We start from the raw sequence: 1,153,433 nt of genomic DNA on the forward strand, positions 1-1,153,433 counted from the left end.
CACCCTCCAGAGGCAAATATGAAAAACTTCAGACGCTTCCTCCAGTTCTTTTAGTTTGGGGAAACAAACTGGCATCTCTGACCCACACCTGACTAGAGAAGGTGGGATGGGTCAGTGGCGAGTGGGCACGGCTCTCGGGAGAGGGAAGGCAGCGATTCCAGGAGTCGGGGTCGCCTCGCTGCGATGGCAGGTTCAGCTTCGGTTCACTAATCGCAACCAGCCCCACCGCGGGAGACGGGGAGAGCCCTGGCTGCTGCAGGCCGGCACCTGGGTAGATGTTACCTTTTCCCGCACAGGGTCAGTCCACAGACGTGCACCAGCACCCCGGCGACCGGTCACAGCCTTCCCCTCGCCCCGGGCGGGCGCGGCCTCAGGGAGCCCTCAGGGCTTGGGGCCAGGACCATGGCCATCCACGCGCTTCGGCCTCGCACTCCCCGGGTATGCTGCGGGCCCTCTCCATCCGGGGAGGCGGGGTCCGGGGAGGACACATCCCCGGCCCGGCCTCTCCGAGAGACCCTTTGGATTTTTCTCTTCCACACCGCCTCATCCGAGGGGAGCCCCCCACCCCACACCCCGCAGTGATCTGGGGATGGGGAAGAGGGACGGGCGCTAGCGGTGGCGCTCCAGCTGGAACCGATCATGCCTATGTGGAGGTGGGGGATTTGAACTTTTATTTTATATGAAATTAATAAGGATAAACTGAGGAGGTAGAATATAACATCTTCTTTCATTCTTAAAAGAATGCATGGCTTTTAAATAAACGTAGCGGGACAAGAGAGACCCTAGGGGTAGCGTTGCCTTGGGTGCAAGTTTGAGAAGCGGCTATTAGGTACACAGGTGCTTCTTTCTAAATTCAAGTTACTGAAGCTAGACCCCGCGGCGCGCTCTGCGTCTGGGTCTAGGACACGCCTTCTAGCTGCGATCCACGTTGACCCCGCACAAGCCGAGGTGCGAAGGAGGATCGCAGACCTTCGCCCGGGTTAAACTCCTTTACCGAGAGACCGTGTAACCTGCATCTGGGCCCTCCTGGAGAAAACGGAGAGGCCTGGTGCATAAAAAGCCATTTGCAGAACGTTAGACAACTGGGCGGTAAAAGCAGAGGTCTCTCCTTGGGCTGTAGAATAAACCGCACTGATGGCTCAAGAGGCCCTAGAACAGTTCCTTCTGTTAGGTTGATTCATAAGTCATTGCTGTGTTGGTGGATCAACAGAATAGGCCCGGTTGCTTTAAATTTCCTGGGAAGTGAAGCTAAATATGCTTTAGTCATCTATAAGTAGTTACAATGCCATGAGCAACAGCCATGTAATGAACTGGTCATTAAGAAATGTAATGTTTTCTATAATTTTCACGTTTTTGTTCCATTAGAAAGGCCTCAGAATGGAATTATGCCAGAAATACATGAAAATATACATGATTTTATTAGACTTACCTAAAATATGTGGTTTATAAGGAAACTAATCTAAAACAGTAAATCTGTGAAAGCCACTGTTGCCTTTATAATTCAGCTTAATTTTTTTTAAAAAAGTTATGAATACAATCAAGATTTTTTTTCTAACTGGGGAAGGATAGAAGGATGGGTATAAGGATGCCCAAATCTCAAGATTTAAGCTGATTCTGAGTCTGATATAAATAATGATCATGAATTTAAGAACTATCTAGTCTTAAACATACACTGATTTAAGAACTATCTAGTCTTAAACATACATTGATTTTTGTTTTGTTTTGTTTTGTTTTGTTTTGTTTTGGAGATGGAGTCTTGCTCTGTCATCCAGGATGGAGTGCAGTGGCACGATCTCGGCTCACTGCAACCTCCACCTCCCGGGTTCAAGCGATTCTCCTGCCTCAGCCTCCTGAGTAGCTGGGATTACAGGTGTGTGCCACCACGCCCAGCTAATTTTTGTATTTTTAGTAGAGACGGGGTTTCACCATGTTGGTTAGGCTGGTCTTGAATTCCTGACCTGGTGTTCCGCCCGCCTTGGCCTCCCAAAGTGCTGGGATTACAGGCGTGAGCCACCATGCCTGGCCAAACTTACACTGATTTTTCTTATGCAAAATCAGCTCAGTAAAAATAAATAAAATTTTAAAACTGTTGGAACCCCCAAAAACACTTTAAGCCTTGACAAAGATATGGCTGATCTGAGTCACATATGGTTACAACTTCTGTTCTCAGATTATAGATTAACTCATTTTCTTGTTCTCTACAATGACTAGTGAGAATTAAACAGCATCAGGGACAAAAATCTCCTGCCTTCTTAATTCATGACCCTTGTTATAGATTAACTTCTCTCTTGTTGTCCTGCTTTGCTTAGACCAGATGAGAGAAAACTCAGGACTGTTAGACCCTCTGTTGTAAAAAAGTGTTATATGTACCTTTCCCAAAAAAGAACATTCCCATAACTAATCATATTGCTGTAACTATTTGCCAACGTTGTATGAATAATGTTGCAATCCTGCTAAAAACACCTCTGTCTCTGCCAATAGAAATGAAACCTTAACTTCCCTACTTGTGAATGCTTACTCCATTCCTTTGGAGTTGGTGTTTCCAGGTGGTCCATTCTCACACTTTGCACTTGAAAAAACTCTCTTTAAATTCGATTCTGATCTTTTTTATTATTTTAGATTGACAGCTCTGATCAATTAGATCACTCCCCTAGATACTATAATAGACTTCCCGCCCCCAACCAGAGGCTGTTCCCTGTCTCAGTGAATGGCACCAACTTGTCCACTTGTCCAAGACAGAGACCTAGGAATCATTTTTTATTCCTCCCCCATTCTAGTGGCTCTCAAATTCATTCTCTCTGTGGCTACCACAATGATCTTTATAAAATACAAATTTGTACACGTCACTCCTTTGCTAAAACCCCTTAAATGATTCCCCATTGACCAGAGGATAGTCCTAACCCCCTCATTAGGTTTTAAGGCTCCTTCTAGTTCACTTCATCACCTCCACCCCTTCCACCTGCTTCTTGCCTCTTTTTACTCTCTCCACCTCCTGCCATCCCTCCTTCCCAATGGCACTTGTGGTTAAATTGCTCCAATTTCTGCAAGGTACAGGAATGTCCCTTTGATCACTGAGCCTGAAACACCCTTCAGTCCTTTCTTCCCTGACAAGCTCCTTCTGCTCCATCAGATCTCTGATTAGATTATTTCCTGTAGGTAGCTTCTCAGATTCCCCACCTGCAAGTTCTTATAACCCCACCAGCCCTTATCACACAGTATTGTAATTACTTTTTCCTCCATTTCACCACTAAACTAAGCTACTGACCTGTGCCCAAAAGGAAGCTGCATTTGGAAAGAGCCTGAGCTTTCAACTCAGAGAGACCTGGGATCTAAATCCAGGTCTTGCATTTACAAGTTATGTGCACTTCAACAAATTTCTTAACCTGGCTGGCTGCATCTCAGTTTCCTATCTGTAAAGAAAGAGGATCATAATGAAAATTAATGAGACAATGTGTGTAAAGCATTTTGCAGGTAGCCAGGCACTTAGTAAATGCTCAGTAAATAGTAGTTACCAGTGGTAACCCTTCTGCCCTAAAGCTTCTCCCAGACTGGGCTCCTCCCAAGGGAGTGGACAGCTCTTGTCACACCAACTAGAGACAGATGAAGAAGAAGACTATAATTTTTCCTAACCCCAAAAAGATTCATATTAGCTGTATATATTCACAGAGGTTATTTGACTGGTCTGCTTCGTGCCTATTTATCTATCTGAACATGCTTCATGCCACCAGTATAATCAAAGAATAGCATGAAAGTATTTTGAACAAAATACAGCATTTTGAAGTGATATGTTCCTTTCTTATTATTTGTTGAAAAAAATGTGATTTTAAAACATTAAAATATTTGAAACTATCTTAGGGTTAAGGGACCATAAATAACTTAAAACAGCAAACCCTCACTTGTAGCCAAGATCATTGACATTTTCCTTTAGCATCCTTTTTACCAGAAAGGATAAGTTGTAAAACAAATTGTTAGGAATGTTACCACACTTTCTGCCACCATCTACTATGATAGTGATATAACTAAGCAAGTGAACAGCTAGTATGATAAGACAGGTCCCAGGAATCAGGAAAATCTGTATCTTGTATAACATAGCCTTAGATAATTAAGATTAGGGTTTTGTTTGTTTGGTCGGTTGTTTTTTGTTTGTTTGTTTGTTTACAATTTATCATATACATCTTAGACTAACAGATTATTAGAACTAGAAAATATATAGCATTCTGGAGAAAAGGAGAAAATTGAACACATACATACGTACTTTCACTACCTCCAAATTCCACAAAAATGATAGTAAAAAAAGGTGGTTGTAAAACACATAAGATAAGTATGGGAGAGGAAACATCGCAACAAAACTGTAAGCTGGAAAACAGTGGATGAGAGGAAACTTACTCAGACAGCTGATTTAGACCTCAATGCTAAACCTGCAGGAGAAAGCTAAAAAGCAACCCAGTTTCACTACAGAATCCAGGATGTCTCCGGAATAGGCAGCGCCAGATACCTCTGAAAGTAGGGACAAAACTAGGGCCATTGAAGGATTGGATTGGTTAGCTTAAGAAGCGATTAGAACTTCTGATCACTCATTGTCACTCAGTGTAGCAAATCAAATGCCTCTCTAACACCCCATCCAAACACTGGAGGTTTACTCACTTTAGATAGAAAAAAGAGTTTCTGGAGTAGGAGTTATTAGGCACAGTTGAGGGAGTATTATGCTGAACCCAGTCATATTAACAGAACATTGACATGCCGAATGTTGAGAAGACACCCCTTCCCTTCCAGTCTCTCTTCTTCAGCTCCAGAATGAAGAGAGCCAGCGCTGTGCATTTTAAGTAGGAAATGTAAAAATACTTCTCTAGGAAACATGAGTACTCCTAATTAATATATATTAAGGATACCCACAAAATGGCCCTGGCAAATCACCCTCCAGGAATCCCACAGTCAACAAGCTTAGAGCTCTTAAATATGAGCAAGTGGCCAAAGATCAGATATCTGAGGGAAAGCTATGGCATGAAAGAAACTAAAACAAAGGAATAAAGGGGAAAAGCAAATTAAAGAAATAGAGACCTCTGTAGGAAGAATAAGTCCTTAAATGACTATAATTAATGTATTCAGACAAGTAGGAAAAGTTATTTTATTCACAAGACAATAATAAGATGTTCTCTTTAAAAAAGAAATATTCTGGAAATCAAAAGTTCTTGGAAATCACATGTATAATAGTATAAATAAAAACTCAATAGAAGAGTTGGAAGATAAAGTTAAGAAAGTCTTCCAAAAGTAGAAACCAAAAATACATAGAGTTCTGCTTTGGCAGCATATATATTAAATTTGAATGATACAGAGAAGATTAGCATAGCCTGTTCCAAGGATGACACACAAATTCATAAAGCACTCCTTTAAAAAAAAAAAAACAGAAAGTAACAAGTGTTGGAAAGATTGTGGGGAAGCTGGAACCCTTGTGCACTGTGGGTAGGAATGTAAAACGGTGCAACCACTGTGGAAAATAGTATGGCAGTTCCTCAATAAATTAAACATAATTACTATATGATCTGGCAATTCCACTTTTGGGTATATTCTCCAAAGAATTGAAAGCAGAGACTCAAATAGATATTTGTACACTCGTGTTCATAGTAGCTTTATTCACAATAGTCAAAATGTAGAAGTAACCCAAATTTCCACTCACAGATGGATAAACAAAATGTGACATATACATATAATGGAATTTATTCAGCCTTAAAAAGGAAATCCTCACACAGGCTACCACATGGATAAACTTCGAAGACATTACACCAAGTGAAATAAGCCAGTCACAAAGAGACTAATGTATGATTCCACTTATATGAGGTACCTGGAGTAGTTAAATACATAGAGACAGAAAGTATAACAGTGGCTGCTAGGGGCTGGGAGCAGGGGTTAGTGAGGAGATATTGTTTTGTGGGTACAGGGTTTCAGTTTGGGATGATGAAAACATTGAGATGGATAGTGGTGATGGTTGCATGAAAATGTGAATGTGCTTAATTCCATCGAGTTATATACTTAAAATGGTAAATCTTATGTATATTTTACCACAGTAAAAAAACTGACACTTTAAGCATTAACTTAAGTGATATAGAGGCAAATATTAAAAGAAATAACTCAGAGTTGGAAGTGGTTTCTTCCAAGGATGGGAAACTGTCAGAGGAAGGGCTAATGTTTTTCAAAGAAGCTTTGTAAAACTATTTATCTCTTTAAATTATGTGCATGTAAAACCGTGGTAACAATTTTACAAATAACACTAATAATGAACTTGAAGACTGAGCATGATGAACAAGTAACACTAATAATGAACTTGAAGGCTGAGCGCGATGGCTCATGCCTGTAATCCCAGCGCTTTGGGAGGCCGAGGTGGGTGGATTGCTTGAGCCCAGGAGTTTGAGACCAGCCTGGGCAACATAGCAAAACTCTGTCTCTACAAAAGATATAAAATCAGCCAGGTGTGGTGGCATGCACCTGTACTCCCAACTAATAGGGAGGCTGAAGTGAGAGGATCACCTGAGCCTGAAGAGGTTGAGGCTGCAGTGAGCAGTGATGGTGCCACTGCACTCCAGTCTGAGCAACACAGAGAGACCCTGTCTCAAAAATAAATAAATAAAATAAACGAGATATTTTTAATTCCCTCAATTTCATGGGGAGAGTAGGACCTTTGGCCAAAGTAATCTAAAACAGCAAGTGGCAGAATAAAGACTTGAACCAATATGTTCTAAATCAAAGTTCAGCATCTTACCACCACAACGCATTGTAGTCTATGATAGCATCTTCCTTAGTACCCTAAAATAAACTTTTCTGGGTGTCCTGGCTTAAACCTTCTTAAATTACATTTCTTAATGTTTTATTAAATGCCTAATAATACTGCAGATTTTTCCATTTTTACCTAGCATTATTCATTAATACCTAATGACATTTTTTCTAATCCAAATATGCTTTTGAAATAATATACTTTTCCTGACTTTTTTCTCTATCTTCATACTTAAAATTGAATAGGTTTTGGGGTCCTATATTTAGAGTTGCTCCTTAAATAGTTGGAGAGACTTTGCTATTGCTGAATAAGATACTGTTCTTTATTTCTTTTCTTTCTTTCTTTTTTTTTTTTTTTTGAGACAGATTCTTGCTCTGTTGCCCAGGCTGGAGTGCAATGGCGTGGTCTTGGCTCACTGCAACCTCTGCCTCCCGGGTTCGAGCGATTCTCCTGCCTCAGCCTCCCGAGTAGCTGGGATTACAGGCATGCACCACCACGCCTGGCTAATTTTTGTATTTTTAGCAGAGATGGGGTTTCACCAGGTTGGTCAGGCTGGTCTCAAACTCCTGACCTAAAATGATCTGCCTACCTTGGCCTCCCAAAGTGCTGGGATTGCAGGCATGAGCCACCACATCTGGCCAGTCGTTTATTTCTTGGGTGGGATATTTTTGTACTGAGTCCAAAGAGCTACGTATGGTCACCTTTATGACAACAAAAGGCATTGCCAGTTCAATTCAACTCAAGTCACTAGTCTAATATTAATTTTAATGTTAATTTTTTCCATTAGAAATATGATATCATTATAAACAGCATTTAGACTAAGGAATGATATATAACTTACCATGCTTCAGACTTTACAATAAAGCCCTTATTTGCACAGCGCTTCCAACAATACTCCATTAGTTATCAGTTGAACATATACTAATGCACATCTATGAAATATTTTTTAAGGAACTGTGAGGACCTGTCATAAGCATATCCTCCAACACTGACAAAGTGCCTTTTCCCAGAATACTGTGCTTGATAAGTTATCCGTGTGAAAACTCTAAATAAGATCTATTATGCTTTTAAGATATCATCCCTTATCAAAATAGTGTAGATTACTCCGTATGGTTTCTCATCACATGTGACTGTTTCAACCAGGTTGTGTGCTTCTTGAGGGCAAGGTAGTACAGCACTACACACATAATAAGTGATCTTTAAGCATCTGTAATAAGTAATGAATCAGAGTATGGAATCATGGAAAGTTACAGCTGAAATGGGGCTTAGGGATCCATGGGCCTACCTACCTCTTTTCACAGTAAAGGAAATGCTAATGGATATTTGAATGTATATTTATGTGGGATATTTCATACGCATTTACTCACAACAGCCCCTCTAAATAGGTACTGTTATTACCCCATATTAAGATATTAAAAAGAAGATCAGACAGGTCAAGTAACGTACTCAAGGTCACATAGCTGGTCAGTGCTTACACTTGGACTGTAGCCAAGGTGATTGGAGTCCAGAGCCTGTGCTTTGCTAAAGTCTAGAGATAGATGTTAGCTCATTTACATGTGATCATATGGCTGGCTGCTAACAGAGGCAGGCCTAGAATTCAGATTGGTTGGCTGCCCAGAGCAAAAGCTTATCTTGGGACCCACTGATGCATATTTTAAGTTAAAAATAAGTTTCTGTGTAGGGATGCTCTTGGCTATAATTTCTCATTTTTATATAGCAAAGTTTGAAAAGACTACATGTAAATTACTCCTGCAAAATTGTCTCTCTGAAACATGTATCTCAGAGCTGAAAAAAGTTAGCATTGATTCGCTTCCATTTCTTAAATAAGGAAACCAGCTCAGAGAGATGAAGAGACAAATCCAAGACATCCCACAGCTAAGGGAAGGTGGGCAACTGGGACCAAGTCCCCTGCTTACTGGGGCAGAGCTGCCTCCGCCACATTCTGGTTCCATGTGTCAACAGAGTCTTCTATTGCCCATGCTCTATAAATCCATATTCCAGATATATCCTTCTGGAACTTTCCATTTCCCTAATTACTTTCATCACACTTCCAATCTCTGATTTACTCCTTATCTATTACTGTCTATAATATCAGACTCAATTTATGCACATCCTCAGATTAGCTCTTGCCATCTGCCCCCTGCCACTTGCTCAGTAGAAAGCTCTGGCCACTGCCACCATTGCCTCTCTGCCCAACACTGCAGGATATCTGTTCATTCTATGGGGGGCGGCCAGAGGCTGCATGGCCTCCCTTGGGCCCCACACGGGAGCAGCCATAACTGCTCCCACATCAAATCCAGCTTACAGACTCTCTGAGGCCCTGTGCTGTGCAGCACGGGATGTGGATTTCCCATCAGCTGTCCCAAGCAGTCAAATAACACGACAAAAATTGGGCAAACTTTGACCACTGAGAGACATAAGACAGGAAGGAACCAACATATAAGTTTCTTTCATTTCATTTCTTTCCCATGACTTTTCCATGGACAGCTTCAAGGCATAATGGTTTCATATAGCCTATCGGGAGACATCCTTGTAACCAAAATATCAGCTGCATTTTCTTTTGAAGCTTTTTCCAGTACAGTAACGTTCTACAACTCTCTCTGTATGGCCCCTCACTCTTGCTACCCTGGGGTTGCACTCCCCAATAAAACAATGGCAAGAACCCTTTACCCTACTCCTATCACAAAAGCTTCATAGCAATGAGTGAGTTTTGGAGGAATAAAACTCAAATTTAAAATATCTCTGGCTGGCCACAGTGGCTCATGACTATAATCCCAGCACTTTGGGAGGCCAAGGCAGGTGGATCACTTGAGGTCAGGAGTTCAAGACCAGCCTGGCCAACATGGTGAAACCCCGTCTCAACTAAAAATACAAAAATTAGCTGGGTGTGGTGGTGGGCACCTGTAATCCAAGCTACTTGGGTGGCTTAGGCAAGAGAATCACTTGAATCCAGGAGGCGGAGGTTACAGTGAGCCAAGATCACACCACTGCACTCCAGCCTGGGTGACAGAGTGAGACTCTCTCTCAAAAAAAAAATCCTTTCACAAACTCAATTGGCAATTGTGGTGGGTGAGCATTCTTTTCTGAGATCTCCTGAGTCCTGGCAAGGAGGAGAAGGGACACACAGAGGTTGGCAAGGAAGAGGTCAAGGGAACTGTAATACTCATCATTGATCTTCATTTCTTTCCTCCACTTTCAAACACTTCAGCTCTCAGCAGATATTTTTGGACCTAGGAGAGGAGGTCCTCAAGTGAGGAGAGGTCACGGATGTGTATATTCTTCTAGGATATCTAGAATATCTAGGCAATTAACTTAGAGTGTGGAATCTTTGGGTTGCTCTTAAATTCAATGCTGAGGGCCAGGTGCTCCCTCCCCTTTGAAAGCGAAGCTTTGCTACCCACTCTGATTCTGGAGGAGGGAAGAGATTTCACAGATGGGAAGGAAGAAAGACTTTGGAAAGGAGCTGGCAGCCCTGGAAGTTGAGCTAGTAGCACATGGCTCTGGGTGTCCAGCTATGAAGGGGACCTGGGCAGGACTCAGGCAATCAGGCATCTTGTATGGGCACCTCTGGTCAGGTTATAACTGCTACTATCTACTGAGCATTTTCTACAGTAAGCACTACTTTAAATGCTTTACAAGAGTTAACTTATGTAGTCCTTGCCACAAACTGTAAGATACGTAACATTATTATCTACATTTTATAACTAAGGAAGCTAAGACAAGGTAGCACAGGAAAGTTCAGTGACTTGCCCAAGCTCACTCAACTTGAAAGGGGCAAAGCCAGGATTCAAATCCAGTCAAACTGACTCCAGAATCTACTCTCTTAGCTATTGTAACACTGTAATACTGTCAGGGAAGCTGCGGAAACCCCAACCCATGGAGAGGACAGAGCAAAACCTTCTTCTGTGGTCATTGCTAAGCTATTGTCTCTCGGCTTCAAACATATCCTATACCTGGCTTGATGATGCTGTTGCTAGGGCTCTGCCAACCACATTTCAGCTTTGTCAACTGGCTTGTCTTTAGCCTTGCCAATGCGGGCTCCATGGAAGACTTGCAAGGCTGGAAGAGGAAGAAGGGGCTGTCTGCTTCCTATGGGCTTCTTGTTCCTCTCTATCTTCCTGCTTCCAGTAAGCAATATCCCAGCAATTCTTCTCCACCCTGCAGGGGCTGTGCCTTTCTGTAGCAGCAGCTAAATTCAGTTTACAGTTTTTCAGCATTTATAGAACCCACCTTCATAACATTCTCATCAGAAACGTCCAGCACTAACTGGCTGAAGGTCCCTCCTTAGAGATTAGGGTCCCAGTCCCCAGGCCCCCTCCTCTGAACTCAGAAACGCCAGTTCAGCTGAACAGACCTCCTCCTCAGAGACCTGAGTTTCAACTCCATGGGTCCCTATTCTAAATTTGTAAGTTTTCATCATTTCAACCTCTTTTCTTTGTTTCCTCAGTCCTAGGGGTGGTAGAGTCACTTCCTGCTGTTGCCACTTCCATGATACAGAGTTCTTCTTTTGTCTTTTACCTAGTCAACAATTATTCATATGAAATTTTCTAAGTCAAAATAACTGTTGTGTTTTCTCCTTCTTGACTAGACCCTAACAAAACAAATATACCATCTTATGGTTAATCCTGGCACTTGAATTTGCATCAGAGTTTAATAATTTATCAATAGCTCGTGAGATATTGCCAAAGTTGGGGGAAGGTATGTGTGGAATAAACCCAGCCAGTAAAAATTCTGGGAAAACAAACAGATTCAGATCAATTTACAATGTGACATCCTCAAGAAAATAATGCTAAATTCCTCACACCTGCCAATGTTTCATCTTACACAACAATGATATTCTGTCTTCACCTTTTATTAAATCAATACTGGAGACAGATTCAAGTATCTGTTGTCAATAAAGGTCATGATAGTCTTATGGAAATTGAGAGGATTTCAAAAATGTATATATAATGGAGAGCAAGATCTTGCCCTGTGACAGACTTCTCAATGACATCTTTATCTTCCTACCACATAGGAATCACTCAGCTAGGCTAGCTATTTTTGTAATGATGGGGAGTGGGAAATACTCTGGAGTAGGTAGCAAAGTACTTGGGTTCTAATCCCATCTATGCCATTTCATATTAACTTGGTGCCCTTGGGAAAAGCACTAACTTCTCTGAACCTCAGTTTCTTTATTTCAAATGAAGTTATTAATACTACTTACTCTGCCTCCTTTATAGGCTTATTCAATTCACTATTTATTCATCATCCATAGGCAAGATGTGTGGTAGGTATCCGAGGATTTAGATAGAAAAGTAAACTACAGGTCGGGCATGGTGGTTCATGCCTGTAATAAGCCCAGCACTTTGGGAGGCTGAGGCGGGCAGATCACTTGAGGCCAGGAGTTCGAGACTAGCCTAGACAACATGGCAAAACCCCATCTCTACTAAAAATACAAAAAATTAACTGAGCATGGTGGCACGTGCCTGTAATCCCAGCAACTCAGGAGGCTGAGGCACAAGAATCGCTTGAACCCCAGAGGCGGAGGTTTCAGTGAGCCAAGATGATGCCACTGCACTCCAGCCTGGGCAACAGAGCAAGACTCTGCAAAAAAAAAAAAAGAAAAAAAAAAGAAAGAAAAGTAAAATACAGTCCCTGCCCTAAAGAAGTTTACAATTCATTATTTCTTTATGCGTTCAACAGTTATGAAACACTATCTGTCAGGCACTGTGCTAGGAGCTAAGAATACAGTGATGTCTAAAGTATGATTCCTTTATTCAAAGAGATTACAGTCTGTACAGCAATAAGACAAGGGTGCAGATAACTAGAACAGGAGGCAGAGTGTACAAGAAGGAGATGAAACTAATCAGTTAAAGAAACAGAGGACGTACACTGAGTTGAGAGGGTCAGGAGAGGCTTTGTAGATCTGGTGTCATTTGAACAGACTATGGACACAAACTTAATGAAGGAAAGGCAAAGGGAGTAACTAAAAAAACAAGCTTCATGAAAGCCTAGAGGCCAGGCATGGTGGCTCATATGTGTAATCCCAGTGCTTTGGGAGGCTGAGGTGGGAGGATCACTTGAGGCCAGCAGTTCAAGATGAGCCTGGGCAATATAGCGAGACCCTTTCTCTATAATTTTTTTTTTTTTAATTAGCCGGGCATGGTGGCATGCACCTCTATAGTCCTAGCTATTCAGAAGGCTGAGGCAGGAGGATCACTTGAGCCCACGAGTTTGAGGTCATGGTGAGCCAAGATTGTACCACTGTATTCCAGCTTGGGCAACAGAGCAAGACTTCATCTTAGGAAAAAAAAAAATCCTGAAGTGGAGTGGAGTTAGTGGAAATTAGAAAGAAAAAATGAATATAAGTGATACTAGATGAACAGTGCTCAAAAATCCATATAGGGCAATTATAATAACAAATGAGTTACTGTTGAGGATATAGTAATGGATAAAGCAGATGTGTGGTCTGTTTTCAAGAAGCTTTTGATTAGTTGAGATATGAAAAAGTTTTGAAGTTTCCTTAGTATGGTCTGTCTTAAAATATAGTGTATTGATAGAAAATTTGAGGTTCCATAAGGCCAACAGATTGGGAGACTATTGCCAGTGAAAAGATGGCTTCGTTTTACTCACAGATCCCAGGAAGAAGGGAGGAAGGGGCATACCATGTCTCACAATGGAGTCGGGGGAGACACAGGGAAGCACCAGGGTTGGTCAGGAGGCAGAGATAGGGGGAAATTGTGGGCAAGAGCTTTTATTACGATTTCCACAGGCAGGAAGAGATGACACAGGGTAACCAGGTTTAGGATTGGCTAGTTTGAATAATTTCAGCAGGCTCTGGAGCATAGAGACTGGCCTAATTGTCTAGCACTTGGCTCTGGAGTGATTGGGGCAGATGGCCAGGAATATGAGATAAAGAAGGTAGAGGGGGTATGGGATCTGGATTGGTTGGTTTGCAGCTGAAAGTTATACTTTCAGGTGAGGTATTTACTAGCTCTAGAAATTAACAAACTCTGGGAGGGGACATCGCTTCAGGGTCAGCAAGGCCCCAGATGTCCAAGCATCAGATTACAGAAAATACAAGACATAGTTAATACAGCCTCCTTAAAATAGGGGAGCGTATTCAGCTTTGTATCCCTAGCATCCACCATAATACTTTGCACATGAGTGTTGGTTGGATGATCAGATTAATAAATCCCCTCTTTGACTCTTTAACTCTGTTAGAGTTTGACAACTCATCCTTCAGTTCTCAGCTGGGTGGTCACTTTCTTAGGGAGGCCCTCTCTGATTCCTTAGACAAAGCAAGTTACCACTGTCATGGACACATCGATGCACCGCCCCAACACCCCTTCAGTGAAGGAGGGCTGACAGACAGCCTTCAGTAGGTTATGCATAAAGCTAAAAAGGCAATCCTTTTAAAAATTAAAGGTACTTTTAAAACAGAAAATGAAAGGTGAATGAGTGGTTATTTTCTTTGTGGCAAGGCTACTTTATATCATAATTAGTATTGTTTCAACTTTGAGAGGCAGAAATCCAACCCAAACTTACTTAAGAAAAAGAATTTATTGGTTTATATGACTGGAGAGCTATCTTCAGGCATGGCTGGATCCAAGGGGTCAAATGATGACATCAGAATTCTCTCCATCCTCATTTACCTCACATCTATTTCTCTCTCTGTGCATGACCTCATCTTTTTCTTTTTTTTAACTGAAAATAGCCTCCCTCTCTGTCACTGGGGACAATGGCATCAAGCAGCTTCTGTTTACCTTATACTTACAGCTCTCAATCCAGTAAGAAGATAAAGATCATCATTGTTTTCACAGAACCTGTATAAAATTTCAGAGGACATTTATATCAGTCAGGATCCATTCTAGACACAGAAACCACATTGGTTATCTGAACAGGAAAAATTTAACAAAACAATTTTTAACCAGAGCAGTAGAAGATGGTTCAGTAAAAGTTAACATCCCCTGCAACTTTTTTAAATAAGTGACCAAAACACCACACACACACAAGGACGCTATTGAATCCAGAAACAGCAGGTACGAAAGAGCAGCTACTAATTGTAGGCTCAGGATGAATTAACAATAAAGGAACCAAGGACTAAAGGAGCCCTCTCCTTTGAAGGATGAGGCTGAGACCCCTTTGAAAATGATGTGGCTAATGCAGGAGCCAGAAGCCTGCTGGTGGTAAGTCAATTTGCCATAGGTCACAGACCACAGCCAGTCTATAGAAGCAGCTTGCAATTGAAGGAGGGTGTGGACAGACTGCAACTTGTCTGTTGAAGCAGCCCACTGCTGCCTAAGGGTGTGGCTGAGCACGGCTGCTGAAAAGTGGTTGCAGATGGGGAGCACATGGCCTGAGGATACAACTAGAGCTCACTGGTGCAGCCCCTGGGCTCCCACCCGAATTAATAAGAACAATAATGTTATACATTTAATATGCAACATTTTATATATATATATATATATATATATATATATTATAATAATAATAATGTAGGACCAGGACCTGGAAAGGAAGATTCTTCTGCTGCTATTGCCTTGCAGGGACACCCCATTGTTCTCGATTGGTGCAGTTTAACATTCCACTAGCAAGCACGGGAGAAATGTTTACAGGGCTCAGTTCCAAGATCCCAAAGCAAGGAAAAGAAGGATGGGTTTGAAGCTGGGAGACGGTAAGTTAGGCACAGTCCTGCTTGGGTCATATACACAGCCCTGAACCAATCACCGTGACTAGGGGAAGGAGGACTCTGATTAGCTAAGTCCAGGCCAGATTCATGCATAAGCAAGGGGCAGGAGGAACAGCTCCACCTCTACACGTGGAATGGCTTCTTCATAGAAAAGATGGATTCTTCTACCAGAAAAAAGGAAGAGTGCTAGGCAGAGGAAAACAATAGATATCCTTTGTATATTATATGTTGACCTTAAAATGTCTGGTTCTATTTGAGGTTGTTAGTATAAGAAAGGGAAAATTAAAGCTTTCCTTTAAGACCAATGAAACTGTGTTCATTCTTTCATTTAAAAGATGGTTATTATGAGAAGAGTGCATCCTTATCAGTTCTGAACTCCTGGCATCTTTGTGCATGTAGGCAAAATTGAAAGGTCTGGCTGGGCATTCAATGCCTATAATCCCAGCACTTTGGGAGGCCGAGGCAGGAGGATCACTTGAGCCTAAGAGTTCAAGACCAGCCTGGGCAACATGGCAAAACCCCATCTCTACACAAAAACACAAAAATTAGCCAGGTGTGGTAGCATGTGTCTATATTCCCAGCTACTCTGGAGGCTGAGGTGGGAGGATCACCTGATTCCAGGAAGGTCAAGGCTGCAGTGAGCCACAATCAGGCAACAGAGTGAAACCCTGTGAAAGAAAGAAAGAGAGAAAGAGAGAGAGAGAGAGAGAGAGAGAGGGAGGGAGGGAGGGAGGGAGGGAGGGAGAGAGGAAGGAAGGGAGAAAGAAAGAGAGAAGGAACGATCTAAAAATGAAAGAAAAGACAGTCAAATAAAAGGTTAAGATAAGAAAATGGTAACTTGGCCAGGCATGGTGGCTCATGCCTGTAATCCCAGCATTTTGGGAGGCGGAGGAGGGCAGATCATGAGGTCAGGAGTTCGAGACCAGCCTGGCCAATATGGTGAAACTCTGTCTCTACTAAAAATACAAAAATTAGCTGGGCGTGGTGGCACGCGCCTGTAGTCCCAATTACTCGGGAGGCTGAGGCAGAAGAATCGCTTGAACTCAGGAGGCAGAGGTTGCAGTGAGACAAAATCACGCCATTGCACTCCAGCCTGGGTGACAAAGCGAGACTCCATCTCAAAAAGAAAAAAAGGAAAAGAAAATCATACCTTTATTTAATGATTAAGATGTCCAGAGAAAATATGTGTACAATTTTTTTGACAACTTTTTTTCTTTTCTTCAATGTTTAAGTTCAGGGGTACATATGCAGGTTGTGCACGTTTGTTACATAGGTAAACATGTGTCATGATGGTTTGCTGCACAGATCATCCCATCACCTAGGTAAAAAGCCAAGCACCCATTAGCTATTCTTCCTGATGTTCCGCCCAACCCCCCACCTCTGAAAGGCCCCAGTGTGTGTTGTTTCCCTGCATGTGTCCATGTGTTCTCATCATTCAGCTCCCACTTATAAGTGAGAACATGCGGTGTTTGGTTTACTGTTCCTGTGTTAGTTTGCTGAAGATAATGGCTTCCAGCTCCATCCATGTCCCTGCAAAGAACATGATCTCATTCCTTTTTATGGATGCATAGTATTCCACAGTGTATATGTACCATATTTTCTTTATCCAGTCTATCATTAATGGGCATTTATGTTGATTCCATGTCTTTACTATTGTGAATAGTGCTGCAGTGAACATACACATGCATGTATCTTTATAATAGAATGATTTATATCTCTCTGGATATATACCCAGTAATGGAATTGCTGGGTCAAATGGCATTTCTCCCTCTAGGTCTTTGAGGAATCACTACACTGTCTTCCACAATGGTTGAACTAATTTACACTTCAACCAACAGTGTAAAAGCATTCCTTTTTCCCCACAACCTTGCCAGCATCTGTTGTTTTTTGACTTTTTACTAATAGCCATTCTGACTGGTGTGAGGTGGTATCTCATTGTGGTTTTGATTTGTATTTCTCTAATCATCAGTGATATTGAGCTTTTTTTCATATGTCTGTTGGTAGCATGTATGTCTTCTTTTGAGAAGTGTCTGTTCATGTCCTTTGCCCACTTTTTAATGGGGTTGTTTGTTTTTTTCTTGTAAATTTGTTTAAATTCCTTGTAGATTCTGGATATTTGACCTTTGTCAGATGAATAGATTACAAAAATTTTCTCCCATTCTGTAGGTTGTCTCTGATGATAGCTTCTTTTCCTTGCAGGAGCTCTTTAGTTTAATTAGATCCAGTTTGTCAGTTTTTGCTTTTGTTGCAACTGCTTTTGATGTTTTCATCATGAAATCTTTGCCCAATGTGTACAGTTTTTTTGAGATGGAGTCTTGCTCTGTTGCCCAGGCTGGAGTGCAGTGGTGCAATCTTGGCTCACTGCCAGCTCCACCTCCCGGGTTCATGCCATTCTCCTGCCTCAGCCTCTCGAGTAGCTGGGACTGCAGGTGCCCACCACCACGCCCGGCTAATTTTTTTTTTTTTTGTATTTTTAGTAGAGATAGGGTTTCACTGTGTTAGCCCAGATGGTCTTGATCTCCTGACCTCGTGATCCACCCACCTCAGCCTCTCAAAGTGCTGGGATTACAGGCGTGAGCCACCGCACCCCACCAATGTGTACAAATTTTTTTAGCAAATTTTTAACGACTACTTATGGTCAAATTGGAACAAACCAGTAGATATAGTAGTTAAGAGCACAAACTGTAGCATAACACTGCCTGCATTCAAATCAGCTCTACTAAAATGTGACATTGGACAAGATATAACTGGTAACTTGTGTCTAAGTTTCCTCATATGCAAAATTTGAACAATAATACCTATTTCATGGGACTGTTTAAAAGATTAAATAAAATAACATCAGTAAAGCTCTTAGAACAGTATCTGGCAAGTAGTTAGCACTATATGACTGTAAGGATCATTATGAATTGGTTGTTATAGCTATTATGATGATGAATTGGTTATTATTAGTTGGATATCAAGTAATATAATTTTCACTCCATTTGCTAATTTGAAATCCCCTTATCTCCAAAATTAGGAAAAAGCTTATTTTAAAAGCATCTAACTGGTATATATATGTTGGCACCCACAAAACAGGACATCCTATAGGAATAGTTTTATTCTTTTTTCATTACCTTATGATATTGAAGTAGCCTCTTCATAAACATAAATCATATTTCATAGAACCAAAAAACAAAAAACTTGTTATTGGTATTATCCTATAGAATATGGAGGAAAATACAAATCTTTTCTTTATAAGCTTTATTTAAATATTCACAGACTTGCATGAAAACACAATCTTCCTGAAAATCTATTTGTGTATATATTTTTTCAGAAGAATGTGGTTTTTTTTCTCATGAAGTACTTTTAGGATTTCTTTTATTTTTTCCATTTAAAAGGAAACTGCCTCTGTAAAACCAATGTTTTAAAATCACACCAGAACATTCTGAGCAAGAGATGTACTCCAGCTCTGGCTGAGTCAGAGAAACCCATAATGAGGACTCTGGCACTGACTATGAGCCTCTGAGGCCTTACTACTGTGACACATTCTGCAATATTAGTGATAAACTGATGTCTGAGGTATCAGGCATCTCAAATCCTCATCAGCGAATACTACAATGTCAGGCAAGAGTGGTCACAAAAAGAAGCAACTATATTTCTTTTCCTTTCACAGATAGGGCTGGTTCTTTATTAACTCTTACAATCGAGTTGTGGGATTACAAATATCCATAACCAAATGGAAACAAGAGAAAACACCTCACAAAGTATACCCACTTGAAACCCACCCTAAATCATCATAGTGTGCACAGACAGGCACTCACATGCATATACACACACTCACAAAACGTTCCTAAACTATAGTCACCAAAGAAGTATGAGATTAAGTAAAACTCATATGATACAATAATAGAGTGTTTGTATGTAATAGAAGATTAAATATTTGGATAACAATACTGTCTTGATTCCTACAAATAAATTTAAGCAATACAATACAGAACTGGCATTTTCCAATCTCATATGTAATCACACATAAAAAGATATCAAGTTCAGGACTCTATTAATAAAGAAGTTTTAGTTACAGCAATGTTTTATTACTAAACATTGATTTAATAATAGTTAGCTTTAATTCCTGAGCTTGTGATTTCAATGTTACTTAAGACATTATTACCAAGGGTGGAAGCAACCAATGTGGATCAGAGATGTATTATTTTCCTTGTTGGGCTTTAAGGAGGGCTACCATGTTGCCATAGAAAGCTCTGTTTCCTCAAGACAACCCACAGAGCAGGAGAAAATCTTCACAATCTATACATCCGTCAAAGGACTAATATCCAGAATCTACAAGAAACTCAAACAAATCAGCAAGAAAAAAGCAAACAATCCCATTAAAAAGTGGGCTAAGGACATGAATAGACAATTCTGAAAAGAAGATATACAAATGACCAACAAACATATGAAAAAATGCTCAACATCACTAGTGACCAGAGAAATGCAAATCAAAACCACAGTGCAATACCACCTTACTCCTGCAAGAATGACCATAATCAAAAAATCAAAAAATAATAGATGTTGGTGTGGATGTGGTGAAAGGGGAACACTTTTACACTGCTGGTGTGAATGTAAACTAGTACAACCACTATGGAAAACAGCGTGGAAAGTCCTTAAACAATTAAAAGTAGAACCACCATTTCATCCAGCAATCCCACTCCTGGGTTTCTACCCAGAGTGAAAGAAGTCATTATACGAAAAAGACTCTTGGGCATGCATGTTTATAGCAGCACAATTGGCAATTGCAAAAATATGGAACCAGCCTAAATGTTCATCAATGAATGATTGGATAAAGAAATAATGGTATATATATACCATGGAATACTACTCAGCCATATAAAGGAATGAAATAATGTCATTCGCGGCAACCTGGATGGAATTGGAGACCATTATTCTAAGTGAAGTAACGAAGGCATGGAAAACCAAACATCGTATGTTCTCCCTCATAAGTGGGAGCTAAGCTATGATGATGCAAAGGCATAAAAATGAGACAATGGACTTCAGGGACTCAGGGAAATGGTGGGAGGGGAGTGAGGGATAAAAGACTACACATTGGGTACAGTACCGCGTACACTGCTCAGGTGATGGGTGCATCAAAATCTCAAACATCATCACCAAAGAACTTATTCATGTAACCAAACACCACCTGTTCCTCAAAAACCTACTGAAATAAAATAATAGTAATAATAATTTTAAAAAGAAAACTCTGTTTCCTCATAGATAAAATGAGGACAATGATATCTACGTCTTAGCTTTGTTGGAAGATTAAATGGAACAATGTATATTTTAGAGGCCAACACACAGAGCCTGTCATTGATAGTGCTGGTAAATAGTATTTCTCCTCCTGTCCTAGAGGTCACTCAAGGACTTAGTGATGTGAGGCCATACATAACCGCCTAAGCCAAAAAGGCTTTGGAATGTGGGCCTAAAAGAAGACACGGAAGTTGGGGCCCAGCCCTTATTTGCATAGTGTTTTCTACTACGTCCTTATGCACCTGAAGAGCAGCCCTGAGAAGAACTTTGGTTTAGCAAACTCCCAACAAGGCCAACTCTGTAATTCCAGAAGAGCAATTAACTACCTTAGCTATGAACTCTGTACAGACCTATTATTCGAGTAATTTGTGAATGTGCAAAGGGGATTCCTATTATCATTTGCTCATATGATGATCCTATTACTTATGTACAGATAGCGGACTTCCAGATTTCTTAAGCAAATAAATAATTCTATGGTTGCAAAAAATGTGAAAATTTTGAAGACCAGGTTGGGAAGTGATTAATGCAAGATTCCAAAACTGAAAATTAAAAGAAAAAGTATTCTTTCTCTCTGAAAACAAAATTAATAAGGATAAAATAGGTCTGGACTATTTTTAGACTTAGAAATGATAGTTGACCCCTTTAATTGTGGATATTTTAGAACCTAGGCTTCAGTTTCTCAATTAACTCAAAGTTTAATCTATAGATCTTATATGCAAGAAGGTCTTTTCTTCTAAGTATCTAGTCTTCCTCTATACCATCAGGGCTACATCCATATAAACTGAGGCCTCCCCAGCCATGCTTCATCACTTAATCAGATGGTGAACTAGCTGAGCCTCACTAGTGCAACAATAGGTATTAAAAAGTCCTTTCTTTTAGGAAACACACTTGGGGGACATTGGGGTTCTTAAAATGAGTCTTTCCAGAAACATACCATTTTGCCACAGTTTCCTCTTTATCCCCACTGATAATTCTATTGCATTTCAGAAAATAAATTTACAGACTAGAATAATCTTTAGCTGTGAGGAAAAAATATTTTAATAGCTCTATTAAACATCTTATGGAACTTTTTTGGATATATTTGTTACTTTTCAATAACCTCTTGTTTTGATGTTAGTTTTCAAAGATCTGATATTTTATTCCTCTTAATTAACAAAGAAATCAAGGTCTCTAAAAATTTTCCTTTTTTCACTTTTAGTGAATTATCTTTTGTACTACTTTTAAAGTTGAATCCTTTGAATTATTTAACTTAGGTAATGTTTTGATAGATTGTAGAATTATTGAGAACCTTAAGAAAAACATTTATTAGCATTTTAACATGACTTTTTTACTTTTCCCTTTGACTCTTATGGTTTGGGTCTGTGCCTCCACCAAATCTCATGTAAAGTTGTAATCCCCATGTGTTGAAGGTGGGGCCTAGTGGGAGGTGATTGGATCATGGGGATAGTTTCTAATGATTTAGCACTATCTCCCTAGTGCTGTATCATGATAGAGTTCTCACAAGACCTGATTGTTTAAAAGTGTGTAGCACCTGCCCCTTGTTGTGCTCTCTCTCTCTCTCAGTCTTTCTCTCACCATGTAAGATGTGCCTTGCTTCCCCTTTGCCTTTCACTGTGATTGTAAGTTTTGTGAGGCCTCCCCAGCCACGCAGAACTGAGTCAATTAAACCTCTTTTCTTTGTAAATTACCCTGTCTCAGATAGTTGTTTATAGCAGTGTGAAAATGGACTAATACAACTGTCAAACAAATCGATATAAGAATATTCAAACCAATGGCATATAGTTTCTGAACATACTTACTTGATGGCACACATTTCATTTTGGAACTACAAAGTCACTAGGTCAGTTCCTGAACTTCTGATTTCAATGTTACTTAAGACAATACTGGAATACATACACATTCTTTTCTTAAGAACCTAAAGAGAAAGTTGCAGTAGTTTCTCCAGAAGTACATCTGAGACTCACAAATTAAGACCAATTCCCCTCTATCTGTAAGGATATAGCACTACCAAATCAGCTATGCAAAGTATTTCCAAAAAGTCATTACAAGACTTTTTGATTTACTTATTTGTTCTTTAGTAAACATTAACAAATAAATGAATAAATGAATGCAAGAATGCCCATTATATGTAAGTCACTACAGCCCACATATCTTGGATATGTAGTAAGAGAAAAAGCATGGTTTCTCACCTCATGAAACTTGTAGTCTAGCAGGTAACAAAACATGATAAAAAGAATCATGAAAATAATTATCTAATTACAATTTCAGTAACAATATTGTTGATGAGTTCCTGAGTCATATGATTTTTTTTTTCTCCATATGAAGATGAAAACACATAGGAAATACTTTTTTTCTTTTGCTCTGTCACCCACACTGGAGTGCAGTGGTGCGATCTCAGCTCACGGCAACCTCCACCTCCCAGGTTCAAACGATTCTCCTGCCTCAGCCTCCCGAGTAGCTAGGACTACAGGCACATGCCACCACGCCCGGCTAATTTTTTGTATTTTTAGTAGAGATGGGGTTTCACCATGTTAGCCAGGATGGCCTCAATCTCCTGACCTCATGATCTACCTGCCTCAGCCTCCCAAAGTGCTGGGATTATAGGCATTAGCCACTGTGCCCGGCTGGAAATACTTTTTTAAGTGTAAAATCTGAAAAATAATTTCTCCTCAAAAACGTATCTCCTATCATGGGAGGCCATTTATTCATTCCCTAGGTGGATGTAGAAAGCCGTTGTGACATATTGACTCCACTTTCCATCTTTCACATTCAATTGTGTGCCACTGCTTACTGATTTTATTATCAGATGTATCTTACATTCATCCTCCTTTCTCCATTTCCATATCCAAACATAGTGCTACTTGATATGGTTTAGATTTGTGTTCTGACCCAAATCTCATGTTGAATTGTAATCCCTAATGAAGGAGGAGGGACCTGGTGGGAAGTGATTGGATCATGGGGGCGGATTTCACCCTTGCTATTCTCACGATAGTGAGTTCTCATGAGATCCGGTTGTTTAAAAGTGTGTTGTACTTCCTCCTTCTCTCTCTTCCTCCTGCTCCAGCCATGTAAGACTGTGGATCCTTCCTCTTCACTTTCTGCTATGATTGTAAGTTTCCTGAGGCCTCCCCAACCATGCTTCCTGTACAGCCTGTGTAACTGTGAGTTGATTAAATCTCTTTTCTTTGTAAATTACCCAGTCTCAGGTATTTCTTTATAGCAAGATGAGAATGGACTAATACACTAGTCCTTTGGTCACCTTGCTCAAATTGTTTTCATAGATTCCCAGAATCACAAACAAAATAGGAGGATATTAAAGGTCGGAAAAGATCCTAGAGAATATTCTTCAGATGAGGAAACTGAGGCTCAGAAAGGCAAATGTCTCACCCAGGACTCCACAATTCAGCCTAGCTACAGGCATGTCAAGTTTTTCTTTAGAGCAGCCATGGTAGACACTGTTGGTTATCTGCTCATAGCTATTCCCATCCCTTTCTTCTTTGTTAGAAAATCCCACCTCCCATGATAGCAGTCAAAAAAGACAAATACCATTATGCATCACTTAATGATGGGGATATCCTCTGAGAAATGCACTATTAGGCAATTTTATCACTGTGCCCACATAATAGAGAGTACTTACACAAACCTAGATGGCATAGTCTACTACATACCTAGGTGGGCTATATGGCACAGCCTATGGCTTCTAGGCTACAAACCTATGCGGCATGTACTGTACTGAATAGTGTGGGCAATTGTAGCACATGGTAAGTATTTGTGTAACTAAACATATCTAAACATAGAAAAGGTATTGGGTTGACATCGTGGGGGCTATGACGTCACTGGGTCATAGGAATTTTTCAGCTTCATTATGAGATGATGGGATCACCATCCTGTATGCAGTCTATTGTTGACTGAAATCTTGTTATGCAGCATATGACTGTACTTGCTTTCCTAGGGATGCCATATGATCCATTTATGGCCACTGAGATGTAAAGGAAAGTCTGCTTGATGGTTTTTGAAAAAGATTTTTCTTCCTCATGAAAAGAAATATAAAAGAGCCACCTCTCCTACTTTCTGTCTTTGGATCTGAACCACACAGCCTCAGGACAAAAAAGCCAACATCTGAGGAAGGTAGATCAGAAGAATGGAAAGCATTTGGGATCTTTATCTATGAGTCCTGAGCTAACTCTTGGGACTGCCTACCTGCAGACCTTCTATTACATGAGATTATTTATATCTTTATGTCATATATTCTGTTACTTGCAGCTGAGTGCACCCTGGATGTATGACTGCTTTATTTCTTCATTTTCTATCTACCCCATTGAGCTCCATAGAGCAAGGAATTGGCCTATTTTTTCATTGCCGTATCACCAGTTCTTAGAAAAGAGCCTGGTACATGGTCAATTCTTAATAAATGTCTGTTGAAGGAATAAATGAATGAAAGAATGAATGTCAATAACCTTAATTGGCCCTCTACTTCTGTAGAATAAAGTCCAAAGGCTTAGCTGGTATTTAAGGCCCTTCATGATCTGGCCCCAATCTATCTTTCCAGGCTAATCTTTTACCTTCACATACCCTACAACTCAGAAAAGCTGGGCTATTTCCTGTCCTTCCAAATATCCGGTCTTAGTCCATCTGTGCCACTATTACAAAATACCACAGACTGGGTCATTTATAAGAAACAGAAATGTATTTCTTACAGTTCTCCAGGCTGGCAAGTTCAAGATCAAGGCACTGGCAGGTTCAGCTATCTGGTGAGGGCTGCCTCCTCCGGATGGGAAGAATGTTGTGTCTTCACATACCAGAAGGCAGAAGCGCAAGTCAGCCAAACCTGCGTGAAGGCTCTTTTATAAGGGCCTTAGTCCTATTCAGGATGGAGTAGCCCTCATGGCCTACTCACTTTTTAAGGGCCCCACCTCTCAATACTATCACATTGACAACACCTGAGTTTTGGAGGGGGCCCATTCATACCATAGCACAGCCCTCATGCTTTTTTGGCTCCCTGGACTGGCATGTGCTTCTCTTCCACCTCTCTACTTTTCTCTCATTCTTCAAGCTCCAGATCTTCTCTCATAGCACGTTCTCCAATACCTTTCAGGTATAAATGCCTTTTCTATTCCGTGTTTCCTTCTCCTTTGTGCCTTTATCACTCTTACACATTTATGATAACTGTTTGGTGTACTAATCTCCATTAGATTAGAAGTTCCTTGAGGCTAAGAAATTCACCCTCCTAATTTCTATGCTTTCCCCTAGTAGGTGGCTAATACATTTTTGTGAGTGGAGGCATAAATACTATTAAATTGAGCCCATTAAAAATTTCCATTTTAAAAATAATTTAGACCCAGGAATTGGTGCAGACTGTCATGGAAGCAAAGATCAGGAGGCGAAGGAAGGGAGGGAAAGAGACTTGTTGGAAGTGTTAGGAGCAAGCACAAATGTCTTTTCTCTTGCCGATGATAGAAAAGTTCTTAATGGAAGATGATCCCAATCAATAGAGCCAGACAGCTGATTTATATAATGGCATCAAGCTGAAATCGTGGTCTTTGCATAGTGTTGTGAAAGGGGAAGAGGCTACCAAGACTGGAATAGCCAGGGGACTCCACAAGTAGATCTATGAGTATCAGTCGGTGGTCGTAAATATGTTTCCCTACCAGCAAGCCACAGAGGAGCTCCAGAGAGCAGCCTGCTTGAGGCTGGTCGCGGAAGACTGACGGTGGGGCTAGTGAGGCTGCTGTATTTTGGCTGCCGCCGCCGCTGCTGCCACTGGGCAGATACCGCAGTGAGGGGTCTGACCGCGCTGAGTGCTCTCGGGAATCTGGGCTCTGGCTAGGAATGAGAAGTTAAGAGAGGGAGGGCTGAGAGGTGGGCAGGACTCACCAAGGAGCTGCAAACCCAAACGAGAAATCTAGGGAGCAAAAGGAGAGGAAAGAGTGAGCTTGAGCCAAGACATCAGGCCAAGTGGAACTGGAGGAAATGTCATCATTGGTAAAGGAGGACTTGGAGAAGAAACTGTTTAAGCCACTCTCGCAGAATCTGTACGAGTTTATTGAAATAGAGTTCTCCGTCCAGGACAGGTATTACCTCTGTGTGTCAGGTAATCTGTTCCTTCTGTTATCATTTCAAAAAGCAAGTCACCCAAAGATGCTTGGATGATAGAGGGAATTTTTTTTTTTTGTATTTATTTTCCTATATAGCACGTGTACCTTCTTCTGATAAGAACTTAACTATGCCAGGTTTAAGAATTTGGGTTCTACAGAATTTTTTAGAGTGTTAAAAATGAAAGAAAAAAACATTGTATTAGAATACTTTGGTTAATTGTGGAGAAATGAAACTGATGTGTCCTTCTCCTGATTTGATTATTTTGTCTCCAATCGTTTGTTTAATTCATTTGCATGGCATGCAATTTTATTGTGCAAGAGCTCATTTTTAAAAATGCAACAGAGAGCTCTCTGTATACTTTTAAATACATTGGAGAATTGAGTTATACAGCACCATTTGCAACTCGTCTGGAACACTGGCATTCTCCCTTTTCATCCTAGGAAAAAAACAAAGCCTTAGATTTTCTTCTGAGGGCTTTAGACTTCTTGTGGTTTATTTGAAGACAGAAATTATATTTTAAAACTTCTTTCTCTTATAGGAAGTGTGCTCACAAAAACAATACCTTAATGGTGAAACTAGTTCATGAAAATGGAACTTTAAGGATAAGAGGATGTCCTCCAAACTGTTTAACTAAAATAAAGATTTTTACCCTCATGTTTCCAAAATTCATAAAAATTGTCCAAAGCTAGGAACAGGCTTTTGCACTTAATTATGATTTGCCTAACCTGTGATTTCTGTGCTGAATTTAGACAGGAGTGCTCATGCCATTATTGAACAGAATATACAGTATTCCCTTTTCTTGGTCCATGCCTTTTAATACTTTTCAGGCGTTTAGGAGAAAAGAGCTTAGAAACTTTGTGTTCATCGTGGACTTGCCTATCTAAGGAACACACCTATTTTCAGAAAACAACTTCTTATAATTCCCTTTCTGGTAATTGACTTAGAAGGCCTTTCAAAGTTGTCAGGAGGGAGTGCTGTAAGGGAAATAGAATGTCTTTAAAGAACATGCCAAGAATTTTTAGAATTCTGTCATTTCTAATAAATATAGTAATATTTACCCAATAATAACATTAGAAATATTTATCTGACACTTTAGCATATTTTGCTATATGACTACAAAGTATAGAGGGTATTCTAGCGACATAAAAAAATTAATTGGCCCAGGAAAAAGAAATTAAGTATTTTAGAAAGTCAATTAAAAACAATATAAGTAAGAAACTATATTGTATCCTAGCCATCAAATCACTGTGTCTTAAAATATTTTTACTGAATATATTAGAGAAGATGCTTATTCCAACATTAAAATGTAATAATTTTGTATTTGTTGTAATTTCCACTTTATAAAGCTGATTTCTCATTGGTAACATTAGTATACACATATTTTTAAAGAAAAACATGAAAAATTAAATAATCACAATAATTTATATATCTAACTTACCAAATATATCTTAGTTTCTCCCTCCAAATTATGTAATTAACTAGACTTGTTCTATCTGACATGAAAAAAAAGTCTCCTAGATTTAAATGTTTGGAAATAATTCAATAATTCTGTCATGTAAGAAACAAGGAAAAAACAAGATCTCAGAGATGAGGAAGAGAAGACAATATTGTGCTATTCTAGATACAAGTTAACTTTATAAGCCATGTCAGTTCACTAACTTTTCACTACTCTCTTCTACATCACATCATCAATTTGAGAGCACTTTCTCCAAATGTAACACCTTTTTATGGCAATTAAAAATACATTTTGCTGGAACAGTAATTTAAAATAAGTCAGCGTGTTGCTTGAATAGTCTTGGCTTTGACCATGCTTGACTCAGACAATTTCCATTGGTAATGAATCAAAGAGATCACATCGTAATTGTTGAGATGTGAAACTCCATACTTTGAACGATGGCCACCTTCAGGGAGTAGAGTCACATTATGATTTCCTCTTTATTCCCTACAATCTAGCGCTTCTAAATTTGTGAGACTTGCGAGTCCAGTGTAGTCAAATTCCATCATGTATTTTTAAAATTAACAAAAATATGTTTAAATATGGTTAAGCTTTCTCTTTATATGACCAGAGTCTCTCTTTTGCAGGGGTCTTGCAGCCAAAGGATTATGACTTACTGTTAAATCTTGATATTTACCTGGTTGATGTCAAAATTAAATGTCAAAAACTCAATTTCCCTTTCTGGTTTGCTAGGATGTACATGGGGGATTTCCTGGGACCGCAGCCCACTCCCACCTTAGGGTTTGCATGGTCATTTCTCCCTGGAACTAGCGTCCCCTACCTAGAACATTATCACTGGAAGTTAAAAGTAGCATCTTCTTATGAAGCAGGGAGGAGCTCTATTATGTGCTGGCACTAGAAAGGAATAAGTCACATGTGCAATTGTGAGAGTGCACATGAATTAAAGAAATGCTGAAGGACTTGACATAGCATATTAAAGCATTAGCCAAAACTGGATGGAAAGTAACAGGGCATAGTGGAACAGACCTTCACACACTTGGAATCAGGCAAACTTGGTGTGAAACCTGGTGCTGCTTTGCCACCCACCAGCTGTGAAATCTGGGGCGAGATAAGTAGGCTCTTTGGCCTCAGTGGTGACATCTCTGAAACAGAAATAAAAACACTTATATCTGCCCACAGTGCTCCCCTGTTAAATTCTTACTAGGATAAAACCAAATGTGATACACTGTATTCTAAATAAATAGAATTAAATTAAGGTTATAATTTTCAGATATACAGAAAAAATAATTTATCATTAAAAATATGCTGAAATATATGTGTATATATGTATATACTATAAATACATATTTATAGTAAAAACAAAATAGTAAACATGTGTGTATATTTAATATAAAATTAAAAATTGATATATTGTATATTATGTTAATTTAAAATTATATGTATATTCAGATGTTGATTATTTTTCAGTATTCTCATATTTCTAGAAAAACATCTTCCATTCATAGCTATTAATCTGAAAATAAATGGCATTTGCTAGAATTATAAAAATAATATGCATAAATTCTCTATACATATTGTTTTTTTAAGCCATACCAGAACTTCTCTGTGAATCAAAGAATCTAATAATCATTTACAATAAGAATGTTAACAATAAGATTGTTAAATAAGAATGAGTTAATGAGAAAAGGAGGTTGCTAAAAACAATTTTAAAGACTTCATTTGGGACCACTGCTGCTACATTTGTGAATTCCCAATATCTTAACAACAGAGAGCACAATCTAAAGAATTTCTTTCTTTAAGTTGTCATTTCAGGAGATGATAGTATTGTCTGGAAGAGGTTAGTTTAATTTTTCAGCTGTGAATTGAGAACAAACTATCCTAATACATAGTGTTTTGAAGAATTAAACATGGACTAATGTTTTAAAAAATTTTCATATAATTAAAGATGTTATTAGCAGCAGTAGAATAACAATTATGCAGGCCAAAATATATCCAAACAGCTATGCATATGTTCTGATTATAGAGCCAAACATAGTTTATGTGTATATTCTTTTTCAAGTTGCAGTTTTACTCAAGGCTGTTTTTTGTTTGTTTGTTTGTTTGTTCGTTTGTTTGTTTGAGACGGAGTCTTGCTCTGTCACCCAGGCTGGAGTGCAGTGTCACGATTTCGGCTCACTGCAATCTCCGCCTCCTGGGCTCAAGGATTCTCCTGTCAAGGTTGTTTTGCTACGTAATAATTTAATATCTTCCCTTTTATGACCTATAATACTTCCTTTAATAAATATGAATAGATTTGGTTCTGCGACAACACAGAAATCTTGTGCTCAAAAAGAGAACACACTTGAAGAAATTCTAATTTGATGGTGTTTATTATTCTCTACGTTAAAAAATAATGAAAAGAAGAAATATAGGATTGATTTCCAAGAGATACATTTTATTAAAAAATAAAATACATATATCATAAAATTCCCAAAACTTACTAATTGTTACTGATTGTAACAATTAATTACAATCACAATTGTCAAATGGGGAACAGACCTTGAATATTAAAGTAGATTTTATACTTTAAAATTCTTGCTCTTTGTCTTCTAAAGGTAGAAAAAAACACTTTATTATTTTTGTTCAAGACTCTATATTTTTTTCAAGTCTCTCTCTCTCTCTCTCTCACACACACACACACACACACACACACAAACACAAAATGCATTTGTGGAATATCACTAAATGTCTCTATGGAGGAATTTATTTAAATTTAATTTAATTTTATTTTTTGAGGCAAGGTCTCACTTTGACACCCAGGCTGGAGTGCAGTGGCCTGATCTTGGCTCACTGCAGCCTCAACCTCTGGGGCTCAGGTGATTCTCCCACCTCAGCCTCCTGAGTAGCTGGGACTACAGTCATGCGCCACTATGCCTGGCTAATTTATTAGTGTTTTTGTAGAGATGGGGTCTCGCTATATTGCCCAGGCTGGTCTCGAACTCCTGGCATCCAGCCATCCTGCCTCAGCCTCCCAAAGTGCTGGGATTACAAGCATGAGCCACCACACCCAGCCCTATGCAGGAATTTAAATAAAATATTCTGACTCTCCAAATCAGGGTAATTGTAGGTGAAGGTTACAATATGGAAATGATGAAGCTCCCATTTGAGTCCTCTTGTTACCTTGCGTTTATTGTGACTTAGCATTTAGTTCTAAAAGGGCCGGTAGCTTGGATTTTAGAGTAGGGATATTATCATTATCTCTAAAATGAACAACCCACATCACCATCATCAGTCAGTAACTTACGAGACAGATTTTCCCAGTGGCTAATCTATTACCTTGGAGATCTAAATGTGGAAATCAAGATGATCTGCCAATTCTAAACTCCAAGCCATTTGCATCATTTGTAGAATGAATAGGAGCTTGATTTCAGAGCTTTGAAGGGGGGAAGTATTTAAAATTTTTCATTATTAGCATGGCATTATTGATGATGCAATAAAAGGGATAGCTGTAAGGCATGCCTGCTGAGTGTCAGGCACAAGTCCATTTAGTACCATTTATATGCTTTATTCCTTTTAATCTTCACAACCAGCTTATGTGATAGATAAAATTCCTGTTTTACAGACGAGGAAACCATAGGTCACAAGAAGTTAAGTACCTAGTCCAAGGCCCACAGGTCATAAATCTGATTCTAAAACCCAGGTTTTTTTCGACTTTACCATATTGCTTCTAACCAGTAAGAGTAGATGCTTTTCTTAACACATTTGCCCGGCACTATGGTAAGTCCTTCACATATTTTATCTTATTTGCCACATCTAGGCATGATAAAATTGAAGCATACAGTAGCTAAATAACTTGCCCAAGATAATCAGCTGATAAGTGACTAATGGAGGCTTTAAATCCAGGTCCACTTGTGCCAAATTACTATGCAATATTACTTTTAGTAGGGGTACTGAGAAATGCTAGATTGGAGCTCATAAAGCCAAACCTTGCATATGCCTCATTGGATGTCCCTTCTCTCTTGGTGCTTCTATTCCCACAAAATCACTTTCCTTCTCTTTCATTCTATCTCCCGTTCTGTAAAAACATCAGCAACTCATGTCCTTACTTGCTTATAACCAATCTTTTTCATTTTAAAGACACTCAGTGTAGCCCAAAATTTGATTTTAAAAAATATTTCTAAAGAAAAATATTATTTGAAAATTACTCTTTTGGCCAGGCATGGTGGCTCACACTTCTAATCCCAGCACTTTGGGAGGTCGAGGTGAGCATCCAGATCACCTGAGGTCAGGAGTTTGAGACGAGCCTGGCCAACATGGTGAAACTCTGTCTCTACTAAAAATACAAAAATTAGCTGGGCATGGTGGTAGGCGCCTGTAATCCCAGCTACTCAGGAGGCTGAGGCAGGAGAATCGCTTGAACCCAGGAGGCGGAGGTTGCAGTGAGTCGAGATTGTGCTGTTGCACTCCAGCCTGGGCGACAAGAGCGAAACTCCATCTCAAAAAAAAAAAAAAAAAGAAAGAAAAGAAAAAAAGAAAATTACTCTTTTGATGAAAGTAATGGTAGTCTTCTCAGTGACCCAAGACAGGACCATATATGTTGTAACATTTCACTGATGCTGCTTTTCTTCAATATCTCATAGTAATTTCTCTCCATTATTTAACTTAAATGATGAAAACAATTGTAAAACAATAGGATGTAAAAGAAGAGTTGTTTCTTTAAAGCATTCTGTGCAACTTACTTGTGAGCTACTGTTTTTTTCTATTCTGCCAAATTATATTGGATCAATCGGGCAATGTTTCTTCCATTTAGCCTCATGAATAATAGTGACTATTTTACCATGGTAATAGAGGCATTTATTAATGACAAAGTTTATTTTAAAATTTAAAGTGAAAATAAATGATTGGCATGAAGTTAAAATTATAATTCTGAAAATGCTGACTAAAATTAAAACTGGAACAGATTAACTCTGAAATTCCCTGAGTCTACAGATATGCTCACTAAATCATAGTTTGATAATGGAAACTCTGATGTTACTGAAAACAACTCTCTAACATTTTGATTATATAAACACATTTCTGTTTTAAGACAATGTGATAGGTTTCCACTTTGCCACTGCATTAATGTGGATACGGCCATTTAATTTTAGCTGGCAGCAAAGCTGAAGTGTGGAAATTAGGGATTGGGTTGACTCCAGGCTAAGTAGACTTCTTTGGCTTGTGGCTAAAGACAATTCTTGGAGACTCCTTAGCTATAAAGGAAGCTGTTTTGTCAAAAGGTTAACTTTTAAAGAATGCTCTTTTACTTTCTTAGTTTGGTGTTAATGGGACAGTGACCATTAATGTAAGAAAATGTGATGACTCGTAGGACTCACCTTCTTCATGTCTCTTCTCTCCATTCCCCACCTCCAACCTATCCTTTATGGAAGATCACAAAATAAGTTTCTGAACCTTAAAAGCTCAGTCTGTCCATTCACTTTAAATCCTTCAGTGACAACTTCTCTCTCTTATACAGAGAAATGCATGGCTTTCAGAATAACCTTTGATCTTCTCAGCCTGGTATTCTAGACCCCTCAGGAACTAGTCTTGCCTAACTTGTTCCCTGCCACCTGTCCACCCTCACACCTCATGCCAGCAATACCAGATGCTTTTAATGACTTAAAAGTGTCAAGTATTTCATGCCTTTGTGTGAATGCTTTTCTAGAACTACCTTTACCCATCTTCATTCTGCTAACTTCTACTGCCATTTACAACTCAGGTTACCTCTCTCAGGAAGCTCTCCCAGACCCCCACTTGGATGAAGACATCCTTCCTCCACGTTCCTCAATTACTTTGTCTATTTCTTATTTGCAGAACTGTAAGCACAGGTTTTCTTTCTGAAGACCCCACTCCCTACAATCTCAGTGACAGCAGGAATGATGCCTTATGAGATTTAATGTTTTCAATTCCTAACACAGTGCTTGGTACAAAAAGGGCACTCGAATATTTATCAATTTAATGAGATGAATGTGTGGCCTACAAATGACCATAACATGCTTTTCATAACATGTAGATGAGGCAGTGGAATTTGCTCCATGAAAATTACATTTTTCATACCTCCCCAACCCCATTCTCTCCCACCCCCTAAGCACCATGTGAGACATCTAGCTGGAGCAAGAACATAGTCCTTTGGTTCTGGGGTACAGCTTCTTTCTGGGCATACAACTGCCTCCTGGTGGAGGAAAATGTCTCCAAGATCTTGTCCTTAGTAAGCATGACAGATTCAAGTGTGCCTCCACTTCACCACCTCTGCCTAACAGCTTCACTTTTAATCCTTTCGTCTTCCCAAGACTAACATCTACACCAGTGGAGACGGAAACTTTTTAGTGCTAGAGAAGGATAGGTGGGCAGAAGCCCACCAACTTTGGTACACTGTCAGAGGGATCACAGACTCTAAACTAGCTCATTGACCCCAAGTTAAGATCTTCTGCTTGAGGTCCTCTCCAGAAGATGTGCCTTAGTCACTCTCTCTGCCTCCAAAACGTATAATCCCTCCTCTTCCAAACTCCTGGAATATGTGATCTCCATCATAGCCTTTAGTCTTCCTTCCTATTACCTTTGTAAATCCTACCTAACCTTGAGGCTGGCACACAATGTGCACTCAAATAGTGTTAGTGCATGAAGGAGTCCTCTGCAAGTTGTCTTCTGCCCTCAGCATTCTAGAGAAACTGCCCTCATGGAGGAAATTCACGATCTTCTTCCAAGTCAGATTCAGTGCTAGGGCTGAACTCTGCCTTACCTAATAAAGGGACTTAACGGGATTGTCTCCAAACCTTTAAACTTCACCATCCTCTTGATTCCCATAGCATTACACAGCTGGGCCTGTCTCTCAGACCCCTTCTCAGACGTCTTTCCTGGCATCTATTTTTCTTCTCACTTTCTCTCACCTCTTTCCTCTGCTCTTTTCTCTACAAATGTGGTTTGGGGGCCAGGCATGGTGACTCTCACCTATAATCCCAACATTTTGAGAGGCCGAGGCAGGAGCATGGCTTGAGGCCAGGAGTTTGAGACCACTATCACTATCACTGGGTAATACAGTGAGACCCGTCTCTACAAAAAAGATAAAAAAAATTAGCCAGGCATAGTGGTGCATTCCTGTAGTCCCAGCTACTCAGGAGGCTGAGGTGGAAGTATGCTTGAGCCCAGGAGGTTGAGGCTGCAGTGAGCCATGATCATGCCACTGTACTCCAGCTTGGGTAACAGAGTGAGACCCTCTTTCAAAATGAAAAACAAACAAACAAACAAACAAACAAATGACGACAACAAAAAACTGGCCTTGGAAACCTTTCCACAGGAAAAAACCCAAGTATCTCCATTCCTAAACTACAAAACTTCCATCTCATTCTCTTTTGAGATAATTTGTGGCTACTTCAACTGTGTGTCAAAAACAAAACTCATTTTTCCACCCAACCAACTCACCCTCTCTACTTTCCTATTTGGGTTTGTATTCAGTGTTTGGTTTTCATCCAGTGTTGTTTCCATCCAGTGCTATTTTAAATCTTACTTGGATTTTCCACGTCTTTATCCATGACCCACATCCCATGCCCAGGTTACTACAACAGCCTCTTAAAACAAACAAAACAAAACAAAACATTTTTAACAGTTACTGTAAACCAGGCACTATCCTAAGTTCTTTATATATTTTGTCTACTTTAGTCTTTACACCCTATGAATTTGGATCATTCTGATGTCTATTTTACAACATAAGAAAAGTGAGGTTTAATCTCTCTAGAGATTAAATCATTTACTTAGACCACACTGTTGAGAGGTGGTGTCATGATTTAACTCCAGAATGTCCAGTGCCAGAACTCATTAAGCTGCATTGCATTTTCCAGGGTCCTCCAGTTCCTCTTTCATTTCTTCTTCCATGTATCCTGTACATAACTGCTGCCAGAAAAATTCTTCTTTAATAGAGTACCATTTTATTAGTCTTTTGCTACCAAAGGAGGGAGACTCAACGAACAGGTGTTGCTATAAGAGCTTTTGCTGAACACCCGACACAGTGCCTTCTTCTGAGATTTGTCAGACTGCTTCCACTCCCTTCTCCCGAGGACTGAGCTCTGTCATCAACTCTCAGCTCAACTGGCTGTCTTGATTTTAGTATCACTGGCACCATCAGGCAATGGATGCTCCCTTTGCTAGACCCAATTCTAGAGCCCTTACTATAGTAGGTCAGCCTCACATCACTCCATCCAGAAAAGAGAATTCAGACACAGGTCCAAAGTGGTTTCTGTTGCATTTCAAATCCAGAGTCTTTCAAAACATTTTCACAACCTTCTGTACCTAGTGAATCCTACTGCCCACATGTCTTAACATCAACCAACCCATGCAGTCCACTTTCTTTGATTCTACCTGGTGACGTTAACTTCTATTGCTGATGCATCTCCACATGCTGCCCTTCACCTAGAAATGTCTGCAGTATGACCCCTGTCTTTTCAAAATTTAAGCCCCATCTCAAATTCTATTTCATTTGTAATTCCTGCCTTAACTACTCCGATCCTTTCCCTTCTCAGAACTCCTATTGAACATGTAGTCTGCTCCACATTACTTATCTTTCACTATGATTATACTGTGATATATTGTTTCATGTCTACAGCGCTAGGAGAGCATGTCAAAGTGATGCTTTCCAGAACCAAGGGAGAGTCACTCTTAGAAGACAGAACCAGCTTGCAACTCTCTAAGTAACATTACTCATCTTGAAGGGAAATCTTAGGCATTCGATCCCCACCTGCCACCTCTTTATAATATGTTATTGTATGTGACATGTGTGTTAGCCTTGTCTCCCCAGTGAAACCATAAATTTTTAGAGGGCAGGGACCATGTCTTTTACTTGTATCCCCTGCGGCATCTATTACAGTTCTATCATGCAAGTAGCAAATACTCAGTAAATACTCCTTTATTATAATAACTCATTGATAATTTTCAACTTAAGAGCTCTATGCTCAAATATTGATTCTTCTGATGTGTGTATATAAGACCAAATGATTTTAAGACAAAAAAAGCATTTCCCTCATTTTGTTCCCACAAAATAAGCAAAAATTTTCCCATATCTTTCAAAGTATAGTACTAAAAGCTTTTGTGCAAATAGCACATTTTGAATACTAGAATTTGAGAGACACACTTGAGAGGATTACAATCTCGAGCAATACCAAGCGGGTTAACAATAGCTGTGATGCAAGCATTTCTACATTGTAAGTCTCAGAGTGAATTTAAAGGCAAGTGTCCACAGTTACTGCGGTATTTGCTTGGTCACTTACTCTTCAACACTGTGTTGCTGTAAAGCAGTACTGTTTACTTCCATGACCTCATTTGCTTATATTGTCATAAATTAAAATTCCAACGTGTTCTGATAAACACTTGGCACTGACTGTATGCTAAGGCTAAGCCTCTTATTTCCTGCCCCAAGATGAACCCTATTCTCTACCACAATGCTCAGAGCTCAAAGCACATAGCTCAATGTTCTATTTAACAGACATTACTGTGGCAGTATGTAAGCACAACTGTAGCAAAAATAAAGTTAATACGTTGAGCAAATTTGGGGGCATACTGTGAAGATTCAGATACATCAGGACTCACAATTGAGGCGCAGCTATAATGTGGGTTCAAGGTCATTTTATTAAAAGGGGATACATAAATACCAAAAAGTATGACTTGAATAATTTATTAGCTTCTAAGAATTTATGTAAACTAAGTATTTTTCTGTCCTACAGTGACCAAAAAGGAAGAAGTAAAAATAGTCATGGTGAAACACTACAGAATAGGTTTAGATGAAAAATATGAAGTAACAAAAAAGTGGTCTTTGAACGATCTGCAGATGATTGATGGAAAAGAAGCAGATACTGTAAGTGTTACATTTTATAAGGAGATGTGGAATCAATATGCTGGAGATCTTTATGTTCAATATCCTGCTTCATATATTCTTGGCATGTACTAAGTGTTAAGATGACATTATATTGTTCGTAAGTGGCATAGTTTAATCTACTGGGATGATGTACTGGTTTTTTTATTCTGTTTTTATGAGTTTCAAGTGAAATTTTGTCTATTAAATTTAAAAGCACCTTTCCCAAGGGCCATTTAACAGGTTAAACACAATCTACCAGTCAATCCTGAAAATTTAAATGCCACTTTTCCAAATATATGATGCTTCTACCATCACTTTCTCCCCACCACAATTTCCTCTATAAATTTAGGGGATTTCTTCCCTCATCTTCAAATTTTACCATCAGCAAGCCCACTTTATCCTCTAGAAGGATGGAAATCCTATAATCTTAGAGTTGAAAGTGGAGAAAGAGTAAATACTACAATCTCACCACTTGACCCCTGACAAGTGATTTTCACAGTCTGTTTTTGAACTCTGCTGTTGATGGAGAACCCTTCCCCCTTGAACTTTCTACCTCCACAATGCTCAAGTACTGGCTCCTGAGGCTTCAAATGCCCAATTACCTTTAACTGTTACCCAGATTTCCCATTGAGTAAAGTCCTATTGACTCTCTGCCCTCATACACTCATTATGGCATGGGTGGAAATGTATTATAACCATAATCCTACAAACTGCAATTGTTGGGTTACTCTGAATTCCCTCTAGACGGAAAGCTCCTTAAAAATTAGGTCCATGGTTTTCATCCTTTATCATAGGCTGATAGATGATAGGCACTCAATAAGTCTTTGTAGTGTTATTGTTGAATGAATTAGAACTTTAAGTTCATTTATTCTTAATCTTAATAAATGCCATAGTCTTCATTTGGCCTATTGTTCCAACCTTTAAAATCTTCTAATATCGTTATTTTTTAATATCACTATAGTATGATTCAGATTTAATGAGCACAACATTGAGGACTTCATCCAAGTCAATAATAAAATTGATGAGGCAGGCAGGGCCAAGTATGTACCTCTAGATCATTGATGGTTACCATTACTACTGCTAGTAGTACTGTTACTTGCTACCAACAATATTCAGTAAACTCTTATGAGGTGCCAGAAACCAAGCTAAGCTCCTTTCATGTATATTTTTACATAATCACCATAAAACCTCTTGAATTAGATTCTATTATTCCATTTTACACATGAAGAAAGTGAGACTTAAAGAGATTGACTTGCCCAAGGTGACATAGCTATTAAGTGGTAGAGCTAGACTTTACCCAGAAATCTATTAATTTGCCTTCTTTGGATTGGTTGTTGAAAGCCTCTACAAATTCATATATTCATTTATTCCTTCATTCATTTATTGAGAATTTATTGTATACCAGGCCCCACTAGGCTCTGAGGATACAGTAGAGAATTAGCCAAAAGCACTTATCTCTGCCTTAATTATTCATCTAATCTGAATATCTAAAATTTGTCATTTACTAAAATCAACATATACTATCTGCTATTACCTGGATTTTTCAACTTAAAAACCTTTTTAAAAAAGTTGGTGTGTTTGACATGACTTCTTGGCAAAAGAATGCTGGATTTCATTGCTGTGTTTCCTAAATATTCATGTAACACCTTTTTGACAATATGTTCTACCTAAATGTTTGATGCTTAGGAAATGGTTAAATATATTATTACATATTTATATGATAGAATATTATACAGCCATTATAAAATATGCTTCCAAAAGAATATCTCAGAACACAATTGTTCAGCCACTTAACAAGTTTTCTAAAAATCAGCTAAATATAAAACTTTTCTAAAATATTACATCAATTTTGCATATTTAGTTTGTCATGTTATTGAAATATGAATCTTAATGTTTTTACAAAAAATATGTCAGTATATGTATATATGTATATACATGTATAAGTAAAACAAACCAGTACTTTAATAAGTTACCTCTGTGATAAGATTACAAATTTTTTAATTATTATTTTCTATTTTATATTTTTCTGTACTTGTCAAATTTCTATAATACTGCATTTAATTTGATCAGAAGTGCAGGTCAAGTTCACTAATCTGTAGTTTCAGGAACTAGCCCCACAAATTAACTATTCCCACCAATCTTTGACCCATTTTTCTTGTCTTTTTTCTCCAGCTCTCAAATATTACCGATGTTATCATTGATTTTTACAAGTTTGCTCAATGCCTAGGATTATATTCACCAGGACTGTCAATTTAGATTCATTTCAAATCAACTAACTGTGCTCTATTTTTTCCTCACTTTTGATGGCCTTTAATTCCATCCCAACATTGTTGATTCTTCCCTTTTCCCTTTCCAATTTGAAGATTATTATCTTTCATAGTGAACAAGATACAAAATATAGGTTGAGTATTTCTGGTTTTCTCATCACTTTAAGACCTAAAATACTCAATTGCCAGAAGAAAAACCATAATATCTAAAGAGTAGTTCTTGCAAGGTTTATTTTCTATAGATGAAGTAAAAATACCCTGACTGTTCTGGGAATTTCTACTTCTCTTTTTTAAAATCAAATCCTTGGGGGTCAGCATTTATTACATTTTTTACATTTACATGATTGCATTTAATTTACATAAATGTAATAATTTACATTATTACATGTTTTACATTTACATATCAATACCAATGATACAGTTTTATAGAGAGCAATTTTGAGCCAAAAAGTTGTCAACTTTAAAATGTAATGGAATTGAAATTGAAGTCAATTTATAAAGCAGAAATCAAAATGACTGGGGATTTGGAGACTGGTGCAACAGGAGACAGGATGATGTAGCAAAAATTGAGCTTGTGCTGATTGAGATCTTGGGTTTTGTCCTGGCTCTGCCAATAACTAAATGTGTGACCTGGACTTCATATCTCTGGAAACTACTGTGTTATCCCAGCTAAAAACATATCAATAAATGATTCCTGAGATCCCTTTTAGTTCTAGCATTCTATCAAAAAAGAGAGAGAAAGAGACAGGCAGATTTGTATCCTATGTGCATGCATACTCAGGCTCCAATTATTACGCTAAAGGAAAATATTGCTCTGTTGCAATTATCTCAAAGGCATGAGGGGTATTTTCTACCTGATGAGGAGCAAATGTTTGCAAGAGAAAACTCCCTAAGGAGCATGATTGGTATCTGGTGATGCAATGGATGTGCTTTCCCTTTATGGAGATTCTTGGCAGAACTGTCTTTCAAGCTGTAGTTATGAGCGCCAGAAAAAAAAAAAATTGTGAATGTGACTATAAAAGTGCTGCGCTTAAAAACCACACCACCTTTATACATTTTTTAAGTATGATTATGGTTTTTTTAATTTTTATTTTATTTATATCTTTTTATTTCAATAGGTTTTTGAGAAGCAGGTGGTGTCTGGTTACATGAGTAAGTTATTTAGTGGTGATTTCTGAGATTTTGATGCACCCATCACCCAAGCAGTGTAACTGTACCCAATGTGTAGTCTTTTATCCCTCACTGCTCATCCTACCCTTTCCTTGAGTCCCCAAAGTCCATTGTGTCATTCTTATGCTTTTGCATACGCATAACTTAACTCCCACTTATGAGTGAGAATATATGATGTTTGGTTTTCCATTCCTGAGTTACTTCTCTTAGAATAATGGTCTCCAATTCCATCCAGGTTGCTGTAAATGACATTATTTCATTCCTTTTTATGGCTGAGTAGTATTCCATGATATATATATTATATAAATCATAATATATGTTATATATATTATTATTTCTTTATCCACTTGTTGGTTGATGGGCATTTGGGCTGGTTCCATATTTTTGCAATTGCAAATTGTGCTACTATAAACATGCATGTGTAAGTATCTTTTTAATATAACGACTTCTTTCCATCTGGGTAGAAACCCAGGAGTTGGATTGCTGGATCAAATGGTAGTTCTACTTTTAGTTCTTTAAGGAATCTCCCCCTTCTTTTCCATAGTGGTTGTGCTAGTTTACATTCCCACCAGCAGTGTAAAAGTGTTCCCTTTTCACCACATCCATGCCAACATCTACTATTTTTTGATTTTTTGATTATGATCATTCTTGCAGGAGTAAGGTGGTATTGCATAGTGGTTTTTATTTGCATTTCTCTGATCATTAGTGATATTGAGCATTTTTTCATGTTTGTTGGCCATTTGTATATCTTCTTTTAAGAATTGCCTATTCATGTCCTTAGCCCACTTCTTGATCAAATTGTTTGTTTTTTTCTTGATGACTTGTTTGAGTTCCTTGTAGATTCTGGATATTAGTCCTTTCTTGGATGTATACATTGCAAAGATTTTCTCCCACTCTGTGGGTTGTCTGTTTACTCTGCTGATTATTTCTTTTGCTGTGCAGAAGTAAAAGCATGATTATGTTTTGTTTTTAACTTTTTAAATGGTAATATCACAATCTTTAGGAACTATCATTTATTAAGCTCCACGCTCGTTTACATGATTATTCGCATGTAAATTTCACAGCAGCACTATCTAAAATAAGGAGAAAAATGAGAGTCAGATCAGATAAGCATTTTGCCCATGGAACAATCAAAATGTTGTCTAACTTTAAAATTCATCCTCTATTTCCTGCCTCCTGCAAGAATTTTCCTATTTAAAAAACAAATTGCAAATATGTAAGTTGCCTGTATGTGATGTTACATACTACATGCTGGTGAATTATTAATACTCCTGTTTGGTTGAGTCCTCTGCCTATTTGTTATTTAGGGCAATGTTTGCCTCCACTTCTCCTTTCTTAGGACTACTTCAGGTCAGTTCAACACACATTTGTTGAGAAATTAGTAGTCATCACGCATAAGTACTAAGAACATGATGATAAATAATGCGAAATATCTGTCTTAAAGAAGAGTTAGGAGTTAGGCAGATAATGAATGTGAAAGCATTTTGTAAACTTTTTAAATGCAAGGCATCATTGTTACTGCTATTAACAGTAACAATTATTATTTTAACATGTAGGACCTAGATCAGGTTTGGTTTCCACTTTTTCTTGAAACATTTCTGCTACAGATATAGTAAGAGCCTAGAGGCAGTCTTTAGTAAATTTGTCAGTTTCAGTCAAATGATTTGATCGTCCTTGCTATTACCTTCAAAAGTAATTCCTTGCTGTAAACTTCAAAGACAGCAAATTGGTGATCTGTAGCATGCCAATGGCTAGCTATCATGTATTTCTTCCTTCTACCTTGAAATAGCACAAGGAACCAACCTCGTACTAAAAAGGGAGAGGAACCTTTTCTGTTTTCCAGAAGTCTGTGAGTTTATTCTCTGCTTTATTTATTTATTCCCTACTCATCCTCTCCAATTCATTACATTGAGAAGACTTAATAACCACACAGTCTGAGGCACATTTTATTTGTCTAATTGAAAAAACATAGATGCTTCAAAAATAACCTTTCTTATTGTTGATTTTTAGAAGCAATTACTTTGAAGTAGGTAGCTTTGGAAAGCCCATTTGTAGATTTTAGAAATATGTTTGATACTGATACTTTACAATCAATAAACATATCCAAGAGAATATGAGAGAATCCAGGAAACCTAACTACTTTCTTGGCTACCAACTAAATCATGTCTCTCATTCTCTTCCAGGACAATCCATTTTTTGATCTGCACTTCAAGAAAGTGTACAGTTTGGAAGCATATAGCTGTGCTTCTAAATATGCCTTTGCTCGAACTGTAAATAAGCTGAATCATGCATATCTTAAAAAGGACTTACAGATCGTGAACTTTGATTCTACATACATTAACGATGATTCCATTTGGTCCTCCAACAATAAGGATTGTTTGGTCCTTATGAGAATATGCTTTTACGCTTTCAATCTTGTGTGCTTGTCCCTATGTCCCTTGCCACTCTGAAGCTGTGTACCACATTCCTTCATCAGTGACCTATGAAAATGGTTTCCCAAGTAAATATTGATTGTCATAATTTTGTTTTTCCTTCATCAGTGATTATTATAATTTAAATAAAAATAAAGTAATGCTTTGTGAATTGCAGTGAAATGCATTTTAATGTAATCATTCAACATTGAAGACTTCTTGCCAATGTGATCCTTGGTAACTTTGGTAGGAACTGGGTGGTTTTGACTAAATTAGTATTCTCCTAAAGAGTGTGAAGAAAAACCATAAAAGATCTAAGTATGTGGAAAAACACCTTGTGTTCATGGATAAGAAGACTTAATATCTTCAAGATGTCAATACTACCAAAAGTGATCAGCAGATTCAATGCAATTACTATGAAATTTCCAACAGCCTTTGTTGCAGAAATGGAAAAGTTGATCCTCAAAATTCATATGGAATTTCAAGGGGTCCCAAGTAGATAAAGAAAAAGAAGTACAAAGTTGGAGAACTCACACTTCTTGATTTCAAAACTTATTATTAAAGCTATAGTAATCAAAACAGTGTGGTACCTATATAAGGAAAAACCTATAAACCAATGGAATAGAATTGAGAGTTCAGAAATAAACTCACACATTTATGGTCAACTGATTTTTGACAAGGGTGCCAAGTCCATTCAAAAAGGAAAGAATAATCTCTTCAACAAATTGTCCTGGGATGACTGTATATCTACATATAAAAGAATTAAGCTGGACCCCTACCTCACACCATATACAAAAATTAACTAAAAACATAAAACAAGAACAAAACATAGAGGTAAATGGGCAATGGGTTTTTGTGACATCAAAAGCACGAGCAAAAAAAAGAGATAAATTGGACTTTATTAAAATTAAAATCTTTTTGCATCAAAGGACATTATCAAAAAGTAAAAAATAAACCTACAAAATGGGAGAGAATATTTACAAATCATATATTTTATAAAGCTTTAATATCCAAACTATATAAATATATTCTACAGCTCAATAACAAAAAGACAATAACAAAAAGACAAGCAAAGCAATTTAAAAATGGGCAAGAGCTTGAATAGACATTTCTGCAAAGAAGATAGACAAATGGCCAATAATCACAGGAAAAGATGTTTAATATCATTAGTCAAGAGAAAAACGCAAATCAAAACCACAAAGAGATACCATAGCACTGACAATACCACTTAGATGCCACTAAGAATGACTATCATTTTAAAAATGGCAGGGGTGGGAGGGAATAAGTATTGGCAAGAGTGTGGAGAATTGGAACCATCATACATTGCTGGTGGGAATGTAAAATGGTGCAGCCACTATGGAAAAGAGTTTGGCAGTGTCTCCAAAAGCTAAATAGAGAATTAACATATGACCCAGCAGTTCTACTCCTAGGTATACATACACACACACACAAAATGGAAACAGGGACTTGAATAGATATCTGTACATCAGTGTACACTGTGGCATTATTTACAACAGCCAAAAGGTGGAAACGACTCAAGTGTCCATCAAAAATGAATGAATAGACAAAAAAAGTGGTACAGCCAAACAATGGAATATTATTCTACCTTAAAAAGAAATGAAGTTCTGATATGTGCTACAGTATGAATGAACCTTGAAAACATTATTCTAGGTAAAATAAGCCAGACACAACAGTATATATATTGTATAACTCTCCTTATATGAAATATCTAGAATAGGCAAATTCAGAGACAGAAGTAGATTAAAGATTTACAGGAACTGGGAGGACAGAAGAATGGAGAGTTATTGCTTATCTGTTACAGAGTTATTCCTTATCAGTTTCTGTTTGGGGTGATGAAACAGTTTTGAAAATGGTGATGGTTATACAATCTTGTGAATGTAATTAATCCCACTCACTGAATTGGACATTTAAAGTGGTAAATTAGCAAATTTAATGTTATATATAACCACAAGTTTAAAAAAAAATAATGTAATAAGCCAAAAACCATTGAACTGTACACCTTACATGGTAAATTTGTATGATATGTGAATTATATCAGTATCTACATAATTATATAACCTAGATCTATAATCTATAATTATATCTAAGGCTATTAAAAGGAGAAAAAGTGGTCTTTAAAAAGAAGAAAATCTTGTCATTTGTGACAACATGAATAACCCTGGAAGACATTATATGAAGTGAAATAAGCCAGGTCCAGAAAGATAAATACAATATGATCTCATTTACATGTGGAATCCAAAAAAGTAGATTTCATAGGTGAGTAGGGTAGTGGTTACCAGCGGCTAGGGGGTTGGGAGGGTTAGAGGGATTATGGAGATACTGTTCAAAGGATATAAAATGTCAGTTAGACAGGTGAAACAAGTTCAAGAGATCTATTGTATTATATATTATGGTAACTACTGTTAATAATTACATATTGTTTACTTGAAAATTGCTTAAGAGAATAGATTTAGCTTGATTTACCCATTGTACAATGTATACATATTTAAAAATATCATGTTGTACCCCATAAATATATACAATTTTGGCCAGTGCTTTGGGAAGCCGTGGTGGGAAGATTGCTTGAGACCCAGGAAATTCAAGACCAGCCCGGGCAATGTGGCAAGACCTTGACTCTAGAAAAAAATTAAAAATTAGCCAGGCACAGTGACATGCTCCTGTAATCCCCATTACTCAGGAGGCTGAGGCAGGAGCCCAGGAAGTGGAGGGTGCAGTGAGCTATGATGGCACCACTGCACTCCAGCCTGGGCAACAGAGTGAGACTCTGTCTCTTAAATAAATAAATAAATAAACATGGGAGTAATTGCTGCAGACGTGACCAACAAATTAATGTTTAAATTAGTGGGTAAAAGTTTAGGTAGAGATGGAAAGTTTTAATAGCCTCAAAGTGTCTCCCCTAACATATTTGTTGACTAAAAATAAAAAAAAATGTAAGTTTGCAATAGTAGACATCTGCTAGACATCATCTTAACCAGGGGTCAAGGATAACATTCCAGTATGGGGACATAACAATATTACATGCCACCAGATATGAGGCACTAAGAAAGGCACATCACCTCTGATATTCCTCCCAAATCCATAACCCTAGTCTAGCCATGAGACAATATCAGGCATACCCAAATTTAGGGACATTCTACAAGCTACCACTCTTCGAAAGTGTCAAGGTCAGGAAAGACAAGGAAGAACTGAGTGTATTTGTTTGCTAGGGCTGCCATAACCAACTATCACAAACCAAGTGACTTAAATGACAGAAATTTCTTGTCTCACAGCTCTGGAGTTCAGAAGCCCAAAATTAAGGGGCTGCAGGGCTTGTTCCTTGTGAGAACTGTGAGGGAAGGATCTGTTCCTGGCCTCTCTCTTGAGCTTGTAGATGGCCATCATCTCTTTCTCTTCACATCATCTTCCTTTATGTTTTTGTACAAATTTCCCTTTTTATGAGGATACCAGTCATATTGGATTAGTATTAGATTACCACTCTATTGACCTCATTTTAACTTGATTACCTGTATAAAGACCCTATCTCCAATTAAGGTCACATTCTGAGGCATTGGAGGGTAAGATTTCAACGTGTGAATTGGAGGTGATGAAACACAATTCAGTCCATAACCCTGATGCACAGATTGGAAGGAAGTTTAAGGAGACATGAAAACGATGTACAATGTAGATTGCTAGATTGGATCCTGAAGCAGAAAAAAAAAATATGGGTGAAGAAGCTGGTGAAATCTGATAAGGTCTATAATTTAGTTAGTGGTATTATACTGAGGTTAATTTCTTAGTTTTGATCATTGTACCATAGTTATGTGAGATGTTAGCTGTGGGGGAAGCTGGGTGACAAGTGTGTGTGTAGGAGTTCTCTGTACTATCTTTGCAGTTGTTCTGTAAGGCCTTTATTTATTTATTTATTTTCAAAATAAAAAAGTAAAGATCTATTCAAGTTTATTTCCTATGAAGGAGCTAAAATATAAAGGCCATCATTTTATAGACAGCATCAAAATGTGGAAAAATGAGTTAGTTTAATCTTATTCCCTGAAAACAAGTCATCTAGTATCTAGTTGTGTTGAGAATTGTCCATATTGTTGAGAATTAACAAAGAGGGCAAGAGGTAAAAACAACTTTTGATCAAAGCAGGGAGTGAAAATGATGATGTGCTAAAAAAAAAAATCTCATATATCCTATGCCAAGTCTTTCACTGCCCTCTCCAGTGAATAAAAACCTATCCATATAGTTCATGTGTTTGCTTCTTAGGGGAAAAGTTCAGACTGTGATTAACAAAAGTGACCACTTCCTATATTAGAGTGATGTCTTTATAAAGAGAATAAAGATAGTATCTCATTCACCTTTGGATTATATACAGGAGGCACTCAAGATATACGTATTTAATTTTTGACATATAATTTTTATAAAGGGGAAGCAGCCAAGATGGCCACATAGGAACAGCTCCGGTCTACAGCTCCCTGCGTGAGCGATGCAGAAGACGGGTGATTTCTGCATTTCCATCTGTGGTACCGGGTTCATCTTACTAGGGAGTGCCAGACAGTGGGCACAGGACAGTGGGTGCAGTGCACCGTGCCTGAGCCAAAGCAGGGCGAGGCATTGCCTCACTCAGGAAGTGCAAGGTGTCAGGGAGTTCCCTTTCCTAGTCAAAGAAAGGGGTGACAGACGGCACCTGGAAAATCGGGTCACTCCCGCCCTAATACTGCGCTTTTCCGACGGGCTAATAAACGGCGAACCAGGAGATTATATCCCACACCTGGCTCGGAGGGTCCTATGCCCACGGAGTCTCACTGATTGCTAGCACAGCAGTCTGAGATCAAATTGCAAGGCGGCAGCGAGGCTGGGGGAGGGGGGCCCGCCATTGCCCAGGCTTGCTTAGGTAAACAAAGCAGCCAGGAAGCTCGAACTGGGTGGAGCCCACCACAGCTCAAGGAGGCCTGCCTGCCTCTGTAGGCTCCACCTCTGGGGGCAGGGCACAGACAAACAAAAAGACAGCAGTAACCTCTGCAGACTTAAATGTCCCTGTCTGACAGCTTGGAAGAGAGCAGTGGTTCTCCCAGCACGCAGCTGGAGATCTGAGAACGGGCAGACTGCCTCCTCAAGTGGGTTCCTGACCCCTGACCCCCGAGCAGCCTAACTGGGAGGCACCCCCGAGTAGGGGCAGACTGACACCTCACACGGCCGGGTACTCCTCTGAGACAAAACTTCCAGAGGAACGATCAGGCAGCAGCATTCGCGGTTCACAAAAATCAGCTGTTCTGCAGCCACCGCTGCTGTTACCCAGGCAAACAGGGTCTGGAGTGGACCTCTAGCAAACTCCAACAGACCTGCAGCTGAGGGTCCTGTCTGTTAGAAGGGAAACTAACAAACAGAAAGGACATCCACACCAAAAACCCATCTGTACGTCACAATCATCAAAGACCAAAAGTAGATAAAACCACAAAGATGGGGAAAAAACAGAGCAGAAAAACTAGAAAGTCTAAAAAGCAGAGTGCCTCTCCTCCTCCAAAGGAACGCAGTTCCTCACCAGCAACGCAACAAAGCTGGATGGAGAATGACTTTGATGAGTTGAGAGAAGAAGGCTTCAGATGATCAAACTACTCCGAGCTACAGGAGGAAATTCAAACTAAAGGCAAAGAAGTTGAAAACTTTGAAAAAAATTTAGACAAATGTATAGCTAGAATAGCCAATACAGAGAAGTGCTTAAAGGAGCTGATGGAGCTGAAAACCAAGGCTCGAGAACTACATGAAGAATGCAGAAGCCTCAGGAGCTGATGCGATCAACTGGAAGAAAGGGTATCAGTGATGGAAGATGAAATGAATGAAATGAAGTGAGAAGGGAAGTTTAGAGAAAAAAGAATAAAAAGAAATGAGCAAAGCCTCCAAGAAATATGGGACTATATGAAAAGACCAAATCTACGTCTGATTGGTGTACCTGAAAGTGACGGGGAGAATGGAACCAAGTTGGAAAACACTCTGCAGGATATTATCCAGGAGAACTTCCCCAATCTAGCAAGGCAGGCCAACATTCAAATTCAGGAAATACAGAGAATGCCACAAAGATAATCCTCGAGAAGAGCAACTCCAAGACACATAATTGTCAGATTCACCAAAGTTGAAATGAAGGAAAAAATGTTAAGGGCAGCCTGAGAGAAAGGTCAGGTTACCTACAAAGGGAAGCCCATCAGACTAACAGCGGATCTCTCAGCAGAAACTCTATAAGCCAGAAGAGAGTGGGGGCCAATATTCAACATTCTTAAAGAAAAGAATTTTCAACCCAGAATTTCATATCCAGCCAAACTAAGCTTCATAAGTGAAAAAGAAATAAAATCCTTTATAGACAAGCAAATGCTGAGAGATTTTGTCACCACCAGGCCTGCCCTACAAGAGCTCCTGAAGGAAGCACTAAACATGGAAAGGAACAACCGGTACCAGCCGCTGCAAAATCATGCCAAATTGTAAAGACCATCGAGGCTAGGAAGAAACTGAATCAACTAATGAGCAAAATAACCAGCTAACATCAAAATGACAGGATCAAATTCACACATAAAAATATTAACTTTAAATGTCAATGGACTAAATGCTCCAATTAAAAGACACAGACTGGCAAACTGGATAAAGAGTCAAGACCCATCAGTGTGCTGTATTCAGGAAACCCATCTCACGTGCAGAGACACACATAGGCTCAAAATAAAACGATGGAGGAAGATCTACCAAGCAAATGGAAAACAAAAAAAGGCAGGGGTTGCAATCCTGGTCTCTGATAAAACAGACTTTAAACCAACAAAGATCAAAAGAGACAAAGAAGGCCATTACATAATGGTAAAGGGATCAATTCAACAAGAAGAGCTAACTATCCTAAATATATATGCACCCAATACAGGAGCACCCTGATTCATAAAGCAAGTCCTGAGTGACCTACAAAGAAACTTAGACTCCCACACAATAATAATGGGAGACTTTAACACCCCACTGCCAACATTAGACAGATCAACGAGACAGAAAGTTAACAAAGATACTCAGGAACTGAACTCAGCTCTGCACCAAGCAAACCTAATAGACATCTACAGAACTCTCCACCCCAAATCAACAGAATATACATTTTTTTCAGCACCACACCACACCTATTCCAAAATTGACCACATAGTTGGAAGTAAAGCTCTCCTCAGCAAATGTAAAAGAACAGAAATTATAACAAACTGTCTCTCAGACCACAGTGCAATCAAACTAGAACTCAGGATTAAGAAACTCACTCAAAACCGCTCAACTATATGGAAACTGAACAACCTGCTCCTGAATGACTACTAGGTACATAACAAAATGAAGGCAGACATCAAGATGTTCTTTGAAACCAATGAGAACAAAGACACAATATACCAGAATCTCTGGAACACATTCAAAGCAGTGTGTAGAGGGAAATTTATAGCACTAAATGCCCACAAGAGAAAGCAGGAAAGATCCAAAATTGACACCCTAACATCACAATTAAAAGAACTAGAAAAGCAAGAGCAAACACATTCAAAAGCTAGCAGAAGGCAAGAAATAACTAAAATCAGAGCAGAACTGAAGGAAATAGAGACAAAAAAACCCTTCAAAAAATCAATGAATCCGGGAGCTGGTTTTTTGAAAGGATCAACAAAATTGATAGACCGCTAGCAAGACTAATAAAGAAGAAAAGAGGGAAGAATCAAATAGACGCAATAAAAAATGATAAAAGGGATATCACCACCGATCCCACAAAAATACAAACTACCATCAGAGAATACTACAAACACCTCTACACAAATAAACTAGAAAATCTAGAAGAAATGGATAAATTCCTCGACACATACACCCTCCCAAGACTAAACCAGGAAAAAGTTGAATCTCTTAATAGACCAATAACAGGCTCTGAAATTGTGGCAATAATCAATAGCTTACCAACCAAAAAGAGTCCAGGACCAGATGGATTCACAGCCGAATTCTACCAGAGGTACAAGGAGGAACTGGTACCATTCCCTCTCAAACTATTCCAATCAATAGAAAAAGAGGGAATCCTCCCTAACTCATTTTATGAGGCCAGCATCATCTTGATACCAAAGCCTGGCAGAGACACAACCAAAAAAGAGAATTTTAGACCAATATCCTTGATGAATATTGATGCAAAAATCCTCAATAAAATTCTGGCAAACCGAATCCAGCAGCACATCAAAAAGCTTATCCACTATGATCAAGTGGGCTTCATCCCTGGGATGCAAGGCTGGTTCAATATACGCAAATCAATAAATGTAATCCAGCGTATAAACAGAACCAACGACAAAAACCACATGATTATCTCAATAGATGCGGAAAAGGCCTTTGACAAAATTCAACAACGCTTCATGCTAAAAACTCTCAATAAATTAGGTATTGATGGGACGTATCTCAAAATAATAAGAGCTATCTATGACAAACCCACAGCCAATATCTACTGAATGGGCAAAAACTGGAAGCATTCCCTTTGAAAACTGGCACAAGACAGGGATGCCCTCTCTCACCACTCCTATTTAACATAGTGTTGGAAATTCTGGCCAGGGCAATTAGGCAGGAGAAGGAAATAAAGGGTATTCAATTAGGAAAAGAGGAAGTCATATTGCCCCTGTTTGCAGATGACATGATTGTATATCTAGAAAACCCCATTGTCTCAGCCCAAAATCTCCTTAAGCTGATAAGCAACTTCAGCAAAGTCTCAGGATACAAAACCAATGTACAAAAATCACAAGCATTCTTATACACCAATAACAGACAAACAGAGAGCCAAATCATGAGTGAACTCCCATTCACAATTGCTTCAAAGAGAATAAAATACCTAGGAATCCAACTTACAAGGGATGTGAAGGACCTCTTCAAGGAGAACTGCAAACCACTGCTCAATGAAATAAAATAGGATACAAACAAATGGAAGAACATTCCATGCTCATGGGTAGGAAGAATCAATATCATGAAAATGGCCATACTGCCCAAGGTAATTTATAGATTCAATGCCATCCCCATCAAGCTACCAATGACTTTCTTCACAGAATTGGAAAAAACTACTTTAAAGTTCATATGGAACCAAAAAAGAGCCTGCATCACCAAGTCAATCCTAAGCCAAAAGAACAAAGCTGGAGGCATCACGCTACCTGACTTCAAACTATACTACAAGACTACAGTAACCAAAACAGCATGGTACTGGTACCAAAACAGAGATATAGATCAGTGGAACAGAACAGAGCCCTCAGAAATAACTCCGCATATCTACAACTATCTGATCTTTGACAAACTGAGAAAAATAAGCAATGGGGAAAGGATTCCCTATTTAATAAATGGTGCTGGGAAGACTGGCTAGCCATATGTAGAAAGCTGAAACTGGATCCCTTCCTTACACCATATAGAAAAATTAATTCAAGATGGATTAAAGACTTAAACGTTAGACCTAAAACCATAAAAACCCTAGAAGAAACCCTAGGCATTACCATTCAGGACATAGGCATGGGCAAGGACTTCATGTCTAAAACACCAAAAGCAATGGCAACAAAAGCCAAAATTGACAAATGGGATCTAATTAAACTAAAGAGCTTCTGCACAGCAAAAGAAACTACCATCAGAGTGAACAGGCAACCTACAAAATGGGAGAAAATTTTCACGACCTACTCATCTGACAAAGGGCTAATATCCAGAATCTACAATGAACTCAAACAAATTTACAAGAAAAAAACAAACAACCCCATCAAAAAGTGGGCGAAGGACATGAACAGACACCTCTCAAAAGAAGACATTTATGCAGCCAAAAAACACATGAAAAAATGCTCACCATCACTGGCCATCAGAGAAATGCAAATCAAAACCACAATGAGATACCATCTCACACCAGTTAGAATGGCAATCATTAAAAAGTCAGGAAACAACAGGTGCTGGAGAGGATGTGGAGAAATAGGAACACTTTTACACTGTTGGTGGGACTGTAAACTAGTTCAACCATTGTGGAAGTCAGTGTGGCGATTCCTCAGGGATCTAGAACTAGAAATACCATTTGACCCAGCCATCCCATTACTGGGTATATACCCAAAGGACTATAAATCATGCTGCTATAAAGACACATGCACACGTATGTTTATTGCGGCACTATTCCCAATAGCAAAGACTTGGAACCAACCCAAATGTCCAACAATGATAGACTGGATTAAGAAAATGTGGCACATATACACCATGGAATACTATGCAGCCATACAAAATGATGAGTTCATGTCCTTTGTAGGGACATGGATGAAATTGGAAATCATCATTCTGAGTAAACTATCTCAAGGACAAAAAACCAAACACCGCATGTTCTCACTCATAGATGGGAATTGAACAATGAGAACACATGGACACAGGAAGGGGAACATCACACTCTGGGGACTGTTGTGGGGTGGGGGGAGGGGGGAGGGAGAGCATTAGGAGATATACCTAAAGTTAAATGACTAGTTAGTGGGTGCAGCACACCAGCATGGCACATGTATACATATGTAACTAACCTGCACAATGTGCACATGTACCCTAAAACTTAAAGTATAATAATAATAAAAAATAAAAAAATTAAAAAAAAAGAGATGATTTCTGCACTTCTGAGAGAATCTCCTAGAATGTGTATACGGAGTTCAGCACTGTGCATTTGTAATGACTGCCCTTTATTGTAATATCACTCTACAATATGTATATTAAATAAGGCAGCTGCATAAGAAAAGCATTGAGACGCAATGTGATTCTGCAAGCCAATCTTTGCCTTCCTTATATTTATTTGTATGTCACATTATATTACTTTCCAATAATGATGTCAAATGTGCATCTACTATCTAACTAATATTTATTTATAATATTTACTTAATTAATATTGATACAGGTAATTACCATCCTTATTTAGTGACTCCCTGACTTCCTCCCATAAAGCTACAAAGAAATGGAAAGTATCACGTGGGGATATTTACATCTATTTCTAACAAAACCTAAAACAAACACCAATTGCTTTATGTATTTAACAGTAGAGACATTTCTTCCTTGCTGCAGTTGTTAAAGATATTTAGAAAATAAAGAATCTGGGCCTAGGTGGGCAGATCACTTGAGCCCAGGAGTTTGAGACCAGCCTGGGCAACATGGCAAAACCCCATCTCTACTAAACCCCATCTCTACTAAAAATACAAAAGATCACCCAGGCATGGTGGCATGTGCTTGTAGTCCCAGCTACTTAGGAGGTTGAGGCAGAAGAATCGCTTGAACCTGGGAGGCAGAGGTTGCAGTGAGCTAACGCCATTGCACTCCAGCCTGGGTGACAGAGCAAGACTGTCTCCAGAAAAAACAGAACGAAAAAGAAAATAAAGAATCTGGGAAGTGCAGCATTGTAACTCTCATTGTCCACCCCCCACCCCCACAAAGAGTTACTTGGTGTTCTTTGTGTTGATACTAATAGTCTTACATCTCTGAAAAAAAGTTCTTCCTTTCTTAGACAGGAACATGCATCATTAAATTATAAGAAAACAATGCTAAGAAATAGGGAAGAGAAAAATCAAAGTAAGTGTCATAATAAATGTCAAATGTTTAAAATGTCACATTTCAAATTGAAATTATATAAATCTACATGATTTTAAACATTTGAACATTTTAAACATTTGAAGATCCCTTAGCTTTATACCCAAATTAAAATTAATCAGACTGATATCAAAAGACAGTTTGGATGCCAGTAAAAGAGGCATCCAAATATGAAATATGAAAGTCCACTTCCATGAAATCTATGAGTTTTCTCACTAAACAATGTCCTCAAAGCCAGTGGAGCTACCACCGATGTCATCAGAGACAGCCCTAGAGGGAGTGGGGCACTTTTGCCCTTCCTCCTTCAGGGGTTCAAGCTGAGGAAAAGGATGGTCTCCCTCCCCCTTCAAAAGGTGCAAAATGGATTCAGGTCTTGAGAAGAACATGAAGTCTTTACAATCTTCAGGCCTCTGCTTTACTGGTGCACAGTAACAAGAGCGATTTCTCTGAGGAAACAATTAACTTCTATAAATCATCAATATTTACTACTCTTCACCATTTAGAAGAGACTTTTCCCTTGGAGCTTACTAACAATGGAAAAGTTATTTCATGCTATGTAAGTATGAGATTCCCTCATATGTGATACATGTTAATATATACAGCCTTCTTTCTATGTAAAGGAAGCGGGACCTCAGAACCTCCTTGGGCAGAACCTCCTTGGGTGACTATTACATGTTTTTCAAGTAGGTAAATCTGCCCAATTTAATCTACTAAACCAATCTGCATGTAATAACAGCTACCATTTATTGAATGCTTATACTGTGTGCCAAGCAATGAGACAAGTGCTTTACAAGAAACATCTTAGCAAATATGCCCAAGATGGGATTACTATTTTTTATATACAGATGAGAAAATTGAGGCTCTGAAGAGTTAAGTAACTTGCCCTGTGGTCACTGACTCAGTAAAGGGTAAAGACCAGATTTGAACCCCTGGTCTGTGTGATTCCGAAACAGGAAAATTCCCTTATCCCCATCGCAGGGCATGCGATGGGGGTGTCACTCACTTCTTCAGTGCCCCACTGCTCAAACCTCTAGGGGGAGCATGCAGAAGGGCAGGTTGTGGGGCTCGGACTCCACGGCAGCGTATAGGGGTGAACGTTTACAGCTCCTGAAGCCCTGCTCAGCGTTTGTTACAGGGTGCTCTTTTAGTTTAGTCATCCGGATGGCTTGTGTTAGCTAGCTCAATTAGACCTCCTGCCTAATTGCAAGGAGAGGGCTTTCTGTGTCCTGAGGTTTCTTGCCTTGGTGTAACCGGAAGAATCGGATCCCACGTGAGGGCTTGGAGAATGAGTGCAAGATTTTATTGAGTGGAAGTAGCTCTCAGCAGATGGAGAAGCCAGAAGGCAGATGGAGTGGGAAGGTGGTTTTTCCCTGGAGTCGGGCTGCTCAGCAGCCCAGATCTCCCCTGACCACCTGGGGCTAAAATCTGCATCATTCTGCCGGTGGATGGCCTGCCTGTTGATGGCCTGCCTGCATCTGTTGTGTGCTCTTCCCCTGGCACGCTTCTATGCACGTCCAGCCGCTTGTGTGTTCTTCCGCCAATATGTTCTTCTCAACATCCAGCTGCTTGTGTCTCTGCCTGCTAGGGTCTCAGGGTTTTTATAGGCACAAGGCAGGGGTGTGGCAGGCCAGGGTGGTCTTGGAAAATGCAACATTTGGGCAGGAAGGCAGGAGTGCCTGTCCTCACCTAGGTCCATGGGCACAGGCCCAGTGGTGGAGCCCTAGCCAGGGCCCACGTCCTTCCCTTCCCAGCACTTCCCTGCCCCACTCCTGTGTCAATTCCAGTAATGATATACTTTTCATTATTTCATGTTGCTTCTTAAGTCTACTTCATGCAGTAGGCTGTGATGACATAAAGATATTCATTGAGAGACTACCATGGTATACCACGTGTCCTAGGACTAGACAATTTGTTCCTCAGTTTTCTGGTTTTAAAATGAGGATAATAAAGATTCCTTCCTCACAGGGTAGTTGTGATGATTAAGTTAATTAATACATGTAAAATGCTTAGAATAGTACATAGCACATAATAAGTGCTATGTAATTGTTAGATATTATTCTGAGTTCCAGGAATCAGAGATACATCACTGAAAAAAACAGATAAAAATCTTTGCTTTCATAAAACTTCATTCTAGAGAAACAGCAAATGAACAAACAACATATACAATATGTCAAAATGTAGCAAGAACCATGAAGAACAAAAGTAAAAAAGGAAGATAAAAAATACTGGGAGGAGGGTGGTTGGGGAACTATTTTACATAGGGTTCTCTTGGAAGGCCTCAGTGAGGTAACATTTGAGCAAAGACTTGGAAGCAACATGGTAGTAAGCCATGCAGACTGAGGCATGAGAATTGCTTGAACCCAGGAGGTAGGAGGTTGCAGTGAGCTGAGATCATGTAAGTGTACTCCAGCCTGGGTGACAGAGCGAGACTCTGTCTCAAAAAAAAAAAAATTAGTATTTGCTAGATTGCAATAATTGGTTCTTCAGGAGTTGAGTGGGGAATGCTGCCACCAGGATAAACACTATGGAATTCATTGCACTTCAAACTTTTACTTAGTTACCTTGTGCTTCTTACGGAAGTGGACAAGCTGGCAAAGAAAGGAGTTACTATGCTCGTGGGAGTAATCAACTGTGATTAGCAAAAGGATCTAGGATTGTTGCTCCACAATAGCACTAGGGAGGAATTTGGAATCCAAATAATTCGCTGGGGCTTACTAGGTGTTTCTGTACCCAGGGATAATTTGAACAGGTAATTACAGCAATCATGGCTTAACCAGAGAAAGGAAAATAAAGGCTGAAGGTGGGGGCTATTTCACCAGAGAAACAACTTAGACCAGCTGATGTGCTGGTCAATGGTGAGGGAAAATTAGAATGGGTAGTGGAAGAGGGAGTTAATACAAGTATGGTCCTGACATTGATGCAGCAGTAAAAACTGAAGCTTATTCTATTAACTCTCTTATATTAAGGCTTTGCTGAGATTGTGGCTGGCCATCACCTTGAAGAGACCTCTGTGAAGGACTGAACATAACAGAGCACACAGGCAGATCAGAGTGCTGCAAGATATGGACACCTTCTATGTCCTTCTGTGCAACTTAGGCCATGACTTCAAATCCCTTCAGCCTATTATTCTAACCACTGCTGCAGCAACCTGCTCGGAGCAGGTTTGATGACCTTTGAACAAGTGCGAAATACCAGCACCTCTCCTCTCACTTCCTGCCCCAGCATGTCTCTGATGTGGGAGTCAGCTTGGCATTCACAACTGTGCGATTTGTAAGTGTGAAGTAGTTAATGCCCAAGGGCATTAACCTTCGATCAAAGAGGACAGGAGCCGACATACAAATGCTTCCTCCGTTCTTTCCTTTAATGGACAGTTCTGAGACTCATTTCATAAAGCTTCTTAGAAGGTCCTAAGGGACTAAGAAAACATTCAAATATGGTGATGACCAACTCAGTAACACATTCTTATACTGCATCTCCCTTTTTGTTTTGTCTTCTTCCTCTTCCCTCATTTTGCTCCCTGGGATCAAATTTCCAAATAAACTATTGCATATAAGTGTCACTTTGCAGGGAATCCAAGAGGAGAGAGGATAATTTAATTTTTGGACACACAAGTTTGAGGTGTCTATAAGACATCCAAGTGGAAATGTCAGGCGATGGGCAGTATATACACAAATCTTGAGGTTCAAGAAAGAGATCTAGGCTTCTGAAATGCAATTCATTTCCCAACTTTGAGGAGGGCTATAAACATACAGGTAAATAAAAGAAAGATAATAGGACCAAAAAACACATGCAATTGTCATAGAGTGTCCACAGTAAGCATTCCGGTGCCAAGCAGGAAAGGGTCTTTGTAAAGATATAACCAGATCCTGCTCTTAAAAGGGAAGTCATTTGATGAAAGTGAAAAGTATTCTAACTACTGTTTGCTCATTTAAATTTCTAGCACATTTATCTGATCTGTACCTCTCTTTGGTCACTTATTTTGTGTCCTATTTTATATATATTTGTACCTACACCTTGTCTAGTCCTACCACACTGTGAACTCCTTTAGGTTAAGATTCATGCCTGAATCACCTCTGTACCTGGAATCAAAGTGCCTAGCATTAAAAAAAAAAGGTGCCAGGAATATTGAATAAATAAAACACCTACCTGCAACCAGCAACATTGGCATCATTTATGCATCCCAAACTTAAATATGCATAAGCATCATCTTGCTAAGATGCAGATTCTGATTCAGTAGATCTGAAGTGAGCCAGAGAGGCTGCATTTCCTAAAAAGCCCCCAGATGATACCCAAGCAGCTGATCCACGGACCACACTTTGAGTATCAAGGTCATGAGGACAATGGTTCTTGACCTTAGCTGCATATGAGAATCATCTGGGAAGATATTAAAAGTACTGATGTCTGGGTCCCACCCGCAGGGATTCTGATTTAACTCATTTAAGCTCTCCAAAGTTTAAGTAGCAAAGATCTAGAGTTAATAGAGCTTTACGTATGAAAAAAGAAAACATTTAATCGAATTTCTTCTTAAATGAATTGCTGCAAATATCTGAATAAATAACTCTTAATCCCCAACTCCCAAGTCAGTTTCTGTGCCACAAAGGCCCCGCCCCTGCCCTTCCCTGACACGCCCCTCCAATGAGGCCTTGTTCCGCCTGGCCACGCCCGTCGGTTGGCGCCCCGCCCCTCCGCGTCTATTGGCCGCTCCCTTTTTCTCCCATCGCTGCTTCTTCCTTCTCTACGCGGTCAACTTCCGGCGCGGAGTTTGTCACGTGCCCGGATATAGGAAGTGTTGGGGGAACGGCCGCTTCCCGTTCAACGCTTTATTGAGGGGCGTATCCTAGTGGCCCCCATCCGGTCTCCGTTTTGGAAGACCCGCCTCGGCACAGCCAGGCTCAGTCCGGCCTTGCGGTAAGCCTTCGGCCGCGGCTGCCCGGTAGTCCCGGCGGCGGCGGACAGACGAGCTGACAGGCACCAGGGTCTAAGGCGGCTCCTCAGTCCGGCTGCTGTCTCCACGCCTGGGGTCGGGCACCGCTCCTTCTGACCTTCCTTTCCCCGTTTGTCCCGGTAAGACGAAGTTTGGTCAGAGCATTCTCCAGTCCCTTGTCCTCGGGTCTAGGAGAATGCGGAGCTGGGAGGGCAGTCCTCACGGGCCCCATTACGGTTCCGCCCATCGGAACCAGATTTTGTTTGTGCAAAATGACCCTGATCGTAAGCTCTTTGGCGTGGTCCAGGAGAGGAGAGCGTGACTGTGCCTTCCTCTTTGTCCAAATTCACATCCCGGCCCCCCAACCCCAACTCCCCCCCACCCCCCGCCAAATCTCTTAAGTGTATTTCTCTATTTCCTTGCACAGTTATATCTTCTAGATGGCAATGCTTCATGCATTAATATATCTCAGCAGCATACAGGGCCCAATGCACACGGGCACTCACACTGACAGGCTATTTGTCACACAGTGTGGTGGTCCAACTGAGCTGAAGGAAACAACCAGTACAGAGTAAGCAGTGGATGGCTGCCTTTGGAACGTGGTCAGATATGGGTTCTCAGACCTGGAGAATAATTTTAGAGGACCTCTAGGGATTTATTTACTGACTTTCAGAAAAGTACCGTAAAGACTGAAGAGTTAATCACTCGACTCTTAGGATGTAAATGCCATAGAAACACCCGGCTTCAGGTCTTCATAAACATATCTGTCATGTTGACTACTGTAACCTAGAATAGTGTCTGCCACCTAATAAGCATGAGTATTTGCTGAATGAATGAAGAGTCACATACTGCTTTTCATTATGGCTAACTCCTTTATGAGGTATGCCCAATCCTGTCTTGTTTTGCCTCTTACTGTACACTCAGTTGCTTTTAGCCAGAGAAGGAGTATGTGGTAAACGTTGGTCCCTATTATTCATTTGACCAGTTTTTACTATTCAGTTCTAATTACCTTAATAGATATTTAAGTATCCACTAAACACAAAACTATGATGAACATCCCTCCCTTCTTTAAGAGAATTCTTGAGATAGAGAAGCTTATGATTTAATGAGCCCATTAGACGGCAAATGCAGTAAGTGCTGTAGAAATTTAGAGGAGAGATCACTTTGGATTAAGATCTTCATTGAATCAACTTCATGTAAACCATGAAGTGTAATTAGGGTTTGGATAGGGCGGAGATGATATTCCTTACATGGAAAGTACCAAAGTGAAGATTTGATGTCCAAAATGAACAGAGTGTTTGGAGTGGAATGTTTTTGAGAACATTAGGAAAACGTTGAGTAAAAGCGTGATGTGATACAAACTGTCTTTTAAAATTATCTTGTTGTTCAGGGTTGTGGGACCTTGCAAAGAGAACCAGATTTTGTAGGGTTAAGTAAAGTTGATATGAACCTGGGTCAGTATATTTGCAGTGCGAAAAGAAAGGAATAAATTACATGTAGATGGGGGGAAATCGCAGAATGTGGTAGCAGATTTCATGTTGATAAGGGAATAGGGAAGCAAATATGGTAGATTTTGAACCTGGACATTTGCTTATAGATGTGAAAGTTAGGAAAGGGGAATCTTGGAGGAGCTATAGCTGTCATGTTAGTGAATTTAAGCATTTGTTAAATGCCTAGTTTGTCAAGTTCTAGGAATACAAAGATGATTAAGACATGGTCCTACTTTTAATAGGGGATAAAATACAGCTAGCTAGAAAATACAATTCATAAATGCCGTATTTATGAAGTAGAGGGGAAGTGTTAGAGAGGTAGAAATTACTCTTTGCGTGGGGCGGCTGCAGGGAGGGGGCTACTTTACAGAAAAGATGACATTTTAGCACAATCTTGAGGGATGAATTGTAATTTCCTAGGGAGAAGAGAATTCTAGGAAAAGAAGGTTGCATGAACAAAAGCCCAGAGATAGAAAAGTAAACTGGCCAGTGCCATTGTGGCTTGGGCTTAGGAAGAAATATAACATAGTGTCTGGGCCCTACAACATATTAAGGGATTAGCAGCATGGACACTCTATAATAAGCCAAAAGGAGGAGAGGTTGGGTGAAGGTGTGGAGAGACGGAGAAGCAAGCAATTGGGGATAATTGTATTTCATGGCTTTTATATCCTCTGCAAGGTAGATTGTTAAGTCATTTGCAGAGCGGGAGGAGGCTAACTGCTAGACCTGGAAACTGAAGGAGAGTAATAAGGATTTACAACAATAGTCATGGGGAACGGAAAAAGGAATCATCAAATGAGGGATTAATTGCCGAGCAGCATTGAAAGTCTAACTTTCACTGGATGTAGATATTTGTAATGCACGCAATGAGCGTGGATATGTGGCTTTTGAAAGTGGCATTTGGTAGTCCAAGAGAAGTGAAGAAAATAATACAGTTTATGGAGATTGATAAAAACAAGATCAGCTGGTCTACAAACAGGGTGAAATAATTGTAGGGGATAGTTTAGGTATAGGGAAATGAGCACTGTCTCCAGGCTAGGTTGGAAAAGAAGTAAACTTGGAGAGGCCAGATTAAGAGAACAGAAAGAAGGGCAATGTCAGAAGACTAGAGGCTGAGATGAAGTGGAAGTGGGAAGATGTGAATTTTATGAGAAAAGCAATTTTTGGAATTGGAGCAGAGATAGAAGTTTTACAGATTGAGTAAAATATTGGAAAGACTTGTTTTACAAAATAGTCATTGTGCTATAAAAATACGTTGTAAATCATTTATTTAAAAATCATGATTTCTTCATTTTCCCATAGAAAGAAATAGTGTTTTAGAAGTTAGTGTCCTAGGCAAGCTCACATGTATGAAATACTACACATTTGCATTGAAAAATTGTAATACATATCCACACAAATATGTATATGAAAAATAAAATAGAGATTTAAAATTATTTTAAGTTGATGTTTGAAAAGATGCTGAGTTAGATAAGAAAAAGGAGATAAGTGGAAACCTATTTTTATAACAGTTTTATTGAGATTATGTATCATAAAATTTACCCTTTTCAATTGTATAATTGAGTGATTTTTGGCATATTCACAAGGTTGTATAACCATCATTACTATCTAGTTGAAAGACATTGTCATCACCCCAAAAAAGAAACTCCATACCCATTAACAGTCAATCCTCGTTTCCACCTTCCCTTCCAGCTCCCGAAAACCACTTATATTTCTGTATCTATGGATTTTCCTACTCTGGATATTTCATATAAATGGAATCATACAATACGTGGTCTTTTGTGGCTGACTCCTTTCACTTAGCATAATCTTTTCAAGATTCATCAATATTTTAGCATGTTTCATTACTTCATTTCCTTTTTTTCTTTTTTTTTTTTTTTTTTTTTTTTTTTGGAGACAGAGTCTGGCTCTGTCTCCCAGGCTGTAGTGCAGTGGCGCAGTCTCGGCTCACTGCAAGCTCCGCCTCCCGAGTTCATGCCATTCTCCTGCCTCAGCCTCTCCCAGTAGCTGGGACTACAGGCACCCACCACCATGCCCGGCTAATTTTTTTGTATTTTTAGTAGAGACGGGGTTTCACCGTGGTCTCGATCTCCTGACCTCTTGATCCGCCCGCCTCGGCCTCCCAAAGAGCTGGGATTACAAGCGTGAGCCACCGCCCGTGCCCGGCCCTTTGTTTTTTTTGCAGCCGAATAATAATCCATTGTATGGATATACCACATTTTGCTTATGTATCATTTGATGGACATTTCTGTTATTTCCATTTTTTGGCTATTGCAAATAGTGCTACCATGAACATTCATGTACAAATTTTTGTGTGGACATATGTTTTCAGTTCTCCTGGAGTGGAATTGTTGGATTATAAGGTAGCCCATGTTTCACTTTATGAGGAGTCACCAAGCTGTTTTCCAAAGTGGCTGCACCATTTTACAATCCCACCAGCAATGTATGAGAGTTCTGTTTCCTCTCATCTTCACCAACACTTGTTACACCAACACTTGTTATTTTCTATCGTTTTTATTTTAACCACCCTCATGGGTGTAAAGTGGTTGATACCTCATTGTGGTTTTGATTTGCATTTCCCTAGTGGCCAGTGATGTTAAGCATGTTTTCATATGCTTATTGGCCATTTGTATATCTTTGGAAAAATGTCTGTTCAGGTCTTTTATTCAGTTTTTAATGGGGTTATTTGTCTTCTTATTGTTGTAAGGGTTCTTTATGTAGAAAACTATATTAAAAGTTTGAGCAGTGGGTTGAAGATTTTTTTCTTAAATCTTGTGTGTGTGTGTATACTTGGTGAGCATTTCCAAACATTTTAGAGTTTGATAACACTGGTTCTCTAATTTTATTTCCAAACTTACAGCTTTGTATTTTTGTGATATAGGTGTATTCATATATTAAATCATTTTTCCTAGGCTTGTTAACCAAAAATTATTTTCAAATCATAAATTCAGAAGTATAAGATGGAATGATGTTGAGGGTGAGCTTAATATCTATACTCCACATTTTTCAGCTGAGAAAAGATGACAGCAATCAAGCATGCATTACAAAGAGACATTTTTACACCAAATGATGAACGCCTGCTGAGCATTGTGAATGTCTGCAAAGCAGGAAAAAAGAAAAAGAACTGTTTTTTATGTGCCACAGGTGGGTATTTAGTAAGAAAGAGTACTTGTTTTGTATCCTTTTATTATTTAGAAGATATTTCCTCTTTGTTTTGAATATCCTCATTGTCTCTGTAATTGGAAAAATTGTTGGGTCAACACATTCCTAGTTAACACTTGGCTTTGACAGGCTGTTAATTGTTGTCAATCTGGTGGCAGTGAAATAGTATCTCATTGTGGTTTTAAATTATATTTCCCTATAATGATGAGATTGAGCATCTTCTCATGAATTTCTTAGTCATTTCATTCTGTTGTGTATGAAATTTACCTGTTTAAGCCTTTTACTCATTTTTCTGTTGTGTTGCTTGTCCTTTTACTGATTTGTACAAGTTCTTTCTATAATCTGGTTATCAACCTTTTGTTGGTTGTATGCATCCCAGTTAGTGGCTTGTCTTTTCACTTTTTATGATGCCTGTTAATGAAATTTATAATTTAAACTAAATGAAATTAATTAATCCTTTATGGCTTTCCCTTTTGGTGTCTTAAAAGATCCTTCCCTGTATCTTTTGTGCAGTCATAAAAATATTTTCCTAAATTCAAAAGTTTTATAATTTTGCCTTTTACAGTTTAGTCTTAGTTCACCTGTGTTGACATCTGTCATGGTGTGTGTGAGCATTTCTGGTTGTCATCTTATATGTTATTTTTATTTTGTTTTTGTTCTTTATTCCACCTAAATTTTAGAAACAACTTGTCGAGTTTCAGACTTTGTTGGGATTTTGATTGGAATTGTTTTGAACCTATAGTTCAATTTGGAGAGAACTTGCATTTTTATTGTATTGAATCTTTGTGTCCATGAACATGGTACAGTTCTCTATTTATCTAGGTGTTTTTTAACTTTATAAGTTTCATCATTTTCTCTAAAGGTTTGTCATGTATATTCTTGGATTTACTCCTGAGTATTGGTTTATTCTTAGATTTTATTTGATAGTCGTGAAAGCGCTTATTAACATTAATACATTTTAAAATCATATATTGTTAGAATTCTACAATGAATTGTTGGTGTTTTATATGGATGTCTATCAATCTTGCCAAACTTTCTTATTAATTCTAATTATATGTAGACTTTTTGAAAGTAGTGATATTTTTCTTCCTTCCTTTATAGTTTTTATATCTTTTATTTTTGTTGGTTTAGTTTCCTAGTTAGGACTATCAATACAGTCTCCATCTCAAGGAGAATGACTTCATTTTCAAGCATGGTATTTGGTATAGGGTTTTTATAGCTATACTTTACAGTGTTAAGTAAGTTCCCTTCTATTCCTGGTTTCTTACACTTTTTTAAAAAATCATGAATGGGAGTTGAATTTTATCAACTGCTTTTTCATATCATTGATATCATAAAATTTTCTTCCTTGTTAGTGTAGTATATAATTGTACTTGGTTTTTGAAATGATAAATTGACTTTTTAGAATGACCTCACTCAATCGTAATGTATTTGTATTAGGCCATTCTTGCATTGCTATAAAGAAATTCTTAGGCCAGGAGCAGTGGCTCATGCCTGTAATTCCAGCACTTAGGGAAGCTGAGGTGGGCAGATCGCTGGAGCCCAGGAGTTTAATTAAGACCAGCCTGGGCAACATAGTAAGAACTTTATATATAAATGTATTGTTGCTCTTTGAAATGGTATTTTGCTCTTTCAAGCCTCACAGACTTTACTTATGTCAATCATTCTTTAGATTTTTACCTCATACTTTTCTTTAAAACTGGTCTGAATTTATTATTAATATATCATTCCTTTATTTTTCAAGGAATCTCCTCTGATCTTCTAGTCTGACTTAGATGCTTCTATTAGGATTCTGTGCTTTCCTCGGTCATAGCACTTGTTGCAAAGTATTACACCTCTTTTAGTATCAGCTACTAGGCACCTGAAAGCTATACTTGCAATGAGTGAATGAAGAATGAGTGAAAGGGGTAATATTTCTAATAAAAGTGTGCGTTTTACTCAACAGTGACAACTGAACGCCCTGTGCAGGTTAAGGTGGTCAAAGTCAAGAAATCCGATAAGGGAGATTTCTACAAAAGGCAGATTGCATGGGCCCTTCGAGATCTTGCTGTGGTAGATGCCAAAGATGCTATCAAAGTAGGTTTTTCTCAGTTCTTTGACCTGTGTTCAGAAAGCATCTTTCATTTTATAACATGGTATTACATATTCTAAAATGATCTAAAAACAAATTAATATATATGTTTGTTTTCTTATTTTTTTGCTTTTTTTAAGCTATAATTATGTTTGTGCACAAGCTACATAAACTAGAGAAAAATTACTTTGACTGTATACATTTCTGTGTTTAGATTAAGTATAATTTGTATAAAATCTATACATAGTATGGATTTTAAAGTGGTGTGTCATGAGTTTTTTTTGCTTGTTTGTTTGTTTGTTTAATCAAAATCATATAACCAAAGTGATCCTTCCTTAGTCTTCATGAGTAAACATAGAATCACCAGCTGGGGCAGCCAGACTGGCCTTTTGAGGCCACCATGGCTTTGATGTTTGTGGATCAAAAAAAAAAAAAAAGAAATGATAGTGGGTTACATACCTTATTTTAAGGAATGTAGATAATAAGATCTATGAAGATATAAACTTACACGTTATAGATAAACCACACTCAAACTCCAAGAAAGGTGATTAATGTGATAATCACATTAAAGGACCACCTATGTTCCTGACAGTTCAAAGCTTTCACAGCAATACCCTTTTTTCAAAGCAATCAAGTTGGCCTCCTTTGATTAAATTAGGTGCTTCCTCCCCCTGGCCCTCTCTCACTCTGCCCTTCATCTTTCTCTGCAGCCCTAACACACCTCCATAGCACAAGAGAATACTTTGTACCACAACTACTTGTATGTCGATGGGATGAACATAATAGCAAGGCTTATACTAGTGAAACTACAGGTGCTCTTTGACTCTACAAATCTCATACATTTACTAAAAAGGCACAAAGTAAAAACAACAAAAAACAAAAAAACTGCCTGTGTAAAGCAATCTGTTAAAATAAAATTCTGATTTTACCCTTACTTTGGTACAAACCTCCAAGGATCAAAAATCTGGACAAAATGACAGGTAGTTGAGTTGGGTGCAAAAAAAATGAAGTAAGAACAATTTGAGGAGAGCCCTCTATATCTGTATAATTCAGATTTCTTCCAAATGTAAATCATGCCTTTTCTTTAAGTATTCTAGGCTTACTGGCCCTTTGTTTTATCCCTAAGGAGCACCCAATGCTTAGAAAAATGTGAAATGTAGAAACAGGATTTGACAGAAATTTAGAAAGCTAGAGATTGGAAAGAAAATTATAATGGGATGTTTAAAAATAATTTAGGCCAGGCGTGGTGGCTCACGCCTGTAATCCTAACACTTTGGGAGGCCGAGGCTGGTGGATTGCCTGAGCTCAGGAGTTCAAGACCAGCCTGGGTAACACAGTGAAACCCTGTCTCTACTAAAATACAAAAAATTAGCTGGGCGTGGCGGCACACGCCTGTAGTCCCAGCTTCTTGGGAGGCTGAGGCAAGAGAATTGCTTGAACCTGAGAGGCAGAGGTTGCAGTGAGCCGAGATTGCGCCACTGCACTCCAGCCTGGGCAACAGAGTGAGACTCTGTCTCCACAAAAAAAAACAAAAAAAAACTTCTGTAAGTAATTTTTATTACCATGGGGAGGGATCAAGAGTGGAAACTTTTCTGGTTGTTTTCTGTTAAGACAAAACACTTTAAGGGTTTTTAAAACTGCACCTTTATTAAAAAACATTTTTCCCTTCAGTAGTTTTGCACTTCGTAACCCTGTTGACTTGCATAATTCAGTAACATTGCTGAATGCTTATTTGAATGCATTCTCACAGCTGATGCCTCTTGCAGACTTGCTTAATGGATTTTTTTTTTTTGCATTTTATGTAGGCACCTTGGTGTGTGTATGCTATATATGGATATAAAACATAAAATTTTTATACATAACTTAACATTAGCCATTTAGTATCACACATTGATTTGTGAGTGTTGCCACTGGAGCACTCAGCTTCTTTTATGGTATTATGGGAAATATTCCCAGGGAAGAGATTATTTCCCATCAAGTTTCATATTGGTTGCCAATACTCTTGTTGTGTTTTTTTGTAAGTAATAATGCAATTACCTTTTCATTGTATATGCAGGTTTTAAATTTTTGACGCTTCAATTCTGTTTATTAAGCTATAAATTGAACTAATTAGTAGTTCCATGCTGCTGTAATATGATTGTTGTACCAAAGGTCAAGTCCTGATTCCTGAGATACTCCAGTTCTTCACAGTGAAAGTCTGATATAACTTCCCTTACTTTAATGTATTTACATTTCCCCCAAATAACACTTTAAATGAATCAAATATATTATTATTCTTTTACCCTGTAGAACATTAAGAATATTTGAGCCTATTTTTTAATTCCTTGGATGTGAAGTATACATCCATAAGTTTGTTTGTTTGTTTGTCTGCTTGTTTGTTTTGAGACAGGGTCTCACTCTGTCACCCAGGCTGGAGTGCGGTGGCACAATCTTGGCTCACTGCAGCCTCCACCTTCCGGGCTCAAGCCATCCTCCCACCTTAGCCTCCCGAGTAGCTGGGACTACACGTACATGCCACTACACCCGGCTAATTTTTGTGTTTTTTGTAGAGAAGTGTTTTGCCATGTTGCCCAGGCCAGTCTCAAATTCCTGGGTTCAAGCAATCTACCCACCTCGGCCTCCCAAAGTGCTAGGATTACAGGCGTGAGCTACCAAGCCCAGCCTGTTTTTTTATATAATAGTCAAGTAGTTCTATTCATTCAAGGGAGAAATATTAGCCTGATGTGGATTATTGCTATAATGTGGCTTAAGAGACTTGAAGAAACTATAGTGTAATTCTCTCAGATTGGTTGAGCTTCTTTATCACATGAAAGAACGTTAGGCCAGGAACAGGGCTCATGCCTGTAATTCCAGCACTTTGGGAGGCCGAAGCAGGAGGATCAACTGGATAACATGGGGAGATCTTGTCTCTACAAGAACATTTTAAAAATTAGGCATGCTGGTATGTGTCCGTGTCCCCAGCTACTCAGGAGGCTGAGGTTGGGAGGATTGCCTGAGCCCAGGAGGTGGAGGCTGCAGTGAACCATGATTGCACCACTGCATTGTAGCCTTGGCAACAAAGTGAGACCCTGTCTCAAAAAAATAAAGAACTTTGAGACCTAGCAGCACTTTTAGCTTTCAAGATATCTTTAATCATTCCTTATTTTCAAAATAGAAAATAATTAGGCGCAATCTCTGCTTTTCACCTCACTTGTTCTTAGAAAGTACACCAGGATATACATTGCATTTTTCTCAAGTTTTATACTTAGAAGATATAGTCCTTATTAGGGAGTTAGTGTCCAATTACAGTTTCAAATAGTAGTACATTATTAAAGAAAATGTATAACTAAAACTCTATAGGCAATTTAAAAAGAAAAATTAGGTCCATGTCAAAGCTAGAGACCATTGTCATCTTACTGATGAGGAAGCTAAGCCACAAAGCCATTAATGCATCCTATACTTCTACTCATAGACCTAAAGGGCATAGGAAGAAAATGACCACAACAGTATGTTGTTTTTTCATCCAGCTCCTTTGGGGTGGTAAACTTTTTGCTATAAATTGAATTCTCCAAACTCTTCCTTTCCAGTTGCTTAGCTGATTTTTAATACTCTTCATTTTCCAAAAACAGCGTAAATGCCTATGCAGATTTTACATTAACAATGTAAAAGGATGTGATCAAAAATAATATCTTTTGTATATTTTTATTTTAGGAAAATCCTGAATTTGATTTACACTTTGAAAAAATATATAAATGGGTTGCCAGCAGCACTGCTGAAAAGAATGCATTTATTTCATGCATTTGGAAATTGAATCAGCGATATCTCCGGAAGAAAATTGATTTTGTCAATGTTAGCTCACAGCTTTTGGAAGGTAAAGTTAAATAAAAATGTATATGTAAAATCAATTATATCTTTAAGTGAATATATAATTTGACATCATTCAAATTAATTAGAATACTGAATTATCTTATCGTAAAAGAACTTTAAAATAATTTTTCTTATTGCAGAAATTATGCTTGTTTATTGTAGAATATTAATACATTATGATAAATAAATAAAAACCACTTATTCTTCAGCAATAACTACTGTTAGCACTTTGTTAGATATTCGTCTAGTCTTTTTCCTATGCATAAACACCTTTTTAAGATAAAGAAATTTACATTATGTTTTCTAACATACTTTTTCATATAATGTATCATGAACATTTTTCATGTTGTTGAATACTTACCCCAACATTATTTTCAGTAGCACCATAGTATTCCATTATATGGATATACCATGTTTATTTAACTAATCATTTATTTTTTAATTTTCCAATCTTTGCTTCTTTTAAACAGCTCTGGGATAAATACCCTTGTAGCAGTATTTTTGTACAGAGGGTAGATGTAGTGGTTAAGAACATAGCTCTGAAGTCAGACTTCTTGGGTTCAAATCCTGGCTTTGCCACTAACTAGCTATATGACTTTGCATTGATACTTACTCTCTATGTTTCAGTTTCCCTTATCTCAGAACTAGAGATAATAATAGTATCTACCTCATAGGGTTGTTATGAGGATTAAATTACTTAATATATGAACATAGTAAGAACAGTGCCAGGTACATAGTAAGTGCTCAGTAAATATTAGCTATTATTATGTTACCAGTATAAAATCCTTAGACATGAAGATTATTAGAATATTTTTGATCAGTATATCTTCAGGAATGTTACTATGCATCATTTTGTGTTACAAGACAAAAACTCTACCATTAATTAGTGAAAATATGAGATTTTCTCTACTTTTAAAATTTCTTTCCTAAAGATACAAACATTGTAAGATAGCACTTAGTAATCAGTGAGCCTGCTGCTGATTTTAGGCTTGATGCTTGGCACTGGCAGAAACAAGTCACATATGTCAGCCACCAGTAGTGCTGGTCTTATGTAGGAATCCCCAGGGTTGCCATCTCACCAACACTAGTCCCCAACATCTTGGTAATTGAGTGTGTAGAGGGAATGACCTTCAAGAAATTTATGGTAACTTTTCATGCCTTGAATCGTGGTTTAATTTGCTTCGAATGGCTTTTATTTTTTTTAACATTTCAGGGTTGAACATTCTGATGAGTCAGTGATTCAGTGATTCACAAGCTTGCTGTTCTGTCTTCAAATATTATGCATTTCCAGATGTTATTTATTGTGTAAGGTGATTTTAAACCAGTATATTTCAGGACAGTCATATAGAAAAATACATACCCTACCTGGATCTGCCTCATTAAGAAATACTACCAAAATCAGTGAGAAGAGTATTACTGTTTTTGAAAATGAAGTGTCTAACTTAAAAAAAAAAAGGCATTCAATTTTTCAGGCCATAAAACAAGAGTATAGACACGTTCATGTGTATAAACATTAACCCTAACTGAGATCGATTTTAAGAATACTGAGAAGATCCTTAAGGATCTCATTTTGAAAATCACTTGCTATATACGTCAGTAACTCTTGCTTTGGTTTAGTGGAGTTCAGGGAATAGCTTCATTAATGTCTACAAACTTGTTTTATGGACCTTGAAATTACAGCCTTTAATTCCCATTAAAAAAAAATGTCTCTAAGTTTTGAGTGATGTTAGAAAACAAATAAAAAATTATTACCACCCCAGTTTAAGAGCTCAATAATTAAGTAAGACTATTTTGATTATAAATGGTAGCAGTGGCAACTTGGTAGTTTTTATTGTTGACAATTGAATACGTAAGTTAAATAATGGGGCTCCTCAGCAGAATAAGGTTTGTAAAAGAGGACTTTTCAGCAGTTGAAGTAGATTGAAGTTTTTATTTGGCCTTTTTTTTCATTCTTTTACTTGCAACCAGCTTTTTAAAAAAGAATCTTTGACTTGAATCCTTAAATGCTGGCTTGAACTGTTATTTTGTGTAATTTTTTACTTGCCTCAATCTTGTCCTTTCTAACCATGTTTTGTGACTAATCCTCTGTGAGGGAGTGTCTGGGTAAAGCTTTTGGGCCTTAAGTAACATAACTAGGCTACATGCATGAGTCACAACTGACCTAAATATAATCCCCAGGAAATGATTAGTTTGCCAGGTTTCTCCTCTAAGGGTTAGTTAGTGCTGTTTCTTAAAAGACTAAGAGAAATTAGAAAGATAAATATATTTGTAGTCACTATCAGAAAGTGAATAAGAAAAATGAACACGGCAAATTTAGCTTCTTATGGATCTTTCCACTTGGTAGTTGATTTGGCTGTCTTTTGAACTTTAACATGAAGTTCAAATGAGATATGGGTAGTATTTTAAAAATTTAAGCCTGTTTACTTTTCTACCCAGCTAATATTCTTTGCTTACTTTCCTCTGCTTTTTTCATACTTTTTACTCTCCAGAACTGCCTAAAGTTACAGAAGGTGCGTAACACCTTTTCTTCTTCTATTCCATATGTTTTTATTAGTTGCCTTTGTTATATACCGTTGGTTGTATGTTTTATGAAATGATGTACTGGGACAAATTTATTTTAAAAATCTACATAGTAATAAAATTAATGATAGTATTTATTATTGGCTTTCAAGGACATATCATTAGAAAATACTTCTGAAGCAGTTAATTATAATCATGTAAAATATTTGTTTAAGTCTACTTGTGTAAGGACCTGTACAGAATGATTTGGGCAGTCCCTGCCCCCTAGTGGCTAATAAGCTGTCACACATGACAGTTGAACTTTTTCGCAGTGAATTAAATGGACTCGTTGAAAGGACAAGGAGATCGGTAATATCTCTCTAAAGAACTTATATACTAAAATCTGTAATTGCCTGTACCAAAAGTTTTAGTCTTCTTTTTGTTCTGGGACAAATGAACGTATTTCAGGTCATGCTGAATGTAAATATTCATTTTCCTATAAAATAATGAATACTAAAAGCATCCAGAGTTTGTGGTTTAAATCATGCCCCATTAAGTCTGTGAAATTGCTAACTTTATTTAGAGTGATAAAACAACATCTTAGGAGTTAAAAATGATTTCTTTCATTTTACCTCCTAACCTCAAGCTTTATATACAGTGCTCACATGCTAGTGTATTTCCTCAAAAAAAAAAAAAAAATGAACTGAAACATCTAGAAAGCATTTCAGGTTTGACCTCTTGGTCTTTTGTTATAAAGCATGAAGCCTGTTTAACTTTTTATAATTTCAAACAGCCATGTTGTTGTTGCTCTTACTTAGAGTTATTGAGAAAGCTGTAACTTATCTTTAGAAATGTTATCAATGCATGTGAAATTTTTTTAAGCAAAGAAATGGATAATTCAGTTAATATTCTAGTGACCAAAATAAATTATGGATTATAGATGCATTTTTCATTTTAATTAAAAAGTATTTGGCAAAAATATACATACTGAAGATGAAAGTAACAAAAGTAACAAAAGAAAAATTTCACCTGGGAAAAAAAGGAAAGCAAATTGTTTTTGTGTGTACTGAATTCATAGTCATTGTTTTGTTAGAGCAACAGCCACATCAGGTACGAAAAAATGTTTAGGTTTGTTCCCACCTGTTTTTGTATTTTGTTTTTACATTTTAGCTTAATTGTATTTTGGGAAACTGTGGTGAAAGCCTGTTTTAACATTTGTAAGTTAGTGCATTAGACTGCATGCTTTTTATTTATTTTTTAGAACTTTATTTCATTAACATATTAAATTATTTATAAAAATAAAGTTTGATTTTTTCATATCATTTGAATCATTCTATCCTCTTTTTCAGCTGCTAAATGTGACCTGTGCTTATAACTATACCTACCTATATGTATTATGTTATAGTCTTTTCTACTTTTTTGACTATTTTACTTTGAATTTTTACCTCTTTAAGAATCTGTTCCAAGTGGAGAAAATCAGAGTGTGACAGGAGGTGATGAAGAAGTAGTAGATGAATACCAAGAGTTAAATGCAAGAGAAGAACAGGATATCGAAATAATGATGGAAGGCTGTGAATATGCAATCTCGAATGCGGAAGCCTTTGCAGAAAAATTGTCCAGAGAGCTGCAGGTGCTAGATGGGGTAAGACTTTCCTGAATTCTATGAATAAGTGATGTATAGTGGATTGAGAAGGCTAATGATGTTCATATTATACTACCTCAGCACTTAAGCCTTTATAGTGTGTTATTGCCATCTTTATCTATAAGCACATTACCAGCTGCCATCAGTCTTTTACTGTTCTTGTTCAAAAGATGAACTATTCCTGTTAAGCCAATGAAGACAGTTGGCTGAGATTCTGGATTTGGGGAGGTTCTTGATATGAAGTGACTGGAGTAAAAACTAGGCCAGAGAACATCTTGGGAGTTGATTCGCTCAGCCTCTGAAACATGTCTGAATAGTTCAGTGCCAAAGAATAGCATTTGTGTGTATGTGTGTGGTTTGAAAAAAATAAAAATAGGGATGAAGTATAAAGAGAGAAATGTGGCTGAAATATGTGAATCATTTACCAAAGAAGAGTGGAGTGAGTGTGGTGAAAACAGGAGAGCCAGAGAAAAAGATCTGTGACTTCTTTGCTAAAATGTTTTAGAATAGACCTTTTTGTTTTGTGTGCAGTTTTTGAGTGTAATTCAAATGCACAGCACCTGCTGGGGCAGTGGCTTACACCTGTAATCTCAACACTTTCGGAGACTGAGGCGAGCAGATCACCTGAGGTCAGGAATTCGAGACGAGCCTGGCCAACATGGCAAAACCACATCTCTACTAAAAAAAAAAAAATTAGCCAGACATGGTGGCATGCTCCTGTGGTCCCAGCTACTTGGGAGGCTGAGGCACAAGAATCGCTTGAACCTGGAAGACAGAGGTTGCCGTGAACTGAGATCGTGCCACTGCACTCCAGCTTGGGTGACAGAGTGACACTCTGTCTCAAAACAAAACAGAACAAAACAAAAAAATCAAACACACCGCATCTCTTATGCTAGAGTAATCTAAAATCATTTGGGTTTGTTCTGGTTTTAAGAAAAGGTAAGCATTTAAGAAATCCCTCAGAGGATAAGGAACATTTTAAAGACTTAAATTTTAGTGTTGTATACATGAAAGGTACAGAAGTTATGGGGTCTGACTCAGGCCCAGAGAGATTATATGAATAGTCCAGGCTTACAAGTTTACAGAGTTCACTGAAAGCAAAGCCTAGAAATGATTTTAAGATGTTAAGGAAGAAATCCTGGGCAGATTCAAACCCCAGCTCTGTTACTTAAGAGATGTCAGTGGCTTCTGAACCCTTCTGACTCTTAAAGTCGTATTGCACTTACATTTTATTTACTGTGGATAGTATGTAAATAACGTGTGAAACCACAGCGTCAGCTGTACAATGATATCCTTTAAATTTCTGGTCCAGGTTTTTCATCGTACCATGTTACTTGCCTTCTTAATATGGCTTAGTGATTTATATTTTTTGTTCTAATTAATATGGTATATATGTTCCAAGTCAGCATATTGCTTTGCAGTTTAATTTTGGATTTGGCAGTTTCCTTATTTCAGGGAATTCAGAATCAATAGTCAGAATCATTTAGAAAATAGTGATAAGGGGATGGTGGTTTGTTACTGCTTTGCCTGGGGAAGAAAAAAAAAACAGTTGAAAGAGAAAAGAAAAAAGATGATAGAAGGAGCTATCGGCCGTATGCTCTTCTACATCCTGTTACTAGTTCCCATCATACTACAGTTATAAATTAGTTTCATATATCCTTCAGAGTCTGGTATACCACTGCTGCTTTCTCAACTAAGATATCACATAGGTGATTATGCTTTTATTTAGGGTTTCACATAGGTGTTAAGAAAATTTCTAGCTGGTAGAATTGGAGGAAATGTTAGAGATAACATGGCCTAATGCCTCCTAAATGTATAGAAATGAGAATGTGCCATTACCAGTGATACTTTCTGGCACCTTACTTGTGCATTCTGGAACCTTACTTGTGCAGTCTGTGGAAATATAAAATCCTAAGGCATGGTCCCTAACATTGATTTAGAGGCAAGTGTACCTGCATGAAATACTGTGTAAAACATGGAAGAACATAAAGTGATAAACTGAAGTAGATGTGTAGGTATATATCAATTTTTGTTATGCTACTTTCAAGGAAATTTAGCAACATTTCACCTTTATTCTTTTACACATCTAAATAACAAGTATGTTTTTTGTTTGTTTGTTTGTTTGTTTGTTTGTTTTGGTCTTTAACTTTGTAGGCTAACATCCAGTCAATCATGGCATCTGAAAAACAAGTCAACATCCTGATGAAATTGCTAGATGAGGCTCTAAAGGAGGTAGATCAGATTGAATTGAAACTGAGCAGTTATGAGGAAATGCTCCAAAGTGTAAAAGAACAAATGGATCAGATCTCTGAAAGCAACCACCTAATTCATCTTAGTAACACTAATAATGTAAAACTCCTATCTGAGATAGAGTTCCTTGTGGTAAGTATGATCATAAATTACCAACAAAAAAAAACTAGTGATGATATATAAAACCCATTTGTAAACATTTTTTAATTTCCTTGTGAGAACAGGATTTAAAATAATTCCAAAGACCTAATGATAGGACTGAATAGCATCTTGCCTGTAAATTTCCCAAAATTACACATGCAAATGGTGTGTTTGCATATATTCTAGAACCACATGGACTTGGCCAAAGGTCATATAAAGGCCCTTCAGGAAGGAGATCTTGCTTCTTCCAGAGGCATTGAGGCCTGCACCAATGCTGCTGATGCCCTTCTGCAGTGCATGAATGTAGCTCTTCGACCAGGTATGTTCATTAGAAATGACAAAAATGTGACCAAGAATGTGAGACTAAGCCTGTAACTTGTTATAAAGGTTTTGACAAGAAATACATGAGACAAGTGGTTTAAGGGTTACATTATTAGCTATTCAAGTTTCACTGATTTCCCAACTTATTTCTATTGATACTAGGAACTTTTTTACTTCAGTTCCTCCTTCTAATTGTCCTCAATGACTATAGTCAACACCATGATCTTTATTTAGTACTATCCACAGAACCCAGCAGAAAGTAGGTGCTTTGGTTAGACGAGAGCAATTATTTCAAAACTTGAGTGTCCGTCAGAATCCCTAGAGGTCTTGTTAAAAACATAGATTGCCTGGCCCCAGTCCCAGATTCAGCAGATCTGGGCTGAGATTTTAGAATCCACATTTCTAACAGTTCCCAGGCGATGGTGAGGCAAGACCACACTTTGAGAACTACTGTGAAATCCCATTTTTCTCCTGCTTAACTTTTATCATGTAAATGAATACACCCATAAAACTTTTGGGTTCTTCAAAACGTTAGATACGTTTAATGTTCCATTAAACATCAAGGAAATCTTTTTACCCATTAAACTGGTCACAAAATGTCGTTCTGTGTCAGGCCATGACTTGCTTCTGGCAGTCAAACAGCAACAGCAGCGATTCAGTGATTTGCGAGAGCTTTTTGCCCGGAGACTGGCCAGTCACCTCAACAATGTTTTTGTTCAACAGGTAATTTTATTTTATTATTAAAACGAGCATGTTCCTATAGCTTATTTATGTATTAACCTTACATTTCCACAAAAATGTTAATATGTTTAATTGGGGTTGCAGTCAATTCCTTCACATATTTGATTTTAAGATTTTGAAATAGGAGCCTCTTTGCTCATAGATGTACTTTGGGCCTCAGCTGCCTCTTTTGGTAGACAGTCTAGTTCCTTTCAGCTGATGCTCTCTGATTCTAGAAATCAAATAACTATGCATATGAATTGCATATACTACTTAGATATTTTTATTTATAAAGTAAGTCCAAACTTGTTAGATATTTACTATTGGACCTGTTTTATTTTTCAGTATTTTGAGGTGAGACTCAGGACTTGATTCAGTGTTTTAAATGTTTTGTAAGTTCTATGTACTTAGTACATAGTATAATTGTTAAGAAAATGACTAGCTCAACTGCAAATTTCAGTTGATCTAATCTTCATATAAATGCTTTACCTATATTTTTATATGGAAAAGGATGTTATAATTAAGAGTGTGGTAATAATATTGTTATTAATAATATTAAGAGTACCTTTGAGGGATTTGAATAAAAGCCATTTTAATATCTAATACAATAAATTAGGTTTCTTATTTTTTCATCTCTTTTAAAAGTCCCTTTTATTTTATTAGAGTTATAGAATGAAAAAAAATTGGGGGAATATCTCGTTCATCAAGAAATACTGCCTGAAAACAATGGATTTTTACTTTATTTTCACTTTGCAATATTCTAAAACAATTGTATTTACTATATTTTATTTCCAATTAGTTTACTCAGGCCCTCCTTCAACTCTATAACAGGTCCTACTTTCTTTCGGTTCCTGTGAGTACATCAAATTTGGCTCAAGCTTCTCTGATTCTGTTTTTTTTTTTCTATAAAGTTTGCTAAACTTAACAGCAGCCGAATCTTTACAGATTATAACTTACTGATTTAAGCTACCTGTTAACCACATTCGTAGCAGTTTTTAAATGTCCCATAGTAGAGACTATTTTGGCCAAAAAAGCATTTAATCTCATTCTGCTTGCTTTTCTTTCTGTCATTTTTTCACTCCATTTAGTAATAAATAGTAATATTACTCCTTCATTTAGTAATAGTAGTAATATTAATCCTTCATTTATTTAGTATTGCCAGGTGATTGAGGTACATACCAGACATTAACTTGGGATAAATGAGAGACCAATCCTGTCCTCTAGTAGTTCACAGTCTAGGGAAGCGAGACAAACAAATAATATACTCAAGAGGGATAAATGTTATGACAGCGAGACTGTGGGAGTGTAAAGGAAGACCACCTAACTAAAAGCACGGTAGGGGGGAATCAGAGAGATTCCCTTAACATTCCACTTGACTGAAAAGTGTCGAGAAAAAAGTAAGCTTAAATGTCACATAGGAAATACTAATTCATGTTTTTGTTAGGTACTTACTTCAATAACATCTATTTCTATACAATTCCTTAGTTTTTAAAAATGACACTGTTGACAATTATGTTATCCACATTTGTTAGATAGTATTGAAAATACCAGCCAGTAAACAATAGTCTTTTCTGTACCCTTAACTGTTTGTTGTAACATGCAGTTATTTATGATTTTGCTTCTTGCCTTGTAAACTAATGGCCTCGTTTAAAATGAATGCTTCCCATTTCTGAAAAGCTGATATGTGTTATTACATGTGAGTGATGCATGTTAAAAATCAGAACGCTGCGACAACCTGGGGTGTGCCAAAAACGGTGGAAGAAGATATCCCACACATAAGAAAGATTTTCTTAGTGTTGCATTCAGTGCATCAGGTCACCTAGCAAAATTGTTGAGAAACATGGGTATTTCTATTCCTGGTAGGGAGACAAGCTGGGAAAATTGATTAAAATAATATGGTACACCTCTTTGGCAATCACAGAATTTTCATTGTATGCTTATTATGTACTCACTGTCTACCATATATAAGAATAAGCAATAGTTCCTACCCTCAAGATGCTTGTAAGAAGGAATTAAAACTAATGTACTTACTCTTTGTAAGGAGTTAAGACTAATGTACATTAGCAATGTATGTAATAAATTGCTAATTGTAGAACTGTGGACTGTAAGTGCTAAAAAGGTTTAATCAAAAGTGAGTTTATTGAGAATTTAAGGAGTGAGATATGGAAGGAATTGCAGATAAGGTAGGACTTGAACGAGTCCATGCAATACAGTTTATAGCAAATGTATAGTTACAACATTTACAAATATTGTACTGAAGAATCCAGTGAAAATAATCTATTCACAATATAACAGTAATTTCAAAGCATTGATTCTCAGTCTTTTTAAAATTCACAAATTAGTAAAATTAAAAGAAATAAAATTCGGAGACTGACCAAATCACCAATTTTTTTATTTTACCAAATAAAGACCTTTAAAAAGAAATACTATTATCCACTTTCATTATCTTTTCATTTTAAAAATGACATTTTGGCACTAAAAGAATAAGAATTTCCTTTCCGATTTTAAAAATTAATACATTTACCCTTATGAAGGACTCACTTCTTTCATTGTACTTTTTCTTATTGCTATAGGCCAGGAAAAACATCTTGCATTTGGGAATGACTGATCCAGAGCATGCTATCTGTAATGCAACTTTCCTATTAATACTTCTGTGTTATCTATACTTAAGTGAAACTTGAAGTGTATTTTAATATAATAATCACTGTAATATAATATGAGAGTAATGTTACATAAAGAGTAGTTAGCTTCTTTTAGATCTTTCAGATCTTACACACTCAACTTCCCCTGAAATTATAGGCTCTTGCCCATAATTTTTACATTTACTAGGGATTTCTGTATCTAGAAAGATCAAGAATGAGAATCTGGTCAGTTTACACTAATTAGGATTATGATATTGAAAACAGTCAAATTAAGGCTAATGAAATTGAGGAAATATTTGCATAAAGAATATGTCCTTTAAAAAATTGTTTTGGTTGTTTTTTGAAAGATTTATTTTGATAACTACTCTCTGCCTTTTGTTTCCCCCTTTGGTTCTACAGAGACCTCATGATTCTATCTACTTTTGCCTTTAGCAACATGATGAGACTGATTATGTACATAACTTAGAGAAAATGAAAATAAACTGAAATGCACTGAACTAAAAGTACAACCAGGAAAAAACTGAAGTTGTGGAACTTTTTACCATATGCTTAAGTTTAGAAATTTTTCTCTCAACATACATATACAGAAACAAGCTATAATAAAATAAAACCTGTATTGCAGACCACCAGCATTCAATTTCTTTTACAAAAATTGTTTCCTTAAGCATATTTGTAAACACGGATTGATGATCTCTGGTTAAAAGCTTAGAAAGACTTGTGATTAAGATCTATTTTTGTGAGGTTTGTTGGAACTTTGCTCAGATTTTTTTTTTAAGAAAAGAATAAGTAAGTATGCCATAACAGAAAGAAGGAGTTCCAAATCTTGAAAATTTATTCAAATTTTGACCCCAATGTATCATTTCTTTAAAAAAGTCACTATAGCAAAGTGCTTAAGAGTGCAGACACTAGAGCCAAACTTCCTGGGTTCAAAATCCTGACTCTCCTACCTCCTAGCTGGGTTACCTTGAACAAGTTAATTGACATTTGTGCCTGAGTAAACAGTAGTAGAAGAACATAGACAATAATTTTGAGTCTTGAATCATTGAGAAAAATTAATGAGGAAGATTGTTTTGGATAACGATACATTGTTACTAATAAAAACTATTTGGTAAACATTTGTATGATATAAGTCTGTCAAATATTCTTCCCCTTTAATCAGCGTGACCAATTAAGGCACATAGTTTAGGCCAGGCGCAGTGGCTCACACCTGTAATTCCAGCACTTTGGGAGGCTGAAGTGGGCCAATAACTTGAGCCCAGGAGTTTGGGGGCAACCTGGGCAGCATAGTAAGACTCCATCTCTATTAATAAAAATAAATTTTTAAAAAATAAAACACAATTTGGAGACATTTATAGACCTAAAACTATAATATCTATATCTGGCTAGTATCTAATACATGTGATGCTGTAGAATCCTGATTATCCTTCTGGCATCTTGGTTAGAAAACATTTCTGTAATAGAATGTTTATATTGACCTTTGGCAACATAGAAATAGATAATAGTCCAATGGTAATGCCTGTGTATTTTACTTAATATTATTGATTTTGTTCATCTTTATTGTTAGCCCTTACAGAAAAGATATGGTAGCCCAGGCATTCTAAAAATACAGAATTGTTCCATTCTTCAACACTTTAGCTCTTAGTCCTCATTGATTCTTTTGGAAGATGTGATTGTTTTATATTCAGGTAGCCACCCAGAAAAGAATATCCACATAGGTCTACGCTCCGTTATCCAGAATTCTGGGGGTCAGGAGTGTTTTTAGAATGTTTCAGATTTTAGAAAAGCAATACAGTATATATACTGTATATTATATAATCACTCCAAGCACATGTTTTTGCAACAAAAAATATGAATAGTCACTCTAAGCACTATAAATAGGCCCATGTCAGTTCAGGTCACATTTTACCATCAAAATTGTTTTGGTGCCAAGCTTAGTCTGAGTTTTCAGAGCTTTTTGGCTGTCAGAATTACAGAAAGGGATTATGGACCTATTAATATACCTTGTGTATAACATCTGTGGTAGCTGTGAACTTCTGTTGCCCCTGTGTTCTAGTTCTTGTTATTTTGAACTGGTCAGTTTCATTTTGTGATATTTTTCTGCCATCTCTAGTTCAGTTTCCCAAGTTAACCTAAGTAGATATCAGTAAGATGAATCTGAGAAGTGTATTGGTTGTTTTCTACCATTTTATATGTAATTTCTGTATAATGGGTCCTTTTTTCTTTTTAATTTCCATTTTAAATTGGGATATATTCTCACATGAAGAAAATTTTCCAACAGACTGATTTGAAAACATTTATGAAGAAGGGACATGGATAATGATGTGGGTTTTTGTACTTGGCATGTCTTATACTCCCATCTTTCTTTCTCAGTTACCAAGGAACTCCTCATTTCCTCTAGGCCAGAAATGTTTCCTTCTGAATAGTCTGTATTTAAAAGAAAATTTTTTAAAATTCATAACCACTAGGTTATTTTGTGTATATAGTACAGTATATAAATTAGGTGAAAGAAATCCCTTTTAACTTAAAAGAATTTAAATTCAGGACGCTTATTTAGCTAATGTGTACCAACTAGTATGATACACATTCATAATTAGCTTTAGGTAACCTTATCAGGAAATGAGTTAACTAGCTCCAAAACTCTAGCAGTCTGTGTAATTTTAATACAGTTTTCACAAAATGCTGACAAATAACTTCTGGCTATCTAGGCAAATTAGATTGAGTGAAAATTACATCAAATAAATCTGTCTTGGTTTGCCTTTTGCTTGTTGTTGGGAAATTGTATTTTCAATTTGAATCTGCTCCAAGACAGAAGTAAGACTCAGATGACCAAGGTTCCAATTCCAAGCTCTAAGACTTTATATTCTACTTTTTTTTATCTGTTGTTTTAAATATTACAAACTCTAATGGGAATACCATAAATGTAGACTGTTTTGAATGATTTCTCTATTTGTGTTTCTTAATTCAAGCTATATCAAGAAGGTCATTTGCTTGGTAAATTGTGAAATATGGTATGAGAGAGACAAGCTTCATTAAAACGTTCCATCTTCATTCCTTTAAAAGACGGAATGGGTAGTTGATTTATCAGAGTGCCATTCTTGCGTATTTATGATTATCTTATGGTGGTAATGTTCATTTGATATACACAGGATATAAAAGTTGTGTAAGTATTTGGTTTTTATTTTTCTGTGTTCTATTCTTAATTATTTTTCTATGTCTTATTGGTTTGGCTTGGCCACATTTTGGTCATTGTTTAGACTTTTTATTGTAACGTTTCTTTGTACTGTTGATTACATTTATTTACTTATTTTACTCACTTTAGGGTCATGATCAGAGTTCGACTCTTGCCCAACACTCTGTTGAACTGACTTTACCCAATCATCATCCATTTCATAGAGATTTGCTCCGATATGCCAAGCTGATGGAGTGGCTAAAGAGTACAGATTATGGAAAATATGAAGGACTAACAAAGGTATGGATTTGACGTCATTTACTCACTGAGAATAGAGCATTATCTTTTAGAATTAAGAGGTCATGTGTTCAGTTCCCCAAGTTTAAAATACTGTAGTACATTCTTAGCAAAGCAGAAAATGAGTCAGTGCTCTTTACCAGTGATAACATTCATTTTATTAACTTGGATAAAGGAGAGCTAAATTTTAAACTTCAGTATGGAAAAATATTAAGCCATACTGTAGCCTAAAGCATCAATTTAGTTAAATGCTATGCTTATTTCCTGAGTTTCTTTATGTACAGTATAGAAACAAGGAAGTATGAGCATTGCAAGTGAGGTATTTGCCCTCTGTGGATTTATAATCTGTTCTGTTAAGGAAATATAAAGTGCCTCTTTATTAAGCAAGCATTCCACTATTCCAGGCACCTGGGGCCTACCTAATAAGCATCTACTCTAATGCGCTTTAGATCTGACTGGGAAGAATCATACATAAAACAATCAGCAAAAAATTAAACACTAAACTGGAAATGAATTTTAAGCATGTGGCAGTATAGACAAGGAAAATCTCTGTCTCGAGACCATGGGGGAAACTTCATGGACAATATCAGACTTCAGTTGATTTTAAATAATGAGTGCAATTAAATAAACCAGAAATAAGAGAAAGGGCATTCCAGGGATGGGGAGAGAGATGTGCAGACAAAGGTGGGAAAAATACACGCTTGTCCTAGAACAATGAGGTTAAGGGTGACCGAAGCAGAAATTTCCTATTCTAGGGCAGTGAGAAATTATGTTGAAAAAGATGAGCTATGGGACCTACCAGCATTCCTCAAGCATGGGAAAAGATTAAATGAGGGAAATTTAATTAAGAACCTAAAGTAATAATTCAGACGAAATGAAGTGTTGAGCCAGGAAGATGGTGTTGGGAATAGATAGAGAATATAAACCAAAAGAGAGACTCCAACAGCAGAAGGAACAGGTTGATGCCAAACTTGCTGGGCTTGGAGTTTAGAACAGTAGTATATACTGCTGACTAAAATTCTGCACTTGGGGAAGAGCAAAGTCATTTATTCATATATTCAATCAGTAAATGAATTGAGCACCTATTACGTGCTAACACTTGTAAGCACTTAGAGATACAGCATTGAAGGAAACAGGCAAATACTTGCCTTCTCAGAGTACGTATTCTAGAGGAGACAGACAGACAAAAAAGTTAATTATATAGTATGTTAAAAGGTGCTGCTGAGTGTTCTAGAGAAAATAAAGCAGGGAATGCCAGGACTGGGAGAAGGGCGTGGGATAAGGATTTCCAGAGGAGAGCTTTCCAGGCACAGTGCAAGTGCCCTAAGGCAGAGCGTTCCTATTGTGCTTGCAGAGCAGGGAGGCCAGTGTGGTAGGAGCACTGTGAGCCAGGGGCAGACCCTGGTGGGGGCAGGGTGGATCTGGAAGGGATTGTGGACCATGCAAAGATTTGTCTTTTACTGTGCATGACATTGCAGGGTAGGGAGGGGAGATGGTAGACTTTGAGCCATGGAATGACATGGCCTGACTTAGATTTAATAGCCATTGTAGCAGGAAGCCATAGGGACAGTCCTTTTCTGGCATTTATGCTGTTGATCTTTAGTTTAGGAATTGGACATCATATCCCTTTTTAAAAAAATAGAGCTAACGAATTCCCACCTATCTAGTCAAATACGTAAATAGCTAATAGTATTCTAGATAGTCCTGGCTGAAGATCCATTTTATTAAAATTCTGAAATACTCTGAGAAACATCTAAAATCTTTTATCTGTAAGTTTTTGTGAATATGAAGTTTAAAAATAAGAAATCTAATGCATAAGCTGTGTTAATAATTAATAATAATTATATGGACAATATGGCCCTAAAAGATGTTCTAGAATTGGAAATAATGATATGTTTTGTCTCTGTGGAATGAGAATATTGGAATTGCTAATATAAAAGCAACTTCTATCTGGTATCTTAGAGTCATGCTTCAGAAGAAAGCAGAAGGGTTAGGTAGAGATTTATGAAAAGTGTGATAGTAAGAAGGAGGCAAATTATGTATTCCTATCCATGCATTTGTGTTTACGTATTTGACAGTAGGACATTTTTATGTATCAGTTTTCATGTATTTTCTCTTTGAAGTGCCTTTGCCCATTTAAAGTAAAATCTGGCTCTTGGACTTCTAAACTGAGATAATAAGAAAAGGGATATAAACCTTAGTAAAATAAATAATATTTTTAAATTATAATTTTAAAAATGCTTTTCAAAAAAAAAAATCTCCTGAGGTGCTTATATACTTCTTGTCTGGCTAGCTATTTTAGGTGAGATTATTTTAGTTCCTCAGAATTAGTATATTAAGCATTATACACCTCCACTGTTGTGTTATATTTTCTTTTGTCTTGTTTTCATTCAACAGAATTCAGATTTGGAGATATCTTAAGGAAAAAATTTACATTACTGGAATTCTTTGCCTTTTGAAGTTTTAGGAGGATTAATATTCTGAATAATTAAACATAAATTATATTTCCTTAAGAGTTTTGTGCCAACAAGTGCTTTGTCCCCTAGTGAATATTCAAATAAGTAATCAATAAGCTTTTTGCCTAATTGTGTTCCCAGTGAGTATTATTGCCCTATCTTTATATATAATGCAGTATTCATGAATGTAATTTAAAGTGAAGAAACAAGATTAGAGCCAACCTAGTAATGATTTATGGAATCATTCTCTGCTCAGAGTATATTTTTGATTGACAATATTAATGAGCTTTTTAAATGAAATTGACTTTTTCCCAGGAATGTTGCGTCATCCTGTGATTTGAGCTTTTCACAGATTATGTATTTTTACCTCATCATCTAATTTGGTTGCTGAAGAGTTGTCAAAAACAGGAATTTTAAGGAAGAAGAAAGGAATGAAGAAAAAAGAAGGAAACAGACCAATCAGTGTTTCTTTAGTAAGAAATCATAATTCAGAAAGCTATTTGCACTTGGTTAGGTTTACACAGCTCACACTTTTTGGCAGGAACAGGAAAAACTTGTTCAAAATTCTTTGGGAATAAGAATCACTAGCCACTGCCTCTAGCTGTACTGAGGCTGAATCTAAGCAAAGCCCCATTTTTTGGTATACAGAAAATAGTTGTAGCTTGGACTGCCCAGATTCCCTCCTCCCGGGACTGCTACCTTCGTCTGCAACTCTGGGTCATACATGTAGGGTAGTTAGTAGAGATGGTCCATCCATGCTTGGGTAGGAAAGGAGTTTTCCTCTCCTAATAGCCTCCTGAGATTGGCAGTCTGACTTGAAGATGACTCACATGTCTTCTCTCCACCTCAGTTTTACATTTGTAGAATTTGTCTTATTGTTGTGAACCCCAAATGTCTGAGACAAGATCTCAGTCAATTTAGGAAGTTTATTTTGCCAAAGTTAAGGATGCGCACCCATGATACAGCCTCAGGAGGTCCTGACGACATGTGCCCAAGGTGGTCCGAGCACACCTTGGTTTTATACATTTTAGGGAGACATGGGACGTCAATCAGTATATGTAAGGTGAACACTGGTTTGGTCTGGAAAGGCCAAACAACTTGAAGCAAAGGTGGGACAACAAAGTGGGGAGGGGGCTTCCAGATCATAGGTAGACAAGCAACAAATGGTTGCATTCCTTTGAGTTTCTGATTAGCCTTTCCAAAGGAGCCAATCAGATACGCATTTATCTCAGTGAGCAGAAGAATGACTTTGAATAGAAAGGGAGGCAGATTTGCCCAAGCAGTTCCCAGCTTGACTTTTCCCTATAACTTAGTGATTTTGGGGCCCCAAGATTTATTTTCCTTTCACATTGTATAAAGAAAAAGTAAACCATGGAGACCCTACAGCGGACCCAGGTTCCACTGCTTGCTACTCGAAAGCCAAACACTAGAGGCAAGGGTTGCTGTGAGGAAAGGCAGATTTAATCAGCCAGAGAAGCTGAGGTGAGTGGAAGGAAAAAAAAATCAGAGAGCCAGTAGAGAAGATGGTGAACTAGCATTCTAAAGTACCATCTTAAAATTTAAAACTTACCATAGGGTTTTTGTTGTTGTTGTTGTTGTATTGTGTTTTGTTTTGTTTTTGTTTTCGTTTTTGTTTTTTTAGGCAGGGTCTCACTCTGACACCCAGGCTGGAATGCAGTGATGTGATCACAGCTCACTGCAGCCTCAACTTCCTGGGCTCAAGCAGTCCTTCTGCCTCAGCCTCCTGAGTAGCTGGGACTACAGGCATGTGCCACCGCTCCCGGCTAATTTTGCATTTTCTGTAGATACAGGGTTTCACCATGTTGCCCAGGCTGGCATCATAGAGTTTTGGAGAGACACTGATACAGTAAAACCTTCCTGTGGTCTTTCCTATCAGTCAGTTCTGTTGAGTGCCAGGAAAAAAGGTATCTAAGTCATTTGAGTCCCACTGAAAAAGTAATACATCCCAATGAAATAGGAATTTTAATTTATATTTGCTTTTAAAGTTATACAAAGATCATGGGAAATAATTGCCCATTTGACTAACTGTTCTTACATTAGATACAGAGATATGTGAAAAATGTATATGGCATACAAATTGAAAAAGGACAGGATCTATATATATTATGTTTGGTCCAAATGCTATTTTATAAGAATACAGCTATAAAATATTTTAAGACAATCAATGGTAAACTGTGAATCAATATACAAATATTTACACAACATGTACCTTTTGGAAGGTATACCTGATCTTTAAAGCAGGTAAACATGTTCTAAAAATTGACACATTAATTTGAAATAATATAGGAAATTGAAGCTTAGATTTTATGATAAACTTAAAAGAATAGGTACAACTTTTCTGCTTTATTTAAATTTTATTTTCTGGTTTATTTAAATTTAGTCAAATTCTGTTTGTGGCATTTAACTTCATACTTGGAAAAATATACAGTCTCCCACTGTTGAGGAACTCTTCTGGAGAGTATATTTTTATGTGATAATAAGTAGAGATGATGAAGAAATGATTTTTGTATGCCAAAGGATACAAAAATGTTTTTATTTAAGCGAGAATTAATCAAATCTGTTTTAAGAAAATTAATTACTTGATTTTGAAAACTGTAAGATATACTAATGAAGTTCTTATGGAAAATAACCTATTTTGGAGTAATATCCCAAGCTGGCAGAGGCTCAGTGAAACTAAATATTCTTAAGTGCCATTGACACTATTTATTATTGGTCTGTTTTTAAAGCAACATGACAATATAGAGGAAGAGCAATTAAGATTCCCATACACTTTGACCCTGTTATTCCATCCTTAAGAAATTATTTCAAAGAAATAGTTCATTAGAGATGAAAAGCTTATTGTAACATTGTCTATCATAGCAAAACATGGAAACCACTTCATTGTCCTGTGTTAGGGGATTGGTTTACTTAATGGTGCTACACCAACAAAACTGAATACTGTGCTGTCATTAAAATGTGAGACTGGAGAAATGTATTTGTTCTGATTTAGATATTCTGTATAGTGTGATTACAGTGATATTTAAAATATGCAAAAGGTAATATAGAAAAATGAAAATATAAATATGGTTATGTTTGACTTCATATTTTTGTAAATTGTTAATGTTATGATGCCTATTCAATTGTTTTTTAAGACAGAAAGTAACCTATTTTTATATCCTGTGAAATACATCAAAGTTTTGGACTATGAAATTTAAAACAAGCATGAAGGACTTGGGGAATTGAAAAATTGAAATTGTTATATGTGTTTTATTAATAAGAAGTACATGTTACTTTTATTTTAAGAATTACATGGATTATTTATCCCGACTATATGAAAGAGAAATCAAAGATTTCTTTGAAGTTGCAAAGATCAAGATGACTGGCACAACTAAAGAAAGCAAGAAGTTTGGTAAGCTTAGGCATGTCAGTTCATTATCTTCCTATTAAAAATGGCTTTATTTATAACAAATAATTCTAAGACTTCTTAAGCAAGGTGGAGGTAGATCCAGCAGAATTTATGAAAAAAGAGGTCTAAAACGTTGGCTTGATTTATAGCCGTTTCATAGAACAAATATGTATATCTGTAAATTTTCTTTAATTAAAATTCTGCAGTATGTGACTGTGACAGCGATTGTGTATTCATGCTGTAATCAAATATATATATTCATAAGAACAGCAGTTGGTGAGAAAATGAAGTGCAGTCAAGTAGAGAAAGTACTAGACTGAGAGACAGATGTTGGGAGTTCAGTTTAACTGATTCCCTAAAAGACTTTTTATAACAGTTGGGGGCAAGTCACTAATCTCTTAAGTCATTGCTCTCCACATAGAAATGAAACTGGTTCCTGGCTTCTTACTTCTCACTGGCTATTTTGAATCAAAAAGAAAGTTTAAATATTTTCTCCCCTGCCAAAGGGCTATAAAACTGTCACCAAACATTCTCATGTTATTTTACCTTATTTTTCTAAAGAGATGCTTTGATGCATGTTAATTTTTGTTGTTTATAAGTATTTTAAATGGACAAAAACATTATTTGAAAGAATAGCCAGTGACAGTATCAAGTTATGAGGAAGGTGATTTGCCGAGGCCACATTCTGCTCTTGCATGTATCCATCTCTGGAGTTCCTTTTGGATGGAGTTTTGTGCCTATTCAAGTCAAAACCTGGCCTTAAATGGCCACATTGTGTACTCCTCAGTGTGTCTGCATAGCTCCCCTTTAGAATAATGAGTTTAGCATTTGCCTGTTGAAAGGAGCCTATGCCCTAAGCAACTTCAGTAATCAAGAAACATGATTCAAAACTGATAGTACATGTTTCCATTCTTTTCTGTAGGACAGAGAAGACTGTCATTAATGGGTAATTATTCTGTAACTCACTGTTTTTAAAAAAATGCAACACTAATATATTGATTATACTAGTCCAGACATTTGAAATGGTTTGAATTTGTCTGTAAATATGCTACACTTTACAGATACTGATAAGAATCTTGGGACAGTAGGCTTTCGGAAACAGAAATGCTAACTCATCCTAAAGGTTAATTGTTCTTAAACAGCAGTGTGTTTATATCCCTGTTAATGTTTCACTGTGGATATGTTATGCTTTTTTTTTTGAGTAAACAGCATATTATTAATGCAGTTACATGTTTAATGTTTTCATTAAGTATATTTGTCACCACTTGTTAGTGAACCATTTTATTTTGAGAGAACTCCTTCAGTATATGAAAACTGGAGGTAAGAGAGAAATATTTCTAAAATTATCTCCTGAGTAGGTCATTAATCCCAGTATCATAATAGTTTATCGAGTCTAAGATTCACATTAAGATAAATGAAATAATAAGAATATAACTGAAGTACAATAGTATCTTAATGTTATCATTGCATTAACCTGAAACCTAAATTTTTTCCTCCTTGAGAAATTCTTAAATTATCTTGTTAAAAACATTTTTAACTAACATAATACAGGTTAAAAGGTAGTTTTGTAGTTTTATAAGTGTTAAGATCACATATCTTCTATTAAATGTGTCTATTAAATAGCAAGGAATAGGAGAGTTATTTGTGACAATTGAGTGCATAGAAAATTGTGCTCACTTTAGCAGCACATATACTAAAATTGGAACAATACAGAGAAGATGAGCATTGTCCCTGTGCAAGGATGACACACTAATTTGTGAAATGTTCTATAAAACAAATGAAAATTACAGTATCAATTATTTTGATATCAGCTACAGGAGAAGAAAAACTAAACAATTTGGAGAATAAAAATTGGTTCATGTTTGAAAATCCAACTTTTAGCTAGTATTTTAAAATTAATTTCAAGTTAAATGCAAATGACTTGAGAAGTTCTAAATAAGATATAGTGTACATTTTTTTCAAAGATATCTTTTCAGTGATTCAAATTGTGTTTGAATGAATTTTTCATACTGTAGACTGTCCTGGCTTATAATTGTTCAACTTAGGATTTTTTTATTTTACAGTAGTTTGAAAGCAGTCTGCAGTCAGTACGAACCATACTTCAAGTACCCATAGCCATTCTGTTTTTTACTTTCAGTATGGTATTCAGTAAATTACATGAAATATTCAATACTTTATTATAAAACAGGCTTTGTGTTAAATGATTTTGCCCAACTCTAGGCTAATGTGTTTTCACCATGTTTAAGGTAGGCTAGGCCTCTGGTGTTCAGTAAGTTGAGTGTGTTCAATGCATTTTCTCTTTATAATATTTTCAACGTGTAATGGGTTTATCAAAATGTAACTCCAGCCTGGCGCAGTGGCTCACACCTATAAACCCAGCACTTTGGGAGGCTGAGCCGGGAGGATGACTTGAGCCCTGGAGGTCGAGACAAGCCTTGGTAACATGGCAAAACCCCATATATACAAAAAAATCAAAAATTAGCCAGGCATGGTGACATGCACCTGTGGTCCCATCTACTCAGGAGGCTGAGGGGCACGGATCACTTGAGCCTGAGAGGTCAAGGCTGCAGTGAGCCATGATTGTGCCACTACACTCCAGCCTGGACAACAGAGCAAGACCCTGTCTCAAAAAACAAAAAAACAAAAAAACAAAAAAAAAAAAAACAAGAAATGTAACCCCATCGTAAGTCAAGGAGCATCTGTAATTATAATTAAAATAGAAATCTCATTTTAGAATGATGACTTTTCAATGAATGAAAATTAAGTAATTATAAATGAAATTTAAATTAATTTTGCTTTTTGCTTGCTTGTTTGCTCTGAAAATTCTGGGTCACAAATGCTAGTAAGAATAAATGCTGGTAAGAATAGTCAGAATGAATGCATCTTACAAAAAGAAACTATATAGTCAATATAGTGATAGAGAATCAGGGGAATAGAGAATCCTTTCTTTTTCAGCCACTCTTGAGTCAAGTCTTTAACATCTACTTAGCTGAAATAATTCAAAATTATGCTAACGTACCAGGGAAGTAGCTTTTCTTTGTGATAAGACCTTTGTGTAGGTTACTGCCTTTTTAAATAGATTTATTTTGATATTTTCAAAGGCATGGAATTTTTTCCCACAGGATTGATGTTTCAGTGTATTTTTTTCCTTTGTATTCTACAAATTTAATGAAATGACAGGGAAAGGAAATTTAGTAATTTTTTTTTAGTCACCATTTTTACTTTCTACTGTTGAGATATATATATCACCTCTCATTAGTCCCTTAATACATACATTTACATAATCATTGCCCTCCTTCCAATTTAATATTCCAAATCTTTAAAATAGCCAAGATTATTCTATTATTGTTTCTCCGCTAAACTAGGAAACCTTGTTGATTCCAAAGAGTCGTGAATACAATGCTGAATTCAGGGATGGCTGGAAGATTAACTCAATAAATATTTATAAATTACCTATTATCTAATAACTCACTGTTATAAGTACTGGGAATGCAGCAGTAAACAAAGACCCTACCTTTATGAAGTTTACATTCTAGTGGGGATTATATAAAGATATTTAACATTTTACCTGAGTGTTATCACTTGCTGATAAGGGATATAGGCTGTTTTATGAACCTCAAATTATAATTAATAGGCACTACTACTAAGTCTGTATTCCTTATTGACTACTAAAGAAAGAAAACTAGTCAGGCATGGTGATCCACATCTATAATCTCAGCTATATGGGAGGCTGAGGTAGGAGGATCACTTGAGCCCAGGAGTTCAGGTCCAGCCTTGTCAACCTAATGAGATCCTGCCTCAAAAAAAAAAAAAAAAGGAAACCATATAAAGAATTAGATTTTGCTCTGGCACTGCTGAACATAGCATAGTGACACCTTAAGGCACCAGAAAGTACTGTTCAGATTGGCTAGCTAGTAGCTCCAGCGTGATCCCTGTTTGCCACTTTAATGTCCAGCCTTGTTTTTTCATATTCCCTTGAGCTTCAGGTAGCCAAGGCTAGAAAGATATACCTGTCACTGATGAAGATATACCAGTCACTGATGTGACAAGATTTTTGCCTTGAAGCTTGGCAGGGATAATGTCAGTTGACACATCTTTTTGCTGTTTTAAAGATATTTTTAGGTTTTAGTTTTATTCTTTAACATTCTGTTTCATCCTATGATCTTTCTTCACCTTTCACATCAACTTCTAATTTGAGTATAGACTGTTTTTGCAAAATTAGCTCTCATATTGATCTAATAAATATTATAGAGAGAGAAGTTTTAGATAAAAGAAATGCCTAATGACCTAAAAAGAGTTCAAATTCTTATATTACATCTGTTCCCTAAACTTTACCCTTTTATTCATACATCTGATTGTTAGTGTTATGATATATATCTTTCATTCTGAGCACTCACAAAGCCAGTGATTAAGTAATTCAGCTTGATAATTAGTTTTAACTTTTCAGTGGTTTTAAAGCCCCACTCATATAATTTTTTGTTGGATATAGTATAAAATTATTTAGTCAGTGGAGAATCCTTTCAGGAGTTTTCAGGGAATACAAGATTGTTGACATCTAAATCTGCAGCTGCATTCTAATAAATTGCCACTTTATTTACTTGAATTATATTTTCTCAGGAAACCCAAACTTGCAAATTTAGTCTTTTAAATTTAAGTGTACCAGCTTAATAAACTTAAAAAAAAAAAACATTTTAAAGTGTAGGGGGGTTACACATAGATATTTCTACCTGAATATTTGAGTAAAAACAATACATTAAAAGTAAAGTTTTTTCTCTCATATAATTTCTCAAACAGTAGGTGACCAACTAAACATGTGTTTGCACTTCTTGTTACTTGATGCTCATGGTTCTTTGCATGTGTCTTTTAAACTAGAGCTTTAACTTCCTCTTGTGCATGGTTTGTGCAAATTGCAGTTTATTAACTTGTCTTTGTCTTTGATGCTTGCAACCTAATCCATCACAGCTACACTGCCTCGAAAAGAAAGTGCTGTCAAACAGGAAACAGAGAGTGAGTATGCTTAGTGTATTAGTAGGTATTCTCAATGCATGTTTGTTTAATGTCTAGAAATTAGTTGTCTTGAAAAAAGGTAACACCAAAAATTTTGATTGCTCTGAATTGCCAGGTATTGGTGAAAGAAAGCCAACATGATGGTAGTGATATGGCTGTATCCAAGAAATATATGATATAGTTAAAATTACTTGACGAGTAGTAGAACATTGTGTCAGAAATTTGTGAAAAGACTTAACCATTATACTTCTATTTTCAGGCTGTTTAGAAACTATAAAAAATCTTATATAGATATGGTCGGATTTTACATAATGAAGCCAAAGTTTATCTTTAATTGTACCTGTTCTGTCTTCATTTGTCTTTTCTGACCATTAGCAAATAGTACAAGTTAACTGAGAGATATTCAGGAAGGATGTTTTTAAAATATATTAGTTATTGTTTATGTTTAATTCTGAATAAAAATATCACATTTTCTTCTAAAAATCAAATCCTTTAATTCCTTGGTGTATGTGAGCTATTGCCAGCTATATGTTCTCATTTTTCCTCATGGCTATGACGGATACCAAAATTTTACCTAAACACAGATGTCCCATATTAATATGATTAGTGATGTATGTATTACATTTCGGCTGTATTTTAAATATAACGAGTTTTCAGGGTGTTTTTTCTGTTCATTTTATTTAGTTTTTAAAGGACTATAATCAGTTCACTTACTGGAAAAGCAGTTTCAGAGTTTGGAACATACTAAGTTGAATCATATGTAATTGACTTTTTTTGGTAGGGCAAAATGATCAAGTATGGGCAGTTTCATGTGGTTCAACCTAATATATTGATTTATTGTGGAGGTAACATTGAGATGCAGCAGTTTTCTTCTGAAGTATAACAAAGTCATGCTGGCTAATATGCTAACGTGGTCCTCATTGACCTTCATCCATATTCCTGTCCTTTTGAATGGAAAAGAAACCCTCATCTACTTTAGTCTAGCGATATCACCAGGCGACTTTATGAAATGGGCAGGTTATAGACAATATGCTCCTTAAGGTCCCTTTCAGTCCCGTTCTATGGATCTGTGTAGTTTCGCTTCTTTTTTCAATATGCTCAGAATTAGGACACCAATGTTAATGGAAGATAAGGAAACTATACCACCTATCCCTTATAGAAGATTTGTGCACTAACTAATATGAGCCCTGGAAGATCAAGCCAGTAGAAGATAGAAGATCTATCCCTGCTTTATACTTTGGATCATTTATTTGTGAAGATCACAACTTTCAAAGTTTTATTATTTCTTAGGTCTTCATGGAAGTTCGGGGAAATTAACTGGATCTACTTCTAGTCTAAATAAGCTCAGTGTTCAGAGTTCAGGGAATCGCAGATCTCAGTCATCTTCCCTGTTGGATATGGGAAACATGTCTGCCTCTGATCTCGATGTTGCTGACAGGACCAAATTTGATAAGGTAAACTAAAATAACAAGTACTTCTTAAACATTAACATTAGTTTTCTAACAGCAGTTTGTGGTTGCTCTAAGTGTGTTCAAAGATTTGGGTTCTTCTGGCTCTCTTAAGCATTAACCATGTCTTTCCAACTGAATCGAATCTGGGAAAAAAAAAAAAAAAAACTAGTCAAAGGACAAGTAAAATGTGAATTATCAATGAAATGGCATAAAAGCTTTATTAAAATTTGTTATAAATCATAAAATGCTTATATCTCAAATCTAAGTTGTTTGGGCACCTAAAAAGTAAGAGGAAATAAAAGCTTTTGTGATGCTGGCCTTTCTCTGTACTAAATTAAATAAGTTTTTTTGTTTGTTTGTTTTTGAAATGGAGTCTTGCTCTGTCACCCAGGCTGGAATGCAGTGGCACAGTCTCAGCTCACTGCAACCTCCACCTTCTGGGTTCAAGCAGTTCTTCTGCCTCCCTCCCAGGTAGCTGGGATTACAGGTGCCTGCCACCACACCCAGCTAATTTTTGTATTTTTAGTGGAGATGGGGTTTCACCATGCTGGCCAGGCTGGTTTCGAACTCCTGAGCTCAAGTGATCTGCCCGCTTTGGCCTCCCAAAGTGCTGGGATTACAGGCATGAGACATCATGCCTGGCCATAAATAAGTTTTAAAAGTTGATCTTTGTGCTCCTCTTTCCAGATGTGAAGTGAATAACTGTGAGTTTTATTTTAGGTTTATTTTGTGGCCTTGTTATACCTTGCTAATACCATTGTCCTGTAGATCTTGGAAGAGTTTGTTTTTGGGATTCCATTGAGATTATAAATTCATAGATTAGTGAGATTATGGATCCATGGTCTGTGCAGAAAAGAAAATTAAATGTGGAGTGTTATTTTAAGCATTTGGTGCAGTTCTTTCGTTATAGGATCACTTTGGTTTTCTTCAGATCTTTGAACAGGTACTAAGTGAACTGGAGCCCCTATGTCTGGCAGAACAGGACTTCATAAGTAAATTTTTCAAACTACAGCAACATCAAAGTATGCCTGGAACTATGGTATGGCTCACAGTGTATTTTGGATAGTATTTATGATCTGTAATATAATTAGCTTAATTAATATGTGGTCACAATTTTATGATCAGAAGAGAAAAGGAAAGAATTTATCATGTAAGGATTTTTTTATGATGTAAGGATTTAGGATGTAAGGAATTTTTGTAATACCACAAGATGATAAAAACAGTGACAGATGAAGTTTGGGCATCTAATTTAATATTTCAGAATATTACAAGCCTAAATATTCTCTAAATTAGTGGGGGGAGGAATGTCTGAGTTTACTTTGCAAAGAACATTATTTAAAAGGCTAGTTTAACATTTTAGTAGTCATCAAGATAAATATAATGTTTTAAAATGATGTTAGAGTGTATACACTTTGGTATACCAAATAACAATAATGATAAATAAAAGAAAATGAGGCCTCAGATTTGCCTTCCTTGTGGCTTTGTTACTAACTAGCCATGAGATCTTAAGCCAGTTATTCGATCCCCAGCTTTCCTCTTCTGTAAAGTAGATATCATAGTGCCTATTCAGCATGCCTTTCTGGTAGCATACATATAAGAGAATAAGATGAGAGAGTTTCTTGAGTATTTTGAAGAACTTAAAAACAGTGCAAATAAAGTGTTTTTTAAATTATCATCTCAAAATTGTATGCCACAGACAACCAACTTATAAAAGCAGTCATAAAATAAATGAGAAATGGATTATGATAAATGGTTTAGAGTGTTCATTGTTATGGTAGTAATGGTGGCAAATTTGTTTATTTGTTGGCCTCTGTAAGAATTTTTTATAGCATTTTTTTAATGCTGAAGTTCTATTAGAATAATTGATGAGATTTCCTTAATTTTTTAAATTCTCTTTTGAAAGTTGTGTTTGGACGTTTTCTATTTTTGTGGTGGTTGTTGTCAAGCTGCCCCCACTCCCACACCTTGCGTTCAGCTTCCTGTACCTCCCTACTTCCCCTCAGGTGCACACACAAATACAACTTCTCACCCCACAAAAGTTCTTGGATAAAACCTAAGAAGAGTATCTCATGAACATTCTTAAATAGCATACTAAATTATATAGCTAGCTTTATCATAATGCTACCTTTAAAAATATTTTTCATAATGTATTCTTTCCTAGGAATTTTAAGACTGAGCAGGCTTTTGCTATATCAATACTAGTCAAATTGTTGGTCTTTTATTATGTAAAGTGCCTGAATAATTTTTGCAGGCTGAAGCAGAGGACCTGGATGGAGGAACATTATCACGGCAACATAATTGTGGCACACCACTGCCTGTTTCATCTGAGTATGTCTTTGTTACTATCATTGTTTATTTTGGAAAAAATAAACTTTAAAATGTGGAGTGCTGCTCATTGAGGGGTCTAGATGTTTCTCAGTAGCCTGACAGCACTCACAGTACCAGCATGTGTGTCCATTGTCTTATCAAACGTTTTACTGATTTAAAATAGGGCCTATTTTATGGCTCTTCAACTCTTCCTTGCTCCAGGACTTACAGAAGATGAAGTCAGTCTGTTGTTTGCTGGTAGGGGGAAGCCTTTGAATTGTAGTGTATTTCTTAGAAATCACAAAGCACATTTCATGACCCAGCTTTACAAATTAAAACTAATTCAAATGATAAAACCCAACATCAGTAAAATATTTTTATATCAAAAACTACTATAATCATATTTAGACATTTTTATTTGTTTTTTGTTGTTGTTGTTTTCTGAGATGGAGTCTCCCTCTGCTGCCCAGGCTGGAATGCAATGGCGCCATCTCAGCTCACTGCAACTGCACTTCACCTCCCGGGTTCAAGCGATTCTCCTGACTCAGCCTCCCAAGTAGCTGGGATTACAGACATGCACCACCACGTCTGGCTAATTTTTGTACTTTTGGTAGAGACAGGGTTTTACCATGTTGGCCAAGCTGGTCTTGAACTCCTGACCTCAGGTGACCTGCACACCTTGGCCTCTCAAAGTGCTGGGATTACAGGCGTGAGCCACCACGCCTGGCTATTTAGACATTTTTAATTGAAATTTAATTATGGTATTTTTGTCCTTTTGTATATACCCAGTGGATTAAAGTTAACGGTGAATTCACCTGAAGCTTGTTATAACTTTATACTTCTTGTCTGTTTTCTGAACAGGAAAGATATGATCCGCCAAATGATGATTAAAATATTTCGCTGCATTGAGCCAGAGCTGAACAACCTAATTGCATTAGGAGACAAAATTGATAGCTTTAACTCTCTTTATATGTTAGTCAAAATGAGTCATCATGTGTGGACTGCACAAAATGTGGACCCTGCTTCTTTCCTAAGTACTACATTGGGAAATGTTTTGGTGACTGTCAAAAGGAACTTTGACAAATGCATTGTAAGTTTTCTTTTTTAAAAAAATACCTTAGCATCCTAGTCATTGCAAAATATAGGTAAATGTATTTAAAATCGAGGGATTTCCAGCTTTCTGTTGGGGAATCTGTTGTTTATGTCCCTCGAAGCAGGGCATGGCAACAATCTACATGAACAGAGTTAGTTGGGTGGCACTATGCCAGCTAGTTTCCATTCCACACTGTGAATCTTGGCAAGTTCTGGAGGAAGTGGCACAGTGGCACCAGTTGCTTAAGAGATCCACTGGAGGCCAGACGCAGTGACTCACACCTGTAATGCCAGCACTTTTTAAGGCCGAGGTGGGCAGATCACCTGAGGTCAGGAGTTCGAGACCAGCCTGGAGAACATGGCGAAACCCCATCTCTACCAAAAATACAAAAATTAGCCGGGCGTGGTAGCACATGCCTATAATTCCAACTACTCGGGAGGCTGAGGCAGGAGAATTGCTTGAACCTGTGAAGTGGAGGTTGCAGTGAGCCAAGATTGCACCAGTGCTCTCCAGCCTGGGTGACAAGAGTGAAGACTGTGTCAAAAAAAAAAAAAAAAAAATCTACCGAATCACTGACATCTCAGTTTATTAGTCAATGACCATTGATTTAATGAAACAATTGAAACAATCATTTGGGTTTATTGTTATTGTTCTTCTTTTAATACATTCTAGTAAGAAAACTAATTTGATTATTTTAATTATTTAATTTATTTTAATAGTTTAGTAGCTTTAATAATTGTATTTTATTTTAGGAATAAATTGTTATAACTGAGCAATTATCATTTTCCTCCTAATAGAAAAAAATTTGACAACTTTCTTACTATCTGTTACTTTTTTTTTTTTTTTTTTTTTTTTTGAGATGGAGTCTCGTTCTTGTTGCCCAGGCTGGAGTGCAACAGTGCAATCTCGGCTCACCGCAACCTCCGCCTCCTGGGTTCAAGTGATTCTCCTGCCTCAGCCTCCCGAGTAGCTGGGATTGCAGGCATGCGCCACCACGCCCTGCTAGTTTTGTATTTTTAGTAGAGATGGGGTTTCTCCATGTTGGTCATGCTGGTCTCAAACTCCCAACCTCAGGTGATCTGCCCACCTCAGCCTCCCAAAGTGCTGAGATTACAAGCAAGAGACACCGGCCATCTATCCATTACATTTTTTATACTTGTATGTATGAATTGGGCTAGGCCAGGTTAAAAAATGCTTCATGAACACTTCTCAAGGCATGGCACTAGAGAAGGTAATCTAGACAAAGATATAAATTCATATTTTCTCATAAGTTGCATATATATATATAAAGGACATAGGTTTGCCACTGAAGAGGAGGGTGGTTTCTTCTGCCTGTCATACTTCTGTATATCTTATTTCAATAATGTCTTATTTTTGATAAGATCTTATCTCTCATTTATGAACACTGGTCAATAAGATCAATAGACAGCATTTATAAATGAGTGCTTACTGTGTACCAGGCACAAGTCTGGGCACTTTGCACACATTATGTCATCTAATCTTAAACCCAGCCCCTCAATAAGGTAGATTGTTTGAGAGGTGAAGTTACTTTCCCCAGGTCCACAGTTAAAAAATATGGATCTTGTATTCAAACCCAGAAAGTCTGGTTCTAGTACCTGCAATCTTACCACTACCTTTTCTACTGCATCTGTTTTTCACCTCACAGTTACCAATACTGATGAAGTAGAACATTAGTACAGATAATATGAAATAACTGACTATACTCTTAGGGTTTTCTTATACTAATGTCAGAAGCCTAGAGATAATTATTTTTCTAATCCATGTGTCATATGGTTTTTGAGTTATACTCCCCAAATCTCAACACAATGAAATGTTAGGTAGAAGCTGAAATAATACAAAAGTATTTGGCAGTGTAATCATTCCTACTGAGTAGATTTAGATCCCTTCAGAATCATAGAACCATAATTGAATCCGTGGATCGTTTTGAACCTAAGATTCTGTCTGCATGAAACATTTCTTTCGCATTTTGTCATATAATGCACAAGCAGTTTGTGGAACTAAGGCTAAGTGACTAATAAATATATGGAAAATTAAATAATGCAAATCCATATGGAAATGCCTATCCTCCCTCTTTGTTTCTGTACTCTGAAAATAGAGAGTTTGTCTATCCAGACAGAAATTTTAGACTGACGAAAATTGGAAATGACTGTGGTTCTCAAACTTGACCACGTGGCCACCAACCAGAAGTTACCCGGAGGGATCCTATAGGTGCTCTGGAATCTTCTCTCCTGTAACCTAAAATCAGTAATTGCCTTGTACTCATCTTTCATAAATGGTAGAAATGTGTGTTGACTGTTTTTACTTTGTACAGAGACTTGAAGTTCACGGCCTTGATTGTATTTTGTTTTGTTTCATTTTATTTTTTGAGACAGTCTTGCTCTGTCACCCAGGCTGGAGTGCAGTGGCGCAATCTTGGCTCACTGCAACCTCTGCCTCCCAGGTTCAAGCAATTCTCATTCCTCAGCCTCCCAAGTAGCTGGGATTACAGGCATGCACGACCCCACCCAGCTAATTTTTTTTTGTATTTTTTGTAGAGACGAAAATGGCCAGGCTGGTCTTGAACTCTTGGCCTCAAGCGATCCACCCACCTTGGCCTCCCAAAGTGCTGGGATTACAGGCATGAGCCACCGTCCCCAGCTTATAGATGGTTTTAAATAATCTGTATTATTTTGATTTTCTTAAACTTACTGTAAAATGGTTTTATTATCTATAGAATTAGTTTTTCTTAGTTATCCTTGTTTTGATTCATCTTCAATTAGTAAGCATCCAAAGTGTTCTAGGTACCACATAATATCCTGCCTCTATGATATCTATGTATATATCTATATCTCCATCTATATATTTTGTTATGATTATATGTAGTTTTAAAGTTGCTTGGTTATTTATCTCCCTTGCTCTCTGCCTAACTTTAGAGTAACCAAATAAGGCAAATGGAAGAAGTAAAGATCTCAAAAAAGAGTAAAGTTGGAATTCTTCCATTTGTTGCTGAATTTGAAGAATTTGCTGGACTTGCAGAATCAATCTTCAAAAATGCTGAGCGTCGTGGAGACCTGGATAAAGCATACACCAAACTTATCAGAGGAGTATTTGTTAATGGTAAGCTTTTGTTATGTTCTAAAGAATTGTTATAGCTATTGTTTTTATTTCTGGTAACTAAGAAATCGGGAGCAGATAGGTTCATTATTTTGTATATCTTATAATCTTTTTTAGGTTTTCTAACATTAAAGATTTCTTGAATTTGGAAAATAAAACCTATTTGTATTCATTATGAACCACTTACATTTTAGGGTTTATGTGGGCTTATGACTATGCAAAATTGAAAATCTTTTTTTTTTTTTTTTAAGATGGGCCTCACTCTGTCGCCCAGGCTGGAGTGCGGTGGCATGATCTTGGCTCACTGCAACCTCCACCTCCCAGGCTCAAAAGATCCTCCTACCTCACCCTCCCAAGTAGCTGGGACTACAGGTGCACCCTACCATGCCCTGCTAATTTTTTGTAGAAAATCATTTTTTAAACACAAAAACATGACCTTCCAGATTACATTTGCATTTTAACAAGTGGTCTTCTAGAGATGATGGGCTGTGATGTGTGTGTAACCTTAAGCAAATCAATTCACTTATTTAGGACTCAGTTTTTCATATCTACTATACAAGGAAATTAGTACTAAAATACAAGAGAAATTAGTGCTGAAATACTGTAATTCGCTTTCTTCCTGTGTCAGATCCCACAATTAAGTTACAGAAAAGTCTGGACATGTCATTTCATCTGAAATAAATGATCTGATTGCATATATTCAGGAATTGTAAAAGCTAAAAAATTGATAGAAAATGGAATCATCTCACCAATTGTTGCCCAGGTTGGAGTGCGGTGGCATAATCTCGGCTCGCTGCAACCTTCACCTCCCGAGTTCAAGCAATTCTGCTGCCTCAGCCTCCTAAGTAGCTGGGATTATAGGCAGGCATCATCACGCCTGGCTAATTTTTGTATTTTTAATAGAGACAGGGTTTCACCATGTTGGCCAGACTTGTCTCAAACTCTTGACCTCAAGTGATCTGCCCGCCTTGGCCTCCCAAAGTGCTGGGATTACAGGCATGAGCCACCGTGTCCAGCCTTGATTTTTTCTTTTAAAATTCAAAGTAGCTTTGCTTTATCTGATTCTAAAGTAATGTGGCTAGGCACAGTGGCCCACACCTGTAATCGCAGCACTTTGGAAGGACCAGTTGGGGGATCGCTTGAGCCCAGGAGTTCAAGACCAGCCTGGGCATCATAGTGAGGCCTTGTCTGTACAAAAAAAATTTAAAAAATTAGCCAGACGTGGTGGTGTGTCCCTGAGTTTCAGCTACACAGGAGGCTGAGGCAGGAGAATCATTTGAGCTCAGGAGGTCAAGGCTGCAGTGAGCCTTGTTCATGCTACTGCACTCTAGCCTGGATGACAAAGCCAGACCCTGTCTTAAAAATAAATAATAAATGAATGAATGAATTCATTATTCGTTCTTTATAAATCTTTATAAACTAAAACTTATAAAACTTAAGAACAGACAGATATTCCTTTAATTGGATAAAAAATCTATCTCAGGCCTAAAGGTTACATGATACTTAACTGCAACAGTAGAGATATTCCCTCTGAAATGAATTTAAAGCAGAAGTATTGTTAGATCCTTTATTATTTAGCATTGTTATTGAAGTGCTAGCCAGTACAAGACCTGAAACATAAATAACTATTTATCCCCAAAAATCAGCGAATAGAATTTTCAAATCAAGAAGAAAGTAAAGATCATTTTTAATCTTGTTGTACAGAGATAATGTTAAATTTTTATTCTTCCAAACTTTTAAATTCCCTGTCCCTCTCTTCTATATATGGGCATATTGTATGTGTGCTTTCTTTAATATAAAAGTGTTGTCATACCTGACACACTATTTTTGAAGCTGCTGGACTCTATATAATCTTAGTATCTTTCTTAGTTAGTTAATATAGATAAACATAATCATTTTTAATGATTGCATAGTCATCCATATGTCATTATCCATTTACCAAATCTTCTATTAATAAACATTTAGGATTTTTTTAGTTTATCTATCTTTGTATACTTGTCAAATAATTTCTTTAGGGTAAATTACTAGAAATGGAATTACTGGGTCAAAGGATTTATGTATCTCAAGTCTTTTCCCAAATTGTGATACAGAAAGCTTATGTCAGTTTAGTGCTATGAGCAGTTGCATTACAGCTGTACCAATGCTGGGTTTTACTAGGTATTACCAATCTTTTTATTCTTTGTCAACCTGATAGGCTATAAATTATCTCACTATTTTATTTTGCATTTCATTGATTTTGTATATGGTGTCTTTACTTTACATGAATTTTCAAATTTTATCTCCAATTTATTTATCTTTCCCCTTAACAGTCTTCTAAATTTTGGGCCATTCTTAGCAAGGTCACACTATTGCAAAATTATTATTTTTCTATTAGTTATATTTTCTTTAGTACTTATGATTGTATTATTTGTTTGCTTTTTACATTTTAAATAATTTAGCAATTTAGAATTTGACTGCAAGATGTAAAGTAGGAACTTAAATTTCATATATTAAAATGGTCCAGCCGGTTGTCCTAACACATTTTGAATAATTCATCATTTCTCCATTGATCTGAAAAGCTACTTTTATTATATACTGAATTTCCATATACACATGGGACTGTTTTAGGATGACTTTTTATTATGATTAGGTAGATCTGAAGACTCCCATTACAATATATTGTATTAAGTCCAGAAATGTGCTTAATTCTTAAACTTACAAATGAAAAAAAATTAATAGTATAAATGTTTATAGCTAAATATGGTCATACTCAGAGATGTTATTTTATTTTTTCTGTTTTGGTTTTAGTGGAGAAAGTAGCAAATGAAAGCCAGAAGACCCCCAGGGATGTGGTTATGATGGAAAACTTTCACCATATTTTTGCAACTCTTTCTCGATTGAAAATCTCATGTCTAGAAGCAGAAAAAAAAGAAGCCAAACAAAAATACACAGATCACCTTCAGTCTTATGTCATTTACTCTTTAGGACAACCTCTTGAAAAACTAAATGTAAATATATTTTCATTCAGTATTTTTCCTACTTTTGAACCTATACACATAAGTTTGCATATGAATAACCTGCAGACATTTATCTTAAATTTTCTCATGTGTTGGTGCACAGGGGACTCAGTTATTGAAGCTGCCAGTGTGCCAGACACTGCTAGATGCTATATATTTTATTTCTTCTTTCTGTACATTATTTTTATACATTATTTATCTACTATATTTTAATGATAATTGTACTAGTATTCTATTATGCATTATTTCTTTTAATTCTTATAAACAATGATGTGTAAGCTAAGATAATATTATCCCCATTTCACAAATGAAGAAACTGAAAGTAAAAAAACTTGCCCGACATCATAATAGCTTATAAATTACAAAGCTGGGGGATGAACCTAGATTAGGCTTTGCCGTTACTCTTTCCCATTTCTTACTTTATAAATGACCAAGTTTACAATGTCTAGGTGGAAATTTCAAAAATATTATTAAGATAAAAGAAAAACCAAAAATTGCTTTCTACATTGCCTTTTACTTTTCTTTCCCTTCTTTTTTTTTCCTTACTTGAGTCATTTCCCAGAGTAAGTCTGTTAATTAAAGTTAAGAAATGATGATTTTAGGGAACTTTACAAGATAGTGAAAGCTTAAATGAACCTTTTAAACTAACTTTGTCTGCAATATAGTTATCTTTTATAAGCTCTTAACTTGAAGTTAGAGTAAAATAGCGCGGTGACTCACACCTGTAATCCCAGCACTTTGGGAGGCCAAGGCAGGCGGATCACGAGGTCAGAAGATCGAGACCATCCTAGCTAACAAGGTGAAACCCCGTCTTTACTAAAAATGTAAAAAAAAATTAACTGGGCGTGGTGGCACGCTCCTGTAGTCCTAGCTACTTGGGAGGCTGAGGCAGGAGAATCACTTGATCCTAGGAGGTGGTGGTTGCAATGAGTGGAGATCACACCACTGCGCTCCAGCCTGGGCGACAGAGCAAGACTCAGTCTCAAAACAAAACAAAAAAAAAGAATATGTATCTGCTGTCAACAATTCAAAGAAATACTTGAAAGACATTTAATCAAATGCAGAACTAATTCCTTATAAAACTTAAGAACAGACAAATATTCCTTTAACTGGATAAAAGATCTATCTCAGGCCTAAAGCTTACATGATACTTAACTGCAACGTTAGAGACATTCCCTCTGAAATCAATTTAAAGCAGAAATATTGTTAGATCCTTTATTATTTAGCATTGTTGTTGAAGCACTAGCCAGTTCAACAAGACCTGAAACATAAATAAGAGATATGGAAAACAGAGACGAGATTATCACCACCTGTATATGATATGTTGAAATTACTGGTGTTGGTCAAGTGACAAAATTTAAAGCAAATATACTGAAAAACAATGTATTTCCTGTCTACCAATTAAGAGCTTATGTAAAAACAAAATTTTTAAAGCACTAAGAATAACTTCTCAAAGAATGATAATTTAATGAATAATCACTAAGAAAATTTTAGAAAAAAGTAATGAGAGGGAATGGGGTTTGTCAGCATTAATTCTTTGTATCGTGCTCAAATACAGTTATGCCAGTCAATAAAAGTATATATATAAAAGAAGACCTGGGAATAATAGTTACAATAATATAACAGAGTCAGTATATTTAATATAAAAAATCTTACTAAAATCAATAAGAAAAGCACTAAGACCCCAATTTATAAATGGGGCAAGGGGCTGAATCACTACTAAACATATAAAAGCAGGTTAACCTTATTTATAGCCAAAGAATTATAAAATAAAATGACAAACTTTTTTTACTCTGGCAACTATTGTTATAAATTGTCATAATGCTTATGATGGTATAGTGAAGTAGCAACCTCATACACTGTTGACAGAAATATAAATTGGTTGAGCTTTCCTAGGAAGCAGTTTGTATATATACTGAAGAATCTTTCAAATACTTAAAGTTATGCTCTTCAACAGAGTAATTATAGTCCTGGAAATTTAATCAGTAAGATGGGTAAATACTTATATACAAAAAAAATTTATGACAAATATATTTATAGTAGATTTTCTAAAGTCTCACTAGATTTGCCAAGTCCAAAAAAAGAAGGGGGAGTGGGATGTTAAATATCTAGTACTAGAGGAATGAATAATAATTGTGGTTCAGTCATTGTGTGAAATATTATGCAGCCATTAAAATTTATATTTAGGAAAAAACAATATTAAATGTAAAGTGGGACATGAAATTTTAATCTCCTGTATGTATTCACACATCAAAAGATTACAAGGAACTCTACAATATTAACAATGTTCATCTCAGAAGTATGTTAATAAGTGATTGTTATTTTATTGTTTATACTTTCACACACTGATTTTTGCATGGTGATTATACACTACTTTGTAATCAGATTTTTTTAATGTAAATAATAATAAATGCAGGTCTTAGCCATTGTTTCTTTTCATTTCCTTGAAGCATTTCTTTGAAGGTGTTGAAGCTCGCGTGGCACAGGGCATAAGGGAGGAGGAAGTAAGTTACCAACTTGCATTTAACAAACAAGAACTTCGTAAAGTCATTAAGGAGTACCCTGGAAAGGAAGTAAAAAAAGGTCTAGATAACCTCTACAAGAAAGTTGATAAACATTTATGTGAAGAAGAGAACTTACTTCAGGTATGCTTACTTCTTTTGACCATCTGACTTAAAGATCCTTACATATATTGCTTTTCTTTAAATAATTTTCTAGAAATGCTACAGATCTAGAGCAGGAGGAGAGTTCCATTAGAGTACAGACCAGATTAATGAATTGTGAGGAAGAAAGGAATACTGTTTATATAAGCATATATGGCTATTTCTGCTTATTTCGTATTTCTGCTATATTATGGTGAGGCATTAAGTTTGTTTTTCTTTGGTTGGTTGGTTGGTTGGTTGGTTGGTTGGTTGAGTGGTTGGAATTAGAGATGGGTTCATAATCTGGCTCCAGATTAAGCTGTGTGACTTTGGGAAGTTACTTAACCTCTCTGAGCCTTAGTTTCCTTATTTGATAAGTGGAAACGATACATCTCTTGTACAGTAGCCACTGTATTGGGCAACATAGCAAGACCTTGTCTCTACTAAAAATTAAAAAAATTAGCTGGGCATGGTGGCACGTGCCTGTAGTCCCAGCTACTCGGGAAGCTGAGGCAGGAGGATCACTTGAGCCCAGGAGATTGAGGCTCCAGTGAACTATGATCCTACCACTGCACTCCAGCCTACGCAACAGAGTGAGGCCGTGTCTCAATTAAAAAAAAAAAAAAAAAGAAAGAAAGAAAGAAAAAGAAAGAAAGAGAAAGAAAGAAAATCAGCTTAGAGAGGTGGAGTAATAGGACCAAGCTCTCTTAACTAATGGGTAGTGGAGCCAGATTTAAAGTCCAAATTAGGCCATTATTCTTTATAAACCATATTGAAAGGCCCAGATATGAGTGAGAGTAATTCTGATTTCAACATCATGGAAGACTTCCTGAGGGATATTGCATTGTTTGTTTTAACCTCTGAAAGTCAGATGTACTTGAACAGGCAAAGTGGGGATGGAGGGAGTAGCATTCTAGAAAGAAATAATATGAGCTAAACGATGAAAAGTAAAAAGCATAACACTGCTTAGGGAATAGCGATTGGTCTTAAGTTGGCAGGAATTTAGGATTTATGAGATTTAGGATTTACAAGAAAAAATCTTGGAAGAATACATTCCCTCAGCTGTCAAATAGGGAAGATGATCATAATACCCACCCTCACCAGGTCATCATGAGACTTAATACTATAATATATTCATAAAGTGCTTTGTACTGTGCTGATAAAGAGTAAGCTTCAATTAATGTAATCTATTTAAGCCATTATGTCAATGTGTGTATCACATTGTGTCTTGGTAATTGTCTACATATTAGCCTCCACTGTTAGATTATAAATCACATGATTGCAGATAATGGGTCTGAGTCATTTTGCTGTCCTCCAAGGCATCAAGCAAGGTTTTGCATCAACAATTTTAGATAAAGAAAACTTTAAATGTTATAGGAAATGAAATTAAAGCATTACATTTTATGTAATCACTAGTCTTAGTTCTATACATAATTGTGCATATCCACATCTGTGTTGCATATTGGAGTATATAAGATAATAGCTAAAATGTCATGAGTGCTTACTTGTGTCAAACGCAGTTTGAAGCACTTTATGTACATTTCTTATTTAATTCTCACAGCATTATGAGGAAGGTCTTATTATTATCTTGGTTTATAGATGAGGAACTTGAGGCATAGAGCAGTGATGTCATGTACTGAAGGTTACAAATCTTGTAGGTAAAAGTGACTGGGATTCTGGTTTCAGAATGCATGTTCCTAGCTACTATACTACCCAAATTCTTAGAATATGCCTTGGCATTATTTCTGCATACTAGATTACATATTATTTCCATTCATAGCCTAATGACTTTTTTTTTTAATAATAGGTGGTGTGGCACTCCATGCAAGATGAATTTATACGCCAGTATAAGCACTTTGAAGGTTTGATAGCTCGCTGTTATCCTGGATCTGGTGTTACAATGGAATTCACTATTCAGGACATTCTGGATTATTGTTCCAGCATTGCACAGTCCCACTAAACCTTGTGAAAGAAGAAAAGATAACTGAATGAAGCATTTGAGTATAACAGACACTATACCAAAATACCAAGCAACTGTTTTGAGAACCCAGACTTAAAATTTTATGTATTATTAAATGTTAGATAAATGGGTAGTACCATACTACAAATATTTAAATGCAAAATTACCAACCTATATAGCAGTTTTATTTGCCCTATAGGTTGCATACTAACTTAAGCATTCATGTCACCATAAAATGCCTTTAGCATTTCTCAATGACTGGATGGGAAATTTTCCTTTATTGCCTAGCTGCTTGTGTTTGAGTGGTTGTCCTATGAGCAATGCATTTGGAGTTCTTCAGCTTTCACTACTTCTCTGTTGCTTGCTAATCATGTAACTACTAAAATACTGTACAAAATTGTTTTTTCACACTAACAAATGTGTATATGGAGAAGAGGGCTCATGTGATGATCATTTGTGAACTTAGATTTTTGAGGATTATGTGACTAGTAATAAATGTGAAATAAATTTTCAAAAAAGTTGACATTTGATAATATTTTTAGGTCTATCATATGCTGTCTTCTGTATTAAAGCAAGTTCTTACAAAATCCATATACAAAAATTAATTGCAAGTTTATATACCACAAAACACTTAAAAGTTTAATAATAAGTAAAGTAAGCCGGGTGCAGTGGTTCATGCCTGTAATTCCAGCACTCTAGGAGGCCAAGGAGGGAGGACTGATTGAGGCCAGGAATTTGAGACTAGTCTGGGCGACACAGTGAGACCCTGTCTCCATAGAAGAACAATTTTTTGTGGTGGCACATGCCTATAATCTAAGCCACTTGAGAAGCTGAGGCAGGAGGATTGCCCCAGCCCAAGAGTTTGAGTGAGTTGTGATTGTGCCACTGTACTCCATCCTGGGCAACATAGCAAGATATTGTCACTTGAAAAAAAAATAAGAAAAATAATAATATTGAAGATGTTTAGTATTTAGGACTAACTCTAACAAAAGATGTGCTATATCCTGAATTGTGGCCCTACTAACATTTTATGTTGATGCCCTAACCCCCCATGTGGCTGTATTGGAGATAGGGTCTTTAAGGAGACGATTAAGTTTAAATGAGGTCAGAAGAGTAGGAACCCTGATCCAATAGACTCAATGCCCTTGTAAGAAGAGGAAGAGACAGCAGAGCTCACTCTCCCTCTGCTGTGGGAGGGCACAATGAGAAGGCAGCTGTCTGCAAACCAGGAAGAGAGCCCTCACCAGAACCTGACCATGCTGGCACCATGATCTCAGACTTCCAGCCTCCAAAACTGAGAAAATAGTTTGGCAGCCCAAGCTAATACAAGATGTATAAGACATTTATGGAGAAATTAGAACTACTGAAAGATATTAAAGAAAACCAAAATAAGTGAAGAAGTATTTAATGTTTCCAGATAAGAACACATATACTAAAGTAGAAATGGCAGTCCTTTTTGTTTTGTTTTGTTTTGTTTGTTTTTTTTTGAGAGAGACAGGATCTCTCAGCTCTGTTACCCAGGCTGGAGTGCAGTGGTGTGATGATAGCTCACGGCAGCCTCTATCTCCTGGGCTCAAGTGATCCTCCCACCTCAGCCTCCCAAGCAGCTGAGACTACAGATGTGCACCACCACATCTGGCTAATTTTATTTTTTGTAGGAATGGGGTCTCACTATGTTTCTCAGGCTGATCTCAAACTCCTGGGTTCAAGTGAGGCTTCTGCCTCAGCCTCCCAAAGCACTAGGATTACAGGTGTGAGGCACTGCACCAGCTGGCAGTTATTTTCAAGTTTAAAGATTCAGCACAGTTCCAGTCAAAATCACAACTGTCTTTGTTTGGTTTTGTTTCTGTAGGACTTGACAAGCTGATTCTAAAATTTATATGAAAGATCAAAAGACTAATAGCCAATACTCCCCTTGGAAGCTGGAAGGAGTTTCCTTATCAAGAATTATAATTAAAGCAGCATTTTATTGGTACGAAGATAAACAAATAGACCAGTGGAATGAAACTGAGAGCCCAGAAACAGAACCATAAAAAATGGACTATTACCCGTGTGGCACGGCAAGTCAGTGGGGAAACGATAGACTTGGAATAAATGGTACTGAGACATTTGGTAGTCCATAAGAGAAAAGGTGAAAATGGAACACGTGTCTCACACCACACACACAAAATGAATTCCACGTGTACTGAATACCTAAATGTGAAAGGCAAAAACTATATAGAACTTTTCAAAGACAGTGTAAGAAAATATCTTTTTTGCCTCAGGACAGAGAAGGATTTTGTTTAAAAAGACACAAAATTGCAAATTGGAAAAAAATAATAGATTTGACTATATTAAAAATAAGAACTTAATGGTCTTTTGATGAAAGTGAAATAACAGTCCACAAATTAAGAGAATATAACTGCAACACGTCACAAAACAATCAGCATCCAAAGCCTATTTTTAAGCTCCCAAAAATCAGTCTAAAAAAAAAAAACCATAGAACAGAAAAACCCAAAAACCTTACAAAGGCATTTCACAGACGAAGGAAACAGAATGGCTAATAAACATACGAAGTATTCACCTTTATTTGTTATCAAGGAAATGTGAATTCAAAAGGATGTGAAGCCATCAAAACACAAATGCTTCTATAATCACTTAAACCATCTGACATTATCTAGTAAAGATGTGTGTCACCTATGACTCAGTAATTCCAGTCTTAGGTGTGTGCCCCAAAGGAATAGATCTTAAAATCCTGTATGTCTCTGCCAGATACCCTCCCCTTCGTTTCCTGCTTTACACATTAGAATAACCTATGTGCTTATAAATACATGTGGCTGGGCCCCAGACATTACATTTCAATTGGTCCAGAGTGGGGCCCAAGCATCTATGGTTTTTAAAAGCTTCCCACTAATTCTGGTACTCTAAGGATTGAGAACCACTGCCACAAAGAAACTCATGTATTATGAATTAATATTAGGTTGGTGCCAAAGTCATTGCCATTAAAAGTAATGGCAAAAACTGCAATTACTTTTGCACCAAACTAATACAAAGTCTAATGAAAGTTCCCATCACTACTTTTGTTTGTAATAACAAAAAACTGCAAATAACTGCAAAAAACTGCAAATAACCCATATGTCCATAATGGTAGAATGGATAGATTGAGGTATATATTCATTCAGTAGAATACCAATACAGTAGTGAAAATGAAAGTAAATTTCTGCTATACAAACAATGTACATTAATGACAAGAAAATAATGTCAGATGAAAGTAAATCACAAAATACATGCAGTATGATCCTATTAATATAAAAATTCAGAAACCTTTAAGATTAAATAATATGTGGTTTGGGATTACAAATGTAAAACTAAAGAAAAGAGAATGATAAAATTCTGGAGTGATTGGAGGAGCAGGAAAGGAAGGGGATGGTGTCTGGCAGGGACATACAGGATTTCAAAGGGATATTAGAATATTCTTAAACTGGACAGTGCATACACAGATTTTTTGTATCCTGATACTTTATATCCTATATATAGTTTATAATTTTTTTTTTGAGACAGGGTCTCGCTCTGTCACCCAAGCTGGAGTACAGTGGCACGATCACAACTTGCTGCAGCCTCAACCTCCTGGGCCCAAGCAATCCTCCCACCTCAGCCTCCCAAGTAGCTGTGACTACAGGTGCATGCCACCATGTCCTGCGAATTTTTTTTTTTTTTTTTAAAGAAGGGGTTTTGCTATGTTGCCCAAGCTGGTCTCAGACTCCTGGCCTCAAGTGATCTGCCCACCTCAGCCTCCCAAAGTGCTGGGGTTACAGGCATGAGCCATCATGCCCAGTCATAAATCTTATTTTATATCAATTCAACACTTGATTTAAATATTTAAAATCAAATTCATATATGTGGATATGCATATATCTTTACTGATAGATAATGAAACCTAGACATTTATAGATAAGATCTAGGACCAAAGGAGATTTTAGTGCCTTGATCAAGGTCCAAGCCAGGTATTAACAGAGCTGATATTCCACACAACACCAAATTCCCTCTCAAAGTGCCAAACACTTCCTTTTCTCTATTGATATCAGGGATGACACAGATATAAACATATACCACCTCCAAGGACAAAACAGTGTCTGGTATCTTCATTAGCAGGCAATGGTTAATTGTAATGAGGTGATATGGCTCTTACTTAAAAGGTGGTGGATAACTCCCATCAGTTATAGTTTTATAAACCTTAAAGATCTATACTATTATTTGCTAGAAGTGATAACAAGAGAGGAACACAGAACTTTTAAACAAACTGTTGAAAATCATAACTTAGAGAATATTTGTAGATGAGAAAGTACTAAGAAAGTAAAAATAGCTTTTCCAGGAAAGTTAAATGTGTAATATCAATGGTGTCAAAGATTATTAGTTCTCATGGCTATATGCTTTGGGATCCTCTACTTCAATGTTTCTCATTGTATTTATTAAACAACTGGGAATCTTGTTGAAATGCATATTCTGATTCAATAGGTTTTGTGTCGCCCAAGATTCTGCATTTCTTACAAGCTCCCAAGTAGCATCAATGCTGCTGTTCCACAGCCCCTGCAGTTCAAGTTGCAAAGCTTTGAAGTGTAAAGTTACATCATTTGTGCCTCTGAATGACACTAGGCACCAAGGATATATATATCCTTCATATATATGGTATATATCCTTCATATATATGGTATATATATATCAATATATATGATATATATATCCTTCATACATTATATATATGAATGTATATGATATATGTCCTTCATATATATGATATATGTATATGAAGGAATACTAGTCAGCCATAAAAAGGAATGAATTAACAGCATTTGCAGTGACCTGGATGAGATTGGAGACTATTATTCAGAGTGAAGTAACTCAGGAATGGAAAACAAAACATTGTATGTTCTCACTGATATGTGGGAGTTAAGCTATGAGGATGCAAAGGCATAAGAATGATACAATGGGCTTTGGGGACTCGGCGGCAAGAGGGGGTTGCAAGGGATAGAAGACTACAAATATGGTGCAGTGTAGACTGCTCGGGTGATGGGTGCACCAAAATCTCACAAATCGCCAGTAAAGAACTTACTCATGTAAGCTGACACCACCTCTACCCCAATAACTTATGGAAAATTTTTTAAAAAGAGAGGATGGGGGAAGAAAGTCAAAAGGCGGTGGGATAGATGAAACAGGGAAGAAGAATATATTAACATAGATGGAGAAAGCGTTATAGGACCAACAGGCTCATGTGCCTGCTGCAGTAACAGACCAATTACACAGAGATAGCGGAGATGCCACACACAGTTTAATGACTGTAGGTGTCTGGGCACGTGGCTCACGCCTGTAATTTCCACATTTTGGGAGGCCGAGGTGGGAGGATCGCTTGAGCCCAGGAGTTTGAGACCAGCTTGGACGACATGGTGAGACTCCGTGTCTACAAAGTTTTCTTTTAAATTAGCTGGGCATGGTGGTAGGCATCTATAGTCCTGGCTACTAGGGAGGCTGAGGCAGGAGGATCACTTGAGCCCAGGAGTTTGAGGCTGCAGTGAACTGTGATTGCACCACTGCATTCCAGCCTGGGTGACAAAGCAAGAAATATCCTGTCTCTATTTTTGTTAATTAATTAATTATTGCAGGTGCTGAGCAAGAAGATGTGAGGAGACCCTCAAATCCATCTCCCAGAGAAGTTCCAGGCTGGAATTTTTAAGGGGATCATGGAGAGTGAGGGGTTGGAAAATTGGGGTCAGACAAGGGGGATGGATCCATCAGGATGTGAAAACTACATTCTTTGGTGAGTCAACTCCTCATGGGGAGCCTTCAGACCAGCTGAGTCAGTAGCATGATCAGTGTGCAGGACCTGAAGGACTATTTCCAAGGGAAGACTAACATTTCACAATGTGAAAGTTGTTATCTATAGAGCGGTTAAGGAAAATGGTAATCCAGGGTCTAGGTGATTCTAGGACACTAGGCACAAAACCATGAAGAAGCAGGCCAGAGAGCAAGCTGACCTCATGGTTAATGTTGAATATGCTGCAAACTTGGTTTATTTTCCTTTCTCCCCTCTCTCCTTCCCTGGTTAATTTTATAAAGTTTACAGGGCAGTTTCAAAAGGGAGTTCTAGGAGGCAATGGAGAATACAATAAGCAAGACAAAGCAGCAGCAGCCTATGAGCATATTGCTTGCCCAGTGGTCTTGCGAGAACGGCTTCTCTGCATTCAGCATCTCAGTCAACTTCACATGCGTATCTGGATCTCATACAAGATGATGGGTCTTTCTAGAAGTTACATATTTTGCCTAATTGACTAGAAGAGAGGATAGTGAAGAAGTTAAATTGAAGGCATATGTTCTGATCTGAATTTTATACTTGTCTCCATTTAATTTTAAACAGCTTTTCCTGTCATCCTTTAATTTAAATTATGTTGCCCCATAATTCCCACCTAAGAGCCTATTCTTTTCCTTCTTGGCATTTACCTGAATTTGAAATATATTTATTTGTCTCTTTATTTCCTCAGTATCTTGCCTCCCACACTTAGATTGCAAGGTTTATAATTTGGATCAAGACTGTTCTGTTTACTAGTATCTATCTAGCACATGTAAGTACTTAATTAATATTACATTTTGGGGGCTTGGGGGATTTTGTTTTGAGGCAAGTTCTCGCTGTGTTTCCCAGGCTGGAGTGCAGTAGCACAATCATGGCTCACTGCAGCCTCAACCTCCTGGTCTCAAGCGATCCTCCCACCTTAGCCTCCTGAGTAGCTGGGACTACAGATGCACCCCCACCACACATGGCAATTTTTAACAATTTTTTGTAGAGATGAGGTCTCACCATGTTGCCCAGGCTAGTCTTGAAATCCTGGCCACAGGAGATCCTCCCACCTCAGCCTCCCAAAGTGCTGGGATGACAGGCGTAAGCCACAGCACCCAGCCTACTGACAGGCATAAGCTATAGCACCTAGCCTAAATATTAAGTTTAAAAAGACAAAAAGTGAGCTGGGTGCCGTGGCTCACACCTGTGAGCCCAGGGCTTTGGGAGGCTGAGGCGGGTGGATCGCTTTGAGCTCAGGAGTTTAAGACCAACTCGGGCAACATGGCAAAACCCCATATCTACAAAAAATACAAAAATTATGGCTCACGCCTGTAGTCACAACTACTCAGGAGGCTAAGGTGAGAGGATCACTTGAGCCCGGGAGGTGGAGGTTGCAGTGAGCCGAAATGGCACCACTGCTCTCCAGCCTGGGTGACAGAGCAGGACCCTGTCTCAGAAAAAAAAAAAAAAAAAAAAAAAAGACAAAAAGTGAACAGGTCATTAATTCATGGAAAGATGAAATGGCAACTCCTATTTCTTTATACTGCCTTCAGTGTCTAAAGCACAGCCATACTGTCCATCGTCAGTTCCAGTTGGGTGGAGGCTCTGCTCACTTTGTTCCCTGCTTGAGCCCAGTGCCTAATATGCTGCCTTGCTTCAAGAGCTCAGTAACTAGATGTTGAAGACATATTCATGCTAGGGTCTGAGTGAAGGAGTTGTTATCTGGAAGTTGGCCCACAAAGTAAAGAAAATTGTGCTCTGCCTCTAATTCTTACTTCACACAGCATTCAATACAGGATCTTGCACACACTGTAGTATCAATTCAACCTATGCCTGTGGATTGAATTAAGTTCATGAAGGGAACTAAGCGAACGTTATTGCCTGTAGAATTTAGACATGCTCTCTTTGGGAAGAGGATTTTCTAGATCTACTTCTATAAGGCCCTCTGCTAGACACTGTGGGCTGTGGGGACTGCCTACTCTGCCTTGCTAATAGAACACTGCTTTTTTTTAAGTCTCGTTCTGTCACCCAGGCTGGAGTGCAGTGGCGCTATCTCGGCTCACTGCAACCTCTGCCTTCTGGAGAACTTTGCTTTTTATAAGGCAGGAACATGCCCAGACTAAGGTAAAGAATCAAAATTGGCACAAAGCCAATTTTGTGCCAATCTGCTGCATATTAAAATCACTGGGGAAATGTTAAAAAATACTGATATCTGCAACCCACTTCAGCCAAATAAGAATCTCTGACCGACAGCAGTGGCTCGCCCTGTAATCCCAACACTTTAGGAAGCTAAGGCGGGAAGATCATTTGAGCCCAAGAGTTCAAGACCAGCCTAGGCAACATACTGGAAACTTGTCTCTACAAAAAATAAAAAAGAATTAGCCAGATGTGGTGGTGCACACCTATAATCCCAGCTACTCAAGAGGCTGAGGTGGAGGATTGCTTGAGCCCAGGACGTGGAGGCCGCAGTGAGCTGTGATCATGCCACTGCATTCCAGCCTGGGTGACAGAGTGAGACCCTGTCTCAATCAATCAATCAATCAATACATACATACATACATGCATACTACCTCAGGATTTTCCTAAACATAGTAATCATACTTTAAAATCTTGTTATTCAAAAATTACACTTTAGAATCTCCACATACAACTCAAAGTACGAGACCTATAACTGCATAGTGATTTGTCTTTTTGGTTTTTTTTCCTAGAAGTATTCTAGGAAAAGCAAAAGAATATTCAACAGTAGCCTGGCTCTAGCCATTTGCAATTAAAATGAGAAGGTGAAATGTGGCATCACACACTATTGTAGATTAGAACAGTACTTTGTTTCATTAATGGTTTTATAAGCCTGATTTTACTACTCAAGAGTAGTAATGAGTTGTTTCTGTGTTGAATGAACCAGCACATTAGTTTTAAAGTGATGTGCCATTCATGCTTTAGGGCTAATAGAGAACAGAAGCTGTGTCCTTGTTTGGGAAGAAAAGATGAACTAAAAACCTTACTGGATGAATGTACAAATGCTCTGGTGAGCATTTTGAAATGAGAGGTATTAGTTTGGTTTCTTGTGTCCAATATGAGGGGAAAGGTAGGAGGTTTTCTACTGAGGGATCAAAGAAAAATGTAGACCACTGAATGATATGTGTGCATTCACAGCAAATATGTAAAAATAACGTGTATATAAATAGTAGAGTGTGGGCACAGTCATTTAAAATTTTAGAACAGTGGGCTAAAATTTCTTTAAAGGTTATCTAGACGTTGCTTTTAAGCATTAGGGGGTCCTATATAAGTTTCATTGAGTAATGGATTATATAGGATAAATAAATTCTTGCCCAAATTTTACACTCATTTACTGGGTAACATTAGGCAAGTTATTTAACATTTTTGGGTCTTGAGAAGCACAATCATGGTACTTTTGTGTCTTGTACATGACACATCATTATTTGTGCAGAAAAATGTGAGGGTTATTTGGGAGAAATTGTATGTTGTTTCATTCCAATTTAACATATCTGGCATTTGCCATATTTTAAGAGAGATATTTAGCCTTTGGATAGTTTGTGTGGGCCAACAGTTCTTTTTAGTTTATCCCCCAGGCTTTGCCAAGTGGCAACCAAACCAATATCTATTGCTCTTCAACAACTTCAAGGTCAGCATTGACCAGTCAATATTATAGCCCTTAGTCCAGGAGAACTTTCTAAAAGGATTTTAAAGTGCTGGAAGAATACATTTAATCCAAAATACCACATGCTTTCCTAAGAAAGCTTGGAAGCCTTAAATTTAATATGAATGAAAATAATCTTAAAGTAGTATTAAAATTTACTTATGATAACTTTCCTTGAAATTTATAAACCAAGTTTTCTTTAAATTAATGATAGCTATAAATGTACTACGTCTACCCTGTGCTCATAAAAATTCATGTCCATATTTATTTATTCAGGAGGAGTAATCTGCTGTAAGATTGATCAAACCATGAAATGTATCACAGTGAATAGGACTCCAAGTAGAAGAGAGGAGGAGGCTCTGACTTTTATCGATGAAGCCTGAATGATGTGCCTCTCCCTAGGGCACTATTCTAAGCATTCTGATTTTTCTGCTGCTTCTCAGAATCCCTTGTCTTTTAAATAATTTCTTGCTGTCTAGTCTTGTCTTTGGACATATACACATAGTTTATTTTTCTGTCTGAAAAATTATATCGCTTTTCAACAGAAAGTACAAAATCTCTCAAATTACTCTGTACATAAATCAAACTGTCTCTCATTCTATATCACAGTAGAATCATGCTGGATCCTGGTGGGAATATCCACCACCGTCCCACTCTCAACAAGGACTGGGCATATGACAAAACTAACTGGACCAGGCGGACACTCTACTTCTCTGCTAGGAATCGGAATCTTGAGCAGAGTGATGCTGGGTGGAATGAAGGTAGTTGGAGTTAAATCCTTCCTGTGGTCATACCAAAAGAGACTGCCCATAAGTTTATTCTATAAAGACCCCCAAGAGTTGTCCTGGTTTCTATCCCACCTCAAGGTCAGGTGGTTCTGTTTTCCTTTATTCTGTGAATTACCCAATGTTCTTCCATGCTAGGGTGCAGGAGTGGTAGAAAGCACTTAAGTTAGCTGAAGCCAATTTCTGTAGCTTGCAATCAAAGATCTCCAATTGATACAAGCATAAAACATGTATATAAACAAAATAAATAAACTATGTAAGACAATACAGTACATCATAGATGCCAAACAAATAACACAGATAGCAGGGGTTGCAATACTCAGAGGAGCTAGATATATCTATGGTCTGATAAAGTCAAGGAAGATTTTATAAAGGAAATGGGTTATGTATCTTTGAGTTACTGTTGCCCATCCATTGGGCAGCATCTATGAAAGATCAATAGCAGTATAGCATCGAGTTAATAGCTCAGGCTCCAAGTCAGAGAGAACTTGGGCTTAAATCCTGGCTCTGTCTGGCTATATAATTTTATTCAGGTAAGTTAACCGTTAATGTCTTTGCTCCTGTTTCTTTATTTGTAAAACGTAAGGATTAATACTCATATGATAGGTTCACTGTAAGCATTAAATCAGATAATGCTTGTAAAATGCTTAGCACAGTACTAATATGTACTCAATTTTAAAAAGAAATGAGCCGGGCACTGTGGCTCATGCCTGTAATTATAGCACTCTGGGAAGCCAAGGCAGGAGGATTACTTGAGCCCAGGAGTTTGGGACCAGCCTAGGCAACGTAGCGAGACCCCTGTCTCTACAAAAAATTTTAAAAATTAGCTGGGCATTGTGGTGCATGCCTGTAGCCCCTGCTACTTGGGAGGCTGAGGTGGGAGGATCACTTGAGTCCAGGAGGTTGAAGCTGCAGTAAGCCATGTCTGTACCACTGCACTCCAGCCTGAGCAACACAACAAGACCCTGTCTCAAAAATAAATAAGTAAATAATTTAAATTTTAAAAATGAAAATAAATGAATCAATGGTGTGTTTCTTGGCAATGATTGGGAACTCAAACTCAAATACCCAGGGTGAATGGATGAAATTGTACAATATCCTTGATCTGAGAAAAGGACGAGAAAGGAATCCATTTCTCTTGCTGCCTCCTATCCAACCCCCACCCCACCCCTACACCGTCACACACACATACATTTTCTGAGGATAGAGGGAATCTCATCAAGGTTTTTGTGAAGCTTTAATTATCCACGAAGCCTTTAATAGTGTGCCAAAGTTATTTCATTTGTCTTGTAATAACCCTGCGAGGTAAGCCTTCTTATCACTGTTACACACAGAGGATACGATGTCTTCACCCAGGCCACAGTATCACCTGAAGATTAAGAAATGGATTTTTATCAGTTTGCTGCCTTTCTTAAATCATAAGGCCTCTGTTCCTTTTATATTTGGCCAAACATGACTAAGAAGGCAACTATTTTAGCAATTTTGTTTTTGTTTTTGTTTTTGTTTTTTTTTTTTGGAGACGGAGTTTTGCTCTTATTGCCCAGGCTGGACTGCAATGGCGTGACCTTGGTTCACTGCAACCACCACCTCCCGGGTTCAAGCAATTCTCCTGTCTCAGCCTCCAGAGTAGCTGGGATTACAGTCGCCCGCCACCAAGCCCGGCTAATTTTTTGTATTTTTAGTAGAGATGGGGTTTCACCATGTTGGTCATCTGGTCTCGAACTTCTGACCTCAAGTGATCCCGCCCCGCCTCAGCCTCCCAAAGTGCTGGGATTACAGGCATGAGCCACTGCGCCCAGCCAATTTCTTTTCATAAGGAAGCCTTTCAGGATTTTTCAAACAAGATCTACTTTAGCTTTCCTAGAGAGAAAAAATTATCCTCTAAAGTTTAAGATTCTTGAGAGAGATGTAGGCCTATAAGTATAATCAATTTAAAGGTGATATTCTAGAAGTATGCATAATAAGTTGGAGGAATGGATTCTAGCTGGGAGAGTTTAGGGAGCCTTGATACTTCTTTTTCTGCTACTCCATATAATCTATTCTTCTCATAGGAGCCAAAATGGCATTTTAAAATATGAACAGATCATACAGATTTCCTTGTTTATATCCTTTTGTTCCAGTTATTATAGCTATGTAACAAATTACCCCAAACTGCAATGGGGGGAAAACAGCCATTTTGTTTTGCTTGTGTATTATGTGGCCTAGGATTCAGGCCCAGCAGAGATGGCTTTGTCTTTGCTCCATGATGTCTGAAAGCTCAGTTGATGCAACTCAGGTTGGGACTGAACTCAGCTGAACACTCCTCTTGCAGGACTGGCTGTTGGCTGGGAGCTTGAGGTCCCTCCAGATGGTTTCTCTATGAAGACTTTGTGCTTTCTTACAGCGTGGTGGCTAGGTTCCAAGGGAAGATGTTAGAGGAGAGAGAAACACACACACACTCATACACACACACACAGAAAGAGATTATGACCTACCTGCAAAAGTTACATCACCTCACTTCTGCCATATTTGATTGGTCAGAGAAGTGATATGCCCCTTGCATACCTCAAATTGAGGGAACATAGACTCTACCTCTCAATGGAGAGTGTCAGTCACTTTGTAAAAAGAGCATGTGGTTGGGATATATACTGCGGCAGCTATCTTTGGAAAATTCCATCTACCACACCTTTCAATAGTTTCCTAGAACAATGACGCCTGGGTCAGAGTAGGTGTGCAGCACATATTTGTTGAGGGATGAACTGAGTGAATAAGAAGGGATGGTGTTTATTCTGAGCCTTAAAAGGCAAGCTACTGAGTTTTTTTTTGTTTTTTTTTTTGTTGTTGTTGTTTGTTTTTATTTTGACAGGGTCTCCCTCTGTTGCCAAAGCTGAGTACAGTGGCACGATCTTGGCTTACTGCAGCTTCAACCTCCTGGGCTTAAGTGATCCTCCTGCCTTAGCCTCCTGGGTAGCTGGGACTACAGATGCACACCACCATGCCTGGCTTTTTTTTTTTTTTCTAGAGATGGGCTGGTCTCAAACTTCTGGGTTCAAGTGATCTTCCCACTTCAGCTTCCCAAAGTATTGGGATTACAGGCATGAGCCACTGTGCCCAGCTGAGATTTTTTAAAAACAACTTTGCTGAGCTATGTAATTCACATATATTACAACTTAAATGCAAAATGTAACCTTTACAATCAATGGCTTTTAGTGTATTTGCAGAGTTGTACAACCATCACCACTAATTCCAGAACATATTTTATTATCCCAGAAAGAAACCCCATACTCACTAGCATTCACCCTCCATTTCCCTCCAACCCCTAGCAACCACAAACCTACTTTCTTTATAGATTCACCTATTTTAGATATTTTGTATGAGCGACTGGACTCATACAATAGGTAGTCTTTTTCTGATTGACTTCTTTCACTTAACATTATATTTTCAAGGTTCATCCATGTTGTGGCATGTATCAAGAGCTTCACTCCCTTTTATTGCCAAATAATATTTCATTTTATGGACATATATTTTATTCATCTATTCATCAGTTGATAGAAATTTGGATTGTTTTTGCCTTTTAGCTACTGTGAATTATGCTGCTCTAAACATTTGAGTACATTTTTGTGTGGAAGCACTCTTTTATTTCTCCTGAGTATATATCTGGGAGAAGAATTGGTGGGTCATATGGTAAGTCTATGTTTAACTTTTTGTGGAACCGCCAAACTGTTTTCCAAAGTGGCTATACTATTTTACATTCCCAGCAGCCATGTGTGAGAGTTTTGATTTCTCCACATCCTTGCCAACACTTGTTATTACCTGTCTTTTGGATTATAGCCATTTTAGTAGGTGTGAAGTCATTTTTCATTATGATTTATCCATATGGATGATTTATCCATTTCTGAAGAATAATGATGATGAGCATCTTTTGATGTGCTTTTTGGCCATTTATATATCTTCTTTAGAGAAACGTGTATTTAAATCGTTTGCCCATTTTAAAATAGGATTATCTCTTTATTATCAAGTTGTCATCATTCTTCAGCATATCCTGAATTTAAGTCCCTCTTCAGATATATAATTTGCAGAAAATTTTTCCTATTCTGCAGAAAAGGTTTTCACTTTTCTTATGTTATTCTTTGTAGCATAAAATATTTTAGTTTTGATGGAGCCCAATTCATCTATTTTTTTCTTTTGTCAGCGTATGCTCTTGGTATTGTATCTAAGAAAACATTGTCTAACAAGCAAGTGTTTTTATAGTTAAGGAAAATTTGGATGTGGGGGAGAAATAACAAGGGGGAAAGAGCCATGTAAGTTAAGGCATGGGAGAATGAAAGCACCTGGCAAGACGTTTTCAGAATTCAACATATTTGGAGGCAGAAGGGTAGAAAGGAGGGAGTCTACAGTGCCCAGAGCATGAAGGATTTGTATACGGCAGAGGGGTAGAGATTTGAGAGTCGTTACCATAGGTACAGTAGCAGAAATCACAGAAGTCTATTCGGTTGCTCAGTGTATTATACTAAGAAGAGAAGAGCTCTGAAGCTGGAACTCTGGGGAGTGCCAAAATTTAGAGAGGATAAGGAGCTCACAATGGAGGTTGGCCAAGAGTGACCAAAGATATAAGAGGTAGTTGGGAGAGATTGTGTTACAGGGACCAAGAGAAGAACACGTTCCAGAAAGAAAAGTGTGATCCACAGTGTCCAATAGTGGTTAAATAAGACAAGGATGGAAAGAGTCCACTAAAATTGGCATTTGGTTGGTCATTGCTGACCTTGGTCAAGGCATATCAGTGCTTCAGTAGCAGAGAGAAAGCCTGATTGTGGTAGAATTAAGTGCAAAGGTGCATAGGAAGCTTTAGGTATTAAGGAACCACTCTTCCCTGAAGCTCGATCATGAAGAAAAGAACAGTATTCACAGCACTTTGGGAGGCCAAGGCGGGCGGCTCATGAGGTCAGGAGACAGAGACCATCCTGGCCAACATGGTGAACCCTGTCGCTACTAAAAATACAAAAATTAGCTGGGCGTAGTGGCATGTGCCTGTAATCCCAGCTACTCAGGAAGCTGAGGCAGGAGAATCGCTTGAACCAGGGAGTCAGAGGTTGCAGTGAGCTGAGATCACATCACTGCTCTCCAGCCTGGTGACATAGTGAGACTCCATCTCAAAAAGAAAAAAAAAACAAAGAAGGAAAAGAACAGTAGTAACCCAGATTGATACCCAGGGTCAAAGCCAGGATTTTATTTAAATGACCTCAAGCACTTGTATCTGTCAGAGTTCAGTGAAGAAAATCAAAAGCATTCTAGGTATTTGAAGAATTTAGGCCAGGCAAGGTGGCTCACACCTGTAATCCCAGCACTTTGGGAGGCCGAGGCAGGCAGATTGCTTAAGCACAGGAGTTTGAGACCAGCCTAGGCAACATGGCAAAACTCCATCTCTAATAAAAATACAAAAAAAAAAAAAAAATTACTGGTGTAGTGGTGCCCGTCTGTAATACCAGCTACTCAGGAGGCTGAAATGGGAGGATTGCTTGAGCCCAGGAGGTCAGGGTTGCAGTGAGCTGTGATCATGCTGCTCCACTCCAACCTGGCTGACAGAGAAAGACCCTGTCTCAATAATAATAATAATAAAAATAAAAATTCATGAAATATCAGTGGAAGTGCTGGAGGGCCAGAAGTCAAAGGGCCATCACTGAACTTTTGGCTTCAAGATGCCATCACTACTGCTACAATCCATGGCTTCCACCACTGCTACCACTGTAGCTGCCACACCATAGTCTCCCTGCTCCACCTCTGAGATAGCAAAGGGGAAAAGGACGACAGCTGGTTTAGATTTTTTGAGCTGGTTTAGATGACCGTGGATGTGGAAGCAGGAAGTGAAGACGTGCTCCTTCCCATATGTAGCAACCCAAACATATACTGGTTAGAAACAGAGCCCTGTTTCCAAATGGATAGTCGTATGTGATTATCCCAGAGCACCGTGTACCAAGCACTGCAGTCAGAATGTACTCTCTGGTTTAATTTTCACAACAAGAGCACTAGGGGAAGTCAGCTGCCCATGTAAGCAGTTTTCCAAGTCACATGGCTAAGAAGTGATGCAGCCACAATTCCAACCCTGGCTTGTCTGACTTCAGCTGTGCTTCCCTGGCACGGTCACCAAGCAAAGACATTTGCTACCTGCCCACTTGGGACAAAGCAGAGAAGAAGGGCTTTTATTTTCAACCGACCTTCCAAGAAATTGGTTTAGAATACTCCAAAATGACCTTGGAAAGAGCCCTGCTCACCAGTCCTGGAAACTAGACATAAACTGGGTCCTGTTTCTTATGTCTATGCCAACAATTGATTCACTGGATTGGCATTTCTCATCCCCAATTTAATCGGCCTGTCAAAGTTATGTCTTCTTTAATTTAAAAAAGAATCATATTACTACTTTTTAAGACATTGACAAATCCAATTGATCAATCACCACTGCATTCCATGTTACTCTATCACATTAGAGAGCAGAGGCTGTATTGGCTATGCTTTATGACACATCAAAAATAAAATAAGACATGAAAGCTTTGAACATTACTGCTATGGTATCAGTCACATGAAAACAGGAAAGCCGTGATAAAATGCCTTGTCATCATCTAATATCTTCACTCTATTACTCAGTGTAAGGTCACTTATATATGAAGCACTTTTATAGGAAGCAATTAAAAGAAACCTGTAAATAAAACCTCATAGGCCGGGCACAGTGGCTCACACCTATAATCCCAGCACTTTAGGAGGCCGAGGTGGGAGGATTGCTTGAGCCCAGTAGTTCAAGACCAGCCTGGGCAGCACAATAAGACCTCATTTCTACCAAAAAAAAAATTGTTTAATTAGCCGGGCTTGGCAGCAGGTGCCTGTGGTCCCAGCTACTCAAGAAGCTGAGGTGGGAGAAACACTTGAGCTGGAGAAGTCAAGGCTGCAGTGAGCTGCGATTGTGCCACTGCACTCCAGCCTGGGTGACAGAGCAAGACCCTATCCCCAAAAATAAATAAATAAAAATAAAAATAAATGCTGACAATTTAATATCTGTTCTATTTAAACTATTATAATCAGATATAATCCTATCAAGAAAGCTAAAAAAAACTAGGCATCCCAGCAAGTTTATATAACAGTATATTTTTTAAAAGATACTTAATTTACTCTGTATTACTTGATAATTGTGTCCATTAACTATTCAACAATTTATTCATTTATCAAACATTTATTGATGGCTTATGGAACTACCTCTGTAGGTTACTTACTTCAAAAACTCATAGTGTAATGGAGGAGACGGATGAGTGAAAAAATTCAACCAAAATATTTAGTCTTCATCTTTAAGGAAAAGAGTAAAATGGGGGCCAGAACAGGGAAAATGTTCAAAGTTAAGTGAGGGGCCGAGCATGGTGGCTCACACCTGTAATCCTAGCACTTTGGGAGGCCGAGGCAGGCTGATCACTTCAGGTCAGGAGTTCAAGACCAGCCTGGTCAACATGGTGAAACCCCATCTCTACTAATAATACAAAAATTAGTGGGGCATGGTGGTGCATGCCTGTAATCCCAGCTACTCGGGAGGCTGAGGCATGAGAATCGCTTGAGCCTAGGAGGCAGAGGTTGCAGTGAGCCGAGATCCCACCACTGCACTTCAGCCTGGGCAACAGAGCGAGACTCTGTCTCAAAAAAAAACAAAAAAACCCCACAAAGTTAAGCAAGGGCTTTTACTTTGTAATCATGACAGTTGTATATTGTTTGAATTTCTCTCCAAGCATATATGAGTTGATAATTTTGAAATATGGTAAAATGTAAATGTTAATGAGGTTTATATCTTAGAAATTATTAATATGATTTTTCTCTTCTGCTTTTGCTGGAACATATTTTTCTTAGTGGGCCCAAAATACTAACCAGCCTCAGAAGGAGATTAAGTAATTTGTTATACAATAGCAACATTTGTCACTTACTGTGTCCCAGTCACTCTTCTAAGTAATTTACATGTAATGCAAAGAGACAGAATTAATACTCAATTTCTGACCTTTAAAATAAAATTGTGCAACCAAACAATAGCCTTAAAAACCAGGCTATTATAATTTTTTTTCTTTTTTCTTTTTTTTAGACAGGGTCTCACTCTGTCACCCAGGCTGGAGTGAAGTGACAGAATAGTGGCTCACTGAAGCCTCAACCTCCTGGGCTCAATGGATCCTCAGTCTCCTGAGTAGTGGGAACTACAGGCATGTGCCACCATGCCCAGCTAATTTTTTTGAGGAGGGGTAGATATGAGGTCTCACTAAGTTGCCCAGGTTTGTCTTGAACTTCTGGGCTCAAGTGATCCCTCCACCTTGACCTCCCAAAGTGCTGGAATTACAGGCGTGAGCCACCGCACCTGGCCTCAAGCTATTGTATTAGAAGAGGACTTTTCAAATTATTTTATTAACCTTCATCCCCTATCTATTAGAAACCAAGTGTATTAATCAAGTTTCTCCAGAGGAATGGAACCAATAGGATACACACACACACACACACACACACACACACACACACACACACACCTCACATATGTATACTTACATTAATATATTTCTCACATATATTCTACATACTATAGATATATATGAGAATTGGCTCATGTAATTATGGAGGCCCAGAAGTCCCACCATCTGCCATATGCAAGCTAGAGAACCAGGAAAGCTGGTGGTGTGATTCAGTCTGAGTCTGAAGGCCCCAGAACTGGGCACTTCAGTGTGAAGGGCAGAAGAAGATGAATGTCCCAGCTCAAGGAGAGAGAGGATTTGCCCTTCCTCCACCTTTTCACTCTATTCAGGCCCTCAACGGATTGGGTGATGCCACCCACATTAGTGAGGGTGGATCTTGTCTACTTATTCAAATGTTACTCTCTTCCAGAAACACCCTCACAGACACACACCCGGAAATAATGTTTCACCAGCTATCCAGGCATCCTCAACCCAGTCAAGTCAACACATAAAATTAACCATCACACTGAGCCTGGAGACTTAACTCAGAGCATTCTCTCATACTGCAGAGAAGACACCCTCCTGTTATAAGGAGAGGAGCAGGGCCATGGGTTTAACTCCTCTAAGTAGAAGGGCGATGGGTTACAGAGGAAGAGGAGGAGGGAAGTCATTCCTCTTCTGTCCCAGAATTGGGGGAAGGAAAAGGAGAGACAGACAGAGCCAGGGACAGAGACGAAGAAGCAACGCAGTCAGATGTGTGTCCTGACTGTGCATGAGGTGACTGGGGGAAACACCAAGGACAAAAGGGCATCGTTCTCCCCAACTCCCCATCTGAGACTCTGAGAAGAGACTTTACCGCAGGCTACCTCATCTCAACCCTAGTGGGGCCAGCATGGCCAGGTAGAGGGAGGTTATGAGGTTTAACTTGAGAGTCTTCTAAAGTTTCCACAGGGGGCCCTATGACCCAGAAGTCTATGAGAATCTGGCGGGGATCCATAGTGCAGGTGAGGCAGGTGAAGGACTACCAGGTAGGCCAGGACTAAACTGGAGTCACAGCCAGAAGTCAGAGGTGTCCTGCAGGGAGGACCCAGGGGAAACCGAGGGAGTCAGAGAGAGCTGATAAGGAATCGCTCCAGCCCCAGACATCAGCTGCATTGCCAGCCATGCTGAGAGCTACCAGGGGCATAAAAGTCAACAAGGTGGAGGACACTGTTCCCAAGACCTCAGGGTCAGGCAACCCCATTCCTCCGCGGATACAAAACACCTAGTCAACATCTTGGGGCTGAAAGGGTGAGAAATCTGACAGCTGAGCTTTTCTTTTCCTACACAGACTAACCTCTCTTAAGGGATTGCTAAGTGAGTAGATCAGATTAAGTTTAAACCAGGAAGGATTTAAAAGTTAATTGTTTTTACTCCTCACCCACAGGTGGGATTCAAGGAAGAAGGCTGGACTCGTTAACAAAGGGACTATATAATGTCTCCATACTTCTGAGATGCGATGTGAGTTAAATTCACAATCCTGCTAAATAAATTTAAAAATCAATGACAATACAGACGACTATTAAATGCTATGAAAAGAAGCATAGGGTACTATGGGACTTCTAGGCAGCAAAAGTAATTGCTGTATGGCATCAGACCCATGGAGCACCCAGCCTGGGATCTGGTCTTCCCAGTGAAACCTCTGCACATTTGCTGAGGATTGGAGCAAGGGAGCATGGTTGATCCCATTTTGTCAAGTGGAAAATTAAAAGCATTCCCATTCTCTCTTTAGCATCCATTGATTTATCCAACTCTTCTTGAATATTTTAATACATCTGTACTAACTCTTGGAGGCTTCAGGTATCTGTAGAGAATATTTCTGAAAGTTCTGTTTGTTAGCATCCAATTTTGGAGTGTTAGAGAGGTGAAACAGGCCCTGTCTGTGTATCAGAATATTCCTCTTCCAATGCATTTTTCCCTTAAGAAGAAAAATAAATATACTCTATTTATGTGCAAGGTTTAGATAGTATGTTACCGGAAAGGGGTCCCAATCCAGACCCAAGAGAGGGTTCTTGGATCTCGTGCAAGAAAGAATTTGAGGCAAATCCATAGAGTAAAGCAAAAGCAAGTTTATTAAGAAAGTAAAGGAATAAAGAATGGCTACTCCATAGCAGAGCAGCGCCATGGGCTGTTCAGCTGCTTGTACTTATTGTTAGTTCCTTCTTGATTATATGGTAAACAAGGGGTGGATTATTCATTAGTTTTCCAGGAAAGGGGTGAGTAATTCCTGGAACCAAGGGTTCCTCCCCTTTTTAGACCATATGGGATGACTTCCTAACATTGCCATGGCATTTGTAAACTGTCATGGTGCTGGTGAGAATGTCTTTTAGCATGCTAATGCATTCTAATTAGCGTATGATGAGCAGTAAAGGTGATCAGAGGTCATTCTCCTTGCGATCTTGGTTTTGGTGGGATTCAGCCGGCTTCTTTACTGCTAACTGCTGTTATCAGCAGGGTCTTTGTGACCTGTATCTTGTGCCAACCTCCAATCTCACCATGTGACTTAGAATACCCAGCCTCCTGTGAAGGCAGCCCAGTAGGTCTCAGCCTTATTTTACTCAATCCCTGTTCAAGATGGGGTTGCTCTGCTTCGAACGCCTCTCACAAGTATTGTTTCACTCAGAATGGCTCAAAACATGAATTTTATATCCTCAGCCGGGCGCGGTGGCTCACGCCTGTAATCCCAGCCCTTTGGGAGGCTGAGGCAGGCGGATCACGAGGTCAGGAGATCAAGACCATCCTGGCTAACAAGGTGAAACCCCATCTCTGCTAAAAATACAAAAATTAGCTGGGCATGGTGGCAGGCACCTGTAGTCCCAGCTACTCGGGAGGCTGAGGCAGGACAATGGCGTGAACCCGGGAGGCAGAGCTTGCAGTGAGCCGAGATTGCGCCACTGCACTACAGCTGGGCAACAGAGCAAGACTCCATCTCAAAAAAAAAAAATTTTATATCCTCACATCCAATTCTTCCCCTTGCTCCTGGATAATAACTCAGGCAAAATCCATGACTTTTCTGGTTTCTCTGTTGTAAAACAAGCCCTTAATCAGAAATTAAAATATCTAGTTCCATTTTATAACCAAATCTTTAAACACAGCTTATGATCAATATTCTCATCCTTCTCCAGCTTGGGCCTGCTGCCAGCAGAGAAGAAAAGGGAGGTGGTCACGGTCACGTTCTTTACTCTAATCATGCCCACTTCCATTCTTCCCCTCCCTGAATTGCTGATGGAGAGCAGGAGAGCTCTCACTTGACCAGTACTGCTATGACCCAGCCTCTGCCCTCTGGCCCTACCAGGTGTTTAAACCTGTCTTTTTTGCTGTGGGTTCTTTGGGGATCCTCCTCCCTTGAGAGAGAGAGAGACAAGAAACAAGTGGGCAAGCCAGCCTGGACCTAGGAAATAGACCTGTATCAAGCCCAAGTCAACAAGTGAGTATTTTCATGTTTCTGCACAGTTAGGACTTTCTGAGCAAGTTTTTCTGGAGTCCAGATTAAAGAACAAGCTTTAGAAGTTAAATTATGACTATGACTGAATAGGTAATGAGACAACTGTAGAGAGATTTGTCTCCCCAGAGGTCTGTGTTTACACTTCAGAGGAGCAGGGTGGGAGGGGGTAAAACCTGCAACCAAGAAAACATCCCAAGAGCTGTAAATGAGGAGAAGCTTCTCTTATCTTCCCCCAGACACTTATTTGCATTCCAAAAGGTAAGAAGCCCAGACCTTTCCCTTTGCTTCCCCAGCAAAATTGGTGTACACTAGAAAGCAGAGGTTTCTCTGCCTTTCTCAGAAGGGGAAAAGAGAAAGCTGACCCTCTCGTATATAAGCTCTCAGATTCATAATTTTGAGGGGGGCTTTCTCTCCTGCAGTACAGAACCTAGTACATATAAGAGGACATCTGGCTTTCATCATATCACTCTAGGGGGTTGGGGCAAGGGAACTGATAGTTATTGACATGAATTATAATAACTTTGTTCTCTGCTCCAGAAACTTTATATTTGCATTCAGAATAACATAAATAAATACAGGTATTAAAAACCTATCAGCCATTGAAAGAAGACTGTGCATGGTTCTGTCAGAGGTGTGTGAACCAGAGCAACTCCATCTTAAATAGGAACTGGGTAAAATGAGGCTGAAACCTACTGGGCTGCATTCCCAGATGGTTAAGGCATCTATGTCACAGGATGAGATAGGAGGTCAGCGAAGATACAGGTCATAAAGACCTTGCTGATAAAACAGGTTGCAGTAAAGAAGCCAGCCAAAACCCACCAAAACCAAGATGACCACGAGAGTGACCTCTGGTCGTCCTCACTGCTGCACTCCCACCAGTGTCATGACAGTTTACAAATGCCACAGCAACATCAAGAAGTTACCCTGTATTATTTAAAAAGGGGAGGCATGAATAATCCACCTTTTGTTTAGCATATAATCAAGAAATAACCAGAAAAATGGGCAACCAGCAGCCCTTGGGCCTGCTCTGCCTATGGAGTAGCCATTCTTTTATTCCTTTACTTTCTTAATAAACTCGGCCTCACTTTAATCTATGGACTCACCCTAAATTCTTTCTTGCATGAGATCCAAGAACCCTTTCTTGGGGTTTGGATCGGGACCCCTTTCCAGTAATAGTTCTTCACTGGAGCATATGTGATTCATATGCTAAAAAGGCTAATGTAATGCTGAAACTGCCCTTACAAAGATTATGACAGCAAGAGAAATTTAGCATGGCTGACTCTATCTTGCTTGTAGACTCATGGGCTGGCTGTACTCACTCACTCCTGGGCATAGGCCAGGCTAACCATGTGATGAATTTAGTTTACAGTTTAACTATGAAGCAAGGATGATAATAGTCCTTCTCTAAAACGGATTCCCTCCTTGTTGGGGGGCTGAAACTGCCTTTATAAGACTAATGAAAGGCCACAAGATTAGGATTTTGGGAAGGGCCTACATTCTCCTAAAATATAGACATAGTTTCTATAATCCCTTACTGTTCAGGAGTCATGTAGCCAGAGGTCAGAAGATTTGTCACTTCCCCATTTGCTCCTGTAGATAACATCACTATTATAGAACCTAAGATTGGTCTTTTGAGATGTTTCTCAGACTTTAGCATTCTGGAAACCAATTGACCCCACCCAGACCCATGAATTATTACTCAGCTGGTCTTGTGGCCCCCACTCAGAGGCAGAATCAGCACATGAGGACTGTTTCCACACCCTTATGACTTTATCCCCAACCCATCAGCAGCACCAATTCCCTAGGCCCCTGCCCCTGAAATTTTCCATAAAAATCCTAGCCTCTGAGTTCTCTGGAAGACTGATTTGAGTGATAACTCTAGTCCTTCACTCAGCTGCCTTGCATTACGTAAACTCTTTCTTTACTGCAATACCCTGGTCTCAGTGAATTGGTTTTGCCTGTGCAGTGGAAGAAGCAAGGATGAACCCATTGGGTGATTACAGTAATAGACTGTTTGATATACATTGAGTGTGCTGTGCAGGTATAGTAAGAGAAATAAGCATATCTCAATACTCAGCCATAATCTAACACAATCATTTCTGGGAATACATTTTAATAAAAAAACCGAGAAACTAGACTGTTTCTACTCCAGAGGGGTTAGCCAGATAAGGGATGGGCTTGGAGACCATGTCAAGTGAGCAAAAATGGAAGGATCTGGGTTATTTGTTCTGAAGAGTTATCACATGCATGAGACAAAAAATTCATTTTCTTTTGATTGCTTGGAACAAATTGCTCATACTTATGGAGAAACAGATTTTAGCTTCATATAAAGAAGACTTTTTCCAGCAAAGACGTTCAGCAATGCAATGAGCTGCTTTAACAAGTAGAGCACTCTCTTTTGTCATTGGACTTGTTTAGGTGGCAGCTGGGATGGCCATCTGTTGGAGAGGTTGCAGAGGAAGTCTGTGTTCTATGTTGGAGGTTGGTCTAATTGAACTTTTAGGACTCTGATAACTCTATGTCTCCACAAAGTTTAATTGATCTTTGTCTGAATATTTCCATATTTGGTCATTGTCCTTCGGAGCTCCCTTTCTTGGCAGCCTGCTATATTCCCAGAATTGTGTTAACTTCCTGAGTTCAAGTCAAGGCTCTATGATTTACTTCGTGATTTCTGGTAAATTACTTAATCCCACCTGTAACATTGTGAAACCAATACTTCCTACTTTTAGGCCTCTTATGGAGATTAAATGAAATGGTACTTGTAAAACATGAATTGTGTAAAGCAGCACTCACTAGAACCCAGTAATACACAATGGCTATGATTAGTTTATTAGTCTCTTAGCTTCTTGTCTGTCTCCATCCTTCTTTCACTTGGCTACCTACTCACCCTTCACATCTCACTTAGTTTTCATTTATATGCCTCTTATTTCCAGTGAGTTTGAGTCTCTTCTTATGGTAAAGAGCCATTTGGCAAATTATATTTTCATACTTGTGCCTACTGTTAAATTATTTTTCTAATTTATTCTACTATTTGTTAGTCATTTTACTGTCAATTTATAGGATCTCTTTCTATATTAGGTTTACGATATTAGTTGCAAATATTTTCCTGGCTTATTCTTTGTCTTTTGATCATAGACCTTTTGACGTGAAGCAGGCTTGTTGTTCTAATATTTTTATTGATTTTATTTTTTTACATAGGGTCGCTCTCTATTGCCCAGGCTGAAGTGCAGTGGCACAATCCTGGCTCACTGTAGCCTCAACCTCCCCAGGCTCAGGTGATCCTCCCACCTCAGCCTCCCAAGCAGCTGCACACAGCTTTTAGGTTGGTGCAAAAGTAACTGCGGTTTTTGCCATTAAAATAGCAAAACCGCAATTACTTTTGCACTAGCCTAATAATTTTTTTATTTTATGTAGGGATGGAATCTCTCTATGTTGCCCAGGCTTGTCTCGATCTCCTGGGCTCAAGCAATCTACCTGTCTTGGCTTCCCAAAATGCCTAAGCCACTGTGCCCAGCCTGTTGTTTTTAATATAGTAGTGTTCATCAAGTCTTTGATTCATACAAAGGTCGTGAACCTCTACCTCTATTTCTTACTGACACCAAAAAGTGATTAAAAGGTATAATTCCTTGCGCTATCATTATGAAATGAAAATGTCTGCTGTTGTTGTAGACACACAAACTGCTACATCATCAAGATGCTTCAGCGCTGTGCTTTTAAAAGGGACCCTTTCTTGATATAATTTTCCAGTGTCTCTGCTACTAAAGAATAGCTTCTCATAACATCTGATCATTTACACAGCTTGAGTGTCTTTTGTAGCCAAGGTACTACAGAGGCTCCACTACAAGGCTCCAGACAGGCTGGAACTATTGTAACCATTTTCTTTACCTGCCAAGTAATCAGGTTGCCAGTCAAACCGTACACCTATGGAATAGGGAAATTGAGTCCCTGCTGCTTAAATAAAAGGCCCTGAATTAGCTGGCAGTAACACTGACATTTTAGATTCATCTCTGGCCTAGTCACTACAGGGAAGCAACTGTGTTATACTGGAGAGAATACTGGACTTTGTGTCAGAAGGCTTGATTCATTTACTTCAGTGCAGTGCGATTCAATTCAATTCACATTTCCTGATCTTCTATTAAGGCCAGATAGTCTGCTTCGGTTATGGGTACAAAGAAGCTGTTTTGTCCCTTAAAGAGCTCACAGTCTAATGGGAGAAACAGGATCATCAGTGACTACAGTAAACAACATCCAAATACACAGACTGTCTTAAAAATACAGAGAAGAAACCTAAGAAAAAGGAACTTGATTTCTCTCTGTTAATTTCTGTTACATATTATGTGCACACACCCAACTATATCCCAGACATTGCTGTTATATCACCTTCAGCACCTTATATCACAAACCAAACTTACTATTGGTCCCCTGTCCCTTTCCAGCCCCTCTGCCACACCAACAAGATAGCTTCCTGATTATGCCATCTCAGGGTCTTCAGTCTCTGAAACTCTAAACCTTGATGTTTATCTGGATTCCTTCCCCTCCACTCACAGAGGCCCTTCCCTCACTAAGCCCTGCCCATTCTTCCTTTGTAATATTTTGCACGTTTCCTTCAGACCTTTATCATGTCATTAAAAAAATCTTCTGACTCTTGTCCTAGATAACATTGTTTTCTGCACCAGTCACTATTCACCATTCCATGCTTCTACTACCCAGATATATTTCCCGCAAACTAATTTCTTCATGTCATTTTCCAGCTTTAAAAGGTCAATAATTCTCCATTACATATTGGATAAAATTCAAGCTCTGAAATCTAATATTTGGTGGGTCCTTTAGTCATCTGACTTCACTTTTTATTTTCAGTCTTGTCATTATCTATGCCATTCTGCTTGTCCCTGGCCCCATCAGATGGCTGTATTTATTATTGAGAAAAACATTCTTCCCTATCATTTTTTCCCATCCTGTTATCTCCTCTCCTCCCTTTCTTCCATCCCCACATCTCTTGCTTCCTCTTCTTTATGCATCCAAGTTCTAGTCATTTCAAGGTCCAACTCCAAGTCTTATCTACTCCATAAAACTGAGAAGTAGCTCAGTTTTATGCTGAGGTCTTCATATCAGACCTTCCTCTGAAGGTCTTCAGAGCGTCTTTTTCTTTTCTGAATTCCTAAAATATTTATTCTGTGGCCTTAACGGGTATTTAAGCATATATGTATCAGATTGCCAGGGCGGCTTAACCAACAGAAATGTATTGTGAAACAATACATTTCTGGAGGCTTGCTTTCTGAGATCAATGTGTTATCAGGGTTGATTCTTTCTGAGGGCTGTGAGGGAGAATCTGTTCCATGCCTTTCTCCTGGCTTCTGGTGGTTTGCTGGCAATTTTGGCATTCCTAGTAGATGACATTCTCCCTGTGTTTGCATGATCTTCCCTCTATCTCTTTACATGGTGGTGTTCTTTTTATAAGGATACCGGTCATATTGGATTAGGGGCCCACTCTACTCCAGTATGACCTCATCTTAACAAATTAAAGCTGCAATGACCTTATTTCCAAATGAGGTGATATTCTGAGGTATTTAGAGATAAACTTTAAAGTCCCAGGGTGGGGTGCAGTGGCTTGATCACAGCTCACTGAAGCCTCAACCTCCTGGGCTCAAGCTCTCCTCCTGCCCAAGCCTCCTGAGTAGCTGGGACTACAGGCATGTGCCACCACACCTGGCTAATTCTTTTTTATTTTGTAGAGATAGGTTCCTATTTTATTGCCCAGGCTGGTCTCGAACTCTTGGGCTTAAGCAGTCCTCCCACCTCAGCCTCCCAAACTGCTGGGATTTCAGGCATGAACCACTGTGCCCAGCCCATTTGTGATCATTGTTAACAGCAGCTTGAGGAAACTAATACAAGGAGGAAAAGTAGGGAAGGGACCAGATACACTGATGGAATCAGCATAAGTCAGGTTGGAATCAGCTGGGCCATGCACTGATGGAATCAGCTCTGGCCCAGGAAATTCCTGCCTTTCACACCCCACACCCTGAGCAAGCAAATGCCAAGGAGCTGCTGGAAGACAGGTTAGTCTGGGGAGACAAGTTAGCCTACGCATTTCTATCACAGTGTCTAGGAGCGTCATCATCTATCTTTCTTATTGTTCCCTAGAGAAGACCACATTGATAGCAGCCAGAAAAGAGCTTGTTGATGTCCGGCATGAATAATGCCTGTCTGTGCCCAGAGAGTTTGCTCAGCCTGCCATGGATCCTTCCTGCTGGGGGCACCTGCAGAAGTCGTGAAGGTGGGGAAGGAAAGCATCCACCCATGCCTAAGGTGAAACTGCATGGAACCAGCTCACGATTCTCTACAGCAGAAGACGGTGGGAAACACTCCACCGGAGACAATCCTGCTGCTTTTAGCCCCACTTCATTTCCACTTCCAGAGCTACCTGGTGCCACCTGTGCCTTTTGAGGTTTCTACAGAGTCGTTAGGTTGCTCCTGAGCTTTTCCCACTGCTGGATGAGATTCAAAATTTTCTGAGCTAAGTCAGTTTCCAGCTGTCCTTCTGCTATGCAGTCCTCAAATTGTATTGATATTGTCTTCTCTACAATCTCTTTGACCTGATGGTTTTTAAAAAGCACCTTAAAAATTCCTTTATTGGCCGGGTGTGGTGTCTCATGCCTGTAATCCCAGCACTTTGGGAGGCTGAGGCAGGTGACTCACTGGAGCCCAGGAGTTGGAGACTAGCTTGGGCAACATGGTGAAACCCCATCTCTACAAAAAATACAAAAATTAGCCAGTCATGGTGGCACACTCCTGTGGTCCCAGCTACTCGGGAGGCTGAGGCAGGAGAATCACTTGAGCCCAGGAGCAGGCAGGTTGCAGAGATTGTGCCACTGCACTGCAGCCTGAGCGACAGAGCAAGACTCTGTCAAATAAATAAATAAGCCCTTTATTGTAGTTTTAGGGGAGTGAAGGAGGGAGAGAGCTGAAATAACTGTGTATGTTTAACCTGCTCTCCTTAGTTAGATGGTGCAAACTTTTATCGGAAGATTTGTGCCTTGATTCACTTCCGGAAAATTCTTAGCTGTTATCTCTTCAAGCCTGACTTCTCAGCTATATTTGTTTTTCTGTTGCTACAAAAACAAATCACCCCAACCTTAGCAGTTTAGAACAACCCACAGGTATTATATCATAGTTCTGCAGGTCAGAACTCTCTAGGTGGGCTCTGCTCCCTAAATCAAAGTGCCTGGGCTCTTATCTAGAGATAAGAGAATCTGGGGTAGGGCCTGCTCATTCAGATTGGTGTAAGGAATTCATTTCCTACAGCTGTAGGGCTAAGGTTCAGTTAACAGTTGCTGGCTGTGAACAGGCTCTCTCTCAGCCCCTCTAGGATGTTTGCATTCCCCTCAGACTGCCCCTTCCATTTTTGAGCCAGTAAGCCAGCTTGTTATGTCCTTTTTTTTCATCAAGTCCTTCTTATACTTCACTGCTTTTGTTTGTTTTGTTTTGTTTTGTTTTGAAGTGAACCATCTTTCTACTCTCTATCTCCACGAGTTCAATGGTTTTAAGTTTTAGCTCCCACAAATAAGTGAGAACATACAAAGTTTGTCTTTCTCTGCCTGGCTTATCTTAACACAGTGGCCTCCAGTTCCATCCATGTTGTTGCAAATGACAGAATCTCATTCTTTTTTATGGCTGAATAGTATTCCATTGTGTATATGTACCACATTTTCTTTATCCATTCATCTGCTGATGAACATTTAGGTTACTTTCAAATCTTGGCTACTATGAATAGTGCTGCAATAAGCATAGGAGTGCAGATATCTCTTTGATATACTGATTTCCTTTCTTTTAGGAATATACCTGGCAGTGGGGTTGCTAGATCATATGGTAGCTCTATTTTTAGTTTTTGGAGGCATCTCCAAACTTCTCCACAGTGGTTGTACTGATTTACATTCCCAAATATAGTGTACGAGGGTCCCTTTTCTCCATATCCTCTCCAGCATTTATTATTGTCTCACTTTTGGATAGAAACCATTTTAACTGGAGTGAGATGATATCTCATTGTAGCTTTGATTTGCATTTCTCTGATGATCAATTTCATATACCTGTCTGCCATTTGTATGTCATCTTTTGAGAAGTGTCTATTCAGATCTTTTGCTCATTTTTTAAATTGGATTATTATATTTTTCCTTTAGAGTTGTTTGAGCTCCTTATAGTTTCTGTTATTAATCCCTTGTCAGATGGTAGTTTGCAAATATTTTCTCCCATTCTGCAGGTTGCCTCTTTGTTGATGGTTTCTTTTGCTGTGCAGAAGCTTTTTAACTTGATGTGAACCTATTTTATATTTTTGCTTTGGTTGCCTGTGTTTTTGGAGTATTACTCAAGAAATCTTTGCCTAGTCCAATGTCCTGGAGAGTTTCCCCAATGTTTTCTTGTAGTAGTTTCATAGTTCTAGGAGTTAGATATGTCTTTAATCCATTTTGATTTGATTTTTGTATATGAGGAGAGATAGTGGTCTAGTTTCATTCTGCATATGGATATCCAGTTTTCCCAGCACCATTTACTGAAGAGACTGTCCTTTCCCCAATGCATGTTATTGGCACCTTTGTCAAAAATGAGTTCACTCTGGATGTATGGATTTGTTTCTGCATTCTCTGTTCTGTTCCATTGGTCTATTTTTATGCCAGTACTATGCCATTTTGGTTACTATACCTCTGTAGTATTATCTGAAATCAAGTAATGTGATTCCTCCAGTTTTGTTCTTTTTGCTCAGGATAGCTTTGGCTACTCTGGGTCTTTTGTGGTTCCATATCAATTTTAGGATTTTTAAAAATTTCTGTGCAGAATGTTATTGATATTTTGACAGAGATTGCATTGAATCTGTGTTGTGGGAATTCAGGGACCCCGAACGGAGGGACTGGCTGAAGCCATGGTAGAAGAACATAAATTGTGAAGATTTCATGGGCATTTATTAGTTCCCCAAATTAATACTTTTACAATTTCTTATGCCTGTCTTTACTGCAATCTCTGAACATAAATTGTGAAGATTTCATGGACATTTATCACTCCCCAATCAATACTCTTGTGATTTCCTATGCCTGTCTTTACTTTAATCTCTTAATCCTGTCATCTTCATAAGCTGAGGATGTATGTTGCCTCAGGACCCTGTGATGATTGGGTTAACTGCACAAATTGTTTAAACAATATGAAATCTGGGCACCTTGAAAAAAGAACAGGATAACAGCAATGTTCAGGGAACAAGGGAGACAACCATTAGGTCTGGCTGCCTGAAAGCTGGGCAGAACAAAGCCATATTTCTCTTTTTTCAAAAGCAAATAGGAGAAATATCACTGAATTCATTTTCTCAGCAAGAAATAGCCCTGAGAAAGAGAATGCATTCCTAGGAGGAGGTCTCTGAAATGGCTGCTCTGGGAATGTCTGTCTTTTACAGTTGTAGATAAGGGAAGAAATAAGCCCCGGTCTCGCGTAGCGCTCCCAGGCTTATTAGGATGAGGAAATTCCCACCTAATAAATTTTGATCAGACCGGTTGTCTGCTCTCAAACCCTGTCTCCTGATAAGATGTTATCAATGACAATGCATGCCCGAAACTTCATTAGCAATTTTAATTTCACCCCAGTCCTGTGATCTCACCCTGCCTCCATTTGCCTTGTAATATTTTATTACCTTGTGAAGCATGAGATCTCTGTGACCCACACCCTATTTGTACACTCCCTCCCCTTTGGAAATCACTAATAAAAACTTGCTGGTTTTGCAGCTTGGGGGGCATCATGGAAACTGCCGACATGTGATGTCTCCCCTGGACACCCAGCTTTAAAATTTCTCTCTTTTGTACTCTTTCCCTTTATTTCTCAGACTGGCCATCACTTAGGGAAAATAGAAAAGGACCCACGTTGAATATCAGGGGCTGAATTTTAGATTACTTTAAGTATTATGGACATTTTAACAATATTTATTCTTCCAATTCATGAACATGGAATATCCTTCCATTTTTGTGTGTCCTCTTCAATTTCTTTCATCACATGTTTTATAGTTTTGAATTGTAGCAATCTTTCACTTCTTTAATTAAGGTAATTCCTAGGTATCTAATTTTATTTGTAGCTATTGTAAGTGGGATAACTTTTAAAATTCTTTTTTAGATTGTTCACTGTTGGCATGTGGAAATGCTACTGATTTTCATAAGTTGATTTTGTATCACACAGCTTTACTGAATTTATCAGTTCTAATACTTTTTTGGTGGAGTCTTTAGGTTTTTCCAAATATAAGATCATATCATCTGCAAACAAGGATAATTTGACCTCTTCATTTCCGATTTGAATGCTCTTTATTTTGTTCTCTTCTCTGAAATTCTCTAGCTAAGACTTCCAGCACTATGTTGAACAACAGTGGTGAAAGAGGGCATCCTTGTCATGTTCTAGATCTTACAGGAAAGGTTTTTTCTCTCTTTTAGTATGATACAAGCTGTGGCTTTTATTATGTAAAGGTAGTTCCTTCTATACCCAGTTTTTTGAGATTCTTTTTTGAGAAAGGGTCTCACTTTGTTGCCCAGGCTGGAATGCAGTGGTGTGATCTCTTCACTGAAGCCTTGACCTCCTGACCTGAAGCAATCCTCTCATCTCGGCTTCCCAAGTAGCTGGGACTACAGGTGTGTACCATCACACCTGGCTAACTTTTGTATTTTTTTGTAGAGATGGGATTTCACCTTGTTGTGCAGGCTGGTCTCCAACTCTTGGGCTCAAGCAATCTGCCCACCTCAGCCTACCAAAGTGCTGGGATTACAGGTGTGAGCCACTGTGCCTGGCCCTTTGAGGGTTTCCATGAAGGGATATTGAATTTTATCAAGTGCTTTTTCAGCATCAACTGAAATAATCATATAGTTTTTGTCCTTCATTCTGTTAATGTGATGTATCACATTGATTTGCATATGTTGAACCATCCTTGCATCCCTGGGGTAAATCCCATTTGGTCGTAATGATCTTTTAAATGTGTTGTTGAATTCAGTTTGCTAGTAAGTCAGTTGAACCTCTTTTCTTTTTAAATTACCCAGTCTCAGGTATTTCTTTATAGCAATGTGAGAACTGCCTAAAACATCCAGGGACCCTGACCTCAGGCCTTGAAGTTCAGCAGTGACCTTGACTCTGGTCTTCCATGTCACTTGGAACAAAGCTCACTAATGGCTTTCATCCTACTCACCTTTTTGCATTTCTTTTTTGGGTTTTATTTTTACATTTTCTAATTGGTATGTGCTTGGGGCAAAGGGAAGCTAAAGAGTAATCTTGACTGGATGGCCGTTGCACAGCCATTTTGCTATGATATTAATCTATGACTACCTCTTTTCAAAAAAGATATCTGTTGTTCACAAAAAAGTGTTAAATTGTACATGTGCAAGATGTACAAAAGTCATCTATAGAACTCAACTCATTGCCTCCTAGAAATTCCATAAAACAGCTCATTAAGGCATGAGAAAAACAGAGGAGGCATAAAAAGTGGAAACATTAATATATGAATGGGTACAACCAATAGAGCAGTTACATGCTATACAAAGAGTAAGCACATTTTTAGAGTAGAAGTGTTACCAGATTGGAAGTTGGATTTCCAGGTTCTTGGTGTTGCAAACAAAGAATTGGAGGAGACACACAAATAATGACCCCACAAGATGTATTAAGCAAAGAATGTTCCAGAGAGAAGAATGGGCTGATCCGCGAGTGGTATCAGCCCTGGGTTAACATAGCCTTTGTTCTTTTATACCACCTTACTACTCTTACTTAACTTTTAGGGAGGAGGTTGCCTATAATTGACATATCAGTTTTCTTGTTGGTTTTCTCTCTCAGTGCGCCTGCATGTGCTTGCCATTCCATAATTTTAAGTGTATGTATGATATGCATTCCATATGTATGGGCTTTAAGTAACTTATTATAATAAAAGGTTATACCAGATTTGTTTACTGCAGAAAGCATTGGTTCATTGCTTCAGCTTCCTTATCAGATGGTGCCTTATGCTTGTTTTGGTGAGAAAAGGCTGCAGGTTGATTTTCTGACTTCCTTCCCTATTCTCCTGCCTCAATTCCCTCTGAGAGATGTGATCCCCATAAATCATAATAGGTTGCTGAGGGTTGAAGTTCTTTCTTCTATACTTGCTTCCAGCTGAGTGGGACTGCTGGCCCCACCTAACAGGGGACCACAGAACTCTTACCCTGCTCTATCCAGGGGGAAATTAAGAAGTCTGGACTTATTTCTTGTAGGATGATGTCTGGGGCTTCAGGCAACATAGCCATTTGTAGCTTGATAGATTCTAAACATGAAGAAATAAATCTGGTTAGCAAATTTACAGTGTAAGGGCCAAAAATGAACAACCGAAGAATTACAGTTAAGGGTCCTGTAAAATGGGCTATCCAACTTTTTGCAGTTGTTTAAACAGAATTTAGGGTGTTTTGTGCAGTTCATAAATTGGTTATATTAGTTGCCTCAGTCAGATGTCCCACTACCTTGCCTGAGGAGTTAATATAGAAACAACATTCTTCTTTTCGAAAAATGCATAATCCCCTCCGATTAGCTTCGAGGAGACCTAGCCCCCTCCTGTTTTGTAAGACAATGCCTGCCTGGGAATCTATATGTCATTGTTCTTGGATAGCTGCTGTAATTTCTGCCAAAGCCTGTGTTTGTTGTGAAGACAAGTGAAGAGAAATGGACCCAAGTGTGGTTCCTAAAAGTCCTGTTATTGCAGTTGCTAAAGGATGTAATACTGCTGGAACTGCCCTTTTTACAAATGCATGGCTGTGTCTTATATGGAATGGGAATTTTGTACTAGCATTTGCATAAGACAGTCTTGGAAGTAAAGCAGTGATGCCGCAAGTCCCTTTCCATTGGCTCAGAAGACTCATGTACCCTGAATTTCCACATATGAAATAAACTCTTGCCCAGGGTCCAAAGATACTTCATATCCCCATGATGCTAGTTCCAAAGGTGTGTCTGAGCCACTAGAGGAAGTTCCAGTGAGTTGTTCCCATAAAAGTGTTCCAGCCACAGCAAGTTATGCATTAAGCCTAGAGTGGAAAGATAAGCCGAGGTGGAATTTTAAGAATGATCTTTGGACCCCCCAAGCCAAAGCTTGAGCTAGAGGCAAAGATGAATTGTTGATTAACACTGTGGTCCAACCAGTGGAAATATTGGAAGAATTGGTATTACTTGTATATTGAGGTCGCCTTGGATCAGGATACTTAAGGAGGAGGAATTGTTTTTATTTTCCTAGTTTGCAATATGAATTGATTTTTGTTTCTGAGGAATTATAATGTTTCTCTTGATTTGTCCAACTGAGGACAACCTCATATAAACAATTGTTTAGGGATCCCAGAAAGGTCCCATTCGTTTGGTGGGAAGTGAAACAAATTGGGAATTGGCTGTCTGAGGTTAGGTTGTGAAAAACCCTTACAGGATTTGGGGCATTTGTAAAATTTAAATTTGGGTTGTTTCTTATGATCTGAGATAAGACTGTTAGGAATAAGCTTTCCACAGCTGGACTGGGATATGTAACTTCTGACTGGGTGGCAACAGTGACTCTGGCATTGACCTTGACTATATCTTCTAATGGTAATGGTAAAACTTCAGCTGATAGTGATCCTGAGGTACAAATGTAACAAGAAGTTAAGTTAGCGTGGCTAACTGTTGAATCTGTTTTAACACTTGGTATTGAAGCTGGACCCCCAATATTGGTGAAAATAGGATTATGGACATAAAAAGTGGTTCCATTGTGGGGGAAGCAAGCAGTTAAATGATAAATATATATAAATAACTAGGATTACTTACTCCACGGTAACTATGCAACAAAGACACCAGCAAAGTCAGTAGGGATTTACCTATCTTTTGGATGCCTTTTAAACAGGTACTTCAGATCCTCCACAGGTTCACAGGGTAGCGACTGATGGGAGCTTTGGGTTCCAGGTCTGGAGCTTTAGGTATTGCAGGCTTGACCCTGGAAAGATGTATCCAACTATTTAATCCTAACACGTTAACTGCAGAGGGTGGTTATTATAACTTAAAAAGGTCCCTTCCATTGGGTTGTAGCTGCTGAGCAGGTGACCCCTCTTTCCATGTTTTAATAAGTACTCTATCTCCTGACCTAATCTTGGGTTGCTGGTTAGTTCCTCGTATGGAAAGCCTTTCATTCCAGAACCTTTGTAATGCTTGTTGAAATTTTCTCAGATTAATTAGGTATTTTATTAGCCCAGATGTTTCTGGATTAGTTATTCGATCATTAGTTAAGAAGGGTCTCCAGCACAGCATTTCCTATGGGCTCATATTTACTTTTGCCCTTGAGGAGTTACAGAATCTCAAAAGGGGTACGGGTAGTAAACTGACCAAAGTTTCTGATGTTTCCTGGCATAGTTTAGCTAGTGCCCATTTTAGAGTTTGATTAGCTCTTTCTACTTTCCTGGAGGATTAAGGTCTCCATGCTGAACGTAAATAGTATTTAATTCTGAGCACCTTAGCCACCCCTTGAGTTATCTGGGAGACAAAGGATGGGCCGTTATCACTCTGGAGGCTTTGGGATAACTCAAACTGTGGAATTATTTATTTTAAGAGGACTTTTACACCTTCGTTAGCCTTTTCTGCTCTAGTAGGGTAAGCTTCAACTTAGCCTGTAAAGGTATCTATCAGTATTAGCAAAAAACTTGTATCATCTGCAAGCTGGCTCATGGGTAAAGTCCAAATGCCAGTCTTCCCCAGGGTAAGTTCCCCTTCTTTGGACTGGTTCCATTAGTGGAGGGATCTTGTTTCCTGGATTGTTAAATGCACACAGCAAGCAGCCTTGACAGACCTGCTTAGCTACTGAGGCTAAGTTAGACCCAATAAAGACCCTGTTTGCTATGGCCAGAGTGGCATCTCTCCCCATCTGGAAACAGTTGTGCAGGGTTTCTAATAACCTTCCATTGGGCTGCTTGAGGGATATATACTTTTGATCCCATATACTACCAAGATCCTTGTTTCTGTCCCCCTTGCTCCCTTATAATCCGTTCCTCCTGTGATGTGTATTCAGGTTCTACTGGGGAATCATAGAAGGGAAGCAGTGCTAAGATTTTTTGAGATTGCGCCTTGAAGTCCACTGCTTTTGCTTACCTGTCCGTCTTTTTGTTCCCTTGTGCTATAGGAGCTAAGGCCTTTGATACCCTCTACAATGGATTATAGCAATGGCTTTTGGCAAATGTATTGCCTCCAACAACTAGAGAATTTCAGGCCCATGCTCTACAGGCGAGTGGTTCCTAGTTAGTAGTCCTCTTTCTTTCCAAATTGCAGCATTAGCCTTAACCACAAGAAATACATATTTGGAGTCTGTACAGATATTAAGCTTTTTTCCTTTCCCCAATATCAGGACTCAGATAAGAGCAATTATTTCAGCTTTTTGTGCTGACATGCCTTGGGGATAGCAGTTGGACTTCAGTGATAGTGTTGTCATTTACTATTGTATATCCAGCCTGGCATTTCCCATTTGACGCAAAGCTGCTGCCATCTGTGAACCAGTCATTCTCTGAGTCTGGGAGTGGCCAATCTTTTAAATCAGGTCAGCTTACATATGTATGTGTGATGACCTGCTCACATGAATGACCAATTATTGGGCCTGTGGGCAGCAATAGAGCTGGATTCAGGGTATTATGCGTTTTAAGAATTACCTCTGGATTGTCTAGAAGTATAACCTGGTACTTGGTTAACCTTTTCCTCATCATCCAAATATACCTTTTTATTTCCAAGACTGATTTCACCTGATGTGGTGTTAAAATTTCCAGTGGTTGACCTAGGGTGATTTTAGTGTCTTATTCCACTAAAATAGCAGTAGCTGTTTTTGCTTACAGGCAGCCTGGCCACCCCAAGTTCACACGTCCAATTTCTTGGAAAAATAAGCAGTTGGTCTGGGTTCTGATCCCAATTTTTGGGTTAGCACCCCCACAGCTGTGCCCTTCTTTTCTGCTACATGCAAGGAAAGGGGCTTAGTGAGGTCTGGGATGCCAAGAATGGGGGCTTGGCCAAATGCCTGTTTTAACTTGACAAAGGCTTTCCTCACTTCTGGAGTCCATTCTACTAACTCATTTTATGGCCCCCTTGTTGCTTCATAAAGGGGCTTTGCTATGAGCCCAAAATTTGGTATCCATATCCTGCAGAACCCCGCCATTCCTGAAAAGGAACAGAGCTGTTGTTTGGTATAAGGGGGTCCAGACTGCATATGACTTATACCTCTTCTGGGGATATCTGCTGGGCCCAAGGGTTTAGAATATAGCCCATATATTGGACTTATTGGAGGGTGATTTGAAATTTTTCTTTGACATTTTATATCCCCTGTCTTCCAGGAAATTCAAAACTTTTACAGTATTTTAGTCAGATGCTTCCTGGGTTGGGCTACACACAAGAAGGTCATCTACATATTGAAGTATGCTTCCATTTTCCAATAATAATGGAAAACCCTATAAAAATCCCTTTATAGGGTTTGAGCAAAGAAATGGGTGCTATCCCAAAAGCCCTGAGGGAGCACTGTCCAAGTGTATTGTTTTTCTTTGGTATCTGGATTTTGCCTTTCAAAGGCAAAAAGGTGTTGAGACTCTGGGGCCAGAGGAATGGAAAAGAAGGCATCTTTCAGTTTTAGGACCAAGAACCATTTTGCATCCTGTGGCACCTGAGCCAAGACAGTGTATGGATCTGCCACCAATGGATGGATGGGGATAACAGCTTCATTGATTATTCTGAGATCCTATACTAGCTGATATCCCCTGAAGTTTTTAAGATGGATAAAATGGGAGTATTGCAAGGTGAATTGCAAGGCTTTAAAAGTTCATGAGTTAGCAATTCCTGAATTATGGGCCTCCAGCTTGATTGGATATGACTTTCAGTTTGGAAAATAGCTGGAGTCTTTTAAAGCTGTATTTTGACTGGCTTTGCCATTTTGGCTTTCCCTGGTTTCCCGGTATACCAAGCTAGTAGGTTAACCTGTTTGTTAATGGGGTCTGGGACACTGTTTATTTCCCCAACTGTCATCAATCCTGCTGGGCAGTGTTTATATTGTAGTAATTCCCCTATTTTAACCATGACATCTGCCCCTAACAAGCGGACTGGGCAGCTTGGTATTACTAGAAACTCCTATTGGAAAATTTGCTTCTCAAATTGACAAGTTAAAGGAGGATCAAAGGATCTCATTTTTGGCTTCCCCTCCATTCCCATAACATTCATGGACTGGGAGGGAAGTTTTCCTGCACAAGCAATAAGGACAGAGTAATTTGCCGCTGTATCAAAAAGAAACTAAATTTGGGTGCCCATGATGTCCAGAGTTACCTGGGGCTCCTCAATAGTAATGATGATTTTCCTGGACAGGGACAGTGAGGAAGACTCCAGGCCACTTCAGTCTTCATCTAACTCCTCCTTTTACACTGCCAGAGTTTTGACTGACCAAGCCCCTCGGTGGGAGCAGGGGCAGTCAACTGGCCAGTGCCAACGGTCATGACTGGTGCCTTCACATTGATGGCAAGGGCCCAGTGCAGGCTTAGTATGGTCCTTTGCCCAATGCCTATCTTTTTTTGCACTTGAAGCAAGAGTCTTTGCTAGCGTTATCTTTGTAGCCCTTTGTGTTTCCCTTGGATGCTCTTTGGGCATTCAAGGCATCACTAATGATGGCTGCCATAATTCTGGCTTGCTGGGTTTTTTTTTACTCTGTTCCCCTTTTCCTTCCTCCAGTTCATGATTGTTGTACACCATAAAGATGGTGTCAAGGAACTGGTTTTGTCTATGGCCCCCTTTGCAGCTTCTGGAGCTTATGTCTAATGTCTGGGGTAGAGTGACTAATGAAATGTTGTGCCATTAATATCTTGCCTTCAGGAGAAGCAGGATCTAAGTTTGTATATATTTTAAAGGCTTCTTCTAGTCTACTGTAAAACATGGTTGGATTCTCTTCTTTCCCCTGAGTAATCTCCTTAAACTTATCATAGTTTACTCCCTTTGTTACACCTTTTTTCATTCCCCTCAGGGGTGCCTCAAGAAATTTAGTTTGATTATTCATTCTCATGGGGGTATTATATTTCCAAATGGGTTCAGTAGTAGGGACTGTATCTGCTCCCGATCTGTTGCCCTGCAGGCTACATGCAAAATGTTCATCAGTGTCCTGGCGAGCAGCCTCAAATATTCATTCCTTTTCCAGAGGTGTGCAACAGGTGGCCAAAATGAATTGCATGTCTCTCCAAGAAAGGTTGAAAGCCAAAGTCAAAGTCTGGAACCCAACAGCAAATTTCTGAGTAACTGCCCAGTTTTTCCTTACATTGTTGGATATCAGTTATTAAGAAGGAGACCTGTACCCTGATGGGACCCTCAGTTCCTGCCACCTCTCTGAGAGGTAGCAGGACAGGTGGTGTCATTGAATATGGTGTTCCTAAGCTAGTATGGGGAGGGATCGCTAGGACCCGTGACTCTTGTCCTTCTTTTGAAGCTTCAAGTGCACTTGGACCTGGATTATAGGAAGGTGGCTATTGTTCACCCTGACACATATGTACCCCTTGCAAGAGGGGGTTATCTACAGTATTCGGCTCAGTTTTAGGAGTTTCTTTCTGTGGAGAAGTGCTGGGAGCTTTGAAAATGGTAGGCTTTTGGTATAGGGCCATGAAGGCTTGCACATATGGTATTTCTGACCATTTGCCTTGTCTCTTACAAAATAGTTCTAATTGGAGGATGGTGTCATAATTGAGACTTCCATTGACTGGCCATTGCTCTTGACTCCCTAGCTGAAATTGAGGCCAAAAGGTGTTACAATAAAATATTAGGCATTTCTTTCACAGGTTTTCAGGGTCAAATTGATTCCAATGATTGAAGATGCAGCCAAGAGGGGAGTCAGATAGGACTGAAGGAATGTTTCCCAACACTAATCTGTGGAAAAGAAGAAGGGAGTTGTCAGGCCTCTGAGCCCAAGCCAAGCCATTGAATCCCCTGTGACTTGCACATATATGCCCAGATGGCCCAAAGTAACTGAAGAATCACAAAAGAAGTGAAAATACCCTGCCCCGCCTTAACTGATGACATTCCACCACAAAAGAAGTGAAAATGGCCAGTCCTTGTCTTAAGTGATGACATTACCTTGTGAAAGTCCTTTTCCTGGCTCATCCTGGCTCAAAAAGCTCCCCCACTGAGCACCTTGCGACCCCCACTCCTGCCCACCACAGAATAACCCCTTTGACTGTAATTTTCCTTTACCTACCCAAATCCTATAAAACTGCCCCACCCCTATCTCCTTTCGCTGACTCTCTTTTCAGACTCAGCCTGCCTGCACCCAGGTGAAATAAACAGCCTTATTGCTCACACAAAACCTGTTTGGTGGTCTCTTCACATGGACGCGCATGAAAGGAGTCTCATAGGTTCATGAGTTTACATCTAGAGTCTCCCTTAAGGGTGTCCCCTATTGAAGGATCTGGACTGTAATTTTGGTCCATTTGGGCATCCCCCAAATGGACCTGTCCTCTGAGTGCCAGACGTCTCTAGCCATAGTGGGCACCAGTGCCATTTGAAGAAGGATCCTGCCATAATTGGTGACCTATGATAAGTTTCCCTTTAGTTCCTGGGTGTAACCTTTGGCTTCTAGTATCCCTGTAGCTGGCCAAAAGAGTTTCTTCCCAAATGGTTTCCTTAATTATTGTAGTAACTCTAGTTTGAAGGGCAAGGAATTGCAGACTGCCTAGTTTAAATTTGTTATTAGAGACTGGCCTCTCAATAAGATAGTAGAGTGCCCTCTGACTATATGAGATAAACCAGGCACAGTAATTTCCCCATGGATCCACTGTGCAATTTATGCAATGATCCGAGAGTCTCCACCAGGAGTTTTCTTTTAGCACCAGATGTACTAAACTAAAACAATCTAGATCTGATCCCTCACAGAAGAAGCAGGGTACTCTCATTATCCAGGTGGTTGGCCCTAATCTTCAGGCTGATGCTAATCCTTGGGCTCCCCACAGTCAGTTACCTGTTGTCCTGGCCCTTTGGGTTGGGGGGAGATCTCTAATTGGTCAAAACATGATATCCCAACACAAATGAAGAAAAGAAAAAAAAAATAAAACAAGCAGCAAGGCTGGGCACGGTGGCTGGCTGGGCATGGTGGCTCATGCCTGTAATACCAGGACTTCGGGAGGCCGAGGTGGGCGGATCACCTGAGGTCAGGAGTTCGAGACCACCCTGGCCAACATGGTGAAACTCTGTCTCTACTAAAAATACAAAAATTAGCCGGGCATGGTGGTGGGTGCCTGTAATCCCAGCTACTCAGGAGGCTGAGGCAGGAGAATTGCTTGATCCCGGGAGGTGAAGGTTGCAGTGAGCCGAGATCATGCCACTGCACTCCAGCCTGGGTGACAGAGCAAGACTCCATCTCAAAACAAAAACAAAAACAAAAACAAAAACAAAAACAAAAAAACAAGCAGCAAATAATGTAATAATTATAGCCACACAAACATGCACCTCACTGTTGCAGGGATTGATCTTGTACCCCGTGGGACCCATCTGTTCCATTCCCCAATCAGGTTATCCTGTCACGTTGAGGCAGGAATTTAAAGAAAGTTTTGTACTGCATTTACTCACTCTAAGGATAGTAACAAGCAAGGCTATAGGAAGGTCATGGTGACCTAGTCTAAGAAGCCAGGAATGAGCTCCAAACACCCCTGAGCAATGGTTAAGAAAAACAAATTCCTTTACTGTTTCTCTTTCCTTAGACCATTAATTATGATTATTTTTGCCTATGTTTAGAAAGATTTGTAGGTTCCTGTTTTTCTTTTGACGCAGCTGCAAGGCCACCAGCTAAGCAAAGCCAAAAGTTATGCAAATTTCAGCAGTTATGCTATAGATTACAAAACCTGTCACTGTGTGATTTACTGCCTTGGTTCTGCTTTTTTAATTTAGCCTATATAAGCCAAGCTCTGTCTTTGTTCAGGGCTCAGCTTTTTGGATGCAAATCCACGGAGCCAGTGCACACCTTAATAAAATCCTCCTGCTCCACCCATTGGTCTTTCTGGTCCTCTGCTTTCCCGCAACAATGGGAGTCTTCAAGCGGCCAGTGCCTTTTTCGTTCTTAACTGCCCAATCCGTGCCAGCAGAAGGCAGCTTTAAACCAAAGTGAAAGAGCTGAAGCAAAAAAGAAAGAAAATAAAAAGTCCCAGTTCTTCTGGGCTTACCTCCTGGCTGGCTCACCAAAATATGTTACCAGATTGGAAGTTGGGAGTTCCAGGTTCTTGGTGTTATGAACAAAGAATTGGATGAGACACACAAATAACCACCCCACAAGATTTATTAAGCAAAGAATATACCAGAGAGAGGAACGGGCTTATCTTCAAGTGGTGTCAGCCCTGGATTAATATAGCCTTTGTTCTTTTATACCCACTTCCTACACTTCTTTAACTCTAGGGAGGGGATTTCCTATAATTGTCATATCTGTTTTCTTGTTTTTTCTCTCTTAGTGCGCCTGCGTGAGCTTGCCATAATTTTAAGTGTATGTATGATAGGCATTCCATAGGTATGAGCTGGTCAGTCTTCTGACTTCCTTCCCTATTCTGCTGCCTCAGAAGGCCTATTTGGGAGAAAAGTAAACAGGAAAGAATGAAACTCCCTCTGACTGTCTGGGAAATTTTCAGGGGAGAAATGGAATTCTAGGATTTTACTATGTGTTTTCCATCTGTGAGTGGACTATAACGGTTTATTTCAATTTAATTCCACTCACAAATGTTTTGCTGAGTAGAATAGTCTCTGACTCAAGGAATTCACATTTGGGGGCGGCAGAGAGAGACGGATCAACAAATGATTGTATTTTGATGGATGAATTCTATGGTTCTACAGAGAGCCTGCGGGAGATACTATTGTGGGATAATTAATTGCATTGGGTGGTTGTCAGGGAAAGTTGCAGAGACAACGTGATATCTGCGTTTGGGGATTACGTGGTGAGCAGGCGTTCACCTTGCAGGTGAAGGCTACTCCGCTGCAGGGACCGGTACTGGGGCGGCGTTTGTTCCCCGCACGCAGTAGGTGATCCACACCTCCCGCCGACAGGAGGAAGAGGATGCCAGCTCAGGCACCAGCTGAGGTTTGGCATTTGCTGGCCGCGGGCGCCGACCTCCAGGGGGCGCCGTGGCCTCGCGCTGTCCGGGCCGTTGCATTTCCGGGCACTGGGGCTCCGCCATCGTCGCCAAGCGCGTCCCCGCCGCGAGCCGCTAATCGTCCGCCGCTCCCGTTACCGGGGCAACCGCGGCGCCTCCTCCGTGTCGGCCCCGATCGTCCCTCCGCGCCATTTTCAAACTGCTCTAGCGCCGGAGCCCGTGCCTGGACGGAAGGAGCTAGTGGGGGACTCGAGGCCTGAGGGCAATGCGGCTGGAGGCGGAGGCAACGGCGGCTGGAGCTGCCGGTGAGTCCGGATGTGGGAGCCAGAGGGCCAGCTGCGGCGGTGGTGGCGCCTTCGCCTTCTGGGCGGTACCCGCGGGCCGGGCTCGGGCACTGCCGGGAGGCCGCGCGGCCGCGGGAGGAAGTGAGGCCAGGCCGGGTCAGACCGGGCGGGGAGGGGCGCGGGGACTCTTCCCACCCACCCCGCTCCCACACCCCCTTCCCGTCAACACCCGACGGTAAAGTTGCAAACCGGAGATTGGGTGGAGGAGAGCTTGGGCCGACTCGTCAAGGAGCGTCTGTGTGGGCCGTGCAGACAGGCTTGCTGTTGACCAATGGATAGATTTAAACATTAAAATGCCTTCTCAGTGTAGCAGTCATCCATGCTCTTTGTAACAAAAATGTCGCAAAGCGTAGGACGACAGCCTTTAATTAACCTTTGCCCAGCTCCTTTGAAGCCTCTCCACTGCTTTCCAGCCTTTACTACTTTGAGTTCAATAAGAAAGGACTCTGAGATAACCACAGCTAACGGGTTTCTTTGTTGTCGTTTGGGGTTTCTTGTTTATCTTCTTAAGCCCTGTGCACACATACATACAGCATTAAATGTACTGGTTTTGAGACGCCAACCCCCAGAGTTAAGTAGATGGATACTTCTACACATATATGTATGGGGGACCCCCAAACCTAACCTTTTATGTTGCTTTGCTAGAAACTTAGAGTATAGCCACCATATTTGGATGGGGGTTATGGGGAAAGACAACAGTTCATGGGTGGGGACGGCCTAACATGTTTCTATCTGGGAGGATTTTAATCCGTCCTGTGTATTGAGGCCCTGGCCATGATTTATTGATTCATATTCATTCTCATTCTCTCCCCTCCAAAGCAGGATGTGAGGAGGTATTATCTCTGGGTAACTGGAGTTGGTAGCAAAGAGGGGAAATGTTTTGAGTGGTGCACCGCCTGTAAGTTTACACCCTGCTAGTAATACACCTGGATTTGTCAGGTGTATTTCTGATGTCTGCAGGAATTTCCCTAAAAACCCTGCATCACTTAGGTGTCTCTTGTGGAAAGAACCTAGGAAATCTATGAGGAAGCCATTCAAAAAAAGTTAACAAGAGCAAAGAGAAAGATATACAGAAAGGAGTGACCAAGGAGAGACTCAGGAGACCTGGTCTCTGATGACTGCCCACCTACTTTGTGGCCCCGTGGTTTTGGAAGAGTTACTTTCTTGAGGCAGCCTTTCCTCATGTTTAAGTAGGGATAATATCATTGGTCTTTCTCCCTCACAGGGTAGCTGTGAGGATCGACTTTTACATGTATGCTCATGCATGTAATGCATTTTTTATATATTGTGAAGAACAACAGATGTAAAACAAAATTTTTATTTGGCTTAGAAATACGAGTACCATGACTACAGTTAGTTAGCAAAGGTTAGAAAAGAGCAGAGTTTCTAAAGAAATGATCTTTGGGCTGAGCATATTGGCTCACACCTGTAAACCTAGCACTTTGGGAGGTAGAGGTGGGAGAATACCTTGAGCTCAGGAGTTGGAGACCAGCCTGGGCCACATAGCAAGACCCTGTCTCTAAAAAAGGTAACAATTAAAATAAAAAAAAAAAAGAAATGCTCTTTGGATAACTCCATTTTAGGGCAGATTGATAGGAATATATTCATAAATATTTAAAAAGACAAAGATAAAAACTTGAACAGAGGTACTTATGTGTGTCTTTTTTTTTAATTGAAGTGAAATTTACATGATGAAATGCATAGAGTTTAAGTGTACTATTTGAAAAGTAAATTCTCTAAATGTATACACTTGTGTAACCACTACCCCAATCAATGTAATATTTTCATTACCCTAAAAAGTTGTGTCTTAACTCTTAACGGGCAATCTGCAGCCCGCCTCACCTCCCCAGACAACTCTTGTTTTAATTTCTGGCCCCATAGTTTTAATTTTACTTGTTCATCAACTTCATGTAAATGGAGTCATACAGTATTTGTCTGGTTTCTTTTGCTCAAATAATGTTTTTGAGATTCATCCATGCTGTTGATGTGTATCAGTAGTTCCTTTTATCCCTTAGTATTGCACTGTATAAATATATCATACTTTACCCCTTCTGCTGTTGATGGGGGTTTAGGTTGTTTCCAGTTTGGGGCTACTATGAGTAAAGCTGTGAACATTCTTGTAGAGTATTTTTGTGAATATTTTTTATTTCTATAAATACCTGGGAATAAAATCACAGGGTTATAGTCCAGAAGTATGTTTAACTTTATAAAAAAACTGCCAGACTTTTTCCAAAGTGATTTTACATTCCTGTCAGCAATGTGTGAAGATTCCAGTTGCTCCAGATCTTTGTCGACATTTGCTATTGTCGGTCCTTGTAATTTTAGTCATTCTAGTTTGGGAGAAAATGTACCTTGTTGTTTTAATTTGTATTTCCATGTTGACTACTGTTGAGCACCATTTCATATCATCATTCCCATTCAGACACCTATGCGAGGTGTCTGTTCGAATCTTTAGCGCAACTAAATTACAGTTTTAGCCCAAATTAATGTTCTTATTGGGATGTTTGTCTTATTATTGAGTTGTAAGAATTCCTTTTATATTCCCTATACAAATCCTTTGTCAGATATTGTGAATATTTTCTCCCACTCTTTGGTTTGCCTTCTCTATTTTAATTGAGTATTTTGATGAGCAGACATTTTAAATTTTGATGAAGTCCAATTTATCAAATTTATCTTTTATGTTTAGTGCTTTTAAAAGAGGCCTCTCTGAGAAGTCTCTGCCTACTTCAGGCTTAGGAAAAATCTTTGTTTTCTCCTAGAAGCTTTAGGATTTTAACTTTTACATTTAGTTGTATGAGGAAGTATTTATTTTAATGCAGTAACAGGAATATCATAAGCATTGGCTTTAAATCTGAATTTTCCAGAAGGCTACCTACCTGAAGAAAAACAAAAAATAATTGCTTCATATTAAAATAATTTTTTCTTCTTATTGTGAAACAACAATCATAGCTATAATAAGATAATGATGTTTCATTCTTTTCTCTCAGGACTTTAATTTTTGGAAGTGAATAAAACTTGTTTTAGAAGACGAGATGACTACAGCTGTAGAGAGAAAGTATATTAATATTAGGAAAAGGCTGGATCAGCTGGGATACCGCCAGACTCTGACAGTGGAGTGTTTACCTTTGGTAGAAAAACTTTTCAGGTAAAGACAAAAATACAGTTTTCAACCTTTATGATCCCTAACCACTTACCTCATTTCTGATTGAACTTCATGCTTTGGTAAAGAAAAGGGTAGCTTTCCGGAAAGGCTTTCAATCATGAAGCTTATCTGTTTTTTCCCTGTCCTCAATCCAGGCCTTCCACACGGCAGAACTCTAAAGGCCACCACTCACGCTGTACTGTTCAAAGTCAACATTTCTGGGGGTTTTCTCTGTGAATGGAATTACAGTTTTTTGGGTTTCTGATATAATTGAGAGACACTTTTCCCTTAAGTTCTTTTTTTTTCCCCCCCTTAAGTTCTATGTCTGCTTCACTGGTCTTCAAATACAGTCATGGATAGTTTCATGACAGGGATACGTTCTGAGAAACATGTCATCATTAGGTGATTTTTTCGTTGTACCAACATCATAGGGTGTGCTTACACAAACCTAGATGGTGTCGCCTACCACAAACCTAGGCTATATGGTCTGTATCCTATGGCTCCTAGGCTACAAACCTGTATAGCATGTTACTATACTGAATACTGTAGGTAATTGTTAACACAGTGGTGCCTATTTGTATATCTGAACATATCTAAACATAGAAAAGGTATTGTGTTGTGCTACAGTGTTACAATGGCCAGATCTCATGAGGCAATAGGAATTTTTCAGCTGCCCCCATTATAAATCTTACAGGACTACTCTCCTTCCTATATGTGGTCTGTCGTTGACCAAAATGTCATCATGTGGTGCATGACTGTATTTTAAGCCTCTTTAGAAATATGTTTTTAGTTATTAGAAAGTTAATGAAATATTTCCTGGTATTTAAATTTTCTGTTCTTTTAGCGACTTAGTTCATACAACTGAGAGCCTTCGGCAATCAAAATTATCTGCTGTGAAAGCTGAAAAAGAAAGTGCCAATTTTGATTTTGTTTTGGAACCCTATAAACTTGAAAATGCAAGATTGAGTAGAGAAAATAATGAATTATACCTAGAGTTAATGAAACTGAGAGAACATTCAGACCAACACGTTAAAGGTAAGTGAAAATTTGATAATTTTTAAAATGCAATGTCTTTGTCCTTTTTATTTTAGAAGGAAAAGCTAACGTCTAATTTTAAAACTATTGATTAGAAAATATAGTAGTCCTACAGCTGGATGGTGTGTGCCTATAGTCCCAGCTACTCGGGAGTTTAAGGTGGGAGGATTGCTTGAGCCCAGGAGTTTGAGACCAGCCTAGGCAACATAGTGAGAACTTGTTTCAAAAAAAAAGAAAAGAAAAGAAAATATGGTACTCCTTCTGCTAATAGCCCCTGAAATACTATAGGGTATGTTGAAGAGTTCCTGAGAAGGAAAATAAATGTGCATTATATAGCTATGATAATCACTATATGTGGATTAAATTTTTAGAATTAAAAATTTAATTAAAATTTTAGAATTAAAATTGCCATAGGGAATATTAAATGCTGGATTTGAAGAAATGTTCTTGAAACAACTTTTGTTTTTCCCTTACTGAAAATAAAAGTAGTAAATAAGGTGAAAACCATGTATCATGCTGACTGTTTTATAGTCAGTCTTTGAGCTGTCAAGTAGAATAGGATGATTTCAAAGGTACTAGGGAAAAGATAATTATATGGTTATCTTTGTATGAATTATTCTTATATTCAGTAGAAAACTTTATCTAATCCATGGTATGAATTCATAATCCTTTAGCTTCAGACCCAATTTACTGGATCAAAAGCTATGATGTACGTTAGGCTAATACAGTAGCTGAAAAATGAAGATTCTCTTTTGTGCTTAGTGAGTTATTTGCAGTTTTGTTAATAATAGTAGAAGAAGGAATAAGTGTCAACTAAAGCATGCATAAGAAGCAGGTGGAGACTTTTAAATTGATATGACTTTTTGTATTTTGTGAAATGGAAAAACTTCATTGGATTTCTTGATCTTTAAAACGGTCTTTGAATCTTTTTCATTTTAAGAGTTGAAAACTTCATTGAAGAAATGTGCACGTGAAACAGCTGATCTGAAATTTCTGAATAACCAATATGCTCATAAACTCAAACTGTTGGAGAAAGAGAGCAAAGCTAAGAATGAAAGAATTCAACAACTTCAAGAAAAGAATTTGCATGCTGTAGTACAAACTCCAGGTAAATCGATTCCTTCTCGAGACAAATTATACACATTTAATCTTTTAACGATATTAACACCATTGACTAAAATAGGACTTTGGATTGGATTTTCATGCTTAGACTTTAGTGTTTGAAAATATATATTGAATAGACCGTAAACTTCTTGATTTATTTCTAATGATCCGGGTAGTAATTTATACGTGTGCTTAGAAATGTATGTAGTATTAGTTACTTAGATACTAGTCTAACTTTAATGCCCAGAGCTTTCTCTAATCAATATTTTAAATTCTTTTTTCTATTATTATTATCATTATTATTTTAGTTGTAAAAGTAATCCATACTCATTAAAGAATTTGGAAATTATGTACTTTCTTAGTTTATTTTACTATTTTTAGCATTATGCTTAGTAGTTATAGAGCAAGAAAAGGAAATGATGGGTCCAGGTGCAGTGGCTCACACCTGTAATCCCACCACTTTGGGAGGCTGAAGTGGGCAGATCATTTGAGGCCGCTTCAAGACCTGTGTGGGAACGTGATGAAACCCCACCTCTACCAAAAATACAAAAATTAGCTGGGCATGGTGGCGCAAGCCTATAGTTCCAGCTACTTGGGAGGCTGAGGTGGGAGGATTGCTTGAGCCTGGGAGGCGGAGGTTGCAGTGAGCTGAGATTGCACCACTGCACTCCAGCTTGGGTGATAGAGTGAGACCCTGTCTCAAAAAAAAAAAAAGAAATGATGGGCCACATCCAGAGTTGGTGATTGTTCAGCAGGTATGGGTTGGTGGTAGAATCTACAATATTAGTGACAAAATCATTAAGATAGCTGAACCATGGGATCAAGATTATGAAATTAAGTGAGTAACAGGGGGCTGCTGGATTATGAGGCTAGGTCAAGACAGATTAAAGAGCATGATGAGTACCAAAAGTAATTTGTTTGCTATGAAGATTGCAGTCAGAGTGGAATTTTGGAGTTGAAGAACTAGAAGCCAGCAGAGTTCTGAGTGATGACAAAGGCCAAAGTGTATCATCTTATTGTGTGCCTGAAGTTGAGGGGAGAGGAGACTCCTGAGAGTGGACAGATTAGAACTGTGAAGCCAGGTGGGGGAAGACTCAGTGGAGCGTGAGATAGTTTAGTAAATGAGATAGATGGACATGGGGACTGTGAGCAAAAGGCAGAAGAGATAGAGAAAAGTGGGAGTCAACCTTGAAAGTAACTAGAAGATTAAGGCAAAAAAGAGGATAATCAGGTTTCCTGAGGAAAGAATGGGATAGACTCCGGAGAGATTCAAGATGTATAATCAAGATAGTGAGTAAATGTAGATTTGGGAAGCAGAGGAATTCTCAGACTTCTCTTTCGAGTGAATGAGTTAGGTGGAGGGTGATACTATTTCTTAAGTTAGAGAATGTGGGAAGCAGAGCAGGAGTCCACTTTTGGATGTGTGGAGTATGCTATACCCACAAGACATTCATGTCTAAATTTTTGGCAAACAGTGGGATATGTAGATCTGTTCTCAAAAGTGTGGGCCCTGGTGGAGATGCAAATTTAAGAGTCATTGGAGTCTCATGGTAATTGAAGCTATGGGTGTAGTAAGAATTATCTAGTGAGATTATGTAGACTGGGAAGAGAGGAGACCCAGAGTCAGATGTGAGGGAAATTGGTATTTAAGGGACAGGTGGAAGAAGACAGTTTCTGAAAGAAACTGAGGAGCCACCAAGGAGGAAAACCAGGAGGTAAAGAAAGAAGGAATGGTTAGCTTTGTTCAGGTGTGTGAACAAACAGGTCATTTAAATACTTTTGGCCCAGTTTTCTTATCCTTAAAACTCCTTTTGTATACTCCTACCTCTGTAGGAGTATACAAAATTTGTTAGAATTCTAATGAGACAAAATTGTGGATTATGTTTGTTCTTCACAAGGATCTGCTGGTTTTTCAAATACACTTCTAATCTTGGCAAAATCCTTAAAGAGATAAATTGTCCATGTATTTTTGACCAAGACAAGATATATCTAGCCATAAGAAAATTTAGTCCTACTACTTGTAGAGGTTAAGAAAACATTCCCTCCTAATTCAGATTATAGCATGACTTTATATTATAGATGACATTCCATTCATTCTAACTTTGCTACTTACAATTTCAGTTATCTTTTATGTTGATATTAGCTAATAACCACGCATATTTTAGTTCTCACTGCCAGTTTTCTGCTAGTGATAATTTCTTGAGCTCATAATAGTGAACACCACAGGCACATTCAGCTTTTTTTTTTTGAGATGGAGTTTCACTCTTGTTGCCCAGGTTAGAGTGCAGTGGCGCAATCTTGGCCCACCACAACCTCGGCCTCCCGGGTTCAAGAGATTCTCCTGCCTCAGCCTCCCAAGTAGCTGGGATTACAGGTGCCCGTTACCACGCCCAGCTAATTTTTTTGTATTTTTAGTAGAGACGGGGTTTCACCATGTTGGCCAGGCTTGGTCTCGAACTCCCAACCTCAGGTGATCCACCCGCCTCGGCCTTCCAAAGTGCTGGGATTATAGGTGTGAGCCGCCATACCTGGCCGCATTCAGCTTTTAAACTTGCCAAAGTCTTATCCCCATCTAGTGGGCAAACATATTAAGCCTGGGCATATATGCCAAGCTTGCAGGCATATAAAACTTGTTTGATAACCATGTCTTGTTGAGGTTTTTAGGAATGCATTGTTTAGTTAAAGATCAGGGTGGATATTTATATATTGATGGAGAAAATATTTTGTCAATATGTATTATGAACTGCAGACACACTTTATAACCGAAAGGCTAACCTGGAATATTTAATTCTAAGACATGGTTTTGTTTCTTCTTAGTTTTTTAAGACACTCATTCTTTTTAGGTGGCAAGAAAAGAAGTATTGCTTTCAGGCGCCAGCGTATGCAAATTGATGAACCGGTTCCTCCCTCTGAAGTCAGTTCATATCCAGTTCCTCAACCAGATGACCCTTACATTGCAGACCTCCTTCAAGTGGCTGATAACAGGTGCATTAAATAATTCTTTCTTGGCTTGAGTTAATTGAGCACTCAATTAGCTGTAAGTTTCTTGATAGGAGGGCTTTTTTTCTTGTTAACTGTTGTGTCTCCAGTGTCTAGCACAGAACTTTGCACCGGCACTCAGTAAATACTTCCAGATTGATATAAAATGTTTTTACTTGTTTTGAAACTTTGATCAAATGGATCATATATCTAAGGTTTCTGTTCATACTGGCTTAAAAATTATTGCCATCAAGAACCTGTTTAAGTAGAGCTGCTTTGACATTTTGTGTTGTCTCCAAATAAGAGGTATCTTTTGCAAGAATCTTTATTGCTTCAGATTTGTGTCAAATGTCAGTTAAATATGAAGAGATGTGTAACTGGATTTGAAATTCCTTTTTTAATGGTTTCTCTAGCTCTGTGTTTATATTTCCTTACATTTGAATCATATATAAATTCCATTTGATTGAAATGTTATTAAACCTCCTGGGCAAGGCACTGTGTAAGTGTTCTGAGGATATAAAGATGAAGAAGATGGTGTTTCTGTTTTTGAGAAGCTTGTAGTCCAGTACTAGAGATGAGATGAGAAATTCACAAAACACCATTAAGAAAATTATAAGAGGCTCAAAGGAATGGATGAGCACTAGTCTCCACGGTGATAGCTGGAGAAGCATTTCAAACTGTAGAATACACTAATGGAAATAGTTCATGCAGGTAGCTTTTTATTTTGTAGATTATACAGAGAATGTGGGGGGTTTTATTAATCTCAATAGATAAAGCTAAAAAAGAGCACTGGGACCAGGTGCAGTGGATCACGCCTGTTAATCCCAGCACTTTGGGAGGCCAAGGCAGGAGGATCGCTTGAACCCATGAATTCAAGACCAGCCTGGTCAATATAGTGAGACCTTTTCTCTACAAAAAATTTAAAAATTAGCCGAGCATGGTGGCATGCACCTGTAGTCCCAGCTACTTAGGAGGCTGAGGTAGGCAGATCGCTTGAACCTGGGAGGCAGAGGTTGCAATGAGCTGAGATTGAACCACTGCACTTCAGCCTGGGACACAGAGCAAGACCCTTTGAGCTACTGATTAGGATCTCTTCACTCAGTTGTCACATAATATTTTTATATAGTTGTTTGACCTTAACTGGGAAGTGTTTTGTTCTTATTATCTAGGGCTTTTCAGATAATGTGTTTGTATTATTTAGGGAATTATTTGGGCTGCATAAGTGACATTAGTCTTTTTTAATTGTCCTGTTTAATTTATATATGCACATTTTGTTTGTATTCAGAGTCATTCATGCATTTATATGAGTGCAGTTGCATACATACTCTTCTCCTAAACCTAGATTAGTAGAAAATGTTGGTTCCAGTTAACATCAGGTACAAGCCGTATCCAGCCTCATTTACTCCACCCCATGGAAAATCTCTTTTAAAAACAAACCTGGGGCTGGAAGCACTGTGGTTCACGCCTGTAATCCCAGCACTTTGGTAGGCCGAGGCAGGAGGATTGCTTAAAGCCCAGGAGTTCAAGACCAGCTTCGACAATGTGGAAAAACTCTCTCTCTACAAAAAATTTAAAAATTACCCAAGTGTGGTGGCATGTGCCTGTGGTCCCAGGTACTTGGGAGGCTGAGGTGAGAGGATTGATGGAGCTGTGGAGGTTGAGGCAGCAGTGAGCTGTGATCGGGCCACAGGATTCTAGCCCGGGTAACATAGGAAGGCCCTGTCTCAAAAAAGAAAAAAAAGCAGACCTGGCTTCAGGCTTTGTCTTTCCAATATGAAAATGGATTAATTATGTCATAATGTACCTGAACAATTCAGGTAATTTGGACAAAATCTTGATTCTGTTGGAATTAACAAGTTCCAGAAGGAATAGGTTTTTTGCTGTAGTTACATATGATCTTTTTTCCAGGGTTTCAAAGTAGTAGTAGACAATACAGGGTTAGGGTCAGAAAACACATTTTAGTTTCTTATTTCACTTACTAAGTCTGTGAATTGTGGAGTAAACCTCAGTTTTCTAAACCTAAGAATTGGCAGCAGTACCTCAAAGAATTTTCCTGGGGATCAAAATGCAATAGTGAGGTGTTTCTTGCACAGTGTATCTGAGTTTCAAATTATTTACTACTCAGTTTTAAATCTTGTTACAAACCAACTCTCCATGATGTTGTACTATATTTTATATTGATTTGGGGACCCTTTGGCACAGTACGTCCTACCTGTTTGAGAAGCTGAAAGTATAGAATTTATGAAATAACACATCTAGCTTCGTTTCTTATTTTGTATTTCTTAACAAAAGTGTATTGGCATTAATTTAAAGTGCTTTTCAGGATTCAAGAACTTCAACAGGAAGTCCACCAGCTACAAGAAAAGTTAGCAATGATGGAAAGTGGGGTGAGAGACTATAGCAAGCAGGTAGGATTTTTATTTACTTGCATAGTAGGGATTGAGATAGGTATGCTGTGATTGTAAATAGAATTGGGTTATATTTGAAATTGCTGATACTGAGTTTTTATACAGCTTTCCTCTTTTTCATCAGGTTTGTTAATAGAGTTAATAGCTGGAATGGCTTAGGTGGCTTTACTTACTTAGCCTGTCTCTTCAAAAAATTTAAAAATTAGCCAAGTGTGGTGGCATGTGCCTATGGTCCCAGGTACTTGGGAGGCTGAGGTGGGAGGATTAATGGATTGAAGAGCACTTATTTACTCGATTCTCTTCACTATTCATTGAGGTGAATAGTAGTTTTTTGTTTGGTTTTTCTTTTAGCTGAATCATCTATCTCCCCAAATATAATTTTATAACCATATTACCGTTTTCATCTCAGGAGACATTTTATTAAGTGTGCTATGTTTTATAATTGTATTTTTGTGATTTTTCTACTCTTATTATATATTTTGTCATATTGAACACCAGTCTCTTAGAAAGTTACTCTTTTGTGTTGCTAATTTTTTTGTTTGTTTTCTCTATAAGCACAAGTCCTCATACAACAGTTTTCTGAAGAATCAGGAGAATTAGTAGATGCAGAGTTATATTATAACCATAGCAAGCTTTGTCTTTTCATAATTTCTATTGATGTCTTGGCTAAATTTTGATTTGGGTAATTATAGGCTTGTTTTCTTAATATGCTTCTTGAAGGTTAAATTGGGTAACATGTTTTTCATTTTCTGCATTGACTGCATTTTTTTTGAGTGATCTGCACACACAAATATAGATGTAACTTAGGTGTTGGTATAACTAAATCTTTAAAGTGTTTTGAAGATTAGTTGGATAAAAATGGAGTTAAAGAAAATTGACCAGGCGTGGTGGCTCATGCCTGTAATCGCAGCACTTTGGGAGGCCGAGGCGGGTGGATCACTTGAGATCAGAAGTTTGAGACCATCCTGGCCAACATGGTGAAACCTCATCTCTACTAAAAATACAAAAAATTAGCCGGGCGTAGTGGCGGGCGCCTGTAGTCCCAGCTACTTGGGAGGCTGAGGCAGGAGAATGGCGTGAACCCGGGAGGCGGAGCTTGCAGTGAGCCGAGATCCCGCCACTGCACTCCAGCCTGGGCGACAGAGCGAGACTCCGTCTCAAAAAAAAAAAAAAAAAAAAAAAATACAAAAATTAGCTGAGGTTGTGGTGTGTGCCTGTAATCCCAGCTACTCAGCAGGCTAAGGCAGGAGAATCTCTTGAACCTGGGAGGCGGAGGTTACAGTGACCCGAGATTGCACCACTGCACTCCAGCCTGGGTGACAGAGACTCTGTCTCAAAAAAAAAAAAAAAAAAAGGAAATCATAATGTCAACCCCAAAAACCTTACTTCATGAAGAGATGTTGAAAATATCCAATATGCACATGAGTTTAATATTACTGGCATTTTTCATTTTATAATTACACTTTCATTTTTTTCAGGTACTTTATGAACATAAACTTCTTACCATCTCTGTGAGGTGGCTGAGGTGTTTGGAGAAAACAGCTTGACTACTCTGATTAAAGCCACCAATTTATTGTGGTTTGCAATCTTAGTTGAGCTTACTCTGCTGCCTATCAGTTATTTGTCTTTTTTTGCTGGAGTTTATTCTTTCTCAGCACATATTCCAGATTTTGCTGTTTTTAAGCTGTTTTCCCAATTTATATAATACCCATCTTTGGCCGGGCACGGTGGCTCACACCTGTAATCCCAGCACTTGGGAAGGCTGAGGCGAGCAGATCACCTGAGGTCTGGAGTTGGCGACCAGCCTGACCAACATGGAGAAACCCTATCTCTACTAAAAATACAAAATTAGCCGGGTGTGGTGGCGCATTCCTGTAATCCCAGCTACTTGGGAGGCTGAGGCAGGAGAATTGCTTGAACCCGGGAGGCAGAGGTTGTGGTGAGCCAAGATCACACCATTGCACTCCAGCCTGGGCAACAAGAGCGAAAACTCTGTCTAAAAAAAAAAAAAAAAAAAAAAAAAAAAAAATCCATCTTCTGAGAATGTCACCTTGTCTCAACTTTCTATCTCTACCTTTAAAATTAGCCATATTTGTACTCAGGCTATCTTAAGACTTGGTGGGCAGGGTATTGTTCTTCCTGTTTAAGGCTGAGTTGCCTGTGCTCTTGACCCCATTTCCTCTTTTTTCCTTAGGACCTTACTTTAATCAATTATTCTTTTTTTCTTTAACAAGTACTTATATAACCACTTTACAATGATTAATTAATTTAATCTTCATAACAATCCTGTGAAGACGTACTTCTATTGTCATAGCTAACATCCTTTTTAAAAAACTCTTATTTTTTTTTTTGAGACGGAGTCTCCCTCTGTCGCCCATGCTGAAGTGCAGTGGCGCGATCTCGGCTCACTGCAAGCTCTTCCTCCTGGATTCATGCCATTCTCCTGCCTTGGCCTCCTGAGTAGCTGGGACTACAGGCACCCACCACCACACCCGGCTAATTGTTTGTATTTTTTAGTAGAGACAGGGTTTAACTGTGTTAGCCAGGATGGTATCGATCTCCTGACCTTGTGATCCTCTCACCTCGGCCTCCCAAAGTGCTGGAATTACAGGCGTGAGCCACTATGCCCGGCCAAAAAACTCTTTTAACTACCTCCCCCTCTTGAGGATTCCTTCTCCCTCTCTATGCAGACTTCTCCAAAGACTGTCTTACTTGATATCTCCATTTCTGTCTCTGCTTCTCCACCTCCTGCTCACTCCTTAACCTATTGTAGTCTGTCTTCTGCACTCACTATGTGAACTGGTCTAGTTAATTACATTAGTAACATTAATTGCTAGATCCAAAAGGATACTTACAGTCTTTGTTTTCTTGACCTACTCTGTGGTATTTGATATTATTGATAATTGCTCTTTGAAACTTCTTCCATGACTTCATTTTTTTCCAGTTTTCTTTTTTTTAAGCCTCTTTTTTTTTTTTTTGCTTTTTTTCAACTGTCCACTCCCTGAAATATTACTGTTTTCTTGGATTCTGTCTTTGACCCCTTCTCGTCTTATGTATCTTTTTCAAGTGTCCTCATCTGCTCTCTTGGTTTAAAATACTGCCTGTATATTGATGACTCCTTCATCTCTCTGTGGCTCAAACTTCTCTGCTGAACTCCAGACCCATATACCCACCTTTACATTGGGCATTTCCACTTGGGTGGAGTCTTTTTGTACTCATATGCCTTGTACTGAACTTTTTCTCTTCTGGTTTCGACTCCTTTATTCTCTACTTTGGTTGGTAGCATCAATGTTTGCCCAAGTGCACATTCTGTATTCTTTCTAGATCTCTTTCTCTTGCCTTCGCATACCACTCACCAAGTTCTGTCATTTCTCCTGGCTAAGTGCTTCTTAAACTTATTTCTTCTGTTCTATCCTCTACCACTGTTTTATTTTAGTTATTAATTGTTTCTTATGCATTTCTGCATTAGGTCTCCCTGCCCCTGCCTCTGTTTTTATTCCTGTCAATTTCATCCTTTAGTCCAGCATAATCGTAATTAGTTTTGTCCTAGTTCTTCAGACATCTCCAACTACTAGATCCCATGCACATTACATCCAGTCATACCAAGCTATTTCTGCTGTCTCAAACATTCCATGTTTTTGTTGCTTTTTGGTATGTTTGGAATGTTTGGTTATTTATTTAAGAAAACCAAAGCTTGGGCCAGGAGTGGTGGCTCACGCCTATAATCCCAGCACTTTGGGAGGCCGAGGCAGGCGGATCACCTGAGGTCAGGAGTTCAAGACCAGCCTGGCCAACATGGTAAAACCCCATCTCTACTAAAAATACAAAAATTAGCCAGGCGTGGTGGCACATACCTGTAGTCCCAGCTACTCAGGAGGCTGAGGCAGGAGAATTGCTCAAACCCGGGAGGCAGAGGTTGCAGTGACCCGAGATCATGCCACTGCACTCCAGACTGGGTGACAGAGTGAAACTCCGTCTCAAAAAGAAAAAGAAAAAGCCAAAGCTTGAAAGTGTGAGCCTTTCCAAATTCTTACATAAATAACAGATAATTAAATTCACCCCAGTTTCCTATTCTTTTTAATATTGAGGTTCAGTAGCAACTTACTTTTCTTAGTGTGTTACACTCATTCATTTATTCTACCAGGAACTGAAGTAGTTGAGATTCAGTTCTAGTACTTGAGCATGTATGTAATCTGCTAGCAAGTTTCTTTTTATATAAACATTGTTAAATCTTAAAGGAGGGAAAAAAATACAAAAATTAAATTAGGAAGAATCTATGTAGTAAAAATACATATGAAAGATATAGTGACAGCATGTCTGTTGACATTTTCTATGTAATTTATTTTTGTTCTGCATTTATGCATATAATATATGGACACAAATATGAATGTTAATCTCTTGCATACATTGGTACATAAGAAAATATATCCAAATAAATGTTTGTACAGTGTTAATCATTTGGTTGAAAACCAGATTTTTTAAAATGACAGCATGACTATATCTTCAGATTGAGCTAAGAGAACGAGAGATAGAACGACTGTCAGTTGCTTTGGATGGTGGTCGGTCCCCTGATGTCCTTTCTCTGGAGTCTAGAAATAAAACCAATGAAAAGCTTATTGCTCATTTAAATATTCAGGTAATGGCTTTTATAATTATTTCACTGAGTGTATATAATGGTGTTTATAATAAACACTATATGTTTATAATGGTCTATGGGTTTGTAAAAGTGGCAGGAGTTGTTCACTGAGGTATTATTTGCAATGGGAAAAATTTGATAGAACCATAGTATCCAGAAATAGGGTGGAGTTATTGAAAAATCATGTTTTCAAAGACTAATGAGGCAGTAATTAACATGCACCATAACATTAACAATTTAAAGGAAGAGAATAAACTCTGGGCACATGATTGCCAATTTGCTTTTAAGAAAATGTATATATGGACTTGGAAAGAGAAAACGAAGAGAATATACCAAAGTATACTAACAAAGCTTATCTTTCTGTGGTGGGATATTCTCCTTTATGGTTTTCTCTTTTTCTTTTTTAAAATTTTTATGAGTATATATTTATTTTATAATGTAAAAATTTAAAAATATATATAAAAATTAAATACCTAGCTTTTATCTACTTACGTAGTGGATTCCTTTGCCATGCATTTGACCTAAGGCTGAAAGAGCAGGAGAGTTCCATGCAGTATGACACAGGAACTTTAGAAATTTTGGTATGACAGAGTTGCCTGGGCTACAAACAGAATATAGTAAGTAAAAAATATCAACAGTAGCTCTAGAGGAGTGCTGTCCCATAGAAATATGATATGAGCCATATATGTAATTTAAATTTTTCTAGTAGCAGCTTGATTTAAAAAAATAAAAAGAGGTGAAATTAATTGTAACAATATATTTACCCCAGTATGTCCAAAATATTATAATTTCAACCAGTAATGTTTTTACATACCTATTTTTTTGTTTGTATTATCTTTGAAATCCTGTGTATATTTTACAGTTATAGCACATCTCAGTTTACACTAGCCACATTTCAGATGCTCAGTAGCCACATGTGGTTGCTAGAGGCTACTATATTGAACAACACAGTCTATTATCATCTTGATATTCTTGTTGTATAGAACTCTGTATTGGGAAAAAGTTCACACAAATTTCTTGTCCTTTCTATGCTTGAAAATCAAAGTCAATGGATATGTACTTTCATTACACTGCACATGGTCAGTTTTGTAAATAACAATATAAATTTGCAAATATAAAATAGCTGTAGTTTTAATCTTCAATAATTTTTAAAATATAGTTTTTTGAAGTATTATTTGGAAAGTCAGTGTTTAGGATAATTTTCCAATTCATATACCTCATAAATTACAACTCCAATTTAGGTTGACTTTCTTCAGCAAGCTAATAAAGACCTGGAGAAGCGTATACGAGAGCTTATGGAAACCAAGGAAACAGTGACATCTGAAGTCGTTAATTTAAGTAACAAAAATGAAAAACTCTGCCAAGAATTAACTGAAATAGATCAGTTAGCACAGCAGTTGGAAAGACATAAAGAAGAAGTGCTTGAGACTGCTGATAAAGAGCTTGGGGAAGCAAAGGTAATGAATGATATGTGTAGATTGTGAGAGTGTTCATTAATTCTCCTAGCACACGGTAAGCTTGATCCCTTTTGATATCTGCATTCAGGTTTTTGGTTTATTTTGTGTGTCTGTTTTTGTTTTTTTGCTTTGGTAATTCAGGGTTTTCTGAAGTGTTGTTTACACCCTGTAAATGATTGTAGTTGTTTTAGTTGTTTGAGTGTCTCTCTGAAGCACACCTATTCTTAGGATGGATCTCCAAACTCTAGTCTGTTTTCCTTCACGATTTTTATCTCTGCCCCTTTATCTATGCATTGTGAGAGAGCTTTTAAAGTTTCCCCTCTATGTCATTTTTGCTCAAGAATCCTTTTTTTTTGAGACAGAATCTCTGTCTCCCAGGCTGGAGTGCAATGGTGTGATCTCGGCTCACTGCAACCCCCGTCTCCCCAGTTCAAGTGATTCTCCTGCCTCAGCCTCCAAGTAGCTGGAATTACAGGTGCCCGCCACCATGCCCAGCTAATTTTTGTACTTTTAGTAGAGATGGGGTCTCACCATGTGGGCCAGCCTGGTCTCGAACTCCTGACCTCAGGTGATCCATCCACCTCAGCCTCCCAAAATGCTGGGATTACAGGCGTGAGCCACCACGCTCGGCTTGTGTTTTTTGAGACATGGTCTTGCTCTGTTGCCCAGGCTGGAGTGTGGTGGGACAATCATAGCTCACTGCAGCCTCAACCTCCTCAGGCTCAAGCAATCCTCCCATCTCAGCCTCCTGAGTAGCTGGGACTACAGGTGCATGCCACAAGGCCCAGCTAATTTTTTGATTTTTTGCAGAGATGGGATCTCACTATGTTGCCCAGGCTGGTCTCAAACTCCTGGGTTAAGCAATCCTCCTGCCTCAGCTTCCCTAAGTGCTCAGATTACAGGCATGAGCAGCCATGCCTGGCCACCAAGAATTCTTTAAAAGTGTTTTTAAAACTGTGTATGTCCTTGCACATTTTTAAGTTGGTAATTATAATAACATTTTTCATCTTTTAAGTTTAAATGGAAAGGGTGATATTTCCAGTCTATTTTAAATATAATATCTTAAAATAAAACTATTTCATTGTTCTTTTAATTATAGCCAGTAAAATCTAAATGATCCTTTCTCCTTGAAATTTCCATAGAATTTTATCTTATTTCAACTAGTTTTATGCTTGAAAATCTTTTCATGATCATACTATCATACATCTGTACAATAAAAAGAATAAATTTAAAAAGAGTGAATTTTTTTTTATTTAAAAAAAATTCTGACAGCCTGATGGGAAAAAAAGAAATTTTTTATTTTTAAAAATTTCCTGTAACTGTAAGGTTCAAGGTGTTAATATTTTTATCTGAATAGTGTCATCATTACAATTATTAATTATCAGTGGGTTAAAGTGACAAATACACCACAAATGTTGATATTTATGAAATAAAAAAGTAAAATTTTATTGGAAATACATCTCTTAATGAATTATAATGGGAGAAAATAGTGTCTTATTTAAAGCCTTTGGCCAGCCCCAACATTTCAGATTATCTTTTGATCTGGTACTCTAAAAGTTTTTTATATCTTGAGACAGTGCACTATTGGGGTATGAATGATATACATGCCCTTCTTTGAACATTGAGAGAAAGGCATTTATAAAAGGGAGGGTAGGAATGCAGAACTCACATGATAGCCAGGCCACAAACAAATTATTAGGTAGATCATTTTTAAGAAGCACTGAATATGCAGATTAAGGATTCAGATGCTGATTCCTTAGAACTATGTGCATACCATAGTTTTATGTAATACTTGGAAAGTGTTCAATTTATCCCAGGAGTAAGTATAATCCAGTTTGAAGACCACTGCTGTATATCACCGAATTGATTTTATATAGTGCCACCTCTACTAATTAGTGGAATAGAAGGAAATTACCTCAATATTTTAAAAACCATGTGTGAAAGGCCCACAACAAACAATCATACTCAGTGGTGAAAAACTGGAAGTTTTTCCTCTAAGATGAAGAACAAGGAAGGATTCCCACTCTTGTCACTGCTGCTCAACATAGTACTGGAAGTCCTAGCCAGAGCAGTTAGGCAAGAAAAGGCATACAAATTGCAAAGAAAGAATAAAATTATCTCTGTTTACAGATGGCATAATTTTATATGTAGAAAGCCTTCAACATTCCGCAGAAACCAGAACTAATAAACTAATTCAGCAAAATTGCAGGATACAAAATCAGCACACAAAAATCAGATGTTTTTCTATACACTAAGAATAAACTATCCAAAAAGGAAATTAAGAAAGTAATCCCATCTGCAATAGCATCAAAAGGAATAAAATACTTAGAAATAAACTTAACCAATGAGATGAAAAACCCTTACACTTGAAAAACTATACAGCATTGCTAAAGAAGTTAAAGAAGACACAAATAAATGGAAAGACATTCCGTGTCCGTGGATTGGAAGACCCAATATTGTTAAAGTGTCCATACAACTCAAATTCAGCGCATTCCCTATCAAAATCCCAGTGGTGTTTTTTTTTTTTTTTTGCAAAAATAGAAGAAACTTCTAAAATGCATATGGAATCTCCAAGGACCCCAGACCACCAACACAATCTTGAAAAAGGATATAATGAGTACAGTTTTAATTCTGTTTTTGTGGTTTTAGTTTCATTACAACACTCCTATATCTCATCCCTCTCTTTTTCCACCACCTTTTGCATCTTCTATCCTTGTGCACACAGCATGCTAAACACAGCTTCCCATGTCCCATTGCAAATGCTCAGAAATGACAAGTTGGCTCAACAAAATGTTCCTATTGGGTCATAATATTTTGATCTTGGCATTCTGTTCTCTCAGTTGCAGTATAGAGAGGATCCAGGTTGGTAAAAGCAGGTATGGAGAAAGCAAATAGGATAGGAAAATCAGGAAATGACAGTGCCATAGAATTACCCCAAAATTTAAGGCCCAAGGAAGATCCTACAAGATGCTCAAGTGGCCTTCTTCAGATGTTACAAGTAGGCTCCTGTAAACATTCGGGATACCAAAAGATTAAAGAGAAGCCTCAATTTTGCCTCTTCGTTGAAATTGATAGGGATAAAGCCTCAGATCTCACTGGTAAGAGGGAACGTGAAGTAATTGCAAAATTACTTGATCTATTTGCATATGACTTAAGTATTCTTAGACTTTTAAGTATATACCTAATAGGCTTTTTATTCCTAGAAAGAGATTAAAAGAAAGCTCTCTGAAATGCAGGATCTTGAAGAAACAATGGCAAAACTTCAGCTGGTAAGTTGATGTCATGTTGAATTGCCAGCATTTTCAGTAAGAAAATTTTTATGGGAGACTGAGGTGGGTTTATCACCTGAGGTCAGGAGTTCGAGACCATCCAGCCACATCAACATGGCGAAACCCCGTCTCTACTAAAAATACAAAAATTAGCTGGGAGTGGTGGCGCATGCCTGTAATCCCTGCTACTTGGGAGGCTGAGGCAGGAGAATTGCTTGAACCTGGGAGGCAGAGGTTGCAGTGAGCCGAGGTCACACCATTGCACTCCAGCCTGGGCAACAAGAGCGAAACTCCATCTTTAAAAAAAAAAAAAAAAAAAAGAAAAGAAAATTTGTATGCTTTGTTTTATTGCTCAGCTCCTGACAACCACTAATCTACTTTCTGTTTCTGTAGATTTATCTATTCTGGCCATTCCATATAAAGGGAATCATATATTTTGTGTCTGGATTCTTTTACTAAGCATAATATTTACAAGGTTCATGCATGTGGTAGCATTTATGAGTACTTCATTCCTTCTTATGGCTGAGTAATATTCCACTGCATGGACATGCAAGTTTATATTTTTATAATTCCTTAATTTTATGTATAGTAGGTAGCTGCTAGAAATTTTACATTCTTTTAACTACTTTATGATTTGTTAGTTGACTAATATTAAAACCAGGAGTTAATTACTTGAAATATTTGTTGATTAACTTGAAATATTTGTTGATTATTACAAAAGGCACTCCATCCTCTTTTATTTATTTATTTATTTATTTTTTGGAGACAGGGGCTTGCCTTGTCACCTAGACTGGAGTGTAATGGCATGATCATAGCTCCCTGCAGCCTTGAACCCCTGGTGCTCAAGTGATCCTCCCACCTCAGCCTTCTGTGTGGTTAAGACTGCAGGCATGTGCCACCGTGCCTAGCTTTTTTTTTTTTTTAGTAGAAATGAGGTCTTACTATGTTACCCAGGATGGTCTCAAACTCCTGGACTCAAGTGATTCTCCCGCCCCGGCCTCCTAAAGTGCTAGGACTACAGGCATGAGCCACTGTGCCCAGCCCAGTCCTCTTTTAATAGCTTTGTTTGGTAATACAAACCATTTTCCTAGTCACATTTCTTGTTCTGGTAGTCTTCAAATAACAAAGGAAGTAATCATCCCAACAGAAGCCTAAATGTAGCATACAGAAAAAGCATATAGTCCTATAGTCTGCAACTAGCAGAAAGAGTGTCTTGCTTATAAGGTAGAAACTGGGTAGTCACCCAAATGATTGAGGATTTTAAAAAAATAACCTGTTGAATTGGAAGAGTTTTCTCTAAGATTGGAAATAAAGGTAAATACTAATTTCCAAGTTCTTTCATTATGTATACTTTTTATACAGTCTAGCTGCAGTGTCCTGGTGGCATAAGTCAATTAAAAAGGAAGCATGAGAGCAAGGGATTTTTGCTGTTTGTTCACTGCTAGTTGTATGTGCACTAAATGTTGGATGTGATTCATAATACTTGTCTCAGAACTGTGACCAAGTTTTAGTAGTGTTGGCTTACAGTAAGATGTTGCCGTAGTTACTTTCTTACCTTTCTTATTTTTTCTAGTAATGCAAAATTCTATGTATTTTTGAGATAAGAATGATAATATTGATAGCTAACATTTTTTAAGTACTTACCGTGGTGGACATGTTGGATACCATGGAAAGTACTTCATAACCATAGATTCATCCTCGCCAGTAAATCCTTAGTGTCCTGGTCTTATTATCCTTGTTGTGCATATGAGGCTGAGAGAATAACCAGTATAGTTATAGATACACTGTGTGTGGTGATCTTAGAAGAATTTATCTTACTACTGCTCTCTTAAACATGAAAAAGCTTTAAATTTTTTAATCATATAAGTATATATTCATTTAGAAAAAAATAAGACAATATGCTAAACTAACTAGAAGAAAATAATTCTCCCACCCTCAAAGAAGCATTGTTGATATTTGTGTTTTCAGCCACAAATGATAATTAAGTTTAATTGAAACCTTATATTTGACTAATTAAGTATATGTACACACACGTATATGTAAATTGCTGTTATATAAATGTGCTTATAAAAATCTATCTTAAGTGCGATAATATTTTATAAAGTTGTTAGAAATCTTAATTATAGTATTAAAATTTGCAGGAATTGAACTTATGCCAGAAAGAAAAGGAGAGACTGAGTGATGAACTCCTTGTAAAATCAGACCTAGAAACTGTTGTTCATCAGCTTGAACAAGAAAAGCAAAGACTTAGCAAAAAAGTTGAAAGTTTTGCAGTTACAGGTAAGATGTCAAATTTTGATAGCTAAAGAATGATTGTGATTTCCTCTTGATGTATTGTTTTTCTTAGTAGATATTCATTCATTCATTCATTCAATAAATATTTGTTGAGTGCTTACCATTAGTCAAAAACCATAGTAGTTACTGTAGATACAGTAGAAATCTCTCCCTCAAGGACCTTAGAATTTTTATGTTTTGGCTAGTTTATACAGGGAGCCCTGCTTGAATATTTTGCAATAGAAATGTGTCCTTCTTTGAGACAGACTAATAATAGAATTAAGTAAGACTAAAGGGAAGGCTATTTTGATAGTGGAAAATTGAAGTACAGAATCTTTTCAAGGAAATGCAGTTATATTATCTTAAAATACACACACATAAACACACACACAAATTGAAATAGGCTAACTTTCTACAGGTACCAGTTCTAAATGACTTGGCATCAGGAACATATAAGAATTCATTCGGCTGGGCGCGGTGGCTCACACCTGTAATCCTAGCACTTTGGGAGGCTGAAACAGGCGGATCATCTGAGGTTGGGAGTTCAAGATCAGCCTGGCTAACATGGTGAAACCCCGTCTCCACTAAAAATACAAAATTAACTGGGCGTGGTGGCATGCGACTGTAATCCCAGCTACTCAGGAGGCTGAGGCAAGAGAATCGTTTTAACTTGGGAGGTGGAGGTTGCAGTGAGCCTGAATCGTGCCACTGCACTCCAGCCTGGGTGACAGAATGAGATTCCATCTCCAAAAAAAAAAAGAATTTATTCATTCATTAATTTGACCGATGTTTATGAATCACCTCCTGTGTGGGTGTGTGCCAGGCCCTGTTTTTGAGTGCTGGGGTGTATAGTGGCAAACAAAATACATAAGGGCCCTGCTCTTGCAGAGCCTTTTTTCTTGCTAGGGAAACAAACTAATGGCACATAAATTAAGAAGTTAATTTTAGTTGATAAGAGGTATTAAATTAGAATGGGAGGATGTGCTAGAGATTGAATGAAGTGCTCAATGACAATACACCAGCAATATGAAAATCTGGGGTCTAGTTTTCTACGCAGAGGAAATGGCACGTGCAGAAACTTGGTACCATCAAACTCTGTGTGTCTTAGGAAGTGAAAGAAAGCCAGTTACTGTATTAAGAAGAGTCTCTTTCCTAGGCCCATGTGGATAATCTGTTTGAACTCCTCTCTACTTATTAGCATGTAACTTGAGCATGTTACTTAAGCTCTCTGTGCCTCAGTTCCCTATCTGTGGGGCTAATGATGACACCTACCCTGAAAAGTTGTTGTGATAATTAAATGAGTTAATATGTTGAAGTGCTTAGAACCATGTATAAAAGTTTAAAACAGGCTGGGTGCGGTGGCTCACGCCTGTAATCCCAGCACTTTGGGAGGCCGAGGCAGGCGGATCACCTGAGGTCGGGAGTTCAAGACCAGCCTGACCCACATGGAGAAACCCCATCTCTACTAAGAAAACAAAAACTAGCTGGGCGTGGTGGTGGGTGCCTGTAATCCCAGCTACTCAGGAGGCTGAGGCAGGAGAATCGCTTGAACCCGGAGGCGGAGGTTGCAGTGAGCCGAGATCGCACCCTTGTACTCCAGCCTGGGCAAAAATAGTGAAACTGTGTGAAAAAAAAAAAGTTTATTTTTCTTTTTGATAGCTATGTGTGGCCTATCATTTCAGTGTAATCTTTCAACTGTCTCAAACTCTCTTGTTTCCCTGTGTTTTGGGTGCATCCCCCTGCCAGATACCCAGCCATGGATGAGCCAAACAGTTTACCTTCTCCACTTTTATACATGGTCAGCTGTTTGAGTGTGCACCAGGCACATTGAGAGCACTGTAAATTAGATGGTCCTGAACCTCAGCAGACTGCTCAGCGCTGTATGGAAATCTTACACTGTTCTCTTAGCGTTTGATCTTCCATTCTCCACGGGGGATATTTAAAATGTTTTGCACTGTCAATAAACCCGTGAGTCCCATTTCCCACCTTCATTCTGAGTGGATGATCCTACCTCCAGTTTTCCTAAAAGAAGGGAAGCTATGGCAGGGATTCACTCAGTCTTCTGGCCTCAGATTAAAAACGTGTGCATCTTGTTCCTTCCTGTTCAATGCAGGAATGCCCCTCTTATAAAGGGCCGGTGGCTCCATGTATTCTCTGGGCCCTAACTTCTCTAATTTTAAAAACCTTACAAATTAATGATCTCCTCTCCATAGTTTTAATCTTTGTACTGTTTTTTCCCGTTGGCATTCACATGCTTACTCTCACCCATTCCAATACAAAAACTTTGACCCATTCCTATGCAGCCACTCGTTTCTTCTCTTCATAGCATCAGCGTCTTGAAAGGTCAGCCATACTTGCTGTTCTGCTTGATCACCCACTACCCCTTAGCTCCTCAGTCCACTCCAGTTGGCTTCTGTTGCCATCTCTTCAACAAAACTGCTCTTGTTAAAGTCATTCACCTCTGTTATGCTGAATGCAGTGGCTGCTTTTCATTCATTTGCTTATTTGACTGCATTTAATCCAGTTGCCCATTCTTTCCCACTCTCCTACTTTGTTCTTACCTCTCTGGTCAATCCTTCTTGGGACAAATTTGCCAGTTCATCCTCTAGTTTGCATTGCACACTGTCCTTTTGTAGCTTTTATCCTACTACAATTAGAATAGTTGTGCAGCCTTGGCTATGCTTTTTATACTGTATCCTTAGCTGGTGCTGGGCATGTAGTAAATGCTTAATACATATCTGTTGAATGAATGAAAGAAGAGATGAGAATAAATCAGAATACATCAGGAAAATCATTCCATGCCTCAGAGTTGTAATGAACATAAATTAAATTAGGTTCAACTATATGAAATTGCCAGTATTTGATTACTTTTGACTCATGAAGAGGCAATTTCTATGGTAAAAGCTAATAATTATGTTTGAGTTATTTTGCTCTCTTTGTATATGTGTATACTGTATTAAATTCAAACTTAATTTTAAGTTTGTGCATGTTATGATTGTTTATAGATACATTTTCTTTTAGTGCATTTTCAGGTCCCGGGAAAGTACTATGTGGTAATTTATTGCTTCATTTTGTAGTACTGCATAGCACCCATCTTACGATAAGACAAAAGCAGGGAGACTTGGACCTATTGGACTTTATTTAAACTTTTAATTTTTGCTTTTTTTTCCCTTCTTTCCTCTCAATATTTACCTCTTCAATAGATTTGGTACCTACAGGTGTTATGTAGAACAGTTCATGATTTCTAGTAGCTTTCATTCTAAAAGTTATTAATATAATTTACTTGACTAATCAACATTATGTATACAACATTATTTTAAGAGTTAACCACTTTAATTTACAGAACGACAACTTACTCTGGAGGTTGAGAGGATGAGACTAGAACATGGAATAAAACGTCGAGACAGGTCACCTTCTCGTTTAGATACATTTCTGAAAGGTATAGAAGAAGAACGAGATTATTATAAGAAAGAGCTAGAGAGACTCCAACATATAATACAGCGAAGATCTTGCTCTACAAGTTATAGCGCACGTGAAAAAAGTTCAATATTTAGAACACCAGAAAAGGTAATGTCCCTTTATAAGAGTAGGCCAGAAAGTATCTTTATGAATAAATTTTTCTGGTTTATTATTATATTAAATGTAACTTTATTCGTACTTGCTTTGAAAAATCCTGATTTTGATTCTTGTTTTCTTTTATGGCCTGCACTATAGGAACACTACATTAATTAGGAAAATTACTTAAGAACAAACTATAACATATAGATGACTGGAAATTAAAGGAAAGGTTGAATAGCTGAGTTGTAGAAGTGCAGTGGCACCTGGCCTTCCAGTACTCATATTGTTGGACATTCCCTCTCTTTTTAGAATTTACTTTCTGTATCAGCTGCATTTTCTCTCTCATAGCAGAGTGGCTTTGTATGCATGGCAGGCAACATGGTTTCATGTCATTTCCAGCCTTGGACCAGTTAGGAAGGTGTGTCACATTCTACTGACCAAGCATCTTCTCTATTAACCGTACTATGGGAGATAGATAGAAATGGCAAGTGAGTGCTGGGGAGATTGTTTTGTTTGTCCACTACAACCATATTTGTAAGTTGATGATCCAAAGATGTTCTCTCTATGTTATTTTCTAATTGCATCTCCCAATGTGTGTATTATTTAAAGTTGACCATGATTCATGAGAGATTAAAATCATGTGTCTCTATTTTAGGTCTTAATTATTTTTAGTGTTTTATGAGTATCATTTGAGTTCTTCAGATTTTTCTTCTTTTAAGCTTTGGAGTTCAGGAGTCTTGAAGGCTTATGTGACATTACTTTATCTACACACTAGGTAAAATTAGGGGAAATCTGGGAGTGTAGAGTACTCATTAAAACTCAAAACATTTGATTTCAGACTTGGCCGAATTTACTAATTTTGTCATGTTTTTCCTGAAGATCTTGTGTCCATTGTCAAACAGTTTTGTCTTCTGATTAGACTTCATTTTTTAACCTCATAGGCTAATGGCTGAATTTTGATTTACTGTTGTCAGTGTAAGCACTATACTATGTTATCTATTATAAGAATAAGGCCAGGTGGTGTGGCTCCTGTAATTCCAGCACTTTGGGAGGCCAAGGCGGGAGGATCACTTGAGGCCAGGAGTTCGAGACCAGTCTGGTCAACACAGTGAGATGCCATCTCTACAAAAGAAAAATTAAAAAATTAGCTGAGCATAGTGGCATGCACCTCTCGTACCACCTACTAGGAAGGCTGAGGCAAGGGGATTGCTTGAGCCCAGGAGTTCGAGGCTGCAGTGAGCCATGATCTCGTCACTGCATTCCAGCCTGGGTGACAAAAAAAAAAAAAAGAAAGAAAGAAAGAAAGAAAAAGAATGAATTGGTGGGAAAATGCAGTACAGGTTATTAATAATTTATGTTGCTGAGTTTTTTTTAAATTCCGTATATACTTAGGACTCAGGAAAAATAAGTGACTGAATTGATCATTTTTATTGTATAGAGGAATCTCCCACAAAATGATTGATCAGTTTAATTAAGTTTCAAATACCAAGGAGATAAATATCTCAGAGCTTTTAACCAAAATATTTGATCCATTTGCTCTGTGCTGGATTCACAATTGAAAGACAAATGTGTGAGACATATTGGTAAGGCACTAGTAAAATTAAGTGAAACTTTTCTCCCCTTCAACTTATTTACATTCTTGAAGTTATAATGGTACCTGGCATAGACAAAGAATTTATTTTCTAGAGTTCAGAAAGCCAGGATGTTCAGAGCATTTTAGAGGCCCAATAATAAAGTGCAGGCATGAAAGAGGATAGTAGGTAAGTACCTGAATGAAATGGGTGGGGTATAAGACAGTTGTGAGTGCTGGGAACTAGGAAGTGCATTCCCCACCTAAAATTAGCTATTTTATTTTACTTTATTTATTGAGACAGGATATGGCTCTGTCACCCAGGCTGGAGTGCAGTGGCATGATCTTGTCTCACAGCAACATCTGCCTACTGGGCTCAAGCCATTTTCACACCTTAGCGTACTGAGTAGCTGGGACTATAGGCATGTGCTACCATGCCTGGCTTTTTTTTTTTTTGTTTTTTGTATTTTTTGTAGAGATAGGGTTTTTCCATGTTGCCCAGGCTGGTTTCAAACACCTGATCTCAAGTGATCTGCCTGCCTTGGCCTCCCAAAGTGCTGGGATTACAGACGTGAGCCATGGTGGCCGCCCTAGAATTAGCTGTTTTAAACATGTTCAGGAGCACTTGTTGGTAAACCACAAAGATCATTCTACAGCTGGATTTGGTACTAGCTGTGTTTTCAACCCCTGCTTTATGGCAGACTGTTAGGCACAGTGTTGGGATTGTAATAACTCAGAAAAAAATTGACATTTTTTAATATCAATTCTCTATTCCCTGTGTAGGGTGGGTACTATCCTCCTCACCTTGTATTCACCCTGGTTCCCACTGTGAGTTTTGAGTATGGTGTAGGCAGAAGTGCTTTGCAATTGGAGCCTAACACAAGTTCCAACTCCACAAACTGGCTTTATGATGTTGGAGAAGTTACCTAACTTCATGGAACCCTGTTTTCCTCATTTGCAGAGTGGGGAAAGTGACTACAACTTCTTGTGAAGATTAAATGAGCTAATTTGTCAGTTTTATTTTTAATTGACAAATAATATGTATATTTATAGAGTATAGTTGGATGTTTTGATCTATGTATACATTATAGAAAGATTCAGTCAAACCAATTAACATGTCTGTTTCCTCACCAACTTATTTTTTTGTGGTGAGAATGTTAAAAATCTATTCTTTTAGCAATTTTGAAGTATACAATAGTTATTATTAACTGGTAACCATGCAACACAATAGCTCATTAAAACATTCCTCCAGACTAACTGAAACTATGCCCTTTGATCATGAAATAATTTGTGTAAGGACCCAGCGTAACATCTAGTTACCGGTGAATGGTTTATTTCCTTATTATTTGCTGGTTCAAAGCACATCAGTTCTGGTAGAAAGCTAGGGTCAGTTCAGAAGATAAATACTGAGTGCCTGCTCTGAATGAGGCATAGAATACAGAGATGAAGACAGTTCCTGCCCTTACAGCCTTCAGCATTGCGCATGTGTGTGCATGTGCATGTGTGTGTTTAGGGGACAGTGGAGTAGTGAAAGGGCGTTATTCACAATTATACATTAACACTAACAAATATGTACAACAGATATATTTAAAGAAGAGTAGAGTTTCTGCTTAGGGAAGTCAGTCAGTAAATGTTCAGGGAACTCATGTTTTACTGGGTAAACTCATGTTTTACTGGGTACCATACTAGACACTGAAGATGTAATGAAAAAGACCAGGTTCCTACTGTGGCCCTCATGGAGCTTAAATTTTAGTAGTACAGATACACATTAAATGCACAATCATGTACATAACCTTATAACCTCATTTATAATGTGTTTATGAAGAAAGTACAGAAAATATTCAAAATACTATAAGAGTATATAGAAGGAGATCTAAATTAGATTGAAAAATCTGAAAGAATTCCTTGGAGAAAGTGACATTTAAGCTGACACCTAAACAGTAATAAAAATAGATTGTCAAATCTTTGTTTATTGAGCCCTCCTTTTCTAGAATCTGTACAGACTGCCTCTTTCTGGAAGATTATTTTGTTTTTCTTTGGGAGAAAGTCTCACTCTGTCCCTCAGGCTGGAGTGCAGTAGTGCGATCATAGCTCACTGTAACCTTGAACTCCTGGGCTGAAGTAATCCTCTTCCCTCAGCCTCCCAAGTAGCTAGGACTACAAGTGTGCACCACTATGCCTGGCTAATTTTTTAATTTTTTGCAGAGGCAGGTCTTGCTCTTTTGCCCGGGCTGGTCATGAATTCCTGGCCTCAAGCAGTCCTCCTGCCTTGGCCTCCCAGAGTGCTAGGATTACAAACATGAACCACCACACCTGGCCCAGACTTTTTAAATTTAGATATGGTTAGATTACATAGCTTCTTTTATAGTTACATTGGTTAAGTCCCAAAACACTAATCTGCTTTTGTACTATAAAATATCTTGTCCTTTAAAGAGTTCGGATAACTAATCCCATCCATCATGCCTCGGTTTTGCTTATTTAACCAAGAGATTAATTATTTCCAAGTGCAGGTGAGAGGTACCTCACAGATATCTATCATTTACCAAATCTACATTGTATGTGGTATTGGCATAACAGATGTTACATAGTATAGGCCAGGTCTCTTTTCAGTGTATCATATTATCAAATTATCCCTTCTTGGCACTTCTGCATTTAGTGCTTGTAACATTAAGATACCATAGATCCCAAGTCTACATTTGTTATTTTTCTTTTTTTTTAATAGGAAAAAGGCATACAAATTTATTTACATGTGCATGGGGAGAATCAGAGTGCTCTCATCTTTATTTTCTACCATAGTGATGAAGACAGTGAATCTTTTGAATTGTACTAAATTGTAGGCATCTTTTAAATTGCACTAAATTGTAGAAATGTTGGAAGTAGTTGCTTATTCAGTGAATATTCTTAATATATACTGCCTGGTAGAAATATTTGCATTTATTTGACTGTATAAAAAGACCTCCTGTAGGTCTGAAGCTGAGACAGTTGGGGGTTGGTATGCCTGGCGTATTGATCTTAGATTCAATCATAGAAAACACTGAGAAATGTGCTAGGCTGTTACAGTTACCTGTACTGGGCGAGCAGGCACACAAGTACCCTGCTGGCCCCTTCTCTGGAGAAGATAAACTAACTAGTGGCTCTAAAAAATTACCAGGCATCAGAATCACTTAGAGGGCTTGATAAAATACAGTTACTTGGCCCTACCCGGAAGTTTCTTGACTGAGTAGGTCTGGGTTGGGCTTCAAACTCCAAAATTTGCATGTCTGACAAGCTTTTAGATACTGCTAATGCTTCTGGTCTGGGGATTATACTTCAAGTACCACGAGTATGAACAACTTTGGGAGAATAAAAGTTGAAACATCTCATGGGATCTGATCAAGTCACATCATTGGCAGCTAAGTCTCTTCTGGGAACTTGAAGGCCAGGAAATTTGCCCTGGTACTGCCAGTGCTCTCATCTGCTCTCATCATAGATTTTTAAAACTGTGTTCCTTAATTACGTTAAAGGCACTTGTGTTCTTTTTGTCTGGTAGCATCTTTCAGTCAATCTCATCATCAGTATCCTTGTGACAACCATGTGGTGATGATTATATTTTGTTTTTTAATTATGTTTCAGGGTGATTACAATTCAGAAATTCATCAGATCACAAGAGAAAGAGATGAACTTCAGCGTATGCTAGAAAGATTTGAAAAATATATGGAAGATATACAGTCCAATGTTAAATTATTGACAGCAGAAAGAGATAAACTAAGTGTCTTATATAATGAAGTAAGAAATGTATTATAATTAAGCCAATAGATTGTATAGAACCAGTTAACTATAATGGAGCCTGTATATATCTTTCACATTACTATAATATATGGACCTGTGATATTTCTTCATAATTAAAATTATCAGTAGTAGTTTCTACTATCATTCTGTTTCTAAAACACAAATTTCTCTTATTTTTTCATATTTATTCTTTCCCTTTTCTAGCCTATCTATGTGTCAGATCAGTTAGAGATAGTCTTCTTTTTCTAAAACTACCTGAAGCAGGTCTCAGCCTGACTCTGAGCCAAATTTATGCTTGGAATTCAGACGTAGGGAAATGTCTATCAAAACAGTGGGTAGCACCCACTATTTGGATATATTGGCTATTTAGGACTTAGTCTCTAAATACTGTACTCTAGGAAGAGGGAATTGGTATTCAGCTTGGCCCCATTAACAAATCCTCAGTTGTTAGAGGGCAAGGTAAGTCTGAGCAAAGCATGGTGTCTGTCACCTAAATTTGTTCACATACCCATCTCCCATGAAATCCTACTGCTATTTTGAGAAGGGGAAGAGGCATGCAAGTTAAAGGTCACGTTGAAAGAGTCACTTAATGAGTTTTTTGGGGGGAATTCTGCAGTGTAAATTGATCCACTTCTGGGCTTTCCCCATTGCTAGCTTAGATTTCAGCTTTCTTGGGTCTGCCTAGTTACTTCCTGCTTGTCTGTCTGCTGTCTAGTTTCCAACATTTTGTGGCTGGTGCCTCCCTCAATCCCCTTGTCTTTTTTGTTTTATTATTCTTACTATTTTAATCTTTTGTTGGGATTTGCGAAGAGAGTGACGGTAGCATGTGTTCAGTATGCCTTTTTTAACTGGAAACATATCCAAAGTATTTTTTATTTATATCTTTTACTAAAGTGCCTTTTTAATTTATATCTTTTCATTCTTTAAGGCTCAGGAAGAATTATCTGCCCTAAGAAAGGAATCCACCCAAACCACAGCACCCCATAATATTGTTAGTCTTATGGAAAAGGAAAAAGAACTTGCGTTATCTGACTTAAGAAGAATTATGGCAGAAAAGGAAGCTTTAAGAGAAAAATTAGAGGTAAGAAGATTGACATGTTTTTGAAAGGTAATTTGTTGAGAAAAAGAGGTCTTTGTATATACATTTTCCTGTGAAGTTACTATTGGCCAAATCCAGACCACTTTGTTTATGTATGGCCTGTGAGCTAAGAATGGATTAAGAAGAATATTTCATTGTTGATAAAATGTTATTGGATTACCTTGCTTATTTGTTTATGTATTATCTTTAGCTTCTTTTGTAGTATGACCTACAAAACCTAAAATATTTACTGTTTTTTTACAGAAAAAGTTTGCCAATCCCTGAACTTAAGCAGAAGTTTCTCATATGGGAAGACAGTATCTTTGTTTGTTTGTTTGTTTTTGTAACAGCTTTACAGAGATATTCACATACCATACAATTCACCCACTTAAAGTATACCATTTCATTGGTTTTAGCATAGATGCTCTTTGACTTACAATGGGATTACATTCCAATAAACCCATCATAAGTAAAAAATGTAAGTCGGAAAAAATGCATTTAATACCCCAGTAAACCCATTGTAAAGTCTTATATTGAAAAATCTTAAGCCATTGTTGAGTCCACAGGCTCCTCAACTTATACTGGGGTTACCTCCTGATAAACCCATAACAAAGTCAAAAATGTAAACCAGGGACTATCTGTATATTCATAGGCTTGTTCAACCATCACACAGTCAATTTTAGAGCATTTTCATCACCACAAAAAGAAACTCTGAAGCACATTAGCGTCACTCCCCATTTCTCCCATCCCCTCTTAGCCACAGGCAGCCACCTGTGTCTCTATAGATCTTCCTGCTCTGGATATTTCATATAAATTGAATCACTCGATATGTGATTTTTAAATGTCTGACTTCTCTCATTAGCATAATGTTTTCGAGATTCATCCATAATGTTGCTAGGAACTTGTATACAACTTTTTGTCTGGATATATATTTTCATTTCTCTTGGGTATATTCCTGGTCATATGGTAAGTCTGTGTTTAACCATTGAAGCCAAGCTGTTTTTATTCCCACCAGTAGTGAATAAAAGTTCTAATTTCTCCACACTCTCACCATTACTTGGTACTATCTGCCTTTTGTATTATAGTCATTCTGGTGGGTGTGAAATGTCTCCATTGTGGCTTTGATTTGCATTGCCTTGAGGCTAATGAGGTTGAGCATCTTTTCATATTCTTATTGGCCATTTTTATATCCTTTTTTAGAGAAACATCTGTTCAGATTCGTTGCCGATTTTTAAATTGGGTTGTCTCATTATTAAGTTGTAAGAGTTCTTTATATATTCTACATACAGCCCCTTATTAGATATGTGATTTGCAAATACTTTCCCCCATTCTGTGGGTCATTTTTTCACTTTCTCAGTGATGTCTTTGAAAAACAAAATTTTTTAATTTGGATAAAGTCCAATTTAGTTATTTTTTTCTTTAGTTGCTTGTACATTTGGTGCCATATCTAGGGTCAGTACTTTATAATTTCTTTTATAATCTCCAAAAATATAAGTATATTAATACATATAAAGCACTTAACAATGATTAGCACATTGTAAGTACTAAATCCTAATATTATGGAGTCCATAGTTTATTTGCAATCAGTATTATTGAATTAATGCTTTGAAAGTAGCAGCTAAAATTAGAAATAAAAACATTTAAACATTATAAGCATAGTCTTTATGTCACAATGTTCAGTTGAAGTTTCACCCTAAATATAACAGTTTAAGAATACTTTTAATTGGAATCTTTTGGAATACTGCTTTCCAGAAAGTGTTTTCTTATAAAAATAAGTGTTAAAATTGCCAAATGGGAAACTTCTGTGCAGTATGGCAGCTTTTAGCACAAGCTACTGACTTATCCTTTTCCATATCTTTTGAAATGACCCAAGAATGTAAAAATAGGATTTTTTAAATGCAGTAGTACTGAAAACTTGGAAAAAGCAACATTTGTATTATCAGAATCCTTCTGGGTTGTAGGAGGCAGGATTTTGTGAGTTTACAACAGATCTTTTACTTAAAAGTGTAACTAATCTCAATCCTTAAACCTTTTCCAGAGTTTCCCATTATTCCACTATCTAACCAGTTGTCAAATCCAAGCATCATCCATCACTAAGATCTCCCTGAAAGCTCATATCTCTCAATCACCAGGTCCTATCAGTGCTATCTCTTGAAAAATATTTAACATGTATTAAGCCCTTCCCATGTGAGAGGCTCTGTTCTATTAAGTGCTTTTTACATGGGTTGTCTCAGTGAATCTTCAAATCTTCACAATAGCCTCTTTTTTTTTTTTTGAGGGGCAGTCCCGCTCACTGCAACCTCCGCCTCTCAAGTTCAAGCGATTTAGTAGAGACAGGGTTTCATCATATTGGCCAGCTGGTCTCAAACCCCTGACCTCAGGTGGGGTCCACCTTGGCCTCCCAAAGTGCTAGAATTATAGGCATGAGCCACCATGCCCGACCTGTAATAGCCTTTTTTAATAGGTACTGCTTACAGATGATGTCTCCGAGTTACAGTGAGTTTAAATAACTTGCCCAAGGTCATCCAGCTATGAGTTACAAGGAATCTGGCTTCTGAGCTCACATTACTTTGTCTTGAATTTGTTTACTTCTTTCTGTTCCCCTGCTACCATCCTGTTCTGGTCATTGTTCTCCCTCACCTGCATTATTGTATTATTGGCCCCTGTACTAGCCTTACCTCTCTTAAATCGATATTTCACACTGAAGTCAGAGTTATCTTTCAGAGATATAAATCTGATCATATCACTTCCTATTTAAAATCCATTAACTGTTTTCGAGGACTTCAGTGATTGGCCTTTGCCTACCTGAAGGTCTAGCCTCTTTCCTCTAAACTCATCTCCCCTGTTCACAAGACTCCAGGCTTAATGGACTTTTTCTTGCCACCAGCCTTCTACATAGACTATTGAAAGATTCCTTCACATCTTCCACTCTTCTTGTCTAGCTGATTCCTATTTATCTTTAAGTCCAGGCCAAACATCATGTCTTTTGATGGGAAATGAACCCTAGAATCTAGATTCCCTTTTGATATTTTGGCATAAAGTTCCTTTTCCTAGCAGAATATTCATGGATTTTATTTTGAGCTCTTATTTAGGTTTTGTCTTTTCTACTAAGCTACAGTAGCTATGCTGTCAGAGACTTCATCCGCTTTACTCACTACTATATTCTTGAGACCTTGCTTGGTGCTTGGTATAGAGTATGTACTCAATACTAGTTGAGCAATTAAATAAATACATACAATACAGTGACCCTTTCAACCAAATGTGTAATCTGAACATCAGATGTGTCTGTTTCTTTTTTAATGAATAACAAGGATGGAAATGAATCCATGCTAGAAAAACTCTCAGTGAACACCAAGTTATATTGCTTATCCTAGACTTAGCAGCAGTAAGTTGGATAAAGTAATGTAACCAGAAAAATAGTCCCTGTGTTTATACTGTTGACCAGCCCCTTATTGAAACTCGCATCTCTTGCATGGCCTTGTAGTATTGTGTTTCCTGTGTCTTTCTGATCTTGTCTTCCTTTGCATTTTGTTTCTCTTACATCTCCTCTTATGAGGGCATACTCCTGAGCTTTTTATTTAACCTGCTGGTTTTGTCCTTTTATAGTTGTGCTATTATGGATTAATCTGTATAAATCTTTATAAATGAATCCTTACTAATCTATGTCTTCTACTACAATCACACATGGAGGTAGAGAGTGTAAAAGATGAGAACGTATTGTGCCTTTTTTAAACCAAAAACATCATTTTTGTAAAATGTCTAATGATTTTCTTTCTAAAACATTTCTGTGTTTTATGAAAGGACAAATACAATATAATAGAACTGTAGACTTACATTGCTTACTGTGGTGATTTTGTTTTGTTATCTGATACAAATGAACATTTTCTTTAACATTCTTTTTCAGCATATTGAAGAAGTGAGTCTTTTTGGAAAATCAGAATTAGAGAAAACTATTGAACATTTGACATGTGTTAATCATCAGGTAATGTATCAAACTGGATTTGGGGTATCTTGTGTTATATGAATAACTATGTCAATTACAGTTTTAATACACTATTTTTTAATTTTAATTTTATTTTTATTTTTATTTATTTTTTGAGATGGAGTCTCGCTCTGTTGCCCCGGTTGGAGTACAGTGGCACAATCTCAGCTCACTGCAACCTCCAACTCCAGCTTCAAGCGATTCTCCTGCCTCAGCCTCCTGAGTAGCTGTAACTACAGTTGCGTGCCACCATGCCCGGCTAATTTTTTTTGTATTTTTAGTAGAGACGGGGTTTCACCATGTTGGCCAGGCTGGTCTCAAACTCCTGACCTGACATCGTGATCTGCCCACCTCGGCCTCCCAAAGTGCTGGGATTACAGCATGAGCCACCACGCCTGGCCTAATACACTGTTTTATACAATTACAATTACAATAGCTGGGCATGGTGGTGCACACCTGTAGTCCCAGCTGCTTGGGAGGCTGAGGTGGGAGGATCACTGGACCCCAAGAATTAGAGGCTGCAGTGAGCCATGATGACACCACTGCACTCCAGCCTGGGCAACAGAGCAAGACTACAACTCCAAAAAAAATCACAAAATAGTATACTAGAAAAGCTGTATAACAGCAGTTAGGAGTGTGTACTCTGAAGGCTGATTACTTGGGTTCAGATCCATCTTTGCCTCCTATTACCTGCAGGCAAGTTGCTTGACCTTTCTGTTCCCTGATTTCTTTATTCGTAAGTAAGAATAGTGCTAGTACTTACTCCTTAGGGTTTTTGTGAAAATTAAATGAGTTAATACATATAAAGAACTTAGAAGCGTGCCTGGCATATTGTAAGCTCTTAGTAGGTATTAGCTATGATTATTGTTGTTTTGCTGTTATAAAAAAATCATATAGGCCAGGCATAGTGGCTCATGCCTATAATCCCAACACTTTGGGAGGCCAAGGTGAGGCAGGTGGATCAGTTGAGCCCAAGATTTTGAGACCAGCCTGGGTAAGATAGTGATACCCCATCTCTACAAAAAATTTACAAATTGGCCAGGCATGGTGGCATGCACCTGTGGTGCCAGCTACTTGGGAGGCTGAAGTAAGAGGATCACTGGAACCTGGGAGTTCAAGGCTGTAGTGAGCTGTGATCACACCACTGCACTCCAGTCTGGGTGACAGAGCAAGACCCTGTCTCCAAAAAAAGAAAAAAAAAATTATACAGAGGTAGAGTAAAAAGAGAAATTCACTTCCATTCTTTATTACTCTCTCTGGAGATAGGATTTTTAACAATTTGGTATGTTTCTGTTTTTATAATTTCAACTTTTATTTTAGATTCAGGGGTACATGTACAGTTTGTTATATGGGTATACTGTGTGATGCTGAGATTTGGGGTACAATTGATCCCATCACCCAGGTAGTGAGCATAGTACCCAATAGTTTGTCAACCTTTGATGTGTTTTGTTTTGGCTGGCTTCTATTACTATGCCTTCACTGTTTTAATATATTTGCCTTCTAATTCTGTCATCTGAGTTGGTTGAAGTGTCACCTCATCATGGATTATATTTTCCTGTATCTTTATGTGCCTGGTAATTTAATTTTAGGTTGGATGCCAGACATTGTGAATCTTACCTTCTTGGTTGCTAGATAGTTTGTATTACTATGAAATACTGTTGAGGTTTGTTCTGGGATGCAGTTAAATTATATGGAAGTAGCCTGATCCTTTTCAGTCTTGCCGTTAAGCTTTGTTAGGTGGGATCAAAGTAGCCTTTAGTCTTGGAGTAATTTTTTTTCACTACTGAGATAAAACCCTTTTGAGTACGCTACCTGTTGTCCTATGAATTATGAGATTTTCAAATGACTGATGGGCACAGGAACTTTTCCTGGCCCTGCATGAGCTCTGAGTATTGTTCCCTCTAATTTGTTCGTGGTTCTTTCCCTGGCCTTGGGTAGTTTACTCTGTGCTGAGCTCTACTCAGCCGAAAACTTAAAGGGTACCCTTTATAGATCTGTGGAGCTCTCACTCTTTGCACCTCTCCTCTAATACCTGTCCTGCAAACTTTAGCTGCCTTGGCCTTCTTTGACTGTCATGCCTGTCTTCTGAACTTGGGGCAGACCACTGGGTTCCATATCGGTTCCTTTCCCTGTGTCACAGTTTGGAAATTCTCCAGGCAATAAGTTGGAGCAAATGTAAAGCTCATCACATTTGTTTCCTGTCTCTCAGGGGTCACCGGTCATCATTGCCTGGTGCCTATTGTCCTGAAAACCATAGTTTCACATATCTAATCCAACTTTTTAGTTATTTCAGGCGGAAGAGTAAATCTGGTCTCTATCACTCCAGCTTGACCAGAAGCTAAAAGCAGTAATATTAATTACTGGAAAATGTATCTGAAGAAAGTACTAGAAGTCATTGGAAAGAAACAAAGAAATAAGAAAATATTTTAAAAGTTAAAATGTTGGAGAATAGCCTGAGAAGATCTAATATTCAGACTAATATTTAGTTAGGACTCAAGGAGGACATAATAGAATGTGGGAGAGAGAGTATTTGAAGAGATAATGATTGATGATTTTCTAGATATGAAAACACAGGAACCCCCTGATTCAAAATGAATTCCAAAAGCATGACAAATCCCAAGCAAGATAAATAAAAAGAAAATGCATACAATTTTAGTAGTCATGAATAATACAATTTACCTATGGATAAATTTACAGAATCTTTATAGGAAACATTATGCAACCATATTGAAAGTCATTAAAGAAAGCCTAAATAAGTGGAGGATTATATCAGGTTTATAAAAAAGGTATAAAAATAACATAAATTTTCCCCAACTTGATCTATAGAGTTGAGGTAGCTGTAGCTGAAATCCCAATAAGAGTGTGGGGGGCGGGGGGTGAGGGGGAAGAATTGACAATAGATCTTAAAATTTACTTGAAAGCAAAAAGCCAAGAATCACATAGAAGTTTTAAAGAAGAACATGGTGCTAGACTTGTCCTCCCAGATGTGAAGCCTTTAGAGTCATAGTAATACATAATAGGCTGGGCATGATGGCTTACGCTTGTAATCCTAGCTCTTTGGGAGTCAGAGGCAGGAGGATCACTTGAGGTTAGCAGTTCAAGACCAGCCTGGCCAACATGGTCAAACTCCATCTCTACTAAAAATACGAAAATTTGCCAGGTGAGGTGGCACGCGCCTGTAGTCCCAGCTACTTGGGAGGCAGAGGCAGGAGAATCACTTGAACCCAGGAGGTAGAGGTTGCAGTGAACTGAGATCATGCCACTGCACTTCAGCCTGGGTGACAGAGCAAGACTCCGTCTCAGAAAAAAAAAAAAATGGCTGGGCGTGGTGGCTCACGCCTGTAATCCCAGCACTTTGGGTGGCTGAGGCAGGCGAATCATGAGGTCAGGAGATCGAGACCATCCTGGCTAACACGGTGAAACCCCGTCTCTACTAAAAAAAAAATACAAAAATTAGCCGGGCGTGGTGGCGGGCGCATGTAGTCCCAGCTACTCGGGAGGCTGAGGCAGGAGAATGGCATGAACCTAGGATGCCGAGCTTGCAGTGAGCCGAGCCGAGATCACGCCACTGCACTCCAGCCTGGGAGACAGAGCAAGACTCCGTCTCGAAAAAAAAAAAAAACATAATAAAACAACAGGGATTGGGAGAGACTGATCAAACCCAGTAGAGAGCAAACCCACAAATGTAAGAATTTGATCTGTGAAGTAACTCAGATCAGTGGGAAAAGGAATGATTATTCACTAATTGTTTCTCAGACTATTGGCTATTCATATTTTAAAAGGAAAAAATTGGATCCTAACTCAAATATGCCACACCCAAAAATCAGTTAAAGGTTACTTACAGCCTTGAATGTTCAAGATATTACTACATTTTTTAAAGAAATGCAGAAGATCTTTTTGACCTTGGAGAAATAATAATATCAGTCATTTATATAGCATTCACTATGTTTCAGATACTTTTCTCAACATTTTATACCCAATTATTTTAATTTTCATAACAGTCATATAAAGTAAATGCTAATATTGTCCTCATTTCACAAATAAGGAAACTGAGGCAGAGGGGAAACTTGCCTAAGATCACACAGCTAGCAGATGTCTGGTGCCAGAATGTGTGCCCCTAAACAAGACACAAACACAAATAAATTTATTCCTTAAAGGAAAACACTGATAAATAGGACCACATTGGCAAAAAAAAATCTTTGTTTATCTACTTAACTATAAATTGAAAAGATAAGCCACTGATAGAACAGTTTGCTACACATTTAATCCCCCTCCCCTGAAAAAGCCTCAACAGAAGATGTGAATAAACTCTTTATGGAGGAAGAAATTACAAATGGCTAATAAACATAAAAGATATTCTACCTCAATAATGGGGGAAATGTAAATTAAAACAGTAAAATCATTTTACATCAAGGCATTAGAAATTATCAAGTTGTAACATATATTAGCAAATATGTGTAGCTCCTAGGAGTGCAAACTTCATATCTGTTCCAAAAAAATTGGTGTTATCTAGCAAAGGCATACCCTATGAGCCAACAATTCCCTTTCTAGATATGTACCAGATATGATGGAGCTCAGCAAAATATGATCCCCAGGGCAAATGCAGCCTCCAGTCTGTTTTTGCAGCATGGTTTTGCTCATTTATTTACATATTGTCTGTGACTGCTTTTGTGCTGTGATGGAGTAGTGGTGACTGATCCATCTTCTTTTTTCTTGTAAATTTTTTTCCTTTTGTTAGTAATTGACTTTGTTTTGGTTTGCTTTGCTTTTTGTTACCTGGTTTTCATTGAACCTATTGCTAATTTTTGTCAAGAGTTCCATTATCTCTGACTTATGCCTTTAAATATGTTTTGAATACACAAACATCAGTTTCAGTTTTTTCTTCTAAAAACCTCGCTTCTAGAGCTGTGTATTCTTATTCCTTTACTGTCATTTTAGCAATGCTTTCAGAGGGAGGGGAGATAAAATATGTGTGGTCAGTCCACAGTTTTAACTGGAAGACTTACATTTATTACTAATATTTATTGGTTTTAAAATTTAAATGTAGGTCATTTTCCCATCTAGAATTTATTTTTGTATGTAAAATAAAGAAGAAATCCAGCTAAGTTGTTTTTCCAGTGACTGTTTGTCCCTACACTTATTTATTTATTTTAAAGAGACAGAGTCTTGCTCTGTTGCCCAGGCCGGAGTGCTGTTGTATGATCATAGCTCACTGCCTCCTCCAACTCCTGGGCTCAAGCAATCCTCCCACCTCTTCAGCCTCCCTAGGAGCTAGGACTACAGGTATACCATCATGCCCGGCTAATTTAAAAAAAAAATTTTATTGTAGAGACAGGGTCTCACTGTGTTTCCCAGGCTGGTCTCGAGCTCCTGGCCTCAAGCAATCCTCTTGGCCTCAAGTGGTCCTCTTGCATTGGCCTTCAAAGTACTAGGCTTAAAGGTGTGAGCCACCATAACGCCCAGCCCCCTACTCTTATTTTTTAAGTTTATGCTTTTCCTACTTCCCAAAAATGCTATCTTTTCTAAATTTACATCTGTGCATGATATTTTTCACTGTTTTCACTTTCATAAATTTGCTTGCGCATTTGTATGTGAAATCTTCACTGTTCTAATTATAATAACTTTTTTTTTTTTTGAGACAGAGTCTCACTCTGTTGCCCAGGCAGGAGTACAGTGGCGTGATCTCGGCTCACTGCAACCTCTGCCACCAGGGTTCAAGCGATTCTCCTGCCTCGGCCTCCCAAGTAGCTAGGACTACAGGCATGTGCCACCACGCCTAGCTAATTTTTTGTATTTTTTCGTAGGGATGGGGTTTCACCGTGCTAGCCAGGATAGTCTCCATCTCTTGACTTCATGATATGCCCACCGTGGCCTCCCATATAATAACTTTATAGTTTGTTTTGATATCTCATAAAGCAAGTATACTTGTATTTTTTCCAAAAATTTTTCCTGTTTTTTTCTTTTTTTTTTTTTTTGTAAATGAATTTAGAATCAAATCTAAGCCATCCCCATTTTTAAAAAGCTTGTGTTAGAATTGTATTGGAATTCCATTGAATTTACTATTATTTGAGGAAATTTTAGTGTATTTACAATATTGTGCTCCCATCAAGAAACATTGTGTTGCCTGTACATTATGTCAGGTTATATTCTGTGCTTTTCAGGAAAATTATACTGTTTCTTCACATAGATCTTGCCCACTTTGTGTTTGGGTTACAGTGTTTTGTGCTGTGTTTTTTTCCCCTCAATTCAGTCCTATTTACTTATTGTGTTTTAGAAATTCCCCAAAATTTTCACTCTGCCAGTGGTTTCCTTCCTGTTTCATTGCTGTTATAGATATATTCTTTTCTCTTCGTGCTTTTTATATTTTGTTTGTATCTTTAATGGTAGTGAGGAGAAAGAAATTTTACACCCATTCTGACTCTTAGAACCTAAACTGTACACATGACTTATAAAGTTTTTTTAAAAATAAATCTATTTTCTTAGTTTTCTTCCGGAAATATTATTAAAGAGTGCCTAAGAAAAATATCATTAACGTATTAAGATATATACCTACTGTTTTTTTATTTAAATTATAGCTTGAAAGCGAAAAATATGAATTAAAGTCTAAAGTGTTAATAATGAAAGAAACAATAGAGTCGTTAGAGAACAAATTAAAAGTCCAAGCTCAAAAATTTAGCCATGTGGCTGGTGACTCATCTCATCAGAAAACAGAGGTGAACTCACTTAGGTAAGTTTATTCAAAATTTTCTAATTTCATTTCTGGGAATGTGTTTGTGGTTATGTAAAGTTTATAATCATGGCATTTTGGACTGGGCCTTTGTGCAGTAGTTTTAGAAGTTGGCTTTGCAGTAGACTCACCTGGGAGCTTTTGAAAAGTATGAATTTAAGGGGCTGATTTTGGGAGGTTCTAATTCACTGAGAATCTACTGGGGTAGGTTTTGGGTATCTGTGTTTTTTAAAAGAAATTTCACAGATTAATATGATTGCAGGCAAAGTTTTTCAACCTTCTTTTGAAATCCTCTTAAATACTTCAGATCATTTGTATTTCATAGTGTAAGATACTGAAAATTACAGAATTGTTTACTACCTATGCCATTTTCTTTCTCTTTCTTGCCTCTTTCAGTGAAACGTAAAGTCAAAGAATTTACCTCCAATTTTTAACCCTTTCTGACTTAGAAACAGAAGTTTTTAAGTAGGGAGGTAAGACATATCAATAGTGTTCCTTTTAGGAAGCTAACTTTGGTGGAAATATGGAACATGGATTTCAAGTCTTAGAGATTGATGGCAAAAAAAGGAGACCGAGGATCTGGACTGAAGCAGTGGTAATGAACTTAGAGAACAGAGACCAAATTTAAGAAACACTTTTTATATAAAATCAAAAGGTTTAGATGACTAATATGGGGCTGAGAAATACGATAAGTAGAACATTTACCTTAGCATATTGGGTTGTTGGTTAGTCATTAATTAATTTAGAATACAGAAGACTCAAGGAAACAAAAGGCAAACAAAGCTTTTTTTCTGATCAGAGTAGCTGCAATAAGTAACAAGATAATGAAGGTCGGAATAAGGGGACCGCTCTGAAGAATCTGAGGAAATACCTCTCTCTAAATTACATTTGCAGTCAGAATCAGGAAAAGATTTTCAAATGTCAGCAAGACATTACATCTGTGAAACATTTAGTCATGAAACAGTGACAACTTGAGATCAGAAAGGATTATAGTAATGACACTTTAAAAAAAAGATTTAACAAATTAAAACTGAAAAGTTAGTGAATGGCATTGGATATTGGCAGAAAACTGAGTTGGTGAAATAGAAAAAACAAACTGATGAAAGTCACCCAGAACTCCAAAGAACAAAAGTAAATGATGAGAAAAAAGACATAGTTCCAATATACAAAAAACTAGGAATCACAAAAGTATATAGTAAACAGAGCAAATACGAGAATCAAAGGAATTAGGAAAAGAAAAGTCTGAGACTGTAGTTCATAAGGGTTCTCTGATTGTCTAATGACTTAATGAAATAAGACCAAGAACTGGGTGTGTCTAGTTAATTAAGGAATACTATATTAGCGACTCATAAAGAGCATCTCCAGTTTTGTTCTTTTGCTTCTCTGACGATAGTTTTGGTAGGTTAGACCTCAGGAAGAACTAAAGTAGATACTGCTTTTTTCTTTGCTTTTTTCTGTGAGAGGAGAGCTGAATGGACTGGTATCTCCTCTGGCTCATGTCTGGATTCAGCTCTAAAGTACAGATAACATGACATATTCTTGTCATCCAGAATTTCACTTGTCACTTTCGTGTCCAGCTGACTGGATCTAGCATGTAATCCATTTTGTTTTTCCTTGAGATTATGGCTGAAACACCTCTTTTCCTCACAGGAGGCTGTTTCCAGTCTTAGAAGGCAGAGCTCTCAGTGCCCTTTCTTGGATAACCTAGCCTATAGCTCCTTTGGAGTTTTATTTCTTGTACTACTACTAATATCCTTTTCTCTTATGAGCTCAATCAGCCTCTTCCCTCACCTAGGAGTAATTCAGTCACTGGGCTATTGTGAGAATTTTTGTCTACCTTTCTACCAGGTTACCTTGTATAACCTGGGGATATGGCATTATTTTATAACTTTATTTTGCTCTAACAGAAAAATATGACTTATCTTGTCTCTTAGGAAAGTGTATCAATCATATTCTCCATATCAGTAAGTATTGGTAGAACCATGAGTTGAAACCATTGAATCCAAGTCTAAAGCGAAACCAAATACAAACCATGATACCCGGCACTCTTGGGAAGTAAAACTACATTATCTAAACCTTTTGCCACTTTCAGTATGATTAATAGAGCTCTTGCTACCCCTTTGATCACATCATGTTCTCTTTTCCTTGACATGAAGACATTTAAGAAGCTGAGAGTCAGGGCCAGGCATGGTGGCTTATGCCTATAATTTCAACACTTTGGGAGGCCAAGGTGAGAGGATTACTTGAGCCCAGGAATTCAAGAGCAGCCTGGGCAATGTGGTGAAACCTTATCTCTGCAAAAAATACAAAAGTCAACCAGGCATGGTAGCATGTGCCTATATCCCTAGCTACCCGAGAGGCTGAGGCAGGAGGATTGCTTGAGCCTAGGAGTTCAAGGCTACAGTGAGCTGTGCTCATGCCACTGTACTCCAGCCTGGGTGACAGAGTGAGACTGTCTCAGATAGATAAGGCATATGTTCCTTTCCATCCCCCTGAGGTACCCATCTTCTTTTTCCCTATCTTCTTTTTCCCTTCCTGCTTCAGGCTTTTTCCACCACATTTTATTACCAACAAACAGGCTTTTCTATATCAAGCATAATCTTTTTTTTTTTTTTTTTGAGACGGAGTCTTGCTCTGTTGGCCCGGCTGGAGCTCAGTGGCATGATCTTGGCTCACTGCAACCTCTACCTCCCAGCTTCAAGCAATTCTCCTGCCTCAGCCTCCCGAGTAGCTGGGATTACAGGCGCCTGCCACCATGCCCGGATAACTTTTGTATTTTTAGTAGAGAAGGGGTTTCACCATGTTGGCCAGGCTGGTCTCAAACACCTGACCTCATGTGATCCATCCGCCTGGGCCTCCCAAAGTGCTGGGATTACAGGTGTGAGCCACACGCCTGACCTAAGCATAGTTTAATTGTCCAAATAGAGAATCTTTTGTCTAGTTTCTTTGTCTGTTGTCAGAGCACATAATATAAAATCTCACTTTTAACCATGTTTTAAAGTTAAATTACTGTCATCTCCCTTTAATTACAGCATTTAATGAGATCTGGCATTTTATACCCCAGATCAAAGCTACAGAATGCTGTAAAGGAACTTTTGTCTACCCGGGAAGGTTATTCCCCTGGAGCATGCTAGCCAGTCTTTAGAGCTGAGGTCAACAGTCTTTTTTTTCCTTGTAAATAGACAAGAGTCAATATTTTAGACTAAGCTTATCCAACCCACCGTATTTTGTTGTTGTCTGTTTTGTTTTGTTTTAGGCTTTCAGCAGCCTGAAGCCATGGTTTTTAGTCTGTCTCTAGTAATAAGCGAAACAGAGGGTTGAGGAAGAGACTTTACTGGCCCAACCAGAAACAGAACCTAAGAACCTGTGACTGTATTATCTCGCTTGGACACCCTGTTAGACTGTGCCGGCTATATAGTTTATGTCACACCTGCTTAACACTGCCCTTGTAGCTTGAAAGTAGCCCTAGGCAATATATAAAATGAAGTAGTGTGGTATGGACACTGAAATTTTGATTTCATATAATTTTCATATGTCACTAAATAATAATTTTCTATTGAAATTTTTTTTAGTCGTTTAAACATATAAAAACCATTTAAACATGTAAAAACCATTTACACCACTCAGGCCTTACGGAAATTGGCATCCAGCTGTAGTTTGTCAACCCCTGCTCAAGGAAAAATTGTTTCCAGCCCAGTTAGACAACTCAGTTTTCTCAGTCAAGCCCCTAGTAAACATCCTTAAGCCTCACAACTGCGAGCTATGAGGCTCTAAACAATGAGAATCCTGCAGCTGAAAATACTGTCAGACTGTCCTCAGTTCACCTTAGTCTTTATCTGTGTATGTTCAAAACCAGAGGGTATACTCTTATCTAGGATCAAATAGATGCTGTAGCAGATTTTCCTGGAAATGACCCATAAAGTCTATCCCATATATATTAGTTGTTTTACTAGGATTTCTTTAGGTGTATTCAGAAAACCAAATGTAACTAGTCTCCCATGAGAAGTATTTATTTTTTAAGGTAATTGATAACCATTTTATTTTATTTTACTTATTTTGAGACAGGGTCTCACTCTGTCAGGCTGGAGTGCAGTGGCACAATCATGGTTCACTGAAACCTTGACCTCCTGGCTCAAGCAGTCTTCCCACCTCAGCCTCCTGAGTAGCTGGGACTATAGGCATGCACCACTACACTCAGCTAATTTTTAAAAATGTTTGTGGAGACAGGGTCTCACAATGTTGCCCAGGCTGTTCTTGAGCTCCTGGGCTCAAGAGAGGACCATTTTAGATAAGCCAAAGAAGACTCATAAGTTATCTGGATGCTTAAGAACTGTCTTCTGGGCATTCCTAACATTTTTTTTTCTACCAGGACAGGAAGAGGAACCAGAGCCCTGAGTGAGGATGGCTGAGTTTGTGGATCTAGAATTGAAAGGGTCAAGGGATCTAGGGCCACTAGTTACAACCATCATCCCCATCCAGAAATCTAAAAGAAAATCCAGTCCTAATTTCTTTTCCCTCTCTGGCTGATCAAGAGATGATACTTATTCATCTTTCTTAGTGGTAGGCTATAACCATAGACTCCTGGGAGAAATCTAAAATAAAAACAGGGATACCACATCAGTCTCCGTCTTTTTTTTTTTTTTCTAATAGGCCATTAAAATTCCAAACCCATCTTTCCTTTCTTAGATGGTGCTTTAGCTCCATTTTAGAACTTGAACACTTCGTATGAACAGAGGATCCTTTAAGATGCTGTCTTTGTTTAAAATTTACTGCATTATGATGGAAATAATTACCTTTGTCCCCTAAATGAGATCATGTGTAGCTCCATGTAATACAATATAACTGAGGAATTTGAATCTCAAAGAGATGGACCTCTACCCAGTCACATCTGCTAAGTGGAGAGCCAGAACTTAAGTTCATTTTTATTGCTTCACTCTCTGGTGAGAAGTTGTTACTTCCCTTTGCTACGTTTATAGCATTTTCGAAGCTAAGAAACTGGTTCATTTTTCCTAACTTGATTCTCAAAATTTCCTTTCCAAACACGATTATGAACAACTAATAATGGCAGTCACTCAACTATTCTTTCCTATGACTTTTACACCTCAACTGTTTCGTTGAGAGGACCTTTATCTTAGCAAAACTTTGGTCGGAAAAGTTACATTGAAGGTCTGGTATCTAGTCTCTGTTTTCTTCTCTTTCTACCCTAGAATATAAAAAGACGAAGCTACTTTTAGGGCCCACCTAAGGGCTTCCTTTATATGTATATATATCAATCAAGATGTGATCCTGCCTTTGTCAACCCCACTTTCATTAGGACGTCACCCTGCTTTATGAAGTTAGATATAAAGCAGTCTTTACATTTCTACCTGGAATTTCAAGCACTGCCAACTGCTCAGTGTCCTTCATTAAGGTTTCTGCGGGTCATTCTGTTTTTGAAAGGACTCCGTATAGCTTCCTGGCAGGCATTTTCTCTTTCACGTAGAGGAGGTTGGCCTTCCTATATTCTGCAAAGAAGGCATTATGATGTAGTAGAAGAACATTGTTATAATGTTAGACTAGCCTTAATTTGCATATTTTCTTTGCCCTTACTTTCTTTGTGACCTTGGACAAGTTTTTTTGTTGTTTGTATTCAGTTGGGATAACAGTTCTAATTATGGAACCGTCCTAATTATGGTACTGTTCTAGGAATAAATGAGCTAATATGTACAAAGTACCACTCTCTGTTGTTATATCCCATGGAACAGCAGTTCTAGCTTTTAGGAATAGTGTGAATACGGTGCAGTCACCTGAACCTGAACCTCACACATAATTTTAGGAAGTAAGATTGCTTGAACCTAATGTCTTTCTAACTTGGTTTTGTTTAGTTTTGCAAGTCTAAATAAATCAGTCCCAACTTGACTCTCCTCCCTACCTCTTGATCATCATTCACTTGCTGTTAGAACAGTCAGGGTCATGTGTTTTGTCTTTCAGAATACCTCAATACTGCCAGTAAAACTTCTTCATTCCTATAAAGATGTCCCTTCTTATTCGTGGTTTTGGAATTCAAACCTCCTTCCCTTTAGGCGATTCTAAGCTAAGCTACCCTCAGTATCTTTTTCCATGTCTTATTCCTCAAAAGGAAGCCTAAAAGGAATCCATGGAAATTCCTAATAAATACTCTGAGGTGAGAGCCATGTCTTTTCAGCAAGGCAGGATTGTGAAGTCTCAGGTCAGGGCTAAAAGTGTTCTGAAGACTCTGCATGACATGAAAGCAAATTTTTACTGTTAAACCTTCCAGGAACGTTACTTCTGACAAATAATCCTACTGATCAGTAACAGATTTCTCTGAAATCATCTTTGTCGTTAACCATGTAGGCCGCTGTACATCCTTTCTTTTGCTCCCTGAACCAAGTCTTCAATCTGCAGGAAATGCCTACTTTCCCTGCTTTCTGTCACTCCATTTGACTACCCGGCCAAAAAGTCAGAATAAGAAGCAATATTAAAAGTTCACAGGTCAGGGCTGGGAATGGTGGCTCACACCTGTAATCCCAGCACTTTGGGAGACCGAGGCAGATGGATTGCTTGAGCTCAGGAGTTTGAGACCAGCCTGGGCAACATGGTAAAACCCCGTCTCTACTAAAAATAGAAAAATTAGACAGGTGTGGTGGTCCATGTCTGTAGTCCCAGCCTCTAGGGATGCTGAGGTGGGAGGATCACCTGAGCCCAGGAGGCGGAGGTTGCAGTGAGCTGAGATCTCACCACTGCACTCCAGCCTGTGTGTCAGAGGGAGACCCTGCCTCAAACAAACAAAAAAAAGAGCTCACTGGTTGAGATGGTTAGGATTTATGGCTAGTGCTTTGAAATGCCAGGTCATACTGTAAGAACAGGATTTTTCCTTTGCCTCCACTATTGGAAAAAGATTTAAAGGAGAGGGGGTTAACATTAGGAAACTAAGAAGAGCTTTAAAACTACCAAGAAGCTACTAGAAAAGAGCACACAATTAATTTGATTTTTATACTATATTATTTTTAGGAAGATGGAACCATTTTGGAGAAGAATAGTGGACAGCAAGAAATAATAATATATAATGCCATAGATTATACTGGAGGAGCTTTAAAATAAAAAATAGCAAACTTTAAAAATAAGACATCAAAATATTTTTAAGAAATCTCATTTTTTAAACGTATTTCTATGAGAGATAAAGAATACCATTTGTTTTTGTCCATTGATTCTTTAGGATAGTGAATGAGCAGCTACAGCGGTCAGTTGATGACTATCAGCACCGACTTTCCATAAAAAGAGGTGAACTTGAATCAGCCCAAGCACAAATTAAAATACTGGAGGAAAAGATAGGTAAATGTTTTAAAATTTTGTTTCTGCTAATCCTAATGTACTTTGTCTAACAAACATTTCTTTTCATTTGTAGATGAACTAAACCTTAAGATGACTTCACAGGATGAGGAGGCTCATGTAATGAAAAAGACCATTGGTGTTATTGATAAAGAAAAAGACTTTCTCCAGGAGACTGTAGATGAGAAGACAGAAAAGATTGCAAATTTGCAAGAAAACCTAGCTAATAAAGTATGTGATCGTTTAATGTAATTTTCCAGCATCCAAACAGAACAGTTTTTTTTGTTTTTGTTTTTGAGATGGGGTCTCACTCTGTCACTCAGGCTGGAGTGCAGTGGCATGATCACAGCTCACTGCAACCCCTATCTCTTGGGCTCAAGGAATCCCCCAACCTCAGCAATTGGAATTACAGGCATGAGCCACTACTCCTAGCCGGAAAAGTTTATTGTATTTTCACTTATTCATTTCTTTTTTAAAAGGTTTATTTACTTTTGGCAGGATGTGGTGGCTCACACCTGCAATCCCAGCACTTTGGGAGGCTGAGGTGGGAGGATTGCTTGAGCTCAGGAGTTCAAGACAAGCCTGGGCCACGTGGTGAGACTCCATCTCTACCAAAAATACAAAAAATTAGCTAGGTGTGGTGGTGTGCACCTGTGGTCCCAGTTGCTCAGGAAGCTGAGGTGGGAGGATCACTTGAGCCCAGGGGCGGAGATTGCACTGAACTGAGATCATGCCACTGCACTCCAGCCTGGGTGACAGAGCAACACCCTGCCTCTAAATAAATAAATAAATAAAAAGTTTATGTACTTTTATTGGTACATATGAGATGTACATATTTTTGGGTTACACATGGTAATTTGAGACATTCATATAATCAAGTCAGGGTAATTGGGATATTTATCACTTTATTTTTTTCTTTATGCTAGGAATGTGTAAATTACTCTCTTTTAGCTGTTTTGAAATGTGCGCTGGATTGGTGTTAACTGGAGTCACCCTATTGATATCTTTCGAACACCAGGTCTTATTTCTTCTAAGTGTATATTTGTGCCCATTAATCAACCTCTCTTCACGCCTCCTCCCTCATCCTTTTACTGGTCTTTGGTAACTACCAGTCTACTCTCTGTCTTCATGAGATCCACTTTTTAGCACCCACGTATGGGTGAGAACAAATGATATTTGTCTGTCTGTGCTTGACATGTTTCACTTAACATCATGACCTCCAGGTCCATCCATGTTGCTGCAAATGACAGCATTTCATTCATTTTCATGGCTGAATAATATTTCCTGTGTATATATACCGGGGGCAGATATTTCTTTGATATATTGATTTCTTCTCTTTCAGATATTTACTCAATAGTGGAATTGCAGGATCATATGGTAGTTATAGTTTTAGTTTTTTGAGGAACCTTCATACACTGTTTTCCATAGTGGCTGTACTAATTTACATTCCCACCAACAGTGTACAAGAGTTCCTGTTTCTCCATATCCTTTCCAGCATCGGTTATTCCCCATCTTTTTGATAAAAAGCATTCTAACTGGGGTGAGACGATATCTCATTGTGGTTTTAATTTGCATTTCTCTGATAATTAGTCATGTTGAGCATTTTTTCACATGCTTTTTGGCCATCTGTATATTTTCTTTTGAGAACTGTCTATGAAAATCTTTGCCCGTTTTAAAATTGGATTATTTGGAGTTTTTTTGCTATTGAGTTGTTTGGGCTCCTTGTATGTTCTGGTTATTAATCCCTTGTCAGATGGATAGTTTGCAGATATTTTCTCCCATTCTGTAGGTTGTCTCTTCACTTTCTTAATAGTTTCCATTGCTGTGCAGAAGCTTTTTGGCTTAATGTAATCCCATTTGTCTCTTTCTACTTTTGTTGCCTGTGCTTTTAAAGTCTTACACAGACAATATTTGTCCACACCAATGTCTTAGAGCATTTCCCCAACATTTTCTTCTAGTAGTTCCATAGTTTCAGGTCATAGATTTGAGTCTTTAATCCACTTTGATTTGAGTTTTGTATATGGTAAGAGATAGTGGGCCAGTTTCATTATTCTGTATATGGTTATCCAGTTTTCCCAGCACCATTTATTGAAAAGACTGCCCTGTCCCCATTGTATGTTCTTGGCATCTTGTTGAAAATGAGTTGGCTTTAAATGTGTGGATTTATATCTGGGTCCCCTATTATGTTCTGTTGGTCTGTGTGTCTTGTTTTTACACCAATACCATGCTGATTGGATAGCTGTATGGTATATTTTGAAGTCAGTTAGTGCGATCTCCAGCTTTGTTTTTTTGCTCAGGATTGCTTTGGCTATTTGGGGTCTTTAGTGGTTCCAATTTATTTGAGGATTTTTTTTTCTATATCTGTGAGAAATGTTGATCGTGTTCTAATAGGGATTACATTGAATCTGTAAATTGCTTTGGGTATTATTATCATTTTAACAACATTAATTCCTTCAATCCATGAGTATGGAATATCCTTCCATTTTTTTATGGCCTCTTCTATTTCTTTCATCAGTGTTTTGTAGTTTTCCTTGTATAGATCTTGCATATATTTGGTTAAATTGATTCCTGGGTGTTTTCTATTCTTTGCAGCTATTGTAAATGGAATTGTTTTGTTGATTTATTTTTCAGATTGCTGGTGGAGTATAAAAATGCTGTTGATTTTTGTAATCTTGATTTTGTATTGTGCAACTTACTGAATTTGCTTATCAGTTCCCACAGTTTTTTAGTGGAGTCTTAAGGTTTTTCTAAATACAAGATCATGTGGTCTGCATATAAGGCTAATTTGACTTCTTCTTTTCAATTTGGATGCCCTTTTTTTCTTTCTCTTGACTAATTGTTCTGGCCAGGACTTCCAGGATTATGTTAAATAAAAGTGTGAAAGTGGGCATCCTTGGCTTGTTCCAGATCTTAGAGGAGAGGCTTTCAAGTTTTCCCCGTTCAATATTATGTTGGCCCTAGGGTTAGGCCTCTGTTATTTTGAGGTATTTTCTTTCTGTACCCTTTGTTGAGGGTTTTTACAAAAACGGGATGTTGCAACTTATTGAATGCTTTTTCAGCATCTATTGAAATGATTTATATGGTTTCTCTTCTTGCTTCTGTTAATGTATCACATTTATTGATTGTGCATGTTGAACCATCCTTGCATCCTTGGGATGAATCCCACTTGATCATGGTGAATGATCTTTGTAATTTATTTAAAAAATATTGTTGAATTTAGTTTGCTAGTATTGTGTTGAGGATTTTTGCATATATTTGCATCAATGATATTGGCCTGTAGTTTTCTTTTTTTGTTGTGTTTTTGGTATCAAGATAATGCAGGCCTTGTAGAATGAATTTGAAAGTATTCCACCCTTTTCAATTTCCTTGAAGAGTTTGAGCAGGAATTGGTATTAGTTCTTTAGATGTTCAGTAGAGTTCAGCAGTGAAGCCATTAGGTCCTGGACTTTTCTTTTGTGGAAGACTTTATTACAGCTTCTATCTTATTACATGCTATTGGTTTGTTGAAGTTTTCTATTTCTTCATGGTTCAAACTTGGTAGCTTGTAAGTGTCCAGGAATTTCTCCATTTCTTCTAGGTTTTCCAATTTGTTGACATGTGATTGTAATTGTCTTTCATGATTCCTTGTATTTTCTGTGGTCACAATTATGTCCCCTTTTTTGTTTCTGATTTTATTTATTGGGTCTTCTCTCTTTTTTTATTAGTCAACCTTAAAGGTTTGTTGATTTTTGTTTATCTTTTTTAAAAACCAACTTTTCATTTCATTGATCTTTTGTATTTTCTTTTTTTTTGAGACGGAGTCTCGCTTTGTCGCTCAGGGTGGAGTGCAGTGGCACGATCTTGGCTCACTGCAAGCTCCGCCTCCCGGGTTCATGCCGCCTCCCGGGTTCACGCCATTCTCCTGCCTCAGCCTCCCGAGTAGCTGGGACTGTAGGTGCCCACCACCACACCTGTCTAATTTCTTTTTGTATTTTTAGTAGAGATGGGGTTTCACCATGTTAGCCAGGATGGTCTCAATCTCCTGACCTACTGATCCGCCCGCCTCGGCCTTCCAAAGTGCTGGGATTAGAGGTGTGAGCCACTGTGCCTGGCTGATCTTTTATATTTTCATCTCAATTCCATTTATTTTTGCTCTGATCTTTATTCTTTCTGGCCTTCTACTAACTTGGAGTTTGGTTTGTTCTTGCTTTTCTAGTTCCTTTCTAGTTTCTGGTTGAGGTACATCATCACTAGTTTGTTTATTCGAAGTCTTTCTAGTTGAGGTACATCATCACTAGGTTGTTTATTTGAAATCTTTTTTTGTTTTGTTTTTTTTTTTGTTTTTGAGACAGAGTCTCACTGTATTGCCCAGGCTGAAGTGCAGTAGCAAGATCATGGCTCATTGCAGCCTTGACCTTTCAGACACAAGCAATCCTCCTACCTCAGCCTCCCAATTAGCTGGTACTACAGACGTGTACTACCATGCCCAGCTAATTTTTAATTTTTTTGTAGAGACGGTGTCTTACCATGTTTCCCAGGCTGGTCTCCAACTCCTAGTCTCAAGCAGTCCTCTGGCTCAGCCTCCCCAAGTGCTGGGATTACAGGCATGAGCCACCATGCTCAGCCTCAACTTTTTTGATACAGACATTTATTGCTATAAACTTCCCTCTTAGCACTGTTTTTGCTGTATTTCACAGATTTTGGTACATTATATTTCCCTTTTCATTTGTTTCAAGAATTTTTTTAATTGCCTTTTTAATTTCTTCATTGACCCATTGGTCATTCGAGAGCAACTGTTGTTTAATTTCCATGTGTTTGTGTAGTTTCCAGCGTTTCTCTTATTGATTTCTAGTTTTATTCTGTTTTATTCAGAAAAGATACTTGATATGCTTTCTACTTTCTTGAATGTGTTGAAACTTGTTTTGTGGCATGAACTATGGTCTATTCTGTAGAACGTTCCATGTGCTGATAAAAGGAATTTATTCTGCAGCAGTTGGGTGAAATGTTCTGTAAATGTCAGTTGGGCATATTTGTCTAGTGTATAGATTAACTCCAATGTTTCTTTGTTGATTTTATGTCAACATGATCTGTCCATTACTGATAGTGGGGTGGTGAAGTCCCCTACCATTATCGTATTGCAGTGTGTCTCTCTTTTTAGATCTATTAATGTTTGCTTTATATACCTGGGAACCTGGTGTTGGGTGCATAAATATGTATAATTATTATACTCTCTTTCTGTATTGACCCCTTTATAATTCTATATAGTGACCTTTGTTGTCTCTTTATAGTCTTTGACTTGTAGGCTACTTTATCTGATATAAGTAAAGCTACTCCTTCTGTTTTTTGCTTGCATGGAATATCTTTTTCCATCCATTCACTTTCAGTCTTATTTGTGTCTTTATAGGTGAAGTGGGTTTCCTGTAGGCAGTATATAGTTGGGTCTTATTTTTAACCATTCAGACACTCAGTCTTTTAATTGGAGAATGGAGTTAGTTCAGTGTTGTAATTGATATGTAAGGACTTAATGCTGCCATTTTTTTTTTTTTTTTTTGCTTCTTTTCTAGTTGTTTTATAACTCTTCTCTTTCTTCCCTTTTTATTGTCATCCTTCGTGGTTAAGTGATTTTCTCTGGTAGTATGTTTTAATTAATTGCTTTTTATAGCTTTTTACACTGTGGTTACCATGAAGCTTACAAAACGTATCTTTCTAAGTTATTTTAAAGAACTGACAACTTACCTTAGGTTACACACACACAATAAAAACAAAGAAGACCAGGCATATTGGCTCACACCTGTAATCCCAACACTTTGGGAGACAAAGATCAGAGGATTGCTTGAGGCCACAAGTTTAACGTAGTGAGACCCCATCTCTACAAAAATAAAAAAATTAGCTCAGCATGGTGGTACCTGTAGTCCCAGATATTCAGGAGCCTGAGGCAGGAGGATCACTTGAGCCCAGGAGTTTAAGGCTGTAATGAGCTATGATCATACCATTACACTTCAAGTCTGGGTGACAGAACAAGACCCAGTCTCTAAAAAACAAACAAACAAAACAAAAAACCCACAAAGACATAACTAAAAAAAAATTCTACTCTTTATCTCCCTCGCATTTTGACTTGTGGTTGTCTTAATTTACAGATTTGTATATTGCCTATCTCTTAACAGGTTGCTGTAGCTATTATTGTTTTTGATAGATTAGATTTTTAGGCTTCATACTAGAATTATAAGTGGATTGTATACCACAACTACAGTATCACAGTATTCTGGGTTTGTCTCTGTATTTAATTTTACCAGTGGGTTTTATACCTTCAAATGTTTTCTTTTTGCACGTTAGTTTTTTTCTTTCAAATTGAAAAACTCCCTTAGCATTTCTTTTAAGATATGCCTGTTCGTGGTGAATTCTCTTAGCTTTTGTTTATCTGGGAAGGACTTTATATCTTCATATTTGAAGGGCACTTTTTTTGGATGACATATTCTTGTATGGCAGTTTTTTTCTTTTAGTACTTTGAAAATGATAGTCTACTTCCTCTTGGCCTGTATGGTTTCTTTTGAGAAGTCTGTTTCTAGATGAATTGGAGTTCCTTTATATGTTATTTGCTTTTCTCTTCTTGCTTTTAGGATCCTATCTTTGTCCTTGACCTTGGAGAGTTTATTATATGCCTTGGGGCAGTCTTTTTGGGGTTGAATCTCTTTGGTGTTCTCTGACCTTCGTACACCAGGAAATTTATCTTTCTCAAGTTTTGGAAAGTGTTCTGTTATTATTTCTTTGAGTAAGCTTTCTACCCCTTCATCTTGCTCAACTCCCTCTTGAACACCAGTAATCCTTAGGTTTTGTATTTTTCTATATCTTGTAGGCAATTTTTGTTCCTTTTTATTCTTTTGTTGTTGTTGTTCTCCTTTGACTGCGTAATTTCAAATAGCTTGTCTTCAAGCTCACTGATTCTTGCCTTTGCTTGATCCATTCTCCTGTTGAGATCCTCCAATGAATTTTTCAGCTCAGGAAATGTATTTCTCAATTCTAAGATTTGTTTGACATTTTTTATTATTTCAACCTCTTTGTTAAATTTCTCTGATATGAGCCAAGTGTGGTGATGTGCACCTGTGGTTCCAACTACATGGGAGGCTGAGGCAGGAGGATCCGTTGAGTCCTAGGTGGTTGAGTCTGCAGTGAGCCATGATTACACCACTGCACTCCAGCCTGGGCGACAGAATGAGACCCTGTCTCAAAAAAATATATTAAAAATTTTTTTCTGATACATTTCTGAATTTTCTGTGTTATCTTGGAGATCACTGAATTTCCTTGATACCTCAATTTTGAATTCTTGGCCAGAGAGCTCAGGTGTCACTGTCTTGTCAGGATCAATCACTGGTTCCTTGCTTTGTCCATTTGGAGAGTTCATGGTCCCCTGTTTGCTGTTGTTTCTTGCAGATGTATGTCTGTGTCTTTGAAGGATTAGTTATTTACTCCAGTCTTCTCTGTCTGGCTTGTTTTTTGTTGTTGTTTTTGTTTTTGTTTTTTGAGACAGAGTCTTGCTCTGTCACCTAGACTGGAGTGCAGTGGCATCATCTCAACTCACTGCAACCTCCGTCTCCTGAGTTCAAGCTATTCTCCTGCCTCAGCCTCCCGAGTAGCTGGAATTACAGGCACGCAACACCACACCTGGCTAATTTTTGTATTTTTAGTAGAGATGGCATTTCACCATGTTGGCCAGGCTGGTCTCGAACTCCTGATCTCAGGTGATCCACCTGCCTCAGCCTCCCAAAGTGCTGGGATTACAGGCCTGAACCACCACACCCAGCCTGGCTTGTTTTGGTTTTCATTGGTTACATTTGCTTAGAGATTCTTCAAACTTTATTGAATTTCATTATACTTTTTTTCCTAGGTCACTGCCTCCTTTTTGTCACTAGATGGTGGCTAAAGCCCAAGTTTGCCTTGGCTTTAGTGAATGCTCAGACCCCTGCCCATCTGGGATGGGGGAGGTCCCAAAGGGGATGTCCCAGCAGTGTGGAAGGGCTAGCTAAGGGTTTGTGCCCAGGGGACCTGTGGAATGTACCTCCTACAGCATGTTGTTACTGAACTACCACTCTGATTGGGTGTCTTTGGCTGAGTAATAGAGAAGAGTTTCCAGGGATGAGGAGGTAGTCCTACATCCCCACTTAGTCTCTGGGTATCCTCAGGGACAGGTCTCCCTTCAGGTATCCATGATGTTTCCTGTGTGTTGAGGCATGGAACAGGTCTCCTGCCAAATTACCCAAGATAGTAGAAAAGCTGATTGTCCACCTCAATCTCACTTTTTCCGGTGTAGAAACCATGAGTTAGGGGAGATTTTCCAGGTACTTGGTGCCAGCCAGATTGAGAGAAGGGGCATCACAGGTGTGAAAATTCGATTCTGTCACTGTCTGCTCAGAGGTTTTTTACGTCTCTGTGGCCCAGGAACTGACTCGTCCTCATATTTGAGTCCTGGGATAGTGCTGATGATAATGTTAGCATTGTATATTTATTTTTGGTTTTCTTTGTCAGGATTGAAGTCAGCTTGTGACTACACCACCATTTTAGACCCAGAAGTTTCCCAAATATGCAGTTATTATTGGCCATGTAGAAGTTTCTAAGACCTAGGGCCATATTTTCTAATGTTTAAATGTCATTTTTTTCAAATAATGTTAATCTTCAAAATGTGATTTTGTCTATTTCTAGAATGTGATTTTATCAGATCTCATTAAAGCAAACTCAAGAAAACTATTCAAGGGTTGGTCAAAACATGCCAGTATGTGAAGTATGATTGGGACATGGAGATATGTTTACTTGGAGCTTTGTTTTAGGCATACTTTATATAATTGAGCTGTGTATTTGAACTATATGAATATGACAAGTTACATAAATTTAGCTAAAGACATTTTGGTTTAAAATCTTACACATTTTTGTAATTTCTATAGGAAAAAGCTGTTGCTCAAATGAAGATAATGATCTCAGAGTGTGAATCATCTGTGAAGTAAGTCATTAATGAAATTACATCCAGCTTTTTAGGAGATTTTCAGTGAATACAGCTTTATCTATTCAGTAGCATTGCAGCAATAGAAGAATTTCCCTTTCAATTTCCCCATTTTTGTCAATGGTAGCATCATTTTCTCAGTCTCCAGCTTGAAAATGTTATCTTCTTTAACCTCTCCTTTTCTGTCATCCACATCTAAACACTTATGTCTTATTAACTATTCTCCTATATACCTATTTGTTCCTTATTTTTACTATAATTATGCCACTTGGAGCCTAATCATTAAAACCTAAAATTACTTTAGTAGCCAATCTCGAATTTATTCTCCATCTAAACCTATCTTGAGCACTGTCACAAAATTTTACATTTTATGTATAGTCTCTCTAGGCAGATTGTAAGCCACTTCAAGAAAAAAGTCACTTATTATATTTATTTTACATACCCTTAACATTTTATATAATAGTGGGGATTATAAACATTTAATAAATATTTGCCAATTGAATCTATGCTTTACTTTTTGTTTGTTTGTTTTTGAGACAAGGTCTCACTCTGTCGCACAGGCTGGAGTGTAGTGGCGAGATCTCTGCTCACGGCAACCTCACCCTCCCCAGGCTCAGGTGATCCTCCCACCTCAGCCTTCTGAGTAGCTGAGACTGCAGGCGTGTGCCACCACGCTCAGCTAATTTAAAAAAAAATTTTTGTAGAAACAACGTCTCCCTATATTGCCCAGGCTGGTCTCGAACTCCTGGGCTCAAGCTATTCAACTGTTTTTGTTGTTGTTGTTGTTTTTTGTTGTTGAGACGGAGTCTCGCTCTGTTGCCCAGGCTGGAGTGCAGTGGGGCGATCTCGGCTCATTGCAAGCTCTGCCTCCCGGGTTCACGCCATTTTCCTGCCTCAGCCTCCCAAGTAGCTGGACTACACGTGCCCGCCACCACACCCGGCTATTTTTTTTTGTATTTTTAGTAGAGACGGGGTTTCACCGTGTTAGCCAGGATGGTCTCTATCTCCTGACCTCATGATCTGCCCGCCTCGGCCTCCCAAAGTTCTGGGATTACAGGCGTGAGCCACCGCGCCCAGCCCCCAAGCTATTCAACTTTTAACACTTGAAAGTTTTCTGTGTTTACTTGACTGTTGGAATAACATTTTTTTTTAACTTCATTTGCATGTAATTATTGGTAGAGCTCTAAAATACCTGTTCTACCTAATTAATAGGTCTCTTAATGCAGCAGTTATAATTTCTTATAATCACAGTATATTTGTATTCTAAGTATACTTAGACTATAAGTTTTCTTTTAAATGAACTACAGTTTTTAAAAGTTTTCTTTATTAGTTTCACATCACTCATTTAACAGCCAGCTGAAAGAAACATTGGTTAATCGAGATCGTGAGATAAACAGCCTCCGGCGCCAGCTTGATGCAGCTCACAAAGAACTCGATGAAGTAGGAAGATCTAGAGAAATCGCTTTTAAGGAAAACAGAAGACTGCAAGATGACCTGGCTACAATGGCAAGAGAAAATCAAGTATGAACACAAGGCATAAATTTTGATAGTTTTATACTTTCCATTGTTTGCTAAATATTAAAGCTCTAAATATTTTTTCTAAAATCTGATGATATAAAAATAAGTGACATAAATAATTCATTAAGGACAATGGTGTTTATCAGGGTATTAAAAAATGGAGCTTAGGCCGGGCGCAGTGGCTCACACCTGTAATCTTAGCACTTTCAGAGGCTGAGGTGGGTGGATCACTTGAGGTCAGGAGTTCGAGACCAGCCTGGCCAACATTGTGAAAACCCCCCCCCCACCCCCATCTCTACTAAAAATACAAAAATTAGCCAGGCCTGGCGGCATGCGCCTGTAATCCCAGCTGCTCGGAAGGCTGAGGCAGGAGAATCACCTGAACCTGGAGGCAGAGGTTGCAGTGAGCCGAGATCGTGCCACTGCACTCCAGCCTGGGCAACAGAGTGAGACTCCATCCAAAAAAAAAAAAAAAAAATGGGCAACAGCGTGAGACTCTGTCAAAAAAAAAACACATAGCTTAGAATGCTGCTATATATCACAGGGTGTCTAATGGGTGCAACTGGTCTTCTCACCATTTTGGTCTTTGTTGCAAGGAAACCTAAAGGTGGGAGCATGAAATTCTGTATGTCAGAAATCATTGTCACCCTACCGGGCGAGGACATCAGCATCCCTCCCAGAGCAAAGTTTCTGTGTTTTAAAGACTCAGGATAGGTTTTAATTATTTGTGCAAGCTTCTGTCGGCTCCAAAATACACCTGTAGATAAATGAATGAGTGTTTTAGAATGGCAAGTACTGAAAGGTGTTAGTTCTGTTCGTGCTGGTTTCTTAAAAGATTGTACTGAGAAAACCAGTGATTTTACTGTTTTAAACATCTTACGTTTTTAAAAAATTATTTTCCGTATTATTCAGCATAAAGCATATTGATGAAATATGAATGTTTTTTAATGTCAACCCCTGACCATAGCTAGCCTTTAGTGTAAATGCCAGATACATGATCAGGACTATTATGGGAAATGTGTGATAAAGTTTGGTTAAAAAGTCAGTATCAGACCAGGCGTGGTAGCTCACGCCTATAATCCCAGCACTTTCGGAGACCAAAGTGGGAGGATTGCTTGAGCCCAGGAGTTTGAGACCAGGCTGGACATCATAGTGAGACCTCATCTCAGAAAATTAAAAAAAAAAATTAGCTGGTATGGTGACATGTGCCTGTGGTCTCAGCTACTCGGAGGGCTGAAGTGGAAGGATTGCTTGAGCCCAGAAGGTCGAGGCTGCAGTGAGCTGTGATCACGCCATTGCACTTCAGTCTGGGCGACAGAATGAGACTCTGTCTGAAATATTTTAAAAGGCAAGATCAGCCAGGAAAAATATGTGAAAATAACACTTAGGAACAGTTTTCCTTTTGCCCTACTCTATCTTATTCTCCAATTCCAAAGGAATTATTTGAATATAAATAAAATTTATTTGGTGTTGTGTTCATTTTAGATTGTCTTTAATTTTCTGATTTGTAGGAAATCTCATTGGAATTGGAAGCAGCAGTGCAAGAAAAAGAAGAAATGAAGAGCAGAGTTCATAAATACATAACAGAGGTGTCACGATGGGAGAGCTTAATGGCTGCCAAGGTGAAAAATATTATTTAGGTTGGATTTAAGACTGAGGTTTTTTTTTTTTTTAACTTTTTCATGTGCCTCTACAATTAGATATTAAACATTTTAAAGTAGAGATCTTGTCTACTGCCTTTTTCTATTTTTCCCATAGATTTTAGTGTGGTACCTGCACAGATATCTAATGCTTCCTAAATTAGAACAGAATGCTGTGTATGTGTATGTGTTTATGACATAGGTGTTCCAGGAAGTGACAATTACTAATTTAGAAACAATTTTATTGTGATTAAACCAGGAAAAAGAAAATCAAGATTTGTTAGATAGATTTCAGATGCTTCATAACCGTGCTGAAGACTGGGAGGTCAAAGCCCATCAAGCTGAGGGAGAAAGCAGCTCAGTTCGACTGGAACTTCTTTCTATTGACACTGAGAGGAGACATCTTCGAGAAAGAGTGGAGCTATTAGAAAAAGAAATTCAAGAGGTAATATATTTATTTGTTTTGTAAAGATGTTATTTAGTGAAACAGAAAACATTCAAAGATACTTTATTTATTTATTTATTTATTTTTTTTGAGATGAAGTCTGACTCTGTTGCCCAGGCTGGAGTGCAATGGCACGATCTTTGCTTACTGCACCCACCTCCTGGGTTCAAGCGATTCTTCTGTCTCAGCCTCCTGAGTAGCTGGGATTATAGGAGTGTGCCACCACACCTGGCCAATTTTTTGTAGTTTTAGTAGAGATGGGGTTTCACCGTGTTGGCCAGGCTGCTCTCGAACTCCTGACCTTGAGTGATCCACCTGCCTCAGCCTCCCAAAGTGCTGGGATTACAGGCATGAGCCACCGCACCCGGCCTCAAAGATACTTTATTGACCTGAGGTCGTAAACATTGATAAAATCAAGTTCAGTGGTAAATTTCTGTCATTCTCATAATTTGCATAGAAGCCCATTACTTTTTTTTGTAGTAAAAGATACATACATCAAATTTCCCATTTTAACTATTTTTAAGTAGACAGTTCTGTGGCATTAGTACATTCACAATGTTGTGTAACTATCACCATTATTTGTCATTCTGCTTTCTGTCACTATGAATTCGATTACTCTAGATACCTCATATAGTGGAATCACACAATGTTTGTCCTTTTGTGACTGATTTCACTTAGCCTTAAGGTTTACTTTACCTCAAGGTTCATCCATATTGTGTAGCATGTGTCAGAATTTCATCCTTTTTTAAGGCTGAATAACATTTCATTGTATGTATGTACCACATTTTTGTTTAGCCATTCCTCTGTCAATGGACATTTGATTTGTTTCTACCTTTTGGCTGTTGTGAATAATGCTGCTATGAACATGAGTATACAAATATATCTGTTCGGGTGCTTGCTTTCAGTTCTTTTGGGTATATACCCAGAAGTGGAATTACTGGATCATATGATAATTCTGTGTTTAATTTTTTGAGGAATAGCCATGTGGTTTTTCCGTAGGTGCTACACCATTTTACATTTCTACCAGCAATGCACGAGGGTTCCAGTTGCTCCATATCCTTGCCAACACTTGTAATTTTTTTATTTTTTATAAGAGCCGTCATAATGGGAATAGAGCGGTATCTCGTGGTTCTGATTTGCATTTCCTTAATGGTTAGTGATGTTGAGCATCTTTTCATTTGTTTATTGACGATTTGTGTATCTTCTTTGGAGACATGCTTATTCAAATCCTTTGTTCATTTTTTAATCAGATTGTTTTAAATTGTTGTTGTAGAAGTTCTTTACATATTCTGGAGATTAATACCTTAGTGTATACGTGATTTGCAAATATTTTCTCCCATTGTGTGGGTTGCCTTTTCAACAGTTTTTGATGTACAGAAGTTTTCAATTTAAATGAAGTCCAATTTTTTTTTTCCTTTGATGCCTATACTTGTGGTGTCATATCCAAGAAATTATTGTTAACTGCAATGTCATAAAGCTTTTCCCCTATGTTTTCTAATAAGAGTTTTATAGTTTTAGCTCATATATTCAGGTCTTTGTTTCATTTTGAGTTAATTTTTACAAATGATATAAGAGCCCAGCATCATTTTTTTGCATGTGGATTTAAATAAGATTTTGTCATAAAGACAGTCTGATAAAAATCTCATAATAAAAAATTTGAGTTCAGTTAAAATATAGGGACCCTGGGTTAGATTGATATACAATAGTTGGCCATTATTGTCATTTTTGTTTTGTTTTGTTTGTATAGTTTTATAATTTTTATCTTTCAGGAGAAAGTATTGACTATCTGTAGCAGATAGAATTATAGCCTCCAGAAAGATATATTGAGCCCCAGTCTCTTATTTGGAAAAAGTGTCTTTGCAGATGGAATCAAGTTAAAATGAGGTCATAGCGGATTAGGGTTAGACCCTAAGACCAATGGACTGATGTCTTTATAGGACAATGGATATTTGGACACAGAAAACACAGGAGAGAACACCACGTAAAGATGGAGGCAAAGATTAGAGTGATATGTGTAGAAGTCAAGGAGTGTCAAGGACTGCCAGTAGCCATCAGAAACTAGGAGAGAGGCAAAGAACAGATTCTGCTTCAGAATCTCCAGAAGGAACCAAACCTGCCAACACCTGAATTTTGGACTTCCAGCTTACCGAATTGTGAGAGAATAATTTCTATTTTTTTAGGCCACACAATTTGTGGCAATTTGTTACAGCTGCCCTAGGAAACTAATACAGATTATAGCACCAGAAAGTGGGTTGCTGCTACAACAAACACCTGAAAATATGAAAGTGGCTTTGGAATTGGGTAATGAGTAGAGACTGAAAGAGTTTTGAAGTGCTTGACAGAAAAAGCCCAGATTGCCTTGAAGAGATCATTGGTAGAAATAGGGACATGAAAGGCAATTGTGATGAAGACTCAGAAGAGATGAGAGCTGTAAAGAAAACTTCTATTATTTACAGAATACATATGTTGTCATGGATGGATTTTGCCAGAAATATGAATGTTTCCTCTGGTGATGTCTCAGACAGAGTTGAGAAAAGATGTTACTTGTTATAAAGTGACAGAGAACTTGGCTAAGTTACGGTCTACTGTTGGGAGAAAAGTAGAATTTGTAAGGGATGAACTCGGATATTTAGCTGAGGAGATTTCCAAGCAAAGTGCGGAAGAGACATCCTGGTTTCTCCTTGTTACTTACAGTAAAATATGAGAGGAAAGAGAGAAATGGAGCAAGGAACTGAAAAGCAAAAAAGAAAGCAAGACATGAAGCCAGGTGTGGTAGCTGACACCTGTAATCCTAGTACTTTGGAAGGTCAGGGCAGGCAGATCGCTCAAGCAATCCACCTGTGTCCACCAAAAAACTACGCTCAGGAGTTCAAGACCAGCCTGGACAACATGGCAAAACCCCATCTCTACAAAAAATACAAATAATTAGCCAAACATGGTGGCACGTGGCTGTAGTCCCAGCTACTTGGGGGGCTGAGCCCAGGAGGTCAAGGCTGCAGTGAGCCGAGATCATGCCACTGCACTCCAGCCTGGGTGACAAAGTAAGACCTTGTCTCAAAAAAAAGGAAAAAAAAATAAACCAGGACTTGATGATTTTGGAAAATTCTTAGCCTATCCAGATAGTGTGCTCCAGAGTATGGCTAGAAAACCTCTTGGTGAAGAGATTAGATATGTGACTCATGAATCCAATCAATCATCTCAGCAGAATCACTTCCAGCTTTGACTGAAAGGAACAGAAATGGGATGAAAAGAAGGAAGGTTGTTGGACTTCTGGGATCCTACTAGCAGAAGACAGACCAACAGAGCTAGTTGGCTGCAAGTTCACCTTCAAGAAAAGGACAGAATGACTCTTAAGGGTAGCTCAGAGACCAGCAAGGCCACCAAGGGCAACTCAGAGGCTGGTGGGGCTGTGGCTACCACCACAAGCCCAGACATCACAGGTCCAGATGATGGAGCTACTGTCTGTCTGCTTGGTTTCAGAGGGCAAGGCCACTGCCCCTGTGGGACACAGGGTGGGGCCCCCCTGGCTGGCTCAGAGAACAGAGCACCAGAGAATGAAGGCACAAATGATTATTTTTGGGTTTTGAAATCTAATGGATTCAGCCTGCTTGGTTGCAGACTTACTTTGGACTAGTAACTCCTTTATTCCTTTTATTTTCTCCCTTTTACAGTGGGACTTCTATGGTATGCCTATCCCACCATTTTATTTTGGAAGCAGTTTACTTGTTTTCCAGTGTCATAGGTCTGTAGATGGAGGAGAATTTTGTCCCAGTGTGGTCCATATTCAGAGTCTCACCCATATGTGATTCAGATGATGCTTAGATGAGATTTTGGGTTTAGAGTTGATGCTAGAATGTTAGGATGGAGTGAATGTGTTTTGTATATGGGAAGGACATGAATTTTGGGGGATCAGAGGGTAGGAGAATTGTGTCCACCAGAAAGATACGTTGAAATCCTAATCCCCAGTATCTGTCAACATGACCTTATTTGGAAACAGGGTTTTTGCAAATGTGAACAAGTTAAGATGAGGTTGTGCTGGATTAAGGCAGGCCCTAACCTAGTGAATGATGGGTGTCCTTCAAAGATGAGGGAAATTTAGATACAGTACGTACAGAGAAGGCTGTGTGAAGATGGAGGCAGAGATTGGAGTGATATGTCTGCAAGTGAGTGAACACCAAGCACTGGCAGCATCCACCAGAAGCTAGGAGAGAGGCATGGGACAGATTCTCCCATAGAAGCTCTGGAAGAACCAGCCCTGCTAACACCCACATTTTGGACTTCCAGCCTCCAGAACTGTGAAAGGATGAATTTTTGTTTTTTTAAAACACCTAATTTGTGGTAGTTGGTTATGGCAGCCCTAGGGAACTAATACACTATCTCTAAAAGTTTTTCTGTTAAGAAGGGTATAATAACTAATTAAAGGAGTGCCTTTCAACCTTCAAAAGAGTTTTTCAGCAACTGTTCTCAACTAATCTTCAATTATTTTGTTCTTTATTATTGTTCATGTTCGTATGTGGTATATGAAATTGGCTGTTACTAAAGTATAAGCCAATTTCACAATACAATACTAAAGTATTATATTTGTTTAGGGGAGCTTTTATTAATGCACTAAAAAATCTAAATACTTTTCTGCAATTTTTGAAATTGATTAAATCTTCACAGCACAATATTAGATTTTCAATGTGGATTTGTGGAGTTTTTTTTTTAAGAGTCAGGGTCTTGCACCATCGGCCAGGCTGGAGTGGAATGGCTTAACCACAGTTCACTGCAGCCTTGAACTCGTGGGCTCAGGTGATCTCCCGCCTCAGCCTCCCAAGTAGCAAGGACTATAGGCATGTGCCACCACACAGCTAATTTTTGTATTTTTTGGTAGAGACAGGTTCTCACTATGTTTCCCGGACTGGTCTCAGACTCCTGGGCTCAAGTGATCCTCCCACCTCAGCCTCCCAGAGTGTTGGGGTTGCAGACGTGAGCCACCCAGCCGTTTTAATAGCCTCTTGCAATAATTTTATTTTTCAATGCAGAATTCTCCCCAAAACCTAGAAGTAGAGTTTATATCAGTTTGTATTTATTACTCATAATTCAAATTGTGAGAAATTTCAACTGTGGATTCTTCTAGAAAAAAAAATTTATCATTATTTGAAATTTTTTTCATTATTTCAGTTATTAAAATATTAAAGTTGTTTACTATTTATTTAAGTTAAATTTAAATTATCCAGGTATATAGTTTTGAAGTAAACCCCATTTTTGGAATTTAGAATTTAACTGAAGACAGTTGAGGAGTGATATGTATATATATTACTTTTTCTTGAAATGACATTATTATAACAAAGATAATTTTTAAAGGAAAAATTTAATGCAACCTCAAAAATCCCTCATATTCACAACACCCTGATACAATAACTTTCTTTTTTACATTTCCAAATATATAAATATATACATGAGATACTCAGTTACCATGATTAATAATTATACACAATTCATTTTGTTAAGCATTAAATAGGTCATCTTTAAATAGTAGGCAGCTTCCTGAGAGTATTTTAAAATAAGCAAAAATTGGCTGTCATATTTTTCTAAAGTGAGATTGTTGGCTGTACAAATTCAAGTTCTTAAAATTATTGGGTTATTTTAACTTTTTACTTGTTTCTTTTTCTTTTTTCAGCACATAAATGCCCATCATGCTTATGAATCTCAGATCTCATCAATGGCAAAAGCCATGTCTCGATTAGAAGAAGAGCTGAGACATCAAGAAGATGAGAAAGCAACAGTATTAAATGACTTGTCATCTCTTAGAGAACTTTGCATTAAACTTGATTCAGGCAAAGATATTATGACCCAGCAATTGAATTCGAAAAACCTTGAGTTTGAGAGGGTAAGAAAGATAAATTGTCTTGGCACATTGTTTTATTGAGCCCTACTCTAATTATTTTACTTTAGTATTCACCACACCATGCATATACTTGTTTCCTTTTAGAGTAGTTACTTTTTTTTTTGTGATGGAGTTTTGCTCTGTCGCTTAGGCTGGTGGAGTTCAGTGGTGCGATCTCAACTCACCACAACTTCCGCCTCCTGGGTTCAACCAATTCTCCCTCAGGCATCTCAGGATGCCTCAGCATCCTGAGTAACTGGGATTGCAGGCATCTGCTAACACACCTGGCTAATTTTTGTATTTTTAGTAGAGATGGGGTTTCACCATGTTGGCCGGGCTGGTCTCAAACTCCCAACCTCACGTGATCTGCCTGCCTTGGCCTCCCAAAGTTCTGGGATACAGGCATGAGCTACTGCACCCAGCCTACAATAGTTACTTTTGACTACAGGATTTTGACAACCAGATTTGACTGCTTGATTCTTTGCAAGATTTCTCAGGCAAACGTAGTGATGAAAGTGGGTAATGTTTTGGAATAGATGGCTATCTAGGAGATTATGAATTTTCTGATTATAAATCAGCATATCCTAATACATTCTTTCTCTGTTTAAAAGTAAGACTTGAGGCCAGGTACGATAGCTTACACCCGTAATCCCAACACTTTGGGAAGTCGAGTCAGGCAGATTGCTTGAGCTCAGGAGTTTGAAACCAGCCTGGATAGCATGGCAAAACCCCGTCTCTACAAAAAATACAAAGAATTAGTCAGGCATGTGGCATGTGCCTATAGTCCCAGCTACTCGGGAGGCTGAGGCAGGGAAGGTTCACTTGAGCCCAGGATGTCGAGGCCGCAGTAAGCAGAGATTGTGCCACTGCACTCCAGCTTGGGCAACAGAGTGAGACCTTGTCTCAAAAAAAAAAAGTAAGACTTGAATGAAGGATTGAACAGTTCAGTGCTTCCGAAGTAGAATATTTTTCCCGATAAAAATCTCAAGGTGTTTAAATCTTAATTAAACAAGTCTATTTAGCTAGAATTTACCTTTCCCAGATGGAGGCATTACTTTAAATAACCTAGTGTTTGTTTTCAAACATGGATGTTTTCAATTTTCACTCATCTAGTAGTATCTTTATTTTCAGGTACTGAGAAACTATAATACTGGCTTGATTATGTAGTCAGAGTAAGCATATTCAACCAGAAGGGTCTCATTGCCCTTGTGGTTTTATCTTAATGACCGTCTCTTGATAAGGTACCATGACTAAAAATTATTTGAGGATTTGAGTAGATCCTATAGCCAAATAAGCCCATAGTAAAAATAGCAAAGATTATTTTGAAAATAAAGTGTCTTTCTTATACTTAAAGAAACAGTTCATAATCTTTAACCCATACCCAAAATGAAACAAGTGATAGGTGAATAGTTCCACAGAGCTATATTGTCAGATAAATAATTTTTTCAGAGTAAGTTTAAAATTGTACTGAAGTAATCTTACTTTGTTTTTCACGTAGGTTGTGGTGGAATTAGAAAATGTAAAGTCAGAGTCAGACCTACTGAAAAAACAACTTTCAAATGAGAGACATACAGTTAAAAACCTCGAATCATTGTTGGCTACAAACAGAGATAAAGAATTTCATTCTCACTTAACCTCCCACGAGAAGGATACAGAAATCCAGCTACTTAAGGAGAAGTTAACCCTTTCTGAAAGCAAATTGTAAGTGTCTTAAGTCAACTTATGCAAAGACAATTGCTTGTGAAGGATAGTTTTTTAATTTTTTTGAAGTGGAGGAAAGGTTAAGAGTATGAAAGATAGGCCAGGTGCAGTGGCTCACACCTGTAATCCCAGCACTTTGGGAGGCCAAGGCGGGTAGATTGCCTGAGCTCAGGAGTTTGAGACTAGCCTGGGCAAGATGGCGAAACCCCGTCTATACTAAAAATACAAAAAAAAAAAGCCAGGCGTGGTGGCACACACCTATAGTCCCAGCTACTCAGGAGGCTGAAGCGTGAGAATCACTTGAACCCAGGAGGTGGAGGTTGCAGTGAGCCGAGATTGCACCACTGCACTCCATCCTGGGCGACAGAGCGAGACGCTGTCCCAAAACCAAAATATTTGGCTTATACATCTGCTGCTTTTGGAAATTTAGGAGACTGACTCGGGAGAAACATCGTGTTGGGAGGTGCAGACCTGTATATCTTCACTACAGAGGTTGTACCGTGGGAGTAATGAGAAGAGAAAACGTTAGGAAAGCGCCTACAGTTGAGGAATGGACAGAGGAGTCAGTGAAGGAGAAAGTGTTCTCGGGAGAAGAAGAGGTGGCTGTGTCTTATGCTGTAGATTAGGAAAAAGGACTCTAAAAAGGCTATGAGATTTGACCCACATACATGTATTGATTACTTTGGGAGAGACTGATTATGTCATATTTTTAGAATAGAAGGATTTAGACATATTTGTAGGAAGAGGGAAAGAAACCCAGAGTAGAGTACACATGGAAGAATGAGCTTTTGAAAGGTATTAAAAATATTAATATTTCTCTTTCCAAGGCAAGAGTCAAGAAAGAGCCAATGAAGACACTTTACATCTTGGTGTTACCATTTATGTCTCGTTCAAATTTGTATCCCTAGCATTGCTTTAGTGCTTAGCACATAATAGATGTTCAGTACATGTTTCATAAATAAACTAAATGAATGAAAAAGAAAATGTGATAAAAGCTCTAGAAGTTTAGAGAATTCTTGTTGAAAGGTCTTGATCTTCTCTTTATTAATTTAAAAAACCCACAGCACCTGACTCTACAAAACGGAACGTTTATTTCTTGATTTTTTAATTTGTTTTTAAGAACTAGTCAAAGCCGGGAAAACACCATGCTTCGAGCTAAAGTGGCACAGTTACAAACAGATTATGATGCTCTGAAAAGGCAGATCTCAACTGAAAGATACGAACGGTAAGACAAATTTTTTTTACATTTGACAATGTTTTTATGTGTTCTCTATTGTACTTCAGAAAGTATTTAATATGGCTTTACAAATAACAAACTTTTTAAAAAGCTAATACATAAAGTACATTTCTTTGGTAATTCTTCCTTTTAAAAAAGGCAACAAGTGTTGGGGAAGATAATAGCTCTACAGTAACTAAAATAGCAAGTATTACATAGCGGATGCTATATAAATATTTATTGAATAAAATTGTTTAATAATCTGAAAAATAAGGTAAAATAGGAAGTATTGGATAAATATTTCCTATAGCATTCCGCAGGACAAAATTAGAATCCAAAAGTATTTCAAAGAGTATAGAGAAGCAACAACAATCCCTATAAGAGCTCCAAAATGTATGGTTCAAGTAGGATGTTCCACATACAAATCATAATAAAGGTAATGATTTGAAGATAGTAACAGCAGTTAACAAATGTGGACCAGACACTATATAAGTGTCTGATGAATCCCACCAACAATCTATTATTATGCCTACCTTATAGGAAACTGAGATCACATAAATAGTAAGTGGTAGGAAACCAAACAGATTTTAATTCTAAAACCTGTACCCTTAACCTCTTCAATGTATTCCCTACAGCTTGGTAATTTTCATATTCACTCATATTTTGGTTCATTTGCTTTACGTTGAAAAATTTAATCCCCAGGTGTTACTAACCCGGATTGAGACCTGCTTTAAATCGAAGTCTAACTTGAAAATCAGTTGCCAAGTTACTTGTCTTCCATTACTCTTTCCTACTATATTAATACCATAGACATCTGCATTCCTGAGATTTCATTCTCAATTAGTGGCCAAATTGCTTGTTAGATCAGTTTTTGAGTTATTCTTACCTATTTACGTCAAAACTTTGTAGTGATGTGCTATTTGAAGTATAGTGACAATTTGCTATGAAATCAATATTTACGATTTCATAAAGGCCTGGCTTGGTGGCTCATGCCTGCAATCCCAGCACTTTGGGAGGCCAAGGCAGGTGGATTTACTTGAGCCCACGAGTTTGAAATCAGCGTGAGCAACATGGCAAAACACCATCTCTACAAAAAAATTTTTGAAAATTAGCTGGGGCATGGTGATGGGTGCCTGTAGTCCCAGCTACTCAGGAAGCCGAAGTGGGAGGATTGATTGAGCTCAGGAGGTTGAGGCTGCAATGAGCTGTGATCGTGCCACTGCCCTCCAGCCTGAGTAACAGTGAAACCCTGTCTCAAAAAACAAACAAACCAACAAAAAAGTAAGCCGTAGGTAGCAGCAGTGACATGAAAGCAGGATTGATAATTTCTTGTAATTTAGAAGATCTAGTTTCTGAATGTACTAAACTGTACATATATAATGATTTCCATTTCTTAAGGATAACTTAAATTCTCTGCAAATCAAAAGTCCTAAATCAAGCTCTCTATTGCCCAGGCTTATAGACTTCCCCACAGTTCCTCCCCTTGTTCCTTGCCTCAACGAAACCTTGAGCCTCATGACCATGTCTTTCTTGCTCTTTACTATCCACCTACATCATACATTCTCATCGGTGCAGTATTACCCACCATCCTCCAAGGGAAAAAATTGTTTCTTGGGGGTAGGGAATAGAGGTAGCAAAAAAATTTTAGGTTGTATAAGTTAGTAGAATGGTTTATGTCCCTCCAAAGGGCCACAGGACATAAGCAGTGTATTAAAATTTCATGGGATGGAGGGATAATCTGGGGAGGAAAAAGTCTAGAAAAGTTCCTTTGGGAGAGTAGTACTGAAGAAATCTTGAGAAGCACTGAACTAATTAGAAATCTCAGGTACTGAAGAACTCAAGTTCTTTAAGAGTCTAGGCCAGAGACTATGAATAGCCCACAAAGGAGATGGCAACATAATCCCCATTCTTGGTGGGGACATACCCAGACACAGGGAAGGAAAGTATGATGGAGAAAATAGGATTCTTTCCAATCTGACTTTTGGGAGTTTTGAGACAGGAAGACGGAAGAGGGCTAGATATATGTGCAAGACGATATGGTAGGCCTGGCATGGTGGTTCGTGCCTGTAATCCCAGCACTTTGGGAGGCTGAGGCAGGAGGATCACTTGAGGCCAGGAATTTAAGACCAGCCTGGGCAATATAGTGTGACCCCTAGCTCTAAAAACATTCTAAAAATTAGCTGGGCATGAAGGTGCACAGCTGTAGTCCCAGCTCCTCAGGAGGCTGAGGCAGGAGGATCGCTTGAGGCCAGGAGTTCAAGACCAGCCTGGGCAACATAGTATGACCCCTATCTCTAAAAACATTTTAAAAATTAGCTGGCCATGAAAGTGTGCACCTGTAGTCCCAGCTCCTCAGGAGGATGAGGCGGGAGGATCGCTTGAGCCCAGGAGTTTGAGATATGATTGTACCACTGCACTTGAGTCTGGGCAATAGAGCAAGTCCCTGTCACAAAAAAAAAAAGAGAGAATTAGTAACCCTAGCTATGGGGAACATCAAAGTATAGGCAGGAGAAAAGGATCCAGTAACAGAGCTAAGGAGAGATCATCTAGGTAGAAAGAGAACCAGAAGATGTAGTGTCATGCAAGCTAAGGGTGGTTAGTAGAACCAAATCCCACAGAAGGGTCTAGCATCTGGGCATTTAATTTTTAAGAACACATTAAACAGGTTTGTTATAATTTTTTTAAGTATAAAGAAGAAAATTAAATTTATCTGTAAGTTCTACCCTCCATAGTCACCATTAGCCTTTTTGAGTTTAACATCTCGTCATCTAGTTTTTGTGTGTGTCTATCTGTGTGTTCAGTTGGTATCCTATTTATTTTCACTATATATAATATGTATTATAATTAATATAACATAGTAATATGTAATATATAATACATATAATATATAATATACTAATATAATATATATCACATAATATATATATAATATACTGTATATTATATGTAATATATATTGTATCATATATAGTATATCATATATAGTATATTATATATAGTATATTGTATTTTATATAGTATATTTATATATTACATAATATATAATGCATTATATAATACATATATAGACATATAATATATAGTACTTATATATTATATAATATATGATATATAATGTAATATATATAATATATATTATAAGTAGTGGATAAAAGATTTTAATTAAAATGTACTATAAGATTGTTCAAAGCAATTATAAATATTATATAATATATTGTATGTTATATATTTATAATATGTATTTTACATATTATATGTTATATATTGTATATTTTATAATATATGTTACATATATTATATATTATATAATTAGTATATTAGTATTAGTTATATGGTATAGTATATAGTATATTAGTATATATATAATTAGTATAATTAGTATATCAGTATTACTATTAAATTTAAATCCTATGTCTTTGTATGATTTTTAAGTAGCGGATAAAAGATTTCCATTAAAAGAATATGCACTATAAGAGATTGTTCAAAGCAATTAGGTCATTAAAATAATACCTTAGAAGCAAGATGCTCCTCACTATATATATATATTTAATTTTTTAATTGAAATATTTTATCCACTACTTAAAAATTGTACAAAGACATAGGATTTAAATTTAATAGTAATACTAAGTAATTTATTACAAATTAGCTAATAACTCTTATATTTGTTTGCCACTTTTTGATTTTCCCTGGTGCTTGAATATATCTCTCTTGTTTGATCTTTACTAACAGAGAACGAGCAATCCAAGAGATGCGTCGACATGGTCTTGCTACACCACCCCTTAGTTCCACTCTGAGGTCTCCTTCACATTCTCCTGAACATAGAAATGTGTAATTATCAGAAAGGTATGTATGTAACACCAAGGACAGGCAAAACTAATCTGTGGTTGTAAAAATTCAGAAAGTAGTTTTCTGCATCAGGAAAGGGGAGATTGCCTGGTAAGGCGTTCAGGAGAACTTCCTGGAGTAATGGAAAAGTTCTATATCTTGGTGATAGTAGTTATGTGGGTATATACAATTGTAAAAATTCATAAAACTGACCATTTACAGTGTATGCTTTTTTTTTTTTTTAAGAGATGGGGTCTCGGCCAGACACAGTGGCCCACACCTGTTATTCCAGCACTTTGGGGAGGCTGAGGCTGGAGGATCACCTAAGGCTAGGAGTTTGAGACAAGCCTGGGCAACACAGTGAGACCTCCACCTCTACAAAAAATACAAAAATTAGCCAGGCATGGTGGCACACACCTGTAGTCCCAGGTACCAGCTGCTGGGGAGGTGGGGGAGGATACTGAGGCAGGGGGATGGCTTGAGCCCGGAAGGTTGAGGCTGCAGTGAACTGTGATTGCACTATTACAGTCCAGTATGCATGACAAAGCAAGCAGCTATCTCCAAAAAAACAAAGAGTTCTCACTATCTTGCCTGGGCTGGCCTCAAACTCCTGGGCTCAAGCAGTCCTCCCACCTCAGCCTCTTGAGTAGCTGGGACTACAGGCTGGTCCATGCATTTTATCGTATATAAATTATACCTGAATTTAAAAAGAGAAGACATCTACAGCATAACGTTAAATGACAATATGAGCTATCACAGGATATTATTTGATGAAGGGCTAAATTCAGGCTACAAATAATAGGTAGTAAAAATGTAGACAAAGCATAGAAACAGTAGTACACATGGTACAGTAGTAACCTGGCAGGAAGGGCAGGCTGTGGGGGAATAATGAGGGAGAGAGGTTTGGAAGGTAGAGTGGGATATATAGAGTATTATATTGAATGTGAAGCTAAATTAGAGATTGTGGACTTTATTCTGTAAGTCAAAAGGAACGTGAACGTCAGTCCTCCTGTGTATAGGATGGGTACAAGGGAAGGGTCAAGATGAAATAACTGTTTCTGGTAGATTAATTTCACAACTGTGTTTGAACCATATTGGAAAGGATAGGAACTAGAGGTAGAGAGACCAGTAAGTGGTATGAAATGAGCAGTATAATAGTTCAGGATTAGTATAATAACATTGAAAGCTAGGACATAATTTTTAAAGTAAACCATGAAATATATACAGAAAGGTACCATATCATAGATACATAGTTCAATGAATTTTTTCAATGAACAAATTGAACACATCCAGGTAACCTGCATGAAAATCAAAAAAAAAAAAAAATAGGCCAGGCACGGTGGCTCACACCTCTGTAATCCCAGCACTTTGGGAGGCCGAGGCGGGTGGATCACTTGAGGTCAGGAGTTCAAGACCAGCCTGGCCAACATGGTGAAACCCCGTCTCTACTAAAAACAGAAAAATTAGCTGGGCATGGTGGCACGCACCTGTAGTCTTAGCTACTTGGGATGCGGAGGCAGGAGAATTGCTTGAACCCAGGAGGCAGAAGTGGCAGTGAGCCCAGATCGCGCCACTGCACTCCAGCTTGGGTGACAGAGTGAGACTCCATCCAAAAAAATAAAATATAAAGCCTGGCACAGGAGACTGAGGTTGCAGGACTACTTGAGCCCAGTTCAAATCCAGTCTGGACAACAAAGCAAAACCCCATCTCAAAAAAACAAAACAAAAACAAAACAAAACTAACTTCTCTTTGGCGTCAGTCATAAGCCCTGGTCTAAAAGTAACTGTCCTGACTGTTAAAAGTGTAGATTTCTTTTTGCTTACTTTTAGACATTTTATAAATGAAATCATGTTCCTGGCTTCTTTTTCTCAACAGTACATTTGTGAGATCCATCCATATTGTTGTGTGTACTTGTAGATTGTTCACTCTTGTTGCTGTGTATGGAATGCCATTATGGAAACTTACTACAATCCAATTACTCCTCCTTCTGTTCATAAGCACTTGGCAGTTTCCAGTTTGGGCTATTACAAATAGTGCTATGGTTATACTTAGAAGTGAAATTGATGGATCACTGGATATGTGTATGTTCAAGCTCTAGGAGATATGGTAAACTGTTTTCCAAAGTAGTTGTAAAGTGCCAGGATGCATTTGACTGAGGAAGGATCAAAGGGATGTGCTGATTCACTGGAGATGGGAATGAGTGGGAAAGAAACATGAGTCAGACCCAGGCTTTGACAGGTAGTGACTGTGGAAAATGCATACTCATTGACAGAAATAGTTATGCCAGTCTTGTTTAAATTGATACATTTCTTTGCCTCTTTTGATAGAAATATATAGAAGATAATTAAACATTTCCTCTGACTCAGAATCCTCATTGTGAACATTAGTTATGTGCTATTCTTTGACGTACTGATGCCCTCAAGTTTGTAGGGCCTTGGTTTAAATGATTCCTGATTGCTCTGCTTCTGCTTTTGTGTTTGATTAGGGCATTTATTTTTCTCTTTCACTTTGAGGACCACTTCTCAGTGTTCACTGTAGTCACTGTGTCCTTCTTGAATTGCTGTGTTATTTTCATGTGATCAGATGGTGGTTCACCTTCTTGTTACAAAGGATTGTAAGAATGTGACACAGACATTTTCTCATGTTTGATTCACAGCTGCAGTTTAGATCAGGGGTTGGTTGGTAAACTAGGATCTGCAAGCCAAATCCATACCACTGCCTATTAGTGTAAATTAAGCTTTATTGGAGCACAGCCACACCCATTTGTTAACAGATTGTCTAAGACTGCTTTACTACAGTGGCAGAGTTGAGTAGTTTTGACAGACCCCATGTCCCACAAATCTAAAATATTTACTGCCTGTCTCTTGACATCATGTAGCTCTGGAAAACTCAACTGTAGACCTGTAAGAAAATAAGAGTGAAAGGCAAATAATTCCTTGGTTTTATGAAAATAGGCTTGACCTTGTAGAGTCTCTGAAAGTATTGGGGATTCTCAGGGATCCCCAGACTGCACTTTAAGAACTACTGATATGGAACATAGATTCCTGCAGTCCCTGAAACTGTGATGAATTAGACACTGCATTTTTGTTTTGTTTTGTTTTGTTTTTAGAGCCAGGGTCTCACTCTGTCACCCAGGCTGGAAGGATGTGGCATGGTCATAGCTCACTGAAACCTCAAACTCTCCTGAGCTCAAGCAATCCTCCCGCCTCAGCCTCCTGAGTAGCTGGGACTACAGGCACGCCACCACACCCATCACCACTATCTAATTCTAAGATTTTTTTATCTCCCCAAACAGAAATTCTGTACCCATTAAACAATCACTCTCCAATCCCCAGACCTTAACCTTCCCAGCTCCTAGTAACTTCAGATCTACTTTTCTGGTCTCTATGAATTTGCCTATTTTACATTTTCATATAAGTGAAATCATACATGTGTTCTTTTGTATCTGGCTTATTTCACTTAGAATAATATTTTCCAGGTTCATCCATATTGTAGGATATACCACATTTAAAAAATCCTTTTGTCAGTTGAAGACACCTGGGTTGTTTCTATCATATGGTTATTGTGAGTAATGCTGCTCTGAGCATTGGTGTACAAGTATCTGTTTTAGTCCTTGTTTTCAAATCTTTTAGTATATACCTGAGACTAGAATTGGTGGGTCATATGGTAATTCTGTTAAACTTTTTGAGGGACTGCCAAACTGTTTTCCACGTGCTGCACCATTTTATATTTCCACCAGCAATGCATGAGGGTTCCTGTTCTCCACATCGTCACCAACACTTGTTATTTTCCACTTTTTAATTACAATAATTCTAGTACATGCAGATTAGAAAGCTTTTATAATCATCAACAAACTCATAATTTATAACTTTGTAATAATTTACAATTAATTTTTGAGGTATATTAATGAGATTGTTATTTACTAATCCATTTCCCCTCGTATTTTCTAAATATTGTCACCAAAACTAATTTTAAGGGATTTCCCCAAGCACTCAGAAATGAATTGCTCAAGGAAAAAAAAAAAAATGAATTGCTCAACTATAAAATGGCATCTCAGATTAGTGTCTCTCTGATAGTTAAATAGACAATCCAACTTTTATTATTTGTTTTTTGACTATCATATCTAATGCATGCTATTTGAGATAGGAAAAGCCTATAAAAGTGTTTTTCCGATTCTCATACACCACTCAGCATACCACTTCAGACACTGTATTCTCCAGCAGACACCAATTGATCTCAATTTTAACATTTAACTCAATTCTGACATTATCTGCCTGGAGATAGTGTCAGATCCCACAGATCAAGAGCCCAATCCCACAAATCCCTTCCCCTCGACTTCAGATGCCAATAGCAAGTCCCAGGTTGTGATCTGTGCTTCTGACTGAAGAGGTTTCCACAGCCCCCTCATCACATTCTATTAATTTGCTAGAGCAGCTCACAGAACTCAGGGAAACATTTTTACATTTACCTGCTTATTGAAAAGGTTATTATAAAGGATACAGATTAACAGGCAAGTGGAAGGGATGCATAGGGCAAATTATCAGGAAAGCAGCTCAAAGCTTCTGTGCCCTCTCAAGGCGCGCCACCCTGTAAGCATCGCCAAGTGTTCAGCTTTCTGAAAGGTTCCTGAACCCAGTTTTTGGAGGTTTTATGCAGGTATCACTAAGTAGATATGATCGATTAAATCATTAGCCATTCATGATCAATTCAACCTTCAGCCCCTCTCCTCTTTTTGGAAGTTGAGGTGTGGAGCCAGTGGCCCAATTCTCTAATCATGCATTGGTCTTTGTGGTGATCAGCTCCCATCCTGAAGCTATTTAGTGGCCTCTAGCCACCAGTCATCTCATTAGCTTGCAAAAGACAAAATTATCACTCTGGAGATTACAAGGAGCTGTGGGCCAAGAACCAGGGGCAGAGACCCAATATATACAGTCATGCATTGCTTAACAACAGGGGATATGTTCTGAGAAATTTGTTTTACATGATATTGTGCAAATGTCATAGAATGTATGTACTTACACAAACCTAGATGGTATATAGCCTACTGCATACCCAGGCTATATGGTATAGCCTCTTGCTCCTAGGCGATAAATCTGTACAGCATGTTACTGTACTGAATACTGTAGGCAGTTGTAACACAATGGTATTTGTGCATCTAAACAGAGAAAACATACAGTAAAAATGTGGTTTAAAAGATAACAAATGGTACACCTATATAGGAGACTTACCACAAAGGGAGCTTGCAGGACTGGAAGTTGCTCTGGGTGAGTCAGTGAGTGAGTGGTGAGTGAACGTGAAGGCCTAGGACATTCCTGTTCACTGCTATAGACTTTATAAACACTGTATACTTAGCTACAATAAATTTATTGTTTTAATTTTCTCCAATAATAAATTAACCTTAGCTTACTGTAACTTTTTTCCTTTATAAACTTTTGTTTTACTTTTTAAAGTGTTTTTCTAAAAGCAATGACACAAACACACACATTATCCTAGGCCCACATAGAGTCAGGATCATCAATATCACTGTCTCCTGCCTCTACATGGTGCCCCACTGAAAGGTATTCAGGGGCAATAACATTTACGGAGCTGCCATCTCCTGTGATAACAGTGCCTTCTTCCGGAATACTTCCTGAAGGACCTGCCTGAGGCTGCTTTATAGTCAACATTTATTTTTTAATGAGTAAGAGTACACTTTAAAATAATGATTAAAAGCATAGCATAGTAAATACTAAGCAATAGGAAGTTTTCAGTTCTGTTATAATCTTATGGGACCACAGTCTTTTATGCAGTCTGTCATTGACCAAAATATCATTATGGAACATATGACCATATTTCTGTGTGTGTGTTTTGTTTTGTTTTGTTTTAGAGACAAGGTCTCGCGGTCTCGCTCTGTTGCCCAGACTGGAGAGGTGCAGTGTGCCATCAGAGTTCACTGTAGCCTTGAACTCCTGGGCTCAAGCAGTCTCCCACCTTGGCCTCCTGAGTAGCTGGGACTACAGGTGTGTGCCACCATACCCAGCTAATTTTTGTATTTTTTTATAGATACTGGGTCTCACTATGTTGTCCAGACTGGTCCTGAACTCCTGGGTTCAAGCGATCCTCCTGCCTCAGCCTCCCAAAGTGCCGGGATTACAGGCATGAGCCACTGCACCCAGCCTGTGTTTCTTGTTATAATGCAGTATCACACAGACTCACTGAGGAAACATAAAATACAGAGATATATAAATAAGGAAACAAAAATCACTTTTTTAAACAAAAGTATAAGCCAGGCAGGGTAGCTCACACCTGTAATCCCAGCATTTTGGGAGGCCAAAGTGAGAGGATCACTTGAGTTCAGGAGTCTGAGACTAGCCTAAACAACATCGTAAGACCTCATCTATACTAAATACCAAAAAAAATGAGCCAGGCATGGTGATGTGCACCTGCCTGGAGGCTGAGGCAGAAGGATCACTTGAGTATGGGAGATCAAGACTGCAGTGAGCTATGATCACGCCACTGCACTCCAGCCTGGGCAACACGGCAAGACCCTATCTCTAAATAAATAAATAAATAAATAAATAAAATAAAGTACAATGAATAAAACAGTACTTGAACTTTCAGAAGTAGAACAGTACTTCTTAAATATAACTGGATGTGGGGCACAGAGTTTTATTAGATTCTATAATTTCATTTATAACATTATTGAATTTCAGTTTTTTATGAATATGTTGAATAACTTTATCATTTTTCTCTTAACCCACCTTTCAATTTCCTCCCTTTCAGAATAATGGCTTTCAATGAGTTCCTATGTGGATTTTTAAAAGAACAGAACAGTAATGAAATATTTGAAGTACTTGTTGCTGAAAATCATGAACATGGACACAAATTCTACCTCTGTCAACTTTTATTTAAATCAGTGAATATGTTAAAAAGTTTGGTTTAAAAGAACTATATCTATATGTATATTTTCATATATATGACAGAACAAGAATATGTATTAATAGTGCCTAATGTATCTATATTTTTATTATTCATGAATTAAATTACTAAAAGTATGTTTATACTGTGAATTAATATAATGTATTCACATTATTCTTTAATAATCTGTTTATTAATAAGCCATGATATGTGTATGTAAATATTCTTACAGTACTTGTTTTTAGTTGTCATGCCTATGTTTAGACCATATCTTAATGTATTCACAAAGAATTATCAACTTTGATGCTATGCTGTCATGCTTAACTTTTTCTTCTTAAAATTATTCATAGATCTACTGTCTGTTGTCAAGGGGAATATATTCAGGTCTAGTCTTCTTATAATAGCAGAGGTCTTGGTAAAATAACTACCATATATAACGTGTTATTGCCATCTAGAAGAACTATGATGAGAAAGATACATTTATATATTATGTAAAATGTTAACTATCATCATATGGACTCTATGTAACACAAATTCAAAAGCAAACTAAAAGCTATATGCAGAGTTTTGTATAAAACAATAGAACAGAAATTTGGGACATTTTTCTAGGAAATAAAATTCCTCGGTGTATTAATCTAAGGTTTCAAAGTATAAAAGTATATGGGGTAGGCCGGGTGCAGTGGCTCACGCCTGTAATCCCAGCACTTTGGGAGGCCGAGGCGAGTGGATTTCCTAAGGTCAGGAGTTTGAGACCAGCCTGAGCAATGTGGTGAAACCCCATCTCTACTAAAAATACAAAAATTATCTGGGCTTGGTGGCGGGCACCTGTAATCCCAGCCACTTGGGAGGCTGAGGCAGGAGAATTGCTTGAACCCGGGAGGTGGAGGCTGCGGTGAGCCAAGATCATGCCATTGCACTCCAGCCTGGGTGACAGAGTAACACTCTGTCTCAGAAAAAAAAAAAAAGAAAAATATATGGGGTAAATACAGTAAAACGTTTTGTTAAATTCCAATATACATTCAGTGATACCACTCTTTTTCTTCTAAGCCTGTGTGTTATAATTTACCAGTTCCCCAAAATGCCATTTTTAACGCCGAACTGTGTAATATACATGGAAAACAGCTTTTTACAATTAATTTTCAAAGTTGTAATTTTAAAGAATTTGGGTGTATACCTATGTTAATGAAACAACAGAAGTACAAAAAAGAATATCAGATACAAAAATCAATCGTGAAGAAAATCTGTTCTTAATATATTTCATTATGATTGAAAAACATAAAAACTAACATAGGAAAGTGAATGATCAGTTACTTATGATATATTTTGTTTCCTCTTGTGGTTTAATAAAGTGAAGTGTGTGTGTGTGTGTGTGTGTGTATACCTGGGGGTGGGCAGTGCTCTTTTTCTAAAACTAATATGGCTTATATATCTGAATTATGCCCTTTTTAGTGTGTATTAGGATGTGGGCTGGTTTGCTTTTCTACCACCTTTGTAATTTTATGTATCCCATCTCCTTTGTGTGAATTCATATATTATAGCAAAATACAAGAGACATGGGACTGTTTGCAATACCATATGGAAATCTTTTAATAAATATATGTAAATAAAATAAAAAATATTTGTCTCCACCTTTTCCCCAAAAGCAACAGCAAGACATATTTTGTTAGATATTTTATTTTTAATGTTTTCTATAATTTAAAAATGTATAGCCTGCCAAATGTTGTTTTCATAACCATGATATTGTTTTGAAAAAATTTTATCTTAAAATACTGAATGTTCTGACCTTTTATAGATGTTTTTGATTTTGTTTTAAATAATTTTAAATTATGGAGCTTGACCTAGATTTGCCAATAAACTTTCTAGCCTATTTATTTTCTCTTTCTTACAAATAAGGTTTTTATAATTTTATATTAGGGATACTCTTAATTCTAAAATTAAGTAAAGTTTATTCAAATCAAACTTTATCATGGTGGGATATGGACAAATCCCTGAACATAGGTGCCAGGCACCTTTCTTAACTGACTTTTATTTCCATTTAGTTCAAAATAATAAGAAATGAAGCCAAAGTTTATTTTTGTTATCTGTCCACAAAATGGTTAAACGTGTGTGCGTATGAATATACGCTCTTCTCACTTGCAAATGCTCTTTGTTGAGCACATTGACTCCCATTAGACTATGACACCTGTTGCCGTACCTTATTGTAATTCATCATACAAGTGATCTCATACTTCTCTCCCTAATTCTTAGAAGACTTTAGCAAGTGGCTTACTATCTTTCTACCATTAGTTCTATTATCAGCCTTTTTATATCAGTATCTTCTTGGGCCAATGGTTATTGACTATACCTGCACATTGTAGTTATCTGGAGAATTTTAATGAATAACTGATGTCTGAACCCCTACACCAGACCAAATATATCAGAAATTCTGCAATTGAAGTATGGTCTTTTAAAAATTTTTAAACTTAAAATTGACATATAATGTACATATTTATGAGGTACGTAGTGATGTTTCAATACATATATTGTGATCTAATCATTGTAATTAGCATATCCATCATCTCATTTATCATTTTGTGTTGAGAACATTCAGTATCCTCTTCCTAGACATTTGAAGCCATATATTAACTATAGTCACCCTGCAGTGGTAGAGAATACTAGGAACTTCTTCTTCCTATCTAGCTATAATTTTGTATCCTTTAGCAAATGTCTCCCTATTGCTCCCTTTCCCCTATCCTTCCCAGCCTCTAGTATCCTCTATTCTACTTTTTACTTCTGTGAGATCTTTTTTTTAGCTTATACATACGAGTGAGAACATGCAGTGTTTAACTTTCTGTTTCTCACTTATTTCACTTAATTAACAATGTCCTCCAGTTCCTTCCATGTGACTGAGAATGACATGATGGTGGTTTTGTTTGTTTGTGTGTTTTTAAGGTCCCCTACAAGACTGTTATGTTCAGCAGGGTTAATAATGTTAATTTAAGAGGCTGATCCATCAAATTGATTTCATGACCCACTAATGGGACTTAACATATAGTTTTGAAGAACACTGCTTTAGATCTTGTCGTCACCTCCACAGTCCCAATTTCTAGCATCCTACTCACCCCTCTTTCTAGGTTACTGTTTTGATTATGAATATACCAACAATTCTTTGACTCCACTAGGTTCTTCAGACAATTGATTCTATCATCTATCACTTATCTATAATTTCATCACCCTCACTTTCTTTTTTTTAATGTTTGTTTATTTATTTAGAGATGGGGTGTCACTCTGTTGCCAGGCTGGAGTGCAGTGGCATGATCTCGGCTCACCGCAGCCTCCATCTCCTGGGTTCAAGCGATTCTTCTGCCCCAGCCTCCCGAGTAGCTGGGACTACAGATGCGCACCACCACACCCAGCTAATTTTTGTATTTTTAGTAGAGATGGGGTTTCACCATGTTGGCCAGGATGGTATCAATCTCTTGACCTCATGATCCACCCGCCTCGGCCTCCCAAAGTGCTGGGATTACAGGTGTGAGCCACCACTCCCAGCCCATCACCCTCACTTTCTTTAGCATAGACATCATTGTCCTTGCACATCCCCTAAATTCTTATCCTTCTGATCTGAAAAACATCCAGCTGCTTGCATCTATACCTACTGACTCTTTTTACTTTAAATTTATGGCCCTGAAAATCAAAGGCCCGCAGCACTGTGTGACAATCCTTATACACTGTTCTGATCAATTCACACTTAACCTCTCCCCAACAAGTATTCTCCTCTTTATTCAGACCTTCTATGCTTCTCTCACTTTGTTTCTTTTTTTTCTATGAGACAAGGGAAACAATAGAAAAGAAATTTCTCACTCTCCAAATCTATCAACGTGTTCTCTATCCAACTAATTTTCTTTCTTCCTATTAGGACATGAACCATCTCTACCCTTTAGCCATTCTGTCTAGTTGTGATCAGTAGCCATCTCTTCTACTGGAAAGACTTCTGTCAGGTATGGTGGCTCAGCCTATAATTCCAGCACTTTGGGAGGCTGAGGCAGGAGGATCACTTGAGCCCAGGAGTTCGAGACCAGCCTCGGCAACATAGGGAGACCTCATCCAGAAAATTTAAAAAAAATTAGCTGGGCATGATGGCGTTCACCTGTAGCCCCAGCTATTTGGGAGGCTGACGTGGGAGCACCACTTGAGCCCAGGAAGTTGAGGCTGCAGTGAGCTGTGATTGTGCTACTGCACTCTAGCCTGAACACAGAGTGAGATACCCTGTCTCAAATTAAAAAAAAAAAAAAAAAAAACCCACATTCCTGAGTCATTTTTGCTCTATTGGCTTGTTCTCACTTGCATATATACCTCCCATTTTTAATCTCCCATTTTAAAACCTTCCCAGGCCCTACCATTCCATTTTTGTACCCTTTATAGCAAAAATTCCCAGAAAAGAGTTATCTAACTCATGTCATCTCCCCCTTAACACCCACCTTTCTTGAACTACTGCAGTCATGCTTAAATTCCCATTACTCCAGTGAAACAGTCCTCATGTTGTCAAATCTGATGGATCACCATCAGTCTTCTGTTTACTCCATTTCTCAGCAGCATTTGACATACTGATTTTTCCATTCTTTAAAAAAGATTCTCTTTAGCCAGGCGTGGTGGCTTACACCTGTAATACCAACACTTTGGGAGGCCAAGGCAGGCGGATCACCTGAGGTCAGGCGTTCTAGACCAGCCTAGCCAACATTGTGAAACCCCGTCTCTACTAAGAACACAAAAAGTAGCCAGGTGTGGTGGCAGGTGTCTGTAATCCCAGCTACTCAGGAGGCTGAGGCAGGAGAATTGCTTGAACCCGGGAGGTGGAGGTTGCAGTGAGCCGAGGTTGCACCATTGCACTCCAGCCTGGGTGCCAAAAGCAAAACCCTGTCTCAAAAAAACAAAAACTAACAAACAAAAAATGGCCAGGTGTGGTGGCTCACACCTGTAATCTCAGCACTTTGGGAGTCCGAGGTAGGTGGATCACCTGAGGTCAGGAGTTCGAGACTAGCCTGGCCAACATGGTAAAACCCCATCTCTACTAAAAATACAAAATTAGCTGGGTGCGGTGGCACACGCTTGCAGTCCCAGCTATTCGGGAGGCTGAGACAGGAGAATTGCTTGAATCCAGGAGACAGAGGCCACAGTGAGCTGAGATGGTGCCACTGCACTCCAGCCTGGGCAAGACAGAGCAAGACTCTGTCTCAAAACAAAAACAAAAACAAAAAAAAACATATTCTTCATTTTGCCTCCCCAGTACCAAACCATCCTGGTTCTTCTTACTGGTTTTTCAGTTTCTTTTATTGTATTTACTAACATTTCCTGACTTTTTTTTTCATTTGATGAGGGTTTTTTTTGTGGTAAACATACCATACAAATTATCGTTTTACCCATTTTTAATTGTACAGTGCAGTAGTGTTAGGTTTATTCACATGATTGTGAAATATCTTCTCAACTTTTAAAGGAGTATCCTAGGGTCTTAGTTCATCTCTACTTACTCTCTTGTTAACTTCAGAATTTATCTCTTCAGTTTCTGCCTTTTTTTTCTGAATTCTAGGCACATATATCTAAGTACCTGCATTAGCTGTTTCTCACATTGCTATAAAGATACTACCTAAGACTGGGTAGTTTATAAAGAAAGGAGGTTTAATTGACTCGCAGTTCCACATGGCTGGGGAGGCCTCAGGAAACTTACAATCATGGCGGAAGGTGAAGGGGAAGCAAGGCACATCTCACATGGTGGCAGCAGAGAGAGAGAGAGAGAGCACAAGCACAAAGAGGGCAGTACCACACACTCAAACCATCAGCTTGTGAGAACTCACCATTATGAGAACAGCAAGGGGGAAATCTGCCCTCATGATCCAATCACCTCCACCAGGTCCCTCCCTCCATACATGGGGATTACAATTCGAAAGAAGATTTGAGTGGGGGACACAGCAAAACCATATCAGCACCTATTCAATATCTCCACTTAACCCAAAGTCACAGTAAACAGCTAAGTAAATCGTACCACCATTGTATTAGTCTGTTCTCACACTGCTATAAAGAAATCCCTGAGGGGGTAATCTGTGAAGAAAAGAGGTTTGATTGGCCACAGTTCTGCTGGCTGTACAGGAAGCATGGCACTGGCATCTGCTTCTGAGGAAGCTTCAGGAAGCTTTTACTCATGGTGGAAGGCAAAGCGGGAACAGGCCCCTTACATGGCAGGAGCAGGACAGAGAGAGCAGAGAGGTGCTACACACTTTTAAACAGCCAGATCTCATGAGAATTCACTCAATATACAGAACCAAAGGGTAAATGGTGCTAAACCATTCATGACAACTTTGCCCCCATGAGCCAATCACCTCCCACCTGGCTACACCTTCAGCATCAAGGATAAGACTTCAACACCTATTTAATCCAAACAACAGGCTAGGACCAAACCTGTTCAATTTGTCTCATATAATATTTAATTAAGGTGAATATCAATAGGAATCCAAGCAGCAGGAAGAGGCCAGCTAGCAGTATTAGCCTCATTCATGCCTCCCAGGAGTCTAGACATAGCCAACTGTGAATACCTACCATGGTGAGAGCAGAGGGTGTTATTTTATTCATCCAGAACGTAGCCTAAAGCCAATCTGTTACCCGTCATGACGCATGCAGTTTAGACTGATCTGAGAATCTTGGATGCCATTGACAAGCAGACAATAGATGAGCCAGAAAGCAGCACTCATCCACAGTGGAGAGAGTCCATGGCTCCGTCTCCCCCATGTACAAACGTATAACCCAAAAGGTCCCCAGTCACTCCAGTTTGGGTTTTGTGGATCATGGGCTGGTTAAGACACATGGACTATCCAGGTGTGGTGGCTCACACCTGTAATCCCAGCACTTTGGGAGGCCAAGGCAGTTGGATCACCTGAGATCAGGGGTTCGAGACCAACCTGACCAATATGGTGAAACCCCATCTCTACTAAAAATACAAAAATTAGCCAGGCATGGTGGTGCACACTTCTCATTCCAGCTACTCAGGAGGCTGAGGCAGGAGAATCGCTTGAACCAGGAGGCAGAGGTTGCAGTGAGCCAAGGTCGCGTCACTGCATTCCAGCCAGGGTGACAAGAGTGAAACTCCATCTCAAAAAAAAAAAAAAAGACAAAGACACATGGACTATGTCACTGAGTAGTTGCAGCCTTGATAGTCACACATGGCACCACCCAAAGCTGCTCAGCAGAGAGGAGGAGATGCATATGAATTTGTATCCACCAGATTGAAAAAACGCTGTGCTAGTCTGTGTGTCTGTGCATGGACAAGGTGGAGTCCATGTTTGGGGGCTGCCATTGACAGCAATAGGTACAGCAAAATGGTTCAAGAGCAGCCACACCCACGAGTTTGTTTTCATAGCACGTGGACAGGGATGACAGATACGGCAGCAGGTCAGATTGCCAGCCACTGCAGTTTCTTGCCTCAGGCAGACCATATGATTTGTCGCCAGACTGCAATGTAGGATCTAGGGGACAAAGAGAGCATTCATTGCTACTGGTTTGGGCCCTGCTCAAAAAATGCTGATTTGTGGGTTAGCTCATATAAAGGACCAAATAGAATGCCCAAGTGAGACACATACTGTCTCCAACAAAGTCCAATAGGGAGCTCAGCCTCCTTTTTGGTGTTGGGGGCCCAGAGATAAAGGTCTCCCCAATACTGTTACCTGGGTGTCAGAGGCATCATGATTCTGCCTACATTATCCCAAGAAACTTAACTAGGCAAGCAACCCTCTGAATATTGTTGGGGTTTACCAGCCACTTCTGCTGGTGTAGGTATGGCAACACCCCAGCCAGGGGCACTGAGACAGGCTTATTTTATTTTATTTTTTTAAGAGACAGGGTCTTAGCTGGGCACAGTGGCTCACTCCTGTAATCCCAGCACTTTGAAAGGCCAGGGAGGGCAGATCACTTGAGATCAAGGGTTCGAGACCAGCCTGACCAAAATGGTAAAACCCTGTCTCTACTAAAAAATACAAAAATTAGCCAGGCATGGTGGTGTGCGCCTGTGGTCCCAGCTGCTCGGGAGACTGAGGCACAAGAATTGCTTGAACCTAGGAGTGGAGGTTGCAGTGAGCCAAGACTCTGTCATTGCACTCCACTGTGTGCAACAAAGCAATACTCTGTCTCAAAAAAAGAGGGTCTCACTCTGTTGCACACGTTGGAGCCCAATCATAGCTCAGTGCAGCCTCGAACTCCTGAGCTTAAGCAATCCTCCCGCTTCAGCCTCCTGAGTAGCTAAGACTACAGGCTCATACCACCATGCCTGGTTAATTTTTTACATATTTTTATTGAGATGAGGTCTCGTTATGTTGCCCAGGCTGGTCTCAAACTCCTGGCCTCAAGTGATTCTCCCACCTCAGGCTCCCAAAGTGCTGGGATTACAGGTGTGAGCTGCACCTGGCCTGAGACTGAGGCTTCTGACTTGCCAACCAACAGGACATCATCTATATGGAAAAAAATTTAAATCAGAGGGTAGAGGCACTCATGATCACATGCTGGCTACAAATGGCAGGGAGTTTGTCTCACTAGCACATCTCTGCTTTATCTCTTCCCTGCTCGGGAAACCCTCTCTGGCACTTACGGGATGTGAAATATAACACATCAATTCCTACTATATGTTCAGATGTACAAGCAACAACAGTACAATGAATTAATCCAAAAGGTCCTCCCCATAAGGTCACATTAGCTCCCTTACCCCACCTCAAACCCTACCCACATCCCATGAGTTAAATCTGAGTACCACTGGACACGGTAGGATGGCAACTTGGTTGCCTGAATCCAAAAGAGCCAGAGAAATGTGAGTCTCTCCCCTCCTTGAAGTACCTCAGTATATTCATACGGTGTGTATGCCCTCCTTGGGTACAGGGAGACATAGACCCAATCATTTGGTTCCTTAAAGTAGCAGGACTTTCCTAAACTCAGGAATGAGAAGGAGGGAGAGATTTTCTGGCGCAGTGGGAGAAGGTAGCTCCTCCCTGGTAAGCAAAGCTTTGTGTTTACTTTTTTTTTGAGACAAGGTCTCACTCTGTCTCCCAGGCTGGAATGCAGTGAGTGGTGTGATCTTGGCTCACTGCAACCCCAACCTCCCAGGCTCAAGCGATCGTCCCATCTCGGGCTCCCAAGTAGTTGGGGCTACAGATGCATGCTACCACACCCAGCTAATTTGTGTATTATTATTATTATTATTATTATTTGAAGAGATGGGGTTTTGCCCTGTTGCCCAGGATGGTCTCGAATTCCAGGGCTCAAGGGATCCACTCACCTCGGCCTCTCAAAGTGTTTGGATTACAGGTGTGAGCCACCATGTCCAGCTTGTGTTTACTTTTAATTTCAAGTGGCTGGCAATGGTTAATGGTCCAGACTCAACCAAACAAACCCCAAATTTCATATCCTTACTGTTGTCACCATTTATTTCCACTTTGGAAACCCCTTGACACAGCCATATTGTCTTTTGACTGGAGCCACAGGGCTTGCCACCCATTGTCATGATAACATCCCCTCCTTACCCTGTCTGAGGAGGACAGCACCATGAGGCAGCTTGTTTCAATCCTTCCTCTCATTGCTCAACCTCTAAATATTCATTAACAGGTAGGACAGTCGGGGATTCCTATTTCTTCCCCCTCACCCAACGCTTGGGCAATAGCACTCACTACCAGATCCTGCACAATCTTCCCACATCCCCTGACCTTATCCTTTCTCTTCTCAGTAGCAAGTGCTCTGTCAGCAGCCTATCCTTGTTGCCCAAATGGTAAAGAACTATCTGAGATTCTACCCTGCTTGCAAACTAGCAAGGTAGTTTCCTGAATGCACAGTTTCCTGAATGCTAGCAGAAGACACAAGATTTCTGCGTCAGAGACAAAGTTCCTTGCTACTGCACAGCAGGTAGCATGAGTTTTGCACCAGTTCCTCATGTCCCCAGATCCCACAGGGACAATACAAGTCAGCCTAGATGAATGCTGCCCATGTAATGAGTTTACATCACAAGCTAAAGAACTGGAACTTAGGAAAACTCAGCCTTCTTTCTACAAGGGGCTGCAGGCAAACCTGCCCCAACTTTACCCTGGGAGGAGACAGCAAACAAACCTTCTCCCTGCTTGGGGATGACATTATCTCTTTTTCCTAAAACTGTTTGCTGTACAAATATCCTGGAAAAGACAGTCTAGGAAAAACTGCCAGAGCCTTTGCTCAAAAGATATGCAGAAACAAGAGGATTAGCAAAGAAATTTTCCACCCAAAATGTTAAATTTTTTATTTTGGTAAAATATACATGAAATTTACCATTTTAACAATTTTTAAGTGACTATTCTGTGGCATTGAGTACATTCACAATATTATACAACTATCACCACTATCCATTGCCTGAACTATAATATTATTTTTAATGCACTACTGGTTTTTATTTTCTAGTACTTTACTGAGATTTTAAAATCTATGCTCAGAAGTGGGACTGACCTACAGTTTCCCGTTGAGTGCAAGCAGCATGGTCTGGCTTTGATGTCATAGTATCCTGGCTTCCAAGAACAAATGGTAAAACCTTCTCTTCCCATATTCTGGAATTCTTTGCATTACATGGAACTGGCTCATAAAATCACCTGGGTAGGTGTCTTTTTTAGAGGAAACTATCTGACTACCTTTTCAATTTCTTCTACAAATTAGATGTTCTCCCCCTCCTTAAGTCAGCCTGGTAATTAATTTTTTTTTGGAAAATCTTCTATCTTATCTACCTTTTTAAAAGGTCATCCATACCTTAGTTGTCTTTTTCTTGTGAGTTATTTCTTGTATCTCTTGACTGATAGATCAGAAATAAGTCACCTTTCTTCCCTTCCTTTCCTTTTCTTTCTTTCCTTTCTTCGTTCCTTTTCTTCCTTTCTTTTTCTTTCTCTCTTTCTTTCCTTCCCTCCCTCCTTTCCCTCCTTCCTTCCTTCCCTCCCTCCCTCCTTCCTTCCTTCCCTCCCTCCCTCCTTCCTTCCTTTCTTCTTCCATCCCTCCCTCCCTTCCTTCCTTCTCTCCTTTCTTCCCTTTCTCTCTCTCTCTCTCTCTCTCTCTTTCTTTCCCCTCCTCCTCCTCCCTCCCTCCCTTCCTCCCCCTTTCCCTCTTTCTTTCTTTTTTGGTCTTGCTATTGCCCAGACTGGAGTGCAGTGGCTTGATTATAGTTCCTGCAGCCTTGAACTTCGGGGCTCAAGTGATCCTCCCACCTCAGCCTCCCCAGTAGCTGGGACTACAGGTGTGTGCCGCCACACTTGGCTATTTTTTTTTTAATTTTTGGTAGAGACAGGGTCTCACTATGTTGCCCAGACTGGCCTCAAACTCCTGGGCTCAAGCAATCCTCCCTCCTCAACCTCCCAAAGTGTTGGGATTACAGGCATGAGCCACTGCACCTGGCCATGTTTTTTGTTTTGTTTTTTCCTAAGAATCAACTTTTAATTTTGTTGGTAAAATCTACTGTTTGATTTGTTTTCTATTTCATTAACTTCTGCTTTCATTCCTTCCTTACTTCTGCTTTCTTTTTCATTTGTTCACATTCTTGAGTTATATGTTCAGTTTATTTTTAATCTTGTTTTCTAATTTATGCATTAAAGGCTACAAAATTTCCTCTGAGAACCTCTTGGACTGTACTCCCACAGGATTTTTTTGGTCATTAGTTTTTGACATTACTTTCTAAGTAGATTCCAACTTCAGTTCTGGATAATTCTTTATTGGGGTCACCGTGTAACTTATCATCCAAATTGGGACACTTTGGAGAGCAAAATACAGTTTTGCATCACTTACCTACAGGAAACGTGTTGTTCTGAGAAATTTGCCATTAGGAGATTTCATCATGTGTGACCATCACAGAGTGTACTTACACAAACCTAGGTGGTGCCTACTACACACCTAGGGTAGGTATATGGTATAGCCTATTGCTCCTAGGTTACAAACCTATACAGCATATTACTGTACAGAATACTGTAGGCAATTATAATATAATGGTATTTGTGTATCTAAACATAGAAAAGACACAGTAAAAATACAGTATTGTAATCTTATGGGACCACTGTTTTATATACAGTTCTTCATTGGCTAAAATGTCATTTTGCAGTGCATGACAGTATATGTGTTATGTCAGGAAAATAAGTGCTAACTCAGGCTCTCCTAGGTGAACTGGAAAGTATATTCACCCTATTTTTAACAAAAAAAGTTATTTATTTAAAAGGAAGTTTTAAAGTTTTTAAGTAGATAGGATTTTGTTACAAATTTCTAATTTATTGAATTTCGATTAAGGAATGTGGCCTGTATGGATTTTGCTTTTTGAAATTTGTTATGTTTTGGCTTAAAACTTGCTTAACTTTTGTGATCATTCCAAAAACTTTTGTGCAAAATGCATATTTTTTGTTTGTTGGGTATGCACTTCTTATCTTTTCGTTTTGTTTTTTGTTTTTTGTTTTTTTTTTTTTTTGGAGACAGGATCCCGCTTGGTTGCCCAGGCTGAAGTGTGATCATAGCTCACTGCAGCCTCAAACTCCTGGGCTCATGGGATCCTCCCCCCTCAGTCTCTGGAGTAGCTGGGACTACAGAGCTAAAAGATATCAAGTTTGTGAATTCTCTGGATAACTATCTTTGTCTACTTGATAAGTTAATTCCAAGAAAAATTAAAATTCCTCTCATGGTGAGGGCAGAGTTGTTTGCTTTTCCTTTTATTTCAGTTTTTGCCTTAAATATAGTATGTTTCTTGACTTATGATGGGATTATGTCCTGGTACACCCATTGTAAGTTGAAAATATCCCTAAGTTGAAAATGCATTTAATACCTTTAGCCTACTAAACAATATAGCTTAGTGTAGCCTACCTTAAACATCCTCAGAACACTCATATGAGTTGGACAAAATCATCTAACACAAACCCATTTTATAATAAAGTGTTGGCTATCTCATGAAGTTTATTGAATACTATACTGAAAGTGAAAAACAGAATGGTTTCATAGCATCATAAAGTTGAAACAACATAAGCCAAATCATCCTAAGTTGGGAACTATCTGTAGTTTATTAAAGCAAGAATTTTATTAACTTTTTTTTACTATTTAAGGAATTTTAATTAAAGCAATAATTTTATTTTACTGTTCACCGTTTAAGGAATTTTAATTAAAGCAAGAATTTTATTTTTATTCATTTATTCTTCACTCTGTCAGTAATTTAAAAGTTCTGTTGTTAGATACATACATTTCAGGACTGTTACATATTTTTTGTTGGCTTGCACCTTTTAGCACTTATACTTTTTACCCTGAAATCTCTTTTATCAGACACTAATATTGCAACTTATGCTGTCATCTATTTTGTAACAACTTTGTTGAGATATAATTTACATGCCATAAAATTCACCCACTTAAATTACATGATTGGATGACTCAGTATATTTACAGAATTGTGCAGCTGTTATTGCAATTTTAGAACATTTTCATCATCACCAAAAGAAACCCCACACTGGCAGGGCGCAGTGGCACACGCCTGTAGTCCCAGCACTTTGGGAGGCCGAGGCGGGTGGATCACTTGAGACCAGGATTTCAAGACAAGCCTGGGCAACACAGAGAAACCCCATCTCTACAAAAAAATTAAAAAATTAGCTGGGTGTGGTGGCATGTGCCTGCAGTCCCAGATACTTGGAGGCTGAGGTGGGAGGATCACTTGAGCCCAGGAGGCAGAGGTTGTAATGAGCCAAGATGACACAACTGCACTCCAACCTGGATGACAGAGCAAGACTGCATCTCAAAAAAAAAAAAAAAAAGAAACCCTATACCCACCATATCCATTAACAGTCACTCTCCATTTTCCCCCAACTCCTCCTCCCTACAATCATAATCTACTGCTATCTCCATAAATTTGACTGTCTGGACATTGATACAAATGAAATCATATCACATGTGGTCTTTTGAGTCTGGTTTCTTTCACTTAGAATAATGTTTTCAAGGTTCATCCATGTTGCATGCAAGGTTCATACATGTAGCATATATCTATCAGTACTTCATTCCTTTCTATTGCAAAATAATATTCCACTGTATGGATATCCACATTTTGTTTAATACATTCATCAGTTGATGGACATTTGAGTTGTTACCACTTTTGGCCATTCTAAATAATGCTGTTATAAACACTCATGTATACGTTTTTGTGTGGATATGTTTTCATTTCTCTCGGGTATTTTTCTAGGAGTAGAATTGCTGGGTCATTGGTTATTCTACCATCAGAATATATGAAGTTTCCAATTTCTGTATGTCCTCACCAACCCTTGTGATTATCTGTCTTTTTTATTATGGCCACCCTAGGTGTGATTTTGATTTGCAGTTCCCCAATGGTTAATGATGTTAAGCATCTTTTCATTTGCTCATTGGTCATTTGTGTATTTTCATTGGAGAAATGTCCATTCAAATCCTTTGCCCATCATAAAATTGGGTTGTCTTTTTATTATTGAGTGTTATGAGTACTTTATGTATTCTGTATACAAGTCCCTTGTTAGATACATTGTATGATTTGTAAATGTATTGTCCAATTCCTTGCATCATAGTTTCACTCACTTGATGATATCATGTGTAACATAAAAGTTATAAATTTTGATATTGTTTATTTTTCTCTTGCATTGCTTGTGTTTTTGATGTCATATCTTAGAAATCATTGTCTAACCTAAGGACATGATTTATGCCTTTGTTTTCTTCTAAGAGTTTTATAGTTTTAGCTCTTACCTTTAGATCTATGATCCATTTGAGTTAACTATATAGAGAGATAGGGGTCCAAATTGATTATTTTGCATGTAGATTTGCAGTTGTCTCCATGTTTTCTTCTGTTAGTATTTGCCGATTATATTTTTCCATTACTTAATTTTCAGACACAATAATAATGGTAATTTAAAAGATATGGGAACTAGAACAGTTATTCCCATTTTACAAATTTAAGGAAATATCTGAAGTTAATTGAATTATCCAGTGGACTCATGCTGAGGGACAGAAAGTCATGGAAAGGGATGATACACAGACATGGTGGATTATAGAATGGAGAGGCTTTGGAAATCCTTGGTCTAACTCAGCGTTTCTTAACCTTAGCACTATTGTCATTTGGGGCTGGATAATTCTTGGTTGTGGGGGCTGTTCTGAGCATTGTAAGATTCTTAGCAGCATCTCTGGCTTCTACCCAGTAGATGCCCAGTAGCAGCACCTGCCATCCCCAGTGTAGACCACCAAAAATGTGCCCAAGACACTGCCAAATGTCTCCTACAGTGCAAGTATCCCTACAGCTGAAACTACTGGTCTAACTACGAAATTTATTTCCCACATATTTTCTATAACCTCTCACACAGCAGTTAAATGGTTAAGTGTTAAAAAAAATTCTAGATGTTCTGCATCTTTTTTTTTTTTTTTTTTTTTTTTTTTTTGTATTATGGCCTCTGAAAAATGTTTCCACTGGTAGGCAGTTAGCTATCGAAAACGTGGAATAGTAGACTGATACTTGGGGTTAGGGTGCCATGCAATCTTGTTATAGCCCTGGATATAGTTGCTATGAACCAATGTATTTGAAAAGTGAGGGAAAAAAACAGCACCTGTCAAAAGTGGTGCCTGATGGATTCCGATTTCTGAGGCCCATGAGACACTAAGTCTAGTTGTTAGAATGGTCCAATATGAGCATCATTTCTCCAGAACTCCGGCGATATTTTTTGGGTGTATATGAATTGGGGTGCCTTGTCCTACAAAGTGAAAAGATAGTAGACCTACGTTTGACTTATGAACATTTGAATTTTTATATGGACATTTGTTTGTGTTTTCATGTAGTTGGCAAGACTATAATATATATCAAGAACAAGATCTCAGCTATATGTTCTGCATAGATTTGATTTTTGGCTTCTGGGAACTTCTTTTTTTTTTTTTTTTTGAGATGGAGTTTCTCTCTTGTTGTCCAGGCTGGAGTGCAATGGCGCAATCTCAGCTCACTGCAACCTCCGCGTCCCGGGTTCAAGCGATTCTCCTGCCTCAGCTTCCCGAGTAGCTGGGATTACAGGGATGCGCCACTACGCCTGGCTAATTTTTGTATTTTTAGTAGAGACGGGGTTTCGCCAAGTTGGCCAGGCTGTTCTTGAACTCCCGATCTCAGGTGATCCGCCTGCCTCGGCCTCCCAAAGTGCTGGGATTACAGGCATGAGCCACCGCGCCCGGCCGGCTTCTGGGAACTTCTAACGCTACTAAACTCAAATCAAAAGAAATTTGCTCAACCCTTTCTAAAACTCTGCATTATTCTAATTTGGAATAAAGCAGACATAGTTTAGGATATGTGCACACTGAACTAAGTATCTATATTCACGAAAATACAAAGCCATATATTATACTGATATTTAACTTAAATGTTTATCTAGAATAAACCAGTTGGATAAGGTAACATGCACTAGATTCTCCCAGTCTCAAGGTTGCTCCTTTAAGTCATGCAGTGAAATTACTAGTCCTTGGCCAATAAGGTGAAACCTCGTCTCTACTAAAAATAAAAACAAAAATTAGCTGGGTGTGGTGGCGGGCGCCTGTAATCCCAGCTACTCAGAGGGAGACTGTGGCAAGAAAATCGCCTGAACCCGGGAGTTGGAGGTTGCAGTGAGCTGAGATCGCGCCACTGCACTCCAGCCTGGGCAACAAGAAACTCCGTCTCAAAAAAAAAAAAAAAAAAAAAAGAAAAGAAATTACTAGTCCTATTTTTGGCATTTGGGACATCTGGCTCAATACTGGGTATAATTTAGGGCTATCTTTCGTATTTTGCATCTTTTGTCTAGTCATTTTGCTTTAAAATTTCCTGTTTAATAATGATATTCAATTATTTTTAGCATCCTTGCATACATAGTAAACTAAAAAGATCACCAGAAACTGATTTCCAGTAGTTGCACTGGCATAGTCACAACAAAAAGTATGAAGGAAAAGTCTTGTTTTCTTCGTTAGCCCACAAAAGGAGAAGTCATTTTCCTTAAAGCATCAAAATCAATATTTAATTTCATTATGGCTGGGGACAATAATGCACATTGTCAATGTCACTCCGTTCGGATGTACAGGGACTCAGCAATGCAATTTCTAGCCTTTCTATTTCTAGGTGGCATTTTCCAACTTACTCAACTCTCAGGAGTCCCAGTGCCATTTATTGTGGTTGGGACTCTGCAGGGCGAAACTTCTCCTGGGCTCCCGGTATCTCCTATTAGAGAGACTGCTGCGGGTAACAGGGACCGAATTTGCAACCTGTGGGGTGGTGACTGATGGTCCAATGTTCTCGCCACACGCAGGATGAGCCTCGCTGTGAGCCCACCACTGTAACCTCAGACCCCACGAGTTCAGCACTCCCTCGAGTCAGGCTTTGCAGAAGCCGGGAGGGCACTGGTCAACCCCACGCCCCTCCTTGGGGCCCGCTCCTGGTTTCTGGGCACCCCTGGGGAGGGGAGCCATCTGGTGTGCGCCACTCCCGGAGGGCGCGAGAAGGAAGCCGGCGCCTCACGCTCAGCTGTCCCTGGGCGAAGCCGGGCGGGGCGGCGGCGCGGGTCCGAGCGCCCGAGGCGCCGGCGGAGCATGTGACCACGCCGCGCGGGGCCGGGCGCGCAGTGCCGCGCGGTGGCGGCAGTGGGGAGAGCAATGGAGGCCACGGCCGACTGAGAGGCGGGTGCGCTGCTGGTGCTGCTGCCGCGGCGGCTGCTGATGCGGAGGCTGCCGCGCGCAGTGCCGCCGAGTCCGCCGCCCGCCCGGGACCGCCGGTCGCCGGCCAGCCGCTCTGCCAGCCGGAGCGCCAGGCGGGGACCTCAGGTGAGCGCCTGCTCGGCCCGCGGCCGGAGCCAGACAATGGGGACAGGGGCGGGCTTCTCTCCTCCACTCGCGCCCCTCCGGGCCGGGCCCCCGCAGCGCCCCGGGACTCCAGGGGACCTGGCCCCGGGGGCGTGGGCTCGGCGCGGCGGGCGGTGGGCTTCGGGGCGGTGTCCCCATGTGGGAGGCGCGGACCCTCCCGGAGGAACCTGCGCGCGGCTTGCGCGCTTTGGATCCCCGCAGGGGAACCTGCCGCCGGGCTGCACCCCGGGAACTTGCGGAGAATATGGGACCTCGCCTGCCTTCTCCTCTTCCCGCGCCTCGCCATCCTGTCCCCAGGTCCCTGGCTCGGTCCCGACCGCGGCAAGGGCCAGAACCAGACCTCACCGTCCGGGATCGCGGACGCCGTCCGGGCTCAGCCCTCTCCCCACCGCCCCCGGAGCTGCATTGCTTTGTTTAACCTCTGCCAGACCGTTTCGCACAAACTCTTGTTGCCCCAATTCTGATGAGCCACCAGTTTGATAGCTGAGGCAAGACAAAGGTTTCCCCTGTTTACCAAGGGCCGGGGCCAGGAGACTGCGCGCTGCCCGTGGTGTAAAATCTGTTTTCTTTATCTTCGCCCGGGGCTTGTTGCGATGGTTTTCCTGGCACTATAACCGTCCTTTCTTGCAGAGCTCTGTAGTGGCGAGATTGGACCTCCTAACCCTACGGATACGGTGGGTGGGGTATGGCTTTTTTTTTTTCATGATTATCAGTAAACAGAAGCCGACTTTGAATTTTATAATATGTGTTCTTGAGTTAGAGACATCGTAATCATTTTCTGAATTCTGAATTTTAAGAGAATATATATTTCAAGACACATTGATTCAGTGGAGGGGGAGGGGGAAGAAAACCTAGTAAGTACGACCATGTGTTGTGAAATTTTAATATGGTTTTAGGAATAATGGCTGGGAAACTGATCTGGTGTAGGTGAGGGAGTGTGTGTGTGTGTGTGTGTGTGTGTGTGTGTGTGTGTGTGTATTGGGGGTGGTAAGTGGTGGTGGTGGAGAGGGAGTGGTTAGAATACAAAGGATAAGGCAGTTTTAGAAAAAGATTCTTAGTAAATATCCTGTGGCAAATTTTTGATTCATTAAGTTGTGAGTTAAATCAATGTTTCCTTTAAAAATCACCTATAGTAATTGTGGAATTATATAAAAAATGGCTCACAGTTCTTTGGCATTGTTTGTGACTCAGGAATCTGAATAAAACAGTCAGTTTTGAGTAATTTTTAAAAAGTCAACAAAGAGAAGACTCCTTCACTACTGTCTCCTTTATCCTTTGGGAAAAGGGAATCCTTGTTCAGTATATTCAAGAGAAAATTGCCTATATGAAAAAAAATTTCAAAGGCAGCTTTGAAAAAGAAACATTTTGAAAAATATAATATGGTTGCATTACAGATCACTTCAACTCAGAAGTGGGCAGGGAAAAAATCATGTTACTGGATCGCCCTTTCCACTGTTGATTATTTAAAATGCATTGTATTCAAAAGCTTAATTTTACAGTCATCTCTAACACATTGAGAAACTTTCACTCTAAAGACTTAGCAGTACTTACCGACCACTGAATTTGGAGGAGGAAGCTAACACCAACTTGACAATAGGCAATTGGTGTGAGAAACAAAAGCTAGCTCTTGGTAATAGTTCATAGTTCTTCATAAACTACAAAGCACTATAATAAATGTAAGTTATTATTATCGCTAGATGAGGAAGCTGTGTTTTACAGTTTTTCTCTTACCCAATTTCAGACCAATTAATTGGCATTAATTTGAAATTCTCCAGGGAAAGGGACAATCTTTTAGTCTTTTTTTGTGGTCTGTATTTCTGATCTGGCACACAGTAGGTGTTCAGTATGTAGTCATGGAAAGAAAGAATGAATAGGTGAAAAAAATACAAGTGGATAAAACGTGTACAGATGGAATTTGTTTACTTTTTATTCAACGAACATTTACTGAAGGCCTACTGTGTGCCAACAACTGTGTAGAGGTTTTCCACATACAGTTGATGAAAGCTTGGTGACCTCCTTTTTCAGTCATAGTTGATGTGTGTTTCTTCCAAGAATGGGGTCTCTTGGGTGGTTTTTTTCATCATTTTAAATCATCTCCTGTAACTGAGTGGCACAATAGAACATTTCACTTGTTGTATGTGCATATAGTTTCTCACAATGGCCTGTGGGGAGGCAGGGCAGATATTATCATTCCCGTTTTGTAGGTGAGGAAATCCAGACATGGCGAGATTAAATGACTTGCCAGCTCCTTGCCACTAAAGCAACAATGCCAGGGACAGAAGCTGGATCTCACGCCCAGAGCTTTCTCCCCTGAATCACACAACCTTCTCCAAGATACACTGTACCCCCAGAAAATCACGCTGGAATTAGACCCCATGAAAAAGTCTACCTTTTGGATAACTTTTACATAAAGAAAAGGTATATTTTACAACCTAGTACTTAGGGGAGTGGTTAAATACACAAGTTCTCGAGGCAGGTGATTGAATTTGAGCATTGGCTTTACTGGCTACTAGCTCTGCATCCTTGGCAGGTGATTTAATCTAAGCCTCAGTTTCCTCATCTGTAAAATGGGGGAAGTAATCCTATTTAGAACATTTTTGTGAGGATCAAATAAAATAATGTGGGCATAGCACAATGTTTAGTACAAACTAAGCACTCAGTGTCAGCTAATTTTTATTTTCATTATTTTAATGTAAAGCAATGGCTTTTAAACTTTTTAATTTTTTATTTTATTTTTATTTTTTTAAAGAGGTGAGGTCTCACTGTGTTGCCCAGGCTGGTCTCAAGCAATCCTCCTGCCTTGGCCTCCCAAAATACTAGGATTACAGGCATGAACCACTGCGCCCAGCCTAAACTTTTATTTTTGCACAGTAAGAGATGCATTTTACTTTGCCACCCAGTATACAGATACATTGTAAATATCTGTAATTAAAAAATTCATGAAGTAATGCTTAGACTTTGAATGTGCAATGCATTCTTATATTTTTTATTCTATTTTATTTAAAAAATGTTGGTTGAGATCGCTAAATGATTTCACATCCCATTAATGGGTCAGGAACTACGCTTTGAAAAGCACTAATGCTAAGGATAATCAGGTTAAGTGCATTTAAGAAAGCTGTTGTTGAATCTTTATTTCTTTTCTTCAAATGGTTTACAACATCAATTGGAGTTTGAATACTAAATTACATTTAAAAATAAGTTCTTAAACATTTCTTGGGAATTACCATCATTTATTGAATATTTCTCATGGTCACGTTACTGTGTGCTAAGTAGTCTATTTATATATGTTATCTAATTTAGTTCTCACAACAGCCCTGTAAGTAGGCCTTGTGTTTACATTTGATAATTGAAATTAAGACTCAGAGAGCTTTTTATTAACTTGCCCAAGGTCCTAAATTTAGAGAGGGATGAAGCAAAGATTCAAACTGAGTTCTCTCTGATCCCAAAGCCTGTCTGCCCTCTTAACCCCCATGGTTTTCTGATGTTCCCTCATAGTGATTTCTGAAGATGTTTCATTTCTTCCTTAACATAAATTTGAATGTCGATATTGAGAATTTACCCATTGTGGTACATCTTTTGTAGTTTCCTTTGAAATGACTCATTTCAAGTCAGTTTTCAACTTAGGGAAGTTAAGGAAGCATAACGTAATTCTTTCTGGCTTTAGCTGGTCTTTGATGTAAATATTTTGTAAGAGCTTCTCAGGTTTTTGTGATAGAGTCAATTAATTGGTCATTTTTATTGAGCATCCAAAGGTTTAATATATCTTCCTAAGAGACATGAAATAGCTGTGTAACTATAAAAAGACTTCATTACGAATGAATGTCGGCTTTTGTTAAGGCACAAAATGAAGCCTTACAAGCTACAAAAGAGTACTTCATAGTGTATTGATTGGTCTTAAAATCACAAGGTGCTAAAAGTATTTACTTTGTAAAGTACTTTAAGAAACCACCACCAAGTATCCTATTAGCGTTTTTTGTTTTTTGGTTTTTCAGTTCTTTACACGTTTCCTATGTGTATTTGTAGCAGTATTTTAATTTTAATATTTTGATATTTCTAGGACTTCCCTCTTTGAAACACATTGTCAGGAAGAATTAAGGCGTTTTTCAGGAAATATATTTTATAAATAATACTTAGAATACACAAATAGATGCTTTTATATAATAAAGGCAAATTTCACTTTTTTTTTACATTTATATCTTCTACATTAAAACACCTATGGTGTCTGGTTTGCATTATTGCTATTATATGTAGGAGTGTAACTCATAAATAACATGATTACCAGGTGCCTAAAAATGTATAAATATGCCACTGCTCTTGCATTATAGCTTTGGATACTCCTGTGTGCATGAGGCTTTAAACTTTTAACCATATATTTAAACAGTTTATTTGTTGAATTAAGGTTAGTGTTTTCAAAGCTGACAATTTAAAAATCTGAATTTGTGTAGATCATGATGATATGTTAGACAAAGAACAGTAGTTTCATGGTTTATTTATGTGGTTTGAGTAGCCATATATTTCTGTTCATCAGTCTTTTTAAATTAAGATTTGATGTAAACAAATATAGATATAATTGCATTTATTTTTGAACATCAGATTTCATCCTTAGGCTGGCCCTCAAAATATACTTTGCAGCTAATGAAATTGTGTAAAGTTGCAGCAAGCCTGTGTTTTATGCGTATTTATTAATTCTGTCTACTACTTGACCCTTAGTGGATTGTTACAGTTTTTGTGAGCATCAGGACATGGCCCACTTATTGGGTGGTCATTGTAATTTGTATGTTCAGGCAGATACAAAACTTGGCTACCTTTACATTTTGTGTCCTGTTTATTCTTTTATTCATTTATGTTTTTATTTATGTATTTCTAGGGTCTTGCTCTGTCACCCAGGCTGGAGTGCAGTGATGTAACCATGGCTCACTGCAGCCTCTACCTCCTGGGCTCAAGTGATCCTCCTAGCTCAGCCTCCTGAATAGCTGGGACCATAGGCGCATGCCACCACATCTGGTTAATTATTTTTTGTAGAGATGTGGTCTCTCTCTGTTTCCTAGGCTGGTCATGAACTCTTGGGCTCAAGTGATCTACCTGCCTTGCCTCAGCCTCCCAAAGTGCTGGGATTACAAGCGTGAGCCGCCACTCAGTGGCTCCTTTTTATCCTGATGTGAAAATTCATAGAGATAAGAACGAAATCAATTTAGATATTAATTTATTCTGGTGGCTTTAAGGCAGATGCATATGCATATTTTAGGTTTACATAGATGTATGATTTTCACACATATATGAGAAGTACCAGATTATAAACTCTTCTCTAAAGTAAAGAAATACATATTAAGTAACTTTGTGGAAATAAAAAAACTGAGTAACAACCCTGAAGAGATGTTTTTATAGTCACATGTTGTCAGCCTTATAGTCACATGTTATCAGACATATTTAAGAAGCCAAATAGAACAACCATATGTAAAAGCTTTTATATGTGAAAAAGTGATACCATTTAAAATGTCAGAAATGGAAACATAAATATTTCAGTCAGATTTTTAAAGTCTTCACCAGGTCTTTCAGATGTTTCCAGTGTTTTTCAAGTGGCGTACTTAGGGGATTGAGAAGAAATGTCGAAAAACTTGCTTTTGAAACTGGTACTGTATTCAATATGAATTGAGGAAAAGACACAGAAGCTGCATCCCTGAAACACTTTAAAAAATATTTAAATCAGAAGTAAATTTAGCCCACTAGAAACGGTTGTTAGAATAGAGTTTAAGAGCAGGTAGCAGCTGCTAAGAGGAATTAGAAAAAGGAAGGACAAGTTGCTAAAAAGGCATTTTGTTTTTACCAGGGAAGGTAAGAACGATCTTATCTGGAGGCTCACTGGCCTCACCCCACTCACCTGGGGAGGGATTGGCTGGCAAGAAGGAAGATAAGGAGACAGGGAGCGGGAAACAGGTTGTCTGAAAACTTGATTATTATTTAAATCTAGGATAAGCCGGATTCAAGGAATAATCAGCGAAAATTCTTGTATATAATTGTTAACCCCTTGTTAACAATGGGCTGTTTCCTCACTTGGGAGAAATAAAAAGGAGAGGCCATAGTCCCAAGATCACCATTTGTGAAAGAGGAAACATTACTCCAAACCCCATTGCCAATACCATTTATGGTCTCGGGTGGGGGCCACAGCTCATGTTCTTAGGGAAGATTGTGACAGATCCAGCAGGGCTGTTAAGACACTGCTGGTGAATTCCAGGCTGCCCTAAATGATTGCAGTCAGGATTTTTCTTCATTTTGAAAAGTTTTTAATACATTTAGAATGACTTTCTCTCCACCAGAGTGTCACTGTGACAGAGGCAGTGGGCTTTCCTGCTTTATTTACGATGCACCTGGCCATGCAAGTTTGTGATGGGTTAACTGTCTTCTAGAGTTAATGAGGTCAGGGTCACAGGTTCAATTCTTGGGAAGACCAGTTAGCTTTGCTTTGTTCTGTGAGCGCATATTGTACTCTTAACCCAGGCCAGCCATCTGGTGAAGGCAGATCATTGATCACAAAGGCATTAATAAGCAAGACAGTGTGGGAGCAGCAGCATGAATCTTTCTCATGGATGTTGAGTAATTAGAGAAACAATTCCAAAAGCCTGTGCACATTTGTATTATTTTTATAGCATTATCTTAATAGATAGAAGATAACATGGTTATCAAATATTTTTCTTTGCCATTTCTGTTGAACTTTCATCTGAACAGTTGTCTTTTCAAGTTATGATTTTTGAGATGTCTCATTCATTCAGTAGTTATACTTTGTTCTGAGTATTCTTAATCTCCCTGGAGGTTTGTAGGACAGTGACTGTGGCAGTGAGAACAGTCATGCTAAAAGCAGTAGATCAAACCACCTAGTTGTTTACAGATCGAATTCCACTGAGTTTAAAAAGTTTAAAAAAAGCAAAACACCATTTTGAATGAGGGTAAACAGACTAAGAAATTTAGGAAAATGCTTTATACTTCTTCTAAGTAGACCTTGATCTGAAAATCTGTCATTCCCTTTATTAAAATAACTTCTAGTGTTAAGAGAAATATCAGAGATCATCTAGGCCTGTGCTGCCCTATACGGTCCTGCTGGTCCCATGTGGCTAGTCCGAATGGAGATGTGCTATCAATTTAAAATTCATACTAGGGCCAGTGCTATGGCTCACACCTGTAATCCCAGCCTTTGGGAGGCCAAGGCCAGGAATTCCAGACCAGCTGGGCAACATGGCAAAACCCTGTCTCTATAAAAAAAAAACCAAAAAAAAAACAAACAAAAAAAACACCCTCTCCCCGAAAAACCAAAGTTAGCTGGGCGTGGTGGCACATGTCTGTGGTCCCAGTTACTTGGGGCTGAGGTGGGAGGATTGCTTGAGCTAGGGAGGTTGAGGCTACAATGAGCCTGTCTCAAAAATAAAATAAAATAAAATAAAATAAAAAAGTACATACTAGTGCTGGGCCTGGTGGCTCATGCCTATAATCCCAACACTTTAGGAGGCTGAGGCAGGTGGATCCCTTGAGCCCAGGAATTGGAGACCAGCCTGGGCAACAAGGTAAAAGTCCTGTTTCTATTTTCTTCTTTTAAAAAACCAACATACTGGATTTGAAACATTTGGTGTGAAAAGAGAATGCAAAATATGTCATTAATAGTTTTTTAATGTTGATTACACGTTGAAGTAATAGTTTTGACTATGTTGGATTGAATAAAATATTGTTAAAATTAATGTTACCATTTTTTTACTTTTAAAATGTATCTACTAAGAAATTTAAAATTACATATTTGGCTCACATTTGTGGCTTGCATTATGTTTCTGTTGGGCAGTGCTGGTCTAGTCCAACCCTCATTTTACTGATGAGAAGGCTAAGGTTCAGAGGTGAGTAACTGAGCTGAATTCTTTCCATTGCCTGTAGTCTCTCCCTGCTAATAGGTTAGGGGCTCAGGAAGACTGAAACTCTGAACCACAAGAGGACCATTTAGTGCATGGCAATTGTATGTTGCAAGATCTGTGCCTAAGCCATTGCCTGTTAGGTGTTTACTAGTTGTGTGTGTGTATGTGTATATTCACCATGCCAGTTGTGTGTGTACACACATACACCTAGTGGAGGGCTTTGTTTATTTATAATGTAGATGTTTAGGCTTAGTTTTACCTTCCTCTGTAGGTCAGAGGTCCTGCATTAAAATATTAGACATTAACAGTTGTGACAGGGGTAAATAAGATATGGTGCTCATTTAAGTCAGCACTTTCATATGTACTTCCTATTACCAGAGGATTTCAGATAGGTTGGGTTTTTTTTTTTTTTTTTTTGGGAGACGGAGTCTCTGTCATTCAGGCTAGAGTGCAGTGGCACAGTCTCAGCTCACTGCAACCTCTGTCCCCAGGTTCAAGGGAGTCTCCTGCCTCAGCCTCCTGAGTAGCTGGGATTACAGGTGTGCGCCACCACACCTGGCTCATTTTTTGTATTTTTTTTTTTTTTGTTTTTTTTTTTTTTTTTTTTTTGAGACGGAGTCTCGCTCTGTCGCCCAGGCTGGAGTGCAGTGGCGCGATCTCGGCTCACTGCAAGCTCCGCCTCCCGGGTTCACGCCATTCCCCTGCCTCAGCCTCCCGAGTAGCTGGGACTACAGGCGCCCGCTACCACGCCCAGCTAATTTTTTGTATTTTTTTAGTAGAGACGGGGTTTCATCATGTTGGCCAGGCTGGTCTTGAACTCCTGACATCAAGTGATCCACTCACCTCAGCCTCCCAAAGTGCTAGGATTACAGGCATGAGCCACCGTGCCAGGGGTGCAGTGGCACCATCTCGGCTCACTGCAGCCTCCACCTCCCAGGTTCAAGCGATTCTCCTGCCTCAGCCTCCTGAGTACCTGGGATTATAGTTGTGTGCCACCACGCCTGGCTAATTTTTGTATTTTTAGTAGAGACGATGTTTCACCATGTTGACTAGGCTGGTCTCGAACCCTTGGGCTCAAGCAATCCCCTGCCTCGGCCTCCCAGACTGCCAGGATTACAGGTGTGAGCCACCGCACCTGGCCTCAGATAGTTTTGAGTGAGCCTTGATGGACAAAGCAGCAATGCTTTCAGGCTGAATCATTTTTGGAAGGAGGAGAACTGAGATGAAGGGAGGTCTTTTGCCTGTGTTCTGAAGAAAGCATACGAACCGTGAGTGACTGTTTCTTAACCACGGATGCTCCTGACGTTCCAGTCTGGAAAGAATGGCCAGGGTTGGCTGGTGCAAAAGCCATGGCCTCAGAATGTAGGCTTCCTGTCAGTTTTGTGAGCATAATGGTCTTTAACTAGCAAAGATAAAAAGGAGGAGAACTTCATGATCAAAATTTTTTGTCTGCTATTTTTAGTTGAGATTTGTATTTCCTAATCAACATAGGCAGCTCAGATGTGACTGTAGTGATTAGCATCTTAAAGATGTTTACTTTATGCAGCTTCTGCACTAGCCTTTCCTTTTGGCTCATGCAGTGTCCCAAGTCACTTAATTTGTCATCGGTGGCCCAGTGACAACTAGTGAACAACAATTTTGTCAGGGAACCTCCGACACTTCAATTAATTTCATAATCCATACTAGAAATTAACCTTTATGAATCTGTCCATTGAGAAGGGCCACTGTGCATTGTGAAGGTTGGAGGAATGTTGGTTTATAAAAATATTTACAGATTATCATTTTTCTTTTTTTTTGTCTGTTACAAACAACCCCGGTTGATCCTAGATACAGACAAATAAAGCAAGACAGCAATCTCTGAATGGTTACCTTCAAGCAGGCAAAATAAGTAACTGTGTCCTTTGTTTTGAAGTTTAATGAAGATTTCCAGCAAGGCTTGGTGGCGCCTGTCTGTAGTCCCAGTTACTCAGGAGGCTGAGGTGGGTGGATCACTTGAGCCTAGGAGTTTGAGATCGGCCTGGGCAACAAGACCAAACCCCACCTCTACAAAACAAACAAACAAACAAACAAACAGAAAACAAAGACTTCCCTCCCACAAATTAGCTGGGCATGGTGGTGTGCACCTGTGGTCCCAGCTACTCAGGAGGCTGAGGTGTATGGATTGCTTGAGCCTGGAAGTTCGAGGCTACAGTGAGCCGAGATTGTGCCACTGAACTCCAGCCTGCGTGACAGAATTAGACCTTGTCTCAAAAAAAGAAAAGAAAATTTCCATTTCCATCCACATTCCACCCAGCCAGTCATGATAAAACCATTTTCTCTCGTGTCAACCAACCTGTACTGAACATATACCATGTATTGGGTACCATGGGCATAGTATGACAAGAACAGGAGTTGGAGAAGTACAGATTGCTTGAATGTGACAATGGTAGGTCTCGGCCCAAACTATTTTGTTGTGCTTTGTTTTTTTCTTTTTTGAGACAGGTTCTCACTCTGTTGCCCAGGCTGGAGTGCAGTGGCATGATCTCAGCTTACTGCAACCTCCACCTCCCAGGTTCAAGCGATTCTTATGCCTCAGGTTCCCGAGTAGCTGGGATTACAGGCATGCGCCACCACACCTGGCTAATTTTTGTATTTTTAGTAGAAAAGGGGTTTTGCCATGTTGGCCAGGCTGGTCTCAAACTCTTGGTTTCATGTGATCCACTTGCCTCGGCCTCCCAAAGTGCTGGGATTACAGGTGTGAGCCACTGCACCTGGCCTATAACTTCTAACTTGAAAAAAGAAAATGCAGCATTCTTGCATAATTGCCAAACAAGTACATTATGATGTATGCTTTTTCAGAATTTCCTAGCTGATTTCATGGGCTGCCATGTTTAAGGGCATATCCCCTTTCTAGCAGTATCAGATTTTGTTCCTTTGGGTCATCGGTGCAGTCAGTTAGGATGTTGGGAGTCGTACTGAACGTGGAGGAGTGGTGCGTGTCCCCTGTTTCCTTCTCGCCTCCCTACTCCAGCTGTTCATGCCAGTTACTGTGGAGTTTCTAGAGAATGTAAAAATAACGAACTCATAGTCCATCTAGTATAGAAGAAAGACAGGGCTGAATTTAAAGTGGACTGCAATGGACAAAGGTGCTGTGAGAGCACAGGGGAGGGAGTGAATACTCGTAACAGGGTAGAATAAGGGAAGATCAGGAGGAAGCTCACAGAGGAAGTGATATCTGAGCTGGGTCTTGGAGAAGGAGTAGAAATGTAACAGATGGAGGCAGGGTGGAAAGTTATTCCAAAGGTAGGGGCAGAGTGAGCAAAAATGTGGGAAGCTTGGTAGCTATGGTGTGAGGTGGCAGGAACGTCAGGCATGGAGGGGAGGGGCAGGAGACAAGACTAGAGAAGTGGGCCAGGAACAATTTGGAGAGATGGAAAAGACTAAAGGGTGCCGCAATGGACTGAATGTTTTTGTCTCCCCAAAATTCATATGTTGAAATCCTAAACCCCAAGGTGATGGTATTAGGAAGTGGGGCATTTGGGAGGTGATTATAATGGTCGTGAGGGTGGAATCCTGATGAATAGGATAAGTGCCCTTATAAAAGTGACACCAGAGAGAGCTCCCTCACCCATTCAACCATGTGGGACACAGCAAGAAGACACCATCTATAAGCCAGGAAATGGACCTTCACCAGACATCAAATCTGCCAGCTCCTTGATCTTGGACTTCCCAGCCTCCAGAACTGTGAGAAGCAGATTTCTGTTATTTATAAGCCACCCAGTCAATGATACTTTGTTACAGCAGCCCGTATAAACTAAGACAAGTGCTGACACTTGGGTAATGGAGAGCTGTCAGAGCAGGGAGCAGCATAATCACATTGACTTTGAAGGGTGACTAGGAGTTAAGAGACCTGGCTCTAAGGCCCGGCTTTTTCTCACTCCACTTTTCTGAGCATCAAATCTCTCTCACTCTCTCTTTTTTTGAGGCAAGGTCTTGCTCTGTCACCCAGGCTGGAGTGCAGTGGCGCAATCATGGCGCACGGCAGCCTCGACCTCCGGGGCTCAAAGGATCCTCCTACCTCAGCCTCCCAAGTAGCTGGGACTATAGGCGCTCACCACCATGCCCACCAGTTTTTGTGGTTTTTTTGTAGACATGGGGTCTTGCCATGTTGCCTAGGATGGTCTTGAACTCCTGGGCTCAAGTGATCTACCTGCCTTGGCCTCCCAAACTGCTGGGATTATAGACATGAGCGCCACTATGCCTGGCCCAAATATCTCATGTATTAGGTGAAAGAGTGGGGCAAGTGTTATCTAGTTGGCCAGTAAACAGATGACAGTAATTTCCATGTCACTCTGCATGAGGCACTGTCGTGGGTATTGAGATACAGACAGGATCCCTGCACCGTGGAGATGACATTCTGGTGGGAGAGAGAGACAATAAACAGTGGCAAATTGTGTATGTATACATAAGTATATAATATACCATCAGATTGTGATGAGTGCTATAAAGCAAGTAAAGCCAGGTGAGTGGAGTAAAAAGTAGTTCTGTTTCTAGATAGAGTAGCCCAGAGTGCTTTGAATAAAATAGATGCCACAAGAATATTTGGAATGTCTTCCAGATCCAGCATTGTAGGTCTAATTAAGTGAAAAGCTATGGGAATTCAGTCTCTTCAGCATTGATTAAAATCAGTTTCCAAATAGATGTAGTTCTTACAGTTTTGATTAGTTCCACCAACGTGGTTGTTGATGGGCAGAATCTTTTTTGCACTCCATCTTTCAAATAGCTTAAGTACAGCATCATCTCATTTTAAAAAACAGTTTATTCGATGTCATGAAAATATGCCACTTGTGTTGGTAATTTGTATCCTACTTCTTTTTTCTCAGCACATTATTCATCCCCAATTCTGAGGCTTGTGGAAGGAGGAAGATGCTGACGTTTAAGCAACCAGATTTAAGGCAGTTGTTCAATGTATCAAATAGCTCTTCTAAGTTATTTTAATATAAATTAAAACTAAATGGGAGCTCTGGGACAGCCCTGTTTTAATTACAATTGGAATGCATCTTAGGAGACCATTCTACCTCTTATAATCATAACAGTGTCATTATGATTTTTTTAAGAAGAATCACTAATTAGCCAGGTCTATCCTGAGGTCTTAGAGTTTGGTTTATAGATGATTCTTGTTGAATTAAGTGGAAGGCTGAGGCATGTGAACATTCATCTTGGCCCTAAACCTTTTTCCCTGGTGATACGAAATGGTTCAGCAGTAATCAGCAGCAGAAAGGTATGCTTAAAACCGGCTTGTTCTTTATGTGAGATACCAGGTTGAGCAAACTGGATTTACCTTTCATTGAGGATTATTCACATGGAATTTTAAACTGATTTCCTGCAAATTCTGTCCACAGTGTTGGGAAGCTAGAGTGGTAGACTGTAGTTTCTGAGCTAACATAAGATCTGATCTCTGACCTTCTGCTGACGTGGAATCCAGGTTATGTTGCCTTGTTTCCTTGGATGGGAGTTCACAGCCAGTGAAACTAGCCCTGACTGAATTATTTAATTCATCTTCTCCTTGAAGACGGTTGCAAGGAGTTTTTATAGAACCGAATGCCTTACAAATTTGGGGCTTGCAAATGTATTTCTGTTCTTTCTTCATTTTCCCTTTTGCTGAAGATAGAAACACCTCCTGGGTCTTTGGTTCAGCCTGCTGTTGTTTACAGTCCCTGCTGTAGATTACCTCACTCTGCCAGTCCCTGTCGTAATGTGATTTATCTTTTTAAAATTAAATTCTCATCATAATTCCCTCAGGCATCTGTCTTCCTCAGAATGTTTAGTTATTTCATATAGAACTTAAGCAAGGAAGGAAGAAAGGAAAGGAAGGAAGAGAAGAAGGAAAGAAGAAAAGAAGTTCTGTTTGGATACTGTGCTAACAGGTCATATTGGGCTTGCTTATTAGATCTGCATTTCTAGTATTCTTGTTTTTTCCCTTCAAATAATAATTTTTTTTTTTTGAGACAGGGCCATGCTCTGTTGCCCAGGCTGGCATGCAGTGGTGCGATCATGGCTTACCACAGCCTCGACCTCTTGGGCTCAAGTGACCTTCTGCCTCAGCCGCTCAAGTAGCTGGGATCATAGGTGTGAACCACTGTGCCCAGCCAAAAAAATTTTTTATTGTGGTAAAATATATATAACAAAAATTACCATCGTAAACATTTTTAAGTGGACAGTTCATTGGCATTAAGTACATTCACAGTGTCAAGCAGGCATCACCACTGTCCATTTTCAGAACTTTTTCATCATCTCAACTAGAAATTCTGAACCCATTAAACAGTAACTCCTCATTGTTTACCAGGGGCAGCCCCTGGTAACTTCTGTTCTATTTTCAGTCTCTGTGAATTTGCCTATTGTATAACTGGGATCTCATGTAAGTGGGATCGTAGAATGTTTGGCCTTTTGCGTCTCATTTCAGGTCACATGCTTTTAAGGTTCATCCATGTTGTAGCATCAGATTCCATTGTATGACTTTTTAAAAAAAAATGAAATTTTCTGTTGATGGATATTTGGGTTGTTTCTGCCTTTGGGCTACTCTGAGTAATGCTGCTATGAACATTGGTGTACAGGTATCTGAGTTCTGCTTTCTATCCTTTTGGATATATATGAAGGAATGGAATTGCTGGATCAAATTGTAATTTTATGCTTAACATTTTGAGGACCTGCTAAAGTGTTTTCTGCAGCAACTGCACCATTTTACCTTCCCAACAGCAATGCACACACAGCATTTCAATTTCTCTATATCCTCACCAATTCTTGTTGTTTCCTGCCTTTTGATAATAGCCATCCTAATGGATGTGAAGTGGTGTCTCAGTTTGGTTTTGATTTGCAGTTCCCTGATGACTAATGATGTTGGCATATTTTTGTGTGCTTATTGACCATTTGTATAGCTTCTTTGGAGAAACGTCTGTTCAAGTCCTTCACCCATTTTTGAATGGGGTTGTTTATTTGTTGTCGAGTTGTGGGAATTGTTTATGTATTCTGGGCATCAGTCACTTGCCAGATACATGATTTGCAAATTTCTTCCATTCTGTAGGTTGTCTTTTCATTGTCTGGATAGTGTTCACATGTTTTCTTAACTATAATATTTAGTTATCCATGAATGTGAAAGAGGATTAATGTAAAAAGCAAGCAGCAAACACAAACTTAGCTGTTCTAGTAGGCTTTATAATGATACCTTGCATTACGGTGGACCAGCACACTTTTCAAAGCTCTTTCATATACCTGATCTCATTTTAGGGTTAGCCAAGTCTTCTTCCCTACTCCTGCAGAAATTTGCCTTTTTCCAAAGCCAGACATTTTGCTTGTTCTTATAACCTTCTTGTCTCCCACCTTCTCTGGGAACTGTGGTCTGAGATTATCTCCTTTCTCTTCACTGTTTCTTTCCCTTTTCATTATGAATATCCTTAGGCTTCACCTATTGTTAAAAAAATACTCCTTGATCTTACTCCCTCTTTTTTCTTTCACTCCCTCACACATTGTTCACATGTGTAGCTTCGAGTCTCTACCTTAACTTTTAAATTCTCTACTAATTCTTTGTTTCATTCATTCTCTCATCTTGAAGTGAAACTGCTTTCTACAGATTCATCGAAGTTTCACCCACAGCCCCCAAAATACAGTGCCCTCTTAGTGATCTGTATCTGGACATGGACGGGTCCCAAATGTCTGCAGTGATTCTTCCCCCTCGAAGATGGCTAGTCATGGGAGTTTTGGCCTTGTAGTTCAAGATGACCAGCTGTGGTTGCAGGGCAGTGGGTGGAGGAGAAAAGCCACGTGCAGCAGGATTAGAACTCTCAGAAGTGCCTCTGGAACCTCTTGCCATGAGTCTTTTTTAAATTTTTTTATTTTTTTTTTGAGATGGAGTCTTGCTCTGTCGCCCAGGCTGTAGTGCAATGACATGATCTCAGCTCACTGCAACCTCCACCTCCCAGGTTCAAGCAATTCTCCTGTCTCAGCCTCCCGAGTAGCTGGGACTATAGGCTCATGCTACCATGCCCAACTAATTTTTGTATTTTTAGTAGAGATGGGGTTTCACCATATTGGTCAGGCTGGTCTCAAAATCCTCACCTCAGGTGATCCACCCACCTCAGCCTCCCAGAGTGCTGGGATTACAGTCGTGAGCCACTGCGCCCAGCACCATGAGTCTTTATGATCACTCAGGGACTGTTACTTTCCGAGATTCACCACCTGCCCTCTGTAGTTACTTGTTTGTGGGGCGAGGCTTCTGGGAGAAGTATCTTAGCCTTTTCCTTGTTGTCATGCAGGTAAGCCCTGACTCCTTGGTAGTATCTGCAACCTCCGGTGAGGTACAGGGTATACCACTTCAACTTCAGCTAAGTGTGCACTGACTGTCTTGGTTTACTTGCTGGGCTCATGGCCAGCTGGTTTTTTTGTTGTTGTTGTTATTGTTATTTTTAATTGTGGTGAAATATACATGACATACACTTTACTATTTTACCCATTTTTAAGTGTACTATTCAGTGGGATTAAGTATGTTCAGTGTTATCTAACCATCATCACTGTCCATCCCTGAACTTGTTCATTATCCCAAACTGAAACTCTATACCTGTTAAACAATGGGTTTACCTATCATCCCCTCCCCTCAGCCCCTGGCAATCTCTATTCTACTTTCTGTGTCTATGAATTTGCCTATTCCTGATTCCCTCATGTAAATGGGGTCATTCAATATGTGTCCTTTTGTATCTGACTGGTTTCATATGGCATCATCTTTTCAGGGTTTATTCACGTGGTAGCATCTATCAGAACTGTATTCCTTTATTCATGGCTGAATAATATTCCATTGTATGGATATATCACATTTTATTTATCCATATTCATCTGATGATGGACATTTGGGTTGTTTCTGCCTTTTATCAATTGTGAACAGTGCTTCAGTCAGCTAGTTCTGAGGATGCTCCCAGGATGCTCTACATTGCAGGGCAGATGCTGTGGCTCTCCGTAACACCCCCAGGCAGCCACTGCGTTGGTTAGTTTTGAATACCCCAGCAACAGATAGGAAATCTCACAACTGTATTATTACTTCTCTTTTTAAGGGTTTTTTGGAGCATTCTTAAGTACATCAAAACTCAGCATTCTACACGAGGAGTTTTTCATCATAGCTTGTGGTCAGAAGCTTATCTAAAATCACAGGTGTGGTGGCTCATGGCTGTAATCCAAGCACTTTGAGAGGCTGGGGTGGGAGGATCACTTAAGTCCAGGAGGTTGAGGCTACAGTGAGCTATGTTCATGCCACTGCACTCCAGCTTGGGTGACAGAGCGAGACCCTGTCTCAGAACTAACTAAATAAACAAATACATGAATTAAATAAATAAATAAAATTGTAATTGCAGTCCTCATTCTGTCATATGGGGAAGAGAAGCAGGTGGCAGGTAGAGAATAGTGGTGGTGACACTCCCTGGTAAACAGGATTGTTCTGCTCTGGCCCTATATGTCTGCCTAGAACCCTTTAGCTCTCCCCACCACACCACACAGACAGTACACAAAGTACAGGGAAGGCCTGTCTCAGTTCTATGCCCATGGAAGAGGCTGTATAAATAGCCTGCTGAATCCTGCAGGAAATAATGAATGAATGAATGCGTGTTCATGGGGTAGGTGGGTATTATATGTGACTGAAAAACAGTCTAGAAGAGGAAAGAAGATGGTGATAGGAGAAAGCAGGGAAAAGTAAATGGCTTAAGACAATGGAGAGTAAAGATCAGAGCCAGATGCATTTAAATTAATTAATTAATTCTTAATTAATTCTTAATTTAAAGAATTAGCCAAGATGGTTCAGAGGGAAAGTTGCAAAATAGAACAGGGCTTGCCTAGGTCCCAAGATTATACAAGAGCCTTTTGCATTTTCAGGAAAGAATGGAAGTCTTCTTCTAGGAGCCTCTGTTTCTTATAGAATATTAGGAATAGAAAATGGGAATCCAGAAGAGAAAAAAAAAATAAGACAAAACTAAGATAGATGATTCTTCTGCACAGAAAATCCAGAAGAAGGAGAAGAGGATTTATTAGAGGTGGGGAAGGTGAGAAAGGCTGAGTATTACAGATAAGGAGCTCTTGTGGGCGGCTAGTGCGACTTTGTGCTGAAGAATCTGGCCTGCCCCAAAACATGCCACATAATATTCAAATTTTGATCATTTGATTCACTTCTTTGGATCTGGATACCTGTCTCTAAAGGGTTCCTCTTAAAAATCTAATTCTTTGCCTGGGCAGGATAGCCTGTTATTAGCATGGATTCATGTATATAATTAGCATTCATCAGCTAACAGAAAAACAGGTCTTGGTTCTGCACTTCATTTGCATGACAAGTTCTCTCCCCTTCATTTTTTATTTATCTATTTATTTTTGCTCTGTCACCCAGGCTGGAGTGCAGTGGCATGGTCTCGGCTCACTGCAATCTCCACCTCCCGGGTTCAAGCGATTCTCCTGCCTCAGCCTCCTGGGTAGCTGGGATTACAGGAGTGCGCCACCATGTCCAGCTAATTTTTGTATTTTTAGTAGAGATGGGGTTTCACCATGTTGGCCAGACTAGACCCGAGCTTCTGACCTCAGATGATCCACCTGCCTCGGCCTTCCAAAGTGCTGGGATTACTGGTGTGAGCCACCGCGCCTGGCTGTCTACTTCATTTTTCAGACCAAATGGTTGCATTGCATTCTCATTCATTCAAAAATAAATATTTATTGAGTGTTTACTATTTGGCCAGAGGTCATTTTAGATCCTGGAGATGTCCTTGCCCTCGTGGAGCTCACATTCCAGTGTGTGTGTGAGGCTGCAGGCAGCAAATGGATAAGAGAGGTCATATTTCAGGTCATGGCCCAGAGTTGGGGAAAGAAAGGCAGGGAAGAAGGATCAGGCATAGGAGGTTGGGAAGATGGTGGTGGTGGTGGCTTTGGATAGGATGGTCAGGAACAGCGTCTCTGAGAAGCTGACATTCGAACAAAGAGCTGCAGGCAGTAGAAGAGCAAGAAGTCCTGTGGTGATATGGGGAAAAGACACTTCAGAGGGAAGAGACAGCAAGTGTAACGGGCCAAGGCCAAGCCTGCCTGCCAGATCTAAGCAACAACACGGCCGCTGCAGCCTGAGGGGAGGGAATGGTAGGGACAGATGGAGAGGAGGTCTGAGGAAACCAGGATCAGACTCTATAGGGCCTGGAGGGCCATCAGAAGGACTTTGACTTTTACTTCAGATGAGACAGGCAGACTTTGGAGGGTTTTAAGCATCAGAGTGACATGATCTGACATATTTTCTAAGGATCTGTCTAGCATTGAAAATGGACTTTAGGGGAAGGAGTATAAGAGCAGGGAGTATCCTTACTTAGAAGGATACTGGCAGCTTGGATCAGAGCAACAGTGATAGAGAAGGGTCAGATTCTGGACACATTTTGGAGTTAGAGCCAATAGGATTTACTTGCAGCGTGGACGTGGGGTGTGAGAGAATGAGGAATCAAGGATGATGCCAAGGTTTTTGCCCTGACTGAGGTGGTAGGACTACAGCGGGGGATGGATTTTGTGCATAAAGATCTGGAGTTTGATTTTGGACAGTTTAAGTGCTGTGGTGGGCTGAAGAGTGACCCTCGCCCCCTCCCCGAGACTCATGTCCACTTGGAACTTTAGAATATGGCCATATTTGGAGGTAAGGTCTTTGCAGATGTAATTGGTTAAACATCTTGGGATGGAATCATCCTGGATTTATAGTGAGCCCTAAATCCAGTGACTAGTGTCCCTGTGAAAGGAGAAGAGGACACGGAGACATAGAAGGGAGAAGGCTGTGTGGAGACAGAGGCAGGGATTGGAGTGATGCTGCCATAAGCCAAGGAATGCCAGGAGCCGCGGGATGTGGAAGAGGCAAGGAAGGGTCCTCCCTTAGAGCCTTTGGAGGAACTGTGGCCCCACTGACACCTCGATTTCGGACTTTTGGCCTCCAGAACTGTGAGAGAATAAGCTTGTGTTGTTTAAGCCACCCAGTTTGTGGTCACGTGGCATTGCAGCCCTAGGACACTAATACAGATACCTGTTAGACATTGGCGTGTCCATGTTGAAATGACAAGTGAGCTTGGATTTCATGGAAAAGATTGCTGTTGGGGTTACAAAGTTGAGAGTCTTTAGTTTAGAGATGGTGTTTAAAGTAGTGAGAATGGCTGAAATCCTCAGGGACAGCGTCTGGAGAAGAGAATAAGTTTATGGACCCAGTCCCGGGACTCTCCTGTCTGCAGAGATTGGGCCAGTGAGAAGGAAGACCAGCTCATGAGCTCATCCTGGCAGTTATCTGGTGGAAAGCACTGAATCGTTCTCCCTTCCTAAGTATCAAGGAGAAAAATTAGGTATGGGTTTAGAGAGCTCCTACTTTTAAGGCACTCAGTTACTTTTGTTCTAAACTAGCCTCAGATGACTTCCCCCCAGGGAACATTATATATCAGGGAAAGAAGAAAGGATAGGGAGGACCCTTTGTCCTGTTAAAGAATGAGCAATAGAAGAAGGCTGCCAGAATAGTCCTGGAGCAGCAAAGAAGCTGTCTCAGTCTTTCTCCTTCCCTGCTCGAAAAAAGAGACTATACCAGATCAAAGGAGGAATGAGAATCAATTAGAGAGATGGACTCTTTCAAATAGTCATAGCAGGCCGGAACTAGAAGGGGCTTAATTAAATGTGATAATGTTTCTACAAGCTTAACCTACAGCTCTGCATATAATGGGTGAGCAACTTCTGTAATTATTATTGGTTAATAGCTATTTCCTAATCCTAAATTTTCAATGTGGAGATAAGGAAACGGAGAGTCAGATGTTTTGGAGCCAACGGGTGATTTCCTTCAGCTACACAAAAAGAAAGAAAAATCGAGAAAGTCGGTAGCTTGGCATTTAAGGCCTTCTTTGCTTGGTTCACGGTGCATTTCTGGTCCATGCTCTTCACCCAGCACTCTCAGGTGTGATCTCTGCTCAGGGCAGCCAGCTCCGTCCCTCTCCTCTCCTCCCGGTTCCACGCCTTCTCCACGTTGTGCTTTGCCTACTCTCCTTCCACTTCCTCTCTCCCTATCTGAGTCCTTGCCCATTTTTTTTTTTTTTTTGAGACGGAGTCTCGCTCTGTCGCCCTGGCTGGAGTACAGTGGCGCCATCTCGGCTCACTGCAAGCTCCGCCTCCCGGGTTCACGCCATTCTTCTGCCTCAGCCTCCCGAGTAGCTGGGACTACAGGCGCCCGCCATCGCATCCGGCTAATTTTTTGTATTTTTAGTAGAGACGGGGTTTCACCGTAGTCTCAATCTCCTGACCTCGTGATCCGCCCGCCTCGGCCTCCCAAAATGCTGGGATTACAGGCGTGAGCCACCTTGCCCGGCCCGAGTCCTTGCCCATTTTAACAGCTCTAGCACCACCTGAGAATTCTTTCCTGACTTGTCTAGCAACACAGCTCTCTTCCTCTTTGAAATTCTCCAGCGTGATTCCCAGGACACTGGGTGCTAAAGCTGCTCTGCTCGGGGTGGTGATGGGGGGTCAAACACTTTTAGCTTCCAGCCCCCCTGCCGTTTCTGTAGACTTTTCCTACCTGTGTTGCAGAAGGAGTCTGTTGGGTAAATACTGCAGGAATGCCAGGGGCTATGCTGTGTGTGTGTGTGTGTGTGTGTGTGTGTGTGTGTGTGTGTGTCCACAGGCAGGTATACCTTTTTAGGTTCTCAGGAGGAGAGGCAGAGAATTGTCTTTTTTGCCTAGCAGCTGCCCTGGTAAAACCCTGATGACAGAGGTTGTGTGTTGTGTCTGGCATGGCCTCTTTGACATTTTGCCATCATTGACTACCTTGCCGTAAAAAGAGCTTGTAAGCCTTTTAAAAAGTTGGATCCTCCTCATGTTATCTGAAATAAAATAGATGGCATGATAGCCCTATTTGTACTGACAACTTCTGAGAATCAAATAACTTACTTTGGTAAGACTTTTATTCTCCTAAAGTTTTTGCCCTAGGATAAACTTAAGATAACACAGGAAGAGGGCAAATTGAGTCCTTGCAAGAAAGACACTGGTGACAGTGGAGTGTACCTGCAGTAACCAGTATCCTTTCAGATAGACACTTTTTTACTTCATGGGCAGAAAAGCATCAATTTCCTGTGGTGAAAGTAATGGATGATTATTCTTCTTGTTTTTGTCTTGGAGCTATCTGTCTAAAATTGTATCTACCTTGTCAATGGGAGATCTGTGGTGTATCCTCTGCCTTAATATGTTGTGATGTTAACAATTGCTGTTAGCACAGGTTGTATTTCTTTCTTTCTTTTCTTTTTTTTTTTTTGGAGATGGAATCTCACTCTGTTGCCCAGGCTGGAGTGCAGTGGTGCGATCTCAGCAGCTCCCTGCAACCTTTGCTTCCCAGGTTCAAGCAATTCTCCTGCGTCAGCCTCCTGAGTAGCTGGTATTACAGATGTGTGCCACCACGTCCGGCTAATTTTTGGTATTTTTAGTAGAGACAGGGTTTCACCATGTTGGCCAGGCTGGTTTCAAATTCCCAACCTCAGGTGATTCACCCACCTCGGCCTCCCAAAGTACTGGGATTACAGGCTTCAGCCACTGCGTCTGGCCAATCTCTTTTATACTTATAAAAGTTTCAGAATTGGGGCCGGGCGCGGTGGCTCACGCCTGTAATCCCAGCACTTTGGGAGGCCGAGGCGGGCGGATCATGAGGTCAGGAGATCGAGACCATCCTGGCTAACACAGTGAAACCCCGTCTCTACTAAAAAATACAAAAAATTAGCCGGGCGTGGTGGCGGGCGCCTGTAGTCCCAGCTACGCGGGAGGCTGAGGCAGGAGAATGGCGTGAACCCGGGAGGCGGAGCTTGCAGTGAGCCGAGATCGCGCCACTGCACTCCAGCCTGGGCGACAGAGCGAGACTCCGTCTCAAAAAAAAAAAAAAAAAGAAAAGTTTCAGAATTGGGACATTTGGGCCCAGATAAAGTGTGAACTCTAGCTAATCTAGTATAAGAAAGATAAATTATGCTTCTGTTTATCCTTATACTCTCATAAATTCTTTTGACATAAGGCTTTCTACCTTTCGTGCTATAAAGGTTTTCATTAAAACTGAGTGAATGAATAGATACCTATACTAGTGAAAGATGGTTTATGGCAATGCAGACTGATTCGCTTTGTCAGAGTTGCTTCATATCTGGTAATGAACAAGAATAGAGACAAAAATTTGCTTTAATTCCATCATGTATCTTCTACTTTTCTCCTTTCAAAAACACAGCCTTATTGAGATATAATTCACACACCGTAAAATTCACCCTCTACTCTGCACAATGCAGTGGTTTTTAGTATATTCACAGAGATGTGCAGCCATCACTGCTATCTAATTCTAGACCATTTTCTTTCTTTCTTTCTTTCTTTTTTTTTAAGTATTCTTTAAGTCCTGGGATACATGTGCAGAACGTCCAGGTTTGTTACATAGGTATACATGTGCCATAGTGGTTTGCTGCACCCATCAACCTGTCATCTATGTTAGGTATTTCTCCTAATGCTCTTCCTCCCCTTGTTTCCCCACCCCAGACAGGCCCCCGTGTATGATGTTCCCCTCCCTGTACTCATATGTTCTCATTGTTCAATTCCCATTTATGAGTGAGAACATGCAGTGTTTGGTTTTCTGTTCTTGTGTTGGTTTGCTGAGAATGATGGTTTCCATATTCATCCATGTCCCTGCAAAGGACATGAACGCATTCTTTTTTATGGCTGCATAGTATGCCATGTTGTGTATGTGCCACATTTTCTTTATCCAGTCTATCATTGATGGGCATTTGGGTTGGTTCCAAGTCTTTGCTATTGTGAATAGTGCTGTAATAAACATACGTTTGCCTGTGTCTTTATAGTAGAATGATTTATAATTCTTTGGGTATATACCCAACAATGGGATGGCTGGGTCAAATGGTATTTCTGGTTCTAGATCCTTGAGGAATCACCACACTGTCTTCCACAATGATTGAACTAGTTTACACTCCCACCAACAGTGTAAAAGCTTTCCTATTTCTCCACATCCTCTCCAGCATCTGTTGTTTCCTGTCTTTTTAATGGTCACCATTCTAACTGGCGTGAAATAGTATCTCATTGTGGTTTTTGATTTGCATTTCTCTAATGACCAGTGATGATGAGTTTTTGTCGTGTGTTTGTTGGCTGCATAAATGTCTTCTTTTGAAAAGTGTCTATTCATATAATGGGTTAGCAACTTCTGTAATTATTATTGGTTAATAGCTATTTTCTAATCCTAAATTTTCATTGTGCAGATAAGGAAACGGAGAGTCCTTATTCATATCCTTTGCCCACTTTTTGATGGGGTTGTTTTTTTCTTGTAAATTTGTTCTAAGTTCCTTGTAGATTCTGCGTATTAGCCTTTTGTCAGATGGATAGATTGCAAAAATTTTCTCCCATTCTGTAGGTTGCTTGTTCACTCTGATGATAGTTTCTTTTACTGTACAGAAGCTCTTTAGTTGAATTAGATCCCATTTGTCAATTTTGGCTTTTGTTGCCATTGCTTTTGGTATTTTAGTCATGAAGCCTTTGCCCATGCCTATGTCCTGAATGGTATTGCCCAGGTTCCTTCTAGGGTTTTTATGGTTTTAGGTCTTAATGTTTAAATCTTTAATCCATCTTGAGTTAATTTTTGTATAAGGTGTAAGGAGGGGTCCAGTTTCAGTTTTCTGCATATGGCTAGCCAGTTTTCCCAACACCATTTATTAAATAGGGAATCCTTTCCCCATTTCTTGTTTTTGTCAGGTTTGTCAAAGATCAGGTGGTTGTAGATGTGTGTTGTTATTTCTGAGGGCTCTGTTCTGTTCCATTGGTCTATATATCTGTTTTGGTATATACTGTAGTCTTGTAGTATAGTTTGAAGTCAGGTAGCATGATGCCTCTAGCTTTGTTCTTTTTTGCTTAGGATTGTCTTGGCTATACGAGCTCTTTTTTGGTTCCATATGGAATTTAAAGTAGTTTTTTTCTAATTCTGTGAAGAAAGTCAATGGTAGCTTGATGACAATAGCATCGAATCTATAAATTACTTTGGGCAGTATGACCATTTTCACGATATTGATTCTTCCTATCCATGAGCATGGAATGTTTTTCCATTTGTTTGTGTCTTCTCTTATTTCCTTGAGCAGTGATTTGTAGTTCTCCTTGAAGAGGTCCTTCATGTCCCTTGTAAGTTGTATTCCTAGGTATTTTATTCTCTTTGTAGCAGTTGTGAATGGGAGTTCACTCATAATTTGGCTCTCTGTTTATCTATTATTGGTGTATAGGAATGCTTGTGATTTTTGCGCATTGATTTTGTATCCCGATACTTTGCTGAAGTTGCTTATGAGCTTAAGGAGTTTTGGGGCTGAGACGATGGTGTTTTCTAAATATACAATCATGTCATCTGTAAACAGGGACAATTTGACTTCCTCCCTTCCTATTTGAATACCCATTATTTCTTTCTCTTGCCTGATTGCCGTGGCTGGAACTTCAATACTATGTTGAATAGGAGTGGTGAGAGAGGGCATCCTTGTCTTGTGCCGGTTTTCAAAGGGAATGGTTCCAGTTTTGAGCCATTCAGTATGATATTGGTTGTGGGTTTGTCATGAATAGCTCTTATTATTTTGAGATACGTTCCATCAATACCTAGTTTATTGAGAGTTTTTAGCATGAAGGGGTATTGAATTTTATCGAAGGCCTTTTCTGCATCAATGGAGACAATCATGTGGTTTTTGTGATTGGTTCTGTTTATGTAATGGATTACATTTATTGATTTGTGTATGTTAAACCTGCTTTGCATCCCAGGGATGAAGCCGACTTGATCGTGGTGGATAAGCTTTTTGATGTGCTGTTGGATTTGGTTTGCCAGTTTTTTATTGAGGATTTTCGCATTGATGTTCATCAGGGATATTGGCCTGAAATTTTCTTTTTTTGTTGTGTCTCTGCCAGATTTTGGTATCAGGATGATGCTGGCCTCATAAAATGAGTTAGGGAGGAGTCCCTCTTTTTCTATTGTTTGGAATAGTTTTAGAAGGAATGTTACCAGCTCCTCTTTGTACCTCTGGTAGAATTTGGCCGTGAATCCGTCTGGACCTGGGCTCTTTTTTGGTTGGTAGGCTATTAATTACTGATGCAATTTCAAAACTTGTTATTGGTCTATTTAGGGATTCGACTTCTTCCTGGGTTAGTCTTGGGAGGGTGTATGTGTCCAGGAATTTATCCATTTCTTCTAGATTTTCTAGTTTATTTGCATAGAGGTGTTTATAGTATTCTCTGATGGTAGTTTGTATTTCTGTGGGATCAGTGGTAATATCCCCTTCATCATTTTTTATTGTGAATTCTAGACATTTTCATCACCCTAAAAAGAAACCATTAGCAATCGCTCCTGGTTACTCCCTCCCCCAAACCCCTAGCAACCAAGTCTCCTAGCAACCACTAATCTGCTTCCTGTCTCTATGGAATTTGCCTATTCTGGACATTTTATATAAATGGCATCGTATAATATCTAAATATGAGGTCTTTCGTGTCCATGGGTTCCTTTCCCTTAGCGTGTTTTCAAGGGTCACCTACATTGTAGCATTTATTAGTGCTTCATTCCTTTTAATGGCTGAATAATACTCTGTCATATGGGTTTACCCACTGTAGTTATCCATTCACATTTTGCTGAGTTTCTGTATGTTCATTGTGGCTGTGATCAGACTTACTGTAACCCCAAAGAGAGATTTAAACTTCATGGGGAAGGGAGCTGATTAGGAAAAAAAAGTCTAAAAAGCTTCCTTTGGCTGGAAGAATGTTTCCCTTCAAATTCGTATGTTGAAATCCTAACCCCAAGTACCTCAGAATGTGACTGTATTTGGAGATAGGGCCTTTAAAGAGATCATTAAAATAAAATGAGGTCATATGGGCAGACCCTAATCAATATAACTTGTTTCCTTATAAGAGGAAATTTGGACACAGACACACACAGAGGGAAAGACCACATGAAGGTAAAGGGAGCCATGCCTAGTAGAAAGGAACCCTGCCGGCACCTTGATCTCAGACTGTGGCCTCCAGAATTCAGAAAATACATTTCTGTTGTTGAAGCTTCCCATTCTGTGGCACTTTGTTATGGCAGCCCTTGTAAACGAATACAGGGGTGATATAGAAAAAAGGCTGAGGAGCACTGAAGTAGAGTAACTACCTTATTTTTTTTACTTCAGCTCTACTTTCTGATTCTCTGAATTATTGAAGAATTGCAAAACTGGTTTTTAATGTTAAAGTCTTATGAATAAGTACCATTTGCAAAAGAATTTACCCTTCCACATCAACATCCAATTTGAACCTCAGAATTGCTCTGTAAGGTGATTAGACAGGATTCCTATTCTATACCTGCCACTGGGCCTTTATGCATATCATTCCCTCTGCCTGGAAAGACAGGTCCCTACCCCTGCATGCCACCTTTTTTTCTTTGCTAAATTCTTTCAGGACTTAACTTCCTCCAGGAGGCTTTTCTGGCCCTCCAGTGTGCTTTCTTAGTGCCAGCCATACTGCACTGTGATTGCCTGTTTTATTGTCTGTTTCCTTTGTCAGACTGGAAGCTTTGTGAGGGGGACCCTATCTGTCATCGCTGAATTTCCAGCATCCAGCAGAGTGCAAAAATGTTTTGTTGATGGACAAATAATATCATATAGCTAATAACTTGAACATAGGTTTTTTTTTAAACACCTAAATGCAGTCATTTCTGAACTCTACATGCTGCTTCTTAATTCCTCCTAATTACTTGTCCTAATGGACATGGTTTTATCTCTGAGTATAAGAGTATGCTAGTGGGATCTGCACCCTGCACTGTGCTGTAGGCCCCTTCACATTTGAACAGTGTGATATTAGTCCATTCTCATGCTGCTAGAAATGTGCTACCCAAGACTGGGTAATTTATAAAGAAAAGAGGTTTAATTGACTCACAGTTCCGCATGGCTGGAGAGGCCTCAGGAAACTTACAATCATGGCTGGAAGGCAACTCTTTACAGGGTGGCAGCAGAGAGAATTAATGCCAGCAGGGGAAGTGCCAGATGCTTATAAAACCATCAGATCTCATGAGAACTCACTATCACAAGAACAGCATGGGGGAAACCGATTCAGTTCCCTCCTATGGGTCCCTCCCATGATATGTGGGCATTATGGGGATTACAATTCAAGATGAGATTTGGGTGGGGCACAGCCAAACCATATCATTATGTATACGTGCACATTTGTGTGTAATTGACACCTTGTCTTGTTACCAAAGGATTTAATGCTGCCTACCAAAAGCCTCATGTAAGTCCAAGTCTTCTGTAGTTTCCTAGTAACCTTTTATGGGAGACCGTTATGCAAACAAATTTCTTCCTTCTAGCAGTTCGTGGAGATGGGTAATAGATAATGTTTTTGATATAACATGAACTTAAAGCTGAATCCAGATTTTATGTTCACCATGATCATAATTGTTTCATTCCTTCTTTGCACGTAGACTTAGCAGCTCATATGTCAGGCCTTGGGGATATAAAGGTGAAGAAAGAAAGGTTTTTACTCTAATGGGGTGTACAATTTTTCAGAGGATAGTCATGAACACAGATAAATTCTACCACAGCAGGGTTACTGCTGCAATAGGGTTATGAACAGACTGCTGTGAGACCTTAAGAGCTCAGCAGCTGCTTTGCCTGCAGGTATTTGGGGAAGGCATCATATCTGAGCTGGGTTTTGAAAGGAATGCAGGAATTTGCCTGATGAAAAATGGGAAAGGAGTACATAAAGGCACCAAATTATGAAAAGATCTTGTCTCACAATGAATATGTACGTGATAAAAGACTGAAAAGGAATATCCCCAAATCAGTAGTTGATGTTTTAAAAAATAATTATATATTTTTAATTGACAGATAATAATTGTACTTATTCATGTGGTACATTGGTGTTTTATGGTTGTGGAATTGTAAATACTTTTTTTTCTTTTTAAGAATTTCCTTTAATATTGTTGTTTTATTGGTTTCATAACTCAGTAACATGAAACTGGCGCCTGTGACTATTGAATCAGGAAATTAAAGTGAGTTAATTTATTTTTATTGCTAATGTTTGTACTGAATTTAACATATAGATTAAAACATGAGTATTGACTGATTTACTAAATTGTTACTAGGTTTTAAGGAAAAAGTACAGAACAGGATACCATTTGGTCCCTTTTTTCCTTTCTTTTTGAGACAGAGTCTCACTCTGTCACCCAGGCTAGAGTGCAGTGGTGTGATCATAGCTCACTGCAGCCTCAATCTCTTAGGCTCAAGCAATCCTCCTGCCTCAGCCTCCTGAATAGATGGCACTACAGGCATGCGCCACCATGCCTGACTGATTTTTTTAAATTCTTTATTTTTAGTAGAGATGGGGTCTCACTCTGTTGCCCAGGCTGGTCTTGAACTCCTGAGCCCAAGCAGTCCTTCCGCCTTGGTCTCCCAAAGTGCTAGAAGTACAGGTGTAAGCCACTGCACCGGGCACCTTTATTCATAAACAGACTCCAAGTTTCACTTTTCCCTTGAGTCTCCATTGACCAGTTCTCATCTGGGAGATCAGGATATGCCTGGTGGGGGTTACCCTTGGCTGAAATATATGGATAAAGGGTGTCTCTTAGCCTGGTTGAGCAGAGAGAGTTCACCCTGGAGGCAAGTAGTGGAGTGTGTTCAACCAAGAAGGCTACACAAAAGGGTGGCTGGGAGGGATCTGGGAGAGACTGGATTATTTATCAGACCAAAGTTATAATGGAGTAATTCACATATGGAGCTCTCAGAGGGCACTGCAGGTCCAGAGAACGGAGCAAGAAGTGCTGAGCAAGGGATGTTCAGGAAACGAAGTCTGCAGACACTTGGCTGGTGGTGGAAGGTGCCTTTTATGTGGAGTCCAGCGTGTCCTGCCAGGGAAGAGGAGGCCATTTAAAGGCACCATGCTGTCCCAGACACCAGGCTTGGACGTTTTCCCAAAACAACTTTAGAATGAGGTCAAATAGGCTTTTCATTTCACTGTGTATACCAAAGGTTATGACTGACTCTGAAGATATATATGTAAAGATGTCTCCTTTCTGATTTTATTTCTGGAAGGAAGATTTCAAAAAAATTTTAATTGCTTCATGTTTGAATCATCATTCTGTATTTTTTTCCCTCCAGGGGATGTTTATTTTATCAGAGTCAAAACCAAACTTATTTCTAACATCGTCCTAGTAATTTTTTCTTCTTTTCTTTTTTTTTTTTTGAGATGGGGTTTTGTTCTGTCATGCAGGCTGAAGTGCAGTGGCATGATCTTGGCTCACTGTAAGCTCTGCCTCCTGCGTTCAAATCGTTCTCGTGTCTCAGCTTCCCGAGTAGCTGGGACTACAGGTATGTGCCATCATGCCCGTCTAATTTTTGTATTTTAGTAGAGATGGGGTTTCACCATGTTGACCAAGCTGGTCTTGAACTTCTGACTTCAAGTGATCCACCCACCCAATCTCAGCCTCCCAAAGTGCCAAAGTGCAGGCATGAGCCACTGTGCCTGGCGTAGTCATTTTTTCTTTTAATCTTCTTTTTTGTTTTTAAAATTGTAAAAAACTTCAATGAAAACCGTGCAGTAGCAGATCTGTCTTTTTTCCAACGACGGAAGGCAAGTGTAGGTTTACCATTGGGCCAGTTTAATCATTTGAATGATCAGAACATGAGCATTAGAAGAATGGCTTGAGGGGGGATATATGTGACAGGATAAGGAAGATTGCAACATAGAAATACTGCTTTCTAATGGCTTACAATTAGTGTTATTAGCTGAGCGTTTCATATTTTAGAATACCTTTCAGAACAATGTTAAAAGAAATGGCGGTGGCATGTGTCATTGCTTATGTCCATAATCCCAACTACTTGGGAGACTGAAGTGGAAGGATCGCTTGAGGCCAGGAGTTCAAGTCCAGCCTGGGTAACATAGTGAGAGCCTGTCTCTAAAAGTAAATAAATGAAAATAAATAAATAATCTTTTTTAAAAAACGGTGGTAAAAAAACTGAACTGTATGGGGTTATCTCAAAATAGTAGTGTTTGCTTACCTCTGGAAAGATGATCATATGTTCTGGCCCATAAAACGGTATTTTTTTTCCAGAGATGATTTAAACAATTCTAAATTTGATGTCCATAAACCATTTTACATTCTTTATAGGCAACCAAGTACACACAATCAGATATTAAATTGCACCAGATTTTTACTTGTTTTAAGGGTGTTTTATGACGCAAGTCCAAAGATCAGATGTCACGTCTGCCAGGAAGTACTACATCATTTTTACTTTTTCTGCAGTGCTGTTACAGCACACATGCATGCTACTGCATGGGCAATGAAGACTTCTTGTTTTGTTTATCAGTTAGGCTCGGATTATAAACTGAAGAGTGGCTCCCACTTTTATGGAACCTACTTTGAACTTGAGTATTGTATGTGCTGTGGTAAATGGTGATAGCTTGCCAACTCATTAGGAAGGTCAGCTTTCTAGAAGATAGAATTACAAAATAAAGGCCCCTCTCCCTTCAGCAGATTGTTTCAGTGGCAAAGCAAGGTGACGAGACCTAAAATATTCATTACTTCTAAAGACACCTACCCTTTAGTGACCAGCAACCAGGGCACCAGACCGTTATTAACAAAGGCAACTGATACATTTGGAGAAGCAATGCCTTTCTCCCTAAAAACAAAATTCTAAGTGGTTTCTCAAGCTACATCAGATCTATCCACTTACTTTCTCTTTTACTCCAGTTGTACCTTAGATTAAATGAAATACCTGCATAACTGTTTTTTGTTTATTTATTACTAAATTTTTTTTGTAGAGATGGAGGTCTCACTATGTTGCTCAGGCTGGTCTTGAACTCCTGGCCTCAAGCAGTCCTCCTACCTTGGCCACCCAAGGTGTTGGGATTATAGGCATGAGCCCCTGATCCTGGCCCTGTCTTTTGTTCAAATTATCTCATATCAACAACAATTTGCACGTAGTACTACTTTGCCTAGGACCCACCTGGATGTTCTGTGGAGAATGTATCATGAATAGTTTTATTTTTAACCATCCGGGCAGCTGTACCATATGACACCCAGAAATACAAGGATCCCACTGAGATAGCGCACTCAGGTAAATGGGCTAATTAATTTTCTGATAAAAGCATTTTTGTGTGTGTGTTGTCTGCCCTTATTCATTCAACTCTAGGAGGTACGTATTTAATATTTGTGGTTGGTGGTGATGTCATGAAGTGTTAAATAATATTTAAAGCAGCTATGAGCTATATAAGAGTTGTTGCAAGACATTAAAAGTAAAATTAATGCTGCACATTTGTAAAGGAAAATTATCATTGTAGGATACATTGGTAAGGGAAGACTGTGGGATTTTCATTCAACCATTCATTTATAAAATGTTTATTGAGAACTTATTAAGTTCCTGGAACCTCTCTGGTTATTGGGCATGGGGTAGTGCATAAGATAGGCCAGGTTGGCTGGGCATGGTGGTTCATGCCTGTAATCTCAGCACTTTGGGAGGCTGAGGCGGGTGGATCGCTTGAGGTCAGGAGTTCAAGACCAGCCTGGCCAACATGGCGAAACCCCATCTCTACTAAAAATACAAAAATTAGCCAGATGTAGTGGTGCACGCCCGTAATCCCAGCTACTTGGGAGGCTGAGGCAGGAGAATTGCTTGGACCCGGGAGGCAAAGTTGGAGTGAGCTGAGATTGAGCCATTGTATTCTAGCCTGAGTGACAGAGCCAGACTCCGTCTCAAAAAAAAAAGGCTGGGTTTCTGCTTTCAAGGTGCTTACATTCTTTTGGGAGAAGAAGAACAAAGCAATAAGCAAAAAGTTTATTTCGTAAGAAATATTTGATAGTGGCTCTGCAGAACCTTAGTATAGGGTGGTATGATAGAGTTGCCTCTAGAGACTACTTTAGATTGTAAGTCAACATAGGCTGCTGTGAAGAGGTGATATTTAAGTAGAGGCCTGAATGATAATAAGGAACCAACCATGCAGCAATCTGGGCATTCCAGACAGAGGGGTGGACCATGCCCAGGGCCAAAAGCAGGAAGGAGCTTGACATGTTTGTGGAACAAAAAGATGAAATCCAAAAGATGAGTGAGGACCAGATTGTATAGGAGTTTGGATTAGGTGCTAATTGCAGTGGTAAGCCACGGGAGGCCTTTAAGCAAAGGAGGGCCATAAGTTTATGTTTTCAAATTTCATTCTGGCCACTGTGGAAGGAAGGCAAGAGTAGAAGCAGTGATACTAAGGTGACTGCAGAAGAGATTCTGGTGCCTTTTATGAGGGGGATGGTAGGGTAGATGGAGTGAAGTAGATAGATTTGTGTATGTTTTGGGTTGATAGCCTATAGGCCTGCCAGTGGATTTGAAATGGACGTAAGGAAACAGAACTCAAAGATGACTTCTAGGTTTCTGGCTCAAGCAGCTGGGTAAATGATGGTGAACTTTGAAGAAAGGATGGGATTTAGAGAAAAGGAGCCAAGAATTTCAGTTATAGAGCTGGGACTAGATGTGGCTTATGGAGAAAGTGTTTAAGATTTGGCAAAAACAAAAAGCTTTTACTCAGTGCCCCCAAGAACAGAGGACATCAAATTCTGTTTAGTAAATTAAAAAAAAAAGTATTATAAATGTATAGTTGTTTCCATAAGAAGGGCCCATCAGGAGAAAAAGTGCATTAGAAAGGTTGGGAATTGAAGGAGTAGAAAATAGAAACAGGATAAATAAGTCAGAGAAAGATACACAGATAAAGAGCTAAAAAGAGGAAATGCAGACAAAAGAGACAGATGTGCAGAATTAGAGAGAGAAGGGGCAAGCACACTCACACAGACTCTTCACTCTCTTCCATTCTAACCTGGAGCCAGAGAGACACTAGAGGCAGTTGTGAGATCAAAACTTTTTTCTTTATTATAATTAACTATGGAGTGATAACAAGACACAGACCAAAAGCAAATAGGACCAAATCTTTATCTGAAACAGGAAAGTTGTCTTTATTCTGTTGTTTGTTATTAGAGTGGATCTTCTGTCCTGAAATATTTCCAGGATGAAAATGGTTTTTACAATTTATTAGCTAAGCAGCAAGTTGAATAATGGCCAGAAAAATATATTAGTGACTGTGCACAATTACTCACTTTTGTGAAGATAAAAGGCTGCCAAAAGTGGTTATTTCTCCTAAATGAAAACAGTGAGAAATTAACCGTCAATTAACTGGTTAGACTGAACTTTGAGAATAAACGCAGAAACAAATGCACAATTCATCCATCCATCCATCCCATACCATACCCCACCCTACCCTACCCTACCCTAAACTTACCTAAATTTCTTGATGTCATAAATAGGCTCTATTTAGAATAGAAAAACACTTCACATTTTTTTATTTGTTAGATTTTTGTAAATAATATCTATAGCTACCCTAGACTAATTGTTAATTTTCTTAAAATTGGTTATTGGTTAAAAATATGTTTCCTAGGCTAGGTATGGTGGCTCATACCTAGAATCCCAACACTTTGGGAGGGTTGAGGCAGGTAGATCACTTGAGCCCAGGAGTTTGAGACCAGCCTGGGCAACATTGAGAAACCCCATCTCTACAAAAAACAGAAAAAATTAGCTGGGCGTGGTGGTGCACATCTGTAGTCCCAGCTACTCTGGAGGCTGAGGCAGAAGGATCACCTGAGGCCGGGAGGTCTAGGCTGCGGTGAGCTGTGATTGTGCCACTGCACTCCAGCCTGGGCGACAGAGTGAGACCTTATCTCAAAAAATATATGTATGTATTTACTAGAAATCCACAAGAACCTACAAATGAATTGATTCAACAGTGAGGTATGAGGAGCAAGGTTTTAGATTAGTGCATTATTAGAATACCAAGAAACATGGCAGGTGTACTATAAGAGGCAACATTATTGGGACCTCTACTGTGCATCACCCCAAAAGACCAGTGAAACTCTCTAACAAATAACAAAAATAATACTACATAGTTTAAAAGCTGTGGAACAACCTTGGACTGAAAAGTCACGAACTACGTTTGGCTGAGCGTTTTTCTTATTATTTCACTCTTTCCTTTTTCCTTTTCTTCTTCCTTCCTGCCTTCTCTTCATTTTCTAAAAAAATTCTTATATGGATTTTCCTTAAGAGGATGTGGAAGGAACACTCAATAAAGACACTGAACCTGGATTCTGTTATTTAAGATTATGTCTTAGTAGTTCTGTGAAAAAAAACTAAACTAGTTTCTAAAATCTATTTTAATATAACATTCTAAAATAATACTTTATATGAAATTTGTATTTATCTTTTTATTTTGACTTCTTGCCTTTTAGGATATTAATGATGTTGTTAATAATATTGTTACAGTTGGGGTCAGTGCCAGCCAGCACCAAGACAGAACAAGGCCGTGGGCACTGAGCTATGTCTGATGAGATGATGGGGAATGTGTTATGATTTATAAAGACAGATAAATTATCACTGCCCTTTCCTAGTAATTGATATTCAATATCTGCCACAAGAGGAGTTTTTTGTTTGTTTGTTTTAATGAATGATCATTCAAAGTAGAGAGCTAACATGGAGAATAGTCTGGTTAGTGTGGGAAGTTCTGTACTGGGGTTATTACCATTTGGATTTTCCTTGGAAGTTTCTAGGTGAGTTTTGATTAGGACATATAACTTCATCAAAGGTTAGGTGATCGGATTGCATATAAAGCTGCTTTAAGTATTAAAATAGAGGCATTTTGACTTGGATTACCAGTGAAACCATTTTGGGCATAGTCTTAACTGTATGTGGTGTGATTGAGATGTCTGTGGGTTGCCATGTAACTCCACAGTTTGCTTTTATGTGTGTGATTGTGAGTGGGAAGGGTGGAGTATGGGCGTTTGGCATGAACAGATCATACTTCCTGACATCTCTTCTCCACAAGCATTCTTTTCCAGGTGACAGAGACTAGAACACATTTCAGGAGACACTTTAAGAGTGAAAGGTGAGAGGAGGAACGGACAGTGGAGAGGTGTGTGCTGCGCATGACTAAATATTTCCTTCCCGTTTGACATTACTCTCCCGGGAGTCCTTAAAACAATATTAGTAGAATCTTTATTTTAAAGTTTATTTATGTGGGTCTTAAGGAAGACCTAAAGTCTCCCTTTATTTTTTTTTTACCTTCAAGTGGAAATTATTTCACATCTATGTTTGATGTGGTGGTGGGTAAAGCACCCTGGACTTAGAGCCAAGAGAAACGGATTCTTGTCTGAGCTCTGCTGCTGAATAGCTCTGTAGGCTCAAAAACATCTCTGCCTTACTGGGCAGCAGAGTCTTCATCTGTCTTAGAGGTTGGCAAAGTTTTCCTGTAATGGGCCAGATAGCAAATTAATTTAGGTTTCCCAGGTTACATACGGTCTCTGTTGAGTATTTTACTTTGGTTTTGTTTATTTGTTATAATCCTTTAAAAATGTAAAAACCATTCTTAGCTCCTGGGCCACACAAAAGCAGATCACGGGCTGCATCTGCCCCCTTGCCTTCATTGGCTGACCCCTGTTCTGTATGAAAGAAAAGGAGGGGAAGAAATGTAAAAGAAGGAGCTTGAACTGACAATTTTTAGATATAGGACTCTGATCAATGTTCTGAGGAGCACCAGGCTAAAGAATAGATTCTGGAAGCAAGAGTTATTTATTTATCTTTTTCCCTTAGATTTTTAATATTATGTATTTATTCATGGTATAGTTTCTCTTTTGTAATTTGCTCAGTTTAAATTAGATTTCACTATTTCCTATTCTTCAATTCTCCCTGCATGTTACTATTTACCATTCGTAGCACTCCCCAGATTTCTTATTGCATACTCATTCCTAGAGAAGCAAACAGATGAGAGGAATGGCTTTCTTTGCAGATGGAGACGTGACCTTTCACTTACAAAAAGGGAAGCAGCCAGTTGATTGCCCCTGGAGACCTAAGCAGGGTTGTGAGTGCTAAGCAGGCAGAGCCCAGCAACTCTGAATCTTGGGAGGGAGCCAGGAATTGCAGGGGGTCGGGGAGTGCATGCTAATAAAGACCTGCGTCCTTCCTTTCTGTTAGTGTTTGTTTGTTTGTTTGTTGAGACAGGGTCTCACTGTGTCACCCAGGCTAGGGTATAGTGTTGCAATCATGGCTCATTACAGCCTTGACCTCCTGGCCTCAAGCAATCCTCCTACCTCAGGCTCCTAAAAGTGTTGGGATTATAGGTGGTGAGCCACTGAGCCCAGCCCTTTCTGATAGTGTTGAATCCTATTACTCACACTGAACCAACAGTCTGAAGTTCTATCTGAAGTGTCCCCTTAGCTCATGTTGGAATATGCTGACATTTTTGTTCCTGAGGTACCCCGGACACCTCCTTCACTTTCCCTTCACCTCTTCCCTCATCTAATCCATGCAAATCCAGTGCCCCATTCTATTTGGATCCTCTTCCCTACCCCTCCTATCTGATTTCCATGGCAGTCAGGAAGTGTCCAGGTGCGTCACTTTCCCGGCACCGCCCAGTGAGTTTCCTCTTATCGTTTCTCCATGGAGGCTGTTGGCTGGTGAAGTTGGTGAATCAGCCTGGCCCCCATCAATGCCACGTGGTCTTATGACTGACTTTGGGGCTTTGATCCTAGAACCACTTTGAACACATTTCCTCTATTCTCAGGCAGGCACATCTGAGAAAGAAACTGTCACCGCTCCCCTCTTTCACCTTCCATTCACTTCTCTACCACAGGTACTGGGTACCAGCCCTGCCATGCCACACAAATGCTCTCTCTCCCTCTTCTTCCTTTTTGAAGGAGTACTAGGGATTTTGTCTTTTTTTTATTTTGAAACGGAGTCTCCCTCTGTCACCCAGGCTGGAGTGTGGTGGTGTGATCTGGACTCACTACAACCTCCGCCTCCCGGGTTTAAGCAACTCTCCCTGCCTCAGCCTCTGGAGTAGCTGGGATTACAGGCATCCGTCACTATGCCCGGCTAATTTTTGTATTTTTAGTAGAGATGGGGTTTCACCATGTTGGCCAGGCTGATCTTGGACTCCTGACCTCAGACGATCCGCCCACCTGGGCCTCCCAAAGTGCTGGGATTACAGCCGTGAGCCACCGCGCCCAGCCCTAAAGGAGTACTAGTGATTTGGCATTGAGAAATAGGATGGATGCATTTTCAGTCCTTTCCTAACTCAATGACTTTGTTGCAGAGACACTGTTGGCCATTGACATGTGGAAATGTTTCATCCCCACATTTCTTGGATCTTCCTCTCGCTTCTGTCTGCTCCTTCTTGCGGAGTCTCCTCCCTGGGCTGGTTCACCCCTTTAATGTTGCAGTTTACCTGATTCTTTCTGAAACCTTCTTCTTCCATATGCCTTCTTTAGCTGGTTTCACTCATTCCTGTGGCTCTGTCACCTCTATGCTTATTGCTGCCAAGTGTGCATCACCATCCCATCTGAATATTTTCTCCTACACATCACACTCTTTTATCCAGATGCCTACTGGACATAACTGGTTCAATGCCCACAGACATCACAAAATTCAATGTATACAAAACCGACCTCAGTCCCTTCTCCCTAAAACCTGAAGCTCCTCTTTTTTTACTTACTTATTTCAGTTACCCAAGTCACTGAAGCCATAAACATGAACATCTTCCTAAGGAGTGTGTCATCACTCTTTCTTCTCCTCCTGTATCCTTCCTTCACCTGTCTGCTACCATGTCGCTAATTCAGGCCCTCATTACCCCTCTCCACTATCTCTTTCTCTTTTGTTTCCCCTTAAACCCATCTCTCCTTCTGTCACCATGTCTAAAATTTAAATGCATTATCATTTCACACACTTGAAAATTCTTTCAAGAATTTTCTAACACTTACAGAATAAAGCCCCAAATCTCCAGTGTGACTAATGACTCTATGATCAGGCTCCTCCATCTCTCTAGATTGTTTCTTTTTTTTTTTTTTTTTCTTTTCAGCTTTTATTTTAGGTTCAAGGGGTACATGTGCAGGTTTGTCACATGGGTAAATTACCTGTCATGGGGTTTGGTGTACAGATAATTTTGTCACCCTAGTAAATAGCGTAATACCTGATAGGTAGTTTTTTCAGTCCTTACTGGGGCCACCCTCAAGTAGGCCCTGGTGTCTATTGTTCCCAGCTTATTTATTTATTTTTGAGACAGAGTCTTATTCTGTCTCCCAGGCTGGAGTGCAGTGACGTGATCTCGGCTCCTGCAATCTCTGCCTCCCGGGTTCAAGCAATTCTCCTGCCTCAGCCTCCCAAGTGGGGAGGCTGGGACTGCAGGTGTGCACCATGATGCCCGGCATTATAAGTTTAAGAAATACTTACTTATACCAAAATTATCTGGTTTCTCAGGCAGTAGGAAGAATAATGGATTTAGTATTAAAGACCTCAGTTGAAGTATTCTTTTAGCCATTTTTAGCTAAACTGATTTGTGCCAAGTTACTTACTGCCTCTAAGGCTCTCATCTTTAAAATGGGCACACTACTACTAATAATTGAATAATTGAACAAATTATATACTGTACTTTTTTTTTTGACGGAATCTTGCTCTGTTGCCCAGGCTGGAGTGCAGGAGTGCAGCAGCGTGAGCGTGGCTCACGATAACCTCTGCCTCCCGGGTTCAAGCAATTCTCCTGCCTCAGCCTCCTGAGTACCTGGGATTACAGGTACCCACCACCACGCCTGGGTAATTTTTGTATTTTTGGTAGAGACAGGTTTCGCCATGTTGGCCAGGCTGGTCTTGAACTCCTGACCTCAGGTGAACCACCTGCCTTGGCCTCCCAAAGTGCTGGGATTATAGGCATGAGCCACCATGCCCAGCCTAGTTTTTCTGTAGTATTGTACCTCAACTTTTTCACTAACGAGTTAGAGATATTTTACTTTGGGTTTGAGTAAATGAATTAATATTTAATATCACCAGTAAAGTGTAGCATTTAGAATGTCCCCTAAAAGTCTGGGACCACAAATTTGTGCCCTGTGAAGATCCTACCTTACCCGGAATTTGAATTTCCTGTGCCAGCTAAATTGGGTCACTTTGTTAGTGAAAGCTTGTGTTGCTGCAGTCCCAGGGCATCTTGCCCTTTGTTAGGCTGTAAACACGATGCTGTCCTCTTCCCTCCTACTCCTTTGCTGCTTTTATTACTTGAGGGTTCACTTTGCGGATTTGTTTTTCTGAGCCCTATCACTTTTCTTGATAGAGTGTCTACTGTTAAGTTGCCGCCTACGGCATTGCTTCCTGTGGGGAACCTAGCTAGTGTGTGTGCAGGAACTATTTAGACAAAGTAGTTTTGGTCAAGGTATTATAGGATTTTTTTTTTTTTTTTTTTTTGAGACGGAGTTTCGGTCTTGTTGCCCAGGCTGGAGTGCAATGGCACGACCTCAGCTCACCGCAACCTCCGCCTCCCGGGTTCAAGCGATTCTCCTGCCTCAGCCTGCTGAGTAGCTGGGATTACAGGCATGGGCCACCACACACAGCTAATTTTGTATTTTTTAGTAGAGGCGGGATTTCTCTGGTTGGTCAGGCTGGTCTTGAACTCCCAACCTCAGGTGACCCACCTGCCTTGTTCTCCCAAAGTGCTGCGATTACAGGCATGAGCCACCGTGCCTGGCTATAGGATTTTATGGTCTGTGACACTAGGTTCCCGACTGAATTGTTCCAGGTGCTTACCTGTGAATGGGAGGAGGTTTTATCAACCATTAAGAGTTTTAATCCATCATTAGTCTGTATAAAAAGTTCTTAATGAGGAGTATTACATTGACTGTATAGTTTCACCTTAAAATTTCATTTTAAAATAGTTTCATTTGCTTAACCAAAATATTCTGAGGGGCATCTAGGGGCCAAAAACTACTCCTCATGAGGGGATAACAGTGGAGAGCAAGAGAAATACATATTCTGCCTTCCTTAATCAGATGCCTTAATATGAAAGGTAAACTTTATTTTCCTTTTTTTTAAAAAAAAAAAAAAACTGGCAGGATCAACTAGTTAAGAAAGGTAAACTTTACACAGGTAGTTTCACAAGTGATGAAGATAATGAACGTGAAGTACAGTATTTAAGGGGAGCTGGAAAGGACTGCACTGGGGTCGTCTGCCTGGCACCCCTTTTCTAGGAATCTCCTCTTATACCCAGGCGTTCCTGTGGTTATTGTTAGTGCAGCTTGACCCGAGGCTGGGTCCGAGGATGAGCACCTGCCAAGCTGGGCCAGGGATTTTTTTGAGACAGGATCTCATTCTGTCGCCCAGGCTGGAGTGCAGTGGCACTATCTTGGCTCTCTGCAGCCTTGACCTCCCAGGCTCAAGCAATTCTGCCTCAGCCTCCCGAGTAGCTGGGACTACAGGTGCGTACCACCACACCCAGGTAATTTTTGTATTTTTTGTAGAGACAAGGTTTTGCCATGTTGCCCAGGCTGGTCTTAAACTCCTGAGCTCAGGTGATCTGCCCGCCTTGGTCTCCCGAAGTGCTGGGGTTATATGTGTAAGCCACTGCGCCCAGTCAGGGCCAGGGATTTTTGAAATGGCTCAGAGGCTAGAAGACCAAGGAATTTCTGGGTGTCTAAACAGCAGTGTGAAAGTGTTGGTCCTTTTAGGGGCCATAGTTCCAACCATAAGTCCTGAAGGAGTGGAGGAAGCCACAGTTAGGGGATGGGAGGACGTGACTCTGTTACGCAGAGGTTTGGATCCTGGAGATGGAGTGAAAGTTCTGGCAGTGTTTGGGTTTTTGGTTAGAGTTCTTTCTGAGATCCAACTGGGTTCCTCAGAATCTTTACAATAAATTTCCCTTATTTATTTAAGCTAGTTTGGGTTGAATTTCTGTTGCTTCACACAATAGTAGTTTTTTCTTTTCTTTCTTTTTTATTTATTTATTTATTTTGAGATGGGGTCTATCTCTGTTGCCCAGGGTGGGGCGCAGTATTGCAATCCGGGCTCACTGCAGCCTTGAACTCCTGGGCTCAAGCAATCTTTGTGCCTCAGCCTCCTCAGGACTATAGGCATGTGTCACCATGCCAAGCTAATTTTTTATTTTTAGTAGAGACGAGATAGAGACACTATCTTTTCCAGGCTGGTCTCAATGTCCTGAGCTTAAGTGATCCTCCCATTTCAGACACCCAGAGTGCTGTGTCCTGGGATTTTAGACCTAAGCCATTGTGACTGGCCAGAGTAGTTCTTTTTTTTTTTTTTTAAACGCAGGCATATGTAACAGGGGGACCTCACCTAAATTAAGGAATCAGGGAACACCACTTGCAAAATATTTTTACAGCAGTGCTGTAATTGTTGGTTGGATTCCCAGGATAGCCCATAAATGATCATTTAACTCATAGTGTAGCTGGAGTTTCTCTTTAGAATCAACTCATTTGTTCATATTGAAAGCCTGCTATGTTTCAGGGGCTGTGGGAAAGTGAAAGGGATGATCCTGCACTGGGCGTTTGAGGAGGTTTTGCTTTACTAAACCACTTGCTGCCATTGTCATGTGCTCTGTTATCTCCTCCTAGGTTTTGTTACATTATGGGTTAAGTAGACTTTGGTGGGCGAGTCTGGGAAACGAATTTCCATATGATATTGTTCTATGGAAAATGCATTTCCTAGTTTGTGGGGGAGGAAATTTATACCCTTTTTGCTATAACAATTCATTAATGCAACCAATATTTATTGAATACCTTCTGTGTGTCAAACACTGTTGGAAAGAGAGTAATGAAAGATACAGAAAAGGATCTGCTGTTATGGAGCTTAAATTTTAAACTTTGAGAGGCTGACACGGGAGACTCGCTTGAGGCCAGGTGTTTGAGACCAGCCAAGGCAACATAGTAAGACCTTGTCTCTATAAAAAGAAAGAAAAAAAGTTTAGTGGGCCACAGAGTTGGGGAAGATTGTCAATGAACAGTGAACAAATAAATGAACAAAATAGTTTAGTGATAAGTGTCAAGAAGAAAATAGAAGAGGACCTGTGGAGGAGGGTGACAGGTTGGGGTGATGAGTGACTTTGTGCCAGGGAAGGCATCACTGAGGAGGAAACTTTTCAGCTGACATGCACTTGACTCAAGGAAAGAAGGTGCATGGTGCTTCCAGGAATGTGCTTCTCTTTTCTACCAGCTCTGAGGCAGAGGATATCTATCCATCTTGGGCCCCGAGGAATAGTCCTTTTGCTTATGGGAGTCGGTGTGGTAGAGACCTGTGCTGTCCCAGTACCAGTGGCTGTTAGCCAGAAGTGCCTGTTGAGCACTAAATGTGGCTAGTCCAAATTGAAGCATTCTGTAAGTGTAAATTTCAAAGATTTAGTATGAGAAAAAGAATGGAAAGCTTTTATATTGATTGCACAATGAATTGATAGTATTTTGGGTACATTGGTTATATAAAATATATTATCAAAATACATTTCACTGGCTTAATTTATTTTATTTATTTTTTAATTTTTTAATTTTTTTTGAGACAAGGTCTCACTCTGTCGCCCAGGCTGGAGTGCAGTGTGTGATCATACATCGTTGTAGCCTTAAACTCTTGGGCTCAAGTGATCCTCCCACTTCAGTCTTCCCGGTAGCTGAGACTACAGAATGGCACTACCACACCCGGCTAATTTTTAAATTTTATTTTATGTAGAGTCAGAGTCTTGTGATGTTTCCTAGGCTCGTCTCGAACTCCTGCCTCAAGTAATCCTCCTGCCTTACAGCAGGAGAGCAAAGTGTTGGGGTTATAGGCATGAGCCACCACGCTCGGCCTCTTTTTAACTTTTTTAATGTGACTACTAGAAAATTTAAAATTACATATGTTGCTCATACTGTGTTTCTGTTGGACATCACTAAATATATAGATGAATTAGTGCGGGTGCTTTGGAATCAGACTGAAGTGGATTTGAGTGCTAGATCCACTACTTACTGGAGTTTTTTCATAGTTTCTGTGCTTGTTTGTTTTTCTTTGGCAGTTTATTTGGTTCTCCTTAGTCCTTTCTTATCTGTTAAATGAGACCCATAATGCTACCTAGTAGGGTTATTTTGAGGATTAAATCAGATTTGGTTGAGTGCCTTACTGTGTGCTAGGCACTGAGGAGTCATGCTAGCCTGTAATTCACAAATGTTAGTTTCCTTTCCCCACTTCCTGATGCGATGTTAAGTCCTGCCTCCTGTAGGTACTTGGGGATGTGTCTGGAACTCAGAGAGCCAGGTTGAGAAATCATTGTGCAGGTTCATGACGCGTATTCATTTGCATTTTTGCTTCTTTTCTCTTAAGGTTTTGGAGGTCTTTATTAGATGATGAATATAATTATTTCCGTTTTACAAATAGAGATGTCATTATAGCCAAAGTGGCCCTGTAGAGTTCCCTGGGCACATGGAACCTGGCCTTGTGTTTCCTGCACCCAGCTACCTTCCCTTCTTTTAAAGGCTGTCATCTTCTTCCACGAGGTAGGCGAGTCCTGCCACTGAAAGTCCTGAATAGGAATTCTGATGCCAGGTTCCATTTGAGATCTTCAGTGCCAATGTGATGCCTTATCTTCTAAATGTTTTCAATGCTCTTGTTCTACAAAAGTGACAATATCAGAATCCTGAAGACCTTGCTTATGCTTCAAGAGATTAGGTAACCAGAGGCCCTTCTGGCCCAGGGCAATTTTAGATAGTGATTCATTGGAAGAAAACTCTGATGCCTTTTATTTTGGCAGAAACGCAAAGGCCTTTCCTTCTCAGGTGGTCTCTGTTTCCCTGTCAGTAATGTATGCACCAGGGCTGGCAGTTTCTGGGCCTCAAATTGGGACATAGTTTTGATAATTGGCTTGAATAAGGAAAATTTAAATTGTTATCACTTGGATGACTGCATTTGGGTTCTTGTTAGATAGTCACTAGAAGTCAGATGCATTGGATGGAAAGGTTCGCATCAATTTTAATTCAAGTCATATTGATTGAGTCCAATGTTAGAAAAAATGTTTTACTGTTTTATTAAATATCTGAGGGATTTAAAAATTGTAGTTGAAAGGAAACTATTCAAGATGCAATGAAAACTACATTGGTTGATATGTATATTTTCTTGCAATAATTACTTGTTTCTTTTGAATCCTTGCTGTCTCAAGGAGCTTATGTGCTTTCTTCCCTAAGTAGTCATTATTTTAATGTTTATGATGTCTGCTCCATTGGCTACTGCAGTCTTTCAGTTGGAATTATATGCACAGGAAAAACTAGAAAGAATTCATAAAATGATTTTTATATATTTACTTATGTATTCCATAGTTTCATATAGATTCTTTTTTTTTTTTTTTTTTTTTGAGACGGAGTCTCACTCACTTTGTCACCTAGGCTGGAGTGCAGTGGTGGGATCTCGGCTCACTGAAACCTCCATCTCTTGGGTTCACTGAAACCTCCATTTCCTGGGTTCAGGCAATTCTCTCACTTTAGCCTCCCGAGTAGCTGGGACTACAGGCATGCGCCACCACACTCAGCTAATTTTTGCATTTTTAGTAGAAACTGGGTTTCGCCATGTTGGCCAGGCTGGGCTTGAACTCCTGGCCTCAAGTGATCTGCCTGCCTTGGCCTCCCAAAGTGCTGGGATTTCATGTACATTCATTTTTATATGTTAACAGAATTATCTGACAGATCTTATAAACTACATTTCTGGTAATAAAAGCAAAGATATGTTATTGATTTTGTCAATTCTAGTTTTTAAAAAACTGTAAAATATTTTCAGGTTTATTGATACATTGTCATCCATACACTTACCACCTAGATTTAACAATTGCTAATTTTTGCAATATTTACTTCAGCTATTTCAAGATATAGATTATTTAGAATGTATTTAAAATCCCTTTTGTATTCCTCAGCAATACATTTACATCCCTTCCGCCCTACTGGTAAACACTATTTTAATGCTATATCCTTTTCATTTCTTAAAAAATACTTTAGGCTGGGTGCTCGCGCCTGTAATCCTAGCACTTTGGGAGGCCAGGGTAAGAGGATCACCTGAGTCCAGGAGTTTGAGACCAGCTGGAGCAACATAGTGAGACCTTGTCTCTACTAAAAATAAAAAAATTAGCTGGGCATGGTGGCACCTGCCTGTAGTCCCAGCTACTTGGGAGGCTGAGGTGGAAGACTTGCTTGAGCCCGGGTGGTTGGGGCTCTTCTGAACTAACATTTTAGTTGGGGAAGACAGATAATAAACTAGGAATCAAGAGCATGCAGTTTATCAGTACTATTGTTATCGCAGTGGAGAAATAGCGACGGCAGTAGAGACAAAGTGGGGGAAAGGGAGTAGGGAATACGGCAATTATAAACAGAGTTGCTAGGGAGGCCTCATTCAGAAGGTAACATCTGAGCAAAGGCTTGAAGAAATCGAGGTGGTAGCACGCGGCTATCAGCGGGAAGAGTGAACCAAGCTGAGGACACAGTGTGTGGAAATGCTCCAAGGTGGGCTGCGCCTACCTTGGTCAAGAAGCAGTAAGACCAGTGTGGCCAGGGCAGAGTAAGTTGGGGGAGGAGTGGTAGAAGATGAGGTAACCTGGTCCCTCATGTAAGGCCTTATGCAAAGACTAGCTTTTGCGTCAGAGAGATGGAAAGTCACTGGAGGATTCTGATGAGTGATATAATCCAACTTATCGAGGTCACTCTGATGTCTGTTGAGAGTGACAATGTGGGGTGGGGAGACCAGGTAGGAAGCTCTTGCTTATCCAGCTGAGGCTCATCCAGCTGAGATAGGATAGTGTTAGTTGTGGAGTAGTGAGATATGGTTTTTATATATTTCATATTTTCAAAGATAGAACCAACAGGATTTGATGAAGGATTGGATGTGGGAGATGAGAGAAAAGAGGAGAGTCAAGGATGATGCCAGAGTTTTCTGTCTGAGCTATTAGAAGGGTGGAGTTGGTTTGGTATATATTGAGGTGAGGAGGATTGTAGAAGGAGCAGGTTTGCAGGGGAGGATCAGAGGTTCAGTTTTGGACATAGTAGGTATTTAAGTAGAGATGTAGAAAAGGCAGAGGAATATATAAAGCTGGAATCTTAGGGAGAGATCTGGGCTGGAAACATACATTGGAGAAGCATCAGTATATAGTTGATATTTAAAGCCATGAGACTGGATGAAGTTACCCAGAGAGCAAGAATCAATTGCAAAGATGTTCAAGGACCAAGTTCTGGAGCACTTCAATGTTTACAGGCTTGGGATATGAAGAGGAATCAGCCTAGACTGAGCAAAAGCCTGCGAAGTAGTGATGATGAAGTTCTGGAGCCTAAAGATGGAAGTGTTTCAGGAATAGAGGATATGGGTTGGGCGTGGTGTCTCACATCTGTATTCACAGCATTTGGGGAGGCCAAGGCAGGTGGATTGCTTGAGCCCAGGAGTTCAAGACCAGCCTGGATGACATGGTGAAACCCCATCTCTACCAAAAAATGCAAAAATTAGCTGCACGTGGTGGAGTGCACCTATAGTAGATCCAGCCTGGTCAACAGAGTGAGACCTTGTCTTAAAAAAAAAAAGAGAATAGAGAAATGACCCTCTGTTTCAGATGCTGTTGAGAGGTCGAGTGTGATGAGGACTGAGAAGTGACCATTGGATTTAGTGGTATGAAGGTCACTGGTGACAGTGACAAGAGCAGTTCGATGGAACAGTGGTGGTGACAGATGGCCTGGAATTAGCTTAAGTGATAATAGAAGGAGTTGAATTGGAGATAAGTAGAGAAAACTTTTTTGAGTTTTACTGTAATGTGGAACAGAGAAGTGGAATAGAAGCCATAGAAGGGAAACAAGGGTCAAGAGTTATTTTTTTAAAGATGGAAAACAACATGTTTATTTGTTCCCATTTGCTAGTGGTTGCTTAAGTGGAGAAAGGAAATTAATGATGTAGAAGAATTGGGTAGAATTTCTGGAGCTGTGCCCTTGAATGGATAATAATGGATGAGGCCTGGTGCACAAAGTTGGAGGTTGGCCTTAGACAAGGAAACAGACGTGCCATCCATAGTGATAGGAGGGAAGGCAGAATACTGTCCATGGGCCCAGCTACAGGCAGATTAGTATAAGTAGTGGTGAGGGCTTTTGGCTCTATCATCAGCTGAGAGTGAGGATGGAGGAGGCCCTGTTGGGGATTTGAAACAAGAGGGTGAGGTACAAAATAGTTTTCTGGGAGAGTGGAAGATGAATGGTGTGGAAGGGTGTTAGGATTGCTTAACTGCAGTAAGGGCTCTGCTGCTTGAAGTTAGTGACTGTGAGTTGAGAATGTGACCTGTCCTCTACGGCCATACCACCGTGAATGCGCCCGATCTCGTCTGATCTCGGAAGCTAAGCAGGGTCGGGCCTGGTTAGTACTTGGATGGGAGAATGTGACCTGTCAGTCTAGTTGAGTGTGTTTTTCTAGCCATGTTCAAAAGCACTTGTACAGTTGTGGAAGAGGTAGGGATTGGGTTTGGCTAGGTTTAGTGTTTAGACAGGTAAGCCAGATGGAATGAGAAGAGAGGCTAGGGAGGTGAAGGTGTGTGCAAGGACATGATTGTGATGATAGACTATGGATCTAAGCTGGCTAAGAAATTTGAGGACAAGAAAATAGTGAACAATGGTGAAAGGGTCAATGGCATGTAGGTCCAATGGGATCAAGGAATTGTTAGATGGAGAGAGTGGGAGGGAAAAAAGGAAGGGATAGAGAACAGGATGGAATGATTGCTGTCGTTAATAATTTCAGAGAAGTAGCATTTTCATTTATGGTCTGGTTTTTAGTTGGCAACTGTTTTAAAGAATTATCTCTTTGGTGTATCCCTCTCCTGAAATTGTTAATATTCTGTAAATCAACACTTAAATTTACTAAAGGAAACCCAGAATGAAAAAAAAATTGGTATGTATTTTTAGTTTTCCAAAAAGTTTTTAAAACTATAAATGCTTTGCTTATAGGTTTGATTTTTGCTGTTTCTGTAAAATATTTTTCTAAATGCTCTTTGGGAAATCCAGTGAACTTAGACTTTCCAGTTTGAAATTCTTGTGCTTTAAGCACATTGACTTGACAAATGTGTTACTGTAGACATTGAGGGGACTTAGTAAATTTACTTTGAAATTGAAGTCAAATTAGCTGGCACCAAAAGCATAATAGGAAAAACAGGAAGAACTTAAGGTTTTCTGGTACAGTAGAGTGATAGATTCTGGTATGGACAGGTTGAAAATTCTGCCTTGATTTTTTGTGTTTTCATATATGAAATTTTGAAATTTTTTGAAGGTTTTATTTTCATATGCGATAGGTAAGTCTAATGTTAACTATATATACATTTACACTACTTCGGGAAAATGTAAATAAATATTATGGTCTTGGGTGATTCTACAAAGTGTGATAACTTTAAAAAAGCAAATTAATTACTGAAGGTTTTTCTGATGTACTCTGTAAGAGTAATTTTAGTTGTCACAGATTTAAAGCATTATTCATTTTTAAAAACTGGTATAAACTCTACTTCTTCCACTTACTAATAACAAGAACTTAAAGTGCCAACAGGATAATTCCCAGGGGTTAACACCTTGTTTCCCAGGAGACCTCCACATTGAAACTTGGTGCAATCTATTCTTTTTTTTGAGACAGAGGCTTGCTCTGTCACCCAGGCTGGAGTGCACTGGCATGATCTTGGCTCAGTGCAACCTCTGCCTCCCGGGTTCAAGCAATTCTCGTGCCTCAGCCTCCAGGTGTGCACCACCACGCCCGGCTAATTTTTGTATTTTTAGTAGAGATGTGGTTTCACCATATTGGCCAGGCTGGTCTTGAACTCCTGACCTCAGGTGATCTCCCCACCTTGGCCTCCTAAAATTTGGCTTGGGATTACAGGTGTGAGCCATGGTGCCCAGCCCGGGATCTATTCTTTACCAAGGTAAACAGCATGAACTCTCTGCTGAATTCCTGTTAATTACATTAGAAACAGCATTTGTGTAGATTCAGTGACCATTCATTGAGGAACAGGTGACAGTTTAGATTTCACTTGAAGAATGGGTGACTGTGGACCTCTGAATAATCAAAGTTTATTTTGAAAACTTTGTCTTTCAAGAGTATTGTAGCTACCTTCAGAGTCACATGGAAGATGTTGGTACACTGGACTTGTATTTGTCTACCAGTGACTACCTTATTCAGGTACAATTTTGGGGGTCAGGATCTGTCATGAGTATTTGATGTTCCCTGTTTCCTCTGACTCCTTTATTTTTTCAAATGAAGTTGGACCTAATAGATACCTGTTCTTTTGGGACATGCTTTGATGATGTACTCACTTGCCTTTGTTGTAAGGTATGACTTGGCCAAAACCACAATTTCCCCAAGCTAAAAATAGATATGTCTGTGGCTTGGAGGAACAGTATCCTTCAGCCGCTCACACTGGGGCATTTTAGGCTTTTGGCATACTGACTGTTCCGAAATGGCTGGTTTCCATGATTCCCAGTGTCCTTTGATGGTTTTGCCCTAATGAGACCTGGCTCCCATTCCCATGACTTACAGGCTCAAGAAAGGAGGCTCTGTGTGGGTTAGCAGACATTGAGACTTTCGTGGGCCAAGCCAACAGAGTTCAATTTGTCACTCACTGGGCTAAATTAAGTGAGCACCATGCTGGAAGTGGGACAGGCTGGCCAACTGTGCATCATACAATGCTGCATGTGTTGCTATGGACTAACTCTGAAACTGCGACATCTCTCTGTTAGCAGACACCATTGAAATAATATCCTGGAGAAATCATATGTGTGTCATTTTTGGCACCAGATGTTGGTCCTTGAAACCAGTTGTGTGTTGTTTTTCCAACAGGATTATTTCTAGAAAATGAATGAATTTCTGTTAAAATAAAGACAACTGGCCAGGCACGGTGGCTCATGCCTGTAATCCCAGCACTTTGGGAGGCCGAGACGGGCGGATCACGAGGTCAGGAGTTTGAGACCAGCCTGGCTACCATGGTGAAACCCTGTCTCTACTGAAACTACAAAAAAATTAGCCAGGCATGGTGTCAGGCATCTGTAATCCCAGCTACTTGGGAGGCTGAGGCAGGAGAATTGTTTGAACTCGGGAAGCGGAGGTTGCAGTGAGCCGAGAGCATGCCAATGCACTCCAGCCTTGGCGACAGAGCAAGACTCCATCTTGCGGGGACGGGGGGGAAGGGGTGGAAAGACAACTATTTAATTTCAACATCAGAAAGAATTAATCTCGCTTGAATAGCATACATAGCTAAATTTAATAAATTACTTCATTCTGAGCAGCTCTATATAATAATTGTGCCTTTGTTAATTGCAAAAAAGGTTGACATTTTAGTGACAAGAAGCAAATAGTTACAGAATTAGAGTAACTTTACTGCCTCCCTTCACAAACCTTCATAAAACTGTCAATAGGAAGATTTTAGGGCCACCCTATTGTTAGGGGCTGAATCTTGGTCCCCACCAAAATTGGTATGTTGAAGTTTTAACCACCAGTACCTTAGAATGTGGCCATATTTGGAGATAAGGTCTTTACAGAGGTAATTAAGTGAAAGTGGGATTATAAGAGTAGGCACTAATCCAGTATGAGTGGTATCCTCATAAGAAGAGGAAATTTGGATGTAGCATACACAGAGAGGAGAAGATGGCCTTCTGTAAGCCAAGGAGAGAGGCCTCAGAAGAAACCAACTCTGTTGGCACCTTGGTCTTGGACTTCTGGCCTCCACAATTCTGACAGAGTACATTTCTGTTGTTTAAGCCACCCAGTTTGTGGTAGTTGGTTATGGCAGCCCCAGCAAATGAATATCTATATCAAGTGTGAGCAAGAGAATGAAAACAAGATTTTAGAGGGAAGTAAGTAAATGCAAGTTTTAAAACCTCAACTTGGATTAAATGTGATCTCTGTGGGGAAAACCATGTCTTAGTCCCTCTATTGCCAGTGCCAGACCCCCAGTTGAGGTGGGGAGGCAGTAGAATAGGGAAGTGGAATTTTCTATCTGGAAAGGATCTTAGGCATCATCTGTTGCAGTCTCCTTATTTATAGAGAAGCCTCTTGCTTTCTAGTTAAAGGCAGGGTCCAACCCCTTTTCTTCCCAAGTATATATTTATATATAATTAGGCTCTGTTGTTTTGGCAAAATTGACTTAGGAAAACAACCTGATTTTCTCCCCTTCCTCCTGTCCTTGTTGTTGTTGTTGTTGCTGTTATATTTTCCAGATACAAACAGCCACATTAAAAAAACATAATTATCTGTGTATCCCCCACCTACTTTAAGCTATTAAAATATTATAAATTAAGCCCTTTCCCTGGTCACATTTCTCTCCCTTCCCCTAGAGGAGACTGCTGTGTTGAATTTGGCACTTGGCGTCTGTGTATATCTTTGTACTTTTATTAAAAATGAATGTGTTGGCCGGGTGCAGTGGCTCACGCCTATAATCCCAGCACTTTGGGAGGCTGAAGCAGGTGGATCACCTGAGGTCAGGAGTTTGACACCAGCCTGGCCAACATGGTGAAACCCCATCTCTACTAAAAATACAAAAATTAGCTGGGTGTGGTGGTGGGCATCTGTAATCCCAGCTACTTGGGAGGCTGAGGCAGGAGAATCGCTTGAACCCAGCAGGTAGAGTTTGCAGTGAGCTGAGATTGCGCCACTGCACTTCAGCCTGGGTGACAGAGCAAGACTGTCTCAAAAAAAAAAAAAAAAAAAGAATGTGTTACTAAACAATGTATGATACGATTGTGCATATATTAAACATTTTATAAAACATATGTTACATGTATCCTTCTCAACCTGTTTTTATTCCACTCAGATTTGTTTAGGGATTTGTCCTTGTTGCTAAATATATTGCACCATTTCATTCATTTCAATTGTTATATAGTTTTTCATTTTATGAATATACTACATTTCTTTAATCTCTTGCTGATATTTAGGCTGTTTCTAGCTTGCTCCTACTAAAAATGATGCTACTGTGAATATTTTTGTGTATGTTTCCTTGTGTATATATGTTATTTAGGGCATGCATTTGTGGGTGGAATTGCTAAGTTGGAGCGTGTACATTTTCAGCCTTTCCAGATACTGCCAAATTATTCTGCTGCAAAGTGATTATACCCATTTACACTCCCACTTCATAGAATGAGTTCCTGGTGTTCTGTATCCTTGCCAGCAATGATTTTTTGCCAATCTTAATGCATTTACATTTTTCTGATTATGAATGAATATCAGCATTTCTTTTCATGTTTATTAACTACTTGGGTTTTTTAAAGTTTGTCTTTTTTCCGTTCTAATCAGAGCCAGCATGGATGAGTGGTCCTAGCATTCACCTTCTTCATTTTACAAATGAGGAAATGGGGGTAGAGAAACGTATGACTAGATCAGTGTTCCCAAACAGATAAAAACCCAGGAGCCTTGACTCCCAATCCTCTAGTCTTCCTTTTATACCAAATAGTCAGATCATCCATTTGAACGAATTACCTTTTTGGTGCTGTTAAGGATAGGGTCCAGGCCTAGAATGACAGACCAGAAGAGTTTAACTAGAGAGTGTGTGCCAATTACATATGTGATCTTGTATCTGAACTTTCTGAAAACCCACATCATCACCTCCTTGTTTAAAACCCTTCTGGGTTTCCCGTTGCCTGTAAGTGAAAGCTGTTTAACATCGTCTGCTGGATTCGACCCCTCCTGCTCTTCACACTCTGCTGATCCCTCTCTGCCAGCCACACTGGCTTTTGGGACTTCATAATTGCAGAGCTCCTTTCTCAACAGGCACTGACGTTCTCTCTGTCTGAGCTCTCCCTCTTTGTCTCATTCTTGAGTGCTCAGCTCCAGCTGTCACTTTCTCAGTGAAGCCTTTCTGGACTCCCCTACTTTGTGCTCATAAAGCCTTAGCACTCATCACAGTTGCAAGTTTACGTTGTGTACCATTATTTATTAGGGTCTCTCTTCTGTACTAGCCCTTGAGTCTGAGAAAGTCGGAAACCGAGTCTGTTTTTGCTTACCATCCTATCCCTCGCTTTTAGTAGTGTGCCTGAACTCAATAAATATTTGTGGAATGAATGAATGAATAAATGGTCAGAGTTTTTAAAAAGCCCATTTTATGTAATTCCTTGGAGGTGAAAGGGTTCTCAGCCTAGACGTACACATATTCTTCAGGAAAAGAACAGTACCATATGGACTGTATTGAAGATTTATATTCATTGCTCAAAGACATGGCAAAGGGATAGGTAGGAGAGGAGTGAATAAAAAAGAGGGCTGGGTGCAGTGGCTTGTGCCTGTAATCTCAGCACTTTGGGATGCCATTGCAGGAGGATCACTTGAACCCAGTGGTTTGACACCAGCCTGAGAAACATAGGTTGTTATTAACTTAGAGGGGAAAACCTCTGAATAGATCTTAGCTGGGTCTTTTCTGCTAAGATTCTGGTTTGAATAATTCAAAATGAGGGTACAACATAAGAATAAGAAGCAGTTTTCGTTCCCTCCCTCAAGTGATTACTTTTACTTGCACAAGACAAACATGCATTCTATCTATGACTAATTATTTTGTTACATTATTCCATAAAGGATAAGGGAATTGGCAGAGTTCACACAGTGAGATTCTCTGTGTCTTTTGTAATTCCAGCATTACCTAGAATGAGAGAAAAGAGGAGATATCTTTACCTTTTTGTGTGCATAACTGTGATTCTTAAAACACAAAATAGCCACAATTCGTTGATGTTATTTATTTTTTTGAGACAGAGTTTTGCTCCTGTTGCTCAGGCTGGAGTGCAATGGCACAATCTCAGCTCACTGCAATCTCCGCCTCCTGGGTTCAAGTGATTCTCCTGCCTTCCAAGTGTCTGGGATTACAGGCATGTGCCACCAAGCCTGGCTAGTTTTTTGTATTTACTAGAGACGGGGTTTCACCATGTTGATCAGGATGGTCTCAAACTCCTGACCTCAGGTGATCCACCCGCCTTGGCCTCTCAAAGTGCTGAGATTATAGGCTTGAGCCACTGTGCCCAGCCCGTTGTTATTATTCTTAATTCACTATCGAAAAAAATAAATTGTCTTCGCGCAGTAGCTCATGCCGGTGATCCCGGAGCTTTGGGAGGCCGAGGTGGGAGCATCGCTTGGGCCCAGGAGTTTGAGACCAGCCTGAGCAACATAGATAGACCTCACATCTACAAAAAATAAAAAAATTAACTGGACATGGCATGCGCCTATAGTCCCAGCTGTTTGGTGGGTGGAGGTGGGAGGATTGCTTGAGCCCAGGAGGTCAAGCCTTCAGTGAGCCATGATTGCACCACTGCACTTTAGCCTGGGCGACAGAGAGAGAGACCCTGTCTCAAAAAACAAACACAAAAAAACAAACAAAACCAAAAAGAGACAAATTATCTCTGGATTGTTCACTTAGCAACAGGGAGCAAATACACATTTTTAAGAGGGATGATAATGAGTTGTCACATTTTCTGTTTAGCTTTGACATTTATTTCTTAGGCAGGGAGTTCAGAACTTCGAGGTCTTCACTTTGCTTACCACCTTGGGAACTGCACGTTCCCAGTGGGTTGTGCTCCACGAGCTCTGTGCTTTCCCTGAAAGCAGGGATGCTGGACAGAAGCTTTAAAACTAATTAAATAGGCCGGGCGCCGTGGCTCACGCCTGTAATCCCAGCACTTTGGGAGGCTGAGGCGGGCGGATCATGAGGTCAGGAGATCGAGACCATCCTGGCTAACATGGTGAAACTCTGTCTCTACTAAAAATACAAAAAATTAGCTGGGCATGGTGGCGGGTGCCTGTAATCCCAGCTACTCGGGAGGCTGAGGCAGGAGAATGGCGTGAACCTGGGAGGCGGAACTTGCAATGAGCTGAGTTGGCGCCACTGTACTCCAGCCTGGGCGACAGAGCAAGACTCCGTCTCAAAAAAAAAAAAAAAAAAGCTAATAAAACTACCTGCCCCCAAGTAAGTAAAACTATTCTGCTATAAAATTAAAATAGAAAATACTTGCCTGTAGAATATTATTGATCTTTCAAATGACTCTTTACAGTAATTAAAAGCGTCCAGTTACTTCCAATTCTGAGTAAAAATAACAGATTCAATGAGGCTAAGTTGTTTAATCTGCAAAGTATAAATTCAATCTGTTCTCATTTTTAATGAAATAATGTTTGCTGGCAGGGCAAAGTGGCTGACGCTTGTAATCCCAGCACTGTGGGAGGCCAAGGCGGGTGGATCACTTGAGGCCAGGAGTTTGGGACCAGCCTCGGCAGCATGGCAAAACTCCGTCTCTACAGAAAATGAAAAAATTAGCCGAGCGCGGTAGCATACCTTTGTAGACCCAGCTCCTTGGGAGGTTGAGGTGGAAGGATCGCTTGAGGCCAGGAGGTTGAGGCTACAGTGAGCCCTGATCATGCCACTGTGCTCCAGCATGGGCAACAGAATGAGACATATATATAGATATACTAATCTGTAATTTAGGGACGTATCTTATGGTTGTATGAGGGTTAATGAGGTTTCATAAGTGAGTTTATAGGTTTAGAATTTGTTTTCTCCTACATTATAAGCCAAGGTTAAGCGTTGGCTATTATTATTTATGTTGTTATTATTATTATCTGATGCCTTTCAATGTAGCAAACCTAAGTTGTCTTTTTCAGGTGGAGACAGCATCCTTTCTGACCTTTAATAGCTTTGTTTTCCATCAAAATTTATTGAGTTCACAGATTAGCTGGAATATGATTCTAACTGAAATATCTGTGATGTTTGTTGTGTGTTTATTACATTTTTTTCCTGCTCTTGCTGTTCTGCAAATTCATTCCTGTAAAATGTAATTGCTTCTTTTTGAGCTTTTGGTTGGAGCTGGCCTTTGGCAAAGTTGAGAAATAGATTTTTTTTTTTTTTTTAGTTTCTCTAAGTAATCCCTTTTGTGACCTTCTTCCATCCCCAAGCTCTGTCTCCGTTAAAACCTGCTTTCTGCAAAGTGGCTGGGTGTGTATCGAAGTTAACTATGCTGTAGCTTAGTCTCCTGTTGTAGAACTTCCAGGCGCAGGTGAAAGGGTGCATAAAGCATTTTGCTGGGCAGTGTCCTTCTCCTTGGTTCCCATTCAGGGGCCTGGATGAGGCAACTGTACTTGCAAGTCCAGACTTCTTGTCTTTTTAAAACTCTTTATAATCTGATTTGTCCCCAGGCCACACTTCTTCAAGCTAAATCCTCTCCTTTAGACTTCCCCTGCATGAGGCAGAAACGGCCCTAGGAAGACTCTGAATTATAAACCGTAAACAACTGAAAGAGCACAGTAAGAGGAGACACAGAGTTCAAGTCTCCAGTGTTGATCCTACGCTAAAGAGTTATAAAAATAAACTCTGGAGACTGCTAGTGTTTAAAAGCACTCATCCTTATTGAAGGAGACTTTTACTTCTCTTGGCCTTCTGTCACTGTCAATCTAAATAGTATATGTGGAAAGTTCCAAGGCTGGCAAGATTGATTTATTCTGCAATCTGCCATCCCTTTCAGTGTTAGCTATGTGGAATTTTCTCATCAGCCATAAGAAAGCTGTTTAATAGTCAGAGCAGGTCACATAGTTCCCTAAAGCAAATAGCAGACCGGCTTATCTGAACACTGTGAGGGAAATCATTATTCTTTTTCCTTGGTTCCTCTGTAATAGTTTGGTCTTTAATAATCAGATCTCATTTGGATTGTACAAGAACGTGAGGCTATTTAATGAACACCATTGAGCTGTGATAATTGTCATGGTGGAAAAGCACAAATATATTTACTAGAAAAGCACACGGCGTACTGAAAGCCAAGCTCTGTTTTCATGCTAAGGCTGTACAACTTCTGATAATAGTGCCTTAGGTGGCACCAAGGATAATTGATGAAACTTGCCAGCTGTGCACATGAGCATCTGTTAGAGGCAGTGAACATAATATTTATTTATTTATTTTTAAGAGATGGGATCTTGCTCGGTCACCCATGCAGGAGTGCAGTGACGTGGCCATAGCTCACTGCAGCCTCAAACTCCTTGACCCAAGCGATCCTCCCCCCTTTTAGCCTACTGAGTAGCTGGGACTACGGGCATGTGCCACCACATTCAGCTAATCTAAAAACATTGGGTTTTTTTTCAGAGATGGAGTCTTGTAGTGTTACCCGGGGTGCTCTTTAACTCCTAGCCTCAAATGATCCTCCTGCCTCCACCTCCCAAAGATTTGGGATTACAGGTGTGAGCCACCGGCGCCCAGCCTGGATTGGCCATTTTCTATGTGACCTTGAACAGGTTATCAGCAATCTTAGTGCCTTCATGTTCCCCCTCTGTGTAATGGAGGCAGTGATAGTACCTACTTTAAAGGGATATTAAGTTTATGATGCACTTAGAACAGTATCTGCCACATACATGCTTAGTAAATTTTAGCTACTATTAATCCTTTTTTTTTCTCTCCTCTTGTTTCTAACCTGATACTCTTGCTCTCTTCTTTACTTCAAAAGTTTTCTGTCTTGTCATTTCTTTGGCCTTTGGACTTTCCAGGGCCGGCCACCACTGGCAGTCCCATTGGTCTTTTCAGGGCTACCCCATGGAGTGGCAATGAGCTGTCCTTCTTTTCAAGTTTCGAAGGTAGAGCTGCTTCTTCAGATCATCCAACCCAAATCTTCATTTTACCTTAGGGAAGGAGAGTGCACTTGGTTGTCCTGGCTGAGATGGGCATTTACTGCTGGGGTACAAGGATGGAATGTGCTGATTCAGATGGAGGAAATGCTACAGGTTGTGGAGCTGACACATTTGTGTATCAATCCCTTAATCCACAGAAAGGTACCTGCATTTCTGTCCAAGTTGGGATTCACACATTAGGCCATCGCTAGTTGCTTACAACATTTTCATTTCCTCTTTAACAAAAGGAGCCATGCACATCAACACTGTGTACGCAGATCCCAGACTATGTTAGATCTAAGCATGTGGGGCATCCTGTTGCCCTGGAGAACTACTCATTTTTGCAGCTTTCAGAGAGAAAAGAGCCCTTTTTGAAATGTTGTTTTAGATGGGATACGTGAAAACCAGTAACTAGTTAATCCAGAGCAGTTACTTTTGGTCAGAGTGGCTAGTTAGTTGCCTGCCTGCCTGCTGTCTCTTCTCAATTACAAAGGGAGAAAATACGGAAAATACTATTTTTACAGTTGAGAAACATGGCAGACACCACTTTAAACAAATGATTAAGATTAGCACCACCACCGGTATAATCCTGTATCATTAATACCCCTGATATGATACATTGTGAAGGACACAACATCACTTCTCTGGTATTTTCCCCAAAATGCACAAACCTCAGTCTGTGCATGAGAAAACACCAGAAAAATTCAAATTGGGAGAATATAAAATACAATGATTGACTAGTACTCATCCAAAGTTTCGAGGTCCCTGTCATGTAGGGACAAGCCCTACGGGGCTTAGCGGGTGTTCTCCCCGTGTGCGGAGACGAGAGATTGTAAAAAATAAAGACACAAGACGAAGAGTTAAAGAGAAAACAACTGGGCCCAAGGGACCACTACCACCAAGACGTGGAGACCGGTAGTGGCCCCAAATGGCTGGGCGCGCTGATATTTATTGCATACAAGACAAGGGGGGCAGGGTAAGGAGGGTGAGTAGTCCAAGTAATTGATAAGGTCAAGCAAGTCATGTGATCATGGGACAGGGGGCCCTTCCCTTTTAGGTAGCTGAAGCAGAGAGGGAAGTCAGCATATGTCAGCGTTTTCTTCTATGCTGCACTAATAAAAAAGATCAAAGACTTTAAGACTTTCACTATTTCTTCTACTTCTATCTACTACGAACTTCAAAGCGGAACCAGGAGTACGAGAGGAACATGAAAGTGGACAAGGAGCGTGATCATTGAAGCACAGCACCACAGGGAGGGGTTTAGGCCTCCGGATGACTGCAGGCAGGCCTGGATAATATCCAGCCTCCCACAAGAAGCTGGTGGAGCAGAGTGTTCTCTGACTCCTCCAAGGAAAGGAGACTCCCTTTCGTGGTCTGCTAAGTAATGGGTGCCTTCCCAGACACTGGCATTACCGCTTGACCAAGGAGCCCTCAAGCGGCCCTTATGCGGGCGTGACAGAGGGCTCACCTCTTGCCTTCTAGGTCACTTCTCACAATGTCCCTTCAGCACCTGACCCTATACCCGCCGGTTATTCCTAGGTTATATTAGTAATGCAACGAAGAGTAATATTAAAAGCTAATGATTATTAACGTTTATACTAATGGTTGATAATTGTCCATGATCATCTCTATATCTAATTTGTATTATGACTATTCTTATTCTATTTTCTTTATTATACTGAAACAGTTTGTGCCTTCACTCTCTTGCCTCGGCACCTAGGTAATCCTTCGCCCACACTGTCACAGGTTGGAGGAGACTGAGGGGCCAGAGCAGCTAAAAGCAATGTGGGATACTGGCTTGGATTCTGGAGCAGAAAAGGGTTATTAGGGGAAAAACTGGTGAAATCTGAATAGGTCTATAGTTCATAGTTAATAGTATTGTAACAATGTTAATTTATTGGTTTTGCTAATTGTATTATGGTTATATAGGTTAATATTAGGAAAGGCTGAGTGAAGGAATACATGAACTCTGTAAAATTTCTGCAAACTTTTTGTAAATTTAAAATTATTTAAAAATTAAATATAAAAACATTAAAATTCCATAAGTAAATGAAAAAAAGTAATCAACAGTTTGGAAGATACAGTGAGGAAACCTCTTACCAAGTAGAGAAAAAAAAAGACACGAGATGGAAAATAAAAGGGAAAATATAAGAAAATTAGAGTATCAGTCCATGAGGCCCAACATTCAAATAATGGAAAATCCACAGAGAGGGACAAATGGGAGAGAGTAAGTTATCAAGGAAATAATTCAAGAAAATTTCAGAAAACTGCAAGGACATGCATTTTATATTGAAAAGGTCCATTGAACGCTCAGCATAATAGATGCAGAAGGATCTACCCATCCTGAAGCTTCCTGGTGTGACATTGCAAAATATTTGGGATAAAGAGAAGATTGTTAAAGCTTTCAGAAAAAAAGGGGCAAATCAGGTTACATACCCAAAGTTAAGAATCAAAAGCATCAAACTTCTTGCCAACACTGTTGAAACACATAGATATAAGAAGGCAGTAAAAAAATATAGTAAGAAAATGGAGCAGTGCCTTCAAAATTCTGAGGGAAGTGTTTTCAACCGAAAATTCTGTCTTTAGGCAAATGTGTCTGAGGGTGGAAGAAGTATGTTTTCACATATTCAGGGCCTCAAAAATTTTACTTCCTAGGAACTTACTGGAAGATATGCCTCATCAAAGTAGAGATGTCAAAAGGAAGAGGAAAACATGGAAACCAGGAAATAGTGCATTTACCATGAAAGTGAGGTGAAGGGCATCCCCAGGATGATGGTGAAGGAGAATCTCAAGATGATAGCTTTGCAGTAGGCTTAGACTAGAGCAGGGTAGTCCATATTTGAGCATATTAGGAGTCTTCAAGGGCCATATCACCAAGAAGATGAAATTGACAGAATTATTGGTTTAACTCAGTACAAGATTTTTTTTTTTGAGACAGGGTCTCATTCTGTAGCCCAGGCTGGAGTGTAGTGGTGCAATCTTGGCTCACTGGTACCTCCGTTTCCCACGTTCAAATGATTCTTGTGCCTCAGCCTCCCGAGTAGCTGGGATTACAGGCACCCGCCATCACGCCTTGCTGATTTTTGTGTTTTTAGTAGAGACGGGGTTTCACCATGTAGGCCAGGCTGGTCTCAAACTTCTGACCTCAAGTGATCCACCTGCCTTGGCCTCCCAAAGTGCTGGGATTACAGGTGTGAGCCGCTGCGTCCAGCCTAATTCAGTAGAAGATTTAAACAATTTGTGGAGAATTTTGAAGATAATCGGTGTTGCATACATAAAAAACAAAACTGAAACAATTAGTCACTCAGGGTGCAGTTTGGGTGGAAAGATGAGTTGTTCAAGAAAAGGAAAATATGCTTTTCAGAGTAGGGGATTAAAAGAAAAATTAAAAAAGGAAAATAGTATACCACATGGCTCAGTGGTAAGCAGCATTTATATAGTAATGATGTAAACACTGAATATAGAACCGTACAAAATGATGGAACAACTAGCAGGAGGGTAGGAGGTATGGATGTGGACGGGGGTGGGGGTAGCTTCCATAGTAAAAAGTCAAAAAATAATACATCTTTATTACTCAAAAATCGAGAGTTGCAATACAACACTGCATTCGAAGATATGGAAGTCAGTGTTGAAAGAAACAACTAAAAGATGTGAACGTGGTTGCCTCTGGGAAGTAGGAAAAAGGGATGGAGGAGGGCACAGCTCTTTGTGTAATGAGCCATATAGAACTACTTGATTCTTTAAACTGTGTGTTTATACGACTTTGGTGTTAAGGAAACATACATATAAAAAAGTAAAGTAAGTAAATAAAAGTGAAAATGAACCCCCCAAATGTAAGTCATTTGAAAAGTTTAAAAACTATATGTATATATTTTTGAGACGAAGTCTCGCTCTGTCACCCAGACTGGAGTGCAGTGGCGCAATCTTGGCTCACTGCAGCCTCTGCCCTCTGGGTTCAAGTGATTCTCCTGTCTCAGCCTCCTAAGTAGCCCAGCTAATTTTTTTTTTGTATTTTTATTAGAGATAGGGTTTCTCCATGTTGGCCAGGCTGGTCTCGAACTGACCTCCAAGTGATCTGCCCGCCTCAGCCTTCCAAAGTGCTGGGATTACAGGCGTGAGCCAACGCACCCAGCCTGAAAAGTTTGAAATATTAAATTCACCCCAAGATGTGAATTAATTTTGGTTCTTACATGGTAACCCTAAGAGGGGAGAAAAAGGGTATAAAAGTGACAGAAGGATGTATAGTAGAGGAAGCACGACCATGCATACATTACAGTTTGCCAGCTGTCCTGGTTATCAGACCTTTTCAAAAACCTTTTTTCTTTGAGATAAAAGACACTTATGAGCTGAAGTAGAAATTGCACCTAAACAATACTGCTTGAAATCTTTGATTCAGTTCTTCACTCTTTCTCACCCATTTCTTCTTGCTAGGCGGGAGTCAGGCATGGTGGTTGCTGGTATTGGGTTATTATTTGTTGAATCAAGCTGAATTCTGCTTGCTTCGTGCAACGAAGCCAAATGCTGACATCTAGATAGCAGCGAGAGAAAGTGAGGCATTTATAGCAGGGAACCAAGTGAGGAGAATCGGGCAGCTCATGCTTAAGACCCCAACTCCCAGATGGCTTTCAGGTAAGGATTTTTAAAGGTGGGGAGGCAGCAGTTACAGGCAAAGTCGTAAATCAGGTTGTTCTGACCCAGAAAGGTGGGACATCTCTAAGCAGCGGGAGAGAGGTGGAAACCCCCAGATCATAGAAGGATTCAAAGATTTTTGGATTTGCAATTGGTTGAGGAGGCTTTGTCTAAAGATTTGGGATCAGCGGAAAGGAATGTTAGCTCTGGCTAGTTGGGGGGACCTCTTCCAGACCCCTCAGGAAGGAATTTAGAACAAAGAACACCATTCAGTTCATCCCTCGGCTCCCCCTGTCTGAGGTCCACTGCCAGCACACCTGGGTTTCTGAAAATTAACTCAAGGACATATGTTATAATAAGATGTTATCTTTAGTTTCTATGGGGTAGAAAACATCCCCTGACTCTCCTTGGCTATTGTTTTAAGTTACTATTACCTTTTTGCTTGTCAGCTTGCCCGTTTAGTTTTCAAGGCTAGCTAGGTGCCTGGCATTTCTCTTCAGGGAATTCAACATTTTCCTTTATTTCTATGCTTGGAGGGCCCCATGGGCCGCTAAGGGGTCCTGCTGCATCACATTATTGGATTTTAGGTTAGTTTCAATTTCAACAATTAGGCTCCATTAATTTTTGGTTTGAAAATATAATCGCTGTAACTAAAGGTGTTTTAAGACTTAAAAAAAAAAAATTCCCAGATAGACTTCAGTAGGCCTAACCGTCTATCTGTTCAAAAAGTCTGGTTGTAATGTTAAACCACTGTACTGAGGTCAGTGGCATCTTAATATGGACTTTGCTCTAATAGCTTGATTCAATTAACTTAGTCAGTGTGTGAATAAAAATTCTTGTTTCTGGTTTGTGTTCTTTTGAGTTTCTGTCTTTATCTTTTAAAAATTTGACACAGTTTACTGTCTTATTGCTGTAGTCTGCTGTTTATTGTTCTATTGTGTGTTGCTGACTAAAAATATCAGTTATATTTGTTTGTGGATCTTTTCAAAGTGCTAAAATAGAAGTCAGTTAACACCCACAATTGCACCAGTTTAACTGACAAATGCAAAATAAATGTGATGTCTAATGATAGGCAGTAAGTCTTTTTCCTAGTTTGCAAAAAGCTGTTCAGAAATTTAGTTGAAAAAAATGAACTTCTTTTCTATGGGACATTTTTAGTGATTATAAAAGGATTCCATTGGAGGCCATGGGAAGATACTTCTCCACATTGTTCCACTTGAAAAATGATATTTTAAATGTATTTTTAGAGGGGAAATGAGGGAGCTAAGACGATTGAGCAAAATCTGCTAGTTTTTGTTCCCTGTGACACTCTATGTCATCTTGGTGGCCTGATAGCACTTCATCATAGCGTTTATCTCAGAGTATTGGACAAATCTGATATATTTTTGCTTCTCCCACCAGACTGTCAAACCTCTTAGAGATGGGAGTTGGGTTCTATACTTAGTGGTGTCCTCAGTGACTAGCACTATGCCCAGGGATGAAATTAAATGAATACATGATTAGAATTCGCACAAAAAGAATTCTTTTCCTTGGACTGATCACTAGAAGCATTTTTTTAAACTGGAGATCTCCAAAGCTTTCTTGTATACATAAAAGCATTTGAGGCCCTCCACAGTTAATCTCAGAAAAGGCAGTCTTCCTTTTTAAAAAATTTACTTCCTGTGAAGGATAATTGACTTAAAAATATTAATTATATATAGAATTAATTTGGAGTATGTTCATCATAAGTAACCAAAAACTTAACAGTGACTTGAACAAGTAAGGACTTTATTTGTCTCACATGTAAAGTGTCTAGAGTAGGCAACCCATGGCTGATCTGGTGGCTCAATTATGTTGCCATGGATTTAGGCTCTTTCTGTTCCTTCATTGCTCCTTGTAGGCCCGGTTCTTACGCTTGTCAATAGGTGCTATATACACACCTATTGTAATATAGGCACCTATTGGCAAGCATAAGAACCGGGCCTGCAAGGAGGAATGGCATCACCTCCACTTTTCATGCAAGAAAAAGGGAAAGAAAGGCACAGGGGTTGAAGGGCATGCCAGAAGAATCTGGCCCCTTTAAAAAAAACTTTCCTAGAAGATACTCCAATGACTTCTGCTTACATTTCATTGGCCAGAAATAGGTCATGGCTGTGTATAGCTGTGAGGGAGTCGGGGAAGATAAATATTTAGCTTTTCAACATCTATAGGAAGACATGGACAAAGTAGATTGTGAGTGACTTTGGATAGATTATCTATAAAATAAATTTCAGAAAACAGACCTTTTCTTAATTTTTTTTTCTTTTAAAATAACTTTCCTGGGGCACTATTTCAAACTGTAGGGCAGGACTCATTAGAGGTGCATAATCAATATAGTCAGTTGCTATCATTATTAAAAGAATGAAATAAAGTAAAATAGAAAAGACTAGAGTATATCAGAGTGCATCTCATTTGGTTAGGACTTGTATTTTGTGCAACACTTGTTGCATTTACATATTTATATTTATATATGTAGTATATTTACATATGCAGTATACTGTGTCACAATATAAAATATTTCTTGCCTGTGCATTATAGTAAAAAATCTGAAAGCCATTGTTCTGGAGAATCATTCATTTCATGAGTATTTATTATTCCAAGCAATTTGGGGGATATGCAGGAAATGTATAATAGAGGAGATAAAATGTACAAATATTTATAATAAGGAAGAAAGCTGTATATGCTATAAAAGATATCAATAAAATGTTGTGGGAGGTCATTGGAATTGACTTATAGTAATTCCAATGGGTATAGGAAATGGGGTGAGCAGTGACATTTGAACTGAGACTCAAAGGATCAGAGATTCTTCCTTTTTTGTCTACCTCTATAAAGGGACTGGAAATTGTTCACAGTTGTGTTGAAGCTTTCAAACCCATATCATAACCCTAAGTTACCTCACGACCAAATTGTTGTAGAACTATACAATTTTAAGAGTACCTTTATTTCACTATGGACCTATTAATTTTGCCTCTTTTAAAAATGACTGCATTTTCTAAATCCCAGAATATCAATGTGGCTTTTGGACAAATCATCTTTACCTCTTGGTTTCAGTTTCCTCCTTTGTAGATGGAAATAATTGCTGCCCTTGTCTTATTAGAAAAATATAATCATATAGGTGCTCCTAAAAGCAAAGCCATTATATTAATAGAAATGTGAGATTGGCATTGCTAATAAAATGAAATTCATTTAAAAATCAAAATTCTCCTAGACTCAGAGTTTTAGTATTGGAAGATTTTTCAGAGATCATGTGGTCCAATGTCACCTAATCATACGGAGGAAATGGAGATTCAAAGAGGTTACAGTAATGAAGCATATGCCAGAAACCCAACTTGGGTCATCAACTTCCCAGCCCATTGCTGTTATTTACTACCCTAGTTAGTAATTTTAAGAAGAGTGAGGAAGTGAGGACCCAGGAGAATGCTATTTTAGAAACTTCCTTTCTTACTAGAAACAAAATTATTTCAGCCCTTGCAAATCATTTGTCATAAATGTAGCTAGAACGACCAGTGTTAATTGTTTTCATCCCTACTGCTCTGTTAGTCTGGTCAGCATTATCTGGTTTATAAACTGGATTTTTCAGTCATTAGAATTCTGAGGTTACTGCTGAAGATACAGTGACCCATTTTCAGAATCAAAAAGATCAGCTCATTTGTCTTCTTGCCAGTTAGTGTTAGGTGTTTGCAGCTCCTTGTTTTTCTCTGCCTGCGCTCTTAAATAATTGCTTTAACTAACAAGCCTAGTCATCTTCTCTGCGTAGTGCAGAAGGTGATAATAAATTGCACCAGGCTTAAGCTGTAAGAGATTGTAAGTCTTCTTTCTCATGTGGATATGTCTATTTATTTAATCCAGGTTTGTGAGTGACATGACTCCTGCTCTGACTCAGAAAGGGTAGCCTTGATGTTCTGGTCTCCTAATGGCATAAGGGAAAGGGAACTTTCCTGAGGAAAAAAATAAATGGAAGAATTTTTTCTAGAGCCTAGACATGGCAGGATAGACCCTTTACACAATCTACACAATCACTGTAGGCATGTTTGTCTTCATTTCTATGGGGTAGATATTATTCTGTTCATTTTACAAGGTCAGAGTAAGTAATGGAGATGCACTTCAATGATAGATCCTTCTCCTTTCACTCTGTACTGCACCATGATGATTATATAGAACATTATAGAGGGATCTGTGCTTCATAGTAGATTTCTTAAAAGGACTGGATGTTCACAGGCCCTGGTGCATCAATTTCAACCCTCATCAAGTTTGTCAAATCTGTGCTCTATCTTTTTAAAGCCTCCTTATTGTAAGTAAACTTACGCATTTTAAATGTAAGTGACATAGTGCATCTTCTTTTTGTTTTTTTCCAAGTGACAGAATTTTTTATTTTTTCATTTATTTATTTATTTTTTAGACGGAGTCTCACTCTGTCTCCCAGGCTGGAGTGCGTGGCACGATCTCGGCTCAGTGCAGCCTCCGCCTCCTGGGTTCAAGCGATTCTCCTGCCTCAGCCTCCCCAGTAGCTGGGATTACAGGCGCACGGCACCACGCCTGACTAATTTTTGTATTTTTGGTAGAGACAGGGTTTCGCCATGTTGGCCCGGCTGGTCTCGAACTCTTGATCTCAGGTGATCCGCCCACCTCTGCTTACCAAGATGCTGGGATTACAGACATGAGCCACCACACCTAGCCGAATTTTTAATTTTTTTTTTTTTTTTTTTTTGAGACGGAGTCTTGCTCTGTCACCCAGGCTGGAGTGCAGTGGCACGATCTCTGCTCACTGCAAGCTCTGCCTCCTGGGTTCACGCCATTCTCCCACCTTAGCCTCCTGAGTAACTGGGACTACAGGTGCCCGCCACCACGCCTGGCTAATTTTTTTGTATTTTTAGTAGAGACGGGGTTTCACCGTGTTAGCCAGGATGGTCTCTATCTCCTGACCTTGGGATCTGCCCGTCTCGGCCTCCCAAAGTGCTGGGATTACAGGCTTGAGCCTCCGTGCCCGGCCCGAATTTTTTATTTTTCAAATTACTTTTCCATAATGAAACTTGAGGATATTATGCTAAGTGAAATAAGCCAGTCACAAAAAGACAAATACTGTGTGATTCCACTTATGAGGTACTTAGAGTGGTCAAAATCATAGAGACAGAAAGTCTGATTGCCAGAGGCTGGAAGGAGGTTGGGAAATGGTGATTGCCAGAGGAGGGGGTGGGGGGAGGAAAATGGGGAGTTATTGTTTAATGGATACAGGTTTCAGTTTTGCAGGATGAAAAGAGTTACAGAGATGGATGATGGTGATGGTCACACAGCATCATGGACGTGTTTAATACCACTGAACTGTACCCTTGAAAATGGTTAAGATGGTAACTTTTATTTTAAGGGTATTTTAACATAATACAAAAATTGGGCAAAATTATTTTCCATAAAAGTCAAATATTTTATGAATGTTTTTTGTTTGTTTTCGAGACAGAGTCTCGCTCTGCTACCCAGGCTGGAGTGCAGTGGTGTGATCTCGGCTCACTGCAACCTCCACCTCCCAGATTCCAGTGATTCTTCTGCCTCAGCCTTCCAAGTTACCTGGGATTACAGGCGCCTGCCACCATGCCCAGCTAATGTTTGTATTTTTAGTAGAGACGGGGTTTCACCATGTTATCCAGGCTGGTCTCGAACTCCTGACCTCAGGTGATCCACCCGCCTCTGCCTCCTAAAGTGCTGGGATTACAGGCATGAGCCACTGCGCCCGGCTGCTTTATGAATATTAAAACTGCTAAAACAAAGCCTGTCCTCTGTATCATTTGTTTCTACTCAACTGATGGACTTTTATCACTAATGACAGAGGAGACGAATGTAATGGGTTAAGATAATACACATCAGCCCTAGGCTAATCACTTACGAACCAGAAGGGACCTCAGAGATCACATGGCCCACTCTCCTCATTTTGTATATCCAAAGGCTCCGTTTCCCCACCTACATGCTTCTGAGCGCTTTCATTTGTTTGTTCAGTCACTTAGGAACACTTACTGGTACTATACTTACTGCATGCTAAGTGCTGGGTTGGATCCTGAGGACACATTCTTTGATTTCAATAATCCTACAAATCTATGAGAAGGAACAGACTGACATACTGCGAACTACATACAAGTGAGTAAGTGGGGCAGTCGAGCCACAAACTACAGGAGCTTTGAGGACACATTGTTAATTCTGCCTAAACATTTTCATCTTTCATTGCAATGGATGATTAGGAAGCGCAGAGTTTCACTTTGGTTTTGTTCATGGATGTTTAGAATGTTTAAGTAGGAAAAGAAGCCAGGTGCAGTGGTTTCTACCTATAGTCCCAGCTACTAGGGAGGCTAAGGTGGAGGGATTGCTTGAGCCCAGGAGTTTACTCAGCCTGGACAACACAGTAAGACCCTTTGTCTAAAATATATATAAAATAAAATAAAAATAAAGTAGGAAAAGTATCAGAGGCAGCAGTTTTCTTAATGGGGGAAGAATACAAGAGTATAGTTTTCCTTCTGTGCAGTAATTTCTCCATCAAGTTCTTTTATACAGTGGCAATTCTATGTACATATAATCAGAGAAAGTGTTCCATCTATATTTTACAGTGGATAATTTTTTACTTACATCAACAAAATACTCCTTATATGGGCCATCCATTGAGACATGAAAACATACAGAACAATACAGCCAGTATTTATTAAGTTCCTGCCATATGGTCAGAACTGTAGTAAACTTTATGGAGGATTCATCGTCATCAACATAGTAGCTAGCATTTCCTGAGTGCTTTCCTTGTGCCAGACATTGTACTAAGCATTTTATATGCATCATCTCATATAATTCTCCAAAAAACACGGCAGAGTTAGAACTATCTCCAGAGACCATGCTCTTAACCACTACTCTGGACAAAAGAAGTGAAAGATAGGAATCTATAGTTTAGAAAGTTTTAGACTTTTTACAATGGGGTAAATTTTCAAGGAATGTTACAAAGTGATATGTAATTGAGTTCTATTCTCAGTCTTTTTTTTTTTCTTTTTTTCTGAGACAGTCTTCCTCTGTTGCCCACGCTGGAGTGCAGTGGCGCCATCATGGCTCACTGTAGCCTCCACCTACTGGGCTCAAGCGATCCTCCCACCTCAGACTCCCAAGTAGCTGGGACTACAGGTGCATGCCACCACACCCAGCTAATTTTTGTATTTTTTTTTTGTAGAGATGATGTCTCGTCATGTTTTCCAGGCTGGTCTTGAACTCCTGGGCTCAAGTGATCTGCCTTCCTTGGCCTCCCAAAGTACTGGGATTACAGCTGTGAGCCACCGCACCCAGCCCTATTCTCAGTTTTTTCCACTTATATATCTCATCTAGTTTTACAATTTTAATCCTCATCTCTCAGTTGATGACTTCTGGAAAGATATCCACAAGCCACACCTCTCTTATGACTCCACACCTGCTTTTCTAGCTTTAATTGGACGCTTGCAGATAGTTGTCCCAGAGGCATTTCATACATAATATGTCTAAGGAGAAATATCTGAGAGTCTCATCCATATCTGCTCATTCTCCCTGCTCCATACTTTGTTGATGACATTGCTCTCTGTGCTCTTCTCCAAAACACAAGCATTGTTGCCCCTCCTTTTTTTCCACCATCCCATAGCTGACTCCACTTTAATCTACTATTTGCACTACCCCTTGTCGTTTATCTAAACCATTCTGATTTCAGGATTTTGTGATGAAATTAATTAAATAGGTTGTGTGAAGGTGAAACTAGTCAAAATGATCAGACTGCTTGGATGTGAAGAAAAAGTGGATGCTAAATCAGTGTTCACTGGTTACATACTTAATTCTGACATGCATGCCAGAACTCTGCAAGACAAGGAGGTTGGGAGCTTACTTTGAACTGCTCCTTTTTGCTCCTGTAGCCTTTTTTATATATCTCTGTGATGTCACTGGTCATGTTTTCATAATTATTTGTTTGTGCTTGTCATTCCTTTGAATAGCAGAGACTCTGATCCTATATGTCTTTGAAGCCCACCCCACAATGACAAGCACACTGCCAGGCACAGAACAAAGATTTATTAATGTTTGTTGATTAAAGGAATGATTCCCTTAGTTTTAAAATAAAAAAAATTAACTACAAATATGCTGAGAAAGCATGGTTTAATTTTCTAAGAAATTACCAAATAGTTATCTATTATGACGCAGCCAACCAAATAATTTCAGAAAATCTTAGCCTTCTTCACATCAATTCACACAAGTTGTTAAATCTCAGAATATACGATTTCCCTGCTTAAATATCTTTACCAACTTCTCATTACCTAATAATCAAGTGTCCTTTCAACTCTGATTATAAAGCTTAGGTCTATGATTTCTTACCTGAAAAAATTTAAATCTAATGTGAAAATAAGATAGATAGAATCCCATAGTAACTAGCAGAATGGTTTTAAATATCCATGTATAAATGATGATTCAATCACATTAATGCCAACAGTTAGCAGTTTGGGCCTTGTTTCATATTTCTTTTGTGAAAGATAATTATCTATTTGATTTGGGTTGTCCTGCCCTTTTAAAAACATTGGTTTAAGCATGTGATATCACGGAATAACAGAGGTTTGTCAGTTCTTGCATTTCACATATAGAACACAGCATCAGTCAGCGCTACTAGTTCTGAGACTTATCAAGGTCTTGGATTTTTTTAAACTACTGCTGATTAATCTCAGAACAGAAGGGTATCAAAGACAGTGGTATACCTAGAATATATAACCTGGACTGGATCATTCTTTAACACTCCCTCTTCATATAACATTACTATTTTTGCAAATAGTCATTTAATATCAGTACTAATCATTATTGTCTTGATATTTTAGTTTTAGTTTTAGTTTAATTAAAACAACAATAAATTTCAATTGTAAAGATACTCATATTCAGTAAAATATTTCCTGTGCAAAATAAAATTTGCACTTCTCAAGCAAAAATACTGCGCCTTACATTTTGCAATATTTCACTGTTTTAAATGCAAATAAAAATGTCAAATGGTCACATAAATGGCAGGAATGAAGTAACTGAAATTTTATTTCTTCCTATCACAATACTGAGCCATCATTGTTTATTTGGATATGCTGTTTACGAGGTCAGGAGTTTGAGACCAGCCTGGCCAACATGGTGAAACCCCATCTCTACTAAAAATTCAAAAATTAGCCGGGAGTGATGGTGTGCACCTGTAATCCCAGCTACTCTAGAGGCTTAGGCAGGGGAATTGCTTGAACCTGGGAGGTGGAGAGTGCAGTGAGCCACTACTGCACCACTGCACTCCAGCCTGGGCGACAGAGCAAGACTCTGTCTTGAAAAAAAAAGGAATATGCTGAATAAATGCAGGACTATGTAGCATGATGGGTTACATGAACAGAGGTCTAAAACTAGATTAAAATGAATCAATGTAGCTGAATCCACTTCCACAGATGTATCAGTGGGCATTCTGCAAACTAACTTATCTGTAGAATAAATGTTTATTAGAGATATAAAATTAAAAACATGCTCATTTGAAGCTTATATGTATATGATTAATACTTGACAGTGATTGCAGCAATTGTTTAGAACCTAGACCAACAAAAGGTTTTTTGGGGGAGGAATATTTTATCATGGACATTGTTTTCTATTGCCAGTGCATGATGATAATTAAAAGCAGACTGGGTTTTAGTCAGCTTTTCATGTTTTAAAATTCTCTATAGGCAGGCACAGTGGTGTGCACCTGTAGTCCCAGCTACTGGGTAGACTGAGGTGGAAGGATTGCTTGAGCCCAGGAGTTCCAGGCTGCAGTGAGTTATGATCACTTCTGTGAATATCCACTGCACTCTAGCCTGGCAACTTAGTGAGATTCCATCTCTTTAAAAAAAAATGTCCTTGTATTGTGCAAGAGGAGATTAGCGATACTAAATTTATTAAACAAGTTAAAATATAAGTGCAGCCACTAAGAGAAGAAATAAAGCATATAACCTCCAAATTGTAGACCAAAAAAAAAAAAAAAGAATTTTTAAATTCAAAAAAGAAAAAAAAAGTCAGGAAAAGCAGGGAAGGGGAAAAAGAAGCAAAAAATTTGCAAAAATTAAAACCTCCAAATTCTCTATAGACATTATATCCCCTTACTGCCTGTACCTGGACAGCATACTTCCACTGCCCTGGGCTTGATACACCACTGATTCGAGTCTTGTTTTTTGATTTCTGCTTCATGGTTTCATTTATTTTAACTGACACTGATAAACATGCATTATGCACTGTTACTAGGTGGATCCTGACTTGTTTCATGGATGCACTTATCTCCTTCTGCCCCCAACATCTACCACTGTCTTCATTTCCAGTCCTCAATAACATCAGCAATTTTTCCAAACCCTCACTCTCAGACAGGCAGGAGAGCCTCCTTGTTTGTTGTGCTTTAGCTTTATTATATTTCAAAAATTCAATAGTAGAAAGTGTGATTTGCATTTTCCAGCCCTACTCATGGTAGTGTGACCTTACATCCATGGATGAATATCAGTGAAATATTGCTTGAGGACAGAATGCATTTCCAAATAAATTGGTTCACTAAAGGGCAGCTGGGGTGACTTCTTGCTATTCTGCATCTTGGTATCTTTTTTGTCAATTAATACGATGGAACATAATGTTTCCTCAAACTGTTATGAGCATAGATGTGTCACAGCTAAATGCCACATCCGTTAAATTTTAGGAAATCTGGAATGGCATTAAAATGTTTAATAGTTATCGAAGTAAGATAGTCTTTTTAATGAAATTTTCAATGGTAGTAGAGTGTAAATTACAGATTTCCCTTTAATATGATCAACGGATAAATGTTAATAAGAGCTGACATTTGCTGAGAGCTTACTGTGTGTGAGGCACTGTTCTAAGTACTTCACATGCATCTGCTGAGGGAGTGGATTAGTTGGCTTAGCTGCTATAACAAAGTACCATAGTCTGGGCGATTTAAACAACAGACATTTATTTCTTATAGTTCCAGAGGCTGGGAAGTCTGAGATCAAGGTGCTGACCTATTTAGTTTGTAGTGAGTAATCTCTTCTTGGCTTGCAGAAGGCTGCCTTCTCTCTGTATCCTTATAAGGCAGGGAGAGAATTATCTATCTTCCACTTCTTGTAAAGCCCACCAATTCCATCATGAAGCTCCCCTCTCTTTGACCATGATCTTATCTAATCCCAGTTGCCTTCCAAAGCCCCATCTCCAAATACAGTCACGTTGAGGGTTAGGGACTTCAGCAAATCAATTTCAGAGGAGACACAATTTAGTCCATAGAAGGTAGGCAGTCTTATTAATCTCGTTTTATAGATGAGGAAACAGAAGCATAGAGAGGTCAAACAATTTGCCCCAAATTACTCAGCTAGTAGGTGAAAGGCCTGGGATTCCAGTCTGGGCATCCATCTTCAGAGACCACAGTAGTACCCCCCCTACACTGTCCATGGTGCTTAAAGGGACCCTTGGATATTCCTAAGTTCTAGAGATGCTGGAACCTAGACTGTATTCAGTAAATGGTTTCTGAAATAAAACACTTATTTATAAGTCCAGAATCTGAACAACCATGTTTCCTGACTAACCACACCTTGTCCATATCTGTAACTAATAGGGCTTCCTTATTTTAAAATCATTTTTTTTTATACGGAGTCTTGCTCAGTTGCCCAGGCTGGAGTGCAATGGCGTGATCTTGGCTCACTGCAACCTCTGCCTCCCAGGTTCAAGCCATTGTCCCGCCTCAGCCTCCCAAGTAGCTGGGATTACAGGTGCCTGCCACCACACCCAGCTAATTTTTGAATTTTTAGTAGAAATGGGGTTTCACCATGTTGGCCAGGCTAGTCTTGAACTCCTGACCTCAGGTAATCCACCTGCCTCAGCCTCCCAAAGTGCTGGGATTACAGGCGTGAGCCACTGTGCCCGGCCAAAATAATTTTTTAATGATGGAAATGTCTGTACATACACAAAGGTAGAGAGAGATAGTATAATAAACCCTTGTGAATCCATCACCCAGATTTGACAGTTATCAGCATGTGACCAATCTTGTTTCGTGTATATCCCACCCCTGCTGGAGTATTTTAAAGCAAATTCTAGACATTATATCATTTTATCTGTAAATTCTCCATTATGTGTCTTATCAGAACAGGACTCTTTTAAAATATAATCACAGTCCTGGTATCACACCTAAAAATAATAATAATTCCTTAATATCTAATATCTAGTCAGTGTTCAGATTTTCCTATTTCACAAATGTCCTTTTATAGTCCAATTTTTCTATTTTATAGATGTCTTTTTATAGTTGCTTTGTTTAAATCACGGTCCAAATAAGTTTCTTACATTGCATTTGGTTGAGATATTTCTTAATTCTCTTTTAATCCATAAACATTGCCTCTCTTTTTTTTCTTAACATTTGTTGAAGAAACATGGTTATTTGTCCTGTAGAATTTCTTATGTTGTCTTTCCCTACTTTTGGTAGAGGAAGAGTTGCTTTTCATTCCTGTAAAGTCTAGGAGGGGATAGTAGAACAATTGTGGGCTCTAATATCCCTAAGTGGAGCCGCTGGCCACTGGGAAGCAGAGAGAGACAAAAACCAGCTTGAGAATCCCAGTGCACTATGTGAGGACCTTTTTCTGTGATGCTGAGTGTATATTTAATGATATGCTTTAATTTTTTGAAAACATAAGTTTACAGGTGTTCAAAAAATTAATCTCCTTTAACCAGAATATCATTTAATTAGAAATATCCAACGTTATGTTCATTCTAAAAAGCTAGGTTTGGGGAATGGATACTTTCATAGTAAAGAAGATGTTGTGTGATACTTTGGGACCATGTGACTATCTTTGTCCCCATGTAAAAATCACTTTCACCCAGTGACTTTTGCATCCACTGATGATTCTTGCCTAAATGAGTTATGACCTGAGGATTGCAAAATGTTGATTTTTTTAAATTGTATTGTTTCTTCTACATTTATTAGCTAGTATTCTCCTGTAAAGAAAAGTCTTTGGTATTTTTCTCCCCTTGCTTTTATTTGCCCTCTGATTACCCTGCCTCTTTTTCTTTCATCATTTTATACTCATGGATTTTAAATTTTTTTATTAAAAACAATTTTTTTTTTAGAGACAGGGTCTTGCCCTGTCACCCAGGCTGCAATGGTGCAGATGGTGCAAATGGTGCATGGCTCACTGCATCCTCAACCTCCTGGGCTCTAGCAGTCCTCCCACCTCAGCCTTCTGAGTAGCTAAGACTACAGGCATGTGCCACTATGCCTGGCTTATTTTATTTTTTTGTGGAGATGGGATCTTACTGTGTTGTCCAGGTTTGTCTTGCATTCTTAGCCTCAAGTGATCCTCCTGCCTTGGCCTCCCAAAGTGTTGGGATTACAGGTGTGAGCCACTGCGCCTGACTGGATTTAAAATTTTTAATGTTTATAATCTATTACTGTCATTCTTCTTCTTTTTTTTTTTTTTTTTTTTTTTTGAGATGGAGTTTCGCTCTTGTTGCCCAGGCTGGAGTGCAATGGCACGATCTTGGCTCACTGCAACCTCCGCCTCCCAGGTTCAAGTGATTCTCCTGCCTCAGCCTCCCGAGTAGCTGGGATTACAGGTGCGTGCCACCACACCTGGCTGATTTTTGTATTTTTAGTAGAGACAGGGTTTTACCATCTTGGCCAGGCTGGTCTCGAACTCCTGAACTCAGGTGATCTGCTCACCTCGGCCTCCCAAAATGCTGAGTGGCATGAGCTACTGCACCCAGCCTCTTTATTCTTTTTGATGCTTGTATTGTCCCAAATTTGGCCAGTGGGAAACCCTTCAAGCCAATTCCTGTCCACTTTTAACATGATTTCATTTTGTCTTTGAGCACTTCCTTACTTTTTAGCCTAATAACGTATGCCAGGCTACCTCGTATCTTTCCTGCCCCACACCAAAACTCAGCCATATCTTTAAGGATTTCCACCTTTTAGTGGGGAACAGTATTTAGAAACCAAGATCTGGGCACTAGGTGTACTCTTCGCTTACTTCTATGGCTGTTTATATGTGGTCCTAAGTCTCCAGCTGAGAGTGGAATGCACGTATCAGGCCCTTCAACTTTGCTTAGACAACCCCTTAATCTCTTACAGATCATTTAGGCTTGTTGAAGGTTGAATGAACTGTATTTTTAGTTTCTCCATTCTCTAAGGATAACAATTTGTAGGCTTTTTCCTCTTCTAATTGACTTAGAATTTCACCTGCACTGTTGTTAGCTAAAGAATCTTAGAACTGTAGACTCTCCAGTTTATATCTTTGTACTTTGAAATTGTTTTAACCAGTAGTTCTTTACTAATTTTGAGTCTTAGCCCATTTTGAAAATCTGATGAAAGTAGATTGTAGACCTAGAAAAATGCTTGTACACCAAAAATTTTTACATACAATTTTATTGGGTTCTTCGACTTCTAAAGCCCAGTTATCTCTATGAAATCAAAATATTATGATCCCACTTGTGTTCTAACCCTATTATTTTATATATAAGGAAGCTTGGGATCCATGAGAGTTGGGGTGACTAGCAGAAACAAGACTAGCATCTAGGGCTGGTTGGGTTTGTTTTTTGTTACTGTTTGTTTGTTTTCTATTCTCATGAAAAAGAATTGGTTTGCTCTCCTGCTATGCTTTGAATGTTTGTATCCCTTCCAAAATTTATAGGTTAAAACTTAATCCCCAATGTGACAGTGTTGGGAGATGGGGCCTTTTTGGGAGATGTTTATGGAACTTGGGAGGCGGAGCCCTCATGAGTAGGTTAGGTGCTCTTATGAAAGGGCTTGATGGAGGGAATAAGCTCTCTCTTGCCCTTCTGCCTCCTGCCATATGAGGACATGGTGTTTCTCCCCTCTGGAGGACACAGCAGGAGGGCCCTTGTCAGATGCTAGTGCCTTGATCTTGGACTTCCCAGCCTCTAGATCTGTGAGAAAATAAATTTTTGTTTCTTATATATTACTCTATCTCAGATATTCTGTTAAAGCAGCACAAACGGACTAAGACACCCTCATTTATATCTCTGCATAAGCTCTGGAATTTAGGGAGAAAAATAACTTTATTAGAAAGAATAGCCTGTAGAGGAAAGAGAGGAGTGCATTTTTTCTTTTTTTAAGAACAAGAGTTCATAGAAGCAGGGTAACTGAGTTTTCCAGTTTAAAAAGGATAAATTTTTTTGTTACTGAAATTATGTTTCCTAGAATTCCTTCTTCTCTCTTCTTCTGCCTTAATATTTAACTTCAAAGGTGGCTGATACTTTTGGAGGCAGAGGCCAAAGATAATGTTTTCGGAAGGTAATAGATTATAGAATTTTCTACCTGTGAACAAGAGCATCCTCTGTTGTATAGCACCTATTTCCCTAGGGTCTCATGAGATAGATGTCTGGGTGTGCATGGCTGGTGTTGTGAAATGCTGTCAGAGGTCATTCTCAGTTGTCACTGAGCCATATGCAGTTCTTTAGGATTGATGTGTGGTTTCCTGCAGAGACCCTGTTATTCAGCACACCATTGTGACCTTCAATATGGAAAGCCTCATTAAATCTCGGCCTTGCTCCAGAAAGCCAGAGCCAGCTCCAAGGCAGCACATATGGAAGCTGTCTGTAGGCTTTGCTTGCACAAAGGGACACTCCTATTGCATTGTCCTTAGTATCACAATGGGTGGAAGGGGAAAATATGACTGTTTTCTCTCTAGAGTTTTCTTTTAGTGGAAGACATTGATTGAAGTACAGGAAGGCACTAGAATTTGAGCGAAATAAAATGGGAGTCGTCACCATGTCCCCATCATATCAATATTTCCTGATGTGTGCTTGAATGAATGTGTGTGGGGGTGTGGTCTAGGGAGGGGGCTGAAAGTTTTAAAAAGCTGGGAAAATGTAGTTCTATTAAATGTAACTGAACCTGGGAATGATTTTAACCCAAACTGCCTAGATGGAGAGAGTCTATAAAATAATACATGACTTTAATTTAGTGCTTTCCATAGAGCATAAAGTGTCTGCAAAGCATGACTTAAAGACTTCTGAGAACACGATTGAGAGCTTATGAGGATGAAATGGAGTTCCTCTCTCTCTCTTTGTATGAACAGTAATCCTTAGTCACTGCGAATTCTGAAATTTTTTTGGCCTGGTGCCTTGTGTTATAGTTAATTTGTGGCTGGGCAGAGCTTTCATTCCATTGTTGTAAATGCTTCTTGACAAGGGTGACTGGATCCTTTTCTATTATTTTGATTGTTCAAAGTGGAAACACAATTAGGAAGGTGCCTCAATTTTTATTTTTATGAAATTGATGGATAAATGATGTTCAAATAAGATGTAAATGAAAATACTGCTTAAGAAGTTTCTGTACGTAGGAGGCTGAGGAGAGAGGATGCTTTGAGCCCAGGAATTTGACGCCAACCTGGGTAAGATAGGGAGACCCCCCACCTCAGAAACCAACAAAAGGAATTTTCTGAACCTCCCGCATAAAATGTTCTTTTCTACATTAAAATAAAAAATCAAAGACCATATTCTGTGATAACTGGAAAATCCCTAAAGATAGTTTAAAATCAATAATAAACTTAGCTATATTCACTAATATTGTTTGGGTCAGTAAGAAAAAATATTTCTGGGTAAAATTTCTTCAGCAAGTATTTATTCTTTAATAGCCAAGAAGATATATAAACAGTTATTTTTGGGACCTATTTTTAAAAAAACTAATCGTACTGTGAAAATGTTTTACCTATTTATAAAACCTTTTGTTTTTTAATTTAATTTTTATATTATTTAATTTTAAAAATGTCTTTGAGACAAGGACTCACTCTGTCACCCGGGCTGGAGTGTGGTAGCATAATCATGGCCTGCTGCAGCCTCAACCTCCTGGGCTCAAGCAATCCTCCCCCCTCAGCCTCCTGAGTAACTGGGACTACAGGCGCATGCCTGGCTAATTTTTAAATTATTTGTAGAGATGGGGGCTCCCTAGGTTGCCCAGGCTGGTCCTGAATTTCTGGGCTCAAGTGATCCTCTTGTCTCAGCCTCCCAAAGTACTGGGATTACGGGTATGAGCCCCACACCGGCCAAAATTTTTTCTTGTAATTTTCATCAGTGATTGATTCTGAGAACACAAAGGCAAAAAGCCTTAGGGCCTCGTGTGAACTGGCTTCTTTGTTGTCTGGATTTAGATTTTCAGTACACAGATTTGCAATGACTTTACAGATTCAGGCTTTTAAGACCAACTCCCTGGAAACTGTTAACTTCCTCCTTGATGTGCTGCACCGTGGGGCTGCTGCCACCAGGTGGATGCTGGTGCCTAGGTGATGGTCACCTGTCCACACTGGAGGGCACTCGATGATGCAGCAGTTTAGCACGCTTTTATGGAACTGACCATGCGTCAGGCACTGTGCCCGGCACTAGGGATACAAAGATGGATAAGACAGAATCCTGGCCCAGAAAAAGCTTACAGTAGAGAGTGGGAGGCAGATACAAAACCCAGGGATGTGATAGGATTATGCGTACAGTGCTACAGAAGCACAAAGAAAAAATGTGACCATGGAATGTGTCCTGAAGGGAACTTCTGTCTGAGCTGTACCATGAGGGATGACTGTGAGTTTGATTCAAGTGAGAATAGTCTTGAAGATAATGGATTTCAGCAGAACATAACTTACTTATGCTATATAGCTATGTTTTTCTATAAAGCAGTAACCAGGCCAGGCACAATGGCTCATATGTGTAGTCATGGCACTTTGGGAGGCTGAAGCGGACAGACCACTTGAGCTTAGTTTGCGACCAGCTTGGGCAACATGGCGAGACCCCGTCTCTACAAAAAATACAAAAATTAGCTGGATATGGTGGCACCCACCTGTAGTCCCAGCTACTTGGGAGGCTGAGGTGGGAGGATTGCTTGAGCCCAGGAGGTTGAGGCTATAGCAAGCCGTAAACTGTACTTCAGCCTGGGTGACAGAGCAAAACCCTGTCTCAAAAAAAACCCCTAAAAACTGTAACCATAATCTCAACAAATCTAAAAATCCTAAATCTCCAATTACTAACGATAACAATTAATGTAATGTATATAGGAAAATAACTTGGAGCAAGATTTAGAAGAATATAAATATTTTAATATATTTATCTTCTGATTAATCCTCAGTTGTTATCAAACAATTCTTATTCCAATATTGGCTTAAAACCCTCTTAAAATTACCCTAAATCTTTTAAGATCAAAACTCAGTGTAACCTTCCTTCCCTATCACTCCTTATCTTTCTATTTTATTTATCCGTTTATCATCTATAATTTCTCTTATTTATCAGAATTAAGGACTTCCAGCTAAGTTGAAATTTTAAAAAAAGGCTTTGCATTCCAGCTTATCCACTTTATTTGATTTGCTCATCTACTAGTTGGTTAGTACACAATGCTTAGTAATGTCATAGTTGTTTTTTTTCCTGTTTCTTTTCATGGGACAAAATTGGCTTTCTGCCAACCTTATTTACATTTTCCTTCTATTCCACCCCATGAAGCTGCCTTTTCCTGGGCACTGTCTCCTTCTCTCTCCCTGTCTTCTCCTCTTCCCACTTCCCCTCTCCACCTCTCCATCTCCCTCTCCCTCTCTCCTTTTTCCTCTGCTTTCAGAAAAGGGTTAGAGATTAGTCATTTGCCACTTCTTGTGGTTCATTTCCTTATATGTAAAATGGAGGCAGTGATGCTTGTCTGACTGCTCATAAGCTTGCTTGTTATAAGCAGAAAATAAAACATAACCTGGATGAAAAATGCTTTGTGAATCATAAAGCAGAACATATGTTAAATGCATTATTATAGCCTTTTGTCTGTACACTAGTATGAATTTAAATCAATATACTGCTATTAATTTAAATTCTTAGGTTCTTAAGTCCCGGTTGAGCTACAACGTGGTATAACCTAGGCTCTGGAGTCTGGTAGATTGGTCCAAGTCACTTAATGTTTCTAAGACTCTGTTTCCTCATCTCGATTAAGTGCTATAGTATCCATTTTACAAAGTTGTAGAGTTTGAATGGGTTGACCTAATGTGCCACAGAATGCCACATTACAGACGATTAAGAGATTATCTTTTCCTTCTTTCCTTCCTTTTTCCAGTGAGAGCCAGAGATTGCTTTTTGGTCAGGTCATCTAAAGATGTTGCTGAAATCGTATATAGGCAGGCACAAATGGTATCTTCTTTTGCCCATGAAGGTGGAACAATAAAGCTTTAAATGCAGTTTGATGAGCTCAGGTTTGTACTTGTGTAGTATGGAGCTTTCTATAGGGCCTGCTCTTGTGAACAGCAATCCCAGGGGATTCTGAACATAATGGATCTGGGGAGACACTGTTCCAAACCTTCCTTTGTGGTCTCTTATTTTATTGAGTAATGCTTTCTTTTAGAGTATTTAATTTTTTTCATGTTGTAGAAGTAATACAGTCTCATCATAAATGCAGAAACATAATATGGGCAGTGAAAAGATTCTTATAAAGCCTTCCCCCTAAGTTAATACTATTAATACAGTTTGTAGTTCTCTAGATTTTAAATGAACATGTCATAATGCATTTATATATGTTAAAATAGTATATATAACAAATACATCATTTATTTTACAAAATTTGGGTTATATTATAAATATTGATACTTTGCTTTTCTGATGTAACTATATTTTTGGATCTTTTTCCATGTAAATACGTAGAAAACTTCTGTAACATTCAACAACTTTGAGGGAGTTCTACATGATAATAGTGAAGAATATGGCTATACATTCAATTATATTTTATTATTATTTTTAGACAGGGCCTTGCTCTGCCTTGGCTAGAGTGCAGTGGTGCAACCACAGCTCCTGTAACCTTTACCTTCCAGGCTCAAGCAGTCCTCCCACCTCAGCCTCTCGAGTAGCTGATACCACAGGCATGTGCCTGGCTAATTTTTTTTGGTATTTTTAGTAGAGATGGGGTTTCACCATGTTGCCCAAGCTGGTCTCGAACTTCTGGGGTCAAGCGACCCGCCCACCTTGGCCTCTCAAAGTGCTGGGATTACAGACATGAGCCACCGTGCCTAGCCAATAATTTTGTTTTCTTTTAAGACAGGGTCTCACTCTATTGCCCAGTCTGGAGTGCAGTGGTGTGATCACGGCTCACTGCAGCCTCAACCTTCCAGACTCTAGCAGTTCTCCCAACTCTCAGCCTTGCCAGTAGCTGGGGCTACAGGGGTGCACCACCACATTTGGTTAATTTTTTTGTATTTTTTGTAGGGTTTCACCATATTGCCCAGGCTGGTCTCAAATTCTTGGGCTCAAGTGATCTGCCTGCCTTGACCTCCCAGAGTGTTATCTGTCTTCTCTGTTCTGATTGGCTATATCACAAACTCCACACTTCCTCATATTTCACTTCATCTTGCTTGGTAATGGTTTCTGTATAAATTGACCATACTGTAAGCTTCTAGAGGGCAGACACATCATTTCCAAAGGACGCAGCATAAGACAGGATGATTAGTAGTCGTGGTAACTTGCTAGACACATATTTATTTTTATTAGATGCTCTCCTGAGATTTCTTTTTCTCCCCTCCCGTTCTCATCAATTAGCTAATAGGCCTAAATTTGAGCATCTAAAATAAAAATATATCATATAGTGCTACTTAGCTATTGGAGGTAATTCAAAGGACCTCTGTGAGGCCAAGAGGCACCAATTTCTGTTGTGCTGGACAGCAGAGCACTCCAATATCTGACCTATTTTTTTGCAATAGCAGACAACACAGCAGAAGCTGTTAGAGGTCTGATTGCCCTTGTAGTTTGCACCCTCGCTGAGTCACTATTTCAGAACTCTTTTAGATTGGTTGGATCCTGTCACCCAGATTTTCTTACGTCTGCAATGTGAAAAACCTGTTTATAAAATTAGAAATTTATTATTTTAAAACAAGAGCAGTCAGTGATGATGCAAATTGTGTTTTATTTTATTCTTTGTCCTGAACGCACTAAATAGAGTAGTAATATATAGATGTGAAAACTCCAACGGGCAATGTGTAGTGTGGGTAAGGCAATAATTTTTATCTTTTTAACATTATCTTCAAAGGAAGCATGAATTTGCTGTTGTTGTTTTGATTGTGGTTATTTTGCAATAAATAAGATGGCACTTTGGTTTTAGAGTTGTCTTCTGCATATCACTGTCTCCCATCAATCAATCAAGCTATCAATTGTCACCCAACAAATATTTAATAAACATGGATTTAAATGTGTAAGAGAAAGTATTACTCAGTTCAACAATATTTACTGAGCATTTATTCTGTGTCAAGCCCCATGCTAGTGGAAGAGATACACTAGTTAACAAGAAGTGAATGTCTTTCTTGTCGAACCTACAATCTGCATGAAAACAAACCTTAAACATGAAATTACAAGGACAATTCAGATTAAATGTACATAAAAATTAAGCTGAATTGGTTGAAACAAGGATATGATTTAGTTCTTTCCCGTAAGGACTTAATAATTTAGTGTCAAAAGATACATATATACATACACATATTTACTCGAATGACAAGTAGAATAAATACCATGGAAGGGGTACAAAAATACTTTGGGGCAAAGACTAGAAAATGATTAATCAGGGCCTCAGGAATTGTGAAAGACTTCATGAATAAGAAATCAGCTTGGCGGGGCGGGGTGGCTCACACCTGTAATCCCAGAACTTTGGGAGGCTGAGGTGGGTGATTGCATGAGCCCCGGAGTTCGAGACCAGCTTGGGCAACATGGCAAAACCCCATCTTCACAAAAAATACATAAATTAGCTGGACGTGGTTGTGCACACCTGTAGTCCCAGCTCCTCGAGAGGCTGAGGTGGGAGGATCACCTGAGCCCAGGAGGTGAAGGTTGTAGTGAGCCGAGATTCCCACCACTGTACTCTAGCCTGGGTGGCAGTGAGACCCTGTCTCAAAAAGAAAAAAAAAAAGAAATCGACTCAGAAGGGTAGACATTTTGGACAGTCAAATAAAGGAAGGAAAAGCATTTTGGATGTTAGTGGCACTAATTAATCATACCCCCCATTCCTTCCTGTTGATGGGAGATTAAAATGTATTATCAGTGGTATTGTTGACCAAGCTGGTTGAGGAATGTGGCTTGGACCCAAGACCAAACTGGGGCCTGTAACATTCCTGCCCTCCCCCGCAATTTCATGTGTCTACACCATTGGAGGCAGAACAGCTGGAGAACTGCATGCTGAGCTCCAGAACGGATGTGCTCTGCTTCTGGGCAAGCAGCTCTGTCTGAGAGAAGGAACTAGCCAGAGTCTGGGTCATGCACCAACACCAATCTTCTCCCCAAGCATTGTTTATATCTCTTAAAGGGACAGGAGGAGATATGAGTAATGATTAGCATGAAAGCTTCTTCCTCAGTATTTCCCTAAGAGAGTAGACTGTGGGCAGAGGTTATTATAGGCAAAGCCAGGAATTTGGGGAGAAGAATAGAAGAAATCTCACTATAGTAGGTAAGAAAATTAACAATTATAATGAGAAATTGTGTGGTACAAACTAAGAATTCTGTATAGATCAGATGTCAGGGAAGAAGGGAGATGAGCAGGTTCTAGAGGGGTCAAGGAAGGCTGATTGCCTGGAGAGAGTAGAACTTGACCTGTATCTATGATTCAGATGGAAAGAACAGATTGATACTGGCTTTTTTTTTTTCCCCTAAATAGCAGGTAGTGCCTCAATAGAAAACAAGCTGAGTTATATGCTTTTGGGCCGGGCGCGGTGACTCACGCCTGTAATCCCAGCTCTTTGGGAGCCCGAGGCGGGTGGATTACAAGGTCAAGAGTTCAAGACCAGCCTGGCCAAGATGGTGAAACCCCATCTCTACTAAAAATACAAACAAAAATCAACCAGGCCTGGCGGTATGCGCCTGTAATCCCAGCTACTCAGGAGGCTGAGGCAGAGAATTGCTTAAACCTGGGAGGTGGAGGTTGCAGTGAGCTGAGATTGTGCCACTGCACTCAGCATGGGTGACAGAGTGAGACACTGTCTCAAAAAAATAAACCAAAAAACAAGCTGAGTTATATGCTTTTGCTAAAAGCCATGTGACAACTCAAGCAGTTTCTTGGAACAGTGCATTATTTGATGAAGATAGGTTGACTTTGGGATTTCCAAAGCAATTCCAGGTAAGGGACTAGGCCAGGTGGCATGACAAAGAACAAGGAAATGTCAGATGTCAAGGAAATGTCAAATGTCCATTTTCAGTGCTCCCAGCGTCCTCCAATTAGTGTTATCAAATACCTGCTCTGTTGTTGCCTGACCTCTTCACATCCATCTGTGTTTTCTGTTAGAAGAAAATGAGTATCTTTATTTGATGGATGCATGCCAGACTACAAAGACAGACGTCTCATCTTTTAAAACGATGTTGTTGAGTGGGTTGTGAATGAGGAAATGTGGTTGAAGGGATAGTGAACAGTTCCACGCGCAGGTAACTTGAAGTTTCCTTGAGGTAAAATTGACACAGAATGAACTGCACATATTTAAAAAGTGCAATTTAATGAGATATGACATAGGAATAGACCTAAGCTGTACTCTTTGCTCTTTTGAAACTAATAAGGAAACCGTCACCACAATTAATAGAAAGACTATTTCACTCTCCAAAGTGTGTGCATGCTCATTTGAAACTCATCCCGCCTTCTACTCACACCCTAGAAAACAACTGACATGCTGTCACTATAAATTACTTTGCATTTTATAGAATTTTATGTAAGTGGAGTTATACAGTATGTACTCTTTTTTTTTTTGGTGGAGCTTTTTTTCACTCACCATGGTGATTCTGAGATTAATCCCTGTTGTTTTGTATATCAATAGTTTGTTCCTTTTAATTAGAGTAATATTCTATTATATGGCTATACCATTTTGTTTATTCTTCTGTTGATAGAAATTTAGAATGTTTCCTGTTTTGCTGTTAAAATAAAGTTGCCATAAACATTCATGTACAAGTCTTTGTCTGGAAATAAGCTTTCATTTCTCTTGGATAAATACGTAGGAGTGAAATGGCTGTGTGTGTGGTAGGTGTATGTTTAAGGTTTTAAAAAACTGATAAACTGTTTTCCATAGTGTCTGTGCCATTACACATTCTCACTAGCAGTATATGGAGGTCCGGTTGCTCCACATCCTCACCAATAATTGGTATTGTCAGTCTTTTAAATTTGAGCCCTTCTAGTGGGTGTGTCATGGTATCTTTTGTGATTTTAATTTGCATTTGCCTAATGGCTAATGATGTTAAACATCTTTTCGTGTACTTGTGTGTTGTATATCTTCTTTGATAAAGTGTCAAGTCTTTTGCCCATTTTCTTACTGGGTGCTTTGATTTTTTATTATTGAATTTTAAGAGTTCTTTACATAATCTAGATACAAGCATTTATTGGAAAGATATTTTACAAATATTAATATTTTCTCCCACCTTCTGGCTTGCCTTTTCATGTTCTTAACTGTATCTTTTGAAGAGAAAAAGCTTTTAATTTTGAAGTCTACTGTATTGATTGTTTCTTTAAGTTTTGTGCTTTTTAAGTCCTATTAAGATATATTTGCCTAATTCAAGATAACAAAGACTTTCTTCTACATTTTTTCTAGAAGTTTTATAGTTTGAGTTCTTTCATTTAGATCTGTGATCCACTGCATATTAACTTTTGTGCGCTGTGTGATGTATGGATTGAGCAAGGTTTATTTAATTATTTTCTTATACATATCTTCCATGAATTGCCCTCACACCATTGTCAAAAATCAATTGGCATACATTTATGGTTCTATTTGGGGATTTTTTGTTCTGTTTCATTCATCTGTAGGTCTGTCTTTACACCAACACCTGTTACAATGACTATGATGTCACCAGGCAATAGAAATTTTTCAGCTCACATCAGGCATGTGGTAGTGCATGCCTGTAATCTCGATGACTTGAGCCCCAGAAGGTCAAGGTTGCGGTGAGCTGGAATCATGCTACTGCACTCCAGGCTGGGCAACAGAGGGAGACCCTGCTTCAAAGAAAAAAAAAAAGAAAAGAAAATTTTCAGCTCCATCATTATCTTATGGGACCACCATCGTATATGCAGTCTCTTGTTGACCAAAACATTGTTATGCGGCTCATGAGTATAAATGTATAAAGCAAAAATAGTAACAATAAATTATAGGATTTATAACCAAAAGTCTTCTAGAAGTAAAATGTATGACAACAGTGGACGAGGGGCATTCCCAGGGCTCACCTCCTTTATCTCTCTTCTCTCAGGGGTCACTGCCCTACACACTGTTGTCTAGTGCCTAAAAACATTGCTTCAGATATTTTGTCCAATTTTTAAGTTTAAGTTGAGAAGACAAATCTGGTATCTCTCTTACTTCATTATGGCCAGAACTCAGGTAACTTTTTAAAGAATGAAAAATGTTGAAACAAGATTGTAGATTTAAAGCATGTTGTTATTTCACCAGCATGGTGGTGCACGCCTGTAGTCCCAGCTACTCGGAAGGCTGAGGCAGGAGGATCACCTGAGCCCAGGAGTTCAAGGTTGCAATGAGCTATGGCAGCACCACTGCACTGCAGCTCAGGCAATAGAGCAAGACCCTGTCTCTAAACAAACAAGCAAACAAACAAAAGAGAATGTTGTTATTATATTTCAGATACTCTGATTTTCTGGATTTAAGGGTAAGGATAAGGAAGTGGGTAAGGCCCTTATCTTCACTTTATTGGATAGCTTTTGCATTAATACACCTTAGCTCCTGAAAGCCTTTTCTTTGGTTATACCTTTTAGAGGTTTAGACATGCTAGTGTAAAAGTGACATTGACCAACCCCCCCACCCACTCTCCTACCTTGGTGACTTTCTCTGAGATTGTGATTCAGAGATTTAAATGATTGAAACAGGAGATAGATGGGATGATAAAAGGGATAATATTAAATCTGGCTGGGTGTGTTGGCTCACACCTGTAATCCCAGCACTTTGGGAGGCTGAGGTGGATGGATTGCTTGAGGCCAGGAGTTCAAGACCAGCCTGGCCAACATGGTGAAAACCTGTCTCTACTAAAAATACAAAAATTAGCTGGGTGTAATGGTGTGTGCCTGCAATCTCAGCTTCTTGGGAGGCTAAAGCACGAAAACTGCTTGAACTTGGGAGGCGGAAGTTGCAGTGAGCCAAGATTGTGTCACTGCAACTCCAGCCTGGGTGATAGAGCAACACTCTGTCTCAAAAAGAAAAATAAAATAAAATAAAAAGTAAATCACTAACACAGCAGCAGAAAGAGACCAAATCTTGGGAGCAATGGGAAAAATGCACTATTGAATGTTTCCATTAAAATTGTTTATATAACTTACAAAAAAAAATCACTAACACTTCAGTTCTCTGATTCTAAATTCAGACTTTATCTATTAACTATCCTGTACTATGAGACTGTACTGGAACTCCTGTTTGTAAAAGGACAGGTTATCATCCCGCATCAGGAGAGGATGAAACATGAGATTTGTGAAAAGGTTTTATGACCCTACCTAAGACTAGAAGAAATGCCTCTTCTAGTTTCAAACCTTTTGACCTAGAAAACTGAAAATAACCTGTCCCTCTTTTAATCCACAAAGAAAACACATTTGATGATTCAAGGTTTCCATCTTTTCCAGAAGAGATCTTCTATTTTCTCAGCAGATTTTAAAAAGCTCTGATTATTAGAGCCTCCAATAAGTATAACTTTAGTAGGTTTCATAATTAGGGCCAGTGTGTATCATAATTCTTCTTATGAAAGGCCTACTGATGACATGAAGAAAAATGCTAATGAAGTTGTCAAAGGTGTCTATATATGGTTCAAATTCAACCAGAAAAGTTATTTTTAAGTTTGTTTTCATCAAAAGGTGCTTCCATATACTCAATTCCAAATATCTTTAAGCAATAAAATCTTTCTTCTGCTACTTGATTTGTGAGATTGCTTCAATATTTAATAATCATTATATGTCATAATATTACTGTCATACCTCTAAAGCTTAGGAGCAAGAAAAAACCTTGGTTTACCTCTTTCTCTTCTTTTCTGAGTCTGGAAATAGTTCTCTCTCCCTTCCTCTCTTCCTCTCTCTTTCTCTCTCTCTTTCTTTCCCCTCTCTCTTCACCTTACTTTCTCAATCTTCTGTCTTTTTCATTGCTACTTGGGAAACAGCCTTGTTCTTTCCTTTCTACTGCATCCCCAGAGGCAAGGATATGGAGGAGAAAAGGTTATTAAACCTTGCAACTGGCAAGCTTAGAGTGGTTCTTCTGTTTTTGAGTAGATAGTGAAAGAAAGAGGAGGTTCTGAAGGGAATGCTGGGGCAATGTCTGCTCAGTTTCATTTGTGTCATGGCATCTGAATCTGTAGCCTGCCTCAGAAGGCGTGCTTGCAAATGAAGCAATGACAGTGTGAGAGGAAGAGAAATGCTTCCATATGCTGAGATGATTAACATCTACCATGATGGGAGAAGATGGGTTTATGTCCCTGGGAGTACAAGGAATTTGAAAATTCTTACTTAAGAGAAAAAAAATGCCTTTTTTGCATTTTTTTCTTTTTTGCACAAATATAATTACATTTATATAAATAAAAAGGAAAAAAATCCGTAACTATTCTCCACATATTTAAGCTTTGCATTTTTTCCTGTTCCCTTTCAATACTTGCCTACCTGCACAATGATTTGGAAGTTAAAATTGTAACATAGATACAATTTGGTATTTAGGTTTTTCAAAAGACAGCCTCACAGAAATTTTGTATGTTTTCGCAAATTTTTTCCTGGATTACTATAAACTTGTTTAGTTTTGTCTTACTATATGTATTTATAAAAGTGTAGTCATCAGAGGACACAGTCAATTTTCTTCTCTCTTTTTGGAAATGCATGTTTTAACTTCTTTTAACATTTTATGCCTCAGCTCCCTTCCCCTTTATCCCTGCATCCACAGTGACTCTCCACGGTTCACTTCAACTGAGATGTTGAAGACCTGCCCGTCTCTCAGGCATAGTCACTGTGCAGGAACAGCACCTTCCTGTTCTCTAGTCTTTGCTCTGGATTGTAGCAGAGGCTGGAAATGATTCTGAATGAGTTTGGGGAAGGCACATTGGCTGATACATACTGCTTGGTTATTAACAAGCTCTTTTTCGTGTCCCATGCACCTTCTATTAGAGTTGTCCTTTGCTGGTTGCATTTGTATTGCTATTTTAATAACTTCTTTCTCTCATTCTCTGAAGCATGCATACACACATCAATAAAGAGAAAACATCTTTCTTTAAAAAGTGTGATTGAAATTCCTTCTACTATGAATTTTTATTTCTTATTCCTGATAGAATGACATAAATATTCCTATATTATATAAGTACTTGTGCACACAGACATACCTATTCTCTGGAAACGTGTATTCATAGTCTCAGATCATGAAAGACAAACAAAAAACAATCCTGAACAGCGTTGTCAGCATTGCACAGGGCCAGTTCTTTGAAACATCCGCTTTTGCCCTGTCCATCAGGTCTCTCATCCTCACTTTCATTGCACCTGTGTTAAAGTCCATAATCTATTTTAACAACCACTCTTTTGGCAACATCCTGAGCTTTCTTGTCCTTCCATAATGCAGTCCCAGCAAAAACTAAACCCTGGGTATATCCCAACTCTTGGCTTTCTCCATGCCTGTTTCCAGGCTGCTGGGTTCATTTAGAAAGAGTCAACTAACCAGGGATGAATGAATGAGAGAATCAGAGAAACATACTGTTCTCCAGTTTATGAACAAATGAAAAATTATGGAGGCCCAGAATAACTTCTAGGAGTCAGTGAAAGAGGAGGGCTTGTGGATTGGAATACCTGGAGAAGCCATGAGGCTTAGCTTCTCTTCAGTGTTCTGCCATTACTTCTGGTAACTACCACCAAGTGGCATGTTATGAGAGACAAACCCAGACATTTAACAACAAAACCAAAATTGCTCAAACCCTGCATACCAGAGATACACACCAAACAGACCTTCTGTTTCCCACTAAAGAAACAGAGACTGACTGGAAGATGCAGTGGGGCAAGCTGATGGGAAGGATTGAAATGCCAAACAGAGGACTGACTGATCGTGAAACCCCGTTGAAAGGATGTTGTTGCAGTTACCTGTGATCTAAGAGTGATTTGCCTGTCACCATTGCTTTCAAGATATACTCCAGAACTTGAAATAAAGGTTCCTTAAAGATTATCTTTCTTGGCTGGGTGTGGTGGCTCACACTTGTAAGCCCAGTGCTTTGGGAAGCTGAAGTAGGAGAATCACTTGAGCCCAGGAGGTCGAGCCTGCAGTGAGCTGTGATCGTACCATTGCATTTCAGCCTGGAGGACAGAGTGAGACTCTGTCTCAAAACTTAACAAAAAAAGCAAACTCAAAACAAGAGATGCTGAATATCTCATAAGTAAAAGTAAGTATCTAAACTAAGGAAGTACTATTTTTTTTTTTTTTTTTTTTTTTTTTTTAGAAACAGAGTCTTACTCTATCACCCACGCTGGGGTGCAGTGCCATGATCGCAGCTCACTGCAGCCTTGACCTCCTGGGCTCAAGTGATCCTCCCTCCTTAGCCTCCCAAATAGCTGGGACTGCAGGCACGCGCCACCATGTTGGCTAGTTTAAAAAAAAATTATAGAGATGGGAGTCTCACTGTGTTGCCCAGGCTGGTCTCCATCTCTTGACCTCAAGTGATCCTCCTGCCTTGGCTTCCCAAAGTGCTAGGATTATAGCCATGAGCCACTGCACCCAACCGAATTTGCTTTTATTACCTTCTCCAAATTGTGAAAGTAATAGGTGTTCATTGAAGAAAAATAGAATGTAAGAAGTTTTAAAAAAGAAAATTAAAAAACCACACAGTTTCTTATACCCAGAAATAATCATTGTTAATATTTTATTGACTTTCTGTTTTTATACATTTGTAAAGTTTTAACACCAATGGGATTATCCTACATTGATTATTTTTTAAACCATTTTGCTTTCTAATATACCATGGGTGTTCTTTCACATCAAGAAATCTATATGATGTTATCTAGTGACTAGATAGTATTTCATGGTTATGCCATAATTTAATTAGCCACTTCTGTAATGGTGGCATTTAGGTTGATTTATTTCTTTGTCTTTATTTTTTTGTGGAAATGTTGGCAGAGTGCCCTTCTGAAAGTTTGTGCCTTTTTGTACTGTCCGCCTTGTCAGAAAAATACCTGTTTCCCTATATCCTGGAGAAATCTGGGAATTATGATTTATCTTTTCAAGATTTATCCTTTTTTCTTTTTACTTTTATGCTAGGTGTTATAGGCTATGTGAAATTTGAAATGTTTATGTAATTCTACCTACCAGTCTTTTCTTTCATGTTCTTGGCTCTGTTTTCATGCTTATAAAAGTCACTTCTTTCAGCTATTTATAACATTTTCTTTTAGTATTCTAATGAGTTTAAAAAATATTTCCTCTTTTAATCTGCATGGGATATAGTTAGGTATGAATTAAAAGTAGTGATCTATCTTAATTTTTCCCAAATGTTTAGTTGATTGTCACAACAGCAATTATTAAATAATATAATTTCTTCTATGCTGATTTAAAAGTCCAAAAATTCCTACACTAAATCTCAATAATTTTTAGATCTATTTGTGTATTTCCTAACATGCCTCTATGATTATTTTGGATATTACTGTTCTGGTACCACATTATTTAAATTTCAGTGTTATATTCCATTTTACCATTCGGTAAGACAAGCTCCTTTTCATTGATTTTTCTCTTTCAAATTTTTTTTTTTTACATATTATCAATCATTTACCTTGCTAGAAAAAATTTTAGAACTATAATATCTAATTCTAGACATAAAAATTGTTTGGCTTGATTGGACTTGAGTTAAATCAGAGATTCATTTGGAGAATTTTTCCCCATGTAATCTCTGTTTTTTTTTGTTAGCTTTATTCTTGGGAATTTTATATTTCTATTGTTGTCATGAATAGTCTTCCCCTGCCCTTTTCTAACTTGTTAAAGTGGGAAAGTTGTTTTCTTGAAAAACTTAATGAAAACTTATTCTTATTACTCCTAGTTTAAGGGTAGATAATCGTGAGCTGAAATAATGATAATTTTTGTCTTTTTCTCCAATACTTTTACTGTGTCTTTTTTGTCTTACTGCATCTCAGCTAAAATATATAAAACAATAATAGCATTTTTCACAGGTCTTCTGTCTTATTCCTTGTTTTCCTTCTGTCGATTCATGAAGGAGGATATTTTTTGTTCTCTTGCAATAAATATCTTATATAAAGTTGAATATTAATATCTATTTTACATTTTTGATGATTATGATGAATTTTGAGGTCGTGAAATGTTCATGATCATTTATCAAAATTATATATTTTTTCTTCTTAGGTTTCCTAATTTTGTGTCATCCTTGCAGTCTTCAAGTAAACCCATATTGGCCATGATTCTTTTATTAGACTGTGGGTTTTGACTTCTAATATTTTTGCCTACAGTTTTATTGTGGGTGCTATGTTTTTCATCTTTATTGTCAATGTTATACTTCATTCATTATTTTAATAAACATATAGAATTTATATTTTGTGCTGGAATGCTGTTAAATATTAGGGATTAAATGGTGAGCAAGATTATGAGATCTCTGCTCTCTTGGAGTGTGTAGTTTACAGAGGGATGGAGTTAAGAAAAGAGGAAATTAAAGCACAGTGTTGTAAATGCTACAATGAGGGAAATATATGGCGTGTGGGAAAAAATAAGAGGAGTCTCTGTTACAGAGTTGGAGAAACCAGAAAATGCTTTCTGGAGGAAGTCACCTTAAACTGCCATTTAAGTAGGAATATCCATTTGAGAATCAGGCAGGAGTGGAAAGGAAAGGGAGGGAGACAGAAGAACTTGTGAGAAGACCTACAGGTGAGGGAGCACATGGTGCTTCTGAGCAAAGGAAAAATGTTAAGTAGAACTAGAGCAAAAGTGGAGAAGGGGGGAGAGTTGAGAGATGAGGCTCCAATGCTTCCCAGAGACCAGAACTTCCAGCACCTTATAGAACATGTCGTGGAGTTTGGATTTTCTTCCAAAATTAAGGAGGAGCCATGAAAGGATTTTAAACAGAGAAATGATATGATCAGATTTCTCTGTTAATGGAATCTCACTCATTGGATAGGAAGAGAGGCAAGACTGGAGCTAGGAGACTAGTTTGTGGAAATCCTTGCAGAAGGATGACAGCGGTGAGAACGAGGATAACCGGAAGCTCTCATGTTCCAAGAAATAATAATAGATTTTGACTATACTTGGGCCAGGGTTTCTAACTGGGATGTTGAATCATAAATTTTTGCATTTTTCCTGGTTATTTTTTATTTTTCTACCTCTTTCTGAAAACATTTTGGTAAGGCATATTTTTCTTAAAAATTACCCATTTTGTGTATATTTTCTTTCTTCTTCTTTTTTTTTTTTTGAAATGGAGTCTTGCTTTGTTGCCCAGGCTGGAGTGCAGTGGCACAATCTCAGCTCACTGCAAACTCCGCCTTCCGGGTTCAGGTGATTTCCTGTCTCAGCCCCCCAGTAGCTGGGATTACAGGCACTGGCCACCATGCCTGGCTAATGTTTATATTTTTAGTAGAGACGGTGTTTTGCTATGTTGGCCAGGCTGGTCTCGAACTCCTGAGCTCAAGTGATCCACCTGCCTCAGCCTCCCAAAGTGCTGGGATGACAGGTGTGCACCACCATGCCCAGCTAATTTTGTGTTTTTAGTAGAGATTGGGTTTTGCCATGTTGGCCAGGCTGGTCCTGAACTCTTGACTTCAAGTTATCCCCCCGCCCCAGCCTCCCAAAGTGCTGAGATTACAAGTGTGAGCCACTGCGCCTGGCCACCATTTTTTGTATATTTTCAAAAATTTTAAGTATAGAGCTTACATCCAATTTTCTTATTTTAAGCTCATCCATATCTGTGTTAAATCCCATTTTTTATTCCAAGTGCTCCATATTCATATTTTCTCATTGATTCTTGATTTTACACACCAGAGATGTACTCACGTCAGCATTTCCCAAATGAGTATTTCACGGAATGCTATTCCAAAGAATGCTGATAAGTAAGTGTTCATGCACAAATAAGTTTGTGAGACTGAATCACACAATTTAAAACAGTTATATCTTTTAGGACTTTTTAGAGTCTTTAATAAACTAATATGCATTATGAGTCCTTAAGTAGAAGGTTTAGTATGTAGTTTTCAAAACCTTTTTCTCCCCATAGACCATCTGTTAATATCTCCTGAAATGAGTGTTCAGTGGAACACAGTTTGAGGGTTTCAAAGAATCAGCTCTTAGTTTTATTTAATAAATCTCTTTGTTTTCTAATTTATTAATTTCTGCTTTTATTTTCATATATTATTTTTTCTTTTCATTTTTTTCTTTGAAACAGGGTCTTACTTTGTCACCCAGGCTGGAGTGCGGTGTTGTGATCTCAGCTCACTGCAACCTCCATCTCCCAGGTTCAGGCGATCCTCCTGCCTCACTCAGCCCCCCAAAGTAGCTGGGACTAGAAGTGTGTGACTCCACACCCAGCTAATTTTTTTTTGTATTTTTTGTATTTGAGATGGAATTTTGCCATGTTGCCTAGGCTGGTCTTGAACTCCTGAGCTCAAGTGATCTGCCCGCCTTGGCCTCCCAAAGTGCTAGGATTCTAGGCGTGAGTCACTGCACCCGGCCTATTTTTTCTTACTTTTTTTTGGTTTATTTTGTTGTCCTTTTTCTAGTTTCCGAGAGTTAAATACATAGTTTATTCATCAGCAGCTTCAAGGTTGTTTTAAGGAATGTTTTAAAGCTATTAATATTCCTCTGCATATACCGTTGACTTCATCCTATACATTTTATTATTATGGACTATTTGTTGTTAATTTCTGAACAAGCTGTCATTTCAGTTTTGATTTCTATTTTGATCCAAGAATTATTCAAAAGAGTATCTTTTAATATCCAGCAATTCATTAGACTTTGCTTAACATTTTCATTTACAGTTGATTAGATATAAAGGCATTCGTTTTATTATTCTTTTGTTATAAACATGATCAGCTATTTAATTTATTAGTAATATTGACAGTCTTTTTAACTTTTCTTTCTTGTATTTGTCTGATATGTATTTTTGCCCGGTATTTTGTTTTCAAGTTTTCTTTGCCATGTATCTCTTTTTTATTTTATTTTATTTTATTTTATTTTTATTATTATACTTTAAGTTTTAGGGTACATGTGCACAATGTGCAGGTTAGTTACATATGTATACATGTGCCATGCTGGTGTGCTGCACCCATTAACTCGTCATTTAGCATTAGGTATATCTCCTAATGCTATCCCTCCCCCCTCCCCCCACCGCCATGTATCTCTTTAATTAATATATAAGATTTTTAAAAATCTCACCCTGACGGCCCTGCTCTTTTAATATAGGAATTTAATTCATTTACATATATTTGACAATGATATATTTGTTCTTTTATAACAGCATTATTGAGATAGAATTTATACACTATGCATTTGCCTTAAAGTGTGTAATTCAATGATTTTTAATCTATTCAGGCTTTTGCAACTATCATTGTAACTGGCTCAGTTGTGCTGCTCACTGCTCAGAAGTCAAAGCATGAGAAGCAAGGTGTAGTAAAAGAAAAGCAGCTTTTATTGGTCAAATGCTAGCAGATGGGAGAATGGCTGGGCTGGAGACTCAAAGGAACCACCTGCTCCTTCTGGGCTGAGCGAAGGGGTTTAAGAAAGAAAAGGTGTGGGAAATATGCGGGAGTGGTGGCAAGGTGGGCACGTCTTGTTCCAATGGTTATCTTGAGTAATTGCCCATCCGGAGGTCCAATTTGCATCATCCTGACTTAGGCCAGTAGCGGTGGGCTAACTGTTCCCAACTCCCCTTGAGTAAGAGGATTCTGCAGCTGGCCCTCTCTGCCTGGTTTGTTTCAAAATTGGCCCCTGGAATTTCTAAGCAAGCACATAATTAGATAAGCGAGCACTGTTCATGGAAGGGCCTGGTGGGAAAAAGAGAAACAAAGCGTTTCAAAGTATGTTTCAAGGCTGAAAGCAAGAAACGAGCAAAAAGAGTTTTAAAATGCATTTTGAGACTGGGATACTCGGTTATATCATCACAATCAGTTTTAGAACATTTTCATCATCTGGAAAGAAACCCTGTACCTATTAGCAGTCCACTTGCATTTTTTTTCCAACCTCCTTCCACACCTAGCCCTAGGCAACCACTGACCTACATTCTGTCTGTATGGATTTGCCTGTTCTGGACATTTTATATAAATGGGATCATATAATATGTGACCTTTGGTGTCTGGCTTCTTTCACTTAGCATAATGTTTTCAAGGTTTATCAGTGTTGTAGCATGAGTATTTGTATGCAAGTTTTTTGGTGGACATATGTTTTCATTTCTTTTGAGTGTATGTGTAGGAGTAGAATTGCTGAGTCATGTGGTAGCTCTATGTTTAACCTTTTGAGAAATTGGCAGACTGTTTTCCAAAGTTTGTTGCACCATTTTACAGTCCCACCAGCAATATATGAGGGTTATAATTTTTTCACATTCTCACCAACTCTTGTTATTGCCTGTCTTTTTCATTATAGCCATCTGTTATGTGCTTGTGTCCCCCAAAATTCATATGATAAAGCCCTAATTGCTAACATGACTGTATTTTGAGATGGGGCCATAATGGAAGTAATTAGAGTTAAATGAGGTAGTCGGTTGGGCCCTAACCCAATATGACTTGTGTCCTTATAATGAGAAAGGTCAGAGACACAAGGGATGCACAGGCACAGGGAAAAGGCCATGTGAAGACGTAGCAAGAAGGTGGCTGTCTGCAAGCCAAGGAGGGAGGCCTCAGGAAAAACCAAACCTGCCAACACCTTGATCATGAACTTCCATCTCCCAAACTGTGAGAAAATAAATTCCTGTTGTTTAAGACATCCAGTCTGTCTGAGGTTAGCATCCAGTACTAAGGTTGTTATGGCAGCCTCAGCTAGTGTACTATCCTAGTGGATATGAAGTGGTACCTCATTGTGCTTTTGTTGTTTTTTTTTTAAAAAAAAAAAAATTTATTTTTTCAGAGACAGGGTCTCCCTGTGTTACTCAGGCTGGAGTGCAGTGGTGTGATCATTGCTCACTGCAGCCTCAAACTTGTGGGGCTCAAGGGATCCTCCCACCTCAGCCTCCTGAGGAGCTGGGACTACAGGTGTGTATCGCCATGCCTGGCTAATTTTATTTTTAATTTTTGTGGAGATGGGGTCTCACTATGTTGCCTAGGCTGGTCTTGAACTCCTGGCCTTAAGCAGTCCCCTGCCTTGACCACCCAATGTGCTGAGATTACAGGCATGAGCCATTGTGCCTGGAGCTCATTGTGCTTTTGGTATGTATTTCCCCAATGACTAATGATGTTGAACAACTTTTTATATTTGTTACTATCCCTTGCATCATTTATGTTTTTCATTTATAAGGATTTCAAATTGTTTCTTTATTGTTCAGTTTATTTTCTTTACTACCTTCTGCTGAATTGATCAGATTCTGAAGTTAAATTTACTATTTCAACTGTAGTGATGTTTATCCTTAGATTTTTTTTTTTTTTCCGGGGCAGGGTGAGGAGTTTCGCTCTTGTTGCCCAGGCTGGAGTGCAGTGGCGTGATCTCGGCTCGCTGCAACTGCCGCCTCCCAGGTTCAAGCAATTCTCCTGCCTCAACCTCCCAAGTAGCTGGGATTACAGGCGCCTGCCACCACACCCAGCTAGTTTTTGTATTTTTAGTAGAGATGAGGTTTCACCATATTGGCCAGGCTGGTCTTGAACTCCTGACCTCAGGTGATCTGCCTGCCTTGGCCTCCCAAAGTGCTGGGATTACAGGTGTGAGCCACCGTGCCCGGCCTATCCTTGGATTTTAATAAATGTATGTAAACATATATATTCTGTCCATGGCAAGAATGAAACAGTGAGATCCCTGTCTTTTTCCTCTTTTCTCTAGCACCACTACTGCCACTCTCCCCTCCCCCATCCTCCTGCTAGGCCAGTGCTGCCAATTGATCTCAACTCTGTTTCTATCCCATTGTAAAACTGATTAGAGTTAAATAGGAGATGAAGCCTATTGCTGTATTATACTACAAATCAGTACAAAGATCTAGCCTTTCATGAAGAAAGATAAAATTCTCACACTCCTCAGATTCTAGTTTGAGATTAGTAATAGAAATGGAAAGAAAAGAAGATTTCTTTTGTGACATTTCCTTATTCAGTTCCTTTTAAATATTCTACATGTGCTTATCTGTAAATTTGCACATAAAACTCCTGAAAAATGGGAAATAAATGAAATAATGTTTGAGCCAAACAAAATGTAGAGATTTGGGGGGAGAGCACATTGTATAATTTCAAAGCCAATAAATTAAAAGCGATGATTTTTGTTCAAAGTATAGTACAGTGAAATAGTCTCAATAGAACTTTGTCAAGTACAAAACCCTGATTTTCAGAGCTAGTTTGAATTTTTATGGCTACACATAATTCTTTCAGATGAGCTGTGCATGTGTTGCTATCTCAAGCCCATTGGTCTCCTGGAGATTGCTGTAATGTACTTGTGTGCATTCTTGATGTCAAAGTCATGTAAATTTCTTAACTTCGGTTTCAGCATGAGTGTTTTCCTAGTTCTGATGACTTTTTAAAGATTTTTGCCTTATAATTGAAAACTCAGTCTCTCCATATTGATTGGAGGACTGAAAAATATTTCTATAACATTTGTTATAGAAATGACAGATTGTTCAAGTAGTCAACAATGTTTATCAAGCCTCACTTATAAAGCACTATATTAAATGCTATGGGAACTTACAGAGAAAACCCTCAAGAAGCCCAAATTCTGAAGCACACATTGAAACATAGAGATCAATCAAAGTAATACTTGCAAACCACTTAGTGGTTACATTTGGAAGCTCTGAAGTCAGCCTAAAATAGATTAATGTCCCCATTTGTTAGTGCCATGATGTTAGATGTCATGAAGCTTCACTTTGTACATATGTAAAAGGGAGAAAATAGTAATAGTACTGCCTCATAGGTTTGAGAAGTTTAAATAGGATAAAACATGTACATGTGCTCAGTGTAGTAGCTGGTACGTAGTAAGCATCTGGGAAGTAGAAGCAATCATTTTTAATAGCTTTACAATTATGAAATATATATATCCAGAAAACACACAGATCATGTATTTACTCTTTAACAAACAGTGATAAAATGAGCCCTCATGGAGCCACTACTCTAGTGGCAAGAAATGAAACATTGCCAGCATCCGGAAACAACACCTACCCGCTATGCATCTTCCCAATCATAATTTCTTCCCTTCCCACCACCTACTGTCTTGACTTTTGTGATAATAATTACCTTAAAGTATTACCAGCTAAACAATATAGTTTTGAACTTTATTAAATGGTTGTATCTTGCTTCTTTCATTCAACATTGCATTTGACATCCATCCTTGTTGGTGAATGTTGCTGTAATTCATTCATTTGCATTACTATATGGTAGTCCACTACATAAACAATCGACCTAGTCTGCTATTGATGGATATTTAAGTTATTTTCAGTTTTTGATTCTTACGAACAGGGCTGCTATGAACATCCTGGTGCTGATATTCAAGAGATTCTCCAGGAGTGCAATTGTTGAGTCATGGGGGATGTGTGTCTTCAATTTTATTAGATAGTGCCGAACAGTTGTCTAAAATGGCTCTTCCAGTTTTCACTGTCAACAGCTCTGTATGAGGGTTTTCTTTTTTATATATGTATATATATTTTTAGAGACGAAGTGTCGCTCTGTTGTCCAGGCTGGACTGCAATGACATGATCTCGGCTCACTGCAACTTCTGCCTCCCGGGTTCCAGCAATTCTCCTGCCTCAGCCTCCCGAGTAGCTGGGACAAAAGGCGCATGCCACCAAGCCCAGCTAATTTTTGTAATTTTTGTAGAGACGGGGTTTTGCCATGATGGCCAGGCTGCTGGTCTCGAACTCCTGACCTCAGGCGATCTGCCTGCCTCAGCCTCTCAAAGTGCTTGGATTACATGCGTGAGCCACCTCACCTGGCGGGTATGAGGGTTTTCATATCCTCACAAATAGTTGGTATTGGTCAGACCTCTAATGTTTACCAGTCTGATGCACAGGCTTATTATTATAACGCATTGCCTTTTTTTTTTAACAGTCTCAAATTTACAGAAAAGTTGCAAATACAATACAAATAATGTTTTTTCTTGAGCCGTTTAAGAGTAAGTTGCCAACTAGATACTTTAATATCTTAGAATAGTTTGTGTTTTCTATGAATGAGGATATTCTCCTATACATTCATAATGCAGCCAACAAAAAACAAGGAATTAACATTATTAGTTTGCTACCATTTAATCTACAAACCTCATACAAGTTTTGCTACTTGTCTGAATCATGACCTTTCTAACGAAAAGATTCAGTTCAGGTTGCATGTTGTATTTAGTTGCCATGTCTCTGTGGTCTCTAATCTGGAACCATTCCTCAACCCTTCTTTGACTGTGATGACCTTCACATTTTTGCAGATTATTTGCCACTTATTTTGTTGCATATCTCTCAGTTTATGATTGGCTGTTGTTTTCTCATGATTAGATGCAAGTTAGGTATTTTCCCAGGAATCTCACAGAAGAGGATCTGTGTTCTCATTGCACCCTATCAGGTGGCTCTTGATTTTGAGTCATCCCGTCACTGATGATGTTAACTTTGAACACTTGATTAAGGGGGTGACTGCTGGGCTTTGGCACTGAGCAAATAGTTTTTTCTTTTTTTTTTTTTTGAGATGGAGTTTCACTCTGTCACCCAGGCTGGAGTGCGGTGGTGCGGTCTCGGCTCACTGCCAGCTCCACCTCCCGGGTTCACTCCATTCTCCTGCCTCAGCCTCCCGAGTAGCTGGGACTACAGGTGCCTGCCACCACGCCCAGCTAATTTTTTGTATTTTTTTTTTTTTAGTAGAGACGGGGTTTCACTGTGTTAGCCAGGATGGTCTCGATCTCCTGACCTCGTGATCCACCCGGCTCGGCCTCCCAAAGTGCTGGGATTACAGGCCTGAGCCACCGTGCCCAGCTGCAAATAGTTTTTTCTTTTTGTAATAAATATTTTTGGCCATGTGTGGTGGCTCACTCCTGAAATCCTAGCACTTTGGGAGGCTGAGTCATGAGGATTACTTGAGGCCAGGAGATTGAGACCAGCCTGGACAACATACCAAGGCCTTGTCTCTACAAAAAAAGAAAAAAAAAACATTAGCTGGGCATGGTGGTGCACACCTGTAGTCCCAGCTACTGCAGAGGCTGAGGTGGGAGAATCTCTCTTTCTCTCTTTTTTTAAAAAAAGCATTAATGCAGTATCTGTCCAAAGAGAGGCTCTCTTGCACCCAGGAGTTCAAGGGTGCAGTGAGCTATGATTACACCTCTGCAACTCCAGCCTGGGCGACAGAGTGAGACCCTGTCTCAAAAAAGATAAAATAAAGTGAAGTATTTTTGGCCAGTGAGAGGCACTTCAAGCTGGCTCTGTCTTTTTGATATGTCACCCTTTTTCATGTATAATGTCTTTACTTTCTGGCACTGACATCCTGTGCTAAGTCATCTTCCCATGGGAATGCCCTCTTCACCTGTAGGAGGGAAGATTTATTGCTTGCTCAGATCTCTCCTCTGAATTCCTTCCCTGTCTTTTCTGTTGCCCACCTGAGTACTTCCAGTTGGATATCTTATAGGAATCTTAAATTTTCTTTGTTCAAAATACAATTCCTGGCCAGGTGCAGTGGCTCACGCCTATAATCCCAGCACTTTGGGAGGCTGAGGTGGGCGGATCACCTAAGGTCAGGAGTTCGAGACCAGCCTGGGCAATGTGGTGAAATCCCCATCTCTGCTAAAAATACAAAATTAGCTGGGCACGGTGGCACATGCCTGTAATCCCAGCTACTCGGGAGGCTGAGGCAGGAGAATCGCCTGAGCCTAGGAGGCGGAGGCTGCAGTGAGCTGAGATCACACCACTGCACTCCAGCCTGGGCGACAGAGTGAGACTTCATCTTGGGGAAGAAAAAAAGCAATTTCTGACTTCATTTATTAACTAGATTCCTCCTCTAGTCATCTCCGTCTCAGTAAACTGCATCATCACCCTCTTCAGGCGAGAAACCTTGATGTCAGGCCTTATTCTTTGCGGTCTTCTCCACCAACCCCAGCTTCACTCTGTCAGTAAATATTCTGTATTTTACCTCCGAGATGTGGTGTATGTCTTCACGCTTCTCTCCAAATCCTCTTGGCTGAGCCCTCCTTCCTCCTGTTTCTCCCAGTAGGCTCTTCATGGCTTTCACCACTCTCGCTTCATCTAGTCCGTGTCCATGCACTTTTATCCATGAAAATCAGAGCATGTCACGTCCTTGCTTAAAATTCTCTGCAATGCCTTGTAATTCCTCTCAAAATGAAATGTAAAGTCCCCCATGATCTGACTTGTATTTCGTTCTTCAGCCACATCTCATGTTCCTCTTTCTCTTGCTGAAATGTAGACAGCAAGGGAAACATAACTTCTTTTGGTTCCTTAGACATTCTGAGCCCTTTTCTCCCTCAGGGCTTCACCTGGACAGGTGTCCTTTTGCCCTTTACTAGCTACACTCATCTTAATTGCCCCCTACTCAGATGGGTCTTCCCCAATTATGCAAGTTACATTTATCTCAGCCCATACCTCGTTATTCACTATCAAAATCCTGTTTCTTTTCTTCCTAGTACTTAACTAGGCACTTGGTTATTTACTTGCTTATTTTACTTTCTATTAGAATAGCAGCTTGGACTAGCTTGTGCCAGAGTGCAAGCAGACTATTAGAAGAGAGTCACTGTGGTTCAGTGCTTAATACCACCAGAAGTGAACATGATGCATTTGCCTAAAGGAGGATCTGCAGCCTTTTTGAGGTATGGAGAAGAAGATTTAAATATGATTGTTGGCCGGGCATGGTGGCGCATGCCTGTAATCTCAGCACTTTCGGAGGCTGAGGCAGGTGGATCACTTGAGCCCCAGGAGTTTGAGACCAGGCTGGGTAACATGGCGAAACCCGTGTCTACCAAAAATACAAAAATTAGCAGGGCTCAGTGATATGCACCTGTAGTCCCAGCTACTCGGGAGGCTAACGCAGGAGTATACCTTAAGCCCAGGAGGCAGAGGCTGCAGTGAGCCAAGATCACGCCGTTGCACTCCAGCCTGGGCAACAGGAGTGAAATCCTGTCATAAATAAATAAATAAGATTGTTGATGTAAGAGAATCAAATAATTTTTATAAGCTATTTTTTTTCTAAAAAATACAAAGGGGTGAGACAGGAAAACAGAATCTGTGAGAATCTATTAATAAACTATGAAGAAATCTGCATTATGAATTCCCTTATCTTTAAAATAAAAAAATAGCTTATTTTTACAAGGACATTTAGCTCACAAGAGTCCTTTGAAAGCCAGTCTCCTGACTTCTGTTTTCCATCTTGTAAATCATGGCTCCCAAGGAGGACAGAAATGTAGAGTGGGAAAATGAGTCAGCAGAGATGCTCATCATTGTCTTTTAGAAGGTTTTGTTAGGGGATACAGTTGCTAGATAGAGGAAAAAAGAAGCAGCAATAAAGAATAGGAATCTAGTTACTCACTTTTCTATGAGGTATTTGACCAAATATCTAAGAGATATTTTAGACCAGTTCACATCTGTCATAAGAAATCTGTTGTGAAAACTTGGGATTCTTTTTTACCTATTGATTTTTAAAAAGTTTTTCAAAACTAAATGTTTTGTGTTAAAATTGCAATTCAGTCCAATCATCATCATCATCATCATAGCAGCCCTTTTAGTCAGCTATTTTGTGGCAATAAATAGCCCTTAAATCTTAGTGGCTTGCAAGAACAGAGGTTTGTTTCTTGCCCACATTGTACATCTGTGGCAGATTGGCACAAGTCTTTTCATTTCAAGATCCAAGCTGAAGGAGGGGCCCCTATTTGGGACATACTATGCTCATGTCTAAGGGAAAAGAGAGAGTCAGTGGACACACAGTGGCTCCTAAAACTTCTGCTTTGACATTGCGTATTTCATGTTTTCTTACATGCTGTTGGCCAAGGCAAGTGACATGGCCAACCTCATTGTCAATGGGTGGACGTAAATAATTCTCTTGTAGGATCCTGCAAATGACATGGAACCCGTGGGTATATCAGGTGATATTCTGGGGATACATGAGGAACCAGGAAGGAGACTGAGTATTTGGAAAAAATAATACAAAACATTGCATTGGCAAACATTTACTAAATGCAACTATTTGCCAGGTACTGTTTTAAGCCTTCTACGTCGATTGAATCCCCATAACTATCCTATCAGGTAGGATTATTATTGCTCCCATTTTACAGATGAGGAAACTGAGGCCCAAGCCAGATTTCAAACCTACGCTGTCTAGCTCCTGGGCCCTCACTCAAGGAAATGCAAGAATGAGCACAAGTTTTCGGTTGAAACATTTGTGTGCATGCTTTCTGAGGAGAGCAGTGCTGCATATGAATTAGTAATAAACTGTATAGAATACAGTTTGTGTAGGAATAGCATATTTTCAAATAACTAAAATTTTAAAGAGATACTAATTGTGATAACTAGATGGGCCTATCCATTGATCTCTAAGGACCTGAGAATGTCTTTTCATTCAAATTTGCCTTTGGAATCAGCATTCTGATTTGTGAACCTATGGGAAAAAATGTGTTTTGGTTCAAATATTTATTGAGTTTTTTTTGAGACAGAGTTTTGCTCTGTCACCCAGGCTGGAGTGCAGTGGTGTGATCTTGGCTTACTGCAACCTCCACCTCCTGGGTTCAGGCGATTCTCATGCCTCAGACTCCCAGTAGCTGGGAGTACATGCAGGCTACCACGCCCAGCTAATTTTTGTGTTTTTAGTAGAGATGGGGTTTTTGCCATGTTGGCCAGGCTGATCTTGAACTCCTGACTTCAAGTGATCCGCTTGCCTTGGCCTCCCAAGGTGCTGGGATTACAGGCATGAGCCACCGCACCTGGCCGAATGTTGTCACTTTAAAAGTCCCACTCACTGTCTTCAAGGTGCAGTTCAGTGGCCCTTCCTCTGAGAGGCTTTGCTGGGCGCCTCCAGCTGAGTTGGCTGCTGCCTGCTTCTCAGGTGTGTTAGAAAGAGCACAGGAGATCTGACTTTACCACCCGCCAACCGTGTGACCAGGACAGGCTCTGGGCTCAGTTTTCTTCTCTGAATAATGAGAATCAGAATACATGCTGTAGAGAGTGGTAATGAAGCTTCAATAACATTTCATTTGAAAGTACTTTGTGACCATTTGGGTTTTCTGCAGAATGTAAGATTTGATTAATCTTTACAACATTTTTCCTGACTTCTTCTCTAGCCTTTCTGTCCTCCTCTCTTCATTCATTCAACCAGGTTTTTCCTGAGCAGTTAGGGACAGTCACTGCAGTGCTTAGGTACATGGACTCTAGGACCAAACTGCCTGAGTTTAAATCTCTGTTCTACACTTAATAGTCGTATTACTTTGGTATTTAAGCTTACTTTGCCTCAGCTTTCTGATCTGTAAAATCGAAACAGTAATAGCACCTTATCCTTTGGGTTATTGTGAGGGTTACATGAATTAATATATGTAATTATTTTAGAACCTTCTGCCTGTACCTATTACCACTAGAATGTATGTTCTGTATAAGGGCAGAGATTTTTTGTTGCTGTTTTTCATGACTGTAACTCAGTGCCAAGAGCAGTGCCTGGAAATAATGGGCACTTAATAAACATTTGTCAAATAAACTAGTAAATATGATAAACCTTGTGGAGAAAAAAATTAAAAAGACAAAGAATGAAATTATATAATGAATGCTTTTATTAAAGTATGGTAAATATTGTATCATCCTTTTCAAGTTGCCATGAAGGGTTGCAGTAAAAATTTATGGAGATAAGATTCCTGATGGAAAAAGTATCTTTGAAAATCAAAGGGCCTGTAATCCCAGCACTTTGGGAGGCCAAGGTGAGAGGATCACTTGAGGCCAGGAGTTCTAGACCAGCCTGAGCAACATAGCAAAATCCCATCTCTACAAAAAATTTAAAACTAAAAAGAAAATCAAAGTTTACTAAACGATGAGGTTGTTAAGAATTGGGATTATGTCTTCGTATGATTTTGGATCCATAGCACCTAACTTGATTCCTAATATCTAGTAGAAGATCAAGAAATGAAGGAACAAATGAGTGAATGAATGGATGAGGGTCTACACTCTGGAAGATTGACTGGAGGAAATGTCATCCATCCACTATTTTTTGAATTTCTTGTCAGTTAGCTAGCAAATACCATCGCTGAGCAAAATGATCTCAGTGGGTTGCCTAAAGAATCACCTTCATGGAGTCGGTCTTTTACGTCTTACACTATGCTATTTTTTTTAAGTCAAGGATGATACTATGAAAGAAAACCATATGGAGTCGTTACTGCATTTATTACAGAAGTTTTCAGGGGAGTCCCATTTCAGTGTTGTTCGAAGAATGCTCTGTTTGAGAACTTCCTTTTAAAATTCAGGGCCAGGATAACTTTGCCTTCCTGAGGCACTGTATGCCTCTCCCTTTTTGCTGATGAGAAGGATGGGACTAACTGGGTCTCTCTTTTCATTTTGAGTGCCTGGGGCCCCAGAGTCAAACTTGAAGTTCAGTGATGGCATACATGTATGTGTCTTTCATTTTAGTAGTCTTGAATTTCTACTCTCATTTAAAATATTTTCCCTGCCTGGATTTTTTAATTTCTACCAATGTTTTGCTGTTATTTGGTTACATATGTACCTGCTGAAAGCTATGTCAAATCCATGAAGAATGAGGCAAATTATAAATAAATACATATGCATGGATGCATTCTTGCAATCCTAAAACAACTACTCATACTGAGGCCTCCAGATTTGGTTGCTGACACCAGTGGGAAGAATCCCTTTTCCACAGATCAAGTAGAAATACCAAATGTTCTGTATCTCTATGTTGTGCCTGTGGTTCTGATGTATATATGTTCTTTACAATGTTCAGATCATGCAGGGGTGGCTTTCTGAAAATGAAAGGCTGGTTTATGTTCAGTTTGCTGAAATAGCGCTTTTGCCTGAAAATCTCTTGACCCTTACAGAAAATGCTGTAAATAAATTTATGGTATTTTTTTTTAAAAATAATTCCTCTAAAGGAAAGAACAAAGATCATCCAGCAAGTTCTTGCCTTCTTCCATCAAGGTAGACCTTGTTTGTGCTCTGCCCTTAATCTCAAAATAGCATATTTCTGAGGAGTTGTAATTATTGCACCTCAATTGGCAGTCACTTTATGAGTATTTTGTAGACGGTGATAAATCTCAGCATAAGACCGCCAGCCTGATATTTGTTTTAGGGCAAAATAATGCCTTACCTTTATGGCTGGCTGTCATGTGGGCGATGATATGTCAACACAGAGAGGAGAATGTGTGTCACAAGGTGACAGCAAACGACCACATCTGTCAGGGTGATGTCACAGAGCTGACGCAGCCATCAATCAGCTCTTTAAGGATCCTGGCTGAATTCTGAATTTGCATATTGATGAAAGGTAGAGAACTATTTCAGCACAGATCTTAGAGCACAACATTTTCAGCATTGTCCTGTGAACTCCAGAGAAATACAAGCCTGCACGCTTTCTCCCCTGAGCCTTTGAATGCTCTTTTCTCCTTTTTCACTTTCCCATGTGGCAAGAATTGGACTCTTTCTTCATCTCCAACTTCAAATCATTTTCCCTGTGGAGCATTTCCCAGCTGTCCCATGCCAGAGTGGTTGCATGTTGTATGTTATGTGATGGCAGTTATTACTTTATAGTGTTGTGACGACGTCTCACCCCTCTGGGGAGGAATCACTACTCAAGTCCTGTTATAAAGTTATAGAAAGGAAGGAAAAGTTACTTAAAGGAAAAGTATTCACAGGGGAAAACATTCTAGCACTGACTGCTATATCTCTAGTACATTTTTACCGTTTCTTGGGAACAGGTCTCTTTTATCGATTGATAAATAAAAATTTATACATTTATAGAGCGGGTCTCTGTAGTCAGCTATATACAACCTTTCTGTGCATAATTGCACTGTCCAAATGCTGAGGTCATCAGTGCTAAACCAATAGTCTCAGCTGGACGCGGTGGCTCACGCCTGTAATCCCAGCACTTTGGGAGGCCGAGGCGGGTGGATCACGAGGTCAGGAGATTGAGACCATCCTGGCTAACACGGTGAAACCCCATTCTACTAAAAATACAAAACAAAATTAGACGGGCGTGGTGGCGGGCGCCTGTAGTCCCAGCTACTCGGGAGGCTGAGGTGGGAGAATGGCATGAACCCAGGAGATGGAGCTTGCAGTGAGCCAAGATCGTGCCACTGCACTCCAGCTTGGGTGACAGAGCGAGACTCCTTCTCAAAACAAAGCAAAACAAAAAACAATAGTCTCTTCTGACCCCCCTATAATCTGCTGGGCATGGTCCTACATAGTACCTACAGTCTCATCTCCTTGAGTTAAAAAATATTAAAATATTAAAAATAACTTTATTGTTATTATTATTTTTTGAGACGGAGTTTCACTCTTGTTGCCCAGGCTGGAGTGCAATGGCACAATCTAGGCTCACCGAAACCTCCACCTCCCGGGTTCAAACGATTCTCCTGCCTCAGCCTCCTGAGTAGCTGGGATTACAGGCATGCGCCACCACGCCCGGCTAATTTTGTATTTTTAGTAGAGACGGGGTTTCTCCATGTTGGTCAGGCTGGTCTTGAACTCCCAACCTCAGGTAATTCGCCCGCCTCGGCTTCCCAAAGTGCTGGGATTACAGCCGTGAGCCACTGTACCCGGCCAAAAATGACTTTCATTGGAATTTTTTTTCTAAAACTTAATGCATATTTGTCTAATGTAAGCAATTATACCAGAAAAATCCTAGCTAAGTCACTCCCATATTTTGATTTTTTTTTTTTTTTTTGAAGAAGTCTCATTCTGTCGCCCAGGCTGGAGTGCAGTGGCGCGATCTCCACTCACCGCAACCTCCAATTCCTGGGTTCAAACAATTCTCCTGCCTCAGCCTCCTGAATAGCTTGAATTACAGGCATGTGCCACCACATCTGGCTAATTTTTGTATATTTTTGTAGAGACAGGGTCTTGCCATGTTGCCCAGGCTGGTCTCAAACTCCTGAGCTCAAACAGTCTGCCCGCCTCAGCCTCCCAAAATGCTGGGATTACAGGTGTGAGCCACCGTGCCTGGCCACTACCTGCTTTTTAAATCAAGCTATTTATAAAGTTTATATTAATATGAACAGACCCTCGCCTCCTGCCTGCAGAAGACAGATGCTGCATGATGGATCATTAAGGCACTAAATAAAAGGGCACTGAATGCAGGTTTGACTTGGGCTTTTGCCCCATCAGCTATGTTGTCTTTGGGCAAGCTGCTTAAACCTTGGGAGTCCCAGTTTCTTAATCAGTAAAGTGAGGACAGTCATGCCTACCTTTCCCAGGTATTAAACAAATGAAATGATTTGACGTGCGTATGCGCACCTGTTACGTGATAAACTCTGAGCCTGTTCACCTCTGCCTCTGGTGCAGCTTCCTGCTCAGTGCTCCTTGTCCCCTGGACTCCTGCCATTTGAACCTCCTGCACTTTGTTAATAGGCTGGAATACCTTGTGCGTGTTTCCTCAGTACCTTTTATCTTGAACCTGTTCACCAATGCAGGAGGAAGATGCAGAAGAAGATAAAGCATTCCACACAAAGGTTTTATCTGGGCGTTCTGGATGTAGTAAGAAAACTACAGAAATATTCCTCATCCTAAATAAGATTTGTAGTTTTAAAAAAACTCATTAATGTCTTTAAAGAAAGTAATTAACTGAAAAGTGTTCATTATTCTTGGTAATGGTAATAACTAGTTCTCGGTCTATGGATTTGTAGGGGTAACTCAGCGAGATGTTTGTTTTTATAGGAAGATCACTTAATGAAAGTGATTCTATCAGAAAGGACTAAAATAATATTTTGCTTTTGCATAAATTTACATGTTTAGGCAATGTGTAAAATTAGGAGGGCCTGTGGAAAGAAAGAACTGTTTCATTCTGGTGTTTGAGGTTAAGGAAAAAAAAAGCAACCCAGATTGATGTAATTTGGAGCTTGAGAATGATTTTTTTTACACATGCCCACCAGACTATTCACATTACTAGCAAATGAAATCTCTTCATTTTTAAACTCTTAATTTTTTTTTTCCCTGAGATGGAGTCTCACTATGTCACCCAGGCTGGAGTGCAGTGGCACAATTTCAGCTCACTGTAGCCTCCGCCTCCTGGGCTCAAGCGATTCTGCTGCCTCAGCCTCCCAAGTAGCTGGAATTAAAGGCACCTGCCACAACTACCCTACACTCTGCTGATTTTTATGTTTTTAGTGAAGATAGAGTTTCACCATGTTGGCCAGGTTGGTCTCGAACTCCTGACCTCAGATGATCCACCTGCCTCAGCCTCCCAAAGTGCTGGGATTACAGGCATGAGCCACTGCACCTAGCCAAAGAGCATTTTTTTTTTTTTTGAGATGGAGTCTCGCTCTGTTGCGCAGGCTGGAGTGCAGTGGCATGATCTCGGCTCACTGCAACCTCTGCCTCCTGGGTTTAAGTGATTCTCCTGTCTCAGCCTCCCGATTAGCTGGGATTACAGGTGCATGCCACCATACCCAGCTAATTTTTGTATTTTTAGTAGAAATGGGGTTTCACCTCGTTGGCCAGGCTGGTCACGAACTCCTGACCTCAAGTGATCTGCCCGCCTCGGCCTCCCAAAGTGAATTGTGCTTTGGCACCATTCCGCTTGCACATTCTTTTAGCTAATGTTAACCACAGCCTAACCAGGGCAGGTGAGACTACAAGCACCACTTTGTTGAAAAGCACAATTTTGGATCAGAGATGGGTAGATTTTTATTATTAGGCTCGAATTTTTATTTTTAAAAATTATTATTATTTTTTTTTAGAAACAGGGTCTCACTTTGTTGCCCAGGCTGGAGTGCAGGGGTACAATCATAGCTCACTGTAACCTCTAACTCCTGGGCTCAAGGGATTCTCCCGCCTCACCCTCCCAAGTAGCTAGGACTATAGATGTGCACCACCATGCCCCTGCTAATTCTTGTGGTTTTTTTGTTTTTGTTTTAAGAAATAGGGGTCTGGCTATGTTGTCCAGGCTGGTCTTGAACTCTTGGTCTCAAGATCCTCCCACCTTGGCCTGCCAAAGCACTGGGATTATAAGCATGAGCCACCATGCCTAGCTGGGCTTGAATTTTTAAATTGCATCATTTGGATTTAACCTTCACAATTCTTTCTTTTTCATAATATCCTTTGAAACAAGTAAGTAGTTAAGAGCCAAGGCTAATACAGATAAATCCTTAACTTGGAGCCCACCTGGTACAACTTCACTTTCCATTATAGGACATAATTACTGAAGCCTGCCTTGTCCAAGGTTTTGTACTGTGCTTTTCACAGTGGGGGACAGCAGAGATGAGGCATTCAACATCCCACCTGTCAAGGAGTTCAAATTCTAGTAACAGTTTACAATTTAGAAATAATCAGGCAAAATGTTGTTTAATTTGTTGGTTGGGGTAGAGTGCTCTGCCTTAGGGATTGGCAAACTTCTTCTGTAAAGGGCCAGATGGTAAAGGTTTTAGGCTTTTGGGCCAAGTGGTCTCTGATACAAGTACTCAATTCTGCTGTTGCAGAGGAAAAGCAGTGTAGACATTACTTTAATGAATGGGCATGGCTGTCGTCAGTAAAATCTTGTTTGCAAAAACAGACTGTGGGCTACATGTGACCAATGGGCTGTAATTTGCCAACTCTGCTCTGGGGCATGGCCTCTTCACCCTCCACGCTATTCTGAGACCTCTTTCAGCCTTAGGAGATGCCTCATGAGCATCTTCTCTGTGCCAGGTAGATGAGGAAAATGAGTCTCTGCCTTCGAGACGTTCCAAGGAGAGAAAAAGATAGAGTAAGACATTTAACCTCTGACAATGACTCAATTTTAAAGCTATAAATATTCAGCCTGGGCAACAGTGAGTCCCGTCTTCAAAAAAAAAAGCTAAAAATATTGATACATAATATTTTTCCTCATACAGCACAGATGTGCAGATTGATGAGATGGTTTGTGTAAAATATTTTGATTTACTCAGCTGAATATCATTTGTAATGTGAAATTGATGCTTGTCCTTTAACAATCTCAAAGGAAATGAGTAAATAAACCAATCTATCCTTTGTTCATATAGAGTCCCCTTATGTTAAAAAAAGTAACAATTTTTATCTAGTTTGATTGCTTCATTTTATTTTTATGAAGCACTTTAAAAATTTTTGTTTTATGACATTTTCTAATGGGACCAAATTGCTTTTAAAATTTTATTTCTTAATACAATGAGAAAAAATATCTGTATAATTCAGGAACACTGTGGTATGCACTCAGCAAGTTACAAATCCACGATATCTTCCTGTTATTTTGATTTTCTGAGTTATGCAAGTTCTTTGTGTGTATCTTTTTTTTTTTGAGACAGAGTCTCACTCTGTCTCCCAAACTGCAGTGCCATGGCACAGTCTCAGCTTACTGCAACCTCTGCCTCCTGGGTTCAAATGATTCTCATGCCTCAGCTTCCAGAGTAGCTGAGATTACAGGCCCATGCCACCATGCCCAGATAATTTTTTTGTATTTTTAGTAGAGACGGGGTTTCACCATGTTGCCCAGGCTGGTCTGGAGCTCCTGGCCTCAAGTGATCTGCCACCTCAGCCTCCCAAAGTGCTGGGATTACAGGTGTGAGCCAGTGCCTGACCTTTGTATCTAATGGGCATTCTGACACTTGTAGAGCTTCTGTAAAAATAGACGGGAAGTTTCAGACATATACTTTTGCTGGTACAGGAGATAATTTTTTTTTTTTTTTTGAGACGGAGTCTTGCTCTGTCGCCCAGGCTGGAGTGCAGTGGCGCAATTTCGGCTCACTGCAAGCTCCACCTCCCAGGTTCACGCCATTGTCCTGCCTCAGCCTCCCCAGTAGCTGGGACTACAGGGGCCCGCCACCAAGCCCAGCTAATTTGTTGTATTTTTAGTAGAGATGAGGTTTCACCGTGTTAGCCAGGATGGTCTCAATCTCCTGACCTCGTGATCCACCTGCCTCGGCCTCCCAAAGTGCTGGGATTACAGGCGTGAGCCACCGCACCTGGCCCAGGAGATAATTTTTTAATTGCTCAAAAAACTATATATTCAGAAATAAAAGTGAGCTACTGATACGTGCAACAACATGGAAGAATCTCCATAGCATTAGGCGGAGTGCAAGAAGCTGGGCACAAAAGGGAGCCATACTGTATGATTTCATGTATATGACATTTGGGAGAGAGCAAAACTATAGGGACAGAAATCAGATCAGTGGGTACCAGAGGTTGGGGACGGAGGATGGGATCGACTACAGAAGGAGTCTGAGGGAACTTTTTGGAGTGGTGGAAATGTTTTATACCTTGATTGCAGTGTGGTGACATTATTGTGCATGTATGTGAGCTGTATACATAAGAAGGGTGGTAAGTTATACCTCAGTAAGCCTGATCAAAACTGTTATAGAGTTTCTCAGGCAAAGATAAATGGAGAATCGACCTAAAAGGTTCTAATAAATTGCTCTTCAGGTTAAATTCTGAATGCAATTTGGTTCAGAGTCCTCCATTTGTTTCCTTTCAAAGACAGACCTAGTGAGAACATCTGGGCAGGACTGATCTCTGAAATCAAGTGGGAGGAAAGAGAAACAACTTGGGCAGTTGGAATGTCCTGACCCAGATGGCAGTTTCTGGCCATTCTTTGCAGATTCCAGAGCAGCTCTTGTTTCACTGTGTTAAGGAAGTTCAGGTGAATTTTATCACTTTCTGCCATCGTCAGTCTGACCTACCCGCATCTTTACCTCCAACTGCCTGGGAAAATGAAAGGTGCAGACTGCAGGCACTTTAGCAGACACATTACTGCCTTCAGTGATGTTTCTCAGCCTAGTGGTTTAAAGAACATCCACTGAGAGTCTGTTCTCAGCTGGGCACTGACGTAGCAGCAACAGACAGAAATCCCTGCTCCTCTGGAGCTCACATCTACAGGATGGCTAACAGCTCTCATTTATTAAGTGCTTACTGTGTGCCAGGTGCTATGTGTACTGACTCATTCAATCCAGGAAACCATTGATTATTAATAATGATTATCACCATTGCCATTTAAAGGTGAGGAAGCTGAAGCACTAAGATTTAAGTAACTTACCCAGGGACACACAGTTAGTATGCAGCAGATTACTGCTAAGTCCATGCTTTTAGCTACATTGGCTCTCTGAGCAGTGTGCCAGTCAGCCAAAAGGTTATACCTTTAAGAGACCCAGAATCTCAGTACTTCATGCATTAGGGAATAACTTTAAGGTTAAATAAAGCTATCCTATTTATGTAGAAAGAGTTACCTCATGAGAAAAAAGTCAAATAACATTAATAATTTACCAAGAAAGAAATGCTACTCAACATACATACAGAAAAATGTTTACCTTACAAAGAAATTAAAAAATAATATTTTGCTTATTAAATTAGCAAGCAAAGAGTTCAAATGGAGAGAGCAAAAACTAATTCATTGCTAGTGGAAATTGAATTTGTTTTGTAAGACACAGGGTCTCAATCTGTTGCCCAGCCTGCAGTGTAGTAGCACAATTATAGCTTACTGTAGCCTGGAACTCTTGGGCTTAAGCAGTCGTCATTTCTCAACCTCCAGAGTAGATAGGATTATAGGCACACAACACTACACCTAACTAATAAAAAAATGTTTTTTTGTAGAGATGGGTTTTTTTCTATGTTTCCCAGGCTGGTCTTGAACTCCCAGCCTCAAGCGATCCTCCCTTCTTAGCCTCCCAGATTACAGGTGTGAGCCACTGTACCCAGCTGGAAATATAAATTAATATAGTTTGGAAGGCAGTTTGCATTCTGAGCCTTAACCATATTTATTTCTTTTAACCCAATTTTTTCACTTATATGATTTTATCTTTTGGAAGTAGTCCAAAATATGGAAAAAGTTATGTGCAGCAAAGATATTTGTTGCAGTGCTATTTTAAAAAATGAATACAATGGGAAGATCCTAAGTGTCCAACAACAGATGAACAGATAAGTAAATTAAGAAATACTCATTTGGCTGGGTATGGTGGCTTAAACCTGTAATTCCAGCATTTTGGGATGCTGAGGTGGGTGGATCACCTGAGGTCAGGAGTTCAAGACCAGCCTGCCCAACATGGTGAAACCCCGTCTCTACTAAAAATACAAAATTAGCTGGGTGTGGTGGTGCATGCCTATAATCCCAGCAACTCGGGAGGCTGAGACAGGAGAATCGCTTAAACCTAGGAAGCGGAGGTTGCAGTGAGCCACACCACTGCACTCTAGCCTGGGTGAGACAGAGAGACACTCTGTCTCAAAAAAAAAAAAAAAAACCATTTAATGGAGTATTACACAGGCAATTGCAATGATAGTAGCAGCAAGGACAATTTAGTAGCATGGAAAAATACAAAACATTAGCTGTAAAAATTTTTTTTAAAGGAAGAATGCAACATTGCATGTAAAATATAATGAAAACTTTTTAAGGCAGAGAAAAGGGCCTTCAGCTACAGTTTTCAAACTTCATCTGTGAATCTTCCAATACTAAATAAAGCACCATACTCAGAAATTCTGACTTAATAAGTATGGGACAGTGCTCTGAAATCTGCTCATCTGACAGGCACCTGAGGTGATTCTGGTGTGAATGTCCATCCATCAGACTCTAAGAACACTGTCTTGAAAAAACTACACTGACAAAGTTTTAGTGGGATTGTGGGTAATATTTTTCACTTCTTGATTTTTCTTTTGTGATTATTTACTACTTTTATAATGAGAAAAGGAAATTTTAAGTTTACCTTTATTATACAATTTATGAAATTATCAATAGATTTATAAGTTATTTCATTTTTTTCAAAAAAGCTGTGTTATATCTGTAGAACTATTAAAAAGCACGTGACAGATCCACATTGTACTGATATGCAACAGATCTCCAAGTTATTTTAAGAGAAAACAGAAATGTGTAGGACAATGTGTATCTAACTTATTAAACTGGATATTGCCAAATTATAATTGTATATATGTATGGGCTATAAAGTGGTGCTATGATATATGTATACAATGTGGCATGATTGAATCAAGCTAATTAACATATCATCATCTCAAATACCATTTATTCTTCCTGTCTAACTGAAACTTTGTACCCTTTGACCAGCATCTGCCTGTTAGCTCCCCTCCCCAGCTTCTGGTAACCACCATTCTGCTCTCTGCTTCTATGATTTGGATCATGTTAGATTCCACATATAAGCAATAATACGTGGTATTTGTCTTTCTGTGCCTAGCTTATTTCATTTAACATAAGGTCCTCTAATTTCATTCAAGTTGTCGCAAATGATAGGATTTCCCTCTTTTCAAAGTCTGAATAGACTATTCACAAAACCAATATGTGGAAACAACCTAAATATTCACCAACAGATGAATGGACTTAAAAAATGTGACATATGTATACACAGTAATATTATTCAGCCTTAAAAGAGAAGGAAATCCTGCAATATGCAACATGGATGAACCTTGAGGAAATTATGCTAAATGAAATAAGTCAGTTAATTTTATTTATTGACCTAGTATCCTAAAACCCTGGGAAACTCACATATTACTTCTGGTTACCTTTGATAGATTCCTCAGGATTTTCTACATAGATTATCATGTTGTCTGTGTATAAAGATGGTTTTACTTCTTCCTTTCCAATCTGTATCACTTTTATTTCTCTTTCTTGTCTGTTTCACTGACTATGACCTCTACTACAATGTTAAAGAGAAGTAGAGAGTATAGACAATTTTGCCATGTTGCCAATCTTGGGAGGAGATCATTCAGCCTTTTATCAAGTAGGATGTTAGCTGTAAGTTTTTCATAGATGCTCTTTATCAGGGTGAGGAAACTGTCTTGTATTCCCAGTTTTTAAATCATTTTTATTAGAAAAGGATGTTGTTTTTTGTTAAATGTTTTTTCTGAAACTCTTTAAGATTTTTCTTCTTTTTGTCTGTTAATATTGTAAATTACACTGATTGTGAACCGACCTTGCATTCCTGGGATAAGCATCACTTGGACATAATATATTATCCTTTTACCATATTGCAGAATTCAAATTACCAATTTTTAACTTAATGCTTGCATTTATGTCCATAAGGAATATTGCTCTCTAGCTTTCTTACCATGTATTTGTTTTTGGTATTAGGATTATGCTGGTCTCATAAAATGAGTCTCATTGAAAAAAATAAGAATAAAGGCTTAACAGTATTCACATATATATGTCATTTTATTTATCTTTTTGTCCACTGATGGATATATATAATATTATCTGCATATTCAACTATATATATAATTATATATAACTATGTAACTACATATATAATATAAATTTATATATATAAAACTATAGTTGTATATGCAAAGGATCCCTAGAAAGACACAAAGACACAAAGAAATTGGAACCATTCATTCCTTTCCTACCTTTAGGTCAAGGGGATTCAGGAATGCAGAAAGATTTTCCCCCATCATACTACTGCTGTGATACTATGGATGAGTAGGTGAATGGGCATGAGAGCTAGCCTGAGAACCTAATGACCGTTTATCACATGGCTTCCATAGAAAAACGTCATCAGTAGTTCAGCAACAAACTTCACAAGCCAATATATTAAACAAGTCAAATTATTTAAGGTTACAGACTACCTTTGTTGATGGGGCTCACTACAAAGGCATTCCTGAAGTGGGTAAGATTCATTAGGGGCTGAGGTGTGGAGGGATCAGTGGAAATCTGTTCCCACTGCCAGAGAACAAACAAATAGGGAGTAAGTTGTTTCTTCGTAGCTAAATCAGGAAGAATCTCTACTATATTCTGAAATCCCAACAAAGGAGCCTAGGGATGAGCTGATTTAGAGGAAATGAAAATATGAGAATGGAAATTCAAGACAGTTCCATATGGAAGGCCATATGGTTACAGTTTTGGGAACAAGCATCATATCTAAAGTATAAATAATTTTTATCATCTAATCAGGAGCTTTGAGTTTCTAGCATTAGCTCAGGGAATAGTACTCTCAAAAGGAAAGGCTCCTTGGTGGTCCGTTTACCTCCCATGCCCAGAGAACAGGTTCATGAACCCTTGCCAGGCCTATCTTTTCATGCCTGAACTTTAGAGTTTCCTTTAAGTGTATTGGTTTTGTTTTGAGACAGGATCTGGCTCTGTCACCCAGGCTGGAGTGCAGTGGTGCTATCTTCGCTGATGGCACCTCTACCTCCTAGGCTCAAGCAATCTTCCCACCGCAGCCTCCCAAGTAGCTGGGACTACAGGTGCACACCACCACACCCAGCTAATTTTTGTATTTTTTTGTAGAGACGGGGTTTTGCCATGTTGCTCAGGCTCGTCTCGAACTCCTGAGCTCAAGCCATTCACCTGCCTTGGCGTCCCAAAGTGCTGAGATTACAGGCACCACGACTGGCCCGTTAAGAGTATTGTTAATCTTTAACCATTTGTTCTGCAGCCAAGTATCAGGGAGATGAGTTTGTTTCCTAAGATGTGCTTGTGAACAGTTGCCTTTGAGAAGTTGAAAATAAAGAAGCAGATCAGTTTACTCATATGTAATTCAAACAACCAGCAGGGGTATTTATCTGGTGAGCTACTTTACTGAAAAGAATTGAATGAGTTCAGTTTATGATACTTAGGTTCTGTTTGTACTTTCACTGAGTAGCAGAACAACAACAACAACAACAACAACCACAACAAAAAACCCTCCTTTTTCCTTCCTCCTCTTCCTCCTCCATCCCCTGTAATGGAATAACATTCGAATGCCGACATCACAAACACAGAGGACCCTTCACTTCTTGGCTTGCCACTCCCTGCCTGTCACATGCCTTCTGGTTTGACTGGAGTAATCCTGGTAGAATCCACGTAGCTCTGAAGAGTGGGTATTCTGAAGAGCGCAGGTTCTTTGAGGGGATGATACATGTTCAGTTGCTCTGTTGGGAGTGGGAACCATGAATCACAGTGGTAGTGGCAATGTTAAGTGGAAGGTCCAGGGAAAAACCAAGAGTTCTCTGTGCTGCTCATTGAAAATAGGGAGGCTTAGAGATCTGGGTATCATTTTGGATACTTTTGGTATAGTCATTTTATATACTTTTGGTATTGGGTATAGCAAATCTTGGCTAGGTAAAGAGGGGCTGGATTTTGGGGGAACTTGAATGGCAGACTCAGACATTTATTCTGTGAATAGACTGGGCGCAGTGGTTTGCACCTGTAATCTCAGCACTTCAGGGAGGGAGAGAAAGGAGGGTTGCTTGAGGCCAGGAGTTTGAGACTAGCCTTGACAACATAGCAAGACCCTATCTCTACAAAAAATTAAAAATTAGCCAGGCATGGTGGTGTGTGCCTGTAGTAGTCCCAGCTTGAGGCTGAGGCGGGAGGATCGCTTGAGCCCAGGAGCTCGAGGTTACAGTGATCTGTGATTGTGCCACTGCACTCCAGACTGAGCAGCAGGATGAGACCCTATCTCTTAAAAAACTATTACATGAATAATGGGGAGTCATCATGTGTTTTGTAAATAGGGAGTAATTTAACACAAGGATAATTGGCTGAATTAATCTGGCAGTAATGTTTAGGGTTCAACAGAGGCAGACAAACTAAATAATAGGATGCTGCAGCAAGTCATGCATGAGTAGGTGGGATTCTGCATCATGGTGGTGACAGAAATAACAGATTAAAGGGACATTCAAAGAAAGAAACAAATAAGATTTTTAAAAAAACTAATCGGGCATGGAAAATGACAGAGAATGAAAAAGCAGAATGACAGAGATCGTCTTAGAAAGACCATGATCATTATATGACGAGTTAATGGGTGTAGCACACCAACACTGCACATGTATAAATATGTAACAAACCTGCACGTTGTGCACATTTACCCTAGAACTTAAAGTATAATAAAAAAAAAAAAAGAAAGACTATGGTCATTATAGCTGACGAGGAACAGATACTTACTGTGAATAGTTATCAGTGGAGGAGCAAAAGAGTATGTAAAAACAACCAGGAAGACACAGTATCGAAGAAACTAAAGGAACAGTTTCAAGTAGTGTTGTCCAGTTAGCAGCATCATAGATTAGGGGGGCTGTAGATCAGAGACTGGTGGGTGTCAAGACAAAAGCAAATTGAGCAACAGTTTTTATTTTGGGATTCACAGGTTATTGGTGACTTTGAAAAGTGCAATTTGAGTAGAATGATCAGATCAAGGTAAGGTGGGGGGTAAAGGAGTGAACAATGCTGAGATGGTGGAGATAACAAGTATGGACAATTTGCCACTGAAGTTTCACAACAAAAGGAGGATGATAAATAATAATGAATAGTGGTAAGCTTACAGACTATCAACATTGTAGCTTAGCTAAGAAATGTTCCCTGTGCAGACAAATAGTAGAAAATTATAAGATCTAGGGGCGGTGGTGGGGAATTTCAACCATATGCCTGCCTCCGTCCTGTGGGTAAGGCACCTGTGAATATGTTTCCATGTGCTCATGGTTTCAGATTTTCCACCTTTATAGCTCCAAACACACAGCTTTAAGGAGGTCTGTTGAACCTGCATGTTCCCAGAAGTTCTGTTGGGGAAGAGGCTGGGGAAGGCAGGAGATGGAGGAACAGAATTTCTGTACTCCTGCTGGTGCGTGGAGGTATCTTTTGAGGGTTTCTCTTTTTTTTTTTTTTTCAACTTTACAGTATAACTTTAAATCTAGCCAAGGCTGGAAATGGGTCTCCTGTCCCAAAGTTCAGATCATTCCTGCAGTATCCTTCTGTTAGTTGGGGAGTCGCAGAGGAATAAAAGGAAGATAGTATCACTATTTAGGTCCCACTGTCCACTAAAACCGCTTCTTTTGCCAATTGCTATTGAGAATGGGCTGAGAAGACACTGCTCAAAGTGACCACATTGTATTTGCCTGAAAAACTGAAGCCATCTTGATGGGAACCTAATTCTGCATGGAGGGAAACAGCAAGCAGCACAGTTACCGCTGCTGGGCAGAAATCTTCTGAGTAATTCAGCTGTATTTTCTCTGTTACAATCTGTTCTCAAGTGCCAGGTCACAGGCATCATGACTTGCAGAAGTGAACGAATCTTGGAGATGTGGTTCTAACACCCAACCTTTCTTTTTTTGAGACAGAGTTTCGCTCTTGTTGCCCAGGCTGCTGTGCAATGGCATGATCTCGGCTCACCGCAACCCCTGCCTCCCGGGTTCAAGCAACTCTCCTGCCTCAGCCTCCTGAGTAGCTGGGATTACAGGCATGTGCCACCACGCCCAGCTAATTTTTTTTTTTTTGAGACAGCATCTTGCTCTGTCACCAGGCTGGAGTGCAGTGGCGTGATCTCGGCTCACTGCAACGTCCACCTCCTGGGTTCAAGCGATTCTCTTGCCTCAGCCTCCTGAGCAGCTGGGACTACAGTTGCGTGCCACCATGCCCAGCTAATTTTTGTATTTTTAGTAGAGACGGGTTTTCACCATGTTGGCCAGGATGGTCTCGATCTCCTGACCTCATGATCTGCCCACCTCAGCCTCCCAAAGTGCTGGATTACGGGCATGAGCCACTGTGCCTGGCCTAATTTTGTATTTTTAGTAGAGACGAGGTTTCTCCATGTTGGTCAGGCTGGTCTCGAACTCTCAACCTCAGGTGATCCGCCCGCCTCGGCCTCCCAAAGTGTTGGGATTACAGGCGTGAGCCACCGCACCCGGCCAACACCCAGCCTTTCTGACTGTTAGACTGAAAATTTGAAATGCAGGCAACTTTCTCTTAGCACTTGTTTTTTAGGGTGACCCCACAGATCGCAGGAGCTGTGAAACATCCTGTACACAACTGTAGCAAATGGAAAAAGTCAAAGAAGTTTACCTTTGACTATACATGCTCTGAGTTCACTGAGGATCGCATTGCTCTTCCTTCTCCTTCAAAACATGCATTGCCTCATTCTTGCTGATTTTGTTCCTGTATTTGAAAAAGTGCCCAGATACATTCATTCTTGAATTACAAATTGTTAACATTTCAGGTGTTCTGTAAAGTTATCCCTGAGGATATGAGAAAGGAAATTAATAGAGATGGGTGTTGAACTCCAAATATGAGTGTTCAACAGAACAAGTTGTAAATTGCTTTCTCATCAGCAAATGGGTTTCCATGAAGCTACTTCATTTTAGATGACACCTCGCTATATTAAATATGTTTAGAGCTTCATCAGGCCTATTTTGTCTAAATGAGAAGAAACTGAAGAAAGGAAAACCAGATTTCAGACTTGAAACCATACATAGACATACAGTCAAAGCTCATTATTTATGGATTCCATATTTGTCAATTTGCCCACTTGTTAAAATTTATTTGTAATAATTGGTAAAAATTTATTTGCTTTCACTTCTTTTGCATATATGCCCAGAAGTGGAATTGCTAGATAATGTGGTCATTTTATTTTAAATGTTTTTAGAGACACCATACTGTTTTTTTGTGTCCACTGTACGTTTTACATTCCTACCAACAGGGTACAAGAAGGGCTTCAATTTTTCTGCATCCTCACCAACACTTGTTATTTTCTGTATCTTTGATAATGGCCATCCTAGTAGGTGTGAGGTGGTATCTCATCGTACTTTTGATTTGTATTTCCCTAATGGTTGAGCAACTTGTCATGCACTAATTTGGAATTGATGTATCTTCTTTGGAGAAATATTTATGCAAATCCTTTGTCCATTAAATAAATTGGGTTGTTTGTTACTGAGTTGTAGGAGTCACACTAGAATGGTTCAAACTAAAATCTGGCAACACCATTTTTTTAAATACATGCTTCTTTTTTTGATTTTTAAATTTTTAATGGATACATAATAGTTGTACATATTTATGGGGTACATGGGATATTTTGATACAAGCATATAATGTGTAATGATCAAATCAGGGTAACTGGCACATCCATCACCTCAGACCTTTATCAGTTCTTTGTGTTGGGAGCATTTCAAATCCTGTCCTCCAGCTATTTTGATATATACAATAAATATTGTTAACTAAGTTGCCCTATTATGCTACTGAACACTTATTCTATCTAACTGTATTTTTGTACCCATTAATCAACTCCTCGTCATCCCCCTCTCCCTGCTTCCCTTCTTAGCCTCTGGTAACTATCATTCTACTCTGTAGGAACATGAGATCAATTTTTTAAATCCCACATGTAAGTGAGAATGTGATATTTGCCTCTCTGTTTCTGGCATATTTCACTTAACCTAATGTCTAGTTCCATCCATGTTGCTGCAAATGACAGGATTTCATTTTTTATGGCTAAATAATATTCCATTGTGTGTATATATAACACATATTCTTTATGCATTCATCTGTTGATGGACACTTAGGTTAATGCTGTATCTTGGCTATTGTGTGAATAGTGCTTCAATAAACATGGGAGTACAGTGTATTAGTCTGTTTTCACACTGATATAAAGAACTACCTGAGACTAGGTAATTTATGAAGAAAAGAGGTTTAATAGACTCACAGTTTCACAGGCTTAACAGGAAGCATGATTGGGAGGCCTCAAAAAATTTACAATCATGACAGAAGGTGAAGGGGAAGCAAGGCATGTGTTACATGGTGGCAAGAGAGAAAGAGTGAGGCGGGAAAGTGCCACACTTTTAAACTATCAGATCTTGTGAGAATTCACTCACTATCACGAGAACAGCATGGGGGAAATCCATCCCCATGATCCAGTCACCTCTCACCAGGCCCCTCCCCTGACAGGTGGGGATTACAATTTAACATGAGATTTGGGTGGGGACACAGAGCCAAACCATAACATACAGATATCTGTTTGATACACTGATGTTCTTTTGGATATATTAACATATGCAGCAGTGAGATTGCTGGATCATATGGTAGTTCTCTTCTTAGTTTTTTGAGGAACCTCCATACTGTTGTCCATAGTGGTTGTACTAATTTACATTCCCACCAACAGTGTACAAACATTCTCCTTTCTCTGCATCCTTGCCAGCATATGTTACTTCCTATCTTTTTGTTAATAGCAATTTTAACTGGTGTGAGATAATATCTTATTGTGGTTTTTGATTTGCATTTCCCTAATGATTAATATACCTACTTGCCACTTGGATGTCTTTTGCCATTTTAATTCAGTTTTTTTAGCAGAAGTTCTGTTTTTTAATTTTTTAAAATTTTTTAAATTTTTGTGGGTATGTAGTTATGAATTACATGAGATATTTTGCTTCAGGCATGCAATACATAATAATCACATCAGGGTACACACACAGGGTATCCTCTTTTGCCATTTTTAAATCAAATTATTTGTTTTTAGCTGTTGAGTTGTTAGAGTTCTTTATATATTCTGGTTATTAATCCCTCGTCAGATGGATAGTTTGCAAATGTTTTCTCACATTCTGTTGGTTTTCTCTTCGTTTGTTGTTTTCCTCGCTATGCAGAAGCTTTTTAGCTCAATGTAATCCCAATTGTTAATTTTTGCTTTGGTTGCCTGTGCCTTTGAGGTCTTACTCAATAACTTTGTCCAGGCCAATGTCCTGAAGCATTTCCCCAGTGTTTTCTTGTAGTAGTTTCATAGATTCAGGTCTTACATTTAATCTTTAATTCATTTTTATTTAATGTTTGTATATGGTGAGATATAGAGGTCTGGTTTTAGTCTGTATATGGATATCCAGTGTTCCCAGCATCATTTATTGAAGAGACTGTTTTCTCCCCAGTGTGTGTTCTTGGTGCCTTTGTTGAAAATTATTTTGGTTATAAAAGTGTGAATTCATTTCTGGGTTGTCTATTCTGTTCCATTGGTCTATGTGTCCATTTTTAAACCAGTACCATGCTGTTTTAGATATTATAGCTTTGTAGTATATTTTGAAATAAGGTAGTGTGATGACTCCAGCTTTGTTCCTTTTGCTTAGTTTTCTTTAGCTATTCAGGGTCTTTTGTGGTTCCATGCGAATTTTAGCATTGCATTTTCTATTTCTCTGAAGAATGTCATTGGCATTTTGATAGGGATTCCATTGAATCTATAGATCACGTTAAGTAGTATGGGCATTTAACAATATTAATTCTTTCAAACTATGAGCATGGAATATCCTTCCAATTTCTTTTTTTTTTTTTTTGAGATGGAGACTTGCTCTGTCGTCCAGACTGGAGTGCAGTGGTGCAATCTCTGCTGACTGCAAGCTCCACCTCCCAGGTTCACACCATTCTCCCGCCTCAGCCTCCCGAGTAGCTGGGACTACAGGCACCCACTACCACGCCCGGCTAATTTTTTTGTTTTTGTATTTTTGGTAGAGATGGGGTTTCACTGTGTTAGCCAGGATGGTCTCGATCTCCTGACCTTGTGATCCACCTGCCTTGGCCTCCCAAAGTGCTGGTATTACAGGCATGAGCCACCAAGCCTGGAGCAATTTCTTTCATTGGTGTTTTATAGTTTTCATTGTAGAGATCTTTTAATTCTTTGGTTAAATTTATTCCTAGGTATTCTTTTTGTAGGTTTTGTAAATGAGATTACTTTCTAGATTTCTTTTCCAGATTGTTAACTGTTGGCATATAGAAATACTACTGATTTTTGTATGTTAATTTTGTATTCTGCAACCTTACTGAATTTATCAGTTCTAACAGTTTTTTTTAGAGCCTTTAGATTTTTCTAAATGTAAGATAATGTCATCTGCAAACAAGTACAATTTGACTTCTTTCTTTGCAATTTGGACGCCCTTTATTTCCTTTTCTTGTCTAATTGCTCTATCTAGGACTTCCAGTACTATGTTGAATAAAAGTGGTGAAACTGGGCATCCCTGTCTTGTTCTAGAGCTTAGAAGAAAGGCTTTCAATTTCCCCTGTTCAGTGTGATGCTGTCTTTTGGTTTGGTTTTGTCATACACGGACTTTATTGTCTTGAGGTATGTTCCTTTTATACCCAGTTTCTTGAGGATTTTTATCATAAAGCAATGTTGAATTTCATTGAATGCTTTTTAGGAGGCATCTATTGAAATCATCATATAGTTTTTGTCTTTTATTCTGTTAATGTGATGTGTTGATTTGTGTATGTTGAACCATTTTTGCATTCCTGGGGTGAATCCCACCTGATCATGGTAAATGATCATTTCAATGGGATGTTGACTGTGGTTTGATGGTATTTTGTTGAGGATTTTTGCATCTTTTTTATGTCTTTGGTTTTGGTATGAGGGTAATGATGCCCTTGTAAAATAAGTGTGGAAGTATTCCCTTCTTTCCAATTTGTTGCAACAGTTTGAGTAGAATTGGTATTAGTTTTTCTTTAAATGCTTGGTAGAATTCAGCAGTGAAGCCATCAGGTTCTGGGCTTTCCCTAATGAGAGACTTTTTATTGCTACTTCAATCTTATTACTTTTTATTTGTCTGTTCAGATTCTCTATTTGTTCAATCTTGGTAGGTTGCATGGATGTAGGAGAGTAACCATTTCATCTAGGTTTTCTAATTTATTGTTGTACAATTGTTCATAATAGTCTCTAATGAGCCTTTTTATTTCCATGGTACCTGTTGTAATGCCTTCTTTTCTGTCTCTGATTTTATTTATTTGAGTCTTCTCTCCTTGTTTCTTAGCTTAGGTAAAGATTTGTCAAATTTTTTTATCTTTTAAAAAAGCCAACTTTTTATTTTGTTAATCTTTGGTGGTTTATTGTCTCAATGTTATTTGTTTATGCTCTAATCTTTATTATTTCTCTCCATCTACTAATTTTGGGTTTGGTTTTTTCTTGCTTTTCTAGTTCTGTAAGGTGCCAATGCCAAATGTTGATGAGATTGTGTAAACTAGAACTCTCATATATTACTGATGGGAGTGCAAAATGATACAACCGCTTCTGAAAAATGTTTCACAGTTCCTTACAAAGTTAAACCGAGGCAGAATGTTGAGCTCATTTCTTTGCATTTCCCTTCTCTCTGGGATCGCCTCAGCCTGTAAGTTGGACAAAAGGTCCGTTCACTTTATGTTCCTCTAAATAGCCACTTTCTGCTAGGTTTCTCAGTAGTTTTGCCCTGTGCCTCCTAAAAAACCAGTGGGTGTCTCAAAAGGAAAAGTGGTACAAAATGTCTGACTTGCCTCAATTTTATTTCCCTTCTCCCTTAAGATCGTGGCCTTTCATGCCCTGGCTGTCTTGGTAGTCCTCCGAAGCCTTTAAACAGATTTTAAAAATAACTTTTGTCCAGCTGTTCTAGTTGTATTCAATGAGAAATTGGTCTGCTAGAAGCTAGTCCCTCATAGCCAGAACTGAGAATTCTTCTCTAAGCCCATACAAGCCAACCCCCATCAGGGCTTGACACCCTTGTCCATCCTGAGATTTGGAGTGACTTCATCTTGTATTGTTGCCCCAGAATGTTGTCTTGTTTCACAGAGCTTTGCAAAGGGCCTGTGTTAATCTGAGGTTGTTTCTTGGACATTTTCTACCTCCATTCCAGCTAAAATCTACATTCATTACATCCTGGTTTTCATTCAGGCAGCTTTAGAAGGGATTGTGCACTCTCTTCCCACAGGAAGCTCATTAACCTAGTTAATTCTGTGATTTGTATTAGAGTAAAAAGGTGCCTTCACTAGGAAATAACCTAATGATTACTGCCTTCACGTCTGCTAAATTGGATTTGTGTCTTCTAGCTTCTTGAATTTTAGTTAAACTACATGAAGAATATGTGTGCAATCCTATGTGTAAGCATATGGAAGTCTCAGTATTCAGGGATGTGATTCTTTTAGTCCTCTCAAAAGGGGGAAAGTTAATAATAAATGCTTTTAAAGCTCTATAGTAAATTTTGGCTAAACAGTGCAAATCGAATGTTGGTAAACCTAATTGGAAGACTCATGGAGGGGGAAGAAACCTCTTTTGTGCTGACTTCTGCCAAGGATTGGAAAAGAGATTCATTTTAAAGGCTCCCCAAGAGAGGATTGAAGACATAAAGTTCTTAATGTTTTTTTTTTTTCTCAACAGCTTACAAGAGCAGTGATTCCCAGGCTTTCTCAGCAATGTACCCCATTTCCTGACATTTACAGCTGAAGGTGAAGTTTCCCTTTTGCAAGGAGAAAATTTTGGTGGAGAATTATCCAACAAGAAAAAGACCTGTGGCTATTAAGATAGGTAAGTCTTTTATGTAGAGTATGGAGAGGGAAGTAGCTTATGGAAAAAATGCTAAGGAATGTTTCATTTGTTGTAAGTGGGATTCTAGGACTAGTATGTATTTCACTGAATATCAGGACAAGTGATCCTTGTCATCAGTGATCTAATCCTAGATTGCATTCCCAACTCTTCTACTTACCAGCTGAGTCAACTTGGACAAGTGACTTAAATTCTCTGAACCCCAGTTATTTCATCTATAAAAGAAAGTTTCATGGGAAAAGGTTTTGTAAATGGGAGAGGACATGTAATACAAAAATGTGGTTATCACCCGGGTGCAGTGGCTTGCACCTGTAATCCCAGCACTTTAGGAAGCTGAGGCGGGCGGATCACTTGAGGTCAGGAGTTCGAGACCAGGCTGGCTGACATGCTGAAACCCATCTCTACTAAAAATACAAAAGTCAGTCAGGTGTGGTGGTGGGCACCTGTAGTCCCAGCTACTCAGGAGGCTGAGGCAGGAGAATCGCTTGAACTCAGGAGGCAGAAGTTGCAGTGAGCCAAGATTGTGCCACTGCACTCCAGCCCGGGCAATAGAGCGAGACTCTGTCTCAAAAAAAAAAAATGGTTATCATTGTTCATTGTTTTCTTGCTATTAGAAAATTCAATGGAAACAGTGGCCTTGTGTCTCATGGTGCTTTTGAGCCATAGAGCTTGGTCCTGTGAGTTTGGGGAACTTTGTCTTCTGAATGCTGGGAGTGGGAGGCATTCCTCATCTGCCTCCCCTGTAAAAATAACATCATATCAGCCGGGCACGTTGGCTCACGTCTGTAATCCCAGCACTTTGGGAGGCCGAGGTGGGCGAATCACAAGGTCAGGAGTTCAAGACCAGCCTGGCCAACACGGTGAAACCCCATCTCTACTAAAAACACAAAAACAGCTGGGCGTGATGGCGGGCGCCTGTAATCCCAGCTACTTGGGAGGCTGAGGCAGGAGAATCGCCTGAACCCGGGAGGGAGAGGTTGCAGTGAGCCGAGATCTCACTGCTGCACTCCAGCCTGGGTGACAGTGCAAGACTCCATCTCAAAATAAATAAATAAATAAATAAATAAATAAATAAATAAATAAATAGATAGATAGCATCATATCATTATTTTGGCTGCAGATATCCGCCACTTACTTTTTGTAAGTTGTGGGAAGAGATGGAAGTTAAATATGAGATCAAAGGAAATAAAATAACAACTACCTATCAACAGTGACCTATTACGATAACTACCTGTTAATAAAAACTACTCATTAGTTGTCTTAGTTGCTATGATAAGCATTGTATTGACTATTTGGTTACTTTATTTCATTAAATTCACATACCAAGCTTTGTAAGATGCATGTTACCTCTACCGTGAGAGTTCTCCTGGATTGTCAGCACCCCTTAGGGAGTCACTTAAAGAAGATAAAAGTCAGTCTGATTTCTTGTAATTTGAGAGGTTTTATTAGATGGTGGGAGTTTGAAGCTTTTAATTTTTTTCTAATTTTTTACAGTGAGCACATACGGCTTCTGTAATAATTAAAGTGGTCATTTGAAAATGAATGATGGATTTTTAGAAAATTTTTTCTTAAGCACCTACAGTGAACTAGGTACTATTTTTGATGTTTGTTCACATCAGTGCATGGAGCTTAATGTTGTAGCATGGATGGAGATGATAAATAATGCATATAATAAACACGTTACTAGGATATTAGAATCCACTGAGAACATGGAGAAAAGAAAAAGTAAAGTAGAGCAAGAGAAGTTGGTTAGTGGGGTGGGAGTGCAAATTGCAGAAGGGGCCTCATCGAGGAAAGGCAGGAAGTCAGGAGTTGGCCCTGGGCCTGTTCCAGGTAGAGGAAGCAGTGGGTGTAAAGGCCCTAAGGAGGGAATGCAGCTGGGGTGTTCCAGCCACAGCCAGGAGCCAGTCAGTGCTGGAGCAGAGTGAGTGGGAGGGTTGATCCACAGGAAATGATGACACTTCTTGGTTTAGATGCATAAGATAGGTTGCCTTATTTTCTTCTGCAGTTAAAGAACACGTACTCCCTCCACCCAGCACACACACAAAATACATACATTAGGCCTCTAGCACCATATTAATTTGCTAGGACTGCCATAAGAAATTAGGCAAACAGAGCTTAAAACAACAGAAGTGTATTGTTTCACAGGTCTGTAGGCTAGAAGTCCAAAATCAAGTTAGGGCCATGCTCCCTGTGAGACACATCAAAGGGAAACCTTCCTTGGCTCTTCCTGGCTTCTGGTGGTTGTTGGCAATCCTCGGCGTTCCTGGGCTGCAGCTGCATCCCTCCAGTCTCCGCCTCTGTCATCACCTGTCATTCTCACTGTGTGTCTGTGTCTGCACATGGCTGTCTTCCCTCTTCTTATAAGGACACCAGATATATTGGACTAAGGACCCACCCTACTTCAATGTGACCTCATCTTAAACTAATTACATCTGCAACAGCCCTACTTCCAAATAAGGTCAAATTCAGTGGTACTGCAGGGTCAGGACTTCAGCTTACTTTTTGGGGGATACAATTCAAACCATCACAGCTACCTTAAATAATAAGTAATAGATATTACTATTCCCATCTTACAAGTAGAGAAACAGGCTCAGAAAACTCAAATAACTTGCCCAAGATCAGAGTCAGTAATCAAAACAGCCAGGTGGGCTTGACACGATGGCTCACACCTGTAATCCCAGCACTTTGGGAGGCTGAGGCAGGCGAATCACTTGAGCCGAAGAGTTCGAAACCAGCCTGGGCAACGTGGCAAAATCCTGTCTCTATAAAAATCACAGAAAATTAGCTGTGTGCCTGTGATCCCAGCTACCCAAAAGGCTGAGGTGGGAGGATCACTGGAGCAGGGGAGGTTGAAGCTGCAGTGAGCTGAGATTTTACCACTGCACCCCAGCCTGGGTGACAGAGTGAGACCCAGTTTGTCTCAAAAACGAGCAAACAAAAAAAGCAGAACAACAACTCCAAAACACACAACAACAAAGAAACAAAAAAAAAAAACCAGCCAGGTCTAGGCCAGGCATGTCCTAGCTATCTGCAGTCCCAGCCACTCGGGAGGCTGAGGTGGGAGGATCGTCAGTGTGATTTCACCATGCTGCTTATGTGCTACTAGGGCCGTGATATCAGGCTGGAGCTGACAAGACACTGCCCTGACACAGGGTAGGAGTTGCACACATACGACGTTGCAGTCCCTGTCCAAATTGCTTAACTCCAAGAGAGCTCACAACTGATGTTCTACCTCAGCTTTCCTATCAGAAGCCATTCCTCCTTCTAGCATGACAGACTTAGGAAATAGATGCTTTTTTCCTCTTTTAGGAAGTTTTCCAGGGAAGTAATACTGTAATTTTAAAAACATATGTAGAACATTTTGTGATGGAATTAAATGATTTTTTCTCATACAACGTAGAAAAAAAAGATATGTGTGTGTGTGTGTGTGTGTGTGTGTGTGTGTGTGTGTATGGCTCCCTGATTCCGTTGGTTTCTTGCAATAGAATTAGGGGATTTTGGCTGGGTGCGGTGGCTCATGCCTGTAATCTCAGTACTTTGGGAGGCCAAGGAGGGTGGATCACCTGAGGTTGGGAGTTTGAGACCAGCCTGATGAACATGGAGAAACCCCGTCTCTACTAAAAATACAAAAATTAGCCGGGCATGGTGGCGCATGCCTGTAATCCCAGCTACTCCGGAGGCTGAGGCAGGAGAATTGCTTGAACCTGGGAAGCGGAGGTTGCGGTGAGCCAAGATTGCGCCGTTGCACTCCAGCCTGGGCTACAAGAGTGAAACTCCGTCTCAAAAAATAAAATAAAATAAAATAAAATAAAATAAAATAAAATAAAATAAAATAAAAAGAATTAGGGGATTTTGAAAGCCTTGAATATATTTTGGCTTTTCATTATGTTTAAAGATTCCCTCTAAACGTGCAGCCGTCTAGCCATTTGTGTTCCTTGGCCTGCAGCTGCATCACTGCAGTCAACTCTAGAACCTTATTTTAGGCATGGTCTTGAGGACTGCACGCGAGAAAAGGAAGGCTACACCAAAACAGAGCTGAGCACTTTTCCATGCCTGCACAGGCACGTGGTGTAGAGGGACATCCTGAGTTAGGCTGAAGGTAGAAGAAGCGACCACTGGCGGTCATGCTAGAGAAATGTCTAAATCCTGGTCAAGGAAAGCAAGTGCTCAAAGCTAAGTGTTGTGTTAAGTCTGGGAGGTGAGACAAAGCCATAGTAGGAAGACCATACCTGACCTCAAACCAGGAAGATTCACGAACTAGAGCATGAGGCAAGGTGCGTGGTTCGGAGGTTGGTTGGTGAGGGCTTCAGGGGCCTGTTTGTCTTTGGCTCTGACTGTGCCATGTGGAAGTGAAAGGGGAAGGTGTCATGTGAGCCTGGGCAGCCCGCATCTGCTTTTCCTCAGTTTGCATTCAACCATGTTTTTGTTTACATAGCCTTGTAGTTTCCTTTCAAGGTCCTTTTTTTAACCTCTGTTCTAAATGTGTTTTTATTCCCTCTAAGCTTTTGTGCTTCTCTTTGCGCTTAACAGCAAATTGCTTTGGATCTTCATCTTAGTATAAAGAAGGGGAAAAAAAGCTGCCTCTCATCTAAAGATCCTCCTGCTCTCTGTTAACATTTCTTTCTTTTTTTTCCCCCAAGACAGAGTCTTGATCTGTCGCCCAGGCTGGAGTGCAGTGGCGCGATCTCAGCTCACGGCAACCCCCGCCTCCCAGGTTCAAGTGATTCTCATGCCTCAGCCTCCCGAGTAGCTGGGACTACAGGCATGTGCCACCATGCCCAGTTAATTTTTGTACTTTTAGTAGAGATGGGGTTTCACCATGTTGGCCAGATTGGTCTCAAATTCCTGGCCTCAGGTGATCCACCCACCTCAGCCTCCCAAAGTGCTGGGTTTATAGGCGTGAGCCACCACGCCTGGCCAACATTTATTTTCTTTGTCCTGGAAGTGTGTGGAAATAGCAAGGTCATCATATTCTAGTGAATTAAAACGACACTTAGTCTTTGTCTGATGTTACTGCCACCAAATGCGACTCCCTGGGACATACCTCCATCACACAGGTCTGGCTAGGGTTCTAGAGTCTAGTTAACACAGGTCTCCTCGATTGCCTTTTGGTTATCTAGCTGGCACTTCGTAGCTGCAGATAAATAGTTGCTGCTCTTGCTACTCCTGCAGCTGTTGATTGTGAAGTTAGACTACATGGGCCAGGCAAATCTGGGGTCATTGGTTTGAATTACTTCTCTGCTACCAACATTCAGGTAAGTACTCGGCTTTTCACAGGAAAGCCCCAAAGATGACTGATACTAGAATTTAAAGACTTATTTAATCCCTCTTATCACTATGGAATGGAAACAAGATCCTCCTTTTTCCCCAGTAGTGGTAGATTGTTGAGCAATGAGAAATAATTAGTCCTTTAATTGTAACACTTTTAAAAATAATCAGGTGAAATTCACATAGCATGAAATTAAACATTTTAAAGTGAACAATTCAGTGGCATTTAGTTTATTTATTTTATTTTTATTTTTTGAGACGGAGTCTTGCTCAGTCGCCCAGGCTGGAGTGCAGTGGCGCGATCTCAGCTCACTGGAAGCTCCGCCTCCTGGGTTCACGCCATTCTCCTGCCTCAGCCTCCCGAGTAGCTGCGACCACAGGCGCCCACCACCACGCCCGGCTAATTTTTTTATATTTTTAGTAGAGACAGGGTTTCACTGTGTTAGCCAGGATGGTCTCGATCTCCTGACCTCGTGATCTGCCCACCTCGGCCTCCCAAAGTGCTGGGATTACAGGCGTGAGCCAGCGCACCCGGCCTTCAGTGGCATTTAGTATATTCAGACTGTTTTGCACCCGTCACCTCTGTCTCTTTCCAAAACATTTTCATCACCCCAAAATAAAACACTGTACCCATTAAGCAGTTACTCCCCATTTCCCCCTCCCCTCAGCCACTGGCAGCCACCAATCTTTCTGTCTCTATGAATTTACCGTTTCTAGATACTTTATATAAATCAAATTGTACAATCTGTGATGTTTTGTGACTGGTAAAATGCTTAATTGTTATTACCAATCATTTATTTTTTCAATCTTCTCCTGTCATTTTGCTGGGAGAGCTGGGGTGCTATGGGAATATTATCTTTCTAATTAGGACCTCCAAAAAGAAAACCCCTTCAGAACACCTGCTTCGCTTTAGTTGCTGGTGGACTTCTCTTCATGAGACAGATAGCAGTTTAGAATTTAGTTACTTAATCTGCAAGGATATGGAGAATTTGACTTCACCTTATTTCACTTCTACCATGGGGCTCAATCCCCTTGGGCACCCTGTCTCCCCACCCCTGACTTATGTCATTGTTCTAGTGGTCTGAACTTCAGTTTATCCCATCATCCAGATGAACCTGTAATTGATATTTTGGCATTGGGATAGCTGGAGATTATATTGCTAGCCTAGGCAACAAAGCAGTCTCTCCCAAGGGAGTTAAATGATACTAGCCGTTGAAGATGAAAATTTGAGGAATACTTTACACTGTCATCTCTTGGGGAGGCTGATCACACCCATCCCTCCTTTCTTCTGTCCTTGGTGAAATAGAGGCTGCTCCGGGAGGGCTCTGGGATGCAGACAGCAGCGACTTGAAATGAGATTCCTCTCTCCATCTGCCAGACGTAACCCAAGATGAGTTGCACAGATGAAGCTGGCAGAGAAATGGGAAACTGGATGGCAAATGAGGTTCTGAGGGAAGCAAAATTCTAGCTAAATCCTTTTGTGATGGTAGAAGAGCTCTTGGTCTAATAATACAGAACTTAAGAATTAGGTTGGTGTAGTGCTAGTGGTTCAGCAAATGCAACCTGTCTGCAAGTCTCTTTCCTGTAGACTTCCTGGGAGTGTAGTGTTTATGAACAGGTGCCATGGGACCACAGTTAAACACAGGACAAACGATGACTTGTCTCCATCAAATGTGATTGTTGTATACTGTACTATATGCTAGGGAGGACTGAATCATCAACTCTATGCTCTAAGATATCTCTTCCAGGAGCTTGAAAACACCAACTTTAGAGTAACTAGTTTGACAAGAAATAGCAGAGAGATGGGGATGGGGTAGGGGCATTTTGTTGATTCCTTTCCTCTTCCCTCCCTCCATTAACATGCATGGAACTTTTTACATGCCAGACATTGTGCTGAGGGGTGAGGATATGAAGTAAGCATACTGTTCAGGAGTTCATGGTCACTTCCTCCTTCCTGTCACCTCTCTGCTGCCTCAGGTTCTCCTGCTCTTAACAGAGAACTGTAAGTAGTTGTATCTTGTCTGTCCTCCATGATAGGATGTAGCTTCTAAAAGCCAGGGGGCCAGGCACGGTGGCCCATGCTTGTAATCCCAGCACTTTGGTAGGCCATGGCGGGAAGACTGCATGAGCCCAGGAGTTCAACACTAGCCTGAGCAACATAGTGAGACCTCATCTCTAACCACAAATTTTTAGAAAATTAGCCAGGCATGATGGCGCACCCCTGTGGTCCCAGCTACTCACAGGGAGACTGAAGTGGGAGGATGGCTTGAGCTTAGAGGGTTGAGCCTGCAGTGAGCCATGATCATGCCACTGCACTCCAGCCTGGGCAACAGAGCAAGACCCTATCCAAGAAAAAAAAAAAACAACCAGAGGCTTTGAATTTGCCATTGAACCTTTGAATCTAGCATTGCCCTAGCAAATACTTAGGGCATTGCAATGGGAATTGAATTTTATCAAATTGAATTCAGATATGTAAACAGATAACCGGGTGAAGTGTGATTAGTGATATTTGAGAGAGTTTTGCACAGAGTGCTGGGGAACACAAAGGGCAGCATAAACAACTGCCACAGGGAGCCTGCGGGCCTCCCAGAGGTGTCATTCGAGCTGTCTTGAAAGATGAGAAGGTGCTTGCCAGACACTCGAGGGGGGCACACAATCTCCGCAGGTCACATTTATGTCAACGTGTTTCTTAAGAGAGGCCCTTGGATCCTCTAAATCCTGTCGTTTCTTTCATTTATGTAACTTTAGAAAAATGAATGCTTGATTTACCAGCAGCTTTGGATCAAGCCTATAGACTGTACAGGCTTCTCTTCCAGCAAACGATCATCTTAGTACTTCTAGGGGATAAAGCCAAAAAATACCCCAAACCAACCAAACAAACAAACAACAACAAAAAAGCTATTGAATTTATTACCCCTACAATGTCCATTTTAATCTTCTTTTTCCTTATTAAAATAAATAAATTTTTTTTTCTTCTAAATTGGCCCAAGTGAAGCCAAGATTTCGTTCCCATGATCCTTTCATCATTTCAACAGACGCACACTGAATGCCTCCCACGGATAAGGCACTGCTCCGGACTCTAGGCTGACAAAGAACAAACAGCAAGACAGTTTCTGCTCCCACGGAGACCAAAAATTGACACCAAACAGAAAGCTAAAGTCAGCATGGAAAATGTCCTCCACTACTGTTTACTGTTAAAGCATAATCTATTGTTTACATACATGCACACAGATTAAGTGTTAAGCTTCTTGAAATAAATGACTAATTCTGAACTGCAGTTCAGAGGTCCAAGGAACGATGAAGAAGGCTATCCTATGACTGGAAGATTTACCAGGAAAAGGAAAAAGCATCCTTAGTCTAAACTTCACTGGGCACATATTTTAAGAAGCCTCAGAAAGTTCATTCCATGCAGAAAAACATCCCCCAAAAGGAGCATTTAAAACAGAACTTAAATTTTATATTAAGGACTTGGATATGTATATGTATTTTCAAAAATCGATATCATTTTATTTTCATTTCTTTATGGTGAATTTTGATGTTTTACTGTCATAGAACTGGAACCCCAATTTCTAATAATTCTTATTATTGGTCTAATAATATAGAACTTAAGAATTAGGAGACAAGGACATAGTTTACCAAGGCTTGACATGCTTGGCCCATCTAGGAACTACTTAGTGCTTGAGTTGGGGAGGGCCTATGATAGATGAGATTGCTCACCCTGATGCTGCCAATTCCAAATGCCCATCTTCTCTTCTCCATCTCTTCTGGTCAATAGCTTAGCTGTCCTTAAAGGATAAATTCAACACCAACCCAGTTTATTCTCTGATACCTCCCGTTCCTGGAAATGAGTGTTTTATTTTTTCCCTCCAGACTCCTACAGCAGCTCATTTGTATCTGTCTAGCCTCTCTCTCTCTCTCTCTCTCTCTCTATCTCTCTATTTCTCTCTCTCTCTCTCTCTCTCTCTCTCACACACACACACACACACACACACAGAGAGAGAGAGAGAGAGAGAGAGGGGTTAACATTTTCCACCTGGCTTATAATTTTTGGTAAATATGTCATATCCCCTACTAAGTGACCACCTCCTTGGAGTCAGTGCTATTTTCCTTCATTTCTTTATATCTCATTTCCTCCACCCTCATCTGAATACCTATCTCTAAACCATAATGGGCTGGGTGCGGTAGCTCACGCCTGTAATCCCAGTACTTCGGAAGGCCGAAGCGGGTGGATCACTTAAGAATGTGCATCACCTAAGGAGTTCGAGACCAGCCTTGCCAACAAGGTGAAACCCCATGTCTACTAAAAATACAAAAATTAGCCAGATGTGTGGCATGCATCTGTAGTCCCAGTTACTGAGGAGGATGAGGCATGAGAATTGCTTGAACCTGGGAGGGAGAGGTTGCAGTGAGCTAAGATAATGCCATTACACTGTAGCCTAGACAATGGGAGTAAGCCACTGTCTCAAAAAAAAAAAAACCAAAAACCATATTGGACACTCAGCTGTGATTCAGTGACTTCAGTGATTGGGATTTCAGGCTAGATAAATATATGCAAGAATGTCTGCCTCTCTTCCCACTGCCATTATCCATAGCATAACTCCTTAAACATTATTTCCTAAAGTAGTTCCATGGAACAGTAATTCTAAGGAATATTTAAAAAGTATTTCTTTTTTTAAAAAAATTTTATTATTATTATACTTTAAGTTTTAGGGTACATGTGCACAACCTGCAGGTTTGTTACATATGTATACATGTACCATGTTGGTGTGCTGCACCCATTAACTCGTCATTTAGCATTAGGTATATCTCCTAATGCTATCCCTCCCCCCTCCCCCCACCCCACAACAGTCCCTGGTGTGTGATGTTCCCCTTCCTGCGTCCATGTGTTCTCATTGTTCAATTCCCACCTATGAGTGAGAACATGCGGTGTTTGGTTTTTTGTCCTTGCAATAGTTTACTGAGAATGATGGTTTCCAGCTTCATCCATGCCCCTACAAAGGACATGAACTCATCATTTTTTATGGCTGTATAGTATTCCATGGTGAATATGTGCCACATTTTCTTTTTTTCTTTTTTTAAATTTTATTTATTATTATTACTATTATTATTATTATTATACTTTAAGTTTTAGGGTACATGTGCACAATGTGCAGGTTAGTTACATATGTATACATGTGCCATGCTGGTGCGCTGCACCCACTAACTCATCATCTAGCATTAGGTATATCTCCCAATGCTAACCCTCCCCCCTCCCCCCACCCCACAACAGTCCCCAGAGTGTGATGTTCCCCTTCCTGTGTCCATGTGTTCTCATTGTTCAATTCCCACCTATGAGTGAGAATATGTGGTGTTTGGTTTTTTGTTCTTGCGATAGTTTGCTGAGAATGATGATTTCCAATTTCATCCATGTCCCTACAAAGGACATGAACTCATCATTTTTTATGGCTGCATAGTATTCCATGGTGTATATGTGCCACATTTTCTTAATCCAGTCTATCATTGTTGGACATTTGGGTTGGTTCCAAGTCTTTGCTGTTGTGAATAGTGCCTCAATAAACATACATGTGCATGTGTCTTTATAGCTGCATGATTTATAGTCCTTTGGGTATATACCCAGTAATGGGATGGCTGGGTCAAATGCTATTTCTAGTTGTAGATCCCTGAGGAATCGCCACACTGACTTCCACAACGGTTGAACTAGTTTACAGTCCCATCAACAGTGTAAAAGTGTTCCTATTTCTCCAGATGTGGAGAAATAAAAAGTATTTCTTGAAAATGTTTATGGTTAAATACTTTGGGCGATTCTGAATTAAACAAAGTTAAATAAGATTTTTTCTTGCAGGATGTATTAGTCTGTTCTCACATCTAGGTCATGCTGATATAAGAGGTGGGCTTCTATGGCCTTGGACAGCTCTGTCCCTGTAGCTTTGAAGGGTACAGCCTCCTCCCTAGCTGCTTTCACGGGCTGGCATTGAGCGTCTGCAGCTTTTCCAGGCACATGGTGCAAGCTGTCTGCGGATCTACTATTCTGGGATCTGGAGGACGTGGCCCTCTTCTCACAGCTCCACTAGGCAGTGCCCCAGTGGGGATTCTGTGTGGGGGGAATCCAACCCCACATTTCCCTTCCACATTGCTCTAGCAGAGGTGCTCCGTGAGGGCTATAAAAAATAAATAAATGCACTATCCTGAGAACAGCATGGGGGAAACCACCCCCATGATGCAATCACCTCCTACCAGATCTCTCACTAGATACATGAGGATTATGCGGATTACAATTCAAGATGAGATTTTCATGGGGACACAGCCAAACCATATCATGGGACTTCTCAAATTGTAGGCATTGAGGAGATAAAGTGAATAATGTATCCCAAAATTATTTGACCAGAGAAACCTTGATAATTTTCCTAGAATGTGTATTCATTTTCTATTGGCACTGTAACAAAGTATCATAAACATAGTGGCTTAAAACAACACAAATTGTAGTTCTAGAGATCAGAAGTCTCAAATGAGTCAGCAGGCCTGGCTCCTTCTGGAGGTTCTAGGGGAGAATCCCTTTCCTTGTGTTTTTCAGCTTCTAGAGGCCACCTGCCTTCCTTGGCTTGTGGCCCCTTCCTCCCTCTTCAAAACCAGCTGCATAGCATCTTCCAGTCTTCCTCTCTCCCTCCCTCCCTTCCTCCCTCCCTCCCTCTGTTCCTCCCTGTCTCCCTCCCTCTCTCTCTGTGACCTCTGCTTCTACCATCACATCCTCTCCTGTGATTTTGACATTTCTGCCTCCCTCTTATAAAGACCCTTGTGAATATACTGGGCCCATCCAGATAATCCAGGCTCATCTTCCAACTGCAACATGCTTAACTTCAGCACATCTGATCCCCTGTTCACAGTTCTGGGAATTGGAAAGTGGACGTCTTTGGAGAGCCATTATTCTACCTGCCCCAGGACATGTGTTCTGCGGCAGCACTGCCTGCAGTCAGGGCGTTTGCCTCCATTCTGAGACCTGTGTGGAACGCCCAACCACCATGTACGACGTTATTTCTAAGAGAAAGTGAATTCTGAGTTGTGAAACAAAACAAATTAACATCTGTGATACACAGCCATGGATAAACTGTGAACTCTTTTTATAGTAACCTTGGCAGTGATAATCAAATAAAGACCAGTAAAGGCTTTCTTGTACATGAATCTGCTTAAACTCCCTTCTCTCAGTCCCAGATGTAGAGCTCTTGTTTTCACAATACATCAGACAAATTGTGTGCTAGAACTGCCCAGAAGAATTATTTTCTGTCAAAATCAAGACCTTTTAAACTGTATATAAATATGAACCTACTGTATATTGAAGTAAGAACAAAACTCATCATTTTGTGATAAGTTTACTCTTTATTCAAGAAGGTATACTGGCCAGGCGCATTGGCTCACACCTGTAATCCCAGCACTTTGGGAGGCCGAGGCGGGAGGATCACCTGCGGTCAGGAGTTCGAGACCAGCCTGGCCAACATGGCAAAACCCCATCTCTCCTAAAAATACAAAAATTAGCCGAGCATGGTGGTGCACACCTGTAATCCCAGCTGCTAGAGAGGCTGAGGTGGAAGAGTTGTTTGGACCCGGGAGGCAGAAGTTGCAGTGAGCCAAGATCGTGCCAATGCACTCCAGCCTGAGTGGCGACAGAGCAAGACTCCATCTCAAAAAAAAAAAAAGAAAGTATACTGTGCTGGGAATTTTAACTTTTAACAATGTCATATCCAGTGCCCAACAGATTTCAGCAACATATATCTAATCCTGTAGTTACTAAATAGGGCGTGATACAAATGTGAAATCTAATGTGAAGACTTGTGGGAAGAGGTTCATGATGAGGAACAGTAGAGAAATGAAATGAGTTGAAAAGAACTCAGACCAAGAGATAGAAAAAGGATTAAAGTCTAATATATACCATATCATGAAAATTTTGTTTTAAAAATAAGCTTTGGGAAAGAAAAAAAACCATAAACATTTTCCCATGCAGAAAAAACAAAGTACTCAAAGGAAGACCCCGGATTTTAAGTAGAATGAGAAGACCTTTTCCTGATCTGAAAAAAAGTGAACTTTTCCCTGCAAAACACAGACATGAAAGATCTTTGAAATTCCACATAGATTCATGATACCTGAAATTAAATGGAATGGGATAAGATTGATTAATATTAGCTTCTCTTCACCCGAAACAGACAACACTTAACACAAGACTATGAGTTCCTCCATGGCAGGGACAGTGTCTGATTCATCTTTGAGTGCCCAGCTGATTAGTCCATTCTCATGCTGCTAATAAAGACATACCCAAGACTGGGTAATTTATAAAGAAAAAGCGGTATAATGGACTCACAGTTCCACTTGGCTGGGGAGGCCTCACAATCATGGTGGAAGACAAAGGAAGAGCAAAGGGATGTTTTACATGGCGGCAGGCAAGAGAGCTTGTGCAGAGTCACTCCCCTGTATAAAACCATCAGATCTCGTGAGACTTATTCATTATCATGAGAACAGCAGGGGAAAAACCTGCCCCCATGACTCACTTACCTCCCACTGGGTCCATGGCATGACACGTGGGGATTATTACAATTCAAGGTGAAATTTGTAGGGGGGCACACAGAGCCAAACCATGTCACCAGCCTCGGGATACACCCACCACATAAAATGATCAAAGTTTGTTATCATAGCACTGCTTCATTTGGGGGAGACTATTTAAAAGAAATTGGCAAAAGAAAGGGTGTGTGAGAAAAGAAAAATAAAAAGTATGGTATACTGTAGACTGTTGAGATTTTCTGAGGACATGTCTAGAGATTTTCTTCCTTCCCAAATTGTTCCTTTCACTCCAGCATATAATTTTCCCTAAAAGAAAAATGCAGTATGAGTAGAGAATAACAAAAGTATATTGAGATTCAGATGTTGATATTAAGTTATGAGAATCATTCTTCAACAAAATTGCAAATTGCTACTTGTTGTATACCCAGTGTCATACACATAATCAATCTCAGAGACTCACTTACAAATAGTCAAATTGGTGTATACTCAGTCAAAGAATGCTTATAGGCTATTATGTTTTATTTAGAAGATCAGGAAAAAAGTTTCTGTTTTTTTTTTATATTCCAATACTGGAGCATCCTCTATCCTGCTTTTGTTGAGGTTGTAAAATCACTGAGGACAGCCTATGACTTCTTTTTCTATCCTCTGTTTGTGTAGTTTGATATTATAGGCTTTGTGGGCACTCAGTGAGTAGTTGATGACTTGGATTAAATGGAAAAATATAGCAATAAGAGCACTATAAAAGTCAGCATAGGTAGGCATAAAATGCTTAGGAATACATTCTTTTACATAGTGAACTATCTTGATATATTTTCCTATCTCTTTACTAGTATTCCATTATTAGATGGGCCGATTGTAAAGGACAAAGTCACAGGCAAGACTTTGCAGTATACAGTGGCAAAAGATTCTATAAAAGAAAATGTGTAACTGATTTCAGACCAATCCAACAGCGGGCATTTGTAAGCCAGGCCCAGGAAATTTCAATCAGAAGCAATAATGTACCATTCACAGCAATATGACAGTGGTAAAGAAAAAAGTGGTGAAGCTTCAAAATACCCAATTCTCTAGGGTGATGGGATTTAAGTGAGCAACATGGAGCAATTAAGCCAAGGAAGCAGCTAAGAGATACATAAAAGGAATCAAAATTGAATAAGGAACAACTAACGTTATTGCTTATGTTTCAGAGGCAAACAAAATGAAAAGTAAAACCATGATCTGAATGTTTGCATCCCCCCCTGAAATTCATATGTTAAGATGCTAACCCTTAAGGTGATAGTATTAGGATATACAGCCTTTGGGGGGTGATTAGGCCATGAGGGCAGAGCCCTTATAGATGGGATTAATGTTTTTATGAAGGAGACCCAAGAGAGTTCCCTCATACCTTCTGCCACATGAAGACACAGCAAGAAGGCACCATCTAAGAACCAGAAATTGGACCCTCACCAGACACCAAATCTGGAGCCTTGGAATTTCCAGCCTCCAGAACAATGAGAAATACATAAATTTCTGTTGTTTATAAGCTACCCAATTTATGGCATTTTGTTATAGCAGCCCAAATGGACAGGGACACCTGGGACATAGAGATAGTTCTCTGGAAGTGGCTTGACCCTCTCCAGTAGTTTGAACCTCTGGGATAGATCTGGCCAAGTCCAAATGGAGACATGACATTTATGTGGAGACTGTGTTGTCACAGCAATAAGTTCAGTAATATTAAGAGAGGGATGGAAGTAATACATTTAGGACTTTTAAAAGTGAGATACTTTTTGTAATGTTAATAGAAAGTATTGAGTTTGATCTTTTCTACTTGAGGTTCTTCATGGATAATGTGAGTCTTTAACAGATTAAGACTTTGGGATGGAAGAGGTCAATAAAAGGATATTTTGAGTTTAAGGAAATACTTTATACTGTGATGTGCAAGTGGGAGGACACATGGCTCGCTTAATACAAACAACCAGCATTCCAGAATACGGGAGTTTCCAGGCTTAGAGGGGAGGGCAGTCAGAACATGGCTATAAATATGCGGGGAAAAGATGCGTCAATTTTCATGGCAAAATATTGTAAGAAATAGCTGTAAAAGCTACACAAATTCCAAAAGTCAGAAGTTTAAAGTTTATGGAAATGCAGATAAATGAATGCTTCAAAAATGGGGTTAATCCTAGAAAAAGTGTAAGAAAGACTAAAAAAAAATGACATGAAGGTATTAAGACAATTTAGGTGATTACTCATATCAAGTAGGAAGGTGGGTCTCAGAGAAACCTATGGGCATATGCTAGAAAAGCACATGGAATTTAATTTTTCTAAGGAAACAAAACTTAAAAATGGAAATGTTTCATAACTGACAATACAGAAGGGCAAAAATTGACTTTATATAAATGTAAATGTTTCAGAAATTATTTTTGCCTTTGGTCGTGAATCCAGAATATATTTTTCTAATAAACAACCTCTGTAAGAATGAGTATCTGTGAAAACTTCTGCGTTATTGGGAAAATAACACAGGAACAATAGAAAACATTATCATTATCTTGTTTTATCAACCTGTTCTCTTATCCTAAGAATATGATGAGAAATTATACTGTAATAACACAATACAAATCTTTGGGTATTAGAGATCATTTTGAAATAGAATAGATGCAATGTGAGAGGGTTGTAAATTTGGCAAGATATATTTTTCTTACGCATAGTTTAGGGATTAAGTAGTTTCATTCAGTATAAACATTGCCTCTGTTAATACTAAAAAGGAAAGCGTCCCTGAAATAACCCTACCTTTCCTTTTCAGGTAGGTAAATTTCTCCATCAGGATAAGAGTCAGGAATTTGATGGAGACTGTAATTCAGTGAATGTGCAGTTTTTAGAGAGTGTGAAAAGCAATAATAATGTCAGTGTTTTATTACAGGTATCAGTTTGTTTCCTCCATCTCTTCCATTTTTTTGCATATTATGTGATGACCATGATGAAAGGTAATGTACTTTCTTTCACAGAAATGGAGGATACAGGACAGAATTGATAACAGTGGGACACTCCCCCTGCCAATTTCATAAGCTTTGTGCTCATAGATTTGCATGCTGTACTTTTTATTTCAGTGACGTTTAACAAAGTCATGGCCATGGAGGAAAGTAAACTTACAAAGAATGTCCATAATGAGGCTGTGAGTGCTGATGTTTCAGGTATGGTACAAAGTGGTGACTCTGAGTTGCAAATTAAAGAGACAGAAGCCCCCTATTCTATATTCTTTTTAGTGTAGAAAAATACCTGGATTTACCAATAGATAAATTGTACAATAACCTCATCTGTCTAGGACACATCAAAGCACCTAGATATAAGCAAAAGCAACAGCTAAAGCAGCTTAAACAGATGCCATCCGTCCTCTGCACTAAACTCCTTTTAGGCTCTTGCTCAACATCTAGTGACTCTGTCTTTACTATAATTCTATCATGCTTGATTATCTAATTTTCTATCTCATAAGCACAAGAAGCAATAAATTAGAAAGGAGAAGCAATTATGAAAATCAGACTCACCTAACTAATAAGACACTTGAAATGTGAAAGGAAGAGGCAGAAAACTTACTTTAAAATAGGCACCAAAATACTTTAAAATAGAGGGCCATCGAGAGGGACAGACTGTTGTATATTTACTTCAGTTTCTCCTCAAGACATCATTTTATTGCATCAAAGCTTAATAGCAATGGCCCTGAAACGTCCAGTATTCCATTCAGTATATCATCTATTATAGAAAAATTCCCATCAAAAATGCTTTAATTTTCAAAAATGTTGATACTGATAGGGATAGGGGATTTAGTTAACATCATCCTTCAATAATACCAGATAAATAAGAATTATCATAATATATTACATTGAATAAGTCCTAAAATATATGTTTTTATTAGTAGTGATCAGAACATTTTGATTTTATATTCCCATTTTATTTTTTTTCTTGCAAAATTCCTTCCAGTAACTTACAGGGAAACTGTCGATGATTGGATTTATCACACTTTCTTGGCAGAGATTAAAAAAAAAAATGTAGCTAATTCATTCTTGCCAGTTAATTTCCTCTGTGGGGTATTTTTTGCTCTGTTTTAGTTAATTCAGAGCAGAGTTTCTCTCCCTTTAAAAAAAATAGTAGGTTGAAAATAGCTTATTTAGATGTTACACACTTTTCTCTTTAGGAAAGTAGAAATCAAAGTTAGGAACAGGAGAGCTAGGAAGACATTCTCAACATGCTAACACCAAACTTCTCTTTCTTCCCTCCCTCTTTCCCCCACATCACCAACACACACCCTCTGGCCAATATATGATTTTACAGTGTGTTTGTGAAAGCCTGGCCCAGCATAATTTTCTGTGACTCAGACAATGAGGCTTTTACCACATCTCTAGGGAGGTTACAAAGTCTATTAGACCTCTCTATTTCCTTGTTGTGCAGGGTGATTTTTTTTTTTTGAAACGGAGTCTCACTCTGTTGCCCCGCTGGAGTGCAGTGGTGGGATCTCTGCTCACTGCAAGCTCCTCCTCCCGGGTTCACGCCGTTCTCCTGCCTCAGCCATCCAAGTAGCTGGGACTATAGGCACCCGCCATCACGCCCGGCTAATTTTTTGTATTTTTAGTAGAGACGGGGTTTCACCGTGTTAGCCAGGATGGTCTCGATCTCCTGACCTTCTGATCCGCCCGCCTCGGCCTCCCAAAATGCTGGAATTACAGGCGTGAGCACCTGCACCCAGCCGGGTGATTTTTTTTTAATTTAAGAAATGCATCCTATTTTTCTTGATTCTGTGACTTCTTCGACTACATTATTTCTTATCTTTCCTCATTAGAAATCACTAATTTACTTTGCTGTGTGATTCATCTGCACAGTTCCACAGTTACTTGTTGGTATTTAGGAGCATAAAGGAGTTGATCTCTTATTTAAATCCCAAATCAGATTCCATTTTCAGAAATCAAAAACGTACATATAAAATGGCGGTACATCCACCATACGTCTTAAGCTATCATTTCTTTGAAATATAAGAAAATGTGCAGCCCATTGACCATGAACTTCAAAAAGAAGAGAGGAGGTGCACTTTGTCCTGAGGGAATTTGTGGTATCATAGGTCTTTGAAGTTGGCTCTAGCATTCATCAGTGAAGAAGCAGACCCATAGTAGTCTCATTCTTACCCTTGTATAATACAACAAGATATTCTACCCATCTGGTCCTGGAGTAGGGCGGAGGCTAGTGTTTAGTATGGAAATATTAATAGGAGGAGACAAAACAATTAGAAAGTATGCACTGAACTACTTAGTACTTGTGAAGAAGTAGAAGCATAAAACCCAGAGAAGAGGTCTTATTCTCTATGTATGAGAGTTTTATTATCTACTGTGTGCCAGGTACGATGCTCTGAGTTATTTCACAAGTACCATTTTTCTTAAGAGTCAGGGCCATGTCCCTTTATTGTCTGTAAGATGGAAAGAGAAAATGTGTCCCTTCCTCACGCTGACTGAAAGTAAACAAAAAAAAGACAATATAAATTTGTGCTCTTAAAGTTGAAGGGGAAAATAAACGGTGTAGAAAAAATAATATATTTAAAAATAAGACCAAAGTATTAACGTTAGAGGGGGGACTAGTTTTCGTTTTGGTGACTCGTGATTCAGATTTCATAAAATCTGAGGAGCCATCGATTATGTAGTGTTCAGTAGTCAATTTCCTGTTTTTCTTTCATTATTTACTTCCTGACTTTTTTTTACCAGCTTCTGGGTTTTTGTTTATGTTTTGGTGGGCTCCTTTTCATCTCCTCTGGAATGGAGTGGCATTTTGGGGGCAGTCAACCCTGACAGCTTGGTGCATATACAGTAGGCAAGCCCACGAGTTCTTTAGGAGTGGTCTTGCCTGATACATATGTGTCACAGGTGTTCCTCCTGAGTTACACTGCCGTGGAAGGATGATCAGGGGAAAAATAGCCACTTAAATGAGATGTTGCCCACAAAAATACTATCAAAGTAGCAAACTGAAAGTAGAAGTGCTGAAATGTTGTGGCAAATATTGTATAAAGCAGGCCACTAGCTCCAATTTGCAAATGTTTGGTTATATAGATATTTTCACTCTAATAGCATCTTTTTCATGCTTTTATCAGCAAGTTAATTTAGGTGTGAGTAACAGACTTAAAGAGAACCTGCCTGGGCGCAGTGGCTCATGCCTGTAATCCCAGCACTTTGGGAGGCCGAGGCGGGTGAATCACGAGGTCAGGAATTCAAGACCAGCCTGACCAACATGGTGAAACCCCATCTCTACTAAAAATACAAAAATTAGCGGGGTGTTGAGGCGTGCACCTGTAATCCCAGCTACTTGAGAGGCTGAGACAGGAGAATCGCTTGAACCTGAGAGTCAGAGGCTGCAGTGAGCCAAGATGGTGCCACTGCACTCCAGCCTAGGCAACAGAGCGAAACTCCGTCTCAAAAAAAAAAAAGAAAAGAAAAAAAAAGAAAAAGAGAACCTAATATTTCTTTATGCCCTTAGTTTGAAATCTAACCAATATTGTTCTGCTTTATGCCTCACTCCCTAAGAACTTGTCAAGTTTCCTTCCAGAAAGACATTTTCTCTTCTTTGAGCTTCCAAGGACAGATTTCACATTACTGCAAGTTAAACTTCTGACTTTTAGGATCCCAAGCTGGGAATAGTGTCTCTTTCCATAGACTAGACGATAACATAGAAATATTCTTTTGTTGCCATTTAGTTTGGGAATAAAAATGGATTTCATTTTTATTTTTTTTTCAAAAAGTAGAAACTTCAAATATTCAGAAGTCTATTATTTTTTACCAAATTCATTATAGCAAAACAGTTTCACCTTTATGTTGGTGATCACACTGGCTTCTCTTTGAGCATCCTAGATGCAGTATTTGTTGTAAGTTCTCCCTTTCTTTGTGGCTTAGTCAAATAGAAAGTTCTAATAGAAATGCCAGTCCCCAGAGAGCTCTTGTCCGTTACACTATGCTGTTGATAAATGGAATTAATTTATCCTCTGTGGCTTTTTAATTAAACTAGAACCTCATTTTTTTATATGAAACAGTTCAACACAATGAAATCTTCACTAATCATCAGTTGGGAACCCAGAACCTGAGTCAGATTAGAAAGAAAAAGAATGGACATCTCTAACTATGCTTTCTCTCTCAATATTAACACTGTTAGTTCTAATAAGCATAATGGGAGCATTGATCACTCTACACAGGGGCTCTGTAAGTTGCCATAGGATATGAGTCACCCTTCAGAAGTTTTTTAATATGCGACACTCATTTCACTGATGCTTTAAGAAGCCACTTTCAACTGTATGCTCCTCAAATATTGCCAAGAACAAGAAATTGGAAAGAGGCTTGTCCTGCTATAGCTTTTATATATTCTACTACCTTCCAGAATTTTTAATATAAAATTACTGAGAAATTAACAAAGAATACACTGTAGTATTTTTTAATAGACTTTATTTTTTAGATCAGTTTTAGGCTCACAGCAAAATTAAGTAGAAAGTGTAGAAAGTTCGCCTAAACCCTCTGCCCGCACAGTGTAGTATTTTACTTTTTAAAATTCACTTTCAAAAGTAAAACAACCTTATTGAAACATAATGCACATACCATAAAATTCATCTTTTAAAGTTTTGTAATTCCGTGTGTTCCAGTATATTCACGCAGTTGTCCAATCATCACCACTAATTTCAGAATTAAAATTTACTTTTAAAAAATGAAATTAAAATATCATTGAGGAAGTTTAAAGAGAAGGAGAAAAAATACTGATTTCTAAAACTCACCATTCAAACCAAACTCTTGTTCTTTTTTGGTGCATTTTATTTCAGCTTTTCTTAACATCCAGATATTTTTATATGGACTAATGAGATAATTAATTATTTTTAAAATTTCTTATGAGCGTCTTTGGCTCTGTCTCTTTAAGGCTACTCAGAGTGTGCTGAGGTGTGCTGTGATTTTACTGCTGTGTGTACACATGAAAATATTAAAGTGAAGAAAATAACTTAATGGCTATGTATGCGGTGATGTGATGCTTTCTAAAATAAACCGTCTCTCTTTATACTTGAACTTTCCAGAGCACTGTTAAAGCTTTAGACTTTTGGTCATTAGTAGTTGATAGATATCTTTTGTTCCTGCATTCTAGGGCATGAAAACAGTAAAAGCTTAAATTAATTGATAAAACTGGCATGTCTTTAGATGATGCTCTTCCCTTAAACTGAGGGCAAACTTGGCACTGGGCATTGTGGAGTGATTTCCAGTAGCATTGATGGGAGGACTGAGCAGTGAGCATGTAAGAGGGAACAACAAGAGAAAGACAGTCAATGGGAAAATAGACGGTGGGTATGAAATGCATTTACGGAAGTTTCACAGATGGCCAAAAAAATACTTGAAAAGATGCTTGGGGGATGTAGATGAAAACAGTTTTTCAAGTCCATGGAAACAGTTTTGAAAATTGTTTTTCAAGTCCATAGAAACAATTTTGAAAATTGATAATGTTGAGTGCAATGAAGGATTTTGGCAAGTGGATACCCATGAACTATGAGAGTGTAATTCATTGACCCTATTAAGAAGCTTAATAGCATGTATTAAGATTCAACATCTCTAGTCTCTTAATTGAGGAATACCACTCTTAAGAACTTTGCAGAGGTAAGAGCATATATTAAAACACATGTACAAGTTGTTTATTGAAGCCATATTTGCAATAGTAAGAAGTTGGAGACAAGTTATTGTTCAGCATTAGGAAAACTCGCTAAATAAATCAAGATACAGATGGCCCTTAAAAAGTATGTGGTACCTGTCTGTGTACTGCTTAGCGCACATGTGCATGATATATTTTTATGTGATTGAGTGGAAATTACAATTTTCCTTTTATTTACAAAAAGTGCATTTGTAGCTAAAGCTGTTTATGTGTAGGGAAACTGGGGTGGAAAATATTTCACTTTTTATTTTATGTTTTAAAAAAATTGACTATGAGTGATTTTTACTTGTTTTCTTTTTCCTGTTTTTCAAGTGACATCCTTTTTTTTAGACGGAGTCTCGCTCTGTCACCCAGGCTGGAGTACAGTGGCGTGATCTTGGCTCACTGGCAACCACCACCTCCCGGGTTCAAGTGATTCTCTTGCCTCGGCCTCCCAGGTAGCTGGGACTACAGGAGCCTGCCATCACACCCGGCTAATTTTTCTATTTTTAATAGAGATGGAGTTTTGTCATGTTGGCCAGGCTGGTCTCGAACACCTCACCTCAGGTGATCTGCCCACCTTGGCCTCCCAAAGTGCTGGGATTACAGGTGTGAGCCACCGCGCCCAGCATCAGCAACATTCTTAAGCTTTCCAAAGATGAAAGATTACAGCAATTTGAGCTAGGCTAACAAAGTATTGTCAAGTAGAAGTCTTTGAGGAACAAACTTTAATGAATAGGTTTTAAAAAATTCTAATTAGTATATCAGCAGCTTATATAGAAAAAGATGTTTCTAAAGTATATGGAAATAGTTTTTACTCAGATTAAACCTTCTGAAATAACTTTTATTTTTTCTAATAAAAGTATTTTATGATCACTATAAAACATTTTGAAAAGAAATAGGAATATAAAGATTATAATAAAAATCACCTGATTCTATCACCTAGAGATAATAGTAGGCTAAATCTTAAGACTAACTTATGGTATCAATTTGAAATTTAAGAAGATTTTATTTTCACTACAAGAGTTTGCTTCACCCTAATCAGTTTGTCTAATTGCTGAATTAGTTGAGGGGATATGTATGATATTAATGAAATTTCCTGAATGATTCTTATAGAAAAATCAGCTTTGATAATGCATATTGCAATAAGAATTAGGACAGAAATGCTGCAAGGTAAAAAGAGGGAAAGAAGAAGGCAGTCAAGTATGTCAACCAGATTCTAAAACTTCACATTATTAAAGAAGACAGTAGACATGTCTGTAATCTAGCCAGCAAGTAAAGAAATTTCCCTTTGTTTCTTTCTCCTGCTCTTTTGCACTGGCAGCCAGCCATAATCAGCAAGGGTCTGGCCAGGTATGGAAGGGACCAGCACCGACCACCTGGAGCACTTGTGCTATTTTGTACCTGGAGAGTAATTCTCTTGAGTGACTCCTCACAATATACTCATACTTGTAAGAGGACCAGTTGGATTACAGAGTTAACCACCAGAACCAAAGCTTCTGACGCTGCAGGATGACTTCAGTGTTCCTCTTTTCATGATGGACCCTGGGTGCTCTGCCATCATCAGTCCATAGATTACAGGCAGGTCTGGGCAGTAGCTTCTTGAGGTTCCTTCCTTCCTTCATTCCACTGTCCAGAGTTGCATATTGAACTGTGCTTCCAGAGGTTACAGCATTGAGTAGTTTCTAACTCCTCAGCACTTTACTCTGGCATCCTCACCTCCAGGAAAGGCTACATAATTTGCAGGGTCCAGTGCAAAATGAAAATGTGGAGCCATTTGTTCAAAAACTAAGAACTTAATGAAAGCACAGTGTGGAAACAAGCACTTTGGGACCGCATTGATTCCATGCCCATGAAGCTGGCTCTGCCCACCTTAACCTTACCTCCTGACCAGAAGTAACCTATCACCAAGAACAGGCACATAGCTAGTACCTCCAATCCTCGTTTTCTTTGCTGAGTTCATCTAGTACCTGCCTCCATACAAGGCCACTGGCCTTCTAATCCCTGGGACAAAACTGCTGTTTGAGAATGAAAGAAATGTGTCCTCTGTAGACAGATGCAGCCCCCTGGGCCCATGACTTGAAGCCTTGTGCATATTCAAAAAAGACTGCCCTTCTTTCAGATGGACACAGCCCTGTGCTGGGGCATGTAGCTGGCACTTGGTGAATGGCAGGCAAGCTGGATTCTACCTGCCTCCAGCATTCTTGGCTAGGCATCCTCATGCAGGGAACAGTCTACATGATCCCACACAATCGCCTTGAGCAAGGAACAACCTGGTTGGTCCATTGCCATGGAGTGGCCAGATTGCTGAGCTAGTAGAGATCCATTAGACTCTCCTTCTGTTTTTCCATTCCAAGTTGGTGGGTGTCTTGGTCCATCTTGTGCTGCTATAACAGAATACCCACAGACTTTAACTCGAAAAGAAAAGAAATTTATTTCTTACAGTTCTGGAGGCTGGGAAGTTCGAGGTCAAGGGGCCTGCATCTGATGAGGGCCTTCCTGCCGCATCATCCCATGGTAGAAGGCAGGTGGGCAAGAAAGCACATGAGCAAGACAGAAGGGGTGGAACTCATCCTTTTGATCAGGAACTCTCTTGATAATGGCATTAGCCCACTCATGAGGGCTTAGCACTTATGACCTGATCACCTCTTAAAGATCCCACCTCTTAATGCCATCACAATGGCAATTTAAACATGAGTTTTGGAAGGAACATTCAAATCATACCAGTGGGGTTTTAGGTTTCACTCCTAGGATGATATACTTTTCAAGAAAGAAAAGAACTTAAAGAAATAAAAAGAGCAAAGTGGATCATTATAATCTTTCTAATCTTTTGCAGTTCCTGGCTAGCTTTACTTGAGAGTAAGCAGGGAAAGGTGAGGATTGAGGTAAGAGAAGAAAAGAAGTAAAGTCAGGTCTTGAGAGGCTTTTAAAACTGGATTCTGACATTAAAAATTAAAAAGACACCCAGGTACAGTGGCTCATGCCTGTAATCTCAGCACTTTGGTAGGCCGAGGCGGGAGGATCCTTTGCACTGAGTTCGGGACCAGCCTGGGCAACATAGCAAGACCTCATTTCTACAAAAAATAAAAACTTAACCGGGTGTGGTGGCATGTGCCTGTAGTCCCAGCTACTTGGGAGCCTGAGGTGGGAAGATTGCTTAAGCCTGGGAATTTGAAGCTGCAATGAGCTATGATCACACCACTGCACTCTAGCCTTGGCAACAGAGTAAGACCCTGTCTCAAAAATAAAGAAATAAATAATTAAAAAGACATCAGATTCCCTTGCTTTCCCATGCCCCCCCCGCCAAATAAGTAATGCGTACACCCAGAAAGAGTTATGAGAGCTAGGATGCTGTTCATATGGGTCCTTTAAAACCCTGTATATGTTCCTACTGTGAAATTATATTAGGGTAGCAGGAGAGTCATGCTGAGTTACTATTTGACCATCTGGCCTGGTATTCAGACTGCAGTAAAGCCAAAGAATGGGTTGAGGTGGTACAGAGACCACTGGGATATACCTTAAAAGAGCCACAGTTGTCCAAAATGGAATACCAAGCGTGCCCCGATAAACTGTTCTAAGCAATTTTACAATCCGGTTAAATGTTTTTTTTTTGTATGTGTGTGTGTAAGTACAAACATGCATATATGTGTGTGTGTGTTGGGGAGAAGGCTGAGAGTTGAGACCAGTACTCCATTTTAGAAAAAAGTACTTGTTTATTTTTTAAAAAGTATTTATTTGTTTATTTAGAGACAGGGTCTCACTATGTTGCCCAGGCTGTTCCTGAACTGCTGGGCTCAAGTGATCCTCTCGCTTCAGCCTCCCAAAGTGCTGAGATTACAGCCATGATCTACCATGCCTAGCTGAAAAAACTACTTTATTTTATTTACTTAAGTCCTCAGATTTGTTTGTCATTTTTAATGTTAAAAATTCAGAATCTATGATTTTGAAACAGATTTTGGTAATCCCGTAGCTCAGTATTCTACCCATGGACTTAGAGATATTCTGTGTGAACAGATTGATATAAAAAGATATATGTGTGTATGTGTGCTTGCTTCCCTTTTCTCTAGATCAATCTGGAATTTATAGAAATATGGGACTTTCACCATGAAAAGTATTTAAAGCCGACTAGAAAGATATTTTCTTTGATTTTTATTTGGAAGCATCCTTTTCCTCTTCCATATTGCTTTGTTCCTGATAAAATAACCAGTTCTCTAGGTTAGAATGAATTAATATGTGCCCGTTTTCCCTGTTAGGCTGTAAGCTTGACCATGAAGAGCAGAGACTGAAAATAACAGTAGCATAAATAACATAATTTATTTCTCTCTCTTATAACAGCTCAGGGACAATCTGGTGGCTTCACTCCATAAGGACATCTGGGACCCAGGTTCCTCACTCATGTGGTCCAAAATGGCTTGCCACTGCATGCGTGCCCTGAGAAGCAGGATGAAGCAAGGGAGGAAAAACAATATATGCCTTCCTTTAAGCACACATCCTGGAAATTGCCTGTATCCCAGTCATTGGAACTTAGCCATAAACGTAATGGCAGACAGCCAGGTGCCCAGCTATAAATCATGGGTGTTTAACATTATTGACAGCCGTCCATCTCTGTTACACTTATCTTTGACAATATGTTCTGCTCATCACATCACTTTTTATAGGAGATAAACAAAACCTGGTCTGTTTTGGACCTATTTGCTTCCTTAAAGTTCCAGTTAGATGATGTTGCATTTAACGTGAGTCCATTTTGGTTTGGTTTTGTCTGTCGGGGCCTAGTGCACAAGCTCAGTCCAAAACAGTGGCCTCCCATACTTTTGTTTAAAAATTCTCCCCTTTTGGTCACGTTGTCCCTTAGGTGAGAGTGTAACCAAAACTGAAGGCTTTACTGCCACTCTCATGTATCATCATTTTGGGTTTACGGTCTCAGCACATCATTCATAAGTTACAGTGTCCTCATGGTCGCACATTTCTTTGTTTTTCTTTTTCCAGTTGAAGAGACACCATTTAACATTCTGGAGATGGCTACATGCAAACATTTAAAACTTGTAAGAGAATACAGTGCACCAGGGGGACTACTATTATGACTGTCTGGAGGATAATACCACGAGTTTGGAGTATGCTTCTTAGCCAGGGTCCCCTTGAACTAAACCAACTAAAATAAAATAGATCAAAGAATGAGCTAGATAAGGAGTCTGCTCATTAAGAAACAAAAACAAAAACCAGCCTGTTCAATTCCTTACAACTGAATCTCTGTAACACCCAACATATTCCTCCATGTGCAACTATAAGTATCAGCAACTGTACAGACACCTCTGTTTAGCCAGTAAGTAATCTAGAGTAATTCTATTATTTAGCACAACTTTAGCAAAAGAATTTAAAACTATAGCCTTTACAGTAGAACCTGTTATGGAGCCTATGATGAGAGGTAAATTTCTAATCATTGCTTCATTTACTCCAAACCATGGAGAAAGAGACCTAACATGTGCTGCCTATCCAGGAGAGTGAAGGCCTCCTGGCAATGTTCTCTTTAACCTGTGATGTGGGTTAAGGGGAGTGGACCAGTATTCTTACTGATTATGAAGCAATAAAGGTACCATTAAAGTTTCTTGGCCACAGTGGCCCTTTATCTCCCATCTATCAAGGCATAAGGTTGTCCATGTATACAACTGGCTGCAAAATCCTCCACAAATAAAAGTATAATCCATGAGTACACACACGAGACCCCTTTTTCAGGTCTATTCATAGAGGCTAAGCAAGGAAAAAATTGAGAGATAAGAGTTCTCATGATAGCAGAGAAGTCTTTTGTTGATACATTTTTAAAACTTGTTTTCTCATATATATATATATATATATATATATATATATATGCTTATTTTATTTTATTTTTTCATTTATTTTATTTTATTTTATTTTATTTATTTATTTTTTTGAGATAGGGTCTTCTTGCTCTGTCACCCAGACTGGAGTGACACTGTCTTGGCTCACTGCTGCCTTGACCTCCTGGGCTCAAGTGATCCTCCTGCCTCAGTCTCCCAAGTCACTGGGACTGCAGACACACCATGCCTGGTTAATTAATTTTTTTTTTTTTTAGAGATGAGGGTCTCACTATGTTGCCCAGGCTGGTCTCTTGGCCTCAAGCAATATTCCTGCCTCGGCCTCCCAAAGTGCTGGAATTACAGACGTGATCTATCATGCTGACTGCAGAGAAGTCTTGATTCATGATCTTTGGAAAAAGCTGTTCATGTCTGGGATGCCATCTGCTTCTGGGGAGAAGCTTCCCTGGTTAACTTTACCTTAAGGTCTCCAATGGACATACAGTTCCTAGAGTCTGGATGGGCCCTTCTGAGCTGTGAGATTACAAACCCAAGGTTCAAGGTCCTGAGTTTTGCTGCAGTGTGAGTAGCAAGGGCAGTCTTTCTCTGATGACATTCTCAGAAGACCCAATCTCCAGGTTCTAGATTGTGAAGGGATTCGATTGTTCTCAGTCAGTGGACCATAAAAAGCTTTCTTTACCTGGTGAAAATACACTTTGACATATGCATTAAAGCATTCCAGCATTTTGTTATGTCAGAGTTTAGTAGCAGAAGGTACAGGAGAATCTATTATTAGGTACACAGGCCTTCTACACATATCAGAATTTTAGGAATCTCATATAGTTTTGCAACATATATTAACAACGTATTCACTAAAATACACCTTAAAGAAGGTTAAACATCATTTATTATTTGGCAATGCTTTCCATATGATTTAACATATCAATCCCGTTAACTCTCTTATGGAGGCTTCAGGGGCTCTCTGTAGTATTCTAAAATTCAAGGTCAAAAGAGACTTAATTTTGAAGTGGAAATTTGATTTTGGGAAGCCTGTCAAACAAATATAAAAGGTTTAAAACACTTGATCAAAATAGGGTCACAGGTCATCATAAAATAGTAGTCATTTATTTAGGTAAAGTGATAACGAAAAGATTTTAAAAAGCAAAAACATTACTCTCTGATAGAGGAGACGCAGTTTTCCAAACAATCTAAAGACCTGAGAAAGACAGCGTGAGGCAGAATCTGTCTCTCTCTCTCTTTTTTTATTTTTTGCAGTTTACTCAAAAGGTAAACAAAAATATCTTGCTATCACTATTAACACTATAAGAAATTTTTGTTCAAAAGAGAAAACCAAATTTTACTTTTGCATTAGTGTATTATCAATAAAGCTAATTTTAATAAAACCTTATAAACAAACTCATTCAATGTCAGTCAGCTTTTGACCACACCAGATTCCCATAACCCTTTTATAATCTCGTACAATTAAAAATTTTTTCAACTTTTTATATTTTAATTTTATCTACATTCCTTTTATTCCTTCAATTTGAAACAACCTTTAAGTAACTTAAGTAACCTTTAACTAACTTCAAACTGGACAAACTTCAAACTAGGCAACTCTAGTAACTTCGCCTAGACAAATTTTTTTTTAACAAACATACATTTTATGCCTTTATAACTTCCATCATCAAAAGCATATCTTGCTTTTATATACTATACAGAATTGTTTTTCTTACATCTAGTTGTTTTAATTACATATATTAACTACATGAACTCTTTAACCCTAGTTTTTAGTGAAATCCCTAGGAAGTAATTTTGAACTGTTTTATATCAGTATTTGCAGATAAAAATTATTAAATTATTCTATAAATTTTAGAAAGATGTTTCTTCCTATATTTTATTAACAGACGTAAATATATTTAGCTTCTCTATACCATACAAAAATAAGATGCCAAACTATATAAACTTAAACTTAGGTTTGGTAATTAATGTTTTAATATTTTTTAACTTACAAATGACTCCCATTTTATGATTATGCTTTAACATAACATCACTTTAAGATTTAAAATTACTGAAAAACATTTTGAAAGTAGGACACAGGTACCCTCCCTAATGTCTTTTCCAGTCCTCCTGACTCACAGGTAGTCACGCAGCATCCAAGGTGGCTATGAAGGGCAGGGCTTATCTGAGTCCTGAATTTACATGCCAGGAGAAGAGCTCAGGACAGAAGACAGAGCTGTGAGGTCGATGCCCTGGAGGATCCAACCCCTCTCAGAATATCTGGGGCCAAAGCTCAGGCAGGAAGAAGGGGTCATAATGGGCTTGACTCTGACTTGTAGCTGCTGGTTGAGGCACTGAGAACGTGTTTCCAGACTTCACCATGGCTACCTATGCAGAACTCTTAATTCAGAGGCTAAAAACTAGAAACACAAGATCACAGTCAAATCAAGCAAGTATAAAATTATGTTTAACAGATAATTTTGAAACCATTCCTATTTTTAAAAATACCTTAACCTTTATTTTAGGTTCAGGGATATATGTGCAGGTTTGTTATATAGGTAAACTCGTGACTTGGGGGTTTGTGTACAGATCCATTCCTGTTTTAGCAACAATTTAAAAACTAGCTATATTTACCACATATAATCACATATGCATAACATGTATAGACATAACAGACACATAGACAGAAGCAGATCTTACAGATTTGTAAGATTCCTCATTTGCCACTTTTCAAAGTTTCTTCCCACTGTCAATCTCTTGATTACCTCTTTTATGCTTAAAACAATTGTTAGGGAGGCAACTCTAAGTTTGCAGCTTTAAAGAGAGGACACAGGCAAAACAAGGTAAAAGTTTACATCTCAAAGCACAGAACTTAGATTTAAACAAAGGCAAGGTTTGTTAGGTAAACATTAATCCATTGTCTTCCCCATAACTAAAGTTCCTAGTAGTTTAGGTTTAGAGACAGAGATACCCTTACAAATGAAGATTTCCTTTATAGATGTAAATTTCTTTTACAAAACGATTTGAAGATTGCCAGTTAGATGAGTTAAAGGTGTATTTGAGTTCTATAGGTGGTCTCTTTAACTTAGCTGTAATTACTGAGTTTAGGGTGGTGCCCATTAAGGAACAGAGCAAAGGAAGAGTTCTCCATGCCTGGTCTCTGCATGTATAGATCTGAAAAAGAAGCAAGCTCACTTTACCCTAAGGGCTACCTTTTATGAACACTTTATCTAGAATAAAGCATTTTATTTGCCTTTCTTGAAGAGTCTTTAAAAAATATTAAAAATATTGAAATCTTTTTAGACACTTCTGCATATCAGTAGGCATCCCTAGATGAGACTAATTTGGGAGCCCTCGTTTTCAAATGCATTTCTTCAAGTTCAATGTTGTGCATTTGTAACATTCCATTGTAATTTTAAATGACCTTTAGTAAGATTTTGCCATTTCTAAAGCAATTACTGCTTCCAGGGCCTACTATAATACTTATGTCAGAGGCATTTGGACCAGAGCAACTCCATCTTGAATAGGGGCTGAGTAAAATGAGGCTGAGACTGACAAAGGATTTTTCCCAGTCACTTTGCAAGCTGGGAACCTCTGGCCAGCAATGCCCCTGCCCAGGCCTAGCTTGGCCATACTGCCTCCTGCAGGAGGAGGCCTGCCCACTCCGCCTGCCCAGGCCATGCCTGGCTTGTGCACCAGCTCAGCCCATGGCTGTTCCAGGTGTGCCCCAGCCTGCCTTTGTTATAGCCTGTACCCAGCTTTGGCAGTTCCTGAGTTCTTGTCCCACATCCAAGAAGAATGAGTATACGCTGACAATTGAAGAGTTAGGAAGGTAGAGAAGAATTTTATTGAGCAAGGAAACAGCTCTCAGCGGAGAGGGGATGTGCAGGGGTCAGCCACCCATGGTCGGGTGGTTTCTCCCCCAGTGCAGCTGAGTCCGGGGCTTTTATGGGCTCACAATTGGGGAGCGCGTGCTGATTGGTTTGTGAGTATGCAAGAAAGGTTAAAACAAAGGCACAACTAAATGTGGGCATGACAGTATAAAACACCAATTAGGGAAGGATAGGTATGTGTAAAACAGGGGAAGGATGGGGATTAATTAGAGGAAAGCATGACAAATGGGAAGACAGGCTCTCAATCTGGTCCATGGATTTGACTTGTAGCTTGGCTTTCAGGCTTTAAACTGTCTTTGGCCTGGAGGTGGGGTTTCACTGGGGACCTGCCCCAATCTGCCTAGGTATTTGAGTGCCTCCTGCCACTATCAAGACCTGCTGGGCTGTATCCCCAGGAGGCTATTCATTTTTAGTCACAGGATGAGCTAGGAGGTTGGCACAATATACAGGTCACAAAGACCCTGCTGATGAAATGGGATGCAGTAAAGAAGCCAGCCAAAACCTGCCAGAACCAAGATGGCGATGAGAGTCACTTCTGGTCATCCTCACTGCTCATTATATGCTAATTATAATACATTAGTATGCCAAAAGACATTCCCATCAGCACCATTATAGTTTACAAATGCAATAGCAACATCTGGAAGTTACCTTATATAGTCTAAAACAGGGAGGAACCTGCAGCTCCAGGGATTTCCCACCCCTTTCCTGGAAAACACATGAATAATGTACCCATTGGTTAGCATATAATCAAGAAATAACCGTAAAAATAGCCAACCAGCAGCCCTTGGGGCTGTTCTGTCTATGAAGTAGCCATTCATTTACTCCTTTACTTTCTTAATAAACTTACTTTCACTTTACTCTGTGGACGTGCCCTGAGTTCTTTCTTGTGCAAGAGGCAAGCACCTTCTCTTGGGGTCTGTATCAGGACCCCTTTCCAGTAACACTTCCACATGTAAATGTAGGCATAGCTGGACAGTGGAGTAGTTAATTCTTTTGAAATTATGGATCTCATTTTTACCTTGAATCTTGGCTTGGGCTCTCAGATCCCCTTGATCAACTTAGCCAATGATTTTTCCCTACCAAAGTACACACAAAAAAAGAAACAAAGGGGGGAGAACACAAAAATACCTGCAGATTTCCAAAGCCTAAGTTTGCCACCCCTGCAATATTGCCATTTACTACCAGTTTCTGTCTGACCCAGTTAGATATCTAAGGCCTATAAATGGATCCAAGCCAGTTAATTATTGGATCCAATCTGATCCTGGACTTAGTCCAGTTTCTGTCATGACTTCCAAACCCAGTTTGCATCAGAAGTTTGCTCAAACAAACTCAGAGAACTCACAACACAAATCTGTGGAGTTTTGGAATCCAAGAGAGAGCTTACCGTGCCCCAGTTGCTGCACAAAAGCAGTGGACACCATGGGCCTAGCAGGTAGCCTGTCTTGGCCATTCAGTGCTCCTGGAGGTCTCTGTAAGCTCCACTTTGGATCTCACTTCAGATGCCATCTGTTAAAAGACAAACCTTAGACAAATTAAAGAGTTTAATTGAGGCCGGGCACAATAGGTCACACCTATAATCCCAGCACTTTGGGAGGCCGAGGCAGGTGGATCACCTGAGGTTGGGAGTTCAAGACCAGCCTCACCAACATGGAGAAATCCCATCTTTACTAAAAATACAAAATTAGCCAGTCGTAGTGGCGTATGCCTGTAATCCCAGCCACTCAGGAGGCTGAGGCAGGAGAATCGCTTGAACCCGGGAGGCAGAGGTTTCAGTGAGCCAAGATCACGCCATTGCACTCCAGCCTGGGCAACAAGAGTGAAACTCCACCTCAAAAATAAAATAAAATAAAATAAAAGAGTTTAATTGAGCAAAGAATGAGTCTTGAATCTGGGATCACCTCCACTTCCACAGCCCCTACACCCCCAATCCCCAGGCCAGAGTACATTCAGAGAGACTCCAGTACAGCCACATGTTGGAAGATTTATGGACAGAAAAAGGAAAGTGACATTAGTAAATGGAAATGAGGTGCGGAAACAGCTGGATTGGTTACAGTTTGGTGTTTGCCTTATTTCTGGATTGGTTACAGTTTGGCATTTGCCTTATTTGAACACGATTTGAATAGTTGGTCACCTTTGATTGGCCAATACTTGGTGATTAGCAGAAGAGTAGGTTATGCTCTGTTTACACATATAGTTAGGTTACAGTTTACTATGGAGAAACCTTTTGGCTGAATTTAAAATATGTAAGGAGGCAGCTTTAGGCTAAACCTAATTTAACAACTGAATGACCAACTGAAATACGTTTTTAGGAGAACATCCAGTAAACCTGAAGATAATAAGAAAGCCTGAATGGTCTCATTCAGGGTAGAAAGGGTGAGAAACAGATTGGTAAGACTCAGGTAATTTTCTCCTTGCTGTGAATTTCTTGTCTTAGTCCATTCAGCTGTTTTAACAAAATACCATCCTGGGTGGCTTATAAACAACAGAAATTGATTTCTCACAGTTCTAAAGGCTGGAAAATCCAAGATCAAGGCACTGTCAGATTTGGTGTCTGGTGAGGGCCTGCTTCCTTGTAGATGGCCATCTTCTCACTGTCACTCCACATAATGAAAGGGGTGAGAGGGCTCTCTCAGATTTTTTTTGTAATTAAAAAAAAATAACAAACCTGCACATGTATTTTTTTATTTAAAAAATATAGGCCGGGTGCGATGGCTTACGCCTATAATTCCAGCACTTTGGGAGGCCAAGGTGGGCAGATCATGAGGTCAGGAGATCAAGACCATCCTGGCCAACATGGTGAAAACTCATCTCTACTAAAATACAAAAATTAGCTGGGTGTGGCGGCACTTGCCTGTAATCCCAGCTACTTGGGAAGCCGCGGCAGGAGAATCACGTGAACCCGGGAGGCGGAGGTTGCAGTCAGCTGAGATTGCACCGTTGCACTCCAGCCCGGGCAACAGTGTGAGACTGTCTCAAGGAGAAAAAAAAAAGAGACATATCGCACCACTGCCCTCCAGCCTGGCGACAGAGCTAGACACTCTCTCTCTCTCTCTCTCTCTCTCTCTCTATATATATATATATCAAACAGTTATTTTTTTTTAAGAGACAGTGTACTGGCCAGGCACAGTGGCTCACGCCTATAATCCCAGCACTTTGGGAGGCCAAGGTAGGCAAATCATGAGGTCAGGAGTTCGAGACAAGTCTGGCCAACATAGTGAAACTCCGTCTCTACTGAAAACATAAAAAATTGGTTGGGTGTGGTGGTGTGCGCCTATAATCCCGGCTGAGGCAGGAGAATCATGTGAACCCGGGAGGTGGAGGTTGGAGTGAGCCGAGATCGCACCATTGCACTCCAGCCTGGGCAACAGTGCAAGACTCCATCTCAAAGAGAAAAAACAAACAAACAAAAAAAGAGACAGCATACTGCTCTTTCACCCAAGCTGGAGTGCAGTGGCGCAGTCATAGCTTACTCTAACTTCAAACTCCTGGGCTCAAGCATTCTTCCCACCTCAGCCTCCCAAGTAGCTAGGACCACAAGCACATACCACCACACTCAGCTAATTTTTTTAATTTTTAAATGTTTTTGTAGAGATGGGGGTCTCACTATGTTGCCCAGGCTGATCTTGAACTCCTGAGCTCAAGTGATCCTCTCACCTCAGCCTTCCAAAGCATTGGGATTACAAACGTGAATCACTGTGCCTGGCTCATATGTCTTTATAAGGACACTAATCCCATCCATGAGAGCACTGCCCTAATGACCTAATCATTTCCTGGAGGCCACACCTCCTAATACCGTCACCTTGGCAGTTAGAATTTCAGCATATTAATGCTGGGGCAACATAAATATTTAATCCATTGCACTTGTGCATATGATTGAATTGGCAGTTTATCATAATGCATATTTACTGCCTTGTTTTACTTTATCTTTCTTTGTATCTTGTCTCTTCAACTGGACTATGAGCTCTTGAGAAACGAGTCTAAGTCTGTCACCTGTTTATGCCCCTGACAGTCTCTAGCACAATGTTACACATAGAGACAGCATAATAGATATTTGTTGATTGCCTGATGTTTGCTCACTGAGTAGTATTACTATCCTCAATTTATCTTTTGGATGCTGAGGTTGAAGGTGACTAAGAGAATTGTACCATTCTTCCGGTGGTTCTAAATGCATTATTGATTAGTAACAGAATTGACTAGCATAAATGGCAGTTGAGGATTTTCTTCCTCTCTTTTATCTTGTGTCATTTTAGCAGAAAGTGAAGGACGATTTCCAAGCCTCCTAAGCTGCATGATAAATAACTGCTGGATAAATTAATATGCTCTTATAGATGAGAACAAAACAAGGGACCAGGTCTGGCTGTCCTGATTTTGCTTTCCTTGTTCAGCCCACTGACGGGAGTAGCCCTTGCTCTTGGTTCAGGTCCCAGCTCCTCCCTTGCTTGTCTGTAGCTGTGGGTGAGTCATGGCAACCTTGCTGGCCCTCCCTTTTCCAATTGTAAAAGAGAAATGCGTTGCCACCAGATGATGTCTTAAAGCGCCTCCAACTTCTGGAATGGAAGACCCTCTGGAAACACAGAGCTGTGTGGTTGCAGGAAATGGGCTCTTTGCATGATAACTAACTCATCTTCCTCTCTCCCCCAACCAGATTTCCTGCTGAGGTAAGTAATGTGGAGTGGGTTTTTTGTTCTTTTTCTTCAGCCTTCTGTTCCTTTTGTGTATGTCTGGCCTTGTAAATATGGTGAATAAATGCTATAATTATAACCCTTTTTGACAGCTCTGTAATTTAATTGTAATTCATTCTGAGCATCTATTTAAGACAATGATGTGTATTGAAGATACAGCTGTTCCAATCTCATCTGCTAAACTGACAGGCATCGGTTGGAATCATAGTCCCAGTAACTGTAGGAACTTCCGATCTATTCAAGACCAAATAGAGGGATACACTCTCTGTGGGGTGTGTGTGTGTGTGACTGTGTTCCATATCCTGGTTTGGCAAAAGTGGTAATGTAGTATTTGGAGAGAAGCGGCATTTAAAATCGGCCTTTGCAAAAATATGAAAATTATTCTGAAGTAGAAAATGTCAGGCCGGGCGCGGTGGCTCACGCCTGTAATCCCAGCACTTTGGGAGGCCGAGGCGGGTGGATCATGAGGTCAGGAGATCGAGACCATCCTGGCTAACAAGGTGAAACCCCGTCTCTACTAAAAATACAAAAAATTAGCCGGGCGCGGTGGCGGGCACCTGTAGTCCCAGCTACTCGGGAGGCTGAGGCAGGAGAATGGCGTGAACCCGGGAAGCGGAGCTTGCAGTGAGCCGAGATTGCGCCACTGCAGTCCGCAGTCCGGCCTGGGCGACAGAGCGAGACTCCGTCTCAAAAAAAAAAAAAAAAGAAAAAAAAAAAAAAGAAAATGTCTCAGGTTTACTTTTTGCAGAAAGCTAAGCTGAATATTTTTGATTAACATTCAGAGGGGTCCCTCTGTAAACCTGGAATTGATTCCTGGTAGCACTGGCTGGGGGTCATTGCTCATCAGATGTCCGAGTTTCCTAGGGATGCCCTAACAAAGTACCAAAAACTAGATGGCTTCAACAACAGACATACTGATTATGTAAACCAAGAAGTATCTGAGGCAAGTCTCAATCAATTTAGAAGTTTATTTTGCCAAGGTTAAGGACATACTCATGACACAGCCTCAGAAGGTCCTGACAACATTTGCCCAAGGTGGTTGGGCTTCAGCTTGGTTTTATACATTTTAGAGAGACATAAGATATCAATCAATACATGTAAAAGTACATTGGTTCAGTCCAGAAAGGGGGAGGTGGGGTGGGAGGGGGAGGGATTCCAGGTCCTAGGTGGATTCAAAGATTTTCTGGTTGGCATTTGGTTGAAAGAGTTTATTAAAGACCTGGAATCAATAGAAGGGAGTGTCTGGGTTAAGATAAGGGGCTGTGGAGACCAAAGTTCTTCTTATGCAGATGGAGCCTCCAGATAGCAGGCTTCAGAGAGAATAGATTGTAAATGTTTCTTATCAGACTTAAAGAGTCCGTTCTGTCAGTATTAAAGTCTCTGTTTTAATGTTAATGCTGGTAAGCTGTGCCTGAATTGCAAAGGGAGGAAGGTATAAATAATGAGGCATATTTGACCACCACTTTCCCTCGAGGCCTGAATTAGTTTTTCAGATTAACTTTGGAATGCCCTCGGCCAAGAGGAAGGGTTCATTCAGTTGGTTGTGGGAGCTTAGGATTTTATTTTTTGTTTTACAATTGTGTCACAGCTATGGAGGCTAGAAATCCAAAACCAAAGTGTTGGCAGGGTTGGCTCCTTCTGAGGGCTGTGAGGGAGAATCTTCTTCTTGCCTCTGTCCTGGCTTCTGGTAGCCTTAGGTGTTCCTCGGCTTGTACATGATGTTGTCCCTGTGTCTTTACGTTGTCTTTCTCTAGGTGTGTCTTTGTCTCCCAATTTCCCCTTTTTACAAGGACATCAGCCTTATTGGATTAGGGCCACCCTACTGACCCCATTTTAACTTGATTACTTCTAAAAAGACACTGTCTTCAAATAATGTTACATTCTGAGATAGTAGGGGTGAGGACTTCAAGATACCTTTTGGTGGGGGACACAATTTAATCCCTGTCAAATGTCTGCTTGAATATGAAGGAATTTTCTTCTTTTCTTTTTTTTCAAGTAGAGACAGGGTCTCACTATGTTATCCAGGCTGCTCTCAAACTCCTGGGCTCAAGCAGTCCTCCTGCTTTGGCCTCCTCAAGTGCTGGGATTACAGGAGTAACCACCTCACCTGGTCTGCTTTCTTTCCCTCCCTTCCCCTCCCTTTCCATCCCCTCCCTTTCCTTCCCCTGCCTTTCCTTCCCCTCCCTTTCCTTCCCCTCCCTTATCTTCCCCTCCCCTCCCCTCCCTCATTTCCTTCCCTTCTCCCCGCTTCCCTTGCCTTCTCTTCACTTCTCCCCTCCTTCCCCTCCCCTCCCTTCCCCTTCCCTTCCCTCTTTTCTTTCTTTTCTTTCAACAGGCTCTCTCTCTGTCACCCTGGCTGGAGTGCAGTGGCATGATCATAGCTCATTGTAACCTCAAACACCTGGCCTCAAGCAATTCTCTCGCTTCAGCCCCACAAAGTGTTAGGATTACAGTCATAAGCCACCATGCCCAGCCTAGAAATTTTCTTCCTATGACTGCAAATAATTTCAGTCCCAAAGGCTTTTAGATGATTGCAGGAAGAATCTCACAAGAATTATTTATTTCATAATGATATTGTTCTTCTCATTTATTTTGGGCTATAACATAGAGCAATACATTTACCATCTTTCTTGCTATTTGGCCAGGTAGTTGCAGAGTAGCCTGTTGTGCCTTTTGACCTTCAATGCCCTGAATATAGCTTACAGAATGTGAGATGTTATGAAAGAATCTATAATGGGGGACCTCAGAACTTTCTAACTGGTAGATGAATTGAAGATGGACTCATCTAATTGAAGATGAATAACTTGCCTCTTCCCCAACCCCCAGTTCTCTTCTTACCTTACTTTTACTCCCTGTTGCAAGAGGGAGTTTGAATATAATTCAAGAAGATGCTCCTAGTAACAGGAAATTCCTTCATTTGAGGATTCTGGTGGGCTAGACCACAGTAGGTTATGAAGCAAATTTGAGAACAGTAAGATTAAGGAAATGGAATGGAGATAACTCAATGTGATAGAAATAACAGTGAAATGAATATTAGGTTTTGTTCGTTTGTTTGTTTGTTTGTTTTTGAGACAGAGTCTTGCTCTTTCGCCCAGGCTGGAGTGCAGTGGTGTGATCTCAGCTCACTGCAACCTCTGCCTCCTGGATTGAAGCGATTCTTGTGCCTCAGCCTCCCGAGTAGCTGGAGATTACAGGTGCATGCCACCACACCCAACTAACTTTTGTACTTTTAGTAGAGATGGGGTTTTGCTACGTTGGCCAGGCTGGTCTTGAACTCCTGGCCTGGAGAGAACAGTCAAATTGTTATTTCAGCCTCCCAAAGTGCTGTGATTACAGGGGTGAGGTACCATGCCCTGCTGAAATCAATATTAGGAAAACATCCTGGTCAAGGTTATGCAACTCATGTGATCTTGGAGAAGTATATTCACCTTTTGTTTAGTAAGTGTTCATTGTGAGCATTGGGTCACTAGGTGATTTCTCAGATACCTTCTAGCTTAAAGTCCCATGATTTCAGGGACAGTTAGACAGTAATGATTTAGGTCAATGCTTAAATGTGTGTGTTTAGTAAGAAGTTGTAAAAGGTGTTGGGTAAGATATTTAATATAATCTATGAAAACATAAATGACCATTTGGTGCATTCAGGCTTACAGTATAATACTGCAGGCAGATAATATGAAGAAACTAATTGGGAGTATTTGGTTGAAAGAAATACAAGAAAGGAAATAAGATTATATTTGATTGAAAGAGGAAAAAAGGAATAAAATCACTCAGAAACTTACCTTTGGTAACGTAGGCAGGGCAGTGGTCTGGAGGGCCAGTTACACTAGCTCCTTCACTGCAGCTTTGATCAGCAACCATACCTGTATTCTTATTACTGATCAAGTGTTTTTCTGCAGCCAAATTCTTACTTTCACCATAAGCTGAAATACTCCTAAACACAGAAGAAAAAAAGATTAGACTGAAGTCCTTTGTTTTCTGGGAGATTAGCACAGGGATCTAATTAGGGGAACTTGTGATTTCCAGTCTCTGCTCTTGTAACCAACTGTTGCCTCTCCCTAAATAAGCTTGTGGAACTTCACTCTGCTCACTAGGATATGAGACAGTGGGATTTTCATTGGTGTATGCCCAAGGATAAGTTGGAGTTCTTTGAAGGAGTCAGATAGCCTGCTGGGGCCTGCTGGAAGAACGGTACAAGCCTCCCTGCAGCTGTTGGTGTGCTGTGTGACTAATACAAGATGTTGATTTCAAGGACCATCTGGAATGGAGGCAAACCAATAAATTCATTTTAGCGGACTGGTAAAATTCTTTGCAAGCCCGGCTTTTGATTTTTTTTTTTTGGAATTCCATTCTTTGAAGTTAGAATTCTTTGGGGAAGGGGTTGGGTTGACCATAAGGCATGATCTTTCATTTATTCACTACTGACTAGTACAAATAATAATATGGTACACTGTGACATGCAGTGTATTATAGCCTTGAACAAAGGACTGTGGGCATAGTGGATAGCAAAATTGATTAGTCCTAATAGGGGAGCACAGTCCCTGGTAGTTCTGCTTGTGACAAGTGAGGGCAGGCTTCCAAAAGGATATATCATTTAGCTGGATCTTGAAAGATAGATAGAAAGTAAAAACTCACCAGATGGAGAAGTGAAAAGAAGGTCCAGGTAGAGAGAGAATCATGTACAAAGAAAGCATTTGGTGTATTCAGAATCCAGCGTCCTTGGGGTTTGGGATTTGTAGTGAGGAGTGGTAAGCCAAACCCCTGGAAAGAGGGTAGGTTAGGGCTAGATTATGAAAGATGTTGAATATTGTGCCAAGCTAGGGAGTTGAACTTGATCCTGTAGTTAAGAGGGAGACACTGTAAATTTTGAAGCATGATCAGATCCGCATTTTAGAATGATCAACCCGACAGCCACATGAAGAATGGATTGGAAAGTACAAAATTGCAGTCAGGAAAATGAATTTGGAAGCTATTGAAATACTTCACGGAAGAAAAGCCACAACAGTATGTTTGGTGTACATATTTGTTATTAAGGGGAAAAAAGAATATAAGTTAAGATTTTCTTGTAAATGCATACAAATATATTGAGAGGTTCACATAAAACAGCAGTATTTTGAGGAAGGGGAAATTGGCTTGAGGAATGGGGTAGGAAGAAGAATTTATTACTAATACTCCAAAAGCAAATGCAGCAAAAACCAAAATAAATAAATGGGACATAATTAAACTGAAGATTTTCTGCACAGCAAAAGAAATAATCATCAGAGTAAACAGACAACCCACAGAATGGGAGAAAATATTTGTAAACTATACATCTAAGAAAGGACTCATATTCAGAATCTGCAAGGAACTCAAACAAATCAGCAAAAAAAATTAAAAAATAAAATAAAAAAACTCCAAAACCCAAATAATCCCATGAAAAAGTGGGCAAATGACATGAACAGACATTTCTCAAAAGAGGATGTACAAATGGCCAAGAAACATGTGAAAAAAGGCCCACTATTACTAATTATTAGGAAAATGCAAATTAAAACCACAGTTCACCACCTACTACCTTACCCGAGCCAGAATGGCTATTATTAAAAAGTCAAAAAACAGTAGATGTTGGCATAGATGTGGTGAATACAGAACACTTTTACACTGCTGGTGGGAATGTAAATTAGTACACCCTCCATAGAAAACAGTATGGAGATTGTTTAAAGAACTAAAAGTAGATATACCATTCAACCCAGCAATCCCACTACTGGCTATCTACCCAAAGAAAAAGAAGTCATTATATCAAAATGATGCCTGCACGCATATGTTTTTTGCAGCACAATTCACAGTTGCAAAGATATGGAGCCAATCTGAGTTCCCATCAACCAATGAATGGATAAAGAAACTGTGGTATATATACATATCACAGAATACTACTCAGCCATAAAAAGAAATGAAATAATGTCTTTTGCAATGACTTGGATGAAGCTGGAGGCTGTTATTTTAATTGAAATAACACAGGAATGGAAAGTCAAATAATGTATGTTCTCACAAGTGGGAACTAAGCTATGGGTATGCAAAGACATACAGAGTGGTATAATGCACTTTGGAGACTCTGAAGTGGGGAGAGTGGGAGGGAAGTGAAGATTAAAAACTACGTATTGGGTACGGTGTATGCTACTTGGGTAAGAGGTGCACTGAAATCTCAGAATTCACCACTATATAATACATCCATGTAACCAAAAACCACTTGTACCCCAACAACAATTGAAATAAATATATGTAGACATATAAGGTAAATAAAAATAAATTTAAAAGAATTCACTTTATGCCTTTTTTAACTTTGAATTTTTTCACCTCTGGGAATATCTTACCTGTTTAAAAATTAAATTAAAGGGCCAGGCGTGGTGAGTCATCCCTGTAATCCCAGCACTTTGGGAGGCCGAAGCTGGTGAATCACTTGAGTTCAGGAGTTCGAGAACCTAGCCAACATGGTGAAACCCCATCTCTACTGAAAAACAAAAACAAAAACAAAAACAAAAAAGCACCGCAAAAATTAGCTGGGCATGTGGGTGGTGTGCGCCTGTAATCCGGCTACTTGGGAGGCTGAGGCAGGAGAATCACTTGAACTTGGGAGGCTGAGGTTGCAGTGGGCCGAAATCACGCCATTGCACTCCAGCCTGGGTGACAGAACAAGACTCCGTCTCAAACAAACAAACAAAAAAATTAATTAATTAAATTAAAGAAATAAAAGTTAAGAAACCAGTAAACTTAAAAAAAAAAAAAAGCAGCAGATCTTCACCTTATAATGGCCATGGTAAAATCTCCTGAGTAGAAGTTCTTGAAGATGTTGACAGTAGGCAAGAGATAATGAGCACCTGAACTAAGGCAGTGTGGCTTTAATCTCTTTTTAAACCACAGGTTCATCTCTTTTTCGTTTTTCTTGATTCTTTTCTCTTTTTTTTTTTTCCTAATAACACCTTGAGTTTGTTCTCTTGAGTCTCCCACAGTCTGGGTTTTGCTAGTTGCATCCCTGTGGTGTACTTTATAAATGTTCCTCTGTCCTCTTTATTTTATGTAAATTGGTAGGGATTGAGGTGCTTTCAGATTTAGATTAATTTTCCCTTTTCAAGACTATTTCATATGTGGTGTGTTCTTCCATCAGGGACAGATCATGTCAGGTTGCCTCATTTTTGTGGGTCTTCTAGTACTTTTATGGTTTCATTTTTAATATTTTAGTCTTTGTTCCACTTGGAGTCTATCCTGGTGTCTGGTGTGAGTGTGGTTCCAACTTTTTCTTTTCCAGTTGGCTGTCCAGCTGTCCCAGCAACACTTATTGAATGGTCTTTCTCCACTGACTTAAAATGCCATTTTTATCATATATGAAATTCTCAAATGTATTTGGTCTGTTTTCTGGGCCTTCTGTTCTATTCCATTGATTTACCTGTCTATTCATACAACAGTTTCACACTGTTTTAATTGTTACTGTTACTATCTTTTTAAATTTTTTTAGACAGGGTCTCACTCTGTGCCCAGGCTGAAGTACAGTGACGCAGTCTCAGCTCACTGCATCCTCGAACTTATGGGCTCAAGTGATTCTACCACCTCAGCCTTCCAAGTAGCTGGGACTACAGGCACTTGCCACCAGGCCTGGCTAATTTTTTAATTTTTTGTGGAGACAGGGTCTTGCTACATTGCCCAAGCTGGTCTTGGATTCCTGGCCTCAAGCAATCCTCCCTCCTTGGTTTCCCAGTGTTGGGATTACAGGTGTGCACCACCAGGCCTGGCCTGTTTTAATTGATGAGGTCTGTAAAACATCTTAATATTTGACAGAGCTAGTTTCTTTTTATTACTCTTTTTTTTTCAGAGTTTTCTTCGCTATTTTTTTTTATTGGAATTGCATTTGATTTCCAAGTTAAGAAGAATGACATCTTTATGATGTCAGTTTTTCCTATCTGAGGCCACACTATGCTTTTCCATTTGGTCACTTGTCTGTCCTTTAAAAATGACTTGAAATTTTGTTCATGTATCACCTTCACATTTCTATTAAGTTTACATCTAGGTCTTTTGTTGTGTTGGCTGCTATACTTGAGGTCTTTTCATCCATTATATCTTCTGTTTGTTACTGGTGGAAGCCATTGCTTCACATTGATCAGGCTTACTAAATTTTCTTGTGTTTTAATAGTTTTTCAGGTGATTATCTTGAGTTTTTCATCATATCATCTGTACATAGTGATGGTTTAATCTAGTTAATTAGGAAAATGCAAATTAAAACCACAGGGAGGTACCTACCACCTTGCCCCAGCCAGAATGGCTATTATTAAAAAGTCAAAAAACAATAGATGTTGGCATGGATGTGGTGAAAAGGGAATGCTTACACATGGCGGGTGGGAATGTAAATCAGTACAACCTCTATATTGTATAGTCTTATATTGACCTAATTTCTTTCTGTTTCTTTGGCTTAACCATGTACATACTTAATCCTGCTTCAAACATGTTTTTTCTTCAGTTGCTAGTTCTAGTTTACCACATAGTGTCTTTTGGCTTAAAGCCAGCTCTTCCAGCACAAGACTGCTCCTGGAAGCAGGTGACCTCACTATCTCCCTTACCTTGAAGCTGGGAGCCAACCCTTTACCCTGAAGTTGGGAGCCAACTGTCCTCAATTGGTAAAAGATCTGGAGAGGGTTGAGTGTCAGAGGATACAAGCCTTAGCCCATGTGCCCTTCAGTGTCCACCTGAAGTCTTCACTCTTTGGTCTCCACACACTTATTCTTGCAAGGAGATTAGCTCTTCATTTGTGATCTTCTCTCAACATGGTTATTTATTTATTTATTATTTTGAGATGGTGTCTTGCTCTCTTGCCCAGGCTGGAGTGCAGTGGCACGATCTTGGCTTACTGCAAAAACCTCTCCCTCTCGGGTTCAAGCAATTCTCCTGCCTCAGCCTCCCGGAGTAGCTGGGATTATAGTACGTACCACCATGCCTGGCTAATTTTTTTGTAGTTTTAGTAGAGACAGGGTTTCACCATGTTGGCCAGGCTAGTCTCAAACTCCTGACCTCAGGTGATCAACCCACCTAGGCCTCCCAAAGTGCTGGGATTACAGGCGTGAGCCACCATGCCAGCCTCAACATGGTTATTTTTTGAATAAAGACATTTTGATTGAATATTCCTCTTCTATGTCTTTCTCATCTTGATCTTTATCTGTTCTCTTTCCTCCATCTCTTCTGCCTCCCTGAACCCGTTTCTTCTTATCTGCCTTCCATTTATTTCTCTCATCTTCTATTTCTCTTCCATATTTCTCTTTCCCCAAGTACCCCTTATTCTTTGTATAATATTTGATTTTGAGTCTTAGGGGTGCCTAAAATCTTATTATAAAGGGAAAAAATCATACAGCTTAATTACTAGGCTTGATTAGGTAGAAATATTTAGGACTTCCCTTTTGTTCATCATTGTGAAAGTGAGACAGGAATGACCAGTTAGTGAAGCGGGATTATCATGCCCAGTCTATCTAATGTCTTCCTGGACCTTTAGGAAGTAATTCAAGATCATAACATTAGCTGTGAAATAATTTTTGAGATATTACTGTATAATACAAGGAAGTCTCCATTTTTAGGTAGAACCCATTCTTGGAAGTCACATCTTCAAGCTGTTGCTGTAAGGCAGAATCCTAAATTTGCTTTCTATCCTGCTCTTCAACTTTCTCCTTATCCATTTAGATATTATTCAGTGTCACCAGAAAATGCAATGAATGTGTGAATGGAACCCTGAAAGTGAAATATTGGGCCTGAATGAGCAAAATAGCAAAAGTGAAGTCGTAAGAAGTGGGGCCTTCTTATCCACATACCATTGGGTCACGTTGGGTTTTCTACCAAGGTTGGAGTCATATTCATTAAGGGCAGGAATCATGCCTTAATCATCATTGAATGTAGGACTCTGACTATCCCAGAGGAGGCACGTTATAAATATTTGATGATTTGGTGAACTAAACTAGACCAAACCATCTCATTAGATGGGCACATTGTTTGGGATCTAGGAATTGTGTTGTGAGATTGGTGGTTGATTTAGATCACCTTTCAGTCCTGGTATATTGCGCTGCAGATCAGCTGCTGAGAATGAGAGAGGAGAAACGCAGATACAAGAACTATGAAGTGAGTTTTCTTGGCCCTTTTGCGTTGGCTCAATTAACCTCCATTCCTTAGGGACTCCAGAGGACTATAGTGCAATAAATTTCATTATGATGATTCAGAGTCAGCAAAAAAGGGTAAAATTATGTTGTGTATGCTCTGTTGCTAAGAGAAAATTTGAGAAATCCATTTAAGATAGTGCTATAGTTTTGATGTTTGTCCCCCAAACCTCATGTTGAAATTTGATCCCCAGCATTGGAGGTGGGGCCTAATGTGAGGTGTTTGGGTCATGGTAGGGGGTGAATCCCTCATGAATAGATGAATGCCCTCCCTGTGGGGCAAGGGAAGGTGAGTGAGTTCGCTATTTGTTCCCAGGAGCTGGTTGTTAAAAAGAGCCTGGCACCTGCCTTCCTTCCCTCTTTCTTTCCCTCTCCTTCACACCTCTCTCTCTCTGTGTGTGTCTCTTTCTCTCTCTCTCTCTCTGTCTCTCTCTCTCTCTCTCCCTTCCTTCCTCCCTGTGGCTTCTTCTCCTTTGCCATGTGATCACCACACTTACCAGCGTCCCTTTGCCTTACACCATAAGTGGAAGTAGCCCGACACCTCACCAGAAGCCAAGCAGATACTGGCACCATACTTCTTACACAGCCTGCAGATCTGTGAGCCAAATAAAGCTCCTCTCTTTATAAATTACTCAACCTTGGATGTTCCTTTATAGCAACACAAATGGACTAAAACAGGATTCCAGTAAAAGTGGTCAACATAATGTGAGAGATGTACTTTTGTTAACTCAAAATCTGCTACTTCCTGCAGTCAGATAAGCAAGTTGTTGCTGTAAATACTGTGACTATTATATAAAGAACTCATTTTCTTTTTCTGCTTGTAACATTTCTTCTGAACATGAACATTATGGAATAATCATAGCCAGACACAGTACAAAAGTGCTGGAAAATTTCAGGTGTGGGACACAAAGGTGGGTAAAAAGAATCTCACCTTCACTGATAGATACACTAAGTTAGAATGTTAAGTGATAAAGTCATACAACAACATATCATCAGTAACAAGGAAACTTCCTGGTCTTTCTGAATCTACTGGCAGCTTCTGGGTCTCCCTTGCCAAAAATTACTTTACGATCCCCTTATAAAAGGCAGAACTAGATTTTAGAGCAGAGATCGACCAACTTTTATAAAGGGCCAGATAGTAAATATTTTAGGCTTTACGGGCCACATAGACCGGCTGCAGCTGTTCAACTCCATCTTCGCAGTGCACAGATAGCCACAGGCAGGGCTTAAACAAATGGGTATTCCAACAAAACTCTATTTACGAAAACAAATATGGGCCACACTTTGATTTAGAGAATCACCTGGGTTTTTGAAATGAGTGCTCTTTCTCATGATCAGCAACAAGTGTGTTATATCTGGCAATACACACTGCCTTACAGAAGGTAACTGTGTTCTAGGACACAATCCACCAGTGGTCTACCTGGTCGTATTCTCTTTCTTTTTTTCTTTCCCTCTCCCTGCCTCTTAGGAAGCGCTTAACCTCTACCTGTAGTTTAGACCTGGCTCAGTATTGAGGCTAATTCTTTACAAAGCAGGATATATGTAAGGAGCATCAGGTCAGTCATGCTGCGTGTTCTCCTTTCAGTGTATACCCAATTTCAGGTCCTAGGCCCCTACCCTGTCCCTGCCTTGGAGCCTTCCTGGTACCCCCGTTACTCCAAGACTGAAATTCTGCCTTTCCCCCTAACCCCGGTCATTTCAGGGACCGTGTCCTCATATGATGCTAGGCAGTGTATAGAAACAAAAATATACCTGACTTTTGTTACTGTGTACTTAATCTGTACTGGACAATGGTGTATGTGCATGGATAAAAGTATATTATAACACTCTTTATGAGAAAAAAATTTGGTCTTCTAACAGAAACAAGACTTCAGTACGTTAAACTTAACAACTATGATTTACTGTAAATTATATTGAGTACAATTAAATGTTAAAATATATAGTTCAGTCATTAATTGCTTAGGTGGAAGGTTACATCTACCAGACACATGTGCTGAGCCTTGAAGGTTATACAGAATTTGCCTAAGTCGGCCAGGATGGTAGCTCATGCCTGTAATCCCATAATCGCAGCACTTTGGGAGGCCAAGGTGGGAGGATCGCTGGAGCCCAGGAGTTCAAGACCAGCCTGGTTAACATAACGAGACACCATCTCTACCAAAAAAAAAAAAAAAAAAAAGAATTCCAGGTGAGGGTGTTACTGTTGTTATGAGGGAAGCAGCTAGTGTGGGTTGCGGAGAAATCGGAGAGAAGGTCAGACAGATGAAGGCACCAGATTGAGGAGGACCTGAAAAGCCACACTGAGGTTGTGGAGTTTTATCAAGAGGACAGCAGAGAACATCTGATGATACTTTATGTAGGTTAGTGAAAAGTATATTGTGATAGAAGAATGATGGGCTAAAACCCAGAAGTTAAAGGTTCCTGTTTCAATCCTGCCATTTATTAACTAGGAGACCTTGGAGTCATCATATAAAATCCTTGAGCCTATGTATTTGACAAACGACAAGTACATATCACAGAGATGTCATGAGGATAAAGTGAGAAAATAGTTGTGAAAAATGTTTTGAAAGTCATACATAAGGTTCTCCACAAATGTAAGAAATTGCAATGATATTATAACAGTGGTGATGCAGGAAGATTATGCTTGCAGGCATAAACAAAATGAATTGTAATGGGGGAAGTTAAACAGCAGAGACAGCTCGTTTCAGTAGCACAGTGGGGTGGTTTGAATGTATGTGTTTCTCCAAAATTCATTATGTTGGAACCTAATCCCCAAGGTGATGATATTAGAAGGTGGGGCCTTTCGGAGGTGGCTCTGCCCTTATGAATGGGATTCATGCCCTTTTTGCCTGGAGCCCCTTTTGCCCTTCCATCTCTTCCGCTCTTCGAGGACACCATGTTTGTCCCTTCTTTGCCCTTCTGCCATATGAGAAGGCAGCAAGAATGGGTCATTTGTGAGGAACAGGGCTTTCGCCAGACACTGAATATTCTGGCACCTTGATCTTGGACTTCCCAGCCTCTAGGACCATAAGAAATAAATGTTTATTGTTTATAAATTACAAAATCTAAGGTATTTTGTTTTAGCAGCCTGAATGGACTAAGATACGTGTGAATGAACGGAAAAGGGCCTCTACCATGCTATGTATGGATTACCAACTGAGGAATAACTCAAGCACAATAAGAAATCCACAGTAAAACTGTATTGAACATATATCCTGATGCTTCTTAGCTGTTACAAATACCACCTCATGATCATCATTGTAAACATCCTTTCTAAATGTACTGTATGGTACCTTCTGAATAAAGGGAAGCTTGCCTTTTTGCAAACTCAGCCAGGGATAAGGTGTATAGCAGAATGCAGGAGCTCATTTTCATCTTCATTGCTTCCATTGCTACCCCTGCACAACTCTGTGATTTATCTCTGAATGTCTTATTATAGCTCTCCAGTACTCAGTTCCTTCTTAATGATGGAAAAACAACTAACAGGGTAAAACTTTGAGCAAATATTACTGCTTAGAATTAAATATTGCTTGGAAAAAGAAAAGCATGTCTTTATGTTTGCCCCTGCACTATGGATTTTCTGCTTATTATTTCCTTGTGTCTTTTATCTTCCCATTAAAGCATGAAAATAGTTCATATCTCTCCCCATCTGTTCACCACATTAATTGCCCTGGGCAGGAAGAACTTTCTTCAGTATAGGTCTTCTTCCTCTTTGTGGTTTTAAGTCCATTACATGCCCCAGCTGCTTTACTGTTTGACATCTTAATCTTCTTATTGGTTTTGGGGTACGTCCTTGGTGACAGCTAAGCAGGTTAGGTATGGTGACTGAGGTGACCCTTAGCTCCTTTGATAAAAAGCATGCAGGCTTTTTCTGCACATAATGAATCTTGGGTGGTGATTTGGCCTTTTCAAGTTGAAAAGCAGGTATACATCAATTGTTCTATTAAACAACATGTACTGAGCACTGCTATCTGTCTGTGGTGGCCCCGGTGGAGGACACAAGAGACACAGGGCATTGTTCCTACTCAAAAAGTAGTGATGTGTTAGAAAAGATGAAATTGAGTCAGAAGGTCTAGTTCTGCGCTAACTTGCCTCATAGCCTTGCTTTAGCTTCTTTTTCTAGAAAATGAAGGGATTGAACCTGAACAATGGTTTTCGAGCAGTGTTTCTGAAAGATTCTTGGCACTTAGGACCTGTCACAGAGGGCTGAGCTTAGGCTCCTAAGGTCTTCAAAGTGCTGCAAGTCTCTCTCTTGTATATATTAGGTTTCCATATAAACTTTCAAATAAAGGTCTTCAGAGCTGAAAGTATTTGCAAGCAAGTGGACTAAATGGGTTCCAGCATTTCTTTCAATTCTCATTTTCTGTGAGCCTACAACTACAACAAAATATAACAACATAAATAAGTTTGTGCAAGGTATTGTGACATAGAATTCAGTATCAGTTGTTCAACAAGTACTGACTAAATTCCTTGTCGATTGGAGAATGTCATCGCCTCTGAACATCATAGCTGTCTTCAGGTAGGTAGCTTATGGACTTGGATCACCATATATATGTGGAATTTAATATGGTTGGTTGTCCTGGAAAATATAGAAAAGTAAAAAACAAAACAAAACAAACAAACAAAAAAATTGTTAACAAACACTTTACCTAAAGAGAATCACTCTTACACTTCTTCTGATTTATTTTCCTTCTAGGCTATGTTCTTGTACATCATGATATTTTAACATAGTTTTGAAATACACACACACACTGGGTTTATCCTGGCTTTCTGTTTAACCCTAGAATATAGATTTTTTTCTAAGTGTCCCAAGAGAAGAGGCAGTATCTATTGTCCAGCAATATGTATCCAACACATTGCTCGATGCCTGGACAATGGTAGGTGCTCAATGAATATTCACTAATGAAATTACTTGTTAAATAAATATCATGCAAATATAAAAATGTATGTTTCTGACTGTTCTCTAATATTAAAAGCTTCTGTTGCTTATCTTCTAAAGCTGACTGTAGGCTTGTGTAACCCAGCAGCTCCACTCCTGTGAATACTCAGCAGAAATGCATGCATTTATTCACTGAGACATGCTGTAGAGTGTTATAGGACCAATACTAATAATAGGAAGAACGAGAAGCTACCCAAATGCCTATCAACCTAAGTTGAGATAAATAAGCGGATTCACACAAGGAATGCAAAGTAGCAATGGTAATGAGCAGTCCACAAGCCAGATACAAAAGAGTGCATGCTACGTGCTTCCATTTACATAAAGTACAGGAAAAACCAAGTCAGGATAGGGAGCATGAGAAGAATTCTAGATGCTGCTGTTGGATTTCTTGATCTGGATGCTGGTTTACTTGGTTGTGTCCATTTTTCAAAAACTCATCAAGTGTTAAAATGTGGCTGTTCTTTGACCCAGCAATTTAGGTATTCAGACTTTATATACAAGCAGCTATAAAATGGACCTTCCAATGATTAAGTCACTAAAGAACATGTGTTGTGTATATGCTATGCACCATGAAGAAATACCTAAGGATGTACAAAAAATATTAGTGAGTAATGGTGTTTATTGCAGTTATAATAAGTTCCAAACATGGAGAAAAATGCAAGCCAACTCAACTCTCCCACAGTAGGAGCATATGTACAGTAATTCCGCCTTCCTGCTCCTTATCGCTTCGTGTTTCTGCTCCCCTATTCATTGCCAGGCAACCACTAATCTGCTTCCTGTCACTATAGATTAGTTTACATTTTCTAGAATTTTATATAATGGTATCATACAGTGTATTCTCTTTTTTATCTGCCTTTTTTAACTCAACATAATTATTCTGATTAACTCAGATTCCTCTATGTTATAGCATGTACAAATGCTCTAACATTCCTTTTTATTGCCAAGTTAATTCCTTTTTATCGCCAAGTAGTATTCCATTGTTTGGATATACCACAATTTGTTTATCCCCTCTTGATGGATATTTGGATTGTTTCCTATGTGGAGCTTCTGTGAATATTCTAGATGTCTTTCATTTTTGTTGGGCATGTTTTCATTTCTCTTGGGTAAATACCTAGGAGTGAAATGGCTAGATCCTAAGGTAGATGTATGCTTAACTTTTTAAGCAATTACCCAAGTGTTTTCTAAAGTTGCATTCCCGTCAGCAGTATATAAGGTCCCCTTTTGCCACATCCTTGCCAACAGTTAGCATATAGTGTCTTTGTAGTTTTAGCTAATGCAATAGGTGCTTAGCACTATAGTTTAAAACATGTATCTTTATTTATTTATTTATTTATTTATTTATTTATTTATTTTTTGAGATGGAGTCTCACTCTGTCACCCAGGCTGGAGTGCAGTGGCGCGATCTCGGCTCACTGCAAACTCTGCCTCCTGGGTTCAAGAGATTCTCCTGCCTCAGCCTCCCAAGTAGTTGGGATTACAGGTGCCCGCCACCAGGCCCAGCTAATTTTTTTTTGTATTTTTAGTACAGACGGGGTTTCACCATATCGAACAGGCTGGTCTTGAACTCCTGACCTCAAGTGACCCACCTGCCTCAGCATCCCTAAGTGCTGGGATTACAGGCTTAAAACATGCATCTTTCTTAATAACTAGTTTTGCAGAACATTTTTTTGTGTGCTTATTTACCATTTGTATATCTACTTTGTGAAATGTTCATTTCTTTTCTCAGTTTTTAATTAGATTATTTACTTATATTAAGTTGCGTTAGTTTTAAAATATATTTTGGACTCAAATGCTGTGTTAGGTATAGAATTTATCAATATCTTCTCCAAGTCTATAACTTATAATTTCAGTCTCTTAAAAGTATCTTTGGAAGGGCAGATTTTTAAATTTTTATTTCATTTTAGTTTTAGAGACAGGGCCTTGCTATATTTCCCAGGCTGAACACCTGGGCTCAAGAGATCCACCTGCCTCAGTCTCCCGAGTAGCTGGGGCTATAGGCATGCATCACTGTGCATAGGAATATACAGTTTTTTTTTTAACCATCATTTGTTGAAAAGTCTAACATTTCCTCACTAAATTGCCTTTACATCTTTGGTCAAAAATCAGTTGTCAGTATATACATGAGCTGGACTCTGTACTGTTTATCTTTCTTGTCTTCTGATTTATTTTTTATCTGGTTATTTTTATGCCAATACCACACTGTATTACTTGATTCTGCACCTTTATAACACTTAAAGTCAGATAGTGTTATTTCTCCAGTTTTGTTCATCTTTTAAAAACCTGTTTTGGCAACTTTAGATACTTCGCAGTTTCATATGAATTTGAGAATCAGTCAACTTCAGCAAAACTGCCTGATGAGAATTTGATTGGGATTGTGTTGAATCTATAAGTCAATTTGGGTAGCATTAATAACAATATTGAGTCTTCCAACCCATGTATATGGTATATCTCTTCAATTATTAAGTTATTTTTTATTTCTCTTATAATTGTTTTGTAGTTTTCAGTGTACAGATCTTTCACATCTTTTGTCAGATTTATCCCTAAGTATGTTCTATTTTACAAATGATATCATTTTTATAATTTCAGTTTTCAGTTGTTTGTCTCTGTTACATAGAAAGAAGTTGATTTTTATATATTGATGTATCCTGCAATCTTTCTGGACTCACTAGATCTAGTAGACTCCATCATTTTTAATAATAGCTTTATTGAGATATAATTCACATACCAAAAAATTCACCCTTTTAAAGTATACAACTCAGTGTTTTTTACTATATTCACAGTGTCGTGCAACCATCCCATTATCCAATTTTAGAGTTTTCATCACCCTTGAAACAAACTGATACTCAGTAGCAATCACTCCCCATTCCTCCCCTCCAATAGCCCCTGGCAATCACTGACCTGTTTTCTGTCCCCTGGTTTTGCCTTATCAGAATATCAGAATAAATGGAATTACTCTGGCTTCTTTCACATAGCATAATGTGAAGGTTCATCCATATTCTAGCATGAATGAGTACTTAATTCCTCTTTATGACTGAATAATATTTTCCATTGTGTGGATCTATATAACATCTTGTTTATTTATTTATCAGTTGATGGATATGTATTTAGGTTGTTCCCACTTATTAACAATGATAGATAACACTGCTGTGAACATTGTGTGGTGATTCCATCAATTTTTAAACTCTGTTTGTTATAATAAAAATATTATTTTTGTAAAAAGAGAAAATAGTGAAACAAAGCTTAGAGAAGAATGATTAAAGAGTCAACCAAGAATGGTTAAAGAGCCAGGATTTGATAGGGTAAAGGAAAGGCAGGGAGTAGGACAAAGGTAACCACAAGGTTTAAAGCCTTAGTGGTACTAGAAATTGGGAAACGGTGGTGGTATTGATTAATTCCTTTTCATATGACAATTATATATGATGGGACTTCAAGTGAAAATGTTTCAGTAGACAACTGGAACATAAGTAGAAGACTAAAGCTGAAAACATAGGCTTAGAAATTAGTATAGTGGTGCTATAAAGCCAAGGGAACTGATTTTCTGCTAAGCACAAACAGGAATTTAAGCAAGATACACCTTCTGTTCCACCTCCAATCTAATTCATAGGGTAGAGTCCTGTTGTGTTTAAGGGCATGTTTTCAACAGTTCATTGCATTTGTATGCATATTGCGATATAGTAGACTTTAACGTGTCTACAAACTATGGATTTTAAAAGAAATAAAATGCCTTACCCTATATTCACATGATTGTATCCTTAAAGATACAGTGGGAGTAGGGGAAAAAATTGTAAAAACACCTGTTAAGTCTTATCTGGCCAAATGCCATAAAGCAATATATCTTGGGGGTGTTTGTCAAGTCAGAGCTTTCATCAAAAACAGATAAGACATCTAAAGACATCCAAACCATTTAAGGATTCTGTTTAGGAACAATGAAATATTACAGAACTTAGAAACTTTCATTTTGTGAGATGTCTACGGGAAGATAATTTTAGAGGTTATTTTTATTTCCTTGGGGAAACAAGAAAGAGATTAGCATGTTCTGTTGTGCTACAGAGTCATTAAATACCAGCTCACATCTCTATCAGTAAAAGCTAAGTTTTTTGAGTAGTTGAATTGCTCTCTTTGAACAAAGGTATCAGACAAACCATTTTTCTAAAACTCACAGTTGCACAAGTGTACAGTCTCTCAGGACAGTGGCAGCAAAGTACTAATTGAAAGTCATACGCTACATGCTCAGAGTAGAAAGTATGATCATGTCCAGATTAGTGTGTTAACTGCTCCCACATCCACAAATCCTCATTGTTGACAGTAGATTCAGCTTTTGAAACAAAGGTCTAAGCAACCGTACAGGGAAAAATGGATTGGTTTGGCTATAGAAAATTTAAAACTTTTATGATACCATTCACACAGGAAAAGAGAAAACTACATGTATCTATATCTGCGTAGATGCACATACAAGACAAGGGTTGGGAAGGAGGAGTTCAAGAGGGCATGCTTTCTCTGGCCAGAGTTTTAAGACAAGAACATGTTTACCTACTGTGGGTGTGCCCTGCCCACCATCCGTGCATGAATCTGGGCCTCCACCACAGCCTGAGTTATCTGCGCTGGGTAGCTGGTGGCTATTAAGAACTGAATTGTATCCTTGAAAAATGCTATGTTGGAATCTTAATCCCCAGGACCTCAGAATGTGACCTTACTTATTAAAAACAGGGTCTTTACAGAGGTGTTGCAGTTACAGTAAGGTCATTAGGGTGGGCCCTAATCCAGCATGACTGATGTCCTTAAAAGGGGGACTTTGGAGAGAAAAACATGCTCAAGGAAGAGGATGTGAAGGCCACGTGAAGAGACTGGAGTGATGTGTCTGCAAGCCAAAGAACACCAAAAATCGTCAGCCACCACCTGAAGCTGGAAGAGGAAAGGAAAGATCTTCCCCTAGGGCCTTCAGAGGGAACACGGCCTTGATCTCAGACTTCCCCTCTAAGAACTGTGGGAGAATCAGCATCTTTTGTTTAAGCCTCCCATGTTGTGGTACTTTATTGTGGCAGCCTGAGCAAACACAGTGGCTAAGGAAACTAATTTCAATCAGAGACAATATTCAAAATTCAGCACTGGATATTGGCAGGACTAGGCACTAACCAGTCAGAAGAGATGACAGCTTTGAACTACTCACACAGGTGGGCCACTGTGGGGCACAGAGATGATGTATGGAAACCAGGAGTCACATAGGACGATGGCTCAATGACATGAGAAAACAGGGTGGAGGGAAGGAAACTAAAGAATGCTCAATACCTTGAAAATGGGCAGCAAAAGAAAGATTAATTTAGATGCAACCAATAAAAATATTTTCAAAGACTAAAAAAAAAAAACAAAACTTTTGTGCTGCAAAATATGCCATGAGAAAAGTTAAAAAGCCAACAGAAAAAAATATATTTGCAACGTATTACAAATGTTTATATTTTAAATATGTTAAAAATGCATAACTTCAGACCATTTTCCACCAATCAGAGATGGAGAGGCATGTGTTGTTGGTGAAGATTCAGAGAAATCTCATGCATCACTTTTTGGAGTATGAATTGCTATAACCCCTTTGGAATGTAATTTAGCCATGTATATTAACATTTCAATTCACACCGACCCAGCAATCCCATCCTTTGGAATTTATGCTATAGAAATAAAAGCATCAGTGCCTAAGATGTATGAACATCTTTATTTATTTTAACATTGCTTATAGTGATATAAAAGAAAAAACCTGGAATAGCTGAAATGTCCATTAATAGGGGGAAAGGTTGGAAGAATGAGTTAAATTTAAGTATGTGGCCTGGAGGGATATCTATGATATATATAATAAAATGAAGAAAACAAATTATAGAATGAGTTATAGATTATAATTCCTTTTTATTAAAATGAAACCAATATGCATTAATATATTCATGTAAATAAATACATAATTTAAAGAGACCCAGGCATGAGCCATGATGAGTATGATTAATCTAGCTTTTTATAGATTAAATCCACTTGTATGCATTTAAGTCCTATAAAAAATTAGTAAGAAAGATGGACCTTAGGTTCAAAGAATTGGGCTGATTATAAATTTTGATTCATGACTCACTAGCTTGTCAGTAAATGCAGCTTCATGCTATCACTTTTTTTGACTACCTATTATTGATTATGTGCATATAAAATATTTAATCATTTGCCTGTTGCTGAACATTTTAAATGGTTTCACAATATTTAGTTTTAGAAAGAATGCCATGTAACCATATTTTTGTAAACTCTCTAGGTGTTTTCCTAACAGTAATTCCTAGAACTGAAATTTCTAGGTTAAAAGATATTACATACACACACACACACACACACACACACACACACACACACACAAACACATACACATACACATATGTAGATAGAGCGATGGATGAATCAGTCAGTAGATATAAATATAGGCATGCATGTGTAGTATGTATAGATATAGGAGATATGTATAGATATAACCCAGCAATATATACTTTCATATATTATAAATATTATATTTATAACATGAAAATATATGTGTTATATGTATTGTATAATCTAGTTATCTAGTGCTATATAACAAACTACCTCTGAACTAATTGTTTATCTATCCATCCAGATATATAAATATCTTTTAACCCAGCAGCCTATATAATTTTCTAGTTACCCAGTGCTACATAACAAACTGTTCCAAAACTGAGTACTTAAAACAACAACCACATTTAATTTACTCATGAATCTGTAGTCCAGATAGGGCTCAGTCAACACGACTTATGTCTACTCCAATTGACATTGGCTGGGGAGGCTTGAAGGCTGCAGGCTGGAATCTTCTGAAGGCTCTTTCACTCACATGTGTGTTGCCAGTGCTGGGAAGAGTTGAATAGCAGGGAGCTAGAACAGCTAGGACAGCTGGCATCCCTCTGGCATCTTTCTCTATATGTGGTCTCTCTACATGTTGGCTTCAGGATAGCTGGACTTCTTACATGGCCACTTAGGGCTTCAAAGCCTTGTGTCCCAATAGAGCTGCAGGTGGAAGCATTGTCGCCTTTTCTAACTTAGCCTTGGAAACCATGCAGCATCCCTTCCACCACAGTCACAGGCCCACCCAGGTGGAGCAAGACACATAGACTCCCACCTGTCAATGGAACAGCATCAACAACTCATTGTAGGAACATGGAGAGGATGGATATAGCGGTGCAGCCATTTTTGGAAAATACAATCTGCCACGTCATTTTAGGACTTTTGATACATATTGCCAAATAGCCACTCCAGATACTGTACAGTGATGAAAATAATTCTTCCTGAAACTGCTAAAGAAGGATGTTATTACTCTTTTTCTGTCTTTGCCAATCAGATTTTTTTTAAAAGATGGTATTTCATTTTGTAAATTTACTTTTTTGGTTGCTACTGATGTTGAAAATATCTGTACCTGTGTACTGGCCATTTTGATTTCTTTTGTGAGCTGCCTGTTTACATCCTTCCTGAAATTTGTAGTTAGAGTTTTAAAGATCAGTTAGTTCAAAATCCCTCCTTTCACTGATTAGGAAATGGAGTCACCAAAAGCCCCAAGTTCAGAGTTTTCTAAACTTATGTAAAGATTACATCGGCACTTCAGGCGGGGTGCAATGGCTCATGCCTATAATCCCAGCACTTTGGGAGGCCGAGGCGGGCAGGTCACTTGAGGTCAGGAATTCGAGACCAGCCTGGACAACATGGTGAAACTGCGTCTCTACTAAAACTACAAAAATTAGCTGGGTATGGTGGTACGTGCCTGTAATCTCAGCTACTCAGGAGGCTGAGGCAGGAGAATCGCTTGAACCTGGGAGGCGGAGGTTGCAGTGAGTCAAGATGGTGCCACTGCACTCCCGCCTGCATGACAGGCTCAAAAAATGATAATAATAAATATTATTATTTAATAATAATATTATAGAACTTAGAAACTTTCATTTTATGAGATGTCTATGGGAAGATAATTTTAGAGGTTATTTTTATTTCCTTGGGGAAACAAGAAAGAGATTAGCATGGCCTTGTGAAGTGGGTGTCATCATGCCCCATTCGCAGGCATGGTGACTGGCCTTTAATGTCAGAGTACATGTTGACATGTTTTATCCAAGAATGTTTTTATCCAAGAATGATACAGAGAGCCATCAAAACCTCCCTCTCCCCTAAGTTTAGCTGAAATGAGATGACCTAGATGTCATCTCATTGCATTTAATAAGCAGGACTGAACCTGGAGCAAATTCAGGTTGTCTTTGCACCTTAAAAACAAGTGTCTAAATCTAGAAATAGGATAGATATTGTCAAGTTAAATAAACCTTTGTGATAACAAAGTTAGCCATCTTCAGAGTCAGTGAGCATTCAGCTTCCCCGTGTCCTGGGACCCCCGCTCCCACCCCCTGCCCCAGACTCTTATGTGTTAACACCACCAGACTAACACAAAAAGCTTTATCTTATAATTACCTCAAAATTACAGACTTCTAGAATATGCACACTTTAGACAGTACAGATGAACATCTGTTCTGCTGATGTTTGTGTGTGAAATGAATGAGATGAGAGTCAGGAGGAATGATTAAGCCTATGACAGGTTTTTTTTAACAGGACTTTTAAAAGGACATTAAATTCCAGATATTTTCATTTCAATTATTCTTTTTTTTATTCGTCCATCTCATATGCTCCAGACACATACTAGACACTGATAATACAGAGCTATAAGACATAGTATTCATTTATTAAATATGTATGTATACTTTTCCTTGTCCCAAAAGGCATATGAAATGGGTTATAATAAATGGCATTATTTCCCACCTCAGGAAATGGGGAAGATCAAGGAGGACGTGGACAAAAAACACCGTGATAGAGATATGCCAAAGGATTGCCCTGTAGCATGTGGAGGTTAGGTAGGGGGATTCCTAACACAGACTGGGGAGGGGGAGTAGGGTACCACAGAGAAATTCCTTGGAGGAACAAATTACACAAAACTCATCAACGCTGTTTTCTGTATTGTACATTTTTTCCTGTTTGCCTTTTTTTCTGGCATTAGGAGGGCATCACAATTTTAAGCAGAGCTCAGACACAGTTGCTCTTCTGTTTAGCCAACTTGCATGCCTGATCCTTTTCTTTTTCTTAAATTCAAGGCCTCACTTTGTCACGCAGGCAACAGTGCAGTAGCGTGATCACAACTCACTGCAGCCTCAAACTCCTGAGTTCAAGTGATCCTTCTGCCTCAACCTCCCTAGTAGCTGGGACTACAAGCATGCGCCATCACACTTGGCTAATTTTTTCTGTAGAAACAGGATCTTGCTGTATTGCCCAGGCTGGTCTCAAACTCTACTTCAAGCAGTCCTCCCAAAGCACTAGGATTACAGGCATAAGCCGCCACACCTACTTGATCTTCAAAAAGAAGATTCTTAGGTTTGTCTTCTGTGACTTCAGGCCATTCCTTAAACTTATTTCAGAAACTTATTCTTATGTGTCTGGTGAGCTGTGCTGCACCCCCAAGAGTTCCACTGTGCAGCTATGATTAAGTCCATCCGCACACCCACCAGGTTTGCAGATGCCCTGCCACGCTGTCAGCATGATGGATGGGCCTGCATTACAGTGGCTGCAGTGAGGGAAAGCAGGAAAGGAGCTCAGAGCGTTATCAGCTGTCCAGCCTGCAAAGTCCGTGTTACAGTAATTGCCATTTTCTTTTGAGTTTCTGGTTGACATATGGAAAAGGGCAGACTATAAAGTGCTCATGAAATTTTCCTTAGCTCTTCACTGCAGTGTGGTTATTCAGTACAGGGCTTGTGTGCTTTCTGGATCCATTAGTCCTCATTTCTAACTTGAGTGGATTTCTGTTTATTGCAACCAAAGGGTCTTGAGTAAAAGAAATACTGAAAGCACAAGTTTATACATCTTTTTATCTGACCATCAATCAGTGGTTCAGTTCTCCAAGATAAACTTTAATTTCTGAAATTCTGTTTCATTGAGTCTTGTGGAAGTTTTCTATGCTTGCTCAATTAATAAAGTCACCGAGAGAATGAGTGAATAAAAGCAACTAGGGTGAATTACCCCTCCCAATTCCTCTGCCTCTAATTTCGTCAAGGGACTTCTGTTTCTCTTTGGAAACCGGCATTTCTCTTATTCATTTAATAAGTGAATACATAACTAGAGACTGCTATGTTCCAGGCATGGTTAATAGATGCTAGGAATGTAAAGATAAGGAGGACATGGACCTTGCCCTCCAGGAGTTCATGGTTTAGTGGGGGAGACTGACAAATAAACCAGAGATGACAGTACAGGAAATGCAGTTTAAGGGTAACATTGGGTGCCGTGGAAACACACAGGTGCAGTACCTGCTCAGCCTTTTTAAGAGCTCTTGGAGGTGATCAGGCGATCAAGGAAGGCGCCTTGTAGGAGACAGCACCTGAAATGAGTTTGGAAGGATGAGTAGGAGTGAGCCAGAGGGAGAAACTGAAGGGCGTGTTCTATGTACATGGCCTCACGTGAGCAAAACTAGGAGGCTGTAAGAAAGTCTGGTTCTTTCATGTCAAAATATAAAGTAAGTTTTGTTCCCTAAAAATATCTCAGAATAAAGAGAGGCCTTATAGATTGTTAAAAATTTTTTATATTACAGGCTACTCTCTGATTTACTTTATTTTGAATGACAAAGTAAGAAGCCTGAAACTACCTCTGTCACTGCTAGTTTGTATGCCTATGGAGGTCACCCTAAAAGGAAGCAAAGAAATTCTGTACAGATTTAGTTAAGTATTGGGGTGGGGGATGACTTCACAATCGCAAGTCTTGAATATCGTTGCCAATAAACCTTCTAAAAATCACTTGAAAATGAAATAGAATTAGTGTTTACTTTGTGGAGATCATGAGTATACAGCCACAGGATGAACGGAAAAATAAAACCATCCTTATTTTAAGCAAATGGATATTTGTGGCTTGAGATAAAATTTCCAGTAATAGCATCATATACAGATGAAAAAAATGTTTCCAGTTTCACGATAATAGAGTAAAGCTATTTTCACTTCCTTCTGCTCTTCCAAATCCCCTACATAATAAAGAGAACAAGATATAGACATGCAAGCTTTGGTGACACTAGGAGGCGTGTAGCCCTGAACTAGGATTTATGAAGACTGAACAGTGGTGCAGGAATGGCGAGAAAGTGGTAAGGTCAAATCTGCGTTCCTGCAAGGATGAGCACCCCAAGAACCCCTGAAAAGCTCAGAAAAAGACGTCGGGGGCCACAGGAGGCAGAGGCGATGGGAGGTCAAGGACAGGGATTTTAGGAGAAAACCTGTCCATGGAGCACTTGAACCCCATTTTCCTACTCCCATTCCAGATTAATAGGGAACTAAGCCTCCTCTGCCACTGCATAAAACCAGAAGTTTATCCCCTGGAAAAACAAAACCAGAGGACCACCAGGCTCTGAGATAGCAGGCGAGGGAGGGTAGGAACGAGGACCCTATGTGAAAACAAGGGAGTACGTGGAAGTTTGTACACTTCACGGTGACTACGAGCAGCCTGGCGCACCAGGTAAAGGTTAGAGGGATGCACCCCTAGAGCGCATGAGCCGCCCCAGAGAAAATCCTGTAGATACTGTCATTTGAGAGTCCCGAATTTGGAGAAGCTCCTGATGTCCCCCACTGTCTATTTTCCCTTTATCCTTTTTACTAATAGAACTTCCCCAAGTTTTGGCAAAGAACATGGATGACTGGGTAGAGTCTGCCTCTTCCAGATTCCCCTACAGTGGGCTGTGTCCACCAGCTAAATTCTTAACAGTGGTGTGAGCAGTTTCTGCTTCATTCTCTTAAAAGAAATCTGTTTGTCCTTGTCTTTCTCTCGCTCTCTTCAAGAGTAGGCTGTGGATGTGGTGCCTGTGAGGGAGCCTCAAACATAGATCAAGATCAGGCGTTAGGAGATAGTGATCAACCAAAGATCAAGGCCTTAGGGGATGGTGGAACAACAAAATAGGAAGAATAGAAAGAGTTGCAGCATCTACTTGTCCTGTGCCACTCATCAATGTAAGGAATGTTAGAAGAGAGAGAAATGAACTCCTAACTTGTTTGAGTCACTGTATTTTGGAGCCTCTTTTTTGTAGCAACTTAGTCTATAAACAAATACACTATATTAAAAAACAAAACACCTGGCTTTTTGCTCAAATACTGCATTATAATTTTCTCCAAAATAGCATATTATCCAGTGTAAAATAGCATTGGATTTTTTTAAATGGCTTTCTTTTTTTATTTTTAATTTTTGTGGATACATAGTAGGTGTATATATTTTTGGGGTACATAAGATGTTTTGACATGGGTGTGCAATGTGAAATAAGCATCATGGAGAATGGGGTACCCATCCCCTGAAGCATTTATCCTTCGAGTTACAAACAATCCAATTACACTCTTTAAGTTATTTAAGAATGTACAATTAATGTTATTGACTATAGTCACCCTATTGTACTTTCAAATAGTAGGTCTTATTCATTCCTTCTAACTATTTTTTTGTACCAATTAACCATCCCCCTCTCCCTCAAAGCCCCTTACTACCCTTCCTGGCCTCTGGAACCATGCTTCTACTCTCTATGTCCGTGAGTTCAAAGATAGTGTATATTTAAATTGATCCAAAAGTCTTCCAAAGACTTTTCTTTTTCTCTTTTGCTGGGAGACAGGAGGATTGTCTTACTGGGAAAATGGGAGACTACCTGAGATTCAGGACCACCTTATATTGGTTTCTAGTCTAACGTTCTGGGAACTTGAGAAGATTCTGAAGGCAGAAGTATAGAGTGTGAAACAGGGAGTAGCCCTGGCTCCCATCAAAATTTACATAATGGAGTTTCCCTAAAACCAGGGTTCATATGCTGGCAATGATGTTATGGGCCTGATAATGAGGGGGCCTGGAAGGGGGTTCATATGCTGGCAATGATGTTATGGGCCTGATAGTGATCCCCAGAATTTTGGTGTGAGCACCTGGATGACTTATGCTACCATTTTGTGAAGTAATCATAAAGTGTTACACATTTAGGAAAGAACATGATGGGTTCAGTTTTAGACATACGGAGGTACCTACGGACATCCAAGTAGAGGTCCAGGCTACAGATCCAAAGCTTATATTGGCTTTTGATATAGATGTATTTTTTACTTTATTGCTAAAATTCAGCTAGTATATGTCAGGGTGGCTGTATCAGTTGGTAAAATTCTGAAATGCTCTGGACTCATTGATAAATGGTCATTTCCTTCAGACTCCCACGTGCGTCCCATTTCCCACACACCAGCTGTTCTAACCCTTCTTGGGATACCCCCATACCACCCTACAGTCCATGATGAAAGGGTTAATACCTGGCCCAGAAGTGGGCCTCCAGGACCCTGCCCAGCCCTGTGGCTGTCCTGTCTGCTCTGTTTGTTAAAAGTTTTGAATATAACTCCTGCTCACAAATCATGAAGGTGGAACACATTTCCCACATAGCCATGTGCTTAGTCTGTTTCACAATCTTCCACAAATCCCATCCTAAGCTGCCCTTCCAGTCTAATTGATATCTCTCCTAAGTCCCCTCTGCTGCAGGCAGCATTAATTACCCACTGCTCCCTGACTCCCTGCATTTTCTCACCTTCATTTCTTTGTGCTCATTTCTCAAAATTTTCTCTGATTTCCAAATATTCTGTGTTTTATTCATCTTTCAAGGCCAATTCATTTTCCCTTCTACAAGAAAGCTGCCTTCATCTAGAAATGTTAATTCCATCCTTGAAATAACCACCCCCTTCTCATGGAGTGTATCACTTCCTATCTTATTTAATACATTAGGAATATATTACATTATCTTAGTATTTTCTATGAAGTCTTTCTCATAGTGGATAGGTAATAAATAATTGTTGAATGAATTCAAGTATGAATCTAAATCAAAAGACTCTCTACCAGTTACCATTGGTCTGTGGTTGCTAGCAATTTTATCACTTCTTTAGAATGTCTAATCTCAGAATCCCTGAAAATCTCCCTGGCTGTGATACCTATGGTATCTTTTGTCACATGCCAAAAAAACAAAACTAAACAACAATAACCGAAAGCAAACAAATGCAGAAATGTTTACTGGTTTTCTGAACTAAAGCCTTTGGTACGTTCAGTTGTGTTTTGGTCATCTCTCTTTAATGTAAAATGGTAAAAGTGATTTTCCATTTCCTGCACTGACTTTAATTAATCTTCCAGAAATGCTGGAGCAGAGCTTTTCTAAGGAGTGTTGCACTATTTGTTCTACTGCAGCAAATCAAGCTCCTATTGTAACACTGGTGGCATAGGATGAATCATTGCTTTGGCTGGGACAAACTGTTTCCTGAAGTCAGATACAAGAGCAGAATACCTAATGGTACCTTAGTACCTATATTCTGTCTCAAACACTCAGTCCCCTATTGCCCTTCATTGAAGTAAAGGAAAAATCGAACTTCCAATGTTTGGTTGAGATAGCAAATAATTTGCACTCAAGGTCACTGGCATGTAAACAGATTTTATTCTCCTTGCAACACTGAATTGCTTTTTCTGTCTCTTCTTTTACATAAGATTCAAGCAAAATGTAGACTATGTTATGTACCGTGTGCCTCATCTGTTTTATAAAGAAGGATTGTCTGGCATTTGTCCTAGGTAGATACTGATGGGGAGGAGGATGGGCAGGAGGCATTGGCCACAGCCTGAAGGGTACCTAAGGCTGTGATTTTGAGCCCCAACCTACTGGCCTGTGCTCTCAGCCAGCTCTCATGATATGCAGTGTGGTTCTCAGTGAATCTTTGTCAGATGTGAGGGAAGAGACACTTCCTTGAGTTGCCATTTTTCTATCCTCTGAAAGTAGAAAGTGCTGAATGGAACTAAAGCTTCTCATCTCTGCCCTCTCATCTCCCTCCTTTTTAATTGATATCTCCTAGTGAAAAGATTATATATCTTCACGTGGGGCCTTAGGTGGAAGGTGATTACAAGTGAGGTTACTTGCTGTGTCTGTAACTGCAGGGTCGGGAGGGATGCATGCACAGTCACAGGGCGGGCAGTTGAGCTCCTTCACACAGGGGTTCTCAGAGCAACTGTCAGGGCAGAATCCTGGGTTGGATCCCCCACTGGCTGTTTTCTCCTTACTGGAATTAGAACTATGTCCAAAGCCAATCTAACAGTACCTGCACTCACCTGACTCATACTGTAGGAGCTTTTTGTCATAACATACCAAGTGCCCTACTGAGCTTCTACATGGGGCATGCACACTCCCATGGCATGGTGTTTCTGAGGGGGGATAATTTACCAGGTGGAAGAATCTCATGTTTGATCGGGAAACTGTAGGCTTCAGGCAGCCCAGAAGGTAAGTGTATGGAATGTAAAGAAAAAGGCCCTGTACTTCCCTCTGAAATTGGGAAATGGGGGAAGAAACAGGCATCTGTTGTCACCCTAATGACATCAGAATATAGCTTGCAGCTTCCTGCCTTCATGGCAGCAGTTTTCTAAGACAGTGAATCCCCCAACATTGTTATTATTAGTAGTACTTAGGCACTGGTATTAGTGCTAGTACTGGTATGGCTAGTGCTAAGAATCAGTACTTGGGTACTGCTGTTAATATTTAGATACTGAAAAAAGTTCGAGTACATTCATAGTTGGCCCTCTGTAAGTCATTCTCTCCTGCACTTTTATAAGCTTTGTTGAGTGTGAGACAAAGAGTTGTGGTATTACTAGGACAAGGGAGTTGCAAATAATCCAAGCTTTGAGCTCTGTGATCATCCTCTGTCATGGGGTTGTGGGAGAAGCAAGGCTAAAACCCACTGTGGCATGAGACCCTTTGCACACTACAGCCTCTCCTTCTGCCATATAAGCTAAGAGTTGGGGCCCAGGTGTAGACTGTATCTTTTGAAGCTCTTGAGTCTGTCTTAGTAGATCAGTCTTACAGTGAATACAGTGAAGCAGTATTCTTATGATAGTCTTTTCTTGCCGTGGCTTTATTTCTTCTGTTAGGAGTAATTGATGATATATTAGCTACTTTTCCAGATGTGTGATTTGGCAGTGGTTGACTGGCAGCTGATAGTAACTCAGGAATCTAAAGAAAAGTCCACTTTGGCTTTCAGAGTTACATAAAGGATCTCTGCCTTCCTCTCTTCCAGTAGTTGGCAGCCTTCCAATTAATAAATAGGAGAGAAAACTCACCTAGAGAATCCTGTTGTGAGCTGGGCACGGTGGCTCATGCCTGTAATCCCAGCACTTTGGGAGATTGAGGCAGGTGGATCACCTGAGGTCAGGAGTTCAAGACCAGCCTGGCCAGCAGGGCAAAACCCCGTCTCTACAAAAAATACAAAAATTAGCTAGGCGTGTTCATGTATGCCTATAATCCCAGCTACTCAGGAGGCTGAGGCAGGAGAATCACATGAATCCAGGAGGGGGACGTTGCAGCGAGCCAGGATTGCACCACTGCACTCTAGCCTGGGCAACAGAGTGAGACTCCATCTTACAGAAAAAAAAAAAAAGAGAGAGAGAGAGAATCCTATTGTGAAGCCTGGGAGTGGACTTTGCATGGGATGCGTCATACTTACAGTACTCCACAGTATTTTATCACGATAAATAACATGGGAGAGTGAATTCTACGAGGCTGAAGATTCTGTATGGTATACCCAAGGAAATGAATAAAACATCACAGCAGCACCAGAATGTGGAATGAATCTTTCCAGTGGTGGGACTGTGGGATCCCACTAGAGAATACTCAGCTTATCATTCCAATACAGGCTCTTCTTACAAACTAGCAGCATTATTTGTTTCCCACTGAAGAATCAGGAGTGTTACAGAGAACAGCACAGTGCAATTTGTCTTCAGAGAGTTTCCTTCATTCAAGTGGTTAGAAAATATTTCTCAAAATAATTTGTCCTGAGTCAGAGCTGACATCTTACTATGGAAAAATGCGCATTTGAGGGACCTGGTGCCGCTCATACCTGGAAGACTCTGTGTTTTAAACTTTTAGTAATTAATCTGCTCACTTTTGGTGAGCTAGAACTAGAACTCAGCCAGCTAAGTATTTATTAAGTGCCTATTTTGCTCCCATCATAATTAGGTAGGTCATAGGCATATATTTTTAAAAATTAAGATGCCATCAAGGCTCAATGCATTATTTTTTTTTTTGAATGCACATTTTCTTATTTATTTATGAAATAGTTGTGAATTATCTCTATATTAACCTTACCTATGTGTTTTTTTTTTAATTATACTTTAAGTTTTAGGGTACATGTGCACATTGTGCAGGTTAGTTACATATGTATACATGTGCCATGCTGGTGCGCTGCACCCACTAACTCGTCATCTAGCATTAGGTATATCTCCCAAAGCTATCCCTCCCCCCTCCCCCCACCCCACAACAGTCCCCAGAGTGTGATATTCCCCTTCCTGTGTCCATGTGATCTCATTGTTCAATTCCCACCTATGAGTGAGAATATGCGGTGTTTGGTTTTTTGTTCTTGTGATAGTTTACTGAGAATGATGATTTCCAATTTCATCCATGTCCCTACAAAGGACATGAACTCATCATTTTTATGGCTGCATAGTATTCCATGGTGTATATGTGCCACATTTTCTTAATCCAGTCTATCATTGTTGGACATTTGGGTTGGTTCCAAGTCTTTGCTATTGTGAATAATACCGCAATAAACATACATGTGCATGTGTCTTTATAGCGGCATGATTTATAGTCCTTTGGGTATATACCCAGTAATGGGATGGCTGGGTCAAATGGTATTTCTAGTTGTAGATCCCTGAGGAATCGCCACACTGACTTCCACAACGGTTGAACTAGTTTACAGTCCCACCAACAGTGTAAAAGTGTTCCTATTTCTCCACATCCTCTCCAGCACCTGTTGTTTCCTGGCTTTTTAATGATTGCCATTCTAACTGGTGTGAGATGGTATCTCATTGTGGTTTTGATTTGCATTTCTCTGATGGCCAGTGATGATGAGCATTTTTTCATGTGTTTTTTGGCTGCATAAATGTCTTCTTTTGAGAAGTGTCTGTTCATGTCCTTCGCCCACTTTTTGATGGGGTTGTTTGTTTTTTTCTTGTAAATTTGTTTGAGTTCATTGTAGATTCTGGATATTAGCCCTTTGTCAGATGAGTAGGTTGCGAAAATTTTCTCCCATTTTGTAGGTTGCCTGTTCACTCTGATGGTAGTTTCTTTTTCAATGCATTATTTACAGGCAATAAATCTTACCAGAATACGAGGCACCTGCCTTGGCAGTTATCTTTCAAAGACTATGAAAGCCTCCATCTCCACAGAGACCCCTTGGAGTATTTTGGAGAAAGGGAGATGCCTCCCTGAGCCTATCTATTAGCTCTTTACACCAGAGCCTTGCACCCACCTGCCGAGTTTTGTGTCATTATTAGGAAATAGTTTGGTTTCTGGCCATCTTAGAAAAAAGGAAAATTCCTTGTCTCATGGTTCTTTGAACTGTAGTTTAAAATTGTATGTGTGCCTGTTACTGCCTTTGTATCTGATTTATTTCCAACATTACTAGTTTATGTGTTTGTCCAGAATTGTAGGCAACCTGTGGGAGAGTTAACATTGTTTTCTCACTACCCAGAATACTGCCATCTGCCAGTGAGATCTAATAAGTCCTGGGATTTGGGTAAAACAAGATAAAGAAACTTATTCCATCTTCGAAGTAAATCTGAATTGCCCTGTAAAATATCTAAAGGTCTTTAACTTTCCTTCTCATTATGTACTTCCTAATATTCTTTTTCCTCTTTATTTTTTTCTTTCTCACGTTTTGATTCTCTATATTCCACTATTCTCCTTTCCCTTCTTTTCTTGTTCCTAATTTCTTTTCTCTTTTTTGATAATAAGTAAGAAATGCCATATAATGGTCAAAACATACCCATTCATTAATTTTAAAAATTTCTTTTTTTCTCTTGTTCCATCACTGGTATCTAATAAAACATTTCTTAATACTAGCTGGCAATATAATAACTAATGTTTTTGCTGGACATTCTACTAGGTGCTTTATATACCATATCTAATTTATTCCTTACAAGTCAATAAGCTGTGTATTATTATCACTCCTATTTTACAAACAAGAGAGCAGAAACTTAACAGATTATGGAACTTGCCCAAAGTCTCCTAGCTAGTAAGAGAATTGAGACTTAGGACAAATGTCTACCTCCAGAGCTCAAATGCCTTGCAAAGAATGAGCTCTCAATCTAGTAGTGTTCCCAAGACACACTTTTGAAATGCAGCAAAATGGTTAAGAGCATGGTACTTGGAATTAGACAGACTTGGTTTGAATCTCAGCACTGCCAGGGATTAACTGTGTAACAACGGGCAAATCATCTCAGCTCTCTGAGCTTCCATTTTCTATCTGTAAAACGTGGAAAATAATACCTCACAGAGTGGTCGTGAGGTATTACATGTAAAACTTTAAGCCTGGCACATGGCCTAAGTTTAATACAGTATACTAATATTACTATCTATGGAAAAAATAGTATTTGTTCCCCTTGCAACCAACTTCATTTAATTACAAGCATATTTCGAAATAACTGTTCTCAGTAACCACTGGGAATTTTTCCTTGATCTAAAGATTCCTTGAATCCATTCATGTCTTTATCCTACACAGCTGCTGGCAGTTAGTAACAAGTTCTGGAATTTCCCATGTGATGTATGAAGGAGCGCAATATAGTGCTTCCATTTAATGGTTCCAGAATAGTCTTCTTCCATCTTTTACTTAATACCCTGATGGCATATAAATACTTTGGATATTTGGTCTAGGAAGGGAAGCCCTGAAAAACTGATAGAGAGGAATAGAGTATGCCTTGACCGCCTGAGTCTTCTGGTCTCAGCGCCTGCCTGGTCAAGTGTGTAGACATCAGGCTGAGAGTCGAGAGGCCTGGTTTCTTCACTCATTTGGCATCTAACCTTGTTCAGTTAGCTTAACTTTTCTGGTCTCACGTAGAAATCAAATAGTGGCTTCACTGTCACTTCCAGCTCCTTGAAATTGATATTTGAAAGGCACTCAAAAAATATCAGGTGATGCGATTCAGCAGAGACGTGTCTGGTGTGTGCAGATTTTATTTCCTTTAGCCCAGGCCAGAATTTTATATTGAAAGTGAAGCATATATGAAAAGTAAAGCATAATACTTTCTTAAAGTTCTACCCCAAATTATGAGTATTTAGGTTATACTCAAAACCAAGTTCAGTGGCCACTAAGGCTCATGTTTAATGAAGCGTTCTTTTTTCCTTAATTGAGAAGTGGAAGATTTTGTGAAACTCTGGTAGAATTTTGGTACTTGAGAAGCAAAATGATCAAAGCCAAAGTTGAGATCTCAGCAGTATGAACATCGGCTCTGGCTTTGGCAATGTCAGAGAGCTTATTTAATCGCTCTGGCAGCTCTCAGCTTGTTTTTGCATACAATGCTTTTGCTTCATTTAGGCAGAGTGACTGCCACATATGCAATGGAGTGTAGATAAATCATTGTTGACTCTTGCATCTAAATGCCTAACTTACTGGGAAATGTGGCCATTTTTCTTGATCAGTATTTCTCAAATATTTTTTACTTCATCCAGAGCAAGAAATATGTTTTATATCAGAACATATGTATGCATAAAGTTGTGTATATATACGCATATAAACTGCAAACAGAATTATCAAGAAGTAGTGCCAACATTATGTTATATTTTACTCTATTATCTTCTTTTCTATTATACTTAGTGTTACTAAGCAATTTTGGTCATGACCCACTAAATTGATTGCAAGGTTCACTAAATGGGCTATCACCCACTATTTGAAGAACACCGGCCTTAAGATTCCTCTTAGTCCAAAAAACTGCTTTACTTATCTGGGCTTTACATACCCTCAAGGAAAAACTTCACACACTCTTCCAGTTCACTCCCACTACACACACATACCACCATCACAACCATCTCTAACACCACCAAACTCTTTGAACGCCTAGGTACACATAACTCCATCGGCTGCTACCAGGGATTTTTTTTTCCCCTAACAGGCTCCATCTTCTTACATGAGGCCAGAATTAGGAAAACTGTGAATTGTGAAAAGCAGCATACTCTCCTCCTAACTTTCTGTGGGTTCACTGGCATCAGGAACTCAAGAATTTCTGTGCTGTGCCAGTGCCAGCTCAAGGCTATAGTATTGACTGTAGGACTGCAGTAAATACTCATTGGCTAGCCATAGTCCCAGATCTGTACTGAATAGAGTGGAAACAGGGATCTTGTGAAGGTAGCATTGAATAGCACTGGTGATCCATAGATAGGCTGAGTTTAGCATGCAGGATATAAAGTTACAGGATTATTGAAGCAGGAGTCCAGGCAGAGTGCATATTCCTCAATACACACAACACCAAGAAAAGCAAACAGACAAACACAGGTTAGCACAGTCTGGATATACTGGGGCAGAATTGGTCAGTGACTGAAGCTGTCTCTTTGCATCATTGGCTCATAAGTCCAAGGCTGTCTGAGGCATGACTTTGCCCCTAAGAGTAGAACCTCAGGACTTAAAAGGAACCCTGAGCGGTTCGTGTAATTCCCTGATGTCTTAGAAGTGTGTCTGAAGGCAGGTTCACATATTTTGTGCAGCTTTGAGGTTCACATGTTAGTCACTCTTCTCAGAAAACCTCACTGGGCCTGACCCCAGGGTAGCAGTGGGATGACAGGGGTTGGGGATTCGGGTTATAGGACTGTGACCTATTCATTCTCCATGAGCATGTTCTTCCCTAGGAGTAGAGACCTGCATCCTGATGTAAAGAGGAGACATGAAACGACTTGGCTCTCTTTTAGCAACTTACAGACCATACTCTGGCCTCTCCCAGGCCCTGAAGGTCATTTATTTTGCAAAATAAGCCACAGTAATAACACCACTAGCAAAATTTGGCAAACAGACCAGGAATGGAGAAAATATAATGCATATAATTAATAGGTAATTGATAACGTTATAAGTTTTATGAGCCAGATATGTTCTAAACTTCCTTAGTTTTTCAAAGAAACAGTTCGTAGAATTTATATCTAGGAGGGACCCTCGATAGTTCAGTCACCTCATTTTGCAGATGTGGGAACTGAGGTCCTAAGAAGCTAGAAAATGGCAGAGGTGGCCAAGCCCAGATCTTTAAGACTCCAGGGTTTGTTTCCCCACGCCTCATAGTCTCTTCAAGTAAAAAGGATTTCTCCTCATTGCTAAGAAATAGTACACAAAAATGTCATCGTTTGAGCCACTGTTCATGGACTCAGCCATGTTAAAAGCAAAAAACAAAACAACAAAGCAAAACCAAAAAACACAGCAATAGTTTCCCAAAGGGGCTGCATTTAGGTCATAGAAATTTGAACCATAATATGTGTGCTTCAGATTTCCTGAGATTTCTTGATGCCAGCTGTGGGGCTCCTGTGGCTGTCTTTGAGGACTTTGGACAGTGAAGGGTTGCATAGCTAACACGTGCATTTCTAAGTCACCTGTCACCATAGAGCCCAAATTATATCACAAAAGCAGTTTCCAACCATAAAAGGACAGAGGACAGCTCTGGGTTTTTTTCCTTTACTCCTACATCACATGAGTCAGTGGTCACTATTCAAAGAGGCAATACATCAAGATATGGGTGGAAACTTCAATCATTGACCCTTCGAATCTCAGAATTGGAAGGTCATCTGTTCCACCAGTATCTGGTGCATGAGTTAATTGAAAGATTCTGCAGAACATGTAGCAATTGTTATCTCTTTTGTCTCCCCAGAATAGGACCATGCCAGCGGGAATCTATTACTGGTCTGAGCTATTGTCTAAGATTTAGTCTGGGAAAGAGGAATGTGGTTAGAGGACAGTGACTGTCACAGGGCTGTTTCATCTACATGTAGTGCTCTCCAATGAGAGCAGAATAAGAAGCCAAAAGACATAAACTGTGTCAGTGCAACGGAGTAAGTCTAAGATCAAGGAAGAATAGCCAGACAGGACTGTCCCACCCAGTCTGGAATCCTGAGACAGACTATAGAATTTCATTAAAAATCTTTTAAAGCAGAGTTTTGTGGGGGTTTTTTTTTTTTTCTGTTCTCAGGTATCATATCAGTGTAGCACTATTCACAGATCGGCACAAAGGACAAGGCGACTTCTTATTATTTTCCTCAACCATGTGAACACTAAGGTTTTCATTCTGCTACCTCTTGGGTTTGTACTTCATGGATCTCATCTATTCAATAAGCAATCAAGCACTTTGCAATGGGTCCAGGGAAGGTTAGTGTCACTTTGACCCTGGCCCACTTCCCACTGGCACCATCTAGAACCCCTGCTAAACTTGTCAAGAACTGATACTCACATAGTAAAACTAGTGACTTCTGCCCTACATCTCTAAGAGCTTTTACATACTCCAGCATGGTTTGAGAATTTGACTTTAAACTCACCTTTTATCCAGCAGGAACTATTACTGAACCTGCCCCTAGCTTTAAAAAAAAAAAGATCAGCTGGCCGCGGTGGCTCACGCCTGTAATCCCAGCACTTTGGGAGGCTGAGGTGGGCGGATCATGAGGTCAGGATTTTTGAGACCAGCCTGGCCAACATGGTGAAACCCCATCTCTACTAAAAATACAAAAAAATAATAATAATAACTAGGAGTAGTGGCAGGCACCTATAGTCCCAGCTACTCGGGAGACTGAGGCAGGCAAATCACTTGAACCCAGGAGGCAGAAGTTGCAGTGAGCCAAGATTGTGCCACTGCACTCCAGCCTAAGTGACAGAGTGAGACTCCATCTCAAAAAAAAAAAAAAAAAAAAACTAAAAATTGGCCAATGAAATCATTTTGAAATCTATAACTAAACAGTTATTTAATTAACCTGTATTGAGTCTCTGTGTTATCAATAATTACTACAATTTTTCTCATGATTTCTAGCTGTCTAACTGATTAGCCCATTTGCAGTTAAACCAGTGGTAGCCACAAAAGTTACTAAATGTCCTCTCCTCAACAATCCTCAATAAACACTCTTTTCTTCAGGGCTCATTTCTGGTTTATCAGCACCATTCTGCTCTCAATTTAATGAAGGCACTAATGTAAAGACATAGAAACCTTGAAATTTTTAACAGTTCATGGTTCAAAGAGTACCAAATGGAGACACTGACTCTTTAAAAAAAAAAAATCAGTTAGCTTGTTTTTAAAAGAAATCAGTGTCACTGCAATAACATCACAGAGGCCACAAACTTGCAAACATGACTCCTGGACCTGCTGAGAAGAAAGTAACAATTACATATTGGTAAGACCTGTACTGGCCAAAAGATGAGAAATAAATCCCACTAAATTTTACGGGCCATCCATGTCAGTGAAATTTCTAGGGGTCTAGGGCTGTGAGGCATGTTGAGATGTCCCTTCTAAGGTGAAAGATAAGTTGTTGCATCTGACCTCTCCTTTTAACCAGAAAAAAAGCATCATGTCTGGTGGCTTTTCTTTGGATTTTGGAGGCAACGTATTTCTCATTTGTGTGTGTTACTTTGGCCCATTTACCTTGTAACCAAAAAGCTGCTCATTTTGAATAGGGCCCAGGACAAGAGAATGTTCTGCAACAGGTCCAGACTGCTGTTCAAGTTGCTCTGCCATTTGGGCCATATGACCCAGCAAATCCAATGTTGCTTGAAGGGTCCTGGCTGATAGGGATGCTGTTTGGAGTACTTGGCTGGCCCCTATAGGTGATTCACAGCTCACACACTTAGAATTTTGGAGCAAAACTCTGCCATCCTCTGTAGAGAACTACTGATATGGTTTGGCTATGTCCCTACCCAAATCTCATCTTGAATTGTAGCACCCATAATTCCGACATGTTGTGGGAGGGACCCATTGGAAGATAATTGAATCATGGAGGTGGGTCTTTCCCATGCTGTTCTTGTGATAGTAAATAAGTCTCAAGAGGTCAGATGGTTTTATAAAAGGGAGTTTCCCTGCACAAGCTCTCTTCTCTTGTCGGCCACCATGTGAGATCTGCCTTTCACCTTCTGCCATGATTGTGAGGCCTCCCCAGCCCCATGGAACTGTAGTCCATTAAACCTCTTTCTTTTGTAAATTGCCCAGTCTTGTGTATGTCTTTATCAGCAACATGAAAACGAACTAATACAACTACTCTCCTTTTAAGAAACAACTTTGGCCTAGTTATGAATATTAATAGAAACTGAATGCTTAACCATGGGCCACCAAGTTTCCATGAAGCCTGAGCTGCCTACTGTGAACTGGGCATTGTCTGAGCCACTACACCATGAAGTTAGGAAGGTACAGCAGTACTCCATCATCAAATGGAAGTGGTGTATACATGAGATCTGGCTTGAGCAGGCCCCGAGGGCACATTTAAGCTGAATAGGAAGTGGCCCAAATGCCCATGGTCCTCATTCTTGCTACATTATCTTCTTTCTCTCAGCCCATATCTGTGGAATGTAAACCAAAAATAAAATTCTAAGTCCCCCAACAGATTGAATGGACCCCTACTTGGCCAAGGGCATTCCAAAGTAAACCTGAAAAACTAGTTCAGGCCATTATGGGAAGGGAGTGGGGGTCAGTCATACCTCATTATACCTTTCTCCCTTTGGAATTCAGGCACAACTGACCAGCGTTAACATTAAAACAGAGATCTTAAGACTGATGGAACAGACTCTTTGAGGCAATAAGATACATTACAAAATAACAGGTAGCAGGCTCTGAAAGAAATGGAAGTATTTTACCCTGCAGTATATTTTGATGTTCTTTTTTTTTTTTTTTTTTTTGAGATGAAGTCTCACTATGTCACCCAGTCTGGAGTGCAGTGGTGCGATCTCGGCTCACTGCAACCTCCACCTCCTGGGTTAAAGCAATTCTCATGTTTCAGCCTCCCAAGTAGCTGGGATTACAGGTGCCCACCACCATGCCTGGCTAATTCTTATATTTTTAGTAGAAATGAGGTTTTGCCATACTGGCCAGGCTGGTCTCAAATTCCTGACCTCAGGTGATCCACCTGCCTTGGCCTCCTAAAGTGCTGGGATTACAGGCGTGAGCCACCGTGCCTGGCCTTGATGCATTTTTTAATGGCCCTGTGGGCTGGGTGCAGTGGCTAACACCTGTAGTCAGTACTTTGTGAGGCTGAGGCAGGAGGATTGCTTGCACCCAAGAGTTTGAGACCAGCCTGGGCAGCATAATGAGAACTTGTCTCTACAGAAAAAAAAAAAAAAAAAAATTAGCTGGGCTTGGTGGCACACACCTCTAGTCCCAGCTACTCCAGAGGCTGAGGTGAGAGAATTGCTTGAGCTCAGGAGGTCAAGGTTGCAGTAAGCTGTGATTGTGCTGCCACATTCATAAAGTGTAAAGCCCTGCAAAACTGTCTCTTGTGGGGGCAACATAGTAGATCTTCCAGGTCTTTTTCTGATTCTGGAGAGATTAACTAAGAGTCTGGTACCTTTTTAAGTCTGATAAGAAACATTGGCCGGCCATGGTGGCTCACGCCTGTAATCCCACCACTTTGGAAGGCCAAGGCAGGCAGATCACAAGGTCAAGAGATTGAGACCATCCTGGCCAACATGGTGAAACCCCGTCTCTACTTAAAATACAAAAATTAGCCGGGCATGGTGGCGCGTGCCTGTAGTCCTAGCTACTTGGGAGGCTGAGGCATGAGAATCGCTTGAACCCGGGAGGCAGAGGTGGCAGTGAGCCTAGATCGCACCACTGCACTCCAGCCTGGCGACAGAGTGAGACTCCATCTCAGAAAAAAAAACAAAAAAAAAAAAGAAAAAAGAAAAGAAACATTTACCATTTAGTCTATGAGGAGGTTTCATCTGCATAAGAAGAAACTTGGCCTCTACAACTCCTTATCTTAACTCAGACATTCCTTTCTATTGATTCCAAGACTTTAGATAATAACTTAACTCTTTCAACTAATTGCCAGTCAGAAAATCTTTGAATCCACCTATGACCTGAAGGCACCTCCCCACTTTGAGTTGTCTGCCTTTCCAGACCAAACCAATGTGCACTTTTAATGTATTGATTGATGTCTGCTTGTAACTTCTAAAATGTATAAAATCAAGCTGTAACCCAACCAGCTTGGCCACATGTTCTCAGCACCTCCTGAGGCTTTGTCATGAGCATGTTCTTAACCTTGGCAAAATAAACTTCTAAATTGATTGAGACTTGTCTCAGATACTTTTTGGTTTGCAGGCCTTGTGGGGAGTTCCCTATGTCTAGTTGACTGAGGGAGAGAAAACTCAGGCCTGTTTAAAGTTGGTTCTGCACAATAATGCAGGCACCACCCAAAAGCAATAATGCTGTAGCCCCATTCTGAGACAGCCCTGAAGGACAGTGGTGAAGGGAAATCCCCCCAGTGGGTAGAGCTTTGAGCAGTGTATCTGATTGTTCATTTTGCTTGGAAGGAAAAATGACCAGAGGTCAAGTCTATACCAATTCATAGACTGGGTAGTCAGAGATTTGGAAGGAATACAATTGGAAAATTGTGACAGAAAGGTCTTTGGGAAGAGGTATGTGGATAGATCTCTCTGAATGGGCAAAGAATTTTAAGATATTTGTGTCCCATATAATGTTCACCAAAATATTACCCAACCATATATGCTCTAAAGTCTGAATCCAGTATATGGCACTCTTTCTCTCATAGTCAGGATTCATGGGTCTGTAACTAAAATGCAGATTCAGTCGCTCACACTCTTGTTCAATTAACAAGAGCGAGTCTGGTATAAAGAAAGTGACTTTATTCCAAAGCTTAGCTTAGGGGAAGAGACACAAGCTCCTGCCTTTAAGGGTACTGCTTCACTTTTGGGGCAAAAAGCAGGGGCTTTTAAAGTGGGACTTGGCATGAATGGCATGCAGGGGAGGGAGCAAGCAGATGTGAGGTCTGCATGACTCACTTCATCTACCGGATGGTCAAGCTGGCACCATTGTGGGCAGAGCTAGGTTGTAAGGGGGCTGTTGCCTTGAGATCCTCTCTAGGTGGGAGAGAATTCTGTTGAGGGCACACTTCAGGTTGTAAATTGACGGTTGTCTCTTGAGGCCATCTCCTGGTGGGAGAGTTCCAATTCTGGAGTTTCTAAGTAAGCGCATAGATAAGCTTGCCCTGTAGGGAGTGCCTGGTGAGGGGAAGGTAAAGGTTATAACTCATTTCTAAAGCACTAAGTAGGAGGTGGGGAACAGGGGGAAAGGAGGAAAAAGAAAAGAAGTTATTTAAAAACATAACTCATTCTCTTTCTCTTAGAAAAATGGAGTACTTGGTTACAGGTCCAGGAATCAAGGGGTAGAAATAAGAGTGGCTCCCTTTACTATCACTCCAGTGATCCACTGTGAAAATTGTTGTTTTCCATCCTTAGAGACTTAGTTCCAAAGGGAGGGACAGTGATTCCATTGAATTGGAAGCTGAGACAGTCATCCGACCCCTGTGGCTCCTGCCTCTCAATCAACAGGCAAAGCAGGGGGTTGCTGGACTGGCTGGGGTGATTGGTCCTGATTACTAAGGGTAAGCTGCTGCTGTACAATGGAAGTGAGGTAGAGCATGTCTAGAATACAGGAGATCCCTCAGGGCCTTTTAGCACTCCTAAGTCCTGTGATAAAATGCAATGGAAAACCATAACAATCAGAACCCAATTGAGGATGACTAATGGCCCAGATTCCTCAGAGATGCAGGTTTCAGTCTTCCCACCAAGCAAAGAATCACAAGCAACCGAGGTTTTTGTGGAAGGATAGGGAATATAGAATGGTTAGCAGAGGAAGATAGCTATAAGGATCTGCCATGACCACATGACTGGTTGCAGAAGCAAGGACTCTGATAGTTATGAGTGTTTCTTCCTTATTTTGTTATGAATGTGTTTGCATATATATTAACCCAACATTTTTGTTTTCTTCCCTTTGTTATCCACTTATCATCTAACATAAGATACGATAATGATAGTTAACTTTCTCTCTCCGTATTTAAGTTGCAGAATATCAGAGAAGTGTGAACGCCACCCAGGGACTTTGCATCCTCTTCTGGGGGAACGGGTTAGTGTGATTTCAGATGTAGGTGGGATACTTGTATCTTGTTAGTGAAAGGATGACTTTCTTATTGACTTTATTAAAAACTTGGAGATTAAGTATCGTTTAAGGACATGTGTATAGATGCCAAGTTGACAAAGGGTGGAGTGTGATGATCTTTTCGATGTGTCAACTTGGCTAGGATATAGTCCCCAGTTATTTAATGAAACTGTAATGTTGTTTAATTGAGCTCTTGTGAATGTATTTTATAGGTGTAATGAAAGTCCACAGTCAGTTGACTTTAAGTAAGGGAGATTACTTGAGATAATCTGGGTGGGCCTGATTCAATACATTGAAAGATTTTAAAAGCAGAGCAGAGGCTTTCCTGAGAGAATACATTCCGCCTTTGGACAGCAGCTTCAGTCCATGGCTGTGAATCCAGCCTATTCTTCCTGATAATTTTGCCCTATGGATGTCAGACTTGCCTAGCCTGGCCTTGGTATGAGCCAACTCCTTGCAATATATCATCTGTCTGTCTGTCTTTCTGTCTATCTGTCTGTCTGTGTATCCATCCATCCATCCATCCATCCATCCATCCATCCATCCGTCCATCCATCCCTCTCTCCCTCTCTACTTCCTGCTGGTTCTGTTTCTCTGAAACCCCTCAGATGTCCTTGAAAGTTTTGTCCATCAGTGTAGCCAGCAGGGTCCAGCACTGATCCTACAGGTGTTGGGTGTTCAATACTATGTGTAGAACTGACATGATTTTAATGTGTTCAGCCTTTGTGTAGGGGTATCCTTTGCTGAGGTAGTTAGGTACCACACTGATGCTGCAAGGCGAAGTAGCAGGCAGCTCCCCTGCCAGTATTTTCCACCCAAAGTCAGTCATTGATTCACGGCACCCTCTGAAACTCAAGCGGTGGCGGAAACCGGCAGTGGAAGGAAACACAACCCACACATCTTCTAGCATGTGGGAGAAATGTGGCCAAACACTGAGGCTTCACATTAAAAATATCTCCGCCTCTGTTACTGCTTCTTCTTCTTCTTTTTTTTTTTTTTGAGACAGAGTCACTCTCTGTCACCCAGGCTGGAGTGCAATGGTGCAATCTCAGCAACCTCTGCCTCCTGGGTTCAAGTGACTCTCCTGCCTCAGCCTCCCCAGTAGCTTGGATTACAGGTGCCCACCACCACGCCCAGCTAATTTTTGTGTTTTTATAGAAATGGGGTTTTACTATGTTGGCCAGGCTGGTCTTGATCTCCTCACCTCAAGTGATCTGCCTACCTCAGCCTCCCAAAGTGCTAGAATTACAGGCATGAGCCACCACACCTGGCCCTCTGTTACTGTTTCTCAATATTATTTTATTTCTCCTGTGAACTGTGAAACATATATAAAAGGAGGTTGTAACAGACCAGTGGAAAAAAACTAGAAAAACTAAAAATTGATATGGTTTTGAGAGGTGGGGGAGGAGAGGATAAGAAACAGCCAAAGAGTTGTGATTTTTATTGATAAGTCCTTGCCTAGACCTAGGTTAAGTAGAAACCTATTTCAGGAGATTCTATTTAGGTGCATATAGTCAGCTCTGCTATAAAGCCATATATGCATTGCTAAAAATCCACATACTTTGCAAAATCATGAAATGAAAACCACAGGGATTATGGGGAAATGGGGAATATAGCATTATACCCAAAAGAGTCACCGTACTAAAAAGAGTCACATACTAAAAAGGATAGAAACCTAATGAAAAATGTAGCTCAGTTTTGTACACGTCAGATGGTTAAGAAATACATCAATACAATAAATATGACACTTTGCCTTGAAAAAGTCCTGAAAAAATTTGCCTGTGGACTTGGATGTCGGAGGGGTTGCAGCTTGTGCAATATTGTGAGGTGATGGAAGGAGAGTCATCTGAAATTGGACGGAAACCTGTAACACTGCGTGTTGATGGGCATAGGCATATTTCATAGTCACTGGATACCTCAGCGATCTGAAGTATCCAGAAGGTCTTTGGGGTTATGTATGTATGTGTTTTGTCTTATTTCTACACACTTCGGTTCAGCTGGGTGCGGTGTTCTACATTCTCCTAGTGTAAGCTTGTTCAACCTGTGGCCTAGAGGCCACATGCAGCCCAGAATGGCTTTGAGTGCAGCCAGCCCCACACAAATTCATAAACTTTCTTAAAACATTATGAGATTTTTTTGTGATTTTTTTTTATAGCTTATCAGCTATCATTAGTGTAAGTGTATTTTATGTGTGGCCCAAGGCAGTTCTTCTTCCAGTGTGGCCCAGGGAAACCAAAAGATTGGACACTCCTGACCTACTGTTTCTCACAGGGTGAGATAACATATACCAATCACGTTGAAACAAATTTGCACTTTCAGAACAAGGGTGATTGCAGGACTGACTGTAGAGCATTAAGAGATCACTGTCCTTTATCTGTACTTTCAAAATCCCAAAAGTTCTTTGTAAGTTTAGCACAAATTCATTTGTTAGCAAAGCTTAATGTGAATACTGATGTTTTCCTAAAATATTGCACTTCGATTATTAAAGTGCTGTCACAGACCCCATGAGGGTCTGAATATACCTGTATAGAGTTGTAAAAATTCTGATTTCCAAAACACAGCTGGCCCTAAGGGAAGAGGGAATGGTAGGTCTATGTTGTTGAGCATCTGGTTTGTGTCAGGCATCACGATGGGTGTTGCAGATGCAGAGACACACAAGGCACAGTCCCTGGGAGACCCAGGGAACTTGAAGTCTAGAAGGGGCTACCACACTCTTTGTGCTGTTGTAGTAGATGTCTGTACTATGCACAAGCAGAGAACAGAAGAAGGAGTCATTCTTTCTAGCCAAAGTGTTCAAGGCAGGCTTTCTAGAGAATGTGACACCTGGATTGTGTTTGCGGGGAGTGGTTAGGAGTTCTCTAGGCAAAGGAGAAAGTCATTCCAGGTAGAAGAAAATGTGTAAAGGTGTGAAGGCACAGTTACAAAACAGCAGGTCCAAGGTGATCTCTTAAATGTCACACAACTATAACATGGTGTATTAGTTTGTGAGGGCTGCCATAACAAAGTACCACAGACTAGGTGGCTTAAACAATACAAATTTATATATTTGTAGTTCTGGAGGCAAAAGTTCAAGATCAAGGTGTTGGCAGCAATGATTCCTTCTGAGGCCACTTTCCTTGGTTTGTAGATGGCCATCTTATCCTATGTCTTCATATTGCCTTCCCTCAGTGTATGTCTGTGTCCTAATCTCCTCCTCTTATGAGAGAACCTGTTGTATTGGATTGTGGCCCACCCTACTTAGCTTATTTAACCTAATTACCTTTTAAAGACTCTATCTCCAAATATTCGCATTCAGAGGTACTGGGAGTTAGGACCTTAAAATATGAAATTTGGAGAGAATATTTAAAAAATATTTTTTAAAGATCAATTCACACATGGGCTGGCACAAGAGAAACATGAGCAAAGCACACAGAAGCTGGAGGAAGGTGTGATGAATTATCACTGGAGTTGGGGGCTTGGGAAAATTTTAAGGACATAGGTCTTGAAGAATGAGTAGAATTTCATCACGTTGAGTTGTGCCCGATCTCTCTCTCTGTATTAGTCTGTTCTCACACTGCTATAAAGACATACCTGAGACTGGGTAATTTATGGAGAAAAGAGGTTTAATTGACTCACAGTTTTGCAGGATGTACAGAAGGCATGGCTGGGGAGGCCTCATGAAACTTACAATCATGGTGGAAGGCAAAGGGGAAGCAGGCACATCTTCACATGGCGGCAGGAGAGAGAGAGCGAAGGGGAAAATGCTACACACTTTTAAACAACCAGATCTTATGAGAACTCACTCACTATCATGAGAACAGCAAGGGAGAAATCTGCCCTCATGATTCAGTCATCTCCCACCAGGCCCCGCCTCCAACACTCGGGATCACAATTCAACATGAGATTTGAATGGGGACAGAGCTAAATCATATCACTCCCCTACTTCAAAACCCCATTATAGTAGTCCCCCTGAATAAAGTCTACCTTATAATCCTTAAAAAAAAGAGAGAGAGAATTTCATCACATTGAGAAGGAAGCAAATCCAAGTTTTAGGCCTGCATTAGAAGCCTAACCACATATACCACATATACCACATATGCCACATATGCCATAGCCTATGTACCTAAATGTCCAGGACCTGGTATTCCCTGAAAGGGGCTGGTCCCCATGTTCTCTGCCTCTGACCCCTGGGCCTCTCACCATCTGTTCAGGGATCTGAACAAACACACATGCTTTACAAACAATTTGTGCAGTTAACACAATCATCACAGGGTCCTGAGGCAACATACATCCTGAGCTTACAAAGATGACAGGATTAAGAGATTAAAGTAAAGACAAGCATAGGAAATTATAAGAGTATTGATTGGGGAAGTGATAAATGTCCATGAAATCTTCACAATTTATGTTCAGAGACTGCAGTAAAGACAGGCATAAGAAATTATAAAAGTATTAATTTGGAGAACTAACAAATGTCCATGAAATCTTCACAATTTATGTTCTTCTACATGGCTTCAGCAGGTCCCTCTGTTCGGGGTCCCTGACTTCCCGCAACAAATATCTTCTTTCCTCCACGCTTCCCCCAGAAAAAGAGAAAACCGTTTCTTCTTTCCTCTTGTCACTGGACAAGCTGCCATGCTCACCTTACCTCATGCCTCCTGGAAGTAAAGTCTCAGTCCTCAGCCTTGTCATAGCATGGCCCTGGGGAGCACAGCCTATCTGACATGTGGCCAGCTCCTCTGTCATAATGGAAATGTGCTGGGATTATGGGTCCCAGCAAAACTCTGACAGCCACAGAGGACTTGTGCATGCCAGTGTGTGTCTAGTCATTTTTCTTAGCAGTTTCTTCTCAGAAATATTCAGATATTCCAAAGCTAAGAAAAGGATCACAAAATTCTCCTTAACTTAGTAAAATTATGGGATTCAGGCCATTGTTGTATACATGTTTGAAATCAGAAGTTGAAATAAACATTATTTAACCAAAGTAGCCCAAAATGCTTGTCAACTCACTCATCTTTACTGAGCAGTGTACTCAGGGGTATAGAGGAGGGGTGTGTGTGTGTGTGTGTGTGTGTGTGTGTGTGTGTGTGTATGAAATATATGGTACCAAAGAAAAGAAAACATGTTTTAAAGAAATAATGAAGGCTGTTTCCCAAAGTGTGTTCACAGGAACCCTAGTCTCACTGGTTGTTGAGAAAGTCAAGTTTCCAAGGCCAAACAAGGCATCTGAGGCTGAAATTCCAAACAAGTTTAGGAAGCCCTGCATATCCTCTGCTCTTTTGGAGAGCAAATGCGATAACAGCATATTAAAGACTCTGAAAGGTCCCATAGTAAACAAACAGATTTAATTTTATTTTGCCTGGATTCTCAAAAATGTGCTGGTACCAACCCATAGGGCACATTCTGATAAATCCTGGAGTAAGACATTTATGATGCTTAAAAGGGACTATCATAGCACATTTCTGTTCTTCACTCGGAAGCATATCCTAGAAATCCAATGCAGAGGAATTGGATGCTTTTATTATTGTAGGTTTAGAAATGAAAATGTAGGAATTGCATCCTTATGACAAATGGAAAATGAATCAGATTTGCTTGACTTCCCTAGTGATTTTTAATTTTTAGAATCTTCTATATAAACTAGTAATTATGATGATGCAGCCATCAAATGGTATGTAATCATACCCTTGAAATAATGGATAATGAGCACTTTTTTAAATGAAAAAAAAAACCTGAAGTAATTATTGGATGATGAAAATAAATTAATTCAATTCAGTACTTAAAAAATGAAAATTACTATGATCCCTGAAGCAGTATAGATGCATATGTAAGTTCTTTCATAAGGAAAATTACAACAGAAAAATGCTGAAATATTAAGAAAATGTGGCAAACACTGCCTTTTTTCCTATAAATTCAGTCTTACAGCTTAAGATGGCAAATTTCTAGAGAGGCTGGTAAGCAGATGTTTCATAGCTAGTAAAAGATGGGATCAGGATTTGAGGCAAGTCCTCTTGTCTCTGGGGCCCACATATTTAACCCTTAACTAGAGCTGCAGTGAGGAAAAATAAATTGATAGTAACATTTCTTCCCTCCTGTCCCCTTCTTCCCACTGCCCAACCACCCAGCAAAAGTAAATTTTGTGTTGTAAAAGTCTAAAATGCCATCTTAAATAGTACAGTGTTGGAGAACACTTTGCTAAATTATACTTCTATATGGCAGTTGTTCCGGAATATTTCCCATTAGCATTGCAGACGTGCTCTGTTTCACTACATTGTTAAAATTGCTTCTATCTTTTAGGCCCCATCTGTGTACCACAAAAACATTCACATCAGCAGTTGTTATTTATCAAGAAAATAGCTGCTACTGATGACCATGTACTTAATCCAGTTGATTCTGTGGAGATAAACTGCTAATACTGCCCCAGCATCATAAACTGACCATAAAATAGTTTATCTAGTGGTTGCTAATAGACATATGCTCAGGTTTTCATAATGGTCATGCAACATAGGATTGTAAAGCTTTGAGAACTTGCTTTTTTGACATGAGAGATCTTATATTTGAGATTATCAATTGGGGAATCAAATAAGAGTATAACTCCTTACCTAGTTTATAAAATTTTATTTCCTACTAATGTCACTTAAGTTTGCCTTCCTGAATGTAGGATGGGCTAAAATGTAATTTCTGAGTCTTTTCAGGAAGTCAATGCTAGAAAATTGATCAAGTACCACAGTCAATAATAAAATAACCATTAAATACACTTTTAAATTTATTTAAGTTTTTTTTTTTTTTGAGACGGAGTCTCGCACTGTCGCTCGGGCTGGATTGCAGTGGTGCGATCTCGGCTCACTACAACCTCTGCCTCCCGGGTTCAAGCAATTCTCCTGCCTCAGCCTCCCAAGTAGCTGGAATTATAGGCACCAGCCACCACGCCCAGCTAATTTTTTTTGTATTTTTAGTAGAGACGGTGTTTCACGATGTTGGCCAGGCTGGTCTCAAACTCCTGACCTCGTGATCCGCCTGCCTCAGCCCCGCAAAGTGCCGGGATTACAGGCGTGAGCCACCACGCCTGGCCAATTTATTTAAGATTTAAAGATATTTCTGGTGGAAAGTGTATTACTGATTTTGGAAATGAGGAAGGGGAAATTAGTTTTCATAAATGAGATGTCACCATACACTAATAAGACTTTGGAGCAGACTTTTAATGATAGCATCTATGTTCTGAGTCCTCCTTTGAAGGGAAATTGGTGTTTGTAGGACTTAGGACCTCTTTTTTTCTTACGGTAAGAAGAATTGGTTGTTGGGTGGAGAATCCAGTTAGGTTTTACTGTTCTTTCACCGTCCTGATAATAACTAAGGCATTGCTGAAACAGCGTTCCCATGTCATTATAAGTGCACTGTCTGACACTTGGACTTTGTTCCATTTTCCAGGGTGATGCGTGTGTACTTGTGTCAAGTTATTGCCCATATTAAGTGTGGCAAAGAATGATAGGGTACCTTTTTGATAAACAGTCTTCAAGTAGGCTAGCTCTATAAATGGGCCACCTGAAGGAGGCCATTCTCTGCTGCCAAAACCCTCCCAGTTCTCAGAACTAAGGCTTCCAAATGATGGCACCCTCTCCCAGCCTTTTTCTCATCCTTGTGTGTATTCAGCTCCTTCCAGAGCCTGTTCACTTGCTGTTTCCCCCAACAATGTGACCAGTGCAGCAAATAATTTATATAGTAGATGTCACCATTCACAACAGTGAGGTGACACAGAGGACCTCATCAACCCTCTTAGCTGACGTGCAGAGATTACCTGTTGGTTAAATAGATGAGTAACCTGTTTAGAAAACTATAATTTAATATCTTTATTTAGAGTTAACTCAAATTAAACTTCAACTGAACATTATTAAATTCCCCTGACTTTATGGCAGTGATGAACTTTTTTTCTAATCAATAAATTCTAACATAATCTACAATTCTCTGCTTATCTCGAAAGCTAAATCTGTGGACCCAGGCTGGGATAATGATGTCATAATTGATATTCTTATAATGTTGCTATTGTATTTTGGAATGTTTCTGATTAGAAATTTTGGGGTTATAGTCAAGGAGCAGTGTTGGGTAAAAAAAGCAACTGTAAAAAAAATTATTTTTAAAAAGATAGAAATTTGGGGGTTTGATATTTAGTGGGGAAAAGGCAACTGATATAAAAGGAAAAAATAATTTTACCTTGGAAATAAGTGGAATATAATATAAATAGCCATTTGACCACTTACTGTGATGCTGCCAAACTAGAAATCAGGCACTGTTTACATATTTTCAGCCTTGGACAGTCGTAGAGAAAGTTTTCAATTAATACAGCAGTCATTGCCAAAGATCAGTTATAGAATAGTGCAATAATGATACCTGTGGTGCCTTACAGAATGTTTTTACATTTAAATTTTAAAAAATCAACCTTTGTAAGGACATTCTTTTAACACATGCCTAGTGCTCTTGGATGATCTTCAGAAACTACTGATTATAGTTCTTAAATATTATTCATTGGAGATTTTATTGATAAGAACCTAAAGTAGGTGTCATGAAAATCACTGGCCTATATTCACTTCTGAATAAATAACCAATGAAAAGATACAAACATTCTGAAATCAAACCCTCTATTTTTTGTAAACCATTTTTAAATGATATCTCAATTGTATTACATGATGTGTTAGGCCATTCTTGCATTGTTATAAAGAAATTCCTGAAACTGGGTAATTTATGAAGAAAAGAGGTGGCCGGGCATGGTGGCTCATGCCTGTAATCCCAGCACTTTGGGAGGCTGAAGTGGGCAGATTAATTGAGGTCAGGAGTTGGAGATCGGCCTGGCCAACACAGTGATACCCCGTCTCTACTAAAAATATAAAAATTAGCCAGGGGTGGTGGCCCACGCCTGTAATCCCAGCTACTCAGGAGGCTGAGGCATGAGAATTGCTTGAACCCGGGAGGTGGAGGTTACAGTGAGCCAAGATCGCGCCACTGCACTCCAACCTGGGCGACAGAGTGAGACCCTCTCGCAAAGTAAAAAAAAAAAAAATTTAATTGGTCCACAGTTCTACAGACTGTACAGGAAGCATGGCGCCAGCATCTGTTTGCCTTCTGGGGAGGCTTCAGAGAGCTCTACAGGGCTGAAAGGCAAAGTAGGAGCAGGCATGACACATGGCAAAAGCAGGAGCAAGGTCGGGGGAGGTGCCACACTTTTTTTTTTTTTTTTTTTTTGAGACAGAGTCTCCCTCTGTCACCCAGGCTGGAGTACAGTGGCATGATCTCTGCTCACTACAGCCTTCGCCTCCCAGGTTTGAGTGATTCTCCTGCCTCAGCCTCCTGAGTAGCTGGGACTACAGGCACACGCCACCACACCTGGCTAATTTTGTAAGTTCCACACTTTTAAGCAACCAGATCTCACAATAACTCATTCAATATCACGAGGACAGCACCAGGCCATGAGGGATCCGCCCCCATGATCCAGTCACCTCCCACCAAGCCCCACTTCCAACATTGGGGATTACAATTCAACATGAGATGTAGAGGGAACAACATCCAAACTATATCACACACTTTCCTGTCTTTCAAATAATACACAGTAAAAATAATTTAACTCTTTTTTGTACCTAGCACAATGCGTATGTATAGCAGGCATCTGATATGTTTTAAATATCCTTTCCTTTAAATGTGATCTGACACAACGTCGTTTCAGGGGACCACTGATGTTGGAGGCTCTGTTTGCACCTGTACTAATGTTCCCAGATGATTGTCTTTTTGTAATTGGTTATTATTCTGTCTGCGTCCTCAGCACCTTATGCCGCTGCTTAGGATGAAATAGTTTGAACCACTTCTTCTCTTCAAATTTTCTTTTTCTTTTTTTTTTTTATTTTTTAGAGATGGGGTCTCATATTGCCCAGGGTGGTTTTGAACTCCTGGGCTCAAATGATCCTCCCACCTCAGCCTCCCGAGTAACTGAGATTACAGGCGTGAGCCACCACATCTGGCAGCACTTCAAATTTTCTGTGACATCTCAGTAAGGCCAGAATTGAAGATCACAGAGGAAATGAGACGTCTGGCTTGTTTCCTCACTGACCTCATTTGTGTGCCTGGATTCCTCTATGGATCTGGCCAGCAGAGCTCTGGGGCCTCTGATAGTCAGCTGGGTGGAAGGTGGGGGAGTTGTATCTGTGCGTTTTGTGCAGGTGTTTTTCACTTCTTGTTGCGAGCCTCTATCTTTACTTCTCTCTCAAAACTTCTTACTCCCTGTTCAAAGATATGTTTCCTGTGATGTAGGCATGCTATTTTATCTCTTCGTGTCTCAGGTTCCTCATCTGTAAAATGGGCATGTTAATAGTGTCAATGTAATAGGATTGTTGTGAGGATTGACTGAGTTAATATTTATAAAGTTCTTAGAGCCGTGGTACATAGTAAGGGTTAAAACATGTTTTTAGGCCAGGCCCAGTGGTTCACGCCTGTAATCACAGCACTTTGGGAGGCCAAGGCGGACGGATCATTTGAGGTCAGGAGTTCAAAACCAGCCTGGCCAACATGGTGAAGCACCGTCTCTACTAAACACACACACACACACACACACACACACACAAAGTTAGCCAGGCGTGGTGGCAGGCGCCTGTGATCCCAGCTACTCGGGAGGCTGAGACAGGAGAATCACTTGAACCCGGGAGGCAGAGGTTGCAGGGAGCCAAGATCGTGCCATTGCACTCCAGCTTGGGCGATAAGAGTGAAACTCCATCTCAAAAAAAAAAAAAAAAAAGTTTTTAAAAATAGTTGTCAGACCACTAGAAAGGTGGCTCTTTAAGCTTCTTAAAGAAAAACGAAACATCCAGGAAGATGCTGCTTCTGGTAGAGGGTGACTTACACTTTCTTTTCCAAGGAAAGAGTGGAATAACATGAAGGAATTTGTATCCAAAGGCGGAGGACTGAAAGGTATTACCTAAAATACCTCCAACAAATGTTGGCAGCAAGCCTAGTTCCTGACTAATGAAGTAATATATGGGAAGATGTTCATAGCAACTCCTTTGGGGCTCTTCATAGTAGATTTTAAAAAGAGACAAGGGAAATAAACTGGAAATATATGGGGATAGAGGGAATTAGGGGGCAAAGCTTATGTCAGGAGTTGGCAGTTATCTTCTGTATCTAATAAAGGCCAAAACAGAATGACCCTCAAACTGGAGATATGTATAGATAGAGATAAAAATATTAAAAAAAAAACAAAACTATCTGACTTAAGTGTTTTTCTCAGCCTCTTCAGTGGAGAAGGGCATTTGGCTATCTGCTTTGTTAAAGAAAGCAGGCACTGCCTTATTGCATGTGCAAAGAGGTGCTGTGCTGGCCACCATGAAGCTTGAAATCTTTTCTTTTTCTTTTTTATTTTATTTATTTATTTATTTTTTGAGACAGGGTCTCACTCTGTTGCTCAGACTGGAGTGCGGTGGTGTGATCACAGCTCACTCAGCCTCAACTTCCCAGGCTCAATCAATCCTCCAGCCTCAGCTTCCTAAGTAGCCAAGACTAAAGGCGTGCACCACCAACCCGACTAATTTTCTTATATTTTATAGAGATGGGATCTCACTGTGTTGCCCAGGCTGGTCTCAAACTCCTGGGCTCAAATGCTCCTCCCACCTCAGCCTCCCAAAGTGTTGGGATTACAGGCATGAGCCACCATGCCCTGGCCACTTGGAACCTCTTCTTGTTCTCCCCAGATGTTTCTTGGGAGCCTGGGGGACAGACGATTCACCATGCCTTTGGCTCGTGCTCTGCCTCCCTGTGCATGGATCGCGCTGGGGCTGGCGCCGACATTCCTGGCACAGGGCTTGGTCGCTCATTCAGGCTGATGGCCGCCCTTTGCCCTGTCTCCTTTGGCCGGAGGCAGCTGGGTTATAATTTGCTCCTTAGGCTTGGAAGTGCAGCCCTGCCACACTGCAGCATGTGTTTGTTTTACAATCCACAGACAAGAAGAAGGGAGGCAAATTCCAGCCTTTTAAAAAGTTGTTTGGCAAAAGGAAAAAGAAAGACCCTTCGTTGTTCCGGGTGCCGTCGTTGGGGAAGAAGAGTTACTCTCACCAGAGTGTCAGCAATGGGACCTTCTCTTCGGATGAGGAGACCCTGGAAGACAATCTAAGGTAATAACTTGCACTTTCCTTTCAGATCTTTGGTGGAGTCCCAGGGTGGGGAATGGGATCCCAAAGGAAGTAGGTGCTGTTTTTGGTTCCAGGAGACAAGAACAGAATCCCAAACGGGGCAGGGTGTTGGGATCACTCCTGTAATCCCAACGCTTTGGGAGGCCGAGGCGGGCAGATCACTTGAGGTCAGGAGTTCAAGACCAGCCTAGGCGACATGGGGAAACCCCGTTTCTACTAAAAAAGTACAAAAAAATTAGCCAGGTATGGTGGTGTACACCTGTAATCCCAGGTACTGAGGAGGATGAGGCACAAGAATCACTTGCTTGAACCCAGGAGGTGGAGGTTGCAGTGAGCTGAGATCATGCCACTGCACTCCAGCCTGGGTGACAGAGTGAGACTCTGCCTCAAAAAAAAAAAAAAAAGGATCACAAATGGGTTCCATCTCTGGGAACGTGTAAGACTTGGTGTATTCTGCATGGAGAAGTCACCTTGGGGAGTTATCAAATGAGTCTGACCTCATTTTCTGGGAGTGCACAGGAATTGGGCATTCATTTCGCTGCTCTTGTTTGTGGAAGGAGGCAACATTTCACTGGCTTGGCTCACCAGGGTTCCTCAGATTGAAGAAGACTGTGTTTCCTTATGCCATTGCTTTACAAATAGAAAGGTTGTCATGGGCTAGACTTTACACCCTTGTTGAGGATGCAGGTTGCTCAGGCACAGGTGGTCACCCTTCATACCCCTGGCCATCTCTAGCAACTTCTGGAGCCTGTTTATGATGGAGCTTTTGCCTGCCTGCCTGCCTGCCTTCCTTCCTTTCTTCCTTCCTTCCTTCCTTCCTTCCTCCCTCCCTACGTCCCTCCCTCCCTCCCTCGTTTCTTCCTTCCCTCCCTCCTTTCTTCCCTCTCTCTCCCCCACTTCTCCCTTTCTTCCCTTCCTTCCTTCCTTCTTTCTTTCCCCGCCTCTTAGAACACAGGCACTAAATCTGGGTGTGACAGTGTCAGGAACTCAGAAAAGTAGGGTCAGGAAGTACTTTCTTACCTGAGTGCTTGGAATTGAAGTCAGTATCAGAGCTGGTTAAACTCTGATACTGACAGCTTAGAAACCAGCTCCTCTGAGAAACCTTTTCCGACAACCCCATCTGATTTGTTTGCCCTTGCCTGTGTTCTTGTAGCATTGTGTGCCTGGTTTCAGCAGAGAACTTGTCACTTTCTATGGAAATTATTGATTTGCTTCTGTCTTCTTCACTTGACTGTCAGTTTCATGAAGTCAGGGACTAGGTTTCATTCAGCCTTGTATTACGTGCTCAAAAAAATGTTTTCCATGAATGCCTGACACTGCATAAGCTAAGCGGAAGGAATAGATGGTATCATATGTGATATTCTCACCGTGCTTCAAGGACAGAGACAAAAATATCCTCTGTGGTGTGTGTCAGTAAGTAAATTCTAATGAACACTGCTGTTGTGTCTAAATTACAAAACCCTCAGACCAGTGGTACACATTAATTTTACAGCAAATATTCACCAACAGCATTTGTTAGTCCTGATACTGACTCTTTTCCTTGACAGCCCTGTGTTTATTTTCTGTTGTCTTTACTCTGTAGGGTAAGAAAATGATTTAATTTGACGCAGGGAAAGATGTAACTGAAAGGAGAGCACAGCTAGTGCTAACTCACTCAGCTGTTGGAATGTTGTCCCAGTGGATAGTCAAGGAGTGTGCAGTTTGAATCCATTTTGATTTTACTTCAGGTTTTCAATTGTAAAATAAGAGCGTGAACTTTTTGGCCTCACGGTATCAGGATGAGGAACAGATAGTAAAATGAGAGTAAGTGGCAGTTTAATACAAAATGAGGTCAAGTCTGGAAAGTTCTCCCTTAGAGGGACAGTTCTATGGAAACACAACCCATCCTTTTTGTAGTATAGTAGGTATAGCATAGTTTTGCCAAGTCTGATTTCATATTGAGCCATGTTGGACTCTTACAGGAATGTGGACCCTGGAGGTTCTCTTCCCATTTAAGTCTTATATTCTGTTAACTTCTTGGGGTTTTCCTTAAGGTTTCAGGTTTTACAAAGCCTTGGGAAATTCCACTTTGGATCAAATAGCTGCATTTCTAATAATGTCACCTGTCCTCGTTATTGACTCTTGTCCACAAACCTGCATTTATGAGACGTGTACTATATTTTAATTAAACCTTTTTATAATAAACACATCTCTTAAGTAAGGATATAAAAGGATAAGCTTTGGACTATTAATTTTTAAAATGTCACTTTAAATATTTAAAAAATTAGTGGGTATATGCCCAGAGGAGTATAAAGCATTTTACCATAAAGCCACACGCATGCAAATGTTCATTGCAGCACTGTTCACAATAGCAAAGACATAGAGTCAACCTAAATACCCATCAGTGACAGATTGGATAAAGAAATGTAGTGCATATGCACCATGGAATACTTTGCAGCCACAAAAAAGAACAAGATCATGTGTTTTGCAGGAACATGGATGGAGCTGGAGGCTATTATTCTTAGCAAACTAATGCAGGAACAGAAAACCAAATACTGCATGTTCTCACTTATAAGTGGGAGCTAAATGATGAGAACTCATGACACAAAGACGGTAACAACAGACACTGGAATCTACTTGAGTGTGGAGGGTGAGTGGGGGGAAAGGAGCAGAAAAGATAATTTACTGGGCTTAATACCTGGGTGATGAAATAATCTGTACAGCAAACCCCTGTGACTTGAGTTTACCTACGTAACAAACCTTCACGTGTACCCCTGAACGTAAAATAAAAGTTAAAAAAAAATTAGGATAGAAACACAGCAAGGTGTGGCAGCAAGTGCCTTTAATCCCTGCTGCTCGGGAGGCTGAGGCGGGAAGATCATTTGAGCCAGGAGTTCAAGGCTATAGTGCGCTATGATCATGTCTATGAATAGCTACTGCACTCTAGCCTGGACAACACAGAAAAAAAAAGTTAGAAGCACAGGAAAATAGAAGTAATTAAAAAATACATATTTCTCTTTTCTAGGGAATTGACAATTGCAAAGTAATTTCACCTACAAAGTAAATACTACATATGTTGATTATGGTATAACTGAGCTTCTAATTATTTGCCTTATTTACAGATGGAGAAAATGAAAAATGTTCTTTTCAGAAATTCTTATTTTTAGTTCATGGTTCAATTAACAGACTGTTACTTTACATTGTGTAATGATTCAAAAAATTTTCTGTACATTTTATTTGCTATCTCCAAAATGGACAGTTCTCACAAAAGCACAAAACTCAAAGCTCCATTAACGTGATTTTGGGTAGAGGTTACAAGAAGGTAGATTTCAGCCCAATGTGAGGGAGAATTTCCTAATTAGAACTGCCTGAAAATGGGAGGCTTGGCATGTGCCCACAAAGGTTGAGGCCAGTGAAGGTGGGATTTCGGCACTGGGTGGGAATTGAAGGGAGCTGAACTTTAACATCCTGTCAAACTCCCAAGAATCTGAAATTCTAGAAATGTTCCCATGACTGAGAATAGCTCCTTATTGATCTGCTCCTTCTGCCTGAAAATTTCCATTTCCTTTGGGTTTTTAAAGCATTCTTTTCTTTCTCTAGGTTAGAAGCCTTTATCTCTCCTAGGCTGCTGCTTGTAAATTATACATTCCTTGGGAAAAGCAAAGCAATAAAACATGATCCATTTTTAAGAATCTAATGTGATTTCTTTTCTTAATTAAACACAACTAATATTATGTTCCCAAAGGCGTGTTAAAACAGTTGTTAAATTTTAAAAGAGGGAGAGGGTCATCTTGGTAAATAGGTTTGGGGAATTCTGAACAAAAACAAATTAAATAGGATTCTTTATGTGGGACTCGACAGAACTTTTACTATGCGAATGTGTCCTGTGAATCCCTAGGAAGAAGGATGTAGTATGCAGTATTTCAATATTCCTTTGACCGTAGACCCTTTTTCCACTGAGAATATCCAATGGCATGTATTAAAGGTACCACTAATTGAAGTTATTACAGTGTATTCACTTTTGCATAGGTGAACTCATATAATATTTACCACAACTATTTAAGATTGATATTATTATCAACAGTTCAAAGATGAGAAAACTAAGGCTAGCAGGTAATTTGCCTAAGGTCATATAGCTTATAAATCCCTGAGCCACTATTCAAGCAATAAAGAGTGCATTCTTAAACATCCACTACTGTGCCTCTCAAGGAGGCTGCAGCCTCACTAGGGAGCTACTCATATGGCCCTGAATCATCATACTGGTCCTGAGTCACTAGGCTCAGATGTCTGCCTGCCTCCAGCTGCCTGATTGAGGCTCTGATACTTACTGGGACTCTACTTGTCCTGCTTCCAGTTTCTACTGAACACCCAGTGTTTGTTACATCATGCATAAGTACAACACTTTATATTAAGTGCCAGATGTAAGCACAGTGAGATGTGAAGGAGTTCTGGAGAATATGAGCTCACTTGGACTGGAACAGTCGGGAAAGGGTTCAGGAATGAGGGGGCCTTGAGCTGATTCCAAATGATGGGCAGGACATGGAGTAGCTGAGAGGGAAGGCATGAACCTGTCAGATAATGGCATAAGCAGAAATTTTCATGGAAGAAGGAAGATGACAAATAGAATAGGAGGGAACTTTCCAACTCTGTGAGGCCAGTGTTATCCTCATATTAAAATCAGGCAAAGATATCACAAGAAAAAAACTCCACAGACCAATATCCTTTATGACAATAGACACAAAAATCCTTAAGAAAAAACTAGTAGCCTGAATCCAACAACATGTAAGAAGGCTTAAGTAACATGACCAAATGGGATTTATCCCAGGAGTGCAAGGTTGGTTTAACATAAAAAAGCCAATCAATGTAATATACCATATTAATAAAATAAAGGATAAAAACCACATGATCATCTCAATAAATGCAGAAAAACTATTTGACAAGATCCAACATCCTTTCATGATTTATAAAAAAAAAAAAATAGACAACACTGGAAATAGAAGGAAACTCCTTCAACTTGATAAAGAGCATCTGAAAAATCCACAGCTAATATCATATTTAATGATGAAAAATGAATGTGATCCCCTTAAGATCAGGAACAAAACAAGGGTTTCTTATCTCATTCCTTCTATTCAACACTGTATTCTACAGTACTATACTGTTGGCTATAGCTGGGACATTTAGAAAAGAAAAAGAAATAAGAGGCATTAATCTTAGGAAGAAGTAAAACTGTACTTGCAGATGCCATGATTGTATATATAGAAAGTCCTAAGGAATACACACACAGAAAGCTATTAGACTAATAAACAAGATTGAGCAAAGTTATAGGATACAAGATTGGAGTTTTTGTATATCAATTGTATTTCTGTACTCTAGCAATTTATAATCTAAAGATGACCCTAGGAAAACAATTCCATTTACATAGCATCAAAAAGAATAAACGACTTAGGAATAAGTTTAACCAAGAAGTGCAAGACTTGTACACCAAAAATGACAAAATATCATTGAAAGAAATTAAAGAAGATTGAAATGATGGAAAGACATCTCATGTTCATCTATTGGAAAACATAATATTGTTAAGATGACAGTACTCCCCAGATTGAGCTACAGATTCAATGTGGTCCCCATCAAAATCCTAGCTGTCTTTTTTCCCCCAGAAATTAGAAGTGGATCCTAAAATTCATATGGAATTGCAGGGGACCCAGAATAGCCAAAACATTATTGAAAAAGGAGAACAAAGATGGAAGACTCACACTTTCCATTTAAAACACTTACTACAAAGCTGCAGTAATCTAAACAGTGAAGTACTGGTATAAGGATAGATATAAAGATAATGGAATTGAATTGAGAGTTCAGAAATAAACTCTTACGTTTGTGGTCAATTGATTTTCAATAAGAGTGCTAAGACAATTCAATGGGCAAAGAAGAGTTTTTCAACAAATATTTCTGGGACAATTGGATAGCCACATGCAAAAGAATGAAATTGGACCCTTTTTTACATCATATACAAAAATTAACTCAAAATGGATCACAGACCTAAATGTAAGAATTAAAATTATAAAACTCTTAAAAGAAAAAGTAAATTTCCATGACCTTGAATTAGGCAGTGGTTTCTTAGGTACCAAAAGCACAAGTGACAAAAGGAAAAACAGAAAAGTTGGACTACATCAAAATTAAATTTTGTGTTACAAATGATATCATCAAGAAAGTTATAAAACAATCCACAGAATGGATGGAAATATTTGTAAGTCATATTTGGAATAAGTAAAAATAAAAAACAAAACTCCCACAACTCAATAATAAAATGACCCCCTCCCCAAATTTTTTTTTATTGGGCAAAGGATTCTAATAGACATCGCTCCACAAAAGATATAAAAATATCAATTAACACATAAACCATACTTGCTCAACATCATTAGCCATCAGGGAAGTACAAATCAAAACCACAAATGAGATATTATTTCACACCCATTAGGAAGGCTACAGGCAAAAAAGATAGACAGTAACAAGTGTTGATGAAGATATATAGGGATTGGAACCCTCACACATTGCTGGTGGGAATATAAAATATTAATGGTTTAGGGTAATGTTTAGTTCTGATCCCATACCTTCACTTTATAAATGGGGAAACAGGCTCAAAGAGGTGACAGTGCTATTAGTGTTAGAAATGTGACTACACCCACTGTCCTGCACCCAATGTCCGACAATCCCCAGTGAGATGCACCTGGTACCTCAGATGGAAATGCAGAAATCATTCATCTTCTGCGTCGCTCATGCCGGGAGCTGTAGACTGGAGCTGTTCCTATTCGGCCATCTTGGGTAAACTAAAGAGCTTCTGCACAGCAAAAGAAACTACCATCGGAGTGAACAGGCAACCTACAACATGGGAGAAAATTTTTGCAATCTGCTTATCTGACAAAGGGCTGATATCCAGAATCTACAATGAACTCAAACAAATTTACAAGAAAAAAACAACCCCATCAACAAGTGGGCGAAGGATATGAACAGACACTTCTCAAAAGAAGACATTTATGCAGCCGAAAGACACATGAAAAAATGCTCATCATCACTGGCCATCAGAGAAATGCAAATCAAAACCACAATGAGATACCATCTCACACCAGTTAGAATGGCGATCATTAAAAAGTCAGGAAACAACAGGTGCTGGAGAGGATGTGGAGAAATAGGAACACTTGTACACTGTTGGTGGGACTGTAAACTAGTTCAACCATTGTGGAAGTCAGTGTGGCGATTCCTCAGGGATTTAGAACTAGAATACCATTTGACCCAGCCATCCCATTACTGGGTATATACCCAAAGGACTATAAATCATGCGGCTCTAAAGACACATGCACACGTATGTTTATTGCGGCACTATTCCCAATAGCAAAGACTTGGAACCAAGCCAAATGTCCAACAATGATAGACTGGATTAAGAAAATGTGGCACATATACACCATGGAATACTATGCAGCCATAAAAAATGATGAGTTCATGTCCTTTGTAGGGACATGGATGAAGCTGGAAACCATCATTCTCAGCAAACTATCGCAAGGACAAAAAACCAAACACCGCATGTTCTCACTCATAGGTGGGAATTGAACAGTGAGAACACATGGACACAGGAAGGGGAACATCACACACTGGGGCCTGTTGTGGGGTGGGGGGAGGGGGGAGGGATAGCATTAGGACATATACCTAATGTTAAATGACGAGTTAATGGGTGCAGCACACCAACATGGCACATGTATACACATGTAACAAACGTGCACGTTGTGCACATGTACCCTAAAACTTAAAGTATAATAAAAAGAAAAAAAAAAAGAAAAGAAATGTGACTACACTCCAAGCCTGCCCATTTTGCACATGGTAGTGCTTGTTTCTTGAATAGCCCCATCCCCCATCTCCACCTCCTTCCTTTGTCTAATTCCTCTCCATCCTTGAGTTTTCTGCACAAATGTGCCTTCCTTAGGAGAGCAAGCTTTCTTTGATTCCCTCAGCCTAGATCAGGCCCCTTCCCCTGACATTGTTCTCACAACTTCCTTGACCTTTCCCTAAAAGTAAGCTTTGTGACTTGCCATTCGTTGTATTTCCCGCCTCTAACGCTGGGCCCGGCACATAGCAGGTATTCAGTAAGCATTTATTCAATGAATGAATGCATTGATTACTGCTCTTCCCCATACTGACTTTTCCCACTGGACAAGTCAATATTCATCTAATTTGGCCTCCAGTTTCCCACCTTGGTAAAGAGTATCACTGTCCCTCAGACCTGCTGGAAAAGGAAGAATCCACAGTTGGTGCCATGAGACTTCATGTTACCAATGAAGTTATACTGAAGTGCAGGCTCCCTGCTTACCGTTGTTTGCATTGATTCACCTGACCTTGCTGCGTTTCAGAGGATGAAGTCAGAAAGGACCTGTTTTACTTGACTGTTTATCCTCTATCCTTAGGAAGCTGGGATGTGCTGAAATTGAATAGGGAATGGTGAAGAGGTGCAAAACCCATTAAATAAAAATTAGGTACTAAGCAGGAAAATCAACAGAGCTGAGCTGAATATGTCTAGAGAAAAAGAAGGTTGATGAATCAGTTATAGCAGGGGTCCCCAACCCCCAGGTGGTGAACCAGTACCGGTGTGTGGCCTGTTAGGAACCAGGCCGCACAGCAGGGGGTAAGTGGCAGGCAAGGGAGCATTACTGCCTGAGCTCCACCTCCTATCAGATCAGCAGCTGCATTAGATTCTCATGGGAGCATGAACCCTATTGTGAACTGTGCATGCGAGGGATCTAGGTGGCGTGCTTTTTCTGAGAATCTAATGCCTGATAATCTGAGGTGGAACAGTTTCATCCTGAAACCATCTTCCCAGCCCCGTCCATGAAAAAATTATCTTCCACAAAACCGGTTCCTGGTGCTGAAAAGGTTGGGGACTGCTGAGGTATAGCGATTCTTAGAGATACAATATGTGGTAAATGCAGCAGAACAGGAGCTAGGGACCTCTCAGGAAGCCAGGTGTCTCACTCGAGAGCTGTGTGACCCTCACCTAGCTAGCGCCTTCGTCTCCCAGGATTATTAGGAGGACAAAAATGCATATGACATTGCGCTATCTGCAATAAAGCACTTTAAAAAGCAGGTTAATATTAGTATTGAGATAAAGAGGATATTGATGACTACTATTTCCAGAGCATGAACCAGAGGAAAATTGATTCAAATGACAGCTACAGAGGTTTATGGAAAGATCTTTCTCCACATGGGGAAACGTAGGAGTGGAATAAATAGCATGGAAGCCTGTGAAGTGGGCTTTAGAGGCAAGTTAGAAGATCGTTTGTCTTAGGTGGTGTCTTAGGACTGAGCTTACAGACCGGAGTAGATGACCCTCTGACTTCAATTCTAAGATTCTCCATTTGAGATTCCAAACTTTCCTCCTCTTCCTTGAATTTGTATGACGTACCCTGTTTCTTTTGTAATTAACAGGTAATTTGGTACACTATAGCCTATCAAATAGCGTATATTTTGATAGAATACGGAAGTTCAGGATGAGCCTCTAAGTCAGATAATCTGACTCCAGTCTCTTCCAGCAACTCTAGTTTGTTTGATGAGGATATTTAATTGCTCTTTAACATTTCATTTGAATGAGACTCACGGATCTGTTTAGGAAGAAAACTGCTGATCAATTGCAATTGCCCCTGTTGTCATGGAAACAAGCTGAAATGGGACTATAATTATATTTCCTTATTCCTGAAGTGAATCCCTAATCATTGCCATAGTAATTACCCAATATCTATGGTCCCAAATTACATGATTCTTGTCCAAAAAAGACAAAGGATAAGGAATAGGAGGGCTGGCCTGAGGCATGCATTCACTGTGCAGCTGCAGAAAGCCTTCTCCTTTTTTGGATGGGAAGAATTTCCCTCTGTAGGCTCACACTCCACAGTTGGATGATGTCAGCAGGTCTTAGATTGTGCCCAGTGCTTAGAAGAGTGGCTAGAAAGCTGTATCAGGTAGGATGATTGCAGTTTTAACAGAAATCAGAACTACTAGCATCTTCAACAGGAATGAAGTATATTGTCTGATGGACCAGAAAGTCTGGAAGACTTTCCAAGTTCCAAGGTTGGTTGACGAAATGGCCCAGCAACATCACCAGGATCCAATCTGAGTCCCTTTTTCTCTGGCATCCTCAGGGAGTGGCCTTTTGTCCTCAGGTTTGTTCCCTCATAGTCATCACAAGATGGCTGTCACAGTTCCAGGTGTCATAGGCGGATGACAAAGACCACAGACAGAAAGAAGGCAGTCCCTGTCTTGTATGATTGTGAATGAGGAGAACTTTCTCAGAAAGGCCTCTGCCTACCAAACTGCCTCTTGCTTTTCATTGTTCCTTTCGCATAGATGCTATCTTTCGCAGATAGTGGCACCAGACGACAGAGCTTAAAATAGAGATAGCTCTTCCTGACGCCTCTCCGCTCTCCTTAGCTCTAAGTGCCTAGTGTGTGAGAGATGGAGTAGTGTGGCTGCAGGGCTAACTTAGTTTGTTTTGCTTTCCTTTGCAACCTCTCTCTTTGCTCTGACCTTCAAGTGTGCTGAGCTCCAGGTCACAGACCCAGCATACACCTCTGTCTCATCTCTCCCATTCCTCCAGATAGGTATGAGCATAGAGCACTGGGCCTGGGTTTCAGCATCCCAGGACCATGGGGTGTGACAACCTTTGCTCTCAGGCAGCAGCACATGCCACCAAGAAAGAAGGGCAGCCTCCTGGGGAGAAGTAGAATCACAATACAGGGAGTTGTGCAAGTGAGTCATCCATCCAGGTGGGCTAGACTAGAAGAGAGAATCCAGACGCAGACCTAGAAGCATAGTGTGGTAGCTGTTTTTTTGGTCACTTAGCCATTAGCATCCAGTTCCCCTTCTCAAGTCAAGGTGACTCCCTGAAAGCTCCTTCCCTTTTAGGGAGTTGTCTTTACCTTGCTGTGTGTAGCTCTGGTAGGACATAGTGCCTGCTTCCTAGGGCAGAAATCAAAAGGATCAGATCTTCCCCTTCCCCTCCCACTGCAGCCTGGTGTAAGCCTGCAACCCAGCCTGGCCAATCACATGTTCTCCCCTAGGACTTTGACTTGGCAGGTGAGTCAAAGATGTAGGGAACACAGCTTCTAGGAGGAGCAGTTACTGGCTCACTGTGCGGCCTAATGGCGGCTGTGGCTCCTGATGCCTAGGCTCTAGAGCTCTCCTACCTAACTCCAGTGTTTTTCCAAGCCTGCAGTCTGGTTTCTTTTGTTCTGTGAGCCTCAACTGTACTTCTAGTACATTTTCTTTAGGTAGAGTGAAACAAAGTTTCTGTTGCCTACAGATCAGACTGGTAACTGACACATGTAGACACCAGGAAAACTAGGTGTGAGAGAGAAGGTTTGAAATAGAAAGTGGGAAGCAAAGCCTGGAGCAGCTCCCTGGTTTAAGTTGAAAAGAAGTCTCAAAAGAAACCTTGAGAGAGGCTGAACAGCCTCCTGACTTGCCACCCGTTGGCTTCTTGGAGCTTTCTGCAGTGACCTCCTGGAAAACAGCCATGATCTGAACATATTCTGCGTTTTCCCATAACACATCTGCCTCACGCTTTCCATTGTGATCTCTCTACAGAAAACCCACCTGGTAAACCAACTCACCCTACAGTAGTAATCATTTTCTTATCCTTTGAAAATGTTTGGTGGGGCACAGCGGCTCATACCTGTAATACCAGCACTTTGGGAGGCTGAGGTGGGAGGATTCCTTGAGCCCAGGAGTTTCAGACCAGCCTGGTCAACATAGTAAGAACCCATCCTAAAGTAAAAAAAAAAAAAAAAAAAAAAAAAATTGCTGACAAATTTGATAATAGAAAGCACTATGGGAAAAACAAAGATAATAGATGTGATCCCTGACCTAACATAGTACTGGGGTGGAGATAAGATGGTATCACTATTGTCAGTAAAATCACATTGGCCAGGCATGGTGGCTCACGCCTGTAATCCCAACACTTTGGGAGGCTGAGGCAGGTGGATCACCTGAGGTTAGGAGTTCAAGACTAGCCTGGCCAACATGGTGAAACCCCATCTCTACTAAAAATACAAAAATTAGCCAGGCGTGGTGGTGGGTACCTGTAATCCCAGCTACTTGGGAGGCTGAAGTAGGAGAATTGCTTGAACCCAGAAGATGGAGGTTGCAGTGAGCCGAGATGGTGCCACTGCACCCCAGCCTGGGCTACAGAGTGAGACTCCGTCTCGAAAACAAAAAACAAAAAAAAAGAATCACATCTGTGTCGTACTTTACAACATGCAAAGCACTTTTATTTTCTCTCTCATTAAAGGCTTGATTACAGTAACCGTAAGGTCAAACAGCATGAGATTCATACAAAGAGATTCCTGAGGGACAAAAGGGAGCAAGAAAAGGTTTGTGGGGCTGATAAGGTTTGAGCTGGATCTCAAAAGATGGTGTATTAGTCTGTTTTCACACTGCTATAAAGAGACTGTGTAATTTATAAAGAAAAGAGGTTTAATTGACTCACGGTTCCACAAGCTTAACAGGAACCATGGTTGGGAGGCCTCAGGAAACTTACAGTCATGGTGGAAGGTGAAAGGGAAGCAAGCATGTCTTACCATGGTGGAGCAGGAGAGACAAAGAACAAAGGGGGAAGTGCCACACACTTTTAACCATCAGATCTTGTGAGAACTCACTCACTATCACAAGAACAGCATGAGGGAAATCCACCCCCATGATCCAATCACCTCCCACCAGGCCGCCCCTCCAATTCAACGTGAGATTTGGGTGGGGACACAAATCCAAACCTCATCAATGGGTAAGAACCGAATTTCGAGACTGGCACTGGGCAGTCCATGCAGCAGAAGACCCTATGCGGTAATAGAACCCAGTGATGGTATTTGAGGAACTTACAGGTCAGGTTTGCCTCATGGGTGCTTGAAGTAGGGTGACATTAGATAATAACTTTTTTTTTTTAAGAGACAATGTCTTGCTCTGTCACAAAGGCCGGAGTGCAGTGGTGGGATCACAGCTCACTGCAGCCTCAAACTCCTGAATTCAAGCAATCCTCCCACCTGAGCCTCCTGAGTAGCTGGGACAACAGGCACGGGCCACCACGCCCCATGAATTTTTTATTTTTTATTTTTAGAGACAGGGTCTTGTAGTGTTGTTGCCTAGGCTGGTCTCAGACTCCTGACCTCAAGCCATCCTCCCGCTTTGGTCTCCCAAAGCACTAGGATTATAGGTGCCCAGCACTGCTTACACCATTCTTAGTGTTTTACATATCATAAATTTAATTCTAATGAAAGCCCTGTGAGGTAGGTCCTATTATTATCCCCATTTAACAGTTAAGGAAACTGAGGCACCTGGAGGTTTAGAGACTTGCTGAAAGCCACACAGCTGGTAAATGGTAGAACTAGGTTTCAGAGGTAAGAACTAATCCCTAAGAGGTAAGAGGTAATCCCTACACTACACAACCTCTGTTTCATAGAGCCAGAGTACTTTAGGGCTCTGGCATGAAGAGCCTTAAATGCCAAGCAACCACTGCAGCTTTATCTGGGAGGATTTTGGCATGGGAAAACACCAGTGGTTTCTGAGCTGGCAAATTAACTCCTTTAAGATTAATATAGGGGGCTAGGTACAGTGGCTCATGACCGTAATCCCAGCACTTTGGGAGGCTGAGGTGGGCAGATCACTTGAGGCCAAGAGTTTGAGACCAGCCTGGCCAACATGGCAAAACCCCATCTCTACTAAAAATACCAAAATTAGACGAGTGTGGTGGCACGCGCCTGTAATCCCAGCTGCTTGGGAGGCTGAGGCGTGAGAATCTCTGGAACCCCAGAGGTGGGAGTTGCAGTGAGCTGAGATTGTGCCACTGTATTGCAGCCTGGGCAACAGCGTGAGATTCTGTCTCCGAAAAAAAAAAAACACAAAAAACTCGGGAGGCCGAGGCAGGAGAATGGCATGAACCCGGGAGGCAGAGCTTACAGTGAGCCGAGATCGCGCCACTGCACTACAGCCTGGGCGACAGAGCGAGACTCCGTCTCAAAAAAAAAAAAAAAAAAAAAAGATTACCGTAGGGTTTCAGAGAAAGCTGAATTGGAAAAGATGCAACTTGGAGATCATTTACAGATGTCAATTATATTGCAATAGAGTGGAGGTAAAACCAGGGCAACAGTAACAATTATACACTCATTGATTTTTCGACTGCTCTCGGGGTTCCTGCATTTATTTCTGCAGATTCCCGTTAACATCTTACTGTGTGTTCAAGAGCAAGTCCTCTGGCTCCCACTGCTGCCGTGGTCAGGGTGATGAGCATCATGCCAGTGACTTCCTCTCAAAAGGTCCGGGAAAACAAAGTCTGCAACGGCTTCAACATAAAAAGTAATAATAAAAATAAAAGCTTCACCTGAGCAAAGGTTACAGTGTGTGAGCCCTAACCATTGCTGCTGGCATGCTTATTAGCATAATCATCCTATCCATATAGTATTCCAGCAAATTGCAATGACTCATCCAGGCCTCCGCTGAGTTTCCTAAGCTCTTGACAACTTTAAGCACAGAAACAAGCCCTTCAAAACGCCCTGTATTTTGATGTATTTGCTGCCAAAGTGAGCCTGACAGTACTATGTTTTTATTCTATAACAGTCTTTTATTCCCTTTTATTTTTAGAGGCAAGGCCTCTGTCACCTAGGCTGGAGTATGGTGACGTGATCATAACTCACTGCAGCCTCGAATTCCTGAGCTCAAGCAATCTGCCCGCTTCAGCCTCCTGAGTAGCAGGGACTGCAAATGTGCAGCACTATACTTGGCTAATTTTTTTTTTTTTGATACAGAGTCTCTGTCACCCAGGCTGGAGTGCAGTGGCATGATTTTGGCTCACTGCAACCTCTGTCTCCCAGGTTCAAGCAATTCTTCTGTCTCAGCCTCCTGAGTAGCTGGGATTACAGGCGTGAACCACCATGCTTGGCTAATTTTTATATTTTTAGTAGAGGGGGTTTCACCACGTTGGCCAGGCTGGTGTTGAACTCCTGACCTCAGGCGATCTGCCCACCTCGGCCTCCCACAGTGCTGGGATTACAGGCAAGAGCCACTGTGCCCGGCGAACCTGGCTAATTTTTTATTATTTTTTGTAGAGATGGGCTCTTGCTATGGTTCCCAGGCTGATCTTGAACTCCTGGGTTCAAACTATTCTCCCTGCTCAAAGCGTTGGGATTATAGCCATTAGCCACCATGCCTGGCCCTAAAGTCGTTGTTTGGAGCCTCTGGGTAAAATCTTGGAGTTTAATTCATCTGACTCTGGGTAAAGGAAAGGAAAGAGGAGGTGGAGTAAAGGAGAAATACCAATGTGTGTTTCCTGCTGTCTTTCTAAACCCATAATGAGTTAGATCAAAGGGCTTAAATGTTTTAAGATGTAGGTAGAACAGGACCCTGTAAACCTCTGTGAGTTTTTCTTAGTGCTAAACGCATCTTCCCTTAGAATTGACTAAGCCTATTCAAAGCCTCTAGTCTGTAGCTAATGGTTCCTGGAGTGGGTTCATGGTATTTGAACCTTCTTGGGTAGGAGTGGCATGGATGGAACCCTATGGGCTATTGTTCTGTGCATCAGGTACCAGGATCAGGTTTTCGAGAACTGACCTCAAAATTTCCCATGATTTTAGGCAAATGTCAAGGATTTTTCCTCTTCTTCTCCTTTTTTCTTCCTCTTTTCTTAATTTCCTCCTCTTCTTCTTACCTTCCTCCTCCTGCTCTTCTTTTTTTAAAAAATTCCATTTTTATTTCAGATTCAGAGAGTACATGTATAGGTTTGTTACAAGGGTATATTACGTGATGCTGAGGTTTGAGCTTCGTTTAATCCAGTCACCCAGATAGTGACGAAAGTACCCAATAGGAAATGTATCAGCTCTTGCCCCCCGCTCCCTCCCTCTCTCCTATTGGAGTCCCTAATGTCTGTGTGTTCCCAAGACTTGGTTCCCACTTATAAGTGAGAACATACGATATTTAGTTTTCTGTTTCTGCATTAATTCACTTAATTGCATGTCATCCTCGCACAGGGACCATGATAATCTCCATATCGTTCCAGTTGTAGTGTATGTGCTGCTGAAGTGCTCCTACTCTTCCTCTTCCTCTTCCTTCTCCCCTTTCTTTCACTTCTTTGGTCTTATGAGATCGCTACTGATCTTTACAGATATTGACTGTTTAATTTGGGTGGAGGAGATCAAGATGATGTAGATCTTCTATGTGGAATGGGGACTTACGGCACACCTATTTACTTTTTCAGCCGTGTCTACACATAGATATGAGTCATAAGGCTGCATTCCTGTATTTTTAAAATCTTCATCAGCACACCCATGTTCATTGCAGTGCTACTTACAATAGCCAAAAAGGAGAAACAACCCAAATGCCCATTGATGGATGAATGTATAAACGTGATATGTACATACAATGGAATTATTCATTCTTAAAAAGGAAGGAAATTCTGACACATGCTACAATGTGGATGAACTTTCAAAACATTATGCTAAGTGAAATAAGCCAGGCACAAAAGGACAGATATTATATTATTCCATTTAAAGGAAGTACCTGAAATAGTAAAATTCAAAGAGACAGAAAGTACAATAGTAGTTACCAGGGACTGCGGAGAGGGGAGAATGGGGAGTTATTGTTGCATGGATATGAAGTTTAGGATGATGATAAGGTTCTAAAAGTTGATAGTGCTGATGGTTTCATTGTAATATGAGTGTATTTAATGCCACTGAACTGTGTACTTAAAAAATGTTAAAATACTAAATTTTATGTTACATACATTTTATCGTAATAAAATCTTGATCAATATTATACAAATATGAAAAAATTTATGGCTGCTGGGATCCCACTTGGTAATGACAGATTTTGTGTTTAAGAATTAAAACTGGGCTGGGCATGGCGGTTCACACCTGTAATCCCAGCACTTTGGGAGGCCAAAGCAGGAGGATCGCTTGAGCCCAGGAGTTTGAGACCAGCCTGGGCAACATGGCAAGATCCCATCTTTATGAAAAAAATAAAAACTTAGCCAGGCACGGTGGTGCACGCCTGTATTTCCAGCTACTTGGGAGGCTGAGGTGGGAGGATCCCTTGAGCCTGGAGAGTTCGAAGCTGCAGTGAGCAGAGAGACCACTGCAGCAGAATGCCTGGGCAACAGAATGCCTGGGCAACAGAATGAGACTCTGTCTCAAAAAAAAAAAAAAAACAAAGTAAAACTGGTATATCCTCTTTTGTATAACATTTGCAATCGTGGGTGAACTGGAACCCTCTTAATGCTCCTTTCTTGTCGTGATCTAGCAGCCACCATTCATATAATGTCATTTTCTCTAAGAAATCCAAACATCTGTAAACACTGTATTAAGCCGTGTCAATAGGAGCCAGGAGCTTGAGCTCTGGTTTCTGTTTTGATTGAGTCTCTCTCTTCACTTTGCTGGGCCTCAGCTTCTCCATCCATAAAGACTTGGGTCTTGGACTCCATGAGCACAGAGGGGCCCTTTCTGCAGTGGCTGTTGGCTGTGTGAGGGCTGTCCCTGTCATCGCTGATACAGTACACTGCCTTTTGCTGCTTCCAGTTTACTCGTAGAGACTCACTAGAGATGTGAAGAGCAGCGCTCCAGGCCTCCAGGCATAGGTGCAGAGAAATATTGGCAGGCAGAGTGGAATGCAGGCTCAGAATAGGTCTGCGAGCTCAGGATTTCCAGTCTTCTGCATGAGTTTTTACATTGTCTTTGAAGGATTTCTGAAAGTGAAAGCACAGGCGATGTTATCTGTTAAGGTTTTTGCATTTTATCTTCCTCCTAATCTGGACTTTACCTCACTTACAAAATAATATAGCACAGAGCCCGGGGGATGAGAGTAACAAAGAAATAGAAAAGATAGGAGTTCTGTGGGAAGATTGATGAATTCATGTTAAGTATGCAGAAACAGTGGGAAAGTCACTCCACTGTAGCTGGAGACACATGAGGAGAAGAAGAGAGTATTGGAGTGAGGCAGTTATTAAAGGTAAAGCCAGAAGAGCAACCTCAGGCTGTTCTCCCATCAATGTCTTTGGAAAGATAACTGCAGGAGGCAGTGAAAAGTAGAGGGGCAAGTCCAAAAGCTGGTATCTTTGGGCTGATTAGAAATGCCTGATGAAATGTTTCAAAGCCCAACCTGTCTGTCAATAAAAATAATATCAATGACAACAGCAAATCAGGACAGAAATGTAGAAATGACAGTTAAAACATCTCAGCCATGCTCCTTTGTACATGTACATAGGAGAGCTGACTGCCTTCTAAAGCCCCAGGAACTTCTGCTCTTGGGACCTCCAATCCAAAGGGACCATTTTTCTGGCCTCTGTAAGTCGGGGCTGTGATTCTTTTCTAGGCTTATGAAAACTGTGAAAACTGTTGCTCAGATACCAGTGCTGTTCTGAACTTCCCAAGTGGGCCTTTCTTCCTGTCTTTGTAGAGTTGGCTTTTACCATGCGTGCTTTGCATTTGACTTCAAATCTTGTTTAAATTAAAATGATTGTTAAATGACTATATTGACAATCCTCCAGTTGAAGGTTTAAAATCTGTGGGATTTTAGAGGTCTTTATACAGCTCTTCTCACAAGCAAGAGGCTGCTCTGGTTCTCAGTAGCAGAAGAGAAGGTTCCCACCTGGCAAGTCCATTTTCTATCATTTGAGCAGAGAGAGAGTGAGGGAAAGTTGCAGCATTGAAGCTGAAAGGCCCCTCTCTCTTGGTTCCCTCTTAAAAGGAAGCAGGGAGAGGTGGAGTTGGCCTGCTTCACAATCAACTGCGAAAGGTCTTTAAATGTCAAGAATAAAGAAGTCCGGACGAACTCTGCTAAGGTACAATTTGTGGTAAATTGCCTCTCCACCTCCCAATCATGTAATTTGCACTTCCCAGATGGTTAAGGACCATGGTTCCACCAAGCTCTGTGTTCATTAGAACATGGTTTCAAGCTGAGATCTCCACGCAAAGGCTATTCAGTTTCAATTCCAACCCTGCCTCAAATTTTGGAACTTTGGGCAATATTTTTACCCACCTCAGCTTCCCCTTCAGAGAACAGGAAATAATCTACATTGTAGAGTTGTTTGGAGCTGGAACTGGTAACCATGCTCACCAAAGATTTAATATTAGATTTAATATTATACAAATGCTGCCCTCTTTCTCCTGCTCTCACCACATGACTGACATACCTGCCCCCATTTTGCCTTCTACCATGATTGTAAGCTTCTTGAAACCCTCACCAGAAGCCAAGGAGATAATTGGTGCCATGCTTATATAGCCTGCAGAACCATAAGCCAGTTAAACCTCTTTTCTTTATAAATTACCCAGCCTCAGATATTTCTATGCAGTAACACAAAAATGACCTAATATAGAAAACTGGTACCAAAGAATGGGGCATTGCTATAAAGATACCTGAAAATGTCAAAGCAGCCTTGGAACTGGGTAACAGGCAAAGGTTGGAAGAGTTTGGAGGGCTCAGGAGAAGAAAAGATGAGGGAAAGTTTGGAATTTCTTAGAGACTGGTTAAATACTTGTGACTAAAAATGCTGATAGTTATATGGACAGTGAAGGCCAGGCTGATGCGGTCTCAGATGGAAATAAGGAACTTACTGAGAACTGGAGCCAAGGTCTCCTTTGTTGTACTGTAGCAAATAAATTGGCTGCATTGTGTTCATTCCCTAGGGATCTGTGGTAGTTTGAACTCAAGAGTGGTGACTTAGGGTATCTGTTGAAAGGAATTTTTAAGCAGCAAAGCATTTAAGATGTGGCCTGGCTGCTTCTAACAGTTTACACGCAGATATGCCAAGGAGGGGGACCTTAGGAAATAACCCAGGCTCTCAGTTGAGGCTCTGGGAGGACCACACCCTAGAAGTGGAGGCAAAACAGAAGTAGTCTGAGCCTTACAAAGATTTCTAACCAGCCATGAATTAGCTCAGTCTTTGATTGGATTGAAGTGATGTGCTTCTTTGCTGTTTGAAGCCTTCAAGAAGATCAGGTGAGTCCTCTCTGGAAGGAGAGAACCCAGCCTCTAAATTTTTTTTTTTTTTGAGACAGAGTCTTGCTCTGTCGCCCAGGCTGGAGTGCAGTGGCACAGTCTCGGCTCACTGCAACCTCCACCTCCCGGGTTCACACCATTCTCCTGCCTCAGCCTCCCGAGTAGCTGGGACTACAGGCGCCTGCCACCACGCCCAGCTAATTTTTTGTATTTTTAGTAGAGACAGGGTTTCACCGTGTCAACCAGGATGGTCTCCATCTCTTGACCTCGTGATCCACCTGCCTCGGCCTCCCAAAGTGCTGGGATTACAGGCGTGAGCCACCGCGACTGGCCACCTCTAAAATTTTTGAGGCATGATGTGTGAAGTCTAATTAAAAATTACCAAGCATCTAAGAAACAGACCACAAGAAAAACAAGATAATAGACAGAGACCTAAAGGTGACCTAGATGTTGGAGTTTCAGATAGACTTTCAAATAATTGTGATTAATATATTCAAGAATATAGTTTACAGGATGGAGAATTTCAGCAGAGAACTTAAATTTATTAAACAATTAAGTGGAAATTTGAGATCTAAAATATACTTCTGAAATTAAGAACTCAGCAGATTGGACTTAAAGAGAAAATTAGTGAACTGGAAGCAGGTCCATAGAAATATCCAGTCTGAATCATATTGAGTAAAAAGAATGGTAGCTATAATAATGAGAATAAAAGTTATGTGGCTTGTAGTTAAAAGGGTTTAACATGGGAGGATCAGAGAGAGATTAGAGGAAAAATGGGGCACAACAGTATTTAAGAGATAAAGGCTGAGAATTTTCCAAAGCTGATGAAAGACATCAAGCTACAGATTTTAGAAGCATTGTGTAACCCAAGCTGAATAAATTAAAAGAAGCTCACACCCTGCTACACCAGAGTAAAACTGCTAAAAAACAAAGATAAAGAGGCTAACTTTAAAATCAGCTATAAATGAAAGATAGCTGTATTAGTGTGCTCTTGCACTGCTCTGAAGAAATACCTGAGACTGGGTAATTTATAAAGAAAAGAGGTTTAATTGGCCGTGATCCTGCATGCTGTACAGGAAGCATAGTGGCTTCCACTTCTAAGGAGGCCTCAAGAAGCTTCCAATCATGGCAGAAGGCAAAGAGGGAGTGAGGTGTTTCACATGGCAGGAGCAGGAGCAAGAGAGAGCAAGGCAGGAGGTGCTGCATGCTTTTAAACAACAGGATCTTGCAAGAACTCACTCACTACCATGAAAATAGCACCAAGGGGATTATGCTGAACCGTTCATGAGAAATCCATCCCCATGATCCAGCCACCTCCCACCATTGGAGACTACAATTTGACATGAGATTTGTCGGGGACACAGATCCAAACCATATCAGTAGATCATGTGTCTTTTCAAAGATGCAGTAATACAAGCTTATCTACAAAAATTCTATGCTTCAGGTGTTCAGGTGTTCAGGTGTGGTGGCTTATGCCTGTAATTCCAGCACTTTGGGAGGCTAAGGTGGGAGGATTGCTTGAGGCAGGAGTTCCAGACCAGACTAGGGAAGATGGCAAGAACTCATCTCTACAAAAAATTTTAAAAGTAGCCAGGTATGCTGGCATGAGCCTGTAGTCCCAGCTACTTGGGAGACTGAGGCAGGAGGATCCCCTGAATCCAGGAGTTCAAGGTTGCCCAGCAGCTATGATTTAGCCACTGCACTCCAGCCTTGGTGACTGAGACCCTGTCTTAAAAAAAAAAAAAAGAATCAGCAGTCATGTTATTATAATTGATAAATAAACTTAGCAAAGTCTCTGGTTATAAGATCAATATATAAAAATAAGTTACATTTTATATCCACTAATTAAAAAATTAGAAAATAGAAATTTTAGTCTATACCATTTACAATAAATTCAGAAACACCAAATATATAAGAATAAACCTATCAAAATATGTACAAGACCTCTATACAGAAAACTTCAACACATTTGTTAAGAGAAATTAAAGATGATATAAATACATGAGGAGTCAGCCCATGTTCATGGATTAAAAGATTCAATATTGTAAAAACATCAGTTTAAAAAGTTATAGATTTAATGCCATCTAAAAGCAATCTCAATAGTATATTCATGTATGTGTATATGTATAAATTTATGTAGAAGCCAGGTGTGGCGGCTCACGCCTATAATCCCAGTACTTTGGGAGGCCAAGGTGGGCTGATCACTTGAGGCCAGGAGTTCTATACCAGCCTGGCCAACATGGCAAAACCCCATCTCTACCAAAAATACAAAAATTAACCAGGCGTGGTGGTGGGCACCTGTAATCTGAGCTACTTGGGAGGCTGAGGCAGGAGAATTGCTTGAACCCAGAAGGTGGAGGTTACACTAAGCCGAGATCATGCCACTGCACTCCAGCCTGGGTAGCAGAGCAAGACCTTGTCTCAAAAAAAAAAAAAAAAAAAAAGTAAAAAGAAAAAAAAGAAAAGAAAAGAAAGAAAGAAAAAAACCCAGAAAACCAGAGCTGAAAAACTTAAACTACTAGATATCAAGACTCCTTAAAAAGCTACAGCAATTAAGATAGTGTGTTATTGGTATAAAAACAGGTAAGTAAAAAAAGTAAAAACAAAACAACAACAACAAAAAACAGACAAGTAGACCAGTGGAACAGAGGCCAGAAAAAATTATAATATAGACAGTTACTTAATTTATAGCAAATTGCTCATTGTCTTCAAACCTTAGTTTCCTTGTCCATAAAACAGCCTTACTAACAGTGCCTACCACATAAGTTTTAAATATTATATATCAAAAAGATTCTGATATTATGTTAAAGAGGTTAGCATATATGCAAGATACATCACAAGTGTCCAATAAAATTTAGCTAGGATAAATGTTACCACTGTGACCACCACTATTATAATTACTACTACTGCTATTATTACTTTTCATTTTCTCTATTTTTCAATATGATCATCTGGAAGTGAGTAATGAATGGACATCAGATCTTTGCCGGCAACAGGAATGTTTGGAGTTCAACACCAAAGAGCAGGAGAGTGCCAATTCTTAGCCTATGTGGAAAAATAAATCAGGGGGATAGACTTCATGACGCAGTCAAGGTTGACTTAGAAACTGGAATGGAACTTAGCCTAGCACTGGTGTATTCTGTACACACAACTGTGAGAAATTAGTAAACATATATATATATATATATATATATATATATATATATATATATATATATATATGCCCTTTGCAAAAATACAATGTAGAAATGAAGTCATTTACCCCTTCTCTCAACTGAGTCATAACCAGGGATCTGAAAAAGAAGTTTAGACAGAGAATATTCAGAAGTGCGATTCCACAACTTCAAATGAAAAGTTTATTTCATAACATTTTTAGGTGAACTTGGAAGCTCAGTTTGTGACATAGGTCCCAGGTTCTTTGAGGACAGGGAGATCATAACATATTAATCTCCCTGCATGTTTCCTAAAAGAGTGCCTCATATTTCATAAAGGGAATTGCTGCTATATGGTGCCCTGGGTTATTTAGCTGAAGACGTATGCCTTATTCTAGCTATTTAGTGTCTTCAACCCTCTCACAGTCCAGGCCCCATGGCATCTGCACCGTCTTCCTCTCCCATACCCTGTGTCACTCATGATGGCAATACTATATGACCTTCTACCACTTTAAAATATGGCAGCTGGCTGGCATGAGATTATTCTCAGCAGATCTGAGTTCAGTTTCTCACTCTACTCCTTCAATTTGGATGTCTTTATATAAGTTATTTACTCTCTGAGTTTCATCTGTCACAAGATGGTGATGATGGGGATTAAATGAGATAATGAAAGTAAAACTCCACACAGTTTTTTTTTTAAATCAAAGTAAGGGTTGATGTTTATAATAATTATTATTATTGCCTAAGATCACATAGCCAGGAGGCTCACATCCAAGTCTTTCATTTGTAAACCTCGCACACTTTTACACCGTGCTGCCTGTAATTTAGCAAACTAGATGATAAAATTTGGTAATTAGTCTTCCCAACTGGGTCTAGACTTGGGCAGATAACAAGTACAGCTGCCCCAGGACCTTGCCCACTGCATTCTGTAATTCAGTTCGGAGGCACTGCCTGGGAACACCTGCCCCCAACGCTGGCTATTCTTTCATGCACTTGGTCACTGAGAAAACCCCAGTAGGGGCCCCTTTCTGGGGAGGGGAAGGAGGAGGTTGTGCTCTCTCTCCCCTCCAAGTGCTGCCTGTGTTGCCTGGCATTGTGGCAATGTGCATGCCTTGCTGCTCTTCCTGCCCCTGTGAGGAGCTGGCAGCCTCAGTGTGTACTCTTTCCCAGAGATAAGTTAGTTTCCAAGATCAAGTAGGGAACAGTTTGCTTCCTTACTGCTATCTTACTCGCTTACTTCTGCTGCTTCCTCTTTGTGCATTTCTTTTTTTTTGTTTGTTTTTTTTTTTTTTTGAGACTGAGTCTCGCTCTGTCTCACCTAGGCTGGAGTGCAGTGGCGCAATCTTGGCTCACTGCAATCCCCGCCTCCCGGGTTCAAGCGATTCTCCCATCTGAGTCTCCCAAGTAGCTGGGATTATAGGCGCCAGCCATCATGCCCGGCTAATTTTTTTGTTTTTGTTTTTGTTTTTTTGGTATTTTTAGTAGAGACGGGGTTTCACCATATTGCCCAGGCTGGTCTCGAACTCCAGACCTCAGGTGATCTGCCTGCCTCTGCCTCCCAAAGTGCTGGGCTTGGCATGAGCCACCGTGCCTGGCTGTCTTTGTGCATTTCACACGGCTTATACCTCATTGTCTGGTAGAAGTCCAGACTTCCTCCAAGTCCAGACTTTCAACTAAAAAGTGTTTTAGCTGGGCTTAGTGGCTCATGCCTGTAATGCCAGTGCTTTGTGAGGAAGCCAGGAGTTCAAAACCAGCCTGGGTAACATAGCAAGACCCCAGCCCTACAAAAAATAATATAAATTAGCTGGATGTGGGAGCAGATGTCTGTATTCCTAGCTACTCTGCAGGATCACTTGAGCCCAGGAGTTTGAGGCTACATTGGGCCATGATCACACCACTGCACTCCAGCCTGGGCAACAGAATAAAACCTTGTCTCTAAAAAATATAAATAAATAAAAATAAAAATTTAAAAAGTTTTTGTTGGATACCAGCCACCTATAAGGTGTTCCATATATGCAAAGCCTGTCAGAATGGCCCTAACACAAATGTCTCCCATTTTCCCGAAATTGCTAAAGCATTTATTGTCTCTATCAACAATTCTCTAGTCCTCTTCCAAAGTCTTTGTTTGGGATGTGTACATCTTTCTTCCAGTTTGGTTGTCATCTGAAAGAAAGAAATCCTTGCCTCTTACTTCTAGATTTGCATGTTACTTAATAAATTCTGGTTGGCAAGACTTACTGGGACAAAACTGATAGTGACAGCTCAGCTGGAGAAAGGCTCTTCCAATTAAAAGTTCTGCAGTGCCTTCTGTCTTGGATCCTATACAAATAAGTAACTGTCTTTGTGTTCTCACGGTGAATGGCTCTGAACCAGGGCTATGTAAGAGATGGGGACCCTTTTGTCTACCCAGCTCCTTGGCTGACCCCCAGCAGACAGGGACACAATGCTGAAAGTGCTTGCCGAATGAGACTGGGAATGTGGGTGGAGTCCCTCCAATCAGGAATAATGGAAAACTGAATTGCCAAAAGAAATTTTATCCTAATAAAATGAAGCACATGATTTACCTTCCAGGTCCTTCAACTATTCTATGGGAACCCGGGCATTTTCCCATGACAGTATTTTTATCCCTGATGGGGGAGCAGAAAGTGAGCAGACAGTTCAAGCAATGTCACAGGACAACATCCTGGGCAAAGTCAAAACTCTTCAGGTAAGACAGCTTGAGAGTGGAATTACGAGCCATAGGAGGGGCCCAGTTATGAAGGGAAGTGGGAAAAGTCCCGAGCTTGGCCTTGAGTAATGGATTGGGAGGTCCAGAGGTCACTCCTGGTGAGAATTATTGCTTTCTTGAATTCAACTGTATTCTCTGGAAACCTCCTGCCTACCTGCAAGAGCTACACTATCACCACTGCAGCCATCTGCATGACACACCCTCTCCTTTTCTTTCAAATTGTTCCCTCATATTTTACTGGACATGAAAACAAGTACCCAAGAGAAGCTGCAGGACTTGGGGCCAGGCGCGGTGGCTCAGGCCTGTAATCCCAGCACTTTGGGAGGCCGAGGCGGGTGGATCACTTGAGGCCAGGAATTCAAAAGCAGCCTGGGCAACATGGCGAAACACTGTCTCTACTAAAAATGCAAAAATTAGCTGGATGTGGTGGCACACACCTGTAATCCCAGCTACAAGGGAGGCTGAGGCAGGAGAATCACTTGAATCCGGGAGGCAGAGGTTGCAGTGAGCCGAGATCATGCCACTGCACTCCAGCCTGGGTGACAGAGCAAGGCTCTCTCCCCAACAACAACAACAACAACAAAAAGCTATAGGACTTGGATGAGAGGAAGAGTTCCTAACCGTTAAGCATTGCCCATAATCCCTGAATCAGGGCTGACTGTTGACTGAGCGTGTGCACAACACATATCCACTTTCCGAGTCTCTGTAATTGGACAGTGAATGATACGACTCTATTTTTCTGTTGTATTTGTAAATCTCGCCACCCTAAGCCACCTTGTCTCAGAAGAAAATCACAAAGCTCTTAAGCCACTTCCAGTTCACTCTGCAGAGTGGGGCAGTTTTCCTACCTAAAATCTACTCGGGTGGTACCTCCCTAACAATGAAAATATAATAAATAATTATTCACTACATATGATTGAAATGACAGATAATACAGGAAAAGCAAGAAGAGCAGAGGCACTTAGAGCCTGACTATGAGGTCTGCCTAGCTGCTTGGCAGATAGAATTCTCTCATCTGGCCAGGCACAGTGGCTCACTCCTATAATTCCAGCACTTTGGGAGGCCGAGGTGGGTGGACTGCTTGAACTCAGGAGTTTGAGACTAACCTGGGCAACATGGTGAAACCCCATCTCTACCAAAAATACAAAAGTTAGCCGGGCATGGTTGTGCATGCCTGTAGTCCCAGCTTCTCAGGAGGCTGAGGTGGGAGGATGGCTTGAGCCCAGGAAGCAGAGGTTGCAGTGAACTGAGATTGCACCACTGCATGCCTTCCTGGGTGATAGAGTGAGAGCTTGTCCAAAAAAAAAAAAAAAATTCGCTTACCCAAGAGAAATGCCCAAGCAAGCACTTCTCTGAGGCTCTCCAGCTAGCTGCTTGGAGGGTCTCCAGGTTATGAACAGAGGGCTCTGGTCTGCTGGCTTCCACCTGTCTGTAAGTCTACAACAATGGATTAAATGAATGAATCAATAAACGAGCAAAAAAAAAAAAAGGAAAAGAGAACAACTGCCCTCAGTAGCTACTGATATGCTGAAGCACTGTACTCAGTAGAGATCAGCAGGAGATCGAGACCATCCTGGCTAACACAGTGAAACCCCGTCTCTACTAAAAATACAAAAAATTAGCTGGGCGTGGTGGCAGGCGCCTGTAGTCCCAGCTACTCAGGAGGCTGAGGCAGGAGAATCACTTGAACCCGGGAGGTGGAGGTTGCAGTGAGCCAGGATTGCACCACTGCACTCCAGCCTGGCGACAGAGAGAGATTTCCTCTCAAAAAAAAAAGAAAATTATTTGTGAGGTGTTCTTGTTTCTATGGAGCGTAGGCTGTGTATTTTGTGATATTTTGTGGAAATTGTGTCTGGTCACATATTCCACATAACACCCAGCTAAATGTAGCATGTGGCAGACAGGGAAGTAGCCAAGAGACCTTGGAACGACACCCAACTTGCCTAGGTCTTGATGCCTGCTGCCACCGCTGCCCAAAGCCATAGTCCTGCCCTCAGGGCCAACCCCCAGACATGTCCTTCAAATCTTAGCATTTCCTAACTGGCTTCCATTCTTGGTTCTAGCTGGCCGTGCTCTAACACTTTTTATAGAAAAAGCAAGCTGTGACTTCTTATAGGTTGAAGAAGAGGGAAGTATGGTGATGGCCAAAGAAAACCTTGACCCCCCTCCTCCTTACCTTTCCTTCTTCAAGTCTTTTGATTCTTGCAATATTATTCCTAAGAAGTTGTGAACTTCTGGTTCATTGGATCCCCTTTCTAAGAGGAATGACTTACAGATTTCAGTTCACAAAACAGCTGTATTTTATGAGAGCTTTTTAGGAGTTTTTAAAAAATCAGATAAAAATCTCTTGTCTTCAATGATACCTGCTCTGTCACATCATACCACATGCCACTGCCACGCCAAGAAGTGGATTTAGTGTTGTAAAAAAGTATACTATATAATTCTGCAGTATTGGAAAGATAGAAACCCAATAAAAATATTTCTGTTAACAGTAAGGCGTGATTTTAAATAACCTGATGTCATAATTAATAAAATGTAAAATGACTAACTTCCCCGAAGTGACAATTGCATAAACACAGGAAGAAAAATGTGAGTAAAGCAGAATAACTGTTTAATTTGTGTGCGCTCATTTTGACAATATCTATTCAGATGAAGTCTGCCTAGTTTTGCTTCCGCTGCATGGATTCACAAGCTTCCTTTCAGCTCTGTAGTTATACTTTTGAAAACATAAAAGGCTTTGTTCATTCTTTGAGGAGGGAAATGGGGACCATTATCATAGAAAATGTGATTTTTTTTTTGGCGTGACTTGAGATATAACTGAATCATCCCCAAAAAGACTGTGCTTTATTTTTCAGTCGACTAAGCAGTATGTTCCTGGTAAGTCGTAGAAGTGATAGTAACTTTATTAACTTGCATGAATGCTTTGCATTTTTCCATGACAACGTGATGCTGGTATTGATGCTTAGTAAGCAGCCTAAGAGACCGCCCCCTTGTAGATGCCAGCATGGAATGAGAGAATTTAGTTGTGTCTGAGGCATGTATGTTTTTATGTCTGGAATTGTCTTTGTGTATGTGTGTATGTTTATTTTTAAAAAGAGAGAAGTAATGGAAAACACCTATTTGACAGTGTATGTCCTGGCAAGCTGATTAGCCACCATTATTAAGACATTCTTCTGAGATGAGATGTCTACTGGAGTGCCTTTTTTCTCTGTGGCTTAAGAAACTTCCCAGCCCTTCGAGTTCCTAGAGACCCACGGAAGGGTGTCTGTCTGTAATGCCTGCCTTTGGAAAGGCTGCCCTCTAGTGCCTGCACATGGTGGGCTCACCGAGAACTGTCTTAGTTTGCAGGTTGGTATCTCTCCACGGAGTACAGAAGAACTCAATACAGCAAAAACCAGCCTCCCCTTTCCTGAGTAATGTGAATCTACCATCTGCCACAATTTCTGTGGCAGATTTAAAAGAAAAAAATCACTATTTAAAAGAAAAATCACCATTTTTTTTCTAAAGATAAAAATAGTGCACGTGCAGAGTGAAAACAAATTTTAATATATGGGGCAGTTATAGGGACAAAACCAACAGTGGTGTCCTTTGTGAGGACTCTGTACATAACAGAGTCGCTCTGTGGCCAGTAGTGTGAATACCATTTGAATGAGTGACAGAATGCAGTGGAATATAAAGCCAGCCCCACCTGGCTGTATGGCTTTGGGTGAAGTCGTTCAACCTCTCTGGCACTTTCTCCTCCTGAAAACTAAGGGGCATGCACACAAGGGGTGATCTCAGGGCCCCTCCTGCTCTTAAGATCTGCGATCTCTATACAATCACTATTGAACTGCTGTAGCATGGAGCGGCTTCAGAAGCTTCGCACTTCGTTGCATTTCAGCTACAATGACCTTGACATTCCCTACAGCTGCCCACCAGCATGGATCAGGGAGGGTGCCTGTTTGTGTAAGATCAGACCGGGCTGTGAGGTATGTACCAACTGGTGATAAAACTCAGGGGTACCACAGTCTGAGGCTGCAGGTAATTGTTAGGATTATACCACACCTTTGTCAGGAAATGCTTAGTCTGTTTGTACCACGGATTATCTGGTGTAGGAGGGAACACCGCCATCCTGAGTGGCTTGTATCTCCCACCGAGCTGGATTTCACTTACAAATACCAAAGTCATACATTCGGGGATTTTGACACCTTACTGCAGCTGTCAAGGACACAAAGAATAAACACCCGCTCTTAGCCACTTCTTCCTAGAGCAGGATGTCTTTAATTCTGTATGCTTTTTCTTTTTTTTTATTATTATTCATTTTAACTATGGAGATACCTGTAGTTTGCTCAAAAAGACAGCAACTTTACTTATTTATTTTTTTCTGCTTTGCTCTTTAGACATAGTCTGAAGGATAGGAAAATCTAGACACTGGCAGAGAGCTGCAGAATATGGTGTGCTCGGCATTTCCACATTGTAGGAATAAGCCTTATAAATATGGATATGCATTCCTGTAATGTCATTCTCCAGCATTCCACATTACAACAAAATGGTCCAATTTGAATGAATAAAATATAGTTCCTTGTAGCTCACATTCCAGTCTCAACAGTAACTCCATTCATGGCCACCAGCAACATGGAGTGTCAGTTGAGGCACAGATTTCCACTCTCCCTTCTGTTTATACTTCCCATGTGTATAAAGAAGGAGTCTGGAGGCTGGGTGTGGTGGCTCATGCCTATAATTCGAGCACTCTGGGAGGTCGAGGTGGGTGGATCACTTGAGGCCAGGAGTTCAAGACCAGCCTGGCCAGCATGGTGAAACCCCATCTCTACTAAAAATACAAAAATTAGCAGGACGTGCAGGCATGTGCCTGTAATCCCAGCTACTCGGGAGGCTGAGGCAGGAGAATCGCTTGAACCCCAGAGGCGGAGGCTGCAGTGAGCCGAGATCGTGCCATTGGCACTCCAGACTCGGTGACAGAGCGAGACTCCTTTGTAGGAAAAAAAAAAAAAAAGAAAGAAGGAACCTAGGGATATATATTTTTTTTAAAGATGGGAGGAGTAGTAGTTTATCTCTCTGAAAACTTAAAGTCTGGCTTATCTTAACAGTCTGGTTTTCAGTGATTGTTTATTTCATAGTTCCTCTCATGACAATGCCTGAGTAGTGGGCAGAATTAAAGTAACAAAAAAGACACATTTATCCACATAGTCAATTCACATGACACCTGAGATTGTCAAACAGGTGTGAGCAGTAAACTTAATTGTTGATACAATAAATCACACAAAATGTCCTAACAACCAGTCTCCTCTGAGTTGGCTGAAGGAAGCATTCGGAGGAGGTACCACAGGGAGAGCCTGTAGGGGCGAGGCCTTGGCCTTGGCCTTGGGTACCTGAGGACTGAGCACCATGCGTCGGACCCTGAGTCCTGCCCTGGCCTGGGTCCACTGTCTCATCCCAGATGGCTGTAGGGCATGTCTTCGAGGACAGTGCTTCGTCTGGACATAGAAACTGTAGCCCTCCTCTTCGTCACAGCCACCATTCTCCTCTTTCATCGCAGTTTCTCTTCCTAAGTTCCCCAGCCACCAGCCTGAGTTTGTTTTCTCTGGGGGGATTTCAAGTCAATTTCTTTACTAAGATGCACACTTTCATTCTAAAAGGCAACAGCATGATGCTGATTTTGCCAGGATGAACATATCTGTGACATACGTGATAGATACATTCTGCTTCCCTCCCTCCCTCTGCCTCTTCTCCCTCTGCCCTCCCCTGCCAACATCCCCCAGCTGTTGTAACTGCAGCTGGTCTGCTCTTCCTGGGCCCTGCTCCCTCTTCTTGCCTATGCATTTTCTCTGTTCCCTGTCCCTTCCTCTCGAATTGCCTCTTTAATTCTCAACTTCACTTCCTAACATTACTCTTTTCATTTCTCTGCTTTGCACCAGGCACCTTCTTTTTCCTGTTCTTATTCCTTTTTTTTTTTTTTTTTTCTTTCCATGTTCTCTTTTCTGTTTGTAGATATAATAGTCATTCCATCTTTGGACATTATTTCAATTCAGACTGTGATTACATTTTGCCTTATTCTTTTTTTGTCTCTTAAGCATCAGGATGGACCAACATGAGTATTATAACAAGGGCTCTAATGAAGTAAAACAGGCCAGGTGTGATGGCTCATGCCTGTAATGCCAGCACTTCGGGAGGCGGAGGCAGGAGGACTGCTTGAGTCTAGGAGTTCCCGACCAGCCTGAGCAACATAGCAAGACCCCACCCACCTCTACAAAAATTTTAAAAATTAGTTGGGCATGGTGGTGTGCATCTGTAGTCCCACCTATTTAGGAGGCTGAGGTGGGAGAATTCCTTGAGCCCAGGAGTTTGAGGCTGCAGTGAGCTATGATGGCACTACTGCACTTTAGCCTGGGCAACAGAAGGAGACCCCAACTCTAAAAAAATAAAATTTAATTTAAAAAATTTAAAATGAAGTAAAGTTTAAGTATATTCAATTTTTGTGTGTGTGATGATGGCAAAAATCCTAATTAAATGGTATTAGAGTGTTAGGCCAGGTCCTCCTTGGAAATTCATTAAAGAATTATCCTTTCCAGCGGGGTGCAGTGGTTCATACCTGTAATCCCAGCACCTTGGGAGCCTAATGCAGGAGGATCAGTGGAGCCCAGGAGTTTGAGACGAGCCTGGGCATCATGGTGAGACCCCGTCACTACAAGAAAATCTGAAAATTAGCCAGGTGTGGTGGTCGATGCATGTGGTCCTAGCTACTTGGGAGGCTAAGGCAGGAGGATCACTTGAGCCCAGGACATCCAGGCTGCAGTGAGCTATGATCATGCCACTGCACTCTAGCCTGTGCGACAGAAAGAGACCCTGTCTCAGAAAAAAAGGAATTATCCTTTCCACTGTAAGCACAAGAAATGTCCTCATCTCAGCATTGGTAAAAAGCAGACCCTCCCACCAGGACATGTCTCAATCTAAGGGGATTTAGAACAGTTTCCAGTTCTTGGCCAACACTCCTAGAGAAGGCTGGGCTGGGCGGACACAGGAACCATTCTTCTGCACAGGTCCCCACCCCCTCTCCCAAGGCTGCAGGGTGAAATGGGCCTGTTACCTTGTTATTCCATGTCCTCTTGTCTAACTCCATCCATTGGCTGTTCTAACCATGCCTGCTTATTGATTTGCTTAGAGTAGATAGATACTACCTGCCACTTCCTGTTGGACTTGTTTTTAGAAGACACCCTTTTCAGCCTTCTCCTCCCCACAACCCTTCCAGGCTGCTGACGCTGTACTTCCCTTGCTGAACTTGGCTTTTCATGTGTGCTCCTGTCCTGTGAGGCTGGGAGAGCCAGGCATACAAGCCCTTGCCTGGCTGTGCTCCTGACTTGGCATGCTGGGGTCCCCAGGGGGCATGTGGAGGGGACCCTTGGGCTTATCTCTATTATATCTCTGCAGTCTCACTGCCCACTGTGCAAGGCTGAGGGGGAGCTGGGCAAAGGTGGGTGGTTTTGGTACCGCTGAGTTCAAAGGGAGAGAAGACATTTCCCTCAAGGGATTCTTGCGCCAGGGAACATCATTGAAGTATTAGAAATACTCTGCCTCTTTATTTCTGCCCCTGGAAGAAAGAAGTACAAAGTCAAATTTATGAGCACCAGTGGAGTACAATGAAAACAACACTGAATGTTATTTTTAAAAGACCTGAGTTCAGATTCCTTTTGAGCCACTCATTCTTTCCGTAAGCTTGGGCCAGTCACCTCTCTCCACTGGGCCTCAGACATTTTTTGCAAAGTGAGGGGTTTGGAGTAGGTGATTGCTATGGCTTTTTGCAGCTCTGTGGGGTTAAATATTAGCCAGATTAGAGATAAATATCAGGCCAGGTGTGGTGGCTCATGCCTGTAATCCCAGCACTTTGGGAGGCCGAGGTGGGCGGATTGCTTGAGACCAGGAGTTTGAGACCAGCCTGGGCAACTTGTTGAAACCCCATCTCTACAAAAAATACAAAAGTTAGCTGGCTGTGGTGGTGCATGCCTGTAATCCCAGCTACTTGGAAGGCTGAGGTGGGAGGATCACCTGAGCATGGGAGAATCATCTGAACCTGGGAATTCAAGGTTGCAATGAGCCAAAATTGGGCCACTGCACTCCAGCCTGGGCAACAGAGCGAGACCGTGTCTCAAACAAACAAACAAACAAACAAACAAACAGAGAAAGATGAACATTTCAGAAAATATATTCTTTGAGGAATATAATGACTATGTAACCCAAGGACCTAGGTCTAGAGCAGTGGTTCTCAGCTGGGGGCAATTTTACCCCCCAGGGGACTTTGGGCAACTTCTGGAGACATTTTTGCTTTTCTAATCTGGCCTTCCTCTACTTGCAAATACTATTTAATCTTCCGAATTTCTACCCCATTTTCCCCTCCCTTTTCCCTGTCCTTCTAGCCACCACTCACCAGTAGTCAGTCCCTCCCTGGCTTTTCCCCATTTGGTTCCTCTGTCTCCTTTGTCACGGTTAGGTGGCCACAGCAAGGCAAAGAGGACGTCCAGATTGTTCCTATCCTTTATAGGGTTTTAGTATTGATCATGGAAAGACTTGCTGGCCCTGGGGCCTTCTTTGCCTTGGCAGCGACCCAGTGTGGCAGAATGCAATGTTCTGGTTTGGGGTCTCAAGCTAAGGGCTGGTGAGGAAGGCTGCGGAAGTATAAATCTTCAAAGTGAATATGTCCCAAAGGGGCTGGAGAGTTGCACCAACCTTTAGGGTCTTGATTTCCCTCAGTGGTTCCTACATTTCATGTAACTGTTTTCTATAATTTTTTTTGCACTTTTAAGAGACTTTTTATGTAAATGAATTTATAGGTTAATGAAAAATTTTTGTCATAACATATATCCCAACTTTTGGTTCAGAAAATGTGGCCACCATGCCCACTGGGAAATGTTGGGATCTCCATGAAAGAGGTGGCTGGATGAAAAAGCTCATGGCTTGAAGGTGGGAAAGAAAAAAAAAGAAAAGAGAAGAAAGTGGAAAACAAATTAACTTATTACAGGATGGCATCATGGTTTCCTGGCATGGTGTTGAGTCTAGAAATCAGTTGTGCACAAGGTATGCCTCAGTGCTCACTAGACATGCTGGAGAACCTGGTTGTGGTGGTTGTGAACTGCTTCACTGCTTCAGAATGTCTTTCTTCTGTTTCTCTCCAGCAACAGTTGGGCAAGAATATCAAGTTTGGGCAGCGGTCACCCAATGCCATTCCCATGAATAAGGCAAACAGTGGAGAGGCTAGCTTAGAAGAGGATCTGTTCCTGACCAGTCCCATGGAAATTGTGACTCAGCAGGACATCGTCCTCTCAGACGCAGAGAACAAGGTAAGTCTCCTCCAGGGAATGACTTGATGGCTCATAAACCAGGGCAGGACATTGGGCCTCCAGTAACCCTGGGGTCTGCAGCAGGGGAATTAGAGGGAGGAGCTTTTCTCATGAGTAGCTCAGGGCTTGAGGGCACTTCCTGGTAGGTGTCCTGACCTGTAGCCAGTGAAGAGGACAGGGAGGAAGAGGAGACAAGCCCTTTGCAGGCGGTCTTCCCAGTGTCTTTCACTTACCCTTCAAGGCTTATGCCTACCTCTTCTGGGAAGCCGTACCTGGCCTCACCCCAAGCTGTACTGTCTTCTTGTGCCTTTGCTGTGTGTCTTTACCATTTTTCACACGTCTGTTCTCCCTATCTATGTCCATGTAACTGTTTTCTCTCCATCTCTAAACATGGGATTCCTTGAGAACAAACTGGGTCTGACACATCTTTGTCTCCCTAGGACTGAGCCACTGCCTGCTTTGCAGTACTGCCTAATTATTTGTCCAAGTGGACTAATTTAAAGGGAAATGAAAAAAGAAATGCGTAGGGGCTCCATGAGATAGAAGACATCAAACAGGCCAACTTGAAGAGTACCTAGTCTGGAAAGAAAGTCACATTCCAGCACCATCCTGTCTAAATTTGATCTCTTGACACTTTGAGCATATCCTGAAATGAGAGTTCTTCCAAAGCAGCAGAAAAGATGCCCTTAGACCTCTTAGGGAAAAAGGAGCAAAGTCCAACCAGTAGCGAGTCAGGAATTCTCTAGGTGAGGCACTGGGGTTTCACTTTAAAAAAAAAAATGAAAAAACAAACAAAAAAAAAACCCATTCTCTAGGCTCTGCCTATCAAGACCCCTGGAATTTTGTTGGGTGTTATTAAAATGGGCATGTCTCAGAAGAAATCATGCATTATCAACTGATGTGTCATGAGAGTAGTGAGAAAGACGAGTGATTTGCAGAGGCAAGTGAGGAAGGGATGTGAAAAAGGACATTCCTCCCCTGTTGCCCATTGTGACACCTGGCACCCACGCATTGACACCCTTTGTGTGGTAGGTCAAGCAGGGATGGGCCCATCTCTCCCGGCAGCTCTAAAATTGCTCTTCCCAACCTCTCCAGTGCTAGGCAGAAGCAACAGCCATCGCCTTGGTGCAGGGGTATCCTGAGATCTGAAGCAAATGTCCTCACAGTTATTGATGAGCTCATAAGTGCTGGGCACTGTGGCCTGGGGGATTGTTTGTTCAGCAGGCTCTGTCTCAGATATGGGTATTACAGAGGTGAGCAAGATTCTACAAGGGGCCCCCCATCTCTGTAGTTTACACCCTAATGAGAGGGTGTAACAAACAACAAACAAGTCAACCAGTATATAAATAGAATCATTTCAGATCAAGAAAAATGCTGGCTGCACAGAAAATAAAACAGGGTAATGGAAAAGTGAGTAACTTGGTGGTGGAGAGGTCTCTTATTTGGGTGAGGAGTGTAGCAGGACCCTAGTGGGAGCAAGGGGAGGGTAGAGAGAGGTGCCAAGCCGGATTGTATAGACCATGGGAAAAGGGTAAATTCTATTTGGAAGATAATAGGAAGCCTCTGAGTAATTTTAAGCAGAGCAGTGACATAATCTGATTTGTATTTTCTGAAGATTCTTCTAAGTGTGGTGTGGAGAACAGACGGAGGTAGGGCAAGCTGACATGGTTGCTCTGGAAGGGAAGAAAAGACTCTTTTGTAAGAAATGGCAATACAGGATAGATGGTGTCGCAGGGGCCAGGCAGTATGGCTCATACCTATAATGCCAGCACTTTGTGAGGCTGAGGTGGGAGGATCACTTGATGCCAGGAGTTTGAGAACAACCTGGGCAACATTTTGTAGAGACCTCATCTCTACAAAAATTATAAAATAGGCTGGGCGTGGTGGCTCATGCCTGTAATCCCAGCACTTTGGGAGGCCGAGGTGGGCGGGTCACCTGAACTCAGGAGTTCGAGATCAGCCTGGCCAATATGGTGAAACCCCATCTCTACTAAAAATACAAAAATTAGCCGGATGCGGTGGCGCATGCCTGTAATCCCAGCTACTCGGGAGGTTGAGGCTGCAGAATAGCTTGAAGCCAGGAGGCAGAGGTTGCAGTGAGCTGAGATCACGGCACTGTACTCCAGACTGGGCGACAGAGCAAGACTTTGTCTCAAAAAAAATATATATATATAAAGTAAAAAGTTAGCCAGACGTGGCACATGCCTCTAGTCCCAGCTACCTGAGTGGCTGAGGCTTGAGCCCAGGAGTTCTAGGCTACAGTGAGCTGTGACTGTACAGCTGTACTCCAGCCTGGGAGACAAAGTGAGACCCTGTCTCAAAAAAAAAAAAAAAGAAAAAGAAGATACCACTATAGGAGGCATAGTGGGCCATATGAAAGGTACAAATGACCTCTGGGGGTCTCCTGGGCATGCCTAGGACATGGGGGTGTGAATCTTTAGCCTTTTTCTTCTCCCTTTCTGCTGTTTTCTTGGCCCCTCCCTGGTCTTTCACCTTCTCAGCCCAGCTCTTTGCATGTGGAGTTGGTAGGCCTTCTTTCTTCTCACTCATTGCTTAGATGGGGGAGGTGTGGCTGGAGAAGGGGAGAGGCAGCCAGCAAGGCCAAAAGCATTGAGGTTGGAGGCCATGTATGAGACACAGCCCTGCACCCCAGGGAAAGTGGCTGTTGAGCTACTCACATTCTGTCAGGCAGTGGAGAAAAACACAAATGACCGAGACTGGGGACTACCCAGGTGGGAAACACATTGAACTCGGGGAGAGGCTGGTGCACCCTCTGTGTCTCAGGTAGTGCTGGTGGAGTTTGGATATTAGCATAGTCTCCACTGGGACACCTGCTGGCTCTCTGAGGCCAGCTGCACCCCTGTGTAGAGGAGGGGGTGACCCTACCCAGGCACAGACAGTGTCTGGTTATTTGCCCAGAACTTCCTGTTCAGGCCTTTGACTTGAATGCTCTCTTACTGTTCCAGTCCAGTGATACGCCAAGTTCTCTAAGTCCTCTGAATCTCCCTGGAGCTGGAAGTGAGATGGAAGAGAAGGTAATATGATTTGAACTTATTTATTTGGCTTCTTTCCTTACTTAACTTTCATCTTCCCCCCCCCTTTTTTTTTTTTGCGACCTGCTGCCTCATTTTCCATTCATAAATGTTGCCTTCATATATTTAAATTCCTTCAGAATGCCACTAGTGACAGATGTTGGAGCATCTGTTTCCATGGCAAGGCAACTGCTGGAACTGAACTCTGCTCTGAAAACTAGCCATACTCCCAGCATGCCTGTGTTTGGGGTCCTAGAAGTTGGTAGCTTTCCTCAAAGGATCATGTACTTCAAGATCCTGTTAATTGATTGAAAAAGGCATTCCAGAATATCCAGTCTGTAAGGAAACGAGTCCTCTTATATTTAGAGAGGCAAAACAAAAACAAAACAAAAAAGCACTTTAGCATTTCTCTACTTTTATGTTGTTTTTTAAACTTTTCTGTGTCCTTTTTTTTAAACCTGGGACTTTACCTGCAGGAGTGTAAGAACCCTGTGGACTCTTCTCCCCGGGCACCTCTTCTGTAGGAGCCGATCTGCCCCATTGAGGACCTTTCATCTGCACAAGGGGCCAGGCATTCTCCCAAGGCCTGGCAGACAGTATAGGAAGCAGGATCTGCTCCTGAAGAAGGGGATGGCTCAAGACAGTGCTGCCGCCCAGACAATGAGGAAGCCAGCTGGGATAGCTAGAAACAAAGCACAGCACTTAAATCTCAGCATCAAGTGCTTATCTATGTCTTCAATCTGTCACATTTGGCTCCGACTCCTTTTTCTCATGCATCTATTAGGGGATGGAAACAAATGTTTCATTCAGCAATAGCTTAGAATCTCATGCCCATTATAAAGATAACCATAAATAAATGAAAGCTAGAAGGCCAAAACTTGATTTTTCTGTGCTTCTTGTCATAAATTAATATATACTGAGCATCCATTTTGCTTTTAGAGCTAGCTGCTTGGTCTTTCATCTTTTGTGCATATAGAAGATAATTGCAAAAAGCAAGCCCATCTGCTAAACCTCACCACTCCATGCCTACAGCAGAAACAAACAAATAAACCCTGGCCACATCGGAGCTGCTGGCATAGTGCCGCACCCCCTGCCACACTCTAGCAGGAGCCCTTTGCTTGCTGCCAGCCTGTGAATTCTCTGTAGGTACAGGCGTGGTGTCCTACCTTCTAATTCAGTGTGGCCTGTGGGTTCGGGCTGTGTCACGATCTCTCTGATCTTTCCAAATCTACCCTTCATCTGAGGTTGTGTTTTTTTTTAGTGATTGCATCTGTATTCTAGAGCTGCAGGCCATTCCACAATTCATCCTTTGAAGGACCGCACTTGTCCCGGTGGCAGATTTTTGCCGCTCATTTTTCTCATCAGGTCCCTCTTCCTTTTATCTTCTCAGTGCAGTCAGTACCCTGAGACTTCTTTGGAGCGATTGTACCAAAACTTTTGTGTGTGTGTGACAGAGTCTTGCTTTGTGGGCTAGGCTAGAGTGCAGCCTAGCGATCTCAGCTCACTGCAACCTCCGCATCCTGGGTTCAAGCAATTCTCATGCATCAGCTTCCCCAGCTGGGATTACAGGTGTGCACCACCACACCCGGCTAATTTATTTTTAAAGTATTTAGTAGAGATGGGGTTTTGCCATGTTGGCCAGACTGGTCTCGAACTCCTGGCCTCAAGTGATCTGCCCGCTTCAGCCTCCCAGAGTGCTGGGATTACAGGTGTGAGCCATCGCACCCAGCCATACCAAAACATTTTTGTCGATCAGGAATTTCGTGTTCCAGGTATAGATGCTATACTTTATTTTCCTTTATTCCTTCAACAGATATTTATTGAGCACTGACCAAATGAGGTTTGCTACGTGGGTGTAAAGGGTACCCATACAAAGATGAAAAAAGACACACTCCCAGCCTCAAAGGGACTAAGTCCTGTGTAGGAGCTGAGGCATATATGCAGTGTCTGAGAGTTTAACAGTTCTTAGCACAGAGGTGATCTAGGCCAGGGGTCAGCAAACTACTCATTATTTTAGGCTTTGTGACATGAAGCTACAAGTACTCTCCTTTGTGCCACTCTTCCTTCATAGCACAAAAAGCAACCAAAGACAATGGGTGTAGCTGTGGCCCGGTAAAACTCTGATTCTCCAAAACAGGCTGTGGGCAGGATTTGGCCTCCTGGCTATGTTTTGCTAATCTTGGAGCTACTCTGAACCTCATATTAGTCAAAGTAGGAAAATTAGTTCCTAAAAGTTATATGACTTTTACAAGTTAATACCAGTGGACGCTGGCAGAACAAATAGTCAATGTCCTTTGGTTCCAAAACGGGTGTTCATTTCATTTTCTGAGGAGTTCCCTCTGCTCACCTGCATTCCCTGGGCCAGGCTGGGCGAGGCGCACACTGGAACGAGTGCCACCGTTCTGCGATTCCCTGCAGGTTGTCTTCTGATCCCAACTGACTTTCTATTTTAATCTCCCCTACAGGTTGCTCCCGTTAAACCGTCTCGGCCAAAAAGGCACTTCTCTTCTGCTGGCACCATCGAAAGTGTCAACTTAGATGCCATCCCCCTGGCCATCGCTCGCCTGGACAACAGTGCCGCCAAGCACAAGCTGGCTGTTAAGCCAAAAAAACAGAGGGTGTCAAAGAAGCACAGGCGCCTTGCCCAGGTGTGTAGAGCCTGCACGGGCTGACCAGGCAGGTGCCCTTGCCTACTGGGCACTAATTCTACAAGTGGGTTGGCATTGGGGTGGAGCCATGTAAAGACCTGAGAGTCTCCCCATCGGGAACTTGAGTGTGTGGCGGTGTTGGGGAATACACAGGCCTGTTTACTTTCCTCGCCCTTTCTGGCATGAGGCTGGTGGACCTCAGAGGGAGCGGTTGCCTTTTGAGGGGCTCCAGACCCGTTGTGTTTGCTTTGCAGTGGAAAAGTGGTTTAGCCAATGCTCCCTCAGTTTGACTAGGATAGGCTTCCAAGTCACAAGCTCCAGGGGACATTAATGAAGTCCAAGTCTCTTTTTGCTCATCTAATGCTTGAATATTGGTTTTCCTCGTTTGTTCATATTAAGGAAAGGAATTAGGGAATGACAAATAAAGGAGCTGGTGGGGAGGGGGGCGCGGAAACAGAATACACGTCCTTTTCTCCATTCGCACGACAGAGTCTTGCGTGGGGTGACCGATGCCTGAGTTTAGCTATCCCTGAACTTGAGAATACCTGCTTCCAGGTGTTCTTGAGAAATTAAGAGGGTCGCTGGCACTGTGAATAGGAAAAGGAACGACTGTGGGTGGAGAAAGCAAAAGGCTAATTGTGTTTTCCTTTCCAATGTTAGGATCCACAACATGAGCAAGGCGGCCTTGAGAGTCGGCCCTGCCTGGACCAGAACGGACACCCAGGCGAGGACAAGCCAACGTGGCACGAAGAGGAACCCAATCCGCTGGATTCCGAGGAAGAGAGAAGACGCCAAGAAGACTACTGGCGAGAACTGGAGGCCAAGTGCAAGCGGCAAAAGGCGGAAGCAGCCGAGAAGAGACGCCTAGAGGAGCAGAGGCTGCAGGCGCTGGAGAGGAGGCTTTGGGAAGAGAACAGAAGGCAGGAGCTCTTGGAGGAGGAGGGCGAGGGGCAGGAGCCGCCTCTAGAGGCGGAAAGGGCGCCGCGGGAAGAGCAGCAGCGGAGCCTGGAAGCGCCAGGTTGGGAGGACGCGGAGCGGAGGGAGCGTGAGGAGCGCGAGCGCCTGGAGGCGGAGGAGGAGCGAAGGCGTCTGCAGGCCCAGGCCCAAGCGGAGGAGAGGCGGCGGCTGGAGGAGGACGCCAGGCTGGAGGAGCGGAGGCGGCAGGAGGAGGAGGAAGGAAGATGCGCGGAGGAGCTCAAAAGGCAGGAGGAGGAGGAGGCTGAGGGATGGGAAGAGCTGGAACAGCAGGAGGCGGAGGTGCAGGGGCCGCCCGAGGCGTTGGAGGAGACTGGGGAGGGCCGGCGGGGCGCGGAGGAGGAGGATCTGGGGGAAGAGGAGGAGGAGGGCCAGGCGCACCTGGAGGACTGGAGGGGGCAGCTCAGTGAGCTTCTGAACGACTTTGAGGAGAGGCTCGAAGACCAGGAACGCCTGAAACCCGAAGGACAAAGAGAACACTCCGAGGAGCCAGGTATTTGCGAGGAGCAGAACCCAGAGGCCGAGCGGCGAAGAGAGCAGCAGGGAAGGAGCGGGGATTTCCAGGGGGCCGATCGTCCTGGGCCCGAGGAAAAGAGAGAAGAAGGGGACACGGAGCCTCTCCTGAAACAAGAGGGGCCGGTGGAAGCCGCGCAGCCTCCGGTGGAGAGGAAAGAAGCCGCCGCCCTTGAACAAGGCCGCAAGGTGGAGGAGCTGCGGTGGCAGGAGGTGGACGAGAGACAGACCATGCCCCGGCCCTACACGTTCCAGGTGTCCTCCGGAGGGAAGCAGATTCTCTTTCCCAAAGTCAACCTGAGCCCCGTGACGCCCGCAAAGGACACGGGGCTCACCGCTGCTCCCCAGGAACCAAAGGCCCCCAAAGCCAGCCCAGTCCAGCACGCCCTACCGTCGTCCCTGAGCGTTCCCCACACCGCCATTCTGGTCACGGGCGCGCAGCTCTGTGGCCCGGCAGTCAACCTGAGCCAGATCAAGGACACCGCGTGCAAGTCCCTCCTGGGCTTGGAGGAGAAGAAGCACGCGGAAGCCCCAGCTGGGGAGAACCCTCCCCGAGGCCCCGGCGACGCGAGGGCGGGCAGCGGGAAGGCTAAGCCCCGCCAGGAGTCTCCCAGCAGCGCGTCCGCACTCGCAGAATGGGCTTCCATTCGGTCCAGAATCCTGAAGAACGCAGAGAGTGACCCGCGCAGCAGCGAGAGGGACCAGTTGAGGCCCGGTGATGAGTCCACTCCCAGGGGCCGGTGTGATTCCCGCGGGAACCAACGGAAGACTCCGCCAGTCAATGCAAAGTTCTCTATTATGCCTGCCTGGCAGAAATTTTCCGATGGTGGCACGGAGACCTCCAAACAGAGCACGGAAGCTGAAAGCATACGAAAAAGACCCATGCTGGGACCCAGCGAAGAGACAGCCCCCCAGCCTCCTCCTGCTGGTGTTCGCGAGCTCGGGAAGGGTCCGGAGAAGTCGGAGATGCACCGGGAGCCCGCAGACACCACCGAGGGATGCAAATTTGCCAAAGACCTCCCGTCTTTCCTTGTCCCAAGCCTTCCTTACCCTCCGCAGAAAGTGGTGGCCCACACAGAGTTCACGACCTCGTCGGACAGCGAGACTGCAAACGGGATAGCAAAGCCAGACCCTGTGATGCCAGGTGGAGAGGAAAAAGCCTCACCGTTTGGAATAAAATTGAGAAGGACCAACTATTCCTTGCGCTTCAACTGCGACCAACAGGCAGAACAGAAGAAGAAGAAGAGGCACAGCAGCACCGGAGACAGCGCGGATGCAGGGCCGCCTGCAGCGGGGAGCGCTCGTGGAGAGAAAGAGATGGAGGGTGTGGCCCTCAAGCATGGTCCATCCCTCCCCCAAGAGCGGAAGCAAGCCCCTTCCACCCGGAGGGACTCCGCTGAACCTTCCAGCAGCCGCTCTGTTCCTGTGGCCCACCCTGGGCCTCCACCGGCCAGCAGCCAGACCCCGGCTCCGGAGCACGACAAGGCAGCAAACAAAATGCCACTGGCACAAAAGCCAGCACTGGCTCCCAAGCCCACCAGTCAGACCCCACCAGCATCCCCACTTTCCAAACTGAGCAGGCCCTACTTGGTAGAGCTGCTGTCTCGCCGAGCGGGGAGGCCGGACCCAGAGCCAAGTGAGCCGTCCAAGGAGGACCAGGAGAGCAGTGACCGCCGGCCACCCTCGCCCCCAGGCCCCGAGGAAAGGAAGGGACAGAAGAGGGACGAGGAGGAAGAGGCGACAGAGAGGAAACCTGCTTCCCCACCTCTGCCTGCCACTCAGCAAGAGAAACCTTCTCAAACACCCGAGGCCGGGAGGAAAGGTAGGTAGCTGCAGGGTGGGTAACTGCTGCCAGCCGAGGTGTCAGAGCCAGGGCATCAAGAAGAGATCCACACGCAGGTTCATGAGAATAATTTACCAACAATACAGATTTGAAAAAGGAAAGTTTTATTAGAACGCTGCAGAACAAAACCGTGGGGCGCCTCAGTGAGAGGACTGAGTGCCCTGGTGGATTTTCCTTAGGAGCATTTATGGACCTTAAGTCGAGAGCTTAAGGGTAATTGGAAGGGTAATTTGGGCCACATTAGCCACGTAGGTCGTGATAAATGATTACATTTGTGGACATTTTGGTGCCTTAATGTCAGCAAGGGTTGCAAAATGAGTTTTGCCATGACATTCCAGAGATGTCTAGAAATTCTAGTTATAAAAGTTGAAAAGCCTGGAACCAGATGCCTATGTTAGATACTAGGGAAGTTTAATTCTGAATTCCCCAGATAAGGAGTTTTGCCTCTGGATGGTCTGTTTGATGGTCACCAGGTGGTCCTTGCGCTCCTTGTCTGCCTCTGTCCAGCTCATTGACTACGTCACTGCTAGAACCAGAAGTGCCCAACGCCAGAGGCAGCCAGTGGAGCTGGTGTTGGGCACACCTTCATTAATTAGAGGCTGGTGTGGGATTCCCGAAAGACACTCACTCGTGATTCATAGTAAGCCTTGTTACTTCTCATTCTTTCAAATTTGGGAAATGCTGACCAACTCTGCAGTGTGTCTGCAGTTCACTCTTGATAATGATACTTATTTACACAAGCGATAAAAGGTGCCAACAGTTAGATGAATGCCTTTTCGGTTGGCAATAGAAATTGAAATAATAATCCCAACGACTGAAGATGTCATTAACCATTTTGAGGGGGCCTCGCAGTGATGATAAAACTGGAGTGTCCCCTACCAGTGTCTTCACTGTATCTCTGGGCAGTAGTGGCACCATGATGGCAGTTTAGGGGACTTTAGGTGTCTCCATCAGACCTATGGATCCTCTCTATGGGATAATTGACTGTCTCCATTTTATGTAAAATGCTCTGCAAATGCAGCTTGGGTCCCTCCATCCCCCCACCCACCCCCTACCCTCACCCAGCTCACCACTGCAGAGCCCTCCTACAAAGAAATTTTGGAGCAAGCCTTACCTCTGGCTGACCCTGATGTTTCTTCAGATTAAATGTTTGGGCCAACAAAGCTGTCAGTTGGATTAGCTTTTGTGCCCCCAGAGAACCTTCATCTAATACTTTTTCTTTTCTATTATGCAGAGTATAGGAGGTAAAGTATGGGTCAAAGCCAAAAGTTACTCACATTTCCCAGAGAAATTGTCCCCTGAGGTTTTCTTAGGAGGGATTGTTTTCTCCTTTGTTCAAGTATTTAGATTTGGGGCAGTTTTTGCAGAGGAATGATTTGTTTCCTGAGGAGTGTTGGTCTGGTTACTTGCCTTTACAGAAGACCCCATATATCCTTATTTTATTTTATTGTTTATTATTGTTAGTATCTAGAGACAGGGTCTTGCTATGTTGCCCAGGCTGGTCTTGAACTCCTGGGATCATGCATCCCTCCTGCCTAAGCCTCCTCGTAGGTGGGACTACAGGTGTGAGCCACCGCACCCAGCTTGTCCTTTTTTAAATAGTCCACTTGCTTGGCCTGGTTTTCTGGACAGACATGTTCATCAGCAGTTTCTAGACCATTTCTCCCTAATGATTTCTGTTTGTCCTGCTGGATGAGGGGCCCGTTTTTGGTTTTGCCACTAGTGTTTGTGGCACTGGCTTTCATAGTATCTGCAAAGTCTCTCTCACAGCCTCGTCTGCTATGTCACTTGCCTTCTCCAAAGAAGTCATGCTTCTGCTCACTTCCTTCTCTTAGGGCTGTCCCCTTGATTATTATAATTTTCTCCCCAAATCTATCACTGTCCCTGTTTTCTTTCCCAGTGGAGCCAGTGAGGACAGATTCTGGGCTGTCACACTCTGCTATTTGAATTTTTCCTGATTCGATACAGAAATAGCCTGAAAGCAAGGATCACTCTCTCCATTCACTGGGGTTTTGTTATGCAACTTGCTGCTGTAGGCCAGGACTGGCCAAATTTGTCTGACTGAACACCCCATCAGGATAAAAATGTTAGGCAAGGACCTGCAATTTATTTGTTGATTGTATACATGTAGTATCATTGTTAACTAAAACCCCTGGAGCACCAGCTATACTTACACTTAACAACAGTGGATCTAAATCTGCAATTGCAAGTCATGGTGCTATTTTTTATTCTCTTTGGCCAACTTCTTCTTGGATATGATTTCTTCGGAAGTAGCAGGCAAAGAGTTCCTCAGCTCTGTTATTTTCTCTTACTCGTATTATTAGTAGTATATTGTCTGCAGGACTTTCTCTATGCCATATGCCATTTGTCTATTGTGGAAGGGATCATTTAGTTAAAAGGAGATATAAACTCGCCAAACTGCAGAACCTCCCATATGCTAAATTCAAGAACCACTGAGAACAAAAAGCACCCACCACATGCAGCCCCACATAGCCTTCCCAGCTTCCCTGGAGATTCTTTAAACATACCATTTGTTATTACATGGCCTTTGAATATATGGGCTATGGGGTCACTGCCAGTCAGGGTACTAAGTATTAGAAAAGCTTGATTTTGGCCAGACGTGGTGGCTTACACCTGTAATCCCAGCACTTTGGGAGGCTGAGGTGGGCAGATTGCTTGAGCCTACCAGGAGTTCAGGACCAGCCTGGCAATGTGGCAAAACCCTGTCTCTACAAAAAATTCAAAAATTAGCTGGGCATGATACACACCTGTGGTCCCATCTACTTGGGAGGCTGAGGTGGGAGGATTGCTTGAGCCTAGTAGGTCGAGGCTACAGTGAGCTGCGATCTCACCACTGCACTCCAACCTGGGTGACAGAGTGAGACCCTGTCTCAAAAAAAGGAAAAAAAAAAAGCTTGATTTTGTTTTTATCCTTACATTTAAAAATAGAGAAATAGAAATTCTAATCTTTCTTTCTTAACTCCAGTGAATTGCCTCTCACATTTCCTGTGACGTACGCAACCATTTTTGGAGACCAGTGCTTTATAAAGAGGCCTGCATTGCCAAGGCTGGGGCCAGTGAGGACAAATATGTAGACTTGTAGGGTGTTGACTCTGAATCTACCTGGTGAGATTAAAACAGCAATGATAATCCCCATGTGCTTGTACTATAAACACTTTCAGGCCAGGCACGGTGGCTCACACCTATAATCCCACAGTTTGGGAAGCCAAGGCGGGCAGATCACTTGAGGCAAGGAGTTCAAGACCAGCCTGGCCAACATGGTGAAACCCTGTCTCTACTAAAAATACAAAAATTAGCCAGGTGTGGTGGTGGGCACCTGTAATCCCAGCTACTCAGAGGCTGAGGCAGGAGGATTGCTTGAACCCAGGATGCAGAGGTTGCAGTGAGCAGAGATTGTGCACTGACTCCAGCCTCAAAAAAAAAAAACAAACCTTTCATTACACCTAGCATCTCATTCTGAAATTCTAACGTACTTAGGGTGGATAAAACAGAAAAATAGCTTAGTATCCCTTTCTCCAAGGAATGCCCTTTGGGAGTAGTGACTAGAACCCTGTGATCCTTGCTCATCTCCTCAGAACTTGAGGAGGCAACTCAGGTGGACTATGATACGCCTGTCCACTGAGTTTAGAATGAGAGAGAATGGGTTTATATTGGAGCAAAATACATTTTTAATTAGGAATTTTGAACTCCTCAAATAGGTGATGCAATTGACTATCTTTCAAAACCTTGACTGTAATAAGAGATTTTACTGTGTTTGGATGATTTCAACACTAGTCATCCTTTGTGCGACATCATTTACAAAGTTATTTGCATCGTCTCCTTCGGTGCTCACAGCACACGGATAGGTAGGTAGTCTTGGCTCCATCTTACAGACATGGACAGCAGTATCTGAAAAGTTGAGTGACTTGCCTGCTCCCTACAGTGGTTATGATGGCACATGGAGGAGTTCTTTCCTAGACTAAGTGATCTTCCGTTATCACAGCCCCATCATAGTGTGAGTGATGGTCCAGTGTTGAAGCTTCTGAATATATACTCTTTGGTATGGGTGACTTCGCCATCTTGGGTGCCTCACGTGGAGGTGGGGAGGCCCTTCCACCAGCTTCATAAAATAATGGCAGTAACCTTCATGATCCCAAAGCAACCTCTACTTTGGTAGCAGAAGCCTGTCAGGCACTGGCCTCCCCCTGAGGTGGACTCAGTTTATATATAAACCAGATCTGAATTCCACATTGTGGTCTTTCACTGCCACGTCTTGTGCTTCTAAGAGAACATCTTTAATGATTTGGGTCCCTTTTTGTCGCTGAATCCCAGTTGAGCTAAGCCTGGTCAGTGGACATTTCTCCTACCAATTTTGCCAAATACAACATCTTGTCTTTGCTGTCTTTTAGTTTTCTTTGGTATTGGTAGATTTCTGCTGGTCTCTGAGGTTCTGCAGGCAGTTGTGGAGGATAAACGGTTTTATTCTTCTTCTCCCATTTTTGAGAAGTGTCAAGAGAAGCACTTGTGTGGACCTGGGATTGGGGTAAAATGCTGAGATGAAGGAGACCTGCCAAGGCCACTGCGTCCACATTGCACCCAGCTGTTCCAGTACTGCAACCACTATCTTCCCTCCTCCTCCTACCCAGAGATTTCTTTTTTCAAATTAGTCAATTATAAATTTCATTACTAATACTTAAAGGCATTTTGACCCTTCCAGTAAATAATAGTCTAAGTTGTTGGCAGGAAACTGGCTGGTTGTTTTAGTGACCTTCCCAAGCAAGTTCAGATGTAGTGTTTAGCCAGAATCAGAATTCCCTTTGGTATAATAGCTTTCTATAGAAATCATTTAGATCTTGGCAACTTGGTTTTTAGAAGTTTTCTAAAGAAGTGTTACAGGGACCTGGAGTAAAATACAGAAACTTGTTAAGTTTCAGTGTAAAGCAGAATGTTTGAGGTGATGAATTCTTTTTGATTTTCTGGTTAACTAAAGATGAAACAAAAACTCTTTCAAATTCAGTTTTGTTTTAAAATACTTCTAAGAGATGTCAGTCTTATTTTCTCTGTTAGATCATAACTGAATCGTTATTTGATGATTTAGGGATATTGCAGTGCCCCAGGCTCATTATAAATATGAATTCTCTTTGTACAGCATTGTAGATCTAAAGAATATAGAAAAATAAGCAGAATCTGCCCCCTGCCCTTTTTGCTTGAATTTCTAATTTGAATTTATTTTCTCATCACTGCTCTTTCTTTTCATCCTGGAATACGATATAAAATCCAGTTGACTGAGAGCCCTGGAAGTAAGGTTCTGGACTACCAAAGTGTAAACTTCTATTGGATTTCAAAAACAATACTATAGTGAGCTCCTTTCCTTTGAGATAATAAGAGATTCAATAACTGATTATCTCTGAACATGCATAATTTTTACTTGAGGGAAAAGGAGATTCTTGTCTCATAGGCATATAAGAACAGCTCACTTTTGTAGAGTGACCAGGATTTGCCAAGAACTGTTGTAAATGTTCTGGTTCCCAGGATCTCTTTTAATTTTCATGGCAACCCAATAAGACATTATCATCTCCACTTTCTAGATTAGAAAACTAAAGCTTAGAGAAGTTAAGTAGTTTTTGTAAGATCATCAAAGATCAAATCCAGGTCTGCTCAATTTTAGAGCCTAGTACTCAACCTGTCACATGAACCTCCTGTGAGGTATTTACCCCCAATTACATAGGTGAGACAGTCAACCACAAGAAAAACAGAGACGGAAGTCAGAAGGCCTATGTTCTAGCTTCAGAAGCCTGTGTACTAACTGCTGAGTGACCATGGGCATGGCACTTGGTGGCTGGAGTACTCACATCTATTAAATGAGTGCAGTGGACCAAAATCATGGGCTTCCCACAGTGTTCTTCAGCTTCCCCATTAGGCAGAGTAGTGCTCCTTTTTCATCTTTCCAACATTGGAGTTCCACGTAGTATGTTCTTTGAGGGGAAAAAATGGTTCCATGGCTAAAAATAAATTTCATTTAAAGCAATGAATTAGGGCCGGGTGCAATGGCTCACGCCTCTAATCATAGCACCTTGGGAGGCCAAGGCAGGTGGATCACTTAAGGTCAGGAGTTCGAGACCAGCCTGGCCAACATGGTAAAAACCCATCTCTACTAAAAATACAACAATTTGCCAGGTGTGGTTGCAGGCGCCTGTAGTCCTAGCTACTCGCGAGGCTGAAACAGGAGAATTGCCTGAACCCAGGAGGCAGAGGTTGCAATGTGCCGAGATTGCACCACTGCTCCAGCCTGGGTGACAGTTCAAAACTCTGTCAAACAACAACAAAAAGGAATGAATTTAAAAAAGAACAACGAACCAAATACCTATCTGGATGCCCTGGAGGCCTGAGATGTTATGACCCTGGAGATTTATTTGAGTTTTTTTCTAACAGAGTAACTTCTTCCATTTCTAGGGAAGACAAATACCCTTGTTTTTCTGGTGATCAAACATGTTACCTTCCCACCCAGTGGAGCCACTCAGGCATCAGCACAGAGGTTGTGCTAGGAAGGGGCCAGCTGAATATGCCATAGGGTTATTAATATGTCACAAGTTTTAGGGGGTGAGGAACTGAGGTAAGTCCGCAGTTAAGTTCATTGCAAACCGTTCTTTGTCTTATTCCCCACAGAGAAGCCGATGCTTCAGAGCAGACACTCCTTAGATGGCTCCAAACTTACAGAGAAAGTGGAAACTGCTCAGCCGCTGTGGATAACGTTAGCACTGCAAAAGCAAAAGGGGTTTCGGGAGCAGCAGGCGACGCGGGAGGAGAGAAAGCAAGCCAGAGAGGCCAAACAGGCAGAAAAGCTCTCCAAAGAAAATGTGAGTAGCCTGGGCTTCAGCTGTGATTTTGCTTTCCTGAGCTTGGTTCTCTTTTCAGTCACAAGGATACAAAACAAAAGGCTAGCTGGGCTGGTGGAAAGTACTTAGAGAGGGCCAAGCAGTAAATAAACTGACCACCATTAAACCAGGGAAGCGTTTTCAGTGTGAAACTGGGTTTGGTTTGTTTATGCTCTTAGGTTAACCTGATTTGCCATAATCCACGATACGCTTACAACAGTGATATACAAGTTACATGAGAAACACAAACATTTTGCAAGGAAACTGTGGCCAGATGTTATAGTCAGTTTGATGAGGCTCTTCTGGGAAAGTAACTTTCCCTGTTAGGCACACTGGCTCTGAGCTGCCCCCTCACCGGAAGCCGTGGTTGAGCGTACATGGCTCATACATGTAATCCAGCCCACCGTTGGAAGCAGAGGTCAGGGGCTGGCAGGCAGAGGCCCCGAAGGCCTGCAGGGTCAGTCTTTCCATGTCTTAGGTTGAAAACATGTTTCCCATGACTGTCTCTGCCCACGCAGGTCAGTGTCAGCGTGCAGCCTGGAAGCAGCAGTGTCAGCAGAGCAGGTTCCCTGCACAAGTCCACTGCTCTGCCAGAAGAGAAGAGGCCCGAGACTGCAGTGTCCAGGCTTGAGCGCAGAGAACAGCTGAAAAAGGCCAATACTCTTCCTACGTCTGTGACAGGTAGAGAGCAGGTCCATTGCTTTGTAACTGTAGTTCCAGGTTTCTCTTTGTAGAGCGTGCTTTATATCCTACAGTGTAATGACTAGCAGAGCACCTCAGGCATTTCAAAGCACAGGCTATCTGATAACCTCATTCATAAACGTTGACACTGATTAAGCTCATTTGATAAAGACCACCAGGAGCTCACCCACTATCAGTGGTGTGTTGGTGAATATTTAACAGTTAGCTCTTGAGGGGGTAGAGAGACCTCTGTTTGGAGCATCTTCAATTTCTCAGTGTAAATACTCCCACCATGGCCTGTTCAAAGCTATTATACCAATATGATGTCAGCTGGCTCACTACATTTGTGAACGTTTAGCACGGCAGTATGAGCCATCTCCAGCACCCTCTGCCTATATTCTGACAAAGTTGGGTTTATTAACTTACAGAAGAACCTTCTAAACAAGAGAAAAGACAAAATTATAGCAGGACTTGGGGTAAAGGGTGAAGTTTAGGTAAAATTTAAATGGAGTAGCATTTTAATAAGTCAAATCAAAGCCATGGTGTCCATAAAGGAGATAATATCAAGACTGAGCTGAAACGTTTGCTCAGGCTCCTGTTTCCTTCAAAACTACAAAGTTAAGTTAAATGTTTGAAATGTTTGAGGTCATGGATATCCAACTTACCCTGATTGATCATTATACATTATTTGTATGTATTAAAATGCCACATGTACCCCCAAAATATATACAAGTATGGTGTATATATATATCAATTTTAAAAATACAGAAAAGAAAGATAAATGTGGGCCAGGTATGGTGGCTCATGCCTGTAATCCCAGCACTTTGGGAGGCCAAGGCAGGCAGATTGCTTGAGCCCAGGAGTTCGATATTAGCCTGGGCAACATGGCGAAACCCCGTCTCTACTAAAAATACAAAAATTAGCCAGGTGTGGTGGTGCATGCCTGTAGTCCCACCTACTTGGGAGGCTGAGGTGGGAAGATTGCTTGAGCCCAGGAAGTGGAGGTTGCAGTGAGCCGAGATCGTGCCACTGCACTCCAGCCTGAGCGACAGACTGTCTCAAAAACAACAAAAACAGAAAAGATAAATGTGTAAAATGTTGTATCTGAAAACCACTACCAGGAGCTCCGCACCCGGGTTGGAAATGGAAACTGCATCTCTGTGATGGTGACACGTGGCTCAGAAGCTCCAGGCAAAAGTGAGATGGTCTGTTCTCACTGATGTGATTTCACGCAGCGGGTTTCTGATAGTCTGTGGCTTTACAGAGTAAAGTTTCTCAGCACAGTGTCTTTGATGTTAATTAACAACAGCAGTTTTTATATGTTCATAACATGTAAGAGATGTACACATTTAGAAAATATTCTTTATTTGGTTAAAAGGTAAAACGATGTAATGTATCCAACTATCTCCTTATTACCAATCACTTGAAGGATGGATGACTCTGAACAGGCTCCCTACCAGTGATTAATAGGGCATCTCTTTTCCCCACTAGGCTCCACTATTCCCCAAAGGGCGTCTAATCTCTAGACCCAGGCTTTTCTCTGCCTTGGCTACCTGAGGTCAAGAGATATTAAGAGGTCTTACTATTAAAGATATATTTACTACTGGTGACACGGAGGGAAGCTTTATATTTGTTTTTTAGTTTTGTTTGGCATTTTGAGGGAGAGACAGAATCTTGCTCTGTTGCCCATGCTGGAGTGCGATGGCGCCATCTCGGCTCACTGCAGCCTCCGCCTCCTGGGTTCAAGCAATTCTTCTGCCTCAGTCTCCCAAGTAGCTGGGAGTACAGGCACACGCCACCACACCCAGCTAATTTTTGTATTTTTAGCAGAGACAGGGTTTCACCATGTTGGCCAGGCTAATCTCGAACTCCTGACCTCAAGTGATCCGCCCACCTCGGCCTCCCAAAGTGCTGGGATTAAAGGCGTGAGCCACCATGCCTGGCCCAAAGCTTTATATTTGAAAACCACTTTAGAATGCTGTGTAATTTCTTAAGAACCGCAGGCAGGCATTATGTCATTTGATTTTACTTATAGGAATTAAGGGTTCTACCTGTTAGAACCAGAAAGAGAAAGAGTGAGAAAAAGAGAGAGAATGAGTTTCTTTCAAAATAAAGTGAAAGCCCCAAAGTCAAAGAGGTCAAATCTTTCTCTGCCTGATTTCTCAGAAGTACTAAAGGATTAATGCAACTCAAGAGTGGCTCTAGCTTAATAAAGCAAGTCTTTGTTCTGAAGTATTTGTCTTCTCAGTCAGTATTTCCTGAGTTCTAGAAGCATATGTGTAAGCCATTGCCATAGGCACTATTTATGACTCAAAGATAAGACAAGCACCCTCTCACATTAAGAAGCCTATACACTCTGATAAAGTGATACGGTGCAAAGAACTGTGAGACAAGGATGAAAGTCATGGGAGCTGGCAGGATCTGTGAGACTCAGAGGTAGAGGCACCCAGTGGATGCTTTTGTGGGGACGGTAGCTTTTTTTTTTTTTTTTGAAGCAGAGTCTCTCTCTGTCACCCATGCTGGAGTGCAGTGGTGCGATGTCGATTCACTGCAACCTCTGCCTGCAGGGTTCAAGTGATTCTCCTGCCTCAACCTCCCAAGTTGCTGGGATTACAGACACCTGCCAACAAGCCTGGCTACTTTTTGTATTTTTAGTAGAGACAGGGTTTCACCATGTTGGCCAGGCTGGTCTCGAACTCCTGACCTCAAGTGATCCTCCCTCCTTGACCTCCCAAAGTGCTGAGATTACAGGCGTGATCCACCACGCCTGGCCAGGAAGGTAGCTTTTAACCTCACCAGATCCAGTCGGCTGGGTTGATCTTTTTCTTCATGGAATTGACTGGTTATCATGCAGGCATAGCTTCTTTATATAGATTAGGCTTCTGGAAATTCTTTGAAATTAGAACTGACTACTTTGGTTGTTGTAATTCTGTGTGCAAGAGATATAAACACATAGCTTGCTTTCCTTCATTCTCCTCACTGAGGGAGTCCAGGAATTTGCCTCTCTGTGTTTCACTGGGTTTTCTTTTTTCAGTCTCACACTTCTGATAAATCAAAATATGGCTGGGGTGGGGGGTGTTGGAGAGATGTTCATCAAAGGATACAAAATTTCAGTTAGATAAGAGGAATAAGTTCAAGAGACCTAAGAGAGTAGATTTTAAATGCTCTCACCATAAAAATGATAACTGTGAGGTTTTGTATATTTTAATTAGTTAGATTTAGCTATTTCACAATGTATACATATTTCAAAACAATGTTGTACATGACAAATACAGTTTGTCATGATAAATACATAGTTTATCATCTGTTAATTAAAAAGAAAATTTGTAGTGTGGCTGTGAACTTACTTTTTCCTTTTCCTTCAAAACAAAATCCAGTGGAGATCTCCGACTCGGCTCCCCCAGCGCCGCTGGTAAAAGAAGTCACCAAGAGGTTTTCCACCCCGGATGCTGCCCCCGTGTCAACAGAACCAGCCTGGCTGGCTTTGGCCAAAAGGAAAGCAAAGGCTTGGAGCGACTGTCCACAGATTATTAAGTAAAGAGTGACTCTCACCCATCCCTACTGCCAGTTATTGGCTCCTCTCTTGCCCTTTTTATTTATTTATTTTTTATATGGGGTAAAGAAATCAAGCTAGGGAAAAGAAGCATGTTTTATAGGCTCCAAAATAATGTTTAGAAACTGAACTGGTGGTGTTCATTGTAAAGAGTGGATTTGCACAACCCTAGGTCCTGGTGCCTCGAGCTCCTCCTAGTTCTCAAGAGAAAATTCCGTCCACAGGACCACATGAAGCAAAATCTCTAAGCTAAGAACTCGTGAGAGCCTGCCATGCCCATTTCATGGCCTTGCACACACACCCACCCACACACCATTCAGAACATGTACTTTTGCCAACCTTTGGTAATGGTTTTTTGATTCTATGCACTAATTTTCTTTGTCCAAAACATTTACTCTACCATATGTCTGGGAATGTTTATCCTTTCTACAGTAATGGTGAAAGGATCATATCTAGCTAAAAGCAAGAACACCCATTCTCCTGAATGCAGTGAGTAATTGGGAATCACAAGGAACATTCTGGCACCCAACTGTGCCCATCTTAGTTTTCATGAGTTTTCCCCACTCTGAAGCTGTAACCCAGAAGGCACATCCATTCACATTTTTACCGCACTGTGGATTCATAGTGTGGGGCCCTGTTATTCCAATACCCTCCTTAAGGACATGTGAAGCATTTGGCCCAGTTGGCTCCCAGGGAACATTTTAATTTAATGTAGTGAAGAAAGACAATTCTAGATCAGAGCTACAAGTTCACTTTCTGTCTCTGAGAATCTCCATCTAGGGCAGTAGTTCTTATGATGTGTAGGCTCCCTCCTAGGGCCTACTCAATCAGAGCCTGTGGGGACTGGGCCAGGAATATGTATTCTGGCAAAAACTCTTCAGGTCAGTTCTGATAGATCCCAAAGGTTAAGAACTGTGAGAAACACTGATCCTAATGCAATCTAATTTTTCAGACTTCGAAGGGGAGGCTCATTCACTCAAAAAGCAACAGTGAGACAGGAAAAATAATAAAACAACCCCCCAAGCCAGCCATTTATTACAAGAAGCAACAGGTTATTGACATTACATGTTTGAAAATTCCCTTTGGTCTTTAGGGAAAATAAACAGGAAGCCAAGATTTGGAGCCTTTGTAATAAGGACTTCCTGCAGAAAGTCTTTTCTTTACTATAATTGAGTAATTCATATTTAGAGTCACATGTCCAGTAGCATTTCTAATTTTGAGCATTCACCTTGCTACCTTTAAAAAACATCTGAGTTTTAAGTGGCCTTTTTATCATCATACACATGTGCATACAAAGAAGGGACTTGGCAGTTTAAAAGCCACATATATTCACTTTTATTGCCCTAAATTTACATGAAACAGACATACTGGCAAACTCACATATTGCTGGTGCTAACCTTATATTTCATAGTGTTGGCATATTCCCCTTTTCTTAGATTCTTACTCCGAAATATAGGTACACATCCTTTGCTCTGTGCAGAGGGAATTACATCCTTTTTCCTCTCCTACAAAAACATGCTTTATTAAGTATCCATCATTACTTTCCTTTATGCTCGCTCAATATGCAATGTGCTGTTATTCTACCATGTACCTTAAATAAAGGATGATGGCAAAGTTATTTACCATGTAGAAACCATTTTCTTTCTAGAAACAATAGCTCAGCCTCACTGTAGCAGCTGGCATGTGTGGTCAAGTGGATAGTTGTACTCTTGCAAGTTGGATTTAATATCATATATACTGGACCTTCAGACTGTTAAAAATCAATGTAACCTTTTTTTATTGCTATGGCAAGCAATTAGTATTTCACTGCACGTCTTCCATACTAATGTTCATTTCTAAATCTTATATGTAGGCATTTGTTAGTTCCAATGATTTCCTCACTAATATAACACTTTTTAATGGGAATCTTTCCACCTACAGCCCTGGAATGATAATGCTACAGTAATTCTTCTGAATTGACTTTTTCTTTCATCCTGTCAGCTTTGGACAATATCCCAATTATGGCAGGGAACAGGTGGGGAACTAAGATCAGTTACAAAAAGTTGTAGATGTGTCAACTTTGTATTGGCTGGGATATCACTGTGCCCAAACAAAACAGGCGAAATACCTCAGTTAAAATTTTTCCATCAAAGTCTTTAAAAGAAGAGTATACTGAAGAAAGGGCAGTCACAATACTTACTTCTAACAGCTTCTAAAGGGTACATGTTTAACATTTCATTTCAAAATCACCCCAAATTTGCACTAAATACCAATGAAGTGTTATTTTGCTTTAGTAGTCTTCTGAGCAACAAACTATGGGGAATTCTGTAAAAACATATAAAAAGTTCAAGACTTTTTTTTTAAATGAATGATCACTATGTTAAATGCAAACTTTTTTTTTTTTTTATTTAAACAAACATACACTTCTCCTGGCAAGGTTATAGATGATTAACCTCTGTTCATAGACTTATATATAAAACTAGAGGGTTTTTTGTTTACTTTTTTAATTTTTCAAGTGCAATTGTTTCTTACACAGACATTATTACTATTAAATTATCATTTAGCCAGTTATCTGCAAATATATAGTATGTATTGTCTCTTCTTGTGACGTTTAGTTTAATTGCTTATTTTAAAGCAGAAACATTAGTTACAAGTGTCTTACAATATTTTTACCAACAGTAAAGTAGAGACTTAATGAAAATACCTTAGTGTGATTTTAATATAATTTGCATATTTTAGTTGTATAAAGTTTTAATGTAAAATGTCCATTATTGAAGGGAAAAGATCTTTCAATAAAAAATACCCACGAGATCTTCGGCACTGATGGAATTTGATTTCGATGACCAACTGCAAAACAATCTCATTATATTTACATAACTTTTGTTGAACAAGAACAACTTTAAACTGTTTTATTACATTTTTTTCCTAGGTATTTTTAGAGAAAAATAATGAACGGGGGCAAATAAAATGTTTGTCTCAATCCTAAATTGGAATTGAATGGTCTGGGTCTCAGACAAAAGGATTGTACAGCCACCTCACAGCATGGGCTACTCACCAGCAGCAGCAGCAGAAGCAGCAGCTGAGAGCACGTGAGAATTGCAGCTTATGGCCACACATCAGACATACTGACTTAAAGGGCCAGACCCTGGTGAAATGAAAAGTGAGTTAGGCATGTGAGCACTTGCCTTGGCTTCCAGAAAACTAAGTAATCAAGAGAAATACTATTTTGATGCAGTATTTTAAAAAAATCAAAATTAATGCAAAAAAAAAAACCCATTGCAAGATGAGCAAAAGATCAAATTTTTTTTAGTATGTATAACTTGATTTAATTTTATTTATTTTTAAAATATTTTGCATATTTTTCTTAAACCTACGGCACTTAGTATTCCAAGGAGGTCTCCCATCTAAGTACTAACCAGGCTTGACCCTACTTAGCTTTTTTTTTTTTTAATTTAATTTTATTATTATTATACTTTAAGTTTTAGGGTACATGTGCACAGTGTGCAGGTTAGTTACATATGTATACATGTGCCATGCTGGTGTGCTGCACCCATTAACTCGTCATTTAGCATTAGGTATATCTCCTAATGCTATCCCTCCCCCCTCCCCCCACCCCACAACAGTCCCCAGAGTGTGATGTTCCCCTTCCTGTGTCCTTGTGTTCTCATTGTTCAATTCTCACCTATGAGTGAGAACATGCAGTGTTTGGTTTTTTGTCCTTCCGACAGTTTACTGAGAATGATGATTTCCAATTTCATCCGTGTCCCTACAAAGGACATGAACTCATCATTTTGTATGGCTGCATAGTATTCCATGGTGTATATGTGCCACATTTTCTTAATCTAGTCTATCATTGTTGGACATTTGGGTTGCTTCCAAGTCTTTACTATTGCGAATAGTGCCGCAATAAACATACGTGTGCATGTGTCTTTATAGCAGCATGATTTATAGGCCTTTGGGTATATACCCAGTAATGGGATGGCTGGGTCAAATGGTATTTCTAGTTCTAGATCCCTGAGGAATCGCCACACTGACTTCCACAATGGTTGAACTAGTTTACAGTCCCACCAACAGTGTAAAAGTGTTCCTATTTCTCCACATCCTCTCCAGCACCTGTTGTTTCCTGACTTTTTAATGATTGCCATTCTAACTCGTGTGAGATGGTATCTCATTGTGGTTTTGATTTGCATTTCTCTGATGGCCAGTGATGGTGAGCATTTTTTCATGTGTTTTTTGGCTGCATAAATGTCTTCTTTTGAGAGGTGTCTGTTCATGTCCTTTGCCCACTTTTTGATGAGGTTGTTTGTTTTTTTCTTGTAAATTTGTTTGAGTTCATTGTAGATTCTGGATATTAGCCCTTTGTCAGATAAGTAGGTTGTGAAAATTTTCTCCCATTTTGTAAGTTGCCTGTTCACTCTGATGGTAGTTTCTTTTGCTGTGCAGAAGCTCTTTAGTTTGATTAGATCCCATTTGTCAATTTTGGCTTTTGTTGCCATGGCTTTTGGTGTTTTAGACATGAAGTCCTTGCCCATGCCTATGTCCTGAATGGTAATGCCTAGGTTTTCTTCTAGGGTTTTTATGGTTTTAGGTCTAACGTTTAAGTCTTTAATCCATCTTGAATTAATTTTTGTATAAGGTGTAAGGAAGGGATCCAGTTTCAGCTTTCTACATATGGCTAGCCAGTCTTCCCAGCACCATTTATTAAATAGGGAATCCTTTCCCCATTGCTTGTTTTTCTCAGGTTTGTCAAAGATCAGATAGTTGTAGATATGTGGCATTATTTCTGAGGGCTCTGTTCTGTTCCATTGATCTATATCTCTGTTTTGGTACCAGTACCATGCTGCTTTGGTTACTGTAGCCTTGTAGTATAGTTTGAAGTCAGGTAGCGTGATGCCTCCAGCTTTGTTCTTTTGGCTTAGGATTGACTTGGTGATGCGGGCTCTTTTTTGGTTCCATATGAACTTTAAAGTAGTTTTTTCCAATTCTGTGAAGAAGTCATTGGTAGCTTGATGGGGATGGCATTGAATCTATAAATTACCTTGGGCAGTATGGCCATTTTCACGATATTGATTCTTCCTACCCATGAGCATGGAATGTTCTTCCATTTGTTTGTATCCTCTTTTATTTCATTGAGCAGTGGTTTGTAGTTCTCCTTGAAGAGGTCCTTCACCTCCCTTGTAAGTTGGATTCCTAGGTATTTTATTCTCTTTGAAGCAATTGTGAGTGGGAGTTCACTCATGATTTGGCTGTCTGTTATTGGTGTATAAGAATGCTTGTGATTTTTGTACATCGATTTTGTATCCTGAGACTTTGCTGAAGTTGCTTATCAGCTTAAGGAGATTTTGGGCTGAGACAATAGGGTTTTCTAGACATACAATCATGTCATCTGCAAACAGGGGCAATTTGACTTCCTCTTTTCCTAATTGAATACCCTTTATTTCCTTCTCCTGCCTAATTGCCCTGACCAGAACTTCCAACACTATGTTGAATAGGAGTGGTGAGAGAGGGCATCCCTGTCTTGTGCCAGTTTTCAAAGGGAATGCTTCCAGTTTTTGTCCATTCAGTATGATATTGGCTGTGGGTTTGTCATAGATAGCTCTTATTATTTTGAGATATGTCCCATCAATACCTAATTTATTGAGAGTTTTTAGCATGAAGGGTTGTTGAATTTTGTCAAAGGCCTTTTCTGCATCTATTGAGATAATCATGTGGTTTTTGTCTTTGGTTCTGTTTATATGCTGGATTATGTTTATTGATTTGCGTATATTGAACCAGCCTTGCATCCCAGGGATGAAGCCCACTTGTTCATGGTGGATAAGCTTGTTGATGTGCTGCTGGATTCAGTTTGCCAGTATTTTACTGAGGATTTTTGCATCAATGTTCATCAAGGATATTGGTCTAAAATTCTCTTTTTTGGTTGTGTCTCTGCCAGGCTTTGCTATCAGGATGATGCTGGCCTCATAAAATGAGTTAGGGAGGATTCCCTCTTTTTCTATTGATTAGAATAGTTTCAGAAGGAATGGTACCAGTTCCTCCTTGTACCTCTGGTAGAATTCGGCTGTGAATCCATCTGGTCCTGGACTCTTTTTGGTTGGTAAGCTATTGATTATTGCCACAATTTCAGAGCCTGTTATTGGTCTATTCAGCGATTCAACTTCTTCCTGGTTTAGTCTTGGGAGGGTGTATGTGTCGAGGAATTTATCCATTTCTTCTAGATTTTCTAGTTTATTTGCGTAGAGGTGTTTGTAGTATTCTCTGATGGTAGTTTGTATTTCTGTGGGATCGGTAGTGATATCCCCTTTATCATTTTTTATTGCGTCTATTTGATTCTTCTCTCTTTTCTTCTTTATTAGTCTTGCTAGCGGTCTATCAATTTTGTTGATCCTTTCAGAAAACCAGCTCCTGGATTCATTAATTTTTTGAAGGGTTTTTTGTGTCTCTATTTCCTTCAGTTCTGCTCTGATTTGAGTTATTTCTTGCCTTCTGCTAGCTTTTGAATGTGTTTGCTCTTGCTTTTCTAGTTCTTTTAATTGTGATGTTAGGGTGTCAATTTTGGATCTTTCCTGCTTTCTCTTGTGGGCATTTAGTGCTATAAATTGCCCTCTACACACTGCTTTGAATGTGTCCCAGAGATTCTGGTATGTTGTGTCTTTGTTCTCGTTGGTTTCAAAGAACATCTTGATTTCTGCCTTCATTTCATTATGTACCCAGTAGTCATTCAGGATCAGGTTGTTCAGTTTCCATGTAGTTGAGCAGTTTTGAGTGAGTTTCTTAATCCTGAGTTCTAGTTTGATTGCACTGTGGTCTGAGAGACAGTTTGTTATAATTTCTGTTCTTTTACATTTGCTGAGGAGTGCTTTACTTCCAACTATGTGGTCAATTTTGGAATAGGTGTGGTGTGGTGCTGAAAAAAATGTATATTCTGTTGATTTGGGGTGGAGAGTTCTGTAGATGTCTATTAGGTCCGCTTGGTGCAGCGCTGAGTTCAATTCCTGGGTATCCTTGTTAACTTTCTGTCTCGATCTGTCTAAGGTTGACAGTGGGGTGTTAAAGTCTGCCATTATTATTGTGTGGGAGTCTAAGTCTCTTTGTAGGTCACTCAGGACTTGCTTTATGAATCTGGGTGCTCCTGTATTGGGTGCATATATATTTAGGATAGTTAGCTCTTCTTGTTGAATTGATCCCTTTACCATTATGTAATGGCCTTCTTTGTCTCTTTTGATCTTTGTTGGATTAAAGTCTGTTTTATCCGAGACTAGGATTGCAACCCCTGCCTTTTTTTGTTTTCCATTTGCTTGGTAGATCTTCCTCCATCCTTTTATTTTGAGCCTATGTGTGTCTCTGCACGTGAGATGAGTTTCCTGGATATAGCACACTGGTGGGTCTTGACTCTTTATCCAATTTGCCAGTCTGTGTCTTTTAATTGGAGCATTTGGTCCATTTACATTTAAAGTTAATATTGTTATGTGTGAATTTGATCCTGTCATTATGATGTTAGCTGGTTATTTTGCTCATTAGTTGATGCAGTTTCTTCCTAGGCTTGATGGTCTTTACAATTTGGCATGATTTTGCAGTGGCTGGTACCGGTTGTTCCTTTCCATGTTGAGTGCTTCCTTCAGAAGCTCTTTTAGGGCAGACCTGGTGGTGACAGAATTTCTCAGCATTTGCTTGTCTGTAAAGTATTTTATTTCTCCTTCACTTATGAAGCTTAGTTTGGCTGGATATGAAATTCTGGGTTGAAAATTCTTTTCTTTAAGAATGTTGAATATTGGCCCCCACTCTCTCCTGGCTTGTAGAGTTTCTGCCGAGAGATCCGCTGTTAGTCTGATGGGCTTCCCTTTGTGGGTAACCCGACCATTCTCTCAGGCTGCCCTTAACATTTTTTCCTTCATTTCAACTTTGGTGAATCTGACAATTATGTGTCTTGGAGTTGTTCCTCTCGAGGAGTATCTTTGTGGTGTTCTCTGTATTTCCTGAATCTGAATGTTGGCCTACCTTGCTAGATTGGGGAAGTTCTCCTGGATAATATCCTGCAGAGTGTTTTCCAACTTGGTTCCATTCTCCCTGTCACTTTCAGGTACACCAATCAGACGTAGATTTTGTCTTTTCACATAGTCCCATATTTCTTGGAGGCTTTGTTCATTTCATTCTGTTTTCTCTAAACTTCCCTTCTCGCTTCATTTCATTCATTTCATCTTCCATGGCTGATACCCTTTCTTCCATTTGATTGCATCGGCTCCTGAGGCTTCTGCATTCTTCACGTAGTTCTCCAGCCTTGGCTTTCAGCTCCATCAGCTCCTTTAAGCACTTCTCTGTATTGGTTATTCTAGTTATACATTTGTCTAAATTTTTTTCAAAGTTTTTAACTTCTTTGCCTTTGGTTTGAATTTCCTCCTGTAGCTCGGAGTAGTTTGATCGTCTGAAGCCTTCTCTCAACTCGTCAAAGTCATTCTCCGTCCAGCTTTGTTCTGTTGCTGGTGAGGAACTGTGTTCCTTTGGAGGAGGAGAGGCGCTCTGCTTTTTAGAGTTTCCAGTTTTTCTGCTCTGTTTTTTCCCCATCTTTGTGGTTTTATCTACTTTTGGTCTTTGATGATGGTGATGTACAGATGAGTTTTTGGTGTGGATGTCCTTTCTGTTTGTTAGTTTTCCTTCTAACAGATAGGGCCCTCAGCTGCAGGTCTGTTGGAGTTTGCTAGAGGTCCACTCCAGACCGTTTGTCTGGGTATCAGCAGCAGTGGCTGCAGAACAGCGGATTTTCGTGAACCACGAATGCTGCTGTCTGATCGTTCCTCTGGAAGTTTTGTCTCAGAGGAGTACCTGGCCGTGTGAGGTGTCAGTCTGCCCCTAATGGGGGGTGCCTCCCAGTTAGGCTGCTCGGGGGTCAGGGATCAGGGACCCACTTGAGGCAGTCTGCCTGTTCTCAGATCATCTCTAGCTGCATGCTGGGAGAACCACTGCTCTCTTCCAAGCTGTCAGGGACATTTAAGTCTGCAGAGGTTACTGCTGTCTTTTTGTTTGTCTGTGCCCTGCCCCCAGAGGTGGCGCCTACAGAGGCAGGCAGGCAGGCCTCCTTGAGCTGTGGTGGGCTCCACCCAGTTCAAGCTTCCCGGCTGCTTTGTTTACCTAAGCAAGCCTGGGCAATGGCAGGTGCCCCTCCCCCAGCCTCACTGCCGCCTTGCAGTTTGATTTCAAACTGCTGTGCTAGCAATCAGCGAGACTCCGTGGGCGTAGTACCCTCCGAGGCAGGTGTGGGATATAATCTCCTGGTGCGCCGTTTTTTTTAAGCCCGTTGCAAAAGCGCAGTATTAGTGTGGAAGTGACCCGATTTTCCAGGTGCCGTCTGTCACCCCTTTCTTTGACTAGGAAAGGGAACTCCCTGAACCCTTGCGCTTCCCGAGTGAGGCAATGCCTCACCCTCTTCGGCTCACGCAGTGTGCTGCACCCACTGTCCTGCGCCCACTCTCTGGCACTCCCTAGTGAGATGAACCCGGTACCTCAGATGGAAATGCAGAAATCACCTGTCTTCTGCGTCACTCACGCTGGGAGCTGTAGACCGGAGCTGTTCCTATTCGGCCATCTTGGCTGCCCGCAAAAGATCAAAATTTTAAGGAAAGGGCATTGCTAGGAACAATGAATGCCTGAAATCACCATGTATAACCATGAAATTGTACTATGTGGGGGGTGTGATATATGTGTGTTTATTTTATTCTACATTAGTACTTCATTTAAAAATAACTAAGGAACATAATTCAATAACTAGATCCTGCCTTAGAAAACCTTTTGCCATGAATGACAAATTCATGTAATAAAGACTGTTTTTAACCCACCAAGTAAGTATATTCTGTTTCTCCCCCCGGCCCCCCAGCTGGGATCTTGCTTTTTTAAAGAAAAAAACATAAAATTAGCCTAATGTATTAGGGTTCTCCATAGAAACCTAGCGATTAGGAGAGATGATGTATTATGAAAATTGGCTTAAGTGATTATGATGGAGGCTGAGAAGTACCACCATCTGCCATTTGCACGCTGGAGACCCAGGAGAGTGGTCTAAAGGCTTCAGAACCAGGAGCCCTGATGTCCAAGGGCAGGAGCAGATGGATACATCTCAGCAAGAAGACAGCATTTGCCCCTCCTCTACCTTTTCATTCTATTCAGGCCCTCATCAGATTGAACGATGCCACCCACATTGGCACACTGGTGAGGGAGGACCTTCTTTACTCAGTCTACTGATTCAAATTCAAATGCTAATCATCTTTTCCAGAAACAGCCTCACAGACAAACCCAGAAATAATGTTTTACCAGCTATCAATCATCTGAGCATCCCTTAGCCAGTCAAGCTGACATATAAATAAAGTTAACCATCACACCTAATTAAACAAAAGTGCTACTAATTATATTGATGTGTTTTGTTCTCTAACTCCTTGTAAAAGCTTCTGTCGTTCCTATGGGAAGTAAAATATAGTTGTTCTCTAATCAAGTGTAGACAAGTTTCCGTTTCTTAGCCAAAATATAATCTTCTTTAATATAAAATAAGTCCACATGATGTATAATGGTAAAATATTTTCAAATATCTCACATTTGTTATACAAATAAGGACTGTATTTGATTATTTTTGATTGCCACCCAATAAATCCAGACAATAAACATAATTATCTCTACACCCAATAATGAGCATTGATTCCAGGACCACAGGAGAAGAGAAGACTTCTCCAGGAAGTTCATAAACACTTTGCAATTGTCCACTCTGAGATTCCAAGATCCACACTTTCCCATCAGTAGATGCTGCTGCCAGCAACATTTCATTGCTGCCATTGTAGTTATGGAAAGCAAACGGTGTTGCATAGACCCTTGAAGTAGTTTCAAATTTCCACTGCAGGTGACCTTTCATGTTACAACAGTAGATAAAGCAATCATGGGAACCAAAAAATATTTTTTGCTCTGATGGTGAGGTACACGGGGATGAAAAGATTGGTCCACTGGTAGAGAACTGCCAAACCTATAACAAGTAATAAAAATAAATATAATTCATTCATCTAATTGCTCCAATTCTCCCTTAAAGCTCTATGAGGTTCTTAATGCAAATCTAAGAGATATAGGCTATTTGAATGGTAACTATACACAGACAAAATGGCTTTTTCTGAAAAGTAGCACTATCATACTAGACCTCTGTCCCAGTGGTAAAATGTAAAATCTAAGACAAAATATACTGGAGTGTTGTTACTATGTGATTCACTGCCGTGCATAATAAGTAAAATTAATTTTGAACTCCATTCAAGAGTTAGTATTATTCAGAGACACTGAGTTCAAAGGTAAAACTACATTGAGTTTTCAATATTATCTTTTTTTAATTTTTATTTATTATTATTATTTTTTTTTGAGATGGAGTCTTGCTCTGTCGCCCAGGCTGGAGTGCAGTGGCATGATCTCAGCTCACTGCATCCTCTGCTTGCCAGGTTGAAGCGCTTCTCCCGCCTCAGCCTCCCGAGTAGCTAGGCGCGTGCCACCACACCCAGGTAATTTTTTGTATTTTTAGTAGAGATGAGGTTTCACCATGTTAGCCAGGATGGTCTCGATCTCCTGACCTCGTGATCCGCCCACCTCGGCCTCCCAAAGTGCAGAGATTACAGGTGTGAGCCACCACATCCAGCCTTCAGTGTATCTTATTAAAAACTGGGCCAGGCGTGGTGTTTCATGCCTATAATCCCAGCATTTTGGGAGGCCAAGGCAGGCAGATCACCTGCAGTCAGGAGTTCAAGACCAGCTTGGCCAACATGGTGAAACCCCATCTCTATTAAAAATACAAAAATTAGCCAGGTGTGGTGGCACACACCTACAGTCCCAGCTACTGGGGAGGCTGAGGTGGGAGAACCACTTGAACCTGGGAGGCAGAGGTTGCAGTGAGCCAAGATCACACTACTGCACTCCACCCTGGGCGATAGTGAGACCTTGTTTCAAAAAAAAAAAAAAAAATTGAGACCAGTTTTCAATATATCTTCTTACAAACTATGTATCTTCTTTTCCAAATGTAGGAAAAAAGTTAATTGTGCTGAAAGGAAGAGTTTATGGGCAATGATAAACAGTTATAAGTTGTGGCCAGGCATGGTGGCTCACACCTGTAATCCCAACACTTTGGGAGGCCAAGGCAGGTGGATCACCTGAGGTCAGGAGTTCGAGACCAGCCTGGCCAACATGGTGAAACCCCATCTCTACTAAAAATACAAAAATTAGCTGGGTGTGGTGGTACACACCTGTAATCCTAGCTATTCAGGAGGCTGAGGCAGGAGAATGGCTTGAACCCGGGAGGCAGAGGTTTCAGTGAGCCAAAATTGTGCCAGTGCACTCCAGCCTGGGCAACAGAACAAGATTCCATCTCAAAAAATAAAATTAAAGAAAATAAAATTCATATGGAACCAAAAAAGACCCAGAATAGCCAAAGCAATATTGGGTAAAAAGAACAAAGCTGGAGGCATCACAGTAACTGACTTCAAAATAAGGCTAATTTAGCCAAAATGGCACTGTATTGGTATAAAAATAGATCAATGTAATAGAATGGAGAACCTAGAAATAAATCCACGTAGTTACAGCCAATGGAGTTTTGAGAAAGATGTCAAAAATACACAATGGGGAATGGACACCCCTCTTCAATGAATGGTGCTGGGAAAATTGGAGCTCTCTCTACATGCAGAAGAATAAACCAGACCCCTCTCTCTCACTGCATATAAAAATAAACTCGAGATGGATTAAAGACTTAAATTTAAGACCTAAAACTAGTTAAAACTACTAGAAGAAAACATAAGGGAATCACTTCAGGACACTGGTCTAAGCAAAGCTTTTATAGCTAAGGCCTAAAAAGTATAGGCAACAAAAACAAAAATAGTTAAGTGGGACTATATTAAGCTAAAAAGCTTCTGCACAGCAAAGGAAACAACAGAGTGAAGAGACAGCCTGTTGAATGGGAGAAAATACTTGCAAACTATTCATCCAACAAGGGACTAATATATAGAATATGAGGAACTCAAACAACACAACAGTAAACAAATCCTATTAAAAAGTGGGCAAGGGAGATGAATAGACATATCTCAAAAGAAGACATACAAATGGCTAACAGGTATATGAAAAAAACACTCAACATCACTAATGATCAGGGAAATGCAAATCAAAACCACAATGAGATATCATCTTACCAAGTTAAAATGGCTATTACTAAAAGAACATAACAAATGCTGGCAAGGATGTGGAGAAAAAGGAACTTACACTGCTGGTGGGAATGTAAATTAGGGTAGTCATTGTGGAAAACAGTATGGAGATTTCTCAAAAAACTAAGAAGAGAACTATCATATCCAACAGTCCTACTACTATTTACCCAAAGACAAAAAATCAGTATATCAAAGAGACAACCTGCACTCCCATCTCCCATGTTTACTGCAGCACAATTCACAAGAGCAAAGATATGGAATGCACTTAAGTGTCCACCAATGGATGAGTGGATAAAGAAAATGTAGTATATATAGATGCAGTGAAATACTATCAGGCCATAAAAACCAAGGAAATCATGTCATTTGCAGCAACATGGATGGAACTGGAGACTTTTATCTTTTTTTTTTTTTTTTTTTTTGGAGACAGAGTCTCGCTCTGTCACCAGGCTGGAGTGCAGTGGCACAATCTTGGCTCACTGCAACCTCCACCTCCCGGGTTCCAGCGATTCCCCTGCCTCAGCCTCCCAAGTAGCTGGGACTACAGGCATGTGCCACCACACCCAGCTAATTTTTTTTTTTTTTTTGTATTTTAGTAGAGACGGGGTTTCACCATGTTGGCCAGGATGGTCTCGATCTCCTGACTCTGTGATCCTCCCACCTCGGCCTCCCAAAGTGCTGGGATTACAGGCGTGAGCCATGATGCCCAGCCATTGGAGATTTTTATCTTAAGTGAAATTAAGCCAGGCCCAAAAAGACAAATATTGCATGTTCTCACTCATATGTGAGAGCTAAAAAAGTTGATCTCAGGGAGGAAGAAAATGGAATATTAGAAGTTGGGGGCCGGGCGTGGTGGCTCATGCCTGTAATCTCAATACTTTGGGAGGCTGAGGCAGGTGGATCACTTGAGGTCAGGAGTTCGAGACTAGCCTGGGCAACATGGTGAAACCCCGTCTCTACTAAAAATACAAAAATTAGCCAGGCATGGCAGCATGCGCCTGTAGTCCCAGCTACTCGGGAGGCTGAAGCAGGAGAATTGCTTGAACCCGTGAGGCGGAGGTTGCAGTGAGCCAAGATCACACCAATGTACTCCAGCCTGGTAACAGAGCAAGATTCTGTCTCAAAAAAAAAAAAAAAAAAAAAAAAGAAGTTGGGGTGGGTTGGCTAATAAAAAAATAAAAACAGGTTAGTTAATAGGTAAAAACATATAGTAAGAAAAAATAAGTTATAATGTTCAGTAGCAGAGTAGGATGACTACAGCCAACAACAATATGTTGTATATTTCAGAACAGCTAAAAGAGAAGACATGAAATGATCCCAACACATAGAAATAATAAGTACTCAAGGTGATGGACACCACAAACACCCTGACTTAATCATTACACAGTCTATGATTGTAACAAAATATCACATACATACCCCATAAATAGGTACAAATGTCTGTATCAATTAAAAGAATCCAGGGGTTTTATTTAAACTTTCATAATCTCAATAGAAGTTATAATAAAACAGGCTAAAAACTGGTAATATTTTAAAAATTGGGGGAGATGACAAAAGAAGTGTAACAATGTTTGGGTAGAAATCTTTTAAATCTACTATGTCTTCTTTAAAAAATTAAGAAATCCATGGCTTCACAATTAAAATAGAACTACTTCTCAACACCGTGAGTTGAATAATGATGTTTAAAATGTTACTTCAGTTGTCACCATCTGCTTTGCCTTTAAGAAAAGTAAATTTAAAAAATATAAATAGAACTATAGATATATAAAATTTCTAGTTCTATTTTTTATATATACATTTATATATATATAAAAATGTATATATAAAAAATTTCTAGTTCTATTACCTGTTCTCCAAAGTGAGTAAAGCAGAGTAAATTCCCATCTACACAGCCAATACAAATATACTGTGAGCAACATTGTGGGGAAGAGAAGAGTGGTTTTCCACAGGAATGTTTCCAAATAACGTTCCCAGTAGCCTGTCACAGGAAAAAGCAATTCACAGCATTTTATGTCATCCTACTAATCAGTTACCCTTTAAAAAACAAACTCATACATCTCCTAGGGTTAGAACTAAAATAGCAGAAAATGCTGTAGTGGTATGCAGACATAAATGAAGCTGGTATACATATATAAAATTAATCAGTGCTATTTATGAGAACTAGGAAAAAGGCTTGCAATAAAAGCAGCAAAGAAAAAACTAGCACCTAAGAGTTATCCCTGTGATGGACATAAAGTTCTTAATATGATGAAAAAAATTTTGTCAATTTGAACCTGGGAGGCAGAGGTTGCAGTAAGCTGAGATTGCGCCACTGCACTCCAGCCTGGGTGACAGAGGGAGACTCTGTCAAAAAACAAACAAACAAACAAAAAAATACATATATATATATATACAGGAATTTAAATTTTCTTATCTTTCTAGATCTCATGTCAATCATTTTTAATGAATTCCAGTTTGGTGTATGTGGACTACTACAATTAACTGAAAACTACTCAAACTTTCAAAGCTCAAAGCAAAAATTTTACAAATTTAAAGAAAAGTAATAAAATCAATATGTATTATTTTATGCCTACAGGATTTACAGCCAGTAAAAGTCCTCCCAATGTAGCAAAATACAAATGATGTGGAATCAGGTTCAAACACGGAGAGGAAAAGACAGTTCCTCCACATTTTGACTTCCAAACACACTTCTTTCTCTGCAAATAAGAAAACAAATTAATTTGTTCTTGTTGATGGTTAACAAATCCATATAACCTACCCTTCATGATATTATGTCTGTTTAGTTAATATAAGTTTTTATCTTTAGTATAAAGTACATGCCTACTGTGGAGAATCAGATTAGTATAAAGACAAAGGACACTACCCAGAGACAACCAGTGTTAACATTTTAGCATTTTCTCATTTGATCTTTTTGGGGTATGGGTGTGTGTGTCTGGGCGCACACATCTGAGAATATGTGTATATACACACACACGATCTAATATAGCTGAGATCATTCTGAATATATAACTTGGTATCATATTTTGCTCACTGATTTTGTAAAATGATTTAAATATAATTTTAATCCATAATATCCCATATGAACATAAATAATTTCTCTCTCTACCTTATCATTGAACGTTTTTTGGAATTTCTAGGTATTATAAACAACTTAGAAATAGGCATCTTAATGCATATATTTGACTATGTTTCTGATTATTTTTGCCAGGATTTCTAAAAAACGAATTTTATTGGATCAAGGATATGATATTGTTACCTATGGTCAAATCGTTTTCATTAGAGGCCTCACTAGTTACAACCTCTTACCACTCTCATCAGCATTTAATGTTATGATGAATATGTCTTCTAATCTAACACCATTTGTTTATCTCAAGAGTTTTTAATTTTCATTCCTTTGATTATTAAATTCATGAACTATTTATATACATTTACTAGCCGTCTCTTCTTTGGGGTCCTGTGTATTTATGTCCCTTGTTTATTTTTCTATCTGCTCTACATTTGTCTTATTAATTTGTATTTGATCTTTATTTTCATTAATACTTATAAATATAAATGAATTTCCACTTTTTTTACATTTATTTCAAAAATTTTCCCAGCTTAATTTCATAATTCTTACATAACATTTTAATTTTTATGTAATCAGGTCTTAAAACATCTTATTGATATCTTCGTCATTTTTTTCTACTGTCAAGATGATAATCCTAAATTCTTTAATTCCAAAACTCTGAGTAGCACACTTATTTGTGGTAAATTTGGTAATGAAGTTAAAAAGGTCTTAAGATATTAAGACTTAATTAATGCTTTATTCTTCCCAGACCACACAAGCTTGGGAAATAGTTAATACCTGTTCCAAGGCTCAACTACACCTGACAGTTACTCACTCTTCTTCTAAGTATTGAAATTTAATGCTTCTATGCTTATGGTATTAGACTAATGAGGTGAATTTTCTTTCTTTTTTTTTTTTTTTTTTTGAGATAGAGTCTCACTCTGTCACCCAGGGTGGAATACACTGTCACAATCTTGGCTCACTGCAACCTCCACCTCCCAGGTTCACGCAATCCTCCCACCTCAGCCTCTGGAGTAACTACCATTACAGGCATGCGCCACCATGCCCAGCTAATTTGAGGTCAATCCTTACATAAATATCTAAAGCATATGCGTGCTGGTCATGAGATCCAATGTAAATGAGTCCTGTGGTTGGATCCATGGTTGCCGAGCTTTTGACAGCATCTTCAGTAGTAAACATCCAGTATTTTTCTCCACTATTACTTTTCAGAACATAAACTAATCCATTATAACAGCCTACCAAGAAACAAAGCACAAAAGATTTGATATAGATATATTACTGGAAAATAATTCTTTAGCCTACAGCATGCAATTTATATTCAGTCCTCCTCTTATACATAGGCTCTATGATAAGCTCATCTGGCTTACATTTTAGCAATGTAAAGCAGAAACTGAATTAGTAATCACTTATGTAAAATATCTATTTAGTAGGTGTATCTTATCTTTTAAAAGTACTTCACTAATTTTTTTACATACTTATTTTTAAGAAGCGCTTCACTACTGAAAAAATAATAAAGTACACTGTGGTGGAGAGAGATTTTTGACACATCTGGATTCAGATTTCATCACGACTGTCACTGGGCATTTAAATCACCCAGTGTTGCTAAGCCCCAAATTATTCATCTGCAGAATGTGGAGTCATCTACTTCCAGGGTTATTGCAACAATTCAGATAATGTGAACAAATGCCCAGTGCATAGAAGGTGTTTAAGAAGTGCTAACGTTAATAGTCAATGTTCATTGAGCATTTACTATGTGTCAGGCGTTATTCTAAGTATGTTACATCTATTAATTCATTTAATCCCCACAGTGAAGTAAGTACTATTATAACCACATTTTATAGATAACAAAATTGAAGCACAGAGAGACTAAATTACTGGGGAAAAATTACACAGCTCATATGTGGCAAACCAAGATTTGAATCTAAGAAGTCAATCTCCAGAGCCTATGCTCTTAACAACTAAACTGCTTTTCCCAAATTGCTGCTATGGATGAGAAGACAGGGCAGGAGTCCTTGACCTTGGTGTAGCCAAAATAACCTAACTGGAAGTAGAGATGGTTCAAATGTACAAAGTGAAGGTCACTCAAATTCCCTGGAGATCATGAAAATCAGGAGAAGTAGAATTTGGGGACAGCTATTTAGGGCAATTTCATTGATGCCCACTCTCTAGACAGCTCTGCCTATGGCCGCTGCCACTCATTTGAGGCCCAATTCCCAATGTACTTTTTATGCTTTTTTTTCCCCTGGCAGTTATTATTTAGTAGCAAGAGAGTAGTGGCCAGCTCAGAGATGACAAAGAGAAATGTCCTACATAGTAGAGCACCCCAGAACTCACCTGGGTAAAGATTTCTGTCAATTCAGTTTAATTCCAAAAGACAATACAAAAGAAAATCTTTTTGACCTTGGGTTAGGCAAAGATTGCTAAGATGACACCAAAAGCATGACCCATTAAAAAAATTAAATTGGACTTCATCAAAATAAAGGACTCCTCTTCAAAAGACACTATGTCACTACGCTAAAAGAATAAAACACAAGCCCCAGACTGAGAGAAAACATGCAAAACATATATCTGATAAATGATTTATATTCAGAATACATAAAACAATTCTTAAAACTCAATTTAAAAAACTTAAAAATGGGAAAAAGATTTCAATAGACACTTCACAAAAGATACACAGAGAGCAAATGAGGTTTTGAAAAGGTGCTCGTCAGACATGGTGGCTCACGTCTGTAATCCCAGCACTTTGGGAGGCTGAGGTGGGCAGATCGCTTGAGCCCAGGAGTTTGAGACCAGCGTGGACAACACACAGAAGCTCTGTCTCTACAAAAATTACAAACATTAGCCAGGTGTGGTGGTGTATCTGTAGTCCCAGCTACTCCAGAAGCTGAGGTGGGAGCATCACCTGAGCCCAGGAGTTCGAGGGTGTAGTAAGCCATGATGACGCCACTGCACTCCAGCCTGGGTGACAGAGCAAGACGCTGTCTTAAAAAAAAAAAAAAAGATGCTCAACATCACTGGTCACTAGGGAAAGGCAAATTAAAACCACAATAAAATTCCACTCATGATTATTTCAACGGCTATAACAAAAAAAAAGTTAAAGCTGACAATACCAAGTACTAGCAAAAATGTGGTGCAACTGGACTTTTCACACATTGATGGTGGAAATGCAAAACACTTTATCACTTTGGGAAACAATTCAGCAGTTTCTTATCATTCAGGTGTATTACTGAAAGTGTTCTGTAGTATAATTTTCAAAATGCCGTTGTTTAAAGGGGAAGAAGGGAAGAATCACATTCAGATTCAAGTAGATTGCTGCTAGGATAGCACAAGTAGGGAAAGCTATTCCTAAGCCTTTAGTTTGAAAAGCTTTGATGAAGATTCCATGAGCGTATAAAATGAAACCTAACATACTTGGGAGAGTAAAAAGAGAGTTGTAGTCAGGGGGAGATATTATACCCAGGACCCCCATATTCCTAATAGAGTAAAAGTCACCTATACCTTAATGAAACTAAGCAGCAGTTAGTAGCTAACCCTTAATGAGCACTTATGAAAAAATGCTCACCAGGCCAGACATGGTGGCTCACGCCTGTAATCTCAGCACTTTGGGAGGCTGAGGTGGGCAGATCGCTTGAGCCCGGGAGTTTGAGACCAGCCTGGACAACACGCAGAAGCTCTGTCTCTACAAAAATTACAAACATTAGCCAGGTGTGGTGGCACGTCCCTAGCAATGCACCAATTGATTCATAAACAGTTATCTCATTTAATCCTCCCAAAAGCTTGATAAAAGATTCTAGTGTTTTAAAATATGTCCAGGAGGCCGGGTGCAGTGGCTCACACCTGTAATCCCAGCACTTTGGGACACCGAGGCAGGTGGATCACAAGGTCAGGAGTTCAATACCAGCCTGACCAACATGGTGAAACCCCATCTCTACAAAAAATACAAAAATTAGCTGGGTGTGGTGGTATGTGCCTGTAATACCAGCTACTCAGGGGGCTGAGGCAGGAGAATCACTTGAACCCGGGAGGTGGAGGTTGTAGTGAACCAAGATCGCGCCACTGCACTCCAGCCTGGGAAACAGAGCCAGACTCCATCTCAAAAAAAAGAAAAAAAAAAAAAGTACATGAATTCTTTGATGTACTTCCTTTCAAGAGGTGGAGCCTAATTCTCTTCCCCTTGAATGTGGCCTGAACTGAGTTATGCACTTTTTTTTTTTTTGAGACAGAGTCCTGCTCTGCTTGCTCAGACCAGAGTACAGTGGCACAATCACCACTCACAGCAGCCTCAACCTACTGGGCTCTAGTGATCCTCCCATCTCAGCCATCCAAGTAGCTGGGACTACAGGCATGTACTACCATGCCTAGCTAATGTTTGTATTTTTTGTAGTGACAGAGTTTCTGCATGTTACCCAGGCTGGTCTCGAACTCCTGGGCACAAGCGATCTGTCCACCTTGGCCTCTCAAAGTGCTGATATTACAGCTGTGAGCCACCGCGCCTGGCTGAGTTATGCCCTTCTAATTAACAGAAGAAAACAAAAAATGATGGTATGGAACTTGGAACGCTAGGTCATAAAAGGTACTCTGTTCCTCTTTACTTGCTGTCTCCTGGATCACTCTGAGGAATGTTAGCTGCCATGTTGTAAGGGCAGTCAAGCAGCCTAGAGAGAGGCGTATGTGGCAAGAATTGAAGCTTCCTGCCAGAATCAGCAAAGAACTGAGGCTTTCTGCTAATAGTGATGTAAATGAGCTACCTTGGCAGATTTTCCAACCCAAGTCAAGCTTTCAGATGGCTATAGCCACGTGAAAGCCCTGAGCCAGAACTGCCAGCTAAGCTGCTCCTGAATTGCTGACCCATAGAAACTATGAGACAATAAATTTGTGTTGTTCTAGGTTGTTGAGTTTTGGGGTATTTGTGATACAGCAACACATTTTATTATTATTCCCATTTTACCCACAAGGAAAGTGAAATTCTAAGAGGTTCAGTAACTTGCCAAAGGTCACAGAGTTCATAATAGCTATACAGGTAGGTTCAAATCCAGGGACTCTTGACCCCAAGGCCCACAATATTAATCAGCACAGGGTTAACTATAATTTTTGGACAGCAACCAAACCCATCATATTTAGATTTTTAAAAAATTTAACTTGGGCCTATGAAGATTATTGTATGGTAATTCAATTTAACTCCACAAACCTCAAATTCAAAAACTTACCCACCACAATAAAGTTTCCACACTTAGATACACATGCTGAGGATTCAATTCGATCTCCCAAAATCTGTTCCCATTTTACCTTCCCAGAGTAAAAGTCAACTGCCTTCATTCTATGAGAATGGGAACCAATGTACACAGTTGTAGATGACTTATCAAAAGTGGGTATTACAACCAGCGGTGAAGCATCTACACATTTGCCTGTGTCTGACCTCCACCTCACATGTAACTCCATTTTCTGAGTCCCTATCGCAGGTTTCCCCTCTTCAGAAACTTTTGCAACACAGGATGGATCTTTTGACTTCCCAATAAGAACTGGAGAATTTAAGCCTTTCAAATTTTGAATGTTGGTCTGTGAAACTGAGTCAGAAGGACAGGCTGAAGAGCAATGTCCTAACTTTGTTAAAAACCTAGTGGAATTCAGAGACAAAATTTGACTCCCTCTGCTCAGTACAACAAAAGCATTAATCTCATTGTGGCAAGTGAAAGTCATGATGGCTTTCTGATGTAAAGATGTTCCACTGGCTTCCTCTTGATTAATGTCGCTGAGTTTCCTTTTTGTGGCACAACTCTTCCTGAATGTCACATCTTCATCTGGAACCACTGTTTGAAGGATGTGATTATAAATCTCTAAAATGGAACTGCTGAGAATAATTTCCAGAAGCCCAGGTACTGATGTACCAACAAGTTTTTCAATCTCACTGAGGAGCCGGATGGACTTTAAGGAATCTCCACCACTATTTAAGAAGAGTGACTCATCAGGAACCCTCAAAAGATCTTCTGGGAGATTCAGAGTAGACTACAGATGAGAGAATAGAGAAATATGTGACGTAAAGGTCTAAAAGCAAAAGACTTCAACATTTACAGGTAATATATAGAGATGAGAGTACCTACATTAATAATTAGAAATATAGGTCGGGTACAGTGGCTCACGCCTGTAATCCCAGTACTCTGGGAGGCCAAGGCGGGCAGATCACATGAGGTCAGGAGTTCGAGACCATCCTGGCCAACACAGTGAAACCCCACCTCCACTAAAACCACGAAAATTAGCTGGGTGCGGTGGTAGCCACCTGTAATCTCAGCTACTCGGAGGCTGAGGCAAGAGAATCGCTTGAACCCAGGGGGTGGAGGTTGCAGTGAGCCAAGATTGCGCCACTGCACTCCCGCCTGGGCAACAGAGTGAATCTCCATCTCAAAAATAATAATAATAATAACAATTAGAAATATAAAATAAATACTTTTAATAATAAAAATAAAGTTTTAAATTATTTTATTTATGTTAAAGGAGATCACTGTACTACCAATTTTGTCACAAATTCACTCTAAAAGTACAAAATATACTTCCCTTTAGAGCAGTTTTCTTACCCATAAAATTGGGACAAAAACATCTGATTTATTAATTATAAAGCCCACAAGATACCAATAGCCAATATTTCTATAATATGGGAATAATTTGTCTTTGGCTGCTTCATATAAAGCAAAATTACTTTCCAAGAATCTAAAAATGAAGTAGAAGAGACTTTTATCTTAGATACCCTCTATTTTTAGACAAGGCTACACAATTACATCCTCTTTTCAGAACCCTTTAAAAAAGAAAAATCTACATTTTATTTAAGAAAAATTATTAACTTACTGAGATATATTTTTAAACAAACTCTCTCAAGTAGAAATAAATATTGTTACTGAAAGTTCTTTTAGAATAATGATGTAAGCCCTAAGTATAACAGACAACGCACTGTGCTATAGCAAGATTTGGCTATTTTCTCAGCTCTGACAAGAGTGTTACTACATTCCACCGATCCTCTTAGAGAAAAGTTATGTCAAAACAGGCTTTGTCTACTTGTGCCTTTTATGACTACTTCACTTTCAATAAATTTCTTTGTCGGAAACTTAATCTAGTCTTATAGTAGAGAATCTAACCTTCATTTTAATACAAATTGGATAAATGAAGATATACTACCTAACATCTGGGTAGCAATAACATTCTCAGAAAATTTTATCCAACTTGTTAGGATAATAGCAGTCCCTAAAGATATAAAACGACCTCTTTATAATAATAATTTTATAACTTAAAAATTGTACCTTCCACAAATACTGTAATTTTTCCCAAAGGTCCTCTTTCCCACTGAGCTTATTCTCAGACTTCAAGTTTATGTAGTTTAAATATATCTTGTTTAACTCAGAAACATCAATTTTGCCTTAATATAAAAGAGAAATAACAAATGTTTTAAAACATTTTAAAATTTCACTCAAAGCCTTTATATATTCATTAGCCATATACATTTTTCTTTGTACAACACAGAAATCATATAAAGAGTTTGTTGTCAACAATCAATTCTAAAAAGTTGTCTGATACTACCAAGAATATACAGAGAAATAGATGAGAAACAGGTCAGGCATAGTGGCTCAGTCCTGTAACCCCAACACTTTGGGAGGCTGAGGTGGGAGGATCGCTTGAGGCTAGGTGTTCAAGACCAGCCTGGGCAACACAGCAAGACCCTGTCTCTACAGAAAAATTAAAAAATTGGCCTGTAGTTCTAGCTACTCGGGAGGCTTAGATGGGAGGATCACTTGAACCCAGGAAGTTGAGGCTGCAGTAGTGAGCCCTGACTGCACCACTGCATTCCAGCTTGGGTGAAGAAGTGAGACCCTATCTCCAAAAAAAAAAAAAAAAGAAAGAAAAAGGAAAAAAGGAGCTAATATTTATCCAATTTATCTCAATTTCAAGAGTTAAGGAAATAGTTCCATTACCTGAGCAATTACTGCATGTTGAAGTATATATTAAATAAAAATGAAATTGGGAAGGCAATATAATATGGTGATTAAGATTATATATTTTGAAGTCAAACAGTCCTAGACAGACAAAACAAACAATAATAAAAATAAAATTAAAATAAAAAACAGTCCTAGACAGAATATCAATTCTATCACTGTGATAGGTTAATTGTATGTGTCAATGTGGGTGGGCCACAGGGTGCCCAGATTAACCATTTTTCTGACTGGGTCTGTGAGGGTGCTTCTGGATGAGATTAGTAGATGAAACTAATTAAGGACTCAGTAAAGTAGATTGGGCATCATCCAAACTGTTGAGGGCCAAAATAGAAAAAAGGCAGAGAAAGGAAGAATTTGCATGCTTTTTCTTTCTCTTTTTTGAGATGGAGTCTCACTCTGTTGCCTAGGCTGGAGTGCAGTGGCGCAACCTCGGCTTACTGCAACCTCTGCCTCCTGGGTTCAAGCGATCCTCCCACCTCAGCCTTCCAAGTAGCTGGGACTACAGGCGTGCACCACTGCAATCAGCTAATTTTTTTGTATTTTTAGTAAAGACAGGGTTTCACCATTTTGGCCAGGCCAGTCTCAAACTCCCAACCTCAAGTGATCCACCTGCCTTGGCATCCCAAAGTGCTGGGATTATAGGCGCGAGTTGCCGCCCCTGGCCTGCACCCTTTTTCTTGCATCACTGCTTAAGCTAGGACATCTCATCTCCTCCTGTCCTCAAACAGGGATTTATATCATCAGCTCCCCTGATTCTCAGGCCTTAGGACACAGACTGGATACAGCACCGACTTTCCTGAGTCTCCAGCTTGCCAAAGGGAGATATTAGACTTCTTAGCTTCCATAATTGCATGGGCAAATTCCTGACAATAAATATTTTATCTATCTATATATTGGTTCTGTTTCTGGAGAACCATGACTACTATACTAATATAACCACTAACTAGCAAAATGATTTTTGGAAAATTACCTAACCTCTTTTTTTTTTTTTAGATGTTGCCAAGGCTGGAGTATAGTGGTTATTTACAGGCACAAACATAGCACACTGTGCCCTCAAACTCTCGGCCTCAAGCATCCTCCACTTTAGCTTCCCTGAGTGGCTGAAACTACAGGCGCTGACCACCATGCCTCACCTAACTACTTAACCTCTTTAAGCCTTATTTTCTTCATCTGTAAATAGGAATAATACCACCTATCCACAGGATTTTCTGAAGATAAAATGAATTAATTAGACAAAGCAGTCAAAAGAGGGTCTATCACAATAAATGCTAGTACCATTTATAAAAATAAAGATTTATGTTATCATTAAGCTAGTTATGAATACAATTAGTATTATTTGGCACTGAAACATATCTGCTTTAAATTACTTTACCGTGGGATGTAAATGGTAGAGAGTCGATCAATACAAGCTCATCCGGGACTGCATGACTTGGAAGATATTTCTGCAGTTCTTTAAAGATGTATTCTTTTACTGAAGCATCTTTAGACACCATGAAGAGAATTAATTTTTCCTGATTATACCATGTAACTGCACAAGACTCCACTTGCTGAAGCTCTTCAGCAACCTATAAGAGAGATTATCCTAATTTGCCAATGAGGATATTTACAAACAAGCTTCCTAAAAGCTTATTTTTTTAATGTCTGAAATCAAAACAGCTGAATTAAATTTTGGAATATACTGGAGATTTTTAAAAAATTGCTTTGCTACTGTTACTATTACTTGCACATAGGGTTCATAATATTTTTCAAAATAATAGATCCTAAAGCAAAATAAGCCAGTTAAATTTCACAAATATCAAAATCTAATTTGTCACTTATTTAAAGAATAACCATCTCTTCATGCTGGGGATAAGGGGCACCCTGAATTATTCATACCCTTTATTGTAATTCATCACTAACACAAAAATGTCAGGTGTAAATAATAGAGACCCCAGCACAGAAAATTGGTGGTGGCTGCTTCTACTACTTACATATATTAATAGATATTCAATATTTAAATAGTTCTACCTGTTGCACAAGTTCAATGTTAAGACGTTTGCCATGACGTTTGATCTGACTGTCTTTTCGTCCCAAAAAAAAAATCTCTCCATCTTTCACAGTCACAAAGTCTCCTGTAGCTCGCATTGTGCCAAGTGGTACTGTCACTTCATCATCAAGAAAACACACTCTGTTTCTGCCACCTTCCCAAGATATAAACACCAATGTCATAAAAATCCAAGGGAAATATATTAAAAACCATAAAATCAACATCTCCAAAAGTTCAGTGACTAAACTTCAAAATTTAAATATTAAAAGATGGGCTCATTTTAAAATGTTATCTGATAAAATCAGACACAATAAGTTCAGTAAATAAGCAGAGATAAAATGAAATTTATTTCTTAAAATTTATGGAATTAAAAAAATTCTTAGACTACTGATTAAATATAATTTTGGCTATAAATATAAATATGAAGGTCCAAGTTACAGTCTCTAAATTACTTTTATTAATGTGTTAGACATTATTATCTGAAATAATTATTGTAACATTTGGTATTTCATGACTATATGAATGAGAATAAAAATTATCACTGAAAAGCATGAGATAGACAAAAGAAAAAGACGAAAGGAATAAAATTAACACATCAGATCATTTTTCTTGAAAAAAAAATTCCCAATCAACAAATATAAAACAACCTAAAAATACTTGGCCACTGCCTTCCTGAATTGTGAAGCCATTAGTATCTCTGACTTCAACTACTGTTCCAAGAAGTGGAAATCCCAGTTGTACAGGCAATTCACATCTATGAAAATAAGATACAGAGCAGATTTAAAATTTTTCATTTGAATAGAATATTTTCCAATATATTTAAATCATACTGTACCAAATAAAGAAAAAAAAGTTTGTTACGCTCTAATTCAAAGACTGACAAGAGGAAAAGGTTAGGTGGAAAGGTAACCATATATGTTATTCATTACTATTTAGTACAAAAAGTTGCAGCAGTATCTTGGCACCAGCTATAGTAAGGAAGGTTCTGGATTCCCAACTTAAAATATCAGATACAATCGTGTTTCTAAAATTATTACCCCAGCACCTATCAAAAACACTGTCAGTGTTAAGATCCTAGAAATATACAGTCTCTCTTCTCTATATAGTACAATGAAAACCCTTACTTGAGAGTAGAGTTAAGAGTCTTCTCTGGAATCCTATAAATGGTCGCCCAACTTGATACCTCTGTGATACCATAAACATTAAATATTTGTGTTTTATTGCCTTCTCCTCTCCAGCTTCTGAGAACTGTCAATGATGGAAACGCTTCACCACCAAGGGCTAATACTCGAAGAGAAGTAGTGGCTGACAAAACAGTTGACTTGATAAGCTGAGATCCAAATCTTCTAAGCAATGTTGGTGTTGCCTGTAGATACATTAAAAATAATTTATTTATTTTCCTTCACTTCTTTAAAAAGGTAAGCACTGTAGTTATTATTTCAAAGTTAACATTTGGAGCCCACATGGAAATGAAGGCTGTGTTTATCAAATGGGAAATCCCATTTGGAAAACTACTGGTGCAACATTATCTTCTTGTTTTTTTTTTTTTTTTTTTTTTGGTTTTGTTTGTTTGTTTTTTGAGACAGGGTCTCACTCTGTTGATCAGGCTGCAGTGCAATAGCATGACCATGGCTCACTGCAGCCTCAACCTCCCAGGCCCAAGTCATCATCCCACCTCAGCCTCCTGAACAGCTTGGGACTACAGGCACGTACCACCACACCTAGCTAATTTTTAAAATTTTTTGTACAAATGGGGCCTGTGTTGCCTAGGCTGGTCTTGGACTCCTGGGCTCAAGCAATCCTCCCACTTTGGCCTCCCAAAGCTCTAGGATTACAGGCATGAGCCACCATGCCTGGCCCAACATTATCTTCCTAATGTGGGTATCACTTATGCTTTAGAAAAAAACTCAAGCAAAAATATTACTTATATTTCATCATACTGATTACACAAAAAGGTTTAGGATAAAAAGGACAAAATCTATAAAATCAATTTACCTTTCCTTTCTTACTCTGTATAAAAAGTATACAAAAGGGTTTAAAAATGTGCCTAAGTAGCTCTCTCCTCCCGCCGTCCAAGATGCCAAAAGGAAAGGCCAAGGGAAAGAAGGTGGCTCTGGCCCCTGCTGTTGTGAAGAAGCAGGAGGACAAGAAAGTGGTGAATCCCCTGTTTGAGAAAAGGCCTAAGAATTTTGGCACTGAGCAAGACATCCAGCCCAAAAGAGACCTCACCAGCTTTGTGAAATAGCCCTGCTCTATCAGGTTGCAGCGGCAGAGAGCCATCCCTCAATAAGCGGCTGAAAGTGCCTCCTGCGATTAACCAGTTCACCCAGGCCCTGGACCGCCAAACAGCTACTCAGCTGCTTAAGCTGGCCCACAAGTACAGACCAGAGACAAAGCAAGAGAAGAAGCAGAGGCTGTTGACCTGGGCTGAGAAGAAAGCTGCTGGCAAAGGGGATGTCCCCAGTAAGAGACCACCTGTCCTTCGAGCAGGAGTTAACACCATCAACACCTTGGTGGAGAACAAAGAAAGCTCAGCTGGTGGTGACTGCACACGTGGCTCCCATCGAGTTGGTTGTCTTCTTGCCTGCCCTGTGTCATAAAATGGGGGTCCCTTATTGCATTATCAAGGGGAAGGGAAGACTGGGATGTCTAGTCCACAGGAAGACCTGTACCACTGTCGCCTTCACACAGGTTAACTTGGAAGACAAAGGCGTTTTGGCTAAGCTAGTGGAAGCTATTAGGACCAATTACAATGACAGATACGATGAGATCCACCGTCACTGGGGCGGCAATGTCCTGGCTCCCAAGTCTGTGGCTCGCATCGCCAAGCTCGAAAAGGCAAACGCTAAAGAACCTGCCACTAAACTGGGTTAAATGTACACTGCTGAGTTTTCTGTAAATAAAAATAATTAAAATAATAGAAATTTTCCTTTAAAAATGTGCCTAAGTAAAACAATAATGAATAAAGATTTATAACAAAAGCTTTATTGAGATATAACTGACATATAATAAACTATTTTAAGTATACAATTTAATATGTTTTATGTATATACTAGTAAAACCATCACCACAATCAAAATAATGAACATAACTGTCTTAGTTGATTTGGCTTACTATAACCAAAATACTGTAGACTAGGTAAGAAATGTAGTGCTGACGGTTCTGGAGATGGGGAAGTCCAAGATCAAGGTATGGGCAGACTTAGTGTCTGGTGAGTACTCTACTTCATAGATGGTACCTTCTTGCTGTGTTCTCGCATGGTAGAAGGAACCAAAAAGCAACCTCAGGCTTCTTTTATAAGAGCACTAATCTCATTCATGAGGTTCCCACCCTCATGACATAGTGATCTCCTGAAGGCCCCACATCTTAATACCAACAGATTGGGGATTAGATTTCAACATATGAATTCTGGAGAGACACAAACATTCAGATGACAGCAATATTTATCACTCCCAAAACTACCTGTGTACCACTGTTAGTCTCCTCTCCAACTGGACCCCTTATCCAGACAACCACTGATCTATTTTCTGTCGCTACAGATCAGAATAATCTTGTATAATTCCATTAATATAAATTATATATATAATTATATATAATTATGAATAGAAATTATATATTCCATTTATATAAATGGAATCATAAAATAAGTAGCCTGTTTTGGCCTGCCTTCTTTCACTCAACATAATAGATACAATTCATCTATGCTGCTAAGTGTATCAACAGTTTCATTCCTTTTTATTGCTAAGTGGTATTCTATAGTATGGATCAGGACTGGGTTTCACTGTTCCATATAACATTTAGGATCAACTTATTCATTTCTAACAAAAAAGCCTACTGGATTTTGCTGGGAAGTGTGTTTAATTTACAGATCAATTTGGGGAGAAATGCAATCTCAACAATATTAAAACTTCTAATCTATAAAGACAAAATGTTATTTAGGTCTCTAATTTCTATCAACAATGCTTTATAGTTTTCAGTGTACAAATCTTGCTCTTTAGCTTTATTCCTATTTTATTGTTTTTTGATGCTAGTGTAAATATTATCTTAATTTCATTTTTAGATTTTTCTTTAATACATATACATATATATGTACAAATATATATATAGAAATACAATTGATTTTTGTATATTGATCTTCTATCCTCCAACCTGACTAAACTTTATTATTTCTAGTAGTCCTCCTCACCAGCCCCACCCCTCTACAATATTTTCTATATACAGGATCACATCAACTGCATATAAAGAGTTGTACTTCCTCCTGTCCAATGTAAGTATCTTTAGTTTTTTTCCTTCTTACCTTATTGTACTGGCAAGAACCACCAGAATGTTGAAGTGGCAAAGGCAAACTTGCTTGCCTTGTTCCCAATCTTAGGGTCAAAGCATTCAGTCTTTTATCAAGTATGGCGTCATATTACCTGTAGTTCTATTGTAGGTGCCCTTCTTCATATTGGGAAAGTTCCCTTCTATTCCTAGCTTGTTAGGAGCTTTTTAAAAAATCATAAATGGGTGTTAGATTTTGCCAAATCCTTTCTCTGCATCCATTAAGATAGGTATGTGCTTTTTGTTCATTATTCTTTACGTAGTATACATCATCAATAGATTTTTGGATGTTAAACCAAACATGCATTCCTGGGATAAATCCCACATGGTCACCTTTAAATTTACTGAGACTTGTTTTGTGGCTTAGCATATGACTTATCCTATGAAATGTGCCAATGTGCTTAAAAAGAATTCTGCAATCATTGGATGGAGTGTTCCATATATGGCATTTGGTTGATAATGTTGTTCAAGTCTTCGATACTAGCTGATTTCTGTCTAGTTTTTCAATCAATTATTGAAAGTGGGGTATTACAATCTCCAACCATTGAGTTGTCTACTTATGTTTTCAATTTTGTCCATTTTTGTTTCATGTATTTGGAAGCAAGTTTTAGGTGGATATACATGTATAACTGTTACATCTTATTGATATAACAAAGTACTTATTGATATACTGACAATCTTATCCTTATAAAATTGTTATTGTTGCTTGCTTTTTTTTGTTGTTGTTGTTTTTGGTTTTTTTTTTTGCTAGTGCATTTCTTTGCTAGTAACCTGCCTGGACTAAATCCATGAAGTCTGTCTCCCCTCATATATGTGGCCACTGATGTTGCTGCTTAGTTGTTTATTAAAAAATATATGTTCTTCTTTTTATTTTTTGTGAGACAGAGTTTCGCTCTTGTTGCCCAGGCTGAAGTGCAGTGGCGCAATCTCGGCTCACCACAACATCCGCCTCCTGCCTCCTGCCTCCCGCCTCCCGAGTTCAAGTGATTCTCCTGCCTCAGCCTCCTGAGTAGCTGGGATTACAGGCACCTGCCACCATGTGTGGCTAATTTTTTTGCATTTTTTTAGTAGAGACGAGGTGTGGCCAGGCTTGTCTCGAACTCCTAACCTCAGATGATACTCCCACCTCGGCCCCCCAGAGTGCTGGGAGTATAGGCGTGAGTCACCTCACCGTGCCCGGCCTTATGTTCTTTTTTTTTGAGACAGAGTCTCACTCTGTCTCCCAGCCTGGAGTGCAGTGGCACAATCTTGGCTCACTGCAATCGCCACCCCCCAGGTTCAAGCGATTCTCCTGCCTCAGCCTCCTCAGTAGCTGGGATTACAGGCATGCACCACCGTGCCCAGCTAATTTTTGTATTTTTAGTAGAGACAGGGTTTCACCATCTTGGCCAGGCTAGTCTTGAACTCCTGACCTCATGATCCACCCGCCTCGGCCTCCCAAAGTGCTAGGATTACAGGTGTGAGCCACCGTGCCCGGCCGATGTTCTCCTTTTTAAGTCTGAGTTCTTATGAGTCATCCCATGTGTAGAAAGCAAGTGATCAATCAATGATCACTAGACAGACTGTCCAAGTGTGGACTGTCCAAATGTGGAAAGTCTGTCAAGTGAATGGTTGGACAGACAACTTGAAGTTTAATTCAGAAAAATGATTTAAGGTCACAGCTTATAAAATATTTATAAAGTAGAATGACTCTACATCCCAGTAGGTACTTACTGTCCCAAATCTGTATGTGGATAGGGGAGCTCATTCAAAGTTCAGGTCATTTTCAAGCCTGATCCATCTTTTATTTTCTATGGGCCCTTTTCTGTCTCTTATGTGCATGAACACAGCCTCAGGTTCAGTCAGGAGTTGCATCAGTCCTTTGGTCTCTGATTCACATGAGTGCAACCTCAGCCAGGAATATGCTTATCCCACCACCACTGCAATCTCAGGCTAGAAGAGCTGTTGACCTCTCAGGCTAGGGAGCTGTAGGGCTCCCTACTGGCCTACTTCAAGATCATCATTTCCACAGATGCTGCAGCTGGTCATGGGCATTACTGACTATTACAAATTAAGTGAGCCCCTTCAAACAGACAGAATCTGTGTGTTGACTGAATTGGGGTGGGGATGATAGGAGCAGACCCATACCAGAATGCCACGAAGTTCCACTATTTTTACACAAAATTCAGCAGTTTTAAAAAACATAAACATTTCTAAGATTGCTATATGTCTTTGGTTGATTTCCAAATGTTGAAATGATTGTTTTTTTTTCCATTTTGTCCAGCTTTATAGTTGCTTTTTTGGGGAAGATAATCTGTTAATCTCTTCACTTGGCCAGAGCCAAAAGTCACATGGGAATAAAGATTTTTAAATTGTTTCTCTCAATAAAATCCATACGGAGTTGTAACAGACAACCTGAATTTTAATTCAGAAAAATGATTTAAGATCATGGCTTGTCAAAACATTTACATAGTAGAATGACTCTACACCCTCATAGGTACTTATGTCCCAGTTAAGATTCTGGTTTTTAGTAATAAATTATGATGGCAACACTATAAGGCATCCTAAACCATGCTCTTACCTGTTATGCCAAGAAGTTTATCATAATGAAAATCTCTTGTCAAAATAGGGGCTAAAATGGTCCTGGCTCTTCATTTTCACTAAGCCGAATTTCAATGTTGTGGCCTAACTTCTGGTGTTAAGTATAATATCAACTTTGAACTCAATAAATAAACACACATCTATGAATACTCAGCAAAATAAAAAAAATGGAGGCCGAGTGTGGTGACTCACGCCTGTAATCCCAACACTTTGGAAAGCCAAGGCGGGCAGATCACTTAAGGTCAGGAGTTCGAGACCAGCCTAGCCAGGGTGAAACTCTGTCTCTACTAAAAATACAAAAATTAGCAGGGTGTGGTGGCACACACCTGTATTCCCAGCTACTTGGGAGGCTGAGGCATGAGAATCACTTGAACCCAGGAGGTGGAGGTTGCGGTGAGCTGAGATCACACCACTGCACTCCAGCCTGCGTGACAGAGTAAGATTCCATCTCAAAAAAATAAAAAATGAAAAATAAAAAAATTGAAATACTTTTCAGATACTCATAAACTGAAATGCTAAATTGAGGGGCAGAATACAAGTCAGCATCCTTTGCTAGTAAATCATTCTAGACATACAAAAATGAGACTTAGTAGATAATAGAAAAAATAGGGAATGTTAAAATTTCTTCCGAGTTTTTTAAGGAAAAACTCAGGAAAAATGGAAAACATTATTATGCTGACACATTCCTAGGTATCAACCTAATATTTTACTCTAAAATGTTTTACTTTTAGACCATGCATGGTGGCTCATGCCTGTAATCCTAGCACTTCAGGAGGCTGAGGTGGGATGAATTGCTTGAGCCCAGGAGTTCAAGACCAGCCTGGGCAACACAGGGAGACCCTGTCTCTACAAAAGATTTTAAAAATTAGCCAGGCATGATGGCATGCACCTGTGGTCCCAGCTACTCAGGAGGCTGAGGTGGGAGGATCACTTGAGCCCCAGAAGTCAAGGCTGCAGTGAGCTGTGAGGGCGCCACTGTGCTCCAGCCTGGGTAACAAAGCAAGACCCTGTCTCAAAACAAAAAAGTTTTAAAGGGCATCAAGTTTAAATAATATAACTTTGTTACCAAGAGTATGTAAATAAAAAATGTCCAAATATATTTTAGGTTTGTGATAAACCAAAAATCAATCCTTTATTTCCCAAGAAACTCCTTATTCCTGAAACAAATAAAAGAGGTCTTTAATTTCCTCCAAAGCTTAGTCCATTTCACTTTGGAGGCCTTTTTCCCCCCACAGTAACTCAAGATATTCTATTCTTTTCAATTTCCAAAGCTTTAGTAGTATGTGTTTTGACAGCTTTTTTTTTCTTTGTTTGTTTGTTTGTTTTAGACTAAGTCTCACTCTGTTGTCCAGGCTGGAGTACAGTGGTGTAATCTTGGCTCACTGCAACCTCCACCTCCTGGATTCAAGAGATTCCCCTGCCTCAGCCTCCTGAGTAGCTGGGATTACAGGTGTGCACCACCATGCCTGGCTAATTTTTGTATTTTTAGTAGAGACGGGGTTTTGCCATGTTAGCCAGGCTGGTCTTGAACTCCTGACCTCAGGTGATCCACCCACTTTGGCCTCTCAAAGTGCTGGGATTACAGGCGTGAGCCACCGTGCCTGGCCTTGACAGCATTTAAGAGCCCTGCTTCATGTCCAATTAGGTCTGGGTAAGGTTTTTATTTGTAAATAAAATCTATATAAGGAGCGCTTTAGTAAATAAAAAAGTGTATATTATATCAAAGCAAAAATCCTTGATGACTTATATATCATTTGAAAGAAACTGGACTTAGGAGAGAAAAGATGAACCCTGGGGGTGGAGCCAAGATGGCCGAATAGGAGCAGCTCCAGTCTACAGCTCCCAGCGTGAGCGACGCAGAAGACGGGTGATTTCTGCATTTCCAACTGAGGTACCAGGTTCATCTCACTGGGGAGTGCCGGACAGTGGGTGCAGTGCACCGTGTGTAAGCCAAAGCAGGGCAAGGCATCGCCTCACCTGGGAAGCGCCAAGGGGTCAGGGAATTCCCTTTCCTAGTCAAAGAAAGGGGTGACAGACGGCACCTGGAAAATCGGGTCACTCCCACACTAATACTGCGCTTTTCCAATGGGCTTAACAAACGGCACACCAGGAGATTATATCCTACACCTGGCTCGGAGGGTCCTATGCCCACGGAGCCTGGCTCATTGCTAGCACAGCAGTCTGAGATCAAACCGCAAGGCGGCAGCGAGGCTGGGGGAGGGGCGCCCACCATCGCCGAGGCTTGAGTAGGTAAACAAAGCAGCCAGGAAGCTCAAACTGGGTGGAGCCCAGCACAGCTCAAGGAGGCCTGCCTGCCTCTGTAGGCTCCACCTCTGGGGGCAGGGCACAGACAAACAAAAGGCAACAGCAACCTCTGCAAACTTAAATGTCCCTGTCTGACAGCTTTGAAGAGAGTAGTGGTTCTCCCAGCATGCAGCTTCAGATATGAGAACGGGCAGACTGCCTCCTCAAGTGGGTCCCTGAACCCCGGGTAGCCTAACTGGGAGGCACCCCCAGTAGGGGCGGACTGACACTTCACACGGCTGGGTACTCCTCTGAGACAAAACTTCCAGAAGAACGATCAGGCAGCAGCATTTGCAGTTCACCAATATCCGCTGTTCTGCAGCCACCGCTGCTGATACCCAGGCAAACAGGGTCTGGAGTGGACCTCCAGCAAACTCTAACAGACCTGCAGCTGGGGGTCCTGACTGTTGGAAGGAAAACTAACAAACAGAAAGGACATCCACACCAGAAACCCATCTGTACGTCACCATCATCAAAGACCAAAGGTAGATAAAACCACAAAGATGGGAAAAAAACAGAGCAGAAAAACGGGAAACTCTAAAAATCAGAGCTCCTCTCCTCCTCCAAAGGAACGCAGCTCCTCACCAGCAATGGAACAAAGCTGGACAGAGAATGACTTTGACAAGTTGAGAGAAGAAGGCTCCAGAAGATCAAACTACTCTGAGCTAAAGGAGGAAGTTCGAACCAATGGCAAAGAAGTTAAAAACCTTGAAAAAAAATTAGACAAATGGCTAACTAGAATAACCAATGCAGAGAAGTCCTTAAAGGATCTGAGCTGAAAACCATGGCACGAGAACTACATGATGAATGCACAAGCCTCAGTAGCCAATGGGATCAACTGGAAGAAAGGGTATCAGTGATGGAAGACGAAATGAATGAAATGAAGTGAGAAGGGAAGTTTAGAGAGAAAAGAATAAAAAGAAATGAACAAAGCCTCCAAGAAATATGCGACTATGTGACAAGACCAAATCTACGTCTGATTGGTGTACCTGAAAGTGACAGGGAGAATGGAACCAAGTTGGAAAACACTCTGCAGGATATTATCAAGGAGAACTTCCCCAATCTAGTAAGGCAGGCCAACATTCACATTCAGGAAATACAGAGAACACCACAAAGATACTCTTCAAGAAGAGCAACTCCAAGACACAAAATTGTCAGATTCACCGAAGTTGAAATTAAGGAAAAAATGTTAAGGGCAGCCAGAGAGAAAGGTCGGGTTACCCACAAAGGGAAGCCCATCAGACTAACAGCTGATCACTCGGCAGAAACTCTACAAGCCAGAAGAGAGTGGGAGCCAATATTCAACATTCTTAAAGAAAAGAATTTTCAACCCAGAATTTCATATCCAGCCAAACTAAGCTTCATAAGTGAAGGAGAAATAAAATACTTTACAGATAAGCAAATGCTGAGAGATTTTGTCACCACCAGGCCTGCCCTAAAAGAGCTCTTGAAGGAATCACTAAACATGGAAAGGAACAACCAGTACCAGCCACTGCAAAATCATGCCAAATTGTAAAGACCATCAAGCCTAGGAAGAAACTGCATCAACTAATGAGCAAAATAACCAGCTAACATCATAATGACAGGATCAAATTCACACATAACAATATTAACCTGAAATGTAAATGGGCTAAATGCTCCAGTTAAAAGACACAGACTGGCAAATTGGATAAAGAGTCAAGACCCATCAGTGTGCTGTATTCAGGAAACTCATCTCACGTGCAGAGACACACATAGGCTCAAAATAAAAGGATGGAGGAAGATCTACCAAGCAAATGGAAAACAAAAAAAGGCAGGGGTTGCAATCCTAGTCTCGGATAAAATAGACTTTAAACCAACAAAGATCAAAAGAGACAAAGAAGGCCATTACATAATGCTAAAGGGATCAATTCAACAAGAAGAGCTAACTATCCTAAATATATATGCACCCAATACAGGAGCACCCAGATTCATAAAGCAAGTCCTTAGAGACCTACAAAGAGACTTAGACTCCCACACAATAATAATGGGAGACTTTCACACCCCACTGCCAACATTAGACAGATCACCGAGACAGAAAGTTAACAAGGATATCCAGGAATTGAACTCAGCTCTGCACCAAGCGGACCTAACAGACATCTACAGAACTCTCTACCCCAAATCAACAGAATATACATTCTTCTCAGCACCACACCACACCTATTCCAAAACTGACCAAATAGTTGGAAGTAAAGCACTCCTCAGCAAATGTAAAAGAACAGAAATTATAACAAACTGTCTCTCAGACCACAGTGCAATCAAACTAGAACTCAGGATTAAGAAACTCACTCAAAACCGCTCAACTACATGGAAACTGAACAACCTGCTCCTGAATGACTACTGGGTACATAATGAAATGAAGGCAGAAATCAAGATGTTCTTTGAAACCAACGAGAACAAAGACACAACATACCAGAATCTCTGGGACGCATTCAAAGCAGTGTGTAGAGGGAAATTTATAGCACTAAATGCCCACAAGAGAAAGCAGGAAAGATCTAAAATTGACAACCTAACATCTTAATTAAAAGAACTAGAGAAGCAAGAGCAAACACATTCAAAAGCTAGCAGAAGGCAAGAAATAACTAAGATCAGAGCAGAACTGAAGGAAATAGAGACACAAAAATCCCTTCAAAAAATCAATGAATCCAGGAGCTGGTTTTTTGAAAAGATCAACAAAATTGATAGACTGCTAGCAAGACTAATAAAGAAGAAAAGAGAGAAGAATCAAATAGATGCAATAAAAAATGACAAAGGGGATATCACCACCGATCCCACAGAAATACAAACTACCATCACAGAATACTATAAACACCTCTATGCAAATAAACTAGAAAATCTGGAAGAAATGGATAAGTTCCTCAACACATACACCCTCCCAAGACTAAACCAGGAAGAAGTTGAATCTCTGTATAGACCAATAACAGGCTCTGAAATTGAGGCAATAATTAATAGCCTACGAACCAAAAAAAGTCCAGGACCAGGTTGATTCACAGCCGAATTCTACCAGAGGTACAAGGAGGAGCTGGTACCATTCCTTCTCAAACTATTCCAATCAACAGAAAAAGAGGGAATCCTCCCTAATTCATTTTATGAGGCCAGCATCATCCTGATAGCAAAGCCTGGCAGAGACACAACCAAAAAAGAGAATTTTAGACCAATATCCTTGATGAACATTGATGCAAAAATCCTCAATAAAATACTGGCAAACCGAATCCAGCAGCACATCAAAAAGCTTATCCACCATGATCAAGTGGGCTTCATCCCTAGGATGCAAGCCTGGTTCAATATATGCAAATCAATAAACATAATCCAGCATATAAACAGAACCAAAGACAAAAACCACATGATTATCTCAATAGATGCAGAAAAGGCCTTTGACAAAATTCAACAACCCTTCATGCTAAAAACTCTCAATAAATTAGGTATTGATGGGACGTATCTCAAAATAATAAGAGCTATCTATGACAAACCCACAGCCAATATCATACTGAATGGACAAAAACTGGAAGCATTCCCTTTGAAAACTGGCACAAGACAGGGATGCCCTCTCTCACCACTCCTATTCAACATAGTGTTGGAAGTTCTGGCCAGGGCAATTAGGCAGGAGAAGGAAATAAAGGGTATTCAATTAGGAAAAGAGGAAGTCAAATTGTCCCTGTTTGCAGATGACATGATTGTATATCCAGAAAACCCCATCGTCTCAGCCCAAAATCTCCTTAAGCTGATAAGCAACTTCAGCAAAGTCTCAGGATACAAAATCAATGTACAAAAATCACAAGCATTCTTATACACCAATAACAGACAAACAGCCAAATCATGAGTGAACTCCCATTCACAATTGCTTCAAAGAGAATAAAATACCTAAGAATCCAACTTACAAGGGACGTGAAGGAACTCTTCAAGGAGAACTACAAACCACTGCTCAATGAAATAAAAGAGGATACAAACAAATGGAAGAACATTCCATGCTCATGGGTAGGAAGAATCAATATCGTGACAATGGCCATACTGCCCAAGGTAATTTATAGATTCAATGCCATCCCCATCAAGCTACCAATGACTTTCTTCACAGAATTGGAAAAAACTACTTTAAAGTTCATATGGAACCAAAAAAGAGCCTGCATTGCCAAGTCAATCCTAAGCCAAAAGAACAAAGCTGGAGGCATCATGCTACCTGACTTCAAACTATATGACAAGGCTACAGTAACCAAAACAGCATGGTACTGGTACCAAAACAGAGATATAGATCAATGGAACAGAACAGAGCCCTCAGAAATAATGCCACATATCTACAACTATCTGATCTTTGACAAACCTGAGAAAAACAAGCAATGGGGAAAGGATTCCCTATTTAATAAATGGTGCTGGGAAGACTGGCTAGCCATATGTAGAAAGCTGAAACTGGATCCCTTCCTTACACCTTATACAAAAATTAATTCAAGATGGATTAAAGACTTACATGTTAGACCTAAAACCATAAAAACCCTAGAAGAAAACCTAGGCAATACCATTCAGCACATAGGCATGGGCAAGGACTTCATGTCTAAAACACCAAAAGCAATGACAACAAAAGCCAAAATTGACAAATGGGATCTCATTAAACTAAAGAGCTTCTGCACAGCAAAAGAAACTACCATCAGAGTGAACAGGCAACCTACAGAATGGGAGAAGATTTCTGCAACCTACTCATCTGACAAAGGGCTAATATCCAGAATCTACAATGAACTCAAACAAATTTACAAGAAAAAAACAAAAAACCCCATCAACAAGTGGGCGAAGGATATGAACAGACACTTCTCAAAAGAAGACATTTATGCAGCCAAAAAACACATGAAAAAATGCTCATCATCACTGGCCATCAGAGAAATGCAAATCAAAACCACAATGAGATACCATCTCTCACTAGTTAGAATGGCGATCATTAAAAAGTCAGGAAACAACAGGTGCTGGAGAGGATGTGGAGAAATAGGAACACTTTTACACTGTTGGTGGGACTGTAAACTAGTTTAACCATTGTGGAAGTCAGTGTGGCGATTCCTCAGGGATCTAGAACTAGAAATTCCATTTGACCCAGCCATCCCATTACTGGGTATATACCCAAAGGATTATAAATCATGCTGCTATAAAGACACATGCGCACATATGTTTATTGCGGCACTATTCACAATAGCAAAGACTTGGAAGCAACCCAAATGTCCAACAATGATAGACTGGATTAAGAAAATGTGGCACATATACACCATGGAATACTATGCAGCCATAAAAAATGATGAGTTCATGTCCTTTGTAGGGACATGGATGAAGCTGGAAACCATCATTCTCAGCAAACTATTGCAAGGACAAAAAACCAAACACCGCATGTTCTCACTCATGGGTGGGAATTGAACAGTGAGAACACATGGACACAGGAAGGGGAACACCACACACTGGGGACTTTTGTGGGGTGGGGGGAGGGGGGAGGGATAGCATTAGGAGAGATACCTAATGCTAAATGATGAGTTGATGGGTGCAGCACACCAACATGGATGGCACATGTATACATATGTAACAAACCTGCACGTTGTACACATGTACCCTAAAACTTAAATTAAAAAAAAAAACAAATGTAAATATAAACTCCCTCCCAAAAAAAAAAGAAAAAGAAAAGATGAACCCTGACAACACAGCTAAAATTCAGAATAAGAAAAGGCACGTGCCTCACACAAAGGAAAGGACAGCCTGTCAGCTTCTATACCTCTCCTCCTTACTCAAACCAAGTCAAATGTGATCTGCTGATGACATTCCCAATAACTATTGTGAGATAAATAAAATCACCATGAAACTATATGCAATATTTGTCATGTTCTTGGAAAAGAGTAAGTTTCTATCAGTTTCTCAGAAAAATTTGATCCCAAAAAGGTTAAAAACAACTGCTAAAGTAAATTTATCTGAGATTGTGCTAAAACATCAAACAAGGGGATGAGATTTAAAGAGGTAGAATTCATTGACCTGACATAGAAGGAAAGTCTCCTTCCCTTTTAGTAACTATGAATCAAATCTATCAAGGAACTTTGCAAACATTCCGTGAGAAATATGCTCTTTGAATTTTACAGGTAAATAAAACAGTTATAGTAAAATCTTATCTAGATCCACAGAATTCATGGAATGACTCTCTAACAGATGAGAATTTATATCCCCTCACACCCAACAAGCCACACTGCTACACTCGGTTCATATATATACATGAATTAGGATGAAAAACACATTGCCTTAAAGAAGTTCAAAGTATCAAATTTTGTTTTTATAGCAGAAGTTTAATATCCTCTCAATTCTCGTTACCCTGGATAAAAATCTGATAATTTTAGTTTATCAAAATAGAAAGTGGAAGGTGGGCGTGGTGGCTCACACCTGAAATCCCAGGACTTTGGGAGTCCAAGGCGGGCAGATTGAGGAGTTTGAGACCAGGAGGCCAGGAGTTCAAGACCAGCCTGGCCATCATCACAAAATGCTGTCTCTATTAAAAATACAAAAATTAGCTGGGCGTGGTGGTACACGCCTGTAATCCCAGCTACTCAGGAGGCCAAGGCACAAGAATCTCTTGAGCCCGGGAGACAGACATTGCAGTGAGCCGAGGTCATACCACTGTACTCCAGGCTGGGCGAGAAGAGTGAGACTCTGTCTCAATTAAAAAAAAAAAAAAAAAAACAGACAATGGAAACTAATAATTAAGATGCACATATGCACACAGGTATACGAATATAACACACTATGGTCTGAATGTTTGTGTCTCCCCCTCAAATTTGTATGTTGAAATCCTAACTCTCAGGCCAGGTACAGTGGTTCACGCCTGTAATCCCAGAACTTTGGAGGCTGAGGCAGAAGGATCCCTTGAGGCCAGGAGTGAGACTGGCCTAGCCAACATGGTGAAACCCTGTCTCTACCAAAAATACAAAAATTAGCCTGGTGTGGTGGCGGGTGCCTGTAATCCCAGCTACTCAGGAGACTGAGGCACAAGAATCGCCGGAACCCAGGAGGCAGAGTGAGCCAAGATCACGCCACTTCACTGCAGCCTGGGCAACACAGCAAGACTCTGTCAAAAGAAAGAGAGAGAGAGAGAGGGACAGAGAGAGAGAGAGAAAGAAAGAAAGAAAAGAAAAGAAAAAACAAAAGAAAAGAAAAGAAATTCTAACTCTCAAGGCAATGGTATTAGGAGGTAGGGCCTTTGTGAAGTGATTAGGTCATGCAGGCAGAGACCTCATGAATGAGATTAGTGCCCTTATAAAACCCTTTCCATCAAGTGAGGACCCAATGAAAAGACCGCAGTCTAATGAATCAGCGAGTGGGCCCCTCGTGAGAGATCAAATCTCCTGATGACTTAATCTTGGACTTCCCACCTCCAGAACTATAAGAAATAAATGTCTGTTGTTTATAAGCTACCCAGTTTATGGTATTTTGTTACAGCAGCCTGAATGGACTCACACACACAATCAGGAACTATGCTACACTGTCTCATTTAATTCTATTTGAGATGGGTATTATTTCCATTTACAGATAAAACCTGAGGCTCACAGCAGTTAAACATTTAACTAAGATATCTACATATTATGATATGCATATAATATTGCTAATTCTCTAGTACTGTTAGCTACTTACAATGTAGTAACTCAAGGCTTGTGTACCAGTCATATACTTGTGTACCTGCATGACCTAATCACCAGTCAGATACACATTTAAATAACATTTTAAAAGGCCAAATTTCAAAAATACTTGTTTCTGTAGGTTAATGTAAAGTACACTGATGTAAAAATAAGAAAATCTATATTCCTAACTCGATTATAATTTAATTGACTTATACTAGTTTTTCATGAGAAACACAACATACATAGATTTTAAGACAGAAGAGGCAGCCTATCCTTCTCAAATCCAACAAATCTGAGTCAAAGTCAAGGTCCTCTAATTATTATAGTATGCACAAAATACATAATAAAAGAATTTTCTAGGCAGAATTCATTTATCTTTTTTCATTTTCAAATAAACAACAAAAAAAGTCACATCCTGAGGAGACGGCCCTTGATAATCTAACCAGATTATATTAATCCATTGTAAAGAACTACAGGAATACAAAATATTCTCTAAAACACTTAAAATATTGAAAAATGATAAACAAAACGTTCATTGCTACTAAAATGTACCTGCAAAACAGTCACTCTATGATGGGAAAAGAGAACGCTGGCTAATTTTGATGGGAGCAACTTGACGGAAGTTGGTACAATAAGCAGAGAGGCACCACTTGATAGAGCAAGAAATATTTCCACAACAGAAGGATCGAAGGTCAGAGGTGAAGCCAGAAACAAAACATCTTCTTGTGTGATGTCAAAAAGTACCCTAAGGCAAAACAGAATGCAGTTATGAGAAACGTCAAACATTCAGTAAGCACATATCCTAAAAGAGTGTTCATGTGTTTATGATGATCAAGTTTCTGAATGTTGGCCAGATTTTATTCTTCTCTCTTAAATTAGCCAAAATGGTGCTATCAAAATTCAGGAAATCTTCTTTATAAAAGAATTAACAGCTATTTAAAGCAATATCCACGTTTTACCAGACATATTTTATCATCTGTGATGACTTTTGATGTGTCAACTTGGTTTGATTGAACTACTGTCCCCGGAATTTCCTCTCTAGTATGTTTCCTGTTAGGGAAGGAGACAAGGGATATTCTCTTGAGAGCTGAAGAACAGAAGGGAGGCTGCTGCTTAGCAGCACACACGCCTTCTTCAAGCAGTTATTCAATCAAACCCTGTAGTCCCTAATCAGCTGATTTACTTAATCAAAAGGGAGATTATCCAGGGTTGGCTGGATTTACTTGGAAGGCCTTTAGAAGAAGTTTTAGGCCTTCTCTGATGAAGAGGCCCAAACAGCAGCTGGGTCTGCAATTAATCTCCCTTCTTCCCAATCTGATTTCACCTGGGACAGTCTCATGGCCACGGGATTCCAGCCTGCTTGTGATCACCCCTTCCTAACTGATCCCTATGGACTTTAGACTTGCTTAGCCAGGCCCCACAATTGTGTAAACCAATTTCTTATAATCAATCCCTGATCTAACTCCTGGTTCTGCTCCTCTGGCAGAATCCTTATTCTGTCATACTTATTCAATGATGTTTAATAGAGACTTCCGACTCCCCTTTCTATTTAGCATTTTCTTTCAGTATCTGAACAAAAAGCAGAATAAGAATATATGTGGTTAGGCTCTTATACAGCATGGATAGTCATTGTGGAGCCTATGACACTATTTTAATTTGAACACACAGACACCACTACATCTAAAAGCATCTTAATTTCAAAAAAGCTTCAAATATGGTATAAACATTTTAAAAATTATAACTATGTATATGGTGTCTCAGGTAAAATAAAAACTCATTGTGTGTTAAAGGTGTAGGGGCCGAAAGGCTGTGATACCTTTCCTCCCCATCATAAGGCTCACAGCCCACACTCTTATAAACAAAAGACAGTTTAACAACAGAAAAGCATGACAAATTTATTTAATCAAAGTTTTATGAAACATGGGAGGCTTCAGAATGAAGACCCAAAGACCCAAGGGAAAAGTGTCCATTTTAATGCTTAGATTCAATAGAGTGGACAGCTGTGTAGAAATGTGATTCAACAAAAAGGGAATGAGTAATAAACTGAGTGGGAAAATCCAGCAAGGCCTGTCCTTTTAAATTCCTGGCCTCTCTGTGTGGCATTTCTTCCTCCCACGTATAGGGCAGGACCCTTTCTGGAATGAGTCTTATGTTCTACTTTCAGACAAGGTAAGTAAGAGCAATTTCTTTACAGCCAGCTCTTACATATTAAGGTTAGAGTAATATTTCTATATTTCTAGTTTTTTTGTTTTTGTTTTTTGAGAAAAGTCTTGCTCTGTCACACAAGGTGGAGTGCAGTGGCATGATCTCGGCTCACTGCAACCTCTGCCTCCCAAGTTCGAGCGATTCTCCTGCCTCAGCTTCCCGAGTAGCTGGGATTACAGGCATGCACCACCAAACCTGGCTAATTTTTTTGAGTTTTTAGTAGAGACTGGGTTTCAACCATGTTGATCAGGCCGGTCTCGAACTCCTGACCTCAAATGATCCACCCACCTCAGCCTCCCAAAGTGCTGGGATTACAGGTGTGAGCCACCGCGCCTGGCCTCTAGGTTTTATGACTGTCTTTGAGGGAGAGGGGTTCAGTTACTATGGCCTGCCTTGGGGAGAAAGAGAAGCAAGAGAAAGAAGGGCAGGAAAAGGTCAGAAAGAGACTTTACTTCTGAAGTCCTTCCAATGTCCTTCAGTTCAAAGTACTCAGCATGCCAAAGTGCCATACGTTGGGGTATCATTTTCTGAGCCCAACAAAGGCTACCCTCAAACTTCAAGTTTTAGAGGAAGTATTCTTCACATATATTGTCTAGCTTCCTACTTAGGTATTCAGGGGAGAGCAAACTTTCTAACAGGCTTCCAACAAAGCTTAAATTCTGAGAATATTTTTAGTTTTCAATTCTATGAACAAAAATGGGCAAGGTTATGCATGCATACAGTTCATGTAGTTCCATGTAGTTCATTTCACGAAAGCAGCTTAAGATGCATTCAATATAAGAAAAGTTGAAAAAAAAGAAGAGACAGATTTTAAAGGAAGAAAAAAAGTGGAATGCAACAAACATTTAAACATATTACTTGTGAAGCTTAGGCTGGGTATCTAATATACTGTTCCTCATTTTCCCAACCACCATATGAGGCAGGTATGATTATGTGAGAACCTAACTCAGAAACCAAGTTGGTATGAAGATTATTTTAAGGTAAAGACATTTGAGGCTGGGCGCGGTGGCTCACGCTTGTAATCCCAGCACTTTGGGAGGCCAAGGTGGGCAGATACTTGAGGTCAGGAGTTTGAGACCAGCCTGGCCAAGATGGTGAAACCCTGTCTCTACTAAAACTACAAAAATTAGCCAGGCATAGTGGCGTGCACCTATAGTGGGAGGCTGAGGCAGAAGAATAGCTTGAACCTGGGAGGCAGAAGTTGCAGTGAGCAGAGACTGCACTGCTGCATTCCAGCCTGGGTGACAGAGTGAGACTCTGTCTCAGAAAAAAAAAAAAAAAAAAAAAGGACATTTGAGATTCAACAAATGCAGAAACCTTCTTGGAGCTTCCCTTATCTGACTGAAAGCAGAAACTTCAGGGAAATGAGGCTGCCATAAACTTCTTCTTCAGAGTGGTTTTACTCCCAGGAAGGCCATGAAGAAGACAGAAAGACCACTGCACCTGCATACCCAAGTGTTATCACAAACTTTCTTATCTCCTGTTTATTTTCCTGAAAACCCATTTCTCTTTCCAAAACAATTTATTTGTTCTTCCTATGAACAAATAAATTTACAAATACATTTAAATGAACTTAATAAAATGCAATTCCGTTTCTTTTGTAAACTGCTATATGCACAGGAATAAACTTTTTTTCTTAATCTGTCTTTTGTCAGTTTAATTCTCAGTCCCCTAGATACTGCGTCACAGATGGTAGAGGAAAAGCTCTCCACCCCCATTTTAAAATGGAGAAAACTGAAGTTCATGGAGGTTAAGTACCTTATGCAAAGTCAAACAAATCAACTAATTTTTAACTGTTTAAAAAATTGTTATCCTTATCCAAGCCTTTAAATTAATCCCCTGATTTGAAAGATCTATCTAAATTAGATTTCAAAATTTCAATAAAGGAAACCTAGTCCTTCCCTTTCTGGAGCTATCATTCTCTCTGGAGGTAGTGCTGCCTTTTACCAACATATGCAAGAAAACTCAGCTTTGTCTTTTTTTTTTTTAAGACAGAGTCTCGCTCTGTCACCCAAGCTGGAGTGCAGGGTCTTGCAGCTGCCCAAGTTCAATCACAGTTCACTGCAGCCTCAAACTCCTAGGCTCAGCAATCTTCCTGCTTTGGCCACTGGAGTAGCTAAGACTACAGACTTGTGCCACCATGCCCAGCTAGCACTATCTTATTAATAGGTTATTCTGGTAATATTTGGGGAGCCAGCAACAGAGATAAGATTGTTCTAATATGTGTCTGAAATTTAATACTCCCTAGCTTAGTGATCTAAGTCTAAAATAGAAAATTTAACATTACTGTTTTAATTTTTAAATTGACTACTTTAACATTTCATCTCTTTAGAATCTAATTATTTACCACCTCACTTAAGAACCTAAAAGCAAACCAAAAAAAGATTTCTAACAGGCAAATCAATTGAATGAAGTTGAAGCACAAAATAGGTATCAAGAAATTTGTATAATTTAGTCATAAATCAACCCTTCACCCCTCATTAAGCAAATGTTTGCTCCCATTTCACGGACCATTCTTACCACTGCTGGGCCAGTGCCTCTTAGTCGGCTGTCTCTCCACCTCCCCCAGATTCCTTATCTGCTTCATTTTCTTCAAGTTCCCTACATCCCCATCCCCACCTCACCTCCCACACTCTTAGGTATGACTTGGCCTTCTGCTTCATACAAAAGTTAAAACCTACTGGCTTCCTCTAACACCAAGAAATGTATTTACTTTACTATCCTAATCTTTTTGAGGCTATCAAAAAAAGAGGTATTCCACTCAGTATTTTAAATAATGCCATTCCCTCCCATCTAAATGTATCTTCCTCCCATCTAAATGTATCTTACTCCTTTGTTAATACTCCTACTACTAATTCATTATTTAAACCAACCCCTTCTACCAATTCCCCACCCTCAGCCTCTAAACCGCTCATCTTTTTTTTTTTTTTTTTTTTTTAAGATTGAGTCTCGCTCTGTCACCCAGGCTGGAATGCAGTGGTGCAATAACGGATCACTGCAGCCTTGACCTCCTGGGCTAAATCAATCCTTCCGCTTCAACCTCCCGAGTTGCTAGGATTATAGGCACAGACCACCAGGCCCAGCTAATTATTTTTAATGTTTCTTAAAGACAGAGTCCCACTATGTTACCCAGGCTGGTTTTGAACTCCTGGGCTCAAGCGATCCTCCTGCCTTAGCCTCCTAAAGTGTGGGATTACAGGCATGAGCCACTGCACCCAGCCAACCTCTCCCATCTTAAAGACAAAACACCTGTGTCCATCCCAGAATTCCTTCTTTTCCATTAAAACCAGTTTCTAGAAAATAACATTTGACTTTTGTTACCTCTATTTCGTTATCTCCTATTCTCTTATCTCCAGCCTAATGTAATCTATCTCCAATCTTGGGGATTAAGAAGTCACTAAAGACTATATTGTCGATTACAACAGACATCTTTCTCTACCAGCATTTAACCATTTCTTCTTTCCAGGCCTGCATGTGCCATCCAATACCATAGGTCCACTGAGCACTAAGAATATGGCTAGTCCACGTTGAGATGTGTAAGTATAAAATATATGCCAGATTTTGAAGATGATTAGCATAAAAAATGCAAAATATCTTACTAGTAATTTTTATATTGATTACATATTGAAGTAATGTTTTGGAGTATACTAAATTAAATAAAATATATTGTTAAAATTAACTTTGCCGGGCACGGTGGCTCACGCCTGTAATCCCAGCACTTTGGGAGGCCGAGGCGGGCGGATCACGAGGTCAGGAGATCGAGACCATCCCGGCTAAAACAGTGAAACCCCGTCTCTACTAAAAATACAAAAAATTAGCCGGGCGTAGTGGCGGGCGCCTGTAGTCCCAGCTACTTGGGAGGCTGAGGCAGGAGAATGGCGTGAACCCGGGAGGCGGAGCTTGCAGTGAGCCGAGATCCCGCCACTGCACTCCAGCCTGGGCGACAGAGCGAGACTCCGTCTCAAAAAAAAAAAAAAATAAATAAATAAAATAAAATAAAATTAACTTCACTTGATTCTTTTTTCTTCCCTTTTCATTCATTCCATTTTACTTTTGAATATTACTTAAGCATTTAAAATTACATAAAACTTAAAATGACATAAAATTACGTACATGTTTCATGAGGTTTCTATTTCTGTTTCCTCCTTTGATTTTCTAGGACTACACCCCTAAGGTTCACTTCTTCCTCTCTTTCTTGGCAAATTAAGAATGTCAACTTTGGAGATTTCTAATCTCTTGACCACATCAGCAAGTCAAACTCCACAATACTACTACAAGAGTGAACTTAACAAAATGAGAATCTTTTAATGGTTCCCCATCATCTACTGGATTAAGTTCAGCCTTCAACAGGGCATACCAGGCTCCTGATCTTTCACTGTTTCCTCAGCCCTGCTCTGACATTCTAGTAGGACAAACTCCTTCATTCTCATATAACTCTGCTAGTACCTCTGCTAGGAAAATCCTTTCTCCCTTTTTATTAATAATTAAGATGCAAAGCTTCTAATCATATCATTTGTTTGTTCCGTGTCTGGCCCTAGGCTTGGATGAAACAGGTGAAGGGCCTAGTCTGCAGAGAACTAAAGTTCAGATACAGCTGAAACAAAAAAGACTCAATTTACTTCTTAGGACTATTAATTTAGGAACAAGAGTTATAAAACCAAACGTTTTAAAATTATTTTTTTCCCTTTAAAATACAAGGTTTTTTGTTTTGTTTTGTTTTTGAGACAGTCTCACTCTGTCACTCAGGCTGGAGTGCAGTGGCATAGTCTCAGCTCACTGCAACCTCCACCTCCTGGGTTCAAGCAATTCTCCTGCCTCAGCCTCTCCAGTACCTGGTATTACAGGCACCCACCAACACGCCTGGCTGATTTTTGTATTTTTTCAGTAGAGACAGCTTTCACCATGTTGGCCAGGCTGATCTTGAACTCCTGACCTCAAGTGATCCACCCGCCTCAGCCTCCCAAAGTGCTGGGATTACAGGCATAAGCCACCACACCTGGCCTAAAATATAGATTCTGAGAAAGAGTCAAAGACTAGAACTTACCGAAAATGCTGGATATTTGGTACTATACACTTATGAGGCACTCTGACAATCTTCGGTATCCCTGTAGTCCCTGATGTATGTAGAACATAGGCTAAGCAATGCTTTAGCCTCAGATCCATGTGTTCTTCTGCTTTTTCTTCATTGACATGCTCAGAACTTATGCTTTTTATTTTTTCTTTTTCATATTTCTCTTTTCCATCATTTAGCATCAAGTTCACCTCAGTATTTTTCCAGTGAAGTCTGAAGAGCACTAGGTCATTATGTTCCACTGTAAATGTATCATAGTTCAATAATGTTTCATGAAAAGATTTAAATTTCTGTGTGAAATGGGGGACAAAGTTTACAGTATTAGTATGTTAAAAGATATTCTTCTTTATATAGAAGTAATATGAAATACAGTCATCCCTCAGTATCCTTGGGGGAATTGGTTCTAGGATCATCTCAGATACCAAAATCTGAAGATGCTCAAGTCCCTTATATAAAATGGTGCTGTATTTGCATATAAACCATGCACATCCTCCCATATACTTTAAATGATCTCTAGATTACTTATAACTAATACAAAACTATGCTAATTAATGCTATGTAAATAGTTGCTATATTTTTAAATCTGTATTAGTTTTTACTGTTGCACTGGGTTTTTTTTTTTTTCTGAATATTTTCTTTTTTTTTTTCTTGAGACAGGGTCTCACTCTGTTGCCCAGGCTGGAGTGCAGTGGTATAATCTTTATTTTTTTATTTATTTTTTTTTTTTGAGACGGAGTCTCACTCTGTCATCCAGGCTGGAGTGCAGTGGCGCAATCTCAGCTCACTGCAAATTCCGCCTCCCAGGTTCACACCATTCTCCTGCCTCAGCCTCCCGAGTAGCTGGGACTACAGGCACCTGCCACCACGCCCGGCTAATGTTTTTGTATTTTTTTTAGCAGAGACGGGGTTTCACCGTGTTAGCCAGGATGGTCTTGATCTCTTGACCTCATGATCCGCCAGCTTCAGCCTCCCAAAGTGCTGGGATTACAGGCATGAGCCACCACGCCTGACCACAGCAGTGTAATCTTAACTGACTGCAACCTCGAACAGCTGGGCTCAAGCGATCTTCCCACCTCAGCCTCTTGAGTAGCTGGAACTACAGGTGTGCACCAAAACACCCAGCTAGCTTTTTATTTTTAGCAGAGACGATGTCTCACTATGTTACCCAATCTGGTCTCAAACTCCTGGCCTCAAATGATCTCCTGCCTCAGTCTCCTAAAGTGCTGGGATTATAGGCGTGGGCCCCAAATATTTTCAGTCTGCAGTTGGATGAATCCTCGGATAGGAAACCTCTGGATACAGAGGGCCAACTGTATTCATTTACTCATTCAACATGACGTTTTTGGGGAGTGGGGGGAAGTACTTGCTGTATACCCGGGGGTAAAAAGATAAATAAATCTCCAAGAGCAAAGTGCTGTCCTTACTAACTTATTTTCAAAAACACCAGACATATACAAGCAATTATAATGCAATGCGTATGATAATAAAGCAGGCTTGAAATGTTAATGGGAACAGAGAATGCCGAACTCTGCCTAGAAGGTCAGAGATTGCTTCATGGGTAATATTTGTTATAAGTAGCTATTCTCCAAATAATAAAAATGGGCACTTCAGGCAAACAGCCAACATTGAGGATCTGACCTGGGAAAGCTGGTATGTGAACATTAAGCCTTCCAATTAAGGTAAAGAACGGGGTGGGGGAGAGGGAAAAGGTGAGGTGCGTTGTTGATAGGAGATGAGATGCAAATCCTTAATAACCGTGTACACTCAGCACTAAGGAGTTTAGATCTTAACCTGTAAGTGACAGGATCCAATTGAAGGTGGCAATAGCATAGATTAGACTCTATCAAGGACAGAATAATAAATGAGATTCTGCTAAGTGAGAACCATTTAATGAGTCTTTTGCAGTAATTCGGATATACTATATGGTCCTGAACTACTATTCTGTTACAAGAGGAGTGGTTAGAAAGGGTCTATGAGCAAAGAATAAATAAGACATGGTGACTTTCTGGATATAGAGTGAGTCTAAGAAAATTGTTGGGTTTCTGGCCCAGGTGATTTGGTGGATGGAGAAGAATTAATCCAGAAGTGAGTTTGGATGAAGAGATGCTAAACTGAATTTGTACATGTTGAAAGTAAGGTTTCTTTGAATATATCTTTTTAGGTTGACAACAACAGCTTAATGAAATATAACCTAAGTTTTCACATTAAATAAATCAACATAAATAATGAGAAAAAGGTCACAACCCAGAAGCCTACAGTGTTTTCTTTGTGTGTTTAATGTGTGTATGTATTGGGTAGGGGATGTGGTGTGGCCTGTAATATTTGAAAAATTAAAGAACTACATACGCTTCAGATCTAGCTCAAAACCATCCCTCCCCATTAAAATTCTACTATATCTACTAGGTTATGTTTACTTCACTTAGGACAATTATCACACTATGTAGATGTTATAGGTTCAGAAGTATTAACTTTTCTCTCCAACTACATTATAAAAAGCTGGAAGGCTTATATGCTAATGCCCTCCCAATCATCCTGTCCGTAGTGCAAGGTTTCTCAACTTCAACACTACTGATATTTTGGACCAGAAAATTCTTAGTGGAGTGCTGTCTTATACACTGTAGGATTTTTAGCAGTATCGCTGGCCTCTACCCACCAGATGCCAGTAGCACCCCACTTCCATCATTACAATAAAAAATATGTCTAGACATTGCCAATTGTCCCCAGTTGAGAACTACTGCTTTAGTGGATGCTGGGCATACATACAGTAGATGCTTAAAAATACTTACTGATCGTTCCTGTGTTAAATGAAGGAAGAACACTTACACCATCATCAAAATCATGGGATAGGAAGCAAGGTTTTGCTGCGCCCAACTCCTTTTTGGGTTTTGCTATGTCCAACTCCTACTGGTCATAAAGAATACCTTGACATTGACAATTAATACTGATACTCAGCTACCTTTTATAAAATTTTCACTAAGATTGCTAAGAAAAATAAACATCACATCCCCATTTCAGTTTTGCTTACTTATGAACAATGCAATAACCAATTTGAGGAGTAGAGGAAATTTCGGCTACACACTAATAAGTAATTATTTTAAAAATATTTATTAACCAGACCAGGTGTGGTGGCTCATGCCTGTAATCCCAGCACTTTGGGAGGTCGGGGCAGGCAGAACACTTGAGGTCAGAAGTTCAAGACCAGCCTGGCCAACATGGTGAAACCTTGTCTCTACTTAAAAATATATATACAAAAATTAGCCGGGTGTGGTGGCATGCACCTGTAATTCCAGCTACTTGGGCAGCTGAGGCACAAGAACCGCTTGAACCTGGGAGGCGGAGGTTGCAGTGAGCTGAGATCGCACCACTGCCCATTGCACTTCAGCCTGGGTAACAGAGTGAGACTCTGGCTCAAAAAAAAAAAAACCCTTTGAGTCTCTAGAAAGTCCCCCATATACCTCAAGTTCTTGACACTTCTCACACACACACACACACACACACACACAGTTGGGGGGGGTGAAAGCAGGGAATGCATTTAAGTTACCCCAATACAAACTGGCTCATATAGAAAATGGGCAAAAACAGGCTAAATTGAATATATTTTTATAATGTTCTTCCCCTTTAGTAAAACAATATTTTATAAATAATAAATAAACAATGAAGCATGGGCTGCATCTTGCTGAAGATATAACACCAATTCTTGCCCCAAAAACAGAGTTTCTTGGTTATATCTTTGGTTGGCAATCATTTAAAAATAAAAAAACAATAAATTTACTTTTCTGGAAAGATCTCCTCTAAGTACCAGTCTCTTTTTCAAAATGCAAGCTTAGTTATAATTCTTCAGTGTTGCTGACCAATGTAATTGCCATAAATATGAAAGTTCCAAGTATTATAAAATTTTGCAGTATAGGAAATACTTTGGAAAGAGAAATTCAAAACAATGCATAATATATTATTATAAGGCTAACAGATCTGTTCATACTACAGAATAGTGGCTCACAATGGAGTGTGAGGGGTGGAGAGCCCCTCTGGGGGACAATTGGCAATGTCTGGAGATTTTTGGTTGTTATGACTGGGAGGTGCTACTGAGGTCTAGCGAGTGGAGGTCAAATATATTGCTAAATATCCTATAATATACGGAACACTCCTCACAACAATTACTCAACCCTAAAAATGTCATAGTGCAAAGACTGAGAAACCTTGCCACATTTAGCAGACTTAGGAATCCAGATGGGAGAAGGAAGGAATGTTTCAATTGAAATAAATGTAATACAGGCAAAAAACAATTGAAACATCCAGACTTACATTAATTTGTTTTTTTTCAACAAGGATATACTTTAGATTACATTTTTTCATAAAATGAGTTGATAATGACGGTGGTGAATCTGGCTCGATAGGTACATAAGCAGCCGGGACTTGGAGAATTCTAAAGAAAAAAGTACACAGTCAGCATAGAATGTCTGTTGATTTAGTATTTGTTTAAGCATTTCTATTTCTCTATGCACTTTATTTATTTTTTGTAGCAGCATAAAAATGGTTTCCGGAGCACTTTATTGCTGATCAGAAATTTCCAATGTTTTCACTGACACATAGTTGGTAATAAACGCTGTCATTTTAGCCGGGCACGGTGGCTCACGCCTGTAATCCCAGCACTTTGGGAGGTTGAGGCGAGCGAATCACCTGAGGTCGGGAGTTGGAGACCAGCCTGACCAACATGGAGAAACCCTGTCTCTACTAAAAATACAAAATCAGCCGGGCGTCTGCAATCCCAGCTACTTGGGAGGTTGAAGCAGGAGAATTGCTTGAACCCGGGAGGCGGAGGTTGCGGTGAGCCGAGATCACGCCGTTGCACTCCAGCCTGGGCAATAAGAGTGAAACTTCATCTCAAAAATAAATAAATACATAAACACTGTCATTTTATCTTTTCTTAATGAAAATCCTGAGTATTTACTATGTTAAATTCTTATCACTTAATATAGAGAAATACAAGATTTTTTTAAAGTTAAGCATTTTAAGTAGTTTCAGGTATACTTTAAGGACACTAGATCTTTGCACATAGTAAATTCTCAATAAATTTCGTCAATAATTGAGTGAAAGTAAATTTTTGTTGTTGTTTTTATTTGTTTTATAGAGATGGGGTCTTGTGAAGTCACCAGGGTGGTCTCGAACTCCTGGCCTTAAATAATACTCCAGCCTCAGCCTCTCAAAGTGCTGGGATTTACAGGTGTGAGCCACTGTGCCTGGCCAAAAGTAAATTTTTGAACATCTTTTGCTTTATATTTATATAATTAATTTACTAAGACACATATTATAGAATGAATAAACTATTTCTTTGGCAGTTTATACTTACTGCAGAGTTCTAGAATAGAAATCACTATATGAGGATAACATTCTAGAACAATTTAAATGATTGAACATTTTGCAAATATTTGTTGGAATAGTGTCTTCTAATGGGTTCATATTTCAATCTATATCAACTATTATCCAAAACTCTAATTTACTGATTTATTGAATACCTTAGTGCCTCAAATTTCAGTTGCGGACAAAAAACATAGTCATGTTATCTGTGAAATCCTGTTTTCTTTTATCTAACAACAAAGTGTTATAAATTGTTATAATTGTTTTCCTTTAACAGATTAATGAAGCCCTTACATTTTGGAGATACTTATACGTTCTATTAGTGAAAGCTTCTAGTCTTTCCTAAATAAGCTCAGAATAATTAATTTAAATAATATAAAAATAATACTGGGGAAATGCAAACTTCTTTAGTCTCTCTACAATTGACCAAACAATATAGAAAAGTCCAATAGTAAACAGAACAATAACTTGCAATATACTCTATTAAAAATTTACATTAGCTTGGAGTAACATCAAATTTACAGTTCTAAAAAATATTACCCTAAAATCCAAGAGGGTAAGTCTATCCCAGGTTGGCAGTAGAGACCAATTTCCCGAATTCCTTGAAAGTCACAGTGTAACAGCAGAAAATTTGATAATTCAGAAGCAGCATTAACCACAGTCTTGTAGGTGTAGTAAACTGGAAGCTGGTTGTTGCATTCATCAAAACATACAGCTACTCTGTCCATATAACAGGAGGCAGCCTTATGCACCAATTCCTGAAGAGTCATTTCACTGAAGTTTATCTAAACATCAATTTGTAGCACAGAACCCTGTGTATATACAGAAGTGTTAGGGGGAGAGGGAGTTTTAGAGAGCTCGGTGGAGGGACAGGGAAAAACTTCTCTACAATAATATCTCACAAAAATAATTATATCAAAGATATATAAATGAAGAATCTCTGAACTTATGAAATTATGGTAACTTTACTGAGGACAATGAGGTTGAAAATTAACTTGATACATCAACCTATGCTGGGTCAGAGCATCAAAAAAATTTGGGAGGGCAGTGGTATACACAGATGAAAATGAAGCAGGTAAAAATGGAGACTTCTCTCTCAACGGACCACAATGTAAATATGAAATATATAAAAAATTAATCAATAAAATCAAATTTAAAGGACCCCACACTTAATTTTTTTTTACTTTCCTTCAGTAACTGTTACAGATTTGTTAAGATAGAGTAGTCAAAATCTTGTATGGTGACTTTAAAATTACTAATGTGGCCGGGTGCGGTGGCTCACACCTGTAATCCCAGCACTTCGGGAGGCCGAGGTGGGTGGATCACTTGAGGTCAGGAGTTCAAGATCAGCCTGGCCAACATGGTGAAACCCTGTCTCTACTAAAAATACAAAAATTAGCCGGGCAAGGTGGCATACACCTGTAATCCCAGCTACTCTGGAGGGTGAGGCAGGCGAATCACTTGAACCCAGGAGGCAGAGGTTGCAGTGAGCCAAGACGGCACCACTGCACTCCAGCCTGGGTGACAGGGCAAGACCCCATCTCAAAATAAATAAGTAAATGAAATAAAGATAAAATAAAATGACTAATGTAAATAAACTTTGCTTTTAAATTCCAGTAGGAGCTAAACTCAGATGAAAGCAAAATCAATCTTTGACAGAAGAAAGCAAAAAACCCTATTCCTATTCATTCAGTTCTAGACAACTATATATAAAAACAGTGTTTATTACTATACTATTAATATTTTACAGAAGTCATACTTGTATAATTGTCAAGAAGTAAACTCTTCATACTGTATAGTTTATTTTTAAATTGCCAATAAGTTCACTTAGACTGAAAATATAATATTACAACTCAATAAAGCAGTATATCAATGCAATGTTCTCTGGGTTTCTTAATGCAGATTATATTAAAAGATTCGAAACAGTATTTCAAGAAAGAAACACTCGGGATCAACGGTAAAAAAAATTCACAGTGTTTCCTTAAAGGTGAAAGTTATTTTTTTCCCTCTCTGAACTCTGTTTTCCATATTTTAAAGCAATTAAGACTTACCAAGTAGCCTGCTTCAGTAAAGTTTTTGTTTGTTTTTGTGACAGTCTCGCTCTGTTCCCCAGGCTGGAATGCAATGGCGTGATCTCGGCTCACTGCAACCTCTGCCTCCCAGATTCAAGCGATTCTCCCACCTCAAGCTCCCGAGTAGCTGGGATTACAAGTGCGCGCTACCATGTCCAACTAATTTTTGTTTTTGTTATTTTTTTTTAAGTAGACACAGGGTTTCTCCATGTTGGCCAGGTTGGTTTTGAACTCCTGACCTAAGTGATCCACCTACCTTGGCCTCCCAAAATGTTAGGATTACAGGCGGAGCCACCGCGCCCGGCCGAGTCAAGTTTTCTTTTCTTTCTTTTTTTTTTTTTAATTTATTCACACCTATTTGAATTGATTTCCTGACTCAAAATTTTCATTTATATCAACTAATTAACATCAATTAGGAAAAAGAAATCCTAAAGAGAGTAAAATGAACCAATAACTGCCAAGACCCATAAGTTTGAAAATGCTGTGATTTCTAAATATACAGTTTAAACATATAAGGCAACTTTAGTACTTACATTATTTATTTTTAGTAGGCATTTCTATAAATATTAGCTCTTTTTAATGCACAAGATACAATTTTAAGCTTTCCTCAGACATACAATGATCATTATGTAAATATAAGGGAGGCTTTCTGCAGCAGGCGCTTAAATTATGAGGAATGAGTTCATTTCGCAACATACAGGTAGCGCAGAAGGGTACCTACACATCTATACGATAATTAAGATGTTTCTTTCCATTTTCCCAATGGTTGCTACAGACATTTAAGGTAAAATCCATTCTTCTTGTCTCAGGTTTTCATTTTCATTCATTGAATCACAAATAACATTCTCTGCAGTAGAGAATACTAAACTTATTAATGCCCAAATGTTTGAGACCTTAAAAAGGAAAAAAAGGCCGGGCGCGGTGGCTCACGCCTGTAATCCCAGCACTTTGGGAGGCCGAGGCGGGTGGATCATGAGGTCAGGAGATCGAGACCATCCTGGCTAACAAGGTGAAACCCCGTCTCTACTAAAAATACAAAAAATTAGCCGGGCGCGGTGGCGGGCGCCTGTAGTCCCAGCTACTCGGGAGGCTGAGGCAGGAGAATGGCGTCAACCCGGGAAGCGGAGCTTGCAGTGAGCCGAGATTGCGCCACTGCAGTCCGCAGTCCGGCCTGGGCGACAGAGCGAGACTCCGTCTCAAAAAAAAAAAAAAAAAAAAAAAGGAAAAAAAAAAGCAAACTCTGGTAAGCAGATTTTACATGTAAAAGGAATAAATTTACTTGCTACAACTGTAGAAGCTGCTATTTAGTCAACAAAGATCTTAAGAGTGTCAGCAAATTCAATTGCTATGGGGCCTCTCTCTAGGCCACTGGCTGTTTTAAAAATGGATAAATAATCTAGAAACTTTATTTTCCCAATTCCCCGGCTTCTAAATTTACGGTATGCAACGAGTAACAATGCAATTTACAGCTTCCTAAACATTTCTTCATTGCTCTTCGAAACCACTCTAGGGGGTAGCTGAGCGCGGAGCACACTTATTTCCATTTGAATGGAGGGGCGGAGGCTAGTGACGCAGGAGTGTACACACAGGTCAGGGTTAGTCTGCACCACACCAGCACGCCAGACCCCGATGTATCAAATCCGAGGTCAGGCAGTGGTCCTGAAGCTGAGCAAATGTATGTGGAAGCAGGCTCAGGCCTAGCGGCACTTCGCCTCCTTCACACAGACCCCCGCCGGACACCGCGCCCTGCCGCGACTCACTTAGCAAGTCTCGCGGATTAGGTTTGATCGCATTCGGCCCTTTCCCGGATAGCTCGTCGCGGATACTTCTCACAGCGAAGCAGCAGCTCCCAGAAGCCGTAAAGCTATCCCAGAGCGAGGCACCATACGTAAATCTTCCGCGTCGCTACGTGACGTCAGTGCGAGCGACCCCGGGCCGGCTGCGTGGAGCTGGCGCTGCCTCTCCTGAAGCCGAGGCGCTAACTTGAGTGAAGAGGTCTATAGGCTTTTTCACTTTTGGTTATCTGCTCAGGCGCTCCTTGGGGTCGCGCATGGTCTCGGACAGGGTTTGCAAGGACTTCGGAGCTAACCAGTTTGGAGCCATAACCCTTTCGTACTTGCCAAAAAACTCTGGGCAAGACTCTTGAATTTTGAGCCGCAGTATTCTCGTTCATAAGGTGAGAATAAAAACATCACCTAGGGTTGATGTGAAGAGAGATGAAATCATTGTGAAATAGGAGAGTTATTGCTTTCAACCAATGACATTTTCTGGAAACGTGCTGGAGATATGGCTGCAGCAGTGACGCCTGCAAACGACGTTCCTGTCATCATGATGCTGACATTTTAATTGGGAAGCAGATTGAAACGATAACTAAGGAATTTGACAGGAGCATTTAGTAGGACCTGTAAAGAAATTAAAGCAGGTCCGAGGTGGAGTTTTGTAAACTATATGCCTGAATAGAACTTTCTGTTTCCAAGGGAATTGTTACAGTTGGAGACATGTCAATTATTACAATAAGCGTCAAGGGCAATAACAGAGGTGTTTTAAAGCTACTGTCTGGTGGCAGAATAATCGGGATTTTTTTGTTTGGGGGGTTTTAGCCGGGGGAGGGACTGCGAAGACAGCTCTGCATCAAAACAGTACGTGAGAAAAAAGCATAGGACGCTCTCGCAGCCGTAGTTGTTGGTGACAAGAAACTGTGCTTCTAATCTAAGCAAAAAATATCTCCACATGCCAACTATACTTTTCCAAGATGTACCATGGACTACTCAAACTAACACAGCCTTATTTATGTATTTAGGTTGGAAGTGGGCAAAAGTGTATCTTGTCTATGTTTCTATGTTTCTACGTTGGGATGACACCATCATCCACCCAGCCAGACAGTTATCAACCTTCCCACTTTCTTAACCTCTTACATCCGATTAGACCCTATGTCCTCTAGTTCTCAGTCTTGAGACCAGCACCCAGCTGGCTACATCAGAATTGCCGGTGGTGATGTTTTAGAAGATTCCAAATTCCTGGACTCCATCCCCGGAGGTTCATCCCCTAGTTTTCTAGTGAGGGGCCTAGAACCTGCGTTTTTTAAGTGTCATGTTCATCGCCATTACTGCTACTTTAGTTCAGGTCTTCTTGGTCAGCTTTTTCCTAAAACGTTTTCAGTTTTGTTTGCCTCTGATTGACTCTGAATTGCTGCCAAAATGATGTTTTATTATTCCAGTATCATCATCCAACTCTCTGATATTAATGATACCTTTTTTAAAGTTTTTCTTCCCTTGCAGTATCTATTTCCCTCAAGTTTCCTTTTTTTTTCTTCTGTTGATTTTGTGCTCTATCTTTCACATTAGAGGCTTTCCTAGGATGTCTGGTGGTCCTTATCTGCTCATATGTAAGTGGGGGTATATTTAAAAGTTGATTGGAAGCTGTTGAGCCCATGGGACGTTTGTTGAAAATCAAGTGGGAGAGGAGGGGTATGGAGGCTGCGGTATGTCTCAGAATTTAGTACAATTTTCACTTAATTCTCTTTGTTTTAGGTGCCTGATGTCCTCCATTACAGAGACCCCGTTTTACTCCTGAGCAATAAAAAAAGGCTTCAGAATAAGGCGGGGGCCGGGGGTGGCATAAAGGATATAACACTCTCCTAAATGAACTTCCAGTCCTTTTAGGTACCCTCTTCACTTCTACTTCCTGAAGCCAGTTTCTTAGTTTTTTAGGGGGTTCTGTGATACAAATAGAATTGCTTGTTGGTTTTGCTCACTGGGGGTTTAGAATTCAGGTTTTTCAAGTCAACTGAGCCCTTTGCTATTGATTCCAGAATTTCATTTCCATTATTCCTTTTCTTTAATCCTTAAGGGTGTATGACTTTAAAAATCCTGTTACTGTCATTTTCAGGGAGTCTTAGGGAGCAAATGTAGAACACTATGTTTAAGACAGCATTTTTACCTGATAATCCAAGGTGATCATTCTAAAACATATACCAGATCAGTCATAGCATTCTTCTATGAGAATAAGAAGCTTCAATGATCCCTCGTTGCCTGCATAACATTCAGACTCTTCAGCAAGGTAAACAAGAGAGTTCATTTTCTTTCCAACCTGATATCTCACAGCAGGCCACTGCTCCCCCACCCATCTTCCACATTCCCCACACCTGATACTGTAAACTCTAGTCATAATGAAAGGCTAGTAAGAGTTCTGAGAATACAAAGTCCTTATCATGTTTCCACACCTGTTTTGGCTGGGCTCAGGCTGAAATACCCTTCTTTCTCCATGCCTGCTTGATGAAAATACAGCTTAAACATGACTTCCTCAGTGATGCCTTTCTTCAAGCCCTAAAGAATAATTTATCCAGACTCCTCCAAACTCCATCCCACGAACCCATCATACTCTTGGGAGGGGTCATTTGTCATGGGACCTGCAAATTCTGGGTTTGCCAAGAATGTAAGGTCCTAACTGCTCTTTACCTAGATCATTTTTCAGGGTTGTTTGGGATGATCAGTTTCATAGCTGAAGTATTCTTCCCAAAGAGTAGGCTTGCTTCCACTTAACTACAAAAGTATGGAATCCCCCAAACTCAGTATTCCTCTCCTATAATGTAACCCACTGACTGCATGTGCAGACATCCATGGAAGCCCATCTTCACCATCCTGGTGGGACTTGGGGGACATGGAAAATGCATAAACATGAAGTTCTGGCTTCTGCTTTTGCCATAAATTACAAAGTTCTTTGTCACCCAGGAATCCAAGTTTACTGCCATAAAACAGTTAACAGGCTATCTTACTAACTTTAAAATAGGTTTCAATACCAGACCCTTCCCAGACAGCGACATATATTTCTTACAGCATCAGTTGTTACTGTTGCTGCATTATTTCCAAATCTGACCTCCTATACTAAATAGCACCCTTATAGCAGGGATTCATGTCTTAGGCGCTTGTTTCCCAAACTATTTTTTTTTTTACTCAGCTCCATCCACTTACACTGTTCCAGTTGCAGGGAAATATCAAATGCCCACCCTGTACCCTGCTGATATTTTGTACCTTGACTGGCACACTCTACTTATTTTAAGGCTTATCTCTCAGTTGTCAATGTCATTGTTTCCTTAAAAAGTTCAAAAATAATTTGGAAAATCCTTGACCCTACCTGAAACAAGGTTAGGTCCTCCTGTTATGTGCTGTTGTACCACATATCACAGTTGGGATAATAAGGCATTGTGTGAGTTACTCTAAGTGTTCAGCTGCTCAGGAGAAGGCAGAGAGCAAATTAGTGGTTGAGTTTTTCAGGCTTGGTGTTTTGACAGGTGTATTAGTCTGTTCTCACATTGCTTTAAGTAAATATCTGAGACTGGGTAATTTATAAAGAAAAGAGGTTTAATTGACTCGGTTCCACATGGCTGGGGAGCCCTCAGGAAACTTAAAATCATGGTGGAAGGCACCTCTTCACAGGGCACGAGGAAAGAATATGTAACTATGGAAGTACACTGGAAGGCCAGGAGTGGTGGTGGCTCACACCTGTAATCCCAGCACTTTGGGAGGCCGAGGCAGGTGGATCACGAGGTCAAGAAATCAAGACCATCCTGGCCAATACAGTGAAACCGTCTCTTTGAAAAATATAAAAATTAATTTGGCATGGTGACACACGCCTGTAGTCCCAGCTACTCTGGAGGCTGAGGCAGGAGAATCACTTGAACCCAGGAGGTGGAGGTTGCAGTGAACCGAGATTGCGCCACTGCACTCCAGCCTGGTGACGAAGTGAGACTCCATCTCAAAAAATAAATAAATAAATAAAAATAAACCTCACTGTTTGTTTTAACAATAACAAGCGTGGTAAGGGTGGTGTCAGTCCATAAGTTAGATAGGCAGTTGCTAGGCAGATGTCGTTGCAGAAGTATGTGTGTGTGTGTGTGTGTTGTGTTTAAGGTTGTGGTGGCCTTTGTGCAGGTTGTAAATTTTTGTAGTCTTTTGATAGTTCTTGTTATCAACCATATGTACATGAGAACCCTTCCCCTTCATGGCGTTTCCTGGCTCCGTTTGCCAGGGTTTTAATACGAGTGACTCCATTTTGAATCTGACAACTTTCACATTTCCCCTTTTGATCAAGGTCTTTCTCAAAAGCATCACTGATCAATCATCCTGTATTTAGGTTTTGATATCTCTTGGTGCCAGTCTGCCCTCATGTTGAAGGGAGTCACTGGTAACTAGGAATTAGCATCAAAACCCTTTAGCCACATTTGAACAACAAAAGAGGTTTGGAGGGAGTGGATCTCAGGCTAAGTCTACCTGGAGTCCACTGTTAAGTTCAATTCTGTCTGTTCCATAGGCACTGTCTATCATCTCAAAGTGCTGGGAGAGCATTATTCTCTTAGGAGTTGCATTTCTATGCAAATTTGACAAGAAACAGGTATAAAGTTCTTAAAAAAAAAAAAAAGAAAATACAAAGTAACAATCTCAGCATAATAGTTTTCAGCCGTGAACCTAGGCTTAAAGACAACCAGTTGAATAAATCAAATGATCATGAAGAATTAGGTGAGACTTATTATACCATGTGGGCTATTTTCTTATTTTGTGTATATAAATTCCCCAAAGGAATGTATCCAGGTACAGCATGTAGTATGAGCAAAAGCACAGACATCTCTTTGTTTAGCTGGTACACAGCAATCCTATTACTTAGCATTCCATGACTGGCTTGAATTAAAGCAGAGAGAGCTAACTCTGTTTTAAAAAAGACCATTAGTACAATTTGAACAAAAAGTTTACTGAGGATGTTGCCAGTATTACCCCCTGGGTGGACTAAAGGATTTATGAAGTCAGATTCTGTCAAGTCACCCACAATATCTACCGATTGTGAAATTATCCTGCCAAATCAAAGAGGTAGGCATAAACAAGGAAGAATTAAGAGGGGCAAGAGTGTCATTAGGATGGGGAGTTATGTTCCATCATCTTGGGAAAAGCTGCCCACAGTATGGAGATGTTAGCTTTTCATTCTGGTTTACAGTTTTAATGTCTCTGGTTATAGCATTGGGCAGTTTTGTGAACCTTTGGGCATGAGATTTCTCCCTTAAAATTCAGTTAAGTTTGAGCTTGGGCTTTAAGAACATAGCAAGTCTCGTTTTTAGTAATTCTATGGAAGAAAGTTGGATTGGAGGAACCTAGAAGAATTAAAGATCCAGTCCAGCGACCAAGGTTTACCTAGTTGCACAGAAATTTTCTTAACACTGGCAGGTGCCCTACTAGTAATCTTTCTTGTCTGTGACCAGTTTATCCTTAACATGGGAGACTTTTTCTTTGGATACCTTCAATATTTTCAGAGTGGTATTTTCAGAGTGGTGCCTTTCACTTAGTTAATATGCATTTATGTTCCTTCTGTCATTTAATGGCTTGATTGCTCATTTCTTTTAAGCACTGAATAATATTCTATTGTCTGAATGTACTACAGTTTATCTATTCATTTACCTACCCACCCTGACACTTTGAATCTAATCCTGCTCTTCCATGACACTCCCTCTTTCCCCATAGTGCTTCCTAGGAACTTGCCACGATGTAGTGCTTACTTAGTACTGCTTTTCTAATTACTTAATTTGTCCCTCATAGTCAACCAGCAGTTTTGCCTGGTTCATAAGAGATGGCCTATTTATTGAAATGCCTGGATCAGAGAAATAAGATATGACTAGCTGGTGCCAAGAATGGAGCCTGGAAGTTGTCTCCATGCTGTTTACCATAAAGCACTAACTAAAGTCACTATTTAAAAAAAAAAAAAAAAGGACACACATATTTAAACATACTTATTACACATATTTATCAACAAGGCATCACAAATAAGTCACAAAAAGTAGGCTTAGTTTAGTTCACAATATAAATCCCGTGAAAACACATTTTTCATCTCTGCAGTTTATAATACTCTACGTATATGAATTTAAAGCAGTTAAACAACATTTGAGATTAAATTGGTAAAAAAAAATTGTAATTGAATTCAGACTTCAGAAAATTGTGAAGTAAAAGGCCATGATGGAGAAATATTAAGAATCTGTAGAATTACTAAACTGTCACAGTATTATTTTCCTTTACAAAAGCATCTCAGTAAAACAAAAACTACAGAAAACGCAAAGTAAAATCAGAGATTTTGGTTTAGTACTTTCCCTGAGTCTCTTGTTTTAAAAATCAAAGTAAGGCCAGTTCAAAATTGACCCACAGGTCTTGCCTCCTCCATGCTGCCATGGGGAGTACATTTAAGACAAGAGGCTACGCATGTTGAGGTGGTCCCAGGGCTTTATTCAAATGCCAATTTGCCCGTGTCACTGCCACAGGGTTATCTGACCCACTGCTGCATGTGGGCTTAAAGAGCTGTCAAAATTTTATCTTGGCCTGCTATAATATAATATGCGAGACTATATACCAAAGGAAGACAAACAGTTTCAGTTATTAATAAATATTAAATTTCTAAATGGATCTGGACACTATATACATCAAATTATGGTAACATAACAGAAACAAACACTTTTATGTTTAAAAATTCTTACATAAACAAAGGTTTGGGGTCAAGTCATCTTAAACTTCTAATCTCAGATGTTACAAGAAAAAACTTCAAAAAAGAAATCAAATTCATTAGATCTTAATATAGTAGAAAAAAGTGATTATAAGATGATACTTGGACTTGGATTGTAAGTTGATACTAATTCCCCAAAGTGGTTGTCTCTTTGATCCTTAAACAAAACTGGCCCCTATTGTGTCTGTACTTGATCACTTAATTGCAATAATATTTATGTGTATGTGTACATGTATATGTACATCTACATGTATATATGTTTGCAAGTGATCAAGCACTTCATTAAAAAAAGCATATGATAATTAATTAAATTAAGGATAAAGGGATTGTTTGAATCTAAAAATTTGGTTTTTATTTCAAATGTACCAGGTTACTTGCTGAGCTTATAGTATCAGGGCACTAAATACTATGGATCACATTTTCTAGTCAAATGTAGGAAAAACTTTTTCACAGATTTTTACAACCCTTTTTAGGACATCTCAAAGAGAGATGGCAAAGATCTGCCAATTATGTCTCCTTCCATCATAATGAAATCTTAATTAATTGTAAACTAATTTCAAAAAGTTAACAATCATTAGCTTTCTGAAAGCTAACAATCATGAGTTGTCTTAAAATCAGAAGTGAAATGATGGCTCAAATCACAAAAGTATGACACTTATTCACATTCTTATTAATTATTTAATAAGTATCCCATTGCACATGTGGGGAAACTGAGGCACCAGATTATTATTATTTTTTTTTAAAGATTTGTCTACAGTTAGACAGGGAAGCCAAGGTCATAACTACAGCCAGAACTGTAGAGGCTAGACACCTATGAGGTATAATGTATTCTATTCAAACTTTGTGTGAAATGGTATATTTAACTCACCTGTCTTGTTGGCATCACCTCTCCTTAACCCTAACTTCTTGCAAACCCTTTAAAGCATGGACTTGGGAAATGTCAGTGACCACCTGCCTTCTCTGACCAGGTTAAAAAGGCTAGCCAATGCTTGTGTAAAAAAAAGAACACCACATATTGTTGTATTATATGCAATTGGAAATGTTCAGTTATCGCACTTTGGTATCCTTTTCAGAAAAAAAAAAAATCTCAAAACTTATAAACATAAGCATGGCATTTTACATTGTACCAACTGAGTAACAGTAAATAGATGAGGTGTGACCACTATAACTTCTTGACCAACTTTCTATCTTGAAACTACACACATCCAACCCTACCAGCTACCATTCTAATTCTACAGGATATTTTCCAGTGAGACAAGCTGTACAATGACCACTCTTTTCAAAACATTCCAGACCATTTCCATTTTCTTGGATCATAATATCGTGCTTTTTCTCTTTCTGTTTTTTAAACTTTATCCCTTCTTGTACAGATGAAACCAGTCCTTCTACTGACAGATACACAACACTGTTTGCTCCTAAAGAAAGAGGGAAAAATAAAAATGTAATAAGAATTCCTTTAGAAAGGAAGAAACGCGTCAACAGAGAATAGTTACAAACAGAATAATTTAAGCTAGGATAAATTTCTCCTTTAGCCTTTCTTTAAAAAAAAAAAAAAGGAAAAAAAATCAATAAAACTCAGTTCCTTTATTTTTAAAAATTTTAATTGGAATCTAGGGGATAACATAATTTAAAACAGCAGAGGAGGCTTCAAGTCTAGAATGGAATTAGAGGGCTTTGGGAGTAATTTTCTTAATTGAAAAAATGGAATTTAAAGTCAGGAAGATCTAGGCTCAAAGTTAAGCTCAAGTTCACTCAGTTTTCCTAAGTCTATTTTTTCATCTATATAAGATGGTGGAAACATTGCCTAAATGTAGAGTTTTTATGATAATATAGATAATATAGGCAGCATAGTTTCTGGCAAAGTGTGAGTGCTTATAACATGTATGACACCCATCAGGGTGATATTTAAAAATATTTAACCAGTGAGGCATATGCATGACAGGTTAAAAGAAACACCAGCCACAAACAGATGGTGTGGAGGTACCAAGGCACAATGACTAAATATCATGTGTTATTTCCACAGTTTATACATCACCTGATTTTGAAAGGAAGATGTCTTACCCAGGATAACTTAGATCTCGAAGTCTCCTTATCTCATTATTGAATATGAACCTACACAAACTTTTTACCTTGTGATTTGTATCCACATCCAAATTACTCTGTTAGAATCTGATTAAATTATTTTTGTTTTTCTTGGGATCTGACTTTTGGGAGGCTTTAAGTGATTATGATTGCACTTCCCTCCACCTGGAAACCACCTCTTCCTTCTCTGATCTCACCTTGGCTTAGCTCTCCAACACAAGACTCTGTGGTGTCTGCCCATGCCCACTACTCTCACTGTTGAGAATAGTATTCAATATCTGTTTAACATATATAACTACTTTTAACAAACACTGAATACTCCTTTTTACTAAAGGTGTAAAGACTGTCAAGCTTTGGATTTTCTCTGTTAATAATCAAAGTTTATAGAAATTTTAATACTTACCTAGATATTCTGCAAGGTGATCAAATTCTGGTTTATTGGCAATGAGCTCTTCTTTTGTAGGAATGTTTATTCCCATGAAGCATGGATATTTAATTGGTGGTGAAGCTACTCGAATGTGTACCTTGGAAAGAAATCATTGCACACAAGGTTTTTAAGACTATGCAAAATTCTTTCATTGTGCAAATACAATACAAAATTGTTTTGCAGAATATTCAGTAACAACATATGGGTAATAAATTATTCTTTCTACAAAGCTGCTTCTTGGTTTTTTTTTTCTTTCACCTAATCATGAGGAAGTTTCTTTGTCTAGATATCCTACTTCTCATTTGATGTCTTTACATTCCTAGAGCCACTTTTCTCTTGTAATACCAGGTACTTCTGCTTATCCCTTATCTTACCATTTTAAAAAGAAAAATACAATTTACCAGGTTATAACAAAAACCTTACTACTACAACAGAGTTGTTTTTGTCTGTTATTGTTTTTTTTGCCTTTCATCAGGTACGTTTACATGGCTATACTCAGTGTCCACATTTCCTTTTTAAACTTTATTAGAATAGATTTTCCCATTTTTGCTACGCAGTCTTCTTAGTATTTAATGGCTGCATCATATTTCATCACACTGATATATCAATTTACTAAATTATATTCACCAACAGGGAGATATGCCATTTCCAGGTTCTTTGACTTTATTCTTTTTCACTATTGCAATAAATGATGAAATTATGTTAAACTCTTGTATCTATTACATAATTTCCACAGAATTCCAGAGTAAGATGATCATAATCCTAAACACAGGTATAAAAAAGGCTGGAAAATCATAATCCCAATTATCTTGGAAACTTTCTAAATAAACTGGCATGCTGCTTTTCATCCCACTTTCTTCTACAGTGAGATTTTATTTTTGATTTTTCAGAGATGGGGTATATGTTGCCCAGGCTGAGACTTTATTTTTAAATTTACATAACTATTAGTTGTAAATGGCATCTCACTTCTGTAGTATGAGCTACTGAAATAGAATAAGCTTTGAAATCTTAAAATAACTTAATATATCTATATAAAAACATGTACACAATAAATATATACATTTGTCAATTTAAAAAATAAAAATTAAAAAAAAATTTTTTTCAAGACATAAAGTGAGGCCGGGTATGGTGGCTCACACCTGTAATCAAGCACTTTGGGAGGCTGAGGCAGGCAGATGGCCTGAGCTCAGGAGTTTGAGATCAGCATGGGCAACATGGTGAAACCCTGCCTCTACTAAAAATACGAAAAATCAGCCGGGCATGGTGGTGTGTGCCTATGGTCCCAGCTATTTGGGAGGCTGAAGTGGGAGGATCTCTTGAGCCCAGGAGGTGGAGGTTGCAGTAAGCTGAGATCGAACCACTGCATTCCAACCAGGTGACACAGTGAGTCCCAGTATCAAGGAAAAAAGAAAAAAAGGCATAAAGTGATATTAAAATATAACTTGGCCGGGCACGATGGCTCACGTCTGTAATCCTAACACTTTGAGAGGCCGAGGCAGGTGGATCACCTGAGTCCAGGAGCTCAAGACCAACCTGGGCAACATGGTGAAACCCCGTCTCTGCTAAAAATACAAAAATTAGCCTGGCTGCAATGGCACATGCCTATAGTTGCAGCTATTCAGAAGGCTGAGGTGGGAGGATTGCTTGAGCCCCAGAAGCAGAGGTTGCAGTGAGTTGAGATGGTGCCATAGCACTCCAGCCTGGGCAACAGAGCCAGACACTGTCTTTAACAAATACATTTTAAAAAATAATAAGTCAAAGGTATTACACTGGGATTGGCTGCATGTCTTCAAGTAGAGAAAGCAATCAATACTCCATTGATTTTAAAAAGCATTCTATTGTGTGTTTTTGACTTTTTTTTTTTTGAGATCACTTCGGCTCACTGCAATCTCTACCTCCTGGGCTCAAGCCATCCTCCCACCTCAGCCTCCTAAGTAGCTGGAATTACAGGTGTGTGCCACCACGCCCCACCCATTTTTTGTAATTTTAGGAGAGGTGAGTTTCACTATGTCGTCCAGGCTGGTCTTGAACTCCTGGATGCAAGCAATCTGCCCACCTCAGCCTCCCAAAGTGCTGGAATTATAGGCATGAGTCACTGTGCCCAGCCTATTTTGTGTAGTTAGTCTTTGAATAAATTTTGTAAAAATTTTAGGTTTTTTAAAATTTAATTTTATTATTATCTTTTATTTTTGTAGAGACAGGGTCTCACTATATTGCCCAGGCTGTTCTCGAACTCCTGGGCTCAAGCAACCTCCTACCTCAGGCTCCCAAAGTACTGGGATTACAGGCATGAGCTACCTCGCCCAGCCTTAAGCTTTTATATTGAGCTTTTTTAATCTATTAAGGATTACATTTAATGTAAGTGTGGCTGTGACATGTTCTTCAAGTTGCTACACAGTTATTCCTAAACCAAACTGATAAAAAAAGTTAATTTATTATATTGAACATCCATTTTGATTCACTACCCTGAATTGCAATTTTATGCCAGTATCTTATTGTTAACTTATGCTTTAGGATATGTTTTAATATTACTTACCTCTTTTGCACCAGATTCTTTGAGCAGTTTTATTATAGGTGAGATGGTATTGCCTCTGACAATTGAATCATCTACAAGAACAATTCTTTTGCCTTTAAAGTTGTCTGACAATACTCCAAATTTTTTTGCAACACCAAGTTGTCTTAACCTCATGTTTGGCTGAATGAAGGTTCTCCCTACATACCGGTTTTTACACAGCACCTCCACATATGGAAGTCCACACTGATAGAGAAGAAATGAAAGGATAATGAGGAGTAATATACAGAATAGGCAAATATTTTCTCTAGGTTGTGTTGCCGCCACAATATTCAAGTAAAATTTCAAAATAATTTTCCTTTATTATTTGGAAAAAAGGCAAAAAGAAAAACCACTAAACAAAATATACTTGGTGGAAAAACCAATTCATTTTGTGAGGACTCATAATGTTTTTGTCTTAAACATTATTCCTCTGTTTTGAAAGATAACAGTAAGCATATGAAGACATGACAAAGATTAAATCACTGTCAGAAAAATTCATTATCAAAATGATAATTTTTAAAGAAATGAATTAAAATAAATAAATAAAAACCAGTAGACCAATGAGATACTTTTTAGGGATAGGAAGTAATTAACCCATTTATCAAGGTAATCTTTTCTAAAATGTATGCATATTAATTCTTTTAGAAGTTAATAAAGTATCCAAGGTAGTGAATATTGGATGTTATACCCCAGGATTACTACAGTTACACCATCTACCTGGTTATGAAAATAAAGCGTAACACTGACAACATCATGCTAAATGAACATAAACAGCTTTATTATTACCCATACTTAGTAGCAAGCAAATATTCCAGTGACTTGTGAAGATAATTCAAGACGTTTATTTTAATATTAAGTAAATTTTTCCACTGAATATATAGTTGATGAACACCATGGGTTTGAAGTACATGAGTCTACTTATAGGTGGGTTTTCTTCCATCTCTGCCACCCCTGGGACAGCAAGTCCAGCCCCTTTTCCTCTTCCCTCCTCAGCCTACTCAACGTGAAGACAACAATGAGGATGAAGACCTTTATGAAGATCCACTTTCACATAAGGAATAGTAAATATATTTTCTCCTCCTTATGATTTTCTTCAAAGCATTTACTTTTCTCTAGCTTACGTTATTGCAAGAATACAGCATATAATACATATACAAAATATGTTAATCAACTGTTTATGTTATTGGTCAGGCTTCCAGTCAACAGTAGGTTATCAGTATTTAAGTTTGGGGGCATTAAAATGCATACACAGATTTGACTGTGCAGAGGGTTGGCACCTTTAACTCCCAAATTGTTCAAGGGTCAACTGTATATTCATGATGTTATCTTTTTAAAAAGAAGGGTGCCAATTTCTGAACGCTTTAGTGAACGTTTTTTTCTTTTCAGTGAACCTTTTAGTGGTTTTCACTAAAATAGTGCCATTGGATAAAAAGCCTGGAAAATAAAAAACGCTTGTAAACAAACCAACATTAACCACCAAAGCTTCCTTTCTCCTTAGAAATGTTGATGAGTTTCTCTTTATAGGCAAGGGTTTCTTATTCCACAGCTGGGAGAGCAATTCACTGCATGTTAATTAAGAGAAAATACCTTTCCTGCGTAAGCAAGAGCAGCAGGCGTAGCAGATTCTGGAACAGTGCTAACCAAATCTGCATCCACAGGTGCTTCAATCGCTAGCTGCTGGCCACAACGGTATCTTACTGTATAAACCATTTGGTCTGGTGTGTTTGGAAAAGGAGAGAGAGTATTTTTACTTAGCATGATATAACAGTGTTATTCTAAAAAACTAGTGCTAGAATTCTACAGATTGAGTATAAAAAGAAATGCAATATATACAAAAATATGAATGTGAAAATACACAAACTGGGGAACTCAACTGTGTGGTTTTAAAAAAAAAATCGACCTTCATATAGATCTAGAAAATCATAATCCTTACTCCTAACAAAAAACAAAATCCAAGAGTCAAAAGGAAGTGAAAAATAGTGATCTTATGACTTGTGGGCTCAGTCCTATATCCACAACATATAACTATATGCCTTCAAAGAGCCAGGTAAGCCTTTGAGGCAAGAATTGCCATGTTTCAAGGAGATAGCTAAAACATTTATATGAATGTTCAAAGAAAAGAAATCTACTTACCTTCGAACATACTGTCTGGTCTTGCAAAATAAACATATTCAAAGATACAAAAAGCCACTGGGTTTCCTTCAGACCTTGATATAATATCAAGAGTTTGGACATTGTGTCTGGATATTTCCACAATTTCTCCAGGCAAGACTTCACGGTAATATCTTGGGAAACAATGTTAAAGAAAGAAGACTTTTAATAAACTAGTCCTTAAGGCTGATGAAAATATTAATTATAAAGCACACAGAGTACCTTCCCTTAGAGAAACAATTGATTCATTCAATATAAAATCTAGAAGTGACTTTTTAAAGTGGTATGTCTCCTGCAATGATTTCTTTATAATCTCTCTGTAAACACTAAGTTCTAGTATAGAATTAAAAAATTAAGGGCCCTAAGTTGTATTGAATTTTAAAAGAATAAAGTATAAAGAAAACATTTTCTCCTGGCTTACATTTTTCTGTCATAACTATCTCTCATTGAGGAAGTTCTTCCTTTCTAAAATAAGTCTCTATTTTCATATTGTACTGTAAAAAGAGAAAAATATACAAAATAAAGAAAATAAGTTTCATAGTATCTTGAAAGAATGCCAGCTTCAGAATTAGAAGCTATTACTAGAACATTAAACTCAGTGCAACTGCTGAGCATAACATGCATAAGAAAAACCATTTATAAATATTTTCTTGCAGACATCAAAAAGAAAACTTTCAAACTTTCACATAAATAAGAAACTGTCTAAAAAAAATTCTTTTCAACATGGGAAAATAAAATATGTCAAACAAGGTAAAACTTACCTTGCACCAATAGATAAGAAGCTACAAGATTCTGAAGACACCACCCATCCTTCTGTTTCTGATGTTTTTTTCTCTGTAAATCACAAATCAATTCAATTAATGGATTCCAGAAATTTTAAGAGGCTATTTCAATGGAACAGCTAACACTAAATAAATAAGTAAATAAAACTCATAGAATAGCCATTTCTATGACTTTAAGAGCACATGGATCCTCATTTGACTTGAGCCAAAGATAAAATAAATGATCTTCTAAGATTCCTTCTAACATTATGATTTCATGGCTAGAAAAAGATATCTTGATAAAAGTGAAAAGAAACCACTAAAATCATACTGCAGAAATGAAAAAGCTAGGCAAAGGACATGAATAGCCAATTAAGACAGGAAAAAATAGGAATCTCTATTAAAAACATTAAAAGGGATTCATCCAGCCAGGCGTGGTGGCTCACGCCTGTAATCCCAGCACTTTGGGAGGCTAAGGTGGGCAGATCACCTGAGGTCAGGAGTTTGAGACCAGCCTGACCAACATGGAGAAACCCTGTCTCTACTAAAAATACAAAATTAGCTGGGTATGGTGGTGTGCGCCTGTAATCCCAGCTACTCGGGAGGCTGAGGTAGGAGAATCACTTGAACCTGGGAGGTGGAGGTTGCAGTGAGCTGAGATCGCACCACTGCACTCCAGCAGCCTGGGCAACAAGAGTGAAACTCGGTCTCCAAAAAAAAAAAAAAAAAAAAAAAAAAAAGGGGGGGGACTCATCCTCAGGAGTACTCAAAGAAACGTACTTTAAAAAGGAAGAATACATTTATTTTTATTTTTCTTACCTAGCTCCCTCCCACCCATCAACTTTCTATACCTAAAGATTTCAGGGCTTGATAGCAGTAGGACAATAATGGAAAAACACTATGAAATGATATTCCTTCTAAAGTTTATTACCTTTGTCATTTATATCAGACACTGGAATAAGACGACCAATGCATAAGGGACGATTTCCATAAGGATCTCGTACTGCATAAATAACATCTCTGTGCATTATAAGCAGGGAGTATGCTGTGGGTGCTTCCTTCATCAAGTTTTTAATCCTGGAATTAATTAAATAATTGAATGAATAACTTCAGTTATAAACATATGCAAGGCAAAACTCTCCTTACTAGAGCTCTAAGTTTAGTCCAGTTCTCTGCTTACCTGGCTACCCAGTCTGGGGTGTCATCTTGTTCCTGAGGAGGGGTATACGCCAGTAACTGGGTAATCATTTCACTATCAGAACTTGTAGACAGACCAATACCATGACGCAGAAGCTATATAGAAAAAAAGAGAAGTTTAATCATCAGAGGGGAAGCTCCACCCCACCCCAAACCCAGTAGCCAACCATAATGAAAATAAGGCATTCTGTGGATGTCCAGTTACAAAAATCCTGCATCCCACTAATGCAGCAGTCCCCAACCTTTTTGGCACCAGGGACCAGTTTGGTGGAAGACAATTTTTCCATGGACCAGGGACAGGGGATGATTTGGGGATGATTCAAGCGAATTACATTTATTGTGCACTTTATTTCTATTATTACTATACTGTAATATATAATGAAATAATTATACAACTCACCATAATCTAGAATCAGTGGGAGCCCTGAGCTTGTTTTCCTGCAACTAGACAGTCCCATCTGGGGGTGATGGGAGACAGTAACAGATCATCAGGCATTATACATTAGCTTCTCATAAGGAGAGCACAACCTGGATCCCTTGCATGCACAGCTCACAACAGGGTTCATGCTCCTAGGAGAATCTAATGCTGCTGCTGATCTGGACAGGAGACAGAGCTCAGGTGGTAATAGTGAGCGATGGGGAGCACCTATAAATACAGATGAAGTTTCACTTACCACTCACCTCCTGCTGTGTGGCCTGGTTCCTAACAAGCCACAGACTGGTACTAGTCCCTAGCACAGGGGTTGGGGACTCCTGCGCTAATAGTATGTATATACTAATAACGGATGACCATGGCTGGAGGCAATAGGAAATCTAGAAGATTTTCAAGCAGGAAAAATGTGCTTTATGAGATGTACAGAAAAGCTTTTGAATACTAAATCTGAAGGCAAGCAGACCTGAAAGTGGGTAGGGGTTCCCAAAAATTTGATTTGTGGGTCTGACATTTTCTACCCTCAACACTCTTGATGAACTGGGTATATTCCTATAAAAGTAGTACACTACAGTGATAACTTTCAAGCTGGGTTTGTTAGTGATCATAATGGTGGCTACCCATCCTCATTGATTATTACTGATAGAAGAAAGTAATCAACTGTATTGAACAATGAAATGTAGCAGATGTAATAAATATCGCTTGAGTGTACTCTATGATAATTACAAAGTTCTGAGCAGGACTGACCAAGACAAGGGCAGCCCCATGGACATGCACAGATTGAGTCTGAATGGGCACTACAGAACATTTTCAGTAGGGAGCTAAAGGTAAAGATAAAGTTTAGCATCTAGGTAAGTCATTATGTCAGGAAACAGTGAGTTAGTGGTTATCTCTAAGTGGTGAATTTTTAAGAAATTTTTACTCCATATTTATACTTTCATGATTGTCTGAATTTTTAAATGAACTATGTATTTTTTCATTTGGGGACAGAAAAGCACAATAAGGTCATTATAATGCCTATGAACAGGGCTGGACAAAGCTCTAGGAAATGTCTAAAGACAGAACTAAAAAATGGAATGACAGTGAGTGGTACAAAAGCCTGGGTTCTAGATATTTTTGACCCAGCAGTTCATTATTATTAAGCTTCTGTAACTGTTCATCATATGTGAATTGCCCAGCTCTAGAATGCTTATAGGATGGGGTGTGCATGTAACCATCTATTACTAAATATCACCAGGTTCTGAAGTTACCAAGTCAAGGTTATTGGGAGCTAATAAACTGAAGAAACTCAACATTAATTAATGAATGCCTGAATGGATAAAAGGAAGCTACTAGGAATGAATATAAAGACAGGCAGTTAAAAAAAAAAAAAAAGAAAGATGAAATGATGAATGAAAGCATAGGCACAAATTTGACATCATTAGCACAGAAAGCTCCAAACAACATGCTGTGAACCAAGAGTTTAAGTAAACAGTCTCCGTCCCTTTTCCCATATTCTAGTTTCCTGTCATTGTTTCCAATTCATTTTTTCATGTCATCTTCAAGTTTATACTCCATTTTATTTTTATGCTTTTGTGATATGTAAGAAGATTTATATATGTTATTTTTATCCTGGTCTTTCCTGGTACACAGCTCCTAAAACCCTTAGAATTGCCAAAATGATAGGTGTCCTTTTGTATGCTGTTGAGATGACTGGTAGCTAGGGGCTCCTGCACAGCATCAGTATGAGGGCTAGTTGCCAGGGGAATCAACCAGAGGGTTGGAGCTTCCAGCTTCATCCCTGGACCCCCAGGGAAGGGGACAAAGGCTAAAGGTTGAGCTGATCACCAGTGGCTGATGATTTAATCATTCGTGCCTACTTCATGAAGCCTCCATAAAAATCCACAATGACTAGGTTCAGAGAGCTTCTGGATAGCTGAACACTTGGAGATGCCTGGAGGGTGGTGCCCCTGGAAAGGGCATGGAAGCTCCACACTCGTTCCCACATACCCTGCCTTTTCCATCTTTTCACCAGACTGTTCTTCTGTAGCCTTTGTAATATCCTTTATAATAAACTGGTAAATGTATACAAAGCACTTTCTTGAGTTTTGTGATGTTTGAAACCAAAGGTAGTGCTAGGGCTGTTGCAGGAACTCCCAATTTATAACTGGTTGTCAGATGTACCAAAGGCCTGGACTTGCAACTGGCATCTGAAGTGCGGGACAATCTTGTGGGACTGAGCCCTTAACTTCTGGGACTGAGCCCTTAACTTCTGGAACCTGACTTTACCTCCAGGTACTATCAGAATACAATTGAATTATAGGATACCCATTTGGTGTCCTCTGGAAAACTGCTGGTATAAGAAACCCCCCTATTTGGTGACAGAAGTGTGCTGAGTCTGAGAATAGGAAAAATGGCTTGATTTTTCTTATCTCATACAAGCTTTGAACATAGCAACAGAGTTAAAGAGATAGCAAGTCCATAAACTCTAATTTCTCTATGCTTCCATCCATAAATCAACTCTCCCAAATCTCTAAAGCAGTGCATTCAAAAAGTGAGTCTAAAATGCATATTCTCACCCTTGTCTCGAACTCTAGGGGATAGCTTACAATCTGGAATTGTAACAAGTACTCCAGATCATTCTGATGCAATTGTTTGTTGCAGTTAGGTAACAGGTAGCAACAATTAGAAAATGCCCTTTACAAAGATCCTTAACTTTTATTCATTAACCCATCCTAATCATTTAAAAAGGCCTAGGGAAAACAAACAAACAAACGTACCTTTTTCCTTAATCGAGCAGCATTTACCAATTCGCCATTATGTGCCACAGCTATCTTCCCATGAAGTGTTTCAACAACGAAGGGCTGACAATTTTCTAGTTCACATTTTCCTGTGGTGGCATACCTGGTGTGTCCAATTCCAAGATTTGAAACATATAATTTTTTCAAATTGTCTTCAGTAAAGACGTGATTTACAAGACCCATTCCCTTGAGAAATCAAAAAGTGCAACTTAGAAAAAAACAGACTAGTACTGCTAGTAATAAACGCCTCTCTTCTCTGCCCAGCCAATCCAAATAAGACAAAGAAGTACATTTAATATCTCTGTGTTTCAGAATTCTAATCTAAAAAAAAGTCAAAAACAAATAACCTAATTGTAAGAACTGTGAAGCACTTACTTAAAAAAATTTACTGAGGCAAAAGTCACATACCATAAAATTAACCATTCTAAAAAGAACAATTTAGTGGCATTTAATACCTTCACAATGTTGAAGCACTTGTGTTTCATAAGATACTATTCACTAAAACATTTAAGAACAGATGTAGTAAGCAATAAAATTTGTCAAGTATAAAAACTAAAATTTGCATTAAAAAAATCAAAGCATCTTAAAGCATTTAAATAAATGACCCCCTATTTGAGTTGGTCTTAGGCAAAAAAGTATAACTGGGGAAGAAATACATCCTAATTTGACAAATGTTAGGATATAAAGTTGAAAGTGGCTGATCCAAAGAATATTACTTTTGATTGCAAATTATTTATTCAAATCCCCCTCCCCATATTAATGATCATCTGTCTTTGTTATCTTTGTCATCCCATTTCTTTTTTCTTTCTTTTTTTTTTTTGAGATGGAGTTTCACTCTTGTTGCCCAGGCTGGAGTACAATGGCGCAATATCAGCTCACCACAACCTCCGCCTCCCAGGTTCAAACGATTCTCTTACCTCAGCCTCCCAAGTAGCTGGGATTACAGGCATGCGCCACCACGCCTGGCTAATTTTGTATTTTTAGTAGAGACAGGGTTTCTCCATGTTGGTCAGGCTGGTCTTGAACTCCCGACCTCAGGTGATCCTCCTGCCTTGGCCTGCCAAAGTCCTGGGATTACAGGCATGAACCACCGCACTTGGTCTGTCATCAACATTTCTTAAAGTTCAAATTTACCTTGTGTGATTTGAATGTTGGCACCGAACTCCCATCACTAGTCACAATACCAGCACTCTCCTGACCCCTGTGAATATAAAAAGATATTAGCTGTTAAATCTGCCAATTGATTAGCTTCTTGAAGAACTTTATCAAGCATACTTTCTCAACAAGCATCCATGAACTTAGTGTGACAACACATTAAATGCTACTTGTACTAGCACTACTTCTATTGATGATGCTGATGCTGATGATTAGCAATCACAGCAGATGACAATGTAACAATTAGATATCTCATCTAATATTAACTAACATGCCAGGCAGTCTGTCCTAGCATTTTACGTTGTAAAAATAAATAATTTAAAAGCTATTGGAACCCCAAATATACTTTAGGCCTTGAGAGAGATATGACTGTGATCCAAGTCACATATGGTTACAACTTCTGTTTCTCAGATTATAGATTAACTCACTTTCTTATTTTTCTTGTTCTATACAATGACTAGAGAGAATTAAAAGACATCAGAGACAGCCGGGTACGGTGGCTCACGCCTGTAATCCCAGCACTTTGGGAGGCTGACGTGGGCGGATTACAAGGTCAAGGCTGGAGACCATCCTGGCCAACATGGTGAAACCCTGTCTCTACTAAAAATACAAAAATTAGCTGGCCATAGTAGCACACGCTTGTAGTCCCAGCTACTCAGGAGGCTGAGGCAGGAGAATTGCTTGAACCCGGGAGGCGGAGTTGCAGTGAACCAAGATCGCACCACTGCACTCCAGCCTGGGCGACAGAGCGGAGACTCCGTCTCAAAAAAAAAAAAAAAAAAAGACATCAGAAACAATAACCTCCTGCCTTCTCAAGTGATGAGCTTTGTTAAAGATTAACTCCTAGGTGGAGGCGGGTGGACCACGAGGTCAGGAGATCGAGACCATCCTGGCTAACACGGTGAATCCCCGTCTCTACTAAAAATACAAAAAATGAGCCGGGCGTGGTGGCGGGCGCCTGTCGTCCCAGCTACTCCGGAGGCTGAGGCAGGAGAACGGCGTGAACCCAGGAGGCGGAGCTTGCAGTGAGCTGAGATCGCGCCACTGCACTCCGGCCTGGGCGACAGAGCGAGATTCCGTTTCAAAAAAAAAAAAAAAAAAAGTTAGCTTTTGTTTTGTTGTCCTGCTTTGCTAGACCAAATGAAAGAAAACCCATTAACATCCTCTGTAAAAAAATGTTAAATGTACCCTTCCCCAGAAGAACCACCACCTATAACAATCAAACTGCTGTAACTGGGCGCGCTAACCTTGTATAAAAAATGTTGTGATTCTGCTAAAAACTCCTCTGTCTGCCTATAGAAATGAAACCTTAACTTTCCTACTTTGCAATGCTGACTCCATTCCTTGGAGTTGGTGTTTCTGGGTGAGACATCCTCAAACTTGGTGCTTGAATAAACTCTCTCTAAATTAGATTCTGATCCTTTTAATTATTTAGGTCGATAGCATGCGTGATATAATTTGGTTTTCACAACAATCCTATGAAGTAGGTACTATGATTACCATGCCCATTTTACAGATAAACACACTAAAGCAATAGAAAGGAAGTTACTTTCCCATTGTCACACAGACAGCAGGTGGTAGCCAGGATTCCAATGCAGACAATCCAACTGCAGAATTTATGCTTCTAACCTCTACTCTTTATAACCCCTAAATAGGGTTTCAACAGGATGAGTATGTAGATGTAAATTAAAATCTCCAAATATAATAGAGGCAAAATGCATAGTTGGTAACCATTTTTTATGCCTTTCTGCATTTTCCAAATGTTCTCCAATAAATAGCACTTTTGCTATTAGAAAAAAAAATTTTGTTTCTGAAAACCCTCTGCTGACCAGGCACCCTTTCCCATGTCTGTGTCTCATTTCCTGCATTAGTGTTGATTAAGTGGTGATACAGAGAAAAAAGCCAAAATCTAGACTGAAGGTAGGGCAAGACATAGTAAAGACTAAGAGCATCCATACCACTGTGCAGTATAAACTCTCATAAAGGTTCCAACTGCTTTGCCATTTTTAATAGTTCTGAACAAGTGCTATAAATAGTAGATGTTTATTGACCAATTTTTGTTCCAAAGAATATATATCAGGATAGAAACAAAAAGTAAACCTCTTCCATATGTGCCTGTAGACTTTAGTAGCTGTTAATACATTGATTTATTTGGTAAAAAGGAACCTTTTTCAAAATTATATATTGCAATTGTTGCAGTGTTTTATTAACGAGAAAAATGACAACATTAAATATGTTGCCAAGTAAAACTCTAAAAAAACTTGGCATGATCACAGCTCACAGCAGCCTCAAGAAATGATTTTATTAAATGCATTAAATACTGAAAATAGATATGCATAATACTATATACCATATGGGACTAAATAAATTGACTTATGATTTCTTTTATTTAGTGAAATGCTGTGGGGTCTGTAAGTTAACCAATGTTAGAGGACTAGGTGATTCATGTCAGAGGAAATATATTATTAACATTGGCTATAGACCTCTTGGAAAAAGCCTCTGCCAACCATTTTCAAAACAATTTTTAAAAATCAACAATCATTTGGTAAAACAGTAAATTATGTAAGAAAAGAAATACACAAAAAACGGTTTTCTTTCCCTTTTGTCTCAAGGGAAGTTTTTCCTTCAGGCTGAAATGATATAGTTAAGAATCATTTAGATCCAGGCTTCTTTAATCACAAAGCCTGCTTATTTGGCAGTTTCTCAAGTTACTCCCTCAGGCAGCTTGAACCAGTTAAACTACATCCTTTCAGCTCTTCGGAGCTTATTGACAACCAGCCATGTGGTTTCCTAGGAAACAAAACCTTGGCTGGAAATAGTGAATCATTTCCAGGTCACTTTCAACATGGAGAGTGGAGCAGGAAAGCACTGGACTGAGGAGGAGGTTAAAGCTTTGCTAAGTGTCTGGGCAGAAAAAAATATACGAAAACAACTTTATGGAACACTAAGAAATAAAGGAATATTTATTTACATTGCTAAAAGGCTGCAATCATTAGGAGTATACAGAGACTGGAAACAGTGCTGGGCTAAGTACAAAAATCTCAAATATGAATATAGAACAGTTAAATATGCCCATAACTCTGGAGACAGCTCTAAAACTATGAAGTTCTTCCATGATTTGGATGTAATCCTGCAGTATGAACCTGCCACACAATTTACAGAGGAAGATGCAAATGGCAGGTACCTGGAAACGCTCAGCCCAAGTACAGCCCCAGAGACCACTGAAGGTAAAAAAAAAAAAAAAAAAAAAAAAAAAAAGAAAAGTACTCTTGTTTTTCTTTTGTTTTACAGTTTTATGAACTGTAAAAGTTCAGGACTTCTGTGGCCATATGATAAATATAGACTGAAATATCAAGACTGTGGAAAAATAACCAATTTATTATGCTATTTTGCACAAGGTTAAGAATTTTTTTAAAAAGAGGTTAAATATTACCACTTTAAAAAAATCTGTAAAATACAGAAAAAGCACATTACAATGGCACTGACTGCTAGTGCCAACTGCATGTGATATGTTTTTGAAATATGGATTGAGTTCTAAAAATAGTTTAAGTTTTAATTTTATAAGAGTGGTAAATAAGGGGAAAAATATCAAAAACATTGCTCAACTGATGTTTTTCCACAGCTCCAAACAAGAACTTTCTCCTTTATTTAATTTGCGTTTTCCTAAATTTATAAATAAAAGCACATTTAAAATAACTGTTCTACACTATTTCATTACTTGTTTACAAGAACAGCTCCATTTTAACAATGAAGAAGAACAGCTCCATTTTAACAATGAAGTATAATGAAGATTTAGTACATGAAATGATCTGAGACTAAGTGATTTACAGGGGTTTCTTGACGTGCTGTGTTGTTAAACCCAACACTATTTACATAGAATCTACTCATTGTCTGTGGAAGCATTAGTAGGCAAAGGGAGGGAAATCAATGACAGTAATGAGATGTCTACCATAGTCTAAATCTTATAGATGCTATTTCAAGAGCAGAATTATTCAAAAATCTGTAATACCCACTATCTGTGTGTACCATGGGCAAAGCACTAAGTTATATGCGTTTAGTAATGCGAAACCTCAAAAAGGACAGAACTGCAAATAAATTTAACACCTGAGAGAAAACAGTAAATAGTATAATAAAAGTACCAAATGTGAATGGGGTTAAGAGGACAAAGATTACAACTGGTTAACTTAAGTTAGCTATTTTTCATGTTTACAGCTCAGTAACAAATCATTTCATTAAAAGAAGAATCCACCCTGCCTACATTCTTTCCATTTCTGAGATGACACCAAATTCTGAGAAAGCTTTGCAGTTATTACCATATTAAACAGCAATCGCATTATTTTATTCAATTAAACACCTTCGACTCTTCATTATTTAAGTGCTTTAAATATTGATTAATAAATAAGTAAATCACTTAGCTTCTGAAAGTCCCCGATTTTAACCAGGAGTTGGTCTGATGAAGATGTGGGTGCCAATATCTCAACTTCTTAAAGGGATCTTCAGCGCTTTCAGGTACTCCCTTGGCTCCAAACTCCTTCGTTTTCACTCATAAACAGAGGGACTATCCTTACAACATAACTATGCACGTTTAGTTACCTCAAACTCCCAATTCCAAAATCAAACTCTCTATTCTCCCATCACCTTTTTTTTTTTTTTTAGAGAGAGGGTTTCACTCCTGTCACCCAAGCTGAAGTGCAGTGGTGTGATCTTGGCTCATTGCTGCCTCAACTTCCAGGACTCAAATGATCCTCCCAACTCAGCCTCCTGAATAGCTGGGACTATGGGGTGTGAGCCACCATGCCTGGCTAATTTTTTGTGGGATGGGTTTCCCACCATGTTGCCCTGGCTGGTCTTGAACTCCTGGGTTCAAGAGATTCTCCTGCTTCGGCTTCCCGAAGTGAGGCACGATCCACCACATCTAGCCTGAATTTGATCCTCCTACAAATTGCTTCCACCTTAGCATCACTATATTTCCAATCACTTATACAGAAACATTTGAGATATCCTTGATTTTTGGTCAGTCACTAAGTCTTTAAAAAATCTGCTGACATACTGCATAAAATTTTCTCTCTGCTCTATTCTCATTATGACTAACCAGAACTTCATCATGTCTCATATGGAATATTAATGTAACCTCTTTACCGGGCTCCCTAGTTTTCACCCTCTTCCCATATACTTTCCACAATACCACTAGTTGTTCTTTACATTTTTAAATTATAAAATTATAAGCACATTAACATTTTGGTTGCATTAAAAATAATCTTTAAATTATACCCAAGATTAATCATGGTCTAAAATTAAATATTACAATTAATGGTTCCATAATATTTAACTGAGTGTGGGTCTTCCACCCCCATGCAAATGATACTGCAATTAATACCTTTTGTCCATTTTTAGTATTATTACTTTAAGACACAAAGTACTGATTCAGGAGGATATAATTACTTTGGTTTTTTGTTGTTGTTGTTTTTGTCTTGTTTTTGGTTTTTGGTTTTGTTTTGTTTTGTTTTAAGACAGAGTCTCACTCTGTCACCCAGGCTGGAGTGCAGTGGTGCAATCTCAGCTCACAACCTCTGCTTCCCAGGTTCAAGCGATTCTCCTGCCTCAGCCTCCTGAGCTGGGATTAGAGGCGCAACGCCACCATGCCCAGCTAGTTTTTGTATTTTTAGGAGAGACAGGGTTTCATCATGTTGACCAGGCTGGTCTCGAAGTCCTGTCCTCAAGTGATCTGCCCACCTTGGCCTCCCAAAGTGCTGGCATTACAGGCCTGAGGCACCATGTCTGGCCATTACTTTGAAACATTATTTCTAAAACAACTGCTTTCCAAAATAACTGTACTTCACTAGCCATGATAGCGTCCCTTCTGTAGAATCACTGTCATGCAAAATTATGGAGTATTGATGGGAAGAAGGGACTTTCCAAATTTGATAAGTAAATAATGATTTAGGCCAGGCATGGTGGCTCATGCCTGTAATCCCAGCACTTTGGGAGGTTGAGGCAGGTGGATCACCTGAGGTCAGGAGTTCAAGACCAGCCTGACCAACATGGTGAAACCCCGTCTCTACTAAAAATACAAAAAATTTGCTGGGCTTGGTGGTGGGCACCTGTAATCCCAGCTACTTGGGAGGCTGAGACAGGAGAATCGCTTGAACCCAGGAAGCAAAAGTTGCAGTGAGCCAAGATCACACCACTGCACTCCAGCCTGGGCGACAAGAGTAAAACTCTATCTCAAAATAAATAAATTAAATAAATAATTAACGACTTAGGCTAATTTAAGAAACAATGGCCTATAATGATATACAAATTGGTAACTTTTAATTTGCATTTGTTTAATTACCAGTAAGGTAGAACACTTTTCTATACAATTTTACAAACTGACCATTCATGTCAATTGGGGTCTTAGAAATTTGCATGATTTTCTTGCCTTATGATTTATTTGATCTGCAGAATCCAAAAATTTTTAAGGTAATCAAAGTTTTCTCCCTAGGGCTTAGGAAGCCCTCCTTGCACCAGGTTTGATTCATTATGTAATGTTTTCTGGTTTTTCCTATGGCGGAACCAGCAGAATTTTTATTGGTGTGTGATACACGGAAGAAGGGAAGAAAACGAAAGTGCCTTTTCCACTGTTGGGATCAACCTCATGCAAGTGGTAAGGATAGGCCACTTGTTAGGCAGCAAGTAGCCAGGACCAGAGCCATGGCAAAAGACCCAAATACACTTTTGACCAACTCTAAGAGGCTTCATCTTCTGCTAAATCTCATCATCCTCAGCCTCAGAATTCCTTTGGCCTATGGCTGCCAAACCACATTCCTTCAGTGGTCAATTTCCCCTCTATTTCACTCCTCTTATTTTATACAAATGTATCGCAAGTAATGATTTAAGACTTTCACTTTAAAATCTCCAGAGCCTCTGCCTACAGTTTTAGGATTCATGCTGTGGAATGAGCAACTTAAGAAAAAATTATCTGAAGAGGTTGGAGAGAGAGCTTTTCTGTTTCACTACCATCTGTATGTTTGGTCCAGACTCTTTTCTATGGACGTAAATCTGGACTCTAAACCAGGTAATAGAATAGAAACCCTGCCTTTATTTACTGCTCTCATACTCAAGCTCAGGTGTTAAATAACCTGGGCCCTGTTTCTCTAAAGGTAATTCTTACATAACTCCAGATTTTTATTTTCCCTGTTTTCAACCAAATCTAAAACATTCCTCGACAACATTTTAGCCTAAAGCAATTATAAAACCTGATTTAAAATTTTTGACAATTTTTACCTTGAGAGTTTATAAAAATACAACTGTGCCATCTGAAAGCAGTGATGTGCTTTTGTACTTATGTTTATTTTTCATTTGTTTTCCTATTTTAACATAGAAACCCTAATAGAGTTTTTAAGATGATAAAGAGCATATCTTTTCTTTTTCTTCAATGGGAATGCCTGTAAACATAATGGTGAATCATGATTTAAAATGAATATTTATGCCATTAAAATCACACCTAAAAGTTGATATATTAATGTAAAATACAATGCTACTTTTGTTACTCAATAAAATAGAAGTGGAAAAACATTTGGCAATGAAATGATTAATGAGATGAGTAAATTTTTAATTGAGACATTACAAAGAGCAATCAAAAGATACTTATCCGCCTCCCAATTAGTCTGCAATTTCATGTAATTATAATTCATCTTCATGTGTCAATTGAGTTAAAAATCATGTAAACTGCATTCCTTTCTAAGATGTACTTCATCCTCCTCATTTGATCACTTTAAAAAGTAGCCTATGCCTCATTTTATGAAAGCCTATATAAAAGCATCCAAACCATAAAACAAGGAAATCAAAGGAGGAATTCAATTTTTATGGTTGGCATGTTTCTTTTAAATGACATATTCCTTAGTCCATTTAAACATAATTTAACTTCTGGAAACTTTAATATGTATCAATCAATAAATTATATAAGATACTTAAAAACTCTAAGCTATTTGATCATACATGCCAAAAAAACAGCATTTTCTAATTATCTATCTCATTGCAGGACCTACTCTTTTACATTACTGGTATTATTTAGCAAATGCCTACTCTGTTAGAGCACCCAAGATACAATTATAAATAAAACACCACATTTAAAAATTGTAAGGCTGGGCACAGTGGCTCACACCTGTAATCCCAGCACTTTGGGAGGCCGAGGATCACCTGAGGTTAGGAGCTCGAGACCAGCCTGGCCAACATGGTGAAACCTCGTGTCTACTAAAAATCCAAAAATTAGCCGGGCGTGGTGGCAGATGCCTGTAATCCCAGCTACTCATAAGGCTGAGGCAGGAGAATTGCTTGAACCCGGGAGGCGGAGGTTGCAGTGAGCCGAGATCACACCACTGCACTCCAGCCTGGGCGACAGAGTAAGACTCTGTCTCAAAAAAAAAAAAAAAGTAATTTAACTTGAAAACTAACTACAACCATTTCTAAAAACTTAAAAAATTATCAAACAATTCTAGCAGAACTTCAAAATGGACCATGTCAATGGGATGGAAAAAATTAGATTTCTCTTTAAATATACAAATATTTAAACTATATTATACAACTTTATTACAAAATGTCTATCACAAATCTGTTTTCAAGAATATGACCACATTTAGCTAAAGCTATTAGAATTATCAGTCATGTTGTTTCTAAAAGGAATTCTGTTATATTTACAGGTAAAATGTCAATTGCATCAGTAGATAAGGAAGATGTCTCAGGAAATCCTTTACTTCTGGTTTCTCATGTCAGACCAATGGAACTAGGTATAGTATAATGGATGGGACAGAATGAAACTGATCTAATTTCAAACGGAAAGACTGGTTCCTAATCTGAGAAAATTGACAATTTTTCCTGGAAGAAACACTCAGAATTGATTTATGTTTCCCTTTTTGCCAACCCACACTGAAAAAAATTATTTCTAAAGCAAATGATTTCCTTACGAAATTTAAGTTTCCTAGAAATATTGGTTCTCTAATTTCCGAACTTTACTCTTTAAATATTATAAGAAATCTGATGGCTAAACTTACTCATAGTAATGAACATGATCACTTTAGTGTTGAGGCAAGGAATTAAGACAAACAGAATTTTACATCTGAAAGTAAACATCAGAGCCACAACCAGGTCAAGGATAATTTGAATCACCCAATGAATTAAATTCAGTGTAAATCCTTCTTTGCTTCTATTTTTCTTTTCTTTTCTAGTCTCACTCTGTTGCCCAGGCTGGAGTGCAGTGTCATGATCCCAGCTCACTGTAACCTCTGCCTCCGGGGTTCAAGCAATTCTCCTGCCTCAGCCTCCTGACTAGCTGGGATTACAGGAGCGCACCATCACGCCCAGCTAATTTTGTATATTTAGTAGAGACAGGGTTTCACCATGTTAGCCAGGCTGATCTAGAACTCTCGACCTCTGGTGATCCACCCGCCTCGGCCTCCCAAATTGCTGGGATTACAGGCGTGAGCCACTGCACCCGGCCGCTTCTAATTTCTTATTGAAGCTAGAAGCAAAAACCTTACTTCTAACTTACATAATAGAAAAACTTATTTGTAACCCAAATAAGAAAAAAAATTCTGAAAAAGCATTACAAAGCAAAGACATTAAATATTTGTAACCTAAATAAGAAAAAAAATTCTGAAAAGCATTTCAAAGCAAAGACATTAAATACACCATAAAATATCTCAAACAAATGCTATAAAGTTTTTTTAATGACTTAAAACTCATGAACCTGACAAAAGTTATTAATTGTAATATCATTTGTATGATAGGGGCCAAAACCTAAACTCAATTATTACTGAACCATTAATTGTAATATTTAATTTTAAATTATGGCCAGGCACAGTGACTCACACCTGTAACCCCAGTATTTTGGGAGGCCAAGGTGCGGGATCACTTGAGACCAGGAGTTCGAGACTAGCCTGGGCAACACAGTGAGACCCCATGCCTAAAAAAATTATTAAAAATAGTCCAGGTGCAGTCAGTGGCTCATGCCTGTAGTCCCAGCTACTTGTGAGGCTGAGGCAGGAAGGCTCACTTGAGCCCAGGGGTTCAAGGCTGCAGTGAGCCATGACTGTGCTACACACTCCAGCCTGTGCAACAGAGTCTACGAAAAGAAAAAGAAACAAAATAAATTATGATTAATCTTCGGTATAATTTGAAGATTTGGTTTTTTGTTTTTTTTTTTTTTTTTGAGACAGAGTATTGCTCTGTTGCCAGGCTAGAGTGCAGTGGTGCAATCTCGGCTCACTGCAATCCTGCCTCCCAGGTTCAAGCGATTCTCCTGCCTCAGCCTCCTGAGTAGCTGGGATTACAGGTGTGCACCACACACCCAACTAATTTTTGTATTTTCAGTAAATACAGGGTTTCACCATGTTGGCCAGGATGGTCTTGATCTCCTGACCTCGTGATCCTCCTACCTTGGCCACCCAAAGTGCTGGGATTACAGGCGTGAGCCACCGCACCTGGCTGAAGATTATTTTTAATGCAAACAAAATGTTAATGTCATGCATGGTAGCGTGTGCCTGTGGTCCCAGCTACTCTGGAGGTTCACTTGAACCTGGGAGGTTCAGGCTGCAATGAGCAGTGGTCTCTCCACTACACTCTAGCTTGGTGAAAGAAAATTACTTTCTTTTTTAAAAAACTTATTTTATTTTATTTTATCTTATTTTGAGACAGGGTCTCACTCTTTTGCCCAAGCTGGAGTGCAGTGGTGTATTCTCAGCCCATTGCAACCTCCACCTCCCCGACTCAAGCAATCCTCCCACCTCAGCCTCCCAAATACCTGAGACCACAGGCACATGCCACCAAGCCTGGCTAATTTTTGCATTTTTTTGTAGATACAGGTTTTGCCCTGTTGGGAGGCTGGTCTCCAACTCCTGAGCTCAGGCAATCCACCTGCCTTGGCACCCCAAAGTACTGGGATTACAGGCCTGAGCCACCATGCCCAGCCAAAAATTCCTTTCTTTAATAATATTACATCCAATTTGAAACCCTGTCTCAAAAAAAACACAAAGACCAAAGTTAATGTGCTTGTAAGTTTATAATTCAGAAAATGAACCTACTTCTTTTATGAAAATGAAATCTGAGAAAAACACAAGATTGGTTGTCAAAATAACCAATATAAAGTCAAGTACTGTCAGTAATGTAAATGAAGTATAAAACTGTTCTAGAGACCTAATACACACCATGGCATATTAAAGGATTTATAACTAAGTGGAGACATACTGCCTAGGAACAAGGCATTATGAAATTTCTGACACATTTCCCTACCATTAAAAGAAAATACTTCATTTAAAATGGCTTTAGTCTTTCTGTAATTTTCGCAAGGCGTAAGCACTGATTGTTCTGTGTGACTCTTCCAAGCCCTCAGCTCATGAGTAGCCTCAGTTCTCAACCCTGACTACACATTAGATTCACAGTCTGGGGATGAGGGATGAGGCAGGTACCAGAGTGGTGGTTTTTAAATGCTTCCCAGTAGACTGATATATAGCCAAAGGAAATCGTAAGATAAAGAAAAAAGAAAGGAGTTAAATTGTTTGTACCTATCCTATTTCAAAACAAATTATCTACAATGAGCCATTTTCTTAAGTAATTACTGTTTTCTATAGTAAATGCTACACATTTATATATTGAACTTCCACTATACACTGACATACACCCTACATACTAAAGGAGTGGTATGGAAGAGAAAAAAAAGGTATACAGGAAAGATGATCAAAATATGACTAAAAAAACACAACTTTATTAAAGCCAGTAACCGGCATAATAATGGACAGATTTAGGTTCTGTATTTTGTTTCCCCACTGTTTAAGAGAAAAGCTAAGCTATGATTTGTTACTCCATCTCCTATGGAGGAAACTGCTTTCTTTAATAATGTTGCATCCAATTATTTACCTTGTCTGATGTATATAATGCATATATCTTTTACCTCTCTACCTAATGCAGGTATCTCTACGTCAGTATTGGAACCCTCTAATAATACAACTTTTATCCCAACTGTAGCAAATGAAGGAGGAAAGCACTGGACTGTGCCAGAAGTCAGGGCTCTAATAGACATCTGGTCTGATAAAAGCATACAACGACAACTAGAGGGAACAGTGAGAAATAAGAGGATATTTCAACAAATTGCAGCCAAGCTTCAGAAATTTGGAATAGACAGAGACTGGAAACAGTGCAGAACAAAATACAAAAACCTAAAACACGAATACAAGATCGTAAGAACAGCTCAAGATCTAGGCATGACTAAGAGTATGAAATTTTTTACTGAGTTGGATGCTATTCTGGGACCCAATAAAACAGAAAAATCACGAGACCAGGAATCCCAAGATGGAGAACATGTCACAGAATGTGCCAACGTAAAAATGGGAGAGGACCAGACAGGTAGGAAGGTGAAGAAAAATAATCTTAACATCATGTTACATCACACAGGTTCAAGGATCCCTTTTCCAAAATGCCTGGGATCAGAAGTGTTTCAGATTTAGATACTTTTTCAGATTTTAGAGTATTTGCATATACATAGTGAGGTATCTTAGAAAGGGGAGCCAAGTCCAAACATGAAATTCATATGTGTTTCATATATATAGCTTAAAGCTAATTTTATGCAATATTCTTAATAATTTTGTGCATGAAACAAAGTTTTGACTATACCCATCACATGAGGTCAAGTGTATAATTTTCCACATGTAGCATCATGTTGGTGCTCAAAAAGTTTCAAATTTTGTAGCATTTCAGATTTCATATTAGGGATGCTCAACCTGTATTGAGAATGTTCAGTACCATAAGAGGAATATTATATATGTAAGTTAAATAGGTTTCATTACATGCTATTTGACAAGCTAGCTGAATTTATTATGAAACAGATTTAGTATACATTTGATCTTCCCCAGAATAGAAACAGTACAGTTATACAAAAAGGAGGAAATAAAACTGGATTCCCAGAATAAAGTTTAAAATAGATCAATTTTAATAAAGCAAATATGCAACCCCAGATGGCAGAAGTTAAAGTAAATTTTCATACTAATTGTGGTAAAATTGAGTAAAATAGAAAAAGGGCATTGAAGAACTTAGAAAAATATAAAATACATGAGACTTTCTTAGAAGTAGTACATTTCTCTGAGACCCATCATAAATGTCTTTAAAGTATATTTAAACCAAAGGATTGAGATACAGTACATACACACTAAGACATGATAGCATGAAATAAACTGAATGAGTTCTAGACCAGGATTCAGGAAATCAAAGTTGTAAGGCTCTGTGGAAGCTTGAAGTAACCAAGTGTCTTCTCTAGACCAGGGGTCCCCAACACCTGGACCCTTACTGGTCCGTGGCCTGTTACGAACTGGGTTGCACAGCAGGAGGTGAGTGGTGGGCGAGCCAAGCTTCATCTGTATTTACAGACACTCCCCATCATGCACATTATGACCTGAGCTCCGCGACTCCTGTCAGATCAACGGCAACATTAGATTCTCACATTAGATTAGAACACTGGAGCACGAAGACTGTTGTGAACTGTGCAGGCAAGGGATCTAGGTTGTGTGCTCCTTATGAGAATCTAATGCCTGATGATCTGTCATTGTCTCCCATCACTCCCAGATGGGACCATGTAGTTGCAGGAAAACAAGCTCCGGGCTCCCACTGATTCTAGATTATGGTGAGTTGTTTAATTATTTCATTATATATTACAACGTAATAATAACAGAAATAAAGTGCACAATAAATGTAATGCACTTGAATCCTCCCAAAACCATGGCCCCCTCACCCCCTGGTCCATGGAAAAATTGTCTTCCGTGAAACCAGTCCCTGGTGCCAAAAGGTTGGAGACCGCTGCTGTAGACCTAACTCCAAAATTGGGGGGTGTGGACAAGATGGTCTTAAAGACCTCTACTAACCACAGTGTCTCCGGATTTTATTATCTGGCTTAAATGATGAGTCCCAATTGTAAGACAGTCTGCGTCTAGGGAAGAGAGGGGAACCACAGACAGTTAAGACTGGAAATGTTGGTGAGAAATCTCAAAATATTTCGCTGGTGGACAAGAAAGAAACTGGTATGCTAGAGAACTATACATCTCCCCCAGTTAGATGACTACAGATAAAGCAGCCCAACAGCAGTGGCATGATATCTTCATACAGTCATTGCTGGAGATGCAGCTAAAGATGATTCCATTAGTTATGTCAGAAGACTTAGTTAGAGACTCAGATACATACCCAATATCTATAGTGACAAAAAGATGCTTAAGGGTAGGGAATCTAACTAATCATATTTAATATTAGGGTCCCTTTAAAAAGGAAAATACTGCATTAGAGTTTAAAACACAATTCTGGGCCAGGCGTTGTGGCTCATGCCTCTAATCCCAGCACTTTGGGAAGCCAAGGTGGGTGGATCACTTGAGGCAGGAGTTTGAGACCAGCCTGGCCAACATGGTGAAACCCCATCTCTACTAAAAAATACACAAAAAATTAGCTAGGTGTGGTGGCACATGCCTGTAATCCCAGCTACTCGGGAGGCTGAGGAATGAGAATCCTTGGAACCTGGGAGGCAGAGGTTGCAGTAAGCCAAAATCGTACCACTGAACCACAGCCTGAGCAACAGAGTGAGACTCTGCCTCAAAAACAAATAAATAATCTAAATAAATAAAACACGATCCTGAAGTAAATTTAAAAAGCCAATATATATCCCCTTATGTTCATACAGTCATTGCTGGAGATGTAGCTGAAGATGATTCAGTCAGTAATAAGTCAGAAGACATAGGAGATACAGATAAAAAACAAGGTCTTGACACACATAAAATAATATTCTGGTTTTTTTTTTTTGTACGTGTGTGTGTGTGTGTGTGTGTGTGTGTGTGTGTGACAAAGTATATACATAAAATGCTATTATAAGACACTGCTATGGCCTGAACTGTGTTCCTCCCACCAATATTCATATATTGAAGCCTTAACCCCCAATGTGATGTATTTGGAGACAGGGCCTTTGAATGATAACTAGCTTTAGATGAGGTCATGAGAGTGGTGCCCTCATAATGGGTTTTAGATTTTATATCTATATATTAATAGACGCTACCATACCTAAGAAATTATGTTATAACATTATATGAAGTACTGTTGGATCATAACTCAAAACACATAAATGAAAGGTGGAAATAATTAATGGAAGCAATGTTCCCCATCGCTGTTTTTCTCCAAGTGTAGCAGCATCAGCATTAACTGAGAACTTACTCAAAATGCAAATTCTTGGGCCCCATCCAGAATCAGAAACTCTGGTGTTGGGGCCTAGCAATCTGTTTTAACAAGTCTTCCAGGTTATAATGATGCAAGCAAGTTTGAGAATCATTACCCTCTGGTATAGGGCACTAAGGGTTTGGAGGTGAGATTTTGTGCTTGCTACCTGATAGTTTGCCTCTTCTACACAAACCAAAACTGGGGAGGAGGAGATCACCAAGCCCCCAAGCTGAAGTATATCTGTTAAAAAGACCTTGTACCTAGTCTGTCAGTCCAAAGCTTCATATAACTTCACAAAGTGTAAAGCTCAATGTTAATTTAACAAACTAGTTAATCAAATTTCCTATACTCCTGGCAAACTTATTTCTCTGGTTTATCAGACAGGACAGATTCTTAGGTTTCCATAGGCATCACAGCTATGGCCTTTGTCATTAAGAGTTAAAAATCAAATTATGCCAGGTGCAGTTGGCACATGCCTATAATCCCAGCTTCTTGGGATGCTAAGATTGAAGCATGACTTAAGCCCAGGAGTTTGAATCCAGCCTGGGCAACACAGCAAGAACCCATCTCTAAAAATAAAAAATAAAATTTTAAAAAATAAGAAAATCAGATTACTGCATTGTTTAATAAGGAAAAAAGATTTCCATCTAAAAAGTTAAGAGCTTTAGTATTCAGAAGATTTTAGCTTGTTAGTCCTCTGGAAAACTTACTTAAGTACAACCTCAAGATAATTTTTTACATGTAGAAGAAAAAGATTAAGTCAAAAGTACAAGTTTTTTTTTTTGTTTGGCATGTTTGCATGCCAAATATGAAATATTTGGAATATATTTAGAAAATGTGAAACAGGACAAATGCATAGTCATCCTAGAGATTATATTATTTTAAACTGTCACATGAAAATTCAAAGCAAAGATATAAACCCACAAGGATCTCAGCAGCTAAATACGTAAGAAAAAAACTTAAACAGGCAAGGATTTTAGGTACACCTGCAATATATACCTACTGATTCACAAATTGCCACTCCGCTCTTAGGAAGAATGTAATAGAACGTAGTATTGAGGTATAAAAATATGAATTATTTATCTTCAGGGAAAAAAATTCACATGAAATAGTCTTTCTTTAAAACAACAACAAAGTGATGGGTATTTACATGTAAAAACAGAGGTCACTTCATTTTTATTTTTTGTATTTCACTGATGAATTTTTGAAATTGGAGTTGCTATTATTAATAATAGCTCCATATTGTTAACTTTGATATCTGGCCAAAAAACCAGTCCCCCAAAAGTATTCTCTTTCCTATCTTAAATGTATGCTATAAGCCATAAGCTTTTCTTTACTTCAAATGAAAATCCAGCTACAGCTGTAGACCCCTTGGATTCTGAGTATCTAGAGTGGTTCCCAATTTGGAACTTCTGAAGGTTTTGATCTAGCAGGTTGGAGTCAGTTCAGGCACCCGTATTTTTAGACGGTTCTCAAGCATAGCCAGCACTGGAAACCGTAGCTAGGTTATCATGCTCAGACCAGCAGAGGACTGATTCACACAGAAGTTTCAATTTGATTCCATTCAGGGAAGAAAAATTTGCTAATGCCGATAGATTATCACTTAAAAATTAATGACTAATGGAATATGAAGGAAATCAATCACGGAGAAGAATCATAGACTGCTCAGGCTATTCCTATTATGTTAAGTAAAAAGAAGTGGCCCATGAAAATTGAATAAACTAGATCTTTGGATCTAAAACATATTTTATTTTTCTCCCTGGTCTGAAGCATAAGCGAGAGAGGATAAAAGGAATCAAGAAGTTATCAAAGGAGAAAGGACTCTGCCAAAAGAGAAAATTTGTGTTTGACAATCTTATCACCTACCTGTCTCTTCTGAGTAGGAGAAACAAAATTGACTTAATTCCGCTCCAATATCAGCTGCCATTTATATGAGCTGGTATGCCTTATTATCTATGTATTCCCGCAAGCCACTGCTTTCTGGTATAGGACAGTCACAGTTAAACCTATTTTAGGTCAGAGGGGTGGAGTCAAGCATACTTAAATAAGCATAGAAGTTTCATGGTAGTAAAATATATCCTATTAGAGGAGGTCACGCTGATCTTCAGCCTAAAAATCACAAGTGAAATACCTCAATGTTCATCTAAGAATAACCCTAGAAATGCCCATTTTTCTTTTGGTTGTAGCAAAACATATTTCCAAAATTCAAAAAGTTCACAATGAGATGGCCAGCAGGGGGCATTAAGGAATCTACTGTTACCATCTCAAAGGGTACGCTAAGAATTATGTTTTCTTCTAATTCATTTATCTCTTCCAAAAGAAAGAAATTGGAAGTAATTTTCCTTAAACCTGGAATATTTAAACACTTTTGTATATTTTACATGCATTATAATTTGTATAATCTTAGCAGTAAAATTATTACATAAATTAATGCACTTTAGTCATATGAAACACAATACTGAGAACTTTTCATTTTAATCCAATAGTACATCCAGATAGAGAAGAACTTATTACTAAAACTTCAGAAAACCGAAGACTTACAAATGTGAAAAAAGAAAGCTCAGACATAGGTATGCTGCTAATCTTAAATACAGGCAACTTGTTTATTATGAAGTCATGATTTTTCTAATTTGTACTGTTGGTAATATTTTAATAAACTTTTAAGAAGCTGTGGCATAATAAAGAATATATCTAGTTTTGGTCTCCTGTTCCTGGCACAAAGCATCAACAACCTTTGGAACTTCCAGAGACAGAGGCATCTTTGTTGTGTTAATGAGGCTACTCTAGGTGGGTTCCCAGATAGCTTCAGGATAGGGGGTAGTCACCGAAAAAGACCGACCATGTGATGAGGGTTGGAGCTTTGTGCCAGTGTGACCTCCATGAAGGAGAGTGGGGCTGGAGGTTGAGTTCCATCTTGCAGCCAATGACTTAATCAATCACATCATAAAAACTCTGGCTTAGAGGAAGATTTGGAAGCTCCGTACAATGCAGTTCATGTTTCCTTAGTTCCTTTATAACTTCCCACAGACATCACTGCATTAACCTCTACACTTGACTTGTCTTTACTTTTCTATTCTCAAACCTCAGCAACTTTTCTGAGATGTGATTTACATACAATCAAATTCACCCAACTAAAGCGTATAACTGTGGTTTTTAGTATATCCACAGTTATACAATAATCACCAGTATCCCATTTTAGAACATTTTGATCACCCCACAAAGAAATCCCGTATCTGCCAGGCACGGTGGCTAACGCCTGTAATCCCAACACTGTGGGAGGCCAAGGCAGGCAGAACACGAGGTCAAGAGATCAAGACCATCCTGGCCAACATGGTGAAACCCCATCTCTACTAAAAATACAAAAATTAGCTGGGCGTGGTGGCCGCGCACCTGTGGTCTCAGCTACTCGGGAGGCTGAGGCAGGAGAATCACTTGAACCCAGGAGGCGGAGGTTGCAGTGAGCCGTGGTCACACCACTGCACTCCAGCCTGGGCGACTGAGCAAGACTCTGTCTCAAAAAAAAAAAAGAAAGAAACCCCATATCCATCAGTAGTTTAACTGCTTGACCACACCTCTGTAACCCCTGACAACCACTAACCAACTTTCTGTTTCTAAGAATTTGCCTATTCTGGACATGAGTGGTACCCTCCAATATACATTTTTGTGTCTGGCTTCTTTTGTTTCACGGTTCATCCACGTTGTAGCATATATCAGTATTTCATTCCTTTTTATGGCTGAATAATATTCCAATTTACAGATATACCATATTTTGTTTTCCCACTTATCAACTGACAGACATTTGGGTCACTGCCATTTTCTGGCTCCTATGAATACTGTTGCTATGAACATTCTGGTACAATTTTTTTCCCATTTTGGTAAAATATACATAAAATATTTACCATTATACCCATAAGTACGTTCACGTTGTTGTGCAAACATCACCACTCTCCATCTCCAGAGCTTTTTCATCATTCCAAACTGAAACTTCTGTAGCCATTAAACAATAACTCCTCCATCCCAACTCTCCTTAGCCTGTGGTGACCACTATTCTCCTTTCCATCTTTGTGAATTTGACTATTCTAGGTACCTCATATAAGTGGAATCATACAATATTCGTCCATTTGTGCCTGGCTTATTTCACTTATAATATCTTTAGGGCTCCTCCATGTTGTAGCATTTATCAGAATTTCCTTCATTTTAATATTCCATTGTATGGATACACCATTTTGTTTATTCATCCATCGATGGTTATCTGGGTTGTTTCTGCCTTTCGGCTATTATCAATAACTCTGCTATGAATGTGGATGTATAAATATCTGCTTGAGTCCCTGCTTTCAATTCTTTTGGGTATATACCCAGAAGCGAAATTGTTGATCATATGGTAATTTGTGTTTAATTTTTTTAGGACCTGCAGTACTGTTTTTCCACAGCATGTATATGTTTTTATGTGAACATGTTTTCAGTTCTTCTGGGTTTATATGTAGGAGTGGAATTGCTTGGTCATATGGCATATGCTGAAAGTTTCTGAGGAACTACCTGTTTTCCACCATGACTTCACCATTTTACATTTCTATCACCATCTTTTAAAAATTATATCCAACAAGAGTGATTTAAACACATTTTCAAATTTCCATGAGGCACTAGGCATGGTGGTAGGCACCTGTAGTGCCAGCTACTTGGGAGGCTGAGGCAGGAGGATCGCTTGAGCTCAGGAGGTCCACGCCAGCCTCGGCAACATAGTGAGACCCTGTCTCTTAAAAAAAAAAAAAAAAAATTCATAAGGCTGAAAAATTATTCAGAATTAAAACCTAGGAGAATTTAAGATGAGAGGAACTCACTGTTAGAAAGCATTGTGGAGTATGCCTTCCCCCTGTCACCCCCTGCTGCACATCATCACCCCAAAATAATACTGGGTCCACTGCAGGGTCTAAATTGGTAAATTTTAAATGTCATTTTGATATATGAAGTCTAACAGAGAAGATCTCTATTGTGTATTACCTAAAATGCTTCCTTATACCTGAGTTGGTAGAGAATACAGTAGAGAAAGAAGGAAAATGTCTATGCCCACTTCTCACTAAAAGAAATTTAGTAAACACTGGGACTTTCCATATTCACAAATATCCAGTGAAGATCACCTATGATGAAAAGCAGCTAAATTTTCTCACTAATAATGAGAACAGTCTGTCTTATAATTTTTAGAATATACTGTTTGAATATGGACACAAAATTTCTTTTGACTCATATTGAAGTTATTATTGTATTCTTGGTACTTTATGCCATCACAGTTGCTTTAAGTGAATGATAATCAAATACAAGATTTATCTATGTTTGAATAATTATAAATCATGTTGATTTGTAGGTAATCCTTTAGAAGATGCTAAAAGTCATTTACAGATTATAACAGTGAGTAACACAGAGGCCGGAAAATACTGGTGTGACAGTGAGGTCAGAGCATTGATATGGTCTGATGAAAAAATTAAGCGAATGCTTGAAGGGGCCACAAGAAACAAGAAAATATTTGAGGAAATTGCCAGAAGATTAATTAATGCAGTTTGGGATAGACAGAGACCGGAAACAATGTCATACGAAATATAAAAATGTAAAATATGAATATAGCATTTTACAAAGAAAAAATGGCAACCCTCCAAGAAAAATGAGATTTTATGAAGAAGTTGACTGCATCCTAAGAAAACCAACTCTCAGAACTGCCAAATGGAGACATGGTAACTTTGGAATTGACATTAACAAAAAAAATTCTAGACATTCCTCTTTGCATTTTCATTTAGCAAGAGAAAAACTCTTTAAAAATGAAATCCTTACACTATTGTATGCTCAAATGACCCTTAAAAATCATTAAAAATAGGTACCTAATTTAAGCCAAGAGTTTCAACTTTTTTCTAAACCTTGTACCAAAATATTCCTAATTCTTAACTCATTCTTTATTTGTCCATCTGCTTAAGTTTTCTTATTTTAGTATACCTGAATGCTTGAAAACCATTAATGTGTTTCAAATGATGTCACATAATGATTCTTTTCCTGTGTTTTTATTTAAGAATTATTTGAAGGTCACAACAAAAGCCAAGGAACTTTGAGCTTCAAGAGAAAAGCACATGAAGATGGTAAGAGCCAGAGAAATAACAAGTTCTTCCACACAGTGGAAACAACTTGTTGCTTTTTCCTGATAACAGAGATATTTATTCCTGTCCTTGATAAATTAGACTAAATATATTGTTTATGAACTGTATTAGAGCAGAGAATGCTGAGAAATAATTTATTTCATAGCTCACTGAGTGAAAGTTCCTGCAGGAGCTAGAGTTTATATTTTAAAAGAAGAAGAAAGAAAAAAGAGTGAGAGTAACACTGAAAGTAAATGAAAACTTGCCCGGAGTTAGGTAACTGTTTGGTTATCATGGTCCTTTAAATTGTACTTTACAGTGATTGTTGCAATTATTGTTATCAGATGTAAAAAGAAAAAAATCCACAGTTCTTCAAAGGTAGTCAATAATCAATATAACATTTTAATAAGTCTGAAAGTCAAACTCAGAAGCCAACCTAATAATGGGAGCTGTAATTCCAAAATGACCCATCACAGACATCAGAAAAGATAATATAATGCAATATAGCATGTAGAAGAAAGAAAATGCACATAAGACTAATAAGAAAACCTGAGCTCCAGTCTCTCTTTGACCCTAATTCCTAAACACAGAGCAAATCACTGCATCTCTCTGGATCTCTAAAATAATCCAGCTTTAATGCCTTATAGATTTATAATTTATGAGATTGTTTTTTAGTTAACACAAAAAATTGAAGAGTAAAACAAAATTTTACAAAGTAGACACACCAAATCCACCATTCAGGACATAAAACTTACTAGCACCCTAAAAGCCTCCCAGTCATTAATCATCCTTCCGCCCCCATAAACATTATCACTATTCTCACTTCTATCACCATAGATTAGTTTGGGATTCATACTATATGTACTTTTCTTTCATTCAACATTGTTTATGAGATTCACCCATGACTTTACTCACAACAGTAGTCTGTTATTTTTTATTACTGTAGAATAGTCCATTGTAAAAATATACATCCCAGCCAGGTGCAGTGGCTCAGGTCTATAATTCCAGCACTGCCTTGGAGGCCAAGGCAGGAGGATCACTTGAACTCAGGAGTTCAAGACCAGTCTGGGCAACATAGTGAAACCCCCCATCTCAATATTTACTTAATAAATAAACGTATATCCCATTACTTTTTAAAATCTATTTCACTGTTGGACATTTCAGCTGTTTCCAGATTGGGGCTTTTTTGAAAAATTGCATGTCTCTCAATGGACATATGTATGCATTTCTGTTGAATACATACCCAGAAGTGGAAGGCAGGGTCATAGGGCATGCATATATCCAAGCACTGTTCTAAGCACTTTACATATATTAACATATTTAGTCCCAATCACAATCCTATAAGGTAGGTGCTATTATTATACCCAATGTACAGATGAGGAAACTGAGGCATAGAGAAGTCTACGCTCCTGAACCAATAAGGTCTCTGCGAGGGCAGGGACCACATCTGCCCTGTATGGTAAAGTATTCCCAGTGTCTACCACAGTGCCTTAGTAATATACTTAGATGTACATTATTCCTATTTGTTGAGCTTCTGCTCAACAAATACATTTTGAATAAAGTATTAGCAAATAGCAAGAATTCCTTTTCCCCTTATAACCTTTTATCTCAAGTGAACTGAAAAGTGTATTTTTCTATGTCTGGATATAAATGCAAGTCAGATAAAACTCTTGTGCGGTTAACCCTTAGCAGTTTCTCCTTTCAGGTTAAACTGCTAAGGGTTAACCGCACAAGAGTATCATTCTGAACCCACTGAATTTGAACATTAGACCTTACAATATATAAGTCTAGGCCAACAGATGAGGAAACAGACTCAGAAGTTAGAAGACTTGCCCAAGATTAAACTGATGTTACTGGAAAACCTGGGGCTAGATTTCAGTTTGTATGTTAAGGAGCTCTTCCCAATATTGACCAGAATGACCAAGCAGTGGTACTTGGAGACTTTTGGGGGCAGGTAAATTCTGCTTCAGACTAATGCAAAAAGCTAAGTTCTAAAAAAAAAAGTTATAAATGGAAGGATTGAAAACACTTATTTTAAAGCAAGAATCACTGAATTATAAAATAACTAAAATCAAAGACTGGAACAATTTGCAAGGACACTTAAAATAAGTCACTCCCTCAAACCAAAATTTACTTGACTCAGATAAAGGTTATAGATTATGGGAGTATAAAAGTTAAACACTATAGGAATGTTACATATTTGATCATTTTCAGTCAAATATGAAAATCAAAATTAAGTAAGATATTCCCTGCCTTAATTTGGCAGCCCAAAGTAAGTTCTCTGACAATCAAATCCTGTGTTCTCCACAAAACTAAATGAAGATTAACTGGGAACTAGATCCATATAAGTCTGACTGAGTGCATCTCTCATTCTCACAAGTGCCTTTCCAGTGGTAATGTTCTGTACTCTGTTTGCAGAACCAGTGTCTAAATCTCTTAAGAAAAGTGCTCCTGAGATCATTACAAATCAGTTTCCTCAAAGCGTAATAACAGAACCAAAAGATTCTACAGAATGTTTCTGCAGACAGAAAACCCAACTTCATCAGGTAAATCTTATAAATTTTTAGAAGTATGAAAATGTTTGTCATTGTAAGGTTCAATTCCTAACCAGGAGAAGTGATAATTCATTGAATGGAAGGGCATGGTTATCTCCTAATCAAGGAAAGGCTAATTAGCTGATTCATGGCATAAATCTACAGACATTTACTAATTCCTTTTATGGAATCTTCAAATATGTCCAGGCCATTCTAGTCTCCATAAAATGTGACTGTGTTTTAAAGATGAAAATGTTTATTCTAAGAAGGGGTGTCTGGTTTGTTCAGAACTCCGCAAACTACTGAAATGATGTTTTCAGGACCAAAACAGCATTTGGTGATTATATAAATCAGGCATGAACATACCCACACACATGCATGCACAGTTTACAGCTAAGAGGACATGTGAAAATTCCCCTACAGAAAGCAGAGCTACGGAATAAATCTGAAGACAGCCAGAACTACTAAAAACGGGGAGTACATCTGGATGAACCCATCTGGGTTAAATATCCAGTGCATGACTGGCTTAACTAATTGATACTCTATTTATTTTTATATGAAATGGCTAATATACCTTCCAGGTATTCTGTTAACCCCAGGACTAAATGTTTCAGATTAGATTATACCCAAGACAAAAAACTGGACCAAATACAAAACAAAAGTGATAGAAATCTCACCTTCTAGATTCCATCTTCTTAAAGATAAGGTTGGCCAGGCATGGTGGCTCACGCCTGTAATCTCAGCACTTTGGGAGACCGAAGAGGGTGGATCACTTGAGGCCAGGAGTTCAAGACCAGCCTGGTCAACATGGTGAAACCCCGTCTCTGCTAAAAATACAAAAATTACCTGAGTGTGGTGGCGGGCGCCTGTAATCCCAGCTACTCGGGAGACAGGTACGAGAATCACTTGAACTTGGGAAACGGAGGTTGCAATGAGCCCAGATCATACCACTCCACTCCAGCCTAGGTGACAGAGTGAGACCCTGTCTCAAAAAAAAAAAAAAAAAAGGGAGGCCAAGGCGGGCAGATCACGAGGTCAGGAGATCGAGACCATCCTGGCTAACACAGTGAAACCCCGTTTCTACTAAAAATACAAAAAATTAGCCGGGCGTGGTGGGGGGCGCCTGTAGTCCCAGCTACTCGGGAGGCTGAGGCAGGAGAATGGCGTGAACCCGGGAGGCGGAGCTTGCAGTGAGGGGAGACTGCGCCACTGAACTCCACCCCAGCCTGGGAGACAGCGAGACTCTGTCTCAAAAAAAAAAAAAAAATCAAGAAGATAATATATAAGAAATAAATTCCTTCATCAAAAAGGAAAAAAACACAATCAAACCTTTTTGCAGTTGTTTTAAAACTAACCAGTGAGTGAATGAGGGTGAGAAAGTGAAAACAGAGCTTTCTGCAACAGACCACCACTTCTCAGAGTACGATATATATATACATATATACATACACACACGTATTTTATATATATATATATAAAACTAAACTAAAAGAAAAAGTTCTTAGTTTTATTCTGGCCCTTATCTATCAGTTTCGAGCAGCAGATAATTGTATTTCCAAGACATAAGGGAGTGTCATTGTTCTTCCAAGCAGAATCAGTCCTCCCAAAGGATGAGCACTTTAGCTCATGTAAAATTTTGAATTGATTATGGGTGAGAACCAGCCCTCTTTGTGCACCTTAATGATTCTATGCCTACACAAGAGAAATGTTAAATTGTTTTTCAGTAATACATTTGTTCCTCAAAACCACATAATCACATCATTATTGCCCTTATCTGGTATTATTTAATCTTACAATTCTTTCACAGAAAAGCAACTATAGAAAACAGATATATGTAACCAGGAATCAAATGGTATTCATTAAAAAAAAAAAAAAAGAAAAAAAAAACCTATAACCATGAATACCAAGTATTTTCCTAAACTGGGTACTAAAACTCCAACCAGTGCTAACATGTAAGTTAAAAAAAAAAAAAAGCCTCTTTTTCTTCAGGCACACATTTAAAGGGAAGGAGAAAGGGGGATGAAAATTTCTTGAATAACTTTGGCAAAAAAAGTAAATATAGTGAAGTACAGTTCATACATATTTTCTACAGACCACCAGGCAACCCTAAAGACCTCTAGATTCTCCCTCACCCCCATGACAGAGTATCCAAAATAACAACTGTTTTTTTTTTTTTGAGACGGAGTCTCGCTCTGTCGCCCAGGCTGGAGTGCAGTGGCGTGATCTCTGCTCTCTGGAACCTAAGCCTCCCGGGTTCAAGCGATTCTCCTGCCTCAGCCTCCGGAGTAGCTAGGACTACAGGAGCGCATCACCACACCCAGCTAATTGTATTTTTAGCAGAGATGGGGTTTCACCATGTTGGCCAGGATGGTCTCGATCTCTTAACCTCGTGATCCGCCCGCCTCGGCCTCCCAAAGTGCTGGGATTACAGGCGTGAGCCACCGCGCCTGGCCATAGTTTCTAAGAATGTTACAAACTAATGTTGCTCACAACTACCACATAATCAAGAGTTTACTTTCTCCTTGGATTACGTAACTAATTTTCTCAATAAACTTTTTTTAAAAAAAACAAGAAATCTATTATGGTCAACCCACAATTATCCAAGATTGGAGCTACGCAAGTTAAAAATATTCTTTTTGATGCTTCCCACATTCTCAGCTCTTTAGTAAACAAGGAACACACAAAATGTGAAACTGAAATTGAAGTACCTGGGACAATGAAAACAGCAAAAAATACTTCTAATTTAAGTTTGGTGGAGGAAAAGCTAATCTTTTGGAATGCGTTTATACGTGTTGCACCCATTTTGCTGTTACGTGTTATTGCCAAGTTCCTTAACTGTAGTGTAAGTTGTTACCACTGTATTGCCTTATGGAAACTGTAATACTTTCAGTAAGAATATCAAACCCAGGTTTGTTTTTCTTATCCTAGTGTAATAATTTATATCAACTTCCAGTTAAGTCAGGTAGTAAGAAAAGGAAAGATCACCGAAGCAAAGTAATTTTTTTTAACTCGAAAGGATCTCCCAATTTTTCAAAATCAAGTGTATGGATCTTGGCATAGAGACACTACTCCCCTGTCCCCCTTTTGAAGAAGGGAGTTAATTTTTGTCATGTTATTACCAACGTTTTCATTCATTAGGCAAGACGTCTACCAATGAATCTTTTCCAGATGCACTGTTCCCTATGGTTGGCTTATTTCCATTTAATTTATGTGAGATCTACTACCAGTAGTCATTCTCAACATCAACTAGTCATCTTTCCCTGGGTCTGAAGTCTAGCATCCTCAAGTTCCCATAGCGATAACTACTTTCAAACCCATAATCTGCTCAATAGCTCTGCCCTTGCAAACAAAAGCTTGTGGTGGTTGGAGGCCCCGCGCGAAAACCTTTAGGTGTTGAAGGACCTGGACTGGCCGCCACGCCACACTAGCCTATTACAGGAGCAGCCACAGGCTCCGGGAGACTAGAACCCGCCTGCAGTCGGGGAGGAGCCCTGACCCAGCTAGACCAAGCAAACCGGCGGTTTACAAGCTGGCCAGCCTCTGGATGGGTGCACACACCGGGGGGCGGGGAGGGAGAGAGCCCCTAAAAGGCATAAGTGGCTGGGAGGGTGGGCAGGACAGGCTAAAGTTCATGGAAGCGAGGTGCCCCTCGTGCACGCCTAGGCAACCCGGTCGACGCCACAGGCAGGTACTGGCTTAGGTCGGAGAGGTCGGTCCTCCCGGGCCCTCGGGCGCTCATGAGAACGCCGACTGCGGGAAGCGGCTCCGAGAGATGGAGACGCACGCCCCCGCCACCCCCACCCTGTTGCTCACCGGTGCTGCAGCCCCACGAGTCCCAGAGTGATCACATGCGGTACATCCAGCTGCGTGGGCCACTCTCCTGAGGCGATGCACCCGAACACGCCACATTCCTCTCGGATCCCCAACTCCTCCAGCTCCATGTCGCCGCCGAAAGCACGTGGAAGGACCTGCCGCTGCGGCCAAGGTGTAAGCACCAACCAGCTGCCAGCTCGGCCCGTCGAGCTCAGAAGCTCGCGCTCGCGACAGGCTCTTCCTTCCCGAGGGTGGCCCCAGCTACTGCGGCGGCGCGCGCTGTCCCTAGGTGGCGTGGCCAGCTCAGCCCTGCTCCTCCCCCTCCGAGTCCACCAACGAGCGAGGGCGGAGGGGCGGTCCCGCGGCTGAGGGGCGGGGTCACGGATGCTGTAGGGTGGAGCTAGCCTTCCCCTAAGAGCTGCCTGGAAAGCTGTATTTGCTGCACGTGGAAATCTCCGTTATTTTCCAGCACCCAACAGTAGCGTAATGGGAGTAACGGACTTAACCTCATTTCTCTTTCAGAGCATTTAGCCTTCATATGCCCTTCCCTGCATGCTTCCCCCAGGCCGTCAAGACTTGGTACGCTCCAACTTCTGAGTCGCTCCCGCAGCCGAGAAGGGGCCGGGGTATGCGAGCTTCCGCAGAGTGGGGAGGGGCCGCCAGTGCGCGCCACTTTTCGCCTGTCCGGGCACTGCGCCAGCGCGGGGCGGCCCGGAGGCGGGGTCGCGTCTCTGCGCCTGCGCGGCGGGAAGCCAGTGGGGCGTTGTTTCGTCCGATATCCGCGTTTCAGTCTCCGCCCATACCCCTCCGGGTTAGGCGGCTGTAGCGGAGCTCGAAAAGAGTGGCGCAGGGTCGCGCGGCCCCGCCTCCTTCCCCGCCCAGCGAAGCTCTCTGACCACCCCTCTTTTCTAGAGTTCTGCCTCGCTTCCCGGCGCGGTCGCAGCCCTCAGCCCACTTAGGATAATGGCGACAGCTGAGGGTGAGTAACAGGGATCCGGGCCCTTCACGGTCTCCCTGACCCCCAGGCCGTGAGCTCGCGGCCACGTGCGAGCCGCGAAACTCTGTCCCGCCTCCCTGCAGCAGCGCCTCTAGGCAGCCGCGCGGGCGCACACGTGGCCCAGGCGCTCCCGGGCCTCCCCGAACTTTACTGCCTCGGGGATGGGGAGAAGGAGCAAAGTAGAGGAGAACGAGAAATGGCCAAGGGGTGGAAAGGTGCCTGGAAGTATTATTTATAATCAATAGCTATTGCAAAATACAAGCAAATCAGTCTTGATTCGTCAAAACCTGAGTCTTGCTTTGCCCGTTAGGTTAATGACCTTTCTAAGAAGGTTAATAATTGAAACTTTTGAAAGACCTGTCTAGAGGCCGGGCCTGGTGGCTCACGCCTGTAATCCCAGCACTTTGGGAGGCCAAGGCGGGCGGATCACCTGAGGTCAGTAGTACGAGACCAGCCTGGCCAACATGGCGAAACCCCGTCTCTTACTAAAAATACAAAAAATTAGCTGGACGTGGTGGCGCGCGCCTGTAATCCCCAGCTACTCAGGAGGCTGAGGTAGGAGAATCGCTTGAACCCGGAGGCGGAGGTTGCAGTGAGCCGAGATCGCGCCATTGCACTCCAGCCTGGGCGACAAAGCGAGACTCCGTCTCAAAAAAGAAAAAGAAAAACCTGTCTAGGGGGCGTGTGTGTAAGTAGTCTTTGATGCCATGGTGTGTGTGTGTGTGTGCACGCGCGCGTGAAGTAGTCTTTGATGCCACGATAGCTTGGGGTGTGTGTACGTGCGTGTGCGTGTTTAAGTAGTCTTTGATGTCATGGGTGTGTATGTGTGTGCGCGCGCGTGTTGAAGTAGTCTGATTCCATGATGGCTGGGGAGGGGGGCTGTTTTTAGGTAGTCTTTGATGCCATGATGGTGTGTGTGTGTGTGTGTGTGTGTGTGTGTGTGTGTGTGTGTTCGTTCCAGTAGTCTTTGATGCCACGATGGCTTTGAAGAACTCCAAAACCTTTAGGCAAAAAAGTTGCACTATCAGGAAAGATTGTTCTTGCTATTTATGCTGGAAAAAAACAAATGCTGGTTTTTTCCACACACCCAGTTGCTATATGTATAGTGAGGCAAATTGCTTTTGTGGCTGCTGGGTACATTCTTTTCCACATAGAAAGTAACTGAATTCAGATTTTAAAAAGCTGTAGACTCAGGCCGGGCGCTGTGGCTCACGCCTGTAATCCCCAGCACTTTGGGAGTCCCAGGCGGGCGGATCACGAGGTCAGGAGATCGAGATCATCCTGACCAACATGGTGAAACCCCGGCTCTACTAAAAATGCAAAAATTTGCTGGACGTGGTGGCGTATGCCTGTAATCCTAGCTACTCGGGAACCTGAGGCAGGAGAATCACTTGAACCGGGGAGTCAGAGGCTGCAGTGAGCCGGGATCGCGCCACTGCACTCCAGCCTGGCGACAGAGAGAGACTCTGTCTCAAAAAAAAAAAAAAAAAAAAAAAAAAGCTGTAGACTCAGCAAAAAAGATTCAGATGATATTGAGTATCAACTCCCTAGAATCAAGGCAAGGACCAGAATTTTTCTTGCAATCATGGTACCTGTACCTCTAAAATGGCAAATCTCTAAAATCTTTGCTCTTCCACTTCTTTCCATTTGTGTACCGTTGGCAGGTTGATTTTTCTTAAATGTCACTTTTATGGTCTCTAAAAGGCAAAAGTGGCAACAAAGGCAAAAATGGCATCTCTAGAGATGTTAAATCCAGTCTGTCCAGTCTGAAATCCCTTTTCATTCAAATCCTGAATACTGCTATCCCTTCTACCTCTTCAGCCCTAACTTTGATTTTTCTCTCCTGTGAATCCTTAGCTATGTTCCAGTCAGGTTAATTCACCAAAGTTTGTTTTTCATTATATACATTTTATTTATATTATTTTTCCCAGAACATTGCTGGCTAATGGAAATATAATGTAAATTTGTCTTCTATAAGCCACATTTTAAAAAGTAAAATAATAAAAAAAACTGGTGCAATGTGTTTATATATATATATATATATATATATATATATAAAAGGTTTTTTTTGTTGTTGTTTTTTGTTTGTTTTGCTTTGTTTTTGAAATGGAGTCTCGCTCTGTGTGGCCCAGGCTGGAGTGCAGTGGCAAGATCTCAGCTCACTGCACCCTCCACTTTCCAGGTTCAAGTGATTCTCCTGCCTCAGCCCCCCAAGTAGCTGGGATTACAGGCACACTCCACCACACCCGGCTAATTTTTTTTTGTATTTTTTAGTAGAGTCAGGGTTTTGCCATGTTGGCCAAGCTGGTCTCAAACTCCTGACCTCAAGTGATCTGCCTGTCTCAGCCTCCCAAAGTGCTGGGATTACAGGCGTGAGCCCATTTTAATATATTTTATTTAACCCTATATACACAAAATACATTTCAACATGGAGTCAAGATGAAAAATTCTTTAGATATTTTACAATTTTTTATATCGAATGCAGTATATATTTTAACAAATGACATTTCAACTTGTAATAGCCACATTTCTAGTGGCTGCCTTATTGGACAGCAGAGTCCTAGAATTTTCTTATCCTTTGTGTAAATTCTGTGCTTTCCCAGACTCTTAAATTTCAATTCCATGAATCATTTTCAGTCCTCATCAATCTTTCCAGAATTCATCTACAAATTTGTAGCAACCATTTTGGTACTTGCAGGGTATGTCACGTATGGTTGTTTCTTATGTTGTTTCTACCCATTAATTCAAATTCCTTCCCTCTTTAATGACTAAGTAATACAGATTCAACTAAATTAAGGGGAGGGGCATTAGATACAAACTTTGCCCGGGCTTACTGCATATTAATATATATAAATGTTAATTTCTTTATCTGATCTGGGCACTGTTTTTTTTGTTTTTGTTTTTTCTTGAGACGGAGTCTCCCTCTCTTGCCCAGGCTGGAGTGCAGTGGCGCCATCTCAGCTCACTGCAACCTCCGCCTTTCAGGTTCAAGCGATTTTCCTGCCTCAGCCTCCCAAGTAGCAAGGATTACAGGCGTGCACCAACACATCCGGCTAATTTTTGTAATTTTAGTAGAGACAGGATTTTACCATGTTGGTCAGCCTGGTCTTGAACTCCTAACCTCAAGTGATCCGCCCGCCTCGGCCTCCCAAAGTGCTGGGATTACAGGCATGAGCCACTGTTCCCGGCCCACTGTTCTTTACCCTTCCCTCTCTTTTATCCTCCATGATGAATTCTCAAAGCTACTATCTTAAATATCTTGCATCTTTGCCCACTACTCTTTCCTTAGACCAAGACATTTCTTTTTCTTTTCCTTTTTTTTTATTGAGACAGGGTCTCACTCTATCACCCAGGCTTGAGTGAAATAGTGCAAATCTTGGCCCACTGCGGCCTCGACCTCCCCAAGTAGCTGAGACTACAGGCATGCACCACCATGCTGGGCTAATTTTTGTTTTTTTGGTAGAGATGGGATTTTGCCCTGTTGCCCAGGCTGGTCTTGAACTCCTGAGCTAAAGCAATCTGCCCTCCTTGTCTTCCTAAAGTGCTGAGATTACAGATGTGAGCCACTGCACCTGGCCAGACGTTTCTTGTTCAAGTTACTGCAACAGCATCCTAACTGGTCTTCCAAGCTCTAGTTTTTGTTCACTCACCCCTTCCTCCCTTCATTGTCCATACAGAAGCCGTAATGATCTTTCCAAATAGCGTTTTGCTTTAGCACTTAAAAGCCTTATAGCTCTTCTTGGGTTAAAGTCTAAACTCAATCAGCATGGCTTGTGAAACAAGAAGGATGTGTAGCAAAATGGAAGGGAAGTTTTCCAGGCCTAGGAAAGAAGAGATTGTCAGAAGCTAGGGGAAGATTGTATAAGAATTAAAGATGTTGGAGTTCTAGATAGGAAATAGACAAATAAGAGTTTGGAGCAGTAAGCCAGGGCTGTATCTTAAAGGGACTTTTAAACCATGTTAATGAGTCTAGACATTACATTAGGGAGGGTAGAGATTCATCCTCTAAATTAGGTGCCCTACAGTGGCAACTGTTAACTAAATTACAACTACTTTGTTTAATGGTTACCTCCACTAGCTGGTGATGTGGCCCCTGTCCAACTCTTAAGTCTTGTCTCCTGCCATTCTTTAGCTGCAGCCCCCACCCCTTCCCCTGCCCAACAGCAATGTACATATACCCAGAGCTCCAGCTCCAACCAGACTGAAGTTCTGCAATCCACTTTGACCACCTTGTATTTATTCATCAACACTACCTACCCCTTTCTCTCCTTTGGCTAAATTTCGATGATTCTTCAGATTTCAACCTGTCACTTTCTTGTAGACTTCTTTTTCTAATGTCTAGACTAGTCCCATAGTCTGTATTTATTGCATTCTATTATTATGATGTCTTATTTAATATCAGCTCCCCTCAGACTCAGGTCTCTTGAGAGCAGGAATTATTATTTACTGGTACATCCCTTGGCACATGGATACACCGGGAAAATGTTGATACTGAGAGTGTTGTGGAAGTATGAGGGTTGATTTCTCTCTTTCGAAATTTTAAGTTCCTAAACATCTGTTATCTTTACTCTTTCTCTAAATCATCCTTTTGTGTACTTCTTAGGTTTTGTGACCAGCATCAAAATTGGATTCCTTTGTGCTCACTTCCTCACAATTTCTTACAACTGTTAGTGAAGAGAAAGGATTAATGGGGGCAGGGACAGGATTAAGAAATAGAGAGGGATGCTTCCAAATGTGCTAACTTCAATGGGATGGCATGCCTCCTCTTGAATATTAACTTGAAATCAAGAAACTCATCTGGCTGAATGTTCCCATTTTGCCTACAAAAAAGCAAATATCAGCAAAAATCGCATATTTTTTCCTGCAAGATAGTTTAGATACTATACTGTGAGTGTGTCTGTGAAAATACTAGTATAGTTACATTACTTTAAGTGGGTCTTAATTAATTTTAATTCTAGTTCAGTTCTGCTATGAGAGGCAGGTTAATAGTGGAAAGAGCACAGGATTTGATGTCAGAGGAGTTAGGATTTTATCTACCTCTTATATTTCCTAACTGCATGACCCTCAACCCTTTTGATTTCTGCTTTACTAATTTCTACAATTATTTATGTAATTAAAATTCTTCACAAGATCATGTGAATCAAATGTGATGGTATGAGAAATACATTGTAGAGTATATGGTTTTATACAGATGATTTAATTTTTATTAATATTACTTAATCACTGTATATTTACAGATTAATTGTTCTAGGTGATTTAGTCTTCAGCATTCAGGAAGTTTCTGAATTTTGGTCTATTTCCATTTTATTTCCACAGTACTGAACATTGGTAAAAAATTATATGAGGGTAAAACAAAAGAAGTCTACGAATTGTTAGACAGTCCAGGAAAAGTCCTCCTGCAGTCCAAGGACCAGATTACAGCAGGAAATGCAGCTAGAAAAAACCACCTGGAAGGAAAAGCTGCAATCTCAAATAAAATCACCAGTTGTATTTTTCAGTTATTACAGGAAGCAGGTAAGCAGCTCCCTCAAAGTCTCTTCTCTCACCTTCTCTGGTAAGCATGTCGATGTCTTTCATGTGAAGTTGGCATTAATATGAACAACTTGTTTGCAGATGTCTCAAAAGCTAAGTGAATTTAAATCAAACCAAGAACCCTTAAACTTCACTATAACACCTTATTTGGTTTGGGATTATTAGTATCATTGAATTAAAAGGAATCTTAACAAGTTTGCTGTAATCTTTATCTGGCACATGCACTCTCTGTGCAGCTTACCTCTCCAAGGCCATCTTCACTTTAAGGAATTTAACTATGAAGGAAACCCATTTTAATGTTAAGCAGTTCTAACATGAAGAACTGAAATTTACTCCCTGTAATTCTATACAAATGGTCTTTGTTCTGCCTCTGGGAGATAATACAGAATTTCAAATTCCTCTTCCACTTGAAAGCCCTGAAAAGTAGTTGAAGACAGCAACCAAACCTTCTCCTCCTGCCATTCCCCAAGTGAGATATTTGAACTAAAACCCCAGAGCGCCCTCCTGTTCAAAAACTGAATGAAGGCTCTATTTTCAATAGAGAAATAGATTCAAAAGACCAAATGAAGATCAGAACATTGTGTGGTGGGTATTTGAAGCAAAGGGAAGGAAATTAGGATAAAGGGGTTTTCTGCAGGGATTCAGTCAGTTGCTGGTTGGTCTGTAGTATATGAAATTTCAGCTAGGAAAAGATTTGAACTCTTGCCACACAGTGTAAATAGCCTCATTGCTTTGGATCATTCAACCTACGAAACCTTACCTATGAAATAAAAGCTTTTTCTTTATCATTCTTGCCAATTCTAATTTTATAATTTAATAACTTTCCTTACTTTTAATTCCAATATTCCCAGTTGCCCTTTCATTTCTTAGAGTTTCTGGTAGCACTAATCTTTCTTAAATTCAACAGGGGATTTAATGCTTTTGTTTTCAGTTAAGTTAGATGTACGTGCCTTCCACAAAATAACAAGGTAATGTAATTTAAATACATTGTCAGTGCATTCTTGGCGTAGTTTTGTCTCTTCCAAAGTATCCTATTTCACAATTTTGATTAATGTGAAAAAGATTTAATTGCAAACCTGGATTGTCATCTACATCATAAATTCCTCTATGCTGTGAAAGTGAGTGTATTGCTGTAAATTTAAAGGATCTTCCAGAGTTCCTAAGTCACAGAATCTAAGATTTTTATTTCAAGGTTTCTTGATTGGTAGCTTCCCAATGACTGAGGTAATTTCTAAAGAGAGCATCAAATTAATTTTGGGTTCCTTTTGCAATACCGATAAGTGTTCCATCTATTTATTTATTTTATTTTTTTATTTATTTTAAGTCAGAATCTTGCTTTGTTGCCCAGGCTGGAGTGCAGTGGCACAATCTCGGATTACTGCAACCTCCATCTCCTGGGTTCAAGCGATTCTCATGCCTCAGCCTCCCCAGTAGCTGGGATTACAGTTATAGGTGCACGCCACCATACCCGGCTAATTTTTGTATTTTTAGTAGAGACGAGGTTTTGCCATATTGGCCAGGCTGGTTTCGAACTGCTGGCCTTAAGTGATCCACCCGCATTGGCCTCCCAAAGTGCTGGGATTACAGGCGTAAGCCACCACACCCGGCCTGTTCCATCGATTTTTTTTTTTCTTCCCAAGTTTTAACTCTCCCCATTCACTTAAACATTTTTTAAAGTGCTTAACTCTTTAAAATGTTAGCAGTCAGAAGATTACTTTCTGTGTACCCTTGGTAGTTTCACATAGCTACAGGATTATATTAAGTAATGGAAGATAAAGCCTGACTTTTTATTTGCTTATTTAGTGTATTTTCTGAGTGTATTTACACTCATCCCATTATCCATTTCCAGAACTTTATAACAAGTAAATTAGAGTGACTCAGTTGTGTTATGTTTGTCCAGGACTTTCTGCTTTAATTCTGAAGAGTCCTGTGATCAGGGGAACAGGGAAGGATGGTTACCTAAATGAAATACTCCAATAATTATCTTTAAACTACTTTATTTGGCACTTAACATAGCTAAAACTTAACTGGTTCACAGGAAATGTTGAAAGATATTTTCCAGATTTTATGTCTAGTACTATGAAACTAAGTAAACCTGAATTTTTTAAAATTTCTAAACAGACTAGTTTTAGGGTACATATTAGGAATTCCATTAAACCTTATGTAATTTTTACTTGCTTAGTCAAATAAATGCCTTATCTAGTTGGCCATCAGTGGTCTATTTAAAACTGTTTTCTTTACAACCTGGGTTGTGTTCCAAATTAAGGTAGAAAGTAGAGAGGAAAGAGCATTGGAATGAGAATCAGAAAATCAGGATTCTACTTTTCTCATTGTCACTCAGGAACAAACTGTAAAGGACTATATAAATAAGAAGTAATCTTTTTCCGTGGAAATAGTATAACTGTGTTATAACTGTGTTATACAATTTGTGGATTTGGTTTTATTACTTAAAAATTAAAATCTGGCCTTCTTAGTGATGATGAAATCCCAATTTCCTCACAGAAACTCACTATAATTACATTAAGTGTAATACTAGTATATGAAGAACGGTACTACAGTTGCTAAACCACAGATGGGCATCTGGACCAATCTAAAAGAGGGATGGCCACGGGGACATATGTATTAGCTAGAATTACTATTCTAGCTAATATATGTTCATTGTAATCCAGAGTGTGTCAGTGACATAAACATTTTTTAGTAACCTGAATGAGAGTTTTGAGCTTTGTAGACAACTAAGATAAACAATGGGAATTTTTTTCTCACCATGCACAGTCATGGAATTTGCTTTCATATTTAGCAGTATTAGAAGCCATCATTATGTCATCTAAACTGAGTCTGTTTTAGAAACTTTTAGGGATTTTTTGTGCAGAGATGATTACTGTAGCTTCATTATGTGCTTTTGGTTCTCCTTGGGATTGGCGGGGGGATCTCTCTAAGACGAAGTTATCTTTATATTAAAAACAATAAAATTGGATACTACTGTGTCCAGCTTGGTAGACAAATGAGCAAATATGTGACTAATGATTAACAGATCTAAGAGAGAAGAGCTCTTGAAACCAAGGATGTAGTTACCACCCCAAGTTGAGAATTGATTGAAGTCACCTGTCTATCCATGAGCCTGATCATTCATTAAAAGTTAAACAACAGATTGCATCTAATTTTTTTTTAAAGGTTAAAATGACAGTTTTACTTCCCCTCTTTTCATTTTTTCCTTAGGGTTTCTGTTCATGCAACATACCACAATTCTTTCTTTTTTTCATTTGAGTCTTACGAGTCAGATTCAAAGAGAGGGCAGAGGAAATAGTGTAGGGTTTGGACAGTGCGTTTCAAGTCCAGGCTCCATTACCAAATGGCTACATGACCTAGTGTGTGAAATTACTTCTTTGAGCCTCTGTTTTTTTCACTGTAAAATGTATAAATAATAATACCTACTTCAAGGCCAGGCGCGGTGGCTCACACCTGTAATCCCAGCACCTTGGGAGACTAAGGTGGGCAGATCACGAGATCAGGAGTTCCTGACCAACATGATGAAACCCTGTCTCTACTAAAAATACAAAAATTAGCCAGGCGTGGTGGTGCACACCTGTAATCCCAGCTACTCAGGAGGCTGAGGCAGGAGAATCTCTTGAACCCAGGCGGCGGAGGTTGCAGTGAGCCAAGATCACGCCACTGCACTCCAGCCTGTGTGACACTTTGTCTCAAAAAAAAACCAAAAAAACAAAAAAACCTACCTCAAAATTTTATGCACAGTTAAATGAGACAACATATATAAGACACTTAGCACAGTGGAGGATTTCCATAAATAGAAGCTCCCTTCATGTACAGATACACATATAACAGCAAAGATCCCCAATTCTTTCCTGATAATAAAAGTTAGACTAGAGGATTAGGTTGGGATTGGAAATAGTAATGCAGGCTGAAAATAAGCATTATCTCAAACCCATGTAGGTTTCCAGGAGATATTTTAAATCATGTTAATGCTGTAGCATTACTTTGTACTGTGATGTAATAACACTTCCAGGAGAGGCAATACAGCAAAGTGGTTAAGTGGGCGGCTCCTAGAGACAGGGTAGGTTGGAAATCCTGCTATACCTAATACTAGCTGACATTACTACTGTGTCTTAGTGTCCTTACCTGTTTTGTTGATCTTAATAGTATCTTATCAAATGTTATGAGGATTAAACAAAAAAGATGTATTTAAAATGGTTGGAACAATATCTGCCATAAAATAGGCTCCTGATATTTTTTAAAAGAAAATTGTGATAAATACATAAAATTTACCAGTTTGACCATTTTTAAGTGTCCAATTCAGTGGCATTATGTGCATTCACAATGTTGTACATTCATCCCATTATCCATTTCCAGAACTTTTTCATCATCCCAAACAAACTGTGTAGCATTAAACAATAACTATTCCTCCCACTCCTCAGCCCTTGGTAACTTCCATTCTCTTTTCTGTCTGAATTTGCCTATTCTAGTTACCTCATATAAGTCAAATCGTAAGTATTTGTTCTTTTGCATTTTGTGTTTTTCATTTAGCCTAGTGTTTTTAAGCTTCATCCATATTATATAGCATGGATGTATCAGGAATTTCGTTCCTTTTTATGGCTGAACAATACATTGTATGTATAGTCATGTGCTGCTTACTGTTTGAGTCAACAACTGACCGCATCTACATTAAATAAAGAGAAAAATTACACTTATTTTTGATAGAGGTTCTTTGTTGCTTGTAAAGGGTAGAGTTTTATTGTGCCTCAGATCTACCTTTTTACATATCATTTCAATACCTTTTTTAACTTTGGTTATCAATATGTAGGTATTAAAACTGCCTTCACCAGAAAATGTGGGGAGACAGCTTTCATTGCACCGCAGTGTGAAATGATTCCAATTGAATGGGTTTGCAGAAGAATAGCAACTGGTTCTTTTCTCAAAAGAAATCCTGGTGTCAAGGAAGGATATAAGTTTTACCCACCTAAAGTGGAGTTGTTTTTCAAGGTAATTATCTTATGCCTCTGTTTTATGTCTTACTGTAACACGGCAATAAATTTATAATTAGAAACTCTAAAGGTTTAAATATTCAAGCAAAGTTTTTGATATTTTGATATTGCAAATGTCATTCCAAAATTTGTCTTATCTAGTTGCCAATGTCAATAATGTACACTTCCATTAACAATGATAAATCAAATTTTAAAAAGAAAGCATCTGAAAATCTTACCTTTGAACCAAGATGACTAACAGGAAGAAGAGAAAAGTAACATTTAGTTAATTTTTTTAAAATTTAGTTGAAATCTTTTTATATTCTAATACAGGAAAACTATACTAACAATGTCTCTTGTAAGTGAAAATATATAAATAAAGGTTGTAAGAATCAGTGGTTATGAATTTTGTAGGCTTTACTGCTTTTAACCATCTTGATTTATGCTGTTAAGCATAGATCTGCTTGGGAAGCAATATCAGTCTTGCTTTTTAATCAATGAGTTATGTAACTTGTGTGTATTATGATTATATAGATCAAGAATTTATAAAGATATTGTCATGTAAAGTTGGGACACTGCTGAGAATAAAATGAAATTATTTCATTTTTTTCACTTACCTCTTTGTCTGAGGTCTCTTGAATTATCAAATAATGTCCCTAAAAAATTATAGTGCTGTATAAATTCTAATAAAAAGTGAGGTTGGGAGGTTATGAGAACGGTGGTTTTGGAAAGATTTGATTGATTAAAATGTGCTTTGGCCTTCCTGTCATGTCTGATGACTGTTATTAAGGAAAAACAAAAATCACAAACTTAAATTCTGTTTAAATTGGTTTATAGAGGTTAAATTCTTTGAAATACTTTGTGACCTAGAATAAGTTACTCACCTAAATACTTTGAATTTTAAAGTGCTATTGAGAGTAAACAAATTAAGAGTAATAGTTTTTTCTGCTTGCAGGAGCTAACTAGGAAAAAAAAGAGGAGTAATAATTGCTTTGAATTAAGGAGTATCGTAAACAAAAAATTTCTTTAGATGTCTCATTTTGTTGCCCAGGCTGCTCTTGAACTCCTAGGCTCAAGCGATCCTCCTGCTTCAGCCTCCTAAATTACTGGGACTACAGTGTGAGCCACTGCACCTGGATCAAAATTTCTTTTCTTTTTTTTTTTTTTTTTTGAGATGGAGTCTCCCTCTGTTGCTTAGGCTAGAGTGCAGTGGCGCTCTCTCAGCTCACTGCAACCTCCACCTCCCGGGTTTAAATGATTCTCCTGCCTCAGCCTCCCAAGTAGCTGGGATTACAGGTGCACACCACCACACCCAGCTAATTTTTTGTAATTTTAGTAGACAGGGTTTCACTGTGTTGGCCAGGCTGGTCTCGAACTCCTGATCTTGTGATCCGCCCACCTCAGCCCCCTAAAGTGCTGGGATTACAGGCATGAGCCACCATGCCCGGCTGTGGCTAAAAATTTCTAAGGAGTTCATGCTCAAGGTGAAAAGGATGTTGGTTTTTCTGAAAAGTTTAAAAATTTTAGATTGAAGTTAATTGTACTACTATACTTTATTCACAGGATGATGCCAATAATGACCCACAGTGGTCTGAGGAACAGCTGATTGCTGCAAAATTTTGCTTTGCTGGACTTCTTATAGGCCAGACTGAAGTGGATATCATGAGTCATGCTACACAGGCTATATTTGAAATACTGGAGAAATCCTGGTTGCCCCAGAATTGTACACTGGTTGATATGAAGGTACAGATAAAACAAGTACAGATAAAACAACAGGATTTGAAAGTAAAGGTTATAGTTGAGAGATGCTTTCATAAAATAGTTTTTGAAAACTTTGTTGACATGCTGTTTCCAGATTGAATTTGGTGTTGATGTAACCACCAAAGAAATTGTTCTTGCTGATGTTATTGACAATGATTCCTGGAGACTCTGGCCATCAGGAGATCGAAGCCAACAGAAAGACAAACAGGTAGATAATGCTTCAGGTTTTTTTATCCTTTTTGAGATCAAGCTGAGATAGAGGAGAAAGGAGAGATGAGGGGAAAAAGCAAATTATTGTTCCTAATGATATGAACCTGTTTTGTGGATTGCTGTTTATTTTTAAAGATAAATGTCTCTGGTATCCTAATAGAAGAATAATAGGAATAATACTTTACATTTATAAAGCAAATTTCTCATCTGTTATCTTAATAACATTGTCACAACAGTAACAGCAAGTATTATCTTTGTTTGGCTAAATGAAAACTAAGGGTCTTAAGAGGATGGGTATCTTCACAATTACTAGAGTCAGGGACAGATCTGGGACTCTATTCCAAGTCTCCTGCATGTTACCAGGCCACATTTCTGCTCCTATATAAAACAACAGACACTTCTCAAAAGAAGACATTTATGCAGCCAACAAACATGAAAAAAAGCTCATCATCACTGATCATTAGAGAAATGCAAACCTAAACCACAATGAGATACCATCTCACACCAGTCAGAATGGCTGTTTTAAAAAAGTCAGGAAACAACAGATGCTGGAGAGGCTATGAAGAAATAGGAACGCTTTTACACTGTTGGTGGGAATGCAAATTAGTTCAGCCATTGTGGAAGACAGTGTGGTGATTCCTCAAGGATCTAGAACCAGAAATACCATTTGACCCAGCAATCCCATTACTGGGTATATACCCAAAGGAATATAAATCATTCTACTGTAAAGACACGTGCACAGGAGCAGCACTATTTACAATAGCAAAGACATGGAACCAACCCAAATGCCCATCAGTGTTAGACTGGATAAAGAAAATGTGATATACACACACCATGGAATACTATGCAGCCATAAAAAAGAATGAGATTGGCCAGGCGCGGTGGCTCACACCTATAATCCCAGCACTTTGGGAGGCCAAGGCAGGTGGATGACAAGGTCAGGAGTTCAAGACCAGGCCAAGATAGTGAAACCTTGTCTCAAAAAAAAAAAAAAAAAAAAATTAGCCAGGCATGGTGGTGGGCACCTGTAATCCCAGCTTCTCGGAAGGCTGAGGCAGAGAATTGTTTGAACCCGGGAGGTGGAGGTTGCAGTGAGCCGAGATTGTGCCACTGCACTCCAACCTGGTTGACAGAGCGAGACTCTGTCTCCAAAAAAAAAAAAAGAAAGAAAAAGAATGAGATCATGTCCTTTGCAGGGAAATGGATTCAGCTAGAAGCCATCATCCTCAGCAAACTAACACAGGAACGGAAAACCAAACACCACATGTTCTCACTCATAAGTGGGAGTTGAACACTGAAAACACATGGACACAGGGAGGGGAACAACACACACCGGGGCCTGTTGCAGGGTGGGGAGCAAGGGGAGGGAGAGCATTAGGAGAAATACCTAATGCATATGGGGCTTAAAACCTAGATGACAGGTTGATGGGTGCAGCAAACTACCATGGCACATGTATACCTATGTAACAAACCTGCACATTCTGCACATGTATTTAAAATAAAAAATAACAGAAAACAAAATTAGAGCAAGACCCTTTCTATACTTAATATATAAAAATTCTCAAGGCAGTTAATTGTAGTTGCTAGTACAGAAAACACTTAACCTTAAGTGAAAATAAAAGTATACTTTACTATGGAACTTTGTTAGTTTAATTCAGGAAGTGAAAAGATGCATTTTCAGAAGTATCCCTTGCTATACAAACTCTTCATAATCCCTCCCCAAAACTCAGAAACCAAATAGTTTCAGGTAGCAAGAGATACTTGTTTTCTAAACTTTCTATCTTATTTTCTAGTCTTATCGGGACCTCAAAGAAGTAACTCCTGAAGGGCTCCAAATGGTAAAGAAAAACTTTGAGTGGGTTGCAGAGAGAGTAGAGGTAAACCTTCTATAGTAAAACTGTATGTATTATGTGTTTTTCTTCTAAGAAAATCTTGTTTCAAAAGAAAAAAAAATGGGAGAGTATAGTGCTTTTCTTTTCAGTGACTTTGTTTTTTGTTGTTGTTTTTTTTGAGACGGAGTCTTGCTCTGTCGCCCAGGCTGGAGTGCAGTGGCGCCATCTCAGCTCACTGCAAGCTCCGCCTCCCGGGTTCACGCCATTCTCCTAGCTCAGCCTCCCGAGTAGCTGGGACTACAGGCGCTGGCCACCACGCCCAGCTAATTTTTTGTATTTTTAGTAGAGACGGGGTTTCACCGTGTTAGCCAGGATGGTCTTGATCTCCTGACCTCGTGATCCCCCTGCCTCGGCCTCCCAAAGTGCCGGGATTACAGGCGTGAGCCACCACGCCCAGCTCTTCAGTGACTTTGAAAGTGAGGAACACTTTTAGGAAATGTATCAGCTGGGCTATCCTTACTAGGATACTGGAACTCCGTGCTGTTAAGCTGGCCAATACATACCTCCCAGATCCTGTTGGGGAAACCTGGAATCTGTCTCCTCCCTACCCCGTAGGAGAAACCTTATATTTCCTACTCACCTGCACTGCTAGTCAGAGTTCCATTAGCATGGGATGGATGGAACTCTGTGTGACTTTAAATATTCCTTTAAGTTTTATGGTATTACTATAATTCTGGGAGTTGAATGGGGTTTGTGATTATGCAAGGGTCATAATCACATTTGAGAACATTATTCTTATAGGAATATATATTTTGAGTTACAAGCAATTAACTTACAAAGACTTAGAACATGACTTCTGATTTGGCTAATCATACCTTAAAGCTTCCATTAAACAAAGTGCACTAAAGGTCTTAGGATGAAATATTTTGTATTATAATTTCCTGAAAATTAAAAGATTTTGAGTATCTTTACTGTTTATTTTAAATAATTTGTCTGATAAAAATTGAATTCTTTAGGTCTTGATGAAGACCACTTTCCTTTATATATTGAGATTTTTAAAAATAAATCCTGTCTTTTTGTTGTTTGTCTCTGTCTTAAATTTGATCTGTTAAGAAAGAAAATATTGGGCCCAGATATAATTTTACTACAAACTCTAGCTCATTTATTCATTTTTGTTTTTATGTTCTTTTCATATCCACGTATTTTTTCTTCAGTTGCTTTTGAAATCAGAAAGTCAGTGCAGGGTTGTAGTGTTGATGGGCTCTACTTCTGATCTTGGTCACTGTGAAAAAATCAAGAAGGCCTGTGGAAATTTTGGCATTCCATGTGAACTTCGAGTAACATCTGCGCATAAAGGACCAGATGAAACTCTGAGGATTAAAGCTGAGTATGAAGGTAAACCACAAGTAATATGGACATTTCAGGTATTTCTGATTTTGCTAAAAGTAATTACACACTTTAGACTAATAATGCTGAAAAAAGAGCTTTGTCAGTTTTCTAAGGGAAAAACACATGATATACTAGGCTTTCTTTTTTTTTGAGATGGAGTCTCACTCTGTCGCCCAGGCTGGAGTACAGTGGCGCCATCTCAGCTCACTGCAAGCTCCACCTCCCGGGTTCACACCATTCTCCTGCCTCAGCCTCCCAAGTAGCTGGGACTACAGGCGCCCACCACCATGCCCGGCTAATTTTTTGTATTTTTAATAGAGACGGGGTTTCACTGTGTTAGCCAGGATGGTCTTGACCTGATCTCATGATCCGCCTGCCTTGGCCTCCCAAAGTGCTGGGATTACAGGCATGAGCCACCACGCCTGGCCGCTAGGCTTTCTTAATACTCACCTCCAAAGAGCTTAAGGTATTCTAGAAGCTTAGAAAAGAAAGGAGCAGGGAGAAATAATTAAAAATGCAAGTATGAAAAGAAAACAAAGACTAGAATGATGAGAACCTCTGGCATCCTTACCTGGTAAGAAGCCCCTGGAGCATTGCTTCTAATATACTCCAATAGAAAATAGGCCCCCACAGTTACAGGAGGCGGGAGGTTAAAATAGCCGGTTCTCCCGGGAATCTTTAGTTGCCACCCTTTCCTGGGAGGCAGTCAGATAGGAAATTAAAGAACAGTTTCAGAATATAGTACATAAAAAATAATGGTATAGCAGTGATCTAAAATAATGGAGCCCTGGGTTTACAACCAAATGTTTCTCAACTGGAAAAAAATGTTGATTATTTCGTGTACAGGTTGTTGCTATGGAAGTGTAGTTACTAATTTTGGGGGAGTGGGAGGTTGGGGGAACTCAGACTCCTTTGATAGCTAATGAATTCTAGAACTCTTTTCAGAAAATTGCAAATACATACAATTTTGGATTCTAGGTTAACAAATCTCTGCTTTAGGAAACAGGAGGATAATTTATAAATTTATCAAAGAATGAATTGCTTAAGAGATTATGTTAAAAAATGTATCAAAGGGCCTTAAAATTTGGGGGACACTATATTAATTAAACTTTCCTTCAACTCTTGTTTGAAGACGTGTCCCTAAACCCCTAGTTTATATTAACTGGTTCTCCCTGCACCAGTTGAGGGACCACCCAGTCAAGAAAGACACCTGTTCAGATGGTGTCATTCTTCACTTTGGCCAGCCTATACAGCAATAGAAGAGGCCTATGAGCTATTCCCTCACTGACACCCTGCTATCCCCTTTATAATGTAGATCTCAAAAACAACCAAACCGATTCCAGCTACTTTATTACTTGACTTATAGTAAGTGGCAGAGTAACCTTATGTTTTGAATATATGTGTAATAATAGTATCTTTTATGTTTTTTCAGAGAAGACTATTCAAGGACCTCAAGTAATTAAAACATATAGGCCTTAAACCAAAAAAAAAAAAAAACCCTGTCTTTAAATCTGTTTTGAATGTTTAGCATAATTATACTCTTGTCATTTCCCTAGGGGATGGCATTCCTACTGTATTTGTGGCAGTGGCAGGCAGAAGTAATGGTTTGGGACCAGTGATGTCTGGGAACACTGCATATCCAGTTATCAGCTGTCCTCCCCTCACACCAGACTGGGGAGTTCAGGATGTGTGGTCTTCTCTTCGACTACCCAGTGGTAAGATACATTGAATTTTTAAAAACTGTTCATTACAAGCATTTAACAGATGCACAACAGTAGACAGAATAGCATAATAAAATCTCATGTACCCATGACCTAGCTTCAGCAATTAACATCTTGTTGTGTCTACAGCCATCTCCTGCTGGATTATTTTAAAGCAGATCTTAGACGTTATAGTAATTTATACTTAAGTATATGTTTAAGTAATACAGGCTCTAGTTTTTAAATCATAATCATGATATTGTTATAGAACAAAAGGAGCCCACTATCTGATGCATTAGAAACCAGTACTATCTAAGCCACCAGGTTTTTGAGAAAGAAAGGCTTCCTCTTTCAAGTTGACCAACAAGGAGACATGAGTCCAGCTCAAATCTGTGCTGGCTTTAAGGCAGCAATTTTATTAGAAAAGGTTTAGGGGATAGATTCTGGGATTAGTAGGTGATTGGTGGAAGGAAAGGGGAGGTCTAGAAAGTCCTTGGGCATGTGCAGTTATCTCTTCATGTTATTTCATGGATCACGTGTGTAAATTTGGGGGAGTTAGAATGAATTGTGGTGGAAATTGGGCCTGTGACATCAGTAAGCTGGTTCTGTGCAGACTCTAGTTGGCCATATTGTTTAATCTACCATTCTGCAAACTCAGGAATTTCTGTTAGTTGTTGGTATCTTTTAACTCTTGGGGACACAGTTTCAATACCATATTCACACCTAAGAAAGACTAGTGGTAGTTTCTTAAGGTATAATTTTTAGTTGGGGTCCAAGTTTTCTAATTGTCTCATCTGTTTGTTCAGATCCACCACAGTCCTTATATTGCATTTAGTTGATAATCTCTTGATTTTTTAAATATATAACAATTCATCCTCCCTTTTTCCCTTTCATTTTTTCAATAGAATTTTCTATATTTTGGATTTGGCTTCTTACATTTCTAGGTGGTGGTAAACATGCTCTTCCATTCCCTATATTTTCTATAAACTGATGGTGAGATCTGTAATAAAATCAAGTTTAGATATTTTTTTCCCAAGAATTCATGGTATTGATTTTTTTTTTTAAAGTAAATGTGATCATGTTACTTCTGTAGAGAGAATACAATTTTATTCTTAAATATTGGGGATAAGGCTGGGTGCAGTGGCTCATGCCTGTCATCCCAGCACTTTGGGAGGCTGAAGTGGGCAGATCTCTGGAGGTCAGGAGTTCAAGACCTGCCTGGCCAATATGGTGAAACCCCATCTCTACTAAAAATACAAAAATTACCTAGGCATGGTGGTGAGCATCTGTAATCCCAGCTACTCAGAGGCTGAGGTAGGAGAATCGCTTGAACCTGGGAGGCAGAGGTGAGTCAAGATTGTACCAATGGATTCCAAACTGGGCAACAGAGTGAGACTCGGTCTCAAAATAAAAAATTGGGGATAAAAGATAATAACATAAGGAAGTCCCCTTTTGGCTGATGGAACTGGATCACGTAACAGTGTTGTGGTTCGTTCATCATAGTCCAAGATATGATCTGATATTCTGCAGTTTATGAGGGTCAATATTGTTTCAGTAGGAGATTTGCTTTATTACTAAAATCCCTAACTTTTCTCATATCTGTATATATCCAGTCTTGATATGTGTCAAGTATATTAAGTCTTTGAGCCCTCCAACCTGGTCCAGTGGACTGGCTTCTCTCTAGGCATCCTGTACTGCTGTTGTCTTAGGATCCCCCTTTACCATAATTTTGGAGACTCATTTTGCCTTTCTCTAGGCTTGGATCTCCCATGTTTTCCCCTTACTTGGTTTATTTTTATTTTGTTGGAGTACATTCTTGAACTTGGGGGCAAAAGAATACAAAAGGTAAATTTTGATACCTTGTGTATCTAAAATGTGTATATTGAAGCCCTATACTTGATAGTTTAGAAATAGAATCCTATGCTGAAAATCATTTTGCTTTGGAATTTTGGGAGCATTATTACTCCACTGTCTCCTAGCATCCACAGTTGAGGACTCCATTGCTTTTCCACCAGTCTGATTCTAGGTTTCTTATGAATTTTGTTTCTCTCTGGAATCTTTCAGGATCTTTTGTCTGTTTTCATTGTTCTTAAATTTTACACAGATGTGATGTGCTGAGTCTGTTTTCATTATGGACTTTCGGTGAGCTCTTTTAATCTGAAATTCTGATTTCTTAGTCCCCATTTTCCTTGAATTATTTAATTTTCATACCCCTCCATATTCTCTCTTCTCATTTTTGAATTTGAATAAATTTGGGCTTCCCTTGATTTCTATTCTACTTGTTTGTCTTGTTGGTATACTTTCTGGAATATTTCCTAAATTTTACATTCCAACCCTTCTATTGAGTTTTTCTTTTTTTTCTTGAGACGGAGTCGGGCTCTCTTGCCCAGGCTGGAGTGCAATGGCGCAATCTCAGCTTACTGCAGCCTCCGCCTCCCAGGTTCAAGCGGTTCTCGTGCCTCAACCTCCTGAGTACCTGGGATTATAGGTATGCACCACCACGCCTGGCTAATTTTTGTATTTTTAGTGGAGATGTGGTTTCACCATGTTGGCCAGGCTGGTCTCGAACTCTTGACCTCAGGTGATCTGCCTGCCCTGGCCTCCCAAAGTGCTGAGGTTATGGGCGTCAGCCACTGTGCCCGGCCTTCATTTTGGATACAGGTGTTTTTTGTTTGTTTTGACACAGGGTCTTGCTCTGTTGCCCAGGTGGGAGCACAGTGGCATGATCATATCTCACTGGACCCTTGAACTCCCCGGGCTCATGTGATCCGCCCACCTCAAACTCCCAAGTAGCTATGACTACAGGCCCACACCATCACACCTGGTTAATTTTTTTACTTTTTGTAGAGATGGGCACTCCGTATGTTGTCCAGGCTTGTCCTGAACTCCTGGACTCAAGCAATCTTCCCACCTCAGCCTCCCAAAGTGTTGGGATTGGGTAGGAACCACTGCCTCTGGGGTTTTTTTTTTTTTTTTTACACAATGTTTTTATATTTCTTTTGGTTTTTGTTTTCTGGGTTTTTGTTGTTGTTGTTGTTTGTGTTTGTATGTTTTTAAATTTCCAAAAGCTCTTTTTTGTTCTCTGGAGATGATTATAGTCTGTTGCATATAGTTACTTTCTTCAGCTGTCTGGTAATCCTTGGCTGTTTGCGCTTTTAAGAGTGGAATACTATAAAAAACAATTGGAAACTTCAAGTGGGTGGTCCGTGTCAAAATTGGGCTTCACTGTGGGGTGTATCTGGTAGGGATTGTTCTTCAAACAACCCCTCACATTAGTGTCTAGGTATTTTCTTAAGTGTTGACCAGAATTACTCAGAGAACAAAAGTTGTCTGTGCCTGGCGTCCCCTAGTTCAAAGACGCCAAGACTGAAGTCTGTTTTACCTTCAGAAAAATTAAAGGCCTGGCTTGGTGGCTCATGCCTATAATCCCAACACTTTGGGAGGCAGAGATTGGTGGATTGCCTGAGCTCAGCCTAGGCAACCTGGCGAAACCCCATCTCTACCATAAATACAAAAATTAGCTAGGCATGGTGGCACACGCCTGTGGTCCCAGCTACTTGGGAAGCCAAGGTGGGATGATCACTGGAGCCTGGGAAGTTGAGGCAGCAGTGAGCCGTGATTGCACCACTGCACTCCGGATGACAGAGCGAGACCGTGTCTCAGAAAAAAATAATGTTTAAAAAGAAAAAAATTGCTACAGTGCTTTAAAGAGGCAGTTACTCAGGTAGATGGAGTGGGGAAGGAGATTTGAGGACCTAGCTTCTTCTTAGACTTCGAGTCAGTCATCTTCTTCTTAGTCCCTATTCCCTTCCAAAGGTATCTGGTGCCACTAATTTAGTCAGTCACCCTTTGGGGGAGTTCTGTAATGTCAGTCATGTTGCTTCTCATCTTTCCCTGCTTTCAGTTTAGAATTAAGTTTTTTTTTTTTTTTTTTTTTAAATGGAGTTTCGCTCCTGTTGCCCAGGCTAGAATGCAATGGCGCAACCTCCGCCTCCCAGGTTCAAGCGATTCTCCTGCCTCAGCCTCCCAAGTAGCTGAAATCACAGGCATGCACCACCATGCCAGCTAATTTTGATTAAGTTTTCTTGGTCTGCTAACTTAGCTACCACTGTGTTTGCCTTTCAGTTGCCAAAATGTTACTGCTGTTATCTGGCCTTGTGTGTTCATGCCTATTTCCTTTACTGTTTTTATAGGCTCTGAGAATTAAATTTTGTGCCTAAGCTATCTTTAACAAGATGTGATTATACAAATGTCTCAAGCTAAAAATCAGCGGCTACAAATAAAGCTGTAACCAAATTTATGCCAGAGGAATTGTATAGATACCCATGGAGCTTACAAAAGGGGAGCATGATAAGCAAAAAATTGGCAGTTTTTATAGTAGTGTTGTTTCAGGAGTGACAAATAATCTGGAAGACTTGTACATAATGATCACTAGAATTGGGGATAATCTTTTGAGGAGTAGTTTTACAGTAACCTGTGTAAAATCCTGAAGACCGCCCATATTTCTCATCTCTGATGTCATGCTCACTAGATAACTTTTTTTTTTTTTTCTGCAATTTAAGCTATTCTTTTACCAGAAAGGGAGTCCTGGGCAGGAGGCACAGGTTATTTCAAATATTAGAGTGGAGCACTCTACCTAGCGTGCTAACAATAGTGGTTGACATTCTTGGAGCACATACTGTGTACCAGGCAATGCTCTAAGCACTTTATCTATGTTATTAACTCATTGAAGTGTCACATCAGGTAGCTACTAGTTAAAATTCCCTTCTCACAGAAGAGGAGAATAAATTAACGTGAAGTAACTTGACCAATACCACATATTAAGGGGTGGAGCTCCATAAAATAACGTATTAATACAAATTAGTAAATTGGCCTTGTGATTTGTATTTGACTCTGTTCTTGTGGATAATGGGAGTCAAAGAGCCTGATGAATTCCAAGAATATCGGGAAAATCGAGCTTTTGGAACTATAGCAAACACTAGACATAATAGTACCCCTGATTCTAGCAAACACTAGACATAATAGTACCACCTCAAGACACTCTGCCTGAGCAGACATGTGGCCCCTAGGATGTTACTTTTTTATTCTGCTGTCTTGGATCTTATTAATATTTATTTATAACTTGACATTTCCTAAAATTATTCTACGGATTTGACTTTTACTGCTCAAAAATATTAAAATAGTTCAAATGCAGATAGAAAGATTAGCTAGAAAACTGTCAAAACAACATAGCTCAAGTTTGTCTAAGAACAGGTACTTTTGTACTCTTACCTTGACCCTTATTTTGCTTCAGTTGTTCTTCGCCAGGGATTGAAAGGGATAGTGTATGTGAACAGAAGTTTCAAAAAGATAAGTTTCTTTGTAAGTGAGTTCTATAAGAAGGGTGATAGATGATATATATAAAATATCTCTTCATGGCAGGTAATACTGACTGCTTTTCCTCTTGTAATCACTTTACCACTCCGGTATTAAAGACAGTTGTACAGATTCTACTTTAGATTAGAATAATGCAGTAGCTTTTTATTTTCTGTGGCAGGACTGCTCTGAGTATAAAATTTTTTGTAAGGTTGTATTTTCATTACTAATTGAGCTCAATTTTCTGTCTTTTCCTTGCTGAACCAATAGGTCTTGGCTGTTCAACCGTACTTTCTCCAGAAGGATCAGCTCAATTTGCTGCTCAGATATTTGGGTTAAGCAACCATTTGGTATGGAGCAAACTGCGAGCAAGCATTTTGAACACATGGATTTCCTTGAAGCAGGCTGACAAGAAAATCAGAGAATGTAATTTATAAGAAAGAATGCCATTGAATTTTTTAGGGGAAAAACTACAAATTTCTAATTTAGCTGAAGGAAAATCAAGCAAGATGAAAAGGTAATTTTAAATTAGAGAACACAAATAAAATGTATTAGTGAATAAATGCTTCTCTAGATCCATATTAATAAACATGAGCATCTAACCCCTCCTTTCTTAGGCTAGACACCAAGATATTTCAGCCAGCCTTTATCATTCCTCTTACTTTATCCTTTTTCCTTAAGTATTGGTGGTCACTACTATTGAGTTTCTTCCTTAACACTGATTAAATGATCTTAACTCCCTCAGCTAAAACTGGCATTACTGACTCCCAGCTATATTTCTCCAGACTTGCATTTTTTTTTTTTTTTTTGAGACAGGGTCTCACTGTCGCCCAGGCTGGAGTGCAGTGGCGTGATCTCAGTTCACTGCTGCTTTCCCTCCTGGGCTCAAGCAGTTCTCCCACCTCAGCCTCTCGACTAACAGGGACTATAATCTTGCAGCACCATGCCGAGCTAATTTTATTTTTTGTAGAGATGAGCTCTCACTATGTCACCCAGGTTCGTCTCAAACTCCTGAACCCTAGTAATTCTCCTATCTCAGCCTCCCAAAGTGCTAGGGTTACAGACATGAGCCACTGTGCCTGTCTAGACTTGTACTTTCAACTGTCCATTTCTCCCTGTCTGTCCCATGGGCACTCATGAAAAAACAGAATGCTCCCAACTTTATTCATCTTCCAAGCCTGTAGCTCTTGGTATACTCACTGTTGCAAGTCAGAAGCTTGATTTCATCATTGATGTTTTTCTCACGTTTCACATCTCACTCATCACCAAGTCATGTTGGTGTTAATTTCTGATTAACCCTTGAATTTACCGTCTTCTCATCCTCTGTACAAAAGCCTCAAGTGAGGGTCAAATTCAACATTATCCTGATCTAGACAGCCCCCATTCTCAATCCACCCTTTTCCAAGTTGATTGCCCAAGGACTTCTAACAATAAACTCTCTTTTGCACCACAGACTTCTTTGAAAATATACATGCTGTTGACCCTCTCTGTAGAAAACCGCACACATAAAACTTACCAACAGATTTCATTGGTTCTTGGGTTCTCCCGAAGCCTATCCATGGTTTATAGATTAAGAATTGATGAGGTAGCTGGGCACAGTGGCTCACACCTACGATCACAGCACTTCGGGAGGCTGAAGCAAGCAGATCACTTGAGGTCAGGAGTTTGAGACCAGCCTGGCCAACATGGTGAAACCCTGTCTCTACTAAAAATACAAAAAGTAGCCAGCCGTGATGACAGGCACCTGTAATCCCAGCTACTCGGGAGGCTGAGGCATGAGAATTGCTTGAACCCGGGAGGCGGAGGTTGCAGTGAGCCTAGATCATGCCACTGCACTCCAACCTGGGCAGCAGAGCAAGACTCTGTCTCAAAAGGGGAAAAAAAAAATTGCTGATGTGACCCATGAAGGGAACTCATTTTCCTCGTAATTTTGGACTGCCACACATTGGTACCTTTAGTTCTCTGAAGGCCCACGTTTTTATCATTAAGACCTATTTGTTAGCTAGTAGAGCTTTATGTTCGCTGTCCATGAAACCTTCTGTAACCACAGTGACTACAAGTAGTTCTTTCTCTATTGAATTATTAGGTCCAGAATAGAAGATGTCATTGTACACTTTATTTCCCTCACACTGTGTTATGCTCTGATGTGCTATGCTTAGCTATCTGTCAGAGATTAGTAAATTATAAAACTCATGTGTACTACTTAAGTTTATATCTTATGCTAGTTTATAAGAACAATTAAAAGGACTTAGAAGATTAACTTTGGTTTCATGGTCTCTGAAGTCACTGACTGCTATTTCAGCTTGTTTACCCTTACCTAGCATTAAGACTCCATCTACTTCTGTGCAGTATATGAAAATTTTTAAACTTTCATTTAGACTGGTGGATAGGACTGACCATTACAAATTGTCGTTATCAATTTTTTTTCCTTTTTTTTTTTAAGAGCCAAGTTCTCACTGTCTCCCAGGCTGGAGTGCAGTGGCATGATTATGGCTCCCTGCAGCCTTGAACTCCTGGACTCAAGCTGCAGCCTCTCGAGTAGCTGGGTGCATGTGCTACCACACCCAATTATGAATTTCATCATTAGTTTCTTAGTAGAGTCCACATGTCCTCAGTAGTAAGTTCATCAGTGCTAAATATTTGAAGGTATTTCTACTGTTTTGTAAAAGTAACTTAAGCCTACCTGGTCTGCTATCTTTTGAGTATTTATACTTTCTACGGGCTTGTAGGTAAACATAAAAAGAGAAAAAATATCCCAATAATACAGTTTTTAACCTTTTATGATAAAGACATGCTTAGAATTGCTGTTAAGCTTTCTGAGATTTAACCACTGAAACTAAGTAAAAGACAAAGCACTTAGGTAAAGCTTCATTCAGTATCCATTCACCCAATACTGGTTTGATTCTAGGGCCTAGGAAAATAGGACTGAGCAAAGCCCTTGTCCAGATGGAACTTATGTTTTAGAGGGGAAAACAAACCATAAAAAGGTAAACAGTATAAAATCAGGAAAGGATAAATGTATATGAAGAATCAAAATGAGGACGGTGATGGGGATAAGAGGGGAAGGTTTTTGAGGAGAGCAGAGCAATGATGTAAAAGCAAGACACACAGATAGGGAAATAGCTTTCCATACTAAGGGAATGGGAAATAAAGCTGAGTTTTGCCTTGAGGACCTCCAAACATGAGAATTGCTAGAGCTCTGTGAACAAGGATGAGAGTGGAAGACAATATAAGCAAAGGCTACATCACTTAGGGCCTATAGGCCACACTGAAGTGTGACAGGAAAAACTCAGTTTGAGCAGAGGCTTGACATACTTAACATATTTAAAGGTTCTCTGGCTGTTGTGTGGACAAGAGGAGAAGCAGAGATTAGTTAAGAGGCTATTGTAGCCCAGGTGAGGGATGATGTATGATCTTCAACATGTCTAATTTTTTTGTGCCTCAATTTCATGAAATGAAAATGCGACTAATACCACCTCATAAAGTTGTGAGAATTACATGAGTCAATATATGTAAGGCCCATCATGGCACACAAATGTGTTATGTAATATCCATTTGGCAGACTGAAGAACAACAGTATGAATGGAATTCATTCACCATGAGAATTACCTGGAATTCTCTGGGCATGGTAGCTCATGCCTGTAATCCCAGCACTTTGGGTGGCCGAGGCAGGTGGATCACCTGAGATCAGGAGTTCGAGACCAGCCTGACCAACATGGAGAAACCCAGTCTCTAATAAAAATACAAAACTAGCCGGGCATGGTGGCACATTCCTGTAATCCCAGCGACTCAGGAGGCTGAGGCAGGAGAATCGCTTGAACCTGGGAAGCGGAGGTTGTGGTGAGCCGAGGTTGCGCCATTGTACTCCAGCCTGGGCAACAAGAGCAAAACTCTGTTTCAAAAAAAAAGAAAGAAAGAAAATTACCTGGAATTCAATATTGCCATCGGCTGATTTAATTTCTAATATGAAGAAAGGGGCAGTGTGATGTGCCACGGAGCATCCACAACCTGCCATTTCAGCCCAGCCAACCTTAGAAAGCCATTGAAAAGAGTTGTTTTTAATGGTGTTTTTACATCCAGCTTCCCACACCTCAAATACTTGGGGTGGAATTGTTAATCTCACATTGCAGTACAATGAAAATAGTGGAATGGAAATCAAGTTATAAAATGGAGCTAAATATTTCTTCTGCTTGCCTCTGAGTTGATAAGATACCATAAGATACTGTACATGAGGCTGGGCGCGGTGGCTCACGTCTTATTTCTTCTGCTTGCCTCTGAGTTGACAAGATACCATAAGATACTGTACATGAGGCTGGGTGCAGTGGCTCACGCCTGTAATCCCAGCACTTTGGGAGGGTGAGGTGGGCAGATCACCTGAGGTCGGGAGTTCAAGACCAGCCTGACTGACATGGAGAAACCCCCTCTTTACTAAAAATACAAAATTAGCCAGGCATGGTGGTGCATGCCTATAATTCCAACTACTCGGGAGGCTGAGGCAGGAGAATCGCTTGAACCTGGAAGGCAGAGGTTGTGGTGAGCTGAGATCGAACCATTGCACTCCAGCCTGGGCAACAAGAGCGAAAATCTGTCGCCAAAAAAAAAAAAAAAAAGATACTGTACATGGAAGCTTCTCAGGCTAAATCCATTAATATAAAAATACATTGTGGATACTGATGAGATGGCTAATTCTGTCAACTTGACTAGGCTACGGGATGCCTTGATAGCTGGTCAAACAACATTTCTAGGTACATCTGTGATGGTGTTTCTGGAAGAGACTAGCACTTGAATCAGTAGACTTGAGTAAAGAAGACTGCCTTCACCCATGTGGGTGAGCGTCATCTAATCCATTGAGGGCCTGAATAGAACAAAAAAGGGGAAGAAGGGTGAACTGCTGGGACATCCATTTCGTGCCCCCAGATGTTGGTGCTCCTGGTCCTCAGGCCTTCAGACTAGGACTTAACGTTATTGCCTCCCCTGATTCTCAAGCCCTCGGGTTTGGAACTACACTGGCTTTCCTGGGCCTTCAGCCTGCAGAAGGCAGACTGTGGGACTTCACCTCCATTTTGCAGAGCCAATTTCTCATAATCTGTACATATCCTATTGGTTCTGTATTTTTTAGAGAACAAATACAGCCTATTATGTATATATAAGACCCTGGGAATGCAAAGATGAACAAAATTAACCTTCTGCTCTCAATGAATCTTGGAAGTCTCCAGAGGCAGACAATTTCAAAACACCGTATATAGTCTTAATATGGAATTAACAATAGGGTATTGTGAATACACAAAAGTAGGAAGGACTCTGATCTCTAGAAAACAATTGTATACTGTGAATGAAAAAGACTAATTCTCCACAGTCTATACTCAATCTCTCTTACCTTTCCATAATTTTCTTCAGCAAACTTATTACCACCAAACATAGTACATGTTTATTTATTACCCATCTCTCCCAACTAGAAAATAAATGTATTACACTGGGCTGTCTTCTTTGTTGTCAGCTGTATCACAGCAACTGGTGTAATACACGGCACTGGCATATACAAGACAAACACTTGTCAGATGAATAAAAATGCAAATTCCAGGAGGTAGGGGGACACATAACTACATGGAAGTTAGAGGTGAATAGCATGCAAGGGGGCTAGGAAATAAGTATAGAGACCTATGTGAGTTGGGGAGGTGGCAAGCAGAGGCCAGATCACAAAAGCTCTTACTGCTCTTCTTTGGAGTTCGGATTTTATCGTGAGGGTAGGAAAGTGGCATCAGATACATGCTTTAAGAGATCAGTCTGGTTTTTTTCCCACCATGTGAAAACAGAAGATGCCATCTATGAATCAGAGTGGCCCCTCACCAGACAATCTTTCCATCCTTCACAATGTGAGATGTAAATTTGTTATTTAAAAAAAAAAAAACAAAACACCACTATGGTTTGGAAGATTCCTGTTTCAAAAATGGCAGGTTAAGCCCCATATTTATAGGCTGTTTGCCACAAAACTCCATTAAAATGACATAAGAAATAGAAACAAGTCCACAGCAGCAGAATTCTGAGCATTTCTAAAAGCTACAAAGTATATAGGATTAGAATGATATAGAAACGAAAATTGCCAATTCTTATATAAAGTCAATGTTCTAAAAAGTACTACTAGGACAGTGGCTCTTAACTTTTGGGAGGGGATGGTGGATATAAACACCTTTGGAGAATACAGTGGAATCTACATTTTCTCAGAATAACAAAATACAACAAAATTTTGGGTATACCCAATTTTCTCACACAACATTTTGGGTATACCATGTCATCTGGAGCCCCCACCCCCTGAAATCTAAACATAACTGGCTTGAAACCTGTGACAATTCTAGTCAGTAAAAGTCTAAAGCTCTTCTCATGATTTTTACTAATTCACAAGAATTACACCCTCCAGCACCTAGAGTTCAAGCCACCTTTCATGCTCTTTGCATTGTATATACTGGAAGGACCAGACAAAAATATGGCAGGGCACCATATGCCATATCAGGAGCTGGGCAGTTTCTGCCCTCAAGGAACTCAAGATTAGGCAAGGAATGTGAAACAAAAAATGCCAACTATGTGCCAGGCAGTATGCTAGATCCTAGGGATACTGCAGTGAGCAAGGTAAATATGGTTCCTTGGCCTCAGAACTATAGTCCATACAGAGTGAGATAACCCTTAATTATCAGTGCTCAGAAGTGGAGTCCTATAGGGAGTCTCCCAACCTTTTTGGCACCAGGGACCGGTTTCAGGGAAGACAATCTTTCCACAGGAGTTGGACAGCTGGTTTCAGTATGATTCAAGCTCATTACATTTCCCATTAGATTCTCTTAAGGAGTGAGCAACCTAGATCCTTCACATTCCCAGTTCACAATAGGGTTTGAGCTGTGAGAAGCTAATATCACAGCTGATCTGACAGGAGCTCAGGCGGTACTGCTCACTGGCCCACCGATCACCTACTGCTGTGCCGCCCGGTTCCTAACAGGCTGCAGACCAGTACAAGGGTTGGGGACCCCTGTTCTAAGAGGATGCAACCAGAAGGCTGCCCAGTCTGCAAGATCAAATGTTTCCTCAAAGTAACTTTCAACGTATAACCAGAAAGACTGAAAGACAAAAAGTAGTTAGCAAGGCCGGGCACGGTGGCTTACGCCTGTAATCCCTGTACTTTGGGAGGCTGAGAGAGGGCGGATCACTTGAGGTCAGGAGTTTGAGACCAGCTTGGCCAACACAGTGAAACCCCATCTCTACTAAAAATTCAAAAATTAACCGGGCGTGGTGGCTCATGCTACTTGGGAGGCTGAGGCAAAAGAATCGCTTTAACCCAGGAGGTGGAGATTGCAGTGAGGTTCATCCTGGGTCACAGAGCTAGACTACGTCTCAAAAAAAAAAAAAAAAAAAAAAAAAAAAAGCTAGGTTCCTGAGGGACACAGGAAGTAGTAGAAGTTGTAAAGGTCATGACGAGATATGAGTCTGAAGAGCAGGCCATTCAATGAAATACAACATTCACATCAAGTGAATCACTCACATCGTCTTGGTGTGGTGGCTCATGCCTGTAATCCCAGCACTTGGGGAGGCTGTGGTGGGAGGATTGCTTGAGCCCAGGAGTTCCAGACCAGCTTGGGCAACACGGCAAGATCCCCGTCTCAAAAAAAAAAAAAAATCACTCACATCAAGTGTACCCAACAGATATCCATTCCCTTCGTACATCTGAACACATCTTGATATTAACGGTCGCAAGCAAACCCTAATATTTTATATCTCTAGAACAAATATAGTATCCCCATTTCACAATCGGGAAAACAGACTCCCAGAAGCTAAGTAACTTGTTTATTGTCAGACATCTAGTGAGTCGCAGAGCCAGGGAACTGACCACGGGCATTTTCACCCCATTACCCTTCCAGCTTATTGCCGACTGCTCCCGAAGGGAGCGAAAAGGACAGGCAAAGGGTTTCACCAAACCCTTTGTAATGGGAGATTCTTGCCTTCTTACCTTTCCTCACGTTTGCTTCTCTGCCAGAATGTCTTCCCGCACTTTCCCCAGAACCCAAGTTCTCCTAATCATCTTTCAAGATCCCTTTCCCTCAACCACAGATGAGCCGTGCCTATTTCTCCTTCAAATGACTCCCTATGGCTTCTAGTTGGTAGTCTTTTATTTACCACCTCATAGTCCTTTTATTTATATCCCATAAATGATCGTCCGGCCCCGCACCGTGGGACCAGGACGCTGCCTCGACCATGGCGGTCTCCTGGAAACAGGCTGCTTTGAGCCGAAACTGGTGACCGTTTCCCAACCCCGTCCAGGAGTCCGACGCCTCTTTTCTCCAGGCCAACTTCAAGTGAGGTGTATCAACTCTATCCGCACAAATTTCTTGCCACGAGAGCAGAAGATTATGATCTCTGATGCTGCCTTAGGGCTGAAGACACTCCCAACTCGGCGACGCTTAGCAATCATCGACTTCCTCCTCCTCTTGGCTGCCTCGGAGATCCTGTTCCGGGGCAGAGGTCTCCCCGCCCCGCCCCTCGTCTCCTCCAAGATGGCGAGCGGCGGCAGCGGGGGGGTGTCAGTACCTGCGCTGTGGAGTGAAGTGAACCGGTATGGCCAGAACGGCGACTTCACGCGCGCTCTCAAGACCGTCAATAAGAGTAAGTGTCGGGGTGGGCACTGGGGCGGGCCCAGGCCGGCTGGAGGATGCGGCCTGTTTCCGGCGCGCGAGACCACCTCGCGCGGGAGGCACGGGAAGGGGAGACCCCCGAAACCCCCCCGTCTATTGTCCGCCCGGCTCGGGCCCTAGCGCCCGGAAGACGCAGGTCTCACTCCTCGGCTTCACCAGGCCAGCCTGGGGTCCCTGGTTGCTTACAGCCACGTGTACTTCTCTTTTTACCCTCCGCGGGAAGCGAGGGAAGGTTTTAAAGAGACCGCAGCTCCCGGAGTCCATTTCAAACTGTTTTCTTATTTGACTCCTTTGCTGCTTTATTTCACAAATATTCCAAAGTGCCTCCTTTTCTTCTTCGTCTTGAGCGCAGTGATCAGGACTCTATTGCTGAGGGAGCTTGTTCTCTTTGGCCGCTAAAGGGGGAGGAACCTGCTTGGGACACGTAGTTTAGAGGCTGGTGCTAACCAGGTGGAAGCTGTACGGGTTCTACGGGGCGAGAGGAAAGGGCTGGATCTGGATGTCAGGCCTGTCATTCCCATAGATGAGATCTCTTCAGTGTTATTAAGTTAGGAAATATGTGTGTGGAAGCACCAACACTTGAAATAATGTCGGAAGAAAAGTTTGGCCTGTTTTTTTGCCCTGTAAGGGATGATTTCGGTTTTTACCGCCTTTGGTGTGAGGTTTAATTCATCATATTCTTTTGTTCCTTACTACATACCTGGAATATGGCCATGCTGCTTAATGTTCTCGGTGGTGCGCAGTTCTTCTCTACTGAAGATACAGCCTGTGCATGTTAGATTTGGAAATGTAATTACCAAGGCAGGGCTTAGCTGTTCAGAGTAGCAGTAACCTAAAAGGTGTGTCAGTAACATGCAAAGCTATCTAAGTAATTTTCAACACTCTAGTACTGGGTTAACGTGAAAAGTAGTGATTGTGCCCACAGTGCACTTTTGGTGATTTCAGACATTGAGGAAAATAGCTACGAATTAGAATTATTTGATCCCTAAATTTGTTTGAATTAACTCTAGCCTTCCAACCAGTACTGTATACTTAGTATAGTATTTTGCAGGAATTCTTTAATCAGCAAAGATTGTCAACTTGTTTACCAGTATGTTTTCTTAATTGGTAGAAATTCTTGTGATTCTTTGAGAATTGGACTTCTGTAGTTGCACAGGAGCAAGAGTAACTATGATCCTGGTCATTTTAACACCGAACAGTTGTTAGCGTTGAAACTTGCCACCTGAGTTCTTCCTTATACTTTGGTCATCTTAGTTGAAAAGGGGAAATTTTAATGATTTTTGGAAACGTTGCCAGCAAGATAAATTGCCTTTGTATTATACTTTATAAGATTTTTCCAAAATATTCATTTCATATTGTCAGTAACCTTATTAAATAGGTAATGCTTTTCTAATCATTTTGTAGCTAAGAAAACTGAGATTTGGCTGTTAAGTGATATGCCCAATACCTCAAAGCATTTAGTGGCAAGCTTGCACCAAACCTAGGTCATTTGCTTCCAAATTCTACCTGAACTTTTTCCCTGTGAAGTAATGAACTATGTAGAATGTAGCATGCATTTCAAGATGAAATATCTGGAGAAATTGCTTCTTTCTTCTTTATTTCACTGCACTTTTTTGGTACATGTATATTGGGAATCTTTATCTCATTGAAAATTTAATCTATAACTCTCCTTATTGTCACTTCTTAAGTTAAAAGCAAAGATTAGTTGTTTTCTGGGTTTGTTTTGTTTTGTTGCTGTTTCTTCCAGTTGTTCTGACCAATTATTTCTGTTGCAATAAAAGTAGAAATTTAGCTTTCGGAGAGACAGGGTGGGAAAATTTAGTAAAAATGTGAAAAGGAAATGGATTTAAAAATGACTTTTCCTAAAATTGTTCTCTAGTACTACAGATCAACAAAGATGACGTAACTGCCCTGCATTGTAAAGTGGTATGCCTTATCCAGAATGGAAGTTTCAAGGAAGCTTTGAATGTCATCAATACTCACACCAAAGTGTTAGCCAAGTAAGTGATTCAGTTAGTTGCTTGTACAGTTATTAGAAACACTTACTATAGCTATAATCTCTTCCATGTTTTTTCCCAACTATTTGCTGATTTTTTTTAACGTTTTTTTCCTTCCTTTTTTTCCCCCCTTTTGCTTGTCAATAATGTTTCTGAACTGGAAGGAATACTAGTAACTTCTGTTTTTTTCAGCCTTAGAGAGTTTTTTTTTTTTTTTTTAACCACTGTGTTTCCTTTGAACCGCTAAGGAGGTGAACCATAGAGAGTTGTGGGGCATAATTATGAGTCGTTGGAGGATGTAGCAAGAATAACTCAGTCGAAGTTTCTTTACTGTTATACCTAGGCTCCAAAAAAATATGTATTGAAATTAAGTTTGAAGCATATTAATGGGATACTGGTTTATAAGGTGCAGAACAATATATATTATACTTCCTTTTACAAGAGGAGGAGGATATAAAAATTTATATATGCATTTGCCTGTATTTGCAAAACAAACAGTATAAAGAGAAACAATGAATAGTCATTTGTGGGAGGCCTAAGAGGGCGGATCACGAGGTCAGGGGTTTGAGACCAGACCGAGCAATATGGTGAAACCCCATGTCTACTGAAGATACAAAAAATTAGCTGGGTATGGTGGTGTGCACCTGTATTCCCAGTTACTTGGGAGGCTGAGGCAGGAGAATCACTTGAACCCAGGAGGCAGAGGCTGCAGTGAGCTGAGATCGTGCCATTGCACTCCAGCCTGGGTGACGGGGAGACTCCGTCTCAAAAAAAAAAAAAAGTCATTTGTAGGAGGTAATAGGAACAGGTTAGATTTGGGTAGCAGTGGGAATAAAGCCTCTTAGTGTATCTCTTTTTCTTTTTATATTTGAGGCGTATAAATGTGTTAGAGATTAAAAATTAATTGTAAACTTTATTAAAAATAAAAGGGAAATAGAGGCAATGCTGCTTTTCTCCTATTAAATATGTTTGCTAAAATTCAGTCTCTTGATTTTGGGCTATTTTGTGAGAAAAGAGACATTTTCAAAAACATTTTGTCAATGAGTCTTGGATAAAAGTTTTTTTTTTTTTTTTTTGGGAGGAGTCTTGCTCTGTCGCCCAGGCTGGTGGAACCTCCACCTTCCGGGTTCACGCGATTCTCCTGCCTCAGCCTCCCAAGTAGCTGTGATTACAGATGTGCACCACCACGCCCAGCTAATTTTTGTAATTTTAGTAGAGACAGGGTTTTGCCGTGTTGGCCAGGCTGGTCTTGAACTCCTCACCTCAAGTGATCTGCCCACCTTGGCTTCCCAAAGTGCTGGGATTACAGGCATGAGCCACCACACCTGGCTCAAAAATAAATTTTTTGTTAGGTAAGTAAATAAAGGACATTAGCCTTTGCTTTGATAAATATTTTTCCTCATGGATTATGGTTGAAACATCAACAATGAGGTATCACATTAATGTAGATGAATTTTTAAGTGTGTGTATGTTAGTAGTGTTTACCAGTTGTTTGATTACAGGTACTTCTTTTAAGATTTCTAGTTACTGTTTCTTTGCTAATCATTTGTTTCTTAAACAAGTTTAAAGAAATATGGCTTATTGTTTTGTTAATGAATTTAAGAAACTTCTAAAACAACCCATTTAACATCCTTCAGATTATCTTTGTATCTAAGACAATTACTTATTTAGCAGATGAATGATTTCCTTCTTAAATGTTTATTTCAAAAGGCCAATAATTTTAATAACAATATCCATGAAAGAGAGGCTAGGGAAGTTGATATATGCTTAATTATATGTTTGATTGATATACATTTACAAGCTATCTGATATTTAGACAAGTCTCTAACCTTTGTCAGTTTTCTCATCTGTTATCAGGACTAAATCCAGTGTTTAGAGTGGTGTTGTATATAATGGGTGCATTGCATTGTTAGATAATAATCAGATACTGTTTTTTTTTCCTTCTTCAGTAACTCTCTCTCCTTTGAAAAGGCATATTGCGAGTACAGGCTGAACAGAATTGAGAATGCCTTGAAGACAATAGAAAGTGCCAACCAGCAGACAGACAAACTGAAGGAGCTTTATGGACAAGTGGTAATTACTGCTTTTAAATACATGTTGACAGTGATACTGAGTGAGCATGACTACCTCTAGCAAGGAGCAGGGTTGAGGAAACCCAGCCCATCCTGATGCTCCACAAAACTGACCACCAAACCAGTCCTTAAGGTTTGAACATAATTCCTCTTCTTGATCTTCATACAAACAGTTGCATATATAATGTGCTATGAACAAATGACTTCCTCAGGTAATCAGAAAATCAAAGAAAATGAACTAATCTGTTTAATTTTGACTTTTGAGTTAGAAAGATGAAGCACATTGAGCTTGTATATTAAACAGATTTGAAATACTATTTCACTAATATTTTACTCTAAGGATGTCATGATAGATAAGAATTTAGATGATTCTAGCCCATGAAATTGTGAAAATATTTTAAAGTATTTTGAGACATAAAATTAACCCTAATGTAAAATAGGGCTGTTAATGACAAGAGGACAGAAATGTGTATCTTACAGCTAGCAAAACCCTCTTAAAGTTTTTCTTTTTTTTTTTTTTTTTTTAATGGAGTCTCTCTGTTTCCCAGGCTGGAGTGCAGTGGCACTATCTCGGCTCACTGCAGCCTCTGACTCCCAGGTTCAAGCGATTCTCCTGCCTCAGCCTTCCAAGTAGCTGTGATTACAGGCATGTGCCAACTCGTGCAGCTAATTTTTATATTTTTTAGTAGAGATGGGGTTATGCCATGTTGCCTAGGCTCGTCTCAAACTCCCAGCATCAAGTGATTTGCCTGCCTTGACCTCCCAAAGTACTGGGATTACAGGTGTAAGCCACCATGCCTGGCCTCCTCTTAAAGACTTTTAAATGTCAATTTAGGGCAAATAATGTTGTATTGAATGTATTGTCCTCAGGAGGTAGTATGGATTTAATAATACAAATGAGTTGAAGATAGATTTGGACAAATTCATGGATTGTAGGTCTATAAAAAACTTTTAAGGTAAACTGGATAACTTTAGGGTAAATTCTAGCATTTTGAGGTTAAGGACATCAGCCTGTGTCATACATAATGGACTAATTGACCTAGAGTGGCAGTTGTTGTTCTTTGAGCACAACTTGAATGAAATCAGTAGGAATTCTATTGTGTCTGCTTGAGACTCACCTGTGTGATAGCTGGTTTCTGAGAAAGATAAAATGAAGATTATAGCGAACTCCTAGGAAACATTAAGTCTTTTTCTTAACATTTAATTTTGTTCCTATTTTAGTAATCATTTTGTGTTGTGGAAAAATATTTTCATTGTAATTTTAGATCTAGGTAACAGGGTTACCTAGACCTATAGAAAGGTGTTCTTTCACAACCTATTTAGGCACTTTACTAATTTCAAGAAGAAAGGTAAAGAAAATCACTTTTCGCACTTGGGGAGGCCAAGGCGGGCGGATCATGAGGTCAGGAGATCGAGACCATCCTGGCTAACATGATGAAACCCCATCTCTACTAAAAAATACAAAAAATTAGCCAGGTGTGGTGGCGGGCGCCTGGTCCCAGCTACTCGGGAGGCTGAGGCGGGAGAATGGCATGAACCTGGGAGGCGGAGCTTGCAGTGAGCCGAGATCGCGCCACTGCACTCCAGCCTGGGTGACAGAGCGAGACTCCATCTCAAAAAAAAAAAAAGAAAATCAGTTTTCTGGGTCGGGTGCGGTGGCTCACGCCTGTAATCCCAGCACTTTGGGAGGCTGAGGTGGGCGGATCACTTGAGGTTGGGAGTTTGAGACTAGCCTGACCATGGAGAAACCCCATCTCTACTAAAAATACAAAATTAGCCAGGCATGGTGGCGCACGTCTGTAATCTCAGCTACTCGGGAGGCTGAGGCAGGAGAATCTCTTGAACCAGGGAGGTGGAGGTTGCAGTGAGCCAAGATCGCGCCATTGCTCTCCAGTCTAGGCAACAAGAGCGAAACTCCGTCTCAAAAAAAAAAGAAAAAGAAAAGAAAGAAAATGACTTTTCTCAACTGAATCCTGCCTACAGAACCACAATATAGTGAAAATTCATTTTAAAAGTATTTTCAAAAAGTAATTTATTTGAAAGTATGACTAGTACATGGAACTATTTAAAAATTATAAAACATAAACAGTTGATTGTTCATGTTATGCTGAACTAGGATTCCTACTTAGTGGTTCCAAAAAAGGTTTGCATGATATTAAAGACATAACACCATATTTGTCTCTGATTTTTTACTTGCTATTTATTATTCAGTTATACCGTTTGGAACGCTATGATGAATGCTTAGCAGTGTATAGAGATCTCGTCCGAAACTCCCAAGATGATTATGATGAGGAGAGGAAAACAAACCTTTCAGCAGTTGTTGCAGCTCAAAGCAATTGGGAAAAAGTGGTTCCAGTGAGTATCCTTGTGGTGTACCCATACAGTCATGAATTATTATTCATATTTAGTATTTAACTGGTATTTTGTCCCCTGACAGGAGAACCTGGGCCTCCAAGAAGGCACACATGAGCTGTGCTACAACACTGCATGTGCACTGATAGGCCAAGGCCAGCTGAACCAGGCCATGAAAATCCTACAAAAAGCTGAAGGTTGGAAGTTTGTTAAACTTATCTGTAAATATAACGTGCATATAACTTTGTAGAGTATCTTCTAAAATTGCATTTGACTTCTGTGAAATTATTAAATGGAAGTTATTGATGCAGTGACAATTTCTCCAAGTTCCTGTCGTCTTTCTCTCTCTTTTTTTTTTTTATGGAGTGGGACAGAATCTTACCCTGTTGCCCAGGCTGGAGTACAATGGCACGATCTCGGCTCACTGCAACCTCTGTCTCCCGAGTTCAAGCAATTCTCCTGCCTCAGCCTCCCGAGTAGCTGGGATTATAGGTGCGCGTCACCACACCCAGCTAATTTTTGTATGTTTAGTAGAAATGGGGTTTCACCATATTGGCCAGGCTCATTTCACCCTCCGCCTCCCAGGTTCAAGCAATTCTTGTGCCTCAGCCTCCCAAGTAGCTGGGATCACAGGCGCATGCCAGAAATGCCCAACTAATTTTTGTATTTTCAGTAGAGATGGTTTTCGCCATGTTGGCCAGGCTAGTCTCAAATTCCTGTCGTCAAGTGATCTGCCTGCCTTGGCCTCCTAAAGTGCTGGGATTACAGCCGTGAGCCACTGTGCCCAGCTGAAGCTTTTAATTAAGAAAAAAATTAATTTATTAGAGAACTGTGTCAGGTATTAACGTGAACATTTTGACTTTGCTTGTGCATAAATTTTTCCCTGGAAGCTATAAAAGTGATGTAGGTACTGCAGTGATCACTGGGGTGGAAAAAAAGGTGAAACAAAGTCTGTTTTACTGTTAAATATTAGGGGTTAAAATGAGATCACAGTTTACTGTCAAATGTTGAAAGTTAAAATAAGAACAAAGGTTAGAGCCTCATGAGAAGAAAAATCTGTTTAAGAATTATAATTTTTTTGGCTGAGTGCAGTGGCTCACGCCTATAATCCCAGCACTTTTGGGAGGCCAAGGCAGGAGGATTGCTTGAGCCTAGCAGTTCAAGACCAGCCTGGGTAATATAGTAAGCCTTCGTTTTTACAAAAAAAAAATATATATGTGGCCGAGTGTGGTGGTACACACCTGTATTCCCAGCTACTCTGGTGGCTGAGGCAGCAGGGCCTAGGAGGGCCTAGGAGGTTGAGGCTCCAGTGAGCTGAAATCATACCACTGTATTCCAGCCTGGGTGACAGAGTGAGACGCTGTCTCAAAAAAAAAAAAAAAAAAGAATTATAATTTCCTGACCTCAAGTGACCCACCCACCTTGACCACCCGAAGTGCTGGGATTACAAGTGTGAGCCACTGCACCTGGCAGAATTATAATTTCTTGATCATACCCAATGAAGAACATTCTCATACATTGTGGGTTTGAATGTAAGAGTAATACAGACTTTTCAGTGAGCAGTTTGGTGATGTGTAGCAGATTTTAAATTTACCTACCCTTTGATCCAATAATTTCACTTCTAGAAACTTGAGGAAATGATTAGATAAATTTACGTATGTGTCTGTGTGAATGTTCATTGAAGGAATATTCATAAGAACAGAAATTTAGAAACAGCATAAAGTTCTGTACTATTAAAGGATTGGCTAAATTTTACCATAATCACAAAGTAATTACAGTCACTACAACCAATAACATTAAAAAAGATACAGTAATGTAGATCTATGTTTATTGTAACAAAGATATCCACAGGATATTGAATGGGGAAGGGAGGTTTCAAAATAGTATGCACCGTGTCTCACTTTCATTTTAAAATGCAGCTGTGCATTTACATAAAACTAAGCCAGGTATGGTGGCTCACAGCTATAGTCCCAGCTACTTGGGAGGCGGAGGTGGGAGGGTCACTTGAGCCCAGAATTTCAAGGCTGCAGTGAGCTATGATTAAGCCACTGCACTCCAGCCTGGGCAACAGAGTGAGACCTCCAACTTTAAAAACAAACAAAAAAAATATTAAAAAACTAAATAACTGAAATGCTAGTAGTGTTTATCTCTGGGTGGTAGGATTGTTTATTTTTATACTTTTCTATAATTGATTTTTCGCAATTAATATTTACTACATTTGTATTTTTTAATGCACTTTACAAATATTTTTAGCACAGACACAACAAATGAAAGCAAAGTGCCAAAGAGCTGGGAAAGTCAAGAGACTGATAATATATATGTAGTATATTTGATGCTAATGTAAATTTCACAACTGCTTGTTACTACGATTATCTTGGAATCTTCTGCTTAGGAATTTAGATCTTGCTCTTTGGAATAGTGAAAGAAATGGGATTTACCCAGCAATACTACTTTTAAAACAATTTTTCTCCTGTAGATCTTTGCCGCCGTTCATTATCAGAAGACACTGTAAGTATTCCATCATTGTTAAACCTAAATTTTACACTTCTGACTATGATAGATTACTGAGGCTTCATTGTACTATTTATTGACTTTTTTTAGAAGATGGCAATTCATTAAGTAGGAATCACACTAGAAACCACCCTCTAGTATCAGTTATTTGATGAAGTCTACTAGAGTGAGAAATCACAATACAAAAAATTTTGACATAACCTTAAGCACTTGATTATACATTTATATAATGTAAATTTATTCCCCCATTTTAGGATGTAGGACTAAGGTCTTTGAGGACTGGTCTGCTCCTAGGAGTTCCATGTATATTTCTTATGTAGTGACATAATTCAACATTCCCAATTTACACTTTTGGTTTTTCTTTTTAAGTGTAACAATATCTTAAATACAGTTGGTAAGCACTTCCATTATAGAGTCCTTATGTTTTTTTTTTGTTGTTTGTTTTTTACCAATCTCTTACCATTTTTTGGCTCACAACTAATTAGACAATAATTTTCTTTAGGAATTTACGTTTACCGTATCTTTCTGAGTATTCAACATGATTTACATTGAAATATGTCTCTTTTCACATTCATAGTTCTCTCTCTCTCTCTCTCTTTTTTTTTTTTTTTTTTTTTGAGACAGGATCTTGCTGTTTCACCCAGGCTGGATTGCTGTGATATGATCATAGGTCACTGTAACCTCAAACTCCTGGGCTCAAGCAATCCTCTCACCACAGCCTCCTGAGTAGCACCACCATGCCCAGCTAATTATTTTCTTCTTTGTAGAGATGGGGGTCTCGCTGTGTTGACAAGTTTGGCTTATCTCAAACTCCAGGCCTCAAGCGACCCTCCCACCTCAGCCTCCTAAAGCACTGAGATTACAGGCGTGAACCACCATGCCCAGCCCATAGTTCTTCTCTTTAATATTTTTAAGTTTTATCATTTCCTCATCAAACACAACTGCATAATGGGTTTGGAAACAAACATATCTGACTCCTGGTCAGCAGATACTCACCAGGTGAGAGCAGGAGTGTTGGGTCATTAAAGGACTGTTGTCTCCTAGTCTTGAGTATTCATTGTACAGCCTTTTCAGAAGGAAAGGAGAAATGTGGATTAATCTGGAGCATCGGTTAAGAGAGCTACTACTTTAATTACAGAATTTGTTCAATTACAGGATTAAAGTACAGAATTAGTTCCAGCTTTTGAAGTTTTTTTGTATGGTGTTAATTGGAATTTTCTAGTTTTTGAGGTAGAGTTATGGTAGAATAGAGAGAAAAGCATTTTTAAATGTGATTTTTATGAGAAAATTATGTTTCCAGAATTTAGGGATATCATTATAAAAAGATATACTTCCATGCTTGTTTTTTACTTACGTTTTTTAATTCTTGGGCTTTAGAGGATGATAATGATCAATAAATGGTAGTCCTAAACTTGTTACCATGTTCTTCTAGGATCTTTTTGCCTTTTCTTTTTTTTTTTTTTTTCTTTAGATACTTCTTAGAAGTTGAAGTCTTTTTGCTGTTTTCACTTAAACTTCTCTCTTGCTGGCTGTTTCTAAAGAACTGACTCTAAGGGAAAATTTCTGAAATTATGTGTCTTCAGGATTGTATCTCTTTTGAATGTTTGGGTCATTTGGAAAATATGTAGATCAGTTTGGAAAATTTATATGGGAAAAACATTTCTTTCTCTTAGGATGGGACTGAGGAAGACCCACAGGCAGAACTGGCCATCATTCATGGTCAGATGGCTTATATTCTGCAGCTTCAGGGTCGAACAGAGGAGGCTTTGCAACTTTACAATCAAATAATAAAACTAAAGTGAGTTATTAAAAGGAAGTGTCTTTTATAGGGGATGGGGTTCTTTTTAAAGGTTTGTTTGGTTTTGACTGTTGCTTGTTGTTCACAGACCAACAGATGTGGGATTACTAGCTGTAATTGCAAATAACATCATTACCATTAACAAGGTATGGAGTATTTGTGCTTTCCATAGATATATTTTACCCTGAAAGCTCATCACCCTAGTTTTAGTTTTGTTCTAGGATAGCCTAAGTGTTCTTTTTAACATGATGAAAAAAGTCCAGTTGTAGCAAAATCACAATGGATAGTATTACTTAACTCTCCTAATGATAATGATGCTGCAAGGTATACTCAAGTAATAAAACCTTTTGTAGTAGACCCTAGACTTTAAGATCCTCCCCTTTTCCCAGCATCTAATAGTATAGAGACTCTCTCTTTGTAAGAGATATAAATTATTGGGGCTTTTAAACTTTTAAGTATACGCATGTTTTATATGATTTCTTCGTCTATGGAATCTGAATGTGAAAGTGTTCTTTATATAATTTTCTCTCGGGTTTTCTTTTTTTAGGGGGTATGGACAGGTGCTCTTTCTTCTCCCCCACACCCCATCCCATGTAAAATACTATAAATATATATATAAGCACTCTTAACTTAGAGTACTGTACTAATGTCATTAGCCACCATTAGGAACACTCTTTTTTGTTTTGTTTTTTTTGAGACCGAGTCTCGCTCTGTCGCCCGGACTGGAGTGCAGTGACACGATCTCGGCTCACTGCAACCTCCGCCTCCCGCGTTCACGCCATTCTCCTGCCTCAGCCTCCCAAGTAGCTGGGACTACAGGCACCCGCCACCATGCCTGTCTAATTTTTCGTATTTTTAGTAGAGACGGGGTTTCACCATGTTAGCCAGGATGTTCTCATTCTCCCGACCTCGTGATCCGCCCACCTCAGCCTCCCAAAGTGCTGGGATTACAGGCGTGAGCCACCGTGCCCGGCCAGGAACACTCTAATGGAAAAAGCTTTATTTTTCTTTCTTTCTTTTTTTTTTTTTTTTTGAGACTGTCACCCAGGCTGGAGGGCAGTGGTGCAGACATGACTCACTATAGCCCCAGACAGTCCTCCCAAGTACCTGGGACCACAGGTACACACCACCATGCCCGGCTAATTTAAAAAAAAATTTGTAGAGACAGAGTCTTGCCATGTTGCCCAGGCTGGTCTTTAAACTCCTGGGCTCAACAAATCCTCCTGCCTCAGCCTCCCAAATTGCTGGGATTCCAGGGGTGAGCGACCACACCCAGCCTGGAAAAACATTTCAAGGTCACAATTGAAATCCAAGTCAGTGGAAAGTAAGAAAAGTAACATTTGAACATACAATTTATCTTGATATACCATGTGATTTTTCAAGTACCACCTTATTTCTTCCTCTCAATAATCTTTTTAGGTGGTAGTCCTTATCTCTGTAGGAGTATAATCTGAGACTAAAAGTAGTTAAGTAATTTGTATAAGGTCATAGCCTACTTCATAAGAGGAAAAACTTGGATTCAGATTCTAGTTTCTGACTTCAAAGCTTTCCCCTTCTACTACTTAGTGGTTCTTCTCTCCTGTGGCAGAAATGTAGTGTATCTTTGGATGTAGATAATGGCATTAAAAGGGGTAGTAATCATGGGAGGTTGCTGTTGGCCATTGGTATGGTATAGATTTCCAAACATTGATACTAGCCTTTGAATCTTGGCAAAAATATATACCTGCCTATGTTTATGAATTTTGAAATGCTTGTCAGGACAAATTTTTTTTTCCCCCAAGATGGAGTCTCTGTTGCCCAGGCTGGAGTGCAGTGGCACAATCTCGGCTTACTGCAGCCTCCACCTCCCGGGTTCAAGTGATTCTCATGCCTCAGCCACCCGAGTAGCTGGGACTACAGTCACGTGCCACCACACCCGGCTAATTTTTGTATTTTTAGTAGAGATGGGGTTTCACCATGTTGGGCAGGCTGGTCTCAAACTCCTGATCTCAAGTGATCCTCCTGCCTCAGCCTCCCAAAGTGTTGGGATTATAGGCATGAGCCACCACACCCAGCCAGGACAAATTCTTTTTATCTGACATACATAATTGTAGGGGAAGAGAGCATGTGAGATACTAAATATCTCAGTCTGAACATAACTTATACACTGAACTTTCTTTAGTCAGTGGGTATTTCTGACTTTTTCAAAATAGTACTGGATGCAATAGGTAATGAAAAATACAAAGCATCATCACATAGTTTAAAATCTCTTTCTGGTGTTGAAAAAAATTGTTCATGTTTAAATTTTTTGTCCGTATACTTTATAACTATATATTTAATACTACATTTGGTGAACGGAAGGATCTCTGGTTTGGCAAGTTTGAGCTGACCCTTGAAGGAGGACTGTGGTTTGAAGGTTAAGCAACAGCACAAAAAAAAGTACATATGAAGAAATATTTATGATTTGTAGGGGAAAAGTGAGAACACAGAAGAGGGTATGTATTTGCTGGATAGTTTAAAAAGTAGATTAGATTGAACTATATCAGGGCCTTGGAAATCAAGTTTAAGAAAAGTCTGGCAGTGACGTGCACAATTAATTGAAGTATTAAAATTGCGACATGAGAGAACCAGCTAGAAAATACGGTTTCTTTAGGATTGATTTATATGAAAGGCAGTTTCTTGCTGTACATTAAAGTAGTTTCAAATTGGTTTGGAGCTCGACAGTAAGAAAAAGTAGAATTTATTTTAGATTTTTTTCGCTTCCTTTTTGTCTTTAAACTGGTAGAAGACCTGGTTTAAAAAAGCACAGTGGTATCATGTATTTGCAAGTAAATACATTGTTTTACAAAGCTAGAGTATTGTGCACAAAGTAGATACTCACATGCTCAGTTTGTGCTTCTCAGGATGCAATCAGTGTGACTTAGTTTTCTCCCTTTTTTTGGAGATGTATGTGACTTTCAATAATTCTTAATAGGACTTTCTTTGGGCAGATAACACTGTGCCCCCACATGGGAATTTTAGAAATTGAGCTTCTTTATGCTTTTGCTTGGCTAAGAAGAAGGGGCTTTAGGAAAGGAAAAACAGTAGATATGTTACATGAGTATTTTCTGCTAAAAAAAAAATGGGTTCAAAAGTGGTACAGATATGTTTCTGAGGTTTCATGATTGCCTTACAGAGTCACTACAGGCATACCTCATTTTATTGTGCTTTACTTTATTACACTTTGTAAGTTTTTCACATATTGAAGGTTTGTGGCAACTCTGTGTTGAGCATATCTGTTGGCTCCTTTTTTTTTTTTTTTTTTTTTAAGATGGAGTCTCGCTCTCTTGCCCAGGCTGGAGTGCAGTGGTGGGATCTCAGCTCACTGCAACCTCCCAGGTTCAAGCAGTGCTCCTGCCTCAGCCTTCTGAGTAGCTGGGACTAGCGTGTGCCACCACACCCAGCTAATTTTTGTATTTTTAGTAGAGATGGGGGTTTCACCATGTTGGCCAGGCTGGTCCCGAACTCCTGGCCTCAGGTGATCCACCCACCTCTGCCTTCCAAAGTGCTGGGATTACAGGCGTGAGCCACTGTGCCTGGCCATGGTGGTATCATTTTTTTAACAGCATGTGTCCATTTCATATCTCTGTATCAGTATTTTTTAGCATTGAAGTATTTTTAAATAAAGGTATGTACTGGGCCGGGCACAGTGGCTCACGCCTGTAATCCCAGGACTTTGGGAGGCCTAGGTGGGCGAATCACGAGGTCAGAAGATCGAGACCATCCTGGCTAACACGGTGAAACCCCATCTCTACTAAAAATACAAAAAAAAAAAAATTAGCCAGGCATGGTGGCGGGCACCTGTAGTCCCAGCTACTCGGGAGACTGAGGCAGGAGAATGGCGTGAACCCGTGAGGCGGAGCTGGTAGTGAGCTGAGACTGTGCCACTGCTCTCCAGCCTGGGTGACAGAGCGAGACTCCATCTCAAAAAAAAAAAAGGTATGTACTTGTTTTCAGACATAATGCTGTTGCACACTTAATAGACAACAATATAGTGTAAACATAGCTTTTATATGCACTGGGAAACCAAAAAATCTGTGACTCCTTCTATTGTAATATTTGCTTTATTGCGGTAGTCTGGAACCAAACACGAAATATCTCCAAGATATTTCTGTATTTTGAAGAGGAGTGAGTTACTTTTTATTTATCATCTAAATTCTAGAGGGCATAGCTTGTAGAAATTGCCAAGTTAGGTATTTTTGTAGTCCTAATACACTTCAATTTGTGCTGTCCCTTTTTTTCCTTCAAAAAGCTCAAAACAAGCAATTAATAGTGGAAAAATAAAACAAATCTTGTTCTCCATTTCTTTAAAGCAGTTCACTTGTTAAGCCTTTTTATACCTAGGAAGCCTCCTTTGAGAAGGCTTTAAAAGGAGTGGGGGTAGATTCTGGGATAACTATATGTACATGAGTAGATTTGAATTGCAGAGATTCAAAAAGAGTAGATTTGAATTACTTCTGTGAATCAGGATAAATTTATATGCATCTTATTAGCTTAGGCACCCCAATCAGGTAGATAGATTCAAGCTCTCCTGCTGTATCTATATAAAGTTAATAGAAAAAGGAATAAGTTGAAATCTGAGATTCTGTTAATGATAGATAAACTTTTCTTTGTTAGGACCAAAATGTCTTTGACTCCAAGAAGAAAGTGAAATTAACCAATGCGGAAGGAGTAGAGTTTAAGCTTTCCAAGAAACAACTACAAGCTATAGAATTTAACAAAGCTTTACTTGCTATGTACACAAACCAGGTGGGTAATTACCTTTGGTGTCATGGCTAAACCTTTTGTAATATGGTATATGAGGAGTAATAGGGATATTAGTCTAATCTTTTTATAGTTTTTGTTTGTATTTTGTCTTCAACTCATAAATATATTTTTTTGCCTTCCTCAAAATATTATATATATTATTGGCTGGGCACAATGGCTCATGCCTGTAATCCTAGCACTTTGGGAGGTTGAAGTGGGCGGAATGCCTGAGTTCAAGAGTTCGAGACCAGCCTGAGCAACATGGTGAAACCCTGTCTCTACATGGTGGTGTATGCCTGTAGTCCCAGCTACTCTGGAGACTGAGGCACAAGAATTGTTTGCAGTGAGCTGAGATTGTGCCACTTCACTCCAGCCTGGGCAACAGAGAGAGACTGTCTCCAAAAAGAAAAAAAAAAAAGAAAGAATATTATGTGTCATAGATTTTATTTATTAAACAAGTAATTTGCCCAATTTCTTATAAGGGTGTAGGGTTGACACCTTTTAAGGGGAAGAAAACAGTATTCACACCTTTAAATGAGATAACTTTCTCATTACCTTATTTCTAATCTGAATTAAGATAAAATCATCAAAGATGCTAGCCATGATTATAGATTTAAGACCCATCTTTCATTTTTGCTGTGTATAATCACATCAAGTTATAAATGTTAAGGAAGTCAATTCTAACTCCAGTAAGCATTCTAATTCTAATTTTATACTGTTTTAGAGCAGAAGTTTTAGTGGGAGACAGAGAAGCAGTAATTTTTTTTTTTTTTTTTTTTTTTTTGAGATGGAGTCTCGCTCTGTCGCCCAGGCTGGAGTGCAGTGGTGCCATCTCGGCTCGCTGCAACCTCTGCCTCCTGGGTTCACGCTATTCTCCTGCCTCACCCTCCCGAGTAGCTGGGACTACAGGCGCCCAGCACCACGCCTGGCTAATTTACTTGTATTTTTAGTAGAGACGGGGTTTCACCATGTTAGCCAGGATGGTCTTGATCTCCTGACCTCGTGATCTGCCCACCTCAGCCTCTCAAAGTCCTGGGATTACAGGCATGAGCCACCACGCCCGGCCGAGAGACAGTAATGTTTTTATTATTTAGAACTGAGTCAAGTTATTCTTAATAATGTAGCAAAAAATACATATATGCATTTTGTTGTTTTTGAAGCAAATGCTTATATTTGATGTGTTTGATTTTTTTAAACAGTTCTAGAATTTAGGCATCCAAGTGAATGTTTAGAATTTCTCCTTTACTAAAGACTCTTAGAGCTCATAGATTAAATTCAATAAATGGAAACCATTTTCTTACAAGAAAAAATTGAGAATAGATACTGTAAACTGATTCTCTTACCCTAGGCAGTTCTTTGGTTAATATTTGTTTCAACTGATTTTCCCATGTTTCTTTTCTTTCTGGTCATTTAGTGTTTAATTTCATTAACCAGTTTATTTTTCTTGTGGGGGTTGGATATCTTCTAGGCTGAACAATGCCGCAAAATATCTGCCAGTTTACAGTCCCAAAGTCCCGAGCATCTCTTACCTGTGTTAATCCAAGCTGCCCAGCTCTGCCGTGAAAAGCAGCACACAAAAGCAATAGAGCTGCTTCAGGTAAAATAATTACTTGAATGAGGTGTCAGACATTTGCAGCTTTGTTTCATTTTCATTGTGTTGTAATAACCTACTAGCATGTAAATTTAATGGGAAAACTAATCAGAAATGTACCACTACACAAATTTCATTGTCATTTTAGTTAACTCTTGGGTTACAGAGCTTTATATAAATTTCTTTGTGTTATATAAATTTCTATAATGTAAATATTTGTTATAAATGCTGAAGAATGCTGTTTTGTTTGGAGATCTGTTTAACCTGAGTTAGGGGATCATTTAGGCATGTATAATTCCAGAACATACTTAACCTCTTTTGCAATAATCTGATCTCCAGTGAGTTCTACTCCAGAACCTCAATTATGGAGATACTGACTTTGTTTTTATCAACCCAAACCAGCTATTATATTGCATATTTAAATTTCTTGAATATAAACTACATTGGAAAGTTGGACAGGTACAATTAGGATCATCCTGACAGACAAAATTGCCTAACAGGGACACTCAGTGAAGAGACACCGCCCCTTCTCTCCCCACAGCAAAAAAAAAAAAAAAAAAAAATCTATTTAGTAATCTTTATTATAGTTGACCCTTTGTATTCTTGAGTTTTGCATCCAAGAATTCAACCAGCCATGGATTAAAAACATTTTGTGGGGGTCGCCAGGCGTAGTGGCTGACGTCTGTAATCCCAGCACTTTGGGAGGCCCAATCAGGCAGATCATCTGAGGTCAGGAGTTCAAGACCAGCCTGGCCAACATGTTGAAACCCCATCTCTACTAAAAATACAAAAAATTAGCCTGGCATGGTGGCGCATTCCTGTAATTCCAACTACGTGGGAGGCTGAGGCAGGAGAATCACTTGAACCTGGCAGGCGGAGTTGCAGTGAGCCGAGATCACGCCACTGCACTCCAGCCTGGGTGACAGAGCAAGACTCCGCCTCAGAAAAAAAAAGCACATTTTGAGGTTGGAAATGTATGACTGCCTCTGTACTGAACATATACAAACTTTAAAAATCATTACTCCCTAGATAATATAACAACTATACACATAGGATTTACATTGTATTAGGTATTATAAGTAACCTAGCAATGATTTAAAATGTATAGGAGCATGTATGTAGGTTATACGCAAATACTATACTTTTATATAAGGGACTTGAGCATCCTTGGGTTTTGGAATCGGGGGTGGTTCTGGAAGTAATACCCTGTGGCTGAGGGATGATGGATTTCTCTGTTAGTGACTTACAGAAAACTTGACTTCATTGCACTTACTTTTAGAGCATACCTTTAAGAAAAAAAGTGAGTGTTGAATAAAAATTTCCCCAAGTTAAGATTTTGACCTGCAGCCAGAAGTTTAATGTTTTAAAACTGGATTTAAAATCTTATGTAGCTAAGTAATTGTAATGTATACAATTAGTTGTGTAAATTAAATGTGATTTTTTTCCCCCAAACTAAAAAAATTTAGGAATTTTCAGATCAGCATCCAGAAAATGCAGCTGAAATTAAGCTGACCATGGCACAGTTGAAAATTTCTCAAGGTATTATGGTTTTCATCATGATTAAAATATTTTAATGAAAACATGTTTGGAATGATTAAGCAGTTGTGAACTATGTGATTTTAAGTTTTTTTGTGTAATAGTAAAGCATAATAATTACTGTTTCAAACATGCAGCTAGATTGTATGATCTCCAACAGATTTAGTAGTGAGGTAGTTGCCCCTTTTCGTGGATTATTCCTAAATTATTAGAATGATTCTTAATCTATGCCTTGAAAGTTCTGAAGCAAAGGATTCCTCTCTTCCAAAAGACCATACATACTACTCAAATTGCCTGAGTATGTCACATGCAGAAATGCTTATGTCCGTCACTTGGTAATATTTGTACGACTACTTTGCATCATAGTTTTCAGAATTTCTTAGCTTGGCCCTTCATCCTTACTTCATTTTACACTTTGCCACCTATGTCTTTGGGCTTGGGGAAAGGTAATAGAATTTAACGAGAACTGATGTGTTTGAATCTTAAAACTGCCAATGTTTTTGTCTGTGGTTTTCATCTAACTTTGAATATCTAGAGCCATGTTGCCCAGTTTGGTAGTCACTAGCCACATACAGCTATTTTAAGTTTAAATTAGTTAAATGAAATTTTAAATTCAGTTCTTTGATTATGCTAGCCACATCTTAGAAGCTTAGTAGCTATATGCAGCCATTGGCTACAATATTGGACAGCACAGATATAGGACATTTATATCATCACAAAAAGTTCTGTCGAACAGCTCTGGTATAGAATGTGGATTTTCAATGGTGGTGACAATTCTTCACAAAAATCTTAAATATTACAGTGGCTGAAATGAAAATTTTATGAGTTGAAGGAGGGGAGTTGGCAGTTAGGGAAAAAATGTTTAAAATGTCCTTAGTAGGGCAATAATGAAAATAAGGTTGAGACACACTGCTGATCTCCCTCTTATCCAATTCTCACATTTCTTTGCTTTCCTTGTCTCTTTTTCCTTCTCCTCAGCCCTGTCTTCTCTTCCTTGCCCTTTACTTGATCTTTCCTCCTATGTTTAGTTTATTTTTTCAAGGATTATTTATTATCTTGAAATTACTGACAATCTGTCATGGTTTTTTGTTTGTTTTTAAAGACTGGGAATTTTGAGTTATTGAGGTTTGCAGTGAATACAAAATCAGAATTTAACACCATAGGAAATTTTCCATTGCACTCATGTCTACAGTAACATATTTCAAGGCCTTTAGGGAAGGACCCCCACCTTCAAGTTACAGCCCAAAAAAGAAGAAATAGAACTCAACAGACTGGGAGCTGGGAGACTTCTTTTCTGGTAGCAGCTCTGCCATTAACTTTCTTTGTGAGCTTAAGCAAGGTATATTATTTCTTTAGAACTCAATTTCCTTATCTCTAAATGAACAGAGTTCACCATCCCCAAGACCCCAAAGTTTATATGTTTAGCGATGTTACAAAACATGAGTTATGGTTGCTTTCCTAAGGAAAAGTAGTGGGAGGAAGTAAAATTTCTTGTATTTTTTTTTCATAATATGTGTTCTTCTATGTAATGCTGATTTTGTTTATTCTCCTAAGGTAATATTTCTAAAGCATGTCTAATATTGAGAAGCATAGAGGAGTTAAAGCATAAACCAGGCATGGTGAGTTTTAAAAATTACAAAATTGAAAAGTAGTTGAATTGATAATTTGTATGTCTAATGTGTATTCACTTTATTTATATGTCGAATGTGTATTCACTTTAAGGTAGGAGTAGTAATTATAATAGTAATAGTTGTCTGGTATAAATTTAATTTCATTCTCTGCTCTGGTATTGGTTTCTTATTCAGTCAAATGTGCCAGGCACTATTTAGGCCTTATAGTATCACTGAAAACCAACCTCAAATAATCTCAGATCTGTATAGGAATTTCTTAGCCTATATCATTTTCGTCAGTGTGATTTCTTTAAATTAGAACAATTTCATAATTGTGGCCAACAAATTTAGTTTTTAGTTTTCTGATTATTCAAATATTGCAGGTTTCAATCATTAATACAGCTGTGAAAGCATCTTTTCCATAGTAGAAACTAATTCTGTAGTGGTAGTATGTGCATCTTTTGGACAGGGGCTGTTTTATTCATGTTTGCATTCTCATGGCCTCTGTGCAGTTGGCACTCAGTAAATGTAATATGGTAGTGCTTTCCCTTAAAGATTCATATTTTAAGGATCGTGCTATAATTACTTTACCTTAGAGTCAAATACAGTATATGACTGAAAATAAAATGTTTCTAATATTTAATATATGACCACCTTTTACCTTTCAAGGAATGTATCCATTTCATTTAGGTTGCTGACTTTATTGGCATAAAAGTTCTTCATTTTATTTCTTTATTGTCCTTTTAATATCTATAGAACCTCTCTCATTCCTGATATTGGTTATTCATGTATTTTTTTCTTTTTCCCTCTGATTAGCCTGTCCAGAGGTTTATCAGTTTTACTGATTGTTCTTAAAGATCCAGCTTTTTGTTTGTTTCCTTTCTATCCTCATCTCCTACTGCTCAGCATCCCCCTCCCCCTCCACTCCAGCTATGTAGGCCTCCTTCCTGTCCCTCAGCCACACCAGGCACCCTTTTTACTGGCTTCAAACAGCTCATGCCACATGGGATTCATCATGAGAGTTCAGCCGCTCTATGTATGCCTCACTGATCATACACTTAAATGTCCAGCAGTGTCTTATTGTAGAAACATTTCTAAGGGCTTATTCTCAACTTCTGTACTTACCAAACCATTTGTGAACTGGCACTGCTTTAAAGGAAAGTTTTATTTTACAGATATCTACCTTCATATTTGGAAAACACGGTTGTTCATGGTATTTCTAGAAGTAAAGTTAACTATGTTCTCTAAAGGGAGTAGCTTTTATGATAAATCAGGTATTAGCGGAGAGCCTTTATTTGCTATTTCTTCAGCGTTTTTTATTTTCAAAAGCGGTATTCTGGGAGTGAAGGGGGAGTTCACTAATTTATACCTTTGGCTGTGTAGGTATCTGCATTAGTTACCATGTATAGCCATGAAGAAGATATTGATAGTGCCATTGAGGTCTTCACACAAGCTATCCAGTGGTATCAAAACCATCAGGTAAATAAATGGAGTAAAATGTTATGAGAGCATGTTTTTACATAAAAATAAAGATGGAGTAGTGAAAAAATTCAGGCAAACAAGTATTACACGTCACTATTTTAAAAGTGGAATACTATTTAGATTATCAAATGCATTTTTTTAGTATACCAGATCCAAATTAAGTTATTAGAAATAAGCAATGGCTGCAAAATAGAAAAATAGCACATTTATATTTATTGAAGCTCCTTGCTGTATGTGTACATGCATTTGTGTATGTAATCTCAAGAAATAATAATAGTACATGATTGCATATTTAAGAGATCGTCTTAAATGGCTAGAGAGCCCATGGGTGGTAGTAATTAGTACAACAGTAATACATGGAATAGTTGTTTATCATGTCTCTATCTAGTAGGAATATCTTAATTTCCAGTATGGATCTCTGCATGGGCAGTATCCAACTTAAAATTATACATACGCTGTGCAGGTGGCATTTATACTGTTAGTACTGTTAGCAGTGGAGGGGTATCAGTGCTCTGGGAAAGTATTATATTAAATTAATGTTTGAGAACTATGGTGGCATATCTTTAAGATTTGATTATTATAGGGGAATGTTTCCAGTTGTAGACACTAAATAGATATAGGTTGTTTTCCAGATTCATCAATTGGTGATTACTTGTACAATTAATAATTTGTCCACCTGCTTTCCTCTACATGTGTGGATGATTTTGTTGTTTCAGGCATTCAGTGAAACTTAAGATGAGGGATCTAATGCATAGGTGTATTTCTTAAAGGTCTAATGAATATAACTGCATGCACTTGCTAGATATTTAACTTGAAACTTTTTTTTTCTTTTTATTGAAACTGTAGCCAAAATCTCCTGCTCATTTGTCCTTGATAAGAGAAGCTGCAAACTTCAAACTCAAATATGGGCGGAAGAAGGAGGCAATTAGTGACCTACAACAGCTGTGGAAGTAAGCTCTGAAACGTGGAGTTGTAGAAATAACACATTTATTGTTGCTACTTGATATGAGGGAGTTACTTGTTTATATTACTTTCTCCAGTTTTATAAACAGTTCAATAATTTTCTTATTTCTTCTTTTAGACAAAATCCAAAAGATATTCACACCCTGGCACAGCTTATTTCTGCTTACTCACTTGTAGATCCAGAGAAAGCCAAAGCGTATCCTTTTGATTGTTATTCCTTACAGCTCCTCAGTAGCACAATAGATCTCTTCTGATATCTGTGTTTTGACCAGAGCTTTTTCAATTGTAAACTGCAACTAACAAATCCTCCTTTTAACTAGTAAAACCAAAAAATGAGAATTTATTGATCAGTGTGACTGAAAAATGCGGCGATAGATCCAACTTAGGGTTCAGTTTCATCCAGAAGCAAAAATGAAGTCAAAAGGGTATGGCCTCTTTTCCTCCAGGTTCAAGATCAGCAGCAAGGTAAAGAAAAAGCATATTTTATGTGGGTACTTTTGCATGATTCTGAAATGTTATTTTCAGATTCAACTACTTAGGTCACTTGCTTATCTCAAATAGTTACCTGATAAGCGAATTTGGTGCCCTTATTGAGCTTGGATCATATGTGCTACTCTAAATCAGAGTGTGTTCCCAAAACTGAGGTGGGTTGGTGGATGCTAAGCAGTCACAAGTCATAAACTTGATAGTTGTTTTGGAATAGAGTTTGTATTAAGCCACCACCTTGCTCCACATCACTGTGTTAAGGAATAGAGAATTAGATTATGACTCCTCATGTTCTCCTTTCAGAATACTGTATGTACTATATAATTGATATGACTTGTTATTGTATAGAAGATTTAGGAACATTTTTTGCTTTTGTTGAAGGTCATCAAGAAAAGACAGTCTTCCAGTGTCAATAGATACATTGGCAAACATATATATCTATATAAATGTGTGTGTTTGTGTATATTATGTTCCTGAACTCCTGTTCTATCACAGTCTTAGTAAACACTTGCCATCGTCAGATAGTATGTCTCTAAAAGTAGATGTTGAGGCTCTTGAAAATTCTGCTGGTGCTACATACATTCGGAAGAAGGGTGGAAAAGTTACTGGAGATAGTCAACCAAAGGAACAAGGGTAATATTTTTCATTGTAACGTTCTCTAATGCTGATTTTAAATTAGACAAGGAATAAAAAATACATTCTCATAGAAATTTCATGTGAATAAAGTTCTAGTTCTCTTTGTTCCTTTTCCATTTCTCTCACTGTGCCCAGCTCTTTGTCCTTATTTCCTTCCCTTTTCCCTCAGCCCAAAATTAACCTCTGGTATTAATTTAATCTATTATTCCAGAAGTTTTTCTTTGTGTTTACACACACAGATGGTTTACAAATATTTTCTTTAAATTGGTTTATTTATTACTATTTTTTTTTTATTTGTTTGTTTGTTGAGACAGAGTCTTGCTCTGTCTCCCAGGCTGGAGTACAGTGGCACAGTCTTGGCTCAGTGCAGCCTCCGCCTCCCGGGTTCAAGCAATTCTGCCTCAGCCTCCCGAGTAGCTGGGACTACAGGCTAATTTTTGTGCATTTAGTAGAGACAGGGTTTCACCCTTTTGACCAGGTTCGTCTTGAACTCCTGACCTCAAGTGATCTGCCCACCTCGGCCTCCCAAAGTGCTGGGCACCACGCCCAGTTATTTTTTACAGAAGGAGGATTGTATTGTACTTAGTGTTTCCCAACTTACTTTTATTTAATGAGTTTTAGAGATCTTTCCACGTACTAAAATGTGGACCTATTTCATCCTTTTTATGCATAACACTCCATAGGCTGGATGTGCCTTCCTTTACCTTTTAGTTATTGTTGTACATTTAGTACATCATTTAGTATATGATTTCTTTTGCTGATTTGAAGAAAAGGTTAGTCGGCTTCATCTACTTAAAAGAAGTCAGATTTTGACTTGTTTCTTCCATCGTCATCTTAAAAATATAGTTAGCAGAGACCTACAGTAAAATGTTTTAAGATTTTACTTTTGACTCAGGATGAATAGAGCATGGAAAAGATAAAACATTTCCTTAGCTTTGTGACTTTTATAAGTTTTTGCTACTTCCTCCTTTTTTGAATGCCTTTTGAAATCTAAATTTTTCCCTAACTTAAAAAAAACTCAGCAACAATGACTGATTTCTTTCTAACAAACTCTGCATTTCATAAAAAGCATTGTTGTTCTCATAATAACTTCCAAAACTTTTAATAAGGAATTGGAGTCTCAAAGAGGTTACATTGTTCCGAATTCCATTTCATCTTACAATTATAAATTCAGTCTGGGTTCTTAAATGGATTTTCAATTAAAGTATGTTTACTATTTTTTTCTTCCCCAAACAGGGTTGAGTAACTACTAAGGACACGCAGTTCCTTCTTTAGCCTGGCATAGTGGCTCTGTGTTCCAGTTACTGGGAGGCTGAGGCGGGATGATTGCCTGAGCCCAGGAGTTTGAGGCTCCAGTGAGCAGTGATTGCATCACTGCACCCCAGCCTGAGTGACAGAGCAAGACCCCCATCTCTAAAAATAATAAGTTTTTAAAAGTTTTTTTAAATAATCTTTGTTTCTTTTGTTTGTTTGTTTTCTTTTTTGAGACGGAGTCTTGCTCTGTTGCCCAGGCTGGAGTGCAGTGACTCAATCTCAGCTCACTGCAACCTCCGCCTCCTGGGTTCAAGCAATTCTCCTGCCTCAGCCTCCTGAGTAGCTGGGACTACAGGTGCCTGCCATCACGCCTGGCTAATTTTTGTATTTTTAGTAGACAGGGTTTCACCATGTCGATCAGGCTGGTCTTGAACTCCTGACCTCAGGTGATCCACCCGCCTCAGCCTCCCAAAGTGCTGGGATTACAGGCATGAGCCACCAAGCCTGGCTTCTTTCTCTTTTTTCTTAGACAATCATTAAGATATACATTGACTTTTTAAGCTTTTAAGTTTCAGCACAGTATTTTCATTATGCATTATTAATGCTCTTTATTTTATCTTATTAGAAGTTAGTATTTTGTTATACTAACTTGGATGCAAAGGTTTAGTTTCCTTTAACAATACACTATGTGATAGGTTTATGCTAGGTGTTGACCAGAAAATAAATCATGGTACTTGCTCTCAAAAGAACTTGAGCCCTGACATGGTGGTGGCTCATGCCTGTAATCCCAGCACTTTGGGAGGCCAAGGCAGGCGGATTACTTGAGGTCAGGAGTTCGAAACCAGCCTGGACAACATGGTGAAACCCCCATCTCTACTAAAAATACAAAAATTAGCCGGGCGTAGTGACACATGTCTATAATCCCAGCTATTTGGGAGGCTGAGGCAGGAGAATCACTTGAACCCAGGAGGTGGAGGTTGCAGTGAGCCAAGATCTCACCACTGCACTCCAGCCTGGGTGACCGAATGAGACTCTGTCTAAAAAAAAGGAACTTGAATCTAGCAGAAGGAAATATATTTAAACAGTAATTGCAATAAAGATTGCACCTGTTGTGATTGTACAGGGCATAGAGGAGTACACCGGAGGGAATAGTCACTTCTTCCTGAGGACAGTGGGAAGTTAGGAAAGGCTTCATGGAGAAGATGATTGTGTTGACTCTGAGGAAGATGAGGACGAGGTAGGCAAAGGGTGAGCTAAGGCAGAGAAATAAGAAATAGCAGAGAACCCTTGGGAAATTTTAGTATGGCTGTGGAGTATAATTTGTAGGGAGACAATTTAGAATACTATTGCACACTGGGTAAGAGATGAAACACTCAAGTAAGATACAGTATGTTGCATTTCTTATTTGGGGTATCCTGAGAGAACGTTCACAATTGAATGACTTGTAGAATGAATTTTTGGTAGGAATTGTTGTCTCATCTTTTTAGTTCACTGTTTCATATTTCTCGAGTTATATCACATAAGAATATATAGAGAGATGTATTTTTATGTTTTTCTCTTTTCACTAGAGCTTTCAGAATGCTTTTTTTTTTTTTTTGAGACGGAGTCTTGCTCCATCGCTCAGGCTGGAGTGCAGTGGCGCAATCTCGCTCACTGCAGCCTCTGCCTCCCTGGTTCAAGTGATTCTCCTGCCTCAGCCTCCCAAGTAGCTGAGATTACAGGCACGCACTGCCACACCCAACTAATTTTTGTATTTTTAGTAGAGACGGGGTTTTACTATGTTGTCCAGGCTGGTCTGGAACTCCTGACCTCAGGTGATCCACCTGCCTTGGCCTCCCATCGTGCTGGGATTACAGACGTGAGCCACTGTTCCCAGCCACTTTCAGAATGCTTGACAATTATTTTGAAGTGTTAATTTTTATGCCCTTTTTAGTGCCTTTTTTGGTCAATGTACTTAATATAGATTTTACTTACATAAAAAAATTAATAAACTCACAGGTTTAAAATACAAAAGATAAAAAAGTGTAAGAGTAAGTAAAAAGTCTTCCATCCGTGTCTACCCACCTCCCTCCCAGGGCCATAACCAACGTAACTTGTTTTGAATCTCCTTCCAGAGATATTCTTTGCATGTATCTTACCTACACATGTTCTTCTGGCAAAAAATTTATTCTCTAAAGTCTTGCCAAACATAGAGTAACTTACCAAGGGATTCTAGGTAGTCATGCTTGTGCAAATTACTTTTTACATAGACTTAATGTGTGCCACTGAAAAACTTTTTTCAGTGTAAACAGAATCTGTTTTCGAATTGTCACCTCTGTTTTCTAAACTACTTTCCAAAAATTATAGTATCTGAAGCTTAATTGACTTTAACCTGAATCAAATCTTAACTAATTTGTTAGCTTTGGTAAGCTGATACCAAGTCTTAAACCATGTTTATGATAAGTGCCCAACTAACTCTTATAGAGCACTTACTTAATGCTCTATAAATATTTTATCACAAAGATGGTAATGATTTTTTTTTCTCTTTGTAGACAGGGAGATTTGAAAAAGAAGAAAAAGAAAAAGAAGGGTAAGGCATTAAAAAAGTCTTTATAAATTTTCTCCAAAATAAATGTTTGATTTTAGCCCTATATAGAAATATTTGGACATAAATATACTGCCCTCCCTTGTATCTTTGAAAACTTTTTATCTTGACTATAGCTAACATTTAATTTTATTCTATTACTTTAAAGATCGCAATTCACTAGTTTGCCTAAATTCAAATCGTTGCTCCCTCTTTTACTCTGTGACTGTGGACAGGCTATTTAATATACCTGCCAGAGTTTTTCATATGTAAAATGGAATATGATAGTATATATCTTGTAGTATTAGATACTACATGTAAAGTTCTTAGAGTGGTGCCTGGCACAAAAGTAAGCACTTACACATTTTGATGTTTCTGCTACACATAACTACAAAATTCCATCAAACTAGCTTAAGAAAATTTACTGTTTATAAAGTTGGCAGTCTAGAGGAATGTTAGCATCAAGGTTGGTTGACTCAGTATTTTTACCTCTTTGTTCTGCTCTCCACAAAACAGAATCCCATTAGAGTCATATGATGTATATTGTAAACAGTCAGGGCCACATACTTGTCATTTATATCCATCACAACAAAGAAGCCCTCTCCAGACTTGGCAAGTATTTCTCATTAATCTGATTGGGCCAAGCAGGTCAGTGTCCAGCCTTGAATTATTAACCAGGGAAATAATGTGCATTGATTGGCTTGGAGTGTGGCTTTAATCTCTGGAAAAATTGGGTGGCATTACCGTGCTTGATTTTACCTAGTCAGATGTTATCCTTGGAGCCACCCAAGTTCCTGAGGTTTTGAGGAATCTATCATATAAATCAGGTTATTTCTTGATTTTGCTCTCTGCCGTCTTAGGATACAGGTTTCCCAAGGCTTAGCTCAGTTTATTATTACTCCTCCATCTGTTTTCCAGCTACCAAAATTTTATTGACAATATCTTTTCTTCTGTCTTCCTTTAATGTGTTTTATTACCATTTTAGTGGAGTTTGAGGAAGGTACACAAGCTAATGTTTGTATCCATTTCACTATCTTTAACTGGAAGTCTTATTGGTTCTTTTGTCACAGTACTTGAAAATTGGCAAACATTTAATATTTGTTTTGTGCATTAGTAATACTGCAAGGAAACAGCTGATGACTGTAGGTGGTAATAACCTAAAATTTTACTTTCTTTTCTATTTTTATAGTTTCCAGATGAATATTTTTTTAAATTTACAAGTGATATATGCTCATTCTAAAAACAAAGGTAGTTGTTATCTATCATTATAGAGTGGCCTAAAGAGTGTAAAATTCCCTGCCCAAAATTCATGCTCCCGGCTGGGCATGGTGGCTCACGCCTGTAATCCCAGCACTTTGGGAGGCCAAGGTGGGTGGATCATTTGAGGTCAGGAGTTCGAGACCAGCCTGGCCAACCTGGTGAAACCCCATCTCTAGTACAAATATAAAAATTAGCCGAGCAGTACTCATGCGTGCCTGTAATCCCAGCTACTTGGGAGGCTGAGGCAGGAGAATCGCCTGAACCCGGGAGGCCAAGGTTGCAGTGAGTTGAGATTGCGTCACGGCACTCCAGCCTGGTGACAGAGTGAGACCCTCTCCCTGCCCCCAAAAAAAAGCATGCTCCCAGAGACAATTACTTAACTTTTTTATGTGTGTTTATATGTATATACAGAATCAAACGTATCATTAGGTACTCAAAGTTTTTATAAAATTGTTTTGAACATAATATAATTTGTTTGTTTTAATCTTCTACTTTAGACTGAATTGTGAAGAACATTTTTCCAAATTAATAGATGCACTTCACTTTATTTATTTTTTATTTTATTTTATTTATTTATTTTTTTTTTTTTGAGACCGCGTCTTGCTCTGTTGCCCAGGCTGGAGTGCAGTGGCGCTATCTCGGCTCACTGCAAGCTCCACCTCCCAGGTTCATGCCATTCTCCTGCCTCAGCCTCCCAAGTAGCTGGGACTGCAGGCGTACCCCACCACGCCCAGCTAATTTTTTGTATTTTTAGTAGAGACGGGGTTTCACCATGTTAGCTAGGATGGTCTCGATCTCCTCACCTCGTGATCTGCCCACCTCGGCCTCCCAAAGTGCTGGGATTACAGGCGTGAGCCACTGCGCCCGGCCTGCACTTCAGTTTTTAACCAATTGAATAGCTTGCTATAGTTTGGGCATATTATAATGTAATCATCTTCATTGATAGATATTTAAGTTATTTTGCCATCTTAAAGAATATCAGCCCACCCATACCTTGCCCTATCCATCTTTAAAAAAAAAGAAAAGGAGTATCACCGAGAATATTCTGTTCTTAACTTTGTATCTCTTGGGTTTCTGCAGGATAAATTTCTAGAAGTCTATAAATTTCTAATGGTACTGCCAGATTAAATTGCTTTCCACAAAGGCTATACCAGTATACACTTCCCCTAGTATAGTGTTGGTGAGTGCTTCTCACCATTTCACCAACACTGGGTATTACTGCAAGTCTGATAGAGTTTTTTACCCTTCTCATTTTTAATTAGTGAGGGTGAACATCTGTTCAGAAGATGAATGACTTTCCTTTCTCCTAGCCTACCTTAATTATAACTGAGTCCATTTTTCTTTGAGTGGTTTACATAGTGATCAGCAAGAATTCTTTCTATATTAAGGATTTTTTTCCACTCCTCTATTATATAGTTTGTATTTTAAATTTTTTCTTAGAAATATATTTTTTACTAAATGAAGATTTTAACATTTTTTTATAGATGTATCTGTGAAGTTTTTTTCTTTATGGTCTCTGAATTTTTTTGTCATGCTGAGAAATGAGGCCTTTTCCCCCTTCAATAAAATTCAACACCCCTTCATGCTAAAAACTCTCAATAAACTACGTATTGATGGAATGTATCTCAAAATAATAATAACTATTTATGACAAGCCCACAGCCAATATCATACTGAATGAGCAAAAGCTGGAAGCATTCCCTTTGAAAACCGGCACAAGACAAGGATGCCCTCTCTCACCACTCCCATTCAACATAATGTTGGAAGTTCTGGCCAGGGCAATCAGGCAAGAGAAAGAAATAAAGGATATTCAAACAAAAAGGAAGTCAGGTTGTCTCTGTTTGCAGATGACATGATTGTATATTTAGAAAACCCCATCGTCTCAGCCCAAAATCTCCTTAAGCTGATAAGCAACTTCAGCAAAGTCTCAGGACACAAAATCAATGTGCAAAAATCACAAGCTTTCCTGTACACCAATAGTAGACAAGCAGAGAGCCAAATCATGAGTGAACTCCCGTTCACAATTGCTACAAAAGAATAAAATACCTAGGCATACAACTAACAAGGGATGTGAAGGACCTCTTCAAGGAGAACTACAAACCACTGCTCAAGGAAATGAGAGAGGACACAAATGGAAGAACATTCCATGCTCATGGATAGGAAGAATCAATATCGTGAAAATGGCCATACTGCCTAAAGTAATTTATAGATTCAATGCTATCTCCATCAAGCTGCCATTGACTTTCTTCACAGAATTAGAAAAAAACTACTTTAAATTTCATATGGAACCAAAAAAGAACCCATATAGCCAAGACAGTCCTAAGCAGAGAACAAAGCTGGACGCATCATGCTACCTGACTTCAAACTATTGTTACAAGGCTACAGTAACCAAAACAGAATGGTACGGGTACCAAAACAGATCTGTAGACCAATGGAACAGAATAGAGGCCTCAGAAATAACACCACACATCTACAACCATCTGATCTTTGACAAACCTGACAAAAGCAATGGGGAAAGGATTCTAGCCATATGCAGAAAACAAACTGGACCCCTTCCTTACACCTTATACAAAAATTAACTCAAGATGGATTAAAGACTTAAACATAAGACCTAAAACCATAAAAACCCTAGAAGAAAACCTAGGCAATACCATTCAGGACATAGGCATGGGCAAGAACTTCATGACTAAAACCCCAAAAGCAATGGCAACAAAAGCCAAAACTGACAAATGGGATCTAATTAAACTAAAGAGCTTCTGCACAGCAAAAGAAGCTATCATCAGAGTAAACAGCCAACTTACAGAATGGGAGAAAATTTTTGCAGTCCATCTGACAAAGGGCTAATATCCAGAATCAACAAAGAACTTCAACAAATTTACAAGAAAAAACCCCATCAAAAAGTGGGCAAAGGATATGAACAGACACTTCTCAAAACTGCCATTTATGTGGCCAAGAAACATGAAAAAAAGCTCATCATCACTGGTGATTAGAGAAATGCAAATCAAAACAACAATGAAATACCATCTCATACCAGTTAGAATGGCGATCATTAAAAAGTCAGGAAACAACAGATGCTGGAGAGGATGTGGAGAAATAGGAACACTTTAACATTGTTGGTGGGAGTGTAAATTAGTTTAGCCATTGTGGAAGACAGTGTGGCAATTCCTCAAGGACCTAGAACCAGAAATACCATTTAACCCAGCAGTCGCATTACTGGATATATACCCAAAGGATTATAAATCATTCTGCTATAAAGACACATGCACACTTATGTTTATTGCAGCAGTATTCACATTAGCAAAGATTGGAACCAACCCAAATGCCCATCAATGATAGAGTGGATAAAGAAGATGTGGCACATAGACACCATCAATACTATGCAGCCATAAAAAACGATGAGTTCATATCCTTTGCAGGGACATGGATGAAGCTTTAAAACCATCAGTCTCAGCAAACTAACACAGGAACAGAAAACCAAACACCGCGTGTTCTCACTCATAAGTGGGAGTTGAACAATGAGAACACATGGACACAGGGAGGGGAATATCACACACCAGGCCTGTCGGGGGGCGGTGGGAGGCTAGGGGAGGGATAGCATTGGGAGAAATACCTAATGTAGATGACGGGTTGATGGGTGCAGCAAACCACCATGGCACATGTATACCTATGTAACAAACCTGCACGTTCTGCGCATGTATCCCAGAACTTAAAGTATAATAATTTAAAAAAAAAGACCATTTCGCCTGCTAGATTATACAAACTAAACTTTCTCAAATAAATTCATTTCCATTTTAATGTTATTTATTCCCAGGCTTAGAGACATCGTTTAAACAAACTATCTTGAAAATATTATGACACATCTCTCATTTCTTTATAATCGTTATGCAGGAAAATTGCCTAAGAATTATGACCCAAAAGTTACCCCAGATCCAGAAAGATGGCTGCCAATGCGAGAACGTTCTTACTACCGGGGAAGAAAGAAGGGTAAAAAGAAGGATCAGATTGGAAAAGGGACCCAGGGAGCAACTGCAGGAGCTTCATCTGAACTGTAAGTTATTGCTCCACAATTGAGGGCACTTAGAACATACGTTGTTTCTAGATTGACTCAAGGCTATTAGTGAGAATTTGTTAATATAAAGTATGAGAAATGTGATGTATCTTTGATAAATGTTTATACTACACTTATGCAAATGAAAGAAAATATATTGCCTTTTTAGACTAGTTTTTCCTTTAGTTTTTACAATTCAGTCAAATAGTTTTAAGTATTTACAATATAATCAAATATATATTGTGAAATATATATAGTAAAAACTATTATAAAAACTAAAAGTCTCAAGGCAACTAAATACACTGAGTCATTCAACTAAATAAATATCTAGATAAACAGATGTAAATAAATAATATGACTAGAAAGAAGTGTTAGAAGTATTAATACGTTTTACATGGTGGATGACAGGTTATTTTAAAAAATTTTTTCTGGCCGGGCGCAGTGGCTCACGCCTGTAATCCCAGCACTTTGGGAGGCCAAAGCAGGCAGATCATTTGAGGTTGCTAGTTCGAGAATAGCTTGGCCAATATGGTGAAACCCTGTCTCTACTAAAAATACAAAAATTAGCCGGGTGTGGTAGTGCGCACCTGTAATCCCAGCTACTCGGGTGGTTGAGGCAGGAGAATCACGTGAACCCAGAAGGATCACGTGAACCCAGGAGGTGGATGGAGGTTGCAGTGAGCTGAGATGGTGCCACTGCATTCCAGCCTGAGGGACAGAGCAAGACTCTGTCTCAAAAAAATAAAATTTTTTATTTTCTACGCTTTCTAAAACTTGGCATGTGTACCATGTTTTACTTTTCTTCAATAAAAACAGTGAAAATGTTATTCAAAAGAAAAGTCGATAGGGAGTTGGGGAGCTTACCTTAAAAGAAGTAGAAAATGTGTGGGAGATTGTTAAGTGTGATAAGTAAAACCCATGTACATACATTTTTATACTCTTCCTTCGTTGAATATATGAGTGACCAAAAATGATCTGATGATTTCAGGGATGCCAGTAAAACTGTGAGCAGCCCACCCACCTCCCCAAGACCTGGCAGTGCTGCAACAGTATCTGCCTCTACAAGTAACATCATACCCCCAAGACACCAGAAACCTGCAGGGGCTCCAGCAACAAAAAAGAAACAGCAACAGAAAAAGAAGAAAGGTGGAAAAGGTGGCTGGTGATGAGAATATTCTTGTTGCAGGCTGTTTTTAAACTAGTGTCAGTGACACTAGGAATATAATAAAGGTAACACAGCAAGAAGCACAGAACTACTCCCTCTTCATCTCCATATTTTCATAATTTCTTGTGTTTCAAATAGGGAAACATCTTCCTCAAAGTCTGCCTAGTGAGATATGGCCTACTGGTTGCCTCATAGCTTTGTACAGATTATGAGGACTGAAAATAATTGGGCATTTACCCATCTTGGTATCTGTTGTATCCTTTATCTGTGTGTGCTGATTTGATCTTTTTTCAGTTTCACATACCTTATCTAAGGTTTCCCAGGATTTAAACAGAAACTACTTCTATGATTTCAGCTGGAGTCTGAAGATACTTGTTTCTGTTCAAGTCCCACTTTAAATTATGTCTTAGGAGACTGAAAGTGGAATCTTCTGAGCATTCCTAAATATCTGCTTAGAAATATCATGTGATAAAGAGGGACCTTCTTAATACACTGATGTTCTTCACTAAATGGATGGCCACAAGAAAAATAAAGTAAATGTCTTAAATAATTTAACCATAAATTTTCTGTCATGTGATACTGGAATATGGGATACTTTTCATGTTTATATATATATATATATGTATATATATATACATATATATATATATATAAACATGAAATATATATATATGGCTCCTTTGTGCCCCATGTCATTTTCAGATTATGGTAGCATGCTGATACAGCACCATGAAAGAACTCAAGGAAAATATATCAATGTAAGAAGTTCACTCTTAGACCCAGTGTTCTGAGGTCACATGGGTTTGGACTGTCTCAATCAGAAAGATTAATGACTGTTATCAAGAACATGAACATTGGCTTCCTCCATAGAGAAGAAATCAGTATCTGAGTTGCATACCAGGCAGTATTAAAATCTAACAGGTCTGTTTGGCCCATTGATAGATACTCAAATGGTGTCTCCTTCTGGTTATGGATTTTGACCATTGATTACCTTTCTCAATGTAATGAAGTATTTTACAGTCAATTTGTGGTGTAAATGTTGCTCTTGTCTTTCCTTGCTTACAAACTACTTTCACATTGAACAGCTGTGAGACAGACATATTGAGATGCCTGCCCTTGTTAGTATTCATTTTATGCTGCCCAAGATATCATTTAATTTAGACTTAACAAGTATTTCCTTGTGATTATATTACTCTGTCCTTGTTAATAAAGTGCTGCTGTGTTTGACTCTGAACATACTACCAAAACTTCTTCAAAGAGTTTTTTATGAAAGACTTTCCTCCTTTACAAGAAAGAAATGGGGTGCTGCCTTTCTGTTTAGTAAAAGCAGAATTTGCAGTGGCATCTAAAGAGATCTTTTTTAAATAAAAATTATGTATTGTGGCATAATCCTTTTTTTGAGCTCTACAGAGAACAGTCTTTTGGTAATAGTGGCAGGTATTTATTCCTTCTGAATATATACCCCATTATAGGAATAACTGTTACTTATTTAGGATTCCATCATTGAAAATTTTGACCCAAGGCACAGCAGTGAAATTTATAGTTCTCAATTTAGTTGTCATTATTGACAGGCATTGGTATTATTAGTCATTGCTAAGCAACTAAAACTTCATCAGTTCAAATAAGTTTTAATTGTCAAATGAAGTATAAACACATGAACTTTCTAGAAATATTTCCTCTTTTGGATAGGTCTTTAACCAGTTCATATATATACTTTGTCAAATATATGGATGTGTATGTGTACATTTATAAGAACCAGTATGGATACATCCATTCACTGTGGTACATTTTAAAATAAAATATTTTAGCAGTGAATATGGATTAAGGTGTTTTGGGTGTTGGCATTTTATGGAGGACTTCCTGGTTAGTATAACCAAGAATTTTCTTTTAAGCTGAGTATCAAAATTGTGTGTACTGTCCCTCTTAGCAAACCCATAAAACTAATCTAATGGGATTGAGAGAACCCCGTGTAAACTTACTGAAAATTCATCTTGGTGTGTGTATAAACAGAAGTAAACCTTTGAAAAAGTCATTAAGCATAGCAATTCCAATGCTATTGGGAACAGCCAACCTTAAATATCATTGCATCACTCAAGCCTTCTGGAACCTGCTATTCATTGTTCCTTACAAGTCTATTTGAAACAGATACAATGAAGGAAAATAAGTTTATTACATTGAAAAATAATTGTGGCCGGGCACGGTGGCTCGCACCTGTAATCCCAGCACTTTGGGAGGCCGAGGCGGGCAGATCACCTCAGGTCAGAAGTTCGAGACCAGCCTGACCAACGTGGAGAAACCCCATCTCTACTAAAAATACAAAATTAGCCAGGCATGGTGGCTCATGCCTGTAATCCCAGCTACGTGCGAGGCTGAGGCAAGAGAATCGCTTGAACCTGGGAGGTAGAGGTTGCAGTGAGCTGAGATCGGACCACTGCACTCCAGCCTGGGCAACAAGAGTGAAACTCCGTCTCAAAAAATAATTGTGCTGGACGGGTGCGGTGGCTCATGCCTGTAATCCCAGCACTTTGGGAGGCCCAATCAGGCGGATTACCTGAAGTCAGGAGTTCGAGACCAGCCTGGCCAACATGGTGAAACTCCGTCTCTACTAAAAATACAAAAATTAGCTGGGCATGGTGGCACATGCCTGTAATCCCAGCTACTCGGGAGGCTGAGGCAGGAGAATTGCTTGAACCCGGGAGGTGGAAGTTGTAGTGAGCCGAGATTGTGTCACTGCACTCCAGCCTGGCCGACAGAGCGAGACTGTCTCAAAAAATATATAATTGTGCTAAACTGAAATATACTAAAGAGTTCAGTTTAGCAAGATAAAAGGAACCCTCCAGATATTTCTTAGCCAGTTTGAGAAACAATACCACCTTTGAAAAGCCCTTCGTGTGCCTTATTTACCATTTATTAGATAATTAGAAGTGACTAGACTATTTGGTTTTGGTTTTAATACTGAGCATTACTAGCAGCTGTGATCCTGGCAGGCTATCTCCGAATAATTTTTTTTAAAGTGAAATACAGGCCGGGCACGGCGGCTTATGCCTATAATCCCAGCACTTTGGGAGGCAGAGGCGGGGAGGATCACTTGAGGTCAGGAGTTTGAAACCAGTCTGGCCAACATGGTGAAACCCCGTCGCTACTAAAAATACAAAAATTAGCCGGGCGTGGTGGCCCACGCCTGTAATCCCAGCTACTTGGGAGTCTGAGGCAGGAGAATCGCTTGAATCCGGGAGGCGGAGGTTGCTGTGAGCTGAGATCGCACCACTGCACTCCAGCCTGGGTGACAGAGACTCCGTCTCAAAAACAAAACAGGAACTTAAAACAATGGAACCCATTCACGTTCTTCTATTTGTCTTTAATAATCCTGGGTAATAGTCAACTAATAATCCTGGGTAGTAGTCTGGAGACACTCCTAGCGGAGTTTACTCGGGAGAGGGCGGAGAAATACATGACATGAGCAGTACAGGCTCATGGTTGGGAGCTGAGGGAAGGCTGAGAATCCTCCCGGAACCTCTGGATTCTGACGCCCCAGGGGTTCTTCACACAGGCTGGCCGGTCTCGGGATTGAAGCCGGAGACGTCAGACGCTAAGGTTGCTTAGACTGCGGCCCACGTGGAAGGCTCTTAGCCACCCTGCCTGGCCCGAGGTAATCGCGCTAGGGACGCTTTTTCTGCAGCAATGATATACCCCGCCGAACTGTCCCACGTCCTGGTTGGGACCTCTTGGTTTCGCTTGGCTGGGCTCAATCCATCCGTACGCCTCCGCCCTTCCCTCTTTGCGAACCCCTGCGGGTTCAGCGAATCGGCTGCAAGAAGCCCTGCATCCGCGAGGTAAGCGGCGGTTGGCGGCGGTGCCGGGGTTGGCAGCGCCCGCGGGTTGTCTACGCCGCGGGGCCTACGTCTCTGTCGGGCGTGCACCTCGGGAGCCACACCTGGGGCCCAGAGCCACCGCTCAGCACGCGGGCACGCGGCGGGAGGGAAGGAAACCGCGGCGCTGGGGATGGAGAGGGGGAAAGTGAAGAAGAAAGAGAAGGAAAAGGAGACGCAGGAGGAGAAAATCGGAGAAAAGGGTAGGGAAGAGAAAGTGAAAAGAAAGGAGGTGGAGCAGAAAATTAAACAAAAGCAAGAGAAGCAGGAGAGGAGAAAGGGAAAAGAGAAAGAGGAAAAGAGGACAAAGCAAGGGAAGGAGACAAACAAAGAGAAGGAACAATTTAAGGGACAAGAAGAGAAAGGGGAGAACAAGGACAGCACCTTGACAAGGACCCCGCTCGAGCCGCTGGTAAGAGACCCAGTGCCCAGGACCCCTTGCCCCAAGGCTTTTGTCGGCCGTTCAGACCCCAGCGCTGTCTCTGTTACGTCGGAGGCCCCCGACCGCGTGGGAGCGAATGGATCTCAACTGAGGGCTATTTACCTATGGATGAAAGAGATGCGCCAAACTTTGAACGACCCATCCCCTTTTCCCGGGCCCCCTGCCCACCCTAGCCCTTATCGCTACCCCTGTGTCTTAACCTCAGTCGGGTCTGTTGTTGAGGGACAAGAGATCTCGGTCTTCATGGGGACATGGGGAACGGCCCCTCTACTGCCCTTAGATCTGTCCAGCGCGCAACACTAGCGCACAGACCACCTGACCACATTTAGAAACCAGCCCCGAACCCTCCCCACACGCAGGCCCTCTTTGCATTGAATGCGTTCTTTGTCAGAAGGGGCAGGGTTCCTGAACGCAGGAGGTGTTTGGGGACGCTGCAGTTGTTTTCAGACCACCAGTACCATGAATGGATGGCGGAAAAGTTTTAACTGACAGGTCTTAGAAACTTGGCATTATTTGGGTCAGCTGAATGGTCTCTGTGCTCCTGGAGTTCCTGAGCTGGCTCCTTGGCTTAGAGCTGCGCTCTGGTTCTAAACAATTATGAATGATTAACACAGTTGTGTGTGTGTGTGTGTGTGTGTGTGTGTGTGTGTGTGTGTGTGTGTTCTTTTTTGAGACAGGGTCTTACTCTGCCTCTCAGGCTGGAGGGATCCTCCCACCTCAGCCTGGCACCGCCCCCATCTCCCAACCTCAGTGACTGGCACTACAGGCACACGCCACCATGTCCAGCTAATTTTTGTATTTTTGTGCAGAGCTGGAGTTTCGCCATGTAGCTCAGGCTGATCTCAAACTCCTGGGCTCCAGCAATCCGCCCGCCTCAGCCTCCCAAAGCGCTGGGATTACAGGCGTGAGCCACCACGGATTAACAGAGATTTGATCTCTGGTAAAACACAGACTACATAGACTCATATTTGGCTAAAGGAATAACTTTTGACAAAAACGGTGTTCAGAATCACATTTTGTGTCTGAACTGTTTTACAAATTCAGCTTTCCTTAGGAGAAGGTAAATGTGAGGAAGCCTGAATGCAGAATTTCTAGGTAGGATGGGCGTAGGGACAGCAACGTGGTTGGAAAGGGAACTGATATTTTTGTTTTTGTTTTTTTGAGACAGAGTCTGGCTCTGTCGCCCAGGCTTGAGTACAGTGGCGTGATCTCGGCTCACTGCAACCTCCACCTCCCAGGCTCAAGTCATCCTCCCACCTCAGCCTCCCAAGTAGCTGGGATTACAGGTGCACACCGCCGTGCCTAGCTAATTTCTGTATTTTTGGTAGAGATGGGGTTTCGCCATGTTGCCCAGGCTGGTCTTCAACTCCTGAGCTCAAGCGATCCACCCGCGTTGGCCTCCCAAAGTGCTGGGATTACAGGCATGAGCCACTGTGCCCGGCCTGGGAACTGCTTTTAATTCACACTATTTTATAGGGCCTAAGATGACATTAGTCTAGGTACCACTAAGAAAGAAAAAAAAGCCGGCGCAGTGGCTCACACCTGTAATCCCGGCACTTTGGGAGGCCAAGGTGGGTGGATCACCTGAGGTCAGGAGTTCCAGAACAGCCTAGCCAACATGGCAAAACCCCATCTCTACTAAAAATACAAAAAAAGTAGCTGGGCATGGTGGCATGTGCCTGTAATCCCAGCTACTCGGGAGGCTGAGGCAGGAAAATCGCGTGAACCTGGGAGGCAGAGGTTGTAGTGAGCCAAGATCGTGCCACTGCACTCCACAGAGAGAGATTCTGTATCAAAAAAAAAAAAAAAAAATTCTCCCAATCAAAATGTGACATACTCTCAATTGTCAAAGACATTCTAATTTCAGAGATATTAAAATGTGGAATGTGGGGGGAATATGTATCTTAGAATGAATGAAGTATGTTGGGGTAGGCTGAATAGGGCCTCTGGTGAAGACTGACAGGACACAATCCACTCTTGGCTGCCATTTCTTGGTGCCAGTATTGCTTTAAAACATGCAATTTTAAGCCATCCAATGAAGTCTCCCTTGCCCCTCTTCCTTACCTTGACACACTCTCAGAATGACATCATAACATTTAGATGCAAATGAAGGGAATGGAGAAGAGGCAGGGATGGAAGACATCTATGAAAATACAATTTAGTTTAAGAGCCATCAAAGATTTGCTCCAAGAACAAATACGTACATTTTTTCTTTTTCTTTTTTTTTTGAGACAGAGTTTCACTCATGTTGCCCAGGCTGGAGTGCAATGGCGCGATCTCAGCTCATTGCAACCTCCACCTCCCAGGTTCAAGTGATTGTCCTGCCTTACTTAGCCTCCCCAGTAGCTGGGATTACTGGCATTCGCCACCACGCCCGGCTAATTTTGTATTTTTACTAGAGACCGGATTTCACCATGTTGGTCAGGCTGGTCTCGAACTCCTGACCTCAGGTGATCCGCCCTCCTTGGCCTCCCAAAGTGCTGGGATTACAGGTAAGAGCCACCGCACCGGCCTACTTTTTTTCAAATTCTGTTATTCACTATATGGCCTTCATAAATCATGATCTCTGTACAAGTCTTTATTAGGCCAGACCTCAAAATATCTCATTTTCACATAGATGTTTCTAAAAAGAAAGTGGGACAGACATTCTAATGCTGTTTAAGATCACTTTTTTCTAGAAATCTAGTTTAAGTCTAATGTCAACATTTAGAGTTCAAGCAGAACAAACAGAAATGTATACGATTATTGTTATTTCTAAACCAGCGCCATTGAAGACAATTATTAGAGTTTTTTGTGCATAAGAAACTTCTTTAGTAGGATCTTTGAGAAGTAGAATTGAATTCCTATGAGCAGTCTGGCTATATTGTTGCTTATTTATTATTGTTTATGTTAAAGTTTACACCCTGGAAACCACCTTTCAGAGCACCCTGTACGATCTTCACACCAGCCTGCCCTTCTGTCCCTCAGTCATTTGCCATAAAAATTCTAAGGCTAATACGTTGATAGAATGCTTTTTTCTTTTTCTTTTTCTTTTTTTTGTTTTTTTTTTTTGGGATGGAGTCTGTATCACCCAGGCTGGAGTGCAGTGGTGTCATCTCAGCTCCTGCAACCTCCACCTCCCGGGTTCAAGCAATTCTCATGCCTCAGCCTCCCAAGTAGCTGGGATTACAGGCATATGCCACCATGCCCGGCTGATTTTTATATTTTTGGTAGAGACAGGGTTATGCCGTGATAGCCAGGCTGGTTCCAAACTCTTGGCCTCAAGCGATCCACCAGCGTCAGCCTCCTCAAGTGCTGGGATTACAGATGAGAGCCACGATGCCTGGACTAGAATGCTTCTTTCTAAGTTTACTTCAAGTTCATCAGTTTAGTTTTTTTTTTGAGACGTTGTCTTGCTCTGTTGCCCAGGCTGGAGTGCAATGGCGTGATCTCGGCTCACTGCAACCTCCGCCTCCAAGGTTCAAGCAATTCTCCTGCCTCAGCCTCCCAGATAGCTGGGATTACAGGCACCCACCACTGCACTGGGCTAATTTTTTTTTTTTTTTTTTTTTTTTAAGATGGAGCCTTGCTCTGTCGCCCAGGCTGGAGTGCAGTGGCACGATCTTGGCTCACTGCAACCTCCACCTCCTGGGTTCAAGCAATTCTCCTGCCTCAGCCTCCCGTGTAGCTGGGACTACAGGTGCCTGCCACCACGCCTGGCTAATTTTTTGTATTTTAAGTAGACACAGAGTTCCACCATATTGGCCAGGCTGGTTTCGAACTCCTGACCTCAGGTGATCTGCCTGCCTTGGCCTCCCAAGTTCATCTGTTTTTAAAACAAATACTCATTTGTGATTGAAACTGGCTTAATAATTTCTATAACCTTTTCATTTAATTGTGATACTTATATTAGAATTATAAGAGGGAGGCTGGGTGCGGTGGCTCATGCCTGTAATCCCAGCATTTTGGGAGGCCAAGGTGGGCAGATCACGAGGTCAGGAGTTCGAGACCAGCCTGACCAACATGGTGAAACCTCGTCTGTAGTAAAAATACAAATTGCGGAGCGTGGTGGCATGCTCCTGTAATCTCAGCTACTCGGGAGGCTGAGGCAGGAGAATCGCTTGAACCCAGGAGGCGGAGGTTGCAGTGAGCCGAGATCGTGCCACTGCACTCCAGCCTGGGTGACAGAGCAAGACTCCAACTCAAAAAAAAAAAAAAAAAGTATAAGAGGGAAACCTTGCCCTGAGATCTTACAATCTAGTTATTCAATTATGAAGACAGGAGAAATTAATAATTGAGACCTTAGATGCTTATGCACCGAGTGGCACAGTCAATACATGCACCACGGAGGTCCCAAGACCCCAAACAAAATGAATTCAGGTGCAGTCTCCAATTCATAGACACGAATTCAAGAAGCAAAATGAAGTCTGAGAATTGGTCCTGTAATCTATAGCACTGCTCATAAATGCTGATAGTATAGTATTTATTTGATAGACTGATCAGGAGGTGGGGGATAGAGGACGGATGTGAAATTAGTATCACATAATGAACAGCTCATTAGAAAATATTAACTAGTTGGTACTGTTTGTTCTAGACGTATAAAATATTCGTGAAGTTTTATCCCTTTTTTTTTTTTTTTGGAGACAGGGTCTCACTCTGTTCCCCAGGCTGGAGTTCAGTGTGTGATCTCAGCTCACTGCAACCTCTGCCTCCTGGGTTCAAGTGATTTTTGTGCCTCAGCCTCCCAAGTAGCTGGACTTACAGGTGCACGCCACCACACCTGGCTAATTTTTTGTATTTTTAGTATAGATGGGGTTTCACCATGTTGGCCAGGCTGGTCTGGAACTTCTGACCTCAAGAGATCCTCCTGCCTCGGCCTCCCAAAGTGCTGGGATTACAGGCGTGAGCCACCGCACCTGGCCCGTGGAGTTTTATTCTGGTTACAGTTCCAAGAATATTATTGGATTCTGCCAAGACCCAGAAAAATGAGCCCCTGATAGCATGGGCTTATTGATTTATCTTTTTGTTTCACAGGAGAAAAACAAGCAAATCCTAGTGCTGGGCCTGGATGGAGCAGGAAAAACCAGTGTCCTGCACTCTCTAGCTTCAAACAGAGTCCAGCACAGTGTGGCACCCACCCAAGGTTTCCATGCAGTTTGCATCAACACTGAAGACAGCCAGATGGAGTTCCTGGAGAGTAAGCTCTCTGTTCCTTAGTTATAAGATAGCCACATTTTATTGTCTCTTAAGCCAGATATGATGTTAGCAACATTGAGTCCTTGTGAAAACTAACACTGAATCAAATTTTCCTAGACTTTTAGAATGGATGTGTAGTTTAATACCCAGGTACACTGTGGGGGGAATCACTTTTTGCTTTTTTGATACTCTCCTTTTTACAGTAGTGGTGATAAAGGGGAATTTAGAGGAAGGCTTTAGCACTCACTCCTATAATCTCCTGTAATCATCCTTCTTCCCACACTACTGCAAATGAGCATGCAATCTAAGTGTAAGTACAGTGTGCTTGCTTCTCTGCAAATAAAATTATAGACAAGCTCCAAACCTCTTCTTCTAAATAGATGGCAGTCCACAGGCCCCTACTGGATAGTAATTCTGGAGTCACCACCTCTAAATATTACTGTCTCCTGAAGTTGGGTCAAGTCCTCTTGTCTTCTCTTTACACAGTCATCCATCCTCATGGCATTAAATACCATCTATATGCTAATGGCTCCCAAATTTATCTATCCAGCCCAAACATATCCAAGTCCTCTAAAACCTAACAAGGGAAAAACAAAATGCTTGATTTTTCCAATATCTGTTCTTTTTCCTTTAATCTTCTGGTCAGTAAATGGTTCCATACTCATCAAGTTGCTCTAGCCAGAAACCTGGGAGTCACCCTTGACTCCTCCTTTTGCATTCCCACCTCCAGTACACAAGTAAAACACTATGAATTTTGCTATCTCCAACGCATCTCTCAAATTCATTGGTTATATCCTTTGTACTGCCCCTATGCAAGTCGGAACCTCCATCATCTATTACTTAGATTATTATAGTCACCTTTTTACTTTGGCTTTTATCTGTTTACGAAGAGAAGTATTTTAACACATACTTTTAAGTACATCATTTGCTAATTTAAAACTCTTCTGTGGAGATCTCATCCTTGTAATAAAATCCAGAGTCTTTGTTATGACTCATGAGGCTCTTCATAAACTGCCTCCTCCCTAACCTTACCTCACCCCAGGCTTATTGTACTCCTTTCCTTCTCTCCTTTTAAAAGAGCTTTCTTGGGTGTGCCTTCTGTCAGAAATACTACTACCCCTGCTCTTCCCTTGATGGCTTGCTCCTTAGCCTTCAGGTATTAGCTTACATGGCCCCACAAAATCAATCATTCTTTTTTTTTTTTTTTTTTTGAGACAGAGTCCTGCTCTGTCACCCAGGCTGGAGTGCAGTGGCACGATCTCAGCTCACTGCAACCTCTGCCTCCTGGGTTCAAGCGATTCTCTTGCCTCAGTCTCCTGAGTAGCTGGGATTACAGGCACACACCATCATGCTCAGCTAGTTATTTTGTATTTTTAGTAGAGACGGGGTTTCACCATGTTGGCCAGGCTGGTCTCGAACTCCTGACCTCAGGTGATCCACCCACCTTAGCCTCCCAAAGTACTCAGATTCAGGTGTGAGCCACTGCGCCCAGCCCGTAAAATCATTCTTTCTAAGTATGTTCCCCAATGCTGTTTGCTTTCTCCATAAGGTTTTTAATAACATTCACTATTTATTTTTGTTTTTGATCTGTCCACCCAACTAGATGGTAACTTTTGCTATACTTGTTTTGTTCAACAATGCATACCCAATGTCTGGCAAATAGTACATATTCAACAAAAATGCATTAAGTGCCAACTGTGTTCCCGATTTTTATCATGATCATCAATATCCTGAAAAAGAACAGCAGTTTACGCTTGCAATCTTTGAGATTTAAAATGTGTATCTGCACAGTGGCTATATTAAGCCATCAATTTAGGTAAATTTTCATAATGCCACAGGGCAGAGCTTCTAAGGAGGCTTTTTTTTAGGATGCAGCATCCAGTGGTATTCAGTGATATAAATCTGTATGGGCTGTTATGCTGTTGTGTAACACTTGGAGTATGTTGGGGATTGGTGGGAGGTGAAGTTTCATTGTATAAGCCTATTCGTAGAAATGATATATTCACATATAATTTTGCCTATATCTCTTCATCAACATTCTACAGATCATCTCTAAAAAATTCTTGTAGTTTATGCACTAAAAAGTAGTGGCAAAAATAAATGGAGAGATTTCAGCTGCTATTATAGTTTTTGAAGGGCCTTCCTGTGACAAAACCACAAATCCTGGTTAAAATTTATTTTTTAAAGCATCGAAGAACTTGCAACAAGTTAGACAAATTTTCAAGGCTACCTGCTTTACTCTTCCTGCTCTTTCCCTCCTCCCAAAGAAAGAAAAATAAAACAACTCATGAGTTCAAACTGGAGTGGCAGCCACAGTAGATAAGCAAAGAGAAAAGTGGTGTTATCTAGAGGCACATACCAGTATTTAATCTGCAGTGGGCCTGAGACAAAATAGGAAAGAACTAACTAAGATGCCTGCATGACACGAGGGCCCCTGGAAGAGTGCTAACATGCTCCCAGTCAGTAGCTCCCCCAGTTTCTAATTCTGGAGCAAAGCCCCCCAATATTCTCATAAATTAAGATTAATCAAATATGAGTTCAGGCCAGGCATGGTGGCTCACACCTGTAATCCCAGCACTTTGAGAGGCCGGGGCAGGTGGATTACTTGAGTCCAGGAGTTTGAGAACAACCTGGGCAATATGGCAAAACCCCATCTATACAAAAAATATAAAAAATGAGCTGAGCATGGTGGTGCATGCCTGTAGTCCCAGCTACTCTGGAGGCTGAGGCAGGAGGATTGCTTGCGCCCAGAAGGCAGAAGTTGCAGTGAGCCATGATCACGCCACTGCATTCCAGCCTGGGCAACAAAGTGAAACCGTGTCTCAAAAAAGAAGATGACAAAATCTACTGATCAAAACTAGCATTTAAAGCATTTATAATCTTAAATGATTATAGCTGAAAGGAAAATAGCTGAACACTTATAGGTTAAATATGCAATGTAAATTAGGTAAAAGAACAACAGAATAAAACCAAAGAGGGTAGAGGGGGAGATAATAAAGACACGAAGCCAATGAAATTGATGAAGACACAGTAGCAAAGATCAGCAAAGTCAAAAGTTAGTTCCTTGAATAGATAAACAAAATAGACAAATTTCTGGTGAAATTCATTAAGGAAAATCTGGAAACCACATATAAATAATGTCATGAAGGAAAAAGAGCATATCATTGATTAGGATGACAAGAGTATAATACCTGTATTAACAAATTTGTACCAATAGATATAAAGTCCTGGATAAGTGGCAAAAATCCTCCAAACATGTGTCTTAGGAAAATGGACTCAATAAGAAATAGGAATATTGAATAATTTAAAACTTTTAAAGAAATCAATAGCGAAAAATCATCCTATAATGAAAAACACCAGATCAGTTTGTTTATAGGTGGGCTCTTATCAATCTTAATCTTACATAAATTCTTTCAGAGAATAGGGGAAAAAAAGAAATGCTCTCCAACTCACGGTATGAGGTCACTGTATATCCAAACCAGCAAAGATAGTATAAGAAATGGAAATGTAGAAATCTGAACAAAATTGTAGTAAACTAAATTCAGTTAACATATTAAAGAGATAATGTATCACTAGATGAGTTTCTTCAAGAATGAAAGGTTGGTTTAACATTTGAAAAATAGCCAGGTGTGGTGGCTTATGCCTGTAACTCCAGCACTTTGGGAGGCCAAGGGGGCGGATCACTCACCTAAAGTCAGGAGTTCAAGATCAACCTGGCCCAACATGGTGAAACCCTGTCTCTACTAAAAATACAAAAATTAGCCGGGCATGGTGGCAGGTGCCTGTAATCCCAGCTACTCAGGAGGCTGAAGCAGAAGAATTGCTTCAACCCAGGTGGTGGAGATTGCAGTGGGCTGAGATTGTGCCACTGCACTCCATCCAGTCTGGATGACAAGAGCAAAACTCCATCTCAAAAAAAAAAAAAAAAATTTGAAAAAAATATGTCATTCACCACTTTATCCATCAAAGTAAAAAACATAATCACCTTAATATAAGCAGAAAAAAATCTGCTAAATTCAGTTTCCATTTATGATAAAAATTCTTAATAAGCTAAAAATAAATGGGAATTCCTTAACCTACCAAAACCTCAGAAAACTTTACTCCTAAACAGAAAGTACTAAATGTTAGAAGTACTTTCATTCAACATTATACAGGAGGGTCTAGTCAGTTTGAGAAAAAGAAATAAAAGGCGTAAGAATTAGAGAGGAAGAAATAAAACAGTACTTATTTACAAATGATATAATTGTCTTCAAAGAAAGCCTAAAACACCCTTCAAATTATTAGAAATTATAACAGCTTGGCAAGACAACTGTATATAAAAATATAAAATTAATTGTATTTCTGTTATGCAGCAGCATGTAGCCATTTTCAATAGCAACAAAAGATAGGAATAAATCAAACAAAAAAAGTGTCTATCTATAAAGAGAAAATGTGTAGATGTCATTGAAATCAAAAGACCTAAATAGAGACATAATACAGTTTTCATGAATAGGTAGACATTATATCAAAAGAATTAATTCTCCCCAAATTGACGTTTAGATACAATTCAATTCCAATCAATAGCTCAACAAGATTTTTTAAAAAGAGTTTGACAAGCTGAGGCTAAAATTTACATGGGTGAGCAAAGGGGTAAAGAAAGCCAAGACACTCTTGTAGAAATTAATAAGAAGGATGGACTTGTCCTGTCAAGTATCAAATCTTATTATAAAGATATGAAACTAAAATGCGTGGTGTTGGCACAAGAATAAACAAAACGACCAAAGGAACAGACTAGAGAGTCCACTGGGGAAACTATTCAATAAATGGTGCAGGGACCACATGGAATAAAGATGAAATTAGTTTCCTGCCTCCTATGCATACAAATGTATACATCAATTTCCGATGGATAAAAGCCAAATGTAAAAAGCTTTGTGGAGAAAATATAGACTATCCTTATGACTTCAGGATAGAGAAAGATTTTTTAAACAGGATACAAAAAATAATAACCATAAGAAAGATGGATAAATTTAACTACATTAAAATGGAAAACATCTGTTCATTAAAAAGATGCCACAAAATAGGGGAAGATACATGCAACACATCCAAGCAAATGCCTAGTGTCCAGAATATATAAAGAACTCCTACAAATAAAGACAACATAAAAACATTGGCAAAAGACGTGAATAACATTTCACATAAATTAGAAGTGAACATATGAAAAATACTCCACTTGATCAGTAAGTAGAATTCAAATTAGGCAAAAAAAAAAAAAAAAAAGAAAAAGAAAAAGAAATCTGATAATATCAAGTTTTGAAGAGGATGCAGCTGGGTGCAGTGGCTCACACCTGTAATCCCAGCACTTTGGGAAGCCAAGGTGGGTGGATCACTGGAGTTCAAGGGTTCAAGACCAGCCTGGGTGACATGGCGAAACCCAGCTCTACAGAAAATACAAAATTAGCCAAGCATGGTGGCTCGTGCTTGTAGTCCCAGCTACTGGTGAGGCTGAGAAAGGAGGATCGCTTGAGCCCAGAAGGCAGAGGTTGCAGTGAGTGGAGATTGCACCACTGCCCTCCAGCCTGGATGACAGAGCACAACCTTGTCTCAAGGAAAAAATAAAATAAAAATAAAAAGAGGATGTGGATGTAGAGGAAACTTACTGGCTATTAGCTGTTGGCAGAGTGTGTATTGGTACCAACTTCTTTGGAAAACAATTTGGTGTATTTGGCATTAGTTACATGCTTAGATACAAGGAGAAACTCTTGCTTGTATGGACCTCAGGAGACAAATACAAAAATGTTTAGAGCAGCATTGTTTATTGTAGCAAGAAATGAGGAACAACTCAAACGTCCACTGATGTTTAAACTATGTGTGTTAAAACCATATGAGTTACACAGCACTATTTTAACAAATTAAAAACAGAAAATACTTCAAGGAATGACTAGCCTACCTCTATAGAAAGGAAGCCAAAGGAAAGGCAAAGATCCTTTCTTGTTAGCATTTAAAATACTTTTTGTTAAGTTCTTGAAACAGAGGTCCAAAAAGTTTTTCTGTCAAGAACTACATAGGAACTAATTTATGCTTTGCAGGCCACATGCTCTCTGTTGCAACCACTCAACTCTGTCTTGAGAAAGCAGTCATAGACAATATGTTGTATATATATGTCAGTGTTACTATAAAAGTTTATTTCTGGGCACCAAAATCTAAATTTGATATAATAGTCCTGTGTTAGAAAATGTTATTCTGTCTTTTTTTTTCTCCAAAATTTAGACATGTAAAAGCTATTTTTACCTAGCGAGCTGTACAAAAATAGGCAGTTGGTCAGATTTGAACTGTGGGCCATGGTTTGCCAATACTCCTCCTAGGACAAAAATAAAATCCATTGTATATATGTTATTATCATTAACCAAAAAGTTTATTCCGTGAAGAATCAGCAGGATGAAGTAATCAAAAGGCATTTTTTTTTTCTGAAGCAAATATTCCTGAATACCCACAGGATCATATTAACTCAATGCAATATTAAGAGGAGAAGTTACTTCTGGGATTTTGACAAAGGAAAAAAATTGTGCAAGTGAGACTAGCCAATGAATTCAGTTCATTTAAAAATTATTTTAATGTGTATTTTAGCCTACCATCCTTTCCATTCTTAATTATTTTAGTAGCATACTCCCATTTTCTTTTTCTTTTCTTTTTTTTTAGATAGATGGGGGTCTCACTCTGGAGTGTGGTGGCGCAAACACAGCTCATTGTAGCCCTGTTCACACCACTGCACTTCCTGGGCTCAAGTGATCCTCCCACTTCAACCTCTCTAGTCGGTAGCACCACAGGCATGCACCATAGGCATGCACCATAGGCATGCACCACCACACCGGCTCATTTTTTAGTTTTTATTTTTGTAGAGACAGGGCCTCACCCTGTCGCCCAGGCTGGTCTTGAACTATTGGGCTCAAACAGTCCTCCTGCCTCAGCCTCCCAAAATGTTGGGATTACAGGCGTGAGCAACTGCACCTGGCCTTACTCCCATTTTCTGAGCTATAACTGATAAACATGCAGTGGCTGACATGGCTGCTGTGGACAATGGGATCAGGAGACATCCACTGTAGTATTTAGCATCTCTCTGCTGATCCTTTGTGATACAGTTATGAATGAACCACTTGTGATGGTTCTTCTCACCAACCAGTTTACCGCTAACATGCCTCTGGTCACTCTGAGGACTGGGTACACTCTAACACGGTGATATTTTATCAAAACACCTGTCCTGTGTTCAGAAATCTAGATGTGCCCTCCCTGCTCCCTGGGTGGGTGCTTCTGTGATTTTGTGTGTGTGTGTCTTCTTCCTCTACTATTCTCTGTAGTTGGTGGCAGTAAACCTTTTCGGTCCTACTGGGAAATGTACCTATCCAAGGGATTGCTGCTGATCTTTGTGGTGGATTCAGCAGATCACAGCCGATTACCTGAAGCCAAGAAATACCTTCATCAGCTAATTGCAGCAAACCCAGTACTTCCTCTGGTTGTGTTTGCAAACAAACAGGTAAAAATCTGTGCAAATATAAATTGTACTCAAGAGTTTTGTAATACAAGAAATGTATACTTTTAATACCTAGATAGTCAACAATATGCTATATATTTAACTCAGTTTATGTTTATTAGAGCTCTTGGATTATAAACACCTTGAGGGTAGAGACTGTTGTTCATTTTTGTGTCCCTTGTAATACCTAGTATACTGTCTTGTGCATGCTAGGAATTCAACAGATGTGTGTTGAACTTAGTTCAATAAATACATATTGTTAAATTTGATTCAACAAAATATTTGAGTGGCTACCATGTATAAAAAAATCATTTTGCTTTAGACCTATCAGACTGACCTGAACTTATTCTACACATGCATTAAAAATATTAAATATATGTGGAGAATTTGGAACCCTTGTGCACTGTTGGTGAGAATGTAAAATGGTAGAGCTGCTATAGAAAACTGTAACATGGTTCCGCAAAAGAATCAAAAATAGAGGCTGGGCACGGTGGCTCACGCCTGTAATCCCAGCACTTTGGGAGGGCAGGGGTGGGGGATCACGAGGTCAGGAGATTTAGACCATCCTGGCTAACATGGTGAAACCCTGTCTCTACTAAAATACAAAAGATTAGCCGGGCTTAGTGGTGGTCACCTGTAGTCCCAGCTACTCGGGAGGCTGAGGCAGGAGAATGGCGTGAACCTGGGAGGCGGAGATTGCAGCGAACCAAGATCGCGCCACTGCACTCCAGCCTGGGCGACAGGCTCAAAAAAAAAATCAAAATAGAATTCCCTTATGATGCAGCAATTCCACTTCTGGGTATACAGTGAAAAGAATTAAAAGCAGGGACTCAAATTGATGTTCATATGTTTGGCTGTTTTATGTTTCTTTATGTTTTATATTGTTTTGTTTTGTATGTTTTATGTTTTTTATGATATGTTCATAGCAGCATTACTCATAACAGCCAAAAATGGAAGCTACCCAAGATAAATGGATATATAAAATACGGTATGCACATGCAAAGGGATTTTTTTTTTTTAAGGCAGAGTTCTGCTCTAGCACCCAGGCTGGAGTGCAGTGGTGTGATCTCAGCTCATTACCTCCTGGGTTCAAGTGAGTCGCATGCCTCAGCCTCCCAAGTGGCTAGGATTACAGGCATGCGCCACCACTCCTGACTTTTTTTTTTTTTTGAGACAGAGTCTTGCTCTGTCTCACAGGCTGGAGTGCAATGGCGCAATTTCGGCTAACCACAACCTCCGCCTCCCAGGTTCAAGTGATTCTCATGCCTCAACCTCCTGAGTAGCTGGGACTACAGGCACATGCCACCACACCCAGCTAATTTTTGTATTTTTAGTAGAGACAGAGTTTCTCCATGTTGGCCACGCTGATCTCGAACTTTTGGCCTCAAGTGATCCACCCACCTGGGCCTCCCAAAGTTCTGGGATTACAGGTGTGAACCACCGCACCTGGCTACAATGGGATCTTGTTCAGCCTTAAAAGGGAAGGAAATTCAGACACATGTTCTGACATGGATGAACCTTGAGAACATTATGCTAAGTGAATAAGCCAGTCACAAAAGGGCAAATACTATATGATTCCATTTATACGAGGTACCTAGAGTTGTCAGATTCATAGAAATAGAAAGTGGAGTGGTGATTTCCATGGGTTGTGGGAGGGAGGAATGTGTAGTTATCGTTTAATGGATACAGAGTTTCAGTTTTGTAGAAAAAAAGTTTTGGAGATGGATGGTGGTGATAGTTGTATAACAATGTAAATATACTTAATGCCACTGAACTGTACACTTAAAAATGGTTAAGGAGAAAAATTTTGTTACATGTATTTAACACAATAAAAATTGAAAAAAATTTAAACATCTATAATATTGTAATGCTGAAGTCCCTTTCTCAATTGTTAGGTTTGCCAATCATAGAAGAGCTCAATTCCTGACTTTTCTCCTACCACTTCTATGGGTGAACGTATATGGAAGTAAACTAAGTAATTATAAATGATGACCTAAAATAGGAGCCTATGTTAAAGTCCAGTACAGAAGCTAGTCCGGCAGATTTTGACATTTTGCTGGCATTTTAAAAGAGAGGTTGGGCCGGGCGTGGTGGCTCATGCCTGTAATCCCAGCACTTTGGGAGGCCGAGGTGGTTGGATCAGGAGGTCAGGAGTTCGAGACCAGCCTGGCCAACATGGTGAAACCCTGTCTCTACTAAAAAATACAAAAATTAGCCAGGCGTGGTGGTGCATGACTGTAGTCCCAGCTGTTCAGGAGGCTGAGGCAGGAGAATCACTTGAACCCGGGAGGTGGAGGTTGCAGTGAGCCGAGGTCGTGCCACTGCACTCCAGCCTGGGTGACAGAGTGACACTCCGCCCCAAAAAACAAAAAAAAAAAAAAAAGAGAGAGGCTGATGCTTTTATTGTTTTAAGTGGAGCATCTTAAGTACCATAAACTACAAAGATTTAGAAGATCATGGTACATGTAAGTGAGCTGTATAGTATTCCATAGCATTAATATACCAAAATGTTATCATTTTCTTACTGCCAGGAATTTTGAGTTATTTCCAATTTTTTATTGTTCTTAACAGTGCTGCCAGTGAGCCTTCATGTATGTGTCCCTTTGTGGATGTCTATGAACATTTTGCTGGTGGATATACCTAAAATAATTGCTGGGATTTTGGATTTGTACATATTCTGTTTTATTAGGTATCACCAAGTTACTTTCCAAAGATGTTGCACAAATTTATTCTTCCACCAGCAGAATATGACAGTTTTTGCAGCTCTACATCCTTGTCAATACTTGGTATTATCAGACTTTTTCATTTTTGCCAATCTGATGGGTGAACTTGTTTTTTATTATTCTAATGTGCATTTCCTTAACTACTTGTGAGTTTGAACATTTTTTCAGATGTTTATTAGTCTCCACATCTGTAAATTGCCTATTAATATGTTTTCCCAAATTCCTACTAGGGTGTTTATCTTTCTTATTTCAGTTGTAGGAGTCTTTCATATCATTTGGAAAAAATAATTCTTTGTTAGTTATGTGCATTACAATTATCTTTTCCAGCATCTGGTGGCTTATCATTTTACTTTGCTTACTTTTATACAAAAGATTTTCTTCCCTTCCCTCCCCTCCACTCCTCTCTTTTCTTTTCTTTTCTTTTTTTTTTTTGACAGAGTCTCACTCCATCACCCAAGCTGGAGTACAGTGGTGTGATCTCGGCTCACTGCAAGCTCCACCTCCCAGGCTTAAGCACATCAGGAAAAGCCCCACAGGCTCCAAGTGATAGAATTTGATAGGTTCGGGACATGCACAGTGGCCCATGCCTATAATCCCAGCACTTTGGAAGGCCAAGGCGGGCGGAACACCTGAGGTCAGGAGTTCGAGACCAGCCTGGCCAACATGGTGAAAACCCGTCTCTACTAAAAATAGAAAAATTAGCTGGGTGTGGTGGCGCACACCTGTAATCCCAGCTACTTGGGAGGCTGAGGCAGGGGAATCGCTTGAACCTGGGAGGCGGAGGTTGCAGTGAGCCGAGATTGCACCACTGCACTCCAGTCTGGGTGACAGGGTGAGATTCCGTCTCAAAAAAAAATAGGTTCATATGATACAGGAAAAAAAAAAGACACAATATTAGGTTATTTCCAGAGATTTAAAAATGATGATCTTCTAAAACTTAGGGGGAATGCTATGAAATAACAAAAAGCCAATTACAAATGCAATTTTAGAAGTGAAAAAACTTTTACAAAGGACTGGAAAACTATAGCTGAATCTGTGTTATTTATGAAAGGGAATGTCACAGGTCATTTGCTTAAATAATTCTTGGTGTATGAGAGTTAAAGATGTATGTTTTGACCTTGCCATTTCCATCGTAAGGAGGTTTTGGCCCTGGCATGCGGCCTAAGCACAGGCTTCCTGTCTTCCCCCTCTGCCTCTTCCTGTGGGTTTCCCTCTTCCAAGCCTCCCCCATCTCTTTCCCTGTCTCTCCTCTGAACCTCCTTTTCCCACTGCACGTTGTCTGAATCTGTTCCCTCTCCATTCTCTTCTCTGTCTTCCTCTACTCCCCAAAATTGGTTGAGGATTTTTTTGTTCAGTAGAAATAATGAGCACAAAAGAAAACTCACAGTGGCAAGAACTATAATTGGTAAAGTATCATATAGACCTAAAACAATAGATGAATCAAATTTCTGTTATTAAATATAAATAAAAATAATTGCTCCTGTTGAAATAATCTTAGAAGACTAAAAGGAAAATGGAAAAACAAAATTAGTCTGGGTGCAGTGGCTCATGCCTGTAATCCCAGCAGTTAGGGAGGCCTAGGTGGAAGGATTGCTTGAGGCCAGGAGTTTGACACCAGCCTGAGCAACATAGCAAGATGCTCCTCTTTACAAAAGATTTTTAAAAATGAGTGGGGCGTGGTGGCACACACCTGTAGTCCCAGCTACTCAGGAGGGTGAGGCAGGAGAATTGCTTGAACGTGGGAGGCGGAGGTTGCGGTGAGTCAAGATTGCGCCACTGCACTCCAGCCTGGGCGACAAAGCAAGATCCTGTCTTTAAACAAACAACAAACAAACAAAATTAGAAACAGATTGACTGCACCGTTTAGAAAATTAAGGTATTATATTGGCTTAGCTTCATTCCAGAATATACTTTTTTTTGGATAACTCATAAATGCTGGCATAATTCTGATGAAAACCTTTTTATTCAAACAACCTCTGGGCTCATAATAATGGAGTCACAATAGCCTCTATATGAAAATGGTGTGGTCACTGAGAGCAATAAATAAGAGTAATAAATGTGTTTATCTGAAAGGATTGCAAAATAACCAACTTTGTCCTATTCTTATTCCACTCCGGATGAAGGATCTTGAAGCAGCCTATCACATTACAGATATCCATGAAGCTTTGGCATTATCTGAAGTGGGAAATGACAGGAAGATGTTCTTGTTTGGAACCTACCTGACTAAGAATGGCTCAGAGATACCCTCCACCATGCAAGATGCCAAAGACTTGATTGCACAGCTGGCTGCAGATGTGCAGTGACCAGGACTCAGCCCACTGTGCGGCTCACGACTGAGATGTCATCAGTGTTGAATGGCAGGCTTGAAGCCAAAGGTTTCCACCTCAAATAAAAATTAAGCCATTTCCTATTTTCTCAGTGCATGGGATGTATATAGTTAGCCCTCCATATCCATGGGTTCCACATCTGGGGATTCAAGAACTGTGGATCCAAAACATTCAAAAAGTAAACCCACTGAAGAATAATAACACAACAATAAAAATAATACACATTTTAAAATACAATATAACAACTATTTACATAGCATTTTCATTGTATTAGGTATTATAAGTAATCTAAAGATGATTTAAAATACACGAGTAGAAGTGTGTAGGTTATATGTAAATATGCCATTTTCCATCAGGAGCTTGAGCATCCACATTTGCCTGTGAGGATCTTGGAATCAGTCTCCCTGAGAATACCAACGGACAACTGTACAAAGATAATGCTAACATAATAACAGCATCTCTATTTGGATTTTGAATGTTAAAAATATTTGTAAAACAGTGTATTGGGGGTATTGGGATTTTTAATCAACAAAGGTAAAATGAACATTAGCAAGCATTTGTCCCATTTATTGTTTTGCAATGGCATGAAATTTATATGAAATTTTTTTGTGGGGGTGGATAGGGTCTCACTCTGTTGCCCAGGCTGGAGTGCAGTGGCATGATCTCAGCTCAGGTGATCCTCCCTCCTCAGTCTCCCAAGTAGCTGGGACCAGAGGTGCACGCCACCATGCCCGGCTAATTTTTCTATTTTTAGCAGAGATGGGGTTTTGCCATGTGGCTCAGGCTGGTCTCGAATTCCTGAGCTCAAGCGATCTGCCCACCTCGGTCTCATAAAGTCCTGGGATTACAGGAATGAGCCACTGCACCTGGCCTTGAATATATTTTAGTATGTTTTCTCTTTTCAAGTAAAAAACTGGGTGTCTTTCCATTAAGTGGATCTGTTTAACACTATAAGAAATATCAGGGTAGGACAATGAGGACAGTGAACTTTGTCAAACCCCCAGAGAAATAAACATTAACAGTATTCAGAAAGAGTTAGGAAGGGCTTCTTTTCCAGGAGCTTGTTAGACGAGATGAGGAACATTGTGGGGATTTGTTTTTAAAATTCTTAACATTTTGCTTTTATATAGATAAACTTTCTTCACTAGAAAGAGTGATAACTATATTTATTTGCAGACACTCTGTAAATCCAACTTGTAACTATAGTGCCTTGCTTTGGTTTTAAGAAAAATTGTAAAGAGAGTTTGCTCTATAAATCCTTCCTTTTAAAATTTGGAATCTGTGGTGAAATAATACAAATATGGGGTCAGGCGTGGTGGCTCACACCTGTAATCCCAGAACTTTGGGAGGCCGAGGCGGGCGGATCATGAGGTCAGGAGTTCAAAAGCAGCCTGGCCAACATGGTGAAAACCTGTCTCTACTAAAAATACAAAAAATTAGCCAGGGGTGGTGGTAGGCACCTGTAATCCCAGCTACTCGGGAGGCTGAGGCAGGAGAATCGCTTGAACCCAGGAGGCAGAGGTTGCAGTGAGCCAAGACCGCACCACTGTACTCCAGCCTGGGCAACAGAGCAAGACTCCATCTCAAGAAAAATAAACAAAATAAAATAAAATAAAATTTGGAATCTGTGGTGAAATAATACAAATATGGGGTCAGACGTGGTGGCTCACACCTGTAATTCCAACACTTTGGGAGTCTGAGGCAGGAGGATCATTTGAACCTATGAGTTTGAGACCAGCCTGGGAAACATAGTGAGACCCTGTCTCAAAAAAAAAAAAAAAAATCCAAATTTGGTGAAGATAACCCCTCTCAATATTAGCACATAACTGTCTCTAGTTTTAGGTTAAAATAGAACACAATTGAATTTATGCATGCATGTGCAAAATGATGATTGCCCTCTGCGAGATGAGACATTGGAGAGTGAGCCTTTAAAATCATTACCTTTCTCATATCAGCACCACGCCATCATGTTTAATGGTATCTTATCACAGCAGCCACTCAGGTGTCTAATGTTAAACCTTCTTCTTGTCTGGCCTATGGAGGGTGGATCACACAATGATTCGGAATTGTCAGAAATGTTGGATTTTAACCTCTGCCCCAAGGATTACCGCGAATGGACCCCTGGATGAATTCCTTGACTGTCTTGGTCTTGTCCTTGTAAAAAGATCAAGTGAGATGCAGACCACTTCCAGCCCTAAACTCTGATTCTATGTGCTTGTCCCTTCCCTAGGTTTTCTAAGGTGATCAGGGACATAGAGAAGTTTCTGGATGCTTATTTCAAAGATAAGGCCAAAAGCTTTCAGGATGGGGAACAATATCTCTGTTCTTCCCTGTTTGGTCTTTTTAATCTCAGATTCTGATTTTAGATTCTGCATTTTGGCAACAAGTGTTGTGGCTGGAGTTTTTCCTTCAGTGGACAGTTATGGAGTGCCAACATGGCAGTCATTGCTTGACACCAGGGTGAACAAAGCAGGGATTCTGTACTTGAGATGCTCTCAGGCTAACGATGAGGGTTTGTGTCATGGGGGTTTCTAACAGAAATGGCACTAGACAACAAGACAGATTGGCGTATTGTCAGAGAGGCTGCCTGGCTGGTAGCCTGCCCAATGGGCCTAATGGGGTGGCATACGACCTTGGAGACTTTACCACAATCTCGTGTCTGTTGCCAGCCTTCCGGGCTTACAAGCATTCCAGGTTTGAGAAGCTGAGTCATGTTAGAAAGTAGGTTTAGTTAGCACACCAAGAGTGGATCTGCCTTTTCATTCAGTAAACATTTTGGGAGCACCATGTGCCAGAAAATGTGCCAGAACTCTTTCAGCTAAAAATAAATTCAGTTAAAAGGAAATTCAGGCTGGATGCAGTGGATCACGCCTGTAATCCCAGCACTTTGGGAGACCAAGGTAGGTGGATCACTTGAGCCAAGGAGTTTGAGACCAGCCTGGGCAACTTGGTGATACCCCATCTCTTCAAAAAATACACACCAGAAACAAACAAACAACAAACTAGCCAGATGTGATAGTGCATACCTGTAGTCCCAGCTACTTGGGAGGCTAAGATGGGAGGATCACTTGTGCCTGGGGAAGTCAAGGCTGCAGTGAGCAGTGATTGCACCACTGCACTTCAGCTTGGGCAATGGAATGAGACCTTGTTCAAAAAGGCTGGGCACAGTGGCTCAGGCCTGTAATCCCAGCACTTTGGGAGGCAGAAGCAGGAGGACTGCTGGAGGCCAGGAGTTAGAGAGCAACCTAGGCAACATAGAAAGACCCTGTCTCTACAAAAATTTTTTTAACGGAAATTCAACTCAAATTTGTGTGTACCCCCACAAAAAAAGAATTTTTTTTTCTTCATCATCCTGGAAAATCTGGGCATGGGTGGATTCAGGAGTTCAGAAGTTCAAAGATAAGACTGTCTCTCCATGTCCTGGCCCTGCCAACCTCTGCTTGGTTTGATTCTCAGATTCCCTCCTCAGAGCAGCAAGATGACTGCTGTCAACACAAGCCATTCTTATAGCTCATGATCTCAGAGTAAGATGGACCTTCCTTTTCTGAGCAGACATCCATTAAATCTCACGGAGGGATACCAATTGGCTCTTCTGGGGTTGCATATTCATCCTTGAACCAATTACTGTGGCTGGATTGGTCAGACCTGGGTTAGAAGGAAGGATCAGCCCCTTAAACTATACTGAATGAGTTCCCTGCAGAAAGGAGGGGTTCTGCCTTCAGAAGAAGAGGGAAGGGATTCTAGGCAGGAAAACGAAATAATGACAGCTATTCACAGTCATTCACTGTGCTTGGCACAGGGAATATACCAGTAACCAGGACAGAGAATTTCACTGTCTTTAAGGAGCTTACATTCTAGCTGGGGAAATACACAAAAATAAACAAGCAGATGAAATAATTACAAATTATGTTGAAGCAAGGAAATGAAATAGAAAATAATGGTGGGAACATTTTTAAAATTAATATGGGCTGGAAAGACCTCTTTGAGTGGGTAATATTTAAGCTGAGCCCCAGAGGCTAGAAAAGAGCCAGTATGTAAACAGTGGGAAGAAATGGGCTCCACGCAGTGGGAACAGGTGTGAGAAGAGACTGAAATGGGAAAGAGCTTGACACTTTAGAGAAGAGTAGGGAGGCCAGAATGTAGACAGCAAGGGTGGAGTGGCTCAAAGTAGACTAGAGAGGGAAAAAATAACCAGAGTATGGAACACCTTATAATGCAAAGCTTGAGGATTTAAAAAAATGGTTTGGAGTGTTATGATTGGAGGTGATCAAAGGTAAAAGTCAGAAGTTCCACCAGTTCGGAGGCCACTGTAGAATCCAGAGAGATGATGATGGGCCTGGGTGGCCTGCCATGACCTTATCATGATGTCATTATGGTGGGAGTGGGTTGTTATAAAATGAGTCCAGCCCTGGTGCCTCTCTTTCATGTTCAGCCCTCCCACCATGTTATGCTATGCTGCATCAAGAAAGACTCACCAGATGCCACAGCCATGCACTTGGATGCCCCAGCCTCCAGAGCTATGAGAAATAAATTCTTTATAAATTACCCAGTCTCAGGTATTCTATTATAGCAACATAAAATGAACTAAGACAGACTTGGAAAAGAATTCATTCTATGTGATCATTATAATCTTTCCCAATAAGCAGACTCCTTGAGAAGCAAGTCATGTCAGAAAGCTGCCTGTGCCCAGTGCAGTGGCTCATGCCTGTAACCCCAGCACTTTGGGAGGCCAAAGTGGGTGGATCGCTTGAGCTCAGGAGTTTGAGACCATCCTGGGCAACATGGCAAAACCCTGTCTCTACAAAAAAATACCAAAAATTAGCCAGGCGTGGTGGCATGCGCCTGTAGTCCCAGCCACTCAAGAGGCTGAGGTGGGAGAATGGTGTGAGTTCAAGAGGCAGAAGTTGCAGTGAGTCAAGATTGCTCCACTGCACTCCAGCCTGGACGACAGAGCCAGACCCTGTCCCAAATAAAAAAGAAGGAAAGAAAGCTAAACATGAATATTTTGATATACAGTGGCACCACATTCATAGCAAGTGGGCCTAAAAGATAGGCTGTAACAATTGCAGTCTATTGGCTTAGATCCCCTCCTTTCTGCAGTTTTTGAGAAGGCACAGCCTCTATGATGCTCATTCTGTACATTCACAGTGGCCTGAATCCCCCTCTTTCAATTGACATGTTCTTTGGACTTTCGAAGACATTTCATGTAACCAGGGACTACTTTTACTGATTTAAGGGCCATCCTGCCTCTTTAAGGTGGATTTACATAACTCCTCCCTGATTGGTTTAAAGGTTGAGTTAAAACTCTCTGAGAGTAGCTTTATTTCTCCTTCCAAGTTTTGGGGGATATTTCCTGAACTTCCATACAATATTACACACATCTCTATCAAAGTAAGGTTGAAGGAGATTCCGATTCATATACGCACATGCTAGAATGAATCTTCTAGTTCCATTCCAGATAACATTCACAATCCAAAATATTTCTCTTCTAACTTTTCTTAGCATCTATGAGACTAAGTACATACAAGGAATACCCAGTAACGAGCAAAAGGGGTACTTGGGTTTACTAAATATTTTAACAGACAACTTATTCCTCAACACCTCTAGTCCCTTCCCTTGAAAATAAACACATCAGTAAAACTCCACCACTTCTATTCCCCTCTATCACACTGTCACCACCATGAAAATTAGCTGAAAGCACTCCTCAAGGATTGAGAGACGGCCAGGCCACCTATGTTTTTAAAGTCTCTTGGTATAATAAGTGATAAAAAAGAGAGGATGCCAAAAACAGGGTTACAAGAAGTGTGGTATATTTAAAAGATACCACAGTTAACAAATTAATGGACGCACCCACAGAACACAGCACACAGTTGTACTGTTCACAAGATAATTACAGCCCTTTATAAAAAGTAGCTGATAGCATGCTTCAGTAGATAGTGAGCCCTGTAATGAGACACAAGTTGTAGATGAATATATTTTTCTTTTAATCCAGTCAGTGTTTCTTTGTGACTGTGTATAGAACTTCATGTGGAGATAAAGTAAAACATTCAAGTTTGAGACTCTTCTTGAATGTAAGCTTATGTCAAATGTCGCACTGGTGGATCCACCTCCCCCACACCCCCCGCCCCCCGCCCCCGCTCCATTCTGATGGTCGTGCATTTAACTAGAAATTGATGGAAATCAGTGTTAGTAACTGAGGGCCTTAGAATATTATCAGTCTCGGCATCCTCTCCCAGCATGATTAGGGGACAAAAGCCCGTATAGAGATTGTGTCCAGGAACCTCTGGGCACAAGCTCTTTACAGATTGCCTCTGGGGTCTGAGGGGCGCCCTAACTAGATTAGAAACTGACATGTTCTACCCCAGGGCCTCCGCGAACGACAGCAGGCGAGAATCCTTGCTCTGGACACGGGGAACAGGGTCAGCATCTCGTCTCCTATCTCCACCGACCTGTCTCTGGCTTTTCTTAGTCCCCAGATGCGCCCAGAAGGTCCTGGAGAGTGGTGCGTCCCCTTGGCAACCGTACAACGCGCAGGAAGGCGGAGTGAGATGAGGCTGAGTCCGGCCGGGGCGGGGCTGTGTGGGACTAGGGCGGGGCTCGGGGGCTAGACCGGGGCGGGGCTGTGTAGGGCTGGGGCGGGGCTCGGGGCGGGGCTCGGGGCGGGGCTGGGCGCGGGGGGCCCCGGCAGCCCTTATCGTATCGCGCAGAGAGCAAACTGCGCCTGGGCAACCAGTCGGGAGGGTGAGTCCCGCGCGCGACAGAAGCTTCTGGCGCGAATGGAGAACCAAGAGTTTCTAAGTTCATCTGCGCCGTCCGAGGTGACCGATGGGCAGGTCTCAACAGAAATATCCACTTGCTCCGAAGTCTTCCAGAAGCCCATTGTGCTCAGGATTCTCGACACTCACAGAGAGCTTGAGGAGTCCGAGGATCCCGAGAAACACGAGAATCCCGAGGAACCCGAGGAGGTCAGGGAGCAAGACCAGAGAGACGAGTCCGAGGAATGTGATGAGCCTCATGAGTCCTATGAGCCCCACGCTCCCTATGCGCCCCACAAGCCCCGGGACTCCTATGCACCTTACGAACTCCATGGGCCCCATGCAGCCCCCAAACTCCTCAAGGCCCGTGAACCCCGCCAGCTCCGCCACACCCGTGAGCCCCGCAAGTCCCGCGAGGCCAAGGAAACCGAGTTGCTTCCCAGCGCCGCAGTAATGATCTCCCCCTCTCTGATCACCAGAGCCCCGCCACGGCCTCAGCTGTCTTTCCTGGGTGGTAGGTGTTCCCCTTCCCTCGTCCCCTCTCCTGCTTCTCCCTTCCCCTCATTCCCCACGCGCTGAGCACCCACGCCCCATCTAGAACCGGGGGTCCTAAGGTGGAGGTTTGCATGCAAGAGCTTGCCATATTGAAAAGAACTCGTGTCATTTACCTGTTGCTTCGCAGTCATCAGCCCTTGCGTTTCAAGGGACTCAGATGGGAAACTGACACCCTGATAATGAGAGAAGCTGAATCTCTTGTCTTCCACTGCTATCTAATGAGCTATTGTTACCTCCTTTTGAAGCCCTTCTTCATTCGCCTCTACAGTTAGTCATTGCATCCCTCTGGGTTGCACTTTGAATGTTACCCTTATTAGAGCACTTAAGATCTTGTATTTCACCATTCATCTTTCTCTTTAACTAAAGAGAGTGATCCTTGAAGGGAGGATATTTTCGTCAGTGTTTGGCATATGGTCACATGTGGAAACAAAGCATTCATTGAGCAAGTATTCAAAGAGTATGCATCTACAAAGTGCTCACGATATGCTCAGTCCTCACCACCTTCACAAGGTAACAGAGCAGATGGGACTTGGTTATAAACATCCTTGCTCTGACCCCACTCGCTCATTTATGACCCCTCACTAATGACCCAACCCAAAGCAATTATTTGTCCTCATTGGACCGCCAATCTTTTGGGAAACCAATTTTTATCTTATGTTCTCACTGACTGCTCCTTATCCAGCCTCGATTCCATGGTCTGCCATTGCAGTTGCTCCCTTATGTCTTCCACCATTCCATTGGCTCTCTGGTTATCCATCATACTTCTGACAAAACCTCAACCCTGATTAAACCCAGCCGTCCATCTACTCGCTTCCTACACCTCAGCAGTTGACTCTTGCTGTGCAAAATTGCACAGTCATACTGTCTGGTTTATTTCAATTTCATTTCAACTGGTCACTTGGCACTGCCTGGCAAGCTCACTTTATTCCCTTAGTAAGTTGGTTTTCCCAGTCTCTGAAGATGACTAACTGCCTTACTCTCCTCTAAACTTCACACCTTTGACCCCCCCACCCAGCTGAAGACTTTGCCCCATTCTTTATCGAGAAAATAGAAGTGATCAATCATGAAATCCCTTATTTTCTTACAATGGATCTATTGCTTTACCCGCATCTGTACCCATGAATTCTGCCTTTTCTCATATTTCAGGGAAGAATTGTGCCTTTTTTTTTAATGAAAAGCAAAATCCTTCACTTATGCTTTAGATACCACTCTCATTTCCTGAAGAACTTTCTTCCTGCAGTTATCCTCTCTCTTCTACAGCATCAATTTCTCCCTAATTAATCAGTACCATCATACACATATTCTAGAATCTTCCATCTTGAAATAACTCTTGACCCCATGTCATTTTCAGACTCTCCCCTTCCACCAGCATCACCCCCATTTCTCTGTTGTTCTTCATTGCAGAACTTGTCAAAAGAGTTGTCTATACTCACTGACTCAATTTCTTCACCTCTCATTCTCAACACATTTGGTTAGGCTTCTTTCCTCTACTCTCCCAAAACTGCTCTAGTTTACTGCTTTTCTCTCTGCCGCCACTCCTATCATCATGCATGGAGATTTCATATCCACTTGGATGATCCATTTGGCTTCTCAGTTCTCTGATCTCCTCACTTGGAAAGATCTTGTCCTTCACCCCATCGTAGGCACCCACTATCAAAGCCATTGTTAACTGCTCTACCATTTCCAGACTATTTCAAGCACTCTAATCTCTAACCATGTCTTAGCTTTCCAGCTCACTCCTCCATGAACCCCCCTATCAAATTTTCAGCTTAAGGGACTTCAAATCCATTGATCCTATGAACTTTTCATTATATATCACTATCTTATGTCCTGCTGTCTCTCCTCACCTTATATTCCATGGACCAACAATGGAATTACTCCCTTGATTCTCTCTCCCTCTGTCATTCTTGCCTTGTTAAATCGAACCCTTGCCTGCACTTGGAATAACAGATAATGGCAAGAGAAAGGCAAACAACTATGCCAACTATGATAACTGACCTTTAAATCCATGCCCCTGAACTTCAAGTGGGCTCTCAGTGCTGCTTGCCAGTCATACTGTATTTCCACAGTCAATTTATTTTCCAGCTGTCCCAGAAATTATGGTGAGTGCTCTCATTCCTCAACCTTATGCATCCTTTCCTCCTCGCTCTTAGCTGATGATTTCACTTTTTTCTTCACTGAGAATAGAAGAAATTCTGAAAGATCTACATATCTTTCCACCATGAAATCTACCAAAATACCAGCATCTATACATATGTACTCTACATTTTTTCCTGTTAATAATGGATGAAATGTCCTTGCTCTTATTAAAGGCCTTTCCCTCAATCTATATGTTGGATTTCAATCCCATCTAACTTCTTTAAGCTCTTTGCTCCTAAAATTAGCCTCTCTCTCCTGCATCATTGTATTCCTCCTCTGCTGGATCATTCCCATCAGCATACAAACATGTGCAATGGACCGGATGCGGTGCCTCAAATCTGTAATCCCAGCACTTTGAGAGGCCGAGGTGGAAGGATCACTTGAGGCTGGAATTCAAAATCAGCCTGAGCAACATAGTGAGACCTCCTTTCTACAAAAAAAAAAAAAAAATTATTAACCACGCATGGTGGCACATACCTGTAGCCCCAGTTACTGGTAGACTGAGGCAGGAGCATCACCTCAGACTCAGCAGTTTGAGGCAACAGTGAGGTATGATCATGCCACTGTACTCCAGCCTGGGCAGCAGAACAAGACTCTGTCTCAAGAACAAAAACAAAAACTAAAACCAACTAACCAAACAACAACAACGACAACAGCAAAATGCACAATAACTCTTATCTTTAAGAAACCCCAAACCTTCCTTGAACCCCATGTGCCCGTCCAGGTACCATGATTTCTTTGCTCTGCTTTAGAGGAAAAATTTCTCAATTGAATTGCCTGCAAGTCATCATATCCATGTCCTCTTTCCCCCTTTTTCCCCCTTCTCTAGAGAACCACTTACATTTTCATCCCCTCCACTTAGCTGCAGTGGCTTTTGTTGAGGTCACAATGATCGCTGCCTTGTGAAATTCAATGGCTAATTCTTCATCTTCATCTTACTCATTTGACACATTAACCTCTTATTTTCTTAGAAGTCTTCTTTACTTGACTTCTGGGATGCCTCTACCTCTGTTGTCCTACCTCACTGATTGTTCTTTAGTCAGTTTCCTTTGCTGAATCCTCCTCTTCCCAGCCTTTAGGTTGAAGTGACCAATGGCTTAGTCCTCTCAGATTCATTCTTCTAGAACTTTCCTTATTCCCTGGGTGAGGTCATCAGTTCCATGGCCTTAACTATATTCTGGTAACTTCCCAAATTATCTCTAGCCTCAGTTTTTCCCCTAAACTCAAGTTTTATAACCAGTCATTGATTTATCGTCCCCGCTTGAATATCAATTTGGCATGTAAAACATAAGGTGGGCTGGGTGCAGTGGCTTACGCCTGTAATCCCAGCACTTTGGGAGGCTCAGGTGGGTGAATTACCTGAGGTCAGGGGTTCGAGACCAGCCTCGCCAACATGGTGAAACCCCGTCTCTGCTAAAAATACAAAAAAAATAGCTAGGCGTGGTGGCGCATGCCTGTAATCCCAGCTACTCGGGAGGCTAAGGCAGGAGAATCGCTTGAACCTGGGAGGTGGAAGTTGCAGTGAGCCAAGATTGCACCATTGCAATCCAGCCTGCACAACAAGAGTGAAACTCCATCTCAACAACAACAACAAACAACAACAACAACAAAAAAACCATAATGTGCCCACCAATGAAGTCTTCCTGCAGCACCCATATGTGCTCTTCCCTCATTGTTTCCCATTTCAGCAAATGGCACCACCATTTATTTATCCAGGTGCCTAAAAACCTTAGCATCATTCTTGACGCCTGTTTTTCTCTTACACTCAGACTTTAAGCCATTAGCAAATTGTAACTTTGAGCTATATCCTGACTATGGCCATTTCTTAACATTTAAAATGTCATCATCTTTGTAAGCCACTATCATCTCTTGCCTGGTCTAAGGGAGGAGACCACCACGCATATTGTCTTATGCCCAATTTCTGCCTCCAAAGAAAGAAGTAAAAACTAAAAGGCAGAAATGAAATCCACAGGCAGACAGCCCAGCGCCACACCCTGGGCCTGGTCGTTAAAGATCGACCCCTGACCTAATTGGTTATGTTATCTATAGATTACATACATTGTATGGAAAAGCACTGTGAAAATCCCTGTCCTGTTCTGTTCTGTTCTAATTACTGGTGCATGCAGCCCCCAGTGACGTACCCCCTGCTTGCTCAATCGATCATGACCCTCTCATGCAGACCCCCTTAGAGTTGTAAGCCCTTAAGAGGGACAGGAATTGCTCACTCGGGGAGCTCAGTTTTTGAGACATGAGTCTTGCTGATGCTCCCAGCCGAATAAAGCCCTTCCTTCTTTAACTCGGTGTCTGAGGGGTTTTGTCTGTGCCTCGTCCTGCTACAGGTCCACTGCAGTAGCCTCCAGCTGGGTTCTTGTCTTGCACCATCCCCGGTTCATTATACCTACACTGGTCACAGAAGTCCCTTAGAACATAAATTATATGCAGTTCTCTTGCTCTCAACCCTCCAGAATGGGTTCTCACCTCAGGCAGGGTTCTCACCTCTAAGGCAGGGATCCCCAACCTTTTTGGCACCAGGGACGGGTTTCGTGGAAGACAGTTTTTTCAAGGGGTGGGGGGAACTGTTCCACTTCAGATCAATCTATCAATCATTAGTTAGATTCTCATAAGGACCCAGCAAGCTAGATCCCTCACATGCGCACGCGCAGTTCACGATAGGGTTTGTTTCTGTGAGAATGTAATGCCACCACTGATCTGACAGGAGGCGGAGTTGAGGCTGTAATGCCTGCTCCCCTGCCACTCACCTCCTGCTGTGTAGCCTGGCTCCTAACAGGCCACAGACAAAACCAGTCCACAGCCCGGGGGTTGGGAACCCCTGCTCTAAAGTCCTTAGCAGGCCTACAAGGCCCCACTTGATCTGAGCCTGTCACTAACCTCACCTTGAACTTGACCTGATATGTCCATGACATCATGTCCTACTACTCCCCTGTCGGTTTTTGCTCTGCAGGCACATGGGCATCCTTGCTCTGAGCTCAGGATCATTTCACTTGCTTTCTCCTCTGCCAGGGCACTCTTGTTTCAAATAACTTGTCATCTCCTTTTCATGGGGTACCAAAAACAGCATTATTGGCCTGCTCATTTTCTTTGAGACACTTATGGGGCTGCATGATATATCTATTTGTTTACTCTTTTACGTTAAGCTCTTATGGAGGCAGGACCTTTGTCTTTCATCCTTAGTGCCTCAAGCTTGCCTGGAACAAGTCAGGAATTAATTGTTGTTGAATGAAAGATCTCTTCATTTGACCGCTGTGTTACCAAATCCAATGGTTTCTTCTCTATCGTTAGCATTGTCAAAAAGATTCAAAGAGTTAATACCCATAAAGGTCTTAGAACAGATGTGGTACATTGTAAGTGCTCAGTAGATGTTAGCTAGTAGTAGTAGTAGTGTTGTAGTGTTATTATTATTATTACTATTTTGAGATGGAGGCTTGCTGTGTTTCCCAGGCTGGAGTGCAGTGGCATGATCTTGGCTCACTGCAAAGTCCGCCTCCTGGGTTCAAGCGATTCTCCTGTCTCAGCCTCCAGAGTAGCTGGGATTACAAGTATGCACCACCATGCCTGGCTAATTTTTGTATTTTTAGTAGAGACAGGGTTTCACCATGTTGGCCAGGCTGGTCTTGAACTCCTGACCTTAGGTGATCCGCTCACCTCAGCCTCACAAAGTGCTGGGATTACAGGCATGAGCCACCACGCCCGGCCAATGTATTAGTATTATTATCTCATTAAACCTCTAGGCAGCATCTAACACAACTGGCTACTCCCTTCTCGTGGCCTCTGTGACACCATAGTCTCCTAGTTTAGCATCCACCTGACTGTTTCTCCTTCTCAGGCTCCTTTGCTGAACCCTCTCTGAATTCTTGAATTCTTGCGGGCTCTGTCCTGACTCCTTTAAAAAATATTTACACTTTTACCCCTAGGTGGTCATAACCACACTCACTCAAGAGTTTAGCATTTCTATGCTGCTGCCTTCTAAATTTTTATATTCTCTCTCTTCTCTGAGTCTGACACTTACATATTCAACTGCCTCCTGGACATCTCCATTTGCATGTATCATATGTTTCTCAAATTGACTATACTTTTTCAAACAGAAGTCTTGATTTCCCTTCCAGCCTTGTTCTTCCTTCAGTCTCCCCCATCTAAGAAAATATCTTGAAGTTACTCAAGCTAAAGAAAATCTATTCTTCTTGCCTCACCTTCAAGTACAATGCACCCAATGAAAGTTCTATCAGTTTTATCTCAAGAATATTTCCTGAATTTATTAATTTCTGCTGCTAACACACTCACTCCAGTTGTCCAGTTGTGGTCACTTCTCACCTGGATTTCTTTTCTTTTCTTTTTTTTTTTTGAGACGAGTCTCGCTCTGTCGCCCAGGCTGGAGTGCAGTGGCGCGCGATCTCGGCTCACTACAAGCTCCACCTCCCGGGTTCACGCCATTCTCCTGCTTCAGCCTCCCGAGTAGCTGGGACTACAGGTGCCCGCCACCACGCCCGGCTAATTTTTTTGTATTTTTAGTAGAGACGGGGTTTCACCATGTTAGCCAGGATGGTCTTGATCTCCTGACCTTGTGATCTGCCCGCCTCGGCCCCCCAAAGTGCTGGGATTACAGGCGTGAGCCACCGTGCCTAGCTTCACCTGGATTTCTACATGAGTTTCCTGACAAGTCTGCCTGTGTCTACTCTTGTCCCCTGCAGCCCTATGGCTACCGCAGCCAGAGTGGGTATTTTAAAAATGAATCAGATCATGTCTTTCCCTTATAGTCCTTCCTGTGGCATCTCATTGCTCTTACAATAAATCCAAGCTTCCTGCAGCAGTGTGTAGAGCTCCACGGGGTCTCTGACATCCCCTATCACTCGCCCTCATGCTCACTTGGTCTCAGTCATACTGGCTTCCTTTCTGTTCCTCCAAAAGGTGAACCCCTATACTTGCCTGCTTCAGAGTCTGCATCTGTGGTTCTCTCTACCTGGCATGCCTATTTTTTTCCCAGGATTCTCTCATGGCTAATTTCTATTACTGGGTCTCAGCCTGTTTTTAAGAGGTGGGAAAGCTAATCTTTTGTAGGGCTTTTCCTGTCCATGCTACCTAAAGCAGCCTTCCTGAAGTCACATGGTCATGAGACTTTCTCTAAAAAGTTTTCAGACTTTGCTTTAGAAAACATTATTTTAGGCCGGGCATGGTGGCTCAAGCCTGTAATGGTTTGGGAGGCCTAAGCAGGCAGATCACCTGAGGTCAGGAGTTCAAGACCAGCCTGGCCAACATGGTGAAACCCCAGCTCTACTAAAAATATAAAAATTAGCTAGGCATGGTGGCATGTGCCTGTAATCCCAGCTACTCTGGAGGCTGAGGTAGGAGAATCACTTGAATCCGGGAGGTGGAGGTTGCAGTGAGCCAATATCATGCCACTGCACTCCAGCCTGGGCAACAGAGCAAGACTCCATCTCAAAAAAGCAAAACAAAAGAAAAGACTACTTTAAAGCCTTCTACCTTCTCAATTTGTCTTCTAGATTTTCCTTGTCAATTCCAGTAAGTCTTTACATTAATTCCTTTAGTAAAGCTCAACAAACACTAAGTATATTTATATAATATTTACAAAAAGTGGTGTAAACATTGGGCAATAATTAGCACATCCCCGTGCCTCTACTCACTCAATAAGATTTTTCTTCATCCAACATTTATTGAGCGACTACTAAGTCACTCTTCTGTGTCCTATGGAGTGCAAAGATGACTAAGACATGGCATTTTGGTTGTGTGCCAAATTTAAAAAATTTATAGAGTCGGTTCTATTATTCTATCACCTAACAATAGTATCATCACCTAATCATCACTGTTATTGCTGAACTTTATTGAGCGCATACTATGTTTATGGTGTAGGTAGTGAGCTGTAGATGAATAAGACATGGATTCCTTCCTTGAAGAACTATTTCTGTGGTTGGGGAGGCTGAATATATCTACAACAATAACACATCCACAGCATACAAAGTAAAATGTACTGGAGTATCCTACAGGACAAGCACTTCATTTTTCTGAGTTAAGTGGCAACAATAACCTCTTTTTATTTTTTACTTATTTATTTTTTTGAGATGGAGTTTTGCTCTTGTTGCCAAGGCTGGAGTGCAATGGTGCAATCTCAGCTCACTGCAACCTCTGCCTCCCAGGTTCAAGCGATTCTCCTGCCTCAGCCTCCTGAGTAGCTGGGATTACAGGCCTGCACCACCACACCCAGCTAATTTTTGTATTTTTAGTAGAGACAGGGTTTCACCATGTTGGCCAGGCTGGTCTCAAACTCCTGACCTCAAGTGATCTGCCTGCCTCAGCCTCCCAAAGTGCTGACGTTACAGGTGTGAGCCACCGTGCCTGCCTTAATGTAGTGTTTTCTAAAGCAGAGTCTGAAAACTTTTTAGAGAGAGTCTCATGACCATGCTACTTCAGGAAGGCCCTGACTTCTCTCCCTAAAGTAGGCACCCTCTCCTTCTGCCTTACCAGCCACATCACACTGATTTATTTCCTTCCCAGCGCTTACCACTATCTGAAGTTATTTACTTGCTTGTTGTCTGTCTTTCTACCTGAAAGGTAAGCTGCATGACCTTGGACAGGGATTTAAGTTTCTTTATCCTTCTCTATTCCAAAGCTTAAAATGAATGGGTAAAGTCAGCATAAAAGTCATTCATATGGCCATTCCTGAACACTTTCTAGATTCACTCAAGAGTTACTGAGCTCATATTAATAGTAGCTTATGTTCATTGAGTGTTTTAAATATTTAATGTAATCTCATTTTATCCTTAAGACAACCCTTTGAAGTAAGTACTATTTGCATCCCCATTTTACAGATGAAGAATGTGAGACTTGGCATGTTGTCTCCATGCATATAGTGGAGGACCGGCATTCAAAGCCATATCATGGGCCAGGCATGGTGGCTCACGCCTGTAATCCCAGCACTTTGGGAGGCTGAGGCAGGTGGGTCACCTGAGGTCAGGAGTTCAAGACCAGCCTGGCCAACATGCCAAAACCCTGCCTCTGCTAAAAATACAAAAATTAGCCGGGAGTGGTGGTGCACGCCTGTAAGCCCAGCTACTCAGGAGGCTGAGGCAGGAGAATCGCTTGAACCCGGTAGGCAGAGGATGCAGTGAGCCGAGATCGCACCACTGCACTGCAGCCTGGGTGACAGAGTGAGACTCTGTCTCAAAACAAAACAAAAGCCATATAATACCTTCTGATCAGTGGTGAATGAAAAAGAAAGAAAGAAAGAGAGAGAAAGAAGGAAAAGAAAGGAAGAAAGAGAAAGAAAGAAAAGAGAGAAAGAAAGAAAGAAAAGAAAGACAGCCAAAGCCCATCAGTTCGTCCAAAGCCTGTGAACTACTGACGAGATAGGTCAGGCCCCTTAAATGGAAGAAAAGAAGCACCGCTGCTATTTTCTCTGGAAGAGTGGGCTGGGGAACATTTTGGGGACAGAAAGTGATACTGGAATTGTACTACAGGAAAATCAGCCAATGAGGATGGATTGGATGTGTCAACTCCTCCCTACTGTCCCCAAAGAAATGTCAATGTTTGAACACTGCTGTGCCCAGGAGTCATGGCTCCAGTTGCATCCTGGGGATTTCAATTGGAGCATACATTTAGTAGAAGAGGAAACTTGGTTCTGTTGCGAAGAGCACTGGACTAGGAGTTAGGAAACTTGTGATTTACTTTCGGTTACGTCATAGCTGTGTGTCTGTTTCCTTTCTAGTGAAATGAAGTGGCTAGACTGGCCAATCACTATGAACAAATGTTGAGAGTCTATATTTTAATATAACTGCTTAATTTGATATAACAAGATATTGCCAAAGTGCAATTACTGTATATTCTTGAATATAACGACATTTAAATGTTTTTGCCAATTTGAATATATAAACTTTAAAAAATAGAGCTAAAATAGACAAATGTTTATAATTGTATTACAAAAATTTAAATTAAAAAATAAAAGTAACATATTAAAATAAATGGTATAATTTAGAAATATTTATTCCTAATGTCAGATTTCATGGAAAACAGTTTTATTAATTTTTTCACTTGCATATTTGACATCACTAGAGTCATTTTTTGAGTAATTTAATACACTTTTTAAGGGCACATTGTTTTTATTTCTAAGTTATTTGAGATAGAAAAACGTAAAATATTTTTTTATTATGGAAATTTCTTAACATACACAAAATAGAGTATGTTATAATAAACCCCTATGTACCCATTACGTAGTTTCAATAATTAACACTGTTTTTGAATATTGTTTCATCTAGGCACCCCCCAATCCTAATTTTTGGGCATCCTGTAGGACAAATTTGTTTTAAAGAAACTGCCAGATACCATGTCATTTTACCCATAAATACCTCAGTATGCATCTCTAATTGCTAAGGATTTTTAAAAAGCCACATAATTATCATGTCATAATTACACCAAACAAAATTTACAATTATTCTTTCTTTCTTTCTTTTTTCTATAGAGATGGAGTCTTCCTAGGTTGCCCAGGCTGGTCTTGAACTCCTGATCTCAAACGATCCTCCCACCTCAGCCTCCCAAAGTGCTAGGATTACAGGCATGAGCTGTCATGCCCTGCCACAATTATTCTTTAATGCCCACTAAATACATGTTTCCCTAATTGTCTCAAAAACATATTTTTACAGTTGATTTGTTCAAATTAGGACTTAAACAAGAGCCTCACATTGCATTTGGGAGTTAGGTCTTGAAGGAAACCAAAATACTGATGAATGTTAAGTAAAAGACAATGAAAACGCAGAGGAATGATCTGCCTCAGGCTCTGTTTGCCTGGCGGCGGGGACATCAACCCTTCCTTACTGGAGAAGGCACTAGCAGGCAACAGAGAAATCTGGGAACAGATTTTACTATCTTCCCACATTTTCCTGACTTTAAAAAGACCACAACTGCTTTCTCCTTTCTCTGGCCACTGTATAGCATGTATGGCTCTTTGTTAAAATTCTATTTAAGCAAAGCCCCCAAACCACTGCGTTGAGAGAGAAATACTTTTGAACTGAGACCTCTCCTGCATGATGGGTATGGCTCATGTTCATAAACTTCTGCTTGTTTTTCTTTTGTTAATTTACCTTTTTTTTTTTTTTAGGAGAGTGTCTCAACTAAGATCTTAAAAAGGGGAAGAAAATAACTTATGTTTTCTCCCCTACAGTCTGTTTGTCTCTGTTATTCTTCATCAATAGACCTTGTCCTCTCTCCCTTTTAGAAACACCATTTATTTGTCAGGAAAATTCGGTAAAATATCCCATATTGCAGATTAAGAGGCTTGCTTCAACTCAGAATAAATTATTTTTGGCAAGGTTCTTTGATAGGTGGTGCTGAACGTGCTCTTCCTCTAGCATCACACTTTGAGTAAGGCGCATCCTCTGGCTCTCCCACTTGTGGGGAATGTAAGATTGATGAGTGGGTTCAGGTGAGGTCAGCCCTGATCCCTCAACGTTAGTTCCAATCCACCTTTCACCAGATGGTTTCAACAACCAGTCTTGTTCACTGCCTAGATACCATTATTTTATTAGATTCTATTATTTTGTTAGGAGTAAGACAGGGTCCCTTTGAACCTGTGTTTGATGTTGTCACTGGAAATTATCACGAGCCATCAGAACCCATTCATGTCATGTAAAAGTAGGAACTTAAAAAAAAAAATTCATCCTGTACGTGTACTTTTACCTTTACAATACAATCACTATGTGGTTTATTGCGTTTTGTGTTTATGTTTTGCTTTTTTTTTTTTGAGACGGAGTCTCCAGGCTGGAGTGCAGGGGTGCGATCTTGGCTCACTGAAAGCTCCGCCTCCCGGGTTCACGCCATTCTCCTGCCTCAGCCTCCCGAGTAGCTGGGACTACAGGCGCCCGCCACCACACCAGGCTAATATTTTGTATTTTTAGTAGAGACGGAGTTTCACCGTGTTAGCCAGGATGGTCTCGACCTCCTGCCCTCGTGATCTGCCCACCTTGGCCTCCCAAAGTGCTCGGATTACAGACGTGAGCCACCGCGCCCAGCCATGTTTTGCTTTTTAAAATAAAGTTTAGGGCTGGGCATGGTGGCTCACACCTGTAATCCCAGCACTTTGAGAGGCAGACGCTGGTGGTCAGTTGAGGCCAGGAGTTTGAGACCAGCCTGGCCAACATGGCAAAACCCCTTCTATACTAAAAATACAAAGATTTGCCAGGTGTCGTGGTGTGCACCAGTAGTCCCAGCTACTTGGCAGGCTGAGGCACAAGAATCACTTGAACCCGGGAGGCAGAGGTTGCAGTGAGCCAATTGCGCCACTGCACTCCAGCCTGGGTGACAGAGTGAGATTCTGTCTCAAATAAATAAATAAATAAATAAAATAATGTTTAAAGCTTTAGAACAACACCTAGCATTTAGGATTATGAGATTATATTCCCAAGAATAATTACTAAATCTGTTTTGAATTTCTTATTCCTTTCCTTCGCTTAACCTATTAATTTTGGTAGGGAGAACTCTGTACTTTTCCCATTCTAGCATATATTGAGAGAGAGAGAGAGAGAGAGTGTGTGTGTGTGTGTGTGTGTGTGTGTGTATGTGAGAGAGAGAGAGAGAGAGAGTGTGTGTGTGTGTGTGTGTATGTGAGAGAGAGAGAGAGAGAGAGAGAGAGAGAGAGATGGAGTCTCGCTCTCTTGCCCAGGCTGGAGTGCTATGGCCCTACCTAGGCTCACTGCAACAACCTCTGCTTCCTGGGCTCAAGTGATTCTCGTGCCTCAGCCTCCCGAGTAGCTGGGATTACAGGTGTGAGCCACCACGCCCGGCTAATATTTGTATTTTTTGTAGAGATGGAATTTCACCATGTTGGCCAGGCTGGTCTCGAACTCCTGAGCTCAAGTGATCCGCCCGCCTTGGCCTCCCAAAGTGCTGGGATTACAGGTGTGAACCACCGTGCCCGGCCCCAATACGTTTTCCTTGCCCAGTTCTTTGTTGAGAAAATAAAGCAATTGAGAAAGCACCTCTTAAGATGGGTTCTTTTAAGAGCTTGCATATACGGTAACCTTTACTGAAGAATAATTTTTTGGGGAAAATCATGCCTCATACTCAGTCATTTATAGTACTTCACTGGAAACTATTTTTTTTAACTTAGTTTCATGCAACACAAATCAGGAATAAACTTTGAAGAGGCGAAAAAACGTAAAAAAAATAGGGTTCTATTTGGCTTTCCACCAACGTTTTATAATTATGTTGCTCCTTGTATAACACCAGTTAAGACCTCATCCGAGAGATTTTTTTTTTTAAATTTCAACTTGTGTCGCAGTTCGAGTTGCTGGGCTCCGCTAGGCCGAGCCCCGCAGCCCTCCAGCCGCTGCCAACCTGCGCCCCCTGGTGGCCTGGTTGCCGGCCGCACGCGCTCTGGCTCCGCCGTCTGGAGCGCCACCTGGCCCGAGGGCGGGAGGGAGACTGTGGAGCAGTTCCAGACCCGCTTGTGGACCTGCACAACTACGTCATCCTCTGCAACACTGACCAGAAAGCTCAGCAACGGCAGCATTCTCAACAGGAAAGCCCATCGCAGGCTGCGCTTCTGTGTCCCCGAGACGACTGTCCGCAAGGTGGTGGCCAGCACGCCCGGGGCCATCGAGCCTGTCCTATACCACTGAGGACAATGCTGTCCACACAGACCCGCCCGGCGCAGCTGTGTCAGTGTAAATCCTAGTCTGCGGCCGGGCTACTGACATTTGCATGTGATTGACTAATCTATGAGAGAGAAAACAAACACAAGAAAGAAATACATGGTGATGAAGCCCCTGCTCCACCCTCCTCCTAAAAGATTCCACTGTTAGGAACAGCTGGTGTCTTTCTTTCCCTGGTAGAAAGCTCTGATACAACTATGCTAGGCTTTATTATCTATGCTTCCCTTATTTTTCTTACCCTTCTCCTGACTATTTTTCTCTTTCCTTGAGTTTTTCATCTAAAAACAGACATATCCTATTGTAGTCTGTTTATGTAAGCAACCTCAAATCCTTTTAGAAATGAAGGGAGGGTAGAAACACATAAACCAATGAAAATACATGTGAGTACATGTTTACAAAGTAGGTTTAACATTTTACTAATAATTTTCATGGCTACGTGTGGTGACTCATGCCCAGCACTTTGGGAGGCCAAGGTAGGAGGATTGCTGGAGCCCAGGAGTTCAAGACCAGCCTGGGCACCATAGTGAGACCCTGTCTACAAAAAATAAAATTAGCGTGGCTTGGTGGCACACACCTGTAGTCCCAGCTACTCGGGAGACTGAGGCACGAGAATCGCTTGAACTGGGGAGGTGGAGGTTGCAGTGAGTGATGATTGCGCTACTGCACTCTAGCCTGGGCAACAGAGAGACCCTGTCTCAAAAAAAAAAAAAAAAAAAGCAGTTGGAACCCTTAATAGTAAACACTTCCTTAACAATTACTTAAACATTTTTGTTTATGTTTGTTTGTTTGAGACGGAGTTTCGCTCTTGTCCCCCAGGCTGGAGTGCAATGGCATGATCTCGGCTCACAGCAACTTCTGCCTCCTGGGTTCAAGCGATTCTCCTGCCTCAGCCTCCTGAGTCGCTGGGATTACAGACGCCCGCCACCACACCCAGCTAATTTTTGTTATTTTTAGTAGAGATGGGGTTTCGCCATGTTGGCCAGGCTGGTCTTGAACTCCTGACCTCAGGTGATCTACCTGCCTTGGCCTCCCAAAGTGTTGGGATTACAGGCATAAGCCACCGTGCCCAGCCACATTTTTTTTAATTCACAGAAATTTAAGCAGAATCTTAATTCCTAAATTCTTAGAATTAATAATGGATTTCATTTATAGTGCTGTGTTTTGGACACTGTGCAGAGTGCTTTCCTTGTATTATTTAACTTTCCTCTAACAACTTTTTGAAGCAAGAACTCAGTCGTGAAAATACTTAGTTGCAGAGAGCCTAAATAAACTTGCCTTAGATCAGAAGTTAGAGCCAAAATTTCGTTCCGGGAACTCTGATTCCAGAGCCAGTGGTCTCAGCCATTAAATGATATGATAGCAGTTCCCAAACTTGTCTGCTTCAAAAAATGCTGATGCCTGTGTCCCTTCCCCAGAGATTGTGACTTAATTGGTCTGAGATGTGGCCTGGGACTTGTAGTTTGTAAGAGATCTCCAGGTGATTCTAATCTGTGGACAAATTTGGAAACCACTATAACACTGCTTTGCTTGGGACATTAGCTAACAACAGCCACCTGAGAGCTATTTCATCCTGCCAATTAGTGAGATAACCTCAAAAGTGTGTTTTCTAAAATAAAGAGTGAAAACTTTACCTATAGGAGAAATTATAGTATGAAAGAGCAATAGCAAAGAGTTATTCATTCACATTATCAGTACTTATAGATGGTCTTTTAGGACTGATTCAGTTTTTTACTGACTCTCTAACCTGTGTCAGGTCATAAAGCTGAAAGGCAAGGTTGGTAATACATAAAAAGCCCATAGAATAAGTGCTGCAACTTTCATGGGTGACAGCACGGCTGGCTGTGAGGGACATTTTTGTAGACTACTCTCCCTTTTCCCTTAGGTCTGGAACAACAGAAAATATCTGAATTTAAAAGTTCCATTTACTTTTTTTTGTTTAAATTCATAGCCTGCCTCCCACTGGAGTGTAAACTTTTTGAGAAGAGAGACCTTCGTCATTTGTGTTCTCTCCATACTGGCACCATGCTTGCCTATAGGAGCCAAATCACAAGTTCGTTGAATAGTTAATTGTGTTTCCTACAGTGCTCTATTTAAGCCATTGATACACTGAAGTTGTAACCAATAATTGTAACTACCATTCATCTACCATATGCAAGATGCTATACATATATATGTAAGTGATGTACATGTATACACTAATCTTGTTTTATTACTAATTCTCTTTTTTTTTTTTTTTTTGAGATGGAGTTGTTTCTCTCTTGTTGCCCAGGCTGAAGTGCGGTGGTGCAATCTTGGCTCACTGCAACCTCCGCCTCCCAGGTTCAAGCAATTCTCCTGCCTCAGCCTCCCAAGTAGCTGGGATTACAGGCACACACCACTATGAGTGGCTAATTTTTGTATTTTCAGTAGAGACAGGGTTTCACCATCTTGGCTAGGCTGATCTCGAACTCCTGACCTCAGGTGATCTGCCTGCCTTGGCCTCCCAAAGTGCTGGGATTACAGGCATGAGCCACTGCACGAGGCTGTTTATCAGTAATCTTTACACAGACCTATTAATCCTCCTATCTGAGAAGGGAAAACTAAATCCCTGAGAAATTAATTTACCCAAGATTGTACAGTGGAGTAAGCAACAAAACTGAGGTTTGAGCCAGGTCTGTCTGATGCTGTAGCGCACCCACTTTTCTTTACCAAAAACATTCTAGACAATGTTATTTCAAAACTCTTGGATGGGATTAAAAACTCCCAAGAAAAGACTCTGGAGCAATCCATCATTATAAGGCCTATGGGATCACCTACATTTTTCCACATTAAAACAAAAAAACAAAAAAACCCAGCTTATAAACGAGATTTTTCATTAGCTTAACCATTTCTTCTGTTTTGGACATTTCAGGATTACCTAATTTCCCACTGTTAAAGATACCACAATGAAGATTTTTCTGCATAAATCTTTGCCCACACTTGAATTATTTCTTTAGGGTCCATTTCTATAAATAGAATTGGACTAAGACATGTAAACATTACTGACACTATCAAATTATTTTTCATAAAATATACTAATTTAGACTTTTACCAGCAATGCACAGAAGGACTCATTTCATCTTACCCTTCCAACATCTTTATACTTTGCAAAAAAATTTTGCCAATTTGCCAGTTTAAAGAAAAATCTCATTTTTTGCATTGTTTTGATTATAAGCAAGTTTGAGCGTTCTCTTTCTGTTTTTTTTACCTTTCCTGTAGTGCTGATGAACTTTTACTTATGTTAGTTATTAGCCCTTTATATATCTTCATATGTGAATTCTGTTCTCATCCTTTGTCTATTTAATTTTGACACTTACCTTAGTGTTTTTCTTATAATCTGTACATTTATACTCTTCAAATGTTAAGACTATTAACCCTTTATCATATTTATTGCCAAATATTCCTCCAAATTTTTCTGTCATCTTTAAGGTTTAATTTTTGACACAGAAATTTTAAGTATTTTAATCTATTTATATTGTCCTTTATATCTTTTGCCAGCTTTAACTCTAGAAGATTAAAATCCAGGGATCAAGTAGATATTCTCTTATTTCCTCTAATTCAGTTTTTAAAATACTTAACTCCTTGATTTACCTTTGGTTTATTTTGGTACATACTATGATATATTTCAGTTGGCCATTTCCCCAAATATTTTTTTCTAACTCCTTTCTCTTTTAATTTGTGATGCTATCTTAATCATATCTTTGATTCCTGTTGAATCTAATTTTTGCTTTTACTTTTGTTTTCTTTTAGCAAATCCTGTTTCCTGTGACTTTGTAAGGAAATGGTAAGACATAGTTATAGTACTATTTTCACAGACCTAAACTAATAGGCCAGCCAATCTGGATGGGGCAGATTCATTTGACGTGGGTCTACCTTGGGGTTTTCAAAAAGGACATTCCTAGGCTTTCCCTTTGTCATAAGGTCCTTTTCTTTCTTTTCTTTTCTTTCTTTCTTTTTTTTTTTTTTTGAGACAGAGTCTCGCTCTGTTCCCCAGACTGGAGTGCAGTGGCGTGATCTCGGCTCACTGCAACCTCTGCCTCCCGGGTTCAAGTGATTCTCCTTCCTCAGCCTCCTGAGTAGCTGGGATTACGGGCATGTGCCACCACACCCAGCTAATTTTTGTATTTTTAGTAGAGATGGGGCTTCACCGTGTTGGCCAGGATGGTCTCGATCTCCTGACCTCGTGATCTGCCCGCCTCTGCCTCCCAAAGTGCTGGGATTACAGGGGTGAGCCATCGTGCCTAGCTGGAGAACACTTCTATTCACTTAGTTTTTTACTTGTTTGCTAGGTACTTGACTTGTTACTTAGTAGATCTGAACCTTTAAGGGATTTGGGATTCTGCACTGACAATCTTGAATCACAGATTTTGTGAAGCTCCAGTTCAACGTATCCCAATCTCCCTTGCCTCTAATTCAAGTACGGTAGCTAATGACTTTTCAAGAAAGTACCCTTTATGAAAAAAAGAAAAGAAAAAAGTATATGTGTACATGTGCATATAATGCACAACAATAAATGCATCCTGAATACCGATGCTTACCCTTTGTTTGGCTAAGATAGAGTTAGAAGAGGAGACAGAATACAGGTTGAGCATCCCTAATCTGAAAATCTAAAATCCCAAGTGCTCCAAAATCTGAAACTTTTTGAGCATGGGCATAACACCACAAGTGGAAAATATCACACATAAGAACTTACCACAAACTTTGTTTCACACACAAAATTATTTAAAATATTATATAAAATTACCTTCAGGCTATGTGTGTAAGATGTATGTAAAACATAAATGAATGTTGTGTTTAGACTTGGGTCTCATCCCCAAGATACCTCATTATGTATGTACAGATATTTCAAAATCTGAAAATATCAAAAATTCCAAATAGTTCTAGTACCAAGCATTTTGGATAAAAGATACTCATCCTATAAAATCATTAGGGAGAAATACCAAGGGTTCATATCAATGGTTCCTGTAGGTGAAAAGTAAATAATACCAGATTTTATTTTCATCTACTTTTTAAAGAAGTGGGTCAAAACCATTCATATTTATTATTATTGTTTAGCTCATTTACATGTATGGTTATTATTCAGACTTATTTTGTATTTTATGTTTTAATATTTATTTTTAAAATTTTATTGTAGAGATAGATCTCACTACGTTGCCCAGGCTGGTCCCAAATTCCTGGCCTCAGGTGATCCTTCTAACTCAGCCTCCTGAAGTGCTGGCATTATAGGTGTGAACCACCACACCTGGCTGTATTTACCATGCTTCTAGATTTTTCCCCCTTCCTTATTCAGGCAGCAAATACTACTACCTTATTTTTGTGTAATGGTTTTCAGTTAAAAAAAAATAGGTTTTCTCACAAGAATTCTGAAAAGTAGATAGGACAGATATATCAACTAGATTTTACCGAGAGAAAATGAAATTCAGCAAAATTATGTCACTTTCCCAAGGTTGTCAGGTGGCTGAGGAGTAGAGCGGGTAGAATTAACATTTACTGAATATTACCAAGTATCCACTCAAAATACCACAGTACTTAAAATAAATAATGTATGCTGAGTGAGCAAGCTTTCCTGTGACTGGATAGTTTGTGTCCCATAAATTTTTATACTTAAAAAGGCTGTGACGAGTGTGGTTTCAAAAAAGTTTTTCGTTATTGTTATTTCTTACTGCTTCTTGTTTCTCTTTGATCTGTTAATTCGGGGTCATCATGTAAGGAAATTGTGCCATCTCCATTATCTATCCCTGTATCCTTTAAAAAGTTCGTTTTTATGCAAATGTGCTGTGCCTAATTAGCCCGGTATGGTGTCCGTAGTCCCAGCTACTCAGGAGGCTGAGTTTGGGTAGTAGTTCGAGGCTGCAGGGAGCTGTGATCATGCCATTGCACTCCAGCGTGGGGAACATAGTGAGACTCTATCTCTAACAGAAAAAAAAAAAAGGCTGAGAGGTTATACAAATGTGCAACCTTGGTAGCTGCTGACTATTGAGTCCCCTCTCCCCTACTGCCTCCTCCCACGGTGCATCAATCACCACTTAATTAGGAAGGCCATTTCTTCACATCATGCCTTGTATGTGCTGTGTCAGTGACTGAATCCTACCTGACATCAGGGCTAGGGCTTATTCTAAAAGAGTTTGGAGCCCATTAAAGAGCTCAGGCAAGTGTTAGGGGGATGCTTTTCCTTATCACCTGCCTCATTATACATTGAAGCATTTCCTTTGAGTAATTCTCCTGGCCTCTTGCCTCACTCTTTAATTAGACTTTCTGTGGGGTAGGAGTGACATCTGTTTGATAGGTTTGGGAGAGAGAATTGGTCCCTTCTGGGACCCTTTTTCTTTGGGGCCTGCCTGTCTACAGTGATCTGTAAGATGGTGCATCAATCTGTACAAGGATCTTTGTGATCTACTCTCTATCACATAGCAAGTTTAGTCCCTACAGGAGGAGGCCTGCAGCTTTGGGATGTCAGTTCAATTCGGGGGTGTCAGGGATTCAAACTACTCATTTCGATATGGTTTTGTCAACAACATATAGTATTTTTATTCTATTTGTCTGACTCCTGTGCCTATTTTTCAGTTGGTTTCTAAAGATGGTAGACCAAAAGAGTTGTCATGTATTGGCCCCGTCAGACTCCAACCAAGGCCATACACAGTTGTAATATGAGTCACCACAACATAGGTGGTGTATTAGTCTGCATAGGATAGACAATGCTACATTAACAAACAAGACACAGAACTCTCAATGACTTAACACAATAAAAGTTTATTTATTTCTCCCTCCTGCCAGAGTCTAGTGTGAATTGATTGGCCCTCCTCTACCTTGTAGCTCTGCTGTCTAGGATATGTGGCTTCTAGGTCCCTGCAACAAGGAAAGAGAAAAGTGGAAGAGACGCACTAGCTCTTATGTGGTACCCAGTACTCTTGCTGAAATTAGACGTGACAGTTATGTCACTCCAAACAACTGCAAAGGAGGCTGGGAAACATAGGGCAACACATGGACACTTGGAGGGCACAAACTCTCTCTGCTGCAAGTGGATTAAGAAAAATTAGGGAAGGTTCAAGGGAGCAGAGTGAGGCACAGAGGGGATTGAGTGGTACCAAAAGTGTATTTTGCCTATTTCATAGTTTTTCCAAAGCCAGATATTCTGTCTGAAATTTGTCTGTACAATCTCTTCAGAATCCAGTGCCACCAAGCCATCTACAAATGACCTTAATAGACTGATTGAGGTTTTTCCTGTTAACAAGTGTGCATTTTACCTCAGGTCTTCTGGAGACAATATGTTCTTTGGTTGCATAATTTATTGTGTTCATTTTATTATGTGCTATATTAGTAATTCTAGAAGTGAGAATGTTGGGTACAAAGAATGTTTGGATACTTTGAGCCTTTCAGCACTCTTCAAATCACATCAAATACAGCATTGGTTTTAGTTCTTTTTTTTCCCCCCTCCTATGAGCAGGAGTCATCTAATGTAACCACATTTCTTAAGCATTCTCTTTGAATTAATCAGCTGCTATTTGTTAGTTTTTCTTCTAGGAAGAGAACCCCAAATCTTTCAAAGCCTAAAAAGCAATGGGGAACTCCAGACAGGTAAGGCAATATTGTATGGTCCTGTTTGTGATGATTGTGTTCATTACATAAAACAGGTAAGTATTATTTATCCATCCACCTCTACTTAACTAGATCCTCTGAACCAATATTGTCACCTCATTGTAGTCAGCATGTAAAAGGCTAACCCTTGGTCAGTGGTTCTTAAATTTGGCTGTACATTGGAATCACCTGGGGAACTTTAATAATGACTGAGTGCTTTCCCCAAAAATCCTGATTTAGTTGATATGGGGTGTGCCATAGACTTGGGGAGTTAAAAGCTCCCCAGATGATTCTATAGGCGGACAGACTTGAGAACCACTGCTCAGGGGTGTGACTGCACACTCTTTTGAAACTTTTTGTGCATTCTCCAAGTCCAGCTTTGCTGCCTGTATCTCTAAGGCTCCTATCACTAATCCTGATACCTCTAAGCCTCTTATTAGAACACACCTGTCCTCTGGGTCTCCAGCAAGCTGGACCCTTAGTCCTTTCACGCTTGGCCAAGGGACTCCTCTTTTTCTTCTTTGGCTCCTGAGTCAAGCTTGAATATTTTTTGGATCTCCTATTGCTTTTTTTTTTTTTTTTTTTTTTTTTTTTGAGGCAGGGTTTCACTCTGTTTCTCAGGCTGGAGTGCTGTGGTGCAATCATGGCTTACTGCAGCCTTGACCTCCCAGGCTCAAGTGATTCCCCCACCTCAGCCTCCTGAGTATCTGGGACCACATGTGTGTACCACTGTGCCCAGCTAATTTTTAAATTTTTTTGTGGAGACGGGGGTTTCCCTATGTTTCCCAGGCTGGCCTCAAACTCCTGTGCTTAAGTGATCCTCCCATCTTGGCCTCCCAAAGTGTTGGGATTACAGACGTGAGCCACCATGCCTGTCCTATTGCTTTTTTTTTTTTAAACAAAATTAATATACTTTAATTTTTAGAGCAGTTTTGGGTTTACAGAAAAATTGAGCAGAAAGTAGAGTTTCCATATTTACCACCCCTCCCCTTAGTTTTTCCTACTACTAACATCTTGCATTATTGTGGTACAATTGTTAAAATTGATGAGCCAATATTGATATATTTTTACTGATTAAAGCCTATGGTTTACATTAAGGTTCACTTTTTGTGTTGTGCAGCTTTATGGGTTTGACAAATGCATAATGTATCCACCATTATAGTATCATACAGGACAGTTTCATCGCCCTAAAAATTACCTGTGTTCCAACTATTCATTTCTTTTCCTCTTTCCTCCCTCTCCAAACCCTTGGCCACTACTGATCTATTTACTGTCTCTATAGTTTTGTCTTTTCTAGAAAGTCATCTAGTTGGAACTGTACAGTACGTAATCTCTCAGATTGGCTTCTTTTACTTAGTAATATGCATTTAAGCTTCCTTTATGTTTTTTTTTTTGTCTTGATAGCTCATTTCTTTTTAAGATTATATTCTATTGATGTGGGTACTATTTAGTTGTATAGATGTATCATAGATTATCCATTTACCTATTTAAGGGCATCATGGTTGCTTCCAATATTTGTCAATTATGAATAAAGCTGCTATAAACATTCACGTGCAGGTTTTTTTGGTATATTTAAGTTTTTAGCTAATTTGGGTAAATTGCTGGATAATATGGTAAGAGTATATTTAACTTTGTAAGAAACTACTAAGCTCTTCTAAGATGACTGTACCATTTTGCATTTTAACAAGCAATGAAGGAGAGTTCCTGTTGCTCTCCATCTTTGTCAGCATTTGGTGGTGTCAGTGTTTGGATTTTAGCCATTCTAATAGGTGTGTAGTGGTATCTCATTGTTTTAATTTGCAATTCTCTAATGAACTGATGTTGAGCATATTTGCTTATTTGTATATCTTCTTTGGTAAGGTGTTTGTTCAGTTCTTCTGCCCACTTTTTAGTTGGGCTATTTGTTATTGTTGAGTTTTAAGTGTTCTTTGTATGTTTTGGATGCCAGTCCTTTATCAGATACTTGTTTTGCAAATATTGTCTCCCAGTCTATGGTTTAGCTTTTCATTCTCTTAGCAGTGTGTTTCACAAAATAGAAATTTTAATTTTTATGAAGTTCAATTTACTGATTTTTTCTTTTGTGAATCATGCTTTTGGTGTTGTTTCTAAAAACTCATTGCTAAACCCAAAGTCACCTGGATTTCCTCCTGTGTGTTTTTCTATGAAACTCCTGAAAGTTTTATATTTTTGTGTTTTATATTTACATCTAGACACATTTTGAGTTAATGTTTATGAAAGGTGCAAAGTCTGTGTCTAGATTATTTATTTTTGCATGTAGATGTCCAGTTGTTCCAGTACCATTTGTTGAAAAGACTATCATTTCTTTTTTTTTTTTTTTTTTTGAGATGGAATTTCACTCTTGTTGCTCAGGCTGGAGTGCAATGGTGCAATCTCGGCTCACTGTGACTGCAACCTCCCAGGTTCAAGTGATTCTCCTGCCTCAGCCTCCCAAGTAGCAGGGATTACAGGCAGGCACCACCACGCCTGGCTAATTTTGTATTTTTAGTAGAGATGGGGTTTCTCCATGTTGGTTAGGCTGGTCTCGAACTCCTGACCTCAGGTGATCTGCCTACCTCAGCCTCCCAAAGGGCTGGGATTACAGGCATGAGCCACCGTGCCTGGCCAGGACTATCATTTCTTGATTGGATTGCCTTCAATACTTTGGCTATATTTGTGTGGATCTACTTATAGGATCTGTATTTTATCCCACTCATCTGTCTCTTCTTTCACCAGTACCACACTGCCTTGATTACTGTAGCTTTGTAAGTCTTGAAGTAAGGTAGTGTTAGTCCTCTGACTTTGTTCTTGAATATTATGTTGACTATTCTGGGTCTTTTGTCTTTCTATATAAACTATAGAATCAGTTTGTCAATATCCATGAAGTAACTTGCTAGGATTTTTACTGGGATTGCATTGAATATATAAACCAAGCCAGGAATAATTGATATCTTAATATTGAGTCTTCCTATCCATGAATATTGAATACCTCTCCACTTATATAGCTCTTTTTTGATTATTTCATTAGAGTTTTGTAGTTTTCCTCATATAGATCTTTTATGTATTTTTTTGGAATTATGCTTATGTATTTAATTTTTTGCAATGCTAATGTAAATAGCATTGTGTTTTTTATTTCAAATTCCGATTGTTCTTTGTTGGCATACAAAAATCAGTGGACTTTTGTATATTAATGCTGTATCTTGCAACTTTGCTATGCTCTAAAGACTAAGTTTTAAGAGGCTTAAAACTGAAAATATAGTATGCATTAAATTGTCTCTTATTCATGGATAGGAACACACACATATTTATTGAGTAGAGGTATACACTGATAAGAGAGATGTTAATGAATATTATTAGAACTGTCAAAATCTTGGAACACTCAACCCACCCTATTTGAAAACAATAGAAAAATTGGAGACATTATTTGATTAGGGAGTAAAGTTTAGAAAAGTTAAGTAACTTACCCAATTCAACTTGGATTTGAATCTACATCCATTGCCCACAAAGCCTGCTTCTTTCCATTATATCACCCTGTCTATTTTAGAAAGGCACAATTCCTTTGATGGCATGGAAAACCAGAGGCAAGAAGATAATTTGGGGCTATTAAAATAATGCAGGAGAGAAATAGTGATAGCCTATCCTAACACATTGGCCTTAAGGGTTGAGACAAAGGTTAGAGTCAAAACATAGATGGACAGGACCTAGTGACAAATGAATTATAGAAGTCTGAGGAAGGAGTAAAATATGATTTCTAGTTTTCTGTCTTTAGAAATAAGGTAGAAAATGCTATTATGACTGCGAAAGAAAATACAAGAGGGGGATAGGTTTGGGAGGAAGATACATTAGGTCATGCAGATGATTTTGAGACATTCAGTAAGTATCTGGAAATATGGATTTGGCAGTCAGGAGACTACTTGAGAATAACTGGACAGACTCATTTGGGATTTGCCAGTATTTAGTAATAATCAAATAACATTGAGGATGGGCACAGTGGCTCATGCCTGTAATCTCAAGACTTTGGGAGGCTGGAATGGGTGGATCACTTGAGGTCAAGAGTTCGAGACAGCCTGGCCAACATGGCGAAACCCCATCTCTACTAAAAATACAAAAAATTAGCCAGGCGTGGTGGCACGCACCTGTAATTCCAGCTACTTGAGATAGGTTGTGGCAGGAGAATTGCTTGAACCTGGGAGGTGGCAGTTGCAGTGAGCCGAGATTGTGCCACTGCAATCCAGCCTGGGCGACTGAGAGAGACTCCATCTCTAAATAATAAAAATAATAATAATATTGAAGATATTGGAAGCCTGGAGCACGTGCTATTGTTTGAGTTGTGAAAGAAATGCTAAACAGAGAGAGGCCGGGTGTGGTGGCTCACGCCTGTAATTCCAGCACTTTGAGAGGCCAAGGCGGGTAGATCACTTGACGTCAGGAGTTTGAGACCAGCCTGGCCAACGTAGTGAAACCCCGTCTCTAATAAAAATACAAAAATTAGCCAGGCATGGTGGCACGTGCCTGTAGTCCCAGCTATTCGGGAGGCTGAGGCAGGAGAATTGCTTAAGCCTGGGAGGCTGAGGTTGCAGTGAGCTGAGATCATGCCACTGCACACCAGCCCAGGTGACAGAGGTGACAGAGGGAGACTCTGTCTCAAAAAAAAAAAAAAGAAAAGAAAAGAAAAGAAACAAACAAACAAAAAACAAACAGAGAGAGCTGCTAGAAGAGAACCAGGAAAGAGAGAGTCTCAAAGGCCAGCGAAGAAAATTATTAAAAGAAAGATGGATCCTATGAGGAAACATTCAAAGAATTTGTGGTTGGCCAGATTAGACTGGCAAAGAAAGTTTGAAGGCTGATTTCTAAATTCAAAAAGTACATAAAGCATTTTAAAGAGATGAAAGCTAAATAAATGTTATGATGGGAGAGATTATACGAATTTCAGAACAACAAAACTCTGGAAATGGAAATGAGAGCTGTTTTGTGTTTTCTAAATCTGGAAATCTGAAACAGACTAGAGTTTTAGCTGTGCAGAATGGGGTGATTGAACACTGAACCCCCAAGAATCCTTCTAGTTCCATTATTCTAGAATTCTGTGGGTAATTGTGATGGTGTCAGACTTGGTTCTATTTCATGGATCCATCAGACAGGTGTGGTATGGATAAAGATCCTATCCTCTGGGGTCAAGTCCTGGATATGGACCATAGAAGATTACATTTTTATTTTCTTGATATTACTAGCCATGTAACTGCTAAACAGGTAATTTTTAAAATGCTGTCAGTAAAGTGGTACATTATCTGTTTATAATATGCTACTTTAGCCTGTTGGTTAGCCTCCCCACTTCCTGATGAAGTTTACCTCCAAATTTTTCTTTTTTTTTTCTTTTTGAGATGGAGTTTCCTTTTGTCGCCCAGGCTGGAGTGCAGTAGTACGTTCTTGGCTGACTGCAATCTCCACCTCCCAGTTCCAAGTGATTCTTCCACCTCAGCCTCCCAAGTAGCTGGGATTACAGGCATCCACCATCATGCCCGGCTAATTTTTGTACTTTTGTAGAGACAGGGTTTCACCATGTTGGCCAGGCTGGTCTGGAACTCCTGATCGCAGGTGATCCACCTGCCTTGGCCTCCCAAACTGTTGTTGGGATTACAGGCATGAGCCACCACGTCCAGCCACCAAATTTTTCTTGACTGTAGAGTCTCTGCTGTTTCTCACCCCACTGGTCTTTTCCTTCTAACTTACTTTAAGCCAAATATCCTGCTTTGTACATTATCCTCAGTGACTTTTGTTCATACTCTGTGTTTTCTAGTTCTTGTGGCCAAAATTTGTTTTATTTTATTAAAAAAATATTGTGGGTACATAGTAAGTTTATATATTTACTTGTGGCCAAAATTTTTAAGCAGCTAATAATCTCATGAGGGTTCAGTTCTTGGACGGCATCATTTGGACCATATTTTATGCACTTGATTTCATGGTTGTGTCTAAGGTAACCTTTGCTTTGAATTTGAAACTGGATGCAAACCCAGTATATATATACACACATTACCTCAGCTTCCTAATCCCTGACCCTCCTAACCTCTCTCCATCTGAGCTGTTATATTTACCCCTATCCAAAGACATGTTTTTCACTCTGTTATTACCACTGATAATGGCCTGGCCAAATCCTATTGTCGTTTGATTTTTTTCATCCTTTTATGATGTCTAAGTTATATTTGATGCTTTTTGATATATTTTATGGCTTATCAAAATATATTTGGTTTGATATATTTTATGCATCCTTATCTCAAACTCTTCCCCTCTTTGACTTCTATTACATGGTTTTCTCACCTCTACCCACTACTTCTTTCTTTTTTTTGAGATGGGGTCTCACACTGTTGCCCAGGCTGGAGTGGAGTGGTGTGATATTGGCTCACTGCAGCCTCCACCTCCTGGGTTCAAGGGATTCTGCTGCTTCAGCCTCCCAAGTAGCTGGGATTATAGGCATGTGCCACCACGCCTGGCTAATTTTTGTAGTTTTAGTAGAGACGAGGTTTCACCATGTTGGCCAAGCTAGTCTCGAACTCCTGTGGTGGTGCGTGCCTGTAATCCCAGCTACTCGGGTGGCTGAGGCAGGAGAAGCACTTGAATCCGGGAGGCAGAGGTTGCAGTGAGCCGAGATCGAGCCACTGCGCTCCACTCCAGCCTGGGCAACAGAGCAAGACTGTCTCAAAAAAAAAAAAAAAAAAAGAGTCATTTTTTATATTTTCACTAGCAATCAATTTTTTTTTACCATTTTATCTGTATGCTTCTTAACAGAAAACTGTTTTGGGGAAATCAAGATCCTATTCGCCCTGTTTCCCAGGGTGCTTTGAAGGCTCAGCTGACCAAAAGACTTGAGAACCTTGCCCAGCCCAAGGAAGTTTCCTGCCACTATGTACCTAACAGGTTAGTGTCTGTGTGTTATCATGTTACTTTATCAGGAGGTTTTTTGTTGTTGTTTTTTGCTTTTTGAGACAGAGTCTCACACTGTCACCTAGGCTGGAGTGCAATGGCATGATCTTGGCTCACTGCAACCTCCGCCTCCCAGGTTCATGCGATTCTCCTGCCTCAGCCTCCCGAGTAGCTGGGATTACAGTCACACACCACCACACCCAGCTAATTTTTTGTATTTTTAGTAGAGACAGGGTTTCACTATGTTGGCCAGACTGGTCTCGAGCTCCTGACATTGTGACCTGCCTGCCTTGGCCTCCCAAAGTGCTGGGATTACAGGCATGAGCCACCACACCTGGCCTTTATCAGGAGTTCTTAGGGAAAATGGACATAGAGCTTTTATCTAAAAGCCACAAATTGTTCAACGTGCAGTCAAAATTCATTGAGAATTAGGGATTCTATATCTGTTTCCAACCTGATGCTACAGGTAAGCTTTTCCAGAGCAAAATCTGATACTTAACTATTGCAGACTTGTAATATCTTATAATGCTTTGGTTTATGAGGATTAAAAAAAATAAAGTGAAGGTGTTATACAAGGATACTTCCAGAATTAGGAAGACATCTCTTCAAGATATCTTTGAAGAATTCTACAGAAGCCATTATTTTTTCAAGTTAGGGGCTCCAATTTTAGAATTAAAGACACTGTAGAAGTTCAAGAGATATCTGAAATCACCTGTTGCGACTCCTGCCGAGGACTGGCCACTCCCTTCTCTAAGTTCCCCTCACCTTGGCTTCAGTGATACTCTCCGTCCTGGCTTCTCTCCCATCTTCTTCACCTTGCCCTCTCAATATCCTTTGTGGGTTTCTCTTTCTTTGCCATTGTTGCCCAATGTCCTGTCCCTGGCTTCTTTCTCTTCCTGCTCTAAACTCTTCCCAAATGTGGAGTTGTCCTCTCATAGGAATTTTGCTTCCATTCTTGTGGTGGTGACCTCCAACTCCTGTTCCCAGCCTAAACCCCTCCTTATCTCAGAAGTATTGTCTTCCCCTGTGGGAAGGTGCTACAGGAATCTCCAACTCAACAAGTTTGTATCATTTTTTAAAAAATTGAGATGATGTCTTGCTATGTTGCCCAGGCTGGTCTCGAACTCCTGGGCTTAAGCAGTCCTTCTGCCTTAGCCTTCCAAAGTGCTGGGATTACAGATGTGAGCCACTGTACCTGGCCAGCATGTTTGAAACTGAACTACTTTTTATTTTTTTGGAGACAGAGTCTTGCTCTGTTACTCAGGCTGGAGTGCAGTGGCCTGATCTCGGCTTACTGCAACCTCCACCTCCTGGGTTCAAGTAATTCTCTTGCCTCAGCCTCCCCAGTAGCTGGGATTACAGGTGTGAGCCACCATGTCTGGCTACTTTTTGTATTTTTAGTAGAGACAGAGTCTTGCCATGTTGGCCAGGCTGGTCTCAAACTTCTGACCTCAAGTGAGCCACCCACCTGGGCCTTTCAAAGTGCTGGGATTACATGCATGAGCCATCACGCCTGGCCAGACATGCTTTTTAATCTAATGTTGAGGTGGATATTTGCTTCAGAATGATATTTACAGGCTACAATCATTGGTGTATTTATTTACTTGTAAAAGTTTATTCAAGAAGATGAATTAAATAATATTTTCAAATTTCTTAATGAAGATCACTTCATTTTTTTGAACACAAGAACGCCAGTTGTACATGATTAATCTTCTTTCTAGAAAATATAGAAATGATCTTTGCATGTTTGGTGACATTTTATCATTATGTTTGGTGGCATGTTACTATTAAATTTAATTCAGCAAATATTTTGCTACAACAGAATACCTGAAGCTGGGTAATTTACAAAGAGAAGAGGTTTATTTAGCTCATGGTTCTATAAACAGAGAAGTATAAGAAGCATAGCGCTGGCATCTGCTCGGCTTCTGGTGAGGGCTTTTCATGCTACCTCATAACATGAAGAAGAAAGTCAAAGGGAAAGCAGGCATGTGCAAAGAGGGAAAACCAAGGGGCATCCTGGTTTCATAACAACCCATTCTCATGGGCACATTCCTGTTAAAACTAATCCAGTCTCAAGAGAGTGAGAACTCACTCACTACCGAGAATGGCACCAAGCCATTCATGAAGGATCCGTCCCCATGACCCAACACCTCCCATTAGGCCTCAACTCCCAACACCACCATACTGGAAATCAAATTTCTTTTTCTTTTTTTATTGAGATGGAGTCTTCTTCTGTTGCCCAGGCTGGAGTGCAGTGGCGCCATCTTGGCTCACTGCAACCTCCACCTCCGGGTTCAAGCGATTCTCCTGCCTCAACCTCCTGAGTAGCTGGGATTACAGGCGCCCACCACCATGCCCAACTAATTTTTGTATTTTTAATAGAGACGGGGTTTCATCATGTTGGCCAGGCTGGTCTTGAACTCTTGACCTCAGGTGATCTGCCTGCCTCGGCCTCCCAAAGTGCTGGGATTACAGGCATGAGCCACCGCGCCTGGCCTGGGAATCAAATTTCATCATGAGCTTTGGTGGAGGCAAACAAACATATCCAAATTATAGCACGGGGGCAAAGGCAAGCAAGACACAATTACTGTTTTTAAGGAGTTTATCATCTATTACGGGGGATATACAAGGTAGATTAAAGTAATAACCAAGAAGCCTTTGGAGTGGAATAAAGAAGAGATTATATTTACTTCGGAGGGATCAAGGAGGAGAAAAAAGCTGAATTTTCCCTTTCCCTACTCTCTCTTCCTAAAAGTATCCTAAATTTTCCTATGATTTCTTCCAGAAAAAAATAAATAAAATTATGCACATATGTATCTTTTGCCCTTTAAAAAAAAAAAGCAAAAGGAATCTTTAGTGTGTGTGTGTTTATATGTGGTTTCTTTCTGGTAAAATCCTTGATCTTCTCTCCTTTAAAATGTGTTCCCCAGACTTGAGCCATCAGTATATTATCTTCATAAGCTGCCATATTTGTGTACCATTAAATTATTTATTCAGTATTTGTATTTAAATGACATGTGTCTAATAAAACTCAATACCACTCATTCCCTCTAAATTCACTCAAGTGCTACCTAAAACCATTTGGAATACCATTTGCGGTGTGTGTGCATCACATTTGCTTCATATTATTTTAGACTTTTCCCTTATATCTTTATTTTACTTAATTCTGTACTGTATAATAAGAATATATTTTAAAAGGCAACAAAAATCTACTGTAGGCTTACAATTCAGAGAAACTATTTTGTCATATTTTCTTCGTCTTTTTTTTTACTATGTGTGTATTTACATATATAGCCTGCTTAAAGATTTTGAGATAATAAATATAATTTATATAGTGCTTTTTGTGCTTAAAAATCTTTCTAAACTTTTTTTTAGGAAGAGTAGATAATTTATTAAGCAAGTAATTCTTCTATTGTTAGAGATATAGTATATTTCCAATTTTGTAGCATATGTAACATTGTTGTGAATGAACTTGTGCATGAAACTTTCATGAATTTTTAATTATATCCATGGACTTGATTATGAGTTAATTACTGCATCTAAAGATAAGAAGGTTGTTAAGGCTTTTTTTTTTTTTTTTTTTGGAGACAGGGCCTCACTCTGTCACCCAGGCTGGAGTGCGGTGGTGTGATCTTGGCTCACTGCAACCTCTTCCTCCTGGGTTCAAGAGATTCTCCTGCCTCAGCCTCCCGAGAAGCTAGGACTACAGGCACATGTCACCATACCCGGCTAATTTTTTTTTTTTTTTTGTATTTTTAGTAGAGACGGGGTTTCACCATGATGGCCAGGCTGGTCTCAAACTTCTGACCTCATGGGATCTGCCTGCCTCGGCCTCCCAAAGTGCTGGGATTACAGGTGCGAGCCACAGTGCCTGACCTGCTATTAAGGCTTTTGATGCTCATTATGAATTTGCTTTTGGTGCTTGCTGGTTGAATGATTTAAGCTTTCTGCTAAGTTAGCTCTCTGAGGAAAGACTGTTGGGGGAGGGGAAGGAGATGGATACAGGCAGTGAGGGAGCTTAAAGTAACAAGAGAAGGATGAAGATATTATTATTTACCTGCAGTTTGGTTTCAGATAAAATACCAGTTTAAGGTGGCCATTTCTCTATCTCTTTCAATATATAACTTTAGTAAAAAGTTAACGAACTTTTTCTGGAAAGGGCCAGATAGTAAAGTTAGCCACACACTCTTTGTTACAACTACCCAACTCTGCCATTATAGCACCAAAGCATCCATAGACATTATGTACACTAAGTATGTATGTGATGCAATATAACTTTAGAATTCTTGCATCTATGTCCGTGAGGGATATCGATTTGTAGTTTTCTTGTACTGTCTTTGTCTGGTTTTGGTATTACGGTAATGGTGTCCTCATAGAATCAATTGGAGAGTATACAGACTTGGTATTTATTGGTATTTAAATATTTAGTGGAATTCTCCAATGAAGTCGTCTGGGCCTAGAGTTTTTTGGTGAGAAGGTTTTTTAACTATAAATTTAATTTATTTTATAGATATAGGGCTATTCAGATGACCTGTTTCTGAGTCAGCATTGGCAGTGTGTGTCTTTCAGACAGTTTATTAATTTCGTTGAAGCCACAATCTGTGGAATTTTTTTTTTTTTTTTTTGAGACATGGTCTCACTCTGTCACCCAGACTGGAGTGCAGTGGCATGATGTCTGCTCACTGCAATCTCCACCTCCCAGGCTCAAGCGAACCTCCCACCTCAGCCTCCCAAGTAGCTGGGACTACAGGCACGGCACGCACCACCATGCCTAGCTAATTCTTTGTATTTTTAGTAGAGACGGAGTTTCACCGTGTTGGTCTGGCTGGTCTTGAACTCCTGACCTCAAGTGATCCACCCACCTTGGCCTCCCAAAGTGCTGGGATTACAAGCGTGAGCCACTGCGCCCAGCTCATTTATTAATTTCATCTGTTTTGAAATTTACTGGAGTAAAGTTGTTCATATATTTTCTTACGTTTGATATCTATCCAACCTCCTGTGATGATCCCCTCAACCCCTCATTTCTGGTATTGGTAGGTTGTGCCTTCTCTCTTTTTTTGCTGTCATTCTGGCTAGAGATCTATCAGTTTTTGGTTCCATTGATTTTCTCCATTATTTTACTGCTTTTTATTTCATTGATTTCTCCTCTGATCTTTATTATTTCCTTTGTTCTGCTTACTTTTTATTTTATTTGCTTTTCTTTTTCTAGTTTCTTATGATGGAAACTGAGATCGTTGACTTGAGACCTTTCTTATTTTTTCTGATACAGTCATTAGTGTGATGCATTTTCCTCTAAGTATTGTTTTAGCTGCATTCCACAAATGTTGATATTTGTGCCTTAATTTTCATTTAGTTGAAAATACTTTCTAATACCTCTTTTGATATCATGTTTGAGCCATGGATATTAGATGTATATTATTTAGTTTCCAAAATATATGGGGGATTTTCCAGATGTCTTCCTATTGGTTTCTAATTTAATACCACTATGGCTAAAGAACACATTCTGCATTATTTTAGTCCTTTCAAAATTATTGAAACTTTTTTATGTCCCAGATTATGATCTATCTTGATAAATGTTCGGTGTGCACTTGCAAAGGATGTGTATTTTGCTGTAATGGGTAAAGTGTTCTATAAATGTCACTTAGGCCAAGTTGGTTGGTAGTCTTGTTCAAGTTTTCTGTACATCCTTACTGATATTCTGTTTACTTACTTGTTCTATCAGTTATTATGATGGCATATTGAAATTTCTGACCATAATTGTGGATTTGTCTATTTCTCCTTGCAATTCTATTGGTTTTTACTTTATGTACTCTAAAGCTCTGTTATTAAATGCATAAAACTTTAGAATTACAGTTGAGCATCCCTAATAAAAAAATCTGAAATCCAAAATGCTCCAAATCCAAAACATTTTCCGTGTTGACATGACTGGAAAGTTACACACCTGACCTTGTGTGATGGGTCACAGTCAAAACACAAGCACACAACACATAGTTTATTCATCATCCATAAGGGAAAGTAGATGCTCCCAGTCCCCTTTCTGTACTCCCATGCAAGGACATCCATGAAAGTTAATAAAATGGTTCAATGTATACAAACCTTGTTTCAGGTAGAAAATTATTTAAAATATTATATAAAATTACCCTCAGGCTATATGTATTAGGTAGATTTGAAACATAAATGAATTTTGTGTTTAGACTTGGGACTACTTCCAAATATATACATATTTATTCATCAATCCAAAAAATTCAAAATCTGAAACACTTCTAGTCCCAAGCATTTTGAATAAGGGATACAGTTAACCCCTTTATTATTACAAATTGACCCTTTTTTATCATTGGTAACATATGTTTTACTCTGAAATCTACTTTGTCTGTTGTTAATACATATATGCCAGCTTTCTTTTTATTATTGTTAGCATGACATATATTTTTTATCCATTTACTTTTAACCTATTTGTGTCTTTACATTAAAAGTACATTTGTTATAGGCAAATGTTGGTTTTTATCCAATCTGATAATCTCTGTTTTTAAATTGAGATACTTAGATCATTTACATTTACTGTGATTACTAATATGTTGAGGTTTAAAGCTACCAACTTGCTGTTGTTTTCTGTTTATTCCATCTTTTTTTGGTTCCCCTTTCCCCTCTTTGTTGCCTTCTTATTTATTTATTTACTTATTTATTTATTTGAGATGGAGTTTTGCTCTTGTTGCCCAGGCTGGACTGCAGTGGCACAATCTTGGCTCACTGCAACCTCTGCCTTCCGGATTCAAGCAATTCTCTTCCCTCAGCCTCCCAAGTAGCTGGGATTACAGGTGCCCACCACCACGCCTGGCTAATTTTTGTATTTTTAGTAGAAACAGGGTTTCACCATGTTGGCCAGGCTGGTCTTGAACTCCTGACCTCGTGATCCACCTGCCTTGGCCTCCCAAAATGCTGGGATTACAGGCATGAGCCACTGTGCCTGGCCTGTTGCCTTCTTTTAAATTAATTGATTTTTTATTATTTCAGTTTATCTTCTTTATTGGCCTATTCACTATAACTTTGTTTTTTAGTTTTAGAACTTTAGAACTTATAATGTGCATCTTCAACTTATCACAGTCTACCTTTCTATCTTTAATTTATACTACTTAATGTATGATGTAAGATTCTTTTTCTTTTTCTTTTTCTTTTTTTTTTTTTTTTTTTTTGGCAGAGTTTTGCTCTGTCATCCAGGCTGGAGTGCAATGGTGCAATCTCAGCTCACTGCAACCTCCGCCTCCCGGGTTCAAGCGATTCTCCTGCCCCAGCCTCCCAAGTAGCTGGGATTACAGGCATGCGCAACCACGTCCAGCTAATTTTTGTATTTTTAGTAGAGACAGGGTTTCAGCGTGTTGGTGAGGCTGGTCTCAGACTCCCAACCTCGTGATCCGCCCACCTTGGCCTCCCAAAGTTCTAGGATTACAGGCATGAGCTACTGTGCCTGGCCTAGTGTAAGATTCTTATAATGGTATATTACCATTTCCCTACTTCTGGCCTTTGTGCCACGGTGATCATACATTTTACTTCTATAAATCTTACATTATTATTATTTTTGCTTTAAATAGTCAAATCTTTTAAGGAGATTTTTAAAATAAGAAAAAGCGTTTTATATTTACCGGCATTCTTACCATTTCCCATACTCTGCATTCCTTTGTGTAGATCTATTAAATCTATACATTTCATTTTGTATTTTTCTTCTTCCTGGAGGACTTTCTTTAATAATATTTTTTTTTAATTAAGATGGAGTGTCGCCATGTCACCCAGGCTGGAGTACAGTGGTACGATGTTGGCTCACTGCAACTTCTGCCTCATGGTTTCAAGTGATTCTCCTGCCTCAGCCTCCCAAGTAGCTGAGATTACAGGTGCACACCACCACACCTGGCTAATTTTGGTGGTTTTTTTTTTTTTTTTTTTTTTTTTTTAGTAGAGACAGGGTTTCACCACGTTGGCCAGGCTGGTCTCCAACTCCTGACCTCAAGTGATCCGCCGCCTCGGCCTCCCAAAGTGCTGGGATTACAGATGTAAGCCACCATGCCCAGCTTATACTTCTTTTAGTTCAGGTCTGCTGCTGATGAATTCTTTCAGCTTTTGCATATCTTAAAATTCTTTATTTCACTTTCATTTTGAACTGTATTTTTGGTGGGCATAGAACTCCAGATGGACAAATACTGCCTCACTGTCTCCATTATTTCTGATGAGACTTTGACTGTTATTTTGCTTTAATGATTTTTCTCTTTGTCTCTGGTTTTTAAAAATTTGATTATCATATATCTTAATGTTTTTTTCATAATGTTTCTTCTGTTTGGGGTTCATTAAAATTGGATCTTTAAATTTACAATTTTCATCTAATTTGGAAAACTTTCAGTTATTATTATTTCAGATATTTTTTCTGCTCCTCCTTCTTTGCGGGCTCTAGTTGGATGTATCAGACTGCTTGAAGTTTTCCCACAGCACATTGAATCTGTTTCCTCACCTCTGTGTTTTATTTCTCTCTATGTCTTCATTAATCTTTTCTTCTACAGTGTAATGTTTGTCTCACCCAGAGTATTTTTCTTCTCACCCATTGTAGTTTTTAATCTCTAGAGGTTCATTTGGGTATTTTTATATTTTGTGTCTACTTAACATGCTCAATCTTTTCTTTGCCTTCTTGAAAATACGCAATACAGTTACAATAGCTGTTTTAATGTTCTTGCCTACTAATTTTATAATATATCATTTCTGAGTCTGTTTCTAATGATTGATTTTTCTCATTATGGGTCATAATTTACTGCTTCTTTGCATACCTGGTAGTTTTTTATTGGGTACCAAATATTGTGAATTTTACCTTACTGGCTCCTGGATGTTTTTGTATTCCTATAAATATTCTTGAGCTTTGTTTTGGGATGTAGTTACCTTATTTCTAAACAGTTTGATCTTCTGAGGTTTTCTTTTAAAAAAATAGCTTTATTGTGATTAATTCACTTACCAAATAATTTGCTCATTTAAGGTATATAATTTAGTATAAAAGTATAGTGGCTTATGCCTATAATCCCACTTTGGGACGCTGAAGTGGGAGGATCGCCTGCACTCAGGAGTTAAGACCAGCCTGGGCAAAATAGTGAGACCCCATCTCTGTACTGAAAAAATTAAAAATGAAAAATTAAAGTGTATAAATTAGAGTTTGGTAGTATGTTCACAGGACTGTGTAACTATCATCAAAATCTAATTTTAGAACACTTTGTCTTCCCTAAAAGAAACATTAAACTCATTAGCAGTCAGTTCTTACGCCCCTTCAACTTCTCCAAGCCCTAAGTAACCACTAATCTATTTTCTGTTCCTATAAGTGTACTTATTCTGGTAATTTCATATAAATGGAATCTTACAATATGTTGTTCTTTGTGACTGTCTTCTTTTGCTTAGCACAATATTTTCAAGATTCATCTGTGTTGTAGCATGTATAAGTAAATTTGTTTTTATGGCTAAGCAATCTTTAATTGTATGGCTTTGCCACATTTTATTTATCGATTCATCAGTTGTTAGACATTGGCCTCTTTTTACATTTTGGCAAAAGTAATGCTGCTATGATCATTTGTGTACAAGCTTTTGTGTGAATGTATGTTTTCATTCCTCTTGAATATATAGCAGGAGTTGAATTGCTGTTTCACATGATAACCCTATATTTAACTTTTTGATGAACTGCTAGACTGTTTTCCAAAGTGATTGTATCACTTTATAATCCCACCAGTAATGAATGAGAGTTCCAATATCTCCACATCCTTACCAACACTTGTTATTATCATTTTGATAAAGCTGTCCTCCTATGTGTGAAGTAGTACTCATTGTGGTTTTGATTTGCATTTCCTTAATAATTTTTGATGTTGAACATTTTTTCATTTGTTTGTTGGCATTTGAATACCTTCTTTGGAGAAATGTTCATCCAAATCCTTTGTCCATTTTTGAGGCTTGCTTTTAAGTTTTTTTTTTAAAAAAATGGGACTGGTGGCTGGGTGTGGTGGCTCATGCCTGTAATCCCAGTACTTTGGGAAGCCCAGGTGGGTGGATCACTCGAGGTCAGGAGTTTGAGACCAGACTGGCCAACATGGTGAAACCCTGTCTCTACTAAAAATACAATTAGCTGGGTATGGTGGTAAGCACTTGTGGTCTCAGCTACTCAGGAGGCTAAGGTGGGAGGATCACTTGAGCCTGGGAGGTCGAGGCCATGATTGCATCACTGCATTCCAGCATGGGTGATAGAGTGAGACCCTGTCTCAAAAAAAAAGTTACTGGAGATGTCTTTATTCTAGGGATAAACCCAATCCCTATTATACTATCATGCCGGGAAGTGGAAGTCTCTTCTAAGTGTTTTAATTTACCAAAGTATTTACTTTAAAAATATTACCATTTGTATTTCATGACCCAAGGATTTATGCTGTAATACTAAGTGAAAAATTTGAACATAAAACTGTATATATACTGTGATCCTACTTTTATTTTAAAATGTTTATTCCTTAAACATACCAAGATATTTCCCATCCCAAGGCCTTTTTCTCATTTTCTCCTCTGCTTAGAATGCTTTCCCCATTTTTGAGTCACTAAGATGTTTTGATCCGTTAAGTCTCAGCCTAGGTCTCAGCTTTTCACAGAGACCTTCCCTGACTATTCTCTTCAGCATAACTTTCAACATTCTCACGAACCTACCCAGGAAGCCTCTATCTCTGCTGAATAGTTGATGCCTTCATAGTACTCACCACAACTATTTACAGTTATGCGTTACTTAATGACAGGGCTATGTTCTAAGAAATGCATCCGTAGGTGATTTAGTTGTTGTACAAACATCATAAAGTGCACTCACACAAACCTAGATGGTATAGCCTACTACACACCTGAGCTATATGGTATAGCCTGGTGCTCTTGGGCTACAAAGCTGTGCAGCGTGTTACAGAATACCTTAGGCAATTATAACACAATGGTAAGTATTTGTGTATCTAAACATATCTAAACATAGAAAAGGCACAGAAAGCTATGGTATAAAAGATAAGAAATGGTACACCTGAATAGGACATTCACTAAGAATGGAGCTTGCAGGACTGGAAGTTGTTCTGGGTGGGTCAGTGAGGGAGTGGTGAGTGAACATGAAGGCCCAGGACATGACTGCATGCTACGGTAGACTTTATAAACACTGTACACTGAAGTTATACTGTTTATGAAAAAGTTTTTCTTTAATAATATATTCACTTTAGCTCACAATAAGCTTCTTTTTTAAAATTTTTATTATTTATTTATTTATTTATTTTTGAGACAGGCTCTTGCTCTTTCACCCAGGCTGGAGTGCAGTGGTGCAATCTTGGCTCACTGCAACCTCCCCCTCCCGGGTTCAAGCAATTCTCCTGCCTCAGCCCCTCGAGTAGCTGGGACTATAGGCATGTGCTACCACACCCCGTTAACTTTTGTATTTTTAGTAGAGTCAGGGTTTCGCCATGTTGGCCAGGCTGGTCTGGAACTCCTGAGCTCAGGTGATCCACCAACCTCAGCCTCCCAAAGGGCTGGGATTACAGGTGTGAGCCACCACACCTGGCCTTTACTTTATAAGCTTTTTAACTTAAAAAAAAAAACAAAAAACCTTTTTGACTATTTTATAATAACACTTAGCTTAAAACACAAACACATTATACAGCTATCCAAAAATATTTTTTCTTTATATCCTTATTATCATTTTTTAATCCACAGGACTCTGCTTGATATATATCCTTATAACATAAGCTTTTTTTTTCTATTTTAAAATATTTTAAACTTTTAAAACTTTTTTTTTTTCAGAGGTCTTGCTCTGTTGCCCTTACTGGAGTGCAGTCATACTCAGCTCACTGTAACCGCAGCCTCCTGGGCTCATGCGATCCTCCCACCTCAGCCTCCCAAGCAGCTGGGACTACAGGTGTGCGCCACCACACCTGGTTAATTGTTTTGGATTTTTTTGGTAGAAACAGGGCTTTGCCACGTTGCCCAGGCTGGTCTCAAACTCCTGGGCTGAAGCAATCTGCCTGCCTGAGCATGGTGGCTAGCACCAGTAATCCCAATGCTTTGGGAGGCCAAAATGGGAGGATAATTTGAGGCCAAGAGTTCAAGACCAACCTGGGCAACATAGTAAGACCCCCATCTCTAAAAAAAATTAAAAAAATTATCTGGGCATAGTGGCACATGCCCGTAGTCCTAGCTACTCAGGAGGCTGAGAGGGGAGGATTGCTTGAGCCCAGGAGTTTGAGGCTGCAGTGAGCTATGATCACACTGCTCTCCAGCCTGGGTGACAGAGCGGGACCTGACAAAAAAAGAAGGTACAAACAAACATTAGCCTAAGCCTACAGAGGGTCAGGATCATTCATATCACTATCTTCCACCTCCACATCTTGTCTCACTAGAAGGTGTTTAGGAGCAAAACATGCATGGAGCTGTCATCTCCTATGATAAAAGGCCTTTTTCTGAAATACCTCCTGAAGGACCTGTCTGAGGCTGTTTTACAGTTAATTTTTTTTATAAGTAGAAAGAGTACACTCTAAAATAACAATAAAAATACATAAACCCGTAACATGTAGTAAATACATAAACCAGTAGCATAGTTGTTTATCATCACTATCAAGTATTATATACTGTTTAAAATTGGATTTTACAGGGAAGTTAAAAAAAGTATTATGTACTGTACATAATTGTATGTGCTGGTAGGTTTGTTTACTGCAGCATAACCATAAACATATGAGTAATGCAGTGTGCTATGATGTTATGATGGCTACAACATCACAAAGCAATAGGAATTTTTCAGCTCCAGTACAATCCAGTATAATTGTTGTATAGGTGGTTCATTGTTGACCGAAAGGTCATTACACGGTGCTTGACTGTATTTTACATTTGGTATTCTCCCCTTGACATAGAGAACAAGCTGCAAGAAAGCAGTGATTATCCTATTCTCCACTCTCTCCTAGTGAGTGCTCCTAACACAGGACCTGGTGCTCAATACGTATTTTTTGAGTGTATAAATAGAGGGAAAAAAGACTCAAATTATTCCAAGATATTACCCATTACTATCTCTGAATGGTGGACTACTATATGCTTTTTGTTTCTCTCTCTTAAACTTCTTTATTTTACAAGTTTTGTATACTGAATATTTGTCTCTTTTACAATGAGAAAAATGCAGTGTACTCTATATTAAAATAATATTTGAGGCTGGGAGTGGTGACTCACACCTGTAATCCCAGCACTTTGGGAGGCCAAGGCAGGTGGATCACCTGAGGTCAGGAGTTCGAGACCAGCCTGGCCAACATGGCAAAACCCTGTCTATACTAAAAATACAAAAATTAGCTGGGGGTGGTGGTGCACACCTATAATTCTAGCTACTTGGGAAGCTGAGGCAGGAGAATTCCTTGAACCCAGGAGGCAGAGGTTGCAGTGAGCTGAGATCGCACCACTGCACTCCAGCCTGGGCGACAGAGCAAGACTCTATCTCCAAAAAAAAAAAAAAAAAATTTGAGTACCTGCTACATTGACAGCGCTGTGAGACTTGGATGTGTGGATGACTCTGGGAGGAGGAGAAGCACGTAAGGGCAGCAGCAGTACATTCTGTTAATATGCAGCATCTATAAGGAAAAGATATGCAAATATGAAATTTAAAATTAATATACAAGTTGATTAATAGAATCATTTGAATAGTGCTTTGTGAATTATAAAATAACATATACACTTCTCTTGTTTAGTCTTCATAATCACCATATATTGTTTATTTTCTCCATTTTGTAGAACACTTATGTACTTCTAGGTGTTGGCAGCATAAGGCATAAGTATTATGGTCAGTACAGATTTTCCTGGCATTTGGTGGTTGCCATTCCCACCTGAGAGAATGTTGAGTAGCAGTTGTCTCTGGTGTCTTCTTTTTTTTCTATCTCTCACTCACTGCTTGGGCCTTTCCCCTCGGCTCTATTCTCCAAGCACATCTTGCCTTTGTGCCGCTCATTGGCTGCGTAATCACCTTCTTCCCAACCACTGTGGCTCCTTTTGCCTGAGTCTAAGGTCTCCACAGTGTGCCCCATTGTTCAAAGTCACCACTTCCTTCTGTATTTCTAATTCCCAAACTGAACTGCCATTTCCTTCAAAAGGCCAATCCCAGGTAGGGGCTAGAGGTTTCCTGCCTTTTTAAGCTGGGCTATGTGTGGGTATGGGTGTGGGTAGGTGAGTCAGTGCAGTTGGGCAGTAGAGTCAGGGCTGGGCAGCCTCCAGCCCCCTCAAAAGATATGTGTGGTGGTGTAGACAGGCCTCAAGACTGGGTGGTCGCGAGCAAGGGGGATACAGTCTTATATGCAGATTGAGGCTTACAAGACACCAGTTCAGCCTAGATGTAAAGGATGTTTACAGCTGCAACCAGCAGACAGAGGCTTGGGCAGAGAGAGGGATGCAGATCTGTATCTGTGAACGTCCTAAAGGAACAGAGGTCCTTATAATAGAAGCAAAAGTGGGACTGCAATTTGAGTTAACATTGGGTCTGGGGGGGTAGTCAATGTCACTTCCTTTTCCACTGATGATGTATTTTGATAAGGAAAGATTGAAGGGCAGCGTTGTTAAGAAGAACAATGGTGGCTGGGTGTGCTGGCTCATGCCTGTAATCCCAGCACTCTGGGAGGCTGAGACGGGAGAATCACTTGAGCATAGGCATTCGAGGCTAGCCTAGATAATATAGCGAGCCCCCATCCGTACAAATATAAAAAAATTAGCCCAGCATGGTGATGCAAACTTGTAGTCCCCCCTACTCAGGAGGCTGAGGCAGGAGCATTGCTTGAGCCCAGGAGTTTGAGGCTGCCATGAGCCATGATTGTGCCACTGCACTTCAGCCTGGGCAATAGAGCAAGATCGTGCTTCTAAAAATAATAAATAGACAAATAAAAGAAGAACAATATTATTACTTATCCTAAAAATTCATAGTTAACAAGCCCCAATAATGATTATTCTGTGCACATCATCAAGTAGAATGTATTCCTAAACTCAGTTATCTAGCAAAGTATCAATATAATTCACCGTATAAAATAGAAATATAGTAAAAAAATTTATTTATATAGATGCTAAAGGAAGTATTTGGTTTTAAAAGCAGCAAATTTTCTCTTCATCTGTATATCTTTTGGTCTATTTGGAAAATGTAATTGCCAGGCATGGTGGCTCATGCCTTTAATTCTAGCACTTTGGGAGGCTGAGACAGGAGTATTGCTTGAGCCCAGGAGTTCAAGACCAGCCTGGGGAACATAGTGAAACCCCATGTCTACGAAAAAATTTTAAAAAGTTGCTGGGCATAGAGGCACATGCCTGTGATCCCAGCTACTCGGGAGGCTGAGGTAGGAGGATCACTTGAGCCCAGGAGGTTGAGGCTGCAGTGAGCCCGTGTATGATCCTGTCTCAATTGAAAAAAAAAGATGTCTGCTGGGCGCGGTGGCTCATGCCTGTAATCCCAGCACTTTGGGAGGCCGAGGCCGGTGGATCACGAGGTCAGGAGATCAAGACCATCCTGGTTAACACGGTGAAACCCCGTCTCTACTAAAAATACAAAAATTAGCCAGGCGTGGTGGTGGGCACCTGTAGTACCAGCTACTCGGGAGGCTGAGGCAGGAGAATGGCGTGAACCTGGGAGGCGGAGCTTGCAGTGAGCCAAGATCGCACCACTGCACTCCAGTCTGGGCGACAGAGCGAGACTCCATCTCAAAAAAAAAAAGAAAAAAAAGAAGATGTCATTTATTTGAGAAAACTATCTGTTTTGAGTATAATAGAAGCCAGTTGAAAACTTGATGGGTGTAACCGTTTCTAAAGCAATTAATTTCTCCTCACATGGAAAATAGATCATCAATAATAAACTGTCATACCTGCTCCCCTAGGCCTGGGGATCGATGTTGGAAAATACTATGACAATTTGAAATCATGCTTGTTTCGTTTACTTCTTTTCTCTTCTACAACTTGCAGGGCTCAATACTACCACAGCTGTGGAAGAGAGTCTGTAATTTGGGAGATCACTCCTCCTGCATTGTTTAGACAACCCTCCAAAAGGATCCAGAGGCTGTCACAGCCCAATGGATTCAAAAGACAGTGTCTACTAAATAGGTAGAGTATCTTGAGAATCTCTGTAAATCCTAATCTAATTTGGCCAGATGTCTTAGTATTTTTGTTCTAATTTTAGTGTGTGCAATTTCATGAGCTAAGAGTCCACTTGTGTTCCAAAGCATCAGGTAAAAAATCAAATATTTGCAGCTATTGTAGGTAATCAGAAGTTCATCTTCGGTAATTACATTTGACTCACATTGTGGTGAAACTAAAATTTATACTAAACCTTACCATTGTTAGCCAGTTAAAAGGAAATATGCAACTAAAACACCACAGGTTTTTGCAATTTGTGGAATTTGTTCTCCTGTATCTCTCTGACTTTGATACTTTTTCTTCCTTTTGCTTTGAAGGCTGAATTTCTCCTTGTCTTTATAAGACCACTAGGTGGTACATTTTCCATGGGAGCTAAGATTGTGATGTGGTTGTTGCAAAAGCTAATTCAATGTTAGGTTGCATTAGTGGAATATATACAGTGTACAGTTGTGGAGAGGTGATAGTGCTACTGTGTGCTACTTTAGTCGGAACACACTGGACATGTATGTGCAGTTATGTATGTTATACCTTAAGAAATGATAATAAACTTGAGACTATTCAGAAGGTGGGAAATGAGATATTGGGCTCCTGGAAACTATGTTATGTGAAAAATAATTAAGAGAAATGACATGTTTAGTTTAAAAAGAGAATAAGAAAGTGGTGACAGCTGTGTTAAAATATTTAAAGGGTTGACATCTGGAAGAGGAAGAAGAGGTGAAAGTAAAATTACTTTATGTTAATCCTAGAACTAGAAGTAGAACATTGACAGGGCAGCAGACGTCAGCTTAGTGGAGGAAAATCTTTCTGACTAGCTATTGGGTAATGGAAACTGTCCAGTAACGGAAAGTGAACCAGCATTCCACCCTCATCCCTGCAAGTTTTCAAGCCCAGGCTGGAACTGTGACTTTACATGGATTTTAGAAAAGATTCCTACATTCAGAGAAAGGTTGAACTAGACAGCTTGAGTCTTTTGCATCATAGAATACTGCGAAAGAAGGCCCAATTCTTCCCACAGGGTTTCCTCAATTACTTATTTATCAATTCATTCAATAAAATCCACTGTACCAAATACATAAAATTTGGTAGTTATGTATACACATAAATTTGGTAATGTGTCTATAGTTATAAACAAAGGAATACTTTATTGCCACTTCTTGAGACCTCAGTTTGATGTTGCATGTAAATAAAATGCCCTTTAGTTAAAACATTTTGTACTTTTTTAAGTTTATATTTCCCTGCTTTTCTAAGTAGACTTTTCTGCTGCTTGAACATACATGTAACCATTGTTCATTGGCTTAAGCTCTTTATTATGAACATCAGCTATTTTATAATACCTTAATATAGAAAACCTCTCAGGAGCTGTTTAAGTATAAAGCCAAGATTTTCCTTAGGCTAATGGTCTGACTTCTGTGCTTTCAAATTAAAGTACTTAAAGCACTGAAGGATTGGCGAGGTGTGGTGGCTCACGCCTGTAATCCCAGCACTTTGGGAGGCCAAGGTGGGTGGATCATCTGAGGTCAGGAGTTTGAGACCAGCCTGGCCAACATGGTGAAACCTCATCTCTACTAAAAATATAAAAATTAGCCAGGTGTGGTGGCTCATGCCTGTAATCCCAGCTACTCAGGTGGCAGAGGCACAAGAATAGACTGAAAGTAAAAAAATAGGCACAAATAGACTGAAAGTAAAAAAATGGAAAAAGATATACCATTCACACCAGCCAAAAAAGATCTGGATTGGCCATACTGATATCAGACAATATAGACTTTAAGACAAACATTGTTACTAGAGACAGAGAAAGGACATTTTATATTATAAAAGAGTCAGTCCATTAAAAAGGGAGGTGGAGGTTGCAGTGAGCAGAGATTGCGCCACTGTACTCCAGCCTGAGCCACAGAGTGAGACTCTGTCTCAAAATAAATAAATAAATAAAATAAAGCACTGAAGGAAAAAGATTGTAAGCTAAGAATACTCTGTTTAGCAAAGTTATCCTTCGTAACTGAAGCGGAAATTACGATATTCCTAGATAAGCAAAAATTGAGATAATTCATTGCCAGCAGACCTGCTTTACGAGAAATAATAAAGAAAGTATTTCAGACTAAGTGAAAGGACAGTTATCCTGGGCATTATAGTGAGATCTCATCTCTACTAAAAACAAAAAATTTATTGGGGTGTTGTGGTGAATGCCTGTGGTCCCAGCTACTCGGGAGGCTGAGGCAGGAGAATTGCTTGAGCCTGGGAGGTTGAAGCTGCAGTGACTATGTTACTGCATTAAAGCCTTGGTGACAGAGTGAGACTGTGTCCCAAAAAGGCAAAGACATTTGACAATAACTCAAATCCAAATAAAGGGCACAAAAAGAATTAACTACATAGGTAAATATAGAATGTAGCACATTTTATATAGTACATTATAATTACATTAAAATGTAAATATGTATATATTTTTGTTTGTAACTCTTTTTCTTCTACCTGACATAAAAGACAATTGCCTAAAGCAATAATTATAAATTTATGTTGATGGGCATACAATGAATAAATAAAAGTACAAAGGAGCGGGAGGGGATAGAGCTATATAGGAGCAAAGTTATTATATACCATAGGAATTAATTTGGTGTTAGTCTGAACTAGATTGTTGTAAGATGTACAGAGAAACAACTAAGGAAATAATTTTTAAAATGTAATAAAATAAATAACAAGGAAATTTAAATGTCACAGTAGAAAATATCTAACACAAAAGAAGGAAGAAATGAAAGAACAAAGGAACAAAAAATATATAGAAAAAATAGCAACATGGCAGGCATAAATATTACCTTATCGGTAATTACATTAAATGTACATTACATTAAATGTAAATGAATTGAACACTCCAATAAAAAGACAGGATAAAAAATGGATAAAAATTCACTCAACTATATGCTGTCTACAAAAGACATACTTTAGATTCAAATAAACAAATAGACTGAAAGTAAAAAAATGGAAAAAGATATACCATGCACGCCAACCAAAAAAGACCTGGATTGGCCATACTGATATCAGACAATATAGACTTTAAGACAAACATTGTTACTAAAGACAGAGAAAGGACATTTTATATTATAAAAGAGTCAATCCATTAAAAAGACATACAATTATGGCTGGATGCAGTATCTCACACCAGCACTTTGGGAGGCCAAGGTGAGAGGATTGCTTGAGGCCAGAAATTCAAGACCAGCCTGGGTAATATAGCAAGACCTCATCTCTACAAGAAAAAAAAAAGTAAGAAAGAAAGGAAAGATAACAACTATAAACATACATGCACCCAACAGCAGAGCAAAAACCTGATAGAATTCAACAATAATAGTTGGACACTTCAATACCCCACTTTTAATAATGGGTAGAATAACAAGCAGAAGATCAGTAGTGAAATAGAAGGCTTGAATAACACTAGAAACCAACTATATCTAACACATGTCTATGAAACCTCTACTCAAAAATGGGAGAATACACATTCTTTTCAAGTGTACATGGAACATTCTCTAGGATAGATCACATATTAACTCATAAAACAAGTCTCAATAAATTTAAGAGGATTAAATTCATAGAAAATCAATTCTCTGAACCAGTTCAATGAAATTGGAAACTGATAGCAGAAGGAAATTTAGAAATTTAAAAATATGTTAAATTAATTACACTCCTAAACAACCAATAGGTCAAAGAAGAAATCACTTTGATATGAATAAAACTGAAAACATAACATACCAAAGGTTATGAGATGCAGCTAAAGTAGTGGTTAGTGGGAAATTTATAGCTGTAAATGCCTATATTAAAAAAAAAAGGGCAGGGCATGGTGGTTCACATCTGTAATCCCAGCAATTTGGGAAGCTGAAGCGAGAGAATCATTTGAGGCTAGGAGTTTGAGACCAGCCTGGGCAACATAGTGAGACCCTATCTCTTCAAATAATTAAAAAATTAATTGGCCATGGTGGCATGTGTCTGTGGTCCCAGATACTCAGAGGCTGAGGTGGGAGAATCACATAAGCCCAGGTGGTCAAGGATGCAGTGGGCTGTGATTATGTCACTGCATTCCAGTCAGGGTGACAAAACAAGACCCTGATTTTGAGTTTCTCAGAAAATCAAATAAAATGAGAAAACAAACAAATAAAAGCCAGCAAATGAGAGAACCTAGATGAAATGGACAAATTATTATAAAGACAAACTACTGAATCTGAGTCAAGAAGAAATAGACAATCTTAACAGATCTGTAACAAGTGAAGCGATTGAATTAATAAAAAGCTTCCTATGAAGAACAGCTCAGAACCAGATGGCTTTATTAGTGAATTCCATGAAATATTTAGAAAATAATTAACACCATTCCTTCAAACTCTCAAAAAATCAGACACTTTCCAACTCATTCTATGAGGACTTGTATTATCCTGATAATAAAACCAGAAAAGATGATTACCAGATAAGAAAACTGCAGACCAATATAGTTTATGAATATACATGCTATAATCCACACCAAAATACTCTACTAGCAAACCAAATCCAAATGTACATGCAACAATTCATACCAAAAACTAACAAACTGAATCCAGCAAAATGTAAAAAAAATTATACACCATGACCAAATTGGCTTTACCCCAGGAATGTGAGAATATGTTGAGTGCAAAATACAAAAATCAAAGCAATACACTAAATTAATAGAATGAAAAAAACAAAAACTACATGATCATCTCAATAGACTCAGAAAAAGCATTTGACAAAATTCAAGATACTTTTATGATAAAAATGCTAAACAAGCTAGGCATGGAAGGAAACTTCCTCAACTTGGTAAAGGGAATCTACAAGAAACACACAACTAATATAATTAATGGTGAAAGACTGAACGCTTTACCCCTGACATCAGGAACAAGCAAAGTTGTCAGCTCTCACTATTACTATTCAGTCTCATACTAGAGATTCTAACCAGGGCAATTAGGCATGAAAAAAAATAAAAAATAAAAAAAAATAAAGGGCATCCAGATCGGATAGAGAGAAGTAAAACCATCTCAAGTCAGAAATGACGTGATCTTGTATGCAGAAAATCTTAAGGAATCTACATAAAGACTATTAGAGCTAATAAATTAGTTCAAGAAGGTGCAGAATCCAAAATCAATACAGAAAAATCAATTGTATATCTACTATCAATGAACAATCTGAAAGTGAAATTAAGAAAACCAATTTTGCAGTAGTATCAAAAAGAACAAAATTATACATATAAGGAATATTGCTCAGCCTTTAAAAGGAAGAAAATTCCGACACATTCTACAGTATCGATGAACTTTGAGGACACTATGCTGAGTTTAATAAGCCAGTCACAGAAAAGACAAATACTGTATGATTTCACTTATTTGAAGTACCAAAAATAGTCAAATTCATAGTGACAGAAAGTAAGATGGCTGTTGCAGGGAATAGGGAAGGAGGAAAAGAGGAACTTAACATAATGAGACCTCATTTTCTACTAAAAATAAAAAAAAAATTAGGCCAGGCATGGTGGCTTACAACTATAATCACAGCACTTTGGGAGGCCGAGGCAGGCAGATCACCTGAAGTCAGGAGTTCGAGACTAGCCTGGCCAACATGGTAAAACCTCGTCTCTACTAAAAATACAAAAATTAGCCAGGAGTGGTGGTGTGTGCCTGTAATCCCAGTTACTTGGGAGGCTGAGGCAGGAGAATTGCTTGAACCTGGGAGGCAGAGGTTACAGTGAACCGAGACCACATCATTGCACTCCAGCCTGGGCAACAATAGTGAAACTCCATCTCCAAAAAGAAAAAAAATTAGCTGGGCATGGTGGCACAAGCCTGTAGTACCAGCTACTTGGGAGGCTGAGGCTGGAGGATTGCTTGAGCCTGGGAGATCAAGGCTGCAGTGAGATGTGATGGTGCCACTGCACTCCAGCCTGGGTGACAGAACGAGACCCTGTCTAAAAAAAAAAAAAGAATAATTCCAGCTTCCTTTTTTTCATAGAAATTGATAAAGTGATCCTAAAGTTCATATAGAAATGCAAGGGACATCAAATAGCCAAAAACATTCTTGAATAAGAACAAAGTTGGAAGACAGTTTTCTCATTTCAAAACTTACAGAAAAGCTGCAGTAATTAAGACAATTTGTTACAGGCACAAGGATAGACATTTAGAGCAATGAAACAGAATTGATAGTGCAGAAGTAAACCCCTACATTTATGGGCAATTGATTTTTGGCAAGAGTGTCAAGATAGTTTAATGGGGAAAAAATAGTATTTTCAACAAATGGTGCTGTGATAACTGGCTATTTGCATGCAAAAGAATGATGTTTGACGCCCACATCATACATGAAAATTAACTCAAAATTGATCACAGACCTAAATATAAGAGCTAAAACTATAAAACTCATAGAGAAAAACACAGGCATACTTCTCTGTGATCTTGAGATAGGCAATGGTTTCTTAGATATGACCTTTGGTGTCATATCTTAGCTATGACCTTTTGTTGTCATATCTAAGCTCATGTGACAAAAGAAAAAATAAATTGGACTTCATCAAAAGTAACTTTTATGCATTAAAGGACACTACCAAGAGAGTGAAAAGACAACCCACAAAATAGGAGAAAATTATTGAAAATCATATATCTGATCAGGGACTAATATTCAGAATATATAAAAATTATCCTGAAAAATGTACAATAAAAGACAAATAACCCAATTTTTTAAATCGGCAAAGGATTTAAATAGATGTTTACCCCAAAAAGATATACAAATAGACAAGAAGCATATGAAAAGATGCTCAGCATCATTTGCCTTCCTGGAAATGCAAATTAAAATCACAATGAGATACCACTTCACACTTATAAGAATGGCAAGGATAATGATAAGAAATAATAAATCAACAAAAAAAACAGGTTGTTGAGGATGTGGAAACATTAAAACCCTTATACATTTCTGGTAGGAATGTAGAATACTGCAACTGATATAGAAAACAGTTTTTCAGTGCCTCAAAATGTTAAATATAGAGTTATTATATAAGCCAGCAATTAGACTCCTAGACATGTACCCAAGATAATTAAAAACGTAAATTCACACAAAACTGGTACACAAATATTCCTAGCAGCATTATTCATAATAGCCAAAAACTGGCAACAATTCAAATGTTCATCAATGGATATGAATAGATACACAAAATGTGGCAATCCATACAATGGAATATTATTCAGCCATAAAAAAGAATGAAGTATTGATACATCAATCTTCTAAACATGCTAAGTGAAGGAAGGCAGACACAAAAGGCTACATATTTGTATCAGTCTATTTATTTGAAATTCCTGGCCGGGTGCAGTGGCTCACACCTGTAATCCCAGCACTTTGGGAGGCTGAGGTGGGCAGATCACTTGAGGTCAGGCGTTCGAGAACAGCCTGGCCAACATGGTGAAACCCCATCTCTACTAAAAAATACAAAAATTAGCCAGGCATGGTGGTGTGTGCCTGTAATCCGAGCTACTTGGGAGGCTGAGGCAGGAGAATCGCTTGAACCCAGGAGGCGGAGGTTAGAGTGAGCCCAGATAGTGCTACTGCACTCCAGCCTGGGTGACAGAGCGAGACTCCATCTGAGAAAAAAAAATAAAAGGAAAAAAAAAAGAAATTCCGGAATAGGCCAATCCATAGATCCAAATCCATAGAGACTGAAAGTAGATTAGTGGTTCCCAGGATTCTGAAATTAGATAGTGGTGGTGGTTGCATATCTTTGTGAATATTTTAGAAACCACTGAATTGTATACTTTAAAAGGGTAAATTTTATGGTATGTTGATTGTATCTCAGCAAAAAAACAAAACCCAAACTAATAGCCTACCCCTAGAGAGTAATCATGTATTTATTTGAGAAAAAAAATTTTCCATATTAGGCTCGTAGGTTTGTCATTTAATTGATAGGTTTTTGATTAGGGAAAGAAATATGTGGGGAGCAGCCTATGAAAATTGGCCAAGTGGCTGGCAGTTATGACCAGCACTATCTCAAATCATACTACAGAGGAGACTGGCCATTGCAGAGGGGCCCTCAGTGGTGACTGGAATTTTTATTTCAGAGATTTAAGAGGAGGAATTGGTATAGAATGAAGTGTTTTTCATAATGAAGGTCATAACTCATTCATAACAGATCATAAAATCAATTCCAGTTTTTTTATAATGAAATTAAATTAAAATTTAAAAATTAGAGTGCATTGTATAGGATAAGTATTATTTCATAATAATTTTGGTTTCAGATACACAAACACACATTTACATATACTGTATCACAATATAAAATGTAAATTTTTTTTTTTTTGAGACTAGGGTCTCACTTTGTCACCCAGGCTGGAGTGCAGTGGTGCAATCTTGGCTCACTGCAGCCTTGACCTCTTGGGCTCAAGTGATCCTCCCGCCTCAGCCTTGCAAGTAGCTGGGACTACAGGCACATGCCACCACACCTGGCTAATTTTTTTAGTTTTTGTAGAGACAGGATCTCACCATGTTTGCCTGGCTGGTCTCAAACTCTAGGCCTCAAGCAATCCTCCCACCTCCACCTTTCAAGGCAGAGGGATTACAGACATGTTGGGATGCCTGTTGGGATTACAGACATGAGCCACTGTGCTGGCAAAAATGTACTTCTTACTGTGGATCATAGCAAAAAAATTTTAAGAAACACCAATCTGATAGAAAGAGCATGACTGTGGGATAGATGTTCCTAAGATAGAAGCAGTGTATATAATCGATTAGAAGTTGATTGTAGTAATGGAAAATCCAGTTGTTGTTTCTCCATCCAACAGTTATAATATTTCATGTTTCCATTTGCATATAGACCCTTCAGTGATAACTCAGCAAGAGATTCTCTTCGAATCTCTGATCCTTCTCCCCGGATATTACAACTCTCAGTAGCCAAAGGCACAGACCCAAACTATCATCCTTCAAAAAAAGTAAGTGTGCCCTTGTGGAAGAAACAGTTCCTGATTGACTTGTAACATGCTGCCTACCCTCTTTTTCTAGATGTGTTTTCCTTTCTTCCTGTTTATTTTTCCCTCTTATCAAATGAACTTTTCTGACTCTTTCTTCCATGCCTAATGTATCAGTCAGGATTGGATCAGAGAAGCAGAACCACTATGGATGATGTAGAATACAGGATTTATTATAGAGATTAGCCCTTCAGCAACTGTGGGAACTGGTGGAGAAGCCTGTGGAAGGCTGTTATGGCAGCTGGGACTTGAGTCTGGTTATACATCTAGAAGCAATGAGATATAATAGGGGCAAGTCAGCAGTTCCCTGGAATATGTCTATGATAGGGGAAGCCTCTATGGGTTCTTTAGGCAAGGAGGGTCTAACCTCTTCCGATGGAGGAAAGGTTGATTCTAATAGCAAGGGAGGCTCAGCAGTATTTTGGGGTTTAAAGTCCCCAGCTTCATTGGAATCTGCCTATATATCCCCATTCCAATGTTGAAGGCCCCACTCTTGTCCAATCATTGCTCTAACTTTAACATAAAAGACTGTTCAAATTTGGAAATTCAATTTTCACTATAATTCACCCACTCATAAAATTAGATTCTGGGTCTGGTTTTCAGAATGTTCAGCCCTGTGCTATTAGAAGATAAGGCTTTCAAAATTTTAGAGAAGTCATAGAAGCTTTTTGGTTCTGTATGTGGACATTACCGTGGGATTTTATTTTTTTATTTTTTAAGACAAGGTCCCACTCTGTCACCCAGGCTGGAATGCAGTCATGTGATCACAGCTCACTGCAGCTTTGACCTCCCAGGCTCAAATGATCCTCCTACCCTGGCCTGAATAGTTGGGACTACAGGTGTCTGCCACCACAATCAGCTGATTTTTACATTTTTTGTAGAGACAGTTTCCTTATGTTGTTCAGGCTGGTCTTGAATTCCTGGGCTCAAGCGATCCTCCCACCTTGACCTCCCAAAATGCTGGGATTATAGGTGTGAGCCACTGCGCCTGTCCTACAGTTGGAATTTAAAGGCCTGAACTTACCACTTTCTTTTCTCAAGTTCTTCAGTTCACTTAGAAGCAACCAAGCAATCCTACTGCACTTATTTATTTCACTAAAATGTTTGCTTGTAGCAGCTGCTTCATCACCCAAAGCCTTGCTTTCTGTTTTGCCACTGCACGCCATGGACTACAGTGTATTTTTTTTCACCACTAGCAATAGGATCATTAATGCCTTTAAATCTAATCAGTTTGGAAAACAAACTCCAGATAATCTAAAACCAATACAGAGAACCCAGCCTTAAAGTTCTCATCTAGGTGTCTGTTGCTTTATGCCAAACCATCCCCAAACTTAGTGGCATAAAACAACAATGATTTTATTATGTTCAAGGATTTTATGACTGAGAAATTCTGACTGGGCAAGCAGGTATGGCCTTTTCTCTGCTCCATGATGTCTGGGGCCTCAGCTGGGAAATCTGTAATGCCTTGGGTGTCTGAAATGGTGGGGGGCTGGAATCATCTGGAGGCTCCTTTACACTTGTCTTAGTCAGCTTGGGCTGCTGTAACCTAAAACCATCGTCTGGGTAAATTAAACAAAAGATATTTATTTCTCACAGTTCTGAAGCCTGGGAAGTCCAAGATTAAGATACTGGCATATTCTTTTCTTGGTGAGGGCCCACTCCCTGGCTTGCAGACAACCACGATTTTGCTGTATACTCACATGACCTCTTCTTTGTAGGTTCTCAGAGAGAAAGATCTCTGGTCTCTCTTCCTTTTCTTATAATGACACTAATCCTATTATGGGGGCTCCAGTCTCATGACTTCATCCAAATCTAATTACTACCCAAAGTGCCCCACCTCCTAATTCAATCACTGGGGGTTTGGGCTTCAACATGTGAATTTCAGAGGGACACAAACAGTCAGTCCACAATAACACCTGTGTGTGGTGCCCAGGCTGGGATAATCTGAAAGCTAGATAGACTCAGTTGGGAATATCTGTAGGAGTTCCTTCATATGGTCTCTCCATGTGGCTTAGACCTTTCTTGTCAGGAGAGCTGTTCTGAGAAGGAATATACTAATATGGAGTGTCTCAAGGGTGAATATTTTGAGAGAACAGGTGGAAGCTGCATGGTTTTTATGGCTTGGCCTTAGAAGTCACATAACATTACAGCAGTCATACTCTGTTTATTGTTGTAGTTACAAGTCTGGCCAGATTCAAGGGGGCAGCGACACAAACCCCACCTCTCAATTAAGAGAAGTGTCAAAGAATTTATAGGCACTTAAAAAAAACTGCCACACCCAATGATGTAAGCTTTTTAGGTATCCTTGAGCATGGATTTTATATGCAGAAAAGACTGTTTAGAGGTATGCTATAAATAATCAATAGCCTCATTTTTAAATTTTCAAATTTAAAAGTTGATTTTTCTTAGGCTTTTAAGTTTGGCTTGCAAGTTTTATTATTTTATTTATAATTCCAGGAGTTTTTAACAATTAATTTTAAGAGCCCTAAATAATTTTTTTTACATAGCTGCCCCTAAAATGTTTATTTTATAAATTTACCTTTTACACTTTATTTTCATTCAACTTACTCATTTTACAGTGCAAAAACAATTGTACTTTATCCATTCTTCCTTGGTCCATTGATTGATTGATTGATTGATTGATTGATTTCTTCATTCAACTTTTTTCTTTTTTTGTGATTTTTCCATAAGTTATTGGGGTACAGGTAGTGTTTGGTTACATGAGTAAGTTCTTCAGTGGTGATTTGTGAGATTTTGGTGCACCCATCACCCAAGCAGTCTACACAGCACCATATTTGTAGTCTTTTGTCCCTCACCCCCCTCCCACTCTTCCCCCCCAAGTCCTCAAAGTCCATTGTATCATTCTTATGCCTTTGCGTCCTCATAGCTTAGCTCCCACATATCAGTGAAAACATACAGTGTTTGGTTTTTCATTCTTGAGTTACTTTACTTAGAATAATTGTCTCCAATTTCATCCAGGTCACTGCAAATGCTATTAATTCATTCCTTTTTATGGCTGAGTAGTATTCCATCCTATACATTTACCACAGTTTCTTTATCCACTTGTTGATTGATGGGCATTTGTGTTGGTTCCATGATTTTGCAATTCTGAATTGTGCTGCTATAAACATGCATGTGCAAGTATCTTTTTCAAATAAGGGCTTCTTTTCCTCTGGGTGGATACCCAGCAGTGGGATTGCTGGATCAAATGGTAGTTCTACTTTTAGTTCTTTAAGGAATCTCCACACTGTTTTCCACAGTGGCTGTACTAGTTTACATTCCCACCAGCAGTGTAGAAGTGTTCCCTGATCACCGCATCCACACCAACATCTACTGTTTTCGGATTTTTTGATTACGGCCATTCTTGCAGGAGTAAGCTGGTATTGCATTGTAGTTTTGATTTGCATTTCCTTGATCATTAGTGATGTTGAGCATTTTTTCATATGTTTGTTGGCCATTTGTATATCTTCTTTTGAGAATTGTCTGTTCATGTCCTTAGCCCAACTTTTAATGGGATTGTTTGTTTTCTTCTTACTGATTTGAGTTTGTTGTAGATTCTGCATATTAGTCCTTTGTCAGATGTATGGATTGTGAAGATTTTCTCCCACTCTGTGGGTTGTCTGTTTACTCTGCTGACTGTTCTTTTGCTGTGCAAAAGCTCTTTAGTTTAATTAAGTCTCAGCTATTTATCTTTGTTTTTATTGCATTTGCTTTTGAGTTCTTGATCATGAAATCCCTGCCTAAGTCAATGTCTAGAAGGGTTTTTCCAGTGTCATCTTCCAGAATTTTTTTTTTTTTTTTGAGACGGAGGTTCATTCTTGTTGCCCAGGCTGGAGTGCAATGGTGCGATCTTGGCTCACTGCAACCTCTGCCTTCCAGGTTCAAGCAATTTGCCTGCTTCAGCCTCCCAAGTAGCTGGGATTATAGGCATGCACCACCACGCCAGGCTAATTTTGTATTTTTAGTAGAGATGGGGTTTCTCTATACGGGTTAGGCTGGTCTTGAACTCCCAACCTCAGGTGATCCGCCTACCTCAGCATCCCAAAGTGCTGGGATTACAGGCGTTAGCCACTGTGTCCAGCCATCTTCTAGAATTTTTATAGTTTCAGGTCTTAGGTTTAAGTCCTTAATCCATCTTGAGTTTATTTTTGTATAAGGTGAGAGATGAGGACCCAGTTTCATTCTCCTACTTGTGGCTAGCCAATTATCCCAGCACCATTTGTTGAACAGGGTGTCCTTTCTCCACTTTATGCTTTTGTTTGCTTTGTCAAAGATCAGTTGGCTGCAAGTATTTGGGCTTATTTCTAGGTTCTCTATTCTTTTCCATTGGTCTCTGTGCCTATTTTTTTTTCTTTTTTTGAAATGGAGTCTTGCTGTGTCACCCAGGCTGGAGTGCAGTGGCGCAATCTCAGCTCACTGCAATCTCCGCCTCCCAGGTTCAAGTGATTCTCCTGCTTCAGCCTCCTGAGTAGTTGGGATTACAGGCGCCCACCACCACACCTGGCTAATTTTGGTATTTTTAGTCGAGGCAGAGTTTCACCACGTTGGCCAGGCTGGTCTCGAACTCCTGACCTCAAGTGATCTGCCCGCCTTGGCCTCCCAAAGTGCTGGGATTACAGGTGTGAGCCACTGCACCCAGCGTATGTGCCTATTTTTATACCAGCACCGTACTGTTTTGGTGACTACGGCCTTATAGTATAGTTTGAAATCAGGTAGTGTGAGGCCTCCAGATTTGTTCTTTTTGCTTAGTCTTGCTTTGGCTATTCAGGCTCTTTTTTGGTTCCATATGAATTTTAGAATTGTTTTTTCTAATTTTGTGAAGAATGATGGTGTTATTTTGATGGGGATTGCACTGAATTTGTAGATTGCTTTTGGCACTATGGTCGTTTTCACAATATTGATTCTACCCATCCATGAGCATGGGATGTGTTTCCATTTGTTTGTGTCATCTGTGATTTCTTTCAGCAGTGTTTTGTAGTTTTCTTTGTAGAGGTCTTTTGACTCCTTGGTTAGGTATATTCCTAAGGTTTTTTTTGTTGTTGTTGTTGTTTTGGGTTTTTGTTGTTGTTGTTGTTGTTTTGTTTTTGTGTGTGGGGGGGTTTTGTTTTTTTGTTTTATTTTTTTTGCAGCTATTGTAAAAATGGTGGAGTTCTTGATTTGTTTCTCTGCTTGGTCACTGTTGGTGCATAGAAGAGCTACTGATTTGTATACATTAATCTTGTATCCAGAAACTTTGCCAAATTCTTTTAGTAGTTCTAGAAGCTTTCTGGAGGAGTCTTTAGGGTTTTCAAGGTAAATGATCATGTCATGCAAACAGTAACAGTTTGACTTCCTCTTTACTGATTTGGATACCCTTTATTTCTTTCTCTTGTCTGATTGCTTTGGCTAGGACTTCCAGTACTATGTTGAAGAGGAGTGGTGAGAGTGGGCATCCTTGTATTGTTTCAGTTCTCAGAGAACTTTCAACTTTTCCCCATTCAGTATTATGTTGGCTGTGAGTTTGTCATAGAGGGCTCTTATTACATTGTTATGTCCCTTGTATTTTGCTGAGAGTTTGCTGGATTTTGGAGAGTTTTGGAGAGTTAGATGCTTTTTCTGCATCTATTGAGATGATCATGTGATTTTTGTTTTTAATTCTGTTTATGTGGTGTATCACATTTATTGACTTGCATGTGTTAAACCATTCCTGCATCCCTGGTGTGAAACCTAGGTATTAAGTTCAAAATTATGCATGGCTAAAAGGTTCATTCAATGTGCAAGATAAGCAAATGGATTGTAAGGTAATGAAGTACAAAAAGTTCATTCACATAGTTTCAAATGGTACTTTTTGCAGCTACCATTTAAGAAACTAGCACTTTTCAAGTTGTAGTATCGAGGAAGAATATCCACAGTTATCTGAAAAGGCTCTTGGGCTCAATCCATCCTCCTGCTTCAGCCTCACAAACTGCTGATGTCACAGGCATGATCCACCACACCCAGCCTTATGGTTCTTTCTAAGTTGAAAATTACATTAAGGAAAGGAACTGTATCTTATTATTCCTTGTTGGGTCTTACATACTATAATTGACTAAGAAATATTTGTTTAATAAATTGAATAAGTACATGATTATTTTAAGTCTTTTTAGATCATAAGCCTTAATTGAAAGCAATGGTTGTCATATATTTCTTTCATTTTCCCAGAGGCTGAGAGGACAGACAGCTTTATTCACGCTTTAAAATGCTTAAAATGTTTAACTAGTACTTTGTTGTGTCGTACAAAGAGGTAGGATCTTCAGTTTGAATGTTACCTCTACATCTTACTGTGTAAACTTAAATAAATTAATGAATCTCACAATACCTTGGTTTCTGTCTTAGAGAATTAGAAATAAAAATGATACCCGAGGTGATGAATAAATGATTCAATATGTTATGGTTTGATTTGTGTCCCCATCCAAATCTCATGTAGAATTATAATTCCCAGTGTTGGAGGAGGGGTCTGGTGGGAGGTAATTGGATCATGAGAGTGGATATCCCCCTTGCTGTTCTTGTGATAGTGAGTGAGTTCTCAGGAGATTTGGTTGTTAAAAGTGTGTAGCACCTTCCCCTTTGCTCTGTCTCCTGTTCCCACCATGTAAGATGTGCTTCCCCTTTGCCCTTCCACCATGATTGTAAATTTCCTGAGGCCTCCCCAGCCATGCCACCTGTACACCCTGCAGAACCATGAGCCAACAAGACCTCACTTTACAAATTACCCCATCTCAGGTAGGTCTTTATAGCAATGCAAGGATAGACTAATACACAAAACATGTGAAACACTGTCAGTGTTAGTATCATCATCATAATCTTCATCATCAATTAAATAGCACAAAAAGGAATTTGATTAATACACAAAACATGTAAAATTTGACTAATACACAAGACTAATACACAAAACATGTGAAACACTGTCAGTGTTAGTATCATCATCATCATAATAATCATCATCAATTAAACAGCACAGGAAGGAATTTTAACCCACAGTTAAAGCCCCATTTTATTTCGTTATTGATTATATTTTCCTTCAAAGTTTTGTGGTAAGCTTTGATTTTGAATACAAGTAATTTAAATAGAAGACCATGTAATTTGAACAAATTTCCACAATTCAGATAGTGAAGAATAACTTGGGAGTCTAGTGGGGAGACGTATGGTTCTGCTTTTCTTCTTATTGGCTTTGGCTTCTTTTTCTTATCTATTCCAATTAGAAGAGAGACACTTAAATTCACTTTAAGCATGGTGATTTGTGATAATATGAGCCCCAATTCCCAAAGGGCAAAAATAATTATGAACAAAGCTAAGTCACCCTTTATAGCAGGGATCCCCAACCCCTAGGCTGTGGACCAATACCGGTCCGTGGCCTGTTAGGAATCAGGCAGCACAGCAGGAGGTGAGCAGGAGGGTGAGTGACCATCACTACCTGAGTTCCACCTCCCGTCAGATCAGCAGTGGCATTAGATTCTCATAGGAGCGTGAACCCTATTGTTAACTGTGCATGCAAAGGATCTAGGTTGTGCTCTCCTTATGAGAATTTAATGCCTGATTATCCAAGTTGGAACAGTTTCATCCCTAAACCATCCTTTTCCCAACACTGCCCATGGAAAAATTGTCTTCTGTGAAACTGGTCCCTGGTGTCCAAAAGGTTGGGGACCGCTGCTTTATAGCATTCTTTTTTGGTGGGGCTGAGCCTGGCCTCTTGGCTGAGTTTATCATTACCATTTATCTCTGAATCAGTTATTTGCTATTGCCTCAATGTCTTTAGTTTAACAGTTAAGTTCTTGAAAAGCTACGTTGGGGAGCCACAACTTTGCGCGAGTGTCTTGGTTGAGCGCAGCGCCCATTCATTGCCCGCGAGCGTCCATCCATCTGTCCGGCTGGCGGTCCAGCGAAAGGGGCTCCAGGCTGGACGCAGCCGCCACCCGGGGGACCGAGGCCAGGAGAGGGGCCGAGAGCGCGGCTGACCCTTGCGGGCCGGGGCAGGGGACGGTGGCCGCGGCCATGCAGTCCTGTGCCAGGGCGTTGGGGCTGCTCCTGGGCCGCGGGGTCGGGGGCGGCCGCCGCCTGGCTGGGGGATCGGGGCTGTGCTGGGCGCCGTGGGGCCGGGACAGCAGCAGTGCCGGCGGGGACAGCGCCGCGGCTGGGGCCTCGCGCCTCCTGGAGCGCCTTCTGCCCAGACACGACGACTTCGCTCGGAGGCACATCGGCCCTGGGGACAAAGACCAGAGAGAGATGCTGCAGATCTTGGGGCTGGCGAGCATTGATGAATTGATCGAGAAGACGGTCCCTGCCAACATCCATTTGAAAAGACCCTTGAAAATGGAAGACCCTGTTTGTGAAAATGAAATCCTTGCAACTCTGCATGCCATTTCAAGCAAAAACCAGATCTGGAGATCCTATATTGGCATGGGCTATTGTAACTGCTCAGTGCCACAGACGATTTTGCGGAACTTACTGGAGAACTCAGGATGGATCACCCAGTATACTCCATACCAGCCTGAGGTGTCTCAGGGGAGGCTGGAGAGTTTACTCAACTACCAGACCATGGTGTGTGACATCACAGGCCTGGACATGGCCAGTGCATCCCTGCTGGATGAGGGACTGCGGCTGCAGAGGCGCTGCAGCTGTGCTACAGACACAAGAGGAGGAAATTTTTTGTTGACCCCCATTGCCACCCACAGACAATAGCTGTTGTCCAGACTCGAGCCAAATATACTGGAGTCCTCATTGAGCTGAAGTTACCCTGTGAAATGGACTTCAGTGGAAAAGATGTCAGCGGAGTGTTGTTCCAGTACCCAGACACGGAGGGGAAGGTGGAAGACTTTACGGAACTCGTGGAGAGAGCTCATCAGAGTGGGAGCCTGGCCTGCTGTGTGTGCTACTGACCTTTTAGCTTTGTGCATCTTGAGGCCACCGGGAGAATTTGGGGTAGACATCGCCTTGGGCAGCTCCCAGAGATTTGGAGTGCCACTGGGCTATGGGGGACCCCACGCAGCATTTTTTGCCGTCCGAGAAAGCTTGGTGAGAATGATGCCTGGAAGAATGGTGGGGGCAACAAGAGACGCCACTGGGAAAGAAGTGTATTGTCTTGCTCTTCAAACCAGGGAGCAACACACTGAGAGAGACATGGCTACCAGCAACATCTGTACAGCTCAGGCCCTCTTGGCGAATATGGCAGCCATGTTTGCAATCTACCATGGTTCCCATGGGCTGGAGCATATTGCTAGGAGAGTACATAATGCCACTTTGATTTTGCCAGAAGGTCTCAAGCGAGCAGGGCATCAACTCCAGCATGACGTGTTCTTTGATACCTTGAAGATTCAGTGTGGCTGCTCAGTGAAGGAGGTCTTGGGCAGGGCCGCTCAGCGGCAGATCAATTTTCGGCTTTTTGAGGATGGCACACTTGGTATTTCTCTTGATGAAACAGTCAATGAAAAAGATCTGGACGATTTGTTGCGGATCTTTGTTTGTGAGTCATCTGCAGAACTGGTTGCTGAAAGCATGGGAGAGGAGTGCAGAGGTATTCCAGGGTCTGTGTTCAAGAGGACCAGCCCGTTCCTCACCCATCAAGTGTTCAACAGCTACCACTCTGAAACAAATATTGTCCGGTATATGAAGAAACTGGAAAATAAAGACATTTCCCTTGTTCACAGCATGATTCCACTGGGATCCTGCACCATGAAACTGAACAGTTCGTCTGAACTCGCACCTATCACATGGAAAGAATTTGCAAACATCCACCCCTTTGTGCCTCTGGACCAAGCTCAAGGATATCAGCAGCTTTTCTGAGAGCTTGAGAAGGATTTGTGTGAACTCACAGGTTATGACCAGGTCTGTTTCCAGCCAAACAGGGGAGCCCAGGGAGAATATGCTGGACTGGCCACTATCCGAGCCTACTTAAACCAGAAAGGAGAGGGGCACAGAACGGTTTGCCTCATTCTGAAATCAACACATGGGACCAACCCAACAAGTGCCCACATGGCAGGCATGAAGATTCAGCCTGTGGAGGTGGATAAATGTGGGAATATCAATGCAGTTCACCTCAAGGCCATGGTGGATAAGCACAAGGAGAACCTAGCAGCCATCATGATTACATACCCATCCACCAATGGGGTGTTTGAAGAGAACATCAGTGACGTGTGTGACCTCATCCATCAACATGGAGGATAGGTCTACCTAGACGGGGCAAATATGAACGCTCAGGTGGGAATCTGTCGCCCTGGAGACTTTGGGTCTGATGTCTCGCACCTAAATCTTCACAAGACCTTCTGCATTCCCCACAGAGGAGGTGGTCCTGGCATGGGGCCCATTGGCGTAAGAAATACCTTGCCCCGTTTTTGCCCAATCATCCCATCATTTCACTAAAGCGGAATGAGGATGCCTGTCCTGTGGGAACCGTCAGTGCGGCCCCATGGGGCTCCAGTTCCATCTTGCCCATTTCCTGGGCTTATATCAAGATGATGGGAGGCAAGGGCCTTAAACAAGCCACGGAAACTGCGATATTAAATGCCAACTACATGGCCAAGCGATTAGAAAAACACTACAGAATTCTTTTCAGGGGTGCAAGAGGTTATGTGGGTCATGAATTTATTTTGGACACGAGACCCTTCAAAAAGTCTGCAAATATTGAGGCAGTGGATGTGGCCAAGAGACTCCAGGATTATGGATTTCACGCCCCTATCATGCCCTGGCCTGTGGCAGGGACCCTCATGGTTGAGCCCACTGAGTCGGAGGACAAGGCAGAGCTGGACAGATTCTGTGATGCCATGATCAGCATTCGGCAGGAAGTTGCTGACATTGAGGAGGGCCGCATCGACCCCAGGGTCAATCCGCTGAAGATGTCTCCACACTCCCTGACCTGCGTTATATCTTCCCACTGGGACCGGCCTTATATTCCAGAGAGGTGGCAGCATTCCCACTCCCCTTCGTGAAACCAGAGAACAAATTCTGGCCAGTGATTGCCCGGATTGATGACATATATGGAGATCAGCACCTGGTTTGTACCTGCCCACCCATGGAAGTTTATGAGTTGCCATTTTCTGAACAAAAGAGGGCCTCTTCTTAGTCCTCTCTCCCTAAGTTTAAAGGACTGATTTGGTGCCTCTCCCCAGAGCATTTGATAAGCAAGAAAGATTTCATCTCCCACCCCAGCCTCAAGTAGGAGTTTTATATACTGTGTATATCTCTGTAATCTCTGTCGAGGTAAATGTAAATACAGTACCTGGAGGGAGTCGAAGCTGATGGTTGGAAGACAGATTTGCTTTGGTATTCTGCTTACATGTGTGCCAGTTGCCTGGATTGGGAGCCATTTTGTGTTTTGCATAGAAAGTTTTAGGAACTTTAACTTTTAATGTGGCAAGTTTGCAGACTTTATAGAAGCTATCCAGGAGACTTAATAGACATTTTTTTGTTCCAAAAGAGTCCATGTGGACTGTGCCATCTGTGGGAAATCCCAGGACAAATGTTTACATTTTGTATACCCTGAAGAACTCTTTTTCCTCTAATATGCCTAATCTGTAATCACATTTCTGAGTGTTTTCCTCTTTTTCTGTGTGAGGTTTTTTTTATCTGCATTTATTAGTATTCTAATAAAAGCATTTTGATTGGAAAACAAAACACAACAACAAAAAAAAGAAAAGCTACATCGGAATCCATGTAATCTTGTTTGAGAAAGATAGAAATTGATCCTTTCAGCTGTGATTATAGGTTACTGCAAGATTCCCACCCTTTCTGCTGGAGTGTTGAGAAGTCTGGCCCAGAGGTCAAATCATACTTTGTAATCTTGAACTAAATAGTGTTTATTACTTGATGCTTATAAGTACTGTTTTATTTTTCTCCCCTAGATGCAAACCAAGATTTCACTTTCTACCCTGAGTGCGATTGCAACTCCAAGAATTATAGAGCTTGCCCACCCAAGGATCAAGTTAGAGGGTCTGTGCTATGAAAGACAAAGAAGTGAACTGCCCATCCGTCCTGTAAGCCATCGCTACCTTGGTATCCTTCAGCTCACTTTTTGGCTGCTCTTAGGATGCTATTTTGCCTCTACAGGGCATAGCCCAAAGTCACTGGAAAAGAGAATCTGGGAAGAGTGGTCTGTGGCAGGAAGAGAGACTAGCTAGATGATAGGGAGAGAGGGAAAAGAGTAGAACACCAAAAGCATGGGCTTTGGAGTTCAGTTTTGGAGCTGGATTCAAATTGCAGCCTCGTCACTACAAGCTCTATGATGTTGGGACAAACTTCCTGAGCTTTATTCATTCAACAAATATTTGGATGCCTACTGTGAGCCAGGCAGTGATCCCAGTGAACAACTTGGAGCTCTATGCTAATCAGGGGAGACAAACAATAAATTAGTCAATAGATAATGTCAGATCATGCTAAATGCTATCAGGAAAATAACATAGAAAATGAATGACTGTGGGGCAGGGTGGTAAGATACTTTGCCTATGGTAGTCAGTGAAGGCCTCTCTAAGGAAGGAATATTTGAGCTGAAACCTGACTGGTAAGAAGGAGTCAACCAAGTGAAGATCTAGAAGAATATTCCAGTAAAGGGAAGAGTACATGCCAAAGTACTAAAGTTGGGATGCACTTGAAATTGGGTGGAGCAAGGTGAGCTAGAGAATTCTGGAGATAGCCGCCCTCACCGAGTGGTCTGCTGTGTTGAGCAATAACAGGTAAGTCATGGCACTCAGCACAGAGCCTGGAACCTTTGATGGCTTCCCTCCCTCTTCATCCTTGACATTCCCCACCATCAATTGCAGTGCCAACTTGGTGCCCTATTCCAATTGGGTTTTCAAAAAATATCTAATGATCATGTTGCCAAAAGAGGTGGGGCCAGTTTCACCCTGTTTCAAGGAAACTGAGGATTTAATATGGAATTCTATTAGGAAAGAAAACCATTCTGGGAATCAGAAACTCTTGGACGAGTGTCTTAAGTTTACTAAAGTGACTTGTGACTGTCAGGCAAATGACTTTATTCTCAGTTTTTTGGTATGTAAAAATGGAAGTAATGGAGATCTTTCCTTAATTGCTAGGATTGTTTGGGTTTATTTTATTTTTTAAGGTCTTTAGAAAAAAGGAATACCACTGCAGAAAATCATAGTCTTAGAACCCGAAACAAATCTGCACCAGTGCAATGCAGAACACTTTCAAGACTACTGAGAGTGGTGTTAGCTGTCCTCCCTAATTCTTTTGTTTGTTTTTTTTGTGATGGTGGTGTTTTTTTTTTAGACAGTGTCTTGCTCTGTCACCCAGGCTGGAGTGCAGCAGCACGATCATGGCTCACTGCAGCCTCAACCTTCTGGGCTTAAGTGATCCTCCCACCTCAGCCACCTGAGCAGCTGGGACTACAGGCATGTGCCACCACCCCCAAGTTTTAAAAATTTTTTTGTAGAGACAGGGGTCTCACTATATTGCCCAGGCTGGTCTGGAACCCCTGAGCTCAAGTGATCCTTGTGCCTCAACCTCCCAAAGAGCTAGGATTATAGGTGTGAGCCATCATGGCTAGCCCCACTCTAATTCTTTTGAGTGAGCATTTAAAAGAGAGTAGTAGATGTCATCCTAGGTATTTTACCAATAAAGCAACATAACAGAAAGGCAATCTGGTAGATGTGGTTTTTAAAGTAAGACCAAAAGGAGTCAGTCAGTATATGTTTATTCAGCACCAACTATGTGCCAGAGCCAATTTTAGCTTTTAGCAAACAAGTAATTCCCCTTGAGCAGCTTATATTCTAATGGGGAGAAATACAGTCAATAAACAAAGTGATAAATGAGCTAATGTGGGTGTTGACATGTGCTATGAAGAAGATTAAGTAAGTCCTGCAGAAGAGGGTAATTAGGCTGACTTGTCTTGCCTGGCCAGGGAAGATCTCCTTGAAGAATGTGATGTATGAGTCTAGAGACTTGAGTGAGGGAGAGGCAGCCAAGCCAAGGCTAAGGGAAGTTTTTTTTTCAAGGAGAACTAGCAAGTGCAAAGGTCCTGAGAGGGAAGGACCTGGTCCAGGGAGTCTGTGTGGCTGGAATCACAGGGATCAAGGAGAGGAGGGGAGGAAGATGAGGTCAGAGGGGTGGGGCAGAAGGCAGATCATGTAGGGCCTTGTAGGCCACAGAAGGAGCCTAAGTGATAGGGTTTGGCTCTGTGTCCCCACTCAAATCTCACCTTGAATTGTAATAATCCCACATGTCAAGGGAAGGACCAGGTGGAAATAATTGACTCATGGGGGTGGTTTCCCCCATGCTGTTCTCCTGATAGTTAGTGAGTTCTCATGAGATCTGATGGTTTTATAAGGGGCTTCCCCCTTCGCTGGGCTCTTACGGTCTCTTGCCCCCGACCATGTAAGATGTGCCTTTGCTCCTCCTTTGCCTTCCGCCATGATGGTGAGGCCTCCCCAGCCACTCCCCAATGGAACTGTGATTCCATTAAACCTCTTTTTCTTAATAAATTACCCCATCTCAGATATTTCTTCATAGCAGTGTGAAAACAGAATACACTAAGTGTGTGTATATATGTATATATACACAATAATATGTAATAATTATTATTATTTTGAAACAGGATCTCACTCTCTCACCCAGGCTGGAGAGCAGTGGTGCTATCACAGCTTATTGTAGCCTCAACCTCCCTGGGCTCAAGTGATCCTCCCACTTCAGCCTCCTGAGCAGCTGTGACCACAGACATGCACCACCATGCCCAGCTAATTTTTTTTGCTCAAAATTATTATTTTTTACTTTATTTTTTAATTTTTTTCACTTTAAGTTCCAGGATACATGTGCGGAATGTGCAGATTTGTTACATAGGTATACATGTGCCATGGTGGTTTGCTGCACCTATCAACCTGTCACCTAGGTTTTAAACCCCACATGCATTAGCTATTTGTCCTAATGCTCTCCCTCCCCTTACACACCCCCTGCCGCTGACAGGCCCTGGTGTGTGTTGTTCCCCTCTCTGTGTCCATGCATTCTCATTGTTCAACTCCTTCTTATGAGTGAGAACATGAAGTGTTTGGTTTTCTGTTCCTGTGTTAGTTTGCTGAGGATGATGGCTTCCAGCTCCATCCATATCCTTGCAAAAGATATGATCTCATTCTTTTTTATGGCTGCATAGTATTCCATGGTGTGTATGTACCACATTTTCTTTATCCAGTCTATCATTGATGAGCATTTGGATTGGTTCCAGGTATTTGCTATTGTGAATAGTGCTGCAGACACTTCTCAAAAGAAGACATTTATGTGGCCAACAAACATATGAAAATAAAACTCAACATCACTGATCATTAGAGAGATGCAAATCAAAACCACAATGAGATACCATCTCACACCATTCAGAAAGGTGATTATTAAAAAGTCAGGAAACAACAGATGCTGGCAAGGCTGTGGAGAAATAGGAATGCTTTTACACTGTTGGTGGGAATGTAAACCAGCTAATTTTTGTTTTTCTTTGCTTTCTTTTTTTTTTTTTTTTTTTTTTTTTTTTGTAGAGATGAGGTTTTGCCATTTTGTCCAGGCTAGTCTTGAACTCCTGGGCTCAAATGATCTGCTCACCTCAGCCTCCCAAAGTGCTGGGACTGATTACAGGCACAAGCCATTGTGCTTGGCTGAGCCTAAGTATTATTTTTAGCAAAATGGGAAACAATAGGATGGGTTTATTTATTTATTTATTTGAGACAGAGTCTCACTCTGTTGCCAGGCTGGAGTGCTGTAGTGTGATCTTGGCTCACTGCAACCTCCGACTCCCTGGTTCAGGCGATTCTTCTGCCTCAGCCTCCTGAGTAGCTGGGATTACAGGCACGGGCCACCAAGCCCAGCTAATTTTTGTATTTTTAGTACAGACGGGGTTTCACCGTGTTAGTCAGGCTGGTCTCAGACTCCTGACTTCATGATCCACCCGCCTTGGCCTCCCAAAGTGATAGGATTACAGGTAGCAACCAACGCATCCAGCCCAGCATGGGTTTAAAGCCTGGTAGCGATATGATCTGATTTGGGCTTTAGAAAGTACTTAGCTCATGAAGCTGTTGTGATGATTAAGTGGGAATGATTTAGGTAAAGCTTAGAACACTGTCTGGCTCACAGAACACACTCATTATATGTTCATTCTCTCCCTCAGTAACTGTCATGGAAGGCTGCATTGTACAGGAGCAAGGATGGAAGCAGAGAGACCAGTTACGAGTCTGTTGCAGTAATCCAGAAAAGAAATGATTGTGACTTAAGTAGGGATATAGCTATAGACATAGAGAAATGTAAAATTTGGGATATATTTTTGTGTCTCTTTGTTTCCACTATAGGTACCTCCTGCTGCCATGATAGCTAAACCTAGCCCCCGAACAATAGCTCTAGCGAAGTCCAAGTCTGTTCATCAAGATTATCTACCTGACCGTGATGCCCATTGGCCAGTATCTTATGCTACTACTCATTCCAAAGCATCACCTAGGATTCAGGAACTAGCTAATCCAAATAAGAGGTATGTCAATTTCAGGCTAAAGTGGGACAGGAAAGGCTGGGGTTCTGGGGAGAGGGAGAAAGTTGACCTAATAAGGCAAATGAAAAGAGTTGTAGAAATATGAAAAGAACTTCCAAAACATCTTACTTAACGAATTACATTTATTGTGATACATCTATGGTCTTCTTACCCTAAATATAAGGCTACTGTTAAAAGGTTAGTGGACTAGGTATTGCAACTTAGATCTAGGATGGGGCAGGTGGATCACACCTGTAATCCTAGTGCTTTGGGAGACCAAGGTGGGAGGATAGCTTGAGGCTAGGAGTTGGAGACCACCCTGGGGAACATAGTGAGACCCTGTCTCTACAAAAAATTCTTTAAAAATATTGGCCAGGCACGGTGGCTCATACTAGTAATCCCAACACTTTGGGAGGCAGAGGTGGGAAGATCGCTTGAGCCCAGGAGTTTGACATCAGCCTAGGCAACAAAGTGAGACCCCCATCTCTTCAAAAAAATACCAAAAATTAGCCAGGTGTGGTGGCATGTGCCTGTAGTTCTAGCAACTTGGGAGGCTGAGGCAGGAAGTCATTGCTTGAGCCCAGGAGTTTGAAGTTACAGTGAGCTATGATCTGCACTCCAGCCCAGGCAGCAGAGTAAGACCTTGGCTCTAAGAAAGAGAAAGGAAAAAGGAAAAAGAAACTTAAGATCTAGGAGACAGTCTGATAAGTATGTGTATGGAATTATTTATCTAACATATATTATTAAGTGAAACAGATTCTAGAACACAGCATGTAATATGTTGCAATTTGTGTAAGAAAAAAAGACATGGGCCATATATTTGTTTGCATATGCCTGTAGTATCTCAGAAGGGTATACAAGAAGCTAGTAACAATGGTTGCCTTTGGGGGCCTAGGGAATTGGGATAGGAGGAAGACTTATTTTTCAATAAATAGGCTTTTGTATTTTTCCAATGTTTTGCATCATGTACGTGTATGGCCTAATTCAAATAGATAAGAATATATAATTAACAAAGAAAAACATTGCCTCTCATTTCTGTTTATTTTTTGGAGGCCTCTTAACTTGCCCGAGCCTCAATTAATTTTGTTACCTTGACGGATAACATCTGATCCCTCTTTTAAAGCATCAATAGCAAAACCTAGGAGAGGCAGAAAAAGTTGTGGAAGTCTTGAGCTCAGGGAAAAGGAAATATGCTAGTCTTATATAATGACATGTTTAAAATGCTGTAATGTGTTTATCCTTTAAAAAAAATAAATTTGCCATCAGATGAAATGAAGCTCATTCTCTGTTCATTAAAGAGAAGAGGCTGGATGCGTTGGCTCACACCTGTAATCCCAGCAGTTTGGGAGGCCAAAGCAGACAGATCACTTGAGCCCAGGAGTTTGAGACCAGACTGGGCAACATGGTGAAACCCCGTCTGTACTAAAAATACAAAAAAGTTTGCTGGGCATAGTGGTGCACGTCTGTAGTCCCAGCTATTTGAGAGGCCGAGGTAGGAGAATCACTTGAGCCTGGGAGGAGGAGGTTGCAGTGAGCAGAGATCGCACCACTGCACTCCAGCCTGGGTGACAGAGTGAAACCCTGTCTCAAAAAAATAAAACAATAAAATAAAAAGTAAAAGAGAAGAATATGATCAAGTGCATTATCAAGGTTTTTATCCTGGTGACAAAATTATTATTTGGTGGTAAGGTGCTGAGAGTGGCCAACTTCAAAAATTTTATTTTCTTAAGTCTACCAGAGAATACTCTGGCTTGTTTTAACATTGACAAATTATGTTATGGTAAATGATACATAGGGGATACAAACTCAGGTCTGTCTGATTCCAAAACTCAAGTTCAAGACTAAGCAACTTCCTGAATTTACTTTCTGGGGAAAGAGAAAAGGTTTTGGAATCTGAGAGACATATAAATCTGGATTTGTCTGTAAATTCATTCATTTAACTTCATTTAACTGAGTCTTGATTTCCTTATCTGTATAGTGGAGGTCATGAAAATAAAATGGGATAATATCATAGTACATAACATACAGTGGATGCTTGAGAAACATTAGCTACCTTCTCTGTTCATCTTATTTCAGGTTGATTTCTTTTTCCCCTATTTCAGGGCTCCTGTGCGTATTGTGTATTATGATCCAGATGTCTTTAAAACCAAGCCAGCTGCTTTGAAAGCACAGTGTTCTCAAAGGATCTGGGAGTTGTCACAACCTCTTACACGTTAAATACAGAAAGCCACAACAGTCAGACCCTGGTTATGTATCTAGAACACATATTAGATGACTTAGTTCCCTGTTGCGGTACTGTCAGTTTACATTCACCCCTTGCTTCCCCTCCCACAAAATGAGACCTTTAGGGAAAACCACCATGATCATTAAATAGCAGTTGTTGCTGTTAACCTGTCGCTGAATCTTTAGCAGATTTGAGGACTCCAGCATGCAATAAATGAGAAAATGAGAGACTGCCTCATTATCCTTACTGTTTCCTCACAAGCATCTTGGCTGCCTCATTGCTGTAGCTGACCTGAAGAAACACTCTTCCTTATATTTGTGGGTTTTGCTTTTCCTTTCCCAGTGAGTTCCATGTTCCCCAGTAACTGATCCTACCTCAGTCCCTTCTCCAGTAAGTCCTGGGAAATGAAATCATTCTTTGTGTTATTTCAGCATCCCCTTATTACTTAGAAAAAACACTGAAAAAGTGAAGCTCTTTTGGAAAAATTGAAATACTTTTTATAGTCTATAAATACAATTTATAATTGAAATTTAGGGAACAGGTTACCTTAATGATGATGTCACCAATCTCTGTTCCTTTACTCATGCCAGAGTCACTTACCATGAATGAGAGAAAAAGCTGTTTGGTAAGCATTAAAATTCTCTGTAAAATTGCATCTGCCCAGAATTTTATTCTCTCTATAGATCAGTATTTTACAAATTAAACTAACTTTTATGGGGCATATCTAGATTTGCATGAAAATGAACTTACTTGAAAGCCAATTTTACAGATGAATGAGTTCTACCTTTAACGTCTTTGTGTTACAGAGGGGTAATACCACATAGCAGTTTTGAACTTGAGTTTTGGAATCAGATAGAACCTGAAGTTGTCTCTGTCATGGATTATTTACCAGGTATGTGATCTTAAACAAATTTCCTAACTCCCTGTGCTGCAGTTTCTTTATGTAGAAAATGGGTTCCTGCAGCATTCTTGTAAAGATTAGATGATAAAATGTATATAATAAAGTATATATTTGAAACAAAAATTTTTATTTAGAAATTTAGCTGTGGCTAGGCACAGTGGCTCATGCCTGTAATCCTAGCACTTTGGGAGGCCGAGGCAGATGGATCACGAGGTCAGGGGTTCAAGACCAGCCTGACCAACATGGTGAAACCCCGTCTCTACTAAAAATACAAAAATTAGCCTGGTGTGGTGGTACACACCTGTAATCCCAGCTACTCAGGAGGCTGAGGCAGGAGAATCACATGAACCCAGGAGGCAGAGGTTGCCATGAGCCGAGATTGCACCACTGCACTCCAGCCTGGGGTGATACAGCAAGACTCCATCTCAAAAAAAAAAAGAAAAGAAAAGAAAAGAAATTTAGCTGTGTTTCACATGTTTAAAGCAGCACAATTCACAATTGCAAAAATATGGAACCAACCTAAATGCCCATCAACCAACAAGTGGATAAAGAGAGTGTGGTATATGTACACCATGGAATACTACTCAGTCGTAAAACAAAACAAAATAATGGCATTTGCAGCAACTTGGATGGAGTTGGAGGCCATTATTCTAAGTGAAGTAACTCAGGAATGGAAAAACCAAACATTGTATATTCTCACTTATAAGTGGGAGCTAAGCTGTGAGGATGCAAAGGCGTAAGAATGATACAATGGACTTTGGGGACTCAGAGGGAAGGCTGGTAGGGGGGTGAGGAATAAAAGATTACATAATGGGTACAGTGTACACTGCTTGGGTGATGAGTGCACCAAAATCTCAGAAATCACCACTAAATAACTTATCTATGTAACCAAAAACTACCTGTACCCCCAAAGCTATTGAAATTAAAAATAAGAAATTTACCTGTGCTAGCTTTCTAAGGGTACAGTGGCATAATTCATATCAGTGGGGAAAATATGCCTTGATTCTTACATTAAATGAATGTCTGTTGAGTGTCTTTGCTTTGCCAGGCCCTGTGCTTGGCACTGGAGATAACACAGTGAACCAAACAGATATGGGTTCTGCTCTCACGGACTCTTTAGCTTATTGGGAGAGATGATTTCATTAGAATATTCACCAATAAATGTAAAATTACAACACTAGCAAGTACTATGAAATAGTGTTATGAAATAACAGAATAGAGAACTTTGATCCCATGGGAAAGTGAGAGAAGGCTTCTCTAATGAAGGAACAACTGGGTTGGATGCTGATGAAATGCCTAACCTTGTTTTTACTTCAACTCATTACTTTGAATTTTGTCCTGCTTGTCTCTTTAAATCACCTAGCCTTGCTTTTCATGTAAATAAGACTCTCTAGCTAGGAAAGCTGGGCAAACTCCAATTGGCCCCTTAATTTACAAGACACTAGGGCTCCTCACCCAACCCCCTTTCGTGAGGAGTTGGCCTGGGTAAACAGATCCTCAGCATTTCAAAGGAGCCCAATTAACTGATAAGGTACCAACACCAACAACGTATGAAGTTCCCAGGAATTTTCTCCAAGAGATAACAACATAAAACCTTGAGTTCGTGTCCGGCATAAACCCTATATCTAATTATAATAAAAGATTTAGAACCTTGCACCTGGTACCGTTGCTCTTCTTGTAACCATTTGTCTTTTAAGTTGTTTATCACTCTGTAACCATTTTGATTCTTTTGATTCTTGCATGTTTTTACTTCTGTAGAATTATTACATTTGAGTCCCCCTCCCCTTCCTAAACCTAGGTATAAAAGTTAATCAAGCCCTTTCCTCGGGGCCGAGAGAATTTTGAGCATTAGCCGTCTCTTTGGCCGCCGGCTTAATAAAGGACTCTTAATTCGTCTCAAAGTGTGACGTTTTCTTAACTCACCTGGGTACAACACTGAAAACTGAGTAGGACTAACTAACCAAAGAGGATACAGGAAGACATTCCAAGTAGTGGGAACATATGTTAAGTGGACAGTTGTTGATTTTTGGATCACTCTGAATTCATTCTTCCTCCTTCTGATAAGAACTGCGCATTTGCTCTTGGAGAATTACTTTCTCCTCATTGTTTAAAGCTTTATGGGGATTTTTATTCAAGGTTTCCTAGCCGAGGTATGGATATGTAACCCAAGTCAGCCACACCCATTGAACTGTCTTCTGGGACTGTGGATCTTAAGCATAGTGAAGCAAGGGTGATGGAGCTGATATTTCCCATATAGGTGCCCTGATGAGACTTCATTTTTCTCCTACTACCTGTGTCCCTGGAGCTGTTCTGACTCCTACCCTGGTGCTCCGGCTATTCCTCTGATGCCGGAACTGCCTTCCAGTAAATCCCCTGAGGCAGATGGAAGGATGCATCAGGGACTGAAAGATTGCCAGTGTGGCTCAAACAGAAAGAAATAGGAGGTTGTGTGAAGCAAGAGGAGGCTGAAGGATGGGAGCCAGACCAGACCACGTAGGGCACTGGAGGACAGGTTAAGGATTTTAGTCTTCATCCTAAAACCAAAGGGAAGCTATTGAAGTAATTTAAGCATGGGGTGATGTGATCAGAGTTGGCTTTTGAAGTAATAGTTCTGACAAATAAATTGGGAAGGGGGCAGTGGAGGTGGGTAGGCCAAGTTAGGAGGTTATTTAGTACGTCATTTTAAAGGTGAAAATAGTTTGTTGGTACCATGGTGGAGACAGTAAGAAGTGACAGGCTCAAGAGCGATTTGAGAAGGTGGATTTATGGGATTTGATGATGGGTTATATATGGGGAGTGGGAGAGGAAAGAATTCAAGATAACTTCTGGATTTCTAGGTTATGAAACAGGATAGAGAGTGCTCTGGTTTGAATGTTTGTGTCCTTCCAAAATTCATGTTGAAACTGAATCCTCAATGCAATAGTATTCAGAGGTGGGGCTTTCAGGAGGTGATTGGGTCTGAAGGACTCTGCTCTAATAAATTGGATTAGTGCCCTTGTAAAAGGGCTTGAGGGAGTGAGTTCATCCCTTTTCTCTTTTTGCCATGTAAGGATGCAGTAAGAAGGTGCCGTCTTGGAAGCAAAGAACAAGCCCTTACCAGATACCGAATCTATTGGCACCTTGATCTTAGACTTCCCAGCCTCAGCTGTGAGAAATAAATTTCTGTTCTTTATAAATTAGCCAGTGTTTGGTGTTTTGTTATAGTAGCCCAAAAAATTGAGGCAGAAAATTAGTACCAGGAGTGGAGTACTGTGTAACAAATACCTAAAAATGTAAAAACAGCTTTGGAACTGGTAATGGACAGAGACTGGAACAGTTCAGAGGAGCAGGCTAGAAAAAGCCTGTGTTGCCATGAATGGAGCATTAAGGGCGATTTCTGGTGAGAACTCAGAAGAGTTGTAGAGAAACCTTCAATCTTCTTAGAGATTACTTAAGTGGTCATGAACCAGACAGTTGGCAGAAATATGGACAGTAACCTGGGCATGGTGGCTCCCGGCTGTAATCCCAGCACTTTGAGGGACTGAGGTGGGAGGATAGCTTGAGCCCAGGAGTCCAAGACCAGCCTGGGCAACATAGGGACACCCCATTTTTATTTAAAAAAATGTTTTTTAAAAAACTAGCCAAGCATGGTGGTGCTTGCCTGTAGTCCAAGCTACTCAGAGGCTAAGGTAGAATTACTTGAGCCTGGGAAGTTGAGGTTGCAGTGAGCCATGATTGTGCCACTGCATTCTAACCTAAGCAACAGAGTGAGACCCTGTCTCAAGAAAAAAAAAAAAAAAAAAGAAAGAAAGAAAAGAAATATGGACAGTAAAGGCCATTTTAGTGAAGTGTCAGATGGAAATGAGGAACAAGATAGTGGAAACTACAGAAGTAAGTTAATAAGTGACAAAAAGAAAAAAAAGAACCTTGGTTACATTGTATTCATATGATATTTGCAGGAGAAGTCTCTAAGCAAAGTGTTGAAGGAGCTGCTTGGCTTCCCTTGACTGCTTGTAATAAAATGTGAGAAGTGAGAATTGAATTAAAGATGGAATTTATAATTAAAAGAGAGGCAGAACTTAAAGATTTGGAAAAGTCTCAGCCTTGTCAAGTTGTAAAGGATAAGAAGCATGGTTGAGAGAGAACACCAAGAGTGTGACCAAGAGAATGTTTGGTAAGGCGATTAGTATGGCTAGAAGGAAGTCAGATGCTATTAATCAAGACAATGGAAGAATGACCCCTAAGGTATTTTGGAGATCTTCAAGGCTGCCACTCCCATCACAAGCCCAGAGTGCCAGGCCCTTGAGGACAGAATGATTTCAAAGCAGGAGCACAGGGCATCTGTGGGACCTTGGGGCCCACTTCCTAGTATTGCCTCACATTTCTGCTCCACAAATTCTGGTGCAGTGCCCCTCAGCCACCCCAGGTATGGCTTCAGTGGGCCCAGGTACAATATAGTTGGCAGAGAGTCCCCACTAAGACAGTGTCTAATGGAGCCATGAGAATAGGGCCACCCTTGTGACCCCAGGTTGGTAGAGCCACCAACATGCAACATCAACCTGGGAGAGCCACAGTCACATGACTCCAAACCCTGCTGACCATGGGTTGTGCCCAGCAAAGCCAAGGGGGTGAGCCCACCTGGGTGAACCTTAGTGTGTTCAGAAGATGGGACATGGAGTCAAAGAAGATCATTCTCAAGCCTTAATATTTAATGTTTGCCTTGTTGGGTTTTGGACTTACTTGAGACCTGTTACTCTTTTCTTTCCTACCTCTCCCTTTTGGAATGAGAATGTATATCCTATGCTGATATCACTATTGTCTTTTTTTCTTTCTTTCTTTCTTTTTTTTTTTTTTTTTGAGACAGAGTCTTGCTCTGTCACCCGGACTGGAGTGCAGTGGCGTGATCTTGGCTCACTGCAACCTCTGCCTCCCGGGTTCAAGTGTTTCTCTGCCCCCCGAGTAGCTGGGATTACAGGTACCCACCATCACGCCAGACTAATTTTTGTATTTTTAGTAGAGGCAGGGTTTCACCATGTTGGCCAGACTGGTCTCGAACTCCTGACCTTGTGATCCACCTGCCTTGGCCTCCCAAAGTGCTGGGATTACAGGCATGAGTCACCGTGCCCAGCCACTATTGTAATTTGAAAGCACATAACTTGTTCGATTTCACAGGTTCACAGCTGGAGGGGGAGTTTGCTTCAAACTAATCATTCATTTATATCTGATTTAGATGATATTTACGTGAGACTTTGGACTTAAACTTTAAAGTTGATGCTGGATTCAGTTAAGACTTTTGGGGCTATTGGAATGAAAAGAATGTATTTTGTAAGTGAGAAAAACATGAATTTGGGGGAACCGGAGGCAAAATGCTGTAATTTGAATGTTTGCATCCTTCCAAAATTCGTGTTGAAACTTAATTTCCAGTGCAACAGTATTAAGAGGTGGGGCCATTAGGAGATGATTAGGTCATAAGGGCTATGCTCTCATCAGCGGGATTAGTGTCCTTAATAAAGAGCTTGAGAGAGTTCATCCCTTTTTCCGTTTTTAGCCATGTGAAGATGCAGCAAGAAGGTGCCATCTTGGAAGGAGCAAGCAGCCATCAATTGACATTGAATCTTCCAGTGTCTTGATTTTGAACTTCCCAGGCTGTAGAACTGTGAGAAATGAATTTCTATCATTTGTGAATTATTCAGTTCATTGTATTTTGTTAGAGCAACCTGAATAGGCTGAGAGAGATAGTGAGAGTCAAACAAATGGAAACACATCCCATGCTTATGGATGGGTAGAGTGAATATTGTGAAAATGACCATACTGCCAAAAGAAATCTACAGATTTAATGCAATTCCCATTAAAATACCACCATCATTCTTCACAGAATTAGAAAAACAATCCTAAAGCTCATATGGAACCAAAAAAGAGCCTGCATACCCAAAGCAGGACTAAGCAAAAAGAGCAAATCTGGAGGTATCACATTATCTGATTTCAAACTACTAAAAGGCCATAGTCACCAAACAGCATAGTACTGCTATAAAAATAGGCACATAGTCCAATGGAACAGATAGAGAACCCAGAAATAAACCCAAATACTTACAGCCAACTGATACTTGGCAAAGCAAACAAAAACACAAAGTGGGGAAAGGACACCCTATTCAACAAGTGGTCCTGGGATAATTGGCAAGCCACATGTAGAAGAATGAAACTGGATCCTCATCTCTCACCTTATACAAAAATCAACTCAAGATGGATCAAGGACTTAAATCTAAGACCTGACACTATAAAAATTATAGAAGGTAACATCAGAAAAACCCTTCTAGACATTGGCTTAGGCAAGGATTTCATGACCAAGAACCCAGAAGCAAAGCAAATGCAACAAAAACAAAGATAAATAGCTGGGACTTAATTAAACTAAAGAGCTTCTGTACAGCAAAAAGAACAGTCAGCAGAGTAAACAGACAACCCACAGAGTGGGAGAAAATCTTCACAATCTATACATCTGACAAAGGACTAATATCCAGAATCTACAATGAACTCAAATCAGTAAGAAAAAAAAATCCCATTAAAAGGTGGGCTAAGGATATGAGTAGACAATTCTCAAAGGAAGATATACAAATGGCCAAGAAACATATGAAAAAAATGCTCGACATCACTAATGATGAGGGAAATGCAAATCAAAACCACAATGCGATACCACCTTACTCCTGAAAGGATGGCCATAATAAGAAAATAACAAATGTTTGTGTGGATGCAGTGAAAAGGGAAAGGGAACACTTCTACATTGCTCATGGGAATGCAAACTAGCATAACCCCTGTGGAAAACAGTGTGGAGATCCCTTAGAAAACTAAAAGTAGAACTATCATTTGATCCAGCAATCCCACTACTGGTTATCTACCCAGAGGAAAAGAAGTCATTATACGAAAAAGATACTTGCACACACATATTTATAGCAGCACAATTCGCAATTTCAAAAATGTGGAACCAACCCAAATGCCCATCAATCAATGAGTGGATAAAGAAACTGGTATATGTATATGATGGATTAATACTCAGCCATAAAAAGGGATGAATTAATGGCATTTGCAGCAACCTGAATGAGACTGGAGACTATTATTCTAAGAAGTAACTGAGGAATGGAGTGTATGTTCTCATAGGTGGGAGATAAGCTATGAGGATGCAAAGGCATAAGAATGATACAGTGGACTTTGGGAACTTGGGGGGAAAGTGTGGGAAGCGGGTGAGGGATAAAAGACTACAAATCAGGTTCAGTGTATACTGCTCGGGAGATGGGTGCACCAAAATCTCACAAATCACCACTAAAGTACTTACTCATGTAACCAAATACCACCTGTTCCCCAATAACCTATGGAATTAAAACATTTTTTAAAAAAGGAAAAAGAGTCAGAATACACAAATGAACAAAAGCCAGGCCACATATGGCAACAGAACTCTGCCTCACAACCTCTGCAGCAACTATGCCAGGAAGCTAAACCACAGCCTCTGCAACAATCATGCCAGAATGGTCAGAATTTGCTCAATGGTGCTTTATTGGTGCCTATGTTTTTGCCCCCACTTCTAACTCAGGACCAACCAGAGAAAGCCAAATACGCTCCCTAAGCCAATCACGTAAGACCCCCTAGTTCTAGTTAACCCCCTTCAACTTCCCCACACAAGCAGCCTCCAATCAGAGCATATCCAAAGCCTCCCCACACCCCTGCTGCTGTAAAGCTTCCCCTCTCCCCTAACTGCCTTTAAGTTTCTGTCAAATGCAAGTGTCTCCCTTGCTTTAGCCAGCTCTAAATAAGTAGCCTGTGCGTGCTCCCATTTGGGTGGTCTTTGTTTATTTTCACAACAATGAGCCCTTCACTGATTTAGGGGACACTGTGTGAGGACCAGAAGAGGAGCGTGGAGAAGCATGTGTTCAGTTCTGGACACATAGATTAGAAGACACCTTTGAGACATTGAAAAGGAGATGTCAGGTACAGCCTGCATTGTGACTTTCATGGACCCAAGGCACTTTTGCCTTCCTGGATAATTAATTTCTTCCTTAAAATAATATTAAAACTTACATTTTATGACGTTGTTGGTATAAAGATGGACATGTTAATATATACTAAAACATTTTTTACCCAAACATTTCTTTTTTTCTTTCTTTTTTTTCTTTCTCACTCTGTTGCCCAGGCTGGAGTGCAGTGGTGCGATCTTGTCTCACTGTAATCTCTGCCTCCCGAGTTCAAGCGATTCTCGTGCCTCAGTGACTACAGGCATGAGCCACCACGCCTGGCTAATTTTTGTATATTTAATAGAGATAGGGTTTCACCCTGGTGGCCAGGTTGTTATTATTATCTTCTTGCTTACTGAATTGTTTACTTTTTTTTTTTCAAGACAGTCTCACTCTGTCACCCAGGCTGGATTGCAGTGGCGCGATCTCAGCTCACTGCAATCTCCACCGCCCGGGTTCAAGCGACTCTCCTACCTCAGCCTCCCAAGTAGCTGGGCTACAGGTGCGTGCCTCCACGCCCGGCTAATTTTTGTATTTTTAGTAGAGATGGGGTTTCAGCATGTTGGCCAGGCTGGTCTCGAACTCCTGACCTCAAGTGATCTGCCCACCTCGGCCTCCCAAAGTGCTGGGATTACAGGAGTGAGCCCCCACGCCCGGCCTGCTAACCTTTTTAATTGCTGGTTGCAGGGCCTAGCTAAGTGCCTGGAATTTCCCAGGCATTTTGAAGGGATTCAAAATCTTTCCTTTATTTCCATGCTTGGGGTGCCCAGCAAACCTCTAAGCGGAGTCCCTGCTCCATCTCATCACAGCCAGGCCCATAAGGGTCCCAAGCTGTCTTCAGTGGTTAGCCTTTGTTCTCCCTTATATAACTCTTCCCCTTCTTCCCAGAGGGTTTTACTTCCTAAGGGCCTGTCTGAGGAGGTGCTGGCCCATGGCCACCCTTGGTAGCAGAGACATGTTACGGGCAGTAAGGGGAGGGAGCCTGAAGACACATATTCTGTTATAGTTTGCGTTGCTTTTTGTTTTCCATCTGGGAGGGGTTGCCAGGTGCCTTCCCTACCCACCAGCTGCATGCGTCTGCCTGCCTGCCTACTCTCTATTACCAAGGTGTGGTCTGCTAGGACTTCCAGGATGCTGGGCACCCTGGGTAGGATTGCAAGACAGGGCAGGCATCAGGCTGGGTATGGAGAAAGGTGGCTTGGTATGGTGGGGAGCAGAAAGAAGCTGTAGACTTCAATGTTGCCCCCTGCAGATACCAGGGACATAATGGTGGTGGGTGGGCAGCTGCTCTGTGGAAAGGCAAGGATGGCTGCGACTCAGGCAGGCGGACATCAAAGAAAAGCAATAACAGACCTCAACTAGCAAACCTCTTTTTGTGTAATGATCTCAGTAGTCAGGAATGTCCCAGAGCTTGGATCATTGGAAAACACCATGCTCCTGGCTTCAGGAAACTTAAAACATGGCCTGAGTCAGGCAGCCATTTCAAATTCCAGCTTCTCTGGGATTATTACCACATAGTTGACTACTGATGGGGAAAGAACAAGTGACTGCATCATATGATTTCAGATGTTCAGGGAAGGTAGTGTAGACATGTGACTAGAATTGTACATTCTGAAATAAGAAAGGATTTGAATGCAGGACCTACCACTTGATCTGTGTATTTGGATAAATTAGCTAACCTCTCTAGGCTTCAATTTTCTCACCTGTAAAATGGAAAGACGAATAGCGCTGTCAGTGCTGGCTCCTCAAGGCACCACCACATAGGCTGTGGACAAAGCAAAGCTGAGTTTATAGCTTACTGAGGTAAGAGGGCTCTCGCTGTCTCAGTGGAGTCCTGGTAGCTTTTAGTCAAGGGGAGGGCCATGTAGGATATTTATAAGAATTCGAGGGGTCCGGTCTAGGACTGGTCTTTCATTGGGAGAGCTTGAATAGGATTGGGCAAGGGATTGATAGACTCTATAAGGAAAGGATTTCCAACAGAGCCTTGGAAAGTTGATGAGACTAGTGGAATACTTTCAGGATAGTAACAATAAAGGTTATTTGCAGCTTCATAATCCTGGAGAAGAGTTTCCTAAAGTAGTGAAGACTGTGGAAAAATATAAGTCATGTTCATGTACATAGTACACTGTGAGGTGGATGGGGTAAGTTTTGAGTTCTCTGATCTTGGCCGGGTGTGGTGGCTCACATCTGTAATCCCAGCACTTTGAGAGGCCAAGCCGGGTGGATCACTTGAGGTCAGGAGTTCAAGACCAGCCTGGCCAACATGGTGAAACCTCATCTCTACTAAAATACAAAATTTAACTAGGAGTGGTGGCACACAACTGTAATCCCAGCTGCCCCAGAGGCTGAGGCAGGAGAACAGCTTGAACCCAGGAGGCAGAGGTTGCAGTGAGCTGAGATCGTGCCACTGAACTCCAGCCTGGGCGACAGAGCGAGATCCGTCTAAAAAAAAAAAGTTTTCTCTGATCTTGCCTCCAGCATGCTTGTGAAGATTAAGCGAGACAATGGATGAAACACTTCTGAGTACAGGCATGGCACAGGGTATATACTCAATGATTGTTATTGCTATTTTTATTTTTCTGTCAAAACCCTATCTCACTTGCCAGTTTGCTAACACATAAAAATTCCACCTCCAGAGTTGTTTCCCCACCACCTAGAGGTTTATCTCTTTTTAAAATGCAAACACAGGCAGAAAAGGTACCTTATTAATCCTTATCAGGCATTTACACCTCAGCATGGATGTTTATAAAATCCTAAATGAGGAGCCCCAGAAGCTTAGAATATAAGCTTTACTAACCCCTTAGGAGAAATAGCACAATACATCCTTATGCTATTTGAGAGGGGCATTGCACATGCCCAGTTCCACATGAGGCAAAAGGACAGCAGTGCCAGATCCAGAATTCCTAAATTCCTCTCCCAATCTGGTGGGTCAGGCTGCTCTGATTTGTGACAATGCCTTTACCTCCTCAGCGTTGGTGCTTCCCAAGTCACAGAAGGAAGCTGAGGATTTGCAGGTGGAGGAAGAATGCTTCATTACCTCTAGAGAAAAATATCCAGTTTGTTCTTGAAGGCACACATTACTAAAGAAGCTCATTAGGCTAGAGAGGTAGTAAACTGCCTCACTTTACCCCAAAGTACCTGCGATCAGTCATCTCTTCTGTAGGTTTCTACGCTATGCCCGCAGGCACTAAATCAGGGTATGTCAACCCTGTCTGCACCTTACAGTCAACAGAGGAGCTTTAAAAAATACTTAAGTTGGCTGGGCACAGTGGGACACGCCTGTAATCCCAGCACTTTGGGAGGCCGAGGCGGGTGGATCACCTAAGGTCAGGAGTTCAAGACCGGCCTGGTCAACATGGCGAAACCCCGTCTCTACTAAAAAATACAAAAATTAGCTGGGCATGGTGGCGAGTGCCCGTAATCCCAGCTACTGGAGAGGCTGAGGCAGGAGAATTGCTTGGACCCAGAAGGCAGAGGTTGCAGTGAGGTGAGATTGCGCCACTGCACTCCAGACTAGGCTAGAAAGTGAGACTGTATCTCAAAACAAACAAACAAACAAACAAACAAACAAACAAAATAAATACTTAAGCCTAGTCCACCCTTACAACCCCTGACCAGGCAACCCTTGACCAAGTGAATCAAAATCTCAAGGTGAGGCTCATTTCAAAAGTTGCCCAGGTGACCCTAATGTGCCGCCAAGAACCGCCACTCGGATGGGTGCTGCTCAAAATTTAGCTGCACAAGAATCACTCAAAGGACTTGTTAAAACACAAGTTCTGGGGTTTCATCTCCTGGAGATTTAGTAGATCTGAATTGGGGCTTGAGAGTGAGCATTTCTAAGGAGCTCCCAGGTGATGCTAGCACCATGGATTAGTTTGCTAGGGCTGCCAACATAAAGTGTCATAGTCCAGGTGGCTTAAACAACAGACATTTATGACCTCACAGCTCTGGAGGCTGCAAGTCTGAGATCAAGGTGTCGGTGGGGTTGTTTTCTTCTGAGATCTCTGTCCTTGGCAATCTCTGTGTCTTTATTTAGTCTTCCTTCTGCTAGTGCATCTGTGTCTAAATTTCCTCTTCTCTAAAGGACATCAATCATATTGAATTAGGGCTCATCTAATGACCTCATTTTAACTCAGTTATTTCTTTAAAAGCCCTATCTCCAAATGCAGTCACGTTCTGAGGTACTGGGGGTTAAGACTTCAACACATGAATTTTGTGGAGACACAAGTCAGCTCCTAAGAGGCTGCTTGCTGGGCATGTGGACCCCACCACCTTGAGTAGCAAGTATCAAAGAACCATTGTGGGTTCACCAAGTAAGTAATTTATAAGAGGTATGATCTTGTATGGCTTCTTTTATATGTCCCTTTAATATTGACAAAATCCTTGAGTTCTCTTTCCATTTCCCTCTGGAGCAAAGTGAGCTAGTGGTCAGTGACAGATGGCAGTCAGAGAAATAGCCAGGGCTGTAGACCGTAGTGAGGACTTTTCACACAAGAAGCACACGGGGGCTTTCTAACTTCAGACTCTCTGCTGAATAATTCCAAGGTGTGGGAGTCATTCCTTTTTTAAGATCTTCCTTTATTAGCCTTCATCTGCCAACTCAGATGTTTAGTGCAAGGTGTCTGTATTTTCCTGTGTTCATGTTCCTTTGTTAATCTACATAGTTATTTATTTTATTTTATTTATTGTGGTAAGAACACTAAACAAGAGATCTACCCCCTTAACAGATTTTGTAGGTATACAATATATTATTGCTAATTTTAGTAGTCCCTGCTTGTCCACAGGGGATACCTTCCAAGACCCTGAGGGGAGCCTGAAACCTCGAATAGTACGGAACCCTATGTATACATCATGTGTCACTTGATGACAGGGATATGCTCTGAGAAATGTGTCACTAGGTGATTTTGTCATTCTGTGAACATCATAGAGTGTACTTGCGCAAACCTAGGTGGTACAGCCTGTTGCTCCTCAGCTACAAACCTGTGTAGTTACTGTACTGAATTTTGTTACTGTACTGGATACTGTAGGCAATTTTAACACAATGGTAAGTATTTGTGTAGCTAAACATAGAAAAGGCACTGTAGAAATACAATATTATAATCTAATGGGACCACTGTCATATACTTGGTCTATTATTGACCAAAATGTCGTTGTGCAGCACATGACTGTATTATGTTTTTTCCTACTACCTACCTACCTATTGTTGTGGGGTGGCAAGGACTACCTGAGCCGGTGGTAGTGAAAGGGGAAAGGGCCTCTTTTCCCCCTTATAGGGCATGCATTGGGGGTGTGGCTCCCTTCTTCAGTGCCCCACTGCTCAAACCTCTAGGGGAGCATACAGATGGGCAGGGTGTTGGGCTCTGACCCCACGGCAGTGTCTAGGGGTGCCGTTTACAGCTGAAGACCCAGTGGGCATGTGTTACAGGGTGCTCTTTTTGTTTAGTTGTCCGGACAACATAGGCGGCTTGTGTTAACGAGCTCATTTAGACCCCCTTCCTTATCACAAGGACAGAGGGATTTTTGTATCCCAGGGTTCTTGCCTTGGTGTACCAGAAGAATCTGATCACACGTGGGCTTGGAGAATGAACTCAAAGTTTTATTGAGTGGAAGTAGCTCTCAGCAGATGGGGGAGCCAGAAGGGAGATGGTTTTCCCCTGGAGTCAGGTCGCCTCTGACTGCTCCGTCCAAATTCTGCGTCCTTCTGCTGGTCAATGGCTTGCCAGTGCTTGTTGGCGTGCTCTTCCACCAGTGTGCTCTCCACAACCAGCCGCTTATGTCTTCTTCTGCCTTGTTGCTCACAACATCCAGCCGCTTGTGTCTCTGCCTTGCTAGGGTCTCGGGCTTTTACATGGCCAGGGTGGTCTTGGAAGATGCAACATTTGGGTGGGAAGGCAGATGTGCCTGTCCTCACCTAGGTCCATGAGGGTAGAGCCCTGGCCAGTGATCACACCCTCCTCTACCCAGCATTTCCCTTTTCCACTTTCATATCATTTAAAGGGACCACTCTCTTCCCTTCCCAGCACTCCCATATCAGTAGGGGATAAAAGAGTTTACCAAGACAGTTGTAAATAAGAAAGGCAGGTTTATTAGAGAAAGTATGAAAATACATTGCCAGGAGGCAGCAGGCAGAACCAGCACAAAAGGAGCGGACTGCAAGGAAACAAAGGTGTATTAGTTATTTCTCACGCTGCTAATGAAGACATACCCAAGACTGAATAATTTATGAAGGAAAGAGGTTTAATTGACTCAGTTCTTCAGGGCTGGGGAGGCCTCAGGAAACTTACAATCATGGCAGAAGGGGAAGCAAATGTCCTTTACGGTGTGGCAGAACCCAGAAGTGCCAAGCAAAAAAAGAAAAGCCCCTCATATAACCATCAGATCTCGTGAGAACTCACTCACTATCACAAGAACAGCATGAAGGTTACCGCCCCCATGATTCAATTACCTCCCACTTGGTCCCTCCCACCACACAGGGGGATTATGGGAACTACAGTTCAAGATGAGATTTGGGTGGGGACACAGCCAAACCATGTCAAAAGGCTTGCTGAGGATTTTATAGAACGGAACTTGGGCTGATTGATAATGCCAAAGCAGCACGGAGCTTAACTTGCATTCTTCTGCCAGCCGGGGTGTTTGAAAAATTGAATCATTTGATGATAAACAGGAAGTTTGGGAGTTCTGTACGTTATCTGTGCAGGAGGGCCATATGTCCTGGGCCATAAAGAAAAGCAGCCCTGTAGCTTATCTGCTTCCTGTTTTTGTTTATATGTTCTGGACCATGAAGAAAGGCAGACATATGGCTTATTTGCTTTATCTCTTTGCTTTCCCCTGGTCCTACAAGCCTGACTCCTTTTCCCTAATTAGGACACCATGCCTATGATAAAGTTTAATTTATAAATTAGGCACTGTAAGAGATGAACAATGATAGCTAGTAATAAAATAGAATAATTGTGATAATATACTGCAATAAAAGTTATGTAAATGTGGTTTCTCTCTCTGTGTCAAAATATTGCATTGTACCCTACTCACCTATTTTCAGACTGTGATTGACCTTGGGTAACTGAAACCTCTAAAAGCAAAACTGCAGTTAAGGAGGAACTACTGTATAGGTACAATGTGGCAGATTTCTAGAGCTTATTCATCTGGCTTTACTGAAACTTGATGCCTGTTGTTAGTACCGTTCCATTTCTCCTCCCCCCAGTGGCTGGCAACTACCATTCCACTCTTTGATTCTATGAATTTGACTGTTTTAGATACCTCATGTAAGTGGAATCATACAGTACTTGTCTTTCTGTGACTGGCTTATTTCACTCAGCACAATGTCCTTAAGCTTAGTCCATATTGTCGCATGAGGCAGGATTTCCTTCTTTGTTAAGGCTGAAGGATATTCTGTTGTGTATATATACCACATTTTTATTTATTTGTTCATCTGCAGATGAACATTTAGGCTGTTTCCACATCTTCACAATATAACGTCAAAAGCATAGGCAACAAAACTAAAAAATAAGTAAGTGAAACTACAATGAACTAAAAAGCTTCTGCAGAGTAAAGAAAATCAGCAGAGTGAAAAGGCAATCCGTGAAGTGGGAGAAAATATTTGCAAACTATTTGATAAGGGGTTAAACCCCAATATATATAAGGAACTCCTACAACTCAATACTAAAAAAACAAAAACAAAAACAAAAACAGAAAAAAACTAGCTTATATAGCTCTGATCTCCATGGAGTGGCTGTTGTAGGATGGTCTGCAGGGCTGACTTGAGGAATGTCATAGGCAGCTCTACCAGGCACTGCAGAGTCACAGCTAAGGCTGGCTGGCTGGGACTTGGATGCATCTACACTTACCTAAACAAGCTGTTTCAAAGTCTCTCACTGGGCATCCCTTCAGCAGCGAGGCTGTAAATCCTGCATGGGAAATGCTAGACCAGGGCCACAGCCTTGCCTACAATCTGCAGTCACTTCACAAGGAAAGGAAAGTCAGGACCCAAGAATCAGACTGGGGCTTGCACAGCCAGAATGAAACCTCTCTAAATGAGTTACTGTTGTCCAGCTCCTTGGGAATTTTTTATGCTGAAAGAAAAGAAAACCCCAAGCTTATGTTCCAAAAGAGATTTTTGGTTTATTTGGATGATAAGATAAAAAGTGAGTTGCAGCCTAAAGGAAACAAAATAGCCTTCTAGTTTTTTTTTTTTTTTTGAGACGGAATTTTGTTCTTGTTGCCCAGGCTGGAAGTGCAACAGCGCGATCTCAGCTCACCGCAACCTCCGCCTCCTGGGTTCAAGCGATTCTCCTGCCTCACTGCCCGAGTAGCTGGGATTACAGGCATGCGCCATCATGTCCAGCTAATTTTGTGTTTTTAGTAGAGACGGGGTTTCTCCATGTTGGTCAGGCTGGCCTCGAACTCCCAACCTCAGGTGATCTGCCCGCCTCGGCCTCCCAAAGTGCTGGGATTACAGGCGTGAGCCACCGCGCCCGACATCCTTCTAGTTGTTTTTAAGGTGCATGCAATTCAGCAGGGCCAGCTGAAGGCTGCATGCATTCTGCTGTGGAAATAGTTTAAATACTCTATTTAAAGTAATGTAATGCAGCATGATATAAAAATTTTAAGTCTCACTGTAAGGAAGTGACTTGTAAACTGTTCTCAATTGCTGCCTAGCATCTGAGAGTGCCCCTTCAGTTAGCAAACTGTAATCCTCTTCATTCTCCATGTCAGGAGAACCATGGTTGTTCAAAGACATCTGAAATTCTGTGAGTGAGGTTAGTATTTATTAGATTGTTATTCTAATATTGACTGTTACTATAATTTGAAAGATTTTACAAATCTTATAAAAATGTCATTCAAGTGATGATGTTGCTAAAACTGGACGGAAAAAAAACGCAACTATAAATCAGAAAGTCCAGCATAAAATTTAGATAGGAGAAAATGGTATGAATAAGGCAAATTATTACTGTACTATTAATTTAGGAGACTGCCTATTAATTTAGGAGACTATAGGAAAAATTAAAAATAGTGCTAAAAAATGAAAAGCAACATGAAAGCAAAAATGTGCTCCAATAGTGATAGGTTTTTGTACTCCCAGAATTCATCTCTCATACTCTTTATTTATTCCTATGGAAAAATGAATCTTGAATTATGAGAGATCTCCAAAAACTTGTTCTTTGAAGAAAAATGACCCTCTCTGTATGACACCATTTAGTTCACAAGAATCAAATTGTATGGCAATGCCAGTTGTTTATGTTGAAGAGCTAGAACTTGAGCAAACATCTCATAACTGTAGGGCAGGTAGTTTATCCTGAAAAATCATAGCAAGCATAAGGTAATTCATCCTTAGACATTATGGCAAGATAAAAGATGATATGTGTGTGGAATCTGCTTGTACATAGGAATAGATCTATGAAGTGATGCTGATTGAACACAATTAGAATTGAAAATAATATGCACAGTTATTATAGCTATGGAAAAATATAAACTTGCCTACTGATAAAGATAGAGACAATGTGAACTGATGTAAAAGGTTAGATATACAATGTAAATGTGTATTCACTGGATTCTCATTTCATTTGCTGTATAGTTGTTTGTGTGATTAATAAAAGCAAATTGGAGTGGCTGCCAGGGCTGGAAAAGGAAAGGGAGAGAGAATGAATAGGTGGAGCACAGAGGATTTTTAGGGCGGTGAAATTACTCTGTGTGATATTGTAATGGTAGAAACATGCCATCATACATTTATTCAAACCCATAGAATATACACCACAACGAGTGGACCCTAATGTAAACTATGGACTTTAGTTAATAATAATGATCAATATTGGCTCATCAAGTTTTTAACAATTGTACCACACTAATGCAAGATGTTAATAAGAGAAATTGGGGGACAGGGTAGGGAGCAGAGGTATATATGGGAATTCTATATTTTTTGCTAAATTTTTCTGTAAACCTAAAATGCTAAAAAAGAAAAGAAAGCCTATTAATTTTTTTACAAAAATAAATTAGTGGAAGAAGAGACTGCTGCAGGATAGATTCTTGGGGAAATCTTGACTCATCCACACAAATCAGGTTAAAACATGCTTGAAGTTTATTTTGCATGAAGCAGCATTATTTATTTTGCAAAGGCAATAAGGAATAAGAACTAAATGAGAGCAATAAAAATACCTCGCACCCATTGCCAAAATAAACTTTCTCATTTGGTTGACTGTCATGAACATTAAATCTATCCAGATGAATCTATTTCACTCTTTATAGGCAAAGTTCCAAATCTCCCTAGGCTTATTTATTAAGTAAACACTGTATCTTAGCAATTCTCACTACAGGATTCACCATATTAACAAACATATATGAAGGTGTTTAACAAAGTGCTTTATTGTTAGTATCTTGTTGATCAGCAATAACACATTTCATTTTGTTCTGAGAACATACAGGTTTTGCTCAGGCAGAGAACCAAGTCTTCAACTCCCTCTCTGTGGTGGGAGTTTGGCTAATCCAGGAGAACTCAAACTGGCTCTCCACAATCAGACTCCAACCTCCTCCAGCCCAAGAGCCACCTACATCCTTCTCCCTCATGCCGCACACTGCCTTCTCTGCCTTGAATCATGGCCATAAACTCAGGTGTATGAAAAGCATGACTTTATTCTCCATAACTCAGCTTGCTTTCTGACTTTGAGCCTTTTTACCCCCAACTCGGCTGGTGGAAAAACAGTCTCGCACCTTTCTGAATTTTCAGGTGCTAAGATGTTGAGTGGTGGGGCTGGAGGGCTGGGGTTAGGGGATAATGGGAGGGAAGGCAGATTGGGATGGTCCTCTGGGCCCTGGTCCACACGGGTTACTGCTAGGATGTGTTCTTTTCCTCCATATGTTCCCTTTGGGTCCTCCAGCTTCCTGCTGCCTTTCTAGCCTGCCCAGGATGCAGGAGCCTTTGATGAGGCTCCTTTAATTCTTTCTACTTAGACATAGCCATTTTCTCTCTAGGGCTTTCTTTCCTAAATAGTGACCATGTTGCAAAGCCAGGCATGATCCTTTCTGCTCCTAGAACCCACAGCCTCTCCTTTTTTCTTTTTACCCCCACCCATGGAAAACTCTTTCCAGTCTGGGGATGACACAGCTTCTTTTTCTTTAATCTCCTCCACAATGCCCCACCTCTTGGATTCCCTAAGGGTGTAAGCTTTTGGAACAAGGAGCAAAAAAACACTTTCAAGCTTTATCTGTGTTCTCCCTTGCTACATTCCTTCCCCAAGGCAATGAGGCCAAGAGCCTTCTCTAAGGAAGGGAGAGGAGCCCTAGAGAGAGAAAAAGAAAGAAATCCACATTTCAAAGTATTATTTGGCCATGATATGGTTTGGCTGTGTCCCCACTCAAATCTCAACTTGAATTCTCCCAGAATTCCAATGTGTTGTGGGAGGGACTGAGAAGGAGGTAACGGAATCATGGGGGCTGGTCTTTCCTATGCTATTATCATGATAGTCTATAAGTCTCAAGAGATCTGATGGGTTTATTGGGGGTCTCCACTTTTCCTTCCTCCTCATTTTTTCTCTTGCCACTGCCATGTAAGAAGTGCCTTTCACCTCCCACCATGATTCTGAGGCCTCCCCACTCATGTGGAACTGTAAGTCCAATTAAACCTCTTTTTCTTCCCAGTTTCATGTATGTTTTTATCAGCAGCATGAAAACAGACTAATACAGTAAATTGGTACCAGTAGAGTGGGGCACTGCTGAAACGATACCCAAAAATGTGGAAGAAACTTTGGAACTGGGTAACAGGCAGAGGCTGGAACAGTTTGGAGGGCTCAGAAGAAGCCAGGAAAATGTGGGAAAGTTTGGACTTCCTAGAGACTTGTTGAATGGCTTTGACAAAAAATCGATAATGATATGGACAATGAAATCCAGGCTGAAGTTGTCTCAGATGGAGATGAGGAACTTGTTGGGAACTGGAGCAAAGGCGACTCTTGTTATGTTTTAGCAAAGAGACTGGCAGCATTTTGCTCCTGCCTTAGAGATTTGTGGAAATTTGAACTTGAGAGAGATGATTTAGAGCATCTGGCAGAAGAAATTTCTAAGCAGCAAAGCATTCAAAAGTTGACTTGGGTGCTGTTAAAAGCATTCTGTTTTAAAAGGGAAAAAAAGAACATGAGGGTTTCAAAAATTTGCAGCCTATGATGCAGTAGAAAAGAAAAGCCCATTTTTTGAGGAGAAATTCAAGCCAGCTGCAGAAATTTGCATAACTAGCAAGGATCCTAATGTTAATCCCCAAGACCATGGGGAAAATGTCTCCAGGCCATTTCAGGGACCTTCATGGCAGCCCCTCCCATCACAGGCCTGGAGGCCTAGGAGGAAAAAGTGGTTTTGTGGGCCAGGCCCAGGGTCCCCATGCTATGTTCAGCCTAGGGACTTGGTGCTCTGTGTCCCATCTGCTCCAGCCTTGGCTGAAAAGGGCCAACACAGAGCTCGAGCTGTGGCTTCAGAGGGTGGAAGCTTCAAGCCTTGGCAGCTTCCACTTGGTGTTGAGCCTGCGGGTGCACAGAAGTCAAGAATTGAGGTTTGGGAACCTCCACTTAGATTTCAGAAGATGTATGGAAATACTTGGATGTCCAGGCAAAAGTTTGCTGCAGGGCGGGGCCCTCATGGAGAACCTCTTCTAGGGCAGTGTGGAAGGGAAATGTGGGGTCAGAGCCCCCACACAGAGTCCCTACTGGGGCACTGCCTAGTGGAGCTGAGAGAAGAGGGTCACTGTCCTCCAGACCCCAGAATGGTAGATCCACCAACAGCTTGTACTGTGCACCTGGAAAAGCTGCAGACATTCAATGCAAGCCTGTGAAAGCAGCCAGGAGGGAGGCTCTACCCTGCAAAGCCACAGGGGTACAGCTGCTCAAGACCATGGGAACCCATCTCTTGTGGGTGACCTGGATGTGAGACCTGGAGTCAAAGGAGATCATTTAGGATCTTTAAAATTTGACTGCCCTGCTGGGTTTCAGACTTATATGGGGCCTGCTACCCCTTTGGTTTGGCCAATTTCTCCCATTTGGCATGACTGTATGTACACAATACCTGTACTCCCATTGTATCTAGGAAGTAACTAGCTTGCTTTTGATTTTACAGGCTCATAGGAGGAAGGGATTTGCCTTGTTTCAAATGAGACTTTGTACTGTGCACTTTGGGTTAATGCTGAAATGAGTTAAGACTTTGGGGGACTGTTGGGAAGGCATGATTGGTTTTGAAATGTGAGCACATGAGATTTGGAGGGGCCAGGGGCGGAATGATATGGTTTGGCTATGTTCCCACCCAAATCTCAACTTGAATTGTATCTCCCAGAATTCCCACAGGTTATGGGAGGATCCAGGGGGAGGTAATTGAATCATGGGGGCCAGTCTTTCCCGTGCTATTCTCATGATAGTGAATAAGTGTCACAAGATCTGATGGGTTTATCAGGGGTTTCCACTTTTGCTTTTTCCTCATCTTCCTCTTGCTGCTGCCATGTAAGAAGTGCCTTTCACCTCCCGCCATGATTCTGAGGCCTCCCCAGCCATGTGGAAATGTAAGTCAAATTAAACCTCCTTTTCTTCCCAATTTCAGTATATCTTTATCAGCAGCATGAAAACGGACTAATACAGGCCATGTATTTTATTTGTATGTAGTTCTTATCTCCCCTAGTAAAATTTCAGCTTCCAGATAGCCGGAGTTATTTCTCAACAGAGTGAAGTCAGAAGGTGTGTTTCCCAGACAATCTCCAGGGTTTCTCCAAGAAGCTTTCAAGAAAGCCCTGTGGCTACCCTGTGGGTTGGCCACACTGGTCCCTGCTGCTAAGTGGTAAGACTTCCCTTCCCAGCCGATGCCAACCATCACATATGTGGTCACCTTTGGAGACATTGGATACCTCTCAACACAGTTCAGCTGAGAGGAAACTGAAGGAATGAGACATAGGACAGATAAGTTTCAATGGAAGAAGATGAAGATAAGGAAAAGAAAAGGCCATAGCCTCCCATGGGTGACTGGGATGAGAAATAAAATATGAAAGTGAAATTGCCTTTGTAAAAATTATAACAGAAAAACATGACAGTAAAAGAGATCTGACCTAACCAAGTCCATCTTGGCCTTAACCTCCAAACTGTCCTTGGTCATTCCTGGGCATGGGCCAAGCTAATTTTTGGAGAAATTTAGCTTATAGTGTAACCTTAAAGCAAGGATAATAATAGCCCTTCCCAAAACTAAACTAAAGTCTGCAAAGTTAGGATTACAAGAGGGGCTTGAATTCTGCTAAGATGTATGCATAGTTAAATGATAACCTGCCATTGTTCCAGAGGTTACAAGATTTGTAACTTCCCCAATTACTCCTGTAAATGACATCAGTATTGTAGAACATAAGATTTGCTTTTTGAGTTGTCTTTTCTGACTTTTCCATTTCTCACAACCTGATGAGTCCACTCATGACTCAACTAGTCCTGTGGCTCCTCCCCAAAAGCGGACTCAGGGCAGAAGGACTATTTCCACACCCTATGAGTGCATCCCCAACCAATCAGCAGCACCCATTCCCTAGCCCCCACCACCAAACTATCTTTAAAAAATCCTAGCCTCCAAATTTTCAAGGAGGCTGATTTGAGTAATAATAAATCTCCAGCCTTCTGGTTAGCTGGCTCTACATGTATTAAACTCTTTCTCTGTTGCAATTTCTGTCCCAATAAATTGGCTCTGTCTGGGCAGCCAGCAAGATGAACCCATTGGATGGTTACAAAAAGACCTCAGAAACCAGTCCAGAATTTATAATTTTGTCCAAGATAGGCCCTGTTTCTGTGGAAAGGGGATTGTGTGAGCCCATTGACTTTCTTTTTTGTGAGTTGTCTGATGAAACCTTTATTCAATCTCTACTCAACTAAGCAGGGAGGCCGCAATGGCAGTATTTGGCTCCAGGTTTTTTCATGTGGGCTGGAGCCCCAGGGCCCAGGTGGGTGGCCCACCGCTGGGAGGCACCATACCCATGGAGAAGAAGGACAATGACAACAAGCTCTTTGCTCCAGTGGCCATTCTGTTCACCACTCCCCTCTTGCTTCCACTGCTCAGGACTCAAATGTTCTCCACAGTTCCTTGCAGCTCTAAATCTTTTCAAAGTCCTTAACAGTCTTATTGTCAGCCTTTCTAGTCCTCTAGCATTTCCTATATACAGAGAGGACAATATGTCATCTTAGCCTCACAGCTGGGCCTAGATAATATGTTTGGGTGCCCAGCCTTCTGTTACCCACTGGGAATGAAAAGTGCAGCAATTGGCAGGAGGAGGTAGCCTTTCCCTCTCCACCTCCTGAGTAAGTGACTCTAAGGTGTCCTGATCTCAAAATGTGATGAAAACCAGCTAAGGAGGCTCTGCAGGGATGTCTCATCACAGGGTGAGCTTATATACATCTGGTTTTACACCTTTAACCATGGAAGGCCAACATCCTTATTCAAACCACATCTGAGCTTCTGCTTGATCCTTAACCTGAGTTCAGTTCTGAAGGTGCATGCAGACTTGGAGAGTAATTAATTGTACTGTATAAGACGGACATACATGCCCCCTGGGAGATCTGCTTAAATTCCAGAGCTGGATGCTAAGTGAACCCATCTAGTGAGAGCAGGGTCAAGGCCTCATTCGTCTCTGGACCCCAGTGACCAGCCCTGTGTCTGCCACCTTGTAGCCACTCTGGCAGTGTTTACTGTACTGAAATGAAACTGCATTTAGTCCATATTTGTGGAATTTGGATCAATTTATCAGACTTTTTAATATCCCCAAGTAAGTCTCAGGCTCTAAAATAAATAAATAAATAAACTAGCTTCATTAAATGACCCAGAGATCATAATTCTTTGGCTTTGCTTTTCTTACTGCTCTCCACATCCCCCAAGCATTAAGGAGTGCAGAGCACAAAAGAGGAGAGATTGAAGGGAAAGTCCCTTCTGATTGTCAGGCTAGAGACTCATGTGCTTTTATGGAATAAGTATTTTGTACCAGGACTGGACAACATAGTAGCTTCCTTATGAGAGAAGATGAAAGGAATGATGATGTTGGCCAGAGCAGGAAAAAAATACCGAAGGTTCGCTCTTCCTTCTGGCTAGCTGTTCAGCTCCTTAAAGCAAAACAATCCTTCTCTCTGGCATATGTGTTAAATCTGGCCCTACTGTGGCTTTTTCCCCCAACAGTTCAAAGCAAGTTCCCTAATTATTATCCTTATTTAGGCTCAGCTAACCCTATAAACAGGACCTCTTAGGTTGCTGCTATTGTTTTGAAACTTCCTTGGCTTTGGAGATGGTCTACGACTTATTTACTAATTGCAGAATCTAAAACTATTGGTGGGGTTTTCACTCACAATTCTCACTTGTTGGTACAAATGGAGCAACTTATATCAAAAGATAAAATTATGACACATTTAGTTTAAAAATCTAAGTGAATTTTATTAGCTATTCTATAACTGGGCAACACTTCAATCTATAGAATAGAATGAGTGTTCTCCTGGGTGTGGCAGAATAGATTTTGTAAGTGGGAACAAGGAAACAATAATTTTTAAAAAATTTTTTCAGAATGCATCATTGGAACAGAGGAAACAATAATTTTAAAAAGTAGATTGGTTAACACAAGCTTACTACAGGTCACTTCTTATAAGGGTTAAAGCAGAGGGGACTTCCTTATTATGCTGACTCAGGCAAACTTGGCTTTTTCTGGTTGCTGTGAATCTCTTGTTTTCAGGAGAACGCTAGTCCATTTGGGGATTTACCTGCTTCAGCTAACATAAATGACTCCATTTTGGTTTGGTCTGGTCTGCTGGAGCCTAGTGCAGGAGACTAGTCCAAAACAATGCCTTCCTATAAACTTTGTTTAACACTTGATTGAAAAGGAATTGAATTCTCTAAACCTCCAAAAGATTCCAAATGGTTGCTGTTTGACCTTGTGGTGTACAACATGGTTGGGTCTTGAAAATATTATACTATGTGAAAAAATCCTGACATGAGACAATGTATCATATGGTTCTACGTATATAAGATACCCAGAATAGGGAACTTCACAAAGACAGAAAATAGATAAGTGGTTGGGGGTTCAGGGGAGGAGAGAATGGAAACTGGCTGCTAATAGGTACAGGGTTTCTCTTTGGAGATGTCTTAGTTTGGGCTGTGTATTAGTCCATTCTCACACTGCTATAAAGAACTGCCCAGCAGTAATTATAATTTATTAGGAAATAAGTTCAATTAACTCACAGTTCCACAGGGTTGGAGAGGCCTTAGGAAACTCACAATCACGGCGGAAGGGGAAGCAAACACGTCCTTCTTCACGTGGTGGAAGGAAGGAGCAATGCTGAGCAAAGGGGGAGAAGCCTGTTATAAAACAATCATATCTCATGAGAACTCATTCATTATCATGAGAACAGCATAGGGGTAACTGCCCCCATGATTCAATTACCTCCTACCCAGTCATTCCCCTGACACATGGGAATTATGGGAACTGCGGTTCAAGATGAGATTTGGGTGGGACACAACCAAACCATATTGGGCTGTGATATGGTTTGGATGTTGTGCCCAAATCTCATGTTGAATTGTAGTCCCCAGTGTTGGAGGTGGGGTCTGGTGGGAGGTGTTTGGATCATAAGGGTGGATCCCTCATGAATGGCTTGGGGCCATCCCCTTGGTGATAAGTGAGCTCTCTCTCTGAGTTCACATGAGATCTAGTCATTTAAAAATGTGTGCCACCTGCCCCCTCAACTCTCTCTTACTTGCTCCTGCTTTCGCCATGTGATGTGCCTGTTCCCCCGTTGCCTTCTGTCATAATTGTAAGCTTCCTGGGGCCTTTCTGGAAGCCAGGCAGATGCCAGCACCATGCTTCCTGTAGAAGCTTTCTTCCTTGCAGAACCATGAGCCAATTAAACCTCTTTTCTTTAAAAATTACCCAGGCTCAGGTACTTCTTTATAGCAATGCAAGAATGGCCTAATATAGGTCTGCTATAACAAATTAACATATACTGGGTGCCTTAAACAACAAACATTTATTTCTCACAGTTCTAGAGGCTGGGAAGTCCAAGATCAAGGAGCTGGTGGATCTTGTGTCTGGTGAAAGCCCACTTGCTGGTTTGCAGATGCTGTCTTCTCATTGTATCCTCATATACTAGAGAGCAGAGGGCTCTTGTGTCTCTTCCTTGTAAGAGCACTAATCTCATTCATGAGGCCTCCACCCTCATGACTTAGTCACCTCCCAAAGGCACCTCCTGATACTATCACATTGGGGGTTAGGATTTCAACATATGAATTTTGGAGGGACACAAATATTTAGTCTATAGCAGGAGTGATGGGAATGTTCTGGAATTATATAGAAGTAATGGTTATATGACATGAAAAATGGACAAAAAATCAGCAAATCAAATTTTAAAATGGTGGATTTTGTTATGTGGATTATATCTCAACTTAAAACATTTAAAATTACTATTACCAGTACAACACATATTTATTGAATGTTTAGTAGCCTGTGAGGTGCTCTGCTGGGTCCAGGTTCTAGAATCTAGAGTAGTGGTTCTCAACTTTGGCTGCATATTAAAATCACGTGGGAGCTTTTAAGAATCCTGATGCCCAGGCCACACCCCAGACCAATTAAATCAGAATCTCTGGGGTGGGATCCAGGCCACAGTGGTTTTTAAAGCTCCCTAGGTAATTCCAGGATGCAGCCAAGGTTAAGCGCCACCAGCCTAGAGCATCATGCCTTCTTAACAGGTTGGGGTCACTTGAGAAGTGACTGCTCTTTCTCCCTGTCTACTTTTATCCAAGAACAGCAATCCGCAAAGACAACTGCATGCCCTCAAGAACAGACTCCCCTTCCAAGTCGAAATGGCTCCTTAATTTCTCCTGTTTAACTGATACTTTCATTTTTGTGGGTGACTCAGAAATGTTCAGTAGTTTAGCTTTACAGTTTTTTTTCTCCTTTTGGATTAGGTTGATTCAACTGTGGGCAGAGATTCATTCATTCCACTTTGGAACAAAAGTCAGATTCTGTCCAAATATGTTGGCACCTCTGCTCTGAAAAACCTGAATTTTATCATTTGTAAATTTCTGAGTGAAAAATTAAGATACAACATACATGTGAGGGCTTTTACACACGTCTGTGCTCTCTCTTCTGCATTGATCATCCAACTTTAGCAGTTCATTTAACTGTCTTTAATTTTGGCCTCCCAGCTTTGGTGTTCTAAATCCTCCATTGTTAGCAGCTCACCAAGTTGCTTTGCTGTCACATTGACTCTGTTTGATAAATCTATCTGGGATTTTGTCCAAAACCACAGCAGTCCGAATTAAATCTACCAACCAAAGTAGAACATGTTTTCATTCATCCCCAGAAGCTGGAGCCAATTTGTGAAGAAGATGGAAATGGGCAAAGAAATAGAAATGGGAGATTTTAAACAGCCATAAAGAGTAGTAACAGCGGATGGGCACAGTGGCTCATGCTTGTAATCTCAGCACTTTGGGAGGCCATGGTGGGTGGATCACATGAGGTCAGGAGTTCAAGACCAGCCCGACTAACGTGGTTAAACCCCATCTCTACTAAATACAAAAAATTAGCCAGGCATGGTGGCACATGCCTTTAATCCCAGCCACTTGGGAGGCTGAGACAGGAGAATCACTTTAACCCAGGAGGTGGAGGTTGCAGTGAGCCAAGATCACACCACTGCACTCTAGCCTGGGCAACACAGAGAGACTCTGTCTCAAAAAACAAAACAAAACAAAAAGGCAACAGCTACTTCAGGTTATAGAAGGGCCAAGCATGCAGGGTTTTAGCTAGTTAGTGACCCACCCTTGGCTCCCTTGGTTGGAGGCAAAGGGGGTGAATACAAAGGATCAGTTTTGGTGCTGCTCATGGCGACTGCAAGGAGAGGAAACTCTAGAAGAAAGACAGAGAAAAGACTGGTGGCCACAAGAAATGTCTGGCAAGTACGTAAGAACACAAAAAACTATAGAGGCCTGTGGAGTGGAAGAAATTCAGACAAGAAAGGGTGGGGAAGTAACAAGCATGTGCTTTTAGATCTGTCTTTTGATAGCAATGGAATCTAGCCATCTATCTGGAATGACAGTACAATGCACAAATCTTAAGAGTATAGCTCAATGAATTTTTACACAAATACACCTCTGAGGCCACCAGCCAAATCAAGATTTATCAATAGAATATTTCCATCTTCCCAGAAAATTCTCTCATACCCTGTCCAGTTCAAAAGCCCCCTCCCCTCACCTATAAGTAGCTCTTATTCTTATTTATCACCACGGGTTAGCTTTGCCTGTTCTTGAAGTTCATATGAATGGAATAATACAGCATATACTCATTTGCAGATGGCTCTTCTTGCATAACATGTTTTTGAGATCCATCTATATTGCTAAATGTATCAATTATTTTCTAAATTATTGCCATATAGTATTGTATAAATATGTCATAACATTTATCCATTCTCCTGTTACTGGACAAACCCAGAAGGGTTGTTCTGAGTTTGCAGCAATTATGAATGAACTGCTATGAATATTGGTGTCCATGCCTTCTTGTGGATGTACACATTCAACTTTTCTTGGGTATATAGCTAGGCGTGGAATTGCCCAGTCATGGAATGGGTACATATTTAACTTTAGTAGATATTGTCGAACACCGTTTTCCCAAAGAAATTGTATCATTTTACACTTTCACCAACAATGAAAATTCTAGTGGTCATTTGTGAGATGAAAAGAAAGTCAGCAGCTACGTTAACCTTGGCCAAGTCCTGGCAGCACGAAATTTGCAAGGACCTGTGAGATATGGAGCCAGTAATGCTTTGCAGCTGACAGATGAAAGACAAACAATAAAAACAGAGGTGAGAGGGGAAGCCTGTAACTGTCTTACCCCCACCAGTGCCAGCAGGAAGGAAATCCTAAGCTATTTTTAGGCAGTTTCCTAGCATGGACATTAGCTAGTTAAAAGGGAAGGGGATGGAATGGGAGATGCTAAAATTGTTTTCAATTAACTTACTGAAAAACAAACATAGGCAAGGTAGGCAGCAATGCTTCTCATATTTCATTGGGCATCAGAATGTTTGGGGAGCTGGTTAAAAATATAGATTCCCAAGCCCTACCTGCAGAGGTTCTAATTTAATAATTCTAGTGGTAGGAAAAAAATTTGATTTGTATTTTTAACTTTTTTTGTTTGTTTGTTTTGAGACAGGGTCTCACTCTGTCACCCAGGCTGGAGTGCAGTGGCATGATCCATAGCTCACTGTAACCTCGAACTCCTGAGCTCAAGCAATCCTCCCACCTCAGCCTCCTAAATAGCTGGGACTACAGGTGCATGCCACCATGCTTGGCTAATTAAAAATTTTTTTTTGTAGAGACAGGGTCTCGCCATGTCGCCCAGGCTGATCTTAAGCTCTTGGCCTCAAGAAATCCTCCCACCTGGGTCCCCCAAAGTGCTGGGATGACAGATGTGAGGCACTGCATCTGGACTACCCGACTCATCTTTAGATGGCTCTGGAAGTCCTGGAAGAGGGCGTGGCCGCCAAACTGGTTTTGCGTCTTGGAGAGACACTGGGCACCCTAGTGCTTCTTCTCCACCAATTTGTGGAAGAAGTAGGCCAGGTGCTGTGGCTTATGACTACAACCCCAGCACTTTGGGAGGGTGAAGCAGTAAGATCACTTGAGCCCAGGGGTTCGAGACCAGCCTGGGCAAGACTCACTCTCTACAAAAATAAAACAAAAAGTTATCTGGGTGTGGTGGTGCACACCGGTTGTCTGAGGTACTCGAGAGGCTGAGTCGGGAGGATCACTTAAGCCCAGGAGGTCAAAGCTAAAGTAAGCATGATTGTCCCACTGCCACTGCACTCCAGCCTGGGTGACTGAGGGACACCCTTCCCTCCAACCAAAAAAAAAAGTGGCCCACGCCTTCCAGAGCCACATCATCATGGTTGAAATAGAAGCCCAGAGAGAAGTAATTGTAGGAAGCCCACAGATGGAGTTGATGGCTGCCTCCACATATGTCGAATAATTCTGCTAAATCTGGGAACTCATGGTTGGTCGGTCAGCAATAGGGAGCTAACCACAAAAATGGTGTGGCTGGTCCTAACACAGTCAGGTGGGAAGGGTTACCAGAAAAACTCCAACTAGCCTGTGCGCTAGGGTGGAGCCTTGAGAAGTTCACGCAGTTTGCAGCACGGAAGAGCCTGGCCCCTCCTCTTCCTGTGTGGAACCTGGGATTCAAACTGCGAGGCAGGAAGAGCACCAAGAGGAACTGCGGCCTTTCGGAGAGTCCCTGTTCCCCTCTTTTTTCCTTTTCACCCAATAAAGCTCTGCTTTACTCACCCTTCAAACCGTCTTCAAGCCTAAACTCTCGTGGCTGTGGGACAATGACTCCATCTTTAGCTGAACTAAGGAAAAGTCCTGCAACAGCCCCAGAAGCAGGAGATGGTGGAGAAGGTGATTCTGGAGGTTGCAGGTGGAGAGGAGATGGGAGGGCAGTCAGAGGCTAGAAGAAAGGGAGTCCCAGGTCCGTTTTATCCAAACATCGTTGAAGCAAGAGACAGATCCACAGACCAACAAACGCGCTAACAAGTGTCCTCTTAAGCACACGAAAATTGGGGAAAAATTTCCACCATCCACTTTGTCCCCTGGAGTTCTTAGTCCCACTTACAAGTTAAAAAGCGAGATGCAGGCCGGGCACGGTGGCTCATGCTTGTAATCCCAGCACTTTGGGAGGCTGAGGCGGGCAGATCAGCTGAGGTCAGGAGTTCAAGACCAGCCTGCCAACATGGTGAAACCCTGTCTCTACTAAAAATACAAAAATTAGCCCGCGTGGTGGTGGGCGCCTGTAATCCCAGCTACTCGGGAAGCTCAGGCAGGAGAATCACTTGAATCAGGGAGGCGAAGGTTGCCGTGAGCCAAGGTCTCACCATTGCACTCCAGCCTGGGCAACAAGAGTGAAACTCTGTCTCAAAATAAATAAATAAATAAATAAATAAATAAATAAATAAATAAATAATGAGATGCAGCGTTTTTCCTACCTTCCTTTTTGCCAAAAAGGACAATCACAATAGATAATTCTCAGCCCTTCTTTTTAAGGGATTTATGGTCAATGAGAAATAAAAATAAAATCCTAAGCCTCCCAAATGACTGAACGGACTATTTCTTGGCCAACGGGACTCCAGTGAAACCTTGGAAGCTGCATTCTCAGCCAAGACTGAATGGGGAGGTCGGACACACCTCATTAGAGCACAGATTGGTTCTGTCCAGTCTATGGAGAATGCGCGGTGAGGATTTCCATGACCTTTCCCCCACTTTTTGACTTCAGAGGACTGAAAATTCCATTCTTGGGCCGGGTGCGGTGGCTGACGCCTGTAATCCCAGCACTTTGGGAGCCCCAGGCCGGTGGATGGCTTGAGGTCAGGAGATCAAGACCAGCCTGGCCAACATGGCGAAACCCCATCTCTACTAAAAATACAAAAATTGGCCAGGCATGGTAGTGCGTGCCTGTAATCTCATCTACTCGGGAGGCTGAGGCAGGAGAATGGCGTGAACCCGGGAGGCGGAGCTTGCAGTGAGCCGAGATTGCGCCACTGCAGTCCGCAGTCCGGCCTGGGCGACAGAGCGAGACTCCGTCTCAAAAAAAAAAAAAAAAAAAAAAAAAAAAAGAATCGCTTGAACCTGGGAGGCGGAGGTTGCAGTGAACCGAGATCGCGCCATTGCAATATAGCCTGGGTGACAAAGCCAGACTCCTTCTCAAACAAACAAACAAGCAAACACTCCATTCTTGTATCAATGCTAACACCACCGTTTTGGGAACGTGGTTCCCATGGAGAGGCATGACGCTCAGTTGCACATGCACATGTTCCTCCTCTCATAATTATTCATCACTCCTCCTATACCTCATTGAATATGTATATTTGGCCACCCTGCTCACCATACATTCCTGTCTTATTCTTTCCACCGTTGAAGTGTCTGTTTCCGGGCCCTGGCTGGATGCTATGCCTCCCGGCTCATAAGAATGGCCACCCTACAGGATGCAAACTTGTAAGAGAAATAAAACTCTCCTTTCTGAATTATGAACTTCACCATTCTTCTGTTGACATTTGTTTCTATGTTGAGCAATGAAGTGATATCAAAAATTACTAATATAGTGTAAGGGAGAAAACACAATTTCTTTTTTTTTTCTTTTCTTTTTTTTTTTCTTCCATTTTTAGGTTCTTAGTTGAGACACTCTCCTAAAAACAAAAGTCAGATTAAAAAGAGGAAAACAAGCAGAAGTTCATTAGTGGATGCTGCGCCCACCATGCAAGACAGGCCTCAGTTTAAAAGTATTACTCAAGCTAGCTTGGGGCCTAGATTAAATACTATATTAACAAAGAGCCATAAATCCTACACAGTGACAAGACAAAGGAAAGAGTGGCTCCAGTCTTTTAAAAGGCAGGAAAATGTGGGAAGATCATAAAATCTGTTCCCCGAGTCCTCTGGTGCCCGCTGATGCCCTCTCTGGACCCATAAGCAAGTGCTGTCCCCAGTAAGGAAGGAAGAGTTTGCCACCAGGCAAATGGAGGCTGGGGCAGAGTGTTCCTCTGTGTTTTCAGTGTCTTTGACTTAACTCCTCAAAATTTTGGGGAGAAATATTTTAGGTTTTTTAAATGGCATTACAAAGTTCAAGCTATTTTGGCATTTAGTAGATACTCGCTACAAGTTGGGAGAATTACGTTTATTTCATTTTTTAAAAGTGTCTTAAGTGCCTATTATGTGACAGACACTGTGCTAGGTAGGGCAAGAAAGCATGGTGAACAAGACAGAGATTTCTACTTTCAGTAAGTTTTTATTCTGAGGAACTGTATTCGTTAGAGTTGGATAACGACCATAACAAAAACACATAAATACTCAATTCTCAGTGGCTTAGCACAATAAAAAATGCATTCTTCACCAAGTTCATCTTAGAATAGTGTGGATTGCTGAGAAGACAGGTATTCTGTTCCATGCAGTCCTTCAGGATCCCAGCCTCCTTCCATATTTTTTTATGTCCACAAAGTCTTCTCCATTAAGCCAGCAGATTAAGAAAGAGAAAGCCAGGAGATTGCACAGGTAGTTTTTATGGCCAAGCTTGAAAGTGGTATACACTACTTTACTCACATTCCATTGACCAGACTCAGTCACATGGCCACACCTAACTGCAAAGGGGATTGAGAAAGGTAGCACACAAGAAAAGAAAACATGATTTGGTGAACATGTAACAGCCTGTACTGCAGGAAACAGAATAAATAAGTGGATATAATCCAGTGTGGTAACTGCTGTAACATGGGGAGGTAGAGTGCCTGATAACATAGAAGAAGGATACCCAACCCAGATGGGGTTTAGGCAGGGAGAATATCTGTACGAACTGATGTCTAAGCTGGAGCAGAAAAAAAAAGTCCATTTCTCTTTAGAATAGTGTAACTTGTTCACTAATGAGATACCCCTTGCATGAACAATTTGTTTAAATCCAAAAACACTTTTTTACAAGGTAACCATTAGAAAACAATAAGCCCTTTTAATGGGTTGCTCTGGTTCCCTGCTTTAAGAAATAGCATAATGTGGCATACACTATTGACTGTCCAATAGCCGTTCCTTCCTTCTTCCTTGATAAGAAAATGCCAGTTTTCTTCAGCCATTAGTCAACAATGTGTTCTAGGAAAATGGGCTCTAGGAAATGGGCTATAATTGGTCTAAGCCAACCATGGTAATCCAATCCACCTTTCATTCATTCAACAAATATTTAATAAGCTCCTGCTATGTGCCAGTCTGTTCCAAGTGCTGATTGTCTTTACCAATTATAGGCATGGAGTGGGCATGTGGCCCAACTCCAGACACTGAGAGGTAAGGGAAGACTGCTAAGGAGCTTCTGGGAAAAGGCTTTTCCTCTGTGATAAAATAAAATGAGAGATGCCTGAAAATAAAGCCAGGACCTTTCCTGTGTTTGGATGATGTCATGTAGGATGTGATGCTTGGAACTGGAGCAATCATCTTGGGACCATGAGGAGAAAGAGAAGAGAATCCCAGAAAGGATGATTGAGAGCTCTGGCCTAGTCAGGCTGTTGAATTAACTGAACCTGGAATGACCTACAGAAAAACAAAAAACCTGATATGCCACTTTCAGTTGAGTATTCAGTCACTTGTAGCAAAAAGTATCTTAACAAGTATGCATGATTTTGAATTTTGTTTTCATTGTTTGTTGTGGATTAGAATGGGTGAATTTTCTTTTTTTTTTCTTTCTTTCCTTCTTTCTTTCTTTCTTTCTTTCTTTCTTTCTTTCTTTCTCTTTTCTTTCTTTCTCTCTTTCTTGCTCTGTCTTTCTTTCTTTCCTTTGTTTTCTTTTTTTGAGGTGGGGTCTCACTCAGTCACCCAGGTTAGAGTGTAGTGGCACGAGCTCGACTCACTGCAACATCTGCCCCCTGGGCTCAAGTGATCTTCCCACCTTAGCCTCCCAAGTAGCTGAGACCACAGGTGTGCACTGCCACACCCAGCTAAATTTTTTTTTTTTTTGCATTTTTGGTAGAGATGGGGTTTCTCCCTGTTTCCCAGGCTGGTCTCCAACCCCTGAGCTCTGGATATCCATCTGCCTCAGCCTCCCAAAGTGCTGGGATTATAGGCATGAGCCACCATACCCAGCCTTGGTGAATATTTCAATAAATGGATGAAGAATCTGACTTTTTCATTTTCTTCCTAGCTGTGTTGTTGATCCTACAGGAATTTCTGTCCTAGGCATCTTTGTGGACAACAATCATATTCCATTATCTTGTTGGCGGCCCCTTTGGCCACTGCAGATTCCCTGTTGGAAGCTGATGTGTTTGGAGCAAAGTCGCATTCTCTATTCTGGATGAGGTTATCTTTCTCTAGGTCCCCTACCTGTGGCCCCTCAGGGAGGACTTCCAAATGAGGCTGTTTGTTTGTTTGCTTTTAATGTAGAAGAGGCGTCTCCTCATTTGAAGAGTCAGCTTTCTTTCTGTGAACCTCGTCAGCCTCCCTCTCTCCTCTCTCTCTTTCCTCCTCTTTTGTTTTTTTGTTTTTTTTCCCCCACCATGCAATGAGTTGGGCTGTGAGCTATACTTTGTGGCTGGTGAGATTTTTGGAGGCCTCCCCGAACCTTGTGTCCCCTCTCGAACCTCATCTTGAGTTGTAATCCCCAGGTGTTGAGGGAGGAATTAGGTGGGAAGTGATTGGACCATGGAATTGGTTTCCCCCATGCTGTTCTCATGATAGTGAGTGAGTTCTCATGAATCTGATGGTTTGGTAAGGCAGTTTTCCCTGCTCTTGCTAGCTCTGTCTTATCTGCCGCAATGTAAAGAACGTCTTTGCTTCCCCTTTGCCTTCCGCCATGACTGTAAGTTTCCTGAGGCCTCCTTAGCCATGTGGAATTGTGAGTCAATTAAACCTCTTTTCCTTATAAATTACCCAGTCTCAGGTAGTACCTTTGTAGCAGTGTGAGAATGGACTAATACACTTGTTCAAAACAGAAACCTGGCAAACTTCATGCCCTAATTTAGAACTTTCTGCCTGAACTCAGTGGAAGCCCAGCTGAGGAATTAATTGGTATGTCAATAATACTTGAACTGAATATTGAAAATATTTTGGAATAAGCTTTAATTTTGGAATAAGTAGGTCAAATAGCTTTTTACTGGAATGATTTGGCCTAGATTCACAGATATTTTGGATGCCACTGCTTCTCACTATCTTGATGATGACAACAAAGGGGATATCTTTTCTATGCACTGTGAGACTTGGGTGCTAGTGCATGTTCGCTCTGCTTATAATCTAAAAGATCATCCTTTGGGACTTACATGTCTTTCCATTTCTTATGTTATTGGCTGTTTTGACTAGTAGCTATCATTTGAGGAAGAAGGATTGGATAGGTCAGGATATTGACAGAAAATAGATGGCAGAGGTAATTGAAGGCAGTTTAATGAAGGAACTCTACAAAGGTATGAAGAATATTAAGGGACACCAACAAGGGATAGTGAAGCATTGGGGCTAACAACAGTTACCACCTCTAGGCTTGGGTCAAAGGGAGGGTCAAGGGGAAGAAGATGTTACCAAAAGCTGGAGAGACCTGTAGCTGTGTAGAGGGCCCTCCTGATAGAGGCCATTGTCTTGAGAAGAAGAACGTAGTCACTGCTAAACTGCAAGTCTAGAAGCCCAGAGCTGCAGCAGATTTGAGGGAGTTGGAAATAAACCACTGCTTTGAAAACACTAAGACTGGAGGTTTTTTGTTAGTGCAGTTAAACCTAGTATTTCCTGAATAATGCAGAGACTCAGGCTCTTTCTGCATGGTTGTCCTCCAACCCTAAGGTGTTGCTGTCACCCATGCAGCTTCGACAGTAAGATGGCTCATTACTATGCTTGCATTCTAGGAAGTGGGAAGGAGAAACAAGAAAGCATACTTATTCCTTTTAGAGGCATGACCCTGAAGTGCACATATTACTTTCTTGGCCACACGTAATGTTCTAGTTATCTATTGCTGCATAACGAATTATCCCAAAGCTTAGCAGATTAAAACAACAAACATTTATGATATCAAATAATTTCAGGAGCAGCTTAGCTGAGTGGTAGTGGCTAAGGCGCTGCAGTTATCTGAAGGCTCAACAGGGTCTGGAGGATGTACTTCTAAGCTTACTTACTTGGTTGTTGGCAGAGCTCACCTCCTCACTGGCTGTTGTCAGGAGGCCTCTGTTCTTTGCCACATGAGCTTCTCAACATGTAGAGCTGCTCAACATGCTTCTCCCAGAGCAAGTAATCCCAGGGGGAAGAGAGAGAGAGAGAGAGAGAGAGAGAGAGATAGAGAGAAAGCTTAGTGTCCTTTAGAACCTAATCTCAGAAGTGACCTAGAAGTATTTCTGCTTAATTGTGTTAGTCAATTCTGTGGCACAATGTACCAATTCTGTGGCACAATGTGGGCAGGGACTATGCAGAGGTGTGAATACCAGGAGGCAGAGATTGTTGGAGGCATCTTGGGGGCTGGCTAAAAACCTGACTATAAAGTAAGTGAGAAAACGTAGACTTTAGACACGCAGCCATCTCCCAGATAAAACTACTGAAAGAAGGGAAAAAGAGCTAGGGGACAATCAGAATTCTCTCCCTTAACCTGCCCTTCTAGCTACATAAATACACATATGTAGTCTCCTTTTCATACATGAATACATGAAATGAAACTATTTCTCTAGATTACAGTTCCTGTGCCCCTGAGGATTCTTCCTCTTAGGGTCACTATCCCAGGACACTTGACTTCTTCACTCCCAGAGAATGCCAAGTTTCTATCTAAAGAGCTTTTTTTTTTTTTTTTTTTTTTTTTTTTTTTACAGGAGTGGGAAGAGAGAGCTTCTATCTGGAAGAAGAAAGAAAGAAGAAAGAAACGCCTTCTGCATTACTAATCTGGAATGCTAGGGCTGATTCATATGAACCATGAGTCAGTTTGTCATTGCATTTAGTAGTTGGATGAGTTATATAAGTTGAGATTCAAATAAACGTTTCTTATGTTTTTCTAAGTTTAGTTGGCAGACTCTTCTAAGAAGCCACATTGATATTTGTTTACAGGAGCACATTCCTCATGCAGCAGCACTCACTATCTGTAATGATACAATTGTCTTGGTGAAGGTAAAGGAGAGGGTCTCTAGGAACCTTTGCTCCTCTGTTTCTATAATTGTTTCTATAGAGCTCACCAGGCTCATAATGCCAGGTTTCATAAAACCAAAAATCTTATCTCCTGCCTTGCCAATATAAGCTGTGGCTGATGTCCCGGATCCTTGCCTGACTTGTGTCCACTTCACTACCTCTTAGCACGTCCATCATGGGAAAAGAATGTGAAATTTCAAATTATTTGTATTATTACCACAATTGTTATTAGTCACTCTGACATTGAGTTGAGACAAGGATACATTTGAACAGTTGATATGAGGTTTTTTTTTTTTTTTTTTTTTTTTTTTGAGACGGAGTCTCGCTCTGTGGCCCAGGCTGGAGTGCAGTGGCGCAATCTCGGCTCACTGCAAGCTCCGCCTTCCGGGTTCACGCCATTCTCCTGCCTTAGCCTCCCGAGTAGCTGGGACTACAGGCGCCCACCATCACGCCTGGCTATTTTTTTTTGTATTTTTAGTAGAGACGGGGTTTCACCGTGTTAGCCAGGATGGTCTCGATCTCCTGACCTCGTGATCCGCCCGCCTTGGCCTCCCAATATGAGGTTTTTAAAGGACCTTTCAGTGGACAATAGAAGATGTGGAACAAAGTTTACACATGAGGACCAGAGTTGAGAGAGAGTAGCAAAAAGTCTCCAAGAAGGTAACAGGCCAGGTGCAGTGGCTCACACCTGTAATCCCAGCACACTGGGAGATGAGGCAGAAAGATTACTTGAGCCCAGAAGTTCGTGACCAGCTTGGGCTGTCAAGAAAGAAAAAAAATAGCCACGTGTGGTGGCAGGTGCCTGTAATCCCAGCTACTCTGAAGGCTAAGGCAGGAGGATCCCTTGATCCAGGGAGATCAAGGCTGCAGTGAGCTATGATTGCACCACCATATTCTATGTAGCCTGGGTGACAAAGCAAGATTATGTCTCTATTTGTTTTTTAATTTTAAATTTTGAAATAGAGATGAGGTCTCACTATTGCCCAGGCTGGTCTCAAAGTCCTGGGCTCAAGCGATCTGCCCACCTCAGCCTCCCACAGTTCTGGGATTACAGGTGTGAACCACCATGCCCAGCTGAGACCTTTTCTCTTAAAAAAAAAAAAAAAAAGAGGGTAACTTATCTGCCATACATTTGTATATAGTTTTAAAAATTATGTAACCCCTTGAGGTCCATAAATTCTCCACTTGTCAGGGGTTATCTTTTCTTTTAGTATGTAAAAATAATTTTTCTCAAGTTCCCATTGGCTGAGAAAAATCTAGTGCTACTTCTGGTTACCTCTTACTATGAATCTCTGGTTCCCCTATATTCTTAATTACACTAGGGGCTGAGATTCCTCCCTCCATGCACTTCTCTCTTCCTTTATTTGCTCTCCCATTAGTAAGGGCTCTTTTTTATTACAAATGACAGATACACTGAGAAAGGGATTCACTAGTTCACAGAGCCAGGAAGGCTGGGGTAGCCCAGGGAAGAGTGGGAACCAAGGCCTCAGGACTTTCTCATTCCCATCTGCCTGGCTTCATTCCCTCCCTTTACAGAATGGCTTTCTCCATGAGTCCGAGTCAAAGGCTACCTGCAGCCCCAGCCCTCCATCTTCACAACTCTCCATGAAAGGTGACAATGTAGAACCATCTCTCCAGGTCCAATTGCAACAATTCTGGCAAAGGACTTTGGCCCAGCCTAGGCAACATAGTGAGATCCCATCTCAAGAAAAAAAAAAAATTAGCCAGGTATGGTGGTGCATGCCTGTAGCCCAAGCTACTAGAGAAGTTAAGGTAGGAGGATCCCTTGAACCTGGGAGGTCGAGAGCCCATACTTGGTTCAGTTCATGTATGCCAAGGGTTATGACGCTGTCATTGGCCAGCCTGGGTCTAACTGTCATGGGGGGAGAAATCTGGGGAACTGTGATTAACGGCTCTATCAGGACCACATGAAGTAGAAGTAGTTCCCCAAATGTGAAGGTGCTATTACCAGAAAAGAGGCAGACAGAAGCCAGCACTTTCACTGTCTACGGCCTCCTGCAAGCGCGGCTCAAGCAGATCCTTCCCCAATCCCTAAAGCATCACCAGTACAAGGCCATTTTGTGAGACAGAGCTGTTGGGAAGGTTGAAGACAGCAAAAAACAATTACAGCATAGTGACAGCAAGCCCAGCACTGTATAGATAGTCATTGAAAATAGAACATTTGATATTTTAAAGTTCCTAAGCCCAGTCCACCAGCCTCTCACTGGTGCCTTCTGGGTCAGCTGACATTGTGCCTGCCGTCCCTTACCAAATCGTTCTCCTCCACCTCTCCATTCTCCAAGTGCCCATGGATCCTAAACGTCATCCTACCTGAATCTCCGTGGGACAAATGGTATTTTATTGTGCACAGCCACTGAGTTCTTTTTTCCTCGTCTTCTAGACCTATATTTCACAGCCCCCAAAACTATTAAGATGTTTTCCTAGGCCGGGTGTGGTGGCTTATGCCTATAATCCCAGCACTTTGGGAGACTGAGGCGGGCAGGCCACCTGAGGTCAGGAGTTCCAGATCAGCCTGGCCAACATGGTAAACGCCTGTCTCTATTAAAAATACAAAAATTGGCTGGGTGTGGTGGCATGCGCCTATAATCCCAGCTACTGGGGAGGCTGAGGCAGGAGAATCGCATGAACTCGGGAGGCAAAGGTTGCAGTGAGCCGAGATTTGAGCCATTGCACTCCAGTCTGGGCAATAAGAGCAAAACTTCATCTCAAATAAAAAAAAAAAATATGTTTTCCTGAACAAGACAGCCAATTTTTTCCTTAGGAAGCATCCTTCCATCCTCTCAGAACAATGGTTCAATCTGCTGCTAGCTTCTGAATTAAGTTCTTCTCCCTGTTGCATGTGTATTTATGCATAGAAAACATGCCTTCCCCCAATATGATATAGCATAATATTAAGGTTAGTAAGACGTTACCTCTGTGTGGTGGGATCATGGGTAATTTTTTACAGTGTTTTAAACATTTATTAGTTTCATTAGGCAGGGGTTTCCCTCTCCCTAATTTTTGGAGCCCGATCATGTGTAATTTTTATGAGTTTTGTTGGTTTTATCATTTCTTTCTTTTCTTTTTTTGCTTATTTCTATTTCTACAATGAACAACTGAAAATGGTACAAGGCAAGAAAGGAGTGAAGAACAGAACCTGCTGCTTAAGTCCCTTTTATCAAGAAATGCAAAAGCCTTCCCCAAAGGCTTTTTGACCTCCCGCCTTTGACCTGATCCTTGTTGGATAGACTGTGTCATGTGACCACACAGCCTCAAGGGAGAATGGAAAAGAGAGGATTTAATGTTTCCAGCCCTTACAGTCTCATGAAAGAAGTGTGACAACAGAGAAGGGGCTTGGGTATGATGATGGGTCCAGCTAACCTACAGTGTCTGCAACTGCACACCTAGGATACAAGGTGGAGACAGAGGGCACTGTGCAGTTTTTCTGAGTCTAGGGTGGGCATTATTGTTTTGGTGTATGACCCTGGGTGTCCAAAAGAGACTCCTGACAATAAAACTTAGAGTTCTGCGTTCTTGTGAAGACTTATCTCAGGCATCAAAGTAAACCTTGCCCTGTCTGTTAGTACTTTGTAGCAGTAGCAATTATTATGACTATTTACAAAGTGCTTTTTAAAAATTTAGTAGAATGTTGCTATCCCTGTTTCACAGTTGAAAAAGCAAACTCAAGGAGATTAGTACTGGTAACATACTTGCATTTAAAAGGACACTGAACCCTCATTCCCTCCCATCACATGCCATTCAAGGACTCTAGACTATTGGGCAGAGGAAGTGATTCTTTTACCATAAATGGGGCTTCTGGGCCCAAGTTAAAGGCACACTCTCTGCCCAGCTGGTTTTGTCCTGGATTGTTCTTTTTTTTTTTTTTTTTTTTTTTAACAGGGTCTCAATCTGTCATCCAGGCTGGAGTGCAGCAGCATGATCTCAGCTCACTGCAGCCTCTGCCTCCCAGGCTCAAGCAATCCTCCCACCTCAGCCTCACATGTGGTTGGACTACAGGTGCATGCCACCAGTCTCCACTAATTTTTGTATTTTTAATGGAGACAGGGTTTCACCATGTTGTCCAGGCTGGCCTTGAACTCCTGGGCTCAAGTGATCTGCCTGCCTCAGCCTCCCAAAGTGCTAGGATTACAAGTGTGAGCCACCGTGCCTGGCTGTTGCTCTGGATTGTTCTTGAATCATCTCTCTAGTGTGTTGGAAAGACTTCTGACCTGGATCTTAGACCTGGTTTAGTATTCCTCTCATTGCCTGACATGGACCAATCACCATACTCAGTCTGCTTTGTCCACAATTTAGATCCCCACTACTTAGGTTGCAGGAGAGGATGCTAGATATGAGTCTGTTTTGCTCAGACCCTGGTGCACTGTGTATTTGTTGTCAGAAGAAAAGTTTTAAGATACAGGAAGAGGAAGCTTGCCCAGGGATGTTTAATAGGATCTTGTAAACATCTGTATTCTAAATAAATAATTGTTAGTGTTTCCACTTTTGGTTTCTTAATTTTAGAGAACCAGAAAGACTGTTCCTGAACTAGAGGTAAGAGTTCAGAAGTGTATACCTGTGTCATCCCAGGCTGGATTAGCAGGTGTAGTTATCAGCCTTTCCAATATCCATCTTTCCCTTCTTCCTTACGAACAGAACCCTAATTTTGCTCAAGGCAGCACTATGCTCATTTACAAGTGCCCCAATTCCCAGACTCCCTTGCAGCTAGGAGTGGCCATGTGACTCACTTTGGCCAATGTGATGTAGGTGGAAGTTGTTAGGTGGGGGCTTCCAGGAAATCTTTTTAGAGAGGAAAGTCTTAGCTGGCATTTGCCCTATGCTTTCCCTCCCTCTTTCTCTTCATTTTGTTTGAAAGGCAGATGCAGTGTCCAAGTATCCATGAATACAAAAGCTGTGTACTACAGATAGTAAAATGGGAAGATGGAATGACCCCAGCTCCTTGACAACATTAGGGAGCTACTCTAACAGCCCTGGATTACCTACCTGGTGATGTCTTACTTAAACACAATCAAGAAAACAAAGAAACAGCCAGGCTGGTGGCTCACACCTGTAATCCCAGCACTTGGGGAGGCTGAGGCGGGTGGATCACTTGAGGCCAGGAGTTTGAGACCAGCCTGGCCAACATGGCGAAACATTGTCTGTACTAAAAATACAAAAATTAGCTGGGTGTGTTGGTGCATACCTATAAGCCCAGCTACTCAGGAGGCTAAATCAGGAGAATCGCTTGAACCTGAGAGGCAGAGGTTGCAGTGAACCAAGATCATACCACTGCACTCCAGCCTGGGCAACAGAGTGAGACTCTGTTTCAAAAAAAGAAAAAAGAAAAAGAAAAAGAAAAAGAAAAGAAAACAAAGAAACAAGCCTATTTGCTTAATCCATTGTAATCAAGTCACTCTTCCATGCAATCAAACACAGTCTTAACTGATAGACTATTAAAATGGTGTCTTACTCTGTTTGGCTGCTATAACAAAATATCTTAGATTGGGTAATTTGTAAACAACATAAATTTATTGCTCGCAGTTCTGGAGGCTGGTAACTCCAAGATCAAGGCACCAGCAGACTATGGTGAGCCCTCAATCTGGTGAGGGTCCATTCCTCCCAGGTGCTTCCTATGTATCCTCACATGACAGAATGGCAAACAAGCTTGCTCAGGCCTCTTTTATAAGGCAGTAATCCCATTCATGAGGGTGGAGCCCTCATGACCTGGTCACCTCCCAAAAGCCCCACCTCCTAATATCACCACCTTAGGGATTAAGTTTCAACATATGAATTTTGTTGGGGGCCGGGGTGTGGGCGGGGGGGATGGGACACATTCAGGCCATAGCAGACATCTAGTGTGCTATGATAGTAAATGAATGCAAATTGAGTGTAGAGTTTGTTAGAACAGTGCTGCTCCAACTTCCACGTGCATATAAACCGCTTGAGGGCCTTCTTAAAAATGCAGGTTCTGATTCACTGGGTCTGGAACGGGGTTTGAGATTCTGCATTTCTCACCAGGTTGAAGCTAATGCTGATGAGGCTGGTCCTGGAACACACTTTGAGTAGCAAGGATTTAGAAAATGGCAGCTCTCCTGGTCAGTCAGCTCCTACCACATAGGAGCTATTATTTTGTTTCTCTTTGATATGTTTCTTATTTCGTTAAAAACCTGCAGAGAACTCACTCAGTGCATCTTCAACAAAAAGTTAAGGTTTTATTTAGAATATCATTTTAGAGACAAAAAGCAGTTCACTTTATTTAGCAAAATAAACTTAACCAATGCATTTAAATATAGTAAATTCAAGAACTTTGGTGGTTTTTTTTCTTAGATGCTTGCTTTTTTGCCAGTTGGAGTTTCTGTCTTCTGGCCCAACAGGCTTCTTTCCAAGTTAATGCAGCTATATTCCAAGGAAGTGTTTTATGAAATCTGAATACTCAAACACCCCTTCTGTATTTTCACTCAACCATCATTGTATTAGATGATACATAAGGAAAGTGACTTAGGGAAGTAAGTTCAGAAGGAAATGTGTTCCCTTCTCCCTCATATTATCTTTTCAACAGAGGCCTGGATTGCTAAATGGATTATGAAAGCAAATTGCTACTGGGAGGTGATGGTCAAAAGCAAACTTAGATGGTTTTCACACCATCTGTCATCATGACTCAAAGGGAAATGCTAGCCACACCATTTTTCCAGTGAAGCCACTGCTTTACACAGAAGATACACATAGCTTCCTATTGTTATTTTCTTTTCTAATTATGTACATTTAGAAAAAAAATACAACACTGTGTTAAACAGCAGGACAGCTAGCAATGGAACATACAACACTATGCTGAAAAACCACAACAGCTTGGTTAAGCGGAGGAGAGAAACAGAGATGGCCTTCATGGAGTGAAGCTGTCAATGCCTGCCATCTCCTTAGTCTGTGACGGATCTGCACTCTGAGGGCAGGCCTTCTGAGCGCCGCCACTTTGCCAGGCGCTGCTTAAACCATTTCTGGAAGAGAGAAATGAGAAAAAATATTTGTCACATACAGAAAAACTGAAATGCCTGTTCCCTTTCTAAAAGGTAGCCTCTGTGGCACAAGTGGAAAGGAGAGAATCAAGGAATGTTCCCATAGGGATGGTTCTCACTGTGACACTAAACTTTCCTGCCTCAGGACCTTTGCACATGCTATTTCCTATGTTTAGAATATTCTCTCTTTATTCTTTATCTGATGATCTCCCTGTCATCCTCACATCTCAGCTTAAACAGGACCTTCTCAATGAAGCCTTCCCTGATCACTCTATCTAAAATGGGTTTCCCACTCATCTCCTTACTTCCCAATTTAGTATTTTGTTACTTTCACAGAACTTTTAGCATCTGTCATGATTTACTTGTGTATTCACTTGTTTTAAATCTATATTCCCTTCTAGAATGTAAGATCCATGAAAGCAGAGACTGTATTCATCCTATCACCATTGCATCCTTAGCCACTAGTACAAAGGTTTAAGAGTTAGAAATTAATCAATATTTGCTGAATAAATAAAAGAAGTTAAAGCATCTCCTTAATGCCCCAGATAGATCTCTATGGCTGCTGTATTTCATCAATGTATGCTCAGCTCACCAAAGGCCTTCCTCATTGGTAGCAGTTAGTAAGAATTTGTTGAATAAGATTAATAGGTAACTGAGCGCTGCACAACCTCAGAGCACTCCTTGGGGATGCATGGAGTAGGCCAGCCCAATCTATCCTGCTCCAGGGCCACTGAGCAGTGAGAGAAGCTAAAGTGGGCCTACCACTTTACTCAGAATCTCTCAGCTCCGTATGACTCAAATATTCACACCTTACAGAAGTGACCATGGATGTACAGAAGGCCCCAGATGGGATGTTTCTAGACACGGTATCATATGAGGCCTAGAACATGCCTATATGTTGTAAGGCAGTGTGGTATACCCTTGAGAAATCAGTGGCTGCCTTTATCTTGCTAACCGGGGTGGTACAGAGCTCCCCAAAGAGGAGAACAGGAGAACCATGCTGGGGATAGGGCCAGGGTCTGGACCAGGTTGATCAAGAGGAAACTGGGAATAAAAAACAAAGCAAAACAACTTTGAAGAGAGACTAGTGAGGAAACAGATGAGCAAGCATTGACCTACATTGGAGAGGATGAGGACAGAGCTCTATGGGAAGTCAGCACCTCCCCCAAGCTCTGTTCTCCTGTGCTTCCCAACCATTCACATGTCATGGGGTACATTGAGAAGGACAATATTTGTGTGTCACTGGTGTGTAGGCAGGCTGTGTGGTAGGTGACCACCCAGGGCTCTGCAGCCCTGGGCTCTGCCAACAGGAAGCTCTAGAGTAACTAATTGGCTATGAGAACTTGAGGAAGTCCCTAAAAATAGAGCACCAATCATCTGTAAATAAAAACGTAAGCTTAGGGGGTTTCTACTGTCCCTTCTGGTATTTCTATAATTCACCTGTTCTAGGGGTAAGGGGACGAGGAACAGGAAGGAAGCAGAAAGAGCACAGCTGTGAGATGCCAGATCTGGGATGTGCTGATGGAGATGGGATGGTGAGAAACCTCTAGAGGGCTCCCCACATAGCATGGCTTGATGCCTATACAGATACTCAGAATGAACAGGATGGGCTCTAGGAAGCTGAAAGGGAATTCAGTATATAAGCCCAAGATCAGAAGAAAGTGTGAGAATCACAGGGGGAGAAGGAGCAAGGCCTAGAGGAGAGGCTGTTGAGCTTGAATGGGGGTAAGGCTCTGCAGGACTGCTTTGGGCTCCACATCAATGCTAAGCAGGCTGAATAGCATGGGAACACACCTACACCTCACCCACCTGTACAGCAGAGTTTACACACTGAAATCCTTTACACAGTTGTCAAGATCTTACATACCTTTACACTGGGGCGGCAGTAGAGAAAAGTAATCGAAAGCCAAGCACGGCAGACTATCATGGGGGTAGCCTTCTCTTTGGGGGCTACTTTCTGGGTGCCATATTTTGCTCCTGGAGATCAAATCACTACCCTTCATGAGAAGAGAGAACTCATGTAACTTTGGCAGCTTCAATCGAAATTCTACTGCTAAGGGTGGGCCCATTTTCTTCTGTAACCTGTGTGCGTGTGTTTAGTTAACTCTGGATTCTGGTATGAGAGCAGCAAGGTTCCAGTTTCATTAATGAGGTAGCTCTGTGGGGGGTTTCAAGGATGCAAGGTCTGATTAAATAGGATTTCCAGTTACTACAGCTGAAGAAATGGCAGCATTGTAAAGACTGACTAATTAAAATCTGGAGGAGGAAAATCTCACTTTCTATCAGATTTCATTTAAGAAAAAATGGTTGAGCTGGTCTCATTTAAAAGAGCCACCCACATCTTTACACTATGTAATGAAGCAGAATATTGATGGACTGTTACTGAAAATAACTTCAGCAGGGACCACATTTGTGGTTTTGTGAGTTGGTACCCAAATGCTTAACAAACTGAGCCCTAACATTGGGGGATGGGAGGAGGTCAAGAAAAGCTCAACTGTTTTTTGAAGATGCGTATTTTAAATCAAGTATATATATAATAATTTAGCAAAACCAGTTGCAATCCAACAGAAATCATTAAATACCTTGCTTGCTTTTTTCCCTTTAGAGCTGTATCTTATCAATCTCATGCACATCAGTGCTAATTTTCCACCTGGCTTTATCCTTCTCTTCTTTGTTTCAGTCATCCACTGGGAAAGACATTCATCCCTTGCTTGCTTATAAATGAATGCCCTCATTACCCTTGCCCATTGATGGAGATTTATTTACTCTGAATAAACAGATGATAATTAGACACTGTGATGGGTAGGGGCTGGGGCAAAGGAACATTGTTCCTGTCCTTTTCTCTAGTAACTAACATTTCATTCTTTTCAGGAAGAGACCTTTAGAGGTCTTTATTCCACCGATAAAACATCCAGTGACTAAAACCACTGGGTTCTGGGAACAAGCTCAGGACATCAAGAGGAGATAAAAATACTTGGAGACCTCCCTAAGAACCAATTCCAGTTACATTGTGCTTGAATTGAAGAGAAAGGGAGAGAGAGAAAGAGAGAGAGAGAGAGTGTGTGTGTGTGTGTGTGTGTGTGTGTGTGTGTGTGTGTGTTTGAAATAATAGAAAACACCAGATCATCCCAACCTCCCACGGGGCTGAGGAAGGAGATTTCCCAGCCTCTTCTAAAACTGACTTCAAAATAAAAGACATAGGGCTGGGATTCTGTAAGTTTTCATCTAATTTAAATCTAGGAGATATTTAGATTACTGTATTGAGAAAAACCCATTCTAACATCCCAGTAAATGCAACTTAGAAAGTTATTTCAATTACAGCACCCTTCACTTTACTTTGAGTTCTTATGGGTGCCACCTCCACCCCCACAGAGAATTTTGTCCTGAAGTGGGACAATTATAAAGAGGCCAGCAAATCTCCCAAGACAGAGAATGTTTCAACTTCTTAGTCCCGCTTGTCCCTGCCCCAAGTATCGGCCCTGTGAATCAGTTCTGGTAACTATCTTGCAAGAGCACTGGGCAGCTCAGGCTTCTTTTTGTGGTACTGAAGTATTACTTGTTCTAGGGAAGTTAAGAATATGATTCCATTTCTGGAGGTGGGTGGTGTTGGGGTGGGATGAGGACTCAGGCACATGAAACAAATGTTAGTTTGGCTTTAGTGACCCTTTCCCATGGAAAGGAGCAACACTAGTAAGAACAGAGATAGGGGAGGCTGGCTGCGATGGCTCATGCTTGTAATCCCAGCACTTTGGGAGGCCAAGGCAAGAGGATTGCTTGAGACCAAGAGTTCAAAACCAGCTCAGGCAACATAGTGAGACCCCCATCTCTACAAACAATTTAAAAATTAGCTTAAAAATTAGCCAGATGTGGTAGTATATGCCTATATCCCAGCTACTTGGGAGGCTGAGGTAGAAGGATTGCCTGAGGCTGGGAGGCCAAGGATGAGGTGAGCCATAGTCGTGCCACTGTACTCCAGCCTGAATGACAGAGTGAGACACTCTCTCCAAAAGAGAAAAAAAGAAAGAAAGAAAGAAAAAGAAACTGGGGAAGTGTCAATACCAGACATTACTTATATGTAGGCCCAGCAGGTCCTAGCCTCCATGGAGTTATTTAAAGGGTCCTCAAGACCTGCTATAAACAAAAATAATTTTAATGACGGAAAGTTCATCATTGGGCATATGTCTCCAGAAGACACTTTCTTTTTGTAATATTTTTATTTTTATTTACTTACTTATTTTGAGACAGGTTCTCCCTCTGTAACCCAGGCTAGGTGGTGCAGTGGCATGATCATAGCTCACTGCAGCCTTGAACTTCTGGGCTCAAGGGATTCTCTTGCCTTAGCCTTCAGAGTAGCTGGGACTACAGGCATGCACCAGCACACCTGTTTGATTTTTTTACTTTTTTATTTTTTATTTTTTGTAGAGATGGGCAGCGTCTTGCCATGTTGCCCAGGCTGGTCTGAAACTCCTAGCCTCAAGCAATCTTCCTGCCTCAGCCTCTCAAAGTGCTGGGATTACAGGTGTGAGCTACTGTGCCCAGCCAGACACTTTCTTTTTCATAGGAGATACTCTTTAAAAATATAAATGTTGTTTGAGAAGATGAAAGAAGAAATCATTCTCATTCACCAGTACCCATGGGGGTAGTGGGGTGAGAGGGGAAAGAATGGGAAATTGAAAGATGACACCCAATCCAGTAAGGGCAAGCAGACAGCCTGTGGTTCCTAGGAAGTCTCTTTCTCTGAGCTTGCTAAGTGCTGCCTGTCTCTAAGCTCTGGGGTTCCAGATGCTTCCCTGCAGGTCAAGGCAGGAAGACAGAGGGGCAAGCCAAGCTGTGGTAGCCATAGGGAGGAAGAAGGTGTTGGTCCTGTGGCAGGAAGAGGAAGCCAGGGGCCCTGCTAAGAGGCTGACTCACCCCACATCCACTCATTTTGGGGCTGGGTCTACCACTTGTTTATTTGAGAATGGCAGAAGGGGGGAAATGGGAGGACTGCCTGAGAGGTGCAGAAGAACCTGCTATGCAGAGGTCTGAATTGGCTGACCTCAGTCACAGAAAAAAAGCAGGTGCCCTTTTCTTCTTCCTACCCCTAACCGGATTTTATTTCAATTCTCTAATATCATGTGAATCTTGAGGAAAGGTTGAATATAGCCTGGGAGGACTGTTGCCTAATGCAGAGGAAAGACAGCACCAAGAGAGTTGTCAGTTGTCTCCTCCTGCTCATCTAGTGATTTCTATGCCTCCTCTGTAGAGAGAGCATAGCAAGGTGGTTAAGAGTCTGGGCTTCCAGGGTTCAAATCCTGGTCCTGCTGCCTTCTGGCTGCTGTCTTGGGCAAGTATATTTAATCTTTCTGTGCCTCAGTTGCCTTATCTGGACAAGTGGGCTAATAGTATCTACCCTCACAGCATTGTTGTGACAAATAAATGATGTACTACTTGGACAGTGCCTGGAAAAATGCCTGGCAAGTATTAGCCATTACAAAGGTCAACGTAATTATGCTGCTTTATAGGTAAGATGACTGATGGCAACTCGCCAGGCACAATCAGAGGCCGAGAAGGGGTTGGACCTCTTGTTGGTGCTGTGCCCACAATATTTCACAGCCTTGTTTTTAAAAGATAAGTTGTCTCCATGATCACTCCTCTTTTCTAAGCATAGCGTGGGATTTCAAATGATAAAATTTCAGCAGGCTGCCTTCTCAGGGGATGCCAAGAAACATGAGCTGTTAGACTTGGGTTACAGTAAATCACCTTCCTTTAAGTTCTGGTTCTGGTTGGCCAGACAGCTGTTCCATTTGCTAAAAATAGATATGTTTGCCTTTCTGTTTGACCTGTAAATGACAGGATCATCTATGGACAAGCTCTCCAAAGAGTGCCTCTGGCTTAATTAGTAAAAATAATTTTGGACTTGGGGTCCAGGGTCTTGGTCCTTGGATCTACTGGATCCATTACAAGCTTCTAAACCTCAACTGAGCATGGCTCATGGTGACAGGACAAGTGCCTGATGCTCTGGTATATAAAATAGGAAAAATAATGTCTCTGCTTTAGAGTTGAGGTTAGAAGTGTGAAGTGCTTTGGGGACCCACAGGAGAGATGCTAGATCAGTTCCAAGTAGTCTATCATGCAAAAGGATTGTCTTTCCATGACCAAAGGGAAAAGAGAAGTCGGAGTTTAGACAGGGTTTTAAAAGTCAGCTAAAGGCTCCCACATTGCACCTGTGGTTAACAACCACAGGCCGTGTTGCATTCTTTACCTGGCACTTTTCGGGATAATACAGGAGCATTTAAAAAATAGATAAGTCAATGAATGCACTTAGGGGGACATCGGCTGCCGCTGCCGTCAGCTGAAATGTTAGCTATCTACCGTCTTATAAAACGCCAGGAAAAACCTCTAAACCTTAGAGCCGGGGAATTTTTTAAAAAATCGGAACCAAATCTCCGTGGCTTCGTGCAGCGTGAGTTCTGCAGCTCGGGGGACGCTGCAGTGTGATGTGGTGGAGAGAGCATGCTTCACCGCTCCTGCCATCCTGACAGCGCCCTCCCTCCCGGCCTCAGCCTCCTGGTTCGCCAAACCGGAGGACTGAATTTATGGCTAGCTGGTCTCTGGGGCGCCTTCCAGCTCTGACATTCCCGCCTAGAATAGATCTTCCCGAAGGTTTCGCAGACAGACCAGAGGGGACCGAGCCGGGAAGGCGAGACAGGGACAGGCGAGAGACGCTGCTCCCAACTCGCAGAGGGAGAAAGCGTGTATCCCGGGCTGCCGGGGAGAGTGGAAAAGAAAGGACTGGTGACCGAGGGGTTTCTGCGCAGCTCCCGGGGAACCACGGCTGGATGGGGGTGGCGGGGAGACCGGGCGCCCATGGGAGCGGGGAAGCGGGGAGGCGGCGGCGGGAGCCATGCAGGGTCTGGGCCCCTGGGATGCGGGCAGAAGCGATGGGAGATCATGGGGAGGGCAGCCCGGCGGGAGGCGCGGACGAACAGGACCGCCCAGCCGCGAGAAGGCTCAGCCCAGGCAGGGGTCGGGGCGCGCTGGGCGCGTGTGGGGACGCACCTGGGTCTCCTCCTCGGAAAGGCCTGCCTCGGCCGCGATGAGGCACAGCGTGGTGGAATCCGGGTGCTTGTCGACCTTGTTGAAGTTGTACTCCAGGATTTCCACCTGGTCCTCTGTGGGGCCGCTCGCGGTCTCCGCCGACATGGTCCCTGCGCGCTGCGGGGCAGGGAGAAGCGGCGGCGGTGAGCGAGGCGTGGAGCGGGCGGGACGCAGCGAAGGAAGGCGGTCGCGGCGCCGCCGGGCAGCCCCAGCCCCAGGCCGCCCCCTCCAGCGGTGCCACGGCCGCGCAAGTCCCCGGTGGCTGCACGCTGAGCGGGGGCTTACGGCTGCCCCCCACCCGGGCCTCCCTCCCTGGACTGAGCGCTGTTGCGGGCTGACGGCAGAGCCTAGCGTCCTGCGCCTCCCGCGCCCCCCGGGACCCCTTGCAGGAACTGTATCCCTGCCTGCGACGGGGGCGAGATAGATGATTCCGCGGGCCCTCACCGACCTCCGGCTCTAAGGAAGGAGTGAAGGAAGCGCGGGGGTGATTTTGAGAAATCCCCTTAAAAACTTCCTCCCGAAAGGGGGACCTCCCCTGGGGACAGACTTGACAGATCGCGAGGGTGGGTTCGCCCGAGTCCGCGACTAGCCGGCCTCCGGCCTCCCCGGTAGGCGGCCTTCTGTCTCCGCAGTGGGTTGGCGCTTTGGGGCCCTCTCCAGGCAGGGCTGCACACCCCACCCTTCCTCCAAAAAAGTTCCCCGCAAGACAAGTTACTTCTCAAAGTTGGGGAGACGGAGGCGGTGCTTTTAATGTCTTTCCATTTTACAGAGATGGAGATAGGTCCGCAGAGAAGTGATTTAAGGCAGGGGATTGAGACACGGGAGAAACTTCCACCTGTGGGCTTGCATGTGCCACTCTGCCGCTCTGCAACCTCCTCCTTCAACCCTTCGCCCCCACTCTTTCTAAGTATGCTTTAGTGAGTCCCCGGCCTGCAGTCACCAGGCCACTATTCCACAATTTACGGCAAAGAGCCTGCCTCACTGTGTGCTCCCCGAGGGGAGGACTTGCAAGATGGAGCCACAATCCAACTGAGGAGGATCCAGTCAGCTGTCTTTTAAAATTTCAGACTTCCCTGTGATTGTATTAAAATTTACTATAAAGTCAGGAAAATGGGCCCATCACAAGCTTCAAGATCTCTTGTATCTCCTTACTTTAGAGCCAACCATTACTCTAGCAAATTTGAAGCAACATGACTTCCTGCTGGGTTCTCTCCATACCTACGAAGTCTCTGAATTGGGACCAAAAACTTAAAAATTTTAAAAATTGGCAGATGTAACCCCATCCACCTCCTCCTGCTAATTTAAGATGCATGAAGGTATAGAAAGTTGGAGTCTTCAAGATATCCTTGGCTGTGGGTTTGGCACACCTGTCAGGACTTGACTGTCGCTGACAGTAAAAGACAAGGGCAAGTGTGGGAATCACGTTGGTTTGTTGTTTTAACAAACAATTGCAAAATCATCCAGCACAATCCTGAGTAGGTTGTGATGTGGTTTGTGCCTGGGATGAGCCACACTTCACTGATGTCCCGGCAGAATGTACCCAATGCTGTTATAACCTTCTCCACTGTGACCTGCATCTTCTACTTCCTAAATAAGTGTCTTTACCTCTCCTTTGGGTCACTCTGAAGGGGCTTTCAGGCACAACGGGAAGTCATTCTACTGTGAGAGTCTGGCTCAAGTCACTTGCCAAGCCACCATGAAATCCCATGTTTTTAGGGGATTCTGTGCTTTCCCACCTAAAAATCATAGCACTGATTCCTGTCACGGTGCTAGGCAGGAGAGGGTCATACCAGGTCAGAAACACTTCTTCTTCTGTGTGCACCCATTGCCCGTACCTTTGACACACAACTTCAGAGCTGGGAAGAACCTTGGAAATTACCTCTTCCAGTCTTCTTCTGTAACAGCCCAGGAAAATGAGCATAGGAAGACTAACTTTCTGAATGTTGCCCAGCTGGTGACCTGTGCTCCGCTAGACCCTTCTCAGTGGGGCAGTCTGTCATTAGTCTGGTAGGAAAAATCAGGAGGGCAGTAGTCATAATGCAGGCAGGAGCTCATTGCCATTTTGAATGGGCATAGACTGTCCTAGTAGGACACCAATTCTAGCCAAAGTTGCCCACGGGAACCACCCACCACTGCTTGCTTCGCTTGAAAGAAAACAAGGGCTGGGAGACAGCTGCCTCTGATTTTACTTCTTGCCTTAGGAAGGTTCCAGCTAATTTTGTGTAACATAGTTGTGCCGGCTCTTCCATGAAAATTTTGTCTTTTTCTTTGTAGAATCCTCAGTCCTTCAGAAATATTAATTTCTAAACTGACTGTTCTGCTTATACTTTCCCCTCTTTTTTGGTTATTTAATTCCTGTTATAACACTCAAGGGCTGCTACTGGTCTTACATTTAATTTACTGCATTTTATTTTATGAGATTTCTGTGGCTTCTTGTTACAGGACTTTGTATGAGATTTTGTGGAGAGGTCCTGGTTAACTTTAAAGAACTCCTTGGGTTAGTTGGCTGAGAATCATTGGCTTTGGTTGGCTGCTGAGACTTGTGGGAGGACCATTTGAAAGCGCCTACTTCTCCAAGGTACACCAAGCAAACCTGATTTCTAGAAACGAAGGTGGAAGATCTCTATAGTCAAATGTATCTGTTATTTCTCTGCAAAGCTCTCAGCCCTTTGCTTGACAAATGTTTGCTGTTACTTCGTTTCTTCTCTCGCTCTGTCTCTCTTAAAGAAGATATAAATCAAACTGCCTGGGTAACCTTGGCCTTATAAAGCTTTTCAACTATTTCCAGTAAGAAAACAGTTGAGAAGTTTCTCTGAAGATAGTCTAAACAATTTCAGATTAAAAGAACTAAAAATACTTTAAAGCTACTCAGACGTTAATCTTAGCACAAGTTTTATTGTTGTGGCTATTCATATCTCATCAGACATTCAAGGAGTAATTTGTCCTGTGGTTATATTTTTCCTTTGTGGTTTTGGGAAGACATTGCATAAGCTTTTTCAAGATGTTACATGCAATCTGCTGGCTTTTTTCTAAATTAATTCCAATGCTTGGGGTAGACAGTTGGGTCAACCCAATGGTTCTACTTTTGTCCCCTAATCCTGTAATCATTTATTTTAAAAATATCTACTTTTATAAACTAGCTCACAAAAAGCACTATCAACTGGAAATCTTTGGTTACCTCTGTAGTAACCAAAAAATTTCTTTGGGCTCAAATTTGTCATCTTATCCTCCCTCTCCCAGTCATTCTGACCTCTTTGTAATAGCACTAATATCAAACCAAGAACAAAAGGTTATCAATGGCAGATTCTCCAAATAAACCCAGAGTCCTGTGGTGAGCTGGCCAAAAGGGAAACAAGCCAGTGGATTATTCTTTAGCCTATATTTCTTTTATGCTCACTGTGAACTTCCTGGAAGCAATGGGCTCTTGAAACATTTTGTATTTTCCTAAGTGAGGAAAATGATGTGTGGCCACTTCCGCAAGAGAAGTGGTGGGTCTTTGGAAGGGGATGGGGTCTTCCCCTTCGTCACTTATTCAGTTACTCTGAAGGTGGTAGAAGGGGGCATCGCCCAAGCTGTCAAGGCGCCCCAGAAATTGAAAAACAGAAGTTGAGTATTCATCTGCCTCTCCAGGCTAGCACAAGAGCTGGAAGGAGAGAGAGAGAGAGAGAGAGAATTGTTCTTTTAAGTATAAACTTGGAGATTGGTATCCTTAAGCTAACAGCAGTGCTTCTCAAGCCTGGATGGGCTTCAGAATTACCTGTGGAAATGTCTAAGCCCACCTCTTGAACCAGAACTGCATTTTAGAAACCTAGCACGAGAGAGACACAAAAAGTATTTCAGCTCTTAAAAAGATTTGCAATTTAATCATTAAAATCAATTCTAAATATTCTTATGCCGTATACCTGCTCTAATGCTGTATATCATCTTAACATTTAAGTAGATGGTAGGTTGAAGTCATTTTAAAGGAATAAGCTTTTAGAAGTAGATATTAGAATGACTAATTTAAACCTAATGCTATTAATCTTTTGTATATGTGGTCAGAAATGGGGAAAATGCCTTTAAAATTATAAATTAGCAAAAGAAAACAGATATTCTCCAATGCTTTCAAAAGTTCAGAAATGAAATAAAACCCTTTTAAAAACTTTTCAGAAAAAATGCATTCTTGTGATGAGATCAGAGTTTAAGAAAGCAAATCATTGAAAGGAAAACTCCTTCCAGTTCATCACACACATTTTAAGTAAATGACTTGGATGCCAAAAGTCACAATGGAAAAGATTTGGCAGTCTTAAGTATTACTGTTCTCCTCTAATTCCTTAAATTTCCCAATGAGAAAAATTCTAAAATTTAAGTTACTATTTATGTACAAAACATATTTAATAGAACTTAGAACCAAACATTACTCTGAATACATCCCAAATACATAGCATCATTGCTACCTTTACGGGAACAAGATCCCAAATCTAAATAGGAAAATGCATTTTAAAATGTTATATTGATTTCAACTTTATATATTTAAAAAAACTGGAGAGAAATACCACAAAATGTTAACAGTGGTTATATCTAGATTGTGCAACTATGGATTTGCACAATCTAAAACATTCTCTTCTTTATATTTTTCTGCTTTTTCAAATTTTCTATAATAAGCATTTATGACTTTGGGATTTGAAAAAAAATTTTTTTTCCCCCTATATAACAATGTCCTCAATCGGACCAGTTGTCCACCTTGCTCAAAGTTTTATTTGATTATTGGTATCAAATAATATTTTTGGAAAAGTATGAGAGTTGTTCTCCAAGACTATTTAGAAGATTAGGGAAGTAAATATTTTCATTTTTCATGCAAACATGATTAGGTATCAAATAGATATATGTAATGTACATGCAAGTTATGAAGCATAAATTAAATAAACACTGGTGAACCCCGCTCAATTTAAGCATTAAAGCATTACCAAGACTATGGAAGCTACCTGTTTTTTTCCCGGAGTCCCATCCCCTTGCTGACCTGCCCCCAGAAAAAAAACACAATTCTGAATTTTGTGTTAATCATTCCTTTGCTTTTCATTTTATTTCAATTTTTTAGAGGCAGGGTCTCGCTGTCACCCTCAGGTTGGAGTGCAGTGGTGTGATCATAGCTCACTGTAACTCCTGGGCTCGAGTGATCCTTAGGCCTCAGTCTCCTGAGCAGCTGGGATTACAGGTATGAGCCACTGCGTCCAGCCACTGCTTTTTAAATTAGTTCTATCACATATGTATGGATCCCTAAAAGAACTTTTTTTTTAGTTTTGCTCTTGAGTTGTTTAAAAATGATGTCATACCATATATAATTTTTCTGTAAATTGCTTTTTTCACTCAACAGTGTTTCCAGAACAAATCCACATTCTGCGTATAGAGAAGTTCGTTCATATTCAATGCTGTTTTTATTTTGTGAATATACAATTTATGTAGTAGATGTCTTTTCCTACTGGTGGATATCTAGGTTGTTTCCAGATTTTTTTCTGTTTGAACATTGCCTCTCTGAACACTCTTGTATATGCCTTCTGCAGCCTCTCTATGAGGATTTCTCTAGGGTATACAGTAGGGGTAGAACTCCTGGTTTATAGAGTGTGTGCTGTTTAGCTTTACAATATAACGTCAACTTGTATTTTAAAGTTGTTGAACAAAACTACACCCCTTACCACCAGTGTATAGCATTTCCTTTGCTCCAAATCCTCATCAACACTTGTACGGTCAAACCTAATTTTTGCCAAAGTTGTTGTGTGTTCTTTTTATCCATGAATAGTATCTAAGCCTTCTTGAAGCTATTTATGTTTTCAGCCTGCATGACATCTTGGGGCTAAAAGTTTCCACATGTTTACTGTTTACTGTGTAAAAATATTTCCTGTTGCAGCCCAAAAGGAGAGTTGAGTTATTTTGTGAGAGTTATGGACTCTGTTTCCAGGCTAGCCCAGTTATTTCCATTGGTCACCAAGAACAATACAAATATAATGTATGGAAAACTAATTACTAAGACCCTTTGTCTGTATCATGCTAAAAACGTTACCATTTTCTCCTCTACAGAACTCCTGGGAGTCAGGATTTGATTTTGTGCTTTAAAATATGTTAGCCTTATTAATTATTGGTCCCTCCCACAAAAGTAAATATCAAAGTCTCCAAATGAAAACCACAGAGATAGATTGAAAATGACCAATTAAAGAAGAAGAAATAAGGGAGAGATGGAAAGTATAAAAGAAAAATGAAAAGAAAGTGTAAAAGAAAGATGGACAGAAAGCTGTTAGGCTGTGGGTTTAAAATAGGATATCCATGTAAACTGAAATAATGCGCTTACATGTTTAAACAGCTAAGTGCCAGTTCAAAAGCAGTTTGATATTAGTTATTTTCATTTCTTTCACAATTCTCTCTTAGAAATCAGAATGGAGTTAGTTCTATTTTGAGGTTTTTTAAAAAGAGTTAAATTGTCTACAGCATCAGAGGAAGACTCAGAATTCTACCTTTTATTCTGGCTATAGCAGTAAAGGCTGTTGATTTCATGAGCATCAAGATTGATTCATTCGTCCAAATGTATTATTTTCTTTCTTTCTTTCTTTCTTTCTTCTTTTTTTTTTTTTTAGACGGAGTCTCATTCTGTTGCTCCGGCTGGAGTGCAGTGGTGTGATCTTGGCTCACTGCAACCTCCGCCCCCCGGGTTCAAGCGATTCTCCTACTTCAGCCTCCCCAGCTGAGATTACAAGTGCACACCACCACACCTTGCTAATTTTTGTATTTTTAGTAGAGATGGAGTTTTGCCATGTTGGCCAGGCTGGTCTGGAACTCCTAACCTCAAGTGATCTGCCCGCCTCCGCCTCCCAAAGTGCTGGGATTACAGGCATGAGCCACTGTGCCTGGCCCCCAAATATATCTTTCTTATGCTCTATTGATGTCAGAGGTTCTAAGATATCACCAAATCACCTATTTGAATATTTAAGCTCTAACTTGATCATCCTCTGTCCCTTTAGTTAAGAGTTGGGGCTGAAGGCAGCCTGTCTTTTCTTTCCCACTGTGGGATATAGGCCATTTTCAACCTTTTCCTGCTTCATTACTTGGCTACTGGGGTGACATTCTTTCAGACTTCCATGCATCTCTTTAAAAAGCCCTAACACCTACTTGACATTAGGCAATAAAGATAATGGGATCTCTCCTTTCAAGTTTTGTTCTGATTCCATTTTTCACAAGAGTAAATTGAAATGCAGATGATTTGGGCAGGTTGTTCCTTTGTTCTGTAAAGTCTGAGCTCTTAACTTTTGACCCCATGTAACAATTACAGGTACAAGCAGAACCACTTGCTATCAGGACAAGCAAGCATGCTGTTCTCCTAGAACACGCTGCACTTGACTTGATGAGGCAGGAAGACTGAGATGACAGCTATACTTGAATTCATGCCATTCCCACTGGTCACCAGTGACCACACCCTCCTAGGTACCTCTTATTCCTGCAAGTTTTGTCGAGTCAAGGTGTCATCAGGTTTGGTTTTTGATGGTATATATCTCAGTAATTAGTCCATCTCTTAAAAATACGAAGTGCTGCCTTTTGAAATTTTTCAGTTCTGCATATATGATGTGTGCCTTTTTTGGTTTTTAGACAGAGTCTCGCACTGTCCCACAGGCTGGTGTGCAGTGGCACAATCTCAGTTTGCTGCAACCTCCGCCTCCCAGATTCAAGCAATTCTCCTTCCTCAGACTCCTGATTAGTTAGGATTACAGGCACCTGCCACCACGCCCGACTAATTTTTTGTATTTTGAGTAGAAACGAGGTTTCACTATGTTGGCCAGGCTGGTGATGAACTCCTGACCTCATGATCCGCCAGCCTCGGCCTCCCAAAGTGCTGGGATTACAGGCGTGAGCCACCGCGCCCTGCCTGATGTGTGCCTTTGTAGGTGCTCTGTGTAGTTGCTAAACCAGCTTGCTATTTCCCAGGTCCTCCCTTCTAGGTTGGCTTTCCTCTTGCCTTAGGAACCACTCTGTTTTAGAAACATGGCAAAATTAAGAACAAAATGAAATTGGAATTAATGTAGAAAAAAGTTCAAATAATGAGAAGTCTTCTGTACTAATTATTTGAAATGTCACTTTGCTGAGCCTCCATTTCATTTATGTAAAGAAGGAATATAATAATGTCTACCTTTGCCTAGTTCACAGCTTTATGGTAAAGTTCTTATGATGTTATTATAGGGAACATGTCTCTCAACTGTAAAGTGCTTGCTTGGAAGATTCTTTTTTTTTTTTGAGATGGAGTCTCACACTATTGCCCAGGTTGGAGTGCAGAGGCGTGATCTCAGCTCACCAAAACTTCCACCTCCCAGGTTCAAGCAATTCTCCTGCCTCAGCCTCCCTAGTAGCTGGGATTACAGACGTGTGCTACCATGCCTGGCTAATTTTTTTTTTTTTTTTTTAGTAGAGACAGTGTTTTGCCATGTTGACCAGGCTGGTCTCAAATTCCTAGCCTCAAGTTATCCACCCACCTCAGCCTCCCAAACTGCTGGGATTACAGGCGTGAGCCACCATGCCCAGCCTGATATTACTATTAAATAGCTATGAGCTAGGCTTTCCGTAAAGTATCCCCTGGATGGCAAACCAGTAAGAAGAGCTTATAAACTTCACTTCTTCTGGGTTACAATCTCTTATCTTTCTGGAACGGTAAAGCACAATGGTTGAAATTAGACCCCTTAAAAAAAAATCCAATGCTGTATATTTGCTTTATCATAACATGTATCCCTACATGGCACTTCTCAAGAATGGCATGGCAGGGAGGGATGTGATATCTTAAGCATGTTTTCTCATTATGCACTTGTACACTGTGCATTGGTTTATACTTAGTTGTTAGCATTTTCACTAAAATAATTATTTCTCTGCTCCTTCCTCACCACCATTCCCCAGTTCCTCCTCTCCTCTCATCTATTAATGAGGAGGCATAAATAGGACAGAAGATGAGTAGTGAGGAAGGTGATAACAAGGAGGAACAAATATTTTATGAATTGGTGAGTCACTTTTTTGAGATTGTCATGGCCTATGAGAGTAATGACCAAATGGAAATTCTTTGTTTTGTTTTTTGGAGACAGGGTCTTGCTCTGTCACCCAGGCTGGAATGCAATGGCCCAATCATGGCTCACTGCAGCCTCAACTGCAGGGCTCAAGCGATCTTCTCACCTCAGCCTCCTGAGTAGGCGGGACTACACGTAAGCACCCCGACGCCCAGCTGATTTTCTTTATTTTTAGTAGAGATGGGATCTCGCTATGTTACCCAGGCTGGTCTCAAACTCCTGAGCTCAGCACAGTCCTCATGCCTTGGCCTCCCAAAGTGCTGGGATTATAGGCATGAGGCACCATGCCTGGCTGAAATTGTTTTGAAATAATTTGTTCATAAGCCTGTCTTCTCCAGTAAATTATATGCACTTCTATGGGGGATGTGTCATTTCTCATACATTTAAATCTCCCCAGTGTTCATTAGGAGAGTCTGGCACTTAATATGTGCTCATTGGATGGCTGTTGAACAGAACCTAAACAATGGCATTTGACATGACTTGATTTAGGACATAACTTTGGAAAAAACTGCTCTGTGTTCAACAAGGACTAGCCAAAATGTAAAATTGGAGAAAATAACACTCTAGCCTTTTGATATCATCCTCAGTGCCCCCAAACAACATAGAGTTGATTCCTATTGCTGAATCACCTACAGAAACCTCACCTCTGTTATTATAACAATAGTGACAACATATTTGTTGAATAATTACTGTGTGCCAGGTCCTGTCTAAGTGCCTTAGATGCATTCATTCACTTTATCATCAGAGGAGCAGCAACACTATGTGTTCTTATTGTTTTCATTTTATATATGTAGAAACTTATATAGATGGAAACTTATATACCCTTCCCAAGGAGATGGATATTACTTCCTCCAAATCACAAATCTAGTATGTGACAGAGCACAGATCCAACCCAGAAAATCTAACTTCTGCATCCATGCTCTTAATCACTACACCATCTTTCCTCTTTGCACCGAACAGTTCTGCAGACAGCAGATCCTTGATGGGAAGTTGTGGTGAAAGGGGCAGTAGAGCCAGGTGGGCTCGAGGAACAGAAGAAAGGCAGTGCCCGGTGTCTGCTCTGGCTCCCTGTGGGTTGGGGCCAGTCTGAGTACTTCCCTCCCTGTGGCGTATTTCTCAGTGTTGGTGACCAGACATGGCTCTGCCCTAGCTCAATGGATTAGCCAGTGATTTCAGTTAAAACCACCGGCACTACCAGCCAGGCTGGCTTTCCTTCCCCACACGCTCTTCTTCAATTGATGCAGACATCATTGAAAGATGGCATTATGTGAGTAATATAGAATACAAACAAGAAACGTTACAGCATCTGATAGAATAGAAAGGCTGGCTTCAACCAGACCAGCTGGAGCTCAGTGATGATTGCTGCCACTTAATCCCTAGAGGTACAGAGTTTTGTAGAATTAAGGATCATCCTGAAACTGTTGTTGAAACAAGTCTCTCAGTAGTCCAGACTTTCTGTAGCCGCTTACTGAAAACAGGAAGATATTATGAAAAGCCATTGGAGGAAAGGGTGTCTGTGAATGACTTCCAGCAGTGAATGAATCATTAGTCAACCCTGGACATAAAACTCTGCATATGCCCTGAGTTCTTTTCACTGATAGCCCAATTCGTGTTCTAATCTTGTATGTGGAAACCTGGGGAAACAGTGAAAGATGCTCATAAAACTTAGGCTTCTTCTTTGAATGTGCTATGAAATAAGTGGAGTATTTAGTCTACTTTCATAGAAATAAATGGGCAAACAGAAGAAAGCAATTCCATTTCCATAATTTCCATATAGATCTCCATTTTGTAAACAGGTTGCTTTTCTAAAGGTCTAGTCTAACTCTATGATGATTGTTATGAATTCAGAAAAAGTTTTCCCGAGAAAGAATATTGTAAGTGTGTAGATAAGATCCCAGGCTAACCCACTAAAGGTTTCATAGATACTAAACTGCTATATATCTGTAATGGAAAAAAGTATAAAATAATCCTATTGAAATATCCTGGTGAAATTTAATAAGTTATTTAAAAGAAAATACTTAAGAAAATTCAGTTTTAATTAAAATCTTGCTTAGGGAAATGAGGTTTTGGTGCAGATATTGAAGAGGGTTTCAAGGAACTGTTGAGGACTGTACAGATTTATAGCACAACTTCAACGTGTCCAGGTATCCAGAATTGTCATTGAAACATTGGTAGGTACTCAGTGAATATCTATTAAATGCATGTTGATTGAATTTCATCTTCCCTTCAAGAAGTATGACTTTCCTTTATCTTGACATAAAAGCATAAGGTTCTCTTTAGAAAACACTGATATTTTCCCCCAATATCGGAAATCTATTTGCCTCATTTCTTGGTGTTTTAGGACGTTAGACATTTTCAAAGAGATTTGATAATTCAATTTGTTTGACAAATCTAGCCTCTTCTCTATTATCCAGTTTGAAAAGCCCTGAGTGCATGGCTGTGCCCCATAGAAATCTCTAGGACAAACTGTTTTTTTTTCTCTGTTTATATTTGATCACAGGACTGACTCTGTTGGAGATGTAATGGATATTCACACTTACTAAGCATTAGCACAACCGTATTGACAATAACCAAAGCAGGCAGAGGCCCAAGCATAACTCAGTCTACCAGACAGATTCCTATCCTACATATTCAAGTTGCAATAAAAATGAAAGATTGGGAAATTTGAAGCTAAAATGTTTCCTCTTGCCTTTAACCACAGAGCTGCAACACTATGCATTTTTAAGAGTGAAAAACAGCCTCCTGTTCATCACTGTAGTTAAGTATATGTTTTCCTTTCCTCCAGCATCCTAACAGACCTGCATTTTGCTAATCCCTAATAGCAGCAGTGATACCTAGGTTCAACAGGAGCATTTTTACTATTCTCTACCTAAGTGAGAAATTTAACATTTTATGTATAATAAAGGGACCCGATATCCAGGTTTGCCTGGGACACTTCTGATGTACGCCTGTTGTACTGGTGTAATTATTAATAATTTCAAGATGGAGTCTCACTCTGTCATCCAGGCTGGAGTGCAGTGGTGCGATCTCGGCTCACTGCAACCTCCGCCTCCCAGTTTCAAGTGATTCTTGTGCCTCAGCCTCCTAAGTAACTGGGACTGCAGGCGCCCACCACCATACCCAGCTAATTTTTGTATTTTTAGTAGAGTCGGGGTTTTGCCATGTTGGCCAGACTGGTCTCGAACTCCTGACCTCAGGTGATCCAACCGCCTTGGCCTCCCAAAGTGCTGAGATTAACAGGAGTAAGCCACCACACGCGGCCAAACTGATTATATTTATATACTTGTGTCATAGATGAAATAAAGAAAGCGAACAAAGGAGAATGGAAATATCAGTGTGAGAAATAGGTTGTTTGAGAAATGATTAATGTTGTTAACTGTGAACAATAAAGAAAAAGCAGGAGTTACTTTGCATTTTCTTCTCCTCATCCTTCTACCCAAGGCACAAGAATGGAGATAGAAAGATTTTGGCCTTTCATTTCCCTACCCAACCACCAAGTGGTGCTGTCAGGCAGGAACAGTTTAGTTGCTGGCCAGAGCTCTTGGCATGTGGGAAGATAGAGAAGCAGAAATAATGTGTCTGTTCTTTTTTTAGTTTTTTTAGAGATGGGGCCTTGCCGTGTTGCCCAGGCTGGTCTTGAACTCCTGGCCTCAAGCGATCCTTCCAAGTCATTGAAATTGCCGGTCTGAGCCATTATGCCTGGCTCTGAAAGAAGATACTTTTGAGTATATAGCACTAGTTGCAGAGGGAATGTTTGTGTATCTGTAATGGATAAATTATATGTAGGAAATACACTTTAAATCCTCACTAATGAATGAAAATATTAAACTGGTATGGAGTCATAGGATGGGCACTGGGTGTGGAGTCAGGGCTGGATTTCATTTCTAACGCCTCCACTTCATACTCACATATCCTTGGCTGCTTTATTTAACTTATTTAAAACCTAGTTCTCTTCTCTGTAAAATGTGGCTAAGAATGTCCTTCCTTGCCTCTTTACTCCAGTTGTGATCCAGTGAGATTATGCTCATGAAACAACCTTGCACTTTTCTAGTGTAAAACGGCATATGCATTTCCCGAAGTGTTATACTTATTTCTTAATCTAGAAAAGTGAAGGTGTGGGCCAGATGACTTCTGAGGGAGTTTCTCTTCTCAAATTCTGACAGTCAGAGTGGCCTAGGTTTTAAGTGATCATGTTCTTCCTCATCAACAGTTTGCTGATGTCGCTGACTCAAGAAAGAAGAACACAGAGGCCTATTCTAGGCTCTGCTCCTGATTTGCTGAACACTTTGTGCCTAGTTTCTACTTCAAGGGACAACGGAGGAACCCATGAAACACTAGGAACCAAGGAGCTTCTTAGTATTCAACCTGGCTGTTGAGTTAATGTGATCATATAATTTGTCACCTAACCTAGAACACTGAAGAATAAAAGGAGTGCTATTAATAATTACACCAGGGGAGGCCGAGGCAGGTGGATCACCTGAGGTCAGGAGTTCAAGAGCAGCCTGGCCAACATGGCAAAACCCCATCTCTACTAAAAGTACAAAAATTAGCCAGATGAGGTGGTGGGGGCCTGTAGTCCCAGCTACTCAGGAGGCTGAGGCAGGAGAATTACTTGAACCCAGGAGGCAGAGATTGTAGTGAGCCAAGATCACACCACTGCACTCCAACCCGGGTGATAGAGCAGGACTCTGTCTCAAAATAATAATAATAATAATAATAATAATAATAATAATAATAATAACACCAGTACAACAGGCATACATCAGAAGAGTTCCAGGCAAACCTGGATATCGGGTCCCCTTATTATACATAAAATGTTAAATTTCTCACTTAGGTAGAGAATAGTAAAAATGCCCCGGTTGCACCTAGGTATCACTGTTGCTGTTAGGGATAAGCAAAATGCAGGTCTGTTAGGATGCTGGAGGAAAGAACAACATATACTTAACCACAGTGATGAACAGGAGGCTGTCTTTCACTCTTAAAAATGCATAGTGTTGCAGCTCTGTGGTTAAAGGCAAGAGGAAAATAGCTTCAAATTTCCTGATCTTTCATTTTTATTGCAACTTGAATATGTAGGATAGGAATCTGTCTGGTAGACTGAGTTATGCTTGGGCCTCTGCCTGCTTTGGTTATTGTCAATATGGTTGTGCTAATGCTTAGTAAGTGTGAATATCCATTACATCTCCAACAGAGTCAATCCTATGATCAAATATAAACAGAGAAACAAAAACGGCTTGTCCTAGAGATTTCCATGGGGCACAGCCACGCACTCAGGGCTTTTCAAACCAGGTAATAGAGAAGGGGTCAGATTTGTCAAACAAATTGTATTATCAAATCTCTTTGAAAATGTCTAATGTCCTAATACACCAAGAAATGAGGCAAATAGAATTCTGATATGGGAAAATGTCTCAATATTTTCTAAAGAGAACCTTTAAACCAGAAGAGAAATGTGTACTACTAAGCTTGGAAGCAAATAACAAAAGGATCAACTTTCTAAATAGTTTGCAGAGAGGAAAAATGGCTCAAATAAGTTTAAATGGCAGCTAATAAATATTCCTTTTATGTTTTGGAGTACGTTATTAATTTTTGATTGCCCATTTAACTTCTTTTGTTTAGGAGAACATTAATTAGATTAATTAGGTCAATACGCTGAAGGATAGAGAGATGTATTTGTTGCACGGAAGAGGAAGGGTGCTCAAAAGCTTAAATGATGATAGAAATCAGTTTGGTAGTTTAAAAAAATCTAATACAGGCCGGGCGTAGTGGCTCACGCCTGTAATCCCAGCACTTTGGGAGGCTGAGGCGAGCGGATTACTTGAGGTCAGGAGTTCGAGACCAGCCTGACCAACATGGTGAAACCCTGGCTGTACTAAAAATACAAAAATTAGCCAGGCATGATGGCAGGTGCCTGCAATCTCAGCTACTCGGGAGGCTGAGGTAGGAGAATCGCTTGAACCCGGGAGGCGGAGGTTGCAATGAGCCGAGATTGTGCCGTTGCACTCCAGCCTGGGTGAAAAAAAAAAAAAATCAAATACAGATAAGCTACACATACAATGGAGAATCAAGTAGATAAAATTGTCATATTGCTCTGTAGACATCCAATCACTTTAGAACATTAAAATGTTCTTTCTAAAAATGTTCTCATTCCTAATGCCTGACTCTGAAAAGAGCTGTTCATTTGTAATTCTGGGGATGTGACATCATGATTGGTTTTTTTGAAAATATATGCTGGGTTCTACGGTATTTTTGCCTGAGCTCAAATTACATAGTAAGATACATCAGAGACCTGTGTGGTGTTGCACATGCACCATGGGTAGATTTTCAGGCTGCCCAATCACATGCCTTTCCTTAGGCCATTAGACTGTCTACTGCAAGCAGACAGAACTTCCTCAGGTTAGTTGTGTATTTTGAAAAGTCCAGAAAAGAGTCTTTGACAGAATGGAATTATCTCTTTGCATAAATATATATTAATAGATTATTATTTTTATGGTCCAACTACCATTCTTATTTTATGACTATAATTAGGTCATGGATAAAATGACCCACAGCTGGTACCTTGCAGAGCTCCAAATTATGCCAAAGTCCAACCACCCATGCTGCTTGTTGCCATGCTACTCAGTGATATGGACCTGATTTTTTTCCCCAGTTGAGTGGTTTTTATGAGCAGGTGTTCAGCTAATAGGACAAACAGAGGGTGTGCAGCTTTAGCCAGCTCATTAACATCACGAAATAATTGAAAAGGACAGATACACCAGAATGTCCAGCTCAGGGGACAGCTTTGAACCTACAATAGATCACTTTTCTGAGCATCAGCCGTGATACTGCAGAAAGAGATTGAGTGAAGCTTCAGAAGACCCGGAGTCTCCTTCCAGCTCTATCACATAGTCTCCAGGTAACTTTGGACAACTGTCTTAATTGCTTTAGACGTCCATTTCATCATCTACTATTGAAGCTATTAACCTGCCCCACCTGTCACACAATGTTGTAGGATTCCATGAGATGGATTATGTTTATGAATGGCACTATAAATTATCAACACTACATAAATACAAGGTACCATTATTAAGGTTCTAATCTAGCTTTCCCAGTGACTCAGGATATAATTGGGCAACAAAATGACATCAGGTTTTGCAATCATTAAAATGGCAAAACATTTTAGAAACTTCACTCAACCTCATGACTAATAAGATTTCTTAGAACATTTCATTTGCTTTTTCTGGGTAATCAGTAACCAATATCGAGAAATAAAATGCTTCTAGAATTTATAAAGCCAAGTTTAAGAAAATGACATTTGGCTGGGTACAGTGGTTCATGCCTGTAATCCCAGCACTTTGGGAGGCTGAGGTGGGAGGATCACTTGAAGCCAGGAGTTCCAGACCAGCCTAGGCAACATGGAGAAACCCCGCCTCTACTAAAAATACAAAAATTAGCCAGGCATGGTGGCACACGCCTGTAATCCCAGCTGCTCTGGATGCTGAGGGACAAGAATCGCTTGAACCCGAGAAGTGGAGGTTGCAGTGAGCCGAGATGATGCCACTGTACTCCAGCCTGGGCGACAGAGCAAAACTTTGTCTTAAAAAAAAAAAAAGAAAAGAAAGAAAGAAAAGAAGATGACATTGAATGCAACCACCCACTGCTAAATTTGATTGGCTAAAAAATTATTATTATTATTACTTGAGATGGAGTCTCACCTGTCTATTTTTGTATTTTTAGTAGAGACAAGTTTTTGCCATGTTGGCCAGGCTGGTCTCGAACTCCTGAGCTCGGGTTGTCTGCCTGCCTCAGCCTCCCAAAGTGCTGGGATTACAGGTGTGAGCCACCGCACCCAGCCTGACTGGCTAAAAAAAATTTTTTTAATAAAAAAAAGAAAAGAAAATTATATTGAGAAGGGGAGATCACTGAAGATTGTGCTCTTTTAGTTCTAGAAAATTATTTGTCACTCAATCTCTTATTAAAGTACAAGGGAACATGGAGAAGCTTGTAAATGTTTGAAATACTAACTGGTTACATTATGCCTCCATTTATCATGGACAGTTCAATATTCCATGCTGTGTGAATAAAACATAAAACCTCTAGCCCACTCCTTTCCCTTTCTGTTTCCCATGAACCAGATCTAAAGGGTGGTAGAACAAACATATGAGAATATTCATTACAGCATCATTTCAGAGAATTGGAGGCAAGAAAGATGTCCATTACTGCAGGAGTCAATAAGTAAAAGATACATATAATTAACAGACTATTGATAATAATGCATTAGAAATATCATCAACAACATAGATACATCTTAAAATTATAGTGTTCAGTGAAAAGAAAGAGAGAAAAGAGGGAGAGTGGGAGAGCAGGAGAAATGGAATGAGATATAAAACCTAAGAGGGGGTCTTGTGTATGCCATGAATTAAGGACTATGTTAACTCATCATACGCCTAAAGACAAACAAAAAAAAGGGCTTTAAAAAATAAAAGATTGGTGGACTGCCCCATCTTTCAGAGCTTGTCTGTGTAATTAATTCTTTCCACTATATTTTTTGTATAATGAGGGGAGTACTTCATGGCTTACTTAATGTCCTTTATACTGCAGCCCCACCAATCCTTGGTCTTGGATTTTTTCCTCAAAAGCCAAGATGAAGAGCTGGTTATTGACCTCCACGACATCCTTCCATGCTTTTCAACACCATCATTCAGTGGCTTTATAGCCTTCTCTTGTCCAAGCTAAATAACATCAGGCCTTTCTGTGTTCCTTATAGATCTGATTTGAGTGTGTGTGTGTAGTCTCGCTCTGTCACCCAGACTGGAGTGCAGTGCTGTGATCTTGGCTCCCTGCAGCCTTCGCCTCCCGGGTTCAAGCGATTTTCCTGCCTCAGCCTCCTGAGTAGCTGGGATTACAGGCATGCACCAACATGCCCATCTAATTTTTGGATTTTTAGTAGAGACGGGGTTTCACCATGTTGGCCAGGCTGGTCTTGAACTCCTGACCTCAGGTGATCCGGCCACCTCATCCTCCCAAAGTGCTGGGATTACAGGCATGAGCCACTGCACCCAGCCCTAATTTTACTATTGTTTAGTCAACTATTGTTTAACTCTTGAGTTAGTTCCAAGGACTCTCCTCCCTTTTCAGCTGTGGAACCCTGAGCCAGGTACAGTGTATTAATGAAAGTAGGGGTGGCCTCCTGCTTTCTTCCCTCCTGCTTCATAAATCCCAGTTCCAGCCATCTCCAAAGATGCTAGTCTATGTCCCAGGAAGAGGGTAAGGCATATACAATAAAGTGATAGATACTTCCAACATTAGTTATTAAATTAAATATTAGCCACTGAATTAAAGTTTTTTGTAAAACAGATTTCACTCCTGGCACCAGCAAACTGAAAATCTGGAAAGGGTTGATGGAGATATCAGGGCTAAGGAAGATTGTTTATGTACATTTCCTTAGGGAGAAGCCACAAGGAAGAAGTGAAAATACATCAACAACGACTAGACTATCTAAGCAGATCTGTCATGACCTTAAGAATCCTAGGAAATTTTCCTCATGATCCTAGATGGAATGACTAGACCTAACAGCCAAAATGACTGCCACTGGTTTCCTGCCCAGTATACACTAAGAGATTAGAACTGATCAATGTCTGCCTCAGGTTTTTGTTTCATTTCTTTCTGAACATACAAGGACAGAGTAGATCATTTGTGAAAGGTCTGGCACTGTTTTCATGTTTGGTCACATTTTATCAAAACTACCAGAAGCAAATTACAAGAAATTATGTGGAGATGGGTAAAATTAACTTCTCTACTTTTTATTTATTTGTTTGTTTTAGAGATGGGGTCTTGCTATGTTGCCCAGACTGGAGTACAGTGGCATCGTGATCATAGCTCACTGCAGCCTCGAACTTCTGGGCTCAAGCAACCTTCCCGCCTCAGTCTCCCAAGTAGCTAAAACTACAAGTGTGTGCCACTATGTCTGGCTAACTAAAAAAAAAAAAAAAAAAAATGTAGAGATGAGGCTCAAACAATCCTCCCACCTCTGCCTTGCAAAGTGCTGGGATTATAGGCACAAACCACCATGCCCAGCCAACTTCTCTACATTTAAAAGAGCTTCTATTGCTACCCAAGCATGGCCAAATAAGAGGCTGAAGCACCTGACCTTGTGATGAACAATTCCTTGAATGCCCGACATTTATACTGAACTTCTTTTTGGTTTAGCCAACATAAATATACCAGTTCTCAGCCTTGGCGGGAGGGATACAATGCTTCCCACAGGAACCCTGAGTCACGGGGAGAGTAAATGACTTGGCACAGAGGTCAGAATGAGGACTGGGGCTGACTGGGTTCAAGAGCCAGCTCAGATACAAGCTCATCCTAAGATTCCAAGCAAGTCACTTTATGCTGTTGCATAAAGTAGATTGTACTCATAGGTAACCATATAGTTCATTGCTCAGGCCAGGTATTTTTTAGAGTAAAAGGAGGTGCTATTAATAATTCCACTGGGACAATGAATCTTTCAGGCTCACAGCTGCTTCAAAATTCCATTACAGCTGAGAAAATAGGACCCAGGTTCCTGCTCACCAGACCTGTCCTCTGCTCCCCTGGCAGGAGATAGCTCAGCCTGGAGTTCTGGGGAAGATTGTTCAGCATATTGTAAAAGATAGATGTAGGCACTTTCCCAGCAAATAAAAAGGACAGCCTAACCTGCATCTGCTGTATTGCACTGTGTGTTCAAAATCAACAGCACTGGAAGGCCAAAAACACATTAGGGCCCTTGCCCAGGAAGACAGCAGATACATGCACCTCCTGCACCAGGAGACATGAGCCTTCCATTTGCAGCATCAGGCTTGCTGCCCCTCTATCAAACCTGTTCCCCTGTTCCCCAAGTGAGTGGGCAGGATGGGTATGGTCCAGAACAGAGCAGGGGCTGCTTCAGGATCCCCAGGTGATGGTTTTTAAAAGGGCAGGTTACTGCTTTATAAACCACTCCAAGCCATAGGTCATCCTTCTACCAACAATGTCATCTTTCTATAGCACTGTCCACTGTCCCTATTCACTTGATGTTTTAAAAGTCAAAGGAAGCTGGCCAGGTGTGGTGGCTCATGCCTGTAATGGCAGCATTTTGGGAGGCCAAGGTGGACAGATCGTTTGAGCTCAGGAGTTCAAGACCAGCCTTGGCAACATGGTGAAACCCTGTCTCTATCAAAACTACAAAAAATTAGCCAGGTGTGGTGGTGTGTGTCTGTGGTCCCAACTACTCTAGAGGCTGAGGTGGGAGGATTGCTTGAGCCTGGGAGGTGGAGGGTGCAGTGAGCCGAGATCATGACACTGTACTCCAGCCTGGGTGACAGTGAGACTCTGTCTCAAAAACAACAAAAAGTCTAAGGAAGCCATCAACAACATCCAGAAATTAAGCTGAGTTAGGTCATAACACAGCCTTAAAAAATGTCCAAGTGACCTCTTGAACTAAGTCATTGTGTAATGAGAGAATTTGGAAATGAAGGTGAAGGAGAAATATTCAAAGAAAAGTCATCCAAGGAAGGAAGAAATTCTATCGGTCATACAAACCTGTTTTATCAGTCTTGCAAACTTGTCATTTGTTTTTCTTTTCTTTTTTTTTTTATTTTGGAGAAACTCTGAATAACAGGAAAAAGCACAGGAAAAAGCATTTGGCTTCCAAGTAGGGGCATTAAACTGGTGTTGACTGCTGCCCTGATGCCAACGACCTAATCCGTTCCCCAGAGCTAGAGTGCCAGGGCTCCCAGGGACTCAAGATGGAGCTCGCCTTCACCCTCTCCTCCCCACTGCTGCTGTCACAATGTGTCCTCTGGCTGCAGGGCTGCTCTGGGCTCCGACTGCCTGCAGACTGCCTCCCCAGAAGGGATGTTAATTACACACCCAGCCACGCCCCTCTTCAGAGACAGGACTGGCCACAGGCAGCTGCCACTTGTTTTCAAGAACTGCCACAATCTGGTTTTCAAACTGGGCAAAAGTGCCCGAATGGGCCCATGGCCACATGCACTGGGAGGGGGTGGGGGGGCTGCCCCAGCTGCACAACTGGGTCCCCAAAGAATGAGGCTCCTGGCCACTAATACTAGGCAAGCTACTCTGCTGGTGCCAGCCTTCTGCTCCTGAGAAAGAAGCAGGTAATATTCTAAAATCCTTATGAGCAGAATTTCTTGACATTTTGTCTCCATTATAGTAACCTTAAGGTGGCTCTCCATTTTTCAGAAAGACACAGGAAATGCAGCTACTTCTGATGAGTTCAACTGCATTGACAAAAAATGGACTAATTTAGAAAAAACAATCTAACAGGGCCCACAACCTATAGATGGTTGCCTACTGGATATGGTTTGAAAAATTATACTGAAAACCCACAATCTTGGTATATTTTTGCCCAGCAAGTTGCTTGGAATTCTGACCAATAAGGAGCACATATTTTGCATAAAACTTTGATTTGCCTGATTGCCCCACTTAAAAATTCAAATGGTAACTATATATAACATTTCAAGGAACTCCTAGATATGTTATCTTGCTGGAACCTACTTACTATACCAGGGAGTGACATAATTCATTAAACGATTATTGTCTATTAACATCCTAATTTTAATTAGTTTTCCAGAGATGGAGAAAACAAGCCCTGAGAGAATAAGACCTGGAAAGTGGCACATTTGGATTGAAGGGGAGGTAAAAACCAATTGGAAACATGGCCAGGGTGGAGCCGGTGAGGCTCTGTGGTCCCACAGACACCTCTGAACTGACACCTGCACCCATACAGGTGCTGAGGGAGAGCTAAGGAGCCACAGACAGGAAGGACAGAAGTCACAACGACAAACTTCACCCACTCATGCTTTTGCCTGGGCCTGACCTGGAAGTCCTAATTAAAAGACCCTGGACTGCCAGATAGACTCATCCCAGTGCTGGGAATGCACACATGCTATTTCTTGAAAGAACAACTTGGCTGTCCCCCAGAACAGAGTGCCCAGTGTGTACACTGGGATTCCTTTCAATAATTAGAATCCTCTACTTATGCCAGATATTAATCGGGAAAAAAAGGAAGCTTTAGTTTTGAAACATCCCTTCTCACTCATTAGCACAATCCTTTAATAATGCACCTTGGAGGCCCTGAGTAATTCTTCTAGTTTGCTGCCCCGCAGCATGTCTGGGTTCCAAGGATTCGCTTGGAAGGTGCTGGATACCCTATCCTCGCTGGAGCTGGGAGTGTCCAGAAGCAGCCTCTTTCTTTACCTTTGAGCCTCTGTTGCTGTGTTCCCTGAGCCTCCCAAGCCTCATCCTACTCTCGGACTTGGTGGTCAGGTGGCATGGGGCCATCCCCATCCTCTCTTTGGCCCTTACTGTCCTTATCTGTCAAGTGAATGGTTTTGATTTCACTGGTTTTCATCCCTAGCTGCACATTAGACTCACCTGGGGAACTTTAAAAACCAATCCCAGGGCTGCACACCTGGGGATTCTGATTTAATTGGTCCAGGGTGGGGCCTAGTCACTGATTTTTTTTTTTTTTTTTTTTTTTTTGAGACGGAGTCTTGCTCTGCCACCCAGGCAGGAGTGCAGTGGCACGATCTCCGCTCACTGCAACCTCTGCCTCCCAGATTCAAGCGATTTTCCTGCCTCAGCCTCCCAAGTAGCTGGGATTACAGGCGCTCACCACAATGCCCAGAATAATTTTTGTATTTTAGTAAAGATGAGGTTTCACCATGTTGGTCAAGCTGGTCTCGAACTCCTGACCTTAGGTGATCCACCCGCCTCAGCCTCTCAAAGTGCTGGGGTTACAGGCATGAGCCACCATGCCCTGCCCCAGTCACTGATTTTTTTTTTCTTTTTTAAGTTCTCCAGGCCCCACAACCACTAGGTTAGATTATCTCCAGGGACCCTCCCAGTTCTATAAAAGTCTATGATCCTTACTGTCTGGTCTCTGTGCTTTACTGAATTTATTTTTTTCTCCATAAATACTCATCTTTTATGTTCAGCATGTTACATAGGCTGATTTTTAGAAATGCTTTTACTTATTTAAAAATTATATTGTTGGTTAGGCACAGTGGCTCACACCTGTAATCCCAGCACTTTGGGAGGCCAAGGCAGGCAGATCGCTTGAGCTCAGGAGTTTGGGACTAGCCTGGGCAACATAGCAAAACCCCATCTCTACAGCTGGGTGTGGTGGCACAAGTCTGTGTTCCCAGCTACTTGGGAGGCTGAGGTGGGAGGATTGCTTGAGCCTGGGAGGCAGAGGCTGCAGTGAGCCGAGATCGTGCTACTGCACTCCAGCCTGGGTGACAGAGTGAGATCCTATCTCAAAAAAATAAAAATAAAAATAATGTGGTTAAAGTATTGTTTGTTGGGAGTAATCAGCTATAATACTGAATGTTTAAAGTACACAATTTGATAAATCTTCCCATATAAGAAATGGTCACAGTCACAATAATGAACATATCCATCACCCTCAAAAGTTTCCTGTGTACCTTGGGAGTCCCCCCAAACATTTTTTCTCCTGCCCCTACCTTCCCAAGTAACCATGGATCTTCTTTCTTTCTTTTTTTTTTTTTTCTTAAGACAGAATCTTGCTCTGTCGCCCAGGCTGGAGCGCAGTGGTACAATCTCAGCTCACTGCAACCTCCGCCTCCCGGGTTCAAGCAATTATCCTGTCTCAGCCTCCCGAGTAGCTGGGATTACAGGTGCCCACCACCAAGCCCGCCTAATTTTTGTATTTTTAGTAGAGACGGGGTTTCACTATATTGGCCAGGCTGGTCTCAAACTCCTGACCTCAAGTGATCCGCTCACCTCGGCCTCCCAAAGTGCTGGGATTACAGGCGTGGGCCACCGCACCCAGCCACTTTCTTTTTGCTATAGATTAGTTTGCATTTTCTATCATTTTATACAAATGTAATCACTCAACACATCCTATTTTGTGCATGGACATAACATCTAATTATCTCCCTGGACTTTAGATTTCAAGCTCTTTGAGAACAAGATCCATTTTTTCTTTTCTCTTCCTCTTGGCCTTCAACTTATCTTTTCTCAGATATAGCCCTTAATCATTATTTGCTTGATTGACATAAGACCTTCATGAACTTAAAACCAAGCTTCAGTTTGGTGGCTAAGAAGTGCCTGCCACGTTGAAGGTTTTTAACTCGCCACCACTTCTGGAGAGGTTCCTCAGTCGGCAGCTTCAGCCCAGTTAAAAAAAAATAATAATAAGCATATGAGCTTCATTTAGGTCCGTGGACTTCTAGGAGTCCAGAAAGTGAGAGTCAAGGTGTGGGTTGGGGTGTGGGGTGGAAGGGGAGGCTCAGGAAGCGAGGAATGAATACCTGAGAAAGGTCCTTGGCTTTCACCAGATTCTTGATACAAAGGGATAGACTATGGAATTAATGCCCTGCTCTATTCCTATCTGCTTTTCATGAATCTGTTGTTTAATTATAAATCCTTTACTATCTGCTCCTCCCTTCTCCTCCCTTCCCACCTCCCCAGCACCTTCGTTTTGTTCTCTGCCTGCCCTGGTTATACTTAACCTTACTTAACTAAACACACTACAGGGCCCTGTCCAGTAGCAGTGCCACTTCATGGGAACTGTTTGCATTCCTTTTCTCTTTAAGAGCTTCTTATCTGAACTATGTGATAGATTGTACCTTTTTATTCAATGATTCTTATTCCACTTTACTTAACAGTTTACCCTGAATACTTGGATGCCACTCACATATCACAAACCTATACTTTCTCTAAACCCCAGAGCCTGGGATTCCTTTTCATCTCAAAAAAAAAAAATCACTGTTTTTGTTGTTATAAATAAGTATTATGAGAACCAGAAGTAACAATAAACTGCAAATTCAAAATCAAGCCACTTCTCCATCCAGAGACAGCTCCCTCACTTCCCCTTGTCAAACACAAAACATATTTTAAAACGATATTATGTCTGATTTTAGATAAAAGTCTGGGATGTAGAATAACAATAATCTGCTTCTAAATGAGAAAATCATAGGCATCTGACAAATGCTGGTTTCAAAGTTATCTTTCCAAAATAGAAGCGAGTAAGAAAAACATCTCACCTGCTTGGCCAAAAGACCAACACCAACTCCCCTTCCTCCAAATTCCCCTCGACCCCATGCAGTTTTGTTTGTAAGGGACTGATGTCTTACACCCAGCAGCATTTCCTAGCTTCTGCTTGGGGGTAAGCTTGTCATTCCTATTCTCCCTTTCACCTCTACCGTTTTCCAACAGATGAGCAAATACGGTAACGATAGCATTTTGGTCTAGTTCCTGCACAAACTCATTCCTCTGCATAAAAGGCAGACCTTTGAAAGGTACTTACGTGGAAGAGGCAAAGGCAAGCGCAAGCCCTGGGTTTGGAAGCTGTGTTTGCTGATGCCAGCCTGCTTAAATAGCTGGGCTGGCTGACGCAGGCTGCTGATAGCACGTTTATTTACGCCTATGAGCACACACTCGAGCAAGGACCTGAAAAACCTGCAGCGTGGGCAGGAGGTAAACCACTGAAAGTATGCCGAGGTTACGTCTCTCCTGGTTATTCAGGTTTGATGTTCAGGCTGGGACTTCTGAGAGTCTCATGGAACTTTCTCGTCACTATCTTCTCGTCCCTGACCTCTCTCCTAGCCAAGCAAGCTTCTTCACCAAGATAGGATAAGAGAGATGTGGCTGAGAGAAGACGGGGAAGAGAAAAGGGACCCTGAGTCTTCTCATCCACTTCCTTACTTTGAGCGAGTTTCCAGTTAGATGTTGCCTCATTTCAAAGCGTAGATCTGGTGCGGTTGATTTCACAGCTCTGAGAGCTGGATGCCAAGCTAAGAGCCTGGACAATTGCCCAATTAATGAAAGGTTGTTTTCTTTTGGGCACAGAATGTACACATAAAGAACAGTTAAAAGGGAGAGATTCGGGCTAGGATGATACAGTTTTAGGTCTCCCTCAAAAACGATTCTCATTTATTTCCCCTGCATCTGTACTTTCCTCTTACCATCCCCTCCCCTTCGTTAATGAAATTCCTGTCTAAGAGGTGAAAGATTCCCCATGGGCTTGCGAATAAAAAGCCAGTGTGTGAGCAAGTCTGTGGGAAGATGCATGCAGAGTGTGACAGAGAGTTTAGGGGCTCGTGTGACAATCCGTGGAAATGTTTCTAAAGGCGAGGGTATGTGTGTGGGTGTGAGGACCCGGCTGTTGGATGTTTACGTATTTTATTAGCTAGATACGGGAGCTAATACTCAATTGCAGTGCACTAAACATTATTAGGTGGGTATGATTTTGAGGGAATGAGGGAAGGGAGACAAGGTCTGGTGAGATCATCTGTGGGATTATCTGTGTGTATTTGCTGGTTTGTAGCACAAACCGGTAAGTGCCATCCAGAGAGCCACACCCTATATTATTCACTTCAGCAGAGAAAGAGAAAGCCCACTTGAGTCTCTTGGGAACAGTAGCCATATGTGAAAGAAGAGCAGCGCTCATTCAGAATACCTCTTTCCCTCTTGGAAAAGGGGGTGACGGTTATAAAACATGTGTGGGAAAGAGTAGAGACAGGGGGCCCAGGTTAACCCAACCTTGGTTACCAGAGGAATTCTTTTGTTTCCTGCCTAATTCAATGCCTAACTTCTGACCATTCTATGGCCAAATCTGGATTCTTGCTGCCACGATTTTTTGAATGGGCAGGGTCTATGTCTTGTTTATCATTTGATACCCACAGCATTATTATTATTATTGTTGTTGCACAAATTATTACTATGACAGCACAAATTATTATGATGATGACAATGGTGATGATCCATAATCTAGTAAGACTGACTGTGTGTCAGGCTCCATGTAAGGACTGTACAGAGAGTTTGTCTGCTTATTTAATATGTAATACAATAACCCTATGAGGTTGTATTGTTTTTTGTTTTTCACTCAGGCTGGAGTGCAGTGACACGATCTTGGCTCACTGCAGCCTTGACCTCCCGGGCTGAGGTGATTCTCCCACCTCAGCCTCCCAAGTAGCTGGGACCACAGGCACACACCACCAGAAGTGGCTAATTTTTTGTAAAGACAGTATTACACCATGTTGCCCAGGCTGGTCTCAAACTCCTGGGCTCAAGGGATCCTCCTGCCTCAGCCTCCCAAAGTGCTGGGATTACAGCCGTGAGCCACCATGCCCGGCTGAGTTAGTTTTTTTTATTATCGTTATTTTACAGAAGAGGAAACTGATACTCAGAAAGACTAAATAACTTTCCCAAGGTCACAGTGAATGGTGGGGGTGGAATTTGAATCCAGTTCTATCTGATTCCAGAGTCAGGGTTTCACTCAGGACTGGCTTGAACCAATACTTAGAAAGTTGCCTAAGAGTGTTTTCACCTATCCTTAATTGTGTTTTTGTTTATCATCTGTCTTCCAGAATGTGATTTCCATGACAACAATGACCTTTCTGCATTGTTTACTCCTGTGATCCAGAACAGTGCCTGGCACTTGGTAGGTGCTCAATAAATATGTGCCATCTGTTCAGTTTCTAAATTCCCGTGGAGGCAGTACAGCCCAACAGATAGAGGTCCTGGCATCAACAGAGTCTCATCCTGGTTCAGATGAGACATTTCTTTTTCTCTTGCATAATGTGTCAACTTCAAGCTGTTTCTCTTTATCCGGTGTATCATGGAGATTAAAGAAAAAGTGATTGAAACCATGAAGCAGTTTTTACATCACTTGACTCTGCAGGTAGCAGGTATATGGTTCCGGTTGATTGGGGGTGCAGTGATGAAACCAAGACCTCTAGCTTTTTCCATCTTTCATTTTGTAGCTCTCAGTGTGACAGCATTGTCTCTCCTCATGGTGGTAAGATGGCTACAGTAGCTCCATTCATCATATCTTTAAACAAAATATCCAAAGACAGGTAAAAAGTGTCCCAGGCTTTCTTTCTCCTAAGTGTCTTTCCTTGTTAGAGAGGAAAACCTTTTCAGAAATCACTAGGAGTCTTTCACTTATGTCTCCTTGCTGAGCACTGGGTTGTGTCAGCCAACACATTGGCTAAATCCATCATTTTCAAAGAGGAAAGGGATCAGGCTGATCATGGTTCCTCTCCTGGGTCTAAGGGAAGAATCCACCTTCTCCAGACAAATTGCTCTGATCATCTGAACAAAATCAAGATTCATTTATTAGTGAAGAAGCAGAAATGTGCTACCCACAGTTTTGCCAATCTAAGAGATCCTTTAAAATACAATAACCTAAACTTCTTTCATGCTTGGGCACCAGTCCAGCCATGGCAATTGGGTTTTACTATATCAGTTCTCTCTTTCTATGCTTTTTTTTTTTTTTTTCCCAGTGAGATAAGTTTGCTTTGGCTCTCAGTAAAATTAAGAGTATTTCAACAGCCTGCAAATAAGGGAGGTAGCTGGCCACTAATTTTTTTCCTGCAGGTTTAGATCCTAGGTCTTTATATCACCACCGATTTCCAGGGACTATCACACAATCTGTCAGCCTCTTGTCTTCTCCTGTGCCAGATGGGATTGGATGATGCTGTTGATTTCTTAGAGAAGTTGGGTCCAATAACACAACTAATTATAAAAACATGACTCATTTTCCTGCTCCTCCTGTTGTCTATTATATTTCAGTGGAATTCCAGGATCCCACATGTTTGCCTCTGCCTCTGCCTGAGAGCTCCAGCTAGTGCCTGGGTTATGTAAACTAGAGACATATGGCTGAGATGGTAATTCTCACATAGTTCTTTTTCCCCTGGTGATTAACAAACTTCAAATTACCACCCACAGTAAGTGTTATTTTTCTTCTATTTGCTGTTCTAAACCTTTTCCTTGCCACAGGTTTTGGGAACTCTTTTCTTCAATGGCTCAAATCAAGAGAATTAGGAGGAAGAATGGGGTCGTGGGATGTTCCTCCGCAAGAGAGGAACAATGCCTGGGGGAGGAAAGGGCTTCAGTAAGTGTTTACTGTGACTGGACAAATGGTGGAAAGGAAAGAGTGTGGGCTTCTCAATCCTGCAGACTTGCATGAGGTCCCACTACTTCTGCTTACCACCAATTTGATCAAGGGTAACTTATATAACTTCTCTCTGTTTCCTCATCTGTAATATGGGACTGATGAGAATTATCTCACAAGTTCGTTGTAAGGACTAAAGATATGTAAAGCACTTACATAATACCCAGAACATAGTAGGCGCTCCATAAATGGGTAGCTACTGCTAATAGTTACAAGAAGAAGCTGGATTTTCCTATCCTTGGTCATCTTTGTGGAACCCACACAAAATATGAATAGGGAGCATGCGGACCTGAGAAATTATGCAAAGAGAGAAAAGCCATTTCTTGGGGAACACAAAACTACCAAGGACATTTCAGTAAATTCACAGTGAAGATTCTAAGCCTCCCAAGGGCCCAAATCTGACCTATACAGAAACAAATGAGGAAGAGGGTAGCCAGAGGATAGAGGCGAGCTTGCTGAGAATTCTGCCCCCAAGGTGTGAACTTGCAAGCAGAGAGGCCGAGAATTTTGCAGATGCTGTGGCAGTTCGAACTCCCAGAGAGCCCTTCCTGGCCCAACCTGGCTGGCACGTAGAACAGTGTGGGAAGCAGAAGAGGATCAGCCAATGGCAGAGAACCTGGACAAAGAAAAGGATGCCAACCGACTGAGGATAGAGACATTTCCCTTGGCTCCTCCTGGCAAAGGACTTCTCAGGTTTCCTGCTGAGAAGGGAGTGGAAGCTATGACATAATCACACTCTGTATTCTTTGTAGTTTGTTGTAGGCATGGTAATTATTAAGTCATCCTTTCGGTTCACTGTATATACTAGATTCTTTTTTTGAGACAGAGACTCGCTCTGTCACCCAGGCTGGAGTGCAGTGGTGCGATCTGGGCTCACTGCAACCTCCACCAGCATGTCCAGCTAAAATAGTTTTCTATATATATATACATATATATATACACACACACTCACACACACATATATGTTATATATAATGTATTATATATAATGTATTATATTGTATTATATATAATGTATTATAATGTATTATATATAATGTATTATATATTATATGATGTATTATATATTATATAATATATTATTTGTATTATATATTATATAATATATTATTTGTATTATATATTATATCAATATATTATATATTACTATATATTAATGTTAATATATATTAATATTAATATATTAATATATAATATAATAATATAATATATAATATATAATATAATATATAACATATAATATAATATATAATATAATATATATATAGTATTTTTAATGGGAACAAGGTTTCATTATGTTGGTCAGGCTGGCCTTGAACCCCTGGCCTTAAATGATCCGCCCCCCTTGGCCTCCCAAAGTGCTGGGATTACAGGCATGAGCCACTGCACCTGGCCTACTGTATATACTAGATTCTAGGTGTGGATTCTACCATCTTTCTAATTCATTTGTGGTCCTATGGAGTGTTAGGTGAGTTGATGACCGCGAGTTAGATGTTGCATCCCATCAACAGCGTCTGTGCCTGGGTAGGGTTGTCACATCTGGTGTGGCCCCTGTTGCGTTTGTTCTTCTACTTAAGAAACACAGTTTCTTCTCATTCCATTTAGATTCATCCAGGGTTTAATGAATGAGGAGGCCTCAAGTATGGTTTTCCTTCCTGATCCCCTTCCTGTGATTGGCTAGAGAAGGGGATGGCCCTTGGCAATTGTGAGGCGGGGGGCGGGCAGGCATCACTCATCTGTGGAAGGAGTTGGGGAGGAGGCCTCTTTCTTCACTCATGAATGAATGCTTCACTTCACTGCTGTCAGGTGGGGCTGCCTGAGAAGCAGTGTGGTGACATTCTCAGGAGGGGTGGGGGTGGTGCCTCACCTAAGAGGTGGCCTCTTCCATGACTGATAGAAAGATGTTGCAGACTGGGGCCACCTGGCCTGATTGTAATCCCCTAACACATAGGGTGAGGACAGAGTCCTCACACCCACTACTGAAATTTCAGGGATGGGCCCTGTGCTAGTAGAAAGCAGGGGGTGGGGAGCTGGGGACAAGAAAAACAAAATCATTTGGTTAAAAAGCTTGCTTGACTGGGCACCAAACCCAGGCACTCTGGTTTCACAGTCCATGGTCTAATCACTGCACTGCATGGCCTTTGTAGCTACTTCTGACAGTGTCACAGGAGCCCTAGGTAGGAAGGAAGAGTAGGTACCACCTCCTCTGCACGGGGTGCCCCCAACCCCAAGTACTGTTTATTTAAGACACTGACTTTTGTGAATGATTTTACTTGGATACAGAGAGGGGAAGGAAAGGAGGACTGAGCTAACAAAAATATAGTTTGAAGACAAAACAAAAGAAAACAAAAACCTGTGTGCCTGACATGACGCAGTGGAGAAAGAAAGGGCTGAAAATTATTTGGGCTAACATCATGGAGAAGCTGAAGGAAGAGAAAGAGTTTTGATTCAAGTCTAGACTCTTTTCTTCCTCCCTCCTCTACTGCAGAGCACCAAGGAAGACTCACAAGGCTCATGGGTGACCTAGAAAATCTCACCTCTCCTCTCCATGTCTCAGGCCCTCATCTGTATAAGGAAAAAGTTGAGCCAGTTGATGAACCAGAGGTGATGTCTCTGAGATCCATTCGGTTTTAATCTCTTGTCCTCCAAGGGGAGAGGGTCAGGGGCAGGTGAATGTGGAGGAGGGCCTCGGAGCAGCCACATGAGCAGGACAGCTGCTCCCATTCAGGGCTGAGAAAGCCTAATGCATGAGTGCAGCTTTCCCAACTGTTTGTTCCAACATTGAAACACTACTTCCACCCCCATGCCTCCCTCCCAGTTCTCTCCCCAACCACCTGGCCTTCCCCAGACCTTTTAGGGTCCAGGAACTAGAGGGCAATACCTGCCACAGTGTGTGTGTGGGCAACCAGGATCTGCTCCAGCCACAACCCTCTCAACAGTGTTTGCTCAGTGCCTGCCTTTTCACTGCAGACCAGGGAGACATCCTGAAAGAGAGAACTGGAGTGGGCTAGTAAAGAAGGAAGGAAGGAAGGAAGGGAGGGAGGGAGGTGGATAGAGAGGGAGGGAGGTGGAGAGGAAGGAAGGAAGGAAAGAAGGAAGGAGGGAGGGAGGGAGGGAAGGAGGGAGGGGGAAGAGGAAAGAAGGAAGAAAGGAAGGAAGGAGGGAAGGAAGGAAGGGAGGGAGGATGAGGAGAAGAAGGAAGGAAGGAAGGAAAAAAGGAGGGAGGGAGGAAGGAAGGGAAGGAGGGAGGGGGAAGAGGAAGGAAGGGAGGGAGGGAGAGAGGGAGGGAGGTGGAGAGGAAAGAAGGAAGGAAGGAGGGAGGGAGGGAGAGAAGGAGGGAGGAAGGGAAGGAGAGAGGGGGAAGAGGAAGGAAGGAAGAAAGGAAGGAAGGAGGGAAGGAAGGAAGGAAGGAGGGAAGGGGAAGGGAGGGAAGAAGGGAGAGAGGGAGGGAGGGAAGGAGGGAGAGAGGGAAGGAGAGAAGGAACTATAAATCATCCTTGAAAAATGTCTAAAGATTTTGATTTCTGCTTTTGGCAAAAATATGCTGTCATCAGCTTTTGTTAACCAATTCAGTGAAATTCTTCTCTATGTATTTCAGGAAAGCCCTGCCTCCTTCGTGGCCCATCTCTGAGGTTTCTGCAACCAGGCAAGCCCTGGCAGTTCTGTGGGTGATAATTTAGGGTCCCTTGTAGAATGTCTTCTGATGTGGCACATTATATAAATGGTTGTGCACACGCTTGCATCTGGCTTTCACCTCTCTAGAGAGTCATCTCCCAAACTAGTCTTTCTAGTGGGCTCTGAATAACCTGCAAGAGGGTCTTGGGTTGATCCTGTGAGGCTGACACCCCTGACTTTGTTCTCTGACAGAGGGAAATGGCCCCATCTGTGCCAGAGCCAAATCTCAGACTGAAGACAACTTAGTATGGTGTCAGGGTTCAGAGGAAAAGGCTTTGGGGACAAGCTGGACCTGGTTCAAACCTAGGGTGATCAACTTTCTTAGTTGTCCCGTAACTGTCCTCACTTTGGCACTGCAAATCCTAAATCCCAGAAAATCCCTAAGTCCTGGGTAAACCCAAATGCTTGGTCACCCTATTCTAGCTCTTTCAGGCCTTAGCCAGTCATTTCCCTTCTTTGAGCCTTAGTTTCCTCATATGTGAAATGAGGGGAATGATAACAACATCAAATGGTATTTGAAGACTAGGGTCAATATGCATTCAAAAATTGTTCATCAAGAAAGTTAGAAGTTTAGGTGACAAAATGGTCTTTCTGTTTCTGTTCTGAGAAGGAGTAGATGTCTCCTCTCCCCAGTGTGTTTTGACTGTTTCAAGTGGAGGTGTGAGGACAGCACTTGAGGATTCTGGAACACTCTTCAGGAAGCCTTGCAGGCCCTGGCAATTGATGAGCATGAATTAAGGGCTCTCCCAGCTCTATGATTATGTGGTTAAGTGTAAATGGCAGAAGCAGCTGCCTGCTTGCAGAAGTCACTTTTAGCAGCTACCACTTGCAAATCACAAATAAGAGATTATGAAATCTTTTCTTTTAGGCTTCTTTGTTGCCCCTTGGCTATTGTCTGCAGAGATTCTTAACTAATAGCCATGTTCAGAATGACTGTTTGCCAGAAACCACTGTTTCATGGCTGAAAAATGAAAAGAAGTTAATGTTTTCTAAGGACTCCATTGCAAGGCAGTTGCAGGGTGAGAGTGGATTTCACAGGCATCTTAATTCCTGGCAGTAATGGCTGAGGGCTGTCTTGGAGACCAGAAGTGGCAGGCAAGAACTCCCTTAACAAAAGAGAGGCAGGGGGATTATTTATTCAAATGCCCTGATAGAAGAAGGCCTAATCAAAGACACCATAGAAAACAAGCCACAGGCAGATAGGGAATATTTGGAACATGAGAGTGTCAAAAGGATCCAGGCTTTTGCTAAAGGAAAGGAAATGACTAGGGGAAATGGCCTTTTTATAATTGAGCGGAGCTATGTCAGAGCTATGCGCCAAGGGTTGGGGATTATTCAAAGTGCAAACACCTTTATTATCCTGGTCCTCCCACCCCCATCACAAATGAAGTAAGAATCATTAGAATCAGTGCCAGATTCTGACTGAAAATAGAGGTCTTCAGAAGTTGGCAAATTCAACATGCAAGACTGGCACAAGTGATAATGAACTTGTTCTTGGCCACGGCAGTTGATGACACAATTTTGCATAATTAGAACACCTTTGGAAGTAGGGCGTAAAAAAGGACCCTCCAATCTGGAATTGACTGATTTACATAAACATTAGTGTGATTAGTGGTTTCAACTCTTAAGGTACTTCTTGTCATTCACATTCTAATTGATAATAAATAGGGCAGAATGCCAAGGGGAGCAACACTCACGGTGCTTAGTGCCATAGAAAATTGCCCACGAGTCCGTGGGGAAGTCTGCAAAGTAGGTGTTTCTAGGTTACCAAAGTCATCTTATTTTCTTGTGCTTTCCATCCTTTCCTAGAGAAAATTAAATTCTAGAACAGTTAATTTTAAAGTCAAGAAATTTCATTATCAGAATAATGCATTAAGGTGTGTCTGCTATCTATTGCTGCCTAATAAATCACCCAAAAACATAGTGACTTAACAACAGTCATTTTTAACCTCTCCCAGTTTCTGTGGGTCAGGCATTCAGAGAGGGCTCAGTGGGGAGATTCTGGAGTCCCCCAAGTGGTTGTCAGAAGAAAGGCTGGAGCCAGAACAGCAGAGGAGCTGAAGAAGCTGCAGTCTTGCTAGGCACCTCTGTCTTCGGAGGTGGTCTCTCCATGTGGTCTCTCTATAAGAGCTAGTTTGAGCCTCTTCACTATATGGCAGCCTCAGAGTAGTGAAATGCTCCAGTGCAAGTATTTCAGCTCCCAACACAGCAGCTGCATCAACTTTCGTGACCTGGCCTCAGAAGTTTCTGTTGGTTACAAGGGAGTTACAAGCCCACTTAGATTCAAGAGAAGGGGAATTTGATATGACTTCTTAATAGAGAATGGTGATATTCTAGAGGGGCAATGTGGGGTAAGAGATATCACTGTGGCCATCTCTTGAAAATACAATATGCCATCAGGTGTAAATAATTGATGATCATAATATTTTAAGGAAATATTTATATTTTAAGAAAATAATATATTAACCCAAGCAAATCTTTAAACTAGTAGAATAGGTATTGAAGAACCAATCAACTGCCTTCAATCCCTTCTTCTCATTACCTATTTTTTTTTTTTTTTTTGAGATAGAGTTTTGCTCTTGTTGCCCAGGCTGGAGTGCAATGATAGTGATCTTGGCTCATCACAACCTCCGCCTCCCAGGTTCAAGCGATTCTCCTGCCTCAGACTCCCGAGTAGCTGGGATTGCAGGCATGTGTCACCACACCTGGATAATTTTGTATTTTTAGTGGAGATGGGGTTTCTCCATGTTGCTCAGGCTGGTCTCGAACTCCCGACCTCAAATGATCTGCCTGCCTCAGCCTCCCAAAGTGCTGGGATTACAGGCGTGAGCCACTGTGCTTGGCCACCTGTGATTCTTTAGACTAGAACAACTGGATGTAATATAAGTCTCCTAGGGCTGCCATAACAAAGTACCACAGACCGAGAGACTTAAGCAATAGAAATGTATTGTCCCACAGCTCTGGAGGCTTGAAGTCTGAGATCAAGGTGCTGTCAGGTTTGCTTCTTTCTAGGGCTGTGAGAGAAGCTATGTCTATCCCTTATCTTCTGTGGTTTACTTTTAATCTTTGGCATTCCTTATTCTGTAAAATCATCTCCCTGATCTCTGCCTTCATCTTCCCAGGGTGTACTCTCGGAATGTGTACATCTGTGTCCAAATTTTCCCTTTTTATAAAAACACCAGTCATATCAGATGAGGGGCCCAGCCTAGTTCGGTATAATCTCAACTCAACTAATTACAACTGCAATGGCCCTATTTACAAGTAAGGTCACATTCTGAGGTACTAGGGTTTTAGGACTTCAACATAATGATTTTTAAAGGGACCCAATGTGACCCATATCATACCTCTTATTTTCTGAAGGAAGAAGCTTCTTTTGATATGGTTTCTGGGAGCATGAATTGGAATAGGTAAATTTTCCAATTTTATATCTGTCTTTTCCTTTTCATGACACTCGACATTCTCTCCAGCCTCCTAAATACCTTCTTTATATTTTAAGTAAAGGTTTTCATTAAGATGATTAATGTCATTAGAGTATTTTAGGATTAAATATTCCTTTAATTAAAATGTAATTATCAAATGTTGGCTATGGGGCCTCATCCCTTCCCAAACTTTCCATAGTCCTAGTGCCCCTAGTTAAATAACTTCAGGTTGCCTGGGATTTTTTTTATGACTATCCCCTCGTAACCTGGGATTCACCTATGCAGCAACCTAGTTTAGTAAAGAGGCTTAAAGAGCAATTTATTGACTTTGGGGATTTGAGATTGTTCTGTCTCAATTTATTTCCTTTGAATGTTTATAGAAAAAAAAAAGCACAACCAACTGCTCACTGGGGAAGCCACAAATACTTGGCTTTCCTGCCCTGGCACTTATCTTGTACTTGATGTTTTCAAAATACCAACTAATCATTAAATAGCCAGTTCCCACTACATCTTTATGATACGAGAATTCTTGCCATTTTCAGTAAAGGAAATTGAAGTAGAAAGCACCAAGGTGACCTGCGCAAGGTGACAGAACAAATCAGAAGCAGATCCAGGTGGCTGCATTTTATGAACTAAAAGTTTGTCCTGTGTAAACCCAGAGACAGGCTGTCACAGCCTTATCCCTTTCTCCTCTTCCTGAAAGCCAAACGCCCACTTTTCCCCTTGCTCTGCAGTCCTTGGAGGAGCAGCACACAGGCAAGCATGAGCAGACGCCAAGCACACAAGGACCATGGCCAGCAGATGCCCACTGGGAGCAGGCATGTTGTTAGTGCTTGTAAAGCTCCCTGGAGATCTCAGAAATCTTTTTTTTTTTTTAATTGATCATTCTTGGGTGTTTCTCGCAGAGGGGGATTTGGCAGGGTCATAGGACAATAGTGGAGGGAAGGTCAGCAGATAAACAAGTGAACAAAAGTCTCTGGTTTTCCTAGGCAGAGGACCCTGCAGCCTTCCGCAGTGTTTGTGTCCCTGGGTACTTGAGATTAGGGAGTGGTGATGACTCTTAATGAGCATGCTGCCTTCAAGCATCTGTTTAACAAAGCACATCTTGCACCGCCCTTAATCCATTTAACCCTGAGTGGACACAGCACATGTTTCAGAGAGCACAGGGTTGGGGGTAAGGTCACAGATCAACAGGATCCCAAGGCAGAAGAATTTTTCTTAGTACAGAACAAAATGAAAAGTCTCCCATGTCTACCTCTTTCTACACAGACACGGCAACCATCCGATTTCTCAATCTTTTCCCCACCTTTCCCCCCTTTGTATTCCACAAAACCGCCATTGTCATCATGGCCCGTTCTCAATGAGCTGTTGGGTACACCTCCCAGACGGGGTGGAGGCCGGGCAGAGGGGCTCCTCACTTCCCAGTAGGGGTGGCCGGGCAGAGGCGCCCCTCACCTCCCGGATGGGGCGGCTGGCCGGGCCGGGGGCTGACCCCCCAACCTCCCTCCCGGACGGGTCGGCTGGCCGGGCGGGGGGCTGACCCCCCCACCTCCCTCCCGGACGGGGCGGCTGGCCTGGCAGGGGCTGACCCCCACCTCCCTCCCGGACGGGGTGGCTGCCGGGCGGAGACGCTCCTCACTGCCCAGAAGGGGCGGCTGCCGGGCGGAGGGGCTTCTCACTTCTCAGAGGGGGCGGCTGCCGGGCGGAGGGGCTCCTCACTTCTCAGACGGGGCGGTTGCCGGGCGGAGGGTCTCCTCACTTCTCAGACGGGGCGGCCGGGCAGAGACGCTCCTCACCTCCCAGACGGGGTTGCGGGGCAGAGGCGCTCCCCACATCTCAGACAATGGGCGGCCGGGCAGAGACGCTCCTCACTTCCCAGACGGGGTGGCGGCCAGGCAGAGGCTGCAATCTCGGCACTTTGGGAGGCCAAGGCGGGCGGCTGGGAGGTGGAGGTTGTAGCGAGCTGAGATCACGCCACTGCACTCCAGCCTGGGCACCATTGAGCACTGAGTGAACGAGACTCCGTCTGCAATCCCGGCACCTCAGGAGGCCGAGGCTGGCAGATCACTCGCGGTTAGGAGCTGGAGACCAGCCCCGCCAACACAGCGAAACCCCGTCTCCACCAAAAAAATATGAAAACCAGTCAGGCGTGGCGGCGCGTGCCTGCAATCGCAGGCAGTCAGCAGGCTGAGGCAGGAGAATCAGGCAGGGAGGTTGCAGTGAGCCGAGATGGCAGCAGTACAGTCCAGCTTCGGCTCGGCATCAGAGGGAGACCATGGAAAGAGAGGGAGAGGGAGACCGTGGGGAGAGGGAGAGGGAGAGGGAGAGGGAGGAGAGGGAGAGGGAGGAGAGGGAGAGGGAGATCTCAGAAATCTTAAGGCGAACTTTTGGGACATGAAACCCTGAGTCAGAAGATGGGACTCCAAAGCAATCTCTTTTGTACTACAGGGTGGTAAGATCTGGGAAATTTGGGTCACATGAACAATAATGAAAAAGATGTTGAAGGTATTCCTTCTGGTCCTAAACTGTAATCCTCTTGATCATAGGATCTATTAGAAACAAGCTCCCTGAAATCCTTCGGTCTAGTCTTAAGCCAGGAGGCATTAATAGCAAACTTTAAGGACTTTCCTTAACTCTAGGAAGATGCTACAAGAAAGAATCATAGGCATTAATGTGGCTGCCTCCCCAGAAATGCTGGGAGGCACCAGATCACCTTTCAGTGTTCGCAAAGTTCTCATTTTTTTTCCTCTGGTGAAAAAAGATTGCATATAATTGGCTGGTCCTATACTTGAGTGAGGGGGAATTCAATGGGATGGAAACTATCTTATTTAAGGTGCTCATCCAGACCAGCATTTTACACTTAGGCAGGTCATTGAAACAAAATTCATCCTCAAAATCACATTCTCCTCTCCTGATATCAAGCTTCTCTTTCCCTAATTTTGTCTTTACTCATTTACTTTTTAATTTATTCCTTTTTTTATTTTTTTGAGATGGAGTCGTTCTCTATCGCCCAGGCTAGAGTGCAGCAGTGCAATCTTGGCTCACTGCAACCTCTGCCTCCCAAATTCAAGCGATTCTCCTGCCTCAGCCTCCCGAGTAGCTGGAATTACAGGCGTGCCACCATGTCTGGTTAATTTTTATATGTTTAGCAGAGACGGGGTTTTACCATGTTGGCCAGGCTGGTCTTGAACTCCTGACCTCAAGTGATCCGCCTGCCTCGGCCTCCCAAAGTGCTGGGACTACAGGAGTGAGCCACCATGTCCAGCCTACTCATTTACTTTAAAGCTGGGATTGGTCTTTCACTCAGCAGAGGCATAACTGGTGAGGTGTGTTTTGCTTTGGTAATATGATTCTCATGTGGAGTAAAAGACAAAGTGGACCTCTTTTCGGGCAAGAATATAGTAAGTTGAAGCTTGTCTTTTTCACATCAAAATGCCATCTTGGTCTTGCACCCCTAAATCCTAGGCATAAAGATCGAAGCATTTAGGTTTATTTGCATAGTCAAAACTAAGAAACTCATCCTATTTCTCATTTAATCTTGGCCATTAGGAATCTCAGAGTCAAATTTAGTGCTGAGTTTCACTAGCGTTCTTAGTTTAAGTTTTCAAGCATAAACTGTCTTAGTTCAGGCTGCAATGACAGAATACCATCAACTGAGTGGCATAAGCAATAAACATTTATTTCTCTCAGTTCTGGAAGCTAGAAAGTGTAAGATCAAATTATTAGAATATTTAGTGTGTGGTGAGGGCCATTTCCTGGCTCCTAGAGAGCTATCCTCTTGCTGTGTCTTCATATGGCAGAATGAGGGCTAGAGAACTCTCTGGGTCTCTTTTATGAGGACACTAATCTTATTCATAGCATTCCAACCTTGCAACTGACTTACCTCCCTAATGCCCCATCTCCCACTTCTGTCACTTTGGGGGGTTAGAATCTCAATCTATGAATTTTGCAGGACACAAGCATTTAGCCCATAACAAAAACTTTTACATACACAACTTTTATTATGATCCATATCTTAATGACTTTATTTGTAAGGGTTTTTTTAAACTACAAGCTGCCTTAAGTCTTTTTAAAAAACAATTTAAACATGGTATTAATAATAAAATATATTTTTAAAATCAATATAACATTAAACAATGAGAATGTCCTTAAAAATCAGTTTGTTTTGTCCACAGGTTGATCAGGAAACACTGAAAAATGACAACCAGTTCTGGTATTCACCCAGGGCACACCCATCCTGCCACACTGGAAGTTAAGATATTGAACTTTCTGTATGAGTTGTTTAAAGCTGCTGCCCTAAAGGACATGAACAGACACTTCTCAGAATAAAACATTAATGCGGCCAACAAACATTAAAAAAAAGCTCAGGCCAGGCGCAGTGGCTCATGCCTGTAATCCCAGCACTTTGGAAGGCCGAGGCGGGTGGATCACGAGGTCAGGAGTTCAAGACCAGTCTGGCCAAGATGGTGAAACCCCGTCTCTACTAAAAATACAAAAATTAGCTGGGCACGGTGGCAGGCACCTGTCATCCCAGCTACTCAAGAGGCTGAGGCAGGAGAATCACTTGAACCCGAGGGAGGGGGGCTCAGAGGTTGCAGTGAGCCGAGATTGTGCCACTGCACTCCAGCCTGGGTGACAGAGCAAGACTCCGTCTCAAAAAAAAAAAAAAAAAAAAAAAAGCTCAACATCACTGATCATCAGAGAAATGCAAATCAAAACCAAAATGAGATACCATCTCATGCCAGTCAGAATGGCAATTATTAAAAAGTCAAGAAACTGCAGATGTTGGCAAAGTTGTGGAGAAAAAGGAACGTTTTTACACTGTTGGTGGGAATGTAAATTAGTTCAACCATGGTGAAAGACAGTGTGGCGATTCCTCAAAGATCTAGAAGCGGAAATACCATTTGACCCAGCAATCTTATTACTGCGCATATACCCAAAGGAATATAGATCATTCTATTATAAAGATACATATATTCATATATAAAGATGTATGTTCATTGCAACACTATTTACAATAGCAAAGGCATGGAATCAACCCAAATGTGCATCAACAATAGACTGGATAAAGAAAATGTGTTACATATACACCATGGAATACTATGCAGCCATAACAAGGAATCAGATCATGTCCTTTGCAGGGACATAGTTGGAGCTGGAAGCTGTTATCCTCAGCAAACTGACGCAGGAACAGAAAACCAAACACCACATGTTCTCACTTATAAGTGGGAGCTGAACAATGAGAACAGAGGGAGGGGAACAACACACACTGGGGCCTGTCGGGTGGAAGTTGGGAGAGGGAAAGCATCAGAAAGAATAGCTAATGGGTGCTGGGCTTAATAATACCTGAGTGATGGTTTGTTCTGTACAGCAAACCACCACGGCACACGTTTACCTATGTAAACTGCACATCCTGCACGTGTACCCTAGAACTTAAAACAAAAGTTTAAGGGGAAAAAAAGCTGCTGCCTGAGCCTCCAAAGTACCTTCCACAGCCACTTAACTCCACCCCTTGCCTGAGACCACTTCCTCATCCATCCTCCCAGGATCCAGTAACCAAAGAGGACCTAAAAGACCAGCTCCAGGCTATGACCAGTAGCCACTCTCACAGATCAGTGCTTCAGCCATTCTGATTGTTAAGTATATTATAACACTCCCCCTTAAAGGGAACTTTTTGCTATTTTTGCTTCCTGTTATTGCAAACAATAGCTTTGCTTATTGGTAAAAGTTCTGGGTAGTGGCAAAGAATACAGACCCTGAAGCTGGGCTGCTTGGATGCAGCCTGGTTCATCCTCACCTAGTTCCTGTGACTTTGGTGAGTTCTGTGTCTTCTGTATACCTCCTTTCTTTGTGCGCTGAAGGTGAGAGTGATATCCACCTTGCAGGACTGTTGAGAGGAGTAAACAAGTGAATCGATGTAAAGCAGTTAAAGCAGTACCTGTTTCAAGCACAGTGTGTTAGCCATTATGATTGAGCATCTACTTCGTGCCAGACGCAATACTAAATGATTTGAGTTTGTTATATAATTCGCAAGTACTCTATCAAGTAGGTATTGTCATCCCTAGTTTAAAGAGACTAAATCTCAGGGCAGTTGAGATGTGCTCAAGGTTACAGTGCCAGTGACGGATGGAGCAGATATAAATTCTACCTCTTTGACCCAAAGGCCATGCTTCCTCACTGCCCTAGGTTCTTCTCTGGTGGAAGTGGCACCTTGCAGCAAAGAAGAAAGAGGAGATGGCTGGCTGCTCACAGGTATCTGGTGACGGCTAGTAAGTGAAGATGCTCAGTGGAGACAGAGACCTCATGGAGGTGGGGTGGCAGATGGAGCTCCCCTTTACCTCTTCTGCTTCTATTTAGAATAAAATTCTCCCATCACCCAGGCTGAAAGCCTGGCAGTCATCCTGCCCCTCCCCCTCCTCACTCCCAGACGAAGTCACCAAGTGCCCCGGTTCTGCTCATGTGATGTCTCCTACCTTCCTGCCATTCCATCCATGCCTGTGCTAACACTCCACTTCAAGTTCTCATTACGTCATGTCTAGATCATTTCAAAAGCCTCTCAACTAGTCTCCCAGCCTCTGGGCCTCAGTCATCACTCCCAAAACCACCACATTATTCTTAAAGACACTGCTGCCATCATGTGATTTCACCATTCAAAACCTTCCAATGACTACTCAGTGTCTACCGAATACAGTGAAGCTTTTTAGACAGACATTCAAGCTCCTTCATTTAATTCTAATCTTCATTTCCAAATTGCTCTCTCTGGACTCCCGGTAAGAATCCTGTGATTTAGCCAGGATTATTTACCTGTTATTCCTTAATTGTGCTATTTCTTTCCCACCTCCAAGCCTTGCCCACTCCACTCCCTATGGCTGCACAGTGTCTTCCTGTCTTCTAAATCCTGTAGGTCCATCATGACCCAATTTGGCCCCATCCCTGCTTTGATACCTCCCCTGACCGCTCTGGGGGACTGGAACCTCTCAGTATCTAAGTGATACCGCTCACTTGGCACTTCACCTCCACTGCCTTATGTTATGAATTTGTTTTTTATTTGAATGTGCTCTGCTTTCTCAGTTACACTGTGAATGTCTTACAGCCAGAGGGGGAAGGAGATGATGGCAGGAGGGCTCTGACATGGGAAGGCTGTGGGACAGACTGGCGGGCAGGCTCTTGGGATCAGAAATCAGGCAAGCTGGGTTTGAATCACAGCTCTGCTCTAACTAGGCACTCTTTGCCAAGATACCTCATCTCTCAATGTTCTCATTCATACAATGGGGATAATGATTGTTCCTACCTCGAAGAGCTGTTGTGAGGATTAAATGAGTTAATACATGAAGAACCCTTGCCTAGAGCCCAGCACACAGATAAAGTTTAATTACTATTAGTTATCATTGTTTTCACTATCAGACAAGAAGAAAGGGTTTATGATATGCTAGACACCATATAAATGACCTTATTTAATTTATACAGCAACCTGATGAGGTAATAGGGCCATGCTCATTTTAGAGATGAGAAAACTGAAGTTTTGAGAAGTTTGATCACATGGCTAATAATTCAGCCTAAACTCAGCCCTCTCTGGGTCCAAAGACCATTGCTTTCCACAAAGTTAATCCACTAAGTTCCTGAGATTGGGGGAAATGGCTTGTACTTCTTTGTAATTCCTTCAGTATCTCATAGATTGCACAAAAAAATTGCTGCTGAATGGCTGGGAGATTTCTTAGAAGATCTCAGCAGCAAGTCCTTTATGCTGCTGTGGATCAAGATTGCTATCTGCCTACCACAATTTCCTTTCTCTCTCTCTAAATAATCCCAGTATTTAGCTGGGCACATAACTGCCTAAAACAGGGATCAGCCATTCTGTACAGACAGAGTCAAATTTCGGTTTTGTAGGCCATATGGTCTCATTAGAACACTCAGTTTTGGCATGGTACTGCAAAAGCAGCCATAGACAATATGTACATGAACAAGTGTGGCTGAATTCCCAAAACCTTTACTTACAAAAACAGATTTGTCCTGTGGACTGTAGTTTGCCGACCCTTCCCCTAGAGTGCAGACACACTGGCTGCCTCAAATTAAGATGTCCATGATGGTTAATTTTATGTGTCATCTTGGATGAACCACAGTGTGCCCAGATATTTGGGTAAACATTATTATGGGTCTTTCTGTGAGAGTACTTTTAGATGACACTAACATTTACATTGATGGACTTTGAGTAAAGCAGACTGTCCTCCATAATGTAGGTGAACCTCATCCAATCAGTTGAAAACCTGAATAGACCAAAAAGAAAAGAATAGATCATAAAGCCTGAATAAAATAGAATATTTTATTTTCCTCCCCTGAGGAGAGAATTCTCCAGCAGCCTGCCTTCAGACTTCATCTGCAGCACTGGCTGTTTCTTATTCTACAGAGGACTAGAACTAGGACACCAGCCTTTCCTGGGTCTCCAGCCTGCCTGTTCACCCTGCAGATTTTGGATTTGCTAACTTCTGTAATAATGTGAGCCAATTCCTTATCATCTTTATACACACACACACACACACACACACACACACACACACACACACACACATCCATTGGTTCTCTTTCTCTGGGGAAACCCTGACTAATACAATGCTATTTCCCAGCTGCCCTTGTGGCAAGATGTGTCCATGTGACTATGTTCTGGCCAACAGAATGTAAGTGGCAATGCTGTGTGATAACTTCCAAGAAATTTCCTTAAATGAGAGGAGGCATATGCTCTTTGGCCTGTCATCTCCCCTTCGCCCATCCTGCTGTTTGGAAGGCAGATGTGATGACTGAAGGGCTTCTGTGGACTGTGATACAGCCACAAAGCAGAACCCCAGAGCAGCCTAAGCTGCTTACACTGTCAGAGGCATTCTAACCAAAGTGACTCCATCTTTAATAGGGGCTGGGTAAAATGAAGATGAAACCTACTGGGCTGCATTCCCAGGAAGTTAGGCATTCTTAATCACAGGATGAAATGGGAGGTGAGCAGGGCTCCTGTCACAAGATACAGGTCACAAGGACCCTTCTGATAAAACAGAATGCGGTAAAGAAGCCAGCCAAAACCCACTAAAACCAAGATGGCTACAAAAGTGACCTCTGATGGTCCCCACTGCTCATTATATGCTAATTATAATGCATTAGCATGCTAAAAGACACTCCCACCAATGCCGTGACAGTTTACAAATACCAGGGCAACGTCTAGAAGTTTTCCTATATAGTCTAAAAAGGGGAAGAACCCTCAGTTCCGGAAATTGCCTGCCCCTTTTTGGGAAAACTCATGATTAAGTCACCTCTTGTTTAGCATGTGATCAAGAAATAACCATAAGAGTAGCCAACCAGCAGCCCTCAGGGCAGCTCTGTCTGTGGAGTAGCCATTATTTTGTTTCTTTACTTCTCTAATAAACTTGCTTTCACTTTACTTGGTGGATTCGCCCTGAATTGGTTCTTGTGCAAGATCCAAGAACCCACTCTTGGGGTCTGCATCAGGACCCCTTTCTGGTGACAATACCAGGACTTTTATATGAGCAAGAAATACAGCCCAGTCTTGTTTAAGCCATATTTAATGTTCCCATTGCAGCTTAACTTAATCCTAACAGGCACCATTCCTGTCAGTCTGGTGCTAGAAATAGCAGCACTTCTCTTTGGCGGCCATGAAGAAATTCATTTATAGTATTTTACAAAAATTATATTAAGAGAGAATAACCCAATTTAAATCTTTCCCACAATCAGCTGTCTCTTTAGAGTCAGCAGGAGGACATGAGATTGAGGCATGAGAGAGAGAGAGAGAGAGAAACAGAAATAGATTCTTTCTAAACGGATGGGGGAGGGGCAGAGCCAGACCAAACTCAGAGACTCTAGGCTGACACAACTGATAATACCCTGGGGACACTGAGGTGGGGGTTGGGTGTGGGGAGTGGTGAGGGGTTCACTGCTGGCACTGTTCTCATCAGGGAATGATGTAGCTGGCATCAGAAATGGATGTTTCCAGCTGTGTAGACCTTAAGCCCAGCCTCAGGTCAGAAATATGACTGGAGCTGACTATGGATGTTTTTTTGGTCATAATTCAGCCATCTGCATTAAATCATGACCTTGATCTATCCTTTGTGTATCTTCACCTTAAAAGTAAATAAAAGGGAAAAAGAAATATAGTAAGTAAGTGGTCAAATCAGTAGCCCAACACCTCTCACCCTACCTTCTTCTTACTTGCTGGAGTAGCTTATTCTTTCTATAGAGTTGAGAATTCTAGCTATTCACATTTTGAGCTCCCTTGAGGCTAGGACATAGATATAAGACTGATTTTGTCCAATTTACCTGCAAAATCTGCTGACTGTCTTATGAGAATTCCTTCTTCACTGGATGTGATCTTGTTACCATGTGATGCCTGGAACTGCCGCAGCCACCTTGTAAGTGTGAGGGAGACATGGCAGACATACTGAGGAATACAGAGTCAACAGATGGAAAATATCTGGATTCTTGATGACATCCCTGACCTTAAAATGTTGGACTGCATCCAGGCTTATTGCTATGTGAAATCATAAGTCTTTACTGTTTAACTATTTTTGTTTAGTTATTCTGTTACTTGTGGCCAAAAGCATCCTTACTGATCCAGTAGCCAAAAGCATTTTAGCATTCTAAGCTGTAACATCCTATCTTTACAGTCCACCTTAGTCCAAACAAATACTCACCCTTGTTAGCATGTTACTGCTCCATTTTCTGATTGGAAAGTATGCTCTATCCACTTACTGGAAGATGATGCAGCTAGGCCATCTGAGTTCGAAACCTGGCTTTACCTGTATGACCTGGGGAAATTATTTAACTACTCTGTGCCTCAGCTTCCTTATCCATTAAAAGGGAAAAACAATCATCCTACTTCATAGGATTGTACTGAGGATCAAAAGGATTGACACACATAAAGTACTTAGAACAGTGCCTAGCCCACATCATAATAATCAATAAGTACACACTAGCTTTATTATCATCCTCCCTAGGAGTACACCCTTCTGCAGGCTTCCAAGGCAATTTGCTGTCAAACTGTTCACCCACATTTTCCTTTGCCAAGCACTCCTGGGAATAGCTGAAATGTGAGACAGACATGGCCAATTCAAGTCTCTTGCTAGCCTGCATACCACCAGATTATCAGAAAAGAAGTTTGGCCATTGGAAAGTCTGGAAATACATCTAGAAACCAAAATTCCCTATACTCCCCAGATCCCCTACTTCTGCATGTCTGTCACCCCATGCGTGCTCTGAGATGCAGGTAACAAGGACCCCTCTGGGTTGGTTTCCCACAGGCCTCTGGGATGTGCCCTCCAATGAGACCTTAACCCTGAATGTGTCTCTCATACATCTACAGTCCTAGTGAATAGAAAGGAGAAACCTTACAGATCTGACATCACTATTACTTTTGACTTTAATACCTGCAGTTTCTCCCCCTCTTTAACTTTTTTGCTGGGCCAAGAATCTCTTCTAGTCTCCTCTTGAGACACCCGTTTTCTCATCATCCCAGTATTGTACATGCCTTGTCTGGCTGCCATCCCCCCGGGACAGCAGAGGCTGTTCAGCTCCTTACGTTTGCATTGCGCTTGTCAATCCAGGCCAGTTTTCAGCAAATGCCTCTGTATAGCTCATCTGTAGAGCCCTTGGCAGCTTCCAGAATATTTTAGCCCAAGTTATTTAATCTTCATAAAAATCTTGTATGGTGCATGTTTTTATTCCAAGCCAGGCTCTTCGGGGCTTTTTGCTTTCCTGTAGAGATCAGCAGCAAAAAGAGGTGAGACAAACATTTTTCATTTTCTTTCCTATACTGATCTAAGGTGCTAAGGACCTTGTCTGCAGTTACCTCAGCAGTGATTATTCTGGCAGAGAGAAAGCAAAGACCTCGCAGAAATCAACTGAAGTCTACCTGAAACTCGAGGACTTGGCTTCGGAAGGAAAAACAACAAACTGGTACTTCTCTGGATAAAAAGATCTGGTTCTGATGTCTAACTGGTGATCCTATCTAGAATCAAGTGACAGGGAGGAAGAAGGCTCTAGAAATTAGCTGACTTAAGTACTTCCTGATGTTAAATCTTTCGCCATTTCTATGAGTCCAAAGAAGCACAATATTTGGATCTCTTCAGATTAAATCTGCTCTGTTGATTTGTTCATCAGTGAGCCTCTCAAACATCTACATTGGCAACAACCTTCTCAGGACACGGCCCGTCTGAGAAGCTCTGGTGGGTGCGGGCTGGAAGGAGGAGCTGCAGGCCTCTGCATGTGGACTGGGACCAGACAGCTCTGCCACCTCAGTGTCTGTCGGCGCTGCCAGACTCACGGAAAAGTTCCTTTCATTTCTCACATTTTATTCAGTGCCAGCTTGGGAGGCCTGTAGAGGGTTCAGGGGCCCAGCTACTGTGCTAACCAGAGCACTATAAGTGACAAATGCTGTTTTTTCCTTTTTATCTCTTTCTTTCTGCCTTCCAGGAAGATTTAAACAACAATAACAACAACAACAACACCAAATAACTCACTTTTTACTTTCAAGCACACCCTGTTCCTTCACAAGAAAAAAAGCCCACAGAGCAACTCCATAAAGTCTCTATTCAGCACTCCTTGTTGGTTTTTGGCTCAGGGTTCAGCTAACTCATTCCCAGAGCACACAGCAGCAGGGGAGGTGGGGTTCACAGCAGAGAACAGTAAAAAGATCTCCAGATTTCCTGAGGATTCCAGAATGCACTGGAAAACCACTAGTGTTTCTGGATGAGTGGCATGGAGCACAGCAGTGACTTTATTACCTATTTCACCCCCTTAAATTGGAGCTTGCCCACATCAGGGCTGGCCAGCCACTCCAACCCATTCCTGCCTATACACATCCCCCGTCTGAAAGGGCTTCCTTGGGGGAAACTGGGCATCTTCCTTTGCCATCCCTTGAACAGGCTTTTGTAGGTGGCTTTTGCATTCGTGATTCCTACCTTAGAAGGAGATACCTAAGCCATCCTTCTGGCTGCTCGGGGCAAAAACTTTGGCATCATCCTGGACTCCACTTTCTCACATCCCACTTCCAATACACTAGCTTAGCCGGTCAGCTCCACATTCAAACTTATTCAGGATGTATCAGTCAGGGTTCAACCAGAGAAACTGAACCAGTAGGAGAGTCATATTAAGAGGAATTGCCCTACATATGTTACCAGTTGGGGGTGTCCAGGTTCTTGGCATCTTGAACGAAGAATTGGACAAAACACACAAACAAACCAAGGAAAGAATGAAGCAACAAAAGCAGAGATTTATAGAAAACAAAAGTACACTCCACAGGGTGGGAGCGGCTGAGCATAGGGGCTTAAGAGCCCGGTTACAGAATTTTCTGGGGTTTAAATACCATCTAGAGGTTTCCATTGGTTACTTGGTGTACGCCCTATGTAAATGAAGAGGCTAAAGTGAGGTTACAAAGTTATGTATTTGGTGTACATTCTATGTAAATGACGAGTGTAGTTCCTGTCATAGCTGAAGTGTTTCCATTTGATTTAGTTCTAGGAAGCCCTGAGGTTCCCTGCCTCCAGGCCCGATTCTCCTGCCTCACATAATCATGGGGCTGGTTAGGCCAGTGGGAAATCCATAGGGCACACCGTCAGAAAGAGCAGGTTGGAACTCCTGGGCATGAGCGGAATTGCCATCCACAGGCAGAATTTCTTCATCAGGGAACGCTCAGCTCTTCTAGGGCCTTTCAATGGATTGGATCAGGCCCACCTTCAATCTAGGATTATCTCCCTGGCTGAAAGTCAGTTGATGAGGGACTTTAATCATGTCCGTAAAATGTCTTCACAGCAACACCCAGATTAGTGTTTGACTGAATAACTGAGGACTGTAGCTTAGCCAACTTGACACCTAAAACCTATTGTCACCTTATCTAGCCTTGACTCTTCCAGAGTCACCCCCCACCTTGGTTGAAACTACCATTATTTGTCCCCTGAATTATCGTGTTAGCCTCTACACCAGCTTCCTGCTTCTTGCCCTATCCTCCCTGGCCTTCCTCCTCCCACTCCCAACTATTTTCAACAGAGCAACTAGACTGACACATTCTTGGCTGCAGAGTGAGCAGTTGCTCCATTGCTCAAAGCCCTTGTGGTGGACAGAATGATGGTTCCTCAAAGATGTTCACATCCTAATCCTTGGAACCTGTGAATATGTTACCTTACATAGCAAAGGGGACTTTGTACATGTGCTTAGGGTATGGACTTTGAGATGAGGAGAGTATCCTGGATTATCCAGGGGAGCCCAGTCTAATCACATGAATTGTCAGCAGTAGAAGAGGAAGACAGAAGAATGGGTCAGAGGAATGTGACATGAAAAGAGCCTGTCCCTCCATTGCAGGCTTTGAAAATGGAGGAAGGGAACCACCAGCCAACTACAAGGGAAAGGGGACCTCAGTTCTACAACTGCATGGCCCTAAAGTCTGTGAATAAACCTAATGAGCAGGAAACAGATTCCCATCTAAAGCTCCCAGTGAGGAAGCAGCCCTGTTAACAGCTTGATTTTAGCCTGGTGAGACCTGTGTTGGACTTCTGGTCTATAGAACTGTAAGATAACATATTTGTGGGTTTGTTTTGTTGTGTTTTGTTTTTTTGAGACAGAGTGTTGCTCTGTTGCCCAGGCTGGAGTGCAGTGGCTCAATCTCGGCTCACTGCAAACTCCACCTCCTGGGTTCAAGTGATTCTTCTGCCTCAGCCTCCTGAGTAGCTGAGATTACAGGCACCCACCACCACACCTGGCTAATTTTTGTATTTTTAGTACAGACGGGGTTTCACCATGTTGGTCAGGCTGGTCTCGAACTCCTGACCTCGTGATCTGCCCCCGTCGGCCTCCCAAAGTGCTGGATTACAGGCGTGAGCCACTGCGCCCAGCCTTGTGTTGCTTAAACCACTAAATTCATGGTAGTTTGTTATGGCAGCAAATGAATACAGCCCTTCAATGACTTCCCATCCTATTCAGAGTAAAAGCCAAGCTCCTCAGCATCTTCCCCTGCTCCTTTCTGACTTCATTTCCTACCACTCTCCCTAACTCACACCCTCACCCCTGCTCCACTCCCCTACTTCGGGTCCTGGGCCTGAACTAGAGTGAAGCTAGTGAGTACTTGCTTCAAGATGCCAAAACCTCAGTAGTCAAGATCAGTAATATTTTAATGCAACATCAAAATTAATGTGAAAAAAATCCATGATATACAAATCATAAAAATTTGAAAGAAAGACAAGATCCAACCCTGCACTTGCTCAACTCGCCTCTTCTGCCTCCCTCTAATTCCAAGCCTGATCCTTGCTGCTCTCAAACTTCCAGCCACACTCCAGTGGCAGCGCTTTTCCGGTTGGTTTTGCCCCAGATATCTGCAAATCTTCCTCCCTCACCTGCTTGGGTTTTTGCTCAAATGTTGCCTTCTTAATTAGTCCTCCCTGGCCATTTATTTAAAATCTCAGAGTGCCCTCATGTATTAGTCCGTTCTCATGCTGCTATAAAGAACTACTTAAGACTGGGTAATTTATGAAGAAATTATCAAGGTTTAATTGATTCACAGTTCAGCATGGCTAGGGAGGCTTCGGGAAACTTACAATCACTGTGGAAGGGGAAGCAAATGTGTCCTTCTTCACATGGCAACAGCAGGAGAAGTGCCAAGCAAAAAAGGAAAAGCCCCTTATAAAACCATCATATTTCATGAGAACTCACTCACTATCATGAGAACAGCATGGGGGTAACTGCCCCCATGATTCAATTACCTCCCACTGGGTCCCTCCCGTGACACTTGAGGATTATGGGTGAGGATTCAAGATGAGATTTGGGTGGGGATGTGGCCAAGCCATATCACCCCACCAGCACTCCCGGACCCCTTCTTGCTTCGTATTTCCCCAAAGTACTTAACATATCTAACATATTTATTTAGTACTTTTTGTTCACTGCTGTACACTAGGACATAACAGTGTGTGGCATGCAGTAGGTGTTCAATAAGTATTTGTTGTAGGAATGAAGGAAAGGAGGAAGGGAAGAAGGAAAGGAGAAGGAAGAGAGGAAGAAGGGAAAGTAAGGGAGGGAGGCCTCTGCCAATGGGGCAACAGAGCATATGTATGCAAGCAAGGGAGAACTTTCCCACTGGCTTATTGAAGCTGAAAATCCCTGAAGAGCTGCAGTAAATTTCAGTCTGTCTGTTTAAGAAAACATTAATTTATAATAGCAGGGTTATTTTTTCTTCTCCCAAAAGGGAAAATGCCATCAAGAGCCAGTGTGTTCTATTAGATTAATTAGCAGATTTGGATTAGCTATGTGCTTTCTTTTCTAGGAAATTAGCTAAATTGTTTCCACTGAAGCTGGAAATGTTTGACCTCCTGGCAGTTTGTCCAAAATCCTTTGAAGTAGAGTATCTGCAACTCTGCGTTTAATAATGCTTGGAGATTTTATTCTCTTCTAGTTCTCCCTCAACAATTAAAAATTCCATTCTGATGATCTCATCCCTTTAATTTTTCTTTTTTCTTTCTTTTTTTTTTAGATGGAGTCTCTCTCTGTCACCCAGGCTGGAGTGCAGTGGCGCAATCTTGGCTGACTGCAACCTCCACCTCCTGGGTTCAAGCAATTCTCCTGCCTCAGCCTCCTGAGTAGTTGGGATCACAGACATCCACCACACCTGGCTAATTTTTGTGTTTTTAGTAGAGACCGGGATTTACCATGTTTTACCATGTTGGCCAGGCTGGTCTTGAACTCTTGACCTCAGGTGATCCACCCACCTCGGCCTCCCAAAGTGCTAGGATTACAGGGGTGAGTCCCCATGCCTGGCCACCTCCCTTTAATTTTTTATGAGTGGATTCCAACAAAGCTATTGTTAAAAATCTGTGGAAATTTGTACCATAGATAAATAGAATTTTCTGTGGTAATAGCAAGAAACATTGTAATAGATATATTTTAGTATAGATTGGGATGGAAAATAGGCCCAAGTGTTACCAGAATTCATTGACTAACACCCATGTGATGCAGGGGTTGACTTGAATACATGAGTTGGAATGTAAGCAGAGTGAAGTTCAGGTGCATACTAAATTATGTGGATTGTGAGCCAGGGTGGCCAATGTGGGCATGTGCAGGGCAATGAAGCAGTGGAGCCAGGTTAGGAGAGAGAAAGGAGCGGTGCAGAGGGAGGAGGAGTTGGGGGAGGGAGAGAAACTCAGAGAAGAACATGAGAGAATAGCCTCCTGTTCTTAGAGGAGGAAGAAATATGATGAAATGAAACAGCAACTGTAGTAGGAGTTAGAAAAACTGGAGCCAAACCTGGAAAATCTTTGGGTTAAATCTATGCTTGGCTCCTTACTCACTGTGCCCCCTTGTCCAAGACACTTTACTTCTCTGATCCTTGATTCCCTGAAAAATTTGTAGTACTGTTTGGGGAGGCTAACAGTGACACTGACAATGATGCTGTGGCATGATGAGCCCAGGGTGGTAGTGTAGGAAAGAGGAAAGCTGATCCAGCCGGGCCATCTGAACTGTGTATGAATGAGCTCAACTCTCGGCTCATGGTTGGTGCCTACTTTTGCAATTTGACAAATAAAAAAAAGATTGCCATCATGCAGATGATTATAGTCCTTTTGCAGATGCATATTATGTATGGAACAATCACAAATCACAGTGCACACACATTTTGTGGGTCACTTTTTCAGATAATATTATATTGTTGGCATTTTTATTGTTTGTAATTGCCCTTGTAAAGATTTTAACTGCACTCTGTGTGTGTGAGAATGTGTGCGTGTGTGTGTGAACCCCCAGAATATAGTGGCTATTGAGTCAGGATCTGGGTTTGAATTTTAACTCCACCACTTACTGTCTTGCTGTCTGACACTCAACATCACCTATGCCTCATATTCCTCACAGAAAATAACAGAACTTGCTTCAAAGGACAACTGAGATAACTAAAGGCAGTAATGCATGCCAAGAACAGAGGATAGTGTTTGGTAGAAGCCCTCAATAAAATATTGGCTCTTATTATTACGAAGTTTTACAGTTTGTAATAATTTTAACACGCTCTCTTTCCCTAAGTGGCCTGAGATAATCTGTGAAAATGGTTCGCTATTCATGTGACCTGGAGAACCCCACAAAATCATGCAAATCAAGAGGTTCCAGTCTTCGTGTTCACCTTAAGAACACTCGTGAAACTACCGAGGTCATCAAGGGTATGCGTATATGAAAAGCCACGAAGTATCTGAAAGATATCACTTTACAGAAACAGTGCGTACCATTCTGATGTTACAATGGTGGAGTTAGCAGGTGTGTCCAGGCCACGCAGTGGGGCTGGACACAAGGTCAGTGGCCCCCAAAGAGTGCTGAATTTTTGTTGCACATGCTTAAAAATGCAGAGAGTAATGCTGAACTCAAGGGTTTAGATGTAGATTCTCTGGTCATTGAGTATAACCGAGTAAACAAAGCACCTAAGATGCGCCCCTGGACCTACAGAGCTCATGGTTGGATTAACCCATACATGAGCTCCCCCTGCCACACAGAGAAGATCCTTACTGAAAATGAACAGGTTGTTCCTAGACCAGAAAAGGAGGCTACCCAGAAGAAAAAGATATCCCAGAAGAAACTGAAGAAACAAAAACTTATGGCACAGGAGTAAATTCAGCATTAAAATAAATGCAATTAAAAGGACTAATAATAATAATAATAATATGAACACTACAGAAATGGGAAAATTCTCCATAATTTCATCCACGCCACTCAAGATCCTCACTACAACTGTTTGGTGTGTATTTCTCCTCTCCCCCTACCTCCCCACTTTTATTTTTATACATTTACTAGCCCATTATATTATTATTTTCTTTTCTTTTTTAACCACAAACCAAACAACAACAGAAGAATATTATATATACCACCTTTAAGTTGTTATTTTCATGGCAATGTTTATAGATTTAAACCTTTCTTTTCAGAGGTTGCATGAAATTTCATTCCACATATTGATGACAGCAGCAGCCCATCTGGAGCCGCTGCTGCAAAGACACTGGCTGCAGCTGGGGAGACGTGGCTGGGGCTGTTCACTCCGCAGAGGTGATGGGAGCTGGGAACAGGCAGGAGCCCCACCCCCTTTTGAGTTGGTGGGGCGGGAGACCCACACTCCCAGGCACAAATGCAGCCGCCCAGCTGTGGCTGTGGACCAGGACGTCCCTGTGCTCTTGGGGGCCTGGGAAGCCCCCCTGCCCCCCAGACTCAGAAGTGCCTGCTCCCACTGCCTGGCCTCTCCCCACTCCTGGGACCCACTCCAATTCTGGAGCAAAGTTGTGGCCAAGCCTACATGCAGTCAAGATCCAACTGGGTGCGTGTATGCTTGGGGCAGTACTAACGCGCCAGCCCTCTGCCACCCCAGTCCCCTCTGGACTTTGGGCACCAAAGAGCATGGGAGGGAGGCCAAGGTGAGGGCTGAAGGTGGCTCAGCTCAGGCCTGCAGGCACCCCTTGGCATGAACAGCCTGAGTGCCATGAGCAACAGCAGGAGGCAGACAGGCTCCTGGGCAGAAAAGGGTGGGTCCCCATTGAAACCCCACCTTCAAGGCAGGGATGGCCAGAAGCCTAGGGGCTGGGCTGCCAGTTCCACGGACCCAAGTGAAAACTTACGGTGTTTTTTTCCTGGCCCACCCAGGGCCACCCATGGACCAATCAGCACATACTTCCTCCCTTCTGAAGACCATAAAAACCCAGAACTCAGCCAGACTCACAGAGACAACTGGACAACCTGCCTGTAAAGAGGAGCTAACCATTCTTGGTCTTCTCTCTACTGAGGGCTGCAGAGACAATGGGGGACCTGCCTGCGGGAAAGAGTTACCCACTTTGGGTCTCCTGAGAGCTGTATTGCCACTCAGTAAAGCACCTCTTCATCTTACTCATCCTCCAGTTGTCCATTTACCTCATTCTTCCTGGATGTGGGACAAGAACTCAGGACCCACCAAATGGCAGAACTGAAAGAGCTATAACACAAACAGGCCTGAAACACACCCGCCTGCCTCGCCCACATTGCAGGCAACGAGAAGAAGAGAAGACGTGTGGTCTTTCAGGGAACCCAGACTTAGGGGCTCCCTGAGCCAGGGCTGTGACACCCTCTTTGGGGTTTTGTGGTTCCTGGTGTCTCCAAGCTTTTGAGCACCACCATGTTCTCTGGCGCCTGCAGTGGAAACTACTTTTGGTATGCCTGGTCCAGCCACAGCCTGGCACAGAGCCAGTGCCTGTGCCAATGCCTGGAGCTGCCTGCCCTGCCACAGCTAGCATGCCTGGCTGTGCACATGGCCAGACCCTGTGCTTGCTCACACACCCCTTGGTGCTCTGCACCTGGCTCACCCTTGGCAGGCATGGGATCCAGGCTGGTAGCACAAGCCAAAGGCAGCCTTCTGGGCCAAGTGAGTGGAACAAGCCCAGTGGGCCTCAGCAAAACTTAGGCAAAGGTGCCACCAACCACAGAGGTTTCCAGCTGACAAGGTGACACCCCAAGGATCCTGTGAAAATATGGAGGTAGTTTATTTAACCATTCCTATATTGAAGGACATTGGTTTATTTTTAATGTTTTTCACTAGTACAAACAGTACTGTAAAGAATATAGATTGTGCATTTTGCTATCAATTTACAAAAGTGTTTCTATAGAAGTGGACATGATGGGAGGGAAGGTTCCAAGATGGCCGAATAGGAACAGCTCCAGTCTACAGCTCCCAGTGTGAATGACACAGAAGATGGGTGATTTCTGCATTTCCAACTGAGGTACCAGGTTCATCTCACTGGGGCTTGTCAGACAGTGGGTGCAGGACAGTGGGTGCAGCCCACTGAGCATGAGCCAAAGCAGGGTGAGGCATTGCCTCACTCGGGAAGCACAAGGGATCAGGGAATTCCCTTTCCTAGCCAACGGAAGCTGAGACAGATAGCACCTGGAAAATTGGGTCACTCCCACCCTAATATTGCACTTTTCCAAGGGTCTTAGCAAACAGCACACCAGAAGATTATATCCCGTGCCTGGCTCGGAAGGTCCCACGCCCACGGAGCCTCGCTCATTGCTAGCACAGCAGTCTGAGATTGAACTGCAAGGTGGCAGCGAGGCTGGGGGAGGGGTGCCTGCCATTGCTGAGGCTTGAGTAGGTAAACAAAGCGGCTGGGAAGCTCGAACTGGGTGGAGCTCAAGGAGGCCTTTCTGCCTCTGTAGACTCCACCTCTGGGGGCAGGGCATAGCTGAACAAAAGGCAGCAGAAACTTCTGCAGACTTAAATGTCCCTGTCTGACAGCTTTGAAGAGAGTAGTGGTTCTCCCAGCATGGAGTCTGAGATCTGAGAATGGACAGACTGCCTCCTCAAGTGGGTCCCTGACCCCCAAGTAGCCTAACTGGGAGGCACCTCCCAGTAGGGGCCAACTGACACCTCACACGGCTGGGTGCCCCTCTGAGAAAAAGCTTCCGGAGGAATGATCAGGCAGCAACCTTTGCTGTTCTGCAATATTTGCTGTTCTGCAGCCTCCGCTGGTGATACCCAGGCAAACAGGGTCTGGAGTGGACCTCCAGCAAACTCCAACAGACCTGCAGCTGAGGTTCCTCACTGTTAGGAGGAAAACTAACAAACAGAAAGGACATCCACACCGAAACCCCATCTGTCCATCACCATCATCAAAGACCAAAAGTAGATAAAACCGCAAAGATGGGGAGAAACCAGAGCAGAAAAGCTGAAAATACTAAAAATCAGAGTGCCTCTTCTCCTCCAAAGGAACACAGCTCCTCACCAGCAACAGAACAAAGCTGGATGGAGAATGACTTTGATGAGTTGACAGAAGAAGGCTTCAGATGATCAAACTTCTCCGAGCTAAAGGAGGATGTTCAAACCCATCGCAAAGAAGCTAAAACCTTGAAAAAAGATTAGACGAATGGCTAACTAGAAAAACCAGCATAGAGAAGTCCTTAAATGACCTGATGGAGCTGAAAACCATGGCACGAGAACTTCATGATGCATGCGCAAGCTTCAGTAGCCGATTCAATCAACTGGAAGAAAGGGTATCAATGATTGAATATCAAATGAATGAAATGAAGTGAGAAGAGAAGTTTAGAGAAAAAAGAGTAAAAAGAAATGAACAAAGCTTCCAAGAAATATGACACTATGTGAAAAGACCAAATCTATGTCTGACTGGTGTACCTGAAAGTGACGGGGAGAATGGAACCAAGTTGGAAAACACTCTTCAGGATATTATCCAGGAGAACTTCCCCAACCTAGCAAGGCAGGCCAACATTCAAATTCAGGAAATACAGAGAATGCCACAAAGATACTCCTTGAGAAGAGCAACTCCAAGACACACAATTGTCAGATTCACCAAGGTTGAAATGAAGGAAAAAATGTTAAGGGCAGCCAGAGAGAAAGGTTGGGTTACCCACAAAGGGAAGCCCATCAGACTATCAGCAGATCTCTCGGCAGAAACTCTACAAGCCAGAAGAGAGTGGGGGCCAATATTCAACATTCTTAAAGAAAAGAATTTTCAACCCAGAATTTCATATCCAGCCAAACTAAGCTTCATAAGTGAAGGAGAAATAAAATCCTTTACAGACAAGCAAATGCTGAGAGATTTTGTCACCACCAGGCCTGCCTTAGAAGAGTTCCTGAAGGAAGCACTAAACATGGAAAGGAACAACTGGTACTAGCCACTGCAAAAACATGCCTAATTGTAAAGCCCATCAACACTATGAAGAAACTGCATCAACTAATGAGCAAAATAACCAGCTAACATCATAATGACAGGATCAAATTCACACATAACAATATTAACCTTAAATGTAAATGGGCTAAATGCTCCAATTAAAAGACACAGACTAGCAAATTGGATAAAGAGTCAAGACCCATCAGTGTGCTGTATTCAGAAGACCCATCTCATATGCAGAGACACACATAGGCTCAAAATAAAGGGATGGAGGAAGATCTACCAAGCAAAAGGAAAGCAAAAAAAGCAGGGGTTGCAATCCTAGTCTCTGATAAAACAGACTTTAATCCAGCAAAGATAAGAAGAGATAAAGAAGGCCATTACATAATGGTAAAGGGATCAATTCAACAAGAAGAGCCAACTATCCTAAATATATATGCACCCAATACAGGAGCACCCAGATTCATAAAGCAAGTCCTTAGAGACCTACGAAGAGACTTAGACTCCCACACAATAACAATGGGAGATTTAACACCCCACTGTCAACATTAGACAGATCAACGAGACAGAAAGTTAACAAGGATATCCAGGAATTGAACTCAGCTCTGCACCAAGCAGACCTAATAGACATCTACAGAACTCTCCACTCCAAATCAACAGAATATACATTCTTCTCAGCACCACATCACACTTATTCCAAAATTGACCACATAGTTGGAAGTAAAGCACTCCTCAGCAAATGTAAAAGAACAGAAATTATAACAAACTGTCTCTCAGACAACAGTGCAATCAAACTAGAACTCAGGATTGAGAAACTCACTCAAAATCTCTCAACTACATGGAAACTGAACAACCTGATCCTGAATGACTACTGGGTAAATAACAAAATGAAGGCAGAAATAAAGATATTCTTTGAAACCAGTGAGAACAAAGACACAACATACAAGAATCTCTGGGACACAGTTAAAGCAGTGTGTAGAGGGAAATTTATAGCACTAACTGCCCACAAGAGAAAGCAGGAAAGATCTAAAACTGATACCCTAACATCACAATTAAAAGAACTAGAGAAGCAAGAGCAAACACATTCAAAAGCTAGCAGAAGGCAAGAAATAACTAAGATCGGAGCAGAACTGAAGGAGACAGAGACACAAAAATCCCTTCAAAAAATCAATGAATCCAGGAGCTGGCTTTTTGAAAAGATCAACAAAATTGATAGACCGCTAGCAAGACTAATAAAGAAGAAAAGAGAGAAGAATCAAATAGACACAATAAAAAATGATAAAGGGGATATCACCACTGATCCCACGGAAATACAAACTACCATCAGAGAATACTATAAACACCTCTATGCAAATAAACTAGAAAATCTGGAAGAAATGGATAAATTCCTGGACACATACACCCTCCCAAGACTAAACCAGGAAGAAGTTGAATCCCTGAATAGACCTATAACAGACTCTGCAATTGAGGCAATAATTAATAGCCTACCAAACAAAAAAAGTCCAGGACCAGACAGATTCTCAGCCGAATTCTACCAGAGGTACAAGGAGGAGCTGGTACCATTCCTTCTGAAACTATTCCAATCAATAGAAAAAGAGGGAATCCTCCCTAACTCATTTTATGAGGCCAGCATCATCCTGACACCAAAGCCTGGCAGAGACACAACAAAAAAAGAGAATTTTAGACCAATATCCCTGATGAACATCAATGCAAAAATCCTCAATAAAATACTGGCAAACTGAATCCAGCAGCACATCAAAAAGCTTATCCACCATGATCAAGTGGGCTTCATCCCTGGGATGCAAAGCTGGTTCAACATACACAAATCAATAAACATAATCCATGACATAAACAGAACCAAAGACAAAAACCACATGATTATCTCAATAGATGCAGAAAAGGCCTTCAACAAAATTCAGCAGCCCTTCATGCTAAAAACTCTCAATAAACTAGGCATTGATAGAATGTATCTCAAAATAGTAAGAGCTATTTATGACAAACCCACAGCCAATATCATACTGAATGGGCAAAAACTGGAAGCATTAACTGACACTAGACAAGGATGCCCTCTCTCACCACTCCTATTCAACATAGTGTTGGAAGTTCTGGCCAGGGCAATCAGGCAAGAGAAAGAAATAAAGAGTATTCAATTAGGAAAAGAGGAAGTCAAATTGTCCCTGTTTGCAGATGACATGATTGTATATATAGAAAGCCCCATCGTCTCAGCCCAAAATCTCCTTAAGCTGTTAAGCAACTTCAGCAAAGTCTCAGGATACAAGATCAATGTGGAAAAATCACAAGCATTCCTATACACCAATAACAGACAAATAGAGAGCCAAATCATGAGTGAACTCCCATTCACAATTGCTTCAAAGAGAATAAAATACCTAGGAATCCAACTTACAAGGGATATGAAGGACTTCTTCAAGGAGAACTACAAACCACTGCTTAATGAAATAAAAGAGGACACAAACAAACAAATGGAAGAACATTCCATGCTCATGGATAGGAAGAATCAATATCATGAAAATGGCCATAATGCCCAAGGTAATTTATAGATTCAATGCCATCCCCATCAAGCTACCAATGACTTTCTTCACAGAATTGGAAAAAACTACTTTAAAGTTCATATGGAACCAAAAAAGAGCCCTCATTGCCAAGACAATCCTAAGCCAAAAGAACAAAGCTGGAGGCATCACACTACCTGACTTCAAACTATGCTACAAGGCTACAGTAACCAAAACAGCATGGTACTGGTACCAAAACAGAGATATAGACCAATGGAACAGAACAGAGCCCTCAGAAATAATACCACACATCTACAACCATCTGATCTTTGACAAACCTGACAAAAACAAGAAATGGGGGAAGGATTCCCTATTTAATAAATGGTGCTGGGAAAACTGGCTAGCCATATGTAGAAAGCTGAAACTGGATCCCTTCCTTACACCTTATACAAAAATTAATTCAAGATGGATTAAAGACTTAAATGTTCGACCTAAAACCATAAAAACCCTAGAAGAAAACCTAGGCAATACCATTCAGGACACAGGCATGGGCAAGGACTTCATGTCTAAAACACCAAAAGCAATGGCAACACAAGCCAAAATTGACAAATGGGATCTAATTAAACTAAAGAACTTCTGCACAGCAAAAGAAACTACCATCACAGTGAACAGGCAACCTACAGAATGGGAGAAAATTTTTGCAATCTACCCATCTGACAAAGGGCTTAATATCCAGAATCTACAAAGAACTCAAACAAATTTACAAGAAAAAAACAACCCCATCAAAAAGTGGGCAAAGGATATGAACAGACACTTCTCAAAAGAAGACATTTATACAGTCAACAGACACATGAAAAATGCTCATCATCACTGGCCATCAGAGAAATGCAAATCAAAACCACAATGAGATACCATCTCACACCAGTTAGAATGGCGATCGTTAAAAAGTCAGAAAAAAAACAGGTGGTGGAGAGGATATGGAGAAATAAGAACACTTTTACACTGTTGGTGGGACTGTAAATGAGTTCAACCATTGTGGAAGACGGTGTGGCAATTCCTCTAGGATCTAGAATTAGAAATACCATTTGACCCAGCCATCCCATTACTGGGTATATACCCGAAGGATTGTAAATCATGCTGCTATAAAGACACATGCACATGTATGTTTATTGCGGCACTATTCACAATAGCAAAGACTTGGAACCAACCCAAATGCCCATTAATGATAGACTGGATTAAGAAAATGTGGCACATATACACCATGGAATACTATGCAGCCATACAAAAGGATGAGTTCATGTCCTTTGTAGGGACATGGATGAAGCTGGAAGCCATCATTCTCAGCAAACTATCGCAAGGACAGAAAATCAAACACCGCATGTTCTCACTCATAGGTGGGAATTGAACAATGAGAACACTTGGACACAGGAAGGGGAACATCACACACTGGGGCCTGTTGTGGCATGGGGGGAGGGGAGAGGGATAGCATTAGGAGATATACCTAATGTAAATGATGAGTTAATGGGTGCAGCACACCCAACATGGCACATATATGCATATGTAACAAACCTGCACGTTGTGCTCATGTACCCTAGAACTTCAAGTATAATAATAAAATAAAATTAAAAAAAAGAAGTGGACATGTTGGAGCAAAGGACATAAATATTTAAAATTTTAATACATGCTGTTAGATTTCCCTCTAAAAAAGAAACACAAAATTTTCAAACCTTCATCAACCCTGGATATTATCCAATTAAAAACTTTTTCTTTTGCCAGTGTAATGGACAAAATATATTTTGTTTCTTTTCATTTCATTTCTTTAATTACAGGTAAAACTGATCATCTTTTTGCATTTCTTTTCCTAATTATTTATTCCAATGTAACCATTTTTTGTTGGGTTGTTTTTGTTTTTGTCATTTTTGTTTTGTTTTGTTTTGTTTTTTGAGACGGATTATCACTCTGTCGCCAGGCTGGAATGCAGTGGTGCAATCTCGGTTCACTACAACCTCCGCCTCCCAAGTTCAAGTGATTCTCCTGCCTCAGCCTTCTGAGTAGCTGGTACTACAGGCACCCACCACCACACCTGGCTAATTTTTGTATTTTTAGTAGAGACAGGGTTTCACCACGTTGGCCAGGACGGTCTAGATCTCTTGACCTTGTGATCCGCCCACCTTGGCCTCCCAAAGTGCTGGGATTACAGGTGTGAGCCACCGTGCCCAGCCTTTTGTAATTGATTTTTAAGTACTCTCTCTCTCTTTCTCTCTGTGCGTGTATGTGTGTTTACATATATATACATAAAAATACACACCATATACTATATATATGTATATACTATATATATACACACACACACTATATATATATATATGCATACACACTATATATATATATACTCACACACATACAATGGATATAAACCTTTTGTTATTGTTTTTAAGATATTTCATCCCAACTTGTAAGTTTTTTCTTTAACTTATTTATGCCTTTGAAATGAATCACCATTTTTTTAAAAAATTTCATTTTTATGTGGTTAAAGTCATATATTGTTTCCTTTATAAGTTCTTTGTTTCGCAGTTTAGTTTAAAAGGTCTTCTCACTTAAATATGATTTAAAAGAATTTTGCTATCTTTTATTTTAGGGTTTTACATTTTTGGAGTTTAAATATTTAGTCTATCTGGAATTACTTTCATACATAATATAAAATTAGAATCTAAGGTTTTTTTCCCCCATGGGCTAAACATCATCTTTAATGACTACATGAAATCCCTTAACTAGCCAGGAACAGTGTCTCATGCCTTGTAATCTCAGCATTTTGCGGGGCCCAGGCAGGTAGATAGCCTGAACTCAGGAGTTCAAGACGAGCCTGGGCAACATAGTGAGCCCTTGTCTCTTAAAAAAAAAAAATGAAAAAATTAGCTTGGCATAGTGATGCACACCTGTAGTCCTAGCTACTTGGGAGGCTGAGGTGGGAAGACTGCTTGAGCCCAGCAAGAGGAGCTGGGACCATGCCACTACACTCCAGCCTGGGCAACAGAGCAAGACCCTGTCTCAAAAAAAAAAAAAGAAAGAAAGAAAGAAAAGAAAAGAATAAAAGTCTTCAATTCCTTCCAAGCTGCTGGCCACTGGCTGGCCTCAGCTCATAACCATCTGGACCTCTCCAGCATGGCAGTTTGCTTCATCAAAGCTAGCAAGAGACTGGACTTGGTGGCTCATACCTGTAATCCCAGCACTTTGGAGGCCGAGGCAGGAGGATCACTTGAGCTAAGGAGTTCAAAACAAATCTGGGCAACATAGAGAGGCCTTGTCGCTACAAAAAATGAAAAAATTAGCTGGCCATGGTGGTGTGCACCTGTCCAGCTACTCAGGAAGCTGAGGTGGGAGGTTCCCTGGTAGATCAAGACTGCAGGAAGCCATGATCATGCCTAGCCTGGGAGACAGAGTGAGACTCAATCTCAAAAAAAGAAAAAAAAATCCCTAACCTTCAGTTTGTGGCTCATCACAGAGCCCCTTCTCACATTGTTGATGGACTTCTTGTTGTGACAGGTGCTATCTGAACATCCACTAGGTGGGACATCAGGTGATGCCTAAATTTATGTTTCTCTAGGATTTAAGTTCCTTTTAGTGTCTCTCTGAGTTTCTGCTTCTTATCTGACAATGGGCTTCTCTGTGTGACTGACACTGGGGCCTTCATCTCCTTGAGGTGAGGTCAGTCCAAACAGGAAGGTGATTATACCCTAATCACCTCTACTTGATCATCAATATCTCAATTGGACACAATAAGTGCTAAGTTATACAAGAGACACAGTCATACAAAGGTGGGGGTTGGGGAGACTTTCTGATCAAGATAATATGAATATTTTAATTATCTCTTGAAACATATTGCCAAATTACCTTCCCAAAGAGCAAAGTTACAATTTATAAAGCCACTGACTGAGAATGCTAATTTCTTCAAATCCTTCCAGTGTTAATATCATCCTTTAAAAATGTTTGCCCACTTATTGGGTGTGATATTATGATTTTATATTTTATATATATATATATATATATATATATATATATATATTTGTGTGTGTGCATATGTGTGTGTGTGTGTGTATGTATGTATATGTTGGTTTTGCCCATGGTTGCTAGCTGATAACTCCCATAACCATTGTTATAGCCATTTGTTATAATGTTGGGGCACTTTAGGCCTCAGAAGCAGGCCTCAGGAAACAAAATCTTCCTCTCTGATCTTCTGTTCTCTCTTTCTCTTGGGAAAATAGAGAAGTAAGGACTGAGTAGAGCCCCTGAGGCCTTAACTTGTAATTCTACAACAGGTTCTCCCATCTCTAAACTTTTCCTTCTTTTAAGTTGACACTTAAACCCTGCAGTCTGCTGTCTGAGAACAGTTGGTGCTCACTAGACTTTCCATGAGCTCTTGCCTTAGTTTGAGTTACCCCAAATGCAGAGTCTGATAGAGGTACTTGTTGCAGGTGGCTCACTGAGGAGGGATCACCTGCAGCAGGAGTGAGGGAGCAGAGAGTGTGATGTTGAGAGGGAGGATGTGTTACAAGGTGAGAAAGGTACAGAATGCCTCCTAGAGCTATTCACCTAAATGAAAGGATTCACCCCCTAGTTTTCATCCCTAGGGGTTACAAATTGCTGAGAGAGATATTAACTTCCCTGCACTTAGTTGGGTTGTGCTATGGCTTGAATATGTCCCCCAAAGTTCATGTGCTGGAAACTTTATCCCCAGTGCAACATTGTTGAGAGATGGGACCTTTAAGAGGTGATTAGGTCCATTATCAAGGGAGTGGGTTTATTATCTCAGTAGTGGTGTCCTTATAAAGGGTGAGCTCAAACTCCTTTTCTCTCTCTCTTGCATGCCTTCTGCCACCATGTGATGCCTTCTGTCATGTTACAATGCAGCAAGAAGGCCCTTACCAGATGTGGTACTTTGATCTTGGACTTCCCAGTCTCCAGAACCATGAGCCCCCCAAAACTTCCATTGCTTGCCAATCTGTAGCATTCTCTCATAGCAGCACAAAATAGACTTAGACAGACTTGTGGGCTCCAGGGTGCTGGAGAAGAGCCTGGGGTGGAAAGCTGAAGAACAGGCTACCTCATGCAGAGAGGATGCTGTCAGTGAGAGCAGCATCTGAGCTCCAATAGGGCAACTGTCCACTGTAGCCACGGCTGAGATCAGAGGTGGCCAAGGGGATGTGATGTGTTTGTTACAGTGCTCCTACATTGCCCTGTCTCTCTTGCAGCTAGGTTGTGGTCATGTAATTCTTCAGTCTACATGGAGGACTCTGCCCTGGAGAGTACATCAATTCATATCAGACCTGTGTGAGTAAAGAATAAACCTTGGTTGTGTTAAGCAACTTGCATGTTGGGATTTATTTGTACTGTGGCATATCTTGGTATCAATTTACTTTCATTAAATCAAAAGTCATGCCCCAAAACAACCAGGATTGGGAGAGGAATAGACATTGCCCCTATACCATTGCACTCTATAAATGGACCAAGCACCAGAGTAGGCAAGTGAGAATCTACAAACTGAGGGACGACATCTTAATCTCCTGGGATAAGTTTTCTATTGAAATTGATATGGCAAACCTCAACATCTTTTGTTATATACAAATACCCTTTCCTTATGTTCTCTTTTCATTAAGTTTCACTTGACATTTTTATTACAGTTCCTGAAACCAGCATACACCGTGAAGGAGCAGAAGACTTCCCTGCCCCCTTGACGTAACTCTGGTGGACAGAGCTGGTGACGAGGTCTATAAATATCAGATACAACTGGTCAGGGGTACAGTTCACCTAGTGGTGCATGTGGAACCATAGTTCTTGTTCTCTCCTCTTTATGGGACAATTTATAGACAATTAGAAGATTCCCCCTTGGAGCTATCACAATATAGATTGTCAGAAAAGGCTGTTTTTTTTTCCAGCCAGCAATTAGTAGTCTGGAGTTAGAGTTCTCTTGGCAGGTTAAAGGATCCAGTAAACTGCCCCTCTTCCCTGGATCTGCTGGCTCTCTTCACTTTGCTAAGGCTGGCCTTAGACCCTACTTATCCAGAAGCTTGATTTGAGCTGAGCACTGTGGGTAGCCCTGAGCCAGGGGCAACTTGGATGAGACCTCCGCCCCCAAGCTCCCGGTCTGCAAACTAGTAAATGTGAAACCAGTCCACAAGACTTGCACTTAGCAAGTCTAGTGCCTAGCTGAGATCAGCATGCTGGAGGACTGGGGCCTTTATGGGGTGCATTTGTCTGTTCTCATACTGCTATAAAGAGCTACCTGAGACTGAGTGATTTATGAAGAAAATGACTCACAGTTCCACAGGCTGTACAGGAAACATGGCTGGGATGTCTCAGAAAACTTACAATCATGGCAGAAGGTGAAAGGGAAGGATGCACATCTTACCACGGTAGAGCAGGAAAGAGCAAGCGAAGGGGGAAGTGCCACACGCTTTCAAACAAGCAGATCTTATAAGAACTCACTCACTATCACGAGAACAGCAAGGGGAAAACTGTCCCCATAAACCAATCACCTTCCACCAGGTCCCTCCCCCAACATTGAGGATTATAATTCAAAATGAGATTTGGGTGGGGACACAGAACCAAACCATATAATAGGGGAATGAGAAGTGGAGACAAAGAAAAGCAGCCAAGGAAAAGCTTTGGTGGAACTTGGGTGTGTCTCTGGATGTCTGTGGAGTGATCTTTCATCCCAGCGTGTCAAGCCCTTTCATGTTATGCATTTTTATGCATATTGTTTCTTTTATCCTCTCAACAACACCCAAGAGGCAGTTATTATTACCTCCTTTTAAAGATGACTTAATTATTCTAGGATTGAGTAAATAAAGAAATATATTGTGGATAATGAAAGCAAGGTATGACTTAGAGGCAGTGACGTGTACAGCTCAGATCTTAAGTACACAGCTTGATAACTTTTTCCATGGACACTTGGGTAATCACTACCCAATCAATATTTTCAAGTGTTCAGGTCAAGTGTGGTGGTTCATGCCTGTAATCCCAGCACTTTGGGAGGCTAAGGAAACAATATATATATTTTTTAGCACACTCAAAACTCCCTTGTGTCCCCTCCCAGTCATAAATTCCCAAACATAACTATTATTCTGACCTCTAACACCATAGATTATTCATTTTGCCTGTTCTTGAACTTCATATAAATTGAACCATACAGTACATGTTCTTTTGTGTTTGGTTTCTTTCACTCATTGTATCTGTGAGATTCATCCATGCTATATGTGTAGTGACAGTTTTTTCTTTTTCATTGATGTGAAATTTTTCATTGTATAGAATATTATCTAACCTACTACTGATGGACATTTGAATTGTTTCCAAGTTTTGACCTTATGAAGGAAGCTATATGGACATGTTTGTGCATGTCTGTTGGTGGATATAAACACTCACTTCTCTTGGGTGTATATCTATGGATAGAACTGCTAGATCATAGGATTTATGAATATTTATTTATTAATTATCATTATTTTTTTGAGACGGAGTCTCACTGTGTTACCCAGGGTGGAGTGCAGTGGCGTGATCTTGGCTCACTGCAACCTCTGCCTCCCAGGTTCAAGAGATTCTCCTGCCTCAGCCTCCTGAGTAGGTGGGACTACAGACATGCGCCACCACGCCTGGGTAATTTTTAGTAGAGACAGGGTTTCATCCTGTTAGTAGAGACAGGGTTTCACCCTGTTGGCCAGGCTGTTCTGGAACTCCCAGCCTCAAGTGATCTGCCCGCCTTGGCCTCCCAAAACGCCAGGATTACAGGTTTGAGCCACCGCACCCAGCTGACATATGAATATTTAGCTTTCGTAGGTATTGCTGATAAATGAATATTTAGCTTCAGTAGGTACTGCCAAACAGTTTTCACTCTCATCACAAGTGTATGAGAGAGGCGCGGTGGCTCATGCCTGTAATCCTAGCACTTTGGAAGGCCGAGGTGGGCAGATCACTTGAGCCCAGGAGTTCAAGACCAGCCAGGGCAACATGGTGAAACCCTGTCTCTACTAAAAATAGAAACAATTAGCTGGGTGTGGTGGCGTGCACCTGTAGTCCCAGCTAGCTGGGAGGCTGAGGTAGGAGGATCACATGAGCTCAGGAAGTCAAGGCTGCAATGAGCACAGAGCACCCCACTGCCCTCTAGCCTGAGCAACCGAAGAGACGCCATGTCCCCCCCAACCAAAAAAAAAAAAAGGTGTATGGGCAATTCAGTTGCTACATAGTTACCTAGTCTGCCAACATGGTTTTGTCCTTCTAATTACTGATTTGTCTTGATTTGTCAATTACCCTTCTACAAAGAGATACAGATATTTGTTAGTGAATTACAAAACTCCCTGCGATGGAAAATTCTCCATAGACTAACAGTTAAAGGTTTAACTTAAATGTTCGATTCTGACCCTAAAGGTAAAAAGAATTGAAAAATAAGAGAGATCAATGTAGACATGGAGAGAATTGAACCTTTGGAAAGGTTGAAATATGCTGGGCTTTGACCTGTCGGTGGTATTTGAATAGAGGGAGAGGAAAAGGGAAGACAGAGCTTAAGCAAAGAGAAGTGGGAAAGAGTTGGGACTAGAGCAGGAAGAAAGATGAACTAACTTGGCAGTGGGTGACCCTGGGGAGGAGCAGGGCATGTGGTTGGATTGGTAAGGACCAGCCAGCCTCGGGGACTTTGAAGTCAAGGAGTGGGCTTGGGATTTGGGTGATTGGGGTGGAGGAGGGGAATGGGGTGTTACCAAGTGCATACAGCCCCGAGTAGGAGTGAGATATATTAGATGAGAGTCAACTGGTCTCTCACCCAGTCTGTTTCCTCCTATTTCTCACAGTGAGGAGTATCTTACTGTGATGAGTGTGATAGGTATTTTTCTTTCATAGGGCCACTGAATGCAAGGAAGCTACTTCATGTGTTTCCCAGCTGAAGAAATAGATATGTTCCTGTGCTGAAGAGAAAACCAGATGTGCCAGATTAACTGAGAAATTGAATATCTGCATATGGTCCTGTATAGGCATTTTAAGGACTTTTCAGGGGGCAAATCTTGACTTTATGTGATTTATACTGCAGGAGATGACTTCACCAAATTAGAAGTTTTTGTGGCAGGTGTGCATGTACAAAGAGATGAACATAAGTCGGGGCTGCAGGCTCTGAGAACAAAGAGAAATAGCTTCACTTCTCCTGGTCTCCTTCTAGAGCTCCCAATGTCAGGGCCCATTTGTCTCTCCACCTGTGGACTCCGCCCTGCACTATTCATTTGCCTATTCACTTATTCATTCGGCAAACTTTCTTTTTTAAATTTAATTTTATCTTATTATTTTAAGTTCTGGGGTACATGTGCAGGGTGTGCAGGTTTGCTACATAGGTAAACGTGTGCCATAGTGGTTTGCTGCACCTATCAAGCCATCACCTAGGTATTAAGCCCCACATGCATTAGCTATTTATCCTGATGCTAAATAGCTCACCACCCCACTGCAGGCCCCAGTGTGTGTTGTTCCCCTCCCTGTGTCCATGTGTTCTCATTGTTCAGCTCCCATTTATAAGCGAGAACATGTGGTGTTTGGTTTTCTGCTCCTGTGTTTGTTTGCTGAGGATAATGGCTTCCAGCTCCATCCATGTCCTTGCAAAGGACATTATTTCATTCCTTTTTCTGGCTGCATAGTATTCCATGGTGTATATGTACCACATTTTCTTCATCCACTGTCATTGATGGGCATTTGAGTTGATTCCATGTCTTTGCTATTGTGAACAGTGCTCATTTAGCAAACTTTCACTGGATGCCTAGTGAAGGGCCAATCATTGAAATTTAAGATAAAAACACAGGGTTTCTGCCTTCAAGGAGCTGCCAGACAAGCAGAGAACACTAACTTGGAAGAGTTGGATGCAAAGAAGGTGTAAAAAGTGCTATAATAAAAGTAATGCATAGGACAGTAGGGCACATCGATTTTATCTGAGAATGTCCAGGAAATGTGTGAGCTGAGTCTTGAAGGATTACTTTGGAGTCCACCTGGTAGACAAGGTCGAGCAAGGGCCTTACAAGCAAAAGGGAGCAAGCCACAGTATGGCAGGAAGACTCCAAATCCTGTGGGCAGAGCATAGAGTTTGTGTGCAGAAGCAGCTACAGATGAGGCTGAGAAGTAGCCGGGGTCAGATTACGAAGGGTTGCAAACACCAAGTGAATGAATATGGACTTTACTGGGTGGACAGTGGGAGGCAGCACTACAGGATTTGAGCCAGAATGTTACAGTTCAGCAATGAGAAACACTGCACTGGTACCGGTGTGAAGGACAAAGCACAGGGAGTGAGCCTAGATACAGGAAGATCAGTTTGAAGGTTATTACATTAGACCTGGCAAAAGAAGATGCAAGCTTAAAATGAGCCCAGGACAGTGATAATGGAGAAAAGGAAATAAGTATTTAGGAGGTAAATTCTACAGGACTTAATGAGATTGGAGGAGGTCAGGGAAAGCCAGGGGGAAGAATTTGGATGACCCCATATATTGTCTGGGTGGATGATGGTACTGTTATTTAGGAGAGGAAAGATAGGAAAAAAGGAAGGTTTGGGCAGGACAAGAGAAGGAAGAGATGGAGGAAATGAGTTTAATTTTTGTCGTTTGAGCTTCTAATTTAGTGAAGTCATCCCATACTGTATAAATCACATAAAGTTAAAATTAGCCCCCTGAAAATTCCTTAAAATGCCTATATAAGACAGTGTGCAGATATTCAATTTCTCAATTAATCTGGCACTTTTGGTTTTCAGCACAGGAACAGATCTTACTTACCATTCAGTACTTATTTACTTACTTATTGTTCAATGCTCTTCCCAGATCTAAGTGTCTATGAAATATGTAAGTAGCCCTACAGTGTGACTTTCGGAAAGATTGTTGAGCTAGAGATGTAGATTTCAAATCATTAGAAGTGATTAAGGAATCATGAAGTCTGGAACAACCAGGAAGGACTGTGTGAGGTGAGAAGAAATTAGAGACAAGAACAACGCCATGGAGAACCCCAGTCTTTAAGGGGTGTGTGATGAAATGGCACCCCAGTGAAGGAGGTAGAGGAGCAATTTCAAAGATGAGAACTCGGCCGGGCGCGGTGGCTCACAGATATAATCCCAGCACTTTGAGAGGCCGAGGCGGGCAGATCACTTGAGGTCAGGAGTTCAAGACCAGCCTGTCCAACCTGGCGAAACCCCGTCTCTACTAAAACTACAAAATTAGCCGGGCATGGTGGCGGGTGACTGTAATCCCAGCTACTCAGGAGACTGAGGCAGAAGAATCACTTGAACCCAGGAGGCAGAGGTTACAGTGAGCTAAGATCAGGCCATTGCACTCCAGCCTGGGCAAAAAGAGTGAAACTCTGTCTCAGAAAAAAAAAAAAAAAGATGGGAATTCTTAAGCCAGAAGAAGCTCTTAACTGTGTGAGGGTGATTTCTTATTCGTGGTGGATCCACTCTATATAGAAAAGTGTCCAGCTCATAGTTGTTGCATGAATGAATAAACAAACGAAGAGACTGGTGTCATAAAGATAAGTAGGCATTTCCAGAAGGTACATACTCCAGTGCTGGAGGGAGGCCAATGATGCAAGATGAGAACGAAGTGTTCCCAGACAGATCTGCAGTTGAAACAGGAAGCACTAAAACAGCCTCAGCTGCCAGCCATCTTGAAGGGCGCAGCCTGAGTCACTCTCCTCCCCATTAGGACCTGGGGTGGGACCAGGGGATGCTCTTTCTTTCCTTTTTTTTTTTTTTTTTTTTTTTTTTTGCGTCTCACACTGTCACCAGGCTGGAGTGCAATGGCACGATCTCGGCTCACTGCAACCTCCACCTCCCAGGTTCAAGCGATTCTCCTGCCTCAGCCTCCTGAGTAGCTGAGATTACAGGCGCGTGCCACCACGCCCGGCTAGTTTTTGTATTTTTAGTAGAGACGGTGTTTCACCATATTGGTCTGGCTGGTCTCAAACTCCTGACCTCGTGATCCACCTGCCCAGCCTCCCAAAGTGCTGGGATTACAGGCGTGAGCCACCACGCCTGGCCGGGATGCTCTTTCTATAGTGGCTCTCTCCCACAAGCCCTCCCCTACTTCCACCCTGATGTCCTGGAGCTGAACCTCTGCCCTTAATCCAACTCCCAAGTTCTTACTTTGGTACATGGTTGTATTAGTTATCTATTGCTGTGTAAAAAATTACTTCTAAACATAATGGTTTAAAACAGCACGTATTTATTATTGCAGTTTCTGGGGTCAGGAATCTGGACAGGATCCCTTAGCTGGGATCTCTGTTTCAGGATGTCTCACAAGGCTGCCATCAAATTTTCAACTGAGTCAGGATCCATTTGCAACTCACTCAGTGGTTCCTCAGGGGTTACTGAACCGAAGGCCTCAATTCCTTTTAAGCTGTTGGCCACAGCCTGGCCTCAGTACCTAACCATAGGGGCTTCTCCAGCATGGCAGCTTGCCTCATCAAAGCTAGCAAGAGGCTAGGCATGGCAGTTCACACCTGTAACGCCAGCCCTTTGCGGGACTGAGATAGAAGGATCACTTGAGCCAAGGAATTCAAGAACAACCTGGATAACACAGCAAGCCCTCATCTCTACAAAATTTAAGAATTTTAGCTGGGCATGATGGCACAAGTGCATGTGGTCCCAGCTACTTGGGAGGCTGAGGTAGGAGGACGACTTGAGCCCAGAAGGACAAGGCTGCAGTGAGCCATGATGGCACCAGTGCACTCCAGCCTGGGCAACAGAGCGAGACACTGTTAAAAAAAAAAAAATCTAGCAAGAGACTCGAAGAGAGTTTGCGAGCAAGAGTGAAGTCACAACCTTTTGTAACCAAATCAAGAAAGTGAGACCAGGCGCAGTGGCTCACACCTATAATCCTAGCACTTTGGGAGGCCCAGGCAGGTGGATTGCCTGAGCTCAGGAGTTCAAGACCAGCGTGGGCAACACAGTGAAAACCCATCTCTACTAAAATACAAAAAACTAGTAGGGCATGGCGGCGTGTGCCTGTAGTCCCAGCTACTCAGAGGCAGGAGAATTGCTTGAACTCGGGAAGCAGAGGTTGCAGTGAGGTGAGATCATGCCACTGCACTCCAGCCTGAGTGGTCCCCAATGAGCCCCGCCTCCAGGCACTCACCCCTGTGTGATTTGCTCACTGTGAATGTGGGCTGCACCTGGTGACTTATCTGTAACTCATAGAATATGACAATGATGACCAGATGTCACTTTTTTTTTTTTTGAGGTAGAGTCTCACTCTGCCACTCAGGCTGGAGTACAGTGGAGCAATCTTGGCTCACTGCAACCTCCGCCTCCTGGGTTCAAGTGATGCTAATGCCTCAGCCTCCTCCCAAGTAGCTGGGGTTACAGGCATGTGCCACCACGCCCAGCTAATTTTTATATTTTTAGTAAAGACAGGGCTTTACCATATTGGCCAGGTTGGTCTCGAACTCCTGGTCTCAAGTGATCTGCCCACCTCAGCCTCCCAAAGTGCTGGGATTACAGGCATGAACCACCGTGCCCAGCCCAAACTTTCCCTAAACTTAAGATTTGCTCTGCTGAAGATAATTCTTCTGACAGTTGTCTTCACCACCTTGGTTGAACCAAGACAGAAAAATCTCATAACCTTAGATGTCCCTGTACTAATAATAGCTAATGCTTCTATAGCGCCAATTACATGCCAGGCTTTGCATGAGCTTTCTATGAACTTTACAAATAGTAACTCATTTAATCCTCATAACAATTTTCCGAAGTAGAGGCTCTCATTAACTTATTTTACAGACAAAGCAACTGAGCCACAGAGAAGCAAGTACTATATCTTGCCAAAGGTAACACAGCTATTGAGTGGTGGAAGTAGGATTTGGGAGCTGGGAGTTTGGTTCCAGAATTCCTGATGTGAACCATTATGCTATTCAATAACCCACATATAAGCTGGAATACAATACTGTCCAGTCTGGCACACTGTGACATTAAAATAAAACATTAAAAACATAGGCCAGGCAGGGTGGCTCAAGCCTGTAATCTCAGCACTTTGGGAGGCCGAGGTGGGCGGATCATGAGGTCAAGAGATCGAGACCATCCTGGCTAACACGGTGAAACCCCGTCTCTATTAAAAGTACAAAAAATTAGCCGGGCGTGGTGGCAGGCGCCTGTAGTCCTATCTGCTCGGGAGGCTGAGGCAGGAGAATGGCGTGAACCCAGGAGGCGGAGCTTGCAGTGAGCTGAGATCGCGCCACTGCACTCCAGCCTGGGCGACAGAGTGAGACTCCGTCTCAAAAAAACAAAAACAAACAAACAAAAAAAAACATAGCTAAGCAACCAAAACAAAATTCCAACATTTAATTGGCATTAAAAAAGATTTAACCTATAACCTACAGCAGCACATTTTGGTTCTCAGAGCCCTTCATTTGGTAGCTTTCCTCTACGAATGTTCCCTGAAACCCAGCCCAGATTATTTTTTATTTTCTTTTTTCCATACTTCTCTCTTAGCTCCTTATGATATAAATTGACTTTGTCTTCTGGCTTCATTCTTTAGTATCCTGTTCATGTAGCCCCTTTTTATACACAAAAGGGTGATCCTAGAATTGACCCAAGCCACCAGGAATTTTACCCCTTGTCCTCCTAACTCTCAAGTCTGCCTTCTCTATGTCTATTTCTGTATCATAAGAAAAACAGAGAACCAGCAAAGACAGAATTCTCTTTGGAGAGTAGGGAAGAGGGAGAAGCTGAGCAAATTAGGAGAACTTCTCTTTAGCTGCTGGGGATGGAGGAGAGAAAAGACGGTCGAATGGGAACACATAGCTAATTATCCTTGTCTTTGTCACATTCCCAGAGATGCATGACTGAGGTGCTATGTCCTTATCATTGCAGACAGGGGGCCAGGCAGAGTGGGGCTGACCCAACAGCACAGAGGGCCTTGGGCGTGGCAGGGAAGCTTACTTCTGCAATCCAGCTCAGCCTGGTGTTTCCTCTGAAGCAGCGAACGGGGGGGGGGAAAGCTCATGGAGGGCCGGGGAGGGTGGCAGATGCCTCCAGCTCTCCAAGCCCTGCTGCCAGCCTCAGACCCAGGATCCACGCTTTGCTTCCAAGCCCGGAGTCTGTTCACAGAAAGGCTGTGAGAGCCACTCCAGGAAAGATTAGAGCCACACTTCACTTTCTCTCAAGGTAAAACAAGGGAACAGACTTTTAAATCCTGGATGTGATGGCCACCTCAGCAAAGCATCTCCATAGGCCCTCTATCCATTCCTGCTGCCCACAGTCATTCATAATTTCTGCCCAGACTCACTTCAACTGTCCATGAAGTCACCCCCAACTTTCCACCTCTCTCCAGTCTCGGTCCAGGTCACATGCCACTGTCAGTCTAATCTTCCCAAATACCAGTCTGATCACACCATTTCCCCACTCAAAATTCCTCAGTTACTCCCCTTTCCCTGTAAGTTCCTTGCCTAGACCTCAAAAGCCTCGAAGCTCCCTTTCTACACATGTTTTTCTTTTCTTCTTCTTCTTTTTTTTTTTTTGAGACAGTCTCCGTCACCCAGGCTGGAGTGCAATGGCCTGATCTCGGCTCACTGTGACCTCTGCCTCCTAGGTTCAAGCAATTCTCCTGCCTCCGCCTTCTGAGGAGCTGGTACTACAGGCATATGCAGGCATATGCCACCACATCTGGCTAATTTTTGTGTTTTCAGTAGAGACAGGGTTTCATCATGTTGGCCAGGCTGGTCTTGGACTCCTGACCTCAAGTGATCTGCCCGCTTCAGCCTCCCAAAGTGCTGGGATTACAGGGGTCAGCCATCACGCCCAGCCTAGACATGTTTTTACATGTTTCCTGTGATCCATCTAAAATCGATGATGTCGATTGCCACGCATGCTACATTCTTCTGCTTCCATGATCCTGTCATTCCTCCTGCGCCTGAAACCTTCCGATTCCCTTGGCTCCCCTCTCCCTCACCTACCAAATTCAAAGACCATCTAAAAAGCTGCCTCCCCTGAGAAAGATCTGCAGATAATTACAGCTGAGTGTGAATTCTCCCCCTTTCATTTTCCGTATCATTCATTGATCCTCTTGGTCTGGCATTTTTCTTATACTACCATATATCCATATATCCCCCCCAATTATTGGAAAATATGTTGAGAGAAAAGGTGTTTTCTTGCTCAACTCTGAACTTCCTGCAGTGCCCGGCAAAGAGCCTTAATCATGTGCATGCTTAACATTTAATAAATAGTAATTGATTTGAAAAAGTCTGCGGGACTGATATATGTCCTGTTCTAATTTATCATTTCACGTCTCTTCCTGGAACAGGTGGGGATGGTGCAAGACACACTCCTTTGAAGAGGGAGGGCATGGGGGATAGCATGAGACAGGGCCTGACCTGGGCGGTCATGGCCACGTACATTCCATAGCTTGATTTCATCAAAGCCCATGAACATCTAGTCTTGGGTATTACCTAGTGAGCAATGCCTTTAACCAGCCTGACCTCATGCTTTTCAACCCTGTCACCCACCACCATCAGAGGGGGTGTGGCACAGGGCATGTCCAACAGGAGAGACAGTTACATCGATTCAAGTCTACAAATATCCATTCAGTACCTACTTTGAGCCAGGCACTCTGCTAAGTGCTGGGGACAGAAGAGTGAACAAAACAGATATGGCATGGGGACCTTCAAAATATAATTTCAGTAAGAGTAGCTGCCAATACTGATAGTGACTACAGCAGGCCCTGGACTAAGTGTCTTACATGCATTCTCTCTCTTAATCCTCACAACAATTTCTACCATCACCCTTCTGTAGATGGGAAGACGGAGGCTAAAAGAGGTTAAGTCTTTTGCCCTGGATTAGCAGGTGGTAGAGATAGGATTTCAACCTAAGGTCGTATGACTTGAGTTCATTCTTAGAAGCACCACCTTTGCCTCCTCAACATGTTATTTTTTTTTTCCTGCTCCCTTTACTCTCTGAGTCTTGCAGTGCGGCTTTGGGTGAGACAGATATAAAATTGACATAAACAATTTTGTCTTCCTTTGCCTCTGGAGATTCCGCATGTGTATAATCTCTACCCAGATTTCTCCAACATTCTTTTGCCTACAATATGTATAGACAAGATAGCCTGTGGGCAGAGGCAGTGGCTATTTGCTCATATATTACAATGCATCTCTCCCACCTTCCTCTGTCCTGATACTCTCCACTGTGTGTTTTATCCTTTTCTATTGTGTGAGTTTTTCAAGTCTTCTCAAACCCCTTGTACAGCAAGTAATGCACAGGTGAAGAAAATATGCCTTGTGGCCAGGTGCGGTGGCTCATGCTTGTAATCCCAGCACTTTGGGAGGTTGAGGTGGGTGGATCACCTGAGGTCAGGAGTTTCAGACCAGCCTGGCCAACATGGCAAAACCCCGTCTCTACTAAAAACACAAAAATTAGCCGGGCGTGGTGGCACACACCTGTAGTCCCAGCTACTCGGGAGGCTGAGGCAGGAGAATCACTTGAACCTGGGAGGCAGAGGCTGCAGTGTGCCAAGATTTGAGAGACTCCGTCTCTCAAAAAAAAAAAAAAAAAAAAAGGGCTTGAACCTATTGGCTGCTCAACATGTCACATGAATGTAGAATAATCAATGCTTAATGTGTGGAGGAGACTTAGAGGATGTCTTATCCAGGTTTCACTTTGCTCCTTAGAGATGTTTGTAGGGTGTGTTGCGGTCCCTGCCCCCACTGCTTCTGGATCCTCTACCTTAATGTCCTTTGTGTGTAGAGCTTCCTGGAATATTTCCTCCAAAGATGAATTCTCTGGCTAAAAGAAGTTCAATTTCTCATTGGAACGTCTGTTCACTGCTGTTGGAATGTAAACTGGCAAAGCCACTGTGAAAAACAGTATGGCAGTTCCTCAAGAAACAAAATTGTATGAATTGCCATGACCATAGAAATAAACCATAGAATTGCCATATGATCCAGCACTTCCACTTCTGGATATATATCCAGAAGAATTGAAAGCAGGGACTGAGATGGATTCACACACCCACATTCACAGCAGCATTATCCACAATAGCCCAAATGTGGAAACAACCTATGTGTCCAGCAGCAGATGAATGGATTAACAAAAGGTGGTAACTACAAACAATGGAATATTATGTAGCCTTTAAGAAGAAAGAAATCCTGCTATAAGCTACAGCATGAATGAATTTTGCAGACATTGTTCTAAGTGAAATAAATCATTCACAAAAGGATAATATTGTATGCTTGCACTTATATAAGGTACCTAGAGTAGTCAAATTCATAGAGATAGAAAGTAGAATGCTGGCTTGGGTGCAGTGGCTCATGCCTGTAATCCCAACTCTTGGGGAAGCCGAGGAGGGAGGATTGTCTGAGCCCAGAAGTTTGAGACCAGCCTAAGCAACATAGTGAGACCCCAACTCTACAAAAAAAAAATTTTTTTTAAATTAGCCAGGCATGATAGTGCATGCCTATAGTCTTAGCTACTTGGGAGGCTGAAGTGGGAGAATTGCTTGAGCCCAGGAGGTCAAGGCTGCAGAGAGCCGAGATCATACCACTGCACTCCAGCCTAGGTGACAGAGTGAGAAACTGTCTCAAAAAAAAAGAAAGGAAGAAGAGAAAATAGAATGCTAGTTGCCAGGGCCTGAGGGCAGTGAAAAAGTAGTTATAATTTAATGGGTATGTGTATTAGTCTGTTTTCAGGCTGCTGATAAAGACATACCCGAGACTGGGCAATTTACAAAAGAAAGAGGTTTGATTGTGAGGAAAGCCTCACAATCATGGTGCAAGGGAAAGAGAAGCAAGTCATGTCTTACATGGATGGCAGCAGGCAAAGAGAGAGAGTTTGTGAAGGGAAACACTCGTTTTTAAAACCATCAGATCTCCTGAGACTTATTCACTCATGAGAACAGCACAGGAAAGACCTGCCTCCATGATTTAATTGTCTCCCACTGGGTCCCTCCCACAACATGTGGGAATTATGGGATCTGCAAGATGAGATTTGGGTGGGGACACAAAGCCAAACCATATCAGTATGGAATTTTAATATAGGAAGATGGAAAAAGTTGTGGAGATGGATGGTCGTGATCATTGCACAACAATTTGAATATACTTAATGGCCACAGAACTGTACACTTAAAAATGGTTAAAATGGCAAATTTTATGCTATGAATATTTTACCATATTTTTTAAAATTTAGGCTGGGCAAGTGGCTCACACCTGTAGTCCCAGCACTTTGGGTGGCTGAGGTGGGAGGATCACTTGAGTGCAGGAGTTTGAGATCAGCCTGGGAAACATAGCAAGACCTTGTCTCTACTAAAAATTCCTTGGGCATGGTGGCATGCACCTGTAGTCCCAGCTACTCAGGAGGCTGAGATGGGAGGATGGCTTGAGCCCAGGAGTTTGAGACTGCAGTGAGCTCTGATCACACCACTGCTCTCCAGCCTGGGTGACAGAGAGAGAGAGACCCTTGTCTCAAAATAAATAAATAAATAGATTTAATTTTTTATTTTATGAAAAAGGAACCTGAGTTTCCAGGCAAACTGGCTTGTCCAAAGTTACTCAGCAAAGTGAGTAACACAGTTGGGACTAGACCCCAGGGCTGCTGGCCATCAGGCTGAACATCCTCATTAAAAGATAGTCTCGCCGGGCGCGGTGGCTCACGCCTGTAATCCCAGCACTTTGGGAGGCCAAGGCGGGCGGATCACGAGGTCAGGAGATCGAGACCATCCTGGCTAACACGGTGAAACCCCGTCTCTACTAAAAATACAAAAAATTAGCCGGGCGTGGTAGCGGGCGCCTGTAGTCCCAGCTACTCGGGAGGCTGAGGCAGGAGAATGGCGTGAACCCGGGAGGCGGAGCTTGCAGTGAGCCGAGATCGCGCCACTGCACTCCAGCCTGGGCGACAGAGCGAGACTCCGTCTCAAAAAAAAAAAAAAAAAAAAAAAAAGATAGTCTCACTGGGTGTGGTGGTTCATGCCTGCAATCCCAGCACTTTGGGAGGCTGAGGCAGGCAGATCATGAGGTCAGGAGTTCAAGACCAGCCTGGCCAACATGGTGAAACCCCATCTCTACTAAAAATACAAAAATTACCCGGGTGTGGTGGCATGTGCCTGTAATCCCACCTACTCTGGAGGCTGAGGCAGGAGAATTGCTTGAACCCGGGAGGTGGAGTTCAAGTGAACCGACATCACGCCACTACACTACAGCCTGGGTGACAGAACAAGACTCCATCTCAAAAACAAAAGATAATCTCTCCCCTCTAGGACGAGGGGTCTAGCAGAGACGCCAGGGGAACTCCTGGGATCATCACCCTCTAGAATCAGGAAGCATTTCCACAGTAGCCCTTCTTCCTTGTCTGTGGCCTTGCTGTCTTCATTCCACTTTTGCCTCCTTTTTCTCCCTGAACTGATGCTCTTGATTGTGAAGGCATGTAACATCCTCATGGCAAGGCCCTGGCAAAGCAAATGGAGGTGGAATGGGCTCCAGTGGAAAATGTATGTCTGGATGGGAGTTTTTCTGTTTTTACCACCTCTCTTGGCTCTCAGCTGCTGGGATTTCATGCAAAGTGGCATTTCCAGCACTAGGTTGGCTCCTGTTGTGAGAGTTTTGTTTTCCTATGTGTACCTCTCCTGGACTTGAGGGTCGCCTCCCATGGACACTGCCAGCTGCCGTCCTCCCGGGGTTCTGCCCATGCAGCCTGAACGGTACCTCCATTATTGACGGAGTGTGCCCTGGCAAGCTCTCAGGGCATGTCCTGTCTGGCCTGAGAGAGCGCACACACTTGGGAAACAGGTTGTTTCATCAGCTGCAAAAACTTCTGCTCCCCTATTCTAATCAGTGGACCAGATGAGAGTCCTCAGAGAGACCTAAGACAAGCCTTTTTTAATTTGGTCTTCGAATCCTGATGGACAGAAGGCTTAACCTAAGGTAGGAAAGCAAAGACCGGGGTTGAGAGTTTGAAAAACCACTCTGACCATGGAGATAAACCTTCCACAGGTAGTTCAGGTAGTGCCATACAGGGAAACTATTTTTTTCAATATTTATTAGGCATCAACCATGGGGCAGACACTGTGCTAAGAGCTGGGGTTATGCTGACAGAATGAGAGAATCAAGCCCTCTGCCCTCATGGAGCTTACAGTCTAGTAAGTTAGGAAGCCAATAATAAGTAAGGAAACAACTAAATAGACAAGAACATTATAGACTGAAGTGCTAGGGAGATGATGGCAGGTAAGTGTGGCTGGAAGAGTGGGGTGAGGCTGCTGCCTTGCATAAGGTGGTGAGAGAAGGCCACACAAAGAAAGTGAATCTAAGCTGAGACCTGAAAGATTACAAGAAGCCAAATATATGAAGAACTGGGAAAGCAACATATGCAAAGGCTGCAGGACAGAGAGGGGACCAGGAGGGCCACCAGGCTGGAGCACGGGAAGCGAGGGAGAAAGAGGTCACAGCCAGGACATCTGGGGCCTGGTGGGCTACACTAAGGACTTTGGCTTTTATTCTGAGGGCAACAGGAAGCCACTAAAGGTTTAAACATAAATGGAAATGATTCTGAACAGACCTCACCTCCTTGACTGAGACCTCTCTACTCATTTCTCTGACCATTCGACTCTCCAACTTACTGGGCCCTAGTTTTAAATAAGCCCTTCTCTTCACTCCTGCTAAAGGGGTAGAAATTGGGCTGTCACTGGCCAGGCATGGTGGCTCATACCTGTAATCCCAGCACTTTGGGAGGCCAAGGTGGGAGGATCACTTGAGTCCAGGAGTTTGAGACCAGCCTGGGCAACATAGAGAGACCCCCTCTCTATTAAAAAAGAAGGAAGAAGAAAGAAGAAAGAAGAAGGAGAAGGAGGAGGTGGAGGAGAAGAAGAGGAAGAAGATGAAGAAGAAGAAGAGGAGGAGGAGGAGGAGGAAGAAGAAGAAGAAGAGGAAGAGGAAGAAGAAGAAGAAATTTAAAAACAGAAAGAAATGTGGTTGTCAGAAATTCCAGAGGCTGAATGGACTGTGCCCCCAGTTAAAGAAACTTTCATAAGTTTCCATCCCCTCGTCTGCTTTTAGGTGTTGGAACTCAGTGTGAAAATCCTCCTCCTGTCTGAGGTCTGACAAAGCAGAAGAGAAACTTGAGATCCTATCACTGATCTCACCACATCTGGAATGAAGATCAGGGCCTCAGACATTTAAATGAAAAGTCCAGATTTTCTTCCCAGCCTCCTCCCACCACACAACTGAAGTTAAGCAACAGGCATGCAACGGGTGGATGGCACATTCATCATTTTCTTCATTTACCAAAGCCACAATTAACTTTAATTAAAACTCACCCATCTGCTCCCCATTACCCCACCCCCACCTACAGAGGAAAACCCAGCTCACTCTCTACCTGTAACCCAGAAAAACAGAAACTGTTTTATGGGAGTGCATGGACCCAGAGCCTGTTTATGGAGTAATCATCTGTGTTCTGATCCCTCATTACACTGGACGGAGCCACTGGGCAAGAAAAACAGGTTGACATCTGAAAGAGATGCTGGGAAGCCTGAGATTCTGGTCTGTTTTCCTTCCCACTAAAGGATTGTCTTTCCCAGGTCCTTAAAGCATTCCTGGTTCCCACTCTACTTCTTTCTTTTCTTTCATTGGTTACACGAATATTTCTTGAGCTGTTAATATATGTCGGGCAAAGAGTTCTTGTACAAATCTTTTCTGGTGTGGTGGAATGAAAGAGCATGAATTGTAAAGTTGGACAACCTCAGTTTGGGGTCCAAAAAGTTTCGCTTTCCTGGAGCAAGTTATTTTACTTCTCAAAATGTTGGTATCTACTTTGGCAACCTACAGGCTGCTTTGAGCATTGACTATGACAATGAATATGAATGCTTTGTAAATTATAAAGTGCTTCAAAATGATGGCTGTTTTTTGAGGCTATTGCATTGGTTTGTACATGGATCTGCCTGTGGTCACTCACAACCTATGTATTGCTAAGGGAAGCTATTGGAGATCAAGTTTTACATTCATGTGCCCCATGCAACACCCCTTGAGCAGCCCTAACAATATGTTCCTATAGCCATGTGATTTTATACAATTTGGAAAATAAAAGTATTTTAACAGCATTTGTTTAAGATCACTGTCTTTCCTCTCTGACCTTCTCACCATCAGCGTTCTATTCAGTAGTGATGAGTTGGTGGCAGGCATTTTTGGCATCTGACTAAGGACAACTTGAGTTGGGGATACATGAAGTTTGGATTGAGTGGCATATATTTATGTGGTTTGCAGTCGCTTTTATGTTTAGTTAGGCTATTACCAGCCCTCTTGGTGTAGGAATGACTTCCAGAAATATTCCTAATCCCATTGAGCCAACTCATCTAGTGTCATAACACCAAAGTGCAGAGCCAAGGGTCAAATTGTGGTATGAACGTGTCCAACGGTGCCCACCACCAGAAATATATGTAAGTAATGGAGGGAAAATACAGTTTGAAATGTCTGGAGCCAAAAGCTAGTCTTCAGAAAATGCTTCCAATCATCAGAGGTATACAGTTTTAAATGGAAGATTCAGTTCTCATTGATACCTGGTTAAAACAAAAGTTTGCTACTATCAGAAATATACTTGATAGGAGAGTGTACACAATTATTAACACATAATACACATATATATTTTGATGGGAATGTCACAAAATAGGATTGGTCACAATTCCTGGATTTGTAGGGCATAAACTGTAGCAGTATCACCAACAGCAAGCCCATCTGTGTGGGAAGTCCCACATTTTATGCATCCAATCAGATCACATCACCTCTTAGCACATCTGATGCTCTTGGGCTGACGAGGTCTGTTCATTGACGAAAAGGCACACAACATTGACACAGAAATGGCAAAATGGCCTGAGGAGTTTTCTTATGTCAAAACTCCTATACATATTCATTAATAAATCAATGTAAGTAATAGTAATTTGATTACATAATTATAATTAGATTAATAATTATAATATAGTTCAACACAAGTACAATTTAAAATTGCTCTTCTGAGGCTGGGCCCAGTGGATCACGCCTCTAATCCCAGCACTTTGGGAGGCTGAAGTGGGCAGATCACTTAAGGTCAGGAGTTCAAGACCAGCCTGGCCAACATGGTGAAACCCCATCTCTACTAGAAAATACAAAAATTAGCCGGGGAGGCTGTGGTGGGCAGATCACTTGAGGTCAGGAGTTCAAGACCAGGCTGGGCAACACAGTGAAACCCCGTTTCTACTAAAAATACAAAAACTAGCCAGACATGGTGGTGGGTGCCTGACATCCCAGCTACTCAGGAGGCCGAGGCAGGAGAATTGTCGGAACCCAGGAGGCGGAGGTTGCAGTGGGCCAAGATCACGCCATTGCACTGCAGCCTGGGCAACAACAGCAAAACTCCATCTCAAAAAAAAAAAAAAAACAAGTGCTCTTCTGTATATTTTAATTTCAGATTAGTTTTATATATTTTTAAGAATTATTAATCATATAAAAATTACCAAAAAATTTATAGAGGTGTGTTGGACAGATAATGAATAAAAATATTAGTTTTTAAAAATGTGTTGATGTTTGTAATATCTGCCAGCATTTCTACATTTGAAAAATTACTATTATTACTTCACTTATTCCAAATGAATATTTATTTTGAATAAATAATAAATATTTGTGTATTATTTATTAATAGTAAATATTTATTAAGTAATAAATATTCATTATTTATACATACTTAATTTTATATCTTTTTTTCTTAAAGAGAATCCCCAAATTGTTTAAGCCCCAGGCCCTTCAAAGCCTGGATCCACTCCTGCTTGTATTTGGTGCTAAATATGGTTGCTCTGCCCCACTTTGCTGTAGACATGAGTCGAGGATCCATGCCCTACTCACTGCTCCACCCTCCACCATAAGCTCTAAAATCCAAGAATACACATTGCAGGTCCCAGCACCTGCCACCCAAGAGAAGAGACTGGGCATCCCAGAATCTGCCTAGGCAAATGTATTAGTCTGTTCTTACACTGCTAATAAAGACATACCTGAGACTGGGTGATTTATAAAGAAAAAGAGATTTAATGGACTCACAGTTCCACATGGCTGGGGAGGCCTCACAATCATAGCAGAAGGCAAAGGAGGAGCAAAGGCAGTTGTTACATGGCAGCAGGCAAGAAAGCATGTGCAGGGGAACCGCCCTTTATCAAACTATCAGATCTCGTGAGACTTACTCACTATCACGAGAACAGCACGGGAAAACCCGCCCCCATGATTCAATTACTTCCCACCGGGTCCCTTCCAGGACACATGGGGATTATGGGAGCTACAATTCAAGACGAGATTTGGGTAGGGACACAGCCAAACTGTATCAGCAGAGATTCTCATTAATGGGTTCTGAGCATTAGGGCTAGTATAGGAAGCCAAAAGAGGGTAAGGAAGCAAGAAAACTGCAGAGATTACCAAGCACATTCCTGTCAGATAAAAACCACACAGTGCCAGCTCACAATGAAGATATTAAAAGACTATTTACACATCTCCACCCGGAGTATTAGTTCAAGCAGCAATAACTAACCATAAGGAAATATCTCTGTGGTGGAGAATGTTAGTTGTCCACCAAAATCTATCTCCTTTTCTTCCAGAAATGTAGAGTTTAAGCCAGGCCATGGATACTTAACTAGAGATTCCACTTCCCAGCCTCCTTAGTGGCTGGCTGTGGACACATAACTAAGTTCACCAATGGAATGTGAGCCAGAAATGTGTGTGACTTGTGCCTGGCTTGCTTTTAAAAAGAAATTGCTTCCTTTGTCTTTTTCCCTTTTACCTCTCTGTGATGTAAAGTGATGACTTCCCAGTCATCTTCAAACACATGGATGAGGCTGGGTGCAGTGGCTCACACCTGCCCAGCACTTTGGGAGGCCAAGGCGGGTGGATCACCTGAGGTCAGGAGTTCAAGACCAGCTTGAACAACATGGTGAAAACCCATCTCTACTAAAAGTACAAAAATTAGCTGTGCATGGTGGTGCATGCCTATAATCCCAGCTACTCAGGAGGCTGAGACACAAGAATCACTTGAACCCGGGAGGCAGAGGTTGCAGTGAGCCAAGATCACACCACTGCACTCTAGCCTGGGTGACAGAGTGAGACTCTGTCAAACACACACACACACACACACACACACAAACACACACACACAGAGATGAGAACAATGCACAGAAATGCACAGAGCCAGAAATTCCCAAACTTCTCAGTTCACAGCACCCTTAGTGTCTCAGTAATTTTATCACAGTGCTCCCTGGCCAAAAGAAGTACCCAACAGTTCTGTGTATTGAGTAGTTTTATCCAAACAACCTAATAAGTTCGTGTATCCTAACAACTTAATGTCAAAAACTGTGAGGGGTCTGAGATTTCATCCTACTTGTAAACTAGCAAGTTAGTCTGCCACAGTTTTATGGATGCTGGCAGAAGACACAAGACTCCTGGGTCAGAAACTAAGGAATTTATTACTCTTGGCAGTAGCAATAGCCAGAGTGTCCTCATTAGCTCTGCTTTTCTGAGCCCTGATTCCTACAGTGCTATATGAAGAGGGACATATGGCACCTGCAGACACAGTGGGTTGTATTATAGGAGAGGTAGCCTGAATCTCAGGTTACCAAGCTTTGGTAATATGAATCTTTTATAATCAGCAGTAAGCCTGCCTGATCTTTGCCCTGGAGGGAGACATTATCTTTATTACTAGACAGTAAACAGACCTGCTCTTTACTCCAGAGGAAGTTGCTATCTCTGCCTCCCGAGGCTATTAGCTACACAAACATCTTGAAAATATAGTCTGGATCAAAGGCAGCTAGGGCCTTTGCTTATGACATGTGCAAGCCCATGAGAAATCCATGGAGAATTGTCTCCCAACACTTAGTAGTCATTTGCAAAAATAATTTACATAAATTGAAATAAAAACATTTTATTTTACTTTTAAACAACTGCAATTACTTTGTAATGGGAATGTGCACCTGTTGGGCACTGTACAAGTCCTCAGACCTTGGATTCACATTGGACACTGCCACCTTTATTACTGTTTCACACTGATTTTCTCATAATACTTACTTTTTGTCATAGCAACCACCAAAGACCTAGCTTTACAAAAACACGATGTCATCAAAAGGAAAGTAGTGCTAACTAAAGTTGATACTGTGAACTACCTAGTAGCTAGTAGTTTTTGTGGCATGTCAGATGTTGAGGATCACTGTGTCTTTGTTAAAAATTTGAAACATTCCATGGTGCCCCTAGCAGTTCACTGAAGCTCCCTGGGACAAGTTGGTACACAGTTTAGGAACTGCAGCCCTAAGCAATGGTGGAAGAAGCAATTGATCCTGAATGGCCTCATAAGTAGAGCTGTCTTGATAGCCTAGACTAATCAAATTGTTATATCAAAGAGAAATACATTTTTATCCTTTTTAAGTCTCTGAATTTTTGAGTCTCTTTTTTGCAGTAGCATAGCCTTTATCCTAACCAATGCAATCTCCTACATAATTTTGGCTGAGCCATACGATGTAGTTTTTCGTGATATATGTTCTCACATTGTGGGAAAAAATGTTTCCTATGTATTTCTTTTGTCTCTTCAACCTCAGTCATCACCTCAATCAACATTTATTGAGTCCCTGCTATGCTCTGGCACTGGGCTAAGCATCCTTCCAAGATCTAAATCCACTTCTATGTCACTGAGAACTAAAAATAAAATCCTAAGCCCTCAACCAACTGAACAGACCCCCTCTTGGCCAAGGGGACCCCAGAGAAACCTTAAAAACTTGAGTTCCCAGCCATGATGGGACAGGAGGCCAGATGGGCCTCATTGTGCTCCCCTCTTCGTGTAGTTTAGACACCACAGCTGACCAGCATTAATGTTAAATTCGAGATCATAAGACTCACAGAATAGACTCTTTGTGGCAATAAGATACCAAAGTATAAACAGGACCTAAGGCCATGCCAGAGAAAGGTTAAGTCACACACCCCTTACACTTAAAGAATAAACTATGTTTTGACTGCCACGGGACTTTTCTTTTTCTCTATCAGCTAAGCAAGTACTGTCCTTGAGATAAGCAATATTAAAAAAATTCAACTCCCTCACTGCCAGATGCTAAATGACCACCCCCCCACACACACACCCGTTTTACAAGCCACAACTACAGCTTTGATTGGACAATACACTAATTTCAGTAACTTTCTCCTGATAAGAGACTACTGACTGTGGACTGGTTCTAGCTGGTTTACAGAGGCTGGTCACTGAGTGCCTTCATGTCCCTGCTTCACCTTTTGATGCAGAGGGTCTAATTGTAATGCATTTAAATGTTGTCTTCTCATTTGTTAAAAGTGAACATGGATCTTATGTAACATATATGTTTATTTGGTAAACATGCATTATGATCTCCTCCATGAATATTCATAGCTCCTCCTGTAACCTGGTGAATACATATACCTGGCCAACACATTCAGCATAAATCCCTGTTCCACCCTCCCCTTCCTTGAAGTGCTTGCTAACAATCTCTGCCAGAGGCTACACTTTGCAGCCTGTGAGGACAGCCACCTTACGGGCTGTAACCCTTTATAGAAAATGTGGCACATGTACACCATGGAATACTATGCAGCCATAAAAAATGGTGAGTTCATGTCCTTTGTAGGGACATGGATGAAATTGGAAATCATCATTCTCAGTAAACTATCGCAAGAACAAAAAACCAAACACCGCATATTCTCACTCATAGGTGGGAATTGAACAATGAGAACACATGGACACAGGAAGGGGGACATCACACTCTGAGGACTGTTGTGAGGTGGGGGGAGGGGGGAGGGATAGCATTAGGAGATATACCTAATGCTAGATGACGAGTTAGTGGGTGCAGCGCACCAGCATGGCACATGTATACATATGTAACAAACCTGCACATTGTGCACATGTACCCTAAAACTTAAAGTATAATAATAATAAATTTAAAAAAAAAAAAAGTCTTTTTTCTGACCAGGTGCAGTGGCTCACACCTATAATCCCAGTACTTTGGGAGGCCGAGGCGGGTAAACCACTTGAGCCAGGAGTTCAAGACCAGCCTGGCCAACGTGGTGAAACCCCATCTCTACTAAAAATACAAAAATTAGCCAGACATGGTGGTGGGTGCCTGTAATCCCAGCCACTCAGGAGGCTGAGGCACAAGAATCATTTGAACCTGGGAGGTGGAGGTTTCAGTGAGTCAAGATCGCACCACTGCACTCCAGCCTGAGTGACAGAGTAAGACTCTGTCTCTGGAAAAAAAAAAAAAGAATTTTTTCTAAATGTATAAATTATGTGATTCTTTAGTTGACATTACTCGGTCTCCTCAGCTGCAGGCTCAGTCACTCTTGATCCTTAAACCAATTCTAAGCAAGTCCCTTACCCATTTACCTAGTTGGGTCTGGAAGTAACATTGGTGCCTTACTCCCAGGAGTAGCTGGTGTGCCCAGAGATGAGTTCCTGGGAATGCAAGTAAAATGAAGCCTCTGCCCTCCACTTATCCCCCTCAACCCCCTCAACATCACTAGTTTCCCAAGTTCCTGTACAAGGCTTCTCTCTCTATGACCTAGACATAGTCCCCTGCTGGGACTGAAGCTCCAGCTCACTCAGCTGGGACTAGGCATGTGACATCCTCTTGCCATTTCCCTCTCCCTAGGGGCTGGCACCATTCCTCCTTAGCCCCAGAAGCAGTCAGAATACTTGGAATCTGAACACCAGCACCCATTGAAGGTCAAGTGTTTCCAATGCTCAGTGGCTTCAGTTGCCCGCATCACTTATTGCATCAGATTCCCACGATTCAAATACAAACTTGCCATATGACTTTGGAAACGATTGTCCAAACTGCTGTCTGGAGGACAGCCCTTCGGCTGGATGAGTTTGCCAGCCCCATCCCGGCATTTCTCATGAGGTTATGAGTGTTTAGTTCAAGTCTGCCTTGCCCTGAAGCCTCTACGTTCCTTCTGGCATCTGCTGCTCTCTGGACAATTCCAGCACCAAAACCTGGATCACAAACTTTAGCGCTTACTCTCCTATCTGCTGATTATTTCTATGATATTCTTAACTTCCCAGAGAAAATGCAAGGCAGTGAATTTTTTTTTACTTACTAATTTTTAATTGTATTATACAAAGATCTCTGACATGCAAATAAAGACCCTAAACATTGTAGCATCCAACATGTCAAAGTAAGATGTAATCATGTTATGTGATGGTATTATAGTCAGAAGATCTTGGAATACCAGAATCCTGCACTGGACTTCCCTGCCAAGCTCACTGAAGGAGAATATGCACAAGGGACAAAGCAAAGTAGTCAAATCCACACCTAATGTCATTAATAGGTTCTCGGAAACTGCAACTTTAAGTGAACAATATATAACAGAAACCAATTTTACCATGTTTATTTTTGCATTTTTTTTAGTAGAGACTGGGTTTTACCACGTTGGCCAGGCTGGTCTCAAACTCCTGACCTCAAGTGATCTGCCCACCTTATCCTCCTACGTGCTGGGATTACAGGCATGGCCTGTTTCATTACAATGTTGATAAGAAAAAAAAAATCGCACTGCCCTTTAGGTTGATCTTTGATCCCCATGCTCTTCCTTCCCCACTTCAGTGGTGCTCTGGAAGCTGGAACCCATGATCTCCAAATGCTTAGGATAAAGATACTGGATGCCTTCCTTTCACAGGAGTTAACAGTGACAGCATGAGATCATCAGGTATTTCAGTAGAAACCTAAAAAATAGAAACAAATTAGGAGCAAAGGAGGAAAGGGGGCTAAAGTTTGTTGAACACCTTCTGAAATCAACAGAACAAAATCTCATGTGGGAGTGAGATTCCAAAGCAAATATCTGGGGCAAAAGTTGCCTATTGCCAAAATGAGTCTTGAAAATTTCTTAAATAACTCAGAAAATACTGCACACATAGAGACGTGTATATATTCTCTTATGCCAACATGTACGTATAAATGTAAAACACACTTCTTACATATATAATTAAAATTACATATAAAAACATATATAACTAAAATTACATATTAAAAGCGTATTTCAGGGCCGGGCGCAATGGCTCGCATCTATAATTCCAGCATTTTGGAAGGCCAAGGCGAGAGGGTCACTTGAGCCCAGGAGTTCAAACAACATAGTGAGACCCCATATCTACCAAAAAAATATAACAATTAGCCAAGTGTGTTGGTGTGTCCCTGTAGTCCCACCTACTTGCGAGGCTGGGGAAGGAGGGTTGTTTGAGCCCAGGAGTTCAGGCTACAGGGAGCCAAAATCATGCCACTGCACTCCAGCCTGGGTGACAGAGCAAGACTTCATTTAGAAACTAAAGCGTATTTCAGAATGTTTAATTACATAAAAGAGGAAAAAGGGGAAGAAAGGCCAGTGTTGTGGAATTCATGTAAGTTAATTATATGTATGATGTAACTCCTAAACTACTTTACATAATTTAATACTCTCAACAACACTGAAGGGTGATCACTATTGTCCTTATTTTGTAGAAAAGTAACTGGGGCTCAGAAAAATTAACTGATTTTACCAAAGTCACATGGCTACTAAATGCCACAGACAGGACTTGAACCCAGGCTTGCCTGGCTCCAAAGTCAATTTTTTCCACTTCACCACAGGGCCACTCTTCTTGACATCTGCTCCAGCAAGGGTTGGGAGGCCCCTGAACTTATGGACTTAACGATTTTGCCCCAAATTGGCTCTGGCCTTGTCCAGGTGAATATTTAAAATACATATTCTATTTATTTTATTTTTTGAGAAAAGTTCTCCCTCTGTCACCCAGGCTGGAGTGCAGTGGCACAATCTGAGCTCACTGCAGGCTTGACCAGGCTCAAGTGATCCTACCTCTGCTTTCAGAGTAGCTGGGACTACAGGCGTGTGCAACCAGGCCCAACTAATTTCTCTATTTTTTGTAGAGACAGGTTTCTCCAAGTTGCCCAGGCTGATCTCAAACTTATGGGCTCAAGTGATCCACCCGCCTCAGCCTCCCAAAGTACTAGGATTATAGGTGTGAGCCACTGTGCCTGGCCTTAATATGTATGTTAAATTATATGTAACAAATAACGTACAGGGAGATAGAGTCAGAAACAGCCTTTCCAACAAACTCAAGTTCACATATCACCTCAAATTTAGCATTTACAAAGTAAAACCCTTTTTAGTCTCACTCTGTATCCCAGGCTGGAGTGCCAAGACACGATCTTGGCTCACTGCAACCTCCACCTCCCAGATTTAAGCAGTTCTCCTTCCTCAGCCTCCCGAGTAGCTGGGATTGCAGGCACACACCACCACACCCAGCTAATTTTTGTATTTTTAGTAAAGATAGGGTTTCGCCATGTTGTCCAGGTTGGTCTCGAACTCCTGACCTCAGGTGATCTGACTACCTCAGCCTCCCAAAGTGCTGGGATTACAGATGTGAGCCACCACACCCAGCCTTCCTTTTATATTTCTTTATTTATTTTTTCTAATGGACATTGGGTATTGCTATATTGCCCAGGCTGGTCTCGAACTCCTGAGCTCAAGCAATCCTCTCACCTCAGTCTCCCAAGTAATGGGATTACAGGAACACCCCACTGCACCTGGCTTAATAGTCCTTTGATTTCACTATTTATTGCTTGCTTTCCAGCCAAAATTTTTCTGGATGGATTTTAGGCTCAACTGTGAGCCCTAGAGACTGGGCTAGGGACAGAAAATATGATGACTTTTGTCCATGTGGAATAGGAGAGCTGGAATTTGGACTCTAAATAAATCTTGAAACATTAAAGAGCTACTCGGTCCAGAAATCATGGCCTAGAAAAACTCTTCCCACTGTCCTGGGGAAGTAGATCCCACAGCATGCCAACTGTCTGAGACCTTGGGTGTTAAGAAAATATCACTTGTTGGTCGGGCATGGTGGCTCAGGTCTATAATTCCAACACTTTGGGAGGATGAGGCAGACAGATAACCTGAGGTCAGGAGTTCGAGACCAGCCTGGGCAACTATTAAAAATTATAAAAATTAGCTAGGTGTGGTGGTGCATGCCTGTAGTCCAAGCTACTTGGGAGGCTGAGGCACGAGAATCACTTGAACCTGGGAGGGAGAGGTTGCAGTGAGCCGAGACTGCACCGCTACACTCCAGCCTGGGTGACACAGTGGGACTTTGTCTCAAAAAAAAAAAAAAAAAGAAAAGAAAAGAAAAGAAAAGAAAATATCACTTGTGAGAAAACAAAGCCTAAGACCTGATTTTTACACTCCCTTTGTGCTGCAGAAACTCTAAGCATATAAGGTAACAAATTAACACAAAACTGGTCAGGACTGTTGAAACCTTCAATGATCTGGCAGAACTAAACAGGAAACTGCTCAGTAGAGACACTTTCACTGTCAGGGCCTCATGAGAAATTCACAGCAAAAACATGTTTCACTGAAGATGAGTTTACAATCTAAAATTCAAATCACACAATTCAATTTGCATCCCCTTTAGGAAGAGTTAGCAGTCACAGTGAACAGGGAACTTACAATCCAGAATTGGAAAGAGTAGAAAAATCTGCAGGATGGTGAGAATTTGATTGTTGCTTTCACATAACACATTACATAGCCTCATTATGGGACCAATGTACTAGCTACCGAGGATTCTGTTATTTGTGGAGACACACTGAGTTTGCCAAAGTGGGGAAAGAGGCCAGGTGCAGTGGCTCACACCTGTAATTCCAGCACTTTGGGAGGCCAAGGCAGGTGGATCACGAGGTCAAGAGATCAAGACCATCCTGACCAAAATGGTGAAATCCTATCTCTATTAAAAATACAAAAATTAGCCGGGCGCAGTGGCGGGCGCCTGTAGTCCCAGCTACTCAAGAGGCTGAGGCAGGAGAATCACTTGAACACGGGAGGCAGAGGTTGCAGTGAGCCGAGATTGTGCGACTGCACTCCAGCCTGGTGACAGAGCGAGACTCCGTCCCAAAAAAATAAACAAATGAAAGTGGGGAAAGAAAAATCACAGCCTATCTCGCAAAACAGGAGCATGGCAGTCATAAACCTGAGTGAGGACAATTTGACTCCCATAATTTGGAGATGCTGGGGTTCAGAAACAAATACCCCAAAATATGGTGCTTTGACATGCTGAACTGAAGAAGAAGGCTCAAGGTCTCTCTAACCTTCTCCCTCCACCCTCCTCTTGATCCCCTATCTCTCCCAAAGCACGAGGTGAAGTTGTTCTCTGAAGTTCCCTTATCTGCCCAAAGTTCAGACCTGCCAAAGAGGAAAACAATGATCTCTGGTCCCTTCCTTGAATTTTAATTAACTGAAAATTCCTATCACAGGAATAAAGACTTAAAGCCTGTCGACGCACCTGGATAGACTTTTGTCAGAAACCATCGTCTGCTCTGCGGGCCCAACAGACTTGTCCAGGCCATTTTATGTTCTTCAAGCCCATCGAATTCCTCTAAAAATCATTTACTACTCCCCTAAAATTATCTACACTTCTCCATCTCCCTTTCCGCTAAGAAGAAAGGTATATGAGCATCTGTACCCCACTGGGTTGAGGGATAATCACTCTGTGATTTTCACTCCGTGCAAGTTAATACAAATTTGTATGCCTTTTCTCTTATTAATCCACCTTTTGTAAAGTTAATTAGTTGATTTCCATTGAACTCTGAAGGGTGAAGGGGAACAAGAATTCTTCTACACCCAGGAATTCCCTTGGAGTTGGAAGCATGAGGCTCAGCCGTTTGCAACATCACATCTTGTGCCAAACAAATGCAAAGATTATCACTAGGAAGAAGCAATGATAAGGCAGGAGTGGAAGACTCTTTTCTCTATGTTTCCACATTCTATCAAAAAGAGAATGGAGGACGGGCGCGGTGGCTCATGCCTGTACCGAGGCGGGCGGATCACGAGGTCAGGAGATGGAGACCATCCTTGCTAACACGGAGACACCCCGTCTCTACTAAAAAAAAAAAATACAAAAAATTATCCGGGACTGGTGGCGAGCATCTGTAGTCCCAGCTACTCGGGTGGCTGAGGCAGGAGAATGGCATGAACCGGGGAGGCGGAGCTTGCAGTGAGCCGAGATGGCGCCATTGCACTTCAGCCTGGGCGACGGAGCGAGAGTCCGTCTCAAAAAAAAGAAAAAAAAAAAAAAAAAAGACAAAAGGAGAATGGAGACAAAAGGAGAATGGAAAGGGTATTTTCTTTTCTTTTCTTTCTTTCTTTCTTTTTTGAGACGTAGTTTCTCTCTTGTTGCCCAAGCTGGAGTGCAATGGCGCGATCTGCGCTCACTGTGCTCACTGCAACCTCAGCCTCCCATGTCCAAGTGATTCCCCTGCCTTGGGCTCCCGAGTAGCTGGGATTACAGGTGTGTGCCACCACACCCGGCTAATTTTTTGTATTTTTTTAGTAGAGACAGGGTTTCACCATGCTGGCCAGGCTGATCTTGAACTCCTGACCTCATGATCCACCCGCCTCGGCCTCCCAAAGTGCTGGAATTACAGGCGTGAGCCACCGCGCCTGGCCAGGAAAGGGTATTTTCAAATTCATTCTTTATTTGGTAAAATAAAACAAATTATAGGTCATTTTTCTGTGAACTGGAAAGAGAATCAGAGTATCTAAACTAATGGCTCATTTTTATGTGTAAAATATATAGTCAATAAGAAGCATTTGGTTCATTTTCATCATGCTGTTTATATGTTGTCTAAAGATAAAATTTTTAAACATGGTTATTAATGAACTTGAGGAGAAACTGCTTTGAGAGCAACTGAGAGCAAAATTCAGATATGAACATTTTTCTTCTACAATAATTGTACTTAAAGCATAAGCTTGCTAATAAATTACTCAGCTGTTTCCTACACTGACATCAAAGGATTAGGATATTTTATCAATGTTACCCTAAGACAATTGTTATTTCCTCTTCTTGGTAAAATGTTTATGACCCAACTTCAAAAGAACTTCAATATTTCTTCATTAGCTGGAGGTAACTTAAGTAAGTTTCTCTATTCCTACTTGTTGGACACCAGAAACTTGAAAACCATTAGGCTTGACAGGCAAAGCAGATGGCCTTGGAATTTGTCCAGGATAATGGTGCAGCCCCGGGATCAGGACTAACCTGCTTTTCAGGCTCTGCACCAATCCCTCTATGCAATCCTTCCCCAAGTCTTGTGGGCCTTTCATATGGCTTCCCTGCCCTCATGGCCCCATCCGATGGGGCATTTGGAGGTTTACTAAATCTGGTTGCTCTGTAAAACATGTAGATTTATTACAAGTAAATATATATATATATATTGCAAAATGTTCATTATAGGGGACAAGTTTTTAAAAAACTATGTTACATCTACACAATGGAATAATACTGACACAAAGAAAGGTCAAGGACACTCAATATATAGATATAAAAACCTCTCTGAGATATAAAATAAAAACACATATATGTATGTATTTTAAAATAAGATAGTATTAAAAATAATTTTTATTGGAAAATATTTTGCTAATATACTGAGAGCACTGTGAAATTCGTTCCTGTTTTTTTAGAAGTATTAATTTTTTAATTTTTTTCATTTAATTTAATTAATTTATTTATTTATTTTAAGACAGAGTCTCACTCTGTCGCCCAGGCTGGAGTGCAATGGTACGATCTCAGCTCACTGTAACCTCCACTTCCTGGGTTCAAGCAATTCTTTTCCCTCAGCCTCCTGAGTAGCTGGGATTACAGGCATATGCCACCAAGCCTGGCTAATTTTTGTATTTTTAGTAGAGACAGGGTTTCACCATGTTGGCCAGGCTGGTCTCGGACTCTTGACCTCAAGTGATCCACCCGCCTCGGCCTCCCAAAGTGCTGGGATTACAGGCGTGAGCCACCAAGCCAGCCTGTTTTTTATTTTTTGAGACAGGGTCTCATTCTGTCACCCAGGCTGGAGTGCAGTGGTGCCATCTTGGCTCACTTCAACCTCTGCCTCCCAGACTCAAGTGATCCTCCCACCTCAGCCTCCTGAGCAGCTGGGACTTTAAGCACATTCCATGACGCTCGGCCAATTTTTTGTATTCTTAGTAGAGATGGGATTCTGCCATGTTGCCCAGACTGGTCTTGAACTCCTGGGCTCAAGTAATCCACCCACCTCAGCTTCCCAAAGTGATAGGATTACAGGTGTGAGCCTCTGCACCCAGCCTAATTTTAAATTTAGGTTGTTGCTAAATGTCCCTCATAGGGGACAAGTTTTTTGAAAAACTGATGTACAGCCGGGCGCAGTGGCTCACGCCTGTAATCCCAGCACTTTGGGAGGCCGAGGCGGGTGGATCACAAGGTCAGGAGTTTGAGACCAGCCTGGCCAATATGGTGAAACCCTGTCTGCACTAAAAATACAAAAATTAGCCGGGGATGTGGTGGTGCACGCCTGTAGTCCCAGCTACTCAGGAGGCTGAAGCGGAAGAATTGCTTGAAGTCTGGAGGCAGAGGTTGCAGTAAGCTGAGATCATGCCACTGCACTCCAGCCTGGGCAACAGAGTGAGACTCCGTCTGAAAAAAAAACTGATGTTACATCTACACAATGGAATAATACTGACACAAAGAAAGGTCAAGGGCACTCAATATATGGATATAAAAGCCTCTCTGAGATATATTATAAAATAAAAAAAAGTTTGTTTTTTTTTTAGAGACAGAATCTTGCTCTGTCATTCAGGCTGGAGTGCAGTGGCATGATCATAGCTCACTGCACCCTCAAACTCCCGGGCTCAAGTGATCCTCCCTCCTCAGTCTCCCAAGTAGCTAGGACTACAGAAGCGCAACGCCATGCCCAGGTAATTTTAAAATTTTTTGTAGAGATGGGGTCTTGTTGTGTTGCTCAGGCAGATCTTAAACACCTGGTCTCAAGTGATCCTCCCCACTCAGCCTCCCAAAGTGCTGAGATTACAGGCAGGAGCCACTGCACCTGGCCAATAGCTTTTTTTTTTTTAGAAAGTAAGTTTCCACTGGGCACGACAGTACAACAACAACATTTTGTTTAGGAATTTTCTATAGTGCCCAGAAGAAGATAATCATAAATGGTGGCTTGGGGTATCTTTATTTAAAATTGCAGTCCTCTGAGGTAACTGGTTCTCCAGATGAAGAATATCCTATGGTACGAATTGGTAACATAAAAAAGGGGTTTTCACAGTAGAGTCTTCAGCCCCTTGTTGAAGTTGAGGAAGAGAGTATTTTAGGCAATGAAGGCCATTCAACAAAGCTGGCAGGAGACCGGGCGCGGTGGCTCACACCTGTAATCCCAGCACTTTGGGAGGCCAAGGCAGGCAGATCACTTGAGGTCAGGAGTTTGAGATCAGCCTGGCCAACATGGCGAAACCCCGTCTCTGCTAAATATACCAAAAAAAAAAAAAAAAAAAAAAAATTAGCTGGGCGTGGTGGCCGGTACCTGTAATTTCAGCTACTCAGGAGGCTGAGACAGGAGGTTCACTTGAACCCAGGGGTGGAGGGAGGTTGCAGTGAGCCGAGATCACACCACTGCGCTCCAGCCTGGACGACACAGCGGGACTCTGCCAAAAACAAACAAACAAAAAGAAGCAGCAGCAGCAGCTAGTGGGTAATTTGAATGCAACTTGTAATGGAATTTTATCTTATGCCAGCTACAAAGAAACCTCATCCTGCTCTCCAAATGCATTCGAGTCTGTTAGGAACCCAGGCAGCCAAGTTTTGTACATTGCGTTTACACATGCCCGTGTATCATGTTATTTCCGAGGTGAGTCCAGTCTCCCCCCGGCATTAAGATCTCCACGTGAGTTTTTCGGGGTGGCCCATCTGAAGTCTACTCCAGGAGGGCCTGAGGAACCCCGTGGACAGAACTCTCCTAAAGGAAGAGGGAACCAGACAGAACGAATTTGTGCAGAGGGGAGACAGGATCTCTAGTAGAGTTTGGTGGCTGCTGCTTGTCCGAGCCCAGGATCACCATCTACTCATGTCTGAGTCCTATGGGAGCAATAACCGAAAGAGCTCTTTCAATTGAGAACACTCACCCAATTAGAGGACAAATACACAAAAGAAACCCCTGCAGGGCATTGGGAGAATATAAACAACATTGCTCATCTTCCTTTCCTGAGACTGCAGTAACAAATTACCACAAACTAAATTCTACACAACAGAAATTTATTGTCTCACACTTCTGGAGGTCAGAAGTCTGAAATTAAGGTGTCAGCAGCACCAAACTCTCTCCAGGGCCCTGGGGGACAATCCGTTCCTACCCTCCTCTGTCTTCCGATGTCCCAGCATCGTTCCACATCTCTCAGTTTTCCATTGACTTCTCCTCTGTATGTCTTCTGTAGTATGTCTGTGTCTTGTCTGTATGTCTATCTTTTTTTTTTTTTTTTTGAGACAGAGTTTCGCTCTTGTTGCCCAGGCTGGAGTGCAATGGCACCATCTCAGCTCACCGCAATCTCTGCCCACTGGGTTAAAGCGATTCTTCTGCTTCAGCCTCCAGAGTAGCTGGGATTACAGGCACCCCGCTACCACGCCCAGCTAATTTTGTATTTTTAGTAGAGACGGTGTTTTTCCATGTTGGTCAGGCTGGTCTTGAATTCCCGACCTCAGGTGATCTGCCCACCTCAGCCTCCCAAAGTACTGGGATTACAGGCGTGAGCCACCACGTCCAACCCCTCCGTGTGTCTATCTTATAACGATACATGTGATTGCATTTGGGGTCCACCTGGATAATGCCGAATAAGCACCTCCTGTCAAGATCCTTAATTTCATCACATCGGCAAAGACCTTTTCTCCCCAGCAAGGGAACATTCACAGATTTAGGGGTTTGATGTGGATATCTTTTGGGGGGTCACTTTTTGGCCTACTGTACCACTCCTATATCCTAACAACAGAGTGAAACCTATAAAAAGGGGGCCATGATGCTGTCTCCCTACTTTGCCCTGCACTTTAGCAGCACAGGGTAGCAGTGCCAGACACTGGCAGCAGAGTCCAGGACATAACATTGAAATTGAACTGACTTAATCATAAGGATGCAAGATAAACTCCTGTGAGCATTCAGAAATATCTAAGATGAGAAGCAGAGAGGGCTAGAATCCTGCATTATTAGCAAGAGGGGACAAGGAATACCCTTCGACCTTACTATTTGACAGCTTTGTACATGAAAAAACTAATACACAAAGCCCGTGGTTGGCTTGAAGGAGGTAAGGAAGAGACTCTCTGTATCCTCTGGTTGTGACTGTTCAACCCATCCCAAGGGATGTAACTCCCAGTGCAGTGTGCTCTGACTCACAGGGAACAGCCAGCTTAGTGCCTGTCAAGGCCTTCCCTCCCAAACCCCAGGCAGCTGGATTCTGCAGGCTGGTTCTGGATCTGGGTGGTACTTTCCAGGCCCAGCCTGACACCAGTTTTAAAGGCCACCCCGGGTATCTATGGGCTCTGGGAGACGTAGGATGGAAATGACCCAAGGCCTGGGATATACACCAGGCCACAGCCAGAATGCAGGCAGTTCAGGCAGCATGTGTAGTAAATACACACTAAGATGTAATCCAGCAGGCCCCCCTGTACCACGCCCCACAGGTGGCACCAGCGTATAAAACAACCTGACAGCTACGGGCTGGAGAAGAGACACAGGCTGGCCTGGACAGGGTGTAGACATTGTTAAACACTTAGTTGAGTATCTGTGGGCAAGTCTTGAGATCGCTAAGTAGAATCTGAGCTTTGTTTCTTTGGTTTTTGGTCTTTTTTTTTTTTAAAGAAAGTACAAATACAAATTATGTGATTCCCTTTTCTCCTCTTAGACTGCCTTGCTCATCTGCTGCTTGGTCGAAGCCATTTGCTCCTCCCCCACACGCTTTGCTCATCAAGCAACCAGAGCGTTCCTGCCACCTGAGTCATTCTGTCCTGTGCTGCTCTGTCACCCTGTGAGTGTGAAGCCCCTGCTCCGGCCCTCCAGGAGGAAGGAGGCAGAGTGAAGCCAGGCATCTCTGGAGCCATGCGTTTGGCTTCAAAGTAGGAGGGACTGGGACTCTTAGGATGGAAAGTCTAGGGTAGGAGGGCAGGAGCTTGACTTTCAGCAATAAGGTAGGGAGGGAGGTGGTTTTACTGCAGAGGACTGGGTTTTACTTGCTATGAGCCTGTTTAGCTCTTTAAGAGCTGAACCTAAGTGTTTTTTTTTAAATATAGTTATTTATTTTGGGCTCCAGCTTCCTGCAGTTGCGGTTTCTGTCAGACTAGTTTGTTAAAAAAAGCACTTAGAACACATACCAGAGGACAGGAAGAAAGCAAAATACTGGCACTTTTGAAAAGTGTTGTTTTTACATGACTTGAATTTTAGTTCCTACTCAGGGTTAAAGGAAGTTCTCTTCCGAATAAAGAGTGCCTGTTGGGTGAGAGAGGATTTGCAACTGGAGTTGGAGATTCTGTGTCATTGGAGACATTTGTTCGTATGCATGGGCTTTAAAACACCAAGAAAAAATATACAGGAGAGTCCTTCCTTTTGTTATATACTAGCTGTGTTCCTGAAAACGTATATGAAAACATTAAAAAACTGATCCCTATTCAGAACGCAACAGGTGAGCTCACTAAAGGGCTCTTACCAGAAAGTCTTATAAATTGAGGCACTTGAAGGGCTGGGACTAGGGTGAGGTAAGGAAGGGGATGCCTAGACTCTCGGTAATTAGGATAAATGGTATTTTAATGCAGTATTTTAGCAAATCAAAATTAATGCAAAAGAACTGATCATGAACAATAACCAAAATATTAAGTAAAGATAGGATTCACCCCTTCCCCATTCTTTTTGGGGGTTTCAAATATTTGCAATTGCTTTATTTTTTGTTTTGAGACAGGGTCTCACTCTGTCACCCAGGCTGGAGTGCAGTGGCACGATCATAGCACACTGCAGCCTTGACTTGCTGGGCTGAAGCAATTCTCCCATCTCAGCATTCTAAGTAGCTGGGACTACAAGCAGATGCCACCACTCCCGGCTAATTTTGTTTGTATTTTGTACTGACAAGGTCTCGCTATGTTGCCCAGTCTGGTCTTGAACTCCTGAGCTCAAGCGATCCTCCCGCCTCAGCTTCCTATAGTGCTAGTGTCAGAGTCATTTGAACCAGAACAACTCCATTTTGAATAGAGACTGGGTAAAATAAGGCTGCGACCTACTGGGCTGCATTCCCAGAAGGTTAGGCACTCAAGTCACAGGATGACATAGGAGATCGGCACAAGATACAGGTCACAAAGACCTTGCTGATAAAGCAGGTTGTGGTAAAGAAGCCAGCAAAAACCCACCAAATCCACGATGGCAATGAAAGTGACCTCTGGTCATCCTCACTGCTCATTATATTGCTAATTATAATGCATTAGTATGCTAAAAGACACTGCCACCAGCGCACTGACAGTTTACAAATGCCATGGCAATGTCAGCAAGTACCCTATATGGTCTAAAAAGGGGAGGAACCCTCAGTTACGGAAATTGCCCACCCACTTCCCAGAAAGCTCATGAATAATCTACCCCTTGTTTAGCATATCATCAAGAAGTAACAATAAGTGTAAGCAGCTGAGCAGCCCATGGCGCTGCTCTGCCTATGAAGTAGCCATTCTTTATTCCTTTACTTTCCTTTCTTTTTTTTTTTTTTTTTTTGAGACAGAGTCTCGCTCTGTTGCCCAGGTTGGAGTGCAGTGCCACGATCTCGGCTCACTGCAAGCTCTGCCTCCTGGGTTCACGTCATTCTCCTGGCTCAGCCTCCTGAGTAGCTGGGACTACAGGTGCCCGCCACCACACCCAGCTAATTTTTTGTATTTTTTAGTAGAAATGGGGTTTCATCTTGTTAGCCAGGACGGTCTCAATCTCCTGACCTTGTGATCCGCCCGCCTCGGCCTCCGAAAGTGCTGGGATTACAGGCTTGAGCTACCACGCCTGGCCTGTTCCTTTGCTTTCTTAACAAACTTGCTTTCACATTACTCTGGATTCGCCTTGAATTCTTTCTTGCAAGAGATCCAAGAACCTTCTCTTGGGGTCTGGATCAGGACCCCTTTCCAGTAACACTAGGATTACAGGCATGAACCACCACACCTGGCCTAGAATTGTTTTCATCAAACCAGAATGTAGGACCACTATGTAAAGAGGCAGTGGGGGATCCATGAGGTCCAGGAGTGGAAAGGAAAATGGGAGTTTAAATCTGCTGTGACCATATGTGGGAGCCTGGACTGACATTCTCAAGGAGTACTGCTGACACATTTACTTTCTTCTTTTGTTTCTTTATGCCTGGTGGGAAGGAAGTCCTCCTCCCGGTAGAACTGCCTTTGCAAAAATTATAACAGTGAGACAATTATGGCAGTGAAGGACAGCTGATCTGGCCAACCTCCATCTTACCTTTGGACTTCAGGCTGCCCTTAATTAATCCTAGGCTTAGGCCAAGCTAACTTTGGGAGACATCTAGTTTCTTTTTTTTTTTTTTTCTTTGCAAGAGTCTGCTTTTAATTTTTATTTTATCAAAGAGAATCACTTAAGTCAGTATTCATTTGAGTAATCTGGCTTAAATTAGGGAACAGTCAACACTGGATTGCCATTTTAAGTTTCCAGATTAATACAAAATTAGTGTCAATAGTATAGGTTAAGCTGAAAACTTTTATAGTCAGAAGTACGGTGAGACTCAGTTTTACCTATTAAATCAGTTTTATCTATAAATCTGATTTTGCTGTAAAATCACGCTAATATTACACGCTTCAAAAAACATGCTTTTCCTTTGAGAAACTTTCTACATCTCAGCCGAAATGCCTTAATTTCATAAAATAAATGTTACAATACAAAAATCTTTTGTAAAAATATCAACTATATATGAATTAAAATCAATCTCTTCTTTTGTTAAAAGTTACCTGTAATTAAGAATGTCAGAACAACTGAGCCCCCATTCTAAAGTTTCTGTGGTGAAGTCATCTGTATTTCCTAGGTCAGTAAACCCAACAACATAATCTTGTGTTTTCCCATCTTTTACCAGTGCTAGTATGGGAATGACTTTGATATGCAGTCTCTCACAAAGGAAAGGTGCTTTTTCCACATTCAGCTTCAAAAATTTGGTCTCGAGGTGTTTCTCGGACAATATCGCCAGAAATCTGTCTAGTATTTTACACCTGAATGTGGAGTCTCTGTAGAAATGGCAAACCACTTTTTTACTCTCCTTGACTTCTTGAAAAAAGTCTCTTTCACTAGGGATTTCTCTGTATTCCCCATGTCCTTTGGAAAGCCATTCTTGTTTCTGCTGTTGAGCTTTCCTTAGTGCCTCGAGTCTCTTTTCTTTAATGTGTTCCAATTCATCCTCATCCATCTGATCCAGTTTTTGAATTTCAGAATCCAAATGTTCTTCCACCAGTTTGGTAGTCTGAAGCAGCTGATTCTCCAGGACTTTGGAAAACATGTCAACAGATGCATCAGCTTCCATTCTTCTGAATGGTACAGAGTTCAGCCTGGGTGCTGAGCTCTCGGTGATGCCTGAGAAGTGAAAGAGCAGCAGTTTCAAAAAACAGGTCCACTCCGGCTTTAACCTTGCAGTAGCTGCCAGCGGCTAGGGAGACATCTAGTTTCTAGTTTAATTGATAGCAACCCTTCCCAAAAATTCAACCGCCTTTGTAAAGCTAATGAGAGACCACAAGACTAGGATGATAGAGAAGCCTGAATTCTGCTAAGGTGTAGACATAAATGATTGCCAGCCATTATTCTGGGGATCACAAGATATCCAACTTCCCCAATTACTCCTCCAGATACCATCACTATTGTATAACCTATGATTGGCCTTTGGAGATATCTTTTCAGGTTTTTTGCATGTCACAACCGATGGCTCCACCTGGACTTGGTCACGGTTCCTGTGGCCCCAGCCAGAAGGGGCTCAGTGAGGATGAAGACCATTTGCCACACCCCTATGATTGCGCCCCCAACCAATCAGCAGCAAGCACGATTGCCTAGCTACCCCTTCCCCTAAACTATCTTTGAGAAACCCTAGCCTTTGAATTTCCAGAGAGATCGATTTGAGTAATAACTCTGTCTCCCAAGTGACATGATCAGCCTCGTGTCTATTAAACTCTTTCTTTATTGCAATGCCGTCATCTCAGTGAATTGGTTTTTGTCTGCGCAGGGGGCAGGAAGAACCCACTGGGTGGTTACACCTGGGCAGGTGCTGCTTCCCTGAAGGACCAACTACGCCATGATGAGGAAAAGGGTAGTGTGTGGGTACTTTTCGTTCTGTCCCACCAGATCCACTTTGCTCCCTGCTCTGTGCTTTGGTGAGCTGATCTTCTTGAACTCTATCAGCAAAGATCCCTGGGGTCCTGTGTTGGAATTGGGTTAGGAAAATGGGAGGTAACAGCAGGAGATCAGAGGTTGGGAGAAGAGAGAGGTCACAGTATTGAGTCCCTGGCTCCTTTCCAGCTGGGCTTCAGGTCGGCTGTTTACCTAACTGGTCAGTTTCTTTTCTCAGCTCTTCTCTCTGAGCTTTGTAACCACCCTCAATCTCTTTTGACCTAAAGGTGATATTCTAGCACTGGCATGCCTCAGCATCCCTTATAGGTTTCCCTCAACCCTTTTGTAAATAACCTTTTAGTAATCTCTCCTCCACTGCCCTCTGTAGGTGTAGGATCTGTCTCTTGCGGAAGACTCTAACACAAGTCGTGAGTGCCTATCACCAAGCAAAGGCAGGGCGCAGTCCAGGCATCAGGCCCCTTGGCTCTCACAGTTACCTTTCCACTCGGAGAATAACGCAACCCTGCCCCGCTTTTCTGGCTTTAGATCCTGTGCACAGTTAAGGGCACCTGTGAATGAGCTGCAGGAAGTTTAAAGAATGGATAATTCCCATTAGTGTCATCTCTACCTCTTTGGATTTAAAATATTTATTCAAGAATGAGAAGCTTGATCTCATTCCTGAGAACATCCAATCACATGCCACTGAGAGGGGAAAGCCCCTAGTCAGCAGAAATAAATACAACTTAGTAATTGTATCACCACTAAGCTTTATGACGTGTTCCAAAACATTGAAAAGAGCAGGGATTTCCGGCCCCAGACAAGATGCTCTGTGCCTCTGCAACTGAGATGACAGGTGAAGCCAAGAAACCAAGAGGCTTTGCTGTGCACCTTTAAGTTCGTGTCTCATACCATATGGCTCCCCAGAGTCCACGACACCTCTAATGACCACCTTTTTCTGGTTGAGGAAGCTATATGATCAGCTTTTTGTACTGCTACATTAAAAAAAAAAAAAAAAAGTGGAGCCAGAAGTTCGATGTGGCACAGGGATTGTGAGCACAGGCCAGCATTGAAAAGCAATGGAATCAAGGATTGCATGTGAAAGCACTGAGTGTGGGGCCTGGGTTTCAGAGCTGCTTTTCCCCCATCAGCACAACCTGATGGAAGCCTGGTCTTTGTAGAAGGAAGCAAGGGACTCCTAATCTCCTTTTAGAAAAGTGCCACTTTCTAGGTTGTTTCTACCCTCCCTCCCTCCCTCTCCTCTTTTCTTCCTTCCTTCATCTCTCTCAACCAGAGTTCTCACAAGCAGCAATATCAATAGATTTATTTTCTTTTCCTTTTCCAGCCTAGCACTGAAGATGCCAATAAATATAAATAAAAATGGGCCAGGTGCAATAGCTTATGCCTGTAATCCTAGCACTTTGGGAGGCCAAGGCGGGTGGATCACCTGAGGTCAGGGGTTCGAGACCAGCCTGGCCAGCATGGCGAAACCCTGTCTCTACTAAAAATACAAAAAAAAAATTAGCCAGACATGGTGGCGGGTGCCTGTAATCCCAGCTACTCAGGAGGCTGAGGCAGGAGAATCGCTTGAACCCGGGAGGCGGAGGTTGCAGTGAGCCGACATAACACCACTGCACTCCAGCCTGGGTGACAAGAGCAAGACTCCGTCTCAAAAAATAATAAATAAATAAAAGCCATTCAATAAAGTTCATCTATGTGATAGTCAAAATAATGGGCGCCTTCAGGTGGTAAAGAGAGAGATGGGGAGTGTGTGTGTGCTTGCATGCATGTGTGTAAAATTGCCAAGCTTCACACCAGATTTTTGCACTTTGCTGTATGTAGATTATATCCCAGTTTCTTTTTTAGAATTGGAAGAGACAACCTACCTGATAGTGATACTGTGAATTAAAAAGTGTCTCCTTCTACTCCTAGCTCCACCACGGAGCTCCCTTACACATTGCTGATCACTGCCTGAAACTCCAGTGTGAGATCTACTTGATAGAATGAAAAAAATAATAATTATAAAGCCACAGGAAGTTGCAAAATAAACATACAGGGAAGTCCTATGCTCACTTCTTCTCCCCTAATATTAGCATGTTTCATAACTATAGTACAATATCAAAACCATGAAACTGACATTGCTACAGCCATGGACCTTACTCAGATTTCATCAACTACACTTGCACTCTTCTGTGTGAGTGTGTTTATGGGTCTATGCAATTTTATCACATGTGCATATTCATGTAGCCACCACCACACTCAAGATACAAAACTATTCCATTATCACATTTGATAAAATTTTAATAGGAGAAAAAGTCGTATTTGCAGTCCTCTCCCAACCCCCCTAAAAGAGAAAAGTCCCCTGCTGTATTTACTGTTCTTTTTTGAGGCAGAGTCTCACTCTGTCCCCCAGGCTGGAGTGCAGTGGTGTGATGTCGGCTCACTGCAACCTCCGCCTCCCGGGTTCAAGCGATCCTCCTGCCTTAGCCTCCTGTGTAGCTGGGACTACAGGCATGTACCACAAAGCCTGGCTAATTTTTTTGTATTTTTAATGGAAACGGGGTTTTGCCGCACTGGACAGGCTGGTCTCGAACTCCTGAGCTCAAGTGATCCGCCTGCCTCAGCCTCCTAAAGTGCTGGGATTACAGGCATGAGTCACTGTGCCTGGCCACCTGTTCTTTATTATGCTGAGTGGAGTGATGATTAGAAGAATAAGAGACATCTTGCTTCCCTGATGACTGTTACTGACCTAGAGATGGCTGTGCAACCTGACTGGGCATTCGGCCCACACAGACTGAGCAGAGGATAAAGAGTCTGTGGTTGGGAGAGACATTTTCCCTCCCTCTCTCTCTGCCTCACTCTTACACCCCTCTGTTTCTCCAGGTAAACCTCAATAAGGAAGCACTATAGTCTCTGATGATTTGGGCAGATATCTTACAGCCTAGGGAAAACCAACCTTAGGATGAAGCTAAGGACACCTCAGTGAAGGGGAGGAAGAAGCCTGAGATCTTAACGGTATCTTGAAAAGCTGATTCACACAGTTACTGGAGCCCATCCTTACTCTAGACTTACAGCGAGACAGTGAAATCTCTCATGGTTTTAGTCCATTTAAGTTAGGGTTTTCTGTATTTTTCAGCCAAAAGCAAGATAACTGAAGCGTATCTACAAAAATCCTACAGCTAACATCATACATAATGGTGAAAGACTGAATGCTTTCCCCCTAAGATCAGGAACAAAGCAAGAATCCCCTCTCACTACCTCTATTCAATATCATACTAGAGGGTCTAGCCCAGGTAATTTAGTAACAAAAAGAAATAGAAGGCAGCCTGACTGGAAAAAAAGAAGTAAAACTATCTCTATTCAAAGATGACATGGGCCAGGAGTGGTGGGTCATGCCTGTAATCCCAGCTTGAGGTCAGGAGTTCAAGACCAGCCTGGCCAACACGGTGAAATGCCATCTCCACTAAAAATACAAAAATTAGTTGGGCAGGTGGTGGGCATCTATAATCCCAGCAACTCAGGAGGCTGAGGCAGGAGAATTGCTCAAACCCAGGAGGCAGAAGTTGCAGTGAGCCAAGATTGTGCCACTGCACTCCAGCCTGAGCAGCAGAGCAAGAGTGTCTCAAAAAAATACCACAAAGATGACATGGTCTCTCGTACATAAAAAATTCTAATAAAAACAAATACACAACACACACAAAAACACTAATAAATATGTTCAATAAGGTTGGAGGATACAAGATCAATATACAAAAATCAGTTGTATTTCTGTACACTAGCAAAAACAATCCACAAATGAAATTAAGAAAACAATTTAATTTACAATAGCACCAAATAGGATAAACTACCTAGGAATAAATCTAACAAAAGAAGTGCAAGATTTGTACACTGACAACTGCAAAGTGTTGTTGAAAAAAATTAAAGAAGACCTCAATAAATAGACATTTATGGTTATGGATCAGAACACTTAATATTGTTAAGATGGGCCAGGCGCGGTGGTACACGCTTGTAATCCCAACACTTTGGGAGGCCAAGGCGGACGGATCACTTGAGCTCAGGAGTTCGAACCCAGCCTAGGCAACATAGTGAAACCCCATCTCTAGCAAAAATACAAAAATTAGCTGAGCATGGTGGCATGCATCTGTGGTTCCAGCTACTCAGGAGGCTGGGGCAGGAGGATAGCTTGAGCCTGGGAAGCAGAGGTTGCAGTGAGCTGAGATCGCACCACTGCACTCCAGCCTGGGTGACAGAGTGAGACTCTCTCTTGAAAAAAACAAACAAACAAACAAACAAAAATATATATATATATATAGTTAAGATGGCAATAATCTCCAAATTGACCTACAGATTCAATGCATTCTCAATCAGAATCCCAGCTCCCATATGCAGAAATTGACAAGCTGATCCTAAAACTTTGTGGAAATTCAAGAATAGCCAAAACACCCTTGAAAAAAAAAGCAAAGTTGAAAGATTCATATTTTCTGATTTTAAAACTTACTACAAAGCTATAGTAATCTAGACAATGCAATACTGGCATAAAGACAGACATATAAATCAATGAAATTGAATTGAGAGTCCAGAAATAAAACCTTATGTTTATGGTCAACTGGTTTTCAACAACTGCCAAGACAATTCAATGGGTAAAGAATAGTCATTTCAACAGATGGTGCCGTGACAAATGGATATTCACATGCAAAAGAATTAAGTTGGGGCCGGGTGCGGTGGCTCACGCCTGTAATCCCAGCACTTTGGGAGGCCGAGGCGGGCGGATCACAATGTCAGGAGATCAAGACCATCCTGGCTAACATGGTGAAATCCTGTCTCTACTAAAAATACAAAAACTTAGCCGGGAGTGGTGGCATGTGCCTGTAGTCCCAGCTACCCCAGAGGCTGAGGCAGGAGAATCGCTTGAACCTGGGAGGCGGAGCTTGCAGTGAGCCAAGATCGCACCACTGCACTGCAGCCTGGGTGACAGAGCGAGACTCCGTCACAAAAAAAAAAAAAAAAAAAAAAAGAATTAAGTTGGACCCCTACATCACACCATATAAAAATATTAACTCAAAATTGATCAAAGACCTACATAGAAGAGCTAAAACTATAAAATGCTAAAAAAGAAAGCAGGTGCACATGTTCATGACCTTGGATTTGGCAATTTCTTAGCTATGATATCAAAAACACAACTAACAAAAGAAAAAATAGATAAATTAAACTCATCAAAATGTAAAACTTTTGCGAGTCAAAGGATACTATCAAAAAAGTGAAAAGAAAACCCACAGAATGAGAGATAATATTTACAAATTACATATCTGATAAAAGACTTGTATCTAGAATATATAAAAATTTCTTATAATGCAGCAACAAAAAGACAACCCAATCAGAAGATGGGCAAATGATTTGAACAGATATTTCTGTTCAACAAGCTACACAAGTGGCCAAGAAGCACATGAAAAGATGCCCAGCATCATTAGTCATTTGGGAAATGGAAAATGCAATCTAAACCACAATAAGACACTTCACATCCATTAAGCTGACCATTATCTAAAAGATGGACAATAACAAGTATTGACAAGAATGTGCCTTCCTCAAAACTCTCTACCAGGCCAGAGACTCATGCCTCTAACCTCAGCACTTTGGGAGGCTGAGGTGGAAGGATCACTTGAAGCCAGGAGTTTGGGACCAACCTGTGCAACAAAGTGAGACCACTGTCTCTACAAAAGAAAAAATAAATAAATAATTAGCCAGGCATGGTGGTCCACACCTGTAGTCCCAGCTACTCAGGAGGCTGAGAAGAGAGGATCCCTTGAACCCAGGAGTTTGAGGCTGCATTGAGCTGTGATGACACCACTGCACTCCATCCTGGGCAATAGCAAGACCACATCTCTTACAACAAAAACAAAACACAACAAAAACTCCCTATCAAAAAATCTAAAATTTCTGTTCCTCCTTAGGAAAATTCGGGCTTTACCTACAAAGAGAGAGCTCAATTCCTGGAGTGGTTCACTTGTCCACAGTCAGTGCATAAAACTTTTAGTTTGGAAATGCATCTTGTGGTGTGGGAGCTGCAGTGTGCACCTCAGTGCCCCCTGGAATGAAGGACTTAGTCTCCCAGCTGCTAGAAGTGTGGCCAGAAGACAGCTCTCATAGGTCAGCTCTCTTTGGGGATTGCCTCTGATGATAAAAAACTGCCTTGCCTAAAGTGAAACCTGTTTCCAGGGATGGCCCACATTCAGTGACTAATTAACACAGGGTATAAAGGCCCGACCTCCTCCCTCCTACTTAGAGCAACTTTGCAGGACTTCTGTTCCAGATCTCCCCATGGGGTTGACTGAAGCCTTCCGTTGGGTCTGCACCACAACTCATCTTCTCTGTTTGTGCAGTCCTTCTTCCTTTCCTTCCCTTCCACAGGTGTGGAATACTTCCCTCATTCGTTGCAAAAAAATTTTTTCCTTCTCTGTAAAAGGGAGTAATCTCTTCAAAGCATTGTGGATTAAATGCATTAGTGTACTTGGAGGCACTGAGGGCAGTTTCCAGCACATGGGGTAAGAGCAGTACTTCCCGGAATAACAGAGAGAGTATTCCTGAATAGCAACTTCCTTTGTTATACCAGAAGGAACTCCCAGACTCTGAATGGCTAAGGTTCTGCAGTTTCTCTCTGTGGGAGGAGGGTTGCTAATTCTTTCATCCTCATTTGAGACATTGACCTGCCTGTGTGGGCGGGGCTATCCCCTGTAAATACGTCAGAATATTCTCTGTGCTCTGTGATAATGCACATTACATTACTCCACGACAGAACCTATTGCAACACCACCATACAGGTATGTGCCTTATGAATCTTGAAAAGGGTGGATTGTGGTTCATAATGTTTCCTAGGTTTAAATTCATTCCCCTGCCTTTGTTGTTTTTTTTTGTTTTGTTTTGAGATGGAGTCTCACTCTATGGCCCAGGCTTGAGTGCAATGGCGTGATCTCAGCTTGTTGCAACCTCCACCTCCTGGGCTCAAGCCATTCTCCTGCCTCAGCCTCCCAAGTAGCTGGGATTACAGGCCTGCGCCACCACGCCCGGCTAATTTTTTGTATTTTTAGTAGAGCGGAGGGTTTCACCATATTGGCCAGGCTGGTCTCCAACTCCTGACCTCAAGTGATCCACCTGCCTCAGCCTCCCAAAGTGCTGGGTTTACAGGTGTGAGCCGCCATGCCCTGCCTTAGTTTTTTAATCAAACTAGGAACTATCTCTTGAATGTTTTCCTGCTGAACATGTTCTTGGAAACTCTGATCTCTTCAACATAATTATGTTAATTTAGGAAGATATTTTCCCAAAAGTAACAGCAGGCTAGGAGTTAAATAGAGCGTGCTGGTCAGTAGTTTGTGGCCATGACACTAATAGTCACAGCTACTCTTCATCGAGCACCTACTACGTGCCAAGCACTGTGCTAAGAGCTTTGTAAACATCACCTCATTAAACTCTCAAGGCCATGGTGCCTCATGCCTGTAATCCCAGTATTTTGAGAGGCTGAGGTGGGTGGATCTCTTGGGCCCAGGAGTTTGAGACCAGCCTGGGCAACATAGTGAAACCCTCTCTCTACAAAAAAAATAGGCAGGCGTGGTGGCACACACCTGTAGCCCCAGCTACTTGAGAGGCTGAGGTAGGAGAATCTCTTGAGCCCGGGAGGTTGATGCTGCAGTGAGCCATGATCATGCCACTGCACTCCAGCCTGAGCAACAAAGTGAGAGCCTGTCTCAAAAAAAAAAAAAAAAAAAAAAAAAAAGCTGGGCACAGTAGCTCATGCCTGTAATCCTAACACTTTGGGAGGCCAAGGTGAGATTGCTTGAGGCCAAGAGTTGAAGACCAACTTGGCCAACATAGACCCTGTAGCTGTTTTTTTTTAATAAATAAAAATAGGTTTACACAAGGTTACACAAGTCAACAAGTAGTGGAGTCAAGATTCAAATCCAGGCTGGGCGCAGTGGCTCACACCTGTAATCCCAGCCCTTTGGGAGGCCAAGGCAGGTGGATCACCTGAGGTCAGGAAATCGAGACCAGCCTGTCCAACATGGTGAAACCCCGTCTCTACTAAAAATACAAATATTAGCTAGGCATGGTGGCGCATGCCTGTAGTCTCGGTTACTCGGGAGGCTGAGGCAGGAGAATTGCTTGAACCCAGGAGGTGGAGGTTGTAGTGAGCCGAGATCGTGCCACTGCACTTGTCTGGGAAAGAGTGAGACTCTGTTTCAAAAAAAAAAAAAAAAAAAAAATTCAAATCCAGATCTGTCTGACTCTGAAGTTCATGAACGTGAATTTCTGGTTTGAACAAGACGGGATACAGGTAGCATTTATCATCTTCTCTTCCTGGAAATTAGCCAAAAAACAAAAAGATAGAGATGCAAAGACAAAATTCTTTTTCCTAGAAAGTAGATACAGTCTATTCCCCCAAAATTTATATATTGAAATCCTAACCTCTAACGGGATGGTATTAAGAGGTGGGGCCTTTGGGGGTGATTAGATCATGAGGGCAAAGCCTTTATAAACGGGATTTATAAAGCAAGCCCGAGGGAACTCATTTCTTCCTACCACCACGTGAGAACACGGCAAGAAGACAGCAACTATGAGCCAGAAAGCGGGCCCTCGCCAGACATCAAATCCAATGGCACCTTGAACTCGGCCTTCCAAGCTCCAGAACTATGAGAAATTTCTGTTATTTATAAGCTACCCAGTTCACAGCATTTTGTTATAGGAGCCCAAATGGACTCAGACAGTAGGAAATAGATAAAACCCAGGTCCCCAATTACTTGAAAGGGCTGCCGAAAGCAATAAAGATCAAGCAAGGGGGCAAGTGGGAGGAAGCAGAGAAGCAGAGAAAAGAGCCTATAGCCAGAAGACACAATGGCTCGTGTGTGTGTGTGTGTGTGTGTGTGTGTGTGTGTGTGTCTTACGCCTGTAATCTCAGCATTTTGAGAGGCCGAGATAGGAGGATCACTTAAGCCCAGGAGTTCAAGACCAGCCTGGGCAACATAGAGCGACCTCATCTCTACAGAAACTTTTAAAACTTAGCTGGGTATGGTGGCGTGCACCTGTAGTCCCAGCTACTGGGGAGACTGAGCCGGGAGGATTGCTTCGTCTTAGGAGTTCAGGGCTGCAGTGAGCTATGATGGCACCACTGAACTCCAGCCTGGGTGACAGAGCGAGACACAGTCTCTAAAAAAAAAAAAGAGAGAGAGAATTCTTGTCATATTTACCTACAGTAATCATTCTTTGGCAGGATATATATCTTATGTATACTGTAAACCAAAGGTACAGGCCTAGGCCTTTCCCACCAGAGATGACAAATAATGCTACATTTCCCTCTCATTGCCAAATTCTATTAGCTTAAGCCCTCAGTTAGCTTGCTTTGTCACTGGAAATCCCTGGAAAATGCTAACTTGTATCTGAAATCCATCCCAGTTGCCCCCTGCGTGGTCAGCAATGATCAATCCATCTTAAGCCACCCTGGACCACCGTGTGCTCTGTCATAACCCTGCCCTGGAGGTTTCTTTTTGTTTTGTTTTGTTTTTTGTTTTGAAGCAGAGTCTTGCTCTGTTGCACAGGCTGGAGTGCGGTGGTGCAATCTCGGCTCACTGCAACCTCCACCTCCTGGGTTCAAGCAAGTCTCCTGCCTCAGCTTCCCTAGTAGCTGGGATTATAGGCGCCCACCGCCACGCCAGGCTAATTTTTGTATTTTTAGTAGACACAAGGGTTTCGCTATGTTTGCCAGGCTGGTCTTGAACTCTTGACCTCAAGTGATCCACCCGCCTCAGCCTCCCAAAGTGCTGGGATTACAGGCATGAGCTACCGTGCCTGGCCTGCCCTAGAGGTTTCTATTATAAAATACCGTCCCTCTGGGGGCTGCTGCTGTCCCCTGTACTGCTTCATTCCAACCAGACACAAACCTTCCCCTTATTTCCACAGTACTAACTAAAACTGGGCTGTGATGTTTCACAGAGATTCTTTAGAAGCTTCTGGTTAACATAAGGGAATTGTAACACAGACCTAGAAACTTCACAGGTCTATGACTTCCCACAGCAATCCCTTGTGGAACACAGCTTTGCTTAAACCTCAGCCTGTAGTAAAGGCACTGAATCATGCCTTTAGGTATGTAGCAAAGGCACTGAACTTCACTTCTTCCCTAACCTCATGGGTGAGTCTTTGTGTACATCTTCTCTTCTAAGGGTCCAGGCCCGAGGAGAGGAAGGATTTGCCCACTCATGCCAGCATAAGGCCTCCTTCCAACAGCCTCATTTCGCATTTCAGGACCTACCTTATCCCAGGATGACTGACAGCAGAAATGGCCCATCCCTGACCAGCAGGGCTAACCTTGCCCCAGCTGGGATGAACAGTTTCTCAAGACATCCAGGTAGCTCAGTATTTTATAGGATCGTAGTCTAACACCGGGTTAAACACAGAAAACCCAATCCAGGTTATTTTTTAGAATCTCCTTTAATTGAAAGGGACAACCCTCCAGCTATTTTTGGGTCTTGTTTCTTGATCTCTTGTAACTGTTTGCATGGTAATATGTGTGTATACTTTTACCAAAAACAAGAAATAATATATTGTGTATACCTTTACATAGTTTAGCTCCTTAGACCATGCATATCAAACCCATTCAATCTAGACGGTGTGGTAGCCAGTCTCTGAAGACAGCCCAAAATGAGCCACATCTCCTGGTATTAAATCGTTACGTGGTCTTCTCACACAGAATCTGGGCTAACCTCATGATTCACTCATCCAGTAGAACGTGGCAGACATGACATTATACTAGTTCTAGGCCTAAGCCTAAAGAAAGCTTCTGTTTTTGTACTTTTAAAAACCCTGAAGCGGCCGGGAGCAGTGGCTCATGCTTGTAATCCCAGCACTTTGGAAGGCTGAGGTGGGTGAATCACCTGAGTTCAGGAGGTCAAGACCAGCCTGGCCAATATAGTGAAACCCCGTCTCTACTGAAAATACAAAAATTAGCTAGGCTTGGTGGTGTGCCCCTGTAATTCCAGCTACTCAGGAGGCTGAGTCAGGAGAATAGCTTGAACCCAGGAGGCAGAGGTTGCAGTGAGCTGAGATCACACCATTGCACTCCAGCCTGGGTGACAGAGTGAGACTCCCTCTCAAAAAAACAAAAACAAAAACCAAACCCTGAAGCAGCATGGAAGACATCAGGCTACCCTACCAAAGAGACCACATAGAAAGAGAGGTCAGTCACATGGAGAGAGGTCCCAGCCCCCAGTCATCCTTGCCAAGGCTGCAGACATATGAATCATGCCATCTTGAAGGTCCCAGCCATGCCACCATCTGACTGCCTTATTCAGCCACTATATTTGGAGTGCCTTATTAGGTGACTATAGATAGCTGAAATAGAGCGTGTTGTCCTACATGAAATTCACAGAGAAAAAGGATAGGCTACCCCAAAGATGAGCTTTCTACCTCTCATCTCTTATCTGCTTAAAGTTGTGTATTAGTCCATTCTCACACAGCTATGAAGAACTACCTAAGACTGGGTAATTTATAAAGGAAAGGGGTTTAATTGACTCACAATTCCGCATTGCTGGGGAGGCCTCTGGAAACTTACAATCATGGTGGAAGGCAAAGGAGAAGCAGATACCTTCTTCACAAGGCTGCAGGATAGAGTGAGTGCAAGCAGGGAAAATGCCAGACACTTATAAAACCATCAGATCTCAAGAGACTCGCTCACTATCATGAGAACAGCATGGGGGACACAGCCCTCATGATCTAATGGCCTCCACCTGGTCTTGTCCTTGACATGTGGGGATCATGGGGATTATGAGGATTACAATTCAGGATGAGATTTTGGGTGGGGACACAGCCAAGCCATATCAACTTGTAAAATATTTTTTTCCCTTTTGATACTTCAGATATGTTAGGACTCATTTATAACGAATGTTCAAGTCCAAGTACCATCACTTTCTAGTCCCCTTAGCAGACTCAGTGTAGCTCAAAGCCTTCACAGGAGAGTTTAGCCCTGAAGTTAGGGCCATAGGAGACCTCCTTCTTCCTTCCACTTATAACTCCAAGGGTCACAGCCTTTCTCCATTAAAGGAAGCAAGTGGACATAATTTTGCTTCCTCTAATGAAGAAATGACACAAGCCGACATAGTTAAAGTAAACAAATGTAGTTAGGAAAGAGCACGCGTTACATTAAATGTTTTGCAAGGGTGAAAAAGATAAGAAAATACATACACAGAGACAAGAGATTTGAAAATATTCCATATGGGTTTGGAATAAAATGTAAACATAGTAAAATGCAATATATTGCACACCTAAATTTAAATTATAATTTTGTTCTAATCTGACTTTACAACATGGCATTTGGTATAAGACAAGCCCATCTTGGCCACCGCCTAAGGGAAATAGTCACTGGGGCAATGGTTACACCATATGGCTGTCTTACCTAAAATATGTTCTTACGACTTAGAGCAAAAGGATATTATTTCATCTCCACTTGTCCAAATAAATACATGTATAGCCAATTCCTAATTACCCAAGTGCAGTAGCAACGGGATATCGTATGTTGCTGTCAAATTGTCTTCTGCCAGTTAGCTGCTTCTCATTATCATTAGATGCATCATCTTGGTCTTCATAATGGGCTTCTACTTCTGGCTCACAGCTCACCAAGTCTATAGGAAGAGGCTGGGCACAGTGGCTCATATTTGGGAGGCTTAGGTGGGTGGATCACTTAAGGTCAGGAGTTTGAGACCAGCCTGACCAACACGGTGAAACCCTGTATCTTCTACAAATAAAAAAATTAGCTGGGCATGGTGGCATGCACCTGTACTCCCAGCTACTTGGGAGGCTGAGGTGGGAGGATCTCTTGAACCTCAGAGGTGGAGGTTGCAGTGAGCCGAGATCGCACCATTGCACTCCACCCTGGGCAACAGAGTAAGACTCCACCTCAAAACAAAACAAAACAAAAATTAGCTGGGCATGGTGGCAGGCACCTGTAGTCCCAGCAACTTGGGAGGCTAAGGCAGGAGAGTCCCCTGAACCCAGGAGGTGGAGCCAAGATTGTGCCACTGCACTCCAGCCTGGGCAACAGAGGGAGACTCCATTTCAAATATATATATATATATATATATATATATATATATATATATATATATATATATATATATATATATGTAGAGAGAGAGAGAGAGAGAGAGAAAATAGGTATCTGTTCATTCAACCATTCATTCATTCAACAAATATTCAGTGAGTACCAGTTATAGGACAGATACTCTTCAAAACACTCGGAACTCAGTTCTAGCTGTCCTATCACTGCTGCAACTATTATAGAGCATTTTTTAGTCTACAAAGTTATTTCTCCTGATGTGTTAAATTGGTCACCAAACCCTTAAAACTCTCAAAGAAGATAAAGCTATTTTCCACCATCCATAAAGATTGGAAGATTTGTTTTCCTAACTTTAGCACCATGTAATGATGGTTATTGTGGCCCCAAATTGTTTCTAATGTAAAGAATGATAGTGACATCTCTGCAAAGAGAGAGGCCTAATAGAAGTTTCTCATCAATAAGTGGTCATAAATGCAGGTGATGATGCCATTACAAAAACACCACTTATGAGTAATAAAATGCACTTGAAATCTAAGTACTCTTCTCAATAACAGAAATGACACAAGCTGACATAAATAAGTGACCAGTGTGTTGTGATAACAAGTGTTTTATAAATACCTACTTATATCATATTAAACTTGGGTGGGAAATGGTGGTGGGGCAGCTACACTCACATATGTTCCTTTCTAGTTCCTGAGTACTTCCCGGAATTTTTTTCACGAGGTGGTCAGTTTCTTGCTCCATGCCTCAGGACAATGTGCAAATTTCCTTAGGCGGACCTGCTAAATTATTGAATAGACCCAGGCAAATGATATACCAAATATTTGATTAGTACCAAGAAAAGCATTTGAACACACAGCAATATTTTCTAAAAATAGATAAATTCTAGAAGCTCCAGGGCTAAAAAAACAAAAGGATAGTGTGAATTTCTTACATTTAAAATGTAGGCATTAGCATTGTATTTGCCAAAATGTGGTTGTCTATTTTCATGTGTGAAAAATAACGACCAGGCACAGTGGCTCACACCTGTAATCCCAGCACTTTGGGAGGCCGAGGCAGGCGGATCACAAGGTCAGGAGATCGAGACCATCCTGGCTAACATGGTGAAACCCCGTCTCCACTAAAACTACAAAAAATTAGCCGAGTGTGGTGGTGGGCACCTGTAATTCCAGCTATTCAGGAGGCTGAGGCAGGAGAACTGCTTGAACCCGGGAGGCGGAGCTTGCAGTGAGCCGAGATAGTGCCACTGCACTCCAGCCTGGGCAAGAAAGCGAGACTTGGTCTTAAAAAAAAAAAAAAAAGAAAGAAAGAAAGAAAAATAACGTGAACGCATTTGATATGAGGAGCTGCATGATACTAGTCATTTGAAATGTGTCCCTCAGAGGCTATATCTAGCAGTCAAGAAATTTAAGATCTACTTTTGTTTTTCAGTCTGAAGCAAAGTTAGCAAGTGTTGAAAGCTGTTAATTTTAGAGATGATGGAAAAATGATGAAAAAGAAAATGAGAATGCCCTGTTTTCCTATGACTTCAAAGAATCCTATAGACATAACTCCATTCATCTAAGAGAATAACTCTACTAATTATGTTATACATATTATATATAATTATATTGTTATATATAATAAACTAATGTCTTAGTTGCTTGTTTTATAGAAAGAGAGTTCAGGCCTTGGGAAAAGAATTGAGCAAAAGTGGAAAAACCAGAAAGAAACTTTTATATCTTCTAACTCTTTGGCTTAGATAATAGCTTCTTTGTAACTTGAGACACATTTTCCTCCTGTTCTAACTGGTTCAGTGGATTGTGAGCTCCTAGAGAGTGGGAATGTATCTTTTTTTTTTTCTCCCCCTAGTTTCCATGTCACTCTTGGAAACTCTCAGCTCACTTTCCAATCTTTTTCCAGTAAGCTTCTCTTCTATTAGATACTTCTTAAGTCTTGCAGTTATTGGTCCCTCCTTGGCCCACTTCCTTCCTTTTTTTAAATTGAGACTGAGTCTCACTATGTTGCCCAGGGTGGTCTCTAACCCCTAGGCTCAAGCAATCCTCCTGCATCGGTCTCTCCAGTAGCTGGAATTACAGGCACGCACCACCACACCCAGCTCCTTTTTTTTTGAAACAGAGTCTCACTCTGTCTCCCAGGCTACAGTGTGTGGCACAATCTCAGCTTACTGTAACCTCCACTTCCCAGGTTCAAGCAATTCTCCTGCCTCAGCCTCCCGAGTAGCTGGGATTACAGGCGTGTGCCACCACACCTGGCCAATTTTTGTATTTTCAGTAGAGACGGGGTTTCACCATGTTGGCTAGGCTAGTCTCGAACTCCTGACCTCAGGTTATCCACCCATCTTGGCCTCCCAAAGTGCTGGGATTACAGGAGAGAGCCACATGCCCAGCCTAAATTTTAGCTCATATAGTGGAGGTGTTAGCGCATCTCAATGAGACTATCGGACACTTTCGGTTTTGGTATCTGCTGCCACCTCCCGCTAGCTACTCCTATCAGAGTAGTAGTGATGATGGTCCGTGTTCACTGCCCTCAGCATAGGGTTGGTAGAGAAAAAATGCAGGCAAGAAAGGATAGTTTACTTAGTTTTTCTATTTAAAAGTAGACTGTGAGGCTGGGCGCAGCGCGGTGGCTTATGCCTGTAATCCCAGCACTTTGGGAAGCCAAGGCAGGCGGATCACCTGAGGTCAGGGGTTAAAGACCAGCCTGGCCAACATGGCGAAACCCAGTCTGTACTAAAAATACAAAAAGATAGCCGGGCATGGTGGCAGGAGCCTGCAATTCCAGCTACTTAGGAGGCTGAGGCAGGAGAATCACTTGAACCCAGGAGGCAGAAGTTGCAGTGAGCTGAGATTGCACCATTGCACTCCAGCCTGGGCGACAAGAGGGACACTCCATCTCAAAAAAAAAAAAAAAAAAATGTAGACTGTGAAACTCATTCCAGAAGCAGTAGCCTAAAGGAAAATATATTTAGTCTAAAAATCCTTTCTTTCAAGCATAAGAATCTGGCTTTTGAACATCAGAAGCTAAAATCCCAAAGAATTTAGAGCAGTAAAGTATTTCTATAATCAATGAGTTTGGAAGAAGACATGCTCATGTAAGAGTTTGCCCCACTCTAGGTAGGGCATGGTGGCTCACACTTGTAATCCCAGCACTTTGGGAGGCCAAGGCGGGTGTGGTTTTGGGTGCCTGTAATCCCAGCTACTCAGGAGGCTGAGGCAGGACAATCGCTTGAACCCAGGAGGCGGAGGTTGCAGTGAGCTGAGATCGCACCACTGCACTCCAGCCTGGACAACACAGCAAGATTCTGTCTCAAAAAAAAAAAAAGTTTGCCTCACTCTAGAGGATATAAAGATCCCCTGACAGGGTGGAGGAACAGAAATAATTCCAATAAGTATCCTATCTTGCACCATTCCAAGTCTACAGAGGAGCAAGGGGAAATAAAAGACATTCCAGATTGTCTGGGGTCTCCAAAGTGGAGGGAATCTGTTGCTAAACATCAGTCTCCACCAGGCACGTGGCTCATACATGCAATCCCAGTGTTTTGGGAGGCCGAGGTGGGAGGATTGCTTGAAGTTAGGAGTTTGAGACCAGCCTGGGCAACATAGTAGGATCCCATCCCTACAAAAAATAAAACAATTAGCCAGACCAGGTGGCACGTGCCTGTAGTCTCAGCTAATCTCAGGAGGCTGAGAAAGGAGGATGGCTTGAGCCCAGAAGGTGGAAGCTGCAGTAAGACATAATCTGCCACTGCACTCCAGCCTGGGCAATAGAACAAGACCCTGTCCCAAAAAGATAAAATAAAACAAAAGTCAGTCTCATATAGGCTTCTTGCATCCAGCATGGGCTGGGCATAGGTCATAAATGTTGAAGCCAAGAGCACATGAAACTGCCCCACTACCCTACCTATATCCTTCTAATCAGGTGAACAAGCAGCCAAATATTTCCCATTCCCTGGGAGATGTGTGAAGGCAACTGAGAGAGCAGATGACTTAGGATTAGGAAGAAGGAACATGGCAACAGATAATCCCCTGGACATTCTGACCAGAGATCTGATGAGAAAATAAACATCTCAAGAGATTCCAGTGAGAAAGACGAAGAACAACCAAAGGTCAGATAAAATGTGGCCATTGAGGCCGGGCATGGTGGCTCAGGCCTATAATCCCAGCACTTTGGGAGGCTGAGGCAGGAGGATCACTTGAGCCAGAAGTCCAAGACCAGCCTAGATAACATATCAAGACCCCTATCTCTAATTTTAAAATCAACATTTATTAAAATAAATAAATATATAAGAATGTGGCCATTGAGCTCTTGACACCACCTAGTCTCTCCCCGACCGCACCAGGATGCATCAACATAGCACTCAGAATTGAGATGCAACCCTGCGGTGAAGAGGAGAGAGGCAAGAGTTTGATTGGCTGAGAAAGCCCTATTGGCTAAAGATTACATTTCTGCCACTAGGCAGAATGGGGACTCAAGCTGAAAGTCAAGTTTATTAAGCTAGGCACAGTGGTGTGCACATTTAATCCCAACTACTTGCGGAGGCTGAGGTGGGAGGATTGCTGGAGCCCAGGGGTTAGACATTAGCCTGAGTAACATAGTGAGATCCCATCTCAAAAAATAATAGTAAGAATAATCAAGTTCACTTAGAACAAAAATTAGAAAAGCTTTGTTTCTTGCATACCCAAGTATGTGTATTGAAATTTGTTCAAGATACACTAGTTTTTATCTGTTCACATGACTGTCTACCCACTGGGCTATAAACTCATCAATGGTAGGGACTGTGTCTTTTCATCTCTGAATCCCCAGCACATATCATAAAGACTGAAACAGAGGCTAAATGTATGTTCAGTGGATTCAGCCACTTGATGCCCATGCAAGCATGACATATCCAATGTTGCCAAACACCCTGGGTGGGTAAGCTAATCCATGAGCCCAATCTATTTAGCCAGAGCTCCATATGCATTTTGGACAGAGAAGAGGAGATAGTGGGGGCGGTGGGGAGGCAGCCCGTGGGAAATCCCAGGAGATGCCTTTGTGTAATCATCACTAGAAATTATAAGCTTATAAAACCACGGAGAATTTTTTCAGGGCTGGAAGAATCTCTGTAGGATCTAACCCAAAACAAAGTCAGGCATTTTTGCTCCAAAGCCTGTAGACAGGGCTGGTTTTAGAGCAGGTGGATTTTACCTTTGCCTCCAAGTGTGATTTTAAAGGCCCAAGCAGCTCCCTGCAAATCTTCCCCATCTGCTGTTGCAGGGTCCTACCTGGTATTCCACTTTAAATACTCCTTCCATTTCTTTAACCTGAAATCTTATTCTTTGCTAAAATGGAGACCGATTTGAGAAAAGAAATATTTTGAGTTACTATCAGCCTTTTATCCTTTGACCTAACCAAAAGAGCACAGAAATTTTTTTTTTTTTTTAGACGCCAGAGTCTCACTCTGTTGCCCAGGCTGGAGTGCAATGACGCAGTCTCAGCTCACTGCAACCTCTGCCTCCCGGGGTTCAAGCGATTCTCCTGCCTCAGCTTCCTGAGTAGCTGGGATTACAGGTGCCCACCGCCAGGCCCTGGCTAATTTTTGTATTTTTAGTAGAGACGGAGTTTCACCATGCTGGCGAGGCTAGTCTCTAACTGCTGACCTCGTGATCCGCCCGCCTTGGCCTGCCAAAGTGCTGGGATTACAGGCATGAGCCACCGCACCCAGCCCAAGCGGAGGAATTTTTTTTTTTTTTTTTGAGACGGAGTCTCGCTCTTTCGCCCAGGCTGGAGTGCGGTGGGGCGATCTCGGCTCACTGCAAGCTCTGCCTCCCGGGTTCACGCCATTCTCCTGCCTCAGCCTCCCAAGTAGCTGGGACTACAGGCGCCCGCCACCACGCCCGGCTAATTTTTTGTATTTTTAGTAGAGACGGGGTTTCACCGTGTTAGCCAGGATGGTCTCCATCTCCTGACCTCATGATCCACCCACTTAGGCCTCCCAAAGTGCTGGGATTACAGGCGTGAGCCACCGCGCCCGGTAAGCGGAGGAATTTTTAAAACAAGAGATAGGTTGGATGGAGAGGTGGAGAGTAACAGGTACATGGAAGTTGGGAAGGAGGCTCCCTGAGTGGAGAAAAGACAGAACAGAGAATCCCAGGGTGCAGATCCTTTGTAGGCTTTGCAGTTCTGCATAGGGCCTCCTATACCTATGCAAGAACAGGATGTGGATCTGGATCTGGGTGGACTGGAGAAAGAAAATAGAGGTGCTCCCCATCCCCCACTGCCTCACATTAGTCATTGGCGCCTTGAGAATTGTCCTGGCCTGCTTAGGAGCTGTTTTCTGTCTTGGATGAATTGGTGCTTTTCTAAGAAGAAAGAGAGCTGTGATGGACTGCAGCAGAAGTAAACCCTGGGGCATGCACCAACTCACCAAATTGATTCCTGGGCTTGGGATACAGAGAACTTTGTAATTATGAGACTATAATGCTTGTAAATTGGCTTGAGGAAATTAGACACACAAACCCGATTGCCAGGAGCCATGAAATAAGATTTGTTGGAGCCAAATGGATTTTGTGGATGCAAGCTTCTTGGAGGCTTGGGTTTTCTGTTGAGAAGACATCACTGAGCTAAATCTAATGACGGCAGGAGGTAGCTCTCACTTTCCAAAGCAAAGAAACTGGTAGTGCTGGCGAAGATACGACAGGCACAGTCTGAAGGTCTGTCTTGAGAATTTTCTGGAAAGATTGACTGCCAAGCAGCCCATGCTTCTCCTCATTTAACTGGGTCTTCTCAAGCAGGATGAAAAAGATCTAAGTTCATCTCTGCTGTGCTTCCGTTCAGGTGACTGATTAACTCACGGACACACTGGTATGGCTTAGAAACAAATACGTAGCCATTGTCTTAGTCCGTTAAAGCTGTCGCAACAAAATCCCATAAATTGAGATAAACAACAGAAGTTTATTTTTCACGGTTTTGGAGGCTGGGAAGTCCAAGATTAAGGCATCAGCAGATTTGATATGTGGTGAGGGCCTGCCCTCTAGTCCATAACTGGTGATAGCTGGCTACCTTCTTACTGTGTCCTCACAGGGTGAAAAGGCCAGCTAGCTCTCTGGAATCTCATTTGTGAGGGCTCTGTCCTCTTGTTCTAATCACCTGCCAAATGCCCCACCTCCTACTACCATCACCTTAGGGGTCAGAATTTCAACTTATGAATTTTGGAGGGACACAAACATTCAGACCACAGCAATCACTGATTGTACCTTAGGTGTATTTGGACACTTAGCACCTCCAAATGGAATGGAGTCAGGAAGACGTAAGTGATATAACTTCTTTTTTTTTTTTTTTTTTTTTTTTTGAGACAGAATCTTGCTCTGTCGCCCAGGCTGGAGTGCAGTGGCCCAATCTCAGTTCACTGCAGCCTCTGCCTGCCAGGTTCAAGCGATTCTTGTACCTCAGTCACCTGAGTAGCGGGGATTAGAGGCATGCACCACCATGCCTGGCTAATTTTTGTATTTTTAGTAGAGATGGGGTCTCACCATGTTGGATAGGCTGCTCTTGAGCTCCTGACATCAGATGATCCACCCATCTCAACCTCCCAAAGTGTTGGGATTACAGGAGTGAGCCACTGTGCCCGGCCAAGTGATGTAACTTCTACTTCTGCTTTTCTCTTTGATCTTTACCCTCCCTGCCAATGGCTCTGCCAACTTCCTAGCCTCTCAGCTGGCATGGTGAAGTGAGCTCTGTGCTAAGTGCCAAGGATATTCTTGTTGATTCTACATCAGGGAAAATAATCTCCAGCACATCTCAATATAGATTAGCAGGACTTTAGTGCTAGAGCTTGAAAAGCAATGGGTAAATAATAATAATAATAATAATATGTCCCCGGGTTCCCCTTACAGTTTTCACAGAGGATGAAACTGGACTGCCGTGAAATGTCCCTTCACTACACTGAAGACACAACTGCAGATACAAGAATAAATCACCAGGGGCGGTGGCTCACGCCTGTAATCCCAGCATTTTGGGAGGCCAAGGCGGGCAGATCACGAGGTTAGGCGATTGAGACCATCCTGGCTAACACAGTGAAACCCCGTCTCTACTAAAAATACAAAAAATTAGCCGGGCTTGGTGGCAGGCGCCTGTAGTCCCAGCTACTCGGGAGGCTGAGGCAGGAGAAGGGGGTGAACCCAGGAGGCGGAGGTTGCAGTGAGCCAAGATTGCGCTACTGCATTCCAGCCTGGGCGACAGAGCGAGACTCGTCTCAAAAAAAAAGAATAAATCCACACTGATGTCTAGACTGAAAAAACACTGAAAGCAAATCAAGTCATTTGCAGTGCTGGGATTGGTGCCTTAGAATCAAGATAACTAAAAAAAATCGGCAATTCACCTAGAATTACAATCTTTAAATGTGTCATGTCAGTATTTATGCATATGTGCATGTTTAACAAGTGAGGGTTTTTCTTGGGTTTTTGCTGTTGTTGTTGTTGTTTAGTGCCTTGAAATGTGTTTAGCTGTTTCCTACTTCTCTTGAGATTAAGTGGTGACTTTTACAAAGTAGTCACCACAATTGTCCTTATTATCTTTACATTTGCATTTAATTTATAAACATTTTTCATTTGAACTACATGCTGGAAATATCCTTCAAGTGAAATAAGGCAAATTTCCCTGGTAAGGAAGGTAGAAAGGAAAGGCAATGAGAGGGTTAAGCCCCACATCCCCACTCTCACTTGCAGTTCACGTTCACAAGTTGTGCATCCCATGCCTGCCACTTCCCTGCTCCTCTCTTGCTTCTAAAATTACCCCAAGATCATCTGGCTGAGTTTCCTCCAGGATGAAAGCACATTTGTGGCGAAGGAACATTCCCGGTGGTCACTCCTTATGGTTTCTGCTCCTGAGGAAGTGGACACAGATGGGATGGAGCCGAGCCAGCCCCCTTTCTCCTGCCCCACTGTTTCCTTGCCTCTGCTCTTCCTTGGTGACCCCCGGAGACCAGGAAATCTCTGACAGTCCCTTCCTCATTCCTACAGGTGACAGAGACAGCTAGATATCTACCCACCGCCGTTTCCCTGCTACAGACTGAATGTCTGTCTTCCCCAAATTCATATATTGAAATCCTAACCCTCAATGTGATGGCATTTGGAGATTGGGCCTTTTGGGGGTGATTAGGATTATTTGAGGTCATGAGGGTGGAGCCCTTGTGATGGGATCAATACCCTTATAAAAAGAGGAGGAGAGGGCCGGGTGCAGTGGCTCACGCCTGTAATCCCAGCACTTTGGGAGGCAAAAGCGGGTGACACACGAGGTCAGGAGTTTGAGACCAGCCTGGCCAATATGGTGAAACACCATCTCTACTAAAAATACAAAAATTGGCCAGGCATGGTGGCAGGCACCTATAGTCCCAGCTACTTGGGAGGCTCAGGCAGAAGAATCGCTTGAACCCAGGAGGCAGAGGTTACAGTGAGCCGAGATCACGCCACTGCCCTCCAGCCTGGGTGACAGAGCGAGACTCCGTTTCAAAAAAAAAAAAAAGAAGAGGAGACAGGGAATCCTCCTCTCTGCTCACCAACATTTGAGGATACAAGACAGCCATCTACAAACCAAGAAGTGGGCCCTCATCAGACACCAGATCTGCTAGCACCTTGATCTGAGACTTCCTAGCCTCCGGAGCTGTGAGATGTAAATTTCCATTGTTTAAACCATTCAGTCTGTGTTATTCTATTATAGTAGCCCAAACTAAGACTTCTCCTTTCTTCCTTGCCAATGAAACCTTTACTTTATTGCAAATGTCAATATGACCAGTTTAAGAAAATTACTTTTCCCAGTCTTCCAAGCGAATAGGCATGAGTAAGTGGCAAAATTTTGGCTGGCAAGATGGGAACAGAAATTGTTGAATAGGACATCTGTAAAGCTTCTTAAAAGGGGGAAATGGCTCATTTGTGGGCCCCTTAATATTTTTCCCTTCTTCTTTCTTACTTATGCATACTAAGCACAAACACGGCACCACTACATATATTACAAGGATATGTGTATATTCAAGAGCACATCTCAGTCACACCAGAGCGGGATGCCCGCAGAAGGCAGGCAATGGGAATAAGTGGCTGGTATGAATGGGAAAAGCAATTTTTTGGTGGGGGTTGTGGATTTCATGTCCAAAAAGTTGCTCATCTTTTAAAAACACGCACACACACACACACACACAATTTTAGGTTTGGGGGTACATGTGAAGGTTTGTTACATTTGTTGTACAGATTATTTTATCACTCAGATATTAAGCCCCATACCCAATAGTTATCTCTTTGTGGTTTTGATTTGCATTTCTCTAATGATCAGTGATATTGAGCTTTCTTTCATATGCTTGTTGGCCACATGTATGTCTTCTTTTGAAGTGTCTGTTCATTTCTTTTGCCCACTTTTTAATGGGGCTGTTTGCTTTTCTCTTGTAAATTTGTTTAAGTTTCTTATAGATGCTGAATACTAGACTTTTCTCAGATGCATAACTGCAAATATTTTCTCCTATTCTGTAGATTGTCTGTTTACTCTGTTGATAGTTTCTTTTGCTGCACAGAAGCTCTTGTTTACTTAGAATCTACTTGTCAAATTTTGCTTCTGTCGCAATTGCTTTTGGTGTCTTTGTCATGAAATCTTTGCCCATTTCTGTGTCCAGGATGGTATTGCCTAGGTTGTCTTCCAGGTTTTTTATAGTTTTGGGTTTCACCTTTAAGTCTTTAATTCATCTTGAGTTGATTTTTGTATATGGTGTAAGGAAGGGGTCCAGCTTCAATCTTCTGCATATGGCTAGCCAGTTATCCCAGCACCATTTATTGAATAGGGAGTCTTTTTCCCATTGGAAAAGCAAATTTTTTAAAAGAGAGGGGGGGTCAAGAAGGAAGATCAGGCCGGGCACGGTGGCTCATGCCTGTAATCCCAGAACTTTGGGAGGCTGAGGCAGGTGGATCACCTGAGGTCAGGAGTTTGAGACCAGCCTGGGCAACATGGTAAAACCCCATCTCTACTAAAAATACAAAAATTAGCCAGGCATGGTGGCACATGCCTGTAGTCCCAGCTACTCGGGAGGCTGAGGCAGGAGAATTGCTTGAACCCGCGAGGCGGAGGCTGCAGTGAGCCGAGATTGTGCCGCTGCACTCCAGCCTGGATGACAGAGCGAGACTCCATCTCAAAAAAAAAAAAAAAAAAAGGAGGATCACTCACACCTGTAATCCCAGTAATCCCAGCACTTTGGGAGGCCAAGGTAGAGGCTTGCTTGAGGCTAGACATTTGAGACCAGTCTAGGCAACATGGCAAGACCCCATCTCCACACACACACACAAAATTTTAATTTAGCTGAGCTTGGTGGTGCGTGCCTGTAGTCCTGCACATAGTGATACACTCCTGTAGTCCCAGCTTCTCAGGAGGCTGAGAAGGGAGGATCACTTTATCCCAGGAGTTCGAAGCAGCAGTGAGCCCTGATGGTGCCGCTGTATTCCTGCCTAAGTGACAGGGCGAGACCTTGTTTCAAAAAAGCAAACAAACAAAAAACAGTAAAAAGGGCTCTGTACAGACTGTTGATAAAAATGTTTTCTGAAATAGGTGTTATGGGTGTTTTTATTTAACTCAGCTCTCTGCACCTTATGTCCTGGAAGGGAGGGGGAACGGGGAGAGGAGAGATGAATAATCAGAGCCAGAAGCTATGGTCAATAATCATATGAAATCCTGCGGTGGTGCAGCAGCCTCTGCTCTGTGGGTGACTAAGAGGCGAACTCTCCACTTCCAGTACTATTCCTTGAAGATGTGAGCAGCTGTCCTGCAGGAAAGACGTGGGCTGCTGGCCAGCCCTTCTATCTCAGATCCAAACATGCATTCCCTTTCCAGATCCTCTGTCCTAGGCGGTGGGCGGGGGCAGCCGGGGGAGGGCGGGCGCCTAGCTTCAGATCCTTGATCCATCTTATCTTTGCACAGCTGTCCCTTTTAGGACTCAATAGACTTAACTTCCTGTTTAGGTTCTCTTTTCCATCAGGAGAGACTGCTGGCTGTCTTCTTCCTCTAAGCAGAGGTGCATAAAATTAAATGTTACCTAAAGTCTCTGTGTTGTGGGAGAAGTTAAAGGAGCAGTGTGGTAGGCTGTCACACAGGTGACCCCTGCTGAGCCATGCCTCCTTGTATACTCCCCTGCCCTTGAATTACAGGCCAGGGGACCTGGCCCTATGACCTGCTTTAATCAGTAGAAGCCGGCAGAAGGGGTGCTGTTTGGAGCCTGGGACTTAAGGCCTGGAAGCTTCCGCTTTGGCTATCTGAGGGAAGCCAGCTGCCCTGTAGGAAGACGACTGCCCTAAGCCCAGCGTGCTGTGAAATAGCCCTCATTAAGTTTTACAGTGGTTTGTTATGAACACTAGATAACGAAAACAAAGAGCCACCCCACTGCGTTATATTTAGGGCCTGTATTTCCACCTTAGGGGAACAGCAGCTTAGGGGAGAAGGTAGTGTTTCTTCTCACAGGGAAAGAGAGTGGTTGTTTAACAGACGTCTTCCATGCATAAGAGGATGCATAACACTGCAAAGCATCATCAAATGCTGACTTCCCCTCACTGCATTTCTTTCCTCTGGCTCCTTTTCTCCCTCCACCCACCCACCCACAGCGTTTTTTTTAGACAGGGTCTCACTCTGGTTGCCCAGGCTGGAGTGCAATGGCGTGATCTCAGCTCACTGCAGCCTCAGCCTCCTGGGCTCGGTGATTCTCCCAACTGAGCCTTCTGAGTAACTGGGAATACAGGTGCACTCTATCAAGCCCGGCTAATTTTTTTGTATTTTTAGTAGAGAAAGGATTTCGTCATGTTGCTCAGGCTAGTCTCAAACTCCTGGACTCCAGCAGTCTGCCCACGATCAGCCTCCCCAAGTGCTGGGATTATAGGTATGAGCTACCACGCCCGACCTCCTCCCCCTTTTAATGAGCTGATCCCCCCGCACCCCGGATTTGCCTTCTGCTTCTTCCCACTCCTGTCATTTTGCCTGTGCTGTGCCATCCACCTGCAACACTCCTCCTTTATCAAAATCACTCCAGTTTTTCTGAACCCTTGTAAGGTATAACTTTTTTTTTTTTTTTTTTTTTTTTTGAGACAGGGTCTCACTGTGTTGCACAGCCTGGTCTTGAATTTCTGGGCTCAAGTGATCTTCCTGCCTGTGCCTCCCAAAGTGCTGGGGTTGCAGATACGAGCCACCGCATCTGGCCTAAGTATAACTGTTTTAATAGTTTTCCATGAATACCTCAGCCCCAGCAAAAGCTGTTCCTTTCCTCTGAAATCCATCCCCAAAGCAATTCTAAGTGGAAAATTGATTTGGCCATTAGTCAATTTGTAACATCATTTCTCTTATTGTCTTGAACTAATAAGCAAATGTACCTTGATTTAACTTTACAGTAGTTTGTTTCTTGTTCACTGAATCAGATCGTAGTTCATTAAGAACAAGAATATTGGGCCAGATGCAGTGGCTCACGCCTGTAACCGCAACACTTTGGGAGGCCAAAGTGGGTGGATCACGGGGTCAAGAGATCGAGACCATGCTGGCCAACATGGTGAAACACTGTCTCTACTAAAAATTCAAAAATTAGCTGGGCATGGTGGCGCACACCTGCTGTCCTAGCTACTTGGGAGGCTGAGGCAGGAGAATCACTTGAACTCGGGAGGCGAAGTTTGCAGTAAGCCGAGATTGCACCGCTGCACTCCAGCCTGGTGACAGAGTGAGATTCTGTCTCAACAAACAAACAAACAAAACAAAACAAAACAAACAGGAATATTGGCTGGGTGTGGTGGCTTAGGCCTGTAATCCTAGCACTTTAGGAGGCAGAGGTGGGGGGATCACTTGAGGTCAGGAGTTTCAGACCAACCTGGCCAACATGGTGAAACCCCGTCTCTACTAAAACTGCAAAAATTAGCTGGGTATGGTGGCGCCTGCCTGTAGTCCCAGCTACTCAGGAGGCTGAGGCAGGAGAATTGCTTGAACCCAGGAGCCAGGGGTTGCAGTGAGCAGAGATCATGCCATTGCAGTACAGCCTGGGGGACAGCAGCGAAACTCTGTCTCAAAAAAAAAAAGAACAGGAATATGTGTTGTCATCCACTCATTAGAAAGTTAGTAAATATCTATTGATTTCAACTGTATTTACCAGTTCTATCGAGAACAGGCAGCCAAATAGTTTTATTTTTAAAGCTCTCATATCCTATCAAAATGATTGCAACAATTTTAAACTTTTGCCTAAGACTAGGGGATTTCTGGGAATGAGAAACTTCAGTTTTAAAACTGAAAAATTAGCCGAGTGTGGTGGTGCGCACTTGTAGTCCCAGCTACTCTGCAGGCTGAGGCAGGAGAATCACTTGAACCAACGAGGCAGAGGTTGCAGTGACCTGAGATTGCGCCTTTGCACTCCAGCCTGGGTGACAGAGCAAGACTCTGTCTCAAAAATAAATGAATAAATAAAATAAATAAGACTGAGGACATCCCATGCAAACCAGGACAAGTTGGCTACCCTACTTATAAGTTTATTGCCCCATCTAATTCACATGGTACCCCACCCAGTGTTTCAAACAGCAGAACAGTTGCCCAATCCTATTTTCACATAAACCATTCTCGTAAGTTCTATTAGTTCAAACAGGTGGTCTCCTAAACAAGTTTCACTGTCATTTAAATTTGATAGGCTTTTGAAAATCATTTGTGATAATTATACATTACCATAATGGAGGTTGTTTTCATAGTAGAAGCTATAAAAAGGAAGGATAAAAACTTGCTGGATTTTCTCCAGTTTGGGTGTTGGAGGGAAGGTGTATGTGGCAAGCACATGTCATTCAGCCCCAGATGGTCTTAGTATATTCCATCCTGCTGCAGAGGAAGTTCAGGGCTTCACTAAGACCTTAGTTAGACCTTTTGCTACATTGTATTGAAACATTTACCTGTCACTCTTTACCTCCCAGTACTGTGAGCTGCTTTTTTTTTTTTTTTTTTAGACGGTGTCACCAGGCTGGAGTACAGTGGTGCGATCTCTGCTCACTGCAATCTCCGCCTCCCGGGTTCAAGTGATTCCCCTGCCTCAGCCTCCACAATAGCTGGGACTACAGGCATGCGCCACCATGCCCAGCTAGTTTTTTTGTGTTTTAGTAGAGATGGGGTTTCACCATGTTGTCCAGGATGGGCTCGATCTCCTGACCTCGTGATCTGCCCGTCTTGGCCTCCCAAAGTGCTGGGATTACAGGTGTGAGCCACCCCGCCCGGCCTACTGTGAGCTTCTTAAAGCCAAGGGCTGGTATATTTATATGACAACATTTATAAAACACATTCAGTGTGCCAGATAATGTTCTTTGCTTTTTACAAATTTTGTGTGTGTGTTTTTTTAAGAAACATGTTGTAATAACATGTTCTCAAAGTTTGCTTCCAAAGATGTTTCTCTGCCAAACTCTTATATTCACTAACTGAAAACAGCTTTTGATGCATCTTTAAGAAATCATGCTTACATTTGCCTTTTTTTGGTATAAATTTATGGGGTACAAATGTAATTTTGTTTCATGCATAGATTGTTTGGTGGTGAAGTCAGGGCTTTTAGAGTATCTATCACCCAAATAACATACATTGTACCCATTAAGTGATTTCTCATTATCCATGCCCCTCCCACTCCCTCCCTCTTCTGAGTCTCCATCGTCTATCACTCTGCACTTTAATCCATGTGTCCACATTATTTAGCTCCTACTAGTAAGTGAGAACATGCAGTATTTGTCTGTTTCTGAGCTGTTTCACCTAATGGCCTCCAGTTCCAACCATGTTGTTGCAAAAGACATGATTTCATTCTTTTTGAGGCTGAATGGTATCCCAATGTGTATGTATACATATATATATCACATTTTCTTTATCCAACTATCCATTGATGGACAGTTAGGTTGATTCCATATCTTTGCTATTGTGAATAGCGGTGTGATAAACACATGAGAGTAGATGTCTTTTTGCTGTAATGATTTCTTTTCCTTTATTTTTAGTTTTTTGAGAAATCCCCATACTATTTTTCGTAGAGAACACACTAATTTACATTACCACCAACAGTGTATTAGAGTTCCCTTTTCTCCACATCCTCACCAACATGTTATTTTTTGTCTTTTTAATAATGGCCATTCTGACTAATATAAGATGATCTGTCACTGCGGTTTTAATTTGCATTTCTCTGATGATTAGTGATGTTGAGCATTTTCTCATATGTCTGTTGGTCATTTGTATGTCTCCTTTTGAAAAATATCTGGGAGGCTGAGGTGGGCAGATTGCCTGAGCTCAGGAGTTCGAGACCACCCTGGGCAACATGTTGAAACTCCGTCTTTACTAAAATACAAAAATTTATCTGGGTATGGTGGTGTATGCCTGTAGTCCCAGCTACTCAGGAGGCTGAGGTGGGAGAATTGCTTGAGCCCAGTAGGTGGAGGTTGCAGTGAGCCAAGATCGTGCCACTGCACTCCAGCTTGGGCAACAGAGTGAGACTCTCTCTCTCAAAAAAAAAAACAAAAAAACTGTCTATTCGTGTATTTTGTCCACCTTTTAATTTTTATTAGAGACAGAGCCTTGCTCTGTCACCCAGGCTAGAATGCAGTTGCATGATTATGGTTCATTGTAACCTTGAACTCCTGCTTTGCCCACTTTTGTTTTGTTTTTTGTTGTTGTTTGTGATGGAGTTTCACTCTGTTGCCAGGCTGGAGTGCAATGGTGCGAACTCAGCTCACTGCATCCTCCGCTTACCAGGTTCAAGCAATTCTCCTGCCTCAGCCTCCAGAGTAGCTGGGACTACAGGCTTATGCCACCACACCTGGCTAATTTTGTATTTTTAGTAGAGACAGGGTTTCTCCATGTTGGTCAGACTGGTTTCGAACTCCCGACCTCAGGTGATCCGCCCACCTCGGCCTCCCAAAGTGCTGGGATTACAGGCCTGAGCCACCGCACCCGGACTTTGCCCACTTTTTCAGTGGGGTTATATGTTTTTCATTGTCGAGTTGTTTGAGTTCCTTGTAGATTCTGGCTATTAGTCCCCTGTCGGATGCATAGTTTGCAAAATTTTTTTCCCATCTGGCAGGTTGTCTGTTTACTCTGTTGATTATTTGATTATTTCTTTTGTTGTGCAGAAGCTTTTTAGTTTAATTAAGTCCCATTTGCCTATTTTAGTTTTGTGGCCTGTATGTTTGAGGTCTTAGTCATAAAATTTTTGCCTAGACCAACGTCCAGAAGAGTTTTACCTAGGTTTTCTTTTAGTATTTTTATAGTTTCAGGTACATGTAAGTCTTGTAATTCATCTTGAATTCATTTTTGTATATGGTGAGAAATAGGGGTCCAGTTTCATTCTTCTGCATACGGCAATCCAATTTTCCCAGCACCATTTATTGAAAAGGATGTCCTTTCCTCAATGTACGTTCTTGTCAATTTTGTTAAATATCATTTGGCTGTGCTTTCTTACAAATGTTGACTCATTTAATTCTCATATGACCTTTATCAGAAAGGTGCAATTATTATTCCCATTTTACAGATGAGGAAACTGAGGCACAACTTGACAGTGGTTAACCAACTGTCAAGCTAGTAAATGGTAGAGTTGGAATTTGAATTCAGGCAATTTGGCTCCAGAATGTGTTTTTTTTCTTCTTCTTCTTTTCAATGTTTAAAAATTTTCAATAGAGGGCCGGGTGCAGTGGCTTAGACCTGTAATCCTAGCACTTTGGGAGGCTAAGCTGGGCAGATTACCAGAGGTCGGGAGTTCAGGATGAGTCTGGCCAACACGGTGAAACCCTGTCTCTACTAAAATACAAAAAAAATAATTAGCCAGGCATGATGGCGGTGCCTGTAATCCCAGCTACTTGGAGGCTGAGATGGGAGAATTGCTTGAACCGGGGAAACAGTGACTGCAGTGAGCCGAGATCACACCACTGCACTCCAGCCTGGGCAGCTGAGCAAGACTCCATCTCAAAAAAAAAAAAAAAGTCAATCGAGATGGGGTCTCACTATGTTGCCCAGGCTTGTCTCGAACTCCTGGCCTCCAGTGGTCCTCCCCACACAGCCTCCCAAAATGTTGATATTACAGGCATGAGACACCAAGCCCGACCCCCAGAATGTGTTTTAATCACTACATAATCCTGCCTAGTCCTTATTTATTGTACCACAGCACCTAGCTCCATCTCTGGCATGAAGTAGATGTTCAACAGAATATTTATTAAAGAATAAACAAGTGGCTGGGCATGGTGGCTAATGCCTGTAATCTCAGCACTTTGGGAGGCCAAGGCGGGTGGATCACCTGAGGTTGGGAGTTCGAGACCAGCCTGACCAACATGGAGAAACCCCATCTCTACTAAAAATACAAAATTAGTCAGGCGTGTCAGCGCACATCTGTAATCCCAGCTATTCGGCAGGCTGAGACAGGAGAATCACTTGAACTCAGGAGGCAGAGGTTGCGGTGAGCTGAGATAGTGCCATTGCACTCCATCTTGGGCAATAAAAGCGAAACTCCATCTCAAAAAAAAAAAAAAAAAAGAATAAACAAGTAAATGATTCCCTTTTGTACAACAATCACATTCCAGGATAGGATATTCTTGCGGAGTTCTAATTTAAAACATTCTGCCATGTTTTCAAAACATGTTAAATTAGGCATGAGATGATACATCTGGATTTAGGGATCAGAAACAGTGGCACAGTTTCCATAAGATTATTAATTCTATTTATTCTGATTCTATGTTCAACACATCATCTTCAAATTGATAATTCTTAGTCTGCCATCTTAATACCAGGAATGAGGTGCCCTGGGATAATGGTTGTCAAATGCCAAGCACTGGAAAAATATCAAGTGTTGACCAGGTGTGGTGTCTCATGCCTGTAATCCCAGCACTTTGGGAGGCTGAGGTGAGAGGATCACCTGAGACCAGGAGTTCATGGCCAGCCTGAGCAACATAACAAGGCCCCATCTCTAGAAATATATTTTTTTATTTTTTATTTGAAAAGTATAGAACGTTTTGTTTTAGAGATGAGGTCTTGCTATATTGCCCAGGCTGGAGTGCAGTGGCTGTTCACAGGCACAATCCCACTACTAATCAGCACAGGAGTTTTGACCTGCTCCATTTTCGACCTGGGCTAGTTCACCCCAGGTGAACCTGGTGGTCTCCTGCTCCCAGGAGGTCACCATATTGATGTCAAACTTAGTGTGGACGCCTGATCGACATAGCACAGTACAGCCCAGAACTCCTGGGCTCCAGTGATCCTCCTAGCTCAGCCTCCCGAGTAGCTGGGACTACAGGCATGCGCCACTGCTCCTGGCCTCTAGAAAAAATGGTGTGGCAGTGTGAGCCTATAGTTCCAGCTACATGGGAGGACAGCTTGAGCTCCGGAGTTCAAGGCTGCTGTGAGCTATGATTGTGCCACTGCCCTCCAGCCTGGGCAACAAAATGATACATTGTCTCAAAAAAAAAAAAAAAAAGAGAGAGAGAGGAAGAAGAGGAAATTTGGACACAGAGAGGTACAGAGGGAAGACCATGTGCAGACTCAGGGAGAAGATGGCCATCTTCAGAGCCAAGACAGGCCTTAGAAGAAACCAGCCCCGGAACACTTTGATCTTGGATGTCTAGACTCCAGAACTGTGAGAAAATTAATTTCTGTTGTTTAAGCCATCCAGTCCGTGGTACTTTGTTACAACAGCCCTAGCAAACTACCCCAAGGCCCTAGCCAGGAATGTACCTTGTTAGGATACTATTTTATGGTAGGGGCTGCTTATCTTGTATTATAATCTGGTCTACAGAATCTTTCAGCTAAGGATTCCATGGTCCAGAAAACTTTCTATGCTAGTGGTTCTTATGTATTCCCTGACCAGCAGCATCAGCAGCTCCAAGGAACTCATTAAAAATACAAATTTTCAAGCCCATTCTATAACTATGAAATCAGAAACTGGGAGTGGAGCTTAGCAATGTGTGTGCCCTCCAGATGATTCGGCTGCAAGCTAGAGTTCAAAAGTCACTGATCGGCTGGGAGAGGTGGCTCATGCCTGTAATCCCAGCACTTTGGGAGGCCAAGGCAGGCAGATCACTTGAGGTCAGGAGTTAAAGACCAGCCCGGCCAACATGGTGAAACCCCATCTCTACTGAAAAAAAAAATACAAAAATTAGCCGGGCGTGGTGGCAGACGCCTGTAGTCCCAGCTACTCGGTAGGCTGAGGCAAGAGAATCGCTTGAACCTGGAAGGCAGAGGTTGCAGTGAGGTGAGATCGTGCCACTGCACTCCAGCCTGGGTGACAGAGTGAGACTCCATCTCAAAAAAAGAAAAGAAAAGAAAAGAAAAGAAAAGAAAGCTACTGTTATACAATAATAACTAAATTTGGTTTGTTTTTCAACTCAACTTTATTAAAAGAGAAAGAAAAAGAGATGACAGGTACATCCCAAGTTCCAAGAATCCCCATGAGGTTAAAGGGGCATTTGTTTCATGTATAATCAATCAGAGGCTGCCCCTCCTCTACTAATGGTGCCTTGGTGCCCTGTCTGCTCTAGCTGTGCCTTCAAGACTAATTCTGGCACACCTTGCCAGAGTGCTCCCTGAATGCCTTTTTCTCCTTAAAGAAGCCTGCAGGGAAAGGAGCTTTGGGCCCTGCTCCACGCTTCTGGGGAACCCCAGGTGTTCTCATGAGCACACCCAGGCCAAGGCTGGACCCTTTTTCAAGGGGCCAACCACTGCCGCCTCCCCATTTTCCCCTACCGACCATTCTGTACAGGCGCTGCTGCCTATTACAATGCCTTCTTTCAGGCTGGGGGCTCTCAGCCGTCTCTCTCTCTGCCGTCACTGCTCTTGGGGTTGTCTCCCACCTTGAGATGCTCTCTCCCCTTTGCAAGGAAGGAGCCACAGAATCCTAAGATGAATGTTCCCTAACTTGCCCTTACGTGCCAGGGCTTATGCAACTACTGACCACCTCAGCCTCCCTGCTCCTGGGGGCCTTTCCTGTCCCCCAAGAGCATCAGTAAACTCTTCTGACTCTGGGTGGTGGGGGGTGATAGGACTGATTATACTTTCACAGCCGTAACTACTGCTATTATCTATCAGAGCTTTGTTCACTTTCAAGGTGCTTCCTGTAACATGCCAGCTGTAGCTCCCACTCTCTTAAGTGGGCTTCTTTCTTTCTGTGTGATTTTTGCTCTGCTTTTATATCAGAGAGGTCATGTACACTGACTTTGGGACAAGAGGAGAACAAATTCTAGTAGTTCATCCAAAGTACCTGGAAAGTCTACCGCAATGTGCAGGAGATATTGACTTCATTGTTATTTTCTGGGTGACACTATCCAACTCCCCTTGGCAATAGCTCCTCAACACTTCCCCATTTAACAATTCATGCCCACTATGTGTGGGCTTCACTTATCCTAGGGTTAGAAGACTATCTGTGTGCAAGCCTTGATGAATGAGCTATTTGAAGACAGCTAGTTACTTAGAAAGGCCTGAAAATGTTTCACTATTTTAAAGTAAATATTCCTAAAGTATTCTTTTGTAGTTCTGCCACCCTTGTTTGTTATTTCTGCCATTAAAATAGAGTGGCCAGGCGCAGTGGCCCATGTCTGTAATCCCAGCACTTTGGGAGGCTGAGGCAGGCAGATCGCAAGGTCAGAAGATCAAGACCATCCTGGCTAACACGGTGAAACCCTGTCTCCACTAAAAACACAAAAAATTAGCCAGGTGTGGTGGCGGGCACCTGTAATCCTAGCTACTTGGGAGGCTGAGGCAGGAGAATCATTTGAACCCGGGAGGTGGAGGTTGCAGTGAGCCGAGATTGTACCACTGCACTCCAGCCTGGGCAACAGAGCAAGACTCTGTCTCCAAAAAAAAAAAAAAAAAAATATATATATATATATATAGAGAGAGAGAGAGAGAGTGTGTGTGTTAGGCAAAAAGCCTAGGATGCAATTGTGATGTAGAACAAGATTGACCTTAATATTTATCCTCCTTATGCCCTTATCATCCAGTTTGCTGGTTTCTGGAACCCTGATCATGAAGATAATATATTATCAACTCATCCAGATTATGCTGCTAAGGTAGGGAGGGATACCATATAGACTTCTACTCATATGCCAACATTGACTAGCCTGCATAGGCTGCCAGCAGCACTGTGTTGAGGATTCCCTTTTTTTTTTTTTTGAGATAGAGTCTCACCCTGTCACCCAGGCTGGAGTTGTAGTTCACTGCAACCTCCACCTCCTGGGTTCAAGCGATTCTGCTGCCTCAGCCTCCTGAGTAGCTGGGATTACAGGTGCCAGCCACTATGGCCAGCTAATTTTTGTATTTTTTTTTTAGTAGAGATTGGGTTTTACCATGATGGTCAGGCTGGTCTCGAACTCCTGACCTCATGTGATCCACCTGCCTCAGTCTCCCAAAGTGCTGGGATTATAGGCATGAGCCACTGTGCTCGGCCTTTTTTTTTTTTTTTTGAGATGGAGTTTTGCTCTTGTCGCCCAGGCTAGAGTGCAATGGCACGATCTCGGCTCACTGCAACCTCCACTTCCCAGGTTCAAGTGATTCTCCTGCCTCAGTCTCCCGAGTAGCTGGGATTACAGGCACCCACCACCATGCACAGCTAATTTTTGTATTTTTAGTAAAGGCAGAGTTTCACCATGTTGACTGGGCTGGTCTCAAACTCCTGATCTCTGGTGATCCACCTGCCTCGGCTTCCCAAAGTGCTGAGATTACAGGCATGAGCCACCATGCCCGGCCACCTTGAGGATTCTAAGGCTAATTCCAGACTCTGTGAGAAAGCATGCGATGATAGATTAGTAACACCTGCTGTCAACTGGCAGCATGCCTGGGAACTTGCCTAGAATTTGCCATCCCTGTGTTAAAAACTTAATATATTAGCTTTCTATAGGACATTTGCATGTTAAAAGAAGAATGTGAAGAAGACAACCATTTATTAAAAGACTGATGAAATATGGAGGCTCAGACATTGGTAGGTCAGTGGGATATATTAAATACATTTTGCAGGAGCCATAGAGATAGTTGAGGAAGGTGGAAGCAACATCTGTTCCACAAGAAAGAATCAGCTTGAAAGTGTGCAGAGAGAAATTGCTTATCCTAGCCTTACTAACTACCATTTTATAGACCTAATATTAACTCAAAATTCTGGTTAAATGTATAAAATATGTCCAAGGTACTGTGATTTATTTTGTGATTTATTTAGTTTCTATTTAAAAAACAATTTTCCAGGCTTCGCATTGTGCCCTGGCTAAATTGTTTATTTTATTCTCCTTTGTCTGATGTGAGCCAAGATGCCTGGGAAGGCGGGCTTATAGAAGGCATGGAAGGTACTGTGTGTGATTTTCCTACTGGACTGAGCACATCTTTGGTGCTCAACAAATAATAAACCACCTAAGTGCTGCCACGTACTTGGGAACCAGCTTTTTTCCCCAACAGAGTCTAAATGAGAAGCTCCTGGCTCAGCAGCACTGAGAACTAAATCCTTTCAGCACCTTAGTTGTTTATGTAATCCCAGCACTTTGGGAGGCCGAGGCGGGGAGATCACTTGAGGTCAGCAGTTCAAGACCAGCCTGGCCAACATGGTGAAACCCTGTCTCTACTAGAAATTCAAAAATTAGCTGGGTGTGGTGGCGCATTCCTGTGATCCCAGCTACTCAGGAGGCTGAGGCAGGAGAATCGCTTGAACCCCAGAGGCAGAGGTTGCAGTGAGCTGAGATTGCGCCACTGCACTCCAGCCTGGGTGACAGAGTGAGACTCCGTCTCAAAAAAAAGAAAAGGAAGAAAACAGTAACAGTAGCCACCAAATCCACTGCAAAGAAAGGAAACAAAGGTACTGTTGATTACAAGTCCCAAATATATTTACAAGCATTTATTTAGTGTGTAAAACCACACTACCCTAAAAACTCTGTAGCAAATGCTCCTTTTGAAAGATTTTTCTGCATGAGTAAGACTTGTTGCAACTTTTGAAAATATATGGTTTAGAAAGACAACTTTCCCTAATAAATCACCTGTGGCAAACAAAGGAATTCTTCACTCTTCCAAAGACCTCCAAACCACATTGAAAATGAAGGTCATCTGTCTCACACGTATTCATTGCCGATTTGATGTGCACAGATGCCTGTGAAAGTCTTTGAATAGAAAACGCTTCTACAGTGTCGCCTTGCTCTTCCTTTTCAGAAAGAAATTCGCTGCCAAACTCCGTATTTGAGATCCTGGACCTTCCACGCTGCCCACATCAGGAGCTTTAGCCAGCAGCCTGGTCAGTGTTCTCAGGCCAATGCGATGTCATTAGGGCTTGGTCCAGTAATCCAGTGGTTTCTAGTATTAGCTTTAGTCACTTAGGGTGTACTTATTTCCAATATAGTGAAGGTCTTTAACGTGGGAGTCGAAAGCCCAAACCATTTCAAATCATGGGTGGAAAACACGCATGAAAATGGTTTATAAAGTATAAACAACTTTGTAAACAGTATAGCCAAGCAAAGATAGAATGTTATATGCATTGCCTGAAGTAATGCATAAAGGCAGAAGTTTTAGCCAGAATGAAAGATTGTGAACTGGGGGAGGGACAGGGGGCGGCAGTGTTGAGGCAGAAAAGCTGGAGAAGAAGAGTGGGAACTTCCTCCTCAACTTGCTGCCCATAGAGAAGCACGCCCCTCTTCCTGATGGCTGTGGGAACTAGGTCAACCTGGACCGCTAAGTTTGAACCCTATCGTGGCAGCTTTTCAAATCCCTTTCCTGGACTCCTACTCCAGAAGGCAAAATGGTTTCGGTTTGTCTTTATTTCCCATCTTTTCACCCAGGTCCTCAACTACATGCTAATCCCCGCCGGACCATCGTTCAGTTTTATTCACAGAAACGGTGCCTTCAAGAAATCAAAGCATAAGAGCCTTCGGAAGCAGCATGTAAGTGCAACGTAACTTTCCCGAGTTTGGTGACGATGAATCGATGAATCGTAGACTGCAGGCTGAGCCGCCTGAGCTGGGAGCAGCAGCAGTTCTCAGGGAGCCACTGCCCCCTGGTGTCTCCACACTGGCCAGGAAGCATTTTTGGTCATGATCTGTAAGAGATTATTGCTGGGCTCTTTCTGACTCGTGCCTTCATCTCATGGCTTTTAAAATCAGACCTTTCTTCCTCCTCTCCCCCACTCTGATTTTTAATAAGACCCATTTTATTATAATTAGCAAAATAGTGTATACTCCTTGAAGAAAATTTGAGTATGATTATTTAATTTCATTAATGTTTTAATGTATTTCCTCCCCCAATTTTTTTTCTTTCTACGTATAAGGAAATCTAATTTTACTTGGGGACAGAAGAAAAGCCACAAAAACTATGAAACCTAATTTTATCATAAATGTCACATAAACACGATCCCCTGCACAGTAAGAAAACCAGTTTTTGAATCTGCTAGAATACTAAGAAACAGAGTTGATGTTTCTCTCTTAAACAATATAAAACATAAAGGATAGCACTTTAGATCATAGGCCCTCATAAAATGTGCCTGTAGTTTCAATACTATGGATTAAGAATACTGGAGCGGGTTTTGGCCGGGCTCGGTGGCTCACGCCTGTAATCCCAGCACTTTGGGAGGCCAAGGCGGGCAGATCACGAGGTCAGGAGTTCGAGACCAGTCTGGCCAATATGGTGAAACTCCGTCTCTACTAAAATACAAAAAGTAGGCGGGCATGGTGGTGCGCGCCTGTAATCCCAGCTACTCAGGGGGCTGAGGCAGGAGAATCACTTGAGCCAGGAAGGCAGAGATTGCAGTGAGCCGAGATTGCGCCACTGCACTCTAGCCTGGGCAACAGAGTGAGACTCCAAAAAAAAAAAAAAAAAAAAGAAGACTGTAGTGGGCCAGTGGGCCAGGCATGGTGGCTCACACCTATAATCCTAGCACTTTGGGAGGCTGAGGCGGGCAGATCACTTGAAGTCAGGAGTTCAAGACCAGCCTGGCCAACATAGTGAAACCTTGTCTCTACTAAAAATAGAAAAATTAGCCAGAAATCGCTTGAACCTGGGAGGCAGAGGTTGCAGTGAGCCAAGATTGTGCCACTGCATTACAGCCTGGGCGACAGAATGAGACTCCGTCTCGAAAAAAAAAATACTGCAGTGAATGCAACTATAGACACTCATTAAATTAAATATTATCTCATTTTCAACACAGAAAAATAAAACTCCCTGCTTTAAAGAGAGAATGTGTCAATTATGTAATTTGGCAGTCTAAATGGTCCCGTTATTGGCAACTGCTTTCACATGTGATTGATCATATTGCTAAATATTGTGTAGGTATGTTGCTTCCTCTCACCATGGAGAATATAGAAACAGAGGCTTAGATCTGGGTATTATAGAAGGAGGTGAGAACGAGGTCTTTGCTTCCCCAAGTTCCTTTTCTTCTGTATTTTATTCATTGTGTGTGTCAGTTAAATGCTTATACAATACAATATAAACATAGTTGTATGATGTCAGAGAGTAACTGTGGATGAGAACTGGAATGGGGTAGAAGGAAGCTTAATGGTTTCAATATTTTGTCTGATGCTTTATTTTCTTTGAAGACCCTGCGACTAAGAGAGGACATTTCAGTATGAGCCGGAATTTGATCTCAACTAGGAGTTTAGAGAGGGACAGGTGAAAGAAGCCCTGGAACATGGGTTCTCAATTTTTTTTATGCTGAGATCACTTTAATTCTATGGGAAGAAAACTCCATGGCTGGATGTGGTGGCTCACTTCTGTAACCCCAGCATTTCAGGAAGCCAAGGTGGAAACCTCATTTGAGCCCAGGAGTTTGAGACCAGCCTGGGCAACATAGTGAGACTCCCATGTCTATTATTTAAAAATAAAAATAAAAAAGGCCAGGTGCAGTGGCTCACGCCTGTAATCCCAACAATCTGGGAGGCCGAGGCAGGCAGATCACTTGAGGTCAGGAGTTCGAGACCAGCCTGGCCAACGTGGTGAAACCCCATCTCTACTAAAAATACAAAAATTAGCTGGGCGTGGTGGCGCGTGCCTGTAGTCCCAGCTACTCAGGAGGCTAAGGCAGGAGAATCCCTTGAACCTGGGAGATGGAGGTTGCAGTTAGCCAAGATTGCACCATCGCACTCCAGCCCGGGCAACAAGAACAAAACTCCGTCTCAAAATAAATAAATAATAAAGACAAATAAAACAAAATGCTTTTTTTGTTGTTTTTATTTTTTTAATTATACTTTAAGTTCTGGGTTACATGTGCAGAACGTGCAGTTTTGTTACATAGGCATACACGTGCCATGGTGGTTTGCTGCACCCAACAACCTGTCACCTACATTAGGTATTCCTCCTAATGCTATCCCTCCCCTAGCCCCCCACCCCCTGACAGGCCCCAGTGTGTGATGTTTCCCTCCCTGTGTCCATGTGTTCTCCTTGTTCAACTTCCACTTATGAGTAAGAACATGTGGTGTTTGGTTTTCTGTTCTTGTGATAGTTTGCTGAGAATGATGGTTTCCAGCTTCATCCATGTCCCTGCAAAGGACATGAACTCATCCTTTTTTATGGCTGCATAGTATTCCATGGTGTATATGTGCCACATTTTCTTTATCCATTCTGTCATTGATGGACATTTGGGTTCCAAGTCTTCGCTATTGTGAATAGTGCCACAATAAACATACATGTGCATGTGTCTTTATAGTAGAATGATTTATCATCCTTTGGATATACCCAGTAATGGGACTGCTGGGTCAAATTGTATTTCTAGTTTTAGATCCTTGAGGAATCCCCACACTGTCTTCCACAATGGCTGAACTTTCTTCACATCCACAAAGTGCTTTCTTAAAAACAAATAGTGTTGGCCAGGTGCGGCATGTCACGCCTGTAATCCCAGCACTTTGGGAGGATGAGATGGGAGGATCGCTTGAGCCCAGGAGTTCAAGACCAGCCTGGGCAATATAGCAAGACCCTGTCTCTACGAAAAAAAAGTTAAAAAGTGTTAGCTGGGCATGGTGGTGCATGCGTGTAGTTCAAGCTACTTGGAAAGCTGAGGCAGGAGGACTGCTTGAGCCTGGGAAGTCAAGGCTGCAGTGAGCTGTAATCTTCACTCCAGCCTGGGTGACAAAGTAAGACCACGTCTGAAACATACACACACACACACACACACACACACACACACACACACACACACACACAGTGTTCAGCAAATAAATGTTCAATAAACTAAGACATAGGTCCCCTTTTTTTGAGGTTTATGGCCTGGGTGAGCTCACCTCCAAGACATAGTGAGGAAGTGGCTCCCCTGAAGGTTGAATGAGAGTGATTTATATCTAACTGTTGCCACCTGCTTTGCTGCCTGAAGCTCAGCTTCTCCTTTTGTCCAAAATACTCTTGCCATTGTAAATCTAGCCACAGAATGCAGAAGCCATCAGAATGAAACTGACTTCAGTAAGCCCGCCCACGAGTACTTATTAGGTTTTTATTGTGTGACAGGCACTGTGCCAAGTGCTGGGAATTCAGTAGGGAACACAACAAATACTGGTTTTAACCTCATGGAACTTAAAAGTCTACAGCAGACATCAGATTCTTGGTTTTCAGAAGTGAGAGTTGTTCTGCTTTTCAGAGAAAAAAGAATGATCCTATAAGTTCTGCATGTACAGGAGCTAAGGGTCATTTGTCATTGTATACCCCATGCTCATCACATGGTAGATATCTGTAAGTGTGTACGACATAAATGAGTGAATGATCAGACGTAAAGATTTTTTGTCATTAAAAAAATCTAAGGCAGGGCCGGGTGCTGTGGCACATGCCTGTAATCCCAGAGCTTTGGGAGGCCAAGGCAGGTGGACTGCTTGAGCTCAGGAGTTCAAGACCAGCCTGGGCAACATGGCCAGGCCTCATCTCTACAAAAATTAAGAATAATTTTTAAAATTAAAAAAAGGGCCGGGCACGGTGGCTCACATCTGTAATCCCAGCACTTTGGGAGGTTGAAGGGGGTGGATCACGAGGTCAGGAATTCAAGACCAGCCTGGCCAATATGGTGAAACGCCGTCTCTACTAAAAAATACAAAAAATTAGCAGGGTTTGGTGGTGGGCACCTGTAATCCCAGCTACTCGGGAGGTTGAGGCAAGAGAATTGCTTGAACCTGGGAGGTGGAGGTTGCAGTGAGCCGAGATCACACCACTGCACTCCAGCCTGGGCAACAGAGCAAGATTCCATCTCAAATAAATTAATTAATTAAATAACAAAGAAGAATCTAAACCAGTTTAAGGTATGCTCCTGGAACTGTTCAAAATCTTCTGGGCATGAAGCATTGTTATCTTTTTCAGAGTAACATAGGAAAAAATGAAATTCACTGTTGGGCAAGTCAAAACGTTGTTTTCTTTGTGGTGTGTGGGATTTCTGGTTTGAGTTATCTTGCCTGTTCTTGCAGGAAGGAAATTCATGGAGGTTAGTGGTTTTGTTGTCATTATTTTGTGAGCTTCCTAAGCTGTATTTTCATGTCCTCAACCAACAAATATGCACTGTGCTAGGTGCTATTCTGGGCACTGAAAATACCATGATGAGCAAGACTTAGAGGATCTCCATCCTTGGGCAGCTTCTATTCTAGAACTCTCCATAGACTGTTGAACTTTCTTCTCACCATTTACTTGAGACAACTATAATTACTATGCCACTTTTAAAGAACATTAGACCAGCCTGGCCAACAAGGTGAAACCTCATCTCTACTAAAAATACAAAAACTAGCCAGGCATGGTGGTGTGTGCCTGTAACCCCAGCTATTCGGGAGGCTGAGGCAGGAGAATCACTTGAACCCTGGAGGCAGAGATTGCAGTGAGCTGAGATCGCTCCACTGCACTCCAGCCTGGAGCGAGCCTCTGTCTCAAAAAAAAAAAAAAAAAAAAAAAAAAAAAAAAAAAGAAAAGAAAAGAAAAAAAAGAAGAAGATTAAAGGGAAAAAACGAATTTTTCAATAAAGAATGAATGCTAGCCAGGTGCAGTAGCTCATGCCTGTAATCCCAGTACTTTGGGAGGCTGATGCGGGCAGATCACCTGAGGTCTACAGTTCGAGACCAGCCTGGCCAACATGGTGAAACCCCGTCTCTACTAAAAATTCAAAAATTAGCCGGGTGTGATGGTGGGGACCTGTAATCCCAGCTACTCTAGAGGCTGAGGCAGGAGAATTGCTTGAGCCCCAGTGATGGAGGTTGCAGTGAGCCGAGATGGCGCCACTGCACTCTGGCCTGGCTGACAGAGAGAGATTCTGTCTCAAAAAAAAAAAAAAAGAATGGATGCAAACTGAGTATACAGAACAACTCTAACTGAGCAGATTCGGGGCAGCACTACTTCTTTAACTCAACGGTATTAGAAAGAAGAACTAGGCACTCATTTGTCACAGAGGATGTAGATAGGTACACGCTTTTCAAAAATATTTTGAAATCTCTTTCAATGTTTTAAATTTGTGTATCTTCTGACCAAGTAATGCCAATCTTATGCATTTGTCCTACAGAATGTGCACAAAGAAGGAAGGGCATGAGTACAAAGACATAAGTTTAGCCAGGCATGGTGTCACATGTCTGTAGTCCCAGCTACTCCGGAGGCTGAGGTGGGAGGATCGTTTTGAGTCCAGGAGTTCTGGGCTGTAGTGTGCTATCCCTATGGGTGTCCACACTAAGTTTGGCATCAATATGGTGACCTCCTGGGAGCAGGGGACCACCAGGTTGCCTAAGAAGGGGTGAACCGGCCCAGGTTGGAAACAGGGCAGGTCAAAATCCCGGTGCTGATGAGTAGCAGGATCTCACCTGTGAACAGCTACTGCACTCCAGCCTGGGCAATATAGTGAGACCCATCTCTATTAAAAGAAAATTTTTCACTTTTTAAAAAATAAATAGGCCAGGTGCGGTGGCTCACACCTATAATCACTACACTTTGGGAGGCCGAGGCGGGTGAATCACCTGAGGTCAGGAGTTCAAGACCAGCAAGGCCAACATGATGAAACCCCATCTCTACTAAAAATACAAAAAATTAGCTGGGCATCATGGCGCATGCCTGTAATCCCAGCTACTCAGGAGGCTGAGGCAGGAGAATCACTTGAACCCGGGAGCCGGAGGTTGCAGTGAGCTGAGATCGTGCCACTGCACTCCAGCCTGGGCAACACAAGCAAAACTTCACCTCAAAAAATAAATAAAAATTTATAAATAAATAAATAAAAATAAAAGACATAATTTCAGCATTAGTGATAGTGAAAAATGAGAAATAATGTAAGTGTCTATCAGGATGAGATTGAATAGACAAATTATGGTATGTCTATATAACAGAATACTATGCAAGTGTTTTCAATGATGTAGATCTATATGTATAGATTTGGAAAAACATCCATGAAATATTAAGTCAAAAGAGCAAACTGTTTTTGCAAAAAAAGGTATAGTTTTCTATAATACAGCCAACATTTCAAGTGTCCTAAGCACCTTACATGCATTATCTTAAGTAGATACTATTATCTTCCTCACTTTATAAATGAGGAAACTGAGTTAAGCAGTAATTTGGTCAGTGAATGCAGATATCTGGCTTTGAACCAGTGTGCTTAGTCACTTCACTATATCAAGGAAGTAATTAATTCCCCTTTTAGCTTAGGCTAGTTTGAGTTGGGATTTCCCACTTTCAATCAAGAGAATCCTAATAAATAATCCAGATATAGGTCAATAGAGACTGGATAAATTATGGCACAATAACAGTATACTGTGTAGCTGTTTAAAAGAAGAAACAGGCTGGGCACGGTGGCTCATGCCTGTTATTGCAGCACTTTGGGAGGCCAATGAGGCAGATCCCTTGAGGTCAGGAGTTCCAGACCAGCCTGGCCAACATGGTGAAACCCTGTCTCTACTAAAAATACAAAAATTACCCAGGTGTAGTGGTGGCAGGCCTCCAATCCCAGCTACTCCAGAGGCTGAGGCAGGAGAATCGCTTGAACCCGGGAGGCAGAGGTTGCAGTGAGCAGAGATCATGCCACTGCACTCCAGCCTGGGCCACAGAGCAAGACTCAGTCTCAAAAAAATAATAATAAATTTTTTTAAAAAAGAAGAAACAATATATATCAACATGAAAACAAACCCAATATTTAAAGAGTAAAAGCAAGTTTACAGGACTTGTGTGTGCACATGTGTAATTTTGTATACACGTGTACTTAGAGAAAAAGACATTTCAAAACAGTTTTGGGTGCCTCTGGAGGCTAGGATGGGCAAGACTTTCACTCTATTTTTATATACTTCTGTATCTATTTTTTTTTCATTTATTTATTTATTTAATAGAGACGGGGTCTTCTGTGTTGCCCAGGCTGATCTCGAACTTCTGGCCTCAAATGATCCTCTTGCCTCAGCCTCCCAAAGTGCTGGCATTACAGGGGTGAGCCCCTGCACCCGGTCTGTATTTTTCAATTTTCCAAAAAGTATATATGACTCTTTTTTTTTTTTTTCAAGATGGAGTCTTGCTCTGTCAACGCAGGCTGGAGTGTAGTGGTGTGATCTCAGCTCACTGCAACCTCCACCTCCTGGGTTCAAGCGATTCTCCTGCCTCAGCCTCCCGAGTAGCTGGGGTTATAGGCACGTGCCACCACGCCCAGCTACTTTTTGTATTTTTAGTAGAGACGAGGTTTCACCATATTGGCCAGACTGGTCTCGAACTCTTGACCTCGTGATCTGCCTGCCTTGGCCTTCCAAAGTGCTGGGATTACAGGCAAGAGCCACCATGCAGGCCCAGGCTCAGTTCTATCACCTTAGGCAAATGTGTTTGCCTTTGTGGGCCTGTTTTCTCCTCTCTAGGAGGGGTGTCTGAAACAATAGTAGCACCTATTTCAGTGGCTTCTATATGTCAAGCACTATGCTAAACAGTTTCCTCATCATAGCTCCAGGAGCTAAACATCAACCCCATTTTCAGATACGAAAACTGAAACACAAGTGTTGGAATCAGAATGAACTCATATTTAGCTCACCCCCAAAAGCCATGTTCTCCCCACGATACCACTCTCCCAGCCACCTCTTGCCTCGCGTCTCACCATTTCCTGGTGCTGGAATGTACTTAAACCTAGGCCTTATGACTAAAATTCTCTACCTGGAAAACTCTATCATTCTAAATTCCTGGTCACTTATATTATTGTTATAAAATGTTTATACTGTATCAAACTCTAAAACAGGGTGTCTCAACCTTAGCACTACTGACATTTGGATTGGAAAATTCCTTGCTGTTGGGGGCTGACCTATGCAATGTAGGATGTTTAGAAGCATTCCTAGGTAGCACCCCACACCTCAGCAGTTATACCAAACATGCCTCCAGACATACTGCCAAATGTCCCCTTGGGGAAAATCACCCTGGATTGAGAACCACTGCTCTGAAAGAAAGAAAAAGCCAAACTCCTGTATGAACTCAGAATGAAAACTGTATTGAAAGGAAATTTTGAATCTAATAAATATTTGTACCTCCATGATTCTTTAACTTTACGAGTTTGGGTTAATGTTAACGCCAAGTATCTTACAATTATTGGCCATGTGCAGAACACTGTACCAACTACACATAATTACCCGAGAATTAGGGAAAGAAGGAGTTAGGATAAATTTTGCCCTCTCAACAATAACTCCACTTCACACCTACTGAAATTCATCCACGCCTGAGAGGAACAGGGCCATGTGAGGCCGCTGATGATGGAGTTAATATGCCAACCCAAAATATGCTGCCCTGGCATATTAACTATTTTGAGTTAAAAGCACTTGAAAAACAGCAGGTGCAAGAAGATCATTCTGACTTTCCTTCTGTTTCTTAAAAGCAGGAGATAAAATTCCCCTGTGAAAGATGTTCTCCCTATGCCAGAAGTAAAGTAACATTCTTATCATCAAGGACTGGGGGAAATTGGAAACTGAGGTCAAGGGAAATGTGTACAAACCAACCTTGTTAGACTAATGCTTATCCTCAGCCACTTCTCTACCCAATTAACTCAGCCCAAGCCCCTCTGCCATGTCACACTTTCATAATTCACTACTCTTTGTCTAATTCAGCATATAATGTTCAACTCTGTGTCTTTGAGCGTTTATTTATTTATTTATTTATTTATTTATTTTTGAGACAGAGTCTCGCTCTGCTGCCCAGGCTGGAGTGCAGTGGTGTGATTTCAGCTCACTGCAACCTCCGCCTCCTGGGTTCGAGCGATTGTCCTGCCTCAGCCTCCCGAGTAGCTGGGACTACAGGCATGTGCCACCACACCCAGTTAATTTTTGTATTTTTAGGAGAGACGAGGTTTCACCATGCTGGCCAGGATGGTCTTGATCTCTTGAGCTCATGATACGCCCGCCTCAGCCTCCCAAAGTGCTGGGATTACAGGCGTGAGCCACCACGCCCCGCCGAGTGTTTATTTCTTTATGAAGGCTCCCATGCCAAGTGAAACTTGTATTAAATAAGTCTGTATGCTTTCCTCCTGTTGATCTGTCTTATGTCCATTTAATTCTCAGGCCCAGCTGAAAAACTCTTGAAGGATAGAGGTAAAACTCTGCCTCCTCTGGAATGAGAATGGTATTTTCAACAGAGAACAGTAGGAACTGAATTCAATGCTGATTTTATTTCAACTAAATAAAGCAATGCACAAGTCACCTGGGCAGTAAGCTTAACTCCAGGAGCAAAAGCCAAGAAACAAGGATTCTTTTTTTCTTTAAATTATCCATCACTACACATGGCTGTCTTCCATACCTGCTCTCAGAAAATGTGTGTTAACAAATCTCATGTAAAGAAACACAGGAAAAGAGAAAAAGGGGAAATGCAATTTATCTAGTCTGCCAGTGAAGGTGGTCTCTCCATCTTCTTTTCTGTAAACTGCTCCATCAGCAGGGTCCATTTCGAATGATTTTAATATTATGACCACCTTCCCTGCAAATTGAACAATCATAGAAATACATTTATTACCTACCATACTGAAACTGTCTCATTATTTGTGTTAAAAAGACCCATGTAGATAGATATATATTAGATTCCTTCCACAGCTACACTTATTTAATCATTTTTTAAGCTAAATCTAGGAAACAAAGAGGGTGAAAGTCCCCACTCTGTCATTTTTTTCCCTAACGCTAGGGCACAGGACACTAACCCCAAAGAATCACTCAGAGAGCTGGGCATGGTGGCTCATGCCTGTAATCCTAGCACTTTGGGAGGCCAAGGTGGGTGGATTACTGGAGGTCAGGGGTTTGAGACCAGCCTGGCCAACATGGTGAATCCCCACCTCTACTAAAAATACAAAACTTAGGCTGGGAGCAGTGGCTCACGCCTGTAATCCCAGCACTTTGGGAGGCTGAAGTGGGTGGATCACCTGATCACCTGAGGTCAGGGGTTTGAGACCAGCCTGACCAATATGGTAAAACCCCATCTCTAACAAAAATACAAAAATTAGCCAGGTGTGGTGGCACATGCCTGTAATCCCAGCTACTTGGAAGGCTGAGTCAGGAGAATCGCTTGAACCTGGGAGGCAGAGGTTGCAGTGAGTCGGGCGACAAGTGAGACTCAGTCTCAAAAAAAAAAAAAAGAATCAGAGAAGACCGACTAAGGTCAAATAATGAATCCCTGCTATATACAAAGCTGCATACCTGAAGGAGCAGTGACAGTCACCTGGTCAGGTGTGCTACATGAAGCATATCAAGTATCATACACTCATTACTTAGCATTCTAGACTAAGCAGAGTCAGTAAGTCCCACTTCCCGACTACTAATACAGGGTGTGCAGACCACCTACACATGCCCTTTGAATTAAAAATAAAATTTAATACTCCACAGAGTTTAACTATTAAATAGACTCTTAATTTTAGGAAATTTCACATTTGTGGGCAATAACATAATTTGATTACCTGGCCTATAGTTGACTAATCACACATCTCATTGTTTAACTTGACCTGAAAAATGCACTGAGGATTTTGCATCTCTTTAAGCATGACCCTGAAAACTGAGAACTACCATACCACCTTTGATTCTTACATCCAAGAAAATTGTCACTACCCCCTAAGTAATCAAAATTCAACAAAAGAAATGAAGAGGTCAGGCGCGGTGGCTCACGCCTGTAATCCCAGCACTTTGGGAGGCCAAGGCGGGTGGATCACTTGAGGTCAGGAGTTCGAAACCAGCCTGGCCAACATGGTGAAACCCTGTCTCTACTAAAATTAAAAATTAGCCAAGCGTGGTGGCAGGTGCCTGTAATCCCAGCTACTCCAGAGGCTGAGGCACAAGAATTGCTTCAACCCAGGAGGCAGAGGTTGCAGTGAACCAAGATTGCACCACTGCACTCCAGCCTGGGTGACAGAGTGAGACTCTGTCAAAAAAAAAAAGAAGAAAAAAAAAGAAATGAAGAAAACTTGGCTAGTCTACAGCTGTAAAATCATGTTACCTGATTTTCATGCACAGAGTACATTCATTGGCATAAGTGGACATGTCACTGCCACACACAGGGTTAAAGTGTCTGGGACATCCTGGTAATCTATACTGAGAGCAGTTTGGCTGGAAAAAAGAAAGAGAGAAATTCGAGAATGACTTGAGACACACTCATATAAAATAGTTCAGAGGAGAAAATGTCCCAGATCTCCCTAGATTTCCTAGAATCATTTAATAAAAATATTTTTATTTTCCAGAAAAATTTTTTCTTTTTTTTTTTTTTTTTTTGAGACAGAGTCTCGCCCTGCAACCTCCACCTCCTGGGCTCAAGCGATTCTCCTGCCTCAGCCTCCCAAGTAGCTGGGATTACAGGCGCACGCCTCCATGCCGCTAATTTTTGTATTTTTAGTAGAGACAGGGTTTCACCGTGTTGACCAAGCTGGTCTCGAACTTCTGACGTCATGATCCACCCGCCTTGGCCTCCCAAAGTGCTAGGATTACAGGCGTGAGCCACTGCGCCTGGCAAAAAAAAATTTTCTAATGCAAAAATCAGATACAATGTTGGTGTGATGGTTCAATACATATTATGTAAAAAAAGGACTTTGGCTGGGAGCAGTGGCTTACGCCTGTAATCCCAACACTTTGGGAGGCCAAGGTGGGCAGATCACCCGAGACTGGGAGTTCGAGACCAGTCTGACCAACATGGAGAAACCCTGTCTCTACTAAAAAATAAAAAATTAGCCGGGCACGGTGGCGCATGCCTGTAATCCCAGCTACTCGGGAGACTGAGGCAGGAGAATCGAATGAACCTGGGAGGCAGAGGATGCGGTGAGCCGAGATCACGCCATTGCACTCCAACCCTCCAACCTGGGCAACGAGAACGAAACTCCATCTCAAAAAAAAAAAAAAAAAAAAAAAAAAAAGGACCTCAGAGGCTTCAATCTGGCTGATTTTTAAATGCAAGTCTAAGACATGCCACCACACCTACTTTTTTATTATCTAGCTTCATAATTTGCACTTCACTAAAATCTCCATGTGGATGTTTATTAAATTCCACCTTAATCCCTTGCCTTAATGCCAAGACAAAATCAGGAATCTAATCTTTCAATCTGAACTTTTAAGGCACTGACATTTAACCAAAAACATTAAAGAAAGCAGGAAATTGAGAATTGAAGCAAATTTGTGCCAAAGGAAAAATGTTCAAAACAGGTTCATCATCTATGGAGACTCCAAATTTCACCGCACAAGATACTAACTACAGGAAGAGAGTTCAATCTGGGCAGACATTGCCCCAAAACTTCCTCTCCACTCTCTGGAAGAGGACCACTGCACATTTATTATTCCTTAATGTCATTTTAATTCTCATAGAAGAGCGGAGCGTGGTGGCTCATGCCTGTAATCCCAGCACTTTGGGAGGCTGAGGCAGGTGGATCACCTGAGGTCAGGAGTTCAAGACCAGCCTGGGTCAACATGGTGAAACCCCATCTCTAGCAAAAATACAAAAATTAGCTGGGGGTGGTGGCGCATGCTTGTAATCCCAGCTACTTGAGAGGCTGAGACAGGAGAATCGTTTGAACCTGGGAGGCAGAGGTTGCAGTGAGCCGAGATTGCACCACTGCACTCCCGCCTAGACAACAACAGCGAAACTGTCTCAAAAAAATTACGAATTAAAATAATTCTTATAGAAGGATATGATAAAATTTTAAGCAATTCTCTGACCTTTATACTCTAGAGCAGGGGTTTCCAACCATCAGATCACAAACTGGTACTAGTCCATGGCCTGTTAGGAACTGGGCCTCCTGTTAGGAGGAGGGAAGTGGCTGGCCAGTGAGCGTTATCAACTGAGCTCTGCCTCCTGTCAGGTCAGCGATGGCATTAGATTCTCATAGGAGCACGAACCCTATTGTGACATGGGCATGTGAGGAATCTAGGTTGTGCACTCCTTATGAGACTTTTTTTTTTTTTTGAGACAGAGTTTTGCTCTTGTTGCCCAAGCTGGAGTGCAATGGTGCCATTTCGGCTCACTGCAACTTCTGCCTCCCAGGTTCAAGCAATTCTCCTGTCTCAGCCTCCCCATTAGCTGGTATTACAGGCGCATGCCACCACGACCAGCTAAATTTTTGTATTTTTAGTAGAAACAGGGTTTCACCATGTTAGCCAGGCTGGTCTCAAACTTCTGACCTCAGGTGATCTGCCCGCCTCAGCCTCCCAAAGTGCTGGGATTACAGGCATGAGCCACTGCACCTGGCCCTTTTTTTTTTTTTTTTTTTTTTGAGACAAAGTCTCACTCTGTCGCCCAGGCTGGAGTGCAGTGGCGCGATCTTGGCTCACTGCAACTTCTGCCTCCCAAGTTCAGGCGATTCTCCTGCCTCAGCCTCCCATATGGGTAGGATTAAAGGCACCCACCACCACGCCCGGCTAATTTTTGTATTTTTAGTAGAGACCGGCTTTCACCATGTTGGCCAGGATGGTCTCAAACTCCTGACCTTGTGATCCGCCAGCCTCAGCCTCTCAAAGTGCTGGGATTACAGGCATGAGCCGCCGCACCCTGCCGAGACTCCTAACTAACGCCTGATGGTCTGAGTTTCATCCCAAACCATCTCTGCCCACCCCACCCCATTCCTCAGTCCATGGAAAAATTGTCTTCTACAAACTGGTCCCTGGTCCCAAAAAGGCTGGGGACCGCTGCTCTAAAGCTTTTTTCCTGAAAGGTTCTTATACCGTTTACTGGTATAATCACTCATTTACAGATGTTACGGGAGACACAAAGACAAAGAAAAGTTGGATCCTGCCTATAAGAAGCTTAGGGTCGAATAAGGCAATTGAGAAATACACATGCTGGTCTTGAAGAAAGGGTAAAATTTAATATAGAAGGCTGGGAGAATGTCTACCGCAAGGAAATAAAATTGATCAAGCAAAGGCACAGTGGCAAGAGAAGTGGTTGGCATTGGAGTTAACAGTTTAAAGGAACCTCCAAAACTCTTTTATGATTTTTTTTAAAAAAAAGAGGTGGCCAGGCGCGGTGGCTCATGCCTGTAATCCCAGCACTTTGGGAGGCCGAGGCAGGTGGATCACGAGGTCAGGAAATCGAGACCATCCTGGCTAACACGATGAAACCCCGCCTCTACTAAAAATACAAAAAATTAGCCAGACATGGTGGTGGGCGCCTGTAGTCCCAGCTACTCGGGAGGCTGAGGCAGGAGAATGGCGTGAACCCAGGAGGCACAGCTGGCAGTGAGCCGAGATCATGCCACTGCATTCTAGCCTGGGTGACAGAGCAAGACTCCGTCTCAAAAAAAAAAAAAAAAAAAAAAACAAAGGCTGAGGCAGGAGAATCACACAGGAGGCAGAGGTTGCAGTGAGCCAAGATCACTCCATTGCACTCCAGCCTAGGGGACAAGGGTGAAACTCTGTCTCAAAAAACAAACAAACAAACAAACAAAAAACACAGCACTCAACGAACCAGGAACAGAAGAGAACTTCCTCAACCTTATAAAAGGCATCCATAGAAAAAACAAAAACAAAAATAAAATAAAATAAAAGGCATCCATGAATAACCTAAGCAAACATTCTACTCAATGGTAAAGGACTCAATGCTTTTCCCTAAAATCAGAAAAAAACACAAGAATGTCCACTTTCACCTCTTCTATTCAACACTATACCGAAGTTTCTTGCCAGGACAATTACCCAAGAAAAATAAATAAAATGCACCTAGATTGGAAAGGAAGAAGTAAAACTATCTCTATTCAAAGATGACAGAGGGGCTCATGCCTGTAATCCCAACACTTTTGGAGGCCAAGGCAGGCAGATCACTTGAGGCCAGGAGTTCGAGATCAGCCTGGCCAACATGGTGAAACCCTGCCTGTACTAAAAATGCAAAAATTAGCCAGGCGTGGTGGCAGGCACCTGTAATCCCAGCTACTTGAGAAGCTGAGGCAGGAGAATCGCTTGAACCTGGGAAGCGGAGGTTGTAGTAAGCTGAGATTGTACCACTGCCCTCCAACCTGGTGGAAGAGTAAGACCGTGTCTCAAAAAACAAACAAACAAACAACAAAGATGACACAATCTTGTTATATAGAAATTCCTAAGAAATTCACACACACACACACACACACACACACACACACACAAAACTATTATTACTAATAAACAAGGCCAGGTATGGTGGCTCATTCCTGTAATTCCAGTACTTTGGGAGGCTGAGGTAGGAGGATGACTTGAGGCCATGAGTTCAAGACCTGCCTGGGCAACATAGCAAGACCCCATCTCTACAAACAATTAAAAATTAGCCATGTGTGGTGACCTGTGTGTGTAGTCCTAGCTTCTCAGGAGGATGAGGCAGAAGGATCACTGGAGCCCAGGAGTTCAAGGTTATATTAAGTTATGATCATGCTATTGCACTCTAGCATGAGCCACAGAACAAGACTCAGTCTTGGAAAAAAGAAAAAGGACTAATAAACAAGTTCAACAAGGTTGAAAGATACAAGATCAATATATAAAACTCAATTTTATTTCTATACACTAACAATGAAAAATCTGAAAATAAAACTAAGAAAACAATTCCACTTACAATAGCATCAAAAAGAATAAAACATCTCTAGGGCCAGGCATGGTGGCTCACACCCTTAATCTCAGCACTTTGGGAGTGCTGGGATCAGCCTGGCCAACATGGTGAAACCTTGTCTCTACTAAAAAAATATAGGCCAGGCACAGTGGCTCACACCTGTAATCCCACCACTTTGGGAGGCCGAGGTGGGAGGATCACTTGAGGTCAGGAATTCAAGACCAGCCTGGCCAACCTGGTGAAACCCCGTCTCTACTAAAAATAGAAAAATTAGCTGGGCGTGGTGGTGGGTGCCTGTGATCCCAACTACTCGGGAGGCTGAGGCAGGAGAATCGCTTGAACCCAGGAGGTGGAAGTTGCAGTGAGCCGAGATCACACCATTATACTCCAGCCTGGGTGACAGAGTAAGACTCCATCTCAAAATAAATAAATAAAATATATATTTTATATCTATATATCTATATATAGATATATATACATATATACACGAAAAAAAATTAGCTGGGCATGGTGGCGGGAACCTGTAATCCAGCTACTTGGGAGGCTGAGTCAGGAGAATCACTTGAACCTGTGAGGCGGAGGCTGCAGTGAGTCGAGATGGCTCCACTTCACTCCAGCCTGGATAACAGAGTGAGACACTGTCTCAAAAAAAAAAAATAAAATAAAATAAAAAAATAAAACATCTAGAAAGACCAGGTGCGGTGGCTCACGCCTATAACCCAGCACTTGGGGAGGCTGAGCCGGGCAGATCACGAGGTCAGGAGTTCGAGACCAGCCTGACCAACATGGTAAAACCCCATCTCTACTAAAAATACAAAAATTAGCTGGGCGTGGTGGCACACACTTGTAATCCCAGCTACTCAGGAGGCTTAGGCAGGAGAATTGCTTGAACCCAGGAGGCAGAGGTTGCAGTGAGCCGAGATCATGCCATTGCACTCCAGCCTGAGCGATAGAGCGAGACTCCATCTCAAAAAACAAAAACAAAAACATTAGGAATAAATATTTACAAAGTGTAAGACATGTATACTGAAAACTACAAAGCATTGTTGAAAGAAATTAAAGGCCTAAATACATAGAAAGACATCCCATGTTCATGGATCATAAGACTTAACACTTTTAAGATGGCAATACTCTCCAAATAGATATACAGGTTCAATGGAATCCCCAACAAAATCTTAGCTATCTTTTTTTGCAGCAGAAACTGACAAATTGATCTTAAAATTCAGATGGAAATATAAGGGACTCCAAATAGCCAAAACAGTCTTGACTAAGAAAAAAAAGGTTGGAGGATTCACATTTCCTCATTTTGAAACTTACTATAAAACTACAGTAATCAGGCCGGGTGCGGTGGTTCACGCTTGTAATCCCAGCACTTTGGGAGGCCGAGGCGGGCAGATGACCTGAGGTCGTCAGGAGTTTGAGACCAGCCTAGCCAACACGGTGAAACCCTACTTCTACTAAAGATATAGAAATTAGCCGAGCATGGCAGTGCACGCCTGTAATCCCAGCTACTTGGGAGGCTGAGGCAGGAGAATCGCTTGAACTCAGCAGATGGAGGTTGCAGTGAGCCAAAATCGTGCCACTGCACTCCACCCTGGCAACAAGAGTGAAACTCCATCTCAAAAAAAAAAAAAAAAGTGTGGCACTAAGGATAGAGGAGGATAAACTATGAGAAAGCACCAGAAGGTACAGGTAGAAAAGTAGGCTGTGTCGATGAGGTTAGACTTTCTCTGTGGGCAATGAGAAGTCCTTGAAGATTTTGCACAGAGACATGCTACATTCAGTTGAGGTTTTAGAGACTAATTGAAGCAGCAGTGTGTAGCAGGAAGTGGAAAGTGAAGATACCAAAAGGATGGGGAAAACCCATTGAAAAGCCACTATGCTAATCTAGGTAAGAGATAATGGGCGTCCTAAATTAGAGCAGTGGCAATGGAAATAAGGAAGAAAAACCAAAGATCAATCTCTCTGTCTCTCTCCCTTTTTTCTTAAGACTGGTCAAGCGAAGCAGTGGAATAGAAAAGGAACAGAGAAATCTGTGGTTGTGATCAATTAGTTGTAAACACCACTGCACAAAAACCAGCCAAACCAAAGATCTCTTGTGTGAGTCATCCTTTTAACAATCTTGTCAAAAGACAGCAGGTCCAGGCCGGGAGCGGTGGCTCATGCCTGCAATCCCAGCACTTTGGAAGGCCAAGGTGGGTGCATCCTGTGAGGTCAGGAGTTCAAGACCAGCTTGGCCAACATGGTGAAACACTGCCTCTACCAAAAATACAAAAAAATTAGCCGGGCGTGGTGGCACATGCCTGTAGTCTCAGCTACTCGGGAGGCTAAGGCAGAAGAATCACTTGAACCCGGGAGGCCTCAGGTTGCAGTGAGCAGAGATCTCGCCACTGCACTCCAGCCTGGATGACAAAGCAAGACTCCGTCTCCAAAAAACAAAAAAAGACAGCAGGTCCTGCAGCACTTGCCTTGCCTCCTGAGCGTGAGTGCCTTCTTAAATTCTACATGTAGGAACTCACTCACTTTACCCTAATCCCAGCCTTGAAACGAAGGTACCATAACTCCCATTTTCTAAAAGAAAATCAAACCCAAGCAAACTGAATCACTGACTAAAAGTGTTATTGGGCATCTGTGAGATGCTGAAGACTGAGCAACAAATAGCAAATAAGACATTATACCTGACAACATGCATACAGTTTCCTGGAGGACGTAGGCAAACAGGCAATTACAACCTAATGTTGTGACAGGGTAGAGAAAAGCACTGGATCTGGAGTCAGACTGCCTGGATGAGAAGCATAGCTCCACCACTTCCATGTGACCTTGGCCAAGGGGATAATAATGAAATAATGATCCCTACCTCACAGTACTGTGAAAGATGAAATTAGTTATTATATATGAAGCATTTAGAACACTGGTGTGGCATGTAGGTATCTAAGTATTTATTATTATGATGGTGATGATGATGCAGTATAGGTAAGCACAGAGAAAGTGTGTGTGTATACATATCTACATCTCTAGAGGAAGGGAATCGCGTGGGAAGGCTTCCTGGAAGAAGCCTACTCTGAGCTGAATGCTCAAAGTTAACCTGCTGAAGTCAATATCCTCATATGTCAAATAATGTCTATCTTACAACATCATTGTGAGAATTGAGAGACCAAATATACAGACAATGACTAGTCCTTATATAAAACAGAACTCTGACCCACAACCTGCAGCATCCTGTCCAGGAACCCAAACCATTATTTAGAATAACCAGGCCAGGAGGCCAGCCGGCTATAAGCCAGACTTGAAGGAAATCAGACTGCTATCTCTAGTGACAGTCCAGGAAGCAAAACAATAACCCCTTTAACAATCAGCCCAAAATGGCTAGGACTTTTTTTTCTTTCTTTTTTTTTTTTTTTGAGATGAAGTCTCACTCTGTTGTCTGGGCTGGAGTGCAGTGGCATGAACTCAGCTCACTGCAACCTTTGCCTCCCAGGTTCAAGTGATTCTCCTGCCTCAGCCTTCCCAGTAGGTGGGATTACAGGCACGTGCCATGATGCCTGGCTAATTTTTTGTATTTTTAGTACAGACGGGGTTTCACCATGTTAGCCAGCATGGTCTTGATTTCCTGACCTCGTGATCTGCCCACCTCGGCCTCCCAAAGCACTGGGATTACAGGCGTGAGTCACTGCGCCCAGCTGCAAAATGGTTAGGATTTGATTACTAACTGACAGCTTCCGTAATTTCTGTCCTTGATTCCAACTTAGGACAACCAGAGAAAACCAAATACACACCCCTAACCCATACCATAGAATGTTGTGCTTCTAGTTAGCTCACCTACAGCTTCCCTGTGCCAACAGCCTCCAATCAGGCCATACCTGAAGCCATTCCTTTTTTCCACTATAGTTTTCCCACTCCTCTCTTTGACTCGAGTCCCTACTCAAATGCAAGTGACAGTGGCTGACTCTCTTGCTATAACAAGCCCTGAAAAACATAGCCTTTGCTTGTTCTCATTTGGTTGGTCTCCATTTACATCCTCAGAATTTAATTTGATAAAGTACATAAAATATCTAGTACAAGGCATAACTTTTTCTAAGGACCTTTTGAATCTTTAAAGGAAATATTAACACAAAGACTGAGCTGTTTTCAACTAAAACTTACACTTTTATCTGAATCAAAAGGCCTGCCTGACAACCTGGTTTTAAACGCAGTCCTCAATGGTTTCAAAAGTGGCAGGTCAGACCTGAAAGCCAGCCTCCCTCCCAAACGGTTTTGGGCTTCACTGTATTAGTAGAAACAGTAGAAGTGGTTTGCTACTTACCGTTCTATATTTTGAAAACAGACCAAATTGAGGGATCAGAGAGGCTGTAAGAAGAAAGCATAGACATTTTACAGTATAGGATCAAGGTAAGGTATTGTTCATGAAGTTTTTTTTTTTTTTAAATGAAGTCTTGCTATGTTGCCCAGGCTGGTCTTGACCTCCCGGGCTTAAGCGATCTTCCTGCCTAGGCCTCCCAAAGTGCTGGAATTTGAGGCATTAGCCACCACATCCAGCTTCATAAGGATGTTTTAAAATCCAGTTTGGGATTTATCCAGGCCACATCTTCTATTTTCCCCTCTAATGCCTACCTTCTTTAAACTGTCCCCATCCCACTTCCCCCAGAAAGGATATTCAGTTTTTTATGGCACCTCTCCCCAAAAGCACATAGAAATAACATTTGGTTCTGTTCCCATTAGGGTTGGTTGAGAAAGGACTTTGAAGCTATGGAATAAAAGTCGCGCTAGCGCACTGCAGCTTCAATTCCTGGTCTCAAGCGAGCCTCCCGCCTCAACCTCCGGAGTAACTGGGACTACCGGCCCAAGCCACTACACCTGGCCAAGGAAGTAACCCTTAATTAATAGTTCATGATGTTATTTTCCTTTACAACTCGGGGTAACAAATACAAAATTTAATATAAGATGTGAGCATTTTAACTCCATTTTAAGAGAGGTGTCCAGTGTGGTTGGACTAAAGCCCCTTTCTCGTAAGCATCCACAATTCCTCATTCCTGCACATCTCCTCCCTTGGGACCATACATAAAAACTCAACTCCTCATCTTGGGCACCTGAAAATCTACTTTAACAGAGAAAGCGCTCTAGATGGCAGGTGTCCTTAGAGCTGGGAGCGAAGCCCAAGCAAGAACTAAAGAGGGTGGCTGACTCCACAAAGCCACCCCCACAACCCCCAGTTCGCGTTCCTCCACCTGGCAGGTCCTCTGGGGAACCGCCAGTAACGGGCGCGCGGGTACCGTCGCCGAGGCCGCCCGGAGCAGGGCAGGGTCCGCCGCCGGTCTGACTCCCAAACCCGCTTTTCTCCGGAGGTCCCCGCTCGCCAGGACCGCTCCGAGCGCTACCTGCGAAGGTAACTGCCAGGAGCAGCAGCGCCAAGCGCAGCACCGACAGCGCCATCCTCCTCCCGCGCCGGCTGTCTTGCCCCTGCGGTCTGTTACCTGCGCCACTCGCAGGGAGCGCTCGTGCGACGGGGCGCGGGGAGGGCGGGGGAAGGGGCGGGGCGAGAATGGGAGGAAAAGCAGCGGTAGGTGGCGAGGGAAGAGGGGCGGCGGGAAGAGGAGCGGCGGGAAGAGGAGCCGTGAAGGGTCGGGGGAGAACCGGAAAGGGCTGGGAAGGAGAAAGGTAGAAGGACGGGGGAGGGGGCCATGGGGAAGGAGGGGCGAGGGAGATAGAGGAAGGGGCAGTTGTTCCCCAACACCTTCCCCTCCCCCCAAGGAGACGAAGGGGAAGACCTCTCCCTCCGACATACAAGAACCTGTGACAGTCCTAGGGGGACCCTTGTGGAGCTCTTGGGAGCTCTGTCAATCAACACCTATTTCTTAAGCATGTACTAAGTCCCAGATAGTGTTTCGTTGCTGAAGACACAGCCCTGACCTCGACAAAGGAGGTCCTTGCTCTCAGGAAGCGTTCTGCCTTTCCCTCTTTTAATATATTTTTTAACTATTTGAGTTGACACATAATGATTGTACATATTTATGGGGGTACATAGTGATATTTGGATACATACAATGTGTAGTGATCAAAATAGGATAATTAGCATATTCATCACCTCAAACATTTATCATTACTTTGTGTTGAGAACATTCAAAATCCTCTCATCTAGCTACTTGAAAATACATAATAAATTATTATTATTATTTAAATTTCAGACAGGGTCTCGCTCTTTTACCCAGGCTGGAGTGCAGTGGCACGATCTCAGCTCACTGCAACCTCCACCTCCCAGGTTCCAGTGATCCTCCCACCTCAGCCTCCCTCCCAAGTAGCTGGGACCACAGATATATGCCACCATGCCAAGCTAATTTTTGCATTTTTTGTAGAGAGGGGTTCTCACCATGTTGCCCAGGCTACTCTCAAACTCCTGGGCTCAAGCAATCCGCCCACCTTGGCCTCCCAAAGTGCTGGGATTACAGGCTTGAGCCACCGTGCTCGACCTTTATAATATATTATTGTTAATTGTCGGCACCCTACAATGCTATGAAACACTAGCACTTATCCTTTCTACCTAGCTGTAATTTTGTATACTTTAACCAACCTCTCCCTATCCCCCTATCCTTCCCAGCCTCTAGTAACTACTGTTCTACTCATTACTTCTGTGAGAAATAATTTTTGCCAAAGAGGCTGAGCAAGTTAGTGCATTAAGGCCAGGCGTGGTGGCTCACGCCTCTAATCCCAGCACTTTGGGAGGCTGAGCCTGGTGGATCACTTGAGCTCAAGAGTTTGAGAGGAGCCTGGGCAACAGGGCAAAACCCCGTCTCTAAAAAAAGTACAAAAATTAGCCAGGTGTGGCCATTGAGCTGAGATTGAGCTACTGCGCTCCAGCCTCAGTGGCAAAATGAGACCATGTCAAAAAAATTTGGCCAGGCACGGTGGTTCATGCCCGTAATCCCAGCACTTTGCGAGGCTGAGGCAAGTAGATCACTTGAGGCCAGGAGTTTGAGACCAGCCTGGCCAACATGGCAAGACCCCATCTCTACTAAAAATACAAAAATTAGCTGTGCATGGTGGTGCGCACCTGTAGTCCCAGCTACCTGGGAGGCTGAGGCATGAGAATTGCTTAAACCCAAGAGGCAGAGGTTGCAGTGAGCCGAGATGGTGCCACTGCACTCCAGCCTGGGCGACAGAGTAAGACTCTGTCAAAAAAAAAAAAAAGTGCATTAGCAGATCCACTTTTTTTTTTTTCTGCTTCTTATGCCTGTGTGTCAAATGATTCTGTGACATGTTGCCTTATCAGTAAGGGTCCAGTCTGGAAAACACAAGGTTTACTAGGTATTTCACCAGAGATAATTTAGTATAAGGAATTGGCTAATCCAGTAGGGATAACTGAAAAAAGCAGAAAGGGAAAACGAGGTAACACAGAGATAAAGCCTTTAGGAAGTAGGCATCATGCCTCGATCTAGGGGAACAAACGGATTAGGTTGGGATTCTCAGAACTAGAAATTTGGAGGAGAGGTCCTGGAAAGCTGGGACTCAGACCCATGGGAAGGGGGTGTTGCTTGGATATGCAGGTGGCTCTAAGAGTGTGTGGAAAAGCTGAAGACTGGAGCCAGGTGCAGTGGCTCACACCTGTAATCCCAGCACTTTGGGAGGTTGAGGTGGGTGGGTCACTTGAGGTCGGGAGTTCGAGACCAGCCTGGCCAACATGGTGAAACCTTGTCTCTACTAAAAAATATAAAACTTAGCTGGACATGGTGCCATACTCCTGTAATCCCAGGTTCATGAGAATCTCTTGAACCTAGGAGGTGGAGGTTGTGGTGAGCGAAGCACACCACTGCACTCCAGCCTGGGCAACAGAGTGAAACTCTGTCTCAAAAAAAAAAAAAAAAATGCTGGAGACTGGAGCCAGCTGATTCTATCAGAGTGATGAAGAGTCATTGCTGTGGCACTGCTGAAAGAAACAGCCAGCAGGCAGGAGCCAGTCCCTTCTCCCTCCTCCTGCCTTCCGGTGTCCCCCTGACAGACCCTATGGGCATAACCTTCTGGAAGCCAGCTGAAAAAGCAGAAATGAGGTCTGCTGAGACCTGGCACCACATAGCAGAGTGTAGAAGGGGGTTGTAGAGCTGATGGAGAATCATCTTATGACTGGCATGTTCCCATGCCCACCCTTGACCTTAGCAACCTCAAAGGCTGGAACAAGAAGACACTGTGCAGTTTTTAACTCCACTTGGCACCACACATGGCTGAGTTCTGGCTGGAATCCTGTCTGAGGCCAAGGGGTAAATTTGAAATGAGTGTTAGTACTTCTCTAAGTCACATCACATTCAGTTCTTTGAATAACAGTCATGAAATGGTCATGGGTCATTTTGCTGAAGATTCTTATCAAGGATTGATAAAATATAATTTATATATAAAGCTTTTCTCAACTGTGCTGGATGTCTGTTACCAAATGACATGTGCACTTGCTTACAAACACCTTTGATGCTCTGGGAACACAAATCTGACCCAGACTCAGGGGCAATGCTCAGAGGTGTGTGAGTAGGAATTTCAGCTTCAAAAGAAAAGCCATTTACCCCTCAAGATAGATTTTTTATAAATTTATGTGTGTGGATACAGCTGCCTTTAGGTTATTTTGTTTCAAAGAGTTGACACTGACTGGCAGGGTGGCTCATGCCTGTAATCCCAGCACTTTGGGAGGCAGAGGCGGGCAGATTGTTTGAGCCCAGGAGTTGGAGACCAACCTGGGCAACATGACAAAACCCTGTCTCTAAAAAAATACAAAAATTAGCCTGGTGTGGTGGCGCGCACCTGTAGTCCCAGCTACTTAGGAGGCTGAGGTGGGAGGATCACCTGAGCCTGGGAGGTGGAGGCTGCAGTGAGCCATGATCACACCACTGCATTTCAGCCTGGGTGACAGAGCGAGACTCCGTCTCAAAAAAAAAAAAAAAATGTTGATAATTATACCTTAGAAATATTTTCTATCATGGTGCTTTTCACATGTTGTCTCAGCATTTGTGAGCCAAGAACAAGGGTCAAAAAACATTTTCTGTAAAGGGCCAGATAGTAAATACCATTGACTTCTTGTCACAACTAAACTCTGCCATTGCAGTGCAAAAGGAGACATAGACTATAACTCAATGAATGGGCATAACTGTATTCTTTTTTTTTTTTTTTTTGAGAGAAGATCTTGCTGTGTCACCCAGGCTGGAGTACAGTGGCGCAATCTCAGCTCACTGCAGCCTCAACCTCCTGGGCTCAAGCGATCCTCCCACCTCAGCCCCACAAGTAGCTAGGAATACAAGCATCCGCCACCACACCCAGCTAATATTCTTGTATTTTTTGTAGAGGTAGGTGATATGGTTTGGCTGTGTCCCCACTTAAATCTCAACTTGAATTCTATCTCCCGGATTTCCCAAGTGTTGCGGGAGGGACCCAGGGGGATAATTGAATCATGGGGGCCAGTCTTTCCCATGCCATTCTCATGATAGTGAATAAGTCCAGGAGATCTGATGGGTTTATCAGGAGTTTCCATTTTTGCTTCCTCCTCATTTTTTCTCTTGCTCCTGCCATGTAAGAAGGGCCTTTCACCTCCCACCATGATTGTGAGGCCTCCCCAGCCATGTGGAACTGTAAGTCCAATTAAACCCTTTTTTCTTCCCAGTCTCATGTATGTCTTTATCAGCAGCATGAAAATGGACTAATACAGTAAATTGGTACCAGGAGAGTGGGGCGTTGCTGAAAAGATACCAAAAATGTGGAAGTGAATTTGGAACTGGGTAACAGGCAGAAGTTGGAACAGTTTGGAGGGCTCAGAAGAAGACAGGAAAATGTGGGAAAGTTTGGAACTTCCTAGAGACTTGCTGAATGGCTTTGCCCAAAATGCTGATAGTGATAAGGAGAATAAGGTCCAGGCTGAGGTGGTCTAAGATGGAGATGAGGAACTTGTTGGGAACTAGAGTAAAGGTGACTCTTGTTATGTTTTAGCAAAGAGACTGGTGGCATTTTGCCCCTGCCCTAGAGATTTGTGGAACTTTGAACCTGAGAAAGATGATTTAGGATATCTGGCTGAAGAAATTTCTAAGCAGCAAAGCATTCAAGGGGTGACTTGGGTACTGTTAAAGGTGTTCAGTTTTATAAGGGAAGCAGAGCATAAAAGTTTGGAAAATTTGTAGCCTGATTATGTGATAGAAAAGAAAAGCCCGGACAGGCACAGTGGCTCACACTTGTAATCCCAGCACTTCGGGAGGCTGAGGTGGGCTGATAACCTGAGGTCAGGAGTTTGAGATCAGCCTGGCCAACATGGTGAAACCCTGTCTCTACTAAAAGTACAAAAATTAGCCAAACGTGGCGGTGGGCACCTGTAATCCCATCTACTCCGGAGGCTGAGGCAGGAGAATCGCTTGAAGCCGGGAGGCAGAGGTTGTGGTGAGCAGAGATGATGGCGCCATTGCACTCCAGCCTGGGCGGCAAGAGTGAAAGAAACTCTGTCTCAAAAAAAAAAAAAAGAAAGAAAGAAAAGCTGGGCGTGGTGGCTCATGCCTGTAATCCCAGCACTTTAGGAGGCCAAGGCGGGCGGATCACCTGAGGTCAGGAGTTCGAGACCAGCCTCAACATGGAGAAACCCCGTCTCTACTAAAAATACAAAATTATCCAGGCATGATGGTGCATGCCTGTAATCCCAGCTACTTGGGAGGCTGAGGCAGGAGAATTGCTTGAACTTGGGAGGCGGAGGTTGCAGTGAGCCGAGATCACACCATTGTACTCCAGCCTGGGCAACAAGAGGGAAACTCCGTCTCAAAAAAAAAAAGAAAAAAAAAAGGGCCAGGTGCAGTGGCTCACGCCTGTAATCCCAACACTTTGGGAGGCCAAGTTGGGTGGATCACATGAGGTCAGGAGTTTGAGACCAGCCGGACCAAGATGGTGAAACCCTGTCTACTAAAAATACAAAATTAGCCAGGTGTGGTGGTGCATACCTGTAATCCCAGCTTACTCAGGAGGCTGAGGCAGTAGAATCGCTTGAACCCGGGAAGCAGGGGTCGCAGTAAACCGAGATCACTCCATTGCACTCTAGCCTGGGCAAGAAGAGCAAGACTCTGTCTCAAAAAAAAAAAAAAAAAAAAAAAAGAAAGAAAGAAAGAAAGAAAAAGAGAAACCCATTTTCTGGGGGGAAATTCAAGCCGGCTGCTGAAATTTGTATGAGTAGCAAGGACCCTAATGTTAATCCCCAAGACCATGGGGAAAATGTCTCCAGGACATGTCAGAGACTTTCACTGCAGCTCCTCTCATTACAGGACTGGAGGCCCAGGAGGAAAAAGTGGTTTTGTGGGTGGGGCCCAGGGTCCCTGTGCTGTGTGCATCCTAGGGACTTGGTGCCCTGTGTCCTAGCTGCTCCAGCCATGGGTGAAAAGGGCCAACATACAGCTCAGGCTGTGGCTTTAGAGGGTGGAAGCCACAAGTCTTGGTAGCTTCCATATGGTGTTGAGCCTGCAGGTGCACAGAAGTCAGGAATTGAGGCTTGGGAACCTCCGCCTAGATTTCAGAAGATGAATGGAAATGCCTGGATGCCCAGGCAAAATTTTGCTGCAGGCCAGGGCCCTCATGGAGAACCTCTGCTAGGGCAGTGTGGAAGGGAAATGTGGGGTGGGAGCCCCCACACAGAGTCCCTACTGGGGCACTGCCCAGTGGAGCTGTGAGAAGAGAGCCACCATCCTCCAGACCCCAGAATCATAGATCCACTGACAGCTTGCACTGTGTGCCTGGGAAAGCTGCAGACGACAACGCCAACCTGTGAAAGCAGTGGGAGGGAGGCTGTACCCTGCAAAGCCACAGGGGCAGAGCTGCCCAAGACCATAGGAACTCACCTCTTGCATCAGCGTGACCTAGATGTGAGACCTGGAGTCAAAGGAGATCATTTTGGAGCTTTAAAATTTGACTGCCCCGCTGGATTTTGGACTTGCCTGGGCCCATAACCCCTTTGTTTTCACCAATTACTCCCATTTGGAATGGCTGATTTATCCAATACCTGTACCCCCATTGTATCTAGGAAGTAACTAGCTTGCTTTTGATTTTACAGGCCCCTAGGCAGAAGGGAATTGTATCATCTCAGATGAGATTCTGGACCGTGGACTTTTGGGTTAATGCTGAAATTAGTTAAGACTTTGGGGGACTGTTGGGAAAGCATGATTGGTTTTGAAATGTAAGAACATGAGATTTAGAGGAGCCAAGGGTGGAATGATAGGGTTTGGCTGTGTCCCCACTCAAATCTCAACTTGAATTGTATCTCCCAGGTTTCCCACATGTTGTGGGAGGGACCCAGGGGAAGGTAATTGAATCATCGAGGCTGGTCTTTCCCATGCTGTCTTGTGATCGCAAGTCTCATGAGATCTGATAGGTTTATCGGGGGTTTCCACTTTTGCTTCCTCGTTTTTTCTCTTGCTGCTGCCATGTAAGAAGTGCTTTTCGCCCCCCACCATGATTGTGAGGCCCCCCTAGCCATGTGGAACTGTAAGTCCAATTAAACTTTTCTTCCCAGTCTCGGGTACATCTTTATCAGCACTGTAAAATTGGACTAATACACGGGGTTCTGCCATGTTGCCCAGGCTGGTCTCAAATTCCAGGGCTCAAGTGATCTGCCTGCCTCAGCCTCCCAGAGTGCTAAGATTACAGGCATGAGCCACTGTGCCCAGCTGGCATAGCTGTATTCTAATAAGACTTTACAAAAATAGGCAGCAGGCCGTATTTAGACTGTGGGCCTTAGTTTGCTGACCTTAAGCCAAACATACCCAAAAAATGGCCATGCAGACCACTGGCATGTTTGTTAGAGGGTAAAACCAGGTGCAAGCTAAGAGATCTGTTTTGTGGTTAATCCCTGTGGTTTGGTTTTTAGTCATTTTTTAGGTATTCATTGCTGCTTAGGTCACCATAGCTCAAAATGAATAAAAAATTGATAAAGTGTCTAGACAATTTAGGCAAAAGAAATTTTTTTTTCAGTCTTATTATCTTGTCACTACATTAAAAATCATGTTTTTTATCATGAATTATCTAGCTAATTCTGCCTATAGAAGTCTGACTTTCAACTTTAGTTTTCTGTCAATTCCTGCTGCTCCCCTTGTCATCATAGGGGCCTAGAGAGGAGCTTTCACTGTTTCTCATGCTACAGCCTACTGAGATCTTATTACTAACCCCATCAAAGCATATTATCCAATACCTGTTTAATAATCAATTCTAGGCTTTTGAAATGCAGCCATAGGCATAAAAAAGCAAACTCTGTTATACTAAAATTAGCTCAAAATGAAACATGGACTTAAAATATGAAACTTTAAAATTTTAGAGAAAAACATAGGAGAAAGCATTTGCTCTGAAGGAAAACAACAACAACAAACAAACAAAAAACAAAAAACCTATACAGAAAATGAGGCTGGGTGCAGTGGCTCATGCCTATAATCCCAGCACTTTGGGAGGCCGAGGTGGGTGGATCACCTGAGGTCGGGAGTTTGAGACCAGCCTGGCCAACATGGTGAAACCCCACCTCTACTAAAAACACAAAAAATTAGTCGGACGTGGTGACTCATGCCGGTAATCCCAGCTACTCGGGAGGCTGAGGCAGGAGAATCGCTTGAACCCGGGAGGTGGAGGTTGCAGTGAGCCAAGACCACACCATTGCACTCCAGCCTGGGCAACGGAGTGAAACTCTGTCAAAAAAAAAAAAATGGAAGATGAAAAGTAGCAAGCCTCAGTGGCAAGCACCTGTGATGTCAGCTACCTGGGAGGCTGAGGCAGAAGGATCACTTGAGCTCAGAAGTTTGAGGCTGTAGTGTAGGCCGGGTGCAGTGGCTCATGCCTGTAATCCCAGCACTTTGGGAGGCTGAGGTGGGCGGATCACCTGAGGTCAGGAGTTCGAGACCAGCCTGACCAACATGGAGAAACCTCGTCTCTACTGAAAATACAAAATTAGCCGGGCATGGTGGCACATCTCTGTAGTCTCAGCTACTCGGGAGGCTGAGGCAGGAGAATCACTTGAACCTGGGAGACGGAGGTTGCAGTGAGCCGAGATCATGTCATTGCACTCCAGCCTGGGCAACAAGAGCGAAACTCCATCTAAAAAAAAAAAAAATTTTGAGGCTGCAGTGCTTAATGATCTCACCTGTGAATAGCCACTGCACTCCAGCCTGGGCAACACAGGGACACTCCATCTCTAAAAACAAACAAACAAAAAGGCAGAAGTCTGAGGCACAAGAATCACTTGAACCGACCGGTGAGATAGAGATTGCAGTAAGCCGACATAGCACCACTGCACTCCAGCCTGGGCAACAGCAAGACACCATCTCAAACAAAAAAAAAAAAAAAAAGAGAGAGAGAGAGAGAAAGAAAAGAAAGAAATTGTAGACCAGGGAACATATTTTGTCTAGAATATATAAAGAGATCTTAAAACCCAAGAGTAAAAAAAAAAAAAAATATGATTAGAAAGTGGGCAAAAAGATATGAATAGACATTTCACTGGAGAGGATATACAGGTGGCAAATGAACATAACATTGTAAGCCATTAGGGCAATGCAAAATAAAAACTGCAATAACACTACACACCTGTCAGAATGACTAAAATAAAAAACAGTGGTAACATCAAATGCTGGCAAGGATGTGGAAAAAGTGGATTACTCATTGTTCATGGAAATGTGAAATAGTACACCTACTCTGGCTGAGCACAGTGGCTCACGCCTGTAATCCCAGCACTTTGGGAGGCTGAGGAGGGTGAATCATTTGAGGTCAGAAGTACAAGACCAGCTTGGTCAACACGGTAAAACCCCATCTCTACTAAAAATACAAAAATTAGCTGGGCATGATGGCGTGCACCTGTAATCCTAGCTACTCAGGAGGCTGAGATAGGAGAATCACTTGAACCCAGGAGGCGGAAGTTGCTGTGAACTGAGATCGCACCACCGTACTCCAGCCTGGGAGACAGAATGAGACTCCATATCAAAAATATAAATAAATAAATAGGCTGGGCGCGGTGGCTCATGCCTGTAATCCCAGCACTTTCAGGGGCCGAAGTGGGCAGATCACCTGAGGTCAGGAGTTCGAGACCAGCCTGGCCAACATGGCGAAATCCTGTCTCTACTAAAAATAGAAAAACAAAATTAGACGGGCGTGGTGGCATGCGCCTGTAATCTCAGCTACTCAGGAGGCTGAGGCAGGAGAATCGCTTGAAACCAGGAGGTGGAGGTTCCATTGAGCCGAGATCGAGCCACTGCGCTCCAGCCTGGGCGACAGAGCAAGACTGCATCTCAAAAAATAAATAAAATAAAATAGTACGGGTGCTCTGGAATAGAGTTTGGCAGCTTCTTAACAATCTAAGTGGCTGGGCGCAGTGGCCCACGCCTGTAATCCCCATACTTTGAGAGGCTGAGGCAGGTGGATCACCTGAGGTCGGACTTCGAGACCAGCCTGGCCAACATGACAAAACTCCATCTCTGCTAAAAATACAAAAATTAGCTGGTCTTGGTGGCGGGTGCCTGTAATCCCAGCTACTCAGAAGGCTGAGGCAGGGAGAATCCCTTGAACCTGCGAGGCAGAGGTTGTGGTGAGCCGAGATTGCGCCATTGCACTCCAGCCTGGGCAACGGAGCGAGATTCTGCCTCAAAAAAAAAAAAAAAAAAAAAATCTAAGCATACAAATACCATGTGACTCAGTAATTGCATTATTGGGCATTTATCCCACAGAAAAGAAAACTTGGGGCCAGGGGTGGGGGCTCATGCCTGTGATCCTAGCACTTTGGGAGACCAAGTCAGGTGGATCACTTGAGGTCAGGAGTTCGAGACTATCCTGACCAACATGGTGAAACCCCCATCTCTACTAAAAATACAAAAATTAGCCAAGTGTGGTGGTACATGCCTGCAGTCTCAGCTACTCGGGAAGCTGAGGCAGGATAATCGCTTGCACCCAGGAGACAGAGGTTGCAGTGAGCCAACATTGTGCCACAGCACTCCAGCCTGAGTGACAGAGTGAGACTCCATCTCAAAAAAAAAAAAAAAAAAAAAAAAAATCTATCAATTGATCAAAGCAGGCCAGACGCGGTGGCTGTTTCTTATTTTTATTTTTGAGATGGAGTCTCTCTCTGTGACCTAGGCTGGAGTGCAGTTGTGCAATCTCATCTCACTGCAACCTCCGCCTCCTGGGTTCAAGTGATTCTCCTGCCTCAGCCTCCCAAGTAGGCGGGATTACAGGCGTGTGCCACCAGGCCAGGCTAATTTTTGTATTTTCAGTAGAGACAGGGTTTTGCCATGTTGGCCAGGCTGGTCTCGAATTACTGACCTCAGGTGATCCACCCGCTTCAGCCTCCCAAAGTGCTGGGATTAGAGGTGTGAGCTACCAAGACCAGCCCTTTATTTAAAAAAAAAAAAAAAAAGGAAAAATTAAGCAAACTCTGGGTTTTTTAAATTCTGTTCTGTATCTTCACTGGGTTGGTGGTCACAGGAATCTTCAAATGCGGATACAATTGCATAGAATTAAATATACACACAAACACACACAAATGAACATTGGTAAAATTGGTGAAATCTAATTAAAGTTAGTAGACTGTATTGTCAGTTTCCGGTTTTCTACATTATAGTTACGCAAGATATTACTATGCTATTTTCTAACAACTACGTGCAAGTCTACCATCATCTCAAAATATAAAGCTTAATAAAAGTGAAGCTCTGAAAAGTATCTATAGAATCTGAATAGTAAAGGGACATAATTCTTTTTTTCTTTTTTTTTTTGAGACAGAGTCTCGCTCTGTCCACAGGCTGGAGTGAAGTGGTGTGATCTTGGCTAACTGCAATCTCTGCCTTTCGGGTTCAAGTTATTCTCCTGCCTCAGCCTCCCAAGTAGCTGGGACTACAGGTGCACACCACCATGCCCAGCTAATTTTTGTATTTTTAGTAGAGATGGGATTTTACCATGTTGGCCAGGATGGTCTCGATCTCTTGACCTCATGATCCACCTGTGTTGGCCTCCCAATGTGCTGGGATTACAGGCGTGAGCCACCGCGCCCGGCCTTCGTTTTTTTGGGTTTTGTTGTTGTTGTTGTTGTTTTGATATGGAGTCTCGCTCTGTTCCCCAGGCTGGAGTGCAGTGGCACAATCTCGGCTCACTGCAACCTCCACTTCCCGGGTTCAAGCAATTCTCATCATGCCTCCGCCTCCCGAATAGGTGAGACTATAGGCCTGTGCCACCACACCTGGCTAATTTTTGTATTTTTAGTAAAGATGAGGTTTCACCATGTTGGCTTGACCTCAAGTGATTCCCCTTCCTTGGCCTCCCAAAGGGCTGGAATTATAGGCATGAGCCAGTGTGCCCGGCCATAAAGGTATATAATTCAAAATATTCTGAGCATACAGATTCTCTTTTCCTTCTTTAACATCATCATGATTTAAATGAACCTGAGTAATTAATGCTGATCTAGTAAATCGTAGTGGCCTTAAGTCTAAGTATTGAGAATAGGTAATTTTAGCCGGGTGCGGTGGCTCAGGCCTGTAATCCCAGCACTTTGGGAGGCCGTAGGCAGTTAGGATCACCTGAGGTCAGAAGTTTGAGACCAGCCTGACTAACATGGAGAAATCCCATCTCTACTAAAAAAAAAATACAAAATTAGCCGGGCGTGGTGGCGCATGCCTGTAATCCCAGCTACTCAGGAGGCTAAGGCGGGAGAATTGCTTGAACCTGGGAGGAGGCAGAGATTGCAATGAGCTGAGATCTGGCCATTATTGCACTCCAGCATGGGCAACAAGAGCGAAACTCCTTCTCAAAAAAAAAAAAAAAAAAAAAAAAAAAGAATAGGTAATTTTATTATATTCTACAATGAAGGGCAATTTAAACATAATGTAATTTAATGTTTAGACATTTGTGAAACTTTCAACTAAAAGATTCCCAAGTTTCTATGAGAAAAATTAAAACAACTTTTGTCAGAGTAGGCAGTAGGCATCCCAATTATTTTACAAAATATGCTCACCATAAACAAAACAATTATATGACTTAGAATTACATGTTAATATAACCGTTCTTGCCCTGCTTTCTACAAGGTATTGTGAAATTATGTGTTCTGGGTATTTTTGACTTGTATGTGCTTCTGATTAGCTGGAAAACAGCTAGGAAAATACAGTGGTCAAAACATAGAATTTGGCTGGGTGTTCTAATCCCAGCACTTTGGGAGGCGGAGATGGGAGGATCGCTTGAGGCCAGGATTTGAGACTAACCTGGGCAACATTGTGAGAGTCCCATCTCTACAAAAAATTAAAAGACAAGCCTAATTCAATATGGTTTTCCTTACCATTCAGCTCTGTGATGTAGATAGAAACTTTACCCCTGAAGCTAACATAATTCAAATTCAATTGTGGATCAAGTTGGCAACCCAACATGTATGCTCCATATTGCCTCTGGCACCAAGTTTAAACATTTAAGAAAAATTATCCGGCCAGGCGCAGTGGCTCAAGCCTGTAATCCCAGCACTTAGGGAGGTCAACGTGGGTGGATCATGAGGTCAGGAGATCGAGACTATTCTGGCTAACACAGTGAAACCCCATCTCTACTAAAAATACAAAAAAATTAGCCGGGCGTGGTGGTGGGCACCTGTAGTCCCAGCTACTCGGGAGGCTGAGGCAGGAGAATTGCTTGAAACCACCGGAAGGCAGAAGTTGCAGTGAGCCAAGATCACGTTACTGCACTCCAGCCTGGGTGACAGAGACAGACTCCATCTCAAAAAAAAAAAAAAGAAAAATTATCCTAATGTGTCCTCCAAATATGTCCTTTTTTTTTTTTTTTGAGACAGAGTTTCGCTCTTGTTGCACAGGCTGGAGTGCAGTGACATGATCTTGGCTCACTGCAACCTCCGCCTTCCGGTGGTTTCAAGCAATTCTCCTGCCTCAGCCTCCTGAGTAGCTGGAACTACAGGCACATACCACCACGCCCAGCTAATTTTTTGTATTTTTATTAGAGATAGGGTTTCACCATGTTGGTCAGGATGGTCTCGATCTCTCGACCTTGTGATCCGCTCGCCTCGGCCTCCCAAAGTGCTGGAATTACAGGCGTGAGCCACCGCGCCCGGCCCAAATATGTCCTTTCAAAGTCATACTAGAGTACTGTCTAAAAGGCCGGCATGGAAGTTGTCTGATTGTAGAGGAAGTCATTTCATTTCATTTATTTACCATTGATAGGGTCCGGAGTCTGTAAAGTTAGATGTTAGCTTATGGAAAATAAGTGGCAAATGATTTTGTTGGGTAGAAAAGATATCTCCAGGCCAGGTGCGGTGTCTCACGCCTGTAATCCCAGCACTTTGGTAGGCCGAGGCGGGTAGATCACTTGAGGTGGATCACTTCAGGAGTTTGAGACCAGCCTGGCCAGCAGGGTGAAACCCAGTCTCTACTAAAAATACAAAAATTAGCCAGGCTTGGTGGCACATGCCTGTAATCCCAGCTACTGGGGAGACTGAGGCAGGAGAATTGCTTGAATCCAGGAGGTGGAGATTGCAGTGAGCCAAGAGCGCGCCATTGCACTCCAGCATGAACGAAGAAGCGAGACTCTTGTTTAAAAAAAGAAAGAAAGAAAAGATATCTCCAAAGGTTGCCATTTCATTGCTCTGTGAATATTAAGCAGTGTTATATTTCATATTGCAGTCTTATCCCAGCATTCTTTTTCCCACTGACTATATATTTACCAGTCTCCCCTATCTTTCTTCTTTTGCCGGTTCCCTGATGATTAGTTAAATAAGAAGGGTAAATAAGAGGCTAGCTTGCCTAGCAGATAGAGAAAGGGGTATTTCTGACTTGGGAAGATCAGCATGTGCAAAGGCGAGCGTGACTCCTTTAGAGAATTCCAAGAGACTCCATGTGGCTAAAGCAGTTCTTCTCAAACTTTGATGTCCATATGAATCACTCAGATTCAGTGAGTCTAGGGCGAGGCCCAGAATTCCACCTGTCTACAAGCTCCCAGGTTAAGCTGCTGCTGCTTGTCTTTGGACCATACTTTGAGTAAAAAGGGGGTAGGGTTAAAGCACTTCCAAAGATGTGCACATCCAAAAATGAAGATGGGGCCAGGCACATTAGCTCATGCCTGTAATCCCAGCACTTTGAGAGGCCGAGGCGGGCAGATCACTTGAGTCCAGGAGTTTGAGACCAGCCTGGCCAATATAGTGAAATCCTGTTTCTACTAAAAATACAAAAAGTTAACCAGGCATATTAGTACAAACCTGTAGTCCCAGCTACTCAGGAGGTGGAGGCAGGAGAATCGATTGAATCCAGGAGGCAGAGGTTGCAGTAAGCCGAGATCACGCCATTGCACTCCAGCCTGGGCAACAGAGTAAGACTCTGTCTCAAAAGCAAAAATAAAAAACAAAGATGTGCACATCCAAAGATGAAGATGGAAACTGAGGGAGAGGGGTATGGAACAGGCTCTATACTAAGAATAATCATTTTTCACAATCCACATCAAACAAAAATATTTCTAAGCTCAAGCAGGTAGTTCATGCATTTGAAATCATACAAAAACTCCAACCACATTTCAATATAGTCACAAAAACAAGACCAGTTAAGTCATTTCCTAAAAATGTACGTTCTCCAGCAGCTAGTAGAGCTAAGCTGGTTTTGGCGATGTCTACTGCCATCTAGTGGAAATGGATTGACATAACTAGTGCATCATTTAGTGGTAAAGCTTTCAAATTAAAGTTTTCAAAGTACTCTCATTTTATCTCCACAGTAACCTGTGAAATAGACATTGTTATTCAGTTTGTTTTAACTTATTAAAAAATTTAAGGCAGGGCACAGTGGCTCACGCCTGTAATCCCAGCACTTTGGGAGGGGAATTCGAGACCAGCCTGATCAACATGGCGATACCCTGTCTCTACTAAAAACACAAAATTACCCGGGCGTGGTGGCATATGCCTGTAGTCCCAGCTACTCGGGAGGCTGAGGCAGGAGAATCGCTTGAACCCGGAAGGTGGAGATTGCGGTGAGCCGAGATCGTGCCATTGCACTGCAGCCTGGGCAATAAGATCGAAACTCTGTCTCAAAAAATAATAATAATAAAAAAATAAAAATAAAAAAACTTTCAGGCCGGGCGCGGTGGCTCGCGCCTGTAATCGCAGCAATTTGGGAGGCTGAGGCAGGCAGATCACTTGACCTCAGGAATTCAAGACCGGCCTGGCCAACATGGTGAAACTGCTTCTCTACTAAAAATATAAAAATTAGCCAGGTGTGGTGGCGCAAACCTGTGGAGGCGCAAGCCTCAGCTACTCTGGAGGCTGAGGTGGGAGAATGGCTTGAACCTGGGAAGGTGGAGGTTGCAGTGAGTCAAAATTGTGCCACTGCACTCCAGCCTGGGCGAAAGAGCGAGACTCCATCTCAAAATAATTAAATAAATAAGGCCGGGCATGGTGGCTCACTCCTGTAATCCCAGCTCTTTGGGAGGCTGAGGCGGGCAGATCACTTGATGTCAGGAGTTCAAGACCAGCCTGGCCAACATGGCAAAACCCCATCTCTATTAAAAATACAAAAATTGGGCCAGGCGCAGTGGCTCACACTTGTAATCCCAGCACTTTGGGAGGCTGAGGCAGGTGGATCACTTGAGGTCGGGAGTTCAAGACTAGCCTGACCAACATGGAGAAAACCCCATCCCTACTAAAAATACAAAAATTAGCCGGGCATGGTGGTGCATGCCTGTAATCCCAGCTACTTGGGAGGCTGAGGCAGGAGAATCGCTTGAACCCAGGAGATGGAGGTTGCGGTGACCCAAGATCGTGCCATTGCACTCCAGCCTGGGCAATAAGAGCGAGACTCCATCTCAAAAAAAAAAAAAAAAAAAGAAATTAACTGAGCATCATGTCAGGTGCTTGTAATCCCAGCTACTCAGGAGGCTGAGGCAGGAGAATTGCTTGGACCTGGGAGGCGGAGGTTGCAGTGGGCTGAGAACACGACACTGCGTTCCAGCCTGGGTGACAGAGCAGGACTCTGTCTCAAAAAAAAAAAAACCTTCGTATTAGGCCAGGCGTGGTGACTTATACTTGTAATCCCAGCATTTTACGAGGCCAAGGCAGGAGGATGCTTGAGGCCAGGAGTTTGAGACCAGCGTGGGCAATATAGCATGACCCTGTTTCTACAAAAAAAAAATTTTTTTTTTTAATTAGCTGGGTGGAGTGTCTGTAGTCTAGCTACTCAGGAGGTTGAGGCAGGAGGATCACTTGAACCCAGGAAGAACATTAGCCTGGGCAACGTAGCAAGACCCTATCTTACAAAAAAACTTTTTTTGACTGAGTGGGGTGGCTCACCCCTGTAATCTCAGCACTTTGGGAGGCCCAGGCAAGCAGATCACTTGAGGTCAGGAGTTCAAGACCAGCCTGGCCAACATGGTGAAACCCCATCTCTAGTAAAAATACAAAAAGTTAGCTGGGCGTGGTGACACATGCCTGTGATCCCAGCTACTCAGGAAGCTAAAGCAGAGAATTGCTGGAACCTGGGAGGCAGAGGCTGCAGTGAGCCGAGATCATGCCACTGCACTCCAGCCTGGGAGACAGAGCAAGACTCCATCTCAAAAAAAAAAAAAAAAAAAATTAACGCTTCATATTATCAAGCACTTATTATAAGCACTGTACATGAATGATCTAATTTATTCTCCATTACAATCTAATATGGTAAGTATTATCTGGTTTATTATTCCCACTTACAGATAAGAAGCCAAGACTTAGAGAATTTTAAGAAGAATGTTGAAAGTCCAGCAGCTAGTAAAGTGGGAGCATCAGGGTCAAAGTAGGGGATCCTACAAGGCATGTATCGTTAACATAAGTTATAACCAACATCACAAAATGTGTCAGACATTCTCCTAAGCAGTTTGTTTATAGGTATCAGCTAATTTAATCTTCACAAAACCTGAACCAGGCAAGGTGGCTCATGCCTATAATCCGAGCACTTTGGAAAGCAGAGGTGGGCGGATCACTTGAGGTCAGAAGTTCAAGACCAGCCTGGCCAATGTGGCAAAACCTCATCTCTGGCTGGGTGCGGTGGCTCACGCCTGTAATCCCAGCACTTTGGGAGGCCAAGGCGGGCGGATCACGACGTCAGGAGATCGAGACCATCCTGGCTAACATGGTGAAACCCCGTCTCTACTAAAAATACAAAAAAATTAGCTGGGTGTGGTGGCAGGCACCTGTAGTCCCAGCTACTCGGGAGGCTGAGGCAGGAGAACGGCGTCAACTCGGGAGGTGGAGCTTGCAGTGAGCTGAGATCGTGCCACTGCACTCCAGCCTGGGTGACAGAGCGAGACTGTCTCAAAAAAAAAAAAAAAACCTCATCTCTACTAAAAAGACAAGAAATTAGCTGGGCGTGGTAGCACCTGTCTGTGGTCCCAGCTACTCTGGAGGCTGAGGATCACCCGAACCCGGGAATTTGAGGCTGCAGCGAGCCATGATCGCGCCACTGCATCCAGGCTGGGTGACGGGAATGAGACCGTCTCAAAAAACAAAACCAAAACCAAAAAGGTATGAAGTATGTATAATTATTATTCCCATTTTATAGATCAAGAAACCAAGAGGAGTTAAGCAAGATATTCAAGGTCACCAACTAGTGAAAAGCATAGCCAGAACTGGAATCCAGGAAGTTTAATTCTAGGGCATATGTTCTCAACCAGTAAGCAATTTTTTAAAAAGTTATTATAACTTGGGCCAGGCGCGGTGGCTCATGCCTGTAATCCCAGTGTTTTGGGAGGCCAAGGTGGAAGGACTTTAAGACCAGCCTGGGCAACATAGTGAGACCCCCATCTCTATAAAAAATATGTATTTTTAAATAGCTGGACATGGTAGCACATGCCTGTAGTCCTAGCACTTTGGGAGGCTGAAGCAGGCAGATCACTTGAGCTTGGGAGTTCAAGACCAGCCTGAGCAACATGGCAAAACCATGTCTCTAAAAAAAACAAACAAACAAACAAAAAAAAACCCAGGCGTGGTGGCTCACGCCTGTAATCCCAGCACTTTGGGAGGCCTAGGCGGGTGGATCACTTGAAGTCAGGAGTTTGAGACCATCCTGGCCAACATGGTGAAACCCCGTCTCTACTAAAACTACAAAAATTAGCTGGGCATGGTGGTGAGCACTTGTAATCCCAGCTGCTCAGGGGGCTGAGGCAGAAGAATCAATTGAACCCAGGAGGCGGAGGTTGCAGTGAGCCAAGATTGCACCACTGAACTCTAGCCTGGATAACAGAGCTGGACTCTGTCGCAAAAAAAAAAAAAAAAAAAAAAAGCAAAAATGCAGATTCTGATGCAGAAAGCCTGAGGTAGGGCCTAAGATTCTGCATTTCTATAAGGCTCTCAGTGAGGACAGTGCTGCTGGCCAAGGTGGATCACACTTTGAGGAGCAAAGTTCTGGCAAGGGGAGGGAGGGGAGAGGAGCAACATTAGAACTGTTAAAAGAAAAATTCTAGACAAATTAAATTTAACAGAGGGTAATTGAACAAAGAATGATTCCTTAAAAATATATATATATTTTTAGAGACTGGTCTCTGTTGCGCAGGCTGGAGTGCAGTGGCTCAATCATAGCTCACCACAGCCTCAAACTTCTGGGCTCAAGGGACCCTCCTGAGTAGCTAGAACCACATGACACATGCCATGATGCCTAGCTTTTATTCATTTATTTCTTTTCTTTTCTTTCTTTCTTTTTTTTTTGGAAACATAGTTTTGCTCTTGTTGCCCAGGCTGGAGTGCAATGGCCTAATCTTGGCTCACTGCAACCTCTGCCTCCCGGGTTCAGACGATTCTCCTGCCTCAGCCTCCTGAGTAACTGGGATTACAGGCATGCGCCACCACACCTGGCTAATTTTGTACTTTTAGTAGAGATAGGGTTTCCCCATGTTGGTCAGGCTGATCTCGAACTCCCGACCTCAGATGATCCACCCCCCTTGGCCTCCCAAAGTGCTGGGATTACAGGCGTGAGCCACCGCACCGGCTATTTATTTATTTTCATAGAGACAGGCTGTTGCTGTGTTGCCCAGGCTGATCTCGAACTCCTGGCCTCAAGCCATCCTCCTGCCTAAGCCTCCCAAAGTGCTGAGATTACCGATGTGAGTCACCATGCCCAGCCTAAAGAACAGTTCCTGAATCGGGTGGCTCTGGGAACAAGCAGAGCTTCAAGAGCTCCACTCTGTAACAGCTTGATTGGTTACAGCTCAGTATTGAGACATGGTCTGATCAGTTGGTAGCCTGTGACTGACTGAAGCTCAGCTGCTGTGCTTGGCTGACACTCAGCTATTTGTTATTAAACAAAACTTCTATATTAGGCTCTCAGTTTACCTGCTGAAGTTAGGTTGCAGTTCTTTCAGTAGGAACTCAAGGTATGGAGGCAGCCTCTGGCCAAACTTAGTTTAATTTACTAGGACCCTTAGTAACGCCTATGTTATTGGGGTAGGAGGGGAATAAAAGGAGGCTCTGAAGGAGCCTGAGGGTGACAGGGGACTTGGCCTGAAAATGTCCTTGGAGAACCAGGACAGCGTGTTGTCAGAAAAGATACTATAGAAGCATTTCTTTCTTTCTGTCTTTTTTTTTTTTTTTTTTTTTTGAGCTGGAGTCTCACTTTGTCGCCCAGGCTGTAGTGCAGTGGTGCGATCTTGGCCCACTGCAGCCTCCACCTCCCAGGTTGAAGTGATTCTCCTGCCTCCGCCTCTGAGTAGCTGGGATTACAGGCGTGTGCCACCAAGTCCAGCTAAATTTTGTATTTTTAGTAGAGACAGGGTTTCGCCATTTTGGCCAGGCCGATCTCGAATTCCTGACCTCAAGTGAATCGTCCCGCTCGGCCTCCCAAAGTGCTGGGATTACAGACGTGAGCCAACGCACCCGGCCTATAGAAGCATTTCAAGGCAAAATAGTCAAAAGCAATACAAGCTAAGTGATGGTAAGGGGCCCTGCTGGTTTCTCAATTAAGAGGCAACTACAAAAAAAAAAAAAAGAAAGAAAAGAAAAGGCTACTGATCAATGTAGTAAATGTGGTTTCTGTGAATAATAGAAGCTGAAAGATTTTGTGATGTTGGGGTGTAGGGAGTGAATAGGGGAAGTAGAGCTAATCTCTTTTTCTAGAAAGAGAAAGAACAGTAGCTAAGGTGGATGGCAGGGGCAAATGAGAGAAAGACAGTGGGGCAGGGATGGCTTATGGGGAAGCTTGTTTGGTTTGGTTTTGCAGGTGTGACACCAGAAGCTATGGAGTTATGCAGAAAGGGAAAGGCATGAGGGAGAAATTGACCCAGAGAATGTGGGTGGCTTCTCCTCTCCTAAATAGACCATCATGTTTACTGAATGTCTGCAGTGTGGCAGCTCCAGGAATAAATAGGACACATCCTTGAGCTTCAAAGTCTTGATACTGAGGGAGCTTTGTGCCTTTTCTGTGAAACTTTGAGAGACGGCAGTAAAATGGGCGTGGGGTTCACGATGAACAATCTTTTCTACATGAGGCCCAATTCAAGAAAGATACACATGTTTCTGGTAACCAGTTTTCCTCACAATTGAGTTGAAACATTCTTTATTTCTCCATCACTGGAGAGTTCAATTTTTAACCTAAAATTCCAAAACAGCACCATACTGTTAGAATAGGTAGTTAGGCAGATGTAGGCAGGACAGGAGAGGAGTCCCCCCACCTAGGAATGTCAGGCCATGGTCAGACGACTGTCAGGTGATGGTCAGGCAGCTGTTAAACTGTGTCTCTAAAATAATAATTGGGCCAGGAGCTGTGGCTCAAGCCTATAATCCCAGCAATTTGGTAGGCCGAGGTGGGCAGATCACCTGAGGTCAGCAGTTCAAGACCAGCCTGGCCAACATGGTGAAACCCCATCTCTACAAAAATACAAAAATTAGCTAGGCATGATGGCGGGCACCTGTAATCCCAGCTACTCAGGAGGCTGAGGCAGGAGAATCATTTGAACCCTGTAGACGAAGGTTGCAGTGAGCCCAGATTGTACCATTGCACTCCAGCCTGGGCGACAGAGCAAGACTCCATCTAAAAAATAATAAAATAAAATAAAATAAAAATTGGTTACAGCAGGCACCAGGGAAAGGCAGTCTCCCAACAGATAGAAAACACCTGACGCTGGTCATCCACAGCTTCCCGATAAGATCTCAGGAGTTGGGGGAGTGGGCTCAAGCGTGTGCACTAAGAGGCAAAATGGCAGAGTTTAACTGGTATATGACCTTCCTCCAGGAACACTCAACTGGTAAGGGAAGAATGCCTCAAATGAGCATGCGCATAACTTCAGTAACCACACTGCGCACGCGGCCCCTCCCAAGTATCCGCAGGCCACTGCGCGAGGACAGCCCACACCGAAGGAGGAATCAGGGTAGAAGAAATGCACACCCCAGAACCATGCCAATGTATAAACCTCAAGCCAAGGTCAGTTGGAGCACTTGGATCTCTCAAGTTGCTTGGTTGGCCCTCTTCCAAGTGTAGTTTACTTCCGTTTGTTCTTGCTCTGAAGCTTTTTAATAAACTTTAACTCCTGCTCTAAAGCTTGCCTCAGTCTGTCACTCTGCCTTATGCCCCTTGGCTGAACTATTTCCTCCGAGGAGGCAAGAATGGAGTTCTTCTGACCCCTGGGAATCGCCGCTGCTGACATTATCAGTAGCACCCCCTGCAGTACGAAGCAACAACACTGGGTCTCTAGAGCAATGTTGAGTGAGACAGGCCACATGGGGTTATTGAAGGGGATAAAACATGGGGTTAGGTTAGAGATTTGGTGCTGAAGGACTGGGCAAGGTGGCCCATGCCTGTAATCCCAGCATTTTGGGAAGCCAAGGCAGAAGGATCACTTGAATCCAGGAGTTTGAGACCAGCCTGGGCAACATAGCAAAACATCATCTTTACAAAAAAATTAAAAAAAAAAAAAAAAAAATTGGCCGAGCGCAGCCCACGCCTGTAATCTCAGCACTTCAGGAGGCCAAGGCAGGTGGATCATCTGAGGTCAGGAGTTTGAGACCAGCCTGGCCAATATGGTGAAACCCTGTCTCTACTAAAAATACAAAAATTAGTTGGGCATAATGGCGGATGCCTGTAATCCCAGCTACTCGGGAGGCTTTGGCAGGAGAAATGCTTGAACCCGGGAAGCGGAGTTTGCAGTAAGCCAAGACGGTGCCATTGCACTCCAGCCTGGGCGACAAGAGCAAAACTCCATCTCAAAAAAGAAAAAGAAAAAGAAATTAGCCAGGCATGCTACATTACTATGTACATGCTACAGGCATTAGTGCATGCCTGTAGTCCCAGGTACTCAGGAGGCAGAGGTGGGAGGATCATTTGATTCTGGGAAGTTGAGGCTACAGTGAGCCACGATTGTGTCACTGCACTCCAACCTGCGTGACAGAGCGAAACCCTGTCTAAAAAAAAAAAAAAAAAGAGATTTGGCATTGCGATGCAGTCACAGACCAGGGACAACGGCAAAAATTCCAGCCCTTTGGAAAAATTCGACATCTGATGTCAACTGGAGGCAGAGGCTGCTATCTTAGTGGTAGCGAGTGGGTTACAGAGTAAAGTGTAGTGTGCAGGGCCTAAATAAGAGGGTGAGGGCCATGGTGCAAAAGCCTTCCAGAAACCTCCATCCGCCCCTAGCTTCTCTCAGCCTAAACAAGGATAAAAGAGAATTCAAGTATTCAGACCCCACCCAGCCCATCCTTCTGAATAGACTCTGCAGTCCATTAAGTTGCTCTGCAGATTTCCAGAGGAGTTGAAGTTCGATCCTCCCCCAATTCTGCAACCCAAATCAGCCCCCTAGGGGTTTATGTAACTATTGTTTCTGGTTTTCATTCATATGCAAATGTTCAAAACCTGACCATCACAGAACTGCCCCCAGGGAGCAAACAAGCTTTAGATGCATCATAAAGGTGCTCATTTTCCTTCCAGCTTGAAAGTGCCTACAGGTTTCCAGAATCAGACAATTGGAGATTCAGGGATGCCTCTAGCAACTTGGCTTTAGAGGAGCTCAATGCCTCTAGCCCTGGGCCAATGCCTCCTCTGCTGTGCTCTCTGGGGCCTTCTCTGTCCTCTGCCCCTCTCCATCCCCTCGGCATTCAGAGCCCTCTTAAAGCAGTTGGGCCCAAATAAAGGAAGAACAATTGCAGTTCTTTCCTTCAAGGATAAGTGCTTATATAGGCAGTGATGTATGATGCATGGTTCAGGATTGGCTCTACAGATAGTGAGTTTCAGGCTGCAATAAGCCATGATTGCGCCACTGCACACCAGCCGGAGCCACAGAAGGAGACCCTGTCTCTAAACAAACAAAACAAAACAATTTGAGGTTTTCCCAGGTGGGCAGAGGCCAGGAATTTTGTCCAGGCTTTTGTCTGTCTATTTTGCCTGCCTGGGATGCCCTCCCTCATTTATCTTCCAGAAAGCCTTTCTAGGACCCCTGAGTCTGGGTTAGTTTTCCATGGTACTTGGAGAACACCCCAAAGATATCACCTACTGTATAGTAATGTAGTTCCTTGGGCATAGAACTGTTCCATTTTATTCATCTTGGAATTCGAGTGCCTTTCAAAAGTTCCAGGCACTCAGTAGGCCCTCATAAATGTTTTCTTTTTTTTGAGATGGAGTCTCGCTCTGTCACCACGCTGGAGTGCAGTGGCGCGATCTCAGCTCACTGCAACCTCCGACTCCCTCTGAAGCGATTCTCCTGCCTCAGCCTCCCGAGTAGCTGGGATTACAGGTGCCCGCCACCATGCCCGGCTAATTTTTCTATTTTTAGTAGAGACAGGGTTTCACCATGTTGGCCAGGATGGTCTCCATCTCCTGACATTGTGATCCGCCCACCTCGGCCTCCTGAAGTGCTGGGATTACAGGAGTGAGCCACCGCGCCCTGCCCTCTCTCTCTTTTTAATAGAGATGCGATCTCACTATGTTACCCAGGCTGGTCTCAAACTTCTGGGTTCATCGGATCCTCCCATCTTGGCCTCCCAAACTGCTGGGATTACAGGCCTGAGCCACTAGGCCTGGCCTCATTAATGTTTCCTGAATGAATGAGTGTAATGAGGGTGAGCTGAATCCAGAGGGTCAGCTGGCCTGGAGGGTAGGGGCAGGCAGGACAAGACTGCAGTGGAGGCCAGGACCAAAGCATGGAGGAGCTTATGAGCCATGCTAAGGAATTTGGCCTTGGGAAGGTAGGCCATTCAGGAAAATTAATCTGTTTTTTTTGTTTGTGTTTGTGTTTTTTTGAGATGGAGTCTCACTCTGTCGCCCAGGCTGGAGTGCAGTGGCGCGATCTCGGCTCACTGCAAGCTCTGCCTCCCGGGTTCACGCCATTCTCCTGCCTCAGCCTCCCTAGTAGCTGGGACTACAGGCGCCTGCCACCACGCCCAGCTAATTTTTTGTATTTTTAGTAGAGACGAGGTTTCACCATGTTAGCCAGGATGGCCTCAATCTCCTGACCTCGTGATCCGCCCGCCTCGGCCTCCCAAAGTGCTGGGATTACAGGCATGAGCCACCGCGCCTGGCCAAAAATTGCTCTGTTATATGATGAATGCATTGGTTGAGGTGAGGGGACTGCTAGAGTGAAGGTGTCTCACACAGGGTTTGACACACGCAAGAAATGGATGACTATTTCCTTATGAAGAGGCAGCTAGAAGGCTACTGAAGTTAGGCTGGGTGCGGTGGCTCACATCTGTGATCCCAGCACTTTGGGAGGCCAAGGTGGGCGGATCATCTGAGGTAAGGAGTTCGAGACCAGCCTGGCCAACACAGTGAAACCCCGTCTCTACTAAAAATACAAAAATTAGCCAGGTGTGGTGGTGCCTGTCTATAGTCCCAGCTTCTTGGGAGGCTGAGGCAGGAGAATCACTTGAACCTGGGAGGCAGAAGCTTGCAGAGGCTGCAGTGAGCTGAGATCACGCCACTGCACTCCAGCCTGGTGACAGAGCAAGACTCCGTCTCAAAAAAAAAGGCTACTGAAGTTATCCAGGTGAGAGTTGACTGGGCTGAAGCTAAACAGATGACTGCCTTTGAGGCAAGAAATATTATTTCACTGTTTCTGCGGGTCAGGATTCTGGACATGGTTTTGCTGGGTCCTTTGGCTCAAGGTCTCTCACAAGGAAGAAATTATGGTGTCAGCCAGGGACATAGTCATCTCAAGGCTCTACTAGGGGAAAGTCCACTTCCAAGCTTAGTCAGTAGTTGTTGGCAGGTCTCAGGGTCTCCCTGGCTGTTAGCCCAAGTCACCAATTCCTTGCCATGTGGCACCTCCACAGGGCTTCTGACAACATGTCAGCTGGCTTCCCCCAGAATGAAGGCAGAGAGAATGAGAGAATACAAGATGAAAATCACATATTCTTTTTGCATGCTAATCTTGGAAGTGCCATCCCATTACTCATGCCCTATTCTATTTGTTAGAAGCAAGTCACCTTGTTCAGCTGACACTTAAAGGAAGGGGAGGGAGTACACAAGGGCATGAATACCAGGAGGGTGAAATGTTGGGAGCTATCTTAGAGGCTCCTATGGCAACTCTCAAAAAGGAAGGGAAGGAGAAGCTGGGGAGAAAGAGAGAGAAATGTAAATACCGGCCAGGTGCAGTGGCTCACGCCTGTAATCCCAGCACTTTGGGAGGCTAAGGTAGGTGGATCACTTGAGGTCAGGAGTTTGAGACCAGCCTGGCCAATCTGGTGAAACCCTGTCTCTACTAAAAATAGAAAAAAAAAAATTAGCCAGGCCTGGTGGCAGGTGCCTGTAATCCCAGCTTTTTGGGAGTCTGAGGCAAGAGAATCTCTTGAACCTGGGAGGCAGAGGTTGCAGTGGGCCGAGATCACGCCATTGCACTCCAGCCTGGGTGACAGAGTGAGACTCCATCTCAAAAATAAAAATAAAAAAAAGAAAAGAAATGTAAATGCCTTCTCAATGCCATATTTAGGAAGAGCTTAGAGAAGGGCAGAAAGAAGGAATTAAGTAGGAGGCAAGGGCAGCCTGAAGGACTGGTGAAATGGCTTGATCTTCCATGTTTTTTCTTTTATTTTTCCATATGTTAGGCAGATATTTTTTCCACATGGAAAAAATTATTATAACTAAAGACTAAGAGAAATAATACAGTGAAAGTTCAGGAATCTACCATGCAGTAAAAAATTTAATAAATTCTCAATATGAAAAACATGCAAATAAGGCTGGGTGCGGTGGCTTATCCTTTTAATACCAGCACTTTGGGAGGCCAAGGCTCAAGGATCACTTGAGGTCAGGAGATCAAGAACAGCCTGGACAACATGGCAAAACCCCACCTCTACTAAAAATACAGAATTAGTGGGACATGGTGGTGCATGCCTGTAATCCCAGCTGCTTGGGAGGCTGAGGCAGGAGAATCACTTGAAACCAGGAGGCGGAGATTGGCGGTGAGCCGAGATCATGTCACTGCACTCCAGCCTGGCAACAGAGTGAGACTCCATCTCAAAAAAAGAAAGGGCCAGGAGCGGTGGTTCATACCTGCAATCCCAGCACTTTGAGAGGCCGAGCTGGGCGGATCACGAGGTCAGGAGATAGAGACCATCCTGACCAACATGGTGAAACCCCGTCTCTACTAAAAATACAAAAATTAGTTGGGTGTGATGGTGCACACCTGTAGTCCCAGCTACTCAGGAGGCTGAGGCAGGAGAATCGCTTGAAGCCAGGAGGCGGAGGTTGCAGTGAGCCAAGATCACACCGCTGCACTCCAGCCTGGTGACAGAGCAAGACCCCGTCTCAAAAAAAAAAAAAAAGAGAAAGAAAGAAAGAGGCCGGGCGTGGTGGCTCACGCCTGTAATCCCAGCACTTTGGGAGACAGAGGCGGGTGGATCAGGAGGTCAGGAGATCAAAACCATCCTGGCTAACATGGTGAAACCCCGACTCTACTAAAAATACAAAAAAAATAGCCGGGTGTGGTGGCAGGCACCTGTAGTCCCAGCTACTCGGGAGGCTGAGGCAGGAGAATGGCATGAACCTGGGAGGTGGAGCTTGCAGTGAGCCGAGATCACGCCACCGCACTCGAGCTTGGGCGACAGAGCGAGACTCCGTCTCAAAAAAAAGAAAGAAAGAAAGAAAGAAAAACATGCAAATATAATTTTAAGATGGATAAAATTGAAGGAGTCCAGCTAACAGTTGCCAGGAGAAACAATATCAGTGGAACAGATGGAAATTATCAATGACGTTATGCAGCAGGTAGCAAAGAAATTATCAATGATATTATGCAGCAGGTAGCAAAGAAAAGTTAACCTCTGGAGGCTGGGTACGGTGGCTCATGCCTGTAATCCCAGCACTTTGGGAGGGCGAGTTGGGTAGAACACTTGAAGCCAGGAAAAAAATTAGCTGGGTATGGTGGCACATGCCTGTAATTGCAGCTACTCAGCAGCCTGTAATTGCAGCTACTCAGGAGGCTGAGGCACGAGAATCACTTGAATCCAGGAGGCAGAGGTTGCAGTGAGATCACACCACTGCACTCCAGCCTGGGCAAGAGACCACGACTCTGTCTCAAAAAAAAAAAAAAAAAGTTAACCTCTGGAAAAAATGAAGCCTATAAGGAAATGATATAAACCATGGGGAAAAAACATTTTTTTTAAATTTCAGTAGTTTTTGAGGTACAGGCAGTTTTTGGTTCCATGGATAAGCTCTTTAGTGATGATTTCTGAGATTTTGGTGCCCTTGTCACCCGAGCAGTGTACCCTGTACCCAATGTGTAGTCTTTTATTCCTCACCACCCCACCCTTCCCTCTGAGTCCCCAAAGTCCATTATATAATTCTTATGCCTTTGTATCTTCATAGTTTAGCTCCCACTTATCAATGAGAATCTATGGTATTTGGTTTTCCATTCCTGAGTTACTTCACTTAGAATAATGACCTCCAGCTCCATCCAACTTGCTTCAAAGGCCATTATTTCATTTTGTTTTATGGCTGAGTAGTATTCCATGGTATTTATATATACCACATTTTCTTTATCCACTCGTTGGTTGATGGGCATTTAGGTTGGTTCCATAGTTTTGCAATTATGAATTGCGCTGCTATAAAGACACTTGTGTGTGCAAGTGTCTTTTTCATGTAATGGCTTCTTTTCTTCTGGGTAGATACCCAGCAGTGGGATTGCTGTCGAATGGTAGTTCTACTTTTAGTTCTTTAAGGAATATCCATACTGTTTTCCATAGTGGTTGTACTAATTTACTTTCCCATCAGCAATGTAAAAGTGTTCCCTGAGAAAAGCTTTTTAGTAGAGAAAAGTTGACTTTCCTGTATCAGTGTTAGGGTTAACAATTAAACAGGCTTAGGCTGGGTGCAGTGGCTCATGCCTGTAATCCCAGCACTTTGGGAGGCCGAGGCAGGCGGATCACCTGAGGTCAGGAGTTCGAGACCAGCCTGGCCAACATGGTGAAACCCTGTCTCTACTAAAAATACAAAAATTAGCCAGGAGTGGTGGCAGGCACCTAGCACCTGTAATCCAAGCTACTCGGGAGGCTCAGGCAGGAGAATTGCTTGAACCCAGGAGGCAGAGGTTGCAGTGAGCTGAGATCATGCCACTGCACTCCAGCATGGGCAACAGAACGAGACTCCATCTCAAACAAAAGAAAACAAACAAACAAACAAAACAAAAAATTAAACAGTCTCTAGACTCCCTAGAGTGTACTGAGGAACTACTTTCCATATACCCTGAGACCTGTGCATTGGTGAATTTCAAACCTTTGACCTGAACAAAAAGTAAGAAATACATTTCACACAGCAACTACTATGCACACACTCACACACACAAAATAAAAGTACAAATTTTATAAAAACAATACTTACCCTGATTATGTACTATGTACTCAAATTTTTATATTCTATGTCTCTTAAAAATATTTTATGTTAAGAACCATTAAATTTTTTGTAACATTTTATGAACTATTAAAAGGTTATGACATGCAGGTTGAAAATGCTGCTCTGGGCCAGGTACCATGGCTAGCACCTGTAATCCCAGCACTTTGGAAAGCCAAGGCAGGTGGATTGCTTGAGCTCAGGAGTTGGAGACCAACCTGGGCGACATGGCTAAACCCTGTCTCTACCAAAAAAGAAAAAAATCAGCTGGGTGTGGTGGCACTCACCTGTGGTCCCAGCTACTCAGGAGGCTAAGATGGGAAAGTCACTTGAGCCTAGGAGGCAGAGGCTGCAGTGAGCAGAGATCACAACACTGCTCTCCAGCCTGGGCAACAGAGACCTCGTTTCAAAAACAAAACAAGGGCCAGGCGCGGTGGCTCACACCTGTAATCCCAGCACTTTAGGAGGCCAAGGCAGGTAGATCACCTGAGATCAGGAGTTCAAGACTAGCCTGGCCAACATGGCGAAACCCCATCTCTGCTAAAAGTACAAAAATTAGACAGGCGTGGTGGTGGGCGCCTGTAATCCCAGTTACTCAGGAGGCTGAGGTGGGAGAATTGCTTGGACTTCGGAGGCAGAGGTTGCAATGAGCCAAGATCATGCCACCGCACTCCAGCCTGGGCGACAAGAGCAAGACTCCATCTCAAAAAACAACAACAACACGGCTGGGCGCAGTGGCTCATGCCTGTAATCCCAACACTTTGGGAGCCCGAGGCGGGCGGATCACGAGGTCAGGAGGTCGAGACCATCCTGGCTAACACGGTGAAACCGCATCTCTACTAAAAAATACAAAAAAATTAGCCGGGCATGGTGGTGGGCACCTGTAGTCCCAGCTACTCTGGAGGCTGAGGCAGGAGAATGACGTGAACCCAGGAGGCGGAGCTTGCAGTGAGCCGAGGTCGCACCACTGTACTCCAGCCTGGGCGACAGAGCGAGACTCCGTCTCAAAAAAATAAATAAATTAAAACAACAACAACACGAAACCAAAACAGAAACGCCCGTAAAACAAGGTTACATATTGACTAGTTGACAAAAATATGACCACAGGCTCAACAGAACCTAACCCTGCATTTCCCCCACAGGCAATGGTTCAATATTTGCTAATTCAGTGTTTATGGCAACTTTATAGAATATAACTACTGCAAGTAACAAGAATTTACAGATTAGTGTTTGTATCTAAAGCTATGACTTTTCTTCTGAGCTAGGCCTTAAATGTGTCTCAGAATTCTAATATGTAGACTGTGCCTACGTAAGCTATGATCTGTCAGCTCCAAACCCAGAATTACTTTCCCAGTACCTTGAATCCTATATGCCAGTGGATTTTTTTTTTTCAGACGGAATCTCGCTCTGTTGCCCAGGCCAACCTCTCTGCTTCAGCCTGCCAAGTAGCTGGGATTACAGGTGCCAGGCGCCTGCCACCACACCCAGCTAATTTTTTTTGTATTTTTAGTAGAGACAAAGTTTTACCATCTTGGCCAGGCTGGTCTTGAACTCCTGACCTTGTGAACCACCTGCCTTGGCCTCCCAAAGTGCTGGGATTACAGGTATGAGCCACCGCGCCCGGCCCATGCCAGTGGTTTTGAAACCTCCATGCTGGACTTTGAGATGGTGAGTCTAGAACTCTACAAACTACATTTATTCTTTGTCAGCCAGCTTCTGTTAGGGTCAGTTAGTAGGGGGCACTAGAGAAACATGTGAAGGAGGATGGGGGAGCAGGACCAGGCTCCTTCCTACTGCATGGTTCCTGTCAGAGTCTGTCATGGCATTGACATCTTATAAAAAACACAAGCCATCATAAGAATGCTTTTCGGCTGGGCACGGTGGCTCATGCCTGTAATCCCAGCACTTTGGAAGGCCGAGGCGGGCAGATCACTTGAGGTCAGGAGTTCAAGACTAGCTTGGTGAACATGGTGAAACCCGTCTCTACTAAAAATAGAAAAAAGTAGCTGGGTGTGGTGATGCGCACCTGTAATCCCAGCCACTTGGGAAGCTGAGGCAGGAGGATATCTTGAACCCAGGAGGCAGAGGTTGCAGTGAGCTGAGATAGTGTCATCCATTGCACTCCAGCCTGGCAATAGAGTGAGACTCCATCTCAAAAAAAAAAAAAAAAAAAAAAAGGACCAGGCACAGTGGCTCATGCCTGTACGCCTGTAATGCCAGCACTTTGGGAGGTTGACATGGGGAATTCAAGACCAGCCTGACCAACATGCCAACATGGCAAGACCCGGTCTCTACTAAAAATACAAAATTAGCTGAGCGTGGTGGTGCGTGCCTGTAATCCCAGCTACTCAGGAGGCTGAGGCAGGAGAATCGCTTGAACCTAGGAGGCAGAGGTTCTGGTGAGCAAAGATCGCGCCATTGCATTCCAGTTTGGGTAACAAGAGCGAAATTCTGTCTTAAAAATAATAATAATAAATAATAAATAACAATAATTATGGAATTGGCCAGGCACAGTGGCTTACGTTTGCAGTCCTACCACTTTAGAAGGCCAAGGCAGGAGGATCACTTGAGCCCAGGAGTTCGAGACCAGCTTGGGCAACATAGTGAGACCCCGTCTCTAAAAGAAAAGAAAAGAACAGAACAGAACAGAACAGAACTAAAAGGACTAAAATAATTATGGAGTTGTATCATACACCCTAATAGCTGGACATTTAGGTTCACTGCAGCCTCTGCCTCCCAGGTTCAAGCAATTCTCCTCCCTTAGCCTCCTGAGTACCTGGGATTACAGGCATGCGCCATCATGCCTGGCTAATTTTTGTATTTTTAGTAGAGATGGGGTTTCACCACGTTGGTCAGGCTAGTCTTGAACTCCTAACCTCAAGTGATCCACCCACCTTGGCCTCCCAAAGTGCTAGGATTATAGGCGTGAGCCACCACGCCTCGCCTATTTATTTTTATTTGTATAAAAGTAAGGAGTACAAGTGCAGTTTTGATACGTGGATATATTGCATAGTGGTGAAATCTGGGCTTTTAGTATAACTATCAACCAAATAGTGTGGGTTGATTGACCAACCTGGCCAATATAGTGTACATTGTACCCATTAAGTAATTTCTCAACATTTAGACATTTAATGCTGTCTTTATAATAACTGTGAATAGCAGAAAAATCAAGAGAAAATTCAAAACCAAACAGTAAAATGTACAAAAGATAAGCATTAAGAAATTTCTAGACACTTTCATGGTCTCAAAATATCTTTTGTTTTGTTTTGTTTTGTTTTGTTTTTTGTTTTTGAGACCGAGTCTCACTCTATTGCCCAGGCTGGAGTGCAGTAGTGCAATCTCGACTCACTGCAATCTCTGCCTTCTGGATTCAAGCAATTCTCATGCCTCAGCCTCCCAAGTAGCTGGAATTATAGGTGCCCACCATTATGCCCAGCTAATTTTTGAATTTTTGGTAGAGACGGGGTTTTGCCATGTTGGCCAGGCTGGTCTTGAACTCCTGATCTCAAATGATCTGCCCGCCTTGGCCTCCCAAAGTGCTAGGATTACAGGCTTGAGCCACTGCGCCTGGCCTGGTCTCAAAATATCTTGCCATTGATTGCTTATTAATTGCACACAGAAATAAAAAATAAAAATAAAATAAAACTAATTGTATGGCGCAAAATAGTGGAGAAACTGGACAACATCTTGTCTATGTATCCAAAATTAACATCGCCAGCTGGGTGTGGTGGCTCACATCTGTAATCCCAGCACTTTGGGAGCCAAGAGGCAGGTGGATCACTTGAGGCCAGGAGTTCAAGAACAGCCTGGCCAACATGGCAAAAACAGGCATGGTGGCTCATGCCTGTAATCCTAGCACTTTGGGAGGCCAAGGTAGGAGGAATGCTTGAGGCCAAGAGTTCAAGACCAACTTGGTCAATATAGTGAGACCCCATCTCTAATAATCTTAAAAAAAATTTTAATTAAAAATAAAAAATGAAGACATACATCATATTATTAAAGTAAAGAAACTATCTGTGGCTGGGTGCGGTGGCTCATGCCTGTAATCTCAGCAACTTTGGGAGGCTGAGGTGGGCAAATCCCTTGAGTCCAGGAGTTCAAGACCAGCCTGGGCAACATGGCAAAATGCTGTCTCTATTAAAAAACAAAACAAGACTATTTGTTATGCTTATTTTGTTATGTTTTTAAATTCTCAATCCTTTTAATTTAAAAAAATCTGTTAAATTTTTAATATAGTTGAATGGTATCAAACTCAAAAGCTGCAAAGAACATACAAAGAGTTTCCCTCTCACCCCTATAATCCAGCTACCCAGTTCTCCTCTGGAAATAACTGATGTTACAATTTTCTCTATGTCCTTTTAGAGACAGTTTATACATTATCTTAGTTCATATGGGTGCTATAACAAAATATTATAGCCCATGGACTTATAAACAACAGAAATTTATTTCTCACAGTCCTGGGAGCTTGGAAACCTAAAATCTAGGTTCAGCAGATTAGGTGTTTTCTCATTTGTTTGTTTGGTTTGTTTGAGACAAGGTCTCACTCTGTTGCCCAGGCTGGAGTGCACTGGCAGGATCGTGGTTCACTCCAGCCTCAAACTCCTGGGCTCAAAGTATCCTCCTACCTCAGCCTCCCAAGTAGCTGGGACTACAGGCACATACCACTACAACCAGTTACTTATTTTTTATTTTTTGTTTTTTTTGTAGAGACAAGGTCTCACCATGTTGTCCAGGCTGGTCTTGAACTCCTGGCCTCAATCAATCCTTTTGCCTCGGCCTCCCAAAGTGCTGGGATTACAGGTGTGTGCTACCAGCACCTGGCCCAGATTAGGTGTTTGATGAGAACCCACTTCCTGGTTCATAGCCAGCCATCTTGCTGTGTCCTCACATGGCTGAAAGCAGTAAAAAATCTCTCTGGGGCCACTTTTATAAGGGCATTGATCCCATTATGAGGGCTCCACCCTCATGACTTAATCACCACCCAGAAGCCCTACCTCCAAATACCATTACATTGGGGATTAGGTTTCAATATATGAATTTGGAGAAGGGGGTTGGGGGAGACACAAACATTCAGACCACAACACGTATATAAAGCAAAAACATATATATTCTCTCCACTCCCCTTTCTCTACTGTTACTTTTGTGTATATTTTCCACACTGTTCTGCATTTGCCTTTTTTCACTTAACAATTTAACAATACAACCTGGAGATCATTAAATATCAGTACATTAAGTGTCAGCTTTTTTTTTTTTTTTTTTTTTTTCCAGATGGAGTCTTGCTCTGTCACCGAGGCTGGAGTGCAATGGCGCAATCTCAGCTCACTGCAACCTCCGCCTCCTGAGTTCAAACGATTCTCCTGCCTCAGCCTCCTGAGTAGTTGGGATTACACCACCATGCCCGGCTAATTTTTGAATTTTTAGTAGAGAGGGCATTTCGCCATGTTGGTCAGGCTGGTCTCGAACTCCTGACCTCAGGTGATCCACCCACCTTGGCCTCCCAAAGTGCTGGGATTACAGGCATGAGCCACCGTGCCCAGTCAATATAAAATTCTTAGAGTTCAAAAAACTTACCTTATAGATGACATTGAAATTTCAGTTTAATTCTTGTACAAGTATTGTAAATATTGTTGTTTCTAACACTCCAAAGTCTTGCTATTTGGCTTAATTTTTTATTTAAATAATGTACATATTTCCAGCTGCACTATAAACTACAGAGAGCAAAACTCAGGAAGGTGGCAAATAGTTCAGCTGTTTTACAGACCTGAGCCCTGGCAGAAGAGAAGAGGAAAAGGGGCTCTCCGCTGGACCGCTCCCACAGGCTCTTACTGTCCTTGAGGCATTTTCCTTGCCCAAATAAGAAGGAAAATTATTTTCCAGTCTTAAATCAAGTGCCAAAATTATTCTTGGAATTGCTCCCTTCATCTGTCCGTTTCAGTTTTTTCCCCATGGAGGTGTGGTCAGGGCAGCCAGAACTTCACCGTCAGAATCAGGATTGGAACTTAATTGCTCCCACAGACAGCTGGTTTGGAAAAACTCCTTGCAAGGCAATTTTGATAAGGGATGAGAAAGATCAGAAAGCTGATACGTGTTGGATCTGAAGCTCTAACCATACACCTGACTTGAGTCTTTCTACAGGGCTAGTGGCTAACAGAGATACAAAGGAATTAATCATCTTCGGGGATTTTTAGGAAAGAAAAGACAGAGGAGCTGAGTTCCACAAATTGTTAATGTTAGTCTCTAGCTCATTTCCCAAGTTCTTCATTTTCACTCTCCTGCTTAGTCCAGTCTAGTCAAGAGCGTGGGCTTTGGAGTCAGATGAACCTTAGCCACATCCATGTTTGTCCCTTGTTGGCTGTGGGATCACAAGTAAATTAGCCTCCTAGAGATAGGGTCTCCACCAATAAGACCGGGAGCATGCTCTCCTCCTCTACCTTCCTGTCAGTGTTGAAGTGAGGATTAAAGAAAATCAACTATGGGCACGGTGTCTTGCATGGTCCTGACAAATAAGGCTCAGTAAATGTTAGTTCATTTCATATTATCACCTTTCTACCCCTCTGACCAATGGCCTAAAACTCATTCTTCTGGAGTTTATGGTCTTGACCAGTATTAAGTTAGAAAAGAAGCATTATGGTAAGGCAATCTAAGTGGGACCACTGGCTTCACCTGTACCTAAACTAGAATTTGGAATTTTTCTAAAAATCCATTCCTTTCAATGTGGTAAGATTTTCAAACCCTCTGAAATGTATTTTGCAGTGTCAACAGCCCCTCTGTGAGAAAAATCCATACCTCTGGGGGCAACTCTAACAGGTTTTGTAATCAAGTCAAAACTGCAGCTTATATTGAAACATTTCACAATCTTGTAAAGCAATTTAGATACAAATAGATGTTTTACAAAATCAGGTTCAAGTTTCTCTTTTCTTTCCTCTCCCTAGAGAATATAAAAGGCAGCTCTCAAAAAATAGGAACTGGTTTTATCATAGAGACTTTAGAAATTATCTGAAACAAATGGTTTTGAGATGTTATACAGTACAAATATACAGTAGTGATTTACTTTAATTCAAATTATTTATTTATAGAAACCTAACAGGGACCAATTTAACCATAGTGGCAGACATTGGCTAGCTATTCACCAAATCTGTTTTTCTTCTGGGCACGCAGCTAGACTGTATTTCTCAACTTCACTTGAACTTAGGATGTGCCAAGTAGAATGTGGTCAAAAATGATATACAGCCAGGCGTGGTGGCTCATGCCTGTAATCCCAGTACTTTGGTAGGCCAAGGCAGGAGAATTGCTGGAACCCAGGAGTTCAAGACTAACATGGGCAACATAGCAAGACCTTGTCTCTATAGCAATTACAAAAATTAGCTGGGCATGGTGGCTGGCAGGCGCCTGTAGTCCCAGCAACTCAGGAAGCTGAGATAGGAGGATCACTTGAGCCCAGGAGGTTGTGGCTGCAATGAGTGAGCTGTGATCACACCACTGCATTCCATCCTGTGCGACAGAGTGGGGGTGGGGGGAAGTTTTATATATATATATATATATACATGAAATCACTTCCAGACCTGGCCCATTAGAACTGCATGCCATTTAACCTTCCTGGATGAAAGGAAGAAACATGACTCCCTGGACAATCTTGGGAGCTACTTTTTTTTTTTTTTTTGAGACGGAGTCTCGCTCTGTTGCCCAGGCTGGAGTGCAGTGGCGCGATCTCGGCTCACTGCATGAGCTTCAGCTCACCTTACAATGGGTAACACAGGCAACAGACAAATAAATAATAAGATTTCAAGCACTGATTATTACAGCTGTCCCTCGGTATCCATGAAGGATTGGTTCCAGGACCCCCCCATGGATAAGAAAATCCAAAGATGCTCAAGATCCTTATATGAAATGGCATAGTACTTGTATATAACCTACACACATCCTCCTGCATACTTTTTTTCTTAATAAAAAAAAGTTTGAGTTTTTCTTTGACACACGGTCTCACCATGTCACCCAGGCTGCAGTGAAATGGCATAAACACAGCTCACTACAGCCTTAAATCCCTGGGCTTAAACACCTGCCTCAGCCTCCCAAGAAGCCAGGACTACAGGCATGTGACACCATGCAGGGTTATTTTTGTTTTTATTTTTTTATAGAGACAAGGTATTGCGATGATCCCCAGGCTGGTCTCAAACTCCTGGCCTCAAGTGATCCTCCAACTTCAGCCTCCCAAGACAGGCATAAGCCAGTCTGCCCAACCCTCTTGTGTGCTTTAAATGATCTCTAGTGTACTTATAATACCTAATACAATGTAAATGCATATAAGTAGTGTTTTTGTTTGTTTGCTTTGTTTTGTTTTGTTTTTGAGACAGAGTCATGCTCTATTGCCCAGGCTGGAGTGCAGTGACCTGATTTCGGCTCACTGCAACCTCTGCCTCCCAGGTTCAAGTGATTCTCCTGCCTCAGCCTCCTGAGTAGCTGGGACTACAGGCGCCCACCACTACACCCAGCTAATTTTTCTATTTTTAGTAGAGACAGGGTTTCACCACGTTGGCCAGGCTGGTCTTGAACTCCTGACCTCAGGTGATCTGCCCGCCTCAGCCTCCCAAACTGCTGGGATTACAGGAGTGAGCCACCGTGCCCGGCCAGTTTTTTTTTTGTTTGTTTTTTGTTTTGAGACAGAGCGTGGTTCTGTCAACAGGCTTCAGTGCGGTACCGCAACATCTGCCTCCCAGGTTCAAGCAGTTCTCTGCCTCCTGAGTAGCTGGGATTACAGGTGCCTGCCACCATGCCCAGCTAATCTTTGTATTTTTAGTAGAGACAGGGTTTCACCATCTTAGCCGGCTGGTCTTGAGCTCCTAACCTCATGATCCACCACCTCGGCCTCCCAAAGTGCTGGGATTACAGGCGTGAACCACTACGCCTAGCTATATAAGTAGTTTTTATACTCTCTTGTTAGACAATATGACAAAGGGAAAAAAGGCCTATACATATTCAGTCTGTACAGCAGCAGTCACCTATTTTGTCTCGTTGAATATTTTCGATCCATGGTTGGTTGAATCCACAGATGTCACACTCACAGATATGAAACCCACAGATAGAGAGGGCTTACTGTACTTAGATGGAAAGTAAAGAAGAATAAAAGGAGTTAGAGAGAGGCCGGAAGGATCTTTTAGAAAAGGTGGTTGGGAAAGAGCTTTCTGTGCTGGTAGCATCTGACCAGAGACCTGAATGATACAAAGAAGCTAATCATACCAAGATCAGAAGGGACAATGAACTCTTAACAATTGTTCCTCTGAAACAAGTTATTTGTAGAAGGAAAACAAAGGTAACGACAGTATAAAAAAGAAAAGAAAACTAGGCCAGGTGCGGTAGCTCACGCCTGTAATCCCAGCACTTTGGGAGGCTGAGGGGGGCAGATCACTTGAGGCCAGGAGTTCAAGACCAGCCTGGCTAACATGGCTAAATCCCACATCTCTACTGAAAATACAAAAATTAGGCCAGGCGCGGTGGCTCACGCCTGTAATCCCAGAACTTTGGGAGGCCAAGGCAGACAGATCACCTGAGGTCGGCAGTTCGGGACCAGCCTGACCAACATGGAGAAACCCCGTCTCTACTAAAAATCCAAAATTAGCTGGGTGTAGTGGCACATGCCTGTAATCCCAGCTACTTGGGAGGCTGAAGCAGGAGAATCGCTTGAATCGGGGAGGTGGAGATTGCAGTGAGCTGAGATTGCACCACTGCACTCTAGCCTGGGCAACAGAGCGAGACCTGGTCTCAAAAAAAAAAAAAAAATTGCAGGGCGTGGTGGCACACACCTGTAGTCCCAGCTGTTCAGGAGGCTGAGGTAGAAGAATTGCTTGAACCCAAGAAGCGGAGGTTGCAGTGAGCTGAGATTGTGCCACTGCACTCCAGCCTGGGCAACAGAATGAGACCCTGTCTCAAAAAAAAAAAAAAAAAAAAAAGACTGAAATGAATCAACTTAGATAAAGATTAGTCAAAGAGAAAGATGAAACCCAAACCCCAGTCTTATAGATTCCTGACCTGACTTTGCCCTTGTCTAAAAATCTGCAGCCTGGTGGATAAAGCTCTTTCTTCCATTTTTGGCTTTGTATCCCTATTTCCAGTCTTTCAAGTTGAAATTTGCCCATTTATTCAGGCAACTCAATAAATATAGTAATATGTCAGGCTCTATCGCTAGACATTCGTAAACTCTATCTACATAAACTGAACTTTAGGAACTCCAGCAGGTTATTTAAAATCTCCAGTCCCTAATTTCCTCATCCCTAAAACAGAGACAGCACTAGTAACTAAGTTACTTTAGAGGTTTGTTCTGATGATCAGATGAGATAGTTCACCTAAAATGCTAGTACAGAGTAAGCACTGAAGAAATATTTTCATGAAGTCTAAATTAACCTGCTGGACACCATTCAGAGCACAAGTCTATCAAGTACCTGACTCTATGTTCTTAAGAACCCAAGATACTTCTGCCTTCTTTTGGGCCAGACTTCAATTCATTCAGACTTGAAGAGAAAGAAGAGTCTTCCCCATTAGCTTTGCAGGTGGTGGCAGTGAGCCAATAGCCTCTGGTATGCAGAAGGCTTTGTGTCAGTGATGCATATTCACGAGTAGCTGACCTGAGAGAGCAATCTGGCTCTCTGAGCAAGGTCACTTCTGAGCTGCTGTCCTGTACAACTCCACAGGGCACCATGCACATAGAACTGAACTGTAATCTGTTTGTGCATTGGGAAATCAAGTCATGGCTTATGGCTAGGATCTTTTTTTTTTTGAGATGGAGTTTTGCTCTTGTTACACAGGCTGGAGTACAATGGTGCGATCTCGGCTTACGGCAACTTCGGCCTCCCAGGTTCAAGCGATTCTCCTGCCTCAGCCTCCCGAGTAGCTGGGATTACAGGCATGTGCCACCACACCCAGCTAATTTTGTATTTTTAGTAGAGATGGGGGTCTCTCCATGTTAGTCAGGCTGGTCTCGAACTCCCGATCTCAGGTGATCCACCCGCCTTGGCCTCCCAAAGTGCTGGGATTACAGGTGTGAGACACCACACCCAGCCCAAAATTCTTAAAAGAAGCTAGCCATGGCTGGGTGCGGTGGCTCATGCCTGTAATCCTGGCACTTTGGGAGGCCAAGGTGGGCGGATCACCTGAGGTCGGGAGTTCGAGACCAGCCTGACTAACATGGAGAGACCCCCCATCTCTACTAAAAATACAAAATTAGCTGGGTGTGGTGGCTCATGCCTGTAATCCCAGCTACTAGGGAGGCTGAGGCAGGAGAATCGCTTGAACCCAGGAGGTGGAGGTGGCGGTGAGCTGAGATTGCCCCATTGCACTCCAGCCTGGGTGACAGAGTGAGATCCTGTCTCAAAAAAAAAAAAGAAAGAAAGAAAGAAAAAAAGAAAAGGGCCAGGCGCAGTGGTTCACGCCTGTAATCCCAGCACTTTGGGAGACCGAAGTGGGTGGATCACCTGAGGTCAGGAGTTCGAGACCAGCCTGGCCAACATGGTGAAACCCCATCTTTACTAAAAATACAAAAAGTTAGCCGGGCGTGGTGGCGCACTACTGTAGTTCCAGCTACTCGGGAGCTGAGGAAGGAGAATCGCTTGAACCTGGGAGGCAGAGGTTGCAGTGAGCCAAGATCAAGTCATTGTACTTCATTCAGCCTGAGCAACAAGAGTGAAACTCCATCTAAAAAAAAAAAGAAAAAGAAAAAGAAAAGAAAAAAGAAGATATCAAGGTACATCATATATAACAAGAATAGATATTTTTTACCTGAAACAGTTATATAAGTTTATACATATATACATACACACACCACGCACACATAATTTTACATATATATATATGTTTTATATATATTAATTTTAGGGTTTGTTGTTGTTGTTGTTGTTGTTGTTGTTTGAGATGGAGTCTTGCTCTGTCACCAGGCTGGAGTGCAGCGGCAGGATCTCAGCTCACTGCAACCTCTGCCTCCCGGGGTCAAGCAATTCTCCTGCCTCAGCCTCCGGAGTAGCTGGGACTAGAGACGCACGCCACCATGCCTAGCTAATTTTTGTACTTTTAGTAGAGACGAGGTTTCACCATGTTGGCCAGGATGGTCTCGATCTCCTGACCTTGTGATCTGCCCGCCTTGGCCTCCCAAAGTGCTGGGATTACAGGCATGAGCCACCACACCCTGCCTAGTGTTAGTTTTATATATTGCAGATTGCAGAAGATGCTGTGATGTACTACCCAGAGTCTGTCCTTCAGGACTAAGGCACACAGTCCCCAGCTCCCATGAATGCTGCCTGCTGACTACTCAGAATTCAATCCCTCCCCAGGAGCTGCCCATGGTCTGAGAGAGTTGAGTAAACCCAGGATCAGGACCCCTTCCCAGGGAAAGCCCACATCCAGTGACTGGCCAATTTGAAAGGTAGGTACAAAGGCCCAGCCCTCCCAGAGTGACCAACTTGTCCTGGTTTGCCTGGGACTTTCCTGGCTTTAAAACAGAAAGTCCCATGTCCTGAAAACCCAGGGCAAACTAGATAAACTGGGATGATTGGCCACCCTACTCTTGCCTCAATTTGGGACACCACTGATGACCCACCTTCAGAACTCTCTCTGGGATCAATTGAGGCTCCCCCTGGGTTGTAAGAGCATCACAGTTCAACCTCTCCCTCTGCCCAGTCCTGCATCCCTTGCTCTCTGACAGGTGCTGCTCCTAGGGTGCTCCCCAGTGAACAGGCTGCATGTAACTCCCCAGCCCAGATCTGCTTCCAAGGGAACCTAGCCTGCTAGTATAGCGAGTCCTAATAATCAAATGCATTTCTTGCTGGGAACCAAGGTCAAAAAGATTTGGAAGCCACTTCTACAGTAGATACTACCAGTTTGTAGTATTTACATAGCACACCTCTTTTCCATTAATAATAGCATCCTGCTTCTTTTGGGGAAGTAGTACTACTCTGACTCAAGTCAGGGGTTCTTGTGGGCACCTCTAACTTCCAACTATCACCACAAGGCCTGTGACTCAATCTAGACCAATCAGAATAATTTCCTGGAATTTTTCTATTCATACTTAAAGAAAAAGACTCCTGGCTGGGCGTGATGGCTCATGCCTGTAATCCCAGCACTTTCGGAAGCCGAGGCGGGCGGATCACCTGAGGTCAGGAGTTCGAAACCAGCCTGGCCAACATGGCAAAACCCCGTCTCTACCAAATATACAAAAATTAGCCAGGTGTGGTGGCGGGCGCCTGTAATCCCAGCTACTCAGGAGACTGAGACAGGAGAATCGCTTGAACCCAGGAGACTGCGGTGAGCCAAGACTGCACCATTGCACTCCAGCCTGGGCAACAAGAGAGAGACTCCTCAAAAAAAAAGAAAAAAAAAAAAGAAAAAGAAAAAGACTCCTTTCCTGGGGCCTCCCAGAGGCCATGTAGCCCATACACAGGCAGAGTAGTGGGGAAAATTAAGATAAACAGATTCCTGCGACATCACAGTGGGATTTCAGGCAGTCCTGGGACCCACTTGCACCTCTACTCTTCCTTGTTTCTCCTCCAGGTGGGCTTCTGCCATCTGCGGCCAAAAGGATCCTGACTGGTGGCACAGACTTTTAAGAAAAGCAGCTATACTGCTGCTTATACCTAATTTTTTTTTCTTTGTTACATTTATCTGTCTTCACTTCTTTTGCCTTCTTTCCTCTACTTAAGTACTTTCCTCTTTTGAACCACTTTTTTTTTTTTTGAGACAGAGTCTTGCTCTGTCGCCCAGGCTGGAGTGCAGTGGTGCGATCTCGGCTCACTGCAAGCTCCGCCTCCTGGGTTCACACCATTCTCCTGCCTCAGCCTCCCGAGTAGCTGGGACTACAGGCGCCTGCCACCGCGCCCAGCTAATTTTTTGTATTTTTAGTAGAGATGGGGTTTCACCGTGGTCTCCATCTCCTGACCTCGTGATCCGCCTGCCTCGGCCTCCCAAAGTACTGGGATTAAAGGCGTGAGCCACTGCGCCCGGCCTGAACCACTTTTTTAAGACCTGTTCAAATGTCTCCTGCTCAGTGAAGTCAAACTTTCCTGCCACTCCCAGACAGGTGCATAGTTAGATCCATGGACAAACGTTCATGAGATCTTGCTACTATGATGCTTATGGCTGCTGCTGTGCTAGCACAAGGCCAAAGATGGAGCAGTGCACAGCCCAGACCTCCAGGAGCTTTAGTGTTGTAGTGGAGCAGGCTGGCTCCTAAACAGATAATTACCATTTGAGGTGGTAAGTGCACTGACAGAGATGTTAGAGACCCACACCTAGGAGAGGGAAGTGTGAGGTAGCAACATGTTTGTCAATAATCTATTAGCCCCCCCTTTTTTTTTGAGACAAAGTCTTGCTCTGTCACCCAGGCTGGAGTGCAGTGGCATGATTTCAGCTCACTGCAACCTCCGTCGCCCAGATTCAAGTGATTCTTGTGCCTCAGCCTCCCGAGTAGCTGGGATTACAGGTGCGTGCCACCACGCTGGGCTAATTTTTGTATTTTTAGTAGAGACGAAGTTTTGCCATGTTGGCCAGGCTGGTCTTGAACTCCCAACCTCAGGTGATCTACCCTCCTCAGTCTCCCACAGCGCTGGGATTGTACAGACTTGAGCCACTGTGTTCGGCCTTTTAACTCCTTTTCTGTAGTGCGGGTACATAATTGCTTCTTCCTTTTTATTTCCTCTGCACCTTTGTATTTCTTTAGCATTTATTTCATTCTATTTTACCTTAATGGTTTTCTTGAGGAACGACTTCATGGGTATGTGTATTAGTCAGTTGTAGCATTACTAGGAAGGAATGCCTGAGACTGCGTAATTTAAGAAAAGAGGTTTAATTGGCTCACGGTTCTGCAGGCTTTACAGGAAGCATGGTGCTGACATCAGCTTCTGGCAAGGCCTCAAGAAGCTTCCAATCATGGTGCAAGGTGATGGGGAGCCAGCATGTCACATGGCCAGAGTGGGAGCAAAAAAGAGGGTGAGGCAGGTCCCACACTCCTCAACAACAAGATCACACGTGAACTCACTGAAGGAGAACTCACTCATCATCAAGAGAATAGTGTTAAGTCATTCATGAGGGATCCACCCAGTGATCCAGTCACCTCCCACCAGGCCCCACCTCCAACATTGGAAATCACATTTCAACATGAGATTTGGAGGCAACAAATATCCAAACCACATCAGTATGCAACATGTATAGCCACATGGGGCCCCACAGTTAGAAGCACCCTGTGCTAGATATAATGTTCTGCTGTCACTGTCTTGAAATTCTCCTTTAAAAAAAATTTAACAAGGGGCTCACATTTTCATTTTATATTGGCCTTGGCTTTCAGATTTATCTGTCCCAGAATTACAAAGGCAGAGACCCAGGGCTAAGAACCTGTCATGGACACCTTTGGATTCCTCATGGCACCTTGAGAATGCCCACAGTACATGTTTTTAACATGAAGGAGCTGGGTGCCATGGCTCACACCTGTAATCCCAGCACTTTGGGAGGCCAAGGCAGGCAGATCACCTGAGGTCAGCAGTTTGAGACCAGCCTGGCCAAGATAGTGAAACCCGATCTCTACTAAAAATACAAAAATTAGCCGGGCATGGTGGTGGGAGCCTATAGTCCCAACCTAGGAGGCTGAGGCAGGAGAATCATTTGAACCTGGGAGGCAGAGGTTACAGTGAGCTGAGATCACACCACGCTACTCCAGCCTGGGCAACAGTGAGACTCCACCCCAGAAACAAACCAAACCAACAACAACAACAAAACATGAAGGGAAAACTCCTTATCTCTGAAGGGCTTTTTTTCTTATTGTTTGTTTTTGTTTTCCGAAGCCATATACAGATCTCTTTAGTGATGATCGACAAACACGGAAGCCTCCAGAATTTTTTTTTTTTTTTTTTGATATGGAGTCTCGCTCTGTCGTCCAGGCTGGAATGCGGTGGCGCGATCTCAGCTCACTGCAACCTCCCCCTCCCAAGTTCAAGCAATTCTTCTGTCTCAGCCTCCTGAGGATTACACCACCACGCCCCGCTAATTTTTGTATTTTTAGTAGAGATGGGGTTTCACCATGTTGGCCAGGCTGGTCTCGAACTCCTGATCTCATGATCCGCCCGCCTCTGCCTCCCAAAGTGCTGGGATTAAAGGCATGAATTACCATGCCCAGCCCTTCAGAATTATTATGTTGGAGTCCCATTTTCCCTCTGATCTTTGCATGTTACTTTGAGCTTTACTTATTCCAAGCAAGAAACAAAGGAAGAATATTGTTTTCTGTTTCTCGTTTAGAGAGATCTATAAACATTCTCAAGAAGCAACAATTTCGGCCACTTGAAGCTTGTGAGCTCAATGTATCAACAATAGCTGTACTCAAAGAAGAATTGTGAGCCATGCACAAAGAAGTGTATATTTTCAGGCAAGCAGTAGGAGCTAGTGAATATATGATGGAGCATAAAACTATGATATTTTACATTTTTTGTCTGTCCAATTTTAGTCGCTGATTCTTCTGGATACTTTCAGGTGTTCAAAGTTCCTTGAATTTCAGTCATGGTAAGATTTACCATGACTTCTTGAAAAGAACATAAAAGATTTCAGATTGTTCTGGTTAACTTTATTAGAATGCCTTATTTTATTTTATTTTTGGAGACAGGGTCTCACTCTGTCACACAGGCTAGAATGCAGTGGCACAATCATAGCTCTTTGCAGGCTTGAATTTCTGGTCTCAAGGGATTCTCCCACCTCAATCTCCCAAGTAGCTAGGACTACAGGAATGTGCCACCACGCCCAGCTAATTAAAAAAAAATTTTATAGAGATGGGGACTCACTATGTTGCCGAGGCTGGTCGCCAATTCCAGGGCTCAAGCAATCCTCCCACCGCAGCCTCACAAAGTGGTGGGATTATAGGTGTGAGCCACCATGCCCAGCAGAATAGCTTATTTTCAGTCAAATTCTCAACATTTCCAAATTTATATTTGGAGGTAGTTCAGGCCTTTCTTTAAGTTATGCCCCCAAAATGTTAAAGAAATTTTCCCCAAAATGTTTACATTACTTCCTAAAGTGTTATAAATTGTTACGAATGTATCTTTTAGGCCGGGTACAGTGGCTCACACCTGTAATCCCAGCACTTTGGGAGGCAAAGGCTGGCAGATCACTTGAGTTTGGGAGTTCGAGACCAGCCTGACCAACATGGTGAAACCCTGTCTCTACTAAAAACACAAAAATTAGCCGGGCACGGTGGCATGTGCCTGTAATCCCAGCTACTTGGGAGGCTGAGGCAGGAGAATCGCTTGAACTCAGGAGGCGGAGGTTGCAGTGAGCCGACACAGTGCCACTGCACTCCGGCCTGGGCGAAAGAGTGAGACTCGTCTCAAAAAACAAACAAACAAACCAGCAAACAAACAAACATTTAATAAAATAGTAGCTACATCTTGGCTGGATGTGGTGGCTCACACCTGTAATCCCAGCACTCTGGGAGGCCAAGGCGGGTGGATCACGAGGCCAGGAGATTGAGACCATCCTGGCTAACACGGTGAAACCCCATCTCTACTAAAAATACAAAAAATTAGCTGGGCTTGGTGGCGGGTGCCTGTAGTCCCAGCTACTCAGAAGGCTGAGGCAGGAGAATGGCGTAAGCCCGGGAGGCCGAGCTTACAGTGAGCCGAGATCGCACCACTGCACTCTAGCCTGGGCAACAGAGCGAGACTCTGTCTCAAAAAAAAAAAAAAAAAAAAAAAAAGCTACATTTTAACATTTAAAGTAAAAGATTTTTGGGTGGGTGCAATGACTCACACCTGTAATCTCAGCACTTTGGGAGGCGGAGGCGGGTGGATCACTTGAGGTCAGAAGTTCCAGACCAGCCTGGATAATATAGTGAAACCCCATCTCTACTAAAAATACAAAAAATTAGCTTGGCATAGTCCCAGCTACTCAGGAGGCTGAGGCAGGAGAATCGCTTTAAACTGGGAGGCAGATGTTGAAGTAAGCCAACATCACACCACTGCACTCCAGTCTGGGTGACAGAGCAAGACTCTGTCTCAAAAATTAAAAAAGAAAAAAATTAATTGATTAAAAACAGAAACAAATAAAAAAAAATAAAGTAAAAGATTTTCGACCAGCTCAGTGGCTCATGCCTGTAATCCCCGCACTTTGGGAGGCCAAGGCAGGAGGATCACTTGAGCTCAGGAGTTGGAGACCAGCCTAGCTAACATGGTGAAACCCCATCTCTACTAAAAATATAAAAATTAGCTGTGCATGGACTGGGCACAGTGGCTCACGCCTATAATCCCACACTTTGGGAGGCCAAGGCAGGCAGATCACTTGACGTCAAGAGTTCGAGACTAGCCTGGCCAACATGGTGAAACCCTGTCTCTGCTAAGAATGCAAAAATTGGCTGGGCGTGGTGGCATGTGCCTATAATCCCAGCTAGTCCGGAGGCTGAGGCAGGAGAATCGCTTGAACCCAGGAGGCGGAGGTTGCAGTGAGCTAAGATCATGCCACTGCACTCTAGCCTGGGCGATAGAGCAAGACTCCATCTCAAAAAAGAAAAAAAATTAGCTGGGCATGGTGGCAGGAGGCCATAGTCCCAACTACTCAGGAGGCTAAGGCAGGAGAATCGCTTGAACCAGAGGGGTGGAAGTTGCCTTGAGCCGAGATCACACCACTGCACTCCAGCTTGGGTAACAGAATGCGACCCTGCCTCAAAAATAAATAAATACAAGTAAAAGATTTTTGTGACTTGTTTTTTCAATTATTCATTTAACAAATATTTATGAAGTTTCTACTGTGTGCCAGGCATTGTTCCAGACACAGGGAACACACCAGACAAAGTCTCTGCATTCTAGACCTTGCATTATGGTGGGAAAACATGACAATAAACAGAGGTAAGGAGAAGATCTATAAGTAACGTATTATTCTTTTTTCTTTTTTTTCTTTTAAGATGGAGTCTCGCTCTGTCACCCAGGCTGGAGTGTGGTGGTGCAATCTCGGCTCACTGCAAGCTCCGCCTCCTGGGTTCACATCATTCTCCCGCCTCAGCCTCCCGAGTGAGTAGCTGGGACTACAGGCGCTGGCCACCACGCCCAGCTAATTTTTTGTATTTTTAGTAGAGATGGGGTTTCACCGTGTTAGCCAGGATGGTCTCAATCTCCTGACCTCATGATCCAACCACCTCGGCCTCCCAAAGTGCTGGGATTACAGGTGTGAGCCACTGCGCTGGACTTTTTTTTTTCCTTTTAAAATGTTCTAGACAGGACACCTAAGAACTAGGGATCAATAATATAGTAAAATAATATCAGCTAGTGATGTGAAATGAACAAAAGAATACAAATTTGGATATTTTATTGATACGAAAAAACCTTTAGGGTATACTGTTAAATGAAAATGGGGTTGGGTGTGGTGGCTCATGCCTGTAATCCCAGCACTTTGAGAAGCTAAGGTGGGAAGATCACTTGAGCCTAGAAGGTTGAGGCTACAGTGAGCTGAGATCGCACCACTGGACTTCAGCCTGGGCGACAGTGAGACCCTGTCTCAAAAAAAAAGGCGGGGAGTTAATATGCATGTGTATTACCAATAAAGGAAAGTTGAGAAGTATATACACTAAAATAGAAGTATATTAAAATATTTTTGTAATGAAGGCATTTGTATTTGGGATCTATTTCCAATATTAAGGAGAAGAGGCTGGGCACAGTGGCTCACACCTGTAGTCCCAACACTTCGGGAGGCCGAAACAGGAGGATCACTTGATCTCAGGAGTTTGAGACCAGCCTAGCCAACAAGGTGAAAACCCATCTCTACTAAAAATACAAAAAATAGCCAGGCATGGTGGTGTGTGCCTGTAGTCCCAGCTACTCAGGAGGTTGAGGCATGAGAATAACTTCCAGAGGTTGTAGTGAGCTGAGATTGTGCCACTGCACTCCAGCCTGGGTGACAGAGCAAGACTCCATCTCAAAAAAAAAAAAAAAAAGAGGGGCGGGGGGCGGAGAAAAATAAGAAGAGCTTAATTCTCAGGAAACATCCAAACATCTGGTCTATCAGATTTTATGGCCCCTGGAGAGGATTTTTTCCTGATGGCCTCGAGCCAATACTGACAAAAATAATTGGCAGGGTGATAATTAAAGCAAGATCTCGCATTAATATGTTCCCCTGCCCACGTCCAAGGTGAAATTTTCATATCAGCTGAAGCAATGCTTTGCATGCAGTAGATGCTGCGTAACTACTTGATGCAAGCTGGCAGAAAAGAATGTATGAATTTACTGAGGAATGAAAAACAGATGGGACCACTTTGGAAATGTAATCAGTGTTTGAGGTACTGGAGAGGAGTGTATTTGCAAACCAGGAAATATCCAACCCCAGGAAGCAGATGCTGCTTTGCTGTTGGTGAAAACATCTTTTTCATAGAAAACCCTAGGGTTTTATTTTTACCTTGGTAACTATCAAAATTTTTAATCGGTCTCGGGAATTTATCTCCAAAATGATATTCTGAGTGACTGCCTCCATTCAGGGCAAGCTGGGTTTTGTGGTAATTGCCTTTGATGTCTGTTCTTCGGTCTTTCTCCCTTGCCTAACCCCTGTCGCTGTCAATTACCCTGGGAGGCTGCCCACAACAATGGAGACTATTGCCTCAGTAACAGCCGCCTAGGCCCTCAGTATCAGCGGTGCCAAGTGGCTGCAGGCTGTGCTGAGGGCTACACTGTGAGCTAGGGGAACTTCCAAGGCTTTGCTCTCCCCTTGTGATTTTCCTTTCTACTATGTATGACCACTGACCCACGATTTTATGTGACATTTCAATCTCAGATCTCAGCCAGATCCCCAAGCTGCCTGCGATGCAAAGTGATTCTTAACATTACGCAGCTGCAGCTGGGGAATTCAGAGGACAGAGTAGGGGAAAGAGGAAACCCTGGCTAAAGTGATGGCGCTGCCCCAGAGGCTGCCTTCCGTAAGCCATTTCCACCTTCCACACCCAGCAATGTTTTTTGAAGGATTAAGATATTTCAGGCAGGGGCCAGGCGTGGTGGCTCACACCTGTAATCCCAGCACTTTAGGAGGCTGATGCTGGTGGATCACCTGAGGTCAGGAGTTTGAGACCAGCCTGGCCAACACAGTGTTACCCCATCTCTACTAAAAATACAAAAAATTAGATTGGCATGGTGGTGGGCACCTGTAATTCCAGCTACTTTGGAGGCTGAGGCAGGAGAATCGCTTGAACCCAGGAGTGGAGGTTGCAGTGAGCCAAGATCGCGCCATTGCACTCCGGCATGGGCGACAAGAGCAAAACTGTGTCTCAAAACAAACAAACAAGCAAACAAAAGAAAACAACTATTGAAGGAACCTCATTATGAACTTTTTAACAGTTTGCTAAATATGCTGATTCCCAGGCCATCACAGCTAATTAGTCAAGGAAAGCAGCTAGAAGGATGAGAGGCTTTGTTTGCTGATCCTTGCTCTCCAGTTTCCACTGTTGGTCATTTCCCTGTAAGGAAAACCAGAGACTAAGGCCATATTAAATAACATTGTATTCTGTTCCCACTGTCTTCCAATATTAATTACACTTCAAACATGCCAAAGTAGTTTAAGTTACACTTATCATTATGAACTTCTCAATGTCTTTCTGAGCCTAACCCTAGCATTGTTTAAAATTGACAAATTGTTTCTTATAAATGATATTTAAAATGTACTTGGAAACCTGACAAAGATTTGCAGAAACAAGTGATTATAAAAAAATTCCATGAAGCCAGGAAGATCACAGAAAATAAAAAGTAGTTTCAACAAACAAGCAGGCCAGGTGCAGTGGCTCACGCCTATCACGCCTGTTATCCCAGCACTTATCCCAGCACTTTGGGAGGCTAAGGCAAGAGGATCACTTGAGCTCAAGAGTTTGAGACCAGCCTTGGCAACATGGTGAGGCCGTGTCTCTACAAAAATGAACAAACAAGCAAACATCAAATTCTTAATTGTGTGCAATAGTGCAAGAACAAATTGACACAGAGAATGTGTTTTCTACAAGCAATGTAAGATGAGTTCTTTACAAATAGAAAAATATCTTTTTAATTGGCTACAGTTGATTCTGGAAGGAAAAATAAAAAAGTCTGCAATAGAGTCTCTGCAAAAAAAAAATAATAATAATGTAAAAGAAAAGAAATAAATGATATGGCAATTTCATTTCTTATTTTATTTTTTGAGATGAGGTCTCGTTCTGGCACCCAGGCTGGAGTGCAGTGGTGTGATCAGGGCTAACTACAGCCTCAACCTCCTGGGCTCAAGCAATCCTACCCCCTCAGTTTCTTGAGTAGTTAAGACCACAGTCACATGCCATCATGTCCAGGAAATACTTTTTTTGTAGAGATGAGAAGGGTCTCACCATGTTGCCCAGGCTGGTCTCAAATTCCTGGGCTCACGTGATTTGCCAGCCTTGGCCTCCCAAAGTGCTGGGATTACAGGTGTGCGCCACTGCGCCTGGCTCCATTTGACTTTATTAAGTACCTTCTTAATCATGACAATGACTCCCAAACGTATATTGGCAACTCAGGCCTCTTCCTGAATTCCAAACTCAGAATTTACTTGAAATTTTCTGATGAGGTATGGCAGCTCATGCCTGTAATCCCAGCACTTTGGGAGGGCAAGAACAGTGGATCACCCAAGCCCAGGAATTTGAGACCAGCCTGGGCAACATGGTGAGAGCCCCATCTCTACAAAATAAAATAAATTTCCTGTAGCATGTTTCAAGGACATCTTAAACCTCACATGTTCAAAACTCAATTGTAAATTACGAGCTGAGTAAAATAAGCCCTCGAAGCTGTGGAGACTGGAAAAATCTCTTACCAAGAAAAAGGTGTTTTCCCATGTGGCACTGACTACAAGAGAAAACTAAGGGGTAAGGAAAACCATAGTTATTAGTAATGAAGCAACGTCATTGTCAGGGTAAATACCCAAGGTTTGTTGTCTCACACCAGGGAAATCGAGGACATGGAGACAAAAGGAGTTTAAGAGCAGAGGTTTAGGCCAGGTGCAGTGGTTCATGCCTGTAATTCCAGCACTTTGAGAGGCCGAGGTGGGCAGATCACCTGAGGTTGGGAGTTTGAGACCAGCCTGGCCAATATGGTGAAACCCCGTCTATACTAAAAATACAAAAATTAGTCAGGCGTGGTGGTGGGCGCCTGTAATCCCAGTTACTCAGGAGGCTGAGGCAGAATTGCTTGAGCCCAGGAGGTAAAAGTTGCAGTGAGCTGAAATCGTGCCACTGCACTCCAGCCTGGGCAACACAGCGGGAGTCTGTCTCAAAAAAAAAAAAAAAAAAAAGAGCGGAGGTTTAATAGGCAAAAGAAAAAGAGAACAGCTCTCTCTCCCTGCACAGAGAAAGGCACACCCTAGTGGGTCTTCCAGTTCCGTGGTGAAATGCACAGGGTTTTATAGACAAGCTTGAGGAGGCGGTATCTGATTTACATGGGGCACAAGAGATTGGTCAGACGAGGTGTGCCGTTTGCATAGCACGCAAAGAAGTTGGCCGTCCCACCCTAATCTTTTATTATGCAGATGGAGTCTTTACCTGGACAGTGCCATGTTGCCTGCTTTCTTACTGCACACATGGTGACAAAGAAAAGGAAGGAGGGAACCTCTACGTTGAACATCCCTGGCTTCCAGGTATCCCTTTGCTATTGGCACAGCTGCCAGCATTTACCTATGCAAGCTTTTAGCTTGCTTATTCATCTCTGCTTGCAGCTTGATTTTTTAGGCTGCTCTTTGTTAGAAAAGAAATGATTTCGGGGCTGCTTTTTATTAAAAGGAAACCTTACTGAAGACTCTTTTACCCTCACCATCTGCCTAAATAATTTCTTTCTAGCTCCTGTATCAGTAACTTGCCCAAAGTTAAAATATGGTTCCCAGACAAATATATACATATGTGTGTGTTAGTATGTGTGAGAGAGAGAAAGAGAGAGAGAAAGAAAGATTTGTTTGACTTATCAGTGAAGGAATCTGCAGATAGTAAAGCTGGTTCAAAATGCATATGAGAAATAGAGATTTATAAAGTTCTCCAGGAAAGACATGCTGGAGTAAATTTGCTAGGTTAGAGACTGAAACTAGTTAACGTGCTACAGGGCAATAAGATTATGGCCATTTGCGGTACTTTTTCTACTAAAGAGAAGTCATTTGCATCTTTACCAGACAAAAATCTGCAAGTTAACATGCAACTTCGCAGAGTCTGGGCCTAGTCAATAGTAAATCGCATGCCAAAAAACGATCATTTCCTTAGGGAATTAAATCATCTGTGGGTAGGTCTTTCATACAGAACTCAAGTATGACACTGAAAACATACAGCCCTGTTTCTTGCCTCTCTTCCGTGTTTTGTATTATTTTTAACAAGTGTCAGAACCTCCACACATTTTTTTTTTCCTGAGCACAGAGTTTTTAATAGAGCTGGGATTTTTTTTTTTTTTTTTTTTTTTTTTTCAGATAGAGTCTCACTCTGTCGCCAAGGCTGGAGCGCAGTGGTGCAATCTCGACTCACTGCAACCTCCACCTCCCAGGTTGAAGTGATCCTCCCACCTCAGCCTCCAGAGTAGCTGGGATTACAGTCATGTGCCCCTGCCAAGCTCATGGCTGGGTGTGGTGGCTCGTGCCTGTAATCACAGCACTTTGGGAGGCCAAGGCAGGTGGATCCCTTGAGCTCAGGAATTTGAGACCAGCCTGGGCAACATAGTGAAACCCCACCTTCAAAAAAAAAAACAAAAGATCTGAAGGTCATACTCCTTCCTCACACTCCATTGGCATATAATATATTTTTTGGAGGGAGAGATACTATTGAGATTTTCAGGTTCTAGGGCTCAGTTGAAATATCCCTCACCAGGACTTAGTGCTCTTAGAACCTGGAAGTTTCAAAAAGGAAAAATAAAAAAATAAAAAGTAATATTTTTAAAAAGATAAATTAAAATAAATAGTAAAAAAAGAAAGAAAGAACAATAAAATTTTATAAAGAAAAAAAATCACCCCTGTAATCCCAGCACTTTGCGAGGCCGAGGTGTGCGGATCATGAGATCAAGAGATAGAGACCATCCTGGCCAACACGGTGAAACCCCGTGTCTACTAAAAATACAAAAATTAGCTGGGCGTGGTGGTGCACACCTGTAGTTCCAGCCACTCAGGAGGCTGAGGAAGGAGAATCGCTTGAACCTGGGAGGCAGAGGTGATAGTGAGCTGGTATTGTGCCACTGCACTCCAGCCTGGCAACAGAGCAAGACTCCTTCTCAAAAAAAAAAAAAAAAAAAAATGGCCAGGCATGGTGGCTTATGTCTGTAATCCCAGCTCTTTGGGAGGCCGAGGCAGGTGGATCCCTTGAGGTCAGGAGTTCAAGACCAGCCTGGCCAATATGGCGAAACCCCATCTCTACTAAATATACAAGGATTCAAGATATATTATTAAAGGAAAAAGGTTTTAGGACAGTGTGAAACAATTTTAGTTTAAAGATTGTGTGTGCCTATCTATAGTCTCAGCTACTCAGTAGGCTGAGGTGGGAGGATGTTTATTTTGAACTGGGCACAGTGGCTTATGATGTAATCCCAGCACTTTGGGAAGCCAAGGTGGGAGGATTGCTTGAGTCTAGCAGTTCAAGAACAGCCTGGGCAACATGGTGAAACCCCTGTCTCTACAAAAAAACACGAAAATTAGCTGGGCATGGTGGCACACGCCTGTGGTCCCAGGCACTCGGGAGGCTGAGGTTGGAGGATCTCTTGAGCCCAGGAGGTCAAGATTGCAGTGGGCTGTGATTGTGTCACTATACTCCAGCCTGGGCTAATATAGAGTGAGACACTGTCTCTAAATAGATAGATAAATACATTTATTTTGGGCTGGACGTGGTGGCTCATGCCTGTTATGTATCACTTTGGGAGGCTGAGGTACAGGGTTCACTTGAGCCCAGGAGCTGAGATCACACCACTGCACTCCAGCCTGGTGACAGAGCAAGACTCTGTCTCAGGAAAAAAAAAAAAAAAAGACTACCATCAAATAATGGCCAATGATTGGATTAAAATTTGTTTATGGATGTGAAGGACCCATTTTTTGCCTGCTTTTATTGTTTTTCATTGACATATAATAATTGTATTTATGGGGTATAGTGTGATGTGGCAATACATGTATACAATGTGTAATGATCAAATCCAGGAATTTAACATATCCATCCAAACATTTATCATTTTTTCATGTTGGGACACTTAAAATCTGCTCTTCTCACATTTGGTTTTTTTTTTTTTTTTTTGAGTTGGAGTTTCACTCTTGTTGCCCAGGCTGGAGTGCAATGGCGTGCAATCTTGGCTCACCGCAAGCTCCGCCTCCTAGGTTCAAGCGATTCTCCTGCCTCAGCCTCCCGAGTAGCTGGGATTACAGGCATGCTCCACCACACCCGGCTAATTTTGTATTTTTGGTAGAGACAGGGTTTCTCCATGCTGGTCAAACTGGTCTCAAACTCCTGACCTCAGGTGATATGCCCGCCTCGGCCTCCCAAAGTGCTGGGATTACAGGCGTGAGCCACCGCGGCCGGTCTCACTATTTGAAAATATGCAATAAATTGTTGTTAATTACAGTCCCCCTGTAGTGCTATAGAACACTGTAACTTATTCCTCCTATCTAGCTGTGCTTTTGCCTCCAGGAACCAACCTTTGGCTATTCCTCCCTTCCTATCCCCCTTCCCCAGGTGTAATAACTACTATTCTGCAACCTATTTTTTTTTTTGTTTTTGTTATTGTTGTTGTTTGAGACAGAGTCTCCCTCTCTCACCCAGGCTGCAGTGTAGTGGCCCAATGTAAGCTCACTGCAACCTCTACTTCCCAGGCTCAAGTGATTCTCAAGCTTCAGCCTCTCAAGTGGCTGGGACTACAGGCACATGCCACTATGCCTGGCTAATTTTTTGTATTTTTAGGAGAGATGGGGTTTCACCATGTTGGCCAAGCTGCTCTGGAACTCCTGGCTTCAACTCCCCCTTGGCCTCCCAAAGTGCTGGGATCACAGGCATGAGCCATCACACCCAGCCTCTACTCCCTACTTCTATGAGATCAACTACCCCCACCCCCGCGATGGAGTCTCACTCTGTCGCCCAGGCTGGAGTGCAGCGGCATGATCTCGGCTCACTGCAACCTCTGCCTCCCGGGTTTAAGTGATTCTCCTGCCTCAGCCTCCTGAGTAGCTGGGACTACAAGCTCACACCACCACGCCCAGCTATTTTTTGTATTTTTAGTAGAGACAGGGTTTCACCATTTTGGCCAAACTGGTCTCGAACTCCTGACCTCGTGATCCACCCGCCTCAACCTCCCAAAGTGGTGGGATTACAGGCATGAGCCACTGTGCCCAGCCCGAGATCAACTTTTTTGGCTTCCATGTATGAGTGAGAACATAGGGTATTTATTTTTCTGTGACTGGCTTATTTCATTTAAGTCCATTTTATTTCGACTTTCAGTTCAAGATGACCTTAAACTTGCTAGCAGACAAATTTTCAGTGATTATTCTCTAATGGATGGCACCTGACTACAGGCCAAATAAGTCAGGGAAAATATCAAGTAGGAATCTCTAAACATTCTTAAAGGGTCACCCCACCCCTCCCTACAGATACTGCTCTGCATTTGAGGCTTATGGATGGATTTCCTCCACAAAGTCACTGTTGCCTCTCCTGTAGGCCTATTCTGACCCAGCCTGCATTAAGCACCCCTTTCATGGGTCTCCTCAGATGTCATGCATTCTTTTCCCCCCAGCACTTCTAGAGATGCGTTTTCATCTTCCCACTGACTTATCAGTCTGTACTCTCCACTAAATTGTGAGCTTCTTTTTATCCCTAAGGCCTAGCAGGGAATTAGTCATGTGTCCACAAATATTTATTTGAATGGCTATTCTGTGCCAGGCACTGTGCTAGGTGCTGGAGTTGTAATGGTGACCAAAACAGCAAATACTGACATTATGGGATTTACAGTCTGTTAGGGGAATCAGTCATTAAAATAATACACAAATAACTAATTAATTAAGATGGTGCTTAGGGCCACTTAATCCAAGTACTGGGGGCTAACAGAGCATATATAGCTTTAGCAGGACTTGGTTGAGTTCAGATGAATGCTTCCTGGAGGATATGACATTTAAGCTGATTTCTGAAAAATGAAAGCAAGTTGCCCAAGCAAAGTGTGTCTGTGGTGAAATGGGGATAGGTGGGGTGCTGAGACCCAGAAGAACCCTTCAAGTAGTTGGAACAGCACACAGAAGGAGGCTGAAGCTGGAAGTGGTCAGTGTGGCTGAGCTGCTAAGAGAGGTCAAGATCAGGCAGTTCCTCATAGGCTTGTTAAGCAGTTCAAACATTGCTTTAAAAGAAATGTGGGCCTGCCAGGTGCGGTGGCTCACGCCTGTAACCCCAGCACTATGGGAGGCCAGGTGGGCAGATCATGAGGTCAGGAGTTCAAGACCAGCCTGGACAACATAGTGAAACCCCCATCTCTACTAAAAATACAAAAGTTAGGTGGGTGTGGTGGCACGCGCCTGTAGTTCCAGCTGCTTGGGAAGCTGAGGCTGAAGAATCGCTTGAACCTGGGAGGTGGAGGTTGCAGTGAGCCAAGACCGTGCCATTGCACTCTAGCCTGGGCAACAGAGCGAGACTCCATCTCAAAAAAAAAGAAAAAAAGAAAAGAAATGTGGACCGGGCGTGGTGGCTCATGCCTGCAATCCCAGCACTTTGGGAGGCCGAGGTGGGCGGATCACCTGAGGTCAGGAGTTCGAGACCAGCCTGGCTATCATGGTGAAAACCCGTTTCTACTAAAAATACAAAAAATTAGCAAGGCGTGATGGTGGCGTGTGCCTGTAATCCCAGCTACTCGGGAGGCTGAGGCAGGAGAATCACTGGAATGCAGGAGGTGGAGGTTGCAGTGAGCCGAGCTCGTGCCGTTGCACTCCAGCTTGGGCAACAAGAGTGAAGCTCTGTCTCAAAAAAAAAAAAAAAAAAGAAAGAAAGAAAGAAATGTGAAAGCACTGAGGAGATTTTAGCAGCGAATGATGTGATCAGATGATGAGATTTGGATTTCTGAAAGTTGATCTTTCTTAGGCTGCTAGAAGAAGAATGGAATGTAGAGAAGCAGGAATGGGCAAAGGGAGATTAGCTAAGGCAAGAGATAATGGTGGCTTCATGAGTGTATGTGGAGTGAATGAGAACCAAAGTGTAGGATGCAAGGCCTGGAAAGTCCCCAGAAATCCCATCTCAGTTAACTAGGAAACTGAGTCCCAGAGTGGAACCATAAATGACTCAGTGCATTACAGTTCATTCACAGCACAGTTAGGACTACAAACCAGTCGTGCACTTTGTGTCTTTTCCTCTTTTTTCGTGGACCTTCCCATGTGACTCAGCTAGTTTTTGAATTAAAAAAAAAAGCAGTGCTTTACCAAGTGATGGATATATAAAGTTCACTACACTATTCTCTCTACGTTGATATGTTTGAAAATGTCAATAGTAATCAGGTTTATAAGAAGCAACACTTTAAAACTGTTGTGGCATAGGTGCTAACTCAAGGCCTTCCAAACAGTTTGGGAAAGGAAAGAGGTCCAGGGCTTCTTGGCACTCACATCCTTACATGGCACTCAATAATCTGCATCTTGACTCAGCTGGGCTGTGTTTGGACCTATTGCCACAGTCATACACAATGCCAGATTGTTGGACTCCATGACACTTGCCTTGGAAGTGCACAGAACCTCTCTTTGGATCTTCTATAAAATGGGAGTCCATGCCTATGACACAAAGAATGTTGTGAGACTGAAGTGAGTATTTATAAGTCCCTGTCTGCCCCCCATTCCCCGATCAAATGAATGTTATTTCACAGAAACTTTCCTTGAAATTGGGTAATGTCACCACAGCTGTCTGCATAAACCACCAAGAGTGACCACATAGTTGTGGGGTTTTTTTGTTTTTTTTGTTTTTTTGGACAGAGTTTCGTACTTTTTGCCCAGACTGGACTGCAATGGTGCGATCTCAGCTCACCACAACCTCCGCCTCCCGGGTTCAAGGGGTTCTCCTGCCTCAGCCTCCCGAGTAGCTGGGATTATAGACATGTGCCACCATGCCCGGCTAATTTTGTATTTTTAGTAGTGACGGGGTTTCTCCATGTTGATCAGGCTGGTCTCGAACTCCCCACTTCAGGTGATCTGCCCACCTTGGCCTCCCAAAGTGCTGGGATTACAGGTGTGAGCCACCGTGCCTGGCTTTTTTTCTTTTTTTTTTTTTTTTGAGACAGAGTCTCTTTCTGTCACTCAAACTGGAGTGCAGTGGCATGATCTCGGCTCACTGCAACTTCCATCTCCTGGACTCAAGTGATTCTCATGCCTCAGCCTCCCAAGTAGCTGGGATTACAGGTGGCGCCACCATACCCAGCTAATTTTTGTATTTTTAGTAGAGACGGGGGTTCACCATGTTGGCCAGGCTGGCATAGTTGTCTATACATGATTTATATTACATGTTAACCTTAAAGAGAGTCTGTGTTTTTATTTTTATTTTTATTTAATTCAGGGATTGTTATTCGTGCTAAACCCTCACAACATAGAAAGCAAAGGTGACAATTTACAGTTGCTAAAACAGTGATGTGGAAGGTGGAGATTTGCTTTCGATCTGAAGTCTCTGGGTCTTGGAGGCTGGTGGTGGACAGTTAAAAAAACTAATCAGCTTTAGGCCGAGCGTGGTGGCTCACGCCTGTAATCCCAGCACTTTGGCAGGCCAAGGCAGGTGGATCACGAGGTCAGGAGATCAAGACCATCCTGGATAACACGGTGAAATGCCATCTCTACTAAAAATATAAAAAAATTAGCTGGGCATGGTGGTGGGCACCTGTAGTCCCAACTACTCGGGGGGCTGAGGCAGGAGAATGGCGTGAACCCGGGAGGCGGAGCTTGCAGTGAGCCGAGATCGCGCCACTGCACTCCAGCCTAGGAAACAGAGCGAGACTCCATCTCAGAAAAAATAAATAAATAAAAATTAATTAGCTTATTTTCAAGTGGCTGGTTGGCCTTCTTTAGAGAATGTGCTCAAGGAGGAGCTCTTCCAATAGAACCCTCAATTTTATCCTCTTCCCAATCTTTCTACTCCACATAGACGCTCTGGTATACAGAAGACATTTGACTAGTCACCTCTCCATTTCCTCTCCTTTAACACGTCCTTTTTATTCCAATCTTAAACCGGTGAGGGCAGATTCAAGGGGCAAATCTGGCATGTTACAACTACATAATAGTTGTTGAGGCCGGGGTGGCTCACGCTTGTAATCCCAGCACTTTGGGAGACCGAGGCGGGCGGATCACGAGGTCAGGAAATCGAGACCTTCCTGGCTAACACAGTGAAACGCCATCTCTACTAAAAATACAAAAAGAAATCAGCTGGGCGTGGTGGCCGGCACCTGTAGTCCCAGCTACTCCAGAGGCTGAGGCAGAAGAATGGCGTGAACCCGGGAGACGGAGCTTGCAGTGAGCCGAGATCGCCCCACTGCACTCCAGCCTGGGCGATAGAGCAAGACTCTGTCTCAAAAAAAAAAAAAAAAAAAAAAGTTGTTGAGCGAATGAAGCAATGAGTAAGCAAATGTGAGCTCTATAATTTTTTTTTTTTTTTTTTTTTTTTTGAGACGGAGTCTCGCTTTTGTCTCCCAGGCTGCAGTGCAATTGCGTGATCTCGGCTTACTGCAACCTCCGCCTCCCAGGCTCAAGCGATTCTCCTGTCGCAGCCTCTAAGTAGCTGGGATTACAGGCATCCACCACCACACCCAGCTAATTTTTTGTATTTTTAGTAGAGACAGGGTTTCATGATGTTGACCTTGACCTTGCTTGGTCTTTTTTTCTTTTTTTTTTTTTGAGAGGAAGTCTCATTATGATGCCCTAGGCTGATCTGGAACTCTTGGGCTCAAGTGATCCTCCAGCCTCAGCCTCGCAAAGTGCTGAGATTACAGGCATGTGCAACCGCACCCAGGCTGCGACAATCATTTCTAAGTGAATCAAACATGTCTACAGGATTACAAGAATTTATGAAAATGTTAGAACCTGAAAGTTGTTTATTTTGGTGGCTCCAAAATTTGAAAGGTAAACTGTAAGACAGAAATTAGTAAAGATTTAATAAAATGTCTATAAAATACATTATGTCAGCTAACTTAGTCATAGATTTAGCATTTATAAAAATGTCATTATATTTCAGAAAAAAAAGTTACACTTTCCCACTTCCAAGATATCCTAAATAGGTAGAACAATTATTGAGAAATTATTGCTGGTAAATTAAAGAAGTTACTTATAGCCAAGTATTTTTAATAGAAAAAGATGTTACATTATTGCAAATAAATAAATATATTTGTATACTATGTATGTATATGTATATATATTTTATGTGGGTGGGTGCATTTGAAAATGATTGGTAGGATCTTCAAAATTAAGACAGCTGGGGGCCTAGGAGGCCTAGGCAGGTCTCTCACAGAATGCCTTAGCAGTGACATAGGTTGGTTACATATACTATGGGAAAAAAAAGAAAAAATAGATCAAGACTGCAGTGAGCCATGTCCACAACACTGCACTCCAGCCTGTCCAGCATTGTGACAGAGTGAGACCCTATCTCAAAAAAAAAAAAAAAAGATGTTATGATCTTAGCCGGCCAACCTCAACTTCTCACATATGTAATCACAGCACATTGGAAGGCCAAAGTGGGAGGATTACTTGAGGCCAGGAGTTCCAGACCAGCCTGGGAAATAAAGCGAGAACCCCTCTCTACAAAAAATTAAAAAATTAGCTCAACTGGGCACGGTGGTTCACTCCTGTAATTCCAGAACTTTGGGAGGCTGAGGCAGATGGATCACAGGGTCAAGAGTTCGAGACCAGCCTAACCAACATGATGAAACCCTGTCTCTACTAAAAATATAAAAAAGAATTAGCTGGGTGTGGTGGCGCATGCCTGTAATCCCAGCCACTCAGGAGGCTGAGGCAGGAGAATCACTTAAACCCCGGAGGTGGAGGTTGCAGTGAGCCAAGATCGTGCCACTGCACTCCATCCTGGGCAGTGGAGGGAGACTCTGTCTCAAAACAAACAAACAAACAAACAAAAAACTTAGCTAAGCATGATGGGGTGGCTCATTCCTGTATTCCTAGATACTAGGGAGGCAGAAGGATTGCTTGAGTCTAGGTGTTCGAGGCTGCAGTGAGCCATGATTGTGCCACTGCACTGAGCTTGGGTGACAGAGCAAGAGACTGTCTCAAAAAAAATTTTTTTAGCCAAATAAATAAATAAAATAATTATACTTATTATAATAAAAAGTTCAGACAGTCTCCAGTCTGGGCAACAGAGTGAGACTCTGTCTCAAAAAAAAAAAAAGGTTCAGACAGTAAGAAAAGTATTATTTGAAAGTAGAAGTCTAGTGGGTTCCAAGATGGCCAAATAGGAAAAGCTCTGGTCTACAGCTCCCGCATGATCGATGCAGAAGACGGGTGATTTCTGCATTTCCAATTGAGGTACCTGGTTCATCTCATTGGGACTGGTTGGACAGTGGGTACAGCCCAAGGAGGGTGAGTCAAAGCAGGGTGGGGCATTGCCTCACTTGGGAAGTGCAAGGGGTTGGGGGATTTCCCTTTCCTGCCAAGGGAAGCCATGACAGACTGTACCTGGAAAAACAGGACACTCCTACCAAAATACTGCACTTTTCCCAAGGTCTTAGCAACCTGCAGTCAAGGAGATTCCCCACACCCACAAAGACTTGCTCACTGCTAGCACAGCAGTCTGAGATCAAACTTCAAGGTGGCAGCCTGGCTGGGGGAGGGGCGTCCGCCATTGCTGAGGCTTGAGTAGGTAAACAAAGCGGCTGAGAAGCTCAAACTGAGTGGAGCCCACCACAGCTCAGCAAAGCCTACTGTCTCTATAGACTCCACCTCTGTGGGCAGGGCATAGCTGAACAAAAGGCAGCAAACAACTTCTGGAGACTTAAACATCCCTGTCTCACAGCTCTGAAGAGAGCAGTCATTCTCCCAGCACGGCGTTTGAGCTCTGAGAACAGACAGATTGCCTCCTCAAGTGGGTCCCTGACCCCCGTGTAGCCTAAGTGGGAGACACCTCCCAGTAGGGGCTGACAAACACCTCATATAGGCGGATGCCCCTCTGGGACGAAGCTTCCAGAGGAAGGATCAGGCAGCAATATTTGCTGTTCTGCAGCCTCCGCTGGTGATAATAACCAGGCAAACAGGTTCTGGAGCGGACCTCCAGCAAACTCCAACAGACTTGCAGCTGAGGGACCTGACTATTAGAAGGAAAACTAACAAACAAAAAGGAATAGCATCAACATCAACAAAAAGGATATCTACACCAAAACCCCATCTGTAGGTCACCAACATCAAACACCAAAGGTAGATAAAACCACAAAGATGGGGAGAAACCAGAGCAGAAAAGCTGAAAATTCTAAAAACCAGAGCGCCTCTTTTCTTCCAAAGGATTGCAGCTCCTCGCCAGCAATGGAAGAAAGCTGGACAGAGAATGACTTTGACGAGTTGACAGAAGTAGGCTTCAGAAGGTCAGTAATAACAAACTTCTCTGAGCTAAAGGAGCATATTCTAACCCATTGCAAGGAAGCTAAAAACCTTGAAAAAGCCGGGTGCGGTGGCTCACGCCTGTAATCCCAGCACTTTGGGAGGCCGAGGCGGGTGGATCATGAGGTCAGGAGATCGAGACCATCCTGGTTAACACGATGAAACCCCGTCTCTACTAAAAATACAAAAAAATTAGCCGGGCGTGATGGTGGGCGCCTGTAGTCCCAGCTACTCGGGAGGCTGAGGCAGGAGAATGGCGTGAACCCGGGAGGCTGAGCTTGCAGTGAGCCGAGATCGCGCCACGGCACTCCAGCCTGGGTGACAGAGCGAGACTCCGTCTCAAAAAAAAAACCTTGAAAAAGGGTTAGATGAATGGCTGACTAGAATAAACAGTGTAGAGAAGACCTTAAATGACCTGATGAAGCTGAAAACCATGGCACAAGAACTTCGTGATGCATGCACAAGCTTCAATAGCTGAATCAATCAAGTGGAAGAAAGGGTATCAGTGATTGAAGATCAAATTAATGAAATAAAGCTAGAAGACAAGGTTAGAGAAAAAAGAGTAAAAAGAAACAAACAAAGCCTCCAAGAAATATGGGACTATGTGAAAAGACCAAATCTACATCTGATTGGTGTACCTGAAAGTGATGGGGAGAATGGAACAAAGTTGGAAAACACTCTTCAGGATATTATCCAGGAGAATTTCCCCAACCTAGCAAGGCAGGCAAACATTCAAATTCAGGAAATACAAAGAACATCACAAAGATATTCCTCAAGAAGAGCAACCCCAAGACACATAATTGTCAGATTCACCATGAAAATGAAGGAAAAAATGTTAAGGGCAGCCAGAGAGAAAGGTTGGGTTACCCACAAAGGGAAGCCCATCAGACTAACAGCTGATCTCTCGGCAGAAACTCTACAAGCCAGAAGAGAGTGGGGGCCAATATTCAACCTTCTTAAAGAAAAGAATTTTCAACCCAGAATTTCATATCCAGCCAAACTGAGCTTCATAAGTGAAGGAGAAATAAAATCCTTTACAGACAAGCAAATGTTGAGAGATTTTGTCACCACCAGGCCTGCCGTATAAGAGTTCCTGAAGGAAGCACTAAACATGGAAAGGAAAACCAGTACCAGCCACTGCAAAAACATGCCAAATTGTAAAGACCATCGATGCTAGGAAGAAACTACATCAACTAACAGGCAAAATAACCAGCTAACATCATAATGACAGGATCAGATTGACACATAACAATATTAACCTTAAATGTAAATGGGCTAAATGCCCCAGTTAAAAGACACAGACTGGCAAATTGGATAGAGTCAAGACCCATCAGTGTGCAGTATTCAGGAGACCCATCTCACGTGCAGAGACACACATAGCCTCAAAATAAAGGGATGGAGGAAGATCTACCAAGCAAATGGAAAGCAAAAAAAAAAGCAGGGGTTGCAATCCTAGTCTCTGATAAAACAGACTTTAAACCAGCAAAGATCAAAAGAGACAAAGAAGGCTATTACATAATGGTAAAGGAATCAATTCAACAAGAAGAGTTAACTATCCTAAATATATATGCACCCAATACAGGAGCACCCAGATTCATAAAGTAAGTCCTTGGAGACCTACAAAGAGACTTAGACTCCCACACAATAATAATGGGAGACTTTAACACCCCACTGTCAGTATTAGACAGATCAACGAGACAGAAGGTTAACAAGGATATCCAGAAATTGAACTCACCTCTGCACCAAGCAGACCTAATAGACATCTACAGAACTCTTCACCCCAAATCAACAGAATATACATTCTTCTCAGCACCACATCACACTTATTCTAAAATTGACCATGTAATTGGAAGTAAAGCACTCTTAAGCAAATGTAAAAGAACAGAAATCACAACAAACTGTATCTCAGACCACAATGCAATCAAATTAGAACTCAGGATTAAGAAACTCACTCAAAACCGCACAACTATATGGAAACTTAACAACCTGCTCCTGAATGGACTACTGGGTACATAACGAAATGAAAGCAGAAATAAAGATGTTCTTTAAATCCAATGAGAACAAAGACACAACATACCAGAATCTCTGGGACACATTTAAAGCAGTGTGTAGAGGGAAATTTATAGCACTAAATGCCCACAGGAGAAAGCAGGAAAGATCTAAAATCGACACCCTAACATCACAATTAAAAGAACTAGAGAAGCAAGAGAAAACACATTCAAAAGCTAGCAGAAGGCAAGAAATAACTTAAGATCAGAGCAGAACTGAAAGAGATAGAGACACAAAAACCCTTTAAAAAAATCCACGAATCCACAAGCTGGTTTTTTGAAAAGATCAACAAAATTGATAGACCGTTAGCAAGACTAATAAAGAAGAAAAGAGAGAAGAATCAAATAGATGCAATAAAAAAATGATAAAGGGGATATCACCACCGATCCCACAGAAATAGAAACTACCATCAGAGAATACTATAATCACCTCTACGCAAATAAACTAGAAAATCTAGAAGAAATGGATAAATTCCTGGACACATACACCCTCCCAAGACTAAACAAGGAAGAAACTGAATCTTCAACAGACCAATAACAGGCTCTGAAATTGAGGCAATAATTAATACTCTACAAACCAAAAAAAGTCCAGGACCAGATGGATTCACAGCCGAATTCTACCAGAGGTACAAGGAGGAGCTGGTACCATTCCTTCTGAAACTATTCCAAACAATAGAAAAAGAGGGACTCGTCCCTAACTCATTTTATGAGGCCAGCATCATCCTGATACCAAAGCCGGTCAGAGACACAACAGAAAAAGATAATTTTAGACCAATATCTCTGATGAACATTGATGCGAAAATCCTCAACAAAATACTGGCAAACCAAATCCAACAGCATATCAAAAAGCTTATCCAGCACGATCAAGTCTGCTTCATCCCTGGGATGCAAGGCTTGTTCAACATATGCAAATCAATAAACGTAATCCATGACATAAACAGAACCAACGACAAAAATCACATGATTATCTTAATATATGCAGAAAAGGCCTTTGACAAAATTCAACAGCCCTTCATGCTAAAAACTCTCAATAAACTAAGCATTGATGGAAGTTATCTCAAAATAATAAGAGCTATTTATGACAAACCTGCAGCCAATATCATACTGAATGGGCAAAAACTGGAAGCATTCCCTTCAAAAACTGACACAAGACAAGGATGCCCCTTCTCACCACTCCTATTCAACATAGTGTTGGAAGTTCTGGCCAGGGCAATCAGGCAAGAGAAAGAAATAAAGCGCATTCAATTAGGAAAAGAGGAAGTCAAATTGTCCCTGTTTGCAGATGACATGGTTGTATATTTGGAAAACCCCATCGTCTCAGCCCAAAATCTCCTTAAGCTGATAAGCAACTTCAGCAAGGTCTCAGGATACATCAGTGTGCAAAAATCACAAGCATTCCTATACACCAATAACAGACAAACAGAGAGCCAAATCATGAGTGAACTCCCATTCACAATTGCTACAAAGAGAATAAAATACCTAGGAATCCAACTTACAAGGGACGTGAAGGACCTCTTCAGGGAGAACTACAAACCCCTGCTCAACGAAATAAAAGAGGACACAAACAAATGGAAGAACATTCCATGCTCATGGATAGGAAGAATCAATATCATGAAAATGGCCATACTGCCCAAGGTATTTTGTAGATTCAATGCCATCCCCATCAAGCTACCAATGACTTTCTTCACAGATTGGAAAAAATTACTTTAAAGCTCACATGGAACCAAAAAAGAGCGCACATTGCCAAGAAAATCCTAAGCAAAAAGAACAAAGCTGGAGGCATCACACTACCTGACTTCAAACTATACTACAAGGCTACAGCAACCAAAACTGCATGGTACTGGTACCAAAACAGAGATATAGACCAATGGAACAGAACAGAGCCCTCAGAAATAATGCCGCATATCTACAACCATCTGGTCTTTGACAAACCTGACAAAAACAAGAAATGGGGAAAGGACTCTCTATTTAATAAATGGTGCTGGGAAAACTGGCTAGCCACATGTAGAAAGCTGAAACTGGATCCCTTCCTTACACCTTATACAAAAATTAATTCAAGATGGATTAAAGACTTAAATGTTAGACCTAAAACCATAAAAACCTTAGAAGAAAACCTAGGTAATACTATTCAGGGCATAGGCATGGGCAAAGACTTCATGACTAAAACACCAAAAGCAATGGCAACAAAAGCCAAAATAGAAAAATGGGATCTAATTAAACTAAAGAGCTTCTGCCCAGCAAAAGAAACTACCATCAGAGTGAACAGGCAACCTACAGAATGGGAGAAAATTTTTGCAATCTACCCACCTGACAAAGGGCTAATATCCAGAATCTACAAAGAACTCAAACAAATTTACAAGAAAAAAACAAACAACCCCACCAAAAAGTGGGCAAAGGATATGAACAGACACTTCTCAAAAGAAAACATTTATGCAGCCAACAGACACATGAAAAAATGCTCATCATCACTGGTCATCAGAGAAATGCAAATCAAAACCACAATGAGGCCGGACACGGTGGCTTATGCCTGTAATCCCAGCACTTTGGGAGGCCAGGGCAGGTGGATAACGTGGTCAGGAGATCGAGACCATCGTGGCCAACATGGTGAAACCCCGTTTCTACTAAAAACACAAAAATTAGCTGGGTGTGGTGGCACATGCCTGTAATCCTAGCTACTCTGGGGGCTGAGGCTGGAGAATCACTTGAACCCAGGAGGTGGGGGATGCAGTGAGCTGAGATTGTGCCACTGTGCTCCAGCCTGGTGCCAGAGCAAGACTCTGTCAAAAAAAAAAAAAAAAACACCACAATGAGATACCATCTCACACCAGCTAGAATAGCAATCATTAAAAAGTCAGGAAACAGGCTGGGTGCTGTGGCTCATGCCTGTAATCCCAGCATTTTAGGAGGCTGAGGCGGGCGGATCATGAGGTCAAGAGATTGAGACCATCCTGGCCAACCAACATGGTGAAACCCCGTCTCTACTAAAAATACAAAAATTAGCTGGGCATAGTGGTGCATGCCTGTAGTCCCAGCTACTTGGGAGGCTGAGGCAAGAGAACCCAGAAGGCGGAGGTTGCAGTGAGCTGAGATCATGCCACTGCACTCCAGCCCGGGCAACAGAGTGAGACTCCATCTCAAAGAAAAAAAAAAAAGTCAGGAAACAACAGACACTAGAGAGGATGTGGAGAAATAGGAACACTTTTACAGTGTTGGTAGGAGTGTAAATTAGTTCACCCATTGTGGAAGACAGTGTGGCAATTCCTCTAGGATCTAGAACTGGAAATACCATTTGACCCAGCAATCCCATTACTGGGTATATACACAAAGGATTATAAATCATGCTACTATAAAGACACATGCACACGTATGTTTATTGTGGCACTATTCACAGTAGCAAAGACTTGGAACCAACACGAATGTCCATCAATGATAGGCTGAATGAAGAAAATGTGGCACATATACACCATGGAATACTATGCAGCCATAAAAAAGGATGAGCTCATGTCCTTTGCAGGGACATGAATGAAGCTGGAAACCATCATTCTCAGCAAACTATCACAAGGACAGAAAACCAAACACCAGGCTGGGTATGGTGGCTCACGCCTGTAATCCCAGCACTTTGGGAGGCCGAGGCGGGCGGATCATGAGCTCAAGAGACTCAGACCAGCCTGGCCAACATGGTGAAACTCTGTCTCTACTAAAAATACAAAAATTAGCTTGGTGTGGTGGTGGGCACCTGTAATCCCAGCTACTTGGGAGGCTGAGGCAGAAGAATCGCTTGAACCCGGGAGGCGGAGCTTGCAGTGAGCCGAGATCACACCACTGCACTCCAGCCTGGGCAACAGAGGGAGACTCCATTTCAAAAAAAAAAAAAAAGAAAACCAAACGCCACATGTTCTCACTCATAGGTGGGAATTGAACAATGAGAACACTTGGACACAGGGTGGGGAACATCACACACTGGGGCCTGTCGGGGGGTGGGGGCTGGGGGATGGATAGCATTAGGAGAAACACCTAATGTAAATGAGAAGTTGATGGGTGCAGCAAACCAACATGGCATATGCAACCTGTACATTGGGCACATGTACCCTAGAACATAAAGTATAATTTAAAAAAAAGAAAGAAAGTAGAAGTCTGGCCAGGCGCGGTGGCTCACACCTGTAATCCCAGCACTTTGGGAGGCCGAAGCAGGTGGCTCATGAGGTCAGGAGTTCGAGACCAGCCTGACCAATGTGGTGAAACTCCGTCTCTAGTAAAAATACAAAAATTAGCCGGGCTTGGTGGCATACGCCTGTAATCCCAGCTACTCAGGAGGCTGAGGCAGGAGAATTGCTTGAACCTGGGAGGTGGAGGTTGCAGTGAGCTGAGATTGCGCCACTGCACTCCAGCCTGGGTGACAGATCGAGACTCCATCTCAAAAAAAAAAAAAAAAAAAAAAGAAAGTAGAAGTCTTCTTTCATTCCACTTCCCTAATCCTTTTAAAATGTTATTCCAGGCCGGGTGTGGTGGCTCATGCCTGTAATCCCAGCACTTTGGGAGGCCGAGGCAGGTGGATCACAAGGTCAGGGGTTTGAGACCAGCCTGACCAACATGGTGAAACCCCGTCTCTACTAAAAATACAAAAATTAGCTGGGCGTGGTAGCGGGCGCCTGTAATCCCAGCTACTCAGGAGGCTGAGGCAGGAGAATTTCTTGAACCTGGGAGGCAGTGGCTGCAATGAGCCGAGATCGCACCACTGCACTCCAGCCTGGGCAACAGAGCGAGACTCCATCTCAAAAAAAAAAAAAAAAAGTTATTCCAGATATTTTTTCATTATCTTTTTTTTTTTTTTTTGCCAACAAATGTTTTTTTTTTTTCCCCGAGAAGGCGTTTCACTCTTGTCTCCCAGGCTGGAGTGCAATGGCGCGATCTCTGCTCACCACAATCTCTGCCTCCCAGGGGTAAGTGATTCTCCTGTATCAGCCTCCCGAGTAGCTGGGATTACAGGCATGTGCCACCATGCCCGGCTAATTTTGTATTTTTAGTAGAGACTCCCATGTTGGTCAGACTGGTCTCAAACTCCTGACCTCAGGTGATCCATCCGCTTCGGCCTCCCAAAGTGGTGGGTTTATAGGCATGAACCACCGCACCTGGCCTAAATAAATATTTTTTAAAGCAAATGAAAAGCTGTCAATGTGGCCTCAAATCTGGTCTCTGCACTCCTCTGAATCTGAGCAGGGCTGGTCTTTGCCACCTTTATTTCCCAGGCTTCATGTAAGTTGGCATCAAGCTGGATTTTGTCAGTGGGAAGCACTGGCAAGAGATTGTCCTGGGCAGTGTCTTATAGCAAGGGCAGTTACTTCCTCATTTGCTCCAGCTCTTCCATGGCTCCCCCTCCTGGTAAACAGGCCTGGGGTGGTTCCAGCATCTGTTGGTGTCCCCAACTCCTTGACTGCCCCGCTTGGATACTCAGCACTTCAATCACCTCTTGCATTACTCCATTCTCATGATGCTAATAAAGACATACCCAAGACTGGGTAATTTATGAAGGAAAGAGGGTTAATGGACTCACAGCTCCACATAGCTGGGGAGGCCTCACAATCATAGCAGAAGGCCAATGAGGAGCAAAGGTACATCTTACATGGTGGCAAGCAAGAGAGTGTGTTTAGGGGAACTGCCCTTTATAAAACAATCAGATCTTTTGAGACATATTCACTATCACCAGAACAGTACAGAAAAACCTGTCCCCAAGATTCAATTACCTCCCACAAAATGTTGTGGGTCCTTCCCACAACATTTGGGGATTATGGGAGCTACAACTAAAGATGCGATTTGGGTGGGGACACAGCCAAACCATATCACCTCCGTAAAAAATTAATTGCCTCAAATTCCCTGTTTTAAGTACTTTGAAAGAATTCTGTTTCCTAATAAAACCCTGACTGACATGCTGATCACGCCACCATCCTAGCATTATTTTCTTAGCATACTTCCTTCTACATGCTCACATATTTTGATATTATCACAGCCACATAAGTTAATATTTTGTCTTCTGTTTTGATCATTTAATATTATAAACACATAAACATATTTTTTAGTATTTTAAATAATTGTCCTATTTAATGGCTGATAATATTTTTTTCTTGTTGATGTACCATGGGTTATTTTGTTTTATGGTTTCTGGGTTTTTTTTGAGACAGGGTTTTGCTCAGTCACCCAGGCTCAGGCTGAAGTACCGTGGGGCCATCATGGCTCATTGGAGCCTTGACCTTCTGTGCTCAAGAGATCCTTCCACCACCTCAGCCTCCCTAGTAACTGGGACTACAGGCACACATCACCACACCTGGCTACTTTTTGTATATTTTGTAGAGACTGGGTTTTACCATGTTGCTCAGGCTGGTCTTGAACTCCTGGACTCAAGTAATCCACCTGCCTAGGCTTCCCAAAGTGCTGGGATTACAGGCATGAGCCACCACATCCCTCCAATGAATTGTTAATCTAATCCCTTAATGTGTATTTTAAAATTGTTTGCCTTGAGAACTGAAACTAACTTTCTTGTCTCTGTGCTATATTCTGTGAACAAACATTTTCCTCTTCCTGTGCTAAACAATTCTCGGATTAGGCAAAAATAACTTAGCTATTTGTTCTATGAAATTTTTGCTGATGGAAGATGTCACTGTGAACCAACTAAAATAGTTAGTTTAGGACCAGACAAGGTGGCTCATGCATGTAATCCCAGCATTTTGGGAGGCCAAAGCAGGCAGATCACTTGAGCTAAGGAGTTTGAGACCAGCCTGGTCAACATGGCAAAACCCTGTCTCTACTAAAAATACAAAACTTAGCCAGGCATTGTGGCACAAGCCTGTAATCCCAGCTACTTGGAAGGTTGAGACAGGAGAATCGCTTGAACCGAGGAGAGTGGAGATTGCAGTGAGCTGAGTTCATGCCACTGCACTCCAGCCTGGGTGACAGAATGAGACTCCGTCTCAAATAAATAAATAAACAAATAAATAAATAAAATAGTTTATCAAAATTAACAACTTGGCCAGGTGTGGTGACTCACACCTATAATCCCAACACTTTGGGAGGCCAAGGTGGAGGGATCCCTTGAGTCCAGAGTTCAAGTCCAACCTGGGCAACATAGCAAGACCCTGTCTCTAAAATAATGATAATATGGCCAGTCTTAGTGGCTCGCACCTGTAATACCAGCACTTTGGAAGGCTAAGGTTGGGAGGATTGCTTGAACCCAGGGGTTTAAGATCAGCTTGGGCAATATAGCTTGTCTGTACAAATATATATATATATTTTAATTAGCTGGGCAGGGTGTCATGTGTTTATTTTTATTTATTTATTTTCTTGAGACAGCGTCTCACTCTGTCATCCAGGCTGGAGTGCAGTGGCGTGATCTCGGCTCACTACACCCTCCGCCTTCTGGGTTCAAGCGATTTTCCTGCCTTAGCTTCTGGAGTAGCTGGGATTACAGGTGCACGCCACCACGCCCGGCTAGTTTTTGTATTTTTAGTAGAGACGGGGTTTCACCATGTTGGCCAGGCTGGTCTCAAACTCCTGACTTCAGGTGATCTGCCCACCCAGGCCTCCCAAAGTGCTGGGATTACAGGCATGAGCCACCGTGCCAGGCAGTGTCACGTGTTGAGAGGCAAGAGGATCATATGAGCCTGGGAAGTGGAGGTTGCAGTGAGTTGAGATCCCACCACTGCACTCCAGCCTGGGTGACAGAGTGATACCTTGTCTCAAAAATAATAACAATAAGAATAATGATTGCATCTGCAAAGGCTGGCATGTGTGGCTGGAGTTTAGTGAGTGTGAGAAAAGGAAGTGATATGGTAGGAGACGTAACGGAATAGTAGGGAGAGATGCATAATTTAGAATACCAGTTGATAAATGACTTAATTGTGGCTAGAAATCAAAATACTGGGAAGGGCATATTATTAACCATTAAGTTACTTGATGAGTAGGGACTGTTTTTTTTTGTGTGGTTTTTTTTTTTGAGACAGAGTCTCACTCTGTTGCTCAGGCTGGAGGGCAGTGGCACAATCTTGGTTCACTGCAATCTCCATCTCACAGGTTCAGTTGATTCTCCTGCCTCAGCCTCTCAAGTAGCTGGGATTACAGGCACCCGCCACCATGCCCAACTAATTTTTGTATTTTTAATAGAGATGGAGTTTCACCATTTTGGCCAGTCTAGTCTCTTGACCAGCTTGAACTCCTGACCTCAGGTGATCCATCCCCCTCGGCCTCCCAAAGTGCTGGGATTACAGGTGTGAGCCACCGAGCCCAGCCTTTTTTTGGTTTTTTGAGACAGAGTTTGGCTCTTGTTGCCCAGGCAGGAGTGCAATGGCACAATCTCGGCTCACTGCAACCTCTGCCTCCTGGGTTCAAGCGATTCTCCTGCTTCAGCCTCCCTAGTAGCCAGTATCACAGGCCTGCGCCACCACGCCTGGCTAATTTTTGTATTTTTAGTAGAGACAGGGTTTCACCATGTTGGCCTGGCTGGTCTCGAACTTCTGACCTCAGGTAATCCACCTGCCTCGGCCTCCCAAAGTGCTGGGATTACAGGCTTGAGCCACTGTGCCCAGTCGAGTATGAACTTCATGTCAGGAGAGATAAAGAATCTTGACATTTGGCTGGTCGCAGTGGCTCACGCCTGTAATTGGGAGGCAGAGGCGGGTGGATCACTTGAGGTCAGGTGTTTGAGCCCAGCCTGGCCAACATGGTGAAATCCCATCTCTACTAAAAATACAAAAAGTAGCCAGGCATGGTGGCTCACGCCTGTAGTCCCAGCTACTTGGGAGGCTGAGGCAGGAGAATCGTGTGAACCCGAGAGGTGGAGGTTGCAGTGAGCCAAGATCGTGCCACTGCACTCCAGCCTAGGTAACAGAGCGAGATTCTGTCTCAAAAAAAACAAAACAGAACAAAACAAAAACTTGACATTTATCTAAGCCATGAAAAATCTGAGTGAACTATCCTTGTCCTAAACCTACATTATGCATCTCTGTCTACCAGATTCAGTGTCTCAATAATCGTTAGACAATTTTAGGTGAATAGTGTCCAATTTTTCTTTTTTTTCTTTTTTGAGACAGAGTTTCTCTCTTGTCGCCCAGGCTGCAGTGCAGTGGTGCGGTCTGGGCTCACTGCAACCTCTGCCTCCTGGGTTCAAGTGATTCTCCTGCCTCAGCCTCCCAAGTAGCTGGAATTACAGGCACTCACCACAATGCCCAGCTAATTTTTGTATTTTTTAGTAGAGATGGGGTTTCACCATGTTGGCAAGGCTGGTCTTGAACTCCTGATCTCAAGTGATGCACCCGCCTCTGCCTCCCAAAGTGGTGGGATTATAGGTGTGAGCCACTGCGCCTGGCCTAATAATGCTCAATGTTTCACCTTCTTTTTTGTCTTTATAGATTACATGCAGACTAGCTTCTTATGGAAATACGTTATTTCTTCTTAGTATAATCCAGGAATTTAGACTTCAACTTCATCCCAATTCTTGCACTTCATTAGTTTACAGTTTGTCTGTGACATCCATGCTTATGATTGGATTGTAGTGCTATTGGTTGTGCTTTGCTGAGAGACTTGATCCCTGCTGTTTTTTTTTTTTTTTTGAGACGGAGTCTCACTCTGTTGCCCAGGCTGGAGTGCAGTGGCGAGATCTGGGCTCACTGCAGCCTCCACCTCCCGGGGTCAATCGATTTTCCTACCTCAGCCTCCTGAGTAGCTGGGACTACAGGCGCCCTCCACCATGCCTGGCTAATTTTTGTATTTTTAGTAGAGACAGGGTTTCACCATACTGGACAGGCTGGTCTTGAAGTCCAGACTTCGTGATCCGCCTGCCTCAGCCTCCCAAAGTGCTGGGATTACAGGCATGAACCACTATGCCCAGCCTTTTTTTTTTGAAACAGAGTCTCACTCTGTCGCCATGCTGGAGTGCAGTGGCACAATCTCGGGGAGATTACAGTTGTGAGCCACTGTGCCTGGCCAGATCCCTGCTTTTTAAATACCTCTTTGGAGCAAGCCACACCCATATGTAAAAGGGTGTCTGTACCCCATTGATCCTGTGCACTTCATCTTCAGTATTCTTTTGCTCCAACTCCGGCTGGTGTGCCATCTTGGTTTAGCTGTTTTTCCTGCATTGATTCTTCTGCCTTTTCATCTTTCACGAGGATCAGTTACCCTGCCTTTCATGGACTGACACATTAGGGATGACCTTAAGGTAACTGATCTCTGTACTTTGGACTCTCCCCATGTAAACTGTGCCATGGCTGCATCGTTTCTGGCAAAACAAACTCCACCTCCTCCTTGAAGCTTGCTCAAGACTACTAGCTGGAAGCAAATTCTTCAAACTCTAAAAGCTCTTACTGACTGTGCTTTTACTAAAGCAGGATATATTTTATTTCCTCAACTAGATAATAAGCTGGTGAAAGTCAAAACCCATTTTATACTTCTCTACCCACCTCCTAGCCCCACACCACCCTTGCACCTTAAACAGAGAAGGTGCTGAATAAATACCTGCTGGGCCGGGCGCGGTGGCTCACGCCTGTAATCCCACCACTTTGGGAGGCCGAGGCGGGCGGATCACGAGATCAGGAGATCGAGACCATCCTGGATAACACGGTGAAACCTCGTCTCTACTGAAAATACGAAAAATTAGCCGGGCGTGGTGGCGGACGCCTGTAGTCCCAGCTACTCAGGAAGCTGAGGCAGGAGAATGGCGTGAACCCAGGAGGCGGAGCTTGCAGTGAGCCGAGATCGTGCCACTGCACTCCAGCCTGGGCGACAGAGTGAGACTCCTTCTCAAAAAAAAAAAAAAAAAAAAAAATACCAGCTGGATAAATAGGGTTAAGGATAGGAAGTGACTTTTTAGTATAAATTAATAGAGACTGTATCAGGAGGAAAGACATTCTCAGATATAACATTTTATGAAAGGATTTTGAACACTTTACCAAAACAATGCATATACCTGAAACACTCACACAAAAACTAGTATCTATTGTTTATAGTTTTGTGTTTATTTATTTATTTATTTTCATTTATTTTATTTTTTTTTGAGACAGAGTCTTGCTCCGTGGCCCAAGCTGGAGTGCAGTGGCGCGATCTCGGCTCACTGCAAGCTCTGCCTCCTGGGTTCAAGCGATTCTTCTGCCTCAGTCTCCCGAGTAGCTGGGACTACAGGCACGGGCCACCATGCCCAGCTAATTTTTGTATTTTTAGTAGAGATGGGGTTTCAGCATGTTTGCCAGGCTGGTCTCAAACTCCTGACCCCGTGATCTGCCCACCTCGGCCTCCCAAAGTGCTGGGATTATAGGTGTGAGCCACGGCACCTGGCCTGTTTATTTATTTTTTGAGACAGAGTGTTACTCTGTTGCCCAGACTGAAGTGCAGTGGTGTGATGTCAGCTCACTGCAACCTCCACCTCCTGGATTCAAGCAATTCTTGTGCCTCAGCCTCCTGAATAGCTGGGACCACAGGCCCGTGCTATCATGCCCGGCTAATTTTTGTATTTTTTGTAGAGATGGGGTTTCACCGTGTTGGCCAGGCTGGTCTCAAATTCCTGGCCTCAAGTTACGCACCTGCCTCAGCCTCCCAGTGTGCTGGGATTACAGGCATGAGCCACTGCACCTGGCCTATAGTTCTATTTATTAAAAGTCAGGTTTATTGGGGTATAATTTGTATTCAGTAAAATTTACCCTTGTAAGTAGTTCAGGTTCTTTTTTTTTTTGAGATGGAGTTTCGCCCTTGTTGCCACCACGCCCGGTAGAGATGAGGTTTCTCCATGTTGGTCAGGCTGGTCTTGAACTCCCCACCTCGCCCATCTCGGCCTCCCAAAGTGCTGGGATTACAGGCATGAGCTACCTCGCCTGGCTGTAAGTAGTTTAGTTTTACAAATTTTGAGAAATGTATATAGTTGTGTAGCCATCACCACAGTTGAGATGTTGATTATTACATCACCCCGCTGGCAGAGTGGTGCATGCCTGTAATCCCAGCTACTTGAGGGGCTGAGGGAGAAGGATCTCTTGAGTCCAGGAGTTTGAGGCTGCAGTGAGCTATGATTATGCCACTGCACTCTGGCCTGGGCAACAGAGCGAAACCCTGTCTCTGAATAAATAAATAAATAAGTAAATACAACAATTATGTCACCCCCCAAAATTCCTTTGTGCCCTTTGTAGTCAATCCTCTTCCTTTACCACCAGCCCACGGCAACCACTGATTTGTTTCCATAGCTTGCCTTTCCCTGAATGGTATACACATGGAATTATGAGGTAAGTGGCCTTTTGCATCTGGCTTCTTTCCCTTAGCATAATGCTTTCGAGACTCATCTATGTGGTTGCATGTATCTGTAGTTACTTTATTTTATTATTGAATGAGTCCGGAATACACAGCTGTGGCATAAAAATTATTTTGAGTAGAAGGCCATCTGAGTTCTTGAAATCTCTTATATCCCTGAAAGCAGAGCCTCCCAAAAGAATTCAGTTTTTGTAAATCCCTTCCCAGCAAAGCAACCAGGGACAATTGACTCTTATCACCACTAATGAGAAGTCACTTTCAACCAAGCAAGGTTTGAAGAAAAACAAAAGAAGAGAGAGAAGTCTGCACACCACATCTAAAAGGCATTGTTACAAAACTATCATATCTCCCATCTATTCTCCTAAAGCCCATTTGTCTTTCCAAAAAGTCATTTGTTTTCTCCTAAGTGCCCTTTTCCCTCTCTCCTTCCTCTATTAAGTTGGTATATAGGCCCAGATTCCAACTGCCCCGTGAATCACATTTTTTGATCAAATCTTTTATGTACATTTAATATATGATTAATTGTGTCTTTTCTGGGCTGGGAGCAGTGGCTCATGCCTGTAATCTCAGCACTTTGGGAGGCTGAGGCGGGCAGATAACCTGAGGTCAGGAGTTCAAGACCAGCTTGGCCAACATGGTGAAAGGCTCTCTACTAAAAATGCAAAAATTAGCTGGGTATGGTGCCGGGTGCCTGTAATCTCAGCTACTCCAGAGGCTGAGGCATGAGAATCACTTGAACCTAGGAGGAGGAGGTTGCAGTAGACTGAAATCGCGCCATTGTACTCCAGCCTTGGGGATAGAGAGACTCTGTCTCAAAAAAAAAAAAAAATTTGTCTTTTATGTTGCCAGTATGTCTTTTGTCAATTTGATTTGCATGCCGCCAATGATTAAACCTAAGAGGATAGGCCGGGAGCGGTGGCTCACGCCTGTAATCCCAGCACTTTGGGAGGCTGAGACAATGGGTGGATCGCCTGAGGTCTGGAGTTCGAGACCAGCCTGACCAACATCGAGAAACCCCGTCTCTACTAAAAATACAAAATTAGCCAGGTGTGGTGGCGTGTGCCTGTAATCCCAGCTACTCGGGAGGCTGAGGCAGGCAAATCGATTGAACCCGCAAGTGGAGATGCGGAGGTTGTGGTGAGCCAAGATCATGCCGTTGCATTTCAACCTGGGCAACAAGAGCAAAACTTCATCTCAAAAAACACAAAAAACACAAAAATTAGCTGGGCGTGGTGGTGTGCGCCTGTAGTCCCAGCTACTCAGGAGGCTGAGGCAGAAGAATCGCTTGAACATGGGAGGCAGAGGTTGTAGTGAACCAAGATCGCACCACTACACTCCAGCCTGGGTGACAGAGTGAGATTCTGTCTCAAAAAAAAAAAAAAAAAAAACAACCTAAGAGGATAGAGGAAAAGTTTTTCCTCCCCAACAATATCATTCTATTGAATGGGTAGATACAAATTTGCTTTTCATTCACAGTCTAGACTACTTTTAGGTTGTTTCTAGTTGTTAGACACCTCCCATTTGGGTCTTTAGGTACCACAGGTTTTCAGTTCTCTTGTGTAAATATCTAGGAATGTGATGACTGGATTATATGCTAAGTGTCTATAAGAAAATTCAAGTTTGCAAAAGTGTTGCATTTCCAAAGTTGTTAACAACAGTTTGCATTTCCATCAGCAATATTAGAGTCATAGGCTAGGCAGGCGGTTCACTCCTATAGTCCCAGCACTTTGGGAGGCCAAGGTGGGAGCATCACTTGAGCCCAGGAGTTCAAGACCAGCCTGAAAAATAGTGAGACTATGTCTCCACAAAAAAGAAATTTTAAAAAATTAGCTGGGTGTGGTAGGTCGTACATGTAGTCCCAGCTACTCGGGATGCTGAAGGGGGAGGATCGCTTGAGTCCAGGAGGCAGAGGTTTCAGTGAGCTGAGATCATGACACTGCACTCCAGCCTGGGTGATGCAGCAAGATCCTGTCTCAAGAGAGAAGAGGGAGAGAGAGGAAAAGAGAGAGAGAATTCCAGGTGCTCAGTATCTTTGTCGCATTGTTTTTTTTTTTTTTTTTTTTTGAGACGGCGTCTCGCTCTGTCGCCCAGACTGGAGTGCAGTGGTGCAATCTTGGCTCACTGCAACCTCCGTTTCCCAGGTTCACGCCATTCTCCTGCCTCAGACTCCCAAATGGCTGGGACTACAGGTGCCCACTAACACGCCTGGCTAATTTTTTGGTACTTTTTAGTAGAGACAGGGTTTCACCGTGTTAACCAGGAAGGTCTCGATCTCCTGACCTCGTGATCTGCCCGCCTCGCCCTCCCAAACTACTGGGATTACAGGTGGGAGCCACTGTGCCCGGCTGTAAAGTGCTGTGTTTCGATCTCAGCTTGCTACAACCTCCACCCCCTGGGCTCAAGTGATCTTCCCACCTCAGCCTCCCGAGTAGCTGAGATCACAGGTGCACACCACCACACCTAACTTTTTGTATTTTTGGTAGAGACAGGGTTTTGCCATGATGCCCAGGCTGGTTTTGAACTTCTGACCTCAAGTGATCTGCGCCCCTTGGCCTCCCAAAGTGCTGGAATTATAGGCATGAGAACCGCACCCAGCCCTTGTTGCATTTTATACTTAGCTTTTTAAACTTTTAGCCATTCTAGTAGGTTTAGTGATAATTTTTAGACAAACAAGGAAAATGTACAGGTTCATTAATCTAGGAAACATTTATGCATAAAGCCAGTGCCTGGCTTTAGCTTTGGGTTGATACACTTTGCCAGAAGTTTGATTTTATTTACTGTGTCAGGAATATCAGCATGTTGAGAACACACAACACAGTTTCTTGTCTCTAGACCCTCTCAGACAGATGAGAAAGACATGGGAAAGAAAACAGGCGCAAGAGTATACTTATGGCACTTTAGGAGTTCATGTGGGAAGGTTTTAACCTCTCCTTGGGAAGAAGGGAAAGGTTGCCAGAAGTTGTCTTCTGAGTCAAGTCCATATTCCTCTAAATTGATGATTAGCTTTGTAAATTAACATGTCAATGTTGGCTCTTGAGTGTTTTAAATGCCATGGAAGACAATAAGGGCTTCTGCTTCCCAAGCCAGAAGGTAATAAATCTTTTTTTTTTTTTTTCGAGACGTGGTCTTGCTGTGTCACCCAGCTGGAGTGCAGTGGTGTGATCCTGGCTCACTGCAGCCCCAATCTCCTGCACTCAAGCAATCCTCCTACCTCAGCCTCCCAAGTAGCTGGGACTACAGGCACACCTCACCACACCAGCTATTTTTAAAAAATTATTTTTACTAGAGATGAGGTCGCACTGTGTTGCCCAGGCTGGTCTCGAACTCTTGGGCTCAAGTGATCTTTCCACTTCGGGCTCCCTAAGTGCTGGGATTACAGGCGTGAACCACTGGGCCTGGCCCAGAAGGTAATTAATCTTAATATAAAAAGTAGGCTTCAGAGTTATGGAATTGCGGATCTGAAAAGTCCCCCTATCTCAAATATATACATCTCTAAAGCCATTGTACATAGTGGCCCATCAGGCCCCAAAGATTAAAAGATGTTTTCGGGAATAGGGCCAGGGTAGAGCAGAAAGAAGACTGGACAAAGTGTCTGAGAGACATGGAAAGAGCACCGGACTGGCTGGAAATTGAGTCATGGGTCCTACCTCCATCTGTGCCCTAACTACTTGTGCAAACCTGGACAAGCCAAAAGCTTGTAGGCCTGTCTCCTTTTACATATAAAACAAGAGCCTGCACCTCTAAGATCTCTTGCATTTGTGACATTTTGTGGCCTACATAACATTTGGAGGGAGAATTCTGGAAGGAAGGACAATGGTAAAGGCCAGAGAAGAGAGAGGCAGAGCAATGCAGTTGATAGGCTATGTAACTTGTATTTAAACCCATCAAATGGAACGATACCTAAGGTTGAAACATTTTTTTTTTTTTTTGAGATGGAGTTCTGTTCTTGTTGCCCAGGCTGGAGTGCACTGGCACGATCTCTGCTCACGCAACCTCCGCCTCCCAGGTTCAAGCCATTCTCCCGCCTCAGCCTCTTAAGTAGCTGGGATTACAGGCGTGTGCCACCATGCCCAGCTCATTTTGTATTTTTAGTAGAGACAGGGTTTCTCTATGTTGGTCAGGCTGGTCTAGAACTCTCGACTTCAGGTGATCTGCCTGCCTCAGCCTCCCAAAGTGCTGGGATTACAGGCGTGAGCCACCGCACCTGGCCAAAACAGATTGTTAATGATCACCAAGGAATATCCAACCAGAGGCTGATGCGTGAAATCAGGAATGTGCTAGGAATACAATATGCAGAAGAGCAGGCAGGGAGATTTTCACCAGGAGGGTAGAACCCCAAGACCAGGGATCCAGGAGCATTAATTTATTTAACAGTAGTTATTAGGGAGATTCAAGGAGGCAGGCTCATGCTTAACATGAGGGAAGACTGTGATGGGTACTGAACGTTGGGTACCGACATGGGTAAGGATGGTCCCCACTTTGAGAGATTGTGATACCAAGCTAGGATTTTGTAACCATTCATCTAACTAATATTTGTTGAGCAACTAACGAGTTATAGGTGCTGGGGATAAAAAAATGTCTCTGCCTTTCTGGAGCTTAAGTTCCTAAGTAGGGTAAATAAATAAAAATACCTAGCATGTTAGTAATAAATGTTAGAGACAGAAACAGCAGGGAAGGGCATTAGGATTGGACGAAAATGGGAGCAGAAACAGCAGGGAAGGGCATTAGGATTGGACGAAAATGGGAGCGGGTTCCAAATGTGATCTAGGCTCCAAAAGAAGGCAGGAAGGAGCCCAGCTCAAGTCTCAAGTTCTCTTGTTCACCTCCTTCCCTTCTCAGCATGAAGGGAAAACCTCCCTGGCTCAAGCTGTTGATGCCTATAATGAGTAAGACACTATTCCAGTTATCAGAACCAGAACAAGAGGTCAGAGTCCAACCGGCAGCAAGAGTAGATGATGCTGGCTGGACTCGGTGGCTTACACAGGTAATCCCAGCACTTTGGGAGGCCGAGGCGGGTGGATCACCTCAGGTCAGGAGTTCGAGACTAGCCTGACCAACATAGTGAAACCCCATCTCTACTAAAATACAAAAATTAGCTGGGCGTCCTAGCGGGTGCCTGTAATCTCAGCTACTCGGGAGGCTGAGGCAGGAGAATTGCTTGAACCCAGGAGGCAGAGGTTCCAGTGAGCCAAGATCTTGCCACTGCATTCTAGCCTGGGCGACAGAGCAAGACTCCCAGGCGGGGTGGCTCACACCTGTAATCCTAGCACTTTGGGAGGCCCAGGCAGGTGGATCATCTGAGGTCAAGAGTTCAAGACCAGCCTGGCCAACATGGTGAAACACCATCTCTACTAAAAATACAAAAATTAGCCAGACAAGGTGGCACGTGCCTGTAATCCTAGCTACTCGGGAGGCTGAGGCAGGAGAATCACTTGAACCCGGGAGGTGGAGGTTGCAGTGAGCCGAGATCGCACCTTTGCATTCCAGCCTGGGTGACAGAGCAAGACTCCATGTCAAAAAAAAAAATAATATATATATATATATATAATTGGCCAGGTGTGGTGGCTCACGCCTGTAATCCCAGAACTTTGGGAAGCCGAGGCAGGCGGATCACCTGAGGTTGGGAGTTCGAGACCAGCCTGACCAACATGGAGAAACCCCCGTCTCTAACTAAAAATACAAAATTAGCTTGGCGTGGTGGCACATGCCTGTAATCCCAGCTACTCGGGAGGCTGAGGCAGGAGAATTGCTTGAACCCGGGAGGCGGAGGTTGCGGTGAGCCGAGATCGTGCTATTGCACTCCAGCCTGGGCAAAAAGAGCCAAATTCTGTCTCAAAAAAAAAAAAAAAAAAAAAAAGAAAGAAATCTCTCTAGAGAAAATACTATTAAGAACATATGATAATTAAAATAAAAAAATTGATGAGTTAAATATGCAGGAAAAAAACCATATAAGAAAAGCAGAACTCATTCTCATTTCAGAGTTTTTATCTTGCAGAAGATCCTAAAGTTTGGATACAGCAAAGTAAAATACAGACTTTTGAAAAACAGTTAGGAATTCAAGTTCATAGCAACAGCTTCCCTCAAGAAAATTTTCAATTGATTTGTAATTTGGCCTATGAATTTGACCTGTGGCCTTCATGTCATGATAATTTGGGTCACTCTGAATATGCCATCCCTTGAACAAGGGCCTCTGCTAATTTTAAATGAATGCAGCTGCCCATTCGCCATTCTTCTATTTGCATCACAATATGTGGGAATAAATTTGCAATTAATAAGACATTTCCAGTAAGCAGTCAGATTGAGGAAATGAAGGACATTTAGTAAGTTTAACAAGAGACATTTCATTTTTGCCTTTTTGGACCTAAAAAAGGGAAAGAAAACAAGTTTATGTCTTTGACAACCTTGGTAGAGGCCTGAATTGTACCCTGGGCTACAGCATCTAAAAAAGCCATGTGACCTCAAACTTGATTTTAGTTAAACAAATAAAATATATATAGAAAAGTTTGTACCAGTCCTAAAAATGTCGATCTTCCTTTCCTCCCTCCCTCCCTCCCTTCCTTCCTGTCTCTTTGGTTCAATGAAAATGAATACTTTTCAGGTTTGATTCATGGAGAGGTGTTACATTTGAAATTGCCTCATTGAAACTTTTGGTGGTCGAGCACCTTAGGGTCTTCATTTCATCTTGCATCGGAGACTGCATTAATTAGTAATATATTGTCCAGATAGAGGGAAACAGAGGTCCTACGTGGGTATACCAGGAAATGAAGAGTCTGGAAGCCCTGCCCTAAGAGAAACAAATAAAGGAACTTCAAAGAGAAGGAAGTGAGGTACCCTGAGGAGAAGCTGGGATGTCTTAACAACTGCTTTGGGATTTTGAGCTTGCCCTTTTCACTGTGTAGAGTGTTCCTTGCCCTACTTTCCACCTGTTGAAGTTTTCCTCATTCTCCAAGGTCAGACTGAATACATCTACTGTGAAAAGTTTCTAGAACCTCTTGGGATCCATCTTCCTACTGGCAAACCCCCATAGCACTTGCTACTTATGTTGTAATACCAAGCAATAGTCAGACTTATCTAGGTCAAGTTAAGTAGGGGCTTGAACGCCACACTAAGGGGTTTAAGCTTTAAGCTTGTAGTCATGGGGAGCCACTATGCTTCTGAGGACAGGTGTGACTTACGACTGACGTTTAGGAAGGTATCAAAGGCAGACTGAGAAGCTCTTTCAGGTGTGAAAGGGGGTGGAATTACTCTCTCTCTGTTCTTTTTTGTTGTTTTTGTTTTTGTTAGCACATGACTATGGGCTAGGCATTCCGCTTGGTTATCCCGCTTCATAGACGTGAGCCCGGTTACTCCGACACACCGTGGCCCCAGGCAGCCTCCCCGTCCTCACCACCTTTTCTTCTGTCATCTGAGGGTAATTCCTCCCCTGCAGTCGTGCTTTCCGGGCTCAGCAATGACCTGCTACCTGCCACGTCTAGGGATCTGTCCCCTCAGTCCTCACGCTCACGCTTTCTGAGTCCATAACCTCCTTCCTGAAACGTTTTCTTCTCACTTCTCCCAAACTGACTGCATTCCCCCTCCGGTAGTTTGAAATTTGGAAGACTTTTTTTTTTTTTTTTTTTTTTTACCGCAGACGCTTAAAACGAAGCTTAATTAGTCAAGGACAGCTATGGGTGGAGACTTGAAGAGATCTGAAGGGTATCTTGGAGCGCTTTAGACTTGAGAGGCCGGTGACAATAGCTCTAAAGAGACCCGTCAAAGCCTGCGGATTCTTCTTTTAACAGCTCTATTCTCATGCATGCACGCCAGGGCTGGGGGGAACTTTTGTTGTTTGTTTGTAATAGAAATCGAGAAAGGGAGTGGGGCCCGCCTCTTTTCTGACCTAAGGGCAGGAGTGAGGGGCCGGGAGGATTACGGGCGGCTCCCCCTAGACGCGCCCCCAGGCGAGCTGGAGACTGGGGCACTCCTTGCTTGGTAGAGGGGCGGGGCGCGCCTAGCGGCCACGCGCGCGGGCGTCGGAGGGGGCGTGTCTCGCGGGCGCGCGCGGGCGTCGGAGGGGGCGTGTCCCGCGGGCGGTGGCGGCGGCGGCGGCGCGGACTGGGTGCGCGGCGCAGCGTCCTGTGTTGGAATGTGCGGCTGCCGCGAGCTCGCGGCGCAGCAGCGGAGCGAGCGCCGCCGAGGCCCGGGGCCCCAGACCCTGGCGGCGGCTGCCGCAGCCGAGACGGCAGGGCGAGGCCCGGAGGCCTGAGCACCCTCTGCAGCCCCACTCCTGGGCCTTCTTGGTCCACGACGGCCCCAGCACCCAACTTTACCACCCTCCCCCACCTCTCCCCCGAAACTCCAGCAACAAAGAAAAGTAGTCGGAGAAGGAGCGGCGACTCAGGGTCGCCCGCCCCTCCTCACCGAGGAAGGCCGGTAAGTGGGGCGCTGGGCTGGGGGCTCGGTCAGGGTGGGGGAGGGCCGCCCGGGCGGCGGCAGTGGCGGGACGGGGAGGGCGCGGAAGGACGCGGAGTCAGGCGCTGTCCAGGGCTGATTTGCAGATACTGTGGCTCCGGCGGCGGCGGCCCCGCCGGGCGGGGGCTGGCGGCCGAGCAGGATCGGGTTACACAGCAGCCGCCCGGGGGCTGGGGGCGTTTGTTGGGAGCAGCGCGTCGCCTGGACCCCCTCCCCACTGGAGGCTGGGACGCCGCCTCCGCGCTGGCCCGGACGCTCCACCGAGTCAGGTCCTTTGAGGCCAAGGAGCGGAGCTGCTCGGGCCCGTAGTCCTGAAACTTCCTCTGCTTCCTCCTCCTGCCCCCGGGTCCCACCGCAGCCCCGCGCCGGCCCGCGGCCCTCCTGGCCCCCTCCCCCAGGGCCTCTCCCTGTCGCCGGAAGGCGCCGTTGAGTGCGGCCGGGCGGGTTGAGTCAGCCCCGGGGCCCGGGCGGTTCCGCCTGCGGGGCTGGACAGCGATTTCTGCGCTTCAGCCGTCCGGCGCCGCTGGCCCCCGCGTCCGGCCACCCGACCGCTGGAGCTGGCGGGGCTGGGGCGCGCGTCCTGCCGGGCGCCGTGGGGGAGTGAAGTTCGCAAACTTCCGGGGCGCGGGGGTGGCGGCTGGCCCGTGTGGGGGCCCCCTCCGGCGCTCGGAGCCCGACGCCTCGCGAGGGCGCCCGCGGAGCCTCCCCGGCCCTGGGCGTTGGGCGAGCCCCGGGGCGGTCGGAGGGGCCCGGGGGCGGTCGGAGAAGCCCGGACGCCGGCTGCGCGGTAACTTTCCGTCCTCTCCCGGGACGGGGGCCCTAGGGCTGGGGAGGGGGCTGCCTGGACTCGGGGAGGACTGGTTCCGGCCAAACAGCGCCTCGAGCTTGATCCCCTCCCCCGTTTTAGTGTTGGAGAGCGCAGGAAAAGGCTCAGGACGAGTGTCGGGGCGACTCCCGCGAGTTGGTGTGTAAATGTGTGCAGTGAGCGGGCCGAGGCGAGAGGAAGCGAGAGCGCCCGAGTTTGCAAAGAGCTGCTTTGTGTTTGGTATTTTGAGAAAATGGCCGAATGCCTATTTCAGTTAGGAATGCCGCCGCCGAGGCAGGCGCTGGTGGCAGCAGCACGGAGGAATTCGTGCAGCACGTTGGGCTTTCGGGCTGTGCCTGGACGGTCTTCCTAACAATCGTTAAAATTCCATTTGGGGTGGCAGTTAGGGGTTAGGGAGCAATTAGAAAAGTCGATGTTGGGCCAAATTACCCAATAGCTTGGGCTGTTCAGCCCCGGGACAGCCTTCGCCCTCTGTTTTCTGTGATGGCATTTGCTTCCAACTTTTGTTGGTACGTAGAACTAAACCGGTTTGTGTTTATACACTTGGGTGAAGCGGGTTACTTTTTGTATTTTCGGTTTAACTTTATTTTCTTAGAACTTCTTACTTTTTTTAATTTGCGAGTGAACACTTCGTTTGAGAATGGCACCTTTTAGATTGAGAAGTAACGTAGCATCTAGAAAGCCCAACTTGTTTTGAAGAAGGTGATCTTGTAATGGCTTCCACTAGGCAAGTAGGCCAAGTCAAGCACAATGCAAGAAAGTTGCTGATTGTCGAGTTGAGTTGCACGATGATTTTATTCGTATTGAAAAGCTTGGAATTCAGTGTTGTGGAACTTCAGCCTGCAGAAAAATAAGCTTATTAATTTTTATTTGTGAAGTTTTGAATAAATCAAACTTCCTTTTTCACAAGAAAAGGGGTCCATAAATGTTTTTTCTTTTAAGCCTGTGGAGTTGTCGAAAAATTAAGGGGCTGACTGCTACTTTTTCACAGTAGTTTATTCTTTTGGAGTTAGTTGAGTTCATGCGAAATCCAATTAAGTTGAACAATTATTACAGGCTTGTACTTTCCAGATGTGTTTGTGTACTTAATAAATGCACTGAATGGCTTGTGGATTTCTGGGCTTTCTGATTCAGACCATTGAACTGTTGAAGGGGGGAAAAGTTGGGAGGACAATAATTTACTACTCATGTTTTGAATTTTTAAAATAATTTTAACAGTAAAAATGAAGGTTACTTTTTATCCCCACCAGAACAATTAAAAGTGCTTGAGGAGGCACCACATGCCAGTGGCTGAATGATGAATGAGTTGTGCAAACAATTGGTAGAATTGTTTTATAGGGATAGTAGAAATTTTTTTTTGGTGATTGCAGTAGACTATTGGGAATTAACAACTATTTTAAAGATTTGTTTTTAATAGGCGATGAAGTTTACTGAGTTATAAAGATCATACTGGAAAATTTTTAAGTTATGAAGAATTACAGCGATGTGGTTTTAAGCCAGTAACAGTAGTGTTTAAACTGGTGCTCTTGTTTTGTTTTGTTTTTAATTCAGAATACAGTTATGGCCACCCAGGTAATGGGGCAGTCTTCTGGAGGAGGAGGGCTGTTTACCAGCAGTGGCAACATTGGAATGGCCCTGCCTAACGACATGTATGACTTGCATGACCTTTCCAAAGCTGAACTGGCCGCACCTCAGCTTATTATGCTGGCAAATGTGGCCTTAACTGGGGAAGTAAATGGCAGCTGCTGTGATTACCTGGTCGGTGAAGAAAGACAGATGGCAGAACTGATGCCGGTTGGGGATAACAACTTTTCAGATAGTGAAGAAGGAGAAGGACTTGAAGAGTCTGCTGATATAAAAGGTGAACCTCATGGACTGGAAAACATGGAACTGAGAAGTTTGGAACTCAGCGTCGTAGAACCTCAGCCTGTATTTGAGGCATCAGGTGCTCCAGATATTTACAGTTCAAATAAAGATCTTCCCCCTGAAACACCTGGAGCGGAGGACAAAGGCAAGAGCTCGAAGACCAAACCCTTTCGCTGTAAGCCATGCCAATATGAAGCAGAATCTGAAGAACAGTTTGTGCATCACATCAGAGTTCACAGTGCTAAGAAATTTTTTGTGGAAGAGAGTGCAGAGAAGCAGGCAAAAGCCAGGGAATCTGGCTCTTCCACTGCAGAAGAGGGAGATTTCTCCAAGGGCCCCATTCGCTGTGACCGCTGCGGCTACAATACTAATCGATATGATCACTATACAGCACACCTGAAACACCACACCAGAGCTGGGGATAATGAGCGAGTCTACAAGTGTATCATTTGCACATACACAACAGTGAGCGAGTATCACTGGAGGAAACATTTAAGAAACCATTTTCCAAGGAAAGTATACACATGTGGAAAATGCAACTATTTTTCAGACAGAAAAAACAATTATGTTCAGCATGTTAGAACTCATACAGGTAAGAGAAGCTTTCTAGTCCATAAGTTCAGTTCTCTTTTCTGATTGTTACTTGAGTGGTTAGTTAAGTAGTGCTTGAGAAAAAGGACTCTGGTTCAAATCCAGGTTCCATTTTGCTATCTTTGTGACCTTGCACAAGTTGTTTAACCTCTTTGTTCAGAAATTTCTCCATGGAGTAACAATATCTAGGTTGGGAGGATTATGTGAAGTTACATGTAAAGCACAGAGGAACAGCCAAGAGATCTTACCGTGGTCTTACTAAAGTACATATCCTAACTTGGGGTTTACCTTCAGCAAGTTAGACTGGCCGTGCATGGTGGCTCACGCCTGTAATCCCAGCACCTCGGGAGGCCGAGGCGTAAGGACTGCCTGAGCCCAGAAGTTCTAGACCAGTCTGGGAAACGTGGAAAGACCCCCGTCTCAAAAAGAAAACAGAAAAAAAAAAGTTTGTGTATTTATTTCTGTGACAGTGAACACATTTAAGATGCAGTGTAGTTTCTGAAAGAAATTGAGGGCTTATATAAAAAGGAAAACTCAGTGATTAACCTTGCACATGCCCACTTAACAAAAGCCTCAAACTTTAAAACATTTGACTTATAGCATTGAGTTCCTAAATGGAACAACTTGTCTTTGTCCACAAAAAAGAAATGTGAGAAGGTAGTTTTTAAAAGGTGGGTGGGATTATCACCAATTGAAACTATTTTCCTATGAAAGCAAACACTTGTAGAAAATGTATTTTTCAGACAATTATGTTTAGGGTGTTTGAACTGATACTAAGCGCAACTGTATAAAAAAAGTTGAAACTTTTTTTTTTTTTTTTTTTTTGAGACAGTCTGGCTTTGTCGCCCAGGCTGGAGTGCAGTGGCAAGATCTCAGCTCAGTGTAACCTCTGCCTCAGGGTTCAAGTGATTATCTTGCTTCAGCCTCCCTGGCTCAGCCTCCCGAGTAGCTGGGATTACAGGCACCCACCACCGTGCCTGGCTAATTTTTTTTTTTTGAGACGGAGTCTGGCTCTGTTGTCGAGGCTGGAGTGCAGTGGCATGGTCTTGGCTCACTGCAACCTCTGTCTCCCAGGTTCAAGCAGTTCTCCTGCCTCAGCCTCCTGAGTGGCTGGGACTATAGGTGCCCACCACCACACCCAGCTGATTTTGTATTTTTAGTAGAGATGGGGTTTCACCATGTTGCCCAGGCTGGTCTTGAACTCCTGACCTCGTGATCCGCCCACCTCAGCCTCCCAGAATGCTGGGATTACAGGCGTGAGTGCCACCCCTGGCTAATTTTTGTATTTTTAGTAGAGATGGGGTTTTGCCATATTGGCCAGGCTGGTCTCAAACTCCTGACCTCAGGTGATCTACCCACTTTGGCCTCCTAAATTGCTGGGATTATAGGGGTGGGCTACCGCACCCAGCCGAAACTTTTTTTTTTTTTTTAATTTCTTTTTGTGGAGATGGGGGGTCTCACTATGTTGCCCAGGCTGGTCTTGAACACCTGGCCTCAAGTGATCCTCCTGCCACAGTCTTCCCAAGTGTTGGGATTATAGGCGTGAGCCACTGTGCATACTAGTCATTCACTTTTAAATTGGGTTTTATTCAGCTGCTGTTCACTGTAGTTTTTTTAATTGGATTTATTTATTCATTTATTGATTTATTTGAGATGGAGTCTCACCCTGGAGCCCAGGCAGTGGTGTGATCACAGCTCACCACAGCCTCTACCTCCTGGGTTCAGGCAGTCCTCCCATCTCAACCTCCAAAGTAACTGGGACTACAGATGTGCCCTACCACACCCTAATTTTTTAAAATTTAAATTGGGTTTTAAATATTGTAATTGAGGGGCCTCATTTTTCAAATAAATGTTTTTAACTATTGGTAGCTCATTTGGACATTTCTGTTACATTTTCTTGGTAAGAATTGGTACATTTGGGTCCTGATGAATGGATAGAGAATAATCCAGTACTCTACTCTTGGGGTCACAAATGAATAGGGGGTGTGGGATGCTGTTTGCCTCAGGTCTCCTCTTACAGGAGTTGGCACTTGACAGGACTGAACCCCACTGGTAAAGGGGACACTGAGGAGGGGAATTGATGCTGCTTTAAGTGGAGTGGTAGACTTAATTTTTGTTTTGTTTTGTTTTGGAGATAGGATCTCCCTCTGTGCCCCAGGCTGGAGTGCAGTGACGCGATCTCGGCTCACTACAACCTCCACCTCCCAGGTTCAAGCGATTCTCATGCCTCAGCCTCCCCAGTAGCTGGGATTATAGGTGCCCACCACCATGGCTAGCTAATTTTTTGTTTTTTTAGTAGAGATGGGGTTTCACTATGTTGGCCAGGCTAGTCTCGAACTCCTGACCTCGTGATCTGCCTCGGCCTCCCAAAGTGCTGGGATTACAGGCGTGAGCCACCGCGCCTGGCCAGTTTTTTTTTTGAGATAGTTTTACTTTGTCACCCATCCTGGAGTGCAGTGGCGAGATCACTGCTCACTGCAGCCTTGACCTCCTGGACTTGTGACCCTCTCGCCTCAGTCCCCCAGGTAGCTGGGACCACAGACGCATGCCACCACACCTGGCTGATATTTGTATGGTAGAGACAGGGTTTCGCCATGTTGCCCAGATTGGTCTGTAACTCCTGAGCTCAAGTAATCTGCCCTTAGCCTCCCAAAGTGCTGGGATTATGGGTGTGAGCCACCGTATCCAGCGACTTAATTTTTAAAAATTTATTTTATTTACTTATTTTTTATATCCCAGATACTTAAAACTATTAACTGGCAGGCTTAAACAATAAAACTTGCAGGTGAAATTCCATTACAAGAGTGACCTCTGTTACAGGATTGCTAAGCCCCAGCAGATGGATGGCTCATGTGTTGAATGCTTTAAAATTTAGTCCAGTAAAAGAATTTGTAGTCCCTTTGGAATTTGTCATAAGCTGTGATTGATTGTCTCGATGCTTTGAAACCATTCGATTTCAGAAGTAAAGGTCAAGCATTACAAAAATACATAAAGTAGGAAATGAAAGTTACTTGGGGACACAACCCCATTAATCACTTGACAGTTTGAATTAGACAGACTGTTAGACTAAACCAGCCTTACCTACAATATCTTAAATCCCAGCCATCATATATACTAAACTCATAAATAAGTACACCATATTCATTTAGCTGGGATTACAGGTGCCTTCCACCATGCCCGGCTAATTTTTGTATTTTCAGTAGAGATGTGGTTTCACCGTGTTGGCCAGGCTAGTCTTGAACTCCTGACCTCAGGTCGTCTGCCCACCTCAGCCTCCTGAAGTGCTGGGATTACAGGCCTGAGCCACCAAGCCTGGCCTGGTTTATTTGGTCTTAATGCTTATTTTTCCCCAGTATTACCTTCATTCTGATTTTTTTTTTTTTTAACTTTTTTTTTTTTTTTTTTTTTGAGACAGTTTTACTCTTGTCGCCCAGGGTGGAGTGCAATGGTGCAATCTCGGCTCACTGCAACCTCCGCCTCCCAGGTACAAGCAATTATCCTGCCTCAGCCTCCTGAGTAGCTGGGATTCCAGGCATGCGCCACCACACCTGCTAATTTTGTATTTTTAGTAGAGACAAGGTTTCTCCATGTTGGGCAGGCTGGTCTCGAACTCCCGGCCTCAAGTGATCCACCCGCCGCGGCCTCCCAAAGATTACAGGCGTGAGCCACCACGCCTGGCCAATTTTGTGTGTGTGTGTGTGTGTATTTTTTTTTTTTTTTTTTTTTTTGAGATGGAGTCTTGCTCTGTTGCTCAGGCTGGAGTGCAATGGCGTGATCTCTGTTCACTGCAACCTCTGCCTCCAGGGCTTAAGTGATTCTCCTGCCTCAGCCTCCCGAGGAGCTGGGATTACAGGTGCGTGCCACCACGCCCAGCTAATTTTTTAAAAAATTTTTAGTAGAGACAGCGTTTCACCATGTTGGCCAGGCTGGTCTCGACCTCCTGACCTTGTGATCAGCTGACCTCGGCCTCTCAAGGTGCTGGAATTACAAGCGTGAGCCACCAAACCTGGCCTTTATTACATTTTAAAACAATTTGGTGATGTATAGATTGAAGGTTAATATTTTGATTATGTAAATTCTGAAAGTATCTCTGGTATTAAATGGATAGTTCTGAAAATTATGGAAAATAAACTCATCTGGTGCGGAAGAGTAGAGACAGAAAAGACAGGAATCACTTAAATTGATAGTGTTCAGGAATTACTTCTCATTTCCACTTGCATTAGTAAGTAGCCCAGTTTTCTGATTGGCTTAGTGGGCTTAATTGTGTTTCTTGTGCCCTTCTATTCTGTGCTAATCTTCAGAACAATCCATTGAGGAAAATAGCATCTGTGATGATAGTTCATGTTTACACAGGGGAAAACTTCAGATTTAAAAGGCTGAAGTGATGTTCCCAAGGTCATATACAAGTATCATTTATAGCCGTTCCACGATGGCTCACGCCTGTAATCCTAGCACTTTGGGAGGATGAGGCAGGAGAATCGCTTGAACCTGGGAGGTGGAGGTTGCAGTGAGTCGAGATTGTGCAACTGCACTCCAGCCTGGGGGACAGAGTGAGACTCTGTCTCAAAAACAAACTACAAGTAGCATTTAAAGTTCAGCAATCTCGACTCACTGCAACCTCCACCAAAAGGGTGGGGGGAGCTGGGGACTTTCATTCTGGTTGACCTCTTTAGTTTAGTGGTTTTGATATTTAACTTGTTCACAAAATCTACTTTTAAAGAAAACCTTTTTGCCTGTATGTGTAACTGAAAAATCAGTAGGTAACTAAGCTTTCTGGAGGAGAGTTATGCCTAGTTTGTGGAATTACACAGATAAAGTAATCTGTTGTAAAGAATTTAAAAGCAGGCTGGGCGAGATGGCTCATGCCTGTAATCCCAGCACCTTGGGAGGCAGGCAGATCACCTGAGGTTGGGAGTTTGAGACCAGCCTGGTCAGCATGGTGAAACCCTGTCTCTACTAAAAATACAACACTTAGCCTGTAGTCCCAGCTTCTCGGGAGGCTGAGGCAGGAGAATCACTTGAACCCAAGAGGCAGAGGTTGCAGTGAGCCAAAATCGCGCCACTGCACTCCAGCCTGGGCGACAGAGCGAGACTGCGTCTCAAAAAAAAATAATAATAAAATAAAAGAATTTAAAAGTAAATTATCTTTGATTCTTCAAGTTTATCTGCAGTGGTATTTAATTTTTTATTGAGATACAGTTTACATATGCAGTTCACTATATATTGGCCTGTTCTGAATATTTCACACAAGTGGAATCATAATAAGCAGTCTGAATAATGCTGCTATGAATATTCATGTTTAAGTTTTGTGTGGACGTATGTTTTTGTTTCTTTTGGATATATACCTAAGCGTGAGATTGTGGGGCAGTATAGTAGCAACATTTTGGGTAATTGCCAAACTGTTTTCCAAATTAGCCATGCCATTTTACAATCCCACCAGCAATGTGTGAGGGTTCCAATTTCAGCACATCCTTAGCAATAATACTGTTAACATCTGTCTTTGTGATTACAGCTATCTTAGTGGATATGAAGTCTTCATCTCCTTGTGGTTTTGATTTGCATTTCCCTCACTGCTAATGATAATGTTCATCTTTTCATGTGTTTATTGGCTATTTGTAAATCTTTTTTTTACAGAATTCCATTAACATAAAACTATCTTAATTGTTCCAGGTCATAAGGTAGGCATTCTGTTGCTACCAACTCTTTACAGCTAATTCGTAGCTACCAGCGAATTACAGCAGAATAGTTATGAGGAACACATTTCCCATCTATCACCATTCTTTTTGTTGTTGTTTGTTTTTTGTTTTAAGACAGGGTCTCGCTCTGTTGCCCTGTGTGGAGTGCAGTGGTGTGGTCACGGCTCACTGAAGCCTCGGCCTTCTGGGCTCAAATGATCCGCCTACCTCCCAAAGTGCTGGGATTACAGGCATGAGCCACCATGCCTGGCCTGTTCTTTTTTCTGTGTACCACCTTTTCCTTATTTTATTAGACACATTTGTTTCTGTCTTAGACAAAATTGATAGCTTACATTTATTGAGGGCTTTACTATGTGCCAGACACAGTGTTAAATGCTCTGCATGTATTATTTAAGCTTTTGCAATTACAGGAAATGAAGATTCTGTTACTTTTACAGATGGGGAAACGGTGTTTTAGTAGCTTTACCAAGGTCATAATTATCTTGTGTTTGGAGACTATATTAAAACAAATTGTATACCTTTTTTTAAAAGCTTGTTTTGCCGGGTGTGGCGGCTCATGCCTGTAATCCCAGCACTTTGGGAGGCCGAGGTGAGTGGATCACGAGGTCAGGAGATCGAGACCATCCTGGCTAACAAGGTGAAACCCCGTCTCTGCTAAAAATACCAAAAAATTAGCCGGGCATGGTGGCGGGCGCCTGTAGTCCCAGCTACTCAGGAGGCTGAGGCAGGAGAATGGTGTGAACCCAGGAGGCATAGCTTGCAGTGAGCCGAGATCTCACCAGTGCACTCCAGCATGGGCAACAGAGTGAGACTCCGTCTCAAAAAAAAAAAAAAAAAGGCTTGTTTTGTTGTTGACAGCCATGTCTAAAAAGAATATACGTTTCCTACCTTTGAGTCTTAAATTCTTCAGTATTAAATCACTGGCCTCTAGTCTTCAGTCCCTGTGGCTTTTATAATTTGTTTTAAAAATTGATGACTGGTTGGGCATGGTGGCTCATGCCCGTAATCCCAGCACTTTGGGAGGCCAATATAGGCGGATTGCTTGAGCCCAGAAGTTCGAGACCAGTCTGGGCAACATGGCAAAACCTGGTCTCTACCCAAAAAAAAAAAAAATTAGCTGGGCTTGGTGGCACACGCCTATGGTCCCAGCTACTTAGGAGGCTGAAGTGGGAGGATCTGTTGAGCCCGGGAGGTCCAGGCTGCAGAAGCTACGTTCATGCCACCACACTCCAGTCTGGGCAACAGAGCGAGACCCTGTCTCATAAAAAACAATAAAAAGAAAATTGATGACCTTCTCTTAAATTTTTCTTTTTAGCTTAATGTTTTTTATTTATTTTTATTTTTAGAGACAGGCTCTCTCTCTGTACTCCAGGCTGGAGTATAGTGGTGCCGTCATAGCTCATTGCAGCCTCAAACTCTGGGCTCAAGTGATCCTCCCGCGTCAGCCTCCCAAGTGAGACTACAGGGTCTCACTTTCACCCAGGCTGGAGCACGGTGGTACAATCATGGCTCACACCAGCCTCATCCTTCTTGGGCTCAAGCAATCCTCCCATCTCAGCCTCCCAAGTAGCTGGGACCACAGGCATGCGCCACCACGCCTGGCTAATTTTTCTGTTTTTTGTAGAGAGGAGGTCTTGCTATGTTGCCCAGGCTAGTCTTGAACTCCTGGGCTCAAATGATTGGCCTGTCTTGGCCTCCCAAAGTGTTGGGGTTACAGTCAGGGGCCACAATCCCCATGCTCAGCCCAGGCTATTTTTTTTTTTTTTTTAAACGAGATGAAGTCTCACTCAGCCTCCCGAGTAGCTGGGACAACAGGCACGTACCACCATGCCCGGCTAATTTTTTTTGTATTTTTAGCAGAGATGGGGTTTAATTATGTTGGCCAGGCTGGTCTTGAACTCCTTACCTCGTGATCTACCAGCCTCAGCCTCCCAAAGTGCTGGGATTTCAGGCGTGGGCCACCGTGCCCAGCCCCAGGCTAGTTTTTAAAATAAAATTTTAGAAATGAGGTATTGCTGTGTTGCCCAGGCTGGTCTGGAACTCTACCACTTGAAAATTTTTAGCATAAAGCAATTACATTCTCACTCAGAAGTATTGTTTTAAGCTAACACTTTCAAATGGTAGTAGATTCATCATTTACAAGTTAAAAAAAAAACCTAAAAACCGGTGTTAATAGCATCAGACAGTTCAGGTAGATTTTTTAAAAGGTGATTCTTAATATAACAAAAATGCTTTGTACCTTATCAAGATAGTTTTTTACTTATCACTACTTAATGTATTAACATGCAGTATCACTGTGAAAATTAAAAGGGCTGTGAGAATTCGGAAAGTCAATGTTGTTTTCTTGTCAGCAAAGCCAAAATAATGTAGTCATAGTTTCTGAAATAAATAACTTACATTTTAAGTACATGATAAATTGATCTTTTTGCCAGAAATAGGAAAAAAAAATTCTTGTTAAAATGTGCTGAGCGCTGAACATTGTTGCATTGTTAGTGAGAATTGTATTTGGCTATTTCGTGACATTTAAACACTCTTATATTATTGAAATTTTGCAGGAGAACGCCCATATAAATGTGAACTTTGTCCTTACTCAAGTTCTCAGAAGACTCATCTAACTAGACATATGCGTACTCATTCAGGTTGGTAAGAAATTGGAACTTTTCTATCATTTTCAGTAAATGACCATTTTAAGGAAATTCTTTTAGACTTGTAACCGAGTCATTTACTTATTATTTATTTTTAATATAATTTAGAAGTCAGAATTTAAAAATCAGTATTCCGTCAATCTGGGGATTCCTAACATGGAATCCAAAGGTGGACCTCCTGAAAATGGAATTTTTGTGTACACTTTTTCTGGGAGGAGGGGCCTTAATTCTCATCAAATCTTTGAAGCGTTCCGTGACTCCAACAAAAGTTAAACTAATGTAGACCAAGACTGATTGATCTTTTAACCCCTACTTCTCATATTTCTCCTAACAGTATAAAGCTGAGAGTCACAACGTGTGGTTGACAAGTGTCAGGGATTCCTTCTTAGCTTCTCAGGTCCTGAAATGAAGGTTTGTTCTGTTTCAAGGTTTGGTCGAGCTTTTGAGGACTGACTGCAAAAGTTTAGCTTGAAAAAGAAAATGATAGACAATCTAGGATGCCAATTTATTAAGCTGTATTAAGAGTATAGGACTGTAACATGAGAGATTCGTCCACTCCAGTGACTGAAACAATCACCATCACCACTCATAATTAGTCCCTGTTGGCCAGCATGGTGGCTCACGCCCTTAATCCCAGCACTTTGGGAGGCCAAGGTGGGCGGATCACCTGAGGCGGGGTAGTTTGAGACTAGCCTGACCAACATGGAGAAATCCTGTCTCTACTAAAAATACAAAATTAGCCAGGCGTGGTGGCGCATGCCTGTAATCCCAGCTGCTCAGTAGGCTGAGGCAAGAGAATTGCTTGAACTTTAGGAGGCAGAGGTTGTAAGCCGAGATCACGCCATCAAGAGCGAAACTCTATCTTGAAAAAAAAGTCCCTATTGTCAAAGTATTCAAGTGGCCAAGTTAAAAAGTAATGTTAGCATTGGTGGTCTTGCTTGAATGGGTAGCCCTGATTGACTCTTGGTGAACTACCACTTTTACTTTTTATTTTTATATTTTTTTTGGAGACGGAGTCTTGCTCTGTCGTCTAGGCTGGAGTGCAGTAGTGCGATCTCAGCTCACCGCAACCTCCGCTTCCCAGGTTCAAGCGATTCTCCTGCCTCAGCCTCCTGAATAGCTGGGATTACAGGCGCGCACCACCATGCCCGGCTGATTCTTGTATTTTTAGTAGAGATGGGGTTTCACCATGTTGGTCAGGCTGGTCTCGAACTCCTGACCTCATGATCCACCCACTTTGGCCTCCCAAAGTACTGGGATTACAGTCATGAGCCACCATGCCTGGCCGAACTACCACTTCTAATTAGAATACAGATTTAGAATGTATATCCCTGTGGGAAAAGTATCTTAAATCTTGCTGTTACAAAAGCCTATGTAGAACCATCTCCCTTAAGTTAATAATTAGCTTAGATCTGTGCTATTCGCTTGAGTAGCCACTAGCCACATGTGGCTATTAAGCTTTCGAAACATTAGTAGTTTGAATTGATACTTATAAAATATGTACTTACCAGATTTTTTAAATTTTATTTTATTATTATTTTTTTTCTGTTGAGACAGAGTCTTGCTGTATCCCCCAGGCTGGAGTGCAGTGGCGCGCATCTCAGCTCACTGCAACCTCTGCCTCCGGGGTTCAAGCAATTCTCATGCCTCAGCCTCCCCAGTAGCTGGGATTACAGGCATGTGCCACCATACCCAGCTAATTTTTGTAATTTTAGTAGAGATGGGGTTTCGCCATGTTGGTCAGCTTGGTCTCGAACTCCTGGCCTAAAGTGGTCTGCGCATCTTGGCCTCCCAAAGTGCTGGGATTACAGGTGTGAGCCACCGCGCCCGGCCACAGATTTCAAACAATGTGAAGAAAAGACTATCTTTCTCTGAAGCAGGTTAGAGAAAAAATAAAAGAATGTTAAATATTTATTTTTCAAGTTGATCATATGGCAAAATTATTGTATACATTGGCTTTAAAAAGTAATAAAATTAATTTTAACTGTTTCCTTTTTACCTTTGTGGTATGACTACTAGAAAATTTAAGATTACATGTGTGATATGCATTATATTTCTACTGGACATTGCTGCCATGAGTTAGTAACAAGACTTGATAATAAGACTTGATTATGTCACAGATTCTGATTTATTTGAACAGCTATGAAGGTGTCCTGTAGTATAGTTGCTAGCCTTTCTTGACCCTACGTGCTTGTCACGCTAATGTACTTTGAGTGTTTTTTTCCTAAATCTAAGCCATTGAGTGGTGCCACTTAACCAGAAACCTGGTTTTATTATTTTTGGGTGTTTTTTGGTTTCATTCTCTGATGGTAATGTGGATGCAATTTCAGACTTTGGAGGTAAGCATCATGTCCTGTTGATAGTTGTACTAGCTTTTTAGTAAAATATTTGAGAGCTTTGTATTATTATTATTATTATTATTATTATTATTATTATTACTTTTTTTTTTTTTCTGAGATGGAGTTTCGCTCTTGTTGCCCAGGCTGGAATAAAATGGTGTGATCGCAGCTCACTGCAACCTCCGTCTCCCAGGTTCAAGCGATTCTCCTGCCTCAACCTCCCAAGTAGCTGGGATTACAGGCATGTGCCACCACACCCAGCTAATTTTGTATTTTTAGTAGAGATGAGGTTTCACCATGTTGACCAGCCTGGTCTCGAACTCCTGATGTCAGGTGATCCGCCTGCCTCAGCCTCCCAACGTGCTGGGATTACAGGCGTGAGCCACTGCTCCCGGCCAAGAGCTTTATATTAGTTAACTAGTTTTTGTCTTCATAAATATTTTATGTTGCATGAGTTCTATTATCCCCATTTTACAGTTGGGGAATGTAGGGCATTGAAAAAAATACGACCTTTTTTCCTGTAGAATGTCCTTCCTTCTGGATATGTCCACTTGTTTTCTCATGGTGTCATTTAGCTTTTCTTCTGTCCTTTGTATTGTAAACTGGAAATTAAATTTAAATGCTTGATAATCTTTCTCGCAAATGATATGCCTCATTTAAAGTCACGTGGTTGACCCATTAATATAATGTTAGGTCACTGCATTTAGAATGACTACATACTTTTATCCTTTCGTTCAATTAGTAATACTTTGTCTTGTCACTGTTTAAATGTTTATGGTGTTTTACACCAGTTGATAATCTTTGACTGAAACAGTTGTATTTGGGTTTGCAAAATGTTTTGAGTTTTGCCTGCTGTATTTTAAAGATGATTTTTAGTATTTGCTGTTACAGTATAGCAAGTATTTTAATGGTGTCTTAAAAACTAGTAGTAGCCACTAGCTATTGTATGTATGCTGAATAGTAAAAACAAGTATTTGCTGTCTCCAGTCTTAGTACTACGAAGATACTGAGTTTCAGATTACATATTATAGGATACAAGCTCACAAATAAGTAATTTTGTTGTTGTTGTTTTTGGAGTTGGGGACTCTGCTGCGCAGGCTGGAATGCAGTGATGCGATCATGCCTCACTGCAACTTCATATGCCTAGGCTCAAGCCATCCTCTTGCCTCAGTCTCCTGAGTCGCTAGGTCTACTGGCACATGCCACCACTCCAGCTAATTGGGGACTATTATTATTATTATTATTTTTGAGACAGTTTCGCTCTTGTCACCCAGCTAGAGTACAATGGTGCGATCTCGGCTCACTGCAACTTCTACCTCCCGGGTTCAAGCTATAGAATCTTCCTCAGCCTCCTGTGTAGCTGAAATTACAGGCACCCGCCACCATGCCTGGCTGATTTTTGTATTTTTAGTAGAGGTGTTGATCCACCCACCTCAGCCTCCCAAAGTGCTGGAATTACAGGCATGAGTCACCGCGCCTGGCTGGAACTATTATTTTTATTTAAATATCGTATTTATTTATTTATTGAGACTGAGTCTTGCTGTCGCCCAGGCTGGAGTGCAATGGTGCGACCTCGGCTCACTGCAACCTCCACCTCCTAGGTTCAAGCGATTCTCCTGCCTCAGCCTCCCTAGTATCTGGGACTACAGGCTCGTGCCACCATGCCAGGCTAATTTTTTGTATTTTTAGTAGAGACGGGGTTTCACCATGTTAGCCAGGATAGTCTTGATCTCCTGACCTCATGATCTGCCCGCCTCAGCCTCCCAAAGTGCTGGGATTACAGGCGTGAGCCACCACACCCGGCCAATATCCTATTTCTTTCTATGGAGACTGGGTCTTGCTGTGTTGCCCAGGCTGGCCTCAAACTCCTGGCCTCAAGCAGTTCTCTTGTCTCAGCCTCCCAAAGTGTTGGGATTACAGGTTTGAGTCACTGTGCCCAGACAGACATGTTTTATTTTTTTCTGTTGATAACGTTGGTGCCAAGGGACTTTTAAATAGCTGGGATTGTTTGAAAGATATTGTGATGGCTTGAGAGTCTTTGTAGAATAAATTTTAAAAACTATTTTATTGAGATATAATTTATAAATTTAAAAATGCACAGGTCTTGAGTGTACAGCTCAGTGACTATGCTTTCACCTATTTGATTATCACTCAAGAACAAGAGATGGAATATTTCTGCTCAGAAACACCTTGCCCTTTCCACCCAGTCTTTCCCCTGGATGATATTCTGTCTCCTACCAAAGAACATTATAGAATTTGTTTGTTTGAGGTGGGATCTCACTCTGTCACTCAGGGTGGAGTGCAGTGGGTGCAGTTACAGCTGTCTAAACCTCTTGGGCTCAGGCAGTCCTGCCACCTTAACCTCCCAAGTAGCTGGGACCACAGGTGTGCGCTACCATGCCTGTTTTTTTTTTTTCTTTCTTTTTTGTAGAGATGGAGTCTTACTATGTTGGCCCAGGCTGGTTTTGAACTCCTGGGCTCAAGCGATCCACTTGCCTCACCCTACCAAAGTGCTAGGAGTACAGGCATGAGCCACTGCACCTAGTTTTAGAACATTCTTTTATAAAATGTTCTTGAGATTTATCCATGTTGCGTTATTGGACTTCATTTTATTGCTGGTAATGTATTGTATGCCGCCATTACTTTTTACTTAAAAATTTTCTTTGCCGGCTATGCACGGTTGTTCACACCTGTAATCCTAGCGCTTTGGGAAACCATGGTGAGCGGATCATCGGAGGTCAGAAGTTCAAGACCAGGCTGGCCAACATGGTGGTACCCCATCTCTGCTAAAATACAAAAATTAGCCTGGCATGATGGCGGGTGCCTGTAATCCCAGCTACTCCGGAGGCTGAGACAGGAGAATCACTTGAACCCGGGAGACGGTGGTTGCAGTGAGCCGAGATTGCGCCATTGCACTCCAGCCTGGGCAGCTGAGCGAGACTCAGTCTCAAAAAAAAAAAAAAAAAAAATTTCTTTGCCATTCTCTCTTGGTTTTTGTTTTGTTTTGTTTTTATTTTTAAGGGAATTAATTTAAAAACTTAAATTGAGAGGCTTGTATTTGTGTATTTTTCACTGCGGCTTTAACCTCCTAGGCTCAAACGATCCTCCCACCTCAGCCTCTGGAGTAGGTGGCACTGTAGGCTTGTGCTATAACATGTGGCTAATTTAAAAATTTTTTTGTACACAGGGTCTCACTAGGTTGCCCAGACTGGTCTCAACCTCCTTAGCTCAAGCAATCTTCCTCACCTCATCCTCCCAAAAGTGCTAGGATTACGGGTGTGAACCACTATGCCTGGCCATTCTTCTAAGAATATTTTTGATACGTATGTGTAAAGCTTGCAGAACTCTTTCCCCTTTTGTCTTGGCTTACACCTATAAATTCATTTCGGAGGCATAAAACAGACAATTGGTAGATTTATAAAGAAGAGAACCTGTTACTAGAATTGGGAAAAAGAATTTAAAATTGTTTGTACAGGGCAAAAGTTAATATTCAGGTAGGTACTAATTAGAAAATCTTGATGAATATATTTTAATATAAGCAAGACTTCATGGCAATAAAGTAAAAATTACGGGAGAAAAAGAACGGAGCAAATAAATCATGCCATCAAATTTTAAACAGAAAATTTCTACATCCTCCCTTTCCGTTCACCATTCCTTAGGTGGACCCTCGCACCTTGATGGATGCATGCTTGCTCTATAGATCTCCTTATTCATCAGAGTTATAAAATGGTGCTATTTTAATTATAGTTATTTTATTAGTGTGTAAATATGAAGAGAAGAGATAAATTCCACTTATCTATTTACTCATGATGTAGGAAAGACAGGATACGTAAGAGTCTTCCCCTTGATTGATCGATTGATTGAGATGGAGTCTCACCCTGTCGTCCAGGCTGGAGTGCAATGGCACGATTTCAGCTCACTGTAACCTCCGCCTCCTGGGTTCAAGTGATTCTCCTGCCTCAGCCTCCCGAGTAGCTGGGATTACAGGCATGCACCACCACGCCTGGCTAAGTTTTTGTATCTTTAGTAGAGATGGGGTTTCACCATATTGGCCAGACTGGTCTCCGGCTCCTGGTCTCCAACTCCTGACCTCTTGATTCGCCTGCCTCGGCTTCCCAAAGTGCTGGGATTACAGGCGTGAGCCACTGCGCCCAGCCTTTTTTATTTATTTATTTTTTTGAGATGGAGTCTTGCTCTGTTGCCCAGGCTGGAGTGCAGTAGTGCGATCTCGGCTCACTGCACCCTCTGCCTCCCGGGTTCAAGGGATTCTCCTGCCTCAGCCTCCCAAGTAGCTGGGACTGTAGGCACGCATCACCACGCCTAGCTAATTTTTTTGTATTTTTACAAAATGCCTCCCCAAATTTTATATTTTTACAAAAATGCCTCCCAAAGTTTTGGGACTACAGGCGTGACCCACCGCGCCCTGCTGAGTCTTCCCTTTTATTTATCCATACTCAAAGTTACCAATTGGTTCCAAAAGTGAACAATTATAGGTAACACATTTTGAGTTCTTGCTGTCTGCTCCATGTTAAGGACTTTACATAGATTAGATTATTTATAGCTCACAACACTTAGAGAGTATTTTATAGATGAAATTGAGGCCGGGCGCGGTGGCTCACGCCTGTAATCCCAGCACTTTGGGAGGCCGAGGAGGGTGGATCACCTGAGATCAGGAGTTCGAGACCAGCCTGATCAACATGGAGAAATGCCGTCTCTACTAAAAATACAAAATTAGCCAGGCTTAGTGGCACATGCCTGTAATCCCAGCTACTAGGGAAGGTGAGGCAGGAGAATCGCTTGAACCTGGGAGGCGGGGGTTGCAGTGAGCCGAGATCGCGCCATTGCACTCCAGACTGGGCAACAAGAGTGAAACTCCATCTCAAGAAAAAAAAAAAAGAAAGAAATTGAACTCTAGAGAGGTTTCAGGACTTTGCTCAAAGTCTCAGAGTGAGCAACTTGCAGAGCTCATGTTTTATCTCCCAGATGGTCTAGCTCTATCTAGAAGTTCTTAGGCCTTATGCTACCTATCTTTCTACATTCTATGTCCACGTATGTTAAAATGTTTGTCTCCATTTAAATCATTCACTGGAGAGAACCAGGTATAGAGTAATGTAGCATGTTGTAGAAACTTGCATATTTGTAAATCTGTTAGTAGACCAACATGGAGAAGAATTGTCCAGTCAGCTGAATATCTAATTTGACTACCTGGATAAGGTGATTATTTTATCACCAGGCATTTTCTAATCATGTAAAACTTAACATCTACATGGTTTTACCTAATGTCTGAGTTTTGCTTTATGAAAATTTTTAGTACAATTTGATATGAATTTGAGAATGTTTGAGATGAATTTTCATAAATGTCAATTTCCGTTTTTCTACTATGCATTCCATTGGACCAGTGGGGTATGGATACCATTTGGTAATATTTACTAGAGTGTGATCTAGATGGGTATGTATTCAGGTAGAATGTATTACTCTTATGCCTTTAATTTGGGGGTGGGGGTTCTGGTTTTTTATGTATCAGTGATTGTGACTTTGCTTATTTTACATACCATATCTATTTGTGTGCCACTTCTCATTACCTAGTTCCTTTATGTATTTTATAGAAAGGTGGGGGGAAAATCAAGAAAGTTTTCTGAATAATTACCTTGGCCTATATTTTTGCTTTAAAATAGCAATGCTAGCGCAGGAAGTTTGCTAAGTGAAAATTTACTCAGCTCTTGCCATGACGGACAGAAGGATTAAATTTCAAGAAAAAGCCTTTGCTCAGACTAAAGCAGAATTTCAAAACTTTTGCACCTAGGATCTGGGAGTATCGCCCAGAGTGAAAGATATTTTTCTCAAGATTTACCATAAGAAATTTAGGGTGGAGGGAGTATGGGAATTTTATTTTATTTTTATTTATTTTTGAGACGAAGTTTCGCTCTTGTCGCCCAGGCTGTAGTGCAGTGGTGCGATCTTGGCTCACTGTAATCTTGCCTTCTGGGTCCAAGCAATTCTCCTTCTTCAGCCTCCTGAGTAGCTGGGATTACAGGCATCTGCCACTACACCCGGCTAATTTTTTGTATTTTTAGTAGAAACAGGGTTTCACCATGTTGGCCAGGCTGGTCTTGAACTCCTGACCTCAGGTGATCCACTGCCTTCGCCTCCCAAAGTGCTGGGATTACAGGTGTGAGCCACCACACCTGGCTGGGAATTTTATTTATTGATGTATTTTTGAGACAGGGCCTTGCCCTGTTGCCCAGGTTGGAGTACAGTAACACATTCACAACTCCATGCTACTTCAGATTCCTGGGCTTAAGTGGTCCTCCCGCCTTTGCCTCCCAAGTAGCTGGGACTGCAGGTGCACTCCACCATGCCTGGCTAATTTTTTTTTTTTTTTCTTTTTGTGAGACAAAGTCTTACTGTCGCCCAGGCTGAAGTGAAGTGGTGGGATCTCAGCTGACTGCAACCTCCGCCTCCTGAGTTAAAGCAATTCTCGTGTCTCAGCCTCCCTAGTAGGTGGGATTACTGGCATGCAACACCACGCCCAGCTAAATTTTTTTATATTTTTAGTAGAGATGGGGTTTTACTATGTTGGCCAGGCTTGCCTTGAACTCCTGACCTCAGGTGATCCACCTGCCTTGGCCTCCCAAAGTGCTGGGATTTACAGGTGTGAGCTACCGCACCTGGCTGGGAATTTTATGTATTGATTTATTTTTGAGACAGGGCCTTGCTCTGTTGCCCAGGTTGGAGTTCAGTAGCACATTCACAACTCACTGCTACTTCAAATTCCTGGGCTTAAGCGGTCCTCCCGCCTTTGCCTCCCGAGTAGCTAGGACTACAGGTGCACTCCACTATGCCTGGCTAATTTTTTTTTTTTTTTTTTCTTTGAGACACAGTCTCGCTGTCACCTAGGCTGGAGTGAAGTAGTGCGATCTCAGCTCACTGCAACCTCTGCCTCCTGGGTTAAAGCAATTCTCGTGTCTCAGCCTCCTGAATAGGTGGGATTACTGGTGTGCAACACCACGCCCAGCTAATTTTTTTTGTATTTTTAGTAGAGATGGGGTTTCACCGTGTTGGCCAGGCTGGTTTCAAACTCCTGGCCTCAAGGTATCCGCCCACCTTGGCCTCCCAAAGTTAATTTTGTTTTGATTTATTTTGCTCAGGTTGTTCTCTAATTCCTGGGCTCAAGCAGTCCTTCTGCCATGGCCTCCCAGAGAGTTGAGGTTATAGTTGTGAGCCACTGCACCTGGCCAGAATTTTATTTTCTACTCCATTAGGCATTTAACTAAACACACAAAAAAATTTTTAAGTTGATAATATTCCTCCAAATTAACATCCAGAGCCCAATTGAACTTTGCCAATATGTGTATGTCTTAAAGAATCTCTGTTCTTTAGTAGTGCTTGAGGACTCTAACTTGAACTTTTTTGAAGCTTGTGGTTAACTGAGATTTATTCCTCTCTTTTGAGAATCAATGTCAAGGGATAGAGAAATGTTATACAAATAAATATGGTAAATGTAAGGTGCATGATACAGCATTTTAAATAGTCTTTGTTGTTACTTTACATATACAGTTCTTTATATTTTAATCTTGAATTTGTCTTAATCTATGTCTTCTCTCATACTTTTGATTTGCCTTCAGGTGAGAAGCCATTTAAATGTGATCAGTGCAGTTATGTGGCCTCTAATCAACATGAAGTAACCCGCCATGCAAGACAGGTTCACAATGGGCCTAAACCTCTTAATTGCCCACACTGTGATTACAAAACAGCAGATAGAAGCAACTTCAAAAAACATGTAGAGCTACATGTGAACCCACGGCAGTTCAATTGCCCTGTATGTGACTATGCAGCTTCCAAGAAGTGTAATCTACAGTATCACTTCAAATCTAAGCATCCTACTTGTCCTAATAAAACAATGGATGTCTCAAAAGTGAAACTAAAGAAAACCAAAAAACGAGAGGCTGACTTGCCTGATAATATTACCAATGAAAAAACAGAAATAGAACAAACAAAAATAAAAGGGGATGTGGCTGGAAAGAAAAATGAAAAGTCCGTCAAAGCAGAGAAAAGAGATGTCTCAAAAGAGAAAAAGCCTTCTAATAATGTGTCAGTGATCCAGGTGACTACCAGAACTCGAAAATCAGTAACAGAGGTGAAAGAGATGGATGTGCATACAGGAAGCAATTCAGAAAAATTCAGTAAAACTAAGAAAAGCAAAAGGAAGCTGGAAGTTGACAGCCATTCTTTACATGGTCCTGTGAATGATGAGGAATCTTCAACAAAAAAGAAAAAGAAGGTAGAAAGCAAATCCAAAAATAATAGTCAGGAAGTGCCAAAGGGTGACAGCAAAGTGGAGGAGAATAAAAAGCAAAATACTTGCATGAAAAAAAGTACAAAGAAGAAAACTCTGAAAAATAAATCAAGTAAGAAAAGCAGTAAGCCTCCTCAGAAGGAACCTGTTGAGAAGGGATCTGCTCAGATGGACCCTCCTCAGATGGGGCCTGCTCCCACAGAGGCGGTTCAGAAGGGGCCCGTTCAGGTGGAGCCGCCACCTCCCATGGAGCATGCTCAGATGGAGGGTGCCCAGATACGGCCTGCTCCTGACGAGCCTGTTCAGATGGAGGTGGTTCAGGAGGGGCCTGCTCAGAAGGAGCTGCTGCCTCCCGTGGAGCCTGCTCAGATGGTGGGTGCCCAAATTGTACTTGCTCACATGGAGCTGCCTCCTCCCATGGAGACTGCTCAGACGGAGGTTGCCCAAATGGGGCCTGCTCCCATGGAACCTGCTCAGATGGAGGTTGCCCAGGTAGAATCTGCTCCCATGCAGGTGGTCCAGAAGGAGCCTGTTCAGATGGAGCTGTCTCCTCCCATGGAGGTGGTCCAGAAGGAGCCTGTTCAGATAGAGCTGTCTCCTCCCATGGAGGTGGTCCAGAAGGAACCTGTTAAGATAGAGCTGTCTCCTCCCATAGAGGTGGTCCAGAAGGAGCCTGTTCAGATGGAGTTGTCTCCTCCCATGGGGGTGGTTCAGAAGGAGCCTGCTCAGAGGGAGCCACCTCCTCCCAGAGAGCCTCCCCTTCACATGGAGCCAATTTCCAAAAAGCCTCCTCTCCGAAAAGATAAAAAGGAAAAGTCTAACATGCAGAGTGAAAGGGCACGGAAGGAGCAAGTCCTTATTGAAGTTGGCTTAGTGCCTGTTAAAGATAGCTGGCTTCTAAAGGAAAGTGTAAGCACAGAGGATCTCTCACCACCATCACCACCACTGCCAAAGGAAAATTTAAGAGAAGAGGCATCAGGAGACCAAAAATTACTCAACACAGGTGAAGGAAATAAAGAAGCCCCTCTTCAGAAAGTAGGAGCAGAAGAGGCAGATGAGAGCCTACCTGGTCTTGCTGCTAATATCAACGAATCTACCCATATTTCATCCTCTGGACAAAACTTGAATACGCCAGAGGGTGAAACTTTAAATGGTAAACATCAGACTGACAGTATAGTTTGTGAAATGAAAATGGACACTGATCAGAACACAAGAGAGAATCTCACTGGTATAAATTCAACAGTTGAAGAACCAGTTTCACCAATGCTTCCCCCTTCAGCAGTAGAAGAACGTGAAGCAGTGTCCAAAACTGCACTGGCATCACCTCCTGCTACAATGGCAGCAAATGAGTCTCAGGAAATTGATGAAGATGAAGGCATCCACAGCCATGAAGGAAGTGACCTAAGTGACAACATGTCAGAGGGTAGTGATGATTCTGGATTGCATGGGGCTCGGCCAGTTCCACAAGAATCTAGCAGAAAAAATGCAAAGGAAGCCTTGGCAGTCAAAGCGGCTAAGGGAGATTTTGTTTGTATCTTCTGTGATCGTTCTTTCAGAAAGGGAAAAGATTACAGCAAACACCTCAATCGCCATTTGGTTAATGTGTACTATCTTGAAGAAGCAGCTCAAGGGCAGGAGTAATGAAACTTTGAACAAGGTTTCAGTTCTTAGTTTGTAAGGTATATTACATTTTATATTCATTTATGATAGCAGACAACCTTTTAAGATTGCTTTAATTAGTATCTGATGTTGATTTTTAAGTGGCATTCTTTTCCTTAGGACTTTTTATGTATACCTGTTGATTGTTGTGTAAATTTTAGTAAATCTAAGAGAGTGTACTAAACCAGCAGGTATCTGTTAGCTTATGTGTTTAATTGAAATTAGAAGGCTAAGATGGTATAACAGCATTTTATTGCTTTGTCCAGCTACAACTTGTCATTTTTTTCTCCATGTCTTATCTTCCTGTTTCACTTTAGTTTATTCTTCGTTTTTTATTGAGATCTATAAAAAATTGGCTTACTTAATAGCAAATTACTTGAAGAATTTGCCTGCTTTATATAAAGTTAGCACTTTAAGATTTTTTTTTTTAGAGATGAGAAGACATTTAAATTGAAGAAAAATTCCCCCAGCAATAGACAGTCTATCAGTCCAAGTATTTACTTCCTGAGTTTTGATCAATATTTTTTATTTGTGTATGTTAATCGTCATAAAAACAGTGATTTTGGTGTGTTTTTTATTTTGGTGCTTTAATGGCTTAAGATGTTGCACATTTTTTTTTTCTTTTGGTTTCTGTTTATGTTTTTTTGCCTATGCAGTTAAATTTTTCCTAGAAATAGCATTTGTGTTGAACAGTAACACTTTATACATATATATATGCATGTTTATTTTGTTTGGCGTCTTTGGAGGGATGCTTTTAGACTTGTTTGCAAAAGGGCAGTTTTCTTTTTCTTTGCTGCAGTTGTCTATTTTGCAGAATAATAGTGTGTGCAAGTTTGTGAGCAAATGAAATATGCAGGTTCAATCTATTGATTTTGATTTTTACATCTTATATCTATGCCAGAATCTGTATTTCATATAACTTATTTATTTCGAATGGATGTAGTAAATTCACAGCTATCAGTTTTGATTTTGCAATAAATAAACCACTAGGTTGCATGTCGAACAAATTTTTATCTCAAATACCAACCATCAGTTTTTTTTTTCATGTGTTTTGGTACAGCTAATTCCTAATTGTAGAGTGTTAAATGTTTGAGGAGAACCTTTTCTCATAGATGGTTGGTGTTCATATGGCTACTTTACAATAAAGAGAACTGTAAGTGATATTTGGAAACTACAAACCTGGAATTAGGAGATATAATTATTCCTTCAAGTTTTATAGAATATCACTTGGGAGATTCCAAAGCCATAGCTATTACGCGGCAAACCTAGGATAAGAAAGGTAGTATGAGTGCTGGTAGACCAGCTGCAACTTTCCTATACAGTGAAAAAGGCTGGTGAAACAAGTACAGTCCAGATTTTTTAAAATCATACTTTCTCAGGGATCTCCACAAACTGGTGGGTGTCCTGGCTGTCTGTGTGATAGCCTCTTTCTATAGGTGAGGCCTCAAATGAATTGCAGCTATCCTGGTGTTCCTATGAGGGCACTTTGTATGAAAAAGGGCATGTACTCCAAAACATTTTTGTAGGTTCTTTGGCCAGTTGCCAAAGAGTGTGAAAGAATCCAATAGAGGATTTTTCTTACTGATAGCAGTCATTCATTGCAGTAAAATAAAATATGATCCCATTAGGGAATCTTGAATTCTGACCTCCCATACTCCGTTTTGAAATAACCACTTTATATTTCATTTTTTAAAAATCTGATGATCTCTTTGAGGCAGGTTTCAGATTTGGCAGTACAACATGAAAGATTAGGAAAAGCATTAATAACGTGTGGGTGGAAAGCTTGTTAAAAATCTGAGAGTGAAGTTTGAGTTAAAAGTTGTTTGAACATGGCATTGACTGGGAGGCCAAAGATTTAAAGAAGCGGAAGATTCTTCTCTTAAGACATGAGGAGTAAGTTGTGTGATAATGGTATGTGTTTTGTGTGCATGAATGGACATTGTAAATGTTGAATTCTAGGCTCCGACAATCATTGTCAACAGAAGATCAAGCTGCAAATATTTATGTTTTAAAACTTAAATTATAAAGCTAGTTAAGTCTTTCTAATGACTAGTTTTAATGTTCATGGGTACATTTTACCTAAGTTACCGTTTACATTGTATAGAAAAAGATACATCTTAAGCACAGATTGGTTATTAGGAATTAGTTTGGGGAAGAGGTTTTTTTGTGGATTCTTTCATACTGCAAAGAAAAACCATTTGCCTTTTGGGGAATTGAGCTAACTTCTAATCTAGTCTTAAGACTAGAATGCTAAAAACAAAAACATGAAGGAAATTAAAACCCCTTATTATTAAATTGATTTGTAAAAACATTGTTACTGGAAATTTATTGGACTTGAGGCCTTCCTCCAGAAAATAAGGACTTGATTGTCAGGCCTATATTAGGTTCTGAACCTTAATGCCATGTATTTGTACTTACTAAAAATTGTTTCAATGAAAAGTACATTAGCAGTATGAACTTCTGGTCCAGTTGGAAGTTTTTCCATTTGAAAAATGTGATGTTTGCATGGAACTGTTTGAAACTTTTTTATTTTCTAGTCCCCCTCCCCCACACTGGATAGAATTTAGCCTAGAATTTTCCCTTTGGATAAAAGAACAAAAATTGAACATGTTATTTGTAAATTGATGTTTAGTAATTAGTGATAAACTTGAAATACTAGCATATATTATAAGCCTTAATCTTAGGTAGTCTTATGAAAATGAATCTCTTAACTATCTTTTGAACCTGTATTCACATTGGTTTTCAAGATATTTTAAGTTATATTTTTTCCTCTTTTCAGAGCTGCTTCTTATTCTGGGGCTACTTTTTTTTTTAGTTGTGTAATTCACAAAGGGCTGCATTTTTTTTTTTTTTTAATAAGGCTTATAACTATGGCTGGATCTTTTGCTCTAGTCTTCTAAGAAGGGCCATTTTATTTTTTAGAGTCACTTCTAAAGTCATGTGGTAATTAACTTTGGAGACTGTTTTGCGTATGAGTGCTGATACAAATTAAAACCCAAGTAGACCTCATTGCATGTCACCCTATGAATGTTGACAATGGAAGGAATACCTTGCCTGTAGTATACTGTCACTTCTGGATTGATAAGCTGAGGAAGAAAGTTAAGTTTCTTTTTTACATAAGTCAGAAAAACTTACAGCTGGTGTTCCTAGTTTCCTGGTTGACCTCAGCAGATGAAGTGAACAGATAGTGTTAATTCAGATTGAAGAAATTATCTGAATCTTGGTTTGTGTAGATTTACAATCTACATGCAATATTAACTAAATCAGATAGCTTTTACAGTTTCACATGTGTACATAGGTTCCCTCCCGGTCCCTTCCATATCCATTAGTTATTGAACTTTCTAAACTGGCATTGAAACATTACAACAATGTTTTGTTGCACCAATTTTATAAACTTAAGCAGTGCAATACGTGTTACTTTTCTGAGGCAAACCAAAGGTAAATTTCTCAAGGTTCTTGCTGCCTTCTTTAGCAGCATTTGATGGAAGATCTTTTATACATTTGTAATAGATAAAAATAAACCAGATTGCAAATCCTTTTTTAAAATCCTAAACCATGTACCAAGTTTTTGGTCCAAATTATGTAGGATAAGTTAAACTTAAATTGCATTCTATTAACCAATATGAGTGTATTTCTGTAAGCATAGTTATGTTGAAATAAAGTTTTAAAAACCATGATGCCTTTGTTTATTATTGGTATATCCAGAATGTAGGAAAGCCAAATTTATGTTGCTGGAACTGCAAGTGTATTAATAGGCTTTTGAAGATTATTTCTCAGGCTGGGCGCAGTGGCTCACGCCTGTAATCCCAGCACTTTGGGAGGCTGAGGCAGGTGGATCATGAGGTCAGGATTTCAAGGCCAGCCTGGCCGACATAGTGAAACCACGTCTCTACTAAAAATACAAAAATTAGCTGCGTGTGGTGGCAGGCGCCTGTAATCCCAGCTACTCGGGAGGCTGAGGCAAGAGAATCGCTTGAACACAGGAGGTGGAGGTTGCAGTGAGCCGAGATCGTGCCATTGCACTTCAGCCCAGGCGAGAGTGTGAGACTCTGTCTTTAAAAAAAAAAAAAAAAAAAGTATCACAGGTAGAAAAGTCACAGCATGTTGTCTGAGGTAACAGTCCAGTATGGGTAGTAACCCAAAGCATACACTGCTTGATGGGAGGTGCGGGAGAAATTGGACAATTCACACAAGATTTTAAATAGTAATTACTTCCCAACCACAAGTCCCCTTAATAGTTTTCATATGCATATCCCTTTTCAGTAGCAGGCCTGGAATTAGTGAATTTTGATTCATGAAGATGTTTTATTTTATGTATTTATTTTTTTTTGAAACAGTCTCTGTCGCCCAGGCTGGAGTGCAGTGTCATGATCCTAGCTCACTGCAACCTCTGCTGCCCGGGTTCAAGCAACTCTCCTGCCCCAGCCTCGCAAGTAGCTGGGATCACAGGCGCCCACCACCGCGCCTGGCCAATTTTTGTATTTCTAGTAGAGACGGGGTTTCACCACGTTGGCCAGGATGGTATCGATCTCCTGACCTCCTGATCCACCCGCCTCAGCCTCCCAAAGTGCTGGGATTACAGGCATGAGCTACCGTGCCCGGCTGTTTTTTATAAAATGAGACGGAGTTCTGTGTTGCCCAGGGTGGACTCAGATGATCCTCCCACCTCAGTCTCCCTAAATGCTGGGATTACAGATGTGAGCCACCATGCCTGGCCTGTGTGTTTTTTTTTTTTTCTTCTCCCAGACGGAGTCTTGCTCTGTCGCCCAGACTGGAGTGCCATGTCATGATCTCCTTTCACTGCAACCTCGGCCTCCAGGTTCAAGCGATTCTCCTGCCTCAGCCTCCTGAGTAACTGGGATTACAGGTGTCCGCCACAACACCCAGCTAATTTTTGTATTTTAGTAGAGATGGGGTTTCACCATGTGGCCCAGGCTGGTCTCGAACTCCTGAGCTGAAGTATTCCTCCGACTTTGGCCTCCCAAAGTGCTGGGATTACAGGTGTGAGCCACCACGCCCAGCCTGTTGTTTTTTTGTTTTGAGAAACGGTCTTACTCTGTCTCCCAGGCTGGAGTGTGGTGGCATGATCACAGTTCCTGCAGCCTTGAACTCCTGGGCTCAAGTGGTCTTCTTGCCTCAGCCTCCTGAGTAGCTGGGACTACAGACCTACCCCACCACGCCTCTTGCCGCCTCCTCTCAAAAGCGTTCGTATTATAGGCATGAGCCATCATGCCTTGCCACATTTTGTTTTGATGCAGTGTCAGATCTGGAAGATTCTGAGTCAGGAGAATGGTATTTCATATTTGGATTGGTGAGTTATTCACCCTCTTCCCACTTCCTGCAAAACTCCTTATCAGCAACAAAGCAAAATTAACTTTTTTTTCCTCTGAGACAGGGTCTTGCTCTGTTGTCCGGGCCGTAGTGCAGTGGCACCATCATGGCTCACTTCTGCCTCAACCTTCTGGACTCAAGCAAACCTCCCACCTCAGCCTCTTGGAGTAGCTGGAACTACAGGTGCATGCCACACACCCAGCTAGTTTTTTTCTTTCTTCTTTTTTTTCTATTGACAGGGTTTTGCCTTGCTCCCCAGGATGGTCTTGAACTCTTGGACTCAGGCAGTTCACCTGCTTCGGCCTCCTAAAGTGCTGGGATTACAGGCGTGAGCCACAATGCCCGACTACAAAATGAATTTTCTAAGCATTGATTTTATTATGGTAGAGTTGATGATGAGTAGCATGGAATTTTCTAGCTGAGCTGGGATATATGGGGAGTTTAGCTTGAATGTACAAATCCTTTGATTTGGGGTGTTTAATGAATGAAATAATTGCTACAAGGTCTCTCTCCAGTCCTTTGCTGTTGCTTTCCCACAACTATCCTTGGTAAGGGTTTTTAACATACATTACACATTCATACTTGCCTTGTTGCCCCATCCCTTTTTCTTCCCAAGGGTCTCACTTGGGTTGAATATAGAAAGAGTTAACAGTATAGTAGGGTGAGCAGCCTGTTAAAACTCATCCTCAGCTTCATGAAGGCAGATTGATGAAAGTTCTAAGAACCATATGCTAACATCTACTCAGGGAGGTCAGTGTGAAGAAAGTGGTGGCTTTTTTTTTTTTTTCTTTTTTTTCTTTTTGAGAACGGAGTATTGCTCTGTCACCCAGGCTGGAGTGCCCTAGTGCGATCTTGGCTCACTGCAACCTCCGACTCCTTGGTTCAAGCGATTCTTCGGCCTCAGCCTCCCGGAGTAGCTGGGATTACAGGCACGTGCCACCATGCCCAGCCAATTTTTGTATTTTTAGTAGAGATGGGGTTTCACCACGTTGGTCAGGATGGTCTCCATCTCCTGACTTCGTGTTCCGCGCGCTTCAGCCTCCCCAAGTGCTGGGATTACAGGCGTGAACCACCCCTGCACCCAGCCGAAAGTGGCTTTTCAAAGGATTTGAAGTTCACTGTATCAAGTGCTTTGTGGGCCCCGCAGTGGGAGCCAGGTTTACAAGGCGATTCTCTTCTATTATTAAGCAGATCATTTTAACTTTACTAAGCCTGTTTCCTCATCTATAAAGTGGATGTGTAGCACATCTATCTATAGAGTGGCATTTGCTTGGCATATAGTGCTAGCATTAAGACCTCTTCCACTAGATAACAAACCAAATATTAAAGAAAAGGTGCTTTCTCAATTTCTAGTTAAGTTGTATAGCTCATCTCCTTTTTTGCATGGTTTGCGAAGTAGTGAGCATTTTACTGGTATATAAGTAGTATGTAAGCCTTTGTGTCAATCAACATTTCCATGAGAGCCAGAATGCTTTTATTTTTACATACTGGCCCTTATAGGGACAAAGAGTTAATTGCCTAGGCCAAGAATAGTATATGTATATTGATATTAACTAATACACAATGGTAGTTTTACTGTGATTTTAAAATTCTGATAATGTAGAAATCTCTTTGTAAACAGACTGTTTTCTTTCTGTAAGCCTCCAACAAAGTAAGGAGAGTTGCCGGGCGCAGTGGCTTACGCCTGTAATCCCAGCACTTTGGGAAACCGAGGCGGATGGATCACCTGAGGTCGGGAGTTTGAGACCAGCCTGGCCAATATGGAGAAAACCCATCACTACTGAAAAGACACAAAATTAGCCGGGCATGGTGGTGCATGCCTGTAGTCCCAGCTACTTGGGAGGCTGAGGCAGAAGAATTGCTTGAACCTGGGAGGCGGAGGTTGCGGTGAGCCGAGATTGCGTCATTGCACTTCAGCCTGGGCAACAAGAGCGAAACTCCATCTCCAAAAAAAAAAAAAAAAAAAAAAGTCATCCCAAGTAGCAGGAAATAGCAAGACTTGAAAAAGATTATTATTTGTTTTTGAGACAGGGTCTCACCCTTTCACCCAGGCTGGAATGCAGTAGTGCGATCTCATTTCACTGCAGCCTTGGCTCACTGCAATTTTCCTGCCTCAGCTTCCCAAGTAGCTGGGACTACAGGCATGCGCCACTACACCCGGCTAATTTTTGTATTTTTAATAGAGATGGGGTTTTGCCTGTTGGCCAGGCTGGTCTCGAACTCCTGACGTGAAGGAGCCCTCCCACTTTGGCCTCCCAAAGTGCTGGGATTACAGGGGTGAGCCACCGCACCCGGCCAAAAAAGATATTTTTTTCAACTTGGTTTTGAGAAAGGTTCAAGCTTACAGAGACATTGAAACACCTGGCCGAAAAATATATTTTTTTCAACTTTATTTTGAGAAAGGTTCAAGCTTATAGAGACACTGAAAGAATGGTATACTAGGATGGGCGTAGTGGCTCACGCCTGTAATCCCAGCACTTCGGGAGGCCAAGGCGGGCGGATCACCTGAGCTCAGGAGTTCAAGACCAGCATGGCCGACATGGTGTACCCCCCATCTCTACTAAAAATACAGAAGTTAGCCGGGCATGGTGGCACGCGCCTGTAATCCCAGCTACTCGGGAGGTTGAGGCAGGAGAATCGCTTGAACCCAGAGGCGGAGGTTGCAGTGAGCTGAGACCGTGCCATTGCACTTCAGCCTGGGTGACAGAGTGAGACTCTGTCTCAAAAAAGAAAAAAAAGAAAAAAGAAAACATACTCCTCAGTTGGATTCACCACTCACATTTGCTTTCTATATATTTATGTTATTTGCTAAACCACTAGAAATTCAGTTGCAGATATACCCTTTCTAAATATGTCATTTGTATCTCCTAAGGATAAGGGCATTTTCTTCTACAATTAGTATAATTAATTCGGGACATTGAAGATTAGTATTATTAAAAAAAAATTTTTTTTGAGACAGTCATCTAGCGCAATCTCGGCTCACTGCAACCTGCACCTCCCGGGTTCGGTTTCAAGCCATTCTTGTGCCTCAGCTTTCTGAGTAGCTGGGATTACAGACGCGTGCCACCACTCCTGGCTAATCTTTTATTTTTAGTAGAGACGGGGTTTCGCTATGTTGGCCAGACTCTGGAACTCCCGGCCTCAAGTGATCTGCTCACCTTGGCCTTCTAAAGTGCTGAGATTACAGGCGTGAGCCACCGCACCCAGCAAGATTAATGTAATGTTCTAGTATTAGTCTGTACAGATTGAGTATCCCTTAACCAAAAAGCTTGGGACTACAGTGTTTTGGATTTTGGATTTTTGAATATTTGCATTATACTTACCGGTTGAGCATCCCAAATCTGAAAATAAAAAATCTGAAATGGTCCAATTCAGATTTGGGATGCTCAACGAATGTCTTCAAACTGATAAATGTGTTGATACCTAATCCCCTCCATTTATTACCCATTGCACTTGTCACATTTCTTCAGTTTCCTTTAACTTGGAACAATTCCTTAGCCTTTGTCTTTAACAGTGACACTTTAAAGGGTGCACACCAGATGTTTAAAAAATGTCCCTTAGTTTTTTTCTGTTTCTTCCAGCTCCAGTTCAGGTTATGCATTTTGGCAAGGATACTTAACTCTGTTATATTACATGAGAAGGCACATGATGTCAGCTTATTCCAATATTTGTTGTGTTAGGTTGTTAAGGTGTTGTCTGCCAGATTTCTCTACTGTAAGGTTTCTTATAATTCTGTGGGAGTATACATTGAGTCTCCTTCCTCAACAAACCCACTGATTTTAACATCTGTTGGTTCTTGCTTGAATCAGTTATTACTGTCATACCTTATATATTAGCTGATAACTTCTCCAGTCAAGAAGAGCTTTCCCTTCTCTCATTTCTTTTATATCATATCTAATTTCTACACCAGTGTTGGTGTAGACTCAATTCTTAATTTGATTAATGTGTTATGACCCATGACAGTCATTCACTTTACCCCATTCAGCTGTTGGGGGCTGGGGTGCTCATCTCAGGTCCTTGAATGAGACTTTGTACAGTCTATTAATACACTGAAGGGTTCCAATCTGTGACCAACGATGTTCAAACTCAGCCACATCAAACGTCTGTATAAGTCATAACAGTACTATAAGATTTAAAATTTATGAAAGCTTGATGGAATACCTTAAGGGATAAACCGCAAATGGAAATTTACTAGTACTGAAGATTCTTCCAGAAGAGGCAATCTTAGAGAACAATATCCTAACTCTTTTATTAACTTTGAAATACCACAATTTTCATGTCTTCATTTATGTGCTCTAATTAGATAATGTTTAAGTCACAACTCACACAATTACGTGCTCAGAATTCATCTTGATTACAGCTCTCTTCCTACTAACTCTATTTAATTTGTTTCCTCTCCAGAATTAATCACTGTTAACTTGTTACTTACTTGTATATGCGGATTGAAATGCATGATTTCTCAACATGGAATCAGCATTTGCAGCCTAATGCGCTTATTTTTATTAATATCACACCTCTCACAACTTCATGCTGATCCACGTTCATGTTGTAGATTAAGTTATCTACTATTGTATTACTAAATCCTAAATGTTACAGGTTATTAAAAAATCAGATCTGGCCGGGCGCAGTTGCTCACGCTGTAATCTTAGCACTTTGGGAGGCTGACATGGGCAGATCACTTAATGTCGGGAGTTCAAGACCAGCCTAGCCAACACGGTGAAACCCCGTCTCTAATAAAAATACCAAAATTAGCCAGGTGTGGTGGCGCATGCCTGTAATCCCAGCTACTCGGGAGGCTGAGGCAGGAGAATCGCTTGAATCCAGGAGGTGGAGGTTGCAGTGAGCTGGGATTGCTCTACTACACTCCAGCCTGGGCAACAGAGTGATACTCCTCAAGGAAAAAAAAAAATCAGACCCCTATGTCTTTGAAATCTAGTAAGTTAGTGTAAGTCTAAAGTAATATCCATAAATATCATAATTTGTTATGGTCTTTTAAATATTCTCTTTTCCACTTAACATTTCCAAAATCAACATGATGTCCCTTAATATCTTATAAAGTCGAATTTTTTTTTTCTTTTCCCGACACAGAGTCTCGCTCTGTTGCCAAGGCTGGAGGGCAGTGGCATGATCTAGGCTCACTGCAACCTCCACCTCCCGGGTTCAAGCGATTCTCCTGCCTCAACCTCCCAAGTAGCTAGGATTACAGGCACCTGCACCACGCCCAGCTAATTTTTGTATTTTTAGTAGAGGTGGGGTTTCACCATGTTGGCCAGGATGGTCTTGAACTCCTGACCTCAGGTGATCCGCCCCTCTTCGGCCTCCCAAAGTGCTGGGATTACAGGTGTGAGCCATGGCCTAAAGTCGAATTTCTTTCTTTTTTTCTTTCTTTCTTTCTTTTTTTTTTTTTTTTTTGAGATGGAGTTTCGTTCTTGTTGCCCAGGCTGGAGTGCTGTGGCGCAATCTCGGCTCACCACAACCTCTGCCTGCCAGGTTCAAGCGATTCTCCTGCCTCAGCCTCCCAAGTAGCTGGGATTACAGGCATGCGCCACCACGCCAGGCTAATTTTTTATATTTTTAGTAGAGATGGGTTTTCTCCATGTTGGTCAGGCTGGTCTCGAACTCCCGACCTCAGGTGATCCGCCCCCCACGGCCTCCCAAAATGCTGGGATTACAGGTGTGAGCCACTGCGCCCGGCCCTAAAGTCGAATTTCTTAACATTTGATTCCTGAAAAAGGTGGTACAGAAATAAAATATCAGAGTAAAGAGATAGTTGGCACTAATAAAACGAAAAGCCAGCTGGTCAATAAAGCCCCATAATATTCCATTTATTTTTATTACAAATAGGACTGTAATTCCACAGCAGCATTGAAATGCCAAATGAATAATTACTAGAAGGTATCCAAAAAATTCTCTAGCACCCAAATCTCAAACTTGAAGAAGTAGCAAACTTAGCCTACAGAAATAAGAAGTCTGCATGTAAGCATTATTATGTAGGAAGTGATGTCTCTCACAGACTAACCTGTGTACCATTCTCTTGGTTACAAACAACAGCACACTATTTCTTCTCTTAAAGTCTTGTAGTCTATGGGGGAACTGTGTAGTGAACCATCCTGGTGACTCTGGTAAGGAGATTAATACTCTGACTTTCATGTGCATAGTCAGGAATGCTTTAGTTTACAGGATCAAATGTAGCTACACCTATGCCAGGAATAAAAGGCTCAATTTTGACAGTTTTATTTACTGACGATAAATGGGATGTTTGATACTGTTCTGCAATTTGTGAAACTATTAATTTGGAGATCTTTGTCAGTAAGGAGACCTTCATTCTTTAAACTACTGCATAACGTTTCATATTATGGATGTGTCTTAGTTCACTTTGTGCTGCTAAGACAATACCTGAGACGGAGTAACTTTTAAAGAACAGATTTCTGGCCGGGCTTGGTGGCTCATGCCTGTAATCCTAGCACTTTGGGAGGCCAAGGTGGGAGGATTGCTTGAGGCCAAGAGTTCAAGACCAATCTGGCCAACATAGTGAGACCCTGTCTCCATTTAAAAACAAAAAACCCCTCAAAAACAGAACTTTGGGGGACACATTCAAGCCATAGCACATAGCAGGATGTATCATGGGTTAATCATTTTAACATCTATTATTTCTGGGACATCCTTATTGTCAAAATTGGTTGACAGCGTATTTTGAGAGTGGAAGCCATGGTTAAGTGAATGGTTCACATACCCATAATTTATTTCTTACAACCCTACAAGTTATGTTTGTTCATCCCTGTGTTCTTTTTTTTTCCTTTTTTTTTTTTTTTTTTTTGAGACAAAGTCTCTTTCTGTTGCTCAGGCTGGAGTGCAGTGGCGTAATCTCAGCTCATTGCAACCACTGCCTCCCGAGTTCAAGTGATTCTTGTGCCTCAGCCCCCTGGAGTAGGTGGGATTACAGGCGTGGGCCACCACGCCTGGCTAATTTTTGTATTTTAGTAGAGACGAGGTTTCACCATGTTGGCCAGGCTGGTTTTGAACTCCTGTCGTCAGGTGATCCACCTGCCTTGGCCTCCCAAAGTGCTGGGATTACAGGCATGTGTCACCGCACCCGGTCTATCCTTGTGTTCTTAAGGTAGAACTACGTGGCTGGGCGCAGTGGCTCACGCCTGTAATCCCAGTACTTTGGGCGGCCGAGGCGGGTGGATCACGAAGTTAAGAGATTGAGACTATCCTGGCCAACATGGTGAAACCCCGTCTCTACTAAAAATACAAAAATTAGCTGGGCGTGGTGGCGTGCGCCTGTAGTCCCAGCCACTTGGGAGGCTGAGGCAGGAGAATAGCTTGAACCCGGGAGGCAGAGGTTGCAGTGAGCCGAGATCGCGCCACTGCACTCCAGCCTGGCAACAGAGCCAGACTGCGTCTCAAAAAAAAAAAAAGAACTACTTTCATATTTGCCAATAGTACCAAAGCTTTAGAGCCATTATGTTAAAAGTTTCTTTTTACACAGAAGGTGTATTTGCAATGTTTAATTCAGTGTTTATTAAAACAACAAACAATGAGTAACATCTTACTGGCTTCCCTCTATTATGACATCTAACCACCAGTTTAAATTTACTAAAGACTAGCTGGGCACAGTGGCTCACGCTTGTAATCCCAGCACTTTGGGAGGCCAAGGCAGGTGGATCACCTGAGGTCAGGAGTTCAAGATCAGCCTGGTCAACATGGTGAAACCCCATCTCTACTAAAAATGCAAAAATTAGCCAGGTGTTGTGGTGAGCACCTGTAGTCCCAGCTACTCAGGAGGCTGAGGCAGGAGAATCGCTTGAACCTGGGAGGTGGAGGTTGCAGTGAGCAGAGATTGCACCACTGCCCTCCAGCCTGGGTGACAACGCGAGGCTCCTCAAAAAATAAATAAATAAATTTACTAAAGACCATAAGAAGCTTACCAACACTTGGCAGATTAATTTCATCCTTTTGACAAAAGTAAATGTATAAAACAGTTGTACCCTGATTCTGCTTTATTTTTATTTTTTTATTTGAGAGAGAGCGTCTCACTCTGTTGCCCAGTCTGGAGTCAGTGGCTTGATCTCAGCTCACTGCAGCCTCAACAGCCCCCGGCTTAAATGATCCTCCCACCTCCACCTCCTGAGAAGCTGGGACTACAGGCATATGCCACCATGCCGGCTAATTTTCTTTATTATTTGTAGAGACAAGTTCTCACTGTGTTGCCCAGGCTGGTCTCAAACTCCTGGGCTCAAGCAATCTGCCCTCCTCGGCCTGCCAAAGTGCTATGATTACAGGTGTGAGCCACCATGCCCGGCCCTGATTCTACTTGTACAGAGAGATCTGAGATAGCATAAGCCAGCATTTTTAGATAAGCCACTCTATTCATTATGTGTGCAGTTCTTTACAACCGTAACGGAGGTGGGCGGATTACTTGGGCTCAGGGCGGATTACTTGGGCAACCAGCCTGGCCAACATGGCAAAACCCTGTCTCTACCAAAAAATACAAAAATTAGCCGGGCATGGTGGTGCATGCCTGTAGTCCCAGATACCTGGGAGGCTGAGGCGGGAGCATTGCTTGAACCCCGGGGGGTAAATGTTGCAGTGAGCTGAGATCACACCACTGCAGATCCTGGGCGACAAAGCTAGACCCCGTCTCAAAAAAAAAGAATACGTCTTAACGTTTTGGATTTGTTTGAAAATGTTCTTCGTTCTTGGGCCTGTGAGCCTGCTGTATTAATAGCCTTGCTATTTGTCTCAACTGATTCACTTATTAGAATATCACTTGAGTTGAAGACACTTGTAGTCGGCCAGTGTCTCTTGGTGTCCCAGAACCAATAACTGACTCTAGAAAGCAGGAAGCCGTGAGAGCAACAAATGTCCCCCAAATGGCTATCTGCTTGCTTGGTGTCCACTGGACCCTTGTGTTGTATTTTGCTTAATTTTAAATCTTTTAAAAATGTAAGCTGCTTTTTGTGCTGTCCTCTCCTGTTTCATGACCAGCCACAGCAGTAATAGCACTGATAGCAGTAATAGGCATAGGAATTTTCTTTCTTTCTTTTTTTTTTTTTTTTTTTTTGAGACGGAGTTTCCCTCTTGTTGCCCAGGCTGGAGTGCATTGGCACAATCTTGGCTCACTGCACTCTCCACCTCCTGGGTTCAAGCGATTCTCCTGCCTCAGCCTCCTGAGTAGCTGCGACTACAAGCATGCATCACCACGCACGGCTAATTTTTGTATTTTTTTTTTTTTTTTTTAGTAGAGATGGGGTTTCTCCATATTGGCCAG

The 1,153,433-nt window shown here is 41.1% G+C and overlaps 13 protein-coding genes, 11 long non-coding RNA genes and 12 pseudogenes across 135 annotated transcripts, besides 61 other annotated features; 20 read left to right on the forward strand and 16 right to left on the reverse strand.

Annotated features, from left to right (window-relative positions):
* RNU6-276P (RNA, U6 small nuclear 276, pseudogene) lies at positions 5,294-5,389 on the forward strand (annotated as a pseudogene).
* Positions 26,448-44,147, forward strand: EXOC1L (exocyst complex component 1 like). Of its 3 annotated transcripts, none has more exons than NM_001351574.3 (3): positions 26,448-26,805; positions 37,992-38,122; positions 43,743-44,147. In NM_001351574.3, the coding sequence occupies exons 1-3, from the start codon at positions 26,685-26,687 to the stop codon at positions 44,007-44,009; spliced, it is 519 nt and encodes a 172-aa protein (NP_001338503.1). In that variant the 5' UTR covers positions 26,448-26,684; the 3' UTR covers positions 44,010-44,147. The 3 variants fall into 3 exon arrangements, with proteins under 3 accessions (NP_001338503.1, NP_001338504.1, XP_024309953.1); NM_001351575.3 differs by having other exon boundaries at positions 26,448-26,785; XM_024454185.2 differs by lacking the exon at positions 26,448-26,805 and adding an exon at positions 31,804-32,022.
* Positions 27,711-31,675, reverse strand: LOC105377661 (uncharacterized). Its single transcript, XR_941062.2, has 3 exons — positions 31,582-31,675; positions 29,293-29,408; positions 27,711-27,784 (listed from the first exon to the last, which is right to left on the reverse strand). It is a non-coding gene; the product is annotated as an uncharacterized LOC105377661 (long non-coding RNA).
* Positions 48,125-48,758: an enhancer, noted in NCBI's record as "H3K27ac-H3K4me1 hESC enhancer chr4:56707633-56708266 (GRCh37/hg19 assembly coordinates)". NCBI's record gives its function as "activates a minimal SCP1, AML or CMV promoter by ChIP-STARR-seq in primed H9 embryonic stem cells {active_cell/tissue: H9 hESC(primed)}" and the evidence as "EXISTENCE:reporter gene assay evidence [ECO:0000049][PMID:30033119]".
* Positions 48,759-49,392: an enhancer, noted in NCBI's record as "H3K27ac-H3K4me1 hESC enhancer chr4:56708267-56708900 (GRCh37/hg19 assembly coordinates)". NCBI's record gives its function as "activates a minimal SCP1, AML or CMV promoter by ChIP-STARR-seq in primed H9 embryonic stem cells {active_cell/tissue: H9 hESC(primed)}" and the evidence as "EXISTENCE:reporter gene assay evidence [ECO:0000049][PMID:30033119]".
* Positions 60,098-60,197: a silencer, noted in NCBI's record as "silent region_15445". NCBI's record gives its function as "represses an Ori minimal core promoter by ATAC-STARR-seq in GM12878 lymphoblastoid cells {active_cell/tissue: GM12878}" and the evidence as "EXISTENCE:reporter gene assay evidence [ECO:0000049][PMID:35858748]".
* On the forward strand, positions 60,306-111,744 carry EXOC1 (exocyst complex component 1). Of its 10 annotated transcripts, none has more exons than XM_005265747.4 (20): positions 60,306-60,611; positions 64,972-65,105; positions 67,069-67,199; positions 70,885-71,044; positions 74,994-75,181; positions 77,336-77,563; positions 77,759-77,891; positions 78,507-78,616; positions 79,413-79,466; positions 84,575-84,724; positions 90,481-90,586; positions 95,546-95,590; positions 96,881-97,044; positions 97,973-98,080; positions 99,293-99,369; positions 100,210-100,438; positions 103,375-103,558; positions 106,343-106,542; positions 109,002-109,196; positions 111,001-111,744. In XM_005265747.4, the coding sequence occupies exons 2-20, from the start codon at positions 64,982-64,984 to the stop codon at positions 111,151-111,153; spliced, it is 2,739 nt and encodes a 912-aa protein (XP_005265804.1). In that variant the 5' UTR covers positions 60,306-60,611; positions 64,972-64,981; the 3' UTR covers positions 111,154-111,744. The 10 variants fall into 10 exon arrangements, with proteins under 10 accessions (XP_005265804.1, XP_005265805.1, XP_016863894.1 ...); XM_005265748.2 differs by having other exon boundaries at positions 60,306-60,455; XM_017008405.3 differs by lacking the exon at positions 95,546-95,590.
* Positions 66,719-67,918: an enhancer, noted in NCBI's record as "CDK7 strongly-dependent group 2 enhancer chr4:56726227-56727426 (GRCh37/hg19 assembly coordinates)". NCBI's record gives its function as "activates an origin of replication core promoter dependent on BRD2, BRD4, P300/CBP, MED14 and CDK7 cofactors, with strong dependence on CDK7, by STARR-seq in HCT116 cells {active_cell/tissue: HCT116}" and the evidence as "EXISTENCE:reporter gene assay evidence [ECO:0000049][PMID:35650434]".
* On the forward strand, positions 92,253-92,359 carry RNU6-652P (RNA, U6 small nuclear 652, pseudogene; annotated as a pseudogene).
* Positions 96,250-154,670, reverse strand: EXOC1-AS1 (EXOC1 antisense RNA 1). Of its 11 annotated transcripts, none has more exons than XR_941069.4 (5): positions 154,498-154,670; positions 147,175-147,290; positions 145,515-145,613; positions 107,708-107,812; positions 96,250-97,184 (listed from the first exon to the last, which is right to left on the reverse strand). It is a non-coding gene; the product is annotated as an EXOC1 antisense RNA 1 (long non-coding RNA). The 11 variants fall into 11 exon arrangements; XR_941068.4 differs by having other exon boundaries at positions 107,696-107,812; XR_941070.3 differs by lacking the exons at positions 96,250-97,184; positions 107,708-107,812 and adding exons at positions 122,623-122,771; positions 123,548-123,793.
* Positions 127,356-128,555: an enhancer, noted in NCBI's record as "P300/CBP strongly-dependent group 1 enhancer chr4:56786864-56788063 (GRCh37/hg19 assembly coordinates)". NCBI's record gives its function as "activates an origin of replication core promoter dependent on BRD2, BRD4, P300/CBP, MED14 and CDK7 cofactors, with strong dependence on P300/CBP, by STARR-seq in HCT116 cells {active_cell/tissue: HCT116}" and the evidence as "EXISTENCE:reporter gene assay evidence [ECO:0000049][PMID:35650434]".
* Positions 154,412-154,561: an enhancer, noted in NCBI's record as "active region_21575". NCBI's record gives its function as "activates an Ori minimal core promoter by ATAC-STARR-seq in GM12878 lymphoblastoid cells {active_cell/tissue: GM12878}" and the evidence as "EXISTENCE:reporter gene assay evidence [ECO:0000049][PMID:35858748]".
* Positions 155,180-156,144: an enhancer, noted in NCBI's record as "OCT4-NANOG-H3K27ac hESC enhancer chr4:56814688-56815652 (GRCh37/hg19 assembly coordinates)". NCBI's record gives its function as "activates a minimal SCP1, AML or CMV promoter by ChIP-STARR-seq in primed H9 embryonic stem cells {active_cell/tissue: H9 hESC(primed)}" and the evidence as "EXISTENCE:reporter gene assay evidence [ECO:0000049][PMID:30033119]".
* Positions 155,359-155,498: a silencer, noted in NCBI's record as "silent region_15446". NCBI's record gives its function as "represses an Ori minimal core promoter by ATAC-STARR-seq in GM12878 lymphoblastoid cells {active_cell/tissue: GM12878}" and the evidence as "EXISTENCE:reporter gene assay evidence [ECO:0000049][PMID:35858748]".
* Positions 155,549-156,008: a silencer, noted in NCBI's record as "silent region_15447". NCBI's record gives its function as "represses an Ori minimal core promoter by ATAC-STARR-seq in GM12878 lymphoblastoid cells {active_cell/tissue: GM12878}" and the evidence as "EXISTENCE:reporter gene assay evidence [ECO:0000049][PMID:35858748]".
* CEP135 (centrosomal protein 135) lies at positions 155,603-240,019 on the forward strand. Of its 4 annotated transcripts, none has more exons than NM_025009.5 (26): positions 155,603-155,717; positions 158,744-158,901; positions 159,743-159,933; positions 160,874-161,041; positions 163,881-164,022; positions 166,340-166,424; positions 170,932-171,060; positions 172,302-172,517; positions 175,721-175,786; positions 177,928-178,066; positions 181,404-181,627; positions 186,801-186,953; positions 187,885-188,037; positions 191,939-192,016; positions 198,592-198,743; positions 205,960-206,075; positions 206,149-206,303; positions 214,985-215,040; positions 216,393-216,561; positions 218,070-218,180; positions 218,458-218,643; positions 224,306-224,515; positions 226,011-226,213; positions 227,334-227,438; positions 231,159-231,272; positions 238,018-240,019. In NM_025009.5, the coding sequence occupies exons 2-25, from the start codon at positions 158,789-158,791 to the stop codon at positions 231,259-231,261; spliced, it is 3,423 nt and encodes a 1,140-aa protein (NP_079285.2). In that variant the 5' UTR covers positions 155,603-155,717; positions 158,744-158,788; the 3' UTR covers positions 231,262-231,272; positions 238,018-240,019. The 4 variants fall into 4 exon arrangements, with proteins under 4 accessions (NP_079285.2, XP_006714118.1, XP_005265845.1 ...); XM_006714055.4 differs by having other exon boundaries at positions 175,754-175,786; XM_005265788.5 differs by lacking the exons at positions 155,603-155,717; positions 158,744-158,901; positions 159,743-159,933; ... (2 more) ...; positions 166,340-166,424; positions 170,932-171,060 and having other exon boundaries at positions 172,430-172,517; positions 175,725-175,786.
* On the reverse strand, positions 159,049-180,798 carry LOC124900705 (uncharacterized). 2 transcript variants are annotated; one of them, XR_007058124.1, is made up of 3 exons: positions 180,622-180,710; positions 177,431-177,538; positions 159,049-159,129 (listed from the first exon to the last, which is right to left on the reverse strand). It is a non-coding gene; the product is annotated as an uncharacterized LOC124900705 (long non-coding RNA). The 2 variants fall into 2 exon arrangements; XR_007058125.1 differs by lacking the exon at positions 159,049-159,129 and adding an exon at positions 171,553-171,661 and having other exon boundaries at positions 180,622-180,798.
* Positions 197,637-197,796: an enhancer, noted in NCBI's record as "active region_21576". NCBI's record gives its function as "activates an Ori minimal core promoter by ATAC-STARR-seq in GM12878 lymphoblastoid cells {active_cell/tissue: GM12878}" and the evidence as "EXISTENCE:reporter gene assay evidence [ECO:0000049][PMID:35858748]".
* Positions 255,482-256,121: a silencer, noted in NCBI's record as "silent region_15448". NCBI's record gives its function as "represses an Ori minimal core promoter by ATAC-STARR-seq in GM12878 lymphoblastoid cells {active_cell/tissue: GM12878}" and the evidence as "EXISTENCE:reporter gene assay evidence [ECO:0000049][PMID:35858748]".
* Positions 255,482-256,327: a biological region, named in NCBI's record as "H3K27ac hESC enhancer GRCh37_chr4:56915160-56915835".
* Positions 255,652-256,327: an enhancer, noted in NCBI's record as "H3K27ac hESC enhancer chr4:56915160-56915835 (GRCh37/hg19 assembly coordinates)". NCBI's record gives its function as "activates a minimal SCP1, AML or CMV promoter by ChIP-STARR-seq in primed H9 embryonic stem cells {active_cell/tissue: H9 hESC(primed)}" and the evidence as "EXISTENCE:reporter gene assay evidence [ECO:0000049][PMID:30033119]".
* CRACD (capping protein inhibiting regulator of actin dynamics) lies at positions 255,756-537,267 on the forward strand. Of its 13 annotated transcripts, none has more exons than XM_047415994.1 (12): positions 255,756-255,957; positions 385,942-386,088; positions 403,002-403,085; positions 478,979-479,150; positions 504,872-505,007; positions 514,193-514,357; positions 517,324-517,392; positions 519,855-520,037; positions 520,698-523,347; positions 530,035-530,225; positions 530,762-530,924; positions 534,302-537,267. In XM_047415994.1, exons 3-12 carry the CDS (start codon positions 403,019-403,021, stop codon positions 534,460-534,462), a joined length of 3,957 nt encoding a protein of 1,318 aa, XP_047271950.1. In that variant the 5' UTR covers positions 255,756-255,957; positions 385,942-386,088; positions 403,002-403,018; the 3' UTR covers positions 534,463-537,267. The 13 variants fall into 13 exon arrangements, with proteins under 13 accessions (XP_047271950.1, NP_001380310.1, NP_001380313.1 ...); XM_047415995.1 differs by lacking the exon at positions 255,756-255,957 and adding an exon at positions 256,270-256,670; NM_001393381.1 differs by lacking the exon at positions 403,002-403,085.
* Positions 260,081-264,285: an enhancer, noted in NCBI's record as "VISTA enhancer hs1651". NCBI's record gives its function as "enhancer in: neural tube[7/7] | hindbrain (rhombencephalon)[7/7] | cranial nerve[7/7]" and the evidence as "EXISTENCE:transgenic organism evidence [ECO:0001131][PMID:17130149]".
* Positions 292,536-293,188: an enhancer, noted in NCBI's record as "OCT4-NANOG-H3K4me1 hESC enhancer chr4:56952044-56952696 (GRCh37/hg19 assembly coordinates)". NCBI's record gives its function as "activates a minimal SCP1, AML or CMV promoter by ChIP-STARR-seq in naive H9 embryonic stem cells {active_cell/tissue: H9 hESC(naive)}" and the evidence as "EXISTENCE:reporter gene assay evidence [ECO:0000049][PMID:30033119]".
* Positions 304,049-304,137, forward strand: RNA5SP161 (RNA, 5S ribosomal pseudogene 161; annotated as a pseudogene).
* Positions 433,080-433,643: an enhancer, noted in NCBI's record as "OCT4-NANOG hESC enhancer chr4:57092588-57093151 (GRCh37/hg19 assembly coordinates)". NCBI's record gives its function as "activates a minimal SCP1, AML or CMV promoter by ChIP-STARR-seq in primed H9 embryonic stem cells {active_cell/tissue: H9 hESC(primed)}" and the evidence as "EXISTENCE:reporter gene assay evidence [ECO:0000049][PMID:30033119]".
* On the reverse strand, positions 436,292-453,079 carry LOC101928760 (uncharacterized). Its single transcript, XR_245260.3, has 2 exons — positions 453,010-453,079; positions 436,292-437,685 (listed from the first exon to the last, which is right to left on the reverse strand). It is a non-coding gene; the product is annotated as an uncharacterized LOC101928760 (long non-coding RNA).
* On the reverse strand, positions 495,143-495,242 carry RNU6-197P (RNA, U6 small nuclear 197, pseudogene; annotated as a pseudogene).
* Positions 516,995-518,194: an enhancer, noted in NCBI's record as "MED14-independent group 3 enhancer chr4:57176503-57177702 (GRCh37/hg19 assembly coordinates)". NCBI's record gives its function as "activates an origin of replication core promoter dependent on BRD2, BRD4, P300/CBP and CDK7 cofactors, and independent of MED14, by STARR-seq in HCT116 cells {active_cell/tissue: HCT116}" and the evidence as "EXISTENCE:reporter gene assay evidence [ECO:0000049][PMID:35650434]".
* On the forward strand, positions 517,404-518,266 carry LOC124900707 (uncharacterized). The gene is made up of 2 exons (XR_007058127.1): positions 517,404-517,727; positions 517,866-518,266. It is a non-coding gene; the product is annotated as an uncharacterized LOC124900707 (long non-coding RNA).
* Positions 519,532-520,032: an enhancer, noted in NCBI's record as "H3K4me1 hESC enhancer chr4:57179040-57179540 (GRCh37/hg19 assembly coordinates)". NCBI's record gives its function as "activates a minimal SCP1, AML or CMV promoter by ChIP-STARR-seq in naive H9 embryonic stem cells {active_cell/tissue: H9 hESC(naive)}" and the evidence as "EXISTENCE:reporter gene assay evidence [ECO:0000049][PMID:30033119]".
* MRPL22P1 (mitochondrial ribosomal protein L22 pseudogene 1) lies at positions 527,305-527,992 on the reverse strand (annotated as a pseudogene).
* RNA5SP162 (RNA, 5S ribosomal pseudogene 162) lies at positions 537,835-537,875 on the reverse strand (annotated as a pseudogene).
* On the reverse strand, positions 544,948-594,149 carry AASDH (aminoadipate-semialdehyde dehydrogenase). 14 transcript variants are annotated; one of them, NM_001323890.2, is made up of 16 exons: positions 594,020-594,149; positions 590,728-590,999; positions 589,135-589,255; positions 584,806-585,122; positions 578,109-578,301; positions 561,840-562,081; positions 561,363-561,469; positions 560,697-560,869; positions 560,062-560,254; positions 558,000-558,115; positions 555,921-556,716; positions 554,276-554,392; positions 551,785-551,948; positions 550,220-550,342; positions 549,493-549,624; positions 544,948-545,449 (listed from the first exon to the last, which is right to left on the reverse strand). In NM_001323890.2, exons 2-16 carry the CDS (start codon positions 590,955-590,957, stop codon positions 545,060-545,062), a joined length of 3,414 nt encoding a protein of 1,137 aa, NP_001310819.1. In that variant the 5' UTR covers positions 590,958-590,999; positions 594,020-594,149; the 3' UTR covers positions 544,948-545,059. The 14 variants fall into 14 exon arrangements, with proteins under 14 accessions (NP_001310819.1, NP_861522.2, XP_047305570.1 ...); NM_181806.4 differs by lacking the exon at positions 554,276-554,392; XM_047449614.1 differs by lacking the exon at positions 549,493-549,624.
* RPL7AP31 (ribosomal protein L7a pseudogene 31) lies at positions 562,771-563,647 on the forward strand (annotated as a pseudogene).
* Positions 593,567-594,074: an enhancer, noted in NCBI's record as "NANOG-H3K27ac-H3K4me1 hESC enhancer chr4:57253075-57253582 (GRCh37/hg19 assembly coordinates)". NCBI's record gives its function as "activates a minimal SCP1, AML or CMV promoter by ChIP-STARR-seq in primed H9 embryonic stem cells {active_cell/tissue: H9 hESC(primed)}" and the evidence as "EXISTENCE:reporter gene assay evidence [ECO:0000049][PMID:30033119]".
* Positions 594,044-594,413: an enhancer, noted in NCBI's record as "active region_21577". NCBI's record gives its function as "activates an Ori minimal core promoter by ATAC-STARR-seq in GM12878 lymphoblastoid cells {active_cell/tissue: GM12878}" and the evidence as "EXISTENCE:reporter gene assay evidence [ECO:0000049][PMID:35858748]".
* Positions 594,044-594,581: a biological region, named in NCBI's record as "NANOG-H3K27ac-H3K4me1 hESC enhancer GRCh37_chr4:57253583-57254089".
* Positions 594,075-594,581: an enhancer, noted in NCBI's record as "NANOG-H3K27ac-H3K4me1 hESC enhancer chr4:57253583-57254089 (GRCh37/hg19 assembly coordinates)". NCBI's record gives its function as "activates a minimal SCP1, AML or CMV promoter by ChIP-STARR-seq in primed H9 embryonic stem cells {active_cell/tissue: H9 hESC(primed)}" and the evidence as "EXISTENCE:reporter gene assay evidence [ECO:0000049][PMID:30033119]".
* Positions 594,444-594,493: an enhancer, noted in NCBI's record as "active region_21578". NCBI's record gives its function as "activates an Ori minimal core promoter by ATAC-STARR-seq in GM12878 lymphoblastoid cells {active_cell/tissue: GM12878}" and the evidence as "EXISTENCE:reporter gene assay evidence [ECO:0000049][PMID:35858748]".
* PPAT (phosphoribosyl pyrophosphate amidotransferase) lies at positions 600,020-642,273 on the reverse strand. 2 transcript variants are annotated; one of them, NR_156493.2, is made up of 11 exons: positions 642,008-642,273; positions 614,308-614,374; positions 613,153-613,276; positions 609,947-610,059; positions 609,698-609,843; positions 608,767-608,839; positions 607,988-608,139; positions 607,442-607,569; positions 605,837-606,058; positions 603,277-603,397; positions 600,020-602,206 (listed from the first exon to the last, which is right to left on the reverse strand). NR_156493.2 is itself a non-coding variant. In NM_002703.5 (11 exons), the coding sequence occupies exons 1-11, from the start codon at positions 642,133-642,135 to the stop codon at positions 602,010-602,012; spliced, it is 1,554 nt and encodes a 517-aa protein (NP_002694.3). In that variant the 5' UTR covers positions 642,136-642,273; the 3' UTR covers positions 600,020-602,009. The 2 variants fall into 2 exon arrangements, 1 of the variants encoding a protein (NP_002694.3); NM_002703.5 differs by having other exon boundaries at positions 613,153-613,359.
* PAICS (phosphoribosylaminoimidazole carboxylase and phosphoribosylaminoimidazolesuccinocarboxamide synthase) lies at positions 617,165-671,236 on the forward strand. 10 transcript variants are annotated; one of them, XM_047449527.1, is made up of 17 exons: positions 617,165-617,555; positions 620,888-620,974; positions 621,230-621,385; positions 623,010-623,096; positions 626,329-626,706; positions 632,031-632,114; positions 635,598-635,663; positions 638,079-638,206; positions 642,920-642,986; positions 648,321-648,518; positions 653,353-653,531; positions 655,076-655,255; positions 655,368-655,481; positions 657,277-657,360; positions 658,530-658,710; positions 660,261-660,419; positions 666,030-671,236. In XM_047449527.1, the coding sequence occupies exons 1-17, from the start codon at positions 617,174-617,176 to the stop codon at positions 666,194-666,196; spliced, it is 2,697 nt and encodes an 898-aa protein (XP_047305483.1). In that variant the 5' UTR covers positions 617,165-617,173; the 3' UTR covers positions 666,197-671,236. The 10 variants fall into 10 exon arrangements, with proteins under 10 accessions (XP_047305483.1, NP_001378939.1, NP_001378940.1 ...); NM_001392010.1 differs by lacking the exons at positions 620,888-620,974; positions 621,230-621,385; positions 623,010-623,096 and adding an exon at positions 653,015-653,035 and having other exon boundaries at positions 626,272-626,706; positions 666,030-668,019; NM_001392011.1 differs by lacking the exons at positions 620,888-620,974; positions 621,230-621,385; positions 623,010-623,096; positions 632,031-632,114 and adding an exon at positions 653,015-653,035 and having other exon boundaries at positions 626,272-626,706; positions 666,030-668,019.
* Positions 632,061-632,746: an enhancer, noted in NCBI's record as "OCT4-NANOG-H3K27ac-H3K4me1 hESC enhancer chr4:57291569-57292254 (GRCh37/hg19 assembly coordinates)". NCBI's record gives its function as "activates a minimal SCP1, AML or CMV promoter by ChIP-STARR-seq in naive H9 embryonic stem cells {active_cell/tissue: H9 hESC(naive)}" and the evidence as "EXISTENCE:reporter gene assay evidence [ECO:0000049][PMID:30033119]".
* Positions 641,978-642,157: an enhancer, noted in NCBI's record as "active region_21579". NCBI's record gives its function as "activates an Ori minimal core promoter by ATAC-STARR-seq in GM12878 lymphoblastoid cells {active_cell/tissue: GM12878}" and the evidence as "EXISTENCE:reporter gene assay evidence [ECO:0000049][PMID:35858748]".
* Positions 642,248-642,447: a silencer, noted in NCBI's record as "silent region_15449". NCBI's record gives its function as "represses an Ori minimal core promoter by ATAC-STARR-seq in GM12878 lymphoblastoid cells {active_cell/tissue: GM12878}" and the evidence as "EXISTENCE:reporter gene assay evidence [ECO:0000049][PMID:35858748]".
* Positions 642,588-642,877: a silencer, noted in NCBI's record as "silent region_15450". NCBI's record gives its function as "represses an Ori minimal core promoter by ATAC-STARR-seq in GM12878 lymphoblastoid cells {active_cell/tissue: GM12878}" and the evidence as "EXISTENCE:reporter gene assay evidence [ECO:0000049][PMID:35858748]".
* Positions 643,005-643,888: an enhancer, noted in NCBI's record as "H3K27ac hESC enhancer chr4:57302513-57303396 (GRCh37/hg19 assembly coordinates)". NCBI's record gives its function as "activates a minimal SCP1, AML or CMV promoter by ChIP-STARR-seq in naive H9 embryonic stem cells {active_cell/tissue: H9 hESC(naive)}" and the evidence as "EXISTENCE:reporter gene assay evidence [ECO:0000049][PMID:30033119]".
* Positions 665,656-666,855: an enhancer, noted in NCBI's record as "MED14-independent group 3 enhancer chr4:57325164-57326363 (GRCh37/hg19 assembly coordinates)". NCBI's record gives its function as "activates an origin of replication core promoter dependent on BRD2, BRD4, P300/CBP and CDK7 cofactors, and independent of MED14, by STARR-seq in HCT116 cells {active_cell/tissue: HCT116}" and the evidence as "EXISTENCE:reporter gene assay evidence [ECO:0000049][PMID:35650434]".
* On the reverse strand, positions 667,968-674,216 carry LOC124900706 (uncharacterized). Its single transcript, XR_007058126.1, has 2 exons — positions 673,750-674,216; positions 667,968-669,651 (listed from the first exon to the last, which is right to left on the reverse strand). It is a non-coding gene; the product is annotated as an uncharacterized LOC124900706 (long non-coding RNA).
* Positions 674,120-674,329: an enhancer, noted in NCBI's record as "active region_21580". NCBI's record gives its function as "activates an Ori minimal core promoter by ATAC-STARR-seq in GM12878 lymphoblastoid cells {active_cell/tissue: GM12878}" and the evidence as "EXISTENCE:reporter gene assay evidence [ECO:0000049][PMID:35858748]".
* SRP72 (signal recognition particle 72) lies at positions 674,275-710,339 on the forward strand. Of its 4 annotated transcripts, NR_151856.2 has the most exons (20): positions 674,275-674,402; positions 676,311-676,431; positions 678,378-678,501; positions 680,712-680,855; positions 680,938-681,049; positions 683,329-683,360; positions 685,037-685,161; positions 685,250-685,307; positions 689,797-689,928; positions 691,394-691,522; positions 692,983-693,055; positions 694,607-694,671; positions 696,046-696,141; positions 696,991-697,094; positions 697,226-697,303; positions 698,089-698,226; positions 700,607-700,720; positions 702,015-702,052; positions 707,194-707,353; positions 708,342-710,339. NR_151856.2 is itself a non-coding variant. In NM_006947.4 (19 exons), exons 1-19 carry the CDS (start codon positions 674,294-674,296, stop codon positions 708,517-708,519), a joined length of 2,016 nt encoding a protein of 671 aa, NP_008878.3. In that variant the 5' UTR covers positions 674,275-674,293; the 3' UTR covers positions 708,520-710,339. The 4 variants fall into 4 exon arrangements, 3 of the variants coding, with proteins under 3 accessions (NP_008878.3, NP_001254651.1, XP_024309960.1); NM_006947.4 differs by lacking the exon at positions 700,607-700,720; NM_001267722.2 differs by lacking the exons at positions 685,037-685,161; positions 685,250-685,307; positions 700,607-700,720.
* On the forward strand, positions 711,867-731,111 carry ARL9 (ARF like GTPase 9). 9 transcript variants are annotated; one of them, NM_206919.3, is made up of 4 exons: positions 711,867-712,167; positions 717,843-718,005; positions 725,336-725,511; positions 730,355-731,111. In NM_206919.3, exons 2-4 carry the CDS (start codon positions 717,990-717,992, stop codon positions 730,532-730,534), a joined length of 372 nt encoding a protein of 123 aa, NP_996802.1. In that variant the 5' UTR covers positions 711,867-712,167; positions 717,843-717,989; the 3' UTR covers positions 730,535-731,111. The 9 variants fall into 9 exon arrangements, with proteins under 9 accessions (NP_996802.1, XP_047305569.1, NP_001388286.1 ...); NM_001401357.1 differs by having other exon boundaries at positions 712,103-712,351; NM_001401359.1 differs by having other exon boundaries at positions 712,103-712,351; positions 725,417-725,511.
* LOC105377665 (uncharacterized) lies at positions 730,004-737,144 on the reverse strand. Of its 3 annotated transcripts, none has more exons than XR_941077.1 (4): positions 737,008-737,144; positions 735,034-735,075; positions 732,500-732,592; positions 730,004-730,043 (listed from the first exon to the last, which is right to left on the reverse strand). It is a non-coding gene; the product is annotated as an uncharacterized LOC105377665 (long non-coding RNA). The 3 variants fall into 3 exon arrangements; XR_941076.1 differs by lacking the exon at positions 730,004-730,043 and adding an exon at positions 730,631-730,712; XR_001741700.1 differs by lacking the exons at positions 730,004-730,043; positions 735,034-735,075 and adding an exon at positions 730,631-730,712.
* Positions 737,145-737,263: 119 nt separating this feature from the next.
* SPMAP2L (sperm microtubule associated protein 2 like) lies at positions 737,264-832,872 on the forward strand. 7 transcript variants are annotated; one of them, XR_941041.2, is made up of 12 exons: positions 737,264-737,827; positions 755,448-755,481; positions 759,207-759,272; positions 766,050-766,178; positions 782,163-782,300; positions 791,155-791,269; positions 803,158-803,289; positions 807,592-807,767; positions 810,795-810,880; positions 818,739-818,842; positions 823,017-823,178; positions 832,334-832,373. XR_941041.2 is itself a non-coding variant. In XM_011534357.2 (11 exons), the coding sequence occupies exons 1-11, from the start codon at positions 737,335-737,337 to the stop codon at positions 832,523-832,525; spliced, it is 1,461 nt and encodes a 486-aa protein (XP_011532659.1). In that variant the 5' UTR covers positions 737,264-737,334; the 3' UTR covers positions 832,526-832,872. The 7 variants fall into 7 exon arrangements, 6 of the variants coding, with proteins under 6 accessions (XP_011532659.1, XP_011532663.1, XP_011532665.1 ...); XM_011534357.2 differs by lacking the exons at positions 818,739-818,842; positions 823,017-823,178 and adding an exon at positions 832,488-832,872 and having other exon boundaries at positions 832,334-832,387; XM_011534361.3 differs by lacking the exons at positions 818,739-818,842; positions 823,017-823,178; positions 832,334-832,373 and adding an exon at positions 827,578-827,621.
* Positions 737,738-738,271: an enhancer, noted in NCBI's record as "H3K4me1 hESC enhancer chr4:57397246-57397779 (GRCh37/hg19 assembly coordinates)". NCBI's record gives its function as "activates a minimal SCP1, AML or CMV promoter by ChIP-STARR-seq in naive H9 embryonic stem cells {active_cell/tissue: H9 hESC(naive)}" and the evidence as "EXISTENCE:reporter gene assay evidence [ECO:0000049][PMID:30033119]".
* Positions 751,283-751,472: a silencer, noted in NCBI's record as "silent region_15451". NCBI's record gives its function as "represses an Ori minimal core promoter by ATAC-STARR-seq in GM12878 lymphoblastoid cells {active_cell/tissue: GM12878}" and the evidence as "EXISTENCE:reporter gene assay evidence [ECO:0000049][PMID:35858748]".
* Positions 764,673-764,885: a silencer, noted in NCBI's record as "fragment chr4:57424181-57424393 (GRCh37/hg19 assembly coordinates)". NCBI's record gives its function as "represses an EF-1alpha promoter that drives an FKBP-Casp9 reporter gene in an ReSE screen in K562 erythroleukemia cells {active_cell/tissue: K562}" and the evidence as "EXISTENCE:reporter gene assay evidence [ECO:0000049][PMID:32094911]".
* On the forward strand, positions 799,102-802,923 carry GLDCP1 (glycine decarboxylase pseudogene 1; annotated as a pseudogene).
* Positions 812,878-813,379: an enhancer, noted in NCBI's record as "NANOG hESC enhancer chr4:57472386-57472887 (GRCh37/hg19 assembly coordinates)". NCBI's record gives its function as "activates a minimal SCP1, AML or CMV promoter by ChIP-STARR-seq in naive H9 embryonic stem cells {active_cell/tissue: H9 hESC(naive)}" and the evidence as "EXISTENCE:reporter gene assay evidence [ECO:0000049][PMID:30033119]".
* Positions 825,872-825,961: a silencer, noted in NCBI's record as "silent region_15452". NCBI's record gives its function as "represses an Ori minimal core promoter by ATAC-STARR-seq in GM12878 lymphoblastoid cells {active_cell/tissue: GM12878}" and the evidence as "EXISTENCE:reporter gene assay evidence [ECO:0000049][PMID:35858748]".
* Positions 842,315-842,815: an enhancer, noted in NCBI's record as "H3K27ac hESC enhancer chr4:57501823-57502323 (GRCh37/hg19 assembly coordinates)". NCBI's record gives its function as "activates a minimal SCP1, AML or CMV promoter by ChIP-STARR-seq in primed H9 embryonic stem cells {active_cell/tissue: H9 hESC(primed)}" and the evidence as "EXISTENCE:reporter gene assay evidence [ECO:0000049][PMID:30033119]".
* Positions 847,409-848,608: an enhancer, noted in NCBI's record as "P300/CBP strongly-dependent group 1 enhancer chr4:57506917-57508116 (GRCh37/hg19 assembly coordinates)". NCBI's record gives its function as "activates an origin of replication core promoter dependent on BRD2, BRD4, P300/CBP, MED14 and CDK7 cofactors, with strong dependence on P300/CBP, by STARR-seq in HCT116 cells {active_cell/tissue: HCT116}" and the evidence as "EXISTENCE:reporter gene assay evidence [ECO:0000049][PMID:35650434]".
* On the reverse strand, positions 854,656-888,364 carry HOPX (HOP homeobox). Of its 15 annotated transcripts, XM_047416321.1 has the most exons (7): positions 887,913-887,954; positions 883,157-883,224; positions 866,311-866,361; positions 865,951-866,196; positions 864,433-864,557; positions 862,515-862,670; positions 854,656-855,455 (listed from the first exon to the last, which is right to left on the reverse strand). In XM_047416321.1, exons 5-7 carry the CDS (start codon positions 864,472-864,474, stop codon positions 855,378-855,380), a joined length of 276 nt encoding a protein of 91 aa, XP_047272277.1. In that variant the 5' UTR covers positions 864,475-864,557; positions 865,951-866,196; positions 866,311-866,361; positions 883,157-883,224; positions 887,913-887,954; the 3' UTR covers positions 854,656-855,377. The 15 variants fall into 15 exon arrangements, with proteins under 15 accessions (XP_047272277.1, XP_047272276.1, NP_001138932.1 ...); XM_047416320.1 differs by lacking the exon at positions 865,951-866,196; NM_001145460.2 differs by lacking the exons at positions 865,951-866,196; positions 866,311-866,361; positions 883,157-883,224 and adding an exon at positions 857,341-857,470.
* On the forward strand, positions 861,949-874,631 carry LOC124900708 (uncharacterized). Of its 2 annotated transcripts, none has more exons than XR_007058129.1 (3): positions 861,949-862,250; positions 864,996-865,131; positions 869,851-870,215. It is a non-coding gene; the product is annotated as an uncharacterized LOC124900708 (long non-coding RNA). The 2 variants fall into 2 exon arrangements; XR_007058128.1 differs by lacking the exon at positions 861,949-862,250 and adding an exon at positions 871,640-874,631 and having other exon boundaries at positions 864,551-865,131; positions 869,851-870,002.
* Positions 869,297-870,112: an enhancer, noted in NCBI's record as "OCT4-NANOG-H3K4me1 hESC enhancer chr4:57528805-57529620 (GRCh37/hg19 assembly coordinates)". NCBI's record gives its function as "activates a minimal SCP1, AML or CMV promoter by ChIP-STARR-seq in naive and primed H9 embryonic stem cells {active_cell/tissue: H9 hESC(naive and primed)}" and the evidence as "EXISTENCE:reporter gene assay evidence [ECO:0000049][PMID:30033119]".
* Positions 869,297-870,927: a biological region, named in NCBI's record as "hESC enhancers GRCh37_chr4:57528805-57529620 and GRCh37_chr4:57529621-57530435".
* Positions 870,054-870,244: a silencer, noted in NCBI's record as "fragment chr4:57529562-57529752 (GRCh37/hg19 assembly coordinates)". NCBI's record gives its function as "represses an EF-1alpha promoter that drives an FKBP-Casp9 reporter gene in an ReSE screen in phorbol 12-myristate 13-acetate-treated (for megakaryocytic differentiation) K562 erythroleukemia cells {active_cell/tissue: K562(+PMA)}" and the evidence as "EXISTENCE:reporter gene assay evidence [ECO:0000049][PMID:32094911]".
* Positions 870,113-870,927: an enhancer, noted in NCBI's record as "NANOG-H3K4me1 hESC enhancer chr4:57529621-57530435 (GRCh37/hg19 assembly coordinates)". NCBI's record gives its function as "activates a minimal SCP1, AML or CMV promoter by ChIP-STARR-seq in primed H9 embryonic stem cells {active_cell/tissue: H9 hESC(primed)}" and the evidence as "EXISTENCE:reporter gene assay evidence [ECO:0000049][PMID:30033119]".
* Positions 887,952-888,001: a silencer, noted in NCBI's record as "silent region_15453". NCBI's record gives its function as "represses an Ori minimal core promoter by ATAC-STARR-seq in GM12878 lymphoblastoid cells {active_cell/tissue: GM12878}" and the evidence as "EXISTENCE:reporter gene assay evidence [ECO:0000049][PMID:35858748]".
* LOC105377666 (uncharacterized) lies at positions 889,891-902,914 on the forward strand. The gene is made up of 3 exons (XR_941078.3): positions 889,891-890,048; positions 891,182-891,336; positions 902,833-902,914. It is a non-coding gene; the product is annotated as an uncharacterized LOC105377666 (long non-coding RNA).
* Positions 900,249-901,056: an enhancer, noted in NCBI's record as "H3K27ac hESC enhancer chr4:57559757-57560564 (GRCh37/hg19 assembly coordinates)". NCBI's record gives its function as "activates a minimal SCP1, AML or CMV promoter by ChIP-STARR-seq in primed H9 embryonic stem cells {active_cell/tissue: H9 hESC(primed)}" and the evidence as "EXISTENCE:reporter gene assay evidence [ECO:0000049][PMID:30033119]".
* A 431-nt stretch (positions 902,915-903,345) lies between the features above and the next one.
* Positions 903,346-911,278, reverse strand: CHAER1 (cardiac hypertrophy associated epigenetic regulator 1). Of its 6 annotated transcripts, none has more exons than XR_001741702.3 (5): positions 910,842-911,077; positions 910,229-910,404; positions 908,972-909,060; positions 906,846-906,921; positions 903,346-904,544 (listed from the first exon to the last, which is right to left on the reverse strand). It is a non-coding gene; the product is annotated as a cardiac hypertrophy associated epigenetic regulator 1 (long non-coding RNA). The 6 variants fall into 6 exon arrangements; XR_001741703.1 differs by lacking the exon at positions 910,842-911,077 and adding an exon at positions 911,169-911,278 and having other exon boundaries at positions 903,875-904,544; XR_001741701.2 differs by lacking the exon at positions 910,842-911,077 and adding an exon at positions 910,562-910,638 and having other exon boundaries at positions 903,875-904,544.
* On the forward strand, positions 916,698-917,304 carry RPL17P20 (ribosomal protein L17 pseudogene 20; annotated as a pseudogene).
* Positions 930,158-930,247: an enhancer, noted in NCBI's record as "active region_21581". NCBI's record gives its function as "activates an Ori minimal core promoter by ATAC-STARR-seq in GM12878 lymphoblastoid cells {active_cell/tissue: GM12878}" and the evidence as "EXISTENCE:reporter gene assay evidence [ECO:0000049][PMID:35858748]".
* Positions 964,450-964,519: an enhancer, noted in NCBI's record as "active region_21582". NCBI's record gives its function as "activates an Ori minimal core promoter by ATAC-STARR-seq in GM12878 lymphoblastoid cells {active_cell/tissue: GM12878}" and the evidence as "EXISTENCE:reporter gene assay evidence [ECO:0000049][PMID:35858748]".
* Positions 964,850-964,909: an enhancer, noted in NCBI's record as "active region_21583". NCBI's record gives its function as "activates an Ori minimal core promoter by ATAC-STARR-seq in GM12878 lymphoblastoid cells {active_cell/tissue: GM12878}" and the evidence as "EXISTENCE:reporter gene assay evidence [ECO:0000049][PMID:35858748]".
* Positions 965,040-965,209: an enhancer, noted in NCBI's record as "active region_21584". NCBI's record gives its function as "activates an Ori minimal core promoter by ATAC-STARR-seq in GM12878 lymphoblastoid cells {active_cell/tissue: GM12878}" and the evidence as "EXISTENCE:reporter gene assay evidence [ECO:0000049][PMID:35858748]".
* Positions 966,181-967,022: an enhancer, noted in NCBI's record as "NANOG-H3K27ac-H3K4me1 hESC enhancer chr4:57625689-57626530 (GRCh37/hg19 assembly coordinates)". NCBI's record gives its function as "activates a minimal SCP1, AML or CMV promoter by ChIP-STARR-seq in primed H9 embryonic stem cells {active_cell/tissue: H9 hESC(primed)}" and the evidence as "EXISTENCE:reporter gene assay evidence [ECO:0000049][PMID:30033119]".
* Positions 967,570-968,268, reverse strand: LOC285453 (TXNDC9 pseudogene; annotated as a pseudogene).
* On the reverse strand, positions 1,001,006-1,001,300 carry RN7SL492P (RNA, 7SL, cytoplasmic 492, pseudogene; annotated as a pseudogene).
* On the forward strand, positions 1,001,580-1,007,575 carry LOC105377668 (uncharacterized). Its single transcript, XR_941082.2, has 3 exons — positions 1,001,580-1,001,618; positions 1,006,160-1,006,241; positions 1,006,783-1,007,575. It is a non-coding gene; the product is annotated as an uncharacterized LOC105377668 (long non-coding RNA).
* Positions 1,010,147-1,010,286: a silencer, noted in NCBI's record as "silent region_15454". NCBI's record gives its function as "represses an Ori minimal core promoter by ATAC-STARR-seq in GM12878 lymphoblastoid cells {active_cell/tissue: GM12878}" and the evidence as "EXISTENCE:reporter gene assay evidence [ECO:0000049][PMID:35858748]".
* Positions 1,012,492-1,012,789, forward strand: RN7SL357P (RNA, 7SL, cytoplasmic 357, pseudogene; annotated as a pseudogene).
* SPINK2 (serine peptidase inhibitor Kazal type 2) lies at positions 1,016,518-1,028,527 on the reverse strand. 9 transcript variants are annotated; one of them, NR_073417.2, is made up of 4 exons: positions 1,027,978-1,028,359; positions 1,027,194-1,027,197; positions 1,018,343-1,018,452; positions 1,016,519-1,016,842 (listed from the first exon to the last, which is right to left on the reverse strand). NR_073417.2 is itself a non-coding variant. In NM_021114.4 (4 exons), the coding sequence occupies exons 1-4, from the start codon at positions 1,028,318-1,028,320 to the stop codon at positions 1,016,797-1,016,799; spliced, it is 255 nt and encodes an 84-aa protein (NP_066937.1). In that variant the 5' UTR covers positions 1,028,321-1,028,359; the 3' UTR covers positions 1,016,519-1,016,796. The 9 variants fall into 9 exon arrangements, 6 of the variants coding, with proteins under 6 accessions (NP_066937.1, NP_001258650.1, NP_001258649.1 ...); NR_073419.2 differs by having other exon boundaries at positions 1,027,194-1,027,237; NM_021114.4 differs by having other exon boundaries at positions 1,027,194-1,027,237; positions 1,028,266-1,028,359.
* Positions 1,028,201-1,028,460: a silencer, noted in NCBI's record as "silent region_15455". NCBI's record gives its function as "represses an Ori minimal core promoter by ATAC-STARR-seq in GM12878 lymphoblastoid cells {active_cell/tissue: GM12878}" and the evidence as "EXISTENCE:reporter gene assay evidence [ECO:0000049][PMID:35858748]".
* Positions 1,051,325-1,051,830: an enhancer, noted in NCBI's record as "OCT4-NANOG-H3K27ac hESC enhancer chr4:57710833-57711338 (GRCh37/hg19 assembly coordinates)". NCBI's record gives its function as "activates a minimal SCP1, AML or CMV promoter by ChIP-STARR-seq in naive H9 embryonic stem cells {active_cell/tissue: H9 hESC(naive)}" and the evidence as "EXISTENCE:reporter gene assay evidence [ECO:0000049][PMID:30033119]".
* Positions 1,051,831-1,052,336: an enhancer, noted in NCBI's record as "OCT4-NANOG-H3K27ac hESC enhancer chr4:57711339-57711844 (GRCh37/hg19 assembly coordinates)". NCBI's record gives its function as "activates a minimal SCP1, AML or CMV promoter by ChIP-STARR-seq in naive H9 embryonic stem cells {active_cell/tissue: H9 hESC(naive)}" and the evidence as "EXISTENCE:reporter gene assay evidence [ECO:0000049][PMID:30033119]".
* Positions 1,055,391-1,055,890: an enhancer, noted in NCBI's record as "H3K4me1 hESC enhancer chr4:57714899-57715398 (GRCh37/hg19 assembly coordinates)". NCBI's record gives its function as "activates a minimal SCP1, AML or CMV promoter by ChIP-STARR-seq in naive H9 embryonic stem cells {active_cell/tissue: H9 hESC(naive)}" and the evidence as "EXISTENCE:reporter gene assay evidence [ECO:0000049][PMID:30033119]".
* Positions 1,066,843-1,066,912: an enhancer, noted in NCBI's record as "active region_21585". NCBI's record gives its function as "activates an Ori minimal core promoter by ATAC-STARR-seq in GM12878 lymphoblastoid cells {active_cell/tissue: GM12878}" and the evidence as "EXISTENCE:reporter gene assay evidence [ECO:0000049][PMID:35858748]".
* Positions 1,114,015-1,114,944: an enhancer, noted in NCBI's record as "OCT4-NANOG-H3K27ac hESC enhancer chr4:57773523-57774452 (GRCh37/hg19 assembly coordinates)". NCBI's record gives its function as "activates a minimal SCP1, AML or CMV promoter by ChIP-STARR-seq in naive and primed H9 embryonic stem cells {active_cell/tissue: H9 hESC(naive and primed)}" and the evidence as "EXISTENCE:reporter gene assay evidence [ECO:0000049][PMID:30033119]".
* Positions 1,114,041-1,114,335: a silencer, noted in NCBI's record as "tiled region #6073; HepG2 Repressive non-DNase unmatched - State 4:PromP". NCBI's record gives its function as "represses a minimal TATA promoter and a strong SV40 promoter by Sharpr-MPRA in HepG2 cells {active_cell/tissue: HepG2}" and the evidence as "EXISTENCE:reporter gene assay evidence [ECO:0000049][PMID:27701403]".
* Positions 1,114,435-1,114,824: a silencer, noted in NCBI's record as "silent region_15456". NCBI's record gives its function as "represses an Ori minimal core promoter by ATAC-STARR-seq in GM12878 lymphoblastoid cells {active_cell/tissue: GM12878}" and the evidence as "EXISTENCE:reporter gene assay evidence [ECO:0000049][PMID:35858748]".
* REST (RE1 silencing transcription factor) lies at positions 1,114,558-1,142,502 on the forward strand. Of its 5 annotated transcripts, none has more exons than NM_005612.5 (4): positions 1,114,558-1,114,871; positions 1,117,288-1,118,194; positions 1,126,445-1,126,528; positions 1,136,499-1,142,502. In NM_005612.5, exons 2-4 carry the CDS (start codon positions 1,117,297-1,117,299, stop codon positions 1,138,808-1,138,810), a joined length of 3,294 nt encoding a protein of 1,097 aa, NP_005603.3. In that variant the 5' UTR covers positions 1,114,558-1,114,871; positions 1,117,288-1,117,296; the 3' UTR covers positions 1,138,811-1,142,502. The 5 variants fall into 5 exon arrangements, with proteins under 5 accessions (NP_005603.3, NP_001427461.1, NP_001350382.1 ...); NM_001363453.3 differs by lacking the exon at positions 1,114,558-1,114,871 and adding an exon at positions 1,115,568-1,116,245; NM_001193508.2 differs by lacking the exon at positions 1,114,558-1,114,871 and adding an exon at positions 1,115,568-1,115,697.
* Positions 1,114,935-1,115,784: a silencer, noted in NCBI's record as "silent region_15457". NCBI's record gives its function as "represses an Ori minimal core promoter by ATAC-STARR-seq in GM12878 lymphoblastoid cells {active_cell/tissue: GM12878}" and the evidence as "EXISTENCE:reporter gene assay evidence [ECO:0000049][PMID:35858748]".
* Positions 1,115,875-1,116,804: an enhancer, noted in NCBI's record as "H3K27ac hESC enhancer chr4:57775383-57776312 (GRCh37/hg19 assembly coordinates)". NCBI's record gives its function as "activates a minimal SCP1, AML or CMV promoter by ChIP-STARR-seq in primed H9 embryonic stem cells {active_cell/tissue: H9 hESC(primed)}" and the evidence as "EXISTENCE:reporter gene assay evidence [ECO:0000049][PMID:30033119]".
* Positions 1,121,426-1,121,926: an enhancer, noted in NCBI's record as "H3K4me1 hESC enhancer chr4:57780934-57781434 (GRCh37/hg19 assembly coordinates)". NCBI's record gives its function as "activates a minimal SCP1, AML or CMV promoter by ChIP-STARR-seq in naive H9 embryonic stem cells {active_cell/tissue: H9 hESC(naive)}" and the evidence as "EXISTENCE:reporter gene assay evidence [ECO:0000049][PMID:30033119]".
* Positions 1,143,357-1,144,556: an enhancer, noted in NCBI's record as "P300/CBP strongly-dependent group 1 enhancer chr4:57802865-57804064 (GRCh37/hg19 assembly coordinates)". NCBI's record gives its function as "activates an origin of replication core promoter dependent on BRD2, BRD4, P300/CBP, MED14 and CDK7 cofactors, with strong dependence on P300/CBP, by STARR-seq in HCT116 cells {active_cell/tissue: HCT116}" and the evidence as "EXISTENCE:reporter gene assay evidence [ECO:0000049][PMID:35650434]".

Source organism: Homo sapiens, chromosome 4 (genome assembly GCF_000001405.40).
Source record: "Homo sapiens chromosome 4, GRCh38.p14 Primary Assembly".
In the NCBI taxonomy this organism is placed as follows: domain Eukaryota; kingdom Metazoa; phylum Chordata; class Mammalia; order Primates; family Hominidae; genus Homo; species Homo sapiens.

What these genes read in the sequence shown, in the direction of transcription:
- PAICS (XM_047449527.1), top strand. Translation starts at nt 617,174, where the DNA reads ATGGAGAGTGGAGCAGGAAAGCACTGGACTGAGGAGGAGGTTAAAGCT. An exon ending in AAAAGAAAGCTCAGACATAG is followed by an intron (nt 632,115 to 635,597) that starts GTATGCTGCTAA and finishes TTTTTATTTAAG; the next exon opens with AATTATTTGAAGGTCACAAC. An exon ending in TCAGTTATTACAGGAAGCAG is followed by an intron (nt 648,519 to 653,352) that starts GTAAGCAGCTCC and finishes ATCAATATGTAG; the next exon opens with GTATTAAAACTGCCTTCACC.
- REST (NM_005612.5), top strand. Translation starts at nt 1,117,297, where the DNA reads ATGGCCACCCAGGTAATGGGGCAGTCTTCTGGAGGAGGAGGGCTGTTT. An exon ending in GCATGTTAGAACTCATACAG is followed by an intron (nt 1,118,195 to 1,126,444) that starts GTAAGAGAAGCT and finishes GAAATTTTGCAG; the next exon opens with GAGAACGCCCATATAAATGT. An exon ending in ACATATGCGTACTCATTCAG is followed by an intron (nt 1,126,529 to 1,136,498) that starts GTTGGTAAGAAA and finishes ATTTGCCTTCAG; the next exon opens with GTGAGAAGCCATTTAAATGT.
- CEP135 (NM_025009.5), top strand. Translation starts at nt 158,789, where the DNA reads ATGACTACAGCTGTAGAGAGAAAGTATATTAATATTAGGAAAAGGCTG. An exon ending in CAATGGCAAAACTTCAGCTG is followed by an intron (nt 175,787 to 177,927) that starts GTAAGTTGATGT and finishes TAAAATTTGCAG; the next exon opens with GAATTGAACTTATGCCAGAA. An exon ending in AAAACCTTGAGTTTGAGAGG is followed by an intron (nt 224,516 to 226,010) that starts GTAAGAAAGATA and finishes TTTTTCACGTAG; the next exon opens with GTTGTGGTGGAATTAGAAAA.
- EXOC1L (NM_001351574.3), top strand. Translation starts at nt 26,685, where the DNA reads ATGTCATCATTGGTAAAGGAGGACTTGGAGAAGAAACTGTTTAAGCCA. An exon ending in GTATTACCTCTGTGTGTCAG is followed by an intron (nt 26,806 to 37,991) that starts GTAATCTGTTCC and finishes TCTGTCCTACAG; the next exon opens with TGACCAAAAAGGAAGAAGTA. An exon ending in ATGGAAAAGAAGCAGATACT is followed by an intron (nt 38,123 to 43,742) that starts GTAAGTGTTACA and finishes ATTCTCTTCCAG; the next exon opens with GACAATCCATTTTTTGATCT.
- HOPX (NM_001145460.2), bottom strand. Translation starts at nt 864,474, where the DNA reads ATGCTCATTTTCCTGGGCTGTTACAGAAGAAGACTGGAAGAG. An exon ending in ACAGAAGAAGACTGGAAGAG is followed by an intron (nt 862,671 to 864,432) that starts GTAATTTCCAAG and finishes CCTGCCCCGCAG; the next exon opens with CGCGCAGGGACCATGTCGGC. An exon ending in TTTCCGAGGAGGAGACCCAG is followed by an intron (nt 857,471 to 862,514) that starts GTGCGTCCCCAC and finishes CTTCTCATGAAG; the next exon opens with GGTAGTGATTTGATCTCCAG.
- SPMAP2L (XM_011534357.2), top strand. Translation starts at nt 737,335, where the DNA reads ATGGAGAACCAAGAGTTTCTAAGTTCATCTGCGCCGTCCGAGGTGACC. An exon ending in GTGAACTGCCCATCCGTCCT is followed by an intron (nt 803,290 to 807,591) that starts GTAAGCCATCGC and finishes TTTCCACTATAG; the next exon opens with GTACCTCCTGCTGCCATGAT. An exon ending in CTAGCTAATCCAAATAAGAG is followed by an intron (nt 807,768 to 810,794) that starts GTATGTCAATTT and finishes TTTGTGTTACAG; the next exon opens with AGGGGTAATACCACATAGCA.
- ARL9 (NM_001363794.2), top strand. Translation starts at nt 712,521, where the DNA reads ATGGAGAGGGGGAAAGTGAAGAAGAAAGAGAAGGAAAAGGAGACGCAG. An exon ending in GGACCCCGCTCGAGCCGCTG is followed by an intron (nt 712,800 to 717,842) that starts GTAAGAGACCCA and finishes TTTGTTTCACAG; the next exon opens with GAGAAAAACAAGCAAATCCT. An exon ending in CCAGATGGAGTTCCTGGAGA is followed by an intron (nt 718,006 to 725,335) that starts GTAAGCTCTCTG and finishes TATTCTCTGTAG; the next exon opens with TTGGTGGCAGTAAACCTTTT.
- PPAT (NM_002703.5), bottom strand. Translation starts at nt 642,135, where the DNA reads ATGGAGCTGGAGGAGTTGGGGATCCGAGAGGAATGTGGCGTGTTCGGG. An exon ending in CTGCTCGATTAAGGAAAAAG is followed by an intron (nt 610,060 to 613,152) that starts GTACGTTTGTTT and finishes TTTTCTATATAG; the next exon opens with CTTCTGCGTCATGGTATTGG. An exon ending in GTCTGATATAAATGACAAAG is followed by an intron (nt 608,840 to 609,697) that starts GTAATAAACTTT and finishes TGTGATTTACAG; the next exon opens with AGAAAAAAACATCAGAAACA.
- EXOC1 (XM_005265747.4), top strand. Translation starts at nt 64,982, where the DNA reads ATGACAGCAATCAAGCATGCATTACAAAGAGACATTTTTACACCAAAT. An exon ending in TGTCAAACAGGAAACAGAGA is followed by an intron (nt 95,591 to 96,880) that starts GTGAGTATGCTT and finishes ATTATTTCTTAG; the next exon opens with GTCTTCATGGAAGTTCGGGG. An exon ending in AAGAAGAGAACTTACTTCAG is followed by an intron (nt 109,197 to 111,000) that starts GTATGCTTACTT and finishes TTTTAATAATAG; the next exon opens with GTGGTGTGGCACTCCATGCA.
- AASDH (NM_001323890.2), bottom strand. Translation starts at nt 590,957, where the DNA reads ATGACTCTTCAGGAATTGGTGCATAAGGCTGCCTCCTGTTATATGGAC. An exon ending in CCAAATATCCAGCATTTTCG is followed by an intron (nt 578,302 to 584,805) that starts GTAAGTTCTAGT and finishes GTTTTGCCTTAG; the next exon opens with GGTACTTTTTGACATCACAC. An exon ending in CAGTGGCCAAGTATTTTTAG is followed by an intron (nt 560,870 to 561,362) that starts GTTGTTTTATAT and finishes TATCTTGGGAAG; the next exon opens with GTGGCAGAAACAGAGTGTGT.
- CRACD (XM_047415994.1), top strand. Translation starts at nt 403,019, where the DNA reads ATGGCCATGGAGGAAAGTAAACTTACAAAGAATGTCCATAATGAGGCT. An exon ending in TGTGAGTGCTGATGTTTCAG is followed by an intron (nt 403,086 to 478,978) that starts GTATGGTACAAA and finishes TACAATCCACAG; the next exon opens with ACAAGAAGAAGGGAGGCAAA. An exon ending in ACCCTGGAAGACAATCTAAG is followed by an intron (nt 479,151 to 504,871) that starts GTAATAACTTGC and finishes TTTACCTTCCAG; the next exon opens with GTCCTTCAACTATTCTATGG.
- SRP72 (NM_006947.4), top strand. Translation starts at nt 674,294, where the DNA reads ATGGCGAGCGGCGGCAGCGGGGGGGTGTCAGTACCTGCGCTGTGGAGT. An exon ending in CACACCAAAGTGTTAGCCAA is followed by an intron (nt 676,432 to 678,377) that starts GTAAGTGATTCA and finishes TTCCTTCTTCAG; the next exon opens with TAACTCTCTCTCCTTTGAAA. An exon ending in AATCAAATAATAAAACTAAA is followed by an intron (nt 685,162 to 685,249) that starts GTGAGTTATTAA and finishes TGTTGTTCACAG; the next exon opens with ACCAACAGATGTGGGATTAC.
- SPINK2 (NM_001271722.2), bottom strand. Translation starts at nt 1,028,320, where the DNA reads ATGGCGCTGTCGGTGCTGCGCTTGGCGCTGCTGCTCCTGGCAGTTACC. An exon ending in TTCCCCAGAGGACCTGCCAG is followed by an intron (nt 1,016,843 to 1,028,115) that starts GTGGAGGAACGC and finishes TTCAATTTGCAG; the next exon opens with GGAAGGTGGTCATAATATTA.